This window comes from Gymnogyps californianus, chromosome 3, assembly GCF_018139145.2.
Source record: "Gymnogyps californianus isolate 813 chromosome 3, ASM1813914v2, whole genome shotgun sequence".
Lineage (NCBI taxonomy): Eukaryota > Metazoa > Chordata > Aves > Accipitriformes > Cathartidae > Gymnogyps > Gymnogyps californianus.
This window is the reverse complement of record NC_059473.1, coordinates 51,530,512-52,683,944: the sequence shown is the minus strand read 5'-3', so window position 1 is coordinate 52,683,944 and position 1,153,433 is coordinate 51,530,512. Positions and strand designations below refer to the sequence as shown.

Genomic DNA, 1,153,433 nt, shown 5'->3' with positions numbered 1-1,153,433 from the left:
CCTGCTGGGTATGGTCCTCGATTGCTGTATTTCTATCTGCTATTCCCCTTGTGCCTCTGGAGTTCAAGAAAACAATGTTTCTCAAGAAGTGAAGCCACACATATGCCAGACACCAGACATGCCTGATGCACAGGAGTGTCCATGCACTACCAGGAGCAATGGCAGGCACAGAGGCTCTGGTCAGTGTGGCTGTAAGGCTCCTAGTGCTGGGTAAAAATGATGCAAACCACTGAAGTGGCATAAATGTGCTCAGCTGAGATTTGTCTAGGAAATATTTAAGAGACCTTCTAGCAGTATCTGTGCTGGCGGAGATCCCTCACTGTCTGCTGGCTTGGGTATCACCTGTCATCCTGGGGCTGGCCTTGAAACCGATGTAAATGCATAAAGTTGGCATAGGCTCTATGTCATGTGCACTAATTCAACAGAAACATGCGTTTGCCTCCAGGCGATTCAGGTCAGCTTTGTGTGCTGTGTGACCTGGGAACCAGCACTGGTGTTACTGGTGTGGGACAATTCTGCTGCAGGTCGCAGCAGAGACGTACCCTGAAATCAGGTGGAAAAGCTAAGATCACTGCATCTTCTGCTGTAACTGAGGGGCAGATGCATTAAATATTGGCCTGGCCCAAAAATGTATGTAATAGCACATACTTTATCGCATGTATGACTAAGAATAGTCACTCACCTGGATGCTGCCCACAGGTATGACTAACCACCCTGCCCACCCACTTCCACTCATAGGGACTCATGGAGATATATTTAATGATGATTTAGGCTCACAACTTCCTGGCACTCACAGTCCACTTACTCTTGTATTTATGGGAGCAGCCCAATAATTCAGAAGTTATTGGGAACCTCTTGTACTGAATGGGCAGCTTGCTCCATAGGAGAGCCAGGACATACATTTTACAAGGTCACTCAGTCCAAAATACCTCCCTGGAGAACAGCCTGTGCATTGTAAAACTGCCTGTGCTGCTAGCTCTGCCGCCTCAGTCTCGGGAAACCAGAGTGGGACTAGTGCTGTTTGCCTGGCTGGCCACGCAGGTTGCGGGGCAGCTGCCTGGCCATCTCCTGCTGAGTAACGCAAGATGCTCCCTGTACACACACTGCCCCCACATACACACACAGGGACACACTGCTGTTCCTGTACTTGAATTTGTGGCTCCTTCTGTGAATGCTTCCTGCACTTTGTCCTTCTTTTTATCTTTATTTGACTTGGAGGCTGAGCTTCCACAGTCACTTAATTAACATGCTTGACTCAATGCCTTAGTTTCAGTCCACCGAGAACAGCTCTTCCGCAGGGAGGTCCCCTGCTTTCACTTAGCCAATTCCTCCCAACTCAAGAGCGGACTCGCTCCAGCCTGACAGTGTCCCTGTGCTGGATTTATGGTTCATTCGTACAAAGTGCCAAGTCCAACAATCTCGTTCCACCCACTCTCTTAACTGTAAAGTGGCTAGGCTTTCGCATGGCTATTTCACTTCAAAAGCTGATTGTTCAAGAGGCGACCAAGCCTACAGATGCTCAAGGGTAACGGCATGATCTCACTGAAGTATGTGGGCAACTTCTTACCTACCACTGCCCCAAACAGGCTATCTAATGGTGACCATCACTGTCTCGCTTCTTCCACCACCGATATCTGCCCACTGCCTCATTTCTTACACTGGAGGCAGTTATCAAGGCACCTACTGCAGCAGGAAGGGGAGCACTGAAGCCTGCTAGGCAGCACAGCAGGACAATTAGCCACTGCAGGGGAAGACTCAACCGGAAAACATTGGTCTCTATTTCCTAAGTCCTATTCCACATGGTATATGTTTGGCTTCAACCTTGCCTGCTAGCTAGTTTCCTTACCCTTGAATCTGACTCCCCTTACTTCTCTGACCAGCCTCTTTTAGTCTAGTTAGTCCCACTGAAATCTCAGCAGTCCTGGGGATAAAGTGAGGCAGGGCTGTCTGTATTCATGATGGGTCTGTAGTGTTCAGCCTCAATTCTCTACCAAAGGCCATCTGCTTGTCCATGAATGTTGGGTCTGTATGTTCCCTTTGGACTTTAACTACTGATGCCTTCTTGCCATTGCTCCTTGGCAGCTTTTTTTATCCTTGCAGACCCTGAAAGATTGTGTTTGCATTGTCTCATTTGTAGCTGCAACTGGATTTGTGCCATCAGTATGTTTCATTATCTCGCAGAAGTGGAGACAGATGCCCAAATGTTCATAAAACCAAATTACAAGATATCAAAACCCAAAAATTTACAACACAAGCTAAGATACGGAATTAAAACTTAAGAGCAGGAGCTCTCAGCTTCTCCAGAAGGGAAGACTTAAGAGCACCTACCATGACAAGTAGTGTTGGATACCTCCTCCTTTCCTGGGGCAGCACCTCACTTGCACCTGTATGGTGTCAGAGGCAGCAGACCTGAACACGGAAGCTCATAGACAAATGTGCTGTTTCTCAGCTACAAAAGGGCTGGTTTTACAAGCAATTTGAACAGAAGCAACAGCTTCATCCCCTGCTGAGCAGAAACCCCTTTTAGAAGCATAAATATCAGGGCTAATAACAATTGTGTAAACAAACACTGACAAACTGCATGACAGCTGTGTGCATATGATACTTAACTCCCCAAAGATTCAAGCCTGCAGAATATATTTGAACTCCTTTTGCATCCAGAAAAAATATACTCAGACTCAGAGGCAAAAAGTCTTTCACTAAATCTGTTGCACTGATTGATCCCCAGTTACCATTTTTCTAGGTCAGTTTTAACTGCTTCGCTGCTCTTTTTAATAAGTGCTGTGTGTCTGATGCCAGGCCTCCTGTCATGTGAAAAGCAATTTATAACCATGCCAGAAGAGATGGGTCTGTTTACTCATTTCACAGAAGTGCTAAAATGATGCTTTAACTGAGGACTGTACAGAAAATCCAAGAATAATCTGCATAATGACACTGAAGCTGAAGTCTTCTGGCACTTGTGTGTGCTCTTAGATAATTACAGGTGGCAACTGTTAAGACAAAAGCTTTTAAGTCAGACGATAGCATGCAAGAACTTTGTTTAAACTTCTATCTGCGCTGTGGTTGTCTTGGAGTTTTCAGGCACAGCAAACTCTATGAAAAAATAATCTTAAAAAAATAGCCTCTAGATCTGCTAAATAAAGCTGCCGCATAGCAAGTGAGAAGCTGAAAAACATCTGAAAAGTTTCAGAAGATCCAAAGAAATGAGTCAAAGTTTTCTAAGCAGGCACTGGGAGTGTTCAGTGACGCAGGCTGAGTGCGAGGGCGTGGGAATGCCACTTCCCCGTGGACGACGCCCTGTGGAGGTGGTGGCAGTATTAGTTCTGCATTAACAGTCAATTATGCTGATTTTCAGCGTTGTTAATCTGTACCTGAGAGTGACAGCCACTGGACAAGCAGTTGTGCTTCCCCTCACTCCTGCGACCGCTTTTGGTCCCCTCTTGGGGACGAGACCTCCCTGCTCCCATGGCATGGCAGCTGGCAGGAGCCTGTGCCCAGGTGGTACCCACAGCACCGTGGTGACACCCGGTGATGCAAACCCCTGCTCTTGCCCTCACAGCTCCCTGTGAGTTCAGAGTGTGATGTGGTGAAGGTTTTGCTGTTAGAAAGACGTGACTTTGTGCCAGCTGGGCTGACGCCCGCAGTGCGCAGGACGCCCCGCAGGGCTTTCCGGCTATCCCTGCATGTCCTTGTTTTGCTCCTTGATCCTGGGGTCACACTGCCCATTGTGTCGTGTCCCCATTCAAGCTCAGTGCCTTGCATTCCTGCTTCTTCTGCAAACACTCCTCATGATCGAGTTTTTCTAGCCAGGAACCTTTGCCTCAGGCCTCGTCTTGCATCAGGCCTCCGCGTACAAACCGTCACCTCGCCTGCCCCTCGGGAGCAGCCTGCACCACCTTGCCATGACCTGGTCTGGCCACCGCCTGCTGCCACCACCAGCCAACGGTCTGGCGTCACTGAACCTCAACGAGTCTCAGCCAAAGGCGCGCGCGCGCGCACACACGTATACGCGCACACACACACAGAGTGTTAGTTTATTCCTCTGAGAAAATTGAGTGGTAAAGGGAAACCCACTTCCACCAGGAGAGCATCAGCTGCATGCCTGACCTCAGCCGCCGTGTCACGGACACTGCAGCAGCAGACAGTAAGATGGTGGATCCTATCTGGGACAGCAGCTTCCCTGCCGTGTCTGTGATGTCATTTTTCCCTGCATGGGAGGCCAGCTTCTTCTGAAATACTGCCTGCAGTGACAGCGCTGGAGAGACCCCGTGGACACTCATGGCTTTGGTGAAGACACACTTTTGCTACCCTGGGGTCATGGCTCAGCACCACAATGCTGACAGAGCTGCCTGCTAAGCTGTCCCCAGGGAAGACCAGAAGGACATCTCCTGTCTCCTTAGCCAACCAGGAAGCCCTTCTCCTCTCCAGCCCTTTGGTGAGGATCTAACCCAGGCCCTTCTCCTGCTGGGAGCCTTCAGAGGTGGCTCTAAACCTCACTCAGCTTCTCTATGGCTTCTCTACATCTGCAAAGCATGGGAGGAGTTCAAGGCTTCAGCAGCAGAGAAAAGGACCTCCGGATGCCAGCGTGAGCTGTGTTGGTGAGGATGGAGCCCTGTGGCTGCCGTGGCTCTGGAGAAGGTGGCACAGTGGTGCCTCTGCCCTTGCTCACTTGTGTGGACTCACAGCAGGAGGTGGAAGCGATGCCAAACGCAGAGCCAGGCACGGCCAGTTGTCCGTGGTGGCTACTGCTTTCTGCTCTGCCCCTGCCCCTTGACTGTTCCCAGCTCTTCCCTGTCTCCTCAGGGCCAGCAGAGCTGTGGGGCCACCAGAGGAGCTCAGCAGCTCTCCCACAGGGACCTGGCCCTGCATGGTCATTGCACCAGCTAACCTGTTCCCTCTCGTCTCTCTCTGTCCCTGCTTTGCACACCTTTCTGTTTGCCCAGCTCACATGGGTTAATGGTGTTTTAAACAGATCTTTGTTCCACAAGCAGCTCTTTGCTCAGCTCACATGGGTTAATGGTGTTTTAAACAGATCTTTGTTCCACAAGCAGCTCTTTGCTCAGCTCACATGGGTTAACGGTGTTTTAAACAGATCTTTGTTCCACAAGCAGCTCTTTGCTCAGCTCACATGGGTTAATGGTGTTTTAAACAGATCTTTGTTCCACAAGCTGCTCTTTGCTCTCAGCAAAGCATATGACGGCCAAATCCACCTGCAGGCAGGGAGAGAGGCCGAGGCAGCAGCAAATACCAGCCTGGGACAAGAAGAAACCGAGGAGACCTGGTGAGGGTGAGCGGAGCCAGCCAGCCAGCCCGCACCAGAGCAAACCAGCAGCAGACAACGCTGTTCTCCCCCCAAGCTCTTTCCCATTACCATCCTCATCCCCTCCCAGACTGCCCCGTTTGCTCTTAACCCCCTGCCCCCAGTTTTGCTGGTTTACAGTGATATCTGGTATCTGTGGTATGATAGCCTCTGTATTTCCTACCTGGGTCAGCGATTCCTTTAAGCTACTGCTTCTCTTTCATCATATACTTAATGCTTCTCTTTTCTGCCATTTCTCATGTTGTTACCTTATAATTTCTCATGCAGTTATTTTGTTTGTGTAGGTGGAGGTCGGTGTTGGCCATTTGCCTGCATGCCTCAACAGAGCAAGCTAGCCGTGACAGCCTGGAGGTGAGTGCGGGTTCGTCTAGCTCAGGTATCGTTAGCGTAACCATCTCGATGGGCAGCATGGGGGTTAGATCCAAGGCCTGGTGAACAAAACTGGCTTTGTACCACTACAGCATGAAACTGACAGGAATAATTTTGTTATGTGGCACTACTGTAGTTTTTTGCACACACACACAGTATTTTCTGGCAAAAGCATAAGAAAGCAGAGCTGAAGTTAAGCACGTTCAGCTTGACTTTGTTTCCCAGCAGCAGTGAGTGGAATGGCTTAGCACAGGTAAAGTAGGCTGTAGTTGCTTGGAGCTTTGCAGGGAAAAGGAAACACAGAATCATCACAGACTGGTTGAGGTTGGAAGGCACTTCTGAAGATCATCTGGTCCAACCCCCCTGCTCAAGCAGGGCCACCTAGGACAGGTTGCCTAGGACCATGTCCAGATGGCTTTTGAATATCTCCAAGGATGGAGATTCCACAACCTCTCTGGGCAGCCTGTGCCAGTGCTCGGTCACCCTCACAGTAAAAAAGTGTTTCCTGATGTTCAGAGGGAACCTCCTGTGCTGCAGTTTGTGCCCACTGCCTCTTAAAACATCCTTCTTAAGAACGTGCTTTAATGCCCTCCTGGCAAAAATTCTGCAGCCTCTGTACGCAGAAGGCTGGACATGGCCTGAGTCAATGAATCTCCAGAAAATCTTGGCACAGTATGAACTAACAGGGATCACAGCTGGGACTGTGGCTGCAAGGTCCTAGGCCTTCTTATGTAGGTCACAAGGCCAGTGTTTCCCCCTGGACTGATGGCTTTACGGAACAGGAAAGTAACAGGAGGAGGGATTTCTCATATTGTACACAGTGTTTTTCAAGTTTATTGATTTGTCCAGGAGAAGACTGTAATTGCCTGAAAGGTTCATCCCCAGAGGAGGGAAAATTGAGATGGAACAGAATAAAATGAGAATAAAGCATGATGTGATAGGAAAACCAAGGGAGAAACTTCCCTGAATATAGAAAAATCAGCGAAGGATTAGCTGGGAAGACCATGGACTTCCAGAAGATAAACAAGCGGCTTCCTTGCTGAAAGTTGACATATAGCTTAGCTAGTGCCACCCCTCTGAGTAAAAGCTGTTACGAGGAAAAAAGTGGAAGAAGTATTCCTGGTGTTTTAGAATAAACTGCCATTTAAATCATATTGCTGAAAGAAAGGACGAGAGAGAGAGAGAGTTTTTCCCATATTAGTTGTGCCAAGTTGTACCCTATCTGTTACAAAATTGTCAGCCATCCCTTTGGAAAATGATTATGAAGAGGATGGAGGTCAGTGAAGTTGCCTTTAAGTCCCTACCAAGCTGGGATGAGGGCTGGGAGGGTGAAAGCCAGGACCTGCAAAGCATGAGGTGTGTGACAGACAGCCTTCCTCGGGTGCACAAACCGCTCCGACGGGTGCATCACCTTGCACCCCTGCTCTGCCAGCCTGTGCTGGATGGGCAGCGGGGCTGGGATGGGCTCCGCTCCCCCTCGCCCCCGTGGGAAGGTGGTGAGGCCCGCAGCCCTGCTGAAGATGAGGAGAGGATGAGGTCCATGCTCATGCCTGCTCGCTGTGCAGGAGCATAAACATCTCCTTGGCTCTGCTGGCCCAGGCGCGGTTTGTTGTTGTACACAGCGCTGGAGGGATGTAGTTATTTGAGGGGCCGGACAGTGCCAGCAGCTCTGCTGATGCATATATGGAAATGATATGGTAACATTGTTGTTTTCATTTATTAAACAAACCCAAAGTAAATCCCTTTTGCTTTTCTTCAGCTATCTTTTTGCTAAAAATACCATATGAACTAATCCTCTAAATAACGTTTTCATAAAGCTCATCTTTGGATTAGTCTCCTAAATCTAAGTTTCAAGGAGCTGGCAGTTAGTCCAGTAATTGCGTGTTCACTGAAACTGGTCCATTCCCTGTCTCCTCATCTCAGTGTGGAGGAGCAGATGGGTGGGACTGGAAGTACTGGCTGCCCCAGAGGACTGATGGTGGGCTTGCCCCCAGGGAAGGCCACCCACCATGGCAGTGGATGGCACTGCCGCAGGCTTTCCAAGACCTCCCCAATTCCATATTCTGCTGCAGCTGGCCATCATGGAGCTGGTGGGGGAGCTGTGGTCCCATCCCTTGTCTGTGGTTGATGATGTTCCTTCATCTTGTGGTAGCCCCAGCTTTTTGGCTACTGCACGGCTACAAGGGCTGAGTCAAGGGTTGCACAGCTTCTGCTGAGACTGGCTGCCGAGAGGAGCAACCTCATGCTAGGAAGAACAGTGTTTTGCAGATGATGCCTTCCAGTTCTTGGTGCCCAGGGCTTTCCACCTGCTGCCATACTTTGCATTGTGATGACACTGCCAGGGTCCACCTGTCCGAGTGTCCTGATCGCTGCACTCCCCTTACATAGGGTCCTCTGTTAAGGTATGGGTTTGGTATGTAGATCCTGATGACTGAAAGCTCAGCCTAGAAATACAGCAACCATCTCAGGGACTCCCTCTGCCATCTGCATTATTTTGTCTGGTCCAGCTTCCCAAGATGCAGGTGTTAGACTTTCCATCCAGTCACTGCAGGATTGTTTCATGGCAAAATGGATACAAATGATGCAACCTTTTCAGAAACACTCAGCTTAAACTGGCCTTTGTTTCAGCTCATCTGGTTGCTCAGGATTTTGGGATCTCAGACCAATGTAAACAATTCCTTGATTTTCAAGTGTTTGAAGTGTGAATCATTCTTGCTTTGCATCTCCACATCAGATATTTACATCTTTGTATTTTTTTCTTAAATACACTCAGGAACATCTACTAGGGAAGGGAAAATATAACAAATCCTGTGTAATAAATATACTGACATTTAAAAGCAAATAAGCATTGAAACATCTGAAAGTACTAAGCAATTGAAGTACCCTGTGGTAGGTCCACATATCCAAAAATGCCCATTTTAAGTAGTGTGCTCAGTGCTGGATCGTGAACAGTGAGCATGTACGCCCAGCTAAGCGGCCTGATGAAAGTGGCCTGGTCCCTCTTCCTATTAATAAAGCATGTTAATCAAGCCAGAGGTGAGAACCCGGCTGTAAAGAATTCCTTTGGGTTGGTATTGTGCAGTTAGGGCAAAGGACACAATGTTATAGCAGAGATAAACTACAAAAACAGAGGCAGCTATAAATAGATTGTTACCACTAAGGGCTTCCAAAAACAACTACAGGGAGATTAGAGAAAAGCGCTGAGGAATTACTAGTTCTCATCCATCCTTCCACGATGACTCAAACTTTTACTGGTGCATTTGGAGTGTGTTGGGTCTCTGCTGCTGCTCTGAATTTACCCTGTTCCTGCAGCCTTTTTTATTTTCTGCAGAGCTGTATCTCGGTTCTTTTTCAGTGGCGGTAAAAAAAATTTGTTATTATCTTGGAAAGCCAGAAACAGGAATTTGCTGAGACTAAATCATTTTTCACATAAATATGAAATGTATATTAATTCTCCCATGCAGAGTTTGATAAGCTAGATGTTCACGCTCATGGGGTATTTTGAACCTAAATTGTCTTCTATACCAAGTCATGCTGCTTCTACCCAAAGCTGTCCATAAGATGGACAGTGGTCGTGTAGGAGAATTGCTCTATTACCTTCTTCTCATTAGTATGAATGCTAGCATTTTTGTTACACTGACCAGCTTAGTGGTCTTCAAAGTTCCTGAGAGTTCTCAGCAATAAGAATTATGCAATAGAATAGGCCACAAAAAAGGCTTGTTGGGAATATTTGATATAACAGGAAACTGAGAAACGGTATGAAAAGTAGATAGAAAAGACTAATGTTAGAAACTCTGCAAGGGTTTTTGTGGTTTTTTCTTCTTTTTTTAATGAAAGTCCCACTTCAGAAACAGCTAGGCAAGCAGACAGCTAGTGAGTGGCACCCCCAGAAGTCTTCATTGCACTGACACCCTCCTTGATATGGTTTAAAAGTTTTACCTTTATTCTCACAAAAAAGGGCTGGAAACTTTCATGCAAAGCCCTTTTCTTAGTATTTAGAAATGTTTGCTTCCAAACTTGATGGAAACTGAGTAACAGGGGAGGGATGTGCAACCATGAGAAATCACAAGCAAAACTGATGTGATTTCCCCCGTCTTTCCAGGCCGGACTTGAGGCAGGTGTGGCTGAGAGAGAAAGCAAGCTTGTGATTCACAGCTGTCTGATAACACAGGGGGACATTTTTGTTTTATCAGGAATTTACACCCACCTCTGGAAATATCCCTTGTTCGTTCCATTGTGTGAAATAGCCTTTGGTGAACTCGGCTTGTCTTATCTCGTGGCCAAAATGCTCGGTTATTCAAAGTCATTAGCAAGGGTCCTGACAAATGTGCTGTGGGATTATGGCATATTTATCTGAACAGGAAGGCAGAGCTCAGTGCAGCCCCTCCACTGGCCTACAAAGTGACCGGGTGAAGAGGAAAAGGATGAGGGAAGCCACATATGGACTATAAAAATGTGTGTGTAGGAACCCCTTTTCCTCTGGCTGCCCTTCCTTCAGCTGGCCTTGGAGAAGCTGATGAGCCCTTTCGGTTCCTCTGTCTGTCTCAGATACTGAGCTGAAATCCTGATGAGCAAGAGTTCCCAGATGTGCTTGGAGAGCCACAGGTTGCTGCTGCTTTCCCTGAGTAGGATTAAAGTCAGAGGGGAACAGACACAGGCTATCTGCAGGCACCCACATGTGTGGCACCTGATCTTCTCCAACAGGCAAAGAGGAACAGTGTACAAGTGCCACGGTGGTGAAACAGCACTGGGTTTGGGTAAGAAAACACAGACCCACCAGGATCCCATTTGCCTTGTGGCAGCGGATGCTTTGTGCCCAGAAAGAGCCCATGCAAGGAGAGGTGTGGGGCAGCAGGGAGGGAGCCCTTGCTGCTGGCTGCGGTGGGGATGAGCCTGCGGGAGCTCCAGGGGCTGCGAGAACCTAAACCCCGTGTGCCCCCCACCCTCTGCATCGGGGCAACAGGAGGAAAAGCTGAGGGTGTGAGAATGAGCACAGGCTGTGGGTGGAGGATGGCTTCCTCCCCTACTGTAAGTTTTTTACCTACACGTGCTCAAAATGACAGAGATATGGGCTGTCTCCGGTGTGGTCACTACTGGTCTGGTTTGGGTTTTTTTCCCTCTCCTGTGAGGAGAGAAACAGGAGCCTCTTTGCTCCTGTTTTGCTTTTCCTTTCACTCCACTTTTTTTCCTCATTTGGATTTTCCCTTCTCTCCCCTTGTCCCAGTTTTCCTCTGCTGTTTCAGCTGCTGTCCTAGCAATGTGTACAGATCCCCCTGGTTGTTGTACTCTACAGTTCCTAGAACTACATTTATTTATATTTGTTCTTGGAACTAAGATGGTAAAAATAGCCTAAAGGCCATGGAAATAGTGAGGGAGGGGAGTATAATGCATTGTGCATTGCTTTCATGGATTGCCAAAAGGTGGAAACCCTGTTGATTGGAATTGACTTTTCCCATGTCTCACAGTTAGCCTGCAGCTCACTAAGTTGATCTGGAGGCCTGGGAAAGGACATACTCCATTGAGTAGAGTTGCCACCTTTTGGAAAGAAAAAGAGGAAATCTGGAAGAAGAAGAAGGGGGAGATAAAAGAAGATGATGAAAGTGGGCGGTGGGAGGAAGAAGAAAGATTAATAAAGTGAAGGGAAAAACCCAACAGCAACAAAAACCAAAACACAAGAACTGTCAGAGAAAAAGCTGCATGTAATTTAGTGTCCTGACTTGGAATGTGATTGCACTATGTGTGGGAGAGGGGAGTGTAAACATCTCTAATTGCCCCGTGAGGAGGTCTCGCTCTGATCTCAAAAAATCCACTATTTATTTAATCTCCAAAACTGAGCTTCTATATCCTTTCCAGCCTTCTTAACGAGATCTGTTGTAACAACGTGAGACCTATGAACATGCGGTATTTCTGGGGCTGGCATCAAGCTTCTGCACTCCAGCATGGAAGAGCAATGGTTTTTGCACAGGAGAGCCAAATCTGCGGGATGCAGCTGGAAGGTGCATGAAAGGTGAAGTGAGTGGTGAAGAATGATGAAGGGCCCTGCCATCTTCTGCTGTGAACCAAGCTTTGCCATTAAGATCTGCACAACGTACTTTGAGCTACTACTGCCCGGTTCCTTGCGGCAGTTTCTGCTGTGGGGTCACCCATTAGCGGAGCTACAGATAATCCCCAAATGCAGGGTTGTAGAGATCCCTGCCCCTTCTCCTGGCATGGAGGGCTGGAGAAAAGACTGGTGTAGGCAGTCTCCTGGCCCTAGGATGATGTGATGCTGACTGGTTTGCACCCCTGCTGTTTAGGGCTATCTAGTCTATAGCAGATTTGTCTGGGGGAGGAATATTTGGTGCAGTATGAAGCTGCATCAAGGAGTGAGACAACAGGCAGGGTGGATGATCGCTGCCCAAGCTTATTCCCAGGCCCTCTTTTATTTCGCAAGAGGCAAGTGTCTGTAAGAGATCAAAACCTAGGTCATGCTTTTCTGCATAACTTTATCACAGAAACGGTGCTGTTATGTAGGATGGTGCCCTCAGCTGTCTGCAAACTGGCTGGTGTCACTGCCCCACTGCTTACGGTGTCCCAAAGAAGGACTCTCAGGTTTTTAAGTGTCTGTCTGAAGCACTGGCAAAGGTTATCCAGGGTGTTGCAGTGAAGCTGTAACTTTCCAAGATTCAATCAGAATAGCTATTGATCCAAATGTCTCATGCTGTTACCCAGGCATGTATAAACGGTAGTCTAGTGCCATAAGTGTACAGGGAGCGTATGTGCTTTCCCCTCTAGACTATATAGTTTTCATTCTGTTTCCAAAATAGCTGTGACATTTGGGCTTCTAAACAGAGCTCCAACTGAAGATGCTCATGACTGTAGTTTAGTTGTACTTCTATATCTCTTTCTTCTCTGTGCCCCTTTCATCACCGCTTCTGCCCCTGCTCTTTCCCTGGCTTGCTGCCTTCCCACTCTTCCCCCTCCCTCTTTCTGTTCTCTTCTCTGCATCTATTTTTACTGCTTCTGCCTTCTTCATCAGTCAACATCTTCCCTGGCTCTTTCTTCCCTTGCTTCTTTCCCAGTATCAAAGAGCATCATTTTTTCCTGTATGTATAGGATAAAATGTTTAAAATGCTGGTTTGACCCTGAGATCTGTCCTCAAAGATTTAAAGGCATTCTTTCAAGAGGTTACAGTTGCAGGCTTTGTATACAAACTCATCATCTTCCCATCCTTAGATGTGTTCAGCTCTCGCAGCACGCAGAGCTGAAGTTCCAGGAAAACCTCGGGGAAGCTGGGAATTGCTTGCCGTAGAATAAATGCACTAATGCACACTCTCATGCACCTGTCAGTGGGATATTTTAGATTTCTTTGACAAACTGGAGTCTTGCGGCATGCTGATATGGTGGCATATATTGATAAGCCATTTTTGGACAGAGAAATGAAAACACAGGTGAACACTGAGGAACCAAGGTCGCTCTGACATCACCTGTGCCACACAGTTGAACTGATTTTACTGAATGAATCTTCACCTGTATGACCAGCAGTATAACTGCAGGAAATGTTAGGAAGACTCCCAGATGTTCGCTGCCGTGACATTAGTGCTGATCTCTAGCTGCTAGGTTTTCTGGCTTTGGGTCTGGCAGACTGTGATGCACATGCTGTGCACGACAAGAGCATAATGGATGAGATATGTGAAATTTTGACAACCAGGTACTAGACCATGCTTTCTTTTGGGAAAGAAGTAGCTCCAGGAGCAATGTTGCAATAGTGGACTGAATTCTCACTTAACCGAATCTGGTCTAGCTCCACTGACTAGCTAAGAGGTGGCAGTGGTAGTTGCACCAATGGGTTTCTGAAACAGGTAAAATGCTGGGCACAGCTACATTGGTACATGGCTTACAGGGGACTAACCCTTCTGATTCAGAATTGAACTAATACCCAACTGGGAAAAAAGCAATATTTTTAACTGGGGTAAGGCTCGAGGAGCAGTGGAGGTTTAATACACCCTTGAGCAGAGCTGTGAGAGCAGCGCACAGGCTGATTATCAGTCTCTGTCCCCATTTATTTGTCATTGTGGTGGTCCCTACAGAGACAATCTCCTCCCCAGCCACTGGAAGCTGTCAGGATAAACCATCTCACCTTTGACATCTCAGCATGACTGAACCCCCAATTAGCCTTGTTGGGATAAAAGAGCTTCTCTTGTTTGAAACCAGCCATCAGACAGTGCCCCATGTCCTCAGACACAGACCTGGACCCAAAGGTGATGTGTTCATGGCCTCTAAGCCTGATTACTGCAAAACAGCATAACCAGGAGTCAAACAAAATTCCCTTAAAAGCATCTTCTGATGCAAGCACAGCAGTGCATCTACCTAGCAACGTGCATCTTTGCCGAGCTCACACCACAGCACCAGTCTTCATGTCTGTTACAAAGTCCACGTCAGATAGTCTGTATAGTAATCAAAGCCTTCCTTGGTCTGGGTCTAACTGTTTTAGAAATTATACTTTGCTTCAAAACCATAGACACTCATGGTCAAAGCTGTAGGAAACCAGAGACAAGGGATTGCAAGAGACATCTTTGATAGGTGCTGTCCCTGTGCTCCTTCTTGCGAGAGAATAGAGTGGCCATGGACCTCATGATCCTGAAGGAAGTGCAAAACTCCTGCTGTTGCAAGTCTGATTTGATTCAGGGAGTTCTGCACAAGATGTGTTCATGTGCACACAAAATGCACCCCAGTCCTGGCTCCCCCTTCCCTTCTTCCCCCACTCAAACAAACAGCTGAACAGAAAAGTGAAATAACTTGTTTTCCATTCGTTTTTGATGAAAAAAAACCTGGTCATTTCTCTTTTAAATATTTGGAAGACTTTGTGAAATTAAAATTAACAAGGTCCTATAAAAGCCTTCTTGAACAGGTAGATCCAACTTTAAAAAAAAAATCCTGGATTTTGGACTGGCGCAGTTTGTGAGCCTTGCTTTATTTACACTACAGAAAGGAAAGACTCTTGCAAATGAAATCTGTACAGATGGTGAAGTAGCGTTTTGGAGAAGTAATTAAACATTGCCGCAGTATTCATTTCTATTTGCTGAAGGAAAGACTTTATAGCTCTCTTTGAAAAAACTTTCTTCCTGCTCCTGCCATCCCACAGAGAGGCTGCATCACTCACTGCTGCTTTTTGCAACAGCTTCTGTGCTCTTTCCCGTTTAACTCTGCTTTATCCTTGCACCTATTAATTTATCGCAGCCACGGTGGGAGCTGGCATTTGCGGCTCGCCTGCCCTGAAGGAGTTAACTGGGTTTATTACATAATCTGTTTAACATTCAGGATGAATAGGAAATGCACGCCCCTTCTCTCTTACAATATGTTTGTGCGCTTTAAATCGCACTCCTCCCAGGCTGTGTGTAAGCCCCACGCCACTTGACATGCCCTGAGTCTCCGCGTGTGTGCTTGGGCGCACACTTGCATGCCTGCCTGCAGCTTTGCCCTGTTCCGGCTCCGCTCATGCTACCGGCGGCATTGCACGCCCACGTATCTGTATATGTGTGTGTGTGTGTGTGTGTGCGTGTGCACGTGTGCATGAGAAGAGAGGAGCGAGGGGAGGTGAGACGGTCACGTTTATAGGAAGCGCCAGCAGTCGTTGCGAAGTGTGAAAGCAAACTCTGCCATCTCTTGGACTGCTCCGAGTGGACAGACCACTTCACATAATGCCATCTTTCGATGAGGTTTTGAAGGAAGCTGGGGAATTTGGAAGATTTCAAAAGAGGGTCTTTTTCCTCCTTTGCCAGACAGGCATAACTTTTTCGTTCCTGTTCACCAGTGTGGTTTTCCTTGGGCAGGCACCAGACAACTACTGGTGCAGGATCCCTGGGGCAGCTGAATTAAGCGAACGATGTGGCTGGACGCTGGAAGAGGAACAAAACTTCACAGTACTGCCCCTGCGCCTGGGGAATGTGTCCTCCAGTGGGGAGTGCGAGAGGCTGGACGTCGCATGGGACACCTCCGTCAGCTGCGCCAGCCCGTTCGCCCACTACGGCAATCGCAGCACGGGCAACCTGCCGCTCGCCGCGTGCCACGATAACTGGGCGTATAAACAGCCTCACTCATCCATCGTCAGCGAGGTAAGGAAAATCCCTGTCCTCTGATCAGTGGCTTCTGTCCCGGTGTGGGATTGTGGCAGTAAAATGGGACTGCTGCTGCGAGGGTCGTTGCTTTGGTGGCTGGTTTTCCTTTCCAGATTTGTTTTGTTCCGAGTCACAAGCAAATCGGGACTATGAGTATGATCAAGTGTCAGCGTCAAGCTTTCAGGGAAAGGTGAGCTGATCTGAAGGGTGGCTCTCCAAAGCCAAGCACCCCACGCAAAGCCAAACGCCTCACACACAGATTGCTCTGTCGCTAGAGGAATGTCAGATTAAAATAAAGGGTTAAGTTCTTGCAGCTGAGGCTTCTGGTGCTCAATTTTGGGCCAGCAGCTTTGGTGGTGTAAACTCCAAGCGTAGCTGACTGATACCACTTGATGATCTGGATCACTGTATATAATCCATTCTCTGTATTTCCAGTACTGAACACTTAAGTCTGCAGGTAATAAAAAAAACTGGTGGCAGACTGCCCTTCTGAGATCTGACAGGAGTCAGCAGAAATGATTGTGCTTACTAAAGAAAAAAAACCAAACACACATTTTCGCCCAAAGCTATCATTCAGCTTTTCCTGAAAGGTCAGCGTCAGAGAACTGCAGACTATTACCACTAGTGGTAAGCGCTGGCAAATGTAGTGGCTTTTTAATGAGGCTGCAAAAGGCCATTTAAGATGCTTTCCTAGGAGATCCTCTGTGTAATCTGTAATCATGCCGTGGATGTGCTGTGGTCTGGCTCCAGCATACAGTCTGCACACTAGGAGTGTGTATTTTAAGGTCATCCTGACAGTAACGGTCACCGATGCAGTGATGAAAAATAGGAAGTGTGCTTAGAGGGGTTGGCTAGGAAATCATTAAGGTGCACCGCAAAATATGTCAGCACAGCCATGGGCTCTGGCTCCTGCCTGTCTCATGAGCCTCCTGCTGTGGTTTTTAAGGTGCTTGCACTGGAGCCGTGCCCTCTGAAACATGGAGCAGGGCACAGCAGGCAAAGCCCTGAGCAAACACTGAACTGAAAAGCGGTGCCTATCCTGACCTTTCAATTCACCATCCTTCCCCAATCCAGCTGGGACCACTGGATCTGCTCGCAGGTTCAGGCTCTTCAGAGCAGCAGCTTTGTGCCCTGAGCACTGCATCTGACCTGAGCAGCTTTAGCCAGGATCTATGCTCAGGAGAAGATAAATCAGAGCATCTGGCTGGCCCTAGAGCAAAAGTTCAGAACTGGCTTTTGTGTGCGACCGCCAAAATCAAGGCTGCTCAGAGGGCCCCAAGTGACCGCAGGGAGCTGGTGTCAAACTTTGGTCCCTGGGAATGATGTATCTCTGCCTGCGCTGGCAGTGGCAGCCAGGGCTGGGTGGGCAGGAGGATGAATGCTGCCCGGAGCCACAGCCTGGCTCTGGAGCGAACCGCGGGAGGCGGCCATGGTGGGAAGGTTATGCTGCTGCCTCTGAGGTACCTCTGCTGGGGGACTGCGAGGGGTTAGGTCATGGTGTCTTTTACCTGGGCAGTCTGTGCTAGGCGTTCACCTCAGAGCTTAAAAATAAAAATACAGAGATTCCTTTTCTTTTGTTGTTCCTTTTTTTTCCCTTTAGCCTTGCTGTAGGTGAAAGCATGTAAGTTGTGTCCATAAGATTGTGCTCAGAGTCCGTTTATGGCAGCAATTGGTGTATCTAGCAAAGCCACTGTGATTTTCCAGCAGCACTGAGCCACTAGGTACAGTTAAGAGAAAATGAAACCAGTGTTTGTGTTGCAGCAATAAATGGGAATGAAAGGTTCAATGTTCTCTGGCGAACACTTTGCTCCTCTGCACCTTCTTCCTCTTTTCTCCTGGGGAGACCCTCCAGGGCCAAGGGAGGGACGAGGGATGAAGGGATACTCGGGGAAGTGCTCCCCACCTGTGGTCCCAAAGGTGCACATTGGGAAAACCAGGGTGAAACAGTCTGCAAGTAGTGACAGGCTGGGATTGTCTGTCCCCTGTGTTGGGGCAGCAGGTCCCATCAGCAGTGTCAGTGCAGCTCCTAGAGGGACACTTGCTGGCTTGGTGCACCTCGGCCGGAGGGTGCTGGGCTGTGACCTGTGGCACTTGTGTCCTGTTCCCAGTTTTGCAACATTTGCCAGATAAATCACATCCCACAAGGCTCAGTTTCTTCATCTAAAAAGGAAGCTTGTGGCATGCACGTCCTGGCTCAATTCCTTTGAGATCAGCTATTAAAAGGAGCTTGATATCTTATTAATGCGTTATAGGTCCAGCAAAGACAATTTAAATCCCAGATTTAATTTAGTTTCCTTTTGCTCAGCTGAGGCTCTAACAAATCATGACTCAATTTAAGCAGATTTGTGCTCTGTTTAATCAGCTCACCAAAGACGTTTTTTCTCATGTGTCTACTTGTAAATGCTTCATTTTGTCCATGTGTGCAGAAACGTTTCTGTTTCTTTCAACTATCTTAAGATTTCTGGCACTTCATGTCTGGCTGAATCAACAGTGGAAATGACCAGAGAGACAAAGTTAAAAGGATGAGTTACATGACAATCTGAAGGACATATGTTCAGGGAGAAAGAGAGAGAAGGGGGGGGGAAAAGTCAGGATACTGAAGGAGTTCTTCCAGGCCTACAGCAAGCGCAGATCCGGTGTGGATTTGCAGCATGGCAGGGGAGGCAGAGGGCAAATGCAGGCATGTAAAGCCTTCGCTGGGAAAAGATGTCATACCACAGAGCAGGTCTGGCAGCCAAACCACAGGCTATTGCAATCAGTTCTGAGCACCCTAAAGAAGATAAATCATATCTTCTCCCTCCATGGCTGGAGGGACAGATTTATGACGAGTTGTGAAATGAATGGTATTGCAGTACCTGACTTCTTTGCTCTGATTTGTGTGTGACTGGAGCATGTTGCTCACTGGCTGCTCTCTCATCTTAGGTAGCTATCATCTTCCGCAAAGGCATTCACAGTAGCATCAGCAGAAGGAAGCAGAGGAAAAAGGGGGAATGTGGACTGATAAAAAGCACCCACTGCTTTGTAAGCAGTACCTGGGGTGCCTGCTGCATCACCTGCTGCTGCAGGACTCCTGACTCTCAGTGCTGGGGTACAGCAGGGTGCTGGGAGAACGTACCAGGGCTTTCCTCCTTCAGCATCTGAGGAGAAGAGCAAAATCTATTCAGAAATCATCACAGGAGCAACACATGGCAAAGCCAGTTAGCTTGGTCTAGTGACAGGCGACAGAGCATTGCTAAAGATTCCCTTTTAAAATCTTCTTTTGATGTCTAACGGGCTCTGAGAGGAGGTCCCTACTTCTGCAGTGACATGCCTAAGGGTCTCTATGCTCTGTTGCTTTAGATCAGGCTTTTCTGTGAGGGCAATCCAAATCAGAGGAGGAGTTGTCCACTGGTACTGCACACACAGCCCAGCACTGTGGTGCCTGAATTAAAGTTGAGCAAAATGGAGCTGGGATGATGTAAAGGTTTCGAGATATCAGCGAAGTCCTCTGCTATGTGTAAAACTTGGCAGTGACCCTTCCAACGCAATGGTGTCGCAGGTGGTGGATCTGCACAGAAGACCTTGGCCCGGTGCAATCTTCTCCTGTTTAATTGAGCAGGTCTTGCACAGCTCCCTGTGAAACTGGAAGACGCGGCTGCATGCGTCAGCGGTGGGACAGAAACCCAGTGGCTTCTCAGATTTTGCTTGGTTAGGGAGGCTGAGGGGGTAATTATCGAGCTAAATCCATTCCTGGCTCGTGCCAGCTGATGCCATCTGAAATGATGCTGGTTGTAGCAGGTGGCTGGCGCTGTTCAGGAGGGAAGGCTGGTGACAGCAGCACCTCTCACAGGGGGAGGAGGGCAGGAAAGGACAGCCTTTCTGCACAGCAGATGGAGAAGGAGGAAGAGCAGGGGTGCCAGGGGACTGCGGTGGACTGGGGGGGGCCGCAGCCTCATGCTCTGGCCCAGGGGTCTGGAAGGGAGCCCAGGTCACCCCCTGCACTCCGTAACACTTGAAGTAGGAAGCGTGTTGCCTGCCATCTCCTGCCAGGTGAGCCTTGTGAGGGACACAGGTACCCAGGACATACGGAAGTCATTAAACCTAATTTCGCCAGGAAACTGTGCTGAAGACTGAGTCACTGACCTTTAATACTGCTGGGGTTTGGCACTATGTACTTTCGTCCCAGTGGAGAAAGTCTAGCACTCTGTGAAAGGGCAGTTGGTGAAAGTTTGCAAAGCGGTAGCCATTTTATTCAGACATTTTTGGCGGTGATGACTCCTAGAGGCATGTGCATGAATTACAATCGCGTCTGCAGGTTGAATGGCCTGTGGTGGTGGATGAAAGGAAGAGGGACATCTACACGGTCATCAGCAGCTACAGCACAGCTGGCATATTTTAGGCTTATTAGCAGCCTTTGTTGGCAGGAGTTCAGCAGAAGGGACCGATTCCAATATGCCCTGTCTGCAGCAAGTCTTCACGCTGTAGATGATGTCGAGACCTGGCAACAATTTATTGCCAAAGTGTGAGGTCTGAGGTGGACAAATGATCATGTGAACATATCCTATTGCACCTGCTGGGAATAAATCTTTTTACTCCTCTGCTTGCCAGCTGTCTCAGAAAGTAACAGTCAGCCAGCATTTGCAGAGAAACCTGTAAGCAAAGCAATAATGTTTGTCTCATAGTTTTTACAGTCCCTCAGAGCAGGAGATAACATGGCAGTCAAGCTCAGGGTGGAGAAAACACAGGTGGTCCTTTTGCTGTCCTCCTCCAAGGCAATAAACAACATAATTCACCCTCAAAGTGTTGATCTAGTGTGATTATTGTCATTGGCACGGCAGTACCCTGTCTTATTTCCACCGTCATGGTGGGATTAATACTAAGTAGTGGAGAGAAAGGGAAAAAGGGCAGACAGAGGAGCAGAGGGAGCAGCAGTTGCTGAATTTCTTATGAAGCTCTAACTAAGCTTTCCCCGTATGAGAGAGGCTGGAGCAGTTCCTTGCACGGGTTATGCCAGTGGGGCTATGTTTCTGTCACTGCCATCGAGCCAGCTGATACTGGCTGAGGGTTCGGGCCTTGGTTTTTCTTATTGTTTTTAGGACAGCTGCTGTTTTCCCCCCTTTAGGACGTGGTAAGTTTCTCTGCCTCCCTCTTGCTTTGGCCGTGGATAGACATAAGAAAAAAAGGACAGAAGAGGCCTTCTGTCCTAGGACACTCAGGGAGTCCAGGTGATTTGAGTGGCAGGGACACAAAGGTACCAACTGGGCCTTGGGCCATGCACAGGAGAGAAACCTCCAAAGCTTTCAAAGCTAAGCTGTTCCTCAGGCCTTGAGCCACAGTGCCCTGGGAGCAGGGTAAAGGCTGACTCCGTTTGTCCTGTTAAGTGCTCAGCTTGAAACAAGACATGGAGAAGGACAGTGTCCTTGCTTAGTCCCTTAGCACTCTGACAGAAGCTTTGACAGAAAGAGAAAAAAAAGGTAATTTCTCCATTTCCACTGCATGCCCTTGCAGGGTGTTTTGTTGCAGTAAGGTTGTGTGAAAGATAGCAGTTTGACAGCCCAGAGGACAAGAGAGATGGAGAAGAGCTGCCCAGCAACAAATAAGGAACATGCAGCAACAGTCTGCATCTCCCCAGGTTTCCTTAAATGATGAATATTGCCCTAAACCGTTTGTCACTGTGAGCGGAAGGGTAAACCAGCCTCTGTTTGGCCACTTGTATGAATGCCACTTAAAACTTGTGTGTGGGCTCTCAATATGTGTTGTAATTGGGCTGAGGAATCACTGTAAATTTCTTTATTGACCAAAGAGTTTCATCCATCATCTTGAAATTTAATTGTGACAGGCAGTAAAGTGCTTCCAAAATCCTACTCAAAGTTGCTACATTTTGAGGAGCTTTTAATGGCGTGTTGTCATTTAAAGCAATGCATTTCTGCAGGGATAGGTGTGCTGAAGTGTTTTGGGACTTGCTCGGTGCATAAAGGCCTCTCAAGTACCAGGAATTACAAGTCTGCAGTTAGTCTGCATGTCAAACTAAAATGGAAAATGTTTGCCTTCTGCCAAGGCTATGAAGAAATGAGCAGTTGCCACAGCCCCCGTGTTTCCCAGTCATTAGTCATGTACGAGCATTTCTTCTGTTCCAGTCTCAGCCAGTTCCCACTCCTTTCTATAGAGATTACTCCACTAATGAGCTACAGAGGCCCAGTGCAAAAACCTCTTCCTTCTCCCAGGGAGATCTTGCTCAAGTGGTTTGCTGCTGCTTGAGAGATCAGCAAAGTGCACCAGCATTGTTCCTTCCAGCCACACCACTGCTACTGTAAATCTGCACTGGGATTTCACGTTGATGTTCAAGCCTCTAGCGGGTGGGAAAACATTCATCACAGGGATGTATGTCCAAGCAGGAGTGTATGGCTGCCCGTATCACAAGGCTGTCGGGGTGGAAGGGACTGATTTTCCCCACTCTGTTAAGGACACTACAGAAGGGGATGTCCTGAAGGAGCTGGTTCCTGCTGCCTGTCTCTGTTGGCAGCACCTCACTTCTGCTCAGGATGGCAGCTCTTTGCCAAGGCTAAGAGAAAAGGAGTGCACATGTGGATTGTTTATCAATTTGGGCAGCGCAACCTTTTTTAGTCAGCTGCCTAAATGGAAGGAGGCTGCGTTCAGGCACACAATGCTTTTTGTCACACAGCGGACAGAAATCACGCAGGCGAACGCAGCACTGAATCCAGAGATGAATTGTGCTGGTTGTATGCACTTGCGCAGTGAGGGGCTTAGCTGGGAGCATGGCAATGCTGAGCAAGAGGATATGCCCTTAGCTGGAGCTGGCCAGCTGAGCTAGCTCACCTGCTTGATGATTGCAATGAGGAGCCAGCTAGCTAGGTTTTAACAGGGTTTAGGTGTAGCCAGCGCTATACAGGTCAACAAATAGGCTTAAGATCAGGGGCAAATAACCCTAAGGCTTTCTTTTCCTTGTCCGTATCCTTCCCCCTCCCCTGCAGTAAATGTTTTAGCAATCAAATTTCAAGTCTATGGAGGAAAGGGGACTCAAAACAGGACATGGTGACATTCCCTTTCTGCTGTGTTATCCTGGGTGAGCTTATTCAAGTGAAAGCAGAAATGTGTACTTCATGGCATAGACACGCACAACGAGGACACTGTGGACAGAGACACCTACAAATGCACAGGGAGGACTGGACGGTAAGCCCTGCTCACCCCAACACCTGTTTCTCCAGAATGTGTCCCAAATTTTGCAGAAGCAGCAGGGGTGTGCCGTCGCAGACATAGAGGTGATGCTTCTGAAGGGAAACCTCAGCTGGGTGCCGGCTTGCCAAGGGTTGTGTGATGCTCAGCAATGTGCCACTGGTCTCGGGTCTCTGCTGCAGCTTATTTTCAATTGGTGTGAGCTACAGCTCTTCTTCCCTGGAGGTGCCAATCTGGAACATTCAGGAAGAAAACAAAGAAAACCGAAGTCAGACAGCTGTGGTCTAGACAGATAGAGAGCCCTAGAGTTTTTGCTTCTCAATGTTACCAGTTTTGGAAACGAAGTGGGATCACAGGAGAGTAGTCTGTGACATTTAAAGACCATATGCTGGGATTTTTTTGGTATGTTATGAGAAGAACGTGTACTTTCAGGGAATGGGATCTCCTATTACTCACAGTGGGAGATGGTTACTAACAGGGATAGCTCTTTTGCTCCTCGATGCCACTGGATATTAGCGTGGAAGTGCTCCTCGTCAGTGAGCTCCTCACAACGTGGACTGCATCTGTCTGGGCATAGGGGCAGCCTGTGTGGTAGGAGTGTAAACATCAGCCCATGCATGGACAGGAATATGACTGTTCAGAAACAGAGAGGAGGCACCACTCTGCTCCTTTTTGTGGAGCCTGCTAGCAAGGGACATGGGAGATGTTTTGGGGGAGCATCATATGGGAGGACTACTGGCTAACTGGAGAGAGGCTGAAATCCTGGGTAAACAGATGCAGATGCTTTTTCTCCAAGTGATGCAGATGGGGATAACTATCAATCAGGCACAACCCAACCAGGTCACAGCTGAAGCCGTGATGTGGGTCTGACAGGCGGCTTGGATCAAAGAAAGGTCTCAGCAGGGTGTGCAATTCTCTTTTAAAGGTTACATTCCCCTCTAAAGGTTATATTTGCAAACGAAAAGCAAGGCATTAGCAGGGTGATAACTTAAATGCTAGGTGCTACGTCAAGCAAACAGAAAAGGTCTGAGAATGCTTATCTGTACCAGAAGTTATTTAAATACTTAGAAAATAAGAAAGTGCCGGACTAACTTAGGAGAGTCCAGTTAGTGTATAGTCACTAATCTCCTCAGAAAGAGCTCATAGTTTCTTAGAAGTTTTCTGTATTTTCCTATTTCCCAGAATATTTAAAAGATTGTACGATATTCTTAGCCAAGAGCTAGTTTCAGCTGCTGCCTAAATCATCTGAAATTGCTATTCAGATGAAAGAGTCCTCTCTGGTAAAGATACTTTTCCCTCTCTCTTTCTGGCACGCGTTCATTCTCCTACCCTCTTTCATGACAGCTTATTCATTGCCTGTTTACAGTAAAGAGGGATCAAATTATTTAAAAAATAAAAATACCCTTTGCTAAAGGATCAAAAGTATAAACCCTGAAGGCCAGTGCCTGCAGCGGGCGCTGGGGCTGGTCCTTCCTGGCAGCTCTGTGCAGGCTGGCTGCTTGCCTGGGCATGGCTTCAGTGCTGCCCGACACAGCCACCCACCACCACCCTGGGAGCTGAGCTCCTCAGCTACCTTTGTAGCTTTGTAGCTTTCCCTCTGCTCCTCAAAGGGCAGGTGCCCTTCCTGGGAGAGCGGCTCCGCAGTGCGCTGAGGGTGCCAGGCCGGCACTGTCCCGCAGCAGGGTGGGAAGCACGCCTCTCTTCCTCGGGGGCAGCCGTCCGCCTGGCACTGCCGACACGGCACTCCCTTTGCCGTCACTTGGGCTGCCGGGGTAGCCTCCTGGGTCTTGGGAAACCTGGTGTGTCGGCTCGGGGAGAGCTGTAATCCCAATGCAGCTTATAGGTGTTAGAAATCTGGGGCTTGGTCTCTGAAATCGACAACTGAAATTAGGGGTGAGCTGATTTTAAGTGATCTACAATGTTTTTATTTACGGATGTTACGTCCATGTAAGCATCATCTCATTTTGACATTGCTTTAATGGTTTTGTTATTACATGCACTTTTTAATTTTGTTCTCACACTAATTTATTGCTGTTTCTGGAGAGGCAATAATGCTCTTACTCCCTTCCTCCTTCTCTCCTTGGCTGTTTTGGCTTATGAGGGGGAGTCCTCTCTCATGACCATCTTCTTCAGGAGCAATCGCAAGTGTCAGAGGACGTTTTGCTCTCTGACTTGGGCAATTCTGTGAAGGGCTCTTAAACCTGGTCCTGTATGAAGCCATCCCTGCTGATCTATCAATCAATCAGCCTGATATTTCTCTCCAAGGTTTTGATCTTTCAAGGAGCCAAGCCACTTGCGAGGTGCTGAGCGATCTTAACCTTCACTGGGAGACGACTCATTCTGCAGACCACAGGCTCAGATCTCTCTGTTATTCCCAGGAACTGCTAGGAGAGAGTTGTGAGGGGTCCTCTCTGCCTCTGGGGAATGGTCCTCCCAGGGCCACTCCACAAGTGTCTGCTGGAAGCAGAAAATAATGGTGTAAAGGTTTGTGTTAAACAGCGTACAGAGCTTGAGCACAGATGCAGGTTGAAGCTGGCCTCTGTCACACTCCGTTGCTGTAAATAGCTGGGAAAAACCAGCACACCACAGCCAGCTCTGAAGCCACCAGTAGGAAATGGCATGAAGTAACAGAGCATTTTGTAAAACAGCCCATGGCATCATGCTCTGAGCTCTCACTAGAGCTGTCACCCGCCCAGCAGAGCGTGGGGTCTCTCCTGCTGGCACTGGTCTGATCAAAATCCCACAGGGAAGAGTGCAGCTGTGTGGTGAGACAGGCAAGGAGAGTGAAAGACCTGTGCTGTGCTTTGAGGTCCTGGGAGACCTGTTGCTACATGGTGCGAAAGCTCAGCTGAGCAGCAACATTCAGCACCTGAATGTATCACCTGCACCCAAAATACAGGCCAAGCTGGCCAGAGGAGCCGTGCCAGTGACCCACTGACCAGGCAATGCATATACCTCTTTGCGAATATAACAAGTCCAGCAGCTGTCTAGATGGTCCCCTCAGTGCATACACGGCAGTGCCAGCGCGTCCAGCACGGGCCCTGGCTGGGGGACTCGCACCAGACATGTGTCCTGTGAGGTGTCTAGCTGAGTACAGCTCTGGCTAAGTCAGAGAGGTTTCCCTGAGCTCATGTGAAGCCACTCTTCCTGCTTGCCCTCTCTGCCTATCTCTTCATGTGATCATTTCCTTTTCTGTTACACTTCAGCAGCACACTTTTGAAGACGACATTTTCTTGTAGCTAGTCTTTAGCTCTCTGGTAAGTTGTATTGCCCTCTACAGGTGGCCTCAGATGCTCCCCTGAGAGCCCTAACCTGTGCCATCAGCACAGGCGATTGCATTCCCTTCTAAAATCTTCTTTTAATGGTCATTCTCATGAAAAAAACTCCGCTTTCCAAAGCTGCATCTTTTGATACTATTTGTCAGGGTTGTCATAGTTTCAAGAATCAAGAGGTTAAGCAGTGTTTCAAGTCTGAAAGTGCTGCTCCATGTTCAGGCTATTTTAGGAAAGCATTGCAATAGCCCTTCAGTATGACAGCTGAAAGCAGGTTTTATTCCTCTCAGAGGAAGCTGAGGGTTCTGCAGCTCCTGCTCAAGATTTACAGAAGTGGAAGCCAGATGCTGATGGCCTGACTTGGCTGAAAGGTGGCCAGTCAGGCTCCCCAGAGTAACGGGGTTGACATCAAAACCATGACTATGTTTAAAGTCAGTGGGGGTGGGATATCTATCGGGTTGGGGACCTATGAGGTTACCAGCCAAGTTTTTCTTCACAGTTTTGAGAGCTGGAAACTGCAGTTCTCAGTCACAAACTCCCCAGACCTGCAGCTTCAAGAAAAACAAAAAGCCACAAACAAACCCAAATCCTGGACTTCCAGTAAAATCATCGTAACTAACAACAATGATTCTGCTGTAGTTACTGTCAGTGACAGTGCTAATAGTACATTTGGAACCAAAACTGGGGAGTTTCATTTTAAAAAGTGAAGAACAGCCCATAGAAATCAGTGTGAACGGCACCTGTGTGGAGTTCAGAATATTAAAAGAAACTGTTTCTTATTTAGGTACATAAATAAAAATTTCAGGGTATTACTTTAGATTCTTGGGTCCAGATTCAGGCTCAGTGAAATCTTAAGTCTGGGTGCCCGCTGTGTCTCCTGCGTAGGCACATCTGAAATCCCAGGCCCAGGCAATACTCGCCGGGCATTACAGCAGGCAAATGGGCTAAGACGGAACTCAGCCTCGTGGCACTAAATTTCAGAGTCTGGAGAATTGTGAGTGGCAGAAGAGGCTTTTAATCTTCTCTCTAAACACCTCTGTGGCCACCTCATCCAAGCACAGTGTTTGAGCACTGGTATTGTGGTACTCATGCTGGTGAGCACAAACGTGACATGCTGTGTGTGCTTCAGCAACCAGCACCTTGTTAGCGATGAAAATATTTCTTACAGCTCATGCCTGAAAGCAAAAGGGTCTCTCTAGGGTAAATGGTGGCAGCTGCTGTTGTCTGTGGCTTCCCTTGGTCCTGAAGCTGCATTGTTCCTAAGGTTACCCCAGATATGGATTGAAACCTCCCGACTCCCATAAGGTCTGCAGAATTAGCAGGCAGCAGTTGGTATTTCTTTATTCTCAAAGAACCTCTAAAGTAATTCTCAGTGACATGCTGTCTAGATAACTACTTTATTTTTAGTTTCATTTTAGTTTTAATTCCTAATGTCTTTGTCTTCCTTCCTCTTCCCCACTTCCCTCTTCCCTTCACCCCTGCCCATCCCCATCCCTGTTAATGAATTCTTCAGATACACACCAAAGTAATGTCGTGTTAGGGACTTATGGCTACTGCAGTATAAGGAATAGAAAAGTCTGGAAAAGCTACACCAAGAAAATACATATTCAATGTGTCTGAAATTGATCTGAGATCTGTTTTCAGTTTCCCCAGAGACCACATGTTTTTGCTTTTATCTAGAAGGCACTAAGAAAAATATTTAAACCATTTCTATAAGCTGATGTTTTCATTGGCTATAGCTGTGCACCCTTATTCTGCACTAAACAAAGTCATGGCTTTGCCTTGGCAACGTATTTAACAGCATTGTGTTTGGTTTGCAAAAGAGCAATTTGCTTTCCATATCTGGACAACTGATGTATGAAACACAGCATCCTTTTGGCAACGAGGAGCTCTGTCTCTATCTTCACGATAGCTTGAAGAGTGCCTGCTATGGCTGCACTTCCCTGGCCCACTGGTGCTTGCTGCTGAACAAGCACATTTGAACTTCCCCTTTCCCTTCCTCTTCTTCTTTCCCTTCCCCTTCCCCTTCCCACCCAGCTCTATGCGGTTTCTATAACATTTTGCCCTGAGGATGATGAATTACCCACCTGGGGTGTTTATGCCTCTCCCTTGTTCCCGCAGTATAACCTTGTGTGCGGCAATGCCTGGATGCTGGATCTCTCACAGGCTATCCTCAATCTGGGGTTTCTGGCTGGTGCGTTCACCCTGGGCTACGCTGCAGACAGGTACTGTATAAGCGCTGCTGTCCTTTGATTTGCTCGGAGGTGAAATCACTTGTAGCGTCACCTGCAATAAGCACGCGTCAACGCTTTGGAGGTTTAATTCACTTTGGATGAACATCCCCAGCCTGGGTTAACAAAACCCAGCCAACGTAATCTTCGCCTCCTTTTGGGCTGGAAACTTCACGTGATCGTACTTACTGATCCTGTTTGGACTTTAAAATGCCATGAAAAGAGGTTTTCTTGTGGTTTCCTTTTTTTTCTGTGCCCATCTGGACCCAGGAAGGGCAGAAGGACACAGAAATGAAAAGGAAGCATTCAGAGGAGTTTTCTGGACTGGTGTTTACCGGAGGATGTTTAATAAGCGCCATTGATGAAGAAAGCAGCTACTTGAGGAAAGAAGGAAGGGACTTAGTATGGTAACTCTCTCCATTCACAGGCTGGACTCATACGCTTACTGTCAAGGTCATAGCTCCCTCCAGCCAGTCCTCAACTCTGTTAGAGCTGGATGCATACCAAAGAAAAGATGTGGGTGATATTCAGGCTTGAGCAGCCGACCTGCCCCGGAGCAGGGAGCTCCCATAAGCTCTACCTTGCTCTTAGAGTAAAGGAGGGAGCCTGGTTTGTGCTTTGTGCTGATAATTAACAGTAGTCAACCTATGCATTGGCCGAGAGCACCACTGATGATTTCAATGGCAGAGCATATTTCTTCAGTTCATAAAATACTTTCTTTCTGCCTGTTTTATTTTAATTTGGTATCTGTAATAATAGTAATAATAACTTAAAGTACGATTTCTTTGTAGGCAGGAATACTTGCAGAATTATCTGGAATGTCATCTCAGATAACAAATTTTGAACTAGCAAACAAAAGGACTTTCAAGGAAAACCTCATCTTTCCAAGGGATGTAGTAATAAGGGAAAAAGTAAGGCGGAAAAGATGCCATGGCACTGGCTACCTTAAGATATCTCTGCTCAGTGTCTGGCTGGGCAGTTGTGATACTAGCACCTTAAGACTGTGTAAGAGTAGAGATATTACAGCTAATTATTAAAATAAAATAATATGTCTAGGAGTACTTGTGTATTAAGCACAACGTAACTACCGTACAACTAGAATGTTGTGCATGGATAGCACTGGGGGCATGTGCTGCAGCCAGACCATTAGACTCTTGTCTCCTTGACAGCACTCAAAAGAACAGACCTGGTTGAAAATACCCTGATTTTTGTCCCGTATAAATTCTTCTCATGAAACCTTTAGAACAAAATGAACAAACAAATATTCTCTCAAATACTTTTTGGTAAGATAAACAGCTACAGCAGTTTTCACAGTTTCTTCTTAAAACAGCAACAATAACAATGGAGAAGAGATCAAAATGGAAATTTTAGTTGTGTTCCAAAGACACAGTTGCCGTGAAACTACAGGGAGGTTTTGCTGGGAGGTTTTTTTGGATTACGGCTTACTTTGGGCACGCCTATTATTAATGATGTTTTTTGCTGGAAAATGAGACTCATGAATACGCTAGGCAGACTTTGAAAACAAGCAGTCTAAACCTAAACAAAACACTGGAAAATCACATAAAGTAATTAAAGAAGAAATTACTTACTTTCACAGAGCTGGCTATAATTACTATTAGGAGACTAATTTGTGAAAACAGAAATCCCCAACAAAAGTTGCCCTTATTTCAACTGGATCGAAAATCTGAACTGTAACATATGGGCCATAGTTTAGATACAAAAAGACAAACTGTTTTCTAAAATAAAAGGGGTCTGGTGAGGACATCACCAGTTTTAAAATTAGTGACATAAAGGCAGTGATAACTACAACAGGGAAAAGAGTCCCATATCCTCAGGGACGACACTACAAAGTTTCAGGCAGCCTCCCTTTGGAACAAGGCCAGTCTCAAAAAGGCACTTTCAGATCTAGCATTAAAATGAGAAGACAGGAAAAAAAAATCTCTGTGTCTTTTCATGATTTTCACTTTCTTTTCCTTTTTCAACAGATATGGAAGAATCCTCATCTACCTGCTTTCCTGTCTCGGGGTTGGGATATGTGGTATCATAGTGGCATTTGCACCAAACTTTACTGTATTTTTGATCTTCCGTTTTCTCCAAGGCGTGTTTGGCAAGGGAACCTGGATGACATGCTACGTGATTGGTGAGAGCTGTTATCTTCTTTCTTTTTTGGTTAGGAAAATTGAGGGATTTTTGGAGGACAAGGAGTCTGGCTACATCTGCTCTTGATAATATTTTTTCTTGGGAACAAAGCACTGGCCCTGGGGTCAGCAGATAATGAATAACCCAAGTCCATCCTAGTTAATGCATTTGTCCTCCAAGACAAGGTGCCTGCATGCAAATTGTAACTTGGCATCATCCATGGTCTGGGCTCATGCCTGAACTGAATGTTTGGGGAAGCAGTCACTGGCCTTTGTCTAGATGATGCTAGGGACCTTTCTAGCATCTAAACAGTATAGTGTTTCCTTACCTGGCAATGTCTGCTAATTTACTGGTACAGAGGTGGCCTCTGAGAATGGCAGCAGGTGCAAACTCTTTCTGATATTCAGCACTGACATAGGATGGAAATGAGCAGCAGTGTACATGCCTGCCTGACCTCATAGGATCCCATGGAGAAGAGCGAGGAAGAAGTAATGCACGAGGGCAGACTAACAGTTCCTTCAGAACTGTCCAAGCTCTCCTTTCGTACCCAGCACTGTGGTACTCAAATATGCCTGTGACCAGCTGGCCATAGGCAATTCAGTAGCAATGCAACACTTCCTGTTGATGTTATTTGAGGACTTTTATGGCTGTCTAATCTATAGACTCCAATGGGGAGGGATTAACATAAATAATTAAGAGATGGAGGAGTGGAATGTGTATACATAAAGGTTTTCTCATTACACAGAAGATCACCGAGATGATCAATATCTACAGAGCAAGCCCCGAATAAACCAGATGCACAAACAGGGACATGGTTAATTTTGGCAGAGTCTGAACATCTTCCACAGATGCTCAGAGGAGTTAACTGCTTTTCCGCACTGGGAGGACAGACACTTGGATGGCTGCTCTTCATTCTTTAGCTGGGAGGCTTTGCTTAGTGCCAGGCTGGACACCAGGGTCCATATTAGGATTATTATTTCCTGAAAAGGAAAAAGAAAGGGAAGCTTTTTTATAAATAACATCAAAACAGCAGGGATTCAGACTCTTTGATAGGTTATAGTCATGGCCCAGCGATGACTAAGCTCCTTGCATAGCAAGCTTACTTTTCACAAGAAAAGGGTATTGTTGTGGCATCTTGAATGACTGACAGGTTCAGAAAGGGAAACTCCTCTCTAGAGCATGAAATAGCAAGACATTGAGGAAAGCATCCTACTAGAGATGTCAGATTTACTTAAAAAGAAAATCAAATCAGCTATTCAGTAATCTACTGTGATAACCCAAACCACAGTGATAACATCATTATACAGTGCAAAAATTTGTACCATCACTGTAGTCTGTGAGGTCTGTGACAATTTTTTTAAATTCCTAGTGGAATTTAGATGAGTGAGAGCAGAATTGCAACCAGATGTAAACAGTTACAGTGAGACCTGGGAACACTGTGGTGATGTATGCGCAAACATACCTGTCTAGCCCTCTCAGCATCTAAAGCCCAGAAGCACCTCAGTTTTCTGGGCAAAGTTACACTGCTGAGCAGCTCAGGTCCAAGATCCAGTGAAAGGGCCAGAAGCTGCTTTTCCCATCACTTCCAAGCACATGGCCTAATTTTAAACTGAGATCTTATCCTAAAACTTTGGCAAGTGCTCTAATCAGCAAAATGTTTTATGACAGACCCATGGCTTCCTTAAAATGGCCAAGTTTTAACAGCAAGGAACGTTTTGCAATGCTCAGAGCAGACGGCCTGACTTTAGGGAAAGGTTCAGAGATACAGGACATCCTGAGGGACAGTGTGTTACCACAGCCCTAAGCAAGGTGCTTAATTCTTGGAGAGAGTGATTCCTTCTAAACCCCTTCAGGGATCTACTCTTATGTCCCGGGATCACCCACAGTATTTACCAACATAAGATCTTTTAAGAGGCATATACAGATCATTGGTTTGATTGCACCAGGAGGATGGTTGCCATAAATACATCTCCCAAGCCACTGATCTGCGCTTCAGAACCACAACAGGCTGACCCAAGAACCAATCTTTGCTTTTACATACAACCCAGCTCTTCCCGGGCAAGTGCTGAGCCGCTACCTTTAGGCAATAGAGTTGCCCCTGGGCCATGCAGATGTGATGAATAGTCAATAAAAATAGTAATGGTGTCATATCTCTCTGCATTGCTAGCTGAAACAAATCACTGTTACTTGTAAAATTGTGTCTCCTTTAGTAAAAAAAAAAAAAAAGTGTTTTCTGTGTATTATGAACCAAGGTAAACCACTCTGCTTTTACTCTGAAGGCTAGGTAGCGGTGACAGTTTTGAAACAAACAAGAGACACTTCATCATGCGTTGCTCATCTCAACTACGGATCTCATGGCCATGGAATATTGCCTGAAATATGGGCTTACATGGTTTTCACAGGCAATTAGACACAATCACAAAATGAAAAAATCCACCAAAGGATTAAAAAAAAACCAACAAAGGCTATGTTTCTTCTAGTAAATAAAACAAACTGTGGACCAGACCTTAGCCCTCAGAGCAACCATCATGGTATGGCTAAACTCTCTTCCCCACAGACGTCTTGTCCATATTACCTGCTGGGGGCAGCCCCTACCTGGAGGATCCTCTAGTCTGGGGCATGGGCCAAAACTGTGCCAGGGAGAGTGCTAACAATTTACCACTAAGCATGATCATGATGCAGTCTCAGACACCTGTTCTGGCCCTATTTAATTCATTAGTAAACATGCAGTCAGAAACCCCTCTAGCTGAAGAACGGTGGATGAATCTATGAGGAGGTGTCACCTGTGCTTGCCCTAGACAGTCTTGGTGACATGCTTACACTGCTGAAGGCAAGACGCTGGGCTAGACAGACTTGTGACTTGATACAGTACTCTCCTTCCTTATGTTCCACCACTAATATTTTTATTTCAAGTTAGGTTTGTTTCTGTGTTGTTTATTTTGGCTTTCTCTCTGCCCAGTGACGGAGATCGTTGGTTCTGACCAGCGGATTGTTGGGATCGTGATTCAGATGTTCTTCACCCTGGGAATTATGATTCTCCCTGGAATTGCGTACTTGGTTCCCACCTGGCAGGGGATCCAGCTCGCCATTTCACTGCCCAACTTCCTCTTCCTGCTCTACTACTGGTAACGTTGCAGTCATTGCTCTTGTCATTATTGCTATTGCTATTTCTATTCGAGCCCCTTGAGACTCCTGCTGTGGTCCCAAGTCTCCAGTGTGCAAGATGTTGTAGGTTAGGAAGAAGATATTTGCATATTGTTGATTTTGGCATTTTTAATTCTTTTTAGTGAATCACAGACATACATCACTTTCCTTTTTCTGCCCAGGGTTTGCCTCTTTTGTCAGCCACAGCTGGCCATTCCCAGAACCCTGCTCTGCTCCTGCTTAACCTGGGGGTGTTTATCTGGTTAACTTGACCAAAGTCTGCTTTTCCCATCAGCCATGGGTCCTCCCCTTTACCTCTAATTATGTACTCCATTCAAGCCTGAACTTGCCCTACAGGTCCCATGAGTTGGGCAGTACACCTAATGAGAAAGCAGAGCACTATGCCATGGTGAACATGTGTCCTAGTGGAGTGCAGCCATCCTGTAGGCTGGATCCAAAGAAACTAATCCACATACCCTCTTCCTGCACACCGTTTCCTTAAACATTGCCTTAACCCTAGGCTAGCAGAAACTGAAACACCAATCAGTAGTATTGCTTTGTGTTCAGTTTATAAAATATGTATACATTTGAGTGTGTGTGTGTCTATCTTATGATACAGCTAGAAGTTTCCTGATCTGCCTGTACTCGGTACTACGTGTGTTTAGCATTGACTTTCATTGTTCCTTGCTGTTCTACAGGCACCTTGTTTGCTTGTTGGTTATCATACTTTTGACATCCATTGTGCAAATACAATAGTTAGATTTCTTATTTTTCAGCTTTGCAGAGTATTGATATAGTCTATTTTCTTCTTTCTTGCCCACAAGGATCGGATATTTTACAGGAGACTGACCGGAAAAGCAATCCACAGAAGAGTTTCTGTATCCCAAAGACTGAAAAATCAGTGTGTTGTGTATTAACACAGGCAAAAGGCAAAGGACTTTGGTTTACTTACGATGTTAAAGGGCAAAACCCCCATATATGACTTCTGTGTTCTTACAGGGTGGTTCCCGAATCTCCACGTTGGCTCCTGACACGCAAAAAGGGAGAGAAGGCATTAAAAATCATGCACAGCATTGCAAAACACAATGGGAAATATCTCTCACCTCATTACTCAGAGGTACTGTTATCTGTTTGAGCTAGAGTTTTTTTTCTAAACTTTCTTAATCTTTTGAAGGTTCGATTGTGTTAAAATGCATTCTCTTTATGTGATGGGCAACACTCTTGAAGTGTCACACCAGAACAAGATTGTCAGTCCCATACCTACTTAGTTAATTGCAAGAGGGTAAAAGTGAACTGGCTGGAAAGACATGGGCTGAAAAAAGAAGTTTGCAAAACAATGAATCATGTCTTTGATTTGCAACACTCCTATTTTACAAACTTGTGGGAAATATCAGAAACTAGCCTGAGGGCCAATGGTATTTCACAGCAGCTGCCGTTCTAGCTGACAGAGAGAGTGGAGACAGCAGGATCCACTTTCCTGGCTCCTTTGCTAGCACTTCCTTTTACAACTCGAAGAGAAGATGATGTAGAAAATCAGAATTTAAGTATAAATTTGCTTCCATCCCAATAGGGGGAAAATATATCCCAAAATTCAAAATGGGAAGCACTGTCTGAGATCACTACTTACAAAATAGGACAATGTATGTTAGAATTACAGTCCTTTGACAAGTGGTCTCGATGGAACTGAAAGGACTGATGCATTTCAAATGACACTGTCGTGTCATTGCAGCATTTGCCTTGTTCTGCGTTGGGTAGCAATGCCTGACTCTCAGACCGTGTTTACCGTGGCATTGGCTTTATGGTTCAGTGATGACAACAGATGTGGACAAGGTTCCTTTTCTGTAACAAACCAGGTCTGGAGCCTAAATGCTAGCAATAGTAATGTAAGAAAACATTATTTGAGCTAAGGAAAACAGCTGCAAATTGTTAGTACATAGCAGCCCAGAGGTGGCATAATGAATACACTACAAGTATTTCAGAAAGAAATTGTGATTTTCTTATTGAAAAGAAATGACCTACATAAAATGTCCGTCTGTCATTACACAGTAGTATCCTTTATGCCTACGTATATGCATATGCATATACATTCATTTTTATACATATACGAAATTATCATGTGTGACTTTTAACTAAATTTTCACTGAGACTAAAGGCAAAGACTTTGGATGGCAGTGTTTGGAGGAGACTGATGTGTCCCATCCTGTCAGGAAGGAACATCATGATGTGTGTGCTTTGTAACAGGTAGTTGGCAACCTGGGTTCCCACAGCTTGGTATCTTACCTAGGTCTTTCTCATTGCTCTTCTTAAGCAAGGGAGAACCTGAGAATTTAGCCCAGCTTATCCAAAAAAGTGGATTGCTTCACCAAAATCCTAGAGTATAATTCCAGATGAAACCCAAGCAGCAATTATTGGCACTCTTCTGAAACACCAGATAGCTGTTCCCAAATCCATATGATTTTATTTACCTGGTGAGAAACAGGTTCCATAAATCAGCCAGCCAGCCTAAGCAGCTCTGCTTATTCAGGGCCATTCCTGCTATAAATACAGACCTTGCATGAACTGCACACACGAAGAGGTATGTGGCAACAGGAGGAGTATAGAAATGGCCAGTTGATTTATACCAATATTCCATTATCTTTCCACTTCATTAAGTATATGTTAATGACAGTTCTGGCAAGGTAAAGTTCACACAATAGATTCCACAGAGAAGCTGGGCCCTAATCTATGCTATACCTCTTAGGATATGTGAGTCTGGACTAATGATTTTGTAAAGTCAAAACTAGACCTATCAGCAGAGGTGAGTATGCTGAAACATACATTTCCACAGCCAGCTGCTTTATTCATAAGCAACTTGTTCAAGTGCCATAATGTTGCTATAATGGCGTTTCTGTGAATGTTATGTTGCTCAGGGGAGCACACAAAGGTTAATGATGGGGATGGAGGTTTTTCAGGGGGAAAAGTTACATATAACTTCTTTGGCCAAGAAACGGCATATACCGGATGAGACTGTTGTACATTAGTGAAGCAACATGACAGAAGGAGTTTTGATGAGCATTAACAAGCTAGGCCAGCAATTAGTGAACTATTTTTCCGATGGAAGCCAAGGCATCTTTGTGATACCAGCCAAGGTCAGGAAATCACCCTCAGCTGTCCCACAACGCAGAAGGAGCTTTGCTAGTCACGTTGGAGTAGCATCTTATGCAACTGCAGGACTGCAGACTGAAACCAGTGGGAGAGAAACAAACTGAAAAGACTAACGAGAAAGAAAAAGGTAAATCCATTGATGTCAATGACCAGCTGGAGTGCATGGAGCTCTGCCTGGGGATGGTTGAGGAGCCAACAGAGAGCTTATGGGTCAGGATTAAAAGGAGGGCAGGGACAGGTAACATTATAGTGGAGGTCTGCTACAGGCCACCCAACCAGGAAGACCAAGTGGATGAGGCCCTCTATCGACAGATAGGAGCAGCCTCACGTTCACAAGCCCTGGTCCTCATGGGGGACTTCAGCCACCCCGATATCTGTTGGAGGGACAACACAGCAGTGCATAAGCAATCCAGAAGGTTCCTGGAATGCATTGATGATAACCACCTTCTCCAAATGACAGAGGAGCCAACGAGGAGAGGTGCTATGCTGGACCTTGTTCTCACCAACAAGGAGGGGCTGGTGTGGAATGTGAAGCTCAAGGACAGCCTTGGCTGCAGTGACCATGAAATGGTGGAGTTCAAGATCCTTAGGGCAGCAAGGAGGGCACACAGCAAACTCACTACCCTGCACTTCACAAGAGCAGACTTTGGCCTCTTCAGGGATCTGCTTGGTAGAGTACCAGGGGATAAAGCCCTGGAGGGAAGAGGGGCCCAAGAAAGCTGGTTAATATTCAAGGATCAGCTCCTCCAAGCTCAGGAGCGATGCATCCCAACAAAGAGGAAGTCAGGCAAAAACGCCAGGAGGCCTGCATGGATGAACAAGGAGCTCCTGGACAACACAAAAAGGAAGCCTACAGAGGGTGGAAGCAAGGACAGGTAGCCTGGAGGAATACAGAGAAATTGTCCAAGCAGCCAGGGATCAGGTTAGGAAAGCTAAAGCCCTGATAGAATTAAATCTGGCCAGGGATGTCAAGGGCAACAAGAAAAGCTTCTATAGGTACGTCGGTGATAAAAGGAAGACTAGGGAAAATGTGAGCCCTCTCTGGAAGGTAACGGGAGACCTGGTTACCTGGGATATGGAGAAGGCTGAGGTACTCAATTAATTTTTTGCCTCAGTCTTCACTGGCAAGTGCTCCAGCCACACCGCCCAAGTCACAGAAGGCAAAGGCAGGGACTGGGAGAATGAAGAACCGCCAACTGTAGGAGAAGATCAGGTTCGAGACCAGCTAAGGAACCTGAAGGTGCACAAGTCCATGGGACCTGATGAGATGCATCTGCAGGTCCTGAGGGAATTGGTGGATAAAGTGGCTAAGCCACTATCCCTCATATTTGAGAAGTCATGGCAGTCCAGGGAAGTTCCCACTGACTGGAAAAGGGGAAACATAACCCCCTTTAATTTTTAAAATTTTTAAAAAGGGAAAAAAGGAAGACCCAGGGAACTACAGGCCAGCCAGTCTCACCTCTGTGCCCGGCAGGATCATGGAGCAGATCTTCCTGGAAACTATGCTAAGGCACATGGAAAACAAGGTGGCGATTGGTGACAGCGAACATGGCTCCACTAAGGGCAAATCGTGCCTGACAAATTTGGTGGCCTTCTACAAAAGGGTTACAGCATTGTTGGCTAAGGGAAGAGCAACTGACGTCATCTACCTGGGCTTGTGCAAAGCATTTGACACTGTCCCACACGACACCCTTGTCTCTAAATTGGAGAGACATGGATTTGACAGATGGACCACTCAGTGGATAAGGAATTGGCTGGATGGTCGCACTCAAAGAGTTGTAGTCAACAGCTCGATGTCCAAGTGGAGACCAGTGATGAGTGGCGTTCCTCAGGAGTCAGTATTGGGACCGGCACTGTTTAACATCTTTGTCAGTGACACGGACAGTGGGATTGAGTGCACTCCCAGCAAGTTTGCCGATGACACCAAGCTGTGTGGTGCGGTCTACATGCTGGAGGGAAGGGATGCCATCCAAAGGAACCTTGATAGGCTTGAGAGGTGGGCCCATGTGAAACTCATGAAGTTCAACAAGGCCAAGTACAAGGTCCTGCACATGGGTCGGGGCAATCCCAAGCACAAATACAGGCTGGGTGATGAGTGGATTGAGAGCAGCCCTGAGCAGAAGGACTTGGGGGTATTAGTGGATGAAAAACTGAATATGAGCCAGCAATGTGCTCTTGCAGCCCAGAAAGCCAATTGCATCCTGGGCTGCATCAAAAGAAGTGTGGCTAGCAGGTCGAGGGAGGTGATTCTCCCCCTCTACTCTGCTCTCATGAGACCCCACCTGGAGTACTGTGTTCAGCTCTGGGGGCCCCAGTGTAAGAAAGACATGGACCTGCTCAAGCGGGTCCAGAGAAGGGCCACGAACATGATCAGGGGGCTGGAGCACCTCCCCTATGAGGACAGGCTGAGAGAGTTGGGGTTGTTCAGCCTGGAGAAGAGAAGGCTCTGGGGAGACCTTGTAGCGGCCTTCCAGTACTTAAAGGGGGCCTACAGGAAAGATGGGGAGGGACTCTTTATCAGGGAGTGTAGTGATAGGACGAGGGGTAACCGTTTTAAACTGCAAGAGGGTAGATTTAGATTAGATATTAGGAAGAAATTCTTTACTGTGAGGGTGGTGAGGCACTGGAACAGGTTGCCCAGAGAGGCTGTGGATGCCCCCTCCCTGGAAGCATTCAAGGCCAGGTTGGATGGGGTTTGAGCAACCTGATCTAGTGGAAGGTGTCCCTGGCCATGGCAGGGGAGTTGGAACTAGGTGATCTTTAAGGTCCCTTCCAGCCCAAACCATTCTATGATTCTGTGATTTATTGTCCTCGGCTGCGTGAGATTATACATCGGTGAGATTCCCCTATCCTGGTCAGCATTACCCAGTGCCCAGTGTGGCCTGAGATATGTAGCAGGAAGGTGTGCTGCTGCAGCTCCTCCTCCACGTTCAGCCCCGCGTTCCTACACCCACTCTAAAAACATCAGCATTTTCAAAGCGTTACATCAGAACGGAGATATGTGCCTTTCCCTGCTTTTTGTTTCAAGTTATATTTAATTTTTTTCCGAAGTGTCCCTGCCCATGACCCTAAGCCACTCACAGCTGCAGCAAATTAACCTCCACACATCCAGATTCATGCTGGATCTGTTCCTGGGACCTTTTTAATATACAATGTCTGTCATCCTTGGTGCTGTGCCCAGAGGAAAGAGAGCATCTCCAGGAAGCACATTAGTTGCGGACCAAGTGTATTTCTCACGTTAACTCACGTCAGACTTCTCTTTCACAAAGCAACTCCAGAATTTCAGTCAAAGTGCTGCAGGTGTGGAGGGACAGGGAGAACCATTATCCATCAATGCATTTTGGCTAAGATTTTCCAATACATCTGTAACAATTTCATTGGCGAAGTCCCTTACATGGCTCTGGATGTAGCAGCCTTGCATTTTTATTGGCATGCAGAAACCACAGATGACCTTTGAATGAAAACAGATAAACATTTGCTTCTTTTGCTCTGTGAGTTACAACACTGGTACAGTTCAGCTCCATCCAGAACTCATTAAATTAATTGTAAATTATAAACTTTTTTTCCCAAATTCTCATAATTATCCTAGCATGTTTTTTTTTTCAAGCTAATTTTTTTAATTCTTGGTCTCTGTCCAAAAGTAGAATGGACTGGAACCAGCTGAGTAAGAGCTGCTTCTTGAGAGCTGTGGATCAAAAACTCCTCTCCCTTTATATACATGCTTATCTAGACATATATATTTCTAGTATATATTAACTTACATACATATGTATTATAAACAAGCATAGATGTACTGTCCTGCGCAGAACTATGTCTCTGTGCTATGAGGAATCTTTAAAAATTATTGCAGAAAAACTGATATGTAATTTTGCTGGGACAAAAATGTCAGGGAAGTTGGTTATAAGACTTCCTCCAGAGTTTTCAGATACTGTATCCTTGGAAACATGGGCCATGACATTGAATTCCTGACTCCACTGATGCGAATAGCAAAGCTCTCCTTGACTTCAAAGAACAAAAAGAGGATTTTTTTCCTTACAAAGAGTTGACTTTCCACAGTGATTGTTTTCTTCATTGATAAAAAAATGCTCAGTCATGCTTGGGGTTATTATGACTTTATAAAGACATAAACATATATGGTAGCAGCCGTGCTGAATTTATCTTTAGTCCTTTGGAAAACTAAAACCATATTTGCACAAAGTCACAACTGATGTCTGGCAGTCTGCTCTTATAAACACAGTCATGGCAGTTTTATAACCATAATATGAGAGAGTCCAAGAGCAGTGCAGAAACCCAGCAACCTCTGCCTGCCCCACAAAGGGCTCTGGCACGCAGCAGAAGTGGCAGTGCTTTGAAGAAAACTTCTGGCTCTGGTTACAGAAGAAAAGCAAGAGGGAGTAGAAAGGAAGTTCAAACAAATGTGGGGTTTCTCTGTCTACTTACAAAATTTTGTGTCACTCAGTTATGAAAAAGTCATGTGTACATACATCCAGCCAAATCTCACTGAAAAACATCTGTGCTACCTTATGATATGAAAAATAAATACAGGGCAAAAGCTTTGGGCATAGCCCTGGCTGAGTCAACGAGAGCCTCGGGCAATACCTTTGGCTTTACCCATGTTCTCATCACGGATCTGCATGTTCCCCTGTGCTTCTCCATCCTTTCACCCACGTCTCCCCACTGGCCAGGATCGTTTCCTTGGGCTCCTGCGCCTGTGTGGGCAGTGGGTGCTGTGGTGGTAGAGAGCAGTTTACTCCTCTCTATGCTCTCTTAGGTCTCCTCTCCGGATGGGGGCAATAACTGAGAGTCAAAGCAGCCAGGCTGCCTGAAATCCTCCTAGAAAGGGCGCAGCAGGTTTAGCCCCATGTTTCCCCCAGTCGCTTTGAGAGCTGATGGCAATCCCAGAGGCGGCTGCCAGTTCTTGGGCGGTCTCACAGTTTGTGTCTGCCTAAAACCACCTCTGCCTTCTCTTCCTCGTCTTCCTCACCTGCCAAATGAACACACGAACAAAAGGTCTGCCACCTGGCTTGGACATCACAGTTAAAAACTCCTCGCCACAGTTAAAAACAGCCTTCATCAATGTGCCTAATCCCTTTTTGGCCCTGCTAATATTCTCGCTCCACAATATCCTATGGCAATGAACTCCAATGTGTAAACACAGACCGTGTGAAATCCTGCCCTTTTCTGTTATTTTTAAACTTTCTAACTAATTATTTCATCAAGTGCCTCATTGTGACTGTACTGAAGGAAGCTGTGAACAGATTTACTATACTTTGTAGGCAGTATGAGGACCATTAATTCATACTTTGCAGGTTTTTTTTCTTGCAGGGTAAGAGTCTTGTTCAGCACAGTGCTTGTGTATTTTAAGACCCTCTGAATTTCACCACTTGAATGTTTTGTAGCACCCAAGCGCCTTCAGAGATCTGCTCTTTCTCTCACTCCTCTTTTCTTCCTGCTGCCCAGCTGTGCCACCAGCCATGTTCCCAAGCCCATTGCTTGCTGCTCATCCCCTCTCCCTGCTTCCCTCAGCCCATCTCTTTGCCCTTCCTGCCATGGCCTCCTCCTCTCTGTCACCTCTGGCAGAAGGCAGCTCTGCTCCCAGTGACCCTTATGTGACAACGACCGCCTATTGCCTTCCAAGAAATTCCAGGTCAACCTCTCTCAGTTTACAACAAGGAAATCATTTTTCCACTCTCAAGTCAAGATTGGGGATTTTTTTTCTGATTTTTGCACGATCACCATTAAGGAGAGCCCACAGCCATGTCCAGTGATAAGCTATTATTTCCCATATCTGTGCACTGCTCTGGAGTGCTAAAAGCAGCAAGCTGGCTCGTCAGCACCTTTGCTTGCTGGTCTGGAATATTGCTGAGCACCGTGTTTACACAGAGACTCTGCCCCAGTGCCTGCCTGAACCCCGACAGCTGACTCTACTGCTCACTTTTCTCCTCAGATCACTATTAGCAATGAGGAGGTCAGCAATCCCTCCTTTCTCGACCTGGTGAGGACTCCCCGGATGAGGAGGAACACACTCATCCTGATGTATGCCTGGTGAGTGCCCATGTCAGTCCAGCTTGATACCAGGGCGGTAGGTTTTGAAGAAAAATTCCCTTGTGACTTTTAGGGTCTTTCCAGCTGCTTGCAGTCATTTGTTTGCCTCTCAACATTTTTTTTCCTTTGCTGTTTAGGTTCACAAGTGCCCTGGTCTACCAAGGGCTTGTCATGCGCCTAGGAATTGTCGGAGGAAACCTCTACCTAGACTTCTTCATCTCAGGAGCTGTGGAGCTGCCTGCCGCTCTCCTAATTTTAGTGACAATTGATCGTGTTGGCCGGCGCCTTCCCTTTGCAATAGGCAACATCGTGGCAGGAATTGCATGCCTCATTACTGCCTTCTTGCCAGAAGGTAATTCCCTTCCCAATGTTAGGCTCTTTAGGTGAATGACCTCTCTGACACCCCTTAAGCAAGGACAGGAGGCCACACAAAACTGTGGATAAAAGTAAAAAGTGTCTGGTAATGCAAGTAGCACTGCAGTCATGGAACAACATACCTTATTTGCTTATAGATTACCCTGGGACATGTAATGGCCGTATCTTTGGTGGGTGGTGAGCAACAGCTGGGTATAGTCTTAGAAAAAATGTGTATAAAGGCCCTGTACTGTTTTTGAAGGCAAATGCAAGGGAAGAATATACAAACATAAAGGGAAAATACATTCCCTGACTTGGAAGACACTTAATAATGTAAGAAATCAGTGATTTAGCTGAGGCAGCTTGGTGATCTTCTCATTTGCAAATAAAACAATGCAAACCACAACACGATGTAGGGGCTGTGGCAGACAACATGGAGATTGTTGCCCTGCCCTCACCCTCCCAGGGGTTTGGACAATGTTAAGGTGTTGGAGGAAAGATATGGCTTTTGATTAAGGCATTTTTATCTGGTTTCAAGGACAACTAAAAGGTCTGATATTGCACACAGGCTTCCCAGCACTTCTAACTTTTCTTTAAATTGTTTTCCCTCCTGGGTATTTTTTTTTATCCCTGGGGAAGCATTTGGAGGTGCTCTGAAGCGAATGTTACCATATCAGCATGCTTTGCCTTAGCGTAGCTGGGGACTCGCAGCTGAACAGACATTAGAGAGGCTTATTCATCCCCAGAGATGTTCCTGTCAAAGTAAGGGACAGTCCTGGCCAGCCTTAAAGGTTTTAGTTCCCGAAGTTACATCGTGGGGCAATTGTTTTCCTAGAGAAAAGCCATGAGAAGCCACTTCAAGAGTATGATGTGCCCATGAAAACAGGCAGGTTTCTGGTGAGTGCAAAATGAAATCCTTCAAAGAGGTGTGTTGGTTCACCTCTGTCTCAGTTAAGCTCCCTTTAAAGGGATTCCTCCAAAAGTACTGTTGTGGTTTAACCCCAGCCAGCAGCTAAGCACCATGCAGCTGCTCCCTCACTCCTCCCCCCTCCCAATGGGATGGGAAGGAGAATCGGGAAAAAAGGTTAAACTTGTGGGTTGAGATAAGAACAGTTTAATAACTAAAATATAACACTAACAATAATAATAATAATGAAACATAACAATAATTGTAATGAAAAGGAATATAACAAAAAAAAGGAAAAGAAAAGAAAAAAAAGTAATAAAACTCAAGGAAAAAACCCAGTGGTGCACAATGCAATTGCTCAGCACCCGCTGACCGATGCCTGAGCAGTGATCCGCCCCTTCCAGCCAACTCCCCCCAGTTTATACACCGGGCATGACATTCTATGGTATGGAATACCCTTTGGCTAGTTCAGGTCAGCTGCCCCGGCTATGCTCCCTCCCAGCTTCTTGCACACCTGCTTGCTGGCAGAGCATGGGAAACTGAAAAGTCCTTGGCTTAAGATAAGCGCTACTTAGCAACAACTAAACCATCCGTGTGTTATCAACATCATTCTCACACTAAATCCAAAACACAGCACTGTACCAGCTATTAAGAAGAAAATTAACTCTATCCCAGTCAAAACCAGGACAAGTACTTGAAATTAATACTGTGTGCTTGAGGAGCTTCATTGCTTTAGTAGAAGCAGAAATGATGGGGAAGGGAGAGGGAAGATGCACAGTCTGTTCCTGGTGCTGGCACTGGTGGCTGTGCAATTGTGCCCTGGGATATCACGTTGTTGTCACTTGTTTGCCTTCATCAGTTTGACCACTGAAGCCCATGAAGACTGACTCTGCTGTCCTGGCGGATTTTCCCCAGGTCCCCGCTTCTGTGTGCCTCTCAGAAGAGCCACCACACAGTGAGCGGATGCCAGCCGCCCCATGCTCCTGTGGCAGCTCCCCCGACACAGGGCACAGCAATTCAGGCACAGAGGGCCTGGTCACTATGTCATCTGCTGGCTTTGCCAGCATCGTTTTCCACCTGTTAAAAAAGTACAAAGGTCCTGCTGGGACAGCAGGGACTGGGGACTGTTGATTGCCTGGAGCTAGGGCTGTTGCAGGAGGAGGATACAAAGAGCGGCACTGGGGAATTACTCCTGCAGGACACCTGCCTCCAGCACCTTCATGTATTTTGGGCCACACCGTATGCTGAGCATGGTGCAGCAGGTCTGAGTTTAGAGCAGGAGCATTGTGTGGGGCTGGTATGGCCTGAGCGAGGGGAGAAAGCGGCAGCCTGGGGCCAGCAGGATGCTGCCACAAGCCTGCTCTCAGCAGTGGTGAAGTGCTGAAGGGGCCCTGCCCAGGTGAGGAGAGGAGAGCCTGGGGATTAAGATACTCGCTGATGGGACACCTGAGGTCCAAGTCCTGCTTTCAAGAAAAGTCTGCTTATACAGATGGGAAAAGCTGCAGTGGCAGCTTGTGAGAGCTCCGTCACACTGGGGTGCTCACATAGTTCGAGCCCCCTGGCAGAGAGAGGAAGCACACAGATGTCACCCTCACCTCGGGGGTCTGATGGACTGAAGGGATGCCAGGGAGACAACGTGGATTTGTTTTGTTCTTTCCAGCCTTTGCTTTTCTTACAAGTGTTTGAAAACAGAACTTTTCAGGGCAAAGGCACTGTTTCGCAACATGGGATGAAATTTGATGGGGGTTTGTTTGGTTGTTTTGGAAGGGAAATAACCCCAAGCATCTCATTTTTTGGTTCAGAGCAAACTGAAATGTTTTCTTGTTCTTCCTATTGAAGTTTTGAGAAAACACAATCACTGCCAGAGCCCTCTCCAATGGCAGAGCTCCCCTTCATGCCAGGTTCAGATTTGTTGTTTCGCTCGCCTCCCCGTCTGCCCGGTAGTGGTTAGACCATACAGGGACTGCCTTCTCCCAAGGGCATTGCAGAAGTGCTTATTGCATTCCTTGTGATGCCCCTCGAGAGGCCACTGGCTCTCCAGAGAGGGCACTCGGACTGCTGAAGGGTTGCACACGGCGAGACGGGATGGCTCTGCCCTGCGGTGCGGATGTGACCATTGGAGCCCCTGCTGATGTATAAAGGCTTCCCGCTGATGTATACAGGGCAGTGGCTGCGCACCAGAGCTCGAGCGGAGCCAGGAGAGCTGGGCAGAGCCACCGGGGCAGCGTAAGGCCCCTGGGCCGGTTGTGTCAGGTACAAAGACAAGCACCAGGGAAGGGAAGGGGGAGGATGGCCAGGAGTAGCATTATTAGGAGTGTGTCCAATGTGCAATGGCTAGACAAATTATGAAGTGTAGTTGGCCTGCTCTACGGAGAATTATTTCACTGTAGCATCCCTGGAGGTATTTAAAAGACATGTAGGTGTGGCACTTAGGGACATGGTTTAGTGGTGGACTTGGCAGTGTTAGGTTTGTGGTTGGACTTGATGATCTTAAAGGTCTTTTCCAACCTAAATGATTCTATGATTCTATGCACCTTTACAGGTAGCTTCTTTGTGGTCAGAAGGCTTTGGGAGGTGACTCAACGGTGTTTCTTACAGCATAACATCCCTGTATAAATAAATAAATGCTCCTTTCCAGAGCAAAATTTGGACATGGTCATGGAAGCTTATAACATTCATTCTCCCACCCATGCTGTTATGCCCCACCAGCATCTTGAATCAATCAACTAGAAGTGATTCCTGATTCTCCAAAGCAGCCTCGCATGATGCTGGAAAGCAATAAATGCCAGTATAGATTGATATCTACAGCAGTGGCCTTTCAGTCTGATTTGCACTGATCCAGTGTTTCTGTGATGTAGCTTCTGCTGACAGGGCCTGGGGCTCTCAGAAATGCTCCGCTGGTGCAGTAAAGCACAGTTCACCCGGGTTTCTTTTTGAATGAACAGATATCCCATGGCTCAAAACAACAGTTGCCACGCTGGGAAGACTGGGCATCACGATGGCTTTTGAAATCGTCTATCTTGTGAACACTGAATTGTACCCTACGACGCTGAGGTATGTTGAAAGCTCCCAGGAATCTTTCAACTTTTGCCTCTGCTTTTCCCCATTCCGTATTTCACTGCTGTTTAGTAAAACTTGGTTTTCCCCGGAGTTTCCTAACTGAATAGCCACTGCTCAATGTGGACAGCATATACTGACGAGATGATAATTTTGGAGCTAAGTCTACATTCTGCCCCTTAAACTGCTGGTTCATCTGTTTAGTAGCGCCTCTCAAATATCTGACACTATTTTTCTTTTGCAGAAACTTTGGTGTTTCCCTGTGCTCGAGTTTGTGTGACCTAGGTGGGATCATAGCCCCATTCCTGCTCTTCCGATTAGCAGCCATTTGGTTGGAGCTACCTCTAATTATTTTCAGTAAGATTTGATTTAAAATGTACTTTTGGTTTAAATATCCTCCTCCTAACAGAGCTTTTCTTTCGAGGCAAAAGTGTAGTGTGTGGCCTCATCTCCCCCTCAGACCAGCCCCTCTCAACCTTCATGCCTAGAGCAAGAGGCTGAACAGCAAATGGGTGAAATGCGGGTGATTTCACAGCACACTATGGAAGAGGTCAGGTCTGCTTGGGTAACTTGGCTGAAGGAGCATAAAAGAAACTATGATGTGAGGTACTTTAAGACTGAGAAACCTCACAGCTAAGTTCTGTAATTGCAGAGAAGTAAGCTTAGTCTCCCAAGAGTAGAGGTTAATGTCCTTTAAAAAATACTTGGTTTGGGTTTTTTGGTAGATAGTTGTGACTATGGATGTTGTATTAACCATAACTTTGTATTCTTGTCAAACTCTTTTCCTCAGTTGCATTTAGGAAAAAATGAGCCCTGCAGAGTAATTCTGTGGAAAAAAAATTAGTTATTTCGAACAAGGACATGGGAGTCTGTGGCTAAACCAGACTTCTAGGAGATACACGTGACTGGGAAAAAAGCAAAGGGGATAGGATAGAATAAGAAGGGAAATTGGTGCTAATGACAACTTTAGCTAAAAACAAAAATGGAAGGACAAAATACATTTTAAAAGATTACCATTATTCCAAGAATAGACCTATATAGAAGTACGGTGGTCGCATTATCTAATTCTGAAATTCTGCTGCTGCTGTAGGACATATGAATTCCCTCTGTCTTGAGTAAACAGCTACAAAATCAGAGAGGATCAGAGAGGACCGTGCAACAGTCAGGAAACATTTTACTTTTTGCTCCAGCCCTTCTATTTTTGACTTATTACATTATTTAAATTATAGCTATGCAGGAAATTATTCCAAAATAACCGTTCCTGATGAACTATTTCAGATTGGCTCTGAATCTGAATGCTCTTTCCCAAGGATGAATTTTTATTCTGAATCACATAATCTACTTTGGCCATGGATACACGAAGAGAGTATTTCAGGAAAATCTCAATGGTCTCAAGAAACACAGATGCATCTACGTGACAGAGCCCCTTGAACAAAGGCAGATTTTTCTTATGTGAGAAATGCCATCCTGGTTCCAGTGCAGTTTGTATGCACTGGCCCATGTGGACTTATCTCAGGTGTTTGACTTCTGAGATCTCCCTCTCGGGGCAATTCAGGCTGCAAATGAACCCCTAGCCCTCAAGTTTTTTTGTAATCGATTAAATTAATGTAGCATAAAGGTGTTTGATAAGAGTAGGGTAATCAGAAATAGCTCTTGCACTTTAAAAATCTCACTTCAGCCTTAATCTGAATAAACTTTCCTCAGTGGATAAACCCTGAAAATAAGAAAAGTAACAATTTTCTAATTGCTTTTGTATTTCTTCAATGTCCGTTGTAGGTATTCTCGCAGTTGTCTGCGGGCTCCTAGTATTGCTTTTACCAGAGACAAAGGGAATCTCCTTACCAGAGACAGTGGAGGATGTGGAGCAGCTTTCAAGGTATGATATGTATTTTCTTACTTTTACTTGAGTGAGGTTTCCTGAGGGTGTTCTCCTCCAGCTGTCATAAATTATTGATGTTTTCCAAGTATCAAAGTAAATTCCCTAGTCAGGTTGATGTTATGAGCAGGTGGTATTTTCCTCAATAGAAATGTGAACTTTTCAGTACCACTAAGGCAGGTTCTTAAAAAAAAGTATGGGGATAGAGTCTGTATTTTTCTCATAAAGACACAAAGTTGTCCTATGCACCTCTAGGAGCAGAAAGTAATAGTGTGCAAGAGAGAGACTGCAAAGTATAGCCTGCAACTCTCTGCTCAAGAAAATCAGCCATTACCTCAATCAAAGCATCGTCTGAAGAAGGGCCCTTGATTGTGGGAGCATTTCCACAATTTGTGAAGTCATTGAAAAGTCACGTACAAGATGAATTTATAGCTGAAGAGTTGTAGGCACAGCTTTCCCACTCCCGGCACGCAGCAAGCCAGACTCTTCACTGCACTGCAGGCGTGAAGGGAACATTTACACCTTGGCTGAATTTCTTGAGGAGCTAGCACTATACATTAATGTTTCAAGCAGTGGCTTCAGATATTACCTCAACAACTTTTGCCTGCTTCAATGTACAAACTAAAGAAAGGAAATTTTCTATGCAGAAAGTAAATGTTTCAGTACTGCAGCTTGGACAACAACTTGGATTACATCTTCTCCTGTTTCTTTCACCCTCATACCCCTCTCCCCTTCTTTTTCTTCAGTCATTTTGTTAAATGTGGCAAGAAACGGAAACAGCAGGACACCAACTCTTATATTTGAGCTTTGAAGGACAGCACTGAGCAACGAACCATATTCCCATACTGGGAACTTGTTCTCCACCTGCCACCACTTCAAAATTTGCTGCAGAGTATGGATTAAACTCCATGTTCTTCTTCTAAGCATAAGGACGTTCAAAACAAGCAGTGTATTTTTCTATAAATATGGAATAAATTAATTTTTTCTGAGTATGCTGTTTGCAGGAAGGGAGTACTCTGTGGTTCTTGGTAGAGAACAGAACAGCTTTAAAAAGATGCACTATTAAAAAAGAGCTCAGTGAGCTCTTATTTATTTCTTAATATATTTGAGCCATTTGTTTATTACTATTGTTAACATATACCTTTGGGTGGGGAGGGTTTGAAACGGTACAGGTTGTTTAAGATTTGGATGACTTTGAGGAGGAGAGGATGAGTATTTCAACCTGTCCTCCTTTGCCCCTGGAGAATCTGGACAAATAAAGGATCTGATGGCTCAGGAAGGAGGGTGCTGATCAGGACGGCTTTTTCTTTGGTTAGGAGGGATGGGAATCAGAGGTGTGCATCAGGAGACCCTCGCCCTGGGCTGATCCTCTTCCCCAGAGAGCCTCTGCCACAAAAGCCCTGCTTTCCTCCCTGTTCAAGGGCTTTCTGAAATGTGGCAGCAGTTCTCCTCCTCTCCTTCCCAGGGCTTTATGTAGGTGTCATGTCCTACACAGGGCATTAGCTCTGCAGGTCAGATTGTCCTGCTGCCCATTAGTGCCTCCCCCCCAGACCCAGCTGGGATTCATGTGACACCCCGTTGTCCTGTCCCCTGGCCAGGGACCCCTGTATCTCCGAGGGAAGGGCTTTTGCCTGCTCTCCCATCAGGTGCTTTTCCAACCCTCTTTTTCAAGAGCATGCTGATTTTTCCCTTCTAAAACATGCTTTCTGCCCATCCCTACAAGCCAAATTCCCTTGCCCTGACCACTGCCAAGGTGACGTGCAATTTCTGTCTTCTGTCCATTATTATTATTTGTTATCTTTCTGTCTTGGGAATAAATTATTTGGGTTGTTGACAGGGATGTTAATCTGTCTGGGAAGATGGGCAGGGACGAGACAAGAGCTTTGGTTATGGAGGGAAGCGTAAACTGGTCCTGGTTGTTTGAAGCTGACATGTAGCAGAATAGCTTGAATCTGTGGCTCTGCAAGCAGATAGCAGGGACAGCCTGCCTTCCCTTTCAGCTGTATGACCTTCTTCATCAAGCATTGGGTCCTGGCCGCTGACAGGTAAACAATACACTCTTTACAGTGAAGGACTTGAAAAGATGTGGTGTTCAAAATGTATCCTGTTACCAACAGAGAGTTAAATAAACAGAAGAAAGCCAATGAGCTCTTGTAAAGGGCCTTATAAGCTCAGAAAATAACATATTTCGCATAAGCAAATATAGGACTGAGTTTTGAAGGTTCATACCACAAATGAGTACTGCTAACATTACAGTCAGCGCAGCTGAATGACAACTGCTCCAGTCTCACCATCTTAAGAGCACATACAGGCAGGTGCCTGCACAGGGGCATTTCCTATGGTGAGGAGTATACTGTGCATTTCAACAGTTCCTGACTCTCCCTGCCTTTTCCCAGCAACTGCCCATACCACCAACCCTGCTGGAGGACAACAGGACCTTTACCAGTAATCTTGGTCTAATGTTTGCATACTTTGAGCAGTTAGCGATGAAGGGCTGTCTTTCAAGGCTGTTTCTAACTTCCTCTGAGGCATAGTTAAAGGTCAATGGGACGCTTAGCGGAAGTCAGTAGTGATTGAAAGATATGAAGCTTAACGAGCATCTCATAATATATCTGGCTAATAGGCGATATCTAGAAGACAACCCAAAACTGGAGCTACTGCTGCAGGGAGAAAACTCCTCCTACACCAACGCGGTCTTCAGCAGACAGCTGTAAACTCCCTCGGGGCTGGCTGGTAGACACCAGCCCTGAACTGGGAGCTGTGGGCTTGCACTGGCCGGGTGCCGGGTCTCAGCGCAGTGCTGTGGGAGCGCAGGCGCCCGGCCACAGAGCTCAGCCCTGCCTTCCTTGCACCTGGCCAGCCCGCACCACAGGCACGGCTCTCGGAGAGCCAGGGTGAGGCGATCAGATGCGATGCTGTATAAGCTGAGTCCCCCTCTTCTTTCTAAAGTTTCTTTGTGAATTTTAAATTTTTTAAATTGGTTTCTTAAACACTACAGCAGTCTGAGAAGGACTGTGGAGATCCTTTAAAGCTACAGCTTGCCAAAGAAATGTCAATATTATTTGCCAGCTGCTGCTGTTTGTGGACAACTAAAATGTGTTGAGAAGTGAGAGACACAAAGACTTTTTTCTGGCTTTTCAGACTGTTCCTTGTTTTGCGTAGCATCGTATGTTGCTCAGAAGAGAATACAAGTGAAATATTTCAGTATGTAAAATGGCTAGGAGCAGTGTCAGAAGTTTGGATGTATTTATTTTGTAAAAATTCATATGTAAAGGACAGCAGGAAAAAGCCTGTGTATGTGTTCTGACTTCTAATATGATAGTACTTAACAACTTCAGGTAGAGTTTGTATTTGGTAATGGCTCCTGTGCTAACTCTTACCCCTAACGGGGATTTTGTAAGATGGAAAATCCTCCCATCTCTGTGAGACTTTGGGTTGCCTCGTGAAGGTTGTGAAGTGGGTAGTAACCTGTTGTACAGCCAGCGGTTTGGTGACTGTGGGGTTACACTGTTGTGGGTGAGAGAGGACAGATTAGGTGGTGGAAGCAGAGGGAGAACTTCAGCAAGGGAGGATCCCAGGGGAAACCAGCCGGGGTCATGCAGACCACTGGACAGGCTGCTTGTTTAAAAAGAGTTATAAATTCGTATGTGCCTCAAACCACTTTTAATACATTGAGCCTTCCAGGAAAGTCCTACAAAATTCTCAGGCAGCAAAGCAGTGCTCTCCTAAATTGCATGGGTTGACACCAAAAAGGCTGTCATGACCCACCTCAGTGACAGGCACCTCTTCAGGAGTGGTCAAACGCTGCCAGCTTTAGTTGTCTTGCATGTGTTATACTTCAGAGGCTCAGTGAGAGATGTGATGTGCATAGCAGACAAAGGATCACCTTACCACTGCCACAGACACACATTCAACATCACCTCAGAAACCCAGGAGCTGTTTTCTTCCTGCCTGCAAGGAGATTCCCCAGACCAACAAACGAGTGCATGTGCTATTTGGTCCAAATCTGCCACTGCCACCAAATTTGCCTTGTTACTTCATCTAGTCTGTGCAAGTGGTTAGTGATAAGTGGCAATTTTTATTGCCATTGACACTCTTGCAGAAGGAAAAGATGACAATTTACACTCTTTAAGAGGATATGAGGTGGGACTTCTGTAGCCACTCAGGCGTATCCAGGCATTTCTGGTGGGTTTGGCAAGGACAGCAGGAGTGGATTTGTCTGCCTACAAGCCGGGTATTAACCATGCCTGCAAGAGTTCACATTTGAAGAGCTTTACAAATCAAAGACCAAGCTGCAACACAGAAATTCTGTTGTCAGGGAAGTACTGTGCATATTTCTTGGCTGACTTAATGACCAAATGAACAGATACAGAAAATATGCAGGAGGGTATTTGTGCCCAGTGAATCCCCCCGACCAGAGAGGTGGGTGGGGAATGCTTTGTCAGAGCTGTTCCTGCTCAGGAGGGCAATGCCCTGAAATCATTGCTCTCCCAGAATCAGACTCCAGGTGTAGAAGCTGCAAAAATCACCCTGCCACCTAACTCTGTTTTATAGCTCTTATCTCCCCTTATAGCCTATGGGAGAAAAAAAAAAGAACTCCTAGGATGCAACCCAACACTTTTGTATACACATGCATACAAAAAATAAAAAGACAATTTAAATTAAATAACGTGCAGCTTGGCATGCCTGGGAGTGGACCTCTGCACTGCCGAAAGTGGGCAAGACAAATCCCAGCCCAGGAAGTAGCTGTGTTACTTGGGGTACACTCAGCACACCCTGGGGATGGAGGAAGGAGTCCATGCAGAGCCGGGGGTCCCCAGACGCCTGTGGGGTGCTCCCTGGCTGATATTCAGGTGATGCAGGATGAGAGCGGGTTTCATAGTTAGCAAGTGTTTCACTTTGGCGAGTGTTAGCCAAGCTTTCCCTGGAATGCATCTCTAGAGGTCTAAGCTTTCACTTCCTATAACCACAGGCATGTGTACATCATTTTCTTTTAGAGAAAAAAAATGTACATGTAACGGTTATGTAGTGAGATAAAGTTATATAGTGAAACAGGATGGGTACTATGAACAACAAAATTTTATAATACGTTAAACACATTGTCATTGCTTCCTGTAATGAATGACAGTTATTTCTGTCTTCACTATGGACTAACCTTAGGGTGAGGCTATTTTTTATTCACTGTTTTATATCTCTGATGCAATATTTGTACTTTTGCTGACACACAGATTTCCATGTCAATAAAATATATGAAAATACAAACGAAATGTGCTTGCTTTTTTTTTTCATCCCGTGTATTTAATGCTATCGGACATATCTAATAAAACTTCACACGCATATAAGACATGTACAGTGAGATTCTTCTTTGGCTTGTATCATGAAATTGGTAAGAGGCTCAGACAACTCATAGAAAATGAGAAGTATTCTCCTTTCTTCATTTGTTGGAAGCGCATCATCTTGGGAAAGTCAACCTTAGAAGAAAAAGTCATTGTAGAGCCTAATATAAGATTGAAATGCAGATGCTCAGTTACAGCTGAGGTTGGGATTTTTGACTTGTGTTGCAGAGGTGGGTAAGTCTATTGTCAAACATAGCAAACCATAGAACATATAGACAGAGGGTAACACACCGTCAGTTGGGTTTCTTGGCAATAACTGTTACTTTATAGCAATTTAAAATGGATGATCATATTTATTTTACTTTCTTATGCATGATTGTAGATTTAATATTGCACTTGGAATCTTGTATTTCTAATGTGCATACTGCTTTCCAGGAGAGGGCAGTCCATACCCGGGATCAGTTGTTTTCCATTATACTCTTAATCCAAGGAATATAATTGGAAACTCGGACGTAAACACCAGGTTTCATGGGTTGGGCACAGCCAAGACCCCATGAGGTGACTCCATGTTGGACAAATTTATCTTGGTCCAGACAGACTAGAGGTCCTCCACTGTCCCCCTAAACAGAGAAAGAACAGGATGATTCCTTCACGGACAGCCCCATGTGCAAGAGTGGCCTTCTCATAGCAGGCACAGAAACAGAAGTACCTCTTGTGTGTGAGGAGTACACAAGTTATAAGAAAACACTGGAGCTCTAGCCAGAGAATAGTTCTCTATGCATGTTGTTGAACACTGTTGTGAAGTCATCTCCCCCCTTTGTCCAAGTGTAACATTTATTTTTGAAGTAAGGGGACTTGGTAAGAAGAAATCTGATTGCCCTTAGTAACTTTAACTGTGCTACCTCCCTCAGTCTCTCCTCTGAGGTCTTTACAGCTTCCTATTGTTACTAGATGATCCAAGACCAAAGGAGTGCATGCATTCAAGCCATGTGTCTTAAGACATGGGTGCACAGCCCTCAATGGCCTGCTTGCCCATCACAGTGCTTGTGCATAGGGTATCTGTGCTGTGTTGGCAGTGGCGTTGACCTGCTGGCTGGGGCAGGCAGCCTGCTGTATTCACACTTCTTTACAGAGTCATCTCTAGCTTTTCAAAGAGGAAAGTTTCCATCTTGATTCAGTATGTTAAGCTTTTCTGAGCCTTTTCATGTATTTAAAGAAACTGAAGAACTCAATTTCAAAACCTAGACTTCTGGAAAAAGCCTTCATACCACACTTGTGAGATGAGCTATTGCCAACCATATTCTTCCTTTTCAGCAAAAGGGAAGTCCAGCATGCATTTTGCCTCACCCAGTGTGATTTTCACAGGCACTGGCACCGACACTTGGAAATTAGTAGTTCCTTTGGCCCTTGATATGCCTGCACGGCAGATTCCACTGTTCCTTGACTGCTAACTGAGATGTCTCAGGTTGTTAACTGAGCTAGCTTGGACATTGGAGCTAGTCTAGCCGAGGCAAGCAAAGTGGTCTGGGAAAAAAACCCAGACTGTTAGTCATTCTAAGTTGGCTTCCATACACCTGGCTCGGGAAGCCATGTATTACCATGTGCTTTGTAGTTCAGGCTTACCTGAAAAATTACCTGCCCCACTTCCTAGCAGCAGACAAGGGAGCCAGGGAAGAGCAGAATCCATGTGCATTTTTTCAGCTCGTATGCCACATGGTGTGGCAACATCCCAAGGCTAAAGCCCAGAAGGCAAAGCACTATTTGGTTTGAATGTGCTTACAACCAACGCTGATGCTCACAGACTTCCTTACCTGGCAGCTATCTGTGCCACCATGAATATTCCCAGCACAGAGCTCATGTTTTTTGACTCTACCATTCAAAAATTCAGGGCGGTTGCATATTTTATTCTCTATTACGGGGAAACCAGTTTCCTTTAAGTAGCCATCACCACCAGTTCCTTTGCAAATAAAACCAAAACCAAAACACAATAAATGACAAAGATAAATGAAAATCTTTACAAAACAAACATCAAGATATGGACAAGCAGTAAGATAAGCATAGTGTTTATGCACTATGCATATACTTTCCATGCATAATATGAAGCGATACCAAAATCAGTAAGCATTATCAGTATCATGGTACTTATCACCCTCTACCACCCACCAAAATCCACGCTGCACTGATTGACCTTCCTGCTCCCACAGTACATCCATATGGATCCAGTACCCACTGATATTTGTGGGAGTCATTCCCAAGCCATTTTATTTCTCTGTGTGTGTTTTCTTCTCTGTGGAAGAAAGGAGGTAGGAAGTAAACAGTTGAAAATGGCACAATGGGCAGAAACAAGGAGGCAGAGAAGGTACCGATGCCCTTCTCAACCAAGATGGAGTGGGAGGTTTTGAAAATGAGAGTTACGTTTATATTTGTGCGAGATCTTCTGAACCAGGCTGGTTGGGAGAAAAAATCATTCAAGAGAATGAGCAGACTCATCTTCATGCGATTAAGAAATAGCCTAAATCTAGAAAAACTTTCCTTCTGACTGCATAAAAGCCCACTTTGGGGAAAAGCAGAGTGGACTGAGAGATAAGAGTTAGCAGCTCCTTAGGTCTGATTCTCCTCTTTTAGTGTTGGTTTAGGGGGGTTCCATTTACATGGCTCTGAGTGATTTAGGAGAATCTAAATCAGAGGGCGACAGTGGAAAGAATGGCAGTACCTGATGAATTTTGATGAAATAACAGGTATGCATGCAAGCTTGTGTGGGGTGTTTTTGGCACAAAGAGAATACACTTTGGATACAAGTATATACCAATCTCCAAACACAGAGCTTTCACATGTGTTAATGCTGTCTCACCTTTTGTATCCCCCCAGCCCGTCACATAGCACTCCTCTCTTCCTCCTAACACAGCATTTTCTTTTGGCAAACAAACTGGGATTACATGATTATTGATGATTGCTGGGCTGAAAGAAACAAGCAAGAGACTCATACAGGAATAATCATTAGCACATTTATCCCTGATACCACCTTCAGGTCTCTAAAAAGATTTTATATACAGTGAGCCTTTTTTCTTTGAAATCCTCAGCTTCAGGTAAAGGGTTTTTCTGATGTGCAAAACTGCTTTTGTTTTAGGCTCTAATCCCTCAGAATGTGATACGCAAAAGGAAAAGATCCAAAATGGAGAACAGTTAGAGGCTTTTGATACTAAAATTACTAACATAAATCCAAGAGAATGCTTTGAGTTAGGCTAATGCGTAGCAAAGAAAACCTAATTACAAAGTTACTTAGGGGTATGAATTAGTGGCATTTAACACATAGGTGTTAGCTTGCTCTGTCTGCATCCAGTCTGACTATTTATGAATCACTTTCAAACTGGACACTTAGCACACAAGAGAACCCAAGTCAGTCTGACTTGCCTTTGGGTGCAGCTAAGGCTAGGCTCAATTAAGAAGCCACATTAATTATGCTGACCCTGCATCTGTTTTGGACCTGCATTGCAGCCACGGAAACCAAAGCACAAGCACCATATGTTCACATCTGCTTGCAGCTGTATGGACGTATTCCTTTTGATTGCACAGTGCCTCGGCAAGAGTCTCAGGTGAATGGAAACAGATGCAAGAAGGGCCATACTGGGTATTGCATCAAACGTGCATACTGTTTGCCTGCACACTGGACAGACCTGCTGGAAGAAGAAATCTCCCCACCACAGCATGGAAACAGTATGGGGTGACATCTTGCTAATATTGCAGCTTTCAATCCTCATTACTTTATCAAGGTAGAAGCATGTAGAAACATAGACTGAAAGCTCCTCTAAGCATTACCTTCTCCTACTCTGCTGCCACTGCCTCACCTCCCAGCAGCTGGCACCCAGTGAATTGCCAGCCTGGGTCACTGTCCCTACTCCTCCTCCCCTCCCAAGGCAGCCCTTTCCCTTTCTGAATCACTGCAGCTGAATCACCTTGGTTTCCACTGGAGCTTCTGCAGAAAGGGAAGAAAGAGAGGGTCTTAAATCACTGATTGAACACAGTGTGTACAGAAACACACATTTCCATGACACCAGCAACCACTGTTTAGCCAACTTGTCCCATCAAAATGAAGGAACACTTCAGGTGAAAGGGTACCTGCTCAGTTTTAGCAGAGCAATGTCCGCCCTGTGTGGCTCCTTGAACAATTTCTCAACATCGCGTTTTTGCACTGATGCCTCTGATGCTCTTTCTCTGTGTAATCCAAGGTATACTTTATACGCAGATGGCCGTGAGGACCTATTGGAAATGATGGCACATGCTGAGCTGATGAACACACACCCAGGACGTAGACCACTTACAATGTTATTGGGCACGTTGTTCTGTCAAAGCAGAAAAATAAAGCCAGCTTTGGCATAAACTTAATTTCTTAATCCCTTATTATGGCACATGAAATCAAGCTGGCAAAAGTTATCACTGTCACTCTTTCTTTCTTCAGTCAAAACTCTGCTTTAATGAATGATGAATAGACTTGGCTCAATTCTCAACTGTTTGCAAGCTGAGTCGAGAGACAGCTCAGGTTAGTTATTGGGTCCATTTTGTTTCTCCTCTGATTTTCTAGTCCAGTGTAAGAAAATGTTGGTGCAGGCTGTAACAGATACTTACTTTTCTAAGCAGTGAGCAGCAGTAACAACCCACTGAGGGTCTATCAGAGTTCCCCCACAGAAATGCAGGCCAAAACTGTAATAGAGCAGAAAGGCATGAAAAGGACATTGGTTTAAGGTGGGGAAATTAATTCTACTGCAGTTCATCAGGTAATCTTTCTAACATGTACGCCTTTGCAAACTAAAGACATTATTCCACATTTTCATTAAGAATCAACACTTTAATTTCCTTGAACAATATTTCTTACAATAATGGTAGTGTTGTGTGGACATTTTTCTATGGCGTTGTATGAAAACATCTAGATCTTTGTTCTTAACCAGTATTTCTATTACTGGAAGACCATATGTGCAGTGATGTATACCGTACCTTGTCCGGAGACTGATTTGCCAGGGCCAGGAGTGTGGATGTGAAATACACCCAGCAACAATCCTTTGAGCACACAGCTTTGGTCTGAACTTGGATTTTCCACACTCATACTGAGCAGGAGCTACAGAATAAGAAAAAATATCACTATAAGGAACTTCAGCGTATTTGCTATACATTCAGTATGCACTCAGAAAACTAGAAGGTGAACCTGTTACACTTGTCACTTCCGCTTTTGATTCTCTGCAGGCAATTATATACCATGCACCACCTATATTTTGTTAGGTTACCTTCATCTGGAACACTTAAAAATGCCTCGCAAATTTTTTTCACATACACTTAGAATCATAGAATCATAGAATGGTTTGGATTGGAAGGGACCTTAAAGATCATCTAGTTCCAACTCCCCTGCCATGGCCAGGGACACCTTCCACTAGATCAGGTTGCTCAAAGCCCCATCCAACCTGGCCTTGAACGCTTCCATGGAGGGGGCATCCACAACTTCTCTGGGCAACCTGTTCCAGTGCCTCACCACCCTCACAGTAAAGAATTTCTTCCTAATATCTAATCTAAATCTACCCTCTTGCAGTTTAAAATGGTTACCCCTCGTCCTACCACTACACTCCCTGATAAAGAGTCCCTCCCCATCTTTCCTGTAGGCCCCCTTTAAGTACTGGAAGGCCACTACAAGGTCTCCCCAGAGCCTTTTCTTCTCCAGGCTGAACAACCCCAACTCTCTCAGCCTGTCCTCATAGGGGAGGTGCTCCAGCCCCCTGATCATGTTCGTGGCCCTTCTCTGGACCCGCTTGAGCAGGTCCATGTCTTTCTTACACTGGGGCCCCCAGAGCTGAACACAGTACTCCAGGTGGGGTCTCATGAGAGCAGAGTAGAGGGGGAGAATCACCTCCCTCGACCTGCTAGCCACACTTCTTTTGATGCAGCCCAGGATGCAATTGGCTTTCTGGGCTGCAAGAGCACATTGCTGGCTCATATTCAGTTCTTCATCCACTAATACCCCGAAGTCCTTCTCTGCAGGGCTGCTCTCAATCCACTCATCGCCCAGCCTGTATTTGTGCTTGGGATTGTCCCGACCCATGTGCAGGACCTTGTACTTGGCCTTGTTGAACTTCATGAGGTTCTCATGGGCCCACCTCCCAAGCCTTTTTTTCCCCTAAGAGTCTCAGCCCAACACTTTCAATGCAGTAGTATTTTTACAGTTACAGTATGTGCATGTTATAGAACATCTTTCTTTTTCTTGTTTGCTCCATTTTGGGATTTTGATCAGAGCCCATTTTCTGCTGCTCACAGCTGACAGGATAGAGCAGCAAGGAAGTCACCCTTCTTTTGAGTGGGAACCACCTCTCTTCCTGGCATAGCTTTTGTTGTTGATGGACATGAAAGGACTTGAAACCAAATGTTGTAAATCTTTGTCATTATACACTTTGTTGCACCACCTCATTCAGAGTACTGAATGGCTTGATTACTAGTAACAAAGACAAGGGCATTTGGTTAAATATTTAGGGCCAGATGCACTTTCCAGACATCTGATACGGTACAATATCAGAGGAGGGAAAATCTGTTTTACATCCAGGACAGAACCAGAGCCACATGAGCAGGGGGTGCGAAAATTTTGCTGGGATAAGAGCATCCCTTGTTCAGCCTGCCCACACATACAGTTATGCCAGGTGAGCAGGCAGGGGCAGGGGAAATTTCTGCAGAAACTGTCCTATTTTGAAACACATGGCAAAACCCCCGTGAGCTTCAGTGGGCTCCAGGTACATCTTGTGTGGGGTTTGGGGCTTCCAAGGAATACGCACCATTCTTAAGACTTCAGATAGAGGTTTTGAGCATCACTTCCCCACAGCCTTAATTTCCAATCTAAAGCTATTGCACTGTCTTAGATCAGTCTTTCAGATTAATCACTGAATGTCCTTCAGTGTCATAAAAGGTTACAGGAAAGGGAGACACTAGTCTTTAAAGGAATAATTACGGCACTTGGGAATGTCACAGTACTCCCAGGCTTTTCTTGGGTCTGTTGTGTAGCACCAAGGTCCATTCACATCTCCATCAGGATTCCTGCAATACTGTAACAAAGAATAAAGACACCAGGTATTAACCAGGGGACAAAAAAGCCTATCAATGCATGTTTCAAAATAAAATCAAACTAAATTTGGGAAATATTTTTTTTACTTCCTTACTGATAAATGATTTCCAATTCCTTTTGTCAAAATTTGTTTAATTTTTCTATTTGCTCTCTGAGTTTAGAAAAAGATAATAAAAATGAAACCTCTTCAACTGTCTTCAGCCAGTAAGCTTCACTAGTGCAATCTTGGACCTCTGATCTCTCAAAAAGTAGTACATCTTGACCAAGGATGGGGTTTTCTAAAGTACTGAACTGTCTACTCTTGCTTCCACTGCAGTTAGTAGGAGCAGTAACGTCAGCCCTGAGGTCTTTTCACACCCTCTCTGGTTGCATGACTCCAGGGCAAGTGGGTATTGTGTAAGCTGTTCTTGCATAACTTGGTGATGCCTATGAGTCCCAGGGGCAGGGGTGCAGTGTTCACGCTGACGTGGGGTGCCTGGTTAGCTGAATCACTGTTTAGGTCTTACTGGCCATACTGACTGATCTCAGCTCAGCACAGACACCTCACACAACTGCATACTACCAGATATTTTTCTAGTTCTCTTCCCTACTCTGAAATATATCCCATGTCTTAGGAAAAAGGAGAAAATATTTGCTTCCCTTCCCCAAGAGTCCCTGCCAAACGCAAGAACCAAAAAGTTATGGCAGGCAGCTTTTCAGAGGGAGTTTCCCCAGTCTGATCTGGAATTCAATACAGGGTATGTGATGCCATCAGAGCATTGACTAAAGCAAGCTCTAAAATCACGTACCTGGAGAAAAAATAGTTCAAGGTGGCAACATCAAACAAGCTCTTTATATCACATACAGAGCTTATCACAAGCCAGGCAAGTATTTTATATGGGATGTTACAAATCTAGAGAACTAGTGATGAGTACATGTGTTAGGACTAGGGAGACGAAGATTATGGATGGAGAATGACTTACAAGATGGGGCAGATCCATGTACATCCTTGTATGATGGGCTGTGGCAGAAGTTGGAGGGCTGGAGGGCAACTTAGTAGAGGATGGGGGCTCCAAGCCATCAGCTATATATCTCAAAGAACTTGCACTGAACATTGGATCCCTTGCCATCTCACATGTCACTGTTACTACTGAAACCTATGATCCCAGGTGCTCTTTCTGGCAGAGGAGGCAGAGATGCTGCTCACAGACCAACTCTAGTTAGTCCTCAGTAGTGAGGAGAAGCAAGTGCCCATCTGAAGCCCCTTGGCTGTGCTGCAGAAGCATTCAATAGAGCTTCTGGGCATTTGTGTGTCCCATAGAAGTACAGACTGCTCATGTCAACAAGAATTAGCATGATCAGGTTCTTGGGTTGAACTGAGGAAAATAAATTAATTTACAAAGACCTGGCATGAAATGCTTGCTGAGGGACCACGAAGAAGATGGGCAAAGCTCAATGACAGCAAGTACTAAATGAACAGCTGCTTACATTTTTATCCAGGCCTGCTCCTGGATGAGTCATGGGAGTGAAATAGTCGTGGCTATGAGGTCTCTGAGAACTCCACTCTTGACAAGTCCTGCCCCTTCCAGTTTTTGCTACTGTGCCACGATAATCTTTACCATTACCACTAATGCAATCTGTGAAGAAAGAGGAAAAGGAAATGATTCTTAGCTGTGAGCTATTGGGCCACATCCATACTTGATGGTGGTGAAGCAGAAATAAATTTGAGGCAATACTAGTAGGACTTACACGTCCTACATAATATGTATACAAGGAAAGAAGGACAACATAGCATCAATGATGGCTAACAATCACATTTTAATTTCCTTGCATTTTAAACATTTTCTTCATGATCATGAAAGTCATAAATCAAAGAAGCTTAGATTCAGTTGACCCCTTGTGACTCCAGAATTCAGGACCACAAAGACCATGCACTCATAAAGTCTTTTCCTTACAGACACTGATATCTGTCCAATGCCACATTTTACCGTAGGTAAAAAGCAGTAATACATGTTCAGCCAAAATTATTAGCCTTCTAACCAGAAGAACATGTCATAGCAAAAAAATGAAAGCTGCAGCACTCTAACCATCTACTGCATAACAAAGTTGTATCTGAACTGAATTAAAAAAGCCAGCTGTCCTCTGGTGGGAAATGGAGCCCTGGAAATGTGAATGCATGGCACAGGAAAAGACTTTTTTGGAACAGTTGCCAGCAAAATGCCATCACCTCTATATTTGCTGTCATTGCTAGTAGCCCTCCCACAATAGTGTGGAGACTACTAGCCATCTGTTTCCTTGTGTTTCCAATATTGCCAGATGTAGTAGATAAAAGATGCGATATTAATCTAAAATCAAATACAGAAACCCTGCTATAAAATTCAACAAGAAGGTTCAGAAAATAAAAAGAGTGGATACAGTATTATATTAAATTCTGTAATTATCTAGAGTTTCCTGTATTTCATCCTCATTAAATTCTTGATGACATTTCCATAAAAAACAGCTTGCTAGTTATGAGCATTTCTGGGGGAAGCGGCAAGTATTCTCACCAGGATTTGGTTCCAGTGTTGTCTGAGGAGGTTTTGGTAAAGTCACTTGTACACGGTCATCACACCTCTTCAGGTTGCAATACTCCCATCTCACACTGGGGTCGGTGGTGTAGCACCATGGGCGGCTATCAGCATCTGGGTTTCTGCAATAATTCTGCTTCAGGTCCCTACAAATGTAAGCATATTATATTCCCATCCATGCCACTGCCCTGAGGAGAACTTGAAAGAACATTTTAGAAAGCAGGTCTGCTACAGAGTTAGCATATATCATTTATCATTTACAGTGTGCGACAGAAATCCTTTTTCCAGCCTAAAGAAATCAAGAAACATAGGCAGAATATTTAAATGTGCCAAATACTTATTCACTGATTAATGCTTATAGTAGAATACCATTTTCAAATCAAGATAAGTAAATGCACGTATGTATATTAAAGATATAATTATTTTTCATTTTTCAAATACATTAATAGCTTTTAAGAAGAAATTGTTTTTTGCATTTTGGAATAAATAAAGAGTAGATATTAGGTATAAGATAATAACCCATCCCTTCCTCAAAGCTTTAATGAACTGCAGACTAGGAAGCAAAGACAAACTCATGAATAAGCTCATGTATAGAAACAGTTCATTTCAGTATAAAGGAAAATTTATGATAACTCTTAATTCCTTTAGAAGCAATGTAGAAACACACAGTTAATTAGTCTAAAGCATAATAGTGACAACTGTGGTTTGTTTCAAGATGACGTTAATAGAAAATGTTTCCACATTAAAAAAAGAAGAAAAGGAAGGGATTATTTTTATCAAGTACACTCCCTTCCCAGCTTTAAAATCATTGTTGTGTAAAGATGATGCAAATCAAACCAAATTCATGAATGGTCATTGTCCAATGAAACACGGAAATGGGAAATACACATACGCATTTGGGAACTGCTCTGCCGTTTTATTGTGTCGGTGCGGTGACATTGAGCTCCAGGCTTGACATTTCTTTCCCGTGAGAGTGAAAGAAGCTGTGCCACGGTAAGTCACACCATTGCCTTGATAGCACTCCTCAGTAATTTGAGCCTGCTCAGGCACATCAACAGCTGTAGTGAATAACAGAAACCAGTCCCTTGCATCTTAATACTTTGATATTTATACATGAGCACAGAAAGCCAACAGAAAACAACAAGCCAGAGTATTTCACTGACCACCACAGCACGCTCTCTGTAATAGAATCCCTCTCACACTGTAGATCAAAAGGAAGCTTTCCAAAAATGTTTGTAAAAATTTCACAATACGCTAGATTAAAAGCACTTGTACATCAATTTTACTGTCATGCATAGGGATTTATTTCAGCTAATGATCCAAGCAGTTCACATATGGATCAAAACTTCTCCAGGGTAGGGGAATGTCTGTGGCTTTGCCACAGATGCATGTGTGGAACAAGCCTGCCTTGCATAAGGATAATTTTCTTTTGATTGCTTTTTATGGAGTCTTGGTTCAGTGCTCTTAAATTATCTTCGGTTTGCTTTGGATTCAGTTTTTCAGGAGCTGGCATGTAAAGCTAATTAACTTTTCCATGGAGCATTTAAAAATTTACAGGTGGAGGGACCCACGACTTGGCAAAAGGAAAAGATCTCTGTTATTGCAATTTTTCCTGAGCTGGGTCAGTAGTTGACTTAAAACCCTTTGCACTTATCCACCAGACTGAACATACCAACCTGGGCTCCACACCAGGCTCCGGAGTTCAACTGATATACATAACAATACCGAGAGTGACAGCACTAATACAACTAAGAAGAGTCACCCAAGATTTTTCAAAATAAACCATGATGACCCTTCACTTCCAGATGTCTCCTGTTCTTACCAGGGGCCTCTGGCTGTGTCCCGTCACAGGAGGGGATGGTGCAATATTCCCACCGGGCAGTTCTGTTGGTGGTGTAACACCATGGCATCTTCTCACCATCGGGATTTCTACAGTAGTTTTCCTCTAGGCTCCTGAAACAGAAAACTTGGCTAAGAAAAGCCTCTCATGGAAACCTAGTAAAGGTTATGAACAACAGGAGAATGTACTTTGCTGCCTAGTTTACTGTTGTATTTATTGGTGGGTAACTGCTGCTGTAATTTACTGATGCCATTTACTAGATGAATAATTGCAATGCACTGGTGTTTTGGATGTGCTAAACCAGACACCTGCTAGATTGATGGATGAACTAAGAGATTGTATTTCATGTAGGACTTTGAGGCCAAGAGCAGCACAGCAAAAACATAGGGTGAAAGAATCTAGCCCCAAGCAAATATCATAATTGTAACTTTCTTACTCCACATTGCTTCACCTGAGCAACGATACAGTAAAAGGATGAACTGAAGAGGGAGAAAGTCAATCAAGCAGAGCTTGAAAGTTGGAAGAGGAGACACTAGTATCCAAGAACAAAGAAGTGAATAAAAAGAAGTGTGCAAAAAAATTGAAAAGATGGGCTCCAGCGGGTGATGAATGCTGGTGTAACTGAAGAACTTTGCAATATAGTTGAAGAAAAATGGAGTAATTCTGTGCCTTGGTACTTCTCATGGACACTGAATAATGGAGAGGTTTCACTTACTTGCAGGGATAGTTTTCAGGAGTGCGAGCGTGTCTGTGAGGAGATTGAGAACTCCAGCGCTGACAAGTATTTCCTGATTCAGTAACAGATATCGTGCCTCGATAGTCTTCTCCTCTTCCTGATAGACACTGACGCCCTGGTGCAGGAACTGGTGGGGGCGTTGCTATTACAGAAAAAGGAACTGAAATTAAGCAGTGCCTTCTAGACATAGTAAAAAACAAAAACACTTTGAGCTTTATAATTAAGCAGGCTTTTTAGCTTTCTTTGCAGGTAAGGTTTAAAGACCAAAATGTTTGGAAAGTCCGAAAGGCAGAGAAAAGACCTAAAAATGTCTTTTCTTTCTTCCATTTTAACATCTTCACAAGCAGTCAGACTGCCAGAAGGGCATTTGCATCTGCCCCTTTACAGCAGCGAGGATACAATACAACCAAGTGCTAGCAGCCCCGTCAGAACAAAGCTGGAAAGTCAGCAAGTGGTAATATTGTGAAGAAAACTGGTGTGAAAGTGGCAGGCCCATCGGTGACAGGTACAGGTACAGGTGCAGATATAAAAGACATGTACTCTAACTGGTGAGAGTTAGAGACAGCAAGGATGAGGTCTGATGAGAAGCCCCAAGGAAAAGTATCGTGGCAAGGACAGGCCTTTGGGGAAAAAGAAATTGAAAAGGTGGAGAATTGCATTAGAAGAGCAAAACAAAAGCCAAAAGATTTTCAGGAAGAGTGAAACTGTTTGACATCAAAAGAGGAACATCAGAAGAAACATCAGAACCACTGAAATGCCTAGTCATGGAAAAACACATCAAGGAAGGGAGATGTGCTCCAGCCAAAACCATTAGAAATGCCTATGACAGAAATGTCTAGCCTCAAAAGAGCTATCAGAGGTTCATTTCAAGGTTATTTTTTTTTTCTTTGAGATAAAAGTCAGTAGTTTTTTATTCTTTCCTATATCTTTGAGGCCTCTTCTATTTGTTCTAGCTCCTTGCACCGCCCTGAATGGAAGCTGTCTAGATGTCTTTGTGTCTAGAAGTCTAGAAGTCAGACTCACTGCAACGAGGAACGTCGCAATACTCCCAGCGTTTAGTCGGGCTGGTAGTGAAACACCAGGGCCGAGGTTCACCATCAGGATTACGGCAATAATTCATCTTCAGATCCTTCTCTGGAAAACTGAACAGGAAAAATAATTTTTAAAAAATGTCACTAGTGGGTGTAGCAATTGTCCTATCTGGGGCAGGGTGGTCTTCAGGTCACTGTTGACGATGAACAACCCATCACAGAGTCTGACTCACTTTTCTGGGAGGTATCCATGAGAGTGAGGTTGCTGGGAGTCCCAGCGCTGGCACTCAAGCCCAGATACCGTTGTCGCAACTACTCCATGGTAGTTTTCTCCACTGCAGTGCATGCACTCCACTGTAGGAGCAAGGCAGAATGAGGACAAGAGAGACAGAAAGTCCCTGAAGAACTGGTCCATAAACACTCATACTCATCTCACATGAAGCTCAAGAGCCTGATCAGAGCACAAGGCTGAAGGACAGTCTTTTTTTGGCAAAGTAAAAGCTTATTTTTCTTGGTAAAATGACTTCAACTAGTTGATTACATTTATAGTATTCCATTTAAAAAAACCCTAACATTATAGACTGAAGTTTTTAAAAGAGCTAAATTAAAACTACTAAGCTATAATTGAAAATCTGTGCCTTGCTGCTGTCACTTATTTCTTGGCTTTTATTGACTTTTGCACTAGCAACTGTCATTTGGTTCAATTCTAGGATTATGATATGTGAATACACTCATATACCATTTTTTTTATCTAGGGAAAAAAAAAAGACTTTGTATAGCTGTTTTGGGTGTCTTTTGATATCTCCTTGTTGGTGTTGAAAATGTCTTTGGAAAGTTTCAGCTCAAACTAAACTCAAGTTTGGAACAAATACTCAATTAAAAATAAAAGTATCTGAATAACTTCACATTCTTGAACTCATCTTCCAAAAAGGGAAAGAAATCAGTATATGTATCCTGACCTTCGCACTCTGGGATGTTACAGTAATCAAATCTGGTAGCAGGATCTGTTGTGTAACACCAGGGTCCCTTTCCATCGTTATCGGGATTTCTGCAGTAGTTTTCCTCCAGTCCCGCATTGGGATATTTTTCAGGTGTGTAACTGGAACGGAATTTAAACGGGATTAGAGAATAAGGAAAGCGTCCCAATTGTTCAGCTGAAGACTCTAAAAATGAAATCTTTATCTGAAGACCATTTTGTAGATGTTGTTCATTAGAAGTCTCCTAATTGCTACTGTGTGCCATTGCTGAAGAGTTAGGAGTGCCATAGCTATAGACTTTGGGAAATATGGTGCTTCTAAGGCAAGTTGTGTCTTTAATACTTGCATTTACTCCCACTATTCAGTTTCCAGTAATTTTTGCTCAGCTGAGGTACCATGTAGCATGTAGAGAAGTCTCCTCTGGGACATGTTCCCTGGGAGACACAATGAGAAGATATTTGCTGAAACGCTGTAACCTGAATGCTATGCCTTCTCAATAGGAGGTTACTAAATAAACCCAGTTGGGTGTTTTTCATTAAATACAAGAAATACCACCCTGTTAATTGTCTGTGCATTCACTGATAAAATGATGTACCTCTATCTCATCTGCCGCATATTATACCTTTAGCCAAGAGAAGAAGTTCTTGCCCTGGTGAGATTAATGGAAAATTCTTATTTCAGCAGAACCAGGTACTTCCCTGTCTAGTGTTTTGCTCATGTAAGGACCACAAAATTTAAATGCAACTGCCAAGACTGACAATGTCCTTATTGATCATGTAGCCCCAATTGCAGGTCTCTGAGTTACGACTCAGATTAGAGAATTATCTTATTCTAGAAAAGTGTAGAAAAATATTTTATAGGAAGACTTTGAACACCAAACAAATTGCTTATAAGCCTACTTAGCACATAGAAGTGGCTTAGCAAAAATTCAGAAAAACAGAGAAACATATATGAAAAGGTCTTACTTCGGTTTATGGGGGGCATTATCAACCCATTTCTGGCATGGCACACCTTTCTGAGTTTTGGCTTCTGTTCCTCTGTAATCCACCCCTTTTCCCTCCTTGCATTCTAGAAGATAAACTGAAATGATATGTGCTTAATTAATCAGTATCATGACATTTCCATTGGATTTTAGCATATACAAATTCTAATTTCATGCTAATACATTTAAATAATTTGATCATATTTTGACTTTCTCATGCCATCAAAAAGAGACAGCTCACATTGTAAAAACCTACTAGTTATCTGATGTCTAAGTTGAATTAATTAGCATTGAAAAATTTATGTGAAAGCCAAAAACTTCCAAACCAGAATTACAGAGAAATAAGTGTAACACAACCTGCTTCTTTTAAGAACATGCTATAGTAGATTTAAATATTAAAATATGCTTGTAACATTTAAATATGCACTATAACAAAATTTTATTTTCATTGCCTCCTATGATGTTATTATAGTTATGCACGGTAATTAAAATCAAACCTTAAAAGAGAGCCACCTGAATTCAGCTGAAGAAGATAACAGGACAGAATCACAGATGTATACACACAGCATTTTACCAGTTTAAATAAGCAATTTTTTAAAAGTTCATATAAATGCAGGTGACATTGTTTCATTAAAGTTCACCATGTGATGAATGAGATTTAATTAATTCATGATATGCTAAAATGATGACTCTCTGCTGTACAAGATAAAATGGGTAGTTGGTTGAAGGTGCATATTATATATGCTTTTCTACTCTTAGATTTTGGAACTTAATAATACCTTCATGAAAAAAAGAAAAAGAAGGAGTGAAAGAATTAGTAATGAAATCCTGTCTTTATATAAGTCAAGGGGAATTTTAATGCTGAACAAGCCAGGGGTTTGTATCGGTAGCCTTGAAAACATTAAATTGTTTTAAATTATTAAGCATTAAATTAAGTGAGAACTGAAAGCTCAATGTTGTAATTTTTTTTCCCAGGAGGAGGGAGCAACCATAACCCCATTGCATCCTTTAAGATTTTCCTGGGAGGACTGAACAATCTCCTTTCCCAGCAAAGAGCTGGTGACTGCGAGGGGAGAGCAGGCTTGCAAGGGGTGGCTCTGCCAAGGCACGGCTGAAGGAACTCAGATCTTGACATGCTCCCTCAGAGCTTCTATATCTGCAGTTTAGAGACAGTCACTGTCAGGCAACATGTCCTCTGGCTTGGAAAACTAAGCAGGAAAATCATTTAACATTTCTCTATGCACAGGGCATATTTCATCAGCCAGTTCCTCCTTTCTAGCTGCAATAAAGCAATCTGTCTTTTAGGTTGTGACCCGGCTTGTCTCAATGTCTTTAAGTAGTGTCCAAATCAGATATTTGTGGAGATTCAGTTCTGCATCAGCTTTTCTCAGCATCAAAGTTATACCAAAGCTGACATACAAGCAGAGGATTAACATAAATCTGGAGAAATAATGCCATTTTACACAGATCTGTCTTGTCAAAAGTGAAAAGAACTAATATTTGAATCTGAAATAAGGTCCAGCTCTTCTGTGGGCTGATAGGTAGTTTAGATCTGGATTTATAGATGTACCTTTAGGCACTTCTTTATTTCGATATATATATATAGGCAAGTTACTCTAGAAACTTTAGCTGGAAGCCATTTGGATCCTTCAAACAATTTTGCAATAAATTAACATTAAAAGCCTCAATAACTGAACATTGAATCAATCAAGTTCTGACTCTTTTTGTTTGCATAAACTTTTGACCATTTATATAACCTTCGGGTTTTTTTCTGTCTGATGACAAATAACTAACTTTGATCCCCAAACTCAACCCGTGTCCCTTGGGTTAACTATTTACAAACAGATATGTGGATAACAATTCCCAAATGCTAGCTTTAATTCTTATTACTTTTTCTATAAGCCAGAGAAGGTTAACTTTCTCTTTTATAGCACATACCACAGAAAAAATAATTTTTAAAACTGTGAATTTTATACTAATTGTCATCCTTTTCTTTGAATGCAATGATAAAGAACAATTGGGTCTCATCAAGTGATTACTTCAACTGAAAAAAATAATGTTGTTTTCAGCAATAGTATTGCAAAAGCATCTGGGCATGTGAAAGGAATTTCCCTGAAGTATCAGGACGACAGCAGCAGCTGCTGGAGACAGTGATGTAGTCTGCCTAGGTAAAAGCTACATTTTCCATTCTGTTCTGTAATGACAGATTTAATGGATGTTATCATTAGAATGGACACATAGTTATTTGAGACTCTCTGCGAATGAAGAGATGAGCAACAGAGAAACCATCTGACACATACACAATAGGCTGAGTTTTTGATGTTCATGATACCTAGGTCCATCTTTTGTTTTCTGTAGGTAGATGTGCAATTTTTGGACATTTGGGTTATGTGAAACTACAGTTTTTCACACCTTTACTGATGGGGTTCTGTTTTTCAAGAAACTAAAATCCATGCCTATGACTTCAAAGGGCTTAAAAAGATGCAGTAACAAAACCTCATTGAATATTGCAGGACTCTCATCCAGGTTCTAACCTCTGCAAATCCAAGGGATGTCTCAAAAATAAATCAGAATCACAGCCTAGCTCCTGATCACAGTACTGAAGGAAAATCAGTAAGGATTATTTACATGTAAGTTATTTGTTCAGTCTTTAAACTTTGTTACTTGCCAATTGACCCGTTCAGTTTTCCTTCTACAATAAGAACTGCAGAAGATTTCTTAGCATTACTTAATCATGATTCAGGGAAATTCCCACCAGCTTCTGGATATAATAACAATATCTTATGTTCAAAACATTAGACTACCTATCAGTTATATACACAAAAAAAGGCAGCTGGCTGTAGGCTTCAGAAAATATCAGGCTGAAAAGGACTCTCAGTGGCCTTTGGCCCAAACCCCCATAAAAAGCATGGCCGGCTTCTGAGCTGGATGAGGCCGCTCAGAGCTTTGTCCAGTCAATATCTGCAAAGGTGGAGGCTCCACAGCCTCTCTGGGCAATGTGGTTCAGTGCTTACCCACCCTTTCTATGAAAAATTATTTTCCTTATATCAACAATGTCTGAACAAAATCTCATTTGGATGCTCAGATGCAATCCAGCTAAAGCTATTGAACTACTACATAAAATCTTCTTGCAGGTGCTATACACATAGCATTATCTTATCCTACAAGTCTTTGCAGGTCAACAGAGGAGTAAGGATGCAGTTTTCTGGAGCTCATTGGTATTTACTGTCTAGTTATTGTGATTCTTGACTTTTGATTAGAAACTGGCCTATTGAAACCACTGCATGATTTGCAGCAGCTGAGAACCTGGTTCATTTTTCCTTTTCATGCACCTTTCTTTGTTGAAGGAGACCAACTTCTTGGTAGATACTATAGTTTCCAATTTCTGAATATTCTCAAATGCATTAACGTTTTTAAAAAAGTTACAAATCAGCAAATGGTGAAAGGCAATGTTCACAGTCATTTAACACAGAACAGTAGTAATTCTATTCAAAGTTTCCACATTATCTTACATCTGAATGATCAGTAAGGAGATCTTTTCGCCCTTGTCTATTACTAAAGTCAGAGAACAACACAATGAAACCTATGTTATATTAAAAATAAAACACATTCCTTCTTCCCTGTATATAGCAAGAACTCCGTGCTTGATTATGTAATTCAAAAATAGTCTTAAACCCCAATTATTTGTCTGCATCTGGCATAAGGTGATAGATTTTTAAAAGAGATTATAAAAAAATTGGATAGTTGCCATTTCTTAAAGACAGACTTCCTATTTTCAGAAAGAATAGGAGATCAAATACACTTCAGTCAAATAATCCTCATCTATGACAAAAATGATCAGAAATAAAACATGCACAAAAGGACAACACAAAAATTCACTATGTCCATTAATTATACCGTAAAAATATAGATTAGGATAAAAGTTTCACCAAATTCATTAACTGAAGAGTACAAACACCATATAAAGATATACAAATACTACAAAAACAGATCATTTTTATCTGAAGCATAGTTAACACTCTAATACTTCTGACAACACGTGCAACTAAAAGACAGTTGATTTGAGTCCCACCCAAGTAAACTGTGAATTTTCTTTAGTGATACACATTAAATTATTTGGTAGTTTCCATCAGTTTTCCTGTGGGCAAAAGTCTGTCTCAGAAACCATTGCCAGCACAAGCAGCTCCTCCTAGTACCCTCAGCAGAGACAGAGAAGGTGCAGCCGTAGGTTATTGGCTGGTTTAAAAGGAGAGGAGAGAAGGGACCCTTAACCATCTCCATTACTCCCAGCACCTTCTGTGTTCCCCGAGCAACAGTGTTCTTTTCTGCCTGTGGAGCCTAGAATTTAGGGAGGAGGAAAGATGCTGGAGCACTAATCTGGGGAAAAAAATGGTACCACTGCTATACCAGCAATGTGGCAAAAACTGTGTGGTGTTAGGTAAGGGCTGACCTACCCACTTCATCTGACCCAGTGAAGGCTTAGCCTCCATTTACAATAGGGTTATGTGAGTCCCACTGGAAAGCATATCTCAGTGAAATAATATAAAAAAGACATAGACATACTTCTTTTTTCATAAAGAACTGCATTTGTTCTTCTGAATATCACTGCTGTTTTGGTGTTCTCAGCCAACGTTAAACACTGTTGGTCTTTACTGGTGAATAAGAAGGCCCTGTTGAAATTAAGAGGAGAGCGCAATGTGAGAAACAATAGCTGAATGTGTGCATTATTTTCCTGAACACCTTTTCTAGTATTCAGTCATAATTTTAGTAAGCACTGCACTTCAGTGATACTTAAGATTGAGTGAGGTTTCACAAATCACTGAGTATTGCAGCTCCCATTTTCAGTGGTGACTTTGACTCCTAAGTCTTCATACCAAACTTAGGCTGAAAGGGAGCTACATGAAGAAATTATGACCAGGGATTAAAAAAAAGGTTTATAATGTGCCAGAGACTCCAGAGAACATGATGAAGAGGATATATGCACAAGGGACATTGACCTTATTTCAAAAAAATTAGTGGTCATTCAAGAAGCGAGACATTCAGCAGTAACCAAGGAACAGGTAAAACACAACAAGCCAGGACCTTAAATTACCTTGTGATAAGTGTTCTGAGTCATTGTACATGAAGCAATGCAAGCACTTTGGAAAACACTGCCATTTGTATTTTCAGCAAGTGCCTAGGCTATAAGTCTGCAAAACTGGAGTGGATGGTGTAACCTTTACAATAGCATCTAAGGAAAACTCTTGACAGGCTAAGTCATTTCTACAGCTGGCTTTTCTGAACCAAAAAAAGAGCAATAGCAACATGGCATTCAGTGGGTAGGTCTATACCAGGAAAGCAAATACTGACAAAGCCCATTGTGTAGCCCTGCGACCAACTGGCATGGTCCCAGTGTACTTGTACTTGTAAATTCGCACAGCCTCTCCCCAAAAGAAAGGGATCACATCCGGACTCACTGCTGGCAACCATGTCCATGAGTTGTCTGGGGAGTGCTGGGTGTCCTAGGTCAAAACTACCCTGGGGACTGCTCCCGCCGATCCAAGCCCAGCTCTTAGTAATGTTAAATTTGTAAGTAGGGATGTAGCTAACAAGCATGGTCCAACACACTGCTCAGGTGGGATAACAAGTCTGAAGTATTGATCTGAACTTATTGGTCTGAAGCACTAACGTGAGGGTGCTGCAGTGCTGGCCTGGTCTTAAAGCTCTGCCTGACATTTACCTTTCGTCCCTCAGATCCTTCCCTGCCAGATAGCATCTGTTCTTTATTGATTGTAATAGATCTCACATAATTAATTAGGGAGGCAAGGACAAAATACCTTGATGTTATTCCAGTGTCAGGTAATGGTAGGCTCAGACCTGAGGCAGAGGCTAAGGAATGATACTGTGTCTGAATATGCCTCAAAAGGGAAAAATAATCCCCTGCAAACTGTAAATATATAATCCGAATATACAGACCTACCCTCTCTGCCTTCCTCCCTACCCTCCTGAGCCAAGTACTACTGAAGCTCTGCCCTCTCTTTGTGGTTTTCAGAGAGGGGAGTCAGATTAAAGGGAACAGGTGGTACTTCACACACTCAGTCAGCAAACCCCTGTCATCCTTCAGGGTTACACCTCTTTAAAATAAGCCTCATTTTCCCTTTTGATTTAAAACACAAAGTTATAAAACACATTTAAAAAGTCAGCACCAGGGTATCCCTGCCTTGAATAAAAGTCTGATGGAGAACAAAGTACTGGAAACAGCCCTGCAGACAGTCTGCTGACTTCAAAAAGGTATGCTGCAGAAGCAGTAGATCAAGAACTCATGAAGATTAGTAGAGAAAACCGCCCTGCCTAATATGTGAGGACAGCCTCCCACTGCAGTAATTGATATCTCTCCTCATTGCTCCAGTTGCCTGCTGTATTGCTGAAGCTCAACGGGCTCTAAGGCTTTGGCACAGGAGGCTCAGAAGCCTCATGCTCAAAGCAATAGGCTCCCCTGAGTCAGGAGCCTGAGCAAAGGCCAGGCTGGTCAACATCTTTGATGCTTTCTAGCCCCTTGGACCTGATTAAATGCAAGTGCAGAGAGAGGACTTGGCTGGAAGTAAGGTTTAGGATCGTTAAGGTTTAGGCGACCGTCTCTTTCTCAATTTAAATAGAAGTTATGTAAGTCCAAATTCTAGTAAAATTCAGAATAATGGATGTATCTGCAAAATAGGTAATGCAAGGAACATAAGCAATGCCATTATTGCTGTCTGTCCTGGTTTCGGCTGGGACAGAGTTAACTCTCTGCTTAGTAGCTGGTACAGTGCTGTGTTTTGGATTTAGTGTGAGAATGATGTTGATAACACTCCAATGTTTTAGCTGTTGCTAAGTAGCGCTTATCTTAAGCCAAGGACTTTTCAGTTTCCCATGCTCTGCCAGCAAGCAGGTGTGCAAGAAGCTGGGAGGGAGCAGAGCCGGGGCAGCTGACCTGAACTAGCCAAAGGGGTATTCCATACCATGGAACATCATGCCCAGTCTATGAACAGGGGGGAGTTGGCCAGGAGGCGTGGATCGCGGCTCTAGCATCGGTCAGCGGGTGGTGAGCAATTGCATTGTGCATCACTGGTTCCCCCCTGCCCCCTTCCTTTTTTTGTTATATTCCTTTTCATTACTATTATTATTATTATTATATTTCATCATTACTATTGTTAGTATTATATTTTACTTTAGTTATTAAACTGTTCTTACCTCAACCCACAAGTTTTACTTTTTTTCCTTTCCTCCTCCTCAGCCCACTGGGAGGGGGGAGGCGGAAGCAGCTGTGTGGTGCTTAGTTGCTGGCTGGGGTTAAACCATGACACTGTCCTAAATTTCCAAACAATTAATTATGACTATTGCAAAAAGAGTGCAAGAGTCTTGATAAAACCATGTCAAGTTGTTTTTTTTCATTGTGCCAAGCTGTGCATCAAGATATCATAAATTTTTCAAATAAAAATTCAACATAATTTTCTTAATTTCTCTGTTTCTGCTGTCTTCATCCATATGTCCCAGGCATTCTGTTTCTATACATCTTTTGTTTTTCCAGCAAACCTCAGACACACATACTCCTAAGAAGTGCCTCAAAAGTTCAGACTGCTGATAAATAAGGCAGACTGCTCCATCATCTGTAATGAAAGACATATATGGGAACCCATGGAAATTACCTGCAAGTAAATTTATTTTCAGTTTCACATAGCTCCGCACATTCTTCTTTACTATTTGTCCTATAAACTTGCTTCTTTGGGTTGAGCAGCCAAGCTCCCTCTGTTCTCACATAGCTGTCTAGTATGTTTCCTTGCACTAAAAGGAAAAAGAGAGAAAGAGGTAAAAATGTGAATGCTGATATGATTTATTTCAAAATTCCATGTTAAATTCTTTGTCACCTAGTTGAGTAACATCACAATTTAATTGCTGGAATAATTATGTTAGTGGTGACAAAATATGGGTAAATCTTGCCTTCCTAGTATAGTAAAGGGTAGCGTCACTGAAAACCCAATGTAAGGCAGGACAGAGAAGTGGCTTGAACAGTGCTTTGTATCATTCTGAAAGTCGTAACACAAACCTAGGGTATAAAGTGATAGGAACAGAGAAGACGACCCAAGGAGAGAAAAAAAGTGAGGTGTTTCAGAAAGAAAATATTGGTCGCCCATACTTTAGAGAAAGTGGAGAAATGGGACTCAAGAAGGATGTGAAACAATGATTGTCCATTGCTGATATGTACCCACATGGAACAACTTCAGTTTTATCAGCCACCCCATAGCTGCCTCTTTTCAAATGCTCTTGCTCTTGCAAGAAACAAGCCATCCTCAGTCACTGGGGTTATCACTGTGCTTACATTCAGTTTATCATTTTTGTAATAACTCTGTATTGAACTTACTTAATAATCAAGGTAGCAGATGTTGCCCTCCATTGCAGTGAATGGAGGACACAAGACATTAAACTGGTAAATAAATTCACCTAACAACCTCCGGGCTACAGCTGCATGTGAAATATATAGGATACTAAAAAGTACAGCTATGTTTAGCAGTAAACTCCAAAAATGTTCAAGTACAATCCTTCTTGTAAAGGACTTTGCCATATAGTATTTTCTTTTTCTGTTACAGCTATGCAATCTCTGAATGCTTAGCTATAGTTCACAGCACTGTGACTTTCATGACTTCCAGCTGCAGAGTCATGGAGTTGCATGAGTCCTGTGATTTTTACAGTTTCTTTATCAGATGAGCATAGGACTCTACTGACAAACGTCTGACTCTGGGAGTTACCCATTCTGCATGGTTTCAGCCCCAAACAGACAGCTGGCCCATGGCCTTTGCAACACATCTCAGTCCTGCTCTGTGCCTTGTTTTTATGCCTGGCTTTATGCAATTGCCGAATAAAAGGCGTACAGGGTACGAATCAGCCCCTGGCTTCCCCCTCATGTGTGACAGCCATTCTGAAGAGAGGGATTTCTTCTTTCTTCATCTTTTTCTGACCCTTCTCTTTCTCAACCATAGCCCAATGCCAGCAGGAGGGACAGAAAGCAGCCTCGTCCCACTCAGACCCACAGCCTGTGACTGGGGGGCTCCATGGGGATGTTCAGTGAAATGTCTTTCAGGCTGAGGAAGGCAGCCCTTTCCTGAGTAACACTCTTTTGTAGTGTGAAGCAGGCTCATATGCCTCCTGGTACAGTTAAATTACTTCACCTGAGTGCTAGCTCAGCCTGCAGTCGAATATTTTCTTTAAGATCATTTTGCACCTACAAGACGGAACTGATAAAATAGGCACAAAAGCCAAATTATGCTTCTTCTCATACCATTGCAAATCCAGAGAAGTTACTGGAGGTTTTTTCCTGCATGTAGACTAGGGAAGAGTTCGGCCTTAAGGGTTGACAATTTAACAGTATGCATGAAAGAAAAGGATAGCTGCTAAAAAAAAAAAAAAGATGAAGTGAAGAAAAGAGAATACAATAAAATTTCATGTGACAGGTACAGGAATCACTGATTCCACTAGTTATTTCAAAACAAAATTGACATTAAGAAGAAATGAGTTTTGAGAGAAAACATTAAACTAGGTTAAAAAAATATCATAGGGATGCTGCAACACTCTCCACAAAGACAAGAAGTACAAGTAAAGAATTCCTATTATGGTACAGCTTCCATGCAACCTTGATTCTGTTCTGTTTTGACACTTTGCAGTAATATTGTCATTATAATTACAGCATTTGATTTTTAAAATATTGCAGGGTCATAATTGATTTGGATCATAAAAATATTTTTTCCCCTTTTCTGTTATAATTACATGGCAGGGCATAATACTTTAAGAAAAAAAATGAAAATATATGCAAGCTGAATGAAAATACAGTAAATTTTCTTGCTACCATTTTTCCTATGTCTATGGAATTCTTCAGTTTTAGAAAGATGTATAACTGCCTTATTCAGAACTGCAAATATTTACCACCATTTGATAAAGGATTTGCAAAGAAAAGCAGAGTATTGCAGACAAAAGCCCAAATCCTGTATTTTCCTCCCTGTATAAAATTCTTATTTATTTGAGAAGTGTATTTGATTTGAATGAGGCTGTTCTTCTGCAGAAACAAAGCTTAGAAACTGGAATTTAAATTAAGATGATCATTCTTAACGTTAAATAATATCTAGAATGTTTTATGCTGGGGCATGTCTCTAATATTTCTAGCGAAAATCTAGCCATACATTTTTCTGTTACCTTTTTTATATTTTAAAACTACATATGTGAAATGCTTGTGTATTTTATTGGGGTTTTTTATATGTGTTGGCACACTCATAACTATATTTTTAACTGCAATCACAACAGGCTGTGTTGTGGCCTGAAAGAAGATGTGCCATCTGAATCCCATAGTTCACTGAAGTTTAAAGTTTTCCGGACAGAGGATATTTACTCGAAATTTCTGTAAGAGTTACAATCTACTAAACCCAAAAAGATATATGTTGAGCCTCACTCAGTTCTTGTGCGTTACAAATTGTTTTGTACTATCTGTCTTACACAAAAATAGTGTTGCAGCTCCAAATATACTGCAGAAACTAACGCTGACCAGATTTTGGCCTCCCTATGACATGGAATGAAAAATTTCCTGTTAAGATTGTGGCTATGAAAAAGACTGAAACTCTAGTGTGTAGAACAATTTTTCCTTTTCTTTGTGATTTTGTTTTTCACAATGCATCTACAAATTTTAAAAAAATCAAAATAAGGATCACAGTACTTGTCAGTAACAGAGAAAAGAAACAACTGTAGGACAAAAGGTTGCTGAAACCAGAAACAGCCATGTCTTTTTAGCAAGCCTTTGAAAGGCTGCTTTCCAAAGGTGCCCCCATTTCTGGCCATGAGACATGTTTGCAGGGAGCCATTAGTTCCCCACGCAGACACCAAGGCTGTTGCTCTTCTGGTGTCTCTAACGAACACAACACTGGAGCAACCACAGCCCTGGCTTTGTTCGACAGCAGCTCTCGCTGGCCAGCAAGCCCCAAATCCATCGCTGTCCAGGTAAGTGGCGACACAGGGATTTGGGGACCTACCTTCACCAAATGGAGCTTGCAAGCGTTTGGCCCGTATCTCACCTAGGCAAGCGGAAGGCAAAGGACTCTTACCTGAGCTGAGCAAGAAAAGAAAGAGAAAGGCAGCTTTGCTAATCCACATTTTGGTCCAGCTGGCGGGTGCTGGAAGTTGTGTGTGTCAGTGCACAAAGTTTTATTGACTCGCACTGGAGCGAGGCAGCATCAAACAAACAAGGCAGGTAGGTTAAGTTAATCATTCTCCCATGCTGTGACCCCCTTTGCCATGGTGTGTCCATTCAAACAACCTTGAATTGGATGGATTACCAAATCAGATTCAATCATTTGTACTGGATGCTAGGAAATGTGAAGGCACTCTCCTGTTTTGCAGAGCATGTTTTGTTCTCAAATGCTTAGGTCTTTCTTTGCTAGAGAATAGACAGGAATAATGTTGCTGGAAAGCATGGAAAATCATGTGTCCAGGCAGAATTTGAATTTTTCCTGACACTAGAGTCCCAATGGTAATTTCAGCCATGCATACCTTTATTGATTTATAAGGACCAACTTCCATTTAATCTCAGGGTAAGCATGATTATCAGATCCAGATAACATTAACTCTGTAAAATAGTTTAATTGTACTTTTTTATTAAAGAATTCCTTCTCTCCTATGTTTCCTTCACCTAGGCTTTTCTTTTTTCCTTCTATTTGGGAGTAAGACTTAGAGTTCATTTTAGTTCAATAGCATAACTTCAGGTTTAAGACCCATAGATAGCTATTTAGTGTTCTTCCTTACCAGACATTTAACCTCACACTGCATACATAAACTCATCCAGTGAGGGTGTCAGACTTTGCTCATCCATGTGTTATCCTGATTTCAACATCAGCTCAGTCTGCATTTCCCAAGCGGCCTTTGCCTTGCAAAAGTTGCACTGCAGCACCATTTCATGGCTTCTCTTGCATGTTAGGTCACTGGTGTTTCTTCAAAACAACTTGTTGAATCAAATGTGCTAGTGACTCACCAGAGGCAGGAGGGGGCTGAATATTGGATGAGGAAAACAGGCTTGAAAGGGCACTGCTGGGTCATGCAGTTCAGTCTTCTGCAATTGAAGGCAAAAAGTTCGGAGAATCATGAGTTCCTTCTAAAAACTAGTGAGCCTATACACTTCCATGTTGTCCTGCTTACTTCAAGTAGAAATTGCATTGTACTGAGGGCTTGGGATAAAGCTAGGGGTGCAGGAGTAAATACGTGAGAGAGGCATTCTAGTATGGGAACCAGCTTAGCTGCTATTTTAGAGATTGTGTGAAAAATCTAGAGCTGATCCTGCTTGTAGTCCTGTGCTATTTTTCTCCTGTAGGGTGCTGTAACACCATGTTATCTGGCTGTCTTCTGTGCTTGAAGCTGTTTTAATGCAACTTGTGAACAACAGCAAAGCGTGGCATATCTGTAGAGGCTTGGGAGACCACTAACGCTAGGCCCGGGAAACGAAGCAGATGGGCCCAAGAGAGGAGCTGATGGGAGCTGGACTCAGCTCGGGGAAACACTTGAAGGGTGACAGAGAGAAGGGGTTGGATACTGTGCAATTATGTGTGGGATCAGGCTTATGGGGTTTTAGGAACAATTACTCATTGGGAAAGAAGGAGAAAATGAAGGAGCAGAATACAAAGTAGGCTTCACTAGCAAGCAGGCTTTTGACAGCTACTCAAGTCTGGTTTAGCCCTATATGTTTTTAACAATCTTAACCCCATTTTCAATTTTCATTCCAGATCCTGGGTTCCCTCTCTCCTGCTCCACACCCCCTGACTCACTGGCCACTGTCTTGTCCCCAGCCACAGCCAGCATCTGCTCACCAATCCCCGTGCATCCTTCCCATCAGATATTATCAGATAGTGGTTTTTTCCTTACTCCAATGCAAAATTTGTTTTCTGCACAAAACCTGCCCTCCGCAGCATCTCTGGCACCTTCCCCATCCTTCTGTATCCCCCATTTCCACTGAGGTATTCACTGGGTTACTGCGTTATGGTACACATCTGGTGGTTAAAATGTAGGAAAAAAGCTGCATATGTGGGTTATATATAGAGGTTTGAAAAGCTTTGAGTTTTAATTGAGTTTGTAAAACTCTCTGATAAACATGATGTTTTAGCGATTTTAATCAGATCAGCTTTTCCTACAGGTTTTCAAAAACAAAGGAGCTAATTGTGGTAGCCAAAGGTGTGTTAATATGTGTCCAGGATAGTTTGGGAACATCTGCATGCATCATGTAAGCAAGCACTCTTGCAAGCTTTCCTAATGTCCACATATACTCCACATACTCCTTCAGGTACTCTACATATACTCCTTCAGGTCTATAGCAGTTGCCAGTTTTAGGCTTGGGTCTGGTTCTTCTCTCAGTCTCATTGCCCTGAACCTGGTTAAAATGCACCTACTTCAGTGTGGATGCTCCTGATTTATTTCTGAGGAAAGAAAACTTGTCTTGCCATTTCTTTCAAAGATGACAATGCAGATTTGGAGAAATATTCATCTCTGTCTTAATGGATCTGATCCCGGAAAACTGGACTTGGGGATATTGTCAGCAATTCATCCTGGTACAAAAATGCTCATTCTATAAGTTTTCCACAAGAAAATGTCAAAACAGGAGAACTGTCTTTCATCTGCCAGACTGGCACTCCTCACTGCTGTCTTGTGACAAGGATGTGACCTCTCAAGGCATCGAGTTTGAAAGGATCTCTTGTAAACTGTTGATTTATCTGTCTCCTTTTGTGCCTTTCCTCCTTTCCTCTTTTCCCTCATAGATCCACACAGTGTCTAAATCTTTCCCCAGTTCTGGCCTTGTGGTGTTTGCTCTCATTTATTTGACCACTGTGAGGCCTACCATAGGTGGAAGTTTATCAGATCTTATTTCAGAGTCAGGGTACATTAGTTAGCACAGTGGTTAAAATATAAACAACAGTAGGAGGCTTTTTAAATAGAAATTGACCCTTGAAATTGGGTTTACTGTAAGCTCAGAAAAATCCCCTGCAAAAAAAATTGCAAACAATGTCAGAACACAGGTCACACCTTATTGAATAAATTCACATACACATAATTTCCCTAAATTTCAGAATCAGAAAAAGTCAGAAAACAGCCACTTAGATATCAGTTATTTGCTAAGAGGAGAAAGGACCAAAGGCAAGATTCAGTTGCTTGGAGGGGAAGATCTCAAAAGGCAGCTCTAAGGAAGGGCACAGCTGCAAGACTGGGATGAGCGTGAATGAAAGGAGCCCATGTAAGAGCTCCAAAGGGTAATGCTGTGGCGTAGATCCACAGGTAGCGGGGAAGTAAGGAAGGTATTTGTACTTTCTTTTCAAAGTCAACCAGAACAAGGGACAAAAGTGAGACTTACATAGCCCTGATTCACAGAGTCAGAGGGAACTTTGGGCAGTGATCCCAGAGGGATAATGTAGACGGCTTCTAACGGCAGGAGCTGCTGCGGATAAGATAGGAAGGGGTTCAGGAAGGAAAAAGGTGGGCAAGTTAAAAATAAATTCTGTCCTTGCTCTACACATGAAAGAACACAGAAGGCAGAAGACCTGATGGATAAGCTCATCTCTGCAATTCCTGGCCATAGACAGCAATTTATACAAGGAAAGGAAAGTGACGGTGACAGTAAGGAGAAACAGAGAGGATGTTTCTCCAGTAGTGAAAGTTTTAGTCTTTGAGATGTTCACTTCTTCTGGCTGCTGCCAAATACAAGAAACCAGCAGAATAAAGTCAGACAGACATATGAGAAGCAGAGAGCTTAGGAAGTGAGCAAACTGAGTGTCATCTTTATAGTAGAAAGATCTAAAGAATTAATTACTGGGGTTTCTGTGTTGCTGAAAAAATATCTGGAAAAACAAGGACCTTGCAATTGCCTTTAACAGAGCTGTGAAGAGCATTAATGCCATAGAGAATCTGACAGCAGCCTTTACTGGAGGCGATCAAGAGAAAATGCAGTCCTTTCCCCACCTTAAAAGTAAGCAGCTGAAGAGTGAATTCAGCTGTAAATACTTAGAAATAGTGCCCAGTCCAGCAGCCATGGCATTCAGCACGAAGTGTGCTAGAACTCTTTGTACATGAGGGACAACTTCATCATGTCACTGCTAGGTAGGAGGGCAAAAGCATTCTCCATTTCCTAGACAGAGAGCTTTGGAGAAACCATAGCTAAGCTAAAGGATGATGTACAGCAGAGCGACCCGGTGGGCAGCTTTGAGTCCTGCTTGAGTGTCCCAGCATGTGATGCCCAGCACTAGCACTGCTTTGGGAAATGGTTCAGCAAAATCACTGCGGTGATCTGCTGTAGCCTGCTCCACATTTCTGTTAGTGGGAGCACACGTCCTGCTCACAACCTTGTCCTTTCTTGATTTTGTTATTCTCCTAGTGTACCACAATCACCACCCTGCCTGCAAGTGCTAGTCACTCTTACATGTGAGGCTGCACAACAGAAATGGAGAAGCAGCATATAATAGGGCCTGAAATTTAACCTGTATGTCTATTTTTCTTGTTAATTCTGTTTTCTTCTTGGAAGAGTCTATAAGCAAGTGAGTATCTGTTTGCACTCAGGCTCCTCAAAGACTGTTGCCTGACAGGTCATGGCTACACTTTTTTGGGTTTAGCAGGCAAGTAGTTCCTGTCTCAGGTGCCCTAAATCACCAGACTCAGCTGTGACTGCTGTTCTTGAGCCTATGCAGAGTGAGGGTTGTTGAACTTTTATCAGTCCTTCCTCTCACATGTAATGGTGCAGCTTAACCCTTTTACCACTCTGTTCAAAACGTTTGGAATTACTGGGGAGTCCTTGGATGAGGGTGAGGGCTATTTGGCAGCAGAACATGGAAGAGAAAATGAAGAAAAGAAGCATAACCACTATTCCACTTCTGGTTAGAAAAGCAGAGGAGAGAATGTATGGAGAGCTTTTGCATTTTACCCAACAATTGCCCAAGTGCCTCCAAAGACCTCAGCAAACACCTGCTCTTTGTAAGGTGCTGTTCTGGTATTTTTCTACACACTTACACAGTTATATACAATGATCCCTGCAGCAATGTATTGTTTACTGATGGTTCCAGCTAGTGATGAAATCAGCTGTCTAGAAATGTCACTGAAATAGGATGAATGGTTATAGGTCCTTGCTTCTATTACAGTTTCAGAAAAGAGGGACAAGTAACCTCCATTTTCCACACAATGTATATGTTAAAATTGCCAGTGCAGTTCCTACTTGTCACTTACATGTAGGTTTATTTCCATGCTTGTTCTTGACTCATTAACTTGCATAAAGGAAGGATGTTCTAACCACTTTAATCTTATTGAAATGAAATGCTAAAAGGGCAAGGCAGCAAATGATGTTGTTATATTCCATTCAAGGCTGTGTGGAATGGGATCAGTTCAAGCCACTTGAGTCAATGAGATTTCCAACAATACGTCAGTGGGGTGAGAATATCGCCTTCAGATTTCTTTTAATATTTTGACAGATTGTGTGTGTGTGTGTATGTGCATGTGTGTGTGTGTGTGTCTGTGTGTGTGAGTATAACATACAATAACATCTTCTTTGTTTGCAAGCAGTTTATAAAAGTGTTTATAATGGTTCCAGTTTAATAGATGTTGGATAAAAATCCTTTATTCTTTAATCAATTTTAAGTCCCTATGCAAAAAGACCTTGCCATTAGATTCCACAGCTTGCATTTGCTGGAGGCAGCATTGGAAAAGTTGTCTGGGTTTTTTTTCCCTGATTCTCACGTAAACTCCTGAGCTAAGATCAGGAAATTTTGCAATAGAAATCATGGAAAATTTGCTGATCAGCTTTATCATTTGCTCCTATTATATTTTAACTCAAAGTAAATTTCTGAAAGATATGCCATTTACATATGTCATGTGTCCAAAAGACTGTAGCATATCATGTTCTCTTTTTGCCAAAGAAAATGCAGAAATATGATTCATCACAAAAAACGAGGTAGAAGGTGGATGAAAGTGGGATGAAAACTTAAACAGGTGATGCTGTGAGCAACTGGAGTTTTCTTCATAACTTTTTTCCCACACTTGTTTTCAAAGTCTGCAACACCTTCCTTAGTTACGAACTGCCCATTAGTCTCGTAACATCTTGTATAAGATAGCTTCTTGAAGAAAATGCACTTCTAGCACTCAGAAAGGTTTAGAAGTGCTGCAGTTGTCTACAGGCTTAACGTACAGGAAAAGAAAAAAATCCAGTGGTACATTTGCAAGTGTGACAGAGTAAGAACATACAGTGCTCCGAAGCAGACCCGAGAAGCACGGATGAAATGAAGAGGATGGTACTTGTGTGCCAAGGATGCAGGGTGCCATCTGATGACAAAGTGCTGGTGTTATTACCAGAATCAGGGTCCAAGTTCCTAACTTCTATGACAATGTATTGACACAGTCCTAGTAATGATGTGTTGCACTGTAAATATAAAAATAGATTTATTATTTAGACACACCAAAAGACTGGAAAATGCAAGAAGCTTTACCAGAAGTAGTGTATCGCTATGTAGCAAAACCAGGACAGATGACTGATAGTAAATCAAGAATTCCCATGCTGCAAGAGAACAGCTAAAACCACAGTCATTTTCTCAGCTGGAGAAAATAATGCAGGATTTCCAGGCTGTATTCTCATAAAAGCTAAAAAAACCACCCCCAAGTCACAAAATGACACCCAGAAAAGACTCAAGTAACTGCGGAACCAAGTCAAAGAAGATTCAGAGAATATTATAAAGTGAAGGCCAGAAAGAGTCTTCAGCCCCTGAAAACACCATGTAGCAAGAGGATGGACTGCTAATGAATGACATGGATTTCTGGGAATTAAACCTGATTTCAAAATGTGGTGCATAGTGACATGAAAATTGTCATATTTATTAGAGTGTCCAGGGGAGCTACACTGATGGTCACCCCGAATCTAACTAAATAGTATTGAGAGGTACTCTGACAAGAGTGTCCGGGGAGAATGGCCTTTTTTAAACCTTGAAATCAAGAACAATAGGCTTTGGTTTACATGAAACAGCAGTAGCATTTCAGTGGCAAATGTGCGGGGTTGTTGGGTTCCATGAGTATGCAGCTGCACATGTCTGTGCTACTGCGATCTGTGAATTACAGGCAGACTGTACAAAACCCCTGCAGGCAATGGTATCGCCTAGGCTGGCAGACTCCCAGCAGGCACAGTTCAGCATCTACTAGCAAAAGACGGTGTCAAATACCTGAAATTTCCATTAGGCAATGCCTACAGGCACTGAGGAATGGCTTACAGGCACCAAGAGAAACAAGAACAATTTCTGGGTCTGGCCAGTTATTACAGAGAATTTGTGCCAATGTTTTTTCAAGGAACAGCACTACTGGCACAACTTACAAAAACAACTGTACATGGGGAACAGAAAGCAAGTGCCAGATGGCAGCAAGCCTTTCATGTGCTCCAGGAAACATTGCGCTCAACAGGTTCTGAAAGTATCCAAGTTTACTGAGCATACAACTCAAGAAAAGCCTTTGGGGCTGTATTACCACAGGAGAACTAGGGAGAGATGCATTGAGTATTACATTTGAGCAGAAAGCTTGTGCAACTAGAGAGTGCATTATATTGGTGACAGAGCAAAAGGAGCTCTTTCTGGGTTCACACGTCAGGTTTTTCTCCAACCCTGTCTCACAGATTGATTAAGCGAGGTGAATGGTAACAACAAGCTGCAGAAGTGGTTGTAGCCTTAAACATGCTCCCCTGTAACAACCTGTTATGTGTTCAGCTGACCACACAGGAAAAAGTGGAAGAGACTCACCACCATCTCCAGCTCCTCTGGGTCAGAGCACAGAGGTCTGTGATAGTGTGAGAAACTTCACGCTAAGGGCCACGTCCTTTAAAAAGGTGGCCTGTTCCTATGGCTGCTGTGGGGGTACACAACCAAGGGCAGACTGGATGGAAGGAGAGCAGGAGCTCGGAGAGGCGGACAATATTCAGGATCTGGAAGGAATCCAAGAAAAAGATGCTGTCAAGAAAGACTGGGTTAACGAACAGCTACTCAAAGAGTATCATGATGAGCAAAGGAAATTGGTGAGTGGGTCATAATGGAAACCATAAAAAATTGATGGAGAAGATCAAGGAGTGAGTAGAGAGTCTGCAGATACTTTATTTTTTTTTAACTCTAGCTTTTTTAAAAATCCCAAAATGAGTTTATAGAGCCTGATCTCTGTAGAGTTCTTTATAGCAATAATAAAGTACCTAAATACTAGATATAGATTTATAATATACTTTAAATGAGGCATACAACTGGAAGGCTAAAAAAATACAGAAATCCTTGTTCAGATTACAGGTCCATAGGAGGTGTACATTTCTTCTTCTATTAGGTCAATACATACACTGTTTGGAAGTGGTGTGTTTTTAAGTGATACACAGAAAATTGGAACAACAGCTGAAAATGCTGGAACTAGCTTTGGTAACTGACTTGGAGTCAATGGCACAGGTGGGTTTCTGTGGATTTCTGATGCTGCTGGAACATGTCCCACTCAGCAATTTCCTTTGGTCACTGCAGTACTGCTTGAAGAGCCTTTCTTTAACCCAGCCTTTCCTGACAGCTTCAATAGCAGTCCTTTTCCATTGCTCTGGGTGGCAACCAGGCCAGGTTCCATGGTTCTGGAAGGCTTGACTACCTGGGGGTGCTCTTTCTTTCTCCACCTCCCTGCCGCAGAGCGCACAGGAGCACGAGCTGCCAAGCCTGATAAGGCAAGCACCGGCGCCCTGGCACCCAGCTTCACTTGTCCAGCCCTCTAAGGCATCCTTGCCTTTTCCGGGAATAAACTGAAAGAACAGTTTATTTTTATTCCTGAACTTCATGTCAGGGCTGAACTGTTGGTGTCACAAGTGAGAGCAGGATTTCTGTGCAAGTGCCTCACGAACATGTTAACCATACCATGTGCCATCCAACACACTGCTTTGCCTGCTGGAATGGATAGTTGTTATTTCGATGCAAACATCTACCCTAGGAAGGTTAGATGATTGCACAGCGCAGCACAAAGCTCTGCTTGAGTGGTGAGAGTTGGGGCTCCAAGAAGAAGCAACCCCACCAGGCCTTCATCCAGGTCCTCGCACCACAGGCACAGTCTAGGTTGGCCTTTTCTTACCGAAGGCAGTGGCTGGGTTTGGTTGCTACTTTCTTATTCGTGGAGAAGCAACAGAAAAGGGAGCAGATGCCAGTGATGGGTACAGGGATAGGCCTGATTTGGGATAAAGTTTCTTGCACAGGGAAGACCTTGTACACAGAGATAGGCCAGCTGCTTGCATGTACAGAGGAGAAAAGCAGGTGTCTGAACAAAGAGGAAGCCACTTTCATGAGTTGGAGCACATCTCAAAAGAGAGGGGTGAAGTAGGGACCTTACAGCTGCTGCCACATGCAACATGGTTGACTTACCCAGGCACAACACAGACACACTGACAGACAATAATAATTGGTCAACCTGGCTATTGCTTTGCAATAACTACTTATGCTCAGCCAGTAATGATATTTATTTAAGATTTATTTAAGATTCTGAGCAACTGACATCATCCACCTGGGCTTGTGCAAAGCATTTGACACTGTCCCACACGACACCCTTGTCTCTAAATTGGAGAGACATGGATTTGACAGATGGACCACTCAGTGGATAAGGAATTGGCTGGATGGTCGCGCTCAAAGAGTTGCGGTCAACAGCTCGATGTCCAAGTGGAGACCAGTGATGAGTGGCGTTCCTCAGGGGTCAGCATTGGGACCGGCACTGTTTAACATCTTTGTCAGTGACATGGACAGTGGGATTGAGTGCACCCCAGCAAGTTTGCCGACGACACCAATCTGTGTGGTGCAGTGAACACGCTGGAGGGAAGGGATGCCATCCAGAGGGACCTTGATAGGCTTGAGAGGTGGGCCCATGAGAACCTCATGAAGTTCAACAAGGCCAAGTACAAGGTCCTGCACATGGGTCGGGGCAATCCCAAGCACAAATACAGGCTGGGTGATGAGTGGATTGAGAGCAGCCCTGAGCAGAAGGACTTGGGGATATTAGTGGATGAAAAACTGAATATGAGCCAGCAATGTGCACTCGCAGCCTGGAAAGCCAACCGTATCCTGGGCTGCATCAAAAGAAGTGTGGCTAGCAGGTCGAGGGAGGTGATTCTCCCCCTCTACTCTGCTCTCATGAGACCCCACCTGGAGTACTGTGTTCAGCTCTGGGGGCCCCAGCATAAGAAAGACATGGACCTGCTCGAGCGGGTCCAGAGGAAGGCCATGAACATGATCAGGGGGCTGGAGGACCTCCCGTATGAGGACAGGCTGAGAGAGTTGGGGTTGTTCAGCCTGGAGAAGAGAAGGCTCTGGGGAGACCTTGTAGCGGCCTTCCAGTACTTAAAGGGGGCCTACAGGAAAGATGGGGAGGGACTCTTTATCAGGGAGTGTAGTGGTAGGACGAGGGGTAACCGTTTTAAACTGAAAGAGGGTAGATTTAGATTAGATATTAGGAAGAAATTCTTTACTGTGAGGGTGGTGAGGCACTGGAACAGGTTGCCCAGAGAAGTTGTAGATGCCCCCTCCATGGAAGCATTCAAGGCCAGGTTGGATGGGGCTTTGAGCAACCTGATCTAGTGGAAGGTGTCCCTGGCCATGGCAGGGGAGTTGGAACTAAATGATCTTTAAGGTCCCTTCCAGCCCAAACCATTCTATGATTCTATGATTCTATGACTCTTATGAATTATTACAATTTTAAAACCATACTTGGAATGCTGTTTCTGACACAGGGACTGCTTTCCAGAAAAGCTAGCCTGCATCCAGATTCAGTGGGCAACCATTGCATTCTTGATCCAAGAAACAAAACTGGGAATTCGGACAAAAACAGGCTTTGATGGCTGGGTACAGTCCAGTCCCCAAGAGGTGACTCCATATTGGACAAATCTGTCCTTATCTTGGCAGACTAGAGGTCCTCCAACTTCAGCCTAGGGAGGAGAAGAAAGAATAAGGTGACTCCTCTAGTGATGGAGACACTAGACATGCAAACAGCAAAATACTGGCAAGAACAATATTGTGGTAAATTTGAAGACCTCAAAATATGACTGAGGCAAGGGCTGTAGAGAGAGGGAGAGTGTTTTATTAGACCTGCTGGAGTAAAAAAATTGGAGGTGAAAAAGAAGTTGTTTCCAAGCATCCAGGCCATTCCCCTGGTCTGAAGATCTACCAATCATGGATGTGGGAACATCCCCAGATCACTGTGAGGCCAATTACACAAAAAAAGGAAGTTTCTTAAGTTTCCACATCCTCTGACCTACTTGATCCTGGACAAAATTAATTGAATTGTTTTAATGCTGTTCCTTAAAATCCAGGCATGGCAGGATATGAATACCTATGTCCAATGATTTGTGAGCCTATCAATTAATGCACTGTCCACACTCTCAAAGATATCATTTGCACCGGCAGTCTTGAACACCTGCTCAGACAGACCAGCATTTGCTTTCTGGCTCTGTTAGCAAGCAGCTACCAGCTTTTTATTGAAAAGCTCCCAACGTGATAGCCTCCATTAAGAAAAACACATTTTAAAAGTCTTTTCATATACTTGAGAAAATTAGAAAACTGGAAACACTTCAAGCTTTATTTAATCAAGGGATTAAATAAAGATGTGGTACAACTCCAGGCTGCACCAGAAACAGTCACTAGTTTCCCCTCTGCCTCCAGGAACAAAGGGAAGTCCAGGTAGTATATAACAGGCTTTATTTCAGGTGAGGTGGAGTATTCACAACACTAGGCTACTAGGAGTAGGATATGTCAGCATGCAGTTCTGAAAGGAAGGCAAAATTACCCTACACAATTTCCCTGCTATTCTGGTTGACTGTGTGAGTGAAGAAAAAATGCTGTGTATACCTCAGTTCTTAGGCTTCATGCAGAAGCCTTGAGTTGCTGAAGCTACTTCTGAGCCTTGAAAGTACAAATTGTCGTTTGACCTGCTTACACTCAAAGCTAGATTATTCTTACCTCGCAGTTATCTATGCTTCCAAAAGTAAATCCACCACAAAATTCATGATTTTTGACACTTCCATTCAGAAGTTCAGGGCGATTACATATTCTGTTTTCAAGCACGGGGAATTCAACATCTTTTAATCTGTTGTCTGTATCAGTACCTTTGTGAACAACCAAGAAAATATAACAGTTATAAATGGTAGCCTGGGAATTGTGATCCAGGGAAGCCTCAGTAATGACAGGACTGGGATCTGTCCCCAGCTCTATTATAGTCCCTGAGCTCCTTGAAGGACCTTACTAAATCTTTCAACTCTTTGTACTTGGATCATACCTACCCTCAACAAGCAGAGGTTATTCTTCTTTGCAAAGTGTTACTAAATAAATGAAAACAGATGCTTAGGATTCTGAGCCATTGTGTCGGTTTGTAGGCTTTCATCATGGTGCAGTATCAATGGCTTGTTTCAGGGGCAAAAATGGTAGCCTAGATTTACTTTACATTAATTTGAACTCTTTCAAGCCTAAAGTGTTTTCCAGACAAGGAGGATTTTCCTGAAGCCAAGGTTGAGTTTTCTCAAAATACAGTTTCTTTAGATGTGGGGCTCTGGCTCTGCTCCCCCTCCCCTGCTGATTTCATGAACTAGCTGCATGACATGGCAGCACCCTCTTTCCCACTGCCTAAATGCAACAACGGTCTGTTGATTTTTCCATCCTAATGCACTTCCAGAAGAAATCTATCCTGTACCATTTTTTTGTGGCTGTGATCACTAGAGCATAGGAAGCAGCCGCCACCATGTGGCAAGCTGAACAAAAAAGAAAAAAATGCAAGGTAAGAAAGGGAAAAAAGGTGAGACGAAAGCCAGTAAATACTGTCTATGCTGGAGAAAAGTGTTTCTTGATAATGCTGATGAGTTACACTAATGGTCGAGTGATTATTCTTAAGTATTATTTTCATAACATTAATTTTGTAGCTATATGACACAAGAAGGGGAAAAAAGTACTGCAATCTACATGGAAGGCTTTTGTGGTGAAACTCAGAGACAGGGACATGTTCTGTTCATTTTTTCATTTTTTTTACTCAATTTTGTGGATGCACACACAAAGAAGAATCCATTGGCTTCGTTTTACAGGTGGAGTATTAATAACGTGTTGTCTGGCAAATGGGGTGGGAAGGGCATCCCTTGCATGTAGCTCAGCAAGGCCAAAAGTGTGTACGTGGGAGCTGGGACTGAATGAGGGCAGATGCCAGCATCACTGCTGGAAGCCGCAGGGATGAGGAATTGCCTCCTGCTGCGGCAAAAGCGGGCCAAAGAGGGCCGGGTATTCTCAACCCTCAGCGTAGGTGGAGTGAGAGCTGGGCAGAGGAAACCACATGGTTGGTTTGTAACGCTAGACTGTGAACAAAATTCAGGTAAGGGTTTTAATGACATAAAAAACCTTCAGGTTGAACTCATTTTGCCCGTGCCCCAAAGGTGGCTGGATCTGAGCAAGCTCTGACTCAAAGGCTTCACGGTTCCCGGGATGCCATCTTAGCTCAGATACAAGGTCTTAAGGCTGGTGTTTGCCCATATATCCTATCAGTCTGGAGTCAATGTAGGTCCCTACAGAAGTCTACGCAGACAGTAATGTTTAGACTACAGGAAGGCAAGTGCAAGCTTCATTCAGATGTTAAAAAAATGTATATCTGAAGAGCAAAATTAAAGGCAAGGTCATTATTTAAGTATTGTCCTTATTTGTGCAAATACAGTGTATACCTAAGCTGAAGAAAGACCAAAACAGACAGAGGTAAAAGGTGGCAAAGTCTTCTGTCTAATTCTCCTCTCTCTTTTCTCTTGTTTAATGAATTCAGTTTATGTGACCAATGAGGGGGAAAAATCAAGGTCTGAGAGAAAGAAATAAAAAGAATAATGTTGCCTGCTGACCTCTGACTTAGTTAAATCTTAAGTAAAATGTGTTTTTCAGGTCCCATGAGTGCACATATTTTGGGATAGGATTTGAAAACCTTCCTAACTTTTCAACCGCACCGAATATGCTTTACCTCTTGTTTTTCTCCAGGCAGTTAGAAAACATACTGCGTTTCTTTCTACCATCAGACTGGTTTCAGGCAAACAAACTGGTTTTACATGGTCAGTAATTGTTACAGGACTGGAAAACAAACAAAGAATAATTAAAAGATCCTTAGCCCAGCCCTTAGCAGCCCTTGCAGGTGGTGTGAGCCTGACTTATCTCAGATTGTCCCTGCCTCAGAGGTTGTGGACGTTTTCAGGGACTTCACAGGAGAAGGGAAGGATGGATGAATGAGTAAATAAGCAGACACAGCTGAAGTTGCAGAAAATTCCTTTCTTCTCTGGTTACATGGGTGATATAACTGTGGGTGACATCATGCAGTATCTCGCACATTACTAAGTCTAGCACCTCAATAAAGTAAATACCAAAACAAAACTCTTCCTCATCACAACATTGTGCCTGGAGGCTTCAGCACTGGAATAAAGATTGATATGGAGTGGACAGGGCCCTGGGAAGCAGTTCTGCAGAAGATGAAAATGTTGCATAGGGAGGTCTTTGCTTTGGAATGTCTGATCCCTTATTGACTTTCAGATGTAGATGTGAAAAGATGAGGTGACTTCTGGAAGGTATATAGCCCTAGGAGTCAGACAAGTGCAAACAGTTTTGGTACAGTGAAAGTATGTCTGAACAAGCTATTAAATGAGATCTACCACTGTCAGGAACCTACCCTGTGAAGGTTAGTTCTGATTGTGAAAGAAAGTAAAAGGACCTGAATGAACTCCGGATGTTCAGTCAGGGTAAAATGAACCTTTATAATCTCTTTTCAGGCCCAGAATGATTTTCAAAGTATGTGATGTGATGTGATGTGATGTGATGTGATGTGATGTGATAGCTAGTGAGATCTTCAATGTCCAATTAAAGGGAACTAAAAAATCCCTCTGTTCCTAATTGGGCCATGCCAGGGCTGTGAGCCCCAAGAAAATTCAAGAGAATGAGAGACCAAAGGGAACTGACTCTGACCCATCTTAAAATAAAGACCTCTCCCACGCAAAAATCTGAATGAAACACGAATGCAGCAGTCCAGGAGGGTGGGAGATGCTAACCAGCTCCTGTGGTGAAGCTACAGTTGTGCCAATGCCATCATCATCATTTTGAACTCTATCCTCCAGCCCTCTGAAGTCCAAGATGGTGATCTCAAAACTCCACTCTCACATGGTTCCATGAAATTAATCCTGTGTGAGTTCTTTTCCCTATAAGAATGGAAATCAGTTCTGCAGCTTCCAAAACTAGTTCATTCACTTCTCAATAAAGTCCATTTTTATTGAAAGAATTCCTGAAAATTGATAGACAAGAGGAGATTAAAGTGCGAAAGCTTGGATTGGTGAGGAGTTTTCTTGGTTTCCAGTTTTCTCTAGGTTTCTAGTGCTTTCTCTAGGACCTTTATCTTCAAGGTTGTATTTAGCACCTCAGGTCTAATTCCACTGGTGGTATGGCCCTCACAGCAACTCTGGCTCCTGTTTGGCCTGCTGGTGTGGCAGTAGCCAGGCAAACATTTTTGAACTACAGCAATAGAGCATTGCAGCTTCTGCTTCCCCAACATCAAGAAGTTAACTTTGTTTCTACCTATGCTCCTATTCTGCACCAAGGAAATTCTACATCCATCCTAAGATGAGACAGCACCTAAAAAACCTGTTGGCACACAAGGGACTGGCCTTCAAACAGGATTGCAGTGAACACAGGGTGGACACTGGCACCTTCTGAGAGGCCTCTGATGCCTGGGTAGGTAAATGAACAGGAGAGCAGGGAACAAGACCTCAGAAGATATACCAGAATATGGACAACATGACATTGAAATGGAAGTATAAAGTCCCAGACAGCACACATCTTCTCAGGAGCATGGAACATAATTCACCTGGGACCAGACTTCTACAGAAACGAGTGGTTATCCTCAACGGATCAGCCCTCCTTTGGGATGATTTTGGTCAAGATCTTCACAGACCTGCATCAGTTCTCTGACAAGTCTTGTCTATTGCCACAAAATGCAGGTATAGGAGTAGCAACCAGTCTTCTCATGTATTTTCTTGGGTGATCTGCTTTATGAACAGACAGTGGAGATTTGGAAGAAGGAATTTAATGAAGCTGAAAACAAGCAAAGTTGATCTAAGCCATAAACTGAGGGATATGATGTCCATATCTGCTATTTATGGCATCTCACATGCAGAATGTGTTCAGATGGTGAGTGCTGCTGATGCAAAACTGACTACAGTGCTATAGCATGCATGTATCTACAGTGCAAATGTGCATAGAGCACCCAATGAAAGAGGAACTGAATGACATAGTTACAAGCACTAGCAAGAGTAAAACTGGTGGAGCATGAGTTCCTTCTACTCACCTGAAGTCAGTGAGATTTTGATTAATCAAGCACCAGAGAAGCTGAGTTGAAATTGAAGTGAAATTGTTCTAAGTTCATTAAAGCTGTATGGTGAATTTTTAAAAAGAAATGTCCTCTCAGGTCAAACATGAGCTTTTCATGATATTTAATCCATGTGTGGTGAGTGTAAGAACAAGAAGGAAACCAATGAGTAAGCAGAAAAGTTTCAGGAGCATTCCAAAAGGGAACAAATAACATTGAAATAACTGCACACATTTCAGAGCAGACTGCTCAGACATGTAAGCAAGACACAAAAAAGGGCTTCAGACAATTACAGTTGTGCACAGGATTTTTCACTATATCACAAGAAGGATCTGGTTTTACTGAGCTGTTAGCCAAGTCTGCAGCTCATGAAACATGCATGTGGCCTGGAGCACTGCCAGGGAAACTGGACCCTTCTGCTTGCTCCATGCAGAAGCTGTGGTGCCTCCTGGCCAAAACTTGAGTTGGGGCTCACAGCCCTCAGAGCTGAGCAGGAAAAGCCTCCAAGCAGAAGATCCTCCAGACACAACTCCACTTCAGTTTGCCTCCACCCTCCCTGCTTCGGTGGAGCTGCTTCTTAGCAGGTGGCAAGAGGGAATTCCCCATGACAATCCCTCCCATCCTAACTGGTCCTTGCCTTTCCTAAACTGTGTAAGAAGCTCACACGGGTTCTGCCAATGGGGTCATTCAGCAGGAGACATGCTCAGAGTTCACCCTTGAACAGATGCCTACGTTAACACTTGAAGGGACTCTCATACTCTCTCATACTGTCCACAACCACCTCTAAGAGCTAACTCCAGGCTAAGCTAACTTGTGACTTCAGAATAAAGGTGTTAGGGGTGGAAAACTTGCACTGTAATGGTACCTGTTCAACTTCAGCAAAGCAATGTCTGCTCCACTTGGTTCCTTTAATACTTTCTGAACACTTCGGATTTGCAGGGATGGCTCTGCTGCATTGAGATTCTGTATCCCAAGAAACACCCTGTAGGAAGAAGGCTCTGTTGACCTGGAAGAAATGACAGTGGCAAGGTTATACATCCATACATGTAATCAGGAATGTCACTCTTTTACAAAACTCAGTGATTTCCCTGGAGAACTGCAATTAACAAGATAGTCAGGCTGCTGCTTCTGACCATAGACACCTTCATTTATTTTTGGGGAGAAAGAAAATGTGGCTTATTTAACAGTTTGATTTTTATGACAATGACAAATCCCATGGGCTGTAAATAATGTGGCACCTTCTTGCAGTGTTCACAACTCCTAAAGCCCTAAGGGTCAGCTGCTAGCCACAGTTTTTCCAAGTGCAGTTAGCACCAGCACATCATTAGCACCCTTTTTGGCATGCTTTGCAGTGGGAGAGAGGGCAGACAACAGAAGTAACCTCTGTTGGGCTCTGCTGCTGTGTGCCTGAGACAGGAGCAGAAGATAAAAATCAGCTTGCTAGCAAGAAAAGACAGGAAATAAGGAGTAAAGCAAGTGCCTTATTGGGTACATCTTGCTCCTCTGTTGATTTTCTCATACCGATTTAGGAAATGCCTGTCACTCATTCTAGTGGATACTCACTCTTGCAAGCACTGAGCTGCAGTAAGGACCCACTGTGGATGTATCAGAGTGCCAGCACAATGGTGCACGTTGGTACTAGAATAGAGAAGACAATCACATTCATTTAAGACTCTAGTCAATTCTCCACCCTCTATGCTGTGCACAATGGGAAATACATAGCAAACTAGCAATATGCCCCTTACTCAAACCTTTTACCAGTCATAGTCTGTCTTTTGCCAATGGCAAGAGAAATCAAATGTAGATTTTCAAAGGACAAGCTTTATTTGCTCCAGAATATGAGAGACATGAAAAGAAATTTTTCACCCAGGTGAAATTTTTGCAACAGGGCACTCTTGCTTTCATGAATTTAATAAAAATAATTGCATTTTGTAACAATTTCACTTGTGATGTAATGGGTTTGTCCTGACAAGCAATGAATAAAACTATATATCCTTCTGATTTGTGGGGTTGCTTTGGAATATTCTTTAAATAAACCTTACTATGGACTTTTAACTTTTGTTGGAATAATATTTATTATGGTGACTGTCAACAACTCTATAGAAGTTTTCATTAGCCTTTCTGTAAGCATTTCTTCATCTCCGGTTCAGCCACTCTCATTGTGACTGTGGAAATGCTATGCATAATTGGTTTTTTATACTGAGAGATGATGGTCTTCTAACACAACTCGGGTGGGCACAGCATCAATTTACATTTGAAACAGATTGGATAGTGGGTGAAAAGGGATGATCAAAATCCATTCATACACATTGCAGGTTGGTGGCTATATTCCTGGGCTTAAATCCCCCACCGCAGAATGCAATTAACTGTCACTATCCTCAGTGGGAATTATTCCTTCCCCATTTCAGTAAATAAAGGTGTACTTAATGTCTGCAGTTTGAGTTTGCCCTCTAGAGATTCAGGAGAAAGTGGGGAGTTTGGGATTAATGACCCAATAAGTAGCTATCTGTGGACCTTAAGATTAAAAAAAAAAAGTTTATTTTACATGCTAAGACATTTTATATAGAAACCAAGGCCAGTCTCCAGAAGCATATACATTGTTTCCTGTCAGTCTTTTTCTAACGCCTGTTCCCTGTGAAACCCTGGTGCTCACAGATGGTGATACAGTCTGGAATACCAGTACCTCGTCCTGAGACTGACGTGCCAAGGCCAAGACCCTGGAGATGCATCGCACATGCTATATTGCTCACAGGCTCGCTCAATCCTCATTGGGACTTTTCCACAGTCATGCTCAGAAGCAGCTACGGAATAAAAAAAGCTACAATGGAGAATTTTAAAGCAGTTCTGTAATGCCATCCACAGTGCAATCAGATGAAAAGAGAAAGGCATAAGGCATTTTTTAATCTTCCTTAGGCTTTCACTCTTTACATTGGTTAATAGAAACTAAGGGTAAAGAAACAACCAGAACCTTTAGACTCCATTATATTATCATTATCTTGAGCATTTAAATGGGGGCTAATATATCACGTTTGACATGACAAAATATTAATTTACCTGGAAAAAATGGTTAACTATGTCAAGTATTTGGATGTAGTCAGATAACATAAGAAAAACTACCATGAGCCCTGCCCCAAAAAGAAAATCTGTGGGGAAGTTGAAGGGAAAAGAGAGCTAAAGAAAGTGGAAGAGTTTATTGCCCAGACAATAATAACAATTTCTAAGTTCTCTAAAACATTACAGTCTACACCTTGGTTGAATTCAAACCAATCCCTAGATTATAAATAAAATTAAGTCACTGTCCCCTTGTCATAAAATATTCCAATTTTGCCCTCCCACTGCTCACTCTACTTGCTTGTTAATCCAAATCGCTCTGAACTTTTTTAAATGGATTGAGCTTGGCTGCTCAGTAAGGACCCAAGTAACTCTTTCCAGAGCTGCATATGGTGCTATGGATGTTAAATTTGCTAGTTCCAGTTTGAGACAATTAATGAAGTAATCAAAGACAAGAGACTTTAAGGTTCCCCTACACCTTAATTTAAAAAACTAGTATTCAAAGGCTATTTTGAAAAGAGATCAGATCTCAAAGTGAAGCTCTTCCACAGCAGTTCCAGGGAGCAGGTTTTTACAGCTGTGGTATGTGTTGTTTGTATACCATTCCTTATTCTTTTTGCCTGTGCAGCTTTTAGGTCTGGTTGACAAAATTAATGTGTACAATCATAATGCATTGCTCCTTAGAGGAACACATTAGATGGCCAGCATGAAGAATATCACATATTCCTGAGGGAGTGACCACTCTTCACTATTTTGTATTGCTACATTGTCCAAGAGAGCAGGGACCTGGCCTCTAGATGTTACTGTAGTAAAGATAATACATGAGATGAAGAAGAAATAGACTTTCCATATCCCTGGCAGACATATTAAAAAAACCCCAAACTGTCAAAATGCAGGCAAGGAAGGGAAGAGCAAAGCCAGGTGTGCCAAGCAGCACTCCCAGTACATTACAGCTGTTATTGATGCCCACTGCCAGGGTACCACAAAAGGTAAAATCTCTTTCGCTGCTGAATTTTTCAGCAAACACTACACCTGCTCAGTGTGCTGATTACTGTCCCAAAATAGAAAAAAAGAATTAAGGAAATCTGCGTAAAATATCCAGGACCAAATTCACTCCCTACCCCAAAAGAAAGGCAAAATATCTAGGGACAGATTATTTAAACATCCAGATCAGAATAAAAATTAAGTCAGCAGAGAACGAAAAGGGTTTCAAAGGATGTCATCTCTGGTGCTCCCAACTAACAGCAAAAGTGTATGAGCAGGTTCTCAAGGCATTAGTCCTGCCACAAAGTCCATGGAGATTAGCATGAACATCAAGAAAATTCTCTCCTGTGTTTGAGGAGCCCAGGGAAGGAATACCTCTTTTCACAGCTTCACTGGATATTTCAAATTCAGCTAGCAACTCTGAGTGCTTAGCTTCACTGACGATAAAGAGCACGCAGATTGTTATCTGTGAAATCTTACTGATGATTCTTAGCACCAGGTTATCTAAAATTTGGCTGACTGTTACAGGTGCCTGATTGTGTCAAAATTCCATACAGGTCTAAATTCAAATCTAAAGCTACTGCCTACTGCAGTTTTTTTATGGTTGGATTGAAAACATTTTGTAACTATCATAACAAGTTGTAGAAAAGGAGGACAGAAAAGTCTTTAAGGATAATTACAGCAGCGTGGGATTTCACAGTACTCCCATTTTTTTTCTGGATCTGTTGTGAAGCACCAAACACCATTTACATCTCCATCAGGATTCCTGCAATACTGTAATAATTACAAAAACAGAGAATGAAGAGTCCAAATGTTAGCCACAGAATGAAGAAGTCTATAACTGTTAAACTAAAACTTTGAATTATTTCCCCCAACTACTTTTCCACTGGATGTTAAATGCTTTCTGTTTCCTCTGATCACAAAATTCTTTCTTTCCTGTATCTCAAAACCATTAGGTGAAATCAGAAAAATATGATAAAATTGCTATAATTTTCTTCATCCACCAAAAGTCACCCTAGCTCTAGTGCTTTTTAAGGCCTCTTGAGCAATAAAGTTTGACATAGGATGACTAAGTGCTTTGCACGAAAATATGTATTGTTGGCCTAATCCTTCTTCCCCTAAAGTCAGTGAGAGCAAGTTAGGTCAGCTCCGAGAATTTGCCAGAAGCCTGCTTAGTTTGTGACAAACAGCAAAAGGATCACTTTGGGGTTTGCAGAAATCGGGGAAGCGCTGTATGATTTCTTTTGTACTGCTTGCCTGTCAGCGTCAACCCCAAGGTGTACCTCTGTGCTTGAAGTACCAACATCCTAGGTAATGTAAAATGCATCCTTCCCTCTTCAATGCTATTATAGGTCTGGGCTATCAACGTGATGACTTCCAGATACGTTTAACCTGGTCTACAAAGACTGGACATAAAGTGTTTACTGAGGGGTCATGGAGAAAGGAGACAATGTTCAATGACACCAACGGCATCAGCAGCTGTTTACATTTTTATCCAGGCCTGCTCTTGGATGAGTCACAGGAGTGAAATATTTGTGGCTATGAGGTTTCTGAGAATTCCACTCTTGACAAGTCCTGCCCCTTCCAGTTGTTGCTACTGTGCCACGATAGTCTTTACCATTACCGTTAATGCAATCTGTGAGAAAAGAGGAAAAGGAAATTATTGTTAGCTGCTGAATCTGTATGTGGTGGTGGTAAGCAGAAACAAGCCAGATTAAGTACCTTTAGCACTTGCACACTCCCTAGTGTCTACAGCAGAAAGAAAGACAAAAATGTACCCTGTGATGTGATCTCTTAGTTTGTCAAGATGGATGTCTTCCTGGGTGTACAGAGTAAATGAATTGGAAAAAAATTCACGGAACTTCAGGCTAAACATTTTCTGTAACATATTGCAAATGTCTGAAAAGACTCCAAGATTCTTGCTAAGTTGCTATCAGTAAGCACCTCCCATGAGAGAAGGATATTTCAGAGTTAGCAGCCCATTAGACTGAAAGAGCAATTTTTGCTTCCAAGGACATTGCTTCAGGTACTTTCTTCTGCTGCATGTGAGTAAGAGTATACAGCTCCATTTAGGAACGTGTCTTTTATCCAACCCTGCCGCCTTCCTTTGCAAAGTAAATAATCCGTGGAAAGCCCTACTATACATTCAGAAAAGTCACACCAATTTGACCAACATGGACTATTAAGGAAGCAACGAAGTAGGATAGAGCAAAAACTTATTTATTTTGGTGCATACATTTTGCAAAACATGGTTGCCTATGAACAATACGACAAGCTAAGGTCAACCTCCTGAAAACACAAAGCACAGCACAAGCAAAATTCCTATAATAACAACATTCACTGTGATTGTATTTCAATAGCACACAGCTACAGAAACACTAGAAATTTTGTCTATTTTCCTCTTGTTCCCCTAAATGAAAAAGACATCCTACCGAATGCACTGTAAAATTATACAGGCTACAGGATATGAACTGACTAAAGAGTACTTGCTGCAAAATTCAACAGCACAGATGTGACTGTTATGTTGCAGCCCTGCTCAAGAATAATTTTGATAGACTACTATTTCCTTTACCCACAGACTCTACAGGAGGTGACACTTATAGCCAGCTGTTACCAGATGTGGTGAGTGTAGTCAGGCCAATGTTTTGTGCCGTCGTTGCGGCGGGGTCATTTGGTGCAGGTTCGTGTGTATGATCATCACACCTCTTGAGATTGCAGTACTCCCATGTCATGCTGGGGTCAGTGGTGAAACACCATGGGCTGTTATCACCATCTGGGTTTCTACAATAGTTCTCCCTCAAATCCCTGCAAAAATAAGCAGGACAGTCATGCTGCATAAGACTGAAAGTAATCATAGGAATATCTTGCCAAAAAGATGTGGATCTGTACTGTGTAGAGATAAATACATTTATTAATTTTTTACTTATTGCCAGATATCCTATTACCAGCAAACACATTCATGGCTGTGATATGAGTGGAGAGTTATATTTCACATGTACGTCAGTCATGAATATATTTATGCATAAAGAAACATAATTCAGCTACTGGCTTAAATTCTCGCTGTAATATGTCAATGTGCTGAGTAGCTAAACAGATGGCTGATATGCCAGTAATTTAATTTCTAAGTATATATGTATAAGCATACACAATTGTGTGAATGTGTAAATTAGTAATAAATATGCAGGAAGATCCATACTGTTGGTGGGCAATTATGCTTTTCCAAAATTTTTATTTTTAAATGTCAAAGGGTTCTTTCTCATGTTCAGAAGAATGGCAAATAAATACTTATGCAAATGATCCACCCCCGCCCCCCCCCCCCCCCCCCCCCCAAAAACACTTCTACTGAATTCACTGTGAGCACTTTCATGCCTGTGCTTGCTGGGGCAGGGGAAGTAGAATTTCTCTGTTCGATAATTTGCAGAGTTGCAGTATTTCCCCATCCTGAATCACAGCACAGTCACAGAATAAAAAAAACTGAAATGCTTTTTTTTCTGAATATGCCAGAACACATTAATTCCACATTTTCACAGCTTGATTTCAATTTTTTAAAATGTTTGTGAAAAACAGCATCCCCTCTGAGGATGTTCCAGTTTCAATACATCAGTATTTTTGATGCCAAAATATGACTGAAAATTTCCAAAGAAATTTATTTAGGGTGACATCATAAAAAAGGCAAAAAAATAGAAAAGTATCAACCTTCCTGCTTATACTTGTAATCCACCAAGCAATGATGGATTTTCTAGCAATTGTCATCTTGTTGCTTTCCTACCCTTATTAAAAACTGGGATATTAGTAATTATGATTAGCTCTCTAAGTCATTGCTGGTCCAGTTTTGTTAGTCTGAAGAGGACAAATCAAGGGGGAAAATTCAGTGTATGCAATTCTGGGTGCCCAATTCCAACTACAAAGAACATTTAAATGGTAGTTCTAATCATAATATATCTGACTGTGTGTTTTGCAGCATAAATGCTGTGTTCTCCCCAGATGAAATAAGTAGAAAGGCCACCACAAAGGTCTCAAATTCATAAACAAAATGCATATTTCAGCAGATGCCCAGACTCTGGATACAAGTCTCCCAGTGCTGGTTACAGAAGCTCAGATTTAAGAGTAAAGGGACACAGCTGTGTTTTACTCAGAATTTAAATAACAAGAAAACCCAATTTTTAAAAATGAGACTAACAGAAAACATTTCCGCGTCTTGGAAAAATTCTCTTTTATAGATACATTCCCTGGCAGTGTTTAAAGCATAGATGTGCAAAGATAATACAATGAGCAATAGCCATTGTCAGATAAAGCAAGAAAAGGTGAGATAAACATACGCATTTGGGAATCTGTCCGGGGTTTTTTCATGCCTGTGTGGGAACATGGAGTTCCAGGCCTGGCATTTTTTTCCCGATGCAGTGATGGAAGTTGTCCCACGATAACTCTGGCCTTTGCCTCGGTAGCACTCCTCTGGCAGCGGAACCTGCGTGGGCACATCTGCAGCGAACAACAGAAACTGGTCTTTTGCATCATGATTTTATGTTCTTACTGAGTAGGCACAAGAAAGCATCAAACACACAGGATGACAAAAACGAATTACTCGTTTATACAGACAGCGTCCAGTGAGAGCATCACAGCCAGCATGAAGAGCAGAAGGGCATTTCCAAAGATATTTAGAAAACTTTCACAGATTACCCTCATATGTCAGATGTCGTTCAGTGGAAGGTTCACCCCTCAGTTTCATTTTGGTATATGCGAACATGCTTGAATTAAAGATCAGAAAGTTCACAGGAAAAATCCTCAAAGATTAGACGCTAGTGATTTTGCCCCTGATATATTTCTAAAATGGACATTATGTTAAACTTGAATCTCTCTATTATCCTTTTGATTGCACTAAGACTTTCTTGTTACTTTTTGTGCTTAAATGAACGGATGTTTCAGATGAGATTTTTATTACTTTGGAAGCTCCTGTTCTCTCTTTTGCGGCTACTTTCAAAAAATAGAACTTCCTTTTATTTAGCATTTTTTCATCTCTTTAAACCTGTTTTTCGTTTTTCAATTAACTTGCTAAAAATGCCCTACCTTTGGGAAAAAAAGGAATATAAAAAAATAATCCTCTTTCATCCTATAATTCCTCTGTTGGATCAGCTGGTGATTTACATCCTTCACTGCACTTCCTTAACCATTGAAAGTCCAATATTTGGCAGGTTTTGTAACACGCCAAGCAGAAAAACTTCATTAACAACAGTGACAAAGTGACAGAAAAAAGATTTAACACATTTACAATGAGAAACAATAAGTCTCTCACTGTTTTAAAGTCCTTATCTCAAGTACGCTCCACTACTCATACCAGCAGTCCCTTGTTCTGTCCCATCACATTGGGGAATTGCACAATATTCCCACCGAACACTGCTGTTGATGGTGTAGCACCAAGGCCTCTTCTCTCCGTCAGGGTTTCTACAGTAGTTTTCCTCTAAGCCCCTGAAACAGAAACACCAGCTTTAAACTATTCATAGAAATCCAGAACAGTTGTGTGCAAGACTATTAACAATTACTGCATGCAGAACACAACTCAGTGGTTACATTTATTCTTTCTGGAGATTACCTCATGCACCACTATTCTGGGACTAATCAACAGCCTTTCAATTTACAGTCTAAATGCTGATGACATATGAAGAACTTTTCCAATGCTTACACTTTCTGCTCTTGTTTTTGAGGCCAAGATAAGGCAATAAAAGCTGACTTCAAAACACAAGCCATTGGGGTACCTGGCCGTTATGGTAAGAACCAGGCGAGGCTGGATGTAACTGACTGATCCTGGAAGTGTGTGCATATGAGCACTGGTGCATGCTGCTCTCTGCCCTGTGATAATGGACAAGGTTTCACATGCCCAGGAAAACTTGCAGGCTCCATTTCACAGCCCACAGGATCAAAATACAGAGCTAAAAGCCTGGTCAGTCCCAGCTACCCTTGCCCATTGATAATGCTCCACAAACCCAGCTCCTCTGACCCTGGAGCACAAGGAGCATCTTGGACCTTGGAGCATCACTCTTCAGAAGAGTAACGCATTGAAAGTGTGCCAAAACACAGCCAGGGGATTTTTAACATAAAAGTAGTAAATACTTATAACTCTGCAGTGGGATGTGGAGGAGACAGGTGAGACAAGTGCATGAGAACAAAGTAGCTGGTAAAAAAATGGAATGCAGAAAAAAATGAAGAGCAAGACCTGAACAGAAGTAATGAGAGCTGACAAAAGGCGAGAAAACAGCTTATCAACATAACTGTGGAAAACCCGTGCTCCTCTTGCCTCTGCATCTGGATTGATAAGGAATAACTATGTTCTTTGGTATTTGTTAAAATGACGAGGCTCAGCGTACTTGCAGGGATATCTGTCAGGAATCCAGCCATGTCTGTGAGGAAACTGCATGTTCCACTGTTGGCAGGCATTTCCTGATTCCGTGATGGCTATCCTGCCTCGATAGTCTTCTCCTTTCCCTGAGAGACACTGGGAGCCCAGGCCAGAGACTGGTGGGCGCGTAGCTGTAACAGGATTAAAAAAATAAAATAAAATAAAAGAAAAACACTGCTAACTAGCGCTTTCAAATGTATTTAAAACCTCTTTGTTTTCTGTAATGTCAAGCATGCATTTTTTTTCGTTCAGCAGAGATGACATTGGTTGAAGCCATGGCAAAACCAAAGTGTACGTTTTCACAAGCCGTTGGGCTGCCAGACAGATGTCCTGTGTCTGCCCTTTTACAGCAGTCAGTAAATAACTTTGCTGGGTCGAGCCAGACTTTGTGCCTGCAGTCCCCTGAGAGCAGAGCTGGAAAGGCAGTCAGTAATCCTGTACAGTCTTATAAAAACAACTGGGATGAAGGGAGCACATTAATATAATACACACGAGTAGGGTGGAAGGGCAGAAAGGATAAGGATAAGGGTCAAGAAGAAATTGTGAGAGAAAGCAAAACAGCCTTCAGAGCTGAGCCTCTGGAGTCCATGAATTGGGAAAGTGGGGCAGAAGGAGGAGTGAAAGAAAGTGAATTGGTCTGGCATGTGGGGAACAGCAAAGAAAGTAAGAGTAATGATCAGAGGCATAGAACCTGCAGAGGGCAGAGAGAAAATGAATCTACAGTGCATGCCCATTATATTTACTTTGTGTATGGAATTTCCCAAGGAGACAAGTATGACTCTAAAAGGTTGGTCTGTTCCTTAAACTTTCTTTAAGTTTTAAACACAAAATGGAGATGCTATGGTAACTTTCACAATTTACTTTATCACACAGAAGTCTATAAATAGTCATTCTTCCATCTGTAATTGAGCATGCTGAAGTGAACTACATCTAGCAAACACATGCTGCTGCTTAGAGCACTGGCAAGTGCAGATGCCTAAGAAAGCAAGCTCTAGAGATAAAACATAAAAATTTTTCTCAAAGTGCAGTCCTGTTCTACAAACAGCAATGCTAATCTCGTTATTCACTGCTTTGGAAATGTCCAGATTTAGTGTGTTCAGCTTAATGTGTTAAGCTAGCTCACTGATAAGGCAAGTTTTTCTCCTGAGGCTTGAACTTATTTCTCAGGATTCATCCCTTGCTAAGAAAAAGGTAGTGCTGGCCGTGTTGGCCAGACCCAGGTAAAATATCACAGTATGGCCACATGGTGATTTAGGTGTTTTCCATGCGTTAGCAGGTCAGCTGAAAACTACCACCTGATTTAACCTGAATGCCCTGCCTCTCAGGTAAATTGAAAAGTAAGGTGGTTGAAGACAAAGTTTCCATAACATCTTTGGCATTATTGCACTTTGTGACACCTGCATCCTCACTGACCTGACATGATTTTATGTAACAGAAATTTAGTGAGTGATTCTGCTTATTAATGTGCACTTTCCCTGGTTCACAAGGATTTCCTCAGGTTACTCAGAACTGTGATTTCTTGTCTTTCCCCTCCCTGCATCATTTTAATGAGAAGAGCTACCCTCTGGAGTGATCTTAGGAAATCTGACTCACTGCAACGAGGAATGTTGCAATATTCCCAGCGTTTAGTAGGGCTGGTAGTGAAACACCAGGGCCGAAGTTCGCCATCAGGATTACGGCAATAATTCGTCTTCAGATCCTTTTCAGGGAAGCTGCACATTGAAAATGAAAGAGAAGCTTGTGAGTCAGCTATGGCCGGCTGTAGCAATTAGGCTGTCTGCAGGCAGGGTCTCCCAGGCACTGTGGGAATGAATTCAGCACTGAGCGTGACTCACTGTTTCAGGGTAAATCCATGCATATGAGGCTCTTGGGCATCCCAGCGCTGGCATTCAAGCCCAGAGACTGTTCTGGAAACTTCTCCACGGTAGTCTTCACCATTACACTGCATGCACTCCACTGTAGGGCCTAGGCAGAATGAAAACAAAGCAAAGTTCACACCAGCCCATGAATTCTGATCCTGATCTATTCATGGAAGACTACACTGAAAGGAAAAGAGGGGTTTGCTCCAGCTAATGATGAAAGGAATCCAGAAGACCATGCATTACAGCCTAGCCAAATGAATAAAACTTTAGGGATATGTGTCATTTGGAGGGAAGACTTTGTCACATATTTGTATGTACTGATAGCAATGGGAGTTTTGTATGTAACACAGCACTTGGGTCAATCTTCACTCTTGTTAAAATTAAATAAATTGCTAGGGGTAAGAGCAGGACAATATCAGCAAATTATTAAAAAATTTCAGTTCCTCCATTTACAAAATTACTTTGATAACTGGAGCCAATTAGGAAAACAACCTTTGCGTTGAGTACTTCTTAAGTTCCAGCTTGATCTAAATTCACATTTGAAACCAATCTGCAATAATAAAGCAAGAATAAATAGCAAGAATACTATTACCTACTCACACACTCCTTCTCTGAAAAACAAATATACCTTCTCCAGTGTGCGTGACCTCACCCTCACACTCTGGGATGTTACAGTAATCAAATCTGGTTGCAGGATCTGTTGTGTAACACCAGGGTCCACTTTCATCCCCATCAGGATTTCTGCAGTAGTTTTCATCCAGCCCTGCATTGGGGTGTTTTTCAGGTGTATGACTGTAATAGTATTAGAATTCTATTTTAATTCCAGTAATTTAGTGGAGCAGAAGGCAAATGTCCAATTTGCTGAGCCAGCTGTGGGCTCTATTCATTCGCAGTAAAAATGAGAGAAACAGATTCCTCATTGCAATCTGTAAATGAAATCTGAAAAAACATTCCATAACTACCATTATTAGTAGCTTTCTCCCTAGGTCCCAGCTGCAATGATGAGTGAGCTTACAGCCTGTAAGGACTACGGCAATCTCAAAGGACAATTACTGTCTTTAATACTTGCATCCAGCTGATCTAGTCAGCTCACTATGACCTGTGGCTCTGCCATGTATTTTTCTTAATGAAACTACTTTAAAAGTGGAGTATTTCTAGAGACTATTCACCGAACACAACTGGATCCTAGTTTGCAGAGATTTTGAAACAAGTGACCCTAGGCTTCTTCCTATAGCAAACCTCCCAGAGAAGACTAAATGGTTTTTAAACAAAAAATCTAAACAAGCACATCCAAGTTTCATTAGAATAACAACAAAAAATTATTTTTTAAACAGATAAAACTCCAACACAGATCAGAGAAAACAGGACCTCTGCTTCCATGCTTGCTTCAGTGAGCCCAGTGGCAGCCAGCCCCGAGAAAACTCTGCCTGGGTAGGTCCCTTTGGCACTTAGATACTTTGCTGCATGTTTCTTCTTGACTGTCCGGATGGCAGGCAGGGGGTCATAGAGCTGGACAGATATCACTGCTTTTTTTTTTCACACCTCATACAGAAGAGAGAAATTATGGCCCCACTGTCACCAACAGCAAAGTTTTCATCATGTGTTGATAGAAGGAGCATTTCATCTCCTTAAGAGGCCCAGCATTTAGACACAACTTCTCTAGCTGACAATGCACCCTTTCCTTATCCAGATCATTACAGTTCTCTGCCAGTAGTCAAAAGTAACAAGACAGACGAAGATAAAGTTGTCTTAAAAAGTCACCTGACAACTGGCTTTGATAACATGCACTATAAAGTTGTTTATACAAATGAAGTTGGGGAAGCTTGGAAAAGATTCAGAACAACATGAAGACAAATATAAATAAGGCCGTACGTTGGGTTGTGAGGTGTTTTTTCTGCCCACTTCTGGCATGGAATACCCCTCCAAGTTTTGGCTTCCGTTCCTCTGTAGTCCTTCCCAATCCCTCTTTTACATTGTAGAAGGTAAACTGAAATGGAATTGGCTTTGTTAATTCAATGGTGTTACAACATTGCATCTCTTGAAACTGAGAATCTGCAGATAAAACTCTGAAGTTCATCAGTTCATGATGAACAATGTTTTACCCATGTTTTGAACCTCTTGTGCATGCAAACACAGATGTGATTCCATAACGTATTTTAAAACAAATTAGTTACCAACTACTAGGCAACTACAGAGGAAAACTACTGAAGCATTTTTATAAAGCTAACAAAATCTAGTTAAGAAAACAGATATAACAAGCTACAATTGTTTTTGACATGTATAAAATGCATGTTTATACTATCATACTACTGGGATAAAAAGGAAGGTCTTTCACCAGCAGCTGGAGATTCTTTGAAACGCATTGTTCATAAGCACATTCACAGTGTGGGTGTCATGCAACTATCCCTTCAAGCCAGAAAATTTTTAGTTATCAAAATACGTTTGTCACATAAGTTGCCCCCAAACCTTTGATTCCTCTTAGCCTTAGACTCCCAGGTACTTTCTAGTGGGATTCCAAGGCGGAGAGAATGCAAAGCATGTTGATGATGCTTTTATTGGCAACAGACACTGAAAAATCTCCAGTTATTGGAGGGAGTGACTCTGATTTCCCCTTCCAGCAATTTTCTTGCACAAGAAGAAACCCCCTAAACCCCAAAATATAAAATGGAAACGTTAGAGCAAGAACAGGAAACCAATCTGATAGGAAAAGCTGAGCCTTGTTTGGACACCTTGCGATAGTTACTGCAGTCACAGCGTGTGGCTGGGACTACATATGTCTGTGCTGCATGTCTTACCAAAAGGGAGCTGCTGCCTGGTTGTCAGGGTACTACTGCAGTGCCCAAAAGTCTTGTCACTGCTGCTTCGACACTGATACTCCAGTAGCAGGTCCCAGCATGACCATCTCTGTTCAATAGCCTTGCCCATGGACTTTCTGATGTTGCCAGGTTCGTCCTAAATGATTTTAGCCTGCCTAAATAAAAAAGCCAGGCACACCTGACACCTGGAGAGAGGGGGTGGAGGCTCTGTATAGCTGGGTCAGGAGTGAAGACAAGCAAGTAACTTCCCAGTTAAAATGGCACATGGAGACAGCCATGGATTTAGGCCTTGGTATTTGATCCCTATTAAACAGCGTTTTTAGTAACATGGCTTCTTTCTGTTTGACCCCCAAAGTCTCTTTTACTTTTCTGTCCTGTACAGGAGTTTGCTGTGCTGGCCTATAACCCCTAATAGTCTGTGTTCCTCAAAAGAGGGATGGGATCAAAAGCCAAACTATATGTCAAGACAAAATTAATGTTTGACTGGGGAAGCTGCTCCGTGGAGAAGGAGAAGTCTCTAACCAAGTTCTTAAGAAATGTTTCAGTGACTGAATGCCAAAACTTTGATTATTACCCCTACAAGAGGGTAAGCACCCCAGATGGCCACTGAGCTAGTAAAAACGCCATGGTTCTTAAACTCTGAGAGGCCAAATAGAACCAAAGGAAAAGGCAGTCTTGAAGGTGTGGGTGGGAAGAAATCTGACTCAACATAATGTAGTGAGCATAGCCCACAAAAGCTATCTGGGCCTTGTGGATTATTCCTACCATTAACAAGGAGATTGTAATCAAAAGAGGATTCCTCATACAGATTTTGCCATTAACATAAGGAAAGTAAAACTGTAACTGCCAGACATATGTTTATGGAGTTGCCTTCATTAACTATGGACAATCCAGAGTATGGCCTGCACACAGATCCCAAAGTGTCTGTGGTGGGGTAAAATGTGAGTGCATAACATTGGGTGGCCCAGCACAGCCAGAGAAACTCTTACACTCACAGAGGGATGAACCTTTTAGTTTTAAGGTAGATGTTATGTACAGATATTTTGAATCCAATCCCAAGGAAAATAAGCTCTGGCAAAGACTGATGCCAGAGTAGCTGTTACGAACTCCAAGGTCTGAGTCAGGCATAGGTGAGATTGTACAGTCACCATGAACCTAAGGGAGTGGCAGAGTCACAAAATGTCCTGGAGACTGCTTTCTCCAAGCAGAACAGATTCCATCATATCTCAGCAGATAGGAGTTTTACAGCAGCTGTTTCCTGGTGCTGAGGAGTCATGCTGGGGACAGAAAACTTTTCTGAGGCTTAAGGAAACTAAATGTCTTTATTTGCAAATTCAAGTTCAGGCTGGGTGACGCTGGCTGTGAGAATTAGGTTGCTTCTAGGAAGGTAAGTCTCGTTTTTACAATGCACTTTAACAGCCTTTAGAGAAATATCTCTGGTTCGAGGTGGATTGGGGCCATTACAGATACCAAATGCTGCCATTTGGATTATCCAGAGACTTCACAAAGATGTTGGCAGTGGTAGCTGTGAGTTTCAGAAGGAACGAGATAGATAGTCTTGTATTCCTGCTAGTGAAAAATAGATGGAAGATGACTCTACATCCTCTGTTTGAAAAAAAACAGGTACTGTAAAATTGTCCCCTGAAAAAACAAAGGAACCAATTCTCTGACTGCTAGAGCTAAAAGCACGTCCTGCTGAAGCAGACTCCCATGAAGAGATATCCCTAAGAAGGCAAAGGTAGTGTGTTGCATAGCGGCAGCATAGGACCTGAATGGTATAGCCAAGGCAGGCAGCATGTGTCCCAGGTGTCAAAGGCGGGTCTCCTAGAGTGCAGAAGGCGGCAGGAGATGAAGATGAGACAGGCAGTCCCCAAATTGCTGCAGATCATAAGAATGCTGGACGATGAGCAAATAATGCCTGGTAACTCATTAGATGAAAATGCAGAGTCTGTGAGGCAGATGCCTTTTTTCCCCACTAGTATCTAGCTGCCTTAAGCCTCGGGTATATGGGTTGGGTTGTTTCAAAGAACCACTACCATTAGCACAAGCATAAAATAGGGAAAGAGAAAATAGATTCCACATGAAGGGATTTGGTATCCATGACCTACTGTTCAAGCTGTGGCAGTGCCTGATTGCAGCTTTCAGTGACGTTGATAGATGCTAAATATGAAGGAGACTTGATTTCTGCTCAGTCTGCAGTGGGAGCTGAGAATAGCCAGCCTCTACTCTTAAAATGATCAGGAAAGGTCTCCCAGTCACATCAAAGGACTGGTAACTCTGCAGAAGGGCTGCAGAGGAATTGTCTGCTCTGACAGCCCACACAGTGATGGCAGTGAAGGCAAGAGAGGTCGCTGCCTGCTGTGCCTAAGTGGGACACTTAGAATTTCACCCTGTGGAAAGACAGCAGGTAACCATGTCTCTGTCCTGGGCCTGGCACCCGAACAAGTGCCTCCATTCATGGGGAATCCCCTGCCATGACAGGCATCTACAGGCTGATGAGCTGGTCTCTCTGTGTGAGGAACCAGACACAGTGTCTCCTCCTGCAGCGGACTCGTGTGGTGACATTTCTTTCAGTCCTGGTCCTTCCAGGAAGGAAGAGCTCTGATTCCAAGAGGATGAGGAGAGAGGGGAGCAGCCCCACATCTAACACTACAGTTTCAGTTAAGGCTTAAAAGTAAACAAGACAAATCCATCCTGAAGCATGAGAGGGTGCCAAGCTAGGCCTTTTTTCTGCAGGAAAAGGTGGCTCCAATGGGGACACGAGCAGCAGAGCTGAAGGCTCTGACTAAATTTCTAGATTACATGTGTTCAGGAGGGTCACTGGGATGAACTTTGAGACTAGAGGCACCAGGCTGTCTTCCAGGGAATAGCTTTGGAGGAGGCTGCCAAGAAAGAAGAGACGCCAAGCAGTGCTCCCTCCTTTTCCTGAGAGTACAAGGCTCCTGGACATAAAAATCAAGTCTTTTGCTGCTGACATGAGGATGAGATGTATCTCTTCAGATGTTTCAGAAGTTTGGAAGAGCTTGGACAATGGCAAGCAATGTAAAGGGGCTGTGATGAAGTCAGGGATATTGTCTTGATTTGTACCAATTTAAGCCTGAGTTATTGTCTGGCCCTCTGTGACAGCATATAATTAGGGTCAATGGGAATTATTTATTCATTTAGAAGGGCTAATTTAAATTTCATCATTAATGACTTGTGCATGTATCTATTCACTTTCAACATATGCAGAGGAATTTACACAGCACATACTTCTCCTTTATCCTGTTCAAAGGAAAACTCCAATCAATTTTGACTTCAGTAAAATAATCACATTTAAAATGTTGAGGCATTGGCTACACCCATTATTTCTACAGATATTTCCCTTGCGTCGAAATTACTTGGCTGAACCTGCTCCAATATTCTTCTGTAGTGATGACTCACACATCAGTGGTCTATGAGGAACATGTGAAAAATAAAAGTGGAGAAGAGCTCTCCATAGGCTTTAGTCTTGTTAGGTCCGTTACTGGGGTGGGGAACACTACTGTAGAGCTAAAGTCTTTTGATAAACACAACTGTAACAGTGGTTTTGCCTTCTAAAACAGGAAGGGATCTGACCATAATAACACTCAAGAATCAAGCAGTATGCTTCAAATTCTAGCTTTTAAGGCTTTAGTAATTCATCTGAGCTAAACATAAACTGCAAGTTCAGGAAAACTGGTGAGAAAATCCACTTGTCATTAGCATAGAAAGAAGACATCAAGGAACAAATATTGCACCATAAGAACAAAATGTCACTGGCTAATAATCAGCTGGAAGTTGAACTAGTACGTACTGAAGATATCTGTTACAAACTGAGTTGCACCTGGTGCTGTGAACCTGGCAACCCATTATCCAGTCTAGTAGCAGAAGAATTAGGATACAACTGTTTAAATGTTAACATTCTAGCTTTTTGTTATGTTTGGGCCAGATCTCCAGCAGAAGTTAATGAATGCATCAGAATAGTATCAGTTTATACTAGCTGGGAATTTGGACATGAACCGCTTTCTCTTTAAAACTTTGATATGGCAAAGGGGACCTGCACCACGATTATCCATGCAGTTTCAGTTTTCTGTATATCTTTCAAATGCTTCAGAATTGTAAAGACACTGAAAACAATTGTCTTTTCAAACGAACTGAAATGTTCTTAGAAGAAAGGTTCACTATTCATCTTACATATCAATTAGTAATAGGAGCTTTTTCCCAGAAGACTCATTGAAGTTAGTGTTTGTGACTGCATTATCTATATTCCCACAAAACCTGTGAAGATAGTCTAGTTAAAAAAATATTTATTTTTCAGCTATATAGCATCTATTAAAAATTTAGAAAAGCGTTAATTAATTAATTCCAAAAATAAACTTAAACCCAAGCCACTTATCTGAGCCTGGCATACAACAAGAATTAAGCATAAACAAAACAGTTTACAAAATGTGAACATAATTTAAAAAAAAATTATAAGTCAATATAATATTTCAGTCAAATAATTATTGACTGAATTATTACACAGAAAATTAGACAAGTGGGTACATAGAAGTAGCTAATCCTGTAGTCTTGAAAATTTGTATGACCAAGGACTCTACTAGCTCCATGAAGCAGGGGACTGCAAATACTTAAAGAGCAGAGAAATGCATGATTTTTGCTTTGGAGTATGTTTAATTTGCATGGTCCCAATAATACATGACTAAAGGAGTGAAATATAAGCTCAAATGTGAGGAGCCTCGATGCTGTATGTGAAATTCTCTGGCAGTTTCAGCCCAGTTCATAATGGGTGCAGGCCCACCTCACTGAAACCTGCAGCGGTTTGCTCCAGCACTGCAGCAGAGAATGCAAGGATGCAGTTAAAATAGGCTTAATGTGTAAATATGTAGCATCTTACTATATACATACTTTTCTTCTCATAAAGGACTGCATCCATGCTGTTGAACGTCACTGCCATTTTGGCATTTTCAGCCAGTGTTAAACACTGTAGCTTTTTCCTGGTGAATAGGAAGGCCCTGTTGAAATTGAGAAGGAAGCAATATTGACATAGGAAGCAATATTTTTAATTCAATTCAAATTATTGAATTCGTAATTATTTTTCTATAAATTATTAATTTACTAGCACTGTCTTGTATCCATTTATATCTTTCAGATACTGCACTCAGTATTTGATACACTGAGTAAGAGACTGACATTTTCTACTGCTCTGAAGTGGCTGACTTTTTCAGGATGTATGACTACGTGAATAAGTTACTGTGTGGGAAGCTAATTACTACATTGGCAAAACGTTATCAACAGCATCCTAGTTGCTCAGGTTAGTGCCTTTGCCTACAATGAATTAGGAACATCTCACTCTTGTGAAAGAAGGCAGCATCCAGCTAAAGTGGTGTAAGCAGCTCTCCATTGAGTAACATTGGATAAGAGCAGGAACTTGAGCATTTACTGTAGAATGAGTAATACATTGTAAATCCACCCTTTACTTGACCTTGTGGTAATTTATGGCTGGAGATAAGCCACAAGCTAAAGGCATAGGCATGGGCGACACTGCTGTAGGCAGAGCTGCAGCAGCATGGGAATGTTGGTTCTGAGCAACAGTAGGAAAATATCATTGATATGCAGACACCCCACAATGACATAGTTTTAAGATTCAACAGAAATTACCTGCAATTAAAATTTCTTTCTGCTTCACATTTCTCTGCACATTCTTTTTCATTATTTGTCTTGTAAAACTGTTTATTTCGAGTAAGTATCCAAACACCATCTGTTCTTAAATAGTCATCCAGTATATCTCCTTTCACTACAAGGGAAGGAAATGAATCAGACATTAAAAATTACAATGCTGCAGTTAAGAAGATCTGTGACTTTGAGTCCCATTTTCCATGTAGCTTTGACAGGTGAAGGCACCATTTATTTTGTGTAATTCTGGGTAAAAGATGATAAACTCTGAGGCAATTTCTGTCTCCTGACACAATCACAGCTGTATGACTAACACATCCTAGGAAAAAACGGCAGAAGAGAGATGTAAAGCAGCAGCTCTGAATGGAGTTATGCATGGGTTTGAAGCTGATAACACAAAATGTGAAACAAGAGTGAGAGGGACCGGAGAGGGGGACTAAATGGTGTCAAACAAACACCAGTCAGAGAAAGATGAAGGGAAGTGATACCAACATTAAAGTTTTGGATATGTATGAATTGGGAGGATGTGAGATTACTACGTCCCATGTGGATTGTGCAATCACTACAGTTTTACTGGTCACTGAATAGTTGTTTGTCCTAAGATGTCTTGCCCTGGAACAAGAAACCTCAATAATAAGACGACTATATAGCCTTTTACAATGGCCGCTGCTATTTTGTTCTAATGGGTTGAGCAGACTTACTAATGACACTGTCAGGCTGCATCTCTGTTGCAACAAATTAACCCAAGATTTTAAATTAGTAAATCAATTAGTATTATTATATCTGAAAGCTACATGTGCATAAGATGTATATGATATACCTGCTAATGCATTTAACATTTAGCTCTAAAATGTCATTGCTCACAATGGAGTTTGCCATCTAATTGATTTTTTCCTTTTATGTCTATAAAGATTCTATGTTTCTGTTCCTAATTTCTACAAAAGTTTATTTCCATATCCCGCATCAGATGACAAGGTTACAGAAGTGATATGGTTTAATTATTTCATTTTTCAAGCTAGATTATTATTGACAGACACAGGAAATTGATAATCTTGTACAGCATTCTCACAGGTAATGTTGTGAATCTTTCGTTTATGCAAACACTCATATTAGGCTCAATTCACTGCAACATCACTCCAATGTAATTAATACCCATGATATATAGGTCATCCATCACCTACCTCCATATGACACATATTCATATAAAATAAAAGGTATTTGGGCCACTAATGAAAGTAAGATGATTAATTGCCTGAGAGCAATCTTCTGTGACTGTTTGCAGAGTTGGCTCAATGCTATAAAATCTGCGTGTCTTAAGAAATCCCTGACACTGAGGCATCCCATATCTAATCCTACTGTTACAGTAGGACTATGTGGAGCACCAACAGCCTACCAATTTCTCCTGATGGACTCAGCAAACAAGTGTTTCCTCTCTTGACTTTTTTCCTAAGCTAACTGAGGCCACTGTTCCAGAATTGCAGGGGACCAGAATAGGAAAATATTACTTTTCAAACATTATTGGCTCGTCTTAAAACTATGTTTGTCCAAAGAGCTCTACTTTGGATACCATTCCTTTTCAGTGACCATAAAAAAAAGATTCATTTCAGTTGGTTTAAGAATGAACACACAAGATTTTGGATGGCATGTGTAACCTAAAGGCAACACAGATTGGCAGAAGCTTAGATAACAGAAAAGAAAATGTGATGTTAGTTGCTTGAAAAACACTGCAAAGTGTAAACTTAAAAAAGAGTACAATAGATTTAAAAATGCAGCAGGAAATGTATTAGTCTGGCTAAAGTCCAAGTCTTTATAAACCCAAACATGACACATGATAATTGAACAGAATATTCAAATATATGAGCAAACGAATTTCTTCTTTTACATATGTATCTTTCCAGACTTGACCAGTACTAATCCAGAAGACATGAAAAATTATTTCAAGGCAGCTTTGTGGACCATCACTTTAGAGCAAGTGAGTTAGAGCTGATTGATAACAATGAGCAAATAAAAATAAATTTATCAGTTGTCTTTTATAACCCAGCACAATCACACAATGATACGTCCCTGTTATTCTGACTTATTAAATGTCTGAGCTATTAGAAAATCATACAAACTGTCCTGATATGCTTTTAACAGTACTTTTTAAAAGACATTTAAGTGCATACAACGATATGCAATGTTAAAGTACTAGAGAATATGATATTTGATTGAAATCTGATCGAAAGGTATGCTACATGTGGAATATTTATTTACAGAATTTGTAGATGAGCTTGAAATTCATATATTACCTTTAGCGGAACACCTATCTTCTTTTGGAGCTGTAAAAAAGAATTCTAGACATATTCCTGGAAAAGTTGATCTAGGTTACTGAAGATCAAATTTCTCCCTACTGCCCCAGGAAAACAAGGGTGAACATTTTCTTGTAAGTGTTTGACAACAGAAAATGTGAAATTACTGGCATATAAAGGAGCTTTTTCATTTTTAATTTTGTTTTAAATATTTCATCTAAAAACTTTAAAACTCCTATCATAAAGGATGAAAATCAGGATCACTGTGCTTCGCAATGCTTGGCAGTAAAAACAGCTTTAGCATTTGATCCAAAGCCTCCTGAAATCAGAGATAGCTGTCTCACTGACTGCTATCGGTTTTGTAGCAGGCTTTGAGGCTGCTTTCCAAGGGGCCCCATTTCTGGCCATGAGACATGTTTGCAGGGAGCCATTAGTTCCCCACGCAGACACCAAGGCTGTTGCTCTTCTGGTGTCTCTAATGAACACAACACTGGAGCAACCACAGCCCTGGCTTTGTTCGACAGCAACTCTCGCTGGCCAGCAAGCCCCAAATCCATTGCTGTCCAGGTAAGTGGTGACACAGGGATTTGGGGACCTACCTTCACCAAATGGAGCTTGCAAGCGTTTGGCCCGTATCTCACCTAGGCAAGCGGAAGGCAAAGGACTCTTACCTGAGCTGAGCAAGAAAAGAAAGAGAAAGGCAGCTTTGCTAATCCACATTTTGGCCCAGCTGGCGGGTGCTGGAAGTTGTGTGTGTCGGTGCACAAAGTTTTATTGACTCGCACTGGAGTGAGGCAGCATCAAACAAACAAGGCAGGTAGGTTAAGTTAATCATTCTCCCATGCTGTGACCCCCTTTGCCATGGTGTGTCCATTCAAACAACCTTGACTTAGATGGATTACCAAATCAGATTCAGTCATTTGTACTGGATGCTGGGAAATGTGAAGGCACTCTCCTGTTTTGCGGAGCATGTTTTTGTTCTCAGATTGCTTGGCCTCACTTTGCTAACGTAAAGATGGGGAACATGGTGGTGGAGAGTATGGGAACCCAGGCGCAGTCTAATTCTACACAGTCCTCTATATTCAGCTTTAGGTCCCAACAGTATTTTCAGTCACAGACTTGCACTGCTTAGGTTGGAACTGCTTCTGATTTATGCTTTTGTGTAAGCCAGTCCACAAAACCAGACCCTGATAATGCTAACTCTGTATCAGAATTTCTTTCAACAGTCGCCAGTGTCCTTCCTGGGGGAAAGAAGATTCCTTCCCTCAGCTGTTTCCCATTTCTGGGTTGGCTTTTGTTGTTCATGACTTGAGAGGCAGTGTTAACCTTGGTTCAGTGTATAACATGTCTTTGCCCTCCAGGCAAAGCTCCTGCTATCTCAGGTCTGCCCAGACCTCAGGGTGCATGCAGGGTGCCCCACGCATTTCAGCAACACCACCTCCATCACCCCCACAGTGCTCAGCTAAGGCAAGCTAGGCATTCCCAGCCAGACTGCCCTCAGGAGTTTCAACTGGTTTGCCTGGCAAGTCGGTATAGCCTTCAGCTGGGGTTGGCAGACGCGGGCAGAGGGGGCAGAGGAGAACGAGATTTAGGAGCAAGGTGGGAATCCCACATATTCCCCTCTGTGCTGGGAGAATGATGGTTCTGGAAAGGCCACGTGCAGCAGCCACATCCCTGTGAGTATTGATGACTAGACGAGTCACCTGGGGTAAAAGCAGTGGTCAAAAGGTACGTGCCTCCAGGGCACAGGTGGGAAATGCACTCTGAGCTGGTGGGGAGGCATTGAGGAATTGGCCTTTCTGCCTCAGCTCTGAGACACAGCAGAGGGTTCTCAGTAGCGAGCCAGTGTGTAGGCTGCAGGCAGGATGGGTAGAAGTAGTGACGCCAGTAGGAAAACAGATGGTTGGTCTTCGTCACTGTTTTGTGGTCTGTTGTGTCCATGTACCATCACATCCACAGCTCATCCACATCCCTACCTCCACAGTCACTTTTTCAGCATATCATTCAACCTCCACCACACCTGGCAGAGGGAGGGAACTCAGATGTTCCTACAAGGCTTCAGAAAATCAGTGGTCATACAGAGAAAAGAAACCAAAAATTGTTTTTCCATAAGGACACTCAGGGTGGAAGCAAACACCATTTCTGCTTGGCCAGTCAGCAGGTCTGTACCCTCCAACCAGCATGTCAGCACATGCATAGATGAATCCCAGGAACATCCACCTCGTACACATGGACATGGAAGAGACAGGGTGTCCTAATGGAAGCCAGGAGTACCTCACAGGGAGATTATGGGGACATGAACGGGAAGAAGCAGGATCAGGGGACCATTTGGGAGTGAGGAGGGCATGGAGGACCTGAAGATTTCCCAGTTTGATACAGGAGAGAGGTGGGGTGACCAAGAGATGCAGGAGGACATGATGAGCAGGGATACAAACTATGTGGAGCCAAGCCTCTCTTGTTCTGCCACTGACAGCGTTACTTGCTCTGCTCTCAGATAGCAAATGCCATAGACTATAGATGCAGAAGTCTGAAGCCACTCTAGATCTGCTAGTAAATAGCATGGAAAAGTCTTTTCTCTTGGATCTCATTTAAATCTTAGACTAATGAAAAGCAGAGAGATTTTTATGCCTGTTTTCTATTAGAAACAATGGAACCCACATCTTTGCTCATGAAAACTATGCTGTAATCCTACCTGATTTTGTCTGGGATTTTCTGGAGAATGTGCTGTCCTGGTAATGTCCAGAAGGGTGCAGCAGATGATACTTTTCTTGACAAAGTAGGTAACATTAAACCCCCAGCATAAACAAAGGTGTCAGTAAGCACTCATGATACATTGGCAGGAGATGTTTGTCCATAAGCTTGAAAAAATCCCAAGGCATTTATTATTTCATTGCTCATATCACAGCACTAGCTTATAAGGAAGTTTATGTTATGCAAATACCCTTTTTTTTTCTTTCTCAGCTCCCCCTTTTCCTTCCTACCACGATACAAGAGGCTTAAAGTTGATTGGTTTGAACTTATGTAATATTAATAGGTTCAAAAGCTTTATTTTCTCAAAGTGATATTCCATGTAGGAAAGACAGCATGCACGCTTTCTTTCAGAGTGCATACAGAGAAAAATAGAACAAGAGCGAGCAAGGGAAAAATGCCAAGTGTAACATTATCACTGTAAGATACTGAAAAACATAATAAAGGTTATGATGCAGTGAAAAATAGAGGCACCTATTTGGACCAAAAAAACGCCAAAATTTTGTGAGAGCATAGTGCAGATTTCATCTAAATTAGAAAAATGAGAAGAAATAACTCCCTTGAAAAGGAAAATAAATATAGATAAAATGAATAAATGAGTTGTGAGCTCAAACCAATGCTCTTAAATTAATTTGGAAAAACATAGATATAGAGCTGCACAGTAATGAAAACAAAAAAGAATTTGAATGTCAAGTGTCAAATTATAAAATATTTTCATTAGGCTTTCAGCTTGGAGAAAGAGATGTTTGTACATGCTTGCTCATTCTACACCTTTGCTAGGGAACATCATGCAGCCTTGCTGCACTGTCTTGGAGTGTGTTATTTTCTTTAAGTGATGAACAGGAGACTTGTCAGTTAATCAAGTACATACTTCCAGCCACTGATTCACTAAATTCTGTCAGTGGAATATAAATATTTCTGCTAACGTCAGAGGGCTTTTAGACAGGCCTTGTGTAATTTTTAATTCTTAAAATGAAGTTAAACACTCTTGGGAGGAAAACAAATCTGGTAATAGAAAAGAAAATGAATGCATCTCCAAACAAGTGAGTGAGACATCAAATATCCCTCATCAAGGACAGTTCCTTCTGTGAGTAAATAATAACAGAAAAATTCCTCTGAAACCCATCTCTCTATACTTTCCTGAACAGAATAACGGGAGTCACAAGCTCCATGAAATATAAATTAGTTATCGTTTCCTCATCAGATGCAAACACGTTCCGAAGAACCAGTTTAGTCTGAAGTACTTCGTACTTTCTCTAATCCCTGATTTTCCTTTCCTGGTAAAGACACATTGACAGGAGTAGCAAGTGAGAGATCAGCCACCAGAAGTAATAGAGTGGATAGTGAGTGGTGGGCACAGCTTTTGGATTGGTTGGCCAATTTGTTTATTTTTCAGTTTCATACTTTTCCATGTTTAGTCACAGAATTCCCAACCCCAAGATGGTTTCCAAGGAGAAGAGCGCAGTGTCCTCTAACTCTCTAATGATTTCCTGCTTCATGGTAGATTTTGTCCATTGACGCAAACCTGAATCAGGTAGACTATTAGGGCACTGTTCAGATACACTGAGCACAGAGTACGACCTAGCTCCATTCATCAGTAACATGTGAAAGCCATTTTTATAAATTTCAGTACCTCATTTTGGGGGGGCTCCATTACTGATCATTTGCTTGTTCTCATGGATACTTACATTTTTTCCAGAGGATGCCACTGATGATGATGATTACTATTAATATCAGAGCCTCCACCTGAAATCAGAGCCCAAGCACTAGGTGTTCGAGATGATAGATATGGGACACTCTCAACCCTGAAGAGATTACTCAGGTAGCAGGCAAGGGGTGAAGAAATAAAATGGCATGGCAAAGGCAGTGGCATGGTCAGAAATCCACATTGGCCCTGCCCACTTCAGAAATTGGTGCACATGAGCTCTTGGCTTCACACGCAACAGCGTATTGCTTATGCTTCTAACTAGCAGAGGGAGTGTCTGTGAGAAAGGAGATGAGAAGGCGGCAAGAAGCTAGTGCCTTCCCCACCTAGAGCAATGGGTCTGCTTACACAATAAGTGTACCAGGAGCTCAGGACTGTTTCTGAGCCACCTGCTTGTTAATACCTGTCCCATCGACAGTGTCACCTGGACAGAACACTGCAGGAAGTTTCCTGTTTATAAAACAGGGGCAACAAATACTTCACTGCCTGTCTGCTGTGAGGTTAGTAAATTCAGGCTTTTGGAGTTGAAAGGATTAGATGGTGTAAGTGCTAAGCATAAGCCTTTTACCAGGCTGTGAGGCAGGTACGGTTCAAAATCTATAGGTAAGTATTGAAATCTTATAAATAATACTGACTTGAGGCCTCATCCATACACCTGAAAAATCACATGAAGCTGTCTGACATAGAAACATCTTACTCCTCCCAAGTTAAAGAACTGCAAATCAGACAGAACTTGCTGGGAAGCTGTGTGGGGTGGGTCAGAGGAAAGGAGACAGAATGAAAGAGAGTGGGTTGTTTTGGCTAGAGATTATATTACTAGAGGACTACACACAAAGATCTTCAAATATAGACATATAAATATATGTCTGTTATAACATATGTATGTATGTATGTATGTGCACATATATGATTACTGCAAAGAAGAGTAGATAGTCTATTCACATAATGTGGAGGATAAGGCAAGCAGTACGGATCTAAATATACAAAAGAGATTTAAATCAAGATTAGAAAAAAACTCTCTTTAACACGAAGGACAGTGAAGCACTGGAATTTTGCCTGTGGAGGTTGTGGGATCTTCACGACTGGAAGTTTCAGGAACAGGTTTGATAAATGTCTGACAGACTTTTTGGATCTGGTATGTGTTCCTGTGCCACGATGGTTGAACTAGATAATCCTTTTTGTCATCTTTTTCTTCTAATTCTGTGAATTCGATTTGTGACACCTAAACAATTCCTCAAAACAGCTGTACTGCAACTCTCCACAAGCCATTGGCAGTAATCCTCCTCTTTTCTCTGCAGTATGGCTTTTGCACCTTCTGCCTTCCTTCTCCACTGATCTCCTCTCACAGCTCGTAGACATGAAAAGAGGAAATGTTGCATTTCCAGGACTCCACAGCTTTACATAAGTAACTTCCCGGAGCCACTGTCCCCATTAACCACCTTGGTTATATCTACATGCTCGGCTCAGTTGGCAGGCTGCAGTTCAGTGCTGTAGGTCATCTCTTAGAGAATTTTGGTTTCCTTTGGGAAGAGTACAGCACACTGAATCCTTGCCCCAGGAAGACTGATTGAGCAGAATAACTCTCTTCACAGAAAGAAGAAAAATCTCTTCCTCTCCAAACTGCCCTGGGAACACTCAGAAATCTCCTTTCTCAAAATGTCTCCAGTATGAGCCTACAAGCAACATCATTTCATTCAAGTCACAGGTCCCCCTGTCCGGGGGCACACTAAGCACAGTTGGTTTGCCCCTGCTTTTCACAACATAATTGCACCTTCTGGAGTTGCCTCACCTTGACAGTTCAGTTGTTTTTAGCAGGAGTGCCCCCCGGCTATGATGAGAAATACATGCAAGTCAGACTTGTTTAGGCCTGATCTCCTGGCCTCTGCCAGTTCTCCCACAGCTGGTGAGGGAGAGTTTGTGTCCTCCTGGCACCCACCAAACTGGGACTCTGGCTCCCACCCAGTGGCTGCTCTCCTGTCTCAGGCTCTCATCCACCCAGCCTCTCTCAGCATCAGCACCACGGGTGTTATCAGCACGCTCCCAGCACCACTGAAATCTCTTTATTTGGAATGGCCAGATAATGAATTATCAGATAATAAAATGCTTCAGAGAAACATCTTGACCTAAATGACCTTGCTAAATAAGAGACTGATATTCATTTTAGACTATATGACCTGCACATACCTGCACATACTGGTATATGATTGAGACCCACTTGAAGGACAGAGCAGTCTGATGGAGCATAATCACAGGAATGATGTCCTTGTTAATAGTCAGAAACAGCTGGTTGTCTAGGTCCTTCCAAAACTGAAGGTCTCTATAGCTTGCTGCCTTTGAGGAAGGTTTGAGGCACAGGCCTAGAGTTCATTTCCTCCTGCAATTGTTTGGTCCCATATTTTCTTCTCCTGCATGTGGACACAAACAACTGAATCTTTAATCTGAAATGTACTGCATACACCCAAAGTGTGAATTTGTGCCCTTTACTATAGCAATTGAAGGGCTGGAAATGGGTCCCCAGAAACCACCTAGTCCATCTCCCTTCCCTCAAACAGAATCAACTCTACCATGTCCTTCCTGACTGCTGCTTGAACAACCACAGATTAAAAACCTCACAGGACGGCAACTCCACACCCATCTCAGGAAAGCAGCTAACAATTATCCTTACAGTTAAGGCTTTCCTGATGTCTAACCTAAAGCTTTTTGCTGTAGTATAGTTCTTTCACATCTTACAGTATGTGAGAAATTAGCAAGGCATCAAATAGAATAGCAGAGTTGTAAAAAATAACCCAGGTTTGTACAAGCCTAATAGTTCCTAGTAGTTCCTCTGCGTGGATGGATTATATTTACATAACAAATATAATGGCAGGCTTTTCTGAAATGCATTCAGACAACTAGATGCAATATTAAGTTTGAACTACATGTAGAACACCTCAAGTAAAACACATATAACTAATACAAATTAATTCATATTCATATAACTAATACATATTCATTATATATTAATGATAAATTTCAGCATTGCTCAAGCAAGTACGTGTATGACAGTAGTGGCTCAAAAAGCTGTTTGAGAAAAAATATCTGAGCTGCCATTATCGAGATGACTGCTGTGTCTCATAGCCCTCTACTAAGCCACAGTCTTATGGCCACCCCTGTGCCATGTGGCCCCAGACTCTGCCCCTCCAGTTGTGCTCCAGTTGTACCAGCCAGGCTGCTCCTTATCCCAGCAAAGCTTGCACACAGGCAATGCAAGAAGGGCTACATCCCTGCTGTCTCCCACATTGTTCATGTTTATCCTTCTCCTACAAGTGGTCCTACATGACCTTTGTTGTAGCTGCGGACAAAGCTGGACCTGCTGGTACTCTGACATGTTAGGTGACAAATACCCTCTTGGCCGATGGTAAACCTTGGGCTAAGGGCCCTCTTCCAGAAATTTAGTTCAGGAAAAAGCCTGTCTCAGGATGACTTTGCATGAGGGGTCTATCCTACTCCTGCTGTGAAACATGCTCAGACAGGGCTGGAGACAGTGTAAGTACTACTGGGTTGAATGTAAAGTGTGACAGCTCCTGAAGTCTGTGAAGTGTCTGCTCAGCTGGCTGGGAGGATGCTTTGCCGGAGAGCTCAGCTGGTCACCCCACCTGCCCCACCTGAACGAGACAGACACTTCTTGTGCATCGGCTCCAGTACAGGCTCTGACTTGCCACCCTCCCCACCGGGGGAATCACTACCTGGAGACAACCAAGGTGTGAGCAGGGGATCAAACAGGACGGCGCAAACCCTTTCCTGATGGCAACAACCATGGAGAAAACCGTTCGGCTCTCTGAGAAAATCCCCATGGGTCCCTCGGGGCAGGGCCTGGCAGCCAGGGCCCATCCCACCCCCAGCCAGGAGCAGGCAGCTGGGGGTCACCGGCACAGCCCCAGTCCCAGGCATCAGGCACCTCCCTGGGGATGGGGACATGCCAAGGCCAGGCTGGGACATGGGCCTGTAGGTGGGCCCGGCTCGGTGGGGGCCATGCCTGGGCAGGGCTGTGGGGAGCTGGAGACCGGCCTTGCTGTGGCACTGCTGGGGCAGGGGCTGATGACCCCAGGGTCTGACATTGGGTCCTGGGGAAGCCTCGAGGGGCCGGGCAGGGACAGTCTGGGCTGGTGGTGCTATCGGGGCCCTGACAGCTACAGGCCAGGGAACTGAGGTAACAGGAGCTTATTTCCCTGTCTTGCACCCATGCCATAACTAAGAAGTCCCTCTCCTCTGCACATGCAGTTTCTTTTGTTATAAATGCCATCTGTCCAGAAGCAGCCCATTTAGTTTCATGTGTTTTAAATCCCTTCTTGCTCTCCCCAGACCAAGCTTGCATCCAAAACCGTGGGGAAGAGTCCAAGGTCAGAGGCATTTCTGTAGAGAAAAATCTGCAAAAGCAGTTTCTTTCAGTGGAGAAACTGAAAGTTCAGGACACTTGACTGCCTCTTATCTTTGCGTCCACAGATGCACAAATGTAGCACCAATAAGGACCTTTTTTCCTGATTTTTTTCCATGCTTACGTCCGCTGTGACTTTCCCTGCACAGTGCAGGGCTGGGAGCTGGACTGCCACACGGAGCACTGGCGCAATCACCTCTTACAGCCCTCGGGAAGAACTTACTCATTTCGCGGAGGCATTTCACTGAGCAAAGAGATAATAATCTGCTACGACATCTATTAGAGCAGGTTTTATTGGGTTTAAAGTAAATGTCAAAACTGCATATAAGAACACAGCAAGCTATAATGCTGGAAAATATCTTACATGCACAACATATGGACTATTTAGCCCTACATTTGCCTTGTTTCCTCCATATTTCTCATGTATTATGTTGAAATTTATTTTTCTGTCCTAAACTGGGCCTCCCTTTGAGGGAAATCTTGTTCCTTCTCATCTAAGGGGAACATTTCCCACCCAAACCTCTCCTTTCCCCCTGATAGACATGGCAGTGATCAGCTGCATATCCTGTCACATGTCACTTGTTGGTGACCAAAATTCACTAGCATAAAATAAATGCCGAACAATTGTGATGACTGCATACAGTTAATTTAAATGACCTGTCAGCAGTCAGCTCAGAACACAGGTAGGAGCTAACTTTGTCCAGTAAAATGAAAACAATATATCTTTTGCCCAGTTGTAACATTAAGCCTAAAATGATCTCAGACATCCTCCGCCCTGCTCTCCAGCAAATCTGAAACTTAGCTAATGCTGTTGGCAACTGGGCTTTCTAGCAAAAAAAAAAAAAGCTTATTACTCTCTTTCCTGTAAAGGATGTGTTTTTAGGAAATCACAAGAGCTGAAACTGTTCCACCTGTAAAACCACTTTAGAATACGTGCTTTTGGATAAAGTCCCTTTTAATAACAGTTTTATTTTCCTTGGAAACAACTTGACATTAAATTCCTACCGGCAGAAGCTACTGGCCTTTATATTAGGACATGCTGGCCAACCCATACTGTAATGAACTATTTTTATTCTCCTCCCTTTTCTGATGTGAGGTCATGCCACGTTCTTCCCTGGTAAGTTAGCAAACAGCTTCTCAGCACCACGATCCTCTGTCCTCTGTGCAGCTGTCGCTCAGGTTCTCCTCTGGCCTCTCCCCTGCTTCTGGAGTTTCAGACTGTCAGGTTATGCAGATTCTGTTCTTGAGACATTATGCTTTTTTCCTGGAGGAGAGTGAAACAATACAATCTTTAGCTCTGCTGCTTCTTGGCTAGAGACACTAGGAGGAGGTATTTGTATAAAAAAGAATCTAAATTGGCTGCCTGGGGTGAGAGGGAGGAGAGACCTCTCTACCTAAAGGTAGGACAGTTGCAGAAAATGTCCCTTTGGACAGTTACAGAAAATGTGCCTTTCCTCTTCCCCCGCAATCGTGCCTCCATGTGTGGGAACAAACCTGGGGACAGAGCACTCGGGCAATGATAAAGAAAGCAGGAGCTCTACAGTGTGGCCCCTTAATCATCTGCAAAACTTGCAGATTTGGGGGCTTGCAAATGCCTTTTTAAGGTTTAGCCCTACATTTGCAAATTAAATGCATACCTAGGTACCCTGGGAAAGAGGCCTTGATGTTCAGAGACATTGTACAAATGCAGTTCCTATTCTGCACCTGAACTTCACATTAACAAAGCGAAACAAGCCCACTTGATCTAGTGAGCTAGAAATGAATTTAGCTGTCCATCTTGGGAATCCTTCCAGAAAGCATATTAGCTTTGATCACCCTTTACACAGGGAAATAAACTATTATTTATATTTGAAAAATGTCTTTTCTTTCAACGACCTTACCTACTGCTAAAAAGAAGGGAGGAAAGAGGATTACTACTAAAGCAGCATCCAGGCTTTTGTTCATAGTCAAGGATATTTGGTATTGCTATGATAATATGCTTGGCAAATAGAGCATGCAGCTGGGTTGGAAAACTATTTAAAATTCAACCACTCAGCTGTGTGGCTCTTTCAACAAATTGTTCCTCCCACTGAGCAAAGACTGGGCTTTTTCATCCACTTTTAGGGGACCCGCTTTTAGTGGTCAGAATAGCGATTTATCTATGTGTATCTTAAGCAAAAAGTCACAGGTAAGCTATGGCTAGATCTCCTTTCAAAAGCTTAGCTAGCAAAGCCACATCAGTAAAAACCTTCATAAAGATACGGATATAGGAGTAAAAAATGTACATAGAAGTGCAGCTTATGCTGGGCAGGGCACAGCTAGAATCTGCATTAGTATGAACTCTTCCATAACTACATCTACTTTGGGGTATTATTGTCAGTTTAACTACATCAGAACAATTAAGGTGAAAAAGTCTATCAGTTCAGTTATCTTCTAAAGAGGTGAAAATCATTTTGTGGACTGAGAATGCTTTGGAACTGAGTTCCACTCCATGCAAATAAAGGTGGAAAAGGCTTTTTGTTTGCTTGCTCTTGCTGTGATGGTGGTCTAAGGACATGGGCAAGACAAGATTTAAAGGTGGAGTTAATATTTTCTGTTAGATCAACTAATACAGTTGGAGAAATTAGACAAATTTTTGTGCACGCAAGCCCTTCCTTGTGCCTAGAAACTCATGTAATTTTTCCAGCCATGCCAGCTGGGCTGATAAAGGTGGTAGGCCGGGCCAATAAAGGTGGTAGCAGGAGAATCAAGAGATACACAAGGGTGAGATAGAGCAGGTTGGTCCACACATGCTGTGAGAGCATATTTACTTTGAAGCAAGTCTTTTTGTGTAGGCTTACTCAGAATATTACAATTTGATCTAGCTAACCAATTCCATTTTATAATAAATATACAGAGACCAAAATTGTTGATATGATCCTGGAATTACACATCATCTAGAAGTATTTGAATGTTGGTTTAAATTCTTGTTTTTAATTCATTTTCTAAGAAAAACAGAATTTGTAACAGATTATTACTTTCTCCCTAATGGAAGTGATCTCACACACAGAGCACCAAACTGCTGACTGGATTTATTCCAAACTTTTCTGAATAAGAACATCTGGTTGAAAGAGGCTAATGCTAGAAAATTTCTGTTTAAGTGCAAAACAGTATCTTGAACAATTTTCTGACTTATGTACAATAGCTGCTATAAAGAAATCAGTACAGTAATGTTTGGGGGTTTTTAAGTTTAACTATATTAAAAGCCACCAGCAACTTTTTAAAATCTTTATCAAAATATTTGCAAATTTCACATTTAGAACCATGATAAACCAGAAAACTTAGTTCTCAGGCAAGAGTGAGATTGACAATACAGCAACTCAATGAAATAATTAATAAAACTAGTTACTGATGCTATAGTATCCTTACCCCTATCATGGAGAAAGGGGTTATGAGGCAGGTATAAAATCCTTAATATAACACCTGACGTGTCAAATATTTCTGCCTCCTACAGAAGATGAAAAACTGTAGAGTTATGCAGCCTATGCCTTCTAAACCAGTATATAGCAGAGAAATACGGAGGCTATTATAATATAGCGCACTGTCCCTAAAGGCAAAATAGAATGAAAAAATTTACATAAAACCAAATCAGATTAGTAATCTTAAATTAGTCTAGTACTCTACTGAATTGTGTAAACTGATGCTAAAAACTGCCTGGATAAGTAAATAATCCTTTGTCAAATTCTTCTGTTTTTCAAAGTAATTTTTGTTTATTTGAGTTGGGTTTTTTTTCTCTCTCTCCCTCTCTCTCCATTTTATAGGATGTTCATATGAGAAGAAAAAAGGAACAATATCTACACACTGCTAGTCTTTGCTATTTAGATTAAGTCTTCTAGCAAAAATGGCAGATAGAATCAACATAGAAACAAATCAGGTTTTTGAAAGACCTAGTTATAAGTTTTATCAGTTTCTATTACATACATGTAAGATTATTAAGCACAGCACAAGTGAAACCATAGACAATAAGTGTATAGTGATTAAGATGAAAGAGGGGTGATATTTTTAGGGGAGAGATATGAACAATTAATTTTGTAATGTCTTAATGCATTGGGTTTGAAAGCTTTGCAAGTCAAGTAATAGAGATGGTTTAGCCTTGTGTCTTTATGAGCCAATGAAGTCAAGGCACTTGCAAAATTCCTGTTGGACTACTGTTACTCTTCTAACAATATGAGTGATGAAAGTACAGTATTATCCAATCAAATAAGATAACCAGAGTCTACTGGGTATATCTACTAATGCATATTGCATATAAATATTTGTATAAAGTGGATACTTTTTAATGATAAAAACTGCAAGCTTGTTTGTTCAGTTAGAAAGTGAACTGTTGCAGTAATATTCTCTCTGATATGTATCATCTGCTTAGCTCTTGCAAAGATAATGGCCATGGTAACAACTGTTAGGGTTTTATTTTGTTAGAAAACTTACTCGATATTAATACCTGTCCTATGCCATTATTCTTTTTCTACTGTGCAAGTGTGCATTTATTATAATAAATCTAATAACTTCTACACATATTTTTAGGGAATAGCTATTCAATTGCTCTTTTTCATCTGTACAGAATATTTAATGTGGGAAATAACTGGGGTATTGCTCAAAAGCTTTCTCAGCTCTACTGAACCAGCAAAAGTAGCAAGTGATGACATGGGATAAAAGACAGCAACATTTTAACTGATAATATTATACAGACAAACTGGCTTTAGGACTGGGATGAAACAGTGATCTTCCTGCCATACATGTCATTGTAAGCAATAAAGATTTTGTCATTGGAATTTACAAAACAAATGGTGAAGAGGAAAAATGGTCAGGCTGGCCTTTGATAACTGTGTTGACTCTGCAGGGAAATGAATAAAGCATGCATTTTTAAAAAAAGTAAATTAATGTGACCAAGCCACAGGCAGCAAAATTCACAGCTCATACACTTTGAAGTCCTTAAAAACGATTTCTATCTATTTTCTGCTCTCCAAGGAGAAAAGCAGGATGATGAAAGTCGAGTGCAATGGATATTTGAATCTAGTCCATGGTGCTTGTTATTTAAACACAGGGTGAAAATTATTCCTGGGGCTCTGAATGCAGATTATTTTTTGGGTGTATTGTCATTTCTAGACAGCTTGTCAGTCTTTTTCTTAAAGACGGCACTTCATTATATTGTCAGAAAGAAAAGCAATGCTATTTATGAAATTAAACTCTATCCCAGCCGAAACCAGGACACACATTCTGGGAGAAACGGTATTGTTTGGATGCAGGGACGACCATGATGGAATGGGCTACTGAAGAATGAATGTGCCAGTGCAAAACGAAACATTAAAATAGGTATACTGAGATCTGAGGGTTCTTTAGTTTAGTATTATAAGGCATGGCAAAGACTCAAATGCATTACAGCTTCTTTGTCGTCTTTTCCTCCGCTGCATGTCTTAAATTATCATGGAGCAGTAAAATGTATTTATGTATCTTAATAGCTAATGGAAAACCCTTTCATTAGCCTCACTGTGATATAAATTCTTTCCAAATAGAGCAGAAGATTTACAGCTGGGCTGGGACTTGTTTAAGCAAAGCATCTAATACCATTTTAGACTCCCTAGGGAATCCTCCAGGGACTACAGCTGCCACTTCAGAGAGGACTGTGTCTCCTTCATATACTGTAACTTTTCTGCCAGCCCCATCCACATGTCTCAAGAACCTGAAGATTTCTAAATGACCCTAGCCATCTATTTTTGGGCAGTTAAATCCTACCTCTGATGTTTACACACTGAGACAAGGTGGGTACTAAGGATCTCATACCATTTTTACTTTGCACTGTAATTGGTTGTCAACAACAGTGCTGAAGAGCTCTGAAGACTTGCCTCAACCTGACCAATGGAGAAGTTTTTGAGCTGGCCGTTTCATATGTTACTGCACCATGTGTACTCTAGTGCTGAGATTCAGTAACAGTTCTGAATTTGTCATACACAAAAATGAAGAAAAAGTCTCTTCCATTTCCACCAAACCAGACCCTGGGAAAATCCTGCCTAAAGCCGATTGTCAAGTACAAGAAACTTCTAAAACAGAAGGGTTCTTTGCTGACTCTTCTGCCTGCATAGCATGTGGAGGAGAAAATAATCCTCATGCTTGGCAATCACCGTGATGGCTGTTAGGTAAGTTCCAGAGCATGGAGACTACCAGAGCCACATACTGCTGTCTGAAAGGCATTCACAGTCCAAAGCCCACCTATGGAGAACGTCTGCCTCCCACAATTCAGCTTGATGTCTTCATGACCTATGGGAGGCCCTGAGAGAAAACTGAAAGTATGGCCATTAATAATGCAGGAGTCAGTGAAAGTATTGAGAGCACAAAAGACCCAGAACAATACAACCTCTATGAGAGCTAGAAATAGGTGTGAGATTCAGCTACACAGAGAACGGGATGTTTTGAATGGGTGCTTCACCTGTTTTTATTGTAGAATGCATTGAAATACAGAGCATACTGAAAGAGGGAAACGAGCCATCAGTTTGGCTACTTATCAGAGTAATTTACAGTAATTTATAATGGATTATACTCATTTTTTGTTCTTAAAATTTAATATAATTTTAATGTAGCACTTGGAATCTCATATTTCGAATATGCATACTGCTTTCCAGGAGAGGGCAGTCCATTCCCAGGATCAGCTGGCTCCCATCACGGTTCTTAATCCAAGAAGTGTAACTAGAAACTCCAACAAAGACAGAAAGTTTCTTTGGCAGGGCACAACCAAGACCCCAAGAGGTGAGTCTATATTAGAAAAAACTGTCTTGGACAAGACAAACTGAAGGTTCTCCACTGTCACCCTGAAGAAGAAAGAATGTAAATATGCTAGTGATAGTACATCAGTAATCAGTAATATGCAAAAAGGAGGCACAGAAGTGAGTGAATATATCACCACAGCTGTACAAGGGCAAATAAATAGCATAACCTGAACATTGACTAGGGAAGACTTCTCCCTACCTATTACAAAATTATCGTAAATCTGTATGCTGTAAAGGCATAAAAGCTCTAGAGGCAGCTAGGAGCTGAGACTGGCCTTTTATTTCATGTCATTTCATTCTTCAATTAATCTCATTTCATTACTTTTCATATTTTTATTTCATATTTTTATAGAACAATGTGAGGGGTTATTTCTGCAAACAGCAGCTAATGAGTCAGACTGCTTTTCTTCACTTACAATCGTCCCTGTCCTCCCTCTACCTGTCTCTGCCAGGTATGTGATTCACCCAAGAGAACTTTGAACTCTGCTCTGGAGTAAAAAGCAGGGTAGCCACATCAACAAGATACAGCAGCTAAAGTAATTAGCTTTAACAGCATCTGGCACAGACACTCCTGAGCTTGTCTGAGATAGTACGTTCATGTATTATATTTCATGGTTACTGAAATCCGCAGAAGATGCTGGCTCCTCTCCTGAGGTGGTGTAGCAGCACTAGTGCGGTGCTTAACAGGAGTTAGTGAGTCCTCTGCAGCAGCTCAGGTGCTGACACGAGCTTATCTGCAGCTATTGTTGCACTACATTGTAATCTGCACTGCAGGAGACCAGTGTAACAAAACTCATGGAAGGAGAAGCTAATTTCTTTTACAAAATGTCTAAAGGAGTTGATTTTACCCATTCAAACTCATTCTTTCATAAACTTTATTTGCTCACACTCCTACACCCACATGCACTCAAACACCTCTTGGCACTGGACCTCTATGCATCCAAGTGGTCTGCCCAGGATCACTGGTGGGGCACAAGGGATGCTGGCTCCTGAGTCCTCATCATGTCTCTGGGGTTATTTTTGATTAGCAATGGCTAATTAGTTTTTGGACAGATCTTTTACATCATTTAGGAGTCAAGAGCTGTAATGGGGTGGTCCTTTTCTACAGCCTGTCTTCCTGATCGGTTAACAGAAAAAAGAATGGCATAATGTGGTGTGCAGTCATGTAGTTCGAGTGCTAGAAAAGGAAGGACAAGGCATGGTGTGTACCTTTCAGCTCTTACATTTTAGATGGAGGATAGAGCATATATCACCTGAGTAATAATCTAAGAACTGAACTACAAAGACTAACAGAGATTTTTTATTTGCTTAGAGAATCAAGCAGAAACTTGAAGTAGAGTCATAAACAATAATACAGGAAATCAGTGAATATATTGGCAGGACCAAAGAACTAGAAAAATAAACTTCTAAGAGCAATGTAAATTCTAGAGGCTTGCAATAAAGATAGAAAAAGATAAGCATAGTCAGTGGGTTAGGATGAAGAACTTCATACTACAGAGTTGAAGGACAGAGGAGTTCATTGCGAGGGAAGCGTACTGGCTGTTTATATTAGGAAGGTAGTATTAAGTTAGGAATATGTATGAAACTTCGAATTTAATCTCAATTCACTATATTAGCTGGAAATTGGACCTAGATCTTTCCTAAATTATTTTTAGTGCATTTGCTGTCTCACCATCTACCCACGTTACAGTCAAATCCACTTTTTACAAGTTCCTTCAGACTCTGAGACAAATGCCAAAGATAAGTGCGTTTGACAGGCAGGGGGATGCATCCTCCAAAGGGCAACAATGACCATAGCACAGTCTGTGTTCCTTCCTGCTTTTCAGTAGTGCAATGTATTGTCTAGGTGGAAAATCATAAATAATTATGCACACAAATACATGTGTATAACAAAGACTAAGTCTGAGAACCTTTTTCTATTGCAGCACTCAAAGGGAATGTTTTGTTAGCTGCATTGTCCTTTTTCAGAGAATTTTACCTTCCTCTTCCCCTTCCCCTTCATTGAGAGTTTTGCTCCTGTGAACTCGAGGAAGGGCAAGGGTTTCTGTTTGTCTCTGAATTTGCTTTCATTTCAGTAAGCTGTGGTTGTGCCTTGTGACATCTCCCCTGCCCTGGCGTACTCCCCAATCCTAATCATCTGCCACTCTTGCCAGACCTTTAGTGTGACCTGCCACGGTGCCAGGAACATACTTTCTCTTGCTGACTCAGAAGCACACACACACCTCAGCAACTACATCTACAACCCATCTCAGAGGGTGATCTGTGTCCATGCCCAGAGCTGGATGTACTGCTAGTTCCCTGGGTAAATACATATGGTCTTTCCTTGTCCCCCACTCACTCCAATGCTGGAACATTCTTGCAGTGATCCTAGTCCTTCCAGCCTGACTGGTAATGATTTCAGTATCAGGATGTCCTTTGTCTGTTGAAGTGGGGACAAAGACTACCTCTATACTAGTAAACTAAACATGGCCAGAGCCTGGGCTTGCACACTGTCCCATGATGGTGCAAGCTGTTCAATTGTTAGCACATTCCCTGGCATAGCTCTGGCCCATGCCGGCTAGCATGGTCTCACATAGTGCCAAGACATAGTTTGGGGGCTGACAGAGTCTAGGGACTTTCCCAGCAAGCAGTGTAACTGTCCATTTCACTCTTGATAAAACCTAGCAATGTTTGTAGAGTCTGAACTGCAGGAGGTACAAATGTTCCGACTGGCTGAGTAATGCCTGATGACGTAGTGTTCCTCTTTACTGACATTCATTAGAAGATACATGCAACTGCAGAAAATATCCTTTTTTTTTTAATTCACATTTGAACTGAACCATATCTTTCATAAGTAGGAGCTTACCATAAAATTAAAGCTGGTGCTTTAATTAAATCTTCTTTTTCATTGTCAGAAATGGAGAAAACAACAGATAAGTCCCTTATAATTTTTAGGTCCAAGGACCCATGAGCACATAGGCATGTGATTTGAGTAGGGATTCCTATCTAGCAATAGTTCTACTGAATTTGGTGAGCATTTCCCCACATAAGTGTCTGCACAGTGAAGGCTGGATGGGACAGTGAGGGGAATGGTTTTCCTCTCACCAAGAATTTTAAAGAGCTCAGTTAATTTCTCCATCTTGAATCAGAACAGTGACAAAATCTCCAACAGTTTCACAAATAGAAACCTTTCACACACACAAAAAATTGTTGTTCAAAAAAGCATGATTTGGGATGGAACAGAAAATAAGAGATGAGCTGTTGGCAGGTTTGAACAGAGATTTATGTAGGAAGAAGTAACGATACACTGGAAGAATTTGGGGAAAAATGACAGATGAGAAAGCTGAAAAGGACAGGAGTCAGTTAAATTAATTATATTAGTCTTATCGTTTCCATTCCAGTTTACAACTAAGGGTAGGCTTGCTAGCCATTGTCATTGCTTTGCCATATAAAACACAGTCCAGGCCACTGATAAATGTCAAGCTGTTCAATTCTTCCGTCTATTACTCTCTAAAGCACTTTAAAGGCTATTGCAGCTCTCTCAAATATTTATAAAGAGGCAGTTTTGGAAAGCAGGCAGCTATTTTGCCATATGTCTGAATGGCTGTTCTTCAATATGTTGTTGAAGAGTAATGACAACTCTTAAGTTTTTTAAGGGTAATTTAAAGGGACCCTCTTCATTTACATTTAGTCCACAATTTGAGTTTTGTGAAAAAATGACTAAAGGGTCATTTTTAATGTTTGGACACACAATTTTTTTTGTCAAGCACATTCCCTTCTACTTTTAAGTACTGTGAGGAAACTGTGTGGAAAACAAGAGCAACTGGCTAACATAACACAAAAATGCAAAACAAACATACACATTTGGGAAATCCCTTGCTGTTCTGTTGTGATGATGTGGCATCACCAAGCTCCAGGCTTGGCATTTCTTTCCCATGACAGTAAAAGAAACTGTTCCATGGTAATCCAAGCCTCTCTCTCTCGATAGCACTCCTCTGGACTTGAAGACTGCATTGACATATCAGCATCTGTAATGAACAGCAGAAATCAGTCCCTTAATTTCATTTATGTGTTTAAATTTAAAAAATAAAAAACCCCACAACCTTCAGGAAATAGGTAAAAGTGAGTTAGAAAAATCAGACAGATTAGTAAGCAGGCACAGGCATGTTTGAGAATAAAGACCAGAAGGCATTTGTAAGGGTGCTGGAACGACTTCATGCAACAGATGGTACTTGGTAGGAGCACTTGCATTTCAATTTCACTTGCATTTGTTTGTATTAGGGAAGAAAAGTCTTCACATACAGCTCTAAAATTTCTTCAAATGTAATTTTTCATGGGTTAGATTTAGGAGATTAATGTTCAGAATTTAAAAAAATTGTTTGTTATCCTTGTATTTATTTTTTTCTTTCATTCTCATTTTCAATTTCCCCCCACCCTGCCAATACATGCAATAAGAGATGTGGTGCCCAGTGTTTTGATTTTTACCATGTATCTTTAGTTGTGTTCGTTTCTGATATGTTCTTATATTTACTTACATATAAAAGGAAAACTAGAACTCTCTAATTTCTCAATCAGCAGACTTAAAACCTTCAGTGTCAGTTCCCCTGTGATCAAAAGGCCCTACTTTCTACCCGTGACTGAGAAAGCTTTGCAGCATGCATACAAGATCAAAACCCAATCAATGGTACTGAGCAGAGTTTTAGTACAGAGTTTTACAACACAAATTACCACCTTCCATTGTATTTTGTGCTTCTTTAGCACAGCTGTATCCCCCCCTCATCTTCCCATGGTTTTTTGATGCTGTCTCTGGACACTGAGGAATGCCATAATACCGCCATCACGTCATGTTGTTGGTGGTATAGCACCAGAGCCTCTTCTTACCATCTGGGTTCCTACAATAATTTATATCTAAACTCCTGAAATAGAAACATAGAGTCAAAATAACAGCATTCTGGAAATCTGAAACCAGCTGTTGTATGAAGGTACAAAGTGTTTTCCTGACCTCTTTAATATTAGTTTTATTTACTGGAGAGTCATCATGACAGATAAAACATCATCCCATGTCGCTGCTCATTCACACCAGAGACACATTATTTCAATAAACTACTGTTTTGGAAGTGATCAACAAAAGCTGTAATAAACGTTCTTTTGCTGGCCTTTATATGATTAGTTTTTCATGCTTCAAGTTGTCTTCTTTACGCTTGCAGTAAAATATGCCTACTGTATGGTATGTGCACTGGCAGCTGACCAGTCCACTAAGACTGGCTCATATTCAAAATGCTGACCAATCTCAGGTGGCTTTTGCCCTGGGCCAGTTATGGGGAGACATACTCGGACTTTTGCAGGGAGGATTTTACCTTGATAATACGTTTTCAAACATCATTGGACTTCTGAAGTGTGTTCTGCCCTTCCTTTTAACAGCAATCAGGCAGAAACATGACCAAGCTGAACATGATCCCACTCCACCAGGCTTGAGAGTGTAGCATTGGTAGGCTGAATGAGCCGCAGTACTCGAAAGAAAAACGTGAGAAGTCAGCTGGAAGAGCAAAGTTGGAGAGAGCTGGAAAATTGAGCGTAAGAGACAAGAACAAGGTATGAGGAGAAACACTGCAGGGTACAGAGAAGTAGAAGAACCCTACCCTAAGGAGAAGCCAAACCAAAGTCCATTATTCTATGCACAGTAACTGGACTTTATCACACTATAACATTTTAGTGGCTGGGTTATGCCACAAATCCATAAGAAAAAATTCAGCCTTATCAATAAAAATGCTCTAAAGTCACATGTAAAGCAAATCCCTGATTCAAAATAAAACAAACACAGAAGAATCTGAATATTCTCTCATACTTAAATACATCTTACAAAAGAAAATAAAAATCATGATAGAGAACATAGTGGGGAGAATGGAAGGAAGAAACATAGGAATTCTGGCCTTTATACTCTGGTATGCCACAGTAATCTAATCTGGTAGCAGGATCGGTTGTGAAACACCATGATCTATTTTCATTCCCATCAGGATCCCTGCAGTAGTTTTCTTCAAACCCCACATGAGCAAAAATTTAATGTGTAAAGCTGTAATAGAAAGAAAAATACCGTTACAGAAAAAGTGAATTTTTCTTTTTTTTTCAAATGTTTGTGGCTCAGTTCATGTAACCTGAAAGCCAAGAAAATGGATACTACTCTTGTGGAACTGATGTCTCTGCCTGAACGTTTTTCCGTAAGATAAACTGTCATAAAATGTCTCTCCATCGCCACTGGAATGCCCAGAAGAACCAACGTTCTGGTGTCCACGGTTTACAGGAAATGCAACTGTCTCAAAGGGCAACAGTATTCCTCTATATTTTCATGCAGCTGATCTATTTGTCTTTTATTGTCATATCTATTGTTTCTAACCTACAAGATTTAAGAAAGTAATAGTTCACATAAAGAACTATGACATTTTCTTTGGAAGATACAGAAAGAGGACACTGACTAAACAACAGAGGGTTTCCAGTAACACGAATGCCATACCTGTGTGAATCTACCTGAAGAGCAGATAGACCTTCTTGCACACTTCTCATACAGTAACAATAACATATTGCAGCGAAAAGGCTCATCAATGTAATTATACTATTTCACTTTCATTTTCACCTACTATCTCTTACATAAAGAAAAAAATCCTGGCCCCATTGATGTTAAGGATGAAATATTAATTGTGGTTTTTTTTTTCCAAGTGAGTGTTATTATTCCAAGTGAGTGTTTTGCTCGAACAAGGACCACAAAAACTGGAAGGATATGATACCATTTTAATCAAAATGGAACAAATTACACAGAAGCATATCTTAAAAGCATATCTGTCTTGCTTATTTTTGTGGCAAGAGAGAAGTCAGAGTAAGAGGTATGTGGAGGAAACTATTCATTATAAATTAATCTCAGCAATAAGTAACTGTCTTTGATAATCTATGGTATAGAATTGCTTAAAGCACACTATTCATGGATAGTTCTGAAAGGATCACTCATAATATTTAGACAAATATGAGACCAAACTTTGATGTGTGGAGTGTACTACCCACCCACTTCTGGCATAGCATCCCCTTCTGAGTTCTGTCCTTTATTCCTCTGTAATCCTTCCCCTTTCTTTTCTTGCAATCTAGAAGATAAACTGAAACAAAATACGGTGCTGATGAATCAATATCACTTTACGTATGTCTCCCCTAACTGACGTTCTGCACTTGTTATAACATATTTAGCAAATTTCAAACCTCAGCGCTACACAAACGTGCATGTTATTCCATTATCATCAATAAAAGAAAATTAGAGATATTAACAGAGTACTTATATAAGGAACCTCGTTAAAGGTGTCCTGTTTCCAACAGGAAGGCACTGTTGAAACTGAGAGGGGACAGCATATGAAGAGCAATAGGCCATTTTGTTCAAGCTGTTCTCCTGCTACAGTTTCTGACAGCATGTGATTTTATATCCAGCTTCCCATGTCACATTTGCGTTAAAATGTTATTTCATTTGTATTAATGGTGGCAAACTGAATAAAGCTCATTCTCCTGGGAGTGGTACAGGGTAGTGCTGCTGGAATAGGTAGTGAGGAACACAGGAGAAGGCAGGGCAGACGGAGCCTTCAGCAGTCCAGTATATTGCTTCTGAAGACAAATACTAGCTTAGTGCATGGCAAGGGGGTTTTCCCAATCAGTGCCGTGTGACTAGGCACTATTCCATTTTAGATCCCACTTGTAATTTCCTTGTTTACAGAGGAGTCATGAGGATAAATATATGCAAAGTTATGAATTAATCAAACGTGATAACAAGGTGGACCTTGGAAGTACGTAGACAGTGAGACAGATACCACCCCCTTACAGAATTACAAAGCCATCTGTGACTCTCTCCATCTCTAATCTCAAATTCCTTGTGTTCTTCAAAATGGTTCTAATTCAGCTACTCATTCATTTTTGCTCATAAAGAAATGTGCATTCTAGCTGGTTCTAGCTGGTTCAAGCTGAACAGAAGAGAATTTGGGTGGGACACATACTCAAGTAGGAGTGAGACTTAACCGAATCTCTAAGCAGCAGCAAGAAAAGGAAAATGTGGCTTAAACTGTCTGACAAGGACTTCAAAATAAAAATTTAAAACCTGATTTCAAAACAGAAGCAATATGCATCATCGTGGTTTGAAGCTCATTTTATTATAAGCACAGGAATAGCACAGGAAAATTGATCAGGACACCCGTAAAAATAAACTGATCTATTTGCCTTACAGACACTTCTCTTAGAAATGAACTTGGATTAATCTAAAATATTTAAAGGCAGCTTGACTGAGGCACTACACTACATTACCCGGAAGTAATAAGGATGATCAGATAAAATAACTCTTTCTTAATAACCCAATGTACACACAGCACATTCCTGCTATATTTTATCATTTTTCTATATATTTATGTCATATGGCATTTCTGAATTACTGCATAATTGTACAAAATATATTGACATGCTTGTTACTGTATCTTAAAAATGCAGCTACAGCAGTAAAATAGGCTTATCTAATGTCTAAATGAAAACATGCTATCATTTTTTGATATTACATAAAAGCTGATTGTACTGTTCACTGAAATGTTTACTCCAAATGCCCGAAGCTTTTACAGATAAGCTAAAAAGCAACACATATCTTTTAAAAAGTTTACCATATTGCTTAGCATTTTGTAAATCCACTTATATTTCCTTGAAAAACAAATTCTGCAACACTAGGCAACTGAAAATTGTATTTTAATCTGCTAAAAGCCAACTGTGCTCCCATTTTTATATGCAATAAGAAAGCCTCAAGAAAATGTAGTCACAGAAAAGAGTGAATATTCTGTACCTTTGCTCATGCTGCTTTTTAAAAGTTTGGATTTCAGAAAAGGAGGATTAAAATTAGAATTGCTAAATTGTGAAATATTTCATAGTAACAGAGGCAAAAAGCAGATACAGGACCTGATCCACATTTCAATGGAGTTTAACAGATGTTTTAGCTGAAATTAAATAGGGCTTTTTTTGTAGAATTTTAAAAGTCTAATTCTACAAACATCTGAAAGACATCCTTGTCTAGACTGTATCCTTTCCCCAAAAGTAATTATAAAAGCATAACCAGGGAAGTGACTCTGGATAACAGGATATCCAAATACAGCAGTTTCTCTAGCACTCTCCCAGCCAGTCATTTTCACATCAGCTTGATTGCAGCTTAATTTCTCAAGCCTGATACTGTATGGTACTTGAGTTCTGTTTCTTAAGCCCATCCCTAAATCATACAGAATCTTGCAGCAGCTTGTTAGGAGCATGGCACCCATTTTCATGCCTGTGCCAGCCCCTACGAAAGAGATTTCTCAAAGACAAGAAGAGAGCTACAGATTCTGTTGATATGATATAGGTCTTTAATGTGGAACAAAGTTACTAACATCTGTGCTTTAAATATACATATCACCATTTTCAGACAATAGTCGGACACCTTAATAAAGGTCCTTGATTTTTTGCAATCCTCAGCTACCATGGGTCTGATGTTCTTGCAGTGACTGTGGCAGTTGGTCAGCAAATCTGAAAATCACAACCTGACTTCATAAACTTGATTTTGAAAATATTTGGTTTTAAATTTACTAATTCAAATGAAAGGCAAAGAAATCTTACCAGAGCATAGAAATGCAAGTGAAAGGCGGCTTTGCTAATCCCCATTTTTGCCCAGCCAGCTGGGGCTGGAAGCTGTGTGTGTGAGTGCATACAGTTTTATTGATTCCCACTGGAGTTATGCATCAGCAAACAAATGTGGTAAATGAAGTTAATAATTTCCTCAGTTCCAATCTCAATTTTTTAATCTCCAAACATGACCTGGAATGTAAGATGTTACAAAATAATATTTAAATGTTTGTACTGGGAAAGGTGAAGGCGCTCTCATCTTACTAAACAAGCTGTTATTCTGAAATTGCTATGCCTCATTTTGTTTAACTAAAGATGTAGATAATATTGCTGAAAATCATGCACAATGTCTCTGAGCAGAATCCTGGACTCTGCATGTTCAACTCCAATTGTCTGTGCTATGAAAGCATTACCTACAAGATAAGGAATACAGGACTGAAAAGGACCTTCAATCTAGATCTCTGCAATTGGAGAGTTGTACCATGCCATCACACATAAAAAATTATCAAAAAGTCCACTGTAAAATTGTGTATGTTGAAAGCTTATCTCCTACATACTACTCCAACCAGGAAGGCTGTTCTTAACTCTTACAGCTCTGGTAAAAACATGAAAGCAAGGACTGATGTAAATTGGGAAGGAGTTGGATGAGCTATCATTTACAAGACTGTGAAATTTCACAGAATTTAGAGTGAATTCTCTCTAACTTAAATTTCTCTAATAGGATCTCCTAACAGAAGCTTCTTTGCACTGAACGCTACTTGAAAGCACCTGGCAAAGCCTAGAAGTGCACAGTCTCCCTAGAGGCAGGCTCTGCCTGGAGTCCCCGCAGCATATTAAAACTGACTTTCACTTATGGAAGTTCCTAGCTCCACAGACAAAGAGATGCTTTAGTCTAGGGAAGTAGGTGCCACCTGAAAGCCAGACTCATCACAGATGGGGAAAAACAGCTGAGCAGAGGGAGAAAAAGCAGTATGTAAGGTTCAGTTGTCCTTTGGCTTGACAATGTATCGTTGTTATGCAACTGCAGTTTTCAGGAAAGAAGGACTGAAAACACTGCAAAATGCACAATAGTCCTGGCATTTGACCTCAGAGGTCAAATTTCTTTACCAGCCAGACTCTCTAGCACTTAGAGTCTCTATAGCTCAGCTGTATGATGGAATAATTGAAATTGACCCAGAGCTTGACTGTGTTCAAGTACACTTGAGGACAGGAGTAGCATTCGACATTATCTTCACAAACTGGAGGAGCAGTCAGGAAAAAAGGGCAGTGCAAGACCTTAATTTTATCCAGACAAAATAGTTATGCAAAATGGAGTGGAAAATAGCTAGATGTATAGCAAGTCTGCAAAAAAGAGACTGAGCATTCATGTTGTTCACAAGCCAAAGAGGGCTTAGTATCAAAATCGCCCAGTTTTGGCACAGCATTTCCAAAGATAGTTTGGGAGAGGACGCTAAGAATGGTCAATTATCTTGAAATATTACCTGTGAAGAAAGACTGCAAGACATAGGTTTCTTGTCATTAAGAGAAAACTTGCAGTTCTGTGGCAGTGGGTAGACACAATGGAAACCTTCAGGTGTTTAAGAGGCTCATGATGGATAAGCTTAAATTTAAATTTGAAAGATTCAGGACAGACATGAAGAACAACCTGCCATGGCATAACAAGAAAGCCCTGGAATAGATCACCTGAAAAGATGTCTTAAGGACAGGTTAGACAAACCTCTCATAGGACTGATGTAGAAAAAGTTGCACTGTTGTAGGACAGAGGGGTAGAACAGATAACCTATTTTCCTCTGAAACTTTCTAGTATCTTGGACCTCAGCTCTTTGTAATCCCAATAGTCCAGGAAGTTGCGTCATCTGGCACTTGGAACAAGGATGGGACCACAAGCTCCAAACCAGATGTCACTGTGTCTTGAGCTGCTTCTTCACGTCTCATTTTCTTGTTCCAGTTTGAAGTTCAAAGTTCAAAGTTTGAACCTTTGAAGAAGGTTCAAATCTTATTGAACAGATTTCAAGAAGCCCACCTTTATGTTCTGAAGCTGTCTGATAATGCAAATATCTTATCCTACAAGCTAATTTTGCCATTTTAATGTTTTACCTCTTCTGCCCTAAGAATATACCAAATGTTCTCAAATATTTTAGATATTCAGGCATTTATGGCGTTACTGGACATCAGGGAAATTAAATTAGCAAGAAAATAAGGTATAACCTCTGGACTTGAGCTTTGGAAAGGACAACTAAAATGAGATTTTTTTTTTACTGTAGTTACCAAGATCAAATAATGAAGCCTGGGATTACTACTGGGGATAAACAATGCAAAATATAGAGGAGGATGCAGGGACTCTCCAAAAGGCAGATTAATAGAGGGATTTTCTGAAACTCAATACCTCTCCCCTAGAGACCCAGTATACAGTCAGGTGAAATGGCAGCACCATTCTTGGTGAATATACATGAAAAACTTTTGGTGTCCTGCTCCTACTAGAAAAGAAATGCAGAGTGGAATTCAACTTACCTAACTTAAGAAAAAGTTAAGATATTAGGTAAATACTGACTTCTAACTAGTCTGTGACTGATTAGTCACCCTTCAGATTCCCTTTCCAATCAATTGAGGGATATGTATTTGGAAACAGTTTGTCTGACTAAACATATATGTCTACTTTGGGATGAGCCACATCCTGGGAATTCTCATTTCTCTCATTGACTACAAAAGGAATTTAGTGTGATGAACTTGGCAGGAGACATCTACACTGTAGATCTCTGCATTTGATCAGATAAATCCACCTACAGTGCACATAGTCCCATTGAAAGAGAGCTTGCTTCACTTCCATCTGTTCTCAAGAATATGCTGAGCAAGTTCTCCTTCCACTTCAACATGGTCATCATTAATGGGATGGGAAACCTTTGGGCCTTTTTATTTACTCTTTTTTTGCTGTTGAGAGACTACAAGAGATAACTAATTTGTCATCAAGATCCTTGTGGTCACGGGGCTGTGACCACACATCCTTCCTTTGGACAAGGTAGCCAAGCAGTCTCTTCTGCCATAATGCAAGCTTTTATATAAGACCACAGACTCTTCTGTGCGTTGCCTTTCTATTTTTATTGACATTTCTTCTTTCTCATACCTAGGTAGCCTTAATGCTTCAGCCATTTCATTAAGTTATGAGGGGACAAATACTGACAACTAGGTGGCAGAATTTAGCTGAGAGAACAAAAAAGTGAACTACTTTCCCTTGCCTGGAAAAGGAGGAGACTCTGGGGAACAGAATTTTACAGGAGTGTAGAGAGATTTTACATTCTAGGCAGGAGTCACCCAGCTGGCTATGAAAAGCCTCAGAAGCTCCTAAAGCCTCAGCATTTTGACATTTTCTTGAAACAGGATAGTGCATGCCTGTGATGGTTTTTGTGATGACCTTTGAGGTGTTGTGGTGCAGACTATTACTTATGATGATTGCAATAGCTAAGGAGCTTTGCCATTCAAAGTCTTTAGTCAGGATGTGCAATTGATATAGCACTTATTTATGCCATTTTCCATGCTAGTGGTACTCATCACACTTTGACAAAGTTTCCTCATTTTCCATATTACAGATATGTTCATATCATCAAAACAGGTTTTTTGACCTTTCCATGTGTTATCACTCATCACTTTATTCTTTTTATTATTTAGGGTTTTTTGTCATATCATTAACTGGTAAGAATTTCTTTCCTCTGCACAAACCAAAATAAAAATGCTAAACAGGCAAATAAATGAACGACTACTATATTTCATTCAATGTATACATGAAAACGAGATCATCAAAGTGCCACTGTAATCAAGAGGAATTGTCACAGACTTCAATGGAGTCAAAATATCATCCTCAGCAATATGGTACAGACAGCTAAGCAGACTTTAAAATGTATGTGTCAAAAAAAGAAACTGGTTACCTGGTCTATTTGCAATGCTATATCAATATTCTCAGTTCATAGTAATGTAACTTTTTTTACACTTTTACTAAAGCATTATTTTGAGACCAGTAACAAAAAGACTCTATTTTCTCAAGAAAGTATCTGCTACTTAAGGTATGGCATCCAAGCCTAAACACATGCACACTTGTAAAACTCAAGTTAGTCCACCAAGATCTCTTGGACATTATCATCCGTCATTTGTTTGCTTAGAATAATAGTGTACAGTGCTGCTATTGAGAATATATATCCTGATATTAAAACAGCTAGTGTATTATTAATACTACTTTTTGTGGACAAATTCAGTTATTTGTGTTTCAAGATGTCTTGAGTCCGACTTCACAAATGAGACAAAAATCTCAATTGCCCCTTTTATCTATTCTTTATGTATAGGGTACTGTACTGAGAAATGACATACATCTTTCTGAAATCCTCTCAATATCCCTTCCAGTAATCAAGTCTGAGGACAAAAAGAAAAAACTCAAGGTACATTTTTTTACACTGGAAGCACACACACACACACACATGCTCAGGTCTCTTCTGTAGCAGGCAGCATGTGAAGTCTATAAGGAAGAAGATCCTCTTCTTTCAAGGAAGCAGGAGATCTCTCAATTTAAGGCTACACAGGTATGGCATTACCACAGGCATGGCTAACTTCCACAGATACTCTTTCATTTCAACAGTTATGCCCTTTTTTTTACCTATATCACTTCTTTGTCATGCTCACTGTATTTGTTGTTTATCACTGAAGACAGTGAGGACTGAAAATCACAGCTCAGGAATGTGTAACAGCAATGAAAATCTTTTCCTTCTCCACAAATTGTTTTCACTTCCTGAGGGAAAAAGCAAAAATAGGAATAAAATGCACGTACCTTCCATGTACCTTCTAATTGGTCTGCCTCCAATTTACAAAATATTATACTGTGGTTGCAATTAACTGAGCATTACATAAGAAGCGTGGGAGCCAGTTTTTTGTCCTTAGGCAGCAAAAAGTCATATAGTGTAAGTATAGACATGTGATCTGAAATCATACTTCGATTTGGGCAGAAGATAGTACTGAAACATTTTTTGCCACTGAATCTGCCTTGGTCTCCAGACCAGCCAGAGGGATGGAAGTTAAAGTAGGCTTTGCTTTTAAAAGCATTGAAACTGAATTTTTGCTGATCAAATCCACCCTTTGATCTTACTCCATTTCTGTACAAGCTTTCTTTTAAAAAGTGCTGTTCTGTGGATGTCTGGAAGAGTGCTGCTTATGACATTTTATTTGGAAAAAAGGTATAACAGCACAAGATCCAAAATGATAAAGATCCTAGTAACCACATTATCGCACGTAGGCAGGAAGTATTTGGTTATTTACTGAGCTAATTCACAACTCCTTTGCTATTTCCTTGCCCATTCCACTGAGCTAAATTTATATGGAAACTTGATTCCAGTCCCTTCTCTTTTCCCTCTGCTTCTTTCTCCCTTGTTGAAATGATTAAAAGGACCAGAAAGGAAAAGGAGAAGTGATTCAAGATTGAAATGTCAGTGCTGATGGAAAGAGAGGAGAGCTGTGGAATGGAGAATTCAAGCATGATACCCAGAGACAGACTTTCACCTGTTTTCATTTGCAAAGTCACAGAAACATTGCAGAGAACTGTAGCCATTATTTCCAGAGCTGGATTGCTCCCATAACACTAATGGTGTCTTGCTAATTTGAACCAGCCTGCAACAATAAACTGAGTAACAACGATAAGGAAGGTCTGAGTAAAGGTAAGAAAATTCATGGTCTTACTCATATCTTGCAGCTTGGGAGCCAGATAACTAAATCACTGGCACTTTCTTTTTCTCCCTAGGAAAGTAATTGATTATTGAAATGAGAAATTCTCAGAATAACTTTGCCTTGAATTCATCCTACTCTTGAGGGTGCAAAAGTTTGACCTTAGTAAGTGTATTGCTAGATTCCTGCTTCATTAAACCCAGGTGAGAAAAGAGGGGCAGACATGAAACAAAAAGTGGAAGAAGACTAAGTAATTAGGAAAGCAATGACAGAGACATTAGCAACAAAAGGGCAATGAGAGACAAAGCTATGAAACTGCTATGAAATGCATGAAAAAAATAAAGCTTTCACGCCAATTTGAACTAGAAGATCTCAGTACTCATGAATTAGAAAAGGTGCATTAACATTTTATTTAATGTGCAAACACATTTTAGGGAAAAAACAGTGGGGATAATGAAAGGACATGTATTTGAGGGTCTCGAACTAATTTTATGAATTCTTAAATCTTGCTTGCAAAAATCTGAGACTATAAATACCACAGTAACTGCAGCAAATGAAAAATGTGAAGCATATGATGAGGCATATAATAGGGAAAGATGAAGATTCAGAACAATATATCAATAGGAAATATTATTCAGCTTTGTTTTACTGACTTTGAACACATATACATATACTTTTTATTAGGGGTTGCCAAATCCATTAGCCTGACAGAGCTGCCGCACGTCCAGCCCGTAGCGAGGCTGAGCACATATTCCCAACATGCACACAACCGCATACACATTTACACATATAGACACGGCCAGCCACATGACCGTGGGACCCGCTTGTCCTCCCAGTAACCAGCTCTCAGCCTCTCTGATGTCTCCAGTAACGCGGCCAGATTTATAGCTGCTTTGATAACTAGCTCCCAAGCCTCTTACCCTGCTTACTGGCTAGTCAGGCTTGATATTCGCTGGTGATCACACGCTGACATACACACTCGCACACAATATACACACACTGCTCTCTCTCTTTGCCACTATGACCCTTGGTCTGACTCCAGTTGCCGCACTTAAACCTCCACACACGTGCATACAAAATAGAGAGTCCTCCACCTAGAAAAATAGAAATGGAGTTTAATGGGAAGACAGGACAGACAGCACTGATCAGGTGCAGAGCATGGCTAGACAAGTGTACTGACCACCCATCCATTTACACACTATCAATCAGCCCCTTTTATCCCCTTTTCCCTCTATTTTCCCATACTTGTTCCTCCCCAAATGACATTAAAACCTCCCATCCTCTGCCTTTGTTTCCTCCCCTAAACATCCCAAAATAAGTACGTACAATCCTAAGATGTTCTTCCCCTGCATCCCATCATGAGTCCCACACCCCTTAGTCAGTAACCCCCCCTCAATCTGAAAGTGCTCTGGGGAGAGTCCCCCACCCCTTGGCTCATGGTGACAGGTTTCCCACCTAGCCCGCGGTGCCGGTAGCTGCCCTGTGACAGCCCTGGGAGGAGCTAGGTTAGGGACTCCCTTTCTGTTACTGAGTTATTTGACCAAACACCTGAAGGCAGTGGCAAGGAACTGCTTCAACAGCCTCCATGCACTTTTTGTTAAGCCTTTTGTGTGCACGCCTTAGAACTGAGTTACAGGACCTTGGAGGAAAACGAGTGTAGGGAACATAAAAGGAAACCAGTATTTTTAAGACAAGTAAATGGAAAATTAGACACACAGCTTCCATTTTAAATGTATTTTATTAGGGTAGGAAAAATCATTTCAAATGCAACTCTTCATACATTCTCAGGCTGACTTGTTATATGGAGCCAGCAGCAAGTCATGGTCTCCATGAAGTGTGAGTACCTGCACATCACCCTTCCACCATGGACACGTACGCAAGCTATTTCCTTTGCTACTCTGCATTTTTTCCTCTGATATCTGATGTTTCACAGTTCTCCACTGAGAAATATATTGTAATGACAGTGAAAAAGGAGTAGGATAACAGTCACGGGGAGTGGTGCAATAGACAGTAGGCACAGTGTTGTTCACAGTATCGCAGTGTTCACTTGTTTTCCAAAGTGAATGAGCTTGGTGACCTTTAAATCTGTTCCTGCTGCTTCTGCAGTTTGTTTCTTACCCGTTGCCACTCCACCAAGCCACTGGACCCCAGTATACGTTCGGCACAGCACAATTCTGGAAGACGCCATTATATATGCAGTAAGTAGAGGAGCTTTCTTTAAACTCTTGTGTTTTGCTTTCTTTGGGATCCAGTCTTGCCTGGATTTTTTGATTGCTTTGGTAGCTCTTTTTTTGTTTTGTTATACAAGATATCATATTTCAAAGAACTGTTTCTTATTGATCATGACTATCATCCTCATTAGTATTGCTATGAGTTCTCCTGGCAGAGATTGGGGGCCAGGGCTTGGAGCCATACAGCCGAGCAGGCCAGGAGAAAGGGCCTTGGAAGTGAAATGGAGGTGCGAAGAATAAAAAAATCTTGACCAAGGTTAGGGAACAAGAGAGTGACAAGGCCAAAACCCTTGGTCACTTATGCTCATTGCAGAGCTCTGTTCATTTTTCTCACATAACATCTCTCACAACGCCATGCCACCTCCTTTTCCACCTCTGGTGGAAGAGTGCAGAGGAGGACAAGGGGAGCTGCCACCCTCTGCAGGCACCCCTGGCCTGGGCGCTCCTGTGGGGTGGCCACTGCTGGCTGGGGGTGGCACCCCCACTCCTGCATGCTTAACCCCAGCACCTGATGACCCACTTTGGGTAAAGCAACGCTTGCACTCCCTGTGAGTAAAATGAGGGTGACAAGATGTGCCTATCTGCTTCCTTGATTTCTGGGTAGTGAGTTTGTACTTGTTAACAGCTTTAAAAATGAAAAGCATTGCCTATCTGCTCAGAGTTACGGTGACATGAGTTACTGGTGAGCCTCAAGGTGTGTTCCTACTGAACATGTGGGGGAGCTGGTATTTTAAATACGTAGCCTCTATGATTTTGTCCAGATCACTGTAGGACTGAGTTTACCTTAATAATAAAAGAACATCTGTATTTTCAGTAGAAAGTGAGCTCTCCTTTTCTGGTCAAGAAATCTGATTTTCTAGTTGTTCATGCTTTCCTAATCTGTGAAGCCCCAATGGTGTGGTACATTTCCAGAGGTGCTTTAGGCTAGGTTGGGAGACGTTTCTCAGGCTAAGTCAGACAATAATTTTGTTTCTCTCTTCCTTTTTTCTTTCCCTGGTGTTTGGGATGTGTATTTGTTATCCTGTGGATGAGAACAAGCAATCTGACTGGGTCATCTGAAAATTTCAGAGTGCCCTCTGCATCCTAGAAAAATTGACTGAAGTGCCTACATATTATCACTGTATGATATTACAGTTACTTACATAAAGTTAGCAAACCATCAAGTTTATCTCAATGCAATTAGAACTTAAATAATTTCTGCATTTTGAGAGGATTTTGCTGGCAAATAAATCCAATATGATGGTCTGCTGCAGCTTTTCTGAGTTATACATCCAATACGTGCAAATTTGAAATTTTCAGAGACATATGAGAGCAAACATAAAAAAATCATTCTATATCCACAAAATACTTAAAATATATTTTGCTTTTGTAAAAGTACTTTGATTAATTATTACAATATTGCTTTTACAAGTACGTAGAAAATTCAGATAATCTGGAATTTAAAGTGCCAAACAGGATGGCTTAACCTTCACAATAGAGACAGCTTTGGTGCTTTAAGATACTATTGCCTACATTTGACCATTTGTTTTCAGCTGTCTGCTCTGAAAGATCACCCTCCTAAAAGTGCACATCATCTGAGCCCTACACGCCAGCCTCTGGGCAAAGTTGCTTGGCTGAGTTTAAAAGCCCCCATCTGCTGTGGCTCAGTCTAAGCTGACTGCCTTGCGTTCAGGCAAGCAACCTGTGAGTGAAGCTCAGTTAGATGGGTAGTAGTCGCCTGCAGAAGGGACAGCTAGGAAATGTCATTTTAAGCCATTACAGCTGTTTCCAAATAAAACCTGAGTTAGATCGCAGCCAGATAAAATGTTTCAGCTGTCCCTGAGACCAGATTATCCCCCAGACTGTTCACACCATTAACCCATCCCTCCATATTCTGCCATTAATGAGTTGGTTTGTTTTCTCGTTCATACAATTTCACAGAAGAGCTGCGCAATAAAAGCACTGGAGCGGTGAAGCAGAAGCAAGCAGCTGGGATGATAATCTTTTAATCCAGCTCATCATAAGAGTTCACCTGACTTCCCTTTACAAAGCAGATTGAAATGACTAAGGCAGCAGAAGAGACTGAGTGGTGTGACTTGCGGTGGTAGCAGACATGACTACAGCTGCAGTCAGCGGCTGCAGTATGTACCTGGCTGTGTGACTAACAGGCTGATAGGGTTAAGGCCATCCTCCGACGGCCAGAGATGTGACTGCTTCCCACACCTCTGCTGCGGGTGCTCATTCTCTCACAGGCTCGCGTAAGCTCCCACACCTCTTGCTGCATACCAGCAGTGGATCTATGAGTGCTCTGCACATAAAAAATCTGAGGGCTTGGCTCAGGCCACAGGTATGGTTTAATCGGGGAGACCTGCTGCCAGAGGTGCTCTACATAGCAGATAGCAGGGTGGTGTGTGCTGAAGGGCAAGGGAGGTGAAGTCTCCCCAACCCCAAAGACAACGCCACAGCTCCCATCAACACTGAGGAATGCCCACAGCGGCTGTTCTTCTCAGCTGGTCATCCATAATAACTCTGGTCAGAAGAGCAGATACTGTCAGAGGCAAGCTCCGTCACAGGTCACCTCTGAGTCACCTCAGTGAGTCACCTCTGCCTGGCCTTGCCGCTGGCTACGGAGCCCCTGGCTACGGAGCCCCTGGCTACAGACCAGCGTGGGAAGGAGCAGTCTCCTTTCTGTAAATCATCTTTACTCCATTGTCCTGCTGCTGCTGGTCCCTCAGCTTCTGTCCCAGCATGTCTTGGGAATGCCAGGGGCATTCACACCCAGGGGGTGTCCGTCTGGCTGGAGTGCCCCAGCTGGCTCCCTCCACCCAAGGGGGCTGCTGCCCATAAATGAGTCAGACAGTAAATCATTCCCCAGAGAGTGACAAACAAACATACAGCAAGCCTGGCTTTTATTTGGCTTGTGATAGGGTCTGAGGAAAATTACTTGGCTTTGCCATGTGATGCGTTTAGATGGAAATGGAAAAAGGTGCAACTTCTCCTGGCTTGAGTGCAGAGCTGCAGCTCTCAGAGCCTGCCAGACTGCTCTGACCAGCCAGCGCAGGGGAAGTTTGGTGGACGCGCTGAACCAATAAGCCCATCTGTTTCACTGATGGGCAAGAAAAGCCTTTCATTCTGCCTGTGCTGCTGGTGCCGGTTCTGCTGCAGGACGTTCCTCCCCAGGGCTAAGCAGCAAAGAACAAAGGGGCAGGGAACCAAGAGGTCTAACACAGACAGTAAAAATAAATAGTGCAAACACTTCGCGAATATCAAGAACTGCAGAGAAGGCTTCTACGCTTTCAGCCAGTCTCTCCCGGTCATATGGTCTTAGTGCAGGGGAAAAAAAACCCAAAAACGCTGGGTCATACAGTTTTTATGAGGGCCTCCTCCTGCCAGTCCAGTAGCTATTTAGTTTCACAGGTAGAGGGGTCACTTAGGACACAAGAAGAGCATTACAAGCAATGGAAATTATTTAACAGAAATAAAATGATCTTGTGCACGTACTGCAATGAAGTAAGAAGTTCTGCCTCTCTATATAATGCAAACTTTCTTTTGTTATAATTGCCTGTCTATCCAGAAGTCCTTTTAGCTTCATGTCCTTTTAAATCCTTCCTTTTCTTTGCAGAACAAGCTGGCATTCAGCACCACAGGAAAGAATCCAAGCTCAGAGGCGTCTTTGTAGAGAAAAAACTGTGAACACAGTTTCTCTCAAAGGAGAAATTGAGTGTTCAGGGCACTTGGCTGTCATCCTTGTCCCTACAGATGCACAAATGTAATACTAGCAAGGACCTTTTACATATTTTTTTCCATGCTTACGTTCACTGTGACTTTTCCTGCTGGGTACAGGGTTGGAAGTTGGACTGACAAACAGACTGTGTGTTATTATAATCACATTTTTTAAATCCTCTGGAAGAGCATGTGGGTTTTGCATTTCACTCTAAAGCAACTGAATAGCATAATAGCAGTTACCATTAATAAAATGTTTTTGTCTTTTTTGTAAAATGACAGAGCTACAGAATATGCAAATATCAAAAAAGTACAGCCAAGTATTTTGCAATTTTTTTATCTATTTTGCAATATTTACGTATATTAAAAGACACATATATATATCAGCAAGAGGCTGAAAGAACTCAACTGAAAAAATTCTTACTATTATTTTTGTAGGTAGTCTTGAAAGGGTGGTTCCCCAGGTAGCTGGTGTGAATGTTGACCGAAGAGCAGGATTTCACTTCTACAGAGCTAGAACCCGTAGAAGGACAGAAAACCCCTTTTGTTTCTTGTGGGACTCAGGCCTGTTTGCTTTTCAGTGCCTTGCTGCTGAGACAGCTTGCTGTCCCTGAGGGAAGGTGGAAGGTGCAGAGGAAGTGCAGCTTCTCAGGTGACAGAAGACCTTCGGAGGAGCTGATGCAGAAGGACTGCTGTGGCAGGTCACATTGCATAGTTATTTGCATAGTTCACTCTGCATATTTTTTCATCTTACACATAATCGTAATCTCTAACAGTAACTGGATAAATTACTTGGCAATGTGTCCTAACCTCTCACTAATACACTAATGGTGTAAAATGGAGTGATTCTAAGATCACATCTCCCATATAATCCAGAACAATGGCAGCTGATTCCTGAAGGACACTAGAGAGATAAAAATCAGGGATGCTTCCATGTACTTCTTGTACACATTTAATGAAAAGTTAAGCTCTATTGCATAATGTGCAAGAATCCGCCATGCAGGAGCTATCCATACATCATTACACAGCTAGCTACATTTGGCAAATACAGTCATTCAAAACACCTTTGGCATAGTTTTAAACCTGTTAATCTTTAGATTCATTACCAGCGTTGCATATGCCAGTATATTTTACAAACATGTCCCATTAAAGTATATGTAAAATATTCATATAGGTAAGTACAGATAAGAAATGTACAGATAGCAATAAATAGCTCAAGTAACACAACATATTATTTTGCACCACAGAGACAGGATGATACAAGTTTTAGAAATGAAGGACATACAGGAATTCTAGACAGAATAAGTCACTTGAAAATCAAAATGAGACATGGAGAAATTTCCATCATACTATCTCCAAGGCAATAGTGCAGGCATAGGCTTGCATACAGGCCAGTGTATTGCAATATTGCTCTGTTTTATTTTAGAGAAAAAGAGTCTCCCACAAGAGCTCCCTGTTCTGATTAGAGCCGTATACATTCTCTTCTTATAGTCTCTTCTTTGGTTTTGGGTCAGAGGGGTTTTTTGTACGGATCAATACAATGACAGACCCACCTGTGGTCTGTCCTGCTCTCCTAGGCTAGCACACAGGGAGCAGCTGGTGCCCTGAGGAGGTGCAGCTGTGACTGGCCAGCACTTGCACAAGCCACATCAGGGTGAGAGAGGCTGGTTGCTTCTCTGAGTAAGGGCTGGCCAGGTTCTGATTCTGGACATTAAAGTACTCATATTTGGGATTTGGACTGGAGGAGTTTTAAGGAGTTGAGGCTCTATAGTGTTGAGACTGTCAACACAGAACAGGAGGGACCCATTTTTAACATAATAGTCTTAACTTGCATCTAAAGTACATATATATGTCAGAAGGCACATATAATTGAGAAGAAAACTTATCTATATCACTCCAGATGTCAGCTTTCAAAGCCTGTATTCTGGATTGAAGAAGCCTCCCAGATAGAGGCCCGAACAAATTGATTTCCAGTACTTCATTTGCTTCCTATTATAGCTTTGGACACAACACTGAGACTAGGAATTGACCAAAATTGTTATTTATTTAACACTTACAATATAGCAAGTGAAAAAGTCCAGCCAGATTATCCACTGTTGTCTTAAAAAAAATGGAAAGTGATGGTTTCTGTCCCAAAGAACCAACTGTCTAAAAGATAAGACATATGTGAGTGGATAAGATCAACAAATCAATCAGACTGGGGCAGACAAGAGCAGGTAATGCAGGTAGTTGGTTAAGGCTTGCCTGCGTTCAATCAGGAACACTCTCCACAGTTTTCCAAATAAGTAGCTTATGAGATCACAAGTTTTTCACTTTAAAAGGAAATGAAATTTTTGCCCGGTGAACCTGCCCTTTTGGAAGTTCAATCAATTAGAATACTACTGCTTTATGCATCACACTTAAAGGACGAGTGATAGAAGAGGAGGAGTGCCTCAGAGCAGCTCCTGTCAGTCTCTGTCACTGTGGAGAGGCAATAGTAGAGAACTTCTAGATTCAAGAGGCAATGTTGCATATTGATCTTTGTGGACATGCCCTGCTAACTGCCAAGGTCTGGGTTTCTTTTTTTAGCAGCTTAGCATGGCTTTTACCAAGCATAAATATAGCTGCATAAATAGTGAGAAGCTATTTTTGAACATTTTGGTCACTGCTAAATACAGAATTGCTAACCCAAGCATTCAGAAGTCATGATTCAGGTCCCCAGAATGAGAAGGCTGGCCTAAGTATGTAGATCCTTTTTTATTTGCTGTCTGTTTTGCTTACTGAAACTTTAGAATATTTCTGGATCATGTCTTACAGCACTTTGCTTCAAAATTGAAGATAGAAATTTAATTTGAGTTTATATTTGCCTCTAATTCACATGGTTCCTGGAGCTGGGACTTAAAGAATTCTTCCTAGTGCTCTGAGACAAGAGACTTTCTTTGCTTATCTGCCACAGTGTCTGTTATACTGGTAGCTGAAATTTCTTTCATCAAAAACGGAAATGTCACCAGTGAATGGACAGACCAGCAGAGGACTGAGGCACCATTCATCTTCCACCTTCCCTTGTTTTCAGAGCTTTGATGTAAGGGGAACACAGTGCCTCCCTGTACAGGGGTGACATTAGTCAACCCATGGCAGAACAGCAGCAACCTTCTGAGTGAGGCACTTGCTCATGCAGCATAAATACATCATGAATATCACACAGCACACAAATATCATGGCACAAATGTCAAGTACTCCAAGGAACACTTGCAACAGGCATTAGCTTAAACTTGTTTCATCAATGTTTTGTACAAGTAATTCCAATTTGTGATGCATTTGGGAGGGTTTTTTTGTTTTGCAATTTTAAAAGCAGCACATAAGCAGAACAAGGGCCTAACTTTGTCCAGTGAAATGAAAATAATATATTGCTTGTCCGGTTGTAACCTTAAGCCCAATATGATTTAGTACATCCTCAGCTCCTACTCACCAGCAAATTTTAAACTTGGCCAATGTTGCTAGTGACTGAGACTTCCTGCAAGAATGGTTTATTGTCCTCCTTCCCTTGAAAGGATCCATTTTTAAGCAATCAGTGTCATAAGAGCTGGTGACTGCTTCATTTCTAAGAGCACTTGAAAATATATTTTGTGGATGAAGCACCCTTTATTCACTATTGTATTTTTCCTGGAAACACCTCAAAACCAAATTCATACACAGGGAATATATTGGCCTTTTCAATAGTACTGATTAGCAAGCCTCACTTCTATAAAATACTTTTAGCATTCTTTTCTATTGCAAGACTCTCAACTGGTCTTTGCTGAAAATTAACAAACTTGTCCTAGCACCATAATATCTGCTTATTGGTTCAGTAGCCATTCACCGAATACCTGTTCTATCTTCTGCTTGCTCTCGTGAACTCCATGTTTTGCCTTACAGGGGCATCCTTTTGCCTAAATAAATTAACTAAATGTATTTCTGTAAAAATACTGTAATAACGCCAGGTTGTTTTTGTCTGTAGCTCTCAAAGATGGTTGTGTGTCTCTTTAACCCTCCCCCCTGCTTAAAAGCTTCAGAGTCTGCTTGATACCTATGAGGGAACAAATAGTCTGACAGGGAAGGGCATGGGCAGGGCTTGCATCACCCTGACCCGTTCCTGCTTGTTGAGCCAGCTAGGCAGCCCAAGTCAGAGGTTACACCTTCCCTAAACACGTGTAACTTGAATACTCCTCCAAGTGTACTAGAGAGCTGGGAGGAAAGAACCAGAGTCCCTGAACAATTTCTTCTGGGTTTTCTTCCTGTGGCTGAGTGTTGATGTCCAACCAAGAAGCAAAGCACCTCCCTGGTCACACTGTTTGTACCCCTACCCTTGCAGATATCACGCAGCATGTAGCATGGTTATGACTCACACCACAATAACCTGAAAGTCAAGTCAGTATGGGCCATGCACTCTGCCACTACCCATGGAGGTAAGGGGATGGAGCACTCGGGTAAGGGAGAGACAAGCAGAAGCTCTGCAGCGCAATTCCCCTTCAGGCTCATGGCAGGTCAGCGCTCCGCAGACCAGGAGCAAGGCGGCCTGCAGCAAAAATGAGCTGGCGTAGGACATGTCTGGCCTTCTGCTGTGACCTCATCCTCCTGCAAAGCCACAGGGATTTCTCGCCAGGTCACTGCTGAATTTGCAACCCTTTGATTTTGCCAATGTTTTCCTTAAGTTTTACCAAATGAAGATTAAACGCATACCTACGTACCCTTGCAAAGGTGTTCAGACATACTAAACATTGCAATTCCCTCCATGCCTTTCCATTTTACACAGAAAATGCAAAACAGGCCAGCTTGATTTAAAGACCTTGAACTAGACTGAAAATGTTAATATTAATTATCTTACATGGATGGTGGCTAGGGGTTTGGAAAAATTTCTTTCCTTATCTAGCACCTTAAGGAAATATGAACCTTGAATATCAAGGGGTGCTGGTGGCACTAAAAAGAACATCCAGGCTTTTGTTTATAGAGAAGGAATCTGGGTACTGCTCTGATAATATATTTGGCAGATGAGGAGCACACAGCTGGATGAGCATTCAACAGCTAAACTGTGCAGCCTGTTCCTTAGAGAATTCCTTGCCCTTGGCAAAAAAAAAGTGCATCTTTCTGGCACTGAAACTGGGTCTTTTTTTATTGATAAGAATAAACTTTTTTCCTACTTGTATGCACAATAAATGAGACTTTCACAGTAAGCTAATGATGGGTGTCTATGATGTATGCCAGTAGCAGCTCTATTATTGATTTAGGTATACTGGTAAAAAATGCACACTTTATTATAGTTTTATGCTGCAATGGGAAGAGATTCAATTATGCTTATAAGCACTGCTGGAGCTGTATTTATAGTTCTGCCAGTTCTTCCCAATGTAAATACACCAAGAAAACCTTTTTCAGCTAGGCAGATCATACAGAAATGAAGATCACTGAGTGAGAATGCATTGGAACAAAGTGCCATGTAATCCAAGCATGTGGAAGCAGAAAAATCAAGCAATATACAGAGGTGAGAAGCATAGTTCATAAACGCATCATAATAAATGACATAAATTAAACCTCAATTAGTTATTTTTAAGGTAGACTTCTTACTTTGAAAAAAAATCAGTTAAATTCAGTGCAGTCAATCGTTGTTAAATGAATACTTAAACCAGGTTAGTATAAGGCTTGAGTTACACTAGAAAGGCACCTACAACATCCTCTTGTTTCTGCTGTTCCATCCTTTCTATATCTGCTGTATATAACTACGATTACTAACAGAACCTAACATTAAATATCACATCTGGATGTGCCCTGTCATGGCTGTAATTGTATTTATCTAAGGATATTTCTTAACACACCTCCCCCCCAACATTATACAATAGCAATGTTGTATTTCTAAATTAAAATTAAAAAAACAAAGGATGAAGTATGTTAAAAAGAGGCAGTTAGAAAACCTAACAGACTTGCTTTGTAACATCATGTAGGTAAGCTGGCTGATTCTTTATGTAGCTCTGAATACAGACACTGTACATTTAAACAGTATCTTTCAGATTATTCTTATATGCAAACAGCCACATTTTCATAATCAGCTTCTAGGACTCTGACGACCAAAATGAGCACAACTGTTTTATGTTAAATCTTCATATTTATGCATGAATATAAGGCTCTGTCAATGTCAAGCTGGTAATCAGATTCACTTCTGGTTTGCACTAAAAATTACAAATAGTATAATATGAAGAAAACTTGTCAGTGCACTTTAGTTACTGAGCTGTGGACCAAAATGCTGATGATCAAATAGGAAAGACATTCAATGGCATATTTAAAAGGCTGGTTGCTTGTTACTGCTTTCTCAGCCAGCAATCTTTTAAATTCAAATAAAGATCATTTGACCCTACAGTTCACAGGAAACTGGACTCTGTGATGATAACCCTACAAGCTGTGACTGTGACACCTACAACTTGCAGCTTTCTAGGAGACTCATACTCACTGCATTACATCAGAGAGTAATTTTGATAGCTCTGCCCTTACCCTCTTTAGACAAGTGATGAGGCAGGCAAAACATCCCTTTCTGAAGTCTATGTGAGCTAGTTACTTCAGCGAGAGAGATCCATTCACAGTTAAATCCTCTTATTCAACACTGGTTGGCAGGCTGTTGTGGATATGACAAGGAGATTTGGAATAGCTGTAATAAAAGTAGCATGAAACTTAACTGAAAAATATTGGTAATATAAATAGATTTTAGGTACTTGCCACACTAAACATACTTACAGGTTATTTTCAAATACAGGCAGCGCGATAAAATTAAAATATATCAGAAAGCTCAGCTGAGGTGCAGTGCCATGAATGGGGAATAGCACAGAGCCAATTCATCTCTTGGTTGGGCAAATCTCATACAGGGAAAACAACTGTTGAGATCAGAGGAGTCTAAGATTTTCAGAATCTGACTTTGTACAACTGAATAAGGGTGTCACATTCACTATTTGCGGAGCAGTAAAGCTGACCACATCCAAATAATGACAGGCTTGGTTTATTTGACATGTAAAATGCAATGGTTTATAATTTATACAATTTGAATATCAGGATTTTGTATCACTTGAAGTACAAAAGCAAAAGACATTGTTAATTGTTCTTTAAAAGTTTCTTAAAACAATTAACCCACAGTCCAAGTATAAAACCCCCCAAAAAGGCAGTATGGTCAGCCTGGCTGTAAAACTTCATTAGTAAGAAATGACACAACTTTGGAAAGGAGGAGAGAAAGGACTTGCTCACAAAGCTGTTCTTATATCCATATAAATGGTACTTGTGCACCTTCTTCTGACAGGAAGTTACAACTTAATATGCAGAAGTGGCTACTTAACAGCAGTGTGAATGATATATTTTAGAATAACTTAATTCTTACCTGCAATTGTTCTTTATTCAAAATCCATAATTTAAAAAAACCACAATTGTGACAAAATGATAAGTAATACCAAAAGTTTTGTGGTGCTGTGTGCTTTTAATAGTTATATTTTCTAATGAACTTTCTGTATTAGAGATTGCTTGTAATTCAAAAATATTTAGGAGATCAATCACAGAATGGTTGAGGTGGGAAGGTTCCTCTGGAGATCACCTCATCCCAACTCTCTCCTTAAAGCAGGCTAAGCAGGAGCAGGTTGCTCAGGGCCAAAACTAGTTGGGTTTTGAGTATCTCCAAGGATGGAGACTCCACAACCTCTCTGAGCAACCTATGCCATTGTCTGACCACCCTCATGGTAAGGAAATTTTTTCTCATGTTTAAACAGAATTTCCTGTGGTTTAGTTTGTTCCCATTGCCTCTTGTCCTTTCACTGGACACCACTGGGAAGAGCCTGGCTCCATCTTCTTTACTCCCCCCCATCAAATATTTATACACATTGGTAAGATCCTTCCTGAGCCTTCTCTTCTCCAGGCTGAACAGTCCCAGCTTTCTCAGCGTCTCCTCAGATCTCAGATGCTCCATACCCTTCATTACCTTTGTGGTCCTTCGCTGGACTCACTCCAGCATGTCCATGTCTCTTTTGTGCCAGGGACCCCAGAACTCAGCTGTCATTTGGAGGTGTTTTATAAATGTGTAAATATTACATTTTAATACAAAAATTTTAACTGAAGTGTTATTCTTGACATTTTAAATCCAGACAAGAATAGCAGTCCTATTCTTATATTAACTTTAACTGTCCCCTTAGAAACGTGCTATGTATTAGAGTCATCTTCCATAGCTTATAGAATACATATCTTCTCATTTTGTGAGTAGTCATCTATGCGTAACGAAGACCATGAGAGACCACCTCAGACAGATGGGCTATAGCTCAAATGTCCATCTAAAGAGTTAGTGTGCATCTGAAGAGTTAGTTAGAAGATAAATAATTCTGTGATCTCATCTCAGGCAGGTTACAGTTATGCAACATGTGATAAAAGTTTTGTAACTGACCCATACTGAATGCTTCCGACAAGTGAACAAGCAAGCTCTAGTCAGCAGTCCTTCTCCAGTACTACTGAAAGAATAATGCGTGCTCGCCCTGTTGAAAACTGGGTGCTGAATCTGCAGATAAGCATTTTTTTCATAGCTCATGTATGCTGCAACATCCATGCGTCATTAGAAAGCTGGGGTCTTTTAACTGAGTTCAGTATATTTTATGTTAGTGTCTTAATGTCTAGGCTAAGTAGCAGGGCTAATTGACTGGTGTCTCTGCTGGGATTAAGGGTGAAGAAAATTTCTCTCCTAGACCTCAGACTATCTATAGATAAACAGCAGAAATAGAGCTCAAACATGCCATAGCATTCATCCTGTGGGAGAGGAGGAACTGGGCAATGACAGACCCTCAGCTTCAACAAGGTCATCCCGTTCTCCACCAACATACTATCTCATTCTATTTTCCCTGGATAGAAACAAGAACTAACAAAAGTCTGACACATTTGTTTTTGTATTTCTGATTATCACCACAGCTGAGAGCAACCGCTGTGGAACTGAATGGCTTCAGAGTGCAATTTAGAGTTAAAATAGCTACTCTTAAACAACAAAGCCCATTGTATGCTCACAGTCATAGTGAAATCCACCCAAAGATGCTGATAGCAACCATCTTTTAAAAAAAGAAAAGCATTCACAGTGCTAAGAAAAACAGAATAAAGTTACAAGTTATGTTTGGGTTACATAATATTTTAACATCTTAATTGGTTAAAAATCAGTGACATCACTTTGTTTTTTATCTCAAGCAAAACACAGTCATGGTATCGGTGATACCATTGTCATATATTGATGAGACTAACTGTATACCCATAAAGGTAATAGAAACTTTATCTTCATCTTTTAAACCAAAACAATATAAACATCTAATGCTTGTTAACAGACACTGCTGTCTCAGATTCTGCTACTGAACTTTCCTTTGGCAGACGCACTAGAAATAATTATTTCTCTGATATTCTGCTCTTCCCTGAGCATTAGTACGGTAGCGACCGCAAAGCACTGACTGCACTGGCCTTAGACTGAGATGAATTTTCACATGGATTACCTATGTATGCATGGTTACATTAGCAAATGATTTTTTTTCAGATGCTCTTCACCTGAACTATTTCAATGCCACTTCACTGGGGTTTTTCAAATTTTGATTTGTAGGAAAAAAGAAGGAAAACAATCCATGTTTTTTTTTTTCTTAGGAATGAAAGAACATGAATGGGATTCCAAATTGTTAAATGCATTTCGTCCAAATTTTGACAAAACCCTTTCTTAGATGGAGTCTGAATCTGCAAAGTATTGGTTCATTGTGAAGATTTTTGGAAAATTATGAGCCTCGGAAAAAAAGCAAAATGATGCACACACTTTCACTAAGGCCGTTGCTATGGTAATAAAAAACACTTAGATTAAAATAAAACCTAACAATATTTTTCAAATTTTCCCAAAATTTCTTTTCCTTTTTCAAAAACGTCATGGTTACATGGGTAAATCTAAATCATGTTAGCCAACATAGTAAAAGCAGATTATATTTCATTTATCTGTAACATATTTTCCCGTCAACAACTAAAAAAGAAGGAACTGTTATGCCATGTGTGGTATAATAGGATTACCAGGGATATATAAAACTCCACGGGGCATCCAACGGCAAAGGCAAAACTTTTTCAAGTCATCTGCAGAGGTAGTTCTGCTGATTCTGTGTAGCCTCTGCAACTGTGATGGACGCATGTAGCATTATTCAGGCAAAGGGGGGAGAGGAAGGAGGATGTTAGAAAAAGGTGTAACTGGGGTAAGATTTGTGCTCATTGCAACTATAAACTTCTGTAGAGCTCCATAAGAAGATTCGGCAGCCACAGAAAAAAACCCCAACAATCTGATTGCCTGTCTTTGTACCAAAAATGTTTGTTCTGGAATAATTTTATCCCTTGAATTCCATGGTAAATGTTAATACTTCATCTCCATAGAGTACCTGGTTAAATGATTGAGTTTTTTGTTTTGGCTAATATGCAGTCTAATTCAAAAGATGAAACACATACATGCCAGTGCTGAAATATTACAGTTGCAAATTTAAAGATGAAAATACAGGAATTCTGAAGTCAGAAGTCACATGATGCTTCAGTAACTTTGGTCATGGTTCAGACAGTCAGCTTGGTGTTGCTTTCGATTCTGATCCATGTTATTTGAACCCATATCCATCCTTAGGAGAGGTCAAAATGTAGAGTACTTGAAGGCAGGTTTCAGAAAGCGCAAATATGTTTGATATAGCATCATTTTTTACTCACAAAGGCTTGAAGGCCATGCTGAATGGGCTCAGAAACCTGTCTCATTCAAGCAAACCAACAGGCATAATACATTGCCTTACAATTTATCACCTGGGCAACAACCAGTATGTATTTATAACGCACCTGGAGATCCTGGGGATCTCCTGTCTCAGCGGAAGGTACTAAGTAGGGCAGCCAAATGCTGTGTGATACCTGCAGATCTGTGGTGCTCTGATTCTTTGCAGGAGGATGTGTGAACTCCATCATACAAAATGGATAGGGAAAAAAGACTCTTTAAAACCCTATAGAATATACAAATTTTGCTTGGTTGAAGGTCTCTGGGGAGGGAAGAGAAAAGAAGGAAAAATGGAGGAAGGAGCTGTTAAGCTTTGCTGTCCAGCTTTTCATAGCTCTTCCAGAGATTCCAGCACCATCCTTTATGGTTCTCCATTATTTTTGTCTAGGAAGGTTTCAGAAGTAGTGTCATTCATAACTAACATCCATGACTCCTTCTGAACTGCCTCATAGAGGTGCTAAATGCATGGAGGCTACGTCTTCTGTAGCTGCTCAGCAGAGAATGTCACATGGATCTCAGCTCCCTAATACAAGGGTCATAAACTGGATTCCTCAGCTGGCTGTAGCTGGAGAGACTGCTGCTGCCAGGAAGGCAGATTAGCTCACATCATTCAACAGTTATTTCAAGTGCTGTGTGCTATGTTTCCTAGCATGGATGTGTCTTAAAATAAGCATCAGTACCTGTGAAGAAGAAGAAATGCAAAACAATTACAGAAATAATGATAGGGGCCAGTAAGACTCAAATGAGAATAAAAAACTCTAAATGCGTTGAAATAATGTCAAATGGCAGGCGATTATCTCTTTAGAGTGTTTTATACTGTAGGAACTATGTAATTATTTAGAAGGATGAAAATAGTTATGTTCACAATGAGGTAACAGCTTTTTTTAAGTAATGAAGTGGACAGAAATGAAGGTGTAAGATAAAACCTGAAACACTGCAGAACTGGAGACAACTGGGAGTTGTAGAATGAGTTACTATCTTGTTATCCTCTAGTTAGGGGGGCATTGTGACAAATGGAGAATATCTTAGTTCCTACTGCTGTTCACCAGAACCAAGCCATCAACAGTATTACACCACGAAACTCACCTTGTGAAGTTGTGGGTGCTAAATTATTCCAGATGATTCAGAGCAAAAGGAGGAAATGAATCCTATAAACATTTATATATATGAGTAACTGTTCTCCCAGGGTTGTCCCATTGATTTCAGCATGTCTATTATATAAATGAACTGATGTGTATATAAATGTTTGCAGGGATTAACATTAAATGAAGATTAAAATTTTCTCATGGTTGCGTATAACTCCATACAGCTGATGCAACAGCCAGGAACTGCTGGGATAAAGGAATATGCCAGATACGCTGCTTTTCTGTGACTACTTTCACTATAGAAAGAGCTGTTGGAAGGAGGAGAGAGGGACAGGAGCTGTAGAAGATATCCCTAGGCAGGGAAGTTTGATATAGATCTCACAGCTGTTTTCTGTTGGGATAATGCAGCTGCTCTAAGGCAGATATAGAAAGACTCTCAGATGCACAACCAGATATTTTAAAAGATACAGTCTGGAACTTTTTTTGCTTTCTGGGCTGATGAAAATAAATAGCATCACTTGAAAACTTTTAATACAAGCAAGTGTTCAAATTTGCAAGATGCTTGAAAACACGGAGAGTTGCACGCAACAATGCAGTAAACTGCAGTGTCAGGCACACACAGAAAAACAATGGATATGCTCTGGGTCTACAAACATGGTTTCAGAGGATGGGCCCCAACTGGTCAGTGGAGCTTCTTTGAACATGAAATTGCTATATTGAAAACAAATGCAAACAAGCGGTGCAATGATCTTGGTCTTGTTTATAAACGTCCCACGGCTGGTCACTGAGTATGTCTGTTACACAGTTGGGGAAAGAATTATAGTGTGATTTAGCAGGAGCCCAGCTAGCTTTAAGCAAGCTTACTCTGTTGTTGATAATCAAGTTCAAGTAGCACTAAATTCAGTGCAGCTTATTTTCACAGGTCCAAAGTCAGTTCTTGGGAAGACATGTAGCCGGACTGTTATAATACATGTGTTGACTCAGAAACATTTTCAGTCTTTTTATATCTAAGGACAATCATTTCTATGTCCAGTGCCTAGGTACCTTTGAATACCAGCCAGCAGTTTTAGCTATGCCCAGCTTTACAGACACTAAGCCCAAAGACCAGCTTACACAGTAAAAGCATACTGCTTTAAGCACAACTGAGGTTTACGCTTCATTTATGTGGGTCATGCCATTTTAATAATGGCAGAGGCAGTGTTACATACAGTTGCTTTTTAGGACAGGAAGTACCAAAAAAAAAACCCCAAACCCAGTTGAAGTGATAAGACAATAATCCCAGGAATGTTTCTGACCTCATGCTACTACTCTTACTAACAAATACTCCTTTAATAGTGATGAGTTAATGATATCAAGCCCTGTGTGATCTGACATGCAGCATGTGAGATGACAGCGTTCAGACAGAAATACTCTTACCTCCGTCAAACTAGCTGGCTCCTATTATAGCATGGGTGTTAAACCATGCTGCTGAACAAGCTTTGGCAGCTATCATGCGAGCTTCTGAAGTGAATGAATCACAGTGGAAACAGATGATTGAACAGGGGTATATACAGCGTGACTCCTTAATTTCTTTCAGAGATTCACACTTCAAATCAATTGCAGCAAAGCTCAAATTATACGACACTGAAAACTGAGTTCCGTTTCTTTCAAAACCCCCCCAACCTGATCTTCTGTGAAAGCAACAAAACTGTAGATGGAAGAATCTGCATATTTCCAGGTAGAAATACATCTTGGTATTTTATTTTGAGTCTGGAGTAGCTAGTTGTAATATCTACATAAGAAAGAAATGGTGTCAGATTGTCTTCTAGATATTAAATGCAGATATTGTTCATGTTTTACTCTTCACTGCATTGCAGAAGAGCATTTCTAATCTGTGACCAAGAAAAAATGAAAATTCTATCTTCAGCACATTTAACTAGATCGAGACTAACTATACCTAACAGGCTGCTTTCCAGTGTCTACTGCTGAAAAGGGGGACTATGTCTAATTAACTTTGCTTTTACTTTTAAACAGCTTTTAGTGGAATTAAAATAAATCATTTATTGGAAGGAAAATCTAAATCTATAAAGCTGTTTTTGTCGAGAATTTCATTTTTGCATGTAGTTCACAGTGAAGAACCATCTGATTACTATGTTTCATTAACTGTGTTAAAAAAAAGAGCAAGTTGTGCCTTATTCTGCATAACATTCATCACGTGAAATAAAAGTTTGGCCTTCTGACAGGTACTGGGAGAAAAATTTTGAAAGATATTCTTATAACGTATTTAATTACCTACATGGACCCAACCTTTTTCTGCATTAGAATTTTTTGTATACAGAAAAGAGCTGTAAAACTCGCAAATGGCAAAAGCACAGCTGCATGTACAATCCTGTCTGATACTTGTGATGAAATGAGGAGAAAGGAATAACAGAATCTATGCCCCAGGAATAGATAGAAATTTAAAGGGTAGTTGCAGTAGAAATTAAAAAAGCTATTTGAAAGACCTATTTTTGTTACTAGGATGCTATTGCCATCTCTTAAATTTTTATTGCAAGTTCTAGGATGCCTGGTGTAACAAAAGGCATGCTGCTGGAATAAAAAGTAAGTCCTAAGCAATCGCAGTATCTGCTAAAACTATAAACCCACATGGTTGCTGAAAAAAAGAAGAAAATTAATCCTAAAACTTCAGAAAACAGAAGTTAAACTGAAGTAAGTTTGTCTACTTTCACAGTTGCCTGGTTTTTTTTTTTAAACCTAGAATTTTGGGGTCATGATTTTGCCACATCAGACAATAAAATACATTACTATTACTAATATTTAACTCAATTTTCTGACAGATTAAGACATCATTTATTGTGATGTCTGTTTTAATTTTGTGCCTTCTTCTGTTCCAGTAGTGGAACCAGAGCGAACAATTTCATTTATCAATTTCCATGCACCTGTGCAATGCTGATATGTTTAGACTCACAAACTGGCAGTCAGGGAGTCTTTGAAATAAAAAGACATTCCCTAAAAGAAGCCAAAAATAATTAAAAGAATTTTGTGCATATCAATTTTTGTAAGACCTCTGTAACTTCTTTAAATTTCGTCTTTGCTAAGTATCATCTCTATATAGGCTCTGACAGTCTTATGTCATCTGCCGTTTCCTGTCCTATCAGCTCCATATATTCCTGCATCTCTTTTCCTTTCCTTCCAAGTTCTCTGTGGGCCATTCATAAACCTCTCCTCTTACAATTTTCTCCTTGATGCCAGGAGCTATGTTGCTCGCTGTGGCCTAGTGCAGACAAAGAAGTGCCATTGTATTAAACTTACAGCCTGCTTTGCTTGGCCAGTTATCTGTAGTTTTAGCATATTCTCTATGGTGTACCACAAGAATGTGATGCAACCCAATATGCTGGGTTGCCCTAAAGGGAAAGGGGAAGAGGCATGCAGGGAAGTTTACTCTGGACCTCCTTGTTTGAGAGGCTGCAGTGAACCCCAATTTGCTTCAGTAAATCATCTTAATATTCACAGAAAGTAGTAGCAGCGGGCAGTCCCCATTTCCACCTTTGCCAAGGGCCCCTGGGATGTCTGCACATCCACACCATCATGCCATCACATCTGCGGCAAAAGGCAATATCAGATTTTTTTCTTCCTAGTTAATGAAAACTCTATGCCTCTACATACCGCTACACTGATTGTTTTGATTGAAGAAGGAAAGAAGCTGAAAAAATTTGCCATGATTGCTAAACATAAAGACTTCTCTGCCCTGCAAATAAATAGCTGAAGAGATGGTGTCAGATGATGATCCATAACATAGCTGAAAAGAATGCTAAAAGCTATTGCTATACAATTATTTCATCAATGACATTGAGCCTTTGTTATTTGCAATCATACTAAAAAAAGGTGCATACTGTGAAATAAGCAGCTTTGCTTTAGATTTAGAGAATTTATGTTTTTATGGAGATGACAAGTAATTTATTGGGAGCACATCAGAATTTCCAATGTTGACTTTCCTCATCTATAGTTTCTAGGTTTTGCTCACCATGACAGATTAGTAGGAATGTATTGTGTGTATCTGCCTTTAGAACTGCTTTTTGGTATTGGGCTCAAGTATTTGACCAAAAATCGTTAACATGCTAAATACTGCTTTTTTCCATTATATGGGGTAATTTTAAGTAATAATTCTGCACATAAATGCTGAATATCTTGATGTTTAAATGTCATGACCATCAGGGTCATGATGATCCAGATATTTTTCTTGACCTATAGAAAAGAGGGAACTGGCTTCCTGCATAACATTATTCATCTGGTCCCACATTTTAACGCATGTATTTATTAAGATGATAAACATATAGAAGTATCTTCTGCATTTCAGCTAAAAAAAAAAAATCTCTTATTTCAAAGGGCCTGTTAAAATCAATTTGTAAAAACTTGGACAGATACATGGACAACTTTATATCATGATCATTACTGATGCCAGGGTTTGTTGCTGTGCTTCCGGTCCTATAAAACAAAAGATGAGGCTCTCTCTCACCAACCGTAACAATTAAATAACTCATGGCACTTTTCTGCCTTTTAAGGGCGTTAACATTGGTATTCCAGCCAAGCTATAGTTTAGGAAATTACATTTTTCCTCCCTGTATTTCCAAATGGATAACGTGGCTCCAGTTCTCTGTTCAAGGTCGATAAGTAGTGCTGCTGGAGCCTTGAGAAAGACCAGGTTTATAAAATGAAACAAATTACTCTGTAAGCAGCAGATTAAACGATGCCTGCTTTTTTTTTCTGCAAAGCCATGAGCACCCCTGATCCTTCTTCCATGTACCCCCTCAAGGGGACCTTGAGGGCCTTTCATGCCTTCGAACTACTTGGAGAAGGCCGTGGTAGCTCCAGCCTCAGTACGCATTGGCCATCGTGAAAGTAGGCTGCAGGGAGCTGGTACCTGCTGAGGTAAACCATCTTCCTCTCAGTAACTGGATTTTCTTCTATCCCTGGCTGCTAAAGTTGTGGAAACTAGCAGTTTTTGAGACCCCCGGCACCCGCAGTGAATGGCAGTCGATAACGGCTAACAGCTCCGTCACGCGTGGGGAGGGAGCCAGGCGCCAGCTGGCGGGGCGGCAGCTCCCGCCGCGGCTCCATCACCGCCTGGCGCCGGAATAAACGCGGGCCCTCCCGGGTGCCGTCCCCTCCCGGAGAACCGCGGGGGAACACCCCCCGCGTCCCGAGAGGGAAACGCCGCAGTTCCACAGCGCGCCCCGTCCCCATCCCCTACGTGAGGGGCGACCGCCCCCGCGGCGGGGGCAGCGGGCGGGGAAAGCCCACGCCTCGAGCCGCTCCCCGCCCGGCCGCGCCGGAGCGAGCGCCTCTGGCTCGGCCGGTCCCTCCTCGCGCGCCGTAGCGATGCTCCCGGCTTCTCTGCCCTCGGAGGCTGTTTTCAAGATGGCGGCCGCGCGGGCGGCTCTGCGCGGCCGGGTTCCTGCAGCTGGGTAGAGACTCCCCCCTCCCTCTCCTCGCTGCAACCCCGGAGCCGCAGCGGGCCAGGCCGGGCCGCGGACTGCGATCCGCCGCCATGCCGGCCTCGGTGCATGCATGAGAGACGTCGCCGCGCCGGTCTCTGCCGCCGCCGCCGCCATGGAGGAGCCGCCGCCGCCGGGGAGGTCAGTACCCAGCGCTGCCAAATAGGGAGCTATGTGCAGACAGCGGCGCAGGCCCCCTGTTGCCAGATTGTGGCGCGGGGCCGGGGCCGGGGCCGGGGCCGGGGCCGCCACCGAGTCCGGGGCGGTGAGTGCCAGCCGCCCCTTCTGCACTGCGCGGGCGCAGCCTGCCTCGCCCGCGGCCGCCGGGGCACGGCCGGGCACGGCGTCAGGAGCGCTGTGTTGCTGGGGGTGCGTTTTTGATCCTCCCACCCCCCCTCGGTCTCTTCGCGGTGCAAAAGCTCCGGCGGCGGCGGCTGCTGCTGCTGCTGCTTCAGCGCTTCTATAAAGCGCCCACCGAGTGAGAAAGTGCTTCGATAAGAAATCTGTAGTGGCTGCGGTGGGTAAGGCAATGTTTTGTGGGCACTTTGCAATTAAAAACAAACCGTTTCCTTCCCCCCTAGTCGAGCAGCAGGAGCAAACGGGTGTTTCTGGGGCACTCGCAAGGCCAGCTCTCGGGGAAAACTTTTACCGGCAGTTAGGGCCGGCGCCGGTGGCTAAGAAGCGTGCAGGGAGGAGGGGGAGTAGCTGTGGGAGCCCCCCGCGAGGCTGACAAAGTGTGACCTGTGCTCGTTGACTTGTGAACTGCAGTGATAAAAACATTGCCTTCTGTAAGGGTGTCTCGTGTTTATAGCAGCCGTGATTAAAATCTGGTAGTTAGGTTCTCGCTGGCCCACCGATAAAACAGCAGGATCTTGCAGTATCGCTCCTGGCAACGTTGCAATCAATATTTGTCAGAAGATACAATTTAAAAAAAAAAAAAAATCTTCCACAGAGGGTTAGCATTATGATGCCTCAAGCTTTTTGCAACTGCTGTTACCTCCTGAATGTGCTGACCTGCAGATTGGTTTTTTGCAAGTCTCCATCTGTGCCCTGCTGAGAGATGGGGATGCAAATTACTTCATAGTTTAGTGTTTCCAACTGGCTATAGAAGTGTTGCATAAGTCCAAGTTATTAATTCCTTGGCAATTATTTCTCCTTTTAAAATAACATCCTGTTGATGCACTTCACTTCTCACTAGGAGGCATTCAGGAAACGTTTTTTAAAACGCTTGTGTGATCAATCAGTACTGTAAAGCAATAGTCAGGCATGTTGTATTCCAGGTGTGCTGTGCAAAAAAGCTTCGTGCTGTCACGTTCCTGAAATCATTCTTTGATATTGCAAGCTACTGTTTTGTACTGGTGTAATAAAAGGGAAGTGTTGATGAACTCCAGTTTGGATTGAGCCTATGGTGTTGAACAATGTCTGGTTTGAGTTTTCATTAATGTATTTTAATGATTTGTTTTTCTTATGTCATGAGAATGCCAAAACTAGAAGGTATATAACAGTTAATTAGATTTAACAGAAATATTATGAAATACAAATGCCAGTAGGGCAACTGAATTCGTAAGCTTCCAAGTTCCTTTTTGCAGTATCTTCAAAGAGTAATAGTGCAGGTTAAGCAGAAAATGATTTAAAATTAAGTTTGTACAACAGCATGACCCTAGACCTGGGCTGTCTTCATGTAGAAGAGTAATCTGCAGTGCCTGAATGGAAAACACCCAGGCATTTCCTGTCTAGGGCCATTTCTGACCTCTGCTGGATTCTCCTTATTAAAAGGCAGTTTATATGAGTCGGATGTGGGTGTGGATAGTGTGGTGGCAACTTTACCCAGCAAATGAAAATTGAATTAGTTATTTCAGAGTGAGCTGGTGGGTGGGAAGGACATGTCTCAAAACAATTAGGTAGCCTTAATTTGTGTAGGGTAATGCATGTACTCCACTGTGATTCACTTCTGTGTGTACTTTGTGTATCAACTTCACATCTGCTTTAGAACAGAACTGCTTCTCTGGCATTACGTAGTACCTGCTTTTTCTTAAAAGTAATACAAGAGTAAAGTATCTGAAGCTTTTTCAACATGATTAAAGTTGATTTAAATTTTGGAGTTGTTAGATGTTCAGTCTTGCGGCTGTGAGGTCAGAGTCTTGTCGAAATCAGTGGGACTGTGTGCAGGCTTGGGAATTTGAAATCCATTTGGTGGCAGATAGCTTTTAATGCTGTTTGTAGAGTATGAATGTGCTCTTATGATAAAGAGTTCTTCTGGCTGGCACTGAAGTGCACTGGTATAATGCATTCTTTTTAAGTTAAATTTAATTCTGTTGGAGAAGTACTCAGTCATTCTCATTAGCAATATACTTACATTTGTTTAAAAAAGAAAGTTTATTGATTTATTGTTGTGAGACTGCCTTATGCTTTGGAAGACTGTCTTTGTGTAAGGATTCTGTGTCTTGTCAGAATATAAATGCAACGGTACATTTTGTAAATCTAAGGGAAGCATACAGTATATTCATGGTTTTTTTTTATACAGTCCTCAGTCCAAAGCATTTGATTGAGAATCCCTCTCCAAAAGCAAACTTTTTCCTAGGTCTTCCTTTCTTTCTTGAAACATACACTTTGGGGTGGGAAGAGAGGGGAGGCAGCTCTAAACTGAAAAATACTCAGGGAATCTATGAGCAGATGTTGATTTTGAGATAGGATTGCACTTGGACATTGGACAGCCTGCAGTGGTTATGGATAAACGAAAAGATACTACTAAAAAGTTTTGGGAAGAATTCACATTTGAGTATCAATCCTTGTAACAAAGCAAACAAAGTTTTCAAGATAAGATGTTTCCACTTAGAGAATTTAGAACGGTAATTGAAACAGGTACGTGTTTGGTGCTTCTTGGTTATGGCCTATGGGCTTTAAATTTTCCGAGCCCAATTTTAGGCTTTCCCAAGAATTTTCTGGCACAAAATCCGCTATAGAGAAAAATGAGGCCTTAAGCATTTCCTTTGTTGGGATGCCAATTTTGGTGGCACTGCAAAGGCATGAAGAGCCGTAGGGCTACTCCAGCTTGTGCCTTGATTGCTTGTAGTCCTCTCTTCTCCTGGCATACATCCAGTGCAAGGGGTGAAGGAAGGAGCAAGGCTGTGAATAAAGTGGGACAGAATTGTGAATAATGTGGAGGCTTCCTCCACACTGGGGAATTTTTCAGTGGTCTGTCTATCAGATTTGTTGGCTCTATGATGACAATGAATTGGGCTATCAGTCTGCAGCATCTGTTGTTTGGGGGAAGCCTGAGGTCATGTCATGAATTGTGCTCAACCTATTTTTTGGTTTGCCAAACTATCTGTATGACTGATAGTGTATCAGCAGTGAAAGAGTTTAAAATTATTTTATTAACTTAGGATCATAGCTTCAGTGGGAAAAATTATTTAAGTGTATAGAGTTTTACTATCCTTTTTTTGTTGTTATTTTTTTCATGCATTTAAATGAGGTAAGATGTAATCTCTCTTCTTCATGTATTGCATTTTCTTGTTTACATGTGCAAGATTGGGATGAATGACTGATCGCTCCACCTACGCACAAACACACATGAAGTGCTAGTTGAGATGTCTTTGGCATTTGTAGCAGCAAGGATTAGTCTGCATTGTGTGGCTGCTTGAGTTGTTTTTATGTCTGTTAATTAGTGCTGGCTGTGTCAAGGTTGGTTTTACTATTATGTAAGCTAGTGATATTGGCCCTTGTGGAATGCAAACCACGCTGTGATGAAAAACAGATTTACTGAATTTAAAGGAAAGGATAAGGGATATGCAGTAATTTTTTATTTTAGGGAGCAAATTGGGATTTTTAGAGGCTTATAAAGATTTGGCTTCCATGACAACCACATTTCTTAAATTATATACAAACCATTCTTTTAAATTGCATCTAAAATAGATTTAGAAGACAGTTTTTTATACTACTCACTGCTAGTCAAGTTGTATGTTGACCTCTGTCAGCACAGGAAGATACAGGTGTCTTGGTTCTTATTTCTTCAGCTGTGTGGTTGGATTTGCTGTTGTATATACTATTTATGTTTGCAGGGCTATTACTTTCCTTAAGTTTTCTTGTGCTCTCAAGTGTTAACTGCATTGTTGCTGTGTTTAGCCTGTAATCTATTAACTAAATACTTTTTGAATTATTTTTAAAAATAACTTAGAAGCTTATTCATTTAAAGAGCTGATAATTGTCCCATGCTCATCCTTGGCCAACTGCAAACAAAGCCAAACCAGAATGTTTGCTCTTAATACCTGAGTTTGAGCGTTACTGAGTTGTCAAATGTTCACTCATGTCCAGTCCAAGAACCCTGTATGTAAAATCCCATCAGCTTGCCGTGAACCTTGTTCAGGTTTATTCGGGGTCCAGACAAGATGGGATATAACTTTATTGCCCTGATGAATGTCTCCTGTTGTGATGGGGTAGAAGGAGGAAATTAATTCTGTTTCTTCTGTGTCCTGCTAACATTTAATGGTATTGACTGTCGTGTGTTGCTTTCTAATGTGGTATACGAGTATGATTTATCTGCCCTCGACTTACGTGTCCTGCTGCTTTACTTGCTGATGGCTTCTCTGAGAGCAGTATTTGTAAAGGTTTTTACCATTTTAGCCGTGAAACATCCATTCAGTAAGTGATAACAAGGCCATAGTTACATATGCCTCTTACTTCGTGGGTGCACTGTAGAACTCTCCATGGGCATGTCCATTGAGCATTTGGGATGCTCCAAATAGTGCAGAGTACTGCAGCTCCATTGCATTGCCTGGCTTTTCCGAAGGTTGCAGAGTAGTAGTTCAGCATCCAGTGCTCAGGCACCACCTTCCACTAAAAACATATTTAACTTTTAATGCTTCACCTTCAGGGTTCTTGTAGACTTTGACTTCATCTAAAAGATGAACTGAAACTTTGGGATCAAAACCAGTTGGTAGCGTTTTCTTATCTAGGAATGGAACTTTCTGCCAGAAGAATAAAGTTTGTGCACAGGAGATTGGGGGAAGAATGGTTGTTACAGATCTTGTTATCTTTTATCCTAGGTCTGTATCTTTCCCAATTTATCACTGTTATATATGATATATTTATAGTTGAGCCTAGCAGCCTAACGCTTTCTGTCGTAGTATCTCTTTTCCCAGTAGTATGTAACTTTTCCAGGTGTGGCTTAAATTTTCCTGAAAATCTGTCCAGATTTGTTAGTATAGATTTTTCATAAGTAGTTCTTAATTAAATATACTTTATTTTTTGGGTGTGTAGCTTGAGTAGCTTGAGACCTTGGGATCTGATTTGTGTAGGTGCCTAGAACTTAACTGCAGCACTTACCCTTTGGATTTATACTGTGCTATGTAATGCTCAACCATCTTTACTTTAGTGATGAAAACATATTTCAGAGCTTCTCATTTGGGGAAAAAAAAAGATAAAGTGCTGTTCTTGGAAATTTCAGTTTAAAAAAATATTTTTTTCCCAAAGATGAGTTAGGTTATAGTTGAGGTTGAAAAAGTAGCGCTAAGGATGAAGCATGGTGACTGAAACCAATTAATATTATGACATTAGTTGTTCTGTGGCATTGAAGAGAGCTGGATACTAGCTGGGCTGGTGAAGCCCTCTTAGCTCCTGTTTCTACAGGTCTAACCTTTGATCCATTTGCAGCCTCACCTGGTAGGCTTAAATGTGGATGTGGAAACCTGACAAACCCATCAACATTTTCACACTTTTTTACACAGAGCGATGTCAGAATTAAATAGGTCTGTTGTTCTTTCTTATTGAAATAACATATGGCATAGTTTTAATCAAATAATCTATTTGTGAATGGGGGGGGGAAAGCTCTGAGATGAATGTACATGCATATTCTGTAAATGCTGCTATGTCATCATCCAAATTTGCATGAAAATTTATAATAATCCAAGATGGAAAAATTAGTTAACCTTTCTCTGTTTCCAAATTTACTAGTAAAAAAGAACAGGAAGTTCTGATTATTATTTTTTCTGAGATGAGAACATGAAGAACTGCCAAAACTGTTATAAGAGCTCTATTTTATTTATTTTTAATGCTTATTTCTCATTGGTGTAACTTGCAGAAGAAAAATTACTTCCTTAGATCATTTATATAGGTCTCAATAGCTCTTATCTCTGCTTGCAATAAAACGATATGATGAATACTAATTTGCATTTCGCTTAATTTATTTTTAACTCATTGTTTGACAATTTCTGTCTTTTTGAAGTTTACCATATTTTTATAGTCAGTCAAAAGGTGCTTCGACACCTCGCCACTGTTTCAATAGCCTTTGTTACATTTTGCTGTGACTCTGTGTCTTTCTGTTGTAAATATAATAATCAAGCACTTAGAAGCTTCTACCCAAGAATACAGGAGAATTTTGGGAAAAGTGTCAAAGTATTAGTAATTTACAAAACTGACTGTGGTAGTTTCCAGATCTTGAGAAGCAGAAGATTTTGTTTGAATTTCTCTCTTAAAATAAATGTTGCTAGTCAGTACAGTAGTGCTGTAAGGAACTTTGTAATGGGGGGAACTGGCTACAGTCAGACATGTGCTTGAGGTCTACTGTAGAAATGAAGTGTGTTCACACTTGCTGGGTCCTTCTGTTCTAATTAAACAGCTTAATTGAGAGTTACCAAGGGGGAAGAGGTCTCATTGGGAATCAATTAAAGATTAACTGTTTAGCTCTAAGCTTTACATTAGTCTTTTCCCCAATAATGACTTTTTTTCCTTGGAGATTTCTGCAGAAATAGTGGTTGTTCTATCACAGTGAAGTCTTGCTACAAACCACTGTTGATCTTGCAGCAGAAATACTTGCTTTGTACTTCTCTCAGGCCTTAGCTGATCTGGGATTTATTGTACTTGGTGCTTAACTGTTAGCAGGGCTGTTGTAGCGTAAACCCGTAGTTTGCAGGCAGGTGGCAAGATGTAGGTCAGGGCTTTACAGGAGCATTGGGTGTTTGCATTTGTGCAGCCATGCTACAGGTTAGTCTTTGAAGATAAACAAGGCGTAAATAGTGAGCAAACCATGGCTATTACAGGGCTACTATTACATTCTGACTATTTACTAATGAAGTTTTAGTGTTTCTGTAATTATTTCTATGTTGACGAGCCAGGTTAATTTATAAATAAGCTCCTGGAATTATGTAATTCAATCAGTTCTTGGTAGTGATACAGATATTACCTTAAGCATCTTCCTGCCCAAGTATTTTGCTTTTATCATTGCTGCAAGTAAAAAATTGCATTAGTTTTGCAGCTGACCGAGACTAGGAATTACTATTCTCATCTCCTAACATCCCTCTCTTCCCTCCTCTCAACTAGGAATATCTGCCATATGAAACTTGCTAGCGTAACACTAAGTACATTTGGTTGCCTAATCAAAATTAAAGTGGTTGAAGTTGGAAAAATCCTGCTAACAAAGACATTCCAGCTAAGCTGGATTGTTTCGGCAGTACCAGTGAAGAGCCAGGGTCGGTACTTTCAGTTATACTTGTGCATCTTGAGGGCTGGTGACTTCTGGCAAAGTGTCAGTGGAAAGCAGAAAGGACAGTCATCTTATAAATAGCTTCAGCTGCAGCCAGAAGAGATTGACTGAGGTCATGATTTCACATTACACTCAACGTATTGGAGGTTGCTTTCTTCCCCTGGTCTCTCCCCAAAAGGAAGCCAAGCTCCTCCACTGCATTCTTTCTGGATCTAGCAGTCACGTGTCTGTAGAGTTTTCACTTCAGCTTATTGATCTGATGGGTAACTTATGCACCAAAAAATTAATGTGTTTTTTTCCCCATCAAATTGGTGACTGAGTTCACATGATTGTTGGCTTCTGTGCAGAGGGGCAGGGATGTGCAACCCGGGAGACAAAAGGTACGCTGGAACAGGTTCCCCTTTTTGTGTCAGCTTACTGTGACTGTAGTCTTGGTAATTTCTGAGGCTCTTCATCGCTGTAGAAAATTGTGTGAATAATCTTCATTTCATGCTTGATTTTAAAAGTTTTTTAATATTACTTCAGTTTTTTTGTGCTCTTACAAGCTTCTCTGCTGTAAGCTGTTCTAATGAAAACTTAGATTCTGTAAAATTTGCCTCTGCAGACTTACTTGCTGAAAGATGCAAGTGCTTTTTCTTGGTTAGTGTCAGCAGTAAATGGTAAAATTACTACCTCTGTTATAAATAAATTCTTTCCCCCCCACCCAAGTGCCACCTTTTTTTCCCCAGCGCGCTGGTTATTCATTCCTAGACTATAGAAACAACTGATCACATACCCTGCCTTCCCCTGATTCCTCTGGGAGGAAAAATGTAGCTATGTACAGCTAAATTTGAATTTGAATATTTCTTAAAACTGAAATTGTTATGCTGGTACTATTTCTTCTTTAAAACATTATTTTGAAATACTTAGTGAATACAGAAAAGCCCTAGATTTCTGCCTTAGGATGTTGTTTTAAGACAACAACGTGACAAAATATTTTTTTGTTTCCTTGGATTACTTCCAGGCATTATGTTTAACATCTCAGTCTCCTTCAAACTTTCTTACAATTTTAAGATAAGTTTCAAGTTTGTTGTTTCCCATTCATTTTAGCCTTGACATTGGTGTGCCTTACATTATCTGCTTTTATGGTTAGAGAAATCAATGAAAGGTTGAATATGACCCCCATAAATATTTATGCCTTAGCTCTCAGAAGAGATGGGAAATGGATGCATTTAACTAGATAGGATTAGCCACCTCCTGTAGAAAGGAAGAATAGTGCAGATGTAAGGGTGATCATAGGGATCACCCCTATGTCGTGGTTTAACCCCAGTCAGCAGCCAAGCACCACACAGCCGCTCCCCCCCGCTCCCAGTGGGATGGGGAGGAGAATCGGGAAAGAAGGCAGAACTCGTGGGTTGAGATAAGAACAGTTTAATAAGTAAAATATAGTACTAACAATAATAATAATGAAATAATAGTAATAATAGTAATGAAAAGGAATATAACAAAAAAAAGAAGGGGGGAAAAAAAAGGAAAAAAATCCTCAGTGATGCACAGTGCAATTGCTCACCACCCGCTGACCGATGCCAGAGCCGCGATCCGTGTGTCCCAGCCAACTCCCCCCTGTTTATATACTGGGCATGCCGTTCCATGGTATGGAATATCCCTTTGGCTAGTTCAGGTCAGCTGCCCTGGCTATGCTACCTCCCAGCTTCTTGCACAGTTTCTTGCACACTTGCTTGCTGGCAGGGCATGGGAAACTGAAAAATCCTTGGCTTAAGATACGCGCTACTTAGCAACAACTAAAACATCAGTGTGTTATCAGCATCATTCTCACACTAAATCCAAAACCCAGCACTGTACCAGCTACTAAGAAGAGAATTAACTCTGTCCCAGCCAAAACCAGGACAGGGATACACAGAGTTAGAGAAGCATGCTTGAAAAACAGGTCCTGAGAAATGAAAGGAGTGAGCAATCTTGCTTTTTACTTACCAACTGAAGGAAGAGTTGCAAGGGCAACAAGTGCTTTAGAGAACAATGTTTTTATTTTGTGCTACCTCCCTGCCTTTTTTTATACAGTCTTCATGCCAGAAGAGATGATACTCTGAAGTTCCCCTTTTCCACTGAGATTGCTGTTAGGTGTTCTTCTGCCAGGCTTTATTGTCAAGTTAAGTTATCCAGATGCCTCTTTTTAGAGTAAAGTAATGTCTACAAGATCCCTGTGAGCTGGAAACTTGGAACACCAAAGCTTCTGTTCCTGCTTTCCCCTCCAGCTCAAAGTTGCTTTCAGTGCTTTTTGTTCTGCTGGTGGGATGTGGCATGGGTCTGTGTGCTCTTGTTCTCTCTAAAATTTGGGAAGGTGGCAGGTAACAGATACTCCTTCCAATTCCTTACCCAAAAATATGGGTATTCATTTGCCAAGCAGTGATATTTTCCAAAAGTAATAAAGTTTTTTTTCTCAGGAGGAAGCTGATCCAGGCCTTAATAGAGATGCGGTGCTTTTTACAAGTCGAATTGCGTTTGCCCTTCATAATTTGAAGACTTTTCTGTTCTTATAAAATTTTTACACTAGAAGGACTTTAAGAAGGAGTGTGTCTGTAATTTATCTTGTGGTAGTGATTCTCGTTCAAAAAAACCCCCAAAACTTGGTGCTTTCTTATAGCTTACCCAAATTATCTTAAGGATAACAAATTAAAAAGCCAGACATGTCCTTAGTTTCAAGGCGAATTTAATTATACTGTTAAAAATCTTATCGAGTGTATTACCAAGTTTGCCACAGTAAGTCCTATTAATATGTTGGCAGCAATCAGAAGTTATTGATGACTGAGATTTAACACTGACTGCTCAGAAATGCTGAGTGCAGGCATATGAGATTCAAATGTGAATACAAGGTCAAGTATCTCCATTACTGTATGTCAGTATTAGGTTTTAATGTGAACAATTTTTTTTTACTGTCTCTGGAGGTATAGTCACAATAGGAGTACGTGACATGTACACCGTTTAAATGTCCATTCTAGTGACAGAACTTTCGTATCTTGCTAACCAGGCTATTTTTTTCCCCCCCGTAAGCACTGTGCCAGATTTACACAGGATGTATTTAGCAAAAAATACAGTTTTATTTGTACAAACTGTGAGCAGATTCCTGCTGCTCTGTAATAAAAAACTAGAATAATAAAAAAAAAATCAAGATTTTTTCCTTGCTTTTTACTGAAGGCTTCCTTGGAATTGCACTTACAGTCCTTCCTTCAGGGTTTTTTGTTACTGTTTCTTTTGCTGCCCTTACAGCAGTTTGTAATAACTGCTTTGAATGCAATAGCTGCAAGCACTTACTTTTAGTATTCACAAATGTAGCAGATCTTTAAGAGAAGACTGTATGCAAAATTGGATTTATGGTCCTTTCTGCTTTCAGTTCAGGAACTTCTCAGAACCAAGTAAATTTATTTAAGCTTATAGCTTCCCTCAGAACAGGAAATTTTTACAAGGTGATTAAAAAATAGGAGTGTGTGATGCTTTCATTATGTTGGAACATAACACTAGGAGTTTACACTAGATAGCAGTCCTGTACTTTAGCGGAACTTCAGTTCATTTCATCTTAACTTGTTTTCCTGATTAGGTTGTCTAATCCTCAGTTTTAGTTTCCCAAAGTGCTACAGGTTCATTAATGAAGTTCCTTCCTTGTGCTGTTGGTCCAGGAGTACTGTCACGTTCCCTTGTGCTATGCAGATAAAACAAAACCCGGTACTGCCCTACAGAAGTTAGAGCTGATGATTCCAGAGTTGTGTTGTGTGTGGTGTTTAGCAGCTCTAACTGGATACCGTTTTGTTTTTCAGTTTTAACAGATGCAGAGGTGGTTACCTAAAAATCCTGTTTGCTCTTTGCATTACCAGCAGCTGTGGAGTGATGACAATTTGCAATTATGTTCTTGTCAGAATATTGTTTATCTTTGAAATAGAATGGTTGCAACTACATTTAGGGAGAGCTACGTTAGCTTTAAAAAGATTTGATTGGCAACGTGTAGTGCGTATGTTTTCTGATACCTTAGCTAATTGACAATGTATGTTTCTAAGAACAGGCTCATGAAGCTTTGTCTTCCTACATACTTTAATTATCAAGCTGAATCCCTGTTAAGGAACGTATATTTGAAAAATAGACACTTTGCCTTTAAAACAAAGGCACTGAGTGTCAAGAACAAGTACTTGGTAATTCAGTGGTGGACCTTGTACAGATCTTGCAGTTCTCTATGGAAATGGCAGGGTGCCATAGGAAGTGTTGAGAAAGAGCCTTACTGATGTGTGGATGGTGTAACGTCTTTGAAACTGACGGAAGCTGTTTATGGCAGCAGCCTGTGGAGCATGCAACTTCATAACTGTAGTGGTGGATGATTGTCCTGGCTACTGCATTGTAATTGCCTAACTCAAATTTATTGCTATGTGCTTGTAGTCCAATCGGTTGACCTCTACTGCTCTGATTCCCAGCAAGCTTTTAAGCTGCGTGTGGGATGGTAAGCAGTGGCCGAACCTGAGTTAATTATGTAAGTGCCTAATACGTTTGAACTCCTGCTTGTGAGGATCAAGGGTAGCTGATATAAAGGGAAGATTAAAAAATGTTTCCCCCATATAGCTGTCACAGTTTTTAGCATGACCTCTTATTATTGGTTGTCACAAACTTTGAAAGTTTGAATAATGCTTCAGTAAAATGCAAAAAGTTTATACTGGTTAAAGTTCGTACTCTTCAGTGTGACTTTAGCCTACTTAATTTTAACATGTCCCCATGTGATCTTCAGTGGTCTTTTTGTGTGTTCATTTATTTTTAATGATAAATGACTGTATTTTTCCAAAGGCTCATGGCCTTTATCAACAGCAACAGTTACCAAACTTTTTGCTCCCCGTCCTGCTGCTTCAAATTTCATACCTCAGTTTTCCCCCTCTCCTATTTTTGTTTGCAGGCCTTTGAAAATCTAGAAGATGTATCTCAGTTTTCATGACTGAGCTGGAATTGTAGATACATTGCCAACACTTTGACTCAGTTTAAAAAAAAAAAAAAATCCTATTGTCATCTAAATATGTAAATTAAAGAAATTCTGTATTCTGTCTCTTCAGATTCTGATTGAAGTGCACCCTGGTGTAACATACAGTAGCCACTTGTTGGAAACATTCTTGGTTATTTATTTTTTGTTGAATTTCAGAGCTGTCAAGGTGTTTTGTTTGGGGTTTTTTTTTTTTTACCATACTGGTCTTGCAACTTTCCCAATATTCCTGATTTATGCATCCTGGCTACAGTCTCTTCTATATTCCTAGGGTAAAATTGATGAGAAGCATTTTTTTTCATTAAAATTGAAGCTGGGACCAACCTGTAAATAGACCAATGTGACAACTGTGCACTTCCAGTTTTCCTCATAAGCATTGAGTTTAAAATGTTCTTGGCAAATAGTAACTTCAGTTGTCACACTTCTAGCTTTCACTTTTTGGGTGTGTGCCTAATTTAAGATTAGGATGGTTTTCACTGGCTGTGAGGGAGAAAACCTGCAGTTCTTGGTAGAAAACAAGAAATTGGCTTTGATTAATGTTTCCCAACTCTGGTTGCAACAGTATTTAGGAACCAACAATTCTGTGTAATAACCAATACTATAGTCTGATTTAGGTTTGCCAGCAGTGCATTTTATAGGTTTGCAAATTTAATTAGTCTTTGGTTAGTTCATATAAGTAAATAGCACACAAACATTACAAATGGTATGTCAGTAATCTGTTAAAATTATAACTGGTTTTAATACCACAGGGTTCCTGCTGATGATTACATATGTCTGGTGTTGTCTGGATGAGAAAAATTGATACCAGCATGACTAAGCTGATGTAGCTGCTTTAGTTCAGACCCTATATATCTAGTGCATTGTTGTACAGTAAGGCTTTCACCGGTGAAATTGAGTCTTTGTGTTCACTGGCATTGATTTGAGCTCTAAGTTGAGATACAGTCTTTGCACACAAACCCTAAACTGAGCATGCTGAATTTTTAAACTTGAGTTGCAACCTGAGCCTTCCTCCCTCTAAGCAGACCAGCCAGCTCCAGTTAGATCATCTCGTCAGCTGCTAACAAGAGTGGTTCTGTACAGCATGATCACTGTTTTGTGATGTGACTTCTAGTGCTGCATGTTTTGTGATATATCTGCTGTGGTTTTTAACGAATTAAAGAACAGCTTACTAAATTACCCAGGGGAAAAAAAAAAATAAATCTGAGTGTTACGTAAGTCATACTGGATCCCACTGTATAGGTATGTATGTTATTCAGGTGTGAGATTGGAGAGCGTTTGGAATGCTTTTGGACTTCGTGCGCTCTCATCAGATGTAGCAAGAAACAAAGTAGCGACTGTTGAGGAAAGAGCCAGCTATATGGTCTTTAAAGATCAGTTCAGTCAGCCTGGTGAAGAAGTTTGATCATTACACTCTTAGAAGAGGTTACTCACTTAAAAACAAAAGGAGGACAGTGTTTTCACTGGTCTTTTGTAGCGAGGTAACTTGTCCTAGTTTAAAACTGCCTTGGAACTGAGACCTAATGCGAGTGCCACAGGATCCGCTCTGCCAGGCCCCACAAGAGCATGAGCACCCCACCCTGCGCCTTGCCAGGCCAGTGAGATCACTGAAAAAATAAATAGTTCCATAAGCACTGGAACTAATGACTTCTTGTTTCATGTGGTTTAGTCTCTTGTGGTTGATTTGTCTTTGGCAAAATCAGAAGGGTGTGCTCTGCCTGAAGTTTTTTCTGCAGTAGGGCTGTTTGCAAGAGTTCTCAGGAATAAAGTTTTTATGGTGTCCAAAAAGATGTAAACTTGTGTTCCACCTTCCCAGTTCAGCACTTACAGGATCCTTTTCTCTTATTTATCTACCTGTTTTCACAAGATCTCTAGGAACAAATTAAGACTTCTTTGTTATATTTGGCCAATAGTGGTTAATTAAATCAGATTGTTAGAAGGCACACAAACAGCATGATTTCCCAAGGCAAGGTAACTAGGCTAAAAGTATTGGTGATTCTGTGTGGTTGTCATTATCGCCAAATTCACTGTAGGGCTCTCCTTAGACTACAGGTGGTGCTACGGTACCACCTGAGTCATTTTTCTTAGATAGCCTCTAAAGTTTATCTGCAATAGTTGGTGAACTTGCCTGCCTTCTTCTCAAAGCTGCAATGTGAGAAGAGTAATTTCACACACTAAATTTTTCCGTGGCTTTGCAGAGAACATAACTGTTCTGCATGTTAAGATGTTAAGGTATTTGTTTCTGTTTGTAGCTAAAAGCAAAGAAAAAACACAGTTTCTGATTCCCCCCCCCTTACTGCTATTCTGCTGGCTGGCAATATTCTGGCATATTTCTTCCTGCAGACACTCAGACTCGCTCCACCAGAGCATGAGTAACATTCCTCGTCTGCCTCAAAAATAGTAGCAAATAAAATGTTGTTTGTGATTCAAGTGAAATTGAAATTGAAGTTATCAGGTACTGATGCTAGTCTTGTACTGTCTGATTTAGGTCGAATGTTTCTTTGCCTCCATGTCTTTTACCAGAGTCAAGATGGTGTTATTTGCACGCCTTCTTCAGAAATAAAATATGTGAGGGGATGGAGGCAAATTGCATTTTTTCCCTCCTCCAAGCTAGAGTGGTGCATGTTCTTCTCCCAGATGTATGTTAAAGCAAGAGAGTTGCATGTATGGCACCAGTGGGGAGCGGTGGGGATGAGAAGACTATGCTGGAGTAATGGGTCCCATATTCTGGGAGAAGGCAGAGGTCTTGGTGTCACTTTGAGCTTCAGCCTATCCATGGGATTCAATCAGTTAGGGACTTGTTTTGGCCTTGCGGTCCTCTCCTCCTCCTTTCCTTTTTCTCCCTTCTCTATGTTTACCCTGGGTAGATAAGCATCAGATGGGTATAAAAGAATAGTGAGAGAAGTTACAACCCTGTCCTGCTGCCATCTACTTTCCCCTGAGCCTGAATTGACCAGAGGATTTCATTATTTTGTGGGGGCTTTTTAACGCTGTGACGAATTCAAATGATATGTTAGTGGTGGGGCAATGATACAGTTCACAGATTGTGTTAAAATAGTTTGTTTCCATGTATGAATTTGAAATTTCCTAATATGTCAATGAGCAACATAAAATGTACTGAAGTTTGGTTATTCACAGTCTGAGAGTAATTTTGGTGCTGTGTGTCACTTGATCATGCAGAGGAGATCCAGTTGTTAGTCGTATTGTGCCCAGCCGCCACTCTACTGAAGTAATCTGATTTGGTGGGACAGAGCAAGAGTCCAGGAGGAAGGAAAGAGTATCTGACATGATTACTCATTTATTGTATTTGTCATATTTTATTTTTAAAGCAAGTCCTAATACAAGAGTGCATGCATGCCCCTCATCATGGTTTTTTTACATCTGACCTCTTCTTATGAGAGGAAGCTGGCACTGGAAGTTGTCTTTGAGCTTGCCCAGAGTTTACATATGAAAACCGATGGCTTTTCTTTATTTTTGCCATGTGAGTTTGCAAATAGATCAGCTCATGGCATTGGCTTACTGGGCAATTGTACAAGTGCCAGAATTGACTCAAAGGAAAGGCTATAGGAGTTTTTGGCTGGGGAGAAGGGCAGACCGAAATCGTAGCGGTCTAGACTTTGATTGTCTTTATTCTGCAATGGAATTGTGCCATTACTAGGGTTAACCGTGTGATACCATGCAGTTGTTTTTTTATTGTTTTGGTTTTGTTTTTTTTGAAAAGGCCTGTATCTCACTGAAGGAAGAAACGTTACTCTATAGTTTTATCTTTGAACAATTTAAATCAAAATAGTTTAGAGTTTTGGAAAATTACAGACACAAGTCAGCATTTTTTTAAATAATAAAATGTTTTGTAATACTGTATGTAATGCTACTGTACAATATTTGCTGATACTACTAGGTGTAATAGCAATGAAAGGTCCTACTTGGGGTTGGAAAGCTGTTGTGCTGGACTCTGTACTGACATAGGTACTAATACTGCAAAGATACGTGCTTTCTGTTGAATACAGTGATACAGCATCCAGTGGTTAAGCTAACCATCTGGATTTGGGATTTAAAGAACATACGTACATTATCTTAATTTTGTGTTTGCATGAGCTCTGACTTCTTTTTAAGTATTACCAGTATTTTTTCCAAAGTAATTGAGGCTAATTAAAAAGTTACTATGGGGATCCTGTTATTTTTTTGCTACAAAAAAAAAAAAAAATTCTGAGGTTAAACCTACTTAATATTAAAATCAGTGGAAAATACATAAAATACATTCAGGTCTCCTATGCTAGATAAAAGTTTTGTGAAGGGTGGAGAGCCTTTTCAGTGAACTTAGAAGTTGCCTTCATGGTATGCACAAGTTAGGGGGTGGAGGATGGAAGGGAAGACCTCTGCTGTTGTCTCTGCCACTGATTAGATTGATTGTCTTGCATTATGTTTCTATTTTTGAACCTTTATTTGTTTCATGTACCTCTTAGTTTAGACTTGCCACAAGTTTTCTCAGAAACAAATATATTACATATACGTGTATGTTTACACTGTGTTCTCCTAGTGACACTCTGGCTATACATCCTCTTTGTTGTATGTTGCTTATACTTTGCTTGATTGGAAGGTTGCCCTTATGGGTGTGGAAAAAACTTGGGATAAATACACATGACTGTGGCAGGAAAATATAGAAGGTTGACTGTGGTTCGGATTTATTGATGGATGAGCTTTCTAAACAGATATTGCAAGTAAAAGTTCTTTATCTTTTAACATCATGGTTTAACTTGTTCTCTACAGGAAAGAATGCAAATCAGAAGATGCTACTTGCAAGATCTCTGAATCTGACCCTGAGGAATTATCAGATGAAGCAAGTGCTGACACCTTCTATGGAACTTCTCCTCCTAGTACACCCCGCCAGATGAAGCGTATGTCAACAAAGCATCAGAAAAATAATGTTGGGAGACCTGCTAGCCGCTCCACTTTGAAAGGTAGGTGTGGTGTTTTGTTTTTTTTCCTAAAATGACCATAAAGTCATAGTAGTAGCCCTTCATTACCTGACGGAGGAGATATACAGAAGGTGGACCCGGTTACTGAGGTGCAGTGGAAGGACAGGAGGCAGCTGTCATAAGTTGCAACAAGGGAAAACACTTTTGGGTATTAGAAGGAGAATTTTACCATGAGAGTGGTCAAACAGTGAACAGGTTGTCAGAGAGGTTGTTGGGTTGCTGAATCTCCATCTTTGGAGATTTCCAAAACACAACTGGGTAAGATTATGAGCTGGCTAAACTAGTTTTGAAATAAACCCTGCTTTGAGCAGGAGGTTGGAAAAAATGATCTTCAGAGGTATTTTCCAATCGATTTTTTCTGCAATTCTATGGTCTCTAAATGGTGTAGTTCCTTCTCTGCCCCAATTTCATGTTCTGAAGCACTTCACGGTCTGTTTTATAGAAAAACAGAGTTTTCAGTGATTATTCTTTACTCTTTAGTGTCACTGAAGCAGTTAAATTGTAGTTACCACTATTTACTTCTGTTGACGCTTTAGTCATAAAGTCATAACTGGGAAAAAACAAAAGATGCTTGATATGTTTTTTCCTAACGTTACTAAGTAATGATATCTAATACTAAATAAAACATTTTTAGGTTAAAGTATGAATTTTAAGCTTTTCTTTCTTTAATTTTGAGCAGATATAGAATATGGTAATTGCTTGTTGAAAAGATGATTTTGAAAAACATGCAGTACCTACATCTTTTCAAGCAGCCCTTCCAAGAAAAAAAGAAAAACTGTGCCATTTTAGTGATTTTGCTCAGCTTGTGATGGGTGCAAAAAAGCGATTTTTTAAGATTGTATGTTCAGTATTTTCATACAGAATATACCTAGGTTTGGGGTTGTGGTTTGTTGTTTGTTTCGTGTTTTGGGGGTTTTTTTGTTGTTGGTTTTGGTTGGGTTTTTTGTTTTGTTTTGTTTTGTTTTGTTTTTTTAAAGAAACAACTATGTCAGACAAGGTTATTTGCCAGAGTTGTTATGGCAGCTTGGCTATTGCCAGTTAATATTTTGGAAGTAATTTTTTAAATTGCTTCACAGGAAACAGGAAATGTTATCACAGGGGGCATTTACTTGCAAGGATTACATTTTCAAGGTAAAGTGTAGGGGAGAACAAGGTAAATAGTTTAGCGTGAATAAGGGAATACAGTCTATTCTTCAGTTGCATAGAGTTGTGGAGTGCAAGTTCATAATAAAAGAAGGGCCCATGCAAACATCTTCCAAAGCTTTTCGTTCCCTTCCATTTCATACCTCTGAATAATGTCACTGTGAAGAGAGCATTCACCAAAAGACCTCTTCCTTAAACTAAATTGAAAAGATATCTTGTTATACTTGCCAGTTAGCTGTGTAGGCATTGGAATCATTAAGCTTCTTTTACTGGCTTTTAATTGTGCCTTTTGGCTAAGTTAAACTCTTCTAATGCAACACTAACCTTATTTAGTTCTGTATATGGTAGTTATGTAACAACTTTCCTTGCTTTCTGTGATTTTTCTTGTTTCTTTCTGTGCTTTAAAAAAAAAGGTTAGTTTCTAAACAGAGAATTGTGATACTAAAGAACTATAATGCATAATATTTCATAATAACCATTCAGTGCTGAGCACATATTGAGGATCGATACATTTATGAGAAATAGGGAGCTGCTGTTTATCCCTGCTAATCGATTTTGAGTTTTTGGAGCAAGGTCTCTCTCTTTCTACTTGTGAGGGGAATGGTTCTTGCTTCTGGAATAATAATATCCTGTTCTTGGTTGCTGTGAGTATATCTTTAAAATATGTTTGGAGGGTTTTTTTGATGAATTGGATAGTGTTGTATTGTGTAAAGTATCTTTTCTGGAAAGTTCATTGTTTATTTTGTTTAACTTTGCCTATACGTACAATCTCAGAAAATTTATTCTGTATTGTGAGGAAAAGAAAAAAAAGAAACCCACCCCAAAACCAACAACTTCAAAGTGGACTAGTTGATTGACCTTGAATGTGTATGCATATGTTGTTATTGAGATTGAATTGGTTTTACTTCAGTAAGAGAATTCATTCAGGGGTTAGTTTGATGTAACTAATCAGTTTAAAAAGTAATTTTGAAATAACTTTTCAGACGTTTACATATAACAGATTTAATGTATCTTTCTTTATTTAGACAACTGAAAGAATTTTGGGCATTAGGGGCTTGCTTACTTGCATCTCCAATGTTTGTTTGTTTAATTTCTGTCACACCAAGTTTCTTATAACTTGCATTTAGTATCAAAAAATAAACTGATGCAATAATCTGTTTAAACTACTTTCTGAATCATTTCTCCTGTAGCCCAAGACCCATGGGATTCACATTTTCTAAGCTAAATGCGTTCAGAGTTGCTCTTAAGACATACGTGTGTCTCCTGCCTGTTTTTTCTGACTCGGAGGGTGTGGAATGTCAGTCCAGCGATGCTTGCTTATGTATTGAAGTGTTAGCTTCTTGAACTATGTAAAAAACAGTGCCCCTGTCTGCTTTTTAGTATGAAACTTCTGCAACTTCATACTTGAAGGGGAATAGCTGTCCGCCCCACTTTCTTATCCCCACCAAGTTCCTCAAGTTTATTTTGTCTTTTTTTAATGAGCTGTTTAAGATCTCAGACTCTACCATGTGCCCCCTCTCACCAACTGATAGTTGCTTAGTCGTGAAACCTACCTGCCCCATGTAGCACTAAAGGTAATTGTAACTCAAAATCTGTTAGTATAGCTGAACTTGTTTTACAAATTAATTTAAGCCTATATTACAAAACTGCAATAAAATTAGTAGTAGGAACTCATACAGTTATAACATTGATACTCATTTATTGCAGAGTTGTTAGGTATATTTGAACCATTGGCACCTGTTTATTTGATAAAATGAGAGGATTTTGAAACAATTTGTAGATTATTGTGCCTGGGCTTTGTTAAGAGTGATGAATATTCGAGTATTAGGACATTCTGGATGTCTAATAATTAATTATATTTTTAACTTACCTTTCTTTCAATGTGTTTTGGTGGGATGGGGAATCTGGAGATTGATGTTGAAGGAGAACAACATGTTGAAAATACAAACTGAAGGGGTTTAGAGGACCTCCTGGTAGCTAGAGTGTAAGTTCAGAAAGTGATCTTTAAATGTGCCAGGGTTTTAATTTATTTTGCAAGGTCACCAAAATCTTTAATGTCAAAGTGCTGTTAAAAGTTGATCAATTTCTAATCTACCTCACAGTCTGGCAGGGGGTCTGTATGTGTGTGTGTTTCATCTCTGCCAACCTCCTTCATCTTCCTTCTTCTTTCCTGCCACTGCAGAACGCGTCTTCCTGCTGCTTGCCTGTCCTAGCTTTTTGGGCTGTTGCCTCCTTGCGGCAGTGCCAGCTGTGGTGTGGAATTCAAGCTGATATGCTCAGCAGGACTTTTAGTCTTGTGTTCTGTCTGGTGCTGGTTAACCTCAAGAGTTAGTAACCAGTGAGTGTGAGGTACCACTGTCTGACAGTAGTGTTTGAGTAGACAAATATAAAATCAATGATAGTGAATTCCATAGCATTAATAGGTCCATAGGCATTAATAAAGTCCATATTTGCAATAAACAGTTTCTGTGATGACTTTGTGATTCTTCTTTCTTCCTCATATCCTTCAGAATATAAATTCTTTTTTTCCAGAGTTAAGTGCCACTGAACGCATTGTGACCTGCCCAACCAACACAACTATGGCAAGGGTTAAATTATATTTTTTAGATATGGGGATTGGAAGGAGGCAATGTGGCAGGTCACACCCTTATTAACTCGCTTATTGCTCATTAACAGTTGAAAACAGGGTTTGTAATGGAAACAAGCAAAGGAAGGTGCTCTGACCACATACCTCTCCACTTTCGTTTCAGATGTCTCTGCAACCTTAATACAATGCCTTTGTGTGCATACATTTGATAGTCCTTGATCTATGTTACCACACCAGTTCTTTTCAAGAGAACTGCTGTCTTACATGAGTAGAGATTGTTTGGAATTTCATGATGAAGGAAGCAGATTTCTGTATGACTGTACCTTCTGTTGTTGCAGATGCTGGAAGATATGTAGTGAATGAAACAAGAATGAAGGGCTATCTGATAATTAAGTCAATGAAGTGCATCATAAGATAACAGCATTCTGTCACAAAAATTTGTGTGATGCTAGGCAAATAGCACAAATTAAAATCTTCTGTCTGTTTCTTGTTTTCCTAGAAGCAAGCTAGAGATTCTGGGATGTGGTTTGCAAATTGTTGAGAATTCACGGTGCAATTGAAGTCAGGGAGCATTGAACACGAAGCGCTCAATGTTCGGAAATGTTGAGCAATAGCTCTTCCCATTTTTGGCACCCAAAAGTATGCTGGCTTGACGGATCTTTCTCTATCATGATTTTCCATATATAGAAAGGGAATAATATTATTCTTCCACTGAGCAGGCCTGTTTTGCACATAAGCTTATTAGTGTTTCTGGTATTAATGGATGTTATAGTGAGGAGCACAGTAGCAAAGACTCTAAGGAAATTACTACTTCTAGAGTGGGGAATGGGCCATGTGCAGCAGATAATCCTCAGAGTCACAGTGAACAGTGAAAAGACGACAAAGTATTCAGCCATCGTTCTGAAAGTGTTTTCTGTTCTTGAATAAGCAGGGGCCCTGTGACCGTGTAGCTTGTTGTGTTCCAACTGCTGATCCCTGGACTGCAGCTAGTCTACATACAGGTCCTTCTCTCTAGCCTGCCACCAGTTCCTTAAGAGAGAGAGAGAACCACTATTTTAATACCAAGTAGTTCCTCCTGTCCTAATCTGCAAAGCCTAGATCGAAGCACTTTTGTTAGTGCTGCAGAAGAGCGATAAGGTCTGCTGCTCCTTAGGAAAGAACAAGAAGAGAAGAGGAGATTGCACAATTAGGCAGGAAAGGGCTGCTGTTACGTGGTAAGGGAGAACGCAAGTGTTTGTGTGTTGGGAAAGTGGGGAAGTAGGCTCCTAGTGTTAAGGCAGTGTATTAAGACTACAGAGGGGTTCCCAGAACTAAGATCAAGCCCCCCAAGAGCCGGGACCGGATCATTCAAGTTAAATTTCAGAATCTGTACATGTTCCAGTTTTTATGGAATTACATGTGCAATGGAGTTTCTTTAATTCTGTTTGACTTGGAAACCTTAATAATGCTCTGTTGCATTTTGAGTTTTTGTTTGGGAGGTTGTGTGACAAATATATGGAAAATGAACTTGGAAACCATTCTTTTCCTTTTGATCATACTCAGTTCTCAGCAGACGAGATACTCAGGATAATGGGAATTCTTGGAGGTCCTTTCTACAAAAGAGGTAAAGCAAGAGGAGAAAAAAAATTTCCTTTGGTGCTACTATTGATTTAGCTATACTAATGGTAATTTCCAAGACTATGTTTTAATTCTACCCATGCCTATTTTGTTTTATTGGTATTAAACAATGTTTTATACTCAACCTAAGAAATGTGATCGGGAGCTGAATTGAATGATGCTTTTTCTTATTGCTGCAGTCACATTCTTTCTTTTTTTTCTTTTCTCACAGAAAAAATGAGTGTGCCAACTCAGTCTGTGCATAAAGACAATGGGAAAAGCATTGAGAATGTGGAGGAGCACAGCTATAAGCAAGGAAAAAAGATCCGAGACACCCTAAGGACAACAGAACGAGATCACAAGAAAAATGTGCAGTGCTCATTTATGTTAGATTCAGTTGGTGGGTCTCTGCCAAAAAAAACAATTCCAGATGTTGATCTCAATAAGCCTTACCTCAGCCTTGGCTGTAGCAATGCTAAGCTTCCAGTCTCTATGCCCATGCCAATACCCAGAACTGCACGCCAGACTTCTAGGACTGATTGCCCAGCAGACCGCTTAAAATTCTTTGAAACCCTGCGGCTTTTGTTAAAACTTACCTCAGTCTCAAAGAAAAAGGACAGGGAGCAAAGAGGACAGGAAAACACCTCTTCTGTCTGGCTGAACCGATCCAATGAACTGATCTGGCTGGAGCTGCAAGCTTGGCATGCTGGCCGGAGCATTAATGACCAAGACCTCTATCTCTATGCAGCCCGTCAAGCTATCCCTGATATCATCAATGAAATCCTCACCTTCAAAGTGAACTATGGAAGCTTCTCCTGTGTAAAAAATGGAGCCAGTCTCAATGGTACTTCAGGAGAAGGAGTTTGCAAAGCAACACATGGAACTAGTGCTTTGGGTTACTCCAGTTACCATGAACACCTCCATCGCCAGCGGGTCTCATTTGAGCAAGTAAAGCGGATAATGGAGCTGCTCGAATATATAGAAGCACTTTATCCATCTCTGCAGGCTCTTCAAAAGGACTATGAAAAGTATGCTGCAAAGGACTTCCAAGACAGAGTGCAGGCACTCTGTCTATGGTTAAATATTACAAAAGACTTAAATCAAAAACTAAGGATTATGGGAACTGTATTGGGCATCAAAAATCTTTCTGACATTGGCTGGCCAGTGTTTGAAATTCCTTCTCCTCGGCCGTCTAAGGACAATGATCCAGAGGATGAAGAAGTTGATAGGGAAACAGAAGTAAAGGAATCCTCAGGAACATGCACAGAGGAGAGCGATGGTGAAGAGCAAATCTCTGAGGAGAATGTTGAGGAACTTAGACAAGCCATCAAGAACAATTTTACTAATAAGCCAAATTTTGACTTTCAGGACCATTTTTCGAGGAGGCTTGATAGGCTTGAATCTGAGGATGACTCTGCCTCTTGGGTTATTCCAGAATGCAGTGCTGAGGCAAGCTGCAGCCAACACTGTTTGACCTCTATTTACAGGCCGTTTGTAGATAAAGCACTGAAGCAAATGGGGTTGAGGAAGCTAATTTTAAGACTGCACAAGCTAATGCATGGTTCATTGCAAAGGGCCCGTATGGCGTTGGTAAGGAGTGATCACCAGCTGGAGGTAGGTTGCTACTAGTGTAAATGGATGACAGGAGTACCTCCTCTGCTGTATTGTTTCTAACTGAAACTGGAGGAACTGGGATCTTATGAAAGTTTTGGTTGCTGTGTTGGTTTTTGAAAGATAGTGTATGTTATGATTAAGAGCCCAGTTCTGCTTCCATTGAAATGAATCTGTCATTTGACCTGAATTAGAATGTGTGAAGCACAAGCTAGTTCCTGTTCTTGTTTGTAATTGAAATGACACTTTTATGATAACATCTTTGCTCATTACATTTTCTAATGTCTAAAGCTGTAAGTCAGAAAAATTACAATGGAAAATTAGGCACAAGAGTTGAATCACAAGAAAAATTAGCTATGGAAGTGGTCATTTTCCTTTTCTTGTCTTCAAGACTGGATATCTCTCTGCAAGACATCCCTTATGAAAACGTCACTATTGTTTTGGGTTTTTCCTCATCTAAATGAATGAAATACTGTGGTGGCATGTTATGCTTGAGGCCAGATCGGATAAATGAATGGACTCTTAACCTTGAAATCTATGAAAGCAAGTCTTGTTAGCGTGTTGCATTCTTCAGCTGGCTCTTAGTTTAATTTTTTTTTCTTTGGGTCATTTTATATTCTTAATTAAGAATGATTGTGAGTTAATAAAAACAAAATTATGAAATAAGCAGTAAACAAAGGACAGTAGCTGAAGTTTCATATGGTAAGTTGTGGTCACTAATTCTTTCAAGGCAGAATATTCTTTCTTAATATAAACTGTTACCTAACTTGTAGGCATTTTTGTATTAGGAAGGATTACTTGCCCTCCTTGATAAAGTGGCACTGGGGGGGGCGGGGCCTAACCATGGATTCTGGACGAAGGAATTTCTTAGCCAACATGCCCGTTCTAATAAGGATACTACATGTGCTCTTTGACACATTGCTGATCTCTTAGTATTGACTGTCACATTTGCAAAAGGAACAAGAATTGTTTATCTCCCTTGCAGGTTATTTTTTTAGGATGAATAAATTTATAAAGTTATTTCATTCTGAAAAGTTTTTGTTCGTACTGTTGCTAATGCAGATATTACTGTAAAAAATGAGGCTATTAGTTGAATTTTTATTTACTCTGTAATTGGTTTCAACTTGTGTTCTAGGAAGTTTTGCATTAAGAAAATCTTTTTGTATTTCTAAAGAGTCACGTGCCTAAGCAAAACTTGCAGGTATCTGTTACAGTAACCAAAAGTACCCCAAACCTTATATACTTAGATAGAAAGTTCAGCTTAATATATAGGTAGAAATACCTTTAAAAAACCCAAAGGAAATAAAACATAATTTGGGGGTATTGAAAACTACTTTGAATGTGTTTTTGAAATTGCTAAATACCTCAAATGTTTTGACTTCATAAGGGTTCTTAAAACAAGTTAATGAAACACTAGTAGCTAGAGTCTTTGCTGCAGCTTCACAGAATTGAACTTTTTGGTAATTTAGCGTTGGATGAATTGTGTAAGATGTAAGGTTAATCTTTTATCCCTCCTTCTCTACCCTTGCGACTTCTTTGAATGTTCATTTTCAGGAATTATTGCATTTTCTTTGGAATATTGTCCTCTTTTAAGAAATGACTTTATTGCCAGAGGTGAATGTTATAAAATTGTAAATGTCTTTCCTGTCCCAGAATTAAAAGAATGCTGTCAAAAAAAGAAAATACTGTTTGTCAGAAGTGTGTGGTACCTACTGCAGCAACAGATGATATCAGACTAAAATAGAAGAGATGGTTTTGAATTGTTTGGTCTTTGCATCTGACAGCATTTGAATGTAGTGTCTTGGGGTTTTTTAGTGCAGTTCAGTTTGATGTTTGTATGCAGCCAGAGCTGTTAGTGTTTTGTTAGTCTTTGTTACTTCTGCTATTTTTGTATCTTGACTCTGTGTGTTCATGTGTGTACATACACTTTAAAATCTCTGGACATACTTTCATTTCTATTGTTACTTAAACACTATCTTTCATCTAAAATGTGCTTTCTGGATTCTTCCACTGTATCCATTTTAATGCTCATTTCTTCTTAAATATATGTAAATGTTTATACAGATAGCTGGTTTTAGTGGTTTTTTTTAAAGTACAAGTTTTATTCGTCATAGGCTCTGATACTTTAACAAGGCTCTAGGTACTATAGAGTCTGTTTTGTGTAGAAGTTGTATGATTTGATTCTTAAAGAAAATGGCTAATATTTCTTATTTTAGTTTACAAAATCAGAAATGTTGTTTTAGTAGAACAGTATTTAAATCCATGTACCCTGCTTGTTGTTTATTCAACTGGCTGCACTTTTGAGTATGGATTTTATGTATGATCTCAATAAATGGCTTGGACTTTGTTTTCTTGGGGGTGTTTTAAGAAGTATTTGGTAGTCACTTGAAACATTTCAGATTGGGCCCGCTGAAGATTAAGATTAGTCAAATTGAACAATAGAAGTTTAGGTGTCTAATACTAAGCCCTAATGTCATGTGCTGTTATCCTTAATGTGAGAAAATGAAATAACACATTTATTCAATTTTGTGTGCTATTTATCATATCATAGACTGGTTCTTTAATATTTTTATAAGAACTAAATTTTCCAACACTATACTTGCGTCACAATGAGGACTGTATTTCTTAAATATTTTGTTGTACTGTAGAAGTGTAGTATTTTCATGATCTGTTATTAATGACAACTTCTTGTATAAAAGCCTTTAGCTCTGGTGCTATTCTGGTGCTATACATTCCTTTAAAAGAGAGTTAGTAAAAAGAAGACATTAATATACCATCTAAGAAGATAAGTTCTTATACTGTAGATCAACTAGTGATTAAACTTCAAGTAAACTAGGTACAAAGGAAATCCCCACTCATGCATGTTTGCTATCTCTACATAATGAGCTAGTAGTTTTATAAACCACTTAAGAATCTGCAGCACATAATGTTTTGTGCCAACGCTAGACAGTAATGAATGTGCTATTCCATCCCCCCCATGACAGTTGAGAAACTTCACAATATTAAAAAATAAAAACACTAAGAAAACTGACTTTGTCAGTAGCTGTAATTTTGTGTGGCTCTTCTGAGAAAGCAGAGCTTGTACAACACTGTGGGCACAAATGTCAAAAATGTGTGTGTAGGTGTAAAGGAATAAATAATTTCTTTTTTCTTTTTTTTTTTTTTATTTTCTGCTAGTGTTGTAGTTTAACCCCAGCCACCAACTAAGCACCACGTAGCTGCTTCCCCCTCCCCCAGTGGGGTGGGGAGGAGGGAAAAAAAAGTAAAACTCATGGGTTGAGATAAGAACAGTTTAATAACTAAAGTAAAATAAAATACACTACTAATTAATAATAATATTAATAATAATTGTAATGAAAAGGAATACAACAAAAAAAAAAAACAACAAAACCACCACCCAATTGATGCACTGCACAATGCAACTGCTCACCACCTGCTGACTGATGCCAGAGCCGCGATCCGCGCCTCCCGGCCAACCCGCCCCCCTCCCCCCCGCGTTTATATACTGGGCATGATGTTCCATGGCATGGAATATCCCTTTGGCTAGTTCAGGTCAGCTGCCCCGGCTCTGCTCCCTCCCAGCTTCTTGCACACCTGCTTGCTGGCAGAGCATGGGAAACTGAAAAGTCCTTGGCTTAAGATAAGCGCTACTTAGCAACAACTAAAACATCAGCGTGTTATCAACATTATTCTCACACTAAATCCAAAACACAGCACTGTGCCAGCTACTAAGAAGAGTTAACTCTGTCCCAGCTGAAGCCAGGACAGCTAGATAATAAGCTTAGAAGTGGCTTAAATTATTCTGACTTTTTAGGCAGCACTTTGTCATTTGATCTAATTTCTGGTAATGTTTTTCCCTCCTTTGAAGTAGTGTTATTTAAATTTGGCACTGAAGAAAAACCTAAAAAATGCTAGTTATGTCTAATATATGAATGAAGGATATTGAGGTGTCATAGTTAGCAGCTGTGAAATGAGAATTAGAATAAAACAAACTTAATCTGAAACAAATATTATCCTTAAAGATAACAACATACTGTACATCATCTAAGAGCTGCACACATATTGCAGTCCAAATTTTCCTCCAAAATTAAACCCCAGGGTGCTTCCATGTACAACTTTGCTTAGAATGTTATCACAAGGTATATAGTTTAGATATCTAGGATGTCTGTTTCAGATAGTTTCAGTTATTTTCTCTAATTAGAAATATCATTTCATTTAAATGTGGTTTTCATTTAAATGAAAAATAAGTTTATTAATTGAAAAAAACAGCTTGATCTCCTTATATTTTATCTTCCTTTTTAAATTCAGTTTCAGTTTCTTAACATCTACCAAAGTTTATAAGTTATTTTTTCAATACTTTTGTTCAATTTAGCTGGTGACACTTTCTTGAATATTGCATTACTTTACAATGTGGAATTTTATATAATTTATGCACTATGTGTTTGAAAAGGAACAATGTTACTCACCTGACATAGCCAAGTGCAAACTTGTTTGTTTAGATATAGTCATTAGTGTAAGACCTTTTGATTTATTTATTTTTTAGTATATTTTGAAATTCTTAAGTATTGTATCTTACAATCACCTGAATATATGTTCCTATATGTTATGTTAGACTTAACTTGTATGTTCATCATAACCTCAAACAGTAGTGTTTTTTCCTGTGTAGTGAGGTGATCTCCATCTTTAATGGATGCTTTAATCATTTTAAAACAGAAACATAAAGTAAGAGATTGTTTTGTTCACTCCCAAGGTTCCATAATTGTTTTCCTCAGCCTGGTGATCCTCAAATAAAAAAAATAAAAAAAGTTAGCCTTTAAAAAAAAAAAAAAAAGATAAATTGAAACTTCTGTGGTTGATTTGCCAGTTAATAGAATCTTACCTTTTAAAAATAGACTTTTGTGCGTGCTACTTTAAATAAATGCTAAATCCTAAAGAATTTAAGGATCCTTTTCATAATACCTATTTCTTGTTACAGTTTTCAGAATTTCCAGATCCCATGTTGTGTTCAGATTATGTGCAGTTATTAAATTCCCCACCTTGTTGTGAGCAAAAATGCAGCACTGTATCGTGGGAGGAGCTGAAATCCATGGATTTACCATCTTTTGAACCTGCATTCTTGGTCCTCTGCCGAGTCCTGCTCAATGTTATCCATGAATGTCTCAAGCTAAGGTTGGAACAAAGACCTGCTGGGGAACCATCTCTTTTGAGTATTAAACAGGTTTGCTTCAACTGGTTTTTTTTTTTGTATTCTCTATTTGGAATTACTTTGTCATTTTGTTATGATAAGGTTGTCAGTTTAAAGAGGATTAGATTAAGAAATAACAATGTATAATTATGTAATAACTTTTATAAATAGTCTTGTATTTCATATGGAGATCTGGTTTTTGCATAGTAGACAACTGGTCATATATACCTCTCTGATTTAGACTTCGAGGAATCAGAACTGGTGATTAAAGAATTATCAGCCAGTGAAGGTAAACAGTATTTGTTCCATTTGCATTATAAGCTATATAACCTTGTCCAGCACATCTTCCTCCATTTGGGTTTCTTAGGCAGTGTAACCAGTTTTAAGGGTCTGTATATTTCTTTTTTCTTTGATTTGATCCTTTTTTCTTTGCAAATGTAAGACCTCTGCCAACATGCGGTGGACACACAGTGGAAGTTGATTTAGAAGAAAAACAAAATGAAAAAAAAAAATCTTCTTTCCCAGCATATTGTTTTATATAAATATCTGATATTTTCTGTGGATAGTGACCCAAGATTGTCAGTCCTGTCACTCGTTGAGAATGTTGTATAAGGATTTCTTTTCTGGTGGTTATCTGATACAACGAAGGCTGTTTAGATCAATGCCGTTTTTCAAAGTCTAGTTCAGGACGTATTAAAATTTTCTGAAGTCATCTCCCTGCTCCCTGGCAAGCATAAACAGATCAGGGTTTTATCAGGTGGTCTTTAACTATAAACAGTTAAATAAGCTCTTGGGCTGATTATGATTTCACATTCCAGTTATCTGCTGCTCCAAAATCAATTGCTAAGTTACTTTATGGTACCGAATAAATTTCAGTCCTCTCTCTTCTCCCCGCCCTGCCCCCCCCCCCCCCAACTCCCCCCCTTTTTCTTTCCTTGGTATACTAGGATTTTGGATGCCCTTATGTGCAAAAGCACAGTACCTACAATTTCAATCTTAAGAGTGATAGTTATAGTAAAATACAGTATAGCACACTGTATTGTAAAGCACAGTATATCCTTTTTTCCCCGGAGACTGGGGCTATTTTTTTGCCCTTATATTTTTGTATTCTCCTTGTGGACTTTGAGTTAAGTAAAAATGACACTTTCTTCCTGGAAAACAATGTGTTTGTTACAGACTGTTTTGATGGTGTATACTGTCTTGCTAATTACATTGAAAAAATGAATTCAAGTCAGCAGATGCCTGCTGTCCCACGCAATATTTCTGAACAGGCAAAGGAGCTGTGGAGGATATTTCACAAATAGATCTATTTGTTTCCTGAAGAATTATAATTCCTAAAATCTTGGGCAGGCTCAAAACAGTCTAGGGGTCTGTTTTGTTCTCGAAGTTCACAGAATATTAGAGAATTACAGAGAAATCTGAGTTGGAGATACTCTGGCCCAACCTTCTGTGGTGGAAGCTGGGCCCTGTATTAGGTGATCCAGGGCCTTGTTAGGCCAGATCATGAATACTTTCAGTGAGAGAGAGATTCCACTGCTTCTCCAGCCAATCTGTTCCAGCGTTTATTTTTTCTCTCAGTAAAGCATTTTCTTCTTTTATCCAGACAGAATTTCCCTGAAGCAACTTGTACCTGTTGCCTCTTGTTGCATTGCCCTGCATCCTTGTGTGAAAGGAGTGCTCCCATTTTCTCTGTAACTACCCTCTAGGCATTGGAAAACTGTGATTAGATTCCCCTTGTATATTATCTTCTCTAGGTTGAACAAATGCAATCCCTTGAGTTGTTCTTCGTATGCATGTAGCACAGCGCTGTTTGGTTTCTATAGTGATTGACCTAGTGGGCGTCATTTGGGGCACTGAGACCTTTAAGTGTCTCGTACTTTTTGGTACCATTTGAAATGTGTAGCAGTACTGTGTGAATGTATCAGGCATGCTAGTCCTGATACTCAGCTTTTCCAAGGTGAGGTTAAATTTTTGGATTACTAGCAAGTCAATTCTATTTTTTTTTTTTTTTTTTTTTAAATCTGGTTTGCAAGAAAAAGTATACATGCAAAAAGAAAACCAGCACAGATTATATGCTTCCTACAGTGTGCTTTTTCTCCTGTCCTTTCTCACTAGCTTCCCCTTTTTGAGCCATCTTGTCCTTGTTTCACTTTTAGCAATAGCTTTTGTGATCCTGATGATCCTGTGTATCGGGGAGAGCTGTTCTCTTTTAATGGCACTTTGCCCTTATGTGGTGGCAGTGTAGTTCCTGAACAGCTCAAGATGGTTCTCAAGTTCTGCATTTGTGCTGAGAAGTGGAGGAGGGAGGGTGTGTGTATATGCATGTGCACATGGGTTATTTCTGTTAGGTGGTTAAATTAGACAGTGTTTGTCTGTTATAGCCTGTGTTGAGTGTCTTACAGCGCCATGATCTTCTGCAAAATAACTATCAGATCTCTCTGGATCTTTTCATACCAGTTTGTGTCTTCAAAAAGGTAGTAGATGATACTGTCATGTCATAAAAGCTTCTTCCTTACAAAAATCAGTGGAGAAATTAGGTCAATACTGCTAGAAGATTTTTAGTTCTAGATTATAAGCTACTGTAACAGAAATCCAATTTACAAGTAAGTAATTTCTTCTTCATCAACTCCCATTTAAGTCTATAGCTAGAAGCACAATAGCATATTGTATGTTGATGCAGGTGCTAATTTCTTAATTACCAATTCTGTTATCCATGCACCTGTTAACCAGGTAGTATTTGAACACATGATTTAATGATTAAAGAAGCAGCCAGCTAAAGGATGTGTGTTTGGATGGGGAAAACCGTATCTGATGATCAGCACTCTGTGTAGATGATCTTAACAGCATATGGTACCTCCTGGAATTTTTGGGTCAGCAGTCCTTGTGTCAGGACATCAACATTTTGTGCAGACTGCTTATGGTCTGTTACTGTCACGTGGCATGCATTAACTCTAAGGTAGTCTGACGTAGTTGAAAAGTGGAAAGTCACACCTGCCTGGTTTCTGATAAGTGACTGACATGACTTGGAGCAGGGCCACAATGTACTCACTAGTTACTGTGTTCTGCTTCATCAGGTTTTGTGTATCAGGTATACTTATAGGTCACTTAGAGTAGGTGTGATGTAAATTTTGGAAATTACTGGAACAGAAAAATTTGAATGTTTAGTGACAGATTGTTATTTTATAGGTCAAGTAAATGGGGGGGGGGGGGGGGGGCAGGGCGAGGAGGAGACAAATAACAAACGACCAAAAATCAGAAAACTTAATATAAATTTTCTTGCTTTAAACTACAGTACCCTGGAGGCTGTGTGACCTGCTCCACCTGCTTTGCAGAAAAGACTTTCTTGTACAAACTCCCTAAGCAAAAAGCAACCCATCAAACAAACCAATAATAGTGATAATATTTTCAATTTAAGCTGCACATTCTTTAGTGTGCTCATTGTAGACGATGTTTTTTGTTTGCCTATTGCCTTGTGTGTTTCAGTTCCAAAAGTTGACACTTAAAATTAGCACTTCAGGGTTTTTTGTAAATCATATATTCTGTTATTCAGTAGCACTACACATCACTGTATGGCAGTATTATTTAAACAAAAAATCTCTATTTTTAATGAAGTTTTGAGAGTATTTGATTTTGGAATAGGCAGTTGTTACTCTTTGCTTTACTTGTATCTGTAAGATATGCCATACTATATAGTAAAGTTTTATGGATAAGTGATATTGCCAAGTCCTGTCTGTCTCTGTGATGGGTACTTAAATACCAGTTTTAAATTCTTTGAACAAGTTATGTTTTTCTTTGTGGATCCAAGGGCAAAAACCCTAATACGTTAACACAGAGTACACTGAATGTGATTGAGTGGAGAGTGAAGAATGCACATTCATTTTTAAGTATATGACATGTTAGGGATATAAATGTGTAATTATTGGATTTCCACCTTATAAAAAATTACTTTCTTTTTTTTCCCCTTTTTCATCTAACTATTGGTAAGTTTTAAACTACAGAATTCAGAATACTACCCTTGTTTCTCCTGCATGCGGGGGAGCACAGCGTAACGTGTTCTGGCCTGTAGAAGATTCCAAAGACACTTGTCATATTAATAACATTATTGTATGTTTTTTGCTTTCATGCCATTATAATTTCTTATACATTGAGTCCGCTATATTGATATTTTGCCAGGACAGCCATTATAGAAGATTTTAAAAAGCAGATTAACCAACCAACAATTCCATTCCCTCTGACCCTCCAAATGAACCCCTCTCTTCCTCTCAGACTCTCAGTTTGATGAAGTTGTTGCTCAGGAAAGGTCAGGGGTTGTCAGACCTAGAGACTGGTAATAGTTTCAGAAGAATACGCACTTAGCACTGGAAGGAGTTCTGAAAGGCATTTGTTAATGTAGGTTTGAAACTGTTCTTGCTGTTTGTGTACTCCTATGTCTGTGGTTGTGCACGTTTCTTCAAATAAATAAAAGCTGTAAGCTTTCAGGGAGGAGTGACAGGTATTTGGCCAAAAGTGACCACTTCTACGGTTGGAAAGATAACTTCCCTCATGTTAGCCTTGCCCAGGGAAGCAACAAAAGAAACAGTAACTGTTTTCAGGTCTGGTATGTGTTTTAGAGTTGTGGACACCTGCCCAATAGATTGACAATGAATTTCCTGTAGTAAAACATTTCTTAGAGGTCTCTAAGCATCTGTCAAACACATTGCATATTATTCCTGACTTGCTTCCATTTAAACTGGTGATTTGATGATTGTGAGCCCTCTTGCCCACTTCTAAACTTTTTAACTATCCAGTAAGTTGCTAGCTGTGGCCCTGTGCAGGGAATGAAGTCTGAAACATCTGCCGTCATCTCCATTTACAGTTATGTGGCAAGTGGTGTGATGGCAATTAAATAATCCTGGAAAACTAGTCGCATCTTTCCTGTAGACATGTAGAGCGACTGTATTCATTTCTAAAAACTGTAAAAATTATGTAGTGATAAACTAACATATTTAGACAAACCAGACTGACAAATTGAGCTTTCACTTCCCAGGGAGAATTTAAGAGTAATGTCTTGACTGATGGCAGTTTTTGGGTTTTTCTCTTGCAGCTAGTGAGAGAGTGTAAAGAGGTTCTGAAGGGTGGCCTGTTAATGAAGCAATACTACCAGTTTATGTTACGGGAGGTGTTAGATGACTTACAAAAGATTGATTGCAACATTGATTCTTTTGAAGAGGACCTGCATAAAATGTTAATGGTAAGCTTCAAAAAGGAGAAAATATTTGGAGTTCTAATAAGTGTATTAATCTGAATACTGCTAATAGAAATTTATTGTCCCTGTTGGGTGTAGGTCTTGCTAATTTTTTTGTTGTTGTGCTCCTTTAACATAATTTTATTGTTTTAATGGACTTGTAAAGGTAACACAGTAGCCATTTCCATTTTAGCAATGATTTTAACAATACTGATTTTTGTTTACTGGACTGTGGTACAGTATACTTCTAAATTGCTTATATTTAGAGTAAAGTGGTTCATAAACAGAACTGTAAATTCCATACATTTAAACTAAACTTTTCATAACCTTTTAGTATTGAACCAAAAACCAAAACCAAATTGTTTGATTAACACCATGCCTTACTATCTTGGTATTGCATTCATCCATTAATGATACCTTATTTTTAATGTGTATTCATTATTGCAATAAGTTAAACACAAAGAAGTATTTTCAAGACAAACACTTGGCCTCTGAAAGTTATTAAATGAAATATTGTTTAGTAAATTTAGTTTAAATTACTGTTTCCTTGGATGTGACTGATTTTTATTCTTTTGTGAGTTGTTTGAGCTTTGTCCTCACTATTCTGGGGGAAAAAAAAAACCAAGATACACCTCAGTACTTCATCATTAGTGTTTTGTCAGCAGAGCAGTTGGTACCATCTATTGTTGAGTATGCATGGGTTTTCCTATTACATGCTTTTCATTGCCTACAATGGTGAAAATATACTGTTTTACCTAAAGTTTCTTATGCTGCCTACCTGCCTTCATCTCCATCTGAAATTTTTAGAAACTTCCAGCAGAATTGACCTGGCTACATGAAAGGAAGATGATTCATCTTGTCCATTTTGAAATTTCTTGCCTGTTTTTTTTAGGTAGCTGTAAAGTTTTTGTGCTTTGAGGCAAGAGCTTGAACTTTGGCAGCAGTTTTAATTGTATAAGGATTTTGCTTTTTGTAGATCTTGAAAGGGATGGTAACAAGACTGTGTAAATAGGAATAAATATATCAGACTTCAAAGAATCACAGTTTGTGCCTATTCAGAGTTGCAGGTTACTGTAGCATGAGGAGCAGGGGAGAAAGATTGGATGAATGGTCAAGATTGTCAGAAGATTGGGACAGCTGGGCAGAGAGAGCTGAAGAGATGATCTGGACTGAAAACAGGGATAGGAAAAACTTGTAGGAAATCAGAAGGTTAAGAGAGGATTCATGAGGGCTGAGGTCTTGAACTTAGTCTTTGTCTTTTCCTGTGGACTCCTTGTATAGGCAGGCAAGGTAGCTAAGAAGAGTGCTGGAAGAGGAATTGTGCTGAGAGTGAAAGGCGAATTAAATAAAGTCAAGAATGGGGCTACAGCCTGAGACTATCAGAACACAGTACCTACCTAACCCAGAGTAGAATTTTAAGGTTTCCCATATCTACTCCGCTCTTGTGAGACCCCACCTGGAGTACTGTGTTCAGCTCTGGGGGCCCCAGCATAAGAAAGACATGGACCTGCTCGAGCAGGTCCAGAGGAGGGCCACAAAGATGATCAGGGGGCTGGAGCACCTCCCCTATGAGGACAGGCTGAGAGAGTTGGGATTGTTCAGCCTGGAGAAGGGAAGGCTCTGGGGAGACCTTATAGCAGCCTTCCAGTACTTAAAGGGGGCCTACAGGAAAGATGGAGAGGGACTCTTTATCAGGGAGTGTAGTGGTAGGACGAGGGGTAACCGTTTTAAACTGCAAGAGGGTAGATTTAAATTAGATATTAGGAAGAAATTCTTTACTGTGAGGGTGGTGAGGCACTGGAACAGGTTGCCCAGAGAGGCTGTGGATGCCCCCTCCCTGGAAGTGTTCAAGGCCAGGCTGGATGGGGCTTTGAGCAACCTGATCTAGTGGAAGGTGTCCCTGGCCATGGCAGGGGAGTTGGAACTAGGTGATCTTTAAGGTCCCTTCCAACCCAAACCATTCTATGATCTTGGCATTATTACAGTATGCTCCGAAAATACCTGAAACCAATAGGAAGTGTCTTAACCATTTCTAAGGAGGGACATTGGTTGATGTTACGGATTATTGAATTAAGACATGGTAAAATAGCAGCTAATTTCTGCATTCAGTATGATCCTGAAGGGCAGATGTTTGAAGAAGAATTGTGCTTAACTGGATTTTTATGTTGGTTTAAAACAATAATAAATAAACGGGAGAGATAAGACTTGATATAAAGGAACACAAGGTATAATGTAGACTCTGAGAAGCCTGTTCACTGCACTTATCCGTATCCAGGAGGATATGTTCAGATAAAACCTTTTGGAGTAATCCAGTTAATAAAAGATTTAGAAACTGTTTTTCAGTAGTTCAGCTTTAAAAACCCTGGCCACTGTGAGTATTCACTGATACAATGCTGAATAGCAGCACAGCAAGCAAGGTGGTGATGCTGTCAATATTTTCAGAAAAGTATTGTGAAGACTTAGTATTTAATACTTAAGTAGCACTTTCTACTTCCCAAGCCATAAATTGTACCTTTTGTGTGGAAACAAGTAGCTCATTTTCAGTCATAGCAAACGAAAAATGTTGTAGAAATATTTTCTACAAATTGTATAATATTGAGATTGTTGATTTGAGAAGTGACAGTCCTTAGTTACATGTTGTGTAACAATTTATGTTTAAATTATCTCTTTCCGTGTACAGGTTTACTTTGATTATATGCGAAGCTGGATCCAAATGCTACAGCAGTTACCTCAAGCGTCTCATAGTTTAAAAAATCTGTTGGAGGAAGAATGGAATTTCACCAAAGAAATAACTCCTTATATAAGAGGAGGTGAAGCTCAAGCTGGAAAACTATTCTGGTAGGTTTTATTTAATTACTCTGCTTATGGTGGTGATTTGTACCAGATATGTATTCAAGTCAGCACTTGTTCAGGGTTCCCACATTGGGCTTCTTGAGGCCTCAGTAAGCAGTTGATAGTCTTTGTGAATTTATCTATTATTACAATGACTGTAGCTATAGGATGCAGTAAGTGCAGATTGCTCTTACTCTAGCTATAACAGGAATGACTGCTTCTACGGAAAGTCCCCATTCCTGCTAGCCCTATGCATGTAGAGTAACTGAGGGCCCCCAAGATGCTGCTTGTTTCTGCAGGCGGACTTGGCAATGCAGCTCTCTTGCGTTGGACAGAGTAGGAAGAAGTTTAAGGTGCCATGCTACCTGAATAAGCCTCTGAAGTTCCGCCATTTCTGTTGCTACAGTGATATTGCAGGAATGCTGCTGAAATCTACAGGAATATTTTTAGATTCTGGACTACAAGACAGTTGTGATGAATTTTGGGCCAGTGCCGATGACAGTACTGCATCAGATGAAATCAGGTATTAAGCCCTTCGGCTTAATAATAGTAAACACATTTACTCATGTTTCTATACCCCTGACACGTACATACTGTATTTTATTTCTTAGAATGAAAACTTCATAAATGCAGGACTCCATAGACTTTATTGCTGATATTTCTGTATGCAGTAGTAATGAACCGTCATTTTGTTCTTTTGAAGCCTAGTAACCTTCTCTTTAGTTCAGGGTATGAGAGATGGTTTATGTAACGTTCTTTAAATTCAGTTTTTATATCCTTATCAAAATGTGCCTGTGCAAGTTCAATTTATTTCAGTCAGTGCTTGTAAATATTTCTCTCTTCTATGCTCTTTCTATTGACATATATGTAAATAATTCTTGTTTTCTAATAGCTATAAAAATGCAATATGATTTATTAAAATATTGTCACTTCATTCTTACCAATGTTTCAGGAGGTCTGTTATAGAGACCAGCCGAGCACTCAAAGAACTGTTTCATGAAGCTAGAGAAAGGGCCTCCAAAGCTCTTGGTTTTGCTAAAATGCTGAGGAAGGTAAGTTAACAGTGAAGTCTCATTTTATTTATATGCTTTAAAGAAATCTAGTCTGAAAGCATATTCTTTTGTTTTGTCACTACTTGTAGGACCTTGAAATAGCAGCAGAATTTGCATTGTCAGCCCCTGTGCGAGATCTTCTGAACGCTCTGAAAACAAAGGAGTATGTGAAGGTAAATTCAGTTTAGAGGCTTGAAAGTAGAGTGGAGATGCTAAGCAAAATGTCAAAGGATATTTATTGACATACTTTCAATTTTTTAACATGGCATCTATATCTCAACATTTAAAATGTCATGTATTTAATATTGAATTGTGGCAGTCAAATTGTTTTCTGTACCTGTGTTTGTGTGAGAATGCTAGTCTATGTTTTGGGAAATTGGTGTCTAATTCCTTGTCTTCCCAAAGATTGACTTTGTGACTTGCGAAAAACCATTTTGCTTCAATAGTACTTACTCATTTGTGAGAGGGGAGTAATAACACTTAGTAGGGAGTGTTACGAAAAATGCTTTAAAGTTTATGAGGTAAACAGATACATCAGTAAATGGACATATTTAAGTAGATAATCTCAGACTATGGACCTGTATTTTGTGTGCTTTTATAAAGCAAAAATGTTATAGTGGAGGTCTGTTCTAGCAAGCTTCCTTGAGAGTACTAAGGATGTGAGAAATGCAGGGACTGTGTTCTGTTCCAGAATAACTGTTGCTAGAAAACTGTTGTACAGCAAAAGTAGGTTAAACTCTTGGTGTCCAATATTTACTGTGCTATAAATTCCCACATTTAAGGTTTTGCACTTTATTCCTTAAAAATTCCTAGGTCAACAAGTCTTTATTGTAGTTTGAATTTAAGTAAATCAATTGCTTCAACGTATTACATTTATTTGGATCTGCTGTTCTTTTTTGTCCTTCCATATATTTAATATATATAATTCCCAATTGGGAAATAATCTTCTAACTTTTGCATGACAGAATTTTTATTAGATTTATATAAATGATTGCTAAAAGTAGAAATTGGTTCAAGGGGAGACCAACAAGTTCATAGGAGAGAAGTTTATAAAGGGTTGTTAAATACATGGATGAAACATCTGGCTCAGCAGGACCCTGGTCTGTGAATTGTTTAAGAGCGGGAGAATAGTCAGGGAAATCAGTATATGTTTACTTTTAAAAAATATTTTTCCCCAAGTATCCACTCTTGGCTGCATTAAGACACAATATTAAATTTGGTAGACCTTATAGTTAAAGATAATATCATTGTTCTTATGCACATGTTTTGAAGAAAAAACTGAATCTTGAGTTTGAAAAATCTGCATAAGCACATGGGTTAAACAATCTAGATAGATTATTTGGATCTCAAGATTTATCCCTCTTTATGTATGACCTCTCCCTTTTTTTCACCACTCAAAATGACACACATTTTGGTGATTAACACTTCACATATTGGCCCTCTAACATCATGTAGGGAGTTTACATTTTTAACAGCCTTTTCAATCATATGCTCATCAGTTTTGGGAAACTGTTTTAGCTTTCAGTAACAACCATCTAGTTTGTACATTGACCTACAAATTATAATGGTTTTAACTATAAAATATGGTAGTCTAATGGTGAAAATGTTAAGTGCAGCGTTTTGTCTTAGCTTGATGACATCAGACTCTGAAAAGAGAGAATTAAACTTCACTGTAAGTCAGTTACCTCATGTCAAATCACAGGTATCAACTATTTTACTGTTTTCACAGTCTAATTCTGATGCCTGACTTGGTTAAAGTGTTGTTACCAATGTGACAGATATAATGCAGAAGTAGTCTTTAAGTAGTATAAGTAGTATTTTATTAAAAGAAAACACTCTTATTGGACTTAATCTCTCTTTCATGAATAGTAAAAGAATAACTGATATTTTTTTAGCCATATTTTTGCTCAGTCTTATCTTTTGTAGCCGTTGAGAAATGTTACGTGGGTTCTTAGAGATCCTGAAGGAATTTTCCTCTTTTAATATTCCAGTCTTTAAAATGTGTGCTTCATAAGTCTTAAATTAGTCTTGACTAATATACTTTTTAAAATATGTGTATATATATTTTATACATAGATGTACACACATACATAGCAGATATGTGAAATCAGACTTTTTTGTAACAAGATTCCTTTAGAAGAATACGTGGAAGGATCAATTCAATGTGCAAGGAAAGATGTCACTGAAAGTTGGTGATCTAGCGGATTTCAAGACAAATAATTTCTTAGAATGCATTTTGACTTTTAGTGCAAAAATGGCTGAATGTATTGTTTTAGTATGTATATTGTACAGCTGTTTAAGATGGAAACTCTCCCTGCTGCTTAAATGAGATGACATATATCTATTTTATCTATTTAAAGTATCATAGAAGACAGGGAGATTCCCTTACTCAGTATATTTTTATTTTTTTCTACAGGTACAAATCCCTGGACTTGAGAATTTGCAAGTATTTGTACCAAATAGTATTGCAGGTGAAAAATCTGTGATTTTGCAGCTCCTCAATGCAGCTGCTGGAAAGGATTGCTCAAAGGATTCAGATGAGGTTGCATATGAGGCCTACTTACTAATGACCAAACACAGCGATAAAGACCATGAATTAGATGACAGCTGGAGTTCATGGGAGGGTCAGCCACTCAAAGTAGTGCCACAAGTAGAAACTGTTGATACACTGCGAACCATGCAGGTGGGTTTTTGGTTATTTTTTCCCTGTTTATGTGCTCTCCACACTTCTGTGAATGCTTATCCTTTCAGATTAACCACAGTAATTTAAGTGAGGCATGTGTCCTTTTATAGGTAAAAAAAAGTTAAATTCAAGGATAGGATTGATTCTTAGTTATGTTAATGCAAGTACTGTATTAAATGGATTTTAGCATTTCTTAAAAGGATTAATGTCTACAATATGCATTTTTCAGGGTTGGATTTTTCTAATAAAGAGATACTTTCAATATCTAGTTGGGTGTTCAGTATCAGAAGTGTGGATAGGGCTTGAAAACTGTACATTTTATTAAGAAGTCACCAGTCTCCAAGAACATGTGGTGGTTGTGTGCGTTCCACACACTGAGGCATGAAACCAGTTACTTTCAATCTTGGATGAATTGTGACATTTAAAGTTAAATTTCTGTGGAAGCTACTGGATGTTCAACAGTTCTGCAGGAAGAAATCTTTCCACTCATACTTTCCTTCATCCCAAGCCAACAGGGGTTCCCTGCCAGCAGTTCTGCTATGCTCTAGCAGCTGAGCCAGCTGCAGCTCCCTGCCCCTCCTATTCTCATATCCTTATGTTAAGCTAAGTGAATTTTCCTTTTGGTATGTCATGCAGTTCCTTGGATCCCTACCATAAATGGGCTCTACTGTCCACGAACAGAGTTACTTTCCATGTCACTGTGCCTGGCCTCTAGCATTCAGAGGGTTCTAGCAATTACAGGCAGTTGAAAAAGTCAGTCCTGTACGTACTGCTGTTTTTAACGTGCAAGCATGTTACTACTTGCTTGCCTGTTGTCCAGACTGAACAATAACAAAATAGCCTTTGATTAAGTGCTTAGAATTTTATTGGACTTCTGTCAAAGTTAGCATTTCATTCAGAAAATGAAAACAGCAAAAGATGGAATTTGGTTTGCAAATGGTATTCTATCTGACATATGTAAGTGCACATAAAACACTGTGTGTTTGTGTATGTGTTTATATGTGTATGTGTATAACACTTTATTAATTTTTTAAAATCCAATATCGAAAGGTTAGGAAGTAAAAAGTCCTTCAGAAAGATTTGTGTCCTGTGTTTTTAAAAAACATGCTTTGATTGTAAACTAGAGAAAACGTAAGGTGTTATTTTAAAAAATTCATAAAATAGAAGAATCCCATCAACATTTAAAGAATTTTGAGCATAAAAATATTCTTTGGGGATGAGGTATTGAAAATCTGGATGAAGTAGGTCTTGTTTTGTGAGTAACTTGTTGCAGATGCATCGTCTGTACTTTGAAATCAGCAGAGCTTAGTATGTGGCTCATAGTGCCACAGCAAAGGCAACACCATCTGTGACTGTGTACTTTTTATAGGCTTCTGCAATATCAGAGTTCTGGTTTCCAAAATATATTCTTACATTTTAGTAATTTTCAAAAATTGAGCAAATACTGTGTGGTAAATCTATAGCTTTCCCTGTTCAATAGTAGGTTTTTGTCCTGAAGTGTATTACATTACTTGGATAAAACCTGCTTATTTATGTGATGGTTGTTACCTCCATCTGCTTTGAGAAAATATAATTGTTTTGCTTCAATGCTGCCTTTCTGTGTATAACTATTCTGAAGATAATTTAATACAGTGTTTCCCAAACCTTTCCAGAAGTGAATAGAAGTATATTCCCCTTAAAAACTTGCTGTGGCATTTCCCCTAATAAACTCTCATCTTATGAGCAGAGCTCTATCAAGTTCAGTTGCCAGCATCAAGCTTTTCTGTGTGAATTAAAGATTTTCATGAATAGCAAAAAGAGGTCTTTCATATTTTAGAATTAAAAAAATAACCAGTTGGAATTTGCTGTTACGGGACATGTTTTTATAGCGAGGATTTTTTTTTTTTTTATAAGAACTAGTGGTATCTTGTATTCCTAGGTTGATAAGCTCCTCCTTGTAGTCATTCAATCTGCCCACCTTGTGAGTCAGAGAAAAGCTTTCCAGCAGTCTATTGAAGGGCTCATATCTCTGCACCAGGAACAGACATCCAGCCAACCGGTCATCGCCAAAGCTCTACAACAGCTGAAGGCAAGCAGTTTTCGAGATTATCTCAGTCAAAATTGATTGTGCTTTGCTCGTGGATGAGTAAAAATGTGTAAGGAGACTTGATTGCAATGCTAATGACATATTCTGCAATTGTTATTTATGCAACCTCTATGGACTTCACTTTCAGTACAATTTTCATTCTGTTTTTGCAAAGGATTTGTGAGTGTATTTTTGAGCAATATTGGTGTAATCATTTTTGCACTGGGTAAGTAGGAAACAAGTCCATAATGCAATAGAAATATTAATAGCAACAGAATAAATACATCTTCATATGAGAGCACTATTGAATTGAAAGTGTTCGATTTCATAAAAATAAATTCTGTCAAAATCCCATATCTGCAAGAAACAACTTTTGTTGTTTCCTATATTTGGAGAAGATGGCTGCTTTGTGATGTGAAAGTGGGTAGGTTTCTGTCTGTTTTTTTGCTCTTGTTTTTGGTGTGGGGTTTTTTTTGTTGTTGTTGTTGTGGTGGTTTTTTGTTGGAGGAGGGTTTTCTTGGTGTTTTTTTTTTGTTTGTGTGGGTTTGGTTGTTTTTTTTTTTTTTTTGGGAGGACCCAAAAAAGCAAAGATTTGTTAGGTTGAAGTTGCAATATCAGGTTCCTACATTTCCCCCTGCGTTCAATAGAAGCTGTGTCTACATACCAGGGTGAAAATACAACCAAAGGCTTGGTCATGTTACAGATAGTAAAACTCATTTTCTCAATTCTTGTCTCTCTGATTTTGGTTGGGTGTTTTTGTTTGGGTTTTGTTTTTTTTTTTTTCTCTTTTTCCCTTTGCTGTCTTTGTTTTTAAAGTTAATCTCACTCAAGCAAACAAACTTAATTATAATACTTCAGTTAATTATAAGACTTGCTTAGTGCAACTGCTGGAAAGTGCTTGTTTTTCCAAGACTGAATGAATTGTGATGGCATTAAAGTGCATTTCCATTTAAAATAATGTAATTGTTAGATTGATGTTTGCCTTAGTCTTGCCAACTTTAAAATATAAATAATAATTTGATGCCCCCCCATCCCTTTTTGTTGTTGTTACTCAGAGTGATGCATTACAGCTATGCAATAGGATAAGCAGTGCCATTGATAGAGTTGATCACATGTTCACATCTGAGTTTGATGCTGAAGTTGATGAATCTGAATCTGCCACTTTGCAGCAATACTACCGGGAAGCCATGATTCAGGGTTATAATTTTGGGTTTGAGGTAAGGAAACAAAAACTTAATGAGACATTTGTTTTGTAGTTTTGGTAAGAACCAATTGAAATTTCTGGTTTTGTGTTGGTGCAAATAAGGTAACTACAACTCTGTGGAAATACGAAGAATTCTTGCAGAACATTGTTTAAAAAAAAAAAAAAAGTGTTGCCGCAGAAATCATATGTGAAAATGATTGAAAAAGAACAGATAGTTGTATTAAATTCAGACTCCAATTAGCAATGCCTGGAACTCTAAAAAGCTTTAAGAACTTGATGACTTCAGGTGTAGTCTTGTAGGCTCAGCTACTTGGCAGCATTTTAGATGAAATCAGAAATATTCTTTTGTATTGAATGTCATTGTGTAACTTGGCTTCTCACAGTTTTTCAGCCTAGAATAGCATAATATTGTAATATGAGCCATTCTTTCAAAGTTTATGGTGGTTCTTTGATGCAGTCAATATTGCTTTTGAGTGCCTGCCTTAGAGTGCTGATGAGGAAATGTCATGTTCAGATGCTTTTAGTATACTGTTTCACTATTTGATTCCTGTGAGCTTTGTAAAATTTTTTTAAGATTGTATCATACCCTAACATACTTCTAAGGATAGTCTTCTAAAAACCAGCTGGTATTTCTGTTTAATTTTTTAAATCTACATATGTAACTCCTTTATCCTCTAATGTTACCTGCAATATAACTAAAAATAAACACTACTTTGCAGTTCAATCTCTGATTACAGAACTGAGCATTTATGTAGGATGTTTCTTAAATGATGTGTACACTGTTAAACATCAAACTGTATCCACACAAGAATGCAATATGGCTCAAGTGCTGCCTCTAACTCATTTTGTATCATATACTTTTTCATGATTTTTTTTTTCTATAAATAGGCAACTACTTGCATAAAATAATTTTGCCTAAGAATAGGATGTGACTGTTACCATACTGTAGAATTTTGTTGGCCTGCAAATACTCCAGTATATATTGCAAAAGGTATTTTTTTTCTTATTAATATGTGAAAAGTAATCTTTACTTTCTTATAGTACCATAAAGAAGTTGTTCGTCTGATGTCTGGAGAATTCAGGCAGAAAATTGGAGACAAGTATATCAGTTTTGCCAGAAAATGGATGAATTATGTGCTAACAAAATGTGAGAGTGGCCGAGGCACTCGACCCAGGTAACAGCCAACTTGTTACTGCCATAGTAGTTTGTGTTTAAATACCATGCAGGACTTTTCACACTGTGAATAATGCTTTATTGTTTAGAAGTAGTTCTTCTGAACTATTGATGCTTCTGGCTCTTGAATTTTGAAAGTAATTTGAATAGTAAATGCATAAAGCTAAATGAACACTCCAGCTGCTTAGCAGAACATTTTGCGGAACATTTTGCCTCATGTTAGCTGGCAGAAAATGGGAAGAAAAAGTGGAGATTGTTAGACCCAGACAATTAAAAGACTTTAGATAAGTCTTAAGGTGTTCCATTAGATTGGAACAAAAGTGCTATGTGATTAGGAGTCAATAAAGATTGCAGAATATGCAACAGTTGTTCTCTGGGTATTTTACAGAGAAAGCAGTATTGGTTTGTGCCAGTTGCGGAACAATGTACTATGGAAGCTTTAGCCTCCTGTAGAAGTCCTTCTATTAGTCCTTTCTGAAAGCATCTAAAGTACAGCCCACAGATGAGGAAGAAGTGTTTCTACTCTGGTGAAAATTCTTCAGATTTATGATTGCAGTAATGGATGCATTTGTGGATGTTTTTTGTTGTAGTCTGAAGTACTTTCTGTCTGTTGACAGTAGTGTTGTGCCCAGTGGTCTCTTAATTGTGCTTACAGTTGGTGCTGTGAAACTCTACTGCTGGGCACTAATGAAAAAAGTTACAAAGTTACATCACTTTGAGGATGTAAACAGAGGAACTGGGAAACTGGCCCAAGCAGAATGATACCGTTACTTGATTTATGTAGGTGGTTTTGCAGCATTTTGCAGCTGGTATATCAGAAATTTAATAGAATTCTTTTGCGTTAAAATAGGTGCCTTATATTGATCTGTGCTAGCAGATTACACATTGCTTCCTTAAAGTATAGGGCTGATCAGTCTGTCCTGGAGGTGGTTTGTTCTGCTTGCTGGAAGAAGAGGAAAGAGTGGGTAGGCTGAACCATGTGTGGATAGGCTAGTTAGCTTGGTGTGCTAATCTTAAAAAACCAAAAGGAAACAAAAAAACTCGCCCTCAAAACAACTTAAAAGGGTTTTTTAAGTATGTTAACAGCAAAAGGAGGACTTAAAACAACATTGGTCACCTCACAAATAGGGATGAAGGTAAAGCAGAGACATTAATGCCTTCTTCACCTCTGTCTTTAACACAAATGATGGGCCCTGGGACCCCTGGAACCCTGGGTTGGAGGACCACGACTAAGAGAGCAATAAGCTCCCGATTGACTTCAAACTTGTACAAGATTTGCTGCTGCAATGGAATGCATGCAAGTCTATGGGGCCTGATGGAATTAATTCCAAGCTACTGAAGAAGCTGGCCAATGTTATTGCGAGACCTCTTTCAGTTATTTATCAAGGGTCTTGGGAATCTGAAGAGGTTCCCCGTGACTGGAAGCTAGCAAATGTTATTCCAATTTTCAAGAAGGGCAAGAAAGAAGACCCTGGTAATTATAGGCCTATCAGTCTCACTTCAGTTCCTGGTAAAATTATGGAGATTATTCTGGGAGTTACTGAAGAACACTTCAGAGACGATGTAGTCATCGGTCAAAGTCAACATGGGTTCGTAGAGGGCAAGCCATGCCTTACTAACTAAATATCCTTTTGTGACAAGGTTAACCACCTCGTGGATGCAAAGAAGGCAGTGGATGTGGTGGGTTTTTGTGTGGTTTTGGTTTTTTTTTAATTATTATTTCAGCAAAACTTTTGATACTGTCTCTCACAACATCCTTCTGGACAAATTGTCCAGCATACAGCTAGACATGTGCACAATATGATGGGTAAACAATTGGCTGAAGAGTTGGGCTCAAAGAGTTGGAGCAAATGGTGTAACATCTGGCCGGCAGCCAGTCACTAGGGTGTTCCCCAGGGCTCAATTTTAGGTCCAGTTCTCTTCAATGTTTTTATCAATCATCTGAACACAGGAGTTGAGTACATACTAAGTAAGTTTGCCAACGACACTAAATTAGGAGGAGCCATTGATTCCCTCAAGGGTAGAGAGGCCTTACAGAGAGATCTTGATAGATTATGAGTGCTGGGCAATCACCAACCTTATGAAATTTAACAAGGACAAATGCCAGATTTTGCACCTGGGGTGGTGTTATCCAGGATGTATGTATAGATGGGGGGCGAAGAGGTTGGAGTGCAGCCCTGCAGAAAGGAATCTCAGGGTTCTGGTTGATGGTAAGCTCTATGTGAGTCAACAATGTGCTCTGGTGGTGAAAAGGGCCAACCGTATCCTGGGGTGCATTAGGCACAGTATAGCTAACCAGTTGAAAGAAGTGATTGTCCCACCATACTTAGCATTGGTGCAGCCTCACCTCGAGTACTGTGTGCACTTTTGGGCTCCACAATATAAGAAGGACGTAAAAATACTACAATGTGTCTAAAGGAGGGCAACAAAGATGGTGAAAGGACTAGAAGGCAAGACTTATGAGGAGAGGCTGAGAATACTCAGTTTGCTCACCTTAGAGAAGAGGAGACTTGAGGGGTGACCTTATTGTTGTCTACTACTTCCTCATGAGGGGCAGCGGAGAGGGAGGTGCTGATCTCACCTCTCTGGTGTCTGGTGATAGGACATGAGGGAACAACTTAAAGCTGTGTTAGGGGAAGTTCAGATTGGATATTAGGAAAAAGTTCTTCACTGAGAGAGTGGTCAAGCACTGGAACAAGCTCCCCAGGGAAGCGGTCATGGCCCCAGGCCTGTCAGTGTTCAAGAAGCATTTTGACAATGGTCTTAGATACACGGTTTTACTTTCAGGTTGCTCTGTGTGGAGTCAGGAGTTGGACTCCCATGATCCTTGTGGGTCCCTTCCAACTCAAGATATACTATGATTCTACTTGCATTTTGTAGGTTGCAGCTGCTAATTCTAGTAGGTCTAAAAGGAGGCAGCGGGAGGAGAGCAGGTGGCTGAAGACACAACTCGCTCTAGCCAAGTTACTTACTTGTTTCAGGGCCTAGATTGGTAAAGTAAAACCAGTGATGCCCAGTTGCTGCTGATCAGATAGCCATGAAATCATTAGTACTCTTTCGATCTTGTTTCAGAAGGGAGAATTTAGGTGGGGGACATAGTGGTTTGGCTTGTTGCCAACATATTATGAGTGAATTGATACTGTTCCTGAAGGTGGCACATATACGAGTTGAGATACATAGCATGGCCTGCTCACTTTATTTGGCAGTGTCCTTGCTAAAATCAGACTTTATCCAAATATAACTGGGCAAATATTAATACAAGGTAAATATATTACCTCTTATATATTAATCCATTTTCTTACAAAGATTTTATCATATTTTCCAGAGGAAAAATACGTAACTGCCATTTACTGTTCTTGGATGTTGTTGAAATTCTTATGATGGCTTTAGCTGAAGAGCAATTTATTTTCTGTCTTTTCTTTTTCTTTGAGATAGGTGGGCAACTCAAGGTTTTGATTTTCTTCAGGCCATTGAGCCAGCATTTATTTCGGCTCTCCCAGAAGATGACTTCTTGGTATGGAATAAGTTATTCTGCTTGTTGTTTATTTCTTAATACATGTGAAGCTATCAGTATATGTTATCAGGGATATTTTTTATACAGCTATGTCTGAATACAGATGCTGTTCTGAAACAATTGCTGTTGTATATAACTGATGATGTTGATATCTCTTCAGTTTGTAAGATTCTGAATAGAGGATGCTTGTGACCATTGGCATTGATGTTTTCAGATTGCTGACAAGTTGCTGGTGCTCTGTCTTGGGAGGCTATCTCCCTTTGTCTCTTGGGAAATTTGACAACACCTTTTCTGCAGAGTTACGATTTATAGTTGTCATAATAAATTTCTGAATATAAGCTTCTGAGGCTTAGTTAGCACCCAGAGTTCATTTATGGGTATGAACCACAAAATCACAATTTTTTAAAGGTGTTTCTTCAAATTGTGCCAACATGAAACAGACTATAAAGCATCTTTCTTCTGTTTTTACTATAAAAAATAGTAGACTAAAACTGGCTTTTTTGTGTGCTCTGCCTTCCCCATTTTCCTGTGGAAATAAAATTCTGAGAATTTATTTCTCTGATCTTGGTACAGTACTACAGAGAAGTGAAAGCACAGTTGCCACAAAATAGCAGCATGTGAGTGTCAGCACCTCTGATTTTTATTAATTTCAGATGTGTTATGAAATACCAACCACATTAATCTTGTGTAATACAGAAGCTATGTAGTTTAGTCTTTTTTCACATATATGTTTATCAAGAGCTCTCAAGTAAGTTATGTTTTAGTCCTGTGTGTGTTGTTGGGAAAGAGTTGTCTGCCTAAATGACCGAGTTAAGCTTGTATTTGAAATACACTAATACTTTAGCTTTAGGAAGTAGCCCCTCAACTTTATTTGCTTTGACACAGTTTCTAAAACACCTGGTATTTTGAAGAGTAATACATCTATATTTTAGTGATACTGTCTTGCTAGAGATCCCTTCAGTATTTAGAGGGAAGCTTCTAAGGAGGAAAGAAGCTCAGAAAATGTAATGTGGCCTTTGACATTATAAACTGGTAATTTTGTCCAAAAATGGAATTGATAACCTTGTTGTGACCTTGAAGGAGAGTTAAAAAGCAATGATGCATGAGTTTGTTTCTGTTGACTGATAACTATCTAAGATATCATAGCACTTCTTCAAATAGAATGGTTTTATGACAGAGGTTTCACATGTACAGAGGAGAGAATTCAGAGCCAGTGTTATTTAAGATGGAGTGAAGTCAGACTTTGAACAAGTGGGAGAGAAAGGGGGGAAACCAAAACCTTAACTGCATTTCTGAACTTTTGCTTTCTTAAACTGGATTTCAGTTTTGGAGAGCATCACTTGAAGCCACTTTGATTAATGTGACTCCTGTATAACACAGGTCACAGCATTTCACCTAGAAATGCGTATGTCAGTCCTAGTCTTTTATTTAAATAATACCTGATGTCATAGAAGAAGGACAGTCTAGATCTAAAGCTGAGATTCTAGCTCAGTCGGGGTTAATATGATATGCCGATCACAGACTGAACACTTTTTTTTTTTCTAAAATTTTTTTTTGTTAATCTAGCTTCAAGTTCCTGGTCTTCACTAAGTTTCTGAATTTCTGGAAGAAATTTTGAGTAGTCTGAGTGACTGGTGTATAGAAGTGGCCTTCATAGCAACTGTACCTAAGAACATAATTTTAATTCTTTATTGTGAAGGTGTATTTTATCCCTGGTGTTCTGACAAGTAAATTGAACCAGAGGAAGATTTAATAACTTGTCCAAGGTTACATACACAGTGAATAGTATACCCAGTAATTAGGCTCAGATTGCCTGAGCCCCAGTTCAGTGGTTTAACTATTAAACACCCTTTCGTGAAAGTTTTGCTAACTTCATGGGTAGATAAGGAAAGTGGATGTCTTTTAATATGCAGTGCTTCATATTTATTGTTTTACAGACTTCAGTCTTGTGATTCAGGCTGTCATACTCTCACCTATTTTCTTTAGGTGTTTCTTCTTGGGGTGGAGAGAGGGAGGGCAGAGGAGGTTGTTGCAGCTTTTTCCAGCAAGCTTGATTTTTAATTTTATTAACAATGGATATTTTTAAGTTCCACTAGCTTTATATTATGAAATGTTCTTTATGAGATATCGTTTTTCAGTTCTTATGGTTATGTAATTTTGACAAGGTCAGAAGGCAAGACAAGACTAAGACTTCCTAGCTTAAAAAAAAAAAATTAACCAAGTCAAAACCCTATGTGGATCCAGAAGTTTAATATAATTGATAGAATGTGGGGATGCTTACTTGACAGATTACATACTTAACCAGTGTCATTTTATTACTGTGAGCTTTACCATATGACTTTCAACTCTCTTGTAACATAAAACATCACAACTTTTTCTGTTTGTCTTTTCTAGAGTTTACAAGCTCTGATGAATGAGTGCATTGGCCATGTTATTGGAAAACCTCACAGTCCTGTTACAGGTTTGTACCTTGGTAAGGCAGAAGTTACTGCATTTGTTCTGGAGCTTTGCTGCTATCGTTACCAAATTGTGATTGTAAAGTAATTTTAAAATGCTAGAAATACCAATAAAAGCATTTTTAAGGTTTTCATGATTGTTCATGTGAAACCATTATTGCCTGACAAAGTGTAAATACATGGTGGTTTTACTCAAGAAATTTAAAAGCTTTACAGATGCTTTCCTCTGATTTTGTCCTTGAATCCCTGTGAAGTCTTGCAGATCTTCTGGAAAAGTATTGTGATTTTTTTAAAGGTTGGGTAAAGAAGTGATTATAACTTTAAGGAGGCAGTTACAGCTTCCTCTCCCAAAATTTCGTTGTGGCACTGCAGATATTTATACTTCTGATGGACTTCATTGAAGTATTGGGGTACAGAGGAGTTACACCTGGGCTTGACGATAGAGCTGTGAGAAATAGTTCTCCAATATCACAGAATTTTTCACAGTGTAAAAAATACCTTTGGCATTAGAGTGAAATCAACATATTTCATTGTTTATCTTGAGAAGAGGATGTTTCCTCAGCTGTGTTTCCCTTTTACGTATCTCTTTCTCAGCTCTGTTTCTCTCGTCCTCCTCCCAAGTCCATTGACTGGTTTAACTTTCAAAATACCACATCTTCTTCTTTTCTTTCTCCTGATGTCCACTTCTTGGACAGGGTTGATGGCAGAAGACATGAAGGGAAGGTAATTTGACTCAAGCAAGTGGAGGTTTTTCAGTATTTCAGGAAAGTTTCGGGTTTGATATAATTTTGATGAGAAACTCTTATAGCTGAGAAACCTTTCACAATGAAAGTCAGTCCAATCCTTTGGAAAGAAGCATAGTCTAAAATAAATTTTAGGCAAGTTCTGTACTGTGATGTAAAACCTGTACATTCACTTTTGATACTGTTGTTCAGAGGAAGGCCCATTTTAGGTAAGTCACTAGCATGATGATCCCAAAGTACCAAAACTCTTATAAATGCTATTGCAGACACAGCAGATCACATAAACTAAATTGCTTGACAGCTTTTGGCTCAGAGGCACAGGGAGGGGGTGACACAGATGGATGGTGCAGACTTGAAACTTTAATACGTGTAAAATAAATATAACTAAACATAAACTGTATCCTGGGTGCAGATATTGCAGGTAGACCTTTCTATCTCGTGATCAGGAGAAAAATAAGAATTCCTAGTTCCATTTGCATACCATGTTGAGGAACTTAAACCCACTGTGATCTTTACCCCTTTTCCCAAAGCTGAGGATCCAGTTGTGTTCATGCTGCTGCCTGTAGGCACATAGCTGGGGGTCTCCTGGTGTTTTATCCTTTTTGCTTTGTGAAACAGTGTATGTCCACCCAGGTGGGTTATGTTCTGCCTTCTGGGTCTTCTGCTAGTGTCCTTGCAAATTATAACAGGACAACCAACACCTGGCCCTGGCATCTTTTACTTGTCCTGGTAGTGCAAACAAGGCAGAAACTCAGCTCACTGTGATTAACCTAGTCTGGCAGAAAGTAGTGACTCATGTTTTGGTGGGCAGTCAGCTATCTTGCGATGTGACTGCCACAATATTTTTCTGGCGAATTAAGGAGGGGTTGAGGGAAGGGAAGGATGCTGCAGACTACTCTTACGGGCACTGAATGAGCTAGGCATGAGGACAATGATGGCTCATTTAGGTTTGACCCTGTCCCTTTGTACCACTTCCTTGGGGCAGACTGTCATGAGGGGCATTAGTATGGGTAAAACTGTCACATGTGGGTTTTTTCCCAGCTCATTTTGCTTTCTATTACTGTCTGAGAAAACTAATTGATGCAAAAGGCACATAATAACGCTGTTTGCTTTTTAATTATTATTTGGTTTGTTAATATTTATTTTGCAATAAAAGAACAAATGATCTTTCATTTGTGAAGTTGAAATAATGAAGATGTAGTTTTAGTGTAGTAGTAAGTACACATCTTCTAATTGCTAGTTTTTAATTCTCTGGAGAATTTTCATTATTTTATAGATGAGTTACATGGTACAATAGTATGAATAATATTAATACATACAATTGATTTATTTAAAATTGGAGTAATTTGGATTTTTCTTAAAGGACAAGACGATATGTGCCAGTTCACATTAACTCTGTAAAATAGGAATTTGTTTTAATTTTGTGTCTTGAAATGGCCCTAACAGAGTTTTTCTGACATCTGAGTAAACGTGCTACCTTTTTTATGTTTGCAGCTATTCATCGAAACAGTCCCCGTCCTGTAAAAGTACCTCGGTGCCATAGTGATCCACCAAATCCTCATCTTATCATCCCCACGCCTGAAGGCTTCAGGTATTTAGCATTAGTACAGAGTTCTAAAGTGGTTTATCCTCTCTTGGCTATGCTATCAGTCAGTGGAACACCTTTTCTTTCCTGTTGAGGGCAAAGCAGGTAGAAAAAATTAGCATGTTAGTGATCCGAATACTATTGATGTGCTTTTAAGGACAATATAATTTCTTTTTCTTAAACCCCCCCCCCCCCCCCCCTTTATTTTACAGGTTTAATTCGTGCATGCTTTCTCACTTTGAAGTCATTCTTATCCCCTTTGTCTTTCCTGAAAACAGTGTTTCAATGTAACAAGCTTTAATTGAGTGAAAACTGCTCATTAACAAGACTTTTATTTCCTTCCCCACTTTGAATGTCTGCGTACATGCCCGTGACAGTGCTTTCTGTAGTTTAGCATAGGTAAGACTTAAAAATGTAGCATTCTGGAATATGGTGGCATTTCTGCGTCATTACCAGCCTGCTGTGAAGAAGCTTAAAACAATGGATGGTTTTGCTTCCCTTTGAAAGAGCTGACATGAGAATTAATGCAAAAATAAGTTTTTAAGAATTTCAAAATAAACTTTGCCATGCATACTTTTACACAAATAGAGGGCCTTATTTTTCAAGAAGATCAGCACAGTGTCAAACTTTACACTTGACATTTTTTTTGGAAGTTGCTTAGCTGTGGGCAGAAACTAGTACTACTCTAAAGATTTGGAGATTTTTATTTTGAAGATTATTATTATTGTACGTATTGACAGCCCCTGAAGCTTCTGAGACCCAGAATTATTCCAGATAACAGTCTTTATGTACTTGAAAAACTTTTAAAATCAGGCCTCATTATGCACACTTCAAAATTTTATTTTTAAAATAAACTTTCAACTCCATACTTTTTTTTTTTTTTTTTTAAAAAAAAACCTGTTTCCTGAAGTTTTTCTTCTTGCCACAGCACGCGGAGTGTCCCTTGTGATGCACGGAACCATTGCAGCGTTGCTGTCAGTCGCCCCGCTCCGGTCGGTAGCGACTCAGCTCAACCCAAACCTGTCAGCAGTGCAAATGATACCAGGTAGCTCCACTCCATGATGTAGCAGCCTCATTCTACTTACATCACCCATATAACTGTTTCCGCGTACTTGCATCCTAGTAGATCATTTGCACCGTGCTTTTGCGTCCCATCATGTCTTCCACTGGCTCTGTCATTCATGTTTGACTTGAGCAAAATCTTGTGTCTTAGAAATAGATTATAAGACTGCTTTCAGATTTAAAATGCCTGAACAATATGGTAGTTAAAGCATGTGGTTCTGACGTAGATTACAAATTTGCTCAGTAAAAATGTCCGTGAAATTAACGTATGCCAGTCAGTTCATCGGTATAACTTTACTAAATAATTAGTATCGATAACTAACACTTTGCACTAAGATGACTGTAACATGCAAATAAACCCAAGCATTTTTTTTTTTTTTTTTTTGTTAGCCAACAATTTTGGTATTGTTATTGTCTGCCATAAATATTTCTAAATACTATATAGTGGCAAGCACAGAATTAAACACATAGTATTTCAGGAGGGTTTTTTTATTTCTTGCTACGCCTTTGGCTTCTTAGGGTTGTGCAGAATAAACTTAATACGAAAGAAACCATTCCTGTATCAGGATATGTAACAGAAACCACTCCTGTATCATCTGTTTGCAGAGGTCACGAGTGAATTTTTTGGCAGACCTATGTTAGTATCTTTCTTGCTTTTTGGCCTCTGATTTGGCTGTTATATTTCAGACTGTTGGTGTTCCTTCTTCACATACCACAGTCAGACCATTGACATGTCTCCCAAGTTTTCTAAATTTACTCTTCTCCCCGCCTGCCCCCCCCCGCCCCCGTGACTCTGAAAATCCTGCTGTTCAGACAATGATATTATCTTAGGGTTTATAAATAGCTTTTCGGATTCTTATTTCTACTGCAAAGTACCAAAAGCTCTCTTGTACAAGAGATTTGTATGAATGGAGACACGTGATCTGACTGTATCACACAGCTGTAGAGAAAAGAAAGAACAGGTAGTGAAGGAACAACAGATTGATGGTGACCAAAGTGAACTTAGATATGACTTGAATATGAATTATTTTTTAATAAATCATTTTCAGTTGTTAGCCAGCAAACCATCATGGTTTGTAGATTTGTTACCAGATGCACAGCACAAGCGTGCATTAAGGTGTTAAGAGGGAAGTAAGGTGCCACTCTTTATATAAAATCTTTCCTGCAAGTCTTTTCAGTTTATTTTTATGATAAGATGTGACTTGCACCCTACAGTAGCCTCTAGATATACAGCTTGTGAGTCTGGGCCCTTTTTTTTGGTTGAAAATACATCCTGAATTTTTGTCATTCAAACTACGTGTATTTATTATATATCCTTCATGCTTCTGTTGTAAGCCCCCTGTTGAAAAAGACCGAGTAGGCAGTAGTCTGCAGCACTATGCACTTGAAAAGCCTTTTTCAAGTAAGTAGCATTCTAGAGAATTTTCACTGAGATGTTCTGGCAGCTTTATAAGCTGACAGGGTGATGGTTAATTAGTATTTATAATTTGGAAAATTGAGAACTTGTTTATTTGATAATTAGTCTTTACACAATATATGAAGGGGATTTGTTCTAGAATATGCACAGCACTCTGAGCCAAGGCATATTTTTGAAGTTAGTTAATTTTTCAAGAGGGAAATAGGATGCTAGTTTTTAATACTTGTAGGATTTGTTGTGATTTTATACCACTCAATGCAACTGTCAGGTTTGTAATTTGACACACTTGAATACAGTGGTATATTGTTTTAATGTTTTCTGCATGTGTGTCCTACACAAATATTGATCAAAGTGTGAAGGTTGGTATTTTGACAGTTTCTTCTAGTTCAAGAAGATAGTCAGTAGGAAGAAAAGAAATGAGAATTCTACTTCTTAGTTGCAATTAAATGCATAATACTTTCATGGATTGTAATATGAAAGTTGATGTGAATGCAGCATTTTAGTCGAATTGCCTAGGCCTGTTTTTCAAAGACTTGTGTTTTTCTTAGAGCTCTCAGTTTTTACTTTTCTGATGGTTGTTAATAAAATATCCCATGATTTTTTTTTTTAATGCACTGCTTGGATTTTTAAGTAGCATTGTTTAACTCCCTGTATTACCTAGGAAGAATTTGAAGAAAAAAATTACTAAAGCAGAGGCAGAGTTTTGAGGGGTTTTCTTTATTGAGGAAGGCAAAATATTAAAATGTAATATATTTATAGCAAATTTCTGTGTTTAATATAGTTAAAAGAAAGTTGCAAACTTTAACACATTGCAGTCTTAATTATGGATTTCGTTTATTTGTGCTCCAAAAGAGAAATGGAATTTGTTGGATCAAGAAAGTGTTTTGTGGTTTTGTACGGAAGAAGTGTGGGGTCCAGCTGCTGGAATAGCACAGAAACAGAAACTTTGTACACTTCACAGAAACTCTTTAGACATTTATGACATGATTGTAGGCATTAAATATCTATAAAAAATTGAATGTAGGAACTTGATAAATCAATTGTACTAGGCAGTGTGTAGTGCACAAATGCCACCATAGTTCTATTGATGTTTTTCTTTAAAAAAAAAAAAAAAAAAAAATCAGTTTAATATAACTAGAAAGTAAAATCCAAAGCAGCAATACCTGGTTGTTTACACTGAGCTTTCTAATGGTTATATATTTACACTATATTCATACTAATGACTTTTATAAATGTTTAATTTCTGAGCTAGCTTGGGGTTATTATTCATCATTTTATATTTATCCAGGACTGGAGCAGAAATTTTGCAAGTCTTCTTCTCTTTTACTCTACTTCTTTGCCCAATAACATGCACACAATCTTTCTGGACACAAACAATAAAAGATCTGGGTGACTAAGATGGGCCTGAAATGGATTTTAGACACCTGCATTCAAAGCTATGATACTTAAGGTCTTCTGTTCAGCTACTGCCTCATTTTAGAAGTGGTTTAGCTTTGCTTGGTTTTAAGCTCTTTGTGCATCTAGAATTGTTGCTTTGTATGTGCTGAGAATAACCTCAGCCTTCTTGCTGATAGAAACCTCAACTTCCTGAAGAGTACTGAGGATTTTCACTAGTTCAGTTTCAGTTCCTCCTCAAACTTAAAAGATCTAGTTGGCAGTAGTAGGGAGTGCAAAGCAAACATCGTATTGAGAACATTTGCATGGGAATAGGGTGTCTTGGGTTTTGGCTTCTGTTCTCAAGATTGTGTCTTTCTCCCCCCGCCCCGGCCCCGGCTTTCTCCCCCCCTCCCTTTTCTCCCCCCTGAAGATTTAAGGATTTAAGACTCATTTCTCTCAGTATTGTTTCCCTTTCTGTTCAGCATGCTTATTCTGAGGTGTCTAATTCTACTCTGTGCTGTCTGGAGGAGGGCTTCCAAGCAGTCAAGCTGCTGTCATTTCACTGTCCTTGCTGTCAGCTGGCTTGTGGCTCTTCCCACTAGTTTTGACTTAATGACTATGGACTGTATTTGCTGTACACTAGGAGCATATGAATTCAGTTACCACCCTTCATCTGATAATGTGGCTCACATTATCACCCAGCTGAATCACTTCTGATTGTATACCCAAACCTGGCACCAGCTGCATCTTGCAGCAGCTGTCTTAGTAGTATGTTACAAGTCATTAAAATGGATTCTGTTATGGGCAAGTAACAGTTTAAAGTAGTTTATGCTTTTGAAGCTTAGGATTTTTTCATAGAGTGGCATAACTAAAATTATATAAAAAAATCTTCATTTGGGGGGAAAAAATAGCATAGAAAGGGTTTTCAGTTTACCTCTCAGCATCAGTTTTTCTTTCATGTTACTTTCATGGTTCATGTCCTAGCCTTCAGAGGTTCTTTCTCTTTAAAGCTGCAGTTAAATTGTCACTAGTAGTTATTTAGTGCAATGCTAAGTTAATTAGTACAATGGCTCTTTTTAACAGGGGTTCCAGTGTCCCTGAAAATGATCGACTGGCTTCAATAGCAGCTGAGTTGCAGTTCAGATCCCTTAGTCGTCACTCCAGTCCCACTGAAGAGCGAGAAGGTGATTGGCACAGTAACAGATTGTGACCTGGATGTGTAGATGATTTATGTCATTAATGTATTACTCTCTGTTCCCAGTTCTTACCCTTTCCAAAAATTTTTTTCACCTTTTCTCATTCAAAAATCTTAGATTTTTAACTTTTAGGCTTATATTGTCAGAGTAAGTTCTTCTGTTTTCAGACATATCCATTATTCTCTTGCCTTTCATATTGTTTCTGAATTGTACCTGAAGGAATTTCCTGCTCTCTTACTAAGTTACAGTGTTCAAAATGAAATGAGTAACATGATTGCTGAATTATATACCCCATTTGACAGTAAATTTCTAAATGCTGTTAATGAGGTATGAACTGGACCCATCAGGACAGTGAAGAGTTTTCTATCCAGTTTTTTAACTACCACTGCAGTATTCATCTTACAAATACTTGCTGTTATTTGAATCCTGGAGGAAGGCACGGAGTGTGTGACTTGATGTCCGGATCAGGGCTCCTCCTTCAGGTTTCCCCAGCCCCTGTATATGTGGTGTTTATTACAACAAATACCTTGAAACATTGATTGTTAAGATAGTGTGTTCTTTGCAAATTAAAATGAAGTACAAAACCCCAAGTGAAGTAGAGTTCATATTGTGGTCATCCTGCAAAATGAAGTGGATTTCAAAGAATGAAATGCCTTAAAAATGTATACTAACAGGTGTGGGGGATTTTTTTGGTTTGTTTTTTTAAGCAAATGTTGGAAATACTGTCTATCTCCTGCTTATTCCCTTTTTTATGCATCTGTATGAATGGGAAACTGGCTTAGGTTGGAAAGAATACAGATCTTTTCATAAGGAACCTTAGAAGATTGTTTTCCGACAGATTTCTTACATATTTGATTCCGAGTGCCCTGACTTGAAGTGCTTCCCTCAATTGTGGAAGGAGATCTCTGTTCCTGTATAAATTAAATCCTATTTCAGAATAGCTTTCATAATTTCTTTTCTAAAGATAGGTCATTTTTTAATTCAAGAGCGTACATTGCTATATGGTTGCCTCATGTTTTTGTAGGGTGTATTAGTCCTGAGATGTAAGATCTCAGCTTCTGCTGAATATGGTGGCATAATCCTTAATATGAGATAAAGCCACTTTTATGCTCACGGTATTATTTCTGTAGAACCATCATATCCAAAAGGAGATTCAAGTGGCTCATCCCGGCGGAGTTGGGAGCTCAGAACTTTAATCAACCAGACCAAAGGTAGGTGTTCAGGAGTCACTGTAATGTAATGTCTGTTAAACTAGTGCTGTAATAAAAGGTTGAACCTTAATGCTGATTGTGAAGAGGTTTTCACAGGTTTGTACATAGGAAGGGGAAAAAATAAAATCCTGATTGCAGATAGAATATACTGCTAACAAAATCACAAGGTGTACTTTCTGAGGTAGGAGTAATTAAGCTTCATAAAAGTTAGATCTTTTCAGTTTCTGAAAGATACTAGTAGTGTTCTACAAAATGAATACATTTATTACTATAGGAATTGCAGAAGTTTGCAGTCCCTATTCAGTGCCCAATTATTTGCATGACAGTAGGAAGCACTTCCTCACTTCCTAAGATCTCTGTCCAGTGTGGGATTATTCTTATTTTGGGGGTCTAACAGCGTGTGATCCTACACTGTTTCCCAAATTCAAGGCTATTATGGGGCCCCTTCCTCTCTGTCCTGCTGCTTATTTTCATGAAACTTGAAGTAACTTGATTACTCCTATACTGTACAGATATATACATGTAGCTTGCTTCATATATTCTGGCAGCGTGGAACCTCATGAAACATTAGAAAAAAAGTTTTCTGTCTTTCACATAAAAACTGATTTCTTATTATATGGCTCAGAACACAGGAAGAACAGCAAAATTTTTTTCTGAAATCTAGAAGGCTTATTTTTTGTTTGGAACATAAACACTGAAGGAATTGAGTTTGTTTAAACTAGAAGAATGAGGGAAAACTTGAAAATTTCTAGAAGACTGCTGCAATGGGAACTGGTTTTGCTGTCCGCTGTGAATAAGACAAAGATTTTGGTTTAAAACTACAGCGAGGCAGATTTAGTGTAGATGAAGTGGTATTAATTATAGGTGGGCAGTAGAATACATCATTTGGGAGTATCAGTATCTTCACCTTTTGGAGGCTGTTAGAAACAGGTTAGACTACTCTCTGTCAACAGTGACAGATATGTAATTTTTGTGCTTTACAAGGAGGGGATATATTAATGCCGCCCTGAGATTTCTTCTGGCCTCACTCACTAGGATTCTGTTTCATGATAAGACTTGAAAGCTGGAGTTATCTAATACCTCTAAATCTTTGAAATAACAGATGCTGTGGGTTTTCGAAGAAACCTCTCATATCTCTGTAGAGCAAAACCTTACCTGTCCTTCTTTCCTTGGTGCTGTTAATGACCCTAACATATTTCCACTATCTATTGGTGGTTAGTTACAGGGCAAATGCAAACAAGTGTGTTGCATTTCATACATTTAATTTCCTTGAATCGAGTAAGAGATGATTAGAAAACTACCAGTATTCTCATTTCACTTTAGTTTCATGTGTCACTTATAAGTGATAGTTTCATATGTGATTGCTAAAATGTGTTATTCTTTTCCTACATCTTAAATAGACTCACAAAATAGTTGTCTTCTAACTCAGGTCACTTCATGTGATATCAAAAGGTAACAAAATATAAACACCGCGAATACTTCTCAATCAAGGAAATTGTTCATCACTCTTTTTAGACACTGCTTCCAAGCAAGCACCGATTGAAGCTGTTCAAAAGTCTGTTCAGTTGTTTGAAGAAAGGAGATACAGAGAGATGAGGAGGAAGAACATCATTGGCCAAGTTTGTGACACACCGAAATCTTATGATAATGTCATGCATGTAGGTTTGAGAAAAGTGACTTTCAAGTGGCAGAGAGGAAACAAAATTGGTATGTTCATTATACCTTCATTTATCAGACTGAAATACCAAGCTTAGTATTTTTGAAGGAAATCTAAGACTATCTTTTGAAATCTTGGGTCTCTGCATAGGTAATATCAGCTTTACTGGAATCAGAATGTTAAAATACAAAATTCTGTTGCAGCTGCAATTTCCTTTATGTAGAACTTCAGTGAAGTTTTCACTGGTCAAATAACAAGAAGCAAAGGAGGAGAAGGATTTGGTTAGGACAATTACTTAGGTGTGATCCTGCAATTCCTGCATGTGTTTAACCCTATAAAATGTTTGATGAGTTCTGCTTTTGGAAGAACCACAAATAGGAATGGAAATGAGCACAAACTTTGGGATTTGTTTAATTCACCAATATTGTTGTTCTTTCCCCCATATGATCATTGTTTCCTCTCTGGTTTGGGATTTGTGGGGAAAATCCTCATATTCATGAGAAGTTTTCTTTCAGGTCAGCCTGTTAATGTAATGTTTTTACTTTTACTCAGCTTGAATTCAGGACTACAAATGTAGTATTAGGTGTTACAGGTTAAAAGCTACTTGAAACTTTAAATGAAAATAAAGGTAAATAACCTTGGAAAGCTCAGTTTTCAGTGATGTTTTCTTATTGCAGTTGATATACATATTGCTTATTGAATGTAGTGTAATTAATTTTTCTTATTTTAATTCTGCAGGTGAAGGCCAGTATGGGAAGGTCTATACCTGTATCAGTGTTGACACTGGAGAGCTGATGGCTATGAAGGAAGTGAGTACTCTGTATACAAGAATCACTGCTGCCCTTGTTTCTTTTCAAAACCAAATGTGCATGACTTAGCAGGCATTAAGGATTTCTGAACACTGTTGTTAGCTAACTGGGAAAGGATAGGAAGACAAATTGTTTCTTCATATAGCCACATCTGCTGTTACCACTTGTTCCTCCTTAAGTTGCTTAAGCTTTTTCTTTTCAGTTTACAACTTTCCATTTAAATGTATGTAAAATCGATAATGTTTTTTTACTAATCTCATGGGGATGTTGTGAGCTTAATGAATGTTTGTTTAATATGTGTGAACTCCCATTAAGAGATCTTAAATTATTTTGGAAAGAATTTTCTGATTAGTGAAGACTGTACAAAAACTTATATTTTACTTTGCAGTATTTCATCTCACATTTTATTCCTTTTTTCTTCATTCTGTAGAGAAAAAGATAGGAAGTGTCACATCAGATGTTTTTCAGCTTCTCCTGTAGTTTAAGTGAGCCAGGCTGAGTCACAAAACTGTTGACTAACCTGGTGGGTACACAAAATTTAATTTTCAGGATAGAAGTAAGTAAAGCTGTGTAGGTGTAGAGATCCGTTTTCCCTACAGCACCTTGTTTTTTAAAATATTTGTATTATTTAGTTTTATTGCATTTCTACATCTTCAGGCAACTGCGAGCATCAACTGTTCACAAGTTACCATGCCAGCCATTTGATGCTAGAGCAGTTACATTTTATGAGCCAGTTCTTACACACACATAATACATATGTGATCTTAAAGGGGTAGAAAAGCAAGACTGGGCTTGTGCTTAACTTCTTCTACCATACCCATTCACTGACTAACTAATACCAACACCTGAAATCTTGTTGTTGTTGGGGTTTTTTGTTTTTTTTCCTCCCGATGAAATAACATTTTTTCCCCCCATCAATAGCACTCTCTGTTTCTGGAATTCAAAGTTGCGTTCTAGATGCAGGTGCTTTTTACAGATTAGCATGTGTGTGCTCTTTAGCAGAAGTTCAAATAAGTGAAATGGACCTTGTTTGACAGACACCTCACTAGTAGGCTAAATATACAGTATGCTGCCTTTTCCTGTAGTATTTTTAACTTCCAGAATTATTTCACCAAGAAACATTCCCCACCTCCCCACTGTGGGCTTAAATGCAAACTGTTTGCATCTTCCAAATAAAAGGCTTTTCTGGATTTCCTTAAGAGTACCTTGGGAGAAGATTTATTGATTTATTTTTAGTCTGGTTAAAAACATTGCATTCCCCACGCCCCCCGAGATTTTTTCAGACTTTATTGTCTTAACTACAGTGTCATTAAAATCTCTACAAATTATAGTGGACAAGCTTTACTACAAATACATAGTATTGCAACTTGGAAGTGTTAGGAAATACATAAAATACTTGAATGTCATTTGTCACCTTTTTGTAATCTCTATGTATTTAATTTTACCACTGTTTGAGTACAAACTGTATCCTGGAATTGTTATACAGAACAAAACAATCATAACATCCTAGCAACCAACGGTAAAATATGTGCATTTATTTCTCTAGCAGTTGTCCTGTACTCAATTAATGAAGTTTCTGCTTTCTACCAGTATGGTAAAAGTAGCATCTTCCATAACTTGCTATGCATTTTGCTTATCTTTGTGTGAATAGAAGCTTTAAATCAGTTTTTCAGAAGACTTGATAATTTTTTCCTCCATGAAAAATCCATCACAGCATATTGTAGGAGAACTAATGAAAACCTGTTTCTTTCATCAAAACCTTTATGATTGTATTTGTTCCATGCCACACCTTTTCCTTGCAGCTGCCACATTCTCAATGAAGAAACCCCTCAAAGAAATCTCTTAGAATCTCCGTTGATGAAGTACCTGGCAACTAGTCTTTCTTGAATGATAGCTCTCACTGATGTTACTTTCAGATTCTCTTGTACTGTGTCTATCTACCACGTTTAAGCTAGAAGGCAAGCTCGGAAGGGATATATATGTGCACACATGTGTGTATTTATACATTTAAGTAACAGCATTTTGCTCTTACAAAGTTTATAAATCATTGTATTTGTATGTAATTTTCCAAAAATAGATTGGTGTTCTTTTTTGTTTAAGTTTGGGGATGGAGGGGTGGTATTTTGGGGCTTCTTGTGTGATGATGCTGTTTTGGAAAAAAAAAAAAAAAAAAAAGCTTTTTAGCTGTTTTCTTGGTTTGTGTTTGGGTTCAGAATGGGTTGTTTGGGTTTTGGGGTTTTTTTTTTGTGGTTTTTTTTTTTTCTTAGTAATTTGAAATAGTGGCAAAATAATGAAAAATCTTTCTTGCAGATAAGATTTCAACCTAATGATCACAAAACCATCAAAGAAACAGCCGATGAACTGAAGATTTTTGAAGGCATCAAACACCCTAATCTTGTTCGTTATTTTGGTGTGGAGCTCCATAGGGTAAGAAAACATAAATTATTGATGCTTTTTTGTAGGGCAGAGAGAAGATTTTAAGCTTTGGATCATGGAGTTTTTACTTGAGAACATTCTAGTTTAGCTTAATTGTCTGGTCTGTGAATTGCAGCGTGTCTTTTTTCCTCTGAATGTTGAGGTCTTTGAAACATAGTTCAGAGAAATTTTTTGGAACTGGTACATAAACAGAGAAGGTTCACAATAAGTGAATAGAGCGAGTAATGCTGGAGCTATTCTATGCTGCTACTCTGTTTAACTGCTCTAAAAGCAAGCTATATCATATACAGTATGGTAACTTTTGTGCGTAGATAAAGACTAGATGGCCTAAAACCCTTCACTGGTAGCAGCAAATGTAGTACCAATATCTTGTTGATTCCTGGAAAAATTTTGTGCTGGTGTTTAAATCTTGAAGCCAGACAAGTATCTTAAGGAAGCAGATCTTTTGGAATTCAGCTAGCATCTCTTCAGAAGGAAGAACGAGTTTTCTTGCTTGAGCAGCAGAACTAATGAAGCCTGGTTTTCTTACGGAGTTGGATTCCAGAGTTGCGTGCTGAGATACCCTAATTTTTATTACTCTCTGCTTCCCACGTGCCCTTCCCACCTCCCCCTGTGAGTCTCAGGTCCTTCCCGCATCTCTACCCAGTGAGGTGGGCAGGGAACAGGACGCCTGGTGTCTGGCTGGAAAGCGGTGTGTGGTTTTGACTGATTTGCTCAATATGAACGGGTTGATTTGCTGAACCATTGCTGGTTTAGAAGGGGACAAAGGCTGCTTTCTGTCTGCATTTCTTTACTTGGGGACACAACTTTGGGTGTCTGTGCCACTGGGTCATTGGTTTCTCAGCGAGTTCTAAGAGCTTAGTGTCTTTGCCATCTTTTTGTATTAATTAAGTCTGGCTGAAATTGGCTGGGCTTGGAGAGGGAGAAAGGGAACAGGAACCTAATTTTTCCTTAAAGTGAGTTAGAGCTGGCATGCTTGTTCAAGCCACAGACAACAACAAAAAACTTGCCCTCCCCAAGAAATCAACACATGATATTGCAGGAACTGGGAGAGAGAAAAAAGACAAACCACAAGCCTAAAACATCATTTTAACTTTTTTCTAAATAGGCAAAGGATCTTTTTGTATTTCTGCATAATATACCTACAAGATTTCCACAGTGCTTTTTGGTTGATGCCAAAGTAACGTATTTTATACCACCAGATATTATCAGTTACGTACAATTGATGCAGATAGACATGTAGCAGAGATTTTCCATAGCTGTGCAACAGGATATATTAGGTTGAAGCATGCCCAAGAGAATAGAGTTCTGAAGAGATGATTTATTAGATATTCCATGGTAAGAGGTACTTCCATTAAAACATTACATGGTACTTCCATTACTCTTTTCATAAACAATGAAGGATGGAAGGAAAACTTGATCCTAATTCAGTGTTTAAAAAAAAAAAAATTAAACCCCAAAAAACAATGAAATCCGGTTTGGTTCCCACAACAGGAAGAAATGTACATCTTCATGGAGTACTGTGATGAGGGCACTCTGGAGGAGGTATCAAAACTGGGCCTTCAGGAGCATGTCATTAGGCTCTACTCAAAGCAAATCACGATTGCTATCAATGTACTACATGAACATGGTATTGTTCATCGAGACATTAAAGGTAATGTTAACCATAAAAGGTAATGTTGTTGTTTCAGTGTTGTAGATGAGGGTGGGGGGGAGTGATGGGGGACACACTTGCAGATTTAGCGCACGTTATCTGTACAGCCATTAAGTGTGTAAAGCCTTCCACTCATTTTTCAATTTTCAATTTACAAGCAATTGGCTAGTTATGTGCTCCTTTTTAAGTGCAGAACATAAAAAATGTTCACAGTTGGCATTGCAAACTCATAAATTCTGCCCATGATTTATATGGTTTCTGTAGAGATTGTTAAGATTGTTGGGGATTCATCCAAACTCAAATTTTGGTCCTTTTATTTCTAGTACTAATATACTGAGTTATGTAATGCTGTTTTTCTTCTCATCTATGCAAGAAACAGTGGTGTTTTCTGGGAGGTGACAAGCAGTGTACAGTGCTAGAGTTGTTCATCAGAACTTTTCCTTGTGATTCCCATTTTCCAGAAGAGTTCTAGGATTTCAGATGAATGGTTGATTAAACATAGTAATAAAAGCCTTGTTAAAAGAAGTTAAAGGGATATGGTAAAATTACTTATCTAGTGGTTTTTTTGCCATACGTTTATCTCTTCATGCCTGGTTCTCAGCTTTTCCTTACAAAATGAGCGGACTGGAACTACAATAACTGAAGAGGGGTTGGTTTTGGCATTTGCTTAAGGCACCCAGTGTCAGTCTTCATTTTGCATTCATTTTTCTTTTCCTGCACCTTCCAAGAACATCCTCCATGTCTAGTTATCTTGTTTTTGTTAGTCTGGCATATTTTGCTCACCTATGGCAGAAACTTAAGAGAAGGTAGGGGAAACAATGCACACAATATGCCCTGCGAATGCTCATTTTATGACAAGGCAGTGCAACCCAACGATGCTGGGTTTCTATGTCCCTCTTGCTCACAGGGTTTTGAATCACCGCAGCAGTGTAGGAGGTTCCCAGTTGCTCTTGGTCCTTTGGCCTCGTGCTTCTCATTTGGGAAAAGAACTATCTACGATCCAGAGGCCTCCCGCCCAGGTAGGCCACTCTTGAGTCAGTTTTGGCTTTTTTCCTAGAAAACACTTTCCCTCACTCCTGTTCCCCAGCAATCTTGCCTTTTCTGGTTCTCCTTCCTGACCAAAGGTTTCTCTCCAGTTGTGGATTTCCCTCCGTGCTTTTCACAGTGCCCTCCTTGCCCTTCACTTGATCATTCCATATCCAGGTTCTGCTTAGCTGGATTATGCTCTCCTGGAAGCTCGTTGTGATCAAAATCCAAGGCTGGCTGACAGGCATTTCTTTTGTGCTGCTCTATGTCATTGCTCATTTCTGGATATGTTTCCAAATAGGTCTTCCTCTCATCAGGGAAATGCAGTGAAGTGAGAAGAGCTGTTTAACAGAACTGTAATGCTATATTATCTGAGGGCATTTCTGTTGCAACAGGTTCCTCATACCAAATATTGGGGTGTTCCTTGAGAATGACAGCAGCTATAAACAGAGGGTCACTGCAGACACATCTATGTATAGACCTTCCCGAAACTTAATGACAGAATATGAAGACAGACCACAGAGAGTATTTTTATAAAGGATGCCTGATGTTACATTGGAAGTCTCTTGCTCTCTGTCTCCTTTTATGCTAACATTGCATCCTCAAGTTTTCAGGCTAACAGCAGTAAAGACAACTGGTTTTACTTTTAGCTCTTATGTAGTCAGGTACTCTTATTTTTCTGATAGGGAAGAATGATAATACATCATTCAGACTGTTTAAAACCGCTTTCCTATGGAAATCTCACTGTCAGATCACACTCCTGTGGCCAGTTTGCTGAACATCACTGTGGATCTGTTTCTTTCAGCAGCAGATAACCAATTCTTAGAGTAATTGTTTATACATGTCCTGCAGTTGGTGTCTGCAAGTACCTTGTGCTCAAAATTGAGTCTTTCAGTTAGTAGGGTCCACTAGTGTCACCGTTGTCCTTCAGATGCTATTATGGCATCCAGTTCTATGAGTGTAAAAGATGAAGCAAGACACAGCTACCTTGAATCCTTTTTCAATCTGTGGTTATGAGAGCAAACTGAGGGTAGTGTTGGCTGGTTGTTGCACTTGGCTGCACTGGTTTTGATTAGTCTGCATCAATGTGTAAAGTAGTTGGTCTAGTATGTAGCGGGTGATTAAGTCTTTTGGGCTAGTTTTTTTATCTCTGTCCTGGGTATTGGCTTTTAACCCTTGTGGCTAAGCCCAGATTACTCAGTTATAATTACTTCACTTTTTGCAAGGAAGCTGTTCTGCTCAATGATCAAGAATGATGGAATATTTAATGCTGAAGAGAGTCTCTGGACATCTCTGGTTGAGCCCTCTGTTCAAAACAGGGCCAACCTCAGTATCAGATTGAATGTCAAATTAGATCAGACTGCTCAGGACCTTGTTCAGTTGAGTTATGAGTATCTCCAGGGATGGAGATTCCCTTTTCTCTGGGCTCCTGTCCCAATGACTGACCTATCCTCATAGCGAAAAGCTTTTTACTGATACCTCCCTGGAATTTGCAGAGGTTGGTATTTGTGTCCATTGCCCCATATCCTTTCACAGTGTGCCTTTGAGGAAAAAGTCTGTTTCCACCTTCTTGATATCCTCCCATTGCACAGCTATTAAACAGCAATAAATTCCGCCCCCCGCTCCTCCAGTCTTCCCTTCTTCAAGCTAAACAAACCCATCTCTCAGCCTCTCCTTGTACCTTGTGTGCACCAGCCCTCTGACCATCTTGATGCCCTTCTGCTGGGTTTGCTCCAGTATGTCAATGTCTGTCTTGTACTGGGGAGCCCAAAAACAAGACACAGCACTCCAAGCGTGGTCTCGCAAGTGCTGAATAGGCAAGAATTAATTACTGAGGTCATGCTTGGTGCTTTCTCTCTGGGAGAGAAGTGCGTATTCCTGAAGAGTGCTCAGATTGCGTTTTTAGAATGAATACAAAAAATGAAGGGATTGTATCTGAAGCTTCAGTAAATCAGAAACCTGTGAATGAGATGCTCAAGGCCAGGAAGTCTTCATCAAAATGTTAACTCTTGTTAACTTTGTTGTTAGCGCTCTCAAAATTTCTGCTACTCCTGCCTTCATGTCTTCATGATGAGCACAGGGGAAGGAAGGCCATTCAACAGGAGACAGAAGGCTGTTCAACAGGAGACTATGGGCATGTGTCACGCTTTCTAAAGTAAAAGAGGATGCTAAAGCTCATTTTTCTCATCAAAGGGTAGCATTTGGCCTGCTTATTTCTTGAATTAATTTGGCTGCTGCACTGCTTAAGTACTGGCTGAGGAATGTCTATGAGCTGCCCCTCTGTGGAATTATGCCACAGTGTTTAGTGGGACTTTGGTACTGCTCCTCGGACTCACAGTATTTACACCAGCACCTTTGGAATATCGCGCTAGCGCAGTTTTCACTGCGCTTAATATGGGGCTGACTTGGCACAGATACAGGGCATGAAACTTCAGTTTAAACGCTTTGGGTCATAGCTATTGTTTTCTCTAGCAAGAGTATGGCTTTTGACATTTGCTCTTTGTTTGCTGTCTGCCCAGAAGATCTTGTAGTATAAATGGCAGTAGGGCTGTGCAGAACTGGGCTACCCCTTGCCTCTGCCATGTACATCCTATGATGATGCTTTTGATAGTTTATGTGTAGGAGGAGAGAAGGAACAGATGGGGGTGTTGTGCCTTTTTGCTGTTTTAGCCATGGTGTCCGGTTTCATTTTGCTTATTAACCATGCAGCTACGGTAGGAATTTTGTTACGTTCCCAGTAGCATTAACTGTCAAAGGTAAAAAGCATCGAGCACTCTCAAAGTACTGCCCTTGTGTCTCCTGTTCTTTTACCCAGGTTCTGCTGGATTCTGTGCAGGTTTCACTAACAAGGAGACCTTTTTTAAAGACTCATTCTAAAGTTTGGTCTTGGTCTGTGAAGCAGAGACCAAGCGGCTCACAAAACAGAGGCTCCAGCAGACAGTGCATCAGTGGAAGCCTTATTCAGCTGACAGAAAATGTCAGCAACACGAGTTGTCAAGTGCTGTCTCTTTCTTCGTGGTGAAACTTTGGTTCGTTGCTTTGTTCCATTTGACAGTTCCAGGTGCTTTCAGGACAAGGGCTCACAGGAGCTTTCACAGTAACATTTATGCTAAATTGTCATTACTTTTTTTTTTTAAAGGGACAAACTTTAGTTTGAAAGGCCTTGTAAGCAGGTTCTGAACTGTATTAAACCAAACTATCACAATAGCTTTAGATTCAGTCAGAAGAGAGATGGTTGCACTTCAGCTCTGCCAGTTGCCACCCAGTGCAGTAGTCAGAAACCACTTTGTAGCCTTCCATGAAATTTGCATGTTGCGTTCTTGAGGAACAGGAACATAGGTTTCCAAAACATCCTTGTAAAAGTGTTTGCTAGTGATGGTCATTTTTCCTAAGCTCTTTGTGTGGGCTAAGTGCAAGTGCACCTACTTTCCGTATGACAAGTAATTGCTTGAAAATCATTAGAAAAAGAAAAGCTGTGGGCAGTAGTTCAAAGGAAAAAGTTGCTGATAGAGTAACTGTCACTCTTTTAATGCATTGCCCATATTTAGTGTCCCATCGAGCTGCCTTCTTGTAGTGCTTTGGTGTGTTTCTGGATTCTCTTTCATTCAAGGAGCTGAGGGATGGTCTACCCAGCTCCATCACACGTGCCTGCGATTGCAGGGTGACTCTGGACACGTATGTCCCTCTGATGGCAAACTGCAGAATGCAGCCAAAGAATTCTGATCTTGAGTACGTGCAGGCACCTGAATGCCAGGAGTGGAAAACTTACGGACACAATGTGCAGAAGAGCTATATTCACTAAAAGTTAATTCTTCTTTCAGAACTTTTAAAAGGCTTACAGTAATTAAAGGTTGGAATTTATTTCTGTTAATGATTTCTCTCCCCTTTTATAGTGCAGTTCTGTGCAACACCTCTTGGACTAAATAAATCTTGCTTTAGTTATCAAGCATTCTCATAGTAGTTAGAGAAGCCTTTGAGAAACAGGCAGGATTTTGGCATCATTGACCTGCACTGCCTTTTTTGACTTGAGCTTTTTGAGGATTCTTTTTATTTTCCGTTAATATCGTGGGGATGCCCAGCCAAGCTAAATGGAAGAAGTCATTAACTAAGAGAATGTAACACAAAGGAGGAGCAGCCAAGAATTCCTGCACTGACCTGTGTTTGACGTGGAACAAAAGTGGGAAACTTTTGGAGGTTGTATTCAGATGAGCCATTTTTGAAGAATCTTCTGTGTGCCATGGGAAAAGGCTATGTGTAACCAAGTCCCCAACATGTGCCTACTCCTAGAGTGGGCGGGCAGTTTTGTTCTGTGCAAACCATTCATCTTTCCTCAAGAGAGATCACAGCTGAAGCTGTATTTCTGCCAGGTGACTCTTGCAACCTACTTGTGGTTTTGTTGTGATACTTGCAGAATCCAGGATTTGGCCTGACATGTATAGTGAGCTCCTTCTGCTCTACCTGTCTTCTGTTGGCTGTCAACATGTGTTTTGGCAGGATGTTGAACGAAAGAAAACCACTGATTATCAAAACCACTTGGCTTATTTTGCAGTGTTGTGTAGAGCAAGTGACTTGAAGCCAACTGCAGATTCCCCTTGGAGATTTTCAGCTATGCTAGGGAAATTATTTCTAGTGTAAACTGGCAGTGTAGCCAGCTATTGTAACAGTAGCCCTCCTCCAGAAATTCTCCTGGAAGTAGACCACAGTAGGAGTGGGCATTTGGTTGTACATGTAATAAAATGCTATAAGCTCCATTTTGCAAGTCGGACGTGATGACACAGCTGTATGATATCATCTGTTGTGACTCAGCAGAACTGAAAAGATGGCTAGCGGGAGGTACGCAGCAATGGCTTCTGCCAGGAAGCTCCATAAGGACGGGTGTTTTTTCGCAGTGCAGTGCTCACAAGGATAAGCACTGGAATTCATAAATTGCTGGAGGAGTAATTTCTCATAACGAGCATGTATGGAAAGCTGATGAGTTTGCCTGCCGTACTGCTTTGTGTTTTGAACACTTCTTGTTGTCAACTTCCAGTACACTTAGTGTTAACACAAACCCACCAAAAATCCCATTGGCCAATGGTGATGTACCCTTTGGGGAACATCTCTAATGCTATCATATTCCCCGCTTAATCCACAGGTAAAGAGCTAAGTGCAAATTCAGCTATTATCTACTGTGTAACGTCCAAGAATATATTGAGAAGCCCTCATTCCTCAATTCAGCACTAGTTTAACAAGTGTTGCTGTTTTTTGTTGTGTTTCCTAGGAGCCAACATCTTTCTTACCTCATCTGGACTGATTAAACTAGGAGACTTTGGCTGCTCAGTGAAACTGAAGAACAACACCCAGACAATGCCTGGCGAAGTGAACAGTACTTTGGGGACTGCAGGTAAGGAAGCTGACTGGGGTTGAACCACGACAATGTGCTAGGCAGGTACTTGTCTAGTTACCGTAAAAGAGGATACCTCTGCCGAAAGTCTGGGCTGGAGTAAAATGATGTGTTTCAGGGAAACTTGATTTTACCGTAGCTAGTTAGATGTGCTTTACATCCAGAAGCCAAAACAGTGAATGATGTAACTGGAGAGAGAAAATTGTATTTGTCTGGTAACTATAAAGATGCTGGAGTTTGTGTTTTCTGGGGTTGTATCTTTCTCCGCAGCCTTACTGAAACAGTACTGTTCTTACTGAACAGCTGCTTAATCTGTTTTTAAAAAATGAAAATCACTGAAAGCATGCACTGTACCAGCATTTTCACTATCACTTTTCAAACTGAAAGACAGTTGTGCTGCAAACGTGTCAAAGAACAAGAAGCCAGCAAATGGCAAAACTTAGCAAGAAAAGCTGAGTGGTAATTCATTACAGATGTATTAAAAAGCATTTGGTTTGCCCAGTTAATCACTTGCTGTTCCTTCTGCTGTATGAACTGATGACATCATATGTGTTGTTTCAAAGCATACATGGCTCCAGAAGTAATTACTAGAGCTAAAGGAGAAGGGCACGGACGTGCAGCAGACATCTGGAGCCTGGGCTGTGTTGTTATAGAGATGGTCACTGGAAAGGTAGGGATGTTTCATCTGCTGAATGAGTGCAAACTGTCCTTAGCAGTTTCTCTGCAAATTCTGGTCCCACTCCCAGCATTTGTCACACTGAAGTCTGCAAGTACTGGGGTGGCTTTTAATTTCCTGGGGTACAGAAATATACATGCTATTGGATAGCAAGTTACTAAACGTTGCACTTAGCAATGCTGTTACCTCTTGCAGAGGCCTTGGCATGAATATGAGCACAACTTCCAGATCATGTATAAAGTGGGGATGGGTCATAAACCTCCTATTCCTGACAAAGTGAGCCCAGAAGGGAAAGACTTCCTTTGCCACTGCCTGGAAAGTGACCCAAAGATGAGGTGGACGGCCAGCCAGCTCCTCGATCATCCTTTTGTCAAGGTTTGTCTCACGGCTTTGGCTACAAAGACTGTAGATGGGAATTGGAAACAGCTTTTAGTTGGCTTCATCATTTGCAGCTATGGTGCAGGGCTTTGTATCACGGTGGGAGGCTGGTATCAAGTTGATGCTGTCCAGAAAACAAGGTTTGATAACTTTTCAGAAGCACGTGATGTTGCTAGCAAACATTTGACTAAAAGAACCTGGTGTGCACCATGCAATAAACTTTCACTGCTGTTTTGAGATGCATTATCTTTATGTTAAAAAGACTTGTCAAGCTTCAACTCAGTGGTAGTTAACTGGATCTGAAGGGCTCTGTGCCTAAAACTTCAGCGAGTACATTAGCACAGACTTCCATAGTATAGAGATAAGGGTCCCCTCTGTAAAAAGTGAAACAAGCATAAGCTTGAGAAGTCTACCATCCTTCAGTGCAAGGTTCTGCTTTTCTTTTAAGTTCATACTTAACGTTATGTTCATATTGAATGTTTGTCTGGCAGTTGGCATAACAATCTGCAGTTCTTGCATGAACTATGGTTTGATTCTTTGCTTAAGAATAGGCAAATATTCACAGCTACGACTTTAGGTCTATTAGTAACTTCTTTTTTGAAGAAGTAGGAGCGCAGTAGGTTATTGAGTTCTGTCCTGTTTTCCAGAATAAAGTTGTTCACTGTGGTATTCTGGTTCAATAACAGTGTGTTTGGGATCATCATACCCATCCCCCTCATCCGTGCAACTGTAGCCAGATCCCATCCATCACGGAGGCAGAACGCTTCTTTAGGCTCCTAAGAGTTGCATGGTGACAATGGAAACATCAGTATTCACATATAAACACTTGTAATTCCTTATCTGTAGAACAAGGGAGAAAGAAGAAGGCTTCCGAGATGTTCAATGAAGGTGCTAAAGAAATGGATCTGTTGTCATCTTCTTGCTGCAGTAGGGAGACAATTGAATTAATTGCCTTTTGTCCCCTTCACAGGTTTGCACAGATGAAGAATGAAGTTATTCAGTCTCTGGCCTTTTTTATTCTGGCAAGATATCGTTTAATCACTACTGTATGTAATATTTACATAAAGACTGTGCTCAGAAACAGTATAAAAGTTGAACTTACGAAGACTGCACAAGTGACGAGCGTCACTTTCTCTGCTGCTCCTGTACGTTTTATTTGGCACATGTTGCTCATGTGACAGTGTCTGCAAGTTGGAAGAAGCTGCATGTTTCAGTAAAAGTGCCATTACTACTGTATATGGACCATACCTTTTTTTGTTCTTTCTCCTGTTTCTCATTTGATTGAGAACTGTAATGTTAATATGTAGTATTTTTGAACTCTGTAGGTTCAGAAAAATGCTGTAGTGTTATCAGGCGTTATGGACCTTGTTTTTTAATCTGTTTGTTGAGTGCACTGACTGTGAACTTTTACTGGGTTTTTTTGTTTATTTGTTTTTGGCAAGCTTCAGATTTGTTATGCACAAGGCTGATTAATGAAATTTTAAAAAAAGTTTTTTCTCAATAAATGGTTTATTTTAGGAGTTGTTGGTGAAGGGCTTTTCTTCTGAAAATAAATATGTGGGGTTGTGTCACATTTTAAACTTTTTTTTCAACACTTGTTTAAGACTGCTAAGCTAACCTAACTGGAATAAGCTTCTCTTATATTGCAATAGTCCATGTTTTGTCAAGTTCAAGATGTGCAGTGTAAGAAGCTTCTTACACAAGTGATAATAGAATTAAGGTCCCCCCTTCATCCTCTCCTGAGGAAATAAGGTGGTGATGTGCAATTCCTGACACTACCTATTATATAAGGGATAGAGTCATGGTCTAAAATAATAACTTTCTTCTTCAATGCGAGTACTGCGAACAGGGAGTGGTCTGCACGGCATTTCTGTGGCCAAGAGGAGAATCAGTTAAGATTATTCTTGTGTTCTGTTTGGCAAAAACAAGAACTTACTGTTAGCTTTTTAAAACTGCACTTTGATTTCCGTACCACCTCCCCCAATTGTCATCAGTCTCAAAATGGAGAGAGGTTAGAAGTGGTTAGCAATTAGGAGAAACGGTCTGCAACATGTGATCTAGTTAGATTATTTTGTTTGACTTGCTATTACAAACAGGTGACTGACTGACTGAAAACTGTTACTTGTAAGCATTAATGCAAGTTTACATATTCCTGTTACAGCTTTAGACCTTAAAATGGGTAACTTATAAAGCAGAGAACTTGCTTTTACTATTTGGCTTTAATCTAAAGTTCTGTCTCTCCTCTTAATCCACAAATCCTTGGTTGTTACAGGTGTGGGGTAGCTCTTAGCAGCTGGGTGAGCTGTTGAGAAGGTATCATGCAATCTGACATTTAAATCTAGAAAAGTATGAGCCTCACTGTGCAGGTCATCAGTGCGGTGTATCCAGGGCTCTCAAAAAATACAGTGCTCTATTTAACTAGACTTTCCCTTCTCTTCAGTTCTCTGTCTTCAGTTACGATAGGAGGGGAAGTACACTGTCGCCCTCAGCAACGGACTATGAAAGTGCCTGAGCTAAAAGTCCCCCCTCCAGCCTGCTGTGTGCATCACTTTGCAGTATATCAGAAGTATCCGAGTGGTTTGTGTCCTCGTTTGCCTTGTTTCAGGTGCCCTTGTAACAAACAGGAACTGCAGACAGCTTTTGGGAGTCAGGATAAAGGTGAAAAGTACACTGTACTAGTTCATTGTTGCTGACCAAAAGAAGACTCATTCACTGCATGTCAGCTTTTTATACTTTTATTTTTGTATAAACAAACGTTAAGACTACTTTTGTTAAGGCAGTTGTAGAACACACAGTTGCTTGTGGGGACGAGGGGCAAACACTGCTTCCTAATGACATAGGTCATTCTTTTAATACAGTGAACTGGACTAGTTTAACTTTGGCAAGTACCATTAAGCTTTCTCTGTTTGACAGTGAACGCTGGAAGGGCCCAGTGGTGCAGTCCTTGTGCGCTGGGACTTCTAGGAGTGCTTACGAGGACGGATCTAGGAGTGGCGTGTTTGGCCCTCAGCCTGTTCTAAGGGTTGGTCCCAGGGAATTGGGTATGAAATAGTCTAACTACTCTTTCAGAAGTATTTACATGTTTGGTATTTTCCTCTGGGAGAAGTGGCACTGCATGCAGCTGGAGAGGAAAGGACTAAGATTCGTAAGGAATGTTAAATGTCTCCCTACCAGCATGTTAAATCAGTGGCTCTTTAAAAAGGCAAAAAAGCTAGTCTCTGTCATTACATGAATATGTATTTGCTGCTCAGAACTACTCCCCCCTGCATCTAGGGTTCATTCTAACCCCCTGAGAAAAGCCCACTGTTTCTATCTGCTAGGTAAGGTTTACAGTAAAATGCTAGCTTGGAGAGATCTTTTCTCTCTCCCACTCCCACCCTGTCTTGTGTACAGTGTCTTCAGGTCTGGCTCATTAACATGCCTGATGCATTACTAGGGGATAGCTGGACCTTCAGACTCTGCTACAGGTTATAATACTCAGTTTTCCACTGTTAAGATTGTTTTAGCAAATACAGTGCAGGGTATGTGCTTTATTAAAAGAATAGCTTTATAAGCATGGCAGTATTTTCTGATCTCAGGCTCTATTTCATGTGTTGGAAAAACTACACTAAAGCCCATGTTTATGTTCATTACATCATACAATCTATTCCAGAAAGCTTCACAGCATAGGGAATGCATATGTACACAAGATGGGGGGGGGAAAAGCTCTCAAAACTAGTCCCTCACACTTCCCAAGGCTTATTCCTTCCTTCACGTTGTACATTTTACTGCCTCCACTCTCAAAAAACTTTACTTACTGCCCCATGCTAAAAGCACTACTACACCTGGTCTTTAGGTGCTGCATATTAAAGAGACTAGTTTCTAGATGATCTGAGGTACTGAACAGCAAATGCATATTTCATGGAATGATTCATATTCTGTTGTATTAGTCCCTGTTTCTTCTGGCTTCAGTTTCATTATAGGAAAAGAGAAATGGTTTTTATATCAGCTGCTAGAACGAAGACAACTGCTCACCACCTTCTCTAGACACACACGGGCTCTTCATTCCTAGACTATCATCGTTTAGTCCTATGTGCAATGAAAATGTACCATCATTGAAAGTGCCAATCATAATCCCTGCTGCTCAGCATCAGTATCTTTAGCTTTTAAAAGATTGGGGTTTTTTCAGTCATCATTGCTGATAGCTGGAAGTCCCCTCTTTTCCTTTTTTCTTTTTTTAAACAAGCTCTCTGTAGTAACTTGCATATCCTTAACTCTTGAAGTTTAAAAAGAGAATGCTGCCCTGGAATCAGTACCAGGGATGTCAGAGCAACACAGTTTTCCCAAGGAGCTTGATTCTAGTTTTATTTAATTCAGAAGGGTGTCTTCAGAAGGGTGTCAAAGCAAGTCCAGACAGCCATAAAAAACTCTAAGCCATACCACTGTCCTAGGTCTCTCTCCTACTTTCCCCTCTTCTCCCCAAAAGAAAAGCAAAAGATAATTTAACTATTGCCTCAGGCTGACTGTTACAAGGCACCATGTAAACTAATTTATCAGAAAAGACAGACAAGCAGATTAATTGGGATTACAACAGTGTGGGTGTGGGGCATAACTTTTACTGCATGCTTTGCATTACTGAGTTACAGCATACCCAGTTGTTTTGTTTCCACCATTGTTAGGAAGGCCTAGAATTTTAATCAGTGTTTAAAGCTGAAAGGAATTTTATTACCTCAGTTTTTCCAAACTACAAATAGCATTTACTCTCAAAAGAATTACAGGTTTCAGCTCTCCCTCTGATGTACTGCCTGGGGAAAGATGTGGCAGTGGGTAATGTAGCTCTGTTCAGGCCACAAGGCCAAATTCCACTCCAGGTTATGCCACTGCAAGGCTCCGATCTAACGAAGTGGGCCCTTAGCCGGGGCCTGGCTGAAGTTTTAAAGGGCCCATGTGGTGCACATTGTGGGAGTAAGTTCTAGATGTAGAAAAACTCTACTGCAGTTCTGCCAGTTCAGTAGAGCTGCTTCAGTCCAATACTGGTATAACCAAGCAGAGCATCTTACTGTGTTTAAACATTGACAGATTATGTTTGTTAAACTGTTAACGTGTGATCTACACAACTATCAATTTTAATCATCTTGTAACAATCTTCTGACATTATCCATTCCTTAGAGCAAGTTAAGAAAGATAAAGCCTGCACCTCTGGTTAGTTTCCAGGTAGAATCTCACCATACAAGCACACTGGACTATTGTTGGTGTTTTGTTTTTTTTTTTCTTCAAAACTTAAGACACTTCATAGGAAAATAAACCAACCAAACAAATGCAAACCTGTTGTGGAGAGTATACGAAGGAGTGCATCTTTCAAGCATGTCATCCAGCCCAAACCCCCAGAGAAAAATAACAGGAGCACAAATTCAGATATGCATGGCAATTGCTCATCCTACCCTTCCTCTGATCTCACTTGAAGGACCATGATATGCACTTAAGAGTTTTCAGAAGTTGCATTTGTTCCCTTTGGATTGAAGCAGTCTCTGAAGATACTACTTTTGTTTCTGCTTGTTGTCATTGTTGCCATAGGTGGAGCCCTTGTTAATTTCTGTAACGCCTATCATCCATCTGACACCAACAGAAGCTGCAATATAAATAAAAAATAACTTTAAAAGCAGTTTGCAGGCAGAAGTTGAAGGCCTGTACAGGTGTAGCGTTTTGAAAGAGACTAACAGCATTCTCAGCCTTACAGCAGCACAGCATCAATAGTAACTACCCATACTTGACCTTTGATGAAAGGTAAAGGTATGCCCCCATGCCCCTGTACCAAGTAAGTTGCCCACAGTATTTCATTAAGGAAGGTCCAAGGTTGCTGGCCTCAGGCTAGGCACGTCCTCTCCCACCAGCAGGGAAGAGGCTGCATGAACTGACACCGGGGTGAGAGGCACAGGCGTGATGTGCTCAGCCCTGTTAACCCTTAGACAAGGCTGGCTGTGAAACGGGGGTGCTTTGGGGCCACTGGTGTTACCTGGCCCCCAGGAGCTGTGACAAGCTGTGCTAATGTATCCGCATGCGAGGTGTGACAGGGGAAGGCAATTCTGCCTGCTTTCAACAGCCCCCATGCCTGGAAGAACATGAGCAAGTGCAAGGGCACTTCAGATCTTGATTTAAAAAAAAAAAAAAAAAAAAAAAAAAAAAGTTGTGGCATTTTTTAACTACAACTCATGAAACAGTTCATTACAAGAGGCCAGGTTAATTTAAAAGACTTTTATAGTTGATTTAGTGGTAATAATTCACCATGCACAGGGATTTATGGGTTTTTTATATGATTGAGTCATAGTGCCTGAAGTGAATACGTTAAACACAACTTAGCCTAAGCCCTCCCTCTCCCCTCACAGCTTTTTCTTTTTGTAAAGGGGCTCAGCTGCCCAAAATCTATTATTCCCCAAACTTATGCTCAGCTATTGTACATACTGTACATATCCAGAACTGCCACGCTTCTTTCAGGCATAAACCTACATGGGAATCATAAACACCATTCCTCTGCTCAGAACGCTTTTTCCAAAAAAAAAAAAAAAAAAAAAAAAAAAAAAAAAAAAAAAAAAAAAAGGCAAAACAACCCAAGAAAGCCACAAACCTCTCGCAAGCCTCCAAACCCAGTTTCTTGCTGACTGATGGTGAAAAGGCCTAGTCCTGTGAGGTGCTCTAAGTGTCTCATTCCCAGCAGTCTCTACCTCTCTAAGATGACCCTGAACAATTCCTCACCAGCCAAAGGACTCTTGATGGTCAAGTCAGAGCCCGAGATCACCAGGAGAATCCGGAGGCTTTGCACCACTACCGGACATCAACTGCCAACAGCAGGGCTGATACAACAGCCTGTGTCCTGGCATTTGCTGCTCTTTAGCACAGGAATGGGAGAGGGCTGTCAGCTGGTAACCAGTGCTGCCCTGTGCTTTACCAGTTGCTTGCTTGTCCAGCTGTAACCTGGTGCTACCACATCAACCATGCAAAACCATCACTTTTTTTAAATAGCTCCTTCTCTTGTGCTTCAAGCAACCTGTTCTGAAGTGGAACACAGACTATTGAACAAATGTTGTAAGGCAGGCAACTTGAAAAAGCTGAATATATTATTTAAGTAAGAAGATAGGCTAGAAAGCAGCTCTGCAGAGAAGGACCTCGGCTTCCTGGTAGATGCCAGCAGTGTGCCCTTGTGGGAAAAGAGGACGAAGCTGCCCAGCGCTGCATTAGGAAGAGCGTTTCCAGCAGGCTGAGGGAGATGATCCTTCCCACACTGCTCAACACTGGTGAGGCGCATCTGGCTGGGTCCAGTTTGGGCTCCTCGGTACAAGAGAGACACAGACATACTAGAGTGAGGCCAGTGAAGGCCACAGAGATGATTAAGGGAGTGGAGGGAGCATATTTCATATGAGGAGAGGCTGAGAGACTGTTCACAGCCTGGAGAAGAGAAGCACAGTGCGATCTTATCCATGTGCATAAATATCTGAAGGGAGGATGTAAAGCAGAGCGAGCCAGGCTCTTCTCAGTGGTGCCCAGGGACAGGACAGAAGGCTATGGGCACAAACTGAAACACTGGAGGTTCCCTCTGAGCATAAGAAAAAAAGGAAGAAAAAAAAAAATCATCTTTACCATGCAGGTGGTTGAACACTGGCACAGGCTGCCCAGGGAGCTTGTGGAGTCTCCATCCTTGGAGATACTCAAAACCTGATGGGACACAGCCCTGAGCAACCTGCTGAAGCTGACCCTGCTCTGAGCTGGGAGTTTGGACTAGCTGATCTCCAGAGCTGCCTTCCCACCTCAGCTACTGTCTTCTGTTTGATTTGCTTGGATGAAAGGCACTGTGTATTTTGTTCTTTCAAAATACCAGCACTTGAAACCAAACCAATCAACTACAGACTCATGTTTTGTAGTATGACAGTAAATTAAGTGACAGTTTTTAGAAGTGCAAGTGGTAACGGGATACCTGAGATGAGACACACAGGATGTCACACCGCGATGGCTGAACAGACAGTGATGGAATGGGAAAGCTGGGCTGCCTGCGGGGCTGCCCTCGAGTCTCCTGGCTGCCGAGACACGAAGGAAGTATGACCCTCTCAAAGGCAGGGCGCTGTGCAGTGAACAGCCCAGAAAGGGAGATGGCTCCTAGGGAGTTCACTGTCACTTACACTCCGCTGTTAGTCTGTGAATGGAAACGCACACAACTGGGACAAGTGAAGGGTTTCACTCTTGCAAATAGAAAAGAAAAAAAACATCTCTGACGTTTAAATGGCCATGAGCTAGGGAAGACAAGAGGCAGATCGAACATGTAGCCTGGGATCATAACATAACAGTAAGCATGAAATCATTAAGACTTTAACCAGAAGGGATAGAAACAGCATCTGGAGGTGGACACAGAGCATAAATAAGAGCAGCTGTTATAGCAACAACACAGCACGTTGGGGATTTCATCCAGTTGGAGGAATGCCACTGCCTGGACACCAAAAAAATACCTAGTTCAGCAGTTCAGATTTTTGTCTTTCCTTCTCCTTTGCTCCCTGGCAGGAGCTGCCAGTGCCCTTCTGTCCTCATTTCACCCTGCAGCCCTCAGCACCCTGGGGAAGGCAGGGTGCAAGAAGGGACTGCTCACGTTTGCCAAGCCTGTGGAAGCAAAGTGAGGATAAGTGCTGGGGTGCCTCAGTGGTTTCTCTCTGCACTGCCTGCCTCCTCTCCGCAGGTCTCCTGGAGCCTTAGTGCATAGCCTAGTGATAGATGTTTAAGGATTGATTCCGCTGATGCTTTAAATAAAACTATAGTAAGGGGAACTTAGGGTTTTTTACTACGAGGAAGGGGAGAAAAGGAGATCAAGCAGGAATTGTGCCTCACTTTATCAGCTGTGAGAGTTTAAGCTCACTCTGAGAAGAGCAGGAGAGAGAAGCTATCAGCTGAGGCATCCCTGCACTGCTTCACAGCAAACTACAGAAGGTAACTGAGCTCCTGCCATCTTTCTGCTCATCATTACCCACCAGCCAAAAGTTGCAGGAGGTTGCTGAGGACCTACTCTGCCTGCCAAAGTGGTGGGGGCTGAGGGAGGGCTCAGCTAACACAAATCGACAGAGCCAATAATGGAATCTCTTTCTTGGAACATTTTTTTAGCTCCACGAAAACCACCACCCCCACACATCATACCACATCCCTCAGCAAAAACGTTAGCTCAGAGCAGAGGATTTCCACCTTCTCTCTCACACCTCAGGATTTCTTCTCATCTGTTACCTGGGGTTAGTACCACACAGCAAGCGCTATAAGCAGCACAGCAGGTAGGGGTATAAAAATTTCCCATATATAGTCTGCTGTACACCTGAGTTATATAGGTTATACATTGAAATGAAGATTTGTACAATTAAAGCTTATATGAATGGTAGAAATTGCCATTTAGGGCCCATCTTACATACTATAAAGGAGAAGAAACAAGCAAGTAACAAAAAAATACCAGTTTTAGGCACCAGGCTGAAAGGCCAGATTGTCTGGCAGCTCCACCAACAGGCAGAATCAACACAGGCAGAATCCTACACACAGTTTGTATCCTCCTGCGGTTGTAAAACTTACTGTAACACTGCTGGCTCGTGCTCTCCTCGCCTTCCACTCATCTCAGCCTACAGGCATCAACAGCCTTGCTGCCCAGATCACATCATGCTCTGACCCTTCAGTCCACATTCTGCACTCAGACACTGTCAAGTCACCAAGGACTCACTCTCAGTTTGTATTGTGATCCGCGGAAACAGGTTTTCTAATAGCACTGTGCACATACTGTATAGCAGACATACAACAGCTCCTGCAGAATCAAAGCTGGCTCATTACTACTTATGCTTGATTCAAATGAAATACTTCTCTCGCCTATAACTGATGCTTAACTGCTAGCCCCATGCCATAAGCTCAGATGCCATTATGCTTTTAGCATTGGACATGTAAGAGCTACTTCTTCATTTAAAAGCCAAGAGAAGCCCTCTCATCTTTTACATACAGAACCAACAATCCCCTTTTAACTGCTGTTGACAGCTCTATAATAAAATACTTCTAGAGCATGAAGGTTGTCCTCTTCAACACAAATTACCAAAACATGAAAGGGAACCTAACGCTGCGTTCTTTGGAGTCAGATGAGATTGGGGAAGCAGGAGGAGGGAAAAAAAGAAGCTGCTGTCAAATACAAATACTGACATTTGCCAGACTCACTCACTGCTTTAACACCAAAATACCAGCCCCAAGTTTTAAACAGCAGTTGTGAGCTAAGTACATAAATCTCTCGCCATGTGTCCTGTGAAACTAAAGCCAGTTTTCAAAAGAGACTTTTGTCCCTCAAACTGCTTGAGCATTTATCCTCTGGAGCGGGGACTGCCTTGTGTTGGTTCAAGTAGTATCACAAAGAGCTCCTGGTCCCAGACTGGTAGTTAGATATTAGCACAATGTGATGATTATTATGAGTATAAATAGCCAAACTGCTGCACAGCAAAGCAAGAGGGGATGGCTCAGCATTCTCAGTATGAAGAGGAGACATCGTTTATTTAGGGCTGAAAGTGTTTGAGCTGAACCAGCAGAACTATATATACATCGGTTATTCATTCCTTGGATCTGAGAGTGAGGGTCTGAGGTATTACAGTGCTTTCACTCCAGCTTGACCGCCATGGGGCACTTCTCTTATGGCTCTTTCCACCTGAACAGCCAGTTACTTACAAGCCAGTAAGTGTTTTACTGGACAGCACAATTAGCAGAGACTGCCCAAAAGACAAATGACGCTCCAGAAACAAAGCAGAGGGTACCAGGTAAAAGGACGTCCTAGTTCCTCCACTCTTTCTTATCACAGAAGGTTTATGCATATCTTGTGCTATCTGCACGTATGCTAATAAAGGTAATGTTACCAGGTACTGAAATCTGCCCTTAGAAAGAGCAATCTACTTATAATGGCCTATTAAGGACTGCAATAAGCTTCCCAATTCTGGAGTATCAGGTGAGCTGTCAAATTGCCATACAAAAAAATAATGTCCCAAATGCTACCTGTGCTGCTTCAGTTAACGAACAGAGGAAAAAAGTCTACCAGGAGCAATGTGAAAAGGCATTTTTATAATCTGATCACAATGGTAAGTAAATCCCTCTGATTTTCAGAAAAAGCTTCCTTTTACATTGTTAAGCCACCAGGTACCAATTACCACTCACACTGGAAGACAGCAAATACAGTCCTCCCTGCTTTGCTACAAATTGGGTCTGCCAGACAGACAGTTCCAACTGGCACCAAGAGTCACAACCTCCAAGGTACATTTGTGTTCATCTACTGCTACCTCCCAGCCATTGCCGAAGTCACTTCTGAGACCTGGCCCAAAGCTGGAGACAGAACTGCAAAATAAAATACTGGTTGCTCCTCTGTTAGAAGACGGCTGCATCATTCCCAGGACATTCATGACAGACACACCCCTCAGGATAAAAAGCACAGTTTTAGGAGAACAGCCCTGCTACAGAAACTCAGCTAGTGGCTACAAAAGTCCATGTGATAGCTTCAGCTGAAGCTGAGATGCTTCCACAGAATGAGACCAATGATTTCCAACTAGCAATAACATTGCTTTTAAAGGGATATACTAAACCAGATACAGACTGTAACATACTAAGGGAACCATTGCTCTTTTGGTGAGTAATGACACATCCACTTTTAAGTGACCAGGATAAACCAGCTCTGCTTTTTGTTTGTTTTTACTGAAGGCTGAGCTTCCTTCCACTCCCACAGATTCTCTTCCCTCCACGGCTTCACGGCAGATGCTATCTGCTAATAAGTGACAACATCATCTCTCTTTTTGCCTGCTCATCAGCAAGAGGTGGCTGGCTGAGTCTAATCAGGCGACAGCCTCTATTACAGGCAATGCAGTGTCTTCTGCTGCGCCGCAAATCCTGGCCAATTACAAGCACTTTGGGTTTGATCACACCAGGTATTCAGAGAGAGAGCAGAGCTATTGCTAAGCACAGGGGTCTTTAAAAGGTTGCAGAGGACTGCAACCTGCACCATCCTACAAATGTGGTGGATATGTATGGGGCAGCAATGCACATCGCACAGTGGGCCATTAATCTCACCATTCTTAATGCGTTCCTCAGCTGTGCTTTTGCGGCCTGGGAGCTCATGCGTTCATTCTGGCAGCAGACTGCTGCTGTAGTTTTCTGTTAGCTCCAGCACTACAAATAACCTGAGAACAAGTCCTTTGGATTATCACTGCATTCAAAAGAGGACTCACAGCAGCCTGGTTATTAATCTTTCCTTGTGGCTAGAAGAAGAAAGCTAAGTGGGGAGTAAAACAGCAAGAAAAAAAAAGAGAAAAAAAAAAGGGCTCTTTTGCTGTCCATTCTTAGTAGCATCATAGCTTTTTTTTCTTTACAGGTTCTTTTCCTCACTTCCTAATAGAGAGAAGACGTGACCTAGTTGTAAAGGCCACTAATGGCAAGATGGTATTGGACTTAGGGTGTGGGGTGAGGGGTGTGGTGTCACTCAACTAAATTAATAAGGGCTAAATCCAGAAACATCACAGATAATGCCAAGCATTAAAGCACCCAGCCCTGAGGTTAAAATCCAGAAACCCTGAATTATGCAGCGAGGCTCCCTGTGGAGGGTACACAAGGCATGAGGCACTTTGGAATGGCACCCAAACAACCAGCCCGCTGAGTGGAGAAACTGAATTAAGAGGAAAATGCTGAAGGAAAGATGAGAAATTAAAAAAATTTTGCAATGCCTAAGCTTCAGCGCCCCGTTAGGCCATCGTTCCACAGCCCAATACCAAACATAGACTATGCCAGCATTTCTTCCAAAAGCAGAACAAATACCCTCTTGAGTGCTGTTGCCAGGGACGTAGCATTTGCAATCGTGCCACACCTCATCCCGCCCACTGTTGTATACCCATTTTGAACTAGAGCATAGGGGAGACCGATTGATCTTTCTCTGCAACTGAAGGGGATTTGAACCTAACATCTCCCGTTCCTGAGGAGCACACCCCAACCATGGTGCTCACTCTTCACTCCCATCCTATTCACTGGTCAGAGAAGTGGGACGGGGGGGAGGGGAGCACTACTTGTGCCTTCCAACAAGTCAGGCAGGTGAAAAAAGGTGCTTCTAAGTTGTAGTCACTGCTCGAAGAAATTCTTACACATTTTACGTAAAACGTTTCCAGGGTAAAAAGCACCAACAATTTCTCCAGGTGAGGACAAGAGCACAAGATTCCCCTCCCCTTCCCTCTACCTTGCCCACATTGATGTACCAACTATTATGTTGGACCTTATTCTTGCTCGCTTTCCTTCCTCTGGCCCAAAGCATCATGAAGCAAATTTCCGGCGCATGTGCACACACACACAAATTCCTCCTTCTCCAATTATATTTATAAGAAGCTTCCACAGTAGCTTACGCAGAGTTTGATTTGGTGGGCACTTTCTGAAAAAGAATACTGTGTGCCTACCAAATCAAGCTCTTCACAGATGGGCGAAAGGACATTAGTTAATTCATCTTGATCAGACTAGCATGGGACCTGCTGAAGATCCAGACTTCTGAGAATGCAAGAATTATTATCTGTTAGGAACCATTTCCTAGACAGAGAGCAAAGATGCACTTCCAGATGCACTTCTGAGACAAGAAAATGTTCCATGTTTTCCTATTTCCTCTGTGTTGCTATTTAGGACATGGCTTTTTAAGCTAACTCTAATCTCCCTCCATTCAAGTTCACTCAGAGCCAGAAGGACTGTGAAGTTCTGTTTCTTTTTCAAAGGGTGTTTGTAATATACACAGACGTTAAGGTGATGAAGACATAAATATATGTGATGGTCAGTGCAGCCATAGAAAATATTTGCTTTATAAGTGTATGGCTTATTCTGGAAGGGAACTTATTCCTCAAACAGGCACCCAATATGCCACAAAGCACAGACACCCAGATATGATGTAATTTGCCAAACTGACCTGGTTCCTGCTTCCGTGAAGGACACAAAATGAGATCTCCCTCCCTTTCTGTGGGCCAGCTCCTTGTTTTGTTTTCCTTCCTCCTCTTAAATAACATACTAGTTTAAACACAAACCAAGGCAGTTGAGAACTACCACAGGAACTGTAGGACTCACCTGTGATAGTCTATGCCCTGTGCTACGTAAGTCAGAGTAGATGGCCACAACAGGCTGTCCTTTAATCACAAGTTCATGCATTTCCAGTGGATGACATACCCAACTATGATTAGAAGAAAGAATTCTCAAGAGAATAAATTATCCTTGAGCATCTCTTCTAGGCGTTCAAAGTGCAACCCAGCAACACACTACACAAAAAAGGAAAGCCTTTTGTAGGCAACCCACTGGAAAGTTACTGTTTTGATTTCCACAGAAACAGAAAATTTTGTATGCAGCTCTTACAAAAAATAGTACAACTATACAAAAAATGAACAAAAAAAAAGAATCTATTTAACCTGTTCCAGGCTAAAGTGGATATAGTATCAGATGGTCTGTTGAATTCACAAGTCATGTTTATATTTAGTAAGCCTCAATAAATCATATCTGACAGTTACTCTGTAAGTAACGTTTCTGTTTCAGAAAACTTACCTATTACAATGACAAATGCAAAACTAGCCAGTGTCAGTGATGATCCACTGTTGATCATGTTCATGAGCAGCTTGAATAAAGGATATAGCAGCAATAAGGCCCAGAAAAGCCAGTTCAAAAGCGTCCACGGTCGTCGGGGTGGTACTATAGGGACTGCTGGGTAGGTTCCTGTTCGGTAGTATTCTTCCTGGAATGCATCCTAGTAGAACAAAGAAGGGCAACAATTAAATACCCATCTGCCAACAAAACTAGCTATTCCTGACTTTGATGTTCCTCCTTCTGCAGGCTTGTAACCGCGGGGGAAGATCAAAGACCAAGTCATGGCTGGAAAGCTTGTACTTTGAAGTCAATAAACACACAGTCAAAGAAAAAAAAAAAAAAAGAGCTTACATCAATGTGTGCATCCTTTCTTTCTCCTACACATAGAAGCCTGAAAAATGGCATGCCTAGAGAGTATAACAAGCCCAGTAAAACAAGAAGGGTGAGGGGATGTACACTCCTGCAGCAATGCAGACATCACTGTTGAACCTCCTGCAAGAGCTGCAGCCACTGGCCAAATACTGCTGCTAAGCAAGAGAAGCGTTTGGGCTACATGTTCAGCAGCAGATCCTCTGTTCCCTAATGTTTTCTCCAACCACTGCTCTCAAACAGCATCCACAGCCCTGTCAGAAAAGGTGAGCAGACACCACCTTGTCCCATACTCGAAAGAATACCATCCCCTCCTGTCTGCTTTGTCCCATAGATGCAGTCTTGTCCATCCTGTTCCCATGAAGCTTATGGAAGGAAGTTTGGGTGCTGAACCTCTCTATAGACAGCTGAGCATGCGAACAGTTTAGAATCTCTCACTGCTTTTGACCACAGGACTCTCCCTTTTAGTATAATACGAGGAAGCCAGCGGAGTGGGGTTTGGGTTTTTTTGTTTTGTAGCGTGTGTTTTTTAAAGCAGAGAAGACTTAGAATTCAGTACGTTCCTCTAGAGTCCATACGGGTGAACGGCATTGCCTTTAGCGATGTGAACAACCAGAGATAAAGTGAGTGGGGAAAAAACTCTTCCTACTGCTTCAAAAGCAAAGATTATTAATCTGTGTTATCACATAAAACTGGTTAATTAATGAAGTCAGCATTAGACTGACATAAAAAGGAACCTCAATTTAGTTAGAATGAAGTACTAAATTTCTTCAAAGAAAGGAATGCTTCATGACGGTTTCCAAAAATTCTGGCAAAGCCAAGATTGTCCTAATCAACCACAAGAAGATTATTTCTATTATGCTATGATTTTACATTTACTTACACTCCAGCTGACAGAGACAATTCTTTACTCCTTTAATGACAACTTGAGCAATTACAGGCTGCTACCATTTTATCTATTTCAAAGGGAACATTCAGCTTTTATGAGATTACACAGTAATTAAAGCATTGCACTCTCTTTATTGAGATTAGAAAAATTGTGACTTTTGTGCATGCAAGCTAGATTGTACTGGGATCACTATGGCCAATTAATTAGCTGTCTTCAACAAATTACACAGTGTATGAAGTTTTCTTTACAGTGCCTTGAGGATTTTGTTTTATGACTGGTTTAACACAGAGCTACTAATCATCAGTAAATTGGATTCTACTATATACAATTAGGTTTCTAAATACCGGTATTACCCAGAAAAGTTAAGAATTTCTGACTATTATTGGTATTGCCATTAGGGGGCCTATTACTACTGAGAGCAAACCAGACTCACTTAAAACAAGCACAACAGTTTTCTCTTTGTTGGCTCTGCACAGCATTAGGGGCAGCAAAACCGCTGACCACATCTCACCAAGAGGTTTGAGACAGACGGAAGAAATATACAGTGGGCAAAACAATGTCAATGCCATCACCTCCACTACATGTTTTACACCATGGTGGGGAACAGCTCTTCAATTCAGTTACAATTCCTCACCCTTAAAAACATTCACATTCCTTGCAGAAGAGATCTGTGGGTTGATCTGTCTTCTATGCTTTTGCAAGGGTGCCTATGGTACTCATCAACAGCTCAAGTCAGCATTTAAACCCATGATGTACCTCAAAATTTCCCTCAATCACCTCACCCACATTAAGTTCCTTTCATTCCCTGCATAGAGGGCTTGTTTTCAGTGTGTAATAAATCCCATCCACCCAAGCATCATATTCGGACATAGAAACATGCCCCCTCTAATGCCCCCACCGAATCTGAGTTACTTCAGACAGCGGGGTGGGTAATGCAGTGGGGGGAAATCAGGGAACATCCACCATCTTTTGAGAGGCTAACTGGATTCTTCCTCCCTGCTCCCACCAGGGAAGTCTGACTGTAGAGGTATGCCACTGCCGTTGCACGAGGAAGCCCACAAAGAATGACTACCCAAAAATAGATCCTTTGTTCCCAAACACTGGAGTGCTGTATACTTCCCTCTTCAGTTATGCTTTGCTAATTCCCTGGGGCATTTCGGCATATATTTTCATGCCCTGTTTTCCATGCTTTTCTTACAAGTGAGAAGAGTTAGAAGCTCGCTTTCTTTTTAATGGAAATTAAGATTCTCAAGCAGAACTTCTATTTCAGGTGCTGAGGCTGTAAGGAGGTGAAAAAAGAGAACAAACATGCAAGGGCTAGCAGAGTTGTGACTATTATACAGTACCTCTTCAGACCAGGCACTAAGATGCTCAACCTGGTCCTTGTTAAAGTCAAAGGGAGTCTTTCTAGCAATGGCGAAAAGGAAAAAAGGAAAAAAGGAAAAAAAGGAAAAAAGGAAAAAAGGAAAAAAGGAAAAAAAGGAAAAAAGGAAAAAAGGAAAAAAGGAAAAAAAAAGGAAAAAAGGAAAAAAGGAAAAAAGGAAAAAAAGGAAAAAAGGAAAAAAAAAAAAAGGAAAAAAGGAAAAAAGGAAAAAAGGAAAAAAAAAGGAAAAAAGGAAAAAAAGGAAAAAAGGAAAAAAGGAAAAAAGGAAAAAAAGGAAAAAAGGAAAAAAGGAAAAAAGAAAAAAGGAAAAAAGGAAAAAAAAAAAAGGAAAAAGGGCAATGTGCAACCCAAATTGCACCATAATTTGGCATTAACTGATACAGTGCTGGCCATCTGTGGAAGGACAAAATTCACCCCAGGTGAGGAAGAAGCATGTGGACATAGTGCTTACTGTAAGCCTGGAAAAGGAAGGAGAACAGTGTTTGGTTTAGAACAGCACAGTGCCATTGTTTATCTGGCAAGGCCCTGTTCATTGCATTTGCAGCAGTGGCTAAACCAGAAAATGAAGTGATAAGTAGCAAGAATATAAACACATCAGATTCCCAGAGGGCAGCATCTCAGATTGAGGTACATGTAACTGAGATCAGGCAATGAGGTAAAAAGCAATGGAACAAGCTTTTCTTAAAGCCTCTCACCCCTTTACTAATGACAATTTAAAAAAAAAAAAAAAAAAAAAAAAAAAATCGTCGTGTCCCTTCATGTCCACTACCTGCTGATTTTGTTACTGATTCAAACAGCTTTGTGGCCCTGATCATGATGAGTGCACGGCACTCCAGCCTTGACCTCAGTACCTGTGACACGCCCCACCTACTAAATCATGCTACTAGAGCACAATTCAGTGCACAGTTTGTAAGTCTTGAGAAGGTACTGCAAAATTATGAAAATCACTGAGAATAAGCAATGGCACACGCAACTACAATGCAAGATAAAATAGGTGCTCTGTTTTTCAGTAGCGTGCATACCTTGTCTTACTTTGAAACAGAGAGTGGAGTGCTACAACCAAAATAGACAAAGCAGGGGATGAGTGCATATCTTGCAATGAATTACTGCCGTTTGAATACAGATTTGTTACATTTTATCATAAATATTTACTGACTCTGAAGACATTAATCTGAAACAGAATTCATTTTTCGAAACAACACTTAGGTGGCAATGCTGCTTGTTATCCAACCTAAGAGCCAATTATCTTTTTAAAGATGCATGGCAGAAAGGTGAAACAGAATTGCATTTTTACCCTGCAGGTGGGCTGTCATCATCTCAGAACTCTTGAAGTTGTCCCTGCTCTATATTCTCCCAGTCTGATTTTACAGAGACATGGGCTTGTGTAAACCAAGAATGACTGCAATGAAATAACAGTTCCACTAATGTAAAACAGCTGAAGGAAGAGGAACATGCCACCTTCAGAAAAAAACAAAACCACCACCAAATCAAAAAAACCCCACCAATCAAAAAATTGCCACACAACCAAAAAGGTTTTAATGGAAAGGAAAACTGAACACACTTTCCTTCCTCCTATACTTAAATAGGAAACTATGGATTTAACCAACCAGCAAACTAAGTTGTTACAAAGAAAGCAGGATAGATGTACACTCTGTTTGCACTAGAAATAACTGAGTGTTCGCCAAGAGGGAATAACAGAAAAAACTTGAAGTGAATTACTGCAAACTATATAATAAGGGATTCAGGAAAACAATCACCACATTCTCATTTGATTTATGTTGTCTTGCAAATGTCTAAACAGTTCTTAGGAACATGAAACAGGGTTACAGATAAAGTCATAGTAGCAGAAAGTGGACTTTTGCAATGTTCAGCAAAAGCACCATTTGCATTTATATGCCTGTAGAGAGAGCACAGGCCTCTGGGTAACATAATGCCTTTCTGCAGAAAGGTGTTAGGGGTCGTGTCTGAATTGGGTATTAGCAGCACAACTTACAAGAAGGGAGATCATCAGAGGCAAAGCTAGTAGATCTACAACTGAGGTCTGAACACACATTTACTTTTCACATTCCTGTAAGCAAGTTGCTTAGGGGGCCTATGAATTAAACCAGAAACAGTCATGGTTTGAAGCCGAGAAAGACTAGAACATGGTCAATACAGAAATGCTAACACGGTGTTCTGGGTGGAGTACAACAAATGGCACAGCAGAATTTTGCTGCCCCAGTGAGAGGAAACCAGAGCGTAGGCTATATTCTATCACTTCTACATCCAAAGCACTGCCGTATTCCAGTATGAATACATAACTTAGATCAATTTATTGAAGCAAACTGAGCTGCCAGGCCCTCATGCCTTGCATACCTATGACTCCCACTGATTGAAATGGTAGTGCTGCATGTATTCAAAGACCACATCCCCCAACCATTATCTCCTATGTTCACAAAAACAAAACTCACAAGAAACAGATTCTGAAAGTCTGAAGGATGCGTATGAAAGTATTGGGGGGGGGGGGGGGGGGGGGGGGGGGGGCGGGGGGGGGGGGAATCAGCAGACATCTACAAACACACAGTCATTATTTTGCTCCCATCCTATGTAATTAGGAATCTTAAATGCATGCCTTCTATGCACACAATGCGAAAGCAATTTATCAGCCTGTCCTATTAATGTTGGATCTTTGCCTTGGTAAAAAAGACAGGGTAAAATAAGGGACAAAAATTCTAATACACTAAAGCAAAATATATCTCATTTAGCCCACGAACTACTTCTTGATTTACGAGGTGCCTTTAAGGGGAAGAAGGTCCATCTACCAACCAGGAGGTAGTTGTGTTTTTTGTATCCTTATGCAACTTTCTAAAGAAGAGTTTTAAAACTGCCCTATCGAGACTTGCTTAAGTTTTCTTCCTGTTGCTCTTTAAGTACAAAAATAAAGACAATCATGACTGACAGCACAAGACCAGTTTGTGTCTGGAGAAACAGAGCACTTACCCTGAAAAACAAACAAACAAACCAACTAACCCCAAGCCCCCAAAGCAGGACCACTACACATGCACACTGTAAAGTGTCTACTAGCAGTATAAATAACTGAGCACTAGTGGCTCACAAGTGCTGTCTAGACAAAAAAACCCAACCTTTTCTTGATACAGTTTGTGGAGCCAGTTAGAACATTCCTGCTCATCTTCTGGGACTTCCTCTAGTGGAATCCGCCTGCCAATGGTAAACAAGAGACATTGAAGAATATTAAATACTTTGGCTCCCATGAACAGCACTTACATTATACAGACAGATTATCCATCTGACAGGAGACTCGCTACATTTTCCACTTTTTTTTAATTTGTGGTAACACCTCCCAGATCAGCAAAGTATAGTTTGCTTCTAGAGCCACCTTCAGTTTTCACATGTAGCTGAAATTCAGAAATTTAGATTTCTGAAATAGTAATGCATTATGTTTGAGCTCACCAGAACCATCTTCTAGATAAACGTTTGCAATTTTCTGTTTCCAAACAAAGGTTTTGAATGAATTAATTTCTTACCCCACCTATGCAGTTCAAGGCTGTATTTAATCAGCTTGGCATTAGAGAGAAAAAACAAACTATTCTCCTTATACCTAGGGTAAAGCACTCTAGTATTTCTCAGGTAACATTTCCAATTCCTATAATTTTTGTTACATGCAGCTTGGTTGGATAATTTCCAGCAAAATGGCTCCTATCGCTGAAAAACCCTCTCTTGACAAAACAGATTTTTCATCACATTACATGAAGTTTGGTCAATAATTCCGTGACAGAAAAAAATTCCCTTGTCATCCTCCTTTAGGTATGCTACTAGCAATATTTAATAATTTTCAGTTTTTCAATATAGCATATATTTTAATTAATATCCATTAAGAGCAACATCAAATGAACTTCCTTCAGCACAGGAGAGAGCACTTTTCCACAGTCAGGACACTCCTGTTTGCAGTTAATAAGTTAAGAGGTGTGACATTACTGTTTTGTTCCTTTATTTGAGAAAGTCATAAGATGACAAACATTAGAAGTCAACACAATTTAAGCAGAGACAAACAAGGCCATCCAAATTTCACAAGCTTCTACTGAGTGCAACACCTACAGCACTTCAATAAGCAAATATGGAGGATTTTGAAGAACATCTGTGATGGTCCCCAATTAATTGCCAAAATTAATTTTGCCATGAGGTTTACCCTGCCTGTAAGAGCTTTTCAGGAAGCTCAAAAGGACAGAAGGGCAAATAGCTAGCCCGAGTCATGAAAAGCAATTTCCATGCTCTGCCAGATCGACTTGCAGCAGGCTGGAAAGGTGTAAAGGGAGACACAGCAAGATGCACACCTCTATGCTGTTGGAGGAATGGCCCACACAGGTAGGGCCAGCTGCTCCTCCATGAACACCAGCCAGCCAGGCCATGCACACCAAACACAAGGCCACCAGGCTGAGCTACCCATGAGAGCCAAGTGGGAATATAAACTCATGTTGCATCCATGAGGAATCAAGAGAAAGTTTCTTTTTACCCTTGGGCAGAAACAGTTCTGAAGAAAATATTTTTTCAAACAGGCAGAAAAGGGGAGGTAAGAAGAAAAGGTCTAGGGTGACCTCCACTTCATGTTGGTACCCAAGATAAACCAATTGGACCAGCCAATTATAGCTATAAAGGGGTTATGATGAACTCCTGATCACTTGTGGGACCACTTCTAGGCTCCTATGCTCCAACCCTAAACCATCACATACCCTGAGTGCCTGCAGCATGGGTGCTGCTGGCAGAACCTGGCCTGGGAATAAGGGCCTTGGAATTGGGAAGCCTTTGGGGTATTCATCACTTATAGAAACGTTAATGATACAGAACCCAGGTAATTGTTTTTTCATTAAACAAAGCCCTTCTTGGTAGGGAGGGAGCAGAAGTCAAATATATCAACAACTACACTAAACAGAGATGGGAACAGTCCTGAGCCTGGCCTCCTGGCCTCCACATGAGTGGGAACTACTGTGCCAGAGACAGGTGTAAAGCCACTCCATCTAACACTTAGTAGATGTTCGGTATTCTGGTCAAGTGAGTGAAAAGAGGCCCCACTGTTGCTGCTGAGCTGACAAACAGACTTACAAACGAATAGAACAATAACACACAAAAAAAATCCTGTAGACCTTTATAGGGTCCCCACATGTTTATAGTCACAGAACTTTACAAGAAACCCTTCCCATCCCATATGAATTTTTATCTGCAGTTCTGTGAAGCCAGGTTGGTAGAGATTTGCTATCCGTTACCTACTTGAAATATTTCCTCATCTGTGCAATTGTGATTGCAAGTACACACTCCTGTATGACAAAAAGGAATTAAAATATGGATTACTTGCCTTACATATAAATCTGCGTGATATTTCTTTCCATTTAGAACTCCCAGCAATGTTGGATTCTCATTATTTCTAAAATTGAGGGTAGAATCATAGACTGCAGAAACTACAAGAAGAGAAACAGGTTATGTGATTACTGTAGTATCAGAATGGAAATAAGTCGTTCTCTCTCAGACAAAGAGCATATTTAAATATGAAGTCATCAACAATAGCACCATAGTTTGAGCTGTCACCAAAGTAAAGATGACAATACTTTATGAATATTCAACACGCAGGTTTTAAGAAGCCAAATAACCAGTGACCCTTTCAGGAACTGCACCAGTAGAACGGAAAGCTTTGCTCTCCACCCTTGTCTCCTTCCCCATCAGGTGCAGAATGTTGGGCATAGGGAACACAGTTACAGTTTCTGACAGTTAATATACCCAGGACATCCTAGGAGTCAAATGGCTGAAGAACTATTAACTTTCTCAACTCACTGTGAATGACACAACTCCCCCCCCAAATCTGGGTAAACAACCAGGCAGACACACACTTTATAAACAATGAACAATACATACAGTTTGACTAAGAATGGGTACAGTGTGTGTGAGGCACATCCTACATACAGCAAGAGGGCTTAATGCAACTATGAATTACTGGGGTTCAAAAAAACCTCCCCTTCATGTCCATTATTTGATAACTGAGGCACTTGCTATAGGACAAAGGCAGAGATAGAATAACAGACCATGTCCTGTGTGAGCTGGGCTGCTGCTATGAAGACATGCAGCTATGAGGAATATAATATCCAAGTTCCACAGAACAAAACTGCAGCTAAACTTTCAGTCTCGAGAAAACACTGCTTCCGCAGTTCAGGACAGCATGGTAACAGTAACAGTATTTGCAAAGGTCGTTCATAGTTAAAATAAGACAGCATTAACAAGCAGTTTCTACAGAAAGTGTTCACACATGAGGTGTTTCAAAAAAGCTTCTCTGAACACAACCTTAGAGACATTATTTTCTCCATGTCACAAAATTACCAGAGAGGAATTAATTTTCCTGACACTGAAACCAATTGTGCATCGTGGTACGAATTCTAGGATCAATGCCAGCAACAATTTTTTTTTTTTTTTGGTCACAAAAGTGACTAACATACACTTCACGTGTAGCTTGCTGTATTTTAGGTTTTCTGCTCTACAGTTTTGCAATAATGAACAGTGACGAACCTTTATTGCGAGAGCTCTTGATCCACCTAAGAAAGCCTTTTATTACACAGAACAGATTTGCTTTTGGTTTTGAAGCCTCTCTAGCTACGAGAGATAAATGTGGCTTGGTCACAACATTCAGCCCCAGCAACTCACCACAACATTTGTTATTGCAAAACAGAATTCATAGCGCAGAACAGAACAGCCTGGCTTCAGCGCTGCAAGGAAATCCTTAAAACAGAGGCCAAAACCCTGTCACTGCATACAGACTGTATCCCTCTAACAACTCTATGCTTCTCCTACTACAGTTGGGTTTTTAGCCCAAACTCAAAACTACAACACATAAGCCAAAATCTACTTCAAGCACACTACTCTCCCTGTAAAATATAAGTAGGAAATTACTTTTTTTAAAGAAATTATCTACCTCCATTTTTAAGCTTCTTAGTGTAGAAGGATTTTACTAATCTACTCTAATTTACTAATCCAGTGTAATTCAAGGAAGACAAGAGCTCAATTTGGTTTATACAGGGTAAGCTTCTTACTTTATTCTTTAATAGCATGAGATTATTCTAACAACAATAGGGACAGAATAAAGGAAAGTGTGATGTACACAGCATTTGTTCTTTCGTCTTTTAGAAAGACATTTGACTTTTGATATGAATTGGGTGCTTGTTCAGACACCTTGGAAGATGCTTCTCCTGTTCTGAAAAAAACTTCTGTAGAGTTGGTCAGGAACATCGTTATGTGCTGATGGCCATACACAAAGTTTTCCTTCACTCCAGGTAAAAAATATCCCATTCCAGTTTGTAACTGGTCTGTAGTTTGATATTGAGTCCAGTCCTTTTTAATATCACACTGAAATCTTTTGGTGCGAAGCAGTGCCAAATCCAAGACAATGATAACATATCCAGGAGTAAACAGACCTGTGTCATATCCAGATATAAAATAACTTAAGACTTAAGCTTTTCCATTTTGAAAGTGCAGGAGAAGAACAACAGTAGAAGCGTCAAAGAAAAAGACTGCATGGAATTAAAATTTGCCAGAAAGCTTCCACAGCCAAAGCAGCACTAGCATGCTGTGTGACACACTGGAATTGTTTTTCATTAAATGTGTATTTCATAATTACATAATTAGAACTGGACATCTTATGACTTTCTCATACAAAAGCTGAAGAGTCCAGAAATTTCACGTTCTAAACCAAGTAAAAAAATAACGCCACAGTATCCTGAAAGCATTGCAACTGTCTCACTCTCAGACTAATTTAGGCAGCGTTTGAGAAGTTTTGCTTCAATTGTAAAATAAAATATTTTCTCAAAGAAGTTATCTTAAAACATCTTTTTCATTAAAAAACAAACACAATTCAATATTTGGAAGCCTTTTCTAAGGCTCAGAACAGATCATAACTGGAAAAAAAAAATTTTCCCGCTGCATTGCTATTTTCTGACAAAAAAAGCTAGTTTTTTTTTGTTTTGTTTTCTAATCTCTGCCCAGCTTTTTTTTGTATCTTTAACTTTTGGTTCCTCATACAGCATTCTGACAGAGAGCTATGTACTTAAGAATTTAAGATCTAATTTCTTAATTTCGACCTAAGAAATCTTCAGATTACATATCTAGAGAGGATTTTTCTTACTTCAACTGTCCTCTTAAATTTCATGCATTATTTTGTGGACATGGTGGATTATGCGAGAATGATCATCCAACAAATCAACCTACAGGCGATGCGTATGCCTGCATACAGCTTCATACTAGCACACAATGATCTGAAGTGAAGACTGGGAAAGGGAGGGGAAGAGACGGTGGAATTCACTGTACTGCTAGTATGACAGCCACCTTGACACAATTCTTTCATTTAACATTTCATTGCTCTGGTCATCTTGGTCAAAAATCACTCATCCTCCTAAACTTGGTAGCTTGCTCAGGAGGATGACCAGGAGCCTCACTAAACATTGAAAAAAATCCAGGACTAAAGTGCAGCTCATGGGAAAAAAAGTCATTGCAAAACTCCCAAACACTGTCATATTGAACTCCATGAGAACATCACCCTGGAATTTATTCTCATGTGTTCCCTCTAGGACAGTAGTTCTCAGCATGCACAATTGGAGGAGAAGGTTGACAACTTGGAGTTATCTGCAATCTCTCATGAGGCACATTTTTAAATACAAGTCTTCACTAAATAAAACCAGCTGAAACGAACTGCCTGATATACAGTCAGGCAATAAAAGTAACAATTAAATATATCTTTTGCAATATTTATAACATTTATTTTTACAGTAAGTAATGGATGAGTGTTTTAGAAACAGATCTGTATTTTCATTTGCTTCCATGAACAGTACAGGTAGCAAACTCTACAACCTAACAGCCATTTATTAAGACAGCAAACAGCTTCTAGAAATGAAGTTCCTGTGGACTGCATCAGTACTACCAAACTGGTAGAGATGGCCACCGATAAAAATTTCAGAACAAGTTCAAAAAAATATTAAAAGCACTCCTTTAAGAATCAAACTGTGTGCAGAGATCTGAAGTTGTGAAAGTAAGTCTCTGAAGAGAAAAGAATTCCATTATCACTTAGGAAAGAAATGAGCTAGGAGGGAAGGTTCTTGTTATTTTGTGTGAAAGATACTTTTATCCAAATATATCTGCTTATGCTGACAGAGATGGCACCACTGGTATGGAGGCAGTTTCCCATGTATGCACATAAAATAAACTCCTTCTGAAGCTAAGTTTTTCAAAACAGATTGACTTGCCAGACTGATTTCACCAGTGCCTGTTTCCAACAGACAGAACTACTGCACCAGGTAGCATTAAGAGTGGATACAAAGTTTCGAAAAGGTCCAAGGTGTGATGAACTGCTGTTGTGGGTGAGTTACCTCTACAGCCACAGAAACCAGCATCCATCCGTCCTATAGTACTACGGCCTCAGACAGGTTGAATCACACCCTTGCCAGAAAGGAGGAATGAGGAATAGAGTAAAAGGAAATGCTGACCTCTGTTACACCCAGCTTGGAACTGGATCCAAACATTTGGCTTGCCTTCACTGCTATGTCATGCTGCAGCTACTTCCCTTAGCAAGGCACTCCAGCCAGGCCCGCCACCCCTCGTGGAAGAGCAGAAAGTGTATTGGCCTAAGTGGCAGGCCACAAAATGGGCTCAGGCAGCTCAGCACCAGCCTCCCACTTTTAGAGATGTGCATGGATACCCCACTGCAGACTTGGCCACTGAAATGGATGTGAATCGTACCGCAAGAAAGACAGGTCAGCCTGCAAGAGTCATTACTGTAGATCATTAGAGATGTCACTGAACTAAAGTTATGAACATCAGCATGTTGCCATTGCTTCTTCTGCAGACAGAGCAGCAATTCAGCAGTCACACTGATGCTGTTTGGAACAAGTAATTTGAGGCTGTAATAGAGGGATACAGTCACTTGCTGGGCCACACTGTAAGGCAGAGCACAACAATGAGACTCAGGGGATTTACAGTGAACAAGTCAAATAGTACTATTTACCAATGTAAATATTCAAAAGAAAAAAAATGCCCGAACTACTACAGCATATAGCCTCTGCATATATTGACACCTACAATAACATGTCACTGCTTATAACATGGGTTCCAAATGTCAGTGCAGGTTAACAGAGACAAGTGGTCAAATCCTATCAGTATTCATGCAAGAAAGGAATAATTTCTAGATAGAACTTACATTTCTAGATTATGGACTGTCAAAACAGACTTCCGTCACGTTCTCTATTCAAAAAACACCTATGGACTTCCTTGTTACCTGTACATATTAATGTTACAAGGAGCTCTAAAAATAAGATATTGTTTACAAAGCCCTTTCAAATGCTCTTCACATGTACCCCTTGTCTCTATAGGAGAGAAACATATAGTAACCCAGACAGTAACTCTTATTATCTCCCTCTCACTGCAAAAAGTGACAAGGAAAGTAAAGCAACATACCCAGAAGAATTTACAACACTGATCTGGGGTCATCAGCTGTTTCCCTCAGAGGTTTTTTGGTTGGGTTTTTAAGCTATACAGTTTCAACAAAAACTATCTACGAGACGTTATGACTCTGTGCTTCTCCTTGAACCCTCACAGGGAAATATTACCTTCTTATTAGCCTTACCCTCTTTGATCTAGCAAGTCACAGCTTCTGGACTGAGGTAGTGACATACACTTCCCTAAGTACATAAATAACCTAGCAATCTCAGTCTTCCTTTTCTGAAGGTATTCCTAAATATTTAGGATCCTAAGAAGTGTTACTGTAGTGTATCGCATGAATGCCCATAACTTTTTGTAAGTGTCACTTGGGTTCCCTAAAATTGTTTCCTTTTGAAACATTTTCCCACCAATCAGCTACTTGTCCACAATCATACTATGTTTTGCTTGCTTTACACAGAGTAGTGAAAAGAACAAAATCGCCACCAAAACAGCATGTCCCTGATTCCCAGCTCAGGGCACTGGAGGTCATAGAGTTTTGACTCAGCTCTTCTTCAATGCCTCAAGTCTACCTCCCCCCACCCTGAGCAAAACAGTTGCTCTTATTCAAAAGGGAAGGTTAAACTGTCCCCTTAAGGGAGTTGCTGGATGCTGCACATAACTTACCTCTTCTTCACATATCAGAAAAGATCCAAGCTATGCTATCTATTTTGGGGGTGGGAAGTTGTGGATGCCTGACAAGCTACAACAGTGATATCATCTACCTGACTTGCAAGAGGATACGTAGAAGCAACATGACAGATAGCAAGACAGCTGACTGCAAAGCTTTTTTTACAGCAGCTATCCCAGATATGCCACATGAAAACACGTCTTCAAAGACAAAAGAAGTTTTGACATTAACTTCAGTCAAGCTAGAACATTTTCTTCTAAACCACTAACCACTTTGTCTTTCTTACATATCAGTCTGCTAACAACACACAAATCTACCAAACCCAAAGACATGGTAGCACTATGGCTACTTAGCACTGTCTTTCCTTTGCCCATGAAGTACAGAGCAGAAGATTTCGGTGGATTGTATTAGTCAAAGAAAATCACTTCAAAGGCATGTGTGCTGTACTCTTACTGATGTCACTTTAAAGTTGGCAAATGCAAGTAACCAGAAATAACTGGGGACGGGGAGTTCAGAACAACATTAACAAAGAAAAACTTACTCATGTTCTGTAATGTAGAAATAATTTATTTATAAATTTCACCTACATGTATCTTCAGTCAAGGTCTACTCCCCTTCCCCAGCTCCAAAAAGAAACTCTAAAGAGTACATCTATACAAAAACTTAAAGCAGAATATTTTTTGATTAAAAATGGTGTTATTTGAGGCAGATATTTACCACAAGATTCAAGACACACTGCCTCAGATTCTCTAGTAATGTATTTGCTTCATTCAGAATAGGATTGCTTAGTAAATACTGAGAAATATTATCCTTTGGCAGCACGTATGAAACATGCAACTTGAGATCCCCCGACACAGACTCACAGTAACAGAAAACAAAACAAAAAAATAAAAAAAAATAACCAAGTTGCCCCAGGACTTTGTTACTAAAACCTAATCTTTAATTTTCACAGGCTAGTGGAAGAAAGGTCAGAAAGGATTCCAGGGCTTTTCTGCTAGGACACATGCTGCAGGGAAAAGAAGAGCATGGCAAAGTGACAGCAGTTAGATGAAATAACAATTTAGCATTGTTCCTTGTGACTTTCCTTACCTACATTTCTCAAACACTGCACGGTGACAGCAAATCCTTTCGTTCGTGGCAGAAGATGATACTTGAGCTTGGGCAAGCCTTTGGCTTCGGCTACTTGCATGCTAATCTGGTGCTTCTGTTCTGTGAACCTTGTGCCCTCGCAATGAATTAGGAACTAAAACCAAGAGAGAACTACAGTTAGACAGCAGCTCAGGTCTTCTACATGTGTCTGACTAGAGGCCTCTAATTCCCACCAACACAGCCCAAATGAACACTGCTAGTAGGGACAGGTGTAGCCACATGCACATTTAGCTAATTTAATTGCCCGGGGGGGGGGGGGGGGGGGGGGGAACAAGCCACCAAAAAAGCCAAACCCAAAACCCTCTCAATTGCCCCCACCCATCCAACTTGCCATCCTCTGGTTTGAACTCCAGCCTTTAGGCTTTAACATCTGCTGTGCTACTTGCTATCAGAATGACTTGATTTCTCTAAATGAGTCACTCCATCTCTCACAAGATGTTAGAAAACACTCAAAACATACCTCCTGTTGCAAATCTCTCACTGACGGTGAGGCGTTCGAGTGTCATGGTATCTAAAACTTGTGTCTAAACCAAACACATTTCTAGGAAATGCTTCAGCGCCCAGCTTGCTTCCCCTCACTCTAACCTGCTTGCTTTCACTATGGCATGAGGACCACTGACAACTGCAGACAGTAACTTTGATGCCAGTGACTGAGCTGGTAACAGATGTAAGGCAGTAGATGCAGGACAACTGAAAGCCTCATCCCCTTATGAACAGTGGAAGTGCTCAGACATAAACAATTACAGTTTTGCCACTGGCAGGCAGGGGAGAGCAGACAGATCTTTGGAGATTTACCACTTACTCATCTGCCTACTGCCAAGCCTGAATGTAAACTAACATATCAGAGAGCGTTGCCAAATCACACAAGCTAAGTCCTTGTAACCCACAGCAAAGATTTAGCCAACAAAGACAGAAAGACTGAAGAAAACTAGCCGAGCGGCCAGCTTCAGTTCCAGCTCATCTAAGACCACTTTTACTCATGTATCACATGCGTAATTTTAATAATATCACATCACAGCTAGATGAAATATACAGAAACTGATGAGAAAATCCTTCTAGCCCACTTGGCACACACTGTCTTTCTACCTTCCAAGGTGCTATTGCTGTGCCTTTTGACATTATGTCACATTATACAAAGGCAAATCAAAACTCCACACTGCAATAACCTAGGTGTACATCAACAACTGTCTCTCTCTTACTACAGGTATAGCTCCTTCTTAGTAATCCCTCTACAGCAGTATATAAAGGATGGTGGCAGTTTGTGCTCACCAATTAGTGCTGAACTGCCTAGGTGTACAGAAAGGCATTCAACACCTTTTAAGAGTCACAGAGCACAGGCAAATCCCTGTGAGAGAGATTAGAACTAGAAACCAAGAACTGTACCTTTGCTAGACAGCCTCCTGCCTGGAAGTCATTTAATCATTTTGCAAGCACAAAGATTAGTTTCGATTGCTTAGTGCTCATTTAAATCAATGACAATTGAAAAAAAAAAAAATTGTTTCAGAGAATGAGAGATACAGCATATACATCTTCACTAGGAAACTGCTTCTTAAGCAATAGTTTCTGTAGGCCATTGTGAGGCTGCTTAAGGTACCATTTCCTTAACCGAATCCCTCTCTCGCTATCACCAGCTCACGAGAACTAGGATTTTTCTTATTACTGAGAAGAGAAAAAAATTCAAAGGCTCTTCATTCCCAGACTAGGAAATGCCAGGCAGGCTCAATACTAAAAAATGATGATGATGCAAAAAGTAACACTTTCCTGTTACTGAAAGGTGACACCAATCCTCTCCCTGGAACACAGCCGATGGCCCCAAGGGCCACTTCTCTGACCAGGTACTTATCTGTGGCTTCTACTTCTACTGGGCCATGTCTGACCTAGCACCTTCACAGGAATGGCAGAATCACAGGGAAATGGAAGGAGAAAATACTAGTATGAACTCAGCAATCTAAGGTGAGAGGAGAGCTTAGGTAAAGAATACAGCTAATGTGTTTCAATACAACATTGTCACATGCATCTGTTACACTGCCATGAACCCCTGCATCTACCCCTCTCCAGCTCCTGCATTTAGAGGACCACAAAGTTTACTGAATGGATCACAGTGGAGGTATTTTTGCAATAACATCTGTAGGGCTCCATACTACAGATGAAGAAAACAGACAAGACAGACTATTACATGGGAAATTCAAGAGAGAATTCAATTCTTAGAGAATACTCTCCTGATACTGCCAGGAAGCTCATGAATCAAAGTTCTCGATAGCAACCTGGCAACTACCACATATTGTCTATGTCCTTCATCCCTCCCAAGCACTACAGCACCTTGTGCTCCACTTGTTAGTCATCACTCACCCAAAAGTTTTCAGGGTAGTCCCGGAGATTCAGCAACTTCTGCATGACTGTTTTCCGATCTTCCTCCCACTTACGCTTGCAGAAGACTATCTCTAGGAAATACCACATCCAGCCAATGACAGGCATGTAGGAGAGCTCCTTCTTTGCAAGCACTTTGGAACTCTGCAAGACAGAGTTAAAGCAAGTAAAACAGTTACACCACTTAAGCATTCTCTGCGGGTATGACACATGCACAGTTAGACGTTAATATATTGATTCATATTGACCAGTCCCAGTTTTAACACCAGTGCAAGAGCAAAACACAGGAAAAGAAGTTTTTCTCATATGACAGTCATACCTAATCTCAGATATCTGCATGAAAGAAGACTTCCAGAATTAAATATATATATATGTGTGTGTGTGTCTATCCTACTCAAACCCTGAAACCCAAAACACAAGCCAAATTCCTTCAGACACTGAGGAATCCATGGAAAAGACTCAAACCACATAAAACGAAAATTCTTAATTCAAGCAGACCCTGGGCAGTGGCAACTCAAGTTCCTTTAAGATATCTTGCAGCTATACTTCTCCCCAAAGCTGGGAAATCTCACCATGACAAAAAAAAAACCAAAAAAACCCCCCACTATTCTGAATGAGAAGCAGAGTCACAGAGCCATTGCTGCACAACAATATATTGATGCATACACATGGTTTACCAATGGAAGAAACCTTAAACAACACTAGAAACAACAGCAGCAATAAAAATACTTCATTTGTGTTTAGGTTTGTTTATGGAAGGGCAGAAATACACTAGTGAATTTCTCTTCAAAGCATGCTTCTGGAGTGAAAAAAAAAGTACTGTTCCTGTCTCACAGGTGTGACAGACACTGAAGTGATTTGTTCAGACCCTCCACAAGAACTCTATGGTTTATCAAGCATTCAACAAGTTTCAAATCTCAAATTCTACTCCAGAACTTAACTCCGTGATCATCTCAGACTGACATCCCTTTGGACAGGAGAAGTGATTCCACTTGCTCTTTCCTGTCTTCCAAGCCAGCCCACCGTGGTAAGCTGTCTTATGTTTCACTTTGTTATTTAATGAATAAAATGGCACACGCGTGTGTGCGTATATGGAAATTGTTGCTTCAGCATTTCCTGAAAAACAGTGACATTTTCTTAGAGGACAGATGGAGCAATTACATTATAAGATATCCCATCAAAGTGCTCTGCAGATGGGTTCCAGGACATCGCATTTGACTAGCAGGAATTATTTACTGGCAGAAATTACCATCAACAGAAATTATTTGCTTTTATTTTTTTGATCACTGTTGTTCATTTGGTTACTAGGGGAAGAGACTTGACCTAATTCTTTATCTCACCTCATTTCTCTCATCTGCTCTCCTTCCTTGAGAAGGAAAATACCTTAAATAATTAAGCAATCTAAAAGCTCATAAGACTGGAAGGCAAGTGCACATCACATCGCTTCACTAGCAACTGTTACACAGTAGAGCAGAAGACAACATGAGACAATTCCGTTTCTAAGAATGCAGGAACCATCTCTGTCAAATGGTTTAACACTTTGTAATAAAGCGCTCCCTCTTGATCATTTGAGAATTTCAGTGATGGGCCCAGATCAGGACTCCAAACCCAGCTCTCCCAACAAGGAGCAGCTGTAGGATTTGGCACACTTTTTGCCATTTCAATTGCAAGCCATGTTGGATGTTAGTCCCTATTGCATGGCAGCAGCAATGATGAGCCCAGCCTCCTCTTCCAGCTCTCCAAACTGGCCACAGAGAAACAGGCTCTCCTCCCACCACCTTCCTTAGCTCTCTGTTTTTTTCCCCACACTACTGTTTTTCCTTTTCTCAGTTACTCTTAATACAAGTAATTTTCTTATTTCCAAAATAAACGTAAATAGTTCTAGCATATAGCTCTAAAAGCCGCCAAAGAGCATTTTTTTGTTATAGGCCATATACAGTATAGCTTCCATTCAAAGCACACAGACCAGTTCATATGCTGTTTCATTCCTCTCCGCCGTACATGCCTGAGGAAGACAGCTGAGCCAAGGTTTTGCTCCAAGAAACCCCAACAGATGCAAAGTGTTTCTAGCTGAGCAGGGAGGGCTAGAACCTTAGGGAACTACTGTCCGCCTCAGCCACAACCAGGGCAGCCGTCAGCCACAGCCTAGCGTAAGCCACTGCACAATGAGGCAAACAGCAACAGTGTCACCCCCCAAAAATAGAAAAAAAACCCATGCTCTTAAAGTTTATTTACAGTAAGTATTCAGTATCATAACACCTACCATAAACAAGTGTGCTCTGCATAGGATGTACAAGGCCTCCAGAGCACAGTCAGAAAAGACAATCTAGAAGTCCTCCCTCCCAGACTTTAAAACACAGGAATCCTAGTCCAAAAAGAGGCTGAAGTAACTATTTCACCATAGCTATTTTCTAATGCTTTGCATATTTTAAAAAGTGTATGAGTTAAACAAGGGGCAGGAGAGAAGTTGCCACTGTTGGGTTTTTTTCCCCAGTGAAACAAAGAAACGATGTTGTGAGCGAAGGTGTCACGTAGTGCAGGTATAACCACAAAAGCAGAATAGATGTTTGAATTCTTCCCCAGCGCATGCTCTTACTCATTTTCTGTGCCAATGCATTTTTAAAATTTAAAAGCGCTCTTTTAGACACATGAGAGTATGACACCTTAGATGCACATAAGAAGAAACTAAATCACCTTATGCTATTTTGTGCACCCCATCTATCCTAGGAATAGAAGGGAGGCTAATGACGCAGAATTAATTAGAGAAAGGAAACTCCTCAGTGCATTATATACTGGCAAGACTGTGTAGGAGGAATGCATTAGGCCTCCCCTCAGAAGCTACCATCTCTCTTACAATAACTAGAGCTACAATCTATTCTGTTTCAGTCGTCGACCCATGCACTGCTCCTGTGTAAATACCTGAGGGGAAAAATGCAGCTCTAGTTGACTTCAGCTACTAACTTTTCCTTTACCAAAGTGCTTTGGTAAATATGTGACAGTCGTCTCTAACCTTCAAATTCAGCTTGTTCAACAGAATAAATTTCATTTAAAAGTGCTCATTTATTCCATGTAAGCTGCCTTCTTGAAGGAAGTCAAACTCAGAACTGTGCTCAGAACTGTGTAATTCCAACAGATGTTTAATGAAATTACCACTGGACGGGGACAACTTGTCTACAGTAATAGCATTTTAATCCAGGTTAATTTCTTTTGGCCAAGTTTGTTCAGATGGAAATATCCACAAAGTTCTCCTTTTGTGAATGATTGCACTAACATCACATTAAAAAAAAAAGTATTTTAAAAAGTTCACTTTAGATGTGTTTGCACAGCTATGCTATCAAAGAAAGAAATTGATTTATATGTCCAGCCTGTTATTCAACACCTCTTGATCACAGAATGCAACAAACAGCATGAAATCAACCTGCAAGCTGAGGATGTCTAACAAAATTTGTTCCACGGTTTCAAAACAAATTCATTGTAGCTGCAAACCATTAGCAGCAGCAATTTACCTCGTAAGGTATTTGCTCTCCAGGCTGCCCTCAGCACTGACATACTTTTGATGATTCCGTTTGCTCTATTTTTGAAATATAGCACTCCTTCATATTATAGTTGCTGGGACATCACGATGAAAAGATACATTTCTTTAGTCCCTCAAAGCCATTGTTCCAGAAATTTAGTTAGGCTCCTAATTTCTAATGCTTCATATTGAATAAAACTTTTCCATGTTGGAAAGGTAACAGCAATATTTTAGAGGATGTATGCCCAAGCATATGCTAAGATGCCATGTTAAATACAAATAATAATGTAGTTTTGGCTACCTACATGAACAATTATATAATTTAGAATCACAGAATCATTTAGGTTGGAAAAGACCTTTAAGATCATCGAGTCCAACCATAAACCTAACACTGCCAAGTCCACCACTAAACCATGTCCCTAAGCACCACATCTACATGTCTTTTAAATACCTCCAGGGATGGCGACTCAGCCACTTCCCTGGGCAGCCTGTTCCAATGCTTGACAACCCTTTTGGTGAAGAGATTTTTCCTAATATCCAGTCTAAACCTCCCCTGGTGCAACTTGAGGCTGTTTCCTCTTGTCCTATCGCTTGTTACTTGGGAGAAGAGACCGACACCCACCTCGCTACAACCTCCTTTCAGGTAGTTGTAGAGAGCGATGAGGTCTCCCCTCAGCCTCCTTTTCTCCAGGGTAAACAAGCCCAGTTCCCTCAGCCACTCCTCATTAGACTTGTTCTCTAGACCCTTCACCAGCTTCGTTGCCCTTCTCTGCACACGCTCCAGCACCTCAATGTCTTTCTTGTAGTGACGGGCCCAAAACTGAACACAGTGTTCGAGGAGTGGCCTCACCAGTGTCGAGTACAGGGGGACAATCACTTCCCTAGTGCTGCTGGCCACACTATTTCTGATACAAGCCAGGATGCTGTTGGCCTTCTTGGCCACCTGAGCACACTGCTGGCTCATAATCAGGCAGCTGTCGACCAACACCCCCAGGTCCTCTTCTGCCAGGCAGCCTTCCTGCCACTCTTCCCCAAGCCTATAGCATTGCATGGGGTTGTCGTGACGCAAGTGCAGGACCCAGCACTTAGCCTTACTGAATCTCATACAATTGGCCTCAGCCCATCGATCCAGCCTGTCCAGATCCCTCTGTAGAGCTTTTCTACCCCCAAGCAGATCAACACTCCCACCCAACTTGGTGTCATCTGCAAACTTACTGAGGGTGCACTTGGTCCCCTTGCCCAGATCATTGATAAAGATATTAAACAGAACTGCCCCAATACTGAGCCCTGGAGAACACCACTTGTGACCGGCCGCTAACTGGATTTAACTCCATTCACCACCACTCTTTGGGCCTGGCCATCCAGCCAGTTTTTAACCCAGCAAAGAGTACAGGCATCCAAGCCATGAGCAGTCAGTTTCTCCACGAGAATGCTGTGGGAAACAGTCTCAAAGGCTTTACTAAAGTCTAGGTAGACAACATCCACAGCCTTTCCCTCATCCACTAAGCGGGTCACCTTGTCATAGAAGGAGATCAAGTTAGTGAAGAAGGACCTGCCTTTCATAAACCCATGCTGACTGGGCCTGATCACCTGGTTGTCCTGTACGTGCCGCGTGATGGCACTCAAGATGATCTGCTCCATAACCTTCCCTGGCATCGAGGTCAGACTGACAGGCCTGTAGTTCCCCGGATCCTCCTTCTGGCCCTTCTTGTAGATGGGCATCACATTTGCTAACTTCCAGTCAACAAGGACCTCTCCGGTTAGCCAGGACTGCTGATAAATGATTGAAAGTGGCTTGGTGAGCACTTCCATCAGCTCCCTCAGTACCCTTGGGTGGATCCCATCCGGCCCCATAGACTTGTGTGTGTCTAAGTGGTGTAGCAGGTCACTAACCATTTCCCCTTGGATTATGGGGGCTTCATTCTGCTCCCCATCCCTGTCTTCCAGCTCAGGGGGCTGGGTACCCTGAGGACAACTGGTCTTACTCTTAAAGACTGAGGCAAAGAAGGCATTAAGTACCTCAGCCTTTTCCTCATCCTTTGTCACTATGTTCCCCCCCTCATCCAATAAAGGATGGAGATTCTCCTTAGCCCTCCTTTTGCTGCTAATGTATTTATAGAAACGTTTTTTATCGTCTTTTACAAGAGTAGCCAGATTAAGTTCTAGTTGGGCTTTGGCCCTTCTAATTTTCTCCCTGCATAACCTCACGACATCCTTGTAGTCCTCCTGAGTTGCCTGCCCCTTCTTCCAAAAATCATAAACTCTCTTTTTTTTCCTGAGTTCCAGCCAAAGCTCTCTGTTCAGCCAGGCTGGTCTTCTTCCCTGCTGGCTCGTCTTTCGGCACATGGGGACGGCCTGCCCCTGTGCCTTTAAGATTTCCTTCTTGAAGAATGTCCAGCCTTCCTGGACCCCTTTGCCCTTCAGGACTGCCTCCGAAGGGACTCTGTCAACCAGTCTCCTAAACAGGCCAAAGTCTGCCCTCTGGAAGTCCAAGGTGGCAGTTCTGCTAATCCCCCTCCTTACTTCTCTGAGAATCGAAAACTCTATCATTTCATGACTGCTATGCCCAAGACGGCCTCCAACCATCACATCACCCACAAGTCCTTCTCTGTTTGTAAACAACAGGTCCAGCAGGGTGCCTTCCCTAGTTGGCTCACTCACCAGCTGTGTCAGGAAGTCATCTTCCACACACTCCAGGAACCTCCTAGACTGTTTCCTCTCCACTGTATTTCCAGCAGACATCTGGTAAGTCAAAGTCCCCCATGAGAACAAGGGCTAGCGATTGTGAGACTTCTCCCAGCTGCTTATAGAAAATTTCATCTGCCTCTTCATCCTGGTTGGGTGGTCTGTAACAGACTCCCACTGTGATATCTGCCTTGTTGGCCTTCCCCTTGATTCTTACTCATAAACACTCGACCCTTTCATCACCATCATCAAGCTCTAGACAGTCAAAACACTCCCTAACATACAGGACTACCCCACCACCTCTCCTTCCTTGCCTATCCCTTGTGAAAAGTTTATAGCCATCCACTGCTGCACTCCAGTTGTGCGAGTCATCCCACCATGTTTCTGTGATTGCAACTATATCATCGTTTTCCAGCTGCACAACAGCTTCCAGCTCCTCCTGTTTGTTGCCCATGCTGCTTGCATTGGTGTAGATGCACTTCAGTTGGGCTATTGATCCCGCCACCTTTTTGGGGGGAGAAGCCTCAATTCCTATGTGACCATTCTCAGGCGCTTCTGTGGTTTCTAAAACATCAATAACCCTTGCGTCTTTGCTGCTGCATAGATCTCCATCCCTGCCTCCACTGACATGGCAGACCGAAGCACCTCGCTAGCACACTGTCCCTCAAACGTTGCTGTGCCGCCCCCAGGCTTATCTGTAGCAAGCCTCGTTCTATCCCTTTCCCCCTTCAAATCTAGTTTAAAATCTAGTAATATATTAAAATGTACAAACGAACAACTGTGTTCACACACCTATCAGTCCCATACAATAACTTACAAGTCTCTTCTCACACCTGTATTTAAGGCCATGCTCAGTTTTTCCAACAGCAAGCTTCAACATAAACAACTTTTAAATAAAATTTGGGTTTCCTGGCATAGGAACAGATACAGTTAGGGTTAAAAATTATTACACATGCTTAGCAATTTTTTATGAGAAACTTAAAGCAAGATAGTTAACAACTAGCTTTTCATAATGTTTTTTTGCCTCATCTACCCTGCCAAGGAATAAACAACTATGGCCTCTTTTGGAAATGCACATATTTTGATGCCAATATAATGAGCCACTCACAATAACATTTATGTTTTGTGAAGGTAGAAAGACCATCAGCATTAGTAACTTGAAACTCAAGACACCAGAAGATGAACAGATAAACCAGCAGGTTTAGCTTTAAAGCGCAGGCAATTTTTGCTAATCTAAATGTCTTCATCTCAGAAAAAGGGTTACTAAAATTACTAAAAAAAGCTATTTTACCACTGCAGCAATGAAGCAGAAGGGTACAGTGAATCCTGGCAGGGAGTGTATTAATGTGCTTTTGGTGTAAGTCCTGAATAACACCTCCCTCCTCAGAACATGCCTATTTCCTGATTTCAAATTCTGGTGTCCAGTGGGTCTGTTTCCAAAGGGATGCTTAGCACACACCTTGAAGAAACTAAATGCTACTAATGTGTTTAAATGCTGATACAGTAGCTAGGCTGTCCACCACTAAGAAGGAGGTAAAATCCTACGACTGGAATGTCACAGGCAGGAAAAGGGAAGGGCACAGCAGAGTGCAGCGACCTGTCACCAAGACCATGTCTCTACACAACAGAGCAACACACAGACACCAGAGTCAGCATCTCTCCCAGCCACTGCACCAGCATGGGGTGGAAAAACAGCATCAACAACACAACCATCACAGTCACCCTGCTCGGGATCATAACAACAGTCCTGCCTTTTATTAGGAAACACTGGTGTGGACAAAGCTCCGTCCTGCTGGGGCTATGCTGTTTCTAACTCTACAGAAAGCCAAGTTGTCAGTGCAGGTCCTCCTTCCCTCACAGCTTGTTGCAGCCACCTCTGTGTCAGGAGGAGTCAGGACTCAGTCATCCCCACCGATGTCCACGCTGCCCACGGCAACATGATGCTGACATCAAGCACCCCATGCTCCCTCCCTCCTGCACACATTACTGAGGTCTGGCAGCACAAGGAGGTGGGTACGTGCGGCTGATGGGTGTCAAGGACTGAAAACAAAACAGGAAGATCCCTTCACAAAAAAACCACAAGTGGAATACAGATGTAAGTAATTAATAGTTTGGGCTGAACACAGGTTTGCCTGAAATCCCTGTCGACTTCTAGTTTTTGTGAAGTTTGCTTCCTTCTAATTTCCAACAACAACCAAAAAATCTTCTAAGGTTTGGTGCTGCAAACAATTACACATCAGTAACTTCAGCTGCAGAGAGTCCAACTGCAGCTAGCAAGACAAACTCAGTGGCTACAATAACTTGCAAGAGTAAAAGCGAGTACAGAATTGCTTCTTCACGTGGTTTTCTCCTTCTCCGCTATAAATAAATAGATCTCTGGCTCTCAGCACTGCCAGCCCAGTGCCTCCTAGCATTTTCAATGGGTGCTCCAAAAGTATCATATTAAAGAAAAAAAAATTAAAAAGTAAAATAAACATGAGAATTGTAATTCTTTTTTTTTTTTTGCCCCTCCTCCACACACACGCACTTCTCAAATTCTTAGCAACTTCTTTGGTTCTTTTTGCTAGATTTTCTTCCACAGCCATTTAAAAACCTTCATGAAAGCAGAGAACTTCATGCCATCCAAGTACAAGAACTGAGTCATCAGAAGAGGACTCAGGTTCACAAACCTAACAACAACATGCAAGAGACTATGCCATTCCCACCCCACGCCCTGCAAACAGCAAAAAACCTAAAACCACAGTGATAAAAACAAAACCACATTGATAGAGCATTATAAACCTGTTGGGACTATGGCAATTTGGCTATAAGGAGAAAGGAGAAAGCCAGTACAGGAGAAGAGAGACAAAAGGAGGAGGAGAACAATGCACACATTGAATGTTGCGGCTACGACCAGGAGGGGCAGTTTTCATACCATGATTAAAACCAAAGAGGAAAAGGGAAAGACTTTTTTTCTTTTGGGGTCAGAAGGGGTAAGACAGATTTAAGGAAGTTTAATTTTGTTTTTAAATGAGCAAAACCAAGCAAAAAATTACAGCATTTAATGGCTTCATTTAATAAAAGTTCAAGCTGTAAAATACTGAGAGTTTGGACACATCCTTGTGACACTGTTAAGAGCACTGCCATTGTCTGCCGGGGCTGCAGGGTACAGCTGGATGTCACAACAAAGCCATTCTGTCTGCCTGCTGCAGCCAAGCACAATCAGTCCCAACTCCTTCGGCCCTAAGTTGTCTTCACTTTTCCCAGTCATCTCTCCTTTCTTCATTGGATTAGTTAAGGCAGGAGAGAGAGAAGGGGTATCTGAAACATGCCAAAACAGGGCAGACAAGCACCAGAACAGATGCAGGAGATAGGATGGCATGTGCAAGATTTCCTTTTCAGCAGCAGTGGACATGCGATCAGCTTAGTAAGATGTTGGTAGATACCTAAAGTTTGCATGGAAACTTCATGGAGTATAAAATTAAACGGCATTAAATATAAAACCCCACTGGCTCACACAGTCCCTGAGCCACAAAATGCTGGAGGCTGGGACACCACTTAGAAATCTCTCTGGACGCTTGCCTTTTTCTTGTAACTCCTTTTCCCTGTAACTCCTTTTCCCAAACATCAGCCCTCAGCATAATGGTTCTAACATTCCTAATTGTGTTGCCGCACCAAACCCTGAAGCTTCGCACACTGCAAACTCGTGTAAGGCAGCACAAAGTCAAACCAAGCTACACCCCCCAACCCTACATATTCATCCATTCCCACACTGCCCCAACACAAGTACCAGTATGCCAATACAGACAATCCAATCAGGAAACTGATTGTGTGTCATTTTCAATTTTTTTTTTAACCTGGCTTAAGATGAACCTCGACTGGTTGCCCGAACAGGGAAATGCACTGCTTTGCTGTGTAAAGACATCTACGCAAATGAGAGCACATGGGACCTATTTCTTCCTGGAACAGTTTCTGGGAAGCAAACCCACTGTACATTACTCAAGACTGAAATAGTTTTTAAATAAATAAATAAGTAAGCAAGCATATATCAGTTTCTGAAGGAATCCTAAGATTGGCAAAAATACAAACTGAGTAATAACTGTAAGCATCTAAAAAAAATTATTTTCATTTAGTGCAGCACAGTAATTGTTCAACAGTTATGCTTCTACATAGTGGTTTTCTTATGCATAGGGAACAATATAAAAAAATTAAAACATAATCCTGATTACCTTGGGATACTATAAAAAAAAAATTATTAAAGCTAATGAGATTCAATCCAACCACACAGCACCAATGTAAAACAAGAGATTTTTTACCTTGTAGGCCCCTATTAGTTTGTACAGAAATAATCCTTTAATTTTCTGCAATGGTGCTTTCTGAAGAGGCACCTGACCCTCTAAAACACAGCTTTATTTAGAAAACTGTAGCCATTAGGCTTACAAAATTAGATAGACTATAGTAAAGCACCACTGTATAACGAGCACATAGAAGGGAGAATGTTTTTGGCATGTGCATCTGCCTGCCAGGAACAGGTTTCCCTACATCTCCTGCTATCCTCCAGTTCTGTGCTCAAGTCCTAGACATGATGGTAGAATTGCTCCTCAGTAATCAGGAGCCAACAGCCATTTTGGTAATATCCAGGGCCTGTAATGCTTAGGTTCATTTTCCTCCGGTTTTAAGGCCCTTCTTATTTTTTTTAAGCAGACTGTCATTATAATTTGAAAGTGACTGGAGTGGTGCCTAAATGTCCAGAAAATGCAAAGAGTCCAAAGGAAAGGCCACAAAAAGTCATAGGTTCACAAAATCTAAGGTCAGGACTTTTGACAGTGGCCAGTAGCAAAGTTGTAAGAGGATGCTGCAGAAGACCACCAAAATGAGGTATTAGTCTGCTTTCTTAGGAGGGAGGAACTCTTACCGAAATCCCTTGTACGTAAAGAATGTTACTACCACAGCATTAAGTCAAGCTGGCTTAGGAGGGGGGCTTGAATCATCCCCATAAGCGGACAGGGGAAACAAAAAAACAACCCTGAAAACAAAAGAACACGTACTCCTAGCCTAATGTAATAGTGTATTCAACTATGGATAACTCATTCCTCCTCCATCTCTTACTAGCTATAACCTGGTTACTGCTTTCACTTGAGATGGCAGCTCTTTCATTCTGAGACACAGAAACTGTATCATTCAAACTCTAGCTGTGGATTTGCAAGACTACACTGGAGAAAGCAAACAAATTCTACAATTTACTGGGAAAGAATCACAGAACAGCCCATCTTTCTGCAGCACAATGAACCATAATAGTTACCTAGCAAGCACAGAGAGAAACAACTGTAATGACCTCCACAGGTTAAAAAAATATCTCCATCAGCTTTAACTGCAATGCTTTTAAAATTTCTGTGAATGCCCAAGCAATCCTGTCTCAGTATTCCACATACTTGCACTGCATTGCTTTAGGTTCACCCCTCTAATTCTGGACAGTGGTTGAGTGAAATTCGAGCACAGATCTGTTAACTTACAAAAACACAAAGAATTTGTTTTGGGTTTTTTCCCACATCCAAGAGAAGGAATTTTATTTTAAATGCTAAACAAAACTCACCCCCAAGACCCCAAATCTTTCACAAAAGTTCCAACCACAGAGAAAGTCGATTTCAAAGTTGTGATTAAGGATTACGATGGCATTCTCCTTCCCATACTTGTGGTAACTCTCTGGGTCAGTGTAGAGGGTGCAATCAGTGCCTGACCACCATTCCAGCAACATCACCATCTCTGGAATAAAAAACAAGAAATATATGAATGTACATAGTATATGCAAAGCCACAAATTAGTAACATGTTGAAAAGCATCAGTCACCTCAACAGCACATGGCAAAGAAAGGGCTGTAATGAAGCTGAAATGCTGAATATAAACCACACAGTCACACATTTTGGTACAGCAAGGTGGGGGGACAGAGAAGAGAAGGGAAATAAGGAGACTGCATGGAAAAAGGGAGCAGAAATTTTCCACAGTGATATTGAGAAAAAGGAGTTTCATTTATTTGAAAACTGCAAATTCAATGCTCCAAATTATTTTATCAAGATACATGTAAAATCAGCATTTACGGTTTACAATAGTACAACACAATTACATGAAGAACAGAACAAGCTTGTAGGAGAAACAAACACACCTATTCCTGCCACATACAGGTCCTTATGCTCTTCTAAAAACTGTACAATTACAAACCAGAAAGCAGTTTGGACGAGACACCTGGAACCAGGTCTGTTACATGCACACCTTATCCATCATCCTGTTAAGTTGTCAGAAGTAACAGTCATATACCCTGCTACAACTGATGCATTCTACATTTGACACGGGTGTATCGATCATCCAGAGCAAAGCCAATAGCTCAGACTGGATGAAGAACATCCATCCCCAGAGCAAAGACAAGGTGGGTGGCTGACAAAGTGTGCAGAGCCAAGAATAGCTATTAATAGTATAACTATCTGTACATCCCTTAGTTGATGAACTGATGAAGCAAACGGGGGGTGGAGGAGGGGTGGGGAAACACGGAAATCACTGTTTAATACCTCAAAATCACTCTGGATTGGCACCCAGATTGGTTCCCAAAACCTAACTGTAAGAAGGATTGGTAGGACAGTGAGGGCTGTTTAGAACACAGCTGTATTTACAAGCTGGAGAGTGGTTTCTCAGCGGTCTCCTAGTGACTATCATATAGCTTTCACCTTCCTATTTGCTTATCCCACCATCAAGCACAGGCAAGAAGTAGGCTTTGTATTTGTTTTGCTTGTAACTATAAGCCTGACCACAAGACTTGTGAATCAAACCTTTATTTAGCAAAGTCTCTCTGGTCTGAGGCATGGGATGTTCAGGTGAGTCAGTAAAGCCAACAAGCTTGGAGAGCTCTATCTCCATGGAGATGGAAAAAGAACATCTAAAAGCAGTGGCTTTCCTCAAGCAACCCATGTCCTGAGCTGGGGGTACCACGGCACTAAATGAGAGCTGTCTGTCAAGACAGAAAAGAAGAGGAGTTAAGGGACATGTTTGCTTGCTGTCAAAGCTATCACAAAACTTCTGCACCAAAGCAAAGGTCTAAAGTGAGGGGTTATTCTTTGCTAAATGAAACATACCTCCTTCTCAGAGCATATCTGTGCCATACAAATGTCTCTGCTGGAAGGATGAGACCTCTGAAATGCTCTCCTGAATTCAGGTAAGCCCGAAAGCACCACATATCCTCATTCACCTCAGGGAAGATCAAAACCAGGCCAGTCTTTGAAACACTTCTGAAATCCTTTCAATTTAGGTCCCCTACTGGCCTCAACTAGTGACCGAAAACAGAAAACAGCTAGGAACAAGTCGTCTACATTTTCAGTCATCATTAGCGAAATTAATTGCCTAAAGCTTTTGGAGGACATTGTGCTGTACACTGGAGAACAGGCATTAGTGACATGAATGAATTTTATCTAACAGTGTTACAGCCAGATTAATAGACAATCTCTATTCAAATAACAGTACCTTAATATGATAAAACCATGTTTACGGTATGGATAAATGACTGACTTGTCAGTCCTGCTGCTTATTTCTAATCAGGGCAGGTTACTACTACCATGGCAGGAGTACATATTATTCAATGCATGCGAATATGCATCAAAACAATTGTCAGAGATGCAGAGGGAGACCTAAACTGCCATATGTTAACCGAACAATGATTTCACTGGTTGGAAACCCATTTCCCAACAAAAGCCAAAGATGTTCACATCTCAGCGAGAGAGCTGTGGAGATACAGAAGTGCACACATGGCTGTGCTTCCAGACTTCCCCTGCTAAGAGCTGCTTTGTGACACACATTCACAATTTTACATCTTTCCAAGGGTGTAGCCTTCTATTAGATTTGTATTGGAAAGAAAAGCCCTCCGCTCCCCAAAACACAGCAAAACTGAATAATAATTGGGGGGGAAAAACCCACATGCTAAAAAAAGCATAGACAAAAATATTTCTATATGTGGTCTGATTCTTCAGGCTTCACATAAGCAGGACTTTTGTTTGACTAAATACTGCAGAAACAGGTCCCTATTCCTCACCTCCTATGTCCATTTGTCACTGATGTGCTCAGGCAGTTGCTGCAGAAACACAAAGCAGGCACTGAACGCCTCTGTATTAAATACAATAAATACCATCTGCCAGCCTTTAAGTTCTTAACATGTTTCTTCCCCTCATCTTCCCTATTCTTTCTTTTCCCTTCTTCCCAGCCTCCTTTCTCTCTGTGGTTCTCAAGCAATGATTAGTAGTGTCAGTTTGTGCTACTCTTCCATCATGTCACCAGCTTACTTCCACAACCTGCCACAGAAATTTATTACCCAGCAACTTGCTGTGGTGGCTCAGCAGCACAATGTCACTCATACACACTCTCCTTCCCTCCTTCACAGTGTAGACGATCACTGCAAGTTTCCTCCTCTTTGTACACCAGTCAGACTGTATAACTAAAAATCAGTTTGTATAGGGGGAAAAAAGATTCTCCTGCTCCCAACCAGGGCTGGTCCAAGATTTCTAAGGCTTCTCCCCTCCCCTTTTCCTGAGGTTCTGGAGTTTGAACATCACAACTGAGCTGGTAAATTCACATTCACCCACGTCATGGGGGTTCCTACGTTGCAAAGCAATTTCTCCAGTGACACTTCCACACAATTAATGCAAAGGAAGGGGAAAAACCAAAAGAACTTGAAACCCCTCATCCCTGCTTTGAAGGCAGAGTCCTTGCAGTACGTTACAACTAGCTTCGAGAGAGGCTGATGGTAGGGAGAAAACATGCCTTCAAATGCCTAATATGGATACTCTGTCTGCTTAAGAATTTTGAGGTTTTCTACCTTTCTGGAATAAAAAACACCCTCCCTGTGCTACACAGAACAGCCCCTACCTCCTGGCAAGAGTAGATTGCTTCCTAGCCCTTCACTGCGCAAATCTGAACTGCCTCAATGCCTGCACTTATAGAACAAATAACTAAAAAGAAAACACCTCCAAGGCTGACCTGAACTATAACTAGTTATAGAAAAAACATTTAAGGGAAGAAGGGAAACATACAGAGTTTACTGAGACTTGTTATTTTCCACCTCAAAGTTTTGCAAGAATGAGTCATTAAAACAGTTAACACTGTTCTTCTATAGAAGTTGTTAGTAATTCCTTTAGCTAACTATTCTTGATAAGTCATGGAAACATTTCTTTACAAGATTAACCATAAAATGCCTATTTTAAAATGCAACTAAAAGCATAGTTATATATTGACTCAATAAGCACAATAATTTGAAGATCTCAAGTAAGTACATAACCTGTTTTAAAGAGCAACAGAACTGTTTCCCTCTATGACATTCTTCCTTTTCTTTAACCTATGTATCAAGGCAACACCAAGAAAGAGAACTTAGAAAATTCTTATGGGACTATATGGTAAAAGCATAGTAAACTCTCCAGTAGAAATAAAAAGCAAGACAAGTGGGCAAGCTGTGACCACCATTTCAAAGACCAGACAGGGTGAATGGCTGCTTGATGAATGAGTACATTGCATAGAAAACTGGGGAAAGCATTTAAAAAAACGTATGTAAATATAAGGCTAAAAATAGACTGACAGATAGCGTAGTCCAGTCCATGCCTGTCTTTGCAAGAATGACTTACAATAATAACTTACTACCTTTCCAGACTACATCTACTAGGTGCACTTCCTAAACATTTTCCATAGAATGAATTAAGTCTACAGGTAACTAAGAAAAGCAAGTCTATTATCTTCTCTGGACTACTCAAAAGCCCTCTGTGTACCACAGACAGGGTTAAACCCCTGAATGATACCTACTACATTAACTGCAAAGCTGCCTAGGAGGTTTTCAAAACACTTCCAAGTATTGATGACTCCACAGCCTCCTTACATAGGCTATTCTAGTGCTTCACTATGCCATCTAACCTGACCAGTCATTTATTTCTGTCTCTACTCCCTTCTTTTCTGCAGGAGCTACAAGTGATAATGAGGAAAACTTGAAGGCAGGAGTTCTGCTGTAAACTTACACTGATTAGGGACATGAAACAATTGGAGTTCAATTATGACACATTTTGACATATGGAACATTATGACGTCTATAAGAAAAATTTTTAAAATAACTTATTATTATAAAAAAGCATATACGTATTTCCTGTGAGGGGAACAAAAAGCTAGTTCTTGGGGAAAAACCTGCAGCTGGAAAGTCAAGCAATGCCTTCCCCCTTCCCCCAAGATGAGGGGGAGGTCATTCATGGAGCCCAGCCAGACTAGGCATCAGCTCTCCAGCTTCAAGCAGATTCCCTCCCATTCTTTACTCTGCATGAGCAACACATGCCGGTGCGCATGTGAGCACCAATGAGGTGTAATGGAGTAATCTGGTCCACTCCAAGACAGAGGTCCCGGTCTTCAACCTGTAGGAAAACATGTAAGTCGACTGGTTTAGACAGAAGAGAAAACCAAAATCCAGCCCCCTCTTGCCTCAGTGCCACCACCTATTACCTACCCCGCTATTTATCCTAGCTGGTGATATAATCACTGTTATCTTTGGACTTCTTTTCCCCTCCTTTAAAGCTGTTTTGCAGCAAAAGGTGGCAGGCTGATGGGGGGAATATCATGCACACAAATTCAAAAACAAAAACAAACAAATAAAACCTTTCTCTGTTGGCTGCAGGTCTACTTTTGGAGATTTTTGCCCCAGTCCCCATGGCAGATCCTGTAAGCAACTCTCTTGAATAACACTTCAATGAATTACATGGCTGTGCTTTTAGGGACAGAAATCACCAACAGAGAGGAAGGCAGGAATGATGACTCTTAATTCCCTACCCATCACAATAAGTTACTGGATGCACTTACAAGGAAAAAGATAAACACAGCCCAGCCCTTTCATATATTCAGGCTCTAAGACCCATTTATTTCAGCACTTGCAGGAAATTCTTTTAATGTATTTCTCTTCACCAATCTTACATTCCAACAAAGACAATGTGCTGCTTTAGCCACAAATGACTGAGGTCAGTATAGCATGTGCTGATCAAAGGAGTTAGTACCAACAAACAGTGGAAGAAAACATGCTGCTTGGCAAGTTCCCATGACACCAACATTTGCTTTGTGTGCGCATGAAACCAGGCAGTCGCACCTCTTCCGGATGTGGTTTCTTGTTGCCCAAAACACCATTGGCTTTTCCCTACTGTGCACAGGAGCACCACCACAGAGGAACCACTCAGCAAAGAAAAAATGGTTACAGTGCATCCACTGCAAGTCACTGTGCAAAAGGAACACCACTCTCGTTTAAACACTTTCTTTTAAGCAACTTCCTATATACACACACACTGAAAATAATTTTTTTCACGCATCCTTGGCCTACTCGTAGGTTTTATTATTTTTAAGCCTGCATATCTTTAATTTAAGAACTACTGTCCCTACTTAGCTGCTTTCAGTAAATCTTTTCACTGTTAAGAATGGTACATTATGACCATTAGGTTTATAATAAAGACCTCAACGTTCAGTTCTTCATGAGAATTAGTTATCAACAGGAGGGAGATGACAGCCCAAAACAAAGTCCAAAAGCTACCGACTCCAGCTAGCAAGCGACCCCCAAGAAGTTTTTGGGAAGAAGTTAATGATACTCTTACAGAAGAAGGTTAATTGAGAAGATGAAACAACATACATCTGTCCTGAGCACACATGCATGTTTTCCATGTTGGTGGATTCACATAAGCGACTTACGCTTCCTCTCAAGGAAAGCCTAGTCTATAATATACTAAAACCAGTCAGAAGATAGCTGGAAAGCATGATGATGACATTATGGTTTCTGTCACCTCCGTGATGCCTGTGTACCTCCAATTAACATCACTGTTCCACAGACAATTCCCTGTCTTTCTCTGTCCTGTATCCCTACTCTCCCCAAATCCACAGGTACCAACCCTTCTTCCTCTCACAGGCTAATGGATGAATAGAATAATTAACTTTTGAACAACTGTTCTCAATCTGAATTTAACCTGAAGATTGCAATTTCTCTTTTAAGCTTGAAGAAGGGTTTCTGCATGCAAATCCTTTCCAGTTTTCCAGGTATGTCAACTGGTCTAATAAGAGATAATACTTTTGACTGCAAATCATTTATATTATCTATTTTTCTTAATGCTATCCCAACTGTCTTCAGCCAATCAGACATCATCATCCCAAACAGTAAAGATCAGATAGACTACAGCCTCCTGTTATCCATGCGGACAAGCATTGTCTGTCACAGTACTTCACGATGTCTAACAAACAGTACTTCACACAAGTAATCTCCACCGCCCCCAAGAAAAGCAGGTTGGGCTCCAGATGTCAGTAGCAATTTAACAGCACTAACCTACTCTTCTAGCTTGCACAAACTTTGTCTATCTTAAGCAACCAGCATCATCCCCTATCTTGACTGCTATACGCACGCAACTATTTGTAAAGTAAATTTGAATTTCAAAATGAAGGATTTATATGCTACACATCACCTTCTTGAAGTTCAACATAGCTTTCTGGCATGCACTTCAACGACACGTTCTCCTAAGATGGCCTGTTAGGATGCAGAGGGCATTCTGGAGAAGCATGCTCAGAGGAGTGGTTCTGACCAGACTGCTATGCAAGGTCTGTACTATGAAGCAGAGAAATGTACATAAGGAGGATTATCAGGAAAAGTTTTGCTGTGTCCTTACTAGAAGGAAGCATCTTATCTCAGCAAGCAGTAGCTGAGGTCAGGTTTCCATGAATATCAGATTATGCTTTTTATTAAATTATTCAGTATTTGATGTACACAAACCAGGAAGTCTAGTACCTTCATCTGTACGAGCACCGACAGGCGTAAGAGATGAGTGCTGGGAGAGGAAACATGAAAAAAGTAGGTGAGAAACAACTTAAAAGGTGTTAAAGTGTTCTGCAGTGATCAGTAATACAGCATCTGATAGCCCTTATCAGTTAGTTTAGCTTGGGCTTGCACAGCAACTGACAAGCAAACAACTTTCATACTCTGCGGCACACAGCCCCACCCTGGGACAAAGCAAAACACCACCTGACGCATCACACACCCCTCTCCTGGCATACCCTCATCGAGTATGATCTTGCATCATGCCTTACCCAGGGGAGCGTGTGAGGACTAATTTCTGTGTCCTGCTGATGAAGTTATTGCAGCAATGATAGCTTGGATGAACAGTACATATGAGGTTACTCCAGTTCTCATTTTGATGGTTAGGGTGGCATATTACCGTCTAAATCCCCAAACAGAAGCTTAAATGAGAGCAGGGTGACCTATATTAAGCATAAGCAAGTGCCGTCTTAAATTGATAGACTCAAAAAATCAAACCAAATAATTATGCAGTGGTTACAAATCTGCTCCCAAACTTCTATAAAACACCAAATGCATGGACAAGTACCAGGTATTTGAATCTCTACAGTTTCTTTTCAAGCTCTTTCTTGATACCAGAACGGCTAGGAGCAACTTGCTCTGAGTAAAAGTTGAGAATCTGGCATAACTTAATAAACTTTCAGAAGAAACATCAGCTATTTACAGGACTTACAGCATGTACAAACAGAGGAAAGAAAAGCAAATAATTGGAGATGCAAACACAAGTAAAAAACTCACTAGGTAATAAGAAGAAAAAATTACAAATATTGTTAAACACAGGAGCCACTAGATGGGCACAGTCAGTTAAAGAATTTTACCAGTTTTGACCAGGATTTCAGAGATCAGAAACACCGGATACATTTGTAAACTTTTGCACAGTACAGGCCAAAAAAGAACCCACCTGCTAGTACAGAAAAGGCTAGGAGAGACAGAGTGGAAGTGCAAGTCAGGACTGCAACCTAAGTTTTAAACAAAGTAGATTTTTGCTTCTCATTCCTCAATAACTGAGGCCATGATATTTCTTTTTGTGAAAAGACAGTATGAGTAAGTCAGGTCAGTTCAGATTCAAGTGAACGGGAGAGGAGGGGAATGGATGGATAATCCGTTCCACTGGGATAGACCCAGAAGTCTGTTGAGGAACCCCATACTTCATTTGATTATGGAAGGAATTTTTTTTTTCATATTATTTGAGAAAAACATATGTTATGGGTTAAGCCCGGTCAGCAGCTAAGCCAAGGAGTTAGGAGGAGCTGTGCTTCTGTACCAACTATTTCTGAAGCAGCTCAACCCACCTTGTACATTGGTAATATCTTTTTCATTCGGGCTGCTGAGGGCCTCAGATCGTCTATACTTGCAGAAGATTGGGATGTTACGACGTCCATCTTGATATATTATTCCCCAAAACTGGATCTCTCATGAAGGTCCTTTGACCCTGCTTTGTTTTATGGCAAAATCAGCTTTCAGAAAAATCTGGATTATTCTCTTCCCTTTCTCAAACACTTCCTCAGCTGTGTTGCCCCAAACTGTTGTGGGTTAACCCTGATCAGCAGCTAAGTGCCACACAGCCACTTGCTTGCTCCCCCCATCCCCAGTGGGACAGGGGAGCGAATATGAAGAGCAGAAGCAAGAAAACTCATGGGTTGATATAAAGACAGTTTAGTATACAAACGAAAGAGGAAGAAGAAAGGGGGAAAAAATCAGAACGAGTGACGCAAAAGCAATCACCTCCCACAAGCAGACCAATATCCAGCCTGTCTTGAAGTAATGGCTGCCTTCCAAAAAACAGCCCTCCCCTCAGTTTTTATTGCAGAGCATGACGTTATATGGCATGGACTATGCCCTTAGTCACTTGGGGTCAGCTGTCCTGGTTGCACCCCCTCCCAACTTCTTGCACACCCTTAACCTGCTTGCTGGGGGGGCAGACAGAGTGGGGAAAAGAGAAAGCCTTGATGCTGTGCAAGCACTGTTCAGCAATAGCCAAAACACTGGTGTGTTATCAACACGGTTTTAGTTACAAATCCAAAACACAGCACCATACAGGCTATTAAGGAGAAAAAAAACCCAACCAAACAAAAAACCCCATACCAGCTAGACCCAGTACAACTATAATATAATCTTTATGATTAAATTCTGTCTTTGAATGGTGAGCAGACTAATGACTACAGCTAATGGCTAAGACAGTCATTCAGTCATTCCTAGACAGGATGAAAGAAATTTCTTTAGATAAGCAAGAGTGTCCCAACAACAAAACAAACACTTTTGCCCCAGTGTCACCAATGAGAAAGCAACAAGGAAGACTGTTGACAAGGAAGCAGTATGAAAATAAAGGTAATGCAAAACTCATAATCTAATTAATTTCAACTCAGGGAGACCCAGATGACCTCCCAGAATACTGAATCAGAGGTGAAATGAAGTCTCATCAAAAAAATAGTTTCAGATTGAGCATGGCACCATGTTTTTAAAAAATAAAGAAGAGCAGAAACATACTACTAATACTTAGACTGGTGAGTAGATAAATGATCAGGGTAACTGCAGACACAGTAATCAGGCCTCAGCACTACACGGGAATGAAAACAAAACAAAAACAAAACAAAAAAAGAGTTATGCAGAAGAGATGTCTGCAAGAGTTAGAATTTAGGAAAACAAACCCCTTATAATTTTTCAGAGGCAGGTCTATATGACATTATCCGATAACTCTGATCTTACAGACAAAAGAGAGACTTCAAATCTAACGCACCCAGGCTATACTAAGCCATTCATAGGGTACAATAAAAGAAATTGCTATTAAACCAAAAAGAAACTGGAGATTAGTAAACAGCTGTAAAGGACACCTAAACTAAAAAGTACAACTATCTATTTTTGTTGTCTTTTGGTCAATCTGGATAAAGAAAGATCTCCTTGAAGTGTTTCTGAGGACTAAAACATTCAATGCAAATTAATAAATTTTGTGGATGATACAAGGTCAGAACACACTTTAAGAATCAGATGACCTTGAGAGGTAAGGTTACAGAAATGGAATTAATTTTGATAGGACAGATCATTGCGTGACACCTCATGGCACTAATAAAATAGAGCCTCGTAATTTGGAAATGACAGAGGAGAAAGATATCTGGGAACATTAGCTTGCCACTGAAAGTTTCTGCTCCATTCGTATTATGCAGCTCTAAGAAGGAAAAAGACGGCATTAGGATATTTGTTCCTGGAGAGAAAGCAAATAGTGCGTTGCACTACTGAGATAATCTCTGGGCCAGCACATCAGTACCAGACATCCACGCTCAGGAAGGAAAAGCTGAAACAAAGCAGATGCAGACCAGGGCTATCAGGGTGACTGGAAAAGAGAAAAGCTTGGCTCACTCAAGCAATCAAACAAATACTGAAAGAGGATTGGGTTGCTCCCCACAAATAAAACTTAAGGATGCAGGATGTTAACAGTGCAGAAAAAGAACAATTTAAGCTAAATACCACTAGCACAAAACCAACCATGTCTAAAGTGACTGAAAATACAGGTATCTGATATTCTGAAGCTGCTTCTGATTGCTTTGGCAGATTAAAAATACCTAACAGCTTTATAAATTGAACAAGATTCATCTTAAAAAGACTACATTATACTGCTGCTAGAAACAGTATGAATTTATTTCAATGACACAGGAGCTCCTTTCTAGTCCTATTTCCTGTCATTAGGGGAAAAAAAAGATATTTTTCCAAACAGACTGTCTTATAGACCAATGTCTTCTCTCTTCCATCACTGTTTGAGAAACACACTGCAGAGCTATGCCACCACAGGCTGCAACGAGCATTCACTGGACAAGGAGGAAGCCAGTATCTTGCAGCAGTATGCAAAGGCTTCTGTTCAAGCAGGGTAGCACCAGCCAGAAACCTTTCCCAAATGAGTTCTCAGCTGAAAATCACCTTCCAGGGGGCCCAGATCTGAAAATTCAAGTATGCACAAAAGCAAACGTGAATGAGGTTAATAGAGATCATAGTCTTAACTTGTATTTATTCAATCATAATTGACTTCTTTGACATAACGAATCATTAGCATTTCCTTAATTACAGGGCTATCAACATTGTCCATACTTAGGACTCACACTTTCACCCAGAACAACAGCCCACACAGTCACGTGACTCTTTTTTTTTTTTTTCCATATGCATTGCTTATATGTACTAATTAGATCGTCTAAAGATTAGGAAAGTTATTTGACTCTTAAGTGAATCTTTCATGTTTAATCCATGTATTTAGGAAGCAAACCTATTTTCACATAATTTCTCACCTTCTAGCATGTATTCTTACAATAGTCTTAATTTCTACATAAAGCAAGTCTATCCTCTTTAGTTTCAAAGCAAACAAAAATTTGGACTTTGGAAAGAAAGCATTTCAGAACAAAATGGCACATCAAGAGAGAAAATCCCATTGTTTTTGTTGCTCTAAATCCATGCCTTCAACATGTTTAACCTGCATTTTCAGTTACTGACAAGAAAGGATGTGAATTTATCTCAGAGAAAAATGACTGATGATAAAAGAGACTACCAGTTGCCATAGAAAGCAATCTCTAGCACAAATTGGAAGAAAAGTGATTTTGATTAGGAAACTGAGCAAAAGGTAATTTAAATCCTAAGAAAATCTGCACTGTTTTTAAATAAAGCCTCTAGTTACTAAGAGTTACATTTCATAGAGGTGTAAACATATAAAAAGAAGGAATTACCATCTCTGCAGAACAGCAGAACAAGAAAACTAGGGGTAACGGCATCTCACTTTTCTGTACTTTTCCAATAATACTTGCGTTTGGCTTTTGATTTCAGATAACTAGTGCACTCATAAGAAATACCCACATATTACCAGAAATAATACGCTACAAACAATTTATTTTTAGAAGTTAAGTCAAGGCAGATAACATCTACCTAGTCGTCTTATGCACAACATATTCTATCTGAATTTCAGGACAGGAAACAAAAAGCTGACTGAGTACCTGTATTACATCATCAGAGTTAATGGTGAATAGCCATGGAACCTCTATCACTTTGAGAACATTGTTCAGAACAAAACCATTACTCATTTTTCACTTGCATTCCATGAATTCCCTGTCTCTGCCTGTAATCTTACAGCATCTCATCACGTGAGGTCTTGAGAGACAAGAAATATGTCCCAGTGCTTATTTTAGCTTCTTAATCCCCAACAGTGACTTTCACAAAGTGTTCTTTAAAGGGACAATAAGGTCAGAAACTACAAATCAAACAAATGGCTTTCATGAATTAAAGTACTACAGATCAAATATACCTATCAAATACACATAAAGCTGTGATTTTTGTACTGGGTGTAGTGTGTAATCCCTCAAACAGAAGTTTTCCAAATATATAAATATACAAAAAGCCCCACTTTTTCTTACCAAATAACATAATACACATCAGAAATAGTACATTCTGTTAAGACAGACATACACCCAAAGCATACAACAATATTATATCACAGATAAGGACACCAGTGCCTCTCAAATCACATTTACTTTGATTGTGCTTGCATTAATATTTCCTCAAAAGGGCAGCAAGAAAGTTAGAAAAAGAATCCACGGGCGGAACATCGCTACCTGCTCAGCCAGCCTGCAGCTTGTGTGCTCCAGCAGGAGAGGATGCGAAGATACCACTAACTTGCCTAACCTCTCACTGCTCAAACTAAAAGGGTGCCCCCCCCCCCCCCCCCCAAAAGCATTACTGGCTTCCTGCTCTGTAGTCCCAGTGGCTCAATGTAACACTGCAGAAATACTGCGTACAGAGGTAACTAGCTTCTTGCTTTCACAGGTCTGCTGCAAGTGTTGTACTCTTAGAATTATTTGCATTGAATAATCTTCCTAGGAAACACAGGTTTAGCTTACATGGTACATGGCAACCTTGCATAATCATCAGGCTCAGAGTTTACCCTCTTCTATTCAGTTTCCAAAAAGACAGCCTCTGCCAGTTACAAAAGACAGGCTGTGATTCTCTGGTAACCAAGACATTTTCCTATTCAATGCTTTGCAAATTATGAAGAGTAGCAGCCAGACGTACCATTTCAAGTAGGTAGAGGAGGAATAGGTATTGCTTCTTTTAAAAGGCACGATCTGACTTGTCACGGGAGTAGCAAAATAAAGACCCATCATGCAAACAAGGCGTGCATGTATCGGGAGTAGAGAGGTATCACAAGATCAGATGCACATGCACTATTGATATTTCTTTCAACTTTATCCAAGTATTTCTAGCACAACAGAATCACAGAAAAAAACCAGGAAAAACATCAAGATTTAAGCAGAGGATAAAATATTACACAAAGTATATCAGGTACCACAATTTTCTCTCATGACAAACCGATCAAAACTGTACACAAATCCCAGAATAAAGAAGGCAGCCTATTGCAAAAGTCAGTGATTTCCTTGAACTTAGCTAGAGAATTCCTTTCTGAATTACCTTTACCACCTTTGTTGCCCTAATTTTCTCAGAATTAAAGATATACAGGACCCATGTGACTCACTGACTTGGATGCAGTGTTTATGAACTTGCAAGGTGATGGAGACAAAGTTATCCTCTTCCCACCCTCTAGGCCATACACATTACTGATTTACAACAGATTGAAATACTCTGCTTTAACTCATGCAGGCTGACATTTCCTCTTTGCATTAGGAAGACTTACAGCTTTTTAAGATCAACTCTTCTTGATGGTCATCTGGACTTCTCACAGGACCTCAGACACTTGAAATTAAAAGAAGCACAGTAATAGCCCCAGTTCTGGTTACTATTTCAGACCCATCAAGGGCAGACTGCAGAGTTGTTAGGTTGCCAGCTGGCACTGTGTCTCAGGTCTTTGAGGTTCTGTGCAGGCCATTTGGATCTTCTATAAAAGTCTTGCCTAAAAAGCTGGAAAGCAGAAAGCCAATGCAAATAAACACTATTTAGCATTTGAATCTACCGACCTTATTTGAAGGCTTAGACAATAACCTCCTGTGTTATCAACACTGCTGCTTCAATGTCTTTGCAACAGCTTGCACCACAACAGAACCAAGAAGAAAGGACAGGAAGAGCCTAGAGGTACTCCAGTCCTCTCTTGCTATGGGCCTGTTCTTTGAAAACTGTAATTTTCACCAGTTCAGATCTTTCTCCAACTGGAATTGCCATGTAGCCTGACAGCAGTGGAAGAAGCAATGTCAGCAAGTTCAGCTAAAGGACAGAAATCACTCATGACCTAGGTTGCTGTGAGCATTATTCCTTCCGATTTTTTTCTGACTGCCAAGTGTGTGACTGAGAGTGAAAACACAGCACAGGAGCAGAGGACAACACTCCAGCCACATGGAACGCAAAGGCTCCTCCAACAGCACAGCTCTGTGGAATGAAGCTTGCATGGAGGCTTCCACAAGGAAGAACTCAACCCAGAGTCCTCCAAATCCAGATGTTGCAGCACATCAGATCACTCCTTGACACAGTACAGCAGTGGGCCAAGCAAGCAGATCTTTAAGTTCAGCAAGGAAGACTTTGATTTATGAACTTTGTGCAAGAGGTACATCCTCTTGCAGAGGAAGATGCATGGGAGGGAGCAGAGCTTCTTCTACAGAGGGTCCAGATCAAAGGGCCAGCCCCAAAGCTGAAGAGGAAGTCTCTCTCTGCTCTTAGCTAAGGAAAAATAGCCAAACAGCAAAGGAAAAATAAATCTAAAACAAGATTCAAAACTCTGTTTTAAAACATACTTCAATTTTCAAACCAGAGCTGGCCGTTTATTAAAAAAAGCCCACACAACTCAACAAGGAATGTGGACAGGAAGCAGCGTTTCATCTAACATCTCTAGGTGGGGGGCACAGAGGGAGCCCTAGGCTGGCCACAGAACCCACGTGCCATTGCTCACCTTTTAGATGCAGAGAGCAAAGGCAGGGCATGCAGCATACAGAAACAGTTCCCAGACAAGCATGCAAGACGACACTCTTTTATAGAGCACGAGGCATGCACAGGCTGCTGAAAGCAGAGCTCACTGATAATTGCTCAAAGGCATGCTCTGCACAGAGGTAGCCTGTGACTAGCAAAGAATAATATGCTAAAAGGAGCACTTCATATATGTGCCATTTGGAATATTAAAGTACAAACAAAGCTACCACTTTAAAGTGACAACAACCACCTCCTCCCAACACTTAGTAATTTGTCAACGTAACTTCAAGATAAAAATCACAGATTAGGAGAGAGGATGATATATTATGTAGTTAAAAACCAAACCAAACCAACAAAAGCGCCAATCCTACCCTCTCAGCTGATTCTGTAAACTGTAAGAATCAAATGCAACTTTAAGCTGAAATGTGATTTTTGCATTAGTCATAAGTAAACATTAGTTCCTGAAGACTGATAGTATATAGATTTCCCCCCCCCCCAAATATACACTGACATTAATACTTAAGTTGGCCAGATCCTCAACTGGCATAAAAATAATCCTCGACTGCAGTGTAGTCACTGTTACACCATGCTGAGTTATACAAAATAGGGATGAGACTCACACCCATTACAAAGCTAAAGCTTTATCTGTGGTTTGATCTTCTTGGCAATTTAACCTCAATGCTTGCTTAGTCATAGAACTAAAACCTGCGTGTACACATGCATGAACTGGCTAGTGTCATAAGTGAAAAATGTGTTGCTTTATTGAAACATTATGGCAGTAACTTTGAAGGCCGACATTACACAATGATAGTTCTAGTGCTTGCTGTGCCTCAGCTCCATGAACACGATCCATTTCAGTTTCCTACAGAATGAAGACAACAAACACTTTATTGATAAAAAGTGTTTCACCCTTTTTGATGGAGTGTTATCAATGTTTTCTCAGATGAAGCATACCAAACAAGATAAACTACAGACAGTTTAATATGGCCAAGCTTGCGTTCCTGTAACACACCCAAGCTGTGATTGCTTTGGGAACCAAGATCAGAATCAGATTTAATGCAAGATCATAAATGCACAAGCCTTCAACATATCCTGAAAGAGTATTTCAGATCCTCATAGGGGCTACGATAGGAACTGAGAACTTGTGGTTAAAACCTGTACATTAAGGCATGCCTCTAGTATTTGGGCCAACAGCTCTGATCTGGGCACAAGCCTTGCACAGGACCCTTCCAGTTACTGCATGTGTACTGGCACACCACCTCACTTCCCAGCTTCCCACCAGCTCCCATTCTCATATTGCCTTCCCTCTCAAAATGCACACTGATCATTCAAGTTTGACCAAATAGATTCTCTCTTTCTAACGTAATGCCCACAAAATGTAAAACACAATTTTTCTTCAGGTGAAGAAGAAATTTTAAGTCAGCATATGTATTCTTGAAACAAGAGGTTTCAGTTGATGCTGCCTTCTCTAGTGCAGTCCTGAGCTAGAGGGCTGGAGGAAAATGGAAACAAGTTTTGTTCATTTCTTTAGCCACTGTTCCTTTTAAACTATCTCCATGCTGAAAGTTAAAAGCAACCCTCCCTTCAGAAAAAACAGCTGCACACTTCAAACATTTCATTTCACAGCTTTTTTCTGTCTTTTATCCCTACACAATCTGCCTATAAAACTGCTTCTTCTCTCCAAGTTACACAGCGTGTGGAACAAAGCCAGCCTTGCAAGTACAACGGGTTTAACACACATACAGATCTGCAGTAGTCAGTGTTTTGAAATGCTCTTTTCAAACCCTTTGGGGAAATTCATTATTTAACAGCCACATGACAGAGATATTTGTCTCACATTTGAAGGCTCCTCTTATCCTTCTTCCCCAAGGAATTTAACAATACTCCTACGCTTCAACAAACCAGCAGTTCCTCGTGGCAACAGGACCAGTCAGTGCAGGTAACAATCAAGCAGGCATTTCCTCCTGCTCCTCTGTCCACCAGGACTGCCCTCAAAGGCCAGCACACAACTCCTTGTTGAAGACCTAATGAGGCACCAAAGAGAGCTGCAGGAACAACCTTCCGAATCTAATATCAGAATTCAGTAAAAGTGCCCTTCCACACAGAAAAGTTGGTCCCATGGCTTTCTTCTACTAACATTTATTTTTCATATCTCAAGACAGACATCCTACAAAAGTACCCATGTGCAACAGGCACTGCTCATACATGAAAGCAGACAACCTTCATATACCTTTTTTGGTCTTCCCTGTTTAAAAATGCAATCATGATTACAGGACTTTTCTACAGCAACAAATCAATGACACAAGCTGGAAATAAAGGAGAGACTCCAGCATCCTGACTCTTACTCTTTTGTATGAAGGCCAGGGACAGCATTATCATTCCCACCCCATTTGGGACAAAGTACTCAACAGTATTTTCACCCTTCTCATATTGTTCACAGGAACCACCTTTGAAAAACAGTCCTGAAGATTACTACGGCACTCCAATATCCTACATAACACAGGAAGAACCTAGCATACCGCTGCTCTTAACAGAGGTCCAATTCCCACCTTTCCAACATAGAAAAAGAACTTTTCAAGGACCTATTTACATGGCGCATACGTCGAGTAGCAGCACGTATCAGGCCCTGTCTTCCCCATTAACTTTAAGTCATTAAGTCCAATAGTGTAACCCACATAGCTTGTGATGCTCCTGGGACATCGTTTGCCCTTCTGCTAACCTGCACTTGCATAATGGTCTATTTATCAACCATCATTTGCTTTCCACATGAAGAAATCTATCAGAATAAAGTCTGTATCTCAAAGACTCATGGATCTGCCATTCCAGCCTTTGTAATTCTTACCTGAGCACTGCATGCCCCTATGGGAAGCTACAATCTATCGCCATACAACTACGGAAATTTAAATCACCTTTCAGGAAACCTTGAATTTTAGGCATAAATTAGTGCAGATTTCTAGCACTGAGTCAGAGCCTATGAAGACACAAGGAAGACAAACTCCATGGTAAGCTTCAATCCAACCAGAAATTTTCTGAACTCTCAGCATTTAAAAATATACTGAAAATATAGTGTCATACTAAAAGGAAAATTTACTGTGGTCTCAATTTTAAACTCTAGATAGACTACGAATGTCTGGAAACTGAAGAGGTATGTCAGCTATTTTGCTTGTGTATCTTCCTCCTTCTTTATGAGCACAAAAGGCAATACATGTTCAAATAATAAAACTTTAATTGATATATTTTGGTGGGTAGGACAACTCATTGATAAAAATTCAGCTGAGATCAGTTTGCTTTCAATTTCTGAAAATATAACCAAATCCAGCCAATGAAAGCACTTTTCTGAATACTGCCAGGTTAACATCCCCCTCCCTATCTTTTGCCTTTGTACAAAGAATAGCATTACAAAATTCTGTCACATAGGCCCTACAGATAAATTATTTGAGTTTGAAGGAAGTTAACAGATTCTTTAGTTCTCTATATCTAGCTTGCCAATATAGAGTCCTCAGCAAACTACAGAGTATTAGCACATTGCACATCTTTAGATGAGACACCATATGAGCTAGGGAAAAAGCGTGGAAAATGTCAGAAAATGGTATGAGTGAGATTGCTTTAAGAAAAAATAAAAAAATCCAATAAAAGACTCTCCACAGCATTTGAGGGTGGTACAGGAAAGGAGCTCCTTTACAGCAGCAAAGCTATATTTATGAGAGCCCCTGTCAAATACCTCACAGCTGCAGATCTCCCACACTTTCCCAAAAACCAAGGGTAAGCTTCTTTAGAATTGACAGTGAGAAATTAAGTCTGTACAATCACTCTCTATTTCCTTACCTAACACTGGCAGCAGATACATTCATTCATCAAAATCTTTCATTCGCAGTACATACCGATTCCTGGATTTTTTTGTTTTAACAGAGCCACATAAGTACCAACGTGCAGTAAGAAATTTATTTTCAATGGAAAAACCCTCATGTATTAGGAAGCTCACTTGTCTTTTAACTTTCAAAGAAAACCCCACACTCAGAGATGGAATATACTGGAGATTCAATTTAGAAACACAGCTAAGTGAACTGAAGAATAATCAGACTGAAGTGTACTTCCCGCTTCTTTAACACCATGACAGAAAGGAAATGTTAGTTATTGACACTCCAATGCAATTTACTTGAGGACAGAAAAAGCACACAGATGTAAAATACTAATAAAAGTGGGCTAACAGAAGAGCAAAACAATCTACCCACAAACAATTGCATTGTAATCTCTTATACCTCTATCCCTTTGTGGTTCCTTATTTTGTTTTGAACATTATTTCAGCAAGGACCAAAATGGGTCTGGCGAAAGGGTAACTGTCTCCCCAAAACCCAGCAGACGAAATAATTGTTTTGCACACATTTCCATTTGGTTTCTTATCCAGAGTTAAAGGATTCCTACTTTTGAACACAGTGTTGGAAGAAACATGTTTAAGCATAGACTACGCCAAGATGGTTGTAAAGGAAATTCAGCAACACACATTTAAACTGCCCAACAAGACCCTGCTACCTTCCAACAGTCTCCAAAGTGAGAAAACAACATAATCCTCAAGTAAGAAGCCTTAACCTGAAGGTTGCAAACAAGTCACAGGAAATAACCACCTAGCCATAGAGGAGTACGAAGCATGTGCACTCAGAAGCTCTTTCATCTCAAGTGTCACACTGAAAGACCTCAAGTACCTGCTGAAAGGAAATATTGCTTCCTACCGGTTTGGAAATCCTCCTGCAAAAAGGTAGCCAGACACCAGATACTTTCACTGGACCAGCGGCTGAAATCCTCGCTGCAGGACGAGCCTGTAAACCTATTCCACAACAACTTGCTGCTATGTGACTTTCATGCTTTTGTGAGAGGGAGAATCACCTAGGTATACACTTTCAGTAGTGCACATTGCTCAAAAGGGAGCAGGGAGGTAGAAGATGTAGCCAACCAATAGCAAATGAGACAAGACACACTGCACCTCACTTGGATGTTACACCAGTAGATCTATTCCCTGACCAAACACAGGAGAATTCAAAATTCCCCCAGTAGTTCTGCCTATGGAGGTAGTGTTCTTCCCCGACAGGGCTGGATTACTGCTAGTTTGCTTGTAATCGGTGATGGTGATCAATAAGCTACCCTCCGCATCTCTGCAGGAAGGTTACATAGGATCAAGAGGCTATCCTTCAGATTCAGTACCATTTTAGCAATTAAAATCAGCCCTATAGCTAAAATGGGGTTTCTACAAATATGCAGTTTCCTAAGAAGAATTTGATCCTTTGATTGTGATATTCACCCTTAATGAATAAACAACTGTAGCACCAAACTTGTACAAACATTAATGTCTTCATATTCTGTGCTATGACTTGGATCATTAGATACCACGTTCCTGAGTTATGCCATGTCGGATGGAAGTACTTTCATACAAACACTGCAGATTTACCCCGGTTTAGGAATCTAGGAAGCTTGCTGGCCAGATCTAATGCTTTAACAAGAGGTGCTAGAAACTTTGTGATGTGAGATGCCAGACACCAAACAGAATGTGGTTCACCTTCTATTGCTTCCCTGCCATCCCTCTCTCCAGTCTGCAGGCTATCACCATCACCCTTCTTCAGATCAGGAATCTGAGGTAAAAAAAAAAAAGGAAAATGAAGACAAGCAACCTCTATAAAGGCTCCAACAACAGCAAAGTAATATCAGTGACAGTGAAGATGCTCTTTTCATTAAAGATCAGACTAAGTGCCTCTCTAGCTCTTCACCACTCTTGGATAGAAAGCATCAGTATAAAAAGTTTTTTTCACACCCATTTTCCCAGAAAGCAGTCCCTTTCTCCTAAACTCTTCATAACAGACCATATCCCTTTTAGGCTGAATTAGGAACTCTGCTAAAGGTCGTGCACAATTGTTCAATCACACCTTCATGAACAGAAAAGCACTACACTCACACAGCATGCCTGCAATCAGCATACAGTCTTGGTTGATCCACTAAAGCTCACTGTCAATACCTGAACCACTATGAAAACTGGATAACAATGCCTGCAAGTGCATAAAATGAGAGGGATTGAAATGTTGTTAGTTGATACAGCAAGTTAATGGTAGTAGGGAAAATATGGAGGCATTTGCTAGGCGCTGCAGAGGACTTATTCATAGTGATGAACAGAATTCTGCTAACACAATCTGGCAAAAAGGGAGTTCAAGCTGTAATGGATGCAGAGAACAAACACATTATCTTACTCTACCAGCAAAATAATGGAGAACCTGCTGCAGTGATTGGCTCCTTCAGTCTTTCCAAATTAAAGTAGAGAAGTTCAAGGTTTGGTCTCAGAGGGGAACTGTACAGATAACCAGCAGCCTTGCCACAGTACATAACAGGTATAAAAGGGTATTAGGAAGCAGGCTGGAGGAAGGCGTTAACGAATTAGAGTAGATGACACTTTAGAGTAGATGATTTCTACTTTAACAAAACATCTACATTGTCAAAGCAAAGGAAACTAATAGGTTTTGAGGGCAAAACTCATTTCAGGGTGATAGAGATCTACCTGGACCCTTTGGAAGGCTTCAAAAGGGAAATCAATCATAAGAGCAAATATGATCTACCAGAAGGGAACTGTGTATGCTCATATGTGGTCATGCACACACAAGCTTGCAGGACAATAATTCAGACAACTCAACAGTAGGATACTGGAGCACATGCCATCAGATGACAAGAGAATATTCAGCAAAGAAAAGAAAACATTTCAAAATCACATCCACAAACAAAAATGGTGTGATCTCCCTGCTACCCCTAAAATGGATCCTGACTGATTTTATGAATGGCATTATACAGCCTATCACTTGAAGAGTCAAGAGGTTCATATTTCAGTATTATGGTGTACATCCCTAAGTCTACTTTCCAGCCCCCCACCCCTAGAAGAAGACTCAGACCCCAGAATGAAGCAAGCAAGAGCTGGAAAACACACCAATACAGGCTGCAGTGTACTTCATAGCTTGAAACATTTAATCTACTGATCTGTCAGCATTATTTTGTGAACAAATACTGATACGTTTTGTTTACCAACAGACATTTTCAGGAGAGGTACAATCCAGAGAGCTCTTTGCAAGACTGCTGACTACTAGCATGTTTTGGGCAAACAAAAAAACCCCCTTGAAGTCATATAATTTAGATATGCAGACTGTTTAAAATTGGAGCATAGTTTTGCCCCACATGAATGAATTTTTTTTTAAACACTAAAAGGCAATCTAGCTGTAGAAGCCAACAATATACTGCTACAGAGTTTATAACTTGTCATATATTATTTTTAAATCAGAGTAATACCTCCTGCTGCCCCTACTATGATGGCTTCAGTAAATCAGATACTACTTTCTCACATTCTATTGTCCTTGCTAGCAACAAAAGGTGAGATCACTCCTGTCACTGTGCTCATTTTTCACTAGATCTTTTTTATGATGCAGTGCTAAGTATGTTACTACATGACTTATAAGGAAGGGAAGACAAAGCAAGTTAGAAAATTAAACATTACTGTATGATGACATATATATACACTCTGCTCTGCTCCAAGCATATTTTATATTTAACAAAATCTATCACACACAATATACCCCTATGAATTTAATTTCTGAGAGCAAAAGAATCCAAAGATTCAATGTTATTCATTGTTCTAACAAAAGTAGACTTTAGAGAAAGCTAATCACCTACCTTATTGTACACAGCTCAATGATCAACACCAACAATTGGAACTTACAAGCAGGACACCCGCCCCGTCTGACATGTAAACTACTTCAGATTTGCAGGGAACATGGGAAGAAACCTAAGACTACATTACAGAAAAGAGGTATGGCAATGGTTTGTCTAGAGATACCCAAGGTAGCTCGAGTGCTGAGAATAAAATTGCCACAGCAGCATGGAGCTCAATGCAGGCTGCAACAAACACCTCACCGCCCGGGTAGGTACTTGGGCACCTGCCTACTCAGATCTCCATGCTACCATAACTATCCTGCCCTCAGCAGCAGAGTTTATCTAGATTAAAACCAACATGGGCATTTCCTTAGTACACTCTATTTCTACAGTCATCACCATGGCATGGCTTGAGGGAAAACAAGAAGGCTAAGGTGATGGTCTAGCTCTCCAAAGGTTCAAATCGACATTTTCTCTTCGCATGACTATCAAATCTGGCCTCCAATTTTCCCTCAGTATTTGTTCTAAACTTTTCATAGTCTTTACTAGTGGCTTTGTATGGATGTGGTGTATGGAACCAAGATAACAAAGGCTTATATGGACAAGTAGCACTTGAGAAAAAGTAATTTTGCACATATTACTCAAAACAACGTTGCAAACAGGCTAAGAAAGCAGTCCTAAGCGCCCTATGAAAGCTCTTTGGTACATCTACATTGACAAGCATAACTCAGTTTGCTTTATAAATAAAACACTACCGGATTATATTAAGGACACTGTGGTACACTTTGAACAATAGCAGACTGCTTCCTCTGTAGTGTACGATGGTGGTAGAGGGAAGTGGAGGAAGAAGAAAGCCCTGCCTCTTCAGGGCCCTCTTGCTTCCCACCCCTTCCCACCTACTCAACTGCACCAGAGGAGAGAATTCTCCTCTCTGCCACAGCACCACCTTGGTACGAACAACAAGCAAAATGGCCAAGGGCTCCTCTGAACCACAAGTGGGCAGTGGGTTACATGCAGGGAAACAAAATAATCTTGAGGATTAACGTGGCCCTGATACTACCACAGAGCCTTATTTGGATGCCCAGTTCTCACATTGCAAAGCCTATAGTTGTACGTGGAAGGAATTAGCTTTACTGTCTCGTAACAGCGAGCCAAGATGATGAACTTGAAGCAGTTCTCAGTTTCCTCTGGTTTTGTTTCTAGAAAGCTCACTCATAAGAAGACTCAGTTTCCATCTTGGTTTTGCTGCAGTCAATGAGCAGGCATCAGGGTGCCTCTTTCCATGCAAAGAAGGGCCTTCCCCTCAGACGGATTTACAAACTGCAGCCTACATTGTGTAACTTTACCCAGAGGTGTAATAACACCCCTTTCATAGCACAAGAATAGGTATTAGTACTACTATAATTTATTTATGAAGGCAGATTAGAAGCTAAGTCAATTGCTTTTAAAGCCCTTATGCACCTGTCCACACAACTGTGCCATTGTTGGCAGATCTTTTGTTTATGCAAAGTTCATGTAGTGCAAAGAGTCAGTGGGAGGCCAGTTTGCCACTCACTCTGGGATCACAAGGTGGATCTCAGCACAAGGAGAAGCTAAGTTTCCCCCAACACACTGGCAGCAAGAGGACAAGTTATCAATCACTGCGCCACTCACAAGCAAATACCTTCCTGAGTAAATACACCCAGCACCACTGAAGCAGCCATTTGTCCTGTTTGTGTATGTCCCATTCTCATAGTCTTGGCACATGGCAGAGTTATGTCCCAAACAGCCCGCAGGTGCCCAGCATGCTCTGCTCACCCCGGGGTAGCACTGCACCAGCCTACCAAGCACAAACTGGTTCAGGAAGTACAAATCACTTTCCCACTGCCCCAGCAAGCTACGCAGCCATGTGCATATGTGGCTCTAATACCCAAGACAACCTGTTAGCTCTATGTGTTTGGCCAACTTTACAAGCTAGTGCAGAAAAGCCGTGCGTACCCTTTGTGGTGGTTTGCTGTCCTCAGATAAGGGGGACGAGGAAGATGTATTCCCACCTCTTCTAATTCAGGCACAAACGGCATCCATGAGAACATCCATGATGTATTTCACACTAAGTGCTTCCTTCCTTGGCACACATCTTGGATCTCAGTCTTTTGGAAAAAGAGACTGAGGACAAGATGTCCCTAAATTATTTAAAAATAAAAAATAAGATTGATTGCCTGCCCAACCTTTGTTCTAATGCCATCTTCCAAGCACACTTACTTTTAAAATTTTTATTGTTACCACCTTGTTGAGGTTTGCAGTGTTCAATTTCCTTATTAGAGGTGCACTCTGTGGAGTTCAGTATTAGGGAGAGTTTATCAGGGTTGTCATTTTACAAAAGGGGGATTAACAGGCAGTTGAACCAGTCAGTGAATATATACTTGGAGCCAGAAAATATTTTCTGAATGTTAGAAGCCCAAAGGCTTTGGTTTTTTGTTTGGTTTGGTTTTTTGTTTTGTTTCTTTAAACTTAAAACACAACAGAGGGTGTGTAACCCTTACTAGTCTTTTAGCTCATTTCAAGACCAATACAGACAAAAGTCTGTTCAAGTTGAATGTCCACTCTCTGCAACTAACACTCTTCAGTAAAGGTTGAGACATACAGAGGAAGGAGGACTAGAACTAATGATTACCTTGTAGATATTTGTCAAATGGGAAAATGGAATCAAACAGGAAGAGTTTATTCATAGTAAAACATGAAAAGTATCTTGGAGGTATAAAAGCAACCCAAACTGCAATCTCTTGAATGGCTAACACATCCTGTGGGGAGCAGGAGACTCAAGCTGAACAAGGCTTCCAATCTGCAATTAAAGAACATTTACCCAATTCAAATTTCAATAAAAAGGCATGGCAGAAAAATTGGCAGTTTATCAGAACCAATGTTTTTTCGTTTGCAACACTGTCATTAGAAAGTTCTCCCCAATGCTAGTACATAATGAAGCAGGTCAGTAGAGAAGCTAAACTCACCCTATCTGACCAACCCAGGATTCACAATTGGTTTGAAGAAAGACAACAACTTCTCAACACCAATTATTTAAGGTAACTTGGTGTGTGCCATTACACCTGTTCTGTTCCATTAAAAGCAAGTTGTTGCTCTAGTTAATCCTTTCCACTGTAAATTCAAACTGGAAACCAGGTTTCTACGTCTTCTCTAACTTGCATTGATGAAGAGAAGTTTGAAGTCTATGGCTTTAGCCTGCTGGGTTGTCAGTAGTTACGGTGAGAAGCTGTAGTGCTGTTGCCATACTCACAGTAGAGAAGCAGCAGCGCACACAGCTACATATCCCCAACTACCAAACCCCAGTTACTCCATACAGCCATTTTATGGTATAAATCTGGTGAAGGGTCTAGAGAACAAGTCTTATGAGGATCAGCTGAGGGAACTGGGCTTGTTTAGCCTGGAGAAAAGGAGGCTCAGGGGAGACCTTATCACTCTCTACAACTACCTGAAAGGAGGTTGTAGTGAGGTGAGTGTCGGTCTCTTCTCCCAAGTAGCAAGTGATAGGATGAGAGGAAATGGCCTCAAGTTGCACCAGGGGAGGTTTAGACTGGATATTAGGAAAAATCTCTTCACCAAAAGGGTTGTCAAGCACTGGAACAGGCTGCCCAGGGAAGTGGTTGAGTCACCATCCCTGGAGGTATTTAAAAGACATGTAGATGTGGCACTTAGGGACTTGGTTTAGTGGTGGACTTGGCAGTGTTATGTTTACAGTTGGACTCGATGATCTTAAGGGTCTTTTCCAACCTAAATGATTCTATGATTCTATGAATACTTTTACTTGAGCTAGTTTGGCTTGATTCACGTGAACAGATAAGCACCCCCAACTCAAACCGGACTACTGAAGTGAGGACAAGTCATTAACCACAACAGCAGTTTAGCTTCCCATATGCAGTGTGACAGCAGACATTGCACGTGAAGAAGTGAGAATATTATGTTCTTATATTAGAAAGGAGATAGGAAGAAAAGAGGTAGAAGAAAACTCCGCCAGTACTTGAAATACAAAAAAACTTTCCCAAAGAGCATAGTGTCAAAGATGAAATGCTCTCCCCTGATTTTATGGAATCATTTATCTCTACCTTTGCCATGAAATGGAAACTGACCGAACTTGCAAGATCTAAAGGCAGCTGCTGCTTTCATTCCATTCTTAAGTTAAACCATGCCTGCTCTATTTCACTCTTTGGTTGACTTGGTGACTCAGGCTGTACTAGCCACTCAAAGCAACATGATGCTTGTCACTGTTGCAAAGCACATGCCTCTCTACATTCTCCAAGGCTAAGCTTCATTGTCTCAAACTATACGCTGTTTCCATGACTTTCATCAGACCCATACAGACCCAACTTAAGTTATTTATTAGTCAGCACACCAATGACCCCCAAAAGGCATTACCTTACACATACACTACTACAAAAACATATCCGTTTTGATTAATTGGTCTACTGCATTCTTCAGTTCTTCCAAATACTTTTTTTAATTAACTACCATTTTCCCCTTTTCAAATATCACTCAGATAAGGGTGACTCATATCAAATGCTAGCTTGCTCTGTTGTAAAGCTAAAATAACTGTCTTTAACCTAAAGATAGTTTGTTCCGAGTATGATTGGGCAAAAATCTCAAAACACAACCTTTTCCAGTGGCGTCAACATTGAAGACTAGATCAGCAAGCCTGAGTATAAAGCCACCTGCCCAACCAAGGACAAGCATGCGGTATTACTTGCTCTTACACAGTGACCAGTCCCCAGTATAGATGAGACTAGATTGAGGGCAGCTAAAGGATTCAGTCTGAAGACTCTACAGTAGCTGATGGCTCTGCACTAAGTAGGCAAAAGGAAGAATGGGGCAGAAGGCATTGCATGAAAAATAATAATAATATACCTATATGTACCTGTATACAGCTGTACAGTATCTTCTACATTCCATGGCTTTAAACATATACTATGTTACCAGGCAAAAGGTAGAAACCTGGCTATATTCATGCCACTGTTCGTACATACAAATGAATAGTACTTGCAAACTCACTACTTCAGGGACATACACACAGACAGCAAAAATGAAATTTTTCAGCAGGAACATCCTCTCTGTATTACAGAAATAATAGAACAGCACCCCCAATTTATTTGGGCCTATACATGCTGATGCAGCTTTGAAATTTAAGTCAAAAGTATGTTTAAAAAAAAAATGCTTTGAATAGTTGCACATCAGAGTCACTGATAAGAGACAAATAATCCCTAGTGGCTTCCAATTTGAGGCATGTGGCAGATTTCTCCCTCAAGGAGTTCATTATGAATACTAGCAATGCTTTCCCTTTTCAGGTTCCTAGTAGCAGAACAAGTGACGTGAAGGAAACCATTTTGCTGCATTTCTGCAACACAACTCTTAAACACTGTGTTGGAGGGCTGTTTTCCTGGTATGAAACCATCCATAACTCACTCAGCATTGACAGTGACATCACACCTGAATACTCTTTAGGGAGCCTCAAAAGGCATGCACTTTGCAAGAGTTTCATTTTTAGAAAGTACTTCTGAGTTTCAGAAAGGCCCAGGGAAATCTCCCTGGAAGGTGCACACATGTAACAGCACAGTCCCAGCTACTGAACACAGGCATATTACCGTATTTTTTAACAGCTTCTGTGGAGAACGCTCTCTGCTGTAAGTTGAGAGCAATTATGTAGAAGTCAGAAGTTGCACTGCAATAAATCAGTGCTGAAACTGCAGTCGTAGCTCTTTGAAAACTAATATATAAGCAGACTGATAGTATCAAGAAAACTACACATGCTCTGATAATCCACTGTTGACAGGTGGACATTCTACCAACCTCCTACTAACAAAATAGAAATTAATGGACACCAGTCTCATTCATTCCACTGGAATTACCTGTTTAGTCAAGTGTCAGTGAATTGTCATATCTCCCAGCAGTTACAAAGGTCTGGTCTTTCTACAAGTAATATCCTGAGCTTATGCTCCCATCTCCCCCAGAAAATAAAAATAATTGCAACCCCTCCTTCTTTTAATGCTTACAGGCTACTTGCTGTATTCTACATTATAACTATATGCATATACTGAATACATACAGATGCAAGTTAAGGTCTGAAATGCCTATTCAAAGAAACAACAGTTTATAACGGGCTTAAGAAAGAAGCACATGGAATCAAAGATTTTTCCTTTTTTTACTGTTATTTCCCAGTCCTGAACAGTATTCGCACATGAAACACTTAAACCAACATCATAAACAAAATCATGCATGATAAAAAGATTGAAAGCATTATTGGAAATGACTTGTTAACACTGTAAGCCTACAGATAATGCATCTCAGCAAGTTCAGCTATTATTTGGTCAATATTTCTCATTTGGCTTAATGGAACATGATGGATAGCCAAACGAGAGGCGTTCTTTCTTCAATATCCTGAGTCAAGCAAGTATCCCAATATAAAAGAGCAAAACATTTCAGCAGAACGGGACATGTCAACAAAGCATACACCTCTTCACACAAATGCAAGTGCTGTAGAAAGCAGTAATGACCTTTATATGGGTTACTTTGAAATCTGTTTCAGAACTTTTCTACCAATTCCTCAAGACAAAATATAAAAATACTTTAAAAAACAAAATGAAATCTTACGGCTTGAAATGCAGTAAGCCAGTCTGCAGTTGATCCTCCTGAACAGTTGCTTGTTGATTGGCCAAAGTATAAGTGTAAAGAGTTGAATGAAGTTAATGATCAGTCCTGACACTATAAATATGTAGCAGATCAGAAGGTGGCAAATGAATTGAGACTTCAGAAAGCCAACGATGTCCATGATTTGCTGAGAAAGCAAGAGGGTACCTTCAGACCCAAAATTCAGAAGACAACCTGCAAAACCAAACAGTATCAGCAGTTACAGAGTGCATTTATTTCTATAAACAGACTGTTAATACAGACTTCCTGTTTTATACTTAAATACACTAAAATGAAAGTTAATTCTATTGTAGAAAAAGGCTTGATGACAATATTTGCAAAAGTAAGCATGGAAAGAGAATACCATATTTCTGAATCAATTTACATTTGGCTTTGGAAACAAATTTTCACATTTCAGTCCTAATTCTGCAAAGCCCATGAGCATAAGACTCCGTTCCATGGACTACGGATCTTTATTGATAAAATAGGAGCAAAATAATCCACTTATGAAGTACAGACAATTCAAATCAAAATATAAGACATATACTGTGGCCTCTGCTATCTTCAAGAGTAGCTCCAAAGTAAATGCAAGCTTTAATGCTTTATGTTAGAGGTTGTGCCTTCCTCTACAGGCTATGCCAGCCATGCTCCCCAACCAAGAGGTAGCAGCAGCCCCTTAATTCTAGCTTTATTGGCTTGTTCCCTTGTCACATTCAAATACCAGTTGATTTTGGCAAGAGAATAAAAGCTTGGCTATGCACAATACACATAATTTGTTCAATTATTCTTTGACACTGTAATTCTGTCAGTTATACTCCATCAGCCCAGAAGGGAAACATCAATAACAGTACTAACCCATGACCCAGCAGTGTTTCCAGAAAAAAATCAACTCTTAGGTTACTTAAGAAATGTTTGTATAATTTTGGAAAGGACCAGTCCAACCTCAGCAGCTGAGCATTCAGAGGAAGTGTCCTCTGCCAAGTATTCTGGCCTACCAAATACCATATTGACCTCCCCCCACCATCACTACCACCAACAGTAGTCTCATTTGTTAGGAGAAAAAATATGAAGACATGATCTCTCAGTAAACAATACCCCACTATTTTGAATACAGTTAAGCAGGAGGTGCTGCCATCTTGTTCCATTCCTACACTGTTTCTCCCTCCAAGGCGTAGGAGAGTTTGCCCAGGGAGGAAGTCCTGAGACAGTATTTCTGAATGTGCCAGGCAATAACAAAACGGCAGCTGTCAGCATCCCAGGGAATTAACTGATGAAAAAAATCTTTACGCCTACCCTTTTAGTTCATATGAGACCCCATTATGTGAGGCACTGAGTCTAGATCAGTGTCCTGAAACATTTGTTTTACTGCCCTTGCTAACTATGCTTACCACAGCAAAGAGCACACACAAGAATTGCTGCAAAGCAATAGGAAGTTATTTAGCCAGGTTTTCAACCGCAAGGAAGATGAAGAAAAATTTAAGAAAGAGAATCTGTATTGTTGTATAATTTATATAAAGAATTTATGGCAGTCCCAAGCCTATTATTAGCAGACAAAATGTGCCCTTTGTGTATCACAGACTTTGTTCCCTTTATCTTGCTGTACTATTCAGTACCAAAGCAGTCACCATCTGTAGCTCAGAATGGCAGAACAGGCCTCTGTTCATTCGAGTAAATACTGTCATGATACTTGCAAAAAGCTTTTCCAGCTTTAACCAATCATTCTATTAGTGATACATTTCTGAGGGTGGCAGACAATTTATTAGCATGGGCCTTGACCAAAGGCTTTGTTTTTGTTGAAGGCTAAGTAGAATGAGAAATGTTGTCTAATAGGAACCATTGCAATGATTCATGCCCCAGCCCCTCCATCGCACACTCTGAAGACAGAGCCAAACACTTTTTAAAAAAAAAAAAAAAGGCAAACCCAAGTTTTGCACAAGTTTACAGTGAAAGACACAAGATTTCAATCCCCTAGTTCAGACTACTGTACTTCACCAAGTAGCAGCATTAGATCACTTCTTTAAAACAGTCAGAATGGAAGCAACCAGTTACTTACAAGTGGATAGTTTAAAAGACTGTGCAGTGCCTGAAACCCTGGTGACTGGGTTTATCCTACCGTCCTTGGCTAAAACTGATGAAAAGTTTTTTGTGCTAGCTGGCCTGTTTAATTCCATCCCACAGAATCACTCTAATCTAAGGTAATTCCCAGAGATCAGTAAGAGCCTGGATCAAAAAAATATCCATATATAAAATAAGATCAAAGCACTGTCTACTTACAGGGGAGACCTGAAAATTCACTATTTGTTATAATCAACAGAAATCTACTGTAGCAAGCAGTTGATCGACAGACTTTGTGACAAGGAAGAATTCACCAGAACATTAGTCCACCAATTTGTTTTTTTTCATTATAATAGTAGTCAAACTGCATTAAAATGTTATGTTTATGTGAATCATTTACTTCATACTGGGTCTTTAAAACAAAACTTCACAAAATTAAAATAAACAAAGATGAGATGACCCTGATAAAACATAATTACTGTCATATAATTTTATGAAGCCACAATGGAATGTTTGAAAGTAATTTATTCCTTGCTTTCATACCTCAGTCATCAAATTTCAATTCTGTAAAGCTTCTAAGATGTTTTAAAGGCAAACTAAATCTACTTAAGCAGTACCACTGAAATACATCTAACCTAACTTGCTTGTAAAAAGGAACAACCAATTAGAGCCACTGCTTAAATTTTGCTTTTCTGAAAAGTATGGAGACTAGAGAGATTAATTTTCTCTTCTGATTAAATGCAAGCTGTTTTCCCTACAAAATTTGCAAACCAAACATTGTATACAGAGTGCTAGCTAAGTGTTCTGTTTCTCAGGCATAAGCTCATTCTTAGAAGATTTTTTTTAATATGATACTTTTTGGACTGTTTTCATTACCCAAACTCCAAGAAATGCAGTTTATTCTTGGTACAAGCAACAAAAAAGTAGAAATTTATTTTCAAGAATCAATTCTGAGCTTATGAAAGAGGTCTAGAAGCTTGCTTTTTAAGAGTTCATAGAAACTTCTTCCACTTGCTCTTTGTCTTACTAAAGTTCCTCATGGGTAACATCAATGTAACACCAGTTTAAGTGATAAAGAATCAGGTCTTTAATTCTTAATCCATGATGCTGGTTTAATAAATTACACTGATTTCCTTATAGATAATGACTGAAAATTACAGCCATCTTTTGAAAACAAAAGGGCCAATCAATGCATTTTCTCAGAAGCTATTAAGATCGGAGAGCTGCCAAGAAGCTCTCTTCTGTCAAACACCCCTTAAAACAAATTAGGAGAAAATGGCCAGCCAGAGCATCAAAAACAGATAGGAACATTCTTTAATAACAGTCTTCCTTTGGATATAAAACAAAAGACTGAAACCTCAAATGTCTGTCTAGGGAGCAAGTCAACAAGCATCTATTCATGTGACTAAGAGATCACAGCATCAGGTTTAAAAGCAAACTCCACGACTATTCATTGTACGTCTTTTCCCCCCAAGTTCCATTCTTTAGCAAGATCCACTGTTTTCTACTTCAACTACTCTCAGCATTTCCTTCTGCTTAGAATAACTGACCAGGAGGACACAGAAGAAAAGGCAACGTCACACCAGTGATATGCAAGGTGAACACCTCTCTTCTGGCAGAGGCCAATTAACAATGCTATTTCGTACTTCAAAGTCTGTAAGAGTTTAGAGACTACAACCAGTGATCTTGTAAAGAACATAGCTGTTTGCACTTTTACAGAAAGCACAAGAATGAAGCAAAGAACTCTCACCCACCTTGTCCGAAGTTTATGTAGTAAATAGAGTCCTTGGAGTGTGGAAAGCAACATGGTACCTATCTGACAGCATCCGGACTAAGCTAATATTGTCCATACTTACAAATAGATGCAAGACAGCACTATACTCAGTTATTTTCAGAACAGCATGTTTCAAGCCTAGGCAAAGGTTTTCACTTATGTCTACTCTTTGATAAAGTCCTTAAATGCTTTGCTGCAAGTTAAGAACAACCAAGCATATGATGATGATGCCCATTCTTGCATTTTCTCATCTAAACCAGATTCTCGGATGGATGAGTTACAGAGACCAAGACTATGAAAACATGCTCAGGTCAGATTACAGCAGTTTCAGTAGTGCCTCTAAGTGAATTTCAGTTGCCATCAGAACAGCACAGATAGCAGTACTGTATTTCATATCAGAGTCCATTTTAACAGTGCTTCTGTATATGAAATATATATGCAAGGCAAGTCACAGGAAGCCCTTGTGCTCTTCTATCAGTGAGCATCAAAAGATAGCAAAAGTGAGGTTGCGTCCATGTATGTATTCGCCTTCAAGGAGAATATATCTGTACATGCCAGACAAAAAAAAAAACAAGTCTGGAGGAAGAATTATCCATCTATTTGCCTCATGCTTAATTAGGGTTTGAATCACTTCCCACCTCCCCCAAAGGCAACTACTAGGGCATTACCTCCTGCGTTGGGTTTATGTGGCAAGGTTTGCGTCGTGGGGGGAACTGCAGGGATGGCTTCTGTGAGAAGACTCCAGGAGCTGCCCCCAACGTCAGACAGAGTCAGTTCCAGCCAGCTCCAGAAGGGACTCACCACAGGCCAAAGCTGAACCCATCAGCAACACTAGTGGCACCTCTGTGATAACACATTTAAGAAAGGGTAAAAAAATGCTGCACAGCAGCTGTCAGTGAGGAGTGAGAAAAATGTGAGAGAAAATAGCCCTGCAGACACCAAGGTCAGTGAAGAAGGAGGGGGAGGATGTGCTCCAGGCACCGGAGCAGATAGTCTCCTGCAGCCTGTGGTGAAGACCATGGTGAAGCAGGTTGTCCCACTGCAGCCCATGGAGGGGAGCCCACTCAGGAGCAGGTTTTCTGGCAGGAACTGCAGCCCGTGGGGGACTCAGGCTGGACCAGTCTGTTCCTGAAGGACCGTACCCTGTGGGAGAGACTCCAGCAAGAGCAGGGGAACAGCGGGAGGAAGGAGTGGCAGAGAGGAAGTGTTATGGACTGACTGCAACCCCTATTCCCCATTCCCCTGCACCACTCAGGGTGCGGCGGGGGGCGGGAGGGGAGGTAGAAGAGTCAGGAGTCAAATTGAGCCTGGGAAAAAGAAAGGGCTTGGGGGGAACAAAGTTTTAGTTTTGTCTCTGTTTTTCACTGCCCCACTCTGTTATCAATTGGCAATAAATTAAATTAATCTTCCCCAAGTGGAGTCTGTTTTGCCCATGATGGTAACTGGCGAGTGATCTCCCTGTCCTTATCTCAACCCACGAGCTTTTTCATCTCATTTTCTTCCCCAGTCCTGCTGAGGAAGGGGAGCAAGGGAGCAGTTTCATGTGCACCTGGCAGCCAGCCAAGGTCAACCCACCACACCTCCTCAGAGAAGTCCTAAATCAGGGAAGAATTTGAGCATATATTAAGTCCTTCCCCCAAAGTTAAGGGAACTTAAGAATGTTTTTAGGTTTTCCTGAGGAGTCACGCATTCCTGAACTGCATATTTTGTAACACACACCACTACAAAGGAGAGATCAGTCAGTTTGGCTGTTTCAAAGGCTGAAGAATCAATACCATCTACCAGCAAGTTTTAGGATTTCCAATTTATAGGCTTACTATAAAACTGAATTTTTATTTGTTTTCTATTGAGCACAGAGATAATTAGCATAACAGTATAAACTGAAGAAATGAAAGTGACCCAGGAGTTTTTTAAATGGTTACCATATCATAATGCTTTCCCCTTCCCCTTTTGTATCTTCTTCCTGCTGTGATCTGATGTAGAGCAAGACAGCTATGCAAACTCTGCATGCCTGCCAGGACACAAGTTCTCTATCTTTGTATGCATACTTTCTGCTGGTAAAATGCACAGCATAGCTGCTGTTAGCCCTGACAGCCTCAATGCTTGTCCCCTTACCATGTAGAAAGGAAAGTGTTTACACAGTGGGGCAAGGGGGATGATGGCAGCCTGGGAAAGGCATGCATAGTCTGAGAAGGAGCGGAAAAGATGGGGAGCCGCTGTCCACATTCTGGTGAGAAGCAGTTCAGCCTTGCTCCTTCTTCCAGGAACATGAAATATTCAGGGAAGAGGGAGCTGAACAAGGAAGCCGTAGGAAGCTGGGCTTAAACACAAGGCAATACAGAACTCCTTGGAAGTGCGGTGTTTAGGGACTGCAGGGCTTGATGCTGAGGGAGGCATTTATTTGAAGAGGGTAAACCCCTTGAAGTTAAGCACTTCTGTTCAAAGCTCCTAGAGAGATCCTCAAAAAATATGTCAGGGTGAAGTACAGCAGTTATCTTGGGTGCAGAACATCAAGTTCACAAAAATAGCAGTAGAAGCAAGTTGCTTCTTTCCAGCATGCCAAGTGTTGCTCTTCAACTGTTTCCCACCCAAGGTTCTGTATTTTAATACATTCTCATATATACGGATTTCTCCAAAGCACAATTATCTGCAATTTGCTTGGGAAAAATAAAAGAAAGAGCTGCATTAAGATATTTAAGACCTGGAGGAGTGTATCAGAGTCCAGCCCCAGAGTTCAGTTCTGGGGACCACAGAGTCCCTCTGTTTCCTCTTTTACTTTATTTGGGTCCATTAATCTAACAAGTTACTTGGGCTGCCAACAAGGGCAACGTAACAAACACAAGTCAAATTTAGGTACAGAGCAAGGGAGCAGGACTAAACAGCAAACAAAAATTTACCAGAAAAATATACTGAGAATCTAAGCATGATGTGGGCTACGGTATCACACATATATAAGCAACCTGGATAGCTCCTCAAAAATAACTGGGGTGAACAACAGCAAAGAGTCTAGGACAAGCAACTATATCATGTGCTTATAGCCAATTTAATATTTGCTCTCATAGGCAACATTAAATGCTTAGTCAAAGCTAACCAGGCCCACACATTACTGTCACCTGGCACCCCCCTCTATTAAAAAAAAAAAAAAAAAAAATCAAAATGTGTTTCTACAAAGTCACTTCAGTGGATGATCTGGCTTGCTGCAAAAGTACAGGTGGCTTATCAAATAACAGAATCTGAATGTCTGCAACAAACTAAACCTTCTCAAATATAAATGTATGTATGTACATAAGTACAGATGCTTTTGTGTTTATGATACATGAAATTGTGTACAGAACAGTCACGGACCATTTGAGGCAACTGTACATTCGAGGTACAGAGATCAGAGTCTGTCTAGTTAAGCCATTGGTCCTCAATGCACAGCCTGTGAGAAATCTCGCAATGGCAAGATCCACACCACTCCTGTGCACGGGAAATTAACACATTAAAACTACAGAGGCAGCAGGGGCAGTACAGCAGGATGTTGCCACCTGCATCATGGTATTTACCCAGCATCAGGGGCACACAGCATTATGGTTGATCACCTCTGCACTGGGCATTTCAGGAACAGAACCAACACAGGAGTAGCTACTGAGTTCTCCAGTGGTTATTATAAAACCATTTCTTTTAGGAGAGCCCAAAGAAATGGGGGGAGGGAGGAAGGCAGACAAAGGATTAATTCAGGAGCTGGTATAAAACCAGGGTTGCTTTTTTTTTTTTTTTTTTAAATTGTGCTGGGAGTCCAAACATTCTCTTGATAAGAGATAAGCTTTGGAAAGGAGGTCTCTCCTATGAAGATGCATGGTTTATGCTTGCCAAACACTGATCACTCTCATCTTGTTTTAAAGAACTGTAAATTACATTCACAGCAACGCAAAGGGTCAGCACAAGGTACAGAAACTGCCTATACTCTCAAAAGACAAAATACTTCTCCCGTATCCAAATCAGCTTTATGTGTGAGGTAACAAGATAACATGCATCACATGTTTAGTTCAAAGCTTTAAATATTTAATCCTCCTATTCTTACCCACAATGAGTTAGTTACAAAGTTAGACTACAAAAGTATCACCTCCTAACTCCAATTCTGCAACACACAGCTTTCCACACCACTAACACACGTAAGCAGTTGTATCCAGGCAGAGAAGTTTCACATCCACTCAACAGACTTAGTAGCATGAGCAAGTCCACTTCTATATGCAAGATCAAACCCTTTATGGACAGCATTAGAAAACAGTGTGGATTTTTGTCAATTCTTTCCTTGATTTATCCATCCCCTCTCATATGAAAAGCTACAGTCATTTAGAAGACACTAGTGAAGTAAGCCTGGCAAGATCTGTCTTGCTGCCCCCATCTTACACACTGGGAACTCAGAACAACGCTCTTGGAGAGGCTGTGACAGTCACATGGCAAATTCATGGCAGAGCCAACTCCAGAACCACAACCTGCCAGTTCCCTGGGCTCCAGCTTTCAACACAAAACAGTACTTTTCATCCTCCTTTATTTGCCTTCTTGCCCATGCTCAAGTTTCCCTTGCAACAGCTTCTGACAGGCCACATATAGAGAGCAGAGCAGGAACAGACACATCCCACAAAGACCTTCAGTGGCAGCAGATGATGCAACAGATATAAATGTAGGAGATGGTTCAAACCAGGATGCACATGCTGATGTAACAAACTCTTACTTTCCCTTCCTTTCTCCATTCCTCAAGAAATGAAAACCAAGTATCATGGTTTAACCCCAGCCAGCAGCTAAGCACCACGCAGCCGCTCCCTCACTTCCTCCCCCCGCTCCCAGTGGGATGGGGAGAAGAATCCCAGCTGAAACCAGGACACCAAGTACTCAGCAACTTGGATAGCTCTGTACTATACACTAGAAGTTACAACTTTAGTACCAAGCCGACAGTATTGTGTGCACATGCACACAAATGTACATCTCTCTCATTATTCCTACCCAAGAAGGAATTAAAGGCATTGCTAGATGCTTCAAGGACAACAATCAGAAGATAAAAATCATCAGCACTAGGAAAAGGATAATTTTCTTTCCTCAGGACGCTCCCATAAAATGACGTCTTTATATTTTCTGGAATTGTGATTTACATTTTAGTAATTTTGGGCAGCGTCTTTAAGCCTTTTCCTAGAAGTCGAATTCCTAACTTGTGTGGCTTTGTTGTTTTGTTTATTTAAGAAAGCTAGAAAATGCAACTAATGAATAATATAGAATTTGTGGCAGCAAAAATCTTAAAAAAAGATCTGGAAAGCGGCAGAGATAGGGCATAAATCACTGAGCTGAGAAAAACACCATGGTGGCAGTACCACTGGTTTACAAGTGGGACTTCCACCACCAGACTGTGGGCTGGTAACAAATTTTCTACTGCCTCCTAAAAAACAGTATAAATACTTTCAACATAGTGTCTCTCTCCAAGCAGCTGTATGGCCTGCCATAACACGTTCTCCCACTTGGCGGATCTGAGCCCTGCTAACAATGCTGCCACAGACACAGCAAGGACATGGGACAGGCCGCGTCCTCCGTGGTTCCGAATCACAGTGATATGAGGGAACAGCGCCGACCTCGTCTGTGGGGGGATCCAGAAGCTTCCAGTACCAATCACAAGATGTTGTTAACAGTGCTGGAAACGAAATGTGCCATCCACCTGATTACAACTCCACATGAGCTGTTAGTTTTTTTGATCTTCTGTGACAGTAGACTGCCTCCTTCAGCTAAGCCATTTGCATATTTTTAATTAATATGAAATAACATTCATTTGTATGCTCTTTGAATACTAAGGAAATGTTAAACAGAAAAAAATTCACAAGTTTTTTTTTAACCTCCAAGTATTAATTTAATTTGGCTGTATTCTATCATATGACACTGAAGAGTATGAAGTAGCTGAATTTCTCCTTTATGAAAATCACATCCCAAAATTGGAAATGACAATACATACACAGAAGTAGCCACACCAAGACAGGGATACACAGGATATTAATATTTATTCATTAAGTATTTTCTAATGCTTCTTTCCGTAGAAAATAGTTTAACTGAAGAATGAATGTGGCAGGGAAGCTTCCAGATTTATTATTCAAAGAAAACCAACTCCTGCCTTAAAGAGGTAACACACAATACTTAGAAAAACGTCTTACAGCTGAGATGTGATTGGCATGGTTCCAAAAAATACGATGCCGGCTTCAATGAAAGGCTCAGCTGCACCCACACAAAACAATCAGACATCCAGATGCCAGGTAAAAATCCAAATAAACATGGTGACTGCTTTACCCACATTTCAGCAGTCCCATTCCACATCAGTTTTCACTCACCTCTGCCTCTAAGACACGAGCATTCAGAACTGTTTTGCTACACCATGAACTCAGAATACTTTCAGCCTCCTCATTCTCCCTGATCACCAGTCCCCTAACAGCCTGATTTAATTTGAGAACTTCAGAGAATAAAAGCCTTTATCACAGGCACCAGATTTATCAAGTCCAATAATAAAGGGAGGTTTCATTCTCATGAATATGAGCCAGCAAGGTGCGCTCACAGCCCAGAAAGCCAACTGCATCCTGGGCTGCATCAAAAGAAGTGTGGCTAGCACTTCTCACGAGGCAGGTGATTCTCCCCCTCTACTTCACTCTCGTGAGACCCCACCTCAAGTACTGCATTCAGGTCTGGGGGCCCCAGTGTAAGAAAGACATGGACTTGCTTGAGTGGGTCCAGAGGAGGGCCACGAACATGATCAGGGGGCTGGAGCACCTCCCCTATGAGGACAGGCTGAGAGAGTTGGGGTTGTTCAGCCTGGAGAAGAGAAGGCTCTGGGGAGACCTTGTAGTGGCCTTCCAGTACTTAAAGGGGGCCTACAGGAAAGATGGGGAGGGACTCTTTATCAGGGAGTGTAGTGACAGGACGAGGGGTAACCGTTTTAAACTGAAAGAGGGTAGATTTAGATTAGATATTAGGAAGAAATTCTTTACTGTGAGGGTGGTGAGGCACTGGAACAGGTTGCCCAGAGAAGTTGTGGATGCCCCCTCCCTGGAAGTGTTCAAGGCCAGGCTGGACGGGGCTTTGAGCAACCTGATCTAGTGGAAGGTGTCCCTGCCCATGGCAGAGGAGTTGGAACTAGATGATCTTTAAGGTCCCTTCCAACCCTAACCATTCTATGATTCTATTGTGGACCCGATTCAGATCCTGTTGAAGCCAAAAGAAATCTCTCAACAAGCTTCAATAGTCCTTGTTGTTTGGAAAACATTATCCCTCAAAGACAGCCAAATGTGATATACCTAATCAATGAACTTGTATTCTCAGCACCTAAAGCCAGGGCTAGTCAAAAAGACCTTAAACTTCCAGCAAAAACATTCAGAGAGAGTGCTCGATCCAGCAGCATTTACCTTACTGGATGGCAAGTGTGCAGATGTTACAGTTCCTAAACATGCTGGTAAGAATCCAGTAACATTTTTATAAATTTTGCACTAAATTAAGCATCAGGTACATCAACACCTACCTGTATTTTCGAGGTACATCTCTGCACAACTTCAGGTGCCTAAATCCTTTTAAAAGCCTGGCTTTGAGCATTTTGTCCTGCTAACTTCAAATAAATTTGAGACAGTTTTACAAGGCTTAAATTCAGAATGAAGCTTTTATCTGTCTTCATCTTGAGTGAAATGCAGTATTTATGCACACTCTCAGAGGTACAGGCATAGGCATGTAAAAACCAGATAGTGACACACTGAAGGCTCAATGAACTTGGGAACAGCACCTTCCTAGTTATCTTTTTGCTTAATTACAACCCTATTGCGCCTCTACCACTGCTGGACAACAGGAATGGACAGTTTCTTTCAATTACTTTGATCCTCTAGATACTTGTTTACATGTGTTGGTTGTGGGAAGATAGTGGTATCGCTCCTGCCTACCATCTGCACATTTGGCAACACTGATGTTACTGCATTGTTTTAGGGTAATTTTCACTAATACCAGATCAAGGGGAAAAAAAGTAAATGTCTGTGCAAGTTTCAGCACTGTCTAAACATATCCTCAGAACCATAAAATAAACTAAAGCCTTGTTAACCCCTGACAAACCACCTGTGACTTGAAGGCGGAAAACCTCATAAATGATTCAAGTGCAGGTGTAGGGTGCTGCACACAGAATGCTTCCAGACCTTCCAGAAGTGCAAAGCAGCATCTGTAGTAACGGTATTTTCCAAAGTGCTGAAAAACATGGTAAGAAGAGGCAAACTATGATGTGTGAAGACAGCAATAACGTGGAGACAGGGGGAGAAGCGGGACACAGTTTAACTTTCACACAGTAGTTGTCACTTGAAATGGATTAAAAATTATGTGCCATATTGTCCTGGTTTCGGCTGGGACAGAGTTAACTCTCTTCTTAGTAGCTGGTACAGTGCTGGGTTTTGGATTTAGTGTGAGAGAAATGTTGATAGCAACAACTAAAACATCCGTGTGTTAAGCAGCACTTATCCTAAGTTAAGGACTTTTCAGTTTCCCATGCTCTGCCAGCAAGCAGGTGTGCAAGCTGGGAGGGAGCACAGCCAGGACAGCTGACCCGAACTAGCCAAAGGGATATTCCATAACATGGAACGTCATGCGCAGTATATAAACAGGGGGTAGTTGGCCAGGAGGGGTGGATCGCTGCTCAGGCATCGGTCAGTGGGTGGTGAGTAATTGCATTGTGCGTCACTGGGTTTTTTTTTCCTTTTTTTTCCTGCGCTTCCTTTTTTTTTTTTTGTTATATTCCTTTTCATTACTATTATTATTATTATATTTCATTATTATTATTGTTAGTATTATATTTTACTTTAGTTATTAAACCTTTCTTATCTCAACCCATGAGTTTTGCCTTCTTTCCCGATTCTCCTCCCCATCCCACTGGGAGCAGGGGGGGAAGTGAGGGAGCAGCTGGCTGGGGTTAAACCACGACACATTTCTACACATAGACTTCCCCCAAATATGTTCTTTCCCTGTCTTTAACAGCAGGTTTTAAGTCAGGTCTTCCTCTTTTTCTGATATGTGAAAAAATTTGCACAATCCACCAACTGAATCTGCACGGGCAAACCTTTTCATTCACCTGGATCCTGCTGGAAAAATGTGACTGAAATTTAACTTTGTTGGTCAGATTAAAAGGAAATCTGGTGCATGTCAGAAATTTTTTAGACGTTAATAAACAGTCACACAGGCATGTGAAATCAGTGTGCTTGTCTCTGCCAGCAGCTCCGAACCTTCTGGCAAGTAAACCTGCTCTCAGTGACCGCCACCTCTGACTTCTTTCCAGCCTAGAACTAGTTAATTGTCTTTCCCTGTTCCTGTTATTTATGCTACAGGAGAAACCTCAAGCGAGGTCAGCCCTTCTGCGAGCAGCAGAAAATGACTTCAGTGTTAAGCTCTTCGTGGCAGAATGTAACCAGACAGACAGAAGGGCTGAAGGTGAAAACGGAGGCATAGAAGTAAAAAGGCTTTAAGTTCAAAATGAAGAGCAGACCACTAGCAGGACCATAACCCAGCATCTCCCAACTGTGGGCTCACTACAGTTGTTAGACAGCTCTGCCCAGTTCCTAACACATGGTTTACATACCTTTTCAGGAAATCCATTACAGCCATCATCTTTTTCTCACGTTATCAAAGAGGGGTCTTTACAGCATCTTCATCCTTGCCAGGACACACAGTTATTCATTTCCCTTTCCTCTTTCCCTGACCTTACCTTGACCCTAACCACATCGCTAGTCTGAGGCACTGGAGGAGGACAGGGGAAAAGCATGAAAACAAAGTGAGTCAGCAGTTTCTGAGCAGCACCTGAGCATTAGTCAGAGGTGATCAGGGTACTCACCACACAGTCAGAGGTGAACGAGCTTAAGACCACCAAACAACAGATTGGTGGGCAGACTTTCCCAAATGCACTGGGGAAAGCCACCCTGCAGACAAAGCACCTGGGAAAAAAAACACACACTCAGCTGCCGCGTACCAGTGCTGAAATGCAACAAAGCATACAGGGTACTGCTCTCAGTCACATTTCTAGTTTCTTACAAAAAAGCCCACTGCATTCCACACAGCTAAATCAAACACACCTGAGGAGACAGTTGCCTTGACTTATATAACATTTTCCCTAATGAGGGAGGCCCACGGCTGCAAAAGCTTTCGCTGACTAAAGCACATGCACAGTGCACTACAAGGCGTTGTTGCCCTCTTGTTCATTCGCCCTTATTGGGACATACCAACAGCAGCAGTAGTGGTGCAATTAGTTAGGGAAGTATTCTTCTACATCACACAGTGGACATTTGACTTTTTAAGATTTAAGACCAAATTACTAATACAAGTTCTAAGGGCCACAAGTGCATGTTTGTCACAGAAGAATAATATCTTGCTAACTTCAGCACAGCTGTGACAGTGTCTTCCTGCACTGAAGAGATTTCAAGGGGCATTATTCCCAGTCTTCACCTTCCAGCAATAAAATCAGGGTATACAACAGAAAACAATGAACTACCTCTTTTCAGCAGAGCAGAGTACAGTCATAGGATTCTCATCCATCACCTGCAAGAGAACCCTTCTCCTACAGAGCTCTTCTCTGTTATGGTACAGTAAGTACATTAAACTGTAAATGATGTACAACTGTCACTCCAGGTAACCACACCTCACTCCAAAGAGAAGACGAACACTGCCTCAGTGCCTCTGGATTTTGTCTGGACAGAGCAAGACTTACTGAAAATACAACCTCCCCACCAAACTGACACCTACTGGGTTTCAACACAGTTAATTACCATGCTCTGGACACAGCGTTCTCTACTCTGTGACTCTGGGCAAGCACTGACCTCTCTGTGCAGTTTCTCCACTCCTAAAATATAATACTTACAGCTTATTGTGAAGCACTTACTAAAATCTGTTAAAGTGCTTGTCAACAACACAACCAAACTTTGCTTAAGAGCAACCTTTATCCATCAGCAGCTTACAACACCTTCTCTGTTCACTGCAGGCTTTCTGATATATTCTTCCACATGAATCCTGGCCCTCTGTCTTCCATAAAACACACTTAAAGTTTCATTTTCAGATACAGCTCGTTCAGGCATTGTTATGCAAAACATTAATAGGAAAGAGCAAAGCTATGCATAATATTTACACTAAGTCCTAAAATGAATCAGAATGTATTTTAATCCATAATATTTGAAAAACACAGCATTAGATCAGATACTGACCAGCAGCTTTCTCTAGCTGTTTGTAAGTGACAGCAAACATTTACAGCACATCAACTATTCTAGTGAACCATGCAGTCACTCTTTATACAGAGGTAGTCCTGGCATACTATAGATAGACCTCTATATCTACAGTAATCTTATCATTCACATGAGAAGTTAGAGAGGAAAGAAGGCTGCAAATTTCAGCTTAAGTTGTTCCGCAATAGCTTCTCTACTCCACCAGCTTTTAATTCTTTTGCAACTCACTCTTAGTGTGAAGTGATTATCAGTACAAGCTGAGGCTACAATCGCCTGGTACAACTTCCTGGGCTGGACGCATCACTGTTTTTAAAGAAACGCTTGAGGGTTTTTTTTTTTTTTTTTTTGAGAGTTTCTTGCATCCTTCCACCTCTTGTAAACTATTTTCAGTTTTCATGTAGCAGCAAGGTCGCTTTCTCCCACACAAGCACCTGCATAAGGTACATCATTCTTAGATGTTTGCACATGGTCGTGAAACACTTATAACTCTTAACAAATGCATAACAAAGATAACGACCAGAAGTGTCCGTGTGACGTTGTTCAAACAGACTCTCTTCTTGGTTGTCTTTTCAGCCATGCGAGTGAGTGCTCACTTGTTGAAATAAATGCTACAAAGGATTCTTAGTTAAACAATACCCCCCTTGGAGTTTTCCCTGCACCACATGATATCAGTCGACACACCTCAAGTCAGTTTGTGGCCATCATTTAATTCGGCTTAAATATCTTTACGAAGAGACATAGATAGATGAAAGGCAGAGCTCCTACAGCACGTGAGCACATCACCAGGGAGGCAGGCTCCCCCTCTCCTCCGCCTAACCACCGCTCACGCTGCCTCAGCTCACGGACTTCTAGGTACCACGGAAAAAACAGCCACCACGACCTGTGACTGTGCACTCGCACGTCCCCTCCGAAACCCCCGGCGATCGGGGCACGCTACGCCCTCTCGCTATGGAGAAGCGCCTCGGGAGAGGAGGCAGCAAACAGGCGATCGCACCCGCCCGTTTCCACGGCAACCGCCCTACCCGCCCCCTCCCCCTGCCACCGCCAGCCCCGCCGCTGCGAGAGGGCAAGACCGAAAGCAAAGTGGAAGGGGCCGCCGCCGCCGCGACCGCCCGGCCCAGCCCAGCCCAGCCCAGCCCAGCCCAGCCCGGCCCGGCCGGCAGTGCCCCGCGCCCGCCGGCGGAGGGGGCCCAGCGGGGCAAGGCCGCCGCAGCTCTGCCGTTTCCACGGAAACCCCGGCGCGGGCCGCGCTCGCCACACAAAGGGGGCCCGCGGGCGGCAGGAAAATTCTCGGCGGCGACGAGGCCGGGCGGCGGCGGCGGCGGGGGAGACCCGGCCCGGCGGCGAATAAATCAGGGAACTTCTGTCCGCAGCCCGCCTCCCGGCCCGCCGCGCCCCGCCTCGCCTCGCTCGCACACCCCGCCGGCAGCTGCCGGCCCCTCGCCTCGCCTCGCCGCTGCAGCACGCCGGGGGGGGGGGGGGGGGGGGGCGGTTGTTTTGGGGAGGGGGCTGGCAGGGCTCTGGGTTGTTTTTTTCCAAATGGGGCACCACGCCGGCTGGAGGAGGGCGGCCCCACACCTGAGGAGCTCGTCTGGCCGCCAGGGGAAGAGCACGTACCTGGCGCCGCCGGGCCTTGGCATGCGTGCCGCGCTGAGGCGCCGGGAGCGGGCGGGCAGCGGGGCGGCAGCCGAGCCGCACCAACTGCCACTAGTTTGCACGCGCCGGGAGGCGGCCGGCTCGGGCGGGGCCGCCAGGCTCCACCCGCCGGGCGGCTCCGGGAAGAAAAGGGCGCCCCTCGCCTTCCCGCCCCGCCGCCGCCATGTCACTTCCTCCCGGGGCGGCGGGAAGGGGCGACCCCTCCCCGCACCGGCTTCGCCTGCCCCTGGGGGCGCCGCCCGACGGAGGCCGCAGTAGAGCGGGAGGGCTCCCGCTACGGACCCCGCGCGCCGCGCCGCTCCGCTGTTGAGGAGCGCGGGGGGACGGCGCTCGGGGCGGAAGGGCGGCCGGCTCTGAGGAGGCAGTCGGAGCCGGGGGAAGCGGCGGTCCGGGGAAAGGGGCGCAGGGCAGCCCCCGTCCTCTGAGGGCCGCCGGCGTCTGGGCTGACTACTCGCCGTCCTTTACGGGGGCAAACGTGGGGTAAAGATGGAGGGGGCAGGCTGGTCTGTGCCCGCACGGAGGCCCTCCTGGAGGGCAGGCTGCGAGCTGTCGCGGGGTGAAGGGCACCTGTGAGTATCTGCCGCTTCAAGTAGAAACTGGGGAACAGAATGCCAACTCCACGGCCTGGGTGCTGTGGAGAAAAATAAATGCAGATGGCAGTCATCCAAGCACCGAGTACCCTGACATACAATATTCGCTGTCTGTGAAAACGCAAACATTTGCTGTCAGGCTCTGACTGTGGAGTGAAAAGCAGCTTCCCTGAATAGAGAATAGCAAGAACTGAGTCTATTAAACACCAAAAGCATGGAAGGCGACAATGCCAGGGATGACATATCACAGGGACAGCACTGTCAGCTCTGCAGAGTGGTTGTGCCTGGGCTGGAGGGCTCCTGAGGCTGGGGTCTGGCAGGGGGAGGCTAGGATAAGGTGGCTGGAGCAGAGCTCTCTTACAGTCCTGGTCCATAACAGCCACATAGCATCACTGTTTACCCTCAATGTAATTTTTTTTTTTTTTAAAGTGCTTAAAGCAAACACTGAACTATGGAAGTTGTACTATGCATTAAACAGGGGCAGAAGGAGGATATAAGCAAGACTTCCCAGACTAGTCAGTGGAGGACATTCTCCAGGGAGTGAGAGGGAGATGTCCTGACTAAAATACCACATTTGGGAAGGACAAGAAGCTACAACTCTCTTAGGGAGTAGCAAGAGCAAGGCTGCTGCTCAAGGGAGGACAAGGCTGGAGCTGAGGGTGACCACGGCACAGGCAGTATCCTCACCAGCCAGAGCACTGCCCCACAATACCCAAACAGAGCAGTCACGGCACAGCGTAGGGTCCATTGACAGTCCTAGACAAAATGAAGCAATGAATCAGGTGGAGAGTTTGTACAGGGAATCTGGTCAGGAGCAGCAGGAGGTAGGGCCACAGCTGGAGATAGGGCTGCGACACGGATCCATCCAGGAAACAAGGCAGGAGGCCAAACTGAAGGCACATCCATCTACTAGATAGGTCAGGCAGGGACCGAAGGCCCAGACCTGAGCTTAAACGGAGCCCTGGTCCATGCGCAGAGTGTGTGGGTGGGGGTCCCAGGTGAGGCTGGTCAGGGCCATTAAGACCTAGCGGTGCCATCAAGGCCCTGACAGATTCCTGCTGGTGGGGTGGGTGAATGTACTGTTCAAAGTGGTCAAGATTTGGCAACCTTCCTCCCATTTGGTCATGAACGAGTTGAATCCAGCTCACTGACATCCTCAGGCCGGTGGTCTAACTGCTGAACTGTTACATGGGGAGAGAGATTGGTAAAGGGTATTTCTCCAGCCATGCTTTAAAAGATTGACCCTGTGGCTGCATTTTAAAGAAGGGACACTTCCAGGCGAGGGAGAACACTTAAAATCCATGAATGAGGTACTTAATTCTGGAGAGTGGCTGGATTTGTGGCACAGCTATGTCCTAAGCATCCCCTACTAGCTACTTTAAGCAGCTACTTTAAGCAGCTTTGTGTACTACACATACAGGTTTTTGGGATATTATTCCAAGGTATCTCACTCAGGGTCTAGGTGTTATCCTGAGAGCCACGGATCCAAAAGTCAGGCACCCTGATGCTGAGTATAGTAGTGCCTGAACATCTTTTACTTACCTGGCCTTGAGACCAAACTCTCTGCAGCTGGTTATTTGTGTGTTACCCATTTTCTGGGAAGCCATAATAAAAATCTGGCTTCTTGCTTTCATTAGTGTTAAGCTGCAGCTGAATATAATAGGATTCATGGATGCTTTACACCTAAGAAAAGTCTTTGGTGGAGAGAGAAATCCTAGTTTTGAGGCAGTACATCTATTTCTCAAAAGTCTAACCAGGAAAATGTGAATAATAAACCCCTCTTATTTAAATTGAGGTTTAAAAGGTAAATGTATTAATCTTATGAAGCTGTTAGATACCATGGTAAAGAGTGAGACTGGAAAGCCCATAGCAAAAAAATACTTCTATATTAAGAGCAAGGTTTGCAAGGTCCTCACTGTGTATTTTTTTAGGTGCTATGAACAAGGAGGATAAAAAGGAATCAGATTATCTTTCTTTTTTCTTAAGCTCTACCCTCCAGAGCGCTGAATAGAGTATATTAGGATTTGTACAGCTAATTAAAAAAAAAAACCACCATATGGCCAAGGGCAGCTAAATCAAGTTTCTTCAGGTCTCAGTTTTGGCATTTCCCTGTTCTGAGTGCTTGAGTTTGCAACCTCAATGAAGTTCTTTCCTTGTTGCTTGTGGGCATGCAAATAACTTATTTGCATTGAGCAAGACTCAAGAGTTGAGTCACGAACTTACACCAGGTGATGACTCCTCCTAGCTATCCAAGGGCCATTTCTCACTGTGTGTGAAAAGGGGGACTTTCAATGAGTTTCCCTGTAAGAAAAAAACAAAACAAAAACACAACAACAACAACAACAACAACAACAACAAAAACACAGCAAAAAAACCCACACCAAAAACCCCCAGACTCCTGCTGGGCAAAGCACGCACTCCAGTCGGTAAGGAACCCCGGTATCTCTCATGGCTGAAGTGAAATTAACTGCTTGCTGGTTCTAACAGCTGGACCCCAACCCTGCTCACCACATGCACTTTTAAGTGCCTTGTGAATTTGATTTCACTAATTTAATTGCAGGCAAAAGCTTGTCTATTCTTGAAAGTTCTGCGGTTCTAGCTATGCCAGCCTAGAGAAAGAGGCAGCACCCATAGTGTTGATGCTGCTAGGCTGATAGGCTGGATACTATGTACGGATACGCTGTGATATGCTGCTATGAGCAGCTGGACTCAAGAAGCCCAGTTTGCTCTTGCTGCATGTCTTATGGTTAGATTCTCTAATATCTAATAAGGTGCGGATTATAAAAGACACATTTCTTGCATTTAAAAGCATTCATAATGTTCCTCTTCTGTGTAGGTTGAGTGTAATAAAGACTGAACTGCAGGCTGTCCCTCCGTGCAGGCAATAACAGGAAGTCTTTCCTGTATTTGGCTTATCCGTCTTTATGAAATCTGCGGGAAAGTAATTGTGTCTGAGATCTTTGCTGCTTTTTTGGGCTTGATTAAAATCAGCTAACAAGTTCAGGAATTATTGTAAGGATTGATGTGTAAGCATGACTGCACAATTTGTTTCCTTTGGGAAACCAGATGAAAATATGTGTACATAGGTTAATATATGCTAACAGTTTATTTAAATATGGAAACCAAAAATGAAAGGTACTCATACAATGCATTGTTGTAATGATAGAAGTCCTAATACGGATGCAGGTGTATCAGTTTAAATATGCCAGTGGGGGTGGGGGTGGTGAAAATCACACACTCATAGCCTGTGTAACTAGTTTTTCGGGGCAAGTTTTTCTAGTGCAGACTAACCCTAACTGTGACACCTGCCAGCTTCTCCTCTACCTCAGCTATACAGTGGATCCACTGTTTTCATACAGAAAACCCCACTTCCCTGCACAGAAGCCACACCGGTACCCATAAATGGAAACATCCTGTTAAAACTAAACCCTGGGGCCACAGTTAATTTTAGAATAGACTCATTCTTTAACTGAATATGCATTAGCAAAAGAGCTGTGTGAGATGCATTACAGGAATTTAAGCTCCAGATTGTCCAATTTGACCCTTTACAAAGTCTAGTACATACAGAAAGAATACTGGCTGAGATGCAGAAAAAACATGTTTCTTTTAACATGTTTCTTCTTTCAGCATGCTTCATTCTCTGCAACAAGTCCATGGCTACTAATCAATTACGGTGCATTTATCATTTTTAAAGAATACCATTCCTTTAATAGATACCAAGGATCATACCATACAAAAAGTTTTCCAAATTACTCCTTGCAGAATTAGACCAAATATTTTCACATCTACTGACATCCACAAAATAAGCACTCCTGACACAAGTGCAAATATTATTTCCATGACTGTTTTAAGTATTCAGCTTGAGCCTACCTATGAGGAGAAGAGGGGCCTTTGTTTCTCTCTACACACCCATCTGATACAAAATGCCACAGATTCGTTTTCCTTGGTTTCTTAAAGCTTGATTAAAATGAAGACTTCTGTGTGGACCACTTAGGGCCCAAACTTGGTGGCTCAGGTGACTGGCTTTAGAGATACCTGTATGTGCAGATGACAGCAGAAATTTTACACACACAGACACACACCCACCCATGTCGGTGCGGGCACACCCACCCCCACTCTCCGTGGCAGGAGGAAATCTTGCAGCTCTGATCAAACACAGTTCAGAGAGTCACAAAACGGTGAGGCCTTCAGTGACACCTTGGAAACACAGAGATGCCAACATCTGTCACAGTCATGAGTGTGTGTGTGTGGGGGTGAAACTCCTCTGAGATCTTAGAGGAAAGATCACTTTGGAGCTGCAATGGTAAGTGCCATTTAGAGGGTACTCAGGAAACTGCCACTCTTCCAGAAGCAGAGAGAAGAAACTGTAGAACAAAATCTTGGTCTGAACAACTTGGAAACTAGAGTAGCTCAGACCCTGTAACAACAAACACTGCTTATGCATAACTCTGTTTACATCAAGTTTACCAGGGAAGAGGCGCACTGGCTGCTCTCCAGGTCTTCAAGGGCAATACCTAATCTGCATATATAGTTGCACAGACATTAACAGTCGGAAAAAAATCCACGCAACCATTCCTTTTGCTTGTATATGTGCATTTCCTCACCTAGAAGAGGAAATAATTACTTCAGTATGATGAGGACAAGGCTGCTTTCTGTTGCAATAATGTGTAGAGACGAGCTATGTGAGCCTGCCATTTTGAACTTTTACAAACTTACAGAAAATGGCAATCCATGCAATAAGTGTGTGCTGATTGATCTAGCTCATAATGAATTCTGTAGCAGTGTCCTCACCCTGTGAATGGCTGCGTGTTCACCCTGCCTGTAAAAGACAGAAGCTTTTAGCCACACTTAAAGCATTCATTTTCATTCTGCCAGGGAGCAACTCTAGTTCCCTTGCCAAATTTACATTGAAGTTAGCATTTGATTATCTATTTGTTCAAGTACATAGAATTGGAAAGGTCATTTAAAAAAAACACTTTTAAGAAGCAGCAGGCAAAATACTCATCCTTACACATTGCTCACTGAAGAACGTGTCACCTCCTGCAGCTCCTCTCATCACCGCTGCACCACACTGTCCATACTGGAAACACAGGGAAGGACACAACTCTCGTCTTGATCAGCTGTTGCAGTCTCTATCCAGTGTTCTCTTATGTGCTACTTTTGTAAAGACTGCTTTGTCTGAAGGGAGCATCAGGGAGCTGTCTATTTCCCAAGAAATTTATGGGATAAACCCTGGTGAGGTGGCAGGAAATATCCACAATGCAGCAGTCTTTGTATGGATGGTGGATTTTTTTTTTTTTAATTTCTGTGCAGTCTGATGTATTTGAAGAACAGATTTGTGTCAAATTTCATTCTGTATACCTTAGTAGAGCCCACTAATTATTCATAAAGACCCCACACTTTAAAGACATTCTGGGAAGTATGGTTCTTGAAGACTCGAGGGTTGAATTTAGTGGTACACCTTAAAGGCTAAGATATGTGGTGTGAGCAAATTTGACCCCTCAAAAATGGACATAACTGACATTCTGTACTGTTGCTTTCTTTCTTAAAATGAGCTGCTGGTTGATGAAATAGATTTTTAAATAAAAAGGCATTAGCTAAAAGCTAATTGGGTAAAAGCTGAATACTTACAGTTCTTGTAAATGTCTATTATGCACATTAAGGAATGAAAAAATTTGGGACAACTTCTTTGATACTAAATTGCAGAAACAGATTGCATAAGACGATAACAGTGAATACAGAGACAAACAGCATCAGAAGCTCAGCACTTAGAGAAAAGGGGTGAAAGAGTCAGATAAAGATTTTGTACTGGTTTTGCCTTGGGCTGCCAAATACCTGTGATACCACTAAAAAAAATACAGTACGCTATACATTTAGACTGCTTTATCCGACTAAATAGAGCAAATCTGTGTCCTGTGTGAAAAGTGTACAGGACACTACTTTTCCTCTAATTTCTTCCAGTTAATCTTTCTCCCCATCTGAAGCTGTGGTCTTGGGAACCCACGTATTTCCAGTGTCACAGTAGGAGACAGGTCTCCTGCCTTGACCCCTTAGTTCTTTGTTTTCTATGATTTGGCCTGATCTTGCTCACAGTGGTGTTTCATTGATTTCAGTGGATGCAGACGCAGCTCCAGAACTGGCTATTGCATAAGGATGCTCTATTAAGAAAAATACTAAGTTCCAGAGAAAAGGAAAATAGTTCCTGAATATAAAACTTTTAAGTGAGCATGAAAACCTTAAAACAGGAATGTTTTTACATAAAATAGCTGGAAATCTCATGAAGACATCTGATCATCCCTCGGCAGCAGCTGCTCAAAGAGAAAAGGATCCAGGAAACAAAAAGCAGACTGGACACTTGTGAGAAAAATGACAGAGTAGTTCTCAGAAGCCCAGGCCTCATAGTGCTTAGGCTATTTCAAACACCACAATGCTCTTAAGACAGGCCATAATGAAAAGAAAACATTGTTCAAAGAGTGATGCTATACTTTCTGAAGTGAAATTGCCTCAATGTGAAAGATTTTCTGTGTGCCTTGCTGGCATCTACTAATTATTTACCTTTGAATCCTTAACCATAGTATTTTATACATGTTTGGTTCCAGTTCTGTACCATGCCCAGCTTTCCTGCAGCCTGTGCATGGGGCAAAGCTTAAAAGGATTTGCCAGACATCTAAGAAAGGCATGTAATCCAGGGATGCCTTTTGGTAGGTGCAAACTAAGTGATGATGGCACACCTCTTCCCTTTCCAAAACAGTGCCAGCCACTGTGCCATGGCAGAGCCTCTCCATGACCACTATCAGACACAAAAGATCAGGCCATTTCTCAAAGAGCTTGCTTTTGCCTCCAGCTGCCCCCAGGTGCTGTCTGTATTCTTGTCCGCCTCAGTCCTGAGTGTGGCCTCCAGAAAAATCACAGCAACCCCCAGCACTGTTTCAGTATAAGGGACCTGATTCTCTTCGTACCCTAGAAATCAGCCCTTCCATCTTTGCTTCATGGCACGAGCCGCCCCATTGTATCTTCCTCCCTTCTGTTCTTTGATTCTGTGAAAAGCTCGGGGCCTAGGGGATAGCTAAGGGTGTGACAACAGGGTATGGAGCTAGTCAGCAGCCTGAATCCAGCAAAGGATGGTGGTGAATCAAAGGCTGTTTATTCAGACGACTCCTTTGTGGTCTATGTGAAATGGCAATTGTGAATTTGCAATTGCAATCCACTTCCTTTGGAAAAATCACTGCAATTGATAGTAATTAGCAACTTCTTACAAACCATTGGCAGGCTGTCCTGAAACCAATCCTCAAGTCCTTGGGCATCGCATTGCCTGAGACTGCTGAGTCCCTTGTCACCAATTTAATACGTTCCTCAAGCCTGAGGCAACGGCCCTGCTCCAAATACCTCTCCAGCAGGAAACTGTGCTAAATGACCTTATGGCTAAATGCCCAAATGGCTCAGCCAGAAATTGGGCAGTTCTCCCACTTGGCCCTGGAAAGGCAAACCTCCTGGAGGTGGCCACCTAAACCTGGAACTAAGGTGGTACCTTAGAACAGTCACTAGGCGAGACCTCATCAGAGGGCTGCCTGCTTCACAAATGGGTCTCAAACACCCAGGACCTCGTGTCAGATGAGTGTCACAACGACAAGTGTAGATAATCCCTCATGAAAACTGTTATATACAGTACACAGAATGGACTGTTTTCTGAGAAAGATGGACTCTATAGCCCAGCATCAGAATTGCTTTGACTAGGCATGTGTTTGTATTAGAAGGCATAAAAACATCAACAATGCAGTTTTATAGAAAATGCAGTAGGAAATACAGAAGTACCAAAGCTGAATGCAGTACATGTCAGATGTTTCTTTTGGTGATGTATTAAAAACTGATTGGGCTGAAGGACCTGGATTGCTGTTAAGAGACACCTCTTGCTCTGCAGAGAATCCTCAGTGTCATCCTACTAACTGTCATTTGTCATGGGAGTTCAGGTGCCCCTGAGCTCAAGCCATCAATGTTAACAAAAAAAGGCTTGTTGTGCACACACACAGCCTGGTGAGCCCATGTCCTTACCAGCTCCTGGATCTGCAAGCTCAGCCCCAGCTGTTTGATGTAGCTACAGGTTTAGCACAACCATTCTCAGAGTGATTTGACAGTGTCTTACCCGTTTGCTCACTTCCATGCTAGCAGTATGTTATTAATCCTACAAACCCCACTGATTCATATTTTTTTCCAATCTGAATAACATAGCTAATGTCATTTCCTACTCACCAACTCCCAGATGACTAAGAATCACTAGCCCAGGAAACTCTGAGCTCTGGGATCTGTCAGTCAGTCACCTGGCAATTCAACCACAAAACAGTCTACATAAGCACTCTGAATCTACTGTTTTTCACACCTTTTTTGAACCACAGGCGTCCCAAGTATTATCAATACTACCAACAAAGCCTGCTGCCTCCCAGGCATGGCAGCCATAATGGTAGCATGAATCAGAATTGGCTACACTAACTGCAGTATATCGACAGCACTGAGCAATCCCATTTCATTAATAACAGCATCTCATCACCAGCTGCTCCTTGGAGACAGATGGCTGCAGCTGACTCCCTAAGCATTGCTTTCTCTTGCCACCCCCAATGAGTTGTAGCGTTTGAGACATCAGTGACCTAGTAGTCTGAGTTTGTTCATACACTGGAAATGTCTCTTCTGTCCTGTTGTCTTCTCCTGTCCCGTTGTCTTCTTCTCCTGTCCCTTTTTCTTCATAAGGGGAATCACAAACAGTCAAAAAGAATCAGTGTTTATTTCAACACAGATAATAGAATTCCAAAACTCATGGCTGAAAAATCTTCACCTCACACTAGCACTGTTAGAAGACCTACATCAGGCAGTGTGATACCATGATGATAACTAATTAAAAAGTCTTTCGCCAGAGGGAAAACTTTCTACCTGGCGGGTATGAAATGCTTTTTTCTCTCTTAATTCAAATACCTTAATTAGGCAAAGAAATGAACTCTGAAAACAAATCCTGTGCATTGGCACTGGTCAAACGATTGCAATCCTAATTGGTCCCTCCCTCCTGCACTGAGTTGTGCCAAGGGGACTTTCCCAAAATCCACCTGAAATTAATAAAGCTTCTACGGAGACAAGGGGATTTGCCAGTGCTCAGTTTAGTGCAGTGCAAGGATCTTATAGCCAGTGTTACATTCACTCACCAAGACATATGGACTTTCAAACAGCAATGCCCTGCATGTGCAGGAGTCTCCGTCATGTGAGAAGACAAGTGAGGTTTGCACAACCCTGTGGTAAAGACTTCTGCATAGAGTGGTATGCTTCATCCAACAGCCAAAAGAGATTCCTGGGCTCGTGTCCTGAATTGCTGTGTATCAATAGCTGGAGGGGTCCAGCTGCCTTCATACCATTTTGTGGATTTTGCCATCAATTTTCAGCTCTTCTCTTAATGGAATAGGACCTTGTGGGAATATGATGTGTCTCCAAGAGTAACTTGCCCTCTGACTGTTGCTCTGTTACTACAGTAGAGCTCACAAGAGGGGGTGGGAGGGAGGAAATACCAGCCACCTGGGTCGTGACACCTTAAGAGCATGAACAGTCTTTTTTGGTATAAAGCTAGACAATATGGAGCATAATAAGGCTTTGTAAGAACTGCTAAAATATTACTAATAATACTCTACAGCTAAATGGAGGCATCAAGTGACAGGCTTGGGCAGCGAAGTTGTTTAATTTTATAGATAAACTATTTTATTATAAATATCTTTGGGAATCTAAAGGCCATTTCTGAATTGGGAAATGAAGGCAAACAAATAGACAACATGCATCTTCACACAAGAAAGTAGCTCTTGAAAACCTTCTTTCTTAAATTTTTTCACTTAAAAGCAATTCCAGTTTCTTTCTTTTTTTCTTTTAGTTTCCTGTATCCTAAAATTGTGCCTAGAAGCTAGTTATTAAGAGTGTATTTTTGGAAGCATGGCCATCAGTACTTTTAAAGTAATTGAGAGCAAATGACTTTATGTTGGATGCTAGCAGCAAATGGGAGCCAGCACAGTAATGGCAGAGGGAGTGGGTTAGCAGGGAGCAAATGCTCATGAGGGAAAATACAGTAAGCTAAAACTTCCCTGACTTCAAATATCAGCACTAATATCACCTCGCACTACAGTGTCTGGCACTCAAGCTGATAAAAATAGAGTTATTAAGAAGATCCTTAAGTGTTTGTGGACCAGTTGATTGCATCGTCTTAATTAGACAAGAGTTGAATTCCTTAATGTTGCATTCAGCTCGCTATGTGAGTGACTGCAAATCACTTTGGGGAAGGTTGTGGCAGCTCTGTTGGGGGTGATGCAGGGGCGGGTGGGAATGGGATGGACCTGCAGCTCCGCAGAGAGGAAGCTATGCCCTGGCCTGACATGCATCTGGTCAGTGTAGAGTATAGGGAACCTTGCCTTCTGCTGGCTAAATCTTTATCAGGACATGAACTATGAACAGGTGTAACTGGTGTAAACCTGGTGTAGCTGCATGAGTTTCCATGACACTAGGTACTAGTTTACAGTAGAGGAGACTGCGGCCCTCTAACTGTGCTTTACCAACATAGCTAAGGGGCTTTTTAGCAGACAGACGCTGGCAAATCTCACAGGGGCGCTTTCAGGTGTTACTGGTCTCCTAGCTGTCCTTCCTGCCCTCTTGGGTTATTGATCCTGTAAAAGACGAAGGAGCAACATGTGCCTGTGTCTTAACTGCTCCAAGGCACAGCCCAAGTTTTCAACAAAATCACCCCCAAGGTGAACTGCTCAATGCTAACTGTTCATTGGAATAAGGCAAGTAACAGAAGAAGGGCAGGGCACACAGACGGGCACGGTAGTGTCTTCAGCCACCTCAGCAAAATTCTTCAGAGGACATTTGCCAAGGTCCTCACTGACATCGGATCTATGCAGAAAGGTAGGGAAGGTACAGTGACTTACTTCCCACAGTTAGCTCTCCTAAGGAGAGGGGAGAGGACACAGACGCGCAACAGATCTTGAAATGACTGAGTAGCAGAATGTGGCTACAGCATGAGATTTGAAACTTTGTAGAGCTGATAAGTGTTTTAATGCACTGTTTCAGTTTAGATTTATATGCTACACACACATATAAACAGCAAAAGGTATGTTGCAAAGTCAGCCACTCAAAGATGGAAATGCCAGAATGAAAGTGGCCTGTGCAAATTTACTGCCTCCTCTGTGGGTCTTCATATGTTATGTAGGTTTCAGTTTACATGGGTTCCCAGTTCTTTTTCCTCAGACCCCTTCCCATATTCAGAGCAAAGATGAAGCAGGCCTCATTTAATGAGAAGTTATTCTGAACTGTTTTATCTTCCTTGTTCAATGTGTGTGGCAGCAACACAAGCTAATATTTATTGCATGTTGTTTAAACCCTCATGAGCATTTTTAATGGTACTGCATGTTATAGTGTCCAAGTTTATTTTCACAACTCGTCTGTGAAGCGAGGCCAGGGGCATGAGTCTGATCCTGCCATCTTTACCCTAAGTGATGAGTAACTTCCTTCATGATTACTGGTGCTGCTCTTCAGAAAAAGGAAAGAAAATTCAGGCCTGATTTACAGTCAGCGTATTTGTGTGTCTTCTAAATGCCCCCCTTGCACCAGAAAGGTATGTGGGAACGTGATAGTCATCATCTGGGATGAGTTAGGTTCTCACCAGAGAGATGTAGAATGAACTTGATATCAGGTTCAAAGAGGAGGAATCTGGATTGTCAACGAGAGAGGGATGTGTCGTTAAGTTCAAATTTTGTTCTGCAAATGCAGTTTTTCCATTACCTTATGTACAGTTTCTAGTCACATAAATCCTCATGTGCAGCTTCTTTCAGTCATAATGCACGGCACTCCTGGCTGGCAGAGGCTGAAGTATGCAGAGGCAGCCTGAAACAGCGGCAGAGGAAAGAGGATGAAATTGTTTTATCATCCTACTTAACAACTTCCTCTGTACTGTAATACAGGACATTTGATAACCCAGCCGTTTGTGTGTACAGGGTCAAAACATTGTCCCTTAGATATAATAGCTACTATTGTAATTAATGAAAACTACAGAGTTGGGATATAGAGATTGTAACAGCAAAAGGGAAAAGCATGCCTAATACTTTCCTTTATAGCAAAGCTCTTCCAATGGCATGTTAACCCTAGAAAACTTTCAGCTTTCAGATTGAAATTTCCTACCACTGCTCACCTTCAAACAAAGGTGATTGCTTTGTTTATTTAAGATAATAAGAAGCTAAAACTGAAGCAAAAGCACCTATTAGGGTTGGTTTGTTTGGGGTTTATTTTGCTATTAAATGAGAAATATTGAATACTATTTGGAGCAACTGTTGCTCCTCAGCAGTTTACTACAGAAGGAGATATTTTGTCACAGAATAATTCTGCCAGAGAGTTCTGCAGGTACACGTTAATGCATTTTGCTCGAGGCCAGACAAGTCATCAGAGGCAGGTCAGGATGCATATTCCGGTGTTTCTGACTTCGCTTATTAGTTGACGTGTTTATAACAGAGTTCATTTGTTGATGCAAAGACTACCTTTTTTTGAGTGAATCCTGACCGAAGTGTTGCTCCTGGAATTGTGGTAGTTCAGCAGGTGTATGGTACCACTGTTTATGAAGTTTGCAATGCAAGATTTGCAGTATCTGTAACTGGGAAGTAACAAAGGGATAAGGTTGTACATAAAAAGTTTGTATTTTCCTTTCTCACTGAAGTAGGACATGAGTGAACTGCATGGGATCTATAGCTACATGAGAAGATTTTAATATTATTGTGTTTGCGCTCAGAGTATGGAAGCCTCAGGGTCTCCAGAAACATTAAACAATATTTTGGAGAAATGGTTTTTGACAAGCCATTGCTCTCTGCAAGAGAGGGTGCACTGAGGCCACTTACTGGGTGGTGCTGGCATTTGCTGCTGGGTTTTCCACTAAGCGGTTTGCTAAAATGTTACATGTGTTTTTGAATAATTTTCTGACCAGTGACGTGTTTTATTTTTGTTTTCTTTCTGAAAAAAAAATCCTGTAAAAGAGTTTAGGAGTTTTTTTATTCCTTCCAACAGAAAGAAATGAACAGTCTATCCATGCTATAGAGTAGTATATGTTCCAAGAAGCATATATAGGAGATAAAATCATACCTGCTATGTGGTATACCTTCTTAATATTCTACTCAATGTCTATAGAATGCAATTTATTTAGTCCCTATTAGGTGGTATAAGACAAAACTAATTCTGGGGAAAATGTTCAAAAGTGCATAAATGGCAGAGAAGACAAAATCCTATTTTAACTTTAGGTTTCTTAGATACCACAACAAAGAGTGAAAAAAGCTCTTTAAAAATGTGTCCCATTTAAATTTTTTTAAAAAGTTATTATCTAGCAATACAGTTTATATTCTGCCAATCACCATAGTACAATGAGTTCAATAAAAAAGCAGCAAAACGTACTTCTAAAAATCTCCTATGAGATGTTAAACTAAGTAGGAAAATGTAAGGATGTGATTATGTGGCATTATTTCAAACACTGGCACTTACTGATAAAAAGCCATTATAATCCCCTCTGGAAAACTCTTCCTATTCCCTCCTTGCCGATAAACTGGGCCCAGCCTGGAATCTGGCAGACTGAAGACTGAGATCACTGAAAGCCACCTTTATGTCTTTCCCTCTCTCATCTCTCCCGCGAGTGTTACATGCTTTGAGGCTGCATGAAGTGAGAAGCTTGGTTCCATAATCCATGTATCGCTGGGCTACTGCCGCCACAGAAAAAAGTTTGACTGTAATCAGCTGTGACTTGAATGTCCTCCCTGGTGAGCTGGGAGTTGCGCTGTCTGTGTCCTAGTGATCTTTAAGTAGTAGCCAAAAGCAGGCTGTCTGCTGCTGGTGTCATCCCACCAGTTCAAGGTGTTTAACCCAGATACCCAAGTTAGGAGTGTGGTTGCTCCTACTTCATCTGTAGTCAAGAGAGAGACAGGCAGACACTTGGTGAAAATGAATCAGAGAATTTCTGCAATTTTCATCACTGATGTGTTTTAATTAATGCCAACCTCATTCTCCTCATGAGTCAGTAGAAACAACACCCAATAACACCACAGGACAAGGCCCAGCTTTTGGGTTGAATCCAACAAACTTCTTCATGCTTCCTGTACAGCCCCAAAAGAGAGAGAGAGAGAAAGGAGGGAGTTAATCCATTTATCACAGCCACCTATCCAAATATATGCAATACTTTTCCCCTTAAGTTAATGGGGAACTTCTGATCTCAATTTAAAGTAGAAATTAAGACTGGACTGGGGAATGCTTAATACTTTGTGTAGCCATCATTTAATGATAAAATGAGGCTGTTTAGCCTCTGTAGCTTCATCTCTCTGACTTTACTCCACACTCACCAGTAGCTCAGTGAGAATTTAATGTAGCTTTTTGGGTTTTAGCCTAGCTTCCTTGCTGTCCGAATCTGTCTGTCTGTGCAGCTGTCTGTCAGTCCTCCCACAGCAGCTTTTCAATGTTAGCCAATTTCAACCAGATTTTGCCAAGGCAAAAAGATCTCAAAGATACTAAATTTATAAAAATAGGCTGCCAGTCAAGTACAGAAAACCTTTTAATACTCACACTGAGAAAAAAATTTCATCGTTAGTTCAACCCTTGTTAGGCATCAGAGCACTTAGGGATGCCAAGGCAGGAGGTAATTCATGCTGCCATGACCACATGTGTAGCACTATCCTGCACCAGCTAGTTTAAAGCAAGCTCTTTGTACTGGGTCTGGCTGGTACAGACTTAATTTTCTTCATAGCAGCCTGTACGGTGCTGTGTTTTGGATTTGTGACTAAAACAGTGTTGATAACATACCAGTGTTTTATCTGTTGCTGAACAGTGTTTGCATGGCATCAAGGCTTTCTATTTTTCCCACTGTGCCCCCCCAGTGAGTAGGCTGGGGGTGGGCAAGAGGCTGGGAGGAGACACAGCTGGGGCAGCTGACCCGAATTGACCAAGGCAATATTCCATGCCATATAACATCACGCCCAGCAATAAAACCTGGGAGGCTGTCTTTCTAAAGTAGCCGTTGCTCGGAGACTGGCTGGGCATCCGTCTGCTTGTGGGAGGTGGTGAGTGATTGCTTTTGTATCACTATTTTTTTTTTCTTCAGTTATTAAACTGTCTTTATCTTGACTCATGAGTATTTTTCTTGCTTTTGCTTTTTCTAGTCTCTCCCCCATCCTGCTGGGTGTGGGAGTAAGTGAGCGTTTGGGTGGGTACTTAGTTGCTAGCAAGGGTCAACCCACTACATTAATCTACATCTACGTGAGGCCTACCAATAGCAGTTGTCATGGTTTGACCCCAGCCAGCAACTAAGGACCACAGAGCTGCTCACCCCTCCCCCTCCCAGTGGGATGGGGAGGAGGATCAGGAACAAAGTAAAACTCGTGGGTTGAGGTAAGAGCAGTTTAATAACTACAGTAAAATAAAATATAATACAATACTAACAATAATAATTTTAAAAAATAATAATAATAGTAATGAAAAGGATTATAACAAAGAGAGAGAGAAATAAAACCCAAGAAGAGACAAGTGATGCACAATGCAATTGCTCACCACCTGCTGACTGATGCCCAAGCAGCGACCCGCCCCTCCCGGCCAACTCCCCCCCATTTATATACTGGGCATGACATTCCATGGTATGGAATATCCCTTTGGCTAGTTCACGTCAGCTGTCCTGGCTCTGCTCCCTCCCAGCTTCTTGCACACCTGCTTGCTGGCAGAGCATGGGAAACTGAAAAATCTTTGGCTTAAGATAAGCGCTACTTAGCAACAACTAAAACATCAGCGTGTTATCAACAGTATTCTCACGCTAAATCCAAAACACAGCACTGTGCCAGCTACTAAGAAGAAAATTAACTCTATCCCAGCAGAAACCAGGACAGCAGTATAGATGAACCTTGAGGATAAAGAACTGAAACATGTTTGGCAAACAATTAAATAAGTTACCAAACTGGACGTATTTAAACCCATCAAGCTCCCAGATTCATTGAACATAGCAGATTTACAGTACTGTAAAGTAGTAAAAAAATGCTCTTGTAGCACTTGGGAAAAACATTTATAGCAGAATACAAACATGTGCAGGGGTGATTACCAAAAGATGTCCCTGTACTTGCTAACTTTGCAGTAGCTTGCTTGTATCCTGAGATGCACAGCAGCAGCCAGCTAGCACTGTATAAATGCAGAAACTGAGAAAAATAAAGTCAGAAAGAAAGTGTAGACACCTCATAAATAGGAAGTGCGTAATTTGGAAACAAGGTGAAGAAGGCTTTGGGTGAGGTAGACCATCATAGGATGATTATGAATTGCCAGCATGATGTGTCTGTGAACAACGTGTTGTGATCTGGCATGTGTCAGAAGTGTTTCCAGTAGAGACATGGAGGCATGAATGCCACAGAAGGCGGTGGTGCAATGAGGCCTGCCGTCATATGCAAGATTACATCACTCATACTTGAAAAAAAGGTGAAGTAAAATTGATCCAAGCTTTTAAGCTTGGCCTATTAAGCCTTATAAAACAAATGGAGTGTAAATAAGATTGCTGTCTACTCCATCCAATCAGGGAACAAAGGGAACAGGGAACATAAACAGGATAAAGAAAACCTTAAGCTTACAAACAATATTGATATAATGATAAATAATTATAAGGTGGCCATTAATACCTTGTAATGAAAAAGTTTCTCATCACTAGCAGCTGGAATCAGGTTCCAGAATTGCCTTGCCATGAAAGCAAACGGGACTTAAAAATTGCTTGCCAAAGCACTCTGTAAATTTATGGAAAGACTTAACATAACAAGGTGCCTGTGACGGTAGGCTGGACACAACAAACTAACAAGACCTTTCTACTCCTGAGATCTTAATATCATGAAAGGGAAAGAAATTAGGTGGCGTTAAGTATCAGCAAAACCTCCTGGTATAGAAATCTGTCTGGTAATGCCATTGACTAGCAAAGGAAGCTGCTGGATCTGAGACAATGATTGCATTAATAAGAAAGTCTTCTGGATCTCTCTTTCTTCTTGCAAGCAATTAAATTGAATAGTTCTAAAGTTGGAATTTTCATTTGGGAGTAGGCCAACACAATGCTGTAGGAACATATATGAAGGGATCTCATAAGATCATCTTACCTGTCAAGGCCTACTGCTTGTAAAAATAGTGCTCTCTTCCATAGTGGGGTGAAGGCAATAACAAACACCATTTTTCTTTGGACCAAGCAGTGCTGCATAATAATAAGTATATATCATTTATCTGAGGCTTGCTAGAGCTCTGCTAAGGCCTTTTACAATCTAATACAAACGTTTAAATAAACACAACTAGCAAAATAGTATGATGTATATATTGTTTGCTGGAAATGTAACAGAAAAGAGACATTGGGTGTACTCATTACAAAGGGCACTGGATCATGGACTTTTTTGGGTTTTGAAGAAGCAAACTTACTGATTTAAAGTTTCTCAGGGCCAGATTTTTCCATACTGCTCAGCATCCAGAATCAGAGAAGAAGTTTCCACTGTTCTCTTTTATGTATGTGCACTACCTTTGCTTACACACTGAAAGAAGGTATTTTTTGCAAAGTACATCTGATGGTGACCTCTGACAACCTGGCCTTTTTTGGGTTCCTGAGTGGGAGCTAAGCGCTTACAAATATCAAACTCCAAGTATGAAAGCAATCTGTACCCCAGCTCACCCATATGATGATACAGTTTATGCGCAAGCAGTTGGACTGCCCCAGCCATCACTCATTGCAGGGATCTATTGGAACAGGCCCTTCCTGAAGAGGGAAGGGGCTTATGAGTTTTCTAGACTGGCAAAGGTCTTAAAAAAATAGTGCAATATAATGGTATAAATAAATATGTACATTTGCTGATCTACAGCTTATTTTGTATACCACACTGGTCTACCAAGCTGGTATAGCTGTACTGGAACAGCAAGAAAAGTAGACTTTCTGTTGGGTAGACTTGGCTTTATATTTTTATTTATTCATTTCTACCCCAAAGCTTACACAATAAAGAACACTAAAAATGAAATGCCACTGATATTGTTTTTAACTTGTGCACAGTAAATGTCACATGAGAAGAGATTACTAGTTCAGGAGAAGATATCCTACCACGGAGGAGCTTATTGCTAGCACTGGTTTGAAGCCTGTGTTTGCTTTCTGTAAAATCCAACAGAATGAGGCAATAGGAATAGCCTTGATCATTGTACTTCTGAAATAAAAATAAGGACCTGAGTGATTGCAACTCAGCTAATAAGCACCTTAATATTCACTAAGCAAAGCCTGAGTAACATTTTGGTATAGTGTTAGATTCAATTACATCACTGCTACAACTTACAAGCTCGAATCAGAATTGATTTCAGCTTCATTAACTGACTGATTTTAATGTAAATATCACAGTCATTTTTGCCTTTGAGAAGCAGATTTTTAAAAAAAAGCAAACCTGGCATTTGTTGTATCACTGAGCACTTGAAAAATGTCAGTGTAGCTTAGTGAGGTAGTTTGCTTTTTTTGGTTTTTAACTCCATCAGCTGTGGAACACATGGACTTTAGCTATTAATTAAAAAGATTTCAGACCCTTTTACCATATTGTGATCTCTTTACTTTGGAAAAGAGCAGTGCAGGGCTTTCCAAGTTTAGCTTCCAGGCATAAACAAACTCAGTTGGCTGAACCTATTCAGGAGCATTTAGCACCCATTCCAAGAAAAACATTATATTGGCCCTAACAAAAGTAGTGTCTGAATACTATTTCTTTTTATTGATTGCTGCTTTTCATTTTAGCACTATCTTTTGATCATTACTTAAGGTCTTCATCCAACCAGTTTTTGGCCTGGTAACCAGCAAATGAAGTTGGCAGGCTGTCTGCCTCTGTTTATGAGGCAGACAATAAAATTATGTACCAAGTAAGAATGAGTGTACAATGTGTTGCTTCAGCTGTAGTTAACTAAAGGTTTTTAAAACAACTCCGACATCAGTGCTTGATGGATTTTAGTTTGCACTAAAATGAGGTGGAGAGTGTGGGCATGAATGTGTTCTGTAGATGAAATATTCAACTAACAAAGAGACAAAGAGGGAACTGGGACATCAAGTTCTCCCAGAGATCTCCTATGTACTGCTAAAAAGTCGAACTAAATGGTGTTTTCAAAGTCCCTAAATTAGCCTTCTCCCAGTGAAGGCAGCGGTAAAATTCCCAGTGGTTGCAAAGGATGTCAGGTTAGGTCACTGTTCTTTGGGCCATCGAAAATCCTACCTTTTTTTTTTTAGTATTTCTTTGTGTCCCTAACGTCATACTGGTGTCCTCTGGACCTTAAACTTCAAACTTGCGTCCTGCTTCCCTGAGCTTGTGTCATCACCATGCTGACACACAGGTGGCCTCCGCTTTGGTGCAGCCACAGATTTCCCCAGTTGTGAGGAAAGGGCTGGTGTGCATTTGAGCTGTTGCCTCCATGTAGTCTGGTTGTGCTCTCTGTTCTGAATTCCCTGACTGTAAAATACAGATAATGGCACTTCCCTGCCTACATGGATTATGTGGATTCCTCAAGCTTTCTAGGGATAAAAGCCAAAAAGTGATGTAACAGGTGATGTCTTGCTGCATATTTTATCTACTGGCATAGAACCATTACTCCATTATTCAGAAAAATGGAGACACAGACAAGAAAAACAAATTAAAAGCAAAGAAAAAAGCACTATTAATAATAATGAAATGGCACATGACCTGATTTCTAAAAAAAAAAAAAAAATCCCTGCAGATACACAAACCACTACATTAAATATGATTCTCCATATGATTAAACGAGCTTCTCTCAACTTGCCTACCTTACTGCTTGCTTAAAGCCATTTACATTTTTTCTAGTCTGCTCATACTTACCCAGAATATGAGAAGGGACTACTCAGTGCATGTACTCTACTAGTTCCAAGACAATCAAGTTGAAAACTGCTAGAGCATTAACTATCTGAAGAGGAGCCACAGCTAAAAATCAGTAGGTGATACATGAGGGGAACCACGCAGGCAAACACATACACAAATAAGCACAATAGGAATCAGTAGACAAACATGTTTGAAAAAAAGGGAGAGGTGTTTTTCTAAATTTGCTAATTAGAGATAGAAATTTTTCCTTACAAACTGTAATCAAGTCAGATAAAATGAGAAGTAGTACATTTGTCTTTGCTGAATCACTGTCAATGCTGTGCTGTCAGATACATCTGGGTGAAGTTGCTGAAGGACCATCAGGAACAATTAGACATGGGGTTTCCTTCTGGCAGCTTTGGTCCGGTGCTGTCTTCTTCAGGCTTTTCTGTTGCTTGAAGGGGAACTGAAGGAACCAGGAGAATTTTGCTGCCTGGGAACAAAATCTAGTTGTTAAGAGCTATACTGCCACACTCCATCTCTGTGTAGGGTTTCTCTAGATCAGCCATCACCATACTAGTCAAACGCTGAATCAGATAAATTAAGTCAGCATGGGGCTAACCAGTCTTTGGAGTTGATAGTGCGCTTTATCCTTCCTATCTTGCTGCAAGTGTTGCTTCTTGAGCTTACTGCATTCAATGATTTACTTGCGTAGTGGTTTGAGCAACACAGTGAACACGAGGAACATAGCAGTTGTTGTTACCTCAAAGTGTGAGAAAGTTTAGCACAAAGGGCTGAATCTTCCCACTCTTCCAGGGCAGCAGAATCTCTTGGAATCTGGCTTCTCACCTCCAAGTGCCTCAGGTTCCCCTCCATAAATGCAAATTTTACTTCAGTTTACATGATCTACAAGATCTGTAGGCAAAAAGCTTTGCTACTGAACCAGTTTGCACTATAGATGGTACCTTACTATTCATATGCAAAAAGCAAACCCCACTGCGTGCTGTCCTTTGAGAGCGTGACTTTTATTTCCCAACAGTGGCATGATGTTTCTTCTGGAGTGCCATTTACTGAATTTTTTTTAAAGTGTACATTTTTAAATGAAATTATTTGGCTTGCAGTTTGCGATGAGATAAGGCAGACATATAAATGATATTTTAGTCAAAGTCATGGCTCCCAAAGTATTATTTATGCTAAGCTTTGAGATATGCTTTTTCCTGAGGGAGCCAAGCTGTTATATATTTTCTTCTTAATCTACTCGGTATTCAGATTTCACTGCCAGCTGGAATTAAATATTAGAGATTTTTGTTGTTGTTATAGAGCTGAATTATTAGAGAGATAATTATTATTGAATATTTCAGCATACATCCTGTACTTAATCCATTTAACACACACTAAAAGGAGCCCAGATTGCAGTACCAAGAACAAGTCTGTAATTGTTTTAATCTGAAAGATGAAGAAGGTTCGAGGTAAAGAGAATTCAATTAACAAAGGCAAACCTAGATGTAAAAAGATACAGACTTTTTTGCTTTATATCACCATAATAAATCATCTTCTTAGAACATACAGTTAAATTTTAGCATTTCCAGAGTGTATTGCTAGTAAAGAACATAAACCCACAAGCTCTTGAAAACTTTGCATCTGCTTGTGCCCTCAGGTTGTTTTCCCTCTTGTTTCGTGCTTGAGTCCTGTTTATCTTCATTACCCCCCTGGCTGCCCAGGACCACTTCCAGAGATGTGCGTGCCAACCCAGAGGAAGTGTTTGCCAAGGCTGGCTTCATGGATGCTAGCAAGCAATGCCAGTTCATAAGTTTTAAAAAAAGGAAGACTCCCCTCTCCGCAACAAAAACAGAGCCAAGAGTGTGTGGGAGCTCTGCAGTCCTGTTCGCCCTGTCAGGAGCTGCACCTTGTCTCTGGCAGGGATGTTGCCATCGTGCCTCTAGCCGTGACCAATTTACTTAAAACTCAGCAGGCCCCACCATACACATGCACAACAGGTCTCTGTGCGAGCCTCTGAGGCTACCGAACCAACTAGATAGCTAAAGTTGGGTGAGATGAATTCCACTCTGATATTTCAGAGCTGAAATAAGAGGAACAGTCTGAATAGACACCAAAGACTCGGTTTGTTCTGTTTTGTTTTGTTTAGAATTGCAATATCAATTAGATTTTTTTTTTAAAGTTTTAGATTTTTTTAAAAAGGCATTTTCCGTGCAAAAAAAATTATCAGTGTAGGAAATTTTAGGTCCAATTCACACATCTCTATAGGAATTCCAGCATTCTTACAGTGTCATTAGAGCATTAATCCTGATTTTTCATGCCCTTTAAATTGTGGAAACTATGAGAATCTCACTGTAAACAGAAATCAGGTTTACAGTGATTACACAAAATCTCAAATTTTGTGCTTGTATGGATACAGATGTATATGTATTAACACAGAGAAGACCAGGACATGTTCTATTAAAATTTGCAGGATACACGGGTTTTTTTGACAGAGTGTAAATCTGGACTGTGTGAAGAAACCCTGTGTGACGAGGGCCTATAAAGTCAGTCTCTAAAAGTGGACAATCTTCAGTCAATGCTGGAAATCCTTTCTTTATTCTCCTTTCCTGCCCTTGCTTATGTCTTAGATAAATGCTCATAATCCCATACTCTGACAAGTTCTTCCCAAGAAAGAGATGTTTCTATTCTAGCCTTATGACTCATGCCTGCCATGCCCTGCCCAGGCCAGAAAGAAATACAGGAGCTGATCTATAGTCCATTGACTTCAATGGGCCTTGATCCAGCAGCATAAATTACATGTTTCTATGTGACAATTAAAACATTAACTTCTTAGGGCAGGCTCTAACTCAATGAAACTGCCTTACAGTGAACAAGTTTTTCTTCTTCTACAAGAAAGACACTAAAAAACAAATGAGAAAGAGATTCAGACTTCTTTTATTCCAAATGTTTGTGGATATGAAATATAGTGATGAGCTCCCATGTAACACACCATCAAAGTAAAATTAAGCATTGTAATTTTATCCCTAGCCTGTTGGCAACAAGCCATATAAATTATAAAATAGACTCAGGCATAAGAAATCAAATCATGAAATACTCAGAGCTCAGAGTAAAATATCCCCAGTAAGATAATGTACTTAAATGAGCTACATTGCAGCATTCTGTTGCACCCCTACACTTTAATGTAGCTACTTCTGCATACATTTTAGTTCACCAGTGCCAAAAAGGAAAATGGCCTTTAAGGAATGGCCCTTGTCCTCTCGTTGCCACTTCCTTTCTCTCTTATTTTCTTAATTCTACCAGTTCACTCTCTCATTTTTGGTACCTCATGCCTTCGTCCCTTTGTTTCCTCAGACTTTTAATGTCACTTCCAGCTGAGACAGATGAATACTCCACTGCTTTTAGCAATTGAACTTTTTTGTAGTGAGCCTAGGATTTCTGTATACCTTCTTGCTATGCACTGACTGATACGAGGCACACCCATATTTTCAGGACTCCACAGTCATGCCATACAAAATATTAATTCAAACTTGATAAAAGAAGTCCATGGCCCTGGAATTTATTTTATTTTTTGCTAATAGTATGTTTAATCAAAGGGCTAGCCTCTCAGATGGGAGTTTGAATTAGTCAAGGAAGTGCATGACCCACCCAACATCTTTGTACTCACTTACTTTGTATTCAAAAGAAAAAAGAAATAAAGTTTAAAATTTTGACCACTTTATTTATTGTGCATTTTTTTCCAAAACTGAATTGTGCAAATCCGTACATGGCATGTTGGATGTGGACAGTACCCATTTCATTTCAGAATAAGACAGCAATGTAAAGCACACCAAACAGTAAGATTGTTCAGGCTTGAAAATGCTAGTAAGCTTTACTTACTACGTTAACATTGTAAAATGAAAGATGTCCCTCTGCCCCACACTGTTTGAGCTGTGAATGTATTTTCAGAAATATACCCATATTCTAATTCAGTTTAGGAGAACGATGATAGAGAAAACCCCTGAGAAGTCTCCTCCTGCCTCCCTTTGCCACACCCAAAGTATTGCTGTAAGCACAAGAAAAATGAAGCCCTGTGAGTCTGGCTTGCACAACACTTAATCAGATCCAGTCACCCCTGCAACAACAGTCACGGTTAGAGCCGAAACTGCATCCTTAGCTAATCTTCCAATGGTAACAAAATCTATAATGAGTACGTAGGCAGGTTTCTTGTCGTATGTTACAAATACACATGCACAAATATGGCATAAAGCTGGATGTTTCTATGAGAATTTGGTTTGAAAGCAAGACCCCTACAGAAAGCCTGTTAGGAAGGAACCCTGAGAAAACACTGAAGAGCCACAGTCTTCCCTCTGCCAAAAAAGCTGTTAAGAAATACTGCCTCAAAATCAAAAATTGTGCTGAATGAGCGAAGGCATGCTCAAAGAAAAAACAGCTGATGCAGAGAACATTGTCCACCCCCCTTGATGCTCACACACTCACACACACATATGCAGGCTGCGCTCTCTCGCAAGAGTTACAGATTCACGACTATAAATGTCAAGCAAAGTTCCTCATGGTAACCCTGTCTGCTGTCTGTGCTGACAGACTGCACAAGTTCAGAAAGGTGTAATTTACCCCTCTTTGTACCACGATGGGCAAGTCTGTCCATTAAAACAATTACTCTTTTTACTTAGCGGATTTAAAACCCTTGGCATAACTTCAATGCGATTTTGGTATGATTGCATATGCAAGAAAGCAAAAACCAACAAACTGGCCCAATTTCTGAACTCTGTGTCCCTGAAACCACTGGGAGTTTTGTTTAAGCAAGGAGTTCAGAATTTGGCCCCGATGAAAACAAGCTTTAGCAGCAACATGGGCTGGTCTCAGCACCACTAGTCAAACCAGTGATCTCCCATGCAGGTTCTGTTCCACTCCAGGCCACAGTTCCAGCACCACTCAAATCTGCACTGAGGGCGAGGACATTTCATGTGCATGCAGCCACCTGCAAAATAGCAACAGAATGGCTTGGTATTTGGCAAACACTTAGAGATGTTAATCAACAATTAACAGTGTTAAAATCAACTTTCTCAGGCGTTCATTTACTAACCAAGTAGAATATTTAATAAAAGAGAAGTACGAAACTGAAGAATATTTTTCCTGGGCTTTCTAAACCTGCTACTCCCTCTTTTATTGCAGTGTAACGTGCTGGTCTCACTTGAGGGACTGCAGGAGTAGGAGGAAATTAGAAGAGACTGTGCTAGGGATAGGGAAAAGAGATGACAGTCTGTGGCCTTTCAAAGCAGTCTGCTTTGAGGTGGAGGTGTCTGCTCAAGGATATTTTACCCTAGTCCAGCTGTGAGCCAGAGGATGAACAAAATTAAATTCTTTTTTGAATTTGGAGTCAACAACTGAGAGATTTGTGAAGAGAATAAATCAGGAGATACAGACTTTGGTGGCTGACTGCTGATTATATCAAAATGACATTAGTAATTTAAGTTGGTTTGACCTTCTTAGTACCTGAAGCAGCGTTTTGATCGCATCAGTGTTTCCTGTGTGTTGGGTTTCTTACTTGCCCATACTGTGAGAGCAGCTTTAATGTCTCTGCTCACAACCTTGATCAAATGTTTATTTTGTAATATATAAAACATTAACATTGTCAAAGGTCATTACAGAAATACACTTCAAATGGAAATTATGTTGCTTGCCACACAAAGAGATCTCTTGTATAATTCAAACTGAAAGAAAAGCATGCAGTATGAAGAAATGCTGAAATGTCATCTTGGTTTGACTCCAGATGGTGATAGGAGGTACAGGGAGTGTGTGTTCCCTACTGTACGACCTGCTACCCTTACACCACCTTTTTTACAAATGCCACTCCAGAATGATTCTCAGAAGGTAAAACCAGCAGGAGATACAGGAACTGGTTTGTTAAAATAGGCCTGTCTGCTTCCTCTGACAGAGAGAGAAAACTCGCTATGATGGCAAGATCTATTTGTCAGTTTATATCTTTGTGTAAGAGATGCAATTGCCAGACATTTTAATCTTATTTAAATGTAAGCATACCAATGGCCAGCCTCCACATTACACTTTACTTAAGGTTTAGGTCCAATCCTCTTTTACGATTTGTATTAAGCCATCACTGGGTAAAACGCATCTCAGTCCTGGCGCAGGACCTAAACCCCAATAGGCACCCTCTGTCAAACGTGTGCTCTACCTGCTAAGCTACATAAATCATGTTATTCTCTGCTACATGGCAGCTGAGATCAGCAGTCAGAATGGAGAGTGCCTCGAGCAATGTGGCCTACAGCTTTGTGAGTACAGCAGTCCTCTGAGAGATGTGGATGTGTGTTTAAACTCACTCAGACTGGGAATTGAGCTGTGGGAAAGTGTTTCGCTCTTTCACTTCGGCTATTATAGAAAAGTTATTGGCATATAGAAGTATTCTACAATGCCTATAGCTATACAGGCTATTATAGAGAAGTTATTGACATAGAGAAATATAGGCTATTATAGAAAAGTAATTGGCATTGTCACTGTCCCTTGTAAAAGACAGTGTCCACAGAAGCATTTGGGGAGGGAAGGCAGAATTGTTCTCTTGTGTGTAGTCAGTGTACTCCTGCCAAACAAGGACTGTTGGCAGACTTCGGTGTACAGTCATCAGCCTCTTGACACCAGCTGTACTTAGGCAGAAGTGAAGTGCTCCTTTCAGTTTACATATGTCAGCCTAGAAGCTGGCACGTGCAGTACCCATGACCAGAGAAGAAAGCAAGCATTGCACTTTTTAAGCTTCATGCCTTAATTCACAGAATCACAGAATCACTGAGGTGGGAAGGTACCTTTAGAGATATCTGGACCAACGCCCCTCTGCTCTAAGCAGGGTCAACTAAAGTAGGGTGCTCAAGGTTGCATCCAGTCGGGTTTTAAATGTATCCTAGAACGGAGACTCTTTCTGGGCAACCTGTTCCAGTCTTCAACCACCCACACAGTGAAAAGCATTTTTTTATGTTTAAATAGAATTTCCTGTGTTTCAATTTGTGCCCATTGCCTTCTGTCCTTTCAGTGGGCACCCCTGAGAAGAGTTTGGCTCTGTCGTCTTTGCTCCCCCCATCAGGTATTTATTTATCCAGTCCTCTTATCATCTTTGTAGCCCTTCATTGGACTCGTTCCAGTCCATGTTTCTCTTGTACAGGGGAGCGCAGAACTGGACCCACCACTCCAGATGTGTCTCACCAGTACTGAGCAGAGGGGAAGGATCACCTCCCTCAACATCCTGGTGATGCTCTTCCTAGTGTAGCCCAGGATGCTGTTGGCCTTCTTTGCTGCAAGGGCATGTTGCTGGCTCATGTCCAACTTGTAGTCCACCAGGACACTCAGGTCCTTTCCATCAGGTTGGCCCTCAACCTGTACTGGTGCATTTCCCTTTGTTGAACTTCATGAGGTTTCTCTCAGCCCACTTCCCAGCCTGTCAAGGTCCCTCTGAATGGCAGCACAATCAGCCGATTCCCGTGTGTTGAAACGTTTATAGCCTGCTGCTGTGGCTTTGGCATTTTGCATTATGAGGCACTGTTCTGACATGCATCAGGCTATAAGCAAGGAAATGTCTTTTCCTGCTTCTTATCAATTTTCAATAAATGTTTTCTTTCAAAGGTAAAAAGTATAATGGCCTTTATTTCCTTTTTGATACATTGGGGATTTTTACAAGCAACTTCCCTAAACATTAGTGGGAGTTGTGTGAACGGTGTCAAATAGGGATATCCTGTTTGTGACAAGTGACAACTGCCTGTAATTTAACAGTAAAGATTTTGTAGCAGAGTCTAAGAGAAAGTAAAAGTCCTAGCACTGCTTCAAGCCTGACCAGAAGTTTTTTTTATTTGGCTATGCACAAACTGTTAAGTATGAATAGTCACAATTATTATTTGTCGATTTTTAATCCAGTTCAAAATTCTGGTTTCCAGCCTGTTTTACAATCTGGAAATAATTTTTTTGACCTATCCCTCTGTTATCTCTCTTCTGCTGCCCACCTTGCTCTCTACACTTTGCCAAATCTTGTCTCACCTTCCCACTCTTGAATTCATGCTTTCTTTCCTTCTGCTTCTTGTGCTTGAAGAAGTCTCCCACTTTCCATCTGCCAGCTGCCTTCTTTTCTTTCATCAAATCCCAGATTTCAGGATTTTGTCCTATTTCTTCCTCAGTAATATTTCTGTGGTATCACTGCTTGAAGTGTTCTCTCCTTGCTGTTTACAGTGTCTCATTTGGCGTTTTCAGTGTCCCATTTGAATAAGTGATGACACAAAACTGAGAAGCATCCTCTATACTTAATATTCGTATAATATTTAGGCAATCATTTTAATATATTTTGATTAATTAACAAAAATACAATTAAATCTTGGAACAGCATGAACCTATAGGGTATAGCCTATTTACTGTTCCTGTTCCAAATTTTAACCACCACAGTGCCAGCAGATTACTTTTCTTCCTACACGGTAAACATTGATTAGTGCAACCAGTTTGTCAGGACTCATGTTTCTTCCTCTGACTTGATCTTCTACTGTGGGCATGTCACTGGGTTGAGATTAATCTCATCTAAATTCAGCTATATACTGTGTAGACATCTACAGCAGGACTAGTTCTCCACGCCCCACTTTTAGGTGCAATTCTTCTGGCCTACATTAGACACATGTTCTATTTCATCATGAGATGAGTTTTGCCCTACAAATGTCTATTTTTTCCAGTGACAATGGACAATCTAGACAACTAGCTGGACATTTAGTAATATGAACGCTACATCCAGTGTCTCTCTGTGCCTCATTTTCCCTATCTATAAAATAGCCCTATAAAATAGGGCATTTTGTGAGGCTTAATTAGTGGCTTTAGAACTAAGTGATTTAGATTTAGTGTTTTCAAGATAATTTAGATAAAGTGACAGAGGGAAGATTCAAGCTCTGTGTGCTCTCCCTCTCTTGGAATAATAGTGTGCATATGTACACGTGCACATTCATACATTCATACTGTAAAATGAATTTTAAAAGACAGTTAAGTACAAGATATCTAATAAATTTACCATTTTTTTCTACTGGAATATTGCAGCTGGGGCATGGCTTGGTTGTCTTCTTAATTGTTTCTCTAGATGCCTCTTCCCATCGAGCTTGCATGGCTGCATGTTCCTCAACTATGTATCCCTGCAAAGAGAGAGAAAAACCACCTATGGGCGTAATACTGAGAGGCTGTGCTGAGACATGATGTCTACACTGAAGTGATAACTATTTACCCGTGAGAAACAGACAGGAGTGACTGCAAGGCCAGGTAGGCTGGACTTTGTGAGAGATGCAGAATTTTTGCTTCAAAATGCAAACTTATTTTCTCCCAGTGTGCACAACACGTGTATTGGGTTAGGTCCCGGGCTGCAGGGTGGCAGGGGGAGCTGCAGCAGCTGGAAGTGTGTGCCATCCTGCGGGTCCTTCCTACATCCAGCTGCAGCACAGGCTGCGTCCTCCCTGCTGCTCCCTGCCCCGAGTGGCAGGCAAAGCCGCGGCAGGAGGACATGGGGCATCAAGCTGTGCTGCAAATGCACGAAGACCAGTCAAGCAAAAGGCAAGGCGAAGCAGGAGTCAGATGAATCCGGCTGAGACATGACATGTTAGACACCATAGGTTTGATTCTGCTTCAGGGATTAAAGCCCTTCTTCCAAGAAAAGCAAAAACACCAAGGCAATGCAACACTTGATAATGCAGAATGGTGGGGTCCCTGGAAGGAAAATGGTTTTCATAATAAAGCTTACTCCTTTGTTTCGGAGGTCTAGATTTCATTCAAACATAGATCTATATAAATTTAAGAGGCCTTAAGAGGCACAAAGAAGAAACACAAAAATTTTGGAGAAAAAGTAAAAAAAACCACCGGTGAACAATGAAAGCAAGTAGCTCCCCAGATAGAACGACACAGATGGAAAAAGTCATCATGAAGACTGTTTTAAAAGGGACTCCTGTGTTTGTCCTATTTATGACCGGGACAAAATTACATAATCTACACAAGTGTCCTACTTGGCAATTTCGTACCTAAAGTGAGAGTACAAGGACAAAAGAGATGGCAGTACCTTGGGTTGTTTCTATCACACAAGGTTGGCAACTATGTGAATAGTAGCTGTAAACAATGTATGTAGGTTCCAGCCTTGAAGTTCTGCTCTCTCCACTCATAATGTGGGTTTTTCAAGCATGTGGGAAAATTATGAGCTTAGACTAAATTATATAATTTGTAAAAATTCCCATAACTTCTTTGTGTATACCTTCTAAATACTTGTAGGGTGTTAGGTGGATAGACTTTTAATATTTACATGGATAATTTTTCAATATATTTATTTCTAATAAGACAGAAAAAGGAAATTGGCCTAACTTTTAAACATGCAACACAAGCATAACTCCTCTTGATTTCTGCTCAGCTGCTACTGATAAAACCTGTGAGTTGTTTCAGTGTCAGTGAGTAAGACCTAGATTTTATTTCTTGGCTGAAGTCACCTGAGTTAAAATGGAATAACAAAGAGCAACATCTGCAGAAATTCATTTCCAGCTCATCTGGTGGCCATTGCAACATGCATCTTAAAAAAAAAAAACAGGCTTTTTTAATCAGAAAACCTCAAAAATGTGTTTATGGTATTATTATTTCTTTTATTTTACTACCTACATCGGTCTCTTCAGCCCTTGAACCCCTTTTGTTGCTCCTCACTTAATATTCTCTGATTTGCTAATATTTTTGATGTAGAGGTGACAAAAGCGAACAAAGTCTTCTCAGCTGTATCCTAGAAGTGACTTTTACTTTTGGCTTTCTGCTTCTGGAGAGGGAACTCGGCCCTGCACCCTGCTGGATTATTCAGCAATTCCGCAAAAGGATGACCTCTATACAACGGCACATTAGTAAGTTCTGGGAAATAGAGAAAGCTGCTCAGGCTAATAGCAAAGAACATAATCTAGTATTGATCTTGCAACACCTTGATCTTTAAGGAAGGATGACTTTAGCAAGCAATCTGAGCTAACTCAGAGAGGCCTGAACACAAGATGGGGAGAGTGGGGAATACTTGACCTGGGCCTCAGTTTGCCCAGTGACAGAAAGAAGATAATATTAATTTCATCTCATTGTATTGGGAATTAATTACTTAACATCCATACAGATGATTCAAGATGAAAATCACTATAGCAGTGACAAAACATTGCTATTCTTTTCAGAATAATAGCTACATGAGAAGACCAGAAGTATTTTTAATTTTTGTAGTCAACCCAGAAGAGTGTCACAGTGACTCTGTTTTTCCCAAATAGTCAAATCTAAACTGTGTGGTTCAGTACTTGGAAATACTTTTTCCCCATCTTCATGTCTTTGTTGTGCCCTAATAGCAAATGACACTGAGGCCAAATGTCACATGCCAAATTGTTAATTTGATTTGTATAAAGACATTTGATCTTAGTTCTGAAAACAAATACAAACTTGGGAGAGCCTAGGAATAACTAAAATAAACAACTTCAAACCACACATATGCAATTCACCAAGAAAGAACAAATTGCTGAAAACAGCAGAGTGAATTATTATATTAATATTTTCCATTGCAAACATTCTAGCATGAAATAGATGCAGCAGCATGATATTTTCAGCCCATTAGAGCTGAAACATCCCTCCTATGCCCAGTCTTGCTGAATGCTAAGTTAAAAACTTCCTGCTGCAGGAAGCAAATGCAGAGAAATGGTACAGTGATGGAGTCCCTCTGATTCAGTAAAGAAATCATACCTTACTGATCTATGAGCCTCCAGTGTTCATGTGCTTTATTTAGTGCTCCACATACAATGACTGTGAGCACACATATATTTATCTGCATTTTTGCCTCAAACAATAAAGGAAAAGTGTATGGCAGTTCTCCATTACCGGTGTCTATTTAGATCACGTTCTTTCATCCTAAGCTAGCAAACCTAATCTTGTTGACAATGGCCTAGGTAACAGAGCAGGTCTGTCAAGCAGAGGTGGATCTCACTTTATTTGGCCTGCCTGGTCTTGGATAGGAAGTTCAGAAATGCTCCAGGTGTGCACCACATGTCAGTTTGCCAAGGACAGGAGACTTTGATCACTTGTGATGCTGACCCCACACAATATGCTCTGGTTCCCCAATTATTACAAAATATTTGTCCCAGTGCTAGTGAAAAGCTACTAGATTCCATCCATGCCACTTTATGAATAATTTTTTTGGTTCTCAACTGTGCTGCACATTATGACCGGGAATGAATACCCATAAATAACAGGAAGCTACAGTAAGAGCTGTTGCAAGCATTTTTCAACATCCCCTCTGCAATATTCCCTTAGTGAGACAGGGGGAAAAGTCTGTCTGGTTATCTCTGGGTCACGCTGAAGGACGCAGATTTACTTCTATTCTGTTTCTACGCTGAGTCCTTTGGAAAAACTAACAGGGATAAAGAGACCACAGAGACTGCTGAGCACCATACAGCAATACAAGAACATGTACATGGAAAGCTTTTTATGCAGTTAATCAATATCAGGCAGCACTGGAAAAAGTCCTACAGAGACAGAAAGCATCTTGAAATAGAAATAAAGTGTCCTTCTTAAAGCAGCATCTCGTTCAGGTAATAGGGCACACATTGACTTGTCGGTAGAACTACATAAAGTAAATGAAGTATGTGTTCACAGTCAGCAGCTAAGCAGTACCATCCAGATTAAAAACATTTATGGCAAAACTTCTTGTTCAAAATACTGGAAGCATTAGATATAGAATGTTAAATTCTGACATCCACTGCATCATATACTGTCTTACGTAAGTACACTTCTTTTATGATCATGCTTATTTTGCCTAGCATAGACAACATCTGCAAACTGAAGACCCTTGATTCAGAATAGAATATGAAGCTTGATTCAGAATAGAATATGAAGCTGTTAACATTATGTTGTGCTTAGCTTTAGTGAATGTAATTTCTGGACTCCTGCTTGTTTACTCTTGGTGCTTAATTCGTTTCTGATAAGCAAAAAAGCTGGTCATGCATAACTTTAAAAAATGTATCCTAGTGCAGCTCCCTTTAAATCAAAAATACCTTTCCTTTTGATCAGAAATGCTTGGCTTTAAGTTAATTTTCCTTGGAAAAATAAGATTTAAAAAAAAATGTGTAAAATTATGACTTTATGTGAAATATAGCATTTTAAAAAGGCTTAGATGTCTCAAAACAGAAAGTATTACTCATTTTCTAGCACGAATGTGAGAACAACTATGGATATTTGAAAGCGTTTGAAAGGAAGACAAAGAATAATTCATTGTACACAAAGCAATGTTCAACCCACCATAACATTTAGATTAACACAGCCCATTAATTATTTTGGGCTAGAGCTCTAAGCAAAAGCAGCCTCATCTGTTGAAGTCTGTTCTACAAGGGATGGTGACAGTCCAACTTAAATTTCGTTTTCTCAGCTTCTACTTGGCTGTTTTATGAACATGTTCACATGAATTCACCTCCTGTCATGTTTAGTGGTGTCTTTTGCTTCAGTTATGGGGGGAAAAATAGCAGATGTCTAGGGCACTAGATAGGCTAGAGGGGCTTTGGAAAAAAATGCATTATTTGAGTCATTTAAGAGTCAAAATTTCACAAAGAGCAGTGTGCATAGCTATGGGACTAGTGTTCTATTCTAGAGAAAGATTTGGGCTAATCAAAACACTAAAATATGGCAATAGATAAGGAACAGGAAAGATATCCATCAATGGAAATATGTTTCATGCACAGGAAAAAAGGAGGTGTCAGTACCACAGTGATCCAGTTAAATTCACATGAAGCAGCTTTGTGTGAGCCAATTTGTCTGGTGTGCCTAGGGAATTCTGCCGTAAAAAGAGAGCTGCTTTGTGATGACAGCAACTAGCTAAAATCAAAGTGATATACACAGGGTATTGTGTCTGATACAAGATGAAAGAGACTTTCACTAAATAAAATCAGAGCACTCTGGTTCGGTGACACTGCACATGAAGGTTCTCACTCTGCATATTGGGGCCATTCATATAATCATGAATTAAATTCAGGTAGCTGGTGAATATTGAATTTACACTGCTCTAAAGCAGAAAATCTAATCTAATATGGGTCATTCTTGTATACCTGTTTTCCACAAGTGGAACAAAGAATATGCCTTCTCCCGTAAGTGGCAACCCAGCTGCAAATGACTGTCAGCTTAACCTCATAAACAAAAGCAGCCTGTCACATCTTTTTACTTTATTGCTGCCCAAAATAGGAAAGCTAAAATTCTCTCTCTATAGCTCCCATCTATTTCTCATTAGACAGAAAGTTAAGACCTATTCTCAGGTTTCCTCCAGTGCATCTTTATTTATAACATACAGATTAATTTTACAGGACATTTCCCGGTTATAGTTATTTTTCTTGCTCCTTTAATTAGGCATCTGTGGGTTGAAATGTCCTGTGCTTGACATTGTGAATATACCAGCTACTAAACCCCTGAGCCTCAGTTTCTTTTCCAATTGTTTAAGATACTTTAGAAATCAAGCTAGGTGTGCCATTTTTTGTACAGCCATGTTTTATTTAACTTTTAAATTTATCTGATGGAAAAAAAAAATCAATGGTCTAATAATAGATGTTCCACATTTCATACTGTGACTCAGGACTCATTGAAAGATGTTATGTATGAAGAACCTCTTCAGTAGCTTTTTCTTTCACTAAAATGCAGTGAAATAATTCACGTTTTTTGTGGTTAGCTTTTACTATTTATCATTTTGATTAGTTTTCCCCCTCTTTCAAGTAGAGAAAGAAGTTTCCATAGAAATGCTGTGTGTTTCTCATTTTAACTCTTGTCTGTAGTACATCATTTCAAATACCTCATCTTCTGTTTTCCACTGTTCTAAAAGCAGTAAGGAAAGTTTGCTGAAATAGTGAAGGAACAATTCTGAAAGTGATATTTGCAATATTTAGAGCATAAACACAAAACGCTGATAACCAAGAACTGATTCAGAAGGTCATATAACTAACTATGGAGTCCAATATAATATATGTGTTTTCCCTAACAACTCACCCTTCACTGAAGGTTCAAGCAAAAAAGGAGCTTGCTGCTTCCTTCATACAGTAAGTCAGGAGACAGATGCAATTCCATAATTTTGTCAGCATTATGTCTTTCTGTTACAATTTAATATGCATTTTGCATAGTTTTTCAATTCCACAGCAATATTGTAAGAAATACATTGCACCAAGCCTGATTTTCATGAAGTGTTAGCTAAATATTTCATATCTTAGCATTACAATAATCCAGCTAAGGATATTTTGAAAGCACTTTTATTTGGGAATTCCACATTAAAATCAAATTCTGAATTATCTTGTGCTCACAGTGGGCCAATATGTTCTGCTGCATAATTACAGCAAACCGCCACCTACATAGAGACCAGGCTTCACAACCCTACACACTTGCTGGGAATCTACAGGCAAAACAGCGCAAGAGATTAGACAGATGTTGTTCAGTGGATGGGAAGGGAGGCCTGGCAAGCAATGTCTGTATATTTTATAGACCTATTGGCAACTTCAAGATCTGCATACATGAGGCAATGGGAGGAAGAGATGGGCTGGAGGCTCACCTGCAGCCCAAGTGAGCTGGGAGCCTTTCCAGGAGCTACATTAAAAAAGACTTCTGCAGGGTGCCAGGTGATGTGACAGGCTTTCCTGGATGTGTGCGCACACATGGGCAGGTTTTTATGCCGTGCTTGTGCAGCAAAAAGCATTTCTGGGAAGTGATCTGGGAAGGGTCTGCTTCAGAGCTGATCATTTGCCTGAGAGCTCATGAGTGAGTTAGGTCTGAGCTCTGAAACAATGGTTAGGGTTGCAGTCAGGGCCCAGGTGGCATGTACTGATGAATAGGATCAGGTCTGGAAAAAATGATACCTCTGAGGTTTGGACTAACTCAGCTGAGGCACTGGACTAGTTTTGGTTTGGTCTGATGGGTTCCCAGGCTGACAGGGCTTCTGGATAAGATTTACACTGCCAGTGGCAGAAAAGCAAAGTTAGTATCTGGATCCTGCATCAGCTGCCTGAGTACAGGAAGGACTGGGTCCCAAATAACAAACAGCTGAGATTTGATTTGAAGGTGGTAGGTTTGGGGATAGGCTTGTAGATTTGGGTGACCAAGGCCTCCAGCTTAGGGCTACAGCCGGGACAGGCAGCATCCCACAGGTTTGGAGTGGAGTTGAAGTTAAGTTTTACAGCACTAGCTATAAACTTACACTGAAACAGACTGTAGATGGAGGTTTAGAACATGTAGCTTTGTGGTTCAGTAAAAATGCTGTTGCTGTTTCTTGTAAGAGGTCACAGCCTTTGTGCCAAGCCAGCACCACAGGCCTCAGGACCCATCAGGCTTTCTCTGGACTTGTCTTGGCCTGCCTAGAGATTTGGTTTAGCAAGTGACAGCAATGATCAGGTGACTATTACCTATTTTGCTCTTGCTTTTGTATGATTTTGTATAATTGCGTGGTTTAACAAGGTAACATGTATTTTTGTAACTAACAGACAGCAATGACAAGTATAGGTATTATGGGCAGAATGAACTGTCTCTAACCCTACCATAAAATGCTGCGCAGAGGAGTGAAGGCATGGGATGATAGCAGAGGCCTTGAAAGCACAGGCACAGGATGATATGGGAGGCCCCGGCACTATAAACAACTCTCCAGTGGTCAGTTACCCAAAGGCAGCCTTGAGAGCTAGGTAAAAACAATCTTAGGGATAACAAAGAGAACAAAGACATAACCGACTTAGGTAAAACACACCATAAATAGTAATTTTGGATCCAACATCGACTTGCAGACCAGTGAAGGAGTGTGTTAACAAACATATAATAGTGACCCCAAGCAGACCGTACAGTGAGAAGGAAAAAAAACCATCAATATCAACATCATGCTCCTCCTGGTAAAGGACTCACTATGCCAGCCCATCGCAGACTGAAGCCATTGAGCCTAGGACCCAGAGAGGCAGTGGAAGGTTAAACATAACACCAGAGAAATGGGTGTTACCAGAAAGTTTGCGTATCTGTTATTTTAACTATATATAATTTGAACTATAGGTCCTAGTGTTATTGTAAATGGACTAAAAATAGTTATTTGATTACCTTTCTAAGTCTTTGATAAGACTAACAATAAATATTCTACTTTGCATATACAATGAACCTGGTCTGAAATTACACCTTTAGCAGGTAATGAGATTTTCAATGTAATAAAATGGCAGAAATTCACACAACCTATTCTGTAACCTGTGCGCAAAAAATTGGTGACAATTTTTAGCTGCACCAGCATCCAAAGATGTATGTTTAGTGATAGATTTTGCTGGATTGCATGGTTTGCAGGGCCACGGTTGCTAGAACTAGCTGGAATTAAGGCTTGGACTAAGACTAGATATGGCCTGAGAGGATTTTTAAGGAGCTTGGGTTGGAGCATAGGGCAGAAGAGATCACTGGGCAAGCTTTAAGACTTCAGCCACCATGGACGTTTTATCTAGGCTTAGGTTTACAGCTGTTGCTGACCTAGGGTTAATAGTGGAGTTTGTTCAAATGAGATTAACTAGATTTATGTCTGGGTCCTACAAAGACTGCCAGACTGGGTTTGTAGGATGACGAATTAGACACCAGATGATCTTTCGGGTTCAAGCCTTTGAATGCAGGTTATTGGAGGGATTTGTGTACAGTTGTACTATAGAATATATCCAGAAATCTATCATGATGTTTAATTTATTCTCTTCACTAAATTCACAGCAACCTCTGAAAAAGCAAACTTGCTAAAAAGCTGTTACCTTTTTATAATCACACACTCATTGCTCATTGGCTTGGCAGGACAAGATAATGAGCAGCTAAAGCCATCTTGGGCAAAGTTTGTCCATAGAACCATCTCTAAAACATACCTTTTTATAACCCATCCCATCCAGTTTGTGTCTTTTTTTTTCAAATATTTATGTCTCTGTGCCCCATATTCTATTCACTTATTTACACATGCACCACTTTTACATCAGTGTCATTGCTATTGCTATTACAATTTACCTTGCAGGTGTCTTATCAACATGCCCAGCACCAAAACAGTCCTGGAAGCTACATGTTCAAATCTAGTATGTGGTCACATTTTATTGCCCAGTTACTAGTGAGCAAGAAGGTGCATTACTTATCCTCGTAAAAAGCAAACTGTCTAGAAAGGTTTTGTGCTAGGAAAGCTAGGCTAATTTTAAGCTGGGGACTTACAGAGGAAGCTGGTTTATGGCTAGATTCCCCATCAGCATAGACTGTCTATGGGTGAGGTTAAAAGGGGTCAGGAAGCTTGGTTTTGTGGTGTACATAGCAGGGACTATGCGGTTATTTCTAAACCTAAATCTGGCTGGAGTCACCTTTACTGTGTCATTGATTCCATCATGCACACTGTGCCTTTTAATCCATCAAATATGATTACTTCTCTCATCCCAAACTTCAAACAGCTCCAAGAGGCTGCAATGGTTTTAAAAGAAAGCTTCTCAACTGAAGTTGCCACAGATACATTTTATTTTCCCTGAAATTATGTAACTTACACACTAAGATGGGAAATAATCAGCCCTGCACCAGTAAATGCTTAAGATGAGCTTTCAATGGCCTATCAGGGCTAAAAATGGACATTTCAGCAGAAAGAGAACATTTTACCCATCCCAATGGACGATGCAATATCTGTGCATAGATCTGAAAGATCATGATATGCCAGTATTTAAAGCTAGGCTACTCTCTGCATGCCTGCTGCTGAGTTTGCCTTTTCTATCCCAAGCAGCAAGTAATGCCCTCTAGCTTCCTACCATTATAAGGTTCAAACCCCTTTATTTTGAATAGCCTTAAGCACCACATGCGGCACCCTCTTTGTCCTTCTTGTGCTCTGCAGCTGCGGTTGCCCTCTTCCTTCCTCCTACCAACTGACTCCATTCCCCCTTCCCTGCTGCCCTCCCTCCCTTCACTGTCCCACCAGCTCCACTCCCCGCTCTTGACCTCAGGCTTCCTCCTTCCTCCTTCTGACATCTGGCCAAGCACAGGTCCCTTTCGCCACCATCATTTCTGCTTCCTGGACTCTCATAGTTGTCCCATGTCATCTCACAGGCTTATTCCCTTTCTTCTCTCTTCCTTCTCCTCTTTCTGGAGCTTCCACTATATCTCTGACAGGTCACAGGCACTCCCATTAGCTCTTGGCTTTCATGGACGCTTGAATGCCTCTGTATCAAGTTCTACCTCTTTCTGAGGGATCTCCTTCTCCAAGGCTTCCCAAATTGTCAGGCTCTGAGGGCACCACCAGACCTTGCTGTCCCAGCCCAGTGCCCTGGGAATGCCCCCCGCCCCCCGTTCATGGCCCAGGACCCCATGTCAGTCCCTGCCCCAGTGACACTGCAGCAGGGCCTGTCTGCAGCTCCCCACAGCCCTACCCTGCCCAGCCATGGGCCCGCCTGTGGGCCCACCTTCCACAATTTTGGCCCATCCTTGTCCTCAGGGAGGTGCCAGGCCCTGCCCCGACAGACCCATGGAGAGTCCCCAGGGAGCAGACGGCCCTTGCAGTACCTTGGCACACAGGCCATTAAGAAAGCTGCTTTGAGTGGCACCGCAGCTCTTCCTGCTCTCTGTGTTGCCATCAACTTCTGGCTACCCAATTCCTCGACAATAACACTCCTTTTTGGCTTTTCTTCCAACTCTTTCACACTCCTCATGCTCCACCATATTCATCTCTATCATGCTGACTTAGGCCTAAACCTGCCTGCAGTGTTTCCTCTTATACTGGGAACGTCAGAGATGTGCAGGCATTTGCAGAAATGTGAAGATAACAGAAGGTCCTTTCACTACTGCAGCCACTAGAGGCTAAAGTAAAACCTGCATTTTTCTTATAGAAAGTATTTTCCTGAGACCATGTATCCTGCACCAGGTCTGGAGAGGAACAGTTTGGTGGCAGCGTGTCTGGTCGACCCTGAAGTCTGAGTGGCAGGAGTTGTGCCAATAAGATCTGTTTCTAAAATAAATGATATGGAAAGGATCCGGACAGGAGTCAAACTGCAGGAGCTGAAGACAACCCTGGAAGTGTGTTATTCTTACCTTGAAACAGACAATGGTCAAAGATAAAACAATCCTTCTCACCACCTCAACAAGCAGTACAATAATAGCAAGTTAACTCTGACACACAGGGTTGTGCACCTAGCAGGGGAGGGCCAAACAGAACAAAAGGGCTGAAAGCACAGGTGGATAAATGTTTAAATTAATCTCAGTGAGAGAGAGATGAAAACAGTCCCATGCGCACTTCTTTCCATATATGCCCCACGAATGTTTTGTATGCATTGTACGGGAATGTTGTATGCAGGATAGCTTTGTAGTGATGCTATTCGGATGAAACCAACATCTCACCAGCACCTGGGCTTGTTGTTTTAGCTACCTCTCAGTTTGCTCGCCTGGTTACAGAAAGTGAGGGAAAACATTCCTTCAGTGGCACATCACCACCTTGTGGAGAAGTTTAATCAGTGCAGCTCTTTTAGTTTCTTAGAGGAAAGGAAGGCTGACCCAAGCCAAACTTAACTTCAGCTTAAGTTGGAGTCTAAATGAATTTTGGGTAGTGTATGGTCTTGTCTACACTGGGAAACTGATTTGCATAGCTGCAAGAGTTATTCTGGTACTATCATTTAGCTATTCTGGAATAGCTCTTTGAGAGTACAGGAAATTTTTCAGGAACAGCAAAAATGCTCACGTTACGCTGGAACAGCAGAAGTAGTCAACTTTCCTAAGTTAACAAGTCTAATTGGGTGCAATTCATGTGCTGAGATACTGGACCAGATGGACGAAGTGCTCCCATTATCACCAGGAGAAGCTAAGGCAATATGCAAATATTTAAAGTAAACCACTTCTTCCTACGGTATTCTGATTTTTCCTGGCACACCTTTATCTCTGGCCTAGAGCATGGAAATTATACAAACTGACTTCCACAGAACCAACATTGTTGAACTCATTTGTAAGGTGCCATGATGACTTTCAGCATGCTAGGTAAAACTCTAGGCATAAATAGCTTGATGGATATAAGGCGCTCTGTTCATGTTGAGATGTATTCAAGTTCTAGCTCTCCTTAACTCAGGTAAGACATTGAGCCTTCGTCTCTTACTTTTCTAAGCTATTGGATACTTCAAGTATCTCTCAATGTCTCTGTTGAAGTTGGTTTGTTTTTACATAAATGTGAATGCGAGCTGGAAGACTGTTCTAAGGCTATTGCAAACAAAAGGAGATTGTTCTTTATAGAGGGTAGTTAAGCTGCAAATCTCCTTGTATATATATGGCTTCAAAAAAGGGGGTTGCACAAATTCATGGAATAAAAATTTACTGATAGCTGCTAAACACAAAATACCTGTCCTGGTTTCGGCTGGGATAGAGTTAATTTTCTCCTTAGTAGCTGGCACAGTGCTGGGTTTTGGATTTAGTGTGAGAATACTGTTGATAACACACTGAGGTTTTAGTTGTTGCTAAGTAGCACTTATTCTAAGTTAAGGACTTTTCAGTTTCCCATGCTCTGCCAGCAAGCAGGTGTACAAGAAGCTGGGAGGGAGCATAGCTGGGGCAGCTGACCCAAACTAGCCAAAGGGGTATCCCATACCATAGAACATCATGCCCAGTATAAAAACTGGGGGGAGTTGGCCAGGAGGGGTGGATCGCTGCTCGGGCATCAGTCAGCGGGTGGTGAGCAATTGCATTGTGCATCACTTGTCTTTTCTTGGGTTTTATTTCTATCTTTTTTATTATATTACTTTTCATTACAATTATTATTATTATATTATTATTATTATTAGTTAGTATTATATTTTATTTTACTTTAGTCATTAAACTGTTCTTATCTCAACCCATGAATTTTACCTTTTTTTCCTGGTCCTCCTCCCCATCCCACTGGGAGAGGGAGGGGTGAGCGGCTGTGTGGTCCTTAGTCACTGGGTGGGGTCAAACCACGACAATACCACATCTGAATCACAAATCACTAGAGGCTGGGAAAGTAGATGGATTTTGGGTCTCATACAGTACACATGTTCCAGGACACCAGAGGTAGATACCCTGACTGACTGCTAGGATACAGGCTGTTTAATTCTGTGTCAACAAGTGCTAATTCTTTTTATAAATTAGAAGAGCTTCACTAAGAAAGGTTAAAGAGAAGAATCTCTACACAGGTCATAGCCTAGTGCAGTGTCCCCAAAGTATGGCAAATGAACTGTCTCATGGTAGCACATGGCAAAGGTTCCCAGTAGGCTTCCCACTCCCTCCCAGTCTCTATGTTCAAAGAGTGAGAGGCCTCAAAAGCCAGCCTCAGACAGAGCCTGCCTGCAGGCACTGACAGGAGCTGGGCATGCCTTGCTGAGAGCTGGCCGGCCACAAGACCCCATCAGCACCTGCCCACAAGCCTGCATCTGCCATGTTGGACTGTCTGTGTGGGCTCAGGGTTCGAGTTTCCTCTTAGCATCAAACATACCAGACATCTGAATATCAGTTTTCTGCTTCCTAGGAGCACACCCTGGGCATCAAGCTGTGAGATATTTAGGGGGTATCTATCTCTCCTGTTCTTTGCACTTTCTCTCCTTTTTTTTTTTTTAAACTGGAAAGACTTGTGATTTAATTGCCATGGAGAGCAGGGAAACCTGAATCTCAAACAAAGAGAAATGCCAGGAGAGAAAAACTATTTCCTGTCCAGGTCTATAGCTACAATAGCTACAAAATTATAGAGCAGCTTAGAATAATTATCATCTAACAGCTTCCAGTCTAGGCAATCCATTTTTTATTTCTCTAAGCTAAAACATAAATTATCAACAGCATTTTCTGCAGAGGCTGTATAAAAAACCTGTTATTCAGTCCAAACCCACATGATTTCCTGACTGGTGCACTGCAAATAAGCTGAAAGGCAGCAAGACTACAGAAAGCCTTTCAAAAGTGTTCACATTGAATAGAGACAACCCCAAAAGCCCACTGGGAAGGCCTTTTCTTTATCGACTGATGGCAGAGCCCTGTGTGTTCCTGACAGAACTCAGCTACTCTATCAATCAAAGCGACCGAAATCCACCGCAAAGCCAATTCGGCAACTCCGACGGCTGGAGTAATTCAGCATGAACATAATTGGTTTTACTTAGGATTATAATTAGGACCCATTTGACAAATGTCACTTTAGCTGGGCCAGGGATAATGACCAGGCTGTAATGAGTTGTGGGATCCCTACCTTCTGGGCCGTGGCTCCCTGCATGCTGAGGAGAGAGCTGCATTCCCCCTCATGGTATTCTTCTTTACATTCACGGCAGAACACAAACTGGAAAACAAACCGAAGCACACAAGTCATAAAAACACATTAGGGATATAGACAGCAGGTTACAGTCATGAAGAGTCATACAGCAGATGATCTCTTGCCCTTCTCATCCCATTAAATTCCCATAATCCTCCTAATTGTGCATCTTATTATACACTCTGATCATTAACACAACAATTTTGCTGTTATTATTATACATTTCATCGGTGAAGTAACATAAATGCCATTATTAAAAATGAGATTTTGCTACATGGTCCATTTAGGGACATGAAGTCATACCAGATACTTCTGGCTGTGTTTCTCCTACAGTGAAATCTGTTTATACAAGAAGGGTGCTGGCTGAAACAAGCAGTTCTGCTTTATACTGTTTGCTAATGGAAATAGTCTATTCATGATTCTGAATCAAATGCATTCTCTATGGAAAACTATTGCTGACTTTACTAGGGGATGATCACTTTATATAGGTCATATGAAACACCATTTTCTAGAAAATTATATCCTTGCCATCGACTTTTATAGAATGGTTTAAAAAAATCCATAGAAAGAACACAACGATAGGTTACTTAATGCGGGTTTTAGGGGACTACCTCTAGACCCTTATTGCATTTCTAGCAATTGTTCTGGTTTCATCTTCCTTAAATTACATTGTTCTTTACATAAGGCTTCATTGAAAAGTAATGTCTTTTGCAGAAGAGTAAAACAGTTGTCCCTACCTCAGTCTGAGCTCCCTCTGCCACCTAAACTGGTTCATATGTATCAAGTTTGATGCCTTTTTTTAAAACGCTAAAATGAAGATATCTGTCTTGACATGTGTCAAAATCTTTGACCCATCAATGCTGCATTAAATTCTGTGTCCTTGCAGGTAGGGGGGAAAGTCAATAATGTAAAATGGATCTCTTTTATGCTGTTTTAAAGCTATGCTGTCTTGATGCAACTCCAGACTCTGAAAGATCTCTCAGTGGTAAGCCATTCTGACTGGCATTATAAGCAAGACTGATAAAACAGCCTTGATTCTTAGATACAGAGCTGCATTCACATGTAATGAATAAAGGATATCAGGAGGACATGACACTAGAACATTTGTCTGCCACAAATTCCAGCTTTTGCAATTTCATTTTGAACTCTTTCAAGCTGTATTGTCACTTTTCTAAGGAGCACTGAAAATCATATTTCATTGTCATGCTAAAGAAACTGCACTTCTGTGAAAAGAAGCATTGTGCAAGTCCAAAAGGATTGATCCTGTTATTCAGAAAGTGAGGGAAATTTGGAGTGGAGGAGTGGAGTGAGTGTTCTAACTTCCGGAGATATCAAACCTAATCACTTGTTTGCTTTCTTGTCACTTCTCTCCACTACTTTGTCAATGATTTAAAATGTTTTATTTTACTTCAACTAACACTGATTTGTTAATTCACTTGTGCTTGTTAGCAAACAGCTTAACAATGGAGGCACTTTTACAAGGTATGTTGTATGAGAGGCTCTATTATTATTGTAATAGAGCATCATTTAAATACAACAACAATTTGCACTGCATTAGTGGTCAAAAGTTTCAGCCGTGTTGAACCTGCTCAAACACGTATAGAGAGGTACTCTCTGTCTGGATACCTAATATCTCAAAGACTTGTTATCCCTTAACAATTAAGGTTATGGCCAGGTTTAACGGTATTTCCTACTGTGTGTCCTAGTCTCTTTTTCCTTTGTGACTTTATTTCCTTATGAACACATCTGGCTGAAAACATTTGTCTGAAAGGGTTTTGTATACACTTTGCTTTATCACTGCCTTATCACACAACACCTCAGCTTGCTTTCCTCACTCCAGTCTCTCTCACTTTTCCCATGCAAGTGCAATTTTAAACTTTTCATAAACATTGAAAAGGGAGAAATACTGCAGAAAGAAAAAAAAACCCGGGGCATATATTTTGCAAAGACATTCTGGCTGCCTCGCGATGTTGTTTATGTGGCGTTGCTATTTATTATAATAATAAAATTCATAAACTCATGCCGTATTATTTAAAGATGTGAAATGCATTTTCTCATTATAGAAGCCACTTTTTATACTTACCTTTAAAATAAAAAATCCTCAGGACCAATGTTACCAATGGTTTCCCCATAGGCTTGCTGTACTGGAAACATGCACGAGTGTAACCAGGCCTTTCACTAACAATTGTATATCCTGCAACTAAGTCCATGAGTCAGCCTGCCACATCCTTGTAATGAAACAAAGCCTGATTTTTTTTGGTGAGACAGGATACTCTTTTCACATCTTATTAGATAATGGATGAGATGTAAAATCAGTTCTGTGGCAAAAGAACACCCCGGAGGCTGATCGGTTTGTCAGAATAAATAGGCATCTCCCAACAGAAATGCATTAAGCACTCCCTTTTTATGGCAAAGCATGCATCATAAAGAAAAGGCATGTCACTTACAACAAAGAGCAGTTTGTGATAGTTTTATTCATTTTTTACATTCAGACATGAAAAATATAATAAAGTTTCAGTAATAAAATGCAGCAACTGCAAAAATGCTGTCAGTTAACTTGTATTTTGTGGCTTCATTAATATTAATACAGTTATTTTGCCCTTGGAAAGAAAAGGATTTAAGTTGTTCAATCAGGATTTAACACTTTTGCATAAATTTAGTATTAGTGTTTAAAATTACTACAAGTAGTATAATTACTAATAATAGTCACACTTTCTTTCCCTTCATTTGCCAAAAAAAGACTGGCAGATTACTGTGATAATATAAACAGCATATAAACTTTCTATGTCTTTCTGTATTTAGCACTCATGTTGTTACCCTTCAAAGATTCTTTGGTTGGAAAACAACTAACACAAAGAATAAATCCCAAAGGTCCCAAACCTACCCTCTAGGTTTATGCATTAAAAAGAGGATTAGCAGGGAAATCCCCAAAGCACTTAAGGGATTTAGGCACTGGAAATTAATATAACCTGTGTGTGTGCTTTTGAATACAGGCTTTTGAATATCTGTAAAAATGTATGAGATAGGGCCTAAGCAGAAATCCTGAATCCAAGTGACCTCAGAACAGGTGGTATTAAAAACCTCAATGGGGATCCAGATCCTGTTTTTAAAATCCTCCTACCTTTATGATCATTCAAACAAAAGGTAAAATCAGACCAAACTCTGGTCAGCTCTCTGGAATTCAAACCCCACAGATGACATCTGCAGGGCCAAGAGCGACGCTGAATAAAAACTAGGATGGTGAAACCAAGCTGTCGTCTCAGTGATTCCTGACTGGCCCATTTATAGTGTTTTAAGTGTTCTAAGTTTGGAAGTGGGAGCAGAATGTAGCTCTTTTTTTGGATGAAAGGAAAATGAGTTTGTCATTTACATGCTATGCTGGTTGGTTTTTTGGTAACAAGATTTTGCCATTTCCTTTTTCACAACATTTTAAAGATCTGCTTTCCCTTGGATTAAGCACTACAGCTCTCATTCTCTCTCTTGCCTACTGCAAATGCCTTTTCTTTGGTCTCTGATAATATCTTCCTATTATGCTTATAAAGTATTACTGTTAAAATTATCTTTCTTCCAACTTCAATACAATACTCCGATTCTTGAATCCCTACACAAAGCTTCAAGTTTGAGCTCCCTACTGTTATTTTAAAGTTACTCCTCAACTCAGATATTCCTTTTCTTTTTCACCCTTACCTCTTCCCATGTGTCTACACAGCAGAATGAAGGCAAGGTTGCAGTGAGGTAGCCATAGCCAAAGTTTAATCTGCAGCACCGTAGGTGCACTGCTAGGGACTTCTGCGTGAGCTAACAACTCAAACACATATCCAGATTTCTTACCAGGCTTCTGCAATCCATGTTGAAATCTGGACTGCCACGTCTTCACTCCTACAGTTATCACTATTAGCTAGACTGAAGACAGACTATGTACGATACATGGTTTGGCCAAAGTCTATCTTCCAAAACAGACGTTCACATCCAGATTAAAGACATCAGGTGAGGAAAGATGCACTCGTACCTCTGGTACAGTGTTTTAATGGCCCTTCAAAATCACTGTTACAAACTGTATCTGATGTCTACTTTGACCCTTTCTGGTTTCAGCTTCCAGCCACTGCTTTCTGCTTCACATTTCTCTGCTGAAATAAAGAGTCTTTCAGTATCCCATATTTTCTTCCTGTAAAGGTACTTACATACTGTCATCAAGATACCTCTGAATCTTCTTTAACCTAAACAGAGAAACTCTTAAGTTTCTCACTGGTTAAGCCATTCCTCCTTCCTGTCTCCCCCAGCCCCAAATCATATTCATGGCACTTTTCTGGGGACTGTCTTGTCTTTGTCATTAATTGAATATGACTAATCTTTGCATCATTGCTGTGCTGTATCAGCAGAGTCTTTATATTTACTTCTGGATCACTGTTGAGTGTTGAATCGTGACAGGTTTGCTGTCAGTCCCTGTTGAATGCTGCTAGCAATACCCTGCTACACATAGATTCTTCACAGAAAACACTACCTTCTGTGATCTGCCAGTTCTTAATCCACATGACTGCAACCCAGTGAGGCATCCATACTGCATCATCTGATAGTGATGAGACAATGCTGCTGCACAGACCCTAACCATGTCAGTTGGAACCCAGCCCCCTAAAGCCTTTTATTGATATATTATGGCGGTGATTTCCTTATCAGAATAATCTGTAGTTTGCAGTCTTGCAAAAAATGAAATTGATTTTGTGCAATTACTTTTTCTTATCATACTTATAATCTCATCATAGAATGAAACCAGTTTCTTCTGATGTGACCTGTTGTCATTGACAATATATTGACTAGCAATCTTATCAAAATTGTTTTGTCTTCTCTGTTCTTCTACCTTTTTTTCTTTGATCTTCCCTCATTCAGTGCTGGCTGTCTGGACCCTTCACTACAGATGGGAATCATGAAAATTAAAGCTACTGAATGAAGGCAGGATCAACATCTCCATCAGTACTGGAGCTTTGTGCTAGTAGTGCAAAACTAGTATGCAAGAGATGCAAAGGTTCCTCAAAACCATGACTATTTGAACAAAGTAAACCAACACAGATCTTCTCACCTTTCATTTAAAATGCAGGGCTTACAAGTTTTCTTGCCTTCTCAGGCAAACAAGTACTTCAAGAAATCAACCTTCAACGCCTCTACTCATTCCCTCCTCTAAAATCAAGTCCAAAACCAAATCAAAAGAGTACTACATTAGAATCATAATTCATGCTAAGGGTGAAATAAACCACAGCTGACAGGTGTTAATTCTATTATTTAACGAGCTGCCAGAAAATGCACATTAAGTGCTATTGTAATGTGAGAAAGCTATAGTGTATTCTAAAGAGAATACAAGGGAAACCGAGTACAATCTAAGATATACGTGGAACTAGACAGACTTATTTTTATGTCTTCAAAAACAGTTTGGTTATATATTACACATCAAAGCAAAATAATGTAGCCTTCTAAGATACTTGCACGGCTTTGATCACCAGAGCATCGGAGCATCTTGGAATTGCAAGTGAACCTCTCTCACTGTACTCCTGTGAAGCAGCAAAGTACTACTATTTCTGTTTTAGTGACTGGAGCCTAATTCATATAAAACCTTGGCCACAGATCCCTAAAATTTGAGGATCTTAATTAAGTTGATGTGGAAACGCAAATGCCATTGAGGATCCACACCAAAGAGACTTGTCCAAGATCACATAGCAGCACTGTAAGGGAGAAGATTTCCAGTTTTTAAACATTGAATCCCCACTAATCATCTCAGATCATTCCTCAAAAGAACCACATGCTGGTTTCATAGGGTCAAAACTTAGCCTAATAAAGGTAATCAGTAAAGTATTTCCATGCTTTTTATTTGGTGAATGAAAATATGATGGGGGAGTGCAAATAAGTAGTCACCAATCACACAAAAGCTCCTATAAGTTCTAACCAGCAAATGTTTATATTGTGTACAGCAAATTTATAGCTGTTTGGTTTTTTATCAGACTAGCAGGATTTTTCAACTAGGTTTTTTTTTTACCTGGAGAGTGTTTTATTAAATAGTAACACAAATAAAACACTGGAAAGGCAAAAAATTCCTTCTCTTCACCTGACAACATGATCACTTGGTCAAAAAAAACCCTTGAAAATGTAAAATATTATAAGGCACCAAGTTTCAGTCCTATATGAGCTTTTGTAGTCAAATGATAGGCTGCTGATTGGAGCAAGGATTTATACTGAAAATATGAGCATGCCTTAAGGGAAATCAAAGCTATCAGAAAGTGACATATAGAATGGCACTGCCCATAATACCCAAATTCATCTCTCCATAGTGTTTCTGTTTAGAAAAATATAGCTTCCAATTGCACTTTCCAAAGTACAAATTATAATGTTATAGTGAGCGATACATACCTAGAGATTTTTTTTTTTTTTTTTTTTTTTTTTTTTTTTTTTAAGAAAAGGCCCGAGACCCCAAATTTCACTGGAAAAGGTTTTACCATATAGTATATCTTTTGAGTCAGAGAGCAGTTGGATTCTTGGCTAGAGTTCAAATCTCCATAAACACAGACTAAGCATTTTTTACTTTGAAACTATGTACTTTGTTACTTATTTCCATCCAAAGTCAATTAAAAACACCCCCCACCCTCCCCCGAATGTCACAGTCCTTGTCGTGCTACTGCTGTGAACCACACATCTTGGGCATTGGATTGACTTTGCCTCTGGCACTTGTTATATCCAGCACCAAGTGTGAGACCATCATCCACATGCCCTGTCTTTTGGTATTTCTTGTGCTTACAGCAAGAAACTTTAAAAGCAGAATATATACCATCTGCAGTAGCTATGTTTACTTAGGATTTGTGGCTTTGCCAATCATCAGTTATAGAAAAACCTGCAAATACTACAATGAAGATAAATGCCACAGTAGAAAAGTATCCATTTTTAATGACACCGGTTTTATCAGATATAAGGCAATTGCAAAGCACAGTAGTACTTGCAGAGCAATTTTGGTCTTTTTCCTTATAATAAAGTACACACATTTACTATGCATATTTCATCTAAAATCAAACTTCTGTGAGAAGCATGACAATCTGTCAAAATATGGTGTCAAAAATATAGCTGCAGTCTCTGTGCAGCTTTTGAAATCTAAGGGCAATTTGCCATCAATACTATAAGAGGCAATTTTCTATAAACATTAAAAGCTTTAAGTGTAGGACTGCATCAAAACGTCTTAGAGATTTCAATGTTTTTCTTTTGAATCTGAAAGTGAAAGTCTCCCTCCTGACTTCTGCAAAACAACCCATGGGCTCATTCCCTAAGATCTAGATGACGGCATGTACGTCCCAAGGCTCTTCAGTGAGTGCTGATGAGTTTGTGTCTGCAGAGAAACAGACTCTCCTGGGGCTTGCCTTACATCAGGCAGCATTAACCTAAAAGATGGATTGGTAAAATGGACAGCATAAGCTCAGAGAACCTGTCCCAGACCTCCCCAAATCTCATTTGCTGATTTATGTGGATGGGCAATCTTACTTCTTTCCAGCCCCCTTCTGAACTGCCTTGTGGTCCAAGTGCTGCAAGGGATAGAACAGAAGAAAGAAGCTGAGAGGAATCCAGGTGCTTCTCTCAGATGAAATGACTTCAGGCCCCTGTGGGAGAAAGGATAATGCTCTTTCCAGATTCCTCTACCCCATACCTACACACAAGGGTATTGCACAATCTTGTTCTTAGCATGTTGGCTGGGATGTGAGACTTACTGGCCCATTCCAGAAAATAAGAATGAAAAGTCTATAAAGCAGAGTTAGTAACAAGATTATGTGTTATACTGAAAGTATGAAAACCTGTTATTTGTTGCGCTATTATGTGTGCATAATAGAGTCAGGTCTTGTTATCACTGAAGAATCCCACCTGATAGCTGACTACCCAAGCAAATATGAGTGCAAACACTGCAAAATTTTCAAAGTAGACCATGGTTTTGGTTGTCTGAACAGGCATAGCTGGCCCTGGCGGAGTTGCACAGCTTTAACTGGGAGCAGAACAATACTGTGCCCTGAAGCACTGGGAAGGGATGCCCAGATTGATGCCAACTAAGCTACCTCTGGAAAAGGAGGCCAAACAAGCTTAAACAAAGTACGCAGCTGCCTACAGCAGCAGCCTGCTAAATACAGCAAGACATTCATGTCCCTGTTACTTACCTCACCTGTGCCAGAGCTGCGGACAGCAAGCAGAGAGAGCAAGGCTTCTAGCTTGTTATGCTACAGGGACTATGACAAGACCTCAGATGTTCAACATCACTACTTTGAGGAACCCTTCCTAACCCCAGAAATAGCTGCTGCCACGGACTCTGACCCCTCCTTCAGGACCAGCTGTCACAGCCAGGCATCTTCCTCTGCTCTTAATTCCTGCGTACCCTCCTCTCCTCTCTGCCTTCTCATTTCTATGCAGCAGTAGCCTAGCCCTTTTCCTTCTTCTTCAGGTGGCAAAACTGAATTTTACTTGCAGCTCACACTGCTGAGAAGCTTTAAGGTAGCCCTGCTGGAAGTCTTACGGCCATGTCAGTAATCTGTAGCTAATGCAGCTATAGCGCATTTCGAACCTGGACTACTGTCTCTGCACGGTGCTGTACTATGCTGGGTAGATGTTTCAGCGCTGCTTGGAGCTAGCTTGAGGATGCAGAACTACAGAGATCCCTTACTTCACTCTGTAGCACAGACATGACAAAGAAATTTAATTCAGTATTAGGTTCTTGCTGGCACCAGTGGAGAGAAAAAACAATTGTTTATTGGCTTAATTCTGTTCCCATTTAAGTAACTTTAGTAAGTGGTACAGACACCTAACCACATCTATCTAGTGTATAAATTTGAGCAATTTTATGCCTGGATGACTAACAAAATGCAAAGTGGATGCAGGTAAACTTAAGATTTCTACAAATGATTTCCATATATGAGGAAACATTGAAAAAAAAATCAATATTATTGCCACCATATAATTTAATGGAATATATTAGAAACTAAACGCAAGGGATAAGGGGATTAGTCGTTTATGAATATGAGGAACATTTTTAAAGCAGTCAAAGGTGTAAAATGTATCTAAAGTGTGATTTTTTAAAAAATTTTTGTAATCTAGTGGATATTAGTCTCTATATTTTGAGTCTTACAACAGAATGTAGCATTCCACTTACAACTGATAAAAAGAAAAAAAAAGAGAATCAAACCTCTAAATACATAATAGTTATGTTGTAAAGAAAAAAAAGTTAGTATGTATGTTGTCACCACTAAAATGGATACAAAGAATAAGAAGTAAAATTTTATAAGGAAGGAAGCATTAATTTTAAGGAACTAGGATGCAAAGAGGAAAAATGATAGTTGTCTTGAGATGCCTTTAGAAAGTGTGAGACAAAGCATTTTATAACAAGTATAACAGTGTATCTTTTCAAAATATTCTTCCTGCAGAAGATGCATCACTTTACATGTGTGATGTCAAAAGTTGATTTTTTTGCAACAAAGTGGTTGGAAGCTACATAAAAGTATCACTTCTCGCAAGTTTGAAAAAGATGTTTTGTTGCTGAATGCATATATCAGTTCACAAGGAATGTCATGAGGAATGAATTTTACTGCCTGTGGCTTTAGCTCCTGCTCTAGCAGCTTTGGAGTTCAATTAATATGCCCTTAAACAGTACGACAAACCTATTTCCATATGATAATACTGCTGCTATGCATGCACGCCTTGGGCATTTGAGCATCTAGCTGCACATTTATATGTGCAAAGAGACCTGGAAATCTGATGGATTCATTAACGTGGTTCTTGAAATGAACTACTAAACACACAGGCTGGGAAGCTGATGAGAGTTAAGCAATTACCCAGTGCCTAATTCATACTGAATTGCAATAGAAATCAGGCCACTCACTTCCCTGAATGTTTTTTTAAATATCCCTAACAGAACCAAGGCACCCCTCACACAAACTTTTATTCCGTGCCATTCGGACTGTGTTCCTGTAACCATGTGCAAGAAGCACGTATTTTGTTCATCTCCTAGTTGCTGGAATTCATCTGCATTAAAAAAAGCCGACCAAGCAATACTGAAAACTTTCCAGAAGATGGCAGCAGTGACACAGGAATCAACACAAGCAGACTTTGCTAAGCTTTTGCAATTGAAAAAGATTCTAAAAAAATCATAGTCAACAGCTAAGATCCAGTCCAGGGTTACTAACAGCTGATACATGCAAAACCAGTCCTGACAAGACAGTCTCATAAAGAAGAAACGGTATTCAGATGCACTGAAACACATAAAGAGGAGGAAGGGGTGCTCCTTGTTTCAAGGACATTGCATCTTCTCTTGAATCTGGTAACAGCTGAAGCCCTGTAAAAATAACACCCTTCTAAATATGACCATCTAGCAAATAAAATAGCATAAATAATGTATCACGGATAACTATGGTGCTGTTTTAAGTGTTTTATTGGGTTCATGCTATCTCCTATGTGTAGCACTTTCTTTTTATAACTATAAACATACATCTAATCTATGTGTTAGGGAGAGCACAAAATAATGAACAGATTTCTGTAAGGCCCTCTCTTCTAAGGAAATGCCTAGCTTCTGTACAAGGGTCCAGTGAACGTGCCTTTCCTCTTGGTGACCAGATTAAGCAAAGCATTAGGATATTTCTCTGAGATAAATTCTTTTTTCTGGGGGGGGGAGGAGGGGAAGGGATGACCTTAAGCCTCTGTTCCGCTTCTAGTTTATGTTTGTCTTATGAAGAAGTGAATCCTTTAGAATTAGGGAATAACTGATCTACAATCATCAAATCCAATCCATGTTCTCTTCAAAGACCAGCACTTTCATTTCACCAGCACCATTCAGTTCAACAACTGCTTGGTTCAAATTCTGAGTGTGAATAGTACTTTACTGCAAAAAAAATCCTGCATTAGATGATTCTAATTAGAGGTGTTTCTAAGCCTGAATATTGACACTGAACAACACTCAGAAACTTTGGGCAAGTTTCAAAAACAGATGAAAACTTGGTCTTAAGCTTCAGTCTAAAATTAGATGTAGCCAGACCTCGGAAGTCCATCAAATCCAAGCTCTGAAGGATGGATTTAGACTCAGGATCTGCAATTCCAAGTCATCTGAAAGGGGAATAAACTAAAATAAAAATTGTTTAGAAGAGAAGTGAGAAAGAAATTGCAAGAATTTTTGAAAACCTTCATATCCGGTTCCCCTGAATGGGGCATCATCTTTGCAAAATGTTTATGAACACTGCTGGAGAAAGCACTGGAATAATAATGAAAATATCACGCTTCATCTTTCAAGGAAGAAAAGCAGGTGCTTCCTGAGAAACACAGGTCTGATCGAAAACCAGTGATAGCTGGGCTGGTTCGTGCCAGGAGTACTCTGTCACAACCCAGAGCTCCTATTAAGGATCCCTCAATTTCTATACCTTCTTTTCAGTGCAAAGGCTAGTTGTGTGGTTTCAAGTAATTTTCATCTGAAACAAGAATGTTTTTTAAAGCTTACACAGTTTGTGCTAATTGTGTTCACAAAGTATATACCTAGTCAATAATGTGACTTCTTGTCTGACCTTTCAAACTGATCCTTTTCTGGTTTGTTGATCCTAGACATTTTCTGTAAAGTAATTATACAAACTACCAAAAAATGATCCCTGAAATGTGAGCTCAGAACATTAGCTGGTTTACAGGAAATGCAAACAATTTGGCACTTGTCTCAGCACCGTTTTGATGAACCACGCAGTAAACATTTTAGCAAAAGAAACTCCATATTCAGATTCTGAATACATATACATGTGTATAAAACCAACAAATATTGTCCTGTATCAGCATGTACTGACAGGTAGCAAGATCGCTGTCTACAAAAAATATGCTCCATAAATCTTTCATGTTTATCAAAAATAATTTTACAACTCAGCAATTTTCTTACTTTTCTTTGGATTTCTGACATATCTACAAATCACCCAACATGCACGATATTTCTCTAGTTGCCTGGGAGGCAACACAGCAGGGCACGAGCAATCTAGAAATTTTCTGGAGTGAATTGATGACAATTCCTTGACACAAGTGATGGAGGAGCCAACAAGGGGACATGGTCTGCTGTACCTCATACTTCCATCAAGGAAGAACTGGTTGGAGATGTGAAGACTGGAGACAGCCTAGGCTGCAGACACCACAAATTGATGGAGTTCAGGATCCTGAGAGGAGGGAACAAGGCAAAAAACAGGACCACAAGCCCGGACTTCAGGAGAACAGACTTTGGCGTGTTCAAGGACCTGCTTTGAAGAATCCCATGAGAGCTGGCCCTGGAGAAAATGGGGGTCCGCGACAGTGGTTGATGTTAAGGATCACCTCCTCCAGCTCAACAATGGTCCACCCCGGCCATCAGGAAGTCAATAAAAAGTAGCAGGAGACCTGTGTGACGAACAAGGAGCTCCTGACTAAACTCAGACATAAAAATGAAGCATGCAAGAGGTAGGAGCAGGGATCCAGGAGGAATATAGAGACATTATCCAAATGTGCAGGGATGAGGTTAGGAAAGCCAAAACCTGCCTGGAGTTGAATCTGGTAAGGGACACAAAAGGCATCAAGGACTTCTACAAGTACATCAGCAACAAAAGTAAGACAAAGGGAAGTGTGGGCCTGCTGCTGAATGGGGTAGGGGATCTGGTGACAAAGGACATGGAAAAGGCCAAGGTACTCAATGCCTTCTTCACCTCAGTCTTTACTGGCAAGACTTCCCTTCAGGAATCCCAGGTTCCTGAGACCAAGGGGGAAGACTGGAGCAAGAAAGACTTGGCCTTGCTGAAGAAGGATCAGGTTAGGGAATATTTAAACAAACTGGACATACACAAGTCTATAGGCCCTCGTGGGATGCACCCATGAGTGCTGAAGGAGCTGGTCGATATCATGACAAGGCCACTCTTGATTACCTTTGAGTTGTCCTGGCAACTAGGGGAGGATCCTGAGGACTGGAAGAAACCCAGTGTCACTTCTGTCTTCAAGAAGGGCAAGAAGGAGGATCCAGGGAACTACAGGCCGGTCAGCCTCAGCTTGGTCGTTTGGGAAGCTGATGGAGCAACTAATCCTGGAAACCATTTCCAGACATATTAAGGACAAGAACATGATTGGGAGTAGTCAGCATAGATTTGTGAAGGGTAAAACATGCCTGACTAAACTGATAACCTTCTACAATGAGGTGACTGGCTTGGATGGATGAAGGGAGAGCAGTAGATGTTGTTTATTAGACATTGAACACAGACATAGGTTGCCCAGAGATGTTGTGGAGTCTCCATCCCTGGAGATGTTCAAAACCTCACTTGACCTGACCTGAGGAACCTGCTCCAGCTGACCCTGCTTTGAGCAGGGGTTGGCTTGGACTAGATGATCTCCAGACATCCCTCCCAACCCCAGTGATTTGGTGCTTCTGTTTTGCAGTTGCTTAGTGAAAACTGCAAAATGTGACTACCACATTGTTATCAGGTATGAATCTGTGCAACATTTTATTTATCTTATATTTTGGCACGTTATTTATTAAGACCTGATTCTGCATGATCCTGAGAATCCTTTGTGTATGTCAACATTAGTGGGTTAACGTGCTGCAAAGGTTCTTCTCAGGTGCAAATATGCCTAGGGTCTATACTTAGGAGTCACTTTCTGCCTGGTTTTACCAAGGGTGAAGTCATGCAACAAGGCACCATCAAAGGCCTGTTACTTCCAGTTTAGATGCAAGGTCCTCCTCCAGCTGTTTGCTCTCTATATATCCATGGGATTTATCAGTAAAGACAAGGAAATCTTGGATGACTGTATAGAAATCTTCTTCACACACATAGGTATAGATGCACAGTGCATTCCTAGGACCCACAATTAACATAAATTTCACTGCTAGCAAACATATGATATGGAACTACAATCTGGATGGCACAACAGACTACACTAAACCAAAGCCCAGATGTCCACCCTTTTCGCAGCACAGTCAGCAAAGCAGATACAACCCTTGAATCCCAAGGAAACATATATCTGCACATGCACGGGTACAGAAGGACCACTCCAAGTTGTAATTTCTGCACAACATGGGAGTAGACCAGACCTCTGTATAAAAACAGTTTATGCTTGACTAAAACACATCCATGAATCAGTCTTGGTTCAAAAGAATCCACTGCAAGAAGACAAATCAAACACGGTGCATCTGAGTACCAGTGCTGGCAGGAGCAAAAGCTGCTTGACATCTCGGAAAAGCATGATCTAGTCCCTCCAAGTACCAGTAGGAGATCCCCTCACCTACAAACATATCTTGTTTTCAGAAGAGCTCTGAACTGGCACATCCTTTTTAAAGTTTCTGGAATTAATGACTGCAGTGCAAATGATCTGCTTCTTTAGAATAAGCATGCATGACTGACGAATGCCTCATTTACTTACTGCTTCTAAGAAACCGGTGTGGTAGGGCTTATTGTTTGTTTTTAATAAGAAAGGGAGTTCAAGAATTCATCTTATGTGATAATTAGGTTGTGTTCTGATGATCTGATTACATGTGAAATTTCTTGCTATCATGGCCAGATCCTGGGCTTATGGAAATGGGCATGACTCCATTTTCTCCAGTGGGGTTACATTAATTTACAGCTGCTCAAGATCAGGGCCTACCTGCCTGTTTCTGACATCTAGAATATGAATTCATACGGCTGTATGGCATCAAGAGTCACTACACAAGCACAGCAGATGCCTAAATATTTGTCATTTGAGACATTCTGCTGCAGTAATGCACCTCCTCCTGGGCCTCCCCCCTCTCATTACTCTTCCTATGCATTTCACCTAAATTCATTTTTTCTTTCCATTTCTCTGGCTACATTTACATCTTGACTCTCTTCATTGCATTCCGGAAACAAAATTCAAGCTCCTCTCTATCTTTTTTTTTAACAATCTTTTTTTCATGCATTTAAAAACCTATTGTCTTAAAAAAAGTGATCGAAATTTCTCTTCTGTTTTGCTCCCTCTCTCCCGATACCTTCACTTTCCTTTTGTTCATACCTGGAAGCATTACTCTTCTCACATTGCTCCTGAACATAGGAAGAGCCTCATGATCGCTGTTAGAACTTAATAAAAGCAATAATACGCTTATAAAAATACTAACAATATCACTATACCAACACTGGTAAGAACAATACTACTGTCTAACACAAGGCGTACCATATCTTCCTCTCATCCCCTTCCCTGCTCTCAAAAGGCTCAGAAGCAGCCACACCTGGAAGCCTTCCAGCTATGAAGCCACATGACTTTGGAGTGCTCTTGGGGTAGGAACAAAAAGGTATGTGTTTGGAGACATTCACCTTTTCTACCTCCCGAGGTATCCTTAAGGCATTCTATGCAAACGAGTCAATGGTAAGTAGGGTAGCGTGAGCTAAATTCTGTATTCAGGACCTGCATAAAAAGCTGATAATTAATCAAGGGGGGTGGGGGGAAGGAAACTTTGCTTTTTTCTATATATTGTTCAGATAAAACCAAGCCTGAGGAAATTATTAGTATGTGTCTAATTCCCACTACTTGAGTATACATGCCTGTGGTTCTATTCTGTTGCTAATCATGACAATTTGGCCTTTTTTTGGGTTTTCTTTTTGCATAAATCAAAGAAGAAAGAAACATACCAATGGGTCACTGATAAATAGAAATGTATCATATACCTTGAGATAATTATAAACTCGTGGAAAATGTCGTATTTTTTCTCTTTTCCCCTCAAAATTCAAATCCCTTCGCTACTGGGAATTTAAGGCAAAGAAAAAAGAAAATAGCCACTGTTAGTGTGTGACCCCACTGTATTTTTGTTCTTCAGCTTCAAAGGCAACCTGCCAGCTCACACAGAAAACAAAGAAAGGTTACTTTTGCTAACTGTATTAAAAGCACTCAACAATAATTCTCCTAAACCACTACAGCTCCCAGTTGTTTTATTGCAGTATTTGGGGGCTATTACTGTAGCTTTTTATTAAATAATGATCATTAGCAAACCTTGTTTTGAGTCTTATGTTGTGTTACCTTTATGTAGTATGTTTACTGCAACGGTGTGCCACAACTGTGCGCCACAAGCTCCTTCTGACTTCAGTGTGATTTATGGATACACAGGAGGTCAGAATTTTTCTATAAGTAGCAAAACAAAAAGAGGCAAAGCATACCTGCTTGCACTGAAGTGGCAAAATCACGTTTGTCAAATAGAGATGGACTTGACTTTGCCCCTGTAAGTTGTGATATGTGTTATTTTCCCACTGGAGAATCAAGTGTGCATCACTTTTCTCAGCTGCTATATGAGAAAATTGTAGTTCATGAAAACCTGGTAGGTATTAATGGGAAAAGGATAAAATTTGACTTACAGTTCAAGTTATCTCTCTTTTCCATTAACAGAAAGTGTTATGTTTTCAAATTAAAAATGGTCCCAAGCTGCAAAATTCAAGGTTTGTATCAACATTTTGTTCAATCTCATGTTCAAGGAACAGGTTGGAAATGAATCCCATGCTTAGGTTCAGCTCCTTTCATACAGCTTCTGCTCGTGGACCCTAGCACTTGAGGAGTCAGTGTCCAGTTCCAGGAATTTGGTAAATGCTCATCACTTGTTAAGATAAGATTAGAAAGTCAGAATTAACAACTACTTGCTCTAGCTTGTCCTGGATGCTTGAAGTAACTACCTAGCCATCTGCTCAGTACACACACACACACAAGCAGAATTACATGACAGCACTTTTTCTTGATGAATCACATACAAGCTTCCAAAGGGAAATAACTTTACAAGATGTAAACCCATGATTTTCTGTATTTATAATAATGTATATGCCACCTGAACTAGTAATATGACAACAGATAAAAGAAAGGAATTGCCCTCGAAGTCAAGGACTAATGTACACATTTGCTTTTTTTTGAAAAACCTTCATTTAAAGAAAAGGAATTTCTCTGATTTTTGACAGATGCCACTGTTGCTATGGGATCCAATTAGATGTTTTTGTCTTGCATAATGAGTGCTAAGGATATATACACGTGGCATTACACAAGGAATTAAGATGTATAATTCTTAATGAGAGCGATGTCTAATGCCTGAGAGTAGCAGGCTAGACATTAGGTCCCCATTAAGAATGAGTTTAACTTAAACCATTTGAATAGTCTCACTGAAATGGATCTCAAGTATAAGCAGATGCTTAAGTATAATTCTGCATTAGGTCTTTACTCCTAGTTCACAGCAAATTTATTTAATTCACATTTTCTAAGAGCTTGTATTAGAAATATATAAGGCCAAGCAATTAAAACACATGTGATTACTTACATGAGGCCTTCCCAATACGTCAGTTTTTTTACACCTGATAATTGACAAGTCAACCTACAGCGAGTCTTTGTAAATCTTGTTTTATTAATGTCTTCTCTACTGAATTTTTTCTTAAACCGGAAAATAATTTGAAATATTGGTGATGTTCTTAGTGTTGCTGTTGGGCCATCTCAGCCCACCAGCAGCTCTGCACTCAAAATCTGTCCACACTTCTACAGATTTTCAAAGGAAACTAGTGTTATGCCTATCCCTTTCTTGACTTTGGTCTAAGTGCCTTCCCATTATACACATCCGATATACGATGGATGTGCATCTTAGCACTGAACTGCAGACAATGGGAGAACTATAAACATATAAAAGTAGCATTTCTGTTAAGACCCTGACAGTAAGCTTGTCCATCAGCCACAGAAACTGTAAGGCTTAACAAGACATGTGGTACTCTGAGATAATGCATGCCTTGTGGGTGTTGTGAAGTATGAGGCAGAGGCAAATGATTTTAGTGACCTGCCAGTGTTATCTTACAGTAACATACACACCTTGGAATATCCTATGAAATTATAAAATAGCCCCAAACTCACAGAAAATTAAATATATATTTTTTTAATTTAACAACTAAACAAAAGAAATGAGGTGCATAATAATTAAATGGCCAGTAAAGAGCAAATAGCTTATGAAATGTTTCATTTCTGGACTGCTGAGGAGAATAATAGGCAGGGTCACAGGCGAATGAAATAAAATGTCACATACATTCTTCATGCTATTCAAGCATAGCAATTTCCCCCAAAGGTTCTTCATTAAAACAAAAATGAAATAATGGAAGAGATAGTTTGGAAAGATTTTTTCTTTTTTCATGCACCTTAATATTTCTCAAAATACCCTCCTATTTATAAGTCTGATTGGCATTTGGAATGCCATAGTTACTCTACTGGATCGTACCACAGCCCTGTATAGACACAAATTTTGCAGCCTGTAATTTAATTCATATAGATATCTGTAACTAGAATAATCCAATATTTCCAATAATCTGTACATCAAAAAAAATTTAGTGGGTCCAAGTTTTCTAGAAAATATGGAATTCTTTTCTAAAGGATTCTTACAAACCAATAATCACTACTATTCAGTTCCTAAACAACTGTAAGTCATTTACCAATTTGCTCTGAAATCTTGCAACCCTGCATGATGTTTAGCAAGATCAGGGACTACTCTGGATTTACAGTGTTTTGTCTTTTGCATATGTGAAAAAAAGCCTGTTCAGTTATATGGGATTAAATACTAAGAGACATTAAACCAGCAAGTTTCAGTTCTCTCTTGCTGCAACCTTTCAAAAATGCTGTTAACAAAATTTTTCAACCATATTCTTTGAAAACAGAAAATCTTTCCTAATTTTGTTGGACAATCAATTACAGATAAAATAGATGGGAAACTTTTGTCCAGACCACCGCAATGAACAACCAAGGCCTGGCCTCTTTGTCCTATCTGTAAATAAATATTGTTTTTGGCTGGCGTAACTGTCCAAATATTGATTGCAACCCAACTTTTAAAAATATCTCACTGGATGACTTGTCTTAATGTCCTCTTGAAGCAGTGGGTTCCACATTAGTGAAGTGCTTCACATTCAAGAGAGAGTTTCTCTTGTTTTTTCTGTGAGTAATGGTTGTATAAAATTCATATGCCAGACTAAAATACAGCTTTGATACAAAAGCAGATGAACGAATGAATACCTCAACATTCAAACAGCATAACAGCAAGACTGCACATAGTAAGAATTTCTTAAAATCTTATTTTAGCTGTAACGATACATTATAAATCCACCCCTGATATTTATGCAGTTATTTCATATGATATTATTTATTTCATAGTATATTTGCTGAAAAGTAGTATCTTGTTCAAGGGCAAGATCTCTGGAGACAGGTAATATCTTTTACTGGACCAGTTGGTACAGCTAGAATACTGAGCAGGGCTTTGGGATATACACAGTCTTCTTCAGTTTGATCCAAACCCCAAAACTTCTTCCTTTTAGGAGTTCCCCGGAATGAAAGAAATTAAGAAAGCTTTTCTATGAGCATTAGCAATCAAGAAGACAGTTTTGCAGACATTTGTATAATGAGTTTGAGAAATGATACGGATTTTCTGATGTTTAATCAGACCTGAGCTCGTAATGCAGCTCAGGACATTTGAAAGGTCTCTCTCTCTTTCTCTTCTATCCCACTACCTATTCATGAAATTTGTGGAAATATATCTGGTAACATACGGTTCAAATTGGCCCCACAGGTTACCACATTACTACAGGGGTGTGAAAGATCAGCAAAGACACAGAAATAGTGCTATTGCACAAGACTTATTTCCATACAAAATCAGGATTAAAAAATGTGAGCTCATCTCACACTCTCTGACAGGCTGTCTGCTGATAAAGAGGCAACAGGAACGTGGAGCAGATACATGGTGATGAACATAGGGTAAGGAGTTACAGAGTAGAGAACAGTGACATGTCCCATTGTTAAACCTGCTCCTCTTTGTGCTCTCTATATAATTTTCTTTCGTGCTCCTGTAACTCTCTATCCTTTTTTCTGCTGTATGTTCTGAAAGGCAGAGAGATATCTTTTAAATGCCCTCAATAGGTTTTTGGTAACCTATTTTATGTAATCATTAGCCTTCATTATGTTTCCATCATCTGATTTTCGCACTACTTAGCCTCATTTTTTGCTCTGTGTGACTGAAAAAAGAAATGCACCTACATCCAGGTTAGCTTTTTGTATGCTAAACGCAAACACTTTCAAAAGATTACTCTATGGGTGGTTTTTTTCTTTCTTTTTTTTTCCCCCATGGAAAGAAAACCTCATATTTTCCAACATTTTACTGCTTAAATATTTGAAACTTGTTATCATTTTGGTTGTTCTGCTTTGTTCCTTTTTTTCAAGAGCAATTATACCCTGAGGCACAGGACACAATAGGGGTTATAGCATTTTTGATGCAATGTAACTGGTGTCTTATGTAACAAGACCATCCCCTCCCAGGCTTTGCTTCACTTTGTTTACCCCAGCAATACAATCCAGCATCTGATTTGCTTTCAGCACTGCAGCTGTATTTTAGTCCGAAGGCTTTAGGGACTTTTCTATAAACAACTCCCAAATCTCTCTCCCATTAAATAATCCCCATTCTGTTCTGGGAAGGATTTTTTTTCCGTGAGTGCTGGTTAGCAAGGTAGCTGAGTAGAAGTTGTTTCCTTTCAACCTTCCTACTGATTCATTCACGGTAAGACCACAACGTGGTGCTTGCGACACCACAGCTATTTCCAAGAGAGAGAATTTTGATGTCATAAACAAATGTGAGCTCATGGACAAAAGCCATCAAGAAAAAGTCAATTATAAAGAAGAAAGCTAAAAATAAGCTCTTCCTCACGCCGTTATTAACTAGTGGTAAGCCATGAATCATCTGTGTCTATTTAATACTATGAGAGCTCATAACTTATGTAGACTCTCCCCCAGAGATGACAAAACAATAACATTTTAAAGGTATTTGTTTTATGGTTTCTTGATTGATCAGGCTGTGATCTGATATACTACTACACTGACTACAGCAGAGGGCATTGGCAAGTGTACACGATCTAAGGGCAAACAGATTGACACATCAAACATAGCCCATTTACCGTGCACATAAAATGCATAGTAAATAAATATCTAAGGACAGAGCTTTTGAACCATTTCCCTATTATGTGTGCAACAGAGGGTACAAACGTACTTCGTTTGTAGTTGACTCTGTAGTCACTACAGTATTGTGGTTTTGTTAAAAAAGTTCGGAATGGAGAAAAGGAAAGCTACAATTTGCCTTGTCGTGGCTGCTGCCCTCTGGGTCCTGTTGTGCACTCCCACGGGAGCAGGAGCTTGCTCGCTCCTCTGGCACGTATGGATGCGGGGGAAGCTGCGGGGGTACGGACTGGGACAGGGAGTGGGACCTGGCAGCTAGGACATGAATACAGGGTGGCACTCTCCCAGGAGGCACAGAGGACTTGCTTGAAGAAGGGAGCAAACCCACAGCTAAGTCCTCATAGAAAGCAGACGAGTTCCTAGAAAACTGGAGGGCTCTCTAAGAAGTTTGTTGCAGCCTACAAAGCCACTAATAGTTGATGGGCTGGAAAGCAGTATGGAAGTAATGGTGCACTTGTAATGACACACTAAAAGATTTATCTTTTCCTAGACATTTTTATTTAATGTCTAGGCCACCAGCTTTTCTCTGTTTAAAATTATTGCTTCATTCTAGTTCAGTATGGGATATAAATATGTATATGTATACAATGTATAGTTGTGGGTATACATGTGTGTATACACATATATATAGAGAGAGTATATGTAGTATCTGATTTGGTATGTTTTTAATAAAATCTGCCTCCAGAGATGGAAAATTCTTTCCTGTTTTTTCAGCATGCTTATTTTTAAGAAAAAGTGGGACAGTTCAGCTTTATGGCTTCTACACAGTTGGAGGTCCAGCTGTAATATACAGTAAGAATGCATTACTGTCAGGTTAGGGTAAATGCCTGTTGGGTTCATAAGACAAGTCAATTAGAATTTTTTTCCTGTAATTACCATTTTATAATGATTAATCTTCACAGTGTTTGTCTTTCAATCTCCTTATGAGAATCATGTTTAAGTAAATAAATGAATTCTATTGAAACCAAATCTAATCACTGGGGAGAGGTTTTCATATCCTCTGAACAACGTGAAGCCATTTATTAAAACTGACTTAACCTCTAGGACTGTGCAATCCCCTCTGGTGTGTGTTTGGGAAGGGGTTTGGGAAGGGGATCCTGCAGCTTCAAGTGCAGCACACACAGCTGAGATCCACCTGCAAAAAACTGAGAGTGAGACTCCCTGCAGCAGGTCTCACCCTGGGTCCAAAGTGTGTCTAGTTCTGTCTCCCACACAGGCTTCTCCATTTCAGCAGTAGATGTCTTCAGAGATCCAAAGACTTACTGATGAGAGAGAAGTATGAGAGGAAGACTAGGCAAAAGAAAGACTTCAGCCTCCTGACTGTGCAGACAACCTCAGCCCAACATTTATCATTCTTTCAGAAGCGTAGCTGGGTTTCCCAGTAAAGGACTGTAAAGAGGCAGTACCTTCAAATGCTTTTCTATTCTACTGTTTCTATACAAAGGAACAGTGTTGGTGTGTACTTCAGGCTAGATCCAATAAAGGACTTGGGTGCACAGAAGTTAAATACTGCAGTATTTAATGTCCTAGAATGAAATATGGAAACTTGCGCACGTACAGCAATTTGATTTAGGTGTTTCAGAGCAGCACAGAGCTGCTGGCAGATAGATGTGTTGTTAGCTCACAGGGACTGTATAGTGTCCACAAAGGGACTAGGTAGATTGACTGTTAGAGCTTAGGCCTACACAGAAATGAATAGGTGGTATTTTGCAGGCAGACACAAAGCAGAGAGTAAATAGCCAGTTTTTGCAGTGCAAGTGCAACATGAGTGGAGTTCCCCAGGGACGCGTGCTGGGAGCTGCTGTTCGTCACGGCCAGCTGGGAGTCTGCAGCAAGATGAGAAAGTTTGCAAATGACACTACATTGTTTAGAGAGGCAAGGACGAAGGCTGATTGTGAAGAACCTTACAAGACTGGATGATAAAGCGGCAGGTTAAATTCACTGTATATTCCGTGGCTGTTTACCCTGATTCAGTACAAGGTTTAGGGCGCATCAAATGAAGATAGTAGGAGTGAAGTTCAAAGCAGTTGATTGGAAGGAAGCAGTCCCTCGTGCCATGCACAATACATCTGTGGACCTTATTGCCAAAGGATGTTACGCAAGCTAAAAATCTACACCTTTTCAAGAGAGCCTGGTCAAGGACATGGAAGAAAAATCCAATGGAAATAATTACAGATGCATCAGTCTCAGGAAGTATCCTTAGCTAACTGCAGTCTGAGAAGGTGTAAGAAACAGTATCATAGTTGCCTCTTCTGCTCCTACTCTTTCCTAGGGACCTGCATATGGCTACTCATGGTGACACCATACAGGCTTGGTGGACCCCAGACCTGGCGCAGCATGGCCATTGCCACCTATGGAGGAGCGTGTCCTGCCTCTGCCTGAGTGCAAAGTCCAGGCATGTGCCAGCGCTTGGCCCCGGGGCAGGGGCTACAGGTGCTGCAGGGTCAGGCAGGACTCAGCGAGGCCGGATGAGTTGCCCGGGGTGGCATAGGCAGGAGCACAGTAACAGTGGCTGTAATTCACTGTCACACAGATTTAGAATTGGACATTATCGTGGTACTGGTACCAGGGCAATGGTGCCGGCACTAGTACCACCCACCACTGCTGCCAACAAGCTCTGGCAGTAGGAACTTGTTGGGGAGTAGAGCCAAAAATGAGGCCCTAGTGAATGCCATAACAGCTATACCAGCTGACTGCAGGAGCTACAGGAAGCTGATCTACCCTGCGGCTTATTAAACCATGTTGAGGGCCGTGTCAATGCCAGAAATAACTCAAAATAGAAAGCATTCCTCAGTACTTCACAGCTTCATTTGCACTAAACTGCATCTTCCTCAATGACGCTGCTGGTGGAGCAGCACAGGAACTCATTCTTAATATATGAGATGCTGACTATGTAGAAACAGGTCTGGCACAACATTAAGCAATGAAAAACTATATATGGAATGAGAATTTAAAACTGAATTTAAAATTAAGGGCTTCAAAACCATTTCTTCTCCCCAGTCTGTTACAAATTATACAGCCTTCATTATCAGCCTAAAGAAACAGCAGTTCTTGACAGCAGTTAACCTCTTGTTTCATTACTGGGGCTCTTCCAGTTTCTCCAGATCAATAGTGCTCCTATGTATCTTTATAAATTTGAGTAGCAGATCCATTCTCATAAAGTTGACCCCATCTTGCTTTTCTGCTGAAAAGTGGAACCAAAAAGTATTTTAAGGGATATTTGAAACAGGGAGATTAAATTCTCTCTTAGTTATACAATGAACAAAAGCCAAAAAAGAATGCTACATATCTTGGTACATTTTTTACCCTTGAACTTCCTCAGATTGTAGTTATTTTTGTAATTTCTTTTCACATTCCTTTTTGCAGTCCTGAAAGTTTTTTAATGTGAATTGACTAGGTTAAAAGATGCCTATATTTCATAATCTATTAAAAAAATTAAACCCCTTAAGTTTAAAAAAGTGACATTGTTTTTACATTTTGCAGTTTACTTTTAGAAACAGCCTAGGTAATTAAAAGAGGCAATCCAGGTCTGTTCTTCTTCCTAGTAAGTTTCAAACCAAATTTTTATTCAAGATCTTTTATACCAGCACAGAGCTGTTCCTTCTGTGCTGTAAAAACTAATGTGGAAATTAGAGCAAACAGATTTTTCACTGATCAATGGGTATTTTAAAAGAAAAAAAGCACAAGGGAATGTGTATATTGATTTTAAGTTTCTTTCCAGATTGATTTCACAACATTTATAATCTGAGCAAATTTAACCTGATAATTTAATTTTAAAATTCAGTTATACTTTATATTAGTATTTTCTATGTAGATACTTCTCAAATGGAGGAAACAAGGCTGCTTATGTATGTATGCCCTCTCATCTTTCTAAGGGTTTTGTAGAAACTTTCTCACAGTGGATAGAATAATAAAAAGCCTGTTTCCCAAGCTAGCTAACAGTTGTATACATCATTAACTATAAATATAGGTAAATGTATTTCAGCCGAATATAAGTTAACTACTCAGTTAAGTAAAAATGCAAGTTGTTACAGAATAATTTACAACTAGATTATTTGTTAGATGATGACAAGAAAACAAATGCAATACTTTGGTCTCCTTTTACTAGGAACATTAAAAAACCCCAGCATATCTTTCCAAAGACAATAGAGGAGTTTTTGACAAGATGCTGAAGCAGTCAGATGACATATACAGATTTGCAACTAAATTTGGTTTACTAGCAGGGCATCTTTTATGTGTGGAAGCCATTATGACTGCTATGTCCATTTTTTGAGCTACAGGTTTGCTTCTGCAAGTAACGCATCCATGGAAGAATTATTATTATTACTATTATTATTAAATGTGTTGAAAGAATAACGCTCTAACGTCAGTTGTTGAACTAGTACCTTGATAATAATCTCCAAGGTAGCTAACAGTAGTCTGAAACACCCGTATCATTGCTGTCTAAGAAGCGGAAACTAGAGAACACTGACTTCTGATTCTGGTTCTGCTTTTAACTCACTGTGCTATCTCCAGCAAGTCACAACTCCTGAATCTTATCCCCTGCACTTTTGAATGACTGCGGGAAGTAATTCAGAAACTTCTGAAATGTGCAAACTGAAATCCCTCATGCGGCTTGTCAGAGGATGGATCCCTTTCACTTCTACCCATGGGACTGGCACTTAGTTCCCTTTTTCCAGTCATTTCTACCACTGTGCCCATAGAAATTTGAATATTCCAGCAAGGGACCCATGTATCGAAGCATTTCCTAATGCTTGTGAGACGGAGCTGAGCACTGCAGATTTTGGGAAGCGCATGTGAGCATCTGCACTCCGCTGAGAGCGGAGAGGGCAGAACCTCCCTCCGCATGGCACAGCTCAGCCGCACTGGGGCTGTCTGAGGCATCCAGAAAACGGACACACAGACAGGCACCTCCTGGTTGAGGTGATATGGAGGGTGCGATTACTTAGCAGCTTTTATAAGAAAGCTGTTAACTAGCAACAGAACGGAGCCAACTGTAACCTAGGAAACTGCTGTGAAATAACCACAGAGCAAGTGAGCACAACTGCTGTGCGAGTTACATCTGCAACAGTCATCAACATCTGGAAATTGCCCTGTAAGCTACCGAAAACCCCGCAGCTTCTCACTAACGGGCTTTTAAAGGGGCTATATGACGCAACTAGGAGCTTGGCCCATGGCTGCTCAGCAGAGAGCAGGAGGTGCTCTGTGTGTAGCAGAAATCAGGGGCTTTGCTGTCTTCCGAGAGTGGGGCTCCAGTGGAAACATGACAGCAGCTCTAATTCAGGGCCTTGGACATATTTTCAGCTTACCTGTGAGGTTTACAAGCAGTTGTTCAAAATTTATATTATAAGGTATGCACTCCATAAAACTCTAGAAAAAGCCTTGGCCCAGAAAGAACAAAATAGCTGTAAGAGAAAGAATGGTATGCACAGGCTGCATGCAAAGGAAAGGTATGTAATACAGTTTGGACACCTTTAAGCAGATTTCCTCACTTTCAGATAGCTGAGGGTTTCTTGCAGATGTAATTAACTCTGAATTTCAAAGCTTTAGGATGTTCACTGGGACACCCCTGCCCCCCAATTTCTGGATTTGACAGACTCCCCCACCTACTACTGATCTCAGGAGTCCTGTTAACCTCAACAGAAGCTTTAAAAAATTGGAAAGCATTTCCCAGCACTCAGAAGGACTCAGTACCTTTTGGATACAAATATCCCAATGCCCAAGATCAGGAAACCTGTAAATTCTTCAATGTCATCAAGCAATTCTGAACCTACAAACCTTTGCCACATGCAACCTCTGTTCCACAGTTAATCTTTATTTGACTCCTACATTTCCTAATCAGCAAAAGCCTTTTGTAAACACACAAAATTCTGGCAACTTCACTTATTCTGAGTAATGCCCTTCACTACAAATGCTCTCCTTGGTTTTGATGGTGTCACTTTTGAAGTAAGATACTGTTGAATGTGATTATTTCTTCTATTTGACCACCAGGAACAGATCCTATTATTGCCTATCACACAATAATACAGTAGAGAACCAGAAACTGTATTTTCATTTGAAAAGCCATTCCTTTCATACTTTTCTCAGTCTCTTTTCCCTTCTTCCTGAAGTGGAAAATACCAGTGTCCTAAATGTGCACACATTTATTTGAAATATATAAAACACAGAAATTTGGAGTTACAATGACTGCCAACAGAAAATCAGACATCAAAGATTTCCTACAGCCAAATGAAGCATAGGCTTTTATAAGGCTCTAAGGAAAAACTAGACAAATTTAGCAAAGTTTGGATCTGGATTTAAACTTCTGCTTTAGGGTTATCACAAGAGCCCCCAGATTTTAATACTTAGTAAAATAATAAACTGTGGAATTTTGCTCCAAAGACCCATCTCTATGCTGAATATTGTGGGGAATACGTAGCACATATGAACATGGCACATGAACATTGTCAGGAATACATGGCTCTGGGACACATGGTACATTTAATTATACTTGCCGAACCTTTTGAATTGTAGTAGGAAAACAGATCAAACAACAGGCAAAAGGAGTTGAGTTGTTTAAGACTATTTCCTTAAACAGCTTTCATACTGTAATACAAGAGCACAGGGAATTGTTTGAATAAGGATTTTATACACATATATAGCATCATGGTAATTTTTTTCAGATGAAGCTCAAGGCTGATTATGTATGAAAGGCAAATTATTCTCTCACCCAACAGAGGACAGTCTCTGCAGATCAGAATATCAACAGAGAACTGTGGTAAAATTCTTCAGTTGTCAAAGACTACGTTATATATGGGCTGTGAATGAATGGATTTTGGTTCTAAATACAGACACTCTTCCCATTCACAGAAAATTGAACTTTCTCCAGAAAAGAGAAATATCGAGGGTTCACTTTCTTTCTAAAATTATCTGACAGCTTCACTGTTTAATGACATACAGCCTGTCATTCCTCAGAAAATCTGTGAAAGCCACAGCTGCTGTGTCACCTGAATTTTACTAATGCACTGTTCACATAATTAATAAAACCATATGGATGGACCAGGCTTTATCAGAAACAACATCAGCATACACAAAACCTTGCATCCTGCTCACTTATGATACATTGCCGATGACTGTGACTAAGACAAGAGTACATATTAGCTATGCCTGTGCAGCTGAGTCAAGGCTGTATATGCTAATGTGACTTTTTCTTAACTTTTGACTTCCTAGCTCTTCATCAATAATATTTTTGTAACAGATTTTGAAAAGGAACTTATTTATCTGTAGAAAAACTAATGTCATTTCAGGGATAATTTACAGGTTTTAATCATGATTCCTTACTCTTCTGAGGTTATACAGTATCAAGACAGCTTAACTCTAAGGGTTGAGGACCACAGATAAATTAATCTGAAGAAATAATCTCTAAAATGAATTTTCTTGTACATATAAAGGAAACGGTTGTATTGCTTAGTTTATCAAGCTGTATTTGTGACTAGGGGCCTCATGGATTCCACACATGGCTCTATTCAAATGTCAGTGCCACGCACTAGCTACTTTTGTCATGAGTGTTTTTCACCTATAGTTTGACCAAAGGCTTTAAAGAAATGCAGTACAAATGTGGTCCCTCTCAAAATGCCCGTGTCTTTCCACTGTTGTAGCCAACTACTGGCTGTAGCAAGATTTCCTGTTGCGGTCTGAGACCACTTTCTATCTCAAAACAAAATGCTGCCTATTGGCTCACATGAAGGAAAGAAGAATGTATCTCTACTAAACGTGGAAACTTCCTGCTTTGCTCTGCAAAATTCACACATCTTTTACAATGGATACTTCAGACTGCTTGCAACTTAGACGCAAAACCTGACATGCCAGCTACTGGCAGCAGGGAATGTCCTCTCCTTGCAATGCTCTAAACTTGGGTCAACTTGCATAGGAAAACTCTATTCTCTTAAATGTCAGATTATGCAAAATGCAGATTGAAGAAAAAATAATAGCAGCTTATCTGAATGAAGAGGAAGAGATCCTCCTTCATGACACTCATTTGTATTTCTGCTTATCAGTTTCTGCCTCTGTTCTGAGCGATGCATCTGTCCATGTGCTGGACCGAATCTGCAGCACTTCCTATGTCAGTCCTGCCTGGCAGGGACACATCAAAGTGACCCTGTCTAGACAGAGCTGTTGGGCAGCAGGGAGCTGCTGTCTTCCCACAAGACTTGGTCAAGCTCCCTTACAAGACATTTAATAAGAGTGAAAGCAGATGACAAGAACTTATCTTTTTGCCTCTGGCTTTTCTTGGCCTAGGGCAGCCCTTGAATTTACAAGGGCACCAGCTGCTAGAAAGGCTTAAATAGAGGCAGAGCTGAAGAAAGAAGCTCCCCAGAAGGTGAACGCAGCCCTGGGCACAGCTGGAGAACAGACAGAGATGTTGCTGAGGTCTAGGTCACAAATTTGAAATACCAGATTTCAATTTCCCTTGGAGGAACTCTGGACCCAGAGGGAAGGTCTCCAACTGAACTACCAGCCCCCTCTCCTCCACCCCAAAATAATAAACAAAACAATGCTCCCCTTGCCACGGACAAGAAAAAAAAAGAGAAAAATGGAGGGGATGAGGTTTTCCCTAGTCACTAAAGCCTGACAGTGCAGTCCTGCCCCCACACCCAACTAAAGACAAAGTCCAGGTATCCCTGGCTGGCAGAAGTTACTATAAGAATGGCCAAATTCGATGTCCTTCTTCACTTTGTAGCACATCTTTACCTTCATACACAGGAAAATCCTGTGCCCAACACAGCTCCAAGTATGACAAAAGTAAAGAATTTAGTTCTGAAAAGGCTGTGTCGGCTCACAGGATGTCTGCTGAGGCAGTGTGCAATCTGTGTGTCTCTTTTTATACTCTTGACACCAGAGGAGAATGGAATGAGGGAAATTACATCTGAAATAGCAAATGTAGGGGGTTTGAGTCACCACCCAGAAGCATCTTTTTATAGATGAAAACTGCAATCGTTTTGACAAGCAAAGTGTAGTTGGGTGTTTTTTGTATAATTTGACTTATCTGGGTTTGCTTTTTATAGATTCCTTTCCTGCCCACAATGGCAATTTCCTGTTTGCTGCCTTTTCTGAAGTAAGACAACATTTGTTTCCATTTGTAATTAAGACATTAAAAATTACAGCAGTGTTCAGTCATAAAAGCTGAATACTGTTACAGGCTTTACTAGTAGAGTTGTTTGGTTCTTACAGACAATGGGGGAGAGAGAGAGAGAAAGGAAAAACATTTATTTGTTGCATCACAGCAAATATGTTCTCCAGAAGTAAAATAACCATGAATTTCTAAATTCTGACTTTTGTATCAGAGGTCACTTCCATTTACAATGGAACAGGAATTGTTATTTGGGACTCTTTATTGATAAAGATTTTAATGTGTTCTGCAAGTATTTCTGTGAAATATGACATGCGATTTGTTTTTGTGAACATTAGCACAAAATAAAACTTGACAGAATTATATGTTTGCAATGGGAAAGTGAGCAAGCCCAAAACGTAGTTAAGATCAAACCATATTCACTTTAAAATTGAGTTACTTTTTTGAAGAAAAAGCTTTGTATAATATTACAGTTCCAATATGAAATATCACCTCTACCATAAAAATTTGCCTTCCAAATTGGGCAATAATTAACAAACTCAGCTGTGAAATATTTGCAATATTTTTAGTGCTCTTATGTAAGTCAGCATTCATTCACAGAGAATAAGGTAGAAGAGAAAGCAATCAGACTGTACAATGCACTGCTTTGCTAAGCTCAGTATATTGTGTCTAATACTACTGGTTATGTAAGTGCAATATTTGTATTATCATTTGTGAAAATATTCAATTCACTAATTGTGCAAATATAGTAACTATGTTTTTGAAAAGCTACAGTGTGCACAAGGTCTTCCAATCTTAGTCCAATTTGGTTTTGTCTGGCTTCAGTTTTCAGGCACTGATTCTTGTTAAACTCTTACATTATTAGGTTTTAAAATTCTCTGATGGATTAGAATATCCACTAGCACCTTCCCCAGGAAGAGGATCAATCAGCCCTCAGTCTCTTCTGTTTACTTATATGAATTGAGCAGTCTCACTTTTTAAGGCATTTTCTCCAGTTCTAGAATAAATTCTGTGGCTCTTATCTGATCCTCCTCAAATTTTCAACTGTTCCTAGTCATTCCCTGTTCTTACATCTAAGGATCACCTGTTCCTTTTGCATCATCCTGGGAGTGCACGGGTAGTTGCACGGCCCTTACGACCCACAGTTCCTTGTCAAGGTCACCACTTCCTTAAATGTAGTGCTATATTTGGGAGGTAGTTGTACGGCTGTGCACATATATTAAAGTGCATTTTGTTTATGATCTCAGTTGCTGAGAATGACTGCATCTTTGTTTACAGTTCCCACCAGTCTTTGTGTCATCCACAAGTTCTATGATGGGTCATTCCATTCACCTCCAGATCATTGATTAAAATGGGGCTTTGTACCAATGTCTATGAAAGTCCAATGAAATCACTCCCATCCAGGATAATTTCTCATTGGCAACAGCTTTTTGACATCTGTTCACAACATTAGAATGTCATAAGTTACAAAGTCAAACCTCTTGCAATAAATCATAGTGTATCGTTTCTACCCAATTATATTCATCAACCAAATATGTCATTACATCTGAGATTTAAATCAAGTTTGTTGACAAGATCTTCTCTTCATAAAGTCATGCTGTCTGAAATTGATTACTTTCTTGCCCTTTAACTCTTTATTAATTTAATTTCATTGGCACTTTCTTGTTTTTGTAAGGGAGAGGTGTCAGGCTAACCAGCATATAGTTACCTGGGACATCCTGCTTGACATTTTTAATAGGGAAAAGATACTATATACTGCAACAACAGCTTGCACTTCATCACTGTTATTTCATTTTACCAGAACTTCCTCTGTTCCAAGATTTATTAGAAAGAGCATCAGCAGACTTTAGATCTCCTTATCTGTCTCTTTCAGGACTTCTGAATACGTTATCGAATCTATTTATTTAGAAATATTTATGCGAAGTACACATTTCTACAGTCCTTCCAAGTTAGCAAAAGGCTGGGAAGTCTGCATGTGAAATAAAATGCCTTATGCTACTTTCTTCCAAATACAGAGCTAAAATATTTATGGTGCACTATCGATAATTTTGCCGACTAGATCTAAAGATGAGACTACCAAACTTAGGCTTTCTTTAACAATCATCTTTGTTATTCTTATCTTCTTTAATTTTTCATATCTCTAGAAGCCATGAATATTTATTTAGCTTAATCTTTAATGTCTTTTATTGATTTTCTATACTTGACAAATTCTAATTGATATTAATGATTATCTATTTTTCCTTCATCCTATTTGTTATATTCTGCTTTCTGTTTTATGTCTGTTTTAGACAAACTATAAGCCAAAGCTGCCTTTTACTCTGTATCTACTATGGACAATAATGAATTATGTTTCTTGAATAATCATTACTATCCATTAATCCATTTCTAAGAGTTCATTTTTCATTTCAAGAACACTATTTATGTAATATTTATAGTTAAATTTGAAAACATATAACACCTGTGCTGCAAATTTAGCAACCATATTTTGTAAAAATATTCCTTTTTTATTGTGCTCACGTGAACACATGATACATTTTGTACCATTTAATGTTTATGTAAGCAGTTGTGCTTGCAAAACCTTACAGAATGAAGTGCCCCAGAAGGCAGGAACAAGCCTGGTGGTTTTGGCCTGTGTAGGCCTGTGCACTTCAAGTATTATGATCACTCTATGACTGCCTGCTGTCATTTTCAAAATATTCATAAACCAGCTTCCTTATTAAAATCTCTTACAATTCAATTAAAATGGTTTTCTTCTTTGTCCTAATTCAGCCTTGTTGTAACTTCCATGAAGAACTGAAGCTCTGTAACAGTTATTGTCAGGACAACAGGCTGAGAAATCTAGTTAATACCTTATTCCCACTTAATGAAAGTATGTGGAATTTACTAAAACTGCTGAGCATAGAGATAAAATTATTTATAAAGAAATTTAACTGTATCTTCGCTGGAGATGGTCAGGGTTTGAGCTAGACCTAGCTAGCTGGATTTGAACTGAGAGTACTATAGATTTGAGTTTGGGCTTCCTGAGATTAGACAGAACACACGCATAATTCGGTACCTCCAGAACTGAGTTTAAAGCTGATGCTTAGCGTAGGGAAACATGGCTGCCATCACTCCTCTGTGCTAAATCCTACCCTCTAGTGAAGAGGACAAGTGCAGATGCATATTTTCTTCTGGGTATACTACTTCTTACATGGCTACCAAATACAAATTCTGGTAAAATACTTCCATTAATTCTATGGATGACAATAGGACCACATATTGAAGCACTTCCCTATTTCTGCAGGTGGCTTACGGTCCTCAGTAGCACTTGTTCTCATTGATTATCTTCCCAGCTGACCATGACCATACAGAAATCAATGACAGGATTGCAACTCCTCACCAAAATCCTTGCAGGTCGTTGGTGACTAAGTCCCATTTTTTGAGACTCTCCTTGAAAAGACCACAAACAACTACAAAATAAGGTAACAGTAGCCTCTGAAGCTATTTGAACTGCGCCTGCACAAAGTACAGGGATCAGTAAGGAGCAGTCTGCACTGGTAGAGGGGTGAACTGGATGGCATTTCCCAACTCTGCCATTTCAGAGGCTTTGCAATTTATAAAAAAAATCAGTGGTTAAAACAGTCAGTGAGTGTGAGAACTAATGAGTGCTTACATATATCTAACAGGACTCATCTACCAAGAAATGAGAAACTTTTCTGCTGATTTTGTAAGGCATTTTGATGTGCAAGGTTTATAATCGTACTTACCCATGATCACAAGCCATGTATCTCAGAATCAATGCAGCTTCAGAACAATTTTGCTTACATTTTTGCTGCTTGAGGTATCATGCATAGTGAGGGTAGTCCATGACAGCATATTTCAATAAAGTGTCAAAACTGTTATTAGTCTGGGATGGGACAGCAGACTATAAAATTAACTGTAATTATTAAAAGAAAAAGTGCTCTACCACAGTCCCACGCATGAGGGAAGAAACTGAGAATGGGACTGTGTTGCTGTACTTCATTAACTTGTCCCACATCTTAATCCAGACTGAACTAAGCCCTGTGGTTGATTGCTTTCTACAATCTATGCTAATTTGTGTAGCTAGCAATTTGTGCGGCTCTCTAGCACTGCTGCTTTAGAGACAGAATATGAGCCGGCAACTCAGATTTCCTCCTCCCATTGCTACACTAGGTCCACATAGCAAGCAGAGAGAATCAAGCAGGGCAGGTTGTTTCTCTTTTAATCAATTGCAATGGCACGCAGGACAGGCAATAATCCTTCTGCACACTGTGTTTAAAGGAAATGAAAGCTTTCTGAAGGATGAAAAATACATACACTTACTAACTGAATTTCAAGGATTATATTTATCCACAGTTATATGCAAGTGAGATAAAAAAAGAATCTCCCTTTAGTTTTAACAAGATCTAAAGGTGAAAACACTCTGTGGCTGAAATTTACTGCATAAAATGTGCTCCATCAGTTTCCTTCTGTTTTTTAATTACAGATTGCTTAACAATACCCTGTGTTTCCTAATCAGAGGAGCACAATTTTCAGGCCAAACATTTTTGTTTTCCAAGTTGTGCCATTCATATTGAAACAGCAGAATGTGAGTACTGCAGTCTAGCAATTGACCTGCTTGGAACTGTAAAATACGTCTGAGACCAATGACAATTTGACCAGTATCAAAAACAGTAAACAAGTGAAAACAAAACAACAAACATCAAAATAAGAAGTTTTTGCTGGTTGTTTCAGTTTTGAACAACTTCAAGCTACATGGAAGGCCCCCAAAATAAGTTTCATTTGCAAGCTACTTTCATGTGTGGTATCCGAGTTTCAAAATTCTCAATTTTGAGGTTTGTTTGGATGAGATCATATCTCCAATTAAACTAAACACACACAATTGTCACTTTATGAGTGAAAAAATGAAAGCACTTAAAGGTTCTGACTATATTCCTTGGGAAAAAACATTCTTACACAGCCACTCTCTAACGCTTGCAAGTTAGGTCCCCACACTAATGCAACTAAACTTTTGTGCACTGTCAATTTGTTCTCTAGGAAGAAATCAAAATTTGGAAGGCATAGGACAGATTAATGCTTCCCCCAGCTACTTAAACTGCTGGATTTTGCCTATGATGCTATTTAAATTTAGCATCTTATTAAATTAAGTCTCTGCGAGATGAAGTGACAGCTAGGAAGTCCTTGATACATCAGAAGTAGTGGCATACCAGGAAAAGAGTTGACAGCACTAATGTTCTTGGGAATATGAGCATCTTTAATTTACAGCTACCTTGCATAGGTTTGATTTGGTTTGATGCCCTTGACTGAGAAAAGATGCCCCCAAAATTGCAATCTCATTTTATTAAATTCACAGTTTTCTGAGTTCAGTGTCAAGCTAGGATTTTCTTAAGACATTTGAACACTTGTCTAAGAGTATTATCTTAGTCTTGCTGTGCTGTCCTATATACTAAGATGTCCATACTAAAACTGATATTATAAGAAAGCTTCTGCTTACATATGCAATAAAGGTAGTACACTGTCTCCATCATGAAGAATGTGCAAATTTCTGCTTCAAAGAAATCCCAAATTAAGTCCAAGATATGTTCCTTAAAGTTGATCTGTATTGCTGCAGATGTACACAATATTGGAAACAACTTTGGGAAGAGATATTACAGTATGAAAATTAATATCTAATTTTTGGTATTGCTAAAGTAATTAAAATGCTCTAAATCTGAGTTGCAAGCCAAGGATGCCTTTCAGCTATTCTCAAAACTGTGGTTTTCCCCAGGTTTATCTTCAATCTCATTTTTGTTTTCTTTCCTGAGAGAGATACAGACGTGTTGGTTTTGCAGTTTCCTCAGTTTCCAGCACCACTTCAGAATATTTTCTTTGCAAAATACCAGAGCTCTAGTTTGAGGTCCCTCCCCCTTTTTATTTTGGCCTTCATTAGTTGAAAGGTAAAGTTGTCCTCTTCCTCTTAGCCCAGTCCAAAACTGTGTGTAGGTAGATAAGAATGAATTCTTATCTGGTTTTATATTTTTCTCTTAGCTGTAAGAGGGTTTAATAAAGATTTCTTCAAAAGGTATTTGGAACACAGTTTGAAGTGATTTATTTATATGTCTTACAGAGTGGACCTTTCTTTGAAAGTTCTTCCCAGTGAGAAGGAAGAGAAGGAGAAACAAGTTAAAATGGACACAGTAAAGCTGCATAACATGCCAGGAATACAAAGTCTTCTGACTTTTATAAGGACAGTGTTATCCATTCAAATGCTTTTTTGTTTCATGGTCTACTGTGTACATGCTCCCATATGGTCAAGCTATTTGATCATTATTTCCTAATTACAGTAAAAATGGGATGAACTAAACAAAACTAAAGAGTTCTGGCATAAGCACTGACCTGAGCTGCTTATTTACTTTTTCTAGCAAAATGGATCCACATCTGCCACTTCTTCCATAGGAATGTCATTTTGCAGGCTGACAGATTTGCTGATGACACCACTCTGCTATATAGAAAAAGGTAAAAAAGGTGTCCTGTCAAAACCTGTAAGAGTTTATCCCTGCTCCTTTTCATTTTGCAGATTTGCATATGTTGCACTTCAGTGATTTTCATTTGGCAGACATACCGTGAACTTTAAATCTTATAAAGGCTGCAAAGATGGCTGCATCTTTCATATAAAGTTTACATATCTAAACTATTGATTAACTGAAGTCTCAAAATTTCTTGAAGAATTTTTGAAATGTTTTCTCTCTAAGGCACTTCTAAGTGAAGGTGACAAACATATTACTCTCATTTGAGTTTGGTATTTTTGATACTAGATTTCCAGTTTCATAGAGGCTTTACAGGTCCCAGCAAGTGGCAAACCCCATCCATCATTCTAAAGGGTCACTGCTGGTAGCTCCGAATTCCTCTCTTTCAAATTCAATGTTTTGACATGGGCTAAAACCATGGGTGATGCTTTGCAATCATTGCAGTCTTGCATGGTTGAATCAGGCAGCACTTCCTAAGTGTCATGAACCTTGGTCCCAGCACAATAAAGAACAGACGCTTTCTTCTCTTTCCTTTTGAATCAAATATATTAAAAGCAACTAAGACTTTCTCAAAGCAATCTAGCTGTTTTCTTCCCAAATGGTGCACTAAGTTTTTAACATCTGACATGTCAAGAATGTGAAAAACATAAAAGCCTCACACTTTCACCAGCATATCTAAGAAAAGCAGACAGAAATATAGCTGGAGGGTTTGGGTGGAGTAGACAGACCCTGTGTGACTCTGGCTGACTTTAATATCTAACAGATGGGGCTCCGTATCACTAGATACTTCTGTTGTTCAGCATCAATTCTGAAAGAATATGCTTCTTACTGCAGCCTTTAAGGTCTTTAATTTGCTGTCGTTTTTTCAGTGTGTTGAACTATAGCTGCATTTGATTGTTTAGGGATATTGTTCCATAGGTCTGAAGGGCTGTCTTTTAATTTCCAACAGTTACTTTTCTAGCCACAAGCTCAGCATGCACTATAATAAATAGTAATAATAATAATAATATAATAATAATAATGCTCTGAAGATGCACCGCAACACCCACCTCTCTTTCAAAGACTAAAGAACACCATGAAATTACCACTTATGCTACATTTAGTCATCAAAGCCTCCTACCACAACTAGAGCCCTTAAAAGGTGAAAAACAAAAAAGGAGCCATTCTGTGGATCTGGCATTTTTCCTACATCACTTGAAGAGATCTCTTCCACAATGTAAGGCTCTTGCTTCCTTAAAACTTCATTTAAGACGCCCAATATAGCGGAAAAAAAGGAGGCATTAGCTTTTCTCTACAAGTGCTTGCCGTGTCTCCAAATGTTAGTGATGGAGTAGTGCTCTTCAAGCTTGACACTGCATAATATGACATGCAAAAGGCTGCTCCTGTTAACATTGATACAGAATCTGATAATGAACATGTAAAAAAGTGGTCTAGCTCTGATCCACGTGTCTGTGGGCAGCTGGATTCTCCGATCAGTGCAACAGTTACATATTTTGCCTTGAAAAATTGTCAGAATATTTCCATTCAAGAAACATTTGTCATATCTGCATTGACCTATATCTGATTATTGCATCGTGGGAATATAAAAATAAAAATCAGTGTTTCATCCCAATATGTGTGAAAACAATAATATAGAGTTGGATTCTTCCACAAGATAGAAAATCTGAATTTTTTTCAGCATGATTCTTTATCAATGCACTCATTTACTCTTATCCGCTCTCTAATGCTGACAGAAACTTTCTTCCAAGGCATAGTATTGAAAAACATTCTCCTTCATCTTAGTTACATTGCTCCCAATATTCTTTTTAACATACATATCTCTTTTTCATGTTTGATACCTTATCCCAGTGATAATTATTCAGCTATTCAGGTTGGTTCTCTGATGGACTAAACCAAAGCAACATCATTACTACTACTAAAAGAAAAAAATACAACTGTGATTTTGCTTTGGGTGGTTTATCAGGCTCTTTTTCATGCTGCTGAGAGCCTCAAAAAATCCCAGACTAGTCCATTAGTGCTAAAAATATTTTCTTCCTTGATCTTCACCAACTGTACACAGAATAACTTTGAAGTCATTGTTAAAATAAGTCAGCAACAGGATAATGAACTGAGCTCCTCATTTCTTCCCACCAGAGTCAACCTCCCTGACTGTATTCTTTTTCTGAGGTATAGTTGGTGACACAAGGATATTAGCATTCTCCAAGTATTCTTTCTCAAAGGAATAAGATGTATTTCATCCACCAAAGAACCTTTTCCCCTAGAAAGGCTGATGGAAATGGTTTCACTACAGCCCTTGTATGTTAAAAGATCTACTCATGAAGTCACTGACTGTTTTTTCTTACTAAAAAATTGAATGGGTATGCAAACACTGCAGCCGCTACTAGCAGGAGTTGCAGCTTACTCTAAAGAGACTACCTCCCTCATTTAAGAATCATGTGCCTATATAGTTTCAAAACTATATCTATAAATTCATATATATGCTGAGCTGAAACCTGTAAAGAAGAGTAAGAATCTCCTAAACCACAAAACATCTCATGTTCTGCAGCTCCCTTTTTAGGGCTTCCTTAGTGGGAAAGTCTACAGGAGAACTCTATAGGCTTGGAAATGAGCTGGGAGGTCAGTGATTGGTATTGTTGACAGATTAACTGAGAATTAATGAAGTTCTACTATATCTTAAGATGCTTAAAAAGGCTTTTTAAGCTTAACCTGACCCAATTAAATATACTTACTATATATATTATTCCACATAACTTAATTTAAAGCATCGTTTTTGAGTAATTTATTTTATTTAGATTCTGTTTTTTAATCCAACCTCTCTGTGGCACTGCAAGCCTAACATAAAACACCTTCAGTGTTTTCCAAGTTGTTTAGAATGCCTAAGTAAAAAACTGTTTTCTTTGTCTCTTTATCACAATAACATCTTTAAAAAATTATGACATCTCTATATAGCTTAGCAAAAGAAGTACTTGGCGGGGGTAGCAGGGACTCAGTTGTTATTTCCAACTAACGCTTCCTCCTGATACAATCCCACCATTTTGATAGGAACAATGTTGTTCTATCTAGAATAAACTATTGTGCCCATTGCATTACAGCTGAGAAATTAAACTTTTTCTACTGCTGGAATCTAAACAGATGTGATCTAGCTTGTCTAGGTATTACACACAGAAATAAAACACTTAGTATCGTACAACAGCCTATTACAGAGATAAAATGGTGCAATCCTGATAAAGTTATAGAAAAGGAAAAGAAACATTATTTCACTGTGAGAGTGTTTTGTGGATAACAAGCAATAAAGCAACATTTATTTTGTGTGCAATAATTAATGGACAATGCAGACTGCAGTTTTGTATTTTTTAGGTCTATGTCGTCTCTAACTGTCCTTTGTTTTTTTACTCCACAATCAGCTGCTTCCTTGAGATTCTCTTTTTTCATTTCTTTTTTAACTAAGTTTGGTTTCCAGTATATAGTTGGCCTCTAATTTTCTTTGGAAACCTATACTGTGATCAGCTCAAATAGCGTTTTTACGAAGATGCCATTTTAAAGATGGCTACGCTGTACAATCACACATCTAACCCGCACCTCAAACAATCCACACTTATTTAAAAGTAGTATGACTTGGAAAGGCACTCTTGGATAAGCTGCATTTTCAGAGAAGCTGTAAAAAAGGAAGAGCAGAGAGGGCTGGGTAGAGGAAGAAAGTTCTGGGAGATCAGGAACTGTGAGGACATGAAAGAAGACAGAGCTCAAGGCTAAACTCCACCTATATTACTTGCATTGCTGATGAATCACAGGTGTTTCTTTTTTTCTTATTGTTTGTTTTTAGGGGACAGCACATGGACAATGCCTATGAAAATGTAATACTTGATGGATTTTTGCTGACTGCAATGCTCTAGACTGATTTAAGGACACAATTTAAAAATACATTTCAAAATGTGTATTTCAAAGTATTACCTCGTGGATTTAGTAAACAGGCATGAATCTGTATACTTCTCTCTTTTGTTTCACTTGGACTGGTTTGTGAGATAGAGTGAGACAGATTTATATATTCAGGTCTGAGGATAAATTCACTACTGCAGGAAAAATCCCAAGTGTCTGAGATACCTTAGGAGTTTAGGTTTCAGGTAAACACAAACAAGACAATCAGAAGAAAATAAATCACATCATACATAGAGCTCTGAATATGAAATCTGGGAGAATGTGCCCCAGGAGTGGAAGGTAAATATTTGAGAGTATGGGGACCAAATGGGAAGGGTGCCCCTTCTTACATGGTGGCAACACTGGCCACTGCTGAGGAGCTGCATGATCCTGAGCTCACAGTTGAAGACTGCACACTCATGGACAGCGATGACAACCTGTGGCCTTCCTATCTGAATTAATAACAGCAGCAACAGCTTTTTTTCTTCTAGATTGCTCATCTAACAGAAGAAAGTGGAGGTGACAGCTTAAGTACAAAACCTGTTAAACTCACTATATTGGACAAGTAACAATTATTGATACTTCAGTCTCTCAACAGAATATTCTGCTAACATGGCAGAGCATTAAAACACACATATTTTTATTCCTAACATAAATTGTTGACTACTTCTTATTCCTACTTGCTGCTCATCTCAAACATTTAGCGCCAGTCGATTGTAATACCTGCATGGCTTTGCAATCTGAATTCTCACCACACTACGTTTCTTCACTCTTAGTCATCCTGCATTTAATGCACTAAGCCAGCTTTCTCTACTCATACAACAATTGGAATTTAAAAGCCAATTTTGATCTATTAATAATATCAGATGTGTTTGTAACAGACTTTTGTCATATATTTAAGGCAACAGGAAGACTGTTGATAACTTTTTTTCCTTTCAGGCCAGACTGTGCCCGAAATTCATCTTACTGATACTTAACTTGGGCAGCACATTTCATAATCAGATTGTACTTTTTGCACTAGTGACACACCACACTAGTGATGGGTGAACGTTGAATGCTTTCTAAACATTCAGAAGTTATCTAAGACTTATGGCTTTAATTTCTTGAGATTTCTTTTTCACAGATCCACAGCTACTTTCCAGTAAGGTTTTAAGATAAGATAGCCCTTTCATGATTAATGGCATAAATAGGTAGCATTTAAAATGGGTAACATTAAAGCATTTGAAAATAATTTTGCTGATATATATATATTTAAAAGAGTGTAATATGTTGTCCTGGTTTCGGCTGGGACAGAGTTAATTTTCTTCTTAGTAGCTGGTACAGTGCTGTGTTTTGGATTTAGTGTGAGAATACTGTTGATAACACACTGAGGTTTTAGTTGTTGCTAAGTAGCGCTTGTCTTAAGCCAAGGACTTTTCAGTTTCCCATGCTCTGCCAGCAAGCAGGTGCGCAAGAAGCTGGGAAGGAGCACAGCCGGGGCAGCTGACCCCAACTAGCCAAAGGGGTATTCCATACCATGGAACGTCATGCCCAGTATATAAACAGGGGGGAGTTGGCCGGGAGGGGCAGATCACTGCTCAGGCATTGGTCAGCGGGTGCTGAGCAATTGCATTGTGCATCACTGTTTTTTTCCTTGAGTTTTATTACTTTTTTTTCTTTTCCTTTTTTTTTGGTTATATTCCTTTTCATTACAATTATTATTATACTATTTCACTATTATTATTGTTAGTATTATATTTTACTTTAGTTATTAAATGGTTTTTATCTCAACCCACGAGTTTTACCTTTTTTTCCCGATTCTCCTTCCCATCCCACTGGGAGGGGGGAGGAGTGAGGGAGCAGCTGCATGGTGCTTAGCTGCTGGCTGGGGTTAAACCATGGCAGTTCTTTTTTGGTGCCCAATGTGGGGCCCGAAGGGTTGAGATAACGACAGATCTGACCAGAGCGTGTTAGAATGGATTTGTTATAAGCATTCATTATATTAGTTTAATAGTTGCTAATCACAATGTTGATTTATTGGCTCTTAGAGTTGTGACACTTGTTCTTAGAGTTGTGTTATGTATCACCTTACTTGCCATATATAGTCCCAGTGCTGCTGCTTATCACCCATAAGGTGAGGTGAATTAAGGTTTTCGCTTTGCTGTACTATGTAACACTGGTTTATGGTATGATAAAGTTATCGGTCATGGGACTAATCTGATATTTGTACTCAGCATCGCTGTTATCTCTGTACTTCGGGAGCTATCTAGCGGAAACTATTAATAATTACACATTTTACCTTTTCTCCTTGGAGAGCCAGTCTATGGGGGAGACACCTTCCTTCCCCTTCCCCTTCTCCTCCAGGCTAATTACAGTAGCATTTGAGAATTTTGAAAATTTTGAATATCCTTGGAACGCTGAAACTAACATGGTCCTATTGCTAGGAACTAGCGTGTTCCTGAATGTGGTTCAGGTCTTGTTCAGGGTTAAACAACTGTTCAAGAGGATCACCCAGAGATCTGCCCCAAGGCTGGAGAGTTATGAGTAGCAGGGTGTGTGGGGTAGCATGAGCAAATGCCTAGGACGGTGGGCACCTCCAGTGTTTTGGAGCTTCACCCTTGAACAAGTGCAGAATCCTGAAAAACTAGTAGAACATTTGGAAAAAATATGCTGTCATTCCAACAATTCCAGGGAGACAGAAATCACTGCAATGTGCTGGGGCGTGGTCCATGCCTACTGAGCTCTGTTCAACACTATTCGGTACCCTAAAGGGGAAGTGAAGGTCTCTGGATCTGACAAAATGACAGGCACTGCTAATCCAACCCCGGCGACAGCTGCTGCAGCCACTCCAACCCTGGCAACAGGCACTACGGTTACTCCAACGCCCGTGACAGGCACTGCAGCTGAACCAGAGAACCAACCCATGCCGGTATCAGTTGCCCCTGTACAGAAGAAGAAATACTCAAAAAACCCAGCTCGTTTAGTGAAGGATGAAGATGAACCAGGGTCATCATGAGAACAGGAGGAAGAGGCAGAACCAGAGATAATCATCCGATCCCTATCCCCAAGTGAGCTGCGAGAGATGCGAAAAGACTTCAGCTGTTGTCCAGGCAAGCACATTATCACCTGGCTGCTTAGATGCTTGGATAATGGAGCCAGTAGCTTGGAATCAGAGGGCAGGGAAGCCAAGCAGTTGGGATCCCTTTCTAGGGAAGGGGGCGTTGACAAAGCGACTGGAAAAAAGACACAAGCCCTCAGCCTCTGGAGGCGACTTCTGTCAGGCGTGAGGGCAAGGTATCCCTTCAAGGAAGATGTTCTATGTCATCCAAACAAGTGGACTACCATGGAGAAAGGTATCCAGCACCTGAGGGAATTAGCCATGCAGGAGATGGTTTATTATGACCCAGATGATACGCAGTTACCCACAGATCCAGAAGAAGTCTACTGCACATGACCCATGTGGCGGAAGTTTACACGGAGCACGCCATTGTCTTATGCCAACTCATTGGCAGTAACGGACTGGAAAGACAAAGAGGGACGGTGGATGAATTGGCTGGCCGACTCCAGCAATACGAAGAAAGTCTCTCTTCCTCCCTCGTCTCAGCTGTGGAGAAACTCCCAGACCTACTAGCCGAGAAATGGTCCCAAGAGTTCCAGCGATCTGAGGATAAGTTCTGCCTCCCACCTGTATGGACGGGCTGATCTTACTCCTGATCCTATGAAAAGGAATTCTAGTCTATTTTTACAAAAAGTGAGTGGAGACTCCTATGACCAGGACTAGAGGGGCCCTGCCTCCAGCCAGGCGGAGGAGAGGGACAACCGGGTTTACTGGACTGTGTGGATCTGATGGCCTGGCACATCAGACCCACAGGAGTATAAAGCTCTAGTAGACACCGGTGCACAGTGTACTCTAATGCTATCAAATTATGACGGGTTAGAACCCATTTGTATTTCTGGGGCGACAGGGGGATCACAACAGCTAACTGTATTGGAGGCTGAAATAAGCCTAACTGGGAATGAGTGGCAAAAACACCCCACTGTGACTGGCCCAGAGGCCCCATGCATCCTTGGCATAGATTATCTCAGGAGAGGGTATTTCAAGGACCCAAAGGGGTACCGGTGGGCCTTTGGTATAGCTGCCTTGGAGATGGAGGGAATTGAACAGTTGTCCACCTTGCCTGGACTCTCTGAGGACCCTTCTGTTCTGGGGTTGCTGAGGGTTGAAGAACAACAGGTGCCAATCACTACCACAAGGGTGCACCGGTGGCAATATCGCACCAACCGAGACTCCCTGATTCCCATCCATACGCTGATTCGTCGACTGGAGAGCCAAGGAGTGATCAGCAGGACTCGCTCACCCCTTAACAGCCCCATGTGGCCAGTGCGAAAGTCTAATGGAGAATGGAGACTAACAGTAGACTATCACGGCCTGAATGAAGTCACACTGCCACTGAGTGCCGCCGTGCCAGACACGTTAGAACTTCAATATGAACTGGAGTCAAAGGCAGCCAAGTGGTACGCCACAATTGATATCGCTAATACATGTTTCTCAATCCCTTTGGCAGCAGAGTGCCGGCCACAGTTTGCTTTCACTTGGAGGGGCGTCCAGTACACCTGGAATTGACTGCCCCAGGGGTGGAAACACAGCCCCACCATTTGCCATGGACTAATCCAAAATGGACTGGAAAAGGGTGGAGCTCCAGAACACCTGCAGTACATTGATGACATCATTGTATGGGGCAACACAGCAGAAGAAGTTTTTGAGAAAAGGAAGAAAATAATCCAAATCCTTCTGAAAGCTGGTTTTGTATAAAACAGAGTAAGGTGAAGGGACCAGCACAGGAGATTCAGTTTTTAGGAATAAAATGGCAAGATGGACGTCGTCACATCCCAATGGACATGATCAACAAAATAGCAGCTATGTCTCCACTGACTAGTGAACAGGAAATGCAAGCTTTCTTAGGTGTTGTGGGTTTTTGGAGAATGCATATTACAAATTATAGTCTGATTGTAAGCCCTCTCTATCAAGTGACTCGGAAGAAGAATGATTTCAAATGGGGCCCTGAGCAAGACAAGCCTTTGAACAGATTAAACGGGAGATAGTTCATGCAGTAGCCCTTGGGCCAGTCTGGGCAGGACCAGATGTTAAAAATGTTCTCTACGCCACAGCCGGGGAGAATGGCCCTACCTGGAGTCTCTGGCAGAAAGCACCTGGGGAGACCCGAGGGTGACCTCTAGGGTTTTGGAGTCGGGGATATCAAGGATCTGAGGCCCACTATACTCCAACTGAAAAGGAGATATTAGCAGCATATGAAGGAGTTCAAGCTGCTTCAAAAGTGGTTGGTACTGAAACACAGCTCCTATTAGCGCCCCGACTGCCTGTGCTGGGCTGGATGTTCAAAGGGAAGGTCCCTTCTACACATCATGCAACTGATGCTACGTGGAGTAAGTGGGTTGCACTGATCACACAACGAAGTCAAACAGGAAACGCCAGTCACCCAGGAATTTTGGAGGTGATCATGGACTGGCCAGAAGTCAAAAAAAGTTGGAATATCACCAGAGGAGGAGGTAAAGCATGCTGAAGAGGCACCATTGTATAATAAACTGCCAGAAAATGAGAGGCAATATGCCCTGTTCACTGATGGGTCCTGTCGCATTGTAGGAAAGCATCGAAGGTGGAAGGCGGCTGTATAGAGTCCTATACGACAAGTTGCAGAAACTGCTGAAGGAGAGGGTGAATCGAGTCAGTTTGCAGAGGTGAAAGCCATCCAGCTGGCTTTAGACATTGCTGAATGAGAAAAATGGCCAATACTTTATCTCTGTACTGACTCACGGATGGTGGCAAATGCTCTGTGGGGGTGGCTGCAGCAATGGAAGCGGAGTAACTGGCAACGCAGAGGTAAACCCATCTGGGCTGCCCCATTGTGGCAAGATATTGCTGCCTGGCTAGAGAATCTGGTTGTGAAAGTACGTCACGTAGATGCTCACGTACCCAAGAGCCGGGCCACCGAAGAACATCAAAACAATCAACAGGTAGACAAGGCTGCTAGGATTGAAGTGACTCAGGTAGATCTGGATTGGCAGCATAAAGGTGAATTATTTCTGGCTTGTTGGGCCCATGACACCTCAGGCCATCAGGGAAGAGATTCAACATATAGATGGGATTGTGATCGAGGGGTGGACCTGACCATGGACACTATCGCACAGGTTATCCATGAATGTGAAATGTGCGCTGCAATCAAGCAAGCCAAGAGATTAAAGCCTCTGTGGTATGGAGGACGATGGCTGAAATACAAATATGGAGAGGCCTGGCAGATTGACTGTATCACACTCCCACAAACCCGTCGAGGTAAGTGCCATGTGCTTACAATGGTGGAAGCAACCACCGGATGGCTGGAAGCATATCCCGTGCCCCATGCCACTGCCCAGAACACTATCCTGGGCCTTGAAAAACAAGTCTTATGGTGACATGGAACCCCAGAAAGAATTGAGTCAGACAACGGGATCCATTTCCGAAACAATCTCATAGATACCTGGGCCAAAGAGCACAGCATTGAGTGGGTATATCACATCCCCTATCATGCACCAGCCTCTGGAAAAATCAAGCGATACAATGGATTGTTAAAGACTACATTGAGAGCAATGGGTGGTGGGACCTTCAAACATTGGGATACACATCTAGCAAAGGCTGCCTAGTTAGTCAGCACTAGAGGATCTGTCAGTCGAGCTGGCCCTGCCCAATCAGAACTTTTACGTACTGTGGAAGGGGATAAAGTCCCTGTAGTGCACATAAAAAATATGCTAGGAAAAACAGTTTGGGTTACTCCTGCCTCAGGCAAAGGCAAACCCATTCGTGGGATTGCTTTTGCTCAAGGACCTGGGTGCGCTTGGTGGGTGATGTAGCAGGATAGGGAAGTCCGATGTGTGCCTCAAGGCGATCTGATTTTAGGTGAGAACAGCCAATAGATTAAATTGTATAATATTAATTGCTATATAAGCTTGCCACTGTATGTCATCATTATTATAATTGTTATATGCTATATTAATGGTATTACAGTAAGAATTACTTAGACTAATGAAGAATGAACTTTGATAAAACTGAGTGAAGTGCAATAGTGATGGAACCAGGACTGAATTCAGCATGCAACAATCCAACACTACACATTATACTCCTGCTGCGCCCAATGTCACCCGTCTGCCACACCACACCAAAGCCCGATCCTGTTCTGCCAACTGAGTGGACTTTGCATCATCCCTCCTGCCCAGACAGACTGTTATGACAGATGGAGCCCAAAGTCATGGACTGAATGAACTCAACAGACATTTGACAGAGATGGCCCATAGACTGCGGGAATGATATCTGTGTGTATATATTAAAAGACAGGAAAAGTGGTGGTGATTAATTGCAAATGTTTCCAAAAGTGTGGGATCTGGGCATTATGTAAATGATACAGAATAAGGGGTGGATATTGTCCTGGTTTTGGCTGGGACAGAGTTAATTTTCTTCTTAGTAGCTGGTACAGTGCTGTGTTTTGGATTTAGTGTGAGAATGGTGTTGATAACACACGGATGGTTTAGTTGTTGCTAAGTAGCGCTTATCTTGAGCCAAGGACTTTTCAGTTTCCCATGCTCTGCCAGCAAGCAGGTGTGCAAGAAGCTGGGAGGGAGCATAGCTGCGGCAGCTGACCTGAACTAGCCAAAGGGGTATTCCATGCCATGGAACGTCATGCTCAGTATATAAACTGGGGGAGTTGGCTGGAAGGGGTGGATCACTGCTCAGGCATCGGTCAGCGGGTGCTGAGCAATTGCATTGTGCATCACTGGTTTTTTTTCTTGAGTTTTATTTCTTTTTTTTTTCTTCTCCTTTTTTCTTTGTTATATTCCTTTTCATTACAATTATTATTATACTATTTCATTATTATTATTGTTAGTATTATATTTTACTTTAGTTATTAAATGGTTCTTATCTCAACCCACGAGTTTTACCTTTTTTTCCCGATTCTCCTTCCCATCCCACTGGGAGGGGGGAGGAGTGAGGGAGCGGCTGCATGGTGCTTAGTTGCTGGCTGGGGTTAAACCATGACATATGTAAAGATCATAAGAAAAAAGCTCTTCACAAAATCAGTAGTCCTTACAAACATTTTATTCTCTACTTTAAAACAGATGAAATGAGGCATAGGTTATCTAAGGCTAAATTTTTACATGTGGGCACCTGAAACTGAACACCTGTTTCCACATTTATATTTCAGGGCTATGTGAATTAATATTTCCCAAAAGAAGATGTTCCTGCAATTAAGTCACTGTCTGGGACACTAAATATCTGCTTTTTGTTTCCGTTTCTCTCAGAGAATTTTTTTGCTATGCCACAGTTCCCAGTGGTACTGCTTTACCATACAGGTTGGGGACAAGCCATCTAATGTGAAAAATGTATCTATATGCCAAGGTGACAAATAGCACCAAGAAGCTATTGACAAATACCTACTTATTATAATAGTGAATAATAGTCTATTATTTTTTGTGCCACCATTTGGATTTTAGTGACTATTTTAGACACTCAAGTGAAAATATGTCCCTTAGCTACTTGTCAAGTTTATATATTGATTGTAGTAGTAGCACAACCCAAACCCTTTACACCAGGGTCTTTGTCTTGAAAACTAGACCACATTTACTCTTTAATAATGTTCCTCTTTTGATCAACAAACTCAAGATTTAAAAGTTTATAGAAGCGCAGAAGGACTAATATGAACTCCTGATTTTAAAATAATAAATTATTCAATTAATTACAGTAATAATCTAAAACTAACAACGGCTTAGATAATATAGCTTAGTATTCATGCATTCTGAGGGAATATGATGGGTATGCAATTTTATTCTTTGGTGTAGCTGTCAAAATGGACAAAAAATGTATAGCTATATTCATTCTATCCCCAGGCAGCTCTAACTGCTGTATGAAAAAGAAATCATGTATGGTAATAAGTATCAAACAAATGCTACCATAAAAGCCTATCTATTTATATTAAAATCCTTTTTGTGATCTGGGAAGGAAGTAATGAAAATCTCAGCAAATACAGTTTACAAACCTATGTGAGGCTTGAAAATATTTGTCACGTAAGCTCAGACACATCTGGCATTAGAGGTCAGCAGTGAAAAAGAAAACAGATTCCCAGAAGCCCCAAAGAAAAGTGTTCTTGAAATAGCAAGGTCACGCAGCAGTGTGTACTCAAGAAACACTAAGGTCTATCATATCAAACAATGACAATGTGTGTGCTATCGAAACCTGAAAGAGGGTGGTGGTTAGCCTCAGCGTTGGAGTGCTGAACTTTTTCCATCCTGATACACCTTGACAGCGTTCTCCTTTGGTCATGCATGCTAAGGCCAAATCGAATTCCTTTCTTAGTTTGGCTGGTTCAGCTTTATCCTCACAGGAGGCAGCATAATTCCAGTGGCAAAACAATTTGCCCAGCAAAGCAAAAAAGCATGTATTATGAAATGCAGAAAAAAAAGTCACAAAACAACATCTACTGCTTATGGAGGGGCCAGCACAAGGCCTATGTACCATTTAAGTCCTGTTTAAATCTTTGTGCTAGACCTCCTACTCAGAGGTGAATTACATGGAACACATTAACAAAAGCATGAGAAAGCAACTGTGCAATTCAGAAGGAAAACCCCAGCAATTCTGAAATATATTTCTTTATTATTCATATTAGTGTAGCATGACTAAACTTAATGGTGGGTTTATCTTTGTGTACTTAATCAAAGGCCTGATTCAACTTCCTTCACTGAGAACTGCTGAGCTGCTGTATAGGCATCCACATGGCCTTGCTTGCTGCCTCAGGTTACTTCTCCTGTGTTTAGATCTACATGTTCACCTCTATAGTGTGAATTCCTCAGCATCTCACTGAAGGACTGAGGCTCCTGGTTTACAGTTCATCTCTGTAACAAATGAACAGAGACTTTGTGGAAGGTTCTAACTCAGTTACTTTTTATTAAATACATGAAACGTAAAAAAGCCTACAGATATTTGCTAAGAAGAAATACTTTCAGTGCAATAGTATTCACTCTCGCATCCCCTTCCTTTGAAGTTGAATGATTCACCTTTGATGAAAGAGTCAGGACTTCCACTGCCTCAATAGGGTCCCAAAACAAATCATCTCTATTTCCACTGGGGAAAATGGTCAGAGACGTAGAACTGTCTTTGTGGTTTTATAATCTTTCACTTTTCTGTGGCATAGACTCCTGATCCACTTTGACAGGTTAATACACAACACTTATAGGCAACATCACCCCTGCTAAGCTAACTGTCTTGCACAGAAGCCAACCTATTGCCCTGAATCAATTCTTTTCAGGGACAGAACCTGAAACCGAAGACTCGTTCTTGTCAATCCTGTGCCCGTTCTTCGTGGGACTCTCATCCCACAATTAAAACAGGGAAAAAAGATAACAAGAAAGTAAGAAAACTCTCAGACTCACATGAAAAGAAATAATCCTCAGCATCAGTCAGAACTCAGAAACTGGCTGTAAACAGATTATCCAAGTCATCACCCTTGCCACGAGCCATGAATTTCTTTTGGTTTTTCTATTCTTGTTTTTTGGACGTGTAAATTCCAAAATAAATGTCTCTCAAACTTTTTTTGTGAGATCTCAGTCATGATCAGCCTCTTAATGATCATTTACTATTTCATATTGTAATTAAATATTCCTTTTCACTTTTCTTCTGTGTTACATATTTCTACGGGTACTGGATTTATAGTTACTTATTACTTTTGCATGTCAAACTGCCTTATTTTGGTGATTCCTACATTAAACGGGGTCAGGTGGTTTGAGTCTCTTAGATAACCATCGATAATATAAAACAAAGTAATATAAAACAAAGTAATTACGTTATAGACATATGTGGAACTAGATCTAAATATATTGACATATGTATTAAGTGTTTGGCATCTGTATTAGCATGGCAGTACACAAAGCATGACACAGTTATATTACCGTAAGTAGTAAAGAAGATTAATGTGTTTTATCTCTTTATGTCATCACACAGAAAATCACATCTTTATCCTGCTTTCTATGTGGGGCAAGAATATATTGTCAATTATTAATGCTTCTATTCTATTTCTTACACATTTGCTGGATGGCTATCAGTAGTAATACTGTAATGCTTACTTAAGATTTTCTCCCATAGAAAAGCTGTTCATTCAACCTTCTCTCGTTGTAAAAAATGCAATATACCTTCCCCTCACTTTCACCATCATACAACTCCTTTCTCTGCCCCTGTCAAACCAAGGTATTTCTCAGCTGTTGTCCTCTTCTGAGCCTTCATTAAATCCTCACCCTAGTCTTCCTCCTGATTGCTGCCATACTTATTCTTCTCCCTCTTTACATTTTCATTCCCTTTGGCCTGTTGGGGCTTCAGATTTTGCTGACTCTTCTCAAAACTACCGTCCTTTGTTTCCACAACTCTGTCCTCTCCATGCTCTCTAGAAAAATGCAAGTTACTCCTTCAGCTTAAGCAACCTCTTCACCCTTTTTCACTTTTTTTTTTGTGTAACAGTTCTAAGGACTTTGCCCTTAACTCTATTTTCTTCTTTTTGTATAATATATGTTGGGGTGATTTCATCTGTAGACATACATTTAACCCGACAATTCATAGACCTCCTTCTCTACTCCATACTTGCCTCTGCCATCCACACAAAATTTCTCATGTATCTCCAATGTCTCCTCATGGATTCCTAGCCATGCCATAAAGTTAAATATGTTTAAATTAGAACTCTTTATTTTTCTCCTTACTGTACCTTTCGATTACCCTGGGCAAGAGAACTATCTTTAGATGCGTAACTTGGTACTCACCTTTCATTTTTACCTCTCATTTCGTTGTAACGCTTTGAAGTGTTTTTCCTATTCATACACATATCTGGAAATGTTTGATGAGAGCTATGTTGGCTTGTGTTCTGATTAATAAAATATCCTCTTTTCTTGCTTCCATTGAGATTGCTGCTGCAGAGATCATCTACCTAACCAGCACCTTTCATTATGTCACTCTCCCTCTTCATCCTCCTTCATCTCTTTATTCTTTACCATATTTAGCAAAAGGTACTTATCTCTTTCAAGACCTTTCACAGACTATTGTCTCTTTACATATAATTCGTCATTCACCAACACAAAATATTGATTCGCATTCTTATCAGCCCACTGTGATAATGTCAGCCTCAATCATCTAATTGTATTATTGCTTTCTATTTTAGTGTCCTTCCAACTCAGAAAAGCTTCCTGTAAATAGCCACACAGAATTCCTTTCTCCAGTTTCACATCCTTGACAACAAAGCATATGTTTGCTTTAATGTCTACCTACAAAAATAGTTGAGAACAATTAGGACACTCATCTGCTGAGACTCCTGCTTGTTGTCCTGTCATATTATTTCCGGTATACCCTCACTTCTCTATCTCCCTCTGTTGTCTTGTGTCTTATCTTTTTATTTTTGTTACTGTCTTTTTTGATACCTCTCATAGTGGGATTTGTTCCTTGGCTGGTCCATATGAATTGCATGGCACAAAATAACTGCATAAGTCTGAATACAGGTATAAGTTGGTAGCAACACCATACTTAAGGTCAGAGGGGGAACAGAAATAGATGAAGCTAACAGTTTCAAACTCAGTATTATACTTATGTTTTTATTATTGTTGTTTAACATTTAAAGCCTCTTTCAAAACAGTTTAAAACTGCAACTGCTGCAGAAAGACAGATTTATTACAAAATGCATAGAAACAAATTTTTACATTAAGATATAAACTACATTCAACAAATTAAAGTTCAATTTTTAAGAGAGATATACTCAGACAGGTGATGGGGTAAAAAACAACCAAAACAATTCTCTGTTCTCTTCCCCATCCATTCGTGCAAAATCCTATTCAAGATACAAAGTAAATACCAGCAATTTCCCAAAAAGGAATTATTCCAATACTACTGCCTTGGCAACTGCCTATCACTATCCTTAGTAAGTCTATAGGAGACATTGTTTAAAATCTATAGCTCTATACTTAGAAAAATCAAAAGCTTTAAAAAGCATGTTGACATGCACTGGTTCTTTGCCCTGAATGACAGCGATGAGATGCCCAGGATACTTTCTGACCAGACAACAGAACAAAAAGCACACAGCTCTATAATTAGGTGTAAATCCTTTGGCTGAATGAAAGGCTATTATTGAGCCTGAAAATGGAGTTTGGAAATCCACAGCTCTGCATGTGCAATGCTACACGTTATAACCAAGAACATTAGGGAGTCTATTATACAGAGGCAACCACACGCCCACACAATAAAAGTGGTGTGCTTATGTTGTCTTTCTTTTGTAAAGCTTTTTGGAAAAAATGATAATAATAAAAACATATAGAGCAATTTTGAGTCAGGATTTCAAAGACTGCAAAATCATTATCTGACACACAGAGAACTATCATACGGAAAATGACTACCTTCAGTATTACCTTGAATGCTTGGAATGCTTTATAGAAAAATGAGAAACATTTTTTTCTTATTACTAAGCTTTCAAAAAAAATTTTATATGTGCAGTATCATTCTACTTGAAAGAGCAGCACTTAGCTCTATGGTGTGCCAGGCACTCAGATACCCAGGAGATAAACAGCATCAGTCATTCACAGAAAGTCTGGGGAGTCTAGCGGACTGTTGGAAACTTCTGATAATGTCTTCAGAATTTAGAAATGTCCTTCTATTTTCATCATTTTTGTGAGAAAGGAAGACTGACATTTTAATTAGTAGAGTAAAAAGAAATGTAAAACAACCTTTCAGCACTAAAACACTAGTCAGTGAGACATTATCTGGCTGTGCTTCCTACAGTCTTTGAGAACCTGGCATGTTACCAGGGCGGTATGACTCTTGTTTACCACAAAACAGTAGCCTGCCTATCTACTACCCACAGCACCTTCTTAAAAATGAGTAAGTTGCCTTAGCGCTTCACAATGTCTAAATCAGAAGAAATTATTTGTTTTCGTGTCCTGCATTCATCTTAAATCATATTGACTAGACTTAGTGACAGGAAACATAAAGAATAGGACTGTTGTGGCTCCACAACTTAACAGGGAACTTTGCCCTTTTTTAATTCAAGTTGCAGTTTCTCAGTAGTACAACAAAACTGTACCTACAAAGCACTGTGACAAAGCCAAAGTGTCATTTCAGTAGTGGCCCACATGTTTTGAAGTTTTTTGAGGCACTCTCTACAACTCACTTTTAAGCCATGAAGACTGAACAAGTACCAGAAAAGGAAAGAGAGGAAAAAAAAAAAAAAAGAATCAGACCTGTTTCTGTTCTGCAATTTGTTTTAGTGGTAAAGAAAGGTCTATATGAGTGTATACCTTCTTTGCTTCCACCACATAACCTTTGGAAAATTATTTGCAGTCCAGCTTTCCCTTTTACCTCTAAGGCAGAAGCTACAGGGCAGGCAGAATAAGAATGTCAACCTCTCTCCATGAAGAGATCCAAATTACATTTTAAATGATAAGTCACAGATGAAATTACAAAATCAGGATCGTAGACTAGTTATTGTTATTTGACTAGATCTTTCAGTTATGAAAATAAGAGGTTAGCAAAAAAAAAAAAAGGATAAAAGAGTAGGTGAATAGTATCCATGCTGGAGCTAGTAAATGATAACCACTTGTTATTCTTGGATTCACAAACTATTATTGGTTTTAAGTTAAGTAAATTGATGTGTCACGTTTTTCTTAAAGTGGTGGTGTGCCACTTTTGAGTGAGTGAAAGGAAGCTGGCAGGATCAAGGGAGTGTTTGGGACACCGCAGCAGGAAATACTATCTTTACTATAACACACTCCCCCATCCCTTTGAGATACCTGGAGGGTTCAGCCTTCAGTTGGTATTAAGCGAGTTCTCAGAAGCACATGGCTTTGAGCTTTTTACTGCAGAAAGCAAGGCCCTTTCTGGTGTTTTTGCAAAAATATTAAATAGTTTAAATATTTTAATATGGAGAGCTGCATGTTGCTCAGCAGGTCTGAAATCTCAATGCTGCCCTGCATTTCTGGAGCCAGACCTTCAGCTGGTGTAAACTGATATAGATGTTTTGTTTTCAGTGAAGCAAAGCCAATTTACATCAACTGGGAATTGAAACTACAGCTGGTAAAGCATTCTTGGATCTTGGATACATAATTAATAAAAATTAATATTCATTCAGCAAATAGTTACTGTAGATAATTAATAACTGAAACATTTACTGATTTTTCATCTGACAAGTGGAGAAGAATCTATTTCAGTTCTATGCCAAATATGCAACTAGTTTCAAACAAAAAATATTTCTCCTTGAAGAAATGTCTTCATTTATTTTTGCTAAGGCTCTTTGAAAAATGGTTTTAAAATGCTCTGCTAAACAAGATCTAGGAGGGTAAATTAAAGCACTAAGTGGTGGATAATGTTTAATATAATTTTTCTTCTTTTTGCTCATGTGTACCCTTCTATGATTATATGGTTGTTGACATTTTCCACGAGACATGCTGAGGTCAGAATGAGTGCGGCTTTATGCAATTAAATAGAAAGACCGCATGCTATCACTTTCTCATTCAGTCCACAGGAAAATCCAAGTTGCATAGCAAGCAACGATAAAAGACAGCACTAAATCTGAACAGGTTCGCAGGCACCAGCAGAATGGGAAGACTGGTTTGAACTCATGAGCAAGATGCAAATGTGTAAACTTTTAAATTCACAGCATTGAAACTAAAAAAAGGGACAGTCTCTGTGAGTTGGCAATGTGTAAGGCACTGTGAAAAGTGAATTCTTGCTGAATGGATCAAATCATCAGCAAGACGGAACATCTCTCACAATTAATTATATATATATGACCCAAATGGAGATATACACTTTTTTGCTTTATCACGGATACTGCAGCTTCACATTCACAGGACACAGACTTCTTTTAGCACTATGAGCTATATTAGTTATTTATTTATTTTGCAGTTCCAATGGTAGAGTAGAAGTTCTTATCTGATTTTGCATGCACCAGATAATGTGGCATATGCTTTCCTATTACTGAATGGTTAATGACTTTCTAAATTAGTTTGAAGGCCTAAGGCAAGGAGCAGATGGTGAGTACATTTGACCAGTCATTAAAGTGTCTTGCTGGAAAGAAAACATTCTAAGCCAAAATGATATTTGGGTTTTACATTAGCAGGCTATCCAACCCCTATCCCAAAGTTTTTATGTAATAAGTAGCTTTTGAACAATTCTGTAAAAATTGGAGAAGGAGGTGGGGAATCTTCTTTTCACCTTGTTGCAAGCAGGAGACACATCCTGAAATCCAAACTGTGCGCTAAGGACTGCTGTAGGGACGTTTCCAGTAAAAAAAGGGGATAGTCCTATTTTCTGTGGAGGTAAACCACAGTCACTAAAAAAAAAAAAAATTACCATTTTAATTCAACAGGATAAGCTCAAAATCATAATGCTTTTTACTTTTTCCTCTGCATTCAGAGCAGCCTTCTTTGGTACTGCAACCTAACAGATCTGAAAAGTCCAACAGTTGGTACAGGAGACATGACGTCCACACTATTAATGTTTCAGGGGTTTTAGTTCAGACCAGCTTTAGTCTGTCTTGTGGACTGAGTGCTCATTAGCAGTAGGAATGCATGATATAAGCTCCTGGACCTCATCGTTCAGTTTAATTTCTTCAGGAAAAAAGGCCAGTTACGTGCCCTGAGATCATGCTACGATGTGAATCAAAGTGCAGTGAGTGGGAACAATCAAGAAATTTGCTTCAAATGTGCTCTTCTGAGATGAAAACTCTAAGGCCAACACACATTCTGATATTCTGAGGTATTATGAATTTTAAACACTATATTTTCCACTCTGAAGTTTGTAATTCTTTAATGGAAATAAGAATTTTCTCCCCCCTGTTCCTTCCCGCCATTATTGATCCTGTCACTTTGTGGAGAGTTTTGAATTGACCAAGTATTTAACTAAATGAAAGAAAGAAATTACATTTTTATATCAGTGTGATATTCTAAACAGTACCTTTTCAAATCTTTCTGATATGAAAAAAATAGATGGGGACACAGAAAATTATGAAACTGTTTGCATGAAGCACCCTGAAATCTGAAAGGAAAACAGCCTAATTCTTATCTTCTGACTATGGATTAAATCTGAGTGTTCAAATAGTTTATCATCTGTATAAGCCAGGGGACCTACATTATGGTGGTATGGTTCAGCCCGACTTTGGGCCACCCAGTGCTGCCCAGAACACCTTGACAGCTATGAAGGACTAGCTGGTAGTACATAAACCATCTGAAATTTAGAATTTGAACCCATTCAGATACACAACTTTCCCATTACTTACTACGCTGTGATCAATGATAAAACAGATATTGATGCATGTATTCTAATGAGATCAAACTCCATTTAGTGTCGTAACTCAGCTGCCTAAACTCTACCCAACTTCTGTGCTTAGCGCTTCCAGTTAGCTAGTTCCAGGTCCATTGATTTAGGCTAGATTTAGAGATTAGGGCCCTAATCTTCACTTAATCCCTATCAGTTGTGTTCAATTCATTGTCTACTTTCTGTTTCACAGTTGTTATGTGAGACAATGGTATTTCCGTTGTTATGTGAGACAATGGTATTTCCATTGTTCTGCAAATATGAGAAAGCTGCAAAGGAACCCATATTGTTGTGCAGACATTGTGTGAAATGGCTTGCCTAGGAACTGTGCAAGGAGGCGTCCAGCAATGACCAACATCAGTTGCTTCATAACAGAGAAGAGACTTCCCATAATCCACTTTCCTGTGGCTGTGACCTATCTATGTTCTACCTAGTATATTTTGTGTTTTGGCTTCTGATCCCATCTTTTAATCTTAGAACTTTTTTCAAAGCAACCGTAGATCAAACTTTCCTGATGCTAGCATTCCTCTTCAAAGAAAAAGTGAAATCTTTTTGGCACAGAGGCAGATGTCTTGTTTGAAAGAGCTTGCCACATTATGTGGGCAAGCTCCCTACTTGCTCACATTGTGAATATCTCTTCCTGTATATCTGTTCACCAGTCCATTTTTTTATGGTTAGTTTATTTTTTTTTCCTCTCTCACTGCTTGTTAAAGCATCAGAGTGCTGCCTGGTCTAAACTCGCAGTTTCACTGAAGTCCATGCAGCTCTGCTAACTTTCACCTTCTCAGAATCAGGCACATGACAAGTCCTTAAATTCAGGACAAAGAGCTAGAGCTCTGGGTTGCACAGCAAAGGCAACTCACCAGGGTGTATTTAAAAGCTTTTCTTTCTCAAGGATGAGTGTGGACGTCATGAGCATGAATTTTACTACTGAAATGTTGATCTCCCTGATTGTACATCAGAGATGCTGTATTGGATTTGTGTGGCAAGGTTTTGGTAGTGGGGGGGCTACAGGGGTGGCTTCTGTGAGAAGCTGCTAGAAGCTTCCCCTACGTCTAATAGAGCCAATGCCAGCTAGCTCCAAGATGGACCCGCTGCTGGCCAAGGCCGAGCCCATCAGCGACGGTGGTAGCACCTCTGTGATAACGTATTTAAGAAAGGGAAAAAAAACCTGCACAACAGCAACTGCAGCTGAAGAGAGGAGTAAGAATATGTGAGAGAAACAACTCCGCAGACACCAAGGTCAGTGAAGAAGGAGGGGGAGGAGGTGCTCCAGGCACTAGAGTGGAGATTCCCCTGCAGCCCGTGGTGAAGACCATGGTGAGGCAGGCTGTCCCCCTGCAGCCCATGGAGGTCCACGGTGGAGCAGATATCCACCTGCAGCCCATGGAGGACCCCATGCTGGAGCAGGTGGATGCACCCAAAGGATGCTGTGACCCTGTGGGAAGCCCGTGCTGGAGCAGGCTCCTGGCAGGACCTGTGGACCCGTGGAGAGAGGAGCCCACGCTGGAGCAGGTTTGCTGGCAGGACTTGTGACCCCATGGGGGACCCACACTGGAGCAGTCTGTTCTTAAAGGACTGCACCCTGTGGAAAGGACCCACGTTGGAGCAGTTCATGAAGAACTGCAGCCCGTGGGAGGGACCCCACACTGCAGCAAGGGAAGAGTGTGAGTAGTCCTCCCCCTGAGGAGGAAGGAGCGGCAGAGACAACGTGTGATGAACTGACCGCAACCCCCATTCCCTGTTGCCCTGTGCTGCTGGGGGGAGGAGGTAGAGAACTTGGGAGTAAAGCTAAGCCTGAGAAGAAGGGAGAGGTGGGGGGAAGGTGCTTTTAAGATTTGGTTTTTATTTCTCATTATCCTACTCTGATTTGACTGGTAATAAATTAAATTAATTTTTTTTCCCAAGTCGAGTCTGTTTTGCCCATGATGGTAATTGGTGAGTGGTCTCTCCCTGTCCTTATCTTGACCCATGAGCCTTTTGTTATATTTTCTCTCCCTTGTCCAGCTGAGGAGGGGAGTGATAGAGCAGCTTTGGTGGGCACCTGGCGTCCAGCCAGGGTCAACCCACCACAGTCCTTTCTGGTACCCAACATGGGGCTCGAAGGGTTCGAGATAATGACAGGTTTGATTGGAATGTGCTACATCGAATTTATAGCTGTTATTGCTGTTTAGCTATTAACTGGCAGGCTCCTGTGCTTGCCATGGGGCTTGCTTGCCTTACTGTATATTAGAGTCTAGTGCTCGTTAGTGGCTGCTTTTTGCTTTCGCTGCTTGCTGTACTGCTGTACTGCTTATCATCTTACTCTGCTGTGCCTGGGAACATTTTGATAAGAGCAATGGCGATGCGCCTGGGCTGGCAGATGGCCAGGGCATCACTGCTGTTTCTGTGCTGCTGTACTGGACAGGCTGGAACTCGAGTGTGAACTTGAGTCGAAGGGACTGTGACCTGTGGATGAGTCCACACAGGAGCAGGACACCCCAAAGCATCTGTGGCTGTGGATAAGTCCAGCCAAAACCAGCACAGATGCCTAGAACACCTTTGGACTTTTAAGGCCCGCAAAAAGCTTTGCTACTCAAACCCCTAAACTACTTTACACATTTCATATTCTTACTAATTGCTTTTGACAGATAACAATGGGGAAGTTTTCAGGAGAAATCCTCTATGTCATTTGTTCTAGAAAGGAAGTACAGGGATGATTCTGCTTCCTCAGCTATCCGAAAAAGAAAAGGCATCAGAGATTGTAATTTTTACTCTTGACCCACCACATCACCAGCTCTACACTGCAGGGTCAAGGTATCTACATCTACAGAGGGGCTACACTTTGAAAAATAATCCAAGCAAAAACTAGATTATCAATCACATACCATTTTAGCTATAGGTATATGATACAGGGACAGACAGCTGTTTGGAAACTTCTTTTTGGCTTGAAACCCTACTATTTACAGCACCACTTGATGCTCCTAGATGGATGATCTCTTGCCTGACTCTAAGCCTGGATGGAGCTGTGCCATCTGAACACATGTGCCATCTAAATTACTTGGCCAGTATCGCTAGGGGTTCAGTGCCAAGTGACCGTAGGTTTAGACAGGCAGCATACATAATATTGTAAATGCTGGCTCCTTTGTAAAAAATCCTATCCTCTCTGACAATGCTGAAAAATTGGCTTTACTTTCCATCCAACATATGATTGCACCTGTTGGTGCTTACAGAAATCCTCCTCCTCCAGCCAACTCCTCATAGCAATAAATGGCCATTCAAATGGTGTTAGGCAAGGCAGGTCCTCATCCACCTAGGAAATTAAAATCCCCTTTATTTAGATATTAGAAAAATAAGTAGGTGTCTTCAAAACTGAAAGGTCTCCAGGGACTCCTCAATACAATCACAAAGTCTCTTTCGGTATCTCTTGACCTCATTGTGACAAGTCCAATTAAATTAAACCGTTTTTTCAAAACACTGCAGTGTGATATCAGCACACCATGTAGGGAGCCACACCTAACATGCTGTCTACCTGTGTTTGTATCCATACTTACCGGTAAAATCTGGACAACTATCCCATTATGTTTCATTTGTAGATAAGCTGTCCAGAAGAGATGCAAAATTGCCAACAATTCAGAAAATGTTTGACTGCACATTGTGCTGATGGGATGAAATCCTGGCCAAATTGCTTATGCAGGCACAGTTCTGGGAATTTTTTGCTCTACAAAATAATTAGCTTATTAAGTCACTTACTGGAAGGCAATCAAATACCAAACCCTAGCTTCCAGTGAGGACACAACAAAGCTAACTAGTGTGGTTCCTATCACTTTGTCACCTAGGTTGTATCTGTTACGGCTGTATGCAGGTGCAGCTTTGCAGGAAGAAACTTTATGTATGCATGTATGTGTGTGAGTGTGTGTGTGTGTTATAGGAATAGGTTAAACATTATACTATCATTGTCCAAAGGAGTACCTAATCTTACAGTATAAAAAAGAACTGCACTGCTAGAAATCCTTCCCCTTTACCTCCCCATCTAAGTCATAGATGCATCCAGCCTTGCGTGATTTACAAACTCAGTCAACTAAGTTGTAGAGAGCATGGAACCTTTGAGTTAGTTCTTCTTGGATAGGGAATAAAAGTCACTAATTAATGATCAATTAGATAAATATCTGAGGGACTTATTCAGGAAGAGAACAACTCTGTATTGATGAATATGGCACAAAACCAACCTCTTCAGACAACAGATTTTTTTCTTTTTCCTAGGAAACTTACTGGAGAATGAGAGAACAGAAAAGACCTATGACTTTAAATCCATGGGAGTATTAATAAAAGTGAAATTGCTAAAGCGAAATCCCTCCCACTTTTCACTATTGAAGGACGTGTTTAAAATGGCTGCAAAGAGAAACGAAAGCATTGCTGCGTATGAAACTCTTGCGGTCCCTTGCAGGACTTACTGAACGCTGTCACTGACATCGCACAGTGATCAATTGTGAGAGTGCTACAGACAAACCAGAATTACTGCGACTTCACCACACCTCGTCCTGACTCTTACTGGGACATGCCACAAAAACAATGGAATGAACTCCTACTTCATGGTTGTGTATCACCATCCGTCACACACAAAATAGACAAAAAGACAAAAACCAGATGTCAACTTACACGTTATTAACTGAAAAAACTACTGGGTGAGCTAAGGTGAACTTCAATTCAATACGAACCGGCATACATCACCCTAATTAAACAGTGAGACACTCAAGGAAACAAGGAGGTTTCTTAATTAACTTAGATGACGCCAAATAGCTTTTTCCTGAGGAAAAGCCAAAAGCACTTAATCTTCCAATGCAGTTAATTTTCAAAAAGAAGTATTCTTTCTCTTTTCAAAAACATCGAGTACGATTTTTAACCAAGTACAGGAAAAAGCAGTTCTGGTTTTGTTCAGGAGGACTTTAAGTCATATTTGTTGACTTGAACAACATTGTTTACATCCAGAGACACAAAGGCAGTTAAAGGACAGATCATCAGATATTCCACTATCCACTTAAAATTCACTAGGAGTTTATTTACTGCTTATTGGCAGAATTTAAATATTACTGCAATTAAATATATTTTTTCAATGCAAACAGTTTCAAGCAAATCTCTTCCATTTTGCTAGTTTTTATTCACTGCTCAACACCACAGTCTTTTAGTACCTTTCAGCAATTCAAGGAACAATGCAGCTAATGTTTTGTATGTATTTGTTTTCCAGGGGTATCCCCACAGGGAACTGGGTACATGGTCTTGTTCCAGTAGGAATTTTTGTTTTGCTGTTTACATTAATGGAAATTTATATATGTGTCAGGGGAAACAAGGTCAGAGAACTGTCCCTCTGGAGGAATGGTAAGCAGTATGGTAGCTGCTTATTCCTGCTAAAATGAGCAGCAGCAAAGGAAGATTTTTAGAAGTGATGAATGGAAAAATATCTTAATCTGTTTACAGATAAAAACACAACACACAGACACACACATTTTATGTGCGTATGAAAAAATTGCCATCTTTGAAACAGCCACAGTAGAATCATTTCCCAAGATGAGGATACTTCAAACATCTTTAGCTCATCACCTCAATACTGTAAATTTCTATTATGTTCTACAGAAAGGAACCTTAATAGGCAAATAAAAAACATGCTCTTTTTCTGTCTGGGCTCTGTCTGTTTTGCTCTGAACCAAATAACAATCACCATAAAGACAAACTGACCACCTAGAAAGAGATAATGCAACATGGGACAGCAGCTTCTGTAGCACCAAAATCATTTAGGAATACAAGATGCATTCAGACTCAGAAGGATTTATGCTCCTAAATCTCTTTGATGCTTTAAAAAATCTCTCATAGTTTTGGTTTTATTCTCTCAGAGTTACCCAGGCAATTCCACTCACTGCAATGGCATAATTCGTGATTCATAGTGGAGTACGAGAGGAATATCATACCCTTCATCTATACATGACAAAAAGAACTTTCTTTTTTCCGAGGGAGAGTTTGTAATTTAAGTGCTTGGACTTGGAAATGGGAGTCTAGAACCCCTAAGGCTTTGAAGAAGTTTCTTAATCTTGCAATTCCAGGCTCTCCATCTGTAAAAACCAGGGGTAATACTTTCTCGCACTGTAACAAATAGACAATGAGGGTGTCTGCCGCCTCCTGCCATGGGACAGGTGTCTTACTGCCTGGGCCAAGAAAAGAAAAGAGATTTCTTACCAACACTTTCGCTCATAATGCCTACAATAACTGTCATTCTGTAATTCAAATATGCAATGTATTCAGAATGTAGGTTAAATACAAGTACTGCTTTGGGGGTGTAAAAACACTGTATTAACTAGTACTTGATCTTAGTGTTATTTTCTAGTTCTAGCAGTAAGATGTAATTGTTTTTAAAATTTTGGGGGACACATGTCTTCTCATATTCATCTCTTAAGGGTTAGTTATATTCATACTGAGTCATACCTGGACTGCACCAGTGGGAAATGTATTTAGTAGCTCCTAACTTAAAGCAGATTCTTGTGTTACTTGAGATGTTGAAGTAACATAGTTGGTCTCACAGTTCATCTCCTACACCACCTTCAGCAACAACTACCTTCTGCATTATGCCCTGGTGGGCACATTGTGTTGGCTTTTGACCTGTTTGCATTGCAGCTGCACCACTCCCTAGCACTGTCTCATTGACGCATCCCTGAGACAGATTGCTACTTAGGCACTATAAACAATGTGTAACCTAAGATGCAAAGCATCACATAAGTGAAAAAAGAGAGACCTGTTAGCTCAGTAGTTATTGCCAAGGAGCTGGGTATTTGGATCAGCTCTCTTCATAGCCCTCTTTCTTTTTCTTCTAAAGTGGTAAACACAGCTCGTTGCCACTGACAAGGAAGAGACTTTACTGCATGTCCTTTCAGGCAACATCACGGGAGAAGAATACTTAAGTACTCTCTGCCATGTGTCTCCCTCCTAGCATCAGGAGAAACTGTAGGGTAAATACAGTAGCCTTCCAGCATAAAGGAAGTACAGAATTGTACAACAATATTGAATTAAATTCTATAGCAAAGCAGACTGATAACTGCTGTGTGCCTGCACTGAAACCTTTGGCATTCTGGAAGATCTTCACTGTCATGAAACACATTCATTGACTTTTTTATTTGTGGTGGGTTGACCCTGGCTGGACGCCAGGTGCCCACCAAAGCCGCTCTATCACTCCCCCTCCTCAACTGGACAGGGGAGAGAAAATATAACGAAAGGCTTGTGGGTCAAGATGAGGACAGGGAGATCACTCACCAATTACTGTCATGGGCAAAACAGACTCGACTTGGGGAAAAAAAATAATTTAACTTATTACCAGTCAAATCAGAGTAGGATAATGAGAAATAAAAACCAAATCTTAAAAGCACCTTCCCCCCACCCCTCCCTTCTTCTCAGGCTTAGCTTTACTCCCAAGTTCTCTACCTCCTCCCCCACAGCGGCGCAGGGGCACAGGGAATGGGGGCTGCGGTCAGTTCATCACAGGTTGTTTCTGCCGCTCCTTCCTCCTCAGGGGGAGGACTCCTCACACTCTTCCCCTGCTCCAGCGTGGGATCCCTCCCATGGGACACAGTCCTCCATGAACTTCTCCAACGTGAGTTCTTCCCATGGGCTACAGTTCTGCATGAACTGCTCCAACATGGGTCCTTTCCACAGGGTGCAGTCCTTTAAGAACAGACTGCTCCAGTGTGGGTCCCCCATGGGGTCACAAGTCCTGCCAGCAAACCTGCTCCAGCGTGGGCTCCTCTCTCCACGGGTCCACAGGTCCTGCCAGGAGCCTGCTCCAGCACGGGCTTCCCACAGGGTCACAGCATCCTTTGGGTGCATCCACCTGCTCCAGCATGGGGTCCTCCATGGGCTGCAGGTGGATATCTGCTCCACCGTGGACCTCCATGGGCTGCAGGGGGACAGCCTGCCTCACCATGGTCTTCATCACGGGCTGCAGGGGAATCTCCACTCTGGTGCCTGGAGCACCTCCTCCCCCTCCTTCTTCACTGACCTTGGTGTCTGCAGAGTTGTTTCTCTCACATATTCTCACTCCTCTCTCCGGCTGCAATTGCTGCTGCACAGTAACTTTTTTCCTTTTCTTCAATATCTTACCACAGAGGCGCTACACCATCGCTGATGGGCTCAGCCTTGGCCAGCAGCGGGTCCATCTTGGAGCTGGCTGGCATTGGCTCTATTAGATGTAGGGGAAGCTTCTAGCAGCTTCTCACAGAAGCCATCCCTGTAGCCCCCCCACTACTAAAACCTTGCTACGCAAACCCAACACAGTATTAAATATCAAAATGAACATCACATGCTAGTGTGTTATTTGTCTCACTATTTAGTTTAATATTTATATTAATTATTTTCCCCCTGTATTTAAGTTGCCAACAAACTCCCAGTAAGAATCAGGGACCTTACCAAAGTGACTGATTTAAGTTTAATTTGTTCTCAGACTGTGTGGGACAAAGCCATGACATAAAATTACCACTATCATGAAGCACTTCATTATTTTTCAGTGACTGAAACACTTGACAAGTAACACCTTCTTACTAGTGCATGTATGAAGGCTGCCTAAATCCCTATCTCTATCAATTATCCCACAGAGCTTGAAGAAGTTGAAACTTTATATTTTGATTATTCACAAACTTTTGCAGACTTCTTACCAAGGCTCAAGATGACAGAATGGAAGATATTTTGAAACTCAGATGTTTTTAAAATCTTATACTACTGAATTCAAAATTTTAAAAACAAGAAAAAAAGCTTCATGTTTGGGTGCAAACGAAGCCGTGAAGTAGGAGCAGAAATAACAGCAGGAAATCAGTGTATCAGCAGAAGCTGCTGCCTTTCTTTGGGAACTCTTCTAGTGAATCTTATAATTCAGTAACTTTCACTACATCGGTGAATCATCATTCCGCTATTTATTAAATTCTTTTGTAGTCACAAAATCCTATCAAGGGTCTCCTTTCATTTTAAGTGTATCTGTCAGGCTTCATTCCTAGTCCCCACAGACCGCTTTTATGATAATAATGCTGAGAAGTCTACATTAAGTTGGATATAAAGAAAATGGAGAAATCCTTGAAATCAAGCAGAGTTCATCTTTGTTAAACTGCAATAACCTACTGTACACTTCAGCTGAATACTGTTTGTAATATCTTCCCTTGAGAACTGCAGTAGTGTTGGATACTAGTACCTGAGCAAATTGAACAGAAAATAATGTAATATTTCTTTTGGCTCTACCTTCTACTGATATAAGGCAGTCTTGTTTGTCTTTTTAATTTAGCTTTTTAAAAAGAAACACCACACAAGGAATCTTTGCTGCACTGCCAAATCCAGTATATAGCTACAGGATGTGACACAGAAATTGCACCTAATTGCTCCTGCACTAACATAAAGAAACAGTTCCTGCTCTCCTAGGTATAATGGAGGTGGAGGAATGGTGGTCTCCCCCAGAGATCTAGGGCAAGGAATGAGGACTCTTCCAAAAACTGTTTTGTTGGGGGGTTGAAGACGTGCCAAAACACAGTCTATGCCCTCTTAAGAGAAAATATTTTCCAGCCTTCTTAGTTAATGGAGTGGAATAGCTGTTAAAAAGTATCTTCCTGCTGTCCTACCTCTGTCCCCAGAAGTCCTATACATTGTATCTGGCCATTTTTCTCCTTTCCTGACTTTTCTCTTCCTTTTCAACGATTCATCCCCAGGGCCAGCGCTGTGCTGTGCTGCTCCTGGGAAAGGGGAAGCTGGGCCATGGTCATGCTTGTCACCACCTTTCCAGTTGATCTTGCTACCTGTAGCAGGTCTTTCATGTCTAGCCTTGTGCATGTTACTATGATTAATAATAATCTGTAAATAAAGGGAATATTGACAAAGTAGATAAAATATAAATATGTGCAAGGACAGTGGCTTTTTGGTTTTCTCAGTAATACGGCTTTCAATACTTTTCTGAAAATAAAAAGTTTAAGCTCTACCTTGTTTAACAAAGAAACTATAAAATTAAACTGAATTGATTCATGACCAAAAGCAAATTTTCCAAGAAAATCTGAAGAAATTGCTGAACTCTCTTTTTATGGTTCAACTAGTAAAACTAGACTCTTCCAAGGAATCTTTGTGGTTCTTCAAAGACCCTGTAGAAGAAACTAATGCCTGTTGTCATTCTTGGACCACTATGTGGCAAATAATGTCAAAAACATTTTCCTGTGGGCTGATGTACAGGCAAGGGAGAAAATGCCATACTACATTAATCCTCTGGGGAGCTGCAGTAGGTTCTTATGGGAATTCAAAGACAAAAACAAAGAGATGAACCTTGAATAAATATGTGTGACTGTTAAATAATGTAAACAGAATGGGATGACTTGAATGCCTAATGCTGAAGGAAGTATGTTTACTTGATAGACCCAAGAAATTTTTCAAGATCATTTCATCCTTGTGAAATTCTTCACTGTGTATGACTGCTAAAAACTACTGCTTTGACTAGAACAGCCAGCTTTTCAGGGAAAAAGCTAAATACTTTGCATTCATGGTTCTGAAGCTTTCATTCATTCAATCTGAGTCTCATCATTGTAATCACAGTCTACCTGTTTTACAGTGTGCAAATTATCAGACTGACGAATCCTTGTTGCAGGATTCTCTTTGCATATGACAATTTGGTGTACATATTTCAAATAAGTTATATAAACAATATTAAATCATTCAAAACCATTGCCCAACATGTTTGCACTGTATTTATAGATCAATGACTCCATGAGCAAGAGTTCTTTGCACAGAAGAAAGCTCAGCTTAGTATATGCTACGGTTTGACAATGAATAAACAGACATGGAAATTAATTCTTGACACTGAATTCTTGAAGGTCTTGTACAAATGATGCCACAGACAAATTTGAATCTACAAAAGAATATAAACACATGAAATGGAGAAAAACAAATTGCCAGGATGCATCTACATGAGCATTGTCATTTGGAGCAAAAATGCACTTTTGAAGCAGAACTCCTAGCCATCTTCACCTACCATGCTTTGGTTCACATTGTGACATGGTCTAGAGCATAAACTTGACTCTTTTCTGATGAAACTGAACTGAAAGATGTACTCCAAGAGCTCACTTAATGCCACATGCTGCTAGTGGGCATTAGGTCTATAGGATGGATTAGAGCTAACCTGAGGCAGAACTCCTAAAATGTTAATAGTGTGGTCACCGTGTCTCTAGCACCAACTATTTCACTTTGCAGATCCATTATTGCAACTCCATTTGCTAATGCAGATACAGCCTTAGTATACTGGCAGGACTGCGAACTGTAAAGAAGTCAAGTAGGGAAAGATCCTCTGCATGTTTTGAAGAGATACAGACCTCAAACTGGTATGTGTTGCAGCCTACAGATTAAACTTAAGTTTTGTGTACATACAAAAATTTGATTACAGAATCTGCAAATCCAAATTACTTCAGATTGAGGGTCCTAATGCTGCCACCTGAAGAAGTTCAGATGTGAGCTGGAAGTCTGGATCCACGTTTTTGTCTTGGAGTCGTATCTGCTCTTTCAAATACTTTCCAGTCCCACAGGAAATGAGGAATAAAATCTTGACCCCACTCAGCCTAATGAGAGTTTTGCCACTGACTTCAGTGGGGCAGGGGTTTCATAAGTAAAATGCATTTCAATACAATCATTTTAGACCATTTTACAAAGCTTGACTTGAGCTCAACTAAGTGAAAACACAACACACAGTCATCTAAGAACACACCAAACATTATTTTTAGGAAATTCTGCTAAATAATAAACTAGCTACCCACTTAAAGATTATGATTTAAGGTTCTAAGTGTCCTCTGCTTCATGAACATTCGAACGCCTAGTACACTGAAATGTCGGAACAGAGACCCCCCGCCTTACAGAGCTCATGCACCTCAAGTAAGAATATCAGGTAAATTCAAGTAAGAATATCCGGCACAATCATATTAGTTCCACATCTGAGAGGAAAATTTGCAAACTTCTGGTCAGCTACTGACGGTAAAATACATTCAGAGTTCACACTGTCTCCCACCAATATACAACGGGACTCTGAAAGAATTGCTTAGGCTGTGAACTCTCATTACTTGCATTCATACACATTACTATTCCCACAAGCAAGGAAGCTGAAATAATGTTTTAAAAGACCCTTCTCTTATGCACTGAGATAACATGCTATAATATAATGCCAAGCTGCTAAATCCAATATCATTGATGGATTAACCCCCAAACACTAATAACTATAAGTAATAATGGAACAAGAAAAACACTTTCATTTATAAGGGGCTATTAATAATCCAGCAGAAGAGCGAAGATATTTTCTATATGCTGCATAAATATGCAAAAATGACACCCTACAGGCTGCAAATAGAAATTTCTAGCAAAAAAACCCGCTCTTCTTTTGTCCTATACCTTGCAATAAAACATATTTTAAATTACAGAAATCTGTGGCCTAGAGGTGTTGGACCTAGGCGGTTCAAGGAACCATCCTATCGCCATGAGGTCATTGGTTCAGTTCTAGCCAAACCATTACCCTCTGATTTTTGCTCAGTAGGTTGCGTGAAATCAACTGCTATCCTGATTTATTTTCCAGAGGACAAGGGTTCATATTGCAAGTACCAACTTTAGCACACAGTAGAGAGCCAAAAAAAAAAAAAAAAAGAGCAGCTTTGTGACTCAGCTAATTTTCTCATCCTAGAGACGGCCTTCAGGTCAAAGCACTAGCCTGTTGACATGGGGCAGCCTACTATTTTGTGCATGACTCATGCTTTCCATAGCCATCATTTGACAGTGTTCACAATGGTTGCAACTAGCTTATTAGGGAGAAACAAATTTTAAAAGACAATAACTCATTACCTTTAAACAAGATATTTAAAAGGGGACTAGGACTCACTTGTAATTTATATTGAAAGAAAGACAAGTTCCAGTGACGAGTCAGCATTTCTCTACTATGAAAAACAATTTAAAAACTCACTACTAAAAAAAATTACATTTGATTCAAATTCTACTCCTTATTGACTCTGCTATTTATTACAAGACTGCTTCTAAGGAGCACAAAATTGACCAGATGGAAATATAGATGCTAGTATCCACTTTTGCTCATCAACATCAACATCTAAATCATCATGAAAAGCAAAGTATACTCTTTACTAATTAAAATCTTGCTCCTATACAATTTATCATGATTTGTTAGAAATCAGCAACTCAGATTACCTCATGACTTGCATTCTTCCCTTCATTTTTTCTCTTCCCTGAAAGCAGAGAATCCATCAAAAGATCACTATCAGTAGATCATTTCATAATAAGGTAGTCTATTGCTTTTCAGTATGTAGAAGACTAATATAAATACCATAGGTCTCAGCAGTATATTTTTTATATTAGGATCAAAAGACAGTTTCTTTAAATTTATTAATTCAAATGAGTATGCCCTGAATTTGTCTCTAGAACAACATTTCATTTAGTATTTCTTTTTAGTGACAGGCTAGTGAAAAATATTAGGTACTCTTACATACTTCCACTGTTTCTTCCAATGAGAAACCTGCCTTATAAAAGAGGTACTTGTTTCATGACTTAACTGGCCTTCTTCCCTTATGATAATTATAATTTCAGTCTTATATGTATATTTTATTTTCTCCATTTTATATCTGGTTAACTGGCTCTCTGTATATTTAGAAGCTACTTGAAAACCATTCTTATTGCTCTACCATGATTTTGTTGTCTTTGATGCATTATTATCCACAAGAACCACATATTTATTTTTTATTTTCTTCAGTTTACCTTTAACAGAAGAGCAGTTTGATTTCTTATTCTTTAGCCATAAAAAGAAGCAGTCCTTGTTTTAAGGGATCAAAGACCAAAGATCAGATTCTATGTTTTTGTATAAAAAGATCCATTTGATGAAATTCCATTTCTCTACTGTTCATCTAACTTCCCTTTCATATGCTAACGGTGATAGCAGTATTAATCTCCACACACAGTCACATAACATTGAAATTCTGCCTAAGCATATCTGAATAATCTTTTCCTACAGCATTTCTGCGGAGCAAAGTTTTCAGCAAATTAATATATATGCATGCTTCTTCATGTCTTTGTTCCTAGTTGGTTGGGGGTTGGCAGAATTTATTTTTAGCCTGTGCTTCTGCTTATCCCACATCCCTGTCCATTTGCCTGAAAAAAGTATGGATAAGTATACCTTCACCCATAGAAACACACGAACTGTGAGCAACTCACAGAATTACTGTAATTATACTACCAAATAGGGATTCCTTTTCTGGGCTATAAATGTCAGGGAAACTTAGATGTAAAAGAGAAGAAGGTGGTCTGACAAAGCCTTTTTTTATTGGAAATGCCAGTAAATCAACACTCATTTAACACAGAAGCACTTTTAAAGCAACTCTTTATACTAATAGAAGGAACATACAACCAATCTTTACTCTTTGAAAACGTAGGATCTAAAAGTCCATTAATAATACTCCCTAGATAACTTACTTTTGATTCTCCATGTTAAAATGTGAGGATCATCAAAAAGATGTCCAGCTAAGGCTCCAAAATAATAAGCCAACTTTGGATGTGAGTATAAGTGGGAACAAGATGAGTTGCTCTTCTTATTCCATGTTAAGATTTAAACCAACTGGCTGGAAGTTTTAATATTTTAACACATACTAGAAACTCCAATAAGTATAACTTTTTCCTGTCAGTTTCTTGATGTATCACCATGGCATTCCATGCTAGCTTTCAGCAATGTGTTCTCTGTATAAGCCTCTTCTATTTTACATATTTTGTCTATTACGCTGTATGTTTTGGGTTTGTATATTGGATGAATAAATCCTTTAACTCTAATCCTCTGTTTGTACTATTTAAAGTGACTCTCTAAGACAGAGCCATCTCATTCAACTGAATCACTCCCTGTGGATGTTCAGTCATATCAACTGCCTTCAATGGAAAAAAACCCAACTGTTGCTTACTGCTGTCAGAGTTTTAGGAGACAACATAACTACTGGTGATAATAGCTATAATAGATAATAGCTATAGTGATCCTGGTTCTATTTCTCCTGGTGCATCATAAACAAAATTGTTCACTGAGTTCCTACCAACCACATCAATAAACTACATTTGAGGGAATGTTTTGCATGATGGTGCTGCCTGGTCTTTCCAACAGGAACTTCATCACAAGGAAAGGCCCAAGAGTAGCGTGTTCACGTTGATATTTTGAGTCCAGGTTGAGTTAGCAACACACATAGATTCTTCAGTTCAAGGTGTTTGCTTCATGGATGAGTGTCAGTTGTATGGCATTGGGATGAGCAGTAACAGTGAGCGGTCAGGCTTGCATTCTCCTGGACACCTTACAGACAGGAAATACAAAGGCAGTTCCTTGGTTCAGAAAGCTTAATGCAGTACCAAGCATGGACTCCCACAGTGCCATTTTTGCAAACTGTATTTCAGATTGTATCTACACTGTAAGGAACTTTACTGTTAATTCACCTTTTAAGAGAGCAGGACATTATGCATACTTTTTAAACACAGGCCTGAAAATCTTGGTGCAGACAAAAAGCAAATCATTCAAATTAATTAAATTTCAGTGCCTAAAGAGTCATTGACTACAGGACAGGCCAACAGGCTTGAATGAAGCCAATTGCCAAAGAGCTCCGGCTGCTTTGTAAATGCAGGTCTTTAATAGATAATAGAATAAGGACCAGTGTGAGCATGACAAGCAGAAAGTGTTCTACTTGGGTATTACTTCTGAATTTCCAAAGGATTTTGAATAATTTCTGTGAGTTTATTCAGGGCTGCCAAATGTGTGACTAATTTGGAATCTAGTAATAGTAAAGTTTATCTAAATGCTTTAGCACCAGGAGCCACCTGATTAGTTTTGACTTAAATAAAAATATTTCTTTGAAAGCTTGGAAACATGATTTAACTGTAGCCTAACAGTTCAAAAATAAGGTTGTTAATAAAAGTACCTGATCACTCATTAATAAAAAGCCATCACCAAAGTGGAAAATATTCTTTTAGGCTATACAGCAGCATAATGCTAACTTCCTAATTAAAAATAAATTAACTGCTGAAGACTGTACTAAGTCATATCCAGAATAACAAAGTCTTTTTTCAACAGGCAAGAACTTTTTTCAGTTATCTTCAGAAGCTCCTTAAAGAACTGGTGCATGATGAGTAGACAATTATCACTAAATCTTGAGAAACATACTTGCATAATTTCCCCTGGACTCCTGACACTTCTTGTTGATTGAAGTTAATTACTTGCATGACCTCCTGCAAGCCAAAAAGCAATTTTACTTCTATAAAGGGCATTCAATAAACCTGTTCTTTTCCTCACCACAGAAAATGGGAATCTGGTTAAGTTCATAAAACACAAAAAAATAGATCCCAGAAAGCTTTGTAAAAGGGTTTCTCACATATAAATAATTAAAGCATTAAGCAGTCCAAGTTCTCATCCCTGAAATTTCCTTTCACTTAGTCTTTTAGGAGCAGGGAATGTTTCCTTTACAGAAAAAGTAGAACTGGGTTGTGAAAACTTTCAGAAGACCCAGAATGGATGTTAGTTGCCCGCTGCTCTGCTCTATGGGAGCTACTGTGTGCCAATGCTGACAACTGGAGTGTTTTCCCCTGTCTCATAGAGGGTGACAACTGCAAGAACCAAATATTCAGGGAAATCCAAGCAAGCTTACAGTGACTTAGTGATTTAATTATCGTGATTTTACATTTAACTATGTCATGATACAGTGTGTCTCAGCTGGAAGGAAAGATGCAGTTCTAAAAGATGAAGTACAAACCCCATGCAGTTAGTTCAGTGGGTATCTAACATAGAAATATGGGCCTCTCTAAATTATAGGGGGTTCTGTAAGTTATTCTGTGACCTATAGCACTGTCCTGAATATCTGTGGCACTGCAGGCTGTGACTGTATGTTTAACAAGCTCCTCCTTTCTTATGATGAGATTTACAAAGGGCTTCTTTAAGACAGTCTTACAGCTGTTCTCTTTATACCTGTAACAGGCTGCCAGCCTGAAAGAGTAATGCTTTATTAGTACACAAAGACAGGTCATCTAACAATGGAAAAATAGCCTAAGGATACTCTCTGCAAGCTTCTGATTGACTCAGATTGCACTGAGGTCAAATACCTACTCTTAGCCATTAGCAGTTGGAGTTTCATTAATCTTCTTACCTTAGAAACCGCAGGCAACTCCCCTGGAATACAGTAACATGAGCAATTTACTATTCTTTTATCATGGTTTAAAGTATTCTGGCTGTGACAGCCATTCCTTATGGCTGATTTGTTTCTGAATGACGTTACATTAAAGGCTAAAATTTATTCCTCCAAATTTCTGCCTCTCCAGAGAAGGAGGGAACCAGTATGGAGAATTTTTCTGGATTCCTTAATTATTATTGTTACATTCTTTCTACATATTCTTTTATACTCAGATGCTTTTGCTATTGCTATAAACTTGCATTTATATATCTGATAAACTAATAGCTGTAACTTTCCAACTTGCAAAGTTCTATATGCAGCATTTCTGCAGCATGTGTGAACAAGCAACAGAAAATACTGCGAAGTAGTGTTAAGTTTGCACAGTGAAAATAGGTAAATCTCTGAAATTCCCAAGTAAGGATCCAACAGCATTGTTAGCTCAGTCAGCTTGTCAAGTCTGTATATTTTACAATGTATACTGCAGATTCAATTATGATCACTAAATTAAATGTTGAAAGAAAGACTGTTATAGATAATGCTTTCTATAGATAGCATCAGTTATTATCTTGTGGACAGATAGTATCTATCTTTGTAGATAGATAAAGATACATACTTTCCTCCTTTTTGAGTTCTTTCTGCTTCCCCACTCCAATTATTCATTAAGCAGCTTCTGTGAATCTTTCATTGGTCTTTTAATTTAATTTCCTATATTAGAATGAAGAAGAGAAAACATTTGCAAACCACTCCCCTGAATTTTCTGAGTATCTTCAGGAGCTAAACAGGGTTGACCTGACTCAAAATGAACCATGATAATCTACCAGGGACCATTATAGAAGCAAGAATCGGCCAAAATGCAGAAGCATGTCAAAGGTCCTCCTCGGGGCATTTCCCAGTTGTTTTACATTGCCCAAGTATTGCAAAGCAGTGAAAAGTTGAGGATCTAGTTCTTAGCTATTAAAAAAATGATCTCCTAAAATATTTCTGTATCTGGTATGACAGTTAAAAAATTTGCCCGAGTAAATCCCCTAGGAAACCTATGCTGCACAGTGTAAGTCTTGAAAGAAAAGAAAAGGAAATAACTAAGCAGAAACCAAACTAACCTAGATAATTGGAATAACATGTTACCATAACCCTCTTGCTTCCTTCCCCTCACTCCCTCTCTTTTCTGGTCATCACTTCCTTTCATCATGCCACTTCCGAAGCTTCAGCTCTGAGGCAAGGACTGTAACTTTTCCATGGCATTATTGACGTAGAGGCAGCAGGTAAAATGGTGACAATCCCAATGCAAGAAGTATAGAATTGCACGTTGGAATTATGACTATGCTACTCCAATACCTGCACAGTGACAGAGGCCTGATGCCGCTCAATCATCCTCTAAATGACTCTGTCACTCTGTACACTCAGTTCAGTTCCAATTATGTGCAAAGAAACTGAAGTTCCACCAGTGAGACATATATTTGTACCTATGTAAATGTTGGCCAGATTAGATAATAAACTCTTTAAAAATAATTTATCAGTCCATCCCTTGTGCTTTTTATCAGACTGGTTTTGGGGGTTTTTTTGACTGATAAGTGCTTTATAATCTTTTTTTTAAGGAAAGCAGACAGTCTGATGCTACTTGTGATATGAGATCTCTATTTAGATAACGTACATTCATTGAACAACAAATTAGGCCGGTAGAACCTAATGTTTCCTTTATCACGCTGTTTTATCTGAATTAGGAAAAGAATTACCACCATATGATGTGAATGAGCATGTGTTCAGCTACTTTTAAGTGAGACTGATTATAAGTTGCTGTGAACAAATGTAAACCAACAGCTTCAAATAGTTAAAAAGCTTCTTATAAGACCTTGAAGAAACTTAACCTTGGGAAAAGTTGACGCCAGTAATGGCTACTGTGTAATTCTGGCAGCTGTGCTCCCATCTCATCCCTGTTTCTGGCTTTAATGTAGATGTCTTTTCAAATGCAACAGAGTGACTGGGGTAGGCAGAAAATTGAAAGAGAAAGAACAGGGAGCACAAACAGTTAACACTCTATGGCACAAACTGCGCAAAACCAGACAGCATTCTCCAAATAACAAGTAAAAATTGCCAAGTGCGTTAGACAGACACTGCTCTGCAATTTGGAAGACTTAACAATTTTTAGTATTATAACTTTTCACTTTGTGGTGTAAGACAGACTTCAGAAAAAGATATATTTAACTATTTAGCTCTCATGATAGGTTTTATTTCCTTGACTACTAGACATAAAGTGTAATGTTCTGATATATTAACTCGCCAACAGATTGAGAGAACTTTATTTCAAAACTAGTAGTACCTCAGGATATTACTAAATTTATTCTCTAATAATGGTGATTCTTGTTCAAATGCACAGGGTTCAATTTGTTGCCCTGCATGAGATTTAGAAAAGAGCAACCTAATGACTTTGTTGCTGTTTGCTGTCTCTAGATTGCTGAACAGTGATTATATACTGCAGTCAGGTTAATCGTCTTTGCTCATGAAACATAAGATATGGTGATATTCAGCTACCTTCACCATTTGGAGATATCAGTGAAGAAAAATGTTTTAGTACCAAAACCTTCAAGTACTCATCTGTTTTTTAACAAAAACAAATTCCTAATGAAATAAATAGGAATAACTGATTAAAAATTGAGCAATGATTTTTTTTGTTTTATCTTTGAAGCTTTGACATTTTTCAGGAGAGGGAGGTTTCTAATCTTGGTCAGATATGTCAGTACCGCAGTATCAAAGATAATTTCAAATTTGAAAAATCTTAGCAATTCTAGCAAAGAGACAGTTCTGGCCACATTCACATACTAAATAGCATTCTGTAACAGAAATAGGTCTACTGGAGTCCATACAGTTCCTGTTATTGTATGTTACTGATAACATCAAAAAATTTATTGTAGTAATGTCAAGGAACCTCATTCGCAAGCAGCTACATGCTGCACCAGCCACTGAACAAACACAAAACCTGCCACACGTTTAACAATCATACGTAAAAGGATGACTCAAGCTGTCATCACTGTAAATAACGCTACCACAGTCTAACTCTTGGGAGTATAGTTACCCCTTTGAAAACATTCAGCCCAACCTATTTATGTCACTTTAACCCCATGTAAACTCTGTCTTGAAGGCCCCAAAGTAAATTATTAGTATGTAAAACCATCTGAAAACCATGGTGTCTCAAACCTTTAAGGTCACAGACCACCGTCAGCCCTCAAAATGTCCCATATATTCTCAATTTGTAGGGGCAAGCACAAGAATGGCATTTCTTGTGACTCTGCAGACCAGCTATAGTAGCTGCCAACATCCTTGTGTACCTTGTGTCCACTCACTGAACATCAGTGAACTAACCTATTCTAGCTGTTCAGTAACACTGACAATCTACAACTGATTTTTAATAGCTTGAGCTATGCTTTTCTTTATCAAATCATAGCAACTTTTAAAAATTCCTACTTATTAAAGGAGTGATATGGAAGTCTAGTGCATGGCTTTTGGGGATTCTGGAAACTAAATAATTTTCTACATAAGGCTTCCTCCCCAGTCTCCAAGATACATTAAAAAATGACTAGATTTCTTTTTCTTAATGTCTCAGTGCCACTTAATTTGTCTTTCCCAAGGGTATGCAATTTTAAATGGTCTTTTACTCTATTCTTCACCCCCATAATATTCTTTGTTTTCCCTCTGATAGGTTTTTAGTGTATTTAGAAGAGAAAAAAAAGGCTGATGTTATCATCTCTTTGACCCAACAATCTGTTAAAAATCAGTTAGTCAACCCATTACACCACACCATATGCTTCACAAAAGTGGGTGTTTAACACTTGTGCCAAATTTCTCCAAAAATATTTAGAATAGTCCCCAGCCAGTTGACTAACGTGAACCAAACAGGTTTTATTTCCTGATATATTTTATCCAACAATGTGATGAATACCTCTTCCAAACAAAAAAGCAGGGGCTGTAGTTCCCAGGGCGCGGAGGGCCTTCAAATAATACCAAGATAATTTTTGTTTATAACTCTGTGCCAGACTGGCTTTGTTGGCATGTTCTTAGTTATCTTAAGATCCTATTATCTCTTCTCATGCTTATCCTTTCAACAGAGACACTTGCTGAGAACATTATAGTTGAGGGAGAGAATAAGCTATTTTTCTGTTCAAGCCATCTGTCTGTTTTAACGAATTCAGCATGGTCTCTCTCATTTGCTCCTCTTTTAAGTTTCTTAGACACCTTTGGGATATTTACTGGACAGACAGAACTGTCTGAAAGGTTTTTTTTTTGAGTGGGTTTTTTTTTGGGGGGTGTGGAGCCTGCTGAAAGTACAGAAGAAATAGTTTTGCCATTTGATTTTACTTTATGACATGACAGAAGCCAAAATCCTTTTCCACATGCTGAATAGGGAAAGCAAATTTAGCAGGTATGAGTTTTATTCACTGGAAAATTTGATTCAGCCCCACCAACACTATTTGTGGATTTGGCATGGGCTAGGCAGATAGGTTTGGTGGATTCTCCTTTTTCAGGCTATATTCACAAAATCAAGAAGGCACAGGAGGATATGACAAGGAGACAGCAGTTCCCTCTTCTGCCTGAGGACCCTTGAACCCTCGTCTCTCAGAGGAAATGCCCTGAACACCACTGCATGTTTGGAGAAGTCTTCTTGAAAGTACGTCAAAGACCATCAGAAGAACAGTGTTGGACAAGTATTTCCTACCTCCTGGAGAGAAGGGAAGTTGCAGTTCCTCTTCCTCCTTTGTTGATTTGACTTAAATCTAGCCCAGCATTTCTGTTGCCTTATTTATAACAGAAATATTTCTTGCTACAGAAGTGAAACACACTGTTTTGGGCCAAATGTAACATTTTAATATTATATTATGTTGTTTTCCTTTGGTGACTCAAAGTCCCTTTTTCATTAGATGGCTGAACCAAAAGATCGGTCATTGATGTGGTCCCTTTACTGATCAGAGGAATCATCAGCGGAGAAAGGAGTAAGAAATTAATCCAGACACAGAACACACTTTAGAAAGATGACCCATCCCTGACTGTCCTCTGTGATACAAGTACCAAGCTCCATTGATCAGGTTTCTCTCATGCAAACTGACCACCTTGATTCAAAGGGGAAAACAGCAATCTTTCTGAATAGTAAAGGAAGCAAAGGCCTATAAAGGATAGAGTCTCTATTGTATTTTAAGCACAGCAGTATTTAAACTAAAGCAGTCAATCTGTTCTTTATGCAAACAGAAATACATTTTCCAGCAAGGACTGAGAGACAGCAAAAATCATCCATTGCTATATATGTCACAATAAGAAATTTTATCACAAAAATGGAAAATAATTTCCCTCAAATGGGAAATAATCTCAATAATCTCAAAAGCAATCTCAGTAATCTCAATCTTTTTAGTTTCAGTGACTCATCTTTCATGGAAAAGTAATGAACCTTTTTGATAACTATTCCTTTAAAAATTTCACAGAAGTGCTGTGAGAATTGCTGTTAGAGGGAACAAAGGATAAGCTGTGTTACCAGGGCACGGTCTTTGGGGGAACACTAATTTCTAGGAGCCCCTAAAACCTCTGATGTTTACTAATGTCATCAGTTGCCACACACCCTGCTCTGAAAATAAACATATACAATTATTTCCTGGATTGTGTTTGCTTAAAATACTCTGATTTTATTGCTTAGCTGCAATGTTACTGCATCACAAATATCTTTTGATCGCAGGTCAAGAAGAGAAACAACAGTGCAAGCAGTGAGTTGCAAAGTTACTATGTGGTTCAAGCAGCAGATGGGTTGCTTTCTGAAAAAAAATCAGCCAACTGGCAGGAGAAATGTTAGACTGAGAAAACAATATCTCAGTTTTGTGGAGACAGCTCCTGCAGTGGCATTCATTTTTATCATGAGATGGACTTTGTCTCACTGTGAGCTTTCAGCTGCAGCACAGGGAAGAATTTTTTTAATTCCCTCACTCTTTCTCACACACACACACACACACACACACTCCCCCCCCCCCCAATGTCACTATAATAATTCTCTAACATTAAATCTCATATTAATATTAATTTGCTCACATACTCTGAACTTATTCAATCTCCAGGTACCAAAGCTTCAAATCACACATTCTCAAATAAGGTTTCACATGCGGCTACCCTTTAATGATCTTGACATGTGCAGTGTCGTAAGCGTGGCCAGTGATGAGATTCATTGTTCAAAAGTGAACAGTTTCAGGAGAGCATTTTACTGTTATTTCAGTAAGAATTTACATACGACAATGAATGAGGACAAAATGTACATACACTACTACATTTATTGTGGTAACTCTTACTGGCTTTCAACAATAATGGCTTCCATAAGGAAGTGTCACACATCTCAGATACTGGAATATCTTGTTCTGCTCATCTGCTTATGTCTGGTCCACAGTTTAAACATAGCCTGTACTACTCATCGTTACAAAGGAAATTGGAAAGAAAAGAACAATAAGGGGAGAGGAGATTCATCTGAGAATACGGAGAATATTATTAATACCATACAATATGTTCATAGTGAGTTGGAACTTTGAAAAAGGGCAGCATTTAAACTCTGAAAAATCAAATGGCCGAATTAAAACAACTTAACAAAGAACAACAAAAAAATCCATCTCTTTTATAAGATGTGTGAATCAGCAGAATTATCACCATCAGTAGATCTACTGAAAATGAGATACTCAGCCCGAAAAGAAGCCTTTTACATCTTTTTGTGGAAGGGTATCCATTTGCATACAAGCATACATGCAGACCATTTATCACAACACAGTCGAATTCCTAAATTCTTTCTCAATTTTTTCACTTTCAGACTCTAAAATTAGAATTGTATGACAAATGTGTGTATGCTACTTCTCCTCATGTACACTCTCACATAATTTCAGTTTGGAAACTCAGTTGTCCTCAGCTAAACTAAGATTTCCTACTTTCATTATTCTCTATTTCATCACTTCACCAGCAAAATGTCTTAAATATGACTTAAAGCTTTTCCTGTGTACCATGAATAACAAGTCTATGTCCAGCTCTATATTGCCTTCATCTTAAGGATTTCCAAAGACAACAACAAGAGCAAGCTCCATTGGAGAAGCAATTTAGCAGAGAACTTTTTTTTATTCTTACCCAGCTTCTGAGCTGGGTTGATATAGCTGAGGACGAGGGGAAAAGGTGAGTACACGTTCCACCAAATCATTGCCCAGTCACTTTCAGACCAATCTCAGACATACTAAAGTTTCAGTGAGGCTGCTTTCTCTTAAATTGACTTTCCCTAGCGCTAATCTGATTAATCCAGTTTTACTGCTGTGAACGGATGGATTAGTACAAAGAGATCAGCAGGGTAGTTAAGAAGATGGCCTGGAATATTTCAGATTCTCTTCTATTCCATTAATTTGTATATTCAAACATAAAATCAAGTCAGAAGTCATTTCAATTAAAAGCTATGAAAGTACTCAAAGTCAAAGTATTCATATGCAGTTTCTGAGTTCAGATTCTTTCTATTGTGATGATTATTTAGGTATATGCTGTACCTAAAGTTTGTTCTAAACACAACAGCAAATAAATAACCGCATGCATGTAGGAAATATCTACAGCCTCATGCATCCCACCCCCTCAAGTCATTATCCTCAAGGACTTCCCCTTTGGGTTACTGTCACCTTGACACCTTTAAATCAATCTCATCGTGTTCCTCCATAACAGAGTTTCAATGCCAAGACATTTTCCAATATTAATGAAAAATGTATAAAACAAAATAATTATCAAAGGAGAAAAGACACAGGAGAAAGCATATTTGAAATGATGGTACACCTTTCTCGTGTTCATACGGATAGTGTGGCACAGAATTGAATCGCTTGACATATATTCCAATAAGATGTAAGATCTAAGTAATGGACTGGATGTTAGAAAGTCTCCCATATTTAGTACTTGAATAATCTTTATAATAAAATACAAAGATGAATGCAAATCTGCAATATACTGTTGGGGCAGGAACATCAATTATGTAATATAGTAAATGTCATTCGAGATGGAACTGTAAACTGGAAACCTGCTGGGGACATAGAGTTCTTGGTTTTCTTTCCTTCACTTGTGACTATAATATGCACATATATCTGCAATTCACTATACACCTTGGTTCAATGAAAAGAAAAAAATCCCTCATAATATTTGCACTAAACTATTTCTGATGTGTTTCACTTTGTTATTGGGCTTATAAGTAAAAGCATCTATGCCCTAGTAGGTAAAGGCCCCAAATTCCCTGATATTTTTGTCACATTTAAGAAAAAATTTATTGTTTGGCTTTTTTTTCTGTAAAGTTTGCTGTTTTATTACTGCATCTACTGGAAAATCCTACATGTAAGGGTGAAGTATATACTTATATGCATTCAATTACATATTCACATATATCTATAATTCTTCTTAATTCGTTAAGCACAACTCTGTGGGTTAGGAACCGTAGTGTGCTAAGCATTATAGAAACAAATGACACAAAGAAAACTCTTAGCCAGAGAATACAGAAAATTGGTAATGGTGGAATAAATGATATATTGAACAGTATTACATCACAATATCTATAGGCAGAGAGAAGGAAAAAACCTGTCTGTCAGTATTTGGAAAAAAACTTCAACAGGATACTTAAGCAATAATTTTTAGATAGCTGTAGCTCAGCTAAATCTAAAATCAAGCCCTGCCAAACTATTAATCCTAGATCCAGGTCATGAAGATGCCAGGATTCCCTCAAAAGACAGCAGGTAAATGTATTAATGCTAGCAAAACCTCATTCTTATAATGTCCGTATCAATAAATCTCCAAAACAAAGTGTTTTAAAAATATAGCAACCTACAGATTAAATGATATGTTTGGTAATGTTTGGTATTTTTATAATGACCTTACTATGGAAAATATGTGACAAATTTAAAAAAGGATATTGCTATGAAAAACTGCCTGTGAACATGAACTAACAAATCTTATAATTATCTGATTAAACATTTAGAAATCAAAAATCTCACATTAAAAACCATTTTGCTGTGCAGAAAAGAAATGCTTCTTTATTGTTTCAAAAATTAACCATCACAGTCTTTCATATGCAACAAATGCATTTTACAGATTAAATACATGATGAGATAGCACTAGAGGACTGTAGGGAGATTACATGGTGCTTTTTAAAGAGTTTCTCAAACTAATTGGAATAAATTGTAAAATTAACTTTTCATTCTTCCTTGTCAAAATAAAGGTCCTTCCTACCTTGCACCACACTATCCATTTTGCTAAACTACAGGCTGAAGGTTTATGACACTTCCATACTGTGATATCAGCTATAATCTAAGTAAAATCAAGCAAACCTTTGTCACTGATACCAGGAAAAAAGTGGGCCAGGTCTATATGAGCATTTGAATTCTCAATGAAGGATGTCAACTCTGCAAGTTAAAACTTTTTCTTTCTTGAGCTTTCAACTTCAAAAGTCTGTGATAATGTGTAACTCCAGAAAGACATTGAAAATGAAAATAAGTAGCAGGGAAGCATTTATTAGCCTCAGTGGTGTATTTTATAATACAGATAGTGTAAGTGGCTGTTTAAAGTAATAAGAAAAATATAGTTGACATATCCTGGTCATATCCTAGTGGGGTTAATTCAGATTAAAATCTGACAATCCATTTTATGTTAAAAAACTATTTCTCAGCAGCTACCTTCTGAAAAATGATGCAGCTTTTGCAGTCCTAAGAGACATCTGGAAGTGCTGAGGAACAATTAAGTAAGCTAAGGTTAAGGCTGTTTTCGTAACTGAATTTCATTATATTGAGAGTTCAAACTATTTTGTTGCATCTTAGAAAGAAAATGGGTTTAGCTCTAACTGAACATTTACATACTGCTTAATCCCGAATTTGTTGACAGGACTTCTGATCTATTCTGTGATGTAAACATCATGGTCTCTAAGTAAAGAAGTTTGCTACAGTTTAACCTATATAGACAGTATCATTAAATATGTGGAGCCCTCATAAATTTTTCAAGCAGACCTAATTAAGAAGTATGCTTTAATGTGCATGCTCCTTATTTATTAGCAAGTTGTATCCTACATCTTATGTTGTACTTACCTGTATCATGACGTAACTACAGCCATAAAGACATAGACTGTCACACCCTACTTGTACACTGCTTCCTCTTAAGATCACCAGAAAATGATTTATGCCATAACCACAGTCTACCTTCATAAATGTAGGCATCCCCATAATAATTCTCTCAAACAGCAGCTAACATACATTAACATTAACATTAATAAGCCATTGAATGAGACTTCAGAAACCTCACATTTCTCCTTAATTAGATGACTTAAAATCTAATTTAGAATATAAATGGAAAAAAGACAAACTGATAAAAGTTACTCAAGGGGTTAAAAGTACTTTATGGTATGTGTGCAAAAAGAGGAGAAGAGGGACAAAAATAAACCTCAGTTTGTGAGAGTCTCTGTCTCCAAGTGGAGGTTTAAAAACTGATACTTAGCAAAAATGTTCTGAAATTGTGTCTCTGTAGGGCATTTTAAAAAAAAATCCATTAATAACATGTTTGCTGTTGTTGAAGTGTCTATTATGAGGCTCAGGCTGTGTGAAAGCCTGTCTCTCCACAAGAGAGATATGACAGGCTTGTCGGGAGGGATAGGAGATGGCTGAAGATGGATATGTGCTGCCCTGTTGACAAGTGGTGGGGACAGGCAAGGAGATGGATCAGTAAAAATTTCCATTAAATCAAGAAAAACACAACTTGCCCCTAACATCACCTCTGATAGTTTCTTAGACCAGCTGCTTCCCTGACACCCTACTGAGGAACAAATTGCTTTCCTAGCAGGACATTTGGACACTCCTGCATTAATAGATATGGATCCCAGCATGCCAAGCCAAGCAAGAAGGCAATTTAATATGAGCAACACTGTCATCTCAATTTAGGACAACAGTTAGGATGCCCTACAGGGCATTGCAACAGCTTCTAGAGGCACACAGTGTAAGACATTCTTTCTGTCTTAAGGCTACAGAAAGCTGGTATTTCTAGTAAATAGCCAAGCCAAGAAGAATGGAAAATGTAAATGCATAGATGACAACAGCATTGTACTGTCTAGGGGCATCAGTTTCAATTCAAAAGCCTTTCATTTCTGTAGAGAACTGTAGCAAAATTTGCAGGGAAAGAAAAGAGAAAAAACCTTGAGGAGACAGGAATAACACTAGATGGCAGGCATTTCACTTTCAGGTGGAGGTAAATTTCAGAACAAAAATTTAGCCAGTTCAGATATCTGTCTAGCATAACAGCACAACAGTGCTAAGTAACAGGAAGGACACAGAAACTTTTAATATTTACTTTCTGATAGTGAATGGTTTTAAAATCTGTAGCTGTTTTCAGTAATCATGCTTTTATTTTTGCACAAGTGCACTCTTCATTGCAATCTCCAGCTAAGTCTAAACAGGAAAATAAAGTGGACAAATCATGCTTTGAAAACAGTGGGCGGTGTAGTGGGGCAAAGTCTCCATGACTATATGGAGAGAAAGGATTGGGGACTTGTGAGTTACCAGCACCTGCATTTGTGCAAGTCTTGAGTAGTTTGCTGAGGCGATGACTCTTTGATTGTATGAGGTAAGGGAAGAGAAGGATGAATAGTGGAATCATCGGATGAAGGGAATAACCAGACTTCTGAATCTGACTCTCTTTGGGAAGAAAACCTCCTCCAAGTCTGAGGAAGATGTCTCAGGATTAAGTGGTGTTGCAGACAGACTGCCTTGGAAGGCAGCTTCAGAAGGAAGTTGAAAACTTAGGGCTGTTGGAGGGGACTTATGGGTGGCTATGAGAGAAAGGGAGTGAGCAAACGGGTGTCTTCGCTGGAAAATAGAGGTGTTTCCTCTACGCTGTGCACAAAGATCAGATCTACATGGTAGATAAAGCAAAGCGACGATCCATTATCTGGATATCTCGATCAAGGATGCTTTAGAGAAAGTATTTCCTGACCAACTATCTATCCCAGTTTTGCAGAGGCAAACTCCACCTGACTTGATCCAGCTCCAAGCATGGTTCAAGTACGCTGTTATTCAAAATGTTTCCATCAGCAGTGCAGGCCCATCTTCCTGCTCGCCTGCAGCTCCTGAAGATGTTCACCTGTGCATGACAGTGTGCACCCCTTGGTACAAGTGCAGAGTTACAACATGTGTTCAGATGCCTAATCAGTATCAAGAAGACATTACAGGGAGATATGCTTCCCAAAGACAGACATGACAAACACTAGATATACCACTTCAAATTTTCTAAGTGAGTATGGGGTTTCACAGAAGTGCTGAGGGTAAGTCTTGTCATCTGTCTCCAGGGGACCTGCTCAAAGGTTTCTCGTCTGACTGGTTCATCTGCACACCATATAAAGACAGTAGACAGTATAAACAGAAACAGCAGCATTGGTTGATTCACAGCTGGCCACTTCCAGAAGCAACTATATGATGTCTGGATAACTGCTACTCTGACAAAATCAGCAGCTGCAGCAGAGAGAAAAACACTTTTTTCAGGTGTGTAAGTGGATAGGGGGCCCTTTTGACTACAATTCTCTATTGTCCTCGCAATTTTCTTATTCAAAATGACAAGGAAATAGAAGGCTGGGTGCTCTGGCGGCTTTACACATTGCAAGCCCATTGCACAGCCAACTAATGATGCAAGGGAGCTGTGGCACTATTTGAGAAGAAAGAGGATGTAGATAATTGTTGACTGCAATGCCAAAAATGGGATTCCCTGACTTTACAGGTAGCTTGGCTGCCAGAAGCAGCTTCTGGTCTCCTATATGTGACGTGTTAGTCAGATGGTGTCATTCAGTGCTCTATAATTTTAAATTGATCTTGGGTAGAGTGAAGAATACAGGTCTGTGGAAGTAGTGATTGTTTGGAAGTCTCCCCCAAACCCCAAAGCATTACTAAGATTATGAGAATAATACAAAAAAAAAGCCATCCAAATATCAGAAGTCACACAGTTAACCATCTGTGAAATTATGCCATAAAACTTAACAACTACCCTTCTTGGTGGGGAAATGTCTAGACATTCAGTATTTGCTTTATCTTCTCTGAGCTCCGCTCAGTTCTTCTTGAAATTGTCTTTTTGTGTAAGAAAACTAATCAGTTGCTTGTTAAAACATTTTAGGATGAGCAGCAACTACTGCTTTCCTCAATCTTGACTAATCTTCACATTCCAAATGACACTATACATGACAGGAAACAACACACAGTTCTTTATGCTGATGATACTGCCAGGTTTTTTTCCCCATTGCTTCAAAGTACATGGAATGAAACAGCTCTCTAAGAAAACAAATCAAAGTGGTACTCACTTACTCTAGATATGTGGTGGAGCAAGTCAAGACATCAGAAAAAAATCTTCCAATTTCCTTCGCTGACAAACCCAGATTGAAAAATGTAAAACCAGAAACATTTGAAGCAACGTTTTCAGAGTATTTCTAATAATGAAAATCGGGAATTGTAAATTTCAGTGATAATATTTTACTGGAATGATCTTGTGCCATTCTTATCTCTGTAGCTGTTTACAGACCTCACTTGTATGCACAAGAACAGAATGTTAACATGTGAAGTTATTCCATCCCTGTCCTTTAATCTTATTGACAGCTTACTTAATTGGTCACTATTTTCAATTCCTTGATCCACAATCAAGTGCTAAACAATGCAGTACAAGTTCTAATGACATGACAGTTACAGTTAAACTGTGCTACATGATGGTACAACTGAACTAGACAACATACCTGCTTGATCTGACTGTACCTATCATGGTCAGAAAGAGTAGCCTTTGTTACTTTTAAAAAATCATTAGTTTTAAATCAAAAAGCAAGCTAGAAAGATGAATCTCTGGCTTTTTAACTGCCCATTCTAATTTATCTTCACTATATGATGTTTTCAAGTTTAAAAGAGTACAAAGGAAAAAAGCTTTCCAAGACTAGTCACGAGAGATCAGATCTAAAAAAGGCCATATATGAACAACTAATAATTCTCTAGAAAAGATTCTTCCCACCTGAGCGGAAACAGCATAGCATGCAAGGAGGTCCTATCATTACTAAGATCTTGGAGCCACTGTGAATTGCTCAGAATATCAAACAATCAAAGCAGATTACCAGACGAATGAACGTAGCCAATGCCAAAAGTGACATTAAGGCAAAAGGAAACTCCCAGTTAAGATTCCCATTAGCTTTTTCCTTCTGCCTGATGATCAAAGTTTAAAATACCAGTCACAACTACTTCATCAGAAATAATCATAATGTGACATAATTTTGTTAAATATTAATATCATATTTCTTTTCAGAAGCTAGCTTTATATTGCTAGGGATATTGCTTGCAAGGTACACAATCATTCTTTGGGAACCAAAAATAAATCTTTTCAGATGCTTGAGAAAAATACATGCTTTAATATGCATTTTTAGACATAGTCAAATGCATGAGTCTATACAAAAACTAAGAATTTCACTCAATTCCTAAATACACTTCTAGCTTATGACAAGAGATTAGTTGCACTAGTATCAGTAAGATAAAGGGTTCTTGCAACTCTTAATACTTCTGTGCAATTTCCATCATGTGTTCATAGGTACCATATATGCATATGTGCAAAACCACCTTCTTAACTTATTGAAGAAGCTTTGAAAAAATAAGTTGTGTCTCTTGATTGCTGTCACTCAAATATTTCTACAGCTTCCATTTATGATAACTTGCCTTTGGCAATGGCAAAAACTCCCATAATTTTAATACCAAAACAGTTTAAATAAAAAGTGTGACTGAACTTGATTTTCAAATTTGTTTTATTTGGTTTGGGTGACTATTTTAAACAAGCCCCATACGACAAAGAAACTCAGATATGAACAATATTCCAGTCCTAGAAATCTAATACTTTTCCTTAGTCATCTTCTCAGCATATTCAAATAGAAAGATTTGGTTACAGAAGTCTGAAAAGCAGGAATACATGAAAAAATTAATGACAAAGTCTCTTTGCAACTGTATAATGAATACTAAAACAAAATGAAGGTCTATGAAAGGGATTATACTAGCCACAAAATAAAAATATCGCAAGGTAAAATGCCATAGAAAACACAGTTGTGCTACAGGAGTACCTTTAAATGAATATGACTTCTCTGCTGCCTGCAAATGTTCCAAAATCCATCTTTTGCTGCATTGTTTATATGCATGTATTGTTCTCTGTGTAAAATCACAGGAAAGTCTCAATAAAGAGGTAAAATGGAGAAACTGTGAAAAATTTCTTCAATGAATACATGCAGCAGGAACAGGGTTATTTAAAAACAGTAATAATAATACTCGAGGTAAGTGCTGCATTTGAGAGGATTGTAGAAGGGGAGAAAATAAGCCATACACAAAGAAAGGTAAAAGAACACATACATACAAGAAATAGAAATGCTACGTGAATAGCTAAGTGCTGAAGAACCAATATACTACAAATAAAATATGGAGGGAATTAAGTGAATCTAACTGTACTCAGAAGTTTTAAGAGAGATATGAAATTTCGTCCAAAAAATTGAGGGTCTTTTTCTATTTTAAAGCAGAGTTAGTTGAAAATACCTGAGAAAGAAAGACTGAAATCTGGCTTCACTTGCTTGATAACAGCTCTGAAGGCTTTACTGCAAATGTGTTTTTTGCAGAATTTGGTAAGGAAGGGATGAGAGGGTGAAATCACAAGACAAATGATAGAACTGAAGTAGTACAAAAAGGCATGGAAAACCCACATGCACCTACACACACAGAGCACAGTTATGCATCATTAATTCTGAGAAAGACTCCTATAAAGAGTAGGTTGGTCCAAAGGACAGAAGAGAAAAGAGCACTGAAGAACTAGTATGCATACAAAGGTTTCTGGATCTTGGTGATGGTGACTTGCTTCCCCACTTTAATACACATTCAAGGGAAAATACAATAAAATAATTGCGAAGATTTACGGGGCATAAAATGTGAATTATCTTTGCTAAGAGAAAAAAGACAGGTGAAGGACTTAGTGACTGAAACCTTTCCTGATTCTCTTTTATTCTAATATTAATGGTGTATATAGAGGCAGCTGGACAGTTTCCTTCCTTTTACACAATACTATGCCTCAAATTCCGAAGTTTCCATGAAAATTTTCAAACAAATCAATTGCAGAATGGGTCCAATTACAGTGTGGGCTTTCCTATGTCATTTCCAGACTGTCCAAAGAGCTGAGAGACGGCTCAAACATTTGGGAGCTCTGAAATTGTGGACTGTCGGAACTGGACAGGTTTCTTTTTTAAAGGTTAAGTTGAATGTTTCTTTCCTCATAAAATGTCTACAGTGATTTTATGACATGGTGGCTAGTTTATTCTGTGTTATCATGAAGTATCAGCAGTGTCATTTCATAAGCAGCTGGCTATTCGAAGGAAAAAGATTATCTAATCAAATTCTGGCAGTGGGAACTCACAAGAGAGGAGAAAGAACTAATGTCACTCTGAGCTACGACTGGCTTTCTGTAAAGCAGTATTTAGAAAGCCACCAGGGATATGAACTCTCCTTAGGTTTATGTATGTTAGTCGCTGACAGCATATAAGCATTCTGCAATATTGCATTTATTAGATTTTATCTGTTTCAGCTGGCTTTTATATGGGACTATTTCTAGAGCAAAGTCTGCTATAGATTGGAATGAGCAGAGAGTCAAGCAGATATGGAGAAAGTTGTTGATGGCACATCTCACCAATTTATTTTCTTCAAAACAAAGTGGACTGAGAAGTGGGTAGAAAAAAGACCCTTTTCTTGGGTAACGAGCATTTTTAAAATTGACATCTTCCTTCTTTAACTGAGTCATAACATCAGAAAGGAAAAAAGGGCCATTGTTCAGCTTGAGGTTTCCTCACTGCGCATTTAATCTGCTATTTTGGATTAGGAGAAATAGTTACTGACTTATACACCTCAGTCCAGCATTTGCCTTTTTTACACTGCCATACTGTTGACTGAAGATCAGATTGCGATCCATTGCAGTTCCCAGATCATCTTTTGCCATGTTGCTGTCTCTCTAAGCATTTATTCTCTCATAACATACGGCTGCTTGTACTTGTCTAAGTATAGAAACTTTACATTTATCCTTACTGAACGGCTATCAAGTTCCAAACTGTTTGCTGCCCCCCAGCTACATATCCTATGCAAATTTAACAACCTTACACTATAATCATTCATCAAGGCATCAGAGAAAATATTAAAACCTGTCAACCTCAGAACAGATTTGAAACATCCCTCCACTTTGATTATGAAATGCTGATAAATAGTCTATATACAGCTTTCCAACTAATTACATATCCACCTAATGAAATTATAATTTTATCTTATATTTCCTAGTTTGCCTATGGGAATTTCATATGAAACAATGTGAGGAGCTTTACTGGATTCAATATAGATAACATCAGCTACTTCCCTCCTACCCACAAGACCTGTTACTCTAGCATAACAAAGTTAGATTGATGTGATAAACTCTTGCTAAGTCCATGCTTCCTGAGACTTTCTTTTTGTGTCCTCTAGGTAATTACCAGTAGTTTGATTATTTGCTACAGTTTTCCCTCAGGAATTCAAGTTAAACCTACTGGTCTGTAAGCCTCAGGTTCCCTTTTTTCCTCTTTTTAGACATAGACTTCATGTTATCGCCTTTTTCAAAATCTTCCCTACCCATATTCTTAGAAGTGACCATTAATGTTCTGGATGTTCTTCAGTCATTCGCACAGGAAAAACTTCATCAGGCCCAGCTGATTTGAAAACATGTCTCTATCCTGTCCTTTCCACACTATAGCTGGTATTTTTTATTCTGTTTCACTGGTTTTAGCTCTGCTAACCATCTGAGTAGGTTTGACCTTTTAAATTAAGATTGAAACAAAACAAGTAAACATTTTTGCCTTCTTGGAGCTGTTTAATGATACATTTTCCCCTCCCACGAGAAGCCAACCAACAGCTTCCTTGATCTTTCATGTTACTGTTTCTATTACTTCTTTATGGAAAGCTTTCTGAATATCCTTTGGTAGACTTTATATTAAAAGTATTTTATTTCATGTCTTGCACTTTCTGACTTTGTTGTCCCTGTGTGTTTTCTGTTCTTCTAGCTGTTCCTAGTGATACAACCTGCTTAAATTTTTTATGCGCTGCTTTCTTATTTTTCAGGTCATAAAAAAGGTCATTGTTCAAGCAAGTTGGTCTTTCCTTACCCTTCCTATTCCTGCTTTACACTGAGATAATTTAACATTGTGCCCTTAATATGATTTCTTTACTGAATTGTCAGCTCCCTTTTTCTGCTTAGAACTGATTTCTTATCAGTTACCCAAGTTTGCTTATTTCTACTTTCCAGAAGTCACTGTTTTCCTCTTAGTTCACTTGCAGAAGTATGTTTTGTTTGATTGATTTTTTGTTTGCTTTTGTCTGGGGGGCTTATTCTGAAAAATTCCTTCTCTAAAAGAATCAAACTTTTTTATTTCAGGAGTTGACCACTGGCCATCTATACGAAAGAATTTAAATACTGTTTTTTTCTGAAACATAATGAAGGAGAACATGTTTGAATTACAGATAACATTTTTGCGATCATGAAACATTTGCAAATGTTATTAGGGCAATTTATTTCTGCCATGTGTCATCTCTTCAGCAGGAATACTCTGCATGGGTTAAATGTTTTTTAATGCAGTTTTAAATAGTTATATGTTGCACTCTGAAAATAAAGATTAAACTGTTCGTTCTCTGTTGACTGAAATCATGTAAGAGATCTTTTGCTAATAATTAATGTCACATCCCACTGGGACAAACACTATTTGCATGGCTTATAATAAAAACAATTCAAAAACACTAATGTGTTTTCCTGAACAGTGAAAGCTTGTGATGCATATTATGAAAACACCACTGGTGAGAACCACAGCAGCATATAAAAGCTATTACTGTATTGTACATTTATTGCTAAGTTTATTTCCTCTTTGATTTATTTAACTCACCAATTACCAGTTGTTTTCACTCCTCTGATAGGAGGATATGGTGAGTTACTAGCTCAGAGCAATGCTACTGTTTGGCAGCCATATTTTTTTCCATCTCTAAATCTGAAACACTTTCCTGAATAACTTCAGGCAATTACTTCATGCCCAGAAAAAGCTTTCTGTTGGTGTAAAGGATTTTAAAATATAATAACTGTAGATACTTGAAAACACAAAATTTGGTAGGTTCTCATCAATATATATTTGCATAAAAATTCTGCAATGACCAGGAACTCATGCAAAATATCATGGTCATGTGGCTGGGCTGTTCTTTGTACATCCAACGTTTGTACATTTAAAGCTTTCATCCACTTAATAGCCCGCTCACTCTGTACACACTTGTAGTACCCCTACTGCTCCTTTCACACCCACGCACCGCAATTTCTAGCCACAGTTCATGATATAAGCATCCCAATTCCACCTTCATTTATACAAAGATTTGGCAGGCAGTTTCCCATGATTCTGAATAGGCACAGCCAAGGCACATATACTCTAATCCACACTTTTACTCCCTTATGCCAGGCCCACCCATCAAAGGATTTAATAAATTACAGGTTTTCCTATAGAATATGCATTTTCAGACTCTGCTAGGGATCTCTGGAGAAACCCCCACTTTACTAGCTGTTATTCTCCATCTCCACCTGCTCACTAGGGACCAAGCAAGCAACCAGAGGTGTGGTAGTGCCTCACACAAAGTCACGGCTCTCAGCAGAGGCGGCAGGTTAATGTTCCTGTTGTCTCCTTCTAGGCTGTTCCCACAAAATGCAGGAGCAATTTCTCACTCTTCAAGTCAAGAGAGGGAGTGAAGATATTGGCACTCCTGTGAGAGTTTTGAATACTCAGTAAGATCCCACCAGCTCTTCTCAGACCTCACCTTAAGGCTGCTTCCTTATTGCTCTCATTTTCCTATTTACTCCTCCTCCTTCTCCAGTGGGGATCTTGTGGATTTCAGTTCTGACCTTCTGGTGTTTTTTAAGATTTCAGTTTTCTGATTTATGTCAAATGTCACTGAAAGACTATGCCAACAACAGGCATATTCCACTAATGAATTTTTTTTCAGAACAACTCTGCTCAATAAGATTTTGACATAAGCATCCTTACCATAAAGACTACGACATTTCAAAAAAGCACATTTAAGAGACATACAAGAAGTTCTCTAAAAAAAATAAGGAAATAAAATATACATTCATTTTAGTTTGAAGGGAAAAGTAAGTAGAAAACAAAGTCTTATCAAGCTTTCTTTATATATGATAATGTTGTAGAACATGCCCCATGCCTATTTTTTTATTTGCAGATTATATTTAATATTAAGCACTGGCTTTAGATTGGTGGCCTAAAAGTCAATCTTTTTTAATATAATCATTTCAGGTGTGCGTAAGAGACTTATAATTGTCATTACTTGGTATTACATATGTGAGCATTTTCACTTGGCATAAAAGAGAAAATAAGAGAGATAAGTACAAAACATACTACTGCTATTTGATATTTCTTAATGGAAACAACGCCCAGGTTAACCAGCCTGTTTTACTGCTCACTTAGTCTGAACAAGTGAGCCAGCAGTACCTTTAAACCTTACTCTTTATCTCTTCACTTACGTCTTTTAAGTGTCAGTGGAATAGATTTTCTATCATGGTAGTGATTGTCACCCAATTTAATGTGAGAGCTTTTGGAAAAAAAATATAATTGAGTGGTATGAATGATTGAATTTTTGAGAAATATAGGGATAAAATGGAGTTAACTGAGACTTGGTTATCCACCCATGATTTTCTGCCCTTAGTCAAGGCCTCCATTCACAGATATATTATATTATCCTTATCAGAATTTTCCCTTTTCTTCTCCCTCATGATGGTTTTATGAGCACATACTGCATTCTGGTTTTCTATTATTTCCCACTGAATTACAGTTGGTCATTGTTCTCCAAATGTATGTCCTTGCTTTTCATTAAGAATATTATTAGTTTACTGTGTAAGGGATGTCTTTAATTTGGTAATTATATTTTCATTTTATTTTATTTTCATAGTTTGCCCTTGACTTTGCAACATTTTCTTTACTCCCTCTATTACATCTTAGTGACCTTAATATCATTGTTAAGGTTGAGATGCAACTTCTATTCTAAACTCACGTTCACAAGCTTATAACTTTTCCCAGATATTCTCTGTCAGGCTGAGGGGTTTTTATGCTTATGCTTTGTTACAAGTGGATTTTTGTTTGAAGCTTCATAAGCATCATCTATTTGTTTTGAGTTATCCAACATGAAAAGATAGCAGTTTTGCAGCAATCAAGACAGTTTTCAGATGCTTTTTTTGGACTCTGATAATTGAAAACTAGCTTTGTTTCAGCACTTCAAAATCAGCTTTGATTGTGGAATGGTGGCTTTGCTATCTCTTTGAAATGGTTTTGAAAAAATAGAAGTTCTGCATGTGACATCATTATTAAATAACTTACTGAAGTAGTAGTTATGAGGAAAGCTGATCTCAGAATAACTCTGTTCTACTTAATATTATTTTTAAAAGCTGTTTATTTTCTGTAAGAATATTACATTTAGTTATATTTTAAATCTTTCTAATGCCATTTTCCTCCCACTCTTCAAGGACCATAGCCCAGCCAGATGCATTACAGAGTGCCTAGTCAATCTGGGTTCTATATAGTATATGGAAATAATGCAACATGTGCAATGAAAAATAAACATTTCTCTTGTACTGGTGAAAAGACAAGCAGTCTCTTTGTTTCATTCCGCAGACATACTGTTGTAATTACAAAAAGGTGTCTGAAAGAGCTTTTGCTTAAAGGTCCAGTAAGAAATCCTATATAGCTGTAAGCCCAAGAGGAGCACTGGGAAGCTGTAGACAACTTCTTGTTTGTCTTCACAGAAAAGATATTCTTCAGGGAAGTGTTAACGCACACTACCCCTAGCTTTTCTATGGCCCCTCCCTATGGTATCCTTGTACTCTGCATTTTGTGCCATTCCTTTTTTCATCACAAATAGTTTCACAATCTCAGTAAGTAATCATTTTATGCCCTCCACATGGAAAATGCTGCTGTAGCCTTGAAAGAATGAACCAAGAGCCTGGCTGACCAACAGAGATTTTACATGTCTCAGAGTCAAGGTAAAGCTGAGAAAGAAACTCCTCGGGCATTTGTTTGATCAGCTAATGGAGAAATATAAAAACTTGCAAACATTTTTAATTGGGGTACTCCTTTTAGTAAAATAAAAAGTGTCATTACTTGTAAGTTCCAAACTGACACAATCTGCTGCTTCCCATATTTGTACTTACATAGAATAGACTTAAATCCCAAATCTCCATGGCACTTTTTTACTCTGACATCCAATGACGTGAAGACTGCAAGTGCCACAAAAGCTGTAGAAAGCAATGCTTTTTTGGAATCTATATGAGCTGCTCACTTTACGAGCCTTGTGATTTACTTTTGAGTTGGGCTACAGGCCAGAATTATACCAGATACATAATGAGGACATTTTTTCTTTAGCATTCAGAACTTTGAATTTTTTTCCTGGCTAAGCTACAAATGCCGGTCAATAGATTCATTCTAATCTGAGATCTTATTGTTCTGGTCCTATCTTTTTACTCCATCATTTCTCATTGATTAAGCAGCTCTTGCATTTTACAATAATACAATAATACAATCCAAAGTGCCTCAGGAGGCCTTCATGTGAAACTTCATATGAAAGGCAATAAATAGGCTTACTTTGATTCATATTTATTTTCCTTTTCATTTATAAGTGATTTTCTGCATTCAGCCCATGTTTCTCTTCCCTGTTCAAATACAGAAAGTTTTTAGAAGATTGCTCAAATAAGCCTCTTACACAATTAGAATCCTGCCCTCGGTGGCTGCCATTCTCAAGCAGCACATCCTCTGCTGATTGCATTATTGTTCCCCCTCCAGTGACTCAGTGATAGATCTGTTTATTCATACTAAATCTTCCATTAACCCCTAGTTCTGCTAATTTACAAATTTATTTGTATTCATCTTATCAATTATAAAACTGCAGTCAGTATATGAACTGTATAAGCAGGAAAGCTCAGGCACCTCTTGTGGTCTGGGACAGACTGTTACAACCAGGATTTTTTAACCCATTAGCTGAAGGAAATACAGGCTGGCTTAAAATGGCTACACTTTTCCATCATGTGCAAAGTGTTTCTCTCTATCATAAAAGGGAGAATAATCTTACCCTGTATGTAAGTGGAATATGAAGTCAGAAGACAGCTCAGTTTCCCATACATGCAGAATTAACTGGAGATTCCTATAAACAGTTTATTTCTCTTTCTCTCCTATTGTTGTGTTCCATGCCTTTCCTGATGGGCCACATGATAAAACACTGTCCCCTGACTGTCAGACATATTTCTAGGCACTTTGTTGAAGAGGAGAGGAGTAGTAAGAAAAAAGTAGTTCCAAGTCCTCTTCAGTCATAAACTTCCATTATATTTAAGGCTTGACAGAATTACGAGTTCATCTAATATAATCTCCTGAGCATCATAAGCCATTAAATATCACCCAGATACTGCTACATGGAGCCCAATTATTTTAATTAGACAAGAGCACTTCAGTCATCAAGAGACTAAGCTGTAGTGTGCCACAGGCATAGACCAAAATAGACAAAGATGTCATCAAAGCCTGAGACTTTTGCAATAACAAGGAATTTCTAGGTGAGAAATGTCCCCAAAATTCCTGGAGATGGTATGTAGCTCATCCACCAACTTTGGCACAGAATGTCAAGTCCCTGCCAATGAGACCTGAGAGAAAATTTTGACTTCTCCTTCAAAGTTGGTGATCAATTGCATCCTGACCTGAGCATCAGAGTATAATATACTCAATGGGTACCTAAGAAAAAGAATCACAGTCGACCAGAGAAGGTACTTTTTTTGGAGCTGTTTTTCAAGTCTATGTGCGAAAATCAATTTACAGTAAGCTGTGGATATTTTAAATTGTGCACATTTTTGCATTTCAGCTACTGTAAAATGTTCTTCTCTTTCCACAGGTGAAGAAATTTGAAGCCCAGGTAGCTTCAGCTCTGGAATCTGAATATTGAGTGAGTGACAAAGTTGAGTGTTTGGTATCTCTAATATGAAAATCCCTAGCCCCCTTCCAGGGGACTGTTTGATCTAGCAGTTTACAAGGACTAAGATTTAGTTGATAAATGCTAAAATCAACTACTAATGTGATTTTAAACCCGACTCCTATTTTATCTCAGCCCCCAATTTCAAATGGGTCTCACATGCTTGCAATTTTAGCCCATTCCTATTTCAGACTGTCCTGGTTTTGGCTGGGACAGAGTTAACTCTCTTAGTAGCTGGTACAGTGCTGTGTTTTGGATTTAGTGTGAGAATACTGTTGATAACACACTGAGGTTTTAGTTGTTGCTAAGTAGCGCTTGTCTTAAGCCAAGGACTTTTCAGTTTCCCATGCTCTGCCAGCAAGCAGGTGTGCAAGAAGCTGGGAGGGAGCAGAGCCGGGGCAGCTGACCCGAACTAGCCAAAGGGGTATTCCATACCATGGAACATCATGCCCAGTCTATGAACAGGGGGGAGCTGGCTGGGAGGTGCGGATTGCGGCTCTGGCATCGGTCAGCCGGTGGTGAGCAATTGCATTGTGCATCACTGGGTTTTTTCCTCCCCCCCCCTCCTTTTTTTGTTATATTCCTTTTCATTACTATTATTATTATTATATTTCATTATTACTATTGTTAGTATTATATTTTACTTCAGTTATTAAACTGTTCTTATCTCAACCCACGAGTTTTACTTTTTTTCCTTTCCTCCTCCTCACCCCACTGGGAGGGAGGAGGGGGAAGCGGCTGCATGGTGCTTAGTTGCTGGCTGGGGTTAAACCACGACAGCCTTTTTGGTGCCCAACGTGGGGCAAGGAAGGGTTGAGATAATGACGGATCTGATCAGAGTGTGTTAAAACAAACTTGTTATAAGTATTCATTGTATTGGTTTGACAGTTACTGGTTACAATGTGGATTCTTTTGCTCTCAAAGTTGGTGTTGTGGTTCTTGAAGTTACGTTATGTAATGCCCTACTTGCAGTATATGCTCCCTGTTGTGCTGTTTATCATCGGTGGGAACCGGGCTAGAGTTATCACGTTGTTGTGTTTGTAACACTGGTTTATGATATGATAGAAGTGCAGGCTGTGAAACTAATCGGGTGTTAGTACTCAGCATTGTTGTCACCTCTGTACTTAGGGAGCCGCCTATGGGAGACTATTAATAATTGTACCTTTTACCTTTTCTCCTCTGGGAGCTAATCTATGGAGGAGAGATCTCTGTACTTCGGGTGCTATCTCCTAGAGAATATTAATAATTGCACTTTCTACCTTTTCTCCTCGGGGAGCCAACCTATTGGGGAGATATCTTCCCACATCTTCCCTTTCTCTGCCAGGTTAATTACAATAGCATTGGAGGAGTTTATAAATTTTGAATATCCTTGGGATGTTGAACTCAGCATGGTCCTATTGCTAGGAATCAGCCTGTTCCTGAATGTGATTCAGATCTTGCCTAGGGTTAAACAACTATTTAAAAATACCACCCAGAGATCAGCTCCCATGACTGCAGCTACTCCAGCCCTGGTGACAGGCACTGCAGCTGCTCAAACTCTGGCAATAGGTACTGCGGCTACTCAAATTCTGGCGACAGGGACTGTGGCTACTCAAACTCCAGCGACAAGCAGTGTGGCTATTCAAACCTTGGTGATGGATGATGCAGCTGAACTAGAGAATCAACCGGTGCCAATATCAATCGCCCCTATACAGAAGAAGAAATATACAAAAAAATCAGTTCGCTTAGCGAAGGATGAAGGTGAACCAGGGTCATCGTGAGAACAGGAGGAAGAGGCAGAACCAGAGATAATCACCCGATCCCTATCCCCAAGTGAGCTGCGAGATATGCGAAAAGACTTCAGCCGTCATCCAGGCGAGCACATTATCACCTGGCTGCTCCAGTGCTGGGATAATGGGGCAAGTAGCTTGGAATTAGAGGGTAAGGAAGCCAAGCAGTTGGGATCCCTTTCTAGGGAAGGGGGCATTGACAAGGCGATTGGAAAAAAGACTCAAGCCCTCAGCCTCTGGAGACGACTTCTATCGGGCGTGAGGGAAAGGTACCCCTTCAAGGAAGATGTTGTATGTCACCCAGGCAAGTGGACCACCATGGAGAAAGGTATCCAGCACCTGAGGGAATTAGCCATGCGGGAGATGGTTTATTATGACCCAGATGATGGGCGGTTACCCACAGATCCAGATGAAGTCCAATGTGCATGACCCATGTGGCGGAAAATTGTACAAAGTGCACCATCATCGTATGCCAATGAATTGGCAGTAATGGACTGGAAAGACGAGGAAGGACCAACAGTAGATGAATTGGCTCGCCGACTTCGGCAATACGAAGAAAGTCTCACTTCCTCCCTCGTCGCGGCTGTGGAGAAACTGCCAGACATACTAGTCGAGAAATGGTCCCAAGAGTTCCAGCGATTTGAGGATAAGTTTGGCCGCCCACCTGTACGGACCAATACCTCAGCTATTAGGAATGAGCATTCCTCTGGGCAAGAGAGAGAATATAGAAGGTATATACCACGGGGTACCCTGTGGTTTTACCTGCTTGACCACGGAGAGGATATGAGGAAGTGGGATGGAAAACCTACCTCAGTCCTAGATGCACGGGTACGTGAATTGTGAGGAAAAACAAACACAAATGAGGGTTCTTCCAGGAAAATGGTTGCTTCAGCCTCCAGTGAGCACTGCGAGCGGTGTGGCCAACAGAGTAGAAGGGCTCATCTTACTCCTGATTCTATGAAAAGGAATTCTAATCCATTTTTACAAAAAGTGAGTGAAGAATCCTATGACCAGGACTAGAGGGGCCCTGCCTCCAGCCAGGCGGAGGAGAGGGACAACCGGGTTTACTGGACTGTGTGGATCCGATGGCCTGGCACATCAGACCCACAGGAGTATAAAGCTCTAGTAGACACCGGTGCACAGTGTACTCTAATGCTATCAAATTATGACGGGTTAGAACCCATTTGTATTTCTGGGGCGACAGGGGGATCACAACAGCTAACTGTATTGGAGGCTGAAATAAGCCTAACTGGGAATGAGTGGCAAAAACACCCCACTGTGACTGGCCCAGAGGCCCCATGCATCCTTGGCATAGATTATCTCAGGAGAGGGTATTTCAAGGACCAAAAGGGGTACCGGTGGGCCTTTGGTATAGCTGCCTTGGAGATGGAGGGAATTGAACAGTTGTCCACCTTGCCTGGACTCTCTGAGGACCCTTCTGTTCTGGGGTTGCTGAGGGTTGAAGAACAACAGGTGCCAATCACTACCACAAGGGTGCACCAATGGCAATATCACACCAACCGAGACTCCCTGATTCCCATCCATACGCTGATTCGTCGACTGGAGAGCCAAGGAGTGATCAGCAGGACTCACTCACCCTTTAACAGCCCCATACGGCCAGTGCAAAAGTCTAATGGAGAATGGAGACTAACAGTAGACTATCACGGCCTGAATGAAGTCACACTGCCACTGAGTGCCGCCATGCCAGACACGTTAGAACTTCAATATGAACTGGAGTCAAAAGCAGCCAAGTGGTACGCCACAACTGATATCACTAATACATGTTTCTCAATCCCTTTGGCAGCAGAGTGCCGGCCACAGTTTGCTTTCACTTGGAGGGGCGTCCAGTACACCTGGAATCGACTGCCCCAGGGGTGGAAACACAGCCCCACCATTTGCCATGGACTAATCCAAAATGGACTGGAAAAGGGTGGAGCTCCAGAACACCTGCAATACATTGATGACATCATTGTATGGGGCAACACAGCAGAAGAAGTTTTTGAGAAAAGGAAGAAAATAATCCAAATCCTTCTGAAAGCTGGTTTTGTATAAAACAGAGTAAGGTGAAGGGACCAGCACAGGAGATTCAGTTTTTAGGAATAAAATGGCAAGATGGACGTCGTCACATCCCAATGGATGTGATCAACAAAATAGCAGCTATGTCTCCACTGACTAGTGAACAGGAAATGCAAGCTTTCTTAGGTGTTGTGGATTTTTGGAGAATGCATATTACAAATTATAGTCTGATTGTAAGCCCTCTCTATCAAGTGACCCCGAAGAAGAATGATTTTAAATGGGGCCCTGAGCAAGACAAGCCTTTGAACAGATTAAACGGGAGATAGTTCATGCAGTAGCCCTTGGGCCAGTCTGGGCAGGACCAGATGTTAAAAATGTTCTCTACGCCACAGCCAGGGAGAATGGCCCTACCTGGAGTCTCTGGCAGAAAGCACCTGGGGAGATCTGAGGGTGACCTCTAGGGTTTTGGAGTCGGGGATATCAAGGATCCAAGGCCCGCTACACTCCAACTGAAAAGGAGATATTAGCAGCATATGAAGGAGTTTGAGCTGCTTCAGAAGTGGTTGGCACTGAAACACAGCTCCTGTTAGCACCCCGACTGCCTGTGCTGGGCTGGATGTTCAAAGGGAAGGTCCCTTCTACACATCATGCAACTGATGCTACGTGGAGTAAGTGGGTTGCACTGATCACACAACGAAGTCAAACAGGAAACGCCAGTCACCCAGGAATTCTAGAAGTAATCACGGACTGGCCAGAAGGCAAAAAAGTTGGAATATCACCAGAGGAGGAGGTAAAGCATGCTGAAGAGGCACCATTGTATAATAAACTGCCAGAAAATGAGAGGCAATATGCCCTGTTCACTGATGGGTCCTGTCACATTGTAGGAAAGCAGCGAAGGTGGAAGGCGGCTGTATAGAGTCCTATACGACAAGTTGCAGAAATTGCTGAAGGAGAAGGTGAATCGAGTCAGTCTGCAGAGGTGAAAGCCATCCAGCTGGCTTTAGACATTGCTGAATGAGAAAAATGGCCAATACTTTATCTCTGTACTGACTCACGGATGGTGGCAAATGCTCTGTGGGGGTGGCTGCAGCAATGGAAGCGGAGTAACTGGCAACGCAGAGGTAAACCCATCTGGGCTGCCCCATTGTGGCAAGATATTGCTGCCTGGCTAGAGAATCTGGTTGTGAAAGTACGTCACGTAGATGCTCACGTACCCAAGAGCCGGGCCACCGAAGAACATCAAAACAATCAACAGGTAGACAAGGCTGCTAGGATTGAAGTGACTCAGGTAGATCTGGATTGGCAGCATAAAGGTGAATTATTTCTGGCTTGTTGGGCCCATGACACCTCAGGCCATCAGGGAAGAGATTCAACATATAGATGGGATTGTGATCGAGGGGTGGACCTGACCATGGACACTATCGCACAGGTTATCCATGAATGTGAAATGTGCGCTGCAATCAAGCAAGCCAAGAGGTTAAAGACTCTTTAGTATGGAGGATGACAGCTGAAATACAAATATGGAGAGGCCTGGCAGATTGACTGTATCACATTCCCACAAACCCGTCGAGGTAAGCGCCATGTGCTTACAATGGTGGAAGCAACCACCGGATGGCTGGAAACATATCCCGTGCCCCATGCCACCGCCCAGAACACTATCCTGGGCCTTGAAAAGCAAATCTTATGGTGACATGGAACCCCAGAAAGAATTGAGTCAGACAACGGGATCCATTTCCGAAACAATCTCATAGATACCTGGGCCAAAGAGCACAGCATTGAGTGGGTATATCACATCCCCTATCATGCACCAGCCTCTGGAAAAATCAAGAGATATAATGGATTGTTAAAGACTACATTGAGAGCAATGGGTGGTGGGACCTTCAAACATTGGGATACACATCTAGCAAAGGCTGCCTAGTTAGTCAGCACTAGAGGATCTGTCAGTCGAGCTGGCCCTGCCCAATCAGAACTTTTACGTACTGTGGAAGGGGATAAAGTCCCTGTAGTGCACATAAAAAATATGCTAGGAAAAACAGTCTGGGTTACTCCTGCCTCAGGCAAAGGCAAACCCATTCGTGGGATTGCTTTTGCTCAAGGACCTGGGTGCGCTTGGTGGGTGATGTAGCAGGATAGGGAAGTCCGATGTGTGCCTCAAGGCGATCTGATTTTAGGTGAGAACAGCCAATAGATTAAATTGTATAATATTAATTGCTATATAAGCTTGCCACTGTATGTCATCATTATTATAATTGTTATATGCTATATTAATGATATTACAGTAAGAATTACTTAGACTAATTAAGAATGAACTTTGATAAAACTGAGTGAAGTGCAATAGTGATGGAACCAGGACTGACTTCAGCATGCAACAATCCAGCACCACACCGAAGCCCAATCCTGTTCTGCCGACTGAGCGGACTTTGCATCATCCCTCCTGCCCGGACAGACCGTTACGACAGATGGAGCTCAAAGTCATGGACTGAATGAACTCAACAGACATTTGACAGAGATGGCCCATAGACTGCGGGAATGATATCTGTATGTATATATTAAAAGACAGGAAAAGTGATGGTAATTAATTGGAAAATGTATCAGAAAGTGTGGGATCTGGGCGTAACGTAAATGATATAGAATAAGGGGTGGATATTGTCCTGGTTTTGGCTGGGACAGAGTTAACTCTCTTCTTAGTAGCTGGTACAGTGCTGGGTTTTGGATTTAGTGCGAGAATGATGTTGATAACACTCCGATGTTTTAGTTGTTGCTAAGTAGCGCTTATCTTAAGCCAAGGACTTTTCAGTTTCCCATGCTCTGCCAGCAAGCAGGTGTGCAAGAAGCTGGGAGGGAGCAGAGCCGGGGCAGCTGACCCAAACTAGCCAAAGGGGTATTCCATACCATGGAACATCATGCCCCGCATATAAACTGGGGGGAGTTGGCTGGGAGGTGTGGATCGCGGCTCTGGCATCGGTCAGCCGGTGGTGAGCAATTGCATTGTGCATCACTGGGTTCCCCCCCCCCCCCCTTTTTTTTGTTATATTCCTTTTCATTACTATTATTATTATTATATTTCATTATCACTATTGTTAGTATTATATTTTACTTCAGTTATTAAACTGTTCTTATCTCAACCCACGAGTTTTACTTTTTTTTCCTTTCCTCCTCCTCACCCCACTGGGAGGGGGAGGGGGAAGCGGCTGCGTGGTGCTGAGTTGCTGGCTGGGGTTAAACCACGACACAGACAAATTAGTAAAATTGGGACCATTTACTTCTGCAAAACATTGGCTTAGAAATCCTAGTCTGAGCTGGTTTACATTCATAGAGACCAGTTTTATCCTCTCTAGTTCCTAGGTCCATGTGTCGAGTTTTGACTTCTCTTTACCAGCAAGAACTTGATTTTATCCTAGTTTTCAGTAATATAATTTCCCTGACTCAAATACAGTGCTATTCTGCTATCTGTGTCTCGTGCTAGATTACAGAGACCAGCAGCCTCCATCCCTTTATCAGGTAACTCCTCTTTTCTCTACCTCCTTGCTCCTTCTTTCTCAGAACACATATGACAGATTTTAAATGGTGAACTACTAGGTAAGCCACAGAATAATAAATCAAGCCAAACCACTGAAGACACTGCACATTCAAGATAAAATTTGCAATGTGCATGTACAACAGCCATTTTCCAGATGCATGCATGATGCAGAAATCAGGGAAAAGCCATACCCTACATAAATTAAGGGATACAGAATTTGATCATATAATATGGGACATCCCATAATATTCTGGACATCTAGCAGACAAAACTAATGAAGTTTCAATTCTAGCTCAGTGCTGAAGAGACTCACATGTTGTTTTCTAACATTATTCTACTAGCTAGTTGTCTGTGATTTGGGATGTAAAGGAAAAAGCAGTTATTCTTCTACCTATTGAACCAAGCGCAAGTAATTGATTTGTTCTCCGTATAAAAAGTATTTGTTTTGCTTTTGCTAGTCCTGTGAACTAATGTGATCCATGTTATTAATAATGGAAACATTCTCTAGATTGCTTTATCCACTCACTGCTGACAGTTGAGTTTCATATTAGTCACCAGATCAATGAATAGCAGCCCTTCAAGATATGGGCAATGGAAATAATGCACCTTGACAGCAATACATAGCTTGTTAATTGTACAGTGCTATTCTGGGGTACACATTTTATTAAAACATCAACATTCTACCACATCTTAAAAAGCCCCACGTTTTTACAGTTAATTTAAAACCACGTAAAACATTACCAGAAAAAACCCACAAATCCAAAAAGAATTTTGGTCAGCCTCAGAAAGCCTGTCATATTTTAGCAATGAAACAACTTGCTTAGCTACTGAAGCATAATGTGTCAACAAGATGGAATTCCACTTTCTAAAGGCTAGAGTGCCCACTCAATAGAAGAAAGCAATACATGATTACTGCTTAGAGCTTGTGGCGCAATGCTCGCAACTCAGCATTTAGCAATAATAGAAAATGTCGGTCTCATTTTCATTCCCCCTGAAAAAACTCCTTATACAATATTATGAAACACTCCTGCTGTGAGTTGGTTTCTTAATCTCAGCAATATCTTCAGATATTACCTTATCCATGGTAATACCTTTCTGGTGAATTTTCTTAAAAGCAAAAATTTAATGACATATGGAACAAGGACAGATACCTGAAATGTAATAATAAAGAGTAACCCTTCAATTTTACTACGGGTACTAGATAGCAGCTATCTCCTATTTCCATTTTAGTGTTTTGCAAATGACATAAAGGTCTCAAGGTCTTTTCTTTTCTGAATTATTCCTGTGCTTTTCAAAACCTTGGAGCCTTTTATTTCTGCTCCTGCTTCAACTTTCATTCCCATCTTAAAACTGAGACAAAAATTCAGATCATCGTGCATGCAGCCCTTCTTCACCCATGATCTTTTATTCATTTGATTATAAAATTAAAAAGATTTTTTCAGTGCAAGTATCTTCAAAGATTGTTTTGAATTACCACTACTCATCTTGACTATATTTTGAAGTATTTTGAAAGGTGCCTATTTTATCTTTACATACATTCAAGATTTTCCTGGTACTGCTAATGAAGAAGCAAAGCACATGTCTTGAACCAAACATTTATACCTACATCTCTGTTTGAAAATAAAGTCTTTTAGGTTAGTTAGACTTTCAAACATTTTGATCACACAATAGATATGGAATAACGTGCCAAAACCAGACACAAGAGGGATAGAAATTGCACAAAGAAAGTACATGCTGATCATGACAATACATTGCATTAGAGCTGAACTTTACAACAGAAGACTTACAACTGCCAGATGTGGAAACTGCTTTTCACTTCTAGACTGGGGTACTCTTACAAACTATTATGCACTTTCATATATATGAAATACTTCTGAAATAGTATTTGCGAGCTAGTTCAGGTTCCAGAGGCAGTATAGGTGCACTCACATAGCACTCCAACCAAGACATAAAACCCTAAAATATACCACCCCACTCCAGAAGTTTAGAAGGACACATGTAACTAACAAAATCATCATTTGAATTATCAAAATTAAGTGAATAGGAACTTGTTACTTGGAATTTTTATAATTCAGATTTGTCTCCTCAAAACAAAATATTTTTCCCAATTATTCGGGGTTCACTTACATGCACGTTATTGTGCATAACAAAGACATCACTGAAGATGTAACATGCATGCTAGGAAATGCATGAACAGGAGATAATGAACCACAAAAAAGAGCTTTGCAAACAACAGGAATGTGTATTGCACTTCTCATGTAACTATTTTAGAGTGTCTATTCTATTAAGCTTTCTGAAAAGGCAGACAATTATTAATTTTACAAATATGCTGCAATTGCTTTTGACATGTGCTTCCTTAGCCATGGAAAAAGAATGCAAGAAGAAATCAATGGGAAAAAATTGCTGGGAAGAGTGAAATTGCCTTAGGGATTTTGTTCTATGTAACACAACAGCCTAGGAATTCTATTTATAAGGAAGACATGGTATTTATACCTATTGATTTTTCAGGGACCTCTTGCAGTCTGCAGCCTTAAAATTTCACCTGTCCTAGAAGGGAACACATATTTAGTGAAATCTTGATGTTCTTCAACGGCATTATGCTTACAGAAGAGTAAATATGGTATAAAAAAGGTGAAATAAACCCAAATTTTGTGCTCCCTTTGCAAGGCTATAAAACTTCCTTTATCATTGCACATTTAATACACTAAGGTTGAGTACTCACTTGCGGACTGGAGTTTCACATCAGGGGATGCGAATGAAGGGCCACAAAAACATTATGACAGCTTGTTCCTAAGACCGTTTAAATCGTCGCCGAGACCTTAGGATACTTTAGAATGGTCTCAGGACCTCCATGAACTTTCAAGAGTCCGGTGTCCTAGCAAGGGATTATCAAACGACAGAGGATCTCTGGAAATACATTCTTCTTCTTGCTTATATAGACTATGCTAGGAATGAGTAAACTCAAGGGGAAAAGACTGACAGCAGCTCTACCTCCACTATCCTCGATCTCTCATCTCACCCCATTCCAAGGGACAGGTCAACTGGTATTGCATGCTGCAAAATGTTTATATTGTTGTGGAGCAAGGGCTGGGATGCAGTCACACATTAGTCCATTATCATCCCACTGAAAGATATTGACAGGGGATGTTTTGCAAGACAGATGAGCTGTATGTGTAGAAACCAAGGCATACTTTTTAATAAACAAGTAGTATAGTCCCTTTTGAAGCTCCATTCTAACCTGCTTTTAACTCCAAACTTTTCTTTAATGTGTAGGAAATAATATGCCAGTATAATATAAAACAAGACAAAAATGTTTTATTCATAGAGCTTTTGTATGCCTTGATTACCACAGCTTTTCCTGTACCCAGGCCAGCTGGTACAATATGTACTGTCTTCTATGTTTTGTTGTTGTTTTCTCGTATTAAATATGTCAAAATTTTATATCTGAGCAATAAAAGTTAGTAACATAAGTCTGATGCATAGTAATGAAGGTAGAACAACAGTGTATAATGGTAGTATCTTGGTAAATCAATTAATAAGTTTATGGCTAATGATAAAAAATATGAAAGATGAGGCAAGAGTGAGGTCAGTCACAACATGGCTTTGGGTGAGGACTACTCATAATCATTAAAAAGATATCTGCATGCTACTTTTCAAATCAAAATAAATCTCTCTTCTTGTTCTATTTCTTTGCCTGAAAGCCTGAATAGATAGCAGTGCCTGACTGCAGAGGGTACATATGGGGATGCTTAAATTTAAACCTCTCTCTTTACCTTTTTGGTACAGTTCTGTCTAGATATTTACCAGGCTGTTTCTGGGCCCCACATATTGCTGTCTCCAAATTTCCTGAGACAAAGCAAAATCCACCATCTTTAACTTTCCCAAAGGCCCTTTTAGCAAATTAAGAGCACTATCCTGGAGACTCACATTTAGCTTTGACACCGATAGCAATGACTTTGCAAAAAGAGATTCTAGTTCCTCATTTCACAGACCAGAGAAAGAAACTGAGGAAGGCAAAATGTCTGTATCCTAGCCTGGATCAGTTACCTGTTCATTTTTCAATGCTCTTTCAGATTTGGTTGGAGTCCTTACATGTTTGGGACTGCCTCACACAGTTTTCTCTCTGAATAATGGAATATTTATTTTGCTTCAGTCCCTGGTGGCCAGCTTTTTCTCTATTTGGCTTCTTCTGCCTCTCCTCTTCTAAAATGGTTGCTGAAAACCCTTTTCATTTACTGTCTTGACTTTCTCTTGAAAACCTACCCCTCCTCCCTCCCTTGATCCATCTCATCAGTTAATCAAAATCCTCATCTACTTGATAGTTGTTAGCTGCCCTTATACTGCAATTCAGATCTGAACAATCAGTTTGTTCTGTGCAGCAGACAACTATTTCTCTACAAGGGCTTTTGGGTGAATAACAGACCATGGATTTTAGATGTAACCTCTGCTGTTAGCAATATGTTATCAACTCCAAACTTTACCCAAAGACAGAGGTGCAAATACCCCAAAAGAGACTCTACATATTTAAAGTATAGCTTAAAGGATGACACAGATATTCATAGAGAATCTCCAGATTCACATTGCCTTCCTTATTTCTTTGCTTACCAGCTTCAACAAGGAACGTGTCTCTAACCTGCACTGTGTAAGTAAGTATTGCAAGGCATCTTTTGCTACCTTTATTTGGATGGACAAAAATGACATTCTTCATCTTGGGCCTTTCTTTGAGCTTGTAAATCATTGTGTACACTTGTGAGGGAACCCAGAGCTCCGAAGTGGATGTTCCTGGATTCCACAAAGAAGAGTGGAAGGCCTTCACACTAAAAAAGGCCAGGTTTTGTCTGGCAAAAAACCCACAATAGTTTAACTTTCTGAATAGAAAACACTCAAAGTGACTACAGAAAACAGAGTAGAAATAAATAGCTTTCCTAACTGTCTTGGTGTCCTTGCAGGCAGATCCTTACCTTCAGCCAGCTTTCTCACCTGCAGCTGACTTCAGTGCTAGGACCGTCACCACAGGAAATCTTCTGTGACAAATCTTCCTCGAGGTTATCATTTGTCAGAGTGCAAAGAAAGATTCAAAGACACTTATTTTCACCCTGTTCCACTATAGATTCTGAGGAAGGGCCTTAATGTTACCAAAATTTGGCTTACAGACCAGCCTCTTGCTTCTCATTTTAGCCTCAGTGAATTGTACCCCCTAATGTTTAAGACATCACATAATTCAAAACAAAGGATGAGGTTAAACTCAAGGCTGCAGATCTGGTCACTAGCAAGCACAGCACAGAGTCCATAAAAGGAAACAGAGCAGTTTGCTAAACCAGGCAATACATCAATCCTTTATGCTATGTACACTTCATTTACAGGGCATTTGCAGATTCAGAATGATGATGAATGAAGCTGCAAAACACAGTTTGATTTTCATCACTTCAAGGCAGAGAGCAGAGTAAAAATTATTTGTGATTTTATCTTTTTTAAGCAAGATAAATTTTTTTTTGTTTACTCAGTCTTGTTTCTTATTACTTTCCCACCTTCTGCTTTATTTTATAGTCCTATGGCTGCTCAGTGAGTCCGGGGAGTACTCTATTTTACATGCGCCACTGCCTGGACAGATAGGAAGTTTTACCAAGGTCAACAGATGCTAACCTACTCATAGAAGACAAGTTACTGCGACTTCCTAGTTCGGCAAACTATTATTCTTCCATGGCATCAGTTTGGGCAACATCAAAACTGCAATAAAAAGTGCATTTTCCACAAGAAAGACAACAGCAACAGCATGATAAAATTTTATAAATATAGATATTTTCTCTTCTCTCATAGCCTGCATGGAATTCAGTAATAATACCAACCATGGAAAGAGACACTTACTACAAACATCAGTTAGTCACTCTGACCTAATATTTAATAGGTTCTTTTATATATAGATTTCTCTCTACATATTTCCCCCAAAGCTTGATTCTTGTAAAGTACCTGTTTTTTCTACTGCCAAAAAAATCACTGATCTATATGATCTGACCTCTTAGCAAAAACATTTTCAAGTGTCATCTGTTCTTGTTTTCCAGAAATCCACCATTAATTGTGCATTCCCCCTGCTTAAAAGCAATTTTTATGAGAAAACAAAAATATTTCTATATTTCTCTTAATCATGTATCTTAAAATGCATAAGCAATGTCACTGCAGTATCACAGACTGGTCATTCTCTCTCTCTCCTTTTTCTATGACTTACAAAGTTGTTAATATAATAATGAATGGTCTACTCAAGTTCCTGTTCGTTTTTACTGAGTGCTAGAAGAAGAAAGTCAAAGCGCATTTGGATTGTCATTTGCACAGTTCAATTTCTTACTGTAACTACTCAGCAACTTCTTAAACCAAATAAAGCAACGAATTCTGGAATGGACATAGTCTACACGATGAACTCATCATTCCTAAGCCACGGTGCTATATTTAAATTGTTCATTGAGCTACAGTACCCCACTCTGGTATGAAGGGCAATTCAGAGTCACTGATGGAAAAGGAAGAAAATATTTCCCCCCTTATTCTAATGTCGTACAATATCAATTGTTTCCCACACCGCTAGTAGGAAAACGTATGCTCTTACCCCACAGCCTATTCCGTTGCCTGGTTCACATACAATTTTCCTCACTCCTGGTTCAGGAAGCAAACCCGCTCCACAGCCCGGAGTTGGACACAGCACTCCTCCCATCTGCAGCACGCATTCCTCAGCCCCATAGCGCTGGTAGCGGTTGTACTACAACACAACAGACTGGTGTTAAACTTCTAACAGCACACAACCCCGCACCCCCCCAAACTCTGAGCTTGAATCTATCCCACATAATCAAGTCAACCGTCCTAATGTCTCAGATGCTAAGTTTGGGTTATTTGTCAAAAGTCTATAACTTTGCAGTGTTGTTAAATGGACTGTCACTCCACTCCAACTCACATCATACGCATCGTTTTCTGACTTGCAGCTATCATTTTCACCACCAGAAAATTGTGTGGGATATTAAAATCAAGAAAACAGCAGACTGTTTCTGTAAGTAACCTCAAGAACTCTTATACTGCTATAAAAAAATTATTGTAAACATCATAAATACAGTCCAACAACAGATACTGATAAATGCTGTATATAGATTGAACAGAAACCCACAAAAAACCTCAAGGATCTATAGCTAGAAGTACAGTATAATGTTTTAGAGCTAAAGGGTTGTAAAAATTGCCCAGCCAACTTTATTTTAAAAATAAATTTCATGAAACTGAATGGTAAAATAATTCTCTGATATACATTTATTTCAATGTTTGGTCTAGTTTTTTTCCAGGGTCTCCCAGGAAATTTTCTTAGTTTTTGCAGTTTTTATCTCGTTCCATCCTGATAGTCTAAAAGGCTACGGAAATGCCTCCATTTTAATGATGGAGACACTGACACACAGCAATATTAAATAACATGCTCAGTGTATCCTCACTGACAAAAATGCCCACTCTAAAATGACGGATGCCATTGCAATAATTTTCCCTGGTCTAACTTACCCCGCTTTCAGCCGGAGATAAGCCGAGCAAGTACAAATCATGCTGTGGACATGTAAATCACATCCACTCTAGGGTTCTGCGTTGGTGCAGTTCCACACTAGTGGCTATATGACCATTGTAAACCAGGCTTCAGATTCGCCTATAAATCTGGTCTACTGTAGAGTGAAATAAATGAAAGCATTTGGTCCTAACAGCCCCAAAGAAAACAGGAAAATCCAAAAGGCCAAAGAGGAAGGGAGTAGTATGAATTTTCTCCGCAAGCGGAATGACTTTATGGTGTGCTAAAGGAACAAAACAGAGCTTTATGTTACAGCACTCACAATAGTATTTAGGGCTTCATAAACTTTTATCCCATAACTGCTCATGAAAATCTTGTTCCCTTTTTTGGGGGGGATAACAAAAAAAAAATTCTTTCTCCAATCCGCACCCCTCTCCAAAGAAATCCCACAAGGAGAACTGAAGCATTAGGACCAAAACCTCATACACGAAGCATACAAAGAAGAATTTTAAATTACAAAGACAGGGGCTCCACTGCATATTATCTGGGTACATTTAAGAAGATTCTTCTGCAAATGTTCTCATAACCTGTCTCGTTACACTGGCTTTTTAAAAATAGTACGTGACTTCTGAAAACACTATAATATATAGACACAAAAGTGTTGCATCACAGAAAAAAAAAAAAAATTTACCAAACTGAAAGTATCCACCTTTGTCAATTAACAAAAAATCGAAACAAACTTCCTCTCAAAAGAAAAGCAAAATCTAAAAGGAGAGAAAGCCTTCAAAATATCACTCAGTGTATGAGTGACAGCCAGAAATCCTGAATTAAGGATCTTGGATCTGGAAAATAACAGTATTTTGAGAAATGTTCAAGACATGTCTGCAAAGTCTCCTTGAATCCAGGGGCTCAACAAGTCAACTGGTGTTTTTCTATGTTATTATTATGCTCGAACCTAGAGTAATGGCATAAATATTTAATGTTGGACTCTATCAATTTTCAGTAAAGTTTGTAATCCTTGCACTAAATACTTGCTGAGTGCTCTGAGTCGTTCTGTTGGCCTTGAACAGAAATATGGGTAACCACAGCTGCAAAACTCTCTGCTGACCTAATTTTTCTGCAGGGTAGAGTCTGGACCTGAAGGTGAGGATGGTGATTGTCTTACCCCGTTAAAAGGGAACATTGTGCTGGATGTGGGATTGTTAGCAGCTTCTCATTACAGAGGTAAACACCAGAGACACTGTAGCTGAGATTCTGTCAGCATTTCCATTATAAATTCTCAGCTGAAAAAAAGAATATGCTTTCCAGTCATTAACTTAGCATAAAAGGGCATGGAGAGATTCCTCCTGTCTCCTCTTTTTTTTTTTTTTTTTTTTTGATACACAAAAATGGAAGATAGGTAAGATGGGAATCAATCTGTCTTGTTACAGAAAGTTAAACAAAGGGAATGTCCAGTCCACTTACTGGCAAGGTGGACAAAGCTGTCGTATTCTGACCAACAAATTCGACAATTTATACTGGTTCAGCACAGGACTCATGCCAAATCAGTATAGCACTCCCATCAGTGATTTTCACACTATAAAAGCCAAAAAAATGATCAATTTGAAGACAAGAAACATCCTACTAAATATGTCTGCACATCTTGACATCTAGTTACCAGCCTGTTTTCTACCTTCAAAGTCCAGATACATTTATAAGATGTCATTTTCCAATTTCTTTTTCCTTGTGCCTGTACACTAGCTCACTTAAAACCCAGCACCCAACTAAAACATGTAGTAGCAGAACGTATACACGTTTGCTGCCATAACACAGTCATACATAACATAGGCAGATTTATATGCTTTATTCAGTGGTCTGAAATGAAATGACTCACTTAACATTAAGGGTGTGTTTATAAAAGGCCTGTAAAGGACCAAAACACTTATTCATGAATTATTAATTACCTATTTGCATATGGTGACAGATTATATCTATTAGAGGCATTTTCTCCTATGTACCACAGCCATACATATCACACAGGACTGATGCAATCAACATGCTTAAAGCAAGTCAATTTTCAAAAGCCCTTAAATGTCTTTGGAGCCCGTGATGTATTTTTGATCACATGTATGGATGAGATATTTAAGGATATTCCAGCAGACAACCACCACTGGTTTACTTTGCCTCTTATTCTTAACTGGAGATTTAAAGTAGGATTCATTTCATTTAGTTTGGACTTCTGCTGTGATGATGCCTATAGTTGCACTGGTTGCTTGGATTCCTTTTATAATTAACAGGAGAGATAGGATGCTATTAATCTTTTCTCTTTTAGATTTGTACATTAGCATGAGAAGAACTGAGCCCTGGAGTGCCCTGTTCTATTATCTATAAAGAAAGATCAGACAATTTGCTAGATATTGACACCTGAGATTAGGTGACTCCCACAATAGGTGGGAGCTTCAGTTCCAATAATTCTGATCCTAAGTCACCTGGCCTAAGCTATTTTTGAAACCAAGGTTTAGGTACCTAAATAACTTAGACTATGAACCACCTCACACAATCTTAGCTCTTCAAAAATTAAACATCTAACGTAAACAACTCATATAGGTTCCAAATACGTTGAATGAGAAGAAACAAGATTCCAAGTAGGGAATTTATCCTGATTGACATGTGATGTCTAAGATAGATGGGACGAATCACCCTGTGGAAGTGCTATAGCTGAAGCTAAGACAACTAACTTAGGCTAGATATCTAACACATAAAGAGCTGTTATTAAAAGATTAATCTAGCTCTTCCATACATTCAAATTATTTCACAATGTCTATTACTCAATTATTATCAATATGCCTCCTATTTAGAGATGCAATCATCCTGTGTAAAAGGGTTCTGCATGCACAAGTAGGAAAAATATCTCCAATTATTTTTAGGAAAAACCTCTTACAAAGTTTAATATATGGGGAACTTGACTGAACTGGCATTCAGGGCATCTGATTTCAATTCCTGGCAGCAGCAACAGCCTTCCTGTGGTTTTCACGTAAGTCACTTAATCTATGCTTCTCATCAGTTCCCCGCTTGTAAAGAGGGAGAATGATACTTGCTGATTTCACTGTAGCGTTAAGAGGCAAAATCCATTAATAGTCATGAGGACATCAAATACTATGGTAACGAGGGGCATAAAATTACACAGAAATCACCAGCCATATACTGCTGCTAGAAATCAGCTTTTGAGCAAAGCATGTCGGGCATTTATATGCTATCGTAATAAGGGCCTCAGAAATACAGGTAGGTAAATAGTTGTCGGATTCACCATAGAACCATAAGTTTCAATGCTTATTTGGAAAAAAAGTCTTTAAAAAAATGATTTACTCCAAATCACTAGTGCTAAAACAGCTAAAGGTATATGAACACGGTAGTCATAAAACATTCTAATTTTTTTTCTCTGAAAACTGCATCCTGTCATAAACTTTCTCCTCAGTTTGTGAATTGTCTCAATTGACCCAAAACTATACCTTTCATGGAATATAATTTTGAGTGGAAAAAATTCCCAACTCTACTTATGGTATTTCAACCATATCATGAAGTTCTTTCATGAAATCTTTGCTCGTAAAGACTTGTCAGGGCCTTTAGAAATATTTTTATAAATTATTATAAATTACAGTATGACATAGACACAGAGGCCGAATAATTGTAACCATTTATTCCCTGCTCCCCACTTTCCAGATTGGGATGGTTTTCCTTGAGTCTTAGAATGGTACTGGGTTTTCAACTAGTGGAAATTCAATCATTTGATGTTGTAAATCAAGGGTGATATAAATGAAATCACTGGGCTGACACAGGAATAAAACAGGTTTAACTACGGATTGCAGTCTTTTCAGTTACATTGAGATTCAGATACTAAGACAAAACTGAAATGCACCTGGATGCACAAAACTCTTGCAAAATACACTTTGTGAACACAGCGATTCCTTGCCATGTTATTTAATTTGCAAATTATGCTTCAATATCATAGAATCATAGAATGGTTTGGGTTGGAAGGGACCTTAAAAGATCATCTTTTCCAACATCCCCTGCCACAGCACACGTGCCTAGTGCTATTTTAATTTTGCTTTTATACTTTGGGCACAGTTTTCTTTATTTTCCCATTTTTCCTCACACCTAAAAGCATCTGCTCAGTAGTAGCCTCACAGGGAACTTTGGACAAAAGTTTAACAGTAGATGTAAAGCCAAAGTTTCTAATCTCTGAAAGGTAATTCGATTACTTGTTTCTTTTAACTGCATGTAACGGTCTCAGAGGAAAGAAAATCTACTTTCTGGAGTCAGATTGTTTTTACTGCTCCTATAAATCAAATAACCATCTGTGTGTTTCAAAATTAGATTGTGGAGGCTATTAGTCCATAATGTAGACTAAGCACTTTATTTATACGTATTATACACATAAAAAAAAAAAAAAAAAAGAATTAGTTCCATAATGTAATTGGGCAATTTAAAGTACAAAAACCTTAGTACTCATTGGACCAGCAAAAATACTTACAAAAGTGTCATCTAAAATACAGATTAAAAAGAGATGGACTGACATGGCTCTCCATGGAGCACCCTTACTTTATTTTTCCTGAGTTACTGGGCTCCTCTGCTGGCCAGTGGCAGGATAGGAAGAGCAAGTGCAGAGCATCAGCTCCTTCCTGTTCCCACAGGAGGACCACAAAGGAGACCAGAAAGAGAACCACCTTCTAGAGGGCTGGAATTTGCCTGACTTTGGAGAGTCATGGAAAATTGGGTAAGGCAGTCTCATGAAAATATTTAGATAAGAAACCCCTGACTGGACCAATGCAACATAATTCATGGACGAAATTAAACTGGAGCAGAGAGGGGGAAAGAAGGGAAAGACTTCAGTTTGCACAATGGTATGAAAGAAAGCACAAGGTGAGGAGCATGAAAATAGAAAATAAAGAATACTGAGAAGAGAGGACACTGGAGCAGGTTGTATTGGAAATCAAACTGAATATATGAGAGGCAATATGATGCAACGAAGAAAGTGGACTAAGCGCAGTGTATGGCTTGGCACTGTATTCACAAACTATTGGAAGTTTGTCATCTTCCAGCAGGTATTTGTGGGATCAGTCTGAATAGACTGAATGCTGGAGATAAACATTCAGTTCCTTCCGACCCTTGGAGCTTGAATCCACATTCCTTTCTCCCCTACAAGTAACAACCACCAAGGCTGTAACTGATGCAAGGAAATCTCTTCAGTTGATGCTGTTGCAAATTGTGCAACTGAGATTCACTGAAGTAGATACCGTCTCCCAGGAATTCCACTTCTCACGTCACAAAAGTGAATACATGCATATTCCATGAAAGTAGATCAAAGTCATCCAAGTGATGGAAGAAGTCCCATCTTCTACATCCACCTGAGACCCTGAACACCAGGGTTCAAATCTTCTGTCTGAATTTAATAAAAGCTGGGTGGAAGAGAATTCCTCTATTTTAAGAAGCACTCAAGTTTTTCATTGATAGTTGTTACAGACAAGTAAACAAATGGAAATTTGAGTCCCGCACAAAATGACATATGTTTTGGTCTTGACAGGAAAATAATATCCTTTAAATTAGTTTTGATCACAAGTACTTTCTCCTTTCTTTCTCCCTATTTTTTATTTCAGCTGTTGAACCAAAAATAAATTACTTTTACTTGTCTAGTGCACAGACAACAAGTTAAAAAAGGAGTAAAAAAGTAGAGATGCCCTGCCAATGACAAGAACTCAAAGAGAATAAAGTTCTGATAATGCAGGAGAGACAAAGCTGAGGAACTCACATGGATTCCAATTACCTCTGAAGTCAGGGAAGAAGGCGGTTAGGAGACATTCAAAGCAGATACAGCATAGGAAGAAAAGAGAGGCACATCACTGGTCATATGAAATTGCAAGACACTAAAGTTTGTTTTGTAGTTCCAGCTATAAAAAAAAGGTGGTGTAAAGAGGATCAGGAGTTAAATGCAGTAGCTCAATTTTAGAGAGAGAGCGATGGGATGGGGATGACAAATCCAAAAGGTGAGCCAAATGAGATGGACAGAAATCAGATATTAGACAGAAAAGGGGAAGAAACTGAGAGATGCATGTAGGTATCACTCGCATTGAGTAGCTGCTGAAGCCAGAGGACTGGGTGGGAAAGCACAGAGCTGTAAGGAAGTATACTTGTAAAGATACAGATTTGAGAATACTAACAGAATAGCTTTGGTTTAGTAATTATGAACTGGAGAAATTATTCAGTGAAAATTTATTCTTCTTTTTTAACTGGATGTGAATTATTGAGAGGTAACTTACATTTTTTCCAAGTGTAGTTATCAAAAAATCTTGACCCACAAATACTTCAGAAGCACTTTGTTGATCATAGTTGACAGTTTCCTGCACTAAACTCAGCTGATTAATTAGAATTGTCACATAACATTATTTTTGCCTGAATGGGTAAATATATATCAATTAGTTTAAGACTGACTTTACATTAATATTCTGTAGCATATACTTGAAAAAAAAATTCCTCTAGCAAGTATTGCAAGCAAAAAAAAAAATCAAAAGGACTTTCCCCTTGCCACACACACGTATTGTATACAAATTCCTTTAAAACCTCAATTCATGTTAAATGATTTCTGTCCACACTGTGTTCTTTTAATACTAGATTTCCATATCTCCTAAAGTTACAGCTCACAGGAAAACCTAGCACAAGCCCACACCACCTTTGAACAGCATGGGGATGTGCATCTGCAGATTTTCAAAACAGGGTATTCCTTCGCATAAGTTTTCCCCAACTGGCAAGGAAATGTGAAAAAAAAAAGAGTGCCCCCATTCAGGCTTGCTCAGATTCCAGGGATATAAACGCCCACAACATTTCTAAAGAAAAAGTGAGCAGTGATATGAGTTGCAGTAGCAGCTGATAGGAGAGATCTGTTAAAATTGATCATTCCCCTGTCAAAATATCAAGAAACTGGCCAATACATTCTGCAAAGTTGTCAGAGCAGATGATATAGCAGAGAAGCGCAGCTATACATTACTTAGCAGCTTCTTTTCCTGCCACCAGCACGTCATCTGCTTCATCTGTGCTGTGACCTGTTGGGGGCACTCAGGTATAGCAGCAGATTGCTTGCTCTTGCGTTATTTGTTTTCCCTTCCAGCCTTCAGATGTAGCTGCTATTTTATTCATGAATCACAATATTCCATTTAAACAATTAAACAAGACTTTTTTTTATCACTTTGGGGAGAAGAGGGAAGTTTCTCCGAGAGTCATTAGGGAGACTCCATAACAGTTCACTGCAAGTCATCTTGCTATGTTGGTATATTGTAGCGTTTAGGTCTGAATTAAAGTGTTCTCTCTGATGTCTCTGGCACTGGCTTGTTGAATTACCTGCCTTCCACTGTATTTGGACAGAGCCCATATTTAGTGCATCTTTAAGATATTTTTTTAAGCAGCTTGTACTATGACCACTTGTAGAACCATTTGCATTTATTTGCAGAACCAGCCAGCCTGACAGGGCAAATGGCTACCGCAGGAGACTAACTTTCTTATACTGTGCTATTTTTCAATAGCTCCCCAGTTAAGAAATCTTTCATCCCAATCCTGAGTGTATCTCAGGTACCTATGAAGCGAAGCAGTTAGCCAGCAGGTTGGACTGCATCCATTATGCTAGGGGAAAATGATGGATTATGAACAGTGAGATCAAATTGCAAGGAAAAGCTCAACAGAGCTAAGGACAGTTAGAAAGCTTCAAGTTTTAGCCTTCCTGGGGCTGCATGTCCAGGAGACTCTCTTTGCCTTGTACAGACCTTTGTGCACTGGGAGAGTCTGTGAAAAGGAGGTCCAAAACAAACCTGTCAAAGCTGCTTTTGGAGACTCTTCTAGGTCAGACTCTCTGGCACCTTCTCAAAGGGTCAAGTATCAGGTGGGGTAGCAATCTGTTGCTAAATGTATTTGTGTTGCATATTAAGCCAATTACTCTGGAAGCTAGTTTTATGTGGTAAGTTAGGTATCCACAATGCATATCACATACCAGGGAAGCTTGTACTCTTCTATTTCACCACACAGACTATGATTACCTCTTTCCATAAAGTCTAAAAACAATTCCCTCTTTAAAAACTATCTTGTTGCCACCAACTAAACCTTAAAAGATAGACTTTCCAGCCAGAATGAATTTCCCATCCTGTACATTCCTGAGGGAATAAAAGACATGGGAGTTTTACATGTCCAGGAGACTACTGAGAAGTTTGACTATTTGGACAATTGTTTCATTATTATAGAACTCCTTTTAGGAAATATTAATCAGCAACTCTTCATGCTTCAAGTTAAACACGAAGTCTTTTTTTCTCAGCATTAGTTTTCCTTCAATGCTTACATTTAGCTAAAGAAACATTTTATTTGGATAGACAGATAGACAGCCAGACACATGTTTTCGAGTGGTTTGATCCTGCAAGCCGCTCAAAACCTTTCTCTCTTAATGACATCAACAAAAATTATATATGGTCAGTATTTACAGGAAACAAATACGTGATGAACAAAAGGTAGAGACCAGGGTTTTATATTAGGAACAGTCGCTTGACTTTAATTTGACTGAAATTTGGTTGATAAAGGTAAGAGAGTTGATGAAGCAGAATTCTCTAAGGCATTTGTCTTGCTGCCGCCTGGCATTTTGATTAAGTATCTAGACTGATACAAAATTAACATGCCATATATTAAGAGCATGAAAACTTAGCTATCTGGTATGTCTAAAATATAATTGTAAATGGGCAATCATTATTAAGCAGGTATGTTTCCAAAAAGGTCCTGAAGGTATTAATTCTTGGCCTTATGCCACCTAAAATTTTTATCAATGACTTGGAAGAAAACCAAGAACATAAAACATCAGTGATAAAGCTTGTAACAATTTGAGAACAGGAAGTAATGAACATGTAACATGGATGGTTAAGTTCAAGCTACAGGGGTATCTGAACTGTTGGTAAACTGGGTTTAAGCAAACAACTTACTTTTCAGCACAGTCACATGTAAAGTTATTTTTCTAGGAACAAACTATTACCGACAATTGCAGAACAGGATTTCTGTCTGGGAAGCAGTGTGATGGATCATGAGCTGAATCTGAGCTGTATCCATCCATGTCCAAAAGCACTAAGGCACCTCTTAGATGAATAAATAGAAATTTCTAGGAGGGAAATGATATTCCTTATTGGGCAGCCACTGGTTTAACTGGAACCCACAAGTTCCAGTGGGAATGTCCACTTCAAACTGAAAGGTTCCTTCATTCTGTCTGAAACATACTTAGCTGACAGTCTGACTGACAAACAGACTCCCTTTTGCTGTACAAGCAATTTTTTTAGTCCTGTTTCAGGGGTATGGTGGCTTTTTCTGAGTTGCATTCATAGGTTGAAGTCATTTTTTATTATGATGATCACCTATTGCCTTGTGACAGGACAAAGGGAATTGGAAATGTAAAGGGTTTGGACACTGAGGAATGGGAGATATACAATGTAGGGAGCATACTGGTGCTGAAAGAGTGGTGGAAAGAAAAGAGGCTGGGCATTTTTTGTCTTTCACTACTGAGAGGTATAATAGGATCTAATGTCTGCAAGTGATTTGTAAACAAAGAATGGACGTTTTTCTAGGCAATATACTCCAGTTTAAACAAGAATTAATCCAAGAAAGTCATGTAATGTGTATTCTACAGGAGATCAGAACAGATTATCACAATAGTCCATTCTGCTTTTATAATCTGGCCTTAAATACATAAGCATTTTAAAAATAAATCAAGATTGGACATGAAGCAGTAACATGCCCCTATTATTCTTTGACTGTTGCTTGGAGTGGAAGAAAATACATGTTGGTTGATAATACTGAAATCATAAGCAGTCTGAATAAAACTGTTATAATTAATTATGATTTGTTTCTATCTAGTATGCATGATAACAGAAAAAGACACACTTTAGATCTTTTTAAAAAGCAAATATATAACTAAATAAATATAAGAAATAATTAGATAGCCATGTGAATAAGGACTTTGCCTGCAATTCCTTCCTTTCTTCATTTAGATGTATTTTAATTTTTTTACTTTGGTTTTGCACCAACTTCTCCCTAACTGTCAAAGTGTGTGCTAACTTCAAGCAAGAGCTACTGTGGTCATCAGTTGACTCATGATAAAAATGCTTTTGTAGGAACAGAATATAATTGCAATATGCTTTATACTTGTATGGGTTTATGGAATAATTCAATGGCAATGTTCACTACTTGCTAAGGCATTAGTTAAGACCATATGATAACCACTGTATTCAAATAACCTGTTAGTGTAGCCAGTTTCAGAGAAAGGCAAATGTTTATAGGTCGGACCCATTCCGCAAAACAACTTTCCATCTGCGTAGTTTTATGCCCTAATGCATGATGACAAAAATTTCTCATCTGTTTAGGTGTATTCAATACAAAGAGGAGTAATTTCATTATATAAGTCTGAAAGAATACCTAAAATATTCCAAGTGGCAAAAATACTGTATTTATTTGATTAGCGAGGCTTTCCTCATCAAACTCTTCTACTTTCTTCAAGACTTCTCTTATTATTGGACAGAAATTAATTATCTTTTCTTTTGTGGTTCCTCATGGTTTACATCATTCCACTTCTGAAGTCTGTATATGATCATATAATTTAATATTCTCTTAGTGCAAAGGTGTAAGGGTAGGCGAGTGGAACAAAGAAAGAACATATTAAGATTACACAAACAATCTTAAATCTGACATGTCCTAATGTCTGAATTCTTCATTTGCACTCAGCTCTTTCAGCCTTCATTTTTATGTCTACCACTTCCTTTTCTAAAAAGTAAACAGAAAAAAAAAGAAAGTCCATCAATAAAATTATATTGCTCTGTCAGTGGTCATTAGCAAGGCTGAGGTCTACAACTCCATCCTCAGAGCTCTGCCAGTGGAGCTATCAAAGTCTGTCTGGTTCAGCCCTCTCCCTCATACTCTCAGTCTCTTGGTTTAGTTGTTCCCTACTTTTCCTTCAAATCTCTCCTTTTGTCCCACTCCTCCTACTCTGCTTAGCTTCACCTCCTTGTGCAGCTCATTAAGTACAGATCTTACTTTATTTATCAGTCTCTTCAGCAAGTTTCCGTATTTGGTCATTCCCTTCCAGTCCTTGGTCCTAGCTCCTTGTCAGACCCTTATCCCTACCATTCTGGTTTCTACTCCTACCCTCTTTCACCAGCCAGCCCCATCTCTCCAGTGTCCCCAAGCTTCATCTCACTCTGCCTCCCATTTGTCAGCTGGCTCTAACCAGTCTCTTGGCCCCATCAATCCTGGTCATAATTTCTTTTCTTTCCTCTTCCAAAGTCCTCAATCTCACCAGATTCCTGCTTCCAGTATCTCCTTTGGCCTAGTCTGTTTTCTGTCTTTTTTTCCATTCCTGTTAGATAAACCCTCCCACACTCCCCTTCATGCTGCCTTCTTGCTGAGGAAAAGCCGAGCCCTGAGGAATTTGGCTTTTGACTTTCTATAACACCTGAAGTGGGGGGCTGGTGGAAGAAAACTGGATGTCTAGAAAATGTACCAGCAGCCCTAACTGTAATAAAAAAAGGGAGAGTGACAGGGAAAGGAGAAGCAACAGGGTGTTCTTGACAATATAATCTGATCTAAAAACTAAGAAACCAGACTTTGAATTAACATTTCAGGAGCTGCTCCTACCTCTGTCATAGCCCTCATATAGCCTTGTGCAAGTCCCTTGGTGCCAGGTTCATTAAAAGACACAGATATTCTCATGTACAACACACTAATGCTGAGCTTTCAGGCCCTCGGTCCCTAGTACCTGCAACTCTGTGTCAGGCAGTTAGGCTTTATAACTAGCACATTAGGAGAGATACTTCAGAGACAAAGACCACTTGAATTTCAGAAGCATTGAGCAGTTGAAAATTCAACTTGTCTCTCAAAATTTAAGGCCATTTTCTCATTATCTCTGTACATTAATTTCACTATTGACAAAATAATAACTGTGACCATCTTGTGAGTGTTGTAAAGCATACTTCACTTACGCTTTCCTAAGATCCCTCTACAGAAATAGTTTTCTGACTGCAAAGCACAGCTATAATTATGAATGAGAAACACACTTTTAAAGGAGAAAAAAGGCCACAAAAAGATGGATAATAGAATGATTAACTGTAAGTATCAATCCCTTAGTCAGATTGTTTGTCTATTTGCTGTTTTAGAGAGCCTGTTTACTGTTGTAGTCGAAAGCCAAAAAGCTGTGGCAGATAGCAGATGTACCAATTAATAACCTGTCAAGGCTGATGGATAGAATGAAAAAAAAAAATCTCACATATATCTCCTGTGTGGTTTTTTGCCCACATTTCAGGTCATTGGGGGTCATGAGATACACTCTGCCTCCCTGGAGAGAGACAAAACTGTCTCATTAGCGTCTATCTTTCATGACATTAAGATGCTGCCTTTGAGATACTAACTCACCTGTTCTTCTCCCAGAATCCTGAAGTGATGAAGCTCTTTAATCAAGGAGTCTGGACAGCCAGCTGTTGGAAAGAAACAAAAATAGGCATTTTAGAACTTCCTGTCAGTGCGGTTTCTGCATAAGATACATAGATGCAGAGAGGATAGAATATACAGATTACCTTAGATAAAGAAGATTAGAAAGATTAGCCATGGTTCTGCGGGCACCAGAATGCTGAAAACCATCTATCAAATAATCCTTCCACATTTCCGAGCATGCTACCAAGAACGCTTAGAAAGGTTACATTTTGAATATTTTAGCCCTTTCCCCAAAGGACTACAAACAAAAGCAAGATGAAAAGGGCAGCACTGTCTGCCAGATACCACCAGCCCCTTAGTGTAAGCCAAAAAGCCTGTTAAAAGAGGATCTCACATCAAAACCTTGGAGCTGCCCAAAGCTGAATTCTGATTCACACACTAGGTTTGGACTCATTTCTAAGCATAATACAGGCTTTCTCTGATTCCCCGAAGGATTTCATAGGCCCCACAGATCACTTTAATTTTGGCTGTCACAAATATAACCCATTTCACAAATATGTAGTTGTCACCCACAGGTGTAATACACAAACCAACTATGCAGGCAGGGGATCGATTTGCCAGAACTTTGCAATCAGATTAACGTTCAGTCACTACAGACTTTCACATCTGTATCAGCCAGTGAGAAAGAATATGCCTTGCTAGATGCCATGCATTTTACTGACCTGTTCAGACTGTGATTACCTTCCTGGTGATGAAATCCAAGGCTGCTACTCACTTCTGTACACTACTAGAGTCATTTCTGGCAAGGGCTAAAAGTGCAGACTGTGAAAGCAATCTGGGCTTTATTCTTCTTACCATAAATTGAAGCATCTGCTTGTGAACAGAGAAAATTCCTTAAAAGGAATTAAGAGCATAGTTCTCCCCAGAACATGGGAGGAACTACGATTTTTATCAACCTGCTTTTCTGCTGATGCAACTACAAATAGTTACCTCTCACTCTTAATGACTGCCATTAAAAGGATGCAAATGAATTTGGAGACAGTTGTCAGGAAATCTCCATCAGCACTGTGGCTTCACTCAAAGCCAATGAGGCATGGCCTACATTCAACTTCTGTTGGCATAGCTGTCTTAGGCACACAAAGGGAAAAGCCTTTATACTTGCAACATAACTAAAAAAGGCAAAACCCCTACTATAGACACAATTATACTAGTACAAGTCTTCTACTGGTATAACTTTTTCTACTTAGGGAACTGATTTAAATGATATTCAAACCAGCTTCTTGCTGGTAAATGCTTTATCTCCATTCAGAGGAGGTCAAGGTGGAGAATGCACCATTAACACAACTTCATCAGCAAACCCTTTTAAAGGTAGCCAAGGTTTAAGGTGGCCAAGGTTTAAGCATACGGTAAGAATTATCTATTAATGGCTTGTCTCTTATTAAATATTTCTTCCCATTTAATAAAACCTACGATATTCTTATAGGCTTCTTTCCACCCACCTCTTCCCTCCTCTCGCACACAAGGATATTCACATATTTGAATGTGTGGATTTTAGCTCTGCGTGATTCTTCCTTAACGGGTTTTTATTCTCCTCGACTTCTAGGACCACAACCCCTGTATCACCTTTAATTTTCTCTCTTCACTTGCCTCATGCTTAGGCTCTCACTGTTTATTCTGTTTCTTGTTCTTAATGCACTTAAAGTTGTCCTTACTAGTTCCATCACAGAATCACTGCTATGCAGCGTTTTTCTGTCCATTTTCACTGGGATTTACATCTCCATCTTCCAGCTCATCCAAACCCTGAATGTATCAACTCTAATTGTCTCACTAATTTCTTGACCTGAGGCCTAACTTGCAGTCCAGAGCTGTTGACTTCTCTGTGTTTCAGATCAGAACTCACTGAATAGAACACGGTTCCTCTCTCTTACCCTCAAGCCCTTATGTAATTTTAAATTTTTTTTTCCACATGTAATTTTCCCTGAAAATATCTGCATCGATTGTACACTGCTGTAGGAATTTCTAAGTGTCAAGGACAATTATGATTTCATGTAATACTGCGTGTTAATCTTTGACAGATGTTAGCTTTGTAACACCAACTAAACTGCTTTCTGCTTGTCTCTGCTTTTTGCAGTCTTTACAGCTTCTTCTTCAACCAATCATTTTTCTTCCCTCTTATCCTTTCCTATTTTTTATACACTAAATCCCTTAAGATGGGAAAGTTTCCTTTTTCTTGCCTAGCAAGAACTTTTTCTCTTTCCATTCTCCTTGAATGCCTATTTCTCCCAGATATCCATCCCAATCTGCCCTCATGCATAATTTATATAATCTCCCTTATGTGAACTGCTTACATGCATCCTCTCTTTCTTCCATGTTAGAGACTATAAACACTTCAGAACCAAGGATCTTTGTTTGTAAAAAAATGCGTAAAAGTATGAAGATATATATAGACATCTATAAACATGTATATGTTTATTTTAAGTGTTACTAGTTGTCCACTGCTGCATCCTCTTCCCAATACAATATTTTGTATAGCCTATTTTTCAGAGACTTGCCCAATCTAGTTTTCAATCTTTTCGTAGTCTAGACTTTCACTGGATCTTGAAAGCTGATTATACAAGAGATCCTGAAGTTACTAGCAAAGAAGGAACAGAGAGAGCTTAAAAACCATGTTACTGTTGGCACAATGCTTTCCAGCAACAATGAGTTCAGAAATGTCAAATGCATGCAATATTGAATTATACTGACACATTAACAGTCTGCTGCCTGTAAGAAGTCCTTTCAGATCTTCACATTGAAGAAGTAATAAATTGAGGAAACAATGAAAATTATTGTTGTCAAACAAATAAGTAAGATAGAAACATCTTCCTTTCTTTTTTGATACTTCTGGATGTATCTCTGATATCTCTTATTTCTACTTTCATTTATTCTGTTTTGTAAGTGGACCTTTGTAAAACATGCTCCAACACTGTGACCCATTTTTACCAAATATCTGGGAGTTTTGAAAAAGTCTTGGATGATGTTAAATTCCTGCACTGTGACTAGAGACAATGGCTATAGACAAATAATCATTCCATAAATAAAAAGACATAAAAAATACCTATTTTGCTGAAAAGTGTTAAGAACTATTTGTCATCTCACCCACAAAACCACCCATATATCCATCAATATATTCATGTACATGCAAACACACACGGCGATTTGAAAATTATTACAAGTTAAGCACAGCACCCAATGGGTTCACTGGCAAACTGTGCACATCAAAGGTTAAAAGAAAAATCTATTTTCTAAGTCTCTGATGTGCAACTAGCACACGCCACATGAAATAAACAATCTGCACTTTACAGATTTCTGCTGTTTTGTGTAGAATGCTTTGAGGTTAGTTTTTATGCCCTCTGTAGTACAGAAACCCTTATAATAAATGGTCTCAACAATTACTGAAACTTTCCATTTCCCTCCTCCCAATTATTACTTGAAAAAGTACAGGAATACATGAAATTTCCACAGACATAAACCAAACCATAGGAATATTAAATAAATCAATTAATAACAATTACACATAAGAGTGTTAAAAGGAAATTATGCAAAAGCATGGACAATTGCCTTTAATCAGAAGCTAAAACTCAGGACTGAGGACATCTGCAGACTGATAAAATGGCAGCTAAATTGTTTATTAGTTCCCTCTTTCAACTCACATTCAAACCTATGTGTTTCATATATTCTTGGCTACAATGACTGTTACAGGATTTTGCTAACTGTAACAGTTAGAAAACAGTGAAGGCAGAGCAAGATGTAAGAAATATAAAATTGATGCAAATCTTTAGTATTTTTATACCACTTTTTCTGCTGACATAGCTCCATTGACCTCAAAGCAATAAGACCCATAAAACTTATCTTCAGAATGAGCCTGAGTCTAAGCAGGAAACTAAGTTATGAAGGGATGATACCCAGTTCACAGCACCAGCAGCTTTATAAACTCACCAGAAGTAATTTCTTCGCTTCTATTTAAGTGTTTATTACTTAAATTAAATTTAAGCATATTATTTGCTTTTAAATGTTCCATCATACCCCAGATTGTTTGAATAACTTTGTTGTTGCTTGATTCTCATATTGCTTTACTATTTAACTCCAAATGCTGCACTTATGAATGAAAGGTACATTCAAAGTTACAGAAATTTGCAACTGTAAATTTACAATTTACATTGTCGTATTCTCTTCATAAAGATATTTTTAATCTCTTCATATAAGTATATGTATCTCCAAGAGAAGAATAAAGCAAAATTTAGGAAGGACAGTTTAATGTCTCCTAACATCATAAAATCCCTGATTTCAACTGGTCTGAACACACATTTTCAGCTACACTTGTAATTAAACTGTGATTCTAACTACTACCAATTTAATTACCCAAGTCTTCACATATTTTTTCTCAGACAGAATTAGCTTCTGGTTTTGTTTTTGCTTAAAATTATCACTTTGTATGACTTATGTTCTCCAGTGAGAAGGCAAAGGAAAAATTAAATCAACCCTTTAATATTGCATAAACTGGCAAAATGAAAGCAAAAAATTATTCTTGTTACCAATATAGCCGACTGAGAACCAATGCAAGTACCAGGGCCCCGCTGGCACCACCAGCCCTGGCTGTCCCTGCCCGGCCCCCTGGGGCTCCACCACAGCCCGTGACTCCACGTCAGCCGCTGGGGCCATCAGCCCCTGCCCCAGCGATGCCCCAGCAGGGCCGGTCTCCAGCTCCCCACAGCCCTGCCCTGCCCAGCCATGGGCCCTGCCGAGCCAGGTTCACCTGCGGGCCCACGTTCAGGCCTGGCCTCAGCCCGTCCCCATCCCCAGGGAGGTGCCCAATGACCGGGGCAGGGGCTGCCCCGGTGCCCCCGGCTGCCTGCTCCTGGCTGGGGGGTGGGACAGGCCCTGCCTGAATTTTAGCCTCAGAGTCTTCATTGACTGTAGTTACAAGCATATATATCGCTACTGTAGGATGGTGTGCTACATCTTCTACCATACGTTTGTAGCATTATTTCCTGCTTTGCATTTTAAGTTCAATCTTTCCCCAAACGGTAGCATTGGGTGAGATTCAATTCACTGAATTTAAGCATCTAAATGTTGGATATATGTGTCTAATATATTCATTGCATGCTTCCTTTTTAGTCAATAGAAGGAAATACACACCTTCACAGGGTAATTCCCATCATCTGAGACAGGCCCAAAAAGGTATGCACTTATCTCCATTAACTGAGGAGTCTAAGATGACTAAGATTTATACAAGTAACTTTTAGACTTCTAAGGTTAGATGAGCTTAATTTCACCCAACAGCTGCAATCCCAATCATTTCTGCACATGCTTAACTTTGAGCATGTAAATTTTGCCATCATATTTAGCTCCGTGTAAACTGAGCATTTACATTACGAACACAGTGTAACTTCCATTTCTCTCGCTTAAAATTTATGTCTGCATCAACACTTGTTAATTCTGAAAAGTACATACCCTTTTGTGAGGTCTGAACGTAACCATGTAAGAATATCTATCAGTGTCCTTCAAAGGATATCTTTCCACAGTGCTAATTGCTAAACAGAGCTTGCAGCTGAAAAATGTTTCAAATACATGAGAATAACCACTTCACACTTAGAAAATTAATGGACGTCTGTCTTTTTTTTTCTGATTGCTCCGTGTAGAATCATACTTGACTGGAGTACAGATATGAAAAATGTTCCATATTCAAAAAAATAATTCTAAAAGTTTGGAAGTGCAGCACTCTAATGGCAGTACTTGCAATATAGCAACGATTATCCATATATGTAGGCAAGTGTATGCTGGCCTGCTGTGCGTGCCCAGCCAGGAATGGTGGCAAGGGAAACCTGCAGCTCAGAGGTGCTTGTTATAGCAGGTATCCATCCGGAGCAGAGCCAACCTCTAGCTACAGTGGGACACAGCAGCTGGGACTCCATACGCAAGGTACAAGTACTCCGCGCAGCACAGCACAGCCCAGACGACTCTGTTGAGCGAGCAGGAAGGACAGGAAGAGCACAGCCCTGCACTGTGCATGATAACAACGGGAATGGTAATGGGGTAGTGAGAAGAGGGAGTCGGGCTAGACTTTCACACAAAATTTAACAGGTTTGAAATCCCGTAATTAGTGTGCATTTGTTTGTTATGTAATTTTCCCAGTCTCTTCCAACCTGTTCAACTAATTGGAATATTGGTGTAAAAAATACACCTTTCTGCTGTCCGTGTCTCTTCCAGTGAAAAGCAATCCTGTGCTCGTGACAGTGTGGTCACTTTTATGGGAACTGACAATGATTTCAAAGTATGACGTGCCTGCACTGTGCTTGTGTTAATTAAATGTTTTGATGTTTCGGGTGACCTTTTCTCATTTTTGATGTTATGTGAACATGAACAAAGACAAAACTAAGCAGAGTGTCTGGAATGCATAAATATTTTATTGAAAAGAGAAAAAGATATTATGAAGAATATCAAGTATGTAATTTACAGAATATAAGCACACAAGCCTATCTTTGGAATACTGCTTGTGCTTGTGCATTGTGAAAGACGTAGAAATGTTTTCTCACAGATCCCACAGAAGGGTATTATTATAATCATTTTCACAATTTTTTTTGCAACCTTCATGAGCAATACTTTTGTAAATTGTAAATTATTGAGGTTTTTTTCTCTGTTGTTACCTAGATAATTTTCTAGTGTAACCAAACTTAAAGCTTAATTAATTTGTAGATGTACACTGTGCTTACAGATATCTTCCTTTGTATAAGAAAGATTTAATTTTTAAAGAAAGGTAGGTGATAAAACTGTTCTGTGAATAATTTGTCATATCAAGTCCCAAGCCTTACATCTGCAGGTCTTAAAATGCAGGGGATTCACATGGGCACACAACTTTATCTGGAAGATCAATTATTGCTAACCACCATTAATCATAAAATCACACATCAGAGTCAAAAACCTCTCATAAAATCAGCTTGTAATCACTAGGTTTACCTATTGATTTGTTATTAACAAAAGGTCTTATTTATTTACCTTCCGAATTCTCAATGTTGATCATACATTAGAGCCACATTTGCAAACTGAAATTCTCTGACCCATTAACTCATAATTCTGCTTCCAATACCTGTTTTGATGATCTATGGTGATTGGGGGTAGGTTCGGTCATGGAACATTTTTCCCCAAGAAAGAAAACCAAACGACTTTTTGTTCAAAAGATGCACAGTGGTTATTCTCTTGCCTTACCTATAGGTATTAGAACTTTCCTCAGAAAGTATAATATGTCTTAGCTATAGGTGTATTTCAAAATGCTACAAGCAGCATTCAGTCTGTTGGAGACACTAAAGCATCTGATGATTTATTTTTTATAAATATGCAGTAGGGCAATGCTAAAACCAGAGAGCACAACAAGCAATACTTGCATGTGGTTTACATAGCCAGAGGTCAACATGGTGAAGGTCTTTCCTGTAAGTCTTTAAAAGTCTCTCTAAAGCTACAAATGGTGGGGCAGTTCTTCAGCTCAAGCAAACTAGCATAGCAACCATTAAGTCAATGGTGCTTACACAGTCATACTAGCAAAAAAATTGGCTATGTACACAAAATGTAATAGTTGTTAAAAAGACTGTGTGCCAGTAAAGGACATATTTAAGTGCCCCTTTTTCAAAGCTTAATCTGCAATAAGAAATCTAGTTGCTTTAAAAAAAAAAAAAATCAGAATTGAAATATCATTTTCTCCTGATTAGTACCCTTGTCAAACAGTATTATGTTCATTTTCTTTTTTCTTGATTGACTTCTGACAGCTGAAGTCAGTAAAAAGACCTATACATTTTTTTGCTATCAAAAAGGCTGCTGAAGCTAATATTCAAGAAAGTTTCATGAAAGCTTGATTGTCAGGACACAGTACTTGTCCTGTTCTGACCAGTTACCAGAGATGTTAGTTGCCTAACTGAACAGGTTATATTTTTGTTTGTATGCACTGAATTTCAAAATCATCCAAAGACACAAAAGGTATTTTTGCTCTCATGAAGTACTTGTGCAAAAATTCTGCAAAGGGACTGCAACAGAGTTGGGAAAGGACCACATAAAGTTTGACTACTGGCAGCAAATAGAGCATCTCAGATTAGAGAAAATTCTGCTGGCCTGGCTGTCCTGGTTTCAGCTAGGACAGAGTTAATTTTCTTCCTAGTAGCTGGTATAGTGCTGTATTTTGGATTTAGTAGGAAAATAATGTTGATTACACACTGATGGTTTTAGTTGTTGCTAAGTAGCGCTTATCCTAAGTCAAGGATTTTTCAGCTTCTCATGCCCAGCCAGCAAGAAGGCTGGAGGGGCGCAAGAAGCTGGGAGGGGACACAGCCAGGACAGCTGACCCAAACTGGCCAAAGAGCTATTCCATACCATATGACATCATGCCCAGTATATAAACTGGGGGAGTTGGCTGGGAGGGGCGGATCGCGGCTTGGGAACTAACTGGGCATCGGTCAACGAGTGGTGAGCAATTGCATTGTGCACCACTTGCTTTGTATAGTTTAATTCTTTTAGTATTACTATTGTCATATTATTATTATCATTATCATTGTTTTTCATTCCTTTCTGTCCTATTAAACTGTCTTTATCTCAACTCACGAGGTTTTTTTCCTGATTCTCTCGCCCATCCCAGGGGTGGGGGGGAGTGAGCAAGCAGCTGCGTGGTGCTTAGCTGCCGGCTGGGGTTAAACCACCACACTGGCTTTCTCACATTGCACACAACTCTGGCCTTCACTGTGCTGCTACTCACTGGTTTTTTTAATGATGCTTTAAAGCCAAATGACTAGAAGTAATGAACTACGTTAGCCATTTTCTACTAGGGTCTTTCTTTTAATCTTTACAACAGAAAATAACAGCAGGAATACTGACCTGCCATTTCAGTTTAGAACCTGCTTCCTTGCTTGCTTTTTGCATATTTAAAGCAATATTTAAACCAGACTTGACCAAGTACTGTTTAGTCACATAAGCATTCAAACTCTGAATTGTACTGAGCTGCACAATGCTAGCATGCCACTGCTTGGTTTTTTTGGCAGTTTTCTGTATATGCTGCACCACTCTGTGACAAACTGTTGAAAGAGTCTGTCAGAGGGGGGAAATTTTCTAAAAAAATTCAGTATTGTCCAAGAGTCTAAGACTTCAAGGTGACCATGCAATAGCGCAAACATATTTGACTAACAGTCTGTACCATCTGGTTGCTCGATATTCCGGTTTAAATTATAGGCGTAAATGCACCCATGCAATTTTCAGTAAAGTCAGTGAATATTAAACTCATGCAACAAAACAAAATCCGTGCTGTCTATCTGTAATCAGAAATTGAACTATGACCTTTACTGCTTAAATACAGCAGCTCCAGAAGCAGAAATAAAAAGGAGACTCCCTTCTTTCCATGCAAGTACTGACTTTTGTCAAATTAAAGTAAATTTTACAGAAACAACATAATTTCTTTTTTTTAAATGCTTCTTAACTAAGAGAAGTCACTCCTACAGTTTCTTCATAACATCAAAGAGTCAGAAAATCAGCAAGTCTAAGGCTCCTAACATAACCAGATGATTTTTTTTTTTAGTTGAGATACAACAGAGCTGCTCTAAACTTCTTTTGGAAGACTCAACACCTTCTGCCATATAAACCTTGGTAGTGAAAATCTCATTGCAGGGATCTGGGCTGAAAGGAGCTCTTCACTCTCAGTATACTAGGTTTTTAGCTCAATCAGCTCAATTCATGAAAGGTTTTCTCATCTTTTATTCAAAAAGTAGTTGAAATCTCTAAAGCAAACTCTGTTCTCTCAAATTCCCACCTTCATGCTGGCACTGGCCTTTGATGATGATCAGTACCTTTGAGAAGGCAAGTGAGAGGTCAGGAGGTTTCAGCATGTGGTGGAGACTTTATAAGAGAGGAGATTGTCTTCTCAGGGAAAATCCAACTATCCCTGAATAAAAGTCAACACAAGGCAAAAATAACTATAGAAGAATTTCATTTGCCAGTTACTGAAGGGCAAGTCTTTAAAAGATTGTCATTTCTGAATGCCAGAATTAAGCAGGTGCAATATAGAAAACGTTAAAAGGTTTCTAAGCTGAAATTAAACCAAAGTTCACACAGCCGTTTTCCAGCTGATGGCTTGATAACAGAAGTACACTGTAAAGCCCAAGTGCTGAGAATCAGATTTGAAGAGTAAATATTTCTTCTTTTTCCCCTTAAAAGTTGAATTAAGGAAACTGTCCTCCTATAATTTGGGGAATGACAGATAGAAAGAACAGTTTCAGCAATTCATGTTGCAATAAATTTCCATCTCACTCGTATTTTACTAAGTGAGGTTATTACACAGACTATGTAATGTAGAATAAGCCACTGTACCATCAAGAAAGATTTGGCCAGGTGCCAGATAACAAACACAGCTTTCCATCTCTTTAATTACAAAACTAGTGTTCAAGGATATTAAAATGCAATTTTTAAAGGTTATTTTCTGTCCACAGTACAGGAAAATCAATATGCCAAGCTCAAAAAAATCTGACAGAAAAACCAAGATGCACACATGTAGGTCTTGCTCTCTTACTCACACATGCATAAGCATGCACAAAATTACTATTGAAGAAAGGAGAATGGCAAACAATATTCGGTGACCCAGAAACAGCAATGCTTTTCTTTCTACTTTTGCATTTCTTTTCTTCCTGGGATATGACATCATTCTGTATAAACAGTATATAAAAAATGGTATTCCTTTAATCTGTGCAGCATTTATAAGACTTCAACATGAGCCTTTCACTGAGAGCTTAGACAAATATTTAAATTGCTACATAAATGACTCAGACTACAAGGCAAGCCCAGGCTACTCTAAAAATAAATGTTCATGGACAATAAACCCATCCAACCAAAAGAGAATTTTAAAAAGCCATGGAATATATTATGTCTCACAGAATAGTACAGACATATCTGGATGAACGGCTATGATTTTCTCTTTTTCACAGGGATTTTATGACAGAAAACCATTTCCAGAACACTAAAGAATGAAGCAATTGTCTAAAAGTGGCCTGCACTCTCGTAATGGAGTTGAAATCTTAATTGTTACCTAATTCTAACATTTTTCTTCCTCCTTCGCAGCAGCAATACATGTATGCATATCTTATTGCTCTCTGTGAGGGAACATGGCAAAGTTCCACTTGCGAAATGAGGACGGTTTTGCATTTCACCTTAATCAGATCAAATTAGGGCAGGTGGTAACCCTGCAGGCAACATAATTATGAAAAATGCCTGCGTTCAATACAAACTGTCCTTCCAGTCTTGAGGTCTAATAGGACATCATAGTACAATCTTTTTACATTTTACTGGCAGCTCAGAACACAGAAGCCCACAGAGGGGGGACTACATACTGCTCTCATTTTTTGTCTGTGCAAATCCAGACAAATAATACATATGTTCTTCAATATTTACTCTAACATAAGAGGCAGAGTGTTCCTGGGAGTGCAAAAGCTGGTGTGGGATGAAAAGTAAAGTTAAATACAGAAGAAAAAGAAATTAAGTCACTCTCTAGTCAGGTCTAATTCTAATAACATTGTGCGAGACAGGCTAATCCTGCATTACAAACAGTGATTCGTGTTTCTACTATAAAAAAACCTGACAGGCAGGCATAAATACAAGAGATCATGCTGTCTGTTCATCTAACAGAAAAGAATTGGAATGAACTGAGAGGTTCCCCAAAGATAGAGAGTTAAGGATTTTTCTGATTTTATATTGATATACTGGCCTTATTCTTGAACAGACCACTCGTGATGAATAGCTGGTGAAACACATTTGAAATAAGCTGAAAATTTAATGCAAAATTCTACTCTACATTAAAGGGATAATACAGCCAGGTTCATTTAGAATATTACTCCTCTGAAGACACCCCAAGCACTACAATAACAAATGTTATATCAAAGATGCACTCAGCAACAAATGCAATATGAGTCTCTGCGAGGCGATTTTTCAGTATGTTAGAATTATAATATCACTCCATGGAAACAAATTAAGCAGCACAAGCTTGGCTGTTGGGATCACTTTATTAGCAATGCAGTGTTTTCTCATAAAGAATGCTTTGCTTTCGATCTGTCAATGAACATCAAAGATGGCCTATCTGTTTTTATGGTGCACGACTTACTATTTGCCTATGAAATAAACAAAACACTTTAACATCCGGCTCTCTTTCTGCAACACTTCAAAAAAAAATATTGAGAATAACAAAAAAATTCCTGATCATTTTTACTGTACAGCCAAAGTCCAGTCCAGTGTGGGTTTTTTTTAATCAACAGGGATATACACTTTAATCAGGAGGGATAAAACTGGTACACTAGTACCAGTGAAGGAATACTGAACAATTTCTACCTGGTGGAGGAATGTCTATTTTTAAATACCCAGAGATTTCTGCAAAATATTGAAAAATATTCCACTCTGGTTAGTCACCATGCTGATACATGAATTGACTTAATTTCATCCCTTGTGCATAGCAGAGAAAACACAGCCCTTGCTAGGTGGATAGGCCCTTTCAATGGGTCAAAAAAAGGATGCTGCGCTTGCACTGTGGTCATAAATTTCAAGGGTGTTACAATTTACCCCAAGCTCAGTGGCTGCACTGGACTAGGAACACAGGGGAAAATGGATATGCTTTACTATGTACAGGGCAGGAGGGAACCCCCACAGCTCAGCATTATGCCATCAGACTCATCGGTACACTGAAGTGAATTAGTGCAAGCAATTTCATGAGATTACACTAGCAATTTAGTACAGAACAGCTGCCGCACCACACTAGAGGATACTCCTTCTAGTCTTTACTTACATGGCCACAAATAACTTCTGAGTTAATCCAGAGCAACAGCATACATCTTTTATCTTTATCACCTTACACAGAGATATGCTATGCCTTGTAATTAGTTGGTCTTGTCTAACGTTTTTTTAAACTCACGATAATTTCATTATCACAAGTCTAATATATCTTCATTAAATTAGACACTCTATATGACACTATTTCTTCTAATATTTGAATTACTTCCCATATCTAGAGCATGTACATTTTTTCCCTTAGCTACACTTTTTTCTGTATTCTTTCAACAGCACAGTGTTTCTAAGCTGTGAGCCTGAAGCCAGAATAGACAGGTATAGAAGCAAATCTCCAACATTACTACCTGCATATATGAAATCCCACAGGGTACAGAGTCCAACTGCAGAGGGTTGGGGGTGGGGGTGCACATGTTTCTCCCCCTTCCTCCCCCCCCGCCCTTGGGTACAGGTATTGCTGTATCAATCATTTCCAGTCAGGAAAAAAAAAGTCTTTTTGAAAATTTATACCTAGTGGGATCCTAGAGTCACATAGCTTGGCACTATGAATGCTGATGCAGACACTAGAAATCAGGACTGGAACGTCTCTGACCTTGATGCTAACACTTAAGCAGGCTGATAAGCCAGGTCAGAACTGGTGTTCCCCCCCAGGAATCCCCGCTCCCTCCCCCCCCCAGTTTTCCCCTTGCCCAGCAACAGAGAAACAGAGCTCAGGCATGAGTGTCCTCTGTTTTTTCCTTCCTTTCGCAAAATGGAAAGTCAAGTTATTGAAACTGATCATAAGGTTCAGCTTTTTTTTCTCATGTAATTAAAATGCTCACTTGACTTTTCTTCATTTCAGTAGATCACTGAGTTGCAGTTGTAAAAAATAACAACACTAGGTCTCACTGCATGTACACTTACCTTTTGACACCATGTTAACTATTTTTTTCTGTAGAGTACTTCTGAGCAGTCATTTATATGTTAAGTACTGAACTCTATATCACTTCTGCCTTTCAATATTACATTGCTTGCTATGTATTTTCCACTTGTGTCTGTTATGTCATGGATCAGAAATTTATTCCTTCTACTTCTGTCTGGCTCCAGAATACCATCATGCATGAAATTTCAGAGACAATTTTTTCGTGACTGAGAATTATTGGATATACAGCTATAAAAGCATACATAAAAGCTAAAAGCCCTTAGAATTATTTGAAGGGGAAACAAAACATCCCTTAAGCATCAAATCGGTTGGAAATTCTTCATACTGCTCTTCTGTACCAATTCCTGCAGGATTTGCTTTCTATTGTAGCTTAGCTCCTGTCTGCTTCAGGAAAAAGATCGTCAATTATGATAAATGATTCTGTATGGCAGGATTTAGACTCACGCTACAGAAAACTATATCTAATGAGATTATCTGATTCTTTTTTAAGGATCAATAATTTATTTATAGGCAGGGGCCTCAAAGGTTAATTTGTAGTGCTTTACTCACCAAGCTATCCAGCACTCAAATGACTTGTAGGAGACATACAATCAGAACTGGCTAATCCACATCAGCTTGTTTAAAAAAATTGTCAGATTAACAAATCAATGATACTTACACACTACAAAATTGGTTTCCACTTAAAAGCTGCCTGGATTTACACAGTTTACATGCATCATAAATCCTGTTTTCATGTAATTTAGCAGGGATTCTGGGCAAAGTGATTCTCCCCTCTCTTGTCAATTTACAAGACACAAACTGGCCAGCAGAAATCCTATTGTAGTTTGATGGATGTCTATTGAGGGAAACGGGGAGGAGGAAAAAAAGAGCAAAGCAGGATTTTTGTTGTTTGGCTACAGATTGCTGTCACTGATCATTCTCCTATCTCTGCTTCCACAGCTAACTGTGACTTTCCATTTAGAGAGCTTTTCCCTGCTTTACTGGTTATGCCAAGAAGTATGCCTTGCCTAATTTGTGACACGTTGATGCTACATTGATGCAACCATTGGGGGGGTTGCATGAATATAGCATCAATGGGTGCTACATTCATGGGTTTTTCACCCATTTCCCCATTTTAATTCTGCTCCCATCTGTTGCAGTCATTACAAAAGGATCAACAGTGTGGCTGCTGTCAAGCAGTCTGTGGTATTGAACGCAAAAGTTAACTTTGCTGCAACAAATTCTTTGGTATGTGTATGCACATCTCCTTTCTCTCTCTCTCTCTTTTCCCCTTTCTCTCTCTATATTTATTGTTCCCCTTTGAAGGCTGTGGAGCATTATCTAGTTTTATTTTTATTTTTTGTTACTTTTGGAATTTGATGGAGAGTGGGTTACGGGAACACAGCACACTTGAGATCATTAGAACTATATCCTCCTTCACTGGGACAATAACAAATCAAGGTAGCAAACATCTGAAAGGTACAATGATATTTTTTTGTGCAATGGCCACTGAATTAGAAGAGCTGTGATATAAAACTGATTCAGGTGACAGGTGCTTAATCAACTGAATCTCCAACAACTCTAATAATAGTTTCCTAACTTTGTTCTGTACCTGGAAAATATGATCTGAAGACAAACATAAATATTTGCAATAAAAAAATACACCACAGTGTCAGTTTGCATTTTTTCAGTCTTGTATCTACAGATCCAACTGAACTGAAGGTTAATGCTAACATTTAAAGACAGACTGTGCATAATCTAAGAGGACATGTGACATTTTTCTGTTTCAGGCTAATGCTTTGTGTCTTTGTTGTTCAGGAGAGTCTCATGTAGGAAAGTAAGCTAATGTCAATGACTATCTCAATATTAAACAGATAAATAAATAAATAGAGACAAAGGAAAAATGATGGAAGTAGCTGAAATAAGTGGCATGTACACAGTACAGTAAACAATTCTGCCGAGCACCGTTCTAATTTGTCCCAATCTACCACAACCAATTACTCCTGCCTGAGAGATTCCTTATCTTAGATTTTCCAAGCCAGCTAGCCTCTATTTCTTGATAAAAGACACAGCGGTATTTCAGAAAATTGCACATTAGATAAAGAAGAAACCTAGTGTTAGAAATAATTGCCTGCATTTTTTTTCTCTAGCTGAGCCAATCCTCCATCCAAATAGTTGAAAAGCTAACTACCTTCAAAGTTAGGTCTCAGTAATCCATCTGTATTGGCCACAAAATAATAGGCTTGACAATATTGTTGAACCGTTGCTCTTAGCATTACTGTCTGCTAGAAAAAGCTGGGAAAATAATCTTTGAGAGGTCAGCAAGACCAAAAAAGGACTGGGTTGAATTGTGCTCTCCGCAATACCGGCTGGACATAACACACACTTGTGACACAGATGCAAAACTGAGCTCCACAATGCACAAAAGGTAGAAATCATCCAGCCCTGCTTCTTCTTCCTTCCTCTCCCTCCTCATTTCCCTTCTGGGAAAGTAAAGATGTCTTTGGTTTGGGAGAAGCTGGAGCTAGCAGTAAGTACTATAGATAAATGTACTGAACCTAACAAAAAATCCATCTCTCTCTCTCCGTATCCTGTCTCTGGCACAGGCCCATAACAGATGCTATGAGAAACGCATAAGAAACAAGAAAAGAGTTAAATATTTCTATATACCATATTTATCTGCAGACTGCAGTTTAGGGACATGCTGTGATAGAGGATGCAACCAGATCACCTTCTTCCCTCACCATTCTTGGGAATTCTCCATTAATGTATCTAACCACTTCGGGAACCCTGAATACTTTTTGTCTCTACAATATCCTTAAGCAATAACTTCCACAATTTTAATTTGCAGTGGGTGAGCTTTCTCTTTTTGCTTTATACCTGCTGCCTCGTAGTTGTATGGCTATCTCCAGTTCTCACATAATAAGAATGGGTAAATCCCTATTAATCTTTTCCACTCCTCTCATGATTTTAGAAAACTCCGTCACATCTTGATCCAGACGTCTCTTGTCAGAACAGAAAAATAAGCATCTCATCACACACAAACTATTCCATACCTCCAGCCGTCTTTGCTGGCCTATGTTTAAACAATAGTTAGCACTTTCTTTTTCAGAGGCAATAACCAAAACTGCACTTGGTATGTGCAGAGCAGGGTGCGCTCTCAATTTACCACAGAGAAATAACATTTTGTCATTCCTAATAATTCCTAAGATCTTAATTGCCCTTTTGACTTTCACTTAGTGCTCAGATGACATTTTCAGTGAACCATCCAAACAGGATACCAAATAAATGAGGCAGCAGATGAGAGACCAGTGCCACCCTGTCTGCTTTTGCCCTTGTATGCTCCAGAGGATGCCACCTCTGCTTCTTAAGAAGCCTTACTGGAAAGCGTGTTCAAAAATACTAGCAGTGCCATGCTGACAGTCAGCTCTGTAAACTGAATCAGTTTGTTACTCCATCCTTGCACCTGAGTAACGCTGCAGCAGCATTGCAGTCAACTTTGGGCCATGGCCATGTACCCCATTAACGTGACTTGCCTTCCTGGCTCCACCTCAGCTTGCCCCAGCACTGGGAGTTCCCTGGTGATCACAGGGCTATGGCTGACCCTGCGCGGCATGTCCCATTGGCACGGCATGGCACGGCTGGCCTCACTGCCGCCCCAGGGTCACCTTGCCACTCTGCTTTGCCACGTCCTGCCAGCAGGTAGTCACTATACAAGACTGCAAAATGACTTACCTAGTCTCTAAGGAGTTAAGGATGTGGGAGCTAAGCTGTCGTGTGAGGTATGAGGGAAGAAAACAAAATGGACAAAAATCTGATAATCCGAAACTAACACATGAAAATGAACAACTAAAAGCTTTTATCTGAAAGTTGAAACCGAGGAACAAAAGATCAGGATAGCAAACAAATAGGAAGAACAAAGAAAACTACCATCAGCCTCCTCCTTTTCATCTTCTAAAGGACAAATATTTCTCAAAGAGCACTATATTTACTCTGTAATAAGTAGCCTTGTAATTGTCGTTATAAAGATCATGCAATAACAAGAAAATTACAAGGATCATTTTATTTTCTGACAGATGAAATGGCACAGGATTGGAAATTCAACACTAGACAATGACCGATGTTCAGTGGAATTTCTGCACTGTCCCCAAAGCATGTTATTAAGTAAGGTAAGAAAAGTGTAGGGTAATTAACCCTTAACTACACAATATTTGCAAAGGCACTGTATTCTGCTGTATATTGTATATGTTACTGTCAACTTCTTTTCTTTTCATCAAAGCAAAGAGAAATGGAAACAGAAAGTACTTCTGCATATGTGCCTTATAGACTTGATTTTGAAAACTACGAAGAATGATTTCTTTAAACCCTTGATGTTAAAACCTGGAGTTTCATAAAGAGTACAAGGTTCCTCGCAACCGGACCTGTGCACACAGCATGCTGGAGTGCTCGCTGTTTATGTAGAGCCTGTATTGAACTCATGCAGAAAATTCCTAAGGATGAGACAATTCATCTGGTGCCCTCAGTTTTCTTGTCTGTGCTAAGAGAAACACGGACCTCAAACCTAGACAGCATCTAACCCATAATAAATGGAAAACGAAATCTCCATTTGTAGCTTAATCTTTCATCTGCAGGTCCTCTACAGGTTTGTTTTTGGGTTTTTTTTTTTCATCTCTGGTAGCTCTCAGGACAAGCTCTTTTGTGATTGAAAATCCTGGTTATGTAAAGTATGCTGCATCTAGCTGTGCAAAGGTGATAGAACATTTATTTTTATTTATATTACAGTTGAGCTGAAAGCCTCCCTTGTGCTAATAATCCCACTGTGTTAAATAGTGGGTGAACATGTCAAATCAAACAGATGATATAGTCATTTGTAAGTCTACCAGAGGATGCCATGTGCAAGGGTGATGCAGAATCTATGGCAGATTCCCCAAGGGAGGGGGCTGAAGCAGTACAAGAAAACTGCACATTCTTCTGTGCTATGGATATAATGACCAATGCAAAACTGGGATTTTAATTATGTCTCTCAGCATCATAAGCTGTGAGTTTGGCCTAACTTAGTGATCTTACATAGAAAAATACTACACTGCCAAAGATAATTCTCCAACTACCCTTTACAAACAGAAAACCATAAATCCCATGTCTTGAATTTACAGAATATAAACCAACAATCTGTAGCAGACTCAAATCAATGTTTGACAATGACAAGGCAATGCTGCCATGCAATTACCTTGGGAACCTCCACTGAAGGCAATGGTAATTGAAAGTTGTAACATCTGGCTCTGAATCCTCACTTTATGACTTTGTGGAGAAAGAACAACAGTCATAGCTGCATAACAAAACAGCAGTTTTGTATTTTCTGACTTTTTTCTCAAAGTCTTAACAATATTTAAATATGGCTCACTTCACATTAATGCATGTATTATGTAAGACTAAAAAAATACAAGGTCTGGCTCCCACAAAGTCCTTTATGGAATATATTAATGTACATTTTACTCAAGAGACTGAAGTCTTCTCTTCACAGATATTTCAGCCTTCTGCATAAAAGTAGCTTGGGCAGGATTTAAAAGAAAAAAAAAGAAAACAAAATAATAATAAAAAAAAGCTTTTTATGTGCCCAAAAGACCAGAACGGTTGAAATTAGCATTTTCAGTGTGCTAGGTACAGTCTGTTTCTTTTTCCTTTTCTTTAATTAACCTGGCTTATTTACCTGGCTTGCTGGGAGAGCAGTTATTAGAGCCCCCCCATTACTGGCCCTGAAGCCTGTACAAAAAGCCAGAGGATGCCATTTAAGTAACAGCTCTCACATCATTCTTCTGCTTTACCAATACAACTATTTCTAAAACAAACTTTAGGGCCTGGAGTAGCTCTGTTTTTAAAGCAAATTTTGCTAATAAATTGCTTCATTGGCAGGATGCAATCTGCAGTTTATTCAGTCTGTAATATTCTCATGTGATAGTTATGATGAGTCCGAGTTCAGTGCTCAGAAACCAACTCTCTCCATTTTGAAGGAAGTAGGGCTTAGCTGGGCAGGAGGATAGATAGAAAAACCAGCAGCCTAAATAATCATTTGTAGCTACTGAACAGAGAAGAGCAAATGGGGACAGTTTCACTAGGAAATTTGAACGTGGCTGTACAGGAAGAGGAGGCAGGGATTGCAGCATACAGAAAAAATACAGAACACTGAAGACACTCAGCACTAGCAGACCTATTTTTCATGTCAGATTTTCTTTAACCTGCAAGCTTTCAGGGCCAGACACATTAGCACACTGACCATCATGCCTCAACCCAGGCACTGGACTGCATTTGCAGGACTGGCCTATATTTTCCTGACAAACGAGGCCAGGAAAGGGATGGGTTGCACTCAGGGAGCTCCCAGCTGACAGCATCTCACTGATAGAAGGAGAGGTGCAGAACAAGGGGGCTGTGCTGAGACACATCTGTAATCAGAGAGACCTCACTGAGATGGTAACATTCATACAGTATGTGGGGGACGTCCAAAGACAGAAGAGCTGAATGCACATCTCTCAGGAGAAAATGGCCCCTCTGCAGGGAAGAATATGACTGGTCACTTTGCATGTAGAGTGTTATACTCCCTAGCAGGAACAGATATGTGGAAGGAACTAGTAACAAACAAAAATTAACCAACAATTGGTGACAAGCATGAGAGTGACAAAAGGAGGCCCCTGCCAAATATGCTAGACACACTAGTTGATGTGTTGCTTCTCAGAAGCATGAAGCCACTGAAAAATTGCTAGAGCACATACAAATGAGCTCTGTCCTTGTCCATGTTAACCTATGTGGACATGAGCTATACTGCAAAATGATCCTGGGAAGATCAAAAGGGGCTGGAGGCTCTGTGAGCAGATGTGAAGAGATGGTAGTTCTAGGGCTATTCCCATTAGTCCTTTTGGAGAAGTGTCAAAGATCAGATAAAGACAGATATGATCTAGAGGTAAGTATAGGTAGTGTTGACAGGAAGATAATTAGTTTTCTCAATCATGGAATGGTGTTCCATGAACGCAACTTCCCAAACTTCATCTCAGGGTAGTTAAAGAAGTGGGTGAAGCAAACTCATAACTTCTTGCAGTTTCCTTTGAGAATACAGGGAGAACAGGTTTGCCTCAGTAAAACCAGAGAAAAATGTCTTAAAGTCCTTGACTTACAAGAAATAATAACAAACTTAAATAGCCGGATTGACAGTACGCTGGATGTTGACAAGATTCTTGCCCCTAAGAAGAATTTTGGGCTGACCTATCACTCAAGATCCTCTGTGAAATCCAATTGACGGTGATAGCTGCAGGGTCTGTGTTCAGTGTTTTTCATTTCTCCATATTTCACATGCAATTTTTCCAACAGTGACATATATTAACATTTGTGCATCACACAGTGTATAAGTACTCAGGAGGAATCTGAATGAAGAGAGACATAGCATGGAAGAGGTATTAAGAGGTACTGTCCTTACCCCTTCCATCCCTAACTTCTAGAGCCAAACAGACGCTTATTCAGCTTATGGCATGATTCATAGCAGCCTAAGGAGTATATTAATTTTGGTCAACTGCAGTATTTTAAAGATGTTTTGGCATTGAGAGACTGCTAAATGTGCCTTAAACAGACACCTCTTTTCTACTCATCCCTCTCTAGAGCCTCTAATGGCAGTTCCACAGCTCTGTGCCACCAGTCAGGAAGGGAAAGCTCAGCTGACTACTTGATGTCACCTTGATTTTGCAGTTTGATGAGGGCCTGGATGTGCTCCATGACAGCATGTCAACATTTAAAAAGGTAAAAACACTGCTGTTGTAGAAAAAGGTAAATGGAGATTTTCAACTACAAATGTGAGCAACATAGTATTTGTCCATCTCTTATCTATACAAAGCATACAAGTTTACACATCACTGAGAAAACCACTTCTTCAGTCTCTGCAGAAAAGGATGTGCAAACATTTCTTTGTAGGTCTAAATTCCCTTTCATGTGTATCATATATGACTGTTTAATGGAATCATATTTGTATCACTATAAGGCAATACATCAATAAACTTATCTTCTAAAAAGAAACATTTTTGGAAGGGTATATCACTGACCTAGAGGTCAATCAGCAATGATAAACTTATAATGGGTTTAAAACAAATGTGTGGTATGAAAACACATACAGCAAAAAGAAAATTGAAGATTCATCCCCCAAAGAAGTAATAAAAACAACTATCAATATATTGCAGGGTAAGTACCCTAAGACTTCGACTAAGTAAACCCTAACCTTTACATCCAGAAGTCTGATTCTAACCAATAATACACAGCATATATGTCTAAAAAAGTCCAGGGGGCTCTGATTGCCTTACAAGAGTTCTGGAAGGAAATAAATCAGAACTTTGCCTTATGTGAATGGGGATTTGATATGACCTTCATGCTGCAGACCTGTCAAGCTGTAGCAATGATGAATGCAATCAGACAGCTATTAGACACTGTTCTAATTTAGACACAGCAAAACCTATTGAGTAATGTCAAATGAAACAAAAAGCAGGACTGGAGTGTGAAAGGGCTTTAGTTCCCTTTAGGTAAAATTCAAAGGACTTTGTAACATCAAGGCCTTGCTGATCTGGGCATGAAGGCCTTGGAAGTGATGAGGCAAGATTATTGACCGAATATGGCAGAATCCTGTCACAATCCTCAGAAGAAGCTTAAAATTTCTACAGGGATGCTGTTTTTGCAAAGTTTTGAGCAAGGCAGTTAAAATAATTTTGAAAGTTTGCCTTTCTTTTGTTCCCTTGTCAACAATACCTAGAAGATTAATTCTTAAACAAGAAACATGTGAAGGAAAGTATAATTTATTTCAATACTGTTTTATCATTTTAGTCAAGACCATATCTATGAAGAACACTGGAACAATTTTATGTGCATCAATATCTACATAAGCAGAAGGACATGGGACTAAAACCTCTCCCCTGAACCTAAACTATTTTCAGTATTTTAACACGGCTGAAAGTGCTCCCCAAGCCCCTCCAAATCCATATGTGGAAAAGTTCAGGATATAGCCAAGTGTGAAATATCTAAAATGTTTTAAGAGACTACAAGCTGTTATTGGAACTGTCTTTTCAGCTAGACACTGGCTTAGAAATATTCAGTTTCTGTCCTTCACCCTTCTGAATTTATGAGAAAATAGAGTATTTTGTAAGACTGAAAGCCAATTTCTTCTAAAAAAGTGATCAGATTTTCAGCCTGTGCCAGATTGGAGGAAGTCTCCAGAAGAGTCCAGGTCTAACAGAGAGATTAAATGGAGGTTGGAAAGCATTTTAGGGACAAATTCTGGCTGGGACTTAGGAGTGACTTTACTGTTTCAGAAGCAAATGTCTGCTGGGCTCACCACGAAACCTGTATTGTCCTTGCCCTAAGTGATAATGGCATAACCATTAGGATGGAATAAACAACATGATGCCAAGTGCCCAAAAGAAGATCCAACAACCTATGAGATCCCAAAAGATCAGAAACGGAGGAAACAGGAGTTGTAATCTTGTGAGGATTACCTACTGCTGGTTATGACAATTCACTGGAGTGCGGAGCAGGGCTGCACTGAGCTGATACAGTTGGTAGGTGCACACCTGAAAAGCAGTTGGGCGCATTCAGCCTTTCAAAGACAGCAGGTAATCTAAACCAGGACGAATCAGTCTTTGTGGAAGAGAGACAGCATTGTGAGCAGGCAGATGATCTCTTTCATTTGGGCTTGAAACTGCCTGAACGGTCTTTGCAATGTTTGCTAAACATTGTCAAACTAGCCAAATCCCAGGCTTGAATATGGAGAGAGTAAGAATCTGGACACAAAAATTTCCTTGCTGTTCTCAGAAATTATGCCTCAACAAAGGACTAATCTGCCCAAGCACAAGTCTACCCAAGGGAGCTTTAGCAGGTCCAACAATCCGTTGGTGCTAAATCAATATTATCAGGACTACTAATACAGATAATTTTGCTGGGCCAAAAAAATCCAAACAAACCCCCTGGAAATGAATGAGTACATTTAGGACACATTCTAGGGGATCAAGAAATAGAAACTGCTTTTCAGCTGTGAAATGGGCTCAGGTGCTCTTATAGCAAACTAGGTGACACATTGGCTACTTCTGTACTCTTAGATAAATATGGTGATAATTTATATAGTTAAACTGTCACAATGGTCCCTGGCGTACTTCTGGCCCTTGCACTGTCCCAAAAAAATACCTGAGAATGGTTTCAGAGCAATAACATTTCAGGCACCATTTCCCAAAGGTTTTCTGCATGCAGATGCCCTGGTTTGGAGGCTAGAAAGAACTCCCTAGCATAGACATAGGCTGCTTTTGTGCCAGGCAGCCTTCATGTGCCTGGGTACCTTCCTTTTCACTTTTAATTCACTGCTCTAGATACCAAGTCTGTGGAAAAATCTTCCTGCTTCTGTCCAACATCACATATGAAAAGGCCCTGAATGTTCTACTCCTTTATTGATCTCTAGTGCCATAATGCAAGAACAGACCTGGACTAGAAAACAGTCAATTCCCTCCGTTGTAATTAGTATTAACTTACTATTTAATTCAGTGAAAGCAACGTTAAAGTTCTCATTGTCCTAAAATGGAAACAGAGTTAGGCCAGAGTGAAGTGGTTTTGAAAAGCCGATAGAGATGTGGTGCTTATGCCAAATGGTAAATTCCTTTCAAAGAAAATTTTAGTCCAAGCTAAGAGTGGAAATATAATTTGCTATCTGTCAATTCCTAGTAGTGAGATTCTGTACAACCTCACTTGCTGGGGTGACAATTTATGAAATCTAGGTTTTGATTTATAGTATGTCCTGAGGATTAAAATACTACTTCAGATTTACAATAATTGCTAGAGCTGCATGAAAGAGAAGTAACACAAATCATTTGATATAATAGAACTTCATGTGTACGAGCTGCTGCATTAGCTTATCATTCAATTGTTTTAATATTCTAACTCAAAGGCTCCTATCAAAGAAATTACTAGTCTTAATAACAGTGTGAATTACTGGCAGTTTACAGATTATTCATTTCAGTGGCCATACGTTCCCTTTCCTTTGAGGCCTTATGAACTTCAACTGCAGTAGATTTATAGCTCTACTTTGGAAATCATTACTTAAATTCAGTTAGGACTTATTATCTTCCCTTACAAATTGTTAACATTAAGTTGTCTATAGTGAAAGGTTTTTATTATAGAGAAGAAATCTACGAGTTTAGATTTAGTAAGGGATTCATTTCCACCGGACAGCAAATATGCAGCAGTATCAAGTCTCAGAAGCAGTTCAAATGACTGCTAATTTCCTAAAATAGCCTAAAGTTACACTTACATTTTTTATTTTAGAGCTTTCTCTTCTGTTCCAGAATGTTTAAATATATAAAACACACATAATTATCAGTATAAAAGCAGAGGAAGTTTGTATAGTTCATCTAGTATTCCAGTACTTGTGCAATGGAGGGCTGTGGAAGCTCCAACACAAAGCTCCATAACTCTCCCTTGACTGCACGGAAGATCATCATTAGATACACTCAAGGCGCTCAGCTATCATTCCCTTTCTAAAAAGAAGAAAAGATTCAAAAGGAGAAATGATAACACAAGGAATTAAAGCGAAGGAAATGAGCACAACATACATAACTGGAAAGCAGCAAGGTACTGCTAGCCAAGGGTACTGCAGAACTGTTTAATGTTAAGTAAGTATGTGGATGCTTGTGCTGATATATTTGTAAGCAAAGCAGCAGATCTGGCCACTTTCCAAATAGAACAAGCAACATTGTATGAGAAGTATTCTTCTTCCCAGCAGGTGAACTCATATACCTTTTCTGAAAAGCAAGAGGTCAAGGGGCTGCATATGAACCTGTTTAAAATGTATATTTTAAAAATAATGTTTTAAACCAGCTTCTCAGAGATATGACTTTTTGAGTACAATACTTTTGTATTTTAACTTCTGTTCTACATCCATGTTTTCACAATGACACAACCTTTCCATGACCTACACTGCCTATTAAAATCTGCACCCTTACTCAAGCCTGTTGCTTTGTTTTTGTTTGATTTTTGGGGGTGGAATTTGTAATGTAATTATTTAAGACATAGCCAGAGCTGCACGTTTTCAAGGATTATTTGAAAATTTTGAATGGAATGGCTACTGCACTATGACACTAAGTAACTGTGTAAAGGTTGCTTCTAGATGCCTTAGCTGTGTTTCTCTTACTTTAGTTTAAACATAACTTTACCGCTGAATTTTTCTGGCTTACAATGCTTGATTTTGGAAGAAAACACCTCCATAATTCAGGATACTACAAAATGATGATAACGATCTTACTATGAACCCTACTTTAACTTATTCCTCTCTTGGAACACAAAATTTGGTAAACAATTGTTTATGAATATTTCACAATGCTTTTGGAAAGTGCACTTACTACTAAAGAACCTTGCAAAAACAGTCCTTTTAAAATAAGTATTTTAGGTACACAGTGAAAAAATGTATTTTTAAATTGTAAGAAATTGCATTCAAAATTCCATTGTAAGATTATTCTTATATAATTGGGTAAAACATATATCATGCAAGCAATCAAAACACTTCAAACTTGGAGTAATAAATACTTCCATGATACTGCTTATAAGCCATACAAAGAATTAAGTTGTTTAAAGTAGTTGCCCAAAAATTCAAAAACAAAGAGTCTTAGTAGTTTTCAGACAATTCACAAACATGGAATGGGTAAACTTCTAAAAAACAACAAACAAGAATAAATATAGTTTCAAAAGATTAAGCTTAGCCTGCAGCAGAAAAGCAACAGATTTGGTTCTGTCTTAGGAGCAAGTTTCATAAATTCATACCTTAACTGCATCTATAGTGTTGTGATAGCTTAGAAATGTCATTGGATGTGTAACTGTGTAATTAGCATTAAAAGTTAAATACATTGCCATTATTATAACACTAAAATTTAAAAGATCTGAAAACCCAGGATATTTAAGATAGAAATATTATCCTTAGAATCCCACAGAGAAGGCTATGTTTACCAATTAGCTAAAAATCCCCACTACCTTAGTCTTTTTCTCAAGTACTATTAAAGATGCCCACATGTGAAAAATCCCTTCACTTCAGTAAAACTACGCACATATTTCAGCTGATGTTTTTACAGAACATTCATTTGTCATTCCAAAGCTCCCTAACCAAATGTTGGAATGCTACCAAAATAGTTCCAAATGTCAGCATATTTCCCAAATTTTGACAATTATTTCAAAATGGTACTTGACTCATTTTTAAGCTATTTTTAGAGGGAAAGTTCTCATCATGTATCATGACCTTGAATTCTCTTTCAGCTACCCACAGAATAATTCCCTGCTTTAATCCGCATGTGTTAACCCATGAGATTAAAACCCAGAAATTAGTCTTTGAAGATGTTGCCTCTTTCCCCAGTAGTCGCTCTCCCTCTTCCCCTACTCCACCCTGTAGACAGGATATGCAGTCATGGTATCATATACATTAAATTTCCTATTTGTACAATACTGGATAATATTGTAATCCACCCCATAAACCTTGGAAAGAGTTCAGATTAGAAAATTAAAGCACTTTTGCTAATATTCTCAAAATATATTTACCTGTTATTAAAGTGAATACTGTGTACAGCTGAAGACAGCTTGGTTGGCATTGTTTTCACTGCTGACAATGATATCGACACAAATAATGAAGTATTCCAATGGCCATTTCAAATAATCTATGTTTTCTTTTACGATTTTAAATGTTAATAGCACTTGAAAACCTGGATTCCTCAAATTGGCCATTAGAAAATTTCAGTTTAATGGAGAAAATAATTAATAATGAATTTATAATGCAGTTAGGGTTTGAAGGACCTAATTAATATTGGGTGCCATCAAGTTCATCATTATCTTGTCAAAATACACAATAAAATGAAATTCAATTCCCTTCCTTCTGGGCATTTTTCTAAAAGACAGGTTTTTAAAGATCATCCAAAATTTGGAGGACAATTGGGTTCCATCATATCCATAAAGGTCTAAAAGAGATCAGAGAGCCATTTTCCCTCCCTTCCTCCCCTTTATGTTATCCTCATAATGAAGGAAAAAGATTGTAGAAATTTCTGCTTTTTTTTTTAAGAGACATTCAAGAAAAAATTTTGCTCATTTCTGAAGGAGCAACTGACACAGTACTGGTCTCTCACCCAAACAAAAGTGCAGGCGAGCATGCCAAGCAAAGGCAACTATAGCAGTATGTGTCAGCGGAAGAGTTTTACTGGTTACTGTTCTGTGAAGGGTTGCAGAACGGAGAACTAGGAAGAGTGAAAAAACTATCCCACACAATATCTTTTCATCAGTAAAACTGACTTAAGGAGCTCCATCCCTGAACCTCTGGTTAAAGTCTTTTGTTGCCCCAAAGCTGTGCTAGCCCAATTGTTGTGAGTCTACATTGTGAATTATACAAGGGAACTGTCCACATTAAAAACAACACTGCAAACTTCTCACCACAACCCCGTTGTGGTCAGCCCAGCTAATTCCTCTGCTTTACATCTCAATGCAGCCCCAAAACCTGCATTGGCCCACTTATAGGAATGGGAAGGAGTTGGGAACAGGGATCAAGAGGCAGATAGGTCAGGCATACCTGAAACTGGCACTGCTGTCAAAAAATTGGTATGTGGAAGTGTGATGTGAGAGAGAGGCAGCAAGATAAGTCTAAGGAAAGTAAAGCTTTGAGAAAATCCTAGAAAGGAGTATTTTGGGATGAGTGTTCCCCAAAAGGTGTCAGGCACTATGAAAAAACACATTATCTTCTGCTATGTCCAAATAAATAGGGCTTTCTTCATCAATTGACAAGGTCTCTCAAGGCAGCACCTCAAGCTGTAAGCATTCTTCTATCCGGAAAACTCACAGGAGCAGGCAAGACAAGTGCTCTCCAACTGGCTTTTCAGTGAAGGGCTATCAAATATTTCCAAGCATAATCCTGAATTATGTAAAATTGCAGGGAAGACTACAAAAGTAAATAGAATCACCATGTTGTACAGATGTATCACAGAAAACAAATTAATTACATACTTGGTCCTGATGAGTAAAACACAATTGATAGGTACAATGCTGTAGCCCTAGACTTCTCTAAGGACTGACTACATGAAGAAACTGCAGTAGCAAGGCTGATGAACAGGTTTCTCTGGTTCATTATGCCCTCAGCCATGTCAATCCAACTGCTTGTAAACCTGATTATTGAAAGATCCATATCACATATGCTTTCTTGCTTTGCTTTTTAAATAAAATAGTGATTTGGTTTAGTTCCTGGGCTCAGAAAGAATTGTATCAACACAACTGAAGAGGTAGTAAAAAAATGTGCAAGGGTAAGAACGGCTGACATGAAGGGAAGGGAGCACACATGAATTTCTTAAGAAGTTTTTGCTACTGAACACATCACTCTCTCTAAGTACATCCTTAAACTAAGGGGGTCACAGGAGAGGTAAAAGTAAAGGCCTTAAGTGAAGGGTCTCTGTAAAAGCCGTCATGGATGAAGGGATGCAGCAGGAGAGCGGGAGAGTGACATAGGTCTGGTTTAACTTAAGCAATGCAATAAACCAAATCTAGAATGAAAAGATGACTCTTCCCTGCTAGGGGATCCACCTTTTCCTCCCACAAAAGTCCTTTTCATTCCTGCATCTCAAAAGGCATTTTCATATGCATTTAAAATCTAATCACAGAATATTCTTCATTCCAGATTCAGTGCATTTGAAAAAAAAACACTGAAAGAATGTTTAGGGAAGAAGTGATCATCAAGAAACAGTGAAAAGGCTTAGTATTTCAAGACAATAAAGAGTATCAGAGATAGGGGTGTGCAGTATGGAGACCATAAGTCCAGAACAATAACACTACTAGTTTCAATAGTATTATTTAGAAAGCATAAAAGGCACAAGACAGGAATGTGCAGGAAACTTCTGCCTGCCTGTCATTTTTTGGCTCATCATTAGAAATCTCCAGTGATTTGGTGGGTGTCATGTCAGGAGAGCAGTTGACAAAGACAAGGCTTGTGGACTCATGAGGATAAATTTAAAAGAACAAACCATGAGACTTAAGAGATACATTAGCATTCTGACTCTGCCCCACTCCTGCACAGAATGAAAGATGTATTTCAGAGGCTAAGAGTGTTATAAATTCTTGTGCTGCCGTAAGGATATCTGCCTTCTTAGTGGGTATTTGGTTTACTTAAAGCCCATCAGAATGAACAAAGAAACTGAATATTTGCCTTTAAATCTGAATAGTGTGTAAAATATTGTCACACTTAATCAGGTCATTCTATTGTCATGTCAGCTGTGAAGGAATATTGCAAAATACTCCAAGATGTCAGCGCTGCAAAGAAAGCCTTCCATTTCTGCCGTTGTGTTTGTGTGTTCTGCTTTGTTGAGTGGAAAACTGTTAATAACCATTTCCTAAATTAATACTGCTAATATTGCTGTCCATATTTGAGCAAATTACTAAATACTGTTTGCTTATTAGAACACAGTGTGCAGCAACAGCATTCTATTTTATGCACTCAACTCGTAAATATCTCAGCTTCAGCTCTTTTCTCAAATATTGTAGTGTGTAAAGGCAAATGGTAGGGGAGAGATTCAAATTTAAGACATGTCATTAAAGCTGTCACAGGATTTGTCAATACTCATGTTGAACTTCTTGTGTATGAAATACTGTACCAGGGGAGGCACTGTAGAAGACTGGTAATTCAGGCTACTGGATGCAAACCAGTAGAATTATATTAATGTTGCTGGACTCCTAGAAATTTCACTGTCTTCACAAACTTGATTTTTTTTCTGCTCCCTTCCCTTCCACCAAACAACAAGCTGCATTAGACACTTACACTCAGTTTTATAGCTTAAGCATACCTACAAACTATACATCAATACAAGACTAATTGTGCATAAAATTTAAATTCTATTGCACTGCTATATAAAAATGCAAAGTGCTCCAGTGGTATAATGGCTGGTGCTGAGCTCAATCCAATAAGGGTTGCCCCAAGGCAAATCATAGAAATGCAATTATCTCTCACATACTCAAACCGCTTTCTTTCACAACATTACTTTTATTATGCAAATGTATAAATCTAATTTTAATCCTCAAGACCATCTAGAAGATTAAACCAGTACTAATGTCCTACCTTCACTAAGTGTAATTAAAGATATTTAAAAATTTAGTCTTGGAGGAATGATTCTAATACAAGAAAGAGCTCGATATTGCCCTCAACCTAAATCATAAAATACAGATATTAGAAGAAAGAAAAAAAAACTTTGATTCAATATGCTCACTTGCTCTCTCTCTTTTTCTCCCCCTTTCCTCCTGGAGCAAGGGGTGTTTATTGTCCAGATGAAGATAATGTGGAAATAGGACTATGGACTAGGAGAAGGCCCTGTTTCAATAAGGGAGGCAGAATTGCTGAATATTCATTGCCCTGCAACCTGTGTAATCATTTTGATGACTGTAGTAGTTGCATTCTGATTAGGCGGCATTTATACTCACTCTACACAACTGTGACTGACGATGGAAAGTGCTGAAACAATGAGTGAGCCAGACTGGCTGTGTCAGCAAGAACCGAGAGTAGAGTACAAGTCTGTGCAGAAAAGTGCTAGGATAAAAGGACAAAAGGGAAAGTGCCACTCACATTCAAGTGGGATGTGGAATGGAAGAGACTACTGCTTTGATGTGGCACCCCTCTGTAGGATCCCATGATTTCTTATGACCTGCCTGGGGAGAGAGTTTATTCCAGTGCCGAATGGACCTGCCCCTTCCGCAGTAACAAGGGGCTTTAGAGCCTCTTCCATCAAGCCAGTCCTTTTGACTGGTGAAAAGGCACATCCCGGATAAGCACTGCTATCCTGATAATCTCTATCGAATATTAACAGTTTTTAATGAACCCATACAAAATGCATTCTGATTTCCTGGCTGTTACTTTGGATTCTCTGGTGAGGAACTGTTACATACGTGCAAGGAAATAACTTGTATGATACAAGTCTCAGGAACACAGAAAAATGAAAGGATGGAAAATTCATTCCACTTGTGTTTGAGCTGAAATACTGAGGAATCCATTTTTCAATAATAAATAGTGCAAAAAAAATTTAAAATAATCTTCAGGAAAGGCTGTGATAATTCCAGGAAGAATGCCAACATACAAAGTACTGTGGCCCTCATCCAAGAAATCATCTTTTTTTTTTTTCTGCAAAGAACTTGTTCTGAATATTTTCTGAATTTTAAAGAGGTGTCCAAATCCTTCTGAAGCCAAAAGGATCACAAGGACAGAAACACACACAAGAATTGGCAAAAGCATTTAGTTAGGTACTTTCTTTAATGTGATCTTGAAATGTTATTGACATAGCTAATTTTTGTCTGGATTAGGATGGCAGATTTAAAATGTCTTCTCCCTATTCTCTTTATTCTCCAACCTTGTTTATTAAACTAATTATAATGCCTCAAATTCTTACTGTTAATCTACCAAGTGATAACTTGATGCAAATAAACAGGACCCTTCTTAAATCTCAGTACATGTAAAAGAGAGTTTAAAGTTTAAAAACCTAAACATGAATACTAACACAAAATACATTGTCATTTACCAGTTCAAATGTGGACATATTTCAGATTAAACGGTTCTGGAAAAAAAACCCAACCAAAACCAAAGATAAAAGAGCGAAATACAGAGATGGATAATATATCTTAATATTTTGTGATGATTTTCCTATTACCATTGTGAAAAAAAAAGAATTACACAGAGTTTTTGAATTCCATAGTTTTCCTACAGTTCTCACTGTAAATTAATAAAATTTGAATATATTTTCTGGCCTATAATCTTGTTTTTCAACCGAATCTTTTTTGTTTCCATCAAGTTCAAAAGGAAATATACCTTTTTAGGCTTATTTCTTTCTACATTACTTGACAGAAAATGTAATAAAATATCGGTCAAACTATACTGACAAACAGAAAGGGACAAAACCATTTTGTAATATATCCTGTAAAACGTATAGTTCTTCATCCCTAACTCTAACATGGAAGAGCTAGCAAATGAAAGCTGGTACTCCATTCCCATAGTATGCTTTATGTAGATATGTTCCTTATTTCTTCTCTTCCCAACATACACTCTCATGTAGGAAAGAATATTTCCCAACATGCTCACGGAGCTATGAAATTCATTGGAACTAGGATTTTTATCCTATCACCTACTTCCCTGTAGACTTCTGTAGCCATCTCACTCCCTTCCTCTTCACTTGGTTTTGAAAATCTTCCCAACTGCAAGGACTGCTGTGCTTCTCAACTTCCCCACCCTTTTTTGATATTATTTTATATCGTGTTCATTATTTTACCATTTTTAGTTATTAACCTTCCTCAGTCAGAGATGGAATAGGGTAACTGTAAAACAGTAAACTCATAAGGTGCTGTAAATACTTATAAAGTGAAGACAATGTAATTTACCCTTTGCTGTGTCATGGCGTATCTAACCTCTGGCCTAATCCTATAAACATTTAATTGAGTCAATCTAGATACATCGCCCCAGTAGCTTAACTATGAGGTTTTTGGTAAATAAAAGACACTTCTAAGAGGGGTTTTATGGAAATGCATCTTAGATGTAGCTTTAGACAGGAAAAGATAGCATGAAGTGGAAGAAACAAGGAATTTTTAGGAGTTTTAGGGACACCCTGGAGCATTAGAGGTAGCATGCTTGCTGAAGCATGTAACAGTAATTAGAGGAATAAAATGTGAAAACTTGTTTGGACTGCCAGTCCAATAGAAAACAGATTTTGAGAAGATAGTCTCAGTTGTTACTAAATATTAATAGCTACCTAATTCTGGTGGTTTTACAAGTTAATACAATTAAGAGCTTGATAGGTGGCTTGGATCTAGAACTGTGAGCATCCCTTCTTGTCCAATACAAAAATTATGCCAGATCCAGCCTGACATTCTCTTGGCACTACCATTAAACCCCTAAAGATCCTTTCTTTTCTATGCAAGAGTTTTACTATTCTGTTATGCCATTGGTCTGAATATGGGCGGAAAAAAAAAGGCTGTGCTAAAAACTATAGCTGTATGGGTCCTCTGTGAAGTGCTTGTTTCAGTGAGGCTCCTCAGTGAATCATAATAAATTCTGTGGGTCATCTAATAACAAATATCTCAGAAGATTGTTCTTTCTCTTTTCCAGTAATGAAAGGGCATCTGGGTTCAAAGTCATATGGTATGGAAAAGCATGTGAATATGAGCTCTTAGCTGCAGTAAGATGCACTTTTATGGGTATTTAAATTCATAGGGATGAGGGCAGTGATCCTGGGAAGAGCAGTGATTTCACCTTTGCATACAGCAGCTACAAAACTAACACTGAAAATCCACATCTATGTAGTGTCCCTATTCTTAAAGGCATGTTGAGAAGCTGAAGAGGGTGGAGAAAAGATCCAGAAGAATGACTGAGGGCTGAAGCAAATGTCTTACAGCGATGGATTGAAGAGCTTAATCTGTTACACTTATTGAAAAAGAAGATTGAGAACTGACTTGATTACAAAGGATAAGTATCTTCATCAGAAAAAAAAAAACCAACCCTGGATAGTACATGATACTATAATCTAGTGGAGAAATACTTAATGAGAACTATTGGTGGAAGCTGAGGCCAGGCAAATCCAAAGGAGGATGAAGCAATGAAGTACAATTTCTTTTGTGAGAAGGTGGCTGATTAACCTCCTAGCACTAACTAGCAAGAAAACTGGCAGTTCCTTTGTGACTTTCCAATACAAATCCAGTGCTTTCTGAAACGTGTGCTTTTGCCTACCAGTTATGCTTTGCCAGATTACGGGGTTTCAGAAGCAATACACATGCAAATGTGCAAAATATGATGGTCTGTGACATACAGGATATCAGACTAAATTATTTAATTATGCACCCTAAACTTAAAATCTACAAATCTATGAAATCAGAATACTGATCTTTGTGGCTACAGTTCAAACAACATTTTGATTCAGAAGCTGATGGGGACAGAGGATTCCCTGGCAGTGAAACTGTTGTGACTCAGCTATGTAAAAGGGCAAAAAGATAGTAGAAGTCCATGAAAGATGGCTCTGAGGAGCAACGGAAACGTTCAACTGGCATTTCTAAAAGTACTGCATGACCCATCATTACAAACTTCAGGAAGACAGGGATGATACTAGTTGCTTAAAGGCCCATTAATCCTTAGGGCAGACTCAAAGTTGCCAAGTCAACAGTGAACGTTTTCCTCCTTTGCCCATCTTCTGTTCCTAAAATCTACTTGGATATTCTTATTTTACACAACCGATATCAAACAGACCAGGGAAGCAGATAGGGAACCTACATGAAAAGCGTGCTTATAATCTGCTGGACTTTTGAGATCAAAACCAAAAGCAAATAAAATATAAAACAATTTGCTGAAAAAACCACCCCACAAATAACTAACTAGAGAAAGAAATTTATCAGGATAAACCTGACGGTCTGCCTTTATTCTTAGAGCTGAAAACGTACTTCATCACATGGAAGAACATACTGCTATGGAATTAATACCAAATGGAACCTAAGTGTTCAATCTCCACCCTCTATATTTTAGTGATTTAAAAATCAGTCCTTCCCAGACTTCCTGGTTCATAGACTAATCTATCTTCCAAATTTCTTTTTGACTATCAGGATTATTTTAATTTAAAACTGTAACATCAATGTGTTAATTGAAAGTAGGTAATACAGTGCTATGGGCCACCTGAGGACCACTGTCCAGCTGGGCCACTGCTTGCCTGTTTGCAGATTAAGAACCACTAAGACAAGGTTCCCTCAGAACCTACAGCCTCAGAATGGAAGACACTCCCCAGGCTAAAAATGGGGGTATTTGAACCTATTGGTGCAATGAAGTAATTTTCACTTTCCCTGACACTGAGGAATAAAGTAGAGCAATTACCCATCCTTCTCATTGTCAATACTTTAGCATTCAAATTGGGGGGAAAAAAAAAATCCCATTCTACACACGGATTGCTCTGATAAGCACTGATAAAATGATGTAATTGATTATATAAAGGGTTTTTGTACTACAGTAGTATAAGGAGAAAAATAGGACTTGACATACCTTGCTGATTGGAAATCTTGTTGGCTGATGTGACAGAAATAGGAATGGTTTGCACTTCGAACAATAGAAAGCATTTTTAATTGGCTAAAAGGTGATAAAACACACTGCCCTGTTATGTGCTAATCTGTCAGATTGAAAAGTATTTAAAGTGTTGTGAAATTGTAGTGAAGATATTTTAACAAGGTATTTGGAGGCTAGGCTGTTCTTACACCAAAGATTTTTATAAGATATAAGCACAGTCAATGCAACCACAGAGGATTTCAATAAAATATTGAATTAAATAGGTCACTGTGAACTAAATGATGTTACAGATACAGAAGGGAAGAAAATGTAAATATGTTGCTCTTTAACCAATGAAATAAAGCACCCAAAATGTATTTTGAAACATCTCTCATTTAGACAGTTCTGTCTGTGAAAGGGCGTGTTTAAAAAATAGCCCTCTGGAGCTCTTAACAAAATTATATTTTTAACAGCTATTGGTCACCGTGTTCTGCCAGGCCAAGAAAACTGTATGAAAGGGATAACAAATTACTAGCAAGATCTGGCTTCATAGGAATGCTTCTTTGGCTTTATAAACAGAGAGCATTAACTCTAATTCCTCATTCCCCATTGAGTTTGCTTGTGGCTTTCTGTATTAATTTTAGCGTGCCTAACAGGAGTTGAGTCTTACAAAAGTAGTAAATGTGAATTACATTTTACCAATCTCAGGATAATCTGATGGCAAGATATCTATTCTACCAACATTCAAACTGGACAAAAATCAGCTTTATGCCAGTGATGCTCCTGAACCCTAGCACAGCCAACCAATCTACAGGGGATATTTTGTCACTACTGCTAATAGAGCTTCTCTAAAATCTGACATACAAATAAAATGCACGCACATACACAGATATCTATGAAGACTAGGAAACAAAAGAAAGAATTGAAAAATAAAGACATATGCATAAGCTTAAAATCAGAGTTAAATTCCAAAATATGGTGCAAAACTATTCACATACAATATTCTGAAAAACAAAAAGCAAAGGCCTAACTTTAGTCCAGATTATTAAGCACTCTTATTTTTCTATTTTAAGAAATTCAATTCAAACTTTAAACTACTTTTTATATCCCCTTTCCTGTTTTTAGTCAAATTTAGGATTTGCTCTTTTTAATGTATTTGCAGTAAAGCAAATGGGCCCCGTAAGGAGCCATTGTCTCAAAACTTACTTGCCATGCTCCGAAATGTCAGTATGTAAAATGAAAGATAAAATGCAAGAAAGATAAAATGCTAAACAATTGTTTCTATTCAAAAGCATCTGGGCAAGTTTGCTTCAAGTATCCATAGGAGGTTTCATGCATACGCAATATCATCCTTGATTATTCACGGACTGTGTTTACTTCTTACTGTCTTCAAATCTGCAGCAATTTCTCCCTTGTTTGCATGTTATGGTAAGTGCCAACCTTCTGGCTTCTTCTGTGTTGCAGTCTGTACTGCAGTGATATGTAAGAATGTATTTCTAAAAACATTTGTTAAAAATTAATGGGAAGCTAGTGGGAACCACGGTTTTATACTGTAGAGCCTACGACAATATAACCTCTCTCAGTGAATTAGAAAACAAGGTACAAGAAATAGTTTTTTAGCTCGTCATAGATGACTTTGGGCTAATTATTCTCAGTGCTATTGCCCAGCATAATCAGAGCTGGAGAAATACAGTCACTGAGGAAAAAAACCCAAAACAAAACAAAACAAAACAGGCATGGAACATATTGAATTTGGTCGGAGGAAAACAAATTTAAATCAAACATTTGCTGTGTTTACGCGGATTTCTACAATGCTCTTGTGTACAATGCCACATTATTCCACTGCTGCATGAGCTGGAAAGCCATTTTGTTTCCTCATCAATTACTCTAACACCTGCATATACACGCAAAGCTGATGGTACATCCATCCATTATTTCCCTAATACTTCACTAAGTCTATTTGTGTGGAAAGCCAAAAAGCTTCACAAATGAAAAATACAGAAGACAGCTTGTTAAATGTGAAGAAATGGCATCATGTCTGTACCCAGCCAGCCAGCCCTAAAGTTTTCTGGGCACAACCCAGACTATTTTAAACACTGGTTACTACACTTCTCAACCTGCTGGAAGAGTAACATATGTTCCAAATGGGGCTCATTTCTGCTGTGCTTTATCCCGGTTCTGCTGCTTAGTATGGGTATTGTAATAGTGAGGACAATTTCCACAGAGGAAAATTGTGTCAAATCTCAATCTGCTACAGTACATTAAACTTGGTAGGTTTAATGCTGAGTCCTGTAGACACTAGCACAATTTTCTTTGACTTGATATTTAATAGGACATAAAAGTGTTAATATTTTGACTTGATGAATTTGCTTTTTGCTTTCAGCAGCAGACAGTTATGAAAAGTTACAGTGGTACATTAGTTACAGTAATTTGGTTTTGGGACACAAGCAGAAACAAATAAAATCCATTAACAGAGCCAATAGCTATAACCAAAGCTAATAAAAAGGGCTAAAGGCAATTTATAAAAAGGAGTCTTAAAATGTCTACAAAAGAAAGAAAATTTAAAGTGATCTTAAAAGTAACTGAAACAATATTGTTTTTCCAATACTTTAGCTAATGTTTTTCATTTTAAAACATTTAGCAGTATACACAAGTAGGGTAATGCACAAATTCCACTTGTTTTCCTTGGTTGCATACATTTATTTACTTCAAATGTTTATAAGACTTTTGTTAACAGGCATCAAACACGACAAATAAACCAGCCCAGAAACATTAAAATGAGACATCCCCCTATAGTTCTAAGTATGTATCCAGCTCCACGTTCTCCTTTCCTTTCGATGGTGGAATAGCCATTGACGTATTATTTTAACAAAGCAATTCCATGTTGTTGATATGCACGATTTTCGGTACCATTTTCTTTTTCTCTCTCAGTCCTCTCCAGACAGAGCTATACCTTGATATAACATGAATCTGATCTTAATAATATCTTTAAATTTTTCTGAAATTATGTCATTTCTGAATGACATAGCTACTTTACCCAAGGAAAGATGTTCAGGACACCAGTTTGAAAAAGTGAGAGTCTGCAGATCTTTATGGATAAAAAGAGGGACTCAAGAAGGGGCAGGGAGGACTACCCATGGATCAGTAGTTAGGGCAGCTTAAAGCAGAATGAGAAAACCTCATTTATAAAAGCATGTTACACACCAAATTATTTTGTTGAATCAGAGAAGCAAAATACTATCTTGTTTTCACTAGAACTCATGCAAAAATAGCATGATAGGTGACTGGGAAATGGACTCGGGGACATTGGATACATATCATTAGTGACAAGACATATGGTTTTGCTTTCCCCACATTATCAGGAATTGATTCAAGACACTATGGGTTACAGAAAACACTCTAATGACATGATGTGTGTTGCCAGTGGAACCAAGCCCATTAGCAAAACCAGCCACCACACAAATTTATGTGCCGCTTATGCTACTGCTTCTTGGCTGTGGGTGGGGTACAGCAAAGGATTTGCTCTCTTAAGGGAAATAAAGAACAGTAACATTTTATTGCTCTAGGGGACTGGAACCCGTAGTATAAAAATAAAAAATGGGTATGACTAGAAGTAGGCTCTAGCACAGGTATTCATCTCCATTAACCAACAGAAAAATCCAGTTCTCTCCCAATTGTCAGAAAGTTAAAAATGTCTGTGTAGGCTTGCTACACAAAGAGGATAAGGCACAGTAAGCTGCAGCATGAAGCTGCAGCAGATCTGTAAATACTCTTAGTCCATTTGGGCCACTAAGTAGCTTATTCCATTTGAGAAGTGTAGTAATGAGCCTCATGCAAATGTAGTTTTAGGGTACGGGCCAAGAAGTTTCCACAGGAAAAGCTGACAAGGAACATACAGACTGATAGCTGTTAGGGACGTAATTGCCTACTCTGCCTGCTCTTACCTTAGGGTAAAGGCAGCTTAACCATATTTCCGTGAATATTCATAACATTTCATCATTACAAGCCCAGAATGTTCCTCATGCCACACAGTTAAAAGAGCAGATTTTCTGCTCTCCAACAGGGTTCAGGAAATTGGCAGCCCTTCATCTACATAGTGAGTGGGGTACTGAAAGCACACCTGAGTAGGACTCAAATAATGAACTTTTCAACTTTTAACCACCCAAGAAGAACTTGAAGAGAAACACAGAATGTCACAGTTGATACCCACCTTCTCCATTATTTTCACAGTAGAAAACTGACTCTTTGAGCCAGTCTGTTGCTCTGAAAGGAACAGAAATTTCTCCAAGAGCAGGAGCTGAACGTGACAGCACCACTTAAGACAATAACAGTATTCCTTTACACATATTACAATGAGTGAAGTCTGTCAGCTTCAGACACTCTCTCATCATTTACCACTCTGCCCTTTATATAGAGATATTTGTCCTTTACGTGACCATAGCAAGACACAGGCAAAGAGCAAGGGGGAAATCACTAGCTTTTAAAATAACATATTTAAGTTTGACACTAAATTAAAAAAAGGCCACAGTTTTATGATGAAAGTAGTTGCTGCAGAAAAAACTGCCATCAGAAGTATTGAACAGTCTACAATTTTAATGTATTACTACATGATGATACCACATTTTTGGTTCACAGATCTAACACTCAAAGAAGACCCCTATACCTATGCTCACACTCAGATTTTCAATCACTAGCTTCTAGACTAGCTAACACTTCCAGAGTATCTTACTTTAGAAAAGGTTAGAAGGTAAAAAAAAGAAAAAAAAAAACCACAAAAAAACCCAGCTTCAATATTCAGTGCAATTCCAATTTCATTTCACTAGACATAACAACAGTGGAGGTGAACTGAAGTGAAAGTAGGTTCCCTAATCAGGGTGTCCTAAGCTGCAGATGGCTGGAAAGCCATCTCCCAGCTATAGCTGGGAAACTGTACAGGAGGAAGCACTGCTATAGGCTTGCTCTTACACTCTGATATGCTTTTGTCATACTCTTGCCCTTACTGTCCTCTGACGGAAAAATGTGCCCACTTGCATAGCAGAACATCATCAGAGACAGGAATTTTGGTTTGACTCAGTATGTTAAAAAAACAAAAAGAAAAAAAAAAAGAGAGAGAGACCCCAGTAACTTGATAGTCCCCACTGTATAGGTTGGGAGAACACAGAAATCTTTCCCTTGTGTTTTCTGTCACTAGAAAGGGAGGTATATTACGTGAGCCTGGAAGCCATACCACAGTTTTGTAGGAGTGAATCTCAAAAGAACTACAAAGAATTAGTGACTCTGCTCCAGTTAAGGGGAATTGCTGGGTGTATAAAAGATGGTCTTCAAGTTCAAATTATTCTGAAAATCCTGACTCATACCATTAAATTTTCTGCCTCTCAGGGTGTAAAGGGTCAAGCTAGTTTAAGATCTGGCTCATTTGAGTAAATGAGCTCTTCAGCTCAAAGGCTGACACAGATTTTGCTTTGGTACTATCGAGGATGCTAGCATTAAATAAATAGAGATAAGGTGAAAGATTTCACACTAAATAATAGACACACTTGGCAGTATTGTGGGTTCAGAAGAACTCAGAGGAGGAGAACACTGAGATGAATGGAGCAACTCACAGCTGCCAGGGTCTCGTTTCAAACCTTATTTATCTCCACTAGGTGTTTTCAGCTAGGAACATCGAGGTCTGATTAAGAGGCCACTTCATGTCTTCTGACATCTTCTATGCTGCAGACACCAGGTCCAACTTTGGGGCATAACACCAGATATCTAATCTCCTACTCCTTGTCCACAGCTCATGTGTGCGTTTACCACAGTTCTGCATGCCTTTGCAAGCTTACTAAAGGCGTGGGATAGCAAGAAACTGGATGGACATTTTTCTGTCTTAAAACAGCTTGAAACCATAGAGAGAAGAGGTGTGGAGTGGGGTCCTTCTGCGGGTCCCAGCCAGCCTACAGGGACAACCATCATTTCTATTTCCCTTTACTCCATTACAACCTTTCCCTATTCCTTTATTCTGTTTGCAGATACTCAGCCAGTGGGGCTTTGACTCATAACTGCCCCTTTGGCAGGAAAAGGAAAAGACCTTGCACGTAAGAATGAATTAACCTGCACAGCTCCTTCATTGTTTAATTCCAAAATGCTCAGGGAGGGAATGGGGAAAAGTTGGGCTGTAGTAAAGGTGAAGAAGCCAGGCAATTAGAAATGAGAATGTGAACATCAGAGGGAAGTGCACCTGGTAAAATCTCCAGCCTTTTATAAGGAAATCAACTGTGTCCATAACTCCAGATGTGAAGAGTTAAAGATACAGGCCAACATCTGCAACACATCCTTTCAGATCTGCTTGCTCAGAGCAGTGGCAAATGAAAAGATATATTTAGAAGAAACCAAGTTCCAGTCTGTCAGCAGACTGTCAGAAACAGAAGAAAGAAAGGATCCTATCCCCATGTTATTTCTCTGGTATAGGAAAAAAATAAAGTAATTTACAAAACTGCAAAAAGCTTAAGGGAACGCCATGGTTTAAATCTAATATTTGATGCAGATTACCAATTTATAGATAATTTGGACTGCATATGTTAGAGTTTTCTCTTAATCATATTAACACAGTAATATTTAATGTATTAGGTAGTCTTACATGTTTTATGTACAATTATGTACTGCATATGACATTATCATGTCACTGTGCCAAACTTCTTATGAGATCAAAAGACCTTTGTTGCTTAAATGGACTCTGTTTAATGCATCTGAATTGCTTGAAAGGGAAGAAAACTGATGAGTGAACAGGCTGCAGTAACTTAATATATAGATGATTAGTGAGCACCTCCAAGAAAGCAAAGCAGTAACTTCACATTCTTTTGCTAAACAAGAACTGCTTTCTAGGTTGAGAAAGTCCCAAGAATAAAGGTTTTCAATAACAAACAATTACAAATATTCCATGCTGATATTGCCCTACTTTAACTAAAAGCCACCTAAGTTCCAGTTGAAGATGCTAATATTAATTACTAGAAAAAAAGGAAGAGCTGAGGAACTCCTGGGGTCTACGGTAGCATTTGGGTTGTTGCAAATGGCAAAGATGATCTCTTTTTCCACATTAGGAAGGATTATAATTTTATTTTCAATAAAGTATTTGAATGCATAGTGAATGGGACTAACATTTTCTTTCCCCATTTGGTGGAAAGGAAAATCCATCTCCTGACACGGCGAAGGGACAAAGTCACTGTAACTGCTATCACTTGACTTACCTTTGCCCTTAGAATTCATTTTGAGACATAACATTCACTTACCCCTCACAAAGGCCCATAAACGACAGTCATGTTTGCCATCAGACTGCTGATAGATCCCATCTGTGCACCAGTCTTGAAACACTATCTAGAATTTAGCACTGAAATTAGATATATTTTGTCCTTCAAGAGGTACACACACTGCTTATCATATCAGAACAATAACTTCACACCAGTCTGCTCTAGCTAATCTCCTTCCTCATCATTCAGAAGCACGGAGATACAGAGAGAGAGTTAGGATGACACAGGGAAGAGGGCATACACCATGTTTCCTGGTCTTTACAAGTTTAAGTTTGCATCATTAAACTCTTAATTTTTTTCTGTGTGTTACAAGTTTTTTATTTCTGTTTTACAGAGTTTTGAGTATAGATCACACTTTTGGCAGAATTCAAGGTAGCAGTGGTGACCTCAACTCTGAGCAGCTTATCTCAGCAATACCCAGACCTCCTACTCTCAGGTAAGATTCTGGCAATTGTAAGCAACAGCTAATCTGGTAACTATCTTTATCTTTTCCTTTAGAAACAAAAAATATTCTCAACAGGCTGTTGGCATGAACATTTGATGAATGTTAAAATAAAGATGACTGTATCTGTATACAGAAGCACAAGAACTGCTTTACCAATTAAAAGCAATATATGCACCTTCACAACACCATGACTTACAAGCTGACAGTGTGAAGAGACTATAGAAAAAAAAGAAACCCCAACAGATTCAGTTTAACAATGCTTCTCTATCTTTACACGTTCTTTTCATTAATATAGATGAGGCCTAAGGTTATGAAAGCTATGGAAGAAGTAAAAATTAATTGTGCCTGGGCAGTATGTCCTGGAAAAGACTTAATAGAAAAGGAAATACAAACAGTTCTTTAACTTTCCGATGAGCACTAGGTGACCAGACACACTCTGTAAGGTCTTGTCATGTAGAATCCCTCTGCTTCTAATTATTGGATCAATTTGTTAGCTTGTTAGTCCAAAAGCTATCCAAGACTTGGGGTTTTTTGGATGGGTAGGTGGGGGCAGGCAGAAGTATACGTGACACACAAAGTCCTCTCCAATTTTCTCCAAGGATATCTCAATTTTCTTCCTCAATCTCCTCCATAGCCAAGTGCTAAAACTTAAACTGGCCAAACAGATTATTGTTTTAAGGGAGTAAGGCAATCCTCTTGCATGAGGCTAAAGCCAACATTTTTGAAGTTAGAAGCCAATAGATGAGCAACATTACTCATTAAACGGCCTGAATTTTTCATCCTTCATGGAGAGGTCTAACAGTTCAATAAACTAGTGAAAATGAAGGTATTTTAAATAAAATTCGTTTTACAAACAAATATTTTGATACAAGATACACACAAGGCATATTCTTTCTCTTTTATCACCTGTAATAATTTTGTGAAGAATAGTCACATGAAAACAGGATACTCTTTTAAAAAGCTCATCTGCTCCTGCCTATTATTAAATACTTGAAATCACAATAATGTTCTTACGACATCATAAGTATTTCCACAGCAACCAATTATTTGTATCAATTGCATTTAGTGAAATAAGAAGATGGACACTTAAAATTCAAGCTCATTTTCATGTAAATAACCATATCATTAAAAAAAAGGAGAAACAAAACTACAGAAAGCATGTGTTTGTACAATCAGAAGAGTCAGTAAATATAATGAATGTTTTTCTGTGTCTGACACAAAATGTCAGTACAGTAAGAAGTGAATAGACTTTCTGTGTTATAAATGAATACACAGACTGGGAGAAAGGCTCCTTCCATTTCAACTCCATTCTTCACTAATCAATTGCTGCACTGTATCTTTTCAGTTTAATGGGAAAGAAAAATACAAACTCTGCATTATTTTGATGTTTCAAAAGGAAAAGGGAAGGAGGATTAAAAAAAAAAATAGGAAAGACCTGGATGATATTTCTTTCACTCTTCTTTACTCTTCACATCATGAAAAATAGCTTGTGCACATGTATTTTACTAAAATGTTCTTTGGAGTACAGTTCACAGTGCAAATACCTGAGGGACAGGTTTGCTAGGTTGTATTTCTGGCCCTCTGTTGATTTAATACGTTATCTGAGGCATCTGGCTTAATCTCAAGACTGTCTTCTTTTACTGTGCTCTAAAAAATGACAAAGCAGCACCTAACCACAGTGCAGCCCTCCGCATAGATATGCAAGTATAGCACCTTTGTCCTTTACAGAACTCATTTGACTCAAAGATGGCTCTGTAAAATACATATTATTTTAAGTAAGATCCTTGCACAAGAAAAATTGGCTTTGAAAATGCTCTACACTTAGTTTTAAAGTGTATTGCTTTCTGCCCAACCTTGGCCCTATTACTCAAAACACTGTGGTTTGACCCAACTTTCCCGCATTCCTCTAAATCCTAGTCAGTCCATATTTGCTCGCTCTAACCAGTGTGGTGTGAATTACTTTCTCTTTGATCAATTTTACTATCTTCCAACCCTTCTCAAATTCTTATGTCTCTTTTAAACAACAGTACTCTAATCCTGTATGGATACATACTCTGGGCTGATTTAATCTTTACCCTACATTGCAATTAGAAAGAATTGTGATGCTACTGAACATGAAGTGCTTTAATATTTTGCTTTTTAGGGAGTATTCGGGGCACTGTTTCCCCAACTGATCTGCTGCTTCTGATACCATTCCCACATTTTCCCTCCAGGAGGTACCAACAATTTCCCACATGGCAGCCCTTGAAAGGTTTTCACTTGGAGCTCTTTAAAGAGAGGTTCTCAGCCACTACCAGAGTGACATTTTCAGGAAGTGATCTAGGCCTCTTAGATCTTCCTTCGAAGGTGCTGAGAGACTTAAATAGCTCACACTACAAAACAAATTAGACCCTCTAGACATTATTTAAAGACAAACTATTATCATCTTAGATAAACCCACAGTTCATAGCTCTTTACTAGAGTACCTATAGAACGAAGCTTTAAAATCGTTTAGACTATTGTAACTAAAATTCACCTTCTAAAAGACTATTGCAATTCTTGCAATATTCCCCTTAGTAGCATTTTCTATTTTAAACATCTGTTAAAAATCAGTAGCATTAACTTAATGGGATAATCTGGCTGGGCTCTTTTGAAATTAATCAAACAAATTAGCATTATGTACTTTTAACAGAGACTGAAAAGAGCTGATTAGAATACCACACATTAAAGCAACAAGCACATCTGTACTGGGGCACAGAATTCGCAGCAGATAGGCTTCCATGGTGCAAAGCACGTTTAGGATCACACAGTTGCCATGTGTTCATAAAGTGATAAAGGAAGGTCCTACTCCATCAACTGAGATATGCTTCAAATAAAATAACTGCCAAAATAAAAGCATCTCCTCCCTTCCTGCACCTTCCTCTGTCAATGAGGAAGTCGAATAATTGCATAATGATAAATGACTGACACACTGTTCCCAGACATCCATAATGGCTAAGTGCTGTACTGATCATATAATACTGTCATGTGCTGCTATATGATTCAGTCAATGGAACAAAACAGCAGGGCAATGTTAGTTCAATCCAGCTGTAGAGAATATCTACCTGACACATTCACCCTCGATTTAAAATAAAAATAAATATATTACAGTAATACTCAATGACTGCTTAGTAATGCAAGTTCTCAAACCACAAAGCTTCAGATTTGGTACATAATACTGATAAGACAAACAATGACAAGAAATTTTAAAATGTCATCAGGTTCAATATGTATCAGCATTCAAAATTCCAGTTTGCCTGCAAATATCTGCCAAATGTGAAATGCAGAAGCAAAATCTCTTGTGAAATTTCCAGTTCTTCCAGGTTAATAATAGGTAGAAATACTGTGAGGAAAGGGCTCTCTCTACCTCACACGTGCAATTCCCTTCATTCTTGGCCCTTCTCATAATGAGAAATAAAAAAGGAAAATAAAGATAAAAACTAGGGGGACCAGAGTTAATTAACTTCTTTTAAAAATGTTTTTGATATAAATAAAATAAAAATGTAGAAATAACAGCAAAAAAAAGTTAAACTGAATGAAAATTCAACTTTATGTATTCACTGCTCTCCTCTCTAGTTTTTATTTCTATTTGCATTGTTATTTCTCTTTTGAGGATGACATTACTGAAGGAGGTTCCATATGGCTTGTGTTATGTAGGAGGTCAGATAGTTATGATGGTATATTTCTGGTCTTAAATTCTATTCACCTATCATAATACTAAGGTATGCATTATTTCCCACGTACTGGCAGGTATATGCTGCTATATCCCTTGTCTCCTTGAATGTTATTGTAACTGCTAGTCTCTTTTCCCATCATCCCCTTTCTTTTCAGATTTCTCATTTAGCTTTTTCTTTCCCTTTTTAACCCATCTGCATTCAAAAACAGTTCTAAAATGCTAGAACAGATATGCTATTTTTTTCCATGCACTGTTTGGTCTGCTAACATATTCTCCCACATCCCTTCCTCCCTCAATTTGGGTCTGTTCTGGTCAGAATGTGGAGGGCCTGTTTGCTGCTTTCCTGTGCAGGGGCTAGCATGGCAGGTTCCAATTTTCACTGGCTATTGCACGGTACTGCAATAAACAAGACTAACGACAATATTGAAAAGAAGGTGAGTTTTCTTTTCATTAAAAAATGTTAGAGACTACAATGCACCACACAACTGAATGCTAATCCCCTCACTGAGTGTGCTGGACAGTCATGGCTAAGCGTTTTATGAGCAGTCAAGCCCAGATAAGAAAGTTTAAAAAGAAGAAAGAATAATTTGCTGAAGGGCTGCTGAAATAATTTCATAAAAGTTAGAGCTATCACTGCTCTTGGCAGGCGTTTCACAAACAGGGTTTTGTCCAAAGTGTCCCCTGATATCTAGCAAGAAAGAATATAAAGCAGAAGAGCTGAAGGTATCAGGTCAAGACGACAAAGCTCAAAACAGAGCAGAACTATGCAACTCTGCATCAAGTATTTATGCATTTGAATGCCAGACACCAATCCTGATACTGGCCTGTCAGGCTGTTATTAGTAATGCTACAACTCACAGTGGTACCTGACAAGCTACTGCAGATTCTGAAAATCTGAAATGCACCTCAGTATTTTTGGCTGCACTGATTTGTATCAGAAAAGTTCTGGTAATGTTCAAAATACACAAGTAAAATTCAAGAAACAGAAAAAATTGCAAAGCATAGGGATACCTGATCAGTGCACTGAACTCTTTAAACATGAATGTTCATTTATGATCTTTCTCTGTGATTTTAGATTAGATTGCACACAGAATTAACAGCCTTTACTGAATATGCCATGTCATCGCACACAAGCATCTTATCTGAAATAAAGAGCAACTGGTTGAGTATGAGACCTCTCATAAGAGTTAACAGAGCATGACCAAGAACAGGATTTGAAATGCAATTCTACAATAAATGGGATTTCTTGAATAAAAGTAAGAATGAGTTTTACAAACTTGCAACTTTGTGGCATGTTTTGCTGGTTGATCATTTCTATTTTGTAGTTATACTTTTGCAAGCTAGATCCATGACATTCTTTTTATCTTGCTGATATTACTCCCCCCAGTCGTCCACTTAAATTTACTACATATAAAAGCCGAAAGCACATTACCTACAATGGGAGGTTACATAATCTGAATCAATTTCATTACCATAAATAAATGTCAAATGGCTGAAATATATCTTCTCTGATTAAACTGTCAAGGGCAAGAACATTCAGGAAGAGTGTGTCTTTGTTTTATTCCTCTTACGGTAAAAAAGGGGAAAAAAAGAGTGAAGGGAAAAATTAGTATCTTATGAGTGATCTTTACATAATAAAAAAAGTGAGGCAATACTTCTCAAAGACAAAAACTGACCTAGTAGTCCACTTCATTAGTAACTAAATAATTCTGTTTGTGGAAAAAAGCTGAACGCCCAGTATACTGAGTAGTCATAACTTGAATCATACTGCACTATCTTCAAACCTTTGTCTCAAGTTTTTCTGCCCTCAGCTTATGAAGAAAACACACGTTTCCATTTTCCTATCTATCCCAAATAAAACATAGAGAACTCCAACATCTTCATACCATGCTCGCTTAGAGAATTCACTCTCTAGAAGTGGATAAAGTATTTCCAAGAATTGTGTTCATAAATTATTCCTATTGCTTTAGTACCTGGAAGTCCTCTAGAAACACCTGTTTTTCACCTTTGACAGTAAGGGAGTTTGAAGTGACAGGCTCAGTTGTCAGTGGTTGCTTTTCTTGGCTGAGGTCTCAACCAAAAGACAATCCTTCCTCTGGAAGCAGATGTTCAGATCCCCAGGTTTATTAACAAACAGCACCTTTTAAAAAACTTGGATTTCAAAACAGTCACCTTCAAGGTACTAACTTTTACATATATTAAATAAAGAAAGAACTATAGATGAATGTGATTAAGTGGTAATGTTAATTTTGAAATTCATTATAGAAATTCAGAGACTTGATTTCTAGTAGCAAAATAGCACTTGTGACTGAGACATTTTTATACTGTACATGTGTATCTTCCCAACCATTATTCATTCCTGTGGGTTTAGCTCCCAGAAAATACAAGTATTATGAGTACTGTTCATTAGTGTCAAAACAGAAGTGTCCTTTAAATATTCTTCTCATGCATTATGTATAAGAAAGAGTGGACTGACAGAATGTCAGAAGTAAATGGATTGAAAATAACAGTTTAGGGTTACGTAAAGGAGATGCAGCCCTTCAAACTGGAAGTATCACTAACTTCTATGTTCTCTTCATCAAAATTGCCTAAGGCAAAGTACAGTTACATTAAGCCAACAAATACAGTTAATTGGGGTTATTTCCAAACTACTATCTCTGAGCTAAACCTTAAATAATGTTGTTTTGAAAAAAACCCTCTTGGAACCAACTTAACCCTGTATGTTATGGAGTTAGAATCAGGAAAAGGCTCAAAATGTACAGATTTGGAAGACCAGTGGCCAGACTTTGATTACCTCCCAGTTGTACTACACTCCATCAACAAGGAGAGAACCAGCAAGCAGTTCTCAGTACAGGCAGCACAAGATAGTAAAATGCCACACTAGGGGCGAAAGATGTGGTTTCTGAATGACAGGAGTGGTAGCTCTCACTTGTGATCTTGGCCCCAGGGCAGCCCACTGAACACAGTGAAGAAATTATCAAAGAAGAAACTCCCCAACAGCTGCTTTCGCAGTTGTGTTGCCCATGATCAGGAACCTCTCCTGTCACAGCTACACAGCTCCCTGATTGTAACAAATGTGAATTGGCTCTAGTTGATGAGCAAAGTGGCTTCATCTAACTTTCAACAGGTTAGAGTTAGCTGTGCACCATTCTTGCATAAACGTTGTTTTGGGTTGAGTCTAAAGCACGTTCAACGTAACTGAAGGTGGATTTGGTTTAGTTATTAGACTAATGTAGACACTGAATTACTTTTGAGTTAGTATTGTATGATATGGCTGTATTGATTTTACAGATGCGTCTTCTAGGTCATTTCCCAGTTTGGGTTTGCAATCTTTATTTTGCTTCCTGTTTTATTATTCGTCTTGTGCTTGGTCCCTGCTGTTCATTTGTATCTCTCTTAACAACCGCATACAATATAAGGCGCAATGAGTTTTAACTGTGGCATGAAAAACTGGCCCCATGGAAACTGATGAATCACCTAGCCAATCCACTACCTGCCTCCAGCAGCACTCCACATACAACACAGCAAACAATAGTGAAAAAAACCCCAAAATTCTCTCTGTATTCGGCCTGTCCTACAACATTGGACAAAAGAGGCAAAAGAAAGCTTCCATCTGTACTTCAGATTGCTGCAATGCCTAAAATCAGAGTATCAATATAGCACAGTTACCACACTTAAAAAAAAACAGAAAAAAAGTAAAAGCTATCTTTGAATTGATAGAGGTATTTGAAAAGGAGTATATGTGAACAGGAAAATGTGCAAAATAAGAGAAAGGGAAAAAAGTTTCTTCTCTTTCTTTCTGTTCAGAGAAAACTGCAGCTTGGGCGTTTGCTCAGCATCTCTTGGCTGATCTTACTGACTCAGTCTTGAACAATCTTTGTGAGTGACTATCCCTATAAGCGTAACACCCCCCCCCCCCCAAATTATTACAGATTATGACCCACCTTTTCAAAATTATTACAGAATGGGGAATATTATTAGAAAGATTGTTGTGCTCATTTTACAAATACAAAACAAAATGTTGATTTTTCAATAGCACTAAGGAATTTCTCGAAGAAATAACTGGGAACTAAGCCTTTTCCAAAATCCTGATCAGAGCAATAAAAAAGTTAGCCATCCTTTCCTTTAACTAACCAACTAATATTACAGTTGCTATTATTGCCATTGACCATTGCTAATACCATATTTTGCTAAAAAACTTCCATCAAGGCAAAACCCAACAGAATCCTGGCAAAAAATGAATGGTATCAGTAGTTAAAACTTAAAGTGGATTAGAAAATTCAGTTGCAATTTTTAAGACACAAAAAAATGTAGCACAAATATGTGCTAACTCCAAGGACTGAGATGCCACTAGTAAGTGCTGAGAACACGTTTGTCTCATGAAGATTAGTTTAAATATCCTCAGGGCAAGTTATTACACGTTCCCTATAGGTAGAATTTATGACAAGTAAAAAATAAGTAGCAAGAATAGATACTGCATATATCAGACTGCATCATTTTTTTGTTATTGTCAAGAAATTAACATAGAAGGTTGCTAATACGGCTGAAAATGGTGCAACCTATTTAGTTTCTGAAAGCTAATTTCATAATGCCAGAGAAATCTGCATAAGCCATACATCAGAGAACTGGGGAAGAAATGAAAGTAGGTTAAAAAACCCCAACTGATTACAAACTATAATGTTCCTGAAAAGATTGATTAAAAAAAAGAAAAATAGAAAATATGACTCAAGGATAGTTTTTCCAGCCAAGCTTTCTGCTTACAAAATCAGTACACTACTAATTCACCTTTTTAAGTTTTTGGCAATGGAAAGTTAATGAAGAAAGTAAGAGAAACCATTGTACTTTGAACAACTTGCATTTGAACAGCTTTAGCCCCTTTTCCACTGCTCAAAAACATTCAAGAAAAAAAAAAAAACCCTCACAAAATTTGACATAACAGTCTGAAGGACTTTATGGGGCATTCTAATTGTATATGATTATGAAGGAATATATTGGAATGGCCATAGAGACATATGCAGATGATGCAGAAGTGATTTTATACTCAGCAATGCTGAAAAAACAGATGTGATTATTAGTGCCAATTAGATTATATTGGTTTGAAATGAAAGAGCAAGTGTTGGCCTGTCTAATGATATCACTTTTTCAGTTGTTGAATAAAACCCACAGATTCTAACTTCTACATGAATTAAGACTGAATGTGAACCAGCACTATCAAGGGTCTTCATTTTAAATCTTATAAAAAAACCTGACCTTTTAGCAATACAGCAGCTTTCTTGTGATAGATTAAACAACTGTCACAATTATCCAGAATTCTCATCCCTGAGTTCAAAAGGAGGAGCCAAATGTTCAGCATTAAGTGACAACTGTACTTTCTGATTAATAATCCATATTTTAGTAAAGCCCTCCTGTTGGAATATGAAATTGGGGTGGATAGCAAAGTAAGATTGCACAAGACCTATTATATGTGTCTAAAGCAATAATTTCTTGCATAAGTACATATCTGTATCTTTTTGTTTAAATACATATTTGTATTTTTATACAGAGCATAATATGTATTCTCTTATGCCCAATTCTTCTATTCTGTTTAAATATGAAGAATATTTTAGGAGCCCAAGGGAAATTTGTTTTAGAGGGACACATCTATAAGAAAATTTCAGCTACTAAGACAGACATGTAGTCATGAAGATCTTATAAACTATACCAGGCTCTGTTTTGGACAAGACTCTTCCAACTACTAAGAACTCAGGTTAAAACTGAGTTTTAACCACTAAGAAACTTAGGTTAAAACATCTGACTGCTCCGTGACTTTCTGAGTAGCTCAGGCATAGAGTCTTGAGGCTGAGGAATACCTGGTATCATTTTGTGGAGGACAGCATCTTTCTCTCTGGAGACACTCCCTGCAGTGCTGTTGCCCAGTGCAAAAGTGTTATATTCTTATGCAGGACCTGAGAATTCAGCCCATTTAGGATGCAACTCCAGATGACAAAACCATATTCCATGTTCAGTGTAATGTGGCACTTACATCATTGCTGCTGTAAGAGCTTTTTAGTTGTGTGGCAAAACTCAAACTTAGCAGTGTTTTTATACTAATTGAAAGAGGGCAATGGCAAGATTCAGTCTAGCAGTGAAGAGAAAGGAGCTGTGGACAACCTATATATAAACACAATTATTGGACTTGAGGGAAAAGCCTGTATGCTGAATAGCTACTATGATTAGCCAAGCCATATGTTTCCAAAAGATCTCACTGCTCACCCAACACATTTAATGGACTCCCCTGACAATGCCCCTTGTTAGTACTCTGTAGGATACAGACATGAGGAGAGGGATCATGGAAACATGCACTTTATCAACCCAGTAATTGAAGAGAAAGGTATAACCTCAGAGATTTCAAGGAAGTCTGCATCTCCCAGGATAAACAGAGGAAATGAACATCAATTTCTGTAGATAATTTTGTTAGAATTAAAGTTGCATTTTGTGTTACATCTTCACATAATCATTTATCTGCAAGTCCCTGTGACAAAATAGGTAAGCCAATTGACATGAAAAGATTGACAACTCAGAATTGATAGTATTTGACCACAGATAACTTTGTCAAAAAAACTGTCATGGAAGATGAGGAATCCTCTACCAGATATAAAAAGATAAGACATGTCTAACAGCCACAGTAAAAAATGCTGTCTCAGCAGCGGAGGCATGTGATTTTGAGAAAAAGAATGACAAAGTTATTTCCTCGTTAAAAAAAAACCCTCTGAGAGCACTTGACGGAAAAACTTTTTCCTTAATGAAAACTATATAAGAAGACAACAGAGGATGCATGTCCACTCTTAGGGTGGATTTTCTGGCAACTAGTGTGTTTGTTGATCAAGATACTCCCACCCTAAAAGGAACATGTCATCAGTAGATCAAATGGCAGTTTAATTAGAGAAAACAGTACAAGATCGAGAACTCATTGAATGACAGAGGTCCTGACAGGCAAAATAAGTCTAATTAAAGACCTCAAAAACTACCAGTAGAAAAACTAATAAAATGGATAACAGTTTAATTTCAGGATGCAGAAGTGAAACTGCACCTTAATGAAATTTGAGGAAACCAGTAAAAGACCAAAGTTCTTTAGCTCCAGTGAACAATCAAGAATTTCTAGAAAAGAATTTCTAGGGCTTTTGTGTCAATGGAACAATGGCCACAAATTGTCCTGAAAATGTTACTTCCTGGGCTTCTATAGCTGGGGTAGTCTGTTCTGTATTGCCATGTGCACTAATTCAGGAAGGAAGGAAACTGAAGGAAACATGTACATCATCTCTCCCAACAACAAAATCAAGAATGCATCCTGGACATCCAAGAGGAAGTTTGGTTCTGGAACAGAATTTTGGTGTCTTTTTAATGATTCTTGAAGCAAAAAGAGAGTAACCTTAGAGTAGATACAGTTCTAAAAGCTTCTTGTTAAAATTATTTAACCCATCGTTTTAACATTTTACTCATGATCTAGCATCATCAAATAACTGAAATTCTCTCCCACAGTTTTCATCCTTGAATGGTGACAGACTAAGAGATGAATCTGATGGCCTGTGCACAAAGTCCAGAGACAAAATGCATAATTAATGCATAGTTAAAGGGATCTAACAGTACCATTATTTGATGTGGGAGAATGACAGTAGTACTGCCTATCACCTTACAGATTTACTATTCTGCAATACATGGTATAAAGGCTTGACAAAATTATCTTCAGGTACACTGAGCCTGCTCACAGCATATAATCCTTGAGCTCTTGGTCCAGTCAAATGGGTTCTTCAGTATCAAAGAAAAGCATCTTTGATTATCATCCTGCACAAAGTAAGAAAACAAAATGGTATGCTTCTGCAAATGTGATTTAGTATCTCTCAGTAGCATGTGGGACTATGAATATTAGTTACAACAATTACTGTGGTTTGTATCAAGCAAGTAGTGGTCTGACTGATGCTGCTTTTTCATTAAGGGATGCCTGATGGAAAGATATGATGCTTACAAACATCATATTCAAAGTCTGGTATACGTAGCTACACTCGTACAATCGTATGACCCATCCAAGTAAGGCAGAACTTTAACGCTAGCTAGATTCAACAGAGATTAAAAACAGAGGAACAAAGCTCCTTCTACTAAAGAGGTTCTAGCTACTAAAGAGAGGCTACTATCAAGTCCAGTTTTGCTATTGTAAATGCCAAGCACTGACAGTGAACCAACTGGTATTTCACACTTAAACTTGGCAAATCTAAGACATTTAGAATGAGGTTGACAGAGTTCATCAGTTGATGAAAACAGCTATTCTTTATAAGTCAAGTATAAAGGATAATCATAGCCTTCTATGAACAATCAGAGCCAAAGTCTTTGTGAAGATACTGGTTGCCATGAAAAGACCTAAAGGAAGACCCTAATTTGGTAACAATCCCACTCTGTTTCCAATATTAGACACAATCCAGTGTAACAACTTGATAGCATCTTGCAGGTCAAAAGATGTGATCCTATCTCCCTTCTGAAGCAATGGAATAAACCATTGAGGTAATCTTCTGCATGTTAGTTTTCTAATAAAAAGAATTAAATTTTCAGTATCTAAGGCTGCTCTCCACCCTCTGTTCTTTTCTGCAACCAGAAATATTTGCTGTGGAGCCCTTTACCCTGAGAAATGAACTCTCACCAGTTCTTTTATATTGAAGATGCAAACATGACTGACACTCCTGAGAGTGGCCACTGAAGAAGGGAAGAAGGTTCAGGATGTGGCAATGCCAAAAAAACCCAGAACTTTCCATCTGTTTCACATGACGGGTAACCTAATTTGGCTAAAAAATATGGCAGTCTGCTCACCAGAGGTTACTGGCTTAAGGTACACAGGGATTATTGAAGAAGGGAACAATACTTTGTGCCTATCTGATATGACTTCAGAAGGTGTGTCTCTCATTAAGGGCTGTATTACTGCTGTATCCATTCCTAGTGAGCAGCAACAACTAAAACAGTTTGTGAATTTTGCAGACTCTTGGTGCCTCAACTGTAAGCAAAATGATAGAGCAGAATATTGGGATCTGAAACAAATGGAATATTCACAGTTCAATCTCCTCTTTTTAGCTGGTTTTAAACAGCTAACAGTCCCTGGAGTGCTCAAAAATCTCTGTGTGAATGGAGTGCCTCAACATGCAAGAAATTAATAAGTCCTTGTTCTCCAACTGAAAATCTGGAATCAAAGATGATACCTTCTGGAATCCCTCGCATTTGTTACTAGGAATGTCTTCCAAGAACGACAGCTGTGATGACCAGTCACAGATATTTAGGGATCTTGGAAAATAGCTGCAATTGCAACTGTAAAAAGAATATCCGAGTTCTTTCCTAAATTCCTGCAGTAGAAACCCCCCAAAAGACAGTAAGTGAGCAAGGACTTTATGGAATAACAGTCCAAAAGCACCTCATAATGTGCAGCTCAAAATTGCAGCACAGCTGCAGAAAACTCCCCCTCCCCCCCCTGCCCCGCCCCAAAACAAATATGTAAAGTTTCCTTGTTCTTCTCAGCAGATGTGGCAGCTTCTAGAGAGGAAGGGCTACAAGAAATTTAATATCTTATCCTGGAACGCAGGACCTTCTTCCCTCTCACCTAGACATTCTCCCCCTGCCCATCTTCCCCCAAAACTGCATTGTGTCAAATTAAACATGCTGGATCTAAAAGCCCTGCAACTAACAGCCAAGAAAAATTTTGAAGCTGAATAACAGTGGAGGTTCAAGACCATGTGTTATCCAGAAGCTTATTCAAGGAGAATAGTCAAAGAGGAAGCTAATGTATTTAAAAAGCTCCAGGAATGACTAATAGGTATCATATGCCACTATATGAATTACTGCAGTTCCTACTGGTAATTAAAGTAGGCTTTCCCGGAAAAAAGAATCTGAGGGCTTTGAGGCTAGTGACACTATAGTCAAGAACTCCTTTTTTAGTATTGCTACACTAAGAGGAGATGCAATGGAGCATGGGAGCTGTAGTGTGACAGAAAAGGACTTTTTGTCAGAATAAAAACTCACAGGACAATCTGAATAAAATGGGGTCACGGTATGCAGCAAAAAGGCGTATTTAGAGCTTTGTTGGTAGTACTGTCAAAGACGGGCCATTTTAATGGTTGTGTTGGTCTATGAGGAATACAGATAGGTCCTCAAGGAAGCTATAAGAGGGTTTCAGCAATAATGAAAAGTTGAGGGTACTCTGCTTTAGGCAGGCACAGAAGGACTATTTCCACTCAGCAGAACAGTGGAAGAAAGAGAGAGGAAACAGTATGCCTCATTCCTTTTAAAACTACAGAAGAACATGCAGAGGCAAGGGGTTTAGAGCATGACCCTAGTAACACTGGCTAACAGCGCTTACATATGCACGCTCTGCAGTGTGAATATGCATGTAGATAAACACTCAGAGAAACTCTATGACATTCTCTTTCTCTGCCTTAAAGGAACTTTTCTTGCTGTGTTTCTAAAGCCAGTGAGTGAATTTAAATATGCTTGAAGCAGCCTGCTTAGATGCATCATCTGAAAAGCACAGCACTTGTTGATGTTTTTCCTTACTGTCTAAGAGTATTTTGAAAACAGACTTGGCTCACCCCCCTCCCCCCCCCCAAAAAAAAGAAAAAAAAAGATGATGGGATGGAAGAAAATAAATTATAAGAATTGTTAAATTTAACACCCAAGCCCCAGGATTACACTGACTTTTAGCAGACAGACCACAAAGCATAGCATAAAATCTCATGAGGCATGCAGCACAGAGGCAGAACACCATAGCATTCCTGATGCAAATGACAAATGCTTGTTAAACAAAAACCCAACTGTACTATCTAGAAGAAACAATGCAAATTAAAAATACCTTAATCATAAGATAACTAACCATGCACTCCTTGCACAAATGATGTAGATCTTATAACACGGATTCACACAAAACCTGCAACATGATTCAAACATCGTCTTAGAAAGTCCAATAAAAGAATAAGATTGTAACTTTGAAATTAAAAGTTAAGAACTCATTTCAAAGTAGATTGGAGAGCTCATGCTTACTAATTATTTTGTTACTTTGTTGGTTTTTTGGAATTTTTTTTTATAAAAAAGGAATTTACAGTGGTTTAATACTTTTAATTGGTCCATGACTGGTCCCCTTGTTAAAACTTGAAAATATTTTCCAAACATTAAGGCCTACAGAATTTTTTTTTTTTTGTTGTATTAGTGAGAATACTGCAGACTAGCTAATGTGAGGTAACTAATAGCTGCTGTTGTTTTCTATTTGTGATTGCAAACACCATTTTACCAATTAGTGTTGATAAAATGAAGAGTTCTGAAGAGTTTTACCAATCATCTGTTAGCAGTGAACAAAATCAATGAATATTTGGAAAGAAAAGGAAGTGAATAGAGATGACATTGAAAGCCACAAAGACAATCCAGGCAATTAAATTCACCCCTCCCTTGAGAACTAATCACTTCAGCTTATAACACCGAATATGGCTGTGGGAGGAGTAGGGAGTAGGATGATAAAAGAAGTGCCAACAGCAAATAGGTTTTTCCTTAAATCAGTATAAATATTGAAGGTTTTTAAATGTTTGAAATGCTGATGCAGGCATCTTTTTTATCGTTTCCAGGAACAGATATTAACTTCTAGATGAGGGGTTTGCTTAATGCTTTTAATCTTTCAACCTCAGCAAACAAGTCGGTTTTGTTTATTTACTTGAGTGTTAACCACATTTTATCATGGAAATGTCTCTTGTAAATTTTGTATATTTTGAGCCTATTTTCTGTCTTGGGCTTTTAGCCTTTTGGTACCTTTTTTTTTTTTTTTTTTTTTTTTTAAAAAGCAGGGTTAGCATGCAAAAAGCATAATTTAATTGAGCAATAAAGATCCTCATATTTTCATGCATCTAAGAAATTTAATATGCTCTGCAGTTCACTGAAATAAAATCAGTTCAATAAGGTTTTGCTTTTTCCCCCTCATTGTTTACTTAAGCTTTTATTACCAGTGTGGTGCTCATGATGGGTGAAGAAATGACAGCACAGAAGCCTCAAGTCCTCTACATACGCACCAGCTAGGAATAGTTCAAGTGGAAGCAATGCAAAGTTATTCCACCAGTGCAAATCCACTTCACATCTGACCTAACAGTGCCATCTCTTCTAAAGCAAAATGGCCAGTCAGGTTTCATGTTCACTCAATTTTTTACCCTCATGTGGACTTCCAACTGTGCCAAACTGTGCGTGACGGTTCTGTAACGCTCTTGCCAACATACCAACAACCAGTCTTCAGACACCTCAGTAGGATTTGAGTAAGAGCATCCAAACCTGCACAGTCAGGTACTGGGAATCAATATTTCCAGTACCTCCTCAGGGAAAACAGTGGATGAGAAAAAGCTCATGAAGACATAATAAAGGCCTATACAAATGAACAAACACTGGTCTGACACTTAAATGTGCATCTGGTAAGGTATAATTTACAATTCAAGGTTTGATTCAAATGTCTACATTAGTTACAAGGCATAATCTTTTATATTTAATTTCAAATCTCTGCCATGGACTCTTTCAGCACAGTTTGTAGTGCATTATGTTCTGAAGCAAAAAATCAAAGCTACCATGTAATATATGACTCTTCGGCAAATTATCCATAATAGTCAACAGCATGCATCAGATTCCAGGAATGTGGAAATATATTCAAGAAATAGATTTTCTCTTTTATTTTCCATGAAAAACATAGTATGATATGATTTTGCTTAATGTATGCATAAAGCACATCTGTAACAATAATATTAATAAAAACAGAGACTCTGCAAAACTATTCTATAAACCTACCTTTTCACTTGAAAGAAAGATGTTCTTTTGCCACTGTAGTGCTACCAAATATAGACGTTATTTTTAAGTGTTTGTACTGGGATTTTAAAGTGTTTGTATTGGGATATAGATGTTATTTTAAAGTGTCTGGCTGGGATGGAGTTAATTTTCTTCAGAGCAGCCCATACGGTGCTGGTTTTTGGATTTGTGACTAAAACACACCAGTCTTTTGGCTATTGCTGAGCAGCACTTGCATGGCATCAAGGCTTTCTCCTTTTCCCACTCTGCACCCCAGTGAGTAGGCTGGAGGTAGGCAAGAAGTTGGGAGGTGACACAGCCAGGACAGCTGACCCGACTGACCAAAGGGATATTCATACCATATGATGCTGTGCTCAGCAATAAAAACTCAGCGGAAAGGAGGAGGGAGTGGGGAATGTTGATGGTGTTTCTATTCCCAAGTAACTGTTATGTGTGCTGAGGCCCTGCTTTCCAGGATATGGCTGCACATGGGAAGTAGTGAATAAGTTCCTTAGTTTGCTTTGCTTAACTGTCTTTATCTCAACTCATGAGTTTTCTTGCATTTGCTTTTCTTATTTTCTCCTCCATCCTGCTGTGGTGGGAGGAGTGAGCAAGTGGCTGTGTGACTGCCTAGTTCCTGACTGGGGCCAGTCCACCACGGTGTTCTCAGCCATGAAGTATAGAACAAGCCACGTTTTGCCATTGCTAAATAGGCAATCAAGAATGGTTGAGACTTCCTAGTACCACTTATGGTCATACTCTCATATGTGGTATCTTAAAGTTGACTGGGAAATCAGTCAGTATCTGCACTTCTGTATATATCTTCTTTCTTTGCAAAACTCTGAATCCAGTTATGTTGAAGTGTCACACATTAGGATGGGTGGAGCATGAACATAAACTGAATTAGAATACTTTGAGATATGTGAAGGTATTATTAAATCATATGACATAAGCAATATGCGATAGTTTCAGTTCACTTACATGACATTAGATCTCACATCAGCAGAAAGGTAAATATTTGTGGAGTTGAACATTAAGGCACATCATGGGGTATCTTGCTAATCAGAAACTTATCTGACATGTGAGTTTATCCATGAAGCTGAACCTTTTCCAGATTTGTGCTGAATCCTTATCAGGAACAGTAGTTAAAGGGACAAAATGAACAAAAGTTTCCCATTCCTATATAATAAAATATCACTTGCCCTGCAGAGTTCCTTAGAAGACAAGAATAATGAAGCATCCGTTAGGTTCCATGTAATTACAGCAAGATGTAGAAGATGGGACAAAAGATCTCACCTATTCTTCACCCTAGCTCTGACTTGCTGAATGATCTTTCATTTTAGCCTCTTTGGATTTCAATCTCCTTAATTGCAAATTGGTGGTATCAGCATTTATAAGGCACTTTAAAATCTACAGACAAAAAGTGCCAACCCAGGCCCACACACATACTAGCGCTATCAAACATATTTGGTCAGCTACTCTAGCCATAAAAATCAAAAGCTGAATAGTTTTTTTTTTTTCTTTGCCAAACATTGACTGATTATTGCTAACAATTATTTATGGTGTTACTGAGATTATTACCACTACCATCAGCATAACATCTAGCTACAGACCAAATGATTCATGCTGTACAAACACTGAATAAAAAGATAGTCTGTGTCCTATAGGGCTTGCAATCTAATTAAAAAAAAAAAAAACAACAAAAAACAACACAACAAAATAACAACAATAAGAGAACAAGGGAATAAACAGTGTCAGTAAGACAAATTGACTAGTGTGATAGCCAGTAATCTTACTCCATTTGCAGAACACTTGTATAGACTAGCTAAACAGTGCTACAAGGTGTAGTCACTTCAAGAACCTGTGCCAGTGCTATCTTCAATGCCAATTTTTTTTGTAATGGTTGCTACAGCTGCTTCCTCCTCCTTTCTGTTTCTGACTGCTCAGAAACTTAAATTACCCACTTGCCATAACCTGTTGCAACTTGTTAAGGATTCACTACATCAAAGACTATTGAAATGAAAGCAAAAGTAATATAAAGCATGCTGAATTTTTTCTGCATTTAAGAAGGACCATATATTGATGAGACATATATATCAGCCATATTGAGAAATCTGCTATATTTATTTGTTAAAGAGGGGAGTTGATGAAAGAACTGCATAAAGACTAATTACCACAAAGAACTGAGTTCTAAAACCTACCAAAACCAGCAGAGTGAATAAATCTGACCAGTATCTCTAGCTCTTACTAACAACGAAGTCGGCCCAGGGACAAAAATTAGGTCACTAACACACAGAACAAACTCATGAGTTACATAAGGACATACACATCAACAAGAATAACCTACTCCTCCTTCCAAGTGTCTCAAATGAGACCCCTGCTACAGAGATTTTGTGGGTCTTTCCTCTCCATGAGGTTTCTGAGACATGACACACTTGCTGGGTGTGAGTCAAATGACTACACGACTCCTCTTATTCTGTCTGAAGTCCTCTGCAGATAACTATTGCATAACTCAATAACTAAATGTAAAGGAAATCCCTCATAAAAACTTGATGTAACCTGGGTTCATCACATGGCAAAAATGATGTTTTCATTGCACTCTGGTTGTTGACTCCTCTTCAGAAAGCAGTTGCAACCCTGATTCTCTCTAGTCAGTAGTGCATGGCATTGGAATTTTGACATTTACGTGCACAGAAAAGAAGATGCTTGCCATGTAACACAAGTGTGTCTAACACTCTCGTGATTTTCCTTGAACCTATTACCCTATGTATTCTTTTTCTGTCCCAATCAATATATCATCTCTTGACTCATCAGAATACAACAATTAACAGAAGGCATTATTTAAAACAAACTTTTTGGTTTTTTGATTCTTTCAAGCTCTTTGTTACTGCACAATCAATTTACAAGTACATTAGGCAATATTTCAACTACCAAAATAAGAAAATTGCACTGAATAAAAAAAATCGTTCTGCTCTCCTAAAATCTCCTTAGGAAGAAAACTGCTCACAACTCAAAACCAGAGAAATAGCCATTTTAAAATAGATTCTATCTGCCTGCATCCATCATCCTTTCTCCTGTTTGTCAAGACTCTATGGCCTTGAGCTCTGGTTTAATTCATAATGGTAAGTTAAGTTCATCCTTTATTTAATCTCAATTTAATAAATTACTGCTAAACGGTCCTTCTGGTAATTTATTAACATAAAATAATGGCTTTACAGGAGGTCATTTAGAGCTGCTCTGAGCTAGAGAACAGCTAGTCCACAGCATTTTAAGGTTTTCTCTCAGTTAATATGTATCTACTTCTCCATGAATTTTGGGGGCTTTGGTTAATATTTCTACAGCAACTTAATGCTTCATGAGTGACTTAAAATTCAGAAACAGGTATTTAGTATTATTACAGTTCATGTTGATATTCACATAAGTTATTCTTAGTCAGTTGGGGCTCTCTAGAAAGGTAATGTCAGATAAGAGTCCTAGAATTTCCCCTTCACTCTCTTGGTGTCCTTCTTAAACTGCTCAGAATAAAAGAATTAACTGGTCTGCTAAAGAATTCCAGACCTAACTGAAATGTCAACCTGCAGCTTAATATAAATCAGTCTTGAAAGATAGGGTGGAAACTTGTATTTTAATGCCCAGAAAAAGGGGTTTGCTTTTTAGTCATTCAACTAGTGGGAGTTCAGAGCTGTTCAGGTTAGTCATGTGCACTGCAATATTAGCTAAACAATTCTTCTGTATCAGATTTTGGTCTGGATGCAGTTGTGGACTACTTGGAGTAATTAGAGTCAAATTGTATTGATATGCACCTTCTTCCTCAAAGTCACGGCAAATGACATATGAATAATGCTGATAATCTATGACATTAGCTTCTTCAGGAGAGAGCGGAGATACAGAGTCACAGTCTCCATTTTCTGAAGAGTATTTGAGTTTTTCAAAAGAATCATAGAATCATAGAATTGTTCAGGTTGGAAAAGACCTTTAAGATCATCGAGTCCAACCATAAACCTAACACTGCCAAGTCCACCACTAAACCATGTCCCTAAGCACCACATCTACACGTCTTTTAAATACCTCCAGGGATGGTGACTCAACCACTTCCCTGGGCAGCCTGTTCCCATGCTTGATAACCCTTTCGGTGAAGAAACTTTTCCTAATATCCAATCTAAACTTCCCCTGGAGCAACTTGAGGCCATTTCCTCTTGTCCTATCGCTTGTTACTTGGGAGAAGAGACTGACACCCACCTCGCTACAACCTCCTTTCAGGTAGTTGTAGAGAGCGATAAGGTCTCCCCTGAGCCTCCTTTTCTCCAGGCTGAACAACCCCAGTTCCCTCAGCTGATCCTCATAAGAGTTGTGCTCTAGACCCTTTACCAGCTTTGTTAGTTCTAGATAGCAGTACATTGATAACAGCAATGTATCTACACCATGGACAAATGAGTCCCCTATCTCCATTGATATTAGCTGAGCCTTGTTAGTAAACACTAAATTCACTTACAAAAAGTTTAATAAGATGGAAAGAAAGAGTTAAATATAAAGAAAGCTGTAATGTCCCTGATTTCAGCTAACCGTATTAGATTTTCTTTGCTTCATCTTGAATGTCTTGTTAAAGATAAAAAGTCTTAGTAGCTATTGTAACAAAAGAGTTTAAAGAGCTACAGCCCCAGCATCCCAAGATGAGATGAGAAGTTTAAACCAGGAGAAATACCTTGCAAGTGAAAGATGTCTCAGAACTGCCTCCTGCCGAAACAAATGTTCTGTTTGGTCAAATGTCCGATTTAAAATATTAGCCTACAACAAAACTATTTTCTCCTCCCTTCACCTTGAGTCAGTTGGTCCACCATGAAAACAAGGTATGCAGAGCTTAGACATATCAGATGGTACAAATTATATTCATTAAAAATACTCCTCCCTGCTATAATAGGAAATGAAGAAAAAATGACATCAAAATGAATGACGGCCTTTACATTAACTGGCAACTTTGGCCAGTTACTGTATATTATAACTTCATATCTCAATAAAAGGAACACTATGTGGTTTGTTGTTTGTTTGGTTTTTTTTTTTAAATCTTTGCTTCAACTAAAATTACTATAAACTCCAACCAATTGGCTTATAGTAGTATAACCAAGTTAGTCTTTTAAAACAGAAATTATACTTGAAAAGTTACTTGTGGACATGTCCTTAATAACAATTAGAGCTGGAGAATTTGCTTTTTAGAGGAAATTCTAAGTGTGCATGCAGAAGAACTTAGAAAAAGGTCAGATTTTTTATTATAGTATTTGTATTTTATTATGCATTTGTACAAATCACAGATTCCCTTCGTTGTTAGAATTAACATAGAGAATGAGCTAAGCCAATGTTTCTTGTGTTGTTCTGGACCGCTAATGTTATCAAGTTTTTGAAATTTAGTAATAGAGTAAAATCTGATTGATTGACCCAGTTGGTGTGCAATGCATAGCAATGATCACCTCAAAGGCTAATCATTTTGCCAGAGTGCTCTCAGCGTCAACTCAGAATGAAACTTAAAGCTTTACTATCTTCTATCACATGGGCAGAACTCAGAAAGAAGCAGCTTGTGGGCAGTCCCTGTCTTAGAGTACTCACCTACCTCTGGGAGTCAAGTGTTCCTAATGAATGTTACAGTATGTGCCAGAGAGACTGTCCCCTGCTGATAATAAAAAGATTAAGTGGCTAAAAAGCAGCCATCAGCAAAATACAAAATGAATGGTATGCTTCTTAAAGTGGAAAAGTAAATAACATACTGTGATGATGGACAAACAAAAAACATCAGAAAGACTTCTCCTAAAAACTGAGATATAAGAGATGGCATTCTGGCACCTATTAATGTAATAGCTTCATAACAGATTTTCTGATACACAAAAGTATTCTACCTGGATGTCCATACAGTCAAATCTTTCCTTTCTGGGTGTCATATAATCATGCACTTCTAACTGCCTTAGTGTTCGCAGGAGGGAATATTTCTCTTGTTCTGTTGGTTCAATTTCTTCCCCATTCTCTGCTTCCATCACCCCACCCTCCTCAACGCAACAACAAAAAACAACCTGAAAGGGAGCAAACTGGAAAGCAGTGGCACATGGTACTTTCTTCTCAATACAAAGGAAGTTTCTTGTGTTTGAACCATAACAAACCAGGAAGCAGAACCGAGGGTAGAATCCAGGAGATATAACCACTTTCAATGGCCACCTCTCCTCCAATGCTTCATGGTAGGACCAAGAGGAGACAAGTTCAAACATTCACATGTAGGTTTGAAAACCATGTCCAACAACTAAAACCATATTTACTACTGTTTAAGTTCTGTGAACTTTCTTTCAATTCCAGTTCACTCAGCTTTCTGTGAATGTGCATCCAACAGCAGTCCAGTACACAAATACAAAATACTTCCAGTTCATATCAAAGTATTATCAGATTCTTTCTGATGCCTACACAAGGCTTTTTGGTTGCAGGTCTACACCAGGTATAGGCAAATATTATGAAAATGCTCCATAAATGTCTATTGTACTTTAAAGATGAACATTTACTGGCAAGACTTCCCCAGGACATGTAAGTTCAAATCAATATTCTCCAATGACTACTATTAGCTGGGACAGTTCCTGTATCAGCTCCACTCAACAAAATCTATTTACACTGAAAGGAAAGGAATAGTATAGAATTAAGATTTAGCTTCTGTTTTGGTAGGTACCATATTCTGGTGGGAGATTGTTTTTCTCTTAGCGAAGCTTGTGGTCTAACGCTCATCCTTTCTGACGTAGGTATGAAGACCAGCAACATCAACAAATGCCTGTGCATGCTGCAGAAGCACCTTCCGAATGCAAAGAAGTGGTTATTATGGCTGATGGCAGCCGTGTTTTCACACTGTGAGAATAGCACTGTGTATGCGTAGATCAGATTACCATGTCATGGACTACTAGAACAACCTATGCCACAAGGAACATCAACAATCAGAGATCACACCCTTGCAAAACTGAAATATGTATTTTCAGCCCAGTCATTTCCTGGAGGAAAAGAAAGAAAAATCAAGGTGTTGGATGAAGGTAAATCTTAACATAGGTTGGTGTTGTGGGTGTGGTGAGAAAATTAACTCCATCCCAGCCAAACCCAGTACACCTGGTAAGTACTGAATAAACAAATGAAAGGAATTTCCCATATAGTTGAAGGAATTTCACTGAAATGACTTTTGCTACAACAATCACATGGGAAAGAAAGCTATTCAGAAGCAACGGAGACATATTATATGATGTATCATGTTCAAATGAATGGGTCCTGAACAAAAAACTTGCTAGGAAATAGCGAAAATAGCAGTATGATGAGAGTGTATCTAGCAGAATGGATGACAAATCTTACAAAAACTTCTGTGATCTAGTTACAGTCATAAGGAAACCTCCAACAGCCCAATGCTAGGGTAGCAGTGCTCTTCAACCCACTCAGAGCAGATAAGGACTAACAAGCAAGCTACTGAACTCTCTCTCAGCAGTTTGGCCCCTATTGCTGCTGCTGCTGCCCCTGGCCATGAACACATTTCTTGACTCCTCTGCACATCGGTTTCCCTCACTGGCAAAATGTGAAGAAAAGTACCAGTTTTCCTTGTCAGAAATTTTGGGATTTACAAAGCACTCTACAATAATGCAAAATACCATGCAGTAAGTTGGTATTATTATTATGTTGCAGTTGACATCCAAGCATTTCAAAGATTGAACAGATCTCGGTGGGTAAAAAAATCATCCTTAGAATGTTTTGTTACAATAGCTTCTTTGTCATACACTGAGATAATTGATTAGGTTTCACTTGCAAAACTTCAGAAATATGTAATTTTGTCAAAGATAACAAGACTGAAATGATGAAAGAAAGGAAAGTGTCAAATATTGCAACTCAGTATATTGAGGATACATCATGGATGAAACTGAAGCTGAGATTTTTGTAACTGTGTTTGTTGTCATTCTGAGGATGTCTTATATTAATATCTATCTAGTTGGTAAACAAACCAGTCAAAAATATAACATAAATTCTTTTTAAATAAAATTTTTCAGTGATTGATTCTCTTTTAGTTTAGAAAATCAGGTATATTGAATGCATGCATCCATACAGAACAAGCAGAATGTTTTAGCATGAGAAAATCTATTATGCTATCAACCATTATAGTTGGCAGGCAGGCAGTATTTGCAACTTAGCTTGCACATACATTGTACCTGATATCAGCACAATATAGAAAGGATTTTCTATTAGCACTTCCAATCATTTATATAGATCATGGCAGTAGGATTAGACCTTAGTTTGATTTTTCAGGTTCAAATCCTTTCCTAAACCTTGTTGTTTCTGAAAGATAACATTTGTCTGTCAACTGATCTGACTTATAGATCTATATGTTAACTTGGTAGAATAAAGTAATGAGAATATTTTTAAGCAGCATTTTAAAAACTTGTTTCCACTCTCAGTTACATCTCAATTACCGACCAGTTTCCTGAGAAAACACCCTGTAATAAGTATGCTAGCATTTCTCTCTCCGGCAAAAAATGATGGACGTGCCTCTCCAGGATGAGATTTGCAGCCGGGCCAGAGCACGTCCTTGGCCGGATCAAGGAAAGGACACAAAACTGAGCTGCTGCAACCAATTGATACCGTGACATTGTCAGATTCATTATCACAAAATCTAAACTTCTTTTTTACCTAAATAGGTCTGGAATTCTTAAATGGGAATAAACAGGGTAGACAGCCATTGATATCCAAGCAGAGGCATCACATAGATCCAGTGAAGCCTTAAGATGCCTAACTCCTATTTAGGCTCCTAAATAACCATTGACTTGAATGCACTGTTAGGATCCTCAATATTCCTTTGATTCATGCCCAAGCACTGTAAAATGCCTGTGAAAATGCCAGTCAACAACAACAAATCTCTCTTATACTGAGACAGCAAACAAATTTGAGAAAGCTGTAATCACATCACTGATTTTTAACTTAAAAATAAATTTACTGTATCAAAATGCAGTGAACTTTACTGTATTATGCACAGGCACATTAAAGTACCTCCTAAATAGCTTCAGTATCAAGGATATTGATTCTGTTGCTATTGGTGCAATGAAGATGTTGAGAATACAAAAATTAGCTGCATATATGCACCAGTATTCCAGTTTAAAAACTGCCAGACATTTGTGTTTCAGGAGACCTAAATTATGCATGGAAAAAAATGAGATTTTTATGTAACATTTGACACCAGTTTACTGTCATAGCTGTCAATTTATAAAATGTTGCTTTCTTTGTCTCTTAAATGATATGTGAGCTGGTAAAATGGAACCTATGCCATTTTGCGGAAGACAGAGGAAGAGAAATGGAAAGAGTAATTCTGAGGCACAGTGTCAAGCCTATACACTGACAAAAGAAATACAGGAGTTTTCAAGGAAAGGAGAGATGACACCAGCTTCTCCAAGTGATTATGCTCTCCCTGCTCTCCAACTTCTTCCCCCATGGTGTAACTCCTCCAGCCCTTAGTTAAAATAGAACTTTCTGCTGTTCTTAACACTTCGGTTTCACAAAGCATTGTTCATACCGTTTGTCTCTGTGTTCACAGTACTGAGCCTCCTCACGGAAGGCAACCCAGGCTATTTATGTAAAGCTACCCAAATTGAAACTCTCAGGTGTTAATTTTCTAACCAGTCTCTCTCCGTCTCTTGATTCAGCTGAAACAGAAAAATTAATAAAATGTATCTCTCTTGGAGTGATCTTCCTACAAATATAATGTAATTCTTTAAAATTAGGTCACTTTCCATGAAATGCTCTTTAAGGCCAAAAATCCTTTGAATTTTATTAGACTTCTCCATGATACACTTAAGAAATCAGTCAGTTTATTAAAGCCAAGTAAAGAAGCTGGTGGTTATTGCTTGCTGTCCATGGTTTACTGATATGAATATAGTAATAATAACAAACACAAAAGCCATACGTATTTACCTGTATATACATCTTTAAATAAACGAACTGATAAATCTGTAAAAGTAAAGTAGAATTATAACAGACCTCAGGACTTGCATGCTAATATGATATCTTCTTTGACAAAGACTTGCTGGCTAAAGGGGTAAGTAATGAGACACAGTACACTTCACCTCCACCTAAGTTGTCTGAATACACTCTTTGCTGGGAACAAATTACTCTCATTAAAATCTATAAGACATGGACCAACTCTCAGTCCAAATAAAATGAGACCATGCCCAGTCAAACGGCTACCCACAACGTGCCTCACACTTGATCTCCCTCTGTCAGTGTTGGAGATGGCCAAGGATTACAAGATAGTAGGAGACAGCTGGTCCCTTTTTCCAGATCAGAACAGAGGTGTCCCGGCCAATGTGAAAATCTTACAATATGTTGTACATAATCTGTATGCATAACAATATCAACAGAGAACTCCAGTTTATAGTATTTTCAATGTGTCACACAGGAGACAGTGCCTAAGAGACAAAGCAACACCCTGGATTTTAATGCCAATGTTATCTGACTGAAAAGTATTTCTTTAAAATTCTGACTAAACCGAAATAGAAATTTAGGTGTCCACATCACTTTTGCAGCTCAGGCTCATTTATTACAGCAAACGACCAGCCCCTTCCCACTTGTTTTATGGACTATATTGTTTGGTTACTCCAAACACATCTATAGCACAGTGAAAGGGCTCAGCAGAACCAGAAGTTTCATTTGTTCCTATATATTACCTTCTATTAATGGCAAAACAGTTTTGTAGGAATAGACTCAGCCTCTCTAAAATTTCCACACTGCCGATGATAGACTTTACATCTGTTGGTGGCCTGTCTTTACCTACATTCTTCTTCTCCAAGAAATGAGGAAATACGTTATTCTAAAAGTTTTGACAATGTCTGAACTTCAAGTCCTCTTTCCTCTTAGTCACAGAACTTCAAGGTGACATAAAGGGGGTCTACAGGAAAGATGGAGAGGGACTCTTTATCAGGGAGTGTAGTGATGGGATGAGGGGTAATGGTTTTAAACTGAAAGAGGGTAGATGTAGATTAGACGTAAGGAAGAAATTCTTTACTGTGAGGGTGGTGAGGCACTGGAACAGGTTACCCAGAGAAGTTGTGGATGCCCCCTCCCTGGAAGCGTTCAAGGCCAGGTTGGATGGGGCTTTGAGCAACCTGATCTAGTGGAAGGTGTCCCTGCCCATGGCAGAGGAGTTGGAACTGGATGACCTTTAAGGTCCCTTCCAACCCAAACCATTCTATGTTTCTATGATTCTATGATTCTGTAATAAAATGAAGTGGGAGGGCCAGACTGTCTTCAGTAAAGGGGAACCCTAGATTCAGAGGCAGAGACTATCATCTGGAAGGTGCTTCACATGCCCACTTGCTTTCCAATGGCAGCCACAGAACTCTTGGTTACATTGCAGAGTGTCCCTGAAATTATTTGGTATAAAAGACCCAGTGACAGCATCCAATGTATTAGCATGAGAGGGTGCTAGGAGAGATGTCCAGAGAGGGCAAGCATTTGCAGCAGGACAGGAGCTGTGTCAATGTGGCATGGCTCAGCGTTCTCTCTCCTCTTTGAAGAGGTACAGAATGCTTTCTGAAGGAAGAAGTTCAGAAAGTTTTATTTTCATGGTATTTTTCCTCTTTTTGTTTATAAGCTTCAGCTTTACACACACTAAATCTAATTGCATTTACCATACACTGGCCAAGACACTTCACTCATCTAAATCCCTTTGGATCATTCTGTACTGCTCACAATTATTTGCTTTATCATCAGCTAACTTGCTATCTCCTCTGAAGTGTTCACATCTATTATCACCTGAGAAGTTCCACCACTGCTCCTGGGGATACAAACTCAGGTTCTTTCTGGAACCACAAACTACTGCTTTCTTATTGCTGAAGAAATATTCACACTGCATCATTGTTTTTTAGCATTGGGATTAACTTTTGATATGGAACACTGCTAATCAGTTTTACCTGTATACTAGGAACAAAGAAAATAATTTCTAAGTTAAAACCACCAGGATGCAGTAAAATTGCTTAATTTTCAAGTGACAGTGGGCATAACATTTTATCTGTCTCAGAAGAGGCTATTCCCTTCTATTTAACTGTATCAAAATTAACTAAATAAGATAGTGCGATAACAGAATATTAAGTTTATAATTGCACAGATATGTAAAACAATTCAGTGAAACATTAAGGGAAAATTACATCCAAACATGCAATAACATTGACATTAATTATATTTATTGCATAATATTTTTGCAGTATATATCAGTAATAATTTTACAATCAATTAGTTGCAGCTATTCTAATATTCTTCCAAGAGGTTAATCTAGGGTTAATCTAACTAAGTTTAGGAAGGAAGGCTAAACAATTCAACCTGTAAGCATTCAATGCACTGAAGAAGGCCTTAAAAAATATGATCTAAAAGAATTTGCCCCTTGTGCTATTGCATCTGCAGACAGGATTAATATATTGTATTGTACTTTGATGTTTAATAGTGAAGGTCTCTTCATCATTATTTTAAACAAGCCCTTTGTATCGTAAGAGCAAAGTTGAACATACAGTGACCGCTTCATACTTAATATTAAAATGAAAGGGGAAAAAAAGACTGATTTGTAGAAATTACAAACATCTTAAGAGGTAGACCACTAACATTTAAAGACTGTTTTTTCTAGTTTCTTGTACTGGGAATTTTGATATTCCATACGTTTTATCTAATACTTTTGGCATCATAAAAAATGAAACCAGCTATTATGTTCTCTAGAATAATATGCACTAAACAGATTACATAAATAATTCTGAACTAATTTTACAGAAAAATATCTCCTTACATTTACAGAACAAGGTGACTGACACATGAAGAGTGTAGCATAAATCTGCTGAGACTATACGCCTAACTTTGCAAAAATCCAGTTAACCCATCAGCCCCCAAGCCAACAGTATGAAGGTCCAGTGACACTGTCTGCTACAAACAGCAACACTGAGGCATGTTAGTAAACAGAGCATTTCATTTTAGCATTAAAAATGTAGGTCTGTACAAACAGAGAGGTATTGGAACAGAACCTTCATTGTGGTTGGATTAGAGGACATTATTGGCCCCCAGATAGAAATTAGCTCCAAGACATATCTCAGGAGTTATATTATTTTTTCTTTCAAATACTTCCATAAATATCATTTGGAACTGCATCCTAGTTTACAATTTGGAGATTATTTGTGTTTTCTGCATTCCCAGGTTCTTTGTCTGAATACTATTAACTCTTACCCTATTGGTTAGTTTCTTCTGCCTTTTTCCCTCTGACACACATGATTTTAAAGAACACACTAAATCTGTATCTTTTTCCACTACCGAAAATCTGTTGCCTTCTGCTGTAAGAAGAATTACAGAGAATTCAAACCAGTGGAGGTCTTTTGCACGTTATATATTTTTCTAATTTCAGTGTAGCTAACTCATCAACCCAACATATTCAGTCATCTCTCTACTGTAAAACTTGTTCTTTCAGTTGAGAATAATATTTAAGTACAGTAAACTGGCATTTGCCATACCTCCGTATTATTGTGAAGGAAAGATGTTAAATTATGTTCTTGTCTGTGATTCCTAAAAGATTGCTGAAAATACTTCTATATTTAAAATTTGAGTTAAAACCCCAGATGAATCTGATGTTTTAAGAGACTGAAAGAGGAAGAAACTAGTAAAGCTAAAAGAACAACCAATTAGCAAGCCAGTTTACCTACATATTTTTTTTCTAACACAGCTATATCTAGCTTTAAAATATCTATAATTGCTGCACCTTAAGAGCAATTTTAAACATAAACAAGCTAGAGCCCTGCTGTATGTATGATTCAGCCTACTTCCAGTGTGTATAACCTCGTATTTGGCATGTAGAATTTCATTTGCCTTCATGCTGCCTAATCCTCCACCTTTATTAGCAGTCAGCAGCGTTCCTCGTGATTTTCTCTGGCCTGAATTTTTTAACTTCATTTGAAAATTTAAATAAAATGAACCAATATTCAGAGTATTTGAGTATCCACAGTGCCTCATGATTTTAGTCATGGAGTTGTAGATGTTCTGTATTTGCGAAGACCAATTCTACAATATCTGCTATCATGCTGCAGCCAGAAAAAGTTAATATGGAATAAATTTATGTGAAAAGAAATGTCATGCACAGAGCATGCAAAGTAGTTCTTCCAGTCTACTTAGCCTGGATAAGATTGACTCAAATGGACAATGTTGTGTTTTGCGTAATGCAGTCCAAGACAGCAGACTGGGGTAGTGTAGGAAGCAACAAATGGTTATTTGTTTATTTGGTTTTTGCTTGTTTTTGGTTTTGTCTAGACAAGAGAAGATTGAAGAAAAGGAAGGTAAGAGCTTTCAAATATGGATAAAGGAACTGCAGGGAGGCAAGAAGATAGTGTTCTCCATGACCACAGACAACAGAGGAACAATGCAAATGAATCATAGCAAAAGAGATTCAGTTCATCTGTTCCGGGAAGCTTGTTGATGTAAAGGACAGATGAACCCTGGAGAAGAGGTGAAACCTATGTCACCGGAATTTTTTGGAGAACAAACCTCATTACTACCTTTTAGGTATGGCATGACTGACTTGCCTTTGGGAAGGTAGGTGGACAGGGACCTCTTAAAGTTCTTTCAGATTATAGTCTCCAACTCTGCATGTAAGGCTGTGAATTCTTTAAAGGTTTCATATTAATATGTGTATTCATCAGTTTTTACAGTAGTGTCCCTCAGCCACCTGACAAGAGACCTCATTCTGTTAGAGGTGCATGAACAATGCAGTTGCAACAACTGTCATGTTAATTCTCCAAGGGAGAGGGGAGGCAGGGAATGGACAGGGATTGTTGTTATTAAAATTCCTTTAGTAAGGTAATGCTAAAAGGGGATTACTAAAATGGAAACACAACAGGGCGTGTTTGAACAGTCAATAGGAGGCAGTAGGTTTTCACAAACCCCCATATGGATAAAATGTTCCTGTTGTACCAAATTTTTATTTTCATAGCATCAATACATATTTTAACAGGGAATAGGAAAAGTAATGTACATCTTACTTAAGAGACATCAGTTATCAATTTAGCTGGGCAGACACTAGGCAAATGTTCCTATATATTCCTATTTCCTAATCTGAGATAATGTCACTATATACTGCTAATAAAAAGCAAGGCCATGCAAAAGGACATCACAAATCCAGTGCCTACTGAGATGTCCTTCTCCAACCCATGGCTCTACTGGGTGTATAAACTTTTAATGAACAAAAGATTTTGTCTCTAACACTCACACAACTCACAGATTTAGCCAGCCAACATAAACATCACCATTTGATATAAATACTGCAGTCTAGGGTAGTAACGTAATCGAAATTGATAGGGAAGCAAATAATGTGGAAAACCTGTCTGGACCTTAATCAACAAGATCTGAACCAGGACATGTCAGTTACTTTTTTCAATCATTATACACTCCACCAAGTAACACTACAGCATAAAAAATATATTCAAATATATCATTAATCTCTTTAGTCCAGAAGCATTCGCACTGTAATAAAAGAAATCACTACAAACGTGGTGAAACATCAACTTTTGCTACCTTGCAAAAAGTAAATCTCATGACTAGGCAGAACAACTGGTATAAAAGTCTACCTGATACGGCTAGAAATCCCCTTAACCCTTCTCCTTTCCCTCATCTCTTACTTTTCCCATCCCTCTCTACTTTTCCTACCTGACTTGAACTGTCTTAAGAGAGAATGTGGAAGTAAAATCCATGTGCTTGGGATTTTATAATTAGTAAGTGGGAAGCCAATTAGTATCTAACTGCTTTGGGTTCTGATGAAGTATTGTCCTTGAGCTGGCTACGCTGGCACTTGAATTTGCAAGTTTCTAAAAGTTTGAGAAGTAGTTTTAAAATACTTAACATGCTTGGCAGAGCTTAACTCTGTATCCTGATGTTTCTATTGCAGCTCAGGCCCACATGGAGACATTAGAGAGTCATACTATTCACACGTACAAAGAAACTAGAAGAAAAAAAGTAGTGTAGGTGGATTTTAAAAGGGATTTCAAATAGGAAAACAGTCTTGTTCTTTCTGCTAAGAAAAGAACAATGAAATTAGAATTTTAAATTTAATTCTCAAATAAAATGTTTCCACCACTCATTTCCCTTGCCACTACTTTGGAAAATAATATCTGCATTGCAAAGGCAAACGTGCAGTATTTTGGACATATTTTATCTTCCCCTGAAACATCAGTTTTTCCTAAAGGTACTATACCAAACTATCAGAACAGATACTTTTTCTGCATTTCATTTCTATAATCATGATCACATCTTTGTGTCCATTACATTATGCATAGCTCTATAAAATGAGAGATAGCACTTTTTTGCTTTTGTTCTGTCACTTTGTTTTTACAGTCAGTCTCTCTGATTATAAAGAAAGTAAGTTACAGTTTGGGCCTGTATGAGACCTCAGTTTCAATAAACTTACAAATATATTTCTAGCTCTACATGCAGAACACTTTTTTAAAAGGCCTTTATATCAAAATTTAAAAGACTGTCAGAATGACAGTAGGCTATGTTTGTACCATTTTCCATTCTCATTATAATTAACATCATAGGTATATAGATTCAAACTGCAGCTTTTTTCTCTCATTGCAATCCATGGCACAAGAACGAGCTATCAGAATTTTAATGCTTCATATATTCTATAAGTTCAGTTCTGTATAGCTTTGACCTTTTCAATATTCCATAATTTGACTGACTGGCTACTCTAATTTTTCCCCTGTTTACAGTCTCAGAAACCTGTGGGGAAGAAGCAAAATGCCCAGCCAATCAAAATACTGAACACTGAAAAGATCAAAGTAGTAAAACATACTCCAGTCTTTCACATAATATATTAGGCATTAAAATTTTCATATCACACTGTAAAAAGATAACATTTTCCCCTGCAACTCTAGATACTATAAAAGTGGAGATACTAGTGCAGCAAAGGTGATATCACTAAACCAAATAACACAATTTATACTACTCGTACCTTCTTGGTTTAGATGGTTACACTTTTCCTCAAATAACTAGCTCTTTCCCAGCATTGAAATTAAATCAAATTCAACTTTAGTTTGATAACTTTAATACAAACTCATGATTTTCCAGTATGCGTTCCAGTTTTGGAAACTGCAGAGATAGATGCTTCTGATCCCGCTGAATGCATACCACAAAACTTTTGTCAACAACAATCAACATTTCTGACTTGGCACTATGTGGAAGTTTTCATTTTCTTTGTGGTTCATAGACACTGGGTGAGTCTAGTAACATAGAGGCAATTTTACATGATTTTGTTTACATGACTCATTTGCACTCCTCCACTAGTAAGTAAATAGTAGTAGGAGCAGGTGACACAAAAAAATCCATCACTTTGCCAATACAGCATTCTACTAGGAAAAAACGAAAAAAAATCATCTTACTATGTCAACGATGTTAATGGTATACAATGAACAAAAGAGATTAAAAATCAAATGTAAACAACACTGAGATGATATAATCTGAATACTTTATGGATTCATTTCCATGTAATCATTGCAGCTTAATTGGGTTATGGAACTATAACGTATTACCCTGTTATCACAATGCATGTTTCTTTATCTACTTGCTAATGAAACAGACTTAAACAAGATGAAGAGCACTAATATGATTTGATTTGTAATTCTTTCCTTGAAAACGCCCAAAGAACAGACACTCTGATTACTGATATTCTTATCAAATAGGGTGTCCTATTCGCTACCTTTTGAACGCAAATAGCTAATGTGTATCCTTAACAAGTTTCCAAATCAACACAGAGTTAATTAGAAAAGTTTGTCCCTATAATGTGGATTTAGCAGAATCTCTGTCTCCTCTTTAGCAGCAGACCACTTATAACAAAGAGGTTAAAATACTATGCACAAGTTGCTCGTCCTGCTTGCAAGTCTGCATTTTGTGGTATGATCAGACAGCAGGTGCAGTCACCAAGGAAACAAAGAAAGAAGCTACCTCAACATCAGCTTTCACACTGGAATAAAAAATATGTCTTATAAGACAGTAGGAAGTTATAATACTTGCAAATAGGGTAATAATTTATGTTATAAAATTTATAATTTAATAACTCTAGCTGGCAAAAAACAAAGACAAGGGTGCCTCTAATTTCTTGCATTGTGCTGGTGAGCAAGGTTTACAGGCAATGGTGCAGAGCAGCAAGCATGAATCTTCCTCACCTACTAGTCACTCCGTTATATGATCTCACGCTGTGTGCTATGCTGTTCATGTTTCTGCCTTCATATTGCATTACAGTTATCATGTATACCATCCTGTTTATTTTTTCTTTTATCTAGCTCATGACCTGCTTCTTGTACTGTCTTACTGAAATGGCTCAACAGAACTGCAAAAACATCTTCTAAAGGTAAAGTCTCTTAGAATTCCTGAGAAAAAATGCTATGCTAAAAGTTGTCCTACATGTGAATTTAGAAAGAAATATCTATAACAAGAGGTACATTAGGACTCCACCGAGTAAGACTAGTAATTTGGGTGTGGTCAAGGAGAAATGACCAAAGGCTTCTATATCGCTCTCTACAACTACCTGAAAGGAGGTTGTAGTGACGTGTGTGTCGGTCTCTTCTCCCAAGTAACAAGCGATAGGACAAGAGGAAATGGCGTCAAGTTGTGCCAGGGGAGGTTTAGATTGGATATTAGGAAAAGTTTCTTCACCGAAAGGGTTGTCAAGCATGGGAACAGGCTGCCCAGGGAAGTGGTTGAGTCACCATCCCTGGAGGTATTTAAAAGACGTGTAGATGTGGCACTTAGGGACATGGTTTAGTGGTGGACTTGGCAGTGTTAGGTTTATGGTTGGATTCGATGATCTTAAAGGTCTTTTCCAACCTAAATGATTCTATGTTTATCAACACAGAGTCTAGGCAAGTAGAAAGATTGGCAATTTGTGCAGGATATGCGATATGACATGATACAGGTAAATGCCAGGCAAAAAAAAAAATTAAGTCAACGTTCATTTCCCCATAAAAACAGTGGATATAAGCTGACTATGAATACACTTAGATTGGAAATTGGATGATGTTTTTTAACAGAGGAATACGTTTCTGTAAAAAGATCCACATTGTAGCAGCTGAAGAAAAATATCCTTATCTTGAAATACAAAGGAAAAGTACATTGTCAAATGTTTTATTGCAAATCATTTTTCTGCATCACTTTTTACAGCCTTGGTGAATAGAGGATTTACTTTTGTTCCTGACTTATCGCAAAAGGGGGATAATTACATTTATTTTGTATGTGTATTTGGTAAAGTGTAAAGACTGATCTAGAGAGATGTCTCACTGAGTTAAATGCCGTAAAAAGCCATAAAATTAAGCTTGTGATACTGCATGAGACAATCCCTCTCCAAAGCAACTGCAGTCATCAAGAGGAGTATCGACTAAAACAAAGATTATTTCCCATTTGAAAGCACCTGTAATTGTTCAACAGACAATAAAGGGCATATAATTTCTTCTGTCTCAGATGCTGATCAGAAGAAAGGCTACACTGACCATTGCCAGTCTGCTTGGCAATATATATCTAAAAACCTTGGGAACATCCTCCAAAACACCACCAGAACATTTATGTTCCCCTTTATAAAAATGCTAACAGGAAATTTAGGGTTACTAAATTATAAGCACTGTACTTCAGAGAACAGCTGAGGAACAAAGATGCCAAATCTCAAGCATTACTATCTGGCAGATAGCCTAACAAAAATCAATTCAGTTCGAAAGGAAAATCTCCTCTAGACTAAGTGGAGATTTAAGGAGAGATGGCAAGTAGAAATGAAGTTCATTTCCAAGTAGAGTTGTTACTGCAATCAAAAGATACTCCTGTTTGTCACTATGCCATAAAAATAGTTGTTTGCTGACTGAGATGATAAGGTACCACTTTAGAAAGAGTGAGGACTCTGGTAAGAGGGACCCTTTAATCACTTCCATAACTGAAAGTACCCCTTGCAGTTGGGTGGATGGAAACATGGTGATTTCTCCAACTGATCCTGTCTATCAACCAAGACCTAGAGCTGTCCTCACAATCACAAGCTTACAATCTGCTCTTCTTACTATTTAATTGAATGTGAAAGAGGGTGTTAAGAAATATGTTTATAATTTAATGTGTTCATAACTTTACATAGGGAAGATTAGTCTTTCTCTGTGGTTGATGGTGAGAGCTTTGTTTCTGCAGAGGCCAGTTCAAAGCACAAGCCTACTTTTGGTGCTCTGGGTCATTTGCTGGAGGACTTGCTATCCTTGATTATATGGGAAGATAAAGGCACCCAGGTTCACAAAGCCAGGACTATCTTTTGTAGGTATCCAGTATATTGCTGTGGGAGAATATTTTCACAAATGAAGACTAGGAAAAAAACAATGTCAAAGGTGGAGGAAGAAAATGATTTTTTTTATTATTAAGACAGAATGCACTGGAAAGCGAGAGTATCATTTTTTGAAAATAGTCTGGTTTGTGAGATTACATGCAAAAAGTCCAAAAAATAAGACAAAGACTTTCTTTTTTCCCCGCCTTACTCTTAGATCTTATATGTATCGGCTTACTAAGGAAAAATCTTTGGATGCAGAAAATACTAAGACTGGGGAAAAAAAGCCTATAAGAACCTTCTCTTGCGTCCTCTGCTTTTACAAAATTTTATGATCGAGCCCTTTTCCATTTTTGGAACTGAAGCCTAAGTGAGGCTTGAAAAATGTTCTGAAACATTTTTCATGCGAGAAAGGCTATTTTCATGCTACTTTGCTTCTACAAGCTGAAGAATTAATGGCTTTCTCTCAAAAGCCTCTTGTAGAGAGAGTTCCAATGCCATTTAATAAACTCAAGAGGTCTGAATAAACATCTAGATCTTTGTTTGCAACCAGCTAAGCAGCTTTTGAAGTTTACTGAATGTATATTGATGCCACAGGCATCAGGTAGCATTAAATAACATTAGTGGATTAGTTGATCTGGGTCTTACTGTTAAATACAAATATGAAAAGTGTTTATAAAGATAAGTTTAGGCACAGAATGCAGTTTTCTGAGGCTCCTTCTCTAGTCAGTGAATGGAGACAGAGGGTCCTTCTAATCAGGAGCCCCGCTTCTGGGTTCCAGGTCTCCTTGAGAGTTCAGCATGACAACTGCTCTGTTGTTGGCCGTCTCCTCTATTTTTGCCATCTCTTCAGCAATACATAGGTAGAAGACATATATAAGGTAAAAGTCAAGAAATAAAATAGCATAATTTCAGAGTAAGAACATCAGAATGAAGTGTATCACTAATAATAAATTCCAAACATTTATCTACAGTGTGTGTTTTCCACATTATTCCAGTGAGGATTCAATGTTATTTGTGAGCTTTTCAGATGCTTCATAAAATGGCATATCAAAATGAAACTGTATTTTAAAACAAGAGCACAACTGAGCACAAAGGAGGGAAGAAGTCAAGGACACAATGAGTGGGTGGATACAGGCAAAGGAACAGCATATGTCAGCACTACCAATTAACAAGTATCAACTATGTATCTGGCAGTTGAATTACTCACTGAAATACTTCTCTTTCTGTGCTTTTTATTTTTTTTCTCCTCTCTGATTTCCATTAACCTATCTTTCCTTTTCTTTTTCTCTGACACACTAATATTTCCCTCTAAACTTTTCCCTTCACCACCTATACCCTAGGATGATGACTTCCTCCCCTTATGGGGGAGAGAGGAAGAGGTGGAACTTGGAGAATTGTGCATGAAAAAAATCCTGGAAATGCAGGTTTGTAATATCATAGAAATGTGAGGGGTATTAAGAATTCTGTTACATTGAGACATGCAGTGGTGACCTGGAAGTTTTCTGGTATAGATCTGTCATAGGCCTTTTTGTATGATGGAAGCCTATTAAAGAGAAATCTCAGAGCTAAATTGCTTAAGTGGCTTCCACAGTCTGCCTGTCCAGATTTCATCTGCTGTTTCTAGTGAATTCCCATGTATTTCCTATTCTATTTGTTTCATAGAAGATCTGGTTTAAACATGGTTAATTTGTCTCCTGATAACGAGCATACAGTCATGTGATACCAAGCCGTTTAAAATCTCTCTGTAGGAAGTAAGCAAACTCAGCAAGAATTTGATCCCAGACCTCCTCCGCTCTTTCCCTTTTGTCTAATGCAGCATATGCATAAAAAGAACATAGGTTCAAGAGAACAAATTAAATTTCAACTGCTGGGCATTATCATTGACAATATTGTTTGTCAGAACCCTGGAATATAAACCATGTTTTCTTGATAATGATGGTATTACTAGTTGCTGAGAGAGACCATAGAAGACATTCTTACACCAATGGGAGTGATTGTAATAAAGTCAGCAGAAACAGGGGTAAGAAAGACAAACATTATGTAACGATTACTGAAAAGCTATACAATTCAGACCAAATCTTCTCGTTAATTAATTCATAGTTATTCATAAAATATGTTGAGTAATCTATGAGTAAGTCTAAGGCAGTATTATTACAGGGATTTATTTATGTCTCAATATGACAATCAACATTCATTATGTCTTCAAATTAAATCTGCATATACACAGTCCCATTTTTAAATAAGTTATTCCAAAACAAAAAAAAAACCAACAAGCTGCTTTTATACATGATGAATGTAAATTGAAAGATTTATATAGTAGCTTTGGTTTGGTTTTTATGCTGTTAAAGACAGGCTTAAATTCAGAGTCGACGCAGAAAAATGTTCTGTGTAGGTGGTCCTATGTAAGAAAATGTCATAGTCACATTAACTGTATCACCAAAGAATAGTTATACGTACAAGTAGGATGCCATTACTGAATTTCATTGTAAAACAGTTGGTAACTTCCAAAAGGAACAGAATTAAGGCGTAGGATGAATTATTTTAATCGGTTTTACACTTTTCACCCATGCTGTCTATGCCTGTATGCGTCACACTCCTTCCTAAATTCCCTCTGCCTCATTTTGTCCCTTCTTCATTCTCTTCCCTTTTGTTCTGCAAGACACAGGCTATCTCTCAGGGGTTAGAAGAGGAAGGAACGAGATCACAGGGATGTACAAATACTCTTATATTCATGTGCCTGGGAAGATAACACAAACCATTTGCTATTTGTTGACTCCATCTTGCTAAGCAAGGGACCAACTGCACTGCTGTCCAAGGGAGGTGGAACGCAGCCCTCTATTTTCTATTTCATTCTAATGACTAAAACTTGTGATAGCTTAGAGCGGCCCAGGATACAACAGAATATAGACCTCCTTTACTCTTCCATTTTCAAGTTACAGGAAATGCCAACATGCTTTAATAAATAGGTAGATCTCTATGAACCTACCATGAAACTACTCCAGTTTCTCAAAGTGCTGGATAAATTGCATGGCTGTAGCAGTCAGTCAACAACTGGCTGTTCCGATACCTGCCAAAGGAAGGGATGCCCCTCTCTGATCAGAGATAAGGTAATATTGTGATTAATACTGTGAACATGCTGCAGAATGCACCAGTGAGTATTACAATGGCAAACACGAATTTAAAATCTCAGATATCACCAGACTTGAATGCAAAGGTGAGTTGCATTGTCCCTCTGAGACAAGTCCATCTTGGGGAAACAGAGAGAAGTCATAGCTTTATATAGATGTTTAGGTTTACAATAAGCTGGATTACTATGATTTGCAGAACTAGCAGGGACAACTATCAGAAGGCATATTTAAAGGACAATACTTCCTTTCCTGCTGGGAAAAAAAACAACTGCAAAAAAATTTTGTATCTCCATGTGTTATCCATAGACAGGAAATCTTAGCAGCTTTGGAAAACAGAGAAACAACAAAAGCTGTGGGGGAAAAATCTTGATGCTCTTGCAAACTAAAGAATAAACTGGAATTAAATCAAGAAGATTAAGTAGCAAAAATGTAACATTTTGCTCATAAGGCTTCCCCCTTTTTTTCCCCCCTTAAAAGCATAATGAATATTATGAGCATCATCTAAATGCCATGGAAGTCAGTCAGAATATTTCTACTGATTTTAGTGGAGTTTAGAACAGTTCAATTTCTGTGCCACACAGGTTTATGTGCACAGAGTCAGGGTAAATGTACTGCAAAATCTGTGCACAATTTACACAGCTAAAAAGATGACGGAAAAAGCAATGACCTCTGTGCTGAGAAGACAGTAGGAGTAAACTGTATCCAACTCATGTTATTTGCTGCAAAAACAGGATTGGTACACATAGTGAGGTGCTATGCTGTGACCACTCACTGTACACACAACACAGTAGCATCTCCATATAAAAAGTTGCGCGACAAACCTGCAGGAACAATCTCTCATGTGCTAAGGAAAACACCAGGAAGCTGGTTTTGCTTCTCTTTCCTCTGTTGGTTAGGAAACGTGTAGTTATCTATATGTATCTACTGCTCTGTTTGGGGAAATGATAAATGCCAAAATTAACTTGTGCTTGATTATTCATCAAAGAATTCCATAAATACTGAAAAGTAGGACCTACCAGAAACAATGAAAAGCCACTAGATAGAAGGAACTGACCACAAGCCATTAAGAGGTTTTGCGTATTAAGAAAAGAATTTCTCTCATTCTCTAGAAGTCCAGAGAAATATCTGCTACAACTGTAACTCATGTTGAAACAAGCTGCATGGGAGGGAAACAGACTAAACACCAGGAGCGCTTAAACAACTCATAGTTCCCAGTAAACGTGGAGAGTCAATGCACACTTCAGAATTTAGCACATGGAAATCAGTTTAAAAATGCATATTCACTAATTCAGATATCAAAGCAGAGAAACATCAGTCCTTTGGTATGATTTATTAGATGTCTTTAGCTTCCTCAACTACAAATAAAATCAGTGGATAATCTGAAAACATAAAAAATTAAAACTAACTTAAATACCAGTTTCCTAATACTTAGGCTTTGCAATTTGCCAGACATGCAATCAATTTTCTGCTGTGTTAAATGATAGGAACGTTGGGCTTCAAATGTGAACAACACTCAGACTTTAGTGATCCACAATTAATGCTTTTCTTTGTAATTCAGATCACTAAATACCTACAATTTATTTTTAGGATTTGTTGTATTTTCTTGTTGAAAAATACCACACTTGCTGAATATTAGGCTTACAATGTTCTAAATAGGCACTCCACCATTTTTAACAATGTATCTACCTACTGTCACAACATTCTGATGCAGGTATTATGCCACATTCTGGCCATGTACATTACAAAATTTATATTCCTACTCTGTCACACATCACTTACTGAAAACATCATAACAGCCTGTTAATGGTTTAACAAGTAAAATGATAAATATAGGTTTGGAATATGAACAGCTTGAGTCTGTCCCCACTGACATGGCTTTATACGGCACATATTTTTTTACTCCCTTGTGATTCAGCCTCCTTTTCATCCACACAATATATCCCATATATTTGGATATTTTTTCTTTTTCCTTTGTGCATTACTAAAAGAAATTCTTACATCTTATTTTATTCCTTTTTATCAATTGTCTATCATGCATACACATTTGGGTGCTGACTAGCAATGAAACGAGAGTCAAGATACTACCTGCAGACTTAGTGACACAGTTAATAGGCAGAAAACTAGGATGTGAATTTACATTGCAGCAGTGGATGGCATCAGCTATGGACATTCTTACTAGTGGTTTTACTATTTGAAGCTTTTGACTGTTTAATTTAGGGCTTTGTGGGCTGCTTGAATGAATCTTAAAACTTTAGCAATGCACTGCAAACAGTATCAAGCATAAAGCCGAAAGACCTGCAGCTCATTTTCAAGAATTAACTCAAGCAAAGATACATGTAGGCTAATATCAGCATTACAAGTCAACCACGAGTCAACCAGGTACTAGAAAAACATCTACAGAACAATGGAAAACAAATCTCAGTTATTCAGCAGATTTCCTATGTTGAAAACACAACAAATATGTTTTATGCTGCACCAGCCACCATTATCTACTGAGAAAGAATAAGAAGTGGGAAATAGTTCTTTCTACTTATAGAAAGTATATTTTTTCACTAATTTTGCTCCAACTCCCTTCCCTCACAAGTTAATGGTAAAACTTCTACTGATCAGAATAGAATGATCAAAACTTTGATACATGAAACTTTCCACTTTTGTTGAAAATTACATCTAAATTAGTTCAACACAAGTTCTGCTAGAAAAGTGGTGAGTTTATGAACCTGTTTCATAAACATGAAAAACTTAATGCAATATACTCAAGCCAATATGTGATTCTAACAGAGAAAGAGACAGCTGAACAAAGTGGCTCATCCAAGATGTGATGACCCAGGAAGCATGTGATGGGGAAAAATAGAGCAAGACAAAAGCAGAGATCAACTAACTAGCTTCGGACTTTCAAAAGATTTGGAAGACTACTATAATATGAAGTTAAAGCTACAACTCAGTTGTATGCAAATGATTTTATTTCTTTTCTTTGCAATGTATTACTCCAGGGATTCCCTTTAGCATTTTGTAGTACAGCAAAAAACATTTCGTACTTTGCAATAATTTACAACCATGGTGTTCCAGAAACCACCATCATTTGAAACCTACAAGAAGATAAGACACTAAAATTCTGCTACCCTTTTTTCCTCCTTGGCATTTAATTTAACTAAGCTGCTGACTGAACTTACTGAAAACCTGACAAACATTCAATCATTATGTAAAGCTGTATTTTTGGTCACGGAATCACTTTTCTTAGCAATCTAAGCTGCAACTGTACAGAATATAACAGACTTCATACCCCCAAAACACGTCAGTCTTTTACAACTAATAGTGAAAAATGTACTCTTTTTCTGAGCAGAGGGGCCATCCATCACATATATAGTATCTGCATTCAGATGGTTAACAAGTGAGTTAGAAGCAATCATACAACATAAAGTTCTTCATTAGAAATCACAGCACTCTGGGAATGAGAATCATTCACTGTTCCCTAAACCTACAGTAACACAGACTCTGAAACAACTGCCTGGTTGATTTGTTCTGTTTTCAAAAGCAATTAGATAGATTCATTAAGGTAAACTTTTGCACAAAGGCAATTTTAGTTTTTTTTATCTCATATTTGCTACCCTCCACTGGGAGGCTAATTTTTCTTAGCAATTGCTCCGAATGCAGTACCTAATGAAGATTCCCACTTTGGTCATAAGCAGACTCCAAGGCCCTCAAAACACAGAGCAAAATTGCCATTATACTGCAGGGGAAAAAACCTACTATAGTAGTCATTACCAAGGGTAGGCAGAAAAACTAGACTAACTGGAGGCAGCTTTAAGAAGTAAGAATACTTAAGTGGTAATGCATGAAAGGACCCTGATATCCCCACATACTGCCCATTTTAGATGCCTCAAAAGGGTCACAGGGTATGTGCAAGAAAAAAAAGCAACGCAACCAAGATGGTTCCACTGCCATTAGGAATGAGGAAACAAAAGCCTAGGCCTGTTTGCCTGAAACCTAGTTTTGCAGGCAACCCATGATGAATTCCTCTCTTCTCTACAAAGTATTTTCTGCTTAGAAACAGAATTTACTGCTTAGTCTGCTTAGAAACAGTAGTTTACTCTGCTTCTGGTGCCTACTTTTCAAGAATAGTGGTTGTCTTCTCTGCTTCTGCCTCACCAGGGAAGGAGAGAAGACAATCTGGGGGTCGAATGAAAAGGAAAACTGTATTTTCACTAAAACTGTGATGGATACAGAAATGGTCTCTCACAAAGCAGGGCATTTTCCCTAGTTATCCCATTTGTTGCAACTGTACAGTAGTGTCAGATTACAAACAGGACAGCATGCTATGTAAAGGGTGCATAGGAGACACCACAGCTTCAGTTAAGCCTGGGAGAAAAGCCAAAATGGTATGAATGGACATGTATTTTCATATAGATCAATGGACTAAGCCCCCTGTTTAGCTCGTTTTCACTGAATCACTGGCTGTAGAGTTACGACTAATGAATCCATAATACTGCAGGGAGGTGATTAAACTTTAGCATGACAAATGTTTATGTGTATCTATTTTCTATAACTAACAGCTGCAAGCATCGGCTTCACTCATTAAAAAAAAAATAGACCCCAATTTCTATAAAATGAAAGTTGCAAAATCTAAACCATAATTTATAACATGAATAAATTGAGAAAGGTATTTGAAAATAAAGGTAATTACTGCAGGGATTTCTGAGTCACCCTCTGATGGCATCCATCTGCCTGAAAAGTAATATCATTTGTGACACCAGCTACACAGCTGCAAGAGATGAGCTACTTCAAGAAGCGTCCATTGTGATTTAATACTGGTTGATGAATCACAGAAAAATAAAATATTCTACTCTTTAAATATTTATCATATTGTTTAAATATTAAAGATTAAACTTTTCTTCTTGATTGCCAAATCAGTATTATACAGGTTGGAAATTTGTTTACAGTCTCTTACAACAGGATCACTACCTGTCAGTGTCAGATGATATAATTTTTAAGCCTCTGGCTGGTGACAGCTTTCTTGCTGTGAGATGACAAGTGTAATTAAAACTTTGGTTTCAGACACATTTGCATATTATTCCTGGTGAAAAGTGTTTCTACTTTATGAATCTGCAGGGCTGAGCAAAAATATTTTTTGTTATAACTCTGGCTTAGGATTTGCAGACTGAAGTGAATAATCATTGTTGAAAGTCCCTCAGAATAATTACATCTCTATTCTTCAGTGCCCAATGCAGAAAAAGCAGTGAATTTATGCCAGGGTAAAACAAGCATGAGAAAAAGTTTTTTTTCCTCTGAATGTGGTCAGTATATTTCACAAATATTGGGAAACTCTGAAGAAATCCTTCAAAATAACATTTGTTAAATAATGGTAAACATGAAGATGTGTAAAAAAGGTAAAATACAGTAATTAAGCATGACTATAAGTCAAGGCAATGAAAAAAGCAGACCCTATCTTACCAGCAGATTGCAATAAGTTATGTACTTTTAAAGATATGACAGAAAATCAGAAATAACCTGAACTAGCGTTAAATAAGCAAATGATTATGAAATTTCATATCTGCATCCAAGCTTTGTGGCTGGCTCTACTGCCAAAAGCTACAGATCTACACATTTATAAATGATGCAGGTATTCCGCTGTATATCAGAAATACACAGCTCAGCTTACTGTAATGCACAGAGGTTGAGAAAACTTGACACTTCAGAGTTGATATTATCAGGCAGGTAAGACAGAAGCTATGTTGCTGAGGAATGATGAGGTGTAGCAGAGGGGTACCTAAGTTATTGTTTGAAAAAGGTAGATTTGAAGCTGTCATTACTGCAGGTAGAAAAAGGAAGATATTTTCAGTTAACAGTTCAGTGGATGTCCTATGCTAAAAAGCTGAAGAAAAGGTGGGCCTCTATCTAAACTTCCCTATTAATTTGAATCAAAACCTATCAGAATGACTTGAGGTAAACACAAAAACACAGATTATATCTCTAGGAAAAATGACAGATCCTCCACTCTTCTCCCAGTCACAAATATGCAGAAGCATATTTCCAGTATTTCTGCAAGAGAAACAGATGCCGCTGCTCGGTCAACCTAAACGATTGTACTATTTTCATATCCAGCAATGCATTACATTCTTGTGCTCAGGATTTTGCAATATTATAGGATTTTATGTGACATTTATAATGTAAACACTGAACAGTTTTGATTATAAATATGCATATATATCATAAACATATACTTGATCCTCTGAAAAAGACTCTTTTCTACATAAAATTGCTCATCTAATGATTCTGTCCACAAATTTTGTTTATTTTTATTCATTTGTATTTTATTGACTTATAAAAGTTATTTAAGCAGTTTTGACATTGGTTACCTTGTTTTGTAATTTCCTAACCTAGCTGTAATTAAAATAGCCCCTAACTGTGAGAAATCAGTCTTTAACTGTGTATGAATCTCTGAGAATCAGTACTTAGGATCAGTACAGTTTCTACCCCTTTTTCTCACAATACATGCAACTTGGTACTCATTGCCCCAGAATATTAGAGGAAGACAGGGACCAATTGGACCAAGAGAGGTGACACCTTGTCCAAAGGATATTGGAGATCAGGAAGGCCAAACACTGTATCTTTTCTGAAATGCAAATAGCTATACCATGATCAGTCTGTTTTTTTCTTAATTCTTTCCTGAAGCATCAGTGAATGGTGGCTCTTGCAGAGCCTGGCATTCCACAGGAGGTAAACTTCATATACACACCACTATAATGACCTTGTGTTCTGTGATGCAGTCGTAGAGTTCTCAGGCTTTCAGGATGATTTCCAAGCCTACCATTAATTATTTCAGGGGAAAATAATACAGTATACTGCAAGTATATCATAGGATATACTTCCAGTTTCTCTTACATGCAGCCAACATATTCTGTCTTATTTTTTAATCCACAAGATAAACCAGGCATCTGCACATTCATTGCCCTTGTCTTCAACAAATTCATTTGTAGCAAATCAAGAAGAAGCTACAGATGAGGAGCCTCGTGTACTGAGCCAACATTATTTCTTATCCTCCTTGTCCAAGGAAATGCAGCTCTTATGACGTTCCCTGTTTTACGACAGGGAAGTGAGAATGTGGAGGCATCCAAGAGAGAAGGTCAGACAAAACTGAGGGAAAGTTTGATATAATCTTTTGAAATATCTTGATTCTTGACTACTCTATGAGCTGGAATGCACAACTGAATTTAGACAATAATTTGTAGCATTAATGAAAAATCCTGAGGTTAATTTATGTGAATAATGAATTTAGATTTACACTCTAAATTATGGGAGCCTATAAATTACAGAGCTTCCCAGCATTTTCTCCCCTATGTTCCCTTCCCGGTTCCCATGCATCCTTATACCAGAGTTGCAGAGAAGTATTCAGAACGAAACTTTATCGGTCTTCAACTACAACATCACTACAGAATCCCCTCTTGGCAGAAATGGGAGCCCTTTCCAACACCACAGCTCTTTCAGCTGGTCTAAGAGACCAGAGCAAGGGGGAGTCTCTAATCTTTGTCTCACATGAGCTACGCCAGCGGCAGCATATCATACCTCACATCAGTGGACTTAGCATCCCTGCCTCTAAGACAGTGGATGATGGCAATAGAAGATGGTACATTCTTTATCAACTTGAGGAGAGGATTGGGTGGCAGACACCAGGTAAGAACTCATACTTCAACATAAAAGAGACTTTCAGTTACAAAAAACCCAACAGCAACCAAACCCATATTTTAAATGCATCAATTGTATTTTGGAGTTACTGGCAGAGAATAAGCACAGAATCATACTACAGCATTTTCACAGACTCGCTTTGGAAAGCTGAGCTGCATTTTAAACAATAATATGAAGAGTGTCTAGACTGTAAAGAGTATTAAAATCAATTGTGGGAGTATAGATCACTCTATCATACACTATCCAAAGACTGTAATTGCAAGTTAGCATTCCATCTACATTTAAGGCTAACAAGATAAAATTACAAAAAAATTAAGTTAATGTCTGACATCACCGTACATAATAAATATGTCCTCCATTCCATAAGGGAATTAAAAGGGCATACATTTATTGTACCTATGCCAATTTTATCTCTGATGTAACTCTATGGAATTAGACAAGGACTCATGTGGCCAAATAGCACATACAAAGAAAATAGGTCAGATTTTAAGGCCAGTGTGCAAGGAGACCTCAAAAGTCAATGGGATTAATCTATGCCTTCATTTTCCCAACAGCGTTTATAGTTTTAATAGTGGCTCCAGTGAAATCACACTAACTCCATGCTACCACAAAAACTGAACAATATTTCGGCAAAAAAATACTGTATGTTTTTGTTATGTGCTTTCACAATATAATGCCATGGCAGTAACTAAAGCTAAATCTGCAAATGAAAATTTTTTTTCATATACAACGGCAAACTTGGAGGCATTGCCTGTCATCCCGAGTTGAGCCAAACTCACCATATCAAGAACAAATTTTCATTCCATAGAGAACAACAGAATTTGACCCTTTGGTCTTAAAAAAAAGTTTCAAAGACAGAAAGTGTAATAAATGTATGCCCATTTCATAAAGTCTATTTAGACCTGTAGCACTGGCTTGGCTGATCATCCCTGAGAAGTCTGCATCATTTCTCCTTTCTTTCCTTTTTTTTTTTTTTTTTGGTGAAAGGAAATTGGAAAGGTACGGTTCTCCTGTACCAGGTCCTTGGCTTAAACAAGAAGGAGAAAAATCTCTTTCACATAAGAAAGCAAGAAAGTGCGCAGCAACAGTGAAGACAAAAAGTAGTGGTATTGTTTCAAAGGAAGAGAGTGAGGAGGCGGAGAGGAAGAAAAGGTCTCAAGAACTCAGAGAAGATCACACTGGCTGAAGAACTCTTTCAAGCACAAACAAAAGGGATAAACTGTATTGCTGTGTAAGAACTTATGCCATACTGACACAGTTTTGAAACAATGCGAATTTAATGCACAAACAGCAGCCTCTGCAACAAACAAATGCACCCAACTGCAGCAAGAAACCTGAAGGCCACATTCCTGAAGCTCAAAATATCATTAAATGAATAAACTTAGTACTCCTATTTATTTGTAATGCTCAGAGAGCCATGCACCTTCTAAAATTAATAAGCAGTCTTCCAAACTACTCCAGCTTCCCCAGATTTAATCACCATTAAACCATTTATGATGGTTCCTCCACAAGGGACTTAATATTCTTTGATATTCTTATGTATAATTACTTCTTATAATCGGTGCATAGCTATTAAGTGATGTACTGCTAAACCTCCAGGTTTCAAATGGATAAATATTAGCCTAATGTGCTCAATCAATGCATAGAAATAGCTTTAAGCACTTTTCCCGCAAGGGAAAATATTTACCATATATCATAGTTAGATTAGCTTGAGGCACTAAGCAGCTGATAGAGGAGGATTGAAAGCCTGGAAATCACTTTAGAAGTCCTTGCATTTCTGTGAAGGACATCTCCATCAGGGAGGGAGAAAAGAAGAAGCGAGCTCCGTTACCTTGAGCTTCCTATAAAACAGAGTACTTAGGATCAGAACCATGTCAGAATATTTGCTTCATGAGACACAAAATGCTCCTTTCTATAGAGAAAAATCACTAGAGGGTACAAAGAGCTTCTCATCTCTTTAGTTTACTGAATTTTTCAATCTAAATGACAGCAGCTCTGGAGTAGGTTGTTAATAAATAAACCTCCTCCACTGAAGTTTACACTGTAGCTGGTGTCATGCCTGGTAAGATATACAATGAATACGTTAGACCTAATTGCACAACTCTTAAACAACACAACTTTTAATAATAATAATCAAAGAGTACCTTCAGTGCTTCTCAATCTGAAGATGAGGGGCAGGTGGAAAAATTTCTATATAACTTAAGAGAAACTGGAATACTGTATTCAAACTGAGCTGTTTGGTTTTCTTCTTCATCCTCATTTAATAAAGTAAAAAAGAAAACACAAACTGTGTTTTGCAGGTGTGAAGTTAGTGTTTCAGGGATTCCTTCTACCTAGAGAAAAATTTACTTGCTTCAAGAGCAGTGCTATAATCAAGATAACAAAAAGTTTAGCTAGAACTTCAGATACATTTAGATACAAAGTTAGAAAACTACACAACACTTTCTTTTTCCACTGCAAAGAGGTAAAGTTTCCCTTCGCAAATATATTACATGTAAATAATAATCTTAGAAATTTTTGTTACTTTTTGGTTATTTGCCAAATTAATTCTTATTTCCTCAAACGTACTGAATGTGAACTGATTGCTTGGATATGTTAAGTGGGCTGAATATATAATTTTCCAAATTACAGGCTGTTTACTATCTGATTATTGTTCTTCCTTTTATCATTTCTTATCAAAGTTCTTACACGTGGGAACAAAAATATGGAATTCATGGATCTTATCAAAATATTCTTAGTAGTACTGTTAAAATGCTTTTGCCATTTCTGTTCTTTCTCTAGTGCTCAAAACTTCTTCTGCCACACATTGTTTAGCATTCTGAACACTATTCATTTTGCTTCTCTGATTTTTTCTGGTTATATAGCACGTAAGTGACCATCGACAGGTAAAACACTAAAATATGAACTAATTTAAAATAAAATACTTGTTGTTTGCCCTCCTTTTGAATTAGTTCATAGCTAAACTGTGAGCAATTAAACTTTATAAATTACTCATCTTTCAGTTTCTTGAAAAGAAATTGTATTTTTGAATGGAGTATGTTGCAATCCTTCATGAAAGAAAAGTTCTTTCTTTGGAGCTTGATTTAATTCAAATTCAATACTATTCTTTCAATAGCAAATAGATTGTACTGAATAACATTAACAAAAATGAGCAATTACTTGAAAGCAGAGTGCAAGAGGGTAAAGTAAAATGATCTCAACCATGGTTTTGAAAAGAAAGTTTTTGCAACTTTTGAAAGGTAGCTACACAATGTGAGGACAGAATTATGTTCCTTTTAACTCAAAATCTTGTTTCATAAATTATTTCTTATTTCACATACAATGGAATTGCTGTCACCTCTAGCAAATCAGGATATTTCTTCCTTTTCTTTAGCATTTTTTCAGTGCTTTCTTTATGAATTTGATGGCAGGCTAAAACCAGCAATGACAGAAATGACACGTTTCTGCCATCTTAGGAAAGATATAGGACGAACAATAACTTCAAGAAAGGCTCCTCACTTTACTATGTCTCAGTCTTAGAAAGCAGAGGAAGGAGCAGGACATAATCAGAGTTTTGGTGCCTTAGTTGAAAACAAAATCAACAAATGCCAATTTTCCAGCTCAGTTTTTGCCAAATTCTCATGTGACTGAGCGTTCCCTTTATTTTTCAGAATAAAATGGAAGAGTCATTTTAAGCTAGAATTTCAAGCACAGATAACAAAATTCCACATCGCTGGATCATGAGAGCTGGATTCACTGTTTCCTGAAGGCATTCTTCATCTTTCGTTAGCCAAAAAAATGCCTCCAACCCTGATGGCTGCCAACTCAGTGAAGAAGCCAGCCACTGACTGTAAATAGACTAATTTCTTTTATTGCAGAAGACAGTTCTTGTTCAGAGCTGAAACACTGACTGACTGATATAGGAAGTTATTGGGATTCCCTGGTCATTACTCTTCTTTTTGTTAATGGATACAAGTCTTTATCCTGAAGATTTTCTGACCTTGTTTTCTAATGCAAGATTTACATGATAAATATCTAACTTCACTGACCTACAGCACTGTTGCAAGGTTTTGAAAAGTAGAAGATGTACATGCACCTAGTTAAATCATGTAAATCTGTAAAAAAAGCAATAAAAATTACTTAGAATGAAGGACATTTGCACAATTAAAACTTCATTTAAGAACCGATCTGGTATACATCTGCAAAAGCAGAACAGGACAGGAAACAGCTTCTGGTGAAATAATTAGTTTTCTTCCATTTTCTGTGCTACATATACTACAGTTATTTCACCTCCTCCTGCCCCTTCTGTTGTACTTGTTAGTTACCTCTTCAAACAGAAAAGAATAAGGTTATTTTGCAGCTGGAATACTTGGAATACTGTATCTCTAGGAAGAAGAGGTTTTGCACAGACGACAGCATAGAATTTTCTTGGCAAATACAGTTTAAATTCAATTGATATGAACAAGAGCCTGGAGTTTCAAAAATGCTCACTACTCTTCAGCTCTCACTGTTCTCAGTGGGAACCACTGGGTGCTGAGTGCTTTTGAAAAAATCTGTCTCTGTACTAGATGCCTGACTTGGAGCTGTGGCATTATGAAGCTATTTTTAAAACCTGGCCCAATATTATTTATTGTTGTATTGTAAGGCAGGGTTGTAAGATCCTTTGTCTAGGCCTATGTACTATACATTTTTACAGTACTATAAAGAATTATAGGAACATGTTGCAAAGATAAAATGTGCATTCATGAATGTGGTTAACATAACCAATTAACATTATGCAAGTAAATGAGCTATTTGTTTGTTATTGCATTGTAAAAGAAATAATATTTGCATGCTCAATTTACCTCATACAAAAGGATCTAATCTGTTGGTTCCCAAATACATTCTGAAAAGAAATGTGCATGTGAAATCAACGGCTAATTGCACATGCAAACCCTATACTGTTTTAATTGTAATAGTTCCTCTGCCCGTAAAAGTGCACAAATTCAGTTTATGCATTCAAATAATCTAATTTTACCAGGTGTCTATTAAATTGAATTTGCCACTGTAAGATACACTTAAGGACATTAAAAAAGACTTGCAAAATGTAATTCTGTAATCCAAAAGCAACTCCATATGAATTTTATATTGCTCCACAACCAACTTATTCAGATGCTACTATCTTTATTAGATTTTAGTTCTTAACTCATTATTGAAGCACAGTTCAAGGATGAATAAACTACCTTATGTTCATTATTTGTTCTCAGAATTATTTAATAAAACCTTGCTACAGGTCTACAGTTGTGTTAGTCACTGATCAAAACAAACGAGGTTTACAGAGAGCATCATCACACAACAGTAGCTAAAAACTCAATTTTTGTCATAAGATTATTTACTTATGTGTCCTTAGAAAAAAATCTCTGCAAAATCAGAATAATGTAATGGGGAAGGGCGGAGTACTATTGAACATAAACCTCTCTTTCCCAGTCTCACTATTTCAACAGTCTCACCACATGTGGTTCCTGATTAGTCTTCAAATAACACTCACAGAATAAAAAAGAATTCTGTAAGACTATGAAGTTAATTTTTCTTGCAGTATGATGCAAAAAAATGTTGTGACTGTGAATCTTCATAGGCAGAAACATGAGGATCAGAAAAGTCTATAAGAGAAATCTTACAGAAGGGGCAAAAAAAAAAATGGGATGAGGAAGTTTATAACAGCAGCAACAATAAGCAAAGAGGCATCCAACCAACCTTTATTTTCATATTGTAGGCTAACTACTGAATTTTCAGGGTTGACAGAGAAAATGTTATTTTTAGTTGCAGACAAAGTATATTTAGTAGTACTCAAAAACACAATAACCACTGCACTGCAGTGCTATTGTTTCATTCATTATTCAGAGTGCAATCATAGCATATAGGGTGTTGCACAAACTCCACATTTTTGGTACCTGGTTCAGTATCACATAGGCTACCAACTCCTTAGTGACTCCATGTGAATGAATCATAACACAAACTTTGGAATGAGGCAACTACACCAGTAAATCTGCACCTGGCACAACACACAACCTGCATATTGAGGGAACTGGCAGCTTTGTGATTCATAAGCATTACGTCATTATGCAGTGATCAACTAATAGCTGTGTTAGCTGCCACCACCAGCTCCTTGGACAAATGGAGAGCCAGCAGTGTCACAGAATGCATGTATTAAAATGCTTGTTCCTGCTGAAAGCAGAAGTGCAAAGAGCAATTTGTTTTTCTGACTACTATGTCTAGCACATCACCTAGCATACAAAAAGGCCTTTGAAATACCCCATTACATCTGCCTCTGCTAAGAAACCAAAAACTCAGAAATATTAGCCCCATTGTAGACCTTTCCCCTACATCCCTGAAACCAATGTTCCTCTTTATCACTTGGCCAAAATAAAAATGTTACAAAGTACATCAGATAATCAGAGAAGTAACGCTTTTCTCATTTTCACTGGACCTCTGGACAACAGTGAACCTCCAGGATTCAACAATTATCTTCTTTCCACCCTCCCTAATCAGGACTAAGCCTCTTTTCTTCTTCTAGTCTACTCCAGCAATTTCACTGCTGCTGCAATGAAAACCTGAGATTCTAGAGGAAGACTCAGAAATCCCTGTATCTCTGTAGAACTCTGTAAAATGTACTGTGCTGAAGTACTGAGGAAATGTTTCCAAGGAAACCTCATTGAAAAGAGAACTTCACCTGATTTTCTTTTTTATATCTGATATCAAGTTCAATGAGAGGTGTCTTAAGGCTTGCAAACCTTTTCAACTGAACTGTGGCCAATTCATGACTTCAAAGAAACTGCAGAAAATAAAACATTTTTTTTTTCAGCTTAAATTGAAAACTAAGCGTCAGACATGTTTGACTGAATTGCATGTGCATTCTACTATTTTTTAGAGCAGAAGTAAACCTAACACAAATATTTGGGAGTTAGGTATTTCTGAATGCATGTAAATTAAAACTAGGCCCAGATCTGCCGTTTTGTGTGCATGCACTTGAACACATTGTTTAGTGATGCTAGTTTCAGTGGAGCTGCTTCTGAGTTACTTTTGGAAGGTATCACATATGGATCCAACTTCAAATGAACTACTGAGAAAGAGTTCTGCAAAGGCTTATTACAGGGGTTTTGTAATAGATCAAATATAACTTTATTAACCAAACTCCATAATGCTCCCTCTTCATTGGCCTGGAGCCTCAATGAGCAATAGCATCTGAGAAACCAGCCATTGAGTTTTCACTTGCTCTGATAATTTTAAGCAGCTAGCTGCAAGCTTCATTTTAATTTCTTTCCCATCTCTTTCTTTCCTCTCCATTACCGGCTAGATATTTCAGAATTAAATATGCATTTGAATAAGGTCTAGAATCTGTAAGTCCGTTCTCCTGGTCAGATTTAAATTGCTTTTCTAGAGAAAAGGAGTTTCAGCTTCTCAGGGGAACGATGGAAGTCTCTTCTGAGTGAGTTTATGAGGTGTCTTAGGGTTTCAGATACACAATTGCTATTAACAGTCAGTGGTGGCCACATACCTTACACACAGAATCATAGAATGGTTTGGGTTGGAAGGGACCTTAAAGATCATCTAGTTCCAACTCCCCTGCCATGGCCAGGGACACCTTCCACTAGATCAGGTTGCTCAAAGCCCCATCCAACCTGGCCTTGAACACTGCCAGGGATGGGGCATCCACAGCCTCTCTGGGCAACCTGTTCCAGTGCCTCACCACCCTCACAGTGAAGAACTTCTTTCTTACATCTAATCTAAATCTACCCTCTTTCAGTTTAAAACCATTCCTCCTTGTCCTATTGCTACATGCCCTTGTAAACAGTCCCTCTCCAGCTTTCTTGTAGGCCCCCTTTAGGTACTGGAAGGCTGCTATAAGGTCTCCCGGAGCCTTCTGTTCTCCAGGCTGAACAACCCCAACTCTCTCAGTCTGTCTTCATAGGAAACATGCTCCAGCCCCCTCATCATCTTCGTGGCCCTCCTCTGGCCTTGCTCCAACAGGTCCATGTCCTTCTTATGTTGGGGGCCCCAGAGCTGAACACAGTACTCGAGGTGGGGTCTCACGAGAGGGAAGTAGAGGGGAAGAATCACCTCCCTCAACCTGCTAGCCACACTTCATTTGACGCAGCCCAGGATATGGTTGGCTTTCTGGGCTGCGAGAGCACATTGCTGGGTCATGTGGAGCTTCTCGTCAACCAACACCCCCAAGTCCTTCTGCTCTGGGCTGCTCTCAATCCACTCATCGCCCAGCCTGTATTTGTGCTTGGGATTGCCCTGACCCATGTGCAGGACCTTGTACTTGGCCTTGTTGAACTTCATGAGGTTCTCATGGGCCCACCTCTCGAGCCTGTCAAGGTCCCTCTGGATGTCATCCCTTCCCTCCAGCGTGTCAACTGCACCACACAGCTTGGTGTTGTCGGCAAACTTGCTGAGCGTGCAGTCAACCCCAGTGTCCATGTCGCCAACAAAGATGTTAAACAGCACCAGTCCCAACACTGACTCCTGAGGAATGCCACTCGTCACTGGTCTCCACTTGGACATCGAGCTGTTGACTGCAACTCTTTGAGTGTGACCATCCAGCCAATTCCTTATCTACCGAGTGGTCGATCTGTCAAATCTATGTCTCTCCAATTTAGAGACAAGGATGTTGTGCAGGACAGTGTCAAATGCTTTGCACAAGGCCATGTAGATAGCTTTGAAAATCCCACTGTGACAAGGAAAAAAGGAAGCAAGCTAGGATCTCCCAGAAACCAGAGAATTCAGAATTTATAGACTAGAGCATTTCATAATGAGTAGCAATTCCACTGATAACGTTTCACACTGTATTTAGCATGATAAAATGTGATGTGGGTTTCCTACGGGGAGTGGAGAAGACTAAGAACTAGAAAGAATAGGCAGGGAGACCTGTTCTACTCTGTACAAAACTCTCCTCATAGAGGCCAGGTGTGACTTCTTTCATAAAGACCAACTTGAGGAGGATTTGTGGTTTCAGTAAAATAATTGCTTTTGTGTACCGTAAGCCATAGAGATACCAAGGAACTTACAGTAGCCTATCAGGAATGCTGGAAAGCATGGATTTTATGCTGGACACTCTACTGACATCTAACTTGCTTTAACAATTTACTTGGCATTTACATAGAAGCTGTAGACAGAAAGCTGCCTAGATGCCAAGAATTTTCTTACAGAAAAAGGCCCTTTTGTGTTACGTGGCACTATTCACTCTGTACCTTTGGTACATTTACATCCCTCTGAAACCTAGAAAGAGTCCAAACATATATATATCTGACTAGTAGATTCAGCATGCATCCTTCTTTTCTTCTCTAATCAGTCACACCAGTAACAATTACTTTAAAACATATTTCAGTAGTCCATTATCTATAAAACCCTCAATTTGACATGACCTTTAAATTGACTAGGCATTTTAATTTAAATTGCATATACAACTTATTTAAATATCAGCTAGGGACAACAATGAAGTGAATGTCTGTCATTTTCAAACTGAAATACAGGTTTCCATTGTAGGGTCTATGTGCTTGCAAAATTTGCTCTCCCCCCCCTTTTTTTTTTACTGTTCAAACCATAATGTTATCTACAAGGGTAAGGACAATTACATAAAGTCCAACAAAATCCACTAAAACATCTTGGTTAGAAACACAGTTCCACTGCAAGCACCATGATTACAGTTTCATGTCTGAAATAGCAATCTAAACAGCTAAATACACTAGAATCCAGCCAATATGAATGCATAGGGTTTTCTTTGAGACTCACAGAGATTAATACACAGAAATAAAAAGTATATTTAAAAATATATAACAAAATACAATTTACTGTAAAGTGTAAGTTTATGCAAGCCAGAAAAAGTCTTGTCTGTAATTTATCGTATCAATGTTTTTGTCTTCTTTAGCAGCTAAGTATCTTTCCAGGAACTCTTTGGTACAAAGCAGGATATAATGCCTTTTCCAACTAGGACTACTAAGTACATTCCTGTCCTGGTTTCGGCTGGGACAGAGTTAACTCTCTTCTCAGTAGCTGGTACAGTGCTGGGTTTTGGATTTAGTGTGAGAATGATGCTGATAACACTCTGATGTTTTAGTTGTTGCTAAGTAGCGCTTATCTTAAGCCAAGGACTTTTCAGTTTCCCATGCTCTGCCAGCAAGCAGGTGTGCAAGAAGCCGGGAGGGAGCAGAGCCGGGGCAGCTGACCTGAACTAGCCAAAGGGGTATTCCATACCATGGAACGTCATGCCCAGTATATAAACGGGGGAGTTGGCCAGGAGGCACGGATCGCGGCTCGGGAACTAACTGGGCATTGGTCAGCGGGTGGTGAGCAATTGCATTGTGCGTCACTGGGTTTTTTTCTCCCCCCCCCCCCCTTTTTTTGTTATATTCCTTTTCATTACTTTTATTATTATATTTCATTATTACCATTGTTAGCATTATATTTTACTTCAGTTATTAAACTGTTCTTATCTCAACCCACGAGTTTTACTTCTTTTTCCTTTCCTCCTCCTCAGCCCACTGGGAGGGGGAGGGGGAAATGGCTGCGTGGTGCTGAGTTGCTGACTGGGGTTAAACCACGACAATTCCTTATGAGAGAGAATGGAGAAATTAGTAGACTGGATCAGAAAGGAACAAAAAAACCTCAGGTTATTTGAAAGATATTAAGTGGAGAAGAATATTGCTTATGTGCTAATAATAATGATAAAAAGGAGAAATGGTGAGGAAAACAGTGAGAAAATGAGAACTTTAGTGAAAATACAAGCATAGTCCAAGCTTTGAGATGGTAGTAGAAAGGGAGAGATTCCATAAACGAGTACTTCTGAAGAGGTAAGGTTTATCCTTATGCTTAAATGAAGAAATACCAAAGTCTGCCTGTAGAGTGAGACTGTAGCCCAGACCTCAGAATACTTAAGATTCTAAAGATTATAGAATGCTTAGTTTTTATGTTTTGTCCTCAGTCTTTATCCCACATTACTTTGTGTGTGTATATATATATATAATGAAAAAAGAGAGGGTTTCATAAAAGAAAAAAATGTTTTATGGCAGATATCTCACCTGAAGCGTCCAGTGAAAATGCAAGGTTGGTAGCTTTTCTGCAGCATGAAATAACGTAAAATCTTCTCCAGGAAAAAAATTTCTGCTTGCTTTTCTTCTCAAGCAGTATAAATATATTTTTGCCTTGGAACATTTCTAAGTGTCTTCTAAAATACTACTAATCAATGTTGGGTACATCTAAAGCCCACTTTAAAATAAGTAACTAGAATAATTAGAAAGGAACATCTGGATAGGCTAAATTTCTATTTCTTTGAAACCAAGAAAGTTCAGCAAAACTTTGATAAACTTATGCCTGTCAGGTGAGAAATATATTAAGTAGCACAATGATTAACAGGCGGTGGTTTTGCTTTTGTGCCAGTACTACTTTGGGGGTTATAAAGAGTGAGGAAGTGCTTCAGGAGTGCTATTTTAGTCTGTATGATTACCACTTGTGCCAAAGGTAGCAAGCACTGAGTGGGATCAATAAAGAGTCCTTGGCAGGTAAATACTGTTTCCACAAATTATGCAGTTTACTTTATGAAAGCAAAAAAATATTGTATTTGCTTGTCTTCAACACTGCTGCCCAACAGAGTGAAAACCCGCTACAATCAAAATTCTGTCTCCCAGAGATGTAACAGTTCTCATTAAGTCATGCTTTAAGATTTTCACTATTAAACTAAGAAGACCTGGCCACTTATTTCTTTGTACTCCATGAAACTATTTTCCTGTGACATCTATTTTCCCTCCTGTTGTGATTTATGGGACTCCTTACCAAACCCTCCACAGTATTCAACTTCTTCAACCACGGAATTCAGAACGGCAGAAGCCCTCTGCAGAAGCATTGCACTGCCAAAAATGGGAGTAATGGCATTCTTTTTCTTTATGTGATATTCACGTGATTATACAGGACCACTTTAGCTCTATATGCCATGGCATTGCACTGAGATCAGTGTCAGATTATTTGTGACCCATTGAATCTTTTTCAGACTAAACGCTTTTGAGGAATGGATTCCTTTTTTCTGTAAATATGATTCATGTTCCTTTTCCCAGATATATTTGCCTAATGAAATGTCCACTTTTTCTTTTCCCAATTTGTCAACTTGCCAGATTGTTCTGTATCACTGAAGTTTTCTCTCCATTATTTATATACTCAATCTTTATTTCTTCTGCAACTGCTTTTTCATAAAAGTTAAATACAACGAAGAATGTATTTCTCTTATACCTCATGTTCCTATTATAATCTAGCAGCTTAACTATAATTCCTCATTTGACATTTGAGATCTTTCACATAACCAAAAAACATGCCATGTACTTTGTGCTCTTCTAGCGCATTAAGATCTGATGCCTCAACTAAACTGGGATAAAAGGCTTTCAGAGGCCTGTTATTTCAACTTTATTCATTTTCTAACAAAACTTGTAATCTCATGACAATTATAAAGATTAGTTTTAAAACACGTTTTCCACAATTCATTTTTAGTTGTTTTTAACATTATCCTTCTCCACCTCTTCATTACTTGAGTCTGAAAGCAAAATGACAGGTCTTCAGTTACTTGAATTTTCTGGTTTCTCCTTTCTGAAATGTTTTAGCACATTAGCTTCCTTCTCCCTTCAAAACTGTTCTCTAAAACCTATTGTGTGTCAACTTTAAGAGTCTACAAAGCTTCTCAGCTAGTTCCTTTCAAGCAAAGCTGTGCAGCAAGGGGCTCCAGCTGTCACACCTGACATCATTCCAAAAGAATAACGTCAAAAAAGAAGAAAAATATTTTTGTTGTTTTGATAAGTGGAGGAGATCAGAAAACTTGCAAACAAACTTTGCATTAGAAAATGAACCAGAACAAGAGTAGAAATGTATTATAACACTTGTCTAGCAGAATCTGGTTAATCTTCTTGGGAATCTCTCTCTCTGAAAAACAGATTCAAAATGCTTGGACGGGGAGTCTTGGCAGGAGACCCAGATGTGCCAGGAAGTTTTTGTTTATTTACAGGCTTGTCAAGCCACTTCTGTCATGTCAGCCTGTGGTATGGAGAAACACTGCCCCCTTTCCCCAAAGTCTTCTTGAGTGTGGAAATTGTAGTGGCTTAAGGGAGAAGAAGAAAAGCCAGTATTTTTGAAGAAAAGCCAGTAGCCACCCTCTCAAAATATGCTTCTTGCTCAAAATGAAGCTCTCCCCTGGAGTGGTAGACCCTCAGGGAAGAGCTGCAGCAGCAGCAGCAAGATGCTGGGGGCCGCCCTGGTGCCGGCCAGGGGGTGGCCACTCTCCCCCAGGCACCACTGCTGTGGGGCCACCTGCCTCTTCTGCAGCACTTTGGGGTGTAGGCCAGCAGCAGGCTCTGATACCCCGGACTCACATATTTGATAAACCACTGTTAAACTGTTTCACAGTACCATTGAAGTTATGATGCACACTAGATTTTACGCGTGACCAAATGGCATTCATATCATTTTTAAGGTAGTATATGCTCAGGCTGAATCAGATTTAGCATTGATAAAGCTCATTTAGGATAAACTGTAATGCTATATTCACCCTGTCCAAATAAAACTTAGGGTTCTGTTTCTCTCTTAAAAATCTTTCTACCTGTGCTTTCTAAACTTCAATGAAATTACACTCTTCCAGCTGCAAGCTGCATTTATAACTCTCTGTTGCACAGTATCATTTACTTGCGGTTTCTTCCTTGGAAATTCTCAATATAAATCAGTAGCATCTGCTTTTTTTCAGCAAATATACAATGACTGTGGTAGTTACCAGGTTTCCTTACCTAAGCTTTGAGTCATCTTACTGTTACACACCTGTTGGGTTAACATGAAGTACAACGAGTAATTACAGCTCGACTAAAATCACAAAAAAGTGGATATATTCTGACACACTGTCCATTTCTCAAAAATGTGTTTAACCTGGAAATCAAGAAGAAATACTTTGCAATAATATTAACACTCAAAGATTTAATATTACTTAGCTTAAGATGAATAAACAAATTAGAGATGGCATTTTTGGAAGATTCTTCTCTACATTTTCAAAACTAATGAAGTAAGAAAAAAGTTCTGAGATAAGAAGTATGACAGATGTTAAATCAACAGAACAGATAAGCTTAGGTAGAAAAAAAACTAACAACCCCCTGAAATAACAGGTAAAGAGTATTCCTAAATCAATGGCAGATGTACTGGCAACAATTATTTTCCAGATGAAAAGCCTGAGACTGATTTTTTAAAGCATTAATATTTAATAATTTTGCATTTGCACTGTGTTAGACCGCTACTTAAAAATGAAATTGGCTTATAAGTTTTTATAAGAATCGCTGGTCTGCCAGACACTTAAGGGTACATTTTCAGCACCTGTGCCTAGGAATTAACATTAATGGGACTTATGCAACGAAGTCCCTGAGCACCACTCTAAATATTACTCTTAGTTACTAATTCAGTGTGGTTGCATGAGTGTAAATGAAAGGAGAATTTTGATCTAATAGTTTTATACTATGAACTAAATATATGTAATAGTTTGATTCTCCCCAATATAAAATAGCACAGTTGCATTACAGCAGTGATTTGAGAAAATTTTATTCACATTTGAAGATTGATGTTGGAAAACAAATTTCTTTGTACAGCAATTGAAAATGGTTAAATTCACCAGAATAATACGGTATTTATCTGTACAAAAAATTTGACTTCTGGAGCATAGTAGCTCTTAAGAACTGCTATCTAAAAATGAACTGGAGGCACAAAGTTCAGATCTTGGACCAAATTTTTTCCTATATTCCAAATAGTCAGATCCAAGTATTTTGGCTCTGTCCCATCTTCACTACTATTTTTAACAGAGAAAATAACATTAACTTGATCAAATGCAGGATATAAAAATGGTTGAATATTGTAGTCATTTGGTACCAGCCTATTAATATTTTAATTATATATATTTTGTTTATTTATGTTTTGATACTGTATTGATATATTGTTTTATTTAAAGGAGGAACCTTATTTATTAACAAAGAAAAAAAGCTTTAAAAATAACCTCCAGTAAACCCCAAACATACAGGACAACCTACTGTTGTGCCTATTCTAAAACAGAATTCACAAATCTCAGGATTGGCTTCCATACATTCTTATCTCTTTTCCCTGTATGTTTTGACTTCAAGGAAAAAAAAAAAAAACCTAGAAAAAATAAATATAAATAAAACTAAAAGTTAAACCATATCACAGAAATGCACTTCCTAAGTCACCAAGCATGGATATTTACTTCTATAGGCAGCTACTTCTTACAGTCCCTACCTGAAATTTATCACGCTCTATCGTAAAAGTGTTAAGGCTGATAAAATCCACAAAACTTGTTCTAGAACAGCAGCTTTCAATGGTTAGAAAAGTTATATTTTCCATCCCAAACTGATCTTCGGACAGTTTATACCCATTTGGTTTTATGTGAACATAGCTCTTCAGCTCTTCTCATGCTCTAATATTTATCATCTCTGCAATAGTTCTAAGCAGCAGTTACACCCCCTCAGATCTTCATTTTTCTAGGTTAAAGGGACCAAATTCTTTTGGCTTGTCTCCCACTCTCTTTCACCCTCACAATATGTTACACCTCTTTCAGTTTACATCAGATTTCCTGAACCGGCAACCAGAACATGTGTTATGGCATGAGCACATGCATAGACTACCATGAAATGAAAGATTACCCAAAAACTTTCACAACCTCTTATATTTCCATATTTATTTATTATTTGGCACTGTAAATGTCCTTTACTGTATAAGGCTTCATATATATCACAAAATTAGTACATCTAGACATGCTGCCATCAGCTGTGAGAGCCGAGCTGTGGTAACTGCCCATCCAGTGTCTGCAGAGTGGTGCTGCACACACTCAAAAAGGTTAAGCAAAGTGTCTTCACTGCTTTGGGCTAAGAGCTAAGAGTGCATACAGGGCACTGATCATAGCTCAGGTGATGCACTGCAATTCACAGAACAAAAAGTAAACCTGAAATTCTTCAAATTTTACCATGTTTTATCCCTACTGCTAACTTCCACTGAATTATTAAGCCACACAGACAATAAAGTCTGATGAAATGGCTAGCAACCATCAGCAAGCTTTACTATCAACTGCTCAGGTAAAGGCACTAGGAGTTCAGTAAGTCAGCACAGTCATCAGGCACACAATGACAATTGGTTTTGAAGAGCTTGCTGCTGTTACAACTACTGGTAGATAATAGCAATGAGACAAAGCCGGCACCTCTAGTCCAGTTCTACAGTGGTAAATGAGAGCAAGTGATCCCCTAGGAGCTCATGAAATTCTTTTTTTCTACAGGTCGGAACAGAGGTATACACTTTCCTAAATTTATCATCTCATTCAGGCATATGGACACATGGGTAGCTAACCAATGGTCTACAGAAGAATTGTTATTCTCACATATTCTTTGTAACAAATACATTAAAAAGGTGTTTCCAAATGTCATACTTTGAACAATAATAATTTCATTAACATATCAAATTCACTGCTCATAATCACATTCCTGAAGCCTTAGTAGTAAAGGCAAGAAAGACCTCTGACATGCCTTGGCCATACCTTTCTGGAGAGTTTTTTGTCCTCTAGTCTTCTAAATATCCTTTGAATTTCATATATGCAAGCCTATGCATTCTCTCCTGGCCACAATCTTAGCAGTGGCATTAATTTTCAATGCTGAAATTTTTATATTTTGTTATATAGTCATGAATTCACTCCCTTTTTATTCTTACCATGTTCTGTGTTGTGCTGATGTGCAACACCTCTTTGTCTGGAACACAGAATATCTTTACAGCACACCACATGCACATAAATAACTATCCATGTAGCAGTTTCTCACTTGTGCTTGCATTAGGAGACTGAGAAATAGAGGACACTGAATGTGTTATACATATTAAATAATTTTGCTATCCCTTAAACGCTTCCTAAAATCAAATCTAATGTACTGTAAATTAGAAAATATGCAGCATAATTAGTTGTATAATTCAACTCAAATCTTTACTTGTGTAAGAAAAAAAAATCAGTAGATCAAAAAACTTTGAACATGTGTATTTTCACACTCTTTGTTACCTGAAATATCAGAGAAACATTCATTAGTAATTTGTGTGGTAAAATTGTTGTTCACTCAGTAACAGAACTACATTTGCATCTATTACTACCAACACACTTCAGTAAAGAGTTTGCAATTTTAGTGTTAGAGATGAAGGACACATTTCCCTTGAAATCGTGCTTGTTTGGGCTGCTGCTGTTGAAACATTGCAATTTCCCACTCAAGACATTTTTTTATAAGTGTGCCTATGCTTTATCTCTCTTTGATGAGATATATGTATTAATTATTTCTTTTTTGTGTGTATACTTGACATGCAATACATTGAAATAACAAAGGCCAGTGCATAATATATACATAAATTTAACACATGAAATAGGGTTAGCTGGTTTTAAAGAAAGTCCTACATAAGCCTCATAACAGCAGTACTACGACATGCCTGTATTCTACCTGGTAGCATCCTTGGAAATGTGTAAATTCTCTGTGGTAATTATTTCCAATGGGAAATGAATAATTCAGGGGCCATAAAATGGTGATTTCAGATTTGGGAATTAGAAAAATACTCCTTGGGACATCTACTCAGCTGTCAGCCTCCTATGTGACCTTGGGCAAGCCAAAGACCCAATGCTTCAGTTCCCCATCAGTAAAATAGGAATATTAATATCTCCCTTCTTTGTAAGTGTATTTTGAGAGCAGTAATAGAAGCCATACAAGTACACAAAATAGAAAATACACCTGGAAAAAGATACTATTTCCTATTAATAGGTAGAAATAAGCCTATACCTGTGGCTTATTTATCTCTCACTGTTGGATCATGTCTACTAAGTAGGTACTTAAAGCTTCCTCATACTTGTTATTCCAGTGTTTGTCTGGGATAAAGGAACAGATCTCTATTTCCGTGAAGTTCGAGGCAAAAAAGTAGGTATTTCCCCTACTGTTACTTCAAATGCAGGAACTGTGGCTGTGAAAGAAAGCAGCAATTTGTGTTCAGCCACAACGCAGATATGAATTGCACCAAACTTGACATTTTTGGCAGAATTCTTTCTGATGGCTATGAGGAGAGACAGAATTAGGAAAAAATACTTAAAAATTATGTGCTGTAAAATCATTATGGCAATGTAGCTGGAGTCTAATTTTTTACTTAACTTGCCTGAACAACTGAGCTTATGTAGCGTAATAAAATAACAACAATTCCATTTGTGATGTATCCTAGATATGGGTAGACTCACAAGCATATAAATAAATTGAAGAACCTAAGAAGGACAATGTGTTTCCAATTCTTTTTTTACACACTCTTGTTTACTAACAGAGAGTGATACAAGGATCCAACAAATAAAAAAATATAGAATTGCTATACTGATCCATCAGTTAATCTAATCCTTTCCTTTTGACAAAAGACAGATATTGCCAGTCTGTAATTTTGATCCTAATCTTATTCTACTTTAGTAAACAGAATAGTATCCACTGATTGATTACAGATAAAGCTATATCATATTTATAGCATACATGTAGTATATTTTTACTCATGTCATACCCTATAGATAGGACTGCTTTCATAAAGGGAGATGAAAGTATCTTTACATTAATTAATGCAGAATGAATCACTTGAATTTTCCTTCACATAAAGGAATCTCCTTTCATAGTCAAACATTTTCATTCCATAAAATTTGCCTTCTTTTTGCCCTTCTCCAACAAATGGAGTCACAAGAAACATGTTCAAATATGCAATTCCGCATACATTGTGGTAGAGAGATAATGGAATATGTTAAGTATCCCTGGAGAAAAATTACAAGGATCCAAACTTCATAGGACAAAAAGGTAACCCTGTATCCTTAATGTAGGCATGACTCCATCTCATTGAATGTCTACAGATCACTGTGAAGTACATGCAAGTATTTACATTTATCGCAGAACTCCCTACCCTACTTACCCTGTCCCAGGAATGATGAATATAAGCCAACACATGTTAAGACTGATAGCAGCATATTGTATTGCAGAATAGTAGCGTCATAGCGCTGCCAAGTCTCTCCGGATCATGTGGGGAATACAAATACAGAAGTACATAGAATATACATACATAACATACATACAACCTGCACCTAATACCTCATAAAGTGAAGCAGAAGAACTATGAGCGCAAAAGAATTGTGAAGAGAAACAAATAAACCTCTTCTACATGGAGTGAATGGCTAGCAGAAACAACACTGTAGCCAAGTGTGTAAAAATGGAGAGCTGCAGAGGATCTCGAAGTGTAATATATTCTCCTGTTCAAGAAAATAAAGGACAGTTTTCACCTTTGCCTAAAATTAATTATTTTACTCAGCCAAGTATTTCTTACTGAAACTAAGTGGCATCAACTAGACAGCTCAGGAGGAACCTCTCTTAAAACATAACTTATCAGCACAAATTTGTCATTTAACATTTTAACTATTTATTCTAGAATGACTTGGACAGAATAACAGATACAAAACCAGAATGACAGCTGTCTAGTGCCAGCTGAGAATTTCAGCAAGAACACAGGCATCGCTCACAATAGTGTGCTGGTTTTGGCTGAGGTAGAGTTAATTTTCTTCAGAGAAGCTGGTATGGGGCTATGTTTTGGATTTGTGCTGGAAACAGTGTTGATAACACAGGGATGTTCTAATTATTGCTCAGCAGTGCTCACACAGAGTCAAGGCCTTTTCTGCTCCTCACCCCACCCCACCAGTGAGTAGGCTGGGGGTGCACAAGAAGTTGAGAGTAGACACAGCTGGGACAGCTGACCCCAACTGACCAAAGGGATATTCCATACCACAGGACACCACGCTCAGCAATAAAACTAGGGGGAAGGTTGGCGGGAGGGCCGCTGCTTGGGGACTGGCTGGGTATCAGTCGGTTGGTGGTGAGCAATTGTTTTCATTTGCATCACTTGTCTTTCTTGGGTTTTATTTCTCTCTTCGTTATTTTCCTTTTCGTTACAATTTATGATTATTATTATTATATTTATTTCAATTATTAAACTGTTCTTATCTCAACCCACGAGTTTTTTCACTTTTATCCTTCCAATTCTCTTCACCCATCCCGCTGGGGTGGGGGGGGAGTGAGCGAGCGGCTGTGTGGTGCTTAGCTGCCGGCTGGGGTTAAACCACGACAAATAGCTTTTCATTTCTGGATACAATACAACAGAACATGTGCTCATGTGATATCGAACTCACCCAAGGACTTCAGAGCCATGCCAGCTGAACACATCTGGCACCACTCCTTGAGCTTTTCTCTTATTCCAGATATCAAATTTACAGAATTTGGCTTCCCACAGAGCTGAGTCTCTAAACGCCAAGGCTGAAACGTTTACTTCTTAAAAATAGCAACCTCTGTCTCCCAGAGCAATTTCTAATTTTTCATGAAGCCACCTAATAACTGAGTCTAGGCAGAAACTAATACTGCTCCCATGAGCAGTTCTACATCTGCTCACTTTAATGTCATAGTGTATCAATCACAAACACAAACAAAAATTAGACATTTTATGGGCTTTAATTTAAGCTCACATGATTTCTCATGAATGATGTGAGGCTTTGTGCTGCACCTAGATTCTACACCTGATTTCAACAGCAGGAACCACAGCTGTTTTAACAATACTTGTTATTAGATGATTTCACAAAATGCTACTCTTCCTCTTCTTGGAATAACTGCCACAAAGCATTAATTTGTTGTTTTGATACCACTGGTCCAGATATTTGATAGATATTAAAAGTGCAGCCAAGGTATCAAGTACTTAGCAGTATAGACATCAGGTGCCAGGACAACAGAGTGCCAAAGATACTGGCAAGCTTAGTTTTGAAATATTGGCCTGATTTGAGGAAAGTGATAGCAGCAATCCAAAATGCATTGGTAATACATTCTTTCAAACAAATACTTCATCCAATACTGAAATTGCAAGCGTTAAGCATTGGGTGTTAGTCTGTTCTGCAAATGAGGGAATTCTGTTAATTTTGTGAACTTTCTGAAAAATAACTGAAAGGTCCTGGACACAGCAAGCAAATCACAAGGAAACAAATTGCTTAACAGCAGGTTTAACTAAACTCAGAGCTACATGTGATGGCATTTTGATATGCTTGGCAATAAGTGGAGCCTTGGTTCCATCAAGCAAACAAACAGAAAAATTACTGAAGGCATTTAAAGTTATGCCATTATGAAGCCATACTAAACACTGTATCAATAACTGAAATGACAGATACACCTGAAGATAGAATACTGTAGATCTCCTTTTAAAAAAAAAAATTCAGAAGTGAATGCAGGTTAATGCCCAAGGTAAGTTGGCTTCCTTTCTCCTGAATTTAAAACCTCAGGGGCCACTCTTGAAAGTAAATATATGGTGTATTCTCCTTGAGCATTCTCTTTCTTGGCATCCCTGGTGAAGGTGACAACATGCATGCCAAGTAGGATGACCAATTAACCACCAGCAGCATTGCTCAGAATATTTATATCAGAGAGCTATTAAAAAAAAAAAAAAAAGAGTACCAAGTACAAATTGCTGACATTCATGCTAGCATGCAATTTCATGCTAGTAACATGGTACTTTATTACACTGTGGAGAACTTCTGCAACAAATCTGGAATGGGAAAACCATTATGGTCAAGAGTACAGTAAGTATACTATGTTCCCTGACAGACTCTAGCACACTAGATTACTAAAAAATATTTTTGAAGTAGCATAGCTCTTCACACCATTTTCACAGCTTTTAAAAAGGCTTCTTGTCTCACAGAGTTTACATTCCTACTGTAATAAGTCAGCATGAAAAGAAAGGAAGGAAATGTGAAGGTAAAGCAGAGGTCATGCTAAAGTCAAAGAAAAGAAGTGACTTATATCACAAGCAAACAATAAAGATGTAAATGTTAATAAGCAAGGAATTTATTACAGCATCAGAAAAGGAATGGGCGTCATAGGAGAGAAGACCAGAAGGAAGAGTGAGTCAATAGGCATCAGATGTGATGCTGTATTTGATAGTAAGGAGTGGAAACATAAAAAGAAAGGCAGTGGGTATACAGGGACAAGAGAGGAGGTAAGAAAAAATATGAAGGTCTGTGTGGGAGGACACAAAAATTCACATGAAGTAGAGTTCAATGATGCAGCTGTAGGAAGCTGGGACTCACGAAGTCTAACAGAGGTCAGATAGCAAGATCTAATATCTCAGGACAACAGTATGCTGACACCAGACTGATATTGTTTGACTGCACCTGTACACATGTGGTAAAATCTAAATGGCACTACCTTGTGCTATGTGGACTTAAAAAAATCTACAACACTGTCAGTAAACATATCTCAGTTGCATTCTAGTGTATTGGCTGGCTCAGATGTCCTGCCCTGCAGACTCAGGAGCGTTGTATGCTGTAACACTTGTCGAAAAGTTTGGTTTTATGGAAGAGGATATCTTTGCTTTTTTAATGATGTTCAACTTTGTTTAAGGAAAGGCTTGTTTCCTTTACTGCTGCATTTTTCATTATTACATGGCGTCTGGGACAGGCATGCTCCTGAGGATAAATAAATCAGTGCGTAAGTACGCTGTGCCACAACTGCACGTTTTGTCACTACTCCTAGGTCCACTGAAGTCACAGATTACAGAATAGGGCCTGCATGTGACAGCCGATTCAGACCCCTTGGATGCAAATGCAGGGCGCTGTGGTCAGGATTCTTCCATGATCCAGTTTCTTTCAGGAAAACAGATAATTTCCACACTGGTGCACAGAAGGTAGGATTCAGAGAAATGCCAGCAGCCTTTCAGTAGAGAAGGCAGATGTTGCTCAGATTAAAGGGCTCATACAGAAAAGGCAGACACACAAAGATGGTCTTCATGAAGAAACAACTTTCAGAACCCTGAGTACATGCTAAAAGATGAGAGGTGCTCTTTTTTTACTCACTGTTTGAGGGAACTGGTTTTTATTACAGCCTCTCTGATAAAGTGAACTCCCTACCTTTAAGAAAATTGGGATCTGCAAGACCATATCCAGGTCAAGCCCCACTATGTTCACTTCGGTGTACTTTGCCTAGTACTTTTAAAATGAAATCTTTATTTTCAGGAGAACATAATTTTCCTGTAAATTAAATGAATTAGAAGTTTGTGTAATGGACACCTCCTTTCTGCAATTTTAGAAATAGGTTATTCCCTCTCTTTCGACAGTAAATAATACATATTTGAATATTACAATCACCCCAATTTTCTTTTCAGTCTTCTCATTCAAACTAAAAAATCCCAATTTTTGCAACATCTCACACACAATGTTTATGGATCCCAAACTCTTTCACAGGTGTTGAAAATGCACAGGAAAAAGCTTGTACTCCTTCCCTAGATAAGCTGGTGCTATCTGGCAGTTGACAGAAATAACCTAATCTTTTGTCATCAGAGAATGCTTCAGAAAAGTTTCATGTTGTAATAGTGGGACATTCCCCCTTCTGTTCTTGGCTGATACTAAATTTGCAGCTAGATGAAGGAGCTCCAGGCACATAAGGACACGTGGACAAGGAGAAATGTCCATCTGCTATTGACACAGACAATTAACAAACTGAACACACTTTGAGAACCTTTGTGTATGTTTCCTTGATGTACTTGTGCTCCTACCATAAATCCATCAGAATAGCCATAAAAGAATTTTAATGAAGACAGCAACAATTTTACCTAAAATGGAAAAATACCAAAAAGGCAGAAAGGACTCCTCTTAAAAAAAGAAAAAAATTCTTAACATGACTACAATAAATGATCATGTTCAGCCGTCTATCAAGTTTCAAATGCTTATTTTGGATGCATATGCCACCTGTGCGATTTCTGATATCTCAGAAAAAACTGTACTATTAGAATTGTTATTGTGGCTACAGTTTAAATCCATTGCAAGCCAAAAGTGATATCGAATTTAGTAGCCCACATTTTAAGCAGAGCAAACACAAAAAGAGTGTTACTTAATCTACAGCTGATGCGTGAGGGTCTCTGGAGACCATTCCCTGTACCTTGTGTACCTGGGAGATTGCCTCCTTACAACTGCCAGAGCTGGTATTTATGATGGTGCTTCCAGTCAGTACAGATTAATGACATCAAAATTTTGGCAGCAAACAGAAATAAAATTCTGTTCCAAATCAATTTGCAGCAGTGGTAAAAATCATATCAAACCTGATTCAAGAAGGGCTGGCAACGTGTATTCTAAAGAGCTTCATTCTGTTTTGCAGAAAGAACAAATAAAATGCTATAGGAGCTTGTGGAAGCAGAAAGCTAGCTATAGCAGACTGGCTGGCAACAACTATTTCAGGATCCAACAGAATTTTTCTCTACTTAAAATAAGATGCTCTTAGAAATATTTGAATCACCTGCAAAACAAAGCCATGCCTTGCTATACAAGGGAAAACCAGACTGGACAAGCAGCTAAAGCAGATTATTACTGTATTCTTCAAAGAAGCCCACTGGAAGCTTTCATTTCAGTTTAAAGCTATATTATCCTATTTCATTTAATTCTCAAAAGCATGCCTTTGGAAAACAACTACAATCTCTTGCAATATTTCTCATTCTTAGAGAAATTATTGAGGAAGTAGTGACCATGACAGTAACAACCACAATGTGTGACATCTGCCAATAATAACCTCGATAACTTGCATCTGGGGACATAGTATTGGAATCCTCAGTGACAGCAACGTTCATCATCTATAAGGAACAAAAAGTGAGGAGAACAGGCACAACAAAAAGATAGCAAAGAAAGCAGGAGAACCTTGCCCATATATTTGAAAGAAAATTATTTTCAGTTCAGGTTTGGGATTTATACATGCAGAGCATTAGTTCACACTCTGGACTGAATCTATGCTAGGAGGCACTTAGCGTTCCAAGCCAGTGAAGGATGCTCAGCATCAGAGCACTTCACATATCCAGGGACCTGTCTTTTTATGAGTTTCCAAATTTTGCTGTTAAGCAAAGAGGGTTACCCCTTGCTTTCCAGGGAAAGGCCTACAGAATGGAGATGGAGTGGGAGATTAAATGTGTGTGCTTTCATCATAAATCTGTCAAAGTTTTAATAACTAGCCACTGAAGATCATACAGCATCACCCGCCACAAAACTAGGGAGGGGCCTTAATTTGATTCATACCAACTTTAGAGTTTGCTCAAATCTCAACTGGAGGTTAGGGTCATTGCCTTTATAATAGGACATCCCAAATTTCCAGGTTCCTCCTCTCTTTCCCAGACACACACTTCCTGAATAGGCTTATTCCAAAAACTATTAATTATACATGAGCATTGATACAGTGTAGCATATCTGAACAAAGAGAGACAAAACTACAGGCCAAGAAAAGCCCACATTTTGATGCTCAATTCACTGAAGTCCATATCGATATGTTAGTAACACTATATTATTAAAATACAGAGTGAGGGACCATGAAAGTAAAATACTGCAGTTGTGTGATAGTCTGTAACATTTCATGAAAATTTGCAATATTCTTTTACTTCATATGAACTTAGTAGCAATAAAGAGAGAGAATAAAGGGGACCATGCTAGCACATGTACTTGTAATAGAGGGGCTGTAGCAAACAATAAAGTGATGTAAACCTAGAGAGAAATAATCCCATATATTCCATGCTATAGTGTTACTAAATGGGACTCTCAAGCACAGTTGTAAATAATCCACATTTCTTTCCAGCCTGAAAAAATAGGCTGGTATTCTGTTCTAAATGGAGTAATACAATGCCTGTTCTTTGTTCAGCCCTCCATGGAACAGTGTGGTGTGTAAAAGCTGTCTAAAAAAGCAGTGTCTCTCCCTCTCTTTTTGTCTTTCTGCTACCATGGATATGACATCATTTTTGCCAACCGTTGCTAAGTCATGAACAGAGGGAACATTTCCTTTTCTCACATAGAGGGCAGGGTATGAGCCAGAGCTTCCAAGAGACACAATGTTCTCTTTATGCAGCCAGGGAAAACAGTAAGAGGGCTGCCGATGGTCTGGGAAATGGCGGGCAGCCACAGAGCACACAAAGCTGACAGCGCTGCCCGGCCAGTCTCAGTTCCCACTAAATTGGTGGCCTATTTTCTCATCTCAAAGAAAGGAAAGGGAGGGAGAGAGGGGAGCAAAGAAAAAAGCCCTGCATCTTTGCCGCCTAACCCTTGCTGAGGCAACGCGCTGGTCCCTCACCCTTCCCAACAAGGGCTGCATCCTCTGTTGGAGAACACGAGAGGAGCACTTATGATGGATCCGGGAGCTGCTGCTCCTAGCCCCGCTGCATGCTGCACCTATCAACCATGAGTATTATGGCTGGGGGAAAAGAGAAGTTTCCACAATGGAAAGATGTTAGGTCCAAAAAGGACCCAGAACTCAATTATGGTCAAATTAAGAACCACTCTAAGACATATGTTTTCTGGATGCCTGTAGACTTAAATGCAGGTCCTGAAGTCCTAACTCAATATTTCCTAGCAGGCAAAACTACTGTTGAGTTCAATGTAAATATCATATGAGAAAGGATTTTCGATACATAAGCTTTGATTATTTCCCACACTTGCATAGCTACAGTAACGCAGATTACAGTGTTACAGTTTACAATGTTCAACACATTAAACCTTTTGGTAATTGAAAAAAGTTCTACTTATTTACTTCTCAGAAAATACATCAATGAAGCCTGTTTTCTGCAAAACTTATACAAATCTTACAACTGAAGCAATGGCTAACTTTCCCCCAGGTCTGAAAACTTTCACAGCTCATGTTGTGTGACTTGGGAGTGAGGAAAGGCAAATGTTCACATTTTCTCTAACAGAAGAGATGATTTTTTTTTTTCCTTATTGCAGCTATTCATCACTTATTAATTTAACTTACAAAAGACAGACTACAGTTACTTTTGCTTACCTCTGTCCTAAAAGAAAAATAGAATTTCCTGCATCTCAGATAATGGCACCAACCAGAAAAATCGATTGCCTTTTGTTTTTTGAAGAATCTGAATGCAAAGTAAAGGGGATGACATTTCTCAAAGGAGGTGTGGGGGGGAAGGGAAAGAAAAAATGAAGGATGTTGCTTCCATAAGACACAGGACATATTTAGAGTCAATCTAAAGTACTATTTTTCCATTCCACCCCAGCCAAGGTTTCCATAAACTGCCATCTTCCATCAGGATAAAAATTTACTCAAGCTAAGTTATCGCAGGAATAGGTAAAGATTTGAAATATGTGCTCCTATTTTCTCATAATTCTTAATTTGTGCTAGAAAACAAGAAGAGAACATAAATACATGTTGACTCAAACCCTGCTTCAACTGGCTGTTCCTGTAAAAACCACCAGCAGGGGACACTAAATGAGTGAAAGATTTTCATACTTATTTACAGATATGTGAAGTTGCTCTTAACATGGTTAATGGTAGAAAGCACATACATTAAGAAGCAAAGCCTCTCCAAAGCAAAGCCTCCCTTCAATGCATATCTTTGGCCTTCCTACAGAAATAATTTTACATAAACCAATTTCATCAACACAGGCACCTATCTGACACAGGCACCTATGAGACACAGGCACATGTTTCACTGACACATGAAACAGTTGACACGTGGTGCAATACTGTTTTAGTTAAAAGATACTCTGTGTGTGTTTGCGTTTCTGAATACAGATGCATGTGTAACTTGTGAAGAGAAGTTTTAAGTGTCAACTTTCCAAAACAACAGTTGTCAACTTATTAAAAAATGTACTCAAGCAATTTGACAGGATGGGATTAGCACACAGTACATAGCCTGTGGCAGAAAAGAGACTAAACTTCTAGCTCCTGTTCACAGTTACATACAGCATCATGAATAAGCAGTGAGCTTCTGTCCTCAGTCATCAAGGGAGGGCTTGATCCTGCCCTCAAATATGAAGGCAGGTGTCTTGTAAAATCAGCTACTCTACTAGCACTGCATCTGATATTACAAGACACCAAGAGATGTGTGCTGGCTTACTAAAAAGAAAACTTAAAGCGCATAGAATAACCCTCCTCCGACAAACCCTGCCTGCAAGCAAAAAAAGAGATGAGGACCGAAAAAAGGGCTAATGGAAAATAACCCTGTGCCCCCATCTTCAGTGTAAGAAGGCAAAAAAATGGCAGCAGATATACATATAAATTCCCAGAGTTCAATTGAATCACAACATCAGAAGTAAGGAATTTATATTAAGCCTTTTAGAACACTTTGGACTCTACTGATGGCATTTGTTTTGAGTTCACTCGCGCCTGAATGCCCAGGAAGGAAGCGAAGTGAATGTGCAATGTTGAGCTCGCAGGATATGTTGCTTGATAGGGTACTGGCATCAGCAGGGTTCATTTTCTTCTCAGATCCCAGAGCTGCACAAGTGTATTACTGTGTGCTTTTGTGCAACACCAGGGAAGCTGGAACAATTCCACAAACTATATGGATGAAAAGATGGAATGCATCATCCCACAAAAATGCACTCCTTTTTTCCTCCTCCCCTCCCAAGAGATTGCTTAAAAGGGGGAAAACGTGATCTCTTTTGTAAATCTCTCACAGTCCTTTATTTTGTGTTTGCACTGAGTTTCCTTTAATCGAACATAAAGTTGGAACTCAAATTTTATAGTAACGTAAGGAAACTGTTCTTGCTATGAGAATTCTTAGCACTGCAGATCCATGTTCTATTACACACGCAAACTCCATCAAAAATGCCTTATAGCTTTGCAGAAGAGTTTTAACTTAATCTAGCTTTCCACTGTTTTGTTGGCACTTGATCACTTCTCATTTGTTCAAAAACTTAAATTTCGTGCTCCCCTCCTCCCTGCCAGACTAAGGCAAGACCAGATTTACATGAGTCAACACAAAAACCTGTGGATTAGCAAGGAAAATATCCTAAAACAAATAATTCATCTCTGAGAGTATCTTCTCATCAAAATTCACAACCCTGGAAGTCTATTTGCATTAATTATTTAGGACAGTTTACTAAGGAGAATATGAATAGCATGTCTGTTTCTTTTTTTACTAGATGAACAACTTTTTGTTAATCAGATACAGAATAACCAGCATCATCAGGAGATAAACATGCCACTAGGGAAAAGAATACTACTAATGTAATGAAACATTAAAAGAGATAATGAACCTAGTCAATAGATAATTATGTATTTTTGTCAAAGAAAAGTATGATTTTTCATATTTGATGAGGCTGAAGCTTACGGACTCTTTGAGAGATTGCCATAAAGCACTGAACAAAAGTTCCATAATGGACATAGACTAACTTGGTTTATAAATGTATTTAAAAGAATGTAATCAGGAACTGAGCTGCTTCCTCTCTGTTTCAACTAACATACATGGTGGCAGGGTGAAAAATGAACAGAAAGAGTTTGATGCATTGGCAGCATGATTATATCGTATGAGTGGAATGGAAAATGTTAAAGCTACTGAATCTTTCTAAGTGAATTAAATGGGCACCATTAAACAGTCGATCATTTTCTAAAATCAGTACATTGCAATATCTGGAGCATTTCAAAGCGTTAGTGACTTTAAAAAGAAAAGGGAAAAACTGACCTGCTTTGTGCTGAAGAAATCTCTACTCCCTGCAATTACTAGTAACTTCACTAATACTACTAAGAAGTAAAAAATTATTATTGTGAATAAACATAGTAAATTTGACCTTCAGACTCCTCAGTGTGGTAAATGATATTAGGCAAATATGTAATCATGCCTATCAATATACCCATGTCGGACACTTCCAGGCTGTCATTATAAAGAACCATTAACCCTTAGTGTTAGGTGTTGGACAATTCAAAGATGAAAAATCATAACAAATAACTGAAACTTGAAGGAGTCTTTGAGGCTGTTCCTTTTGAATAAAGCAGTAATTTCAAGGAGCTTATTATGTAGAAAGTGTTTCAGTATTTATCGAGGGATTTAAAAAGCAATTCGAATATAAAAGCAGTGAATTGGACCTGCCTTACCAGACTTTTCCAGGACAGTGCCCAGTCCCTCAAAATTAAATATAAAAACCCCACAGTATAATCTAACCTGATGCAACAAGATTTGTTCTATATACGTCCTAGAACTATTTTGTTCACAGAAAACGCATCCTGCTGAACTGTATTTTTTAAAGTCTGAATATAACACATGCATTGAACATTTCATTGGCTGTTTTTTGAAAGATATTAGGATACTTAAAGGACTGAGCAAGAAGAGCCTCTTTTCAATTATTAAGGAGAAAACTGCTCTTGTGAAAGTTTAAAATCCTTTCTCATATTTTAATAGTGAAAATCTTATATTTAAAAAACCCTACTCTATTAAAGTTGTGAAACCTTGAAATGTTTTAAGCATTCTATGTAACAGTTAAAAATGTACTTACAGATACAGTATATTCAGTATAATATATAAATTTATAGATTCAAATCCTTTTCCAGTTAGAAGCTGGGGTGCTAATGATTGAAAAAAAAAATTGTGAAATCATATTCTGATAAAAAAGTACTATTCAAAGTCCCAGTGAAATGAATCCTATTGAACTGTAGGAATACTTTTCTATCATTTACTTCTCTTTTATGAAGCCACATTGGAGCTGCACTGAGTGACTCAATTTCTCATGCCAGATAAACTGTTTCAGACATCCATTCATGTCCCTTCCAAACAGCAGGGGCTGCTGTGTAGTAGGCTACCTCACCTGAAGGGTAAATGAAAGGAAATGGAAATCACCTACAGAATAAATAAATTAAATCTTGTAGTATGGCCCATGTATTAGAAAAGACTGAGCATAATGAGACATCTCATCAGTGTAAAAGTAAAAGGAGAAGTCATATTAATCTCAAATCCTCTTGGAAATGATCCATTATAGCCTGCTGCAGAATTTTGGGAAGAAGCTTCTCCACTATAACTTCTTGGACATTTTTCATTACAGCGTGCTGCCAGGAAGCCCTGAATGACAGCATCTATGAGTTATGATAGCACAGATTTAGAACTGTGGATGCTACTACATGTTTCCTTCTTACCCTCTAGTAAAGTCAGGCTTATCATAAGATGACCAAAACCACACTGGTCCATATTCTCTGAACCCTAAAACTGCATTTCCATTCAAAAAGTTAAGTTTTTGTTTTGAAAGAAGCAATCAAACATATATTAATAGGAATTCACCCCACAAAAGAAGTAGAATTTTAGGTCTAGAGAACCAGGGATGTTTTCCAGCAACAAATTGTGCAGTAATCAAAGTAAAAAATGACTTAGATTCTCATCCAGTGCAAACAGAACACTGATATATAAATGTACATCACTTACTCATTTTTCCTTTCAAACATCTATTTCCTAGCCTTAAACAGAGGTGAAGAAGCCAGTGTTTAGTAAGCAAACGTGACCATACTTCAACTGAGACAACAAAAAACAGTTTTGAAATCCAATTTCCAGGACAGTCCAATTTCATTATGTATTTTTCCTGAACAGCTATCCAAACTGAACTTTCAATTTTCCAAGTATTGTTGCTTTCATTTTCTAAATTTTTTAATGCTGATGAAGTTTTTAATTTTCTTTCCTCCTTATCCACAGTTCTGGTGGCCTGCTAATCCTTTGATTAAAAGTTTACATTTATATAAAAACCCACATTGTTTCCATTTGGTTGTGAGTGCAAAAACAGTTATCTTAAACTCAGTTAAGTAGGGAAATACTGATACCTCAGATGTTGTATAGCTGCTGCTGGTGATGCTAAGAAGTCATGTACCTGGAATATCTTTAGTTATATTTACACGAAGTTGGATTCCAAAACCAGAGGTTCCCAATACTTTTAAATCATAAATTTCTGATAGAATAATTCAGGGTTGGTGGCACTTTGCAAAATCTCTGTTGACAAGTCTGTATAATCTGACATTCAAAAAACCAAAATGCAGCTCCAGGTTACAACTTGGAATATAAATTTCAGCTGGGGAGAAATATTTTTCTGGTAGAAAAATATTATTATTTGGTTTGACTTAAGGAGCAACTCAATACACTCTTGCTCTCTACTGCTAAAGAGAATCCCCCAAAAGTAATGCAAACCATAACATGTAAAGGACACAAATAAACATTATTTCCCTGACTCATACTGGCATGATATACCATTGTGATAAAATTAGTATTACCCTTTTGAAATGGAAAACAATACGTTAGCCAATTCATTGTTGATACAAAAATCACTGGAACTAATTTGATCTAGCCTGTAGATAACTCACACTCATTTCCTTTAAAGCTACAGTAGCAGTAACCTCACAGCAACTTTATCACCATAAAACCAAAATTAAGTGCTTTTATTCCTGAGCCATGAATTAAATTTCTGTAGAAATATTGGTTGGATCACTCTATTACTGTCAAAAAAGAACAAGTTGCTGTTTGAAATCCATGGATGGTGCAGAGTCTTACATCTTACACAGAAATGAAGGAAAACATTTGTAACTAATGGACCCAAAATATAGGTGAAGGTGATATAAGGTCACCAAGTGGGTGATCTTAATAGCTGCAACAGTATCAAGAGCTCAGCTGGAGAACTCTCTTCATTAGTGAACACATGCCCCCTGTAGTGGTATTCAAAATGGCAGAAAGCAGCACTATTTATAACTTACACATATTCGATACATACAAAGTTATATAGTGTTATACAGACACAACATATATGGTTGAAAACAAGTATGGAAATGTGTGTGTATATGTGCATATAAATGTGTACAGATACCTGTGTGTATCTTTGAATATATAATCATACAAAAAGAACGCACAAACTGTTTCTCTTGTGTGGATATTGGCCACCCTCTGATAGTCCTGGGTCAGGAAATACTTAGAAGTCCTCTGGTTTATTTAGGGATTATGTTTGTAAGAGGTAGAAGACATAGGCTGTATGAATCTGGAAACATCCATCCATTTTTCTCAAAGTTAAATATCCACCATTCACCTACAAGCTGACCCCTGGTCACAGCCTGAGACCTTCAGGTTGTCAGGAGATCTTTTATCTTTAAGGACTGACCTTAGTCATCTGACTGCAATGGACCTAATGGGTGACCTTAATAGCTGCAACAGATTCAAGTGCTCACCTGGAGAACTCTGCTCATCAGTGAAAAAAAAAAAAACAACATAACACCAAAACCCACAACTAAAACCTTATTTGTAACTACATTAAGAAAGCATTTTATTCAATATATCTCATTTTCACTTGGGATCTCAGACAACTGTTCTATGTGCTAATTTTACTGAAAATATGGTCTGGTTTCTTTTCAAAGATAAGGGTCTGATTTGTAGCCAGTAAGTGGTATTTCTAGCACACCACAGTGCACACGGTTCAATATCTAAACATGACACAGAGTTTAGAGTGAAGTTCCATGCCTTGCTTCTTAAAGGTTTACTTGTGCTCAGTCTTTACTTTACTGCAACCTGAATCCGTTTCTTGATTTAATATGCGATATAGTATATGAACCCACAGGCACAGTACTTTGCCCTTGTGCCCAGAGGATTGTGAGTCTCTCAGAAAGCACAAGAACTCTTCTCAGAAAAGCTAATAGGGAATCTAATCCTGCAGATAAGAATAATGTGGAGTGGGGATATGGAGGAGGGGAGAGGTGGTGCAGAATCCATTTAATCGCTTGAATGATGCTGTAAGCTCTTCAATTTATTAAATTTATCTACTTTCCCTGGCCGGTTTACATGACTAGATAAACATCTTGTTTTGGCATTTTGATGGGATCATAAAAGGGGAGGAACTTTGAAAAAATAAAAATCCTAAAGACCTCGATAGTGTTGTACTGAGATTTCCAGCATCCTTCCCCTTTAACTAAAACCCATAAATAAAGAACCATAGTGTGGCATGGATTTATATGCAGCACTCCCAATTCATTTCAGTGGGGTTTGCTTTGAAAAATCAATGGTGTGACACAGCACAAAGATAGAGATTAAATTTTTTTCTACTGTAAAACAACAAAATACGTTAACTATGACAAATTACAAACTGTTTTTTAACATTCATTTTGTTGGATTATGGTATGTACTATTTAGAAGTCAAATAAAAATCAAACCAGAGAAAACAAATCCCATTTCTTACTTTGCAGAAGCAAAATGGTATATAAAAGACAAGTAGTAGAAGAACAAGATGAAAACAAAGGTAGTGAAGACATCAGAACATTTAGAAGCAGCCCAAAGTAGATAAAAGTATCACCAATGCATTAAGCAGGTAAAATAGGAGCTTATATAGAACTATTACACATCAAAAAAAACCCCCAAAAAACTACAAAAAAAGCCCCAGAGTGAACTTTGCAGTTTTCTACATGTTTACTGTTAGCTATGACAAAAACTAAAGTAATGCATTCATTTTCATGAGAAAATATTGAAGGGGATATTTGAGACGTTATATATACCTTCTGACAACCAACTACCAAACTCTCTGTTTGGACAGTTATCAGAAGATCAAAGATAAGCCTCCGGTGTATTTCCTGTTATACTGCAGTGGCATAATTGTTATGAACTTAGAAACAAATCCCGAACCATAAACATTCAAAGCTGTGACAACAGAATTCATCCAATGGAGACTGATATAGTGTACCAGAATGTTTAGCTTCACAACCAAACTAAAATTAAAATTATAACTAAGTTAATAATTATACAAAACTAAAACACTCACTTCACCCTTTCCTTTTTTTGGTCTAATTTTAAGGATATAAGAAAGTGCTAAATTATCTTAGTACGTAGAAACATAGGACACACAGCAGATAATCTTGCTTCCCAAAAGCGCTTCATTTTTTTTTTTCAAATCTAAACCAAAAACATTACACCAAATTCACCTACAACCCGTATTTCAACACTTTAATACTCTGAACTCCTTGAATACTTTAAGGGGTTCTCAATACCTGGTTACACTTACAGACTGTCTGTTGAAGCACACAAAAAAAGGTGGCTAGTTAGTGCTAGGTGGGTATGTTTACTGATATTGTAACCTACTCACTTGGAAATAATTGAGAGCAACAATCTAACTTCACTGTTCACTATTTCTGATTCACTGTAACAAAACATAACATTCAGACCTCTCAAAGACTAGGGATTTTTTATCTTGAAAATATGATTGATTATTTCAACTGTGGGTTTGGGAATAATTTTTTGATTTTTTTTTTAAACACTTTCATTTCATCAGCTTATTGAAGGAAACAAAGCACTGGATTTTCTTTTCAAGAAAAGCAAAAGAACTGAAGACAAAAGACTGCTATCTACATAGAAATATTTTTCAGTTTGTAAGCAACTGAAGTTCTAAAAATAATGTTCTGTATAAGCCACATGAAATTTACATTAAGTTGTTATGGCAACTCTATTTTTTAACAAAAGGAAAAAACACAAGTTTGTACTTGGACAGAACTAATGGAACAGCATCCAGTTGAGGATCTTAATAAAACATAGAACCATTTATGCAAAATTATTCTTATAATTATTTTGTATTAGTGTTATCTGCCTATTCTTTTGGGAAAAGGTACAACCTCCCCAGGGAGTATATTCATATGATCACTTGTTACTGTGATCTCTTTTATTTTCCTACCTTTTATTAGCCATAAAGTGAGCTTGCCAAAAGTACTGTGTATGGACAGTTGTCATGTTTTAATTTCACAATATCAGGAGCAAAAATGGATTGAGGAGGCACTCGGAACTCATCTCTGATGGTTAATGTTATGCTGAGGAAAGGACCACTGGTGTCATTTATAATGGTGTCCTGGAAATACCTCCTCATTAGCATCAATTAGGTTTTAACATGACAGATTTCATTACAATATCAATGGTGCAATACAAATGATAATGTGATAACTTTGATATTTCTATATAAAAAGATTTCCGTAACTTTAATGAAAATCATAGTCACTGGACATCATGTTCCTTATTCATTCTAGCAAAGAAAATTCATCCATTTGTATTTCACAGACTGGGGCGGGGACAACGCTAAATAAAAAGGAAAGGCCTTGGTGCATATTGCTGAAGATCTCCATTTTAGCACACATGCAAAACTAGCAAAATCCTACCTACATTTTTTTCCTTTCCTTTTTCTCTTACATCCTCATTGGGGTCTTCACAATGTCCGTTTAATCTTCAGGAGAACAAATGTCACATGTGAGTCACTTTGCTTCGCTCCATTAATTATGCTTTGTATAGCTTTTTGCGTATTACAGCCAAGGAGCAGGTTTGTTCTGGTGGCCACATACAATTGTGACAGAAATGGCATGCTACAAGCAGCAGTGATGTACAGCAATAACAGACAAAAGAAAAAAAGAGGTAAATGTGACATTTTCCTCCTGAGGCTTAAATGAATAAGCCCTGAAGAAAAGTAATGATGGAGCAAAGAAATACTGTGAGCCAACTCTGTTTTGATGTAGACAAACAAAAAGGAGGAAGAATAAATCAGTCAGAGCCTCCATTCCATTGATATTTCTAAGCTGTATTGAGGACTACTTTGTACAAGATTGTGCCTAACAGACAAAGACCCAAGTTAAGGGCAGTGCAAAGACAAACTGGCCAAAGGGAACTCCAGGAGGTACTGGGCCTCACTGCTTCTGTTTTACAGACTCAGGGACAACCTTTTATTCAAGCTATTCAAAAAGCATTAACTCAGAATCTCACCATCTCATTTGAAAACTTTGACATCTTCTTGGAAGTGCAAATTCACAAAAAAATCTTCCTTTTGGTGTAAGCTTAACAGTGATTTCATTGAGTAATTGCCAATTTTTCTACTACACATTGTTAACAGTAACAAAGAAGTATGAGGAGGAAAGGAGAAAAGAAAAGAGTTCATTGAGCTGAGCAAATTTTACAAAGCTGGGTCTAGAGAGTAGTTCATTTAGCCCTTGCAAAAACATTGGATTGCCTCCAAAACGGAGACTCTACAGACTTTCTTCATAGCAGAGTGTCAATACATCCAGGGAGGTTTGCCTTCCCTGGGAAGAAACAGGCATTTGTCTACTCATTTTCTGGTCCTATGAAGACTACTGTTCAGGCTTGTGACCAAGCTGGCATGGGTTATACATACGGGCTGCCCAGGTCCATCATAATTAGTATGGATACATTAGAGGGATCAATAGTGTGTGTCTATTCATCAGCACCCCCTCACCCACCCTCAATTTTAAGAAATGACATGTCCACAGCCTCTGTTTACTGTTAAAAGAGCTCTGAGAAAATGAGGAAATGAAGACCCAATTTAAAAGTTAAATGCTGGAGAAGTGAGAACCCACACGGGCAGGCAAAAGCCTTCTGTGGGCATATTGCATACACTTGTTTTTGCTATGCCAAGAAGCTCTCCTTTGTTATTTGTTGTGGAGATTTTAATTCCATGTCACAGGAGAATAAGCCTACATGTAGAGAAAAATAGTACATATCTTCAGCTAAGATTTGCCAGAGGTTTAGAGAATTCTTAGAAACTTTGCACACCTAGAATCAGATTTTTGTCTTTTGAAGATCTTTCGGGGGGGGGGGGGGGGGGGGGGCGGGGGAGTTTTAAATATCTTCTGGGAACAGTTTATCTCCAAAGGCTATAAATAACAAATTTAAAAATTAAAGAAGAAAAAAAGGAAAAAAAACACCTGCTGCAGAAGACCATATTCAGCAATACAGCCACAGTGACTGTGTCCTTGCTTTAGGCTGTAAAAATCTACAACAGCTGTGTCAAAATCCTACCCTGTGGAAACATGTAAATTCTGCTGGCTTTGCTGCTGGCATCACTAAATCTGAATTTTACCCACTCTGTGTGGCAGCCAGTAAATTTTCTTTTGTTCAGTAAGAAACAGAAGCCACAGCCCATTTACTAAGAACAGTGATTTGTATAGACATTATTCAAATGTTTGTCCACATAGAGGGATTCTTTTGGTGATATATTTTCTCTCCGAGAACATTTTGTACTATCTTTCTGAGACTGCACTGAGAATTTTACATGGTGACTGTCTATTCTCATAGCAAAACTACATGTGGTTCTCCTTGTGTACACATCTACTCACCTAGGTACTTGCTGATTTACCCTCTTAGATACATCAGAGGGAAAATATACAACCTTCTCAAAGCTGTAGAAAGAATGAGAAAACACATAAACGTAAATCTATTATTCTTACAGTTTTAAGACTGTTATCATGTATTCTCTCTGGAAGCTTTGCGGCATAAATTAAATGAAATTCATAACTTGATAATAGAAGGCCATTAAGGAAAGACTGTATTGACTAGGACATTCTAAGAAACAACTCGTTTCATTTTAATCAAGCCTAACATAATCTTGGCTGCAAAACAGCAGAACTAACTGGCAGAATAGGGGCAATTTATGATATTTTAGGGAAGTATCATGCCTCTGATTTGAAAATGCACAGAGGTTCAGTGGACTCAATTTTACATTTAATTAAGGTGACTTCCAGATTGGACTTTTTAATTTAATAATCATCTAAACAAATGACTCTTTATTTTGTGCTAAAGTTCTTAATTTCAGTAATCTGCTCTGAAGCCAAAAGCCACTTACACTGATATAGTAAAAAATTGTTTAATCAAAGGTTGCATATGATGATAAATTGGTATGGCATTTGTTCTTCTGCCCTTTTAATGCAAGAAAAAGAAGTGGCCTTCTAATCAACCTGTCCAATGACTCCTTCCAGACCTCTCCTTATTTTACAGGATATTACAGTTAACCAATAATTACAATTACGCAATACAGAAAGCAGAAAATAACAATGAACAAAAATCTGAGAGATTTTAAAGACTAAAAGGGTACGGCTAGATAACCATAAAATGTAGTCATTATCTTACTGATAGCAAGGTAATAAAGTGTAGTCATTACCCTACCGATGGCTAAGCAATGAAATAGATTGGTACCAATGATGAGACACACAGATGTGAAAAGCATTAGGCCTTTCAGTTCAAAATGGAGCGTATACTTGACAATGTAGAAAGGGCAGTGTGAAATGGAAACCAGTGCTGGGCACACAGCTGAATGGGGAGTAACACACCTACCCCCACACCATGCCCCTCCTCACATGCCCACTCTCTCTGTTGGTCTTCCTAGGGCTGCAGCCTCTATCCTGGCATCAGAACAAGTGGGTGTGTGGGGCCACTCCAAAGCAGTGGGGGATCCCGTAGGAAGCAGCAAAGTAAGGGTGGAGGAGGGTTACCCAAAGGCTGAGGGAAGCAAGAGGCAGGGACGAGCGACACGTGTTCTTGGGATCAAAGCCGCTTTCTACATCCCTGTGTACTTCAGAAACAATGGAGTAATTCTCTTTCTTGCACAGGTTTTATGCTGTTATAACTCTACGGAAATACCACTGGCCTAACACTGATTGTAAAGGGGTGAAGAATCAGAATCATTATTAAAAATGGTAAGCAGTATATAAATCCAAGGTTTGAAGGACTTGTATAACTGCCAGTGTGTGCAGTGTGTACAGTGTATGCAGGGCCTGTATAGCTGCATAGTATGTGGAATCCTTAACTCTCAAAGGAAAAGAAGAGGGCAGGTGAGGTTAAACTGAAATAAAGCCACCCAGAATCAAGGAAACATCTCAATAGCTCTTCCTACTATTTTCTGTCATCAAAGACTTGTCTGTAGAACAGTATCAGAGCATAGTCACTATGCTTTTTACTCATGAAGTATTCTTCATCTACAACTACTTGCTAAAACTTCCAAAGAAAGAAAAGAGAATTTACCCAAATACCATGTTCTTAAAGGGGGGAAGGGGCAAGCTAAGGCATCTCTCCTAGAAGTAATATAAAAATCTGCTTTTGCAATAGCTTAATGTACTAGGAATTTAATTTTTTCTGAAGTGCCCTGTATCTTTAAGTGACCACAACTACAACTCGCCTCAAAACTTTCCTGAGAATTGTCTCAGTTTATGAACCTTTATGAATTTCTTCATTGCTGCCAAATATTAATTGAAACAATTAACTGTGAAGAACACGTGGGTACAAAAATATTAGTACCACATAATCCTTTCTAGTTAAGAGGTCCTTACCGGATTATTGCAGAAACGCTCTGGAGTTCTAATTACCTATGGAAGTCCCACAAGGTTACTGCAGAACACGGTAATTAGACGGTTGTAATATAAGGTGTTAGCAGGGGATTGAGGATTTGTGCTAAGAAGCATGGTGTTTTCATGGCTATTTACGGTGCAGAGTACCAGAATTTAATGGAATTTGGTGGAAATCTCCAATGACAAATGTAGTTAAAAGGTGAGGGAAATATCTTAATAGGGATTCAGCAGCTGGTGAGGGGAGACTAGTTATACTACACTGTGATCTTTATGTGAACAAAAATGACTCATGTTAAGATTTTTATGGAATTTTAAAAAATCTTGATCAAGGATTTCATGCAAAATACTTTTCAATTTTGTGCATAAAGTGTTTCATATAAACAAAAAGTCCATTTGATCATTGGTCTATCACTGGTAAAAAAAGTTAGGTCCCTTTCTGCAGTTGACAGCACACAATAAAGTGATATGGCTGATATTGTGACCAGAAGCCTTTGATTTCCTAGCTCAAAGGAGAAGGTCCCCAGTTACAGGGTGGTGTTAAAGCAAAAGCTCAGGACAAGGCTCAAGCACGTACCCCTGGCTCTGCAGGAAGACACTTGAACTATTCTGTTGCAACATCCCATGCAGTAGAAGCAATTCAGTATTACTGTTTTTTAAGTTCATCTAAATGTATGCACAAAATACAGAGGCAGAATGCTATTTAATTATACTAAGATAAAGGGTAAATTTGGAGTACCTAAAATTGAATTAAGTAGCAGTACTGCAAACTGACACTGACAAACAGGAAAGAAATATGTGGTCCCTAGTGTTTCTCTTCTGTATGGCTGGGGCATTCTAAACATGATTTTGCAATTCTCAAGCCATTCCCATACACCATTACTGGGGGAGAAGAGGACTAGGAGGACTTGACATAAGGCTCCAGCCTTTTTCCATCTTCAGCCCTTTACAACTCTGTGAAGTGGATATACAACACGACAGATGGAAATTACTAGACAAAATGGAAGGGAGTGGAGAATCCATCTCTAAACATCTTCTTAACATTTTAGCTGACGGTTATTATAACTCATTTGTTCACGATGGCTAACATTCAATCTGATGAACCAGTCTTCCGCAATGCTATAGGAACAGTCTTCCACAGCATTCTCTGTATAAAGGTGAAATTCACCTTTCATAGCTAAGCATATAGCAAGGTTAGATCTCCCTCATTATTAGAATGATAATATTGCCATTTAATCTTCCTTATCTTCTCCTGTCAGTAAAATACACCTCTCAGCTTTGTATGTCAGGCTGAATAATAGGAAGTTTATATAATTCTGAAGAACACCTAATACTTAATTTTTTAATTTAAAAAAGCACATTCCTAATTGTCTAGCTACATGTATTTAAAAAACATGTATTCTATAGCTATTATTATACTTATGCAAATAACCACGGAGACGCACAAACATCATAAGCTTCTTTTAACGCACCCATACAAATTCATTTAAAAGAAAAAACATAAAAGAATGCTCTAGATAAAACTTTCCCTAATATTTTTCAACTCCTCCTTTTAATCGCAGAAAATATTTTTTGTTATCCTGATTCTGAATACATGACCTTTTAACATATCATCTTGCCTGCCTCTGTATATCTTTTGAACTGTGACAACAAGAAAACAGTTGCTACTTGCATTAGTTCATGATTGTGACTCATCTCTGTGGAAGTTAAATCCTGGCTATTATGATCCCGGCCCAATTAAAGCAAGTTTATTTTGCCATTTTTAACTCAACATTAATTAAGAGCTTGTTACCTTCTGCAGGTCTTTCTAATGATGCTGGAACAAATAGGGATTGTGTGGAAGTAAAAGCTGCCAAGATATGAAAATCCATGTGTGTCTGTTTTTCAGTGGATTGAGGAGAGAATTCTCTCCAAGGCAGAAAAAAAAGAAGGGGGGGGAAGAGAGAGAGAGAGAAATTCACCCTGAATGACTGTTCCCTTTCAAAAAAGCAAACATCTTCCCAAACATTAAAGCAAGGAGTTAAAATTGAAGAGAGAAAGCTGCTGGGTTGTCGTCTCTTACCAAAGGACTTATCCTGAAAAGCTGATCTCTTCTCATTTCATATAAAAATAATGCCAAAGGAGGGAATGGGGATGAGAGGAGGAAGAAGCCAGAAGGAATGATGAAACTGCTTGAAAGCAGGAACTGGGCTGAAAGCATGTGCGCCTCCTCTAACACATGAAGCTGCAACAGAAGGATGAGTTGGTTGGAAGGTTAATTGCTAACAACCAACACTCCCTGGCCTGGTTAGGAATCTCAGTAAAATAGGGTTTTTTCTCCTCTCCGAGGAGTAAATATCTCACTTTAAGGAGGTTAGAAAATACTAATATATTCACTGAAAGTCACTCCTTTCATCCACTCAATATGCACATGTACAAGTTTCACAGTGTTTTAAGTTATCCATCTGTTAATGGGAACGACAGCCCAGCGTACCTCACAGCTTTCCAAAGGACACTGGGAAGTTTTGTTTATTGACTTATTGCAGTATGTGAAGTGTAAACTGATTTTCTCATTATTATTTAGATGTATCCAAAGCTTTCACATCCTGGGTACTGACAGGACGCAAATGGCTAGCAATTTTACCAAGTAACACATTTACACCTTGGGGAAATATCTTTTCATGGTATATACTGGAAGTGCTAATTGACTTTTATTTCCTAATAACTGTTGAAACTAATAAGTCTGGAAAAGCTGGTGATTTCAAAGAACTGTAAATTAGACATTAAGACATTTTTCAGCCTGTCAAGCCTATATGTGAAAATCTTAAAAAGTCAATATTTAAACTTCTGTCCTCTGGACTGAATTAATGAATTCATCAATAAGTCAATCATAACTGCCATAATGCAGAACGTTGAGAATTTAATAACATCATATATGTAATTACTACTACCGCAAGTCATCGGGAAGGTAATGCAATTGCCTTTCCCTGCATCAGCAGAATAGCAGTATGGAAAAAACCTGAGCTGCAGCTAAGACATTTAGGACACATTCGACATTATGCCTCAGGAGTTGGACTTTTTCTAAATGATCTTACTATGTGCATCTGACAGTCTCTTCCCTCACTTTCCTGTACCACTCATCCATCCAGTTTTTTAACACATCAGCTGATTTTGCAGAGGAGTACAAATTAAAATTATCACAAGTCCTGCAAAAATGAGTAGACGGACAGAGGAAAGGGACCTTGTAAGTGTCTAAGGGAAAGGTGGATATAAGAGCTCATAATGTATTAGATGGCAGAGAATCTACAAAGAAGACAGACCTTAAAATGTCTCAGTTGTGAGAAACTTTTCAGTCAGTGCTTGTATGTTCTTAGATACCACAGTCAATTGACCTGGAATCACAAATCCAAGCGAAACCACTGTTTATGGTTTCTCACAGTTGAGAGAAATCACTGAAATGCCAAGCCTGACTACCTTTTCCTGCAGCTTCAAGAACAGAACCCATCTTCAAAAGTTTTTGCCTTAAAGGTGGGCAAAGTTAAAAAAGGGGCATTAGAAAGAGAATAATGAAATTTGGGAAGGGGAAGAAAAGAAAAAGAGAGAAAACAAAGAGAAGATAGGATCCTCTCCCTGCACACCCTCCCTCTCCAAAAGAAACCCCAAACCCTGAAATGCACAGATGGCAGCGTCTGTGCCAAGGAACAGTGTAAGGGGCTTCACTCACCCGCTAGGCCACTGGAAATGGTCACACCAGGAATATATGACTGGGACCCATGCTCTTATAAAAAGAGACAGCTTGACAAAATTAAACTGGGCTGCGTTTCATTCACTCTATAGGTTCTGACTCATTCAAAGGACATTAGCAGTCGCAAAGCTGACTGCCAACTGCTTCCCTATTCAGTGTTTATCATTGGGGTGGAGGTGGGAGGTGATAAAAGCAGGGAAGAGGCATAACAAGGCCAAAGAATAGAGTGAAAGGTAAAGCTGGCCAATGGAGTTAAAAAGAGGGGATGGAAAGCAAATTAGATACCTCATGCTGCCAAAGCAATAAAACAGTGAGAGTCTGGAAAAGAAGAGAGAAGAGAAAATTGGTGAAGTTCAATCAGGAATGGAGGGGAAATGGCCCAGTAAGAATAAAATGAGAGGCAGATGGAAGAGAGGAGGATGGGGTGGGGGGCAATCAAAGACACAGAGCGCAGATAAAGAGAGTTACACAGGAGGGAATTAAAGAGAGGAAAGACAGTGTCACTGCACTGAGGACATCAGGAGATCTCAGCTGACTAAAGGTAAGAAGTGAAAACACAAAGGATTGGGAGAGAGATAATGAGGGGAGCAATGAGATGTTAAAACCAAAGAATTGAAACAATACCTGCCACCTGAAGTGAAATACTGCAACAGAGCAAGCTGAACTGGCAAGATCTGAAGGCACACAGAAAGGATGCCAAGTAGTGAGACCAAGGGACATCAGGATGTGTGCACATTGGCATGACTCGTAAGATGATCTAGTCAGTGCTAGATATACCAGCACAGACTCCTTTGAGACTGAATAACTTTATTCATCTTTTATTTTTTGTCCCGCAAGCAGATTCCCTCTTATGAGCTATAGCAGCTTTTGATCAAGGATGTTTCTGGTACAGTGACCAGCCATATCACTGCTTCTGGAGCTCTCAGCTGTTTGCTGGTTTGCAGTTTTGTTTGCAGTTTGCCAGCACCTGGTGACTTCCAGACCTGAATCTACAAATCCATACTGTTTGCTCAGTCTGGAAACTTGAGTTTTAGTACCAAATTTCCACTAAGAAACTCTGAATATAAAGTCATATTAAAAAAGCCAAGTAAGTCACAATTCATATAAAGCGCACCATAAATTCTGTAGAGTGACCAGACACAATAAAATTATTGTGGAAAAAATAAGTGGTAAAGTAACAGAAGTAATTCTATTTTCAGTTTATGCTCTGAAGTCTATAGGTCTGATCCCACATCTAACATGTAAATGCAAGTTTTAAAGTGATTTCAGAAGAAACCTGAAATACATTTGACTAATATTTCATTAATGATCTACACTGTTGGCCTGAAACACATGGGCGCACAAACCCAAAATACTCAAGACTCACTTTTAACAGCACTTTTCGAAATCAATACGTCTTTCCCAATGGAGAACTCTTTCAGGACTACATATCTCAGTGATGCTTCCATCCGTCACTAATGTTCTTTCTCCCAGCAAGATCACTATTCAGAAGTGTCCTATTTCATAACTAACCCAGACATCCAAATTTCTAACAGAGTTTTTTGCATATGAAACCAAGTTTTAGAGTTGTGGAATTAACAGTTTTGTAAGCCTTAGTTCCATTCTGGTTTATCAGGGACTGTAACGCCATATACAACAGGATCTGTTACATCTGTATATTATTTTCTCCTAGAACTGACATCTGAGGTAACAAAGGTCCTTTCCCAGTCACCAAGGATTTTATAAGCATTATCAGTAATGTAGTTGACTGCATTATTTGCAGAGAATACTCAGCCATTTACAGTGAAGAAACAGACAGATGCCATGCTGACCGCTTCAGAGAGCAGCAAAGGACTATTAGAAATGGGGGTTCTAATAGAGCTATTGTGTCCCATTTCACTTCTAATAACTGTGATCTCTTTGTGTCCTTCAGCAGGGTTTCCAAGATGCTAACCACTCAGAGCTTAATAGCCATATAGATTCTCACTAGCCAGCAAAATTAGATGACAGAATAATTTTCTACCAATTTTTTCTTGTGCTTATATTTATCTCAAATGTAATTCCCACAATATCTAATGGTATTGCAGTTCTGCTTCTGTTTTTCACCTATGTTCAGTGACTCATCCAGAACATCTTTAAGTCTTGCAACATTATGCATTGTTTGATTCATCTCCCTATGCATATTTTAGTATCCTTCTCACTGAATCTCTGGCTTTTAAAATGTTTTCTAGAGTCTTGTAAAATGCATCATTTTTCCCCTTAAAACTTTCCTTTGACTGCCTTTTTCATTCCTTGTGGAGATTCAGGCTTACAATAGTAAGGACCAATAACACTCCCCTTGAGCTAGACCAGCAAACAAACCCTTGCTTTAAGTAAACTACATAGGTTTTAAGTAAACTAGACACACTTGTGAAGAAGCGATGAAACATAAACATCACATGGAGTTAACATATCCCTAGTGTCAGATATCATTTATTCCTTAAATGTTGTTTTAGGACATGGGAAAAGTGTCATTAAGAAGAGATACGATAAAAAGAAGGAAGAAAAGTGAATGGCCAGGTAGTCCAGAAGAAAAGGTGAATGAACAGAGCATGTAAAATGAGTAAATGGGCAGCTATGGAGTAAAACTAAGGAGGAGGCTTGAGAAAACAGCCATGCAGCACAGGGAAGAGGCAGTCACAGCAAAACAGCTTTCTCAAAGTCCCCTTCAGTTTCTCAGAGTAGGCATATTGACTTGAACATCTCTGTACTTTTAACCCTGAAGGCCAAAAGGTAGAGAGAAGGAAAGTATCACCTACACCGCAGCTTTCCCCAGGGTGGGGAAATCACCCCCACACTGTTGTGACCCTCTGAAGAGTATGGAAGAAGGAGATACTGCCAATCCATGCCTTCTCCTTGCAGCCAGTCTCTTTTTTACTTCTGTAGCTGTTTCTATTGGCTGGAGTCCCTTTCCATCTTTCCCTTATGTTTGCTTATTTCTCTTAATATCTATTCTCACTTCATTCCTCTTCCTATACCTACATGAGTTTTACATTACATTGTATCACATTATGGTAAAAAATACGGATTTTTTTTTTTTTAAATGAAATGCGGAATGAATGAACAAAACAATAAACAGAAAAAAGAACAGAACATTCCGTAGTAAGGGAAAGCATAGAAGAATGCAACATAAAGAAATAGTGAAAAATAGAGGCAGAAATTCCTACTGCAACTGACCCACTTGCAGAGTATGCATGCTTCACGTTATGATGTTAAATGTTTATAGTTTCTTAATAGTCAGTGGTTCCATTCTTCTAATATAACATAAAGAATCACATCCAAATGACTTCATTTGGAGCTGTGGAGAAATATCTTAAAGGAAAATCTGACTTCAGTAAATGAAGTAGCCAAAGCAGTATAGCAATTTCTGACATTCCTTAACTTCTAACCCGAAAGCTATACTTTTCTATATACCTATGTGCATGTGTGAGTGTATACATATATGCATTGTGTTTGAATATATATGCATACTAGTCACTCACACATACAAATATTTATGTTTATATAAAATGCATAACGAGTTTGTAATGGATAAAATAAACAGTGGCAAAACCATGAGGGAGTTATGCAAGTTATCCTAACTGAGCAATATTAAGCCATAAAACCCCATCATTCATCCTGTATTCTCTATATATTTTACAAATATATTCCTATAAAAATGTTATAAAGTTTTACAAATTTTATTAGGATTATTTTTCATATCCATCTGCTTGTAAAAGCAGGCTCCCTTAGTACTAAGATTCCAACTGTAGAGGGCCCTGAGGGAGAGGAATAGCATAATTTTTTTTTAAAAACCCCTCAAATTATGCAAAGTAGATTTCCAACATATAAAAAGTGTCATAATCTTAAAGTCTGCTGTGAGCTAAAAGCATGTGCCAATGGAAATCAAGGATTCTTCCCTAAGAGCATAAAGTTTCCATTTTTATTCCTTAGATTTGCAAGATATCTCTAATCGGCACAGCTCTAGCACAGAACTGTGCCCAGACCAGCTCTTCAACAAATCTAACTTTTAGCAGTGTTTGTGCACATTCTGAGAAGACAAAAACATGAAAAAGAAAAAATGTTTCTCTTGCAAGCTGTACTAAAAAATGTGCAATTTCATACTCCTCAGAGGTCTGGAATTGTAAAGGCACTCCAGTTAAATCCTGGTGGGACAAGGGCAGGAGAGTTGATTAAAGTGGCTATAACTGCACGTAACCACACAGCTTATAAATGATCACATGAATACCTAATGCGTGTGGCATTGTACAATGTGACACACGAATAAAATAAGTGACCTTTTCAGGAGTCAGATTGGCTGAGCAGGCACACAGGGGAAACTGCAAAGAGTAGTACTTGGGAGAAGCCACACAGGAAGCTTACTACACAACCTGAGTTTAAATTTGTCCTTTTACGTATAGGCTACTGACATGTATTATAGATAACATAAACAAAAGTTAGAGTTTTAGTTTACACACATGGAAATGGAAACAAGTGTTTTGGCAGTAAATTTTTCAACTCTGGCTTCAACAAAATGAGTTAAGACTGTTACAGAAGGCCAGGCTCTGAGTGATGATTGTCTCAAGAAGCCTGGAAGATCTCATTTCTCCAAGGGCAAGACAAAAACTCTTCTAAGCCTAATAGGCAAAGTAATATCTTTACATTGCAAAGTTACATTTCTCTAGCCACTTAGAAGGAATAAAGAAGGACTTTTAAAATAAGGGGAAAGCCTCATGTGACAGAATTTAAGAACCTGCAAAATGTGCTTAAGAGAATTGTCTTTCAAGAATACATGTTTAAACATGGATAACTAAAGTAATAATTCATTCTTAAAAGCAATCACTTTGATTGTAATCATATTTTGCTTTCAGCTGTGATAACTTTATTATTATATATAGATATCCAAGATACAGTAGGGTGACTGGATTTGAACTACAGTGTAAAGCTATTCACTAGTGCATTGAAAAATTCAGGAAAGTTGATTGATTTACATCGAAAGAATGGTCAGAGCAAGATTTAGCCGATAAAGCTAAATAATGTATGTACTTTGATGTAAAAATTTAAAAATGTAATGTAAAGCTAAATAAAGATGTACTTGTACATTTGAATTGCATTATCTTCCCAAAATAAAATTTTTATCATGATGAAGTTAGATGACATAAAGTGAAAGCAAAATACAGATATGTATACATATCTGTACACATATGAAACTTGATAGACAGGGATCAGAAACATCAATCTAGAGCAACTTTAGTCCTTTCAGTTCATTGTAGAAGTACTCAAAGCAGCAGAAGAGCAAGTTGAATCAGGACTACTCTTTGCAGATGCAAATCATTACATTCTGCTTGAATTTGCCCAAATTTCTGGGTGTAAGTCTATATCTACATGCTGCCAGATCAGCAGTTTGTAAGTGGGTGGCTGAAGCAAGCCAAGATTTCAGTGTTATCTCTTCCAGATTTTTCCGGTGCAATAGTATACACTTTCTGGCTGCAAACAATAACATACTGTATGTGTCATATTGTTAGTACTATGCCTTAATTTCAGATGCAAAACTGCCTCTCAAAATAGAGCAAAGAGTGAATTAAAAAAGAATGTCATCATACCAGAACTGTGAGAAACTAGAAAAGACAGAGGACCATATTTTCAGGTTCCTTGGATATATCACAACATATGGTCTAGAGAACATTTTATATTTACAACCTCCCCAAAATACAGAATTGTCATTCCTAAGAAGACTCTCTTGCGCTTTTGAATTCTGAGGACTAGAACTTCATCTCGTTTTGTCTTTATTGTTGGCATAAATCCACATTTTCCAGTAGTACCTAAGATAAGACATTTAATTTATCTAAGAAATAGTCTTTGTTTTCTGGTCTCTATTTAAATGGCCAGGAAGCTCCCTACATACACCTGGGCCCACCAAAACCAAAGTTTTCAAATTCGGGAGGGTTGTGTTACTGGGCTGAATTCATTATAAAGAATTTCAGTGTTACGATTAAAACCAAACACTTTTCCCCATCCTAGGTACTTCTCAATTTCAAGATTCAAATGGCTACCCTTTTAAACTTTGGGGGAGAAGGATTTTAAATCATGAATAATTTTAGCTTAAATTCTCAAATACCAAGATCCATCCAGAGCTCCCATTAGTTTCAATGGGAGTTGTGCAGCAAAATCTCCCATTTTAAAAATATGTAACTCCAGTAATTGTAGGATAATAAGTATCACTTTAGAACACTGTTCTAAAAGGACTATAAAGATTTCTAGTAAAAAGAAGCTGTGACTCTCAGTTGCAACTTAATGTTGCTTTCAAATATTTAGCCTATGAGATAATATGAATTACATAGTACTTTTAATTACCATAATTAAAGCAGTAATCATCTTTGAGAAAACATCTTGGTCGCACACCAGTCCTGATTTCTGGAATACCAAAAGTACAAATTTCCTTATGTTGCATGTAATATCACTTCAATTATCCTCCTTTCCTGTCAATCTGTACAAACTGATTATCAACAGCTTTTGGCTGCTTTGTGAGAGACAGAGAAAGTGACCTTAACACACACATAGCAGCTACAGGAGGATCACGCTAAAGTTAGGAAACTCTCCCAGTGCAAGAGGAGCAGGGGCTGTCCTGAATTTCGTGGTCATAGTCTGTTGAACGACATCCCTTATACAACTTGTACGGCATCTAGAGAACAAACCCAGCATAAGGCTGGCCCATAGTAGAGGAATACCGTTCCCTTCCCCTATTTTAGTTAGCGCCCAGGCTCCAGTATGGCTAAAATGAAGGCACAGGTTAAACCATCTTACATTTCCTCTAAGGTTGGACCTTGCTATTTGCACTAAATCAGTGTTGCACTGCTTCAGTATGTAGTTATAGAGTGTGAGATCTATCCACTGTGTCATATATTCTTTCAGTTCTACCAATGCTGTGAATGCCTACTATTTTGTAAACAAAATTAGAATAATGTAGATGAATTGGAGGTTGTTTTGCTGGGTTTTTTTAACCATTAGCAACCTGGATTTTATATGTCCAACATTTAAATGTCAAATCTATTATAGAATGCTACTTAACTGCGACTTAGAATTAAAAGCAGTGGAACAAAGGAGGAAAAATGCTTTCATGAGCTTCATCCAGTACATGAAATACACTATTACATTTTCTGTGCATCTGGACAGTCATACAATGTATGAGAGGTTGAAATTACTTTTGAATATAATGTGTTTTGAAATAGTGTGTTTTTCAGGTTGGGATGTATTTCCAAATATGCTGTAAAAATGCAAGGAAAATGGGTTTATTTAGAAATAATAAAGCAGTTCAGTGAATCAGTCCATCTTGACAACATTGATGCTATCTAGTAATGAGTTGGATGCATGAAAATTCCTTTATCCAGGAAAGTATGCAAGTCCATGCATAAACATAAGCATTTGAGTATCAACTGAGTTAAGCATGTGCTGCTAATTATGCGTGTTCCCGTGCACCGCAGCCGAGCAATATTCCTTCCATTGGTGAAGGACTGAATCTAAGCAGCAGCATACCCAGAATTTTCTGAAAAGAGGGAAACAAAGGAGTGAGCTACAGGTTACTCTCAATAAGAACAATGAGTAAGTGGTGGGGGAGTCCTAGGTTACCCTAGGATGAAACAGAGAAATGGGGACAGAATGACATAAGAAATCTTTGTTAGAATTTCTTCCTCTTATTTATTGTGGAAGTCATCCAACTGAGCACAAGAGATTAGGCCCTTTAGGGGCAACATTTATTATAGGCATAATGTGACTATTTTGTCCTCAGCTTTTGATGTTGCTTCTGTGATGGGAAAAGAATTTCATGTAACATGCCCATAAATCCAGATGAAGTCCGGAGGAGATAAGGAGGCTATGACTAGTTTTCCAAATCAACACATTAAGATTTTTTTCTTGAACAATATTATACATTTGTTTTGATAATGAAAATATTCTAAATGCCTATAGTATTTTGCATTTTTAGAAGTAAGACATAATTTACTTTGTAAGAAAATGCAATGTCAAGAAATTGATTCTTCACATAATTCCTCTTGACTAGATTTATTATTATGAAAATTCTACTTTTCATTAAATAGGGTAAATATACCATTTGTAAATACTTCTGCCTTGAGGTATTTTCTAACGAAAATTATTTCTAGCTTTTTGCAAAAGTAAAAACTAATTTCTCAAGTGGACTTCTGTAGCACTTAAAAATGCACAGCAAATACAGAGTCACACCAAGTAAATTCAGAATAGCTTTCATGATAGTCTATGGAAACTAGTCTATAAATTCTTGAATAAAGGAAAAACCCCAGAGTGAAAAAAGCACAAATTGAGAGACGAGAACGTATACTAGTAGAATAAATAACTCCCTGTGGACTGACATAAACTGTAAAAAAAATTATTTTAATTCTGACAGATATATATCAGACATTCAGTTCTCTTGCTAGTAACTAATTATGGTCAAAGTATGCAATTCATTATTCATACCACTGTAAGAGAAAACTGTCACGTTCAGTGCAAAGATGCTATGCAGTTTCTGACCTTAACTGTGCTCCAGCTTTTAATAACTGCTGACTAGAGTTAGCCTGATTCATTAGTGGCCTCAAAACTCTCTATTCAGACGGTGTGCCATCTACAACTACGGCTGCTTGAACTTCACTGCTCATCTTCCCATTGAGAATAGAAGACTGCTATGTTAAAGCAGAATAAAGTTTGAAGCCTTTATAGAAATACTAGAGCGCTGGATAGAAAAGTACACAAACCACTGCATTTGCTAACAATGTATTTTTGCTTTCTCTTGGTTTGGTATTTTGGGGTGTGTGGGGTGGGTTTTTTTTAATTCTGGCATTCTCAAGCAGAACAGATCTGTATGGAAAGTCATAAAATTCACACTACTTACCCCAGAGGCTAGAATGACTTCCTTCACAAATAAATAATTAGGCAGATTTACAAAATGCACATTATTTTCCCAAGTGACTGGAACGGCTCCAAGCGATTAAATACATAATTAGGTAGTTTTTCTAAAATGCTTATTATTTACCTGAGAGTCTCATCGCAGACTCTCTGGTAAATACTGTCTCCCTGCTAGCAGTTATTACCAAAAACGCCTCCATAATTTCCAGCCTTCCTCCAGCAGTGATATAAACAGAGGATATTACTTGGGGCAATGGATCATGAAAAACAAAATCTGACTGTGCCAGCCAGCCTATTTAACTGACAAGCTCAGCTTCCTTTGTACCTGGCATTGCACTCTTTCATATTACAAACACAGTAGAAAGCAAACAACAGGACTTTTCAACTTTTTGCTACTTTAGTTTGTGTTTTAGCTGGCCAGAAATCCTGCTGAAGGCTGTGCCTATGCGTGTTTCTGTGCATGCATGGCTACAGAAGAAAAGAGAGAAAAAAGCCCCAAACTCTTATTAGCTGTTTTCCTACTTGGTAAGGATAATGAAGGAAACATCATGTGTTAGTCACAAAACAAATAAGCAAGCCCCCAAGCCCCACACTCCATTTGACACAGGATTTTCTTTCCCAAGCAGCTGTCTCGGGCCAAGTTATCAGAGAGGACCAGCCTTAATCTGTAACTCCTCCCATTGCCTCTCTCCAGGGGACACGCAGTCACAGCGTCAGGCATGCCACATGTGAATGTGAATATTCCTGCTCACGATTCACTGGTTGGTGTCTAAGCTGGGCATAGAGAGACGGGAAAGAAAAAGGTCTGGCATTAAGACCTAGCTGGCTCACCTATGCAGCCAAGGGACAATACCAAACGCCCTTTTCCTAGTGATCACAGACAATAAAACTGACCCTCAGAAGTGACCCCTTTACATTACTCCACCTCCAGAGTCAATTTTCCTTATGCTTTTATCTGCCCAGAGGCCTCACTGCTTTGTGGTCCTTACAGAAGAGATCAAGAGTGACTGGAATCTCAATTAGAAAAAAAGAGGGCAGGAGGAGACAGCAAGGCATGACAAGGTGAGGGAGAGGGAAAAAAAGACAAAAGGAGAAATGAAGAGCAAGAGAAAAAGAGATGGAAAAGAATCAGAGGGTGAGCCAGTAATATTTAGGGATCAGCAAATAAGGCAACAAAGATGGGCAGGCAACAAAGGGAATGGCAGTGAAGGACAGTATAGAAAATATTTTGCTTCTCAGAAAGAAGAAAAAAAAGGAAAGAATAAATTGTGAAAAGAAATAATGTAGAATCAGGATAGGCTTATTCTTGGGAAAAAAAAAGAAAAGGAACAAAGAGAGAGAAAGAAATCAGAATAACTAAGCAGAAGACTTTTACTGTGCATACCTTTTTCACTGTATTTCCCAGTAAGATGTTTCATTTGTCTGTTTTTTTAACACCTTCAACTAAGCTATTTGTGTTTTACAGATAGATAAAATGATTTCACAGTCACAACCAAATATCTTAAATGGGGGTGAGAATTTCTTTGGAATTCTAATTCAATGTTAATACAACAAAATCCTGCCCTGGATATTTTGGCCGTTTCAGTTGAAGTCTAACAGTAAAAGCATTCTTGAAGCATTGGTGAGTGTCTCGTGCAGTGTGAGCCACAAAGCTGAAGGTGGAGTAGCTGAGGTGTGCCCCAAATGGCGACAACCGTACACTTTGCCAGGTCATTGCTTTTATAGCAGGTGCCTCATTTTTTATGAGGTTTAAAAAGAGACACCTGGGGCAAAGGGGAACAGAGAAGAGAAGAAAACAGGTACTGACAGGCAGATAGTGGGTGACTTTGCATGCATACCAGGATGCTACCAGATGCTCTCAGTTTCAAATATAATTGTTCCAGTAACATTCTGACCTCTGTTACAAATAAATAGATTATAGGATGCATCTTGGTGCTTCAGCCTAGGCCTGTTCAAGGCACGTAATGCATAATGTTCCACATATTATGTAATCTTATGAATGTTGCTGTATTACAACTTATTATTTACTGTTGAAATTTATCCATGAGCATTTGCAGTAAGCAAAGTATGCAAAGATACTGACAGGGAATGTGTGAATACTGTTCAAAATTAAATTATTAGTGAAGGACACAACTAGCAAGGGTCTGGGAAGTTTCACTTCCATGAGCGTTTCAGTAATGGGAAAGTCTTATGAGAGAACCTCCTCCACCCTCACTTTCAAGCCATTTAAACAATGTATAAGCAAAACATAAGTTCCACTGTCATTCTCAACTAACTGTATCTCTTCTGCCTTTTATCCCCTACCTTGGCTATGAATCAGACTGAATCGTGTACTAGGAAAGTTCCTTTTTAGAAGGTGTCCCTGATTCTGTCCAGCCACGCTATTCACCCAAACTCTGCAAATTGCAGTGTTAGTGTCCTTACAGATATTTAAAGGTCAAAATATAAAATATTGCAGTAAATGTAGGGATATTAAATGTTTATTGCAGATCCTATTGTCCTGTTACTTTCACTGAAATAACGAGGCTACATTGTTTTCAAAATTGGAAAATGAAACATAAACATTTCTAAACTAGGCTAAATTTATCAGGCATCAAAGTAAAAAAAGCTAACTGTAAGCCTCTGAATAATTCCTTTACAAGACCTTATTAAAACTCACCATCTGCTTAAACACATATATTTTTTATCTTAAAGAATCTAGACTTATTTTCAAATAAGACTACTCTGTTATCATATGGTGGCAAATCTGTATAAGCAATATCTTGACAGTTTAGTGTCTTCTTATTGTAATAGGCTGTGACCCTGCAATCCAAACTTACTTGGACCAGTACCTCTTCCCATGGTCTTCTCCCAGCTGCCTGTGTTCAGTCCCGTTGCTCCATCTGCCCTCTCTGTGCAATGGCAGTTCCAAATCATCCAGCAAAAAAATCCTAACAAATCTCAAGCAGATAGATTACAATTGCAATATCCAAGGACCAATTCTTGAAATTGGCCCATGGCATCAAATTCTAAGGAAAAATACTGAAGTGTGATACTGCAGTCGATGCCAACACCGACACAGTGCAATGTGCAGATGTTCAGATTTCATAAACCTTTTATTTCTTAGTTAGTATGAAAGGATCTTGATAAAAGCGCTGCAGATTGCATCTCAGTAGCATTTTATCAGTGCAAATGACACCATGTTGTTCCACTCTCACTTCTCATTTCCAGAGAGTGCTTCAGGTAGAAAGAGGCGGTTTGATTTCCATGCTTACAAGATCCTTTTCTGCATTCTTAGGGAAGGAAACAAGACTAGCAACTGACAGTAGGTGACATGATGGCTTTTGTAATGTGAACATGGATTCCCCATAGACCACAATGAGAACACTAAGTTACGGCATACAGACCTTTCATCTATCACCAATTTCAGCCACCACTACATTGGACTGTATCTGACCCAGATACAGAATGAAAATCTCTTTTCTAAATCATACACCTTATCTCCTTTCCCCCCATTTCTTTCTTTTCTTGAAATACATTTCTGGGGAGATATAATTGATTGAGATGCAGTTTGAACCATGTTACTTTTTATAACCCTCACTTGCACCTACATTGTGCAATCATTTGACACATCTGCTATATCAAGAACAAATCTGATTTAAGAGTTTTAATAAGAACTTGCATCAATAAATTATAACAGATTGGTGATTAGTAGTATTATTTATATGCAATATTTTTGTACCCCTTATAATGCTGATGTCTGCTTCACAGGGATTAATTATTTTCATAATTTTGTCTAAGTAGTAATATAGAAAATGTCAAAAAGAAAATTAGATTTTCACTTTCCAGACACAGAAATTTAATTAAAGCCAACTCCTTGTTGAAGGGGAATGTCCTTAGCTGGTTCTGTGATGTGGCAGCAGCTCTACATGCTGCCATGTGGGAGATCAAGGCTCAGAAAGTGACTCAGGGAATATTAATCACCAGGCTTCAGAGACTAAACACATGCTGAATGTGCCACAGTTGGTCCCAGCAGGTTATTTATGGAGTATATAAGGTAGCAGACAGTAATGATTTCTTATAACTGCTGCTGCTTGTGCAGCCCACCTCAGAGATGGCGCTATACTGAAAGAGACCCTCTGCTCAGATAAAAACTGATCCATTAGGAAACCTCTAATTATCCAGACATGGAAGGTCAGCTTCCCCTCATGCTGCTCTAAAAGTCTAAGATAAACACCTCAAGCACATTCCAGCTGTAAAAATTATAATCTTCTACAGGTCATTGGACAGTTTGAGGACAAACACTCAGGTGTCTCCAGCCTGTGGAAGAACAGTCCACATATAAACAACTGAACTACTGTCATTAAAAACTAAATTCCCAGCCCCACCAGAATGTGAGGGAAGCTGGAGGCATTATTTTCTCATTTTACCCACCCTCCCTCTTTAGATCTTTTTTCTTTCATTCCTTGAATAGTCACCAACACTTCTCCTTAATGCACTGCCTCTTTTGCCTCTCAGTTCCTTCCCTTCATGAATCCTCTTCCCCCTATTCCCTGTATATTATTCCTTCCTTCTATTTATCTCCATTATCCCCATCTTTCACCTAGAGTCTTCCTCATTAACATTAACTGCCCACTGACTAGAATGGGAGCACGAAACAAGGCCATTCAGGACTTCTAAGCACCATCCAGGGACAACTGAATCTAGTCTTCGTTTGAAGTGACATTGCAGCCATGAAGGAACACAAAAGTTTCTCATTCAGAAGCTGATCCTTCTTTCTTAAAAAATGCGTTTTTCTGGAGAAGATAGACTTCAAGGAGATATAGACAAAATCATTGTACTTGCTATAACAGCACTTATATAAGATGAATTAGAAAATAGCTTGAATGAAAAAACGATTCAAGCAGTTGAGTGCAAAGTTGACAACTAACAAGTATCTATTACTTGATTTTATTGTTCATGTAGGTGATGATTTTTCTCAATCGGATGGCAGCTTAAAAGTGACTTGCCAGCCATATACCCACATCAAGTGATTATTATAAGACAAACCAATATGGGCAGAAGCACTTTGACACAGAACAAATACCTTTCATTTCCAAAAACAAAGTCACAGCTCTCACTGACTTCAGATGAGACAAAAATTTACCTCCACTTCACCTGGACATGGAAATGATGAAAGATAGATACACCCCCACATGCACACCTCTGCCACCGTTTCCATATCTCTATTTTACTTTGATACTGGACATCTTATTTTATAGGACAAGAAGTCTCCTTTGAAAGTTCATTCCTAGTTGCTCTTAAAGTCAATTAATTTCTAAGCAAAATTTTTTCATTATCTCTTGTCCTTCATTATTACTAACCAGAGTGAGCCTACATGCACTGTCATGTCCATGCAATTTACAAATTAAATATATTGCAACAGAAGAACTAGTAAGAGATAAGGGAGAAAAACACATATTGTAAGATATCCCATGCTGAATTTAATTATGGCAACTCAGATTTTTGTAAGGATCACATGGTATGATTTCACTGTAGCTGTTGCCAGAGAAGAATCCAATGCCTGCCTCAAATATACCATGGGATCAAGCTCTGCTTGTTCTATAGATTTTGAGGCTGTTTAGGTATGGAGTTGGCAATCTGCTGCTACGGAAACAGAGCAAAGACTTGAGGGAACAAACCTCAGATGTCGCTGCTTGAACTTCAGTCAACATTGAAAATGGAAATGAAGGAGCTGTTGTGACTTCTAACCATGTCCTTTGAGTAAGCCTCATGCGCTTGTGCTAGTAAAGGAACACAAAAACCCACTTGATACGCTGTTGGTTCATGTTTATTTTATGCCCACAGTGAGAGGAGAATGCAGAAGACCATAAAAAGTTCTTCAGGAAACTGCTGTAAATTCAATTAACTTGAAAGTAAAAATCTGGTTTATCTATATGCTTTTGGTTCCCTTCTCTGTCAAAGTCTGGTTGGAATAAACTTGTAATTGTTTGAATGAGGTCAGGTTAGCTTCACCTGCTAGATCAAGATAGAAAGCATTCTAGCTGTATTCTCTGATAAGCTTCCAACAATTTTAAAAAATAATAGGGGAAGTGAATGATCTTTTGTCAACAACGTTCTCTCCTCCAGGGTGCTGCACAGAGCTATGCCACTTGTTCAGTGCACATACAGTCTTACAGAAAAATATCATTACTCATCTTAGCATATTGACCAAGTTTGTAGAAAGTTAAAAGAAGAGAAATTAAAGGAATCTACTTTTAAAACACTTTAGGGGTGAAAAAGAAGCAATATGCTCATGGGAAAAGCACTGTAATGAGACTGACTGCACCTGGGTTTCAACACAAACTCAGTCAGTGATCTCTTGTGTAACCTCTACGTGATTTGTTGCCTCTGCTTCTCATCCCATGTTTTAGCTACTCAAACGATAAGCCCAGAGGGACAGACATTGCCTCTTACTAAGAAATATATACAATTAAGTCAATGGAGTATGTTCAAACTATCGTAACGTGAATAACAAAATAGCTGTAATAGTATGAATACGAAGAAGGGAAATAATCCCTAATAAATACTTACTCTGTCCATAATACACAGGAAAGATACAGTCAGAATTAATGAGTAGGCTGAACTTCTGAATTATTCTTATCTGGGAAATAATCTAAGGTTCCCTGTTCATCAAACCAATGCATGTGCATAGTAGCTTGTATAACCTGCTTTTTATGAAGAACTTTTTGGGATTGACAGGAAAAGGGTTTCCTCCTCAATAATGCCCTTCACCACTGCAGTCCTTGCATTCCCTCTGCAGAAGGAGTAACCAGCTTCCCCTTGGAGACAATCAAAAGAATGCAACCCCTCTTTAGACTAGATAGTAGGGTTCAGCCATGGGAAATTAATGACAGAAACAGTCCAGGAAAGAAGGGGGAAAAAAAAAAGTCAGTTATTGTCAAATGCCCTTCCAAAAGATGCTCATATATCCTTTTAAGAACATGAATAGACAACATGGTCGCATATCTGCATTTTTCCTGTCATGGGCAATGCTGGAAAAAGAAAAATACAACTACAACTGTCACCACAAATGCTCTGAAAACTGTAATTGCTTGTTTATTAATTCCTCAGAGTGGAAAAAACCTCTAAGATGTGCAATACATAAAAGATAAAAAGCATTTCTGCAGCATCCTACATCTGCTTCTGTATGCTCAGATATTTCATACCAACAAGAAATTATGAAAAGTTTATAGCTGTCAAGAATTTATCACCCCCTAAATATTAAACTGAAGGAGCACTTTGAAGAACTTCCTAAAGCTGCAAATGTATGTGCTTTCAATCCCTTTTATTTTATTCCTCTAATAATACACGGCCATTTCCTGCATTTTCTGATTTCCTAAGTTACTTCAAATATTTTCAAGCAGGGTTATTGGAGAACACAGATTTCAGAAACTGTTGACGTATCAAGGCTTCACACCAGGTAAATCTTATTTCTTGTACCAACTGGTGCACTGTTCCATTTTAGGCTCCACTAAACTATGCCTGCTTCCTCATTACATTCTTGAGAAGGCTCTGTTCATAGATCACTGTCCTTCACTTTAAAACCCCTTGCACACAGAAGCCTTCCTAAATTTAATAGAGATTTTGTCTATAACAGAAAAGATTCAAACACACTATTTGGAGTGATCAAATCAAATACAGTTTTCCTCCTCCCTTTGACTTGCAAACTTTACTTAGGCTACCTATTTATTCTCCCCTTTTCTTTTTGGGTACTATGATTTTGAAAGATGATTCAGAGATTCACCACTGCATTGACATCCTCCGTAGGAATAAGAACATACTGTTATTATACAAATAGCATGTAATGGGGATAAAAAAATTAATCGTAATACATATGCCTCCTTAATCATTCCCCAGAAGCTTTCCTTCAATGGAACATGGCTCTTAAGGCATTTATTATACTTTAAAGCTTTAGTCCTTTTTATTAGCAGTTCCATACACAAACTGGTGGTAATTTCACTTATTTATTTATATATCTCTGTGGTAAAATCAGATTAATTCCAGATACAACAGTGTCTTACAGTCATCAGGAGAACTGCATGTTTTATCCAAATTCCTTTAAAATACATCATGCATATGGTTACTCGTAAGAAATAAACTGATGCAGAGACATTTTTGCAAAGTGCCTACAGCAGTGTAAAACTTGCTTTTCCTTGGCCTCACCAACTTTTCTTCTACCAAAGATCTGTGGAAGTTTATTTTACCCTGGAGACCAAGACCCATAATGCTGTAATGCTATTTTAAAAATGAAATGGTGTTCATAGGAACAGTATGTGTTTAAATGGGGTAATACATTGTATATTTGTACACAATTCCTGTTTTGAGGTAATGCTATGAGATACTTTGCCCTGCACAGTAACTAAATAACCATAAATGATCTTTCATGCATATGCAAATCTGTCCCCCTAAGCACCTTATTAATTATTTCAAAGATACTTGGAGGTCACCACTCATGAAAATTTCTAGGCATGAAGCCTCATTAATACAAGACACCATACAGAGAGATGGGATAGATTTTTGTTGCCATTTAACAAGGGCAGAGAGAGTATAATCTGTATCGTTTACTTTTTTATTTTAATGACCAATGAAATCCAGCCAGCTCCTATCTATAAGTCCTTGCTCTGAGCTGATACAGTGGGTTTGAATCATGGGGCTGCTGCCACTGTACTCTGAACAGCTAATCCTATCAATGCACCAGTTACCATGCCCAGAGCTCTGGTCCTCAATGCTAGCTGTTCTCAGCTGGAGTAGCGCTGCCTGGCACTAGATTAGCAGCTAAGCACTAAGGAATTAATGTTGTTCTTCCAAAAATCACAGCAATGACACATTTTGTGTTGGAACAAAGTGAAATTATGGCATTATCAAGGTGATATATCATAGCTCATCAGCTGAGATGATAGCCTTCTTCTGAACACAATTATCTCCTGCTTAATTAGGCTACATAACAGAAATCAAAGAAAAGCAAGGATATAACCACACAAAATACCTGAACACAATGACAAAATGCATCTTCTGGTATATCTGTGCCAGGAAGCAAGAAATTAAACCTACTTGAGAAGCACTGTTTATCTGAAATCCCTAGGTTCTTTCCAGCTCAAGTTATCATACACATGTGATAACACTGATCTCGTCTGTCACTGTGACCCTTTGCTGTAGCAGCTGCTGTTTATTTTTATTCTGTTGTGTGTGCAGTGCTTTCACCTCTAGATTGATCCAATAAAAGATATAAAAAACTTGCTATGTTGGTACATTCCCTTGATAAAAATTGGGAACAGTGAGTCAAATGTTAATGGAAACTGCAGGCTATGTTCATTATGTTATCTCTATTTTTGAAAAACACTAGAATGAACAGAACTAATTGGAAGTGCAAACAATTTAAATAGGCTTAATTACAAAACCAAACCCTCCTGTGCAGTTTTAGGGCAATGTGTGCACATATGCCTTGAAGAAATGGGCTAGTTTTTAAGTAAATTTATTCTTACATGAAAATGGAAAAGTAAAATAATTTTTACAAAGTCCAAACTCAGATGATTAGTATTTTCTGTTCAAGACACCATAAATACTACTTCAGCATTAGTCTGTGGTGTTTAAAAATACATGTATTAATACAGACTGTTTTGATCTGTCTGTGCAACCTGGTCACCTACCGTAACATAAATCTCATTACAGTAAATACAACTTTGTTTTGTATTCCTTTTAGAAGCAGGCTCAAATCAACATCTAACCTTTCAATAAAGCTAAGATCTAATATTTTTTGCTTTGAGTCATGCTCTGTTAGAGATAACATGTGTTAAACCAACATTGCCACAGTAAGAAAGAAAAGTCTTTTCTTGTCATGTCCCATGGTATTCATTCCTGTCAAGGGGAATTCATTTTAGGCTTCACTGAGGTAATTAGAGAAAGTTGGGTCAAACAGTGCTTTATCATCCTCACATGTAAACACAAACTGCAAATTGCAGTTGCAAAAATGAAGATTGCAAACTGTAGATTGCAAAAATGCAATCTTATTCAGTAGGAGTGCCATGATAAGTGGGAAAGAAAATCACATGATACTGCTCTGAATGTTTCTTAATTGAATTCATTGCTGATGAAAGCAGCTGGATCCATAGCTATGAAGGAGGCTAAAATCCTTTGTAGCTGAACAGTAAGAGAGAAGGGGTTGGTAACTCAGGCATTCCTCTTCTTCACAGGTGTACTGCAACTCAGTCTCATGACTTTCTCAAAGGACAAAAAATAGTCATCAGTTCCTGACTCAAATATAACCTCATTCTAGAAACAACCAAATTTCTTGCATACCAGAAAGTCAGGTTCAGGCAGCTGCAGAAATGAACCAGTGAAGTTACAACGGCACTGATTAGATTCTTCATTCTGCAATGCAGTCTGAATTAATTGATAATGCTTACAAATGCTTTTATTGATACAGAACTGATAACACAACAAAAAACTGACAGAGGTAGCAATCAATTTTAGGTTTAGACGGAATATTATTTAAAACCACTGAACACTCAGAGATTGTGACTGAGAACCTCTCCAATACAAAGCGTACTAGCACAGTATAATGTCAATACTTCTTAGAGACAATCAGGCTGGCTCTGAGCAAGCAGGTATGCCTAGACAGCACCACACACCACTGTGCAGAGATACTAGCACAGGTCCTGAAGTAGTATTCATCTGCTCAGTCCTCATCAGCCTACCAGAAGTGTCAAAGAGCCTGTCCTACATGCTATACTGACACAACTGTACTTCCTTCCCTTCAGCATCACGATTCCGCTCTAGCTCAAGAATCTCTGTACTGCACAGCACAGCACTGCAGCACGCCTAAACTATGTGCTCCACTGGCACAGGGCAGCACCTCCACAGAAATTTTTCCAAGAAACTTTCTTACTCACTGGAGAACAGAGAGAAAATGTATCACAATTGTATTATTATTACTACTACTACTATTAGTACTAATTTAATGTATAGTATTTTGAAAACTTTCTGATTTGGGGAGTTCTGAAACTTTAAGATTAGCAATATTTTAGCATTTCCATATTTAGCTATTTTAACACTTAAAGCATAACACAGCTGAGACTAGATTGGCAGCAATAGCTGCTTTTCCATTCCCACAGCTGAACCCCATCTCACTTGAACAGTAGAAGTACAGTCATCCTTTGTGCATCCTTTATGGTATCCTTTTCTTAGGCCAAGCCTACGCCTTCCTCACTTCTCAAAGACTGAAATTGCATCCCTGAGCATTTCACCTCTGTCTTTTTGCATTTTCTCCTCATCCCATCCCTATTCTGCTTCTACTGCTCAATTCCCATAGTGTTCAACACACAGAAGAGAGAAAAGAGACTGGCTTGCTACTGCCAGCCGGGGTAAAAACTTCTGCAAACTTCTTATTCTCCTCTCTGAGAAAAAAGGACAGATGAAACTTCTGAACTGAACAACTAGAGTTGCAAGATATATGGAAAAATCCTAATACAAGTTTTGTGCAGCATGACTAGCAATGGGTTTCCAGACAGAAGAGGTGGAAGGGCCAGCAGTTTAACGTAACAGCCTGAACTGGAGGAAGCTCTGTGACACTAGCCATGGCTGCAAGTAGGCGCACAAGAGAGGAGAAAGATGAGTTGCCTGCTGCACCACTGGGATAACTGATTAACGTAAGGATCTAACAGGAGAACAGGGAAGAGAACTGATAAACAAAGGGAAAAAAGGATGGATTCATCTCAAGTAGCTGATTAATTTGTGTGGGAGCAGAAAATGGATTAACTTTTGGAGAAGCAAGGAGGGAGGCTGGGAGTACAGACTGACCACACAGTAGTACAGTAATGTCAAGGTCAAGGAAAGAGCATGGGGTGTAAAGTTCCTGTTAGGTTCCTCATGACAAGTTTTCTTACAGCTTCTAATATGCTGGAAAATTATTCTCGTACCACTATACAGCACTTGTGACAAACGTATTTGCACATATGCAAATTTAGCAACAGGAAAAATAAATTCTAACATATCTCTTCACAGCAAAATTTTTGAGAATTTTGCAGTCCATGTGCCAGTGTAATTGAATCAGTTCTCAAAATACATCTTCCAGATTCAGTGTAAGCCTTTGTTTAGTTAAGTCAAACTTTATTTCCTAGTCAGGTAAAACAGATAATCTACCATCTTCTCAGGGTGATCTACATTTCATTCAATGAGGTGACAATTAGTAGCAATAACTTCATCAACAGGAAGGCTATTTGAAATTCCTATTGCAGTCCTTTTTTTATTAGTACTTGAAGACAGGCCAAGAAAGTTAACAATTTACTTAATTTGGAAGTGGAAATGTGGAGGTCAAGGTGGTTTTTTTTAACCAGAGTGTAATGCTATCACCTGCTAGCACTTCATGATTATAAAATACTAATGTGAAGAAAGTATGCATTTGCTTTTAAAAGAAATGGCCTTTGGAATCCAGTTAATTCTCCAGTTCACATGCTCAGCAAGAACCACTTCAATGAAATAGAAACAACGCCTGTGAAAACAGTATAATTCCACAGATATACTCAAAACCAATAGGTGATTAAAAAAATCTTGCCCTGAAATCAAAATCACATAAATTTAAAAAAAAAAAAAAAATCAGCTAAAACATACCTACGCAAGGGAGGGAGTAGCCAAGCTCTGGGTCATGGATGAACTGACGGTCATTCAGCATAGTCACACAGTACAAATGGAAACAGTCTAGGCAAATGACATGGCGATGCACGCACTGGAACACAAGCACAGGACTCCTGTTAAAAACAAAACAGTGAAAATGATGAACAAGGACTGGACCGAACTCCACAAAAAGCTTTGTTTCAAACTTCTAATTTTATAATAATTTTTCATTAGTAGTACACAAGATTATTATGCACATAAAAACAGAATTTAGCCTGGCATATTGCAGCACTTTTTAAAAGAGATGGTTCCTAACATGAATCAGATGAAAGAAAAAGGAAACAAGGTTTTACTGAAAGCTGAAACTTTACTGAAAACTGGAACCTAAAGCAAGAAAAGTGCTTTAGTAACAGAAATTCTTTGTATGAGGTGAGGTAAGATCATATATGGTAAACCATCAAATGGTGGTAGGTAGGATTAAATAGAAATGTGACCAGCTAGGAAAGCTAAATAGGACTTTGTGAAGACCACTCTGTGCCTTTAGCCTCTCAAGGCAGCCATTGGAACTCTGCACAAAGGGCATTCCCTTAGCAATAATGAACAAAATAATTCAGCTTCTGGTCAGAGGTATGGGATTCAATTTGGGAACAAGACACCTCAACTTCAGTGCTGTATATAAATACCTACCTGCATGCTAAGTGATAAATTCCCACTATGGTCAATACACTCAGTGGAGGCTGGAGCTGATCAGCCTCCCGGTATCTGCATTACGGCGAGCTGAATCACCTGCTTGGCTCCATCGTCCATATGGACTAAATCTCCACAGACCATTACGGGAGCTCAGACACCCACCACACACGCAGACACCTACATGGAGACAACTAAATATGGGTATCCCAAGCTTGGCAGGATACTGCTTGTGGAGATGCAGAGAGGAAACACTTGGAATAAGCGAGGATAAACAGTTTTACTCCTGAGCTGGCCTGCACTCAGAAACCTCCAGTGGTGGCCACAGCAAGGAGGGGCAGCGGCCCCCAAAATCCTGCTCAGGACCAGTACACTGGAGGTGAGAGAAAAAATGAGTAATATAGGAAATATTTCATATACATGAAATGTGTCTTCACTGCAGGAACACAGTGATAAACCTAAGGGGTTTGCTCTACTCTAAGTTAACTTCCGCTAACTCCTGATGGATATACCTTAACTGTTAATTCCAAAATAATGACTATGACCCCTTTGATAAAGTTATGTGCTCTGTGTTATACAATACTACTTCCTTATCTCTTCTCCTTGAGGAGTATTACCAAGCCCAAGTATCAAAATTGGAAAAATAAAGAGAGAGATGCGTTAAGCTGAAAAGAACACTGAGATTCCCATTCAAATGCTGAATTAATTTACTCCTTTCATTTGTCTGTGGGCAAACACAGGTAGAAAAGGGTTAAATGTTAAATTTTTTTAGCAACTAGGAAGAAAGACAGTTATTTTTAAAAATAAAAGGAGTATTCTCACATTTACTGTACTCTGGAAGATAGGTATTAAAATACAACATCAAATACAGCAGGACTTGTGATAAAATCATTAGAGTTAGCAATATTGCTATAGCTTCTATAAATCCTGCTAGATGATGCTTTGAAAACCCACTGAAACAGTAAATCACCAAGCCCTCAATGTGGGAATATAACTGCAAAATGTAATCAATAATAATTTCAGGTACTGTATATAAGCATTTAATCTTCCATGAAAATGTGCTTTAGACTAAAGTTGCACATACTATAGAATTCATGGCAGTGTGTTGGTATCTCCAAAAAAATAATCTCTGTGTTTTAAGGATTTTGTTGAATAAAGCAGCTTAAAAACTGAATTAAATAAAACCTCCCCATTACTAATCCTTATTAGTTGCCCACTTGCTGTTCTGAATGTAACAAATAATAATTTTAAAAAGACAGCTGTAAGGCAAAATGAGAAGCTGATCTGTATCATTTTAGATCTAGATGGTTCCAAAATCATCATAGAGAGCTGGAGGAGCAGTTATCTTGTCCCTACAATGCAAAAGTCCCCATGGCCCACCAGTCAAATGTAACCTTAAGAAAAACACCCCAAAGATTTCTTCCTGAAATGCAGATATAATCAAATTTGCCTATAGCTTTAATGGATATCTCTCTTTTAGGGTTAATTGCTCATTTTTATTGCTTCAGTATCTGAGTATCTTTTTAGTTTCATGGGAAGCTCCCTGGATCTAAATTCACATCTCTCTGACCTTCATTTCAAAGACAAAATATATCTTATGTGTGAGGAGAGATCCACAAGAGAAAGCCATCAAAAGTTGAGTATCTTAAAAAACTCAGGCCAGAAATGAAAATGGCGTTATTAACACTTCCACCTAAACTTGTATGAAACCAAGACTAACAGCACTTCATTATGCAAATGAACTAATACAATCAATTACTAATGTAAATTATTTTGTGATAATCAATTTTGCTTCTTAATATATTACAACTGTTTGAAATCAAACTGCATTCTCCAGAAGGGGCACAGCCATGTATGTACACATTTAAACTGCATCTTTAGGAACAATGCTAATCGTAAAACGTGATATCTATTAACACTATTAGACTCACAAGCAACGCATACAAACCAGATATAAGTCTGGGTTCTCACTGTGTCACAAAACACAAGCTTAGCTTTCACAGCTATTACACCGTCCACTAATTTTGCAGCCCACAGCATCTGTGTCGCAAGGCTTTGAGAAACTCAATCTGTATGCAATGCCGATTTATCCAAAATCATTTGGCATTGGAACAGTCACTGCATTCCAACATTTGCAGATTTTGTATTAAAAGAAAGCGCTTCTAGTGTAAAAGTGTCGTGGTTTCAGCTAGGACAGAGTTAATTTTCTTCCTAGTAGCTGGTATAGTGCTGTGGTTTGGATTTAGTAGGAAAATAATGTTGATAACACACTGATGTTTTTAGTTGTTGCTAAGTAGTGTTTATACTAAGTCAAGGATTTTTCAGCTTCTCATGCCCAGCCAGCGAGAAGGCTGGAGGGGCACAAGAAGCTGGGAGGGGACACCGCCAGGACAGCTGACCCAAACTGGCCAAAGGAATATTCCATACCATATGACATCATGCCCAGTATATAAACTGGGGGAGCTGGCTGGGAGGGGCGGATCGGGAACTAACTGGGCATCGGTCAACGAGTGGTGAGCAATTGCATTGTACACCACTTGCTTTGTATAGTTTAATTCTTTAGGTATTACTATTGTCATACTATTATTATCATTATCATTGTTTTTCATTCCTTTCTGTCCTGTTAAACTGTCTTTATCTCAACTCACGAGTTTTTTTTTTTTCCTGATTCTCTCCCCCATCCTAGGGGTGGGAGGGGAGTGAGCGAGCGGCTGCGTGGTGCTTAGCTGCCGGCTGGGGTTAAACCACGACAAAGAGATATAAAAGTTTTGTTCCTGAGATCAGTAAATATGAAGATGTAAAGATTATGTTCGTAATGCCCGGATGAAGCTAGTAAAAACCATTTAGGATAACCCCAAGAGTTATTAATAGAAGCCTTGCTTGAACCAAACACAATTTATTTTAGAAAGGAGTATTACAAAAGTAAAAAAATTTGCCATATAGTGTAACAAGGACCCTTGCTCAGTCTAACATAGCAGTCTAGTAATGTAAATCTGATGTATATTTTAGAAGGTATTTCATAGGTTCCATTTACATAATGTGTTTGGCTGAATTAGAGGCTTCATGAGAATAATATATAAGAAAAATGTTTCTCACAGCAAGGGATAAATTGGTCCTTTTTGTTCGCCAATTAGGAATGTAACCACTTTTAAAAATTGAAAATCCAACATTACAATGCATCACAGAAAATTTCCATAATAAGTCACTCGCTCCTGTGCTCTGATTCCTTTTCATTAGAATTTTAGCAGCATGCATTCACTTAAATGAAAAAGAAAGGAGAACCTAAATGTTTCTGCTTCATGTTATTACTGTCGGATAACTGTGTGGTACAACAACAGCACGGCTGGAAGCGCTATCTGGTCTGTACACTCTTTCCTCCTTCTCCTGAGAAGCAGCAAGACACAGATAATTCTCAGATAGACTACAATAGTATACTGGCTAAATAAAGATACGACGACTTGATCTTGTTTAGATAAGAAGCCCACTGGGAAATAAATTGTTCTTGTATATCCCAAAATCTCATGATGGTTATTAATGTACTGAGAGTAAGTCCAATGGCTATGAATGTGAGAGGCTACTTAGCATAAGGAATTATTTGCAGACATAACGGTGGATTAACTGATATAACTTTCAATGCTTACTGAAGAAAAATGTGGGGCAATTTGTCCCTTGCTTGGTCTTTATCTTTCATATTTTGCAAAAAGCTTGACTGAGTAAAGGTTAAACAGCACACCACATGTAGCAGTCCATTATTTTTTAGAAAATGTGAGTAGCCACAATCTGAAGCACTTTGGAGCAAGGAATATATCTAAGCCTGTAGAAATCTGTGAAAAACATGTTGGACAAATCTGTGAAACTCCCTCTAGGTCATTTCTAGGTGACAGTTGGATTTTTCTCACCTCAATCTCAAAATCTTAACCAAACAATAATAAAAAACCTTAGCAGATGTCTATAAGGCTGCCTTGCTGGGATTACAGTCAGTGAAGCAAAAATAGCCATTTGGGATTCATTTCTGTGCAGTAAATAAATCTGAATGCACACAGCTATATCACAGCCTTTAACCCCACCTATGAGTGCTATATTTATCATAACACACTTCTGCATTTCTAATACATTTTTCCATGTTGGCAATCTTCCTGTACTTCAAAAAGCTTTCTATATAAGTACCATGAAATAATTTCATTTATAAATGGTTCTCTATGCCATTCCAAAATGAATCTTTGTTAACTTACAGGTCAGATCGATAAGCACCATTCAAGAAAAGATGAATCACTGAATAAAATGTGTAAAAAAAAGAAATTATGGAAAATATAAACTTTGGTGACATAGACACTACAGGCACTCTCCTACTTCATAAACAATCAAAGTAATTAAACAGAAATACTGTCCTTGAGCAGCACTCAACCAGTTTTGGCTCTACCCTTGCAGCAGAACAAAATTACAATGCCTAAATAAGCCAAATTATTCATCCATCACATGGCTTCCTCATAGAACTGTATGTAGGAAGAGTATAGTCTTCTAATTCATACAAAGCTGGTGACACATCTGGTTTTCCTGTCTATCGCATACAGTCCACAGTCTTATTCAAAACTATTGAAAGAGTTGCCTGTTTATGATGCTTTAAGTGCATGGTTCTCTTACCATGAAAATACTTACAAGTACTTCCAGTTAGAGTAGATTATTAAATTCCATTAGAAAGATGCTTCTATTTATATAAAATATAAATATAGAAAATATAGAAAAATTACCACAGTGATTTCTGTTTTAGAACTGAGGCAGTTTGGAGGAAAGTATAGCAACAAATCCTGCCTTTTAATGAGCAATATGCTATTATAGATAAAAAGAAACAGTGACCTAGCAATTACAGACAACTTGTAAGAAACAATGCAGGCCCCTAAATACTTAGACAAGAATAGGCATTTGAAATGGGTATCAAGACCTTACAAGAGAAATGAAACAATGATAAAGTCCTAAGAAAGAAATCTCACTGACATGACTTTGCAGTCAAGAACCCATCTTTCATGGACTTTTAGGAACACACAAAAAGTACATCCCTGCTTTCCCCTTCCTAAGGGATGAAAATAAATCTTTACATAGACTGCCAATTAAAAAACCACGTATATTCAAATACAGTATTCTCAGAAAACTGACATATGAAATCCACTAAAACAAGCAAAAAAATTCTGGTTTTGTGTCTTTGATCACTTGCCACGCAAAGCATCAAAGGTCATAAAGTGAAGGTTATGAACAGCATGAGACATCGCTGTGCGAGCTTAGATTTTCTGGCTGTGCTTCTGTATAAAATTGTATTCTGACCCACAGCTGTTAACTTAAAGGGGCATTGGCAAGTGAAATCTGACCTACTTTCTCCTCTGTTGTGTTACATGTTTTCCTCTAAAATGTGCTTTCATGATTCTTATTTCTATTGGAAAGCAGCGCCAAGAGGCCAGAACCCAGGAACAGCCTGACAGTAATAAACCAGAATATAAGAGGGAAGAACAGGCACACTTAAAATTAGTGCACATGATGGCAAGCGCTCCTTTCAGCAGTGCTCCTGTTAACTCTGTTGTTGAGGTTTTTCTCATGCTATGGAAGTGACACACATTATTGCCTGTAAAACCTGTGATCACTGTGGCAGGCAACAACATCTGGCTCCTGAGGACACAGGCAAGGGAATTCTATGCTACATGTACTGGTACATTCATATTAGTACCCGGCATTAAATATGTGCTATGCCTGCTTGCTCAGACATGCCTTGCCTGATGTCTGAAGCTCTGTGTTCCAACACATTAACCACCCTTGGCACTAACAGCTGAATCTTATGATATCAAGGAATGGACAGTGATTAGGCTGGAGAAGAAACTTTTCCTGTAATCTATCAGACTAGCTGTCTACAGTGCTCCTCTGCACAGCAAATAACTGATAAATCAGTCATGCTTTGAAAGGAGATCAGTAGAACCTGCTCCTTGTCCTTCTTCTGTGCTTTTAAAACCTCATTAGTGCTCCACTGGAGAGAAAAGGAAAAGACCTTGGTAATGGAAGCAAAAGATGACAAACGTGAACAAAGGAAGCAGCTCATAAACTGCCCTAACCCAAGCCCTGATGCCAGTTGACAGTGGGAATATGAGAAGAACCAACAGGAGCGTATAAGTGTGCAATGTCTTTGCTTTTCACAGAGCATGGAGGATTTTGCATGGATGTGGTTCTTCAGAGCTCAGGGACCCTTGGATATTGATCTGCCCTATTCCTCCCAGCAATCCCCTGGGAGCTCAAGGACTGCCCTGGCATCAGGCTCACCATGATTTTTTACACGTGTATGCAGCTGTGCTCAGTAGCATACCAGAAGTAAGACCACAATCATCAGTAGGAACACAGTAGGAATGGCAGAGCAGCCTCCTTAAATGTTAACTCGGAACCTCTGTAGCTTGCTGAGCACCAGCCTACTGTGAACCGATTCCTCCATATTGGCTCTTTTGCATGCAATGACCTTCTAGAGCCTACGTCACTTGTACCCTCAGCTTTTGCCACCAAAGGGTGGCAAATGCTTCTTTCACCCTCCCCTGGATGTAAGCTGGCTCACAGCAGACTTTCCTCTCCCCCGAGGCAGCACCCAGCCTTCAGCAGCACAGGCAAAACTGTACATTGCGGGCAGTCCACACCAGCCGCACACTCCATTTTGCCCAGAGACCCTCCCCTTCACAAGCTCCTAACCTTCCGACTAGAGATACTCGACTTTGACAGACTAGAGACACACCGTCAGAAATCAGCCTAGTTTGGTTTTCAGAAAAAAAAAAAAAAAAATCAGCAAGGTAACCAATGAAGTTGGGAGAATGATGGGATATCACCATAAGAGGAGGAAAGGCTAACTCCACCTGCATAAGCAGCACCATGCGATCCTTCAGTAATTAAAGATGAATAAATAAAAAAAGTCAAAATGCCTTTGTACCCTAACTGGCTTCTTATTCCCCTGACTGGTTGCTGAGGATCCCATTGATTTCTTCCAAGGATTTAAACCTTATTTAGTCTTACTCCCTGCATCTATGCTAGTAAAATTAACATTGTCAGCAAATATTCTTATGCCACTGGAATGCAACTATCTATGCTGTTAAATTGTTAGAATGGGTCCTGGCATGGTTTTAGGCTTGCCAAATAGCAAAGTCCCAAACAGTTCCTGGGCATAGGCCAGAGGTTACCGTGCGCCATCTCCAACAGGCAACAGCAATCTGCATGTGGCCACCCTGCTTTAAAAACTAAGAGACTTTAATAGTACAGATTTATGGCAGAATAGCTTTATTCTGGGACTCTGCTCTTAATACCAGAGCTCACTGAATTATTCACCGTTTCCTTAGACTCACACCTCCAATCCCAAAACCAAACTTTTTGAGATAGCCTGTGAGAATTATGTTGTCTGTAAATACATTACATAGAATAAAAGTTTCCCAACGTGATAGGCAACAGAATCATGACCTCTTTTTGCCTTCTTGTGGATGATGAAATCCCTGGAAAGACACAGCAGGAAAAGAATATTGGATATCATCTTAAGGGATGCTGTCACATTATCCTATTCATTCCCTGGGACTCCAGGAGGGACTAGGACTGTTGGATACAGCATGCTTCCACTGTGTACATTTCAGTTATTCCTTTCCAGGTAATTTTGAAAATACACCCTGGTGCATGAACTTTAAGACCTTGTCTTTTAACATGTATAGAAGAAAAGAAGAAGACTGGAAAACAAGGTCAGGTAGAGAACGGGGGAAGGCGGAGAGGAAAGAAAGATGTAAGAGGGAGCAGGAGGTAGAAGTGATACATTAAGTGCATTTGCTCTTCAAGAATTATCTTTCACCACCTTAACATTATATTTTATGCTTTTTCTCATTTTTCTTTTCAAATATGAATATTCAATTTATATGTTCATCCAAACAATAACTTCAGGGTGCTTCCCATTAAATGAGTCTTCAGTCTCAACCAAAGATACGATTATTATCTTATAAACAAAAACACCCTCAAGTTATTGTTATAATAAAGAGATATCTTTATAGAAAACCACTTTTTTCAAATCCTCACTATCATTATAGTTTACAGATAATATTTTACCCTTTCCTCCCTAAGGCAAATACCTTAGCATAAACTTCAAGGTGCGGTTATCTGAGAACACTTTCTATATCAGCACCTTCACTCAAAGGGAAGAAGAATGAGCCTTGGGCTAGCAAGTCTCATTGAATGCATTCTGACTTGGTAGATTGTAAGTGTACAAAGCAGTTAATTCCCCTTAATAGTCTGAAGAATATAGTTTGCAATGTCCACCAGAAAATTGTACTAGCAATGAGAATGGCTTATGTCATTTTTCTGTACTGCTTACAACCACTATCATAAGATATTCATATTGTGATTTTTTTTCTGATCTTGTTATGGCCCTTGTCACAAGAACAAGCGTGGAATTTAAATGCCCAATATGCACACAGCTCTATGTTTAAATTTCTTCCTTTGCCTCCTCCATCTTTTTCCCTACATGTCAATTTCCATTACACAGAAGAGTAAAGGCAATCAACTTTCCAACCAGAAAAAAAAACAAACCACAAATTAAACAGTAAAAAGCAGACAAATTATTACAAAGTTTGGGAAGTATCAATTCTGAATTTGTAATTGGGCCAATAAAAGAAAAATGTTTGCAGAAAATTCTAAAAATTTACAGAGATTAAACTCAACTCAAAAGAGGATTCTGGAAGTTCAGATAATTTTATGTGCCTCTTTCCTGTTTAATCTCAGCATATATTTTCATTAGTTTTGTAGTGCCTACCTGGAGGCTGACTGGTCCTCTTTGTGCCTGTTCTTTCAAGGAATTACAGTATATATTAGGACTCAGGTAATCTACTGCTTTTTGTACGGGAGTACTCAGGAAACATCTCCCATTTGTCCACCTGACCTAATAATCTCTGTAACACTCAGGAAGACTGACATTTATCCAAATATAAGTTTGCATTTCTCTAGGACCATTCAATTCCAGATGTTGATACCCAAATGATGCACAGAGTACAGTGAAAGACAATAACAAATAGGCACGTGTGTGATTTATCCCTCTTCTGAATTTACTGAATATTGTAGGAATGGAAGCAAGGGTATTCACAATACTGCTTTAGCATATCATCTCTGATAATCCTGTGGAAGCTGTTTGTGATGCTGACAAATTGCAAGAAAAAAAAATGTGGTGGCCATTTCCTCCGTTCTTCAAGCAGATCAGGTTTTTAGTTAATGAAATAGTAATACACTATTCATGTAAATGTCACAGAACTTATATGAAGACTCTTATTGGGAAAAGAGTGTGCATGAAAGGGCATGTATCTTGGGAACCCTCATTAATATTTCATTTTTGCCCATCTTTCCCTTGTTTTGATGAAGCAATTCACTTCCCACCTCACACTTAGCTAGTTACGTCGACTGACGCGTGGGGAGGGAAAGGTGTATGGATTTTTGATCTTATGCCCTCCTTGTCTTCATTGAGCGTTTGCTCAAAGAGAAGGACGCAGCAAGCAAGCTCTGCAACTTTCTCAGAGGGGATGTAACAGCCATAATTGTCAGCACTAATGAATAGTTTCAACTTCTCATATTTATCTACAGCTTTCCCAGAACACATAGATCATTCCCACAGAGACTATTCATATTCACTCTTCTGTTACACTCTCTCTCTGTTAGAGAAAGTAACCCAGCCTCAGGAGAGAAGACAGGTTATAGGTAGAAACTTGATACGTATCCCAGTAATTTCTGAGAAAAACTAAGACAAATAAATTCAGAAATATTAACAGGCATTTACTAAGGTAAGTTTTCCTCTGCCTTCAATTTCCTTTTGACAACTCCCTCAACACATCACACTTACTGCATATAAGCTAGGGTCTGGATTACAGTCTAGCTGACAGAAAAAAAAGGAGGAGTAAAAAGAACAAGGAAACAGAATGGAAAACAAGCAAAAGAAAATTTTAACCTAATCAATCAAACTCATTTAACATGTGAAATAATATCCAGGAGATGTCTTGCAATCATCATGGATAACATCATTGCTTAGCTTCATGGTCCACCTATATTCATTCACTAGCTGATCAAGCCATAAACTATATACAGAAATCTTTCATTACAAATGGTGGATTTCTTCCATTACAATGGCAAAGAGAGTATATTTGTACAGGCTGTCTAAGAGCTGGCTCAGCCCTAAGAAACTGTACACCACTAAAATGTGTCCAAGGAATATATTTGGACTCTGGGACAAAACCCTTCCTGCTACTTCTTTTGCTCAGGGAAGAGAGATACACATTATTTCTCAAAACATATTGACAAAAACAAAGAAGTGAGCATCCCTTAATTCAAAATGTAGGACAAAATAACAAACATTTCCCAAAAGAAACATTTCTGAAGCTCCTGCATTTTCTCTGTTTCAAATTATAGAACAGTGCCCGAAATAAATGGCAACCCCACCTTATTTAAAATGGTATTTACCAATAATCATTGGAAATTAGATCACTCATCAATCTCTACCTTTTGCTTTTAAGTGAAACATTCAAACTATTGTACTTTTCCTAATCAGTTGAAATATTATATATCAAAACAGTACTCCCAGCTATATTTTTTACCCTTAAATTTAATTTAAAGTTTTAAAGTTTCACTTAAAGTTTTTACACTCATAAGTTTTTTAAAATTAGTGTTGTTTAAAAGAGACAGGACATGTACCTACTTTCTTTCAACAAAAAAACCAGGACATAGGGGAATGGCTTGATCGGATTTTGGTTTTTAATTTAGATGTTATGTAGAAATAACCTCTGGGATTAAGATTGTGCATGATAAAAAAGTAAACATGTTTTAGGATGTTAGTAATCAAGAGAAAAGTACATTAGCTAGACTGTAGTCTGTAGATTCTGTCAGTTACAATAAGGAAAAAAATGGAACACAAAAAACCGGATTCCCTGCCTCAAACCTCTGCACTGTATTACCTTCAGATAGAAAACCCTTAGAGATGCTAAGGAAAAAGATCTTTTTAAACTAGGGAGTCTCAATTTTTTATTCTGTTTCAAAAAAATCTAAAAGGCCACATGGTATAAGGCTCCATTCACAGAATGGACGGTAAGAACTTCTATGGGATATTAACTTCCATATCCTAAGTTACGACTCATAATGGCTCATGTAAAACATTATTTAATTACACTATTATCAAGTTTACATGTAACAATGGAAATGTCAATGGATGTTTGATATTTAATTTTTAAATAATTCTATTTCATCTGTTTTCTAGGATATATATGATTTTTCTGCCAAATTCTAGTCTCATGAAGACAGAAACTTTTCTGGTAATAATGAAGAGAGCTTTGAAATTCAGTGATGAGAAATGGAGGGCACATAGAAAATGCAGGTATGCAAATTACATTAACAAGTAGGGCTAGTAGGAGTACAAACTTGCCTGAAGTCATACATCCCGCTCTCAATGTCATTTCATGTCTTTGAAAGTAGTTCATACAAAGGATTTATGCTTTCTTCAAGAGAAAGAGTGCTGTATTGTGCTCAGCCCCACTCATTTCTATACAGATGGACACAGCATGCACTTTGATTAGCACGAAAGCAATGACTGAATCTGGTAGGAATCTGGTGCTCCTTCTCTGAAGATACTACAGAAATGCATTTGGCTGCAGTCTGCAAAGGAGCACCTAATATCACAGCAACGAAAAACTACACAGGACACTGGCAGGGAAGTTATCAAAATGACTAGCAGAAAAGTTAAGACTTGGCACTTCTTTCCTAGGTCTGATTTTGTTTTCATTATAATCAATAGCTGAAATGCCATTGACTTTAGCTGACCAAAATTTGACCTTTACACTTCTTTGAATAACTACAAAGTTATAATTCAATGTGAAAAATAATAAGATCTTAAATTGACGGGGGCAGACCAGGTGTTTTAATCACACTTAAAAAATTTAATTGCACGGCAGCTGCATACAGAAAACACGTTTGCACCTGTGCATCTGCTTAATTTTACCTGGAAAACATTCTGCTTTAGTATTCATTGGGCGTCTTTGTATTTTTAAGTGGAGGAAGACAGAAAGTTCAGTTCTGAAATAAAATTAACTGATAAAAGGTTTACCAGAATTTCCTTGTCTGTCAAAATAGCACCTTTCCCCCTCCGCCCCAAGTAATGTAATCAACATCTTGCTCATACCACTTATTCAGGAGTCTGGGGGACCAGTTAAGGCCAGAGAATCTCACTGCTATGCTCTGCCTGACCTGATTTAGAGTTCAGAATCAGAGAGAACAGAAGTTTATCAGCCAAGTTAAAGCTCAAAGTGCAATAAGGCACCATTTTTAGGATTCTCGTGCTACTAACTATGCCAAGCTTCCTAGCAGTTACATCTTTGGCTGCACAGGTACTATAGCGGACTCCGCTTCATTTCTCCTTTGCAGAAACTTCGTAATCCCCTAGCAATGCGCAGACTGGGAAGGAAAAGGAAAAAACAAAACAACACAAATATAACCCTTGAAATGACAGCTACTAGGAATACCAGGACTACTCAGCAATCCAAGTGGATGGATTCAATTCAAAGCTCTTCGAGAACCTGCCAAACTCTCTGAGCATGATTGATCCCCCAAAGAAGGTTCAGGCCAATTCTTATCAAAATTGGCTCACACGTTCCCAATTATATAATGTACCAATTAAGTTTCCCATTCTCTCTTACATTAGCTAGCCTGACAGTGATCTGTTCAGCCGTGTGTGATTCATCAGGTTTGCTTTCTGTTTCTAAACACGAGCTACAGAAGAGAGCAGCCCCTGAACCCAGCCTGCTTTGGGGAAGTGTGAGAAGTCAATGACATTTCCTTGTCTTGTGGCATCCGAAACCCGGCAGCCTCCTGGCGCTCTGAATCACCACACTACGCGTGCTCAGCTGAGCGCTGGAGCCGCGCAGGTTTTATAAATAGTGCCTACACAGGGTTTCAGCGTACTTGCGCAAAGGACCTTTTTATTTGAGGGCTGGCCTCACTACAGACAGCCTCGTTACAAGGGGTGACGTTTATTGGATTAGAAGCAACACTGTTAGTATTCAGGACACATTTCTAAGTGCATATGACATGTCAGCTGCTTACATATCTTCCAATTCTGCTTCACGTACTCCTTTTAAAGTTAAACATGAAGTGACAGAAGTGTAGAAATATCTGTGTCCTGCACTTTGTGAACATAACAGCTAAAAAAACCACCTTGACATGTCAGCTGACAACAGAAAAAAATATCCCTGACCTCTGCTGAGGTGTTCTGATTTTCCTAACATCAACTACTTGTAACAGAGACAAGAACTGATAATACATAATCATGAACTCCACAATTAAATACATATATATAAAACAGAAGGAATTTTGTTTGCATGCCCCCAGACACAGTTTCAGTCTTCACTCCTCCTTCTGTGTCTGTACAACTACCTATTCTACTTTACAGAGACATCCCAGCAATCTAAAAATAGGGCTAGCTAGTTGTTTATTTCATGTATTTGTAGCTATTTTCTTTTAAAAGGTATTTTCCTGCATCTTCCGTTGACAGATACAATGCTTTCAGCAGCTAGTTCTTCCATCATTTAAATAAACAGAGCACTCCCTGCAGCAACTCCTTTTCCTCCAAAATTAATTCCCTACTACTTGTTTTTTTTCTCTCTGTCCTCAAGATTCCTCCTTCAACATGTCTCTAGTTCTACCTCCAGCTATCGTTTCCAAATCAAGGCCAGCTTGGTCACCCTGGGTTCCCATGGGGCCAGGAATCTAGTTCAAAACAAGAGGATGACTCTCCCATGAAAGTGATGCTACATGACATTTTTCCTATTAGTCTGATTCCGCATTCTGTATTTACTGTACAAACTCCAATTTCTAGAAACACAGGGGCAACAGGTAGAGATTCATTTATGATAAACACAGCACGTTGTACACTGCCAAAGGATTTCTTCTTAGCGTTATTCACATCTTAATTTTATGTTCAATTAACTACCAAGAAACTTTTGACCTTTTAATATTCAATATTTGAGAAGTTATATGATGAAATAAGACCTTTCATTTACCTAATAGTTGGATGATGGGGTCGGTTATGCTTTAAACGCACACTCTCGGGGAGGGGGGGAAAGCTGTAGCTCTTTAAAAGGCACACGTATCCACATGACCTTCAACATCCTGCACATGCCGTGAATTGCATGGGAGACATTTGTTATGTACCTTGAAAGGTGAAGAGCTTCAGCAACCTTGTCGAGATTCTTATCTGTACTCTGAGGATGGGGCCTAATTTTAATCTTGCTTAGTTCTGCATTAATCAGAACTGACTGCACACTGAGGACAGTAAAACTGGTCAACTGTAAAACCAGTGGGAGATCAAAATTTTGTGGCAAACCAGGCACTCGCAACTCTCTCGCAATGTTTCTCAGATAATGGGTCACAATCAGAACAATTGGAAAACTGCAGTAAAAATGTCACCTCAATTATCATGCAAAGAAAATAAAATTAATGGAACAGTCTTAAGGAGGCCAAAACCTTCAAAGTCGGGTGTTACAGCTAACAGCAGTGCACATTTTAAGGATAAGACAAAAGGAGGCCTATTACAAAAATACTTGTCTTCGAATTGGGCAAACAGGCCACCTGAAAAGTTTGACAAACTCATCCCTAGCCATTTTACCCAATTTACTTATTTTTCTTTTATTAATTGCTATAGTTATTTGTATAACCATATTATATTCTAAAAGGTCACTATCCTTATCTGTCATGGATATTTCAGAAAAGTCTAGCTGAGATAAAGCCAATGCGCCTGTTTCTGGGAAGAAAGTGCCTTCAGATGTTTTCTGATGGTAATATTAATGCTCAACAGTAGAGGTGATACTTAATCACCCTGGACACCAACCATGTATAGTGCAATATATAGTTGCTAAGTGAAATGTATGAATGTGTAACTTCCTGACCCAAGTGATAGATGAGCAACAAGGAGAGGTGCTCTGCTGGACCTCATGCTCGCAAAGAATGAGGGGCTTGTTGGGGATGTGAAGGCTGAAGGCAGCCTTGGCTGCAGTGCCCACGAGATGGTGGAATTCTGGATCCTGAAACGAGGAAGCAGAGCAAAATGCAAGATTACAACCCTGGACTTCAGGAGAGCAGACTTTGGCTTTTTCAAGGATCTGCTTGGAAGAGTCCCATGGGATAAGGCCCTGGAGGGAAGAGGGGTCCAAGAAAGCTGGTTAATATTCAAGGATCACTTTCTCCAAGCTCAAGAGTGTCCATCCCAACGCCGAAAGTCAGGCAAAAATGCCAGGAGGCCTGCATGGATGAACATGGAGCTCCTAGGAAAACTCAGACATAAAAAGGAAGTATACAGAAGGTGGAATCAGGGTCAGGTAACCTGTAAGGAATATGGAAGCACTGTTCAAGCATGCAGGGGCCCAGTTAGGAAAGCCAAAGACTACCTGGAACTGAATCTGTTGAGAGATGGCAAAGGCAACTAGAAAGGCTTATATAAGTGGCAAAAGTACAAAGTCCTGCACCTGGGGAGGAATAACCCCAGGCACCAGTATATAATGGGAGCCAACCAGCAGGAAAGCAGCTTTGCAGAAAAGGGCTTGGGGTCCTGGTGGACACTGAGTTGAACATGAGTCAGCAATAAACTCTTGCCACAGAGACAGCTAACAGTATCGCGGGCTGCATTAGGATGAGTGTTGCCAGCAGGTCAAGGGAGGTGATCCTACAGCTCTACTCAGCACTCATGAAACACACCTGGAGTGCTGGGTCCAGTTCTGTGCTCTCCAGTATGAGAGAGACATGGAGCTACTAGAGAGATTCCAGTGAAGGGCCATTAAAATGATTAACGGACTGGAGCATCTCTCATATGAGAAAAGGCTGAGAGAGCTGGGACTGTTTAGCCTAGGGAAGAGAAGCCTCAGGGGGAATCTCATTAATGTATAGATATCTGAAGGGAAGGTGTAAAGCAGACAGAGCCAGGCTCTTTTCAGTGGTGGCCAGTGACAGGACCTGAGGCAACGGGCACAAACGGAAGCACAGGAGCTTCTATCTGAACATAAGGAGAAACGTTTTTACTGTGAGGATGACCAAGAACTGGCACAGGTTGCCAGAGAGTTTGTGGGGTCTCCATTCTTGGAGGTATTCCAAAGCCATCTGGAAATGGTCCAAACAACCTGCTCTAGGTGATCTCCTGCTTGAGCAGGGTCCTGGACCAGATGACCTCCAGAGGTTCCTTCCAACCTCAACCATTCTTTGATTCTGTGATTCTGTGAATGAGATATTAGCATACAGTAGAACAAACAAACAAAGCTAAAAATTACTATATTTCATAAAAGTGATGGAGAGTTGCACCATTCATTAATAAAAGGCAACTAACTAACTAACTGAAGATTGCAACCCCAAACTGAAGAGTGTGCATGAAGGGTTCTGGGCAACATACTTTTTAAACAGAAGAAAGTTATGGGAGAGGATTATTTTATTTTGTTCATGTTGGGATCATATTTACTAACTTCAGCAAGCACAGTACCCTTTCCCTCCCATGAGAAACAAAATTGCTGACAGGGCTCCTCTGCACCCTTGTTTAATCTGTGACACTGCAATTGGAATTTGTCACTCTCAGAGCTACATCTGATGTTACAGCCTGAAGCGGAGCTAAACCAAAATAAACAATCTGCTCCATTCTGCTTAGACTAATACGACAGTGATGTAAGCCCCAGCACAGTGGAAAATGCATAAATGGGCTGCCACACAGCACACGCACACACAAAAACAGTAACACAGCTCAGAAGTTTTATTACTAATACACATTGGGTGAAAGAAGCCTTGCTTGGACTTTGGCTTTGCTATGCAACAGCATATTTTGTGTGTGTGTTAATGTGGAAAATATGCTTATTATTTCAAAAGGCCCTAGGAATTTTGTGCTGCACTGAGACAATATCTTTTTCTAAAACAAAAAAAAGTTCAGTCAAGTATTTGCTTCATCACAACTTGTGCAAAGTTATTAGGGTGGGAGAGCTGAACAGGATTATTTTATCATAAACATCCCACAGTGACACAACTGTGCAAATATTTGTTCGAATATCTTGTGTTTGACTACAGTACCCATCCCTCCCTCTCTGTCTCTTTCTCTCCTCTCTCTCTGGTTTTTGATTTAGGGTCTCTGGAGCTTTGCCAATGCTAGGCTGTTTGTTCCAGTTGCACATACAGGCTCATTTATGCAAGTAGTCATGTTGAAGCCCTAATCTGGTTATTCCTTCTACTCAGGATCACTGGATCAGAATGAGGATGGGGGGAAAAAATGCTGTACATAGTTCTGTTAAATTCATCAGCTGGAATGGCTGACCTTAAATCTAGAGTCTTACATGCAGTCATTTTTCCTTTTCTCTCTCCCCAAGCTAAGCCCTGCAAAGGCAACTGACTGAGCAGGTCGCAGGTCACATTTTCTATAGAGATACAAAGAGGTTATCTTGTTCAAATAATTTTATTTCAGGAAAAAAAGAGGATGGAGTGAAAAGGAAGGCAACAAGGTCACTTCAATAACATCACAGAATATTTTCTCTTCTAACTGACTTACTATTTATATATTTTCAACTTCAAAGATGCATTTTCACATAGAGAATTTTTATATAAAAAAGGCAAGAAAAAACAGCAACAACAACAAAAGAATATGTGAATAAAGCAGCTCATGAAAGTTAAGGGCCTAAGAGCAAAAAACCCTCCTCTCTCCACATCAGGCACAATTTATATGGTCCCAGTGCAAGCGTTCCCATATCGTCCTGCCAGTGACCTCAGCCCTCATCTGTAATATCATTTTCTCAAAGGAGATGAGGTTTTCTAGTCTGGGTGATAGCTCAGGTCCTGTGTTTCTTCTCATCAGAGGCCCCTACATGAGCCCAGCTAAAGTGTAACAGCTAAAATTTAAAATTAATGCTAGGGAAGACACTTAAAAAGCACTGGATACCCGTTTGCATTTTGCAGAGAAACAGCTGGCCTTTTACAAACATCCCGCTCTGCTCTCTTGCTCCTGCCTTGCTGACAGCCCAAACTGCGAATTGCTTGTTTTCTCTGTTGCTGCAGATCATGTGCTGGGGCGCTGGCAAGGCAGGACTCAGCCCTCACTTGTCACTTTTGACTGTGCCATGGGACCACAGCACTGCAATATTAGCAAGTTTAGAATTCCTCTTGATTTTTCAAATTCAAATTTTAAGCAACTTCTTCCACCACATCCCACTAATAAAGGCATCATGCTTTGCGTGTACTTGTTTCTATTCTCAAGTTGTATCTCAGACTGGATCTGGGTATTTCCCAGAGCCTCCCTTCCCCCATTAGGCAGACTCCAGACAGAAGAAATATTCAGATCTACCCCTAGATGGGGCTACTGTCCACAAATCGCTGCACTGGGATTACAAATTCAATTCTCTGAGCACAAGAAGCTGAAATTAAGTACTGACTATTTATTAATCTCCGGCCCATTTATTAACCCCCTCATCCTTCATACATACTTCTCTGGCCTAGGCTGGCACACGCCAGTGATCATATTAAAACCTTTAACTCTTTCTCATCCCTTTTCTACCCTGCAATACGAGCTATTTTCCAATCACATAAAACTAGACAGAAAAAGGAAGAGCTAACGACTGCTTGGAGAAAGTTATGTATGCTTCTTAGGCTAGCAGCAGTCAGCAAGTGATGTAGGGACAATTCTGTCACGAGATCCTATACTGAGATATTTCAACAAGATATAATAATGTTGAAAACACCTAGGGGATGCATATATTAATTTTTCTGTTTAACTCATATGGTACATAATAGCTTTCACATTTATTGCCGTGCAAGTTATCTCCTTCATATTATTTTCTGTTTTCAGCTTCACACTTTTCTTAGCTCGTTGCAACTAACAAGGACTATATTGAAAAGCCAAAGCAAATCCCTAGAGAATGTGTTTAATACCCAAATAAAATAATTTCATGAATTCTTCATGATTTTAGCAAGATCTCGAGAGCGATTTCACATAGCAGAATGAACAGTGATGATATAAACAGATCAAACAAATTACTTTGCATAATTACAGGTCTCTTTCCACTTGATTGCTTCGGGAACCCATCCCATGCTGACCTGCACCTCTTAAAGTCATTTCCACTTACACTGAGAGTGTAACTCACTGTCACATGAGTTGGAAACATTTTATATCCACTATGTACAAGTGTAAATGGACAAAGACGGGAAGCAAAGAATTCAGTCCTCTATGATTACCAGTCTCTGCCAAAGTGATTATTATGCTATTTCTTTCCACTCTAACTTGAAGACAGAGAGATTCTGCAGTTTGTTTCCTAGAACTACTTCTAGAAAGTTTGTATGTTCACCTTTATGTAAAAAAAATTATAGAAGAGTTGTCAGTACTGCTGTATGAGAAGATGAAATGATTCCATGCTAAGTCAAAAAAAAAAGGAAAGAAAAAATGAAAAGGAATAAAGAGCACGCATAGTGGAACAAAGCAGACAATCAAATAGGAGTAGACAGAATAATTATAGATGTCTGAATAACACTCCAGATGGCATTTTGGGCATCACAGTTAATAAGCAGGCTGTTTCAGGGGACCAGCATGTTAGCACATTATTGCAACAACTGGAAACCAGCAGCTGAAGCATGTCTGTCTGATTATCCAGGGAGCAGGCTACATGTAGCAGCCAAAACCAAGGAAAATACAGCGTCTGGATGCTTACTGGTATGACAGGTTCAGGGACCCATTTTTCTTAACAGTAAGGACATGCTTAAAAGAAGTTACCACAGCCATAACTACCAGTCACTTCATGAGGAAGTGGTCTTAGGCCAGATAATCTGGCCTGAAGTTTGGTCATTTAGAAAAGGTATCTTTTTGGCATTAATTACCCCATCTATATATTTAAATTAAAATTTCTACACTTCTGGTCAGATGAAAATCAAGCTGGTTCCTGTGTTCTTCTCCCTCTGTGCAAATTTATTTTAGTAAAAGCAACAGTAATAGCTGAAAGGGAGTTTACACTAAGATTTCATTTTATTCCCCTTTTCACCATTGGAATCTGCAAACTACTTCTGCAATTGCAACTGTTCAGGTTGAATGTTAAATTGTCTGCCAAAATAAGCTTGATATCTTGTCAGTTATCTTCTCAAATGAAATACATCGTCTTCAGTACAGCAAAAAGTCCCATTGCTGATATGCAGGCCTCAGGAAATGTATTTCAGGGATGGAAGGTCTGATATTTCCATCAAGTAGAAAGACCCTTAGCAACACCCATCCCATAATAAGCCCTAAATTTATTCTAAAACAGCAATTCTGTGAAAACATAATATATGATATTCTCCCAAATGTCAAAAATAATGTGCCGCCTTACTTTCAATTTCAAATCAAGGTTACACCATAGAGCTCCTACAGATCTGAAATCAGAGACAAACTCCACAGTTTCAGCTCTGGAATTAGAAGTTTTAGTACTGAGTATCTTCATTCTTTTTCTTTGATTCCTGTCTTTAGGTTTTCCCATTAATGACTCTTCAGGTCTCCTTGTACCTGAACAGATCTACACATAAAAATTCCAACAAAACAAACAAAAAAACTCTTAACACTAATCCTTGAGATATTAGCAAAAGAAATAAATATATTTGAAATAATCTCTTTAGCTCATGGTATGGTTTTTAACTGTCTGCATTAAAAAAATTACAGTTCTTTACTGCTCCTTGGTTCACAAAAAATCCCCTCCTAAGTGCTGCAGAACACATTTGTCAATTAAAGCATTTGCAGAGCCCTCCTACCTCCCCAAGGGTATTAGTTTCTTGTTCTGAAAACAGAAAATAAGTATGTTACGGTGTGGTTTTTTTTGCCTGGGATTGTTATGTCACCGTATCAGAAAATAATAATAAAAAAGTTTGGTTTGGAAAAGAGAGTGAAAATATGCAGTAGTTTTCTAGCTCACTGTGATATAAAACATATTTATCTATGTACACACATTCAACCCTCACTGAAGGATTTCCTGTTGTAATACTGAGCAATAGCAAGCTTGACGTACCTTAAGGTTGGCACACATACCCATTCCTAATATCTTTTATCCTCTGGGAAGAAAGAAAATATCAAATACATCAGAAAAGAAGGCAATTTATAACTAATTTATAGTGGCTTCTTTGGTTCTTGCTTTCTTACTTAGTATCTATTTCAGCTTGTCTACATATATGTTAAAAGAAAAGAACTACAAAAAATCTAGAAAGACTGTCATGAAAAAAGTACAGGTAGGGGCTTCATTTGGTAAATTATACTGGATATGATGTGCATCCTGATTCGACAGGGTACTGTGGTTGGCAAGGTCTTGCCTTTTTTTTCCTCTTCTCGATAATGTTTAATGACATAGCAGAGAAAACCAACCAAACAAAAAATCCAAATCAAAGCAAAATGTAACCTGAAATGCTAAGAAATTAAACACAAGTCAGAAAACAGCCAAAGGTATTTGTTCTCAAAACATAAGCTCACATTACACACTTTAAACATAATTAATTAAGATGTAGATTCAATAAGGAAAACCAGAATACTGAGTATTATTTATGTCCAGCTTGATTAAGTAAACTTTGTGGGAGAGGTTTTAGCATTTCTTGGACTAACTCTGAAACACTGCATGCCAGATAAGCCACAAGGGAAAGAAAAGGCATAAAAAGAGCTGGAAAATTTAAAGGTTGCCAAGTCCTCTATTGTCAGTTCAAGAGTTCCCATCCACCCTGTACATGGAAATCTCCTTGAGCAGCATCTAGACCACTGAAGTAAATTATGGAAACTTTAAAGAAGCATAAAAGAAACATAACGAAGGTTTGGTTTGCCAGCATCAGAGCAATGTCTCACATGCTTGCCCTGGAGGAGTTGTTAGTAAGAAATGGCCCACCTCTGCCAGACAGGATTTTAATGGAGTTTGGATCCTAATATGCTTTGGCATTTCTCTGACCTCCTTTATATTATGTGCACCTTGTCCCTCTTCTTTGTATCTCCCTTTACATGCTGCTAAAACATTTGACAAAACTTCCAGAGACTTCTGCCATTCTACTATTAACCTCTCCATCAGCAAAAAAGGCTCTTCTATGAATTAAATTAATTTCCTTTTAAAAATCACAACAGATACACAAAACTCCTCCCAAAGCCCAAGAATTCAAAAAATGCACTCAGAATTATGGTTATATCTTGCCCAGATTACCCTTCTGTTTTTGCCTTCTTCTGTTAGTTATCTTAAATGTCTTTTTTTGAGTCCACAACACAATTTTTTGAACAGTGGCCTATTCAGTGTAAACAACCTATTAACAAAGAGGAGAAAGGAGAAGAAAGGTTGTCCTCATAGAGGGTATTTTCACCTGGACTGCATCAGCAGTACATCGCCACAATCCTGAAACAGCACATGAAGCCATATCATGGTCTCTGGTTAGGCACAGTAATATAATGTGTTGGCTGTCTTCAGAGGAAGTCTGAGATTAAACTCAGAAATGTGTCTTTGAATGGATTCAGTGATCTTCAGTGTTAAGGCCACTGAGGAACCACTAGCAAAGATGGCTTCTGAGTTCCAAAGTTTTTCAGGATTTTTCAGCTCTAAACGTATAAATCCCCTGCATTAAAACAAGATAAATTGAACTCTTTGTTTACAACAGAAAGAAGAGACTCATGAAGCTTCTCTGAATTCTCAGCTCATGAAAATGCGACTGATTTACAAGATGCTCAAAGATAAAGGTGATTACTATTCGTTATTTGAATTATAGTCATACCAGAAGACACAGGAAGATTGATACCTCATTGTGCTGGGCACAATATAAAATACAGAATGAAAGACTGTTCCTGACATAAGAAAGATAAGAATCTAAATAAACAAAGGAGGTAAAAAGACATGGGAAAATAAAATTACTTGTCTGGAATAATAGGCACTTTTTTACCAGGTGAACAACAGAGACAGCACGTAGGTGTCCTGAATCAGGATGAGTGTCTGATGTCTGTGCTTCACAGCATCACAGTGGAAACAGAATGAGTGTCTTTCACAATCTAAATCAAGACATTTAACTCAAACGGAGAAAAATAACCAGAGCCTACAATTACCATGATTGCCACGGTCACAGGTTCAGGGAATGGAATGTCCTTCTTAATTTCTCAGTAAAATTCAGACTGTGAAAAATTTACTCATTTCTTAGGAAGACAGGCAAAAGGAAAGCTGATTAGGCAGCCATCTTTATCTGTGGAGAGATCTGCACCAATACCAGACAGTGATGGTGGATGGAGGAAGGTGATCCTATGGAAGCTTCCTTTGAATGGTTCCTGGGACGAGCAATAGGAGAGCAGAATATCACAGACCAGAGGGAAACTGAATTCAGAGATAAAATTTTGAATAAGAGTGCTTTGCTGAGAAAAGTAGCATTTAGTAAATAGACAATCAGATTAATCACCTGTTAAAGTAAAAAAAAATTAAAAAATGGTTGTGAAAGCTTTCAGGACAACAGCTGTCAGCAGAAGACAGAAGATGAAGTGAAGCCATGATGTTCAACATTGTTTTAAACCTTTAAACCTTTGAGTATTTTTCAGACAGTAGCTTAGGTCACTAATGAAAACAGTTTATTAATGTTTAACCTGCTCCCTTGTGAGGCACAGCAAAAAAACCACAGTTCATTATGATGAGAGGCCTTTTTTGTTTGTGTTCCACATTGAAGACCTGGATTTTGAATAGGTGGGAAGTTGATCAGGATAAAAGAGCCTGTCAGAGTGCAGATGAAAACTTTTGAAGTTCACAACTGCTGTACATCTCACTTTGGGCTCTCAGTCCCTCATTTTCAACATATTCATATTCTGTCATCAGGATTTTTGTTAACATAATGCTGTAGAAGAGTGAGCCTGTAAAATGAGACTGCTAAATCCCAGCTTTATTCTCTAATGACTGCCTATCAAATATGTTCAGATTACTTGTCAAAGAGAAGATGTTTCTAAATTTCTAGTTCTTCAAGCCATGTGGGAACTCAAAAATCGCAGCACTGTTGCCTTTGACAATCACACGAGTAAGAAAAAATAAGCAATTGGAATGTAGCTGACAATCACGGTAATTATGTCAGCAAAGTCCAATAACTTGCGCCTTTATAGCTATTATGTGTCTCACAGGCAGAAAAAACCCCACACTTCTCAGTAAAGTAAGTAAATATATGTTAGGGTTACATAGCTACTGTTTATATAAAGCTTTCTTTTTGTCAAAGCACTGTAAGAACTCAAGAATTTGTAACTTGGATTTTCATGAAAGGATTGATGTCCCTGCACCCAGGCAGAAGCTTAAGCTTTGGAAGAGGTATGCTGAGGTTCTTCTGTCAGATTTGCTGGGTATACACAGAGAGAGGTCTTTTCTACACAAGCAACTAACTAGAACAGATACTCAGGAATAATTATCCCACAATAAATATCCTGATATAGTTACCACGTTTGAAGGACTATATTGTGCAGATATTCTGTTCCAGAATGGTATGTTCTTGTTTAGAAACACAGCAAGACATGCAGAGTGCAACAGTTATTATGAGAATAGCTTTTCCATTTAAATCCCTTGTTGCAAATAAGCCTTTAACATCACTTATCCATGTTTTACAGATGAAGAGCTGAAGCAAATAATATTTCCCTACCTCAAAAAAGGAGGGTAAATACATTCAAGAATGAAAAATCCCAGTTGTGAATGTGTTTTAATTCCTTTAGTAATGAACCCAATATAAAGAATTTTGAATAATAAAGTCAATAGTGAAGTAAAGGATGTCATATGTATAACTTATGCTGCTTACTTAGAACCAAAGGAAAGGTAAAGCATAAAAAACCAGCTTTTCACTCTCTAAAAATAAATCACTGCTTTAAACTGCATAAAATACACTATGCTTCATTATATCACTGCACTATTTTAGAAGCTAAGGACTGAAAACTTCTAGGAGGGTAGGCATTATATCAAACATTTGCAAATGGAATTTGTTGTAGTGATACAAGGGTGATACTTATGAAAACTAAAAGAATGTCATCGTGACTTGTTTTGTTGAAACTCTTTTAGTACCTACGCTTTATGACAAAGATTTCTTTTTGTTTGTATAGGCATCCTTCCTCAGAGGGCATTTTACTGAATATGGCTTTCTGCTCAGAGATAAAAGCTTCCAGGGCTCTGATATCCGTAGCGGTAATAAATAGCCTGGTAGCACTGTCAGATGCATCAGAAATCTGACAGGAGGAGGGAAGAGAGAGGGAAGGATTGATTCTAACCAGATCAGACTTTGAAGTTATCTAATGCAGATTATTTTTCAATATTATTATATTTTTACTGAAGCCACACAAAATAGACTATATACTTTTACCAACATTTGTCATCTTTCCTCTTACATGCCTCAGTTCCACTTCACCGGTTCCTCTGAATTCGACTCTTTATACATGGCATTAAATTACAGTTATACAGGTATTCATGGCTGCAGCTCCGGTAGCCGAGAATACTGTCAGTTTTCAAAGGCAAATGAACCTACATTTTTCTCTTTTTCTGTTTCTTTTTTGAGGGGATTATTTTTGTTTGTTTGTTTTTGAAGTAAAAGCTTCCATTACTTCCTCTGGAATATTAATATTCTGACTAATAATGCAGATAATTTTCTAACACTTGTACATTTCCAGATGGAATTAAAGAAAATGAAAAGGAAAGCTGACAACTGTATTATTAACATTACTCAGGTAGAGCTACCCGATGTCTTTTTTTTCCCAGAAAAGAGAAAACAGAACAGAGTCCTGGGCACTGAGGGTAGTTTCTCTGACCTACACTGCATATCTGCTCTAGAGTTGAAGCAGTCAGAATGCTTTGAGGGACAGTCCTTAAGTGTGTGTTAACTTGAGAAACACTGTAGGGTATCAAGAGTCACTCAAGGACGTACAATAAACTCTCTCCATCACGGCAGGCATGCCTTAGCCAAATATCCTTCTATACATGCAATAAAAATTCAAAGAGCACCACATTTGCATATACAATAAAGGTATCCAGTACAGTGTTGAAAATACTCTGGAGACTAAGGACCACCCTGATGTTCAAGTTAAGTACATTATATGTTTTACCAGACAGAATTTGGGAGCAGAACTGTATAAGCAGCAGAGACTTTATCTATACACAAGGCAATACAGAATTTGCCCATGGAAGGAACTCATCTAGCTTTATCCCTCTTAGACACATGCTGGAACACTAATGAATTGGGGTAAGACCACACTCAGTACGCAAACAATTAAACTGTATTTATTATTGTTGTTTTTTTCAATTTCTCAACTTTTCAAAAAGCAAAGCACTTTGAATATAGTCTAACAATTACATTGAAAATTTTAACCAAACAAAAAGCCTGCACCTTTTTCTCTCTTTCTTAATCAATATTTCCAATCCATAGGTGCAAAGTATAATTAAATAAAATAAAAACTTTAGTAATGCAAACAGAACAGTACCTGTTGAGGAGCAGTGATATCTCTTAAATACTCCTCTTGACTACATTCATGTTCTGTATAATGATTTTGTCACGGTTGTTTTCTAAAAGATACTGTACATACCATATCAAGAACGTGCACATTATACTTGAGCCTGTTTAAACGAAACAAGAACTGGCTTAAGGTTAACTTTACAGTTGTTACACCATAAAGTTGTAAAGACAAGCCAGTGACTTTAAACTGTTCACGGTATTTATTATCTGAATGCTGCTGCAAAATGCATTTTTATAGCCTCAGCACTTGGTAGGCATTAAATATCTGTCAGAGGAGATTTCAAGAGTAACCTTGTTAGGTTTTAACACAGGTTTCACAGCACAGCCAGCCTGCCTCACCAGAATTGCCTAGCTCAGGTATAAGGAGCTACATAGTACAGTCTTACATAAGTTACTGCGTCCTTCTCTGTCTTTACAGGACAGCAAAAATCCCCCCCACCCATGTCCCTAGAGCAGACACATATCACCTCATTCTTTGCGCTTCAGCACACTGAACTCCCCTTACACCTCTATGCACATGAAAGAGTGAAGGAGGTCACCGGGTTTAGTTACCACCCTGGATACAAACTGTGCAGGTCATCACTCCAAGCAAATGAGAAACTATTCATCTGGCCATGTGACACTCCAAGCTGTATCAGCTAAAAGCATGATTTAATGGGCAAATTTTGAACATGGACACACTATACCTGGGAAAAAGTCTAGTCTAATTCTTCACTTGAGGCATAACCTGACACTAAAAAAAAGGATATATTACTAGTATACTTCAGTGCTTTAGTAATATAAATAGCAGATATGGGTAAATTAGGAAAAAAGGGAGAGAGTACATGTGCACTTTTCCCCCCTCTATCAATACTGTTATGTGTAACTAGCATGAATCATGAAATTTCCATGTCTAGAGCTAACTATTTTGCAGTTCACTGAACTCACTATGTCTGCTTTTCATTGGCTATAATTCACCAGTATGAAGGACTCGATTACAATGATCAATGATGCTTTAAACGACAAAATGAAAATTCACAATAATAAGTATAATCAGAATTACAGGGAAAATAAGCACAAATTCATACTATTTGGCGTTACCCGTATTTTGAGTTTGTAAACACATGGAAAAGGCAAGTCTGCAGCATCTGCAATCAATCCTCATAATTACATCAATATATTGAGAACTGAAATGAAAACCATTTGCTTTAATCCCCAAACAATATAAGTTACTATAAAATACTTGATCAAGCTCCTTCGACAACTGTATATAGCCGAGGTTTCATTTTGAGACCCTAAACACATTGCACAACAGAACGATAGGAGAGAAAGACTACTTATGAGCAATACTTCAGAAGTATTTGCTATGAAGAAAAGAAGAAGAAAATCAGAGAGAAGAAGATTACAGTTGCTAGCACTGGAAATATTTTCAGCATGTCTGATTTAGACAGTAAAACAGAAAGGTGCTGACAGACGTTTTCACTAATGAAGAAGAATGAGAGACAGGACTGGATCTTAATTAGTGTGGAGTAGCCACTGTAACAGAGAAAAATTACAAATATTTGGAATTTAGAAAAACTACCAAAATTTCAATTTTTGTGTGTAATAGAATACAGAAAACATTAGCAAACCTCAAGTTCTGCCTTGTGAGAAAAGCAGGTCTGGGTAGATAGAAAGCTGGGAGGGCTAGCTGCAGCTCATGAGACCTGGGAGCCAAGTAGACAACGTTCAGTGGGATTGTTCACTAAAATTAATTGAAAAAATAAAGCTACCTATGTGAAATGCTTCATTTTTCACAGTACTAAATTTTCCTACTATACACTGTTTCCTCAGTGAAACTTTTGACAAGTTTGATTTCAACTCCAATTTTGGGTAAGTCTCACAGGCTGACTAATTCAGGTCCAGGGTGTTGGAGTGGAAGCATTGACAGCAAAACTGGCAAACGGATACCAGGTGGACAATTTGGAAAGCAAAAATCTGGATTACTTTGGACCCCTGTTATACATGAGCAAACAGAAAAGTCCCAGGTGAGCTAGGGAGGAGACTGTGGGCTTCTCCCATGGGAGACAGATTTAGAGTGAAGAAGCAGGTATGGAAGTAATTAGCAAAGACCCCCACAGGTGAGAGCAGAAAATGAGGCAACAAAAGTAGTCGAGAGCAAAATCTTAAACCATGTTAAGAAAGAGAACTTATACAGAAGAATCTTCAAGAACAGCCACTAAACAAATGGGGCGAGTGACAGCAGAGCCAAGAGAGGGCTCTCATGAGAGCTAGAGGATAAAGGTGCCAAGGAAGAGCAAAAGGAAGTAGCCCAGAACAACAAAGCCAGCCAAAAGTTTACATGAAGTTAGGGTACACTAAAACACTGACACTGAGCCAGAAAAAAGTAGTTGATGGCTTCATCGCGAGCAGGTTCTCTGGAGTGGAGAGCATGGCATCTGTTGAAAACACACAGGGCAACATGGTCTAATCTGTTCTGTACAGGTACTTACGCCATGCTCACCACCGTAATGCGAATGCCCTCCAGCAGTGCATTAAGCTACATGATTAACATCTGCTAGCAGTTGTGCTAATTTCCATCATTCTATCAGGTACTGCAAAACCAGTGAGAGTTAAAGAAGCTCTTAAAAACAGGCCTTTTCAAGGCAGGAAGGTGGTTAATGGATATTCAGGTTAATATACATCCCACTGAGTTCTGTCAAGACTGTAAATCACCATCCTAGGATAAATTTCTATTTATCCAGAGACTACAGTGTTCATTGCAGGTAGCATCATGATATAGTCCTTGAAAGGCTAAGAGTTACAGGAAATAATTTTCCATGTAGGCTGCCTACAGTTTACAGCGAAATTTTACACAGACCCATTTTAAAGTGGCAAGGATTCCAGTTAAATCCTTGAGGCCTGATTCTTCTTTCATTTACAACCAGCTGATCCTTATGTGACACCCACTACTTTCAGTACTTTTTCCTGATTTAATTCTGTATAAGGAAGAAGAAGAAACAGATTTTCAAAATCATGGCCAACTTCTCCCAAATTGTTCAAACTCACAAACCATAAGCAGTGATCCATGTATTTTGAACTATATGAAAGAATGTTTCCATGAGATCAAGGAACTGAATAATGTGAACTCAGATTTGTCTTATCAGTGCCATGCAGATTGGACCATTCTAACGTGAAATAAGCCTATATTCTGCACTGGCATTAAAAGCAGGCACTATGTACCTTGAGAACTCTGAAGATGACAAGAGGCACAGCAAAGTCATGAAGGCTCTGCTTGCTTTTTTCACTACAGCTCTAAAGGAAATATATCTAGATCACACTCTGATTATATCTCTTTAGAATTGCCACAGGAAGATTTATGAAGGTACACCTGAAGATTGACTGCCTACAACCCATGATGCATCTTCCTGTGGTTCAAAAACTGATTATAACCATTACATTGGGATGGAGACTCGTATTCCTCTTAAGTTATCATCATTGAAGTGAAGATATATTCTGCTTTGATAAGTTTTATTAATTACTCAGCATTACCATCTAAATCAAAATATTTTCAACAGGTAAGTACTTTCTAAATGCTTCCACTGTGTGGCTTTACAGATGGAAAGATGCCTAATTTTAAGTTACAGCACTGACTTCTAAGCCTTCTGATATCTTCGCTATCTGATTTCAGAAACATGATTGCATTTCACCTGTTAAGCCACTGGGCAACAAGATCACCCCCTAATATTTAGTTTCAACTTAGAACAATGATCTGGACTTACTAAACACACCTCAAACCCTGGATCACTGGATCCCAAATTGTGATAAGTATGCCACTGCTAGTATGTTTACCCAATGTTCCACTCTTTGACTTCATGATATCTTTTTAAATGGCACCCGAACCAACCAGAAGTCTAGTGGCTACCAACCTCCCATTTACTCCTAAGGTCAGATAAAATCCCTGTCTCAATTCATCTCCCAGTAGCAAGTTAGCACAGAAAAATATTAGCAGATTGACCATTCAGTATAAAAGACAGCTACATCACTTATTGAACAGTTACTTAAACTGCGACGAGAATTAAAAACACGTTGGACATTCACTTTCTATCAAGTAATTGTTTAAGTATTGAAAAGAATTAAAAGTAACCACTGTAGTTTTCCTACAAGGTGCCTGCCTACTACATAAGATATAATTGTTCCTCTCTGTCACGATTCAGCTGGTGTTTTTATGATTCAAGGATCTTGACATAAGGTTTTCTTGAGCAGCATATTATTTTCTTGATGGGGTGGGTACCATGAAGTCATACTTCTAAAAGGCCTCTCTTTACTCCTTTCAGAAGGAGACAGAACAGCATTACGATTGTCTTTGGGATCAGTAAAACGTGTGGGTGGTTGCATGGAAACAGTATTATACAGTGTGGGTAATTGCTTAGTCGTGCCTTTCAGTTAACTAAGCTTAGGCTTGTTTTTTTGTCTTGATTAGCCATGCAAGTCAGCTTGAATGTTTCACTTCTGGGAGAAATTTCACAAGCACCTCAGTCTTCATTTTATTGTCTGAACAGAAGACTGATACTGATAAAGAACCCTGCCCAGGCGAGAGGGATTAAAATAATCTCTGAAAGTCCCAGAACCACCAGTTTTATCACTTACGAAGAAGGAACCATTCCCAGAACTAGAATATTAATAGGTGGTTACTGAAGGAAAAGTGTAGAAGATTTATGTATCCTCCTATCGTTGAAGGAAGCTTGTACCTCTCATTCTGGGTTGATAGCAGTTAAAGTATTTTTACAGTACACAACTTCACTATAAAACCTTCTTCTGCTGGGGTTACATCCTAAAGAGAAGGAATTCGAACAAAAACATTAGCAGTGTGCACACTGGTCTTTACAATAAATTTATTATTGCAAACTAACTGGAGGCAAAAGTCCTCAGGAAAAAAAAATTCTGATAAAGTTTATATACATAAAGAAAAATCAGAAGGTTTGACAGTGTTCTATTCCACGGAATGATTGTAACATTTTTGGCACAGTATAACCTAATACACTAGGAAAAAAAAAAAAAACCCACAATTGGGTTTCTAAAATCAAACCTGTTTCCAGCATTAAAATCTAGCTCTGTTTCCCTCAGCTGTCACCTGTGATAAGGAAAAGAAAGACTCAAACTCTTTTTCTTTTCTTCTGACAGCTGCTATTCCACAACAGGCCAGCTATCCTGGCGTGGGTTGACACCTCTTTGTCAAGCAGGCTGTTTCCTCTGCATGAAGGCACTTGATGCCGCAAAGACCAGATGGAGGACTAGCTGCAACGGCAACAAAGCCACAGCGATGACTGAGGATGGGATTTTCAAAAAGGCTCGAGTCATTTATGATTGCAGATCCCATTGAAAGTTAACGAAGTCTGGGCTCCAAAATTACTATAATCTTTTAAAAACAAACGAAATCTACCTTCAAAAATTCATTATAAGATTTTTCTCTAGCTTATAATGAATGTAAGGAGGAACATAAAATAGAAGATGGGGTAGTGTTTCGCAGCTGTGAAATGCAACTCTTTCCTAGTTTTTATTTCTCGCACCCTTTTTAAAAAAAGGTCTTTGTTTTAGGCAACTCAACTCCTTGTTGCAGATGGGCTTGTCCCTAAACACTAAAAGAAGACTTTTCATTCTGTAGAGCTCATATGAAGATTTAGAAATTATTTCAAAAAACTTGGAAGTTTGGATTATGTGTGATGATAGACATCTTTCTTTAGAAAATCCTACCCTTGATTCCCGAGCCCAAACCATACCAAGCACAAGAAATAAAATTGTGAAGAGGGGACTTGCTTTTATGGCATGCGGGATGCTCGGTCCTATTCTTATAGGCATAGATTAAAGAAGCTGAAAGCTTTTTCAGAACAATGCCAAAAAGTTGAGCACCTCAGAAGACAGCTGGGAACTTCTGGACAGTTCAGCCCTTCAGATGCGTTCTGGCCGTATCTCCTCTGATGGTAGCTTGACAAGGGGAGGCTAAAAAGGACCGTTAGCTCTAGGTTGCCCTTACATGAAAAAAGAAACCAAAAGGCCTAACTAAACCACTTGGCCACCTATTTTATGCTACTGAGTCAACAAATGCAAATGGCAGAACATAACATCAACTTGGACTCAGGATAACTTGTATAATTTTCCTTGCAGAAAACCTTGAAAATGTTTGCTGTGCTGCTTTGTGTCTTCCTCTGGAATGTCAAATGCACTAGAGAGCACAGCAAAAGGTCAGAAAGAGTTTGGGGCAAAAGGACTGAAGATTTAATCCTGCCCTGTTAGTCTAGTTTGGCAACACAAAACACTTAAAAAAAATATAGTATGTCCTGTGCAGTTCAACATGCCAGCCTGTATTTCTTGCCTCTGGTTAGCAAACAGTGCAACTTAACCACTTCTCAATTTACGTCTGTGTGATAGCCAGCTTCAGTTGCTGTCAGTCATGCATCCCCTAAGGAAATTAATCATAATCATAATTTTGCACAGTGACTCTGCAAAGACTTTGTCATTAAAAAGCTTGATTATCCTTGTTAGTAAGGTTTTTAAACTTTTACATATGACAGTTTGTTCTCAAAGCTTGGTATTGGGAAACACTTGCTAAAGATAACTAGGCAAAGTGCTAACTCACCCTTTTTTGTTTCCTCTGCTAGAACAGCTTCTTGATTCTAATTAATTAAAGTACACTTCATGTCATGTGAGGAGCCATTGCAGCTGCCAGAAGGATATTATATATTTTTGAATAGAGGGAAAAGCTCTGAGTCATCTTGACATGAAGAAAGAGGTTTTTCTATTTAGATGTCAGAGCTAGACAATCAGTTTCAAGACCTCCTTTTTTACTGTTTGGCATTTCGGATGAAGTGATCTGGAAAGGATAAAGTGATTTATAACCTAAGGTGACATTACTAGTAAATAGCTCAGACCAGGTTGTCAGAAAAGTAAGGTTAAAAGGAAAAAAATAGTCAGAGAGCTGATGCACTACCTCACGTGCAATGGAAGAGTCAGCTGGACGGCTCGGCTCCAGTCTCAGGCCAAACAGCGTGAGGATGCTGCGGCCCCAGTGTGCAGACAGACCACGGCAAAGTGGCATAGGGCAAAGCAGCCACCAAAATCAGTCACGCAAACACCTCCCTGGGGCCCTGCAGCCCACAAGTAAGGTACAAAAGCAACAGGGTTTGTTATTCCTGGTTTCCAACAAGTACTGAGTTTATCTTTTCACACCTACGAGTCAACAAAGAGCAAGTAAAATCACCTTTAAGTTTTTCTGGTTATATAATGCAGACTGGGCTTGAGGATCTGGAACACAGAAAGATATACTGATCCAATCAAGAAAGATGTGATAGCAAGGCAGTCCAGTCAAGCCCCACACTGGAGAGAAACGAAATTCAAATGTCCTTTCTTTGATGGTGCATCCTTGTTGCTATTATATTTCTCAATTTATTAGGGTAGACAGATGCAAAAGTGCCAGAATGATAAAACTGAGGCAGTTGTATGGAAAATGTGAAGAAAATATTATCTGTGCACCTCCTTTAAACTTGTGATCTTGTGCAGAGCCATTTTACACTTAAGTGAAACTGTCCCTGATCAGAATTTCCTGCAATACCTTAGGGGAAAAAAACGCATGCAAAACCACTTCAACAAACGTTTCTGAATGCAAAGGTCAGAGAAGAACCAAACTGTTTTCAAGATTACATTATCAGGAAAGATTCCTAGAGTGAGTGAAACATCAATAAAAATAAGAGAGTCCTGAGAACACAAGCTGAAAATTGTTTGATTGCAATTATTCCATTTATTTTTGTGATGTGCCTTTCTGTTGACACATTTATCCCTAAAGGATACTCAATTTTCACGGTAGAAATATCATGCAAAGAATATGGAATTCTGTTTCAATGAAAAGTATGGAAGCACACACTAAAAATACAGAAAATAATTTTCCGATGCTGACAACACTGAATCTTTATTTCCCTGGTTATCTCTGCTATTCAATGATCAAACTGCAGAAGGACTAAGATACTGGTATTTCACATAAATAGTGTAATTAGTAACCTAAGCAAGAAGAAACAAAAAGTACAGAAGCTAATTTACCAATGGGAGGGAGGAACCTATTAAGAATTCACTTATGTTCAGCATTTATTATTTTAATATGCAGGTCTTTTATTTTGCAGTCTGTACAATTCTCTTCATTAAAAATTCTAAAATATACAAATATATATTCATGCCTTAGAGACATTTTCCTGAAAACATGTTTGTACATATTTCATATAAACATGGGCAAGCACTTAGGTTACTATTTAAACAATCTACTCCACGTGTGCACATATGTATTCATTTAGAATGTGTATCTACGTATGCAGATCAGGTAATTCTGTGACCTTTTTGCATATTTAATTACCCAATTTGATCACCAAAATACGTATTTTTTATTTCTGGTGAAACAGATAACAGATAATACTTCATAATTTAGTTACTTCAGCCTAAACCTAATAGTGCAAACATGAGCACCCTTGAATTATTTCAAGCACAAGAGAAGTGCTTTCAACAAAAGAAGTTACACTGTAATGCTTTGCCAGGCAAGTCTTTATACAAGGAAAATGTGTCTAATCTAAACAGGCATTCGAGTCAAAGTTTTCTCTCACACAGTCACACCGAGAATTTTAAAGAAATAAACTGCCAAACAGTTTATGAATACTGCATATTAAGACGATTATTTTATCACTTCTGCAAATTTTTGGGCAAGGTTAAGAAATCACAGATGAAGACAGATGCCTGTACTAATACTGAATTTATGAACTATTTTCACTGCTGTCAATTATGAAAAACAATCTTTTTCAGAAAGCAGTTGATGATTTTTAATGTTCTAGTTTAGGCAGGGCCCAAAAAAACCCTTTTCAAGGATTTTCAGGGCTGAATTCATGGCATTTCTTGCACAAGATGAGTTTCTAGTATTTTCTAAGGATGCTCACGTCAGTCCCAAATTAAGGAATCCCTTCACCAGCCCCACATTTCCAAATATAAACTGTGTATTGGGAGCAAATAGGGCTGCTCTATAAGAGTCTCTGATCCTTCTATACTTAGTACTGCCAAAGAGAACTGTCAGTCATTCCTAAGAACATTATTATATGAAATGCTACAAGATTTCTCCTTTTTCCTCACTGTTGACAATATCAATGAATATCTGGGTGCTGAAAGATAAAGGGAGGATGCAAAGCTATTCATGCTCTCTGCATACTGCTGAAAAGCAGCTGCATAGCCCCTTCTTCCATCTAACCCAGAAAACACTGCCAAATATGTTACAGAGCATCTGGGTAAGACTGAAGCGTATCACTGAAGACTAGTTGGTAAAACTGAATCTCAGGGAAACAGACGTGATATCAGCAGAGTGGTAGAAGCTATCAGAGTTAATGTCAAGATTATACATGGCCCTTTTTCTGACACTGCGCCTACTTATTACTCAAATTTGCAATTTGGGAATACTCTATCTCCTGTTGCTACTAGAGAATCAAACTGCTATGGTGTTTCGGCAGGATTTTTCATTGCTGCATGACCAGAAGACTGCAACCATCCCATTGCTTCCATCTATTTGCACTGAATTCCCATTCCTTTCCAGTGAGCTATCCCAGCCATGAGTTTATATATTCCTTTAGCTATAACATTGCACCTGCCTTAGGTGCCTTTAAGATGCTATATCAGGTAAGTCCTGAATGATAAATGACTTCCATTAATGAACACTGGATGGCAATTATGACTTATTATTTGCATTACAGTTGTGCCTAATAGTTTGCACTAATATCAAGGCTTAGTTTTCCTAGGCAGTGAAGAAAAGCACTGCAAGACATAATTCTTCCTCCAAAATCCATGTAATGTAAGAGATGGCTAAGAAAAAGAGTAACTTAGGGACATGACACTGTGTATATGATAGCATGCATAAGAGGAATAGCAGGAAGCATTTTGCACCAGTCTTGTTCTCTTGCCTTGTAGACCAACGCTTCATCCACTGGATTATCTTGCATTGCTGTGAACGATTCCCCTCATGCAGTTTGCAAGGTATGATTAATTTTGCATAAGCCATTTACAAATACTACCCTAAATCTTATAAAGCAGGGACTGCAAGGTAATTGCTGCAATTTGATTCTTCTTTGAAAGCATACGGATTCTGTATTTAAGAACAAATCCTGAATTCCATCAATGATTTGTGGAACATGATTATCATATCTAAAATTTGAAACCACTAAAAGATAGGAAAATGAAAGTAGAATATAAATTATCCAGCATCAGTGCCTCATTATAGGGAGAAAAAGTATTTAGAAAGGAACTGATGATGCCTGAGATTAACAGGCTGGCATGTTGTATTTTATGGTGTAACGTAATCACAGTTGCACTTTCTTATTGTCCAACTCTTTTGTATCCTGTAAATGTCATTAGATAAATCTATAAATAATAATGTGGTAGCTAATTGGGCCACAGGCATTTTTTTTTTACTTCCTTAATGCATTCTATGCTATAAAAACAGTGTGAGGCTGGTAACACTAGGAAAGATAACCACGATTAGCCTTCCCTGTATGCATTTGTACATTTCAACATCTGGCTAAGCGGGTTGGTATTACACCTTACTGCCACAAGTTCAGGAAAGTCAGATCATTGAATAAAGTCAAAATTAACTGTGGAAAAATCTTCATATAACACTACAGCATTTTGCATTCCATACCTATGAGGAGACTTCCAGACGTTTTAGTGGGACTGTTCTCCTCTATCCTTACTCTTCTCTGTATGGACAAGTAGCTAATGTGCTAAAATTCAACTACAGAGGGAGAATGAGAAAAATCATATCAAACACAGTTAAGAAAAATTTGCAATATCTTTTTAAAGTATAATACTATAGAAATATGTATGATAAGAAATGTAGTCTCTCATAGTCTTCCAGGGCAAAAAGTAAGTGCTAATTACAGACTCTATTAGCTGGCATTCCCCTTTTCTAGCCCCAAGTCAAGAAGGGCACCATTTCAGAAGGCATAAAATTAGGTACCGTGGCAGTAAGACTAAATGGCATGTCCTACTTTTAAGAAAAATACTAATAGGTTGAACATATATGGACTGCTCCAGGACTTTGAGAAGGACTCTCAAACTAATTACCCAACATATTATTTAACCAAACTTTCCCTCATGCTCTAGCTACAGTTTTCTGAATTAGAAGATGTAACGGAAATCTCAACCTATTAATGGGTACAGCCTTATAGGTTTATATGGGCTTAGAACCAGAAACCGTATGGTGACCATGAAGTCACCCTGGTGATCTTTGCCCTTGCTTCTGATGATTTGTTTCTTTTACAGTATTTTATTCCAACTACTGCTGATAGGTATGAAGGTTAATGGAAACTCAGGCCACAGTGGTTTTGAGATGTTAAAGTATCTTAAATTTTACACATGGATCTGTTGCATTCATTAAATTAACTTCGTTGAATGATGGTCTGATTTTTCTGGATTAGCCTACCACTTTGTCCTCAGATGGACCAGACTCAATTTACCTGATGAAAAAGCCAACACTGTCCAAAATTTGATAGCACCTGATATCAACCTAACATGAGAACCTCTTTTAACAAAAATTAAAAACAACCAAAACCCCAAGGAACAAATCAAACAAGAAAGATCTTCCTTTCTTTTTTTTTTTTTGTTCTCTTCCTCTGTATTTAATCAGTTCGATTTGAAAAAAGAACACATGATTTTGTAAGTAAGCTCCAAATCTTTTGGTGGATATCATTAACAGGCCGTCATTATCAAACAAAACAGGTTTTCTACTTTATGTACTTTCTTGCACAGTCAGACAAAGAAAGAAGCTTAGCATCCTCTGTGAGCTTGTCAAGAATATGAATCTCCAAGGATAGAACATTAAACACAGAATACTAGGACACAACCAGAACCAGGGGAAGCCAACAAGCCATCTCAACAATGCAGCAACAGTGTTTCCTTGGTCTCATTTAGGATGGAATCTCAACATTCATTCTTTCAACTCTTACTCCTGCGATTTATTTTCTTGCCTTGCAAATAAATTATGTGGTTGCTTTTTATGTGTTTTGTTTTGTATTTAGCCCAGAAGTCACATGCTGTTTAGCCATGGTAGCCTTCTAGTATTTCATACAGTTTAAAAATTGATTAAGGTTCTACGAATTTACTGCCAGAAAATCTTGCCTGTTGGATTCACAGACTATTCTGGTTAGCTTAGATATGAGGTCTTTTCTCGATAATGTCCTCTACAACAGTCTCACAAGCAAGCTGGGAAAACACAGTCCAGGTAAAATTTCTATCATGATATGCACACATTAATTAATGCTTGTGCCCAGAGCAATTATCAGTATCAGGCCTTGAATCTTCATCTATTGAAAATTTTCAATAAGATCTTGTAGGACTGAATAGAGAACATGCCTTTCACCTCTAACACTAGCCTTGGAAAGATTACAAATACCAAAGAGACAGGATCAGAGTTGAAGAGATAGCCCCCAAATGAACCAGATAAAGGAAAAAGAGCAACTTTAGAAAATTAAATGGGGACTAAAAATGCAGAATAAGCTACTAGGCAGCAGAAAGGCAGAAATAAAAAATTGAGTACCTCTTTAAATAAATACAAACTAACCATGAATTATACAGAGCAACAAGATCATGTTGAGACATACTTCAACATAGCATGTATGCGACATATGTAACACACCGAGAGCAACTATTGTGCTATATCTGCTGCTGAAGAATACTCAGCTGGAACACTCTGCCTAGTTTTGAGCATCACAATTTAAGGAAAATATGGCTAAACTTGAGCTATTTCAAAGGAAAACAACAGAACATTAAGTCTTTTGTTAAACATGAGCTATATCGAGAGATTGAAGGAATTAGCTTTGTTCAGATTAGAAAAGAGATAAAGGAGATAGATATCATGGAGGTTTTCCAACAGGCAAACAGCCAGAAGAACACAGTGACCCTCTGCTCTTAATGTCCACAGGAGAAAAGACTTAAAAACATCAGCTTGCCTACTGGAGCAGAAGACACAAGACATCCTTTCTCATAGTAAAGAACACATATTCCATGGAACAGACTGCTTGGAGAGTACAATATCTCCATCCTCAGAGGTTTTTAGGAGCAAGCCAGACAAATATCAGCCTGGATTAATTTCAGCACATTTAATCCTGCCATGGATGAGAGGTTTGATTAGGTGGCCTTGTGAGGTATACCTACTTCTATATTTCTATGACAGTCTTCATTCTGACTTTTCTTAATCAAATGAAGTCTTAAGCTTTTCAGTTCTTTATCTCCCTGCAGACTCACACAGGTTTTACTCTTTTTTTCCCTTTCTAACAGTAATGTGTTAAAAATCCCCTGTGCTTACCACAAATTGAACATCTTCTTTGGCATTCTCAGGTAATTTGAGCATCGAACTAGTTCTCTCTGATTGTGGAAGTAAATAACGCAGTTGTTGGGAAATGTAAAATGAACCAATGCAATGTACAGACAACATCTATTATTAAGGACAAAGAGGTAATTCACCAAAAATGAAAGATTATAAAACAACAACATAAACTCTACACCAATGGGGGGGGGGGGGGGAAGGTTTATACTACTTCACTTTGAAATCATGTTCCAGAAACTTGAAATTTCAACTCCTGAAAAATTAGACTTCTTAAAATAGAGACAGAAAATTAGATGAAGTCGCCTATGAAGAGATCCTTCTTATAGCTGCTTAATTATTTTGAATATTATTTCATTTGCTTCATGAAATATGCCTCATTTTTCACATGAACTTGCAAAACCGTTAATATCGATGCAATTTGGAGGTAAACACTAGACAACTAGTTAAATAGAAATTGAGCTAGCTCTGTTTTTTATTAAAGATTCTGTACTAATAGTACTTTATATCAAAACTTTGATTATCATCTTTCTTTTGTTCTTCGGTCATCCAGAGGTCTTTATTATATGATCACAATCTTTTCTATACTGTAAACAGTGTAGAACATTAACTGGAAGTGGAAACTTTAGCAACTAATGAAAAAGCACTAAAATTACTTTTTCAAAGCCTATCTCAATCATTTTATCCAATCTCAATAATTAAGAACACTAAATGTATTTTACTAACGCATGATGCCTGGTGGTTACATTAAAAAAAAGTACTGAATACTTGGTATGAATCAGAATTGGTCTGTGTCTGTTTGAAACAAGACACACATACCCTGTAACTCCTATTAAATTTGATCATGAAAACTTTTACAAGGATAATTAGAACCAAACCAAATACATGAGGAATAATATCAAGGAGAAATGATAACAGCAGAAGTTTATCTAATTGTTTCAGCTATAAATTTGGTTTGGATTAAGTTTATAATCAGTATATTTTGATTCTGTGTTTGCTCAGGCTTTGGCAACTTGTCAATAGTTTGTTAAAACACAGACAAATCTGTGCTTGTGACAGTTTGACACTAAAATACAAATGGAGAAGAGACAACACTTTTTAATGTTATTAAACTATGACGTTTTGAGCGTATTATCAAAGAAGATGTACATAATATCGAATATGTAGTCAAAAAATTATTTAAATGATTTTTTACTTGCAAAGTTTAATAAGAATATTGACATGTTCAAATGACTGACTCAAAACTCCACTCTCCAGCCATACAGGTTGTAAACATTTTCAACTTTGTTAAACTCAGTTACTTATTTGAGTTATTAAAATGATGCATCCTGTGTTATTATGAGTGAACAGAGAAGTGCTATAATGTATACCAAAGTTATTTTAAATATAGGTAAAATTGAAAGTATGATTCTTGTATGTATGATTCCTCTATATGATTCCTGTAACAACTTTTTCTCCGGGCTGATTACAGTGGGCAGTAAAAATCAGGAGTTAACACAACTCACATACTACATGTTTACAGCTCATCCTTACTATACAATTACTCTTTATTTCACTAACCTAAACCAAATCCTTTTCATCTTCTCTTCATGTTCATTTCCAATATATCTGTACTTTAGGACCATCCAAAAAAACTGAAGGCAATTATTCTCTGGACTCTCTGAAAGGGTGGAGGTGGAGAAATTCTGTCTCAACACAGAGACTGTTTCTTAACACAGTCCATGCACAGTAGGTTGTGGTAATCCTGTATGACTATCTCAGATAATTATCAATTTAAGGAATAACTAAAGTGTAATGGGTTGATTTTGGAAAAACGTGTTTTAAGTACATTTGGAAGAACACTTTGTTCTCATTAAAGACTAAACATTTTACTGTTGCATTCAATGTCAGATGCTATACAAGCTCTTACTTGGGTTCATCTATGCTGGAGAACAAGCAGGAAGTTCACTTCTCATAGCAGCAGAAACCAAGAGACTGCTTCTGGAACTGTAAGTTCATGGACTTATCAATACCTTCATGTTGGTCAGAAGACCACAAAGCAAGCCATGAAAAGGATCTTTATCAACACAAAGCTGACAAATAAGTCACACAATCTCTCCCTGTAGAGCATCTAATTTATTCATCTAGGCTTTCTATAAAGTCAAGATGACTTTAGAAGGCAGTCAAAATCCATCTTTTACTGTATAAAATACATTATATTATCCCGCTAGTAATCAAGCTCCAACTTAAAATTAATTAAGGGTGGGGCAGGGTTCCCCAGCATCATTCTTACTCAGAAGCTCTCCTCTCATGGCTGGAGGCTTCTAATTTCTAGCTTAAAACTTATTTGTGGCCAGTCTATGTGAATTTGCTTTTTATTTCTGCCAATTAATAACAGTTCAGATGTTTCTTCTTCAGACTTATCAAAGTCAATTTTTTTCTTATTTCCTAGAATCAATTTCAATAAAGTTAATACACTGTAAATATGATTCCAGTGAAACACTGATCCTCTAGGAAATCTTGAAGATCAGTTCTAATTTAAATAAATTGCAAACAACTCATAGGGATCCAAGGAGAATGTCCACAGCAGACATGCAGTAGGTCTGTCATGAATGGTCCCAGACTAACTGAGGAAGCCCCTGTTGAAGTTTGTATCTAAGACAGACTGAAAGTTTTATTAGCAAAGAAAATATACTAATTGTCTTTGTGACAAGGGCTAAAGAAGACACTGAGGACATCGTTGCCATTTAAAGCAACTCTTGGGGCTGCCTCAAGTTGAAGTGTGTTCATTTTTGGTTTTTCTTTCCCTATCATTCAGAATCTGCCTCAAGTGTAGTAAAAAAGAGTAGCACAAGTGATACAGATATCCATGTGTTAACACGACTGGTGAGAGGATTAATGTGGAGAATAAATCTGGATATTAAGTAGGCATTACTTCATACTATCACAAAACGAGAAATGTTAGATGCACATATCATATGTGACTGAGCAGGAAAAAAATGCTGTTATCAAGCTAAAGACTGTTTTTTAAATGAAATTTAAAAGGGGATGGAAGTGGAATATAAAATGGGACACCTGCTCAAAGTTTATTACGATGGCCATACCTCTGGTTTATACTGGCCCATAGATGTAATGATGACACCGGGTATATTGGGATTTAATATCCTCAGTAAGTCCCCCAGAAACTTGTAAAGGGGATTTCAACACTACTTCAACAGTGGTGATAAAGTAGCAGAGATAAACAATCCAAGGCTGGGATTTGAAATTCAGTGCAAGTAAAAGGCAGTTCAGACCAGGTGTCCTGGTCCAGGTTTACATCTGATTAAAAGATCATTGGGTGCATGGATGTAGACAGAAAACATAGACCCAGGTGCAAGATAATAGGAAATAAGAATACTCAAAGTTCTTATTAAGTATGCTCAGCTGCTTGCCTGAACAGGGCTCAATAGAAGTAATTTCTGAGTAATGTGACGAACTGAAGGAGGAGCATAGGAGTGATAGGACAGCTTTCCTGGCAAGCAAACTTCCTCTTATCAAACACTTTCGCGTGTTTATTTACTGCCAAGGTTGCCTGAAAGTATTTTGTTATGAATGAAGTACAGAAATCTGGGAAAGCAAGAAGAATCACTGGAAACAGGAAAGATGTAATAAAACATTAAATGATTCCCCAAATTTTACTTTTAATTGTACTGTTGACTCCTATGAATTGATATCCTTTTAAACAGGACACAAAAAAACGGGCAACTATCGTACTGAATGCTCTGCAGATATATCCATAGAGGCCGACACAGCTGTGCATAGCTGGCACAGATGTTTTAGTTTTATTTTTGTTAGCTCTCAGTCAGATTTTAGGGGGAGATTACTAACAGCTGTTGCACACAGAAAAATAATGTATTGGCACTAATCCTCATCTACAATGGGACTCATAGTACCAGTATTAGACGTAGGGTTACTTGCTGCTCTAGGCAAAGAGGTGAATGCTCATTTCTCCTGGTCTTTAGTCTTTCAGACAATAGTCATTAACTGTTGTAGCTCTAGGTGAATGTTTGTACAGTACTATAGTTGTCCCTAGGAGGTACTGCTATGACACTTTAGATGTGTAAGAACAGTACCTGCAGTCACATTCAAGGGGATGAAAATTATAAGTCAGAAAGAAATTTCTCCCTGTGGTACAGTATTACACAACTAAGTGCCTTACAGGCTTTTACAGCTTTCTTTCAAACATCTTCCACTGCTCATTTTTGAAAAATAACATTACATGGGATGTAAGAATTGTCACATACAATGAAACCTACATTTTTATGGTGTTTTCACTACTCCCGTCTTCTTTTAGCTTGAGTTAATATCAGGTAATCAAACTTCTCAAAAACTAAAGAAAAAGAAGTTGTACTGGATTCAATTAAATTAGCACGTATAATCTCATGTATGTTTTTCTCCCTTGGTGTTCAGGACAAGCTGTAATATTTCCTTGTCCATGTTGTTTGCTGAATAAAAAATGATGATAATGCATTATTACATTTTCAGAGTTAAGACCAGAATTTTGTTTTTAAATTTAAAGCAAAACCTAGTAAAAATATTCTGCAACAAGAATAACCAGTATCACTACCTGTACAAAAACTTATCATGTAATATCTGCTATTTTATATGTTTGAGCAGAGATCTTCATATGTACCGTAACAATCCTGCTAGAAGGAATTAATATGATTCAATTTTATCGGAATGAATATGGTTTAACATTAATTGACATAGCATATAAATATAGAACTCAAGTATATGATTATTGCTGAACAGGTGAATTCTGATGTGTAAATTCACCTGCACTCCTCAACCCCTTATCCCCCCTCCCCCCTAAAAAAATTATACGTGTGCTCCAAACGGATACTGATAGTCAAGCTGCAGCGATCCAGATTGCAAGTTCCAGACTTTAACATAAAACGAACAGATGTGAGGGCCAAAATAGAGCCGCTGTTGTCCAAGATTTTTGTCAAGGAGTTTCCCAGTCTCCCCCTCTTACACACAGTTCCTGAGAACCACAGTTCCTTCCTGCACCATGGCAGAAGTTCAGAAGAAAACAGACCTTGCAGACCAGGAGCTTGATCTTTGAACTAATTCGAGGTGTCTACGTTTGCAGTCAAATGATCTAATGGTAGGAGCAATCTTAATGAAACTTCTAAAACCCCCCGCAACCATGTCAAACAGTCAATCTGTTTTAGCATTGAATCTATGCTCCAATCCTTCAAAAGTTAACAAATGTATGCACAGTATGAGAGGTCACTAAGTTCCACATATGTGTGCATATGTGCTCTGAAATCAGGCATGCAGTTCTCCACCTACCTCTCCTATCATTCCACTACTTCGATATTCTTTCACTGATGCCACATTTGGAATGGCTTCTCTGTCTTGTTAAAAGCCATCCCACAGTCACAATCCAAAAATATCTCCTCCCAGAGGAACTGCACGGTCTCAGCCCTTCCACTAACAAACCATAAGGCCAATTGCCTTCACCTTACTGAGTCTTTGAGCCTTTGCAAATCTGCCTTCTCTTTCACTTGATCCGGCTCTTATGCAATACCATGACTTAGTGGCTGAAATTTTGGGTGAGAAATAAAAACAACTGCATAACGCTAATATCTGCCCCTCTGTTCTACAGTGGGTTTCAAAGTACAGAAGAGGTAACAGTGCCATAGCTATGTGACAAACAAATACCTATTCCAGCTGTGTCCTTTCAGAGACTGTTAGCTGAATACTCACTGCTAGCGATTAACGAGCGTAACACATTTGTTCTGCTGTTTCCTTTACAGAAACCGTTGTGAAGAAGCAGCATGGTGCTCATGAGGGGAAAGAGCTTCATAAAATCCAGTGTGAAACACAAGAAAGCACCACCAGTGCATCTGATTCCTACAAAGATCAGATAGGGAAAAACAAAAAGACAACTCTAGAAGGAAAATGAAATGAAGCTGAAGTCTGACAGGCACATTTGGCCACACACAAGAACTACAGATTTTCCAGCAGAGCAGCAAGGAATGAAGCTGCTGAAACCGACCTGGAAAAATCATCTTTGTCTTCCTACAAACTCGTAAGAAAGAGTAAATCTCATGACTGCGTTACTAAAAAAAATCCCAACCTATTCCGAACAAACTTGTCTTCCGCAATGCCATTTCCAGAAATTGCTGAGTTATGCTTGTGAGACTGCTATGAAAGAGACTGAAATGAAAAACTGGAGTTTTTATATGGACAAAACCTGGCAAACATTACAATTCTGGATTATCGGAATGCGTTTTTTGTAAAGAAAGTCACACAATAGCAACAAGAGTGAAGGTTTAAGCATAGGTCTATTATGTCTACAGAAAGGTACAGGAGGAATGAAGAATCATATTTCTATAGGATAGTCATGATAATTCTTTTTAAAAATATGTAACAGGAATTAGGACATCAAAAAATGTATTAATTATGATTTCAAGTTTCCACATAAATGAAGAACAACATCCAAAATTTTAAATAATATTAACTGCATAAAGTGAAAGTCAAACATCTTCAAATCAAAATTATGTTAGAAGTGGTAATTTTTCTATATTGCCCAGGCTAAGATCCCAAGGCTAAAACTGTCCTGTAGATACCTGTTGAATCATACAGACTTAATTGTATTTTAGGATTCAAAAAGAAGTAACAAGGCAGCTGCGAGGTCTTTTCCCTTGCAGTAAGAGGAGCAGAGTTTTTTCAGTGAGTATATTCACAAATCACAGTTTTAGATGTGGTAATATTTATTCCTATCCAATCCCAATCACCTTTGCTGACTAGAGAGACCAGGTCACTGTTACTACAACAAAGTCACCAGAAGTGCTGCAAGGATGCAATTGTTTCTAGGTGTTACTCATTTGTCATCTGCTCTGAAGTATCTCTTTAGAAAAATTACCTCATCCAATCAAGGAAGGGAAACAAAATGTAAGCAGGGCAAACTGAACAGTCAAGGCCAGTTGATCTGCAAGCATGCTGAGGGGCTCAGATCTGTTTGGGGTAGACAGCTGGATCAGTCCATGTTCGAACTGAATATTTTTATGGAATTTGGGAAACACTTATATACGTTTCAGACACAGACAGGAGTCCTAAAGATATGATAGGAAATGCAACCCAGCAGGTACTTCACTTCCCACACTGAGATAGAATTCCAATGCCAAAGCTGGATCAGAAATACATATTTGCAATGATGCTTATATTGTATATGTTTCATATAAAATGAAATATTAAATACATTTTAAATTTTCATGGCTGTTACTGTTACATCAGAATGAAATCAGATGAAAAATTTAGTGATGTGAGACATATTGAACAGGTAAAACCTGGGTGGGGGTAGGAAATTGTTAAAAAGAATGAGTGATACTCTTGACTAAAATATTTTGCAATCTTTGTTGAGAAAACTACTTGCTTAATTTGTACACAATAATCACACTAAGACAGTAGATACGCATAGCTGCTCTAATTGAAGTGGAATAGGCTGCATACTTGTCCCAGATGACTTGCTATGAGTAAACTACATTTAGATTAAGGAAAATCTTTGAAGATATTTTAAAGCATTTGAAACAAACTAGATAAACCTCTCTAGAAGTTCTTGTAATGTACTGTAATATTGTGTTCATATGCAAGTTTAAGGTGAAGTTTCATCTTACAAATTGTTTTTCTTAGTTACAATTTATTTTCAATTTCCATTTTTTGCAGCTTGAAATTCACTGTGAGTTCATTGAGGCAAGCATAAAGTGCCCAGCTTGTATTAGTAACTCCACGTCTCTTAAAATGCATGCAAAAACAGAAAGCGTAAAGTACTACCATTATGTTGTGCAGCTAAACAGCTGTTCACTTTTTTCTCCTACACTGACTTTTTCATTTCTAGAGGAGTGCCAAATGCCATTGCAAGGGTTCATGCAAGATGGAGGTTTATTTGTTCTTTCTTTCCTGGAGACAGCATTTTTGCTTTCCCTTTTTGTTTTTCAGTATTTTTCTGTATTTTTCTAAGATAAATGCCACTCAGAATACAAACACATATTTGCTTTTAGTATTTAAAAAAATAGGAGTTTTCCATATTAAGGCTGGTACCAGCGGTATTGGGTCTTACGCTTACAAATTAACCCAGTAAAACTTCACTAATCCCTCCCATTTAAGAAGTAAAATAAGAGAGGTAGCAAAAAAGCTACTTCAAGTAGAGCTCACAGAGAAGTCCAGGTGTCAATTAAGCAAGAGTGAAGTCTAATACTTTCATCCAGAACAAATATGCCAAATACAGCTGCTTGATTACACTGTAAATAATAGTCAATTTTGCTGCCACAACACATTCAACTGTTATTGTCCAGAAAAGCATTCATTGGCTTCACAATTACATTGATTCTTCCATGATGGACCGCAGCCCCTTGTCCTAGTGATAGAAAATGTGTGTGAAAGACAGGGCTAAACCAATAGAGAACAGGGATATGAGACGAAGAAACTTCCTGCTCCCACAAGGCATTGCATCAGCATTTCTTAATAGATTTTTTAAAATTTATCAGACAAAATATTTTGGATCCCTCATTTTTAATGAGAACAAGAAATGCACAGATAACAGTTACTTTAAACTTTTTGAAAATTGAAATTATTTTTGAAAGGGTTTTGCTGGAAAAAGCTGTGGTCAGCCTGCTTTCAGTTTTGTTATTTTCCAGTTTTGGAGTGCTTGACTTTTCTACCCTCATAGTCTTTTGATGAAAACAAAAAGACATCATCTATACAATACCTCTTATAAATTGTGAGGTATCTCAGGATATTCTTTGTGAGATAGGGTTCAATTACAGTAATTGGTACACTAATGTGAACATGTGATTTACCTCCCTAATTATCTGGAATTATATACATACATTTATATAATATTGTAATTAGATTAAATTCTACAACTTTTATAGGACAATGATTTCAAATATTAAATATATATATAACAATTATTTCAAGTATTTTTATATATATATTTAATACTTGAAATCATTGTCCTATAAAAGTTGTAGAATTTAACAGCTCTAGCCAAGCACTGAAAACCAGAGAAAGGACTAACTTTCCCACTCAGTGAAGCTGCTGATCATTATTGAGACATCCAGAAATCTGCAGCTGTTGAAGTGATATTTGAGATAAGGCTGCTTCTAAGATAGATGGCAGGTGAGAAAGATCTGGAAGATTACAGTAATTGCCAAGGTTAGTCCTCATATACCAATATGAAGAGATGTATCAAGTAGCAAAAGCACCTCTGACTGCAAAAGCAGTCACCCAGAATGGCTACTGTAACTTCTGCAGCTGGGTGCAAATCTGGGAAATTAACGGAGCTAGAGCAGCCACTGCTACTACTGGCGTAGTCCTGGGAATGCAACAGCTACCCAGAAGCAAGGGCAGACTTGGCAAGTACTAAAATAATTTACTTCTTGAAGTGATGTTGAACCTCTGCAGCCTGCCATAACAAAATACCTCTCCCCATCCTTGTTTTTTAACAGCTTCAGCCCATTCATCCTGCCTTTTGAATATATGTATGCATTTATTTTTAATTTTCCACATGAATCCAATCACTGTTTCTGAAATTTGCCCTGTTTTCTGCCAGATCTCGGGGGTAAGCTAATTGCTACATGTAACAACGAGGAAAATATTTGTCTGCAGCAGCAGGTAAGTACACTTTATCTGAAAAGCAGCACTATGAAGAGGAATTGTGACAGATTCTTACCTTTGTTGGTTAAATATTTATTTTAATTGGCAATAAATTAAGTTAATTTTCTCCAAGTTGAGTCCATTTTGCCCATGACAGTAATTGGTAGGGGATCTTCCTGTCTTTATCTTGACCCATGAGCTTTCTTCCTCCTGTTCTTCCTTGGGGCGGGGGGGCGGGGAGGGGAGTAAGCAGGCAAGCAGCTGGGTAGGAGTTTGGCTGTTAGCGAAGTCTAACCCACCACACAGGGACATCTACAGGAAAGACTTCGCACTACTCTTAATATGTCCTGGGTATATCATAAGGGGCCACAGCAAAATACATTTTCCCAAGCCCAAGCAGAGTTGCAGCTGGGGAACATTACAGAGGTATGTTTTGTACTAGGCCACCCAACTAGAGTTACTCACTCTTTATGGACTTGGGAGAACTTGACAGAATAATTATCCAGCTCACTAGTTTTGAATATCTTTTTTTATTTATGTTCTCCCTATTATTGTAACCATCTTTGTGTTCTTCTGAAACCCACAACATATGGAAAGCTGATTATCTGTATCTTTTTTCCACAACTTAAGCTAAACTTAACCTTTCTCCTCGTTCTCTGTTGCCACATCTTTCTGCCTTAAGTTCATTCATTAGCTCATGACCACAAGTTTGGCCAAGATATCAAGCAGCAGGTCAGCTTGACCTCATGTCAGGAAATCAAACAGAAATTTTCTGGAACAGAAATCTCAATATACTTCCCAGTCCAAACTCACTTGGACTCTAAGGTGCTTACAGTTTAACACTAATAATAAATAAAGCTCCATTGGTTTATTTTTAAATAATGCTATTCTTTAAAGGGATAACAAGGGAGTTTCATGGCTGCCCCACACTCAGAAGCACAGAACTGCCTGCTGGGAAAAGGCAGCAGCTGCTGCTCCAATGCTGCATCAGTCCAGGCACAGATGAGCAAGAGAACTGCATTCGCTTTGCGATGTTATTTTTCCTTTGTTGACGACATCACAACCATGTTCCTGGAAGCTCTAAGGGACTACTAGGAGCTGCTTCAGCTGCTCAAAAGAATAATATTAAAGTAACTTTTTTTCCTTTTTTTTATTTATTGAAAGACAGTTTATTTGTGTTAAAAGAGCTAGGCGCAAAGGGACCAGGATGCATTGCCAGTCGCTCTTTACTCCCACCTATCTCCCATCATTCAGTGTGTACAATCTACAAAATAGGCATAAAAACAATCTTAGAAGTGGCAAGGACAAGATCAGACATCACGATGCCAGAAAAGATCTTCCCACGCAGACTGAAATAGATGCTAAAGACTCCTGGTAAAGGAAAGGTCCAGAAAGTCTCAGCTGGCCTTTCTCTTTTTTGTACCCTAACCTTATCTTCTACTAGCAATGCACCACTTCAGTGCAGCACCCTGCATTCAAATACTAGATCCAAGATATCACACTGACAGTTGTGCCAGACTGTCATGACTGCGATGCATAGTTATCTGTAAGAACTATAATTATAAAAAGTATATATACTTTGCAATAGACTAATATAAAAACATGGTTTTCTAGTGCTTAAACAATAATAGTACGCTAATATCTTTGAAGAAAAATTCTATAATACAGACTTTTGTTTTTTAATTTACGTTGCAATATCAGCCTTTCATATTAGTGTCAGTTTATTTACCTTAATAAGCTGCTACTTCAGTAAACAGTTAAAATTTCATTGATGACTGCTATAATTTCTCTTCATTTTTAAAGGGCTCACAAGGCTGGCATTAAAAATATTGTACAATACGTCTGTAGGCTAAATAGATATTACCAGTAACCTAAATATTTTTTTTAAATCTGTTAAAGGACACTTTAATATTTAGTATTGTGATTTTAAAATGTTATGTTTAATTTTAAAATGTTTTGTCTTCTTGAACTTTAGCTTTCAAGATTTTTTTCTTTTTTTAGTAGCTCTGACAGATATTTTGGAAGTCAATTAATACATTAAAATTAATATAACATGCAATTTGATTTTTAACATAGCAGAGGACAAAATATTTCTTCTCCTGCAGTATTCATTATTTTTATTTTCTTCTTTTAGAAAACTATACAGCAGTCACGCAAATCATTATATCCTGCAGTAGTAAAGCTACAGTGATTTTATGTTACTATACACTACCACAGTGATGAGATCTGTTTTTAGTAAAACTGTATTTTGATTATTTTTCCCCCCAAGTGATCTTCTTGATCACAGACATTTCTGCAATTCACAATTGTTTCCAAATAATGGCTCAAAAGATTTTCCTGTATATATAGACATGATAACAATTGGACACTGTTTTGGGGAAAAACTAAGGATTCACACATTGCAGGAAGTAAACAGGTGAATGCAAAGAAGGTGTTACAAATTTCCCTTCCTAATCCACTAGCCATTTAATTTAGGATATATGATTAGAGCCTTTCTTGGAAACAAAACTAGGAAAGAGAATTTCTAGCTGAGCCTTGCTTGATACAAGGTGTAAATAATTAAACTCAATCTGCTTTTTGCACATTGCTGCTGAAGAAGCTGAACAGATGTTTTGCTGCAACACAGAAAATACACAAAGTACAGATTTGGCTAAAGATGCTTTTTGGGAAACTGGCTTCGAACCCGTTGTGCCAGAAAGTATATAAAGATGGCTTTTTCCAGCAAAGTTTGACCTAATCACAAGAAGAATGGAAAGCCAACTTACAATAAAGCATAAAATTAAAGAGAGCAGAGAATTATTTTTTTTAATACAATTTTAAAAACCATACTCACTAGTATCTTGCTCCATGAGTAATACATTCCCTCAGAGAACATTAAATAAGTGCTAAGTGTCGACCTGGGGACATAACCTTACTTTTTTCTGGAAGAATTAACTTTCCTCAGCGCAGGTGCTGCATGAATATCTACCATTTTGGCACGGTAAAAAAATACGCCAATTTGATTTCAAATTAACTTTTTTCAGTTCCATTCAATGGATATGGAAAATAAACTGGAAAAATCCCATTTTGAGAATGATCTCTTGCTTTTGCTAGGTGTGTGGAAACACTGACAAACATTTCACAGTTTTGAAGCAGACCTTTACAAACCACTTCCAATTGACAGTTGTTTTGCATTTTTTTTTAACTATTCTGTCTACTGATATGTCGTTACAGAAGTACCCCAGAAAATAAAGAACACATGCTTGCCCAGCCCTAACTTCTATCAGAAATGTCTTCTCAAAATGTGTCAGGCACCTACCTTCACAACACTGTTACAGACTAGCAGTACTATTCTGCTCATGGGGACCTTAGCCTTAGATGAGACAATGCAACTTTTTGAAGGTCGCGGAGGAAGTCTATATCAGAAAGGGAACATGAATACAGGTTTTTCTAGATTTAGATTGGTGACTTAGGCATCATCTTTTTCTTACCTCTCCTTGTTGACATTGTTTATAACACCTGTGGCAGTGGGCCACAGATGGGCTCTAGGTTACACAGAGATTTGTGATAAAGAGAGGGGCTGAAGTCACAGATCTCTGTTTCCAGACTGAGAGAATCATCTTTTCTCAGTAAATGTCACAAAAACCTGTAAATGACTTGTAGGTTCATTCTGATAGCATGCATATAAAATAAATAACTTTGAAAAAAGAAAAGGAGATACATCATTCCTACTTTGTAATTGATAAGGGATTACAGTGTCTCCAACGTCTATTTGGTTTTATCCACTTCCTTTCTCCTGATTTTTGTGCTTTGTCCCTGTCCTTAACCTATGCCCCAGAGAAAGAGTAAACAGCTGCTAACGGTGCCAATAACATTCAATAGTTCATGTTCCCTTACTCTCTACCCAGGCTGAAGTAACCACATTTGGTATGCATTCCACTCTGCAGCATCCTGGAAACCTGCAGTCTGAACTCGTTTTTCAATTTAGCAGCAATGCACTCTGAACAGCAATGTGTTATGGAGCCAGCTGGTCTTCCTTAGCCTTTTACCCTCTTTTAATCTTTTAGTGTTCTACGGCCACCTCATCTACTCTTGGCTGCTGTGACTTTCGATCATGTATCTTATTTGTTGTATTCTTTTACATTGCCTTAACCTTCCTGTTGTAAAGGGTGGAGGCACTGTGACTAGCATTAGAAAACAAAGTAATCTAATATTCCAATTAATTCAGAGTTTGGAAGGAAATCTGCAGGTAAAAGAATGTGAACCATCTTTGGTGTGTATTTAAAAACAAAACAAAAGCAAAGATGAACAAATCTAGCCAGTTTAGATTTATAGCTCCCTATTACAGAATTTCATTCCTAAGTATGTATATATATGCAGATAGGTACATACAAGTATATACATCTATACATCCACGCACCTGCACAGACATGCAAATGCATGTGCACTGGTTCACAAACACACACACATACCCTGTTTGCATATGCAGTCACAGAAGAGCAAAATGTGTAGTTTTCACACAATGATTTGGTTAGAATGATTATCACAGCAAGAAATGAATAGTAACAATAGAGAGGGAAGCAAAGACTCTATTTAGAAGTTTAGGCAAACTGGCCTCAAAGTATAGGAATAAAAATGGCTGACTTTGCAGTTAATTAACAGAATTCAGAGAAAATGATGGTAAAGTATTTAAATTATATATGCATTAACAATCTCAAACTTTTCAGGTCTTAGGATACAGAACACATTCAAGCTTCATTCTGTAAAGTGTCTTTGCTGTTCTTTCGGTCTACTGAAGATGGAGAATCATATGGATTTCTCTACACATTAAGATTTTTAGCAATATAGGATATGATATTAGCAGTAGTCATATATCTACTTTTATTTAGGAGGATAATTCTAATGCAGTTCTCCTAACTCTTGTGTTCTCAGTTATAAACCCAAAGGAAAGAGTTTCCAAAGAAAGAAGTATTTATACTGTTGTACTGAACTAAGCATGTTAATTACACTGTAAGGTAGTGTAGTATGGTTAGACTGCAGCAAAGAAGGCATAAAATTTGATTTCCTGTAAGCTTGTTTGTGATTTGCTGGAGAAAGAATAAGTTGTGAATAAACACAAATGTTTGCATTTTAATTTAAATTTTCTAGAGAGCAATATGAATCAGGAATACCTGGCAAATATAATTTATATTTTAAAAATTCAGAGTGTGGTCGTTTTTCTCCTAAGGATTAAAATTATCAAAACTTGTTTGCAGCTTTCACATTATTACAGTTTGAAGCTACCTGTGAGGATTCAAGAAGCACAACAAGCATGTACGAAATGAGGTGAATGTGTGTCTCTTCAGCATCTGCTTAATTGGTAAAAGAAGTGACCAGAACTTTGCCCATTAATCAAGAATCAGGTGACACTGTTTAAGTTCTAGCACTGTTAGTTTATACTCTCAGACAAACCCTTCTCAACCCTTCAGAATAAGAGGACAAACATGATTATGAGGATGTGCAACATAGAACAGTTTTAAGTCTGAAAATCTTAAGTATAAGATTTAAAATTCTAATATACACTCTGGAATCTCAGAGATAAGCCTATGTAGTATATTTTGAATTAAATGCTAGCAGTAAAAAAGAAGCAATTTGTGTCCTAATAATGTCTGCCTCTATTTCTTATTTTAGCCTGACATCTGGTATCACAGCAGATTTCTGCCACCTGCAAGGTCAGGAAAACACAGACACCTCAACACTTACTGACTACAGCAAGCATTATTGCAAAGATTTTATATGGGTTGGATGGCTTCTATTTCTTCCCAAGTGTCTCACATATGCAAAATAGTAACTATGAAAAAGACAATCTTAAAAATGTACAAAACTGGAGACCAGCATTAAAATGATCCTCCTGGTTAATGAAAGAAACAATTATGGCATACAACCCTCTAAATGCAACTAAGTCAGAAAGCCATCATAAAGTCAGACATGATGGCTTCATAGTTTGTTATTCTGCCATGGTATACATTAGCCTATACCTGTAGAGGATGCTGTGTGCCAAGTATAGCTGTAGTAGCTCAGCAGTATATTGTACACAACCTCTGCATCATGCACAGATCCCACCAGCCTAAAGCCTCACATGCAGATTCAACTCCCCAGCTCCTAATGAAACACAACATCATTGTACTACAAGGTATCTCAAAAAACCCAATGAACTCCCACACTTCTTGAACAAATAAGCTTCTGAGTTCATTAAGCTTAAGAAGCCAATTGTTGCCCTTGCCATCTGCTAACTTAATACATCCTGAAGACTTGCCTCTGTCTCATGCACCATTGTTATTGGAATATCATCTGTCCACCTGCAATGCTGATTGCCTGGAATAAGAATGTTTTTAGATACTAATTAGTAAAAAGACATTTATAAGAGAACTCTTCTGTCCTTGTGCTGCTGTTTACAACTCTTCAGCTGTGGACTACCAGAGAACCCAGCCCCACTGAAGCAGCAGAGACAGGAACAACCATGACAATGGGGTAGGCAGCCAAGCCTAACCTGGCACATTAACTGATGAATCAGACCATATACTACAGTCACATGAGACTTCTCTTCAGAATATTTTCTTTCCTGTTAGGATAGTGAACTCCCTGACCTCCATTTCAGGATGATATGTAGCTCTTTCAAAGAATGTAAACAACAGAAAGAATTCTTCCTGTTGTTCTTTTAAAAATACAATTGTCTTCCCAACATCATTTAATAAACATATACTTTAAAAGTGTATTAAAATCCCTTTTCCAATATCAAAGTAAGTAATTTTTCAACTGGTATAGCCACTTTTTTGTTTTCTCACAGAAAACTGACTTCTAGCTCATATAGACTCAATAGGCCAAACTAATTCTTGCCTAGTCACTGGAGCTTGGCAAAATTACACCAAGGAAGAATTTGGACCAAACATTTCTGTCTAAGATACACCAGAAGAAGATGCCCAAACACTGTAATCTATCCCATATTTTGCTCTTAAGCTGAAATCCCAAAAAACTGTTTCTACACAACCAGTTTGACTCTAAATATATATAAGCCTGTAACAATTATGAAAACAGTATCACCTTTTGGAAAGCAAGCAATTTTTGATGCTACTGGAGTGAAAGGTAGTGAAGAATATGTGTCTGTGATCCATCCTGGCCAAAGCCTGACAAAGGTAATTCAGCCACAAAAAACATATCTGAAGCAAACATAGTGTCATTTACTGAGTTATTCTGAGTTGCAGTTTTTCCATTTTCTGTTCCTGCTGCTTGATATTTAGCTGTAGACAGAACTTCTGTACATCCAGATGGACTAAACAGCCTTAGATTATTATTCTTGTTTTTTAAATTCATGTTACTCCTTGCTTGGCCACAAGAGGCATATAAGAAAACCGTAGCACATTTTCTATGTTAATATCATTTGTTATTCATAGTATTGTAGTAACCAGATGCCTCAGTCAGGGAGGTACACTGCTGTTCTAGATAAAAATCAAAGGCAGAGGCACAGATGATATTTCTTTTGAGGAGCTGAAGAACCAAACTAAAGCAGGATGACAGAAATGAGCATCCTGAGGTTCGCTCAGAATTCGAGTTGGATCTCTTTGCCATTTGCTGCCTGCATGAGCTGCCCTGAAGCTGCCTGCCAGCACACCGCCGCAGAAGCCCCACACTGCACCATGGCAGGAGGCCCTCCTGAATCCTGTTGCCAGCAGAAGCAGCAGTGCAGAGAAGACTTTTGTCCCTACTCTGCGATTCACTGTGTCAGTTGGAGCAGTTCTCTAGCAGTTTTAAACATATACGCTTGAAGATTAGCATTTTGTTAACTTGACAAATAATCTCACTGATAAATGTTGTGAAGATACCTAAGTCCCTTGAGAGTAAATGAGATCCTCAAGAGTTCAGCAGATATCAAACACACGCTGCTTACTTCAGCATTCCCTTGCAAGCCCATAGCTTTGCATGTGGTGGTTCTGGCTTCTCTGTTTCACAATTATCTTACCTATAAAACGGATGCATTAAATACTCAGCTGGCAAGGTAGTTTGGTTTGCATCAATTATCACAAAGCACTTGAAAAAACTAAAGACAGCATAACACAACATAGCATACTCTTTAACTATTAACTCTTGCCATTGTTTACTTTGCAGGTAGGCAAAAGTAAGCACACCTTCCACATCTGCAATACAACATGGGGCATGTCACTGAGGACGGTTACAGCTGTTCTGAAAAAGCCACTAATTCGTCAGAGACTGGACCTGGAAAAGTATCTACAGAGGACATGACCGTGCACCTTTCTATAATAGAGAGAAGCAGTTACCCAGTTAAAGCCACTGGAGACTACTTGCACTACTTTTGCTAACATGCTTGTAGAATCAGGATCTAATTTCTCACAATATCAATGTTCCAGTATCTTAGACTTCTACTCTGTGGGAACATGATTGTTTTGGGCAGGACTTCCCCTTGGGGTGTGTGCCCTTAATTTATTGCTGCAGGGTTGAGTAATGTACCCATCACAGAGCCATTCATGTTTTATTAAAATTAATTTCAAGGGAATGTTGTTTTTAGGAAGCATGTATAGGACTATTTAAATGCTTTGGCAAAACAATACCAGCAATAAGGAATAATGAAAATATTTCCTTTTTTCATTCCTTTTATCTTAAGACAAATGAATTCTAGCCTCAGAGTATGCTAAGAAAAAGGAAAAAAGCAACAGGAAACTCCTGCTATTTTGTCCCAGTTCCTCTGATTTCTCCAGTCTGTCTTACATCGCTTCTCCTGGAAGGAGTCCCCCTTTGCTAACACAGATCTTTAGGATCTATCTGCAGATCTGGGTTAGCAAAATAAAAAAGTTGTGAGACACGGCTCTCCCTACCAAATGTAGATGGGTTTTCTTTAATCTCATTTCTGATCTTCACATGAATATTTCTTTTAAAGTGCCTGTTTTCAGATCTTTGCTAGGCATGTGGGAACAGCAGAAAATAATTGCTTTGTCTGGTAGACCATTTATTGTCTGAGAGACCATTTTAAGGTGAAGAGATGCCACCTGCTATGAAGCTGTCTCATTTGGTAAGTGATAATTAAAGGCTGAAACTGGAAATGACAAGAAAGAAAAGTTGATGGTTTCTTGGAATATTTCAGCCACTTTAAAGTGAAGCTGATCCAGAAATTCCCATTTTACAAGGAAGAGAGAAAAGGAGGTGGAGGAGAGAGAGCGTGCACGTGTGTGTGCGTGTACACTGCATGTGGGTATACTCAGGGAACTATTCAGAAATATGATGGTGGCTGTGACTACAGGCACAAAAGGCCTAACAGTTTGTATGACAGGAAGCACAAAAAAAACCCAAACCAGTCCTATCACAAGAACTAGAAGAGCTCAGACGCTTTCTGTTACACAGCTAGCACTGTTTCAGATGTACACAACAAGACAGAGTTCCTACATCACCACGTACAAGCACACGTCACCGCTGTGGGCACTTTGCATATGCACCAGATGTGGTATCAAGCTGATCTATACAGAAGAATCTTTCATTTGTCAATGCTGCATTTTCTGAAAACAGTATTAGTGTGGTCAACAGCCTTTGCTATAAGGAGAACAGAACTGTTAATTTTGTTATTGTGTCACAATACAGAGAAAAAGGAATAAAATTAAAGTACAAAATGACCTATCAAATTTGCTTGACAGGTACTAATTCACTTTGATCTATCCCTCACCATAATTTCTTTGGCAGGGAAACCATACATATTTATAAAAGTGGGAGCAGGCTGCTGTTGTTCTGTTTGTAATTTACAGCAACAAAGAATTCATTTAGATTGCCATACTTGAAGTCCCAAGGTGACTCTGCTGTGGTTACAGGCCCCCTGCTATGCAGGATACCTAACATAATAAAGAACAAAGCAAAACAATGCTACACTGAGACCAGGGCTCCTGGGTAATCAATTCAGGTATTTACAGCTGAAACAATAGCTCTGTGCAAATCAGCATTATTACTACAATTTGCTGATAGAAACCCCAGGGAACTCAGGAAGTGTCTGCTTGCAAAGCAGCTGATTAGTCTGAGTTACTTATGTTTTGTTAAAGCATTATTGTTTCCCATCATAATTAACAGTAAATGATTGTTTAAGAAAAGGGCAAGGGAAGTGCAACTATATGTGCAAGATACACATCTCTTCTACCATTCTGGCTTTCCACATTGGTCAGCAAACGTATCTGTCATGAAACGGAACGAGGCCAATTTCAACCTTGCATACGGTGAAGCACCATTACCAGACTCACCTGATTTTTTTTTTTAATGCTTGCTTCTAATCTTACAGACTTATGAAAAAGTGCAAGCATGGACTCAGGGAGAGCCAATTTAATCAATCTACTGCTTCTTCTCTTTTTGGCACATATATAGGGCTTGCTGTCTCCTCATTTTGCTTTTCCTGTTGGAAAAGCAAAACAAAGAAAAAGCAATTTCATTGGCACCATCTCTCCTCCAGTGCTTTGTCTGATGAAGGTAAGGTGTCCCACAAGACCTCATCTTTCATACATAGTAGAAGAGACCCTAATTCTGCCTATTCATATATTTCCTTAATGTTCTACTAATATAAAGAAAATGGCGTTTAGGCACACTTCAGAATGTTCCTGCTCAGAACTAGCAATTCATCTTTAAGAGAGGATGAGGCAGACTGACTTGCCTCACCTGTCCGTGAAAACCCCTGCCATGAAATGGACATGTATGACTATTCACATCAAGTGTGAAATGTGCCTTACACTGATTTGCAAGCTGTTTAGAAAAAATCGGAAGCAGAAATTACCTTTTCAGTGAAGGATGTTTTCAACACTTCCCAAAATAAAATCCTACACAAGCTTGTTTTAAGAATGTTTCTACCTTTAGAGAAATTAGATGGTCTAGTTGATACACCATTGCCTGTAGCACTGTCAGAGTAACAGTTGTTTAAACCTGCTTTTGCCTCAGCAAATGAATAGTCACTATCCAACTGTTCCTATGCCTGCTGTAGGCTGCTCCTAAAACACCTACGCAAAGAGCAGACAGTTGTACAGTGTCCAAAAATTTCTAAATTTCATGTTAGCTATGAGTAAATTCCCTTTTAAACCAAGACACGTCCTATACCTCAGTCACTAGTTTGTTTTCATAATGAGTATCTGAGCTTCTTCTGCTAGTGTTATATTTTTGCAAAAGCATCTATTCCATGTTAATTTGCCGACTGATAAGGAGTATGAGACCAAAACAACAGAGAAAACCATATTCTGAGCATAAACTGAAATTCTTAAAACACAGCATTTTCAGTATGGATCCATTCCCTCACAGCAAGCAAGACCCTAAGGCAAGGAGAGAAAGTCTGGAAATGTCATTGCAAACTACGGAGTTCTGTCTTCTTCCAAAGATGATGCCAGGCCCAATTTATATGGACTTGGGATCTGAGGAATCTCTAGATACTGGATGGAACTGAAGAATACTGCAAAGTGTATGGGGAGTCTCTTCACATCTGAGTAGTCAGGCTCCTTAGTGAGAAGCTGAAACATTTCTCCTTGAAATTGGAAAAGTATATGCTGAAACTCTTACTGCTGTGTTTACGGGATCCCCTTATGCACATGCCTAATAACTTTGGCACCATACAGAGTAACAGAGAAATGATCTTTCTTCAGACACTGCCAGCAGCAGCAAAGTTCCTTAGTCAGTGACATTGTCTCACTGCACTTAATGGGATCATAACAAATCATGGACTGATAATGAACTGAAGTATGATTGTAAGTTTCTGTGAGAACACGTCTGAAAAGTATTTTAGAAAAGAACAATACGAAGAACACATTCCTAACAATAATGTAAGCTAAGAAACAAAATGAGATTTTTTTTTTTTTTAAAGCCTAACAATAACTTAGCAAGAAACCAATGACTGAAGCAAGTAATGCACCCAACTTCTAAAATACAAGTGACAGTGGTAACATTTTGGGGGGATAATACTATTGTTTGAGCCCAAACTTTGTATGGGCTTGGAAATTAAGTCTCATGGCTGCTGATTTCTAGGTACACATTAAGGGTTAAAAAAAGAAAAAAAAAGTCTCCTGTTTGTAGAAAGGGCAAGAAATAGGTACTGCTGTGGGATGTACAATAAAAAAATGAAAAAAAAAAAAAAAAAAAGAGATACACGGTAGCTTTGTCTCCATGTCCATTCACTCCTCTGCTGTCTACTAAACCAGAAGTGCACACATTCAGCTCAATCACTCAAAAAATTACAATGCTTAGGAAGTCCTTCCTATTTTAATTTTGGAACATTATAACTAAACAGGCTGAAAAAGAACTATTTAGTTTGTTCCTTACATATATGGGATAACCTCAGAAAAAGGGATGTTCAGGCCATGGCAAAGCTTTTTTCCCCACTGTTATTTGCTTATGCTTTGAATAGCTTTTCTGATATATTCCCATGTGACAGATTATCCATCCAAAGCAACTACCCTTCTCCCAAAGAGGTACAGATAACTCAATTATATCCCTCATGATTCAACCTGCGTTTTCTGCTTCGTACTTTCACTCACTGTGCATAGTACTTTCCCACAAAATCACAGAGATGAAAGCTCCTGCCATTCACTGCTCAAGCATAAAACTATGCTATCTCTTTTTCTTGCACTTCTAATACAAAATTGTCATAGAATTGACCTTTCAGAATCACTATCCAACACTTAGAAGTATCAACTATTTAGAGAAACACATTCTTGTAGAAACTTGGAAGCAGTAAAGAACAGAACTCAGTTCAGTTCAGATAGGACATACGGTAACCTTGATTTTGTTAGTAAGTTAATTTTTCAAATGAATGGTCAGTCTCTGCAATGAATTTCAAATGAACATGGGGCAGAAGAAATCTGTCAAAGAAGGAAAATTAAAAAAAGGTGGAATGAAGTATCAAAAAGTCAGTAGAAGCCAGGCTGTGCACAATCTCCAAGAAGGTATTTATTAGAGAGAAGTAAACCATTTTTGTGGATCTAACAAATGAAATATGACCAAATTTTTTGTCAAAAGTTGTTACCTTGCAGTTGGTCAAATTTAGCCCCAAACCCAAATGCTACACGCCAAAGGAGATTCATGTGGAAATAATTTTCATGCACTCAGGGTAAACAGAGCTACAGGCAGTAAATAAAACACAACTGGGATTCAATTCTAGATTCAAAGCACTATACTTTTAGTTCCAATCACTTCAAATAACATAAAGTCTCACACAAAATACAGAGAAACAAGAGAACAAAATAAATAGAGAAAACAAGTCTAGGATGACAATAAATAAAAAGAAGTCAATCCAGCCCAAAGAAGTAGAGTAAATGAGACATAAAGGATGAAAAATTAACAGATTATAGTTTAAAAAGAAAGCATGCCTATTGTTTGGAAAATGGGACTGAGAATCACCAACTATCAAATATATTCCTCTGCAGCCAACTGATATTAGGAGACATTTAAGTTGCATATTGTTTTGGTTTCCCTCCCTCCCTCCCTAGAATATGTCTATCTCAGACAGACCTGGCCTGTAAAACACACTGAAGTCCAACTGCTACCTCCTTCCCCAATATTTAATGAATTCAGAAGTAGTAAAATACCATCCTCTTCAGTGATGGGTTTGACACTTGTTCCCTGCTTTATATGATAGTGCAACATTAAGTACTGAGTGGAAAGAAGATGAGAGTGGTTTTGAAATACTGAAGTTTTAAAGCACACAAGAAAAAAATGATTAAGAATGGTCAAAGAGTATATAATAACTAAGAAAAAATTAGGTAAAATGGAATACATGCAAATTTAGTGTAAACAATGAAAAAATCCCTTGAGATGAAACCTACGAAGATGTAGAATATAAACTTCAATAGGATATTCTGCAAGTCCTGTTCTCAGAAGTTATTTAATCTAGACAAAACCTCAGGGGCTTTCTTACAGAACAATCTGACACTGTAAAGATAACCTTGATAACCTCAACAGTTTCGGGTTTTTTTTTTTTTCCTTTTCTGAGCTAAGCCTAGTTTATGTGATATTATGGAAAGGTCAAGTTTGGGATATAAAAATGGCCACAAAGTAAGCAGTACAATTCTGTAATTGGCACCAACCTGGCTGTAATTATGGTCAGGAGAATGATCCATCAGGATAAAATGTAAAGAAGTACAAAAATGGTTGCAGGGGATCAACCTACTTCACTTCTGTTTTTTGGGGGTACCTTGTCAAGCATTGCCCACACTACTTAGCAGCATCCAAGAGCTATGAGAATATCAGCTTTATATTTGACTCAACTATTAAGCAATTAATTTAAAAAGCCTTTACATTCCAAGGTAAGTATCTCTCTATTTTGGTATTTGGTTAAAATATGCTTTGTGAATTATTTATTTTACCTTCTTGAAAGGCAAAAGTATTTCAACAGTCATGAAACATCCTTGATTGTCAAAATATACTTGTAGGTCACAAAGTAAGCAAAGCTTCAGCCACAAAGCTGTGTTTTCAGAAGTTCCCATGAAATTATCTCTTTACCTAGAAGGCATCATTAAAAGAGATTTAGAAAAATAGAATAAAATAAAATAAAAAGATTATTCTGAAGGCAGGAGTTGAGAAGTTTTTAATAACTCACCCAGCACAGAAAATTTATGTCATTGCCATTTAAAATCATGACAATAATAAAGCTATACTCATAAAATCAGCACATAAAATATTTCACTCTATAAACCTTTCTAATTGCATTTTTTTTAAAATCAAACAAACAAAACTGAAGGTCGCCAATCAAATACAAATAAGCTAGAGCTCTGGGGTGCTGAAAAAAAGGAAAAACTTGCAGACCTCAGAAGAGATTAAGTCAGGACTTTCAGGGTAGAATGAGTTGGAGGGGTACTTGATACAGAGATGGCAAACATAGGCAACAAAGCATCAAGAATTTGACAACTTTGAAGCAAGCTAAGGAAAATAATATCATGTGAACCAAAACTGTTTTGAAGGTCTGAAATTTTCTGTGGAAAGAATATAACATCACAGTGACAACGACAACACTATGGTTCCCTGGACAGAAAACTATTATTCTGCTGTTTTTTCATGGTAATAACCTCAAAACTTTAAACCATTCACTTTAAAAAGGAAAAATAAACACTGGGGGAAATACTAGAACTAGAACTCATAAATTTTAACAGAATTAAATAGAAACAGGTGGGAAAGATATAAGTTAATAAGGGAGAAATGAAGTAGTTCAGTTGCAATTTTGATTTGATCAGGGTGGCCTCCATATAGGTTTCTATGGACGTGTCTTAGAAGACATAGCTGGTGGCACAGCTTGCTGTCACCTCAAATGCAGCAATGTCTTTTGGAAGCTTATATCTCAAAACCAGGTTTATAGATATTACTTATTTTTTGCAAGTTGCAAGGATGACAAAACTGAAGGCCAAGGTCAGAACATATAGTTGCTTCTGGAGAGGAGAAAATACACAGGTTTGATTCTAAATAAATAGCAATATAAAACAGGCTTACTGAAGGGCAACGTTAGGTATCTCAACCCACGCAAAATCCTTTGTTTCTGCACCAGTCGTGTGAGACAGAATGAATCTTGAGCAAATCTGCTGGTGGTGACTGGGAGGATAACCTCCCCAGCATTCAACCAGCACGTGAAAGAAACACTGGTCAACTTCAAAAGATAACAGGATTTTGTCTGCCACCTCATATAATTGGTCTAATTCTAGAAAAGCATTTGTTTGGGTACAAATTGTACCACTGCTATGAAGAAACTACTTGTAAATTCCCTGCAATAGGGAAGGAGGAAAAAATAATGCTGTCCAAAAAGCAGCTATGAGATTATCAACAATAATTTCAGACAGTAAGCACATTTTCAAAGGTGGCATTGATATAAGAGCATAATAAAATACTTAGACACTATTGGCACGCAGGCAATGCTGTAGTTTTAAGCTTCAAAGGTGATATGAAGTCTAAATAATTCCCAAAGTAGTTATTAGGTTTTCTACTTCCCACACTAAAATATAGTCATACAAATATGTTCTATCTAAACATCTGTGCTGAGTTTCCAGCAGACTAACTCCACATCCACAGCACAAGTATGCTAGCACATCTTAAAGACCTGCAGAGGCAAAATGGATACACATTTATGCAGAACTAAATCATCACTTTAAACATCTCATCAGGATTAACCATACCTCCCCGAAGCATGAGGTTACATAACACAATTGCCCCTTCACATTCTAAACTAACTAAAGATGAATTATTTATTAAAAAAATACAATTTTTTAGTTGCTCAACAAATCAAATAAATTTATTCATTAGATAGTGTCACTGTAACATCCTGTTACCAGAGATAATGGATTTTGACTATTGATGTGTGTTCAAAATCGATTTCATAACTAACAAATTTATTTTTCTTTAGGTTGCTCAATATTGGATCCATGAACTGTCAATTGTGTACAAAAATATAATTGAAAACAAACCTTTCCACTGTCTTTAAAACCCTTTGTCTTGGCATGCACAAGGATGCTGGTCTTGAATTTTTTTTAATCTACTTTTCTGAATTGTAAGCAATTTTGTCCAAGCATCCACAGTTTTTCCAACAAATATTTTCTGAATACTTCCTATTAAAATATATCAAAATACCAAATAGATCAATCTCTTTTTACAGAAAAATAATATACAAACTCTTTGCACTGGATCTCAGACCCAGATTCAAAATGCTACCCATGGCAGCAGTTAACATCCTCACCTGAAACTGATGTTTAATCCCCAGTCTCACATTGGGGAGACAGCCCTTAGATCTTTTAAAGCCAGGGAGAAAAACACTTTTATTTGCAACCTGCTCCATGGATGCTTTGTTTGATTTAATAACTTGTGACGAGAGATTCCTTTTTGTTATGAAGTAATTCTAATAGTGACAACTCTTATTTGAAACAACTACAGTTTTTCTGGAACCTGAACATATACCATATCGTTGGATGCACTACAGGGCTTGCTGGTTACTTGTCTTTTCCAACAACAATTTGCAAGCACCAAGCCAGCTATATTAGCTGATTCAGTGCAGTCATGCCAATTTTATGCTAGCCCCACTAGCAGCTGAGCAAAACAGCAAGGTTGTTTAAATAAAAAAAAGGTATAAGACTGCAAGCATTCATACAAACTTCTCTAGTTCCACTTATATCTACAAAGCCTTCTAAAAACAACAAGGTGTTCTGCACAGGGAAAATTATCATTTACCAAGGACCTGCAGTTAAGAAAAAGTAGGCTTCCTCACTTCCCTACGTTGCAGGTCACACCTGCAAGAAGGCAAGCAAGCAAACCCTCCAGTATTTCTTTCAGCACATGAAGGAAGCAGCTGGCATAATCAGACCCAAACTGGATAGTATTACATTCCTCAGTAAAACAATCAGGATATTTAGTGTCAGAGTCAAACCACAGCGTATGGCAACCTGTACAAAATGCTCAAACTACTCATTCCATCTCACAGTATTCAACAACACATAACCACTGAATGACTCAGGTTTAACAAGAGGTGTCAAAGTCCCTGAAGAAACCCCACGCAGGTGTAGTGATTCCAGATATTTATGTTCTCCAACACTGTTCAAAATTTTTTTTTTTTTTTTGGTAGTTGTTGTTGCCAAAATTTCTTCTCTGACAAGCACTGAACACTCAAACTAAGAAAATGATAGTATAGGTCTAGATTTGCAAAGTCTTTATTTATTTATTTTACTTTGAAGAGGCAGCTACTGCAATGCCAGTTACACAAGTGGTGTTTCAGAACTCCAGGGCACAAAAGTGGACTGTGTGTCAATGCTTATAGAATATTTAACCTACAGGCAACTGAGCCTAGACCAAGCTGTTACTTCTCTGGTTTCTGCTGTTAGTTACATGACCATACCTTTTTACAAATCATTGACTTCATGCTTACTGTACTAACTGGCATTGTTACCCCAAACTGATTAAACTTAAGAAAAGTATACTGTCATGAAAGTAGCAAAGAAGGTTTAAATATCGAAGAAACATGATATTGTATGGAGACCAAGAGTTATTTTTAAAAAAAGGAACAAAAAAAAAATGTCCCAAGAAGGAAGGAAGGTAGGTTCGAATCTTTAGTTCCCAAAATAATTTTGCCTTTTAAGCTTCTTTATTCCCACTAACAAAGTAATTCTTGATCATTCTTCTGCCTCAGGTCCTGAAATCCATCCACCAGGAGACTGATAGTTATCCCCACTGAGATTTTGCAAGTACCTGCTTCTGTGGTATCTGTGCACCTTTGTTCCTGGCTCTCAAAATTTAGATATTCTGACCTAACCTTGATAAGGCAAGCCACCAGAGAAGAAAAACTTAGTAAGGGGCAACTGAAAAAAAAAAAGCTAATGTAAATGAGCTTTTGTTCTTCTGTTGATGTATTTAGCCACTACTCACATGTTTAAGTTAAACATATGTTTAAATGACATGCTATACTAGCACTTGAGTACTCAGAGCTTTGCAGAATCAGTCTTTCATTGATATCTGATTATACGCATGGTAAGAAAAGCCAAGCTAAAATAACTGTGAAATGCAATGTTAAAAATGCAACTTTAAAAAAATAACTGAAAATAGATCCTTTTACCTGTATGGTATTTTTCACTCTTGTATATGGTAAACAGTAAGACAGATGTCAGTAAATGCTAAGTGGAAAATTTTCTTTTGAGATTACCATTTTTATGGAATACGCTGCCAAAGTGACAAAAACTACTATTTAACATTAGTATTTAAAATTGAGGACAATACAATACTGACCAATTCACTTCATACTGGATTTTTTAAAAATCTTCTTATAGTACAATTCAACTACATGACTGCTTACTGCATATATAAAACATCTAATGAAAAATTTTTCTTTTAAAATGAAAAAATGAAATAAGACGCTTACTGGTATCAAAAATGTCCTCCTGCACATTCTTGACAGATCTAATATAAAGCCTTCTGTCTCTTTTTCCTTCCCTTTTCCTTTTTCTTTCAATCTAAAAAAAATTTAAAATTCTTTGCAGAATCTAATAAACATGGTAGGGAGAAGGAGAGGGACAAGGGAAGAAAGGACTTCAAAGGATATTCTCCTGGCTTCCTTAGGCACTTAATACAATCTTACGAATCCTGTGGAAAAGGAAGAAATAACATATTCTTACATTTGGAAAAGACCAAACAAACTAAAAAAAGGAAAGGAACATGAACACAGAGTAACAGTATCCTTTTTCTTGATCAGCAACTAGAATCTGAAGAAACGCTCACTTTTCTGTAACACATTTTGAAATGCCAAAAATATTGCCCACCATGCTGAGAAAAATATTCATTTTCATCAGAAATATTTTTACCATGTTTTAATACTAGTGTTAATACTTTAACCCTTAGATAAATACCATCTGAATTACAAATATGTATAATGTATTTTCTAGAAAACAGGAAGCTCTGATATGGTATGAACAAAAAATGTAAATATCTCCCTGCAAACAAGGGGTCATTACAAGGCATCAGGATAAACAGCAAAGTGAAGGATAAAGCATATATAATACACCTTTTTGTGTACATACAGATTAGCACAGATTATCAGAAAAGATGGCAAATGGTAAAGAGCCCTCTCCAGTGATACCCTGATTCTCATAACTCCAGACATTTCCAGGAACAACTGTGTTACTCTCACCAAAAAAAAAAAAAAAAAATCTGAATATTCACTATTAGATCTGTTTCCTGTGATGAAAACCATTATAAATCCCACCTCACACAGACAGACTCATTAAAGATATCCCATGATTACTTTTTGGATGTGAGAATATCATTCAGAAAATGTAGAAAGATTAGACTGGATGAGTCTAGGCCCTGACTGAGCAAAGCACATACACCTGCATTTAAATCCCCGTTGATTTTGATGGGATTATTCAGATGCAGTAAGCTAAGTAAGACAGTAGATTCAATTTCTGTTCTTTTTCCCGGGATAGGGAAATGCACTACAACCAGAGCAGAAGTTGCCAAGTGGCCACATTGCCCCAGTGGCACGTGAAGCAATCACCTCTCATAGGTGCACAGCACTTCTAACACACTAAACTAATTTCTGTATTTTCTCTCCTTTCTTTCTAGCTCCAGGAACATTGGAACACCTTAACTTTGACAGACAAAAAAAAATACAAAAATGTCTCAGTTTTTGGTACTTGGGCTTTTTAATGACAAGGAATACAAAAGCGGGGATGGGGAGGAGTGCTCCATTTAACACTTTCTGTACTTGGCATATTACGATGTCTTCAAGACCAGCTACTATTCAGCCTTGCCTTCTGTTTTCATTTTGTCACTTACACAAAAACTCTTCCAATGTCCTCTGCTATTCTAATGATTTCTTAAAATTATAGCTTACTTCCCTGTTTGTGTAATACAAATTTGACTTTAAAGACACAAAAATTGGCAGCAAGATTGAGAGGGATGTGTAGAATGCTTTAAATCGTTATTTTAAATTGCTCAGATTTCCAGAAGGTGGTGTTTCATTAACCAAAACATAATTCAAATACAAATGTAGAGAGTTAGAAAGTCAAAGGTACAATTTACAAGCCTCTAAATAATGGAAGTTCATTTTGGAACAAGATTTTCACAGCTTGCCAATGTCACTAAATAACAATAAATGTACTACTTTTTGCATATAGTAAATGGTGTATTTTCAAATAGTACTCCTTATTGTGTGAAAGAAATGAGGTCTTAAATCCAAAATAAGGTACACTGTTAAAATAGCTGTTCTTCTGATAATTTAGCTAACTGAATATAACTATCTGGATGCTACTAATGTTTTAAATAACTTTCTTTGAACTCATACCCCAAAATGTTTTGAAATAAGTATTGCTACTTGAACATGATTGAATGAAAATTACTCCTTTTTTTTGACAGTCTCACCCTTTTTCTTTTGTGGCTGGACAGTGAAAGTCCTAAAAAGGGAGTCTTGAAGTGAGACTCTTTTCAGAGTTTTTTGAAAGTATGGGCTATGAGTGAGAATTTGTAATACAAAGGACAGGATAATGTATTAGAAAACTATGATGCAACCGTACAATAAAGCAGATAGTAGAACAAGTACTGTCCATAGATTACCCCTCACTAAGAGCTGCAGTATCTAACTACTTGAGGGGAATTTGAAAATATATATATATATATATATATTACTATGCCTAAATAATACACAGGTAGTTGATGAAATTTATAGAAAACCACCTACAATCCAGAGATGACAAACTCCCACCAACTTCCATTGAAAATTAAGAGCATACACTACTTAAGGAGTGCTAAGCAGGTGCTCCAATCTGCATCTGTGGGCTCCCCAGGATCTCTACAGATACAGCAATCCATATTTGGCTACCTTGTACGATATAAATTTATATACCTTAACAGAATACAGCATATACACAAGCCCACAAACCTATGCAGCTAATCATAGCTGTCTTGAAATTTTCTTACTACTTCTACTCTGTGTTCCTGAAATAAATGAAATATGTTTGAATAACATTTCTCAATACCAAAAAAATAAAAATATAATCTTAAGGCATATTTATCAAACTCCATATAGCTTGCACAATAGAGCTATGTGACATGAGTTTAGCAATATGAAATTCATACTTTCCTTATTATACATTTAAAATAGTATACTTAAATCTTCTCATTCAACTTTCTCCTTTATAATAAGGTAAGGAAAAAAAAACAGCAGACACTAATAGTAATTCAGTTATGAGTCCAACCTCTTAGATCATTAAAATTTTCTCGGCCAGACTTTCTAATATGACTACATTTCTGAATGGTTCATACTTCATGAAGGAATAGTCAATAGATGTTCCAATCACACCGCAGATGTGCAATGAACAGCATGGAGATCACAGCTCTACTGAAGTATATGCCAGTCCACCAGCTGACTTGTTGGACACTGGTACAGACTTTTGTACTGACTAATAATTTTTTCAAAAGTCTATTTCTCGGTTCTCTCAGTACTTTTTATGAATTGAAATTTAAAACAAAAGTGTGAGCCTTTTACTTAAGGCATCACATACCTTAAAGAATGCAAAGGAAAGAATAAACCATTATCTAGTTTTCCTCTGAAGAAAATGATTATAGACTTGCATGAAAGATTAAATATCTCTTACAGGGTACTAACATGTCCTTCACTGAGATTTAAGTCTGCAAGGGTTAAAAACATGAGCAATACTTTGAGAGGGGTCCTGTTCAGGTATATTTTGAGTGAGTGGGTCATTGACTCAGCAATGATCTTGTATTGCTGAAGTGTCAGGGGAGTTCTGTCAATGACCCCAATGGGAACAATATCACATTCTCAATGTTAAAGTTAATATTTTTCCTGTCTCCTGTGATCCATTTAATATTGTGATGATCTACCAATATCTAAAATATTTACTATGTTTCAAGGGGTTTATATGTTTTGCAAGACTCCAAAGAAACCCTGAAAAATCTCATCTAAATTTTGACCTTTCATCCTGAGGTTAAAAATGAAAAAAACCCATTTGTATCTATATATCCAGTATAATCCATCCTAGTTTTAGAGGCCTACCTGCAAAAAAAATCAGGGCTGATACTAACATCTAGAAAATACGAAAAAAATCTGCATTGATTCTGAGGATTTAAAAAAAATTCACCATTAAAAGTGAAATACTCCTTCTGAAAGCACTGAATATCATTTTGTGATGTTCCTCAGTACCATGGCCTCATGTGTCAGCTTTTTGTCAATTTGGCAAAAGGGAAATACAGACAATGTCTTGGGGGTTTACTGCAGCTCTAGCAACACACAGATATATACAAATACACAATATAGATCTGTACATATTAACACATAAGAAGTATATGCATCATATACACATCTATATGTGTATGTATATCTATATTGTGTGTGTATATATATCACAACTCATTAGCAATATTATGCAACAACTGCTGGTATTCCAGACTGAAAGACGTTAGCATTCTGCTGTTCCTGACAATGATGATACTAAGATAGCCACCTCTTCCAAGGAGTTCAGGGATGTAACCCAGAACCTATGCTGTTTTCCCTCTGCTGTATTTGTTTTTCCTTAAACTTGACATCTCTTTTGCTGTTTTTGTAATGAAAACAAAAATCTTAAAGTTGTCCCTGTTCTGTTTCATCTTTTAGCATTTTGAGTTGTGCTATTTATGGTATATTGTAGATTTCCCAAATGCACACTAGAGCTGGGAGGGAGGGAGGGAGGTGCACACGAACATGTAGATTTCTCAGGTTTTTCCCCAGGGCCTATGATTGTCTCCATCCACACTAAGTAAAAATTTGCATTAGATTTTGTGAGTACCATGCTCTCTGACCTCAGCTGCTAACACTGCCATGTTGTTAGAGTATGCTTCACAGCTTGTGTCAGTATTCCACTTCCTCGCCAGGACAGACTGAACTGGGAAAAGACATGATGCTCTTCAGATAAACACTCCTCTTTCCTTTGCTACTGCGGGGCATGTTGCCTTATACAATATTTTTATAGCATACACTGGCTCTGAACTACCCTCAAGAAATTTTAGGAACGTAAGAGAAACAACAAAGAAGCAATGGCTAATGGATGCAGAGGACATGAAATCAGCAGGCATCATGAACATTGACTTATCAGATGTATACAGCAGCGCTGAGCATTCATTCAGTAATCAGTGAATGGTCAGATCAAATGAAGCTGGGACAACCAGTGATGCCTGTAAACTTTTGTATGCAGAAATCTAGATAGAGATTAGAGATAGAACTTAACTCTCCACTTGAACAAAAATAAATTAGTGTGAGAGAACACTCAGAAAGTTTGCAGCCATGCAAATAAACACCACCTCATAATCGGGTGGTGCTTCTTTTCTAAATGGTGTGACTCTAGAGGATGAATTCAAGAGATAAAGGGAGAACTAGAAATTTTTTGATACATCCTCGAAATCGATATATCATTTGCTATCAGTATTTTGAAGTCATTGGCCAAAGATAAGGAATATTTAGCAAATATTAAGAAAAAATAGCTAGACATTTGGGGCAGTAATAGCAGAGCAAATGGGCTCACAGAAAGGAGGAGGGAGAGGGGTGAAAAGGTTGCAGTAAGCAAAGCACAAGATGATCAAGAAGTCAGTAAAGACTTTTAATGTGGAGACTGAAGATCACAGTACTATGACAGGGAAAAAAAAAAAAAGAGAGAAGGATCTCAGGATGGCCTAGAGAAAAGGTGCTTTAGGACTTATGCACTAGGAACAGCTGGAAGAGAGATTCTGGTATTGTGCTGGTTTCAAGAATTATCAGACCTCAATTAAATTACCAGGACATTACGGTACTTACAAGACTGCAGACAGCTGCCAGGAACACTGTATTAGATGCTTGTGATGAATTACTTGATCTATTTGCCAGCACACAAAGGGTTTCTTTTTCTAGGGACAATAATATTCATTTTTTAAGAAATAGAACAGTAAAGGGCAGTCATCTCCCTTACTGCGAACTGACTACTTAGGCTAGTAGCTAGATTTCAGATTGCTTGCCATATAACACAGGTGTTAGCAAAGGGAGTAAATTAACCACAAGATCTACACCAGGAATTATAACCCACTTGTGAACTAATTTATCAGATTAAATTCAATCAAAGGTTAAAACAAACAAAACCCAACAAGAAAACCTACAACAGGCCTCCTCCCTCCACCCCCGTTTTCATTGTGGGATAAACTACTACCATTTAAAAAAAAATCAAAACACTCTACAAGATAACAGCCTTAATGAGGAATTATTTGTCTAGAAGTCCATCACTTTCAGGGTGGGATTCATATAGCCAAACTTTAGCAAACAATTTTATAGTTTGCCATGAAAGAGTTAAATGTGGCTTGTTAGATGAGGGGAGTGCAGTGGATATTGTATACCTTGACTTCAGTTAGGCTTTCAACACTGTCTCCCGAAAGATCCTCTTATAGAAGCTGATGAAGAACGGGCAGGATAGGCAGGCAACAAGGTGGACTGAAAACCGGCTGAATAGCCAGGCTCAGGGGGTGGTGATCAGTGGCATGAAGTCTAGTGGAAGGCCAGTGACTAGTGGTGTACCCCAAGGGGCAATACTGGGTCCAGTCCTCTTCAACATCTTCATTAATGCTCTGGATGATGGGGCAGAGTGTACCCTCAGCAGGTTTGCTGATACAAAGCTTGGAGGAGTGGCTGATACACCATCCTGAGGGACCTCAACAGGCTGGAAAAATGAGCTAACAGGAACCTCCTGAAGTTCAACAAAGGGAAGTACAAAGTCCTGCACCTGGGGAAGAAAAATCCCAGGCACCAGGATATGATAGGGCTGATCAGCTGGAAAGCAGCTTTGAATAGAGACCTCTAACCCCTTTGCTCTCTACAAATATTTTCTGGATTGCCACTAATGAAAATCAATTTACTTGCCTGCTTAAAAATAATTAAAATAACAAAACAATAATTTTATTTAAAGGAAACATTGGAAGGAAGAGCATAAAATATAACAAATATTTCAGTGTTATGAAGGTCATGTTATTGAATTCAGAGACCCAGGTTCTGTGGCAAGTTTTTTTGAACACAGACACTCTCGTAAACTGAAGACACTCTGTTTTTGACACAGCCATAATGGAATATCTAAATTCAGAAACAAGAAATGAATTATTCTGCCTCTGACCAAGGAACTCCTTGAGGCCTTTCAGAGGACAGTAGCAGAAGGTCACATATTTTGTTGCTTATGTAGGCCAATCTGAACATCTCATACTGGGAGGAAGCCTATTAAAGTGCTGCCTGACTTATGTATAGGCAGCATATTGACTGGGAGAAAATTCCTGTGCCTATGTTACCAAGCAGGCACACTGCAGTTTTGATTTTCTTCTCATTTGCACCTGTGAAAAAAAGCCAGGCTTTTGCAGTATTCTAATTTTACTCAAAAGCCATACAAATGATGCCTAGAATATTTCCTGAGATTTTTTTTTTTTAGTATTAGATGCAGCATCTAAAAGTTATTGCATTAAAATGGAAGAAATGCCAGAGTTGAATGTAGAGTGTTTTTCCTTTTAGTATTCTGTACTCAGAGCACTCTGCATGCTTTTCACAAGCACTACTTAGTTTTCAAGTTTAGCTAATCATAACTCTCCTTAACTTTTCATCTTCTTACTGTGCCAAAGTTTATGACATTGTAAAACCAATAAAACAAACCAAAATATCTGAGTAGCTGGAGAAAATACTAAGCATACCAGACATATAAGAGCACTTTGTCTTTAAAACATGAAAGAGGGGTTGTAATAGGATAATTCATAAAATCTGTAGCACAGAAATTAAATAAAGAGAAAAGTACTACGGATTGCCATAAGCCAGAATCACCTAATAGCATTAAAGAGAAAGGAATGACCATTAGAGTCTATGAGATACTCTAAGTACCCCTCAAGGGCCTGTACATGCTTCACTTGCTTTATGTGAAGCCTTGTGTCCTTTAGAGTACAATCTTGTTAATCAGTTCTCAAGGTCACAGCTGAATGCAAGAGAGCCAGGCTGTGCATCTGTAGAAGATACTTATTTCCAGAAAAATTATACTTCTATTTATGTGAAAATGATATGCGGTTATGCAGTACATAAGTCCAAACCTGCAAACACTTATCCCCACTGACATTGTAAAAAAAAAAAACCCAAACACACAAAATTGTTTGGAGAATCAAAGTCTAAAGGGTCAAATGAGAGTTGTCCAAGGTGCCCGTACACTCATCACAGGGTTTCCAGCTGACAGGAGAAAATGCTGAAGGTGAGAGGAAGCGCACCCACCACCATAATGTCATTCCCATTTGAATCTGGGTAACTATGGGATAGGCAGGATGGGATGAAGAATGGTAGTAGATTTAGCTTTGTTCTTCTCTTCCTCCCTTATGTTCCCCAGTGCAGCTTCCTCTTCCATTAAAGGAGGAGGTGGGAGAAGGAAGAGACTGGCCAAGAGAGCATAGCAGGGAGCAAACTGCAGCTCTGAGCAGTCGTTCTGTTTCTCCATTGATCCCAGGACAGCACAGCTACACAGCATCTTTGAGAAGACTTATATTTTGCTAAGTGAACCATAACAAATTATTAGGTATCATTATGTGGCCAGACAGTACTAAAATTAGATTTCTGAAAGTAAAGTTCCAATAAGACAATATAGGCGTTATAAAAATTGTGGAATAATTATAATGCAATAAAAAAGTGGACAAAATACCCTATCCAAGCAAAAAAACCCAAACAAAAAAAATCCACACAGCTTTCCTGGCTTTGTTTAAAGAAATCTGCAAGCCAAAGAAATACAATGAAGCAAGCCGCTGAAATAAAAATGGATCACATAGTTAAGCTGCTAAAGAAAGAAGGGGAGAGAGTTACCCTAGTTTGACATTACTTGAGGATCAGTTGTCTCCCAAGAGTGATTCAAATGAGGAAATCTTACTGATGGAAAGGAGCTTTAAATGGCTGTTAATACCATCCTGACCTGTAATTCCTAACAATGATCATGGAATTTCCACTGGAGATCGATTTAGGGGAGAAAGAGTCCAAAGGTTTCAGCAGACTCAAAACAGAAATAAATGGTTCTGATGCAAGATGGTAACCACCAGAGTGACCGAGGCATAAGAAGGTAACCAGTTCCTCCTGAGAAGCAGCTTAACAACCTTGCCATTCATACCTGTAGGACCTGGCAGGGACCAGCTTTATCCAGCTGTATTATCACGACCATTCTTCACTAGGCACAGAGACTATGAGCACTTAGAGTCAGAATGCTTACTTGAAACTTCCTCTACTCCTAGGGACCATTATACTTACACCTTTGAAAGACGGTGAAAAAATAAAAGCTTTTAAGAAAAATCAGTTTGATTTAATACCTACTGCAGGATTTTTATTTCTTTTTAAAATGAGTCTTTTTAAACATGATCACTTTAGCAGGTACACACACAAAAATATGCCCTCAAAAAACTATACAACTATTTTGGCTGAAATTATGGATATATTTGAAGTACAAGGCAGAAAAAGAGCTATTTCTTGAAAACTCAATGACGGAAGTCTTTAAAACACTTTTTCCTCTCTCCTTACTTTGGCATTTTACTTTGAACACAAGATTAAATTACAAATGCATTGAACTGAATAAATGACTTTCTGAAGCTGTTTTATCTTTATGTAACCAGACTGAACCATATTGCAGCTTCACTCTCACCACACGCTTCCTGATTGGGACATGGTCTGATGCCTTTTGAGGCATATATACCAAAAGTGAATAAATACAACTTCTTTTGTCAGAAAATCCAATACAAGTCAGCCAGTTTGGAGGCTCTGTAGGGAGCAAAGGCATAGTCTTGCTCACGAGTATAGTTCAAGATTGACATCAGCATTGTCAATCCATTTGCAAGAACAGGTTGGCCAGATTCATAGAGGTAACATCTCTGAGTGCAGTCAGCTTTCCTGTACAGCGTATCTCAAGAGGCTGGTCCTGGGTTTCTTGGCAGCTGTTTGTATGATACTGGCTTTAGTGATCACACAGAATGTACCTTGTGGGAAGAGGTTTGACTGTTCTTTTTGTTGCTGCGAACAAAACAAGAAAAAGAAAGAGGAACTGAATTTGCAATTTGAAAAATGCAAATGGCATTTGCATGCCAAAAGAGCACTGTCTCTGGTTCCTACTTTTACCAGAAATATGGGCAGATTTGTCTCCTGTGCAAAGTGAAATAAGAATAGTGTAATTAGTGGGCAGGAAAAATGTTTAAAAATGTAATGCACTTCAAATAACTAAAGATTGCTTATAGAGAAGAAAGCAAGACAAAGGAAGAAACAAGTATATATACATATGTATTTATATATGTATATATACACATATGTATATATGTATTATATATAAATATATATGAAGAAATTAATCAAAGCTCCGTTTTGCTTAAAAAATATATAGGAGTACATATGCTTAAAGTGACACAGAACAGAAACTGACTCAGAGGAGGGTTTTTTTTAAGGTTTACAGCTGTAGAAAAACTCTGAGGAAGCTCCAAAATCTTTGCACAAAGAAGCAGCATTTATGCTAACACATGTATTCAGCAGAGTAGGCATCATTTTTCTCTTATCTTGTTATCTAGCGATGAACATTTTCTCTACTATTTTAATCGCTATTCACTAATACTGAACTCTTCCATGAGCATTTCCAACCACAGTCACAGTTGATCTCCAGAGATCAACTGTGAGAGGTCTTCTCTGCAAGAGAAAGTTATCTCAGCATAATCGGAGAAATGATATTTAAAAAACCCGAAAACCTTTTGATGGACAACTGTACTTGTTTTCACCCTGCTTACTGCATTTCAGTGTACGCTGATAAGGAATTACTTTAAAATAAACTAAAATAAACATCTCAAGTGAAAATAAAAGACTTAGCATAGGAGTTTGTACCACTATAAAAATGTGTTTTAATTGGTGCCGTTTTTCTTGTAGTATTCTTACATTGACTTGCCACTGCAGTATCACTACCATTTACGAACTTGTACTGGCAAAATGATCATTCCCTTAATGGTCTCTTTTCATCAGTCTTCAAATGTCTGCAGGCAGCTCCCTTAATGTGTCATAGACATTGACTGAACTTAACAAGAAAACCCCTATGATTTCTTTCTTGTCATTTTCAAACCACATTGCAAATCAGCATCTTTTTGCACCAAGTTCATAACAGTTACTTATAAACAATTTTAGCTTGACTCTGTCTATGTTTCAAGTTCCACCAGGGGACTGAATTTATTTTAATTGTCCCTGTCTGACCTTGCCCTGGATTTTTCCTTTATAAGGAAAATTTAGTTGTGCTGATATCTTAGTTGATAATGAACTTTGTCCGTCACATCACAATTTACACTAAAATGTTTACTATCATTTATCATTATACAACGAAAGTGTTATTACAATCATTTAGTATTTCAAAATTGCTAAGTTTTAAAGTAAATATGTATTTAAGTTTATTAAATGAAGTTTTATGCAAATACATTCATTTGGAGGAAGAAGGAATTTCTCTGCAGAAGATCTAAGAAAGTTAGAACCCTACTGGTTTCTCTTATAGAAGAAAATAAAGAACAGACACTTTTTGTGAGACTGGCTTCAGAAATTGTCTTGTCTTCAGAATCAACCTTTAACAACATCCAAAAAATGAAGGCGAGGAAGAGGAAGAAAAAGCTATGAATGATCATGAGCTGCTAAGAAAAAAAGAAGTATTTCTAGCTAATAAATTCCATTTCCATTGCATTAAAGTTCCCTCAATTGCTTTTGAATGATTACAAAACTGTACTGCACTAAAAGAACTTTGCACGCTCAGTTGTTTATAACTGTCAATAGAAAATGTGTGACCTATTTTCCTTACTCTGATGTCAACTCAGTACAGTGCTATGCCAGTTTATTCTACATCATGGTTTATAGAGAAATAAAACAATAAGTGTCCCCATTTATTATACATATATAAATGAACATATTTCTTGAACATATTTCTCAATCCCTCCTTGTTTTCCCAGACAAAATTTTGTACCCATATGCCCCTGAAATTGATACACATCAAAAATATGATTCTAGAATTTGGAATTAGTATCTTGCCCCAGACATCTATTGAAAGCAATATGTATACACTTGCCACCAAATTTCCCACACGTTATTTTCTTAAAATGTTTATTTGAATTAGGCACTTATGAAATCTGATAACAATCCCTACTGAGCTATTACACTGAGGAATTGAATGGTTATTAAAGACATTACCTAGGACAACAGTTACTGTTCCATATTAGATCATTAAGTGACCCTATGAAGTGTCAAGCAACATTTAATAAAGTTCCCTGCATATTATGACAGGTTCTCTGTCTTATGAATAGTCTGTCATGCGTTTGATTTCAGAAATTACATCCTGGTACTTTTGCCTGATACAGCTGCAAATTCAACTTATTCTGCCATGTGCATATTTAGGTTTTTACTGCCGAGCTGCTTCATTCTTTGTCTGATATTTTCACTCTTGTTTCTCTATGCTGTAAATGCCAACCACATCTTCCACTAACACTTTTTTTCCTTTCCAATTTTTGCTAAATCACAATAATAAGAGTTTGACAATACTGCTATAGCAGATGTCAATGATCTTGCTATGATTTTATGACTCAAAAATAACCTAGAAAAAATGAACCATAGTGGAAAGCAAATGTTCATGTTACTTTTTTCTCTATAGAGCTTTATAAAGCTAAATATACAGAATATTTATTTTTCGGTGTATCTAAAGCTATAGTTACATTCATTCTTACAGATTTTATCCAAGACATAGCAGCCTAAAAGGATTATTCAATTATCAATGCAAATGCTAACAAATTACTAACTGTTTATGACTTTGTCAAAAATAGACTTAATAGCTCTGTTTCTTCTACGTTAAACAACTGTCTTACAAAGTCATCTTCCAAAAATTAGGCTTCAATGCTCTTAGTAGTTATCATTTTTCAATGCCCTTTATAGGAGTGTTTAGGATTTTACTTATGTTTATTTGACTTCTGCTTCAATAACAGCCTACACTCTCCGCACCTTTTTCAGTTCACTGAGTTGTCTATATCTTCTCCATTTCTTTTGTCCTAGTGGAATGCACTTCTTTCCTAAACAACAATTGATAATGGACTAAAAATCAATTTCTCAAAACTAAACTCAATTAAATAGATACTCATTAGTATCAAAAAAATCGAGGAGATGTATTGTATCTCATATGAAGTTAGAAATGCACATTACATAAATCAGTTCACAATAGAAATAAAATTCAGTTGTGACTGTTTCAAATACTCCTAGCAGTGGCTGTTTCAAAAACACTTAAACATATTAAAAGTCATATATACCTATACATACAAACATATGTATAAGTGTAAAAAATTAGCAGTGAGTCAAGACACTCCCTTCCATGACTCTTTCCTATCTTTGATAAGTTCTTTCAGTTAAGCAGAAAATGAAGGCAATTTTCTGCCTTTACTACTTCTGCTGATGTTCAGTTAATCAGGACAGAGCAGTTCTGCCCCCAAGTAGCTGGAGAGTGGCTGCGAAGGGGTCATGGCTGGGAAAGCTGGAAACATATAACAATAAGTACACTCCTCATTTGATACTGTGGACTGTCTCTCAGGGATGTGTTAGATTTCAAATCTGCCTCGATATAGTAGAAACAATACATAACTGAGTAAAATGGGAAGCAGAGCAACATTCGTCATAAAAATCAGCTTCTTAGAGAAATAATATATATATAAGTTTAAAAGACATGTTAGTTTTTTTACACATACTCTCAATCCATGTGTACATATACATTTTTGTGCATATATACACAATTAAAATACAATGCTTTCTCTGAACTATATTTGAAAATAATTTTCACACAATAGACACGCTGTTTCTCTATACTTAACTTCGTTTCCAAAGAACATTTATCTCTCTCCCATCTCCCATCTTCCATTAATGATTCATTAATGACACATTGAATGTTAGTTACTAAATGTCAATTCATTAAAAACATTAAAGCAGTGACTTTTTTTTAAAAGGGCAGACTTCTCATTGTTGCACTTGAATTTGTAAAATTTTCTTCAGCTATCACATATTCACATTCAATTCCTTATTCTAGCCTATTTTTAAAATATTATAAAAGAAAGTCAGAGACAATAAAAGACGATGGTCCAACAGCTCTCAGCTTACTGAAGTGCAAGATTAGCCAAATGGCCAGCTGCTCAGCAGACAGCAACAGCTGACGTTCCTCCACAAAACCTTCCCATAATACTTCAGTTGAGACCTGAAAGGAACATCTCTCTGCAACTTGTTCACCTTGTTCCTTCAGACCTCAGGTCTCTGCTGAGATTCTTAGGCTTACTAATTAGTATCACATGTGATGGCAAGTCTGAAATATGGATCTCTCTCCAAAGACAACTGGATTGTGACCTCCAGTAACATTTCTCATAGGTCACTATACTACTATCAGATGGTGATAATATTCAGCTACTACTAACCTTGCCTGGAGCAAAACCAACCAGAGATGAAAATTCTTTGTCTTCCGTGTTAAGGAATTGATTTTAAAAAGAAAGAAAAGAAAGTCACAAACACCTGAACCTGCAAACATCTATGACAGAAAAGGCATACTGTGGGCTTGCAAGTTCCAAAAATGTCTCTTTGAACAACATGTCACAAACATTTGCTATTCTGGTTTTCTTAGACATTGCAAATGAATTCTAACTTTTATATTTAAACTTACAGCACTTGCACAAAAAATACATTCATTAGCTAATATTTTTCATTGGTTGCTCATATGCAAGTAGTCATACTCTTAGGCTTCCTCAAAATATTTTGGAAGTGAGGTCCACCAAATTTTGCACGTGGTGTACTTGAACACCCAACACATTTCAGTTTTAAAACTATTACTTCATCCAAATACATGTAAACTATTAAGTCTTTGTGTCTTGCAACATGTATTAAAATACATAAGCAAAGAAATCTGCAAAAACAGCTCACTGTATTAATCATGTCATAAATAAGAATGGCAGAGAAGATACAACATCTAATATAGAGCCTACTGATAATATTCTGCAATCTGCAGGCTTCAGGTGCAACTTCAAATGAAAAATGAAATTGATGATATGTATTGCATCCCATATGAAGCTGGAGATGCACATTACTGAAATAAATTCAAATTAGAAACAAAATTCACTTGTGACTACCTTAAAAATTCTTAGCAGTGGCTGTTTCAAAAACATGTAAACATATGACAAGTTATATATATTTATATTCACAAATATATGGATAAGTGTAAAAAAAATCAGCAGGTAGTCAAGACATCCCTTCCATTTGTCCTTCCTGTCAACTGTACACTAACACATATGCCAAGCAAACAAAGGATTAAGGTAGAAAAACTTCTGCACCATAAAGAAGGGAAAGTAGGCAGGTTTTGTTCTCCCAGATGGAGAGAAAAGAAGTCCATGCCTTACGTTTAGCAAAGGAGACGAGTGAGGCTGCGTAACATCCTCCTCACTTGTCCCCTGCCAGCAAAGGACATGTACAATTTGACAGTACAATAGCTTTGCCAATCTATTCTTTTCTTCACAAATCTGTAGAAGCTGGAAGCTGTCTCACTGAGATGCAGTTGCAGTGCAGATCTTAATAGATTCAGAGGCAAAACAGTAAGAATTGCAATGCTGTCCTGTCATTGCCATAGGAGGCTGCTGTATACTAGTGGTTACAATTCAATGGAAAGGTTAAGGCAACTGAATTTCATGCATGAGGCACATCTTCCAGAAGCCCATGGTACAAGTGTTTGAGCCTAAAACCCACGGTGTGCACCACTAAAGAAATGAAGGTCACTTACTGGCATTATTGGATTTTGTTCACGTTTCAAAATACAAACAAAAGTGCCAACAAAATGTTTTCTCTGCATGGTTTTGCTTGTATCAGAACACAAATATTACAGCTGTAACAATCAATATTCTATAGGCTACCTTATTGGGGAAAAGAAAAAAGCTCTAAACCAATTAGTAACAGTTCTTAGTTTTATATTCGATTAATTTCTTACTTTAAATAAGCGATTCTTAAGAAATCCCATTAATTTCAGGAGCATTAGGAGAGAAAGCAGTAGACATTGTCCCTGATGGTCATAGTACTTAGACAAAGTAGATTTAATTCTTAACGTAATCTTTTCCCACTCCTCTTTGAACTACTCAAGGTATATAAAGACAACAGAATGTAACAGGCAGAGATTTGGAGCAGAGACCACATTATCAACACAGGTCACAGAGAGGGAAAATGTACTTTAAAAAAGATGAGCTAAATATAGATTTAATAACTTGCTTGGATTATAATGGCCCAAGGGGTAATTTTAGGATCCTATACCCCAGAAGCAAAGAGAAATAGCAATTATAAGTCTAGAATAAGGTGCTATTTAGTCTTCTGAAAAACATCACATAGGCAATGTCTTTTAATGTACAGTCTGCACTTTGATCTCAGAAGGGAACAGAAGGTCCCTGGTAAAACTCTCTTCAAATAACAGCAAAATTGACCTGAATCAAATTTGTAGGACAGCTTCTTCACTTTGAAAATGTTTACAGTTCAGATATGGATCCTTATCAGAAGCTGAATTTTGCAAATTGTCCCTTCAGCTGTCACGTTTGCTTCAAATAATGAAACTAAAGATTCTGGAATTATTTGTATTTTAAAGGTTTTGAATACCATGGCAGACCTGCTACCTCATATACTTTTTGTCATATTCACTGCTATATTCCTCCTCTGATATTCTTTCCCATTTTTTTTGAAATCCAGACTACATTAATACCAGCTGTTTACAGAAAGAAAGAAAAGGCAAATTATTTCAGATGTTTCTAAACAATCTTTTAAACTGTAATAGAAGAAATATTTTACTTCAAAGCAATGTACAACTTTAATGAGCAATATGGGACAGCATGTAGTGGTCAATAAGGAACTTGGCACACCTTCTATATCAACAATAATGTCATAAAGATCAAAACCCAAAATATTACATTATGAAAATCCTAATCCCCATAATAACCTGGGGGAGTTGGTCTTCCTTTGGCAGGTAAAATCCGCAGGTAAGATCCACAACTGAAAATCATTCACATATATATTTATGGAGAAGCAAATGATTCTATCCCTTACCAATTTGGAAATACTACCCCATAAAAATAAAGTTCATGAGTCTCAGCCCTGACACTACAGTAACGGAAATGAGTGAGTAGGAGTGATAGGGGGATGGCACAAACTGCTGCTGGAGGGAAAAATTTTGTAAGTTGTACGTTTTCTTCAGGAAAAAATAGACCGAAAAAAAAGATGGCTCATTAAGAGCTAGTGAGAAGCTTAGGAGGCTCAAAGTAGTTCCACCAGAACCAGATTAACACACAGTTATCCCTAACGCATGCAGAGTCATTCATTCTGTATTGACTGAAAGAGAAGAGAGCTGTCTACTGAATTTCTAACAGGACTTCCTATAGTACATTCACTTCGAGTTTTTCCCTCCGAGTACTGACCTTCTCCAATACTCTCCTGCCCATGGAGTCTAATGTGATCACAGTCTGAATTGATTTGGCTGAAAAGAATTATGACAAAGACCTTACATCGCGGTTACCCTTGAAGAACATCTAGCATATGCACTTCTAACTCTCACCACTAACAAAATGAAGCTCTCACTTCCAACTCTAGTATTAGGAAATCCGAAGAGCAGAAAAACATATTACAAGATTCCATTGTCTAAACAAAACAAAACATTTTTTTGTCCAAGATTATGAAGTAGGGATTTATTTGACAAAAAAATTCTGCTAACACAACAGCAAATACTTCTCCTTCTGGAAAATTCTTTTTACCTATTAAGTGACAGCAAGCCCTATATATCTTTTACACTTGTGTGTATCTGTTGGAAGCTAAAAATAATGGTGCCTTTAGGAATTGTACCCTACCTAGTTTGTGAAAGATGATGTGAGGCACTTCTGTTCTGCACATTTTATTTTTACACTGCTTAACACTTCTGTTGTTCCTGAGCCTGATTTATGGGTACCCTGGGGTACTCCTAACCCCTTTTGATGTTATTTCTACTGGAAACAGTTGACAAAAGCAGATCTCCCCTTGAGGATTGCACAGTTTTAGTATTTGTTTCAACTTTGAGCCATTTGCCCAACCTATTAAGAGCTTCTTCAAAGACATAAAATAGCAACCCATCACCTTGAATGCTACAGAAGAAAATAAATGCATAAAGGCTGCCAATTCACACTAACTCTGCTGTAGATAAGCAGAATACACTGGAAGGCACTACACTACATGGAATACTGCCTATGGATTTAGCATAACCGTAACAAGGGTATTTGGCTCTGAAGTATTTCACTCTGTTGGTCAGAGCTGCATGAAAATATTCATATCAAATATAAACCCAAGGCAAACAGAAAGTGTGTCTAACGTAAACTTGAGAAAAAAAATTGGCAATAGGCTTAAACATTACTTCCACTTTGTATTTTTTCTGTATACCATAGAGTACACTACTGCTTTAAATACAATTTTTATGAGCTCTGCAAACCTTGCTAAAACCATACATATGCCATGCCAAGAATCTTGGAGCTTAACTGCTCTGCCTGTGGTGGACTAACTGTCCATGAGAAATGGATGAAAACAACTAGAGAAATGGTATATCTTGCTGCAAATGATAATATTTAAGAAATATGTAAATAGTACCTGGTTGTCATCTTTTCCTGTTTAATTTTTTTTCAGCAAAAAGGAAGAAAAATGTATTTTTAAGAACAGACACAAATTTTTTATTTTACTGGAGTGAAGCTAATACAAAGTAATAGTTAATGTACCAAATACAGCTATTCCTCTTTTCCACCTGAATGCTATAAAATGATGAAAGTAGGTTTTAAAAATACTACAAACTGCAAAGTGCCCCGGATGCTACTTTTCAACTGCGTAGGAGTATTAGAAAGTAATCGCCAGCACAAATACATATAGACACCTAAATGTTTAACTAAAGCAAAAAGGTTATGGGTATTTGTGTAATTTCTTTGAGTTATATACAAGTATTGCAAGAACGCTAGGTTGGAGAAAAGAATTAGCAACTCAAAAAAACTGAGCAGAGATTTCATAAGTAGCCCAAGAATTTACAATGACCTTTGTGCAACACTGATAAATGACTTCATTGTCTGACCTCTAGCTCTTTGCAAAATGGGGTTACCTTTGACCGTCCTTGCAACTGGAAAAATAAAATCAGAAATAGAAACTAAAATAATTTCCTTCACAGCTTTAATTGGAAAACTATTTCATTCACCCAAAGATACATGTGAAATTATATTTTAACAATTCACAAGATTGGCCATACAAAAAAATGAAAGGTCTTCTTGGTATCACCTACAAACGCTTAATATTGCACAAAACTGCATAATAGACTTCTATGGCTTTAAAAATCAAACTTCTGAAAGATAAGCAGCATTTAATGTATGGCTACATTCTCAAAACTTTAGAGTTATCACAGAAACGTGTATCAATATTTTGACATGAGACAGAACAATTTTCTTCCGTTCTAGTTCCTCTAATGTTGCCTAGAGAAGGGGGGTTTAGATAAGTTTTTTTTCTTATTTCTTTTCTTCTTTTTTCTTGTTTGGGTTTTTTTTTGGTTGGTTGGTTTTGGTTGTTGGTTTTGTTTTGGTTGTTTTTTTTTTAAAGAGAGAGAGGAGAGCTTAACAAAACCACAGTAAATTGTCAGGAACAGACAACTTTTCCTGCAGTCTAGAAATACTTAAGAGTTCTTGAAAATCCAGTGGATGCAGGTCCTGGATATAGGTACTGTTTATCCCATGAAGCTCAGTTGTTAGTTCAGCAATTTTACCCCTTCATTGTACTTCATGGTGTTTCGCGACCTCTTCTGATGCTTCCCAACCCTACACAGGGAATACTAGGACATGAATAACCCTTTTCCATGCCATCTTATCACCAGTATAAAAAGTATACTTTCATTGCAGATCTAGTTTCAGCAATGAGCCTTTGGGTTTCAACTTCAAGATTATCCCAAGCTGGCTGTGACGAAGAGCCAGGCTACCTATCACTGTACTGTGTAGGATATCTGTCAGTCATTGCCATGTGGCTTGGGATCGGGGATCAGCCGTTGGCCCTCTTTCATGTAGCAGTACAGACACATACTAGGACTCTGCACTGCAGTAAGCCAAATCATCCCTCTTGCCCAGTAAATTGTTGGAAGGGACAGGAGAACTAGCCACTTTTAAGTAGTTTAGTCTGCACCCTTGCTGTAAAATGCTGAAGTACCAATTTGACAGAGACTGATATTTGGCCTTTAACCTGTACCTAGGAGCCAGTTCTGTAAATACTTCACAGAGGATGCTGCCAGAATCAGCTTTTTCCAGAAGATACACCATACGAATCAGTGCAGAGTTCAGGCGTCCCTTGCAACTTCTCTCTTTTGACCAACAACTATCATTTCGCAATTCTCTTCGGTATACATTTTCACGTAAGGAACGGTGCTATCTGCACTGAGGCAGAGTCAAGGTACAATAGTTTCACGTTAGTTAACCATGAAAGAGAGGAGGAACTGAAATAATACTGCCTCCTTCCTGCTGATTTCATCTTGTGCAGTTCCACAGGCCAGTACAAAAGACCTGTTCGTGGGTGGAAGGAGATTTGGAGGTGTGCAGAACAGAGGTCACCCACAAAATCTTATGAAGTATACAATAAGGCAGAAGAGAGAGTATTCTCTTCATCATTTCACTGCATCACTTGAGGAATGAGAGAGGAAACCTATGCCTATAGCTCTAGGAAGTATGAGAAGTCAAATTCTGGCTACATAAATGTATTAGTGCATTTACAACCTTTAAAACTGCAAGAAGGCTGATGGAGTACTCTCCTGCTCACTCTTGGGATAACTGATTTCACTGCCTCCTGCTGAACAATTAATTCCATGGCCTACAAGACATACTGGGCCAGAGGAGTATTCCCCTGACTTTTTGGAGATTGAAGGGGATACAACTGCTCTGTAGGCTCTTTTTATAATATCTGCAATCTAATCATCTTCTCATGCCACAGGCTTCAGAGATCTTGCTATGATGAAATAAAATGTCAGCCATTCAGGAAACTAAACTGAACTTTCATTATCTAAAAAGTATCTCTATGCTTCATAACAGAAGACAAACCTATTTAGGAACAACTGAATCTGCTATGCAAAATAAAGAGAAGACTGAAAGACTTATTATGTGTATGAGTAACTTCAAAGAACCTGTTGTCCCCATCATGGATAGATAACTAGGAATTGCTAGTGCCTTGTCAGATGCTCAGGCACCCAAATCCTACCCTGTTTCTTAGGCTACTTGGTCAGAACACCTACAAACTTTTAGAAATAAAATACTTTAAGATCACTTAACGGCATCTCAGAAGGGGTCCTGTAAACTAGAAAGAATCTGAACAGCATGAGGCCCACAGGAAGACATGTCGTCCTTCCCTCTTTAGTGTATAAATCCAATAAGCTTATTCATAAATAAATATTCCCAGATTGTGCGCTGAGCTAAAAGCCTACTGAAACTTAGGTCTCCCATAGTTATTTGATGCCTTAATTTAAATTAATGAGAATTGATATGCTTTTGTAACATGTCAATAAATAATCCCACTAAACTTTACTAGTAAAGTTTAGGAAGCCAATAGTTAGTTTTGGAAACAGTTCAGCTAAGCAAATCCAGAAAATTAAGTCTTACCTCTTTCTTGCCTTTGGGATTTTGCCACAAAACAGAGGAAAAAATTACAGCTTCATGAATATGGGTGAATAGGTCTGTACTGAATATATCAATTCAGGAAAATGTCAACATATCCATTTCAAATTTGATAGAAATAATTATAACCAGTTCTCAAGCCTAAGTAAGGATATTTATGGCTGATATTCTTCCCTCTTGTTCTTGGGAAAAGGAGAAAGCTGGGCTCAGAATGGAAACTTCATATTATCCTTAATTAGAGAGAGATTAATACTGCTGCATACCTAACCATTGGGGACAAGCTAAGTAATTCAGCATGTACTGCCTGCAAGGTAGTCTCTGAAAGAGACACACAGCAACGCTGTAAATGCTGTGTATATAGAAGCAATGGACACCATACTCTTCTCTTCAATGCACAATTATCTTTTCATCTCTAACTAAGACTCATTTTCTTGAGCCAAATACTGTCAGCAACCAATCAGCTGCTATCAATGCAGCAACACGCAAGCACAACACAATATAGTTATACTAGATCTGGGATAGAATCAGAAAAAACACCAATTATTTTCAATAGGAAGCTTACTTCCAGGAATCCTGCTTTTCTTCCCCAAAAAGATATCTCCTAACAGTTTCATTCACACTTCCTGCTATCCTGTAAGATTTTTCTAAATTCTTTCTTCTATTGCAAAATGCAGACCGATCAACAGCAATACTTAGAGTATATAACATGGTGTTATTAGTTTTGAGGTTCCACCTCAAAACATCTCCTGATCAGTAGATAAATGTGTTTCAGGTAATTCTTCACAACAATGGTAGCTGTCTTTCTCGGACAATTGGTTTTTAATCCATGCATTTGCAAGTAATGTTATTCTTGAATGTATGTGCCCAAATACCATACGGTAAGATGGATTACAGTATTTAAAACTGCAATAAACAGGAACATGAGAACAGATGCATCATAAGAAATTTTACTTTGATTTATAAAACAAACACCAAAAAGTTCCTTTCTGCAGGAACAGTTTGTCCCCCTCAAAATCAGGCTTTCTTTTACTGGCTCTTAAATAGAGATTAGCAGTGAAGATCTACACACTTAAGCCACTATCTTGAGCACTTGAGGTTGTAGTTAAAACTTAAGCAGTCAGATTTCCACCTGCAACTCAACTAAGGCACAAAAATATAAAATGTAATCATACCAGCAAAACAAAGACCACACCTGAAAATGTGGCCCATTTTCCACCATGATACCAGGGGAAAAAAACATGCTTAAAAAGGAAAACCAGCAGAGGAAAAAAAAACTCTTTGAAAGTGATAAGTACTCTGAAGCACTGAGACTGTGCATCTCGGACACTTTTCATTGTACTTACCTAATATCTGTGCATGTTATACATGTGATACAGCGGCTGTTTGTTGTAACGAGGTTCAAAGCCACAGATGTTTCACTGTCAGTGGTTGGGTGTGCTCCACATTTAAAGTAAAACTCCTGAAATATTGAAGGAGAGATAAAGAGAAGATTACATACCTGCCGCTCATGTCCTCCCTTTATCTTAGGCTAACTGACATTTGAGACAACAGACAAATCACCACTGCCAACAGAAAAGGAGGACAATCATTACGAAAGGTTTCCAAGGAATCCCTTGCAAAAATACCAGTTTGGTGTGCATTTTGTTCAGTGATTTCCCTAGCAAAGAAGGTATCTACTTGTGTACTAATTTGATACCAGTGTGATACATTCTGTGATTTTCTGGATTTATAGAAAAAAAATTACTTCATCTTGACCTCATCTAAGGATAGTCATCAAAAGCAGAATACTAAGCATTGTCACTATGCATTAATAATTCCACTTATTTTTTTGTTACAGATGTTACCATTTTCTGAACTCTAGAACACAGAATTTTAGCTCTAAATTAGTAAAGTCCAGCCTTGCTTTTGTGATGTTGGAAATCTATACGATACAATTTTACCATCATATTAAAGGGAAGCTTTAGCTCTCTTGGGACATCTATTACATTTGCAATTATATATTGTATTGTGTTTGAATTAAGTTGCTTTAGTCCATACTGCTCTATATAGCCTCTTAGACTGCTTTCATTAGCATAATACTTTTTACACAACTGTGTGCTTTGTTCTCTTTTCCATTGCACCCCAGGGAAAACCATACCAATCATGCTGTGCTTTGATAAGGTTTTGTTATAAGAGATTGTTTTAAATGTCCAAATCACTCCATGCATATGTAAATAAAAGCAGTCTGAAGACATGTGCTTTGCAATAGGAGCTACACATTACAGTTTGCAGTTTCTTTGTTCCTATAAGACGTTTTTTCCAGTATCACATTGTGGAGGTTTGTAATGAAAACATTAAGACCGGTATAAATGAAGTGTGAATTGGAAGGTAAGGGTATAAAAGCACCAGAAGAAATGATGAGAAGGCAGCATAAAAGAATGACAGGTGTTGATGGCATCAAGATATTAAGATCACAGATGATTCTCAAGACACCCGGGGGGGGGGGGGGAATCCTAAAAAAAAAAAAAAAAAAAAAAAAAGGAAAGAAAAAGAATAAACTGCTGCAAGAGAAAAAGACACAGAGACTGTGAATAAATCAGTAGCATTTCCTAGTGACTCACAGAGGTGGGACAGGATGAAGGAAAAAAATTACAGTTACTGTCAACTTCTTTGGGGTGCAAAAGTCACATCCAAAACCCAGCATTAAGAACAACCCAAAAGCTGTGAAAAAGACTTGCTAGGTGGCCTTTCCTACTGTTACCTCAAGTTCCTAGCTAGACTATCTGGACACATATTTTAGTGCCTATTAGTATACGAATACAAGAGAATGAGTGTGGCTGAATGAAATCAGTTTTGTTTAATACAAAATCACCTTCCCCTCTATACAGCCTGGCACTGAGATTTACTACAATACTGTACTAAAATCAGTCCGGAAAAAGCTCTTACTTTCTCACTGCCTTGAGCCTTGCAGTAGGGAGTTCTTGATCTGCAAAACAGTTGTCAATTACTATTTTTTCTCAGTGGTGATCATTTAGATATATTTTGTATTTCTACATGAGACAAATACAGTACTATGCAGTAATACCTCTAAGGTGGAATCTGGTAACTGGGATATGAGAAGTATTAATACAACTTTCCTCCTAGGTTAGTCAATTCTTCTTCTCAGAGAAGCACTGATATATGCAATAGATTCAACACAAATAAAACATTCACACTCCACTGTCTGAAGCACGTGTTAGTAGAAGTTTAAGAGAACTAAGGGGTAAGAGTATAGTTTAAAGGAAAGCCTATCTTTAAAACCAAGTAATGGTTCACAAAACTTTTGAAGTAGTCACCTGTACATATTTACATAGAGCTAACATTTTTAATAACCAAATCATCTTTCTGTTCTGTTTCATAACATTAGGAAGTAGTCCCAAGCAAGAAAATATGCTTAAAGTCATCCTTAGACAAGACTTTAGACTTTCCATGTTTTTCCTCTTGTTCAAGACCCAGTTACACACACAGCTTTTAAATATCAGCTCAACTTGAAGCATTTCAGCAGTTGAGAAAGAGTCAATGGAGCTACACATTCATCTGGAGTACATGAAAACCTTACACAATCTGTAACTTTAATTTATTTTCAACCTTTAAAAATGTATCCATTAATCTTTGTATTATTTGCTAATGAGTTTTGGAGCTTGGGTTTTGTTTGCCCTTTAATTTGATTTTACTTTTGTTTGAAGTAAATGGTAAGGATTTATTTCAATGCAGGAGAAGTCTTGAAAATACCTCCTTGCTTCAGTACATCTTATGCACACAACTAAGAGAATATTGACAACTCACTATTCCAGAACAGATAACTATGGGCAAGGAAACATACAAAAGAAAAATAATTTTTGATAAAATTACTTACATACTATAATAAAACAACTTTCTTTGGGTCACAAGCAAAAAGAAAAAGAGTAATAAAGGAAGTAAGCTCTAAAACACTTGAAAACTTTAGACTTAATTTTTTTTTTCCTAAAGAGCGTCTGTTTGATGATTCCAATTGCTTTTGATAATACCTCACAATGGCTATAAGTTTCTTGTCATGAAAGCTGTTTAATGAAGATGGAAGGGAAATAAAGCAATACAACTCTTATTCCATACTCTAAGATGTATGGAATATTGCCTACAACTCAGGGCAAAAAAAAAAAGAAAGAAAAAAAAAAAAAGTCAAGAGTCTTGTGCTACATTCCCAAAATACTTTCTCTGTAGCATTAGGAAAATTACTTCTGTATACTCTTGTTTATCAGCCCAAAAACTGCTTTAAGAAAATTCCTCTACTAATTATATTTACAATGCGCTTTGGTGTTGCTGAATGGAGAACATTATGGAATGTGAAAATACTATTTGAAGTAACAAAAGAAAATATTGCCACTCTCCAAAACAATTCATTGAAAGACTCCCTGCTTGAGTAAACTGCAATTAAAGAAATAATAAATCTTAATATTAAATACAAACAGAACAGAGGGCTTGCTAAAATTATAGAAAAAGAAATCCCTCAAGATTATGGCAAGTATTTGTTCGGAAGAAATCTTCAAGATTAAAGAATAAAAAAGTCATTTATAACAAATGAGTTGAGACTAGCAGTACAGTAAAACTAACCCACTTATAAGATGTTCACCCTTGCAAAACCAAAGTTATCAACCCACACAATGCACAATTCTATAAAATCAATACAACCGTCTACGTCTGTAGGCCTGAGACATCAGTGCTGTGATGGGAGTTCAGAAATACAGGGAGAGACTAAAATCTGAAAAACTCAGTACGCTGAGTGCCTGAAAGTTCTGGCGTAGTGTGGACTGCACTTCCACATTTATTTTTTTTATCATAGTAATACACATTCAATTGTTTGAAGGCTTTTAAAAGTCATGAACTCAATTAAGTTTCCAAATTTCCAAATAAAAATTTTTTACACACTGGTTTTACACACTGCGTAAATAAACAATCCACAAGTATTTATTTGTTACATCTACTAGATTTCCCAGAGACTTAACATATTTCTTGTTACGCAAGCACAACCTTTTAATGCCAGGGCATATATGTATGAAGTTATGAAGAAAGATAACCCATCAGCACAAGTTGCTTCTCAATTGATTCCAGCAATGAAATTGCTGAGAGTAGAATGTAAGGGGGAGGAGTTTAGCCACTTCTCACTCTCCGGCCTTGCATGTCATGAGGCATGTATACGTAGCTATTCTTTCATTTAGTCATTCACCCAGTGTATGATAGCCTAAGGAGGGAAATTTGCTGTATTGTTTAATCTAAATCATTTATGTTCCAAGGTTAATCTCCAAACAGGTGCTTGGAGCCAGCCAATTTAGGACTAACCGTCTAATTTTGCCACAGACTGTCACACTCATAGGAGCAGTTGCTACTTCTTAAGGTTGACATGTTAAGCATAGAGAGATATTTTGATGTTATGCCATGAGACAAAAATTCCAGAATTTTAACCTTATAATACAAACCCCTTACAGAATAACATAAAAGGGATAGGCAAAAATTCATACAGTCTACGTCACTATGTAGCCACTTCTAAAATATTTTAAAATAGAAGAAATCACATTATTCCTCCTTTCTGCACTTGTGTTCTCATTTGGTACAAAAATTTCTGATGAATGGGGTTTTTTTTTTGTTAAGTATTTCTGTTCAGCAATGAGTAAGTATGTCAAGAAATCACCGTGAAAGCAGAGACAAAATTTAGTGCTTTTCTTAGTTCTGAAAGTGAGTAATTTTATGGTCACCTTCTACTGCAGTGAATACCTTTAGATCATTTTCTTGCCTAAAGGCATAGGTCCCATGAAATCGTGAACATTCTATTTAACACTACAAATGTCTTCCTTTTGGCAATGTATCTGATAGATTGTTATTCAGAGAAGAGAGCAGGCAATGCTCTTACATACTTTGTCATATTCTTCACTCCTGTTATTGCTTTTGTGTCACACAACATCATAAAAAGTACAAGGGGGAAGAAAAGGTTCAAAGATACATGGTCAGTGTTAGCTACTTTTTATGAAATTTGAGAAGAAAATGCCCAAATTTATCAAGAAAATAATCTTCTTTGATATTTTACCAAAAATATCTCTCCCTAAATTCTGTCTTTTCAAACAAAGCAGGGGTTTGCATACCCCTAACTGCTGATGATAAGTGAACTGTCTTCTATATGGTCAAGTAACCAACATAAGTAAAAGACCAAAGTCACACACAAACCATCAGTGGGAAGCCAGGGTCTGAAACAGAATAAGGCCCAGAAGAAACTTTACCCTTTTGCGACGTGTTCCCCAGTCCAGTTTACTGCACTGTCAGAAAAAACACTGCTCTTTGCTAACAAGTACCAAGATAGCCTGCACCTCAGCTGATATACAACATATGCACATGAAAAATACAGGTTCCTACCACTGCTTCTCATTCTCTGCTGTGTAAGTTGGTTAAAAATCCCAAGGAAGCTCAGCCTTTGCACTTCTTATTCCCTTTTCTTAATAAGCTACAGAACAAGGTGGGGGCCCTACAGTATTTTTCCTCTGAATTACCCACACGTGTTTATTTAGGACTGATAGGCAAAGCCATTTATTAATATGTGTTATAGCCATTGAAGGTGTAGTTTTCATTTTTCAAATTATCAGCACTCAAATCTCCTTTCATCTATATCACCATAATTATTCCCCTGAATGACAGAAAACTTCAATGCCATTGTGGCACACTCCTGTGAAAATGCATCATTTCCTTTTCCAACTGAAAAATTAAGTAGATATTCAGCGGGTCTGAGGACAGATTGAAAGAAACCCACTTCAGAACAGCTGTAGAATCAAATATTTCTCCTGGGATGTTCTGGGAAAGACTGGGTTCTACTCTGAACAGAGATACTTTAAGGTTCCCACATCCCAGAAGAATTGCAGGCAGTGGCTTTCCAGGCCATAGGAGTATCTCTGTGGCAAAAAAAACCCCAACAAATCTGTAAAACATCACAGTTCACATGTGGAACAGGCACTACTTTTAAAGTTAACTAAGTAAAAAGTGTTAGAAAAGCTGTTTGAATTACACTGGCTAACTAATATGAGGAAGGCTGTACAGCCAAAGAATAATTCTTAGAGATTACGGCAATAAAGTCTTAAATGATTTTGTGATAGTCTCACAAATGCGTTGTATACATAAGACTGCTCCACTTTCTTCTGTGAGCCAACAGTATTTTGACTAGCTCTGGTTACTGGAAGACATCTTCCTGAAAATAGTGGCGTGCACTAAGAACTTCCCAATTCCCCTATGCAGCTCAACAGATGCTACGAAGAACCTCAGATCAGGTATTGAGCATTCTGAGCATCACCTAATACCAATTATTTGGTGAACGCTACTCTGTGTGGCTTGTTTTTACTAAGCAATGACTCTGAGACCTAAACAGCTGTTATAATCAAAGGAAGAAAATTATTAACCATAATTCAAATTTTTGCAATATAATTGGGTTTAGAGTCAAAAAACACATAAATAAAACAAAAGCATTCCTATAGCTACCTAAATTTCAGACAAGCAAAGTCTTCTGTTTCTTTTACGTTTGGAGTTCATCTGGAACTGTTATTGCAACACTTGTAGCTGAGAAACTAACCTTAGGCTCTGCTCCCGTCATTGGCACTATTTTCTTTTAATATGATCTCCATTCAAGAATATTTCTTTCCTACTTGAAGTTCCAATCAAAACCAAACCTTCTCTCTGTGGATTTCCTGTGATTCATAAACTCGATGCTTGATCGTGATATCAATAATGTAAACACTCTTCCAAAGGGCAGCTGACTTCCCTGAGCTGGGAAATGCACCTGCTGCTCGGGCATGGCTAGCTGGATCACCCCCTAGGCAAACAAGCCGTAAAAACAGCTCTCATGGACCGGCTCAGTGCTTATGGACAAACAAACCGTTAACTCATTTTGAGGGAAAGGATTTGTGCATAGTATTAGACCAGCATTCAAGCTGCAGCACGTAACTCCTTAAGTACTGTTTCAGTGTTAAAGAAATACATAAATTGATCGCTACAAAAAGTAGAATAATGCGTGTGATTCATTGTTAATTCTCTATTAAGATTAAGCAGGACAATAATCAAGGTTATTAAGTGACAGTGGATTTGAAGGTCCTTAGCATAGATTTTTAGGAATACTGCGATGCAAAGATTAAAGATGTTGGTCACTTTAACCATTCACATACCAATACTAATACGAATCTTTCAAAAGCATAATCACTACGCTCACACAACATTTCTTTGCCATAAAAAAAATTCTTAAAGTAATTTTTCTATTTGAAAGAGAAGATCCTGTGGCAAAACTCAGCACTTGATCTTGAACCTACGTATTCGGAATGGAATCAGAATAATCAGCAAGAATGAAAATAAAAGGATGCCACCAATACCAACATATCTTATATACGTTTCTACACAAATTTCCCCAGCCCTTACACTTTCAAATCCACAGAATCTCTGCTGTAGAACATGCAGTAGAAGGACAGCATGGCAGTTCATGGATGCTGTCAGAAGCATGAACTTTGAAAGAAATGCCTTTATAGGATGCAAGGAGAAAAACTGATATCCCAGGATAGATCAAATATTATATAGTAAGCCTTGTTAATATACTGCTGATAATTATGCTGACCTCAAAGATAAGTTGAAATATCTTTTGATGGGAAGAATGACAATAAAGTGCTGATATATTAAATTTCAATGCCTATAAGAAGTACATATTTATTTAATTTGGCAAGAGACAAAAGCAGCATAAAAATGTAGAAGAAATATGAGCATCTCTCTAATATCTGCTTTCTGACCGAACCCCATTGCCCTTCTCAAAATGCCTCTGGCTAAGAAGAAGAAAGATCTGTTATTCATGATAAGAGCTCTTTAGGATGAGTATCCTTTGCCAGCTCTTCACTGAGGCTGTCAGAGTATGCTTGGTCTCAGTGACTGCATCAACTTCGACCTGTGGGAAGGATGGGGGAGGGAGGGAGTTAGCTTTTAAAATTATTATCACATTTTTGAGACAAACATCAGTTTGGGGCAGACATGTTACTCTCCTGCATTTTTCCAAACTTCCTTTTCTATTCAGCAGTAACAGTCGCAATCTAAATGTATCCAAGTGACCAAAAGACACGCTACATTTCAGAGAAAGAAGTGTCAATACATCTTTACAATATCTCCTTTTTATTCTTTGTCAACTTTAAATAAGTTCATGTAAGAAAAACATTAAAAACATAGAGTTCCGTTTCTTTCTCTCAGAATCAAACATATTCACCATACTTTTTATTCAGTTGAGGATATCAAAAACAATTTGTTGTATATCAAATATTTGAACAGATAGGCTATGATATGGAAAGTATTTTGAGTGTAGCAGGATTATGGGATAGGAAATGTACATGCTATTCATAACTCTTTACAAGACCTAGTGTTTTAGTCCTGACCAAGTCACTTAAAGCCAAGTTTTAGGCATATAAAAATGTATCTAAAAACTCATCGTAAATGATTTTTTGAGACATTTTCAAGGGCTACAAAATAGCAAGTCTCCATTCTCATCATAGTCAGATCCCACTTTTATCCACATTCTTAAAAAAAACCACAAACAAACAAAAACATACAAACAATCTTTTGTTTACATATTTATTCCCCTTGCCAAGGGACAACATTTCTATCTTTCATTCTTCTAGAATTCACTGGAAGAACAGAGGTATTGTTCAAAAATTAACAACAGGACAGCTATAGCTACCATTCAGTTTTAATCAGCAGTCTAACATGATATAACCAAGATTATTAATGATTGAAAAGATCTTACTATACATTTCTGGGGGAGCCATCACTTATTATATGTGATTTTCAGTGATTTATACCAACAAGGTTGTTTTTGTACAACAGTGCATACAGCTTACATATCTATTGTCTGCACTACAAAAAAACCCAGTTCTTACTTTTCAATTAATAATTGTATTAAAACCTAAAAAGAGGAGATGGATATAATTAAGGTTCAAATAACTGGCATAATGGGTTATTAACTATACAAGGTTATAATGACTTCTGGCCTCTGGAGATAACGTGCAGCTATAGTTTCATAGGACTTGAGTGTGTAAGAAAAGCAACAAGAAATGCAGTACGTATCATGTATTATTCCTTCCTTGTCTACTAGAAAAGACACAGTGGTAACAAAGAGCACAAATGCCTTGGGAGTCCCTCAGCTGCTGCTGCCCACACAATACTATTTCAACCACCCAGGAAAGTACTCTGTGTGAAAGTGACTTTTCTCATTTTTAACAGCAGCATTTCTCATTTGCTTTGCTTGTCTAAAGGCAGCCACACACCATGCTTGCTTCATTTCTCTGCAAGCAGTGGCTCAGGCTCAAACAATCCTGTCACTAATTCTGCTGTCATTCCTTCAAGTAGCAATATTTCCATGACACAAAGAGAGAATGAACAGGACTCTTCAGCATGATCCAGCTCTTCTATCACCCATTTTCTCATAGTATAGACAAAGAAATGAAGGCTGCAGGGCATCGTGTCTCCTTATAAAATGGATCTTTGCCTGGAATGTTACCTTGTAGTGGAATCAAAGGCCCTATAGACATTTAGCCAATCACCAGAAATGCATAACTAACATGTCACAGGTACTGTAAAGTCCATGGTATGTAAAGATACAGTAAGACAGTTGTAAGTAAACAACTTTTCAATGAAAATGGCTATGCTTTCACATAAAATAACGTGAAAGGTTTACAACTCCCTTGCCCTGGAAGAGTGCAAACTCCCCCCTTCCCCTCTGCTCCTAACTTTTTTCATCCATGTTTCATTTAGAAATACAGTCTCTGATCAACACTAACTTCTGGGCTGAACCAAGACTGCAGTTGTCAAGAAGATTAAATTACCCAGCCCAGCCTCCAAAGCCCAACCCAAATTGTTTTGTTGAATTTGTTCACCAGGTTTCAGCATGTATGAAACAGTTTATTTTGGAAAAGTTCCTTTGAATTACTTGAGCCACAGAGGAAGCCTCAGTTTCAGAGTAGCTACTTAGAATGTATTATAATCATCATATCCTGAACATTAGTGCTGATTTCTAGGGACTTAAACTTTCCCATCAGCCTCTTTTAAAGTAGAATCCAACTGTCTAAATTTGTTGTCAAGTGTTTCCTGTAGAGAATCAATCCTTTACTTTGAGCTTAATTTCCTCTGGCAATCAGATTTGAATTTTTATGTGAATGTAAGCCACAAAAAGGGCTCAAAGAGAGAAGAAACTTGAACGCTATATGATATCAGATCCTCAGGCTGTGCTTCTTATGGCACAGAAAGTTGTTTGCAATTACAGGTTTGAGTGATTTGTTTCTTTTCCAACCATGCTAACAAGCACTTGGGGTAAAGATAGTGATCAAGAATTCAAAAGGACTACAGAATAAACCTAAAATGTATAAGAAACAAGCCTCCCATACTTGAGTTGTAAATGTTGCACAGGTGACATTGTGTTGTAAGGTCTCCCAAAGAATTTTATCTTGAGCTCCAGAGAAAAGCCCGCAGAGTTAACAAATCACAAATATCTAAGTAAGCCACATCATTTCTTTAACTGTTACTTTTCATAAGTATTGTATACAACACGACCAATTCCATGGTCTAGTCTGTAAACATTGCTGCATTTCTGCAATACGTGCAGTAAATTCCCATCCATCTGATCCTATTACAACTGAAACATTTAAATTTTGTCCATCCCTTAACATCAAAGGAACTGGTCAGGTTCAAAGCTTAGAAAAAAGGTATTTATAACCCAACAGCCATCTTAAAAAATTACTGTTATTTTTGGTTTTAGGTTTTCAGCCTTCAGCTAATATCACCAGTGTCCTAGAGCTTCACATCCATCCATTAACCATATAGATGATGTACAAGTCTGTAACACAGCTGAAAGGCAGTACTCAGACACCTTTCATTTAGCACTAAGGCTGCCTCAGGGGGAGCATCAGTATTTATGTGAGGACGCTGGGCAGACAGAATTAGGCTGTAGTACTACAGGAGTGATTCTTTGCCTCATCGCTGTGTCTCAGCTTTGAAAAATTGGACGGTTTGTTCTGACATCTTTCCAATGCCTGCCATAGATCAGCATATGAATGAGAACAAACCAGCCAAGACACTGCCCAGTTACATTGGGAACAGTGAGAGGAGGAAAGGGAGGAAATAGCAGAAATGTTATTCTCTCCCTCTGTACGAGATATGCTTGCCTTTTGCTCTGAAGAGTCTAAAATGTACTAATGAATGTCTGGCACCTCCTGAATATTCATTGAATAGGCAATGGGTTTTTTGAAGTCTATTTGCCACCCAGCAGCTTGTTGCTTTTCTTTTGAAGCATGTGCTTTGCCATGACTATGCATTCTGTTAGCACACCTATAGCTACGCTGTCCTTAAGTCTTAATCGAGTTCTACTGAATTTTTGGGGTTTATGCTCCTAATATTCTCCTTTCTACAAAGGTGCTAAAGAGCAGGTATTGTGTCCCACCTACACGCACAGAGGTAACATCTAACCCACATAGAGCAAGACACATTAAACTCAAATATTTGGGGAAATTCTGCAAAATTTTTCCAATAATTATTTTTCAGGTTTGTCAGACTGCCAGAGTTGATGGGGTTGGGAGTAAATTTAGATGTGTTCATTTAGTTCTTTTCTCTCCCCTGACTCTCTGGTTTAAATTTTTTAACTTCTACATGGACTGAGCAGTCAGATTGAATATTTGTACTGCATCACACAAACTGAAGCTTTCTTAAAACAAAAAGCAACCAAACAAAATACTCTGCATGATGCCCAGAACATATGATAAACAGAAAAGGAGGAATGATGTTAAATATAGTCACATGAATAGACAGAAGCAAATAGTTGATTCATATTGCCATCATCCAAGGAGGGAACAGGACTACATATATGTTTAGTTCATTTTATTGGTTTCAGCTAAGTATAATCTGTACATAACTCCTTACACAAGGAACATTACAATTGTTCCTTCCACTTCTGTGAAATGAGATAAAGATGTTTCATTAGTGAGATAAGCATTTTAGATAATGTTTTAAAAAGCAAAATTTGAACTATGTCTACTACAAACATCTCACAATCCTGTTACAATATTCAATATGTAAATGCATGATTTGTTACTTCAAACTTATGAAATACAAATAAGTGTCCAGCGTTTTACATGACTCATACATTAAAAAAACCCAAATGCACACAGCATTGTTATGGAATCAAATATACCACTACCTAGTAAAACAGCATTATAAGCTAAAGTCTTGCAAAAACTTTCCCCGGAGGTTCTTACAGGTTACTAGATGTTCTTGAAAGTTACAGAGGGCTGCAGTAAATGAAGTGGGTAGAGGGGACAAACAAACAAAACCCACAAAAACACCACCAAAAAACCTCTTCTCTTTGGCTAATCTTGTACCGCAAAACTCACTAAAATCTTAGCAGTAAACTGAACTTGTTCTCTGGCATTTAATGTTGTCCGTTATTGTTTTTTTAATATATTTTCAATATATACTATATACAGATGAGCTAGATGCAATATATATGCAAGATGAGCTAGAAAACATAAGTCACAGTGGGAAATCCATTATCTCCTGTATAATCTTGTTAGGAAAAAAGAAATCTATGTTTGCATTGCACTCTTACCTATAGTTTCTAGCATAAGAAATTTGAAAAATGCAGCAAATAAGTTAAACAAGCATTTAACACAACAAACTTATTTCATGTGCATACCAGTACAGAAGTAGTCAACATTTATCAGTAGTTGACAGCACAGTATCTGATTTGAAAAGGTATTTTCTATTATTAAAACCAGAAAGATGTGGACATTTTTCCTTTGAGACAATTTAATACATAGCCATCTACGCGAGATAATATGTCTATTTGCACAGCTTTAATATAATGCTGATGGTGCCTTGATAGACTGTTTTCACTAAAGTGATTTAATTTGGTTTTCCCAGCAAACCTTTACCTATTTACACTGTCTTCATTGTAACAACAAGCAGCAAAAAAAAAAAAAAAAAAAAAAAGGAACTGTTTTTTCCTAACTTAAAAAATTATATCCAGGGAGAATAAGGCTACATCCATGCTAGCAAACAGCTTATTGTTAAAGAACATCCAAGAGCATTTCTGGGTGATTGAACACAGTCATCCACACAGTTGCAGCATTAGCAAGGTCCCTGACGTTTTAGATGGTGCCAGCTAGCACCTCTCACAAGCAGAGTTCAAGAGTGGGCACACCCATGCGCAGGTCACAGTACGTGGTTTGCATCCCTGTTTTGGGGACAGAGAAAACTTATTAGCTGCAGATAAGCTATATTGTGCCATTTGGCCTTCAGGCATGAGGAATTTTAACCAGCAACATTTGACCTTGTGGTCCTCCTAGAAACAGTGAGTGGGGCACGGTTTGCATCTCTCTCTACTTCTGGAAACACATTTTCTTCCTAAACAGTGCTACTTCCCAGTCCAATTTCCTCTGGTCTTCTGACCAGGCAGGCAACTGTGCGCAGGACTCTTCTACCCTTCTCCATCGCAAAACAGTTTCTGCTCCCTGATTTTACTAAGTAGGTTTCTACCTGTAGAAATAGCTGTAAATTCACACTTAGTCAAAAGAATTTGTGTAAATAGAAATTCATGCCCTCACTCTGATCAAAAAGTAATTTTGTTTGAAAACGTGACTAAAAATGGATTTACACAATAGCAGAATCTTCAAATGAGAGCATGAACGGTGCATGAATGGTATAAAATGTTTTCCGCAAACACCACACATTGCTAAGTTCTGCATTTGACATTTCAAAAATTATTTTTATTATAAGATCTATCTTACAAACTAAAACTGTTGAAATTTTGACTTGCAAATTACCTCAAAAATGTATTTTTGAAAACCAGAAACACTTTTAAATGTATTTATTATTAAACTATTTCACTGCAATTTTATGTAAGGAAAAGCAATAATTTGAAAGATACAATGTATGACCAAAATCAGTCTTGTAATGAGCTACCAGAAAAATAACAGAAAAACAGAGACACAACGTTATCATGGACATTAAACAAAAACAATTGTCCAGATGCATTGTCTTATTCACACAATTTCAAACACACAATGCTGAGTCCCCAGTGCTGTAAAGACATGGCTGCTCCTGGCTACTGAGTGCACCACAGCGGTGTGACAGGGTTCACGCAAACAGGCACTAGCTCAGACCGTCCAGAGCGCCAGCACCAGCAGTACTCTAGCAAAACGACTGGTGGAAATTAAAGCTGCCCCTGACTTACAGGTATGTGGCGGCAGAGCCAAATGCAGAGATACTGATCTGTTTAATTTGAGTTCCCTGTGTAGGATGTACAGCTTGCAGAGGTAACTGAGCCAACGACATGAACTTGGCCTCACAAATGTTGTGTTCACACAAACATAACAGGTCTATTATAGCATTTGGTATGACAAATCTTTTTTCAGACTCCAAAATTCTCCCATAGATGGCATAAGTAATTAAATAGCTAGCGTTTGCCAAACACTGCCATGCACTTACCACTGCCTTTGCAGTTTCCTGACTGCTATTCTTTCTGCACAGGCATTATCCCATTTAATAGCAGCAATGTTCACTAGGCAAGCTCACAACTTGAAAACAAACTTTCCATCACACAGCCTATATGTTCATGAATATTAATACATATGTAGGAAGACCTTGGATAAGTACATTGCATAAAATAATCCCTTCAGGGTAATTGGTAGTTAAAATGAGAAATACCTTTGTCTGTAAAACATACACACTTCATTTAAATGTGCAGGCCTGTAAATTCTAAAAATGTGCCCTTTCAATTTCAGAGAGAAGTTCCAGCTGGGTATCAGATGTGGTTTTGCTTTGCCCCCTTCACATTTTACAGTTTGAACTTCTCATTTAACCACTATCACACTATGACCCAGTCTTGAGGAAACAAAACCCATCACTTCTAAAACACCACCTACCATAGCAAAGGAGTCCAGCCCTTAATATGACTGTCGTGGTTTAACCCCAGTCAGCAACTCAGCACCACGCAGCCGCTTCCCCCTCCCCCTCCCAGTGGGGTGAGGAGGAGGAAAGGAAAAAAAAAAAGTAAAACTCGTGGGTTGAGATAAGAACAGTTTAATAACTAAAGTAAAATATAATACTAACAATAGTAATAATGAAATATAATAATAATAGTAATGAAAAGGAATATAACAAAAAAAGGAGGGGGGGGGAAGAAAAAAACCCAGTGATGCACAACGCAATTGCTCACCACCCAGTTAGTTCCCGAGCTGCTATCCGTGCCTCCTGGCCAACTCCCCCCTGTTTATATACTGGGCATGACGTTCCATGGTATGGAATATCCTTTTGGCTAGTTCAGGTCAGCTGCCCCGGCTCTGCTCCCTCCCAGCTTCTTGCACACCTGCTTGCTGGCAGAGCATGGGAGACTGAAAAGTCCTTGGCTTAAGATAAGCGCTACTGAGCAACAACTAAAACATCAGCATGTTATCAACATCATTCTCACACTAAATCCAAAACCCAGCACTGTACCAGCTACTAAAAAGAAAGTTAACTCTGTCCCAGCCGAAACCAGGACAACGACAAGTAACCTTTCCAGTCACTTTTTCCAGATCCATAATAGGACTTTCCCCAGCAACACCTTGGAAAACACACACATTTATACAGAAAGTAGAAAACCTGTGTTCAGCTCTTTCCTGAACACACAGAGCTCCTAACTCAGCTCCTAGGAGAGTGGGTATCCAATTGCATTCCTACAGGCACAAATACCTAGTTCACATGCTCCATATTTTATCCAGCCTGTCTGTAAGGTGCAGAGCGCAGGGACTGGAACCCAGAACCCAGCCTAGGGACAATACCTGCTACACTCAAGATTACCATCTACAAAAAAACCATGCCCAAACGAAGGTCCCCTGTGTACTGCTCCAGTCGGTCATTCTGGTATACTTAACACACAAAGTACAGAAGCCACAACTACCGTCAGTCACAAGCCCAGCAGCGGTGGTGGTGCCCTTCTGCAACAACTTAACAGGTAAATTACCCTTTTCTCCACAGACTGGATGAAACAAGCAGCAACCATTTTACTTATCTCAAAAGACAGTCCTTGATGGAAATTAATTCCAGAGAAGCATGTGCTCCCTCTAAACTACATTGGTTCAGATCCCTGCACTGGCCATTATCAAGAAGAACAAGATGTGGGCTGTGCCTTTACCTTGTTGAAGGCTGGCAGACCAGTAACATTGCAAGTGCCAAGTGAAATTTTTCCAATGTGCGATTCGCTTGCTCTTGAGCAACATAAGCAGGGAGAACAGAAATTCATGGATGGTAAGACGTCCCAGATATAACACACCAATGTTTTAATGAAATTGAAAGACAGTTCCAGCTGTGTCACTCTCGTACATCTAGGGACCCGAACCAGGCTCTAACTCAGATTCCTGACAGGCGCCTGAAACTCCTGGTCCAAACCTGGACAGGCAGCAAGTCCATCCTAATGTTGCTAAGAACAATCTGACCTTCTCTACAAGCATGAAAAATAAGTAAAAAAATTAATACAGAACACCACTTCATGCAAGAATGAGCATTTTTTTTTCCTAAGAAAATCTTTTTGCTACAGTATGTCATCTCCTAGGTAACCTGTGCTCTTTACTCCGAGCCTCTCCCAATCACAGGAGCTTTCTCAAAAACAAAATGAGAAACAGGCCCTCAAGAAGCATGTTCCAAGATGCTAGTTAAATATATTCAAAATGAACTCAATATCTGACACACATGACATTTCATAGTCTTTAAAATAAAAACAAAACATATGTGGTAACAGGGGAAACAGTGTTACTTTAAATGTAGTGGCAAGTATTATGCTAATGCATGTGGGTTATTTGTTTAGTAGGTTCTAACGTTCTTCTGATTTTTGCCATTTGGTTTGGGGTTTTTTTGGGGGGAGGAGGTTGTTTGGTTTTCTGGGTTTTTTTGGTTTTGGGGTTTTTTTTGGGGGGGGTGGGTGGTAATATGGACCCAATGTTTTCCAGCATGGTTCTTCTGTTGTTCATTATTTTGCATATTTATTTCTATATATTTTCAAATAATAGTTATGATTTTTTACAGTTACTTAGAAAACTAGTATTTTAAATCAAAGTTTAAATAAGTGCACAAATTTATTAGGTCAGGTTTCTCTGAGCTAGAAAAATCAGTCGAAGGAGATTCTCACAGAATTCCAGCTATACAAATGCTCCAGCAAAAACTGTGAATTACAAGAATTAAGTTATCACAGCAAATCCTTATTGACAGGTTAGTGATCCTGCAAGGAATGCACTATTGCCTACCAGTGTTTAAGATAAAGCTTCCAGAAATCAATCTGTTTGTGGGTGCCACCTCTAACACACGTAAAAGTCATAGCACCTTTAATAGATATCTCCACAGTGAGTTTTGTTATTTTTCCCCTTTGCAACCTCAAATTCATGTGGGGCCGATATTTTTGTTTCAATCATCAGTAATGAATTTGCAACAGCTGCAGACAGTAGCATATTGTTTGTGTGTCATGTGCAGTGAGCAACAAAAGATTCTGTGAAAGTGTTACTGAAATTCATTGAATTACAAAAAGCTATCCCTGAACACATTAGACATGTTGCCACAATGCATGCAAAAATATGTATCAAACAAGCTGTATTTGAAAGAAAATGTGGGTTTGATTTGTGAAACAAGCGACAGAGTAAGCACAATGTTAGGGTTTGGAACTGACTCTACTGTATCTTCTTGAGTTTGTTTCTCTGGTTTTAATATAATAGCATTTCATTCATAGGTTTCAATTACTGCTTCCCAATTTGTTTAGGTCCCTGAATGCCTGCATGTTTTCTACAACTCTAATAGATCAAATACATGAACAGTATAATCACCTCCAAATAATATGTGGAAATGACTTGTTCAGCAACATACAACATAAATACAGTAACTGTAACGCTGCTGTCACTACTAGGCTTGAGACTATATTATGGCAATAACACATGCCAGTGGGAGTCACTCACCTTCCCACATTCCTTCCTGGCATAAGAATACAATATACTGAATTTGGATTCCCCTTCCCTTTTATATTCATGCTAGGTGTAACTAAGACTCAATAGATGTATATATATGTAAAGACACACGCACACAGAGTGTAAATTGAAAAAGTTAGATTGTGACAAAAATATTGGTCATATTTATCCTTTATATCTCAGTCTGATAATATCTGGCTTCCCTAAAAAATCTGTTCTGGTAACAGCTGGTTATTTCACCACACTAGATCACAGAGCAGTCATCCAGCCCAATACTTTGTCTCTAATAGGAAGTTAACAGTAGATGCCTAGAACGTGTGTTAAAAAAACAAACCAAAACAAAAAAGCAAAACAAAAACCACCACAGAGGACAAACTTAAAAAGGTATTCGGCTAGAATATGTTCCTAATCTCCAGTAATTTGTTGCTCAGAGATTTCCTAAACCAGGAGTATCTTCACATTTAATAGTTCTCAATGGATTTTTCTTCCATTAGTTTGTCACTTTTTGAACACATTGTAACTTCCATAATGTATCATGGTAAAGAGTTCTGTAGCTTAATTATGTACCATGCAAAGAGGAATCTCCCCGTGGTTGTTTTGAACATCACAATAACTGGAAAAGAACACTATCAGGCCAAAATAGGGATGTTATGATCTTACAATGTTGTTAAGTCTTTATGACAGCCAACACAGCACAGGTACAGAATGAGTTCCTTGCTGCAGTGCATCATCAACATGTTTTTCAGACATTTCTAGAAGTAAATTCTCTTAAAAATATTAAAGGTGCATTTACATTCAGTTTTGATTTGCAAATACTATCTACCTTTCAGCACAGTCAATTATTACAGGAGCCGTGAATGATCTAGGATTTGGTCGGATGAACACAAGCTGTGCTCTGCTCACTTTCCATAACATCGGACCCTTGATACTGACAGTCTCAAGGAGGATATAAAAATGATCATTTATAAAACATTAACTGCTTTTTCAGTGAATCCAGGGGCATCACAAAATTTGAAGAAAAGCTGTTGACTTGTTAATGTAAGGTATCAATCTTGCCAAAACTCTTACTGATTCCTGTTACAGGACAAATCTTCAACTCACCTGAAACTGCCTCTCATCAAATGATGAGGCATCTACACTATCTGAAGAATTTTTCAAGAACTATCATTGAGGGAGATGTGAAGTTGTGTTCAAAACAACTGCTTATTTTTAAAAGGTAATTTTGAAGGACCAGGAAAACCTAGCAGCTAAGCACAAACATGTGAAGTAATTGCTCATGTAAGACAGAATAAAACACCGAAAAAAAATTTCTCTGAAAGCATGCTTAATGCTCACGTTTTCAAGATAAGATTTTCTGGAACGGAACCACAGATGCAAAAAATAATGAGCAACAAAGGATTTTTTTTTTTCCTTTAGTGGCAGTATTAATAACTGAAGAAGAACATCAAAGATCAGAGGATTTGTTTGAAGAAAGCATTATAATCTTCAACATATTTTGTTTGATCTTTTACAAAATTGTGACATTTCCCCACATGTAAATAGAAATAGCAGTAGCAATACACGCAAGATGAGCTAAACTTCCCGAGACCATTCAACACAGTACAAATGAATGAGTTTCTCTGAATTTGTCAGAATGTCTACGCAAATTCCAGCTCACAAAAACTATTAGCAACTCTTCACTCTGTTGGTGAGATGAGAAAACTGGCGAACAGTTCCAAAGAACTGGCTTGATCTCAGTTTCAGAATTTTTATGGTGCCAAAAATAATGTATTGGTTAAAAAAAGCTTCTTAAAGAAACAGTCAAGAGAAAAAAAAAAAAATAATCAACTGTTCTAAAGCATACTTGTTATATTTGCTGGTGGTGGGTTTTGATGCAGACACCATCTGTGGCCCATAAAAAAAAATGTCCAATATACCGTGGAAATATTGTATTTCTACACTGGGAAAGAGTGAATAAGTATTAACTTTTTTTTTTTTTTAATGAGGATAGATCTTAATTTTAAAAGCTTTAAATTCTATTTCCAAGATAAATAATTTAGGTTTTTTGTCCTTGTATAGAATTAAATCTATTTTATAATTCAGTTTTTTACCTATCATCGATTTTTCTGCACTGAGAAGTGGAATAACAGAATTTCTTTAGAAAGGAAAAATTGATCTACTTCAGAATGTTACTTTGAGAATATCTGTAAAAAAAAAAAACAAACAACAAAAACTAATTATAGTTTCCTAAAGAGGTAACTGAGGAGGAATATAGAGTTGAAATCGTTTGTAACTACAATGCAAAAAACTCCAAAACATATTAAAGATCTTTAAATACTAAGAAAAGTCAACTGCCTTGTTTCTTTCTTCAGTAATCAAGTGTTTGAAGTAAGCATTTTTAATCTGTAATTGCTATTAAGTACATCAATTTAAAGGCCTAGCAAAAATTACCATAATATAATCACAGCACATTTGCAGGTTATTCCAAAGTCCTATAGGTGCCGTTTTCAGTGCTGTTCCCCCTCTCTGTTCCTCCTTAGAAAATGCACTGGTAGCAAAACAAAACAAAACCACCCACATTTAGAGATGATTTAAAATAGAGAGCTTTACAGGAACAGAACCACATCATGCCATAGTTTAGGGCAGCCTTATATGAGGTAATCTAGGTAATTATAGGCATGTAAGCACGACACCAACCCTGGATAGAATAAATAGTTAATATGGTACTCGATTAATAAAAGAAGGATGTGTAATTAATGTAATTCAACAAGGATTTATGGTAACTAGACCCTATCAAACTAACCTGACATTTTTATGAGATTACAAATTTAGTGGAACAACATAACAGCAATATTGCAACTTACCCAGATTTCTGTGTGGCATTTGATATAGCACTGACATTTTGATTAAGAAACTAGAACACTATGAGATCAATGTCAGATGGATTTAACTGATATGTTTCAAAATGTAATTTCCCACAGTGAATCATCAAATGTCTGTTTTTCAAGGTGGTCTTGCAGTGATCATCTCCTAGCCCTGTGCTATTCAAAGCATTTGTTAACGATCTGGAAGAAAGCATAAAGTAATTACTCATAAGTTTTTCAGATGGCACAAAATCTGGGGGAGTGGGAAATAATGAAAAGTAAAAGTCACTGACAAAGCCACATGAACAGCTCGCTCAGCTGAGATCAAACATATAATATGCATTTTAAAACAGCCAAAAATAAAATCACACCTTTAGAAGGGCCAGGAGGAAGGACTCCACCCAGGGAGGCAGCAATTTGAAATGACTGAGGTTTCTGGTGGATGGTCAGCTGAACTGGAACCCTCAGGATGGCATTATGGTTAAATCGCCTAATAAAAGTGCTGGATATCACCACAAGCAAGCAGACTGTATCATCCCTGTAGTTGGCACTGATGGCATCACTGCTATAACTGTGCCTGGTTCTGATGCGTGAAACTTATGAACAATGTTGAAAATTGGTAAAAGTGCAGCAGATAGCTGAGCGAATGATTAAGGACTGGAAAACGAGGTTTTATTACTTACCTCTCAGAACATTAAAGGAAAGGAGAAGGTACATCTGAACTGTAGTTTATGGACACCAACATGAAGAAACAGAGGGCTCTTGATAGTAAAGGACAGTAGACAGAAACTGAAGCTAGACAAGCTGAAGCTAGACAAAAAATTTGTACTAAAATTTGTACATTTTTAACTATGTATACTAGAAATACACATTTTTAACAGGCAAGGTAATTAATTAACAACATAAATCAAGGGAGGGTTTTCTTGTTTGTTTAATTCACCACTGGCTTTTTTAAGTCAAGGACGTATGTTTTCCTGAATTATATGTTCTCATTCAAAAAATCTTTTACTTCAGGAAAGGATCATAACTTGTGTTACACAGGAGGTTAGGTGAAATTATTAGAAAGTTCCTTCTGCTTTTACATCTATAGATCACTTATTTGGCACCCACACTTGCCAATTACACAATTCGAAGTTTCTGCGGTGCAAAGGATTGTCTTAGTGGGTCTTTCAGGCTTTGTATTTTGTATCTCTGCAGTTCTGGATTCCCAAACAGTTCCATGGGACCAGAGGGGATCTTGAAAGGCTAGCACACAAATTATGCTTTGGAACACAACTGTTCATCATGGAAATAAAGGAGGGGGGAAAGAAAAAAAAAAAAGTGAAGCAACATAGAAATTGGAATGTATGGAAAGAAGTTAAAACAAGTGCTAACATGTTTATGAAAGTTTTTGGAGGATCAAAGCTGATGCACGTTAAAAATTGCTTGTATAGTTCATGTAATTTAAAAATACAGTACTTCAAAGCAATTGTTTACAGGCCTGCATTTGTATTGTTACAGATGTGATATGAGAATGATACATAGGCTATTGTGATGGATTAGAAGGCTCGCAAACATCTTAAAGGTGACATTTAACAACTCCATGAGGTCTACTTAATATACTGTAAGGTGTTGATTGTTTCAGTCATGCATATGGATTCTTATGTTTTTCTACAGAAATTAGGGTCAAGTAACTGACTTGATTAATTTATGATATAAAATAGATTAAGTGGGTACTATGTCTGCTCTATAGTTATTCTAGTTATTGTAAGAAATGCATGTACATTAACTGTAGTTACAAACTTAAAAGTCAGACTGACTTTGGATATTGCTCTGCTTAACTAACTAAGCTTTTTAAAAGACACTCCTCACAAACAATTTAGAAGCGTCTTTTGTTATGCAAGAGAAACTTGACTGGGGATGCCCAAATTGATTCTCATCTTCACTGTGGAAGCATAAATCAAGCCAAAGCATTAGATGTGTTTAATAGGACAACTTGGCGATTAAAACAGAGCCATTTTAATCCTTAATTTGGTGAATGGATAGGTTTCTGAAGGGAAGAGGGTTTAAAATCAGGAAATTCTCTGAAATTGTTTGCCTGTTTGTTAGCTCTGGCCCCTTCTTGTATCACAAAATAGAAAAGACAGAGTAAAACTACAATGATGGGTCTGGTTTGCTTGTTACTTAACTTGCATTTATGCTTTATTCCTTTTACTTGCCATACCATTGGGCATAAAAAGAATATAGCAGTTCTTAAGTAGTAAAAGTAATGGCCAGACTCTCTGGTAAATATGAAAAAAACTCTGAAACTTGTCTTGTATGAAATTTGAATAATTCTCTTCTCAAGTCTGGATAAAGAAGCTGTCACAATCTTACTTCACAGATATTAGGTTGTGTTACAAGAATTCTTACCTGGTATTTTCATTAGCACTCCTGTTCCATCATACTCACTGTGAAATTTTTTTTTTTTTTTTTAAAGCATGTGATATCTGGACTAATCTCTAATGCATAAGGTAAACTAACATGGACGGCAATGGAATAAAAGAAATACGAAGTCAAGAGGTTTCTTGGTATTAAGAAACACCTCAGAATTTTTAAAGTTATTCATAGCAATATTATGACATTGAAAATATTATAATGGCTCCAAGGACAGACAGACATGGTTCCTTTCACAAATAACGAACCACATCACTGTACACAAAGAACAAAAAAATAAATAATATTGCAATGTATCAGAGCCTTCCTATAATGAGATGATAGTTCTTTATTTTACTATATTCACATTTTGATAACATCATTAAATTTACTACTTTACTCTTGATACTCTAACTGCTACAGAATTTATTTCTGTTCTCAACTGAAACCGAGGTCTGAGCTGATCAAAGCAAAATGAGATGAAAAATGAAGCATATTTCATCTGAACAGTGATGTTCGGAAAGAATAGCTTTGGATGCTTGAAAGAAAAAAATCATTTGGTAAGCTGCATATTTAAAGCGTCCAAGTTGAACGCTATTCCCTTGATTTCTTAGTGCAGCCTATTCCAGATGAGCACAGACTCCCTGTGGAACAGACTGGCTATGAAAAGATTACATAATATTGCTGTCCTCAGTGTTAAACCTAATGACAGTAAACATGCAGGAGAAGGAAAAATATTCATGACAAATGTTCAAAAATTTCAATATAATAAAATTGCAAGATTCAAATCACACAGGAGGAATGTGTGAAAATAACAGGAAAAGTTACATAATGAAAAAACATAATATGCTTCCTATTGTGAACTCTTTGCCCCCAAACACACACTGGAACAGTGAGGCTACTATATAGTGGAATCTGACTGTTTAAAACCACATATAATGACCATATACTAATCATTTTGAAGAAAAAAAAAAAGGAGTAAAAATAGATAAGTGACCAAACTGGAAAACAGATCTTTGCTCTAGACACAGGAGATTGCTATAGAGCTTGATTAGAAGGATATACTGATATTTAAGGAAACCCAGTACTTAGAGATACCTTTATAAGTTCACAGAAGTCCTGTTGCTTCTTTTAGAAATGCTTTGCTGAAGCCTAACATGTTTTGGGGACTGGAGAAGAGATAAAAACGCTCTTCAGTTATGATGATGGACAACTGATGCTGTCTTCATCAGGAATAAAAAATTCAAGGTAACAGTAGTGAGACGTATCAAACTGGGATAGAAGTACATTTATATTTCCATTAATATGGTTTTCATTTTTCCATATTCACAATGGCTTAAACCATATCTGACCTACAATCCTGTTTAACCCTTCCATTATTGTTTCTGAGATTTTAAAGTCTACAGCAACTCTTTCTGCACATCAAGCAAGAATCTCAAGAACACATCCAGAACATTAATATTTTTTCCACAGGTTTCTAAAGTTCAGAACAATTTGCCCTATATTTTGCCTTGGAGACACAGCAATATCTTTCAGAAACTGATGCACGTTCACTTGAGCGTGGGACTGATGTGGAGCGGATTCCTATGAAGTCACTTCAGTGGTTTACAGTGGTGTTACAGCTGTCTCTGCCTACCTATGAAAAGAGCCATATTATTTCTGTGGCTCTTGATGACTTTTGAATAGCATGAGCCTATGAAGAGAAAGAAAATGTAATAGCATTTTTATACACAGAAGTAGGAAAAGTCCTCCTTTTCACAATCAGAAATTCACTTCATTGGACGATAAACAGAAAGTGTTCTGTATGTATTTTAGAAAACCGCGGAAGTTTGAGCGCAATAAGAACACTTCTTCAGTAATATTTCATTTGAATAAGGAAAGGTATTTATTGACTGAATAGAGAGTTTAATATCAAACGTATTCAAATTGCTTGTAAGGACACACGTGAATCCACCAAAATCACATCAGAAATACCTTTTCTTGCCCGCCGCTCCCCACTCCCCCCCCCAAAAAAAAAAAAAATACTAGGCCCTCACCAGGATAGCAGCTAAAATTTCATTTGAGGTAGTGTTTATAATTTTTGTTCAACTACACGTGACAGTTGTATTTATTCAGCAGAAAGCATATGTTCCAATTATTACCATTACACAGAAAACAAAACCCAAACCCAAGATAGCTCCATAAGCACTCAAGCTTGCAATTGGTTGAGAAATAGCTTGCTTCTGTCCATTTCCCTGAGTTACTGGAACTGATTATAACGCTCTGAAAAAAGCATCACTTTAATTGTAACTCTGTGGTATGGTACATTCTACATAAAATATAGTATCAGTGATGTAGAATTTATGTTACAAAGCTTTTTTTTTCTTTATATCTTCTTGGAAAATTTACTGTGATTTCACTATCACGATTTAGTCATTGATTTGGACAAAGTAATTATACAAAACAGTTCTAAGATTATTTGAAAGTCTTACAAATATTAAAGAAATACTGGAAAACTTTGAATCATTACTTCAAACACACCACTGGATCACCTTTGCACTAAATAGGAGAACTAGGTTCATAAAAAGAATAAGTTCATTTCTATCTTTTTGAAGAAGGAAAATAGGAGCTTGTTCACAAAACTCCTTTCTTTAAACACGGCAGTAATCTTTGCTCTTTGTTTATGCAGCCAATTGGGAATGTTTCTAGTCAAAGAATACACTGGCTGACAAAAGTGGAGAGCTAACTGTTTCCTCCTTTAATGAATTCTATTCTTTAAAAAAAAATTTAAAAAAGAGGCCAATAATGAGAAACTAATACTTTAGTTCTTCACCATTCTGTGACACTGAAACTAGAAGTACATTCCTGTAGGAGGGAAAAAAAATGGCTCTTCATCTATAGAACAAGATTTCATCTGCTTCTGTCTACAACAAGCTTTCTGATAACATTCAGGCACAACACAAGAAGGACCTCAGAGACACAGATGAGATTTCTTCATGATATGAAGAGAGTTCTTAAGTCACTTACTAATTAACCTCAACTCTCACCTATCAGTAAAGCCTTCATACACTTTTATGTGTTTGTGAAACTTGAACTATGGTGCTGCTCTGCATTGAACAAAGCAACCTTTGGCTATCTAGCTAAGTGACAAAAAAATCAGTTCAAGCTATTCAGAGGTTGTAACGAGGTGGGTGTTGGTCTCTTCTCCCAAGTAGCAAGTGACAGGACGGGAGGAAATGGCCTCAAGTTGCATCAGGGGACGTTTAGTTTGGATATTAGGAAAGATCTCTTCACCAAAAGGGTTGTCAAGCATTGGAACAGGCTGCCCAGGGATGTGGTTGAGTCACCATCCCTGGAGGTATTTAAAAGATGTGTAGATGTGTCACTTAGGGACGTGGTTTAGTGGTGGACTTCGCAGTGCGATGTTTACGGTTGGACTCGATGATCTTAAAGGTCTTTTCCAACCTAAATGATTCTATGATTCTAAGCTGTAACTAACTTATGCTCATGTAAGAGCAGTATCTGGAATTTCAGAGAACCATGCCCATTTCCACAGCCTTTGGGTTGCCCTTTTCAAAGAATACAGAGAATTAAAAGAAAAAGAACTCTGAAAGAAAAGCAAACAAATACATCTGAAAACCCAGAGCCTGGAGCACTGCTGGTGCATTCAATCATTTCTCTAGAATAAGTGTCTACCTGCACAACCACATACAGCGCTTCTGGCTGAAAGTGTTTTGAGACAGCCACCTGTTGCTGTGAAAGGCTGAAATCAAAGACTCAATAGTCTAGGGACTATTAAGCAGGTATTCTTTATTGCAGCGCTGGACACATAGGGGGTATCTCCTCCTATTGTGTGTGTCCGGTCAGGTTAATTGCATAGTTTATATACAAGCTCTACATACATATTCACCAGATTTCCAGGAACTCATTATCATATGCAAATGTCTCTTGCGCATGTCTGTTTACATCTCTGGGTGGTCGTCAGGGGTCTCTGGATGAAGGATATACTCTTCCTCACTGTGTCCGCTGGCTGACCTCTGTTTTTGCGCATACTCAGTTCTGAGATCATGTATATCATGTCCTTCAAGGGTAGTCTGTTTTGGTTGAGGTGCTTGTTTTAAAATTTCTTTATCGTTATGGTTTCGCGCAACTGTTTTCTCTAAGGTCGAACTGTCCTAGTGACATTCTTTAGGAGCCTCTTATCTTAGAGCCTTCCTGACTTCCCCAAAACAGTAAAAATCCATTTTGGTCCAGCCACAACAATTCTAGTAAGTGGAAAATTCCACATTTACAGGCGTCACACCAAAAGTACAAGGTTCCACCTCATTTAGTGAATGGTCCTGGTTTGCGAAACAGCTTGAAAGATTCCAATTTGATCCTCATTTAAAATGTCAATCAGCTAAAGTCAACTTTTTCATTTTCTAATTAATATACTTGAAGTGACTCAAGTGTTCTAGAATTGCAGTAACATAAGTGTCCACACCGACTTCATCCTTTTGGAGCTGCCGAAGTTCCGAGTGAACGTATTATTTCTGATAGACTGTAATTAATGTGAAAAAAACCACTGAGCTCTGCTTTGGCTACTCTGTGTATTTTGTTCACTATTTCTCAAAACACTAGACTATTCATTTTGTTTCATGAAGTAGTCTAACATTAAATCTCTAAAAGAAACACTGCTCATTACCTTTTCAAGATCCATATTCTCTGTTTAGACCCCATTCTCACCTGTCTTTGTAAGCTTTTGTATTTCTGGATAGAGTACTTCTCAAGAGCCTATTACCCCAGGCTATAGGGTAACAGCCTATAATTGAAATGAACATGAAGAGAAGCTGTGGGGAAGTCCCCCAGGCAGCACAGGGGACTGCTATCCAGTGTTTCAGGTTCTCCAGTTTCTCAGTCAGCAATCAGTCATATTTAAAGTTGTTACAATTGCTACATTTACCTTTTATATTTATTTCTCTTGCATTTCTTTTGTTCATAATTATGGACTATAACAAATCACAATACACTTACTTTGTTTTTCACTCCAAGCTCAAAAGTAGTTGGAGTCACAAATAAAGCACATAGAGCAGATCATACGAAAATTTAAAGTCAATTTAGTTTGTCGAGCAAACACACAAAAATTAATCAGATACATTTCATATTTGTGAGCGCATTGGAACACATACCGAATCACAGTGCATTTATCATTAAGATATTCATTATATCTTTCGGCAATCATTTATAAATTTTATTTAACTAAATTGAAATTTGATTTCTATTGCTTTCTAATATTGTCAATTACTCTATTTTCATATAATTGAAGTCTGTAATTTCTGACAAGAGACTAATTTTATATCAAAATACATACAAATTAATATTTTGGGAAAAACCACATTGCCTCTTGAAGGTATGTTGCAAACTGGTGTCTGTGAGAAGTGGAAACTGATGAAAAACAATTTTTAAGTAAAACATTTATGTCTTGGAGGAGAAATAATGGAGGAATCTTCTTGTCTTTGCTTAAACAGCAGTATTTGCAGTTTGTTGATAACTGACAACTAACAGTCTCAAAGCTTCTTTGTTACCCATCACTGTAAAGAAGCATGTACACTGTGCAGCTATTTAAGACAGACAAAATATGACTGCACAAACTTTGTCATGATAATGCAAAAATGAATACTTAATCATAAAACGTGACAATCTCCTGAAGATTGTAACAGCCAAGAAAAGCTTAGAGGTTTCAACCTGTGAATTAGTTAAGCTTATTTTTTTCTCTTTTCCAAACAGTTAGACTGTTTTACCAGAGCAGGAAAGAGTGACAAATCCCTGGAGGCACATCTGTAGTATCTGTATTGTTTCCGACTCTGGGCAAGACACAAAACAAAAGGCTTAGTGATTTAAGCCTTTGGACCGGAAGATTTCCCAGGAAGTAAAGACGTGTTTTCACAGTGATTGAGGCTGAAAAAAAACCCACACCAAAACACAAGAAGGATGCCTTTCACGGACTAGAGGACCTCAACAAGTCACTAATCCAAAGATCTGGTGCCCGGCTACCTACTGGATAGGTAGATAAGTGAATTTGACTAATTTTTTTAATGACTTGATTTTTCTTGACTAGATCGATATTGCTGGCAATTCTTGTTCAAGATCATAAAAAGGAGGATTGTTCTTGCATCCCAGCCTGGTTCAGTTCTGACACCATTGGATAGAGTGGTTTGTAGCTGGTAGAAAGTGAAAATGTTTCAGATCAGAAATAAAGGAACAGCACATTTCTCCAATAACAGCCTCATGCCTGTAGTTCAGGTGGTCTGAAGCTGCATTTGCAACATGTCTGCCTAAAATAGGGTATGTCCTGATTTTTGTTCAGTGACGCTTTACTGAAAGATAACATTGATCCTTGGCTCTGCTAAGTATGCAACTTGCCAGAGGCATTGACAGCAACTGGAGTCATGGGACGTAGTTGACTGGGTATCGGTTGTTTGCCATAGCATTAGCCAGTTAAGATTTTAGTTTTATGGTCAGTGCTTCCCCTCCCCCCCCAAAGCCAGGATGGTATGTTGCTCCATTTTCTGCTTTAAAAAGAAAAAAATTGATTCAATGAGGGAATGGGTTGTAGCTCAGGAGGCAGGGTTGCCAAAAATGGCATTATTTCAGTACCTTTTTCACAGACAGACTGGATAACAAAAGCTTTAAGTTGGTAGCTGGAGGTCAGTCAGATATGTTCTGGGAGTCCCAATAGGTGACAAGACTGAGGATCTTGATCACATGCTTTTGTATATAAGGGCTCAAGCTGGATACCTGCCAAGGAGACTCCTGTCCTTGTCAAAAACAAGTTTTATCTTCATTTTCCTGTGTCGTCTTTAAAGAAAGAAGGGAAAACAGGAAAGACTTCTCCCCAGCGACAGTAGTGGCACAGTGACAAACAGGTAGCAAAAGTCAAGTCAGGCAGTCAACCCTCTTATCACTAGAGCAGTTCCTGAAACATAACAACAGGCAGACTACAGCCAATCTGCCTGGAGGCAAAGTGGTGCTTTCTTTTACACACCTAAAAGAGCTCAGTACTGCTGAGAGAATAGCACACGAATGTCTAATACCCGCCACTTTCAAGAGTGGTTGAGCCACTACTACAAGGAGCACACTGAGAAGCAGAAGCCCAAAAAGCTGCAAGATCTCAGTTTCTGTTGGCTGTGCATGGAGACAGCCATAAATCCCATGCTGTTAAAACAACTGTTTGGTGTCTAAAGTTAGATAAAATATTTCCCGACACCATCTGTGGCCAAGCAGGAGACACCTATGGAACCGCATGGATGTGCCACTTCACAACTGTCTTGCTAGGGAAAGCAAAGAGAATACTGCACCAGAGCAGGTGAATGCCTCTGAAAAAAGGCACTTATGTTGTCCCAATCTGCAAATCTTTGATGAATAGAATCCTTTCATACGTACAAAGCTTTGTGTTTGTCTTTAAAAGCTATGTCCAGAAGGAACACCTCAAATTAAGATTTTTCCTGAGAAGGAAGTACCTCTAAGACCTCTTCAGTATTAAATACTATTGAACAATATCTAACACATGAAAAGATAGAAGTATACATAAATAATATTTTGAAAAATCTTCATTAAGAATGAGATGTCTATGCTGCTTCTTACTCAGGCTTTTCATTGATGTCACTTCAAGAAACACTTAACAACAATCACGAGCATGTGGGAGAACAGATTGTAAAGTAATCAGTGTGAAGAATCTGCTTCTGTGGACAAAACCTGAAAATCTGATATGAAAGACCTGATATGCAAGATGACATAGAAATTTGAAGCTTTCAGGGCACTGATATATACACAATAATTATAAAATAAGCATTGATATAAATGTTTAAGTATTACATCCTGCATTTAACCTATGCATACTTGAATATCTAAGAGTTCTACTTCTGTGAAAGAGATGACAAAATGATTTCCTCCTCCATTCCAAGCAGCAACTGACCAAGTTCCTCCCTTTTGCTAAATATCAGAGAGAGATTATCTGATGCTGAACAGCTCTTTTGAAGTGTACCATACATGTCAATTTACATTCATTTCTGCAATTCTAATATGGTTAGAATTATTACAAACAGTTATTCTTATAAGTGCCACAGTACTTGGAGAAACATGACAAAATCTTACCGCTATGTTTCCGTTGCACCTTTGGGACTGGCAAATACCTCTTATTCTGTTGGGAATCAGCACATCATCCCAGCAAGATGGACCCTTCAAAATAAAACCGAAGCATGTAAAGGCTTTAATCTACTTAGTAAGTAAACATATAAAAGTTGGTTTTGTTACCGCTTTTCCTACCCCCATTTCTTTTAGACTTTGGACTTTTTCAGCGTAAATATGATAAAACCGTCTAGCTAATCAGATTAGATGACAATATTAATCAGTAAAGTTCAGTCACTGACAGGACATACAGCCCCTCCATCCTGAGGTCAGTGTTGTGAACAGGAGTCAAATAGTAGGTACGTTTTCTCAGCTTAAGACAGGGACTGACTTAATTACAATTAAAAAGCTACAAAGACTCATTTTCTGGTTCAGCACTGTTTACACCTTGGCCTGCAGCTGACTAAGGGGAAAAAAGAGAAAATACACAACAGCTGGAAGTAGAATACACAGTTAGAAAGACTGGAGCTAACACAAAGACTAGGTTAGGTAGGTTTTCTGTATTTTGTTGTTTAAGTATTAGATGGCTCTAACTTTACTGAAATCTGTTTCTGTTTTCATGGGCTGCTAATGTGAATTTTGATAATGTTTACCGTAAACAAATTAGACTTCTTGTCACCAGATAAAGCTTTTACCTAACTATGATACAACATAATGAAAATGTGAAGTGAGAATTGTTAGTAGATTGCTGGACATTTACATTAGCTTCAAGATTTGTCAGTCGTTAATAAAAAAACCCAACATACAACCCCAGAAAACTGATAGAAAATCCGTAGCAAACTTTACTATGACTTTTTGAATATAAACATTTATGAGTGTACTACAAAACACAGAGTAAATTTAAAGATTACAAATCAGCATTATTAATATTTCACAACTGCAAAATAGTACAGTTAATAGGATGATCTATCAAAGAAGAATATTTATATATATGGCATATATAGGAACAGTTATAAAAATACTTCCCAGCACATAACAAATTTAAATGACGTTAGCGCAAGTCTTCTCTTTTAATATTAATCTCACACCAATTAATATGTAATTCATAGACAATAAAAATTAATCTGAGAAACAGATATGAAGCTTACAGATATCCATATACATAGCAGAAATAAACAACTAAGAAGGTATCAATAATTAAAAATTCGCTACTTGGATTATCCCAAGCACTGAGTAGTGTCACTACTGAGGAATAAGAGGAAAACTTCACCCAGAAGAGAAATCATGGCAATCAAGAGGTTTAACTGCATTAGTGAAATTAGTGCCTACTTAAATCATAGTTGGATTACAAAGTAATCCACACAATTGCGTTGGGTTTGTGTGGCAGGGTTTTGGTAGCAGGGGAGGGGCTACAGGGGTGGCTCCTGTGAGAAGCTGCTAGAAGCTTCCCCTGCTTTAAATCGGGCCCACTGCTGGCCAAGGCCGAGCCAATCAGCAACGGTGGTAGCGCCTCTGCAATAACATATTTCAGGAGGGGGAAAAGACTGCTAAAAAAACCTGCAGCAGAGAGAGGAGTGGGATGTGAGAGAAACAACCATGCAGACACCGAGGTCAGTGAGGAAGGGGAGGGAGGAGGTGTGCCGGAGCAGAGATTCCTCTGCAGCCCATGGTGAGATGGCAGGCTGTCCCCCTGCAGCCCACAGAGGTTCACGGTGGAGCGGCAATTCCCCTGCAGCCCGTGGAGGACCCCACGCCGGAGCAGGCAGCTGGGCCCGAAGGCAGCCGTGACTCTGTGGGAGAGCCCACACTGGAGCAGTTCATGGAGGACTGCAGCCCGTGGAAAGGACTCATGTTGGAAAAGCTCGTGGACAGCTGACCCCCATGAAAGGGACCCCACGCTGGAGCAGGGGAAGAGTGTGAGGAGCCCTCCCCCTGTGGAAGGAGCGGCAGAGAATGTGGGAAGAACTGACTGCAACCCCCATTCCTGCCCCCCTGCACCGCTGGGGGAGAGGAGGTAGAGGTATCGGGAGCAAAGCTGAGCCCAGGAAGAAAGGAGGGGCGGGGTGAAGGCTTGTTTTTAAGATATGGTTCTATTTCTCATCATCTTAGTCTGATTTGGTTGTTAACAAATTAAATTGGTTTATTTTTCCCCCAAATCGTGTCTGTTTTGCCTATGACCATAAATGGTGAGTGATCCATCCCTGTCTGGACTCAAGAGCTTTTTGTTATATTTTCTCCTCCCCATCCCACTGGGGGGAGGAGTGACGGAGCAGCCGCGTGCTGCTTTGTTGCCGGCTGGGCCTAAACCACGACACACATCTAGATCCATCTCCTTTTTACTTCTGTATGAGGCATTTCTTCAGCATAGTGCAGACATGGCTGAGACAGCTTTGAACTAACTTAGTAGTAGGAACTTAGCTATAAAAGGTTGATCCAGCCTATCTGAAAAGTTGGGTAAAACAGCTTAGTCTGCGCTGAGCTCTGCTCTCTACTGTCGTAGCTGAAATGCTGGCATTTGAGATAGGTAAAAAAGAGCCTGAACATGCGTAAGTTGTATTGCAGGCAGACAGAGGGGTGACTACTGGTAGATTTGACTCTTTGGGAGAAAAACAGCTGCAGTATAGTGTAGTTAGTATAAAGTAATAATACTTTACTTGAAATTGTGAAAAAAAACCCTTGAATTCATTATTTAAAACATTTTAAAAATCAAGTTTGCCATCAATTATTCCAGTGAATTTTGACCTCTTACAAAGCTTTAGCATTCTGGAGATTTTGCAGGAAGAACAGCAGAGCCTTTTCAGGTGTTGCATAAAGAACCACCTCCTTTTAAGTGTTTTCAACTCAGTAGTTGAAAATTTCATTTCATGCTCCCCCATTTATTTATTTTTCCCGATGCCATGAAAGATTGTGCAGATCTCTAGCGTACCTCTCACAGTAGTTTACTTTCCAGGAAGAAAGGTAATCTACCTTGCCATTCCTCATATAGATGCGGTTCCTTACCTTTGATCAACTTTTTACTCTTGTTAGCTCCTCCAATTCTACTCTCTTTTTAGAATATGAGAAACATCACACAGTATAGAAGACTTATGTGCTGGACTAGTGAATGGGAAGATGGTGTCCCTGAATTTGTTCTTTACTTCTTTCCTAAATAATTATTAAAATGTGATTCAACTTTGCTGATAGTCACTAAGCACCAAGGCAGCATTTTGGTGGAATTATCTATCTTAGCTCCTAGATCTCATTCCTGAATGTAACAGTTATCTCAAAATACATATACACATATATATGTGTATATATATATAAAAAATACATATACATATATATATAAAAAAATAAAAAATTTGGGTTTTTTTTCCCAGTGCACATCACTTAATATTAACATACATTGAATGCCATCTGCCACTTCAACAGCAGACAAAGTATGCATCCTAAGGTCCACAAAGGGACTTCTGGTAGGTACTTCCCAAGTTCCTCTGTACTGAACTCATCTGTTTGTTCCCAAGGATGATCCAGCTGTATAACTCATCCTCTCCAAGTGTTTCTTTTATATAGCAATCATCTAGTGGACTTGTACACTTTCTGCTCCTGTTACACTTTAAAAGGACTCAGTAACAGTTTTTCTGCTGTTTGCAAGTTATAAACTTTTTTTTTGCTTGCTTAATTGCATTTTTATATTTAAGGTGCTGGAATTATGCATTTGTTTTGGTTTGCTGGGGGTTGTTTTAATTTATCTCATTACTCATTTTTCTGAAAGATGCATCCTTGATTCTAATAACCTCTTTTTTTTCACCCTCACAATTTAGTCATGCTAGCTTCTGTTCAGTCCTTCTTAAAATTTCTGTGCACATAATCTTTGATTCCTAGTATAATATTCCTAGTATAATTTCTATGTCTCCTCTAAAGATTTAACTCTTTTTAGCTGCCCCTTCTAGCTTCTTCTCAACAAGCACCCTTACTTTTATGTAGCTTGTCTTTTTTAAAATTAAGCACAATACTTGTGTCTTTCTCAAATTTTGGGAAGTTGCTGAATGTAAATATATTACAGTCATTGTTAAAGAATAGGTCTTTGTTACTAACATTATAAATCAGGTTCTCTGCATTACCTTCTCTTGCAGGTTCTTTGATCAACTTTTCCATAACATAACTTGACAACATCTAAAAGTTTACCCTTGGGATCATGGTTCAACATGATACTTACCTAATTTACATGAAAGCAATTTAAATATCCCATTATCATCGTTTTTCCTACACTTTTTGATTTTCCCCAGCACATTAGACTTGCTATCATCGTCTGGTCAAGTGGCTGTTAACGGGAGTCTTACATTTTTTTCCCCTTTTCAGGCCTAGAATTTCACTCCATAAGGATACTGTGTAACTTACTGACTTGTTAAAGACAAATAAGACTAACAAGTTAACATTTCCTTAACATCCATCCCTCTTCCTTCATATTTAAATTCGTTAGTATACATTTATTAGAACATTTATTTTTCCAATTTAGAGGAATTCAGTAGGTTTGTATATCTTTGGATAATCCTTACATAATTTACACTTGGGAAGAGGATACTAGAAAGAAAGGATGAGAAATAAGAAGCAAGTGTGCTTTATAAAATTCGGGGGCAGGGAGGGGACGGGGACAGGGGAAACACTCATTAAAAAACCCTAAAAAAAACCCCAAACACACCCAACAAAACCTACCCAAACCCCAAGCACAACCACTTTTTTCCTGGTCCTGATAACAACATCAACAGTAAATCTTCCTGTTACTTCATCCTTGCATGATTAATATGAGACTCTCAAAATTAATGATGCTATGCCAGTATACACACAAAAACAGTCACAAGATTGCTACACACTAAGATAATTTAAAATAGTCTTGTAGAAGCAGTTCCACAGGTATGTTATCAACTCTGGTACTAATTATCTTGATTTCATAAGAAGAAAATATTTCAAGTTAAACTTTTTAGAGGAATTAATCCTTTAACTTCACTGAAGTTGTTTCAGGAGAAAACTTGCCAAGTATTCAGTAGTTTGCAGGTCTAGGGCCATAATCACAAAAATGTAAGAAGGCATAGTAATTCTTAAGCAAGAAAGAAAACATATGTAGGACCATTTATAAGGTTGAGTGAGATTCTAGAAAAGTGCGTATCTAAAACGGATTTGAAACAGTGTCCCTATTTTGATTATGCCAGTCTTACAGGATTTGAGAAATGAGCAGCTGATTTGCAAAATATAATCAAGAAAGCACCCTTAAAGAAACCAGAACAGAAAGGAATTGATGCAATATCGACTACTGTTAGAATTCAGCTACTACAACTAGCACCGGATCAGGTCCAAATATGCTTAATATGGCAATACCTTTTATTTATTAATAGTAACAACAATAGTACGAATTCTGTGGACACCTTTTAAGGTCTTATCTATGAGTGAAAGCTAGTATGCTATATGGCATGGTGTGAACTTACAGTGCGCTCTCTCTGCAATCATTTCCTCACGACATTTCTCATGCACACAAGAGTACTTTTCACATGAAGCAGCTCTCTGAAATAAGAATGTCATCTTCCACTTAAGGCATGCTAAAAGCACATACAGAGGGAACTAATACCACAGTCCCACACTACCAGCAACTACTCAGCTGTTCACCGTAGCTAACAACTGCCTATTTTTTCCTTCATAAAAACCCCACCCTATCCAACACTTCTTTACAAAAACTCTTATGATGGGCATTAAGAAAGTCAGACGCATTTAACTCTGGTGACATTAACCAGACCCAGCTGTAAGTCAACAGCATTTTCCTCTTTGTTCTAGCAAGAGTTAGATCAAATTCTTAAGGGACAAATTAATCCAGCCGGAAAAGTCCAAGATGGAGTGGCAGAATATCTTGGGTTTGTGCCTATCTGGCAGTGAGGAGTAGGGGGGAAAAAGTAACAAAAAATAAAACCCAAACAAACAAAAAACCCCTACAAGATTCTATGCCTCACTTTCCAAATCTGTAAGGGGAAAATCTTTCCCACGTCTGTGCTTGGCATTCTTCAGGGTCATATTTTATTATTAATGATAACGTAATACACTTCCAAAAGATTTAGTGTGCTCGAGAATTTTAGTTTTCCACTGTCAAAAAAAAAAGCAAAAGAGACATTTGTCCTTGAAAAACACTGTGTATTCAAAATGTTAATGTTTCTTTAGCAACAGCACTACTAAATGTCATTGCTATAATTGCGTCAAAATAAAATTAGGAATTCTGGCGAGATAAACACTTTGAAATGCAATTTTTGTATCGTTCTTTCTTGAGTCTAAGAAAAGCCTGTCAAACTGCAGGCTAGCCAATCACTTGTGGTGTTGTAACACTGCACACTGCAGTGTTTGTAATTATTAGTTTGCACTAATCAAGAACTCACTGTGAGAAGAACAAAGCTGCCTGATTGCAAGATTAAAGCAACTACCCCTCCTGTACACAGCCAAATGGCTCACAGAGAAGGCTATGCATTGAAATGGATGTATCAGAGAAGACTTTTCCGGTATATAAATGGGAAAATGACAGAATAAAAAAAAAATAGAAAGAACACCAGTATATCACTGAATAGAAAAACTCATGTCAAACATAGTTGAGTATTTCCCAAATAACAAAGTATGGAAATTTTTATGCTTTGGGCGTATGGTAGTTGCCCCTTCCCTTTTTGAGGGGGAAGACAGGAAAAAAAGCTGGCAAACGGCATATTAAATTTGAACTGAAGCTCCTATGCAGCATATGAAGAACAGGGAGGATTGAGGTGTTTTTGAACGTATGAGGGAAGTACTGGAAACCTGTGTACATTCCACCAGTATATTGTACTGGTGCCCAGTACACTCTGGTCTCAGTGTACTTCCTATCCAGTAGGCAAGATCTGATTTTGTACTGTAGAACCACAACTGAATTTTGGTCAATGACCACTTAAAAAAAAAAAAAAATCTCTGAGACTAGAAATACTATCTAGAGATCTCAGATGACAAATTATTCAAAATGCAGTTGCTGACAGAACTGTTGACCTGTGAGGTCAGGGAAAGGTCAGAGGCAGAGGTCAGCAATAGAAACCAGTGATTCAAAGACTTTGAATCATTTAAAAGGCTGGAAACTATCCATGTACTCAATACTATGTATTTTCCCTGCTTTATATTCTCCCCCAGTGAACAATATGCAGCAGAATATCATTACAACACATCTTTGTACCTGCTAATATCTACATGAGAGACATAAATCATTAAAATGTTGAGCAAATGATCCAACCAAGGGACAAGTATTAATGCAGAAGGATTTTTAAAATAATGTAAGAAATAATTTCAGGTACTTGAGAGGGTTTAAAAATCAGCATACAAGCTACTGGAAAAGTGCTAAATCTAGTGCAAACCATGCGAGCACCCAGACTCCTCTACAAAATGATAGCTATTGACCTGTCTACATGACAATATTTGAAGAGCTAACCATTGTATGGTGCCCAGCATGATTTTAGTATCTTGGGGCAATAAGACAAAAAACCTCCCCAAAATGCTAGGTTTACGTAATAAAAATTGATTTCCTTTTTGCCACTCTAACAGGTATCTACACCAAGCTACCACAATTCACTGCTTCCAGTGCCAGTAGAGATGGACAACTCTGTCCCCCAGACATAGTAGGAACCAAGATGTATTCTGACAGTAAACATACATATGCAAACACAGCTTAACACAGGCGATGAATATTACATGAACACCAATAGATCCCACCTACTGTCACAAACCTAACCCATCTTAGCAGAGATGATACAATCTTTTTGCTCTTGTTTTCTTCTACTCTTCTCAATGCAAGTTTGAGCTCGCTTTCACAATACGAGCACTTCAGCCTAGAAAAATAATTTTATAAGGGAACGCACATTTTCCTACAACAGCATAGATATTTTTACTAAATAATCAGAGCTGCTTCCCTCAGCACCACCTGACTAAAGCTTGTCTGCTTCTCTAAAATCTAGCACCTTCCAAGACTTTTATTCTTATTATGCTACCTCTATAATATTTCAGAGCAACTAACTTGCAAGATGCCTACAGATAGTCAGATCAGAACAGATAGGTAAGGCTGGAGAAAGGTCAGCACGTGATAAATCCCCAAGGAACTGGGCAAAGTCTAGAGTCTGTGAAAAGGAAAGAAGAACAGGGCTTTTTCTTGGATAGACAAACTGGTATTGATTAAGCCTGATGTTACTATTAGTAAACCAGTGCTTTCATACTTTTTCTCAGCATCCCTCACCCAGAACATGATTTCCTCTTCACATTCCATGCTTGTCATTAGAGTGGCATTACTGAATACTAGATCATTTCTTCTGAGCATAGTATGGATATAACACACGCAAATAAAAGCTTTCATTCTATTTTATCAGTGCAGTAATGGAGGTGAAACATTAAGACTTTTAGGTACACCAATCCACATTTTATAAGTTCTTAACACGCTTAATTTAGGAGAGCAATCTGATCATCTTTTGAAGCACTGCTAAGAAAAATCTAGCTGTTACGTGAGTGATACTCAATTAGACTCAGCAGAAAAGATTCGTATGGCATATTTCTAATAGCAAAGAGATTGGAGATCTCATTTCAACTCAGAAGAAATAAATCTATTTGAATCATAACATTCATGTAAAGCTCCATATTTATTTCAGCATTCTTTACCTTGACAATTATGAATACAACTAGACTATGTTTATTAAATAAGACACTTGCTAGATTTCTACTGAATACTCAGACACCATATAGACATTATTATTTTGTTCCTAAGTAAAACTCTGTGAACAGCAGTATTCAGTTTAACACAAAACATATTTCTCCAAATTCCCAAAGCACAGCCTAACAGCATCCACCACCAGAGACAGAAGGTAAAAATAAAGTTTATAAAAAAGATTACTACTGATTTAGCCAGGAAGTGCTTGCTAGCCTTTTACAGATGTTCTATTTACAATACTTGAAAGTTTATTATGTTAGATAATCTATTGGAGGTAAAAACTGCCAGATTGGCAACCTTTATGACCAAAATCTTCTGCTTAGCCACAAAGCTCATCACAAAGGCAGTGGTAATCAAAGCTTACCCACAGTTTACACAGACCTGCAAAGGCCACTTCTAGCAGCAAGAGAATAATTTTTGTTCCAAAACTATTTTTTTTTTTTTTTTTTTTTTTTTTTGACATTTCTGCTAAGACTGATACCAACTGACTAGGACACAGGTGATAGGATACATGGATGTAAGAGGCAACCCATAATTTATTTAATAACACAGTGGAGTTCTCTCCTACACCCCACATTTTAATAAATGCTATTGTGAGTGACGTGACTCTGCATGTCATACCAAAGTAGCAGTGAGAGTGTCTCCTACTGCACACTTCACTGCAGGTAAAACTAACCAATTTACCACAGACTGACTTTGACATGGAATCTCCCATACAGCAGGGAGCACAGTATAGAAAAGACCACTCAATTAGTCTTGGGGCTAGTTTTAAAGGGGTTTGTGGAACAGGAATGGGACGACTGAAGTTAACTTCTTAGTCTACACAGCACATTAAAGAATCCATCAGAAGAAATCTTTTGGTTATTATTGACTTTGGTCATTAGAGCAATCAATAAAGCACATGGATAGCTTTATTCATATGAGAAATAATACTGAAGTAGAGTTAATCACACATTTTAAGTCTTTGCAGGATTGAACCTACCGATTTGATTTATAGTGGTATCTTAGAGACGAAATTTTCCTTTCAGAGTGCCCAGTCTAATTAGTAAATTGACAGTTTTATGTCAATAGTTATAACTCTTCCAAAATGAAGTAACTGACAATTTGCTGAACTGCTCACAGTTGTGCAATTAGGAAGACTTCCTGCATGCTAGTTATTTCAAATCAAAAAACAGAGAATCACATCCCTAACTGAAAATGCAGGTAAGTATAGTAAAAATAATTTCCATCATGTTATTTTATTGATCATTACTTTTTCTTTCTTATCACAGGTATCTGTGTTTAAAAAAACCCAAAACTATTAATAAGATGTTTTTAATAATTTCTGGTCCTTTTTTTCTTTCATGTTGCATTATAGGAGATGGACTTGCAAGAGTAATCCCAGTGATCTCAACTAAATAATGAAGGCTTACACAAAGACACCCAAGATAAAGGTCTCCAGAGTCACCTCTTCATCAATAATATTTTACAATGTGCATTGTGTTGCCCATGCAAACAATTTTTATATAAGCAAAAAACCTGATTCATAATATGCTTTTGGACAGTTGCTTCAGTGGGCCCTCCCCATCAAAAAGGGTCAAAAAGAGAATAAAAAGAATTCAAATACAACAACTACAGCTGAGAAATGGGACTGAAAAAGTCCTGCTGTTGTTTAACTGCTTGAGAGGAACATAGTTAAACATTAGCCTTGAAAGACACGTGAGAGACATAACTATGAAAGAAGAAGTGGATGTAGAGTCTCCTAAAACAACCAAATGCCATTCAAATAACATCAGACTAATGATTTCTAGTTATTTAGGAAAAAAAAAAAACAAACAAAAAAAACAAATAGGACCCTCTGGCTTCAGTTGCTTACTGCTGTGGTGACTTTTCAGGGGTCTTCCTGAAGGGAAGCAGGCAGACACTGCGAGCCCAAGGAGCTCACAGGCAGGAGAAATCAAAACCTCAAAGACGTGTCCCTCTTCTGGGCTGAGCCGAGCACACTCCAACATGAGCGAGAACACTCACTGTTGTTTGAGCTAAAACTCTCTACATTAAAAATATTCATCCATGTTTTAAGGGCTTTTGGCGGAAATCAGAAAGTGCAAAGGCAATTTTCAAAGCCTACCCAAAATACTGCTTCTGTTCCTATCCTTTCCACCCCCAAGTCACAGTTACAAGCTGTAAACTGACTAAATGTGAATTAAAACTTAATTTGTACCTCAGCTTTTTCTAAAATGGCAGCTGCCCACAGCTCATGGAGCTGTCCCACAGGACTTTCCAGGCTGCGACGAGCAGCCCCAAGGACGCCCTCCTTCCCCAGGCACCGCCAGGGCCCGGGCCACACGAGGCAGCCTCCCCCAGGACCCCCACTACAGCTCTGTGCAGGGTGAAAGGGGGCTGCTGGGGTGGGGCCACTCAGGCCTGCTGAGGCCTGTTCAGTGCCCTCAGGGCCCTGACAGACTTGGCACAAGTTAACAAAAAAAAAAAAGGGGGGGGGGAGAGAGAGAGATTAATGTAAAAATAAACACTAACACAAGGAGTCGACCCCTTCGAGTCAGAGAGCTCCGGGGAAATGTCAGCCATTTGGAGGTGAAGCGCCTTCAGGATCTGGCAGGAAATCCTCATGTCTTTCACCCCTCCATAACTGGGTGGTAGCGTTAAAATTCATTAAACATATTTGAAATTCAGTATGAAAACGTGCTGGTGATTCTGTAACTCACAATAAATAGGGTTTACACTGAATTTTTCCTTCCTTATGGAGAATCTTTCAGACCAGGGTAGGTAGAAGATATATTTTCTGTGTGAAGGTATTTTTTTTTCCAGTTATAATTTCGTGTCAAACATGAAACAATTTAATCTAAAGTTTTGTCCTACAGAAACATTTAAGCAACTTCATACATTTTAGGCAGAGAAGATCTGGCCAGTCCTGCAATTTGAATGAATCATAACCTATGTCTGCATGGGAAATACATGAACTAAGTGAAGTAGTACACAAAAATACAAAATCTAAAATAAGCCAATATACAAGCCAAGGACTACAATTAGCATTTTGCTAATAATGCTAATTAAACATCTTGTAATTCAAATTAACTTGAGTTGTAGTTAAACAAAGGTAATAAACCAAAGATGTAAAATGAAAAAAAAAAAATCCAAGCCTCATGAATATTCCACAGCAATAATTTAATTCAGGTGTGATAATTGCATGTTACATCATTCAATTTGAAGTTGTTTTTTTTTTTTTTGACAAGGATTTTAAAACATCTTGTGACAGAGAGATGAAGCTAGAGCATTCCCGTTATAGACAATACCTGGAGAAGCCATCAGCTCATCGATTCACTTTCGTAAGTCACTGTTAGACAACACATCCAGAGACAAGTGTCAGATCAACTATTCAGGCTGTGGTAGATCCACATGGAGAGGATATGCCTTTAGCTACGTGTTTCTGCCATTCCCTTTTCCTCTCTGTGCTATCATCGACTGTGCCCTTATTTCCACTGTTTTTACTTTGTCCAAAGGGTCTCCCTCCCATTCCTGTGGAAAGACCCATGCTCTGAGGATACTAGATACATTCATGAAGGGAAAAAAAAGAAAAAATAAAAAAGAAAAAAATAGAATCCATTCCACATTTTTACTAAGAATAAATTTCTCAACTAGTCAACACAAAGGTCTAAAGCAAAAGGGCCACTAGCAAGAGACTTCTTCAAAAGGTGTTCAAGCAATTTTTTCGGTTACTGCAGTTATATAAAACTGTAAAATCAAGATTATATACTACAGTACCTGAAGAAAATAGATTGCTATATAGTCCATTTTTGATTTTACACATAATCAGAAACCCTAAAAGACAAAACCATACCTTTTTCAGCAACAACATTCCTACATTCCAAAAGGAAAGGTAATAGGATATCAAAGACTTTAAAAAAACAAAACAAAAAATAACAAAAAACAAACCAAAACACAACTAAATAACATTGCCATCTTTGCTATTTTTTCCTGAGTGCTACAATTGTTGTAAACTTTACATACCCACCACAGCATTCACAGGTGAATGCATCTTTATTTTAGGTATTCAGAAATACAGGAAACCCTGCATCAGGTGGATTATTCAGATTCATTCAAGATTCATTTAAGATTATGTTGGAAGCATGGTGGTTTTAGGGTTTGGGTTTTTTTCTCCCCAAACATGATCCTGCTAATACACACAAAAGAAATGAAAAGATGATTCTTTAAGCATTTTACACAAGCACATAGCTAGTGTTAAAGAATTAAGGCTGTGCCAGGCAGGCCAGTGAAAGTTTTATGAGAGATCCCATCCATCACACAGAACCCCCGACTGGCAGGCAGACATCTGAGTATGCAAACGCCAGTGAGAGCAGCTAGTATGACAGGCTGGGAAGAAATTAAGAAAAAACAGGAAAAGGGACCAAAACACTAAGAAATAAAAATAAGCAGGAAATAAAGACAACGGAGCATTCACCCCTGTGAAATAAAACTGCTGCTCTGGTGTTGCATGATAGATAGTACAGGACCTCTTCTCACAGCAGAAAATCCCTCAGCTAAGAACCTGTTTTGGATTATGGTACCTGAATTTTCTCTGAATCTTATCTGCTCTGCTAAATCCCTTGAAGTACACACACATTAATTAAAAAAACCTGTCTGTAGCTAACTCCAGTAAATTCTAGAGGTCCAACCTCTAGAAATCTGACATAAGAGCAAAGTCCAGGATCCTGCCTTTGCCGTCAAGGTACTGCATATACAGGGAGGAGTTGATCCAAACCAGTCACTGAATCATAGAATGGTTTGGGTTGGAAGGGACCTTTAAAGGTCATCTAGTCCAACCCCCCTGCAATAAGCAGGGACATTTTCAACTAATCAGGTTGCTCAGAGCCCCATCCAACCTGACCTTTAATGTTTCCAGGGATGGGGCACCTACTACCTCTCTGGGCAACCTGTTCCAGTGTTTCACCACCCTCATTGTAAAAAATTTCTTCCTTATATCCAATCTAAATCCACTCTCTTTCAGTTTAAAACCATTACCCCTTGTCCTATCGCTACAGGCCCTATTAAAAACTTTGTCGCCATCTTTCTCATAAGCCCCCTTTAAGTATTGGAAGGCCGCAATAAGGTTTCTCTGGAGCCTTCTCTTCCCTGGGCTGAACAACCCCAACTCTCTCAGCCTTTCCTCATAGGAGAGGTGTTCCAGCCCTCTGATCATTTTTGTGCCATAACACCATTTAATAACAGAGATATATTCCTATAATCTAGTATCAAATTCTCAGACTGCTTCTTCTCCTAATGCAGTGCTTTAAAGACTGCAGCTCAGTCTTTTTTTTTCATCTCCATCTCTCTCGTTCTCTGTGCACGAATCTTGAATTATTCTTGAATTATTCTCTACATATTGACACAACTGGAAAATGTCTCAAGTCAATCTTTATGGTTTTCACCTAAATCACAGAAAAGGTGAACCAACTCAGGCTAAAGGGGCATTTGAACCCAACTCTCCCATTTGCTGACAGAAGGTCTCGAGGAGGCCCCTGCATAAAGGTAAGGGGTGCCCCTACCACCTGAATTTTGTAGCAACTCAATCTTGTTTGTGTATACAAGGTGATCTCTGTGAATGTCCTACTGGATCAGGCTTTGAAGGAGATTAAGTTGGAGAAATGCTCATTTCTTTATATCTGCTCCGAATTGTTCATTTAATTCTAGGAGCTGATTTGCTTAACTAAGAGGAATTTTACGCATAAGCATTGAATTTCCCTGTGCTCCAGTGTTCTGAAAAGACAGACATCTGCAAATTTTAAAAGGCAACTGAGCAAGGCATCACTTGGATAACTCCACTTTGCACCCACCCTGTTTCAGGCTCATCAGTGCTTTCCTAGATTTAGCTTTTGGTTTCCATCCACACAGTAGAGTGAGATACTCTCTGGTATAAAATGAGTAACACTAGTCACAGATGGTATGTCTGAAGTCACTTCACAAGCATTAGAATGTATAGAAATAGGTTACTTTAAAAGGTGACTGCTATTTTGAAATGCATAATTCAGGACAGATCATCTAGAAGCTACATAAAATATCATTTAATTTCATGGCAAACTTCATATTTCCACTGAATTCTGAACAGTGTGAGTAAAAGATTTTTTTGTAGACATGATATCTGTATTTCATTTATAGAGGTCATGACTTGCATTCAAATTACTAACTCCATTTCAGGCTAAGACCACTTATAAACACAGTATGCTAACCTTTTCTTAGTTTTAGAAAAGAGTAGGCCCTCAGACATAAGATCAGGGTACTTCTACCTTGGCTTGACAGTCATTGCAAACTAATCTGCATTTCCACAGACTTTATTACATTTTATTCTGAAGACAGTTTCCTTTTATTGCAATTTCTTTTAGTATCTGTTTCTTTCGTCACAGGCATCTTATAATGCAAGACTAACATTCTAACTATCACTATGATGTTGTTTTCCTTGCTTATGGCTCAGTGTAAACCGTGACAACAAATAAAATTGAGGTGATTAAAATTAATATTATGACTAATTCACAGTTCAGTGCCTATGTCAGTGGCTTAATCAGTACTTTTTATTTATTTATCATCATCAGGCTTAGCTATAACAAATTTAGTTATAATAATGAAAAGGATCTAGAACTGGCACTTTAATCATAACATAGATGTGCAGTACACTATATATTAATAAACAAGAATGTGCAGAACTTCCTCTAGCACACGCACTAGCCCAGCCATTCAATTCCAAACAACTGCTCTTTGTAACTGTGCTCTACCATTCCAGGTCTTACACATTTCTCCAAGACTCAGTTTCTATGTTAGGTACAAGTTGTTCTTCATTGTTATTGTAGGCTCTTTATTTCAAGTTTTGGTCTGCTCTGGTCTGAACAGACACTACATCTGCAGAGCAACTAATAGCCCAAAACTGCATATTTATTATAATTTGAGGTAATGGCTTCTCTTCGCAAAGATAAAGCATATGTAATCCCATCACCTCTACAGAGTGCAGACTGTAGACAAGAAAATGTAGTGGAGTATCTCCTTGTTGCAAAAATTGATACCAGATACTACACAGTGAACACCTCTGATGAAAACCAAAAGGTTTGAATACACTGAATCCTTCCTGGATGAGAGGAAAACCAAGTAATTGGTCATCTTCATACAGCTTCTTTACCCTTATCTCTCAAGTTATGAGCTGCTTTACTTGTCTACGCCTAGAAGTAAAGAAAAGCTATAAAAGAGTCACCACCTGGAGTTAATTTTTTTTTTTTGGGGGGAGCAAGTTAAAACAGGATCTGATGTCATTTCTCATAGCTTCATTAATTTGGAATGCCAGTAACAGCCAAAATCAGTAAAATGTTACAATATAAATACACAGAACTCTAATGTACACTAATAAGAGTGCTATTTTACACAGTGTTATGTTACCTTCCTTTTAATTCATACCAATATCCTTCCATTAATTCCACTTGAACAATTTCTGAATTGTCAATACAAGGTCATAAGTTTTCCTCTCATACAATTTCTACAAGTTTGCACACTGATGGAACACCAAACAAATATTCTCGACCTATTGTGCATTTTGACAATACATTTAGATCTGAAAAAACACATTAAAAATTTAAACAAGGTAAAATAAAGAACATTTCATGCTCTCCAATTCTTGAGTTCTCATCTGCTACATTCTTGCAAGCTTCCTCAGGTGGAAAGATACTTTTGAAAAGAAGTCTTCCTCTCTAGAGCTTTACTGCTACCACCACAGAGACTACAGATACACATTTAGGCATGATAATTATTCATAAGCATTTAATTACACTGTGCAAATATCCATGCACTGCATTGGACAAACTCCCATCAGGTATAACTCCTTTGAGACAAAGGGTCACACAAGCACAGAACACAATCCTATTACAAATGGGAAAGAAGATTGCAGTTTCATAGTAATCAATTGACTGTATTATAGAAAGGGTTTGTAGTCCAGTATCTAACAGGAATAGCTGTGGACTGGGATTTGAAAAATGAAGCTTCTGTTCAGAGCTCTCGCTTGCCTACTGAGTGGCTGTGGGAACGACACTTTCTTTGCCCACCAGTTTCTAAATCCATAATATATTGATTTCCTTGATATTTTCTCAGAGCTATTGAGAAGGCCTCACTTTTAAATTTAGCATAACCCATAATTTAGCATAAATTTAACAATATTACTAACAACAACATTGATTTAAAAATAAAAATTATTATAGAAATGAAAAATTGAAGTAGTCCTATTGGCTTTTGTTATAGAATTGTTTTCCATTGAAATCAGAAGAAGGATTTCTTCTCTAGTCAGATCTTAGAAAAATAAACATAAAATTTAAAAAAAATCCCTGAACCAGTATTGTCTGTCAGTATTACAAACAGCATAAAGTACAGAACTGACGATATTTTAATTTTATTTCTCTCTAGCAGATTTAAAGACTGTATTTCCTATTACACTAGGGGAAGCCGCTTGATTTTAAGCTCAGAAAAACAAATTGTTGTCTTTTACAATCATGGTTTGCAATTAACTTCTCATCCTTAATGTAAGTACAGAATTAATCTATCAGCTCATGCATTGTCACTTTTGTCTAATTATACTGTATGATCACAGAAGATACACTACATTATGGAAAATATGCATGTGTTGGTAGATCTCCATGCATCCACTATTTTAAAACATTTCCTTGAAAAGCTAACTCAAGAAGGGAAGGGGAACAACAAAAAAACCCCAACAACAAAACAAACAAACAAAAAACCCCAACCCTTAACAGCTCCTTTATAGCTGTTTTATGTTTTTCATGATAGCAATCCCTGTTATCTCAAATTGATATGCATATGCCAGCTATATTCAGCCTTGCTTCATTTGTTATAAAAGCAATGACCTTTCAAACACTTTCCTAGTCTTCCTTTAAAAGAAATAACCACAAACACACATGTGAGTGCCAGTGAAGTGGAAAATTAGCCTTTTGAAACAAGCAAACCATCCTCCCCGCCATATTAAGAAAACCGTAAGACTGAACAACAACAAAAAGCACGCTGAAGCACGTAAAGGATGATTTTACTGTGCATGCTCCAAAGAAGTCCTTGACATTGCTAATGTTTGTCTTGCGTATAGGTCCCAGAGCCAAACCTCCATCTGGAAGAGATTTCAACTACCATCCAGAGGCATTTCAGGATCTGAACCAAAAGGTTTACAGCATTACAATCCAGTTAATTCTATTGCTTCTAATTCCAGCTGGACTTAAAGTCTTATCTCTGCACTCCAGGCCTTCAGATACAGCCTATCACGGTAACACCAATTCCCAGAGAATTCAACTCCGTGACCCAAGTGAGATTAAATCCCTCCAGATAGCCCAAGTAAATGGCTCATAACTTGTTTCTGTCACTTTCGCTAATGCTTTTGTACCGTGAAAGAAACCAGCAAAGGTGTAAATATCTACAAATTATTAACCGCACTTTTTCCTTTGACTCCTATCAGCAATTCCAGTTGTCTGGTTCCTGCTGAGAACATCACAGATATTTACTGCCTGAACTTTCTCTTTAAATACTGCGCTAATCAGCTACTGAATATTTGTACTCTATCAACCTGAGTGCTGTTATTTTTGGTGAAACACACAAACAGACACAGAAACATAAATAAATAGAGAAACATTGAGGGGAAGAGGAGATGCATATTTGATGTTAGTTGTACTTAAACTCCGTCAAGTCAGGTAATTCCACAGCATGTCTCGTGTTAAGTAGTTTCACCCAAAAGAAAGCAGACATAAGCTGAAAGGGAGTATTTCAAGTCTACTCATCATGACTTATTTAGTTTCTACTCATCAGGACACATTTATTTTAATGAACTGAAGATATGATTCCCAAATATTCCTTCAGGACAAACGGAAGAAAAAGGAAATACCTTCTTAAAATATTGTAGATTAATAATGAGAGATTCCTGTGCAAATCAAAGCCCAAACCAAAAAATACAGCACAACCCTGGGAAGTACTCTTAGAGATAGCTGTTGTCAAACAAAGATACGAGTTCTGTTTATTTTTTACTTTGGGTTTTTGTTTTGTTTGGTTTTGTTTTCCCAGGGAAAGGAGGAGTTTGGAGGGGAACAAGAGGAAGGGAACAAGGAAGGGTGTAAGTAAACAGAATGATTTCCCAAAGTAGTCTCCAGCATTGGAAGGAAATCCATTCCAACAGGAGATTTTTAAAGATCCAAGTAGGAAAAAAGAAGAGACATTTAAGTGTCTGGATTTTCTAATTCCAGTCTGCTGAAGTTTTATCTGGCTAGTGCACTGCAGAGAGACAGGTAAGACAAAGAAAATCACCTACTAGAAACACGCCTCTCTTCTTTCCAGGATAAGAAACAGACCCTAAAAAGCCCTTAGAAGTGGTAGATGTCCACCTTCAAACATTGTCATTGCACAACACTGATAGAGTTCTCCCTCAGTGCTTCTATCAGGAGTTTCCCTTCCAGACTGTGGTGGAAGAAAGGGCGAGGAGTGTCAGTCCCATAAACAGGTGAGCAGGATCATCACTGATGGTTTGTATATCAGATGCAGCTGAGTTCCCAACTCAGAAGGGTGACTGCCAGCTGGGGGCACTGGGTCAGTGCCAGGGCAGCTGGTGGATCTAGGTGAGGGCTGAGACGAGGCGCAGCTGCAGGACAAAGTCTTGGCCCTGTTTGCTGAGACAGCACCTGGACTCACTTGCAAACTAGGCCGAAGAGGTGGTCTAGGCTAATTCAGGGAAAGACTGAGGCAATCCAAAACTGGGAAGAGGAGCTCTGGTCTCTGCAAGTGCCAATAGCTAAACTTAGGTCACATCCTTTCTGGCAGAGAATAGGGAACATGGGCAATGTACTGAGGTTAGTCATAGCTGTATTTTGTGACCAGATACTGCGGGGTACTAATATTATTGCTGGCAAGATGCACAGGCAAATTCTTTTCTGGTAGTATGTCCAGACAACACTATACCCTCAACCGCTCTTAGGGTGCTCCCACCTAAATTGGCTAAAGCAGTTATGTGAAAATTACTCAGAATTAAAAAATGCTGAGGAAGCACTTTCTGTTAACAGAGCAGTCAAGGAAGCTGAAACTCTGTGTTTATGGCTCATTTAGGTACCTTTAAGTACAAAAGGACATTGTGCGCATGCAACCCCAATGAAGTTAGATCCGCAGGGGTAGTCAGCAAAAGGGAAATGACTCTGTGTCAATGAGGCAGGTGACTCATACTTGGTTTTAATACGACTAAAAGATGAGAAAACCTAGCCAGTACAGCTCAGTTAGTTTACTGATTGTAAGATTGTGACTATATACTAAAACACAGAACACCTTGGTAATCTTCTGTGTGGCACAGCATAGTAAAGGTACAAAACTAGCCCCCATGTTTAATAATCTATATACTATAACTCATGGGATATAGATCCAAAGAAAACTCTGTACATCCATCAGCATCCCACATATTTTGTTTTACTTGAAGCAAGCTTTGTAACTCTGAACAAGGTAAATGTCATGATGTATTAACCCAGCTGAGGGTGCGTGTTTATTGGACTTCAATAACACTTATGCAAACTACCAACTTTGTTTATTGGTATTTATCCAAAATACTGAAACTACAAAGCACATTTTATTTCTACGTCCTGTTTACCCTCTTTAAGTGCCACAACTTTTTACCGATGAGCAAGGCAATTTTTTTTCCTACATTAACACCAATTATCTATCTTGAGACAAAGGTTCAGATTTTTAAAGTTTTTGAGACATTGCACCACTCAGTTTTGGAAGAGTTATGCAACTAAGATGGCAAAGACCCACTGTGGAAATTGTGAGGCACCAGTAAATCACAGTCCCACTGACGCTCAGGCCCCTATTCACTTATGACACTTTTAAATATGACTTATATGAATCACATGAACATCTCAATGCTGAGCATACAAGCAACTTAATATCTGAAAGTCTGGTCCAGAGACACCTACAATGGTATTTATTTAACCAAATATAGACATTTATATCTGAGCAAGACTTCCTAAGTTCCCTTTATAATGGAGAAAAATACATAGTTTCAGAGTTGGACTCATCTTATTCTCAAGTAGCTGTCTAGAACAGGTCAGATGGATTGTGTCCTGAATTGTCTACTCCTTTTTACCAGTAAAGAGAACGTAGAGTTAACTCAAACACGGGTATCTATGTGATAAATGTTGACATTTAGGTGAGGTGAATCTATTCCTTACTGCTACTCAGATGGAAGAGAACTCTGTTTTTTCTGCTGGTTTTGGTATAAAAATCATTGAAGAGTTCTTTTTCATTGAAACAACCGCTGATATTAATTATTTGCACCTTTTCGGGATATATGAGGTCAGGGAAAATGTAGTTCATAATAAAAGGGGCTTACAGTGCTGATGTGTCTTTAGCACATGGCCATAGAGTAAATAAGAAAGAAGTAAGTATTTGAATCCTAATAAAAGCATATTAAATAAGGCATAATAAAGGGAATAATGGGAACAGAGTGGCATTACCAACATATAGGAACATAGCTGATGAGAAGAGTTTCTGTTTCTAGACTACACAAATTCCCTTGGCCTTGATGCTAAGTATAGAGATTAGGTCCGCAATATGTATCTGATGGCAGAAGTACACAGGAACAGGCAAGAAATCTCCAAATAGAAGTAATTTCAAAACTGAATAAAAAGTGTGTTTGTGTGGGTCAGAATTAGATGTTTACATGTCAGTTAATGTTCAACTTGAAAAAATAACCAGTAATTGGCTTTTTCTCTGGCCTAAGGATGAATAAGAGAAACTGCAGGCTAAAAGACAAGTTTGCTTCCTAGTTTTGCTCTTCTGGAGAATGCTGGGAATACTAATCTGAAATCAGACTTATCAAATTATTACAACTGTATTATTGAGCATCTAGTTAAGGCTGAAAGAACTTTTATTTTATAACATCTCAGTTAGACATTGTATCTTAAAAAGAACCCTTACATTTTATCATCTATGAACGATTTTCATTCTTACTTTGCTATCATCTAGCTTACATTTTCATTTGATGATGCTTGGTTTTTTATTAAAGATGACAAAACTCTAGCCTTTTAATTCATGACAATAGTTCGAACAAAATTAAAAAGGGATGTAACGTTTGGGCTTTCTTGCATGCGATTGCATGCCAAAATACTGTAAGTCAAATTGATGAATACGCCAAATGCCAGGGTAGCATGATCATCTATCAATCTGTAGACGGATAATATATTAGTTAATAGGATGATGCACATAAACCAGCTTTGAAATAAGCAACAAGCAGATCCTAGTATGCCTTGGACAACAGGAATGGTCTTGAGCAAAGCTGCATTTCCCTCTTTCACCTAGATCTATATGGCTCCTCATGGGGTAAGGTAGCGGACCACGGTGAATTTGTTTTTTTCTTAATAATTATTATGCACAAAACAAGTACACATCCTATTTCTCTTGAGCCTTAAGTTACACCTCCATAACGCCATGGCAATACCTCTTTATTTGAGCAGGTGTATATATTTAATATCAATAGCGAAAAGGCTGGAGAATTCCTGTGAGAGGTCACACTGGCTCAGCAACCTGCTGTCACAGCAGTCCAGCTGCTTAGCCAAGTCAGAACATATTGCTGTGGCATGGCAGGGAAGGAATTAAGCTTTCAGAGGAGAAGAGGAAAGCTGAGTTCAGCCCCATTAGACTTTATCTCAAGTAGGAAGCAAAGAAATAGAGGGCCTTCATAGAAGGACGATTAAGGTATCCTAGGAAAAAGCTTCTGATGAGAAAAATTAAATTTGGAGATTTGTAATTTTTGTCTTTTGCTTTTAGCGAAGCTGGCAGTGATTCTAACTATGCCAAAGGCTTGAGATTATGCTCTACCCAAAAGAAGTACAGTGAGTTTAATTTTACTCTTTTCTAGTTGCATATTAGAGTCCATGGCTGTTACAAAAAAAAGTAACAGGATCTCTGCTCTTTTTGACAACACAGGAGCATCACTTTTCACTTTCAAAAGAGCTTGCCATTTTCAACAGCAGAACATACTTTATCCCAAAGTATGTTTTTCTAGAAATGAAGCTGGTATATTGCTAATGTATCCTACCAAACAGCTCATATACGGTTGATACACTTATTATTATTTTTAACATTATTAAGATCTTTTTCGTAGAGAAACATTTTGTGTTCTTCTCTCTGTTATTTCTGGCTCCAGGCTGCACCATCTCCTTAATCATTGATACAATACATTACAATTTGACATGAACAAAATAAAATCAGAGTTATGCACAAAGCTGAGAATAAATGTTAAAATGTGCTGCCAATCCACAGATTGGATATGAATTGTGCCTGCGCAGAGCTTTTTATTTCAAAGCCCTGTACAAAATGCAATTCTGAGACCTTGCTGAGTGCAGATCACATTTTTAGATACCTAACTTAAAAGAGGACTTAAAGGTCATCAAGCCTGATTACATTCTGTTCAACACAATGAAGTGCAGCCATGTGTAAATTATTATTGAGCAAATTATGAATGATTCATGGCAGATTTTTCATTAGAATGTAATGTCTCCTTTGCTGTAAAGTCAACATTATGATCTACAGCTATTTCTTAGAGCTCTTTCTATTAAACTAAACAGGAGGAGAGATGCTTTTATTTGTACCACTTATATCTGCATGCAGTATAACCAACAGCAAAGTTACATTCAAAACTGCTCATCCCTCTGCTATTTCAAAGCTCTCAATCACAAATTTAACAGGAAGAGTTGTTTCACACAGTACCTAAAAACTTTGGTATTATCCCTAGTATTTGTTTTGTCAAGGTAGGATTATCATAAATAAATACAATTTCTTATAACTTGCTTAAGCACAAGCTGTCAATCTGCAGCTATGTTTTTCACTCTATGCATGATCGTCACCCCCCTCTATTTACTTCTTAAAGGTTACAGAAAAATATCCTTGCCTGCTCTTTAGAAGATAGCCACTTCAAAGACTCTTTTGAGAATCAACAGCCTTTAACAATGTTTGATACAAAGCCAGAAAAGGGCATGGGCTAAGTAACGGGAGAGGGAATACTTAAGTTAGCATTGTGGGAAATAAATGCCAAAAATTCAGTTTATCACACGCATGAAATTCTCTTTTCCCCAAATAACTCTCCCCTCCACACATGCCTATAGCCGACACCCTTCAGTGCTGATAGCCATAAAAATTCATCTGTGAAACCCTCTTCTCAACATATCAACTACTTCTTGCTTCAGTACTCAGACATTGTACTGTTCAGTGCCAGGTGCGGACTTAAGCTCATGATGAGCTTCTGGATCTGAGTTTTGGCATTGAAAGTGGCTGGGTGTTTGGTTTACAGATTTAAGTGAGCAAGCTATGCCTCTGTTCAGAAGAAAGAGAGCAGGTGCTGCACCCAGCCATCTTCTGTTGGTTTAGGAGCAGACAAGAAGATGATAGCACTATGTTTCCCAATACATAGTAACGGGAGAGTGATTGGGACTGGAAAAAATTTGAAAGAATTTAAAAAAAAAAAAAAAGTAAATTCCTTTTTTCAAAAGACCAACATTAACAGTAGAGAGAAAATTATTAAAGATCATTAGTGTACAACTACCAAGCAAAGAAGCTTTTAAAGAGAACAAGGCAGTGTAAGAGAATGAAATGGTTTGGGGGTAGCTTTAGTTTGTAATATAAATAGATTGTTAATCTTTACTTCAAGAGTAACATAAATCCAAATTATATATTAAAAAAAAAGTACAATTAAGTAATTTCCACAAAGAATCTCATACAAGATAGCTAACTGGAGGATATAATTATAAATTACAAAATAAAGTATATTTCAAGGGTTTCCAGAGATAATTTTGGCTTTGTTTGCATGCTGGAGGGAAGCATGACAGTAGCAAACTGTGTCTAAAAACACTTATGTCACACATTATCATACTAGAGGAGAATGTGAGATGACTAGAGTAAGAATCCCAAATGGAACGTTTCTGGATCTTGCTGGTCCCGTTACGGAGTAATGGACAGGATTGTAAGGCAAAACTTCTGATTTCTACACCCAACTTTAGAGCTAATGTTCTCTCTGATACTTGGCTAATTTCTTAGTCTGAAACTCATTTTCAGAATCCTGACTTTCAGGGTTGCTTTATACTACAAAACAAGCTAATTACAGATAGATATTCAATAATAATTGTGATTACCTGGCTCTAGAAAACAGACTTGGATATTGAACACTAAGAATCTACATATATATTTACTTATCTTAATAAAAAGGATCTGATTTTGCAGAAGGTAAATCAATGGGTGAGTGGATACTCTGCAAAAGTCAATCCCATTTTCCATTTGTTCACATATCTAGCAATTTAGTTGCAGTCCGCCAATTTTTGGCTTCCCTCTCCCACATTAAAATTCCTTAAGACTATAAATAATATTAATTACTAGCAAGAAGGGGGAGGGATTTTATCAATTCATGTTTCCTCTATGTTTTAAGTTACTTGAGTGGAAGAAAAATAGTCCACCTGCGAAGAATTATTACTATTAGAACTGTCCTGCAAGTAAGGTGGAATAAAGCCATTTCACAGTAACATATGCCCTGAAAATGGCCCTGATTCAGCAAGGTATTCAAGTGAATGCTTAAGATTTACATATAGTCCCACTGACCGGGGCAACCATATGCTGAAAATTGAATACAATTTAAAATGGATATACATAAAGAAAAAATCAAACCACTGTCTGTGGCTGCGTTTCCCCAGTCTCATTCTAATTTAACTCCTGACTAAAACTCTAAGCTAAAAAAAAGTAATGCAGAATCCAGAATCTTAGTTTCTGGAAATAAGCAAACAATATTTCATAAATTTCTGTTTCATAAGATTGAAATGTCAATTATTCAATAAGGCTTTTAGTAATACATTCCAAAAATTAGTCTGTTAAAACTACATCTATCTAGTTTTTCTAATGAAAAAATAATTAGACAAACAAAGAAGCAAACATATTAGATTAAAAAGATGAAGCTAATATAGTCTTGAGAATAAAGTTTGTGATCATATTACCACTTCTCAGTTTTCCCTCCCCTGCATTGCCAGCCTCCCTTTTAGGTAATTGAAGTTTCTGTTTTAGTCGTCCAGGGGCATTTATAATATCTAAAATATTCACAGCAATAATAATAATAATAATATTTTTTTTTACAAAACAGAAAACCAAAACAAGCCTCAGTAGAATAATATGAAAAGTAATACCTACGAAGATCACACTGAACGATTTAACTACCCACAGCTTCTCACATAAGCTCACCACTGATGCAAGAAATACACTGGGACTAGGTCAACAGGTAGTGATGGCTCACAAAGGAATCTTCAGTCTTCAAGAAAAAGGAACTATTACATATGGTAAGGAATGATCTTCACGTTTTAAATGTAATGGCTTCAACAGTATTACAGTATACTTACAGCTACATAGTTGAGACTAGAATCTTGTTCTTGGTTAATGATTCATAATCTGTCTCAAAGTAAGATTTTGCAAACATTGAATATGGAAGTCAGTCCTTTCTTAACAAGACATATATAACCATGAGATGCTACAATTGACCATAAGTTTAAGAAATCATCCTTAACATTACTAAAATGGGTAATATTATGTCAAAACTATGGGTTATTGCGTATCAAAGATAAACCCGTATTTCATTTTGCTTTTTCAAGAAGGTAATTAGTTTAGATCTGTAACTCCATAGTTCTCTAAATAATATATACAAAACCATTGACAATCATTTGCTCTGTCAACCAATATATTAACGCTAATGCAAATCATTCTTTATATAACTAGTGTATCTTTAAAAGCCTTAACCCAGTAACTCAAGCACAAGGTTAACTTTCAAACATAAATACACTCTCCACTGAAATAATGAGCTTTGCTGCACCTGGGCTTGAGCCAGTTATGTTTCATGAGTCTTATTCACATTCCTGAACTTACATAGCTGTTGCACGTTTCAGGATATCACTGATAGAAGAAATGTGCACAGTAAGCCATGTTGTGGATCCTAACATCCACAGCATTGTGCTTTCAGTCATTTCTCTGAACCTGTGAGGGATGCTAGCTCACTGAAGGTAATGAGAAGTCCATGTAGCTTAAATGTGATATGAATTTCTGATGTATTTAACAAAGTAAAAAGAATCTGAAGTAAAAAAATGAGTTATGATGCATTATAAAGCAGTGTCAACGGTGAACAGAATCTGATCTGCAATGAGCTGGAGTATTGTGTCAGAAGATCAAAATCTGACCCAACAAATTTATTCTGCATTCGCATGGTCTAGTGTTTCTGTGTTTCTCCCCGAGTAAGTTCTTTTATTTATAACAATTTGTCTCAGAATGCTTTCATTAATCCTTTAATATTTATGTTTTCTAGGGATAATAACTGAGAGTCATAGCAGAGGCTAATCCAAAATTAATTCCATTTTTATGTTTGTTTTATCTGTAATTGCATTGTAATAGCTTTCTACTTGGCCATGAGAGTAATTAAAATAAGGCTGAAGTATCTTATAACATAGAGACTTCCACCTAAACAGTATTTTTAATGAAAATATTTGTGTAGCTTCTCAGATACTGTGGTAAGGAATGTCAAGAAGAAAACAAAGAGGGACTTAAAATAAGTAACTATTTAAAACAAGCATGTTGATAATCAGTGTTGCTGAGATCTCAGGGTAAGAAGCATGGTTTAATGGAGACCGTTTGAAATCCACAGAAGAAATGCATCACCACACCCAGTGTTATTTGCTTATTACACAGACGAAATGTGTTTCCAAAAATGTCTGCATGTGACCATACGTTTATATTTTTCCCTCATAAATCACAAGGATTCCTTCCTATTTATTTCCTTTAAATTATCTCCTTGCTGAAATAAAAACATAGGACAGCAGAGGGACCAAATGAATTACAAAGTCAGTTCTCTGCAACTGCAAATCTCCATAAAAAGTTGTCAAATTCGAAGTTGTCTATAAAATATCTACTCTACACACTATGAGACCATGACCACAAAAGACCTGTTGTGTCCTAAAACAAACTTAAGATGTGCAGTAAAAAAAAAAAAAAATTAAGCGCCACAACCATATCGTTACACAGGGGCTGGCAATTAATTTAACTCCAAGCACATGAGCAGGATATATCACACAGGCAAAGTGAGAGATTTTATTATAATGAAAAGCAACTGCATACATTTTTTATATAGCTGTGGCTTTTTCCATTACTTCTGAAGAGGAGGAACACCTCAGCCCCAACAATTTAAGCCAAATTATGTGCCTAGGTAGTGAAGTATCCTTCCAGGCCCTTGCAAATTATTAGCAGAAACCCGGAAAGCACTGCATTAATAAAAACCTATGTGTTGCAAAGAAAAAAATAATAATTCCATCTTCTTCATAACCCCTTGGAAATGCCCACACAATCACAGAAGTGCTGAAGTGGGAAGCAACCTCTAGAGATCGTCTAGTCCAAGCCCCCTGCTCTATGTAGGATCAGCTGGAGCCTGTTGCCCAGGACCGTGCCCAGTTGGGTTTTGAATTTCCCCAAGGATGGAGACTCCACAACCTCTCTGGGCAACCTGTTTCAAAGTGTGCCCATGCCTCTTGTGCTGTCACTGGACACCACTGAAAAGAGCATGTCTCTGTCTTCTTCATTCCCTCCCATCAGGTGTTTACACCCATTACTTGTATGCTAAACACTAAAATTACAGTGATTTTTATTACGGTATTTTCATATTCATCTTTGTGTTCTCTTTCTTTTTTACTATTAGTTCACTCCCTTCCCATAATAATTATTTACAGTGCCCTCCTTTTCCCCCAGTTTGCTATTTGCTTCTCCCCCTTTGGTGTGACTGCACCCTCACAGCCTGCCCTTCTTCTTCCCTTCCTTGCCAAACAGCCTTTGTTCCACAGTCTATCAGTTTCCCCCGCCAACCCTCACTTCTTTTCCGCTCCTTCTGTCTGGGATGGTCCTGTATCAACTTTCCCTATCTCTGTCCTCTCATCACTTTCTCACTGCAAATGTATTCTCCCTCCAGAACAGTTCAGTGGCCTCTTCTGCACCGCCAATACCCTCCTCTCCTGAATTTCTCTTACTGCTCTCCTTTTTTCTCCCCTCAACCGAGACTATTATTTTCCACAGCTCCGCAAGCTCTCATCAGTCCCTTTTAGGGACAGAACAGAGAAACGGCAGAAACTGCACGTCAGAAACCTTTCTGTGGTAATGAGCTCTGTCATGATTAAGACTCACTTGCAGGATAAGGCAAAACAAATCTGTTAAATAACCACATGCCTATCTCCCACAGAAGCACAGGGCTTCCCCTCACAAGAGGATACGTGAGGGTTTACTGGCAGGTGAGCAGCGAGGGGTCCATGGGGCTGCTTGGTGGTGGCAGCAGAGCAGTGCGAATGGGGCAGCTGGCTAATTATGCTGCCAAGAACTTGGCTGATTTTCAACTCCCTTTCCGCATTTTATCAGAAGATGTGTTGGAGATTGTGGAACAGGATGTAGATGATTCCTAGAGATATTTTTTGCTGCTCCTTCAAGTGAGGAGAAGAAATGGTCTGATACAAGGGCTAGCTCTTGCTGCATACCACAGAAGCTGCTTTCATCCACATCTATGGGCTACCTAAGGAGTTCTGAAAGGAAAGGCTTAAGGAGAGCCAGAAGACTCAGGTAAAAGCCCACATAGCCTTTTAGGAAACCATTACAAAAAAATAGCTAAACAATAGGAATTACAGAGTAAATTACATCCAAAGTACAGAGAATGACCCTATAAATAATTTTCTAACCTACAAAATTATGTGCTTTATGACCTCAAAATAATCGCTTTGTATATGGTACAACAAATTTAATAAAAACACATATTAAATGGAAAAATCCTGAAAATACATGTTACTTAGACTTTACATCAACTTTTCCTCACCTCATATTCATTTTTCAACACTTGAAACTTCATCAGGAATGTCTCAGGCCATTATACATCTAAGGTAAAGCTTGTTCCATGCAATTTACTACATGAAACACCTTTCAGATAAAATATTAAAAGCTAGTAATGACCAAGAGCACTGAGCACCAGAAATTCTTACAGACTTAAAAGGAATTGTACTTGCTCAGCACCTTTGAAAAAGATGAGTTAGTCCACTTTTGCATTAGTGTGCACACTAAGGCAGCACTGCACAATTTGCATGTGCATAACTATTACCTTATGCCTTTATAAAGACACTCAGTAATGTGGCACTTAGGAGCATTCAGCATGCCTTAAATTTTATAATTAACACTTAAAAAAAAAAAGCAATAAAATGCAGTTGCACCAGTTTCTCTGTGTAATTGTTCCTGTGTCCCCACTGTAGTAATGAGTTTCATGCACCATTTCTCTGTCTGCTTGCAGCTCTCTGACCTACGAATCAGGCACTTCCCTATGACGGGAAAAGTCATGCCTGACAGTTCTCTACAGTAAAGGCTCTTTATTTCTCTGCACCTTAGTTTAACCATCTGCAAAAAATACAGGCTAACAATTTCTATTTCACAGCATGATCACAAGAGTACACAATTTGAGTTAAGTACTGAGCAATGATTAAAAAAAAATCATCATATCTAGGAAGCTATTTGAGGTATTTGAAAGAAAGATGCAAAGGTCACCATAGCGCGTAAAAAATATAAGAAAAGAATATGTGTATGTGAAAGAATCATGTTTAATTTCTGCATTCCCTTCTGGTCAAGAAAGCTTCAAATATAAAGAAAGGAAGATATAAAAAGAAAAAAAATGTAAAGAGAAAAAAAGAGCAAATCCAGTCTTTCAATTCACATTTTAGTCTATACTTCCAAAAGATATTTGTGGTGATGTCTTTGGATGGCAAAAAGTGGTCCTTTAACCATGCAAATCTGTAAAACATTCTCCTGGAGAGGAGCTGGTAAGTTGGTTTTAAAGAAAGATTCTTTCCATAATAGTATTTTCAAAACACAGTATTTTTTAATGTTCATAAGAACAAGTGAGTTCAGTGAGTGAGTTAGTTCAAAATCTCAAAATAGCTATAATACAGTTTAACTTTAATTGAAAAAAAAAAGTTTTCTGTGTATAAGCACATATAGTTTTTTCCTTATGAGCAAGATCTTACTCTGCCTGTTTATACAACCTATTCCTGATTCTGTTTTTTATCTGTGGAGTGTGGAATAGATGTCTCAGTTTAGACATGATCCACAAAGATAAAACACATTCCTAAACTGTGATGTTCTTGAACACAGATTATAACAAATAGGAAATAGAAACTTTTCAATAAAATGTTCTGGTTCATTTAATGATGTAATTCATACTCTGTTTTGTACCAAAACATTGTGGTTTTAAATGAGATCTGTTGTTCTTCAATTTTATATGTATTTTTAGAGTTAAAGCTCTTTCAATGGATTCTGAAATGTATAAATGATATGCAGCTTTGCAAATTCATTAATAAAGAATTTAGTAAAGTACAATGGCTCATAATTCCTAAACATGTTTCTGTAAAAATCCCTGATTAAAAATCATGCTATTCTATTACTGACAGGTGAGTATAACCTGCAACGCTTCTGAATAGAAGCTTCTCCTCACAGATAATTCCTGAACTGTCCACACATAAGTATAGTATGCACATTGAATATCTAAACAGTACAGAATATATGCCTTAGGGTATGTAACATGAGCATGTAGATCAATCATCCTTCCCACGCTGCTCCTCAATGATTGACACAAACATTCCCACTGACTTGAATGGACTTTGGATCAGATCGTAAATACTCCCGTGTCTTTTTTTCAAGACGCTGCAGCAATGAGGAGTTAGATAGAAATGATCATCTTTTTTCTCCTAGACTGAAGCCCAAAGACTGCAGGCATAATTCTTGATTCCCTGGCACACACCCACGGTCCACAGATTCTCCCTCAGCGCTGGTATGGGGGGCAGGGGCAGGGGCAGAGAGAGAAGAAAATCTGCATTTGATCCTCAGCCTTTAAGGAGCACCTGTCAGAATTCTGTTCCTTTTAGAAATGCAATACAAAGACTTCTCAAGGCTGGAGCTGAAAGTGAATCACTGCACAGCTATGTCTAATTGCTCAAGCCATGGTTATGCAAGAATCACTTCTCTTAAAAATGCCACATGCTCATTGTTATGAGAGAAATAGCATGGAGAATATTCTTGTGTGACTTAAAAAAATGGAAAAAAAAAATCAACACAAGTGACAGCACAAGAAATAATCTGCCTCTCTTGAGGGATTTTTGGTGTTGAAAAGGTGAAAAAAGGACAGTGAATGAGAAAACTAGAGAATGACAATGAGATGGAGTAGAGTAGAGGTTTATTATTTCTCCCACTTATCTGTGGCACAGCTAAGTCAGCCCCTCGTTGACTCTGGCAGCTTTATACAGATGATGCTTTTTAAGCATGAACTGTTCTCAAGCAGTGTCTCCAATTCATTAGACACACATACATTTCACTATAACATCAAGCATTAGTTCCTTGTTTTTCCACCTTTCCCCCTCCCACACTGCTGTAGAGCAAATGGCAGTTTTTACTGACCTTTTACATCAGTAGCTTTCTCTTTGGGGGATTGAAATTGATGTTTCAGAGCATTGTCCTTGCTTTGTTATTTAAGAATATGAAGTGCCATGACTAGAAGATGCTGAGGTTACAGCTTGCTACACATGGCAACCTTAAAACAGTCAATGTGAGCAAAGCATCGCAAGGTGGCTTTTCCATCATTGATTTGCCGTTTGTATTTTTCAAAACTGTGACCTTATCTATCATCAGTCAACCACTTGTTTCCGTACTATGTTGTTATTTTACAGTGAGGGTTAACAGAAAGGCAGGTAAATTTGTATATCTGAGATAAAGTGTTTACCGGCAGTTAAGACTAAGAGGATGTACCAGAAATAATTCGTACCCAAGAATAAATATGTTAAAGAGATGTTACAGTTATCCCAAACTGAACTTTATGAACATGGGAAATTCAGAATTACAGTTGCATTTAAGATTGCACTTAGGCTATGTCAATCTAAAATTACAAACCCTATGTACTGCAGTCCTGTTTTGTCACAGAATCACACCATTACGGTTACAGCATGCTCATCTTTGTGGGCCCAGTTTTTTAAAACAGATTTTAGATTTGGGGGTTATACTTGGGTGTACTATTTCAAGGCAATGTGAGTTAGGAAGATAAAGTAGTTTGTAGTTGTCACCCAAATTCAAAGGTCAAAGGAATGCTATGATCACCCATTGCTGCTACCTTAACTATCTGACAAATAGGGAAACAGAAGACTTTATCTTCCCTAAAATTTTGTCTCATGCTAAGTAGCTAAGAAGTGAGCATGTCTTTTTCCTGATGAAGATAGAACTATAATGTCACATCTTGGGAATTCACCTTCTTTTGTCCCTGTTGCAGTTTAACTTTTACCTGCATTTTATATAAAGAATTTAACATTGCTGAGTCAGATACGAAGCATGGTGGTAGAGCAGATGAGATGTCTCGCCACAGCTCCCAGGCTTCCTTCAGACTTTTGCTGAAATTTGCTGTGTGTAAACAAGACCCTGTTAATTTAGATTGGGAAGTCCACTGTTTGTGGACATACTGCTAAATGAATACAACTTTTTTATCAGTTACAGAAACTAGTTCACTCTAAGAACACTAGTCTGATGCATGATCAAGTCTGAGAGATCTTTGCCTTTCTTTTTGCCTTTTCATTTTGACTAAGTTGCACATTGTCGCCCATCGCCATAACTAATAATTAAACATGCAATAGTTTAATGAAACTCTGCCCCTTCCGTCTTTGTGCTATCTTAACATATTTGGTAAGACAACCCTGAAATATCTGGAACTTGCCTATAATGCCTTAATAATGTTACATGATCCACTCATTTCTTTGATTGTTATGGTGGTGTTTGCTATGCAGTTGCAAGGAGTTAATTCCAACAGGAGCTAATTGCTAGCACACAAGAAAGCAGATAAATACTTCTGAAAGCCCCATTCCCTCCCTCTCAGTAAACCGTGCAGGTGCTGTATGCTTGGGCCATGTAGAGATCAATATCGCAATTGTGCAAGACAGGGAGAAGCCTGGTAGGAAATTATGGGAAAAAAACCACGAAGAAACCAGAGATCCTGAGAATGGCAAGGAAGAAAAGTCCCAGAAGGACAGAAGGAGAGAAAATCAAAGACTGCCCGAAAGTTGACTGAAGCCCACTTAACAGAAGTGGAGTATTTGGATTAAGACTGAAAACTACAGATGCTTGTTTGTATTAAAATCACCTTCTCTTGTTTTATGTTGTTCCTACTATTGAATTAAACAATAGTTTGTTTCAAATAAGCTGTTTTGGGTCACAACATTAATCTTTTCCCAAAAGGAATTGCAGAAATAACTCTAATTCAACCAGATTTCTTGACAATTACAAGTGGTAGCAAGGCTGCAATAAATTGGTGCGGGAGTCATAAAAGCTGGGGCAGGGACTATCAGGTTGAAGAGTGCCATGGAATGTCTTTAAGAAATATCTGTAATGACACAAACAAATAAATAAAACTACCTTTGTGCAGTGGAAACTCAAGTTTCAGATCTGAAATGTAGCCATATTCTGTAAACCCTAAAATGAACTAATACTACATTTCTACTTTTTATGTTGAGAAGGTAGCACAATAAAGAGAAGGGAATCCAATGTGAAGCTGCTTGGCTAACCTTGTCTTTCGAAAATGTCACTTTCCACAATATCAGCTAAATAGGAAAAAAGCAGAAACAACTTCTTCCTGAAAGTCTTTAATCGTCCAAACTTTCAAAGTATAAACAGGAACATTACGAAAAGCTATTGTCTGACCTGACACATTTACCAAAAAAAATTATAAAAGAAGCAGAATAGGAAGATGTAAGAAATGAAGCAAAATTCTGGAAATAGAAGTGCTATTGGCAAATAACTATCTGCAGACCTCACAAGTCTCATACCATGGGCGTAGTTCATAGAAAAAAAGTGTTAAGAGGCATAAGCTCTAGTGCTAGTTACAGTCACAGAAAAATTGAGAACTTCTTTGCGGCAAGCCCACCTAAACATCTTGAGCTAAATGGAAAAAGGACGGTGAGTCACATAAGTGCTGCCTGCCCTGACCATGCTGCCTCCCAGATTCATGACCAGCTGGAGGCGAATGGATGTCAGTCTCATTCGTAAGGGCTGGCCTTTGCCAGAAGCTATAGGAAGGCCAGCGGCTGAGTAACTTAGGGAGTGGCTCCTACCAGTATGGGATTGCCTTGTGATAGACTTAAGAATCAAATCGAGCTTTAAAAAAGGTTTTTTTTCCAAGAATCCATCCTTTTCTTCTGGAAACACAGACTCCTTGCCACAGCACACCATTCCCACAGCTCAAATGTTTAGTTTTGCAAAGCTTCATTACATGTCTCCTACCTCTCGCTCCACACAGCATTCCGTGTAGGAGCAATTAATTTCATTATATAATTTCTAAAGCTATTAAGTATAACAAATACAAGAGAAGATCCTCAAAATAATTAATAAGCTATATGATGTGGATCTATTTCTAAAATATCTATTCTTTCACATTCATGGTGGGACGCAGTAAGAATTATGCAGATTATTTTAACTAATAAGCTTGGAATTGAAAGGAAATGGGGTGATAAAAACCCTGTGCAGTGAGCTTCACAGCCAGGCAAGGACATCTGGGTTGTCAAGCAGGTATTTTGGCAACAAAGAGTAAAGACCTGTGCTGGTTTTGGCTGGGTTAGAGTTAATTTTCTTCATAGTAGCTAGAATGGGGCTATGTTTTGGATTTGTGACAAAAACAGTGTTGATAATATAGGGATGTTTTCGTTATTGCTGAGCGTCAAGGCCTTTTCTGCTTCTCACACCACTCCACCAGCGAGTAGGCTGGGGGTGCACAAGAAGCTGGGAGGGGACACAGCCGGGACAGCTGACCCCAACTGACCAAAGGGATATTCCATACCATAGGACGTCATGCTCAGCATATAAAGCAGGGGGAAGAAGAAGGAAGGGGGGGACGTTCGGAGTGATGGCGTTTGTCTTCCCAAGTAACCGTTACGCGTGATGGAGCCCTGCTTTCCTGGAGATGGCTGAACACCTGCCTGCCGATGGGAAGTGGTGAATGAATTCCTTGTTTTGCTTTGCTTGCGTGCGCAGCTTTTGCTTTACTTATTAAACTGTCTTTATCTCAACCCACGAGTTTTTTCACTTTTACTCTTCCGATTCTCTCCCCTATCCCCCCGGGGGGGTAACTGAGCAAGTGGCTGTGTGGTGCTTAGCTGCCAGCTGAGGTTAAACCACGACAAGACCCGAAAGCTGCCTGTTCTGCAATGGCTATATTACTACTAACTTGTTCAAATCCTTCTTTGTACAGTATGCTCTAAGCATACAAGAAAAATAATTCATGTGAGTCATTTACAAGATGTAACACTGAAACCATTTCTATTTATACTATAATGTATATGTTCTATTATTAGAGGAGAAATTTTATAATGATATTGTGATTATTGCTCTGACCTTCATTCATTAATTCATTTTTTTGTGTTCTAGGTTCCCTGTTTTTTTCTTTTAACCTTAGTTGTTCTTCTTCCCATATCTAACCTAATGTCTCTTCATGGTGTAAATACCATTTACGCCACTGTTCTTACTGCTAAAAAGTACTTATTTTTTCTTCCAAGTTGGTTATGTCTTGATTAACCTTGATATCTACGCTGTAAGAGATGCTGTGTATTAACACATTCATTTTCCCCTAGCAAGAATCGTAATATGGGGAGAATGTAAGTAAGCTCCAGTGACCAGCCAGCTAGGAAATGACACCAGCTATCTGTCCAAACAGCACAGACTACACAAGGCCAGCTGGACCTAGCATCATCTAGGATGACTAAGTGCATTACTTTTGCTGGGGATAAAATGTGTCACCACAGGGCATCACACAAAATAAAATAGTTTCCAAAATTATTTTTCTAAAGTTTTTTTCCTATATTTCTAAAATCCTGTTGCTTAATATCTTGCTGATAGTACTATAAATTACACCCAGAAAAACTACTGAAAAAAGGAAAAACACAGTACTGCTATCTTACTTCTTGCATTTCTTGGCTTTCTGCAATGTTAAATTGCTCATGTAATTTTGCAATGAAGCCATTTCATAGACAATAGAACAATATTTCTGGTTGTACTGAATATGATGCAGCTAGCACTAATAAAATTGACTTTCCAGCTCTTCTCTGTGACAACAGTTGGCAAAGTCAGATGCAAATTGCATCCACCTGTACCAAGGAGATATTGACTTCCAGGAGAGCACAGAAAAAGTTACTGACAGGAGAAATGTCTTACTGTCAAGGAGAGTCTGGAGGATGCATAGATTTTACAAAAAGCCAGCATCCCCAAGTCTTCCTATTCTCTTAGGAGAATCATCTGTTTCTGAGGATGATGTAACTGTGGAGTTTTGGGTTTACTTCTGATGTTGTAACACTTCTCTGAACAGAATTTCCACCATCAAGAGAATATCAGACACAGTGAAGCACAGGTTCCTCAGCATTAATTGCTCACGGCATTTCAAAAGAAAACACCCAACTGAATTACAAAATGGATCACTGAACAATTTCAATCAAATCCTTTTTCTGCAAAGTATTTTCAATGAAGCTTTAAATGTCTCACTTAAAATAAAATTCAGACTAATGCTATCTCCCACTTGTTTAGACTTATTCTTAGGGAGTGCAATGGAAAACAGTTCCTGTTACTAAAATTCTTCCACCTTTTGTTCTCTGTGAAACTTTCAGAATTAGGTCCAAGCAAAATTACCAACACAAAGGTATCTTGTAATAAGTTATTATTTGAGCTCATGCAATATAAGGTTCTATAATGAAAATTTCAGATTTTCATCTTGATTTTCTCTACCCAAGCCTTCATAGTCACTTTCAGGTAGGCAAAGTTCATTTACACTAAGGAAAGAAAGGTCTTTACTCAAAGTTGTGAAATATTTTTCATCACGTTTGTTGTCAACATGTTATTTGGAATTAAGTTATGATGTCAGCTATTTCTTCTAGTCTAAAAGAGAGCAGCTAAACTCTTCCTCTTCCTTGGCATCAAATCACGCACTGAAAGACCAGGCCACCTTGCTTTCGTTTCTAGTCCAGTGTTTCAGAAAAAAATAAAGAATCAGAGAAACATATTATGACAGGTAATCATTTGCAAACATACAACTCTTTCAACATCTGCCATGTTCAGCTTCATTTTATAGCATCTGTCTTGGCAATATAAATTGTGCTTGGCTTCAGAGGTGCTCTGTGCCACACAGTGAAGAAAAACAATCATGACAACTGAAAAATAAAGCACAGTATGGGGGCAGGGAGAGGGAGCTGAGAATGCAAAAGCTGTTCACTTTTTCTAGCTTTATTTTAAAAGAAAAAGAGTGTTATGTTAGCTTTCCTGTATTCTTTAAGCAGCATAGTTTTGCCAATGGAAGAAAAGTGATAAGTATTGCATTTATGAAAGGTGCCAAACAACCTCAAGCATTTCCAAAAGAATCCCCTGAAACAGTTGGACAAAAAGAAAGCAATTTAGTCCAGCACATGGAGACGAATTATGTCAGTAGAAATTATTGCCACAAGAAGCTTGCTTTTTTCTACACTCAGAAGCTATACTAAAAACATTCCAAGAAAAGCAGCAATAGGGAAATATGAATTTCACAAGAAAACTATGGGGGAAAGAAGGTAACTTTGTGTGGAATACTACATCATCATCACAACTTACCTCATAATTAAAAGTGTTGTCTTCATTTTCTTTTTTAAATCTGTGTTATACTTAGAACCTTATTGTTATGAGTTAAAATACATTATAAATAAGCTTGACAATATACCACACACCATACACTATATACAAAAAAAGTTGTAATCTGCCTATTTCACTCAACCCTATTTTCCATAAATTTATAGACTACACATAGAAAGGTTAACAATATTAACACATACTGTCAATGTGTGTGTAAGTATGAGAGTCTAGGTGCTTTTCTGCTTTTCAAAACAGGTTAACCAAGGAATGAAATCATGTATTTATAATAAATTCTCATACAGTACAACATTGTGCAAAACAAAATATTTGAAAAGTTGGCTGTAAGAGCAGTGGGGTTTTCCTTGACCATACTGGTGCACATATGTACAATACACTACAGACCAAGACCTCCATGAGTAATAAACCCTTGACACAAAACATAGTTGAGATTCTTCAATGGTGAATTGGAAAGTATTTCAAAGACAATGTGAAAGCAAACCTTTCCTCGCTATTTGAAAAGACAAAAAACTTTTCCGAAAGCTCAAAAAAAAAGTCAGACAAATTTTTCCCTCTGTATTAATGTTGAAGAAACAAAAAAAGACATTGATTCAGAAGCCTACCACTAAAAACAATGTTAAAGCACATACAAAAGTTTAGTTTGTGCTTGAACCCAGTCTTTTCAACAATATATTTAAATGTGTGCTTATGTCCTAGAGGACTTAATGAGATGCCAATAATCAAAGACAATAATTTACAAATCTTACCACCAAACATCTTTAAAATATCTACATATTTTCATCCAATATTCCATTTAATCATGTTAAGCAAAATTTTTCTTTCCATGTCATACATCATGATAAACAATCTTACGAAAATTACTAAGTCATTCTCATTTTTCCCCTATAATTTTCTTTCATTAAAGCAGAGTTTAATAATTAATGTAATTCAAGTAAAATGGAAAAGAAGGTGTTCCAGATGATAGGATGCAATCTTGGTACCACTACACCTTGCAGCTAAATTTTCATCCCTGATACAACTTCCTGCCTGTAAGAATCTGTAGGGATCTGTAAGGATCTAGAGAGATCTCCCACAACAGCTGTGTTAAAATGAAGCAGCTTCTTGCTTACTTCATTCAGTTGACTTCCTCTGTAATCTATTAAGGAGCATCCAAACTTTACTCTGAAACACTAAGCATGCCTCCTGCAGCTCCCTGGTATTGCTGGATAAATGAAAAGTCTCAAAAAGTCTGTTTCTAATTTTGTAGCAGATCATGTAGCGTGGCTCTATTAGATGCATGAAACAGAGCGCCGTCTTTCTTTCTGACTGAGCTCCTGGAGGCCACCACAGAGGTAGAGCCTCGAATGGAGCCTTACGCATGCTTGGGAGTCTGTCCAAAAATTGGCTTGCAGGGGTTGAGGAGGGTGGGAAGACATAAGCGGTCCAGAAAACACAGTGCAAACAGCCTATTTTTGAGCCTATGAGCTAAATTCGTGCCAGTAAATAAAGTATAAATTACTGAACACAGAAACAGATGGATATTAAGAAAATAACCGAAGCATGCTGGAAATGAAAATACTCATCCGAGTTATAACTCAAGTGTGTAATCTCTAATATACACATTTATCTTAGAAGGACACTGTCAAGCTGTTCCTCATAACTTTTTCAGTATTTGTTACTAGGTTGCAAGCTTGTAGAAACTTTTGGATTGACAATTAGAGGCTGAGTTATTGACAAGCCAGAGGCAGTACTGCAAGTGTCAGGGTGAGCTTTCCCCACCAGGAGCTAGGCTATGGCTCACATCTGCGATGCAGGGACCCCTTGCAGGGGTCTTATCTTTTTCACTTGCTTCCCCTTTTTGCTGACTTCTTCACAGAGTTGCAATCATAGAACAAAATGAGACAAAGCGATATAACTCTTTACCCTCCTACTCATGCTTTGCTAATCCTTGAAGCATGTCAATTAAAATCTGTTTCCCAAACAAGAAAAAGAAATCCCAAACAAGCTTGTCTCTTTGTCAGCATAAGAATGCCAGGAAAATATTCATATACGTTGGAAAAAAAAGAAAGAAAAAATCCCCAAACCCTCTTCATTTGCTTGTAAGTTAAAATGCAAACAAAGAATTAAAGGCTTTTGAAAATATAAAACCAGCCACTGAAATACATCCTACATTTTACAATGACGGCACCTTACCAAAGCAAGCCCTTGTTACTTCACCGATACAACCATGCTTTTGTAACACATCTAACCTAGTTCTAATGAAAGTGGTTCAACTGTGCTTACCAAACAGCTTTCTCCCTAGCAAACTAAGCCATTGCCGTACTTCCAAAATTTCTCATCAATTGCCTTTATAGGGGAATTTAGAATATCTTATGACTCAACAGGAGACTGAGTCCAGGAAATGCACACAGAATCGCAGCAGATTGATGTAGTGCTAACCTATTCTGGTTGGCTTTTTAATTAGAGAATAAATAGGAAGGCAAATAACATGCACAAGCAGGAAAAATAAATGCATAAATTCAAGTGACAGATTATGTTCCTAATAACAACAAAACATGGTTGCTTGCCAAGTTTATTAATACAGTTTAATTATGTCACAGGTAAGATTTGTGTATAAATCATATTTAGGGCATCTCACACCAAAGAGTGAAAGAATTCATTAAAATGTATTTGGACAGACACTTAATCATCTTTCACAGAGCAATTATTTTTGGAAACCCAAAGAAACATACCTCTGCCTCCAAAGGGACTGAAATTACAAATGGGTACCTAATCTTTATATCTTTTGTCCTTGTAGAAGTAAAGAAATCACTTCCTCTATAGGACTGGAAGGAGAGAAGAAAAATTAATACTTGGGTATTTTGAATAACTGAGAGGTATTCACAGTCTTATGCTATAAGCAAGATGAATGAGCCAAGAGGAGAGAGGGACAGGATGAACAAGCCAGAGTAGAAAAATAGATTACTGATTTTTACCATCAGACAGACATCAAACTGTGGCAGTCACGCATAATAAGCAACATATGATTCAAATTTCCCTTTAATTTCATGGACGCTCTGCCTAAGAGGGCTCATTGGTTTTGATTGTTTGTTTTTATTCAGGATGATTTGACAAAATTAGCTTTCGCTGTTCCTTCCTTTATTGTTGATGTTATTTTGCACAGCATTTTAGAGAGAAAATGGACTGGTAAATGCTACTGATCTCAACAAAGTCAATGATATCCAAACCTTAAAATCAAATTGCTCTGAAGACAAACATGACATCCTAAGCTAGGATTTCCACTGTCTGTCCAAGCAGCCTGAATCAAAGTGATGAGACAAAAACAATGTTTTCTTTTCAATTCCTCTTGTACTTTATATATATTTATATATGTATGTTTGCCTTCTGTTTTACATAATAATCGTAACTTGTTCAATAGTCACACAAATGAAACAAATGCTGGCTTGGTCTCTTAAAGTGAACTTTATGTGAGGAACTAGAAGGTACTTGATGTTGTGACTCCTCTGACATCTCATCAACCCATGATACCACTACATAACACAGGAAAAAAAATTACATCTTTGGCACTGCTGTGCTGCAGAAAATACACTTCAGACATACAAGCTATCTAAATGTGAATTGATCTGATTCCTTTGCATAGTATCGTTGCTGAGAATTTTGTCCTTCACTATATATAATAATACTGAACCTGTAGCCTATGAATCTCTCTGTATGATTTTAACATGTAATCTAGAGAAGAATGAGCTTCAGTTTTAAAATAATAATATACATTTAGAGCAACTTTTCATACACCTCTTATAATAGTTTCCATTTTATGTTCCCTGTAAAAGTATCTCAGACTATTTGTTGGAAGGAACATTTGGTTAATGTCTAATATCAACGAGAATAAAAATGGATATAATAGTATAATCATATACTTTAAGTCTCACAAAAGTTCATACTAAAGCACATGCTACTAAAAGGAGTAGACTGTAACAATCTCAAAGGATTAAAACAACTCCATATTCAGGGAAACAGCTTTTATCTAACTCTAAGGAGCACTTTCAACAACATGGCAAGAGATATGAGCAGAGCATAAAACCAAGACAGAATAAGGACTCAACAAACCCTTAACAAGAAAAAAAAGAAGAGAAAATGTATGTGGATGCAACCAAAAGAAAAACTAAAGCCACAAACAGAATCTGATTAAAAATGTGGCTTAGCAAAAGATCTGAAAAAATCTACAAACAAGAAAGATTTGATAAATCTACAAACCTATAGACATTAATTTTGGCTAGGTCTGACATTACTAGGTAGTATTTCAGGAACAAGCATGCAACAAAAGAAACTTCCCTTTGTTAAGTATGATTTTTGCTCTTACAAGTAGTACAGTTACTACTGAAAGCACAGTTGGTGTATTTAGCAACTTAAAAGCATTGCATTCTGCACTCTGAATACTGCTAGGAAAGAAGAATCCAAAGAGTGCCAAATTTCTTAACCTTCCAGCCTAATTGGATTGAATTTTTAAATGGACCCGCTTACAGACTTCCATAAAATTCATTCTGTGCTCAAGAAAAGGAGTAATTTGTGGAGGACAAACTATTTTTCTGAAAGAACAGCGGATGAAACAATGAAATGTCTTAACTACAAAACTATTATGAAACCTCAATAACAATGAAAAAAAACCCTTAAAAAAATTCTAGTGGATAGCCCTGTGGCTAGCATGACTGAAGAAGTGCTTCCAGTTTCTAGCAGACCAGAGAATATGATTTGCTTTAGGGACAGTCATGGCCCATTGTTAAGACCTGACTGAAACCCAATGAAGTCAATGGCAGTATCACTGGCTGCTTACCAGCTGACAGATTAAAACATGAAACCTAAGCAGTAACAAGATCTTGAAGAATGTTGCCTCAGAATGATACTAGGTCCAGAAATTGTGTTTGGAATGTTGTAAGGGACTGAAAGAGTTAACGGATGTCAATGTCTCAATCATTGTAGCAAACTAAGGTACCCTCTGCATAGCAGCAAGGGACCGCAGCAGCAAGAAGTTGGCTGGCATGGACACAGGGGGCGTGCTGGAGGGCGCTCAGTCCCGTGTCCTGAAGACCCAGCCTGGTAGCCCACCATATACGGCCAGGGGTCACACAAAGTTTATTTGAGGAGCGGGCTTGTAGCTCCTTGGAAAGTCCCTAAGACCACCACCCCAATAAGCCGCACAGGCTCAGCAGGTGAAGAACCATCTGGAATACCACCATATATGTCAAGAACTGTCTAGAAGGAACCCATATAAGTCTTCAGGAGGCGGGACTGTGGACAGAGATTTAGACTATAAAAGACACAATTGCAAAGACGCACGTTGTGTGCCCGTCACCGGAGGACCCTAACCCAGAGCAGAGACCATCACTGGATCCAAGGGTGGTGATATCTTTCCTTTTCTCTCCCCTTTTTTCTTGTATCTCTCTTTTTCTCTCTCTGTTTTCTGATCTCATTCTGGGCACATAAGGGTAATATCGTTGGGGACCTGTCGTGGCAATATTGTTGCGAGTTTGTCATTGTTATACTGTTACAAGTTTTCCCCAGCCACTATCTGCTGTTTTCTGCCAAGTTTTAAGCAAGTTTCGAGTAAAGTTGTGATCTGATTGAACCTGTCAAGTAATTGTCGTTGCTCCGGATTACTGCACAGAGAATCAAAAGGTTAACCTTACCCTCACCCACCGAGTGGGACGGGACAAATGTAAAAAGAAGGAATGTGATTGTCAAGTAGGCAGAGCAAGGGAGATGACTGAAATTTGCAGTATATTCTCATTAGCGATTCAATACTGAAGTTTTAATAAAGGAAAATCTACCTTCCCATATTATTTGGAAAGAATTTTGGAGAAGGCAGATCCCGCCATCAAAGAAACAATATATTTGTGATCTCACAGAATTTGAGAAACAGAAGGGAGAATGATTATTACCATTATTACATGAAGGAAAATTATAAACATAATAATTTAAGTCTATGGCATATGGAAAATGAAATAAGATCTTCCGATTCCCACTTCTCTACTAGTATGGCAGGACAGTGCTGTCATACTGCAATATGGTCATATTGTGGTACAGATATAAAGTAGCACAAATATTTAGTTAACTTGGGTGAAACAAAAGCATTCCCGAAGAGGACAATTCTTTTTTCATTTTTAACTATAACAGAAAGCATTTATCTTAACAGCTTTTATAAGGCATGAAGGATTATCTTTAGATGTCACAGTGGAAACAGCTTCAAAAGTTGTTGTATGTGACTCCCTGAAAGGAACCTTAGCTGGCCTAATTTTAGCCAACAGCATTTCTTTGCAATTGGCTTTTTTTGTCTGGAATTTTCGCTTGGAAGTTACAATTTATTATTTCAATCTTTCATCAGCTGTCTGCCTTGGAACTGTAATTGTTTGATTAGGTGTAATAAACCCACTTTCCTACCTGCAACACACCGTAACACAGAGAGGTGCAACTTAGATGACTAACATGATGCATTATTGAACAGCCGAAATTAAAAGGGAATAAAATTAAGGCTGCTATCTGTCTGGATGATGGATGCTCTTTGCTTTCCTCTTTTTAAATCATGAATCTAGTTTTCTGTCTCACCAGTTCAGCTTGTAATTCCTCCACAAAAGATTTTTAACATGCTGTGTCTCCAGGGAAGTGGCAACTGCCTCCATCCCAATGACCTCTGATATTTGACATCCTGTCCCCTACACCGTTTTCCTGTATCTGATTACATATAGGGAAAGGTCAGATTTTTTACTTCACATATCAGTGTGCTCATGGGAGCTGACAATCAAAGAAAAAACTTAGTCTGGAGGAAAATAAACAAAAGTGACCCCCTACCCTCACCCCCTCAGCTCTTTGGGATGTCTGACTCTTTCTCATATTAAAATCCCTCAAAATAGAACAATGAAAATGAATTCCATAAGCTGGGAAGAATTCGACTCTCCTAAAAGCCTTTTGTGATGGCAGGAAAATCAGGAGGTAGCCCAAGAGGGAATCATACAGAAACAGATAAAGCTTGCAATGAAGTTTGCTTGCATCATTAGAAAACCTGCAGATTTTCCTCTGAATTAACTTAAGATACTACAGTGTATCTTGTCCTTATGCCAAAACACTGTACCCTTAAAGAAACCCTAAATACTATAATTGTTCAAAAAGCAAGGGATATCAAATATAGCAGTACCTTACAGTACTTTTAACATTTTCTTTTTTGCATAAATAGTATACTGGTGATAAGCCCATGCTCAACAAAAGATGGTAATGTTCAGAGGCTTGAGTAACTCAACGCAGTATTTCTTAATCAACAGGTCCCTTGACATTAAATGCTAAAGTTTTGACACAATGTCTCAGAAAATCTCCCTGTAAACACAGATATGCTTTGCTTTCTAACTGGCATGTTTGGAAACCGGTTGTAAGATGACAAGTAGAGGTGACAGCAACAAAGTACTGAAAGGTACGTAAACAAGGTGCCGGTACGTAAAGAAGGTGAATTGACTTAAGGCTGGCCTTAGTTCAAAACGTATAAGCTATTGCCATAGTCAAGTTGAGAATTTCTCTTTAAAGAAAGGCATTGGCATTCTTGTACATACTAAACTGGAAGGAATAGCTAATACTTAAAGAGACTGGGAAATTCACAGAGAAGTCTGGGCACAAAACAATAAAATGTGATGCACCTTGAAACATATCTAGAAGTAAAATGATAATTCTAGGGAATATATTCTGAGATCCACCCTTTCAGAGACAAAGAATGCTGAAAGACATGATGTGGAAAGGATGATAAAATGCATTTTCTACCTAGCTCTTGCATGACCACACCTTTGTTTAATTCTGTTTCCAGAATATTACAGACAAATATGCATGCCACAATCAAGGTAACAAATGTTTACACATTTTAAAGCCGTACCTTACTAGAGAAAGAATAAATGATTAAGCATATAAAAAAGAAGCACATAAGAGTAACCTGATAAGCAAGAGAAATGCAAATTATGAAAAAAACTTTCCCTGAACATTTATTTAAAAGTTTTATTGTTGCTATTATAAAATACGTGCATTTAACAAGTATTAATATATTAATCCTCAAATACCCTAGTGAAATAGAGATGTATTATTTCTCTTTTTCTGTTAGAGAATATAGGTATCGGGGTCCAGTTCAGGGAGGTATTTACTAAAGTATTAAGTTTAAGCACTTGACTAATTCCAGTTTTCTAACTGAACTACAAGTGTCTTACTCATTCAAGACTAGAGCCCTTAAATATCGAGGCTCTTGAGTAAAATGCTAGGAGAGCCAAAATTTGAAGTTCTCTGAGGTTCTAACCCGGTGCCTTAGCTAAGAGCTGATTTTTCTTCTTCTATTCATTAAGCTCCCAAAAAGAGCAGCAGAAGCCAAAGGCACTCATAAACATAACCAGGAGATTAGCAACACTGGTAAACACTGAGTATTGAGCTATCAAGCATTAGCAGAGAGATGAAGCAGCAGACTATTATGTTTTTTTCCCACATCTTAGTCGATATTTCTTATAATATGTAACAGTAAACAGTTTTGTGTTATTCAGTACATTCACAATGACATCTATAGTATTAAACATACATCAAAAACCATAATGTTTAACTGGTATGCATGGATCTGAATTTACAATGCATGCTGTAATGTTTTCCTTTTGCTCTTGTCTATTATGTGCTCAATAATTCAAAAAAACAAGCTCAGTAAAGAGCAGGATTGAATACCAAGTTTCCCATATTATTATTCAGTAGGAAAAAAATATCAACTTATTTAAAAGAACTGAACAATCTTATATTTAAAATACTGAAATTCAACCACCATCTGTTAGCCTCTAAGGCAGCTTTCATTAAGGCCATCACCTCTTCATGAGTCACAACAGGGAGCTATCATTAACATTAGCTATGATTAATGAGGATGTTGCCAATTGCAATTATTCCACTCTAAAGCTTAGCAACATTCTGACAGTGTCACATAGCCTAACTACCACCTCCATCCTCTCAGTCGCCTCATTAAAAAAAATCCCTGTTGCAGTTTACTTTAGATTATAATGCAAAACCCTAGCAATTCTGGGAGGTTCTCCTTGGTTACAGAGATGGGTTGGTCCTTTCAGGCTGCCTCTGGAAAATACTAAGATGCAATCACTGAAAGAAGAGCCTGCGTCCACTATAACACAGAGGGTTTTAAAAATTAAGGTAAAAGGTGAAATCTTATCTCATCACATTGGAAATTGACACATCACGGATTTGGTTCAGCGCTGAGGTGTAACAATTATTTTTCCCAAGCTACATTCTTTTACTTGTGAGCTTCATATGCAGAAAAGAAAAATGATCTGATTGCTAGGCCTAATTCTATCACAAGGCAAAGAAGCCAAAATGTCGGTCTAGGCTCTAACACTGTAAATCTAAAGGAACTTATTCCTAAGCAGTATGTTTCAGTATGCTGCTGTTAATAATGCTATTATTAAACACTATTATAAAGAAGAAAGACTTTGAAAACCTACTTTTCCCTATCCTCTGAACACACCTGATTTTTTTTGTTGTTTTTTATTGAAGCTAAATAGCGTGGTGTTTTATGTTTGGGTCTTTTGAATGGATCCAAATGGGAAAAGCTGCATCTTTTCTGTTTGCTTCTTCCACCCAAAATCTCTCTCTTCTGTCAAGTGGGAAAGCTACAGTGGAACCAGAATTAAGTAAAACTATCAATAAACTCCTTTTCTCAGGAATGGGAGCAGTATCCTGCTTTGGTCTTACCGGATTATACTGACCGTATTTCCTCTTTACAGCCTGCCCAACATTTGGGCTCCCCCAGGTACGTGCAGCGTGGCACTGCAGTAAAACAACGAACTATTTTAATCACACAAAATGTATGTTAAGTAAAGGAAATAACTTTTGCTTGATGCATGGTTAACAGAAAATCAGAATAAATGAGAAGGATGTACAAGCTGCCATAAAGGAACTGAAGGCCTCAATAACAACAAAGTGAGGAAAAGTATGATACCTGGACCTAATGCATTCTTAAAAGCAAAAGCACTTCTGTTGTTTTAAAATATATTTTAATATGATTACATAATATTTCAGTATGTTGACATAAATAACTAGTGCAGGAAAAATGAAAGACTAGGTGAACTGTTTTATTAAATACATTAGAATGGGCTATTTTGGGGTAGCCAAATATCTCTGCAAAAGTAACAAAAGAACTCCAAAAGATTTTTTTTAAATATCTATTTGTTTAGGCAGTTCTGCTCTGAGGCTTTCCAAATATAAATTTATAGCCGCTATGCTAAAAGCAGTCTTTTATTTCCTGTTACTGTAAATGCAAAAGAAAAACCCAAAAACTCTTAAAACATCATTAAAGCTGAAGGTACTTAACCTCACAAAGAAAATTCATATGATTAAATCCGTGGTACTCCCCTGCTGAAGGACTTTCTAACAGCATTGGCCTGTCTTTGTGTTTGTTCCTTTCTCTCATGGCTGCACTTTCTTGGGTTGCTTGGAAAGCACTGTGCCACTGGAACATACTGCTTCTAAAGCATTTGATGGTGCTTCTCCTCTATAAGAGACAGTCCCTTACTGCTGAATAACAAGACATTTAAAATACAGTGAGCAGACTGACCCTTAGTCCAGCTTCACAGGCTCCTGCTTACTTTGGGCCTTTCGTCAGCTTAACTACTCCCACGAAAAAATAATTTTTGTAAATTTATTCCCTAATTTACAAAGGGCACTGTGAAATCCTGGCTATCTATAAAGACTGTATCCCAAATTTAATTTGCTATTTTTGTTCCTTATTTATATTCTTTACTTTGTTTACCTAAAACAATTAAGCTAGTCTGGTTGGTTGCATAAACAAATATAATACCAGACTTTCAATAAATCCTATTTTTATTAAAATAGGAGGAAAAAATCACATTCATAAGGCTAGTGATGTTACATATAAAAGTCCTTTTTAAGAACTTCTTAGAAATTAGAAAATATTACTAAGAAATTAATTCTCCACTTTACCAAGTTTCCTTTAGGATCTTCTGTGTTAGTACAAACCACAAAAGAACCATCTCACCATTTTTATTTACCAACAAACATCAGAGTATTCTCTGGTACTGTTGAAAATACTTAACTTCAAGCAGGGATGTCCCTCCCTATAGTCTACACCGTGCTTCAGATTGAAACTATAAAGAACTTTATTTTTTGCTTTGCCAACAGCTGAATGTACTGTCACAAATCAATCATAATGTCTTTGCTGAAGGTTTTGGTTGGAAGACAAATTGACTGATACCTAACTATTCATCTTTCACAGTCCCCATTTCTGTGGTACTGAACACTTTGTAAATATTGAAAAATAGATACAGAAATGGCTATCTTGCTTCCTTCCATGCTTAGGAGAGAATGTTTTGATTTGTTTCTAGACTTGTTTGAATTAGTATGAGAAAAAGAGATAGAAAGCAATTTACTGGAAGAGTTGGTTTAAAAAAATGGTGTTGCATTTAATTCTGAAATGGTGCCCATGTGCTAGCTTCCACTACAATTCTGTTTCATCCCCTACCTCCTCTACAGCATCTGCCTATACAGACAGCTTAAACGACTCCCAGTTTTTCAGCAGGGTTGCACTATGCTTTGCATCCTACAAAGAAGTCCTTAGCTCACTTCAAACTTGGATTTCAGAACCAATCTGAACTTTTGGGAGCATAGAACCTGCATGGACCACACAGCACCGGCACGCAAGGAACTGCCAAATGGACAAAAGATGTCAGGACGCAAGGCTGAAGGAATGTCTGTGGTCTCATGAATCCCAAAATCTTCCATCAAAGCTACTTTGTCCAAGCCAATGTAAAGACTACCCCTTCATTCCTTTTGATCTGCTGGTTAGTAGCCTTATGCCTATCAGTAACTATTTTCTACCTATCTATCTATCTAGTCAAGGTGAAGCCTAAAAATATAAGGTTCATTTGCTTCCAAAATCTTGTCAGGTACAAGCACACAGAATCCTTCACAATAAACAACAGGATTTTTGTAATTCATAGGACATTGATACATAAAATTGTTGTGGGGTGACTAAGCAAAATAAGGTGACTGCTAAGAAACTTCTCAGAGTGTCTACTGGAAGGATAGCAAACTGTGCAATATCTGCATGCCACCAACGTTCTCTTAAAATCCAGTATAAAAATAACACATGGAAAAAGCAATAAAAGTTTAAAAAGTCATCAGAATAAACTGTTTTGAGTGTCTAGGAAACCTAACAGAGTACAACAGATCACTCATGTTTCTTAATGGAGAAAGAGATGATCAAATAACAAGGATTGATATAGGACTCTGTGTGTTAAGTAGATGCAGAATTATTGCTAGCACTAGAAAATATTCTGCTGTATACCAGCTGGCTTATGGCAAGATAAACTATACCATGAGTTTGCATATTTCAAGTATTCTTGAAAAGTGAAGTAAAGGTCTGTATGGTATGTTCATGTAAACAAGATCTCAGTGTTGTTATGAAAGGTGGAATCACAACAGTTTCTCAGGTAAAGATAAGTTATTTAGCAACTATCTATTAGAGACTTCAAACGTGACTGTATGGTCAGAGAAAAGTCAATGTAAAAAAGCAGAGTACCAACTCTACATGTTCAAAGGGACCTGCGGTTCCAGAGCTGGGTGCATTGCACCTGTAATTTCCCACCTCCAGGGCGCTCAAATGTTAAACTGTTTTTTTGTGGGTAATGATAGTGAAGAAAACTGTACCTATTGCCTGCTAGTAGTAGGGGGAGGAAAAGGCAAAGATCCAAACACCTACTAAGGGTAGCAAAAGTGGCACAGGCAATTAGGAAATGCACAGACACACATAAAAGTGAAGAAGCTTGTGTTTAGGTATATTTACCGATGAAAGTTATTTGAATGTTTTCCAGTTTTAAAAAGCCTCCTTTTACCTTTACTGGAAGTAAAAGTTTGCTGAAAACCTTCTGTGGTAAATGTTGCTCATTTTTTCTCATTAATCAAATTCAGTGTTTAAAAATGCCACCAGCCCCTATAGCATTTTCCTAATGACTATCACTTTTGACTATATATCCCACTGTTTTTCTGTAGCCTAAATAACTGTCTTAAAATCCATCACACACACAACTTAAATGACAGAGCTCCAGGCTGACAGAAGTGGGGTGGAAGGAAAACAGCAAAGCCGGTAGCTTCTGCAGTTGAAGACTGATAAAATCCTGAAATCATGCTTCAGTTGACTACACAAATAGGCTAGGAAAAATTCTAATGGTTTTAAACCAGACAATAACCCAGAAAATGAACACAGCACATTGTGCAGTCCTAAGCAGCTCCATAAAACAGTGTGATACTTCCAAAAACCACATTTAGTCCAATAGAGCTGTCACCATAGAGCCCTCTGTGAATGAGAGAGTACCACTAAACAACATAGCTTCTACTTATTACTGTCACCCATGGTGAGCTGCAGATCTTACTAATCTTACCAGCAAATGCATCTCTCTAACTATTAACATAGGCACATGCTTAAACATTTTCAAAGCTAATTGTGTAGAAAATGAGCAGACAACATGTGCACAAGTGAATGGGAATGTGCATGCACAAAGGAAAGCATCGGCCAAAGGACATCTATGTGTATGCAATGACATGTTGCACTGGAAAGGTCCGTGCTGACAGCATGCCTAATTTCACATTGGCCTAAAAGAGAACGTAGGGCTCCCCAAAACATTTTTAAAAGCACATTCTTGAGGGTGTATGCATTCATATTCTGACTTTACACTGAACAACCTCTGGGGAGAGCAAGGTTCATTTCACAGTCCTCTCTAGATCCCAAGACGCACATGCGCCAGACAAATAGAAAAGACTTTTGTGTTACTCAGCAGAAGTTTCTTCAGCTGGTTAATTGTTTCTATCAGCAGTGACATCCAGCCCTCTGCTTAGAAACTTGGCAGCCAAGATATGGGAGATACTTGTGAGGAGTGGCTGGAAAATGTGAGGCTTGCAATCAGAGATGGTTTTCTACAACCTTTCTGAAGTTGCTAAGGGAATACTCATCTAATATTGTCTTATAATCAGGAATTTCCCAGAAGGAAATCTAAGTTGAGTTATATTCTGCTTAGAATAGCCTTAAGAAAAGCTCTTGTATACTGAGAAGATAAAGACAGCACCTTTAGATGAACAATAATTTATTTCATTCATGGGTATTTAATTCTAAATAACAAAATAAGAATCTGTTCAGTGGATCTCGAGTGGAGCTGTAGGAGTGGCTTCTCCTGTTGGAAATGCCTCCACAATTAATCTTTTGATATGGAAGATTCTTTCTGCCTCTGTTTCTGTACTGGAAGAATGCTTTATGCAACTTATGCTGCGAAGGAATACATTTATTTGCCATGCTGCCTGCTGGAGCAGCTGTGTCCTAGGCCTCAGAAAACTGAACATGTTCTTGAATGTTGATGATTGCACAGAGATAGAAAAAAAAAATTCATATCTTTGAAAAGCAATGCCAGATGTTAAGCAGTGAATTATCCAAAATATGCAACACCAAGTAGGGATCACAGGAAAAAGTATTCTAATGGGTGACTTTATTTCAATCTAAAAATAGAGTTTTAACAAGATTCTTTATGGGATATGTTACTTGGAGTGAACTAGGAGATCCTCACTCGTTTCACTGTATTGTATAAGATTCAAAGTATCAGTGATACAGAAATAGAATTACTCAGTTTATCAGTAACAACTCTGCACAGGCTGTCTGGTGACCCTGAATATCTGTGGCATAAAATAATTAAAACATTTCAAACTAAACCAATTTTTTAAAAAGTATAAAGTGACAATGGGCATCTACTCTAGATCAAGTGCATTTTTCCAGCTTTCAGGCAATACCAGCAATGATTTTTGCTCAGATTTCATATGATCTGCTAATATCTCAGGTCTGAGATGCCTTGAAGACTTTGTACATATCTTTGCAATAATTCTTAGGTGAGTTCTCCAGTTTCACGGATCTTCCACCAGGTATTTATGTTTGAAGCTCTCAACAACCTTGCATTGCACCGGGGAGGCTGATCAGCTAAAAAGCAGCTTTGCAGAAAAGGTGGTCCTGGTAGACAATGAACGAGCAATGTGCCCTTGTGGCAAAGAAAGCCAACAACACCCTGGGCTGCACAGAAAGTGTTGCCAGCAGGTTGAGGGAGGTGATCCTTTCTCTCTGCTTATCCCTGGTGAGATGCATCTGGAGTGCTATGTCCATTTCTGGGCTCCCCAGTACAAGAGAGACATGGACATAGTGGAGTGAGTCCAGTGAAGGGGCTACAAAGATGATTACAGGACTGGAGCATCTGACTATACAAGGAGAGGCTGAGAGAGCTGGGACTGTTCAGCTTGGAGAAGAGAAGGGTCAGGGGGATCTTATCAATTTGCACAAATACCTGATAGAGGGAGTAAAGAAGAGGGAGCCAGATTCTTCTCAGTGGTTCCCAGTGAAAGGATAAGAGGCAATGGCCATGAAACACAGGAAACTCCATTTAAACATAGGATTTTTTTTTTTTTTAACTGTGAGCGTGGTCGAACATTGGAACAGGTTGCCCGGAGAGGTTGTGGACTCTCCATCCTTGCAGATATTCACAACCCAACCAGACATGGCCCTAAGAAATCTGCTCTAGACAATCTCCAGAGGTCTCTCCCCAGCTCAGTTTTTCTGTAATCTGTTTGGGGCTAAATTTGCTTTCCCTTGAGCTCCTGGCAGAGAGTTTGTACAGGAAGAAGAATCTGGATCCCTGAGTGTGATGCTTTCATTACTACCATTTGCACTGGAGTTATCATGCAGGAAAGGGTTTTTTTGTTTCTTTCAAAGACATCAGTGGAAACAGGAACAGACTCATCAACTTGGTATCAGTCAGAGTGTGGTCTCAACTTTATATGCTGGATTTCACTGCACAACAGAGAATGTCAGGATCTTAAACTAAAGGGATGAGATGCTCTGGTGGGTGGCTTGAGCTGGAAATCTGAGAGGTTGACATCCATGGATTCTACACCTCACCAGGGGCTTGCATAGGGGTCCATCAGGGCATTACCTCAGATACAGCAAAACATCAGAGAACAAAACATATTTCAAGTGCAATAGTTAGAATTCAAACCCCACAGTTTTACAGGAAGCCACATGTTGTCAGGCACTTTCCAAAGTGTTCAGAAAGAAGCAAAAATGTACCAGTGGAAAACATAACATCCCCCTTCTCTAATAAATTCTATTCCACTTCACAACATTGCCTGCATTTTCTGAAGATCTTTGCCCCAAGTTAAACAGACCTATATTAATAAACACAGTAAGTAATCTTCATGTGGTGTGTGGCAAATTCTGTCACGGTTTAGAAACCCTCAGGAGTTGATGACATTCATCAAAATATATTCCAGAGGACTCATTTTTCTCAAGCAGTTTTCCTAAAAGATTGAAGCAGAGTTTGAGGAGCTTACAGAGTCACAGAAAAGCAGCAGAAGGATTTCAGTCATTAACAGCTCTGGCAACATAGAACTAATATGAACACTATCATTTTACCTCCCTCAATACCATGCCATAGCTGTTAATGATGCCATAGTTATTGATCCATCAGAATTTCCATTATAAACCAGCATTTTCAGAGGTGATATAAAACACGCTCTTTTCCTGAGCCTTAGACAACTCAGACCAAATGCCAAGATTTTATTAAATCCTCTGCCTGCAGAGGAAAAAACTAAACACTTCCCAGCAATTAAAGACTCTTTTAAGTCATAAAAACTTCTTTTAATTCCACTTTCAAGAAATATTTCGTTCAGAATAAACAGGGAGGGGGATTAAAAAACATTACTTATTTATCAAAGGTATGGTATAATAATACTTCAAAATCTAAGGCCATTTCTCTGAAGTACTTAATTATTATGCCTCGCTCTTGACTTGGAGGTTTAAAAGCTTCCTTAGGCTCCTTTACTATCCCTAAGTTATAGTAATCCAATAGCTAAAATACGTACCTTGGAAAAAAAACAAAATGTGCATTTTATAAAATATGCAATCCACGTTTGAGGAGTTTAAAATAATTCAAAACACTGAATACTGTGATGGTTAGTCAAAACTTATACAGGCATCAACAGAAAAGATTTCCATTAGAAAAGACAGATAAAATCTGCCAGATTTCGTCCACAGAGATTTTTAATATATGAACAAACCTCTCTAAGTACATATTTACACAAATTATGAGAGTATGGCCTTTTGGGTAAATAATATTTAATTATAAACACTCTGAAGGGAACATTCCATTTCTTACATTCTGCACTCTACATTAAATACACCTGAAGACACAGAGCAAACACACTTGTCAGGAGAACCACAATGGCAGTCAGAATTTTTTCCCCTGTGTATTTGCTTGGCTCCGCGTAGTGTCTTTATTTGAAAATCTTCATGAAGGAAATGCGGTCAGTGCTGTGTCACAGCAATGACAACAGAGCACAGATTATTTTGGATTCCAGGTTTTCAAGAACTAAATTTAATTACCATGGTTAGGAATAAAAGAAACATTGTTAGAATCTTAAATAGTTTCAGAAAACAGATGTGATACTGCAGTCTAAACTAAAAGACTTAAATCAAGACTATGCACTCAACTTGACGTGCTACAGTTACCTCACAGGCCTATGATACCCCACAAGGCAGTTTTTTCCACACTTCTCAAGTTGCCTTATTTCAGCCAAAGAGAGACTGCAAAATAATTTTTAACTAATAAGTTGACTCATTTTTGAAGTAAAATCAGTGTTATACTGATGATTTTTTGTCCAAACTCACCGGTATCTCGGGATTTAATATAAAATATCAAATTAAGTTTTTTACTAGTGACTTGATTCTATATTTAAAAAAACCTTAGTTTTTACTTCTATACAAAATCTTAAAGCTTTTAGCAATTACTTTAAATATATTTTTCATTTGTGTAACTTTTACTTCAGAGAGAATATCCTACTTTCTCAATGCTCTACTCTGCTTTCAATAGAATAGTTAAGATTATCTTTGGAAATCCAGCTGGGTGAACAGGAAAACTAAGTTGGCAGTAGTCATTCACAAGCCTAATAAGATTTTCCAAAACAGTTCCTGAGCAAACAGTTGTCATTGTGCCACCGTTTCTGTTTTCTTGTACCCAGAAGTTTGAAGTGACTTCGACCAACTGTTTGTAAGATACTGACTGCTTTATTTTAGGTCAATGGTTTTGCCAACAGCTGCTCCACTGTAAAACTTCCCATTTACTGGGGAGTACAAGAGGAAAAATTATAATAAAGAAGGTGAGAATGACACTCTGGTACCTGTGAGCAGTTAAATGCAATGGCAAAGAACCCAACAGTGTCCCAGGGAAAGCAATTGATTTAACCGCATGGCTGCCTACCTCATTACACAGAGAAATACACTCTTGCAAGTTTTGCCTTCGTCCTGTGCTATGTGGAATAGCAAATCGCCGCATTTCATACAACAGCTGTTACAGTGAATTTATGAAGTATATACTCTTCATCTTCCTCTGTACCCTTGCCCCTTTTTTTTTCCTTAATCGGGCATCAGCAAAACAGGCATGATTGAATCTGTTTTCTAGCTTTTCCATTACTTATTTATGTATGTCTGCTTTGGGGCTACAGAAGATGGTGGGACATGTGGGAGAGATTTTGCACATCACTGTTTCAAGATAGTACTAGTATAAACGGCACTGATATAGCAAAGTATCTTCCCACAGGCACTAATTAAAAAGCAATAAGCTCGCTTGAGAAGTGTTTGCTTCCATTTCTTCCCTTCAGTACTCAATGCACTGAAGTTTTTCTCCTTTCCTCCCTGATTACAACTACACATTAAAACCTGAGACAAAATAAAGGTAGGAAAGAGAAATTTTTGTTGCTCTCCTGTGCACGCTTTTGTATAATGAGTTATAGCTAAAATTTTCTGACTAGACAGCCTTATTTTTAGAAATCTGGCTGTGCAAGAACCACTTATTGACAGAAGCCTGGGTTCTGAAAACAGGCTACTGATTTGACTGCCAGTTTGTTTGTGATTAAATATAAATATTTTGGATATTTTCTGTAAAATGTTAACTTCTTTAATAGTTATCACATACCCATCACTGTCAGGGACTGGTATTACATGTGTGTAAATCGTATATTCCTATGTGAACATACAAGGTTAGCCAGATTATATTCTGACAGTAGAGCAAAAGCAAAATTAGTGCAGGTAAATGGAGTTGGTTCACTTTGCCTGTAAATAAGATGCAGACAGCTGACAGAGTACAGTGCAGACAGAGTACAGGTTAGGAACAAACAAATGAGACCTCAGAAGTCACCAATGGGGCAAGAAAGGAATGGGGGAAGGAGAGGAGGAGAGAGGACATTTCATTTTTATTTACGCCTATCAACAGCTATCCCTTTACCTCCTGTAATTCCAAATTCTCTATTGTCTTTCTGCTTATACACCTTGCCACTAGGTAAAGACATCAAATACAGAAACTCCAGTTCTGAGGTAAATTCCTGAGTACCTAAGAAGGGAGGAAAACAGGTTTTACTACTGAGGAACCAAGGACCCGCTCCATGCTTTCCTGCTGAAGGAGATGGGTGAAGAGTCTAAGCTTAAGGACTGATCCATATCCTATAACTCTACTTCCTGTAAGTCTGTAAGTCTCCTTGGTCTCCACCTCTCAGAGATAATGTAACTAAGTTCAATAAAGTGCATTTAATTAATTGATTCACTTTTAATTGAGACTTTAAACAGGAAAGAACTGCCTGCTCATCCTGCGTAACGGGATGCTGAAGATCCTACTCTGTTTTTCATAAAAAATAGGCTTTATTGCTATGAGTAGGCCTGTAGATGTAGGAATGCCAGACCTTTAAAAGGGCTGCATTAGGTACTGGTAGAAGTTTAGACAGAGTAAGTTGGAGCTCAACACAGACTACAAACATACCAGAGAGGTGGGCTCAGCTGGCCAGTACTGAGTTCCTGACCTTCCACTTCTGGGGTCCAAGTCAGCAAGTTAGATATACCAGAGTTAGCACACTGTGGTATATCTACTCTACACCGCCATCTGCAGTGAAGAGCTATATGGAGTCTGGTTCAGATTTCTCTCCTTATCCCACAGAGGGTTTCAATATTTGAATTTATAAGTCTTTCTCTCCCCATGTGTGCTTATTATATTCACACACGGACACTCAGAGTATAAAACATTTTCTTTTCCTTTAGAAAGAAAAATACTGTGCAAATGTAAAGACTAGGTAAATTACTTATCAAGAATTTCACTGTTATCTCACAGAGAAAGAAAAAAGAGTCTTCTTGGATGAATAAAAAGACTCTCTCCTTAAATCCCTAAATCATGAACAGAGGAAATACAAGTTCCTGATGGGTTGAAGAGCAGAACTAGTAATACAGAAGGAACAGAAGTAACTTTGGCATTATGGTAGCTTATTTGTTGAGGGAAACCATATGTTCTGAAAGTGATATGCCTGGTCCAGAGGCGGGGAAGAACATAGATGACAACTACAATAACTTTAACAGATATACTTTACAGTGGGATTTACAGCATCTTTAGAAAGTGTTTTACAGCTGACCCTTCAGCACCAAGGTTGAAGACAATGCTGGCATGCGTCACTGGGGTTAGGAAGCTCAGCTACAACCACCAACATGAGACAAAGTTCTGCTTTGCTCTATAATCCATGAGGACCATTTCACTGGCAAACAACAGGCTAGAAAATTAAAATGAACTCCCAAATCCAAGTGCAGACAGGTGGTGACTCTAAATCTAAGAAGCTAAATTACCATTTTTGTAAATCTCTTGGCATAGTTAATGCCAGATTTACTTTTCTCACAAGAGAAATTTTCAACTCCATCCTTGTTACTGGCACCTGAACTGAAAACACATATATAGCAAACAGGTCAATTTAACCAACGGGGTCTGCTCTTCAACTGTTCCACATAAGATTTTCTGCTACAGCAGTCACAGAAGGACTAGGCTGTAGTTTGTGCCAAGTAACTGCTGCAGCAAATACTATTTTTTTTTAAACCCTATTACAAAGATACAAAATCATGGTGAAAAGTTTCTACCACAATACAAAGGCAGGAAAGGGTTCCTTCACCCAAAATAATTTCCAAAGGTGATGAAGAAGAGTGTAAAGTTTTTGAAGATTAATTTTTCACGGAGGATTAATTTTTCTTTCACTTTTATGGGTGAGGATGAGGTATGAGTTCACTCAAGTCAATTATTATGAATCTAAAAGTTTTACTGTAATGTAAAATAGGTATAAGTGATGAAGAATAAGGCCCTCTGTCTTTCATGAACTTCCAAGCTCTCTATATACCTTTATTCAGTTACTAAAGGCTGGAATGAAAGTACTACTCTAATATTTTTACAGTACATCATTAATTATCCATGAAGGAATATTGTATATTTATGAATACATAAAAAGAGCCTGTGTACAGTAACATTATAATTTTCAAACCATGAATAAACATGGTTTATGGGAGTAGGCTCTCCCACTGAAAGAGAAGATCAGGTTCAAGACCACCCAAGGAACATGAATATACATAAGCCTATGGGACCTGACAAGATGCATCCCAGAGTGCTGAGTGAATTGGCTGATGTAGTTGCCAGCTGCTCTCCATGATATTTGAAAAGTCGTGGCAGTCAGATAAAGTCCCTGGTGACTGGAAAAAGGGAAACATCGCACTCATTTTTAAAAAGGGTAGAAAGGAGGACCCTAGGAACTACTTACCTGTCAGCCTCACCTCTGTGCCTGGGAATATCATGGAACAGATCCTCCTAGAAGCTATGCTGAGGTACACAGAGGACAGGGAGGTGATTCGAGACAGCCAGCATGGCTTCACCAAGGGCAAGTCTTGCCTGACCAACCTAGTGGCCTTCTACGATGGAGTGACTACATTAGTGAACAAGGGAAGAGCCATGGATGTCATCTATCTGGACTTCTGTAAGGCCTTTGACACGGTCCTCCACAACATCCTTCTCTCTAAATTGGAGAGATATAGATTTGATGAGTGGACTATTCAGTGGATAAGGAATTGGCTGGATGGTCGCATCCAGAGGGTAGTGATTAACGGCTCAATGTCCAGATGGAGATCAGTGATGAGTGGTGTCCCCTAGGGGTCCGTATTGGGACCAGTACTGTTTAATATCTTCATCAACAACACAAACAGTGGGATTGAGTGCACCCTCAGCAAGCTTGCAGATAACGCTAAGCTGAGTGGTGCAGTTGACATGCCTGAGGGACGGGATGCCATTCAGAGGGACCTAGACAAGCTCAAGAAGTGGGCCCATGTGAACCTCATGAGGTTCAACAAGGCCAAACGCAAGGTCCTGCACCTGGGTCGGGGCAACCTCACGTATCAATACAGGCGGGGGGATGAAGGGATTGAGAGCGGCCCTGCGGAGAAGGACTTGGGGGTACCAGTGGATGAAAAGCTGGACATGAGCCGGCAACGTGCACTCACACCCCAGAAGGACAACTGTATCCTGGGCTGCAGAAAAAGAAGCGTGGTGAGCAGGTCGAGGGAGGTGATTCTGCCCCTCTACTCCACTCTGGTGAGACCCCACCGGGAGTACTGCATCCAGGTCTGGAGCCCTCAGCCAGGAAAGATATGGAGCTGTTGGAGCGGGTCCAGAGGAGGGCCACAAAAATGATCAGAGGGCTGGAACACCTCTCCTATGAGGAAAGGCTGAGAGAGTTGGGGTTGTTCAGCCCGGAGAAGAGAAGGCTCTGGAGAAACCTTATTGTGGCCTTTCAATACTTAAAGGGGGCTTATAAGAAAGATGGCGACAAAGTTTTTAATAGGGCCTGTAGCAATAGGACAAGGGGTAATGGTTTTAAACTAAAAGAGGGTAGATTCATACTAGATATAAGGAAGAAATTTTTTACAATGAGGGTGGTGAAACACTGGAAGGGGTTGCCCAGAGAGGTGGTAGATGCCCCATCCCTGGAAACATTCAAGGTCAGGTTGGACGAGGGTCTGAGCAACCTGATTTAGTTGAAGATGTCCCTGCTTATTGCAGGGGGGTTGGACTAGATGACCTTTAAAGGTCCCTTCCAACCCAAACCATTCTATGATTCTATGATAAAATAATCTGTTAAAATAAAGAGAGGACAATGTTCTTGTTTATTATACAATATCCCTGTAAACAGATGGTAAATCTCTCTGTATCAGTGTTCCCCAGCATTGCACAATGAGATCGGTGCCTGAGGAGAGCCTTAGCCAGTGGGACTTCTGCAGATACAAGTCGCACTGCATGAATCTTGTTTACATGATTTTACACTATACTAAAAATAGACTGTAACTGTAAAATAACACAGTTGAAGCCAAATAAAGTGCTCTTTTAAATCCGATTTGCTTATCTGTTGATATTTGTCCAAAAGAGACCATCCTGACATGATTCTCTCAAAATACTCCCAAGCTGAAATTTTATTCTGATATAGACATGGTGCTGGTGGTGACAGATTGAGAGATCTCTTCCCTCATGAACCCCATTTGAAAGGGATTTTACATGCACATTGAACTTCCCCCCCGCCCCCGAAGTCCTCATCTGTGTCTGCATTATCCCTCCTCTCTTGAGTCTTGTTTGCAAAGTAAGAGCAGGGGGATAGGCAAGGTGTTGCTACAGACAATCATGTCCTTTTTCATTTCTTATTGTTGTGGTTTAACCCCAGCCTGCAACTAAGTACCACACAGCCGCTCACTCACTCCCCCTCAGTGGGATGGGGGAGAGAATCAGAAGAGCAAAAGTAAGAAAACTTGTGGGTTGAGATAAAACCAGTTTAATAATTGAAATAAAATAATAATAATCATAAATTGTAATGAAAAGGAAAATAACGAAGAGAAATAAAACCCAAGAAAGACAAGTGATGCAAATGAAAACAATTGCTCACCACCAACCGACTGATACCCAGCCAGTCCCCAAGCAGCGGCCCTCCCGCCAGCCTTCCCCCTAGTTTTATTGCTGAGCGTGACGTCCTATGGTATGGAATATCCCTTTGGTCAGTTGGGGTCAGCTGTCCCGGCTGTGTCCCCTCCCAGCTTCTTGTGCACCTCCAGCCTACTCGCTGGTGGGGTGGTGTGAGAAGCAGAAAAGGCCTCGACTCTGTGTAAGCACTGCTCAGCAATAACTAAAACATCCCTGTGTTATCAACACTGTTTTCAGCACAAATCCAAAACATAGCCCCATACTAGCTTCTCTGAAGAAAATTAACTCTATCCCAGCCAAAACCAGCACACATATGGAGACTGATTGCCAGTAAATTCATCAAAATCTTAGCAGGATAGCTGAGGTTGACATAAGGTTGTAGCAGACCACAAAATAACTTCTTTTTTTCACCTGTGTGCTTCCAATTTTTTGCAAAAATATGAGATACCTTGTTAATAAGTGTGTGGCATTCTGCTGAGTTTTAGCTGTGTATGGAGTACGGCTATAAGAGTACTGGAACTAGGTAGAAAAATCTTTGTAATTTCATCTTAAATTTAGGGGGCATACTTAGAGATTTCATCCCATATATTTCAAGGACAAAGACAGTAACCGAGTCAAATACTGAGAGATAGATACAGATTCCATAAAATATCAAAGCCATTGAAAATAAAACATATTAAAAATTGCATAACAGCAAGAATGAATAAAATAAATCCTCTCCTTTTTCCACTTTATTCTACTATATTTTGTTTTCAGGAGGAGAACTAAGGGGTTTTATATCATTCCACTAGATTTTGCAACCATATGGTCAAATGGAGAACAGTGACTAAGTGACAGACTTCTAGCCTCAACAATCTGCATTTGAAAAGGAGCAGATCCATATGTTTTTCTCCTTCTCTTTCTCTTTTTTTTTTTCTGTCCTATACCAGTTGCTACAACACTTGTCTTTTTTGCCCCAGACATGGCATTTGGGGGAGCACTTCGTACACTGAGACAGTTTACCTTCCTGAAAGTACAGGAAGCTTAGAGTCAACTTATTAAAAAGCACCTGTCCCAGAAGTTAATCTACTGTCTCAGCTTTCACCAGCAGCTTTTGGATTTATGTACACTGTATAATTGGAGAACGTTTATGTATAATTACAGTACATACAGACAGGTAAGTCTAACACAAATTGTTTTTCTAAGTGGGATGCATCTGTTTACAGTAAACTAGTGCCAAGATGGTTGCAGTCTAATTCTTTACAGGTCTAGTTTCTGAAATTGCTCGTTACACGCTGCTGAGACCCATTAAAAGTCAGTATCAGTGGCATGGAGATGTAATCTTTTCTTTATCTTTAACGTCTTATGTCACTTAAAATACTGACAAGGACCAGGTTCTGGACCAGCTGTTTTCACTGATCAGGTAAAATCTTCTTTCTTCAGTTGAAAGAGTAATAAATACAGGATCTAGGTGTTTTATAGGTGTTAGTCATTTTATGCATATACCATTCATATGCACTTTGTACAGAAAATCCTTCCTCCAAAGTAAAAATACCAGGCAAGAGGTGAGGCTGTTCATGCAATATGCTCTAACAAATGAACTGCATCACTCCTAATATGCTTGATCACATCCAGTTTTAAAAGTTTGGCATAATCAGTACTTTACTATTTGGAGGAGAATCTTTAAGGAGGAGGGAGCAGAGAGTACTCAGTTACATTTACTCTCATTTGTGTATTGTTTATGGGTCTCACATAAGCTTATTACTGTAAAGGGACTAAAATCAGGCACTGATTTGGCTCACTAGCTACAGTAGCCCTTCTTTTTTAAGACAAGCCCCCAATTCAATTTCTCGCTGGAATGGATTTTTCGCAAATAAGGATAATCCTTCATTTAGTGTTTACACACTTGGTTACCTCTTAGCATTCTTCGCTGTCGTATCAGGTTTTAAAATTTTATTTAAAATTGCCAGAATTCATTTATGCATTAGCTGGTTTTATTATAGTTATGGACGAGCTGGCATTCAACAAAGTTAGCATTAGGAAAGAACAGTCATGATTTTATCAGAATATAACAGGACCCATACCCAATTTTACCTTCATTTTCTTGTGACGTGTTACTGTTCATGCAGAAACATAGCCAGCCAGCACAAAATGAGTATCTGTACTGGCAAAAAGTAAACTATTTATTTTTGACTCTCCCACCTCCTCCCTCCCCTTCTCACCTAACATAGACACAAACACTCAGGCCCCCTAATTAATTTTATCAGAGAATACAGGGAAAAACGGATCGTAGCTAACTATGTGGCCTCCCTGAAGCACACAGGAAGATTCTGCTCACTGTACAAACCTAAGATTCAAGTATATCAGTTATATTTTAAATAAGAATGCTATAAAATGTCAATTCTTTTTAATGGAATTTACAAATTGAGATATGCTAAAAAGAAGTAAAAACAGAAGAGAAACTTAAGAGTCAAACTGAAGGAAAAGTTTTCCAGCAGAGTACAAATACTTTAAATAAAACTACACAATTTGTAGAGTTAAAAGAAGCTTAGAGGTTAAAATAACCTTAATCTAGCTATTTCATTCTACTTGAAGTAAATAAAGCTTATGAATTCTAATTTCCTCTTTAAATTACTGTTTTGCCAAAATGCCAAAGTCAGCAATCTTAGCCTTCATTAGTGGGCCTGAATTTCAGGAAACAGCTTTTGACATTAGCAAAAAAGCAGCACTGAGGCAGAAGGGGACAGCAGAACCAAAGAGGTGACCTGCTGGCTCCTGTTTCTGATCACAGCCTAGAACCTGAACAGCCTCGTCCTGCATTCCTCTAAATTGGGTTAGCCACAGGGATAGGGTGAAACCAGGTCTAACGTACTATAACATCAACTGAATAATTATGAATGCATGTTAATAATTCCTTATCATGAGGTCAAGACCCGCAGGCAAATTAAGAGAAAAATGAAAAAAAAGTCTCTTGACACTGTTCCAAAACCCTGAAAGTGAGGCAACATTAGTTTAAAATCCATCCTCAATAAATAATTCTGTACATCACCATCAAGAATCGATGGGATTTTCTGACATTGTCTTATACCAAAAACCCCATGTGTGACACCACATAATAAATATGTTGCTTAAAATGCAAGTTAAAAAGTGAAATGAATATAAAATATAACTATTGCACAATGGAAGCACATTTGCTTACATGAGTTGGTATTTTGGCTTTTGTTTGTTTTTCCTTTTAAGGATTTTTAATACTGTACAAAACCATGGAGCATTTAAATATCCTTTCCTATTAGCCCAGAATAAAAACAATCCTCAACTTGTCATCTTACAATTGACTGAACTGATTTATATCCTATAAGGCAGAAGATGCATAAACTGTTCCTTCTGACGGCACCTGACTGCACTACATTAAATCCATTTTAATTCTCACCAAAAGTACTGTCACACTTCAGGCAGAGGCTTAATCTGGTGACTTGATGTCAACAGAAAGCTCCATGAGGCTCAAGACTCATGCAGGTAACCAGACAGTCTTTCAGTTTGGTGATTGTTTTTTACCAAATTGTATTAAATTATTCCGAACCACATTTAGAAGGAGCTTGGAAATTTTGGATCTGAGCTAAAGCAGATATATCTACAGATCCAGAAGAGATTGAATATTCAAACAAAATTATTCTCCCGCTCTTAAGCACCATATAAAACGCCAGGCAAAGCTTGGGTTAAACACATTCTTGCCTATTTGCCCGAGTTTCTTAGTTCAAAAGAAAGCAAGCAATTAGACCTGACTGAAATGAAAAACCTAACTTCAGAGGAATTAATTTCTTCCATCTGAAACTAAATTTTTAAAATCAAGCAACTCAAAATATACAGAGAGAATATTAACACCCAGAATGAACGTGTTGTTCAGATGAGGACAGTGCAAAATTGTACATCCTCTTAGCCGCACAGGTGGTAGTGTGTGAGCAGACAGCCAAACTGCAACCCAAGAGAGGACCAACATACTTCAGGGAAATATTTTTTGATGTTCTGAGAACATGCCCTACCATCTATGACATCTATGTTGGTAACAGACAAATAACACTACCTTTGGTTAGTAAATTTTTCTTTTTCAAATTTATGGACATTATTCTTGGCAACACTCCTGGGTAGGGATGAGACAGCAGTGTTTTCAGCTGGCAGGCTACGTGCAGAGCTACGAAAGCTAGCAAAAACATCTCTTGGTGCTTTTTACAAGAACCTGAGGCATCGGCTAAAATGCAGCGCCTTACTCTGAAACAGGTAACTTCCGTCAAGCTGAGCTGACTTTTTTGACAGCATGCGTGGTGCTTATGGAAATGCGGACATGCAGAACATACTGATTCTAATGAATACAGCCTGAATTCAAAATAAAAAAAGCCATAAAATCTAGAACCTGGGGATGTCCAGACAAATTCAAAACAATTGCAAAATGCTTCCACCATCAGATCACAAACAGCTGATGAGCACATACAGATCAAATCTAAGTAAAAATACCACTGATACTCTCTTCACTCATCTTTTATGACAGTGTGCACACCTGTCTTAACCAGAAAGACAGACTGCCCTTGGCAAGGGTACCCAAACTTAGTTTGCTCAAGTATCACCATGACTAGATGCAGCAACAAAACAGTTAATGCTTGTATCAGGTTAGTAGTGCAGATATCACAGTTCAGGAGCCATAGTTCAGGAAACAATACTTTTAAGTATCGGTAAAAATAGCAAGGCACAGTCTGAATAGACAGTACTGGTTAAAGCTTGAGCAAGCCTATCGTCGTAAGGTCTAAAATCCTTAAACTTACCATCAGTGCCAGGAATTTCAAGATGGGCTAGGAAATATCTTGATAGTTGCAGTTAGTGTCTTTATCTTCCTCCCAAAACAGTAAGTTTAAATGCCAGTATATACAAACAACATAAGGCTTAGATTCAGGTATTCAGTGGGTTTGCCTCAATAGTTTTTGGTGTAAGAAAAGAGATTTCAGTCTCTCAGTACTGTTTGTTCTCTGATTGTCTTAGGAGACGTAGCCTGAAATTTTATTTTAATGAAAATCTTTCCATGGAGAGATTTCTTTTTAAAAATCTAATGCTATCAGATATTTTATCAAGTCCAATATAGTCAACCGCTTTTTGCTTGAAAAACTTCATGAATTCATTCTGTGTGTCTATGTCCAAAATTTGTGCCGTTTTAACTATGCCATTTTAACATCATTCATACAATACAGCAATCCTATGATGGCTGCAGTTGTACATGTAGTTAAAAAAAATTGCTTATACCAGGACAGATTGTTCTCATTCATAACCGTTCAAATTTGTAGAGTTGTGAGGTAGTTGTACCCACTCTAGGAAGTATATTGCTTTGCCTACAAAAAAGTTAAAAATCTCCTCCTTCCCAGTCAAAGTCATTTCCCTTGTCTGAAAGGTCTATGTGTATTGTCTTGACAAAAGCAGACTATTTCAGTTAAATTGAGATTTTTACATCCTTAGACTGCTAGAATATTTCTCTGCAAGTCAGTTCCAAAATGTTTCATACTTATCACAGAGCCCCCACAATTTTATTTCTGCTTTTAACAAAACCAGTTAAACCATTAAGTCTTACATAATAATAAACCCATGTTCAGAGCTCTTGCCAAAGAACAGGTTCTCCAAATAAAGTCTAGAAAATTTACAGGGTTCAATGTTAACTTTATATTTGTTTAGTTAAAAACAGAAAAAAACCCAGCCCATTCTTAATATAATGAAGTTCTTAACACAGAAGCATTTGCTATCTATCAAAAAACCCAAAACAAACATTAAAGCCTTCTATATTCAGGATATACCACTGAACTCAAATGGCCTTTTTTCCACATAAGGAGCAAGCTTTAAACATATGGCAGTTACTACAGGGAACGAAGGATGTCTTGTTTTGTCCAGCTGCTTACAGCAGAAAAACTTAAATGAATACTAACAATTTATCTGTGGATTACTAACTGGCCAACACTCCCGAGAAGAGGGGGAAAACCTTCATTAGAACACTGCACACCTCTACCAAGAAAGTTAAATCAATATAACTACCATGGTTGTGGTTCCATCATGTTAAAGATCTTTTATACTAATGAAGCTCCAAGGAAAGGTTTAACGAGTTCGACCTTAATACCTTTAGATCACAACCCTATCCAAACAAGTTTAATCAATATAACTTAAAATTAGCTGATTTTTTAGTTACAGAAGTCTGAGTTTTTACTTACATCATGTTTAAGTACCCTAAACCTTTTTTATTAACTAGTTCAGTCCAAAACCAGAAAAAAACCCACAACCTCAGACGTGAGGCAAAAATGTACAGATTTGGAGGGGTTTCTTCCACAATAAGGTAGAATAGAGACCTTTTTATAGTTCTTTTAGAGGTAAACAGTTACTTTAATCTGTTTTTAATTAATTATCAATAATTAATATGAAAATGTTATAATAAATAATAATAATTTAGAAATTACATCAGCTTCTTAACGGAGATGAAGGTACACATTCAAGAAAATAGTTTGGCATTTGCTGCTTCTGCTACTACAATACCTTAAGTAAAGACAGTTATTTTTTCCTCCCGAGCCAGTCAGTGCATCGGATATTCCAGCACCTTAAAAATTGGGAAAAAATTACTGACCCTTTAGAATTGTTTAATATTCATCATTATGAAAAATGCTGAAATAATGTAGTGCGAGCATGATCTCTCTGTACCCACAGCTATCTAAGGAATAATACTGGGAAGACAGAAGTTTGGCTGTACTTTAATAAAGAAAGCAAATTAGGAGAGTTATGCACTGGGACATCTGAATCTCAGTGGCAGCTGCCATATTAAAAAAAAACCCACTGTCACAGTCCAAGATTTGTTTGTACTGTAATACATTCCAGCAACACATCCACAGCACATTATGGTCTTACTGAGTAGAAAAAGGGATCCAAAAGGTATAGAGCAAGATATATATGGGAAGGGGAGACCAAGAAGGATTTACCTACACATACAGCTCAAGACATCAACAGAGTGGATATGGCTCTAATTTTTAAAATGCTGACGAACATTCATTGTGTCTCCTTTCAACATAAAAGGCTAAGAAACTTTAGAGAGAGGGCCTTTCTTTGTGAGGGGAGGAGTTACTGCATGGAGAGGTGGCCATCTTTATGTATTGTTAAGACAATGACGGCAGACCTGCCAATCATCAATACGCCAAAAGATGTAACCTAAAGATGTACTAACTTTTCATTTCCTTGGCCAACATAAAACCCTTTTGCAGTCATATTGCCTGCACATGTGCCAGCAGAGGAAAAGAGTGGTCCCTCTCTGGTTACATTTCTGCCCCCAAGAACAGCCCAAACTAAAGCTGAATAAGGCTTACTTATCACATCTGTTGGTACTCCCTTTTTTTTTCCCCCAAAAGGTATATACATCTAAACAAAAAGATATAAAAAACATGAATAGAAATAGCACAAGACCTATAAAAGAATGAAACAGATAAAGTCCACCATCTGATCTACATGTATACGTGATCCCATGCCACCCAATGGTAAATGCTCCAAATTTCAGGAGAAGTAGGAGTTATGAAATACAGGATCTATTTATCAAAGGATCCTTGATTACAATTCAGAGAATGTGCGATGTTACACAAAAGCAATTCAAATGCAACGAATATTTTAGAGAAAACAAGTATTACTCTGAGCATGATATTTTTTACTAGTCCCAGGCTTTCAGTGATATACTGAAGTATACGTTAAGGGTGATCTCACCACTGTGTATAAATTTCTGAAGGGAGGATGTAAAGAAGACAGAGCCAGGCTTTTTTCAGAGGTGCCCAGTGACAGGACCAGAGGCAATGGGTACAAACTGAAACAGAGGAGGTGCTGTCTGAACATAAGGAGAAACCTTTTTACTGTGAGGGTGACTGAGTGCTGGCACAGGTTGCGCAGAGAGGCTGCGGAGTCTCCATCCTCGGAGATATTCAAAAGGACATGGTCCAGGGCAACCGGCTCCAAGTGGCCCTGCTTGAGCAGGGAGGTTGGACCTGATGACCTCCAGAGGTCCCTTCCAACCTCAACCGTTCTGTGAGTCTGTGCTTCTGTGATATCACAGCAACTGTGAGGATAGGATACACTGAACACCGTCGATATTCCTTTGTACGCATCTATCTTCTCTGGCAAAAAGGGTTCGTGAGACAATTTGATTCAGAGACTCATGTAAAAGTCTAATCTGAAAGTAAATTTGGTAACTGTTTTCCCTTTCATTTATGACTGTTGTCACCCAGGCTGGAGAAACCCACTTTAGGCTCCGCATTAAAGGGCAGTTTTATTTCACAGCATGACTTGAAGTGGCACATAACACTGAAGTAATTTTCCCTCTTTCCAATAATTGGTATTTTTTTTTCCAGCTTTTAAGACACTTTATAACGTGTAATCTCACTGAAAACACATACTGCAATAAATATTATAAATCACGCATAGATATCTCAGAGCTTCTAATAGAATTAGAAGTTAAACTATACTTTATCTCATTAAAATGAAAGAAAAACCTATATGTTATTTTTTCAACACAGAGGCAAAACTGTTTCCTTTGCAAAGTTTATTTTGCCTCAAAGAATTGCTGTTCCTGTCTTTTGGAACGGATGGAATAATTTTCTTCATAAATCAAGCATGCATTTGTTTTCATTTACTGTATATACATAAATTAAACAATTGAAGTCCAACGTAGTGAAATTTGTCTTAAGGGATATTGGAAAAAGAAATGAAAGAGGTAGCCAAAAGCCTGAATAAAAGTATATCAAGTCTTCTGAATCCTCCCAACTGTTCTCTTCAGATGGAGCTTAGCACTTTGGAGGCCAGCCTCAATGGCAGTGTCACTATGTAAGGCAGGAGCAAGAGTGAGGCTGTCCTTTAAGTGGTTCAGTGTGAAGTGAGACTCAGAGCCAAAGAAAGAAGCGGAGAAGAAAGAATAAAATGGTTATAAAATAATTTTGCAGTCACCCAATGCTGAGCTTCCTTACTCTAATAAGTGCCACTACCTTAAACAGGCCCCAGGAACATTTGTTGGAGCAGCCTCCCCAGGGTGCAGCTGGATTTGGCAGAATCTAACATATCAGAAAGAAAACAGACTTTTTAAGGTAGAAATGTAGGCATTATTTTTTTTCTTCTGATATTCATATTGCTAAAAGCAATGAAGACACTGGGTGAGGAATGGCAGAATCAGACCTGTAGAACCCACGTGATCGTTCTTAGGAAAGTTCCACCAGTAATTCTGGATGCTGGGTCAGCTCAGCACTACATTTATTTAATGCTGATGCCCTGCACCAAGTCACTGCAAGCAACAGAAGAGCAATAAGGAAGAGTGGATGACACAAATTCCTTATGAGGATGGCACCTGTGAACTACAGTAAAAATACTAAAAATATTGGCCTCCTTGGTCAGGCCAATTAGTGATAGATTCTGCTTTGCTATGATGGAAAAATATCCCTTTCTGAGACAGATTTTGTTATTGGAAACTGTTCAAACTATCTAATGGATATGACAGATAGAGGTTTTGTATCTGCTTTAGCATGAAATTGGGCATGAACTACAAACACCACTAGGAGACAGGACTTACTATCATAATACAGTCCTGCACTAAGAGTCTCAGCAGTTCATATTCAGCAGGCCTGTCACCATCAGATCGGGTCATGAGAGAAATGAGCGCACAGAAAAGTACATTTCCCTGCGTAGCAGGTAGGGAGAGGATCAGAATATGCCTGATTTCTGTCTGGCATCCTGGCACAGCTGGGCTTGGGCTACACAACAGAATAACATATCTGTTTCTTAAGATGTTCCCTCAGTCTGAAAAACCACTGGTTCACTAGAAAAAAAATTAAGCTTATGATTAAGTATGCTGACAATATAACTAATGCAGAACGATTTCCTGAATCTGTGGAAACCCTGGAAAAAAGAGTTCCAAGAGCTCTTTTTCTCTGCACTGGTCTTCTCAAAACAGCATTAATATCTGTGCCCAGTGGTAGTAATTTAGATGTCAGAATTGAGGCATTTTTCATTATTTATGTAGAAAGAAGCATATATGTTGAATAGGTATAATTTCCTGTAAGTACTACTTTTGTCGGCCAAATGCAGGGAAATCAAGCTATCTTTGTGCTAACACATTCATTAGCAGGAACCCAACAATAAATGGTCGCTTCACATTTGTTAGTTTGACCAAGGAGCACACATTACAATGGTAACTTTCCTATGCACAGTATTCAACAGCAGTATTTTAATACACAGTTTTTGTCATGTGTTAGCTAAGACGTATCAAAACCATCTTTATCCTCACAGCAAACATGTAATTTTGGAGAGACAAATACCTATGTCATCCAGTCTCAAAAATTCTATCACATTTTTAATATCTCCCTAGCCTGTGAATGAGATCACACTTTATCACACTGCACTCCACTGGGCGGAGTTCATTTTGCAGTTTAGCTTCAAAGGACAAATTGATTTTTTGTAACCTGCTTTCAGTATTACCCCAGCAGTGATAACCAGCAGTGGGGAGAAGCTGATTCAGCAGCGGTAAGGGCTAGATAATTGTGGAGGTGCTACTTGTCCCTTTCTCTTTCAGTCAGCATTGCTCCGATGCAGTGAGCAGTACTCCTTTCTTTCTCTGTCACCGAGCCAGGGTACAAGTAATGAAGTCCAGCAAAAATATGTGATCTGAAATGAGTAGTGGTGAGAGGTAGTGCACTGTGAAATGGAGTTTCACAATGATATATTAAAAAAGAGAGATCAAAAGTAAACTGCTTTTTTATTTTACATTACTGAAAATCTCTGCTAAGTTTATATTCATTGAAAAGAAAACACCCTACTTAAAAAACTCGATTAAAATGGAGTTAGGAAGTAAGAACTCGAAGCAAATTACTGTATTAAAGATCATTCTCTTCCTAGGAAATATGAAAGTATCAAATTCAAAATACTACACTATCATCTATTAGGAAGACCACTTAAACTATCTATGGCCTGTTATTTGTCAGTCACTGGAAGGCACTCGAAAGACACTAGCGCTTTTCCCTTGCAGAACTGTGATGTACCACACAGCCTATGCTGACAACCTACCTAAATGACAAGCTTTTCATGGTGCCAGAGAAACAAAATTCAGCAAATGTCCATTTCTTTGTTAGTTTTAAGATGAAAAGCAATAGATGAAAGCAAATCCCTAATATGACAAACGATGAAAGAGCAGTTCTGTGGCAGAGACAGTTTAACAAAACCCGCGAACTCAGGAGGCTCCTCTGGAGTGCAGAGGGCAGGGACAACAGCAGGACTGTATGCACCAGCCGCTGAATAAAATCCAGATGTGCTGTCAGTGCCAGAAACTAAGTCTCATCTCAGCTGCAGTGAGTTAAATCAGATCCAAATATAACTCCCCATGTCTGAAAAGATCTGAAATAAGAATGTGAACTATAAGCAACACTTGAAAACTATAGAAGCAGCTGTGCAAAACACCTTTGATGCTTGTAATAGAGGATATCCTGAAAACTCAACCAGTACTACCAAGGGCACAATGTGAAGAAATACCAAATAGTAATGAGTCACGAGTCCCTGCAGTAGCCATGGCCTCACCATTGCGCCAGTGGCTGAGTGTGGAGACCTAAAGTCTATTTACCACACTTCAATCCAGATTCTTACTCTGGTTGAATTTTGTATTACGACAAATAGATACCGAGTCAAATGTTACTGTCTTCCATACCAGGAGTATGTCACAGAGTCAGTTACACTGAAAAAATGTGCTTTATGTGTATAGCTTGGTGTATACCAGTTTGCAGAATCAGGCCTTCCATTTGCAGATATGCATTTTCCTTTTCACTATAGAGTTAACACTATGAATGTTAACACTGCTATGGCTCCAAAAAAAGAACTGTAGATGTGACTGCTATAATCAGGGGGTTTTGTGGGGTTTTTTTTCTGGAAAGAGGACTACCCTAATTATCTGAATCATGGCTACTGAAACAAATTGCAGCACTGTATGTATATGAAATAAATATTTTTAAAAGCTTAAAAGCAACAAAATATATAAACCAGTGTGAAACCAATGACTGAAATTTTTCAGTTATTTGAAGAAAGTTGCTGGCAGGCTTGTAGGTGGTCTACATAAGACTCCCACACTCCAATCTTTCCAGACATGCTTTTGCGCTTGATTAATTAGAGAAACTAGAGAGAGGTGATACTTTTGCAGTGACTGATGTTTTCTTATAATTAAATCAATCTGGTATATATCTCCCATAAAGCATTAGGTCATGAAATGTTCATAAAACACCAACCAAAGTGTCAACTGGAAAATTACAAATTTAATATTTAGATGGATGTCTTTGGTAAAAATAAAAACAGTGGGCTCTTTAATTTCATAGAAATATAGTATCATAAATTTACTCTGAGCATCATATATTAAAATAATGCTATGCAAATAGGCATGACAGTTAAATAAGGTTTTAGAATAAGACTGTTTAAACGAATAAGTAATATTTTAAAATGTCAGTCAACACACCATGAAAAAAGAAAGCTCAATTTAATTAGGTTGGTCATTTGTGGCTTAGGTAGGAAAAGGATTAGCATGTAGAGTAAGTTAAGGCTGCCCAAAGCTTTGTGTGGGTTTTACACAGGTATTCACTTTCATCTCAATAAAAGAATTAGTGTAACAAATGCTGGCTTACATGGTGCTTTGCTGCTTATGGCACAAGAGAGCTTCGCAAGGAACTTGCTGTATTGCCATGTAAAGGTCAGGCACAGTTTACAGAGAACTGGGAAAAAAAAGATCTTAAAACAAATGGCTTTGCTGACAAATCTGTAGTATGGTGGTACAGACAAGCTTTTTTATAGTTTGCTTATGTCAACTTTATTTTGACTAATTTCTCTATAAAAGGAAAATAATTGTAATACCATTACAGAAGATGCCTATCAGCAATCATTGGCATAGTCCAGTGGGATTGGAGGGGAAAGATAGAGAGTGTGGGGTAATATACTAACTTACATGATTTTTTTTTTAATGTGCATAAAAGTCAAGTGATTGACAGTACCATTTTCAGCCTGACATAACTTGCCTACTGTAGACTGCAATGCATTGAAGAAAGTAGAGTAGATACAATGCACTTGCTGGGAGGACCACACTTTTGTCTAGCATTAATGCAGAGAGGTCTCTACACAGTACTGAAAAACAAATGGGGCTTCCCCTGCTGGAATTATTTTCTGTCTCCCTGGAAGATGGACCAGAAAGTGAGAAGAAAAGAGGTCACAAGGGCCAGGCACATGCCAAATCTGCACCTAATCTTCATAACCACAGGACTGAGGTAGATGGTATGTATTTATAAAACAAACTGACTGTTGCATAGCACATTCACGGCAATAAGTGTGCCCATATTGCAAATATTGCACTTTGAAAGTCCTGAGGACTGCCAGTCCAAACTGCTGCAACAGCACACTCACTGTTCTTAACTACCATTCTTTAATACCATGCGCCACTCGAATTCGAGAGGAAAAGAACAATAACAGATTTTCTTTGTTTTGGGGAGAAAGTAACAAGAAACTTAAATGCAAATTATTTTCATAGACAAGCATTATTTAAAAACTAAAACAGACAAAAATTATCATTTGATACTTTCTAAAACATATTTCCCTTTTCTCTTTTGTACTTTTATGCTGAAGTACCTTCTCAAATCTTCTGGAAGCTGGGATTTTTTGCGTCAATCTTGAAAATCGCAACTGCTTCCACTACAAGTTTCCAGCTACTTTCTTTTCATATCTACTGTAAAATATGCTAATAGAAAAAAGAAGGAGCTGCACTCTGCTCATTCAATGGAAATTATCAGCTTGTGTATATTTATTGTGTTATTGACCCTGTATTTGCCAAAAGAATGTAGGCCCATGTACATTCCAGACATTCAGATACAAAAAGTGTATTTAGAAATATGCCATGCTGGAACTTTTTATAACAGGGTTTTTATCATGGAGTTATGCAGAATTCTTGGGAGACAATAAAGAGATTTTTTTTTTTTTTAAGTCTCCAAAATGAAGAACACTATTTAGCAGATACCGTAAAAACTGAAAAGTTTGCAAATTTATTTAAGTCTACTTAATACAAGAAACATAATGATTTGAAACCAAATGGTACAGGTATGAAAATCATAATTTCCAAAAGTGAGCATGCTGAAGGAAGCCACTGAGTCTAGCAAAGGACACATGTTGTGCGTTGTCAATGCAATACACAAGATTCAAACTCATCTAGTGATAACAGCAATGTCTTTCAGCAGCACTGACTGCTTGTATTCAAGCTGAATACAATGTTGTCTGTGTTTTTATCCATCCTGAATATTATACCACTGGAAAAGTATATTAACAGCAAGTTCTCTTGTATCTTGATTTATATGTGATTCAAGCCTATACTAATCCCCAATATTTAAACGCAACTTTTAGGAGAAAACAAATCCCCTTAGATGTGTTCATTTGGAACACCACAGAATGCAATACTTTCAAGCCTCTGAAATAAATCAGAGATAGTCAAGTAATTCAGGAATAGCACGGAGAGCTTGAGGGGGGTTGTTGTTGTAGCTTTTTGAATTAGATATGTATAAGCATTGCTACGGTTTATTCTTTTCGACAAGAATATAGGAGCTGGGTTTTTAAAGGGTCTCACAGTGCTATTATGTATAAAGATACTGAAGCACTGGGCTACCTCAAGAACATGAAGCTGAAATTAACCACTTTAAACCACAGAGAAAGAAAAATTTAAACACTTAAACATTTGTCAAATATGAAAGCCCCCCCAATCTATAGCATGGTAAGGCTCAGTCTCCTGCAAAACCTAAGCCGCTCACATAACAAACCTGGTTGACAAACACTGTGATTTATGAGAGAGGAAGGACTCTCATTCCCCAGTAGCACAACCAGTGAAATTCAGCAGCACTTAGACAAAAAAACCCTCCAAAACTTTACACTACTGCACATTCAAGTCAAACAACACTCTCCCATTTTAGGATGCAAACCAAGCTTGACAGTTCTCCTACTAACTTTCTGTCCCGGCACAATAACTTTCCCTTGACTTTACATGCGGCTGCTAGGCTGGAGAGATTAATATTCTCAACTGCACAGCCCCTTAATCCCTCCTTGTCTCATTCCATAATGGTCACAATCAAGACCTGAATTCAGGTCTTTCTGTGGCCTTAACAACTGCTCCAAGCTTTGTATACGCATCTAGAATTCCAACTCTTCAGCACACATGTAGTTGTACACATTGTGCATACTACCAGGTTAATCATTAGTCCTTAAAATATAAAGCTAAGAATGTCTTTACAGGATTGAAGCTTGTCTGCAATGTGTTCCTTGTGTATGCTGCAAATAATGGAGATAAGTGAGTGAAATTTTCACAAACCTTTGAATTACTCTTCTCAGTTATAAACGGCAAGAAAAAATTAAGTAGAAATACATATATACATAACCACATATATGCAAAGAGATAAAACTAGATATATTATTTCCATATACTCCAAAACTTTGAAACAAACAAACAAACAGAAAAGCTTACCCTTGCCAACGTCAGTGTTCCTTGTTTACACACACTGCAGCGGACCCTCACTTTCCCAGGTTTCACAGCTTGGCAGAAATTTTTGCAAAAAACATAAAAACTGTTGTAACTAGCTGCACCTGTCAGGAAGAAAAAAAACAACAAACAAAAACATTTGATGTATACTGAAAATCAGTAACAAACTGTCATGAATGGTTTCTATTTCACTCTATAAGTGATAAGTAAAAAAAAATATGTTGACTAATTTTAAGGCCTGAAGACAGCATTGTGATCATCTTATCTTGCCTGGTCTAGTTCTTAACACCTTTCAGTAACTCCTGCTTCTTGATCAATAATTATAGGTGAACTACACCATAACTCCTAGAAAATGCATCCTGGGCTGAGTTTGAGCTTACCACTGATGAGCACCAACTGTAATCTTTGGCAAGTGATGTATGAGATTAATTACCCCAGCTTTCCATAATTTGCCTCTTACTTCTAGTCTAAATTTGTCTAGCTGCAAGTTTTAGTGAGTTCAAATTGCATGAAAATTTCCTTGGATGAAGTTTTAAAGATCAGTTTGACTGGTATCACAGCAAGAAAACAAATATTTAATTTCGCAAATTTAGTTTTATTCAAGGAAGACTGGGAACCATTTCTTTACTCTTGCTGGCAGCAGTATAACCTAGCAAAGTTTGTTAACTGCTGCCAAGATATTAGGCCAAGTAAATTTTCAAGGAAAATGAAATGAAACGCATTCTGTTCTGTGAAACTATGGAACAGAAGATGATATGCAGAGAATTGTGTAAGCCTGGGGCAATGCTAATGAATTTGATTTCACATGCAATCCTGATCACTGTTTTGATTAAACCACTTTTTAGAATGGCTATTGCTATCCCTTAGAAAATGATGGAAGATTCATAGCGTGGTTTTAATCTAGACTAGATATCTCCAAGTTCAGACACTCAAGCTTATTATCAGAAGTTGAACTGAGACCAGAATAAAGTTTTTAACAGATTTTTCCCAATATCAAGAGGAATGGTTGTGGAGATTTGACCCAGTAACAGTGCCGAACTTCAGAATCAATAGCAGTCCCTTAGAGATCAAAAGTTTTTCACTGTCTTCTTCCCCATTCTCCTACTTCTCCCTACATTTATCAGCAATATACTTTTTATGTATATTTGAATCCTAAGATGTTACCACAGTAAATATGATCTGGAATAATATTTTTAAACATGACTGACTTGCTTTATTTTTACATGTCCTTCATGTGATAAGGGTCAGACCCCGTGTTCTGCCAATGAAAATGCCTATCAATTTCCTGTTACACCTATTCATAGGTGTCCTAACATAAATGTGCAACTGGTTTCCAAAACTCAACTTCAGAGAACTATGTCATCCAAAAAACTTTTTTTCTAAGAAAAAGTATGTAGATGTCTTCAAAGATGTACACTGCTGAAAGAAGAAATTTTATAACACTTTTTCAAGTTTTCAGAAATGTAAGCTACATAAAAGTACATCAGTGATGTATCCAATATTAATTTTACTCAACTGATCTATCAACTGTTTTCATTATGCTTCCCTGGGGAATACTAATCACCATAGCAGAACGTAAAGCATAACAGAATTTAAACTTAATTCAGTTTTTGTGGAAAATTAACACACATCCATATATTCACACACATACAAACTTTTCATATGAATAAGTGCCACTCAAAAGGTTGAGAGCACACTTCTCAAATCAGTCTAAAACACAGTTCTGAGATTGAAATAGTTCAAGTAAAGGAAAAAAGGCTTATGTTGAACTATTTAATATATGGTACAATGTTGAGAGGGGAACACAAACTAAACACGGCAAAATTTTGGACATTTGGATCTGTATTCACTCATATTTTGCCCGAGGCTCCTACCACTAGGACTGAGAGCACATCTGCATTAGACTCAATTTGAGCTAGACTCCACAACAAAAATCTAAACTACAGTATCGCAAATGAGGAGGAATACACTTGCAAATGATTGAATTTTACTTTTGGCAGTTCCTCTATGCAGGATCAGCAAGTCAATCAATAAAACAAAAGGGCAGTACCTTTAGCACAATTCAAAGGAAATACTACATGACTTAAGTAAACAAGAATGCTATTGCTAATAGAGGCACACAATAAACAAGATGATTTCAGCCACTTATTCCTCACTCAGTCTCAAGTGCAGGAAGTGAGACCAGAGCCCTTTACCTATTTTGGTATCACCAGTCCTTTCCCATTGCTCTGATTTCTTCTATGGGCAGCCTATTAAGACTAATGAGATGATTGCTACTTCTATTCACATGTAGAAGCACTTATCCTGAGTAGATCTGTGATGCCACTACTCACTGTCCTAATTCAGTCCTACTCTCCAAAAGGATTCCTGTCATGACTCTAATGAAACCCTTCCAGTCAAACAGAACCATCTTATTGAGTACATGAGTCCTTACAGAATAAAATATTTTGTTAATTGGACTGATGCTTTTCCTGATCCGGTCCTCCACTCCCTGATGTCTTGTGTCCCTGCCTCACATTTTATACCAAGTTTATTTCAAGCAGTAAACTACTTGAGGCAGGAATCATGCTTTCTGCCTGCTTTGTGTTCTAAGCTCATTCCATCTGGACCCAAAGATAAAATTATATTATTGATAATACTCTGCAAAATATTCACAGGATAGTATGGCATAAATCAGCATGACTGAATACTGCAGTAAAAAATAGCAGTCACAGGAGAGGCCTAAAATGAGACATATTGCTGATTTACTATAGAGGATAAATCTTATGCATTAGCTTGATATTTACTCCATGCAAAAATAGACTATGTTAGCTCAATATTCATTTTTCTTAGCACTTTCCATTTTTCTTTCCTTTTTCATGAATATAAAAAGTACCCCAAACACATCCCCTATGCACAAATTTGAAACACAAGAAACAAATTTATAATATAATGAGTTGGAGCAGTTAAGCAGCACAGATCTATTCAGAGACCCAGAATAACTTTTGAAATGTCTGCTATAGCAAGGCTGCTGCAGAGGCACAACATGACAAGAGGAATGTTCTGATTTTAGGAGGAAAGTGTAAATGGAGATTTTCAGCAATCCATTCACCATTTTATGCAGATGTGCTGATCTCATTCTCACAAAGTGCAGTTACATCATTAGGTGTATGTCCTAAGCAGCATCACCAGGAGTAGTGAAGACTGAACTAAAAACGTAAATGCTAAAAGTTGGCATATAGTACAATACTGATGGCCAGCATTAAACTCTTTACTGACTTGTTAATGTCACTGTGGATTTTAGCATGGCCCTTGGCTGAGACTGCATCCGCTTGAATCCCTTTTCAGAGGGGAACAGAAAGAAACAGGAACAAAGAAATCTGCTTTATGCACCAGCTCTGACGTAGCAATATTAACTAGAAATGTAATTATGGCACCGTGCCAGTAATCACTAAAATTGCTGCAGAACCAGCCTTAGAACCTCATCTTTCTTCATTCAATCATGGTCTATAAGCTCTCATAAAGCTTTCCGTTAATATTTTATAACACTGGCACTCAGCAAGAATGTGCAGGCACAGCAAATTACAAGTTAAAAAAATGGAAGTCCCTTATAAATGCTGATTCTGATACTGAACGTGAGCATTAATGCCATAAATAAATAAATAAAATCATAACTACTAGTCGTCTTTGCAGTTACATACATTGGTGGGCAGAGGAAGACTGAGGGAAAAACAAATGTGCTGTATCTGCACTTATTCTTTTCTGAGAAGGCAAAGTCACAGCAATCTCAATTTTCAGGTCAATTTTCCAAATATTTATTTGTGGGGCAAGGGTCCTGTAATAGTGTCTTTTGACCATCAACGATTCAGCCAGTGGTCTGGACACTGTTTTCTAGCTTTCCCACACCAGCTGGTACATCAGCATGTCTTTTGAGAAGCCATTTACTTTGAGTCTCTTATCCTTAAAGACGGTACAACAAAGATCTGTCATTTTGTTGACAAGTATTTTACTTTAATTTACCGTAAACTGAAAAAGATGCCACCAGAAAGTTGATCTTACAAACCTCAGTTTCTCATCGGTCAAAAAGCATTTTTCAGTGCATGATCATAGGCTAACTTTTTAAGAAGCCATCTCCAATATGTCAAACTTCAGATAAATCTGACTTGGAAACACAGAAAAAAAAGGTCTTTCATTTTATTCATGTATGATGAATTAGCAGCCAAATGAATCATTTCCATCTGCATTGGTGACTTTCTCTCATAACTTGTTTCAACATAGTAAAACTCATGTAATGCACATCTGCCTGGCTATACCGGTCTACCTTAACTGCCCTTTGCATTTGGTGAGAACACTTACAGGACTGAATCTTTCAGGGAAAGTAAGGGAATGTCTCCTGTCTGGATTCCCAAGCCATGCCTCTCCCATCTGCAGTCATAAAGAATTCACAACCTCCTTCCTCACGTCATCTGTTCTAATACTTCAATATCTTTAAGAAGATATTCCTTAATTTTAGCTTTAATTTCCTGTGCTGAAATTTAACAATTGCATCCTCTACTTTCCACCAAAGATATGGAAACCAATTTATTTTCTTTCTCTTTGCAGCAGGTTTTTGTATTGGCTTTCTCTTTCATGGGCTAGTCAATCCCAATATGGTTATTCCTTTCTTATACGTAATACTTTCTAGAGCTCAAAATATTTCTCTTGGATTTTTCTTTAAATAATGTTAGGTGCAGCTCCCTAAACTTGTCATAATTTTCTAGCTGAAGTCCTTCTAATGCTGAGCACAATAGGGTTCTTTTTCTTTTTTTTTTATGACATCTTGAAGGTTATACTTCTGTTTATCTGCTCCTATATAATATTTCACTTAACATTATGGGCCTAACTTAATTGGTTCCTGTTCAGCGTATGATCTAAAATGAACCTTCAAATCCTTGTCTGTTTCCTCTGTTGTAACCCATTCTGTATTTGTGTTGCTGAATACTGCCAGCCAAGTGCAATGCTCTGTCCTGGCCCCTCCTGAGCAGCATGGTGGTTTTTTCCAGACTATATTTCCAGTTTCTCATGATCATTTTACATTCTCAGGCTGTCCTCCAGCTTATCATCTGCAGTCCCTCCTAGTTTGGTGATGTCTACAGCTTTAATAAGCATTGTGTCTATTCCATCTTCCAGGTCATTAATGAGAATATTGATTAATATCAGATGTAGGGCAGACCCATTCAATATATCCCTCCATTTTGATGATGAACTACTAATAACTACTCCCCAGCTACAGATTAGTAGACAAGTTCACAGCAACCCTACTGTATTTTTATCTATATCTGGACCTCCAGTTTGCCAATGACAATATCATGCTAAATTGTCAAAAACTTTACAAAGGTGAATATGTGATATCTACTGCTTTCTTCTCTCCACAGTTCAACATGATCCGTTTTTGATAAATTCATGCTGGTTGTTACTCTTGTTCTTGGATTCTTTCAGATACTTGCAAGTGTTAGATTCTTCCCCCAAGCATTTTCAGGAACTTCAATTAAGCTTTTAGGTTTAAATTTCTAGACTTTTAAACCTAAAAGCTTAATTGAAGTTCCTGAAAATGCTTGGAGGAAAATTAATGGAAATCTCTAGACTTTTCCATTAATTTTTAAAAATGTCTCCAGATCCCCCCTCCATTCTTCCTATAAATTATTTATTTTCTGTGAGTTCTAGAAGTTATTTCAATAGTTCTGAGATTCCATTCAATAAGGAGAACATTAACTCTGAAAGACTACAAATTGTACTAATGTCTGATAAGTAGCAAATTTAGAATTATCCATGTAGGAGCAAGCAGAAAATAAGTCTGAGCTGTTCGAGGTTTTTTCTTGTTTTGTTTTTGTTTCTGTTTTTAGACTACAAGCAATATCTAGTACTGATATTTTCCCAACAAAATTTCCTAACAAAAATTGCAGTAAAACATAAAGCAAGAAACTAATTGATCAAGAACAGCTACTGAAGGTTCCAAGACTTTTCAGAATTCAAGGCAGAAGTATGCATAGGCTAACCTACTAAGATAGTTCTGGTAATGAGATAAGTTATAGCCCTAGGTCATGCTACAGGGTTAGAAATAAATTATTTCAATTTTTATTATCTTTCTATATTAACCACCAAATAACATGACAGAAGAGATAAAGTAACTGTAAGGGACGAGACCCAAGTAACTGCACTGTGAGCCCAGGCAGTGCCCCGAGAGGCGGTTCCAGGAGTGGGAGGAGGAAGCCCGGGAAGAGGCCTGGTGACTGACTGGTGTCTCAACCACTCCTGGAACTGCGGTGAGAGAAGGTTCCAGAAGTCCAGGGACTGGGGCCAATAAATTGGGGCATGTCCGAGCCCCACATTGGGTGCTCTCTATGCTGAACACCCTGTTGGCACGTCTGACACTGGATCCAGGACTGGTGATATATGTATATGTGTGTGTGTAATTCAGATTCTGCTTTTCTCTCCAGTGTATTTTCTATAGTACCTATTTGTTGATGTAGATCTTCAAATTAGCCACAGAAAAGAAATGAGGAAGATTCAAATAAGCCACACTGCAGGTTGTGTAAGATCAGACCAACTGCTTCCTCCTGTTTGGTTTTAGAGAAGTATAAAATACATTACCCAAACCTGAATATCAGAAGTCTGAGATAGAATTTTCCTAGTTAAAAAGGAGTGGGTCTGATTGATAGACAAAATCTGTTGTTCCACTTTCAAAAGAAATTTATTGATCATTTTATACCTCCAACATCTCCAGTAACTTTTAAACAATGTACATTTAACAGGGACCACGCTAATATGAATGGCTAATATGTATGAATATATATGTACTTGTACATATGTGGATTATACATATATATGTATGATGTAAATGTATGAGGCACACACTTTGTTGGTGTATAACTTTAAAAAGTTTAATAAGAATTCAGAAAACAATCCCTATTTTGCCATTTTCACTTTCAAATATCATCAGATAAAGCCATATATTACTGGCTAGTTTTAGTAAAATGCTTGGTGGTTTTCTCCGTCGAGTTAATTTAATTATGTTGCTTTTACTGGCCAAAAAAATTTATGAAGATATGAATGCAAAAGGCTGCTCATCTATGATCTATGTCGGGACCTGTGTTCTCACCCCAGTGAGACACCCTCTCTCTTTTCTACCTCTTCAAAGCTAACTTCCTCACAAATATCCCATCACAAAAAGTATTAAAACTGTTCTCTCCCTTTAGTGTTTTACAAAAAAAGAGAGAGTAGCTTTCTCTGATGTGTATCCCAGTGTTTTGTACTGTCTCCCCATTTAGATTTTTAAGCTCTTTAGGACCTGAATTACCTCCTTTTTTCTGTGTTGTTAATGATGAACATGCTGTGGGAGCTTTATACACGTTAGTGATAGCACAGACCAATTATTTTGATATGCATGACTAGTTAATCAGAAAACAGTAGTCATAATGACTATAGACCTGATCCTGAAATCTCTAATCAGTCAAAACAGCCATTCTCATCCATATGACTTTTTAAGTGAATAAAATCTGAATAGGGATATTAGGAGCTAACCTACTGTTTTCATTAGAACTGCATTTTCATATAGATGATAATGATTACTGAGTCTTTCCTTTAACTCAGCTATTTAAAAGAGGACACAGCTACAGGAAGTCTTTCAACAGATTGAAAATTACATAAAGCTAACATTGTTTCAGATTCCATTATATTTACATTTAGACTAGTTGTGATTTGTAAAACGTAGACTGACTGTCAGAGACCTCTCCGACCATTTTAGCAATTTGCACCCACATAATGAAAAATACAGAGTTAGTAGTGAACAAAAAAAAGTATTTTTCCAACTGCTTTCACTTTAAGGACTTCACTTGATTCAACACAGTAGGAGGAAAAACATCTGCAGTATAAGCCCAGTAGTCTCAAAGTAGTGAAAATTTCCACATAAAGCTAAATTAAAAAAAAGTGTGGAGGTTGCACTTCTGCACCTAAAAAAATAGAGATGACTTAAAAGATCCCATTCACTTTCCAAAAATACACCTGATACGTTCTGCCTTCAATCTTTTCTTTTTTAACTGCCCGTCTTTACCTGCAAAGATTTCACAGAGCACATAGCTTTCCTCCCTAGACACATATATGCAGATGCACACATTTATAAAACTTTTCTACCTGTTGATGATGATACTTGTTCTTTATGATGCCTATCTAATTTAGACCATAAGAACGGCATTTATTTGACAGCTAGATTCATCTAAACTGGTTGTGCTATATTCTAGTGAGAAAAATGGGCACTTTTATGGTTTGATTCAATTCCTCCTAAAGTAGATATAAAAAGATATAAATATGTCAGATAAAATGTGCCTAAAAGGGTCTGTTTCTCTCTGTTGTGGGGATTTAGGACTACTAGGTCTGGTAGAGATATCTACATTGCAAACCTCTAAAATTAGGTGAGATAAATCCTACTTGGTGATGCTGTGCACAAGAACTCATGACAAAGAGCTGCGGTATTTTGCAGTATGGATAACAATATTAAATAGACTAAACCTTAAAAAAAACAATTCCTTTTCTTGAGACTCAAATACGATTTGCAGAATGTCTATGGAACTCAGGTAACTAAAGTATATGGAAGACACAGCTATTTAGAAAAAAGAAATGGACATGTCACTGTAACAAGGACTACAAATGAGAGTAAGAGGATATTAAGAAGAGTTGGAATTTGGCTGAAAAGGGTGTAATGCCTGTGTAAGGTGGAATATCGGAAGTACTTGACACAGACAACAGGGGGGACATTTAACTTTTTAACTCCTTCCTTCTCAGTGAAAAATTTTTGTTTGCAAAAAACCCAGGAGGCTTCTTTAATTAAAAAAATGCAAAAAGAACAGTATTTGATCTATTTTAAATTTCTGGAATTTGGAATGGGGTAGGGAAAAAGTTTATGAGGCTTTCTCTTTCAATCTTTATCATGAAAGAATCTTCTGCCTCCCTTTTCTGAGCCCCAGCATCGTTTACCTTCACTTTCTTTCATATTTCACCAAAATTCTTCCTTCATTATCTTGTTACCCAGCTAACTTCCATAATCACCTTTCCCCCTTGTCGTTCCGTTTCCTAACCTCTACATAAACTTCACCTTTTTCTTACTTCTCACAATATACTCTTTTCTCCTTCAGTTTGCTCTCTGATTTTCAGACAAAGGAGCAAACTTCAACACTAAAGCTAGCATAGTTTGTATTAACAATAAGGAGTGAAGGCAACAAAAAGAGAAAAAAAAGATTGTGATGATTCTGCCAGACAGCAAAACATGGGGAAAAAAAGAAGAAAAGACAATTTCATGAGACAGCTGAAAGCTTGGCAAATGATACATGGGAGACAAACAGTGATACCTTGTACATCAACAAAGTGATGACACTAAGAGTATCAAAAGGTCTCCATGAAAATGTACTCCTTGTGCATGGGGAAATCGCTACGCACCAACCATAACATCCCCCGCAAAACACCACCCTGAACTGCTTTTTACCTCATTGAAGGGACTGAGTGTGACCTGCAGTGATAACAACTGGCTGGAACTGGCTTATTTGTAGTCGAAGGCAGGGACTTCTGGGTTTAAGCCTAAGCACATAAGGGGAAGCGAAGATGCTCCAGAAAACCAAGCATGGGTGGCACAGATCCTGCAGTGTAGGCTGCAGTATGAGCAGCAGCTGCAGTTGAGCACCATTTCAGGTAATAAACTAAGAAATGTTGACAAATTAAAAGCCAGTTGTACTGATCAGCTCCAGCACAGCTCTGGTTTCCTCCTTTTTGTCCAAGCAGAATTTGAGAAGGTGCACACTTGTTTGAGATTTCTGTACGGACAGCAGCACGCTAAGGGAAAACAGCCATGACTGGACAGCTTGACACCCAGAAATCTTGAACACTCAGGTGTCAGGGCGCAGCACAGCAGGGGAAGGACAGGGGAGCCAGGAGCCAACGGTGATGGTATGGCAAACAGCAGCCACGGTCTGGCCAACAACGGCTCAGACCCACTGCACCTGAGCAAGGTGAGCAGGACAGGTATAGCGATGGTCCCCCACAGACCAGTGGTCACCAAGCAAGTCCATAAGGTTGAGGCTGGTCCCAGGTCAGGCCAGGAAATCAAGTCAGCAAGCCAAGGTCAGGACCAAGAAGACATACATCCAGACACAGCATACCTAAAAACATAGCCCAGGGATAGAACAAAAGTAAAGACCTGAGCTTAAATGCAGCTCCCAGGCCAGTGGGCCCACCAAGGATGGGTGAGGTGGAGACCTCCAACAAAGCTTCCTGCAGCTTTTTCTCACACAGATCTTTTCACAGAAGTCTGATCCAAGGTTACACAACTGTCCCGTTTCACAGCTGGCCTTTGACACAACCAGTTAAACACCCAAGGAGGGAGGGAGGTTGAAGAAGTTGCAGAGCCTGTTGGTGCCTTCACACCAAGCATGTGATATCCCACAGAATACCTATGTCGTGTCCAACAAGAAACAAAGTACTGACAGATCATGGAAAGGGTAAAATATCATTAAATCATCAGCTTCTTAATCGAGAATGCACCACAGAACTTAGGAAAAGAATTAAAAGAAACTATATTTAAATTTATAGAATGGATGCCTGCATTTGCAAATTGAAGATGAGATTGTATCAGCTTATTTATAGTTTCAAATATATGACATTTCACAAACGTACATCTGCATAGGAGATCATGCACAATTTAGGCAATCACCTTTTTGAAAATACAGAATGTAAAATTCAAATTCTATTTTCTTGGTTAGTTTGAAATTTTATTCCTAGTGTTAGTGTGCAATCACAGTATCTAATTAGATATGTTTCTTTTGACTGAAAGTTCAAATAACAGCATACCCTCAGTCAAAAAAATGGCTATTCCTACTGAGCTGCTTCTCTGTATTAGCTCTCTACTTACTTCCAGTGTCCAAAAAAACCAGTTCTACTCAACTAATGTTGTCCAGATATAGGTAAGCTAACATATCAATAGTAATTACCAGTAACTATGAAAGGCTGGTAACAAGCAGCAACAACAGTATTGCTGTTAGCTTTGTTATAGTCTCTGTTACCCTATTACAAAACATTCTGGAAAAGTTCATTTTTCAGAGCACCCAAGGAATAAATAGTGAGGTAGCAAAGTTTATGGAAGATAATTAAGTTATTCAAGGTACTAAAACATTACAAAATCTTCCTCAACAGTTTTTTAATAGAAATTATTACTGAATAAAAAGGAAAATTCCCTTGTGGCCAAATAACTGGTTAAAACACAGGAAACAAAGGTCAAGAATAAATGATCAGTTTTCTCAGTGCAGTCTCAAAAGGAAACTGTGCTAGGACTTGAATATTCACCATCAGAAAAAGAGAAATGAACAGTGAAATGACAAAGTTTGCTGGTGATATGATTTTATTCAGGGTAGTAAAAATGAAGGCCAACTGGAAAAAACATCGAAGAATGCAGGATGCTGGGTGACTAATAGTAAAATGAAAAATGAAATTCATTGTAGATAAATGTAAGGTAATGTACATGGGAAAAATAATTTCACGCAAACAGTGATGGTCTTGACTAGTTATTACCACACAGAAACAAGATCTTGGGGTTATAATAGATAGTTCTATGAAAATGTCAGCTCAATGCTCAGTAGCAATCAAAAAAGTAGATTGAATGCTAGGGATTATTAAGAGAGGAATAGAGAAAAAAACCCAGAAAACAGTGCTGTACAAATGCTGTAAAAATCCACGGTGTGCTCCATTTTCAACAGCATGTGCAATTCTACCCTTTCCATCTCAGAGCAGGATATGGTAGAACTGAAAACACACAAAAAAGAGGGAATGGATAATCAATAGCATCCATGCCACAATCACTTAAATAGACTTTTTGGCCCAAAAAATCGACAGTTAAAGGGGAATATCATAGAGGTCTACAAAATCATAAGAGGCATAGTCTTCTTCATAGAGAAAGTGACAAAGAGTGGGACAGCATCCTGGAAAATATCATTCCCAGACTGTTTTATACAAGCTACTGGCAGAAGCTATGGACTGCCAATAGGATACTATGCTAAATGAATCTTTGATCTGAGCTGGTGTAGCCACTGTCATATTTCATGTGAGAAAGAGATGGAAGTAATCTGTTACTACATTTCACTGTGCTGCTGTGTCCCTTCAGAAAGACAGTAGCTTGGATCTGTAGTTACAGATTCAGTGGTCCAACCTATTTTGACCTCCAGGCTGCAATGGGAAAGACACAGGACAGTCCTGCTTCTGTGCAGCCCAGACCATGCCCTCTGCGGGAGGCATTCTGTGTTCCCGCCCATGAAAAAATTCTGACCCATGAGTCTTTAACAAAGAACTTTCAAATTTTTCTTTTAAAGTATAGCTCTTTATGCTCTTGGTTTTATCCACAGGAACACACAAATACTGAAGATATTTAGCTCTGTTGTAGCAGATACTTTAGCGCTTAAATGACAACAGGCCTTTGTACAAGTCTTATGAGTTTAAACTACTAGATTATTGTCGTGGTTTAACCCCAGCCGACAGCTAAGCACCACGCAGCCGCTTGCTCACTGCCCCCCCACCCCTGGGATGGGGGAGAGAATCAGGAAAAAAACCTCGTGAGTTGAGATAAAGACAGTTTAATAGGACAGAAAGGAATGAAAAACAATGATAATGATAATAATAATAATATGACAATAGCAATACTAAAAGAATTAAACTATACAAAGTAAGTGGTGCACAATGCAATTGCTCACCACTCGTTGACCGATGCCCAGTTAGTTCCCGAGCCGCGATCCCCCCTCCCAGTTAACTCCCCCAGTTTATATACTGGGCATGATGTCATACGGTATGGAATAGCTCTTTGGCCAGTTTGGGTCAGCTGTCCTGGCTGTGTCCCCTCCCAGCTTCTTGTGCCCCTCCAGCCTTCTTGCTGGCTGGGCACGAGAAGCTGAAAAATCCTTGACTTAGTATAAACACTACTTAGCAACAACTAAAAACATCGGTGTGTTATCAACATTCTTTTCCTACTAAATCCAAAACACAGCACTATACCAGCTACTAGGAAGAAAATTAACTCTGTCCTAGCCGAAACCAGGACAATTATAAATCTTTATGTATTTTCTTTGAACTCCCTTGCCTGTTTTTGAATTTCAAGCTGTCATCTTAAGCTTTAAAAAATGATTGTGTTCTGCACTGCGCCTTAATTTTCTGAAGAACGTTTCTCCCACAGTAATATTCTTTAAAGTATTAAGTGTCTTCATGTTGATTACAAAATGATCATAACTTGTACGCCAATGTTGTTTAAAAAGTGCTCTTCATTTTCTGTTTTTGCTAATGCTTTCAGTCTTTTTATTAGTTCTGATCCCGTGCACATTCAAGAGAGTAAGATCTTTCCAGCTATTTTTAATTTTTTGTTTGTTTTACTTTTCTAAAGATTACTTTTATAAAGAAATATTATTATTTTGAATACTTTTTTGATATTCAGAGACATTTTCAAAGAGTTTCCACCTGATGTAAAGAAACATACCAAATTACCTGGTAGTAGTGGCCAATTTTGATGGTTGAGCATACATAACATTAGTAATTTTGGAATAGCTTAGTAATCCACATGCACCTTCTCAGGTTCAAAAGCATTATTGCAAAATGTAATATGCTTCAGCAATAGTTAGAAAAGATGGGAATTAACACTTTGTTTAAGTTTTATACATTTATATGAATTGATGATTCCACTGCTCTATGTCTACTCTCAGAGGAAATGAGAAAAACTTTGGAATAGCTGCTACCTCTGGGAAGACTTGAGAAATCCATGTCTCATCCAGGGTTGCACAACAGACCCCACACAGGTAGGAAAATGCTAATGGTGCTCTACCTAGGAGTCAGCTGGTACAGACTGTTGTCAGATCAGGTCCATGACAGTTAAACACCAATATTCACTAGCTATACTAAATTTTTCATTGCTGTAGATTCTTTTCAGATTTGCAATAAATTCATTCAACTGAACATTCAGTTTTGACTCCTTTTCTGCATTTTTTTTAATGAAAACAATGACAGTAGGGAAATTGGAGCAGCAGGAGAAAGGGCAAAGGAAGATAGAACTGAACCCCAGTGGGGAAACAACATTGCATAGGTAAAAAATGGCCATGAAAAGCTTTTTAAAATAATTATATTAACTGAACAACATTAAAATATTGAAGTCATACATGTGAAGAGATACTGCCAGGAAAAACAGAGGGCAGAAAATGTCATGGATATGGATCTATGAAACATTTTGGGACAGTAGCAGCAGCAGGAGTACAATAAACATAGGAAGTTGCTAGTCAAAAGAAGCTCCTTCCATAACACAGAAAAAGAATCAGGCAGCAGCACTGTGATTTGCTGATTTTGAACAAGATGACAGAGTAACAGGCATACTATCAAAGAGATATTTTGCATAAGCAGAGAAGCTGAGTGTTAGAGATGAGAGCCAGAGACTCGATCAAAGAGGTATAAAAATAGCAGAGGAAATTAACAATGAAGAAATCACGTTTTAACTCTGAAAAAAAGGCATACAATAAAGGAAGAATGATGAGGGAAAGGAATATTCTCCCTGACAGGATATATAAAGCTAAACTGCTGTATAACATCAGAGATGAGGTACGAAAGACAAGGGCTGGACCAGAAGAATGCAGAACAGAGAACAGACAGAAGTATTGGCAATTTTCAATAAGGATGCCAAAATGTATTGATTAAAAAGTGTAAGAAAATGTTTGTCATTTCATAAGGGCTGTTTTATACTAGATGACAGTAGTGTGAGGGTTTGACCAGAGAGATCATGATAAATAATATGTTACAAATTTACCTGTCTTTGATGAGCTAAAAATTGAATCAAAGAGCTTGAGCTCTTTGAGCAAGAAATGCTTTCATCTTAATCATCCATCTCATTCATAAGTGTATATATATTTAGTAAGAATGACGGTACACCTTATTTGCAGATAAATGGTGAAAAGCAAAGAAGTATGTCACTCTATATAGGGACTATATGGACAGCTGCACTGCCAAGGAGCTCCAAGTTTGAATGCAATCCTCTTACTTTCACAAAATAGAAATTAAATTTTTACCACAAGGTAAATAAGGTAAAGTGAGATTATACATAGCATCAAGCCATAGAACGTTTCAGTATAATTAAAGAACTTTATTTGGGAGTGGCCCTACTGAAAGTTCATGTTAGCAATAAGATACTTCAACATAAATATTGTAATAAAGATAATGGAAATTAACTTCAACGCAAGTTACTTCTCACCAACACCCTTCCACTTTAAAAAATTGGCATCTATAAAGCACTTTTGCTAGCTGTAAAAATTGTAGTGACAGAGACTAGACAGATGTCTGAGATTTGAAAATCTCAAAATAATCGAAACTCCCAATCTCTACATTTAGCAAGAATCTGAATTTGCCAAACCATATTATTTGCAAAGAATAGATGTTTTTCAGGGATAAAAAAATATATGATGTATATATGGAATTTATGAATGCACACTCACAACTGCTAGCAAAATTTCTTGGTTGTATTTAGAGAGTGATAATGTCATAAAACAGATCAAATGGACATTTCTATAAATTGAAATAAGTGAAATTTATGTTTAAAGGTTATATTACAAGCTAGAATTTAGATGAACTTCTGTTTTCCCTCTTCACCAACCTCTTGCATCAGAGACTAAGTGACAACCATCAGAAAAAGTGGGCAACAGATGTATGTACAATTGATTAGTGGATTAAAAACACTGTGGTTATACACACACAGACACACACAAGCATTTACACTCATATAAACTTAAGTGTTTAAAATTTAACACAAAGCTTTTTAAAATATTAAATAAACATATATCAAGTGACATTTATCAACTATTGGAAAAGGAAAATCATTGTATAAATTATACATTACAAATCCCATTATTCAAAACTTGAAAACAAAGCTATAAAAAGGAACTGGAATGCAACCTGAATTAAAAAAAAATTAGTTCCACCAACGTTGTATCTATTCTTTAAAATCGTCTTACAGTTACTTTCACATGTGTGTACGCTTTTAAAAGACTTTCAGCTTCAAATACTATGCAGATTTTCAGAGATTTTAATTTTAAAAAATGATCCTATAACCTATAATATGTTTATAAATCAGTAAAAATATCATAATGTAGGGCAGCAGAACCTAATACAGACCTCAGAAAACACTCTAATCAGCACTTAGAAAAAGAAACTCACAGTTACTGACAGGCCACAATCCAGGAGAGAAGAATGACAAATATTTGGAAACCACATTATGGAAGGTGCTATAAGCTTTTAATAAAATGGGACTGATAGTATAAACTAGTCAGTTAACTGCTGATCAAAAAAAAGGGCACAAATATCTTTGGAAAAGTATTTGAGATATACCTTGTATAAATATTAATGACAGATACAGCTTACTATGAGATGATCCTAAGTAACACTCTAGAAGCTATGAATGGGATTGCAAGATGTTTACTCTAAAATTTGGGGGCAAAGCCCAGCAGGAATTGAGTTTATAACCAAACAGCTAATCCATTCCCCTACCACAATGTCCATTTTTTTCAGTCCTAATATTGAGGGACAAACTGAATAACTGGTTTGTCAAGGCTTTCATGTTTTGTTGACCAAAAGAGAGTCCCTAGCCTGAATAACTGAACACAGAAGAATCAGCGCTATTTCATCATAAACTAAAAGAAACTAAGAGAGTTTAACAAAACTTGTCTCTTTGCATATCATCCCTGTTTGGAAGCCACACTAATCCTCTCTACATCCTTCCAGCTTTAGTGTATGTGCTGCAGGTTCAGTATGGTTTCAGGTACTGGTTTCAAGGATCTCCACCAGTGATACAGGGACATACACAGAAATGACATTATCAGTTACACAGATGATATTATAAGTCTGTGCACACAACACTGACCATCTTCAGAAGTTCTGGAGATAACTGACAAATCCACAGTACCAAAATGTTATCATAATATTTCTGTTTGTAACTGGTGCTGTACTTGAGGCAAGAGAGCTCTCCAAGTCAAAGCTATTCTTTTTTAGTTATACTGTATATAATCATTATGTATGGTTATATGTACCATTTAAATAAAGAAAAATATGACAAGTAACTGCTTATCTTACTCACAACTACAGCTAACCCTGCATGTTCTTTTCTTTTCCTTAACAAGCACTATATCATTATTCTAGCAGAAAAATAAATGACTAGTGAAAACAGGACTGTCCATTAATGTACTAAATAACTTGCCAGTGCTTTTATTCTAAGAAATAATTCAGCGTGTTACAAAATGTTGCACAATAACAGTGTACCACAGAAGCTGCCTTTTCGATTGATCTGTGGCATTCCTTTTCATTCTCAATGCCCTGCATGTCAGGCTCTTCATTCTGAAGCTCCCACTAAACTAGAATTTTAAAGATGATTTACTTCTCTTAGAAATAATAGGGAGCAGGAAAACAGCTTGGGAAGATGTATCTATAACTCAGTTGATACGACATTTTTCACTACAGAGAGAAAATACCAGTACCAATACTTCAAAATTGAACTATTTAGTTTCCAAAACTCACTATTTAATGACATGAGTAACTTATTATTTCATTAAAAGTAGTATTTTGAGGAAGATCCTTAGCTGCTTTTAAAGAAGTGACAAAATTTATATTAGTTGACAATCTCTTTCTTAAAGACTTGTCCAGAAAAACGGAAATCATTGTGTAAAAATGGCACTTTACCATGCTGTATTGCCGCAACATAATGGTATGGTCATTGCATTACTTTCATATAATGCAATACCAGGACTATGTTGTGAAGAGTAGGAATGGATTTTAAGAAAAAAGTCAACTTAGAATTTCACATACTGTGTTCATATATGCTCTAAACTGAAATGCTGGATATGTGGCAACACCCTGTGGCTTTTAGAATACAGTTTTGAAAATATAACCTAAGTCAAGAGGTTTCTTTACCTCTTTAAACCATTCAGCAAAAGGATTTGGGAGGAAGGGATGCAGGTCTTCCAGGCTATTAAAACCAGCCCTAGATATTTAAGCAATGGGCAGTAAACAGCAGCTATTTAAAGTAACATGTACTAGAGTGTTCAATTTTTACACATGCAGAGAGCTGATTTCCTCCTGTGGAGGAAGGAATACACAAAACAAAGTATTTCAAGAAAAGGAGGAAAGACAGACAGATAAAGAGAGAGACAGAGTGCACTTGTAATTGAGCCCTAAGACCTTGAACCTCAAAGCTCCTCCAGCCCTGCATTAACTAATAGAATTCCCCACCCACAGGTTAGCTGAGAGGCAGCAAGATTCATTGCATTAAAGTTAAATGCACAGAAAATGGAATCATAGTAATCCTCACTGACACGTTTACATGTACAGCCAGTCTGCTGAGCATCTCCATCTGTTATTTGATAAGAAGCATGGAAATAATATTCTCAGCCTTTAAAACAGTGATATAGACTAGTCCTACCCTTGCAACTATTACAGTTGCCTCAACACACCTGAAAATTCCCCACAGTAAGGGGATGGTACCTACCATCTAGTGAGCTCCCTTGCTTTGCCAAGACACATGATTCTACGTATGAGAGCTTTGAGCTTCAGCTCATAACCATTCCACACTGCACTTTGGGCAGACCCTTCAGAGGGCCTCCAGCCAGAAAACCTGTTGGCTTGATCATCTTCATAAACAACAGGAAAACACACTTCATTATCGAGAAGGAATACAATGACTTCTCTATCAATCAGAAGGAATTAAGCTAATGTTTAAATACTTAAAATAACTCAAGATGAAGTTTCTAAGACTATAACCAGGTATCTCACTATAACTCCTTCGTTACCCCTTTTTCCCTTAATGCAAACCTATGATCAAGTGAGAGTGCAGTAATATGTAGGCCCTGTGGGACTTCTCAGTAAGAGATATTATCGACATACCATATGGTTCATTTATCAATATGTTCTCTGATTCATCAATTATTAGATATTTTTGATACTATATGTACAGTACCTTTAAATGTGATATTAGTATTAAATGTTCATTGCATTTTAGAGACTAAAATGCATAGCAAGTCTCTTCTCAAGAAGACTAATTTAAAGCGAGTTCTACTATCATTCTTTAACCTGTCAGTTTAGGAAACCACCCCCTGCCCCATGTTAGCATTCCTACCGCGTGAACTGTTGAGACTGCACTCCTTGCCCCACTATGTACAGAGCAGAGCTTTAGCAACTGGTTGTTACCTTACTCCCGATTAGTGTGGTGCTGAACTAGCAGCTGCCAGCTTAAGTCTCAGTTGTTCCTGTAGTGCCACACCAATCAATTAAGCCAATCGATTTTGGAGAATGGTTTTGTTGAAGTTAAACAGAAACGCTTAAAGACTATTTTGTACATTCAACTTGAGATGCAGTTCATACCTCTTAATCTCTACAAAAGCCTGTTCCCTTTCTCCCATCTCACAGGAACTTAAGAAAGCATTTTTTTTTCTTTCCATACAATCCTTTTGACAGTTTCACAAATGTATGTGCTGGGGGAATCTCCTTTCTAGTGTTGAATTCCCAAGTCATACTATAAGTTAGAAGACATTCCTGTAGCCTCTAAAGAGACAAGATTTCATCTACACGCCTCCCCACTTCCTTCATCAGTAACCATATGATTTCTAGCTGATTCTCATGTGTTATTCAATGAAGGATCACAATACTCTAGGAAACAATCAAGATATATCTACATCTCCAGTACTTAACTCAGATTCCTGATCTACTACGTATCTGTGCAGGAAGTAATCAACCCTGTAGTTCTGCCATATTTATAGTATATTTATAAGCCATTCAGCCAGAGAAAGAGATTTCAGTACCTGGACTCTGGGGGACTACAGGAGAATAGGGATAGTAAAACGAAATACGGAAGAGATCAAGGAGAAATAGCAGAATGAAAGCTATTGTTACAGATGGCAATATTTAATGAAGATGTTTTATTTATTTACATATTGCTGGTCAGACACAGATCTTTGTGCCTGGACGGCAGAAATAAAATGTATTTATTCACATCTATGCTGCTAGATTTAGTGTACCTGAAAAATCTCTATTACAGATTAGGAGAGAGAATGTGGTGGACAGGCAGCACTTCTGTTTGAAACAAACAGAATTTTTTGCATCTCCATCCTAAATATTTCACAATGGTTAAAGTTATAAAGAAGATATTGCTCAAGATGAGTCAAATATTAGCTCAGCTATGGCCATTGTTACGTTCCTAGCAAGTTAAAAATCACTGTGGACAATGTTATGGGGTTTAGAAACCAGGATAAGAAGATCTATAGTTATTCACCACAGATTAGGTAACAACAGGTATAAAAGTACAATATTCATAATCATTAATCTGCATCAAATCTTGAATTTAGATCTTGACCTTTGTCAGCTGAAGACAGTGGAGCTTTTACTATTTATTTCATTATTATTAGCATCAGCACAACATTCTTTTCAAGAGAACTAAAATCTGCTTGGGGAAAGTCCCTGATAATGTAAACCAGGGTCTTCATCTGGCCATATCTACAGTTCAGACTTAATTTAAAACACTATTGATGTTTGATTCAGCTACTTCAAAAATAATTTGTGGAGGCTGAGAAGAGTTGCAGTAGATAAAAACTCAGTTGCCAAGTGATACAGCTTTAAACCAGAAACTAACCGATTGTTGCCAGCTAGAGTTTTCTTCCAGTAATATATACTGAGTGTTTATTGTGTGACAAAGCTAAGGAGAAAATTGTGGTGAACAAAAGGAGGGATTAGGGCTCCAGGTACTTTGGTTGCTCAAGTGAACTTTTGATCTTTGTTACAACTTTGGTTAAACCATCTTCATAGCAAATATGCAATAAAATAATATGTCAGCCAGCACTGGAAACGAGGATACCAGGGTTTATCATAAAATCCTTGACAAGTTGTGCAGTGTTGCATGAAGCTGAACATCAGTGTGCACAGTACATGGTGAACAGGCTCAACCTGGAGCATGATATCCTGCTGTTCCTCCTCCCCTGCACCTCAAGTCCCCGTTCCCATATCCATATGTTTCTTTCTTTTTCTCTATCCCTGTCTTTTGACAGGTAAATGTCAAGACCCACAGAACTGACTGGTGCACCAGTAGGGCATCATGGAAGCTTGGAAAGAGAGTGCTGGTGCTCAGCAAACGTGCTGGCTTTCACGGTCCCTTGGGACACTTTGCTCTGGGATGCAGCTGTCACCTTTGATTTTTCAATCTTTGTTTTGCTGAGTGGGAGGGTAGTTAAAATATATGAACATTTATATATATTAAAAATATATAAATATATATATACCAGATGGGCTTGCATTTTAAGTGGAAATTTAGTTACAGATATTCTACTCCAGAAATGCAGAAATCATTGCAGGCAATAGACTGTCAAAACTAAATCTGAAGCATTCATCTGCAAATGCCAGTTATGGCAGCAGTTGGATATAACTGCTAAATTAGAATCTGACATGTTCTCAAGGTCAAAGACCTAAGACTGAATACCCACATAGATGCCAACAGTACAGATAAGCTTGTAAGATACAGTTTCAGGTGTATCAGTGAATACAAAGATTCATGGCTTTTTGAACTGGCATTCAAAAATGCTAGTTTTGAATCTTAAGGTTAACCATTAAATAGGGACTTCCAGACCCTGGATACCTCACTAAGGAAACTATGATTCTGACATAGCATTTGTACAAAAAATGGTGCCACAGCACATATAATCCAGCTCAGAAATACTCCAGAGAGTTTCACTTGCAGGCCACTGTATCATTCTGTCTCATAAGTGAAAGGCAGATCAAGGAAGACATTTTCTTCATTTATTTTCCTTTCAGTTTGGTAATTTGGTCACAAATGCTGTAAACCTACCTAAGTTCAGCTTTCTGCCCAGTGCCAATAGATCCCACATAATATCAACATTCCAGAAGCTTGTAGCAAATATTTAATTATTATAAAGGACAATGGTTGTTTGCACAGCATGGATGTTCATTCTGTTCCAACTGGATAAAATCTTAGTTGCTGGGCATAATGTAGGCAGTGTTGTCTCACAAAGAATGTGTAAGGATGAGCAAGGTTTAAGCAAAAGGTTCAATGTACCTCAGAGCAGGGGGAAAAAACCCTACGCTGAAGGATTTCTGGAAATCCACATAAAGCTGATATAGAATCTCAGTTCCTATGGTTAGATATTCTCTAAAAGAAAGAAAGAAACAAATAAAAAGACAAAAAAACAGAAGCACAAAAGATGAACAAAATAACTGAAATCCTTGCTGGCAGTCTCTGAAGAGAAGCCTGAATGGACGTGAAGGCCATTACCTTGGCATCTCTAACAACAGTCACCCAGGTAGCAGCGGAAATGTGAAACCTTCACTGAAACAAAGCTGAAGGCAAAATTCTAAAGACTTTTGGCACAGCAATGCAAGAGCATGCACTGACTTTAATTCTGCTTTTCTGTGAATATGAATTAGATCTTTTGAATTGACTGTCCATTTTCCTACCACAACCATTCTTTTCTTCAAACAAAACCCACGAGAGAATGTCTCCCCCTGCCAAATGCAATGATCTTTTTCTTTCACAGAAGTTCAAATTTAGTCCCATTGAAGCTATTTGTCTTTATAAAGAGAGAGCTGGATGTGTTTTGTATGGCTATTTTTTATCCTCTAGTATCAACTGAATTTATTAAACTATCTGTTCCATGTAATTACTTTCTGTAGATCAAGCCTTTCTAACAGGTCTGTTCTCCCAAAGTCCTTGCTGTGTGCACAGAACTCCCAATGACATTAATGAATCTGGAGCATGTGATTTGAGAGAAGACTACATCTCATGTCATTTCAAGTGGTAAGAGTTCATAAGAGAGACCATGGAGTACAAGCACTAAGCTGCACGGTAGCGGCAACTACTGTTTTTTAATGAACTTCAAACAATGCATTCTTCTTATTTGTGCCTCATAATTGGACTCTTCCTGCTAAAAAAGAATCACTCTACATCTCTATTGTTGTGTTTTTACACATAAGAGGTGTTTCCTAAGTGTTACTTTCCTATTTTTCCCGGTGGCATCAGTAATTAATTCATGCCAACAATTATTTTGGAAAACATAACATGTATAGTTTTGTTTAATCAACACAGAACATTTTCCACCTACAAATGCCACCTCCAGCTGGTGGCATAAAGATGCGAGTGATGCATTTGCAGAAGAAAGTCCATCCATGCCGTCACCCATAAACAATCAAAATACATTCCAAGGACACAACAGTGTCCCCACCCCTTGACACAGGGGAGTTAGCAAATGTTACTGGCTTCAACTAACATGAAAGGGCCTTTAAAAACAGTAATTACACACATTCATGAGAGATAATTATGTCATGTAAAGATGAGCATTCCCAGAAGTGCTTTTGGCTCTATTAGAAAAGAACATTTCTCCTCTCAAATGAATTTCACAGACATGCAAGGTGTGGGAAAATGGCACCATTCTCATCAGTGTTAAAAGCATATGATACGAATGAGGTCTCCAGCACGACACTGACTGCAATAAATTATCAAGTGTGTGTTCTGTTTTCTGAAATGGGCTCAATTTATCATTTTATTGAAAAGGTTCCATTATGCTAATGTCTTATAAAATCACTTTTTGCTGTTGCTGGAAGGTGAAGAGGGGATATCAATTTTTATATATAGAACTTGGAAGTATTGCAGCAGTGAGTTGTCAAGGGTTAATAACCCTAACAGAAGATACAATATACGTAAGAGCAAACTTCCAAGGACTTTGTAATGACAAATTTTCATAACCCTACTGGAAGCAGAATAACCAGAATATTTTTCTTAAGCTTAATTATTTCAAAATAAATTTTGACAGAATTAGCAATAGTTACTTGCTGGGCTGAAAACTCTTCCTCTGTTCTCCAATTAACCCTTGACTTGACACTGGAGACTGTTTAGGAAGTGCTATTTCAATGAAGGTCAGATTAGACAATGCCATTATCGTTCTTGTCAACTTACCCAGATAGCAGACATGAAGGATAATCAGACAGAGGTGATCACTTGCAAAAAGGAATACTCCTTCTCTAAATATAACATTATATAATAAGAATGTTTTCTTTCTTTTGAAGTATTGGATACGAAACAGGTAAGTACTAAAACAGGAAGAGAACTAGATTTAGATAGACAATTGGCTTGATCTTGTATAATAGCTCTTTTGTGGCTGAGATGTGACTTGTATCCAGAAAAACTCTTCTACGCTGTGCATCAAAAAATATTGTTTCAGAAACATTACCGTATTATGAATAACTTTTAATGGGAAGCATTGAATTACGGACATGCCTTCCCTTACCTTTAAACATACTCATACAGCATAATCCAAGAAGCTACAGCAACTAATCAAGAGGGATAATTTAACATATACTGACCTGAACAGGCTGCCCAGGGAAATGGTCGAGTCACCATCCCTGGAGGTATTTAAAAGACTTGTAGATGTGGCACTTAGGGACATGGTTTAGTGGTGGACTTGAACGTGTTAGGTTAATGGTTGGGCTCGATGATCTTAAGGGTCTTTTCCAACCTAAACTATTCTATGATTCTATGATTCTATAATTGCAATACATTTTAGCAGTTGAAAACAAGTAAGTGGAGCTAGAGCACTGTGACCATTATCTCAATGGATCATCAATAAATACCCTTCTGGATCTCAGAGCTTCAAACATGGATCACAGTTTGAGAACTTCTGCCATACAACATTTACCAAACAGCCTGGAAACTCTTAAAACTTTAAAGAAGTTCTCTTTCAACACATAGGAAATATTTAGCAGGATTGATTTAAAATTAAATGTAATGTCACTGTACCACATAAAAATGTTATTGTCATACTCTTCTCTTAGTACACACCTGGATTTTCAGACCTCAGATGCACATACTTAAAATACAGTTACTTCTGAAAAACATATTGTAACTCTGTGATGACCTAGTCGGGCATGATGTGTAAGCATTTTGCATGAAGTATGTGAGCAATGTGGCCACCAAAGGGGCAAAGATGTGTGTAGTTGCACACAGAAGGCATCCAAGTGACAAAAGGTTATAAAACAAAACAAAACAAACACGAGGGACTGCAAATGGACAGAACATCTTGCAGGTATGGAATACCCATGAAGGGTAGCTGGCAAAACCAAAACCAATGGCAGCAGTAAGGAGCACAGAGGAGATTCCCTTTCAGGACAGGGGCAAGTAGTATAAAAATATCAAACAAGAAAAGGAAAGACGGAGAGGAAGGAAGACAAGTCTGCTTTTGTTCCAGTTACTCTTGTGAAAGAGCTCTCAGGCCTGATCAACTTGATTTCTGTGCCTACAATGCATCAGTGCAACATACATGGCATCAGCTCTGCGGTATTGTACACTCACATCAAATTTAGGATAAAAGGTCTAACAGTTAAAATCTAACAGTTTTGTGTACGTAATGAACGCATAGTGATAATGATTAACAATGTGTAGGAACTAACCATTAGCACAAAGACAGTTGTTAATGCAGGAATTTTGTAAAGTTTTGTTTTAAAGTTTAAAACAGAATTGTACATACAGTAAATTTACACAGTGTGTAATGAAGAAAAATGCAGCCACGCTTCCCAGAAAGTATTTGCCAAAATCAGGACTAGTATATTATTGCTGAGTTGGTACTTTATTCTGCTTTTCTAAAAAAGTAAATTAGCACCTTCCCTTTTCTGGATGTAGATTGATCCTCAACTTGATATTGCATTTCGTATTTAAAAGTTTGTAAAATAATGCATTATAAAAAATCTGAATTAAAGGTAGACTAAATCACAATGTGCTGCATAATGCATTTTCATTTACATTAAAAGTGGTTTAATCCTACACAAAAGTAAACTGTCAGTGTGCCAAATCCGAAAATACCGTGGTAACCTAACTAGTTACTTGAATGTGTCTACTGAAACAATACATTGGTTGCATATTAAGTAATTTATTACTTTTTCTTGTACAGCAATATGAATCTTATTCAAACGAATGTCTGGCAAAAAGAACTACCATAAGAACCATGTAACCACCATTAAACGGTGAATTAATATTTCAAGAAATTTAAGAAAGGTCAGTGTAAATACTCTGATCATTTGTTTTTAGAACAAAATTTTGGTAACTCTGGGAAAAAGGACCTCATTACTAAATGCAAATTGCACAGAATACTGATTTCCCCTCCTCAAACTACTGATTTACAATACCGTGGACCTAAAGTACATTTAATTAATTAATTTATGTTATAATTAATCCACAAATGATTTGTACAGTTGCCAAGGGAAAAAAATCTTTATACTGATTAATTTCCCATGTAAAAATGCAGCTAAATGACAGAAGAGAAATTTTAAAAATCCTTTTTCTCTTTTCTAAGGGAATAGTAAATTCTTCGATATTTGGTTTTGTGACACAGCAAAGCAAAATTAGGTCATGGGAAAATAACTTCATTGTTGTCTTAGTGTTGCCTGGTGCAGTTGCTGAACACTTACAGAGCTTCATGTCTCAGAGTATCAATAGAGATGTTCTTGCAGCACTGGAGCCCATTTTGGATGGATCAGTGCTCACGTTTCGATGGCATTCTCAAAAAGGGGTAAGAAAAAGCTGCAGCTGTACTCAGCTTGGTACTGGGTAGGGGTACTCAGCCTAACACCACGTTAAAATGGGGAGGCAGAGATTTACACCATACCATTGTTCGATCTGGAACTAATTTGACATTATAAGTTTTATAAAACTGTGAAGTAATTTGAAAATACTTCAGGATCTTAGACTAGTCTTTTACTTGAAACAAACCTGACACAAAAATTCTTATCCTGTTAGGCTTTTTGGTTTAAAAAATCATAATAAAATGTAATATCAATTGCAGAGCACAGGAATTTTAAAACACAAACAGAATACTATTCAAAAAGTAGTTGTACAGTGTCAGCAATATCCCCAGTTAAATTGATTTGTTTTTTTTTAATTCATCAGAGCTTCTCTCTGAAGTATGCACAGTTCTGACTACACGAACTCTAAATTGTGGCTTTCCCTTCTAAAACTTTTTGCCTGTGTCTTTCATATATCAGACTCTTACATAGACTGGGAACCAGCTCATCACTTTATGCTTTTAAGCACTGACACTACTGAGGTTTTGGTAATGACAGTTTAGCTGCCCTAACTCTTAGTTGTGTGATTTGTAAGAACAGGAGGTTTTAACATATATTAAGTTTTGGTAAAGCATTTCCTAACTAGGTGGAAAAGAATCAATCCCTCTTTTTGCTGGAATTTACAGCTTGGCACACCTAAGTCAATATATACCAGTACCTGATTTACTTTTCTGTGAAAAGAGGAACATGGAAAGATAAGGAGACAGAGGTGACTTGCATGCAAGCATTTTTAAAAGGCTAGCTAAGGAATACCAGGATATTCTAGGGAACTGACCAGATGAGCGCTATTTAAAAGTTGTAAAGAAAAAGACCTAAGTAATGATGACCACATCTAATCGATTCAGACAAATAATAAATGAGCTGATAAGGGACTAAACTGGGAATTAAATAGGTGTGCTGGTTTTGGCTGGGATAGAGTTAATTTTCTTCAGAGCAGCTACTATGGGGCTATGTTTTGGATTTGTGCTGAAAACAGTGTTGATAACACAGGGATGTTTTAGTTATTGCTGAGCAGTGCTCACACAGAGTCAAGGCCTTTGCTGCTTCTCACACCACCCCACCAGCGAGGAGGCTGGGGGTGCACAAGGAGCTGGGAGGGGACACAGCCAGGACAGCTGACCCCAACTGACCAAAGGGATATTCCATACCATATGACGTCATGCTCAGCATGTAAAGCAGGGAGAAGAAGAAGGAAGGGGGGGACGTTCGGAGTGATGGTGTTTGTCTTCCAAAGTAACCATTACGCGTGATGGAGCCCTGCTTTCCTGGAGATGGCTGAACACCTGCCTGCTGATGGGGAGTGGTGAATGAATTCCTTGTTTTGCTTTGCTTGCGTGCGCAGCTTTTGCTTTACTTATTAAACTGTCTTTATCTCAACCCACGAGTTTTCTCACTTTTATTCTTCCGATTCTCTCCCCCATCCCGACGCAGGGAGAGTGAGTGAGCAGCTGTGTGGTGCTTAGTTGCCAGCTGGGGTTAAACCATGACAATAGGTAATAACATTAATATCAGCTTACAGAAAACAGATGCTGTCAAACTAACTTTTTTTTTTTTTTTGAGATTACAAATTTGCTTGACATGGGTACCTGATAAATACGTTTAGAGAGGGAAGAAATGTGATTCTATAGTCTGACCTCCTGCCTAGCACAGTCCATACTACTAGGCTGAAGTCCAATCTTTGTTGCTGGACTTATGTTTCAGAAAAATGTCCTATATTTATTTTTAAATGGCCAAATATGGAGAATTCTTATAAGCCAGGATAACTTGTGTCAGTGGTTGATTTCCTGGCAAATTAAAATCTATGTGTGGTATTTATATTTGCTGGCTTTCAGTTTCTAGACAATGAAAGCTTAAATCCAAAATAGCTTGTAAGATCTAAGACTCCTCTGTTATCAGTTTTCCACTCCCACGGATGCCACTAGATTATACCAACATATATAAGCCAATCATGACCTGCACTTTTGTAGGATTCTTGTGACTCTTCTCCTGAACCTTCTAACAGTTTTTTCAGCAGCTTTCTTGAAGTTTAGACACCAAAATGCTGTGTTATATTCCAGTTTTAGTTAAGCAAATGTCAAAAGCAGAGGAAAAACGTACTTTCTACTCCACTCTGTTTTCTGTTTATACTTGCAAAGATCATATTAGCTTTCTTGGACCTAGCATCATGATGCATTCTCATATTCAGCTGATGAGCCATATGAACCCTTATGTTTTGCAGATTCACTGTTTCTCAGGCCAAAATCCCTTCACCCTATATATGTATTTACTGATATGCAACCATTATGGAACATAGTTCATTTGCTTACATCTTGTTTATCAAAGCACTTTGTCCCAGATATTGGACAGATTGTAAATTAGGTGGGGATGAGGTAGGATGAAAGTCCTGTGCTGAGATTTTTTCACATGTTCATTAGAAATCATGAAAGGTATTATTTAGCAGACAGAAAAAGGCATTTCTATTACCTTTGCCTGCAAAGAGAGGAAACCTGGAAATCTTTGATGTAGACATTATTTAGATCCATTTTCATATTTTTTTCAGCCTGTTAATGACTTTCAAACTTCTGAATTTCTGATGGACAAACATGAATTGTACATTAAAAACACAATGTAAGTAAGATGGCTCTCCAGACCAGTCAAGAGTTGCTTTCATTACTCACTACTAAAGTGGGGGTGAGCTGGGAGGAGCCGGTCCTGTTATGCTCTTCTGCAAGGAGCAAATAATGCCCCTTAGTGGAGACAGGATGCCAGGCTGTAAGAGTTTTTGTCTGGTGAAGTGCAGCAGTTTATATTACTTAAGTACATTACTTCTATAATAGCAATACAATATAAGAAGAGTTGTCTCTTTCCTGGATAGTCTGGTAAAATTCTACAGTTTGACCTCCAAGCATTCAAGTCAATACTTCAAAACTACTACTTTTGCAGTCAAATGCTGCAAAAGCTTCTGGGAGAAGCTTTTGTGATGCAAAAGTTACCACAAATCTTTTTCCTCAGAATTCTAAGGAGGGCAAATAAAACAAAAGCAGGGCAGGGACATAGGGTCAGCATCCTGTGGTAACAAACAGAAATAATTTAGGCTTCAGAAAAAGATGAAGTTTCTTAGTGTTTACTGCTACAATTACGGAATAGCTGTGTAGCATGTTAGACTAAACGATAATCAATTTATGAATCCTCTGCCTCTAAGTTGTAAGTTTAAATTTGTCCTCTACTCATTGCATGTGATTGCTCACACACAGAAAAAAAGATTATACTTGGTTCAACTGTATAGGTTTCTACTGTAGACTGATCACCACAACAACCATCCACCTTCTAAGACAATAGCTTGATAAGTATAATTTCAAGCGGCAGTGGTGGCATATGCAGCTTTCAGCCACTCATTCCCACTACTATTACTCATTTCAGCTGTGCCAAAGAAAATCCTCACCACACAGTAAAGTTGATTGAAAAACTGATCTCTGGATTAATCTTTTTTTTTTCTTTTTTCTTGCTGGATTATTTTTAACCCAGACTACTCCTTAACTCAGTGAATTATGTGACTACAAATTAACCCACCCCAAACCCTAATAACAAAAACATCAAAATCCCCCATATTGAACAAAATTGGTGGGGCAGAACAGACACAATGACAAGTTTTCATAGTGAAGAGTCAAAACAAGCCAAGGAGAAGATAACAGGCTTTTAAAAAGTACTTGTTACTAACGTCCTTCCAGGCAGAACTGTCAGTCTACTGGCTCTTCTTTTTTTTTTTTCTTATGATAAAAAAATCTGTTTAACTTAATTACAGATAAAACTAGTCCACATATATTCTCAATACATTTTTTCCTCAGCTGTCATTCTGCCATGAAAATATTTGCTGCAGTAGAACACACCTATCAGTTTGTACTTGGCTTCGCAGAGTTTGTAGTCTGTGGAAAAACATACCACGTGACAAATTTTAAAAAGCCTTACATATGTATAAACTATTCTGTAAAGTCAAGCACAACTATTAAAGCCCTGTACATATCATGCACAGTAGGGAAAAAATAAATAAGGAGGAGCATTAAAAAGCTCACACCATTGCCTTGCTTTTGACAATAAGCCCAGCCTGAAACCCTGTCCCTAGTTCACCAGATTTAAATCGACATGCGCCCCTCTTATCTCATTATTCATTCAGATTGGGAGATGTGGATCATTAAGCCAGGTACTAATTTGTTCCTAAACTGCACTCATTCATCATTAGTTGGCAGTGAGAGGCTGATCAAGTCCATTGTGGAATACTTCTGTGACCCTCCCACGAATTGTATATTTTCTGCATGAGTTACTTAAGAAATTCTCTAGAAGTTATTTTAACAGTTTTAGTAGCCCTTTTGTTAAGCATGATGATTTCTGTGGTCAGGTTAGTCACAGAGGTATCTCCATCATATTCACAAATTATCTTCTGTACTCAGGACCTATATGTTTGGTATTATCTTCCATATTGTGTATGAAGGGTATGTGTGTACTGTTCTTTTTAAAAAGACATCCCTGATGGACTATTATGACAAATCATGACAGAATCTGGTATTGCACAGAATGATGTCTCTTCACTGGGGACAAACACAGTTGTCAGTAAGAGCTAGACTGTGTGTGAGGAGGGGCTTACTCTGAGAAGATTCATGTAATAGCTAAAAGATTCTTATATTTCCTTCTGACTTGAGCTTCTCTCTCATGAACAATTTTAAATATTACAGCACAACCCATTTGCAGTAACTTAACTTGTGCCTCAGATGATTTTTCATGATGAAGAGAAGATATTCTCAGTAATAATTTGGTGGATGAAGAACTACTAAAATCCATAGTATGAATCATCATCATATTTTGTGCCAGCTATGTTTCTGTAAATAATAAGTCTATTGTATAGAAATATTTTTTACAAAATGTATGGGTATGAAAATATTACAACAGATTGGGAATTAAACATATTTGCAATGCATAAGCTGCCCAACATTCTAGTTAAGGAAACTTCTGTAATGGAAATTTTACAGAGACTATTTTTTACGTTCTCATAGACCTCTGGGGTTTTTGCCAGCTTATAATAATTTGTAAAAATATTAGCATAATACAAGTTAGAGACAGGAACAACACAAGAAATCACTCCATTTATCCACAAAGCAAAATTATTTTGCCAGAAGACACATCAGATGCTTATCATCTCTTAATGTAGTTGTATTTTTTGTTTAATAACTAAAAGAAACCATATGTTGGGTTTTTTTCCCTGTAGTGTAGAACTGCTCACCCTACGAAAGAAACAGACAAATGTTCAGGTCTGTGTATTGAAATGTACCAAATCACCGATTTACCTGATTTTTCAGAGGGAAGAGAAATGCTGTTTTTTGTAGTATCCAGAATAACAGCCAGCCCTGCAGAGAGTGATGGGAGGATGCTGGTACTGAGATCTATGCAAGTTAGACTTTCAGGTTCTCTTTCCAAGGCTTTTAGAATACCTCCAGCACAGTTATCTTCTGTCTCATCCTTGTTCTGACTGTTCTTCTGTGGACTCTGAACAATATGAACGATACTGTGCTGGGCCAGGTCGCAGTTCTGCAACACAAAACCAAAATCCCAATAAATAATTAATTGTGACATAAGGGATAAAATCCCTCTATCTCCAATTTGTTATTTGTTAAATGGTCTCCAAGCCATTTTGTGTAGAATTTCAGTGTGCGGTAATGGAGTTTAAAGCAAAGTGACAAGTGTAAATTGCTGGAATTGGGATTACTTGCATTGGCAAAAGGGTCACAACACTTACAAATTCTAAACATTTAACAAGGAAATGGTGGACCAGAGCCAACAGCTCTAAATAAGTCTGGTTTATTGGCACAAAGGAAAAACTCCAGAGGGAGCACTACTAAATCAAGTGCTAAGAATATTCAATACTTAATATCTATTTGCACGTATAATGCTGATACACACTCTTCATGTAGCAATTTAGGGTCAAATTTGACAATCACAGAGAGTTCATGACAAGCTACTCCAATGTATCTTTGTAAACAGAAACAGGGAAGATGATGCTACCAATGAAGACTGATACTTATTTCTTGTCCCTAATGTAATTTTCAATCTAAATCTGGCTTTAGATGTAGACTCAGTATGAGTTTCCCATTCTTTCAAAAAATGACATTTAACTGTTGACTTCAGAATTAGAGAAAGCTTGTGGAAGATCTCATGACTGCTATAGTCGTTGCTGCTACCAATTTTAGCCCAAGAGGTCTCACCTATACATAAGTACTTCCTCTTTCTCAGTTCTCATCAGAGGATTCTTAGACAGTCTTTCCAGATCTTGTGTCTTAGAAAAAAGCAGGCTGAATAAGGATCTTATGAAAGGTTTATCCATGATAAATCAGGATAGAATTCACATTTTGTTCAGCATTTTCCTAATACGGAATAGGAAAGCAAAATATTACCTCAGAATTAGAAATCACAGAGATTTTAGACGACCTATCATGAATGAAGAGCTTTCAGGAGAGACTTGTATTGATCTTTCCACAGCACACCTTGCAACAAAAGTTGTTCTTTTTTGGGTGATACTTCCTGGAGAGCCACATCTAGCCCTCCAGTGTCATGAATGAACCATGTACAAACATCAGCCTACACACAAAGAAGTTTGAATTTCCCTCAAGAAAATAATTTTTCTAACTCTTCATAGCATCATTAGGTTGGCCATGTCTGCCCTGAAATGTCAAGACAGACTGCTGATTACATCCGGGAGGAACAGAAAGAGAACTCAGAAGCATTTGTCTCAGTATCTACACAATATTTAAAATTTGTAGTTTTATATGCAATTATTACATGCACTTTTAATTGCAAAAGATTCCTTTACAGATATTTTAGTGCTGTTTATACCCTTGTTATTATCCCACTCTCTCTCTTCTATCACTTTTTCTCCTCTGGTTTCTTTTCTGTTTAGTGGTTTTCCTTCATTCTCTTGCCTTATTTCTCAGTACTTCCCCCTCCACCCTTTCTTTCTTATGTATGTAATGCATATCTAAAAGACAAAAATCTGTTTTGTTTTTTTTAAATTGAATTTTTAATAACACACTCTCTCCCTAGTGAAGCAGTAATCAGCCAGCAGAGATTTGTCAGAGCAAGGACGCTGCAGTCTGAATATTCAAACAAAGCAGTTCTTAGATTTCAACTTTAAAACATTATGTTGACATTAAAGGTCTCCTTTTTTTGTACAACTTGTTGCCCATGACGTTTTAACAAGATCCATTTCAACAGCTTAGTAATTTCATTCATTAACACAAAATCCAAAACATGGCTGTCACTCTAAAACTTCTCCAACTAAGAATACTGTATAACATTAAAGTATTTAATAACCTAAGAGAAATTAATAATGAAATTAATAACCTAGGCAAATGAGGAGCTCAGAAGTGATTGGCTCAGTTACAGCTATAATTACAAAGGGAAATAGGTATATATGTAAAAACTCACAACCTTGGAAACCCCTAATCAACTGTCAACCAGTCAAACCATGTTTTAATGAGCATCTCTTCTGGCAGTTATGCTTGCTTAAGCAGACCCTGTCCTGCCTTTCATTTTTTCTCACTATCTACTATCCTTCTCATTTTGTTTCTTTTTAAAGTTTGCATCAGTTCCCTGATTCAGTTCATATCTTAACGGTGTGCCACAGTCACACTGAGGGGATGGTGCAGAAGAGAGAATAAGAGGGATGGCAAGGGCTGCTTAAATCAAATGAAATGCCCCCAGAAAACCACAACCTTTTTCAACCACACTTGCTTGATCTTGACTGCTGTACACACTTAGATGCACGGTTTAAATTGAGTGATCTTTAAAAAGTATAGGTTCCTTTCCAGTTCTTTTTGCAGGTTAGAGAGTATGTGGTTAGCTTAAAAACAAAGGAAGGGCTAAGAAAACAAAGCCCCATCTTATCTACTATTCTCCCTCCAATAATGTCAAGAACCCCATACTTAAAAAAAGATGTAAAATTTGCACTTTGGGCAATTATACATCCATATGACCATAGCAATAGCGTATTACTGGATTTCACTTAAGAAAAGTTTTCATTTTAAAAGGGCAGGTGAACATGTTGTATCTTAGCTTTCTTGCACCTCTTTATCAAAAACAAGAACAAACTTTAGAACATTGAACATCACTACTGATGATGATAACATAGGTCATAGACACAGGAAAGCTTAATTAGCAGATCCCAGGATAACGTTTCAAAGATAGCAGCTAGGAAAAACAAACAGCATCCTTTGATTCGCACACCGAGTATATTTGATATGGAAGTCACTGAGCAGTAATAAACACAGAATCCCAAATCATCAGTTTTGTAATGTTGTTTCTGACTACATGTGAATTGAATTTGGCTCGTGTTTAAAGGAGGAAAGTAATTCTCAACCTTTGCAAGAAAAGTGAGAAGACAGTACAAGAAAAAGAAAAAAAAGGTTTGTGATCATATCTTAATTGTGAAGAGACCTGGATGAGAATATCACCAAGCAGGTCCCAGAATTAGGGTGATTAATGCTTTATAGCAGACTACATTTCGTAGACGGCAGATGGACTAGGTCTGCAGCTTTTTTCTCTGAGAAAAGAGGTAGAATTCAAACTATTTTTGTAAATGTTTAGGTTTTGCCTTAGGTTACTATTGTAACACAAACCTAAGATACAATTGTTTATGTCAATGTCACTTTCATTTTCTTCATGTATTTGTTTTATGCCTAAGGAAACATTTCTTTTGAGAATATCTATTATTAATGATTCTAGAGATACTGTCTTGTCTTATCTGTTGATCCAAATTAATGCCTGTGATCCATATTCCAAAGAGAAATACTGCAAGTGTATATATTGTAGATTATGAAATATTTCCTTGCACTAGAGCAAAGGGAGCTGAGAAGATCTAGAAGTGATGAAACCCGGTATTAACGACTGGTTCTTTACAAAGAATGGTTTTTGGCCAACATGGAAAAATGAATTCATAGCAGATGAAATTAAAACTTTTTTTCATTCAGACCTTTTGCTTTCTTATTTTTTTCTGAATTCTTAAGTTGAATTTCACAACACTGAATTAGCACATCCTGAGTGAATAAAACAATATCCTTTGGTGCTGCCAGCTGTGGGCTAATTAGAAGGTCACTTCGGGAGACCGAGCTAGATTATGAAGAGGGAAAAGATGACTGTGTTTCAGTAACTCTGAAATCCTCTTGTTCTGACAGATTTCTGCTTGATATCTTCTTGACAACACATTTTGATAGTAATATCAATACTGAAAGAAGTGTTCTCCATCTAACAAATACATAGCCCACTAGAGAAGTCATATTGTATCTTCTGAAGTGCAATACACTTCATTTTGAAATGTTTTATTTAAAGAAACACTAGAGCAGAGAATAGTTTGAATTCAAAGCTTTGGATTTGAATGTAAAAAAGCTAATTTCTTGTGGTGTTTTGTCTTGAAAAGGAATTTGAAATATTTTCATTTCGTATTAACCACCAGTTGGGTTTTTTTAGGTGTTTGGGGTTTTTTTTATTGCCTACCAAACTCAAAAAGCAATTCTTCGCACTCCACTACCTAAGATCCAGTACAAACTTTTCCTGTTATCTGGAGAGCCACATCTTTGCACATGAATCCCTGGGGCCTATAGAGTGGCAACAGTAACAGTTTGCCTAATTGCTGCCTATTTGGATTAAGCAGATAATAGACTGCCTGATGCCACTCAGTAATTCACACAAGGTAAAAGCTCAAGAAAAGGTATTTTAAACTTCTAGGAATGATCAACAAGAATCAAAATGTTGGCTTTCCAGTTAGGCTTTTTCTTATCTGTGCTGCATTTCAATATCAGATGGGAAAATAAGGGGAACATTTTTGTCTCATTAATCTGCTGCATGAATGAAATAATAAAAAGCTCTCCAGATGTTTAACATCTTTGTTGGCAACATGGACAGTGGGATTGAGTGCACCCTCAGCAAGTTTGCCGATGACACCAAGCTGTGTGGTGCAGTTGACACACTGGAGGGAAGGGATGCCATTCAGAAGGACTTTGACAGGCTCAAGAAGTGGGCCTGTGTGAAACTCATGAGGTTCAACAAGGCCAAGTGCAAGGTCCTGCACATGGGTCGGGGCAATCCCAAGCACAAATACAGGCTGGGCGATGAGTGGATTGAAAGCAGCCCTGAGCAGAAGGACTTGGGGGTATTAGTGGATGAAAAACTGAATATGAGCCAGCAATGTGTGCTCACAGCCCAGAAAGCCAACCGTATCCTGGGCTGCATCAAAAGAAGTGTGGCTAGCAGGTCGAGGGAAGTGATTCTCCCCCTCTACTCAGCTCTCGTAAGACCCCACCTCGAGTACTGTGTTCAGCTCTGGGGCCCCCAACATAAGAAGGACATGGACCTGTTGGAGCAAGGCCAGAGGAGGGCCATGAAGATGATCAGAGGGCTGGAGCATGTTTCCTATGAGGACAGGCTGAGAGAGTTGGGGTTGTTCAGCCTGGAGAAGAGAAGGCTCCAGAGAGACCTTATAGCAGCCTTCCAGTACCTAAAGGGGGCCTACAAGAAAGCTGGAGAGGGACTTTTTACAAGGCCATGTAGTGATAGGACAAGGAGGAATGGCTTTAAACTGAAAGAGGGTAGATGTAGATTAGATGTAAGGAAGAAGTTCTTCACTGTGAGGGTGGTGAGGCACTGAACGAGGTTGCCCAGAGAGGCTGTGGATGCCCCATCCCTGGCAGTGTTCAATGCCAGGTTGGATGGGGCTTTGAGCAACCTGGTCTAGCGGAAGGTGTCCCTGCCCATGGCAGGGGGGTTGGAACTAGATGATCTTTAAGGTCCCTTCCAACGCAAACCGTTCTATGATTCTATGATTCTATTCTGTGAGTACCTATAGCACAATATACCTCTTCAAACCAATAGAACCTATGTAAAAGTGCAGATGACACACCAACTTTATTGGAAAAATCTTTTTCCATGGATAGTGTAAAGAGACATTAAAGGTGACCTTCTAAACAGGAAAAAAAAGAAAACCATATGAAGTTCCCAGAAGAGAGAAAAATAAGCCCACCAAACCTTACTCTATTATTGCTGTAACCCTCTCACAACCCAAGGACAGAGACCAAGTCTCAAAAGCAGCAGACACAGAAACAAAATCAATTGGAAGAACAACACTACTTTAATTCCCTGATCACAGAACAGTGACTCAAAAAAGCAAGAAGAAGAAAGCAACAACAAAAATCCATCCTTTATTACATAGGGAGCAAAATTTGAAATATTAATGAACTTGAAAGTAGAGATTACCTAAAATAAAAAACACAGATATAGTATTAACATTCTGTTGAGCCACGATGGTCTGAGAAATGGGAAGCAAGATTTGCAAGAAGACTTAACATCTTTTATTTAACCAGCTGATACAGAAAGAAAAACCAAATAAGCTTTTGGGCTCAGAGACTCTTCCGCAGGTCATGGTAAGGGGAAATCTGAAGGGAAAATTAACCACTGTTAAAATAATGAAGCAAATCAGCACCCTGATCTGATATCACCATCCATTTGTGTGAATTCTGTCTTGCTGAGTGGCACTGAACTAAATACTGCTCCACATGGGGCAAGGGAAAAAAGCCAGTGCACCACTGGGCCTAAATTACACAGACCACTTAGCAGTTAAATTCCAGCAATCAGAAACTACTTGCTATTTTATGATGCTGTGGAATACATCTATATTTTACTTCAGTTCACCTTTTCAACATTTTCAGAGTTATACATTACTGTACTTGTTTAGTATTCAGAATATTGTGGGTGCTAAGCAACGCCTAGAAATAGAAGGAAAAATAGACATATTATTGAAAGCACCACATATTCAAATAAATGTGATGAAAAGGCAGAAAACCCCTCACTTTTAGCAGAATATTTGTACCCTAATTTTTATAATCTCTTCCTATTCAGTTCTTGCAGTAGTTTAAATATTGACCGTGCCAAAGAAATAGAATAAAAGGAAAGATATAAAAAATGTGCTATGAAAAAGGATTCATTGCTTTCTAAATTAAAAATCTAGTATCATTTTAAGGACTACTATTAGAGTTCCAAAGACAGACTATTGTAGCAAATGAAGGAAGGAGTGCATGGGAGTTTTCAGTTCAGCAGGTAACAGTGAAGCTGAAAGTAAGCAGATGCAAATGAGTGACATAGAATCACTACAATTTTAACACAACCAGCGGCAAACAGCAGTGGATGGGAGGCAGGCCTTTGGCATATTAAGATGCTGGAATATAATAAATTGCCTTGTTGAAACAGGAAATGGAACAGTATATCTTCAAAACACCTTTAAAATAAGGATAGGACATTCTTAATGTGATATGATGGTTAAAACTTCTTTCTGTAATGACAGTTAATGAAGATGGATACAGTAAACAGCAACATAAATTCATTGTTTCCCAGATAAGCCACATTCATTGAGGCTTCATTGTGTTATGTTTTTTTTAATCTCCCTCTCCTCCTCCGCACCCCACTTAAATTTTTATCTGTGTTTTTGTATCCTTTTTATTTTATCCCATTAGCAAGTCCAGGACTAACTGAAGAGTGTCAAGTCTTGAACTATTTATTTATGCAAGACTAACTTTGGAACAAATCTGGAACAAAGTCTGAGAGTTTTGTTACTTACAGAGTCTTTGGGAGGAGATGAAGCTTATATAAAAGTGTGGCACTTAGATGGGAGCCACTGGAGAGATATTTGACCTGTCGGTTTCCTGACCACCTGCACCCATTAGAGGTGGTGAGATCTTATGCCACCTCACTGGGCATTATAAAGATCATAGCTTTGAATTGAAGATAATCAGAAAACTTCACAGTGAAAGTTCCTTTTAAACACAGGTTTACTTGACTGGATCATCTCTTCACTCAGAAAAGTGAGACTCCTCCAGCTCTCACTCTAGTTTTCCGTTGCAAGTCCACTTCTGTGGAGCTTTGCACCCCAAATACCAACATAAGAAATTGATGACAGGATTTTCATGATACTATTGACTGCAATGATCCCAGAAAACCACCAGCCCAAAGCACACCTATTGCTCCAAGACATTCTCCATTCATTGCCCTCCTGGGGAACAGGAATGAAAGGCAAGTTATTAAAAATCAGTGATTCCACTGCAACTCTGTCTGAGTGGCAGGGCATCTCTGCCAATGACTCCTGGACTGTGGGATCTAAGATGGGCAGAAGTGCACAGACTGTTAAAGTGGCCTCATACAGGACATGGAAAGACGATGATTGCTCATTGCTACTATTTTTCATGTTACACAAATAAAATACGCTAGAAACTGCCAAGATCCTCAGAATTTCTCCTCTTGAAAAGACAATCACTGTCCATGATATCTATATAAAGGACAAAAATTTGGAATTACAATATATCTGCTGAACTTTCCTAAAGGTTAGAAACTTCAGAGCCTTACAGGTAAGAAATGAACACAGAATATATTTTTTCAAGTCTTTTCCATCTGGAAAATTAAGAAGTCATTATTAGGTCAAAATTATTTTAGGAGGAATACCTTCAAATTTCTGGATAATAACATAAATTATAATAAAGGTATTAACTGCAGCTACAGTTTCAATAATACACTAGAAAATGTATCTGATTGTTTCTATTAAATTAGTGACTGTGTGGTGTATGATGACAAGCTAACTACAGGAGAGAATAAGCAAAGGATTTCTAAGTGGGTTTAACAGAGTGGTTAATTCAGGTTCGCTACCAGGTGCCTCCTAACTCTGCGTCATACATCAGCTCAGAATGCAGGATAGTGCATTTAGAGGTATTTCAAATTAATAAAAAAACAATTTTATGTGAAACATTTACATGTGACTCACTATATGTGAATTACATGCATAAACCTCTTCCTTATCAAAAGCTATCTCTAAGGCGATCACTGTCTTTCAGTATTTCTCAAATATTAGATTTTTTCCTCAATGGTTTGTGGTGGGGCAGAAAAACTTGCCACAATTCCATTTTTTATATCCTTTAGAGCTTGCAGATCCTGGCTAGGCTGTCCTAGAATATGTCCTAGAGAGCAGGAGTGCAGGGGTGGAAAGGAATAGACTGATTCCCAGTCACATCCTGTCCTGGAAGATACCTCCTGAAAGATGAGATTTTTGCATTCACGTGTTGCTAATGAAAACTTTTTTCTCCATCACAGAAGCCTAAAGTTTGGGCTGATTCATATGTTGGGAAAAATCACTTCTGTGCCATGAAACAAGAGAAGTGAAGGAAAAAAAAAGAAAAAAGACAGATGATGGCTAAATCAGTGTTTGAAATGCGTGCTTTAGGACTGCAACTAAAACCTAAACAAATGTCTCTGAAAGACATTCCCATATAAAAAAGCAAAACCTTCTTCAGACAAATCTAAAAACTGGGGATTTGGTTGAATTAGTGTTCCTAGAATGTTCAATATGTGTTAATTTCAAAATAGACCTTCTGATATTATTCTTTATTACTCTCTCTCTCTTATCTTATTAAAACCTCACCTTCATTGAGGCATAAGGTAATAAGCTGTTTCTTGCCAAGATTTTTTACAATCCCACATTGAATACAATGCATTTGGGACTCATTTTAGGGTCTGATAAAAGTGACTTACACTGATGAAGTGTAATGCCTGCAAATTTATGCTAATTTGACACTCTAAAGACTCTCTGAAACTTTCATCCCTAAACACAACAGCATTACAAAAAACCTTTTCATATAAAAAGACCTAATCTGATGTTATTGTACTCTAAGTACAATATAGGGTTTGTCTCTTACTGTTTGCGAATGGCAGAGCAAAAGGTAAAATAATTATTTTTACATAGACAAATGAAGTTTAGTGGAATCCAGGAAAGGCTCCTGAGTAACAAATCAGTGCCACTCTACAACCTCCCCAAGAGAAACATTCATGTTCTGCGAAGTTGTCACAGTCCTGATTGTGTTTGCCAATTGATAATTCAGGATGAGAGCAAACAGTAAGCATAGGAGTAATATTGGTATATATTGCTATATATTTTCTCTTCCTGTGAGACTGAACTTTCTGAAGACCTCTGCACAGACTTTGTCCCATATGCAAGCGCCAGGTGAGAGGAAGAAACTCCATCTACACTTCATAAGGAAAGATAATCCTAAGAGTCCTGAGACATTTACTTAAAACCATAAATCTTACCATTGCTTTGAATTTCCATGTGGAACATGATATACCCACTACGAGAACTGCTTACTACTTAGCTTCTATCAGGTACTTTTTTATGTCATGCCATACAAAAACGGTTAATCCATACACATTCAAATTAAGATTCCATTTTTTTTAGGAAAGAGAATAATGGAAGTTGGACAAGAGGAAGTAAGTAGATTCTGTGTGATTTAGTACAGCTCCTCCAGCTAATGATCCCTCCATGTAGCAGGAAGCCTTGACGAGCCTTTACAAAAATAAAATCCTCTGATTTACAGCATAACACAATAGGTCATGTATTACAAAGGTTCTGCTCTGAATGATACTCTTTAAAGAGAAGTACAAGACTTACGATTTTATACTGACTAGTCCCTTAATGAGTTAATAATTTGCTGGAAATGGAAAGCTAGTCAACCAATAGTATTTAAACTTTCTCACACTAAATTTAAACTGAGTCAGAATTCCCCCCTCTTCCTTCACTTACAAATCACTTTATGTTTCGTTTCCATCTTTTTCACATTATAAGACACAAAACTTTAATGTTAATTTCTAGCTCAGTGGAGGGAACACAGACATAATTCTTAGTTAGGAACTTTGCAGGATTACTATTTTTTATACATAATCTAAGACCTTGGCAATGCCATATACATATTTCCAAATAGCATTACTAATATCACAACATTATTAATACAATAACTTTTCTTGAATGTAGGCCTTCTAGCACAAATTCCTGAAAGATAAATTAATCCTTAAACTAAATAAAAATGGTTTATTGGCAGCATATAAGACAGTTCGCAACATTAAAATACCTGCTTAGATTATTGTTATTCCCTTTAAAACTCCGCATAATGATCTGCAAAAGACATAGAAGGCAGCCAAACTTTTTGATATTATGTTTACAAAGCTATTAGTATCTCAACAGTGACATTAAGAACATATCATGCTGATATAAAATGGAAGAGAAATACAGTCAAATGAACACTAAATTCACACGAAACTTTTCTCCTCAGTAAATGAACAAATTTTTCCTTCTTGTAATTTCATATACTGTGCTCTAAGAACAACCTATAAAATCACAATTTATTATAATGTCTGTATAGAAAGTAACAGATCAATGAAGTTTATAATACTAAATTAAAAATGAATACAGTTAAGTTTTTCTGACTGTTTGCTTGCCTCAAATGCAGTTGAGTGCACCTCATTATTATTCCATCTTCTGCACTGAACTACCTGACAGAATTTACACTCTCTAAACATGTTATCTCCAGCTGTAAACATAAAATAAGAAAGCTTATTGTTTACCAAGTATGGATCATATTTTCCATTGCTCTGATTTCTTCTCAAGCCACACCAAAAAAGAACAACCAACAAGTGTATAACTGTAAAATGCTTGAATGAATTACATTTTGGACACATTTTATTCTGGGTTACATGGTGATAAAAGGTACTCAGCTCAGAAAAGGTCTCATAAGCCAGCACTGTTAGAAGTCTGCAGCATGCAGCATGGCCTCAGGACTGTGGACTATATGTTGTTTGATTAACACAATATTTAATTTTCAATGCCTCTTCCCTTTAAATTCTTCTTTAACTTTTCTCAGCCAGGTAGAAGCTGCCAATCTGGTCACACTTCTCTGTCTTCACTTAACATGTACGTTAAGTATTAGTAAGCATGTGAGGCATAGGCATAAAAGTGGCCTCACACTGACACCTAATAGGTGTCAGGACATAAATGAGACATAAATTGCATTTGAAAAAGTGGGGAGTCACTTACTATGGAGAACTCTGAAAATATCCTAAAGACTTCAGTGGTCCCTCGTGCTGATGGGGGGACTACGGTGGCAGCTGTAGGGTTGCAGACAGGAATTTGGGAAATTCCCTTCTCCAAAGAGTTCTGAAAGAATTCCTATGTATAGTTAACACTCCGCTGTGGAAAGTGAATTTTCATATGAATTTATTGCCTAGTGCATCACAAGTTTAATAGCTATAAATATTTATTTCAATTACTTCAACTAGTCATTCACAGCTGTCTTTTTCATGCTTTATGGCCAGCACCTGGTATACATCCCAACCAAAGAGCACTTTGGTCTTCTACTTATTCCAGTGCATGCATCTATATATCAGTTTGAGCAGCTGCTGTGAGAGCAGCCATAAATAAAGCCTAGTGGGCATCCTGTGTGGGCTTTCTTGGTAACTTGTTAACCCATTAGTATAAACATGGACAAGAAATCAACTATTTTCCAGAGCTTTCACAGATTTTACCTGAAGGCTTGCTTTTAACCTAACAGTTACTATGCCAGGTGAAAATGGTCTTAGATTTGATTTTTGGGATATGCCTACCAAAAATATCCCAGCAGGATAAACAAACCTACCGGGCATTGCTGGAAAATCTATGCAGTACAATACCGTGCAGGACAGCGACATACCTAACTGGATTTTACTTTGGGGTAGAAGAGGCTGGGAAGGGTTTGCTAGAGGTATAGTTAGGTATGTTAGTAGATAGACAGCTTACAGATTCTTCACAATTCCTAACTGTAAGATATATGCCATATCAGAAAACACTCATATAGTAAGTTAATCCCTATGCCCAGTACATGTGGACATAGTTTGTCACCTCTTTCCTTCCCATCCCATACGCAATCATGTCTTATTTTAAAAAGGAGAACACACACTAACACAAACAAGGTGAATGCTAAGAAGATATAATATAAAGAATTAAAATTTGCTACTAAAATGAAAAGATCCTTTGTTTTACTTTTAAGCAATCTGTGTCATTTTTCAAAAAATGTCTAGCATAAATGGAAAACATGACATAAATGTGAATCCAGACTCATTCTGCTAAATAACCAGCCTGTATATTAAATGTACCACTATAAAAGGGAGGTGAGAAAGCCTTGTTGAGTCACAGATGAAAGATGTTTTTGAACATCAGAACAAGAGAATAATGACCCATAAAAAAGATAAAGGAAACCTGCTTTAAGAGTGTGCTTTTATCCTTACCTGGAAAAAAATCTTCAATTTCCCCCTGAGGCCATTCAATTTTAAGATAGAAATCTTCAGTGATATAGCATCAAGCTATGACAGAGAAGTTCAGTATTCAGATTTAGTTAGGAAAGCATAGATTATTAAGACAAACAAGGTTCCTAAAAATTAATTTGAAGATTTTTTAATCATAGCCTTCTCTCTTCTGCATACGTTCAGTCTGCAACATATCACATGCTTTTTACAGGTGTGTCACAGATAAGTTCTAACTCTTACTTTGAACATTGAAAAGATCTGGAATATTCAGATCTTTTCATGTGGATGAGAAATTGTGTAATTTGGATTCAGATCAAGATTCAGATTCTGAAAACACATGCAGGAAGAATGGGAATCTATGAGAATTCATGGAGAAGGGACACGTGCTGTGAAATTCAGTGGTGTTAAGGCTTCAAAAATTCTAAGTTTTCCTGAGATGGAGGTTTCTTCAGGCCTGTCAGGCTACGTCTGCATTACCAAGTAGCCAAGCAAGCAACCGAACTTGCATTACCAAGTAATGCAGACCAAAAGAAGCAGCTCTCCACAGCAAAACAGTTGGTATTGAGGACCTGACATCCACACTAAGGTTTTTGGGGTGGTTGGGTTTTTTTGAGTTTAGACTACCTCTAGTCTCACCTTAATGACTGCACACTCTTGTGCAACTGGGGTGTAGTAAGTGAAGTCCTGAAATTCATCTCCCTGTTTAGTTTAATTCAAAAGGCATCTACTTCATTTGCTCTGAGGATGCTCCAATGCAACCAAAACACGGTAAATGGGGATGATCAGGAGAGCCATTCCAAAAGCACACTCCTGTTTCAAACTAAGGTACTAGTGCAGACACACCCTAATTGTCTAATTCTGAGCTCCCATCAAAGGCATCAGCAGACACATTTCAGATTATCTCAGGGGAAGGTACTACTGTTATTTAAAGGTAATAATTTTATTAAAATCAATGCCCACAACAATTGGCTAGTCACAGACTTTGGTGCAGTGATCTGCTGGAACTTACATTTATCTAGGTTTTTTCGAGACTGAAGGAAACAGATAAAGGTACCATATAATGACTAAATGAAGATTAGTAAATGTATGCTGCCTTCTATTCAGAACAAAAACACTTCTGTTTAAAAGATTAGTCGACCATTTTTCTTACAGGGTGGAGATTCAACAGGTTTTACAACAATTGTTAACTATTTCTTTCTACTGGTGTATCTAGTAAAACCACCATAGTGGCTTCTCCAGAGGATCAGACCTGGTTCACTCGGGTAGATCCACTAAAAATCAATTTTTAAAATCTATTATTTTAAAAACAATTGCCTTGTTCACAGTTGTGCCAAGAAAGCATACAAACTCCTGTGAACTTTCCTTAGCAATGGGAATTAAGCTTTGTAAGCCTGGACTTGGAAATCATCTCTGTCTTAGAGCTGAACAAACAGTACAGAACAGACACATTTTAAAGCTGGAAAACAGGTAATTCAACCACAAAATAAAGGGAAGAAAAAACACAAGACAAAGCCAATGACTGTCACACTTCAATAAGAAAAAGCAGAGAGACTACCAGCACAGCTTCTAGCTCTTTGTGACAGGGATTGTCACATCAGAACACAGCAAGCGTCATCCCTGTCTTTTAGCATGCTTTTTACCAGAGTGGAGGGATGCTCCAATGGGTAAATTGCAACCCTTACCCTCACAGCGCCTCTTTGTGTTAATTATTGTTTCATGGTGTGAGAATACTTTCTGACTTCAGCCGGGGACCAGTTTTAACAGTCCTGGAATTTTCATCTTACTGAGAAGTAAGAGCCGATGCTGCTCTTATCCCTGCAAGGGTCAACACCATAATTTGTGGTACAGACGCTACAAATCCAGCTTCCTAAAGCTCTTTGATCTTGTCCAGCCTCAACTTAGGTCCCTCTCAAAAAGTGACTGAGAACATTCATGCCAATGATAAGCACAAAGTCACAGTTCTTTTTTTTTTTCCCTTTGTTTTTATCCTCTTTGCCTTGAGTGAGAAAAGCTCTGAAGTGAATTCAATGACAGTATGTGCATGTTTAGAAGCACACAGTTAAGTGTGATGCGGCGCTTATATTCACATGCTTTTATCAGTGTCCACTCAAATGATGCTAGAGTTGGCTGTCTGCAATTAACAGGATGTAAAACTTAAACCCTTACAAGTATAGTATAAATTATCCTCCTTTTTTCAAACAAGCTACCACTGGAATTAAAACCAGAAAAGATGCAGAGGAAACAGGGATGGGCTGGTTTGAGTGGGTAGGGAGGGCCATAGATCTGGGAGCCTTCCTGTGTTTCTACCAGGGGAAGGAATTTCCCTTATTCAACATTGAGATGTTTGTGTAAGTAAGTTAAACACAAGGGACAGCAGGTAGAAATCTGCAAATTTCAATAAATTATTTCATTTTTTATCTCTAAAATGTTTGGAATGTGTATTTTTTTAATTCAGGTAGAGGACTGAAATTCACTTTACTGGGGTTCTGGTACCAGTCGTACTCCAGAGCATCCATGCCTTTCACACCTTTAGGTAAATTTGTACCAGCAAGAATTCCTCTACTTTGACTTCTTCTTTTTTTTAAGTAGAAGAATCAAATGTATGCAAGTATTTTAAAATAGCAAACTCACAAAGAAAATAAGATTTTCAATACTATTAGATTGATAAGAAACTATCAATTACTGCTTTCACTTGTCCTGTGACTGAGAAGGGGAGGGAGCAACAAGTAAGGCCAAAGGATGCAGTGTTATGTGCAAATAATTGAGATCATTGCTCAGGGTTTGGATGCTGTTTGTCACAAGGCACTGCCAGTTCAATATGGCTTTCTAGATATGGCAGGATGTGGCTTTCACATGAAACAAGCAGGATAAGAGATTCCTCCATTGGGCTCAAGCTGCATCTCTTAAGATTTTAGCACTATTTTAGCTGCTTCTGGAGAGGCAGCACCCAAGCTGGGTATTCAAGTTCCAACAAGCTGCACACTCACACCTGTGAATGCAAGCTGCCTTAGGGCACTTGTACATTTTGAAAGGGGTTGAAGGCATCTGTGCAGACATAGCTAATAGATCTAAGAGGACCTAGAGGGCTCAAGGTACAGGTTATCTGGAAAACACCTCAGTCACTGTAGATGCTGACTTTATCTGGCAACCTGTGAAAAACTCAAAGATTTAGACAACTGGGAGATGATGACGGTTTTCAGCCTAGAACCCTTGAGACTGCAATTCATTTGCTTCTCTGGTAAGAAGAGTTCAAAGTTGTAAAGCATGAGGCAAAGACGAAAGTTTTCCTCAATCTTTTGGAATTGTGAAAAAAAGTTCTATTTTATGTTTGTTTTTTAAAACAGTAGAAATGCTTTTTTATTGTTATTATTTTTAGATTTTCTGCTACTTGCATGATTTAACCTAGGACTCATTTGCTAACATTGAAATTGTGGTACATCTGCTACTGGCAGTATTCATATGACTTGCAGGAAGTACATGGACATACATGCTTGCATGGAGATGCTAAATCAGGAAAGCATCTGCACCTAGGCAGTTATTTTGTGCCCCTGTTGTAAGTGTCCCCACTGATTACCTGACCAGAGATGGACTGGGTAGACGTGAATTTGGCATTAGATCCTGTTTTGTGGTGGTTTAGGATGTTTGTGAGCTCAGGCAGTTGGATTTTTGTGGAAGATGATACAAAGAGGGTGGGCAGTGAGAAACATGAGACTAGGATCCAAGTATAGGCCTGATAAGGAGCACTGAATCACCTATCTGTAAAAATGTGCAAACCAGAATAAACCTAGTACCTAGAGTCAAACAGCTGCTGTTCCTACCTATGGCTACTGCTGTGTGATATAATTGGCTTGTAGAAATACAGAAAGTAAAGTGTTCTGATTTTGTTGTATCTACCACAGTAAAAACTATCAGGCCAAAGCACTAATCGGTATTCTTGTTGCCAGTCTCAGCATGGAGACCCTCATTTAACTGATGTAAGCTAAATCACAGTCATTTCCAGATATGAACACCAGAAATTAAGTTAGAGCCATATTAGCAACCTAGCAGGCATAAGCTTGAAAACCACCTCTTTTAACTTTAATATACATAAAGGGTTTCACTGTCCTGTGTTGACAATGCACAAAACCCAAAATTCAGTTTAAGAGACAAAATGAGGTAGTTTAATATAGAAATGGAATCATCACTTTTGCTACAGCTTTCTTTACTATAAAACAACAATTTGATTTTGTAAGCTTAGACTAAATGGATTTACAATGTACCTGTCATTACAATGCCACTTAATTCTGGAAGGAAGAATCTACTCAATATCAGGGTATAATTGCAAATGGTGGAGATGCCAAAGCTCCAGCAGTTGCTAAACGATCTCTCATCCACAGTACTTACAGTACACATCCAAGGATACACCACGTACAGTACTTGTACTGCAAACCCAGACTGTTCATGACTCCTTTTTTCTGAATGCTCCTTATCCGCCAGCAGCAAACAGACTAGAACTGTTTCGGGGCCAGGCAGCCATGTCATCTGTCACGGTACTAAGTGCACTTCCAATCTCTTGCCTGGCCAACAAGTCACATATTGGGGTTTAGGACAATCTATCCTCTGCTGTGATCAGTGGTCCCTTGACCACGTCTGCACTTTGACCACAGGCATGCACCTGAGCACATAGCAGTAGAGGTTTACCAGCATGTGCCTCCCTCCACACAAAATTATGCTCTCCCCCCACCCCCCACCCCCACAAGAGTTTGGACTTCTCTGCCTTAAATTATCCTAAATTATTAGGAGAGTTAAGCTAACAAGTGCTAGTTCATAAGGAGATTGAGCAAGGGGCATGAACACAGCTTAATGGTCATTTGTGAACTTGGACGTTCAACTGTCTGTGATCGCCTGTGCATACATGTGATATATTAACACAACTCTTTAAAAGGAATGTGTAAAAATTACTGCAAAATTAAGACAACTGGTAAGGCAAATCATATGTATTAATGAAGTGTAACCATATTAATTGTATCTGATTTTATTTTCTGTATTCATTAGCAATAGTTTATGTTTCTGTTGCAACTTTTTTATATACAAAATTGTTGCTATTTATCACCTTTAAAGTTACAGCCACAAGGCACTCCTCATAAAAATTGTGGACTTTTGCTCTATAAATCTTTATGTATAAAACATTTTCCAAAAGTCCTGAAAAATCATACAGATTCTACTACAGGGGGTCAGTGTTCTTAAGGACAAGACTGCTATACTTGTAAACCTGTGCTGTCAATTTCTGACAGCAATGACCAGTGACAATTCCCCCATTGTACCTGAGGAAAAAAAAAACTAAGAAGAAACGGATAAAAGGCATATTTTCCAAATTATGTTCTAAACCCTTAAAAAAAAACTTCCATTCAATATTTGTATTAGTCATAATACATCAGTACTTCAGGAGCTGTGGCACAACAGAGACCTTGTGGGATGAGGAATCCTCTGTCAGCCTCCGCCACCCAGGATGTAAGCAGAACAAAAATGTACATAGAACAGATTCATCTTAGCTTGGCTTAGTACAAGCACTGATGCACCACTTATGCAGGTAGTGTTGATATACTCACAAAGACAAAATGATGCAATTCACTATTAAAAGCTGTCTTCTCATGATAAAAAAAAAAAGCTAATTTTAATCTGTGCTCCACAAGTTGCACAAATCAGTGAGTGATAGAGATGAAAACATAGTTATACATATTTAAGTTACACTTGAAGGTTTTTCTAAATGAACATATGCAAATGCTTGAAGCCCAGGGGCAGCTCTTTCTTGCACTCAGGACATTTACATAGCTTTCCAAGCTAATATTTAATCTAGTATTCAGTAAAACATCGCTAATTACTTTCATAAATTCCTAACATCCTGTGAGATGTCTTTTCCCTCTGAGCTGCAAAACAGAATCTTCAAACACCTTCCCCATCAAAGTAAGTGCAACGATTTTCACTCTACAGTGCTTTTAATGGTAAGAAAAGATAATTTTTAGTTTTCATCTTATTGCTTAACACTGTTTTTTGTAATTTTAAAGAATACTAAAATATACTTTAGCAGGAAGAATTTTGGGGCAGCAAGGAATAGGAGGATTACAACACAAAGTTCAATTAAAGAACTGGTGTGCTCTATAATAGTAACTTGATGAGAAGAGAGGAATTGCCACAGTGGATCACCCATGAGGGTCTATCTCACTCACTATCAATTGCTTCAAGGGAAAATATAAGAAACTCTGCAGAAGGCAGTTACAGCAAAATTTGCCCATGAAAGGCTTTTTTACCTAACACCTGTAATATTAGTGTGAGGATCCATTCATTTCCTAGTCTTTCCAGATATTTTTATTACTCATACACAGATACATAGTTTTAAAACACAAATGGAAAACATCTAGGAAACCTACTGCTTTTGTTGCCAATGGGCTTGTCAATGTGGTAGCTGTAACGATGTTTGTCCTCAAACTACAGCACTCATACTATAAACTCCCACTACATCATGCACACAAAACAGTTGAATGAAAATTTCTAATCTATAGTCACTTTATAGCTGTTATTTTATACATGTTTATCACGTCTTTCACTGATTTTCTCTCTCACATAAACAGTTCAAATCTTTTCAGTTTCTCCTCTTATAGAAGAGTTTTCTCTGGTACTAGTGATTGTACATGGCTCACAATCCCCACCATAGCTGGTATTCTGATCTGACCTCAAGCATTTGATTATTGTAGTAGCCCTGCAATGTGTCAGGAAAAATCCAAAAAAGCACTAAGAAGCATGGCAGCATCTGCACTGCTAATGTCTAGACTGAACAGTAATACAGTGTGGTGCAATTTTAATGGATGATGCACCTCTACTTCATGGAACCCTCTTCATCCCCTGCTCTTGCATTTTGTATTTATTTTCCCATTTGTTTAAATTAGACATAAAATCAAGTCCCGCATGACACAAGAATTCTACACAAATATTGCAGAATACCTACATAAGTAATTTCTCTTATTGATTTAAATCCTTAAGGTCTATTTAATGGATTTTAAAAAAACTAAATAGGGCAGACTGCCCTGGCACCAGTCAATGTAATTTAACACAAATCCATAGGAGAGGATTGATCTTACTGAGCTTATCTCTAATATGGTTTACAAATACTGACTCTTAGTGCGTTAACTTAGGCCCTCTTTGCTCTGAAAGTTATTTTTATGCCTACTCTCATACCAGATGGGCACCCAAGTATTTTATAAAAGATGACAGAAAAATTACATTATATAAAGTTGGGAAGAGGCAGACCAATATCAAAACAGAAAAAAAAGAGGACAAAAGTAATGAATTTGCCTGAACCAATCTCGTATTTCATGACCTCATCATGCAGAAGCTGCCTATCTATTTCACAACAAGCTATAAATATTAAAATGAAATTTTTTTGCATGTCTTATCAAAAGCTTCCAATATCAATTGTTTTCACAAATGTTTTCTCCTGCAAGCAGTGAATGTCTCTTCATCAATCTTTTATCAAAAGCAATCTTGTTCTGATTTCAGTCTTATCAGAAAAAACTTCTCTCTCTCCTTTGTTCTTTTTTTTTCCTTTTCTTGGCAGAAGGTACATGAATATCATTTTACACTTGACTGTGGCTGCATCTCCATCGATCAGGAAATAAAAAGTAAGTCTGAAGGATATGTCATGACCCTGCAGAGCTCCAAAGAACAGAAACACATGTAATGATTCCACTGTGCCCGACTGAAAAAGGAGGAAAAGCACGTGTGCATGCCCATATGAATGTGTTAATATTCCTTTTTCCAAAGAATGCTTCCATTGCCAAACATTTCTAAAAAGAGAAAATGAAGATTTAACAGAGGACTTGATTTCCAGATACCTTCCTGACATGTCCATCAAGCTTGAAAGAGAATAGACATTATCAAAACACCAATATAGCACAGAGCTTGGGCTTTCAGCCTTACTTGCCGTGTGGGACGCACATAGCAGGGTTTTGGTAGCGGGGCCTGTGGTGGGGAGCTGTGCAGGAAGAGGCCATGAGCTGCCCTGTGCCAGTCACAGCTGAGCCCAGCCACCTCTGGAACCGGTGACAGCAACACACGGCGTGCCAAAACTGCAGCCAGGCAGGTTAGCAGGCGGCACCCCAGCTCCAATCTATTTATGAAAAACATGCAGCCACCGGGGTGAGGAAGATGCTCATGGAGACAGATGGCTGGAGGCATGTGGCTGAGGAGACAGCTGGAGATGTGCTGCTGAAGGTGCTGTGGTGGAAACACAACCAGAGGCACTCTTTGAAGGAAGGTCCCCATGCCAAGAGGGGTTATTCATAGGGGACCTCAGCCTACAGGCAAGCCATGCCAGAGTGGGGAGACCCCTGAGGGACTACAGCCCATGGGCACCCTACACCAGGGAGGGACACCTCTGAGGGACTGAAGCCCACAGGTGACCCATGCATGCCAGGCAGGGATGCTAAGAACGAAGGAGAGGCAAAGGAAAAGCAGCGAGGAGTGTCAGACAGAAACCATTATTTACTTGACTCCAACTGCCTGCGCTGCCCATCGCCTTACCAAAGAGACCAGGAGGGACTGAGCATAACCTGTAGTGAAAATAAGGGGACTTCAGACTAGGAAGGGGGAGGTGAGGTGTTTACTTAAGTGTTTGTTTGTTTATGTTTTCTTTTTTTACTCAATACCCAACTCAGTGATCAGAAGTTTGTGTTAATTGACAATAAATTAAATTTAGTAAAAATTCCAAGTCCAGAATGTTTTGCCTGCAAGACTTGCTTCACCTCCTTGAGCCCATAATGCGTTGAGAACTATTCAGTCTGAAGGCTCATTTCAAATGTCACCTAGGACTGTGGGGGAAGAAAACATTCTGAACAAATACCATATGTTTTCTGCTGCTAAACCTGGACAGCAACCAAGGTTTCAATATATCTGGACAAGATCCTCAGTTTGTACAAATAAATGTCATTCCAAAAGTCTCACAGCACACCAAGGCCAATGCACAGTGACAGAGCTCCAGAACAGAGTGAGCTACTACAGTGACAAAAGTTTGAATACGTAATGATTTCCATGGTAGAGAGGAAGAGGCTGCAAAATTCCCCATTTCTGATTCCTGAGAGAAAAAAACCACAATAACCATAAATAAAACCACCTTAAGAGAAAAGGGAAAAAAGTTACAAATGAAATTAAATTCATAGGCAAATGACTGGAGGTTTGTGCTCCCCACACAAGTGCTATGTAGGTGTTTGCTCCACAAGTATGCATGTGCATCAGGTTGCTCCTGCCCCTCACAGACAGAATCTTGTCTTGAATATCCCAGACAGAGGAGCACTAAGGATACAAAGTGCTTCCTTTAGATGAATCCATAAATGAAATTTATAAATGTAGAGACAGACTATACCTAAGCTGCTCCAACCAGGTTCTCGGCTCCTGGGCTGCTAAGGAGAAAAGTTTCATGGTAGCAAAGCGTTAAGCTGAATCACAGGAGAAACAATCCCACTGACAGGATCATCATAGATCCCCACCTTGTCATGATGTCTTCTCACACAGGCAATACATGTGTGACCACAGATGAAGACAGGCAGGAGGACTCGGTCATTAGGCACATAAACTGCTGGGTTTTAGGAACATGTTTTGACTTGATCCCACTCAGCACAAAAGTGTCAGACTTGTAGCGTGTCAAGAGGATGCTGGAGAAAAGCTGATGATTTGTCCGTGTTGACTCTGGGGTGAAAGATTCCAGAGAGAGAGTGAGAGCTATATAGTGGCACATGGAAGGTGACAAAAGAATGATTATTCACTCTTAAATAATAAGGAAGCATACGATGAAAATGCCAGGTATAACATAAGATAAAGGCTGTAATTTTTAATACAAAATTTTATATTTTATTTGTCTGTAGCTGCCTTGTCTCAAGGTGCAGGGAGGTTGGAGAGGAGGGTGTTTGAGGGTTAGAAGGTCACCAGTAGACAGGGAAGTAGGTCGCTTATCTCTTAAAAACAGCACTGTGCGAGGACTCTTTCCTGTTATGCTATTTATATTTATCCCTGGTGGTTTTTTTAAACTGTTCCTATATCTGACAAGATGCCTACAGGAAAGGTTGGCAGATTTGATAAAGACTTTTCTTCCTAGGTGAGGTGTTGGTAATGTAAAAGAAGAAAAATTTCTCTTTGTAGAGAAAGCTTAAACATGCCAAATGCATGTTTAACATACATTTAACATTTGCATCATGTTCCTGATGAAAAGAAGAAAAATTTTGCTAACTGGAGGCTGGAGACAAAGTACATATGATGCTTTCTCATCTGGAAGTTATCAGTAGCTATCAGGTTAAGGCTCAAGCTGAAGTATTCCACCATTTCTTCCTAAGGCAAATCTCTCAAAACGCCTTTCCTTTTGATTTTGTCCTGTACCATGGCCTCAGTAGCAGACTTTGCAATCAATGAAGAAGGTCTCCAAGATTTGAGCAATGAAAGTAAACATGTTAATTTTGAAGAAACTAATGTCTTTGTAGATAACATGAAGAGAAGCAGATCAGTCACTAAAACATTATTCCATTTTTCTGCTGACAGTAAATGAAAGAAAACCTATTTCTTGCAATATTTCTTTTCAAATCACATTATTTAAGAATGTAGAAGATGCATTTTTATAATGATCCTTAAATTACTGCAAGATCCAAATTGTAATGCCTTGTTCTTAAGAAGGCTTTAGTGTTTTAAACTAGTACTAGAAAGATAATCTATCATTTTATACAGAACAGACAGAATGGTAGAGCCTACTGCTATTATCTTGCAGTTTGTATATGAGAATTGCCATGGTAAACATGCTTTGCAATACTGAAAGGCATGATGACATCTTTTTTTGAGGAGGGAGAAAATTTGCTAAATTTAATGTATGGATATGCAGAGGATAGTAATTGCTCTAGCAGGCATGTCAGTCTAAAAGATATCTCTGGTGAAGAACACCTGAGCATTTTTTTGTCTTGTTTTGTTTCAACTCAAGTTTTTCAAATAATCTTGAGGTACCAGCTATGAATGCATATAAACTCCTACAGAACATACACTACAAATGTGCATCACAAATACGTGTCATTAATACAATTTGCAATAATAATTACTGAACCTGGGGAGAAACAAAGAATGAAAAGATTCTTGTTATCTGTTCCGAAAACTCAAGAAGCTAATTTCTATTACGCATTAATTCACATTTGTTCTAGTATTTTTTTCATAGGGGTGAGGCAGTAAACATACAAAACCATTTAATGAAAATGTCCTATAGGCTGATGGCTTATTATGGAAGTTCCTCAATACCAGTCATCATTATGCTCTGGTTTACATTTTTCGTAATATAATGCTACATCGTAAGTATCTGGAATAATTTTTTTTCTGGCAGAATTCTGTGTAAGGATCAATTTTCAGGGAAAAATCTCAGCTTAAAGAAATCAGATACTTGTAGGAATGAGACTAAAGAAAAAACCAATGTTTTTCCCTTATTAGAAAAAGTTCTGATGATAATGAACCCGGTGGTGATGGTACAAAACCTCAGTAACTGGCACGGGATATTGGACTATGAATGTGAGAAAAGGGCTGAGAGCCTAATGATACATGAAGTTCAATAAATAAGTTGTCGGCCAAGGACAATGGGATTTGAAGAAAAAGCTTGGGCACACGGTCACAGCGGGAGAATCCATGAGTAGACAAGGACTTGACTCCTAATGAGAGAAAAGGGAGAACTACGTCAAGGTCAGACTGAAAAGGAAGTGACAGAAATAGTCATGATCAAAGAAAATAAAAAAGTTAAAGGCCACTGGGGCATGTTTCTTTCTTTAAATTGCAATGGAACCTGGAACCTACAACCTCTGTTGTTAGAAAACACAAATTAAACTAGGTGGCGAAGTACTCCACTTCCTTTCCAAGTTGGACCAGGGATGATTGTAACCTACTGCAAACATTGGTTACTCTGTTCATATAGCAAAGGTCTGTGTGGTGTATCAGTGATTCCAAATCTGCTGCTTATTTCGAATATTTTTCTTCAATTTTCAAGCCTGGTAAAGGCTTTAATTATTGACTTAAATTACATAATTACATCATTTTTTTTCTACAGGATCTCTGCTTCAATCAGTGACAGACTCATCTGTAAGATTGTGAAGGAGGTTCTTGTTCAAAAGACAAAAGAAATATCTTTCATTTCTGTAAACAGACGGGGATTGAGCGAACAAGTGTATGAACTCCCAAAGTTCTCTTAACAAAAAGACAAAAGAATGCTGCCTTAAAAAGATGTGTGTTATGGTAAGCAAGTTAACTTATGTTTCAGAGGTGTTCTTTAATTGGGTGTTTCAAAGTTTCTATGTGTTTATCTTGAGACTTAAATATTGTGCAATAAATAAGTCTTGGAAGTCAAATTATTGTGCAGCAAGTTGGGAAAAAATGAAGAGCCTACCTTTACAAAAACCCAACTATTCTGTAGAAAACAGCAGTCTGGCTGTGTCATTAAAGGTTATATCATAAACCATGTGGACCATCTACAAGGAGATCTAAAAATCCAGTTTTCCTCTAATCCTTTGCAGGTTATAGCACATTCTTCTGTTCCTTCTTTATTCCAAGACAAATGCATCTTGACAGAAATTATGTCTTCTTTTCCTCCTGCATTACTTGGCTGTCCCTTACTGAGAACAGACAGGCTAGAATGTTTTTAATGCTTGTAGAAGGATGGCAAAAAATAGCTTATTTAGAGGAATGGCTATGATGGACACTTTCCTGTTTGTGTTTGAAACTGATTAAGACAGTGGAAACTTCAAGTTCATCTGTTTTACTCAGGATATTGAAGAGATCTGAAAAAAAGATCATTTAAAAAACTTCACCAGACATAAGAAAAAGCTGTTTGGTGTTTGCTGCATCATAGTTATCTGAGATATATTATTTATGCTATTTTATTTATTAGATGGTCATATTTAGAAGGATGTTCTTTTTACAGGGCTTCAGCTGTTACTAGATTGGAATGGAATTGGACATAGATGAACATAAAAATCGTCATCACAAACTTCATTAGCAGCAAAGAGGTCATATCTCCATATATCCAGAGTAAACAAAAGAGACAACATGCAGTTGGCTAAACTCAATCCATCATGGGAACCTTCAGAATGTTATGAAAATAAAATCTGGTTCTGAACTATAGCTCTAACACTTTACATAGCAATTATTATTTTAGTCTCTGTAATCTTTTTGAGAGCTTTAATCATGAAGACACTGCTAAAACTTTTTTTTTCTTTTTTTTTTTTTAATACAACAAACCCAACAAGTAAACCAACCTGTGCCATGAAGAAAAGAATGAATAAAGCCTGATTTCCTAAGGATTTTGGTTCCACATCCCACTGATCCTACCTTAACAACTACGATTTCCCTGTGCATTCCTGTGATGGCTTTCTCCACTTGTCTGCCACACTGTGAGGTCATAACCACATCCACAGATCTTGCTGCATTTCTGTGACCTCCCTCACACATCCTCTGACCCCACCAGTTGGCAGAATACACCATGGCTTCCTCAGAGCCGCACAGGCTGACCAGCTGATCCTGCTGCCAGAAGGAGCAGATGGCAGCTGAGGTCTGCCTGTCCTCTCCTCAGTCGGGACACTTACTTGCTTTTTTCTCCTCTACTGAAAAACTGATTTTCACGATTTTTTTTTTAAATTCCTGAGATTCTTACCTTCCTGTCAAGTTTGGCTGATATTGTCCATCAGTTTAGAAAGTTAATATGAGAGCACAGACAGGCAGTTGAACAGGCAGATGTGTACACAAAGGTAATGCAATAACAATAAACTCCACTTGCTTAGAAAACAAGCCTAAGAATTATAGTCCAATGACAGCAAAGCTGTAATTTATCTTCAACAGTAGCTAAAGAGGAAACAGGAGGGTCTACTGCCTTTTTGAAAGCTATTTCTAGGGATATTAGTGACTGATTGCACTTTGCATTATAACAGCTGGGTGTCATAATTTGTTATGTCAAGTGTTTGTTAGTTCTCTAATTATGACACCATGCTCCACAATGTGATGCTCTTATATATTTTTTCTATGTCATACAATGTATAATTGCATTTCCTTACTCCCCCTGTGACTTTCCCAAAACTGATATGATATCTTATGGGGTAATCTATAATCAGTTAATGAATACTAAATAAAACAAACTTAGAAGATTAAAGCATGCTAGGCCCCGTTTTTAAAAAAGCAACAATCTAGCCCTTGTGCTGATGCATAACATATGCAGTTCAGAAAATACAGAATCAAGTCTGGTAAATCCCTGAGCTACCGGGCACTGCTTTATGCTTGGGGGATTTATGCATGTGTGGGATGGAGAAGAGAACTGAAAGGAGGAGGGATACAGCAGGGAGTATGGCAGAATTTCACAATATTCTGTAAGGGAATGTCAGCTTTAATGCTTCTACCCTTGGAACCTGTAAGGGACTGTTTTGAATGTCATACCTAGGCACAAGCCCTTCCTCTAGCCCAAACATTAGCAAGTCCATGGTATGTGAATACATCCTTGTGTTGAGGATACATGACTTCAGCCCAGGGGTAAGCTGATGTGTTCTGTATGCCTGTCTGTATACATGTCATAAGGCAACCCAAGGGCAGCTGTAGTCACCACACAGATGTATAGCACCATAAATTACATTTGCTTTAACAGTAACATCAGCTGACTTTGCCGTTCTTCCTTATGCGCAAACCTCTACTGAGTCTGAAGTCATCTCAGAACAAAGTCTAAACACCTCCTGGGGCTGAACAGGATGTGTCCTTGTCGTGGTTTAACCCCAGCCGGCACCTAAGCACCACACAGCCGCTCATTCACTCCCCCCACCCAGTGGGATGGAGGAGAGAATCGAAAAAAAAAAAAAACCCTCGTGGGTTGAGATAAACACAGTTTAATAGGACAGAAAGCAAGGAAAAATAATGATAATGATAACAATAATAACAAAATGACAATAATAATACTAAAAGAATTAGACTATACAAAACAAGTGATGCACAATGCAATTGCTCACCACTCGCTGTCCGATGCCCAATTAGTTCCCGAGCAGCGATCAGCCCTCCCCAGCCAACTCCCCCCAGTTTATATACTGGGCGTGATGTCATATGGTATGGAATATCCCTTTGGTCAGTTTGGGTCAGCTGTCCTGGCTGTGTCCCCTCCCAACTTCTTGCGCCCCTCCAGCCTTCTTGCTGGCTGGGCATGAGAAGCTGAAAAATCCTTGACTTAGGATAAGCACTACTTAGCAACAACTGAAAACATCAGCGTGTTATCAACATTATTCTCATACTAAATCCAAAACATAACACTACACCAGCTACTAGGAAGAAAATTAACTCTATCCCAGCCAAAACCAGGACAGTCCTGTATCCAGATCATACAGAAAAGTGAAACAAAGTAAAGCAGCAGACTAGATCTAGCCAGCATACATCCACCCATCTACCAACACACAGTATAAATACCGCTCGGTATCTCCTGATCATTTTCTAGGTAGCACAATCCAATGTGGGGACATGAATGTTGGGTCTGTTGCACTGATGTTTGCAGGCACTATTTCCTCCTGTTCTAGCCCTCCTCTACACAGGCTTTTTTCTATTACTTGCCCAATGCTAGTATTATTTCAGATTGGATACAAGACACTTCAATATAAGGGATCCTATCTGGTTTTTTTGTATCTTCGTTTATACCGTTGCAGCTAGTAACATTTATTTCCTTTTTTGTTCTCCTTAACACAAGTTATTATTTCTCTTTTTCAAGGACAAATTCAGCAAAACTATGTTATTTTCATATTTAAAAACATAATACTCGAGCCAGCAAGACCTAATAAAAAGAGAGTTCTTAGCTCAAGATGTGACCAATTCTTTCAGCAAAAGTAGAAAAAATGTTAATTGATCCAAATGTTGCATTAGCAGCTTTCAGCAATAACAAAGTAGTTCATGGCTGATTTGATATACAGAGGGAGGGAGAAAGAGGGAAGAAGCTTGAATAACACTTAAGAAAGGGCTTTTCATTATAATCTAAGTTGGAAAAAAATGTGGGAAGGTTGTTAGAGGCATTTCCACAGGCTGACTTATCTCTTAGATATTACAATGACCCCGGTGAGGTCTTTAGTTATTTGAGTGAGCAGTTATCTAATCTAATTTTTACACACAAGCACAGTAGATTTTTGCCTCAGCAAAGAAAGATGCACAACTGGATAAACATATATTTATGTATGCTTCAGATCTTCTTAAAATAGCTTTACTGTCTTCCTGTTGACACAATTCCGTTTATTGACTGAAATGTATTATATAGAGAACACAACATCTAAGCAGGGAAAAAGTCATTCTGGATCACTCTCTTACTAGCAAAGAACGTGATGGCATTGAAGACATAATTCCGTTCAATGGTCAATTTTGATGCTTATTTTTGTCAGTACTTGAATCCAAGGAACAGATTTGTTGAGAGAACAAAGTTTAAAGAATTATGAATGCTAGCGTATAGAGGAAAAGAGGATGGAATATTAAAAAATAGTAAAGAACATCCAACAAATCATAAATAGATGTCACAACGAATTGATACAGATGTTAAAAAAAAGGAAAACTCACAAAGATCAAAGAGTAGTTTCATAAGAAAATGCAGTAAGAGATAAGGGATAAAAGCTTTAGAAGTCTGTAGTGCAAATGGGAAATGAGGGAACAAAGTAGAAAGAGACATACTAAATGGAAACCTAGAAAGTCCATAGGCATTGTGCTATAAAATCACTACTTTGGAAGGTCATGACACAGCCTTTTCATTATTTCAGGCACTCTGACGTAACAAGCTGCCAAAAAATGATAATTATGCCACAGAGATAGAGGGCAGAAGCTAAATCCCAGCAGATGTTCAGGCTGAGCGGTATACAGTATGGAAGCACCCAGGTTTCTGCCATGACACATCAGCATCGTGGGTCTGAGCCAGTCCACACCAACTGATCTTGGACCCAATACCTTCTCCTCTCTCTGTAAACAGCATAGACCTACCCAGTCCAATCTTTATATAAACATACAAAAAATTCTACTTCTCCTCTTTGGAAATGGCATTCCCCTTCTTCCTTAATTCACAGATTTCTCTCCCCAGTATTCTTTCCTTTTCTTTTCTTCATGGCTCACATGCTTTACATTTCTTCTTTTCACTGATGAAGATTTTAATTTTGCCATCTTGCTCCATTCCTACAGTTCTAATATATAGCATCACATAAAATTTGCAGAACTTGCTGATCTTAGAGTTTTTTCAGTGTGGATTTGGATCTGTATTTTAGGCATCCCGAAGTTTGTTAAAATTCACATTTAAAGGATCTGTGTAAGTGTAGCATTAGTCAAGTCATCCCCTCCATCTGAACTTCTCTCTCTTTTTTTGAGGAAGTGAAACACTTTCTTCTTAATTAGTGTTCTTTAGTTTTCCTTACGCTTCAAGACTGATCATCTTCTGCTCTGCATGTTCCAGTAGAGGATCCACAAAGAGGAAAGTCACTTAATGTGGATATTTGTTGATGAAGACAAACAGGATACAGGTACTCCTACCTACCAAATGTCACTGCAATGTGGACAATGTAAGTTAGTACTGGTACTAGCTGAAATAATTTTTGCATATAATTATATGTAGAGATATAGGCACCTAAGAGCTCTATGAACTTTTCCAGTTTCTGATGTAAATCAAATACCTAAATGTTTAATCAACTGCTCAAGAAAAATCAAGTAAATTTATAGCACCAACAGAGGAATTTTCAATTCCTGGACCAATTAATAGGTTTCAGCTACATCCAGGACTATATTAGTGACATATAGTATTTTTAATTTTAATTTATTATTTCTCCAATTTATAATCAGACTAAATATAACTGAATACAACATGAAGATACTAGATCAAAATGTACTCCCCCTTAATAAATTCTTACTACAAACTGGGCTGGCAAATATATCAGAAAGGGAATTCCTGAAATAGAGTATTGAAAATGATTGGCTAAAGTAGCCTGTTTCTCAGTCAAATCTGCTCTGAGACTGTTATAATTGTGAAGAGGATATGAGAAATAAGGAAATCATTTCTATTTCCATATCTGTGTTCTAGCCCAGAATCAGATAAGTTATAGAATTTGATGGAACAATTCATGTATTTTTTTTGAAAACCACTTGGAATCTAATTCATATATTATTCATACACATTTTGCATGCTTTGTGCATGTAAGCATACTTTATAGATGCATGATGCTACCTCCACAATTTAGTCTGTGAAGGTGTATTCACTAAAAAATTACCTTTATGCCTCTTCTGATTTCTGATCTAATATATTTGAAAACCCCTGTGCCCAAAGATAAATAAGAAGAGATTTTCAGCTGCACATACTGCAAAGTTAATTAGTAAATATTATCAAATGAATGTAGCTGTCATGCAGTAGCAAACTAGTATGGATTTCAGCTGTTTTGTATGTTTTGCAAAAGCTTTACCAGTAGTGTTTCTTCAATAAAAGTTTATCAGAGGATTCCACAGTCAAGAGGAATAATCACTTTGTTTAAAATATACTCCCTTTTCAGTGGTGAAATGACAACAGGACTTGAAAAAGAAGTGGGCAAAAAATTAAACAAATAGCACTTAATATTGATGTAAAAAGTAATGAGAGATGCCAAAGATATAAAATGAAATTTGTTTCATGGGGAAATAAGCAGGGTTTTAAAAAGTATTTTGGAATAAAAGAGGAATTTGAAGAGTGACATAAGCCCACTTACAGACACAGACAGAAAAAATATTAATAATACAAAAGAAGTGCACAAAATACTTTTTCTCTCCATTTGTAGAGAAGAATGAAGGAGTAACTATACAATATAAGGATGAAGAAGTAATTTCCATCCTATTAGCATCTAAGGAGGATGCTGAAACATCTATAAGCAATTTAAAATACCAAAAGACTTGGGTAGTCTAGGTTCAAGGATTCTAACGAAGCAGACAGTGAAGATCTCTGACTTCCTTATGTTAATTCGTGCTTAAGTGTGAGACACTCCATTTTGTAATGCTGAAAACAAGTAAGCAAGATAACCTGCTTGCTCCAGTATAAGACAGGTAGCTGAATGTCAATCTGGAGAAAAATAAATTCCAAAGTTCACAAAGGATGTACTGTAATGTAAAGCTTTAAAAATGTATGTACTATTCATTTGGGTCAACAAGAATTTATGGAAAAGTAGGTCTTGCCAAACAAAACGTTTCATTTTTTAACATGGAAATGAGCAGCTTGTCTGAGAAAAATAACTTCCTTTGCCAGCAATGCTAACTTAAGGAGTTGCCTCTCCTCCTCACCCTCAGCCTGTTGCAGAGCTGTTCCAGCATCCCAGCTGCTGTTCCAGCACAGCCTGCGGAGCTGCCCTGCAAACAGGATGAGACTTAATCTACATCTGAAATAACACTTTCTCCCTCATTTTTAAACTCTTCCACACTTCCTTCTCCAGTTCAATGATAGTTACATAAACCTTAATGGAAGGCATGGAGCTGCACAGCAAAGGTAGGAATGAGAGACTGAAGGTGAAAAGCTACATTCCCATGAGCTAAAATTGCCACCACAGCCTCCATTTCATGGAACGACCACCTAACTGATTTACGGCAACAAGATGTTGTTATGAGGATTCATTATCAAATGGGGCTCTTCTAAGAATTTTTCCAGAGTCACTGGTACTAAGCCTGATGCTTTGCAACACTTTGTAATCAACAGTATATGAATAAATACACAATCATATCTGATGTGTACAGCTTTAATCTCAATTACTTTTATGATATCGAAATACAGGAAGGATGAAAGGGAGAGGTATAAAAAAGATTTAACTGGTGGAAAAAATTACTCACAACTTAAAACAAGACAGGGAGCTCAATCTGTTGAACTCTTCAAAATAAAACTGATATATGACTTGATTGCATAAGGTAGAAATATCAAATGCAGAATACGTTGAGAAGTCATTCAAGCCATAGAGCTTAACAAGAGAAAGACAGAGAAAACTAATGGTTCTTAAATTAATTGGTTCCATGTCTTAAGAGCCGCTCTGTAAAGAAGTCAGCAGCCAGACTGTAAAAACGAAAGGCTCCTTTTGACTTACTCACATTAGATTTACACTAGTATTTGCTTCTGTGGTGGGTTGACCCTGGCTGGATGCCAGGTGCCCACCAAAGCTGCTCTATCACTCCCCTCCTCAGCTGGACAACGGAGAGAAAATATAACAAAAGGCTCATGGGTTGAGATAAGGACAGGGAGACCACTCACCAATTACCATCAGGGGCAAAACAGACTTGACTTGGGGGAAAAAGAATTACTTTAATTTATTACCAGTCAAATGAGGATAATGAGAAATAAAACCAAATCTTAAAAACACCTTCCCCCCACCCCTCCCTTCTTCCCGGGCTTAACTTTACTCCCAATTTTCTCTACCTCCTCCCCCCCCCCGAGCGGCGCAGGGGGATGGGAATGGGGGTTGTGGTCAGTTCATCACACGTTGTTTCTGCTGCTCCCTCCTCCTCAGGGGGAGGACTCCTCACACTCTTCCCCTGCTCCAGCGTGGGGTCCCTCCCACAGGAGACAGTCCTCCATGAACTTCTCCAACATGAGTCCTTCCCACAGGCTACAGTTCTCCATGAACTGCTCCAGCATGGGTCCCCCATGGGGTCACAAGTCCTGCCAGCAAACCTGCTCCAGCATGGGCTCCTCTCTCCACGGGTCCACAGGTCCTGCCAGGAGCCTGCTCCAGCGTGGGCTTCCCATGGGGTCACAGCATCCTTCGGGCATCCACCTGCTCCGGCATGGGTCCTCCATGGGCTGCAGGTGGATATCTGCTCCACTGTGGACCTCCATGGGCTGCAGGGGGACAGCCTGCCTCACCATGGTCTTCACCATGGGCTGCAGGGGAATCTCTGCTCTGGTGCCTGGAGCACCTCCTCCCCCTCCTTCTTCACTGACCTTGGTGTCTGCGGAGTTGTTTCTCTCACATATTCTCACTCCTCTCTCCGGCTGCAATTGCTGCTGCGCAGTAACTTTTTTCCTTTTCTTCAATATCTTACCACAGAGGCTCTACCACCATCGCTGATGGGCTCAGCCTTGGCCAGTGGCAGGTCCATCTTGGAGCCGGCTGGCATTGGCTCTATTAGATGTAGGGGAAGCTTCTAGCAGCTTCTCACAGAGTCCACCCCCGTAGCCCCCCTGCTACCAAAACCTTGCCACACAAACCCAACACAGTGACTTTTACGGAATTGTCAACACTAGTGAATACCTGATAATTCAAATCTTCAAAAACAGGTGTATAGAAATTCCTGCTAAGCTGTTAAGGAGAAAAGATACAAATGCCATCATAATTTGATGAACTGTTTTTCTTTTAAAGAAAAGATTGCTTCTAAACATGGAATGTAAGTGCACCTGTTATATACATGAGCAACAAAAGCTCATGTAACCTTTTTCAGTATTACATATCTTTCTTAATAAAGCCAGAAACATTTTAATATTTTATAATTTGCTATAATGCCGGTAATTACCACAAAAAAATTAAATAGATGGATGCCTCTATAAAAGTGTCAGAGTTTGAAGTTTTCTTTAGTCAGTGCTGCATAGCTGTGCTTTTCTAACTTCCTGATTGACAGCAACTACCATTCTCATGATCTCTCAATATGACCAAACTGTTGTAATTTGGTTTGGTAATGCTAACAAACAAAATCTCATGAGTTGTAGCTCTATTTTTCTAAATGATCAGCCCAACATACTTTCAGGAGGAATCCTTATAAACAGATGTCTCTATGGGTCCTCTCAGCCCATCTGCACCCTCTCTTGCACTGCTGTGGTCTTCTCTGGACTCCGTGCTGAGAACACATAAAGAAGAAACCAGCAGCAAATGAATCTGACAATAAAAGGAGTCATTTTTGCTGGATTAGGGTGTTACACCAGATCACAGAGGAGTTCCACTTGCTTAAGAGATGAGCAGTGGGAGCATGTGGCTACAAGCAGGGAAAACAGTGGGGGAAACGGGGTGAAGAAAATTGGCTAGGTCACAGTTGGTCACAACAAGCTAGACTAGCTCAGCCAAGGCATTTAACTGCTGTTTCTTACACATATGATATCCGACTTTCTCCCACTCATGCAACCTGCCAAGCAACCTCTCTCGAGTTTGTAAACAGGCAACTTCGTGATCTGTCTGGCTTAGCATCTGATAAGGTCAGCCATGGTTATGTGGCCACTGCACTGGACAGGAATCTTTTACCAACCTCACCGCAGAAAAGAACCCTGTGCAGCTTCTTCCATTAAACCAAATAATGGTGCCTAATACACACATATCCTTTAGATTTACAATTTTGTAAAGATCAGAGAACAATGTGATGGAAGCAATTACACTATGGCTTGTCTAAACTCTTTAAACCAGCATATATTGTCCACTACTCACTGACAGACGAAACAGGATAGAAATGGAATGTCTCCTATTTGAGATACATTTGAGATTTTTGTTAGCTGTATATAAATCACAGAATTAAAAAAAGGCTAATATAGAATAAAATCACTGGATTTTTCAATATCACATGATGTGCAATTATCTTAAATTGGAGGTATAAACTAGGATCTGGTTACAAATTATAAGAACCATAAGATACCAGTAACTTACAGCTGGTATCAAAACAAAGAAACAAGAAGAATAGAATTCTGGAACTTAATTTTTTTATAACTCAAGACTCTTCCTGTATGAGAAACCATAGTAATATTTTTGTCTCTATCAACAATGGACTGATTAGACAGGATCCATATCTTTATTATCTACTTCCTGAATCATTCAGTATCACCCATCCCTCTACCCCAACATTTTTAAGTGTTTTCTTGGAATTAAATGAGGTGTATATTTTGTGTAAGAGCAACATATAAATAGATCTTTGTAAATGAAAAACATTTCCACACTCCTGGCATAATCTCCTGACATTTGCATTCAGCATGATTCAGCAGCAGGAGACAACACCCACCCTCAATTTGCTCCCCATATACGTAGTTATACTAACACATAGCAATTTAATACTGTGAGACAAAATGATCCCAAGGGCTTTCTCTAGCTGGAGGTCTCCTTGTCCCTGCAGAAGAGCAGAAGGCTCTGACTCTATAGCATGTGTTTTTATTTACAGTGTATGTTCTTACTGATGGCCTTAGAAGCAAGTTAGTCCCCATACTAAGCTCCATCCATGCTGCCACAGCTATACTAGTAGTCCCACCTGAAACAGTTTAAAGATAGTGCAGGTACCTTCCCGGCTAAACTGCAACAATTCTCTAACATCTGTAGACACAATTTAATTAGGAATCCACAGGCTGTTTTACTCATTCTCTAACATGGCAGGATCCTCTTGTCTATGAGTAACAGTAGTTTCAAGCAGAGACAACTTGGTCAACATGGCTCCTCCCGAACCATGCAGGGTGGAAGATAAATGAGAGGGTAAAATGTGAAACAACACTAGTGCCATGTGAATGAGCTCACCTCCTGGCTTTGAATCTCTGTTCCACACTTTCTTCTTCCTTTCCACAATGTTATGGTGTAAAATATCTTACGTGTATTTTTTCTAGGTTGCAGTGCCCTTATCACAACAGGATCCTGAACAGTGCTTATTAAAAACACATACGTCTACAGATATCTATATAGATCACTATTCACATACTGTAAACATTATAGAACTATTCATCCCTATGAATTCAGGAGATATCTGACAGAAGAGAAAAGCCAAACAGCAGTCTGAGAGGGGCTGATTAGAGTCTCTCCTGTCCTTGAGTCTCAAAGACTCCGATTATGAGTCACGCACTGATAAGAGACATACAACTCTGTGTGGTCTCACTGGAAGACTTGACCGGGTATCTAAAGTCAGAATATACATACACTATATGTAGGACTCACTTCTTTTCACCATCAAAATACTGTGAAACCTGGGCTGTAATCTGGCAACTGCTGTGACAGACTCAGCAGGTCAGGAAAAAAAAGGACAAAACCTAATCCAGCTACAAACACAGAAAACTAAAGTCAACAGAGCACAATTACTCTACCTAGAATTGAGCCAGGGTGTAGAAACAGGTTCTCAAAGATGTCAAAAAAAACCTTAATCATCATAACTTTCAGGTCTCCTCTTTTCTGTCTGCTCTAAAGATTAGTGGCAATAGTTTGAATCAAAAGGTGACATCGGTTGAAGACTGAACCACAACTACATAAATTAAGATTATAACATACATTAAAATAAAGCAAAACTCTCCCTCCCTCCAATATGCCAGAAGTTCAGTCTAATCTTTAATCAAGACCTGGAGTAGCAATGAAGATGTTTAGGTTCTTATTTCCAGGACATACTAAAGTGAACCTTAAATTATTTATTTTGGTTTCAGCGATAGTGTGTTTCCTTAGCATCAGCATGAAACATTGTTTATGACTTTAATATGCCATATTCCATACATTTTAGCCTATTTCACAGCACATCTATGCAAGGCAGGAATGCTTTAGAAATCAGTGTTTAATTTCACAATGATCGTGCATTATGATTTCAGCCATGCTGCCAAGGGAAATTCCAGTCTGTGCATAAAATTGACTCACCTGACTTTTATTATACCAACTGATGTAGATGAAGTGATATTCCACTCATTCCTCAGCTCCTTCCTTGTCTCCCCACTTCACACTTAACCCCTACAGAAAACCAAATGCCCCCCCACCTCCCATTTGCCTGGGCAAATGCGTGGGCAGATTTACATGTCTTTTGTAATGTTATGGCCACTGACCCATCATTTAAGAAAAGAAGTTTGAGGTTTCCTTAATTTCATTTTTAAAACAAAAATCAAATAGAAATTGGTGAATTTGGTCTGCAAGACACAAGGAAACCACCATCTGGAGCTCACTGAGATACAAAGAGATAAAGATTTCCTTTCATGAAGGGTCATACTGAGTCACAGTGAAGTGCTAGCAATAATCTGTTGCTTCAGAGACTGTCTCAAAATCTTATATGCTTTGCAAGAGAAAAATAAAGATTTATATATTATCTGACTGGTGATACTGAAGATTAGAAGAACTATTTATTATAAGTCCTTTATGGAAGCATTAGCCTTGCCACTAAAATCTACTTAGATGGTTTGATAATTCCTTTCAGGAAATAAAAAAAAAATTAACTGGGAAATGTAAGTCAAATATAATTAAACAAATAATATTTTGATATGTTGTTATGTTAAAAGATATTACCCAAAGGCGAATTCTGAAGTTGTCCTTTTATTAATTGCCTAAGGACTCAAAAATATTAATGATACTTACAATGATGTACACCTTTTACATTATGCAAATCTTAGACCTCAGCTCTAATCTCCTACTTAACAGTGAGAATTGTTCTTGCCTGAGGTCCCTACTACTCAAACTTCAAGAGATTAAAAATAGCTCTCCAAACCATATAACTTTTCTTTGATATAAAACAACCTCAGCTTTTATGAAAAGGAAAAATGGCAGTAAGGGACTTGAAAAATAATGATGTTCCTCTGTTAAAAACATGCCCTCATTTGAGACATCAGCCATTGTCTCTATGGCACTACATTTAGAAACTGTGACCGTGGAGCTCTGCTGAAGCACAATAGCCTGTCAGGAGAGTAGAGACTTCTGTGTACTTAAGCACATTTGTAAGGATAGCAAAGTAAGAACCCTAATTCACAGAAAACAGAGAAGTTTCTTTTAAGCAGTAGGTGTGTCCACCTATTTCTGCTTTCTCCAAGACCCTTATTACACTAATGGTGTATGGGATAACACTGGGCAGATCAGTGCCTCTGTACTTTGGCAAGCTATCCTTAAATTGGAAGATGCTAGCTTCAGCTACTGTTTAATAGACTAAGAAAAGTCTTGTTCAGAAAGGTGACAGGCAGGTTGAGCAAGGTTATTGTTTAAGAAATGTTATTTCCTCTGAAGATGCAGGAGGTAAAACAAAAGTTATTCCATAAATTCAGCCCCAAGAAAACTATGATTTTTGCAATACCTTTGCAAAAAATGAACTCTCTGTTTGCCATATATTCTATTTTACGACATATGTAGATCAGCACAATGTGCACTGAAAAATAAATAAATGTTGGTCATAACTAGTTTGAAACTGGATTAAAAATGCTGAGGATCTGATTAAAAATAGCCAGGAATAATTTACAGTTTTTATTAATTTTGGAATGTGCCTGTATACTGATTTTTTTTGCAAACTATGTGCGTTGTGGGGTCAGAAGACACAAACAGTCATGATGTGATGGGAGAGTACAGGAGGGTGAGTAGTTCTGGAAATTATGATCACTTGTGGGACTTCACACCACAGAAATAACATCTTCAGAGGTTAAAGTACCCAATAAAGAAACCATTCTGAACTTGCTGAGGAACAAAGCAAGCTCAGCACACATAGAAGTTCATTGAATCAAGCATGGCACTGGGAGCAAAGTAGCCTGAATTTCCCTACACATCCGAACTGTAAAACAGCACATGATGCTTACTAGAAATGTTCCTGCTGACATCTATTACAAGCTGGTCTGCAGTCAAGAAAAACAGCTGGCACCCACAGCTATGCCTGGTGGTTGGCTGTGCTGAAAGTCCTGCCTTATAGGTACCTCTCTGTTTGGGCTCTCCTTGGAGACTTAACTCTTATGGGACTATAATAGCTTTTTTGATCAGCTGAGTATCTTCCAGGTTCTTTCTTCTAAACTGTCCAGAATCCTTATACTTCAGTTATACAACTACTTTCTGCATAGCTCCTGGCCATCATGCAAATAGCCACTCATTCCTGTGCTAGTGGAGCAGTTTGCCCATCTCCTCCACTGCGACAGCATGACTGGAATGGTCCAGACTAAACCACTCATTTTTGCAAAGAACTTTCCATCAGCTCACCAATCCAGTTTACAGAATGGCTTCAGAAGCAATTGCACAGCTACAGCTGAGCAGGAGGTTAGTGAGAGTAGGACGTCTTAGACACACTGTACAGAAAATGTTTGTGCCACAACTCAAGATGCCAAGTCTCTAAAACATTCAGGTATCTGCTTAGCTTAGCCCAGGTTGGGACAGGTGAGCCCCATCAGATGGGTAAGAAGAATGCTCCTGCTTGGAAGGGAACTAGGTATGCTCCAGGAGGAAAGCTTGAAAAGACTAGACTCTAAGGTGTGTCAGGGACAGAAAAGATTAAGAGAAACACAAGGACCCAGCAAAGGAAAGAGACTGCTAAGAGGAGAAGGGAGTTGAAAAGCTTTAGAGGTGATGGAGGAAAACCCAGTTTTTTGTCACTCAAAACTGAGTTGGCTGACACTAAATTGAATCCATCCAGAAGGACACAGTGTGGCAAGAGCAAAGATGTTTATAAACCTTTTTTATTTCTATTCCTTTTTATCTAATCACCTTGAGTTTTCCTAATTCAAAAAGTTAACCTTAATTATAAGCTAATAAAAACCTGGAGTAGGAAGTAGTTGTTGAGTGGCTGAGGGCTGTTGAGTTTAAAAGACTTTCCCCTTCAGACATTTCACTGCAGAAATAGGTCTAGGTAAATCCTTTTCAACAACCTTTTAGCCAACCTGGGTGTCATCACATATTTCAGCAATAAACATAGCAACATTTGCAAAGCAATACCTACGAATTCTTTGCGGACTCAGAATATTAGGAATAATTCCTATTCTTACAGATTTCAGCATGAACTGGAGCAGACCTTAAATCTTCTGTAAAGTATCTTCAGGATACTCTAGAACACATTTACTGTGATTCAGTGAAGTAAATATAATTAAAATTAAACTAACTTGTCAAAAGAAAGAACAAAGTACATTTTGTGATACAGTATCTTTGATTTGGTTAATATGAAAAACTGCATATTCCACAGTGGGTTTCCAATTCATAATTAATTAGTGATTTTTCTTGAATTTACTTTTACAAATATTTTGTTTTAAACAAAACCCAAGAGCTCTGTAGATTTCATTTGCATTTTGTTCATTTTCTTTCCATTGCCATGAAAAGCCATTCACTACTTGGCTCTGATAATTGTTCAAAGAATGTTGTGTAAGTTTTGAATTATACTTGGAGCCTATTTATGATAATTGGGCATTCATTTAGCCTTACTTATCATATCAATCAACATGGCAAAAAATACATGCAGGCAGGCTTCATTAAAAAATGAAAGAAAGACTTCTTGAAATGTTATATATATCCTGAGTCTGACTATTCTGTAAAATTAAAAAAAAAAATAAATTATTACCATGGTTGGCATATTTTTCCACATTTACTTCCTATATGTAGATTAAGTTATGATTTCATTTTGACATATTTATTTCTTTTTCCTATGACAGATATGTATTCAATAGACAGGTTAATTGAGTATGCATGTGTTTGAATTATAAATTTTTTATACATTTCTTCACTGAACCTGGATATATATTCTCTACAAAAAAGGAAAAGAATCAGTCAGATCACAATAAAAACCCTATTGTTTGGACTTCAGATAACAGGGGAACAAAAAAGTTTGCACTGCCACAGTTTATGCTTCTACAGTTTCTGAGAGGAGACAAATATTCACATCACCAAAATACATTCAGTTTTGCTGAAAATCTTTTAAAAATATGGATGGGTACAAAGACTAAAGATGACAAAAAAAATCACAAGAGTTTCCCTGATAGATTTACACTTATGATTCTCATCATCTTAAGGGAATTTAATCTGCAAATATGCTGTTAAGTTATCAGTGGACAGAAAAAGATGGTGAGAATATTTCCAGTGGAGAACTAACACATTTTATGAGAATCAAAGATGACAAGCTCACAAGTTGCAAAGAAGCATAACTTGCACCGTGAATATTATTCATGAGGTTGAAGCCTTTTTCAAAACATGCCAGGGGATAGTACAAGGTTGACAACTGCTCTCTGGGAAGTTTTATTTTGTCAAGAATTTCACAGATGTGATTATGCTGTGTAATTTCAATATATTTTACCAGACTCCTTCAGGCATGGTTAACACTCTACTGAAAAATATATCAACAAAATTGGTGAAGTACTTCAACATATTCAGTGTCACTTAGATTAGGCTGACTGAATAGTTGCAAGAGATTTAAAACTTGCTACTGAGTTATTTGGCACTATTTGCTTACTTGTTATTTGTCACTACCTGATTATTAAATGCAGTCCCTCACCATAATAGACCACTGTATAAAATATATTTACCCAGAAGGGTACACAAGAAAAAGCATTCTTTGCCCTTAACACTTGACAAGTGAGAACTCTTCCTCAATGCATTATTCCACAAACCAACTTGAAACATAAGTACTAAAATTCATAAACTACAAAAAAATTGAGTGAGTGCCAAGAAATAATGGAAAATACATTTGTTCTATGTTTGCACTGGAAGGGAATTCATCAGCAGAGAAAGTTGAGTAATTCAATGAAAAGAACTAAACCATGCTACAAATGAAGACCAGAAAATCTCTTCAGTCTGTTCTAAGTTAACATGGACGAAAACTTCTTCTTCACCTTAGTCATCTCTTTAAGTGCTGTCCTGTGTTTGTGTGGCAAAATTTTGGTAGCAGGGGGGCTACAGGGGTGGATTCTGTGAGAAGCTGCTAGAAGCTTCCCCTATATCCAACAGAGCCATTGCCAGCTGGCTCCAAGTCAGACCTGCCACTGGCCAAGGCTGAGCCCATCAGCGATGGTGGTAGCACCTCTGTGATAAGATAGTTAAGAAGGGGGAACAGCAGTTGCAGCCGGAGAGAGGGGTGAGAATATGTGAGAGAAACAACTCTGCAGACACCAAGGTCAGTGAAGAAGGAGGGGGAGGAGGTGCTCCAGGCACCAGAGCAGAGATTCCACTGCAGCCCATGGTGAAGACAATGGTGAGGCAGGCTGTCCCCCCTCACCCCCCTTAATGGTGGAGCAGATATCCACCTGCAGCCTGTGGAGGACCCACACTAGAGCACATGGATGCGCCCGAAGGAGGCTGTGACCCCGTGGGAAGCCCACGCTGGAGCAGGCTCCTGGCAGGACCCATGGACCTGTGGAGAGAGGAGCCCACACTGGAGCAGGTTTGCTGGCAGGACTTGTGACCCCGCGGGGGACCCACGCTGGAGCAGTCTGTTCCTGAAGGACTGCACCCCGTGGAAGGGACCCATGCTGGAGCAGTTTGTGAAGAACTGCAGCCCATGAGAAGGACTCACATTGGAGAAGTTCATGGAGGACTGTCTCCTGTGGGAGGGACCCCATGCTGGAGCAGGGGAAGAGTGTGAGGAGTCCTCCCCCTGAGGAGGAAGGAGCGGCAGAAACAACGTGTGATGAACTGACCCAAACCCCCATTCCCCGTCCCCCTGCGCCGCTCAGGGGGAGGAGGTAGAGAAAATTGGGAATAAAGTTAAGCTCGGGAAGAAGGGAGGGGTGGGGGGAAGGTGTTTTTAAGATTTGGTTTTTATTTCTCATTATCCTACTCTGATTTAATTGGAAAGAAACTAATTTCCCCAAGTTGAGCCTATTTTGCCCGTGACGGTAATTGGTGAGTGATCTCTCCCTGTCCTTATCTTGACCCACAAGCCTTTTGTTGTATTTTCTCTCCCCTGTCCAGCTGAGGAGGGGGAGTGATAGAGCAGCTTTGGTGGGCACCTGGCATCCAGCCAGGGTCAACCCACCACAAGTGCCTGACAAGATACACTAAACAAGCACTTCCCCTGAGAGGTTTCAGAGAGCCACTAAGGCTTCCCATCTCTATCTGTGGCCAAAAGAAAACGAAAAACACCCAGAATCTGTATCACACATAAAAATGAAACGGATTTTTTCCTATTCTCTGCAGTAGACCAGCAAAAACTTTGAAACATGAAATTATTTAAATGCAATACAAATATGTTACACAAGCACAGTGTTTGATATTTTCTTTAGTTATGTCTAAGGAATATAAAAAATTTCATCAGCTGCAGCTGCACATCTAATGCTTATACCTCTAATTTCAGGACTGCACCTATCCTGTCATATAAACCTTTCAGTTTGTTCTTCGTGTTCCATCATGAAATAATTTTCCTTCTTTGCTTCCACAACTCTTCAAAAACACTTTCCGCAACCTCAGTCTGTTTTTAAAAATCCTCTCTATAATTACACAAGAGATAATATTACATGCCTCCTTTGTGGATTTTCAGTACGTGAGTGATCACACAAAGAAAAATAAAATTTGATCACAGACAAACTCTTGCAACTGTATGGAAGGAAGAATTTATAATTAGAATTGCATTAGCTTTTATACTGGCAATAAATAGATATACATTTCATAAAGTGTGAAAATCAACAAGAGGGCAACGTGCATTACAATACTAGATATAATCAAGGGAGCTCTACATAAATTTCTCCAAGATAAATAGCTGTGCTCTCAGACCAGGGCTTTCTGAATACTACATTCTAGGCTCTGTCTCTTGGAGTATTCATTATATTCCAAAAGCTCACTATAGGTGAAACCACTACCTCATCAAAGTCAAAAGGTGTTTTGACATTTGCTTCAACATGGCCTAGACTTATTCTAAGATCAAAAGATACAAATGTGGAAAAAGAAAGGAAAAACACACATAAAACCAGTGTTCTTTTTGCATTTTCTTTAAAAAGCAATTTATGGTGTCTCCTTTTACAAACAACTTCAGGATTAGACCAATCTCTCATTGCTGCAGGGAGAGTCGTATGAAACACAACGTGTCGCCAGATCTCAAATATTCAACTAAGGTTTTGGTTGTGTGTGTGTTTCAATGTATTCTTTTTCTTGTCCCAGGTATGTTTTTCAACCCTTTTACCCCTCGAGTCCTCTGATGTTTCAGTGCTGTGCTTCTGAAATGCATGGCAGTTTATCCAAATAGCCATTCCTGTTCTAAAAGTTAAAACCACCCATCTGGCACATAACTTGATGCCAACTGTTAAGCATTGAACTGATAGAAGCTCATGACAAAATGCTAATTCTCTTCATGTTTTGCATGAGAACAGTAGAATGAATATGGAGGCTATTAAAATGTGAAAATGATTGATGCGTGCCTCATCAACAGCATCTCCTACTCTTAACTCCAGTCAATGATTCAAATAACCCCAAGCCAACATTTTCAGGAAATGTGTAAGGAATTTGGCAGCTACTTCAGCTTTCCGGCTCGTTTTATGAGTAGTTCCACAAAACCCAAGTCAAATGGTGGTTAGATACAGCGGCCTTTGTACAGGAACCCAGCCAAAAATATACTGCTACCAAAGCCATTGCTTAGGCCTCCTCAGTGCAGTCACAGCTCAGCTCTATGGAGATGTATTCACATTTACTTTTTTCCAAAGGTTCGCATCTCTTTGTAATGCCCCAATTTCTGCTTCTGTTTCAGTAACTACAGTTGGTGGTTCTGCTATCATACCACTATGGACGAGAAAAGAGCATGATTTTCAAAAATAATAATTTTCTTCCAGATCAAAATCTATGTTTCTGTCGCTATCCAATTTTAGGATGACACAAGGTCAATATTCCAAAACAAAAGATTCCATTAAGTTTCAATACTATTTCTTAATGTAATTCAAGAGATGACATACTATTAAATATGTATTTTCAAAATTCCCAAGTGGAGACCAAAAATGTTACTAAAACTGTCTGGAACAAGGCTCTGTGGCTCTGCACATGTCAGTTGCTGAAAACTCGAATTTCTACTCAGAGTTTATGAAAGTCATTGAAATTCCACAATGCCACTGAGTCCTGCCAGCACGAATTGAGTCTCAACATCAAGTTCTGCAATTTATGTGACTAAATGAATAATTGTTATTTTTCTTAATCAAATAAAGATGATAGCACAAAACCCAGGGATTTTAAATTGTCAAATATATACCGAGAAAACTGAAGATTAAAAAAAAAAAATCACAAAACATTATAGCAAGCTTTTCTAAGTGTTCCTTTTTGATTGTACAGTATGTGAAAACTTCTCTGCGTTATGGAGTTTCTAGAGAAATAATTTATGTATGTAATGTATATTTAAAGCATGGATTTTTTGATACCTAAATTAAATACAGATAAGATTATTATTATTATTATTATTCATAACCAAAGCTGGAAAAAGCCATTAAGATAATATTCATAGTCCAATGCAGTCTTAAACAAAGAAATTGCTACTCTGCCTCTGTAATCTCTCTCTCATCGTCACTGGCAGCTGGAAGATCAGCAGGTTTTCATCTATTATCATTAGTTACTGGGCTTGATGATGATTACTGTGCCACTTGAGTCTGGGATCAAATAATTAGTACTTGTAACTGAGAACGTGAGCCTTATCACAGCTTCTGCCACTCTCATGGTAATTGCAATGTAAAGATAAAAACATATTATGTATGACTGTATTTAGTCTGAAGTTTGTACTGAAAGTCCTGATGAAGAACCACGCCAAGATCCCTGAAACATTAGTGAGACATTCCTAAAAATGGTCAGTTATTAAAATGAGTCTTTTCAGTACAATTAATAATGCATATACATTCATAACCTGTTAAAACCACCCTATGCCGAATTGTCCAAACCTGCATAGAGGCAAAGTCCATCTGAGATTGTATCTTCTCTAACAGATTTTAAAATATTAGTTCTTTATAGCGTGTGCTATCATCTCCAGAACATCAGCGTTGTCCTCACTTTACAGTCACCTGCAGAACGACATAGGGAATATTTGCCAAGATCCCACCAGTGCCGCTTTGGCCCCGCTGCACTGAGTGGGTGTCGTCCATGGCCTGCTGACAGTCTGCCTTGGAAATGCCCAGAGTGAGAAGACCCAGAGGGAGAACTACCCTAAATGTCTCACAGAGAGTTTGCCAGCTGCTCTTCCTCCATATGTTGCCTCTCATACTGTTTCTCTGAATGTTCATGAACGTCTACGAACGATGTCAGAAGGAGCCTCAAGTTTCAACTGCTCCCCATCCATACTCTTCTAATAAAGTCATATGTTATTATTCACATACTAAGGCCACAGTGCTATAAAACATGGGAAAAATACTGTGAACAACTTTAAAAGAAGTTCAAGCTATAGCTAAAAGAATCTGCAGATGTATGAGATGATGACAATTACCGAAAAACCTCCAAATATTATGGGATGATAGAGGAAATAAATACATTTCTTCTGGGAAACTAACATAACATGCAAGGAAGAAATACAGCAACAAATATGGATAGTATGAATACTTTAAAAAAAAAGCTATTAATAAAAAAAATCCTGTAATTATTCCTTAGAAGAAAATGCTGATTTAAAACTCTGAAGAAAAAAACATGTTTCTGTAGCATTTACCATGAACAAACTTTTCCAGTATAGATATAATTTGAGAAATTTATTTCATGTTATTAACATTAAAATAGGTTTATATTATCATATATTATTATTTTTAGAATATTTTCACCAAACTTCAAGTACTCTATCAATAACCAGGAATTTCTTTAAATTAAAAAGGGTAAATTTCAGCAAACTTTAAAATATTAATCATTTCAACTTTGTTTCTGGGCACAGGTTTAGAGAACATTTTAATAACTACCATAAAATAATTATTGTTTGGTTTATACAGGGTAATCCATTACTTAGCAATATTTATCACATCTACATCTAACAACTTTATTTTCTACACAGAAAAATTAGTGAACTGTGGCCACTTCAATTTTATAAACTGGAACACAGCCAGAGTGCCGCAGTTCTGAGAGTTACATTACGGAAAGTGATAATCACTGAATGGTAAAGCTTCTGGTAAGAAAATTCTATTAAAAATACATGATCCACTGGACTATGAAATTTTCATATGGTTATCACATTTATGGCTCCAAATTTTCAGGAAAGAGGAGGGAGAGAAAAAAAGAAAAAGCAATACTTTTATTTGGAAATGACAACTTTTTCTTTAGGTAAGATATGAGTAAGAAATTTTTCTTATGACAGAATCATATTATTAAAATATGTATAAATAAAATAAGCAAAATTTTTCCTTGGATTAGAAAATGTCTAAGAGACAAAACTTCCCCCCTCCCCCTCCCCCAAATTATAAAAATGAGGATCTGGATAGTGATATGAAGCTGAAGCCTGAAGTTTAAATGCATTCCTGCAGCCCATAAAGGAGAAGAAAGAAAATGCTGAATCTTGGAATAGGCAATGGTCTGTCCAAGAGGCAATGCAGCAGCGAAATGATAATAATCATAACATGACAACCAACCTACATGGTTTTTTAAGATGGAGGTTGAGTTTATACACTATTAGAGGACATAAAACCGTACATTACATTCTTACAGTTGGGTAAACAAAAGAAGTTTAATCCCCCAAAAACTTAGAAGGAGATGGAAGAGGACAGAGACTGAGCCTGACTCTCTTCAACTGCACCAATAGTTGCTATTAGGGTACTCATTAAAAATATGGAAGACTGAATCTGGCACCACATCAAACGTTACAAAGATGTAAATCTGCCTCGCAAATACTGTGCTGTTTTTCCATGAAAACATTTGAATGTTATCAGATCTGAAATGGAATCAGATGTCCAAAGCTCCATATTTTTGGCAAAATGGAATTTCTGGTTTTTGGCTATTACTACTGATTGCATGACTTCACTGACAATTTTGACAGAATTGACAGTCTTGAGAAACATTTCTATTGTGCAAAATGAGCATTTTCCAAGAGAAAATTACTCCACCAGATATGATTAATTTGCTTTAACATTGTTCTCACACGCTCTACTTTTTGTTTTTAACAAGAAAGCACAAGATACCTGATTTTGTTAGAAGCAGCAGTAATTTCATTTCAAAACAAAGATCAATGTATTTAAATTTCTGCACAAGTCATTCTAAACTAACATTATTTGTCTTGGTGAAACTGCCTCATAAAGAAAGGCACATTGTAATTTAACTGCCTTGGATCAAATGAAGCTTGTGACACCACCATTCTCATTATGGTATGTTTCCATTTTATCTTAATCTGTTTCTAAATAGTGACAAATTTATTAATCTCATTCAAATATTTCTCACTTCCAAGATATGACCATGCCTTAGTGTCAAATAAGAATAAAGCCAAATTTCCGTACTTAAACCAAAGCTGTTAAAGTATCATACAATAGCATATGTGCAGGTGTAGATTTGATACAGAATCCCATGTGCCACAGTTTTCTTAAACAATCCTTAGCATTCAAGAGCTGCAAAAGTTGGATCATTCTCCAGTAGATTTTTTTTAATTCCTTGGCACAGCAGTATTACAAACTATTGTGAATTTAAATACATTTGTATAGAGATATTCAGGTCATGTCAGTTTTAATCACCACAGTTTTTAGTTACTATGAAAATCTCTATTATATCTGTATTTTTGTTATTATTGGTATTTCAAGTTAAAAGCAATTTAGTCTTGATTATTCTTAGACTCCTCAGGGCATATGTGGAAAATGTAGCATTCTATATAAAAGTTTTATATGCATCATATAAAAATTGAAGTAAAATATCTAATTTCATACTAAGTCGTTGAATACAGGATACAGGCATTTGACAACAGGGTCTTTACTTCCAGGTTATGAATTCAAATTCAATGTGGGGCAGAAAAGATAAAGATATCACCAGGTGCTAAACTGTCCATGACTTGTATTAAATGAAGTTCACAGCTTTTAGAGTCAGTGGGGACTATTATGATTCTCAGGACTGGCTCCAGATTCAGCACAGGCCGCAAAGCTTTACAGAGTAATTTCTGCATGAAATCTATGAATTGTACAAGGTAAAGAATTTCTTTTGGAAAGGCATTCTTCTTGATTTACACTTCATCTGATGAAGAATGTACTCCACTGCAATGTCCCCTTCACTATCAAAAACGTGTCAGTGCCCATTTAGGTAACAGAATGTTACAAAACACATTAAAAAAAAGAACAAAGCCTTTCAGTGGAGATGGCAACGTAAAGGAACGTACTTGCCCTACGCAGATGAAGTAGTGCTCACAGAAAAAAAATACTATTTGTGAATAAAACATAAAGAGAAAAATACATAAGGAAAGGGGTCTGGAACCAAGTAAGTTGCAGAGAACCAGCTTCCTGGGCTTTATACACTTGGTTTAGACCTACCTCTTCCCGTCAGATCTTATTAAAGGGAATATATTTATTTTGGTTTTTTGTTCAGTGTCTGTTGTTGATTTTCTTTTCTTGTTACAGACAAACCATTGCATTTTTTATTAAAGAAATATATTTCAAGTTGTATAGTTGAATCCCAGCCTATTAATCAACAAGTAGAATGCTATCTTTTGACTGCAAAATAGAGCAAAAACTGCTTGAAGTGTGTTATTTTAATGCTCTGTAAGTAGTGGCTAATACTTCAGCTATATAAAATGAGTTATTGATATTTCAGTGCATTCCTATTTGGAGTGCAGAAAGCTTCAAATTTTTTCATTTGTATATAATTAAGCTCTAAATTTTAATTATTTGCTCTACAAAGAAGGTAGAAAGTAGAGATACAAACATAAACTTTCTCCTGTATCCTTGTCACTCATTTACCATCATTTCACAGTTTAAAGTACAAAGCTTTTCTCAACCACCTAATGAATGAGGTTCTTGTGTAATTGAATGCAGGGATATGACTGAAGAGCAGTAACTTGTGCATAATTTAAAAATATTAGTGGAAAAAAAGTATGTGAGCTTTACAGAATAGGCAACACTAGTGAGCAGTATATTTAGAATATCTCTCCTCTCAGGACCAAAAAAAATACAGAAAAAATGTTTTTACTCAGTAGATTTGATGTATGCCTACATCTGTAAGACTTACTTGTTCATCTTACCGAATAAAGTTGTAAAAATACTTTTCTAGGTTTGCAAAGTTTTTGAAGTGCTTAATTCCAGCCCAGGCAGAAGAGAGTAAAAAAGATTCCATCCTTCTTTATGCACTATGATTTTGATTGATCACTTGCCAGTAAATTAACACTATACAAACCAGTGGATAGCAAAGGAATTGAATATGTGGCATTGAAAATACACTTTGAAAATGGTATTTTTCTTCTCCCCAACATTCTGAATGCTAATATATAGAAAATAAAATCTTAGCTTAAAGCTCCAGCCTCAGGCTGCATCTTCAGAGACAGCAATTACAATCTCCCTGTAAACTGAAAAATTTCAAATACAATTTTGAAGAACAGAGAGAAAGTAGAAGCACAGTTTAAAGCTTCAAAGAATTTCTTGTTCAGTTAACTTACTTTTAACATATTTATTACTTTGTGGAGGAATTCATCTGTTGGATTTCAAATTTTCAAGCATGATTTCCTACCTTCCTACATGATTTCCATTTTTTCTCTCCTACTAGGGGATAAAAATAAATCACTGCAGGTTATTTTTCCAATGGATTTTAGACTTAACTGTATTGCAAACAAATGTCACCAGTTATCCTCTCTATCCAGCTGGTTGGTTTTCTTCTTCCAGATTCCTAATATGCAGTCTCACAGACAAAAGACCAACATCCTTACTTGCTCCACCCTAACTCTTACTATATGCTGCTGGTGCATCTGAGTGAAAATATTTCACTGTACGAAAAACATATTTTTGACATGCCAACAGCAATTTTTTAAAAAAATTATAAATTCTCAGAATAGTCATTTATCCCACAGTTTGGATTTAAAAAAATTGAAAAAGGTCTCATCTGATGAAGTATGCTTTTTAAGCTCACAACTCATGTATCAGATCAGTTTTCATAAATGGGAAAAAAGATCACCTCTTTGCTGAAAATAAACATGATAGACTTCAGCTAAAAGAATTTTTCAGAAAGTCATGTGTGTCTGTAAAGAGATGCTTATAATAAAAGTGCCTCTCAGCTACAGTGGTATTGTGTACTTAAGCACATCTCCTACTTTGTTTGATTTGCAGCCAATATCCTGATATAAACCCAATCGCCCTTCTACGTTTTTCTTCTACTAAACTGTTCTTTTTTTGTTTTGATGACTGCACATGACAGGGCTGATAAGGAATCCAAATTTATGCCAGCCTGTGTCTACATCCTGTTTACATAACCCCCTGTTAACTCCTATGGAAGCTGACACAGCTGCGAGAAAGATACTATATAGTTCATTATGTCTTAAAAGAGCCTGTCTGACTAGATCAGTTCATCCTGGCAGTACTTCTGAAAAACAGCTTTATGGATAAGGACTTCAAAGTCAAGTTCTCATGAACATTCTCATTTCAAGAACCTTAATGAACCATCACGACTACAGCAGTTTTCATGTTTCTGTTCTATCGTTTCATTTTCCCGTACTTGATGACTGACCACTTGAACAACCACAGTGTATTTAAAATTCATAAATGTATGTTAACATAATACTAGCGATGAAGTTCTTTTGCGTGACATTGAGGGCAGAAGACAGAAGCTGAAAAAGGCTTTGCAGTTACAACAGCAACAAGATTTGGATTAGAAGCAACTCAAAAGCAAGATGTGCTGTTAACTCTTGAAGCACATTTTTTGCGAATTTCCCTTGTCGTCACTTCAGAAACACTCTCTAAATTATGAGCACATGCATGGTTTTGCACTCCCACCTTCTATTACCCATTGATATCAGAAGCTGAACAAGTCTGACACTAACACTAACAGAAGGGATCACCTCATTGCATTTTGTCTAAGCTTAATTTTCTTCTGTTTAACTTCAGAGTTAGCTATTCATTTTGCTTTGGTATTATTGTTTCTGTTTTTCTTTGTCTCGTTTACCACTTCTTTTAACTTTGAATTCCCCCAAGGGGTTGATTAGCAATGTGCAATTTAATAGGGAAAATTACTACTTTCTTGCCTTGCAAGATTTAGAAATGGTAATTATAAAAATTTCCCATTCCAGCTTTTGCTCTTAAGCCAAGTCTTTGAAACAAAACTCATACTGTCTATCTTCAGCAATACTGTTTTGTGAGCTCCCCAGCAAGCCACTTATAAAATTCACAGTAAGTCCAACATTTTTTGCTTTGTGTCCATACAGGGACACAAATTTGCTTTTCACCTCTCAAAAACTCCATGTCTTTACAGATTTTAGACTAATTTCAGGCTGCCTGACTGCCACAGTTTGTGTGCTGCCTGATCTGTTACGTTTGCTGCCAAATGCACTGTTCATCTATGCTTATATGTCTCAGTAGCATTCTTCATAAGGACACATTGCAGAGGATGAGAAGCTTTATTCTTTTCATTACCACAATTAGACATATCCATCCTTAGGTTCTCTACAATCACATAGTATCTGGAGATATACTGATGATCCACATACTGGTATATGCGATATACATTGTTTCTTTTTATAGCATTAATGATGCTCAGTTTTTCAGATAGAGAACATTTTCCTACAATGATGACATTTTTTAGAGCATCTTAATATGCGTGTGTAGCTTTCTGCTCTCTTCTAAACATCTCTATGCTTTTTATTTGAATTTCCTGATATTTTCACATTTCCTTGAGCTTGTTTTCAGTCATAGTTTGAGAGTCAAGTTTTAAAAAACATCCAATCTTGTAATATCTTTCAGGTTCTTGAACAGGAATCAGATCTCAGGGAGAAGGAATGGATAGACTCTCCAAGGAGATGTGGAAGATGCATCTCCTGCAATAGTTTGGGAACTCCAATAGGACCCAAACGAATACCGTAAGGATAGGGATTCTAATGTTGTATGTTCACTCTTGAGATCTCTAGATGACCTCAATGGACCTAAATTTCAAAACAACCTCTATTATATGAAAATATTAATATGAGAATGCTCTCAGTGAAGGAGCTCTTGATCAGTGAATGCACTGTTGAGATAAAGAACACCGTTTGGCCTGAAGAGCAACCTGTGAGGTTGCTCTTACCAAGGCACTAGTCTCAACAAACTAAATGGACAAGAGTAATGTCCTGTATATACCACACAGCTAGCAGACTCAAAAAGCCCCACAGATAGACTATATCACTTCCAAATAAGTCCCTGATACTTTTGAGATTGACACTGGACTAGAGAAAGAAAAGAGTAAATAAAATGGGCTAGGGACTAATCTCTGGTTCTCAGCTGGCAACACAGCAGTTTTTATTCACTTGCCAGAATTATTTTCATCCTCAAAATAGTACAGTAGCATCTAAAGTGCCTATTGGGAACAGCTCCTAGCATACGCTGTTGACTCAAGCCACTCCTGAGAAATGTCTGGGAGATTGCTAGGTTGGAGCAGATCAAATATGCCAGAGAGTACGTTAGCAATAAAAATGCATGGATGACTGCTTAGCAGTGCTTGAGCCCTTGCCATTGCCCTGTTTCATTCACTTGTAAATACGTAAGCTAGGTGACCGATACTGATGCACCGAAGTTGTCTTACTGAAAACAGCAGTACCAAAACTGTCACTGCTTTTCTAACATACAGCATGATCTTTGTACACCTGCTATGATGCACGTGCTTATACAAGACTCAGCAGGACTTAGCTACAGTATCGAAGTCAGACTGAGGAGTCTTTAGAAAAGTATTTCTTGGCATAAATTTCACCTCTTTTTATAGAAGCACTAGTGAGGTCCCAGTTTTCACATGTCAAGACAAATGCTACTTTTCATATGAGGATTTAAGTCATATAGCCTCGTGCAGATCTGGCACAGAAATGATAAAAGTAAAGACACAAGAATTGATGAAGCTGAGGTTGACAGGGAACATCCTAGCTAGAACATTATCCATGGAATTGCTGAAGTTGGATTTGAAGCTGATCTCAGTATATAATCCCACAAAAAAATCAAGAAAACAGACTGGAAACAAGCTTTCCTAGTCTTCTAATTTATCTAAAAGAGCTTTACTGTTAAAACATTAACTAAGGATGTGGAATTTCCTCAGATAAAAAGACATTTAGCTAGTTCAGGTAAAGACATCAACTAATTCCACCTCTAACATCTAATTTAATTTAAGAGTGAAGTTCTAACAAGGTTTCTCCATAGCAGAAGCCTCCAAGAATACATACACAGGATCACAGCATATGCCTTGAAAGTGCAAGCACAGGATGGTATCAGAGGCCTGAAAGATTAAAGTACAAATTGCAAACGGCAAATAAGAGTCCCTAGGATTTAATGCCTAGGAAAGAGACCAAAAGAGCCTATATCCAACATAGATGACCTATACCATACACATTCAGAACACAAAGGACATAACAGGAGGTATAAGACAGTCACAACCCCAACAAGAAGAAGAACAAGAAAAAAGCAAGCACTGAAAGAGAAGAATTGTTTCATTATTGTCTCCCCGGTTAAGGATGCTGTGCCTGATCAACGTTGCAACTTCAATGACATCAAAGTGTATTCCTTCTCTCCCCCTTTGATGGAAAAAGATCATTGCTTTTCATTTGCTGATCACCAAACTTTGTTACTATGGACTCAGTAATCAAAGATATGAATATTTTTACTATATAACTGGGTTAAGTAAATAAAATTGTAAGAAGCAGTTTTTGTGTGCGTGCACGTGTGTGCTCATGTGCGCTTCTATTTTCTGCTCCATCCTTCCCACATTACAAGGTGATTGACTCCGCAGCACACAGAGTAAACTCAGAAGCGACATCTAGATACTGTCGTAGTAAAGAGCAAGGAAAATCATCAGGACAGTTTTGTAAGATGGGCAAGTTAAGTCTTCTTTTGGAGGTATCTAACATTCTCCATTGATTAGAAACAGAACTTAGACCATTAGCTCAGATTAGACACCTAATTTTTAGATGGCTACAATTTGGAAAAATGTACCATGCTCCTAATATAGCCTTAATTTACTGATACAGTGGCTTCCCAAAACAGAAACTACTTCCACCCAAGAGCTTCACAGCTAGACATACAAAGCTCCATAAAGGAGAGAAAACTCCATAAAGGAGTGCAAACTTACAGAAACATTCCTAAATAAATGCATTAAAACCTATGCTGATAAACAAAACACAATGAGGTTGAGGTGATATCTACTATTTAACATAGATACTATTAAAAATTCAGGAACATTTCTATAGCCCCATCTCATTTTACTGTGCATTGAAAAGAAAGGGACGCTACTCTGTGTTTTTTTAGTCCTTTATGCTTTCAGGAAGGATGGATAAAGACACTTAGGATGACTGTGACCTAATATCCCCAGAGGATATTAGGTCACAGAGAGAGATTGCTAAAAGATTCTCATCTTGCTTTCAGATGTGAAGCTGAGTGTCCCATCAGTCCACAAGACTCCAGGAGCTGGCAAAAAAGGCCTACTACCTAGTTTCTTCTCCAAGTGCTGCCTGAAAGGTACTTTGGCCTGGGTTTCTCTTTCCTCAGAATTATGGCATTCATTATCTTAGAACTTCACCTTACTATTTTAGGTCAGATCTAACATGACAAGAGTACTCAGGCAAGTAGCAGTTGTTTTGAACCCTAAAACAATAGTGGGAATCCAGGCAATAGAAGAAAATCAAATCTGTGGGAACTGAGACACTAATTTGAGTGGATCCAGTGTTTCACTATAGACAGGTGGAACTGCTGTTCTACATGTTTTCTAGGCTTCATAATTCATACTGTGTATATTATCACTAGTGGCAAAGGTGTAGTGGTGAAGCTTTCCCTATTCAAAACAATGCCATGGTATCTAAAACACAGCCACATCTGTTCATTTATGAAGGTATTTCTACTCTGCTCATCTCAGCTGCATCATTTATGTAACAGATCTGTTAAAATTTATGATCCTTCTACTGAATAAATAGTGGAGGTTGTATGAAATTATTTCAGTCAGAAACTGAAGGGAAATTCAATACTGTAAACTCATTCAACTGAAAACCTGAATTTCAAATCATACAGCAAAATTTATTACAATGAGATCTGCAGCATTTCTTCTATTTATTTTTACCACTTCTATGCAAGTATCCTCTTCAACCAATGCAACAAGTTGACTTTGGCCTGTTTCAGTAACAAAATGTTTTTTACTCTTAGGAAACTTCCTTGCCATACTCAGTACTTGTATTCTAACTTCTACCACATCTGCCCTTTGGAAATTTCTGTAGTGTCTCTAATTTTCTTGGCTTCCCTGTGAATAAGGTATTGCTTGTGTTTCTCCAATTTTTATAACAAGACAGTGAGAATCAACAAGTGCTACTGGGAAGGCTAGCATTATTTTAACATGAGTTTGCCATGAAAAGAAAATAATGTATGTGCTGGAAAAACTGGCAAATTTTTTAGACATACTGAGTGTACAGTTTTGCATCATTTAGGGACAGGTTTCCCACATAGAGATCCTCATTTCTTGTCTGCTTACTTTCCTTATTCTTTCCAATATAATCACTCAGCTATAATAATGTTAAATGTTTAATACAGGAAAGTATTCAGTAACTATTCAGGTAGTTATCACCACTGAAAGTTTTTAGGCAAAAGTTCACAGCTGTTAACCTACACAGAAGTCACTATTATCTTGTTAAGACTTGTAAGTAACAAAATACTAAAATAAAATAAAAATGAAATGATCTGTCTTGCTGGTTTTGTTTTTGAAATGTAAACTTCTGTGTGCATTTCCCAGCATGACAACTATAATCTGGTGCAGACTCAACTGGCCGTTCATAAGGATTTTGTGACATTGCTTCTGCCCATGCTTCACATCTAATCTATTTTTAAGGCATTATCTATTAGAGTTTACATTTTTAGTAATGTCTTTGGGCTCTTTGTTCCTACAGTTTTAGAAAATACCTTTAAGAAAATTGCTGTCCATCCACAGGTACTATTCTATGGTCTACACACACACAGAGAGTGGAACTAGATCTGAAAATGTGCCAGGATCTATTTCCAGTGCTTGTTCTCATTCCTTATGTTGCCTAATTTTCTTTACTAATTGATTTTTTATCACAGAATAGTGGTTGAATATTGCTGATTATGTTATCTGGAAAAGACAGAAATACATTCTTCCAGGAACTACGTCATTTAGGAGAGTTTGACTTCCCAGCATAATATCAAACAAAATTATTAGGAACAGTATTAACGTAGATATTTCTTCAAATAAAAGCTAACAGATTTATTCTCCAAACACGCATAGGTTCAATAAAAAACAGATGCTATTTTCAATCTGCCTTTGATAAGGAGTGACGATAATTTGGAAGAGGGTATTTTTAACATAGGCTGGCATTACACAGTCCTGAGTTCATTCTTCCTTAATTAAATAGAGTAGCTAAAAAACAATTCTAAGCTGTTTGTTAGGAACTTAAACTCTGCACCTTAGCATCTCCTTTTCTTCTTACAAAATAAATATATATATATATTTAGCTCACACACGGAATTCTTAGAAATTCTTAGAAATTCTGCTTTTAGTTGAATATTGTTCTCACTAACTTTTACTCTGAACTTCAATGGAAGCAGACAATAGGCAAGGTTGAACGCTTTTGAAAATTTTCACTCAGGTGTGTATATACATCCCAGCATTGTCTGGTGGAGGAAAAGGGTAGAAATAAAAGCCGCCTTTTTTTTTTTTTTTTTAAAAAAAAACCCCTTCTTATATTAGTCGGTGGTGAATTAATCTTTCCTCAGATATGGAAAAATTTTACGTTGGTAAAGAAGCAAGGAGCAAAAGAACTATACAGCAAAATGCTTGACCAATTGTACCAGGTCTATCAGGGGTCTAGCAATCTTACCCAATATGCAACATAAGGGTTTTGGGGACACAGAGAGGGTACCACTATGTACAAAAAGAGTGAGAAACAGGTCAATGTATGTTGCATGAGAAATCTGACTTCATTAGATTAGGAGTATTGTAAACATCACAGAAATAGCATAAGAAAGGACTACAGTTAAGTGCAAATCCTACCATAGACTAAGTTTCTAAATCATAAGAAAGCCTGTCTCTCTATATAAGCCATTTAATAAGCCCTACAACTTCCATGTAAGACAGTTTCTTCTTCCTTTTATGACTCATACTGCCGGAGCATAAAATGACTCAAAAATTGTTTTACAACCGGAAATCTAACTGCTTAACAAGTTACTGAATGTGAAACAAATCTAAGAAAACTGAAACAAATGACGAAATCTGGAAGACTATGGCAACAACGAGACTCATAGATATATTTCAATAGCCTGTGAAGTCAACCACTAATCAGTAAGAACAAAAGTAGATTTTTAAGACTACGGCATGCAAAACAAAGATTCGTTTGTACCAATTATATTGTTTATATTTCTCAGGATCACTCTCCTTTCCTCCAATTTCTCAATAATAACTGAGAAAAAATGGGAAGCAAAGTATTGTGACCAACGTAATACCCTCTTCAGAGTTCATACAGTAAAAATCAAACCATTTATTGTAATTATCAGGGCTGCTAGGAATAATTGCAATAGTGAAAGCCATCAAGAGTCATTCTGTATTTCACTCCTTTTCCCTTGGCTTAGAATGAGCACATTGTCACCTTACTGTTGCAAATCAGATTGTTGTGTTGGGCTTTCATCCTTGATTTCATAGAAACAGGGTACCCTTGTCTTTGATGTCATTACCCCAAAAGATCGCTGCTTGCATTAAATTCTATTACTTTTTTTTTCTGATTAATGATGTTACATTTTATCAAATGACAGTAAATCTAATTCAGAAGACATTAAGCTGACATCAAAATGCTCTGATTAGAAACTGCCTATTATAGAACTAAGAAGACATTAAGGATTACCAGTTGTTTGGTTACATACTCTGAAAGTAGTCTTAATCCTCTACTCAAAACTGAATCTACTGTTTACAAATGAAGACGGGAAACTTGCTATTCAAGGAAAGTTATAAAACTCAATAGGATTTTCATGCTCAATTACAGAAAGACATTTTCTTTTGTATTTTATCTAGCTAAAAGATGGATCTTCAATCACTCTAATAAATTCGGGGGACATGCTTTCAAGGTTATTATCTCTACTAACAGCAAGTACATAAGCATTATCAAATGGACAAAGAATAACTGGATATACAGAGTTACATAAGATGAAGGAAAGAGACAAACACACAAGAAGCAAATCTCAGAAACACGGAAGAATTTGTTAGTTTAACTAGAACAAAATTAGCCTTTTATTAGTATGAAAACATTTTCAGTTAGTTTTCTGGCTAGATTGTAGTGTCAGCCTGAAGACAAATGCCAGAATTTCTAGATCACACTTTCTGGGCGAAGAATCTAACAGCATAGAATACTCTTTGCTACAATAATTCTGAATTATTTTACAATTTGCTTTCTCTTTAATGATTAAGGTGTATTTTATTATATGTTTTCCATTTTCCCACATTTTCATTATTTGGATTTTCTATGAAGTGGTAAAACATTGAAATATTTTCTGTTCATAGCATGCATAAGTATTCATCTCACAGAACTCCGCTAAAATTTTTCAAAGTGATGAACAAGTACAATGGACTAGTAAGTAAAATGCTGAACAGAAAGCAATACAAATATAGAAAAAAAGCAATATATTATCTGTACATATACTGAAGAACTAATCTGTTTTAAATGCCAAAGGAACCACCATAGTAATTGTCAAAGACATTTGTCAACTGCAACTTTAAATCAATGTCTTAAACATTACATATAAACAACTGTATATCAGATTAGCCCCTATCCTCCCTTAATTCAATGACAAAACTAATAACTTTCTTTAATTCTCTGTATTCATCTGAAAATCCAAAAGTATATTTCAAAGTTGTTCTTACAGATCCGTTTATGCTTCATTTTATTTTATCTTCCTTTATTTTTGTGTAGACATATAGAAAATGCAGTTTGGCTGTCAATTTTGAAATACCTGCTGTTTCTTAATGTGTTTTGAAATTTTAAAAAAGGTGGTGTTTTCACAGTCTATTCTTATATACAAATGGAAAAGAAATTTCAAGTCAACACTTTTTATCACTGAGGTGTTTTCTGAAGTTTTTAAGGAGCAATTCCTAAAATAAAATCTGCTGAAAGAACAAAATCATGCTGTAAGCAATAGCAAAGCTTTCTTAAAGCGCTCAGTACCTAATTCTATCACCTGACCATCGGGTAATGCCACCTCATGTTCTGCAAAAATGTTCAACAGTGAATTACCTGGACGCTGCTGTCATTTAATGTCTCATCAAATTTCCCAGAATAAGACGAATGAAAACATTCTGGTTTTGCTTGATCCTGCAGTATAGCATATAAATCTAGTTGGTGAAAAGCCACTTCATTGCTATGCCACCATATGTTTCCCAGCAGGAGAGGCTGGAGAAATGAACTCGCATTTGAAAAGATTTAAGCCTTCTGTTTAACTTAAGGTTTCATTCTCTGAAAAAGGGTAGTGTTTTTGGAAATGATGCTTTGAAGACTTTATGCGTGTACAGTGTTTTCGCACCAGCCAAAAAAGGAATCATCAAAAATGACGTCTCTTTTCCGATACTTAATAAATGAAACAGAAAACAAAAAAGCAATACTTTTACTCTTTAAAAGTATCTTTAACTAACTTTGCTGTTTGCTGTCAGCATATAATAGCTGTCATCATGATACCTGCAACTCATCAACATCTCAGAAGTGATGTGGGTGATATACAGTCCTTTTGTATGGACTTTCTATGTAAAATGCTAAAACTCAAACATTGTTCCACACAGAAAAAAGATGTTTCCAGCCATCTCAACTTCGAGTATACTAAGAAAAAAAGTATCACGAAATTTATGTGAAAATGAATAACATAAGCAGTTTAGGATCCCTTCTGTTATTCATTTAGATAGGTAACTAATTGAATTTCATGCTGCCACAAATTTTCAAAAGGTCACAGATTGAAAAATTCAAACCTATGAATAACTGTAGAAGTTGTCAGGTTTGAAGCTGGAGATTTTGGCAGCCAGGATGGGTGCAGCTGGAGCTCTGGCTACCTAACAAGTTGTGATAAATAGCTTAGACACTTAAGAGACCAAGGCTTTAAGGAGGAAATAGCTCTTTTTCTTTCCAATATGAACTTGGGAAAGGGCACTCTGGATGGGAGCCAGCTCTCCTACTGTATTCTTCTGAAAAATCCACCTAATCACATTCTTGCCTAACCAATTCAGTTTAATTTAAATTATTATTGTTCATAGTTCAGCAATGCTTGAAGCTCTTAGCTGAAATTGGGGCTACTTTTTAATAGACTCTGCTCAGAGGAAAAAAATGACAGAAATACCCTGCAATAGATAAGACTGATAAGAAAATACAAGGCATAGAGAAAAGTCACCAAAAGGCAAATGGCAGAGTGAATTTCCAGCTCTCATAGATAACATTACTATTCTTATGCCCATGCTACTTCTCCCATTTTAAAAGGATAATGTTGATATTTCAAAGATAACAATTTGGATTTATAGTTCATATGACTACATATAAATGAGGAATTTCCTCTCCCTCCATCTCAGAAATAATATTTCAAGCTGCCTGAATGATCAGGACAGCAGTACACGACCATAGCTCCTACTTACATTCTTCCCACACTTTGGAAAGTTATCTTTGGAACAGTAGGAAATTTTGAAATGAATGCTTAGAGCCTACTGCACCCTGCTATGATGAGTGATCGCCACGGCAGATCTGCAGCTTTGCAGTTGCATACTGGGTGGTCAGAGAGATGCATATATCTTTTTAAAATACAGAATGAAATCAATGCTGTTAGTGAATGAGGCTGAAAATAATCCTACAGAATGTCAAATACAGAGTGGTCTGCTAAGCAAAACACAGTGGAAAAAAAGCAGCAGCATTATTGAATTAGGTATTGTATCCACAGACTCACATTCAGCAAAGGGCTCAAATGACCAGAAAAAAATGGTTAGTACAAAAACCAATTGGAAGGGAAGTCACTCCTGGTAATAATATTTCTAGCATGTTGTGAACAGAAAGAGGAAGATAAAAGCATTCTCTTTCCCTTTTGTATAGTTTTGTTAAGTCTATCATTGCAACAGTATTAATTTCCCCAGGTTTTTGACAATTTTCTTTAGAATGACTACCATAACCTTTTCCAAAACTAGATATTTTGAGGCATTATGAGAAAGTTTCCTGAAAAAATTACCAGCAGCTGCACTTCTATATCAAAAGCAAAAGGAAAAGAATTGTATAAAACTATAGCTTTCCCTATAAGACTACAGGAAGACTCACAGGATCATAATAAAATACTGTTTTGTAACACACCAGTAACAACTAACTTTTTCATAATCCCAGGTTAGTACATGATACTAACATTCATTTGGAGAAAGGAGGATGTAATTCATTTTCTCCCTATAATTATCTGACATTTTGTAAATCAACAAACTTCAAATGTCAACATCCATTTAGATCAGTGAGAAAGCTGTGATGCCATGAAAATTAAAAGGGATCTCAGGAGGCACTAGAGTAAAACACACTTCAGGAAAAAAAATCAAACCATGAAAATCTAAACCATTTTTTTAACTATCCAACTTTATTTTTTCAACCTTTGCTTATGAAAAATAATCAAAGGTAACTGTCAAAGTATAAAATAAGCCTGGTAGGACAGATATCCTGATTCTAATCATTAATAGTACTTTCATCCATCCTCTTACCACTCACAAGTCAGTCCACTGATTTTTTAAAAAACTTTTTCTCATGAATGGAAGTTGGTCTTCATGAGAAAGTAGATAAATGCTGACTTTTAGAATGAAATAGTTCAACAGCTTTGAGCTTTAGTGAAAATTAGAAGGGGAAAAGAAAGTCCAACATTTTAAAAGAGCCTTTCATCACAACTGAAATATTTTCATCAGAAACTTTGGCATCTCATCCCATACCTTTGAAGTTGGCTGTAAAACAAGACAATCCATCTTATTAGCTGGGTAGGAATGCCCTTCAAAGAGTGGTGAAACTATTGCTTGTAAACATCAGTCAATTTCAAATGCCTGCATTTTTACTATATATGTTGGCTTTGTACTTACTACATCTAAGATGAAAAAAGTATGCTTAACTTGTTTAGAGACATTAAAGAACATTCTTTCTTTAATTCCAGAGCTAACCTTTTTAGCCAGCTGTGATGAAGTGATGACATACATTGATTGAGTATTTGTGGAGCAATCAGTCAAAAGTCTCCCATTAAATTCTGGACCAAATGTATATAGATTAAGGCTATTATACCAAAATCTACTATTTTCTTCTGTTGTTCATGTCTATGTGAGTAGTTAAGGTTAAATATCAAAGTCACACTTTTAAGGCAAATGGAATGTAAGCACACAAAAAGGAGTTAAAATGAGAACTAACGTAAAATTAGGGTTCAAGTACCATTTCTACACAGAAAAGATGTGACCAAATGAATGTATGAAATCACATCCAGACCTTATATTACAGTATTCTATGAAAACACTAAAGGCTTGGAAAAAAACCCTCAAAATAAAACATGAAGTGTTCCAGACAAGATTATTAAAAATTACATTGTTCTTAAAAATTAGCTTTTATAGATAATTTATTATTTCTTAAAATACATACTTGTCATTTTATGTCTTAAACAGGAATACGTAATTCTATGGGACTGCATTCAATGAGAGTATCAGTACTAGTCAATGCCACTCCTATTTTTTACATGCAATCTTTTAAATCTGTTTAAAAATATTTTTATATTATTTCGATTATTGTATCTCCATTTTTAAACTACATGAAAAACTTGTTCCCTCTTGCAGTATTTGAATACATTTATCACAAGAAGACTGTGATGCCACCACTGAATGAATTTTAATTCAGTACCTACAAAATTATTTACACAGTTTATTAATGAGAGACTCAAACACTATTGAAGTTACCACAACTGAAGACAAATGGGGCCTTTCAGTAACTGGGATTCAGTTGGAAAGATATTTAAACATTAATAGTAGCTCAAAGCATTTCCTCTTCTTTTCTATTTTGTTTTTCTGGAGCACTGACTAAGCAAAAAAGCAGGAAAAAAATTGCTCACTCTGATCAAGAAAACATGCATGAAGGAAATTTTCATTTACAACCAAATTAACTTTTTTACAATATTTCAGCAGAGTCAACAGTAGAGCCAATGATGAGTCTGATCTTGCACATGCTTATCCACCTGAAAGTCCATTTAGCATGAATATTTACAGTGCCAGGTGCTTTGAAAGAGAGAAAATAAATTTTTGCATACATCCTCTGAAAACAATATTAAATTGAATGTGCATTTAGTGATTGTAGGGTGCAATAGAACTTGGTAGACAAAGACCACTTTGTTCACCTTCAAAATATATGCATAGAGTTGTGGAGTTACAGCAGTTTTTCCTGTTAGTGTGGCAGCTGATTTGCTGTCCACAGCTCTTTAAAGATATTCCAGACTGTTTTTTTGACCAGGGAATTGATGTCAAAATCAATTTGATAAGCAAAGTTTCTCTTTCTTCCACCACTAAGTAACAGCTAATGAACAGATAGGTAGGGACCACATGCAGAATACATAGGGCAATGTGCCAAAAAGTTGAGATACCATCCTTGAGGATCAATAGATACAGTGCCGATTGCCTGTAAATTAAAATAGGCAATGAGACACAAAGAACTACACTTAAAATCAAAGAATCCTTTCCTTCTAAATCTCCAATGTACATAAATTAAACACAAAGCAAGAAAAACGCCAGCTGTTCAAATAAATTACAGGTCAACACAAAGGCATCAAGTAAGTCCAGACATAGCATACTGCGGCTGTCCACAGACACTGAGTCTCAACAGGTTTTCTTTGTTGGCTGGTAAAATCATTGGTCCTCGTTGCTCCTGTTTTGAGCATTTTGTGGCTCTGGAGACATGGTTACCACCATGCAGCATGGTGGTGGATCTGACATCACCATTTCCAGCAGTTCCCTCTTTACCACTCTAATACCTCACTAATGGCCACATGAAGACATTTTGAAAACTCTTTATTTAAATGAAGTAAACTCAGTTGAATGAGAGTAAGATCCCTGAGCTAATTTGTTGCAGTTTTGAAGACGACTAGAGGTTTTTTTCCTGAGATTTTTTCCTTTGTTGACAAAGTCTTCAGCTATAAAAACCAGTTTGGATCAGTAATATAATCTAACACCTTAATCGCAGCTAGTGAACATATGTTTCACTTAGGCATATGTTTGTAGGTCTGTCTGTCTGAACACGTGGTTCTTTTTGAAACAGATAAATAACAGAGCATTGGTGGTCAGCCACTGATTCATCAGAAAACTCTGGCAAAAATCTTTTTAATCCTCAATATTATTACAATGAAAAGAGAAACTAATTTTCAGTCAGGGAGTGGACATTAAATAGTCCTATTTTCCTTTATTCTAGGAGTTTATGGCAGTAATGCTGAAATTCTATGAGATTCCTTAATTGTTCACTTTTATTTCCTTCTTCAAACTCTTACAGCTTTAATGAGCTTTCTCTTCTATTGCAGAATCACTTATTAGCAGGGAAAAAAATAAGTGTAAGGAAATTTTCTTCATAATTCCCAGGTAAGGAATGAGCTCTGAAGGGAGGGAGGAATGCCTGGGTAGCTCAGGGGATCAGAAAAGGAACAGAGAGCAGTTCAGCTACAGCAGTCGTCCAAGGCAGAGTATGCTGACAGTGACCAACAGCTGTAATTACCATCCTGTCTGTTTGGTAGTTTGTATGAAATGTATTTGGGAGGAGCTGGGAAAAGCCGGGTCTTCAGTCTAGTTCTCACGGGAAGTGTTCATGGTGCTTCAGCTGAGTCTATTGGCAAGCCCAGCAGTGAGGTCAAGTTGGTTTCCTGCCTCTAGGAGCAGTCCTTCCACACAAAGAGCAAACATACAGAGGCAACATAAAAGGCACAAGGATAACCTCAGAGATCTGACTCTTCTAATGTAAAGAACAGTCTATTTTGCAGGCTGACCAGAGTAGCCTTTTTTCCTTTTTTAAACTAACTCCTTAGAATAAAATTTCTAAAAAGTTACAAACGCATGTTTTAAAATAAAAAAGCAGTACAAAGCTTTGCAAGACTGCTTGCAGCAAAATAAGTCAAAACTGTCCCTTAACACTATCAGTTAAGGATAACAAACTGCTTTCGAGCAGCTAATAGTCTCTGTGGCAATTTATGTAAAAAGTACCAACAGGAAACCGAAATATGAGCTTGCTTTTCACTTATGAAATGAGAAACCACCATAATTCATGTTCTTTATCCTTATTCATTTCAGAAAGTAGTGCAACAAAGCCAAATCCACACCTTTATTGGCTTACAGTCTTAAGTGCTACAGGAGAACGTAAATCCCAGCAAAGCCTGGTAACTCCAATGGCCTCTTAGAAAACATAAAGAGCAGTCGTCCACTTGTCAGACAAACAGCTGGATCTGAAACATTCAAAGCAATTAACTTTCCTCTCAGATTTTAGGCTAATGTCTGACCAAGAGACAACAAGCTTAGGAGGTTTGTTCCAGTGCTTCTGTAATTAACACAAGCTCATAAGTTACCAGCTATGTGTTATTAGGTCAGCTTTAGCAAACTGGGGACCAGCTGGCAAAGGAATTGCAAACTTCAAAGAAATCTCTCAAACATCCGATCACATAATAAAAAAATACTCAGTACCTTATCTTGGAAGCTCACATTGGTTAGACGGTGACCTTTACAGGATTACCTTAACACGGAAAGAAATCAGCCCCTCTCTGAAGCGTTCTCAAATTTGTAATAGAAAATGGCTGTATGACTGATGTTTATGTTGGAAAAAAGGAAGGAAAAGAAAAAGGTTTAGATGTTTCCCAACACAAGCTGAAGCTCTGATTTAAAGCCATTTGACTTTCAAAGGAACAATGATAGCCAACTGCCAATGTACAGTATGCAACATAACACTCTCACTCCATCAACTAGGGCAGGGCAGAATGCAGCTTCCAGCTCCTTAATCTTTTTTTTTTCATTAATTTGCTCATTTTACCAATATGAACAGGCAGATTCTTTCAAATATTTTCTTTGTTCCCACCTCCCCCAAACATCCTGTTCTGTCTGGCAACAAAAAGAAGTTTAGAGAAAATGTCAAAGATTTAAAAGATACATTTAAAAGCAATAACTGTTGTTATCCTCTATTTATCAAGCACAGGTGGGGAGTGTAGAGTAGATTTGTCAGCCAGTTTTTCTGTCTTTTTACAGAACTAAAACATTTCTTATGCTGAAAACATCTAGCTATCAGCCATTTATGTATGTACTTACTGAATCCTCAACAGGTGTGGAAAATTTTCAGCTGTTCTAGAGAATTAAGAAAAAAAAAACCCCTTCTATTTAAGGATATTAAAGATGTACTATCTGCTTCCCAATGTCAACTTCTATTCCTGTTATTCCAAAGCCCAATTTCTCCTCTTACTGCTGATATATTGCTTTTTGTTGTTCCATCACCATAGCCTGGAATACCATATTCACTTTAGATTGCCACAGAGTCCATATACAGACCAGCTATCTGTGATGCTCGAAAATCAAAATAACTTACAGAAAAAAAAGGCATGAATAATGTGTCACCACATAATTATTTTTTTTCTGAAGTCTTTTAATTAAAGTAAGTAGCCAGCCTAGTTGTTTCCAGTTCCCCCTGGATACTGAGTACCGAACTAAAAATAAACATTAATACATGCATCAATTACATCCTGAAGAACAAAATTAGACTTGGGTTTGGATTATATGTTATTTGAAAGCAGTCTCACAGTTTCTATCACTAATGCAGTGCTATCTAACCACAGGTCTTACTATGTTATAGAAGATGAGCCTTATTAGTTTTCAAACATTTAGATACACCGAATACATAAGCTGTATTTACATTAGCATTTTGGCTCAGAGTACTAAAGTAGTTTTGAAAAGAATCACCCCATTTCTCCCTTTTTCAGTACAAGGGTCAGGTTTCTAGAGCAGTTTTGGTGCACATTAACTAGATTCCTTGTGAAGAAAACTGAACCAGGCGTACACGAAATGCACTTCAGTCCCTAAGGGGGAGTGGTGCCTTGGACAGCTTTGAATATGTGGTATAGAGCACCTTCGTCCATGGACCAGACAAAATCTAGCCCAAAGTAAAATTCCTGAACCACATATACTAAAGATGTTGGTGCCTCAATACAAAATGCTTGACCTACTGATCCCTTCCTATCCTACTTAATTATTTGTTAATGTACACAACAGCTATGGAAGACTACAGAAAACATGCGAGCATATTCCTGAACCTGGACTGAAACCAAATCTCACACAAACAATTCTGAACTAAGGATGTTCTGAACATTGTTAGTCAAGCCATGGTAGCACTCAAACAATATTGTAACATTTCCATTCCCCTTCTTCATTCCCCTTCTTGGAATTGTTTCACTCGTATATTTAGCATAAAAATCCCTATGTGGTATTTTGCATTTTCAGCTATGTTAAATTTAGGTAGCATTTCAGAATATACAGCAGATGTCTATAAAATATTCTTGTATTACTTCTACTAGCATCAAGGGTGACATTTATTTACTGCATTTCACTGTTCAAAATAACTAGATCTATCAGGCCTATTTATTTTTGACCGATGAGATATAAACAAAGCTCCTGGGATGTTGTGGCACTTCAGGGCCAATTTGCCGCAAGGATCAGAAAATTTTGCAACTCGTCTACGACAGTGAGAACTTGAAGACGTGGAGACAGCACAGGCACACATGGGGAAGCTGAGCAAAAACATCATACCCTCTTCAATCTTTATTGCTTGTACAGTGAAAATTTTATATCCCCTTCTGCTAACAAAGCTCTTCCTTTGAGACTGCAATCATAGCTCCTCGCAGCTGAAAAATCACCAGGCAGTAAGAAGGACCCTGGAAGGCCAGACTGAGTGGCTAACATCGGGCCCTGTGCACAGGGCTGGACGTGCTGCAGTGCAGCATACCAGTGGACCAGGCTGCTGGGATGGGGCTGTGAGCAGCGGGGCCAGCCCCCCTCCCTGGGGAGCTGCCCTTCACCCGTGCCTGAGGGGCTGCAGCCATGCCTGTGCCTGGCCAGGCGTCTCCTGGACCCCGACTCAAGGTCCCGGCTCCACCTTGACCTGCCCCACCACTGGGACTTGCCCAGCGTGGCTGGCCCTTGCTCCTGCTGCCAGGCTGGCCGGCTCGCCTCATGTGGTGCTTGGCACGGCACAGCACGGGGGCAGCTGCCTCACTGCACCCTGACAGTAATTCACTGACATATTAGCTATTGTGTGTTAACTACCTAATAAAAACACACAGTGCAAAAGATACTGAGATACTTGGAGAGTGAATTAATCAAACCTCACATAATAAAGGCTAAACTTCCTATCAGATGTATAAATCTCACCCCATGAAGTCTCAGGCTAAAGTCTCCTGAGATTAAAAATCCTGAAATTTGTACATTGGTTAAGATTTACAGTGTTTTCAAGAACCGATAAGGTGGAAGGCAGTTCGAGCAGAGTGTAGAAGTCAGATATAGGTATGGGTGGCGGACACGGAATGCCTGCAGCTATGACTCTGGATTCCTAGCCCAGGTGAAGCTCAGCATGATTTGCCTTCAGAGGGGTGCAAGGCAGAGGCCTCTGTCCTGCCATATCACTGGTCTCACAGCTGAATGCAGTTTGAGAGGCACTGAGACAAAAAATACTATGTATTGGTTTAGCCTTCACCTGTGTAGGTAGGGAAAGGTGAGCAGTACTATAGTCTTTACAAATTACCCATAACAAGATAACTAGAAATAAGAAACTATTCCCTTTGCTACATCAGGGACACAAAGGGGATAAAAATACAAAGATGCTGTTTCTGCTGAAAAAAGCAGCAAGGCAGAATTGTTTTCTAAAGGAGCATTTAAAACAAGATCTCTCTCTCCACTGCCTGGAAGACGTGGCTCTTGGGTAGAAACCAGAAGGATTCAGCAGTTCCGTTCCTCACCTCATTTATTACTGGGCTCCTTTTCCTCTTATATTATTTTTTCTCTTTGCAAAACCGTTTTCAATTCACCTGAAGTAATTGTCAGGAGAATTCTTTCATTCTTTATCTTTTACTGTTCCTATCTTTATCCTGTAAACTGTTGATACTTGGATGTACTGTCCTTTAGTTCCTTGCTTCTCATTTTCATTAACATTTTCCTCCTAGCACTTAATCTTTTTCAACTAGTAGTTCTTTGAGTAACACAAAGGGCAAAAGCCATCTCTTATTTTGCTTTGCTACTGTCACTATACACACCAGCATATTACCTTCTTGTACAATTACAGGTACTGTTTCAATGCCCGCTATACTCTTTAGCGCATTCATAAAGTCTTTGCTTTCCACATCTATATCCTTCTTAAAGACTTCTACCAAAGAGGCAATCCTACCAACTTTATTTTTTTTAAATATTTATTTCTTGGTTCTACTTCTCCAGCTGTTTCATAGTACTCGGTCTACCCACTTAAGTGCCTTTGGGAATTTCAAATTTACTTCCAGAAAAAGGTAACACATGTAGGCATACCTCAAAGGTATTTTAATTGCATCTACCTCAGGTAGCAATCACAATGGAAATGTAGAGGCATACGATTTTGTACAGCTTATTTGCTCAGGCAAGCTTCTTCAGTCCACGCTGAAGCCGCTGCCCATGTAGAATTGACGTTGAGACTATCACCCGTGCTAGCCAGACGCAGGGTATGGCTCCAGATGCTGCTAGCATGGTAACTCAAATAATGTGCAAACATATCCTTCATTCCTTCATAGTGGAGCTTCAGAAAAGCTACCAAAATAAAATTGTTAGCTGATGTACTGCATTTCCAAATAGTTTGCCAGTAGAGGAAGCTGACATCTCTAATTTGAAATGCCGGGTCAATTAAAAGTTTCATAAAGAGATCAATAAATCCAGGAAGTTTTGAGATATTTTTGGGTATATTTGCAGTTCAGTAGCAGTAGTCTTATTTTGACTGAATTATCAACTAGGTGGTTAAAAACTGCAGGGCTAAAAATGACAATGAAAGAAAAATGAGCAAAATAAATACACAACACTAAAAGCCAACTATGCTAGATGAAACGATTTCAGATATTAATTCAACTGATACACAGAATGCACATTCAGTGATTATCATTTAATGTCTTATCAACTGAAATCCATCTTTACAATTATATGTAATAGGCAAACACTATGAAGGCAAAATTTCATGCAAAAGCAGAGAAATAAACAAATCGTGAATCGGAAATGTACTGGAAAGATGGTGCCAACAGAGTATGGTGCCATCAGAGTTATTCATGTACTAATCAACAGAAAGTAAAGTAAAAAATAACATACAACACCAGAAAACAGTATGAAAAGTGAAAAAAAAAATTAACACACACGAAAAAGATAGAAAGACTAGTCAAAATCTATAAACCCAGCCCAGTACGCTGATTAAACTCTAATTTTGTCAGTATTTGCTCACAAGAAAAGTCTGGTGCATTGCCCTTTAGAAAGTATACACTATAAGGAGCTAAAATAAAGAAATAACTCTCAGAACATGTACAGAATGATTTAATCACAAAGCAAGTTTCAGAGAAAGAGTGTATTTTTTGCCTTCTCTATTTATATTGCAAAGAGTTTAAGTTTATACATTTTATTCAATAGATGACAAACTAGAAAAATCCATTACGATCTAATGTGAAATTTCATGAAAGCATCTCAGTTCAGTCTAATAACACTTCAAAGACAGATTTAGTTAAATCCGTTAAGTAGGATTACAAGCAGATGTCAATCAATAGGTGCTCCATATCTATCTGTATTTAAAAAAAAATTGAAATGTCATGCTTAATAATTACTTTTTAAATGTCCTTCTTATCTAACATAGCTTGAATAAAATTGTGCAGAAACATGTTATGGTATGTTTGTGCTCTGCAGCTTCAGAGTAACATTAAGATATCACCTTCAGTTTCACAGTGCATTCATGTTTGTTCATGAAACCCATTTTTTGCCTTGAAATTCCGGGTATCTTGTATAAAGACAAATTACAAAAGACACACACAAAAAAAAGTGCCCAGGCAGATCTAGGGGTTAAAAAAAAAGAAAACACTATAGAACAACTATCATAAAAATTATGGTTTTTTAAATTTCCATGCATGAAAAAATTAAAGAAATCCAGACACAATTAATTGCCAATAACACTTCACTTTCAGAGATCTCTAGTAGAATAGACTTTACTTCTAGCTGAATATGAAAAGATCCAAATGAAAGGCTAAAAAACACTTCAAAGTTTAAAGTTAAAAGTATTTTTAAGAGGTGGTGTATGATACTGTTATCTGGTATTTCAAGTCAGTGCAGTATAATTGAGTTAGTTAATTCTGTTGTTCTTCTAAAAATACTGGCACACTCACAAAGAAAAAAAATCTCATGCAATCCAACAAGCTTAGGGTTTTCAGGAGCCTACAGTGAATTACAGCACTATACCGGTAAATAAGCAAGCAAGCAAATAGAAACTACTCACTTTTGCCTCCTGTTTATACAATACTGCCACTGCCGTCTTTGTGCAAATCAATTAAACTGAGTGATCAGTAAATCCTTCCAGTGCAAGTATTTCTCTTAACCAGTCAAAGGGTCACACTGGTAGGCTTCTGGCCAATGTTTCGTGTTGCTGACACAGCCAACTTTCTATGGCTATCTGTTTGTCAGTGATAAATGCCAGAGGCAGCTTGCTCCTGAGATTTGACTGTAAAGGTACCACTGTGTATCAGGAACTCGCCCTCAAGGTGTAATCGGAAAGCCAGCAAAGTGGCAAATTTGCAGCTTTGCCCTTCTGTTTTTCTCCAGGACATAATTCAGTTAAATGCATTCTCTGACAAAATTCAGCAAGGAGCTATTGTGGGCTGTATATGCTCCTTCATGGCTATCAATGTGCAGCACGAATTGAAAGTTGAAAAAAAATTCTAAACCACAATAACAATGAAAAAACAGTATCATGCATGTTACTTGTAAAATCATGATGCTGCCGGATATTTAGCTGTACTAATGAAAGGAAGAGGAGTGAGTACACAAGGCTTTAATTTTCCTTTGCAGTGGTCAGGTATAGTCATCTCTCTCGTATCTCCCTGCTCAATATCTGAGACAAGCAGCACTAGAGAACAGAAACCAAATGGGAAAGGAGCTGACAGTGCAAGGAGCCATCGGTGCCCCTGAGATGACCACAGTACACAAGCTCCCTTGAGTACCACAGCCACTGGCAAATTGCTTTATGCCCATGGCATATCTCCCTCCAACAGACCGGCTGAACAAACAGATGCTGTTGTAACAGTGCAAACAGCAAGGTAAAAAAGGGACGTAGACTCAGCCAAACAAGCAGTATTTCTTGGAGCTCCTTCTTACCTTACTTACCTGGCCTTCCCAGGAAGCTCATTGCCTGATCAGCCCCTGCTCTCTCATTCCCACACTGAGAGACAGTTAGACAAGCACTCACTTAAAATTTGTTCAAACGAATGAAATACAGAAAGCTAATTTAAGTCTATCAAACACTGACAGAAGGACTTTCCACTGCCTGCATGACAGCAGAACTTGAGTATGAGTAGGGAACCATACCAGTCCTGCTCCATCAACACATGTGCCTTTTAGGGAATGGGTCTGTAATACTGATTTACTGTAGGGAAATTACCAAAAAATTCCACCAATGCTGATATCAGTTCAGCAGAGCTTCATAACCTATACTGGAGCCAGAACTGTGTTTTGATATGCCTTACTTTCAACCAAGGCTACTGAAGAGAGGCTCAGGAGCCTTTAGGATTCTTTGCTTGGAAGAAATGTAACTGCTACCTGTGGACCGCCACGAGTATTTGAACTTCCTAGTCTTTACCTGTAGATGTAATTACTGTATTTGTAACTGAATTGAATGGTTTTTTTCTATGCAAAATTTTACATCCCTATGTGCCAAAATTTCAAGGGCATAAAATTTTGCAAGGCCCGGTGGGAAAAAGGAGAATTAAATTCTGTAAGACAGTGTCCTAGATACTAAGTTGGGGGGAGAAGTATCAGAATTATTTTGTATAATGTGGTAGTGTCATCCAGCACCAGATGTATTTAATTAACATCTATTTTATTCTATTACATCTTACTTGAAGCTGAAAATCATGCATGAAGAATTTTTCTTGAATCCTCTTAGTTTAAGCTAATCAAGTGTCTAATGCTTGATAGCTGGAAAAATTAAATTGCAAATGTGTTCTTAAAAAGAAAAACTAATTCATTTATAATGAAAATCACTGGAAGAAAATAAAAAAACCCACAGATACGGTACACATATTTTTAATCTCAGTTTTATATTTCAGGGTCCACATTCACAGTGGCTCCTGATGCTACCATAAAAAAATTACTGTTTTTTTAAAGATGGAATAAAATGCAAGATTTATTGTCTTTCATTAATATATATCAGCCGACAGTGAATAATAACATCCAGCATCACTAAATGCTTTGGTTGTTTAAAGAGTACACATAAAACAGTGTAAATTACTAAACCAGAAAATAATATCAAATATCCATTGTCTGCCAAACAGGAAAACAGGGTCTATACAGGGCTTCCCAGGCATTTTTCAGCTACACATTCTATCAGAAGATGTCAATTTGTTAAAACTGAAACTGTAGAAGCATACTAGTTTCAATGATTTGTGTGTAGGAAAACGTTTCCTCAGTCAAGAATGAAATTTCTGGCATAAGTGAGATCCACCCATGGGCCACCCTGGAAGCCCAGGCTCTCCCACCTCTGCCTGAATCAGAGCCTGTGCCTGGGTGCGGGTCCCAGCCAGCTGCCTCGTGCTGCACTGGGGCACTTCGCAATCAATACCTGTTGATCAATACAAGTTTTAATGTAACAGTTAAATACGTTCTGATTGTTTCTACTACAGCTCAGGGGTTAGGTCAGTCAACTGTAAACAGGAAGACTCAGATTCAGGCCCTGCCTTGAATTCTCTCCCACTTAATACTACCTGCAAAATCTACCTCAATTTGAATTATCAAAAGAAAAAGGAAACAGGAAAATATTCTGGCACATTTTAAATGAAACTAACTTTGGAGAAGCCCGCAGTGGAAACAGTGCATACAAGTTTGATGAAAGAGCATTTAATGGTACGCCTATGTGCAGATGGAAAATGTTTTGTGGAATTTGTACTGTAAAAAGAGGAGGTTTTTTTCCAGTGCTTGGTCTTGGATTCTGTCTGATCTGATACCACATCGGAAAAGAGACAACAGAGAGGCCACAGCTAGTGGCCTGTGGATAAAAAGAAAAGAAACTAAAACCAAAGAAGCAAAGGAGTACATAGACACAGACACAAGAAGTGAGAGGAGTGACATTACAGTGAGGAGTGACACTGTAAGTGTATGTAGAAGTAGAAAGATAGTTTCACGTCTTCTTTTTGTCCCAGTTCTTCATGTATAAAATGAGGATAACTGGGTACGGATTTCCTATAGTGGGATGGACAAACAGAAGTACAGGTTTGTCTTAACCCATCCCTCCCCTCTTCCTTCACAGCCCCCATATTCCTATAAGCGCTGCTGGCTGTAACACGTGCTGTGCTGTCATGGGATGTATTTGCACCTCCAGAGCTGCATATCCTCCTCATTCACATCCCTTCTGTGTTGAACCCCATACTTATGTTTGCACATCTTTGCAAAAGGTTTCTACAGAAATGTTAAGTGTTTGCATTACAACAAACATCTAATGTTAAGTTGTTGTTTCCTAGCATTCAAGATCATAGGAGATTAATTCTTCTAGCTAAAGGTTTTTGGTAAATAATCAAAAGCTGAAGAACAGTAATTAAAAATGTATATGTTGACATGCTCTAAATATAAAAATGTTTATTTTCTCTTTTCTAATCTGCTAATGACTTTTAGCTGAAAAACTGGATGTTGAGTTATAGCAATGGAACACTGCCATTAATGAACCTGATATTTTGCTAATGCTATCCACTTCACTAGCTCAATTCTCATGTTTGCTCTTGAATGTTCAGAATTTCCGTCAAAAGTCTGTTGTCCAGACCTCTAGTGGATGGAAAAGACAATTTTGTGTTTGTCAAGATTGATAAGTCTTTGCAGAGTTCTAGCAAATACACAGAAGTGTTTTATGCTGGTGAAAAATCTCCTGATGATATAGCATTGAAACAACTCTCTGAATGGAATACCAATAAAAGGCCACAAGACCTGTGTCTGCAGCAGGACTTTACCAGCACTGCTGAAACACTTGCACTTTTATCCACTTCTTAACCTACGCAGCTATCCTTGCAACTTTCTAAAAGCAGAGCAAGCCTCAGTGCATGTGTATTGGCCAATTATTCTGTGCGCTAGTTACGGCTTAAAACAACACAAAATGGGAACAGAATTAAAAAAGACAATTCAGAAGAAAATACTGGGCCAAGTGAAGGCAGTATGAGGATGTGTATGGGGAAAATGACAAGAGAGATAGTTATTCCAAAATATTTTTGAACCACTGCCAATCAGCCTCCTTAGATATCCGGATCATTCAACACTCCAAGATGTTTCCCTGGAGTACACGACGTACACATCTTTCTGTTTTCTTCTAAGAAAGAAATAAATATTTTCATTTTCTATGTGAATGTAAATGTATTGACAGTTAGTATTGATACAGAACTCATACTTTCCCTCAGAGACACAATTTCTGGTACCTCCAACTTAATTTATTATTTTAAACTTCAGAAAAAAGTAACCACAATAACAGCAAATTACCATGCAACAATAGCACTACTTCTTGTTGTTATGCAGATGGAAATTAGTGTCCTTTGTTACTTTCTCTTACCTATAAACCAGCAATTAACCCTTCTTCACACAATGAAGCTTATTAAAAAAAAGTATCATTAAATTCATAGTACGTAAGAAGTGAATGAGTTTTTCAGATAACTGTGCCAAGTTTTAGAGGGGACATCAAACTTAAAAGAACTTTGGGAAGAACTAACTTACGCATCCAAACCCCAGTGTCACTATGTATTCTTTACATACCTCTTTTTCACTTCAGTTGGGTACAGTGTGTTTCTTCATTTTGTGCCTAAAACTACCTTTAAACTCCCTGTATACTGATAGACAGACTCTGATTTCTCTGGGTTTTGCATTTATTGTTTTATGCATTAAAAATATCCCTACCATGTATTATGTAAGTGGAGATACAACCTAATTAGGCCTGCCAGTTAGATGGTCCCATTTTCATTTGATTATAACTCAGCACTTACTCCAGCTCTCCAACACAGCAGAAATCCATACCTCTGGACACAGGACTAGAGTCTGATTAGTCAATAAGGAATCTGTATCAATACACTCTCACCCCCTTCAGCATTAGCAGCAAACTAATACACTCTCAGAGTAGCTGGGGGGCCAGCTGTCTAGTTTAAGAATTCAAGTCTCCAACATCTCTAAAGACGCTGCGAGATGAGGGGTTTGCAGTAATACAGTCTATCGCAGCTTCCTTCTTTTCTCTCTTTAAAGAAATAAGGAATTGTCTGCAATAGCCTACTTTATAAGCACACTGAGGTTGCAAAGTCAAGCACTTGCAAGTTGGGAAATGCCAGACTTACCCAGTTGCCTGTGTAAATTTAATTCTCCCCTCGCTACATTCATATCTATGCATTGTGATATAAATTTTAATTACCCCATTGGATACTATTTTTTCCACAGGACATCACTCAGCCCACCAGATGAATGCAGAAGGGAGCTGAGTTAACGTTGTACTGACAGTCATAAAAATGCCGTTTTCAATTTGCAAGTGCTTGACTTTGCAACCAAAGTTACATTATTTTGACACAAATCTGAATAAAATTTGAATTATATAAACATACATAGATTTTGAAGGAATAATGCAGCAAGAGGGAGATGAATTATTTATATATGACTGGCATCAATGCAATTAATAAGAATAGCAGGAGGTGTTAATACCTACGTGGTTGAATATACTTTGCAAACACAAAGTCATCATCATAATTTAGATATTTCAAAACATTTCACGAACCCACAGTATTATTATTTGTGACCTTAACCCTTCCAAGATAATCTGCAGAAACTGCAGTATAACAAAGGTAATGAAGACCAAAAAGGAAAATTGGTAAGCACTAAAATGTGCTGCTTATTCTTCAAGTTTAGCATATTCTGGAAGGGAAAAATATCTGTCCTTTTGTAAAAGGTAAGTGGATGCCTTTCTAAGATGCAATGGGGTTATACCGGCACTGGTTCTACAAAAATATCTGTATAGAAAAGATACAACTGAAAAAGAACCAGAAACTGACCCAAGAGATGCACTAATGTCAAAAGCTCCAGCCCTATGGCATAGTCAGTCATCCAGAAAATTGAGGCTATATTTAGTTTACATTTTCATGCGTTTATTAGCAAAAATCAGCTATGGCTAAAAGAATCACTACCAGGCTAAAATTGTTATTTCAGATTAAATGAGTTTTTTAAATGGTATTTGCTTGTTTATGCACAGAAGTGAGTCTAATGTATTCCCCAATTTACAAATCTCCAAATTCAAAGCCATATAACTGATGTCACATCAAAGGTGTAGTTCCTTTTGTCTCATCACTTCTTGCTCTGATGCATCATGTTGTGATTAACTGCACTGCCATACAAAAACCTTATGGAAATGTAAATAAAAAGGCTCTCATTTGGAAAACAAATCCTCACTGTCGTTCTGTTGTTTTATATACAGTGCTGAATTCTGCTTCAAAGATTTCCCTTCAGACAGAGAACAGTTCTCAGTAACCAAGATCTTTGGTTTTTTTGCTCTTACCATGGATACTTTTAATCTCACAAGTTCTACTACATACAAAAAAATTGATTAAGAATAAATAGTAATCAAGTAGATAGCTAAAGATATAATCACACGAAATAAGAGCTCGGTTCTTTGTTTCTCTTATAACACTGAAATGCTTATTTCTTTTCTTTCTAGCTAGCTTCTCTGAAGGAAGTTTTCTAACAGTCTCTACAAAGCCAGCAGGAATTTCTAAACCAGCAGCTGGTTTTTTTATTAGAAATAGAACTAAATTATACACAAAGTCTTATGTCACAGTCATTCTACTTCTTTTTTCAAATAAATTGTCCCATCTTTCCAGCCTCATTAAAAAAAAAAAAAACACAACAATCCAAAGCACTGGAGACTGGATTCAGTCTTCATTAATTGCTTCCATGCACTGCTGCTCCCTGGATTCACAAATTTGCCCTGTCAGCACCAAATCTAGAATATTTCTCCTCAGCCAACCCCACTGCTTCCTGTTCCTTTTCCCAGAGACCAGCCCCGCCACCAGCCATCAGCCACACGGTTACAAGGCTGGTTCTTCCACGGTTTCCAAAAACACAAGTAGCAAATTCACCCTCCTCTTTGAAAAAAGGACAACTCTTTTGGGAAGCAAATTTAATGCAGGACATTAAGTAAACTGATGCTGTCATTAGTGCAAATGTCAAGTTCATTATAGCAGATATTTCAGCTGAAGATTGATACACATTAAAATCTCAAAACAAACGTGCTTTCACCGTTTGATTTAGTGTGTCTGCTTCCATGCTCTCAAGAGTGAGCCAGAAGCGGCTCCAGGCGTCATTGCCCTGTCCTTACGTAGCAGGGGCAGTCTTCTAGCTGGGACGTTCCTGAAACGCCTCCTGCCCCCAGCCTGCTGAGGACCGCTTTTATCAGCACTTGGACGTGTAAGACGCTGGTGAAGTACAGAATGCAAAAGCTGCTGCTAATGCAGTTAGAGACTGAAAAGAGCTTGGCAGTAGTAAGGAACCTCTACCATATTGCACACATTGTTACAGGAACCTCTTCATTTGGAGGAATCAGGTGGCATGATTCTAATAAATTATGTTGCTTTCTATGAGCATTTCAGTCCTGGAATGGACCTGCTTTTGGTGTCTTCGCACAGAGAACAGCAGGTGAAGTCCATTATCAGGAACAGTGACTTCTGAGGCTCTTGCAATTTTCTACCCAAATCTAGAGCACAAAATATTTTCGTGCCCAAAGTAATTTGCTGTAATAGTAAATGCCAACAATAATTAAAAAAACAGACAGAACAAACTGTGGCTTAAAAAAATTTTTTTTTTTAAAATTAGGGGTGAGTTTTGAAAAGCGACTTCCAAACATCCTTCCTAAGATTATAATTCAGTTTTTCCATAGCAGCCTTAGTTTGATTTATAGGAATTTACAAATTGCAGCTGAAACTCTTCTAAAAGCATTAACAACAGTCTGAAACAGATTAACCAAAAAACCTCTGTATGACCATAAAGAATCCACACTACGGGATCTCCCTCAGTCTTACATAGGCCACAGTATATGGGAGTCAGACAAATACTGCTTTAGACAGCAAAAGACTTTGTGATAGCCTTATTCCCATGTACGTTTGTGCTTAAAATGCCCCTCCTCTGCCCTTCCTGGAATATGCCGGCCAGAAACCACTTCAGACAACAATCAAATACAGAATATGTTTTATCTCAAGATGAAAGAGTTCCATGGATGAATGAGTGATTTAGAAGCCTACACATGACAATGCAACAAACATTTATACACAAAATGTGACTCAGTATCAAATATCTGTTCACAGAAAAAGGCTAAAGAAAGAAGCACCAGAGGCATAAGTGAAGATGAAAGAAAGAAGCTGTAATTTATAGGCTTGGAGACCAGAGTTAAAGCTTGGAGACCAGAGTTTAAGCAACAGTTCAAAAGCAATCTGCACTTTTAAAAAAAACTTAGTAATTTCATTTAACATACAACTTCAGCTGACTAAATAGAAAAGATCTGTAAAGTCTTGCAAACATTCTTGCAAAAGTCTGAACATGTACTTGGTTTTAGTGAGACCAGCCTCACATGTAATCTTAAAAGTTAGGCCCATGCTCTTGCCTATCCAGTTGCAGCATCCTAGCAGTTCACAAGTGAACACAGGAATACACAATTTCTTGCTATTTGACACTTACAGCTTCACTGTTGTCAAATGTCTACTTAATTGTTTCTGTTCTGCTAAGTCTATTACATTGTCTATTTCACAGTATCACTAAAATTTACTCCAATCAATGAATTTTTCATGCAATAATCCAATAAAGACATGTATTTTACATTTAGCAGTATAAGGACATTTCAAAACTAATCCATCCAGAGCGGAGTCAAGGATTTAATGTATACAATTCAGTTCTGGGAGAGCAAGAAAGCATGGCTGAATTTTCTCTTTACAAGGTGTATGCATTTATGCCACCGTAAAAGAAGAAATTAACTAATTTTATTTTCATAACTGAAAACAAGTTCTCAATTGAGCAGCTTTCATTGATCCAGCACATCTAACAAAATACATTATCAATGAAAATAAGATTACTGCATAATCCAACCTTTTTTTTTCCTGAACTCCTCTAACATCTCTCACTTTATAGCTGTCTGAATACATGCTTCTCATGAGAGAAAAAATTCCCACTTCTTTTCTCTGCTACAGAGATGACCTGCAAAGAATAAACACTTGTTGGTTTGGTTTTTTTTTTTTTATTTCTGATAGAGATGAGTTCTTTTGGAAACTGCTCAAATTCCACTGATATTTATTTTTTCCAACAGTAGAGAGTCCTTTTGACCTGTTCATTCTTTCCCTGGAAATCACAACTGATTTACTTTAGATGCTGAAACTCCTTAAGCCATAATAATAATAATAAAACAAAACTTAGAATAAGAAATACTTTGACACCACTCATCTGAATGGAAAATTACTCCTTGAGTATAACAGACTGCATAATTTCAAGCTCCCCTCTCCTAAAGAAATCCACCACAGACAAAAAAAAGACAAAATTACTTAAATGTGAAATTCAAACATGAAAAGATTTGGGTTACCTTTAAGGTGAAGTGTTTTAGGGTCACATCTTTTTTCTGGACTGAGAAAAAGAACAAAGGAAGGCTGGGGGTTTTTTTGAGTGTATTCTTATTTACTCTATACATCCTTTCCTTTAATGATACTTGCTGGGTCTGCCCTCTGCGTGTAGTTTTCACTGAAATAAAAGGATAGTCTATGCTGCAACGTTTCTCTGCTTTAGACTTTCCTGAGTGTAAAGACCCCGGTACCAGCTCTGCAGCTCTCAGGGAAAGTGATATTCAGAAAAAAATAGTCAGCCTTCTGTTTAAACTCCACGGAAAGTGGTCTGACAGCCACAAACAGAACAATCTTTGTAGCTTTATAACTATTTTTAGACACTTAGACAGGGAGCTATCACCCATGGTGAAAGTGCTCATTTTCTAGCTCTCTTGATTACAGATATGAACAGAAAAAGAGTCTTCCACAAGGGATTCTTCTGTCAATGAAACAAGAGAGCTTTCCTGGTACCTTAAATGTGAGGGGACGTCTCAGTTCTGCAAGCATACAGCTTAGCAAAAAAAGCTGGCAGTTAATTTCCAGACTTAACTGAAACTCAAACAACACTCTGGGGCTCTAAAGGTGATTGTAATAGAGACCCTGTCCTGAAAAACAAAACGAGGGGAAAAAAAAAAAGTATGTGAAAGATTACCTGGGAGGAATGGCTTTCTTCTACCATCCTGCTGGAAGTCATGACCATAGCTTCAAAGGGCTGGTACATTAATGATGTAAGGACTAGATTAATGTACGACAGCAGGACTGGGTCTTTTATTACCAGGGGCAAGGGAAGAAATGCACAGAAGAGGAGCCTCCAAAAAAAATCCTTACGGGATCTAAGGGTGGAAAAAGAATAAATTCTCCATGTATAGGAGATATCTAGATAGAGCTGCTAATATACTTTGTGAGAAGTGGTGGAGAAGCTGCCACCATGATAAGCAATGCAGAATAGCAAAGCTGTATGAAAGGAGGAGACTGATGGAGACAGACACTACACTGAAAATCTGGATTTACCAAGTGGAAATGTCCCTGCTATTAATCATGCCTTTCCTGACTGGTGACTGGCAAGAGTAGTCTAGTCCCTAAAGCCCTCCAGCTCCTGCACTGTAAAAGAAAAGTAGAGGTTCAGTGAAGAAGGTGGCCTTTTAGCATTTTAACATAAAGAGGCAAGGATCTAGATACCAAAAATGTCTTGGTTAGCTGGCAGTAGCATAATCACTCAAACTGCATCTTTCTTTACACTGTGTAGAGCACTAGCAGAGTAGGTGCCTGAGAAACAGGTTTATCAAAATCTCTAAGGAATTAAAAATGTATTTAACAGGAAAACTGAAACAGAAAACTGACTCTTCCTGTTGGTCTCAAGGCAAAGCGGCAGACATAAGTCCTGGAAAGTGACTCTTACAGTGACATCCCAGCCTGCCATTAATGATCCAGTAGTTAAAAATAACTCAGGCTGAACACTAAAGCTAAATATATACTACTTAAAAAATCTCATTCAAAACACCAGTTTGACAGAGTGGTCCTAGAAAGGTCCAATGAATTCCACATCTTTAGCATACACTAAATAGATACGGTGTATCTGCCGACTTTTTCAGAAGTGAGCCTTTTACAGGTTCAGAGCACAAACTAATCTTCCTTCTCAGGCAGGGGTCCTCCTGATGCACAGGGTCACCATCTGTAAACTTCCAAACTTCAAAAAAATGACACTCATTTTTTTAACGGGGCTCTAATCACCTTTCCTTCTCTCAGCAGTAGCTGTTGTGTAGCACCTTTGTAGGAGCTACTCATACGAGTACCTGCCAATGAAGCAGGCTCTCATGAATAAGATTCTTGGAAAGAGACAGGGAAGAGGACGGCTGATGAATGAAAGCTGGGCAGAATAACCATATTGAGGCCTATTTAATTGGATGATTGCTGTTTTAGATAGATAGCAATTCAAGAGTTGATCCCCAAAGGCTGTCGTTTTAAAGAGTTTGTTAATGAAGAAAAGGGGTTTAAATTGTGTGTTGAAATTGTTCATAAAGCCGGCATGGACAGTGCAGGCAAATGCTAGTGATAAGTGAGAGCTTCAAAGTCAATTTATGTTTGAAATGTCCCAGACAACAGTCGATGGGGCCAGCTAATTTGCATGGGAAAGAACAGTAGTAAAGGCAGAAAAGGGACTCCTCAGTAAAAGAGAACTAGAATCACAGGAGGCTTGCCATCACTCTGCAATCTCTAGCCATACGAAAGGCTTTCATATGGATGGTCTGGAGCGACCTTTCATTATAGACTGCTTTTACCAATTTACATCCTAAACAAACTTTCTTCCTTGAAGATGGTGAATATGGAATCCCATTTCTAAGAATTCATTAACGTGGTGTCCTAAGAGGCTACAGAATCAATGGGGAGTGAGGAAAAGGGCTTCTCTCTTACTCTTCTCACCAGTGTTACGGTTACCAATTGTGTAGGGTTCCAGGGATTTACTCCTTCAGGGAACAAGACAGGAAAAAGAATCAAATTCTTGCCTCTCTTGTAAAAACAAAAAGCAGTAATCACAGGCTTATCAATGCAGTAACATAGAATAGATAGATAATGGAACTGATAGATAATGGAATTGCTAATAGATAATTGTGATAGAAAATGGAATTTGTGCTGTGTGCTAGAGCAGCTTAGAAGCAAATTAAAAATAGTATGATTATCTTAATGAAAGAACAAGAAAAAGTCAATTACTGGGAACTTAAGCACTCAGTAAAGCAAAACAAAATATCATCTCCATAATTCATAAAATCACAATAATATCCTAAAATAATGAAATAGTACTTACAGAAGAACTATTAATGTAATAAAACAAATACTGTAGAGTTGAGAAGAAACGTCATTTAACTGAGATAATACTGTCAAATAGGTGGCTCAGCAAGTGGCTTGAATATCATCCTATCTCCTAGCGTAACTCTTCATGGAAAAAAACCCATGGATTTTTTTTATAGCAGTTTTGCAGGCAATTTTTCTTTTCAAGTTTAAATTCATGTGAGACAATTTGGAAAGAAGAAATAAAACATTGCATTATTAATGCCTATACTTAAAATCCAGGGAGGACTCTTGCAACTCACAAACTTGATCATGTGCAACTTGGCTTTCTTTGGCTCAAGGAAAGAAACGGATTCTAGGTAGAGTACTCTGAACTACAGAACAAAGGTGGAGAACAAAAACAGGACAGTTTAAATTGGAATAGTCTGGAAAGTAGACTGTGGCAATTTTCCAGTGGCTGTTTCTTCATCCCCTGTTTCTGAAGCTGAAGTTTTATTCATTGGCAGCCTTCCTGCAGCTCATACCTGTAGTACCTTGGGCACAGAACACAGTTGTCTTTTTCCTCTCACCTAACATGAGATACTCAGCTGGTAGCTGCAGACATCATTAAGCTGTTTGTTTGCTGAGAAGGTCCTAATTGATCTGGAAAAAGCAGGAAGCTGCTCTATGTTCTCAACATGTAACGATGCCAAGTGACATCCACTGCATATTGGAGTCATACCGTAAACAAGGAGTGCTAGTCCTTGAAATCAGCAAGATATGTGTGTGCTGACCTGCAAGATAATGTGTGTCTGCTAATCTGTAGAATTCGATATGTAATGCCAGAATCTTCCATGAAAGGGGAAAGTCATTATGAAAATAAGCAGATATACTGTCAAAAGACTTCTTGCTTAAAATATATTTGGAAATTGTAAATGCTTTGTATAATAGCATTTTTGCATGCATTAGAATTTGTTTTACTGGGGAACACTAAGGAATACATTTCTATTCCCTGACATCTGCTAATAACTAAGAAGTAATTGATACTAATCAGTGTCAATGCCTGCTATTAGAAATCACAGACTAAGTAGCAGCATTATGCCATACAGACAACAGCCAACATTGTTACAGAAAGACACTTAGCACTTAGAAAAAAATAAATTTTTTATGTATACTTTCTAATGATTGTCTAATGAGGGATAGTTTATGCTGAATCAAAAAGTACGTAACTTCATAATTACTTAACATAAACACATTTATTGTGACAAACTGGCAAAATATTTGCCAGAAATTCACATTCTGTAGGGACAAGGAGAACGGTGAGGGCATAAGAACAGCAACTAAGTGTTTTAGGACCGGCCAGGTTGAAGTGGGAAGAGGGATAGGAGAGAATGAAACCATCTGCTAAGGCAAGCCTGAGGAATGAGGGCCCAGAGAAAAGAGGCAACATGAGCTCCAGAGACCACAGCTTAGTGGGGGAATTTCTAAGAGCTAATTCTACTGAACTGGGCCAAAGTGTCTCCAGTATAGCCCCAGTAAAATCACTGTAATCTATTTTTAGCTCTTGCATTTAGTTATCTACTTAAAAGAACAAGAGCACTTGTTAGCTTACTAAAAATTTAACTCATGTTTTGCCTTGCTGGGCCTAGGGATTGAAGTCAGAAGAATATTTCTTTTCAGTGAAGCAGAGTGTACGCACGTGTGCCTGTGTTTGTTTTGAAAGAAAACACAGTGTTTGGTGTGGGAAAAATTACTTTGCTCCTTTTTTGATTGCTGTGTTTCTTCTATTGATTGAAAAGAGAACAAGCACTGAAGAGACGCTATTTAGGAGGTCAGATTTTAGTACCGGATAAAGAGAATAATGCTCTCTGTAAATGAATACAAAAATAAAATCCTTCTTTAGTTATTTTTAATTAGCAGCGGGCATATTTTAAGAGTGATCGCTATGTGCCACAAAAGTGTCTGAAAAAAGCAGGTATCCACTGTGACCTTCTTAAGAAATGCTGCAGCATGGGATTTCTTTTTCTTTGCCTGGATTTAACAAAGAAAAAGGGTCGGAATGGGATCACAGAAAGGAGCATGAATTTCAGTTATCTTCCATCTTCCCTATCACTTTCAATTCAAGGCTTAGTTTGGTCTTTCCACCAGATCCTGAGCTTTGGTATTTTGCTCTAAGGATTCAGATTTTGATAATACTGTCTGAGAGTTTATCCACTCAGAAAAATTCTACCAAATAAGTTAACAGCAAGTCAAATTCCCACATGAATCTTTTTATTCAAGCTTCTAAGGTTTTATAGTTAAGTTTCAACCATCTCAAAAGTGAGACAAGCAAAACCAAAACAACACTTTCTTATACTGGAAGAAGACTACCCACTTAGCATGTGGCAGTAATGGGTATGCTACCTGTTAAATTCTATTGATTTAAAATCACATCCAAGTATAAATTAATATCTAAGTATATATTTCTTTCCTTAATATGCTTAACTGCCCAAGTGTGGAAGCAGGATTTAAAAAATATGACATTTTTTCTTTCTGCAGAGAAATACCCCATGGAGACAATACCAGATGTATTCAGCGACTGGGTGATATTTTATAAAAAACCCAAATATTTTGAGAAGGAATGAGCAGGACTTTTCAGCTGTTTCCAAAAAGACACTTTAATATTTTGTCATGAAGGTTCCTGTTTCCTAACCTGAAGAGAAATAGCAAAGTTGTCACAAGGAATGACATACCTTTATCTGAAAAAATGACATCCAGCTAAAACCTATGGTGTGTATATTGCCTCAGAACATAATATTACAATAGCTCTCACAGTTACCCAGATGATTTTATACTTTCTTCAAAGGCTTCTTAAAGTCTGTATGATCTTCATATTTGCTCCTGTCAATGAATTGAGGTAAAAAAGTCACCCAACACTTCCAACATAGCATCTCCAGAAGTTGCGGAAGTAAAATAAATAGTGTAAATTATGCAAGTATTCTCCCAGTGTGGAGTTGAGATAATAGTTGTCTGAAATTAACAAGTTCAATGAACTAGTAACTAACTGAAAAGTAATACATCATATACTGAAAACGAAGATGGGAAGTGGTACGAGCAATTGAAGAGTTTCTTTGTGTGGAGAGTGGTTGGATTATGGAACAAGTGACTGAGGCCAGCAATTCAGCTGACGTTTAGTTCAGGAAAGATTTAGCGACAAACATGCAGCAACAAATTATATTTAAATTATATTTTTGTTTGTTTGTAATAGAGACATACAGATCTCATTTATATTTCACAAACTTCAGTGTTTTCTGAACTAGTCTTTTCCTGGCATTTACCAAGTCTGTGTTCTTATGCATTAGAAATTTGCAGCAAAACACGCTAAAATATTATTAGGTTGTAGTACCTTGAAATTGGCTAAAATAATACTTTTTATGTCCAGAAACTGTCAATGGATTTAAAGTCGTATTTGGAAAAAAATGACCTTTCAAGCTAAATACGCACACATTTTTGCCTGATTAATTCTATTAAAAGCTATTTAAAATTCATTAAATTAAAATTTATTTTGAATTTTATGCTTGTAGTTAGGAGGCAAAATATACTATCAGCTATTACACACTTCACATTGCAAAGGCAATCACTCCATCATCAAAAATGGGATAAATCAGGGCATGGTTTGAGGTTTTTTCCCTCTCTGCACCCCTAGCAACAATTATCTCCACAAGGTACATCTGTTAGAGATTCCTAGGCTTTCCAGGGCATGGGAAGCAGATGCTACTGTGCCATGATGACTTTCTGCTGCTGTTCTGGTATGACAGAAGCATGAGCCACCTGATGGCTCAGGTGTTAAGGACTTAGAATTCCAGATATTCCTAAATTATTCTGTGTCTGGATACATTTATTTTGAATAATTGCTCTGTTCTGTTAAAACCATATTTCAAAGAAATATTTGAGCAAATATAGCTGTTCCCAGATTAATTCCATGTTACTTAAGTCTGGAGAATACAAAGATTTCATTCATTTGGTGCTCAGCTATGCGACAAAGCTTAGAATAAGACAGGGTATTATATTCTACATCTTGATTTCATGTCTTCTTGTCTTGAAAACTGTTAGCAATTGAAAATCAGCATAGAAGGGAAGGATGGGGAAATGATTGCTTCCAATTTCAAGCAATGCAACTCCTACCTAAAAGCTTTGTTTTTCCTGCTCATGTAGAATTTGAACACCATTAGTTTCTGAAACATGAAAAGAATCCAAACTGAAATAACTAAGCTTGATATTATCAGAACCTGTAATACATAAGAAGCCTTAAAACTGGAACATTTTATCAATAATAATATGAAATGTCCTACTTTTTTTTCTTATGTTTATACTTCTCTAAAGACCACAGGAAAACAGTTACCTTAAAGAATGCTGACTGAAAACAGTTCTTAATCCATAGTTTTTGGTTTTACAAAGGGATCTCCTACGTCAGACTTGCCAATAAACTTAGAGTATTAACTTTTTTTTACAATTTTGCTTAAACTTGTTAATTATTATCGTTTACTCCCTCCTTCAAAGTTTGCAAGCAGAGTCCATTCATAAACAGGGCAGCAATTTTGTCCCAGGTTATTTTGGTTTTCTATAGTTAATGTGATCCAAACGTTCAACGCAAGCCATGCACTTGCCTCCCTAATCTCTTTTTCAGTTGTACAGGAACTCCCTAGCAAAAATATGAGCACATGTTCAACCATTTTGGAAAGCATTTTGTCAACATTGATACAGATCCCCAAATTATTCAAAATTTGAAAAATACGTAAAAGATGCAGTTAAGATAAATACTTACTGTGAATAAAAACACCAGCAAAAATTAATAACTTGCAATGAAAGTTCCCTCCCAAATCTTCCAAATACCTACAACAGGGCAAATGAAACTGTGGCTTTGGGGCTAACTTTCTACTGGGAGCTAGAAAGACTAGAAAGTCATATATATACTGTACATACAACAGGTGCAGGCTATACAGGACGTAAAAATTGCTCATGGTTATGAAATTTGCTAAATTGCCTTAAAACCCCAAATGCAAATGAACTACACACTACAATGCTCAGAAAATTATGTACTGTGTACTGTCTGGACACACATATACATCATTTTGAAAGCATGGCATCCTCTAAAGAAAACTATAAAGATTTACCACCTATAATAGTCATATGAAACTGAAACTAATCACATCTGCAGTTGCAATTAAATCACTATCATACAATACTATGCCAATGTATTTTTCTGCAACGCTTTGTAATAAGATATTTTCAGATAGTTTTCTTATTGTACAAGTAACAAACCCATAGTTATTTGTCTGTGGAAATCTTTGGTGTTCATGAGTTAGGGCAGACAGGAAATATAGAATTGGAATAAGTAGAATCAGCTATAAAATATGACAGTCCAAAGGTAACTTTGAATTCTAAAACTAACAAGAGTGGCATTTTTGGCAATGGCAGGAAAAAGTGGGGGTTTTTTAATAACAGATTTTAAGTCATTCTAGGTTTCATATTTATGTTAAGTTTCACAAATGCTTATGGGCACATGCTGTTATTTTGAAGAAGGTCACATCCATGTAGAAAATTTCAGCTGGTTTCGCAAGTTACACGCAGTTGATTAAAATATATTTAGGAAATCTCTTTCTAAAAATCAAGAACTGAACATTTAATCAGTCATACAACCACTCCCTACAATAGACATCACCTGGAACATTAGACTATGCTTTACGTATTTTGCAGCCCTGTTTTTCCCAGTTTTGTAACATGAGGGAAGTTTGCAGAACTTCTATTCAGAAATCAAATTATTGTTAACAGATTATTTAATTCTCAATATCTGGCAGAAGAGTCAAAAGATATGGAAACAAGTTATGCCATCAGATGTAAAAATGCCTGTTTCCTTTAATACTGGTCAAATTGCAACTCTTTGGTGGGGCCTTAGAACACAAAAGCATAATAACCACAGGAAAGAGCAGATAAACAGTTCTGAGTGTATCAGAATTTAACACCTACCACAAATAAATTACAGTCTGAGAGACAAAACAGAGATATAGTACTGCATTCTTAAGTATGGACTAATTTATCATTTAATTTTCTTTACAAGTTGGTGAATGTTGACTCAACATGCATGTTTTGAATGCAAGTGAAAGGCCAAACTTAAGAAACATATAGCAAAAGGATGAACCTGTCCTGAAGAGTACCTTTTACCATAGAATATATTGTATTAATCTCATCTTTCCTCAAAGTTGTCCAGAAACTTTTGAGAAAGATAATTTTGAAGATGATAAGCAGTCCCTCTTCACATGAGCAGCTCTCACTGAGGAACGGCTATGCCTGTGTCAGTGAGTAGTGATGCCCAGCAAGAGCAAGTCTGCAGAGCTAAACAACTGATTGTGAGGACCCAACATCCACAAAATGGGCATTTCAGAGGGGTTTTGTTTCAGAATCACTTCAGTCAGATTCCATAGACTGAATGCCAGTAGCAGCTGGAGTGCATCTTCTTTTCAACGAAAAAAATCCATTTTCATGCACTCCAGGACTGCACCGCAGAATGAATAAAAACAAGTGCACTCCTTATCCAAGTTAAAACACCTGACCTACATACCTGTCCTTAGGTAGAAAATAGGAAGAAGCCTTATTACTATATGTACTGTCTCTTTATATCTAATTTGTATATTCTGCTAATCTAGCGGAGTGTTCTGGCTCCCAAACTCACAGAGCATGAACTAGATCTCTGCGCTCCCTTTTCTGACTATCCTGAGCTATCATCAGCAGGACAGTCCTGACAGATAGCAGGATATCAGCAGTGGTCCACTGTGTAGTGCCGAGTGACTAGAGATGCAAATGAAATTTTTGGTACAGTGATTGACTGCTCTGTACCAAACTGAACCAGGAGGTCCTATGAGTTTGAGCTTCTTTTTCAGGAAGTTCAATTAACTCTGTGATCTGCTTCTTTCAACCTCCAAAATATCCTAATCATACAGATTAATCAAAATTAAGTTGTCAGAGGACTTTGGTAATTAGCTCTGTAGTAAGTAAGAAAGTCAAGGGTATGCAAAGAGTCAACCTTTGGCAGTATTACGTGTCCAGCTTTACTGCCTAAAGCAGGTATCTTAATGTATGCAATCATCATTAACGTATGCTTTCGCTTTCCAGTTGTTGTTTTATTGTTTCAAAACTAACAGTTGAAAATAAACTGAGAGTAAGCTTTAGTTATTAGCCACTGACATAACGCATGATAAAATACACATCTTCCCACTGAACTAAAAGGAAGACTGCTGTAGGCAGGAGGGAAGAATATAGCACCTCGGTTCTTCTGCAGAACATTCAGTTTAAAACACAAACATTGCTTTACGTGCAGCATTTGACCTATCATCTTACATAAAAGTGTATGTCCTGGTTTCGGCTAGGACAGAGTTAATTTTCTTCCTAGTAGCTGGTATAGTGCTGTGTTTTGGATTTAGTATGAGAATAATGTTGATAACACACTGATGTTTTTAGTTGTTGCTAAGTAGTGTTTATACTAAGTCAAGGATTTTTCAGCTTCTCGTGCCCAGCCAGCAAGAAGGCTGGAGGGGCACAAGAAGCTGGGAGGGGACACCATCAGGACAGCTGACACAAATTGGCCAAAGAGCTATTCCATACCATATGACATCATGCCCAGTATATAAACTGGGGGGAGTTAACTGGGAGGGGGGATCGCGGCTCGGGAACTAACTGGGCATCGGTCAACGAGTGGTGAGCAATTGCATTGTGCACCACGTGCTTTGTATAGTTTAATTCTTTTAGTATTGCTATTGTCATATTATTATTATTATCATTATCATTGTTTTTCATTCCTTTCTGTCCTATTAAACTGTCTTTATCTCAACTCACGAGTTTTTTTTTTCCTGATTCTCTCCCCCATCCCAGGGGTGGGGGGGCAGTGGGCGAGCGGCTGCGTGGTGCTTAGCTGCCGGCTGGGGTTAAACCACGACAGTGTAATAAATTGCAAAGAGCTAAAGTATAGAACAAACAAAAACATCAAAGCCCACAATTCTAAATGGAAGTTTGATAAAAAAGAATGCAAGTTTGATTCATACTCATTCAGCCCCAGGGCAGAAAGTCTCCAAAAGGCTGGTCCATGACACCTCAGATCATCAACCCGAACTCTGCATTGGATCAAATCTTGACTACAGCAAACACATTTGAGATCAACAAAAAAAAATGTCTGAATGAGAAGTGAATAAGCAGGGTGTCCAGGAAGAGCAGTTTTTCCTACACAGTCAGGGCATCTTGACTACACAAGAATGAACCCCTAACATAGTCTACATAGTAGTAGACTAAAATAAAAAAGCAGCAATATTGGCAGATTGCACTGTAAGTAATTATTTGGACTCATAACAGCAGGTTGTAGTGTGTCTTGCAGCTCAAACCCTGCAGTTCACATTCCAGGATGAAAGGCTGGAAATGAATTAACGCATGCTGATATAATCAAATCACATGGATGTAACTTACTATTACAATGAACAAAGGATAAAAATTAATTAGTATAAATAAATTTATATCAGAAATATAAGTGTATGTCACAAGCTTTTCCTGACTTACACAGGAAACTTACCAGCCTGACATAGCCATTTCTTTAAATTCCATTTTACTCAAGAAAATGGAAATAGTCTTCTTCAAAACAACACAAAGTTACAGAGTTATAGAGACATTAAAGTACATACTTTAGCCTCCTCCCTGTAGTGTAATCAAGTCAGGACATGACACACAATTCTTCAGCAACAAGACCTCGCATGCTGTTCCTGGTATGCACCTTTTGAAATGTCAGCAGGCCAATGCCATTTCAAAAAGGACCGAATGAAGCTACCACAAAGAGATTTCAAAGTGGGCAATGACAGAACAAGCCTCAAAAGAAAACCTCATCTTTCTCTCATTTTAGGAAAGGTTATTTCTCTCTCAGCTCCTCTCTCTTCTAAACTCTAATGCAACTTCTCTCATGTAAGCAGCACTAGAAACCCTGGTGTTGACCAATAGTCTCCAGTACAGTGCAACTTTAAAACTGCGGATACTGGCCTTACCGTGAGCTAGTGTATATCCTGCAGGGCTATTAGTGTTCTCTTCTGCCAGAAAAGTTCAATTTTTAGCTTTAACTATAAATACACAATACATCACACTAAATTACCTTACCATGGAAGTAGCATGTCTCCTAATGCAGCAAAACAACAGAACATATGAAAGTTTCCATAAATGTGAACAAAGTGAACTCTCTCTCCAGTTCTATATTTCATTTATTTATCGATAGCAATTTTTTCAGTATTTTCTATAGCCCACAGGGGCCTTGCGAAGTCAATCCTTCTTTTTAATAGAAAAATAACATTTCTGAGAGATTTGAATTATGTCAGGAGATAAGTAATTCACAGACTACTTTATGACTGACACATATACACTCAGAGACGCAAGGAGATTAAATCCTGTGGCTACTTGAGGTATGAACCCATTCTGTGTCAATCTTCCTCCATTTGTTTCTGGAGACTGACACTGTGCAGTGCTCACCAGTCAGAAACGCATCAATCCTTCAGAGAAACAGGAGAGAGAACTTTCATTTGCATTCACTTAAATAGATGAGATCAGCAACGAATTCCATCGGAAATGAACACTTCTGGGGATGCTGCTTTTATTACCTCTGCAGTGATAAAGGATGGCATTTACAGAATGGTCCTCTGAAAAGCAAGTGCACAAATCACTGCTGGCGTACAGTGTAGGTACTAATACTGTTATGTGTTACTGCATCCAGTTTCTTCACTCTTCTGAAATCAGAACTCATAGCTCTAATTTATAATAAGGCTAAGTGCTTACCTGGCTGAATAGTGCTTATATGGCCAACATTTCTGGCTGAAAATATATCCCACCAAATCAATGGTTACCAGTTCAACCTCCCCAAATCTTGTTTCCTATAATGTATTTAGAATTGCATGCAATTCTGCATTGCATAATTCTTCAGTTGCCTTGCTGGCAATAGGATAACAATTCCCAGTATCTGCCTTCATTATAAATGGTAATATTGAGTATGCTGAGCAAGTTTAAGTTTAATATTTTGTTTCAATTTATTGTTGTAGGTAATGTATTCATTGCATAGCTCAAGTCAGGTAAATAAGCTGGAGTATTTCCTAAGTTGGTTTCCCAGACAATAGACTTGCATGGATTACTGCTCTTCAGTTTGGATTTTTTTTCACTTCTTTTAAAATGTACTGAATAAATTTCTAGTCTTTTTAATTTAAAAAAAGACCACCATTTTGCAAGGGAGAAGTCTTTAATCTTATCTGATGATATGCTTAAGGAATCACTTGGGTCCGGTGACCCACTAAGTGGGTCTACCACTTTAAGGTAGATTTCTGTAATGTAATCACACCTCTTTTGAAGATGATAACATGTTAATCTCTTTTATTTTAGGTGTCAGGCCTTGAATGTAGTTCTTTATATTCTCCCCAAGTAGCCTTACATTGCAAATTATATTAACACATTGAAAATTTCCCATTCCACTAGTTACTGGAATTTTTTTTAAATTTGGGCTTACCAATGGTTGCCGTCAATTCATATGCTTTTGCAATCCAGTTCCTTGGGTTTCCATGCTTTTGCAATCATCTCTAATATATCTTAACCTTCATCTTATCTCTTGCTTTCCTGCCTGGTAGGACAACCTCAGATGCTTCCTGAACCCTGCTGTATAACAGATTTTTCTTTGGTTGCTCATCTAATCTCCCTCACATTTAGTAAATGCCATATAATTAAGCATAACTCTCTCTGTCAAACCTTTCAGGTCTACCTGAACCCTTTTTATCTGAAATTCCCACAATCCTTCTAGCCTTCTGATACTCAGTCTTAAAATGTTTACATCAGCTTGGCATATATTTCTACATATATCCTTTCTTCCCCTTGTATTCTGTTGTGTTGTTGTACCACTTCCTCTCTTCCTGTGTTTGTCATAGTGACAGCACAAAAATTTATAAAATTATTTTGAGAAAACTAACAGAAGTTCCCACTACTACTTGCTGCCAAGAAACAAAAATTATATAAAATATTACATAAAAATTCCAGTATTATAAAGCTGAGCATCTTAGTACATGCAGAAGAAAAGCACTACAGTTTTCACTATTAACAAAGAAAAAGGGAACATTTTCACAAAGAATAAGGTTTCCAATGACATATATCCAGTTGGTCATTTTAATTTATTTATTGTCATTTATGGTCATTGAGACATTTTTGCTATAAAATTCTGACAATAGAAACATTAAGATGTTTTAAAATTTGATTGATTCTTCCTTTCCTGAAGCTCAGACACTTTGAATTACGTGTGCTTAAGCTGTAGTTATAAACACACTGCTATGAGATAAATGGTAAACAAAGACCCCAAATCACCATCTAGGGTAACGAAAATAAGGCAGGAATAAAGGTTATATGATGTTGGTTAAAGAGGAAAGTAGCTATTATTTTCTGTGCTTAAACATACTTGCATACATTTATCTGTTTTGTACTCGCAATACGCTGCATACTGTGAAAGATACAAATGAATAGATTGATATGTTAAAGATGCTAAGGTAGTACAGTAAAAATATTTTATAGGATAATTTGGGTGAGCTGTATAAGAAACAAATCACAAAGTCAGAGCTCTGGTATATGACGCATACCAAATATATGACAATAAAACTTTTATATGTCTCCATCATGCTGTTTTATGTCAAATAGTTAGGGAAAAACTGTATTAGAAATGTTTTTGAAGTTTAAAGATGTTTCATTATTGGTATCTTTTTTATATTAATTTTACGATAAAACTAGCAACTGTGGTGTCATGTACATGTCTCTTCATGAGAAGTGTAACCTCATCAACCAAAAAATTGCCAACATTTACATACCTTTCCAAATTACCTAAAATAAGGTGATAACCTTTTATACATTATCACACACATATACACAAACTGATATGAAGATACGCATGAAGTCCAATATCTCACAAGAGGGCCTGGCTATTTTCCTGCCAGGAACACAGCTGTCTGAGATGAGACAATCCTCCCCAGATTTTCCACAAGGCCCCCTTCCCTACCTGCAAATTATCCTGTAGCTCTATAGTCTCCTGCAAATCTGTCAGCTTCTTGGTTAGATACAAGAAGGTCAGCAAACAAGAAGGTCAACAGTTAGTACAGAAGCACATCATCCAATGAGAGGCAGAAACCATAAGTAGAAGAAAATGTCAGTTCATTGGCAGGTAGAGCAGATCTGCAAGGCAACTTAATTTTCTCATTTTCTCCCCTCCTTTATTTCATAGGCTGGGAAAGGGAAAGATTAGAAAGAACAATTAGTTTCCTGAGCTGGTTTAACACCACAATGGGCAATAGATGTTGGCTGGAAATAGGATTTCAAAGAACTGGAATTGATTGGGAGAGGCAGAAATGGAAGCAGGAAAAGTGACTTGAACTGTGGGAAACTAATAATAAGAAAAGCAGTACAAGTGAGGAAAACACTGATCAATTCATTCAGAAACAGCACTGGAAACTGGACTCAGCAGGAATGGGATTCACATCTCTACTTCTATGGATGGAAGGTACAGCATTTCACACTAGCTGAGGAGCTTCCCCAGGACAGTAAGGATTTTGTGTGTGTGTGTGTGAGAAAAAGGGAAAGAGAAGAAGAGGGAGAGAATGAGTGAGAAAGAAAATGAGAGGGAGAGAGAATGAGAGGGAGAATGCTGACTCATGGAAAATCAATGGCATCACTTTCACTAAATCAATGGAGCCAATGTTTTACCTGAAAAAATGAAATAACAACCTGCTCTGTATATGAAGAAAGTGAAAATTATTTCATTTGTGGAACAGGTACTTTTGCTGCTTTACTGAATCTAAATGAGGAGAGAAAATTGTATTGCTCTGTTGTTCTGCTTATTACTGATTTTTTTCTTTAAACACTTCACATTCATTTCTTCAACAGGCTTTTAGAGTTCATAAGAAAGCTTCTAGGAATTGTAAATTCATCAAGGGTTGATCCAACAAAATTATATATAAGGAATTATATACCTACTTCTGCTTTGATAACTCCTAAAATAATTGTCTTCTTTCTCTTTAAGCCTGCGTTGGTGTTATTTTTTTTAGGATGACCAATGTTATTTCCTTTCATGGAGCCTTTCCTGTCATAATGCAACAACTCTGTTCTTTTAATTTCTTCTTTCCCCTTCACCCTACCCCCTCCCATCAAAGCTGCTCCTAACAGGAATAATCCTGCATCTCCTAGAGTACAGAGGTTCATCTGTGATGAAAACTGTAATCAGATACGAAGCATTTAAGCTTCCCTCCCACATTTTCAATTAAAATGACTGAGAAAGCTTGAAAAACAAAAATAAAAGAAGAAGAAAACCTGGAATGGTTTACTAAATAGCTGTGTGACCTTGATAATTACAAATATGAATGTATTACAGATGACATTTCAGACGATTAGAGCTGTAAAAGTTTAAATAAGTAAAATTAAGACTAAAGCAAAGAAATTATAATGGCAAGGGACTACATTCCACCTTTCTATTGAGGAGGTATACTTGGTATGCTACCTGCTATTCTAAAATATATTTCCAACACTGAAGTTTCTATCTCTTCATTTATGATTTTATTTTCCAGACACAGAATTTTCAATGTTAAAAAATAATCCACAGACACTCTGTCCCAATTTCCCATTTCTTAATCCAGTATTTTCACTATGTAAAGTGTTAAAGACATCCTATTTTTGCTTGGTTTTTAACATGATACAAATATTTGTCAATGATTTTTCTATTTTAGTTATGAATTAGAAAATACATAGTCTCTATGGAACCTTCCTTATAAATGTAGTCTACCAGAATAGTTAATACCATGTTTTTCTTCTGAGGAAAAGGGAGGAAGAAGGAAGGAAATATCCCTCTTACCCTTGAACTTCTGCTAGTTCAACTATAGTTTTTGGTAATGGTGTGCAATATACTAAACATTTTTTCACCAGAGCAAATTAGAAAGGTGATGAATGAAAGATGTGGGCTGACCTTTCTTTTACCGTCATGATTTACAAACTCATAAAAGTTATTACTCACTGCCACCACTCCAACAACTACAGCTTTTTGAAGTTTTTTCTTACACATTTTCCCTCCTGCAACCTAAAGCAGGATCCGAATCAAAAAATGGGGAGCATTGTAAACGTATGAATTGGATTATACTCATGACAAGGGAGAAAGATTCAACAAGTGCCTGTCTAATGCAAGTATTCAGGTAGAAAACAAAAGCACATCTAGTATTAGTGCAATTTGCAAGAAAATTTCATTCTGAAACACTATACATGTCTTGAGAAGAACTACAGTGGTTTGCCAGAGGAGTTTCTTATCAACATACTCTATTTCATGCAAACAGTATTGCGATTTCTCTATCAGTCCCACGCAAAGCAACTGCTCTTTCAGAAATGGATTTCGTAAAATTCACTTAATGGCCTCAATGTAGTGAATTTTAACTGCCTAAGAGAAATGAAGTTAAAAAAAAAAAAAATTCATCTGCTGCCTGAACATGTTCTCACATATAAGAAAGTAATAACAACCATAGATGGAATGGAAATTAATTCAATAGACTCCAAACTTACTGAAACTCTCAGCAAAGTGGAGAAGAAAAGAAACTCACATTTAGAAATTTGGAAAGGATTCTAAAAGGGCAACACAGGTCATTCAGAAATATTATGAGTCAGTAACACTCCTACAAGAATACTAGCACCAGCAACCCTATTCCAGGGAACCATGAACCAGATTTAGCGGACAACGCAGAATTCATCTAGGTACCAAAACCCAGATACTTCTAGAAATTAAATACAAATTTGTAGAGAGTGCACACTGCAGAAAGTTTGCAAAGAAAACCCTCTCACTCTTCCTCCTCAACCCTCAGCAGACCAACTAAAACACATAAGAAATGTCAGAAGAATCCAGAAGGTACCAGCAAAGTTCAAGGCCATCCTAGATGCTGCAGCCCTCAAACATGGCCCATTCACTTTCTGGAGTTACCAAACTACTTGAAGATAATTCATCCCTTATTTAGCTACAGTTAAATCTTTTTCATAGTCTCCTACTTCCAGAAAAAACTTAGCATAAAAAGAATAGAACAGCAATGTATTTAAAAGCAGAATGGAAATGTGTTACTGGGTGTCCTGGTTTTGGCTGGGATAGAGTTAATTTTCTTCTTCAGCTGGTATAGTGCTGTGTTTTGGATTTAGTGTGAGAATACTGTTGATAACACACTGATGTTTTAGTTGTTGCTAAGTAGCGCTTATCTTAAGCCAAAGATTTTTCAGTTTCCCATGCTCTGCCAGCAAGCAGGTGTGCAAGAAGCTGGGAGGGAGCACAGCTGGGGCAGCTGACCCAAACTAGCCAAAGGGGTATTCCATACCATGGAATGTCATGCCCAGTATATAAACAGGGGGGAGTTGGCCAGGAGGCGCGGATCACTGCTCAGGCATTGGTCAGCGGGTGGTGAGCAATTGCATTGTGCATCACTTGTCTTTTCTTGGGTGTTATTTCTTTTTTTTTTTTTTGTTATATTCCTTTTCATTACAATTATTATTATTATATTATTATTATTATTAGTTAGTAGTGTATTTTATTTTACTTTAGTTATTAAACTGTTCTTATCTCAACCCATGAGTTTTACTTTTTTTTTCCTCCTTCCCACCGCACTGGGAGGGGGGAAGGGGGAAGCGGCTGTGTGGTGCTTAGTTGCTGGCTGGGGTTAAACCACAACACTGGGCTTGAAGATCTAATTTATTAATGCATTTAGATCTTGATCTGCCAGAACAATTAACGAGCAATGTATCCTCTTAAACAGACATGGAAAATCTGTAGACCTGAGCTGGCCCTAACTTAATTTCATACTAAATATGGCTACATGGTACTTTCCACATTCATTATGGGCATATAATATCACAAGGCTCATCACAAGTCTTGGAAAAACTTATTCAACATGTAGAGTCTCTGTTGTCACATACAGTGAGTCTGCAGTCATCAAAAGAAACAAGAGTGAGCAGTACCGTTATCCACTCAGCCTAGTCCATATTACCTGGCAACACAGATGGCATCTCTAAGATTTCCTTTATTCCTATAATATACCTAAGCATTCTTCAGCTAGCTTTTTCTGTTTTGAAGAAGTACAATACACATCTCTTGCAGCTTTACAACTAAGAAAAGATCCACAGGTCGATCAAATATTGACCCAAAATACTGATTTAAACACACACACATAAAATCATTTTGTCTCTTTGAATTTCACATAGGATGATTGATTCAGTCAGGATGTCTGTGAGCAGATCTCTCCAAACAGCATTTACATATGCAAATGTTGGCTCAACTGTATTCTGTAACCCACAAAACTGCTGAATATCAAAGACGTTCCCGTGAGTGATTTGGTATCCTATATACAAAACTGTAGGTTGTAACAAAAGGTACTACTCGTTGTGTATGTCAAAAGACCCATTCTAATCTTAGTGTTCAGGGGTTTATAACTAAAGTTGAGCACATGGGGCTTTTTTGCTGGTTAGGGACACATTTTGCACTGTGTCACCTGGTTTCTCCTTTGTACCTTCAGTAAACTGAAACAGGGAAATACAAGAACTGCTGGAAGCTCTATCGTACTGACCTGTGCTTAGAGTAAGAAAGTTGCCATATATTTAGGTACACAAGGTCCTTCTTCGATAAAATGCAATGTTCCGTTGTTCAAATACCTGTTTCTGCTAAAAAAGTTGTTCACTGAGAACAATGGTATTAACGATACCATTTAACGATACTATTTTAATAAATATTTAAAATGTGAGAGATATAAACTGAGACCTGTTGTCACAAGCTGCTCTCTGTCCTTGAGCTTTTCACACAATAACACTGGAAAGTGCTTTCAGTAGAACCAGGTGCCCTCTGGATTGACCTCTAATGTTTACTATTCAGAAACCCTTCCACAACGAAGCATACTCTTTCCAAAGCACTGTCAAACTGCAGCACGCTAACATTACTTATAGCACCATTTCTCCCCACCAATTCTCTTTTCCCTCCTCTGTAGAGATGATCATCTACTCCAGTTATGCCATTCTTTTTTACTCATTTTCAGTTATGCTCGTCAGCTCACACACCAGTGTTTAACAATACTTCTAGTCATGTTTGTTTGTTGCTTGAATGTATGTATAAATAATTTTAGGAAAGCACCTATATGGATGGATGCAGTCAAAGCCAAATTCACATGAAGCCTATACTCCAAGCCTCAAGCCTATGCTCCAGTCAAATGCAAGCTAACTCTGATTTAGAAGCTGTCTCAGTGGAGCACTGTGCTGAAGATAACAAGTCCTGCTACTAATCACATGCTTAGTCTTTTTCTGTTTCAAAGAACTGTATTTTCTACATTTACATCATAGAGCAAACACTGTCAAAAAGAAATGGTACTGGATTGGGAAACAGAAGACTTAATTCTATCCCTGTTTTGCTACTGACCGTGAACAAGCCAGGCTACTGATTCCCATCACATCATTTGTCTGCCTTATTCATTTACACTGTAAGCTCTGCAAGGCAGGGAATATCTCTTACAAACTGTTTGCAAAGAGCTTCTTCACACAAGGGGATTTTGAGTTCTTCAATAAAGGGCAAGCCTGTACTAATATAACACTGCTTCTATTACCAGTAGTAAATTTCAAATTGTTTGCATTCAGCAAAATTGCATATCAATAAATATTACATATTTTGCTTCCAGACGGCTTTTTAACTAATTTTGCCGTTCTTGGAGGCAAGGACAATAAGTAAGCAGTCATCTCCTGTTACAACACTTCAATGTTCCTGATAAGCAGCTACCTCCTGTTTATTCCTTTGGTGACTTTGTTATGGTTCTGTTCTTCTCTTGGCCTTATAATTGCCATAAGAAGATCTTACCACTGTTCTTATATACTCATGACAGCCTTCTGAAAGAATTCCTATTTTGGGTATATATTAATTAATTACTTCTATTCATTCCAAAGTGAACTGTAATCAGCAGTGAGCTCTTCATCATTCTTCGGAATATTTAGCACCCTTAAAGTGACACCATTTGCTGTGCTTTTAGGAAGCAGCTTATTGCTCTAATTCCTTCTGATGAGATCCAAATTTGCAGGTCTCATTCTTCATCCAGTCATTACCAATCTTTCCTTACCATGGCTCTAATTTCACTACTTGCCCCTTAGTCACCAGCTAAGATACTGATCTCCCCTGTGCACAGTTGAATCAGTATCTAATCTTCCTCTCTTTTTTCAAGGACAAAACACTTACCTGAGGTACCAAATTAAATGTCTCCACACATATTTCACTTCTGTCCTTCCTACAATTTTTTTACTGTTGTTGTTGATATCAAATTACTTATTTAAGATCTCAACTTGGCACTTTCTTTCTTATAATAATTTCTCTTTAATGTTTGTCCATTCCAGCTTCATTTCTTTTTTACAGGTTTCACCTACCATGAAAGATTTTTCCCTCTCTCCAAACAGGAAAACAAACGCAGTTTTCACTTTCTCAGTTAAGTTTTGTATCAGCTGCCTGAGATCCTAAAGTAGCTGTCAAGCCAAATCTAGTTGTTCTGTGAGCTGTGAAACCAATAAAGTTTGCTGTTCTGGAGTATGTCCTATATCCCTCCCCCATACTCCTGCAATTATTGCAGCTTTCCCCATGTCCTCTATAATCTCATTATCTGTAATACTATCCGTTCTCCTTCCTGACCTCTAGATTCTCCCACAGTATTTTGGGCAAATAAGTTCAAAAGTGATCTACGAAAAATGGAAGGACAAAATGGTCTTACTAGAAATTCTACATTACCATAAAATGAAATAACTTAAAAGTGTCAGCTGAGTACATATCTATGTTGTATTTTTCTTATTCTGCATGCAAATCCATAGGTCTAGAAAACAAGAGCTAGTTAATTTGCTCATATGTGATGTTAACTCTGAAATTACAGATGCAACATAAATGCCAGCAGGTAGTATTTCACTAGCACTCAAGTTTTACTAGCATTCAGCTTCTTATACAAAAAGCCCCAAACAGCCTACTATAGGAAACCAAACACTTCAAACCCTCAACTGTTCTTCTTGTGGTGACAAATTTCCACAATAAATGAATACACATACACAAATATATGACAGAAAAAACTGCAAACACAGAAGCAGAGTAAAATACACTTAATTAAATATCAAGAATAAAAATGCAGTTGATACACCACTGATGATATTAATCATTGCAATATTTAAGACACTTAAACACAGAAGTATGGATTATACCATCTGCAACAGCTTTTGAACTTCCTATCTGCTTTAGAAGCCAAGAGTCAAAGCAATGAGTCTAGGTCCAGTTTACTAAATAATAAAAAGTCTTGACTACACATGGTAATTCTGACATTCCAATGAAATGAATTAAGTCATCAGCAGGCCTGTATATTTGGAAAGCAATTTTTAATTTACTCTGGCAACAGATTGTATGTTGTAGCCAACAACAAACTTGGTTGCAAGTGTAAAACTGGGCTCAAAATCTGTGTTTCACGCTGACATAAAATGGCAGCAATACCAATACCTACAGCTTCCCAGGAAACACTAAGTGGTTCAGAAGCTTCTGACAGAACACCACAGACACTCAAATCTAGCAACTGGCAGCTTCTACAATTCACCTTTTTTTTTTTTTATTCTTACATTCACATATAAGTGAAGCACATTGCCGTTTATTCCGTGAATATATGCATCGACACTATCCACAGGTGATGCATTGGAGACTGACAACAATTTGCGTTTCTATACCTTCCTTTGTGTGCTGAAACTCCCTAAAACCCTTTGCAAAGCAATAAATATCATACCCAAGGAGAAATAGTGATAGCTCATCAATACAGTAGTGACTTTCTGTACCCAGGCTTAGCAGCCATTCTAAGTACAGCAATACTTCTGAAATATGAGTGCCAATTAATCTGAAAGAGTTCTGCCTGTGAGGGATCTTCTATATAATCACCTGCACTACTACAGATTGCATCTGCAGTTCTTTGGTACCACTGCAGAAGGACAGCAATTTCATTAAATCAGTATTTGCCCTCTGTCGAAAGGTCAGTAGGTTTCCCCAAGTTCTCCAAATGTCTTAAATGTGTGATCTTGTGCTAAGCCCTGGCTATCCAAGTGAACTGCCAAATCCAGATACAGGATAAACAAAAATATTTATAAAGCAACTGCGGCAGCACTGATAACGGTAGCAAAGACAACAAGGAAGAGAAAGTTGAACCTCTTTTTCCATGCTTACTACTGCTTACCACAGGTGAACACCTCTCTGCATTTATTGAAGAGAACAGTCAGCTAACCTTCAGGAGCTGAAATTCAGATACCTACTTATAGCCACTCTTCCATGCTCCCTGCTCCTCTCTTAGCTTCACACGTTTATGAGTTCAGTGGTTTGGAGTACACTTCTATGGGCTTTCTGATCTGGAACCATCCCTCCAGCAGCGCATTTACCTGCACGTGTGCGCAGCAGCACACGGAGCAGCAGCAGCCCTGTAGCTATCCTCCAGGGGTCACAATTGGGTTACAAATTCTATAAAATGGGATGACTGTGCAGCCTGATTTAGAGCAATTTATTCACATCCTTCTTCATTAAGATTCGAATGGAATAAGTAAAATGGAAATTGAACAGATACAGAAATTGTGCATGGCTTGCTTCTGTAGTCAGTAAACATTTATTCACTACGCACAGCTCTCTCGTGCTCTCTCTCGTATTCTCTCTTTTCCCCTATCCTTCCTGCTTGCTGTTTTAATGCATAATTAAGAAGGTCAGAATTAATGAAGCAGTGTGGAGTAAAGTTCAAGGAATCCCCAGGCACTATTTATTCTATTAGATCTCAGGCATGAACATCAGATTGGCAGCATTAGAGGCAGAGGCAGTGTAGCTGGCAGCAGTCCAGAAGCAAAGATACCAAGGGAGACTTACCTGCAGTGTCAAGTCATTGCTGAGCTCCCTCCCTGCAAAAATCACCCGCAGCTGGTCAGCTGGAACTCCCTGTCGCTGGGCAACCGCCTCCTTCAGCTGGAGGATGCTGGCGTCTGAACCAACCTCCACTGGGAAGCCATGGCTGGAGTTGAACCTGACAAACACTGAACAAGAGCAAAACGCCTTTTAAAGCGAGCATTTCTCACGATGTGTTTGTCTAGAGTGACTACGAGAGGCTTACTCTTCAGTTTCAGGGAGCGTGTACTATTTTCAGAGAAAAGCTATTAATACTGCAGTGTACCATTTTGAAACCCATCAGAGAATAGTTAGTGACCAATAAATAAAAACCATGTGTTTCCCCTTGGCAGTGTTAGAAATTACAGAGAACAGTCAGAATCAAAAGAGACCCAGCTAGGCAGCTGTCTAAGTAGCTGCTAACTGGCACAATAGATTTTCAGTTCAGTCCTAACCTTAGCGGGCATGGGGCACACATGCTTTCTGTGCCCCTCGTGCTCTTCCTGACTGCTTATAACAAATAAATGCAGGAAACTGAGGTATGCTTTAGAGCCAAAATATGTTAAATAATACCAGGGAAAACAACTCCTTGTTACGCAGTAAAGCACAGTCCTATAAACTGGTTTCCCACAGATACAATTCTACAGAAGATAATGATGGAGAGAAAATCACACGCTAGCAGAAATGTTTGGGAGTGTTGTATTAGAGCGTGGTCTTGTCAGAGTTCAGTGAAATATCTGCAGTACATAACTCCTGCCAGCATCCACCTTCAGTGCAGAAAATCACTACTGCACCAGTCAAATCATTTTTAGAGCTGCAGCAACTGGTTTATACATCCAGAGAAGTCTGGCAAAGAAACTCATAAGCTTCCTGCCATTCAGCTGGCAGAGCTGTTTTTCATAAGGAGTCTGAATGCGCTCATTGAGCCCATGGTCAGGGGACTACAAGAACTATGAAACAGGAAAAAACCTCATTACATCCATATCAGTCATGGAGACTGTATGAACAGTAGACATGTCCTCAATGGACCGCTTTGACCAATAGCTCCACAGGCAGGAAGCAAAGGAATTAGCAAAACCCAATATAAAACAAAAAATCATTTATATCAATTAGATAGTGGGTACCTGTCACCTAAACTGCTTGGGTATTGACTGTAACAACCAGTCTTCTTAAAGATTTATTTCCCATTCCCACTGCAATGTTTTAGCTGAAGATGTTACTCCTTTGCATTTTTGATGACTGACAGAAGCATAAGCTCAAAAGTATTTATATAGTTTAAAGAAATAACTATTTTTGAAACTGAAAATTGGATTTTTATGATTTTTCAAACACATAGTCTACCTGACCACTCCAAAGCTGCCAGATACTTTAAGAGCATTTGAATATGGCTGAGAATGCTGCCATTGTTTTGCTGAGCAATGAATGTTGTAAATATTTGCAATTTCACATCTTCAATTCAGATTTGGCTAATCTTTAAGGGACAAGGCCATACACCAACAAAATGTAACACAATATTGTAAGTTTTGCACTTGAAAGTACCTTCTTAATGTACCAAAATGCAGGGTAAGATTGCATAATGCTGTGTCAGGAAGGGTGCAGTACATATGCCCTGCAGTGTGTTACACAGTCTCCTGTAGTACATCTCGTTACCGGTTTTGATTTCTATTTAAATGTGTTCTGGAAATAACTAAACTGTAAAGCTGTATATTGAGACTGCCCAGAAAAATCAGCAGAATTTGAATTTTATTTTGATTGTGGTTTGGAGAGTAAAGGAGGGTTTATATGACAAAAAGTATTTCCAGCTAATGGGAACTGAACATTGCCCATCTTTCTAGGAACATTCATAATGCTCAACTGTAAATAACACTATCTGGGCCAGTAGCAAAATATATAGTTAAATCAATGGGGAATATACTTTTTTAATATGCTAAGCTCTGACTATCTCACTATGTGCGTATATATATTTTTTATACATTTATATAGATATGCTCACATACACACATAAAATGCATACACGTGCATCTCCAAAGACTTCTTCGTAACTAATAAATAATCCTCTTTATCTTTCATCTTATGAAAGCCAGTGCTATTGGTTTTGGAAATGAAAAAAAGTTAGCAAGTGCATTAACTCTGCAAATCAAATGTGCTGGTAAGAGGAAAGTGCTTGATAAAAGAAGCATAAGCAAGTGTAATTTAAATTAATTATAAAGTGGTACTCATTTTTAAAGACAGTGTAAATCCAACACACTTACTGCAAGCATAATCCATGTTCATCATCAACAATCCCCACCCCTTCCCTCAAATAAGTGTATTTTTATTCACTTTCAACAGGTATAGTCTCCTCCTCCCAATATGTACAAGGTAGCAGAATTTTCAGTCTCACAATTGTAACCACAAGCAAACATGGGAAACTGGTGTTTGAGTGCAACATTTTGCACTCGACAGCAACGATTACAACTACTTTCTTATAAGCCTGAAGAGCTAACTCAGAAAAATGCTAGGATGCCAAACTTTGCTTGCTGGAAAGTTCTAATCCACAAATATTTTGCCCTTAAACACATTTATTCTATTATAAAGTCTGCAATCCACCATATCTTTTTAATGTAAAAGAACAGAAGAGACCTTTGCTTACTTGCACAGAGCATAAAAAGATTAAATACAAAACTTCAGTCTGTGGAATAAAACCAGAATTTCATTAATATAATATTTCAAGCTGTCGTTTTAGGAAAAAGAAACTTATTTTCTTTTTGACATTTCACCTCAATAATTAAATAATCACTACCGAGTTGATACTCTTAACAGCACACATTATTCAAGAGATCAGAGGTGAAGTTATGCAGGCATTCGAGACCTCTTCCGAAGAACGCAGACTTTGAAAAGACTTAGATTTTAAAGTTTGTCCACTGGAAGTTAAATAAATATTGGCTTAACAGAAGATTAGAGAATTTACCTGAGGCCTAAACTGCTGATGGAAATCCAAAAGAAATAAATCAAGTTACTAAAATTAAGAAGCAGCCAAATTGAGCTGAAGAAAGGAGGCTCCATTTGGATCAGCTCTCCAACTCTCACATCTGTAAGAGGTGACAAATAGTAAAACTTGTCTGATAAAAGGAAACTTTATGAGACTTGACTGTCATGTCAAAAGATAATCTCTGTAAATATCACAAGGATCTGATTCCCAGAGGGATCAAGAGGTACCTAGGTGCTTTTGTAAATCTCTCTTGGTATCTATCTGAATCTTTACATACCTTTAAAATCTCCCTTTTAAGTTCACACATTTTAAGCACAGTACTGAATGGAGGAAAGTGGTATAATTGAAAGAGTGAATAAAAAAGAAGTATATAAATATTTCACTATGTGTTTCATATATCTAAGGTGCACATCTTCATGTAATAATTTCAATTCTACATTTAATGAGTTGGATAGTACTAATCTCTTGTTTGGAAGGATCAGCAAGTGCTACATAAGGGAATAGTTGTAGTTAAGTAACTTTTACATATTTCCAGAGGAATTTCCCATGGTTCTTATGAAAATACCCATTTTTTCAAGCATGTACCTACACAGTAAGAAACTTTTTGGTCCAGCATAATGATTCAAGTGGTGGAAACTGGCTTCTTCAAAGACCACAGGCTTACTCCTTTGGCATGCCACTTCTGCGAGCATGGCAGAGGGAAAGTGCTCAGTTCTGGGTGTAACGGCAAGAATTGCATTTGTACTGAGCAACTCATTTCCCCCTAGAAACTGATACTACAAAATCAGAATACATAGAGTTGCAGGCTACATGAAATGCATTCAGATGCAAAGAAGACATAAGAGACTTGTGCTGGTTTTGGCTGGGGTAGAGTTCATTTTCTTCATAGTAGCTAGTATGGGGCTATGTTTTGGATTTGTGACAAAAACAGTGTTGATAACACAGGGATGTTTTTGTTATTGCTGAGCAGTGCTTACACAGAGTCAAGGCCTTTGCTGCTTCTCACACCACCCCACCAGCGAGGAGGCTGGGGGTGCACAAGGAGCTGGGAGGGGACACAGCTGGGACAGCTGACCCCAAATGACCAAAGGGATATTCTATACCATACAATGTCATGCTCAGCATATAAAGCTGGGGGAAGAAGGAGGAAGGAGGGGACGTTCGGAGTGATGGTGCTTGTCTTCCCAAGTAACCGTTATGCATGATGGAGCCCTGCTTTCCTGGAGATGGCTGAACACCTGCCTGCCAATGGGAAGTAGTGAATGAATTCCTTGTTTTGCTTTGCTTGTGTGCACGGCTTTTGCTTTACTGATTAAACCGTCTTTATCTCAACCCATGAGTTTTCTCACTTTTCCAATTCTCTCCTCCATCCCACCGGGGGGAGTGAGCAAGTGGCTGTGTGGTGCTTCGTTGCCGGCTGGGGTTAAACTATGACAAGACTGTATATACAGAAATGATGGTCTAGCATGCAGCAGTAGGTTAAAGCTGGCTAATCATAATGTAACAAGTCTTCACAGACAGAGGCTAACAATTTAGGCAAACAGAAGTGAGGAGTAAAAATGCACCCCTCCACCTCTCCCTGCTGCCCCAATTGGCCCAGAGAGTGGAAGCATACACAGAAGTAAATACTGAGTGGAATTAAAATCTTGGTTCCCAGTTGTGGGAAGTTTCACTTTTTTGACATTGGTTTTCATCTCAAATGCATAAAAAATTCAATGTATTGACTTCTTATGTTCTTTTTGTTGAACAAGAAGTACAATGTAAGTGTTAAAATATTTTCATTCTGCAGCACTTCATGGAAATACATACTTCTTTATTCTTCCAGTCCTGTTGATTCTTTGTTTGGATTCTCTCTCTCAGAATGAAGCACCAACACAAATCCCAGAAAGAAGTGGGTGCTGTGGTCATGACGAAACACTGGTGTATCATGATAGAGGCAGCCCAACATTTATTTTGATTAAAAGTTCCCAAGGAATTCAACTTCTTGGCTTTTAGCTCATTTGTATTCAAGTGACTGTAATAAAATTAAGAAGTTATCACCTCTGAAGTGACTTGTATTAATAAATTCATGTACAATGAGCCATATGAATACAATACGGAAATGCACCAGTTCCCAAATAAAGTATTGCTATCCTGAACATTTCGTGTTTCACAAACAGTACAATACATCATTGCATCCACTACCAAGATGGAGTCAGCAGCACAATTCAATCACTTAGGATACAATATGATGAATAACTTTTCCCCATGAAGTAAAACAAGAATTGTTAGAGAAGAGAATATAAGTAAGTGAAGAAGATTGTGACTAAAATCTTAGGTAGTTTAAGACAGTACTGCTCCTGGCCATCTGTCCATCCCTTATGCTGGAGGTTGCTACGCATATAACTGGGACACTGAAAGAAATGCATACCTGCACCTAAGCTGTGCCTGTTTACAATTCAGCATGTTAGTACAAACTCATTTGGAAATTTAAGCAAATGCAGATACAAACTGGCTAAACTCAGACACAAGTACATGGGGCAGGTGTGTAGGGGAGCTGCAGAATTTCAAGTGAAGGCTAGAAGAAAGCTGGTGGGCAGGCACCCCTACCAGGATCTCAACAGGCCATTTCTCAGAGTCCTGGGATTCAGCAGCCTTTCTTCTTTGGCAAGTCATACCAAAAGTGCCAAAGCTTTAACCCCCATTTTCATCAATCCGACAGGTTTTCCAGTTCTGAATCAAGAAGATAAATATTGCATGTTGGAGAAGCTTAGGCCCTGCTTGTGAACAAACTGAAGGCACAGTCCTGATATATAGAACCAAAACAACTGAACTGTGCCAAGAATGAAAAAAAAGTTGTAGATGTTTTTACATTGCTACATGGAAAACACAGATTTCCTTTTTAGTTTTGACATAAAATAGCCAATTCTTCTTCTTCCTGAAGTAGTGAATCACACAATCCTGCTTCACTGCACAACAAACAAAAGCTATAACCTACAATATATGATCTGTGGCAAAAGAATGCACATATTTAAACTTTAAGATCTTATTGCTGAGCAATTATATTGTGTCCATGATAACTACGGCAGCTTCAAGTACTCTTTATTCCCCATTCTTCCTATGGACAAAAAGAATATAACCAAAGTTTAACCCAAGGATGGTGTGAAATATGTGAAACTTTTTTGATTTTTAAAAGCCCTTTCCCTACTGAGGTCAGATGACAAGACCTTTGAAATGTATTTTCCTAAGACTGGGAAAAAAAGTCTTGTGACAGTATCTGTCTGTGGTGATCAGTTCCTCTTTGGCTCAGCACATGACTTGAGAACACAGCTCTTCTTAGCTCAAAAACCTACATCTAGACTATTTCACACTAGAAAGTATTATCCCTTCCTTCTCAGTATAAAATTTTTCTCATAAACTGTGATTAATAGTTTATCCAATACAACTAACCAGTTTAGTGCAGATTAAAAACAGGAAAACGCACAGAAAGGATAAATACAGGAAGAGAAGGTAGAAATCGAGATAATGTAAAATCCTGCTAGAGTACTGCGGAAATGTTCTGCAAGTCCCTCCGTTATGGCACAACTGCGCATCACCTCTCAAGGCACAGGCAGCTGTTCCAAGTATCTTTTTTATTTCAATAAATAAAATAAAAACATATTTTTCAGATGCTTGGGGCTCTTGCATCCTCAATCATACAGCAAGATACTGTTCTATTATTTTAATCTTTATATTTAATGAACATAAGATACATTTGTAGGCACTTTATAAACCCCGAGTGAATGTCAGTTGCTGCCTGGAACTTCTACAACCTAAATTGTAGAAATGTAACTGTAGGATACATGTAGTGTGAGAAACCAGTAGCAGAACACAATATAATGTGATGGCAGTAAATATTGCTCCACAACTTTTTATTGTTATCTCCTGGTTTTCAGTGTGTCAAGGGAATTGCAAAAAGGGAAAGAAGTAAAGCAAAAGATTAAAGAGGGAAAAAAAATGGAAAGAAAAAGATGAGTTGGGGACACTGTGCAAGCTGAGGTCAGGTCTGTAAAGGAATAGCTCAGAGTTGTGGCAGGCTTTTATTAAACAGCCAGTCAGCATGTTACTGAAAGTCCAATTAAATGGTTAAACAACTTTGTGCAAAGTTCTTTGAAGTGTCTTTCCACAGCAACTTCAGCAGCCTGGAACTGGTTGCAGTCTTTTTCTTCACAGATTTGCGTATCTAGGTTCTGCATTAGAATAGGAGACCTTCCCAACACTTTTTGCTCCCAGGAGCACTGGAGAGCAGGATGATTCAGTCAGCTCCATTTTAATTTCTACACTGCTTCCACGATATCAAGTCCCGCTTTGGAGGCTGTCACTGTCACAAAGCTCTGGCCAACTGGCTTGCCTGATTTTTTTCTTGACATATATATGTGATAAAATAAAATCTCATCAGCATTAGAATAACCAGTCCCATAGGAATTCATGTAGCCCTTTCATCAGTTAGCAAAAATATCCTCAGCTCTCTCCAAGAAAACTCTCAAACAGATGTCTTTTCATCAAAAAGTTGCCAAATTCCGACAAATTGGAGCCAAGTTGAGATAGCAAGATCCCGTGTCTTGATGCCCTTGCACTGAACATCCTGCCAACAATTCCCTTCTTCTATAAAGAGGGAAATCCAACCACAGAACCTCTGCTGTCTGCACAAGGAATGAGATAGCGTCTCAGAGATAATGATTTCACACATTTCAGCCTGTGTGGCTGAAAATCAACACCTTAAACACTACCCTGAGATGAGCGGGTTGCCATTGCAGATATCGATGCATTGGTATGATGTTTTCCTGGCAAAATGCCCTGCTGTATATTTTGCACCAGGTCCAGACTGACAGGTATATGCAATGAAGTTAACCATGACTTAATGAGTTACTGCTCACTGCTGAGCCATGATAACTGGCAGCATTAGGCCTCCTTGATCATTGCATTTGTGAAATAAAATTAATGCACATTAATGTAAGCCAACTTCACAGCCGCAGCAGAAAAAGAGCCTACACAGGCAATAAGTGGCAACTCATTAAGCTAGAGTAATTTGGTTGCTTCTGATCATTTGTAAATTACCTTCACCTAACAAATGATTTTATGATGTAGTCACACATAGAGAGCAATGTAGTAATCTAACATAAACAATGTCTATAAAACCCCATCCTTGGTGAGGTTATTTCTCTCCTTAGCAAGGAATAAACTCTCCCATGGAAACATCTTTAGTTCTAGCTAACACTAAATGAATTTCATAAAAAATGTGCCTTGATTATTAACTCAAATTTTAAGATTGAGATTTCTGACTTTTATTTCCTTTTTAAATAAAAATCATGATCGACTTTTATTCAAACAACTGTTTATGGAAAGCAATACAGCAGTATTCATAAATGCTACATTTGTACCTGATGACAGTTTTCTACAAAGTCATGAGCAGCATGGAAAAGGTGAGTAGGGACTGGGCACTCACTTCCATTGCAAGATTTAGGGGGCATCATATTAAGCTTGTAGGAGCTCAGTTCAAAACAGACAAAAATTAGCTCTTTGGTTACGCTACTAGCAACAGACCTTCTGGAAAACTCTGCCAGAGAAGTGGTAGATGCAGGATGTATAACTTCGGTTCAAGGGGAGAAAAGAAACTGGCAGTTACTGCATAGGCAGCTCAGTAATCTCTCTACTGAAAAGGAGGGGATAATATATACTAGTATGAAATAAATAGTTTATATGTAGGTTTTGAGCTTAGAAAGGCTATGTCTTCCAGTCATGTGCTGAGCCAAAGAGGAACTTATCACTGCAAGGACAGTAAAAAGTAACAGATACTGTCACAAGATTTTTTTTTTTTTTTCCCATTCTTAGGAAAATACATTTTAAAGCTCCTGCCATTTAAGTTAAAGATAGCTGTGAGAACATCAGGGAGAAATATCATCTATGCTTGCCCTATTGCCTTTCTTCAGAAAAGAAGAAAGACTCTTTCTTCTCTGCTTACGGTCACTGTTGGAGACAATAACACATGGGGTTAAACAGACTCTTGTTCTGAACAACTGTGGCAGCTCTTTTGTAGATGTCCTGTGTTTGTATTTCCATACCTGTACTCCAATAGAATGTAACACTGAGTAAAATCTAGCCAGTGGGCAGGTTAACAGTTTCCTCCTGACTCTTCCTTGTTATCGAGTAATCCAAACCAAGAATAGAGGTAAATAAAAAACACAAGAGCTCAGCACTACTATTTTTTTCCTCCAAAACTATGCATGGACATGTAGTTGCTTTCTTATATTGCAGTGAGGCAAATTTTAAACTCAGCAATTCTCACAGTAACCTAATTTTGTTCTAGGAAGTATGCCTCTTAATCCAAGACACAAGCTAAATTTGTCCAGTGAATTATTTCCTGTGAATAATTCACTCAGTTTTACTATACCCAAATTCTCTTTGAAGTTGGAGGAATGCATAGCTAGCTAACCCAACACTACAATTATGTTGGCATTTCCTTAAAAAGTCTCTTAAAAATGCTATTTTCCTAGCTATTTTTGTCCTGATTTACTGGCTGCTTATGTCAGCACAAAGCTGCCATGAACTTCCTTGATACAGAATCAAGCTAAATTCATGTTTCATTTTAAATAGATGCATACTGTTCTTTAATGTGCTTGGATATGGATAAGAGTCTTTAAACTCTGCATGTTTCCAGCCAGATGCTACAGCTTTCTGTATTAATAAGAAGTATTACTTTTAAAAATAAAATGTATATTCTTGCAGCTTTTAAATTATCCCTATCCTGTGGAAGAATGGGCTGGTATTTTTGCAAAGACTGCATGAGTTCAATGAAATTCATAAGAGGGTCAGAAAATCTCAAGTAGGACTACTGCAATAGCTTTAAGGCTGTAAATGAGACTGCAAGGTGAAGACTGCAATAGTGAGACTCCACTATTTTAACAGTTATGCTCATTTGCAGTTTTCCAGGAAATTTGACACATTTTTCTTACGGTATCTACATTCTGCTAAATACCAGAAGCGTTGGTGGACAGCTGAAGATCCACTCAAACAAATGTATGATAAAGATGGCAGCTGTCACACTTGACTAAGGAAGGAGCTTTCTAACCTCATGAAGTTTGTTAGTTGTTCAGTACAGGACAAATGAGTATAAAAAATTTATACAATCCATAGTATAATATGGATAAAAATGGTATATATACCATTGGAATAACTCTGTAGAAACAGATTAGTTCCACATATAAAAAACCCAGAAGTCCCAGAGAAAACATACCTGCCTACCCACTCACATGGAAATCTTTGTTTTCCCTTTGTTTAATTTCTACAAGAGCTACTACAAATAAAAACAAGCGAAAACTCAAGCAAATAAACATTGTTATAGCCCAGGACAGTGTCAGCCCAGTACATTGCTGTATGCAGTATAGCCACGTGCATTGCTTGAAGGGAGGGGATGAAGCCAACCGCTGCGGAGAACAGAAACATAATAGGGCTTATTTCCTTGGTGTTTACAGGTCTAATGTTAGTTTTTTAATGTCTAGGTTTCTTTGCTTTTACTCATCCCATTTGTGGGGATGCCACTATCATTACAATCATGTCCTGATTTGTTTTAAAACACACAATGCGCAAATTAAATTATATTTCATCACTGAGCACTCAATTTTAAGGCTATAGGCCGCAGCCTCTTTTCCTTGAGCATCTTTCCAATTCACCTGTTTGACTGATAAATAGTTCTCTACTAGCAGAAAATAAGCTTCGATGTTCTGGGATAGTTATATCCCTGCCCTTCACCTTTAAATGCTAACCTCACCCTGCTTTCTGATGCTTTGCTTTTCTTTCGAACCATGGGCATGACCTCTCCTCCCCGAGACCTGTCTTCTCAACAGTAAAATTACTGCAATAGCAGAGCAGACTCAGGAGGATGATTGCTCTGCAGAATGGCCTGAAGAGACACTATCAGGACACTGGGGGCACCACCAGCCCTGACTGTCCCTGCCTGGCTTCCCCGGGGGGTTCCCACTCTGCCCACGGCCCGGGAGCCCATATCAGCCCCCCGCATCCGTCAGCCCCTGCCTCAGCGACACCACAGCAGGGCCCGTGCCCAAACCAGCCTATTGCTGTTCCTGCCTGGGCTTCTCACATGGTGGTGACCTGACTTGCCACCTTGCACTGACCTGGCGGTGGACCCCTGCACTGTCCCTTGCCACACGCCCAGCCTTGCTCACCTCGCTGCGGGGCTGTGCGCCTGCGCTCCTGCCTGCCAGGCCCCAGCCCCGGCTGCCGCTCTGCCCTGGTGGCACCACCCTGCTCTCGCCACTCTTGGAAAAGGCAGTGCAGAGGTAAGAGAAAATGTAGCATGTCTTCAGCCATGGCACATCTGAGAGTCTCAAAACAGGCTATAAAATCGCACGTGGGTGGGTAAGGCAGAGAGCCGCTGGCAGGAGCCGGGCTCCTGTTCCTTAATCAAGACACAATTTGGCCCAGGTGGGTGTGAACAGGCAGGGCTGTGTGAGGGGCCCTCCGCCCTGCCAGTGCCAGCACAGCCAGCCTCCTCCTCCTTCTCCCGCCTCCTCACCCACAGAGATCTGGTTAAACCCAGACTCTCAGGCCCTGCTGGGCACTCCACCTCCGTGTGGGACTCGGCCCCTGGCTCCACAGCCCTCGCTTCCCGCTGGTGCAGGGCTGGTGAGGCCATGCCGCCTCCTGACAGGGATCCCTGGCCTGCAGGAAGCACAACTGCCCACGTTTCACACCCCCAGCTCCAGGCAGCCCGTGTCAGCTCCAAAGTTTTCATCAAGGCATACTGTTGATAGTTTTGAAACAATTTTAAAATGTCCTTGCCTTTTAATGTTTGAAGAATATGTTTTGTTCCAAAATGTACAGCACTTTTGTAGCAACTTGGAGTTTACCCTGACAGGTCCAAGTTAAATTCTTTTGGCAAAATTACATCTGTTAAAGGTGTAATGTAAAGATTAGTTAAAGATCCTAAGTAATTACACTAGCTTTAGTAAAACTATCATCTTAGCTGTTTTTAATTTAACCCCTTAAATCAAGAGAACTATAAAATGATGGGTTGCCAAAGAAATTTCCAATTGCATAACAGAAATGTGTACCCAACTTTTCTTCTGAATGAGTTAAAAAAAGAAGTTCCTGTAGCTAAGCTTGAAGATTTACCATATTTCAAAGATAATTCTCTCCCTCTTGAGTTTTTCAAAGCTCTTCCTCCCTTCATTGGTTTTTTTTAACATCTACTTTTGCTATCTATCTCACACCCAAATAACAAACACTCCCACATTAAAATACCTCTAAGTCCCTGACACAAGAAAACACCCAGCAGCCACTTTTGCCAGGCAAAAACATATGGCCCGAACTGACTGCCAAAAATAGTCTATCATTCCTACTATAAAACTGCTGGTTAGCTGGAAAAAAGGAACACAATTCAGAATATTCCAGTGTCACACCAGAATTCTATGAATTCCATATATTCTCTGAACACACAGAAATTAATTTGACCTATTTAAAATATACACAATACAGTCATTTACAATCACCTCTTAATTATATTAAATGTATAAAAGTGGGTGTGTACACAGATATATATAGCTAATACAGATATATATATATATGTATGTATAAAATCCCCAACTCAGAATATTGTTATTTCAGTACAGAGTGAAATCCTTATTCACTGAGCAGATGTAGACATGAACTTGCTGAGTTGGATGAGAGTAGGGACTCCAGTTCACAAAAAACACTTACTGGGCACATGACTCAAATACTATTACAAATATGAAAAATTAAAAACTCCAAATCAAAAATGAAATGCCAAAATACAGTAGGAGGCCTCAGATTGATACATGGTGATGTATATAGTACATCACCTGAATACGATGGGATAAAAGTTGTGAAATATTTCAGATACTGTACAAGCAACTTTGCTTCTGTTTTGTTGCTTTTTTAAAATCGACACTAAGCAGAGCCAAAGCATGTATATATTAGAGATATGCACACCAAATAGTGAAAACCATGTGGAGCTATGCTCTGCCACAAATCTGCTGTGTATGTTTCTTGCCACTTTACCAATTCTCTGCCAATGTGTTTTGCTGGATTTTTACCTTTACTATCCCATACATCAGCAACTTTGAGGAAGATGACATAATGATTTCTGTCTCTCTCTGTTAGATCTAGGTCATTAGCTGATATGAAGTTAGATATTTCAAGACCTGCAGGCCTATAATTTCGAGGTATATTTCACTAGAAAGCTAAGAAACTATAGGGTTTTTTATTAAAGACGAAGATGGCTATATAAAGTAATTTCACCATTAAAAAGGAGGCCTCACAATCTGAAGTTTTAGCTTATCGCCATGATAGATCAAAATATCTCAGATATCAGAATAAGACAACTGTTTGTCTAATTCAGGTCATAATTCCCCTGGAAGAGCACGTTTCCACTGGCAAATGTAATGTACTGAAGCCAAAGATTTTGTGGGAATGTATCATTTCATGAATCTCAGATAAAGAATATGATTTAAAAGATTTGCTTTGACAAAAGCAAGACCCACGTAAATTAATATGTGAAATAACAGCTGAATTGATGATGACAGGATGAAACAGTTCCTTCTTGCTGAAGTGAAACCTTATTTAAAACAATATTTAAGTTAAAATATCCCTTTCATTTTTCTTAGATCAAAACTTATACTTTTTCCCCAAAAACCAGAAACTCAGAATTTTCGTTCTAACTAACAATGCATGAAGTTAAAACTTCTGAGCAAGCAGAACAAAAAAATCTGTGTTTGACTACATGTAATTCTCTATACGTGGGTTATTTTCTGCCTTACATTGGAAAAGCTGAAGCTTAGTGAGAGGCAGCAAGTACAGGCTGCATCTAACCTTTGGGGATGGGTCACACTGCTACCAGATGTATCTGCATAGCACAGTTCCACAAATTCTCTTGCAAAAATCCTGTTTTGCACACCTTACATCCATGGGTGGAAGCCAGAAATGCACCACCATTTCTGTGAGGCACATGAGGCGCAATGCAGTTCAAAACAGCAGAGTCTACCTTAACTTTGGTTTTAAACACTGATTGTGCTGACCAAGTCTTTCAGCTCTCTGAAGAAAATGTTGTAGGCCAGTATTAAGTTATTATTTTGGGCTGTGTGCTGTGTTTCCATTGTTCCTGTTGTCAGGAGGAATGATGCTAGAAAAGCAATATAGTCTTCTATGGGATTTGCTCATTTTCAAAACCTATTTTGAGGCCTGAAAGAACAGGCAGTCTTTTTTGCTGAAAAAATCCAAGTTCTTCATTCTAACTATGAATATTCCCAGAAGATCCATCTCAATTTCACGAACACGTCAATACTTCTCAAGATTTCCTTTCTTTCTGTCTTTCTGACAAGACAGGCACACAGCTGCAGCCAATCACTCCCTCTGCCAGTGCATTTGTCAATTAGTTTGAAGGAAATCATCCAGCGCACAAGGCTGAGCTTATGATCAGACAAGAAATTATTGAAAATTTTTTTGAAATTATTATGCAATTTTATTCTCTTCTGTGATTGACTGCACATCAAAGGGCCACTCAGTGGCAGCCACTGATACTTGTTAAGGTAAAAGTAGTTTTGTAAAAGCAGGAAGGTTTTTAACACATAGTGTTCCTTTGCAGTATATTGACATTACAAACTGTACGGTGTTTTCAGATACAGTGGAAGTCTGCCAAGTTCTCCTGATCACAATTTTCCTGCCCACCCTATTTAGAGTGGTCTGGACATCAGCAGCTTTATACCTGAAATAGGTAAATTTTTTTGTAGCATATGCTCCATACATAGGCTCTATCAGTATATGAAGTCATGAATATGAATAATTCTGTATGCAAATAACATCACTAAGCTCAATAAGACTTTTTACATTTTTACTATGTTTAGGGATAAAATGATTGTGACATATATAGTTATAATGTCAATATGTCCATCTTAGTAACACATTTTTAACAACATAGGAACCCAATTACTTATAGAGAAAATGAACTGTGATAAATGTGAAACAAGAATAAAATCAAGACAAGATTTATTTAAATAAAGCCATAAAATGTTTTAAGCCAATCATCCAACTAAAACCACATCTTTGTAATGGCATGTGTGAGCTCTGAATAATGACTGAAATTAAAAATGAAATACTACAATACTAATACATTAAAAATGAAAAAAATTACAGAAATGGGTCATTTGGTTAGATATTTAGAAATGTATTTAGAGGAACTTAGCAATAAAATTAAACTAGTTCAAGAAGAATAAGAATTCTGAACAAAAATTGCTGTTTTAAACTGGGTACGTCAAGCATTACGTACAAATATGCGACAATGTTCTTGGAATCCTCATTTTAGAAAAGAGAAGTAAAATATGGACATATTTCTTCTTATAAACTATTATGCTACACAAAAAAAGTGTTTTTCTTTAGTTTCTCTTTCCTCCAAAGAATTAATCATAAATTATACAGCTGGATCACAACTGAATAATTAGTAATTCTCAAATAAAATAATAATAGCAATTCTCATTATGGAGATAGGAAGTTACATCAGTAACAAAAATATGTACAAAAGACTGAGCCATTATTTATTTGTGATACCACATATGGTGGTAATCGCAAAACTGCAAATATTTATCATCATATAGATGAAATCCTTATTTTCTTTCTTGAAAATAAACCAGAAGATCTAGCACATGTCTCATGATTTCCAGAGAATTAACATAGGTCACTTTAATAGGGGGGGTTCTTTATATTTGCCAAAAGACACCATTATTTAGTTTAATAATGCATCCCATGCCAGATTTTTTTGCATGATTCATGCAACTGAAACAGCAACAGCAATTAACAGTTATACTATGTTAGTAAAACTGTTTCATTGCCGTGATAAACTACTTCTATAAGGATATTACAACAAGCAGAGAAACCAAGAAGTGTATTAAATCAGATTAAAAAGGGAATGTTACCTTCCCCAGAATCCAGCTTTTCTGAAGCCAGCATTTTTATGTGCTTTTCACTCCTAAGCCTCACTGGCCTAGTAAGAGGTAGGAAGAATTTCTAAAATCCTAAAAGTTTCTGGCTTTCACAAGTTGTAGGAGCCTGGAGTGCAAGCTAATTCTAGGCAATCGGTGGACTCAGGCTACCCTGGATCTTCAATAGTGGTGCTCTGACCTGTCCATGAAATACTGTTAAGCCCTTTCATCGCAAAATAGCCAGGACTGATGTAGAAATGGATGCCTTGTAAAACAGAAGAGAGCACCAAACACCATGATTTAACAAAGTGATAATCCTTAGCTTGAAACGCCAGGAAGACCCAGGAGACCACAGAAGCCTGAGGCCTGTATCCAGACAACACTCACCAGATAATTACTCTGAGTGAATCATAAAAGATTACTTGAAAATACAGTAAATAAATTTCAGCGCACAACAGAGCAATGCAAAAGGGAGACAAAGGGAACAACGAAACTAAGAGAGGAAAGATTGGAAACAGAAAAGAAATACATCAGAGGAGGAAGAGAAGGCTTCTCCAGGATTAGGGAGGACCTACAGTCAGTGCCATGATTTGGGGAATAAAACTGAGTGGCCTCCATTTCTCTTGTGTAATATAGGTAACTCATGAAGCAGCACGAAATATGTCCTTACTCCAGGCTGTGCCTTTTAGGAATCAGAAAAAAATAGAAGCTTGCAAAGATCCTCCGACTCACACTAAGGGTAAGGATACAGGATGGATATCTGTAGAAAAGAATACATTTTAATTTACTGGAGGAGTAAATTAAAAAATATATATATGTTTGTAATGAAATAGCAACTGCACCAAAATACTGAAGTAAACCTAGATCTAAAAATTATTCAAAATTCAAAAAAAGCAGACACAATAAGTTAAACAAAAATGGAAAACAGCTTTACATAAATATAACAGCATTTTGCGAAACCTTCCTTCAGTATATTTGCATTGATGCAAACTGAGATTGAATACTGTTATTGCAATGACTTTGTGAAGGTCATAACAAGAAAAGACTCAGAAAACTGCATTAAAAAATGAAAACCAACCCGAAGCAACCTCTTTTGAAAAACACAGTTGCTATGTCTTTAATGACCACACACGCTTTGGGTTCTCATTCACTACCTGTGCCAGTGCAAGCTTTGAGACAGCGAAGAAACAATCTGGGCCCAAGAGCAGAGCTGACCACATTACGATCTCTGCTCTCTGGCAACATCAATACTGCTTGAACAGCCTTCCCGAAAATGCATGAGCTTATGTGAAACACATTAGAAATGCTGAAATACTGTGGAAAGATTATCTGGTAGTTCCTTTAGGAGTCACTCATCATATATATACTACCTATATGCACACACTACCTGTATATATACATGTACTATATAGAGATATACACACATTACATACACACTGTGCATGTATGTATATGCTAGTAACTAACAGGAAAATTTCAAGAGTCTGTATTATTATGAAAAAGGCTAACAGCTGAAATGAATCTTATTTTCTGGATTTAGAAAACTTTCCATCCATAATTCAGCTACAAAGCTCATCGTACCAAGTAGGTGGATTGCCTTTCCTATTCTACACTGATGGTAGCTGAAGCAGACCTGGGCACTTATTTTCGGCATCACTCAGTCTGACTGCATCAAATCTAGGCCTAATTGTTAAAGGACTATTGTACCACTCTTCATTGTTGTGAGAAACACAAGCACCTGTGCAAAGCAAGACGGAACACACAATGCTAAAATCCAAATGCTAACCTTTTCTGAAGACTTTTGGGTGATATGGAGAGGAACCAGATTAGTCTAGCCCCGTATGTAGTTCACTAAATCACCAGTACTAAATGTTTCTGTGTCACTAAGTAATATAAAGAGAAAAATGTTTTGATCATTTTGACATTTCCATTAAATTTCTTCCTATTTAACCGCACAGTTTAAGAACCAGTGCATCAGAGAAAAAAATATGCGAGGAAGCATTATTTTAAAACTGGAGCCAAAAGCAATACAGCTGATATAGTATCAACAATCCTGACCCCATGAACCACACTCCAAAAATACCAGAGGATCAAGAGCCACAAGATTCATTCCACACATGCTGGAGAGACAGACAGGGAGGCTGCTCTAGGTGTGCTGTAGTCCACAGGCAGGACATGAGAAGGGCTTCCCATGGATCCATACCTCTCCACTGAAGGACAGGATGGAGTAGGATGTATAAATGGATCCCTACGTACTTATGGCCAGCCTCTCCAGTTCTTACCTGCTCATTTTCCACAGCAAGGGATTATCCAGGAGCCCCCATGTAACCACACGTCTCCAATCCGTCATGTGCCACAGCCCTACTACAAATGCCGCCTTTGACTTCCAAGCTGATCTGGCTCAAGTGCCTCAGGTCAGCCGTGCCTGGACTACCGTGACTAATGAATAAGGCACGTGGGAAGAGAGCCTGGTCCTACCGCAGCAGCAAATCCATGTTCTCCACAGCAGGGCCAAGATTTCACTCAAGAGGTCCAAAACTGTAAATGATTCTTGTCCAAGAAAGAAAAATGCATTTTATATATATTATAGTAGAAGAATAGAATGTTTTCATTCGAAGTCAACCAAAGAATGAATACAGATTAATTCATAGAAGGGAATATTTTCGCGTTCAGTATAAAAGTATGTTCCACTAACATTATACCCCTAAAATAGGTTTAAAAGTATAAAATGCTACAGGTATATTATTGCCATCTGATTGAGAGTGCAGCATTTTGAATATTTTAGAATTTATCGTATAAATACTTGGCTCACAGATTATAAATAATTATAAACATGAAATCATAACTTTTTTTCCAAAAAGGATTAGTTCATTGAGTTATTAAAAATTATCACTTCTGGGTACTTTTGATATAATTTTCTAGCATTTATCTTTTCCCAAGTCTATGACCAACTACATGTTCATATGTATTCATGAAAATGTCAGCATATTAAAACAGATTTTGTTATACTGTGGCTTTGATAAAGACATATATTTCTTTAAAGTACACACCAATAGATATACTGAGAAATACTCTGAATATAAAACCTTACAGAATTTTATTGATACTGTCATTCTCATGAATATCAGATATAGTAAATACTCAATCCAAGTAATAGAATAATATTTAATATACAGACTGAAAACATATTATGGAGCTGTCAAAACAATTAGTATTCTGACAAACTGATTAATTTTCCCATGAAAATATTTTAGCAAACTTCCATGCATTAAGACTTGACAAATATTCAGTTTCAGGAAAGCTAGTATGCAGCGTTCTGAATTTTTCTGAGAATGTTCTTTTATTCTTTCAAAATAAATTTACCTTTCAAATCTTAATATAAGAATTAAAAACATTGGCTTTGCATTGCCAATCTAGGACACGTTCCTTCCAGTCTGTAATTGTTATTTATTTTTTTCCTTTTCAGGATGGAAAATACATTTTCTGAACAGGTATGACACAGACATACAGTCTTGCATTACATAAAAAATAAACCCCAAAGCCTTAACTTTGAAACACAAAAATGGTCTAGAGTAAGGGAAGTACATGTGACCACAATTTTGTTGCACTTGAAGTACTTTGCTTCTCTCCTGCTGCTGTTCATAAAAGCAAAGCAATGAAAGTAAAATGACAGATTTAGGTACTGTTTTTAAAAATGGTGGAAGGAGCCTGCTTGTCAGTGCTTAGGTAGGATATTACTCAAAGATGTGAGAAAACACAGATTTCAGGACTGTTAAGGAGCTCTATTCATCATTCTGCTGAGTTTTCCAGAAGGGATACACTCTATCTCACTGGTGAATTTTGCCATTCATTGAACCAAAATTTCAAACAGCTCATGTTTAACTGTTGTCTGGGTATTTGTAATATTAACCTGGGATATAGAAAAACCTTTTTCAGGTTCTGCTCCAGTAAATATGCAAGTATGTTATACGAAAAAAGTCCAAACATGCTAATTTTTTTCCCTTACTGTCAACCAAAACTGTGATGAAACTAGGATGAAAATCTAAATTAACCTATACTACTTCACACAGGAGTTATTAGTCCAAATATGGACCAATCAAATAATAAAGTCAAACAAGTGGAAATATACACTTGACTCTTCTGTATCTAAAGTTCTGTACCTGTTTTTAGATAAAAAGAAGACAGGAACTGCCTTGATGATTTCGTGAATCTTGCAGGAAAACCTTCTGATGAAAAAATTTGGCAGACTGATCTGAATTCAAAAACAGCTTCTGAAATGACAGCTGTGTGGCTTTTTATTCAATTATTATGATGTTATTAATCTATTTATTTCCTTGAATATAATATCTATTCAAAAAAAATCACCATGTCTTTTTAGTCTGATCTGTGTTACACTCAACATCAGCATCCACAGTGATTGCTGTCATCCTGACAATTAGGCCCAGCTTGTCTGAAGAGTTTTTAATATAATGAACTATCGCTGCAATTCACTGCATGAGACACCCTGTTGTGTCCATGTGTGCAGAGAACCTTCAGCTGCACTAGGGATACAGCTAGACTTGTAGAAGGAAGGATTTCTTGCAAAGGTGCCACTAAGACTTTCCTGAGGTAGTAGACAGATATTAAGTTATAATTGCGTATCATTTTGAGGAACTGCGATCAATCAGCAAACCCCTAAAATGGAAGAAGGCTCAGAGGAAATGGCCAAGGGCAATGTGCTCCTGAGGCTCATGGAAGGATGTAGAGAGTGACTGGCGACAGCTGCTGCAAAGAGAGCTGACCTTAGCTCCATACAAAGAGGCCCAGAGGGTGGCTTTGGTCTAGATAAATGGCTGTATCAGCTGAGTGGATCAGCCAGCTGCAATCAGTTTAGTGGATCAACTGGTTATGTCAATTGAGTGAACCCACCAGTTGTGTAACTGTTCATTCCTGAGTTAATCAAAAGAGAGCAAATGTCTTCCTGCATGTGCTGGATCAGCATAGGGGGGTGTATACGCACCTCTGCCAAACATAGAGTATAAAATAACAGAACAGTGAATAGAAAGAGCTTTGGATGTAGCAACGGGCTTGAGCTGACTTCTCATGCCATGTATTCCTTCCTGGCCCCTGGGGATGCCCAGTGTCACAACAGTGAGCATGTTATACAGACTGGTAACGAGAATCACATTCACGTTGTGATTCAACTGTATATTAAAATCGCTATACTCTGCAAAGTATAATTTGTCCTGACATTGTGATTTATGTGTATTGTTGTATTGCTCTGCTAACTCAAAATCCCATGTAACATCACATAACTTCAAATAAGTAAATTTGTTACTAAACACTAAACCTTCCACACCTGGAATACCTAAAAGAAGATGGTCAGAAAGTACTGGGCTCCAACAGGAACAAATAGTCTTCTATGCTCGACATAAAATATCCATTTATTTACTCATACCGAATCAACTTTGAAGATCTAGATTACTTTCTTCTAGCAGGGAAAGAAAAACAATAACAAATTGTGTCTAAAGGATTATTTTTAATACAGCAAATAAGATACAAGAAGTGCTTACTTCTAGCCTTACTGTGCTTTTCCAGTGCTGTGAACTAACAAAACCTTCACTAATCAATATATCAAACATACTAAATAAAAAAGTCAGAAGTTCATAGATTACAAAGAACGTAAGTGGAAAAAAGCTCAATATTGAAATGTGACCCTGTGACCTTTGTTTGGTTCTGCAGCTGTGTAGTGAGGAGGACTTCACTCTCCCCTGTCTCCTCATTGAATAGGTGATACTACGACAGGTCATTTTCAGTAAATTATTTTCAGTATTAGAATTCATCAGGTTAACTGTGGTGCTAACTGCAACAGGACTTGTTCTCTAAGTAGAGTTACTTTGTTCAACATGTCATATCAGAGTAAGTTAAAGCCCTGTAAGTAGCTTTTTATGCTGAGGCAAAGCATACATTAAAATGATGAATTGTTGGGAATCCTGATCAGAGAGAGGTAAATTTGTATTTCTTGCTTGAATAAATTTTACTGTCTTACATTTGGTTTGTAGATTACAGAAGCATGCATGTGGTGATAAAACAGGCCTACTCAAGCAGGTGGATGCTCAACCAGCTCTCAATCATTGTCACGACTCAGGGAGTAACTGCGTTTTTTTCAAGCAACTATTGTTTGCAGAAATAAATCATAGCAATACAAAAATAGCATAGGAGAAATGACATGCTATCTTTTTGTTAATTTTATCTGCATATATACTGCATTTGACATCTTAAAAATTAATTTTTCTAATAGCCCCTTCTAGTTGTGGAATAAGTCATCTCATTATCTGCTGGCCTCTGGCACTAAGATCTAGCTTCTTTTACAAAACCTTAAAACCCCTACTGTGGAGAAGCTAAATATAATAAATAATAAGCTACTATAGAATTCTTCAAGAATAAATTTGTTTTGTGCTAGAAATTTCTGAAGATTATTGTAATCAGAAATATCAAACTAACTTTAAAAACACTAAATAACTTAGGTTGTCAGAAGGGATTACAGATGTTTTCTTTAGCTGTTGTACCAAATCATTCCCAGCATTCTGATTATCTAAGGACTAATGTATATCTGTGGGAAGTGGAGTTGAAGCTTTATCGTATAAAAACTGATGAACCACATACTAAAAAAATCCTGTTCTAGAATCTTCCCCAACTAAAAATACATGTTGTCCCTCTGATAATAACCTACAGTAATGGTAACAATATTTCAACACCAGATCCTGCTTGAAGGCCTTCCCTAATATATGGATTTTCTGTAGTCTTTCTCTGAAAATACATGCACACACTGGCCTCCGAGTCAGGTCAATCTGAAGAAGCACAGTACCTAGCAACATCCTTTGTCTACAATTCTAATTCCTATGTTTTGAAATATGTTTACTAATGCCAAGCATAAAAGAAGCAAAGCAAGTATGTACAAGGGAAAAGAAAAAGCTTCAGGAGCTCCACTGAGACCTCAAAATCATGCCTAAGGGCAGAATCAATCTTTATGTTAACAGAAATGTTGGGGCAGCAATTGTCTCTGTCAGAACGATCATTCTCTCAGATAACAGGGTGTTGTCGCAGCAATCACTGCGAGTTTTTCCTTAGGCAATCTGCATAAATGTGCAGACAACTTGTTCAGGCCTCACTCCTCACTATCTACTGACTCGTACTAGGGAGCACGCTCAGCTGCTATGGTGAAAGCAAGGCAAAACCAGAACCTTGAAAGCAAGTTACCCCTTCTCAAAGCAGATTCAAATACAGGGGCGAGAAGTAATGCCATCTTCCTTTTTTTTCCCTTTTTTTTTTTTAATAGAAACGAAAACCTATCCAATCTTAAAAAATATATTGCATATTCATTACATTAAATAAATACAGTAATTGGATTTTCCAATAATTTAATGTAGACTTTCATCAATATGGTGCAAGGCAGAACAAAAACTGCATGATGAAGAAGTAAAAATAAAACCCAAAAGCTTACATACTGTTGAGCTTCATCAAAATTATCATATTAAAGAATCTGACTTTAGTCACAAATACGATAGCTTCGTTAATCAGCAGTTCAAGTATATAAATCTGTATTTTGGGAGGTATAACTCAAGATGAAACTTTTCCAGAAGTTTGAGATTTAACATCCACATTTGTCACAGAAATAACTTAAAGAAAAATAGGGAGAATCGGGGAGTACTGCTTTCAAACATTTTCACAACATATGTAAATCAAAAGTTCTTTGATACTGAAACTAATGAAATACAGATCTTTAAAGTGGAGGAAACATGATTTAACACCCTAGAAAACAACATGCACGGACTTTTAGCACTACACCTACACTGTCAAAAGAGATACTCCCAAAAATCTCTTGAGTCACAATCTGTAAACAAAGACAGACAACTGAGGAGACCATCATCACTTTTAGGGTCCATTAGAAGATAAATTGCCTTTCTAATTAACGCTATACACAAACAGATCTTGAAAATATTGTGCATACTTCTGTGAAAAGGATTATGTAAATAACATGTATTTGCAAAATTGTTGACTGTGCCAAGATTTCCATTTATTCAGTGGAGCAGTCTAGCAGGTCTATCCAGTAAATAATGTAGGTTTCAAAAATTATCATGCATGTGACAATATAAATTTACCCAATAGCCAAGTTCTTAAGTTTTTTCTTATAAATAATCCATACAATAAAAAAAAAGAATATGCATAACTAACATCTGACCAGAGAAATAATATGTATTTTCAGATGACTAGTGTGTACATACAGGATGTAGCTGATTTTTTTTTTTTTTTAATATGAGATGACTCTTGCAGGTAAACACTGCGTATTTTATGAGTTTGAATTAGTGGAGTGACACCACAGTTATGAGATGAGCTTCTAATTTAACAGACATTTTCTGAGCGCTCTAAAAATCAACATGCATGCTCATATTGTCTTGAAAATTACTATCCTTGAATGGTGTAGAAACTAAGTTTAGTACTAAAATGTATAGTATTTTGTTACCGGATTTTTATCACTTTACCTATATGAAAGTAAAACATCTAACCTAAATTAGTTCTCTAGATTCCCTCTCAGATCAACAGAGAGTTCTGCACCTGCAGGGCATCTGTCCCTCTAGCTACAGAAGGAACCTAGATGAATAGGTTGGCCTTGTGTAACAGCAATGCTGTTGTACTGAGATAGTCTAAAGAGGTGATCGTGACACAGTTTTAAGGAGACAGTATGCCTATAGGCTGCTATAGACAGATAAAGAGGAGACAGGCTTGAAGGCACAGAAGCTCTTCCTCAGGTCTGAAATAAAAACTGCAGCCTTCGAAGTTACATGGAAGTTGACAATGATGAATCTATTTTGATGACCTTGGATCACCTAAAAGGGGTAGGTATACATTACAGCAAACTGTATTAACAGTGGAAAGGTTATTGGCAAAAGTGACAGCTGATGAGGCCCTAAGTAGTTGATTAGTTTTAGCCATGTAAAACTTTAATCATTTATCCATGAGAGTATTTGATGCATTTGAACTATCACAGACACAGCAGGCTACATAACAGTCACCCAGGCTACATCTGTAGTCAATGGAGATAAACTGGTAGGACAAATGAGTCTGTCAAAGTGACTCAATTTTTTCAATTTGAAAAACTGGTTTTAGATCAATCCTACCCTTGGTAAGCGTTTCCTGAAATACTGCATACTATTTCCCCATCTGATTCATGCCTATTAACCCATTAAGGCTGGCCACAGATTTATCTCATACATCCTCCATACAGGGAAGCAATATTTGAAAAAATGTTAGGAATTCTTTATACAAAGCATCTTCAGATTATGTGACACATTATAGCAATTATCTTTGTGAACATTGCAACAGGGTCTCATTCATCTTAATGCCCCAGTGTGTCAAACACGCTGTTTGGGTTAATGGCACCTCAATGAATGCATTGTATGCACATGCTAACCAATGTGGGCTTGGATCTGCTGCATATATTATCAGTCTCTATCTCCAGTCTACTTAGAGAGATATTGTCCCCAGCCTAAAAAACAGCTTTAATAATTGAAATGTCTAAATTAATTTGATGCTACTTTCTTACTACTCAATATAAGGCATAAGACACTTATAAAGCATATGGTCCAGTAGAAAGATAATCCTCTAGTAAGCTTCAGTTACCAGCACATCAATAAAATAAATTGATGACACTTGCTGAGCTTTCTACAGACTTTCTCACGAAAAGACCTCCAATATTAATGTAAGCATTTTACTATTAGATGGGATGTACTAGATGGTATTCCAACAACAAATTAAATGTGCAGGGTTATATTTTTCCTAATAATATCCCTCTTTGTTTCATTCCAGAATAGTCTGCTTTTTAAGTATAGCCCTTAGCTATCAGCAGTCTTTATTCCCACAAAACCACAAGGATTTTCTCATAGTATAAATGCCATCTCCATGTAGCTGAGAAAGAATGGAAGCATAGGACAACTTCCATGAGTTATAAATGGTCCTTCAGGAAGCCTATCTGAACTCAGCGTGAACACAGAACTCCTGGGTCCCAGTTCACAGCTTCACTCCCTGGATCATCATTTCTATTTAAAAAAAAAAAAAAAAAAAAAAAAAGGCAGTAAGAATGTTACAAAATGAGATGACTTATCCCATTTAAGTTTGTTACATGCTCAACAATGAACCTGCACTGGTACTCCTGAGGGTGATACTGCTTTGAAGGTGCAGCCCTTGTTTAGCCTCAGTGTTACTGTCCCATGATCAGCCTGACTTCACACGAGTGCACAGCTGGTCTCTGGAGAACACGGACCAGAGTATAAGCTACTCCCACTGGCATTCAAGCCCAACGTACAAAACAGACATGATCTTTTCACCAAAAAGGACTATGGGGCTTCTACAGCATTGATGTGAAACACACCAAACCAACGGGATTAGGAAATACAGATGTTCTCTGGCACATTTTTCAAAGACAGATATGCTTACATCATACTCACCTAAACTACTTCTTTATTTGTTTGCTTTTACTGCTCACCTTATGGGTAACTAAAATTCAATGCTGGCTTAAACACTGTTTTTTTAAAACTATCTACAATTAGTTCTATCTCTTCCTAATTTTATTAAATCCTTCTGGGACTTATTTAGATGAAGTGTGTTAAATAAATATAAATTCATCATTACTAAACCAGTGGTGGTGTTTGCTGAAAACAAATTAGAAAAATTCTAACTGGAAAGAAGCAATCTGCCTCTACGCACAATTAAAATAAATTCCTCCACTGCGCTCCGCTGCCCTTCCCTCCTCAATACTCTGTCTTCCTCTGAAGTTCCTTAACAAATGCTTATGAGAAGAACTTTACTTAAAGATAGAAATTCTTTCCTGTTTATAAAGGCCTGACTTTGACCTAAAAGATTTTAAATTAATAGATATGTAAACGTATCTATTGATCTATCCTCCAGAATTGGACTAAGTCAAACAGATGTTAAATGGCCAAATCTGAAGCATGGTTCCAAATATTCTTTGTGTTTCTAGTGGTTTTGAACCTGCACTTTCTTATACGGGCAAAGTTATTTGAGCATTTCAGTACCTTTGTTGTTGACCATCTCTTTTCTGTGCTAGAAATACTATGCTTCTGTTTAATGCGGTATCTTTTTTCCTATAGTTTTCTTGCTAAAAAATATTATAATATATCCTTGCAATCATGACAACTTCTCCTATAAAACAAAAACTATTAGAAAAAGCAATTGTCTTGAAGAAAGAGTTAACTCTGATTCAGTTTGTAAAAAGCTCCCAAGACTATACTGCAGACCCTTCATAGACTCTGTGTTGATGAGATGAGAGAACACCTTGAAGTAGAAGCGCACTTAGCTGAAAAGGGGAAACAAACCAATCAATGGGACTTTCCCCTTAAATGATTGCTTCACGTCATCCTGCGTCTAGTATACCCCTCTGGGAAGCTGGGATCTCAAATAATAGAAAAAGGCTACTGAATGCATAGTTGGGTGTATAATGCCTGTGACTTGACTGCTGGAGATGAAAGCAATGAAACATAGACCATCTCTTACAGCAGAAAAAGGACAGAGGGAAAATTTAAGCTGTTCTCTAAAAGACTAGAGATCATGGTAGCATTTTCCGAAATGCCTACATCCTGGAGGCCAGAATGCACAACTGAGTAACTGATGCAGGTTTATAATTATTATGAATTGGAGAACTTCTAGAATATAAAGAGCAGGTATGGGAAAGATGGACTTCAGCTGAACCAAAAAGGAAGCTGAGTCGTTGGCACTCAAGTATACCAGAGGAGAGAAGAGTGATATAAACTAAGGGGAACACAGACTGGTACAGAAGAGCCACGTTTGGAATGACACATCTTTCAGGGCAGGGGGCAATAAAACATCTTCAAGAAAAGAGAAGACAGAAAAGCTGATAATGTTCAGGCATTAAATAGTGAAGAGCAATCTCACCAACTAAAGTTCAGTTTAAATACCAGTTAAAAAATCTGACCAGACCAAGATCAAAAATCAGTGTGTTTCTACTCAGACACCAAAATAAAGAAATATATATAAAGAAATAAAATGGAATGCTTGGCTCTAATTGACAATATTAACTCAACAGGCATGTCTGACACAATTGAAAGAAGGTAGTCAGCAGGAGACTTGTAATACCCAGGAATAAGTTATATTAAAATGGACTACAAGATGCTCCTGTGAAGAATTGTTAATGAATGTTCAAGAAAGTCTTGAGACTAATGAAGTTAATTGAATGAACATGCATCACAGAATTTCTACAGGTTGAAACTGAGTGGCTAAAAAAGGAAGAATATAGTATGAGGACTGTTCTATCAGTCATCTGACTAACATAACAACAGTGACTGAATTTGTAAAAAAAGGTCATTGAGAGGCAAGAGCAGAAAATGCACATTAATGGGAGAACCCTCTTTGTGAACATAGTCTCATATCAGGGAGGACTGTGATGCCTAAATTTTTAAATACCTTTAGTGACCATTTCCAATATTGAGTGCACAGGACTCCTGGTTGAAATACAAACTGATCATAATGCACTAAAATCAAAGAAAAACTACTCTTTACTATTACATAATAAACATAAGAAATCCAAAGAACTATAGGAAAATGAAGATTTTTTAAAGCAAATTAAAAGGAGGAGCTAAAAGGGTGAAGCACTGGCATCAGTGGAGTAAGTGTTTAAAGACTCAAGCTCAGCATAAATGTATACCAGTTCTCACAAAAACTTTAATCATACTTTAAAGAGTCAAAAAAGTTAAATGGCAAAATAGAAGGTTATTTGAATTATTAACATAACTTTAAAACATGGACGTTTGTTCATGTGATGAAAACATTAAAGAATGTGCTCTTATAAGTTGTATCTAAAGCTACAAATGCAGCCCAACAAGATTTTGAGAAATTACTTGCAAAAGATATAAAATTCAGTAAAAATTTCTTTCAAATATATCTGAGGCAAGAAACATGCTATAAAGTCTTTACAGTCATAGAATAATAAAAGCGTAACAGAACCTCTCAGGAAAGATACAGCTATTACAGAAGAAAGCCCAGATCTTAGGGTAATTTGCACCCCATGCACATTATGCAAAAGCTTATGTAGATCTATCTTTGGAAAAGAGAAATCCAAGGAACTTTATCAAACTGAAGTATCAATGCAAAATATGAGTGAGAAAATACTAAGACAACCATAAGTGGCAGCACTATCCAAGACTTCTGAAGAAGCTTAAATATATAATTGCAAGCCTACCAACTACCAGATACAAGCAAAAATTTATGTCAGGCTCAGGCCAAATGTATCCGTGAATTTCTATCAGTGGCAGAATATGAGGGAACAGGAGAACATAACGGAATTACAGGTCTTCTGGTACAATGAATAAGCATCTATACAGTTTTGATGGAAGGAAGTATTACAAAGATATCCTTCACTGATGGAACAGATGACCATGAGAAAGAAGAGTAATTTAGTCAAAAACATGCATTTGGATTAACAGAACTTTTCACAATATCCCTTATAAGGGACTCTTAAAGAAGCTAAACATATGACAAAGAGAAACGCTCTTTCATAGATTATTGACTGATTTAAAAATAAGAAGCAAAGGACACAAATGAATAATCAGTTTTCATAATACATGGAGATTACTGGTAGAATCCCACAGTAGTCTGTGCTGGACCCTCTGTTGTTCATGATAGTCATAAATGAACAGGAAAAGAGTTGAAAGGTAAGATGACAAAGTTTGGTTTTGACATAAAATTGTCTCATATAAAACTAAAACCAATCTACCAAAATCACAATATTGAGAGATTTGTTGATAAGATGGTAATAAAGCATGTAACACACCTGGAAAAAATATGTATAAATGTGAACGATGGGCTCTAAAGCAGATGTTATCCCTGAGGATAGAGATCATATGTAGTTATCTGGAAACATCAAATTAATGGTAGTTAAAAAGGCAAATTAAATATAAGATTTATTAAAAAGGGTATAAAGAACACAACAAACAACTTCATTTTGCTACTGTGTCATTATAGCATTCTTTCATAATTTGAGCAGCTGCATAAAATCTTGATTTCTCCATTTCATAAAGTAAAATAAGAAAAGCCACTGAAAATTGTGATAAGAATAATCAGCGGTTTAGTTTGGCATCTATAGAGGGAGAAATTAAACTGACTAACTTTTCACATTGTAAGAGACAATTTCAGAGATGCGGGGCTACCTTGCATCTTGTGGAAGTCTGTAAATAGACGATTGCTGCAATATGGGCGGGGAAATCGGCAAAACTATCATTCTGCACTTTTCTTGTTACAGTCTTTTCCTTATAACCTGCTACAAGCTACCATTGGAGATAAGATTCTGATACAGCTTGACCTTGGTGTGATCCAGTATAATCAGGTCTGATGTTTTTATCATTGCCTTTGTAGCTTATGACTTGAAACAGTTTCAATTTTGGCCACATTTAAACTAAAAAAAGAAACGTTCACAAGCTGCCTAAAAACAGTGTAATGTGAGAACAGAGGCAAACAGATCAGGGCAAAATGGCAGACTTAATGGCAAGTAGAAAGTTGGCATTTGAAATCAGAAATGGATATGATCACCAAAACACAAAGTGCAAATGGAAGAAAGAGGTACTGATGGACTCTTGTATGACCAGAAACGGAAGTGAGAATATAAAGCAAACTAGCAAAGAAGTAATTGCAAGAGAAATAGCAGGACTCGGGGGCCTTAGAACTAATGCACGATAAGATTTTTCACCAGGCTAATATGATCAACAAAATCAAAACCAGATGGAGTGTAAGAAGAATGACTTGGAGGCTCTGAGAAATGACCAAGGCTGTTCTTTTTGAGATTCTAGCATCATATTGCCATCAGGAAGCTGGAAAGAACAAATGTCAGACTGAAGGTGACATAGCTGGAGTGGGAAAACAGGAAGTCAAGCACATGCTCAAGGAGATAACTAACCAAATGGGAAAGAGATGGAGAACTAATTCATGGATACTGAAAAGAAGGATATGTAGAGTAAATGGGAACCACAGAAAGAGGAGGACAAATGGACAGTTTTGAGAAGGAGGAAAGAAGAAATACAAAGTGGACTGTAAGGAATGACAGGTGAGTTACGATTGGTCACACTGACAAGTAATCAATTATCTTGAAAGCAATTACTGTGGAATTGCTCGATAGTGCAATGATTCAATTAAGCTGTGAAGTAATTATATGATGAATGTGAAGTACTGTATGAAGTAAATACGAAGAGAAATAAAGCATTATGAATCAATAACATAGATAATCAGTAATGGAGTGAACCAGTTATGTCAATAAGTACATATGCAATGAATCAATTATGGAATTAATCAATTATTGGGAAAATAAAAATAGTGAGAATTAATTAATGTGTCTCATATGTAAAGAATATAGCTACTAAAAAAAGCATGCTGAAAATATTAGTCTGGTCTTCCCTTTCACACTTTCCTTCTCCAGACATAAGGAAGTACATTTAACCCTGTCCTTCCCTTCTTTTTACTCTTTTCACAGCTTAGTATCTTATATCTATGGTAGACTTTGTTCAGTTCTCAGCAATAGCTAGGGAAGCTTAAGAAGTAACCTAACTTTTGCTATCACATCACACTTGCCATCAAGCACACACACTACTTTTGGAGACCTTTAAAGAACAGAGATGCATAAGCCATAGAGTCTGTGGACTGCAGACAGGCTAGAGGTGGACATCTCCTAGTAACACGGCATATACTTCAATGTACAGTAATGTTACTCATTGAAATTTACTTCCTTTCCTTTAGAGTAGGTACCCTGTGTCATTTGAGATGCACCACGATATCCAAGACTTGCACGTGGGGCTTGCAGATAGGTTCTGCACATAGTTCTGTGGGGCACAGAACACATGGGAGACCATTCACTTCACCAGGTGGTGACACCTGGAGGCCAGGTAGGAAACAGGGGAGGATCTTGAATGGCACAATATGACAGTGTGTAGGAAACAGAATCATGTCCTAGGTGCCTGCTTTTGGGGTAACAGTCACTATTTCCTCTCTGCTCCTCTCAGCCCTCAACACTGCGCTGTCTGTAGAGACTGGATGTCCGGTGATACGAACAGGAGTACAGACAGCCAAGCACTCCTGCAGGTGCCTAAATGAATGCATCTTAACTTAGGTATTTGAATTTTCCCAAAGTTGCCAAACAGTTGAACTGGATCTGCCTCAATTTTAGTCAGCAGCCCAGAAATGCCAAAAAGGCTTTTCTTTCTTGTTTCATTTTCCGTTAATCTTTCTTGAATATGAATGATCAGAACGATACCCGTATGCTAGGTGAGTATTTACCGGCATTCTTTACAATGAACAGGCCTTTCCTTTGGTCTTCTGGATTATATTATCTGATATGTCAGTAAAAATAATCAAAAACATGCAAGCAAACACAGAAGGCCAATGGGAATGAGTGTACAGAATACAACACATCAGCACGAAACACCATCCAAAGAGTTTAATATTGCATTATGACTTGATCATCTCCAATCTCTGGAAAACTAAAACATGAAAACATAAATCCAAGAACAAGTATGGCTCATAAATGTAACAAAACCAGGAAAACAGCATATAACTGGAGAGTAGCAAGTGCCATGTGTATATTTAAGAAACTGATAAAAGTGATCTTGGCAATTACAGGCTCAATAATCTTACTTTAATAGCTTAAAGGCTTTAGAATAAATTTTGAAGGGAAGTATAATTAAACCCACACAGGTAAATGAAAAATGAGATAAAAGGCAATATAAGTTTACAAAGTTGTAAAGCTCTGTGCCAAGCTAAATATGTATCTTTCTATGAAACAGTTTTTGTTTGGTTGGTTGGTTTTTTTAAGATTGGAAAATGAAGATTTAATTGGTCTGGAGTTCAGTGGAGCTAACACATGGCAATGAAAGTGTAGAACTTGTATTACTCTCTCTAATGTCAGATCTTAAAAGCTAAAAAGGAGAAAACAATGAGTTATGCTAGAATAATTTTATTATTAGAGTTCCATAAGGATTGGTTTTGGGATTAATATCTCATTAATTCTTTGACTTTACAGATGTTTAAATTTGTTAATTTGTACTTTCCCAAGTTGGAAGGCGTCATCAGTACACCATAGGATTAAAGAAGAGCTGGATGATCTAGACATTTGAAACAACAGAAGATGAAATTTTACAGTATTTAAGGGATAGTAGAAGATTCTGCTACAAACTGGTGGCTTATTATGCAGGTACAGCCAGAATTCATACAGTAATTAATCACAGAAAGGTAATGAGATCCTACAATTTATCCAAGAAGCTATTCCAGTATAGATGGAAATGTCATCATCGTGTCATTTTGGTGTCTGCAAGATACTGGAGTGTTAAATATGAGTTTTTTACTAGTATCATGTTTAAAGACATCTACATGCTGCACAACTTACGGGGGAATATCCTAACTATTCTTTTGGCAGGCTGCTCACATGGGGTAGTTTAATCTTCTCAGGTGTAGTTACCTCTGCTACTTCACGTATGATAGCATATTGGTATATCCATGTAGCACTGTAGTGGCAGGACTGACAAACCCTCGGAGAATATCTTGATTTTCTCATAGGCCTATCATGGAATTTTTTGTCAGTGATTCATAGGTAAAATCCTGGCCTCACTGTGTTCCACACTGCCAGAATTTTACTTACAGATTTAGGGCATAGAAGTATTATTTGTGTGTTGCCTCCTTTTGTGTAACATAAGCAATACAATTTTACCAAATGATTTCTATACACTCCTAATAACTTTAGATTGAGACATAACACACATAACAGAAAGACAGCCAATTTCTACATAGCTGAGAATTCATCATACCTCTAAGTAAGCTGCAAAAGTGGTTTGTTAACCTCATTGTAAAAATATGTACCTTAGTTTTAGCCTAATTTTGTCTAGCTTGAATCTGTCTAGCCTTAGTCTCCACGCATTCCACCCTGTATGCCTGTTAGATTTAAAACCCCTCTATAATAAGGTAACTCCTTTGCATGTTAGTACTTGCAGACTACGTTCAAGTAACTTTGCAACTGTCTTTTTGACAAAATAATCTGATTTGTTGTCTTTAGCCTACCACCATAGGACAGGTTTCCCAGATCTTACATTGCTCTTGAAGTTCCTTCTGAATTATCAACATTCTTCTCAAAAAGTGGACATCAGAAATGGATATAGCGTCCCAGTAATGCTCTTATAAATGTCATATATAGGTGTATTACAACTGATGGTCCTCTGCTTGTGTACAGGAATTACATTTGCTCTATTAGCCACCACATCACACTGGAGCTCACGTTCAATTGAACAGCATCCTTTATGACCCTTACGTTCTTTGACTGTTTTCCAAATGACCACCCTGTAAAAGTGGCACAATCTCTGTTTCATGGACATATGACCTTGCATTAATTTTTATTTAAGCAGATCCTGGTCAGATTAGCCAATGTTAATGTACCATCCAGATCACCTTGTAGAACTGATTTACTATAGCTATGTAACTAGTATACTTTCTTCCCTCACTAATGTCAGTGTTTGAAGATTTTATAAACTGATTTTATCTCTCATCATCACTAAAGCATAATCTAGTGTGCTCCTGAGTGCTACCAATAGCTTTATGGTGAAACTGAAAGCACCTTTAACTCCTGCTAAAATTCCAAAAGGATCATTCATTTATTCAATGGAATACATATTAACTCATTAACATGAGAGTCACTGGCCTAAAAAGCCACACAACTGAAGAACAATTCCCACACTGGCAGCAGTATTCTTGTACCAGGAATAGGCAATACTACTACTGAGTGGATTGTGTTTTTAGTTGTGAGTTAACATGCTGCAGATCCCTAAAGACTATTTCTTCTGGAATCATCTTTCCTTGAAATGAGGATTCTTAGCTTGAGGCTGAATTCCTTGCACATACGTGAGCATGTAGACTAGTCAGCTCAAGGCTACACATTTTATTCAAAATCATATCCTTAGACCTTGCAAACTCTGTACGTCTGTGCTATCTTTGGCATCATTAGCTTAGAATTCAGCCATTTCTTTTCTCCACAGTGTTTGCTGACATAACTTTTTTAAAAGAACTATTTCTAGAAAATTACTTATTTCTACCTTTTACCACTCAGATTTTTAAATAAAAAAACATCTAATGCTCTTAAAGAGAGATTAAGGATCTCAAAATCACCCTGATCCAATGGTTTGAAGCCAAGAGAATCTTTTTATACTGCTAAAATACCAGAGGCATTGCACAAATGAGCATGAAAATGTTTAATCTAAATTGCTCTTAAATTCTGACTACTTAGCAAACTATTTTCAGCTTATAATGTAAACATTCAGTGACACACTGGTAGAAAAATCTAGGGCAAATTTTTCTCTTATTTTTAACTGGTTTTGGAAAGGTCATTTCTATTTAAGAAAAATGCAGTAAATGATGCTGTGAGACTGTGAGAAACTTTGGTACTATCATCTTTGTGACCACCTATCCTGTCAAAATTTCGTTTCTCTTCACTTCGATTGTTTCTCTTTCATTAGTCATATTTACATTTAAAGAAAACAATAAACACTTGTTATACAATCTTTCATAAACATTAGTGGCTTGTGCTTACAAGTGGGGATTTATTCTTGTCATCACTGCCATCTGCAGCAAAATGACCACTGACTTTAATGGATACACGGTTTAAGAGGATTTTAGTTGAACTCCATTTGTGTGACCTGTTGTATTTAACATTAAACAAACACAAATGTAAGGAACAGTTGCTATCCAGAAGAACCTGCAGTCTAATTATCCATTTACCACCTATTACAAGTCCTCCCCTACAAAGTAACACAAAATTTTTTCCTTCCTAGATTGGAATTGCTACTAGCACTGAATTGCTGGATGGGGAATTGAACTATTGATACCCTCATGCTAATTAATTCCATATATAAGAATTCAGTATATTGAGACGAGCCATAAAAGCTGCAACAGGGAAAGCACTGGAGCATAATGGCCATGGCTACATGACTTCAAGTCAGAGAACTCTGAGATTAAAAAGTAGAGGCAACTGCCTCAGGGCAACTTCACACAAAAACTATCAAATCACAGGAAGAAAAAAATACCATGGATTAGAAGTGGAACAAAATTTCACAGACTGCAGCACTTTTGCTTTGATTCAGAATTGCATCACATGATGATTTTTTTTTTCAGTGGGTTGCAGGATTTTCCCATGGTACCCCGTTTATTTGCTCACCGTCACTGTCAGGTTAAACAAGCAAAAGGAGCAAAGAAATGTCCTGATATTTGCTCTATGCCTAAGTTTGTTGAAAACTGTATATACAGAGAGAGTTTTCTGTTTTCTTAAATGAAGTTTCTACAGTTTTACACAAGAGGGAAATTCAAACTTCTTTTTACCAGTGGAAGCCTATTTTCTACAGGGTTTTTTACGATACAATTTCTGAAGCAAGGTTCAAGCATTATTTTTTGATTAAACGTGCCATGTGTTTTGAGTACAAAACTGAAAGACTGATGTTTGGAAAACCAATGTTACACATGCAGAATACTGCATGCACTGACCTATCAAATTATTTCTATGCGACACTGAGAAAGAACTAAGTATATAGTTTTATTCAGTCTTGTTCCTTGCAGTAGGATCCCTGTTAATGAAATAAGCTACTACTATTTTGTATTTTTATATAGACAAGACACACAAAATGACAGCCCTCTTCATAATAAGCATTTATATGCTTACCTCACGCATTAGTGAAAATTTGGCATACAGAGAACCCAAAGATTCTATAGGTTTAGAGCTGAGCTTCCTTGTTCTGTAATGTGATTCATTTAGAACAGGGATGAAGTGCATTTGAGGGACAGGCTTGAGGAACCTGATTCTGTGCCAGAAATATTGAAAGACAGAGGATTCAACCTGACTGAACTAATTTTGGAGAATATGCTTTTACCAAAAAAGACATGTACTAATTTATATCTTACCATCTACATGTACATACTGTAGGTCAAAAGAAAATGCAGAATTATCTTTTAGCATGTCTGAATGATTAGGATATATATTTTTCTTATTAGATTACATTAATCAGATATACATTTATGCTAAAATGTTTTCAACCAACTAAACTCAGCACAAAAAAGATTGAGAGTCCAAACATATTGTCTCTAACACAAACTGAATCTTTCCAGTTAAAAGTGCTGCAACCTTTCTTTGATTTTAATTGGATTACATACTTTCTGACTAATGACTTCCATTTCACTAAGGGACACTTTCAAATCAAATCCAGCTATAAATTTAGGTGCTTAAAAATTCAGCTTTCATGATATCACAGATTAATTGAAATGCTTCAGTAATAATTTGAAACTTTAAAGTATTCCTTTTCTGGTTTTACACTATAATTGCTAGAGTTTTGCTATTTTGTGAAAAGCAAATTCTGGTTTTGCTTTCAAGAAGTAGGCAAGAAAAACATAAGCATATATACAGTAACACAAAAATATGGGCCAGCAAATAGAGTGCCTCTATTCTTGCTATGTTATATAGGACTTATTGGACTGTCATGTAGAACTTCAAGCACCAGGAGAGGCAGACCTTGAATCCACCTCTTTTCAACAAATAGCCTCTTACTATGCACATTATTCCCCTTGTCTACCTGTAATACAGGATATATAAAAAATAGTGACCCAACTCTGGTTTCATTCAGAAAAATAAATGACGGATGTATGATGATGGCACCAGATATTTACTTTTAAATGTATGTTGTTAATATCCTAAATTGTAAATTACAATGCAGATTGCAGAGACAGTAAAGAGTACAGTATTTACAAATGCAGAATTTCAGATGTAAATCTGCAGTTGGGCTAAGCCCTATTTTTTTTTCTTTTTTGGCTTCTTTACAGGTGCCCTTGGATTCACACGAGTGCTATGAAAAGGGGGGAAGAAAAAAAAAAAAAGGCAAATTGTGTAGTCATTCCTGTGCTAAAACTGCATGATTGAAGTTTTGAGAAAGCAGAAATAAGGATATCAGTATTTTATATACATTTTATTCTGGCTTTGTCAACCATTTTCTCAATCCAATGAAAATCTGAAGCAATTGATTCTTAAAATATAAGTCAATAAGGGAGGACTTTTGTGAGATTACTTATAAAGATTTCTAGCCCACATTCTTGTAATCCAAGGTTATTGCTTGTATCATCATACTGACAGGTTTATCTTAATAAGAAATGTTTTGTGCTAGGAGAATTTATGTTTTTATGCTCAATTACACTTTTATGTTAGAGGTATTAGGTAGGCAATAAAAAGGGCCTACCTTACATCTATTATTCATTTTTCAAATCCACAGTCATGAGGGTAAGATATCCTTGGAAATGTATTTCTCTTGTCTTTATTAAGCAAAGAATTTGTATTAATTCTGCTTATCGCAAACCTTTCCATTTTCAGATGGGAAAATGGTATGTCATAAATTACATAACTCTTCAAGAATGGTACTTTCCCTAGATGCCGCCAGTTAGGACTGGATTCCCATTATGGGAAGCACTGTATAACCATAAAAGGAAGTAGACAGTCTCTGCCATAAAGAGTTCACAATCTAAAGTCAACAGAACATAAAACAGGAAAACTGAAAATCCAAGACTGCATGCCAGCAGATCTCATTTGGAAAAAAGCACAACTTTCTTTCTAAGCAAAATAAAGACTATAGCATCCAACCATAATATACTAATTGTAAATTTAAGAAATTATACAAAAATAATAATAAACAACTGAAAGGTCCCTGTATCTGAATTCAAAAAAGTGACTACACATTTTTCTTTCCCCACCCCTGCCAATGTAGTACTGTACATGTTACTAATACAGATGAATAATGTGAGACGAAGCTCAATGATCACAGTTTGCTGCAGGTTAAAAAAAAAAGCCACAATAATTATGTTCATTACTATGACAGGTTCGTTAGAGTCCAGTAAAAGCTCTAAATGTCCTTTGTGATTTCAATTAAGTTGATACCAAGAAGGATGCCTAAGGAGAAATGTCAATGTTACCTTTTAGTTCTGCACAGCACACTGAAATACTCTAATGCAAAAACCACATAGCTCCCTATTCTTTATTTCAAGTGATGGTCTCTGCATTAACTATGCCCTAATATTTAACTTATTGGGCTAACCTATAGGAATTACAGGAGAGAACCTACTACTGATTGTTAGGTAGGTTGTAATTTTACCATCTTTTGTTTTTTGTCCGAAGTATTCGTTAAGAGGAAACACAGAATCTTTCAGCAGTGCGGTGATACATGTGGTCACTAAGCCTTGACAAGACAGCACAGTGAAACCTGAAGCCTGAAATGGGAACATTTAGTGGAACAGAGTAACTCAACCATTCATAACTCATCAGTAAATTATACTGCTTAGATTCCTTAAAGATGTAGCCAGTAACCAGACTGGATTAATGTAATAGCAAAGAAAAATATACTTAGAAAAATCTGTTTATTTGAATGCTTGCAGTGCTACAGCCTTATGACTCTTATATGTCCTCATTCATCATGGGACATTCTTGCGTGAAGAACTATAGGGTATATTCTCATGGCCACAATCACATACTGTGGGGGAGAAAATCTACCTTCGGCATTCAAAAACACCAAAATCCAAAACCTCATTAAATCAAACATGCATCAGGTTGAAGATGTATTCAGTTATAGATGTACTTTGAAACCATGGGAAGGTATTAATAAACAAACCCACTGTAGGAAGTATATTCCATAGTCAAGAGGACAATATTAAAATCTGGGAATGATTATATGTATTTCAACCCCTATTCCCCAGTCTTATATTTATATAGTGATTATTTGGCTACTGTATGATTCTACACTTTTTTTTCCCAGATTTATTTCTGTGAAATAAAGCACAGTTTTGCACCAACATTTTTAGGAAATGGTATGGGGGAATCTGTACAGTCTACTCTTGTTAACATGACCTGGATAACAGCAAGCGATGTGAGAAGAATGTGAGTGTAGCCAGTGTGTGTGAATGGATTTTCCAAAACTGTCTCTGCTGGGAGGGTGTTTGCCCCAAGCCTGATAATGCTAAGAGAAAATTAAGAGTGACATTTTGTTTAAGGTGACCACCAGCTGGATTAAACAGTAGCCAAGGCTTACCAAGAGAGTAAAATGAGAAGTGAGTTTGGAAGGAAGTATTAAAAAAGCATGGAAATTTCTGACTGGGTGGAGACCTTGGTATCAGCAGCTGCCAAACAGGCTTTGGTATTCCCAGGAGTTGTCCCGCTGGCATTGCAACGTCCACCTAGACCTGACACAACATCGTCCCCATCAAATGCCATCCGTACCCTGCCCTCCAGCAAGGGGGCTGACAGTACGGGTTGCAAAAAGTAGGGACTCTGGGGGTGGTTTCTCACCAGCATGTTGATTAGTGGATTGTAGGGAGCAGCGTAGGCACACAGGGGGTGCGTGTAAATATAGAACTGGCACTCACAGGAAAGGGGGTGCTTGTAACCCACACTGTCTGGGCCTGCGGGTTGCAAGCATCCAGCTGTGTAAAGTGTTTGTGTGTGGTGAGATGAGAACTTCCTGTGAACAACTACAGAAAAGTGTTTAGCAAATCGTAAGAATATGTTTACAGTCTCTAGGTGTCTCATATTGTGGTTTATCTGTTGTATTGCTGACATTGATCCTCCAAGTATAGTTCACTGACTGCCAGTTAATTACATGTTGTTAATAAATCAATAAACCTCTTCAATCCTGATTCGATTTAAAGCATGTGTTCAGCAGTTGTTCCCTGCAATGAGGCCATTCCATTTTGCTGTAATTCCTATGAAAGCAGACATAATCTGTTCTAAGAAAGTCGAGCACCTGCCTTTCTTACTAAACCATAGCTCACTTCTGAAATGGACATGAGCATCAGGGCCAGACGGTGTAATGCATCACTATCTACATGGTGGTGGATCACTGAGAAACAGGGAGAGATACTGTGGGAAGTTTTCTGAAGGTGAAAAAACAATCCTCTCTAGCCTGTATGCCTGAAGTTAGAAATAAATCATTGTCTGTGCCCCGTAACAATGTGTTCTGCAGAAAATACTGCCCATGTAACATAGCCAGGGTCACTGCTAGCTTTGCTTAGCTGCACAGGTGGTATTCAGGAAAATTTTATCTGGGGCATGCTGTTCACTGGACTTGAATCAACCTTCAAAGTTGCCACTCATAAAAGAAGCATTACAAAGAACTTTATGCAAGTTTGAATACGCTTTCCTCATCTCAAACTCTTTTTTCTCTATATTACTGTTGTTCTGACTACACGGTTCTTTAGGACAGGTATTGATTACATATAAATAGAGTGTGCAAAGTGTGAATTCATTGTGTATGAATTATATAGAATTGAAAACAGATAACCATAATTTTCAATCTCTAATTATCTATGTTCTTTTTCGTATATTTGTGTGCCACTAATATAATTAGAATTCCTACAAACTGTATTGAGAATAATGTAGTTAATGGGACAACTACACACAATTTGTATGCCTGGGACTTGAGTTATCTCTAGTATTTGGAGAGGTAAAGGAAAATTTTTGAATTTTAAATCCCTTATTATAATATTAAAAAAAAAATTAAAAATACAGGCAAAAATAGCACATATAAGAAAAGGATAATGCCTGCCTCCCTGCCCCCTGCAAAAATAGAAAGGGGCTGTAAAAAAACTCACAACCTTGCCCCACAAAAAATATTACAAGGGCTACATAATGTTTCCTGTGGAGTTTCTTTTCTTTAATCTTTTAACATTTTGTAAGGAATTGCGGGCAAAGTAGTTAAAATTTCAACCCATTTTAAGCGACTAAAAATGACTAAATTACTGTAATGCACTACCGTATTTCTAAGTGCTTCCTCATCAGACTCACGTAACCATCCTCAGGACAGATTCACATCCTAAAGCACTACTTCCAGAGTTCACACATCAACCCATAAAACCCCGCATGTTTCAGGATTTGAGCATCACATTCACATTATCAGCATTAAACTGTTTTGCACCATGCAGCACCACCACCAAAGCTCATAGTCCCAGCTCCAGTTGCAATGATGTGAGCTCTGGTATAGTAGCATGAATATTTATACTCTCAGATACTAAAACTGGCAGCTCAGTAAAGTTTGGATATTCATAGAACAGAGTTCCTTATAATTTTCTCAGACTCCATCCTACACTTTCTACAAAAGCAGTGTCTACAGATGTAAATAAGGCCAAACTTTGGTCTCAGATACATACAGATGCTCTTTGTCCAGGAGTCATACCTGTTAAGTCATTCTATTTTGGAAGTAGGAAGAAATTAATATTTTAAAAGCCAACCTCCATCCTTGGGAATACCACTCCTAAAGACTCACTCTTTCAGAGAGGGAAATGCCACTCCATGAAAGACAACTCTTGAAGTTCCACGCTGTAAATTAGACATGATGACTTCCATCATATACTAGGCATACACAATAGGTGTTTGTACAGTATCCATCACTGCAAGATCTCATCCCTCCTCCCTCCCTTGTAGAATTTAGGCAGAAATGAGCAAATTTTAAAACTGTAGGAATTCAGAGGTGGAAGAAATTCTAGATATACCATTCAGTCTGGAAGTGAACTCTCTCTCTAGGAAAAAACCCTATAAACCCATAAATATTATAAAACATAGCCATCATGATCTCTTTAGGCTTTGCCACTTCTTTGAATGCAAAATGCTGCATTATGTGCTGAACTCCACACCATCAAATTACGACACATGTGTCAGGGCCCAGAGTGCACTCCCCTGATCCTGCAGCGTAGTCCTCTGTGCTCAAGGCCAGACCTCTGGTAAGAGAAAGCTGTTTCAGAAGCCTCTGCTGCCTTGGAGCTCCTCAAGAAAACGCTAGAAGAAGCTTCAGCAGAGACTCCTCCAAGCAGCTATGCTAAGAAGCCTCAGCAGGGGCTCCACGCTTCTTCTGGAAGCTGCTTTTAAGCTGAGGCTCTCAGCTCCAGCCCCTGCCTAAGCTATGCTTCTACAGTGTTGCAGCCAAGCCTCTCCTCTGGCCACGCACCCCCTAGATCTGGACCCTGACTCTGACTCACCAACTCAAATTCCTGGCTTGACCTGGGGACTTTCCTCATCACTATGGACTTCTCTGGCGATCTGGTCTGCTGGTTGAGCCCTCGTTACTGTCACTGGACCTGCTCTACCCTTCCTGTTTGGGTACTGTGGCACTGCCCCCTTGCCAGTGAGGCCACAGCTTCTGCCTGCCATGTTATCATGCTCAGCTCCCATCTTCCCTTGCCTTGGGGAGCAACCTGTCCTTGCTGCTCCCTGACAATGTACTCAGAGCATGTTTATTAATTAGATTGGGTTTTTCAGGGGACATAGACAGGGGCCATCTACCAGTTCATGAATTCCAAAAAGTCTGGGAAGAAAAACAATTACAAAAGCACTTCCCAGAGCTCCCAAAGGAGCAGCCCATCTGAGCCTGTGCAGAAGCAAAAATGCTGATATCCATGAAGGTTTAACAGCAAAAAGCTAGGTGTCATTGATGCTGAGGGTTTTAATGAATTGTTCTTTTTAAATTAAGCACTCAAATATTTCCTTAAACAAACTTTAGGAATCCACATCTCTTCCTGAGTTTAGGGCAACATGGTTTATCCAAAGCCGTATAAGAAACGAAGAGAACTGAATCTGGGCATCCCAGTAACTCAGTCAGCATCTTAATTTTTAGACCATCATTCTTAGCTATATATTTTGTGGTGGGTGAGAGTGACAGTAGGAAAACTAACTGAGGCAGTGAGCTCTTGACCTGGAAAACTGGAAAAATTAAGTGATAGCAGGTTGTTCCTTTTGTCAGCAGGAGATGGATTACATTTCTGTGCCAGTAAACTAGACTGTAAGATCCTGCCTCTGAGGAATCCTTTCCTTTGCCTCTCAGGGAAGATCTGCTTCACAGCAGAAAGTGAACACAAGAGAGCACTGTCCTTGAGCTTCTGTTCACTGGGGAGCCTAGTACAGAGTTTAGCAGTCCGTGAAAGGCTGTTGCAAAGAGATAGGACTAATCTGTTCTCCATATCTGTGGGGTATAAAACAAGGTGTAAAGGAGCTTAATTGCAACAAGAAAGACTCAGGTTAGACGTTAGGAAAAACTAACAGAAATGGCAAGGGTAGAGGAGCACTACTGGAATAGATAATCTTAGGTGATTGTGGAATCTCAATTGAGAGATTAAAGAAACATCAATGAAGAAACACATTCGTAGTGTTAACTGAAGAGAGACAGAGCAAGGGAAAGGGAATTAGATGACATGTTGAAGTCTCTTTCAGCCCTGTTTTTTATGATTCATGATCTCTTGATTCTTACTTTGGAGCAGATAATGCTTAGGTGATGAGCAATCACACTGTCTGGGTTTCCTTTGGGAAAAAAGAAAGAGAGTCCTGGTGACAGAAACTTGCTGATAATGCATCCAGCTGAGGAGTTTTTTATTACAAAATTCATTAAAAGATTCATATTCTTGTGTAGCAGAAACACATACAGTGCTCTGTGTACGTAAATACATTCAAATGAGAACCAAAGAGGAAAATCTTATACTCCCTTACCAGTACTCAGAGAAACTGGTCAGTAATCATACCAAACAAAAAGAGTGGATAGCGGAAAAGAAAACTCCTCTTCAAGAGATACACTTACAGAAAATTACATTTCCAGATGTTGTTGATGTAGCAATAAAGAGAATATAAAAACATCCATTACTGATAAATTTTACATACCTAAAATCTCTGGTTCAGCCTTCCAAGCACACTGAAAGATGGCCGTTGGCTACACAAAAGAGTGACGTGGTCAAATGAAAGTACTTATCATTTGTTCTGAAAATGTTGAGTTTAACAACTATTTTTAACAGCAGAATTACTAAAAACAGTTTCAACTGTCCAATGTACATTAATAATACATTATTTTCCTAGTTCACCTGCTAAAAACAAAGGTATACATAAGGTGCATAGAACAAATGCAGACGTTATAAATGGAAGAACTGAGTTTTACATCAAGATGAGAAATGTTATCATAAAGTTATAAGAAAATGGACAAGATCAAACAGAGCACATCTGAAGCTTTCCTTCATAATACATCTAGACTCTGCCACAAACACTGTATGCACTGTACTGACTCCATTAGACACTGAACACCATCACAAAGCATGATCTGCAGTCAGCTATACTATCACTTTCTGACTTGGATTAGACTAAAACCTAGGGAATGATTGTATACAGTTATCTATATTTGACTGTTATTTTAAAGATTACAGGAAAACTGAATGGAGTTAATTTGTTCTTTGAGGCACAAAGAAATGAGCCTTACAATCAGAAAAGGTGTGAGGATTATTGGCGCTGCACAATGCTGAAGCTGGCAAATATTTTTCTGTTTTTAATATACCTGTCAATAGTGAGCTACTGGGCATGCAAGGACACGAAAGCCTAGGTCATAGCTGGCACTTCTTGCCATTCACAGCCAGCTACATCCTGGCTCTCTGGTATTTGTTATTGTCAGCCTTCTGGTGTTCGCAATTCTGGCTTTAAGTCTTGAATCCCACAATCAGCTTCATAGGCTAGAGTAGCTTGTGTACAAACTTCCTCACTTCATACATCCTGCTGGATTTGGGACCTGCAGTTCCTTTCTTTGGGAACTGTGATAAATCACCAAAGCATTGTTTCCTCTAATAGAGTAATACAATATAGCAAAAAAAAACAAAACCCAAAACCACATTTTTTAAAAAATTGAAGTTAAGCATAAATATGCACAACTTGCTTTACCTAAAAATAACGGAAGACGTATCTTACCCAGCTCTCTGATGGGGGATTGCTCTGTCTCTGGAAATTTTTTGCCTCAAACCAACTGTAATATTCTGACCTTCTTCCTCAGACACATTCTGCATTTTTCCATACAATCAAAGTTACTGTATTCCTACCATCTCAAACAGATGCAATATTCCAAGAGAAAACTGTTTAGCAAACTAGCAGATGGATCAAATCAGTACTTCACAGTAAACAGATCCAGCAATATTCTTCATATGTTTGGAAAGTGACATATTGGCCATGTCTTAAGTCCTGGAGATACATTTCCTATCAGTATTACTAGTGGATTAACACTACAGCACTGTGGTAGCCCAGTCAAGATATACTATTCGTAAATAAGTACAGGTAGCTCCAAATCTTTCAGAAAAGAAGGAAACATGTCTTAGAAATACCGTATATCTTCATGTCTTAAAAAGTCTTTGCTCCCATTACTGTGCCCTTGGCCATGTGACAGGATTTCCAAAAGCAGCAGAATGCCCAGCAGAGAGACACAGACCGAGGGTTTCAAGCACACCATCCCAAAGATACCACAGATAGCTGATGTACAGACAGCTCTATAAGCCGCACACGTCAGTAAAAGGAAACCTGAAACTCCAGGTTACCAGCCAAAAAGTCAGTGTAAGGGAAGATAACACAAAAAGACCAGACTGAGCTGTGTGAGAGCACTGTGGGACATCCACCTCTGTCCACGTGCCCTCAGAGGTGCGTTGGCCTTGCCCAAGCTCTGCCATAGCCATGGCTGTGTGGGCCACCCTACCGACCCCATCCTCACTTGTCTTCCCAGCTCCACCCTCAACCTTTTTTTCATTCTATTTTCATTTCACTAGCTATGGGGGGGTTTATGATTGATAAGCTCTCTAGCCCTTTGAAAACTGAAGGGTTTTGTTAATGGCACAGAGTATACATTCAGCGTGACCGATCACTCCCACCTCCCTTTCTTCTGTCCAGATGGCACAAGTAGCCAGGATTACTGACCCAACTTTTATAACAGAAGTCCCACCATCTGCTTCTCTGGTTGTTTCAAATGGCTTTATAGACGAACTACATTAAACTAAGAAACGACCAGCTCAGCAGCTTTGAACGTACAGGCAAGTTTGAGTGAAAACAGGAAAAACGCCTAATCTTTATTGTGGAATGCATATGGCACCCTCTGCTAAGAACTGGTTTTACTCATGTGAGAAGTCACATATTTCATGCATTCGTAGACATCCATGAGATTTTTTTTTCCCCTATATTTAATCCCTCTGTAGAGCAGTTAACAGACAGTTAGGACAAGTGATATAGCTACTTCTTTATATACACTTCTGTCAGCTACAACTTCAAAACCTACTAGATCATAGGGAAAATCTAGGGGGAGGTTATTTAAAATACAGAGGCATTCAATACATATTTCCGTATATTTTCAGGAGTGTACAGTTTCTCTAAAAACACAAAATTTTCAACTCTAGTCAGGACAGAAGAAATGTCATTTAGGTTTTTTTATACCTAACAGATTTTACAAAAAAATAAATTATTTTAAAGTAAAAATAAATATATATTCTTTTTAGATGTTATTATTAGCTCTTTTAAGAATTAGAATGTAAATAATATATTTGCTTTGCAGTATTAAGTTAGTTTCCTGGTAAAGTACATTTTCTTCTGCGAGGGAGATGGAAATGTAATTTGCAGCATGTTGTGCTCTAGACAGAGTCTTCTTAGCCTCACTTTAAACAAGACAGAAGATTGTACTGTCAACATCAGTTCCCAAACTTTCACAAGCTAAGTAACGTCTTCTGGTCAAAGATATTCATCAGATGTATTGACATGCTTCTGACCTACAATATGAAGGATATTTAGGAACATCCTCTGATACTGATATTCTTGTAATAAGAATATGCTCCTCATTCAATGCTACTGCATATAGTAGCGGCATTTTAATACAGTTAAGTCGATGTGCTTTAGGTTTCATATCCTAAATAATTCTATTATCAATACCAAAGGACATTTCTGTCTTCACTGACAATTACTTTTTTGTTCTAGTTGTATCTCAGTATAAGAAACTAAAACATGCGAACTAGCCTCTGCTAAATAAAATATTTTTCTTTTATCCAGGTTTTACAATGAAGGCTTATTTTGATTAAAGAATTTTAATTCTTTGTGCAAATCACCTTGAAAAAGGTAAACTCTTTTTCCTGTAAATTGCTGTTTTAAAAAAAAAAAATGCATAGATGTCTTTTGTAGCCTGCTTTCCTTTACAGGTTATGACATCAGACACAAATCCAAAAAAGAAAGTGGAAATATGACCCACTATAATAATTCACAATGGAAACCCCATTGGATGTGATACAACAGGAATAGCTCTAGCTAAAAAGCTTCTGAAATCTTTTTGTAATTTTTTACTATAAATTACATGTTTCTTCAGGGCAAAGACATACAATAGTGTGTAACATCATAATCTTTTTCCATAGTATAGTAAATACAATCATCCACACAGCAGGCTGTCAAGAAAAATCACACATCGTGAGAGATCTCACATCTACCTCAAACAAATCAATTGTCTTACTCACTGTTTTTCCTTAAAAGAAAATTACATAAACCCAAGAAATAGACTCAAATATTTTCCTTCAAAAACAGACAGAAATTATTTCTGAGTAAAGTTAAAATTTTTAGCTTTATGATTGCAAATTGAGAGAATAATTATTTAATAGCTTTTCTTTTTGAGAAAGATAAGATTTTTATCCATGGTTGCCAACTATGGACAATATTACAAAAAGCACTGTATAGATGCTTACCATCAGTATTCAAATTAAGTAGTGTAACTTGTGATCAATACATAAGAAATAAACACATTAAGAGTTATTTTTTATTGCTGGTTCTTTTGCTGTATTTCTTTTAGTAATTTAAAACTACCATACAAATGAATAGCAGAAGAGTTGAAGACAAAGGTTTCCCAGAGGACTTAGGAACTTGCAGTAGTACTCACTGCTGCTATGGAAGCAATGCCTTTCCTTGTGACAATATGGCTATACAGCTCTGACGTTTGCCTGACCACACATGTCATTGTTATATCTATCCTGTGTAATGACCTAAAACTCAAAAAAGATAAGGTAATATTTTACAAAATCACTAAGAAGTAATATTTCGGAGATCTGACATGTTCAGAAATTTAATTATTCTTGGGTTCCTTAGAAAGAATTCTACAAGTGTAAAATTATAAAAATAAACTGAAGGTCTCCTGTGTTCTTTGCACCAAACAAGGTGTTTGAATTTAGCTGGATTTCTATATATTCAAATTATACAAAATCTAACAAATGGCATATCTCAGTTTGGATTGCTGGATCAAAGCTGCAGGAGACTGTCAAATTTATATCTATATGCTGTGTTGATGATTAGGTATAACTGATTCTGGTTTCAGGTAAGGGAATGTAGTTGATTACCTTCTGGTGTTTGCTCCAGACCTCTTTTACATAGCAATACAGGGTATTTAAATTACATGTTTACAACCCACCTCACCCCACCTGTGAGAAGAAATGGACAGAAGATAATAAGGGGAAAATACTACTTGATTAGTCTCAGACTAAACTTTAATTTTATAATTACTGGAGAAGGTCTGGCTAAAAGCAGGTATATCCTGGTTGATCGTTTCCCTCTGGAAAGGGAAGCTGATATTTGTCCAATAGTTTGGTAATACTGAGAAAATAATCCCATTAGGGACCTCCTAAAGGTAGAGAATCCTGCCTTGTACTGGAGACACTGGTTTTATCCTCTTTTGCTCACCGATAACTTCAGCAGGATTTTCAGAGACAAAGATACACATCAAGTGCACTTGACTGCTCAGGTGCTGCACACCAGTACCTGAACAATGGGATACTCTGCAAGAAGAAATTATGTAATTCACTGATCTTAATGCATAACTTAGACATGTCTTAGAGCGCAAAGCAACCACATTTTAATGGGAGAAAACCCTAATATGGGTAAAACAAAAAAGCTAGCAGCCTTCCTGTTAGCATTACATGCACTTGTTCACCAAACAGTATGTCTTATTCTTAATGACTGCAAGGTTGAAGACATATACTCTAAAGTAATTCAAATCATACCCAGCCTTAGACTGGGAAACTACTTCTCTATCTCAAAGTCTTGAAAACACCTATGACTTGGTTTTCTCTCTCCTTATTCAGTAATTATATGAACTTCTCATTCATCATTCACAAAGTAGCCTACAATGTCCAAACATTAATAACTTCTAAGCTCAGATATGGCAATCTTTTGTTCTTTTCATTTAAAAACCAACCACCCACCCAACCACCCAACCAATCAACCAATCAACCAAAAACCACACAGAGAATAAAGAAGTTGCATTTCCTAGAAAAAATCCAACACATACAAAATGCACCATCCCAATTTCTTAGCAATACAATCACTGTGAATGTGTCTCACTTCCCTCCCCCTCCCACTTCCTACAGTCCAGCTTTTAATAGCAGTACTTTATTCAGTGGAGAAACAGCATATTACCTCCTCAGATATTCAAAATTCCTATGGCAATCTGCCTGGGTGTCTAAAATACCTCTGAGAAGGGTCATGCCCCATGGCAGACACATCCAACAGAACCCCTGTACCAAAAGCCTCACATGCATGAGTACAGAAGACAGAACCATCAGAGAGCAATCAATCTGTAAGTTTGCAATATAAAGAAACCATTCTTAATAAAGTTTTGGGCCCAGCCTTCATTGATAAACATGCTGCAAATTTAAGGCTAAATTTTAATGTGGCATTTAGGTTGAAAACTATAGCTCAGATGAAAAACTAGCTTTAAGGCACTGTCGTGGTTTAACCCCAGTCAGCAACTCAGCACCACGCAGCTGCTTCCCCCTCCCCCCTCCCAGTGGGGTGGGGAGGAGGAAAGGAAAAAAAGTAAAACTCGTGGGTTGAGATAAGAACAGTTTAATAACTAAAGTAAAAATAAAAATACACTACTAAGAATAATAATAATTGTAATGAAAAAGAATACAACAACAACAAAAAAGAAATAAGAAAAGAAACCAGTGATGCACAATGCAATTGCTCACCACCCTCTGACCGATGCCAGAGCTGCGATCCGCCCCTCCTGGCCAACTCCCCCCACTTTATATACTGGGCATGACATTCTATGGTATGGAATATCCCTTTGGCTAGTTCGTGTCAGCTGCCCCGGCTATGCTCCCTCCCAGCTTCTTGCACACCTGCTTGCTGGCAGAGCATGGGAAACTGAAAAGTCCTTGGCTTAAGACAAGTGCTACTTAGCAACAACTAAAACATCAGAGTGTTATCAACATTATTCTCACACTAAATCCAAAACCCAGCACTGTACCAGCTACTAAGAAGAGAGTTAACTCTGTCCCAGCTGAAACCAGGACAGGCACTATAACAAAAATCCAGTAAATTCAGTACCCCCCTCTAACTCCAATAGGTTCAGAAGGCTTTTTTTGAATGCCCTGAAGGATGGGATTCATTTCATATTTTACTCTTGGCAAACCCACATCTTTCACATTCAGTCAAAAATGTATGCATTGTAGTTATGCACTGTTTTCTGGAATATAATTTCTACTACTGTAATGACTTATTTCTGTTTGTTTTAAACAAAATTGATGCTGATAAGATGGTTTCACATACAATCATGTAACAACTGTTTTGCCTTTGTTTGACTTTCTGCAGTACTAATTCCCAAACAGTGTTGACGAGGTTCAATTTGAGCGTCTAGAAGATCTTTGTGCATACAGTGATTCCACTTAGCACAATGTTGTGGGCAGTGGGGAATTTGTTGTTTATTGACAGCAGATTATTCATTACCAAACAATTACTTCTTTGAACATAATTGAAAACAGTACGCATGCCATCCAAACCGTTTGTCCTCTCCCATGCAAACTACAACTGGGTGCAACTTGAACACAGCACAATATTAGCTTTAGCACTGCTAATAGATAAATTATTTATACATGCACAGATACATTTCCCAAAACGAGTAACGTTTTTCAGTGATGCCACCTGCATTATAGTATGGAAAATAAAAAAAAAATCTGCAATGTTTTATATAGGGAAATAGCCTGTATGTGTAAAGCCTATTTTCCTCACCTTGTTACTTGGTATAACACACATATGACTTCCTCTAATAGAAAACTTAACAGATGTCTTCAAGCTTTAGGTTTTTTTTTCCTAAGAATCACTTTCAAGATTTGCACTCTTACAGTAGAGCTGATGAAAACATGATTGCTTTTCATGACTCCTCCTCTGCTGCTGGGTAGGCACATTAAAAAGACATAGCTGTCTATCTCAATGTACACATGCCATAGTAAAATGTGTGTTATTTACTGATAAAAACCACATGACAGCAGTTTAAAAACAGGATTTATTCTGTCAGTCAAATTAGGGAGGCAGAATATCCTCTATGCCAAGTGATTACTGTCTGGGTCTAAGTGTGGCGAACTGCCAGATCAATTATAATGGTAGAGAAGAGGAAATATGAAGACAGATTGGCTCAATTCTAAGCAGAAGCATCACTAAAAAAGAAACCCAGGGACATTTTAATGCAACATCCAATTACTTAAAAGTGCATCTTTGGCCTACACTGCAGTTTTTATTTATATGGTTTCTTTCTACATAGAGTATAAAAAGGGAAATTAGCACAGAGTTGGAGAAATCAGGTGTAAATAAAAAACACACTGATTCCACTGATTTAACCTGTACGTTGATGCTTCTGAGATGTAAATTTCTGAATGTCAGTTTTACAACAAAAGCCTAGGAATATCATGGGACAACATACTCAGAAGATATCCAATAAAATTTCAGATGCAATCACATTAATATACTACCTTTTCCCCCCTTTGACCCATAATTGATTTCAAGGAGGGAAAAAAAAAAAGTCTAGATTGCCCTTCATACCCAAGCTTTTCCTCTGGTATTCATTATTTTATGGATATGCTGGAGCAAAAAGGATAGCAGTGGACCTGGTAGATTAAAGCCACTTAAAACTGATCTACAGTGTTAACTCTCTTATCATAAGATGAAATTAAAAAAAAGCTGATAAACGTGTTCTGCAAGTCTTTCCATACTATTATTTTTATTAATAATGGGATTCATCCTCTCAATTGCACAGCTCTGTTCCAGGTCCCTAAAACCAATGTGGGAAATATGAGTTTCCATGAAGACCAAGAGTTCAGTATTCTGGAGAATAAATTCATCAGCCTTGTATGGTGTGGTCTGATGGGCCTTCAGATGAAACCTGAAAGAAATTGATCCAATTCTGATAAAAATTGTTAAGGTTGATGCTCCACAAGTGGTGCAAAATTAGTGTCTGATTATTACTTCATAGTGCAAAATTAGATTGTTTTGAATGAGACATACATCTAAGACCCTGCAGACCTCGCCATGATAAAGAGCATCTGGCCAAATTAAAACCAAGTATCTAGAAATGGATACAATACAGTAATATTAAATAAAGAAGAAACTTTCAGGATTTCATCCTGGAATAATTAGAATCATAGAACAGTTTGGGTTGGAAGGGACCTTAAAGATCATCTAGTTCCAACCCCCCTGCAATGGGCAGAGACACCTTCCACTAGACCAGGTTGCTCAAAGCCCCATCCAACCTGGCCTTGAACACTGCCAGGGATGGGGCATCCACAGCCCCTCTGGGCAACCTGTTCCAGTGCCTCACCACCCTCACAGTGAAGAGCTTCTTCCTTACATCTAATCTACATCTACCCTCTTTCAGTTTAAAGCCATTCCTCCGTGTCCTATCACTACATGGCCTTGTAAAAAGTCCCTCTCCAGCTTTCTTGTAGGCCCCCTTTAGGTACTGGAAGGCTGCTATAAGGTCTCTCTGGAGCCTTCTGTTCTCCAGGCTGAACAACCCCAACTCTCTCAGCCTGTCTTCATAGGAAACATGCTCCAGACCCCTCATCATCTTCGTGGCCCTCCTCTGGCCTTGCTCCAACAGGTCCATGTCCTTCTTATGTTGGGGGCCCCAGAGCTGAACACAGTACTCGAGGTGGGGTCTTACGAGAGCTGAGTAGAGGGGGAGAATCACCTCCCTCGACCTGCTAGCCACACTTCATTTGATGCAGCCCAGGATATGGCTGGCTTTCTGGGCTGCGAGAGCACATTGCTGGGTCATGTGGAGCTTCTCGTCAACCAACACCCTCAAGTCCTTCTGCTCAGGGCTGCTCTCAATCCACTCATCGCCCAGCCTGTATTTGTGCTTGGGATTGCCCTGACCCATGTGCAGGACCTTGTACTTGGCCTTGTTGAACTTCATGATGTTCGCACAGGCCCACCTCTCGAGCCTGTCAAGGTCCCTCTGGATGGCATCCCTTCCCTCCAGCACGTCGACTGCACCACACAGCTTGGTGTCATTGGAAAACTTGCTGAGGGTGCACTCAATCCCACTGTCCATGTCACCAGGAAAGATGTTAAACAGCACCAGTCCCAATACTGACTCCTGAGGAAAGCCACTTGTCACTGGTCTGCACTTGGACATCAAGCTGTTGACTGCAACTCTTTGAGTGCGACCATCCAGCCAAGTCCTCATCCACTGAGTGGTCCATCTGTCAAATCCATGTCTCTCCAATTTAGAGACAAGGGTGTCGTGTGGGACAGTGTCAAATGCTTTGCACAAGCCCAGGTAGATGACGTCAGTTGCTCTTCCCTTAGCCAACAATAATGTAACCCTTTTGTAGAAGGCCACCAAATTTGTTGGGCACGATTTGCCCTTAGTGAAGCCATGTTGGCTGTCACCAATCACCTCCTTATTTTCCATGTGCCTTAGCACAGTTTCCAGGAGGATCTGCTCCATGATCTTACCGGGCACAGAGGTGAGACTGACTGGCCTGTAGTTCCCGAGGTCTTCCTTTTTTCCCTCTTTAAAAATGGGGGTTATGTTTCCCCTTTTCCAGTCAGTGGGAACTTCCCCGAACTGCCGTGACTTCTCAAATAATATGATGGATAGTGGCTTAGCCATTTTATCCACCAGTTCCCTCAGGACCTCCAGATGCATCTCATCAGGTCCCATGGACTTGTGCACCTTCAGGTTCCTTAGCTGGTCTCGAACCTGATCTTCTCCTACAGTTGGCGGTTCTTCATTCTCCCAGTCCCTGCCTTTGCCTTCTGTGACTTGGGCGGTGTGGCTGGAGCACTTGCCAGTGAAGACTGAGGCAAAAAAGTAATTGAGTACCTCAGCCTTCTCCATATCCCAGGTAACCAGGTCTCCCATTTCCTTCCAGAGAGGGCTCACATTTTCCCTAGTCTTCCTTTTATCACCGACGTACCTATAGAAGCTTTTCTTGTTGCCCTTGACATCCCTGGCCAGATTTAATTCTATCAGGGCTTTAGCTTTCCTAACCTGATCCCTGGCTGCTTGGACAATTTCTCTGTATTCCTCCCAGGCTACCTGTCCTTGCTTCCACCCTCTGTAGGCTTCCTTTTTGTGTTGTCCAGGAGCTCCTTGTTCATCCATGCAGGCCTCCTGGCGTTTTTGCCTGACTTCCTCTTTGTTGGGATGCATCGCTCCTGAGCTTGGAGGAGCTGATCCTTGAATATTAACCAGCTTTCTTGGGCCCCTCTTCCCTCCAGGGCTTTATCCCCTGGTACTCTACCAAGCAGATCCCTGAAGAGGCCAAAGTCTGCTCTTGTGAAGTGCAGGGCAGTAAGCTTGCTGTGTGCCCTCCTTGCTGCCCTAAGGATCTTGAACTCCACCATTTCATGGTCACTGCAGCCAAGGCTGCCCTTGAGCTTCACATTCCCCACCAGCCCCTCCTTGTTGGTGAGAACCAGGTCCAGCATAGCACCTCTCCTCATTGGCTCCTCTGTCATTTGGAGAAGGTGGTTATCATCAATGCATTCCAGGAACCTTCTGGATTGCTTATGCACTGCTGTGTTGTCCCTCCAACAGATATCGGGGTGGCTGAAGTCCCCCATGAGGACCAGGGCTTGCGAATGTGAGGCTGCTCCTATCTGTCCATAGAGGGCCTCATCCACTCGGTCTTCCTGGTTGGGTGGCCTGTAGCAGACCCCCACTATAATGTCACCTGTCCCTGCCTTCCCTTTAATCCTGACCCATAAGCTCTCGGTCAGCTCCCCATCCATCCCCAGGCGGAGCTCCATGCACTCCAGCTGGTCATTGACATAGAGGGTGACACCACTTCCTCATGTCCCCTGCCTGTCCTTCCTAAAGAGCCTGTATCCTTCCATTCCAACACTCCGGTCACAGGAGCCATCCCTCCACATCTCCGTGATACCAGTAATATCATAGTGCTGCAAGCGTGTGCACTTCTCTTAACTCCTCTTATTTATTCCCCATGCTACATGCATTTGCATAGCAGCATTTAAGTTGGGCCCCCAATGAAGCTGACTTACTGGCTGGAATTCCTTTGTGCTGCTCTTCAGGTGCTCTCCTGCTGACCTGTGATCCCTCTCCAGGCTCTGGGCATCTATTGCTGGCACTGGCATCAAAATGGTAGGAGTGGGATGGATTGAGGTTTTCCTCCCCCGGCAACTTTAGTTTAAAGTCCTCTTTACCAGCTTGGCAAGCCTATGACCAAAGATGCTCTTCCCCTTCTCTGACAGATGGACCCCATCAGCCCCCAGTAGACCAGGTTTCTCAAAGCGAGTCCCATGGTCTACATAATTGCATGATGTTGTTTATACATGAAACTGTTAGAATTCTATTTTACAAAACTTTGGAATTAATTAAAATTCAGAGAGGTGCAGAAATGTGAAACTATGATGTTCAAGAGATTTGCACCAGAGCAAAAGGAAAATTAGACCCATTATTTTGCAGCATGCTGCACGATGACTACTAAGAGGATGCACAATATAGCAGGTCTTAAAGATATCTTTTGCTAGACTTGAAGAAGATTTATGACAAAAAAAGAATGAAACAAGTTTTCTACTGAGACTCAGAAATGGTAAAAAGGCAAAAAAGATAATAGTATGAGAGCCTTATCATTTCTGATTCATTAGGGAGAATGGTTCGTCTTTAACAGAACAGAGATTTAAAATGAGTAATATTGCTATAAAAATCTGAAAATAAGCACAAGAGAATCTAATGCTAAGCACTGTCAATTGGTACTCCACTTTCCATTTTTAACATACCATTATGAAAATGTATTTATCCTACATAAATCTATCTTAACAATACAAGGTATTCAAAAGAAAATTACAATTTTATACAATATATATAACTGGTTAACTGATGGCTTCAAATCAGGAATTATCATACCCCGGAGTATTCTTTGTTAGGGGGCCATTTAGTATTACATAAGAAACTGGAGGCAAAATACCATTCAGTTAACTGTAGCTCTGAGTAATTGTTCAGTTTCAAGCCAGCCTGTCAATGTGTGGAATTAATATTTCTATCTTGAACATATAAGCAGGCAAATATAACTCCCTCTATTTCCACTTTATAACTGCAGTATATAAAATAAGAAAGATCAATGCTGGGATGCCGTAATTATTTCTGCTGTCATTGCTTTAAAAAAGATACTGAAAAAAGATGGAAAGAATGAGCTGTGCGAACGATTAAAAATTAGAAATAACCTCCATTACAACTAGACAACAAAACTGCAATCTATTTTTTTTTTCATCCATGAAGAGGTTAAAATTGACTTAACTGCCAATAAATGGAGACTAGAATTAAGACACACATAAATATATATTTATTATTATTTTTCTGCTAAGGACAATTAACCACTGAAATAATTTACCCAGGTACACAAGGGATACCCCATGATTTGAAGCTCTTAAATTGTGACCAGACATCCTTCTTGAAGAGATGCTATAGTCCAGACAGAAGGTTTGGGCATAAACCATAAACTAGTAAGCAACATTCTTTGACCTCTCCTCAGTAGGTCAAACCTGATGACTGCTAATGGTCCTATGCTGGTATTAAAATCTATGCATTTTAAGTGGTTCTCCACATTACCATTTACTTTTTCTAATGTATCTCAGTGTTGTGGTTTAGGCCCAGCCAGCAACAAAGTACAACGTGGCCGCTCGCTCACTCCTTCCCCCTAGTGGGATGGGGAGGAGAAAATATAACAAAAGGCTCGTGAGTCGAGACCAGGACAGGGAGGGATCACTCACCAATTATGGTCACAGGCAAAACAGACTCGACTTGGGGAAAAAAAATACATCAACTTAATTTGTTATCAGAGCAGGGTAAGGAGAAATAAAATCAAATCTTAAAAACACCTTCCCCCCACCCCTCCCTTCTTCCCGGACTTAACTTGACTCCTAAATTCTCTACCTCCTTGCTCCCAGTGGCACAGGGGCACGGGGAATGGGGGTTTCGGTCAGTTCCTCACACGTTGTTTCTGCTGCTCCTTCCTCCTCGGGGGTAGGACTCCTCACACTCTTCCCCTGCTCCAGCGTGAGGTCCCTCCCACGGGGGTCAGCCGTCCATGAGCTTCTGCAACATGAGTCCTTTCTACGGGCTACAGTCCTCCATGAACTGCTCCAGCGTGGCCTTTCCCACAGAGTCATGGTCTTTTCTGGGCCCAGCCACCTGCTCTGGTGTGGGGTCCTCCACGGGCTGCAGGGGAATCTCTGCTCCACCGTGAACCTCTGTGGGCTGCAGGGGGACAGCCTGCCGTCTCACCACGGGCTGCAGGGGAATCTCTGCTCTGGCGCACCTCCACCCTCACCTTCTTCACTGACCTCGGTGCCTGCATGGCTGTTTCTCTCGCATCCCACTACTCTCTTTGCTGTAGCTCTTCTTCTTCTTCTCTACTTTTTCAGCAGTCTTCTTCCCCTTCTTAAATATGCTGTCCCAGAGGCGCTAACACCGTCACTGAGTGGCTCGGCCTCGGCCAGTGCCGGCTCTGACTTGGAGCCAGGGAAGCTTCTAGCAGCTTCTCACAGGAGCCATCCCTGTAGCCCCTCCCCTGCTACCAAAATCCCACCACACAAACCCAACACACTCAGGATCCAGACCGATGACTCTACTCTTATGACTGCCTTATAATTATCACTTATCACTAAGTCCTTTCTCTTTAAAGGAATTTCACTTTCCTTTTTCAAGAAAAATTCAAGATATATTTCTCAAGTATGCAACTTAAGCCAATCCAGTAATTAAGTTGAGTCAGCAGAGCAACTTCTAAAACCACTCATGCTTAAAAAAGATGTCTCACAGGTTAGGCCAATAGTAGAACATACAGCTGCAGAAGTTGAGGACTGCCATCCGGTTTCTAAGACAAGTGGGAATGAACAGCCGTCTGAAGTACCTGACAAGGTCCACAGCTCCTGCCCCTGCAAGGCAGGAGCATTCCCCCACTGACACGTTTTATTCTTAGCACAGGGGGGACCCTAACTGGCCCTAAACACAATCACAGAATCTGTCTGCACTTTGTTCACAGACTGAAAAATCTGGATAGCAAAGTCACTTTTTTTTTTAAAAAAGGAGAGGCAGATTTCTAAGAAAAACTAAGGGAGCCGCCTGCAGTTTCCTATATTACTGGTCTGACTCCCTCGGTTCTGCCTCTAGCTGAATCACCTGGAGCGTACAGTCGGGCATAGTGCTAGCATATACATCCCAGTGGATGATTAGACCAGCAGAGCCCTTCCTGAACCTATAGATGAGGTGTCCCTGCAACATTAAGGATACATAGTTAAACATTCATACAGGAAATGCTGTAATTAAGGACACACACATGTTTTCAGCTGCATCTACTTATGTGTTATATTTACAGGTTAGATAAGCTCTTTAATTATAAGATCACACCATAGTTCACATATCAGTTAAATAACTCATGATGATTCTAATGTTGTATCCCTACGTTCCTGAAATTTAGTTTATGTGGAACTATCATTTCTATGATAATTTTTATTTTATCAGGTCTCTTGTACACTATGGTGAATAGTTCAATCTTCCAAACAGTTCCATGGGGCCAAACACATAAAAAGAAATTCTTTGAGAAATAGCATTGTTTTTTAATGCAATAACTAAATTTGTGCTTAATACAGTAATTCAAATATCTAGACACCTGCTAAAATATTACTTTGGATTTCTTTTACAGTGTAATCAGTAAGCATTAAGTTGCTCACTGACTCACTTCAGTCAATCAGTTAGCCTTTAAGTGTTGTAATGCAACACCATATCAATATCTGAAATGAAATGTATTGCTATGGACACTAGTAAGATTTCTGTCTAATTGAAACAGTTAATGTAATTGTCAAGCACTAATAACTACTAAAGCACTGACTTGGTACGACCATTTTCCCCTTCCTGGAAATTCCATTTTTACCCATTACACTTGTGTAATTCAGACAAGTAACACTTCTAAGGGTTGTTCCTGGCTAGATGAAAAAAAACATTTTTCAACAGTCAGAAACAATAACTAAAAAACTTGAAGAAAAAAAGTGTATACTGAACAATCAAGTCCTTTCTACAAGCCAAAATACCAATAATTCTGCTATTGACTTTTCACAGGTGGTTTGTGTTGAAATAAGGGACAAAGTGGTATATTCTCACCTATGTGTGTCTTTTTCTCAATGTATAAGTTCCACAATGAAACAGTAAATACTCTCCTTGTTCTGATAACTCTCACCTTCAGTACTACTATTATAAAAATCCTACATCAAAAGACCTTAAGGTATAACCACAACTCACAACAGGTGATAGGGCAAGTCAGTAGCTCTGCAAAGAAACTTCCTTTGAATGGCAGATACAGAAATACTAATTGGTTCAGTATCATAATATAGTCCCATGAATTTTAGTATCATAATATAGTCCCATGAATTACAGAGCACAAAAATAATAGAGACTTCTACTCATTCATTTGGAACTATTCAGTTCTTAATTTACTTCAGGGGGTTAGAGATATTTTTTTCTCCCTGAAACTAAAGACAGCAGAACGTATCATGAATAGATTTCCTCTTCAGTAATATTGTTATTCCACTTGCTCATTGCTAACCTGTCCATGAGCAGGAATCGAGTTTCCCCAGCCCTGGCCACTCGGCCTTTTTGATGCTCCCATTTGCCTTTCAATCAGTTCCATGAAGGAAAATCAGCCTCTTCTAACTACTTGGTAACTGACTGTAACAATACAGAATCATCGACTCACAGAATAACTCAGTTTGGACATGACCTCCGGAGGTCATGCAGTAAAACTCCCACCTCAAAGCAGGGCTAACTTCAAAGTCCGAGCAGGTTGCTTGGGGCTTTGTCCATGGATGGAGATTCCACAGCCTCTCTAAACAACCTGATCCAGAGCCTTGCCACCCACGCTGGAGATTTTTGCCCTCTATAGCTAACATAATCGGTTTCTGTGTTCTCACGCAGCATAAGGTGTCCCAGCAAAGGAGATTATTCCTTTTCCTGTGTGTACTGAAGAAATAATTATTCTCATTCCATTCCCAGGAGTTCCACCGTTCTACCTGTCAGAGGGGATGTTCTTCCTGTCCCATCTGATCTCCCATTCAACAGCTGACTGGGCGTTTCACTACTCATTTCAGTCAAAACTAAATGGTTTAGGAAAAAACAGCTATTAAAACTGCTTGTGCAACTCCATACCATTGACTTTTTTTTCTTTTTTTTTCTTTTCCAGCTCTTTCAACATAAAATATGAATGCAGTTTTCCTTCACTGCAGTTTCACATTGACTCTTTAAATAGATTTTTTTTTTATAATTTCCAAAGTTTTAGTATTTTCATAGGTTACACAGTGCTTGGCCACACGGCCAACCCTTTCAGCTTGATTTCCAAAGAAAGTGTAGCTGGGTAATATAATTTTTTACCAGTGCTCTCAATGTCTACCTATGTCACCTAGAAGATCTACAGAAAAATGTCACCAGGCTAATTTCTTAGCAGATGAACAAATAAATCAGCATTCTTTATAATTATATCCCTTCACTCTGAGTTATGATTTATTCCAGTTCCAGGAACAGCTGCTCTTCCTTGTGTACTACCTTGTATTCTGGACAGTTACTTTCTAGTGACCCTTCTTGAGGCAAAAATGTACTTCCTATTTTACCAGCTGTTTTCCAAAAGGATAGTCTACTTCTCAAGCTGTGCAGCGATCCAAAAAGGATTTTACTAAAGGCCCAGTTGTTGTAAGAGGAATATGAACTTACTAGTACTGAAAAATGAATGCTTGCATGACTGCCAGTATTTGAATGAAGTGACATCTGGTCAAGCTGTCCTCAACACAGATAGATACACAGACATGCCAGTCATGGTGCAAAGCAAGATATTTGGGGGACTGCCAGGAAATCTTAAGGACACAAACTCACTATAGGAGGCATGCTGTTCCAAAGATTACTTACTAGGGCACAAAATAACTCACTTTTTAAAAAGATGTGAGTGGTTGCCAGGTAATACAAGTTGAATGCATTAAAGTTACTCTGAAGTAATATTCCCATACAGCATACAGCCAAATCTTCAGGGAGACATTTGGAAAAACTTATCGTAGGTATAATAAGTGCATACTACGTGCATGATTCCAGATAATGATAGCCAACTCTGTTCCATTAGTGCCAAAATTAATCTTCTTGCTATCATTCAGAATACAAAATAATACTTACCTCCTTTGAAAAAAATTATTTCCAAGAAACAGAAATACCTTCTCCAACAGACAAAAGTTAACTATCAGTGCTATTGACAACTCTCGTCTTCTCCATAAAGCTGTGTTTGGGTACCATCATAAAGAGAAACATTGAGGTCAGTACAAATACTCCAGAGAATTAAACATAGGAAGAGAAATTCCCCTAAAATCAATGGATTTGCATGACTTTATATCAAATAAGATCATGGCCTAGCAGCATGGAATCCTTGTGTACCAGGAAAGCAGAATTTGACTTTCTGCATTGTTTGAGAGTATTAAGGAAGAAGTATGGAGGACTATATAAGGGACCCCAATACATCACTTGGTGTCTTTTTCGCATGCTGTCATTCAGTATTTGAAATGACTCTTGGTTCACTTAGTTCACTCTCCCATTTACCAGCCTAGAAGCAGTAAAAGGGCTTTCTATTTGAATTCCAGCTGCAGTAATTGAACTAATTCATCAGTCTTAACAAAGCCAATAGCTTTGTCCTCCAATCTCCTTCCCCTCAAACCCATCAACCATGCTAATATAAGTTAATATAGCTCAGTGATCATGGAACTCTGAACATGTTTCTTTTTTTTCTTACTGTATAATTGACATATTTTCTTTTCCACTTCTCTTTTTTCTACTTTATATCCTCTGTATCACTTTACAGTTACTAATGACTACAGAGCAAAGTCTGGACTTCACAAAGCACAAACTTCCTTGCCAGCTTCAACAATTATTTCAAAGATTGATATGTTGGTTCAGTAATGCTTTGTCACTCAAAATCCCTCTATTTATTGCCTCCCTTTCTACAGGGAAACAATTCTTAAGCTTTATCCCTCACTGCATGTGTCAAGATCTATGAACTCTGTGAGAAAAATTCCATTATTTAAGTCGAAGCAGATATCAATTGTAAACAATCCTCTAAAATTAGGAAAGGAAACTATAAAACCCTCAAATCATTAGAGTTTGCTACTTCACTGCCTGATTGAATAGGTAGCATTTCTATTAATAAATCTTCTGGAGAATGGTTTTCACCTTCCTCTATTTTTCACATTGATCACCTCTCCATGCTGGAGCTTTGGGTGACCAGATTGTTCACCTTTACAGGGGTGACGTTCTTTCATATTCATCTTTTTTCCTTGGCTTGCTAGAAGAAAGTGTTTCTTTTCCTGCACATGGAATTCTGTTTTCCAGGTGCATCCACAAGTTGTTGAAAAGTAAAAATAAAAGAAAGCAGCCTACATCACTGACAGCAGAATGGAGCCACTGATTATTTTATACAGAGAAAACTATTTAACTTAACTTTTTCTGAACTTCAGCAGTTCACACAAAGTTTTAACGTACTAAATGTAGACGTATCAGAGGAGATGATGCAAACATGTTTTACCACTGCTCTATGATTAGTTGATTTAGGTATTTTGTACAATGTTCAGGAACAGAGCTGGTCTGGAGTTCCAGATTTAATATATTGACAGATCACTTACACTGTAAAATAGCTGGTTTTTTCTGGCAGATTTTATAAATAATGATGAAAAAATGACAAAACCAGTATTGGCCACTGCTACTATGGGTACCCTTGCATTAGTGATATTAACTGGAAAATCCAGACTGTGAAAGCGAATAATGCACTGGGAATATGAAGGGAATAATTCAAGCACACCTAAAAATGTGGTTTTAGTTTGATTTCTTAGGGAAACAAACTAAAACAATATTTTGCCCCTTCTTCCCTCTAGTAACTTTTGAGTTTATCGATTTTCAAATTAATTCCAAAAGAGGAGTAGAAATACCAAAACATATAATTCCTAAAGCTTAGTGAAACCTGAAAGATGTGTAGATCAGAAGGCATTAAATCATTACTTCCTGAGGAAAAAGTCAAGCAGAAGGTGGATATTATGCATTCCACTGGGCAGAAGCCTACTTGTACAAGCAGTTCATGAAGACTACCTGGACAAAATATGACAAGAGATGCCACAACTGTGGTAAAACTAAAATGATTTGTCTTTCTTCTGACTCTCAAGACAGTTACCATATATTTATCTCACAGAAGAAAAAAAACCCACAAAACCAGTAAACAGAAGACCTTAATTAAGTCATCTGAGAGCAGATTCCATACTGTGATCTGTGGTTGCGTCTGAACTTCAACAATCAACTAACATTGGCACAGCTCCTTTCCCTTTCCCCCGTCCTCATTCCCGTTCATTCCTAGAAGTCCTCTTCAAGAAGGCAGTCACAGCTATCAACCACACAATAACTCTGAACTGAAAGACTACATAAAAAGCTTTTAAAATTATCTCTTAGTTATGACTGATAATGCAAATGCATTTCATTGTAAGTTAGACAGGTTAACTGTAGCATCTTCAGAAGTGATTTAAGGTCTACATTGCAATCAATAGCTTCAGCTGACATATGGTAAATAACACCCCTTAGCTCAGACAATTCTTACGTAGCTACACTCATCAAAGCACTGCCTGCTCTATAACAAAGTTTTCTGGGAAAATTACCAGTGTACAAGCTTTTCCACTGGCAATTCTGATCCAAAAAACTGTTTACATAAATGGCACATTTCAGTCACTACAATATGAATTAATTTGGCCCAAGTTATTCCTTGTACTGTGTGCACAGGACACAACCATGGCAGAAGAGCAACTTGCACAACTGAAGACCTAATATAAACATGAGGTTGTTTCTGAATGAGCCTGAGCAGCTGACCCTCATCTCATTTCCATGTTGGCTTTTCTGTTTGATCCTAGGTCATCATACTACAAGATGGCACCATCCTTTGCTTTGCAGGGGGTTGGGAGGCAAGCGAGTGTAGTAATATAGTAATTAAATACTGTAACTACCTATTAGTTCTGGTGATCTCCCCTTGCATTATATGAGGCATAGAGCAAAATGAAAATAGTTAATAACAGTACATCAGCAATTTATTAAGGTGATTTTGATGTGATTCAAATTTCACCATGACTAATTTTTATATATCCATCCACAAATGTCTTATCATGCAAGTTATAGTTTCTGACTAACATTAAAAGGAATACTTTTTAAAATTAAAAAAGGAATCCCTGTTAAATATAAAATACCTAAAGATACACTGGATGTCAAATATTTCTATACATCTGACATATTACAGAAACCCAGAGTTGATAGTTAGCAGACATAGTTACAGAGATGAAATTTTAAAGCGGGCAAAACTGCGATCCAAATTAGGTAAGCATTTAGGCTGATATTTAATTTGAATGCATCTGACTTTCATGGGGCTGAGGCCTATGCTGACCTGTTTAGCAATGTTTGCCTGGATCTCTATTTTACATCTGAATTACAGAATGTTAAATAAATAAAATCATAACAGCCCTATATATGTATTATTTAATCATAGTAAAAAGAAGTACTTTATGTGCTCTGATACACTGAACATTTAATCCAGCATCTGAGAAGATGATAACTGCAATAAGCACTGAATCAGGTCCTGGATCAGCAATGTATGTCAAATGCTGTCTTTTCCTAGCTTGTTATTAAGTACCTACATTTATGTAGTACTTCCTTTCAGTAGGCTATTCTACTGCTCAGATGCTAAGTGCCTACTCTTAATAACTCACCTAAACTTTCATTTCTTAGCTTCAGGCTACTGCTTGACTTCAGAAAATGAATAATTATCTTTTTAGATTTTTATATGCTCAGCTCTCTGCTAGACTATTTTAATTTAGCTTCTTTGGTCTCACATGTGTCGTCTTTGAAAAAGCTTATATAAGTTTTGTTTGCTTCCTTGGTGTTTTCTTCAGTTTTCTTTTATTCTTCTAAACTGTGGACACCATGGAATCAATATAATGAAATTAATATGCAGTTTGTTATCTGTTTTATATCTTCATCTGACTCCTTGTGTTCTTCATTGTCTTTTATCCCTCATTTTGTAATGATGGAATTTCTTCTGAGGTGTAAGAATTGCACTTTGTTAATCAGAATGGAAACCACTCTGTCATTCACTCTGAAATGTAACAATTTTCTCTCTAAGAATGAAGACAGCCTTTAAATAGCATAAAGGAACATTACCACATAGCATTTCATGTCAAGTAGACACTATCCTATCCAACTTGTAGAAAGTCTGCTTAAATTAATTTGCATTGAGGAAGTCCATATGGCAAAGCCAGTATATTTTTATTGAGATGTCTGTCATTATGATGTAAAGTATCTCTTTTCAGGCAGTTTATTGTTACTCAAACTCCTAAAGAATATTAAAAGGACATAATTTAAATACTGGCAACAACAACGAATGCTACTTCCCTTTGAAAAGGTGCTACGAGATTTTTGAATATCAAAAATAGCAAAAAATGTGGCCTTTTATGTCAAACATTAATTTTCTTCAATCCAGTTATTTTAAGCCTTCTATAGGGCAATCAGTACCAGAAAGAAAATGATTCTGTTAGTGCCATCTTGTGCGAAACAGGTACTGTCTTAGTCTGTTCCCTTGCAAGTCCAGTTCTTTTTATGAAATGTCCTTAACTCAAGATTTACAAAGGGATGTTATCATAAATACAAAGAGCAAACAAAAATCAAGTAAAAATACTTGTTTCAATTTTACATCAATGATAATGTCTGCATGGCTACCATTCTCTTTACTGGGAAAACAGTCTATGGAAAATTTAAAGACTGGTGACTAATAAAATCAATTTTCAAAGCATTTGCCGATCTTGCTGAAAGTCTTTCCATTCTTAATGTCTATCTACAATTAGTTGGTCCAAATCAAGATAAAAATGACGTCATTTTCTTTGCTTTAGGCACTTTAAAAGAAATCTTTTCCAAAGAAGCTATCAGGTCTGATCCTGCAAGGGTTCCAGTTGCAGAACGAATAGGGACTTTACCAAAAATTGCAGGATTACACCAAAACATACACTGAAATGGAAATGCAAGCCAATGGGAAACACAAGATCTCAGAACACCAGAAGTTCTTCGTGATGTCATCTCAAAACTAAATAAAACACTTATCAAGGTTAAAAAGAATATTTTTTTAATGTAAAGATCAAATCATGTTAATGCCAATCAATTAAACTCCCTCAATTTCAAGAATCATAAGAAAAAATACCAAGGCAAGTCTTCCAAAGACAAACACATCACCAACTGAGAATCAGGGAAATTAAATACAGTAAAATACAGCAAATAAATTTTCAGTGGTGTTGCAAAGTATGTGAAATAACATAATGTACAAAAGGTCATTTTGACATAACAGGACACTCAGCTGCTGGGCAGGAGAAGAAAAAAAAATCAAAAACTTATTCCTTATTTCCACATCATCTACTATTATTGGAAGTACATTTTTTACAATCTTTCATTTCATGTACACTCTGCACTGAGTTTTCCACATGAAGCAATATCAGTTTGGCACTTAATACTTATGGCCCTAAAACATAACTTTTCAGTGATATGAGAAGTTTTATTCACAAAATAAATTCACATATTCCCCACATCTTCTAAGGAAAAGGTTTTATATGAAAGGACTTCCTAGTATGGGATGAAAGAGATTAGTATGTATTCATTATGATACAGTAATGAACTGCATGCTTAAATGCTGCTTCTCAAAAAATGCAGTTTTTTTCCTGCCATGACCATGTATCTAGCAACATCATACTACTTCTATGTATAATTGTCTTGGTTTCAGCTGGGATAGGGTTAATTTTCTTCTTAGTAGCTGGTACAGTGCCGGGTTTTGGATTTAGTGTGAGAATACTGTTGATAACACTCCGATGTTTTAGTTGTTGCTAAGTAGCGCTTATCTTAAGCCAGGGACTTTTCAGTTTCCCATGCTCTGCCAGCAAGCAGGTGTGCAAGAAGCTGGGAGGGAGCACAGCCGGGGCAGCTGACCCAAACTAGCCAAAGGGGTATTCCATACCATGGAATGTCATGCTCAGTATATAAATAGGGGGGGTTGGCTGGGAGGGGTGGATCGTGGCTCTGACATCAGTCAGTGGGTGGTGAGCAATTGCATTGTGCATCACTTGTCTTTTCTTGGGTTTTCTCTTTTTTTTGTTATATTCCTTTTCATTACAATTATTATTATTATTATTTAGTATTACATTTTATTTTACTTCAGTTATTAAACTGTTCTTATCTCATCCCACGAGTTTCACCTTTTTTTTTTCCTTTCCTCCTCCCCACCCCACTGGGAGGGGGGAGGGGGAAGTGGCTGCTTGGTGCTTAGTTGCTGGCTGGGGTTAAACCACGACAATAATGCACATATTAAATATCAATTTTAGATCAGATTTTTAAAAGCTCTTTGAATTCAAAAGTCATGTCTGATGTTCAAAGAAAGACATACATCATCTAGGTATGTATTTGAAAAGGCCAGACTTCCAAAAATATTGAATATATCTTCAACAGACTTTCCAACACAGTTGTCTATCGAGATCACAAATGATGCCGAAGGATTTTGCAAATACGAATTAATGGCAGGTTTGCCCATTTTACTGATGCAGAAGCACAGAGGAGTTATAAAAACTACAAGACATAAGTCAGCACCACGGTCAAGAAAAGGTCCCAAAACTCCTGACTCCCAACCATCACGAAATGTTTTTCTCCACGCCATGCCCAAACACAAAGGACAGCAGTCTGCTAGTCAATATTGCTGCAAATGTAAGCATTTAAAAATTATTTTGGCTACTTCATTTTTGTATTTCTTAAATTATATAAAAAATATTATCAGGTTCTATATAATGTAATCTGTGTTTTTTTCTAGTGAGAAAATTAAACACTAACTTTTAAAATATTTTAAATGCAAACTGTGCTTTTAGCTTTCAGGCACTAGAAACTTGCAAGCATAAATTAAACTTTAATTAAATTAATTTAATAGGAATTTTCAATGTTCTGCATGCATAGTTTGGAATTGTAACAATTTTATAACAAGAGTGAAGTGATCAAATGACTTGACTTTAATAGTTACCATCACATTAAGTAGATTTCTAATTACACTATGGGCTCCAGAGAGAAAACCACAATTAATGAACATATGACCCAGAGTCTTTCAAATCTACTGAACTGTGGGAAGTTTGACACGTAACATGCCAAATGCTGGTGGGACAGTGAACGTGGAGGGTGAAGTGGAGAGTGTTGTGAATTCATGTCGAATTTTACTTAAGCTGTTAATTCAGTCCCAGCATGGGTCAACAGTGAGAAAACAAAGTAACTACACCTGTCATAGGTGCTGCTCAACACTTTCATTTTTACTGTCCTGTTCTCTACTTACAGCTTTGCTAAACTTTTAAATATGTAGGCTTACATACTCCATATCTGATATCTGCTTTAGACTGAATTGTTCTAGAGCTGTGTGCTCTAGACACTCTTTGACAACACTTCATGAGGTGGTCTGCAACCGTGTATTACTCTTTTTTTTAGTGCTCAATTTAGATCCTGGGATCTGATTGGGGGGGGGGGGGAGGGGGCAGGCAGGAGAGAGAGAAAAGAGAAACAGCTGCAACTGAAGTCAATGGAAGCTGTTCTTTGAATGCATGTGGCACTATATATAATGCTAGTTACATGAGGGCCTGTTTTTACAGACCACTTCAATATATCACCTCATTATCTATATGCAGAGGATACTGAAGTACATTTTAAAAAAAAATAAAATAAAATCCAGACAAAATGACATGCCCAAAGGGCAGAGGAACACAATATAAAAGAGGATATTCTCTACTTGTTCTCTGAAAGTATTGCTCTTGGAGAAGAATCCTGACTCATGAGAACATGACTCACGGTGTCTTCAAAGCTCAGAAGCATTCCCAGGAGTTCTGATGGAGACTGCAATTTTATTTTTTGATTTACCTGTTTCTAAACACTCCAAATCATGAAAACTAAAAATTATAAAATTGCCTCAAATTCGGTAACATGAGCTCAAATATTGGGAAAGCAGATGGGTTTCCAACATTTTCCTCAACTAATGAGTAATTTCATACTAGACTGACACTTTTCCTTCTTGAAAATTTTCTAATCAACTTTTTCTAATCTCTTTTTTCATGCTGAGATCTTAGTCTTACAAATACACAGCTGCTTGTCTCATGAAGTGCAACAAGGCCAAGTGCAAGGTCCTGCACATGGGTCAGGGCAATCCCAAGCACAAATACAGGCTGGGCGATGAGTGGATTGAGAGCAGCCCTGAGCAGAAGGACTTGAGGGTGTTGGTTGACGAGAAGCTCCACATGACCCAGCAATGTGCTCTCGCAGCCCAGAAAGCCAGCCATATCCTGGGCTGCGTCAAATGAAGTGTGGCTAGCAGGTCGAGGGAGGTGATTCTCCCCCTCTACTCAGCTCTCGTAAGACCCCACCTTGAGTACTGTGTTCAGCTCTGGGGCCCCCAACATAAGAAGGACATGGACCTGTTGGAGCAAGGCCAGAGGAGGGCCACGAAGATGATGAGGGGTCTGGAGCATGTTTCCTATGAAGACAGGCTGAGAGAGTTGGGGTTGTTCAGCCTGGAGAACAGAAGGCTCCAGAGAGACCTTATAGCAGCCTTCCAGTACCTAAAGAGGGCCTACAAGAAAGCTGGAGAGGGACTTTTTACAACGCCATGTAGTGATAGGACAAGGAGGAATGGCTTTAAACTGAAAGAGGGTAGATGTAGATTAGATGTAAGGAAGAAGCTCTTCACTGTGAGGGTGGTGAGGCACTGGAACAGGTTGCCCAGAGAGGCTGTGGATGCCCCATCCCTGGCAGTGTTCAAGGCCAGGTTGGATGGGGCTTTGAGCAACCTGGTCCAGTGGAAGGTGTCCCTGCCCATTGCAGGGGGGTTGGAACTAGATGATCTTTAAGGTCCCTTCCAACCCAAACTGTTCTATGATTCTATGATATGAATACTTTCAGCCAAGAGTGTGCCAGAAGAAAAAAGCTCTGAATTTTTTACAATAAATATATTCTCTTTTCTTGTTTGCTTTTATTGCTTCTTTTCATCTTGATCATTTCAGTTTTCAAATGTTCCTGTGCTGGCTTTCCTAGGTAACCATTGCAAACACCTGTTCACTTGGGTGTGCAGGAGAGCATAACACTCCAGAAAAAAAAAAAAAATTACTGCAGAGCAAATGCTGTTTGATTTTTTTTTTAAAGAACTGGGTGTAATATATATAATATAAAATAATTAATAATCATACAAAATTAATAATTAATAATAATATAAAATAATATAAAAGAAGGCTATTAGACTGTTTTTCCCCTAAAAAAGGGGAAACAAATGAAAAATAGAAGAAAAAAGTGACTAAGATGTACATCACTAGACCTTTATGATTCCACACCCCAAAGTATTAGATTTAGCAAAAGTGAAAGTGACTCCATTCCTCCTTTTCTAATCTGTAGCTATTTCTCCTTAAGTTTATATTTTCCACTTGAGAAGATCCTCAGGCATGATTTCTTTCCTCTTGGGGAGAACAGAACTTTTTTATCTTCAGCATGATGATATTACAAAACACATGCAACGTCAAAAGAAAAATCTTGTGTCTTTGATCTCAGAATCAGAGTAGACATAATGACTATAATACTAATACATGCTTCATTTTCATTTTCTTTTATGTTCAGAGTAGACTTGCCTGGCTAGAGAAAGGCAGTTACGGTCTCGTGAGCTCCCTATTTTGACCAAGAGATCCAATGCAGATGTACAGTTTTAAACAACAGAGCCCTGGGTATAAGAAACTGGCATGCTATAGAGTTCTCTCTAGCTCTACAGTCTATTCAGAGAAAGGTGGGAATAGATAAGTATTGGGTGAAAGGAGGAAGCTCACAAAACTCTGCAACATGATTAGTTAGTAAGATCCACTAAATGGAAAAAGATAGATTTCTCTCATTGCAAATAAGCACAGAGTTGAACTCACTGAGATAAAGGAAGGGCACTATGCTTCTGTGAACTTACTACAATTTCTGGTTTGTTATCAGTAATGATATGACTTAGTATTTTGAAAGTTTACAAAAAAAGAAATGGAAAAACAAAACATGAAAACTCAAGAAAATGTAAAAGTAATGTTAGCAAAGTCTTGAAAATTGGAATTTCTATCATAACAGCTGATGCTGTATCACAGCTGTGCCATGAAATAGTCTTTGGTCACTATGGATGGGTTAGAAGACAGTCTGTCACAATTCTGTCAGCATTTTAAGCAGTAAGGCATACCTTTATATGAGTCAAAGAATTAATACATATTCTTGTTCACAACTACTTGTCAGAATTTGCTGACAGTAAGAAATATTTAATAAGAGTTATTCTCCCAACTTTTTCTGTTCTGTTGCACCTCCATCCTTTCAAGGCCTAAGATATGTAGCAAAATAAACCTGAATCACAGCTTACCTTCTATGATGAATTTTTAGAGAAGTCACCTAGTATGTCATAAATGCTGAAACCATTAAGAGTCTGTGACCAAAACAGAGTACTTTAAAAAATGAATATGGCATTCTTTGGTACTATTTATAGTCATTAAAATTAAAGGTGTCAAGTTTGAGGAAACAAGCTATCTTCCTCCTTTTGCATTTCATGCAACTACAGAAATGAAGTAGCTGCGGTTCATTCATCAAGACTGACAAAAGGGGTCCACTGCCTTATTGAAAATACCCAGTAGGTGTTTTAGACTACATTTCTGACAAACATCTTTGTAAATGAAGAAAGGCTTTAACATTCAAACCATAACTAAAAGAGTTGGTGAAGGGAAATATACTTGGCAATCCTGCTAATTACTTCTTACTCTCATTCTCCCTTTTCCTGTTCAACTTTTGTTGTAAACATGAACTGGCTGAGATAGTTACAGTGGATAAATAGAAACTAGATACTACAGTTGAAGTGGATAAACCCTACAAACATCTGAGCTTGAGTAAAGGTACAATTCTCACTGTCAAGACTCTCTTGTAAGCCATCAGACATCTAAGATCAGATAGAAGTCTGACCTGTAAATCAAACCAGGAGATGGATATGATCTTATTATTGGTGCAGCTATGGAAACAATGAGAATCTGTTACAGGTGAGAGAGGAAAAGATGCTACAAGGATTTACTTCACACGGTGCCTTGGATGTTCCAAGCCTCATTCTGTTTCGTCCTTCTGTGATGCACTTCTACTGTCAATGGCCACTTCCACTTCTGTCAGCCAGCCAGACAAACACCATCTTTCTGGCTGACTGTAAGAAATGAACTATCTAGAAGCAGCTGAAGAACAAGCAGCTTTTCACAAGTGCTGCTCAGTGACTACAATGTGAATACTTGTTACTGCTATTAGCAGAACAGTAGCTATTAAAACTGTGATGGTGCCTTAGGCTTCCTTCGTGCTTCCAGCTCTCTTGCATTAGGTGCTGAACAAGTGAATAACCAACATATACAATTCTTGCCCCAAACAGCTTATAACCAATGTAGATAAAACAATAAAATAGATTCATATGAAAACTGACAGGCACACAAGTGGGCAAATACAATAATAAGGCAGATGTATCCCACTGTTCACTTAGTAAGTGTACAGATTGGTTGAAACCAATGGCAGAGAAAACTAAGAACAGGATATACAAGCTACTCAGTGGAATAGACCCACGTGTGAAAGCACAAATACACTTGATCATCTGTTTTTGTGCAACCAAATGAAAATAGAAAATTCTATTGAAACATTTTATGAGAAACATACTCCCTTTGCAGTCCAAAAACTGAGACCAGAACCTTCACCTTACACAAAGAACTGAGTGACTGCAGAGAAAAGGATTTCTAAAACGGTATGTGCTGTTGGAGATGGCCAGCAATCTCTGCAATTTACTGTTTCCTCAGAGTATACGTTTTGTTGGATGAGCTTGTAGCTGCCCCTCTCATCTATGCAAGTGAGCTGCCTGCCCCTGAACTGTAGTTATCCCAATCCTACAAAAGCAGAGATGGAACCTACATAAGTGCTGAGATCCTAGCCACCAGGTAATTGTTTCAAACTTTGTTGAAACACAAATCAGTTTAAGACATGAGAGATATACCTGAACTTACATCCGTCATGATTTTGATATCAATATTTACAAGTGTGAAAAAATGCAGTCTCATTAAATTTAATGTCAAGTATATTTTGAAAATATTCTTGATATTTCTTAGGTGGTTTGAGGAGCTCGGAAGAGGAGGATACTTCTGATTTTCCATCTGGGTTTATCCCTATGGCCAAGATGGCACTCTGTGTTACTCTAGGTATCTTGTTCAAACATATATATTTTAGTTTGCTTGTGAACCTGTAGAAAGACAAGTACTATCCTTGGTTAAAAAAAAAAAAAAAAAAAAAAAAAGACTATGGAAGAGAGAGAATATCTCCCTTCAGCCAGACTTAAAGATGATATAGTGGTATGAGTCTGGGATCGCCAGACTCCACCTAGAAATGGAGATGCTCCTTCCTGGAAGTCTGCATGCCCGTGAGGAGGGTATGCTGGCCCTGATGGACCCCAGACTTCTCTGCTGTGAGCGGGACTGACCTAGACTACAGCCACAGTGCAGCTGTAGCTGCCTGAAAGAGATGTTGTTGGGAAACATCCCAGGCAGGCATCTCCTTCATTCCTTGAAAATCTAGACGTGTTTAGTTGCTCAAGAATGGCAACATCCCTTGACACAGTGGATGGCCCTTCTCTTCACAATGGCTTTCTGCCCACTCTCTGCCACCCTGCCTCTTGAACAGCACAAGGCAGCTCATAGTATGTTTAATCAACAAGCTACAGCAGCAGCCGCAGGCAGGCATAAAGCACCTTCTGCTATCCGCAGGGCACTGTGATCAACCTGCCATACGCCTGGTGCATCTGGCACAGGAGGTGCAAAAGGTTGTGCCCTATCTATCATGCCAGTGAACACCACAGAGGGCACAGAGGTGCATACCATGCTTCAAAGAGATTTCAGTGGTACAGACACAAACTAGTGCTTGGTCCAAATAGCAAAGACTTTCTAATGCTGTCAGAGTTGTCAGTTCTACCAGAAAGCATCACTGAAATGCTATATGAAATTTTGCGGGACAAAATGCATGAGCTACTCTTTTTTCCTTCCAGCTTTGGTGGGCTTTTTAACTTAGAGTCTAGTTAACTATTTTCTGCATTATAGTACTGTCTGCTATTTTCTTTCTCTGCAATATAAAAGGATGTTTTTCAGTTCATGCATAATTCACAATGATACGACAATGAAAAAACTCTAACAAAAAGAAAAAAAGAATAAAAAAATTTTGTTGCCCTTAATTTAGAATTAAGTCATGATGGCACAGATTTTATTCTTAATGCAGTTCCAAATCACAGGCTGCAATGTTAGGAAGCTCACATATTTTCAACAGAAATGCTGAGTTTTATTTTTTCTTTCCTTAAATTTTTATCTGCCAGGTAAGTATGTTAGGTACAGTTTTCATCTCAGCACCGTTCCATCAACTCCGATTGAGATGTCTTTACCAAAACAACACAAAGCAACGCATCAATATAAAGTGAATATATTTGCTCTCTGAAGAGTATCTGGACTCAAAAATAAAGAGATATTACACTTCAGAACTACAAGCTGTCCAGCATAGTTCTCTATTTTCTAACTATACTGATAAAGAGAAGTAAATCTCTATTTCAGGTCATGTATTTTATATGACTGTATCACAAACTGCTATAGTTGATAAATATTAACGATCATGCTAAACTATGTAACTGTATGCCTATTCTACATTATCTACAAAGCTGTGTGAGGAAAACAGGAAAGTTGCAAAGTTAACTTCTTTAAATTAATACAAACAATGAGCAAAATCTTCAGAGATTATAAAAGAGTTTGTCACAAGAGTTTATCAGCCAAATAGGATTACAGAACCTGGAGCCTGGTATAGATCTATTCCAGTCCCACTCAGAGACAGAGAATCTAGTGCACACACGCACATGCACGCACAGGAGCAGAGCTGGCTGGGAACTTCCAGTCACATTAGTTTGATAGGAAGTACAATGGTCATAAACCTTACCACAAGAAAATTCTCATTTTGATGGGAAAATTTGATTTTTCCATTTGGAAGGTCAAAATGAAATCTTTGGTTTGGGGTCAGCTCCACCCAAATCAAGGATTTTGTTCCAGTTGACTAAGTTGAAACATTATGTAAGGGAGCGTATTTCATTCCCTTATTTGCAAACACATTTACACACATTGAGCTTGCTGAAAGACCACATCTTACATGGTGCATGATCTTACATGATTTTTTTCTGATCCAGATCTTTTGTGCAGTTGTACAATTCTGAGTAACTAAAGGGAAATACATTGTAGCCAGGGAGACCCATGCTAAAGACGAGACTGGGGGTAACAGGCTCTGAAACAAGAATTCCCAGGAGGTTCAGTACAACTGTGGAAACAGAGATTTCTCCAAACTGACTTGAAGCACATGTTTGGGGTCAATTCAATGAGCTAAAATAAAATTCTTTCTTTTGTGAATATCCAGTGGTAGCTACTCAGACCAATCATAAGAAGTTATTGTAGAAGATTAATGGTATGACTGTTAAAGATGCATTAAACTTCATTAAAAATTCACATATATGTTAGAGGAAAATTATTGTTTCCACCTATTGTGTCCTACTTTGAATAAACTGCTCTTTCAAAAATTATTTTCAGTTAAAAGAAAGGGAATGTTATATGTAACAGCAAGAATAAGAGCAGCATCAGACACAGTCTTTTACACTAGATTTAATATTATGGAACAGGAGGAGGCAATGCTGTAAGTTGTACAATATGTTGTTAGGTCTTGCAAAAATGTGTTTCAGTGTACTAGGTCTAAATGAAAACCTACTTGCACCTGTTGATAGCTGCAGTCCTAAGATCTGAACAGTTTTATCATTTACATGGAACATTTTATTTTTGTACAGAAATATCCAAGGTTATTTGCTCTGTTGTAATAAAACAGTAAGCCATATAAAGTGCAAAATCAATCTTGGCATATTCATAAGCTGTGAATCCTGTCCAGGAGGCCAGCTGCCAATATAGGAAAAATCAATTATATTTCCGAGTAACATCAAATGCACGTTGTGTTTTTTCTCCTCTTTTACTGAATGTATTGCTATAGTATGAAGACCAAAGACAGCTGGGAATCTGACAGTAATTAAAACTGTGAAGCCAGAGTTTTCACTTAATGTATGTAAATCCAAAACAGTCTAGAAGCTTATAAATATCTACTCATTATAGTGAATACACATTAAAAATCTTTTGTGTTTATCATATTCATTTTTTTTAATATTGCCAAATGTTATGCTACTGTCCTGGTAACCTGTAAGTTGGTTTAACTTGACAGTCAGGTGGGCTGGGTCCTAGTGTTGCAATTCCCCAGCAGGTCCCTGTAGTGGCAGCAGCAGTACTCATGTGTTATGATACAGCAGCAGCTACAAACTCTGATCCAGCAATATGCAAAAGGAACTGGTCAGCTATTTCTGAACTTCTCAAGCAAGTATTTTGTACCTCCTCCAGACCAAAGGCAGCAGGCAATAGGTAAGCGCTCTGTAAGCTTATTCCAACAAGCCATCAGCTGGACCCTGCTGACTTAAGAAAATGAAGTAGCATAGTCACTAAAATAGTTTCTTACGTCTTTTTTATGAGCCATGTCCCTTGTTTCCTCCTCTCTCTCAATATTTTATTATTGGAAATAATCCCTTTTATCCAGATGAGTTATAAGTTAAAGAAGCAAGACTGTGATAACCACAGTTATTACCATACTCACAAGAAGCTACACGTCTGCTAAAATAGCCGTAACAACCTGCCATGAAAGCTCAATTCATTTAACCATAGAATAAATTAGATTGGAAGAGACCCCTACAAGTCATCCAGTCTGACCTCATGTAAATATATACGGTCTTTTCAGGATATATCTTACTTTTCCTCTGCCTCTTGGGTAGCTTGCTAGACATGGAGAGAGGGAATACAAATCTTTCTCCCAGAAAAGCTGAAAGACTTGCTGGGCTTGAAGCCACTGTTCACAGAATGGCTGACACTGCAGTGTTACATGGCAGAGGAAAGGTCACAAAGACATTGTTGCCTTGCCTAGCCAGAGTCACAATTTATCCTAGAATATAAATGAACTTCATTAATACAGATATAGTTTGAATTTGACAAGTTTCTTAGAGTTTAAAGCCCTCATTTAAAAAAGTGATGGGTTCTTTAATGGCTAACTCTGGCTGGTGCTTTCCACTTTGCTTCTCTTCTTACAGGCAATTCTGCCAAACATTCAATTTTCTACTAGCAAGCTACCAAAGGAGTGATTCCACAGTTGACTCAGAAGAAATAATTTTATCAACTGACTAGGTTAGCCTCTTCATTTACATTTACATGATTGATGCAGAGAGGCTCTACTTGGGATTAGATTCATGTAATTCTGGCTGTTGTACAATACAGTTCTGCCCAAGACTCACAGCAAAATAACTTTTAGAGAATGAGAGTCAAAATGTGATTGTCTCAACTGTATTCAGTTCTATAGCCAAAAGAACTGTCTTAGAAATATTCAGTTCAAGGACCAAACACAAAGATGAACCCTTATAATTTTAATAGCTCCAAAGAAAGACTTTGTCAATTTCCTATTTCAAAACACCTTCATAATAGTTATACCTGTGCAGCAGAAAATATACAGTTCAATTTTAATTGCATTACTATTATTCCTATTATCTTACAGATATAATGAGCAAGTGTGCAAGCACTGTATAAAGCATGTGAACTCTGTTTAGCTATTCTGCCTCCAATATACTTTATTAAAGCCTTATGGCAAAGAGGAGGGAGTATTGGAAAGTCTGCTCATGCTCCTCTTGCAAAGCAACTGAGCACAATGAAGAAACTTATGAATAATGAAGGAATTTGTTGCACCCTCTTTAATGCAAACTATCCTTCTTAAAGTCTTCCAGAGGCACTGTGAATCAGGCACAAAGGTGTCCAGGAAATTTTATTTAAGTGAGTGACTTCTCACCACTCGTTGTACATTGTTCTACTTTAAATCACTATTCCAGTCTTATGTCATTATGTCTTTATTAAATATTTATGTCTAAATTTTATTTTAATTTCATCTCCATTGTTCACCATCACTCACCAAGATCTTCATCAAGCAACTGGCAAAGATTCAGATGGATCAACAATGCAACATTAATGTCCATGAAAATACATTAAGTAACAAGTACTTTTCATTGTACTTCCAAGCTAATGACCTTGCAAGGCACATTCTTTATCTCACTTCCAGTTGCTCTTATTATTCTTATTTCCTCACTTAAGTTTTCATTCCACCATACCGCCTCTTTTTTTTCCCCTCTTCTAAACATTATTAAAATGCAGACACAAACTTAATTAGGTGACAACCCCCAAAAAATTAGATTTTTTTGATCTGAAATAGCAGACAGAGTATTATACTCAGAAATGGTTCCCTTCATAGAAGGGAATTACTCAATAACGAAATAATTTCCTTCACAGAAGCAAAGAAAAGTTTCCAAAAATCTGAAAAAGTACAAGCTATTTCCTCTATATAAGCCCTAAAGTTCAAGTGTTAGCAGAAGGCCTACCAGAATTGATATTCATGCTTTGAAGCACTAATATAATTTGTATCGATTCAGTTAATAAAAAACATTAATGGAATTGAAGGTTCACATGACTAATTAAATCAATAAAAACAACAATATTAATCCAGACTTGCATCAGTATCTAAAAGCCAATATCATCATCCAAGCCCAGACAGAAGTTAAGCAGCTAATAAAATGTTTTTTTTGCCAGCACTACTCCTAGATGATTTGAACTACAATTATCTTCGCTTTCCTTTTGTGTGCTTTTTCACTATTATAGCCAAGTGAACTGAAAATCAAAAGCATAATAGCTTCCCATCAATTAATATTTGTAACAATAAAACTGTTTTCAGTATACTTCACCTTGAAAGCAACTATTGAAGTGAGATTATTTTATTTATGCCAATGTACATTTTGATTTGGTGATGTCTGCACAAAGGCTCATGTGGGATTAGTAAAATTTGACACTTATGAACTACTTCACTCACCAATGAAAGTTAGCAATTTCCAACGGGAATCAAAACTATGAATTAATAAACAGTAAATTTACTCATTTACTCACAGAAAACAACTGCTTGCTTCAGATACCACTATTAAACAGCAGCTTATTATCCAATTTCATATGTAAGGTATGTAGATGAGGAATAGTTCTTGTTTACAGCCAAACGCAATGACCCTACATTTGCAGATACATCTTCTATATCAAATAAATCTCTGTTAGGCTTTAAGATTAGCCAGTAACAAAATTATTTGGATATTTTTAAAACCTAATATTCCCAAAGTGGAAAGAGCAAATAGGCTGCTGCTGGGAGTTATGAAAATTAGGTCCTGACGACTACGAAATACAGAAAGATTCATAGTGACTTGTAAGAATATCATTCCCAGGATTACTGTCCTGGCCAAATTCCAAAGATGTAATTGTTTTCTTGCTACTTGAAAATCCCTTGGCAGTTTGTCTTGGATTATTTATTCTCCATATTCTGCACAATTAAAATGTTTTCTATATTCCAGTTTCACTTCCAAAAAAGACAGATTTCACTGGTCAGTAGTGTTCTTACAAACTTTACCCTTTCTTTTCTAATTTTGCAAAGTGTCCTGCAAATATTAATTAAAAATAGAAATATTTTTTACGCTACAAACAGTGCATATCATTACCTAGCTTTTATCCGCCATGCTTAGCTTTATTGAAATGTATCTAAGGAAGTATGGCAGTTTCCACTTCTTCAACCACTACAAGCTTTGTGGTCTCTCTGAAATTGAAATAAAATCACTGAGACCTGCATCAAAAATACTTGTGTACTTTTGTCCTGTCTCTCTGCCATAGTGGATCCTCATTAAAGGTAGGAAAGGTAGTGAAATCATGGCCATTACTTTGTCTGTGGCAAAATTCCTATTCATTTCATAGAGGCCAGGTTTTTGCCTACAGGTAAGATGTTCTACTGCACTGGAGAAAAGCTGGATCACGTGGAAATAATTATCTTAGAAAGTGGAATGATATGTGAAAAGAATACCTGAAAAGCTCCTGAAAGCCTGAGATAATAAAATATCATAGCAACAACCTCAACCCAGTCTGGAAACTGTTTGCAGGGAAGCAGGAGAGCCTTAAACGTGAACGACAGTACAACAGGTACAACACTGGATACCTATGTTGGCAGAATGCTGATGCAGTATCTCAGATGTGAAATCAAAGTCATTTTGGTGATGCATAAACTCAGATGTCTGCATGACATTTTAAATATCATCACTGTTCATTTTTAAAGTACTTTAAATGATGCAAGAAGGAAGATGTCATAATATATAACAAAGATATACATATTGTAATGAACTACCTGTCTTGACCAGATACATTTCAATGGTATTTGCTGAGTGTGAAAGCAATTAAATTGTATGTTTGTATGCAGAGACATAATATTTCAAAATCTTGGGAAACTTTAGATAAGGGGAGTGAAACTACAATTACGAGTCGGATGTCCCTGAACTCTCACGTCAGCTAACTAGTTCATGATGCGACATTAAGTTCAAACAAGATCTGAAGGCTGCAGTATGGACACACTCTGTACCACAGGAAAACATTTGCTCAGCTTGTCGGAAGTGTAATTCACTTGAGTCTCATTCAAAAATGCCCATGTGTTTCAACCAAGTACGATGACGTGACAAATAATGAAGATGGTAAGGGCTTAGATAGAATGGAGTACCTTAACTCCATTTAGCTGTGGCCTATGGGATAGGATGAGCTTTTCATCTTTTGACAGGACAGTAAAATCTTTTCTTTCTTTCCTCTAGCATATTTAGCTGGAAAGTTAAAACTATTCATTTTGGATTCCCAGAAATTGTTAGACACTGTGTTAAACACATTCCAACTCCAACCACTAACATGTATTCTCTCAGGTACCTCTTGTAATCCTTATTTGTTGTGGAGCATTTATAGAATAAAAGCTTTCCAAGTTGAACAGCTGAGTCTACATCCATAGCTTTTTGTTCCCCTCCCAGTGCCCTACATGACCAAGCTAGCATGAAGTACAGAATATTGATTAGAAGTGTACTATGGATTCCTTGCGCTGCAAGTTAAATTACCGTATACTGTATATTTTTAATTTCCCACATATAACAATAAACATGATTGATTCTTCAATTTCAGAGCATCGTTTTGGCAATTAAGAAAATAAATACCCTTTCCGTGTACAGCTCGCTTTTTTCCTAAGTAAATGTCTGCAGTGTATTAGCTCATGTGTGACAGACAAATAACTACCCCTTCTCCCTGTAGGCCTCATTCCGTTTTCTATTTCCTTTTTTTTTATTTAGAACCTGCCATTCATTTTCACACCTGACAGTAAAAACCTCAGGACGTGGTTGTTGTGAAGAGGATTATCTTTCAGATCAATGCTGAAATTGATTCCAAACCACACTATTTATCAGCCTGCAGCTAAAGCACTAGCAGTCAGGAAGTATTTCCTCTCCTTCAAATCCATTCTTATTCTGCTGTCAGAAAATCACAATATTACGGTCTCCATTAATACACACTTCTTCTATTCCTTGCGCATGTGGAATATCAATGTCAAACAGACAATGCAGTTAGTTGCATTATCAAATTCTCTTCAAAAAGAAACAGATTAAGAAAACAACAGTGTAATTAATTTTTGCGCTACTGCTGAATAGTTGCTGATGCTAACTAGGAATATAGCCTCACTATGACATCTGACATTTCTGAATCTCTTCTGTACTTCACAAAAAATACATTGTATATTTCTATCAGTATCATACAATGATATAAGAAATACACATTAAATGTCTCTTTTCAAAGCCACACTTACACACTTGTTTTTCGTTCCCTGTAGACTGAAAAAAAAAAAAAAAAAGGCCCACTGCATTGCTATGACTATGTATGCAAACTACAGAAAATTAAAACAAAGAGATTCACCAAATTATCTAGGCATGATACAACAGTCATTCAGGTACGCAAGGTCAAATCAGTTAAACCCTATCCTGCTTCTGTGATTAACAAATTGCATGATGAATAATTAGGGACAATCTGGTGAATGGTGAAAGTTAATGGGAGTCTTTCCACTTATTTCAGGAACTATATTAAGCCTTTTATTTGTTTCAGACTATAGTGACACTGTTAGCTCTTTATGACATGACTTAAATTGTAGTTTAATACTGACTGAAAATACAGGATGAAGCCTGTGGTGAAGCTTAATCTAATGTAGTACATAAGCTCCAAATAAATAAAAATTATAGTGTAATTTACAATACATAAAGGCACACAAAGTGTACGGAAATTTAAAGTAATGTCAAATAACGTTAATATATGATGAATATAAAGATGATAATAAGTAGTTAGATCAAGCAACAGTGGTTTCTTCTCACTTTGTTTCTTTTATAAGAGAAAACCTGCAGTTTGTGACTAATTATAGAGTTTCATCAGCTCTGCCACGCCCTCGATGGCAGAATGGGGATGTTTTGAATTCCACTAGAGCTGCAAACTGAAAATTGTTAAAATAAGATTCAATTAATGAAAGCTTAATATTAAATAAATCAGGCTATGTTTAAAGTGGATACTAAATTCATATGTCTCAAATTCAGACAGCCAATTAAATATCCATTGCCAAGACCTAGGAAGTATTTATAGAAGACTAGTGTTTAATTCTTTCTGAGAGCAAAGACCTCTCTCAACAGTTTGTTGAAATAATTAAAGCAAAAACAATAGCTAATTTTGATCATTTAAGATACAATATTTAACATTTTTGTGGCAGATTTAACCTTTGAATTTGTTTTAATATATCTCCTAATTAATCTTTAAGATATATGTACATTATTTTTATCAATTATCAGATTATTATAGATGTGTTTTGATAACAAAAGATATCCATAAACCATCCTTAGAAAGGGTAACTGGTATAATTAATCCCCTACCTTCTTGCCTGAACTTCAATACTTGTTGGAACATGTAACTGTGAAGATGTACCCCTAATAGAGCAACATGACCACCGCAGCTGTCCTCTGATGCTAAAGATGAACCTTGTGGCTTATATCACTGCTGTGCACTCTTCATAATTTTATAAAAACCAATTTACCACTTCCACAAAAAAAGACAAATTTACCCAAATCAATTACTGACACTCCTAGAAGAAATTTAATGACCTGCAGGGACACAAATATACTATGTGCATGTACTTTTTACAATCTTCTATCAAGATTGATATTGAGCTTGGGAAAACAGCAAACACTACATAATAAAAATTTTTGAACTATTCAGCAATCAAATCACTTCATGGGTACACTAAGGGAATATGAAATCTCTTACTATTAGTCAACCCAGTAAATTCTTCAGCGTGATCAAATTTTTCTTTACATTACCATTATTTTTCTTTATTTTTTTAATTTAAATTACTCCAAACTTGCAAACACAATGTGCAGAAAAGTAAATCTGGCAAAACAAGCCCTTCAGCTTTGGGCTTTCCACCTTCCATTTCAGTTTCTCATATGAACTATTAATCTCCAAATAGAAGAAAAAAGGAAGCCATACTGTTCACAAAATTCTATTCTTCCAGAAACACATGCAGCACATGCAGCCTGGAGCATTTACTCGTATTTAGAACAGCAAAGCACTCAACAAGATGGAAGACTGCAATTTTTTATGATCTGTGTTGAATGCACAAGCACTCATTTTAAGTATGATCAATACAAATCAAAATTCCTAATAACACTCTGTTATTCATGAGTTATTTTGACTTTTTCATAGAGAAATGAAAAGAACAATGTTTTCAGAGTTCACAAAAATTAATTTATATCAATGAAAAGAAAATCATATTTAAAGGGGTTTTGTTTCTAGAAGAAGTGAAAAATTATACACAAGATCTACTAATAGGAAATAAAACAAACTAAAATAAGTCTTGTCACACATATACCCAAAATGATTGGAAATTCATATTGAGCATTGTAGCATTTCATTTCTAAGATAACACTCTGAAAGCAGCTCGTAACACTTCATCAAACCACTAAAAATACACTATTACTTATGTTAAAAATAAAAAATGGGTGTTTTGTACAGCTGGGTTTGCTTCTGAAACTGCATTTTAACTATCTTAAGAGTATCTTCAGTATATCAGTAAAGAGCTGTCACTGAAACACCCTGATTAGTGGGAAAATGTTGGATGAAATGGCATTATTATGTAGTAGTAGATTCTTAGTAACAAAACCTCTTAGGAAATGATTCTACTGATTTACACAGCTATGACTAGTGTGCTAGCTTTTTACTTTGGGCATAACAGGCTACTGTTGGTTACTTTTTATCACATTTGGCAATTATTTCCCACTATAATTCTTGACTCACTGGTCTGTCTACTTATTTCTAATACAGATATAAAGAAACATTACCCAGATAAATGTGATCTTACAGCTACATATCACATTTAATAAAATCCCATTAGCCAAGGAAAATGCATCAGTTAAGAAATTATCAGAGACCCACAACGTCTCTGTAACTTTATAGCTCAATTTGAATTAGGGTCGAATCCCTTCCTCAGGTTTTCAGGAGATGGCTGAGGGCTGAAACTGACTCATTTCACTTAAATGTTGAGAAAAAAATTGTCTTCAGTGTTCACAGATATTTCCTGTATCTGTGTCTACAGGCAGATATATTTTCAAATTATGATGCAACGTACTGATCAAGACCCTAGACTTGATTTAGAATATCTGAATTCTACATATTACTTTGCCACAATCCTGCTTTGTGATCTCTGAGCAGTGTTTCACCTCTTTCCCACTTATTTTGTCCCATTTCTCTATTTATACTGCAAGTCCTGATCCCACTAGATGCGGTGACATAGAATATCATCATATCTAACTTTAAGGCACCTGATCCCAACATGGAATTTATGATCTAGGGTAGGTATGCAAATGACCTATATAAGGAGAGCTTAGGGCCTGAAAACAGGATTCACAACCAGGATGCAAAGCAGAAATCCACCTGACCTAGACACTAAGAGCATGTTGTCCTTATGTAATGCTATGCCACGTAGATACAGGAGCTACCAATGAATAAAAGGTTTCCAGCCTTGAAACCAAAAGAAGCTGTGTCAGCATATCAGCTCACCAGAACTGAACAGTTCTGCAAAGTGCAGGGTTAATTGGCCTAAGCACTGAGCTGAGTTACTGAAAGTATGTAATTTCCAGAATATGAGCTAGAATACCTGTGTTCAGTGCTGCACTGGAGCAGGTGGAATATCTTTACACAGTGCTGCACTGCATGACATAGGCAGGTCTAGCAACAGGGGGAGAGGGTGTTCTTCAGAGTCTATGTTTCTACAACAAACCTGCAGGCAAATGATTAAAAGAGATTTGGCTTGTTACCCTCCGTTTATTTAAGGGACTGAAAAAATATCCCTCTAGGTGAGGGCAACCAGCTTAGTCTGCTTTGCAGCTGAATATGAAAAACTTACACAGTTAAACTTGGAACACTCATCAAAGATCTAGATACTATGATTAGGTCTCCATCCACCTGAATTAATTTAAATTTATGTTTCCCCTATCCCACAGTTCCTTAATCACTTCATGCTTGGTTCCTTAATCGCCAAGCAAAAAGCCCATGCCATTCTTAGTCTGTTTACTTCAGGTATACCCTTGTGAGTGAAGAGATCAAAGTCTACAGAGACTATGTATGCTACTGCATACCGAGATGGTGAGTACTTTGAGTAAGTTCAGTTGCAGATGTGTAAGCAAGTAAACAATTTAACTGTCAGAAACCAAGATACTAGTCCACATTTGATAGATCATGCACTTACATTTGTCATGTGAGTTTCTCCTTTGTTCCAGGACAGGATCTAATACTGGGTCCTGGCTACTCGTGAGTGGTATTGCTTGAATTTTTTATGACAGTGATTAGATAGATACATAGATAGATAGAGATCTTGACAGCACAGTGCTATTAACAGCAGGTGATGCTCAGCCCTGCTCCTCTCTCACTTTCCTGTGGTACGCTCTTCACAGCAAAAACTCCTCTTCTGCCTGCATTTAGGGCCACTAATTCTGTTCCAGTTCTCTGGAAACAAAAACCTTTCCTTGAATACTGCCCTCTCTCTTATACTGCCGTATTCCTGAAATTTCTTTATTTTTTAAAGCCTATGAAAAGACAGTGTCCTTTATAACGCAGAAAAAGAAGTAACCTGTAAACATATTCATGTTTAACCAATGAATGTACATTCTATCCTCACCATGATGAAAAAGTCTTGCCTTTTGACACTTATTTTTTCATACTGCCTTTCTCTTTTCTCTTTCTTCCTCAGTCTCCTGTGTTGTACTTTTTGATCCACTGGTCTTCTTTCATGCCATTACTTTTCTTTAGAACATTCTCTTGGGTCTTAAATGACCACCGTCTTTTCATATACTTCTTCTGGAAATATTTCCATACATGTCTTCTGAGATCTGTCAGATTACTTTTAAAAAATGGTTATCCATACATCTACAAAGACTAAACCTTCATTCAATGTATGATAGGCAATTCAATTGTAAGGCTTAAACTTAGATCAAATGCTGAAGAAGTTGTATTAAGCTTGTTTATTTCTCAAATCGAATGTCTCAGGTACAGTGCTGATCACACAGGAAATTCTCAGAGTATAATTCACTGCACTAAAATACTTTCCTTAGTGCAGGCGCTCTTTTCAGTAACTGAAACATAGTTAAGAAATCCATTTCACCACTGCATTACTACACCTGTCTATCTGTGTCTTTCAATTGCTTTCAATGGAGTTACACTAGACTAAAACTGAAGCAATGCAGTGCTTAATCAACCCTAATATATGCCCCTGGTAGCTTTTTGTTTTATTCCAGCCGATTAACAGGCTATCTGGTATGACAGTGAAAGAAGATCATTATGTCTTAATGAGGTGATTAAAAACAAAAAATGTGCAGTTGTTGCAAAATATTAGAATGCACTCAAGAAAACACCAGCAATATTTAATGTACCATTCTAATAGTTTAGTTGTTGCAAACTATAAAGTCTTCAAACTTCAATTATGTAGTTGTAAATTATCTAAGATATACATATTCCTCATGTTAAAGTACTCAGTGATACTTTAAAATGTTGGACTAATTTTGGAATTATTTACAGGTGTTGTTCTGATATTATTTTTATGGTGTATCACTACATATTATTTTATTAATCTGTGCTTCCCAATGTCTAGCATTTAAAGGAAGTACTACAAATAAGGTTATGCTCAAATTTGCATTTTGTACAATTTTTTGCCTGGTAACAGATATGCTAAAGGTTTCAAAAAATGTTTCAAAACCAGCGCTTACACTGACACAACTTCTGAAAATATTAAGCTTGAAGGACCACATATCCAAAGTTACTCAGGTACCTACCTGAGTTGGGCAGATGCCTAACGGTACTTCCAAGACTACCTGTCCCCCTGCTCCCTAGAATTTGACAGATTTGGGTTAATTCTGCTTCATTCAATTTTGCCAAGCCAAGGACTTCTGTAGTGTTAATTTCAGTGTCCCTAAAGTCTTCCTAAAGAAAACAAACGACAACCCAGAAGACCTAAAATAACTCAATTATTTTATACATGAGTGCCACTTAACTGAGGAAAAATGTAACAAACTTAATACAAACTCCAAAGGCAATTGAGATAAGTTTAAAAAAGTAAATAGGGGAAAACATACGCTATTAAAACCCTCATCTATTAATCATATATCTACAAAAGGCAAAGTTGTATTTGAACTAATGCTATCTAAATATACAGCAGAACTGACAAAATTACTGGATTTGAGCAAATTTGGGAATGAATACAAACTCAATTTGCCCTTTAACTAAGTACTTTACAAATTATCTGCCAGTCTTGTATATGTCTTAGACTAAATATTTTAGTATCCATTATCCATATCCCTAATTCTGCTGCTTTATGATATTTTAGTTATTTCAAAAAATCAGCAACAATCTCAGTGGCATTAGTCTATAATTGTTACTAAGTTATTTAGAACCGTTGGTTACACAAAGGAGAAGAGTACTGAGACACTAGGACAATGTCTTTAGTCTGTCTTCCAATCTGTGGTAGGAAATGTGATAGAAAGTGAAAAAGAAGGCTCTAGCCAGAGGATCTGTACTGAAGCAGAGTAAGAAATATGTAGGTGAGCAACGTAACCTGAAAGTAGAAAATTAAACACTGCATTAAACTGTGTTATTTACACTTGGATAAACAGAGTAAAACTATCTCAGATACAGAAAGAACTCTGCAACCAATCTCAAGAATTGGGTTTCCTGCATGCACATGCTCAGCACTGCTCCACATCATATGCAGGGAGAGCAGACTTTCTACACACTCAATACAAAGCTATTCTGCATATGCATGAATGGGATCCACAGGCTCATTTGAACTTAGGATGGCTGTGAGAAAAAAACACCATTGCTGATCTTACGGAAGCACTTCATATTGTCTTTTCTAAACAGAGCAGAGACCAGCAGATATTCAAAACAGATTACATGATTACGTTTTTCATATTATAATTTCCAATTTTTTTCCTTACATTTTGAGAACCATATTACTAAATGACAATGAAACTGCATGCAAGGTTTTAGGAAAATATGAGTGGCTAAAATAGTGGAGCTTCAAAAACTTGGAGATGTTGACTAAAGACTAACTAATTAAAATTAGTTAACCCATCTGCATCTAAGGGAAGAGCCTGTTTTGTAACTGATTTTATATATGATATTCCTTAGCCAGAAGAAGTTTCTACACATAAAAAGCTTTTAGCTTGTTTATAGCTATGCAGATGTGCCACTAAGGCAGGCAAAAGAATCTACAACCTGTCTAATCCATGCAGGACTGTAGTCATAAAACAAGCAATAAAACTAACAAAGAAAATCCACAAAAGTTTGGTTGCAAAAGCTCAGTTTCCAGAATTAAAAATTGGTTTGCTTTTAAATTTATGTCAGCTGGATATCACGGAGACTGACAATATATGTATATGGTACTTTTTTTCTTGGCAATTTCCAAAAAAGAAAAGGGTTGAATTTCTATTCAGAATGACCCTCAGAAATTTGTATTGATTTTTTAATTTGATTGGTCTTGTCTGCCTTTCCACTGCAACTTCTTGAAATTTGAATGGACTTCCGTTTCCTCACACAAAATACCTTTAAGTTACAACAGTGCATCTGCTTGCCCATAACGGAAAAATCGTAGTCTCCTTAGGTTTTTTCATATTAAATAATCTCTACTGTTGTAGTTCTTCCAGTTCGGCCATCTTGTCTAAAGTCAGCAACATCAGCAAAAACATAGTATTAGATGATGCTCCTATGAAAATACTGCTGTACCCCTGCAGATTCATAAGCAGTTCTTAGATTATTGGTTTATGTATTCCGTAAATAAGCGTATGAAAAATATTAAGCTAAAATGTAGTGCTTTGTAAAAAGTTAGACTTTACATGCAGGAATATACAATAAAGAAATGATATTTCTTTATGAAATAAGTTTGTGGCAGAAAGAAACCTATAGAAGGTACTTTCTGACTATTTCTACAGTAACTGACATCATTCTTTATATTGAACACTGTGTGTGTACATATAAGTGTATATATACCTCTATATGCATATATGCATCATCAATCATTCTGCTTACTTTCAGATGTAGATTGTCCTTACAAAATACTGTAAAGAGATACTGTATGACCCATTTTCTCAACAGCTTTGGATAGAGCCCATCTAGTCCCCTGGACTTGTATGGGCCAATTTCTCACAAGTAATCCTTGACTTAATCCATGTGCACTGCTGGTAGTTCTCCTCCTCAAACCAAGTTACTAAGCACGCAAGCCTGGGAGATCTTGTTTCGTGAAGATTAGGGCAAATAATGCATTGACTACCTTGGCCTTATCTCTGCAGGGATGGGAGGGACCATTTTTTCACCTGAAGGATTCTGTCCTTAAAGACCTAACAGTTTCCTGACTTCATTTACCCTTCAGAGCTGCTTCCCATGGGACCCCAACTACAGTTTCCTGAATAAGGTGAAGTCTGCTTGTTTGTACACCAGGGTCTGCACTCTGCTGCTCTCCTTCCTCACTCCCCTCAGGATCCTGAACTCTTTTTCATGGCCATTACATCCAAGGCTGTCACCGATTACCACATTTTACCACAACCATTTCTTTCCTTGTTAGTGAATAGCAGGATCCAGCTGTGCATCACTCCTGCTTGACCCATCCAGTACCGTATCAAGAAGTTATCCCCAAAATCTATCAGAAGCCTTCATGACCAGAATGTTCAAAATCTATCAGGAAGTGGAGAGGCACGGAGGAAACAGGGAGGACTGATAAATGGACTGATAGTGATATTGAATAAGCCTCACTTCCCTAGAAAATTTGTTTAATTAGCCATACAGAGAAATTTTACCTAGTGTTTCCAATGGAAGAGTAAAGCATATAACCTCTTTTAGCCCTGCCAAGTATCCTGTAGATTCAAATGCTAGGCAGACAATATATTGTATGCTTATACACAATTGCAACATTAAGTGGCAACTTAGCAGCACTAAACCACAAATGAAAGGGACATAAAATATAAAGTGGGTCTTTCAAAATGGAGTTCAACAGGCAAGCTATCAAATTGTCACCTTTTTATGGCCACGTACAGGCCATAACCCAATGTTTTAGTGTACAAATTCATAATTTATGACACTTTCAGAAGTGACCTTAGAAACTATTTTACAGATATACTGGGTACCCATATCCCCTAAATTAAAAACGGAAAAAAAAAAAGCCTAATTATCCAGGATCTAGTGGCCCAGTCAAAACTTTCCCCTCCTGCTCCCAAGTATTACACATGAAGAACTTACTGCCCTCCCTCCCTTACCCCTGCAGCATTTGCATTTGAACTGCTGTGTGTTCACATATCGAAAACTCTGTCTATGTGATGATAATTAAAAGATGCTATGCAAACATGAAATATATTTTAAATAAGATACAAGAAATAGAAATTTGTTTCTCTTATGTTACATAAATGTTCCCCTAGAGTTAGGAATCTAAATAAAAACAAGTCATTCTGGGGGGAATTTTTATTGCAGATTTATATATCCCTTAGTTTTATTACAAAAGTGCTGACGTATATCTTTGGCATCACAAATGCAAGGCTGTATTGTTTGTCTATCAATTTTAAAAACATATAGATTTCCAAAATCTTGACAGATGTATTTTATTGCTCTTTACCTTCTTCTCCCCTTAAAGAAAAATTAATTACTTGTCTATCAGTAAGATATGTATCTTCTTTTTTATGTTCTGTGACTACTATGTTCTAAAATGTAAAGGACTATAGAATGATGAACATCCAGTGTTCACTTGAAGCAACAAAATGATAATTTCTCCACAGCTCATGAAAGTGACCTGAATTAACTTGGTAGAAGTCTCAATGGGATAAAGACAGACTGATATTAGGAAATGGTTAAGATTATTTGTTGGTCTAGAATGTAATATACCACAAGATTGGAAGACCTAGAAAATGTGTGTATTTATTTTTCATCAAGTAAGCTCAACAGCATACATACCAGGCCAGCTGGTGTGAGCAATTTTGGATCTGGATAGCAATACAAAAAGAAGTAGTTCTTCAGGAAAAACTGTGCTTGCAGCTGTACTGTATATGCCCTGAGATTCTCACTGGACCATCCCCACTGATCTCAGCTAAAGACTTCCGGCAGAAGATGGAATATTCTTGGTCTGCAAAGTCCCAGATCACTCCACTTTATAAATAAAACCATGAACTCTAGTCAGAAAGCTAAATCACCAAATACTAAGAACATATGGTAGCTATAGTGTCTTTGTCAAATTATTACATTCTGTATTGAGTATAGCTCAGGGCAAGTGCTTAGTACAAGTTTAAAGACATGTAGGTCTGCATTTAAATGCAAAGACTGCAATATCCTGATTTAATACCTCTTCCTTACTGCTACTACCTGGCTACTGCTTTAACCAGCTGTTAAACCAGCTGTGTGACAGCTCAAGTTCTAGGCATGGGGAGAAAAAGAGCAGTTGAAAGTTAGTAGGTGCAAGATAGTACTTGCGCTTTTGAAAAGCTCCCTCAGTGTTAAGAGACGCATCCTTACAGACAGACTTGATTTGCCCACTGCTAGTTTGCCTACTTGAAATTTGAGAAAGAGTCACCTGAAGAGTCGTTTTCACCCATGCCTCAGTGAAGCCCTGACACTGAAAAAAGTATGCACCTGAATCTGCATCCAATGAGACAGAAAAAATACTATTATTTCTTTTTTTATTTTTCCCGTGACTTAAGAAAACACATATAGACTTGGGAACTTGTCAAAATTTGTAACACATCTTTGCTGTTGTCAAATGGCACAGTTCTCCTGAAGCCAACAAACTGCCTGATTTACACCAGCTGAGAAAAAGCTGTTTCTGGTAAAGGTATCTCTTTCATCAGCAAAGCGTTATCTATTTTCTCAGCTCTTTATATCTAATATAAGCATAACCAAGCATCCTTTACACCTAATGCTTAAGTTAAAAAAAACCCAACAAACCCTTGCTTTCCTTGTTTATGTAGAAGTTTGTTTATTTTTTTCCAGAAAACACTGCTGATGTCTTAACGGCTACAATGATGTATACTGGTATTAGTAACACAGCCATCACAGTAATAGACCTTATAAAACACATAGTCTAAAACTTTTTGACCACAAACAACAATTCTCTGTGAGCTTATAAACTTAATGAATGTTAAGGCAGGCTTAAAAGAAATATAGCACATGAAAATGAAATAAGGGCTGTTTTACTATTATTTTAAAAGGCTACAGTAATTTATTAACCACAGTGCATTCATCAGAACTAGAATTTGACAGACCCATAGACGTTTTCCTCCCTAACAGATCAAATTAATCATAAAACACATACTATTTTCTGTCCTACTCCCTTCTGTTAATCTACTTGTTAGTCTTAAATCCTAAACACCAATACTAATTCTAAGCATGTAAGAGCCATAAAAATTATTTACATGACCTGGCATCCTTGCTTACTTAATTTTTCTATTTTGCTAAATACAAAGAATATATTTATTAAAAAAAGTTCCAAGGTAGTGACAATTTTAGATAAATTACTGAAAACGATGAGCAATTTAACACTTAACTACATTATAGAAATAAATGAACTAAGTCTCAAGAGCAAACAAGAGTTGCTGAATTTCTTTTAACTGATTCAGGACACAAGCACTGGTAAACTAGGCAGTCTGACTGCCATTATCATTAAATATGAGAACATATTTGCATTGTAAGTGTGGATAGAAGAAATAATGTCATGTGGTGGCATTTCTAAATTCACATTTCAGGCTATTAACTTTAAAAGCAAAGTGGCTTCACTGAAATCTAAAGAGTCCAAGTGTCTTATAGGTTTCATAGGCAGTATAAGTTGATCCACAGAAAAATAAAGTCCATTTTTTTCCCTCTTTTGCAAGATCAGGTTTTAGTGGCGTCTATGGGCTAATCTGATTCACCTTAAAGTAGCATGAAGACTATCACTGATGGATGACAAGGAAAGAAAACAGACAGAGGTGTGACAGAGTACTCGACCATCATTTTCATCGGCATCATGGTCTTAGATCAACTTAGATCAAATATGGCTTTTACTATAAGAGGTTTGGCTCCACAGGAGAGAGAAAAGTTGAACAGATCCAAGATACACCTGCTTTTGGAACATGTTAGTCATTTTAAATTTGTATGCAGTTCAATTGCATCAATTTATTTCATTTTCTGTCTATTGTTCCTGATCATTTGTTTGCACTCAATAAATGTTTAGTTAAATCTTCATTGCACTGTGTTGCACGACAAAATCTTGATGAATGATCTTCATTTACCAGCCTTTATTCTCAGTCACAACACAGAGCAAGATAAGACCACTTAAATTTGCTTTCATTAAAGTACAGTTCTGGATATTTTTTACTTGATCTATAGCAAAATCACAGCTTGGTCTTACTCGCAGAACGAGAGACCTCTTGAATTCAAAGTAACAATTAGGCACACTGGTTTATATATGAAATAAACAGGTACTCTGTTCTATCACCTGGATGGAGACAAAATCTTTTGGAAACATGAGCAGAAATACTGCTACAAACAGAAATACAGAATATGGATTCTATTTGTAGGAAAAGGGATGGAGGTTTTCCAAAGAATTTACAGGAAGAATAATAATAGCAAACTTTTCTCCTTTTAAGAAAAGGGGAAGCAGCACAAGGTTGAGATTCAGGCTTTATTCTACACCCAACCTGCTAGCATCCTCAAAAAATGAAAAATCAGAATTTTTTAAATTTCATCTTGGGTGGGACAAAAATTCACGTTTTTATTTTTAAAGAAAAAAAAACCAAAGTATTTTTGCTTGCACTCTCTTTGAAGTCATATGCTATATTAATGCACAAACAATTTCATTGAAGAATTCATGTTATCGTAAATTCACAGAAACGCTGACATGAGCCAAGTACTCAGAATGTAAAAGAACGTGTCTTCAAATATCTAGTAAGAAATGAATGCTAGCTTTCATCATTAAAAAAGAAAAGTCATTCCTTTACTGGAAGTAGTCTTCTGTCAAATGAAGAAGTTTGAAAATTACTATCACAGTAAAACGATGGATCTGAAAAATCAGTTGACCACGATGAATTGTGATGAATATTATTTAATATTAGACATCTGCAGTCTATATAAGGAACGGTTTTCAGTACATAGTCATTAAGAATATTAAAAAGCATATTTCAAAAAGAACATACTTTCTTGAGTGAAGTATTTCATGTTTGTTTTCATGATTCTTTAATGTCAAGCAACCCTTCAAACTGCAAACAGCATTGTAGTGATGATCATATCTGCCTAGTATTAAGCCTTTGAGAAAGATATGTTGGGAAAAAGAGGTAAATTTTGAATTCCAAATAACAACTTGACAAAACAGCCTAAGAAAATAAGTACTGCATGCTAGTATATTTATAAACTGAGTAGAGTTATGCTGTGTTTTATTTTTGTTGTTGCTTTTCTATATGCTCTCTTTGTTGCCTCAAGTCATTCAGACATATTTTCCCTTTTTATGGGGCAGAATACAGTTGCTGTGAAAATAGTAATATATTGCTCCCTGAACTGCACGGTACTAAAAATATCTTTGTGGTTGTGGTCTACTAAATGAAAAGTAAATATTACCAACAGATAAAATAATTTTCTATTTGTTTTTTATTCTTATTGTTGGATATGAAAGTTATCAAGTTAAAAAAATCTGGAGACTTAACTCTTCCATGTCTGTGAATGGATTCAGAATTGGCAGTACAGACCTCTATACCAGTCTACCAGCTACAATTCTGAAGGACAGCTTACTTGGCATGACAATAGTTCATAGTCCACCCTTATTTATATCGCTTTGCTTTCTGTTCAGACTGCCACGAAGGCAGTGTAATCAGGTAGTGTTATCTGTAAAGAATGTTAATTTTCTTCTTAAATCAGAAACCCTAAAAGAGTCTGCTGTACTCAGACACAATAAATGCTAAGTGCTTTTGGATTAAACTTTAGACCATCATCTATGTGGATTGACTCAGAAATGACAGGAAAGACTATTCTTGCTTTCATCAATCTACTCCAAGAGCTGTAATGATCTATTTCCTGTGCAACTCAATTTTAGCTCTTTAGTCACAAAATGCATCATCTAAAACCAGTGTAAATCAACATAACTTCAGTTAAGCCAGTCAAGCAACAGTGATATAACCCAACTTGGGACCTGACTTAGTGAACACTTGCCAGGACCAGCTAAGCGTCATTTACAAGCATGAGTATGTTTGTAAGTCCACCACATAAGGAAGGCCAGATCTCCATGGTTGAAGAAATCTTCTCCTTTTATCCATCCAATCAATAAGGCATAACTCTCAAATCAAATTTTCTCACACTATTATGTTCATAACTGCTTCTGTTCTGCTATCTAAAATCTTTGAATTCTGAAGATAGACCCTGTTTGTACTTACCCAACAAAGGGTGCAAATCATAGGTTAGGACTCAATGTTACAAACAATAGTTACAGAAGTGAACTGCTTCTGTTCAAAGCCAGTAATCTAAAGGGAGAAGAAGCCACAAAGTGTGTTGTACTTAGAAGCCAACAAAGAGTGGACCAGAGTCCTCAAAGACTATGAAATACATAGATCCTGGGCTGAAGGTCTACAAAAGCCAGGTACAGCTGAAAGCACAGAGAGGACAGAGGTAGAGCAGGAAAAATTTAGGGCAGGAAATAAAGCACAAGACAGGAGCATGGCACTTAGATGTAGTCTGCTTGCCTCATGGACTTACACATATTTATGAGATTTTTTTAAAGAGCTAGTCAAAGGCAACTCATAATTGCAGCACCTACTGATCCCTGTTGAGTCTTAAGATAAAGGATGTGGAAAAAAAGAAGTCTAAAAAACATCTCAATGCATCTGTTGTAGCACTGACCTGAGAGGCAGAACTTACCACTTTGGGCTCACAGCTATACTAACATTATGATGTGATTTTTGGTCTATAGCTTTTTCATCTCCCACAGCTGGAGCTAGTCTGAAGCACGTTACTATCTGTCTTCAACAGTCTGTATAAATTCTTCTAAATCTTCCTCAAAAAGCAGCTGCTACGTCATGAAAAGGTGACTTTGTCTCAGTTTGGATTCCTTTACTATTCTATTGGCCTTGCCAATAGGATGACAGCTAAGTTTTTTCACCTTTATTTCTTTAATAAAGGAAATTATTTATTAAAGGTCTGCATCACTTAAACTATGGATGCTTTGCTATGAGTGTCACTGAGCAGAATGAAACCCTTAGATCAGAGATTCATTTAGTGGATTGCAACTTTGGCTACTCCTAATCTAAGCCAAACTAGAAGTAATGGACTGAAAGTGAAAACTTTCATAAACTATTGCCTGCCAAGTTTTAATATTAAGAATACTACTGTAATAAAGAGGGAGCACCAATGGAGCAGTGGCATTTCCACTTTAACACTTATTTCAATTATCTGCTCCTCTGATTAGAAAACTTGTCTCTGGCCACAATTCAGTGTATTTGATTTCATAACCTCAGCATGCATTTTTGCTTGATAGTGATGTGAGTTTTCAAAGACAGCATTTCAAAATTCAGATAAAGACAAGCCAGAATGCATTTTTCCATTTTCAATGCTTTTTGTATTCTGAGAATACATGTCTCCTTTTACTTTCTTTTGAAGCAATTCAAACGATTAGATTTGAAGGAGAAATGGGTATTATAAAAACCATGCTTTCAAAATAATGAAGTACATCACTTCTGAGATATTTCAATACTTATAAAACACAAAGAGCACCGATTCACTGTTTTGGCAGTTCCAATACATTGGCTGTCATATTCAGATCAATGTTCTTCATATTTGACAATGCTATATTGAAAATTTGTTTTAGCCTTTCCTATTAAGGATTGCAAACATCAAAAGCAAATGCAAAAGCAAAGGAAAAGATTTTGAAGAACAGAGGAAGTAGTATTTACATATAACTTAGGGAACTTCTATTTAACAGAATTTTTTTCATTAAGTTATTAAATTAATAGACTGCTTGTATCCAGAATTCCGTAAATCTCAGACTAAAAAAAATAGGTCTATGTTGAAGACTGTAAGCAAGAAGTGAAGAATTTCAGACATGACATACTGGGCAACATCCTGCTGTGATGCCATTATGTTTGACTAATTCCTCTGCACTGCCTATTTGTGGGAAGTATTCCTGATGTAGTATCATCCATAGTAATTACTTTCCTCAAGACATTCAATAAAATTGTATAATCAAATCTATTTGATTTGGACTGTTAAACCATTACAATTGCCCCCTGTACCCAAATTTTTTTAAAAGAAAGCCTCATCTAGCTTAAAGAATGAAATGAAATCTTAAGCATTTTTTTCAGGCAAGGACCTCATGGTGCTTCCCATATAAAGGACTCCACAATATATTTTAAAAGAAAGATTTCTAATTATAAAGAACATATTTTTATAAGATAAAATTCTATGTGAATTCATTTCTCATAGCTAAAGTAACATCACAGTCAGATAACTGTACTATTACCTTAAATACATTAGTCACAGACATAGCCATAAAACTATATTTTAATTTATGTACTTTTGAGAGACTAAAGACTTGCTCTTTCATCTATACACATTTATACAGTTAATATCACTTTATAGAAAGCTATGTCTCAATTTCAACATCATTCACCATATAGCATCTACTATTTCTTTCCTGCTACATGTTATTTTTAAGAGTATGATTTGATCCTCAATAAATTATCTTATCAGCTTTTATCAGTGCAGCAGTGCAAGCATATTTGCTATGTGAATTATAACTACTCACTTTCTCTCATTTGTCGGTTTAAACACCCCAAAGACAGCATTAATAATTTTGTCATGGTGTATGTGTTGCACTATGATGATATCAAAGTTTTTGAAACTGTGTAAGAAAGAAAAGCAAACAGTGTAATTAACTATTACCCTTTCTTGTGATCTCTGGTTAATGAAGGGGAACAGATGGTACTTCCAGAGACCCAGAAGTAGTTTCTGCAATTGTGTCACAACTTGCTCTAGATAAAGTTTATTTATAGTTTTTCTTATAGTTGTCTTCTCATATTTCCTTACAGATTATATTTTGTTATGAGGAATCTTCAGTATTTCCTTACAATCAATTTGCAACTGCTGATACAAATAGTAGGTTTACCTCCTTTTATTATGCCTAGTATACAGTGTACATCTCTTAAATACTGTAATATATTTTCATCTTTTTTTTCAGGTTTTGAAGCATTTTCTCTCTCTGAGGTTAGAACACTGATTAGCAAATGTATCTGTAGTGATTTTTAAATATTTGTCACTCTAGGACAGCATTGCAGAATGTTACCTTTTTGCCCGAGGCACAAACTTGAAGAAATACGTACTATATAAAACACATGAATTTAAACCAATGTGATCTGAATTCTTTGTTCTGTATGACTAGGAAGCTCATCTTATTCTTTCAGAGGAAGCTCATCTTATTCTTTCAGAAGAACTGAATGTTCACTTCTATAACTGTTGTTTGTAACATTGAGTCCTAACCTATAATTTGCACCCTTTGTTGGGTAAGTACAAACAGGGTCTATCTTCAGAATTCAAAGATTTTAGATAACATTAGGACAATTTTTCGCAGTTTTGTTTGAATAAAAGTATATTAAAACCATGTTGGCATCTAGCTCTATATCCAATAGCTCATAATATTTTTACTTCTCTCACTACATGTAATCTGTAACGATAGTTGATATGCAAACACACGCTATCAAGAGCTTTAAATAAAACAGATTTAATTATGGATGAATAGAGACTCAGTGAAACAATACTTGCTATGGACATCTCAGATGTGGACATCTCATCTGAATGTGATAAAGGGACAACTTCTGTTGAGCCAGACTTTTTTTGATTTATGATTTAATTTACAGTGTTAAAATAATATCAGAGTATTTTCTCTGAGGTTTTAGACTGCACACAGAGAGGAAGTTAAGACAACTGTAGCTATAGCCAAAGGTTATAAGCAGGTCTATTGCCTGCATTCAAGTGCTTCACAAGTAGGTTTTTCAGATCGTAAACTCTTTCGGACAGCAATGCACAGTTAGGCTATTCTGTATCATCCTGGCTCAAGAGTGTTACCTCTTTGTCTGCCACAAGGCAACAGCAACAACAGGATGCTCATACAGGCAAGAAGAGTTACAGATACACTCTCTTAGAAAGGCAACATTCCCTTTACTTCTAATGCAGTGAAAATGAAGAGGTTTTCTCCAAGAAAATTACATCACATTGCAAAAATTATTGCCATAACTATATTGGAATTACAACTGGTTCATTTACTACGAAGAACTTAGATTTTCTGATTAGAAGAATGAAAGGAGATCAGTACAATGCTAAATGACTCCTTAGTTTATTTCTGCTTCTCAGCTAAGAGTAAAAACTAAACCTCTGGGTGCATTCACTATTTTACATTTGTCATTTTGAATGCTGATTTCTTTGGAGCATAAAGTCATCTTCACAAATGTGTCTAAAACCTATAAAGTGTTTGCTAATAGGCTGTCTGGTTCTGAACTAAATCTAACTCGTAATTTTGGGGGAAAAGGTAAATAGCATAAAATAGATTGACATTATAACATATCATGTTACACTATTTCAAGTATTTAGGTTGTTTTATGACTACTATGTCCAGTCAGAAATACTCAGGGTCCTGATGCATCTAAACATTATGCAAAGCTGATCACAGAGGTGACAGGCAAAGGAATTTACAGGATGAAGTGTGCTATAAATGCCTAAGAGAGATTTATATCTAAATAGCTAAATATGTCTAAGATATCTGTAGCTAAAGATTCCTTTCTCATTTTAAGACTTTCATTACTTAATCCCCCTCTAAAAAGTCACCAATACCTACTTTCACTCTGCCACCAATAACAACTCTGAATGCCTGCTCCTTCCTGCCACTGTCAGGCTTTCTCCCATGTCTTCCCATGTTTGGAAAAACATTGTCACTGAAAATCAGAGAGTCTTATGTGCTGTTAAATTTCCCTTTAAACCGTAACTTCACTGCAATCTCTTACACAGGACTGTTGTCTGTCATTGGCTGAATAAGCATGGAGGTGAAATGAGGATCCTCTGTTTTACCTTGAATGTGTTCCCGTTTGCTTATCCTGCATTCCCTTTCCTTTTCTAACTCACTTCCACCTTTTGTGTCCTTCTGACCTGCAGATGGCAAACAGTATGGATTTGAGAGCTCACGTGCTCTCTCTCGCGCGATCTCTTGTCATAGCTTACTGAGAGTCAGGCACAAAATTGATTCCAGCTTTGGTTCCCATGTTCTCTCTAATGCAAATAAATTTATTATTAGCAGGAGTAGCAGTAGCAACCATGGTAATGGAGAAAGCAAAATACATGGCACTTTAGGTCAGCTCACAAAAGCAAAATGTTTTTACCAAAAAAGCAATTCTTCCCCAAACAGAGCTTAAATATAAAGCACAAAATTAATAAGCTCTTCTCAGTCATAATCTCAGAACTAGCTAAAAAAAATTAAATAATAGTTTGATTTTCTTCAGACATATTCTCATGTTTCTCACTCTTGGCTCCTTCCCTTCTTGAGTATGCAATCTCTCTTAGGAATGGAAAAATAATGCATTTTTTCATGCATTTTTTCTCTACCAGACAGATAGGTATATTTATTACAAACAAAATCTAACATTTTGTTTGAGTACGTCCAATTTTTTTTGGAACAGGGCTTTAATTCTTTGTCACTCGTCATAATCTATTAAATCATTCACTCCATCACCACATACATAAATATATGTATACATGTAAGCACTACAAGCATGCAGCTACTTGTGAAGGAAGTAAACATTCTGGATCAAAAACCTTCCTATCAGTATGGTTGCTGCTCTGCTACTAATACAAAAGTCATAGAAAGAAATTGATTCCACACACATAAAATTTGATTCTCGTTTCTTCTTTCAGAATCAAGAGGTTTAACTGAAAATGTACAGAATATAAACGTTTAAATCAAGTGAAATGTATGGTTCAAGCAGTATCAAGTGTCTCTGTATTCATCTGTTAGAAATTTTATTGGATTGTAGGTACCATTAAGACAGTGCCATTTAATTTCAGTGTGTCACTCCACATGTTTTGGGGACCTTTTCTGGCATAGGAAACAGAGGGTTCATTGTACATGATTGTAACTACACACTAACTTTCATCAAGTCAAGTGTAAACTTTTCCTGATGTCTAAGAAATGCTACTTTATGCAAGTTGTTTTTTTTCTTTTACAATAATCTTACTATCCATAAAAAAATTTCCATTATTTCACAGATTTTATTACCGGAAACCTGATAAAGTAGTTATCTCCTCTCAAGAAAGAGGATAACAGTCAGATGTATTTCAATACAATGGCAGTATTCAGAGAGGCCAGAAAAAGAAAACATTTCTTATAATAAATGATCATGTGGTCTCTAAATTAGAATATGCTGGTTTTAAACAGAACTGTTTTAAACAGAACTGTTTAGTCGATTAATTCTGAAACATGAACTATTTCATTTCATGTCTATAGGTTTCTATTTTATTACATTTTTCATCCACAGTCAAGTACCAAATCCTTCAGACTTCCACCAGAATCTAATGACCATCTGGAAACTCCACGTAACTGAACTTCAAAAAACTGCTCAGAGCCTGTCTTTCCTCGGCAAAGTACAAAGGTTTTTCTCAACAAGTACTTCTATCATGACAAATGTTTTAAATTCCTTTTCAGTCAGTTACATTAATGTTTCTGCAGGTATAAGATTGTAAAAGCAGAAGAGTGGCTTCTGTTAAGTATTAAAGTATCTTTTTAAAAATACTGGTAGGTGAACTCTGTCAGCCCAAGCTGAAATTCAGCTGGTGACTCTTGTATGCTTGAAGTACTTGCATTTACACATGTAAAAGGCAACTCTTGGAAGTTTAATCTCATGGAGATCCCAGCTGGGCATCTGCTGACAGTAAAGATCTAGAGGCCTTGCTGGCTGGGGCTAGCTAAACTAAAGAGGCAACAAGATGGAAGCTCATGTGTTGCAAACTAATAGAAGCCTGTCTATTGAGCTAGGGATTAAGAAACAGAATAACATTTATAAAATGCGTATTCTGAAAATTGGTAATGAAAAAACACTGAATTGCAGGACTAGTATAATATAAGGAAGTTAGTTTAGCTGAAAAATTCTTTATTTTCTGTGGAGGTTGTATTTAAACTCCTATTTTGCCTTTAATTTCTTCTGTTTCTTCTTTAGCTCTCCCTCATCCTCCAATCCACACTTCATTTCTTCTTTCCTCTTTTGCTGACAGTCTCACTTCTTAAGCTCTCTTTCATTAGCTTCCATGTTTTACTTGTCCCTCATTCTATTCATTACATTCAGTCATCCTTGCTCTCATCTCTGTAAAGAGTTTCAGGACAATGTTCACACAGCATTTGAATTCCAGCTAAATCTAGTCACAGATAATATGTGTCATTGCAACAGTAACTAGACCTAGTGACACCTATTTCAACAAAGATGAACATTCTTTCCTGTCAGCTCCCTTCGTGAATTTTTAACATGATCCCTCCCTGTGCTCACTACAAATCCTGCCCAACAACTGCTCTTGCTCTAGGAGAGCTGAAGATAAGCAAAAGCTGTGTTATGTATTTGTTTACTACGGGAGAGGAACGTTACCAGCTAGCAGGTCAACTCTTACAGTGTGCCTGGACTCATAACATCTCCACTACACAGCGCAACAGAACAGATGGGAAGCCCAAACTTGCTCCAAAACATGGAATAGTACAGTCCTGTCAACGTGATGTTGGCATCCAACCTATTTAGTCCTACTGAGGACACTGCGCAATGCAGCTCACCAGCCCACTGTGGCTCTTTGGGCCTCACACCATTCCATGATGGAGACCAGCCTAGAAAAAGTGTTTCCAGAACTGGCTATGTGACAGGATGTCTTGAAATCTCATGTAAAGCAGGGAGGGGGGGGGGGTTTAAGCAGTCAGTAGACTGGAAGAGGACAGCATATCAACATACAATGACCTGACTGAGACCTCGTCCTGTAGTTATACAAGCCTAGCTAATCTCCTGCTGCTATTCTGGCTCAGCTAAGCTATGGCTTCTCATGTAACCAGCCTACAGATTTTACAACAGGAAAACTGACATAGAAACACCTAAATGCCCCCAGAGACCACATAAATAGAAGGCTCTATGAAATGTACATAACAAGTTGATGTTTGAGAAACACTTCTTTCTTACTGCTATTATTGTAACACAGTTATCTGACAGTGATCTATTCTTGTATATTTATTATCTCCATTGAAAGTATATATATTTTTCTGACATTACACTTCTGCGTTCCCTTTTAGCCACGATCAGCAGTTATATTGCAATTGTCTAAAATTCTAAAATTCAACTGTAAAATTGTGAATTATTGTATAATTCAAATCTGGAAATTATCATGGTAATATGCAGATCTATGTCTCTAGTCAGTGCCAACATACTAGAAACAAACCTAAAATTATACTTTCACAGGTCTCCTGCTACCTAAAATCAGATGCAAGAATGAAATTACACCAGCTTTTCTATCTGGAAGAGAAAACATAGCCAAAAATAACCAAAGCATGTTGACATATTTATATTAATTTATAAATTAAATTTTATTTTAGTATCAAATACACTGCATAAATAAAATAATAATACTAAGTTAATTAGACGAAAGGTATAGTCTGTAACAATTTTTTTTGCAGGAAAGTAAGTAATGCATAATGCCTGGCCATATGGTCTTTTTGTCCTGTTGGCTAATTACCTACAAATTGCTGTACCAATTTTACTGCTACGGGTTATTGTTAACTGGAGTATGTTTCCTCCTGAGTATTCCTCTCTTTCACATCTTTTCAACCTCACCAGAGAAAATGCATTTAGTATTCACGATGGTGAATGGACTGAATTGCAAAGGATACCTTCTACAATTGAATTCTGTAAAGAAGAGACACCTCCCAAACAAAAAGCTGACTGAACAAAAGCTACAGCCATACACATTGTACTGCTTTAAAACGGGAAGTTGAAAATATTGAAAACAGTCATATTTGCATCAGAATTTTCTTTGGCTGTGTAAAAACAATGTAGCCCTGGGCATATACTCTGACAAGCATTAAAATGATGCAATAATGATTTTTGATATAGAAAGCAATTAGCATTTTTTAATGATCCATTCTGTAGAAGCCATGTCTAATTTAGGGCATCTGCTTCTAACAATACTTCACCATCCATGTATTAGAGTTTAAATCTTAATTATTGCTTTTGCAATATAAGAACTCTAACATAACTATCAATTATGGAAACTACAATCACTCATGGAACACAGCTGAGGCATTCTTGCCAACCAGACAAAACTAAAAGAATAAGTAAAATTCTTTTTTAACCACCCTGCAGCCCAGAAGAGCCTTGAAGTTCCACTCTTTGATTAACAACTAATTATGCAAATTCAGATCTACAATTCCAACAGCTAAGAATAAATGACTTTGCCTAGCTTATTTATATTACGCATACTTTATTTTTCTCCTTCATATGTTTATATTGTTCAAGAAATAAATCAAATTTCCAAGATCAATAATTATTCCGATATTCCTCTAATAGCAGTCCTGTAAACACCATCACAGTAAAAAAAAAAATCCACAGCTTTGATGTACTGTTAAACAAATGTTCACCAGTTGGAATTCCAGGTTTAGCTTGCCAAAATTGCTAACTAGAAGACACTGATTTCAGAAGTTTGCTTTAAATCATTCCCAAACAGGAACATTTCCATACTTTATAGCAAACTGTACATTTCTACAGAGATAAATGCATTAGTCTTTTCCTTTAGATATGTGTATGCATCAAAATGTTTCTCTATCGTAAGATACTTCACATTTAACAGTATAACTAATGCATCTTTATCATAAAAATCCCTGGCTTCCAGGAAAAAAAATTGTAATAATTTAAGTTAACTTTTCCTCATTTTCATAAATTGTACTAATCGGAAAGTTTCAAATAAATTAAAAAGCCAGTAATATCTTATTTTTACACTCTTTCTTTTTCTTTTGTTTAGTCATTTCAAGCTATCAGTGCACTGATACACCAGTTGTCTGATACTAACTTCTAGATCTGCAAATCTTTGTTCTTTTTTATTTCTAGTAAGGAACCTATAAATACTAGGGTTAAGTGAGGAATGCAAATTACCATGACCAAACTACAAATTATAATTCTACCTACTCATCTCAGTGAGTGATGGACTTCATGGTTTCTTCTCCATCATACCTTCAGTATGAAGATACTTCAGTCAAGTATCTTACTTGACTTCAGTAAGGCTTTAGACACTGCCTCCCATAAGACCCTCATAGACAAGCTGATGAAGTATGGGCTGGATGAGCAGACAGCAAGGTGGACTGAAAACTGTCTGAAGGGTCAGGCCCAGAGGCTGGTGAGGGTGACCAAGCATTGGCACAGGTTGCCCAGAGAAGTTGTGAAGCCTCCATCCTTGGAGGTATTCAAAAGCCACCTGGACATGGTCCTGGGCAACCTGTTCTAGGTGGTCCTGCTTGAGCAGGGGGGTTGGACAACATGACTTCCAGAGGTCCCTTCCAACCTCAACCATTCTGTGATATCTAAGCCATTGCAACTGACAGTGTATCTATCACAGTTCTCCAAATATCACCTTCACACACCTTAATATTTACTCTGGCATCACATCACCTTTCACATCAAGTTCTTATACTTTACAACCTTCAAGGCAGAGCTCAGTCTTACCTTCATTTTCACTATTCCTTTTTATTTCCTACCCTCTGTCTCCAATATCTACTGCTTGACAAAGATGACCAGGAGACAGATTTTGCATCTCATAGAACTCGGAGATTTCAGAAATGTTCTGCTCAAAATTTTCAGGCAAGACAAAGAGGGAAGGAGGAAAGAAACACAAATAACAATGTGATAGTTAACACATGCATTTGATACAGGAAATTCTAACAATATTTAAGTTTGCAGTCTGGAAGAGGCAAAGAAGGGAACATTATGCTCATGTTTTTTTCTGGGACAGGGTTACTATTTACCTTTATATTTTGACCATAAATTTGAACAGAGCCTAGGAAAAATCTATGATGAAAGTGTTATTCAAATTCAACTGGCAAATGATTTCGGACAAAAAGACATCTGCTCAGAAGATTTCCAGCCAGCTGTTCTCTAATCTTTTCTTCTCCCATATTACAGCCTTCTAAGTCAGTGTTCTGCTCCTTGTTTCTAAACAGATTCCGTTTTCCCAGCAATCCTTAATGTCAGTGAAGGGGAGATTTTGTTCCAGCTGTTTTTTCACAGCAATCTGACAAAATGGGCTTATAAACTTAAAACACCTTCCTGACACCTATCTCATTTCAGTTATTTACATGGCTCCCACTGCCAAAATATGGGGTACCAAAGTATTATGTACCTTTTCCCCACCACTTTCAGTACCAGTTGTTGAGGCGGCAGGAAAATCCTTCAAAATAAGAACATACTTACAGTGCGGGTAAAAACTTCAACAAATCCAATCCAAAGTCACATATCTGTGGTTCAGCACAGTAAAGAATCCAGATGAGACATTTCTACTGCTAGCACGCTAGCCCCAAGGGCAGTTACAGCTTTCTTCTTTTACTCACTTTTTCAACTGACTGTTTCAGTGTCTTAGAAGGGTTCAGCAGTGCCAGTCTGAAACAGTCACGTCTGACTTCATTGCAACAAGACCTTCTGTGGCATGAGCCAATCAGTGAGGAAGCATTATCTTTCTCCTATCTGCTTTACTTCTTTCCCACAGCATGACCAAAATTAGGTTAATTAGCAGTGTACTGGGGGAAATAAAATCACTTTATTTAGATTAACAGTTTTGGGCTGGCCTCATTATGAAGTATGGGACTACTTATAAAAAGTAAAAAATGGAATCACAATCCTGATTTAAGTTTTCAAATAAATTCCCTGTCAAAGAGCTAGCAAAGTTGAATTAGTTTGAGTCTTTTTCTATGGAAAAAAAAATTATAAATTAAAAGATGGTAATGTACATAAAATACATTTATAATTTTTTTTTGTTGAAAGAGACATATTCATACAGAATGTAGCTATATTTTCTTAAGATTCACATGCACGGCAAAAGCTGTTTAAAAAGTGCAAGAAAAGGAAGATCTACCACCCACCTGGGAAGCCGAAAACATTGCATGAGTAGATTAAAAAAGACTAAGCGTGCAGTTCCACTACAGCTAGCTGAAATAATTTCCATGAGAGTTATTACTTCCTGAGTTAACCTAGCTCAGGAGAGAGCAGTCACAGTGAAATAACACACAGCACAGATTGATTGCATTAGCAGGACTAAGCAGCTATTGTGTTCCTATCTCTATCAACACTACTCAAACTCAAATTCAAACCATTGCTAATCCTGAGCTCTACATTTTAGGTTTGGAATAAAATCAGATGAATGTAATTGCTGAATTACACCTTAAGTTAATAATGCAGTGAATACCAGCCGTAGAAATGAAACCATAATTTTCTTAAGTGCTGTAAAACAGCAGAATTCCCTTCCTGTTAGCATAGCTATGTCATTTTACAGTATTTGAGGATCTGCCTCAAGACATAAAGAGAACCAACAGACTTATTAACCTGATGAGAAGGGCTTTAAACTAGGTATGCTGGAGAAAGCTTATTGTCATCTAAAGCAATAGTGCATGGGCAGTGAGAAGGAGACCAGTGGACAACCCAATGAGGGAGGCTCTCACACTTCCTCTATTGAAAGCAACGTGACTGAGAGTTCATCTCAAGCACCTCTACACGAATATACGCAGCATAGGGTGAAAACAGGAAGAATGAGAAATCCGTGCACGGTTGCAGAGCTATGATCTCACTGAGATTAGAGAGATGTGGAGGCATAGCTCGCATGACTGGAGTACTGCAGCGGATGGATACAAACTCTTCAGGAAAGATAGGCTGGGAAGGTGAGGATATGGCGTTGCAATCTATGCAAAGGAGTTGCTCACATACAGGGAGCTTTGTCTTGGAACAAGTGATTAAACAGCTCAGATCAAGCTGCAGAGAGCAGTCAATATGCTCCTGGAGAAGAAGCTGGAGAACTGCTCTGACAAGAACCTCACAAAGTCCAACAAAGGTAAACAAGCCCTGCATCTGGGATGGAATAACCCAATTACAGTATAGTCTGTGAGCATGCTGGCTAGAAAGGACCTGGGGTTCCTGGTGCACAGTAAATTGAACATGAGTCAGCAGTGTGCTCTTGCAGCCCAGAAACTCAGTGGCCTAGTGGACTGCATTAGCAACAGTCTAGACAGAACGTGGAAAAGTGATTACTCCCCTCTCTTCAGCACTTGTGAGAATGTATCTGGAGTCCCATGACCAGTTTTGGGCTTTCCAGTCTTGGAAAAGACTTGACGTACAGGAGCAAGTCCAGTAGAAGATACTATGTAAAAATGAAGTTGAGAGCATTAGCTCTGTTCAGCTTTAGAGGAGGCTGACGAGGGATCTTCCTCTTGTGTTCAGCTTCCTGACGGGAGGGCACAGAGACAATGCAGCCGCTCTTCTCATTGGCACCCAGGGATGGGACAAAAGGCAACAAGTTGGAAGACAGAAAGTTCTACTTAGACAAAAGGGAAAAAATTTACACCATGAGGGTGGTCAAACACTGGAATAAGGTCGCCAAGAGGGGTCATGCAGTTTCTACCCTTGGAGCGATTCAAAACGCTGAGCAACTTAACTGACTGATTTAAGCAGTGAGTTGGACTAAATGATCTCCAAAGGCTTTAACTTAAAACAGGAGCTCATATTTGTTTCATTGAGTAACCTACAAATTTACAATGTAATAAAGCTTTTGTTAAATAGCTGGTTTGTTGTTTTTCCCCCTCCTCCTGTTCTTTCTTCTCATTTTCTTATTCTGTGAGGAGGAAAATTAGACTTTATAAGACTCAAATCAAGTGTAGCAATATTGACCCTCTAGGGATAAACCCATCAATACAATTACAAATGCATGTCTTGAAAGAAGTATACATGTGGCTATAGGACTAAAATTGGGAGTTTACGGACCATTCTTGTCCAGCAGCAATGTCATTTTTATGCTGTATCGCAAATCCATTCTGACACTACAGCCTTCTATCGTGCTTTTATTTTATTATTAATGTTTCTCTATTTTACTTAACAAAATATTATTTGTTTTCATTACTTTTCTGTGGAAATGTTTAGTTCCTATTTGGCTGGCACTCAGTGCATTCTGCTGTCTTTGTGATTTATAAGTTCGCCGATTCTCAGCTGTACTACAAAAAAAAAAATCCTGTACAAGAAAAAATAATTTGGAATTGCTTAATATGCCCTGCTGAATGTACTAATCATTTCAAAGAAGCAGATTTGCTGTCACCTTTCATTGTTGAAAGCAACACACTCATGGCAGGCTTTAGTGCTACAGAAATAAATACCGTAATTGTTTAATATATGAAAATGTTATTGGCCATGCGCAATGAGGGCTTTAATTTGTTCACCATCCAATGAATTTGCACAAGACTTTTCCATGATTTATAGCACAGACTGCCTAATGCCTTGTAATTTGTCATACTCCAAAGGGTCTTGGGATACAATTTTATGAAAAGTTTAGTATATTAGTCTTTATTGTAAAATGCTAGAAAACACATCCTCGTTGCATCATATCACGGCCCTGGAGCCGTATAATCAGATTTCAAGGGACGAAGTGCATAATAGTGGTTCCTGAGCACAAAAGGGCAAACTTTAGGGAAATCTGGAGCCTAAGGAAAAAATAAGTAAAAACTGATTTTCTTTTATTTTAAGATACTGCACACAACAGCTTGAGAGCTAGCTTAAAAATATTCCATTTTTATTCATTCAAATGTTGGGGCATGTTACCCTTACATTGTGATTGTAAATATGTTATTTCAGAGGACTGGGCATAAAGCACAGTATTTTAATTGTTGATAACACTTGTGTCCATATCTTAGAAAGCATAATATATTCTGGGCAGCAACTTTGTCAGCCAGGCCTCTTAAGTCCAATAAGTCTGTTTTCTGAATGTTTTCAAAGTAAAGTTTAATTAACCAATAATCATACATTACATATTGATAGGCAAGTGCCTAAACCACGCTTTTCTTCGCTTGTTTCCTTGATTTCTTTTAGACGATTAAAATATAAAGCCTTTTCATTGCTAAAATACAATCACTTGTTGGAAGTTGCATCTCAGCAGTCTTAATTTATGCCTGCAGATTTATGTATAATGTTTGCAGCTCTAACTCTGCTGGCCACATGCCCACCCAAAACCAAAGGTGTTTCTAGTGAAAAAGAGATACATGTTCTACTGCACTAGGTAAAGTAATGGTTATGCAATCTGTTAAGTGGATCTCTATGTGGATGCTAGCTTTTAAGGTTTAGACTGTATTTGCTTTCTGTATTCATTTGCAGAATTTTTAGGAGCATTAATGTTATAATTTTTCACATTTAGATAGAAGTTAAAAATGCAGTGTACCTCTGTACTGAAAAAAATCATTTACTGATTAATTCAGAAACTCTGGTGACCTAACTGTTAAAAGTTCATTTCAGCTTAATTTTTAATATACTGTATACTTAGTATACTCAGAAATGCAGCACTTCTAGCTCCAGCCAAGCATTTCACAAACATCTAGCCTGAATTATATTGCGTGTACATTTTGTTTAGTAAGAACATCTCTACTCAGGACATGAAGTAAACATACACTTAAATATTCTCCTGATACTATGTAGTTTTTGTGAATTGAGAAGTAATCTCAGTAACTCAGAGAAAGAGAGCAAGGGCAGGTAAGTCTGAAACACTTATCCATATCCATATATCCATTTGAGATGTGTCCTGCAGATATATTGGACAAAACTTTAGGCTGCTGCATTATTCTGTCTGAAGCTTTCAAAATGAGCTTTCAACTGTTCCTTGGAGCTGTACTTCCAAGGAATTGAAACTCATGTTCACTGTAAATCTTGTAAGACTTTTGGTATTTGAGGGCTCCCTCAAATACAGCTCCTGCCCATCTCACTAGGAAAGCAGAAGTCTGGCCATTCTTCCCAATCTCCAAATGTACTGAAGTGTCTCTGAGGAAACGCTCTGACCCCTACCCTGCCCCCCCCCCCTTTTTTTTTTTTTTTTTTACTTTATAACACAATAATCTGTGGCTCTGTCTCTGGAGCAGTAGCTGAGGAGCGTGGTGGTGAGACATGCTACAAATGAAATAATTAAGTTTGGTTTTACTGTATTTAGTATTTATTACCTCAAATGCAGACAATAATTTAAAACAAACAAAAAAAAAAAACCAAAACTGAGAACTGCAGATTTGAAAAAAATATTAATCAAAATCCGTGCCAAAGCAGTAAATTTGATAATTTAGAAACAATCTGCAATCCAATTTACTGTACTGGAAAATAACACTGTGACAGCAGATTTCAAGGCCTGCTCCCAGCTACTACCAGCTGTAATATGAATTACTTCATATTTCAATGTGGCCATCAGCAAAGGGCTTGCTAACATGAAGATTCTTCCTCTGTAAATGTTAATTTCAAATACAGCTCTTTACTCACAGTTTCACTATTTTATGTTTTACATGTGGCACAAGAATAATTCAAGAAGAAATTTTCAGTAAACCCCATTCCAAATATTTCAGATCCTGAATTCGCTGACTACTGGTAATATAGAAGGTTTTTTCTCTCTCTTTAAACAGTTTCCAGGCCAGTAGGACATGAGACAACAGGGATACTGCAACATTGAAGACTGTATTAAAATATATTATCTGCAACTTACTTCAGTATTAAAAGTTACAGTCCAATCACTTTCCTTATTCTCTAGTTCAAAGAAAAAAAAGCTATGATGATTACATGGAAGAAAATTTTACAAAGCATTTTCAGAAAACAAAGGAGTCAGAAATGAGATCAGGTTCTTTGCTGCCTCTTCAGATACCAGATCCGGATACAAAGTGAAAACACTGTTACATACAAGTCTTGTACTTAAATTTATTTGCTCTACCAAACGAAGAAGAACAAAATGAGATGGAGGAAAGAAATGTTTTTTCTTCAGGACTGTTTCACTTTTTTGAGTAGTAAGTGGGTAACTGTAGATTACTATTCACAAAATACTTTCTGACAGAGATCTATTAGATTTCCAAACTATTTTCCAAGTAAATGGCTGAAAACCCTTAGCAGCAGACATAAAAAACTAGAAATATTTTCTTGGAATATAGCATGGTGTCCTGGTTTCAGCTGGGATAGAGTTAATTTTCTTCTTAGTAGCTGGTACAGTGCTGGGTTTTGGATTTAGTGTGAGAATAATGTTGATAACACTCTGATGTTTTAGTTGTTGCTAAGTAGCACTTGTCTTAAGCCACGGACTTTTCAGTTTCCCATGCTCTGCCAGCAAGCAGGTGTGCAAGAAGCTGGGAGGGAGCACAGCCGGGGCAGCTGACCCAAACTAGCCAAAGGGGTATTCCATACCATGGAATGTCATGCTCAGTATATAAACTGGGGGGAGTTGGCCGGGAGGGGCAGATCGCTGCTGGGGCATCGGTCAGCGGGTGGTGAGCAATTGCATTGTGCATCACTTGTCTTTTCTTGGGTGTTATTTCTTTTTTTGTTATATTCCTTTTCATTGCAATTATTATTCTTAGTTAGTAGTGTATTTTATTTTACTTTAGTTATTAAACTGTTCTTACCTCAACCCACGAGTTTTACTTCCCCCCCCCCCCCCCGCCCCGATTCTCCATCCCACTGGGAGGGGGGAGGGGGAAGTGGCTGCTTGGTGCTTAGTTGCTGGCTGGGGTTAAACCATGACACATGGAAAAAACATAGATCCAAAATCCTTTTTGCAGCATTGTTTTGTAATCCTATGAATAAGGTAAAGAACAACGTAACGTCAAAAGAGGCTTTTTCCGTATATACTGCCTTGCTCAAGTCTTTGTTTGTTTAATTATCAGTCACCTGACTACTTTCTAGCCATTGACATTGCTTCCATGAAAGATGATAAAAATTTTATGTTTGCCCTCATTTCATGCCATAAATGTTTTACAGGTTCATGAATATTCATTTTGTTTGTTTTAAAAGTTATTTAAAGACAAAAGTGTTCCCAGGGTTTCTTTGAACCTTGTTACTCTGCAGCCTGTTTTGTTTCATTTGAATGATTTTATATTATTGTAGTTGATCGGTTCCTGTGTACACAGCAGTCACACATACACTGAAATGGCAGATTTTTTCTTCTTGGCAACATTTCACCAAGTACATGGAAAAAAAAATCTCACAGCATAGTAACTGACCCTGTAGCCTGCAAGCCAGCTTTCTCATCAAGGTTTGCAGAAGCCAACTCTACTGACACGCTGGTCTCACCACAGAAGTTACTTCATTTTGTAAATGACCACTGAAAAGTTTGGATTGAGTAACCAAACAAGATAGCATTTGTTTGCCAATTACGTCCCTGAAAACATTACAGTCATCAGTTAGAAAAAGATTAGTACATCATCTTATTACTTACCAGCAGTTGTTATTTTTAGCAAATAAGACCATCTACCAGCTTAACAGCATTTATATTTGTGAGCCAAATTCTCTGCAGGGATGGAAGCAGAGAAACAATATTTGAACAGCTGCTTCCAGGAGGTTATAAGCAGACTGTGTTTCGACTTTGTTCCTCACATAGCGCACACACACACACACACCCCCCAGCTACTGTTCAAAGTCATCACCCTTCTGGGAGAATGCTTACATACTTAAATTATGAAACCTGTATTTATGAAGACTGTATTCATAAAACCCCAATCTTGCGAACATTTTCTAAAGAGTATGGTACTCAAGAACATGAGTAGCCTTTTGACTTCAAAGGAATTCATGCGACAAAGCACTCCAAGCCAAGTGTTTTACTGTTGTAGATGAGTATTTGAAAACTATATTTATAAGCAGTAGGTCCCAATGGCTTTTGAGAATGTGATGATTAGGGCTTCTGTGGTGCAAGACCTGTTTCTCTGTCTTGTAATTCCCCCACCCCCAGCCTTTCTACGCACAAAAGACATACTTTTTCAGTTTAATCAATTTAGAAACCAATACAAGGTAGTTTCAATGAATTAATTAAAAGGTTTTCTAAAATGATTTACTTATATTGATGCAACTTTCACCTGTAGACATTGTCTTACAAACTTGTTACTGACAGTATTTGTCAGACTATCAGGTGATTTTAGTTCCACAACAGCAAACCACAAAACAGAAGGGTCCTGGAGCGTGTTACATTTGCCTTCAGATTGTGTTGGCTTTGATACAGGGCTACCCCCCGTGACAGCTCAGCTGCATGCAGCCTCTAACAGAGCCTAAAAGTGACTCTGCTGTACACCATTAGCTAACCCCACGCCTGGCTGAGCTGGTGGACCCAGTACAAGTACCATGTGTTGGGACAGATCTACACTGGCAGAACTGAGACCCAGCTCCCACACACCATTCAGCTTCTTCAGCTGAGCCTGCTGAACCAGGGAATTGGCTTCAGTGTTGCCTACGAGCCATCCTCTTAAAGAATGCTGCCTGAGTAGACACCTTGACAACGATAGCTGTCCTCTAACCATAAAATGTAGGGCCACTTATAAGATGCACCCTTCATTTTGCTTTTTTCCGCAGTAGCCTTGCTGCACCTGCTTCTTCAGAAAACACACTTATTCGAGTTAGACATCTGGCTGACAGACAAAGCCACTGACCAGAATTTATTATGCTTTCTAAGACATGGACGCAAGTGTTATCAACAGTTAAAATAGCATGCTTTATGCCTGGTCCTCTGAAATAGATTTGTCCATCAATAAGAAGATTGAACTACCGCATAGACAGCCTTACTTCCACTAAATTTCCAGTTCCTTTCCATTTGAATTTTAGGTATGAACTGATGGATTAGTCCTGCCACTTCCTGCACTATTCTCTAAGCCAGCTTTCTGAAATGCATGGGAGCCCAATATCAGAGACAGACGAGGGGAAAAAGGAGTCTGACAGCTTGATAGACACCTAGTACCAGCATGACTGATGGGGACCCTGGGTTGAGTCACAGAATTACAGAGTTATTAAGGCTGGAAGAGACCTTCCTATGGGGGTCATCTAGTCCACACCACTGCCTAAAGCAGACCCAGTTATAACAAGGTGCTCAGGGCTGTGTCCAATCAAGGTATGAATATCAAGGAAGGAGATGCCACAGCCTCACCAGGCAGCCTGTTCCAATGTTTGAGTACTCTCGTCATTTTTTTTTTCCCCTAATACATAAATTTCCGTTTTACAACTTGTGTCTGTTACCTCTTGTCCTATCACTGTGCACCTGTGATAAGAGCTCCATTTCGCTGTGTATCTTCCCATTAAATAGTTCTAGACAGCAATAACACCTCTTCTTAGCCTTCTCTTCCCAAGACCAAATACAGCCTGTTCTGTCCTTCTTCTCACACACTGTGGGCTTTATAAACCCAAGCATCTTGGTGACACCTTACCGGATTCACCCACATGTCTACAAGAAGGCTGTGGTAGCAAACTGTTGCACACTACAGTATTTCTTCCCCATATCGGAAACCCATGTGCAAGGTGCAATTATGAAGCACATCCGTGGACTGCCAGCCAGCTACATACTACATGTTGGCTTCCACAGAAGATGAGTGGCAGTGGTGATGAGCAGCCAATGAAAAGTCATCAGGATCATGACAGAAGAACATGAGAATAAGGGGTGAAAAAGCACAAAGCTGGTGTTTACAATATTAAAGTTCACAAAGACTCTTAATCTTTTCCTTTAAAGGGAAGGTATTCCAAAGCAACTCAAAAGGCAGCCCTTCCAACTTCCAGGCTCTCAGTCTTCACAGGACAATCTGTAAGAAATTTGAATGATTATGCTCCTACTTCAAAAATTTTTCATATTAAAAATCATTATATGAAACACTGAGCTAAATGTGGCTCCTACATTAACTTGGGGAGAGGCCTGAATTCATCATATGATTTGAGGCGTAATGTTGATGTATAGTACTTTTCTGAAGTACAATTTAAAAGTAAAAAAAAAATCTGAAACTCCAAATGTATTAAGGAAAAATTGGGAAGTTGAACTGAAAGTGCATTAATTAGTCCACCTCAGCTATTCAAAGTACAACATTATTATTATAAGCATTTTAAAAATTAAAAATGTACTACACAATTACAAATGAGTAAGGAGACTCACATATACTCTCATCACTAAGATCGGGTTTTTTTCAGAATTAGTATTTAATGGCATATTTCTTTCCCAACTTCCAAAACATGCAACAAATTTTAAGATTAGTATAAACATGCAACATTTCACCCATCATTGAAATTGTGACTTCTCTTGCACATGGCAGAAACACTTAAATGCTTAATAGCATTTCAAGAAGCTGCAGTTCAAACTAAGAGGAATAGAAATCTACAGTTGATAAGGTATAATATCTGCTCCCTCCTCCCTGGGAAAAAAAAAAAAAAAAAAAATCACAAAATTACTTTAATTTGAAGTCAAGTAGCAAAGATTGCCATTGATTAAGATAATAAGATTTCAAGGCTGCACAGATCAGGGCTAGGTCAGAAATGAAATACTTATCACGCACACCTGAAAATTTACTTTCTTCAAGTATTAATATCCATAAATTTGTTGCAAGAAAAGCTGTATGATGGTCTGTGGCAACAGTAGACCTGCCACTCATTTGCAGCAAAGAGTGCCTCATGCCCTGGGGTTTCTTCTGAATATAGTTTCCACAGAAGGAATTTTACTTTTACGAGTAACAGATTGTGTTAGTTGTATTTTAAAGAAAAAAAAAAACCACACACAACACCAACAAAAACAACTCACAATTCCCCCCGCCCCCTCCCCCTCCATTATAGAACACAGGAATCTTCCCCATATGAATAAACCTGAAATTTTCTATATTAATTTATGTCCCCATTCTGGATAATATTTGTTTCATAAGTGGACTAGATCTATAGAGTATTATTAAAAATTTAAAAATTTTCAGGTAACACAAATACATTTCCTCCTTCTTCACACTAACACCACAGGATCTAGTGCAACAGGATTTTCATGCCAGTGTGTCTCCGGGTTTAGACAATGGACAAGTCTTTTAAATATGGACAGGCAAAGTGAAATAAGATGTACACAATCTAAGGTCTCCTAGGTATAGTGAAGATTGCAAGAAAATCACCACAAAATGAAGACTTAACACTCCGAATATATTTTTTATGAATGTACTGATAAGTCTACCTAGCAGATCACCATAACAGATTTAAAAAGAAAAAAGAAAAAGATGGACAACAATCTCTACTGCTATAAACATCTATCCAGAATTAGAGGGTTTATTATTTCATTTCTTATTCATATTATGTCATCCATCACCACAATAAAATTATTTATGTTATTCTTTCATATGTACTCCAAAATATTTAAATATTCTATTACACAATGGGGCATTAAATGAAAGAAAAACATCAAACCCAGAACAAAGAGATTTCAGGTAGCCCACATAGCCTTGCTAGATAATTTTATCACTAGGTCACAGCAATGCAGAAAAATGGATCTTGGTTTTGAAAAATTCTACCACCAGTCACTATTAAAAACAAAACAAAAACCAAACAAAACAAAAAAAACCCAAACCCCACAGGTTTATACAATCCAGCTGAAGAAAGGTCTTAAAGTCTAATTTGTTTTGTCAGAATTCTGTCAGTAAACCGATTTCTATCAAATGAGGACTTCTTTGTATATTCTATTCTTACAAACACTCAGCTATCAAGGTTTTAGTAGTCTATTTATTTCTGTCAAATGCCCATCAAGAACACCTTTTAGTTTAAGATAGTAAAAGAAAAGCTGTCTCTCCTTTCTTTCAAATATTCCTTCATTGTTCTCTAGCACCAGTAAATGAGATTTGCACCAAAGACCTCTATCTCAGATTCACTTCTGTCAAATGAGCCCTCAGCTCACCTCAACTTGTGCTGAGCAGGTATTATTGCAGTGCTGCACAGTTCCACAAGGTACCTGAATTGGGAGTACCCACTGAGAAACTCATGAAATGTGGTCTCCTTTCCCACTTCTGACAGACAGGGTTAGGCCACATTGACTTTAAAAGTTGAAGAGTATGATTCAGGGAACACATTTTCAATTCAGAACTGAGTTGCCTTTGAGGTAAAAAAAATAAGTAAATCTTACTAGTCTTGAAGGGCAAATCAGTTGGATATTCCTATAAAACTTTTAGGACCTTTAAAGGAGATCTCATTTTAAGAAATACAGGTATACAGAGTACTCTCAACGATGCTTCCCATAGCTTGAACTGTAGCAGTTTTGTTTTGTAGTAGGTTTGTTGGGGTTTTTTTAATGGCAAGCCCACAAATTTCTTTCCTTCCCTACAATTTTATAAGAGCTGTTTTTTTATCAGACCCGATTAGTAAAGTGAAGCTAAATCTCTTTTCTTCCCAGTTAGAAGGCTTTCATATTTAATTTGTGTCTAAAGAAATTTTACTAACATAGAGGCCCTGGGATAAAAAAAAATTAATTTTATGATTATAATAGAAAACAGGGGAATTGAAAAAGCCCCTTTGGAGTTCAGCCACAAAAAGGAAAGATTCAATTACTTTGAAAATCTTTAGAACCACAAGACGGAAATATTGGAAATGATGAGCCAGACTGGGGGTCATCATCAACTGTAATCCCAAACGGCATTTACTCCTTGGCTTGTACTATTATTCATTTAGAAACATAATGAACTGCAAGCCACTAAAAACATGAGGAGATAACTGCACTTAAGGAAAGTAAGCTCTCTCATAATTATTCATTAATTGAATAAAAGCAAATGTTAACCACAGTAATATTTTCATTGTCTGCCTAGTGTTCAGTGACAAAACCAAACTTGCAGGAAAATTACAGTTTCTGAATATGTCTGTTTATGTAAGATCTCTAATGGCAATACATTATAATAGGGAAAATATGCAAATAAGAGTGCTTAAAATACATTTTAATACTGTAAAGGTTAATAAGTATATAGTATAATACTGTGATGATAATATATTTAAAGTTATCTATACTTTCATAGAGTGAACCTGACTCACATTATTTTACACCATTATTGTTCTATTAACTTTAGTCACTTACTCCTAACATATACTATATAAATATGAGCCACATGAAGTTGTTTATGTGCATATTCCTCCAAAATGTATATCTGGCACCAGAATGAAAAACAAAAATGAATTATTAATAGGCAGCCACTTCTTTCAAATATTTATGTGAATTACTGCTATCATACAAACCAATGAAAGTGTGACAAAATGAATTAGAAACATTTTGAAAACGTTCTTGTAGAATGGACTGATTCATTTGAAGTGATTTGTAGTTGGACATTCAACCTATGTTGAAATCTAAATCAATTTATCTTTTTGGGAGACTTCAGAACTCAAGATGATCATCTTTAACATTGCCTTGAATAAGACTCGTATATAAATTACTAATAGCAAAGTACTGATCATTGCTTTTTAAAATACTTTCTGTAACACTGAATTCTCTGTTTATTGTTGAAATACATTTGGCATCTAAAAAAGTCTCTTTCTCTATGTTTTATGATTTTTTTTTTTAAGTTAAAGTCTCCACTATCCTAAATGACCTATTATTTCTTTTCATGATCCTACTAGTTATATCCAAACTAATAATTCTTCTTTCTTATTTATTTAGATCCTGAAGTATGCGTGTGTGCAAACTGTGAAACTTAGCCCTAGTCACCTGAGGTCATAATTATGTCTGACTGCTATAATACTGCAAAAAGTCCACAGATACATTAGTTAGCAGGCAATATATTAATATACTAAGATAACAGACTTTTAACTATGTGTGCAACGATGACTATGACTCAATGTTAAATGCTGTCTGAAAACTGAAAAATTATTTAATAAGAACAATGTTGGCATTTCATTTCTATGATCTACTGTTTAATGCTTGTAATCATCGTATCTTGAACTTCATTGACCAATAAACTATCAATAAAATTGAATTCTCCTTACGTATGAACAGTTTTCTATTTCAAATACATAGAGAAAAAGGAACAATGACTCAAAGAACACCACAGTACTGTCAATGCATCGTATTCTAGAAATCATTTAAGGGATTACTCTAGGCTATTTAATTAATCCATTAACAAGTAGTGACTTATCTGTTATAAATTGATTTCTCTCCTACACGCTTAACTGGTCTTGCCATTGATCTGTCATTCTGCCCCCAAATGATTTCAAATTAAGTTCTTCATTGCACACTACTGCTTAGGACTCTTAGTATAGAATTTCAAGACCCCTAACCTAACAAAAGTGTCGTAAAGATTCACTAGACATAAGCCTCTGGATGAAGGAATGCTAATAAACTAGGAAAATAATATATAAGGCAAAATATTTGATCCCACATCATGCTCTCTTCCTCTGGTGACAGTGTTTTAAAATATTTTTATAAAATAGCAGGCTTTGTCAACTACTGATAATTTTAAAATTCTATGTGCTGCGTTAACTGAGGTGGCTGTAATTCCTTGCTCTATTTACAAGAGCTCAGTAGTAAGAACATGTTGGGTGGCAAATACTGCATCCTTTCTTATGCTCTGCTGTAATCACTGAGCAGGCAAAACAATCCATCTTTATTGAATACCACGCTTTTTTTTTTTTTTAAAACGTCTAATATGAACTATCAGGACAACTGAATAGGATTTCAGTTCTGTAATGTGCTGAACTATACCCCTGAGTTGCTGGGCACTCTCAGAAGCCATGTATTCAAAGGGAACTGATGATGTGCAGATTTTTTATAGCATAGCCTGACTGGGTTTTTAGAATAGATTAATTTTCAGATTGAATGCATCTACCTGCAGTAGCTAAAGAGGTAAGAAAACTTCTTAAGTTTTGCAAGTTGAGTTTAATTTAAACTGGAAAAAAAAACCACACCATTGCAGCGACACACCCTTTTTTCCATAAACTGATGCTAATCAAATAAATGTTCCCAATGCTAATTGCTAACAGACACTCATAAGACATTACTTCACTTTTCCCTTTATTCACTAGGTTCAGGAGGATTATTTTAATAGGTTTAATTATTTTACTAAGTTTCATCTGTCTCATTTCCCCTGTTTAATTTACAAAATAGCTGTCACCTTTGCCTTTGTAATTACATAAATACTCTAAAACTACATATATTATCTTCATTGTTAGGTAGTAAATCGGTCATTCCCACTCTTTCCAATATTACACACTCTTGTTTCACAGAAAAATAGTTAACGATATCTACGCTCAAATAGCAGAAAAGTAATTTTAACTCACTGGATGTGCTGCTGATCAAAAATAAAACTAATGAAAACCCAAATATTATACTAGTCATGCATTAACCTTGATCGATACATATAATACGGCCCAATGTCCCAAGGTTTCAGTATGGAGCTCAGAAGCACGAACTATGGGATGCTACATCCTTCTTCTTAATCATTTATACCCAACATTAATTTTCCTGGGAATAAACTGTTCAGTTGGTAAACATTATTAGTTTCTGACTTTAATATTTTCATTTGAAGTTTCTACACCTCTTCTTAAAATCTCTCCATAATTTCATAGCTTTCCTTTTTTTTTTTCTTCCTCCTTGACCTCAAGCTTTCCTTAACTGTGCTCTGTTGCCACTAGTTACACAGAACAGTCTCCCCCTCATGTTTCTGATGTCCATAGTCTCCCCCAATCAATCAATTCCTTCCTTATCCATACCTGGGTTCAAAAGGTAATTGGATAAGTACAAGGAAAAAAACCTCTATCAATGCCTAGTAAATAAAAATGCAGCTTCAAACTCCAGCTCAGAAAAATCCTAAACTGCAGGGAAAGAATGAGAAATAATATGTCACTGAATGTCTGCCTTGTTCTTATGTCCGTCCAAAATGATGCAGTCTGTCCTGAAAACAGAAAACTCTCTTGGAAAGGGACAAGGGGCAGAACCGACAACATAACTACAGTGGATTAAGAGAATAAAAAAAGGGGACTAGAATGGGACATCAGGAAGAATACCCTCAAAGTGCTCACTGACTTCTGAAGATACTATCAAACTTAACTAGAGACAGAACATTGGCAAATTTGGACTGGTGTTACGTTCTCAAAATATTTTCCATTAGCTCTTGTAAGACAGCCAAACAAGGAAGAAAGTATGAATATACTTATATTATCAAGACATTACATACATGGCCTACATCATCATTCTCAGATCATAAATTCTTAGAAGCAAGAATTGAACCTTCCAGGTGGGTTAAGAACACAGAAATGTTTGTCTTAATATCCAACCCTTTCTCTTTTCATGTGTTCCTTATTAAAAGAGAACAATCAAGCCTTGGAAGAGGTTACCCAAAGAGGCTGTGGAAACACCATTCTTGAAGATTATCAAGACGTGATTGGACTCAAGACCTGAGCAACCTAGTCTGAATTGACTGACTGTATTTTGAACAGGAGTTTGGACTAGATGACCTTCTGAAGTCCCTTCCAATCTTAATTATCCTATCATTGTATGAAACAGGTACTTCACAGAAAATCTGTCTTGAGTGCCTTTATTTTCTCTTTTCAAGATTTGTAACTTAATCTTAAAAAAAAAAAAATCAACCCACCCAGTATCACTAGTTATCATTTGCATTATTATGTGGCCAAGGAGACAAGTCACAGGTATGTCTTATTCTTTACATTTATAGACAATTTCAAATATATTAATATTTTAAATTATTAACGCAAATTATTAATGTACATTGTAAATGCAAATAACTTCTGAGAAAAAAGCAAGCTCTGCCATTATATTATTTTTGAGACAAGTGAAAAATTTATAAATCCCTTGACTCTGATGCCGTGCAAAGTATGCTTAAAAACATTTTAAAACCGAAAGATTAGTAAAAGCCAATCCATAGTTACCCTCTTTAGTTGAATAAAGCATTACAAATCTAAAACAGCAAACCCCAAACCCAATTATTATGGGGTACATCAAAAGACTCTTCGGTAAGTGTTTTCACTTTCAGACCTGAAATAGTTTTAGCCCTTCTTTCAAAGGTTAAGTTAAAAGAAAAGAAAAAAATAATTTCTCACTTTGCCACTTACTTTAAGGTTGAAAACCAAAGACAGAAAATAAATTCAGTAATAGTGGGGAAAAAAAAAAGCATGCCCAGGACAGGGCAACAAAGCAACAAAATTATCCTGTTTAACACCATGTTACCCTAGAGTAAAACGTTCATTAAGAAAAACAAGAACAGATAAAGGTGCCAGCGTTCTTTTAGCAGATGTACTCTATTGAAATGGAGGATGGAAATCTCTATTATAATGCAGTGTCCAATTCTGCAGGTCAAGAATGTTATTAAACTCCCTTAGTGGTCATTTATTCTCCACTCTCACACCAAAACTCCAGACTATGGATACAAAACTCTTTCTGGAACTCTGCAAATTAGAGGACATTTCTCCAAATTGCTCTAAAAGGATTTTAAGTAGTTTTTATTAATACACAGAAAATTTATCAAAGAAACCGACTACTATAACGTAGAAGAGTACTGTGAGTTTCCATCAGGCAGTGTCATTTTCTGCATTTTTATCATATGAATTATTTCAATTTGTAAATATAAAGACAAAATGAGCAACAGATAGTATTTTTGGAGACTATTACAACATGCTGGAATCCTTCAAAAAAAGACCAAAGTGGCTTTAGAAGTCGTAATATTACATTTAAGAGGACAACTACAATAATGTTCAAACATCTGTTTGCCAAAAAATGTGATGGCAGAATGAAACTTTGTCAGCCCTATGACATGATTTGGCCAGTATCTTCTTAGAGCACATTTTAGCCATGCTTAACAATCTGCCTTGAACTGCAAGGAATTAAACAATCTACAAAGATCAACAAAGGAATGTTCTAAGCAGAAGCCTCCTAAGCCACTGCATCAACAAATACTGTTTCAGTGGAAAGATTTCCCAAAGCTCTTCCAAAGCCTTTATCAATTCCCACAAGTAGCCCATCAGTCTCCTACTGCCCATACTGAAACCAATGACCTGAACTTCTCAGTCGCCTGTATCAGCTACAGTAAAACTAACCACTTTCATTGACAGTGTTGTCAAAGAGCTATAGACCAAGACAATTACTCAGAATAAACCTTTTATTGGAAGTCCTCATATAAAAATCTTTTCAACATTTTGTTTTAATTTTTTAAGTAGTTATGATTCTTGGCCCTATGCAATTAAACTATTTCCAAGTAGAATAACATGAGCATATAAGAATTTATGTAAAAAAATCTGGAATAAAAATCATCTATCAATGCACAGTGAATATACTCCAAAAAGATGTTGTAAGGTTAACCCAGGTAGGCAGCTAAGCCCCACACAGCCGCTCATTCCCCTCCAGCAGGACAGGGAAGAGAATCAGGAGAGCAAAAGTTAGAAAACTCATGGGTTGAGATAAAGACAGTTTAGTAAGTAAAAAAACCCAAACAAATCCCACCCACCCCCCCAAAAAAAAACCCCAAAACCAAGTGATGCAAAAAAACCCTCCCAAATGCTCACCACAAGCCAATCGATGCCCAGCCAGTCCCTGAGCAATGGCAACCCTGGCCTGAAATAATCATAATACTAGCATGAGTCAGTAACCTCTTAATACAGAAGTAATCAGGAAAAATAGACACTTATCTCCATAGAAGAAAATATATATGGATGGAGACAACCAGAATAAAGGCTATTATAATGTTCCTCTTCAGCTTGTTATCCTCTAGGCCATAGCAAAAAATAGTTCAAGTACAAAAACTTCTTAGTTGTGTTTTCTCCCCTCTCACTATTCACACGAGTGAAACATTGCTCACAACCATTTCTAAACCTCTACAACACATCCTCAGAGCCTGCACCAAAGCGTAGCTTCTGTGACCACACACGCTGCCTTGGACCTATAGCATAACATTTCCTGAGAAGTGTGAAAAGCAGTTCTTCAGGCAGTTTTACATCTTTGAAGATTACAATTGCTGTAAGCAGACTGTGAACTCTGCTTTTGACAGATAAAAGATAACTGGGTTTGATTGTGAAAGTAAAGTCTGGACAGTACCTCTGCCACCTCAACCTTCACGTACATATATACTTGAAGCCACTTATCCGGTGGTGGCACTCTTTTCCACTCTGTTTTCCAAGACCTAAGTTTTGTTTCCAATTATATTCAGAAAACTATTATTATTTTTATTTATTTATGGAGTTTCAGACTCCAGATTAGACTTCATTTCTAATTTAAACTTCAACAGCCAAATACTTTTAGTGTGTTACTATTAGCTCTATGATATTCATAAGTATCACTAGCATAACCAGTAGATTGATGTGGACAGCCACATGCAGACAGATTTCCTGCAGGAACTAGAAGACCGAGACACGGATTTGCATGTTCAGAAGATCCAAGGAGAACATGAATTTTCTGGGAGATTACTTTTTAAATAATGGAACTTAAATTCTCCAGCCTGAAACTCAAAACTCAGGAGGAGCTCTAATTCCTAGAACAGAGTGTGTTATTGGCCTCTTGCTTGAGAGGGGTGATCTGAATAAGCACATGTTCTTCTCCAACTATCTCTTTGACAATTACGACATTGTTACATTAGTCTCTTCATTCTTGAGGAACCCACATGTCCATACACACTTGAAGACTGGCGTTACAAATAGTTCATAACAGGCTATGAAAATTAATGTACTAAATGATTAATAACTGATTAAGGAACCTAACAGGTTGCTCAAAAGCTATATCACAGCCTATTCAGATGATTATGGAACAAGTCCTGTTCCTGGTGCCTTTAACATGCCTAGAACATCTATTACTCATGAACTCTTAGAATCATAGAATCGTTTGGGTTCAAAGGGACCTTAAAGATCATCTAGTTCCAACCCCCCTGCCATGGGCAGGGACACCTTCCGCTAGACCAGGTTGCTCAAAGCCCCATCCAACCTGGCCTTGAACACTGCCAGGGAAGGGGCATCCACAGCCTCTCTGGGCAACCTGTTCCAGTGCCTCACCACCCTCACAGTGAAGAGCTTCTTCCTTACATCTAATCTACATCTACCCTCTTTCAGTTTAAAACGGTTACCCCTTGTCCTATCACTACAGGCCCTTGTAAAAAGTCCCTCTCCAGCTTTCTTGTAGGCCCTCTTTAGGTACTGGAAGGCTGCTATAAGGTCTCTCTGGAGCCTTCTCTTCTCCAGGCTGAACAACCCTAACTCTCTCAGCCTGTCTTCATAGGAGAGGTGCTCCAGCCCTCTGATCATCTTCAAGGCCCTCCTCTGGACTCGCTCGAACAGGTCCACATCCTTCTTACGCTGGGGGCCCCAGAGCTGAACACAGTACTCCAGGTGGGGCGTACTACTTCTTCTTAAACTCCTGTATTTATAAACACTCCCCTAATTTGGAGTTTGATTCATTTTCTCAGTAAGATTAGAATAATTATAATGCTTTTTTTTTCCCTCCAGGAATCTTCCTTTTTTACAATTTATTATTCTAAGAACTATCATTCTAAGCAATTAAATACCTTTACAAGGGCCATGGCTAAATATAGAGGGGGAAACAAAAGACTCCATCTGCCACAAGTATCATAAAAAAACCCTGATTTATTTCTTTCTATTTCCTTTTTCCTCCCTATATCCTGGCAGTGAAGAATGTGCACTCCCTCCTCTGGACAGTCAGGCTCCTCCTTAAACAGCAAACCAAAGAAACATACCTGTGTTTGTTCCATCCTTCAGTACACTTAGCTTTACTCAAGTATACTAAATATCTGTTCTCTAGAAAGCAAAACAGCATGCTTAATATTTTCAGTGTTGCAGACAAGCCATAATAAAGGACCTCATTATAAAAAGGAGTCCGTCTGTAGCTTCTGATTAATATACCACATTATGAAGTTGCCACTCTCCCCACTACTGCAGCAGGAGATTGTCTTCTTGGTTATGACATGAGGAACTGATTGAACTAATTAAAAAAAAAAAACTTGACAAGAAACTTTTTCTCACAAACATCATCAGTTTCTCAGTGCAGTTTATATAGCACAGTCATAAAACCCTTAAAACAGAGAGAGCGCAGACCATCATGGGGGTAACAAGCAGCACAAGGAACAATGGCAATACCTTAAGCAGGTATCTTCCATCATGAATCACCATCAATCACAGCCCAAGGAGCCTCATCCTCCATTCAAGAAGGAACAATCTTCACAGCTCAGTAAAATTTTGTAAGTAATACCAAACATAAAAATACTCAATAGTTTAAAAACGACCATGCAAAACTATGCTAGCAGCACACCGATACTGGTTTTACTTCAGTTAGAGAAAGAGTCCTCCTTTTATACAGTAGTATAGTGATTAGAGCACTCATCTGAAAGCAGGAGTGCTGATTTCCAGGCCACAGTCACCCTGAAGCCACAACTTCTTTCTAGGAAAAAGCTCTAAGTTGTAGAGAGGACCAGGAGAGGGGTTCTTCCACTCTCACCACAGCATCTGGGTCACTGTGCGCACAAAGGGATCACAGCCTACAAATCACACCAGCCCTGGCACTTACAGAAGCCGTCTCTATTGACTCGTGAATCTTGTATTGCTACCAAAGGTCCCAGTTTCAACTGTAGGGATGGCCAGTTTCCCTGTCCTAGCTTGGCTAAGAGCTTGGAATACATTTATGGAAGCAGAGAACTGTACACGCAGACAGTTTCTCTATGGCTCTCTGTTGGTGCTCTCTAGCCACCCACCCACCACCTGTGTAAAAGGTTGGTATCACAAGGTGTGTTTTGAATTGAAATTGATGCTAAGTGAATTAGCTGTGCTCAGACCCTGCCCAAGAAGCTTGATTATTCCAGGAACTTAGGTGGAGGTAAGGTACCTTCCAAAATGTATCCAATTTACGATCCATCTCCTCCATGCAGAAAAACGAGGATTTCCCACTTGTAGTAAGGTGCTGTACATCTTGGAAAATACAATTACTGGTGGGTAGTTTCTATTCTTAAGACTTTTTCATTGCCACAAATGACAATGCTGTGGGTCTATAATACAGATTCATCATAGATAATGTTCAAATTAATGCAGCAAATAAATATTGCTTTATGAATCTTGACCTGGAAACTTGAATGAAAGATGTTGCAACTTACAGCATTTAAAAAATATTGGTCTAATTCCTCACTATACTTGAAAGCTAAATCTTTTACACTTATTTACTACATATTTTTTTCCTCTAGCGGAGTAACTACTGAAATCATTTTTCAGCAAGCTTTGAAACAGTTTGTCATTATTTTTTAAACATACTTTTTATTGGCATAAAACAGTTTGATTTCAGCTTGATTTATCATGTAGGTTTCATTGTGTGTTATTTTTCTACAGCAGCTCTTAAAAAGCTGTTTCCATTTGCAGGTACATTGCAAAGAACAAAAAAACCCTTATACATAAAAAGTAATGTGCCACTGTAATTTGAAAATATTAATCTCATTCACATTCCCTGCCTCTACTAAAAGATTTATAACACGTCTAAAACAGGAATTGACGAATTCATCAGTGTCCGGGACATTTTGATCATAATCAATAACATAATTTTACCCTTTAAATGGGATTTCAATTAAACTACATTTTTTCAAAGTAATTTTATTTTTATCATAAAAATAGTTTCTGTGCAGACCAACAGCATTAACTCATTTGATACCAGGTGCTATGTTGTAAGGGATGATAACCTACACAGCCAAACAATGATAATACTATACTTAATGGAAGATATATAAAATCCATTGTGCTGTTTCACAGGTTAAATATTAAAAAGTAAAACATTCCCTAGATAAATAAGTACAAGCATAAAGATCAAGCATCATTACACAAGTTTAGAATTCCATTATCCAACAATGAAGAATCTAAGGACAGCAATAGAGTATCAACATAAGGAAGATAGGCTGGCCTGGCTCCTACAAATTCACTTTTGAACTTTCTCTTAGCTCTCAAGAAAACACAGGGCAAGACATTCCAGCAGCTTCCACAGAAAATTAACTGTAAAAGATTTCTTGGATGGAAGAGTCTGCCAGGAGCAGCAGAAAGGGAGCAGACAGACCATCACCAGTCTCTCACCAGATGATATTAAATGACATCGCCAGAACTTATTTTGAGTTTTATCTCTTTGGAAGTTGGTACTTACTAGGCTAGGGAGTTGCTGTAGGGAGTTGAAGTAGGGAATGGTTTAAAGGAAAAATGATTTTTAATACTATACAGCAAGAAATTTTAGATATAAGAAACAGAAACAAAATGTAATAGTCTGGAATAAGATGAATGAACAAATATATATGAAGCCATGCTAAACCAGAGGGGTTTGTGGCCCATTGAACAAATACTCATGCTGTAGGAAGTAAATTAAATCAAGTGGTGTGATCTGATTATCTTCAAGGATTATTTGTCTTGGGCAAACTACTGGTTCAGGTAGGAACAGACTGTTACCCTTCAACTAAGTGGCAGTTATTGATCTTTGCTGGCACAGCCTCATTGTTACATGGCTTCACTGTTACAGAGAAGCTGCTAGCTTAATGTCTGTCAGTCTGGGAAATAAAAGTAGCCCTTACTTGGGAAAGATAAAGAGAGGTAATTTCAGGGTCTTTCATCTTTTCCAGAGCTGTACTGCTCAGAAGCCAGAAAATGTATTTTCTTTGTCTACGGCAATTAACTAAATCTTGAACATCACACAGCTTTAATGGATGGATAATATGTATACCTAGATAAAGGGAGAAAAATTCTGGCACTACTGGTATCAGTGGAAATACAACTTCACCCAGAATCATCATCCTGTACCAGGACACAGCCTTCAGAGCAAGGAAAGGGGGGTGGGGGTAGAAGACTACAGGTAACTATTTGAAGCCCTCAGAGTTTTGGTGTCACTTCTGAGAAGCTTCTTAATTGAATAGAAAAACAATTGCAGAGAATTTGAAGAGAAAAAATAGGTTTCTGTAGCTTTTAGAACAGACAAAAGCCTTGTCCAGGGAACCGCTTTACATAAATCTTCACAAAGTCTCCAAGAGCCAGTATCCAGGACAGAAATCACAATAATTATAGCTATTTCTCCAGCTCAGGTATCCAGCTTGTTTTGAGGCAAATCTCAAGACAAATACATCATAACTACAAATCAGAGAACTATACTAGATGCAAGCAAAAATAGAACTACAGAAGGCCAGGAACAAGCGCATGATGCCACTGTGTCTCACTTCTGACAAAAAAATATTTGCAAGTTTCACAGATCTCCACATAATTTGAAAACTGAAAGTTACAACTTGGTAGTAGTGTTGGAAATCTCACTCCATTCAGCTTGGGGGTGGGAGGAAGCTGTAGCTCCCCTTACACTGTTTCAGCTGAAGAATCAATCAGCTTCTGTTTGTTTACATTTGGAAGCTGGTCCTGAGAAGCTTCATCATACAGGAAAATCCCCTTTCCATGGTAAACAGCCAAATAGGTATGAATCCAGTCATGAATCATCATTGCAGAATGGTAAACACACAAACGTAGACCAATCAAAACAGAGAGAAATCTTGTTTTGATATATGCCCCCCTTAGTGGAGAAGATTAATTCCTGCGATGCACCATTCTAAATAGCTTCCATCATTATTTTTACACATCCACCCAGGCTCTTTGGTGCTGTGCATTTAAGTCCCAGCTGGGAGATCCAAACGTATAATGACATTCTAGTGAGTTTCTGAGGCTCAGTAAATCTGGCAGGGGAGTCAGGCTCCTCGGAAAGGAATGACAGCAGATGCCCTCCAGGGGAGCTACAAACCATGAGTCATCCCGGACTGCCACCCCGGGCACACGCTGCTGACTCACGGAGAAGAGCTGACAGGCAGCAGCCATCATTTCAGATGTTCCATTTAGGTCTCTCCCAGCAGGTGTCACTACGATGTAGCATTGCTATAAAACCTTAAAGTAACAAATATAAAAGCAGCAGGGTTTTTTCCGCCCAAATGGCAAAAACACCCTGTAGACTAATTATGTCAAACCTGAATAACCTGCAGAAATCAGCTTTGTGAGGAGAGGGTGGGGAAAACTGTTAGTTGTGTATCATTTCCACTTTCATACAGCTAATTTTCTTCTTATAAATTGTTATACCTCTGGAAGAAATGTCTTTAATGAAGTGGTTAATTTAATGCAAAGACTCAGCATTCCCTTCTTAACAGTAATGTACAGAGATGGCTGTATACCGAATTCTATCCATCTATTTCAAATTGTTATAAAATGGCTGTTGAATTCTATTCTTTGGAGAGATAAAACACATTTATAATAAATACAGCACCCAGAACAAAGTTTTCTAGGAACTGGTTCTGGGGGAAAAAAAAAAAACCAAAAAAACCACAACAAAAAAAACCCCAAAAAACAACCAAAAAAACCCCCACCGCCAACCAAAAAACCACAACAGAACAAGAAAATGAATTTTCACTTCAAAAGCAGTCTCCATGCAGACTCTGACTATCTTACCACCCAGTTATTCTGCAGGCATTCAGACACTTCACTGTAATGTCTCAAAAATCAATAGCAATTTATTCTCTCTTTGGACCCCAAGCAACAAAAGTAAATAATACTGTCACCTCCAGTCTGCCTTCAGAACATGGTCACAAAACAGTCTTGCTACTATACTACAAGCCTACAGAGCTCTTTACCTATGCTGGCTTTGCAGATTGTATTGGCTTTCATAAGGGAAAAACACGCAAGACAGCAACACAAAGGGGTCAAGTTCCTGTACTCCAACCAGCCAGACTGCTGAGCTGGAATTAAGAGAAAGGCTTGGCATCTGTCTTACTTCAGTTTCACCTATGTTGATTTTATTAGAGGGGGGGGTGGGAGGGGAAGCAATATTAGAATTTTTTTTTCTCATGCAATAAAAGGGAAATCCAAGAGGAAAAAAGTTGAAAGACAGGTTGGAACTTCAAACCTTTGCAACATTTAAAGGTATTTCTTAAATTCATTTCTTAAAAATTGAAGGCTTTAAAATTCACATTCCTTACAATGCTACTGAACATATGTCAGAATATTCAAAATAATCCAGAATATTCAGACAGATTTTCTTGAAATCATCATAATTTGTAACCAATATTAAGAAAGTAATTCCCGTCTCATTATATGCCAGCCAGTCTCTTTCAGCTGCTCATAGCATGAGGTGTATCATCATCACAGGGACTTTTATGAAGTTTCAAACACATTCAAACTGTTAGATATGAAGATATGCTCGGTTAACAACTGGTGACCCTGTGTATGTGTGTAAAATGGACTCTTCTCTTTTCAGGGAATAGTATCTAAATACGCTTGTATCTTTGCATATTTAATTGGCTTTCCTAGTGGATGCTGTGTAAGCCTGTACAGCAGAGAAATTCTCACCACCACCCTCAACACCAATTCTGTTTCTTTTTAGAAATAGTGATTTCCATGGATTCATATATAACAAGTCCAGGATGCATCACTAGCTCATACAGGCATCAAGTCCTGATTTAACGAAGTCCACCATTTCTTCTGTGGCAGTTTGTATCAATGAGGACAAAGACAGGGCAGAAGGTGAATGCAAAGCAGGGACTGTATGGTTAAGAGAAGAAAATTTACCTTCTATTCCTCCAGTTTTCAACATGGACAGTAATTCCATGAAGTAATTTCCCACTCTAAAACGATAAATTGCTGAAACTTAAAAGCACAATAAAAATCTCTAAATTTAATGGATCTCATAAGAATTCTCATCAGCAGCCAGGTCAGAATTGTGATTTTTTTTCAGTAGGGGATAACTAGTAAAGAAAATGGGAAATTCTAAAAGATTTTAGGTTAATATCTTAGAAAAAAGAAAAATCTGAGTGGATTTCGCATGAGTACTTGAGAACAAATGAGGAGATACTAATACTGTTTATTCACACAAGAGATATATATATATATACACACTTGTCTAATCAAAGGGCATTCTGAACCAATGTTAGCAAGGAACTCTGGTAAAACATTAGAAGATGAATATATTTGTTATTTTAGAAATCGGGTGCAAAATGTGGAAAACTCAATAGCCACTAATGTGAAAGAAAAGCAATAAAATAAACTGAATGAAAAGGGAAGAAGGCTACAGAGATTTAATTCTTGTATGATAGTCACATAATCCATGAGGAGCTTTGGATAAGAGATGCCTGGAAAGAAGGTAGAATTGGAGATGGAAATGAAGCCACAGGCCTTGCTTTTACTGTGCAACACAACCACAATAAATGGGAAGTCTGCTACTGTGAGAACCAAGTCAGGGTAGAGCAAAGACAGCCTAAACAGTAGATTATTATTCAATTATTTAATTAAAATCTTTAAAATCTGTAGGGATTTTTAATGAATACTGAATAAGCACATAGGCATTTGAAATCAGACCGTTGGCATTTGACTGTCTCGTCAGGATCTACACTGGACACTCATTCAATCCTATGCAGGCTCTTATTAGCCCCTTATAAAAAAAAATCTCACAAGATTAAAAAAAAAAGATTAAAGATAAAAATCTCACAAGAAGTTAAACAGTATATGAACCAACAAAGCAACAGTAAAAATCAGGAGTGATTCTCTACTGTTCCATTTGTATCCCCCAAGAAGTGCATTTCATTTAATTTACTACTTACTCATTTTACATCTGTTATTCTCTGTAGTGCTAACCACACCTAGTACTGGGAACACAAAGTAGAAATTTTGAGACAGGCTTAAATCATTCCAGAAATTCTTCTGTGGCTTTGAAGTATCTCCCAGTAAAGCTCAGACAAGTGAGATAAGCTTTAACACTTTAAAGAATAGTTCTATTGTGCTTAAAGGAATGACTCTATGGAAATGCTCTGGAGCTCTAGGATTCAATAGGTCTTTAGGTAATAGAGGGCACACAGCAGTGAACATCAGATCAATGAGTACTACAGCGTTCGGCTAATACTGTTAGTCTCGTACCAGCAAAACACTAAGAACTTAAGCTGATATCCCACAAAGCATTTATGCACAAAGTCTTTTTCAGGACCAAGTTTACAAAACATCTGAAATCCAAATCTGCTCCTATATTAATCACAGGCATGTCCAGGAGTGATAACTCCATACCATGACTAAGGGACTCATTTAGATCCCTGGGAAGTCAGCTGGAGTTTTGCCATTGGCTTCAATGAGCATCATCAGATCCCAAAGCAGACAAGATGGGTTAATTAATACACAAACAGGAATACCCTAATATTGCTTAACACAGCTGTGATAGCATATAAGGCTTTTGAAAGTTGCTAAGCAAGCTTCAAAGTACTTATACAAGTGAAGGAGATCTAAGTGTCTAAAACAGACCCTCAAAAAGTCACTCCAACCACATCCCTATAGTGACCAGCTTAGTATTAATCTAAAATTCTTGTACAGATGCCAACTATCTGTAGAAAGCAAAATTCAGCTACAACCCTGAATAACGTGTCCTGTTGGTGGCCCTTACTGGCACACACAAGCCAGAGTTTCAGAGTTGCTCTCAGGAGTATCTTTCCTCTGCAGTTGCTTCACTTTGCTTGCACCTACCTCCTGGTACTCATCTGGTCTCACTGGAAGCCAGTTCAAGGACCTAAACCAGCCAAAACTAGCACAAAGGGGAAAACATGAACACTTTAGCTCTGTCAGTTTAGCTCTCTGAATCAGCTCAACACCGAAGGAGGCAAGCGAGAGTACTGTCACAGGAAAGGGGTTGGAAGAGATGATTTAGCTTTTTTTGATTTTGCCTACCCATTTTAACAAATTAGCTACAATGTGAAACTGCAACCTGACCGTATAGAGGGCCAAAACAACTAACATGAATGCTCAGTCTTCCTAATACATCACCTACTGACACTGCTAAATGAAATTAGATGTTCCTTTGTCTTTATTATGAAAAGGTCAAGTTAACGTGTAAACTAACTTATAATTAAAAACTGGAGAGATATTTAAAAATTTTGCTAACCAATGTCATGGTGAAAGCAAGACATTAGCCATCACATTATAAACTGTTACCTAATTTCCATTTTTCATACAAAAAATCAGAGTAAATACATTTATGCTCATTTTAAGGGACCTTTGCATTGATAAATGAATTTAAAGTAGCGTTGTGTAAATAAGAATTAGGAACAAATATATTTTGGTACTTGCATTGTTTTTATATATTGCAAAATCCAGTACAAGCCCAAATCCAAGTGTTACTCCTTACACTTACAGAAGTATATAAGCACACAACGTATGAATGTTACTACCTTACTAAAGTTTCTCTTCATAAAAAGTCTTAAGCTAAAATCACTGCTGAGTACATTACATTTCACCTAGCCGTCCAGTAAAAGATTTGTTATATTATTTATTCAGCCATTTCCTGATCTAATCATAAATTTGAAATGTGGGAAGAAATTAGCACCTGATGTTTGGCATAAATGTGACTGAGGCAATATTGGTTTAATATTTTGCCATATTTATTTTATCTGCTGGCCATTTCCTCTCCTTGCTGTAGATTCACAGTAAGTGGAAGAATGAGTAAAGAAGAGAGATCAAGGAAAAACAAGAGGGAAGAAAGAAAAGGTTGACTGTATTTTTAGTGTTGGCATGCCAATTCTACCACTTCAAAATTGTATCTTTTCTTTGGGAAGAAAACAAAAGACTGAGAATTCAAATAATCTGCTGCACCCCAGCACTGCCATTTTCAAGAGCTTAGACCCTGTCACTACAACTTCCAAAACCAATTAGTTTATTTTCTAAATATTACATTGCATTTTTGTCTGTCTTCTGATAGAGTAGCTTTTTATAGAGGCTTTTCTACTCCAGCATATATATCTATCTATCTGTGGGTGTGTGCATTTATAATAATTAACTATTACCCTCTCTCCAAAATTCTTTGAAAAAGGATAATTTGGGGCCTTTACTGACGTAAGTCTTCTCATTCCATATATGTTCAGACAAGAATTTCTGTCGTCATAAGGCTGAGTGAGCCCTAGCCTAGAGCCTACTGTTTATAAGGAACTAATGAGAGTTAACAAGAATATTTACTAAGTTTGTAACGAGTACTTCCCTTCCCTTCCTTTCCCTTCTAACCAAATCTCCACTAATTGCTTCAACTACTAATAGCTACCCCGAACAAACTAAGAATTAAGAAAGTAATTCATTCTAATCACCACCTTGCCAATACTGCCAATAAGGTTACTGCTAGGATGCTAATGTGGCCATTTTTCTTTAGGATGTAAACAGAAATTGTTAACTTACTTTACATCTCTTACATAACTATTTTTGATTGCTAATCAGTTTAGGCCAGATTAATATTTGCAATCTAAAACCAAAAAAATTTTAGAAGACACTACTTCGCACTATAATTAAAAGTGAAATTGACTGGATAGGACAGCATGCTTGCTTCCAGTCTTTCCTGACTCTTTTCTTGAAATCTTGGTATATGAACCTACCTCCAAACATGATCTTATCAGAGTACAGGTGCATGAGAGAACATTACATAATGGGGAAGCCTGAAAATATAGGATAAAATTATCAAGGGAAGACAGCGTTTTATCACAAATTTGAGCATGCAATGAGATTTTTAAAAATGCAATACATCTTAAAAGCTCTAAATTTTTACAATCCTGGAGTATGTTAACTAGAACAACTTGTAGCAAGTTTGGGACTACATTAGTTTGAAGGCTAATATTCCAAAAACAGGCTCAGTTGACCAACTGAGGTCCCCTCAGCTAGCTGCAGATGCATACAGAGAAACCAAAAGCCTCTACTGGTACTTTTGACATTGTTAATTTACATCCCTCTGAACAGTGCTTCAGACTTCACAATGCACTCCTAACAGTTTAAAACTATCTTTCTCCTGAAGTTTGACACAGAGCTCCATAAAAGTTCCAGTAACAGAACAATAGTTTACAGCCAGAATTCTTACAGTTAAAAAAAAAAAATTCTTTTTCTCTCTCAAGTGTTGTAAGTTAAAAAAAGAAAATGTACTGTCAAACCCAACTGCTTGTGCATCTCTTTGTATAAAGCTAAAAGGATGCTTTCAGGACAGATGTAGTTTTGTGGCTTACGGCTGAGCATAAGCAGGGACTGCATATTATAAGCAAGCTGTATAGCACAGTTCATTATTTAGATTGCCTGTTGTTTCCTACTGAAAGACCTCGATTCAATTCCTTGTTTCTTTACTGAGTTTTAAATATCCAGAAAGAAAATTTCCATTAAAGAAATATTAAAAAAAAAATAATCTGTTTCAAGGAGACATTCCAATACCATGATTCTTATCATCAAAGACAAGATCGTATATCCAGATTTCAAATCAGATTTCGATAGGACACCACAAATGAGGCACAGCCTAAGGTATTGAATAAGGAGAACTTACAGTGGCTCATTGAGTGTGTACTGAATGAGACAGAAGCTCTGCAGAAACACGCAGGCATATACTCAACACAGTGCTAGTCCATTCAGACACAGCCACGTCAGGTCCACCTGAGCTAACATGGTACTCAAAGCAGCATTACTGAACTTACATACTTTACTAGCTCTAGGAATATTTCATGCTTACTGATGAGGGCTATTTATTCTGCATAAAACAACATGCTAGTGCAGCTATCATGCTTTTGGTGCATAAACTAGCTTATATCTATTATATAATTATAAAACTATATATAACATCAAAAAGTACACAGACAGCACATAGAAGACCTTAATTCTAGTATTTCCTTACTTTTGAAATGCTTGATTGTGATGCTGTAATAATATTCACTCAGTCTACATTCATAAACATGTAATTTTAAAAATATCTTTATGCAATATTAGCACAATTAGAAAAATGTGTACCCTAATATTAGGAGAAAATATCAATAAAAAAGGTTTCTGAAAGAACAGTGTATTTTGGAAACAGCATAAATGTTGAAGGAATAATTTCATTTACACAAAAGATTTAGAAAAGTTTGCAAAGTAGACGAAGTAGATTAAGGGCATAATCTCACAGGTAAGTACTACTGAAGAGTTCATTTACTACAATACATCTAAATCTTGAAGTAGCAGAACTTATTCAACAATCTTAAAAGACATAAAGCACTGAACATCTACTTGTTATTGTAATGAGCAAAAACAAGACAAAAATTTTAAAATCGATTCTGAAGTCTATCTTAGCATTATAGTAAACAAATATTAATACATCCAAATTTAAAAAACAGCTTTTTCTTCACTTTGCCATCATGATTAAACACCTATGCAAAAGCAGGTAACTGTTTAAATGATCCAGACCTCAATCAAAAAGGTCAGTACCTAATTAATTTACTGTTAGAGACATTACTATACAGCTTAACATAAATAAGGAAATTAACTAGAGAGATATACCTACATGCACCATGTCATCTTAAGACAGTGTCATCTGTTGTAACATGTTATGCAGCTTATACTTGCTTATGTATTTCACACTGCAGATTCCATTTAATTTTCTTGATTTACCCTCATCATTATGTGAAGATGCTCCAATCAACTCCAAATTAATAGACTTTGTTTCAAATAAGCAGGCCATATTTTACTGACATATTATGAATGCTACAGAAGACTGATTTTGTTTGCTGAATGTCCTGGTTTCAGCTGGGATAGAGTTAATTTTCTTCTTAGTAGCTGGTAGAGTGCTGTGGTTTGGATTTAGTGTGAGAATAATGTTGATAACACTCTGATGTTTTAGTTGTTGCTAAGTAGCGCTTATCTTAAGCCAAGGACTTTTCAGTTTTCCATGCTCTGCCAGCAAGCAGGTGTACAAGAAGCTGGGAGGCAGCATAGCTGGGGCAGCTGACCCAAACTAGCCAAAGGGGTATTCCATACCACAGGACATCATGCTCAGTATATAAACTGGGGGGATTTGGCTAGGGGGGAGGGGGGGTGATCACTGCTTGGGAACTGGCTGGGCATCAGTCAGCGGGTGGTGAGCAATTGCACTGTGCATCACTTGTCTTTCTTGGGTTATATTTCTCCCTCTTTGTTATCCTCCTTTTCATTACAATTATTATTATTATATTTTGTTTCATTTATTAAACTGTTCTTATCTCAACCCACGAGTTTTACTGGTTTTTTTTCCCCAATTCTCCTCACCATCCCACTGAGGTGCGGGACGAGGAGTGAGCGAGCAGCTGCATGCTGCTTAGTTGCCAGCTGGGGTTAAACCATGACACTGAAGTACACCAGCTTCTTTGACCTCAGTGTCTTGCTTTCTAGTCTGTAGGACCATACTCTGAGACTATAACAGTTTTATTTCAGCAAGGAGATAAAGGTATGATCCAATTCACTTTCCAGATAGTGAACACGACTGTTGAAAGCATGCATGTAATTCCATTCCTTCCTCACAACAACACAAAATCTATAAACACTTTTTTTTTAGTAGAAACGTATGATTTGATATGAACAGTGATTCTTCTTAAAAAGAAATAGCAAATTTTAAATTTGCCTTTAAACACTGCTACATTACAAACTTATTCAGTTAAAATAACATTAATCTATAACGATGGCTAATTTTAATGTACTATTTGTTTTTGGTATACTCTTATACCAAATGTTATTGCAACTAAATGAGAATTTTCAATATTTTTCATCTTTTTTGAACATCTGACAACAGTTCATATTTGAATAGTTCCAGCATTTCCCTCACTGAAATCAATATGACTACTGAAGAATAGCAAGTAGGTACGTCAATGTGTTAGCTAGATTTGAAAGAGCACAAGCTTATGATTACCAGTTATTTTTCAGCCTGTTGGCATAAAAAAAAAAAAAAACATTCAAACGTATTTAAGGTTCTTCTCAAATCTATTGACTATCTATGAAACATATGACACAAATGAAATGTGCCATTCTGCACACATAGGAAACCATATAATGAAAATAACCATGACAGAATAAAGATCTACTCTTAAAATAATGGTTACTTATGGAAGAAGGAAACAAAATCCACAATCCAGTGGATTCTCTAGCTGGACAATTCCCTCTCTGCTGCCATCAACTCAGAAAAATACTTTTATTATTAGTCCCATAACACTTAGATGGGAGAGTTGAAACATTACTGCCCACCTCTGCGTGCCTCACCTTCGGCCAGAAGCTACCTGCCTCCTTAGAAGGGCAGCAGAGATGAATGTGTGCCAGTTTTACAACTATTTTAGTTCAGTCTAACATATTATCTCCAAACCAACTTTTACTGTTTTTACTGAAATCTCAGACTCTGAATTTCAAAGAATCTAAACAGCTGAAGCTTAAGTAACACAGTTTTCTGCTACAACAGGGAAATAACTCTTACTGTGCACGAAGTTTCTTAAATTCTGTTCTCCTTTTACCTAACTAATGCTATTGGTAAAACAAAACTAATATTGTTTCTAGTTAGCTGCCAGTTGCTGAATGGGATTTATTTATACAAAGACTAAATTATCAAAACTGCCTTTACTAGGATAAAATTCCCCATCACATAAGAGTGGAATAAAAAGTTTTACTCTAGGAAATCAGGCTTGTAACGGCAAGTCAACCTGAAATATCCCTTCATATCACAAACAGATGTATGTAACAACTCTTGGTTTAGTTTAATAATTACGAATTATCTCATCGAGTATAATACCTCATCTCCAGAGGTACTTTTCATATACAAAAGTGTTTTCATAATAGGCCATAGAATATAAAAATACATTTTGTTTAACACTACTCAGGTGCTTCAAAACTGTCCTTTCTTCTCTATAGCAAATGGCAGAAGACAACAATCATACATGGAAGAAAGATGCAAAATTTTCTAACCTTCAAGAGATGGAAATGCATTCCAATATCTTCTAAAGTTCACCATGCTAGGTGCTATTGCAGGTTTTCATCATTATTTTTATGAAGACCATTTTTTCAAAAAAGTTTCCAAATTAACAGTGTACCTATACTCCTCTCAATAAAGGCAGTGTGCGGAGGAGAGGGTGGAAGAGGGGAAAAAGGAAAGGAATAAATCAATGAAGTGACTGTTTCTAAGGTACTCCTTTTGGTGCAGAGAAATATAAAATTAGTTGCTTGGATAAGAGATATGATTTGCATTTATTGAGCACACAGCTACAGCTTAACACTACTTTCCTGCAGCTATTTAGTTACTCTCTGCTGAACATCAACACTACACAACGGTTGGCAGAGGGATGTATTTTTGTGCCCTACTTTCCCCTAGACTTCCTTCTACAGTTGATACACCTGCAGAATCCCTTCTTTTTGCCCTTCATATCCCTGGCCAGATTCAACTCCAGTTAGGCTTCTGTTTTCCTAACCCCGTCCTTGCATGTTTGGATAGTGTCTCTATTCCTCCTGGGTCACCTGCCCCTGTTTCCAGCTCTTGCATACTTCCTTTGTATTTTAGTGTTTTACCAGGAGCTCCTTGTTAACCCATGCCTCATTTCCTGCACATCAGGACAGACCACTCGAACTCAGAGGAGATAATCCTCTGGGTGATGCCCAACCGTGGACTGGAGCAGCTGAGGAGAGCCTCTCAACATGCTCCTTGTTCTGCTGACTATGCTTGAGGGCAGCAGCCTCTGGCAGAAGTACATTGTTGACTGTTGCATGCAGTAACCTCTGAAGTGCCACAGTAAGGTTGGCCAGATCTCATCTGTCAGAGCCTGAAGAGGAATCTAAAACCCCAGCTGGAGAAAACAGCAAATTTAAGTTATTTTGCACTGAAATGGTCTGGCATGTAGTTAGCTACAATTAGACAAGTCAACAGTAATGAAAGCAGTTGGGGAGTCTTAAGCTCTACAGCTATTTTGCAAGTTATTACAACACTTTGTAATAACAAATGAATTACATTAGAATTTACTCAACCTAAAAACAAATTCAAACTAAGCCAGACAGCAACTTGTAAAAAGAACATGTTGAAAATACAAAAGTGGAATTGTATAGAAATATTTCATATATCACTTTACTGAAAGAAAATTTTAGTACAGTGAAAAGAAAAGCCTATAAAGTGCCCAAGATGGCAACACTAAGGTGCCCCACTAATACATGAAGGGCAACTTTTTTTTTTAAATGAGTGCTTTTCCTCTGTTTGAACTACTGTTGATTTATGTCTTAGAAGAGAAGTTTCAGTATGTTTGTAAACAGAGGAGTAATTTGGACAGAAAATTAATATAGCTTTTGAGAACCAGAAGCTGTATTATACTATAAAAACAGAACAGAAATCCCAGCAAGGCTGATGAAATAACTGCTCACTCTGAAAAGATGTATAAACTACTCCGTCCTAAATTATCAAAATCTAAGTAGCTTAAGAAGAGAGCTGCTGCAGTAAAATCACAATTTTCTTCCCAGCATAACTGTAAGAATGATGATTTACAGTCAACAACCATTACAAGTAACATCAACTAATGCACATAAAGTGAAACATTCTGCTTCTTATGAGGAAACTAAACAGAATTTGTACAAACTTGCACTGCTAGGATGGTTACTGCCCAGTACCATCTCCACTGCAGGTGTGGCTGCATACGCTAAAAGAAAGATAGTACTGAATACACAAGCTCTTCAGTTATACTTTTTGGTGACCAGTGGTAAACTAGCCAAATTCAGGTTGGATATTAAAGATCATTATGCTTTTAAAATAAGTAGTTAAGTGACAAATGAATAAAAATAAACATAATTGAGAAAGATGGACATATTGCCAAATATTAATAAAGATACGATGAATCTCATTTTGAACAGTCATTTCAAAAGTAATATTCTAGAGACAAGCATTCATTATTAGATCTTTAAAAAGTCAGCAACAAATTTCGTATATTTCACCAATTCTGGAATTCCCAATGTACTTACAAAACAATTTTAGCTTGGTTGATTTATTAAGACAATACTGGTTTTTAAAATAATTGGCATTTTTTGTTACCTACTATATTGCTACAGGGAACATTTTTAACTTGTAGCATATTATCAGCATAAACAATAGATGCAGTATCACAAACTTGCCATTTTCTTTTTCAGTGAAATAGAAATGAAGCCATAAAGTTTAACTTCACAGAAAAGTATTAGCTGACTGCATTAAAACACAAAGATAGGAGACAGTTATTTATGGAACACTGTTCACCATTATCCTTTTCAAATTCTACAAGAAGGCTAAATATTGATGCATTCCCAAGCCACCTTTTCCCCCCTTTAGTGTTAACAAGTAGGAGTATGTTTTTGATGCTTCCAATTTGTCAAGATCAGGTGAACTGAATGGTTTTACGGAGTACACTATTCCAGCTCCTTCAGGGGCCATAAAACCACATTAAACTTGGCTTGTTATTAATAATTCATGGCGACTTCCTTAGTTCACTACCAGAGCATCACTCTTAGGGCATCATTCTTACTGAAACAACTTAACAGGGAAAGTCTGATAAACTGTGTTACCATCAAAATGAGAAGAAGCCTACCATGAATCCAGGGACGCTGAAAGCCCGAAAGAATTTCAATACTTACAATTTTCAAGCTAAATCCAGCATTCTAAGCCCCTTTCTAAAAGCTGATATTAATTTAATAGATCACTAAACCCAACAAAATTCCTTCTATCTACTGAAATTTGGCTTTTCCACAGATTTGAAGTGTTAAATTTCCACACATTTAGCTATACTGCAAAGGTATTCATGCTCTTATTACTCTGAAATAGACCCCTTTAACAAGAATACTTTACTTCAATTAAGGATTAAACAAAGTATATCCCATTAAACATATCTATGATGCAAAAATATTATGATTTGGAATTGGAACACTTTTTACTATAGTAAAAAATATCTACTACTAAAGCAGTTACAACCGACACCAAATATTATACATAAAGAAAGAACACAAGACTTCATTCTTCATGGTCACGGAATAGCTGGCTCATACAGAATTATGTCATGTATTACTAACATATTTGACTACAATGCACATGACACTAATTAGATGGAAGGATTGAGAAAAAAATGGCATTCAGTATAAGCATATTAAGGTAGGGATTAGACACCCAAACTACATTTTTGTAATTTACTCAATGGGGCAAAACTAGCTTTGATGCATCAGTAAAACACCATGGAAAAAACAGATTTATACTTACATAGTTAGTTAATTCTACTAAATCCAAAACACAGCACTATACCAGCTACTAGGAAGAAAATTAACTCTGTCCTAGCCGAAACCAGGACACTGGTGTAGAAGGAAAGCAAGTCCACTTCAAAAGCTTAGTCTGCTCTCCAAGTAAAATAATGACCTATGTTCTAAAAACTTTTAGTCATATGAAAATTAGAAATCCATCATTGATTCTTTTAAGTAACATGAGAAAACACTGTTAGTGTTTTAACTGCCTCTTCCCCTCACAAATACACTTTTTTAATCTGCTACTACACTAACGCCGGATTTAACTTGTATGAGCAATAATGTTACTTAATGTAGGCTTTATGCCATCTTTTACACAGGTGTTAAGAAGGAAATGAAGAAAGATGTCCTTGGACCCAGTTGGCTAGGACAAAAACCTAATCCAAAGCATGAAAAGAACTGTATGTATGCCCAGCTTTATGACAATCCACATCTATGTGTGTTCATATTTATGGAGGGGGGAGGGGAAAGACAGTTTAATATAAATACTTGTCATTGAGATCTGATTTTGTTGTTGTTGTTGTTCTTTTGGTACAAAGCTTATCTCCTGGGCTTTGAAGGCAAACACTTAGAATATTCAATACTCTCCTATCTTGCCCACACCTGTAGATAGGAATGAAAAAAAAAAATTAAGGATGTTCTGCTTGAAGGAGTGAGAAAGACAAATCGGTATCACTTGTCATTTCTCAAGAGTGTTGTACTCGTACGCATTTGGACAATTTAATTCTCCAAGGAAGGGTAAAAAACAGGAAAAGCCTTAATTTAAAGAAAAAAGGAAAAGTAGATACTTTTAAACTTTTAACTAATAACTTAAAATACTGAATTTCAGAAGCACGTATTACTGAAATACTTATTGAGAATTTTTTTACCTAGGACAGTTTGAGAAACAGACAAAAATCCCAAGTACATGTCATCAATACTGTATGTCCTTCATACAGCATAAGAGACCACACCTCCTTGGTCATGTATTGAGTTCCAGAAATACTTTAAAATTTTTTAACATGAGATTTTTAGAAAAAAGCTGGACTTCACAGATAGCAAAATGCAGAACTCCAAATGACATTAGGTTCAAAAGCAAAAACTGAGACCTGTCTGCCACGCATGAATTATAACTCTTTGTATGAGGTTACTCTCATAAGAAGCTATACTCCTACGCTGCCACAAAAGATGGCAGAGTCATCACTTACACAAAAATCTGGTAGATACACACCTTTGAGAACTCAAAAAGCTCAACAGCGCTAATTTTATGTAACATGTCAGATCCTGGTAAGTCTCCACATGAAGCTCAAACTCACCCAGACCATCACCACTTCATTCAAATAAGGGGAAAGAACAGCCAAAATGGCCACATGGCCTGTGGAAGGGTACTGTTCATAGGAAAAAGCAGGAAGACAAACGTTTATTTTTCTAAATAATATCACTATCAAAGTGGTCTGAATGGTTGTGAGTGAAGGGAAAGCTGGAAAGCACCAGGAAGGAAAACAGGTCACCACCTCCACCTAAGAGGAGGATAAGGGTAGAACTCTCCTTCCCAAGTTCTCTGTATTCCACCACACAGAAGTACGAATCAGGAAAACTCCACGTTTAGCAGCAGCACTTAGAGAATAAAAATTCTTCCCTCCCGCTTTTCACCTCCAGCAAGCAGTTTCAACTCATCCCCACCTCTAGGCTTAAAGAGGCTTTGGTCTGGTCTTCCTCATCTATCATTGTAATTTTCAAATGCTTGGGTCTGACTTTTTGGAGAAGTAGTTACAGTATTTGAAAATCTGGTATTAAGAAAGAAGGCATTAGTGAGTGGCTTGCTGTAACTTGCAGTCAGTGTCCAGCACATATAAAGGCTAAAAGGGAAAAGCCTCAGAGGTGCGTGGGACTAAGTGTTTTACTGCTACACTTTTGACATACAAGAAGAAAGGAGACTGTCTTTATTACCTGTATCATCATTCCACGGACACATTATCTACATACTTGTAAAGGCAAATTTTAGATTAATCAGTTCTGATTATGTTAGAGAAAACAAGGAGGGTCAGGCTTTTGGGTACTGATTCTGTGTCATCTACACAGTACTTATTCCCTGGTGTTTCTTGTTCACTCCCTGTTCAGTAATGTATTAGCCCAGGAAGGTTGTTTTTTCTGACATAAATCCCAAGGACAAACAGAATTTCATTACTGCCTCATGGTCAAAACAGTTGACAAGCCTTCCCAAAAGGCACTTATTTCTCCTAAGATAGTTGACGTCTAAATCCAGCTGGGAACCAATAAAAGTGACCCAAACTTTTCTTCTGAAGAAATTAGCATTGTCTTATTTAACTATGCCATCACTGTTGAGTTAACAAAGTCTGATTCTCTAGTAATGATACGCAGCAAGTAGATATGCACAAGTTTCATGTAGATAAAAAGAACAAAGAAAACAAACATTTGATTTTGTATCTTAACCCCCACGTTTGCACAAATGGCAAAGAAAATCAAAATTCTCCCTGTGCACACAGCCCTTTGAGGACAAAGGGCTAATCATATTCATGTCTAGAAATGAAATAAGATTTCAAAAGCTGTATTCACATGAAATCAACTATCTGACTTTTTTGTGTGTGGCAATTGCATCCTAAATTGGTTTACAGCTGGCTGTCTGCTTTCTCTTAGTTCAGGAAACTGATTATATGAACAGTTTTAAAATAACACATTTGAAATTAAATGGGAATTGATACTGAATACTCATTCCACATAGTGATACACAAGGATGTCTTAGCTCCTTACCAGAATTATAGCAATAGTTCCTCTATTACCCACGGAGAGTGCTTAATTTTTTCGATTTTACTTACATCAAAGAGAAATGCTGATTTCTTAATATTGAAAAATCAGGAATGGAAAACACATGTTGGAACTATTGTCACTGTCAGATCAAAGTAGGGAAATGCCAGGCTTTCAGAAGTGGAGTGCATCATGAGAAACATTTCAAGTCTGTCACTGAATACAAGTAATATCATAAACAAGAGTTATTTACTAGTATTTGAGTATTACTTGGCATTGTGAATGTAAAACCCCACACAAGTGAGAAGAAAAAAATCCAATCCTAAATGTGTTCGTGACATAATTTTATGAAGCTAGTGTCACAAAACAGCCTGCTCACTTTAATGCAAGTTACATGTCCTTTGGTCAGGATACTACCTGGCTAAGAACCGAAAATCTCTGCAAAAGGGTAAGTACATGAACATACAACAGGTGTTCACTGATTCGATGTAATGTTAGATTAACTGTATGGTGTTAAATACAATTTTGAAGTATCTGATGCTTACTTTTTAAATGTGCAATTATTTTTATCTTCATATTAATAACAAAAAATAGTAAATTTAATCCAGAGATTAATTCAGAGGTGCGGTTTCGTAACACCTAAGCACAGCTGCATGCACACCACAGTAAAATCAACTTGTGTTAAATATATATAACTCTCAATAATTCTCAGGTACAAATGGGAGAATAAAGTTACAGATTGAAGCAGTTAGCCGAATTCAGACAGCACAGGTAAACTTTCAGAGCAGCGCTGGGATCAGCTGTGTGACTCCCATTGATCTTAGTACAGGTTACTCAAGTGTTGTATGTATTCGCAGAACAAGTAAGGCAACAGAAATGGCTCCTGAAGTGCCTCCCCTAAGCTTCAGATGCTTTATGAGATTGATGTGGCCAAAGCACCACACTATACTTTA

At 38.8% G+C, this 1,153,433-nt stretch overlaps 6 protein-coding genes across 7 annotated transcripts; 2 read left to right on the top strand and 4 right to left on the bottom strand.

Moving 5' to 3' along the window:
- Window positions 1-15,369: 15,369 nt before the first annotated feature.
- Window positions 15,370-50,143, top strand: SLC22A3 (solute carrier family 22 member 3). The gene is made up of 11 exons (XM_050895181.1): window positions 15,370-15,783; window positions 28,353-28,456; window positions 30,448-30,602; window positions 33,561-33,726; window positions 34,745-34,862; window positions 42,837-42,934; window positions 43,072-43,286; window positions 47,141-47,249; window positions 47,497-47,609; window positions 49,029-49,128; window positions 49,875-50,143. The coding sequence occupies exons 1-11, from the start codon at window positions 15,370-15,372 to the stop codon at window positions 49,930-49,932; spliced, it is 1,650 nt and encodes a 549-aa protein (XP_050751138.1). The 3' UTR covers window positions 49,933-50,143.
- Window positions 50,144-54,821: 4,678 nt separating this feature from the next.
- On the bottom strand, window positions 54,822-80,814 carry LOC127015317 (plasminogen-like). Its single transcript, XM_050895179.1, has 19 exons — window positions 80,766-80,814; window positions 77,331-77,466; window positions 74,230-74,336; window positions 69,650-69,764; window positions 68,667-68,806; window positions 67,941-68,061; window positions 67,700-67,818; window positions 66,656-66,818; window positions 65,923-66,053; window positions 64,993-65,158; window positions 64,080-64,246; window positions 63,022-63,170; window positions 61,441-61,534; window positions 59,454-59,574; window positions 59,088-59,162; window positions 58,581-58,721; window positions 57,316-57,422; window positions 56,276-56,421; window positions 54,822-55,084 (listed from the first exon to the last, which is right to left on the bottom strand). Exons 1-19 carry the CDS (start codon window positions 80,812-80,814, stop codon window positions 54,923-54,925), a joined length of 2,409 nt encoding a protein of 802 aa, XP_050751136.1. The 3' UTR covers window positions 54,822-54,922.
- A 10,654-nt stretch (window positions 80,815-91,468) lies between these two features.
- On the bottom strand, window positions 91,469-120,844 carry LOC127015318 (plasminogen-like). The gene is made up of 19 exons (XM_050895180.1): window positions 120,796-120,844; window positions 117,822-117,957; window positions 117,069-117,175; window positions 111,220-111,334; window positions 109,976-110,139; window positions 109,321-109,450; window positions 109,079-109,197; window positions 107,454-107,616; window positions 106,427-106,557; window positions 105,414-105,573; window positions 103,709-103,899; window positions 102,582-102,730; window positions 101,775-101,868; window positions 99,743-99,860; window positions 98,623-98,697; window positions 97,925-98,065; window positions 94,678-94,784; window positions 92,658-92,803; window positions 91,469-91,627 (listed from the first exon to the last, which is right to left on the bottom strand). The coding sequence occupies exons 1-19, from the start codon at window positions 120,842-120,844 to the stop codon at window positions 91,469-91,471; spliced, it is 2,454 nt and encodes an 817-aa protein (XP_050751137.1).
- A 53,580-nt stretch (window positions 120,845-174,424) lies between these two features.
- Window positions 174,425-250,265, top strand: MAP3K4 (mitogen-activated protein kinase kinase kinase 4). Its single transcript, XM_050893235.1, has 26 exons — window positions 174,425-174,492; window positions 191,601-191,791; window positions 197,368-198,749; window positions 203,722-203,964; window positions 209,015-209,161; window positions 211,836-211,993; window positions 212,394-212,510; window positions 212,940-213,039; window positions 213,129-213,212; window positions 215,456-215,722; window positions 217,641-217,790; window positions 218,843-219,004; window positions 220,033-220,166; window positions 223,601-223,679; window positions 226,074-226,140; window positions 228,373-228,469; window positions 233,403-233,503; window positions 234,646-234,726; window positions 236,242-236,433; window positions 237,122-237,192; window positions 239,503-239,619; window positions 241,123-241,282; window positions 247,569-247,691; window positions 248,255-248,361; window positions 248,563-248,742; window positions 249,716-250,265. The coding sequence occupies exons 1-26, from the start codon at window positions 174,425-174,427 to the stop codon at window positions 249,734-249,736; spliced, it is 4,599 nt and encodes a 1,532-aa protein (XP_050749192.1). The 3' UTR covers window positions 249,737-250,265.
- Window positions 250,266-251,473: 1,208 nt separating this feature from the next.
- AGPAT4 (1-acylglycerol-3-phosphate O-acyltransferase 4) lies at window positions 251,474-338,658 on the bottom strand. 2 transcript variants are annotated; one of them, XM_050894805.1, is made up of 9 exons: window positions 338,580-338,658; window positions 321,861-322,091; window positions 292,395-292,564; window positions 280,606-280,767; window positions 278,197-278,350; window positions 271,327-271,429; window positions 269,102-269,177; window positions 263,299-263,497; window positions 251,474-254,353 (listed from the first exon to the last, which is right to left on the bottom strand). In XM_050894805.1, exons 2-9 carry the CDS (start codon window positions 322,036-322,038, stop codon window positions 254,262-254,264), a joined length of 1,134 nt encoding a protein of 377 aa, XP_050750762.1. In that variant the 5' UTR covers window positions 322,039-322,091; window positions 338,580-338,658; the 3' UTR covers window positions 251,474-254,261. The 2 variants fall into 2 exon arrangements, with proteins under 2 accessions (XP_050750762.1, XP_050750764.1); XM_050894807.1 differs by lacking the exon at window positions 338,580-338,658 and adding an exon at window positions 335,333-335,406.
- Window positions 338,659-362,780: 24,122 nt separating this feature from the next.
- On the bottom strand, window positions 362,781-1,015,186 carry PRKN (parkin RBR E3 ubiquitin protein ligase). Its single transcript, XM_050893232.1, has 12 exons — window positions 1,014,991-1,015,186; window positions 1,003,855-1,004,018; window positions 897,727-897,967; window positions 865,733-865,851; window positions 787,855-787,938; window positions 756,824-756,939; window positions 665,144-665,280; window positions 508,742-508,803; window positions 495,368-495,517; window positions 382,259-382,345; window positions 368,105-368,222; window positions 362,781-364,045 (listed from the first exon to the last, which is right to left on the bottom strand). Exons 1-12 carry the CDS (start codon window positions 1,015,184-1,015,186, stop codon window positions 363,936-363,938), a joined length of 1,584 nt encoding a protein of 527 aa, XP_050749189.1. The 3' UTR covers window positions 362,781-363,935.
- Between the last annotated feature and the right edge of the window lie 138,247 nt (window positions 1,015,187-1,153,433).

Bases quoted from the DNA above. Each gene is read 5' to 3' on its own strand.
- LOC127015318 (XM_050895180.1), bottom strand. From the start codon at position 120,844: ATGTGGATTAGCAAAGCTGCCTTTCTCTTTCTTTTCTTGCTCAGCTCA. The intron at 110,140-111,219 runs GTACGGCCTTAT...ATACTATTACAG, and splicing joins AAAACACCTCACAACCCAAC to TCATACACCTGAAAAACACC. The intron at 92,804-94,677 runs GTAAAGCATATT...TTGTTCACAAAG, and splicing joins TGCCTGGAGAAAAACAAGAG to GTACTGATACAGACAACAGA.
- AGPAT4 (XM_050894805.1), bottom strand. From the start codon at position 322,038: ATGGACATCGTTGGCTTTCTGAAGTCTCAATTCATTTGCCACCTTCTG. The intron at 271,430-278,196 runs GTAAGGAAAGTC...CTCTTCTTGTAG, and splicing joins GCAGTGTTTGAGAAATGTAG to TTTCTGCAGTCTATGATTCT. The intron at 254,354-263,298 runs GTAAGTTTTCTG...TTTATATTGCAG, and splicing joins TGCATTTGTCATTGTAATAG to CTTCTGTTGGTGTCAGATGG.
- PRKN (XM_050893232.1), bottom strand. From the start codon at position 1,015,186: ATGGCTGAAGACATGCTACATTTTCTCTTACCTCTGCACTGCCTTTTC. The intron at 865,852-897,726 runs GTAAATCGGTGA...TCTTCCTGACAG, and splicing joins TCTTCCCTCTGAAAAATCAG to GTGCAGCTAGTTACAACAGT. The intron at 495,518-508,741 runs GTGAGTTAGTAT...GTTGTGTTGTAG, and splicing joins GGATTCTGGGAGAAGAACAG to TACAACCGCTACCAGCGCTA.
- MAP3K4 (XM_050893235.1), top strand. From the start codon at position 174,425: ATGAGAGACGTCGCCGCGCCGGTCTCTGCCGCCGCCGCCGCCATGGAG. The intron at 217,791-218,842 runs GCAAGCAGTTTT...GTTGTTACTCAG, and splicing joins AAGCTCTACAACAGCTGAAG to AGTGATGCATTACAGCTATG. The intron at 226,141-228,372 runs GTTTGTACCTTG...TTATGTTTGCAG, and splicing joins ACCTCACAGTCCTGTTACAG to CTATTCATCGAAACAGTCCC.
- SLC22A3 (XM_050895181.1), top strand. From the start codon at position 15,370: ATGCCATCTTTCGATGAGGTTTTGAAGGAAGCTGGGGAATTTGGAAGA. The intron at 15,784-28,352 runs GTAAGGAAAATC...TTGTTCCCGCAG, and splicing joins ACTCATCCATCGTCAGCGAG to TATAACCTTGTGTGCGGCAA. The intron at 47,610-49,028 runs GTAAGATTTGAT...TGTCCGTTGTAG, and splicing joins GCTACCTCTAATTATTTTCA to GTATTCTCGCAGTTGTCTGC.
- LOC127015317 (XM_050895179.1), bottom strand. From the start codon at position 80,814: ATGTGGATTAGCAAAGCTGCCTTTCTCTTTCTTTTCTTGCTCAGCTCA. The intron at 68,062-68,666 runs GTCAGGATACAT...TTGCTCCTACAG, and splicing joins TAACATCCCAGAGTGCGAAG to TGGAGTGCATGCACTGCAGT. The intron at 67,819-67,940 runs GTGAGTCAGACT...TTTCCTGTTCAG, and splicing joins CATGGATACCTCCCAGAAAA to TTTTCCAGAGAAGGATCTGA.